Source organism: Triturus cristatus, chromosome 2_2 (assembly GCF_964204655.1).
Source record: "Triturus cristatus chromosome 2_2, aTriCri1.1, whole genome shotgun sequence".
Classification (NCBI taxonomy): domain Eukaryota; kingdom Metazoa; phylum Chordata; class Amphibia; order Caudata; family Salamandridae; genus Triturus; species Triturus cristatus.
The window spans coordinates 846,640,251-847,793,683 of NC_140582.1; the positions used below are offsets into that span (position 1 = coordinate 846,640,251).

Sequence of the window (1,153,433 nt, forward strand, 5' to 3'; positions counted from 1 at the left end):
AGCCTCGGTGGATTTACTGATTTACTGGTGGTGTGAGATTTTGGGCTTTTTGGGGGGGAGGGGAGATGTAGCTGGCAGGTCCGGGGGGGGGTGGAAGAATTTCTTCATGGGAGGGAGTTTGTAGGTGTGGGTAGGGAAGAGGTCAAGGGCAGAGGTGGAGTGGCTGGGCAGAGGGGGGGGGGGAACGGGAGAGGCAAGTGTAGGGGTTGTGGAGGCAGAGGGTTCTGAGATCTGCGGAGTGACTGTGGATGCATGTGTCGTCTGCTGGTGTGTCTGTGGGTTATGAAGAGGGAATGGCAGCGCATGACAACTTGATGAGGGAGTATGCGTGGGCACCCAGTGTGTGCTCCACTAAAGGTCTACCAGTGCAAGGCGATGGCAAGGCGGCGTGCAGTGGCGATAGTGAGTCAGACTTGGGGGAAAGAGGAAAACGGTGAGGGGTTTTAGTTGGGAATTGGGGCATATATCGCAAAAGACAAAGTGGTCGCCCTGTACTTACTCAACATGAGTTTCTCCACCACACGAGACCCAACTGTCTGGCCGTTACCAGGTGTGCCGGAGGCCATGCGGATGTGGTCTTATCTACGCGTTAGCATGTGATATGTGAAGGCTAGAGCACGCCCATGGATTCAGGGTGGTGGGGAATCAGGCTAAAATGTAAAGATTTGAACAAGGGCTGATCAAACAACTGAAGGAACGCCAGAAGGGCAGAAAAATTGCCTTTAATGGTGATCACAGCAAAACCTTGCAGGGCAAAACAAACAGAACATAAAAGTTTGCCTCACACGTGTCAACCTGCTTTTCCTCACAGTAGGCTCATGTAAACTTACTTGGAAGGTCGAGGAGCAGCACACTGTTTCTAGCAATTGGTTCTGCTCAATATTCACACTTGGAGGTGGAAGTTCAGGAGGTTCGGGTGCAGTACTCTACTCTGCTGATGTACTAGCATAGCCTCCCAAAATGCAGGGGAAATGGAAGTTAGCTGATCATTTAGTTGTTCGGAGTACCACACTTTCTGGGGCTACCAGGACCAGATATACTTGCCTGACTTTTAGAACTTAAGAGATCAAAGAAAGAACTGGAAATACATATAGGAGGCCATAGTCCCACCAAAAAACTTAACCTAGAGATTTATTTATGCCATTTGTAGAGTGCACCTGTCACCAAACTGGTATCCTAGCACTAAGGCAAGTGGGTAGGTACCGCTGGTAACATAAACATACAGAAGAACATGTAGCAGATTTATTTAGGGAAGAGCCATCTCTTTCGAGCTTTCCTAAATTGTTACAGGACTGTTGCAGACCTAAAAGTTGGCAGCAACTTGTTCCAAAGCTAGGCCGCTTCCACTGAGAAGACCCAGCCCCCTTGTCTTCCCTTCTGAAACTTATTGATGCAGACCAAGTTTGCAGTAGTGGAGTGGAGAAACTATTCCCAGGTATACCCATTCAGTCATCTTTGTAGGGGTACCAGACCAGTACCCTTTAGTGCCTTCAACACAATGCACCTAGCTTTAAACAGAATCCTCTGCTTTTGAGGCAGCCGGTGTATTGAAAGCTGATGATCTGGTTAGTCAGTTTAAGGCAAGTTTCGCTGAAGCCACTTGGACTCTATACAGTCTATTCAATAGATACTCTTGGGCTCCAAGTAGCAAGGCATTACATTAGTGCAACCTACTTAGTATGATGCTACGCACTACAAGCAATTTAGCTATGACAGACTAAAACGAGCTAACGATAGATAGCATGGTAGGACCAGTGGGGCTTTGAGGAGAATGGGCATTAGCCGCACACCAATTACAAAATCATAGCCATTAGCCCTGTATGATGTGTCTGTGAATTCGGCGCTAGCTTTTGCTAGGATGTCTCTGCATTGCTGGGAAATATTTAGCCAATGGAATCCTTGTGTTCAGGATCCAAGTAGCTAAACTAAGAGATTCTGGGTTCATATGCATCATTTACCCATCGTTTCTGTAGAGTAATCCAGGGACTGGGTTGAGTTGAATGTGTTGTTGTTTTGACATTAGGAGAAGCTCCGAGTACCAGAATTGCCTCAGCCACACTAGCTGAGGCTATCAGGATGATCCTGCACAGCTCTTCATCTTGTTTGGTGTCTGTGGGATTAAAGGTATTGATCAGAAAGCATAAGTGAACATGCCTGCCCAAGACAGCTGCAGCACATTCCCCATGATCCTTTGTGTGGTAATCTGCTTGTGTAGTGTTGACACCGTTTGCCAGAGTCACAAACCGATTCAGATATTGAATTTCCCATTTTTTTGAGTGGAGTGCCCGATAGCTCCCACTCGTGACAGTCTTCCAGTGACCGGCTTAACTCTACCGCCCACTGATTTTCTGTGCCGTGAACGTGCTCCACTTTCATGGAAAGTCTGTGTTTCAGACACCTGTTCCAAATGTTCTTTCTGTGCTTCCTTGGATAGAGGACACGGCCTTGTTCCGCACGGTTTTGGTTGTGTTGTCAATGTAATACTGCTAACAATTAAACATAACAATTCGGCATAGTATTCCGTATATGCAATGATAACTCATGTATCAATATCATGAATCGTTCCATATTACAGAAATAAATATCTGTTGTATCCTTTCTAAAATAGTAATTTTCACAGTTGAGTGTAAAGTCTTAAATTACATTTTAATATAATTTCTAATGTATATCAAATAAACATTTGAGAGATGGATTTCAAATTTTCGTAACTACTACAGACAGTATCTCTGAAATGCATTAGAAGTGATGGCAATGAGGTGACCGGTGTCGTTTTGTCACTGTATTCTGGAGGATTCCTGACCCTTTGCAGCAGCGGCAGCTCGTCTTCTACCTGCCTGTAAACTGTTGTAGTCTGATAAGGCCTATACTGCTGGGAGAACTGCAGACTATAACCCTGTGCCTGTTGATAGGAAGTGGTCATAGGTTTTTCCCTTCCTTACTGTCTGTCTTTAAAAGAAAAACCGTCCTGTATGTATTCAGGTTCCCGTTTTTCAGACTCATCCACATCTTGGCATTTAACATGCAGTTGAGATGGGCTTGTAGCATCTCCAAAGAATCTACTGTAATGATAATCATCTGTATCACCCCCCCTTTCAAGAAGTTGGATAGGTGGCAGCTGTGAAACCTTGGTAAGCGAGGTTAATTCTGGCCTCAACTGGTTCGGTGAGGACAGGCCCATTGATGTTGCAGTAGACAATGGGAAATATCTCAATTTCAGCAGTGCCATCTTCGCTGTTCTAGAAAGAGACGTAATCAGAGCTGCCATCAAGGAGTCAGTCGACGGTGCGGGTATGGTCTGTGTCAACGATGGGCCAGTCACAAAATTGGCAGTCAACGGAAACGTCAACACTACTGTTACAGTCAACAAAGCAGAAGACACCATGATGGTAGGTGTCGATGCAGCCATCCTCACTGTAGGCAGGCGTTGGCAGTTTAGATGATTTAAACAGCGACTTGCCTGTTTTCTCAGAGGCAGGTTTGCTGACATCAGCGGAGACTAATGCCTTATCAAAAGGTGCTGATGGCTCAGAACCGGAGACCTTTTTCTCCTGGGGTCTTGAAATGACCTTTTCCAGTGTTGGCTTATTTGTGTTCACCTTTTTCAGGGTCTTTTTCTAGATGGCTTTAGAGACTCCTTCACCTAAAGGCAGGGCCCTTCCTCTCCAGAGTCAGGAGTTTCAAATGCTTTTTTCTTCTGAAGCCATAGTAAACGTCTTACATCTCCTGAGTCTTGGCAGAATAGGTTCTGCAACATTTGCAGTCCTTGGGGTTGCGGTGTGGGTGCAGGCAGTACAGGCACTCCTTATGAGGATCCTCAGAAGAGCCCAATCTGCCCAAAGGTTTTACATGGTAAAAACAAACCCTTATTGATCCCTCCGACATGCTTGTAGCATGTCAGATCAGCTAGTAATGATCAGATAAATATCTAAAGTTCACCTGTAGGCCACTGTTGACAAAGTTAGGTTCTGAATAAGGAAAAACTAGGCAGAGCTCAGGGAGACTATCCACACGTGCAGTAAGAAATCTGAGGTGCTGAAGCCACTGGACAGGAAGAGAAGGGTGCAAGCTTGGCTCGGATTGACTTAACTTTGGTCATGCGCAAAACATGGATTGCTACTCAATCCTTTGGGGAAATGCCATTATAGACTATCAAAATGGAAATATTTCTACTACTAGTTTTAATTACCGTGGGACTCCCACCTCTAGGATGGGCAAAATGTATGCATTACTATGAAAGACTCAATACTGGAGAACCTCCCTGAGACGCATCCTGATCGGAAGGCTGATGCTCATGAGTTCAGGAAATCAAACTGTGACCAATCCAGAGCCACTAGGATGACTTGGGCCCGACCGATTCTGATCTTCAGAACACAGGACATGAGAGGTATCAATTATAAGGCATAAAGAATTCTCTGGTTCCACTCTAAGCAGAATAAGTCTCCAAGCAAAAGCAGCCTTGGCTATTCCAACACCCAGAAGTGCAGACATTGCGCATTCTTGCGGTGGAAAACAGATCGAGCTAAGGTTCTCCCCCATTTGCATTAGACACCATCTGCTACCTCTGGGTGCAATTGCCATTTGTGATCCACAAGGTGTTGACGGCAGGATTTGTCCGCCCCAGCATTCAAAGATCCTGCCAGGTGCTGCACCACCAGGAAGATTCTGTGGTGTTCAAACCACATCCAAAGGTACATGGCCTCTTAGCACAGAGTCCATGACCCCATTCTGCCCTGCTTGTTGCAGTACCACATGGTGGAGTTGTCCGTGAACACCTGAACTAGCTGCAGCATGAGAGGCAGAGGACTAGGCTGTCTCTTTTGGTGATGAGACCTGTGATGAAAGGCCGCAGCCAGGAAAAGAATGAAGGAGTCTGTTGGGCACGCACAAACTGGTGACTGGGCTGAAATACTCTGCCATAGCCACAAAAGGTATGAACAGCAGGATGAGGTTGGCAAGGAGAGAGAGTGGGGCCCAAACGAGTGGGCTGTAGCTCGGCTATCTTTAAAGCGCTGTCTCAGTCTTTTCTCCAAACAGGCTGGAGCTATCGAAGGACAGGTCCCTAAAGAATTGCCTGGACATCCCTTAAAAAAACCTGTACAGCGCATCCCAGTGTGACACTGCAGAGCCAATGGATCTGCCAAAACAGTGTAGTATCCAGCCCACATTGAATAGCAAATTTAGCTGCATCCTAGCCATCTGTCATTGTCTGGGGCAAGATAGATTAGGCCTCCTTTGGGACCATCAGCAAAACCTGGGCAACTGAGTTCAATAGGGAGTGAGTTTTATGACCTTCTTCCCTAAGGTGTTCCGTTTTTTTCGACTTTAGAGAGTGGTAGGGAACGCATTTGGATTCACTTGAGCCACAGACACCTGCTCCACTAGACTCAGGGGTTAGGTTCTGCATCAGAAAGTCAGGGTCCCCAGGCGCAGAACAATGGCCGTTAATTTGTCTGCTTACCAGTATCCCTGAACAGGGCTCTGTCAAGTTGCCAAAAGGATATCCAGCAAGGTATCAGAATCAGAACCCAGTAAAGCTGGTGAACTGGACTAGTACGCAGGTTTGAATGTAATAAATTTGATCAGCTATTGTCAAAGAGGGAGCCTGGAAGGTATTCATTTGTTCTAGACGGCCGAGAGCTAAAGGTACAGTAGGTCCTGACCCCCTAAAGTTTTAAAGATAACCAAGGTCTCTAAAGCACTGGTCATTATTGCTGGTTTACTGGATACTTCTTGGAAGGTACCAGGATATTAACACAAGAAACTCCCGATATAGAATGTGCAGATGGAAAATGAACCATTTAAAATTTTTGTAGCAGCTTCCAACTATAGGAGATTGTGATAAGGAAAGGATATTCCCAGATAGGTCGCCCCTCAACCTATATTCTTAAAAAGGCAGTTGTTATAATTATTGCATCACCAGGATTCTGGAAGAAAATTAAAACACGAAATAGCTTCCTTAAAGCTGTAGTGGTTCAGTGTAGAAAGTAGTAGGATATGCTGAATTTGGCTGGTTTTAAAAAGTAAACAATATAGAAGTTATTGCGTGCTATATAGGCAGGTTTCTGGGCTATATTTTAACTGAAAATGTTTTTGAAAAAACGTGTTCCCTCCTATTACAGTTGCCCTTCACTTTTAGGCTCATGACTAAGCCATCCTGCTCCATCGGTCCCTCAGTAGATGCCAATTAATGGACAGTTTTCTGAAATCACACGTGTTGTAGCTTTATAAAAACATGGCCATCTGGAAGTTTGTACAAGATGCAATATAGCCTCATGGCTATGGCTGTTGGCATTCCAACCTTGCAGACCCAACACCACCTTGCACAAGCCTGAGCACCAGCTACCCTAAGAACCTATAATGCTAAACAGATGCATTCCAGTCTCTGGTACCGGGCCATAGGATTCCATCCAGAGAATATTAAACCCCAACAAATACTTCTGTGTTTGCAGAGTCTGGCCAAAAAAGGTCTAAAGTACTTGTCAGGAATGGCAGCAATATCATGGTTGAGGAAAGTAAGACTACTCATTCGATCTTTTCTCCAAGAGGATCACAAAGCAGAGTATAAAAGGGCTATTCAGAGTCCCCCCCTGTAGTAAGCTGGCTGTGTATATACTATACCAAAGTAAGGTAAAGTGTGCTCAGAGTCCAGTGGATCCCCAAAGGTAGGCAGAGGCTAAAGTAGAGAATACCTTACTCGTTATTTGTGGTAGAGTGGGCGAGCAGTAAGGCTTTATCAGATGGTAGTGTTGAGCATTTTCTTTTTAAAACATAATTTATTGGGTTTTGGTGCAGTACACATTCTCATGTTGTCAACACTTGAGATTGCATATCTCATGCTACATGACCGACTGTTGAGTTACATTTTGTTTCCCTTGATAGCCCAGTTATTGTCTTGGCATCTCCAAGCTGTTTACGTCCATTCAAACTCCCCACCCCCCCCAAACTCCCTCCCAACTCTTCCCCCCCTCGCACTACAGGCTGTCACTAGTCTTGCCTTCCACTATGGGCCACTTTTATTTTAAAAACGGGTAGCGGGCAATGTAATCTCCATATCTGCACATCCTAGACGTACTTAATCTAGTCCGCTTTTCTAATTCTGTGGGGCATTTTCCTCGGGTCCCAGCCCTGGGCCGGGCTCAGGGTCCTGTCTCTAGGGGCTCCCCTGTCTGGACCCCACCATTGGGGAGGAGTTGCCAGATTCTTGGCCAGTGTGCTTCATCTCCTCCACCAGTATCTCCCATGCTAGGGCCCTCTCTATTCTGCCTATGCCGCGTCTCATTTCTCATCAGGACCCTGCTCTCGCAACCCGCCCATCGTTCCAGCTCCCGCCTCCACCTAGTGAAGCTAGGGCCTTCCGGTGCCTTCCACCTGCTGGTGATTTCCTGTTTGGCTAATATGAAGGCCAGGTCTTAGAATCTGGCGGTAACTTTGGTCTTTGCCGTGTGTAAGAACATATTGAGCAGACAGTGTGTCAGTGTACAGGGAACTATTTTTTCAGTGATTCGGGCTGTCACCCTTGTGACCTCCTGCAAGTAATGGGCCAATGCCCGGTAGTTCCACATCATGTGGATGAAATTCGCTCCTACTTACTCTACATCTAGGTCACTTCGCGTCCTCCCTGTGGAAGTACTGGTTTATTCATTCTGGGGTTGATGTATGCTTGATGTAACGTGTAGAAGCTTATGAGCCTGACTTGTGCGTTCCAAGATACCCATAGTGCCCTTAGCAGTGTATTTTCCCAGTCCTTGTCCTCCATGGGGCGTCCTATGTCCTCTGTCCAACGGTTCCTTAACCCCTCTAGTGGTCTAAATGAGTCTCTTCCGATCGCCCTGTACAGACAGGTGATTGCCCTAATTATCCCTCCGGCTATTACAATATATTCGTATGTGGCATGTTGTGGTGGTTCTACTGTACCCATCTGCCACTTCGGTCTCATTGCCCCTGTGACTGCTCTGTGCAGCAGAAAGTGGCCCTGCAGGACATCCCAGTCAGCTCTGAAGTCTTCGATTGGGAGTAGTTCTCCATCCCTATAGAGTTCCCCTATCTTTTTCGCCCTGCCTGTACCCAGTCTATGCCTCCCTATTATACCCCATGTGGCAGTGCCCCGAGCACAAACAGCAGGAGTTCTGTCGAATATGGGTATTTCGTCTGGGTCTTTTGGAGGCACCTGTTCTAACACCTCTGTATCACTCTATGCTTGCTGGTGCGTATGTGGTGTGGCTTTGCAGTCCTTAGTAGTGTTCGGAGCAGCTCATCTCTCCCCGGGGTAAAGGGATGCACCCCCCCCCCCCCCCATCTGGCGTGAGCCTCCCCGCTACCCATTGCGTGAATCCCTGCAGTTTCCCTGCCAAGTAGTATGCTTCGCAGTCTGGGGTCGCTATCCCTCACTCCATGAATGGCCTCTTTAGTGTGGCTAAGGCCACTCGCCGCCTCCCAGATCCCCAGATGAATGCAGAGGCATGAGTCAAGCTCCCGGAACCACACCCTGGGTATCCATAAAGGCAGCGTGATGAAGAAGTACAGTAGTCGGGGAAGGGCCACAATTTAACAAGGCGATCCTTGCTGCCGAGATGGGGAGTCTCCCCCCCGCACTCCCCCAATCTCACGTTTTTGGGACCTTAGCACCCCCCCAGGTGTCCCTCCTGCACATCTTGGGAGCGAGTGGAACATTTTTACTCCCAGGTATCAAAAGCAGCAAGTTTCCCATCTCAGGTTCCCCCAGCCCCTCGGATGGTTGTTGATCTGCCATCATGGGGAACAGTCTGGATGTCTGCCAGTTCACGTTTAGGACAGAGAGCCCCAAACTCCTCCATCATATTCCTAGCCCCTCGCAGGTCTTCCCCTGGGTTTTTCAAGAACAGGAGGAGGTCATCCACGTGTACTGCTATATGGTGCACCTGCCCTTCTAAGTGCAGTCCCCTATATCTGTTTACCATCCTTGCCACGCAGGCCAATGGCACCATCGCCAGGACAAACAACAAGGGAGGGGGGGGACGGGGGGGGGGGGACACCCCTGGCGAATGCCCCTCTCCACCCGATACTGCTCCAAGATAGTGCGGGCAATGCCCACCCTTGCCGTCGGGCCTGTGTACCGCAGTCTCACCCAGCGCAGGGAGTCCTGTCCATTCCCATCCTTTCCAGCATGGCGTAGAGAAACTCCCATTCCAGGCTGTCAAAGGCTTTTTCTAGATCAATGGTAAATATCATTCTCTCCTGTTCTGCTCTGCCCCCAGGTATAGGATTGAGAGGAGTCTCCTTATATTCTGGGTTGTTTTTCTGCCCGGTATGAACCCAGCCTGATCAGGATGGACCAGGGAGGTCATGTGCGGGAGCAATCTGGACGCCAGTATTTTACTTCGAATTTTAAAGTAGAGGTTGAGCATCGATAAGGGCCTGTAAGCCATGCAGTCAAGAGGGGACTTATCCGGTTTTAGGAGCGGGATCAACACTGCCTCCCGGGTAGACTGTGGGAGGATTCCCTCATCCCTTGCCGCCTTGTATAGTTATACTAATCTGGGGGCCAAATCCTCCAATTAGGTGGCATACAATTCTGTGATGAATCCATCTGTTCCTGGGGATTTGCCCATCGCCAGGCCCTTGACACCTACCCTGATCTCCCGTTGCGAAATGTCAGCCCCCAGCTGGTTTGCATCTTCCTCAGATATAGTGAAGAGGGGAATCGCCTCGAAGTATTGCCTTATCTTACCCTCCCCTCGGGGCCCAGAGCTCTTGTATAAGCGTTTGTAGTAATCGAGGAAGCTGTTATTTATGTCTGCCTGCTTGTATAGGAGGTGGCCCACTGGGTCAGCTAACCACGATGGTGTTCCCTCTACGAGAAGGGTTGGCCAGCCATGCCAGAAGCGTACCCGCTCTGTCCCTTTCCACATGCATCCGATCCATGTACTTTGTGATCGAAGCATCTTAAGCGCTCCTCCTGAGCCGCCACTTCCTCTTTTGCCTACAGTAGCTCCTGGCGGAGCTCTGGGTACTTCACCTCTAGCTCTCCAAGTGCCTGGTCAGCTTTTTGTATGTCCCCGAGTAATGTCCGTCTCATCTCAATTGACGATGCCCTGCATCTCCCCCTTAGCACTGCCTTAAAGTCCTCCCACTCCACCAGTCTGGAGTCCATGGAGTGGGTGTTATCGGTGAAGCAAGAGGCGATATGACCCCTGATCTCCTGTTGGAATACCTGGTCTTCGAGCACCTCTGGTCTTAGTCGCCATGTTGGGATGGGCTGGAGCAGGGCCCCCAACTGTAACCTCGAGGACGAGATTGTGATCCGATATAGTGTGATTCAAGTACTCCACCCCTCGCATCGGTGTGCATGTCGGGAGTGCAAAGGACCGTGTCAAGCCTTACATGGAGCTCATGTGAAAGGTGGGAGTATTCTTTATCCAGCGGGTGCGTGCATCTCAAGGTATCAATCAGTCCCCATCAGGCCTGCCAATCCCGAAAGCCCCTGGCCATTCTATGTACGGGGAGTCATGAAGAGGAGGGTGAGAGTGGTCCAAGACCAGATCTGCTACACAGTTGAAGTCTCCTCCTATAATGACTGAGCCCACCATATGAGGTGCCAATACCCCATTCATCTTTGAGGAAGGTCGCTTGGTCTGTATTCGGCCCATAGAGGTTTATAAGTGTAATGTCTTGTCTGTCCCGTTTCCCTGTGACTGGAAGGTACCTGCCCTCAGGGTCAGCTTTGTGTCTTGTGTGCTGAAAGGGGACCCCCGCCCTTATCCAATTTAGTACCCCCCTCACGAACGCTAAGAACGAGGTGCAATATGCCTGTCCCCTCCACCTCCGGTGTAACGCGGCCTCCTCGGAAGCCTTTGTGTGCGTTTCTTGCAGCATGGCGATGTGTACTCCCACTCTATTAAGGTAGGAGAAGATTTTATGTCACCTATGCAGAGTGCATGCCTCATGTTTCAGGATATCAGATAATACGTTACTCTATCCCCCATCTTCATTAGATATCTTGTTCCCCCCCTGGCCCCAGGGCCAGGATCCCCCAGTAGTCGGACTCGACAAGTATGCCCTATGTGGATTCTTACTAGTCTCATTTCTAATGCAGGGCCCCCAACTTAAAACTCTAGAATAAACCCAACACCCCCTCCCCAGGACAAGTGAGGTTCTCTCCCCCATCCAAACTATGCACTCCAGTGCAACTTTAAAGTGTACGAAGTTCTGGTACTGACCGGTCTCCCAAGTAGTGTTCAGCATTTATTGTACACACTCAAGCAAGAAATGTCATACACTCAATGACTAAACTCGGACCAATTTGTATAAAAACATTAGTTGGATTTTATTTTCTAGAACCAAGCCAGGCCTGGTACAGGTAAGTGTAATCCTACTTTGCAAAAATAATGCAGGTAAATACAGTTTGAATGCAATTAGATTGGTTACAGGTAAGTCATTAGTAAAACAATTGGAATCACTTTGTTACTCTTTATACTCCGTGTGATATGCCTAGATATCACACTGGGACATTTTCTAGAGAAAGGGTAAGTAAAATCGTTTTTGTTAATTTGCAGTTTTAGGGTTTCATACAAACCAACTCCACATTTTTCACAAGAAAGCAGTCAATGCAGTCCTATGGGAGAAAAGGTTATCAACTTAACGGTAAGTACTTAGATTTGAGAGTTGGATTTCTGAGGTTAGAACCAGGGTTCCCCCAGGGTCAAGGATGCACTCAAAGCAACCTCAGCAGCACTAGGGCGGTTGAGTGCTGAGGCCCAATGTTATCCGATGGGGGATAGGGGGCCTCCGGCTGGTGGCTGCTCACGAGCAAGCCACAGGATTGATGGAGCCAAGCTCCTAGGGTTAAGCCCAGGGCAAAGAGGGATCAGAGTTAGCACACAAGGTGCACCCACAGCAGCACAAGGGGCGGCCGAGTGCTGATTTGGCGTTGGGTGCCCTGTTTTCAATGGGAGTTGCCGGTTTTGGATTTTGGCTGAAGGCTTGGTCCAGTAAGTCTTCCAGGAGGAACCAACAGCTGGGCAGGTAAGTTGGAAGGCTCAGGGACGTAGATGCACCTCAGGTTCTCTTCCCCAGGGCGCAAGGTGGCTGGATGCAGGGGTGTCTTGAGGTCGGATTTCAACTTACCGGGCCACTCTCGGTTGGGGAGTCTCCGTGCAGAAGCTGCAGGCAACGTCAGGAAGTACTGGAGGACTCTGAAGCACTGGGGGACCTTGTGGGTACTGTGGAAATATGGATTTTTCTGGTCAGTTATGTCCCCTATCTTGGACCCCAACGGTTCTATGTGCATGTTACAAGTACATGTATGTTCCCTCCAGTTCCAGTTATGAAGACGCAAATACATGTGCGTCCACCGTTAACATGTCCTCTGTTGATCCGCCATGAATGGGCCGGATATTCCATTCCTAAGTACGAAAGGCCACCGCCTTTATATGGTTCACTTATGCCATTTTACAGTCCAGGCAAGTAGGCCCTGATTCTGTCATCAAGCTTTTCTTGCTTTCTGTCTCTGAAGCTCCAGTCCGAGCCTGCATCTGTGACCATGAACTTTGTCTCATCCTCTGCGCGGCTCACGATGCCCGACATCAGCTTGCTGCCTGCCAAGAACTGTATTTCACCTTCGGAAATTATCTGCTCCGTCCCTATCCAATGCATTCCTGTCTAGTAGTTTAAGTAAACATTCTTCCAGCTACCGAGCAAAAGGCCCGGCTTCTCTGTCCTCATGCAAGTAATTCATAGCCCTGTTACCATGGAATATTCCTACCCCCTCGCATTTAGTGTAGACACTTAGACGCTTGTACACGCACTCACAGTCAGTATAGAATAGATTTTGTTCGAGAGACCTTTCTTTTTGGATAACACAGTTCTTTAAACATAGGATATTAGATATGATTTGGGATTAGGTTGACATAACCCCAGACTTTTGTCTCCACATGTAGAGCTAAATGTCAAGTCCCTTTCTCCCTCTAGTTGCACGTCTATCACACGTCATGCGACTGCGCACGCATCTCTGCCAAATATTTCTGCTGACATTGCAGGATTCTCCAGGTATCCACCCACACATGACAAATTACCCATTATCATCAAGTGGACGCCCACATGGACGCCCACCTTCACGCCTACTTACACGCCCACATGCTCTTATCTCATTCTCTCTTGCTCTTTTGCTTACGTACAATTGAGAAATGTATATATACTGTACTCTGTAAATAATGTTTTGAGAATATTGAGAATACTTTTGAGCCCCTTTCCAGATCCAATTTTGGTGATGGAAATATTCTCCCTTTGACTCGAGTTATTGGAATAAATCCCTTTATGAACCTGATACCACAGACTCAGCCTCTTGCTTTATGCATGATCTTATTTATATTTTAAAAGTCTGAGAGCGTAATATTTTATTTACCACATAATGGCGCCCGAACAGTTTAATCTCTTTCCCCACACGCCGGAGATGAAGGTCCAGTTTTGCCCCCTTCCATAGCCGTGATGGACTTCAAGCGCGCACGTCGCGGGTCTTCCCGCCAACTCCCTCAGGCCAACGAAGGGGACAGACTGCGACCAGGCATCCATACGAGGCGGTGAGGAACGCAGATTGTCCTACCCAGAGCCCACCTGCGAGAGAGCTGTGTCCGAGGTATACAGAGGCCCACCAGATTCCGAAGTTCCGAAGGATCCAGGTCAGGAGTAGAGTCCAGTCCAGTCCAGTCCGGTCCAGTCCAGTTCAGTCCAGTTCAGTTCCGAGGCCTTCCGTTCCGAGCTACCCGGTGAGTACCATTGCCGGGGAGGCGTTCTGACGTGCACATAGGTTGTGCCGGTCAAGACGGGTTTGGGTACACAAATCCGGTCTGCACTGTTTCAGCAGTGTATCTGTACTGTTTAGCAGTATATCTAGTATATCAAGTATATAAATTCAGAATAATCCAGTTAATGCCGAGTATTATGTTTAGTGACTAGTTTCTTAGATCATCATCATCATTGTTGCTCATTAAATGTTAAATGTGTTAATACGTCCTACATATTGTGGTATGATTGACTGTTCATTATCGTGTTTTATTGTATTAAGTGTGTTCAAAAATAAGGTATCAGATCAGTTCTCAATATGCCGCTCTTTTCGAAGTTAAGACAGATCACAACTAGAAAAGGGGTACTCGAAGAAGCTGTTCCCATTCCACCTAGGGACACTCCAGGGTACTTTATGTATCATAAGCATGGCCTAGACGCCATATTATTTCTTGATTTATGGGTAGACTACACCAAGGAATTATCAGAAAGTCACAGGTGGCCCGCAGCTGGGACCTGGGATGCAGATTGCATCGTGAAAGTAGAGGAAGAATTATGGAAAAGGAAAGCTAGACAATAACAGAAAGACGCCATTGATTTATGGCGAAAAGAATCGTATAGACGTACGGAAAAAGCACGTAGACAGGAAGAGAAGAGTAAGGAGAATTCAAATAAAGTTCGAGAAAATATGTTAGTTGAGGAAGGTATCCGAGTAAAAGCAGAACAAGTAGATGGACAACGAAACACTCTTATGAAAGAGTAATTTTTGAAAAGTTTAGCTTGAAAAAAAAAAAAAAAAAAAAAAAAAAAAGAATTGTGGGTATTTCGAATTTGCAAATTGTACAAGAATACAGGTTTGTGTTCTTGGTGGTCCAGTGAGCCAATGTGCTGGGTCAAGTCGGTGAGATTATGACCCCCTGAGTGCAAATTGTATGTAAAAATAATTTTTCAATTGAGCAAATTATTGCAGTTTTTATGGAATTGAGTAGTCTTTTTGTCTTTGACAGCTTCAGAGTGAGGAGAAGGTGGGGGCTGTGTAGAGCAGTATGTGATACAGAAATCGGAGACAGATTCTGACCTTGTAGCCAGTGTAGGTGGGGGCCGGTGAGAGGAGCAGAACAGAGGCACTGCTTAGAAAGCTTCTCTGACATCGCATCTGTGTAATGCCTGCAGCCGGAACAACGAAAAAAAGTTGGCTGGCAGCCCAGGCTCAGGCCGCGCTGAGGGGCTATTTTTAACTTCTCTGATAAGACAGGGCAGCTGAGAAATGTAAGTCGAGAAAGATTCCCTTGTTCTATTCTGTGCAAAACGAGTGCCCCGAGGAAATGTCTATGGAGAAGATTTGTTTTATTTTTTAGAAAATGCTATATTGCTTCTGGCCAGAAAGTAAAATGTTGCTCTTGCTTGGAATTTTAAGGGCTATGTGCCTATATAAAAACGATTTTCAAATTCAGACATTTTTGAATTGTGGCCACAAGCTGCCACCAGTTGCATTGGATAAATGATCCAGTGGTTAAAAGTCTGTGAGGAGAGATGAGAGGTGCGTCTTCGGTCTGGGACATTAGGGTACATTGTGTTGACGAAGATGCATAGCTCATTTTTATAAAAGAAAACAAACAGGTTCGTGTGTTCTTCGTTTTTGATTATTATTGCTGATTCTGTGTGTCAGACTTGACACGGTGATTTCAGATGGGGGTGTATAGGGCAGGTAAATGAATTATTGATTATAAGCCTGACAAATTAAGCAGGCCAGAATGTTCGCCTCTGAGCTGTAGGTACTGTAATTGCGCATCGCTGCTCATTTATATATGTTAGTGCAATTGTCTATGCTTTCTGTGCTTGGTATACTGATGGCTTGGCATATGTATTTTATATATGTTTTGTTTTTGTGTTGTATTGACCAGTCTGTTTAGCGTTTAATACCAAGTTCTCCTGTGCAAGTACAGAGATAGTCGTGACGACGGCGATCTTTGCACAGCGCTTGGCTGGAACTTGTTCACAATTACTAAATTTCACAGACGTGATATTACCTTTATCATGCTGTCAAAATAGCAGACAACACGTTATCAGTGTATGTCTAATTGGTGTTGGAGATGAATGAAATAAAAGAAAAAGTTATGCAAGACTAAAATATTTTTCACATGACTGCCTTTCTCTTATAGACAGGCAGCCTCGGTCATATGTTTCCAGATTGGACATTAAGGAACAATTATGATCTGTACACTCGCATCTTAACTCTTGAAAGGCCTGTTTTAAATAAGGACTGCCACCACAGAGTGACAAATGAGGCTCGGTATTTAGGGTAATGAGAAAATATCTGACAGGATTTCCTTTTTAAAGTTTGCTTTAGTAAGCTCATTCTTGTAAGTGGTGGCCCCAAAAGTTGACTTGTTTTTAAATTAGGCTATTTATTGTATAGGTGGAAATTATTGCAAAATGACTGATTTCTTTAGCAGATAAATTATTAATTATCAACATTAACAACTGTTCTTAAACTTGGTTTTCCGAATATTTAGGTAATTTAGCATTCCTATTAGGGCCTACTAGCATTAATATTGACTTCAGGTTGGTGTAGGTTCATGTAATAGGGACATTTGCATATGAGATGTCATTTGGCTAGCTTATGAGCTAACACAATGAGGTTTGTACATTAATTTGAAGGATTTCTCGCCGTTTCAAATACGCTGTGTATCTCCTATAATTTTGCTTACGCCCAGTAGCTACACACAGGGATTAATAGTGTTGACAAGACACAGGGTTTGATAGTGTTTGACAGCAGTGAAATCTGTTTCAGATTTCCTCCTGTCAAAAAGGGGGGGGAAGGAGGAGAATATTGGCTTTCTGCTGGCCCCTGAGGAGGTTCGCTTCCCGCTAGCCCCTTAAGAAATTAAGCCCCTTAGAAATTAGCCCCCTTAGAAATTAAGTCGAGGAAATAGGTATGGTGCTTTCCCCTTTTTCTCATGTTTTATTGTGATCTTTCAGGGGAATTAGTTGTGGGCACCGGAACGTATTCAATTGATTTCTGGTTTTTCCCAGCCCTAGACACAAAAAGACTAAAGTCCTCAAGAACACACTGTGGCATATGAAGAATTAAAGAGAGCTTTATGTCAAGCACCAGTTTTAGCAAACCCTGATTACAACAAATCGTTTATGCTTTTTGTGACAGAGCGGGATGGAACAGCACTATCTGTCCTAACACAAGATCATGCAGGAAAACACGAGCCCTGTGCTTATTTTTCTAGTACATTAGACCCAGTAGCACAGGCTTTGCCTGCGTGCCTAAAATCAGTTGCAGCAACGGCCTTAGCCATAAGACAAAGTGACTTGATAGTGCTGGGCCACCCTCTGACAGTACAAGTACCACACGCAGTAGAGGTTCTCTTGAACCGGACACAAACACAACACCTGACTGTAGCTAGACTGACAGGCTATGAGCCAACGTTATTTCAACCACACATAGAGATCAGACGATGCAACATACTGAATCCTGCTACCCTTTTGCCCTCCAGTACAGAAAGCGTTTCACCACACGACTGTGTTGAACTAATACATACCGTGACTAAACCAAGACAAGACTTGACAGACGTTGCACTCCCAGACCCCGACCTAACACTATAAGTTGACGGCTCATGCATGAGGACAGGGGCGGGAGAATTAGTGGCAGCATATGCAGTGACTACTGATACTGTAATAATAGAGACTAAAAGAATAGACATATTGTCAGCACAAGCAGCAGAGCTCATCGCCCTGACACAAGCGTGCATAAGAGCTAAGCACCTGAGAGTAAACATTTACACCGATTCTCTGGCGAGAAAGGTTTCTTGACCTCTCATGGGGCCAAGATACAGAATGGCCCCCATATTCAAGCCCTACTGGAAGCAATACATTTACCAACAGCCATAGCTATCCTAAAATGTAAAGCACATACTAGAGCCACAGATACCATTTCCCAAGGCAATGATCTGGCAGACCGAACAGCTAAACAGACAGCTCAGACCCCACTAGACATGACAAAGTTACAGGTTCAATAAGTGTCCAAAGCCATGACAGTTAGGGATCCTTCCAAGGATGTACAAGACATACAGACACATGCTACTATGGACGAATTAAAGAAATGGTCGGAACAAGGAGGGGTACTGACTGATCAGGGTTTCTTCCTGATTCAATGGTACAAGTGATTATAAATACCGCACATAGTCCTGCACACTTAGGAGAGAAAGCAATGATAGATAGCTTACAGAATATATGGTTCAACAAGCACCTGCGTGCAGCAGCGAAACAAAAGGTCAGAACATGTATGATCTGTTGCCAATTCAATGCAGGCAAAGGCATTCCGATGGAACAAGGTGCATTCCATCCACCTGACCACCCTTTTGAAGTGCTCCAAATGGATTATATCCAAATAAACAGATGTAGAGGTTACAAATATGTCCTGGTACTAATGAAGCAGGTGTCCCTTCTGTTAGGGTATACCTGGAAATTCCATTGTGTGCGACATCCTGAAGCAGCAGTTGCCCTCTTTTTCATGCGAATGGTAGCTCATTCTAGAACAGGCTTATCTCCCTATGAAGTGGTCTTTGGTAGACCACCAAATATGTGGGGCACTCCAATGCCTAAAAGATTACTGATGTTAATAGTAACATGCTGACAGATTACCTGGCTTCCTTGATGTCTGCACTACTCTCTTGTTGTTCGCAGGTTGCTGCCGCCTTCCCTGACAACACCCAGGTCAAAGAATACTCCATCGCTCCTGGATGAAAGGCGCCAAAGTCAGTGCTCTGGACCACGGGGACGGCCGTTAAAGTCAAAGTGCACCTTCACCACTCTTTTACAAAGGAAAAAGACTTTAAACTTGGATTTTGGATTTTGAACACCATTTTCTAGAGGAGACTCCCCAGAAGTTTCCACAAAGCTAAACTTTGATCTAAGTCAGAACCCGTTTGATCAATTAAGTCCACTAGGTGGTGAAGCGGTTGAACATGTATTCTGGCTCGCATAAGATCTTGGACAATAACATAAAGCAAAAATAAGAGAGCTAGATAAGAAGCAAATAGATGTATAGTGACTGTAATTTTTCAATCTCTTATGTGCATCACGATAATATGTATCAGCTTAATACTATATGCTATTTTTCCTCCTATTGCCTCACTCTTATACTCCTCCACTAATGATACCATAAAGCACACATTTAGTGATCTGCCATCCTATGAGCTATCATATCGACTTGCCTTACGCAACAATACCTCTATTCAGATGCTGCACCATTCACATCAGACTAGCAATACTACAGACTGCTGGGTCTGTGGCCGACTCCCCCCCTATCAGAACTATAAGGGAGTTTTGCCCCTCTTTCTCTATCCGTTCACACACAATGGCTCCTGTGGAGCATGGTTTAGTTTGATTAATTCCCTAGATTCGAATTCCGCAGTTTATCAAGACAACTGGGTATGGGGAAACCTGAACTTAGTTTTGCTTAAAGTCTGCTACCCTAACAAGGAGGGACTTCCCAAAAGAACAGGAACTGATCTAGAAAATGAAGTATATGGATTAGGTAATTTTACACTTAACCTCATGATCCTGAACGTTGAATCTGAAGCTACACCAATCTTGCCCGCCATGTCCGTATTCCCAGTAAAAGGGGAATTATGTATAAGAAAGAATGGCTCCATACACATGGGCCATAGTAAATGCACCACTGTAATAAAATTTAGTGATCAAGGCAAGTCTACATTTAGAGCTTCTCGTCATTCCTACTTTATATGTGGCCAGACCGCATATATACGCCTACCTCTAGATTGGGATGGTACCTGTTACATAGCATTCCTCCTACCACCTGTTTTCCTAGCTCCTCCTGATTATCATAGAAATACTCATTTAGTACACAATAGACAGCAGAGAGATCTCCCAATTGTCGATTACACTGAAACAGCATGGGAAAAATACACAGATTTCAATAAAGGTTTCTTTCCCTATATAGGTACAGTTACCAATAGTAAGCTGATACGTAGATTAACCAGAACCCTTGAAGCAGTAGTGAACGAAACTATTTCCGCCTTAGGCAATTTAACAGAAGAGCAGTCTGCTATGCGGATTGTTGTGCTTCAAAATAGTCTTGTCCTTGACGTTATCCTGGCCGATAGGGGCGGAGCTTGAAGGGTCATCGGATCAAGCTATTGCATTTTTCATACCAGAAAATTCGCCATCTGTATATAAAGCCATAACTCGCCTTCATAAGATTGTAAGCCAGATACACCAGAATCCAGGCACCTGGACTTGGTCCGGTTGGTTTTGGAGTGTATTATCTACCTTTGGATGGAGGGTCCTATCCTTCCTAGGTATTGGCCTTCTCATACTATTCAGTTGCTGCTTATGCCTGCAATGTGGACCAGCGATTTGTGGTCTGTGTGCCACATCGTGCATTCCACTTCAAGATTTTCATTCAAGATCCCGGAAGAAGAAAGAAGAACAAATGATGCTATATGAACAGATCAATGGATTAATGAAGATTGATATCTCTTGACGGGCAAGTAGGGGACAAGGAGGGAATGTGGAAATATGGATTTTTCTGGTCAGTTATGTCCCCTATCTTGGACCCCAACGGTTCTATGTGCATGTTACAAGTACATGTATGTTCCCTCCAGTTCCAGTTATGAAGACGCAAATACATGTGCGTCCACCGTTAACATGTCCTCTGTTGATCCGCCATGAATGGGCCGGATATTCCATTCCTAAGTACGAAAGGCCACCGCCTTTATATGGTTCACTTATGCCATTTTACAGTCCAGGCAAGTAGGCCCTGATTCTGTCATCAAGCTTTTCTTGCTTTCTGTCTCTGAAGCTCCAGTCCGAGCCTGCATCTGTGACCATGAACTTTGTCTCATCCTCTGCGCGGCTCACGATGCCCGACATCAGCTTGCTGCCTGCCAAGAACTGTATTTCACCTTCGGAAATTATCTGCTCCGTCCCTATCCAATGCATTCCTGTCTAGTAGTTTAAGTAAACATTCTTCCAGCTACCGAGCAAAAGGCCCGGCTTCTCTGTCCTCATGCAAGTAATTCATAGCCCTGTTACCATGGAATATTCCTACCCCCTCGCATTTAGTGTAGACACTTAGACGCTTGTACACGCACTCACAGTCAGTATAGAATAGATTTTGTTCGAGAGACCTTTCTTTTTGGATAACACAGTTCTTTAAACATAGGATATTAGATATGATTTGGGATTAGGTTGACATAACCCCAGACTTTTGTCTCCACATGTAGAGCTAAATGTCAAGTCCCTTTCTCCCTCTAGTTGCACGTCTATCACACGTCATGCGACTGCGCACGCATCTCTGCCAAATATTTCTGCTGACATTGCAGGATTCTCCAGGTATCCACCCACACATGACAAATTACCCATTATCATCAAGTGGACGCCCACATGGACGCCCACCTTCACGCCCACATGCTCTTATCTCATTCTCTCTTGCTCTTTTGCTTACGTACAATTGAGAAATGTATATATACTGTACTCTGTGAATAATGTTTTGAGAATATTGAGAATACTTTTGAGCCCCTTTCCAGATCCAATTTTGGTGATGGAAATATTCTCCCTTTGACTCGAGTTATTGGAATAAATCCCTTTATGAACCGGATACCACAGACTCAGCCTCTTGCTTTATGCATGATCTTATTTATATTTTAAAAGTCTGAAAGCGTAATATTTTATTTACCACAGTACCGGTGGGCCACTCACTCGGGCCATAGGCGTCTGGTGCAGTGGTGGTTCCAGACATCTGGTTTCTTTGTCCTTAGCAGGCTCAGAGTATCTCTTTGGTGATTCCCTTCAACAGAGCTGCTGTTCACAGGAGATCCAGTCTTTGTTGAAGGCAGTCAGTCCTTCCAGGGGTTCTGGAGGTCGCTGGCTGCAGGACAAGGTGACTTTGGGGGCAGAATCTATGAAAACATCAGACAGGCTGGGGCCAAGTCAGTTCTTCTCTGCAGTCTCCTCTGCTGGGCATCTTCTTTAGTCCTTCGTAGGTTGCGGGAATCTACCTTCTTGGTTCATGGCTGACCCCTAAATACTGTAGTTAGGGGGCATTTTAGGGGTCGTGGTCAGTAAACAATGGTCTACTGACCTTCGGATGACTACACCATTGGAATGCTCAACCCACTTGGGGGAGTGGGCACAATCCTGATTGGAGAGTGCCTGCCATCTGCATGATGGCAGGCACTGAAGAGTGCGCTTCCCTTCACCTCCCCCACCTGAGGGGTGGGATTTGCAGAGGTGGGCACACCGGAGCTGTTCTACTTTTTCCCGCCTGTCTTCCCGACGGAAGGGAGGGGGGGGGGGGTGGGTAAGACAGGAAGGGGGCATACTCCTGATCGCAGAAGAGGCTGGGGGCCACGTTACAAAGGCAGCAAGGCCTTTGAAGCTCCCCTGCCACTGATGGCTCTTCCTGCCCTGGAAAGGCTTTGTTTCTGGGCTCAGGGAGCGAAGGCTCCCACCCCAGGGGTCCAGAAACATGTCTTGTGGTGGCAGGCTGGTGTTTACCAGTCAGGGAATCCACTAGAGGCTGTTCGTATTCCAGGGGGCATTCTACACCCTCTTCCCCGTATGGTGCCCACCAGCAACCTGAGAACGTAATACTCTTGAGCCTACTCATGTTGGCTCCACCTGACCCCATCTATAGGACACATTTAATATTGCTTTCCGGGAAAACTACTTCTAGTGGTGCTTGCATCAGCACAAAGGATAGGGAACATACAAGCATTTACAATGCAGGACCTATTCTGTTTCACTAAAGAAAGTTGTCTTGCGGACCAATCCGGAATTTATGCCCATAGTCACAACGGACTTCCATCTGAATGAGCTGATCATTCTACTATTGTTTTTCTCCACAGCAGCAGCACATTAGTCTTAGCATTTGCTTGAGTTCTACATGGACAAGACAAAAGACATTCCTTCTTCCAGGACAGGCTAACCGCTGTGCAAACAGGGAACAAACATGGGTATTAGCCTGCATCACTTGCCAATAGTACACTTCAAGAGCGAGTTATGGTGTATACCACCAAGAGCATGGCTATCATGGCAGCACTATGCTGGTGTGCCTTTACAGAGCATCTGCCATGCAGCTACACGGAGGAGCAGGCACATGTTCACAAAACACTACTACCTAGACGTGAACTCAGAAGCCCACTTGGCAGCGGGAAAGGCTATCCTCCGTAACCAGTTTCAATAAAGGTGAGCCTGCTTCCTGCTTTCTTATGTTTAAGATTGTAGAGTACTGCTTACTATGGCTATTTAAACATACCTGCAGAATGTATGAATATACTTTGAATCAAAACCACCAACAAGATCATGCTATGCTCTCTAATGGAGAAGGTTCTCATGTGGTGCTAAAACGGACATAACCATATCAATGTACAAGAAAATGTAATTCAACCATATTTACTTCACTTGGCCAAATCAGGTCTACAATTTATCAAAGTCCACTTAGCAGCTATTACTGCGTACAGAAAATCTCCACTGCAGCCATACTTTTTCAAAATTCTCACGATTAAAGATTTTTTATTCTTTTTTAGAAGAACTTAAGTTTTTCCTCTGGTCATAAAACTGTCACCGCCCCAGGGGAGTTAAACCTAGTGCTTTCAAAATTGATGAGACCCCAATTCGAACCCATTCACAAATCAACCTTCCAGCATGTCGTTAATAGCCATTACCTCCGCACATAGTGAACTACAAGCAGTCATCTTTAGAACCATTTACAGTTTTTAATCACAATAGGGTAGTATCATGTACACATCCTCCCTTTTTACCAAAAGTGGTCTCGGATTTCCAGATTAATCTATTACACTTCTTACTTTTTTTTGCTTAACCCTTCTACAACAGTGGAGAAAGCTCTAGATATTGAAAGAGTGCTCTGTTTTTATTTAGGAAAATCTAAAGATGAAAGAAAAGCTCACCAACTTTTTGTCAACTATGGCTTTTTATGGCAAGGCTTTGCTGCTTCGAAACAAACCATTGCAAGGTGGATAGTTTCATGTATTTCTTTGTTACCAGATTGCCAACAAATAGTTACCAAGTAAACCTAAGGCACACACTAGAAGTAAAGCAGCAACCAAGGCGTGGATCAGACAGATCTGTAAATATGCCACTTTGAGATTAATACACCTTCACAAGATATTGGGTGTCTGTCTCTAGACAAACTGAAGCAAGGTTGGAGCAAGAAACAAGAAAACCCGTTTAAATAATTAAAAGATTTTTGCTTTTCTGGATACGCTCCATGCGTTTAGCTCATATCCTACATTGCAAAATGGTCTTTTTCTTCCTATCATGCATGACTGACAACCGAGGAAATCCCTTTTCAACTGCTTACTACTCTATTCAATGTTTATGACCATCAATGAAGATAGTACGATGCAGAAGGAAAGGTTACATACCCGTAAGTCCTAGTTCTGCATTGTAGGTATCTTCATTGAATTCATGAACAATCCACGCATCTCCCAGTCTGTCGAGGCATAGGAGTTTTTGTAAAAACAAACTGACTCGCAAGCAAACTTCTCAAGTTCCTAAAGAAGCAGGTTTCTTTTTCTCCTCTGTCATTGTAAGCCAATCAAGCTGCATTTTCTCCTGTATTCTATATAAAAGTAGCTTTTTTTTCCAGGCCAAATTATGTACATTCAAAAGCAACTCTACTCCAATTGCTTTCTCCAGCATTCAGAAAGAAAACATCTGAGACTACCCTGAGAATCCATGGGACATTAGACTGAATGATGAACATTTTTCAATAATAATTTCTCCAAAGTTTATATGTTAAAAAAGGTGTTCCAAGGTCCGTGCAGGCAGCGGGGGCATTATTCAATGTTTATGACTATCAATGAAGACCTACAATACAGAAAATGTTTACCTGTAATCTTCCAGGGGAATCCTCAAAGTCATAAGCACTGAATAGTCCCGCCCACATGAGGGCTCTCGGAGCACTTGAAAAATATATCTACATAATAAACTTTGTATGAAGTACTGTACTATATATACATACATACATATACACACACCTGCAGTCTAAAGAGACTAAAAATCGCCAGATTATATGGAGTTTATTTTAAAAATAAGCCAATTTCTTGGGAATAGGTAATTCATTTAAAAAAATGACTAGAAAGGTCTTTAACAAGCCTTTATTAAAGGAAATGCGAGACATTGTTAGCACATAGGCTACTGTAGAAAGAATAGAACTTCACAGTAACCCCTGTATCCCATCATGCCTCACAGGTGACAGGTCAGGTCATTTATACAGTGATACAGAATCCTGGGTGAAGTATTTTTGAGAGTTGTAATAATTTGTGTCCAGGGAGGTAGGAGGGTTGCTTAAGACACAGATTTCCCTGAAGAGAACTAGGATTACAGGTAAGCAACTTTCCTTCTCTTCCAGGGTAACCTCATAAATAGTCAAACACTGTATAAACAAACAAGCCCATCCCACAAGAATCCGACATGAAATTAAATCTTCAACTACCAAAAATTATTCCTCACAGAAGCCGGTCCTACTTGAGTATATACTTTGGCATCTGAATCTAGCCAATAACGCCTCGTAATGGTTTGTACAGAGCTCCATGTAGCCGCTTTGCATATTACTGAAATGGGACCATTACTTAGGAGAGCTGCAGCCTTTTCCCTTGTAGAATGCACCTTAGATCTACTAGGCAAGGATTTTCTAGCAAACTGGTATGTGAAGTACACAGGACACAATCCACCTGTATATAGTGTTTTGATGATGCCAAACCTGTTCTCACTGGACCATAATAAAGCGGGGATCTGATTATTCGAGTTTGGTTCTGTGTAGGTAGAACTTCCAAACTCTTATCAAGAGTGTAAAGATCTTTCCGCAGGAATAGATGGGCTCGGGAAAAAGGTTGGTAATGAGAAGTTTTGATTCATATGCAAGTCTGAAACTACCTTAGGAAGGAAGCTGGGATGAGTTTATCACCCCTTTATTAGTATGAAAAACTGTATATGGTTCTACAGAACATAAGGCTTTAATTTTGCTGACTGCTGAAGGGATGGCCACACGCAATGCCGCTTTCCATGACAGATGCTGTGAAGAAGCTTTTTGAATAGGTTAAAATGGGGGGACCCATTCCTTTGGATAGAACAATGTTAAATTCCCAAGGAGGGGACAGTGACCTAATCGGAATGAACACCTTTAAGCCCCACAAGCACTTTCATTGCTTGAATTTCAAATAAAGAAGAAGTTTGTGACAGACTTTCAACAGGCTTTTATGGCCGCAAAATGCACAGTAATAGAAGAAAACTAACCCAGACTAAGCTAAAGATAGTGTATAACCACTTGTTGACGCAGGATTAGAATATGATCGTTTCAAACGTACCACAAGTAAATCCTTCCATATAGAAGCAAGTGATTTTCTTGTGGGCTGGCAAGTTCAGTGATAAAGGCTGGGATGCAGCATCTGTCCTCTGAACTTGCACAGAAGAGCCGGTCTTAAGTCACCCCCCCTTCAACTGCAGGTATGGCAATCGATTGAGTCCAGTCGCAGTCAGGTGGGGCCCCAGGTGTACACTTTCTCCCGCTCTTTCCGGCACATAGGCAGGTGTCGGAGGGGCTCACGGATAGGGGTCTGAGCCCACTGCACGTCTGGCAGCAGGGGGTTTGTCAGGCCGTCTTGCATGGGCGGCCCCTCCCCCAGGCTGGCTCCCTGGTCAGATCCTCGTAGGGACACTTGCTAGGTCTCAGTGGCCCCACTATTGCACCAGCTGCTGCTCAATCGAACAAGCAATTCTCCGGATCTCGTCACAAGTCCAGAGCCTCAAGGTGGGCCAATTCAGGGGGTTCCTAGGCTTGTTCCCTTCTTAGTCTGTCTCCCACCGGAGTCGGGCCCGGTGCAGCCATCTTAGCAATCAGTTTCCTTTATCAGCTGTTTTCCTCTGCGGTATGGCAGTTCAGTTGCCAGAAGTTGTATGGCTCATCAGGAGCCCAAGGGCAGCATCCTGATTGAGCCCTTAGGCTGTTGCCCAGGACGTCAGGATGGTAATAGTCAAGCCCGGCTGAGAGGAACTCAGAGCAGCGCTGCTCTCCCCATCCAGCCAGCCCCCCCCCCCCCCCCCCCCCCCTCCCTGTAGAGTTTGACGATTACTGCTGGATAGAGAAAATACGTAAAAAAAAGTTCCTTGACCAATTTATCAAAAAGGCATTTCTTTTCAACCCTGGTTGGAAGAATCCGGATGCATAGCCAGCATTTTTTGCTATTTGAGTCTGCTAACAAATCTATATCCCCACTGTTGGAAAATTTCTCGTAAGACTTAAATCACTTAAGATACTAATTTTCCTGAGAAAAAGGAAAAAAAAAAGTCTGCTTGAATATTTTGAAATACTGGAAAAGAGCAGTCATGCTTGGGTTTCTGGCTAGTAACCATTTCCATATGGCTTGAGCTTCAAGATAGGGCGAGTGCAAGTCCCTCACTGCTTGTTCAGGAAAGGCATTGTTGTGCTGTTGGTTTGAACAAGAAAAGTAGATATTGACGGGACAAAAAATATACTTGAGGACCACATAAACTGCTCTCAATTCCAGCATATTGATGTGATAAGTTTTTTCCGTGTCCAACCAAATTCCTTGGATGTTACTCATTTGCGTTCCACATCCCTGGAGAGCAGGATCTGTGATCAATGTTTGAGTGGGCAGATCCTGATGGAATGATACCCCTACCAAAAGGTTCTTCAGTTGAGGCCACCATGGGACAGATTGAACTGCAGCCTGTCATAACATTGGTCTGTTTACCCAGCAGTTCGAAATCAGATTCCACTGGTCTTCTAAACATTGACGGAGGTCTCGTGTGTAGTCTTGCATGAGGAACTTGTAAGATGCAAGACATTGAGCCTAGTAGGGATACAATCTGTCTCACTGATAGATGGCAAACATGCAGGAGATGCAGACACTTCAGATTAGTAATCTCTCCTCCGGATACAATTTGGCAGATTGGGTATCCAGAATTTCTCCCAGATATTGCAGATTTTGGACCAGCTAGGATGTAGACTTTGAGACTGACCTGGAGACCTAGTTTGGTTACCATTTTGATAAAAAGTTGGCAATGTTATTTCATCAAGGCTGGTGACATGCGCTCTATCAGCCAACAGTACAAGTAATGATAGACAAAGATAATTTCCTTAAGTGAGCTACAACTAGGGCCATACATTTGGCAAACATCCAGGGAACTAATTTTAGGCTGAATGGTAGGACTCTGTATTGATGTTAAGATCCTACTTTGACTAGAAGAAAATATGACGCTTTGCATACAGGATGTGAAAGCAAGCATCTTGTAGATCTATCAAACACATCCAGTCTCCTTGATGCATTGGAGGATAAATATGATGTAATGCCAGCATTCAGATTTTTTTTTTTTAATGTACTCGCAGATCTAAAATGGGTCTGCACTGTTTTTTTCTTTTGCACCACAAAATACCAGGGACAAATCTCAAGTCCTCTTGTGGTGGGGGAACATCCTCCATAGAATGCTTCTGTAACAGAATGTTGACTTTTCTGTAACAGGTCTTTCTGATGTAAAGATCTTTGAATTAGTAGAATGTCCATTCTCGATAGTCACAACCAATTTGTCTGTTAAGCGCCACTCTTCCAAATGACTGATATTTCCCCCGTCACCAGAGGCTTTCCTGTAGATGCAGGCGGCAGTTGAAATAATCTTGGTTTGAGGATGGTAGTATTACCTTGGGTGTTGATGCGACCAGTGAGGGGCTTTAACCCTCAGTGACGAACCTTCCATCATAAGGCCTGTGTCCATCTGTTTTCATTTTGGACATCTTTATCTACATGGGTACCAAAAAGTATTACTTGAGAAAGGCAAGTTTAGAATCCAGTATGGAGTCTCTGGCTTAAGGCTGGTTAGTCTAAGCCAAGACGATCTGCATGCAGATACCATGACAGTATCTATGCACAACCAGGTCTTAAGTATCCACTGCTTCTCTTATAATCAGGTTAGATATCAAGTCACCTTCATTCAAGAGCTCTTGAAAATCTTGCTGGTTCTTTGTCAATTTCAGGGAGCCTGTTCAGTGAATCCCACAAAGCACTATAGTACCTCCCCAACAAAGCAGAACGACTTGCCACCTCCATAGTTTAGGCTCATTTTCCATGCATCTGTTTGCCGATGAGGTCTACTTGCATCTGGTTGACGGAAGAGGAGCAAGCAATAATGCGGGATTTTGTTGCAGCTGCTATGACAGAAACATGGAGAATCCGATCTGCGAAATAACAGGTTTTAGTCAGGAGGTTTATACTGCTTAAGTAGAGATTGGGCAGACTTTACCAATGCAGGGGCTAGAAATAACTGCATCGCAGGCACCAAAAGACCAGGATAAGCCAAAAGACCAGGATAAGAGGAAGTAACAGTTTACCTGTAACTCCAATTCTCTTGAAGGGATATTTCCATGGTAAGTCATAAGCACAGTCCCGCCAACATGCAGGGACCGTGGAGCACCATTTAGATATATCTTAAGTGGATACTGTTTGCCTTTCTTCAGGAAGGCCTGTAAAGATTTAAGAGCTGGAGAGACTATAATCTAGCCTAAATACATAGGCTACACTGGCCACATCATCTTGAAGTGAAAAAAGGGTGCCAGTACTATTTTACAGTACTTAACAGAAGAATTCCCTTCACAAAACCTTTTCATGATAGATGAAAGGACAGATTAGAGTCATAGGCTGCCATTATAGGTCTTGAAAATAGAGGCTGTGCCTTTAAGACTCCAGAGACCACCAGTATCCAATCATGCACAGCTAGTGGCACTTCAGTTCAAGGGCGATGTGAAGTGTATGCATGCCTCATGTCTGGATCCCAGTCTATTCCACCGGGGAGGTTGGAGGGTTTCTTATGACTTCTAATAGAAATTCCCTACGAGAGAACCGGAGTTACAAGTAAGAAACTGTTCCTTCTCTCATAGGGGATTTCCATGTATAGTCATAAGCACTTGACTAGATTACCAAGCCCATACCTATAGAACGTGGTGGAGGAGCCAGGATAATTGTAAACAGATTTAAGCAAATCTGTTCCTAAGGGAAGCCTGCCCAACATGAACATCTGACCTAGCATCGGAGTCCAGGCAGTAGTGTATAGTGAATCAGGTTGCAGCTTTGCATATCGAGAATGGTAATGTTGGAGCAATGCTGCGGTAGCTGCCTTTCCTCCTCTGGTATAATGAGCCTTAGCAGCTAGAGATTTGTTGGAGTAGATGGATGTTGGAAAAAAGTATGTAAAGAGATAGTCTGGTTAACATGGAAATCCCAAACCACCTTAGGGAGGAATTTCGGATGTGTCCTCATGACTACTTTAGATGCATGAAACACTGTATGGCTCTTGACAGTAAAGTACCTGGATTTCACTAACCCTGCAGGCAGATGTTACAAGGAAAGCGGTCTACCAAGACATATGCTGAAGGGGTTTAAAAGGTTCCTGCATAAGGAGCGAGAACCACATTAAGCTTCCAGGGAGGAGAAGGGCATCTGAGAGGAAAAGCCTTCCAGGAAATCTGACTGGAATTCTGAAAAAGGAAGTTTGTGAAGTTCATTTACTGTAGGAAGTAAGATGTCAGGTGAACCTTAGTGGAAGAAAATTGTACGCCAGATTTCAGCAAATGAAGCAAATATGGAAGGACGACAACTTCCTGGCAAGATTTAAAATACTTATTCTTCGATGAACCCATTGTACAGAATCTCTTCCATTTATTGACATCAAGGGAACCTGTGGAAGGCCGCTTTACTTACCTGAGGATGTGCACGCAGTCTTGAGGCAAGTTCAAGTGTACATACTGTACTAGCTCAGGAGTCATGTTGCCAAATTCAAAGAGGAGAGGTTTGGGTGTACCATTTGGCTTCTGAACTTCGTTAGCAGATCTGTCTTGCATGGTAGCCAGACATGTGGATGATACAGTTGAAAGAGGGTTCTTGAACCACCATTGATGTGGCCACTTCAGGGCTAGGAGTATCATCTTTCCCATGACTGCGACAGCTTGATGAGGAATGCCAGGATTAGAGGAACTGGAATAAAGGCATATAGAAATCTGCCAAACAGTTAATTCACATGGCATTCCCCAGGGTTCCCGGTTGGTAGTACCTCGATGCGAAGTTTATGCATTTGCTGGCAAAGTAGACTTAGAGTGCCACATCTTCCGAAGATATAGTGGACCACGTTGTCGTTTATGACCCACAAGTGAATTGGCCTGAGCATTTTGAACACCTGGGAGGTGAGCTGCTGTGATTGTGAGACTTCTGGCCAGGACCTACTTCCGGAGACAAGGGTCTGAACATCGAAGCTCCCTGCTTGAGGTAGTACATTGTTGTATTATCGGTCTGAACAAGCAGGGAGTTGGAGCGGAGTGTTGGCTTACAGACTTTCAGAGCCAGATTAACTGCCCTTAGCTCTAGTAACTGATCTAGTATGTGGACTCGCAGTGTGACCACTTGCCTTGAATTTGAAGTTGGCCTGTGTGGGCTCCCATCCTTGGATTGAGCATCTGTGACGATGGTCTGAACAGGTATCTCCTTGTGAAACGGAATCCCTCCTAGGAGATTGGTTGGATAAAGCACCACCATTTGATGGACTGCAGGGAATGCTGAGAATTATATCTCGTGTTCCCAATCTCCTGTTCGCTGTCCCATTTGTCTTCTAGGCATTCTGGTAGAGGCCTCATTTGGTGTGAGAAATATGCAGGAGGCCATTAAGCCCAGGAGCGAGGAGATCTTCCTCACGGTCGACAGTGCCATGAGAACCGGAGCCTTCTGAAAAACAAGTGTCTCTTCCAACATTGACGGAGGCCACCAAATGTTGCAGGAACTGTATTGGGACGGCGGTTGAACCTGCTTGGTGGACATGAAAGCCCAGCCGAAGAAGATCGGAGGTCCAATTGAAGTGAAGCAGATCCTCCCAAGACGTGGATACTTTGATCAGCCAATAGCCTAGCTAGGGAGAGACATACAGTTTCCTTCAATTGACCGCAACCACTGCCATGCATTAGTAAGTCCTGGGTGCCGACTTCAGGCCAAATGGAAGTACTCTGTACTAATAGTGGTTTTGCCCCACTACAAGCTTCAAGAACTTGCAATGCTTTCTGGTGATGGGTATGTGAAAGTATGCGTCTTGGAGGTCGATGGAACATGGCCAATCCCCTTGGTGTAACAGAGGGTAAATTTGGTGCAATGCCAACATTTGGAACCTTTCTCTCCGAATCCACTTGGTCGGCCATTCGGAGGTCAAAAATGGGACGAAAGGACTCCAGGTTTTGACCCTGCTGGTAATTTTCCTCCTTGCACAAGTTGCTGGCCTGATCTTCCTCTGGCCTGATGCTTTTGATAAAGCTGGTAGGACCGTTGGTACAGTTGCGTACCTGACTAGCAACCCTGATACCACAGAGTGGTTTGAACCCTCAGTGTGGGATAGCGGCATTAAAAAGGCCTGAGAGATTTATGCGGTTTCTTGGGTATTTCTAAGCCAACAACTTTGGGTCTCCATTTCAGCCTTCATCCAGGCCTTTTCTTAGCGCGAGTGCGGAAAAGTGTTGGCCCCGAGAACAGGAGATTCAGGATATGCTTTTGTGATTCAGGTTTAAAAGTCGGGCTCAGCCACGATTGTCGCTGAAGAGCTATGCTGTGGCAATACTAGTGTGCAGCAAGGTGTCTGCTGCTGGGCTTATCACTTGATTAGAGGCCATAAGACTTTGTCAAGAACTCATTAAAGTCCTCTCGTTTGTTTCTAGGGAAGTAGTCCACAAACTGTTGGAGCAATTCCCACAGTGCCCTGTCATCTGCCTAGTAAGGCTGCAACACTAGCTGCTTTCATGGTAGTCGCTGCTGTGTTGTGAGCCTTCCTCCCTACTGAGTCTAATTCAGCTTTTTCCTGTGGCACTGTTGAAGTTGGAGCCATGGCATGTTGCTTCTTCTCCACCACCACAGTAACAATCTGGAGCTTGGTGTGACCGCAAGACCCTGCTCTGGAGGATGGTGTTCCTTATGCAGCCTGGAAGAAGCAGACTTAATTGAAGGTGTCAGGAAGAGCTCCACAGCCAGCTCTAGCAGACCCAGAACAAAAGGCAACAAAGGGCATGAAGTTTGTTTTTGCTGGAGTCTATTACAGAAGTAGGAGTTAGTGCAGACACTGGGATATTTAAGTTCGAAGTACCCCGCACCAAAACCTCCTGAAAGGTAGAGATTTCATCCACTGGTGAAATATAGGGGAGGGGAGTCAGATTGTCGGAGTGTATTTCCCTGTGCTTGAGGTGTCCCTGGTGGGTCTCAAACATGACCTTTCTTTGTGGCGCAGATGTGCGAGTCTTGAATGACTGGAGGAGCATAGTCTGAGATCCATCTCAAGTGACTTACATGGTGGTGGTGGTGAAGATGGAAGTGGCGGAGGATTAGGGGGTAAGGATGCTGAGGAGGAAGTTTGTCAGAGAGGGGACATCACAAGATGGCGAATAGGTGCTAGAATAATATGAATCCGTTGTATATATTAGTCTTTTCTTTATGCGCTTCCTGAAGCCTTGAGGAGGCTGACAGTTGCTGAAGACTATCTTTCCGTCCTCCTAGAAGTAGATCTACTAGTAGACGATGAGACCCAGTCCCTAAGACAATTGGTAGTTGACAGATTACATCTTGGCATCGACTGCCAGTGGAAGTGTCCGCGATTAACTGGTGTCTTGATGTTGAGCAACTGGCTGGGTCGACGTCAATTGGTGGGATGCGTTGACCCCAATAAAGACAGACGGTGACCTGTGAGGTGTTGCCGTTTGCAGTGGGCTTCCTGACTCCGAACAGGGTGTCCTAGTCGTAATAGACTAGAATATTCTTCCTCTCAATGTGGAAAGTTGACGTTTTTGACTTCGAGCCCTGGGTCGACGGCGAAGACGTCTGCGCTGTACCTTAGTCTTCGTCCTCAACATAGGCCAGGAACTTTGCAGTTTCAGCCCTTCTGCTGGTGAGCCCTCCTGAGGCTGAAGACAGAGCCCTAGTAGAGGACTTCCCCTCTCCTTGCCTTGAGGTCCCACCTGAAGTGTGCCTGCTGCTTTCGTCACTACTCTGCTCCTCGGTGGCGAAACTTCTGTCACAGTGCACTTGGAGAAAGTTTTACAAAATAAATGTCAAAAGACAGAAAAGGGTAGGGAAAGGCCAAAGATGTCAAGTGCAGTAGTCATTTGGGAAATTCAGAAAGTGACTTTTGAAGAGAGTAAAATTGGTTGAGCTCAATGTTCCAGGGTCTTGTTAGCAAGAGCCAGAAAAAACTACCACTAGCTGTGCATGATGGTATACTGGTAGTCTCTGGAGTCTTAAAGGCACAGCCTTTATTTTCAAGCCATAAGGGCAGCCTTTGAGGTTAATCTGGCCTCTAATCTCCATAACAAGTTGTGAATGGGATTCTTCTGTGATAAGCACTTCAAGATGATGTGGCCGGTGTAGCCTATGTATTTAAGCTGCATCATCTCTTAAGTGTCTTCACAGACCTTCCTGAAGACCAACAATATCCACTTAAGATATATCTAAAAGTGCTCCAGGGTTCCCGCACATGGGAAGAACTATTAAACTGCTTATGACTATATATGGAAATCCCCTATGAGAGGAGTAGAGGTGTAATTTTTCTGTGATCGAGTCTCAAGATGTGGTGGAAGGGATGTCAATGTTACTTTGTTGCTCATCGTAGCACGTCATTGAAGGTAAGGAGATCATTCACAGGCAAAACTTTTGCAGGTGGTGTCAGGGGATCTCCATCCTGGTCTAGGACTTCTGGTTTTCAGATTACACTCCTACTCTGTCTAGATCAGTGTGATCTAGATCTTGTTCTTGACATTACCTTAGATCAGGAGCGGTGATTCAATAGACTCCTAGATCTTCATGGAGCCTTATGTGCAACACGTGGGCTACTTAATGGGTCCGTCAGAGTAGCAGGGGGCGCAGATAGTGTGCCTGGAAAGAATGGAGGACATGGTGACCCTCTAGGAGATTGTGTACCTGAAATCTGATCAGGTGCGACTCCAAGAAGAAGGTCTAAGAATATAGAGTCTGACACATGGGACACAGGATTTTGTTGATGACATCGCAGCCAGTGTGAACAAATGTTCAAAGGCGATCCTGATCCGACCCTAGATGTAGTGAGGCCTTGATTCTGCTCTAGAAGGAGGCTTTGCTACCATGCACAATGCTGAATGCTTTCCCCCCCTCTTGACTGTCTCTTCCCCACAGGCTTAGACATTGATACCGGCTACTTCGAGGTCAATGGGTGATGTACTGTAGCTGTCGACTGATCGATTCCAAAGGAAGCACCCTCTGCGAGACAAACAGACCACCTTTGACTGACGGCAAATCAGCAGACAGAGCACACAGTAACTACTCTGTCAGACAGCATACCTCTTGACATCGACCGGGTAAGTAATTTTTGATGGAGCCTGTCACAAGATGTTCCTCTGCAGGCGTCCTTGCACTGAGAGGACTCTTTGGAAGGAGAGTGATCTTTCCCAAGGAGTCTTGATGAAATGGATAGTCTTCTCTTGAAGAGCATAAAGTCTAATTTTCTTTCAGGGTACGTTTGGAGAATGTTAGGCAATGACCACAGGTCTCAGGATGATGGAAAGTAATCAATGCAGACAGAGTAAGGGTCAGTTAAAGTCTTCCCATAGGCAGGCACTTCAAAATGTGAAGGACATTCAGGGGAGAAAATTAGTCTTTCCTGTCAGAAAAATGGTTCTCAGCACTCCAGCTGCTGAAAACCTGTTAAAATTGAATGATTTTTGGAAACATTTTACTGACTAAACTACCAAAAAGGCAGAGCTCAGGATCCTACCTGTAGAAGCTGGAAAAATTAACTGACATAACGGTCACCTGTGAGGCACGCTGGGATACAGGGGGTACTGTGAGGTTCTCAAAGGAAGTCCCAGCTTTCGCTATTCTTTCTATAGCAGACTAAGCTAATTCTCATTCACCTTCCTTTCAATAAAGGTTTGTGAAAGAATTTCTATTGCGATTTCTTTATTAATGAAATATTCCTATGTAATTGGATTATTTTCAAAATGAACTCAATTTAACCGTGCCATATAGACTCAGGCTGCAGATGGATATATGCAAGGTACACATTCCAAAATAGCTCTCCCTGCTGTTTCTGACCACATCCAGCTGTTGGGGCTGGTGCACGCTGGTAGGAGCAGGACCCACTTTTCAAATGGGCATAAATCTTTGGTGCAGTTCAAGGAATTGCCGGCACTCCAATAGTTACACCAAAACTTTTATTCCACTGGCTGATGCGTTTCAACCAACACCGTCTTTGTCAAAGCCAAAGACCGTGTTGGTTGAAACGAGTCAGCCAGTGGAATAAAACTCAATGTAGCTAGCTACTATTGGAGTTCAGCTTTTCTTCGTTGAGAACTGCACCAAAGATTTGCCCCTACACATATATACACACATGCATATATATATATATATATAAAAGATATATATAACTTGCTGCGGGATCTTGTGTGTGGGAGGGACTATTCAGTGCTTATGACTGACTATTCCCTGGAAGAGAACATTTTCCATTTAAGATTACTGGGGACTCGGACATGGAATTATTCCGCATGTGAATATGTAAGATTGGATGCTGGACAGTGAACTAGCAAATAAAATGTAAAGACAAAAAGATTGGAAAAGTTCCGACAATCTTACAAATACTTTTCCCCAGAACAATTCAGAAGTAGTTTAAATGTGCTGCCAACAAACTTGTTCTGGCTGTAAAATCTCATACATGGGTCCTTAATGAAATGAAAATGTATTTTAGGGGCTCTCCCATATGAAATACACTGCAAGTGTTCCAAAATAATAGTGACAAGCTGGATTGAACACTCATTTATTTGCAACTCTCAGATTTAACAATCGCAACAAGTAACCATGTAACAAGGCAATACAATGCAAGCATTCAGTACACTTTAATATGACCAATATTGGACCAGTTGGGGAATGAAGTACAGAAGCAGTGCAGTGGGGACTTCCTTCACCAAAAACTCGACAGCCACAATATTGTTGAAGCTTGTGCAATTTTGCATACAAGTAGGAGCTGCTGGCGTTTCATGTAGACTTGCTGAGAGCCACAGCAGAAAACCGGAGTTCCCCTTGCTCACGAGCAGTGAACTGTCTGCAGATCTTAGCAGCATCCTACAAAAAAGATATTTCATTTACTCTGCGGTCATGGAAATCAAACAATGTATAGCCAAATATTTAGACCGCACTGTTAATCATGTACATTTAAAGTCAGTCAGCTTAACAGTCACTGGGGTTAGTGCACATACATAACACTTAAATGGGAAAACATTTAGGACCTACAAGCAAGTGATCTTCCATGGCTCCAAGATAACATTGAAAAATTCAAAAAGTTAGCTCAAAAGTCACATCTGAACAACGAGGCTAAACTGCTCCGCAGTAGGGCATTTTAGTTGGTACAAAGGGACAATATTTGAAAAGGAATCGTGGACCAGGTTGTAGGACACTGCCATCAGTTTCTGATTACAACTCAACCAAGAGAAAATCTTCCTGTTCAGCTGCAAAGTAGACGTTAAAAGCAAAATAAATATGTTAATCAGTTTATCATATGAATCTTCAAACCCAAAATCAATAGTCTCCACTTGTTAGGAGGATCCAAAAACTGGACGCAAGCTCCTACAAAGATTTAACTTAATTCTCTTCACGCAATCTGAACTAAACGGACTAATTTTGAAATAAAGTATTCATTTCAATTTAGCATCAAAATCCTGGTAGACCCAAGGAAATTCAGACATGTAGGCAGCAATCTGAAATAACTGGATAAAACACTGCTCGTTCAGGAAGAAGCATTGCCCTCACGCTATCATTTTGCAGAAGTGGACAAGGTCACCAAAGAAGGAAGTGGACACCCAATTGTCAAAGTAATATCTAAATAAGACTAGCAGCATCATACTGGTTCGAAAGGTGTATAATAACCAATATTGGATTGTTCTTTGTAGGAAAGTATGTTCTGCTTTCATGGTTACCCCCACTGTTTGCTGGTGTCATTCTGTTTTCTGGCTAGTCCAACTGGGATCCTGCTAATCAGGAACCCAGTTGCAGTGCTCTCCCTAAATTGGACTACAGCAAGTACTTTAGTACAGTCCCGATTGGCTACTGGTGTACCCTTCAAAGTCCCTAGTATATGGTACTAGGGTAACCAGGGCCCAGGTACACCAGAGGTCTCCCATGGGTTGCAGCATGCATTATGCCACCCATGAAAGACCACACAAACCAACTACAGGCCTGCCATTGCAGTCTGAGAGAACTGGTGCTAGCGCAACTTCAGATAAGTTTCCTTATTTCTGAGATCACTACTTAAAACCTACAAGTCACCCCAAAGGTAGGCCTTTCAATCCTGAAGGCAGGGTGCTACATTACAAGTGTGAGGGTGCCCTGCATGAGCAGGACACCCATACAAACCCAGGAATCCATTCTTCAGGCTTTGTAAGTGCAGTCAGCCATTTTATAAATCTAGTGGACATAAAGTCAACTACGAGATGTCTAGCTACATATTGGCTGCACCTAAACCGGCCATATTTGGTATCAAACATGTTGGAATTCTATCCAAACACAGATTTCAGTGTTGGATGTAGGATCCCATGAACTGGGGGCTCTCCTAGGGAGCCTGCCTGTATTCCCGGTACCAGCCTTTCAGGGTCTAACAGCAAGCTAGTGCTGCTGGTAACCACACTCTAATCTGCCCTCCTGCTGATGAGCCAGGCTCCAGCAGGGGAAGCAGGACTCCTTCGATGGGCACATTTGGTGCCCTATATGCATACTTAAATAAAACCAATTGAGGGAGCTGTTTGCTCCTGCTCTGGCATGAAACTGGACAAAAGACATGGGAGTATCCTCCCCTCCATCCAGCTCCACCTCTGGGAGGGACTCTTGAATCGTCCCAACCCTTTCTTTTGGGTACTTAAGGGATTACATGTGGGTGGATCATCAGATTAGTCGTGGTACAAGATTCAGATCCAAAGCCACTTCTACCATCTGGGCACTTTGGTTTTTGCTTTGGGAACAGACTGCATCTGGGAAGACTCCTGCTGCTCCTGGTCTTGTCGTCCTGCCAGTCTCTAGTGCTTCATCCAGGTTCTTCTGCAGGCCAGTGCGCATCAGAGATACACAAAGAAATCTCCCTTTGAGTGAAGTAGTCACTCCCCTGCCTCTGCAGGCATCGCAACTAAGATGACCGTCTGCTGCTATGAGGTTCTCTGGACTTCAAAAGGCCCAGCAACCAAGGTGGTGGTTCTACAACTCCCAAGACAGGCCTGCACTGTCTTCTCACATAGTTTGAAGCCAGTATCTCATCAGAAACACTGGAACAGCACCCCTGTGCACCACGTTGACTTGCCGCTGCCAAGGCTTGTTGACTTATCCAGAGATCCTTGTGCTCCACAAAGCTCCAGCCTCTCTTCCTGCTAAGATCTTATTCCTCACTGCATCCTCTGCACCATGGGCCTGCATCTGGTGAGCTGCTCCAGGTACTCTAGCAGCTCCTGTGCCTTCGGCCTGTGGGTCCTTTCGATGGTCTTCTTTGGCTCCAGTTTGCTTGGCATGCTCAGACTCCTGCAATTGGCAAGTCCCTTGGACCTTGCTGGTCCCGGACACTGCACCTTCTTCGTTTCACACCTGTTCACTGTTGGTGACCCTGGTTCTTGACTCCCTAAAACTCAAATAGCTCCTGGTATTCAACAAGCATTGCCTGGTCGTCACAGTTGCAGCAACAAGGTCACCGTCAACTCCCCAGCATCTTCCTTCATTGGTTGTCACTTTGCCCTGGTGTAACCCCCCTCTCTCCCCCCCCCCCCCCGTCACTCAGAGTGGCAGACTGTCCCCTCTGCTTGCAGGTTCTTTTCTTCAAGAACCCATCCTTGGACTCCAACAGACTTACCTTCTTCACCAGCATCTTCACTGAAGTCCTCCATTGTGGTCTACGGCTGTTTCCCATGTCACTTCGCACCTACCTGCCCGGATTACCTGGTGTAGGTATTCAGGCTCCTGTGGTATCCATGGGTGGGGTAACTAATCTTCCATGGAACTTTCAGGGTCCTTCAAAACTACAACTTCCCAATTGACTTGCATTGAGTATGTGGCTGTGTTTCAAGTCTTCTGGGTCAAATCTCGACCTCCATTGCAGTTCACATTGCACTCTAGTATATGGTTTGGTCACCCACCCACCCACTTAAGAATGCACCATAAACTAAGCCAGCCTCCTACAGTATTCATATCCATAAAGCTACATACATTCCACCCCACGGCCTGTCTGGCGAGGCTGTGTCATCATGAGATGCCCGTTTAATCCTGGGGCAATCACACCAAATTCTATAGATAAGCAGAACTTAAAACTATACCGTGAACTATATTCTGAAATCCTATTCTATAAGACATAAAGGTAGTTTTAATGTAGGTTCAGGCATTCAACTTAAAACACTTAACTAAAGCTATGGAACTGCCTATTGGTAGCAAAACTAACACTGCAGACTAACTAGACCAAAAAGGACCCGCTGCCCATTATACACTGGCACATATGATTATGTAACATTATGGCTACTGAAACCAACTAGCAATATGACTAAGAAATATAGGTTTCTAATCAGTTGGGGGCCCACAATTGGCATATCTCAAGAGTTCCTTCTGTCCACGTCAGATTACACTGAAGGGGCGCACGCACTATACCACATGCCACCCAATACTTAAGTTTAGAAAGGTCCAAGAAAATCTTGAAGGTCTAAAGTTGTTTGGGAGGATTTTTGGGGAAGTGGAGGGATACGGGAGTATGTGTTCATTCTTTAACACTCGACAGATATACTCTATGGGGTTGGATCATTGAGCCGAACCCTTGAAGAAAGGAAGTACTCTGACCAGGAGAGGTAAATCAAAGCACTTTGATGCACTTAAGGAACTTGTGAAAACCTTCACTATCCACTGGAGTTGAATCTGCCCGGATTGGGGAAGGCGAAGCAGATAATGTCGCCACAATCATTCCATTCTGGCTGACAATTATCCTGCATTGTGATGTGACATTCTTCTACCTTCCTTATGCGGTCATAGTGCAGGAGTATGTTAAAAGTGGTACTACCTCGGGCTTCTGAATGGGCCATAGTATGTAGAGCCGGGGAATTTGCTTACAGAAAGCTATTATAATCATTCAACAAAAGGTGCAAGTCAGTGATCAGAGATGGAAGGACCTTAACAGTGTCCTTGTCCATAATGCTGTTCAGGGTCATATGGGTAAGGCTCCAGAAAAAAGGGGTCATAACCCTATACGGACTGCTGCTGCTTGCCATGAGAAGAAAAATCACCCAAGTATCTAGAAGTGTCCTGATCAGCATCCTCAGTGCCCTGGCATTTTTCATTGAATTGTGTAGGGCTGTAGGCTAGGCCAAATAAACCCTTCTCACCATTGAAGGATTATGATTAATGGGTGTTGGAATGTCATCAGATCCTGGATGACTATGTAGTCAGTAGTGTCTTGGTCGATAAAGTTTGAGTCGCAGATGACGTAGTCAACGGTATGGAGAGGAACGCATGTGCAGACGCCTTCAGCATCGACGGGATGATCCTCTATGACTTGTCTGTTCTCAGAACTTTTAAGGAACCTTCTGTGAAGAAAATCAGTGTCACAAAAGCAGATGTAGGTGAAGGTGTGGGAGTGAAAGTTCAGCAGGTTCTTTAATTCCAGCCCTCTACACTGGTATTTCTGCCTTGGGATTTTGCCTGTTGGAGTTCAGATGAGTCCTCATTTTTGAGCTTCCTTTAATAAAATCGCTCCCTTCATCACCATTAGTGTGTGCGTCTCAGAGTGAGCCTACTTGTGGAGGCTGAGAAGGAGCCTGGCTTTATGGTCCTTTAAGGTTTTGGCAGAAAAGGTGTGAATGTTTGCACTTCTCTGGTTTATGGTGAGGGTACAAGCAAAGACATTCCTTATCGGGGTCCTCCGGGAACAGGCTTGGCCTCTGACGAGATTTACAAGGCATGTACAGCTTTTATATATTTTTTTAAGATTCCCTCCGACATGGTTAAAACCTGTAAATAATCTGCAGATGTTTGAAGATCAAAGAATAGTTTGAAGAATTAAATGGTCAAAAGTTGCCAAGAACAGACTGAGCAGAGCTCAGGAAAGACTCCCCAACGTGTGGTAAGAAATCTGAGGTGTGGTGGCTCTGCAGGGGATGAATGCTTCTGGGTCTCGACTCTGAAGTTTGGTTGCATTAAAAAAATGTGACTTTGTCAATGTCCATTGTTCTCAATTTGAGTTAGGAATTGGCATTGCTTTAATTACTGTTACCGTGCTGACTCCCAGCATGACGACAGGGGAAGATTAAAGCATGTGAATCTATGAAAGATACAATACTGGAGAAGCAAGAGATAACTGAGAAAGTGGCTCTGTATATACTGCTCCCAAATAGGTACAGGGTGTACAGAGTCCACAGTCCCCAGAGGCTTGGCAGAGGCTAAAGTTGGATATAACCTTACTCTCTAAAGTGGTAGCTTGGTCGAGCAGTAAGGCAGTATCAGAGGACAGTGTAAAGCATTTGTTGTACACTCAATCAGCAAATGGTTTCACACACTCAATAACTGAACTCTAGGCCAATGGTTTATATATAAAAAAATATATGCTTTATTTTAGAACCAACAATTGGATTTAAAATATACTTTCTCAGAATGAGATACTTTACAAAAGTCAATTGCATATTGCAAAAGTATTTATATAAACAGTTACAAGTGGTTGCAATAGGCAACACAATTTTAATAATGCATTGAGTTCAATGGAAGTTATGTTATTCTATGTCAGGACCGGAGGCGAGGATTATGCTCTATCTTTCTTTAATTCCAATAGCAGCACTTCAAAGTTAATAAAAAAAGAGTAGTTTCTTTTATGTAACTCCAGTTCTGTAGTAGGGGTATCTGTTATAGTCATAATCTAGTGAATAGTCCCACCCATGTGCGTGGACCCCGGAGCAATAAAAAATAATCTCTAAAAGGTGACAAATCATGCAGACCTGCATACACCTTTAAGAGAGAATTTAATTTAAAGACAGCTCATGCAGCCTATACCCACAGGCTACACTGTCCAGTACTTCAACTAGAATTCCACCAACATCCACAAACACCACTGCCTGTCTAGTTTTTCTCCACATAGGAAAAAACCCTGCCTTTACCAGCAAAAGCCTCTGGAATGATAGAGAGGAAGGAGTGGACAGACAAGCCCCATGGGCTGCCATTATGTGGCTCAGAACAGGATACTGTGCCTTTAAGAAAACTTTCCAGATTTCCACAACTTTCCCCAGTATCCCAGAATTCCCAGCAGGTCCCATTTACTTTCAGTTCTTTTTGAAGGCGTAGCACGCCAGACCTGTAGCATTCTTCATATGAATAAATATCTCTCCACCGGGGAGGAGGGCGGGCGCTTATGACTATAACAGAGATACCCCTACTACAGAACTGGAGTTACAGAAAAGAAACTACTCCTTCTGTAGTAGGGGATCTCTGTGTATAGTCATAATCTAGTGAATAGAATGGCAAGCCCATCCCCACACAACAACAGCGGTGGAGAACAACAAGACAAAAACACTACTGTGCGAACAAATTTCGCAGCGAAGCCTGCCCAACCTGAGCATCTGCCCTGGCATCCGAGTCCAGACAGTAATGCGCAGCAAAGGTATGGACCGACTTCCAAGTGGCCGCCTTGCAGATTTCCGCAATAGGAACATTACGCAGCAAAGCCGGCGTGGCAGCCTTGCCCCTGGTGGAATGAGCCTTAGGTTTACCCCCTAAGGTCTTATTAGCCTTTTGATAACACAATTGTATGCAGGACACAATCCACCTAGAAATGGACTGCTTAGAGGTCGCAAGACCAGTCCTGACTGATCCATAATTAACAAACAATTGGTCAGACCTACGAATATCCTTGGTCTTATCCAGATAGAATTTCAACACCCTCCGAACATCCAGGGAATGGAGAGACCTTTCCGCTGGCGAAGAGGGATTCTGAAAGAACGTAGGTAAAGTTACGGTCTGGTTGACATGAAAATCAGAGATAACCTTAGGAAGAAATTTAGGGTGAGTACGCATAACAACCTTAGCAGCGTGAAATACAGTATAAGGTTCTTGACAACATAATGCCTGAAGTTCACTCACCCTGCGGGCCGATGTAATAGCCACTAGGAACGCCGCCTTCCAGGATAGGTGCTGCAATGAAGCCTTGTGAATGGGTTCAAAAGGCTCCTTCATCAGTCTGGACAGCACCACATTCAAGTCCCAGGAAGGCGAGGGAAGTCTGACGGGAGGAAACACTTTCTTCAAGCCTTCCAAAAAATCCTTGACCACAGGGATCTGAAGGAAGGAAGTCTGTGAAGGGCATTTCCTGTAAGCAGTAAAAGCAGCCAGATGAACCTTAATGGAATGGAAATTAAGGCCAGACTGCGCCAGATGTAAAAGGTATGGAAGGATGACATCTTCCTTACATGTTGTCGGATCAAAGTATTTGGACTTACACCAGATACAGAACCTCTTCCACTTGTAAGCATAGGATGTCCTAGTGGTAGCTCGTTAAGACTCCTTCAGTATGTCCATACAATCGTCTGGTAGATTCAGATGGCCATATTGCACTATTTCAGGAGCCATGCCGCCAAACTCAAAGACGAGAGGTTGGGGTGCACCATCCGCCACCCGAACTTCGTGAGAAGGTCCGGCCTGCACGGCAACCGCATGTGAGGAAGGAGAGACCGGTGGAGAAGGTCCGTGAACCACCACTGCCTGGGCCACTCCGGGGCGATCAGGATCATCCACGCCCTGGACTGGGACAGCTTGATGAGCACCGCCGGAATCAGGTGAATGGGTGGAAAAGCTTACAGAAAGCTGTTCGACCAATCGATCCATAGCGCATTCCCCAGCGTCCCCCGCTGGTAGTTCCTGGATGCGAAGTCTCGGCATTTGCTGTTTTCGGCGGTGGCGAACAGATCTACGTCTGGAGTCCCCCACCTTGCGAAGACTTCTAGTACTTCGTCGTTTATGACCCATTCGTGGTTTTCCTGAATCAGCCTGCTCAAGGCGTCCGCCTGAGCATTCTGCACCCCTGGCAGATGCGTGGCCGTAATGGTCAGTCCTCGGGCCAGCAGCCAGATCGCCTGCGCCTCCTGCGACAGAGTGCGCGATCTCGACCCCCCCTGCTTGTTGAGGTAATACATCGTGGTTGTATTGTCCGTCTGTATCAGCAGCGAGTTGGTCTGGAAGGACGGAAGGAAGGCCTTCAGTGCCAGGAAGACAGATCTGAGTTCCAGGAAATTGATGTGGTACGTCGATTCCAAAGGAGACCACTTTCCTTGAATCTGCAAGTCACCGGAATGCGCTCCCCAGCCCTGGAGAGAAGCATCCGTCACTACACTCGTCGTGGGAATGTCCTTGTGGAAGGGAACCCCCTTGAGGAGGTTTTCCGCCGAACACCACCACTTCAGAGACTGAAGAGCATGCAGCGACAGCCGTATCTTGTCGTCCCAAGAACCTGTCCTCTGATCCCACTGATCCTCCAAGCACTCCTGCAGTGGTCTCATGTGTAGCCGTGCGTGAGGAAGATACAGGAGGCCATCGATCCCAGTAGAGATGACACCTTCCTCACTGTCGTCGATGGAGCAGTCATGAGGTCCTGAGCCTTCCGAAGGAGTGATAACAGTCTCTCCTCCGAAGGAGACACGCTTGCTGACCGCGTATTGATGGAGGCCCCCAGGTACTGTATGCACTGGACCGGAGTCGTGACCGATTTGGACATGTTGACGTGTAACCCCAGCTTGTGCAAGAGAGCGCACGTCCATCGGAAATGATCTAGCGCTTCCGAGAAGGATGAAGCCTTGATCAGCCAATCGTCCAGATACGGGTAGACAAACACCTTGTTCCTCCGCAGGTGTGCCACCACCACCGCCATGCACTTCGAGAAGGTCCTGGGCGCAGACTTTAGCCCGAATGGCAGTACTGTGTATAGATAGTGATTGGCGCCGACTTGGAATCGCAGGAACTTCCTGTGCTTCCGTGCTATGGGCACATGGAAGTACGCATCCTGTAGATCTATGGCACAGAGCCAGTCTTCCCGTTGCAGCCGAGGGTAAATCTGGTGCAACGATAGCATGCGAAACTTCTCTGCGAATCCATTTGTTTGCCTGTCGCAAATCCAGAATGGGCCTGAACACGTTCTTGTCCTTCTTGCGAACGAGGAAGAACCGAGAGTACAGACCTCTTCCCCTTTGAGACAGAGGTACCTCTTCTACCGCCTTTTTTCTCAACAAGATGTCTGCCTCCGCCTGGAGCTCTCTCAGCTGGAATCGAGAGCTGACCGGCGGAATCGCTGGAGGCGGGCTGATAAACCGAAGACTATCCATTGCAAACAATATTCAGCACCCACTTGTCCGGAGTAATTTTTCTCCACTCTGCTGGAAAAAATTGAATGCTTCCCCCCACTGGAGTGGGTAACGGTTGAGGGGGAAGTAGCCGCTCAGGGCCGAGACCCGGCCGGGCCCTTGGTAGTGGTGGTAGCCTGCTGGCCTCCTCTACCCCTCTGGCGCTTCTGGAAGGGCCTGCGGAACTGCTGCTGTTGCTGTCCCGAACCCTGCCCACGCCCTCAGCCCGAAGACCCGAACCGGCTCTGGAACGGGCGCTTCTTCTTCTCGGCCTTCTCCAACCCGACGGCTGTCAGGGTTTCCGCCACCGCCTTCATGCGGGCCATCTCATCATCCGCATGTTTCCCGAACAGGGTTTCCCCCGAGAAGGGCAGGTTGGCCACTCTGCTGCGCCTCTGGCTTGAGGGACGTCAGTCGCAGCCACGAATGCCGCCTCTGGTGGACGCCATGACAGTAGGCGTGGGCGGCCAACAAGGATACATCCGCCGCTGCGCCGATCATCTGATTAGAAACCAGCATGCCTTCGCGCACTGTCTCCTAGAAGTCCTCCTTGTCCCGGGGCAGCAGGTCCGCATACTGCTGCAGGGACTCCCACAGGGCCCGGTCGTAACGGCCCAACAAAGCCCCTGCACTTGCCGCCTTCATGGTGGTGGCGGCGGTCCCACACACCTTCCTGCCCGCAGAATCCAGCCAGTGGCTTTCTTTGTCAGGCGGGAACGTCGATGAAGGGGCGGTCGCATGTTGTTTCCTCGCCGCCGTCACGATGACCGAATCCAGATTCGGGTCCACCCTCAAAAAGGTAGGGTCCGACTCCGGGGCCCTATACTTTTTCATGAGCCTGAGGGGGCGGCCTTCGTCACCGCGGGAGTGAGGAACAGCTCCAACGCGGGTTCCACCAGTCCTGGTACAAGGGGCAGTAGAGGGCGAGACAGATGTTTCTTATGAAGTGTCTCGAATATCACGGACGTTGTGGGTGTTGGAACTGTCACCGTGATACCCAGCTTTGCTGCCCCTCTCAACAGCACCTCTTGGAAAGAGACCAAATCGTCCACCGGAGACACCCTAGTCCCCGGCGAGTCCGACAGCGTCGGGGAAAAGTCTCTGGTCGAGGAGCGTGTGCGCGACCTGGACCTGTGCCTCCTACGGCGTCGTCCTGAGTCAGACGATGACCGTCCATGGCTCCGTGATCTTCTCCTCCTGAGAGAGCGGGAGCGCGACTTCTTCAGCTTCGGTCTGCCTGCTGGTCTAGCCGGTCCCGGCGACCGCGGGAGTCGTGGCTTCGGAGAACCCTGCGGCGGAGTCAGGTACCTCGGAAGGGAAACCGACCGCGGGGGAACCGCCGGCGGCCCCACTGGAGTCCGTGGCAACGACCGAGGTGGAGGCGACGGAGGCAGTGTCCGCGGCTGTGGAGGCGGTGGTGGTGGTGTCGGAGGTGGGAGAGGAGGCGGTGACGTAGGCATCCGAGGAGGCGTATACACCAGACTACACCGATCCCGATGACTCTTCCTAGACGGCGACCTTCGCCTCGACGGCGACCTTCGCCTCGATGGCGATCTCCTTGCCCTCTAGCGTCTCGACGTCGATCTCCCCTTGGACGGCGACCGTCTCATCGACGGCGAACGGCGATCTCCCCTCGACGGCGAGCGCCGATGCCGGGTCCGATCTCGACGCCGACTGCTGGACGGCGCCGTAGACAGCGTCGTCCATGTAATCGACGGCGGCCTATTCAGGTCCCTCGACGCCGCTTCTCCCCAGAGCCCTGGGGAGACGGTGAACAGATGGTGGTCATCCTCCTAGACGTCGCCGTCGACGCCCTCGACGAGTGGGAGCGCTTACTGGTCTTCCTGCCCCTGGGGAGCCCCCCCAGAGGCCTCAGTATGGGCCAAATCAGCCCCTCCAGACCCACCTGGTGCCTTCAGTCTTCTCTCCTCCAGAACTTAAAGCCTGATTTTCATTCTGTCCCTCAGGGTCCTGGCTGAGAACGAGTGGCAGATATCAGTCTTCAGGCACGTGGGACTGGGGAAGGCAACCTATGCACACATCGTGTGGATCAGTTTTAGCCTTCTTTCTACCACATTCCGGGCACTTGTCGAACAAGCCAGGCATGTTGACAGTACCAGCTACTAAGCACTTGAAAAAGTAACAAAAATTGACAAAATCTCCAATAAACCCTTGAAAAGGGGAGAGCTCAATGCTCCAGGGTCCTGCTAGCAGGAGCCGGAAAAAAGAACTGAAAGTAAATGGGACCTGCTGGGCATTCTGGGATACTGGGGAAAGTTCTGGAAATCTGGAAAGTTTTTTTAAAGGCACAGTATCCTGTTCTGAGCCACATAATGGCAGCCTATGGGGCTTGTCTGTCCACTCCTTCCTCTCTATCATTCCAGAGGCTTTTGCTGGTAGAGGCAGGGTTTTTTCCAATGTGGAGAAAAACTAGACCGGCAGTGCTGTTTGTGGATGTTGGTGGAATTCTAGTTGAAGTACTGGACAGTGTAGCCTGTGGGTATAGGCTGCATTATCTGTCTTTAAATTAAATTCTCTCTTAAGGGTGGATGCAGGTCTGCATGATTTGTCACCTTTTAGAGATTTTTTTATTGCTCCGGGGTCCACGCACATGGGCGGGACTATTCACTAGATTATGACTATACACAGAGATCCCCCTACTACAGAACTATGATGGATTCAACCCAGATCTGTAGATAAGGGTGTGTCTGAAAGGTTTCAGCGCTCTGTCCCTCTCCTTGTGTTTGCTAAGATTAAGGATATCCTGAATGAAGTAAGGAACACCCCGCTATGTCCTTGCCCATTGATGGTGGCTGATGTGTCGGTCTAAAAGGGTGAGAAGTCCATCATTCCCGCTACTGGATCTAGAGACCCTGGCCTCATCTCAGGAACCTGTTAAATCTGGCTCGCTGGAAGACCTGTGTCTTCCCAAGGTATTTGAAATGGCCTTTCCAATTATGGAAGGCAACTTTTTATCCATCATAAAAGTCTTTGGCATCGGGTAAAGTGCCTCAGATGTAAGGCGGCCATGGTTAGCCTGTTTAAGGTGGGGCAGATCAAAAACTTTAAATAAATATTGCCCAGTATTCCCGCTACTATTTCTGGCTTTAATTTGAGTGGTATGCAAACCCTCATGAAACTTATGGAAGATTATCAATTTAATTCTCATCAATCAGGCTTTTGGGCCCATTAAAGTAGTGAGTTGGTGATGCGCTCTACTGGATTAGCTTAGATTGACAGCTGATGAGAACACGTCCTCCGTGTTGATTCTACTGGACCTTATGGCAGCATATGATACAGTGGACGATCAAATGCTTATGCATAGGGTCTGCAATTTGTGGATGATTTCTTCTTGAAGAACGAGTGCAGATGGGTGGCTATGTTTCTAGAGAAAAGGTGTTTTCTTGCAGGGTCCCTCGGGAATCTGTACAAAAAAAACTCCTCACAATGGCTGACCTAAGGTTCAGCACATCAATCCTTGTCTGCAAACATTAAGAGTCCTATGCCTCTACTTCTGGAAACCGCCACCGTTTAGCTCGGCTGGAATCCAGAAAGCCAATTCTTAAAAGACTAAGGGTGCACCAGGAATGGAGTCAAAACCATATGAATGAGTCCATCAAATTCCTTTATTGGTCATAGTAGTAAAAAACATGGGCATCAGCCAACGCGTTTTGTTCCTATGAAGGAACTTCATCAGGGCTGAAACAATCACAAAAGACATAAATCCCAACACAACCCACATAACATACATTTATTAACCCGCTCTATGCGGTGCATGGCAGGAAGCAGTTTTTTTTAAATATAGGGCCCACTAGACGACCAGGGATTTATTTGTGGTGAGTGGTCGGATGCTGCATTTTGTTGATCATGCTTTGGCGTTGCCACGAGATCACCCAGACTGATCGTCTTTTTGCAGGGGATTCTGGGTAGGAAATGTTGGAACCCACGCAAATCCTGGACTCTCCTGGGTATCTAGTTTTCAGAAATGTGTGGGTTTGGTAGGTTTCCTTAGATGGCCGCCGAGCCCGGGGCCAAAAACTCATGCCCCCCGCCCCCCCCGTTGCAAAACCAGGTTGTTTTGAGATCGGTACATTTTGATGTTGGCTCAATAGGTTTGGGACTATATCCCAGTAAAATGACAAAACTGTAAAAAAATTGTTGTTTTCAAACAAGTCTGTCAGTCCCTAAAAGCTGGGAAAATCGAGATTTCAGCCCCACAAACCTGTTGATGCCATTTGCAGGGGGGGAAAAAATGAATATGCTACTTACCAGTATGCATCTGTTCTTGGCATGTAGGGCTGCTGACATTCATATCTGTGCATAGATCGCCGCCTAGTGTTGGGTCCGGATGTTTGCACGTTGTTGTCCTGGAAGAGTCTTCGAAGTATCCTGGGATAGGTGACTCCTCCCCTGGACTACAGTGCGCATGGGCATCCTCTCCATCCTCAGATTGTTTTTCGCCATTGTGGCAGAGATGGAGTAGATACAGAAAGTGATGACCATGCTTTACAGTAATTCTGAGAGCTGCAGCTGCTACAGGCGCCGGGGAGGAGGGAGGGCGATATGAATGTCAGCAGCCCTACATGCCAAGAACAGATGCATACTGGTAAGTAGCATATTCAGTTCGAGGCATGTGGGCTGCTGAATTCATATCTGTGCATAGAATATATAGCAGTGCCCTCTTATTAGCGGCGGCTACCAGTGCCAGCTGCAGCGGTCTGAAAAAGAGTTTTGAGAACAGCCTGTCCTACAGCTGCCTGCTGTTTTGATTGCACATCTACACAATAGTGTTTGGTAAATGTATGTGTAGTGGACCAGGTGGCTGCTCTACAGATATCATGCAAAGGAATGTTTCCTAGGAAAGCCATGGAGGCCCTTAACTTACGTGTTGAGTGGGCTCGTGGGGGAATCGTTAAAGTGCGTTTAGCCTTTTGATAGCAAATTTGAATACATTTAACGATCCATCTGGCTATACCTGCTTTGGAGATAGCGTTACCTTTGTGGTGTGGGGCAAAGGCAATGTTTTGTTTTCCTAAAGGGTTTGGTCCTGTCGATATAATACATGAGGGCCCTCTTTACATCTAGTGTATTGAGTGCCCTTTCTGCGACAGTCTGTGGGTTTTGAAAGAAAATAGGCAGTTCAATAGTTTGATTCATGTGGAACTGCGATACCACCTTGGGCATGAATTTGGGGTTGGTACGTAGTACGACCCTGTTGGCGTGAACCTGTATAAATGGCTCTTGGACGGTTAGTGCCTGGAGTTCACTAACTCTTCGTAAAGAAGTTATCGCTACTAGGAAAGCTACTTTCCAGGTAAGGAATTGAATCTCGCATGAGTGTAGAGGTTCAAAGGGTGGACCCATCAGGCGTGTGAGGACCAAGTTGAGGTTCCACATTGGAGCTGGTGGGTGGCTAGGTGGAATGACTCGTTTGAGTCCTTCCAAGAATGCTTTGAGAGGTGCTGCCTGGTTTGTAGATAGGCTGATATTGCGGTCAAATGGACACGTATAGAGGTGTACGCCAGATTGCATCGGTATAGGTGTAATAGGTAACAAATAATGTTTTGGATGGATGCGTCTAGCGGGTTAATGTCATTGTTATTGCAATAAATGACAAACCTTTTCCATTTGGCTGCATAGCAAGCTCTGGTAGTGGGTCTCCTGGCCTCCTTAATGATGTCCATACAGTCAGGTGGCAGGTTTAGGTAGCCAAACTCTAGGACTTCAGGAGCCAGATTGCCAGGTTCAGCTGTTGCGGATCTGGGTGCTGAATCTCTCCATGGTTCTGCGTCAAATGCTCGGGTTTGACCCCGCAGCCTTTGATGCGGCACCACGGAAAGTTCGAGAAAGGTAGTGTACCACGGCTGGCGTGCCCACGTTGGAGCAACCAGGACGAGTGTCAGTGAGTGTTGTCTGAGTTTGCGTGCCACCAGCAGTATCAGTGGTGCTGGGGGAAAAGCGTACGCAAATCTGCCGGACCAGTTCATCCATATCGCATTGCCCTGCGACTGCGGATGCGGGAACCTGGCGGCAAAGCTTTGGCATTTTGCGTTTTCGCTTGTGGCGAATAGGTTTATCTCTGGATGACCCCACTGCTGGAAGTACGGTTGGAGTACTGATGGGTGTAACTCCCACTGAGCAGAACCGCCACCTGGTTGTCCTTGCCGGGGAGGTGTTCTGCCATGAGGAACATGTTCCTCTGAATGGCCCACTTCCACATGCTCTGAGCCAGATGAGACAACTGTGGAGAGTGTGTTCCTCCCTGCTTTTGTATGTAGTACATGGCGGTCATGTTGTCCGTCCGGATCAACACGACTTTGTTGCACAAGTGTACTTTGAATGCTTTCATTGCGAGGAAGATTGCCATCAATTCCAGAATGTTGATGTGCATCTTCCTTTGTTGTGTTGTCCATAGTCCCTGCACTGTGTAGTTGAGTACATGAGCTCCCAATCCCTGGAGAGACGCGTCCGCTGTCAGTATTATTTGTGGAACAGGCTCTTGGAACGGTCGGCCCTTGCAAAGGTTTTGTGGATTCCACCAATGCAGAGAGTTGTATGCCCGACCGCTCACCAACACTAGGTCTTTCAGCTGTCCTTGAGCCTGATTCCACTGACGTGCTAAGCACTCCTGAAGCGGGCGCATATGTAGTCTCGCGTGCGGGACTATGAAAATGCAGGAGGCCATCATGCCTATCAACTGCATGAACACTCACGCAGGAAGGGAGTGTTGTGGTTTGAACTTAGAAATCAGCATTTGCATGCTGTTGATTCTCACTAAATTTGGCTGAGCTGTGGCCGCCAGTGTGTCTATAGTCGCACCTAGGTACTGTTGTACGTGTGCGGGCTGGAGATGGGATTTTGGGTAATTTAGTGAGAACCCCAGACTGAAGGAGGTGAATGGTGCGGGACGTGTGACTGGCACATTGCTGGGCTGACTTCGCTTGAACGAGCCAGTCGTCCAGGTAAGGGTAGACGTGTATGTGCTGCCTCCGTAGATGTGCCGCCACAGTAGCTAGGCACTTTGTGAACACCCTGGGTGCTGTTGTCACGCCGAAGGGAAGGACTTTGAATTGGTAGTGCTGCCCCTGAACAGTGAACCTGAGGTATTTCTTGTGTGAGGGGTGAATGGGTATGTGGAAATACGCATCTTTGAGGTCCAGTGTGGCCAGGAAGTCTCCCTGCTTGAGCAGCGGGAGGACTTGCTGTAAAGTGAGCATGTGAAAATGCTCGGAAAGAATGTACTGGTTCAGGGGTCTCAGGTCTAATATAGGTCTGAGTGACCCGTCCTTTTTCGGTATTAAAAAGTACAGGGAGTACACCCCCGTACCTTGCTCGTGGACGGGTACGACCTCTATTTTCCTTTTAGTAGCATACTTTGCACCTCCTGCTGTAAGAGCGTTAAGTGCTCTGAGGACATAGGACGGTTTTTTGGAGGTATTGTGGGTGGAGTTGGTTAATTCTAGGCAGTAACCGTATTTGACAATATCTTTGACCCACCTGTCCGTGGTGATGGAGTTCCACGTGGACAGGAACCTTTGTAGCCTTCCCGACAGGTGTTATGTGGTCGGGAGGAAGGGAGAGGGCGTCACGGCTTGTTCTTGGGGGAGGACCTGGTGTTGCCGTAGCCGCGTCCTCTGCCCTTTGTGCTGGAGCCACGATATCCACCCCGGGTGTTTTTATCGTAGGTGCTTTGTTGTAGGTTTGCTGTGACCCCTGTCCTCTATTTCCGGGGCGACGAAAGGAGCCGCTCCGAAAGGACTGCGTTTGTAGGGCCCCCATGGACTTTGCAGTGTCTGTGTCCTTTTTTATTTTCTCTAGGGTGGTGTCAACCTCCGGCCCGAATAAGTAATCGGGGTTGACAGGTTGGTTGAGGAGGTTATTTTGTACCTCAGGTTTGAATCCGGAGATTCGCAACCAGGCGTGTCGTCGCAACATGACGCTAGTGTTTATGGCTCTGGCAGCTGTATCCGCGGCATCCAGTGCACACTTAATGGATTCATTTGTGAGCAGTTGTCCCTCCCTGATGAGGATCTCTGCACCTTCTTTGAATTGGTCAGGGAGATGTTGGAGTAGTAGTTCTAATGTGTCGTAGTGCGCTCGATCGTAGCGAGCGAGGAGCGCCTGAGTATTGGCAATGCGCCATATGTTAGCTGCCTGGGCGGCAACCCGTTTGCCGGAGGTCTCTAGCACCTTGGACTCTTTGTCCGGGGGAGGAGCATCACCTGTTTGCGAGTGTGCCCTCTTGCGAGCATTCGCAACTACAATGGAATCCAGAGGTAACTGGCCTCTAATGTAAGTAGGGTCCCCAGGCGCCGATCTGTATTTCTTGTTGATCCTGGGGTTTATCACTCTTGCCCTGGTGGGTTCCTTGAAGATGTCCTTTGCTGGTTTGAGGACACCCTTCAATATGGGCAGAGTCTTTATATTCCTCTGAGGATGCGAAAGTATCCATGAGAAAGTCGTCCTCGACGGTGTCAGAGTGAAGTTGCACCCCACGATTGGCTGCAGCACGTTCAATTAGAGCGTTGAACGCGGCAGTGTCCTCTGTGGGAGATGTTTTTGCTCCATAGAGTTGCGGGTCCTGTGCATCCATAGGTGCACCTGAGTCTACAGGGTCATCCCAAGCTTGATCAGGGTCCTGTTGGCCTTCAGGGTCCATCTCTCCGGGGTAGGGGACTTGGTCACCCATGTAGTCCTCCAAAACATCTGTGTCGGAGTGTGTGGGAGAGAAGGACTGTGGATCCTGGTAGGGGGAATGGAGAGGTTCGTAAAGAACTGGTTCCGAAGCCACTGGCAGCTTTCTTTTAAGCGGGATCCGGAAGGAGTCCAAAGCTGGCTCAGAAGTTATTCTCCTTTTGTGGAGCATCATCCTGCCGGTGTCGGCGTCGATGTGATGGAGACGTCTCCGCAGGAGAGCGTTCGGCAGGCGTGATCGTGGTGTGGGTGACCCGTGTCCTGATTTGGAACAGTTTCGGGACCGTGGATGGTGGCAGGCCAAAAGTAATGTTGGCCGGTGCCGAAGAGGCTGTTGGAGCTTTTATCGGCTCGGAGCCCGACGTGTCCTGGAGGACTGTTTTGTTTTTGGTGCGTTGCGCAGCAACGGGTCGCACCTGGAGCGCCATAGATTCCTTTGCGCCGACCGGTTCTGTAGAGGCGGGCGTGGACTTCTTCGGCGCCGGTGAGTCATCGAGTCGAGGGGCGGTAATGGCCATCGACGTCTTCGATGAGTGTGCCTTTGGTGGTGCTGTCGAAGCGGTGTGAGACGCAGCAGGCAGTTTGACCTTTGGGGTCGGAGCCGATTGCGTCAGTGCCGGGAGCCGAGTAGGTTTGGTGGCACCGAAGGTCTTTTTCCGTATGTCGACTCAGACGTCGGCCGCTGCCAGCTCGGCACCGAAGTCTCGTTTGGTGCGCTCGGTGCCGACGGGTTTTGCTGGCGTCGAAGGTGTGGTGGGCCTCGATCCGACCAGCGTCACTTTCGGTTTCAGTTGAACCAATACAGCTTTTGGTTTCGAAGAAGGGAAACCAGCCGGTTTGGGTATTAATGGCTGCCGCTGAATGTCCGAGGCCGGGCCAGAGGGCGGGGCCGAAGAACTGCGGGATAGGTCTTGGGTAAGGCCCGAAGGCGATCCCTCGACCGGAGCCATAGACTGGCGCACTGGGATATCCTCAGTCTGTACGGGTAGGCCTTGCTCGTCACCGGAGCTACTCTCTTCGGCCCCTAAGGCCTCATTGTAGTCTCCTACCTCGGTGTCGTCTTCATCTCTGCGAAAGAGTCTTTCTTCGACGTCTTCCGATCCGGAGTCATGTTCGGAAGCGGGACTGGAGGGTAGGTTCTCCACGTCTTCGACATCTTCGTTCTCGGCGCTGAAGATGGGGGCCGGTGCCGCTTGCTGCGCCTCGAGTCTCGCTGCTAGTCGATTCCGGAGAGTCTTCTTGGATCGGAATCGGGCACAGGCCATACATGTAGATTCGTCGTGATCCGGTGAAAGGCATTTGTTGCACACCGGATGGACGTCGATGTGGGGATATTTGAGTCAAGATAAGCACATCCGAACCCAATGGCGGAAAAAAACAATCTGAGGATGGAGAGGATGCCCATGCGCACTGTAGTCCAGGGGAGGAGTCACCTATCCCAGGATACTTCGAAGACTCTTCCAGGACAACAACGTGCAAACATCCGGACCCAACACTAGGCGGCGATCTATGCACAGATATGAATTCAGCAGCCCACATGCCTCGAACACAACAATAAAAACCAGACCTTCATTTGCAGCACCCCCCCCCCCCCCCTATTTTTGCTATATAAGAAAGTGTTGGACATTCCACTTGATATTTGAAGGAGAAGTAAAAATTTGCGATTAGCATTCTGAACCTTTGTGTTCTATCCTCATTTCTGTTTTTCCCCTTTTCTCAAGCAATGGTAGTTTGTATAATTACTTAGAATATGTATTCCCATTCATGGATTCAACTGAGAATAATTTATGTAGTGGGCGCTTACAGCACTACATGTTTATTAGTGGCGATACTACTGTTTATATACCAGGTTTACATATCTTGGTTTTTCCATCTGGATATATTTGTGTGTAATTTATATACGCATGTGGGTAGTCTTATGATGTCTTGTGTGCAATTATAATTGGGTAATGTGCGTCATTCTCTGTGAGAATTTCTATTTGTTCCAATACACTTTCAATAGGAGTACGTTATGTTTTGTGGGTTTGAGTATTATGACTTCTGTCTTGTGTGATTGTTTCAACCCTGATCAAGTTCCTTCATCGGAACAAAACTTGTTGGCTGATGCCCATTTTTTACGATGACCAATAAAGGAATTTGTTGGACTTATTCATATGATTGACAGACCAAAACCAGTCCTAGGATGCTTGTTTCCAGTCCAGGGAGGCCCTGGCCTGGCAGTTCGGGCTGACTGTTCCCATTGGGCGCAGGGTCAAGACTGATTTGCATATGGCTGGGTCCAAACTGGAATGGCATAGTGAGAAAAAAAACTATGGATGTAGGCCCAGATCTCTGTACTGGGGTGAATGTATGACATTGTTCTGAATTCTGTCCATCAATTGTTTTATCATTCATATGGTTTTGACTCCATTCCTGGTGCACCTTCCATCTTCTAAGAATTCCCTCAGGAATTTGTGCTGTTCCCTCTGCTAAAGAGCTAAAGAGGAATGTTTCCAGATTTGTATTCAAAGCAGTGGGGTCTTGTGTTGCGAAATGCAAATGGCAAAGCATTCCAGGCCAGCTTACATGGCAAGGGAGCAGCCACCCAACCTTTGACGTTTGAAGCGAGGAACCCGGGCTAGGAGTTGAGACGTGGAGCAGAGTTCATAGGAGCATAAAAGGAGAACCGCATTTGTGGGTAGGGCCTAAGCCATGAAGGGTGCGATGGGCAATCACTAGGGATTTGAATTGAACCCATTCTGCCACGGGAAGCCAGTGTAATGAGCACAGATGTTGTCTCACACTGCTTCTAGTAGGGATGTTGAGAAGAAGCCTGGCTGCAGCATTTTGGACCACCTGTAACTTAAGCAGATAGCCTGGGATGCCAACATACACAGGTGACTTTCTTAAGCAGCCCGAAGAAGAAATTTAAGGGTTTTAAGTAGCCCAAAGCCATTACCGGCAAGCTTCTTGACCGGAGTAGAAAACAAAATGTTCTCAATCCAATTCCCTGGTTCTTAGCGGGTTTCCCGGTTGAGAATAGCAAAAGCATAGCCAACTCAGATGGCCAGAGCATTTCTCTAAAGTTAGGGGGGAATTTTCCGTAGGAGTATTTCAGACTTCTCTTCGTTACACTTAAGTTGAGCAGCAGCTAGCCAATACGGAGGTCGAACAATTTGTCGACGAGTCGTCAGCATAAGCAATAATTTTTGCCCCCCCTCCCCCCCCCCCCCCAAAGTCTTCGGCTAGTTGGACCAATGGGGTAACGTAGATGTTAAAAAACAAAAAAAGCGCTAAAAGACCCCATTGGGACACCTGTGGCCACTATCTAAGGGGATGAAGACCAGAGACCCCAATCTCAGCAAGACAGGTGAGCAACAGCAAGTGTGGAACTGTGTCGAACGCCGCAGACAGGTCAAGCAGAATCAATGCTGCCCTCCTGCCAGCGTCTACACTCCCGAATGGCCTCCGAGATTTCCACCAGTGCGGACTCTGTGCTATACGAAGCCCTAAACCCTTACTGAGCCAGATGCAAGAGGCCTGAGCTTTCGAAAAACTCTAGTCAACACCTTTGCCATGCTGGGCAAAAGGGAGATGGGACGGTAATTCCCTGGGCTAAAAGTATCAGGCGATGGCTTTTTTGTTTTTTCCAAGTAAGGGAAGAATCTTGGCCTGCTTCGAGAACGCCAGCCTCCAGAAGGGACATATTAATGATGCTATTAATTTCAAAGTTGATGGTCTCCGCAGCATCTGTCAGTAATCTGGCTGCGCAAGGGTCCGATGGAGAGCCTGATTCCAGGCCCTTTAGAGTCTTAAGTGAGCTAGACAGGTCGACGGGAGTAAAAGAGTGAATAGGATTAGCAGGAGGGGTCACCAGAGGCAGGGACTCAGTTGTAGCCCTGCTGCAGGAGGCAAAAGACTCCTGGATAGTGCGAATTTTGTCCATGAAAAAAACTGGAAAGACTATTGCACCAAGCATCGGAGGATTGGGGGGGGGGGGAGGGGGGGGAAGGAATAAGAGTACTCCATTGGGCAGTGGGAGTCATGAAGCTCTGGACGGAGAACATTTCCTTGGTATTGTTCTTAACAAGGTCAGTGCGAGCGTAATAGTGGAGACTTAGCCTAGCAGAGATTTTTTTTTTGTTTTAACCAAAGTGTGCTAAGCCAAAGGACAGAACTCTGCGCATCCAATCCCGCTCTAATTTCTTGAACTCCTGTTTAAGCACTTTCAGGTTAGGCATGGACTCCCTGGAAAGCGTAAGGGGGAGGCAGAGGATAATACAATAATGCCTAGACAATATATGGATGGGCCTCCAGGTATTGGCTTTACATATTACTGAAACTGCACCATTTCTCTGAGTAGGGAGCTGTAGGCCTGACGGAATAGCTCTGCGTGGTAATGATAGTAAAATATATACTATCCACCTGAAATTAATCAAGTTAGTTAAAATAAACTTGAGGGGTATAACAAGCAAATCAACTACATAATTAGCATTAATTTTAGTTCACTGTACCTTTAGCAATGCGCTGTCAGACGTGGCACCATGGTGTATAGGAAATGGCATTCGTCCATCTGGAGGGGGAAAAATAATCTGCCATTAAAGCCTACATTTGATAACCAACTATACTGAGATCAGACTAGATAAAGAAAACCGTTACAGGCAATTGTAGTTGTCTTCCAGGGGATCCTTTTAATAGTCACTGAAAAGCCGCACTTGCATGCAGGATACCGGAAAACTTTAGAAAATAACTTCGTACAAAGAAATATATATCCACAGCCTACAAAAAGGCTAAATGACAACATTTCATTAAAAATAGAAACCAATCAATGAAAACCACTATACAGAAGTGACCATAGAAAATCTTTCACAAACTTTTAAAAGGAAAAATGGAATGACAGGCAATGTTAGTGAATAGGCTGCAGTGCAAAGCAGTGGACAACACTGGCACAGTTTAAGACCCTCACAGTACAACCTGCATCTTATGCCCCACAGGTAAGTTAGCTCAGTTAATTCTCAGCTCATGGTAACAGGATCCTGGGGCACTGACCCGACTTCTATTAAAAAAAAACATTAGGAATCTTTAAAAAAAAAAAAATACTTTTTCTCCTTTGATATCTTTTAAACCATTTCCGGACTGAAATTACCGTATTTTCTTGTCAGGATGGAGTCATTCATTGTGAAGTGGCCGTCCTGTGAAAAGGACTAGTAAGACCCTCACAAAGTGTTCTGTTGGACTTCCGGAAGACCTGGCAGAAACCTACAGCCACTGCCAGAAGTTCTTTGGAATAAGAAAAGACGGGGAGAGTAGCAGGCTTTATCAATTACAGGGAGAAGTGGAAACAGCAGCTGGGACAACTAAAGGCTTAGGGAGGTGGCCATTCTTTCACCAGAGAACCCTCCTTCTGCTCCAATGACTCCTAGGAAATGCAGAGGAAGGGGCAACTCCCCCGATCAACATTGAGAAGCATGACAATTTGGTAACCAAACCACTTGCTCGTAATCAATAGGGATGCAGACCGAAACCAGACCACACTCAAAAGAAGCACAATGGTCACTGTCAAAAATACCCTTTGGTGTAGATCACAGTCCCAAGTCAAAATCCGGTGTTTGCCCTACTGGTTTAGTGAATGCAGATTGATCTGTTCGCACTAGCTTTACACTCCAGCCCATTTATGACCGCAATCAAGACACTGCGCCTTGACCTGTCTGACCCTTCTTTTGACTTTGAGGGACCGGTATTCCGACTGGCAGATACTCCATTGTAAATGTTAAATTAATCTTAACTGTCTTTGTAATCAAATTGACCAGTATCTAGATCAGTGTGTGGCTTGTAAAGCTTGCTCGTTTGTGTTTCTTGCCCGGAACTGCACCCTCAGGGCAGGAGTGGATGTGACGGACACAGGCAGGTCAAAATTGCTATTTTAACTACAGTCCTAGAATATTTGATGAAAGAGAAACTTCACCTCAAACATCCCAGGAGGCCCTTTTAGTATTACAACTCCAGTCCGGGAAAGTTATAAATTCCAAGTATTTTTAGGAATGTTTGAAAGTTAGTTTTGAATGGCAGGAAAGGGTGCAGCTCAGGCAAAAAACTAGGAATACCACAAAGATGCCACCTTCTGAACACCGGAGGTTCACTCTTGGGAATAGCACGATCTAATTACATACATTTACAAGGACTAGCAAGGCCAACAGGTCTCTCCTATAGTAGATCTATTGGTCTTGTCAATGTTTCTCAAGCCATATTTTACAGCTGTGCGCCTGCTGGGCAACAAGGCTGAAAGTAAAGTAAGGGCTATGATGTGGTCAACAGCTGAATCAGCACTTTTTCCCCTTACTTTCAGCCATGTTGCACAGAGGCTGCGCTGCTGTGCAACATGGCTAAGAAAACATGGACAAGGCTATTAGATTTTATAGGCAAGACTTACCGACTTTGCCAATGCCTGCAGCCATAAGCAAGCACCGACTCAATGCCAGGGTAGAACTGAACACCAGAAGTAACAAAGTATATTCCAGTACAAAAGAAATGATAAATTGCTTACCTGTAAGCCTAGTTCTCTTCTAGGGGTATCCTCAAAGTCATAAGCACTGAATGTTCCTGCCAATATGCAGAGACACCGGAGTACATAAAAAACATTATATAATTTTACCATTCTAAGAAATGCAGCCTTAAGTTACACAAGGCTTGTATCCAATAAACATCTGTTTTAATTCTCTTAAATACACTTCTAGGAAGAAAAACAGAGAGACTCAGCCTTTGAGCTGCACAAACTGCAAAGTAATAGGATAGGCATTGCTAGCCCAAAGGCTGCATTGAAAGCACAATAGAAAAGGACAGGCACCATGCCGCCTCAGGGGTGACTGGTCAGTTCTTCGGGGAGATCCAATCATCAGGGCGCAAAGATGACTTGATCGATCAATTGTCTGGGGAGGTGGACGGGTTGCTTATGGCTTTGATAAGGATACCCTGGAATAGAACTAGGATTACAGATAAGTAACATCCTCTTCCAGGGGATCCTTATCAATAGTCAAGCACTGAATTGAGTAGCAAGCCCATCCCCCTACCTCTGGGCAAATGACAAAGAATCAAGAGCTGCTGTTCTTAGCACTGAAATACATTTCTTGAAGAGGTCTGGACTAAGTGTCTGCTCTCGTATTCAAATAGAGATAGTGTCTTGTGGATGTATGTACTGACCTCCAAGTGGCTGCTTTGCAGATCTCAGATGGGAACATTATGAAGCAGTTTTTCCCCCTTGTAGAGTGTGCCTTGGGTGTAGCCAGAAGTAGTTGTTGGATAAGTGGTAAGTCAGTTTGATACATGAAACAATCAATCTGGAGATGGATCGTTTGGAGACAGGAAACCTTGTTCTAATGGAACCGTAATTAACAAACGGATGATCAGATTACCTAACAGCCTTAGTATCGTCTATGAATTTCGATAGACCTTTCAGGTGGTATGGTGCAATTAGGAACGAAAGTGGGTAGTGAAACTGACTTTAACATTAATCAGGTCAGACACTACCTTAAGCAGAAAAGCCGGGTGGATTTTCATCACTACTTTGTTTTCAACAGTCTTTCACAGCAACAAAGGGTATGGAGGACAGAATATATATGGCTTAGTAGAAAAGAAATGTCTAACAAAATATAAAACTTTGATAGCTAAGGCCAAATCGGTTTATATCTCAAAAAATGTCAATTGAATCACCAAAGATCTCTGCAAAGGAGCTTTTTCCGTACAGTTCTAGTCTGGACTTCCTCACCAGCAATAAAAGCTAGGGAATATAATCTATTTTTTTTGTTATTCATTAGCTTTTTTCCCAGGAAAAAGTCCAAGATATCTAATGGCTTTACACCTCAAAGTAAAAAAAAAAAAAAAAAAAGCAAATTTCGACTTCCGAGGTCTTAAGTGAGAAGGTCTTAAGTGAGCTTAGGGAATTTCAGACTAACAGTGGGACAGGTTGAACAGCTGGTCCGTACTATAAACGTCTGGCTCACCAGTTTATCCTTGTACCCCTATCCCCCACTGCTATAGTACAGCTTATTCCAGACCTGATTGCTCAACAGCTCACTAAAATCAACATGTTAAACAGGGGTATTCCCAATCCTCTGGACAAAAAAAAGTCAGTCCTTTCACTCAAAAAACCTAACCTAGATGCACAAGAAACACATAATCATCCAATCTACAGACTTATCTTTCCAGGCAAATAAGCTATGAACAGTCACCTAACATTTGAGAAAAACAACCTCTTAGATCAGACAATTTGGGTTTTGAAGTGGTCACAGTACAGAAACAGCTCTTGGCCACCAAAGGAAGATATACTGTACAAGGGCAGCAGAGCAGCCCTGGACTATTGGACCTATCTGCAGCATTTGACCAGAACTGTTTGATCAACCAGTTAATGCAAAAGGGTACAGCTTTGGCTTTATTTCACTCTAACAGATCACAACCTATAGGTCTTGGTCATTTTCAATCTGAGCCTTCTACGTTGAGCTGTGGTGTGCCTCAGGGCTAGTCCTGGAGTCCTACACTCTTCAATGTATACATTACGCCACTGTCCATTTTAATCAAATCCTTTGGGTTTTTGCTGGTGTCCTACGAGGACGATACTCAAATAGTTGTATCATTTGCCAAAACAGACTGCAAAATGAGTGATACTTCGAGACTGTATGCTGGCAACTGGATGGGTAGCCACAGCCTCAAGTTGAATTCCTCCAAAACAGAGGTGATGCTATTTGGACAGGATACCTCCTGGTCCTCATCATGCTGGCCTCAAGAAGGGGGAACTTTGCCAGCTCCTAAGACAAGTTAAAAATGTAGGCGTCATCTTACATAAACTGACATATAAAAATTAGGTGTCAGTTATTTCCTCATTTTGCTTTAAAAATTATAAAAAAAGATTTCCAATCCCATTTAAGCTTCTGAAGACAGTAATTGCATTGATCCTAGCCCACATTGAAAACTGCAATGGCCTGTATCTGAACCTACAAAAGTGCTTGATCAGCAGACTGGATATTCTTAAACTCTGCTGCCACTATGTTGCTGAATGTCCCAAAATTTCATTCTGTTACCCAAGTTCTAAATGAATATAATTAGCTTCAGTTGAAAAACGGAAATCTTTACAGCCCTATGCATAGCATGCAAGGCCCTGCACGGCACGGGTCTGATCTTTACTGCCTAAAGAATTTTAAGTGGTACTTCCCTAGCATAACGCTTCGCTCCAGTATGGCAAGAAATGTTGGTTCCCTCCCACAAGTGTGCTTCCTGGGTAGGTGGTAGGTTTATTAGAGGTGCAGCCCTACACTCTAACACTTCCATTGAGCATCAAATCAGCATAGACTTATAACATTCAGGAAATCCTTGGCTTTTTGGCAATTAATCAGGGCCCTTCAGTGTTAAAAAAAAACCTACCGCCAAGACGCCTCAGGGCATATGAGCACTTTACAAAACTGCAAATCAAATCATGGCTCTTTAGAGCACAAGGCTTAGATTTCACTCACCTAACGAGCAGAGGTGATCGCTACTAAGCGATCCTCTCACTTTCCATGTGAGATGGAGTCTCTCTGAAACAGTTCAAAGTGGGGGGGGGGGGGCAGTGAGCTTAGATAGTTTCCATTCTACATGGGAACTCAATCTGGTCCTAACTGGAGGGAAAACTAACCCTTGCAAAAACAAACCTTAACCACCGGAAGCTAGTCGAATGATGGTTGGGAGGATGACTTTACCTACGGCACAATGGCTGCAAGGTGTACTTTGATGGAACCAAACTGTAAACCTGAACTGGCCAAGTGTAGGAGACATGGCAATATTACCTCTTGCCCCTGAATCGGATGGAACACTGCACACACCACATTTAGAATCTTTTCCATTTAAAGGCACAGGAGCGTCGAGTGGGAGGTCTTTTATTCTTTTGGAAAATTGAAGGAGCTCAGGAGTCATGCTGCCAAGTTCAGTGAGGGAACGTTGGGGTGATGGATTCTTTCATTGTTTGGATAGGAAATCTGGCCTGCACATAAGTCTGTGTGCCACTCGGGTGTAGGTCTGGATAACACCACTGTTGTGGCCAGACAGAGCAATCCGAATTATCCTTGCTCTGGCACGGTATAGCTTGGTTATGACTTTCGGGATGAGGGGGAAGTGGTGGAAAAGCGTACAAAAGCTCCCATCGACCACTCAACCAAAGCGGCATTCCCTTTGTCCTTGGTCGGTAATAAATTGATGCAAAGTCTTGGCATTTTTTTGTTGGCATCATCTGTGCAGCTGGCCAATTCCCTAGAAAGGAATGCCACCAAGTCGTTGTACAGCACCCAGTTTTGATGATCTGCAAACTAACTCAGGGAGTCCGCTAGAGGATTTTGTTCTCATGGCAGGTGAAGTGTTGTAATGGTGAGATGTCTGGCCAGAAGAAAATGCCAAATCGCTTGAGCCTCCGGGGATACAGGGAGAGAATGGGTCCCTCCCCGCTTGTTCAGGTATAAAATAATGGTCCTATTGTCGGTTGGACCAATTGGGAGCTGGCCTGAATGGAGAGATAGAGAGGGCTAGATGTACTGCCGGTAACTTCCGCATAGATGGGATAAGCCTGTTCCTTGGGTGACCAGACACCAGAGTCTGAAGAGGGCCCATGTGGGCCACCATACCTCTGAAGAGACTAATCTGTGATCAGGGTCTGTGTTGGTGGGGTCTGATGGAATAGGGCTACCACCAGAATCTTTTTTGACGAGTCCACCATGGGATGGAAGACCTTGCTGACTGGGAGAGAGACTGCTGTCCCATTGAGCTGTACGTTGATCTCATTTGTCCTCCAAATCCTGCTGCAAAGGTCCCATTTTCAATCTGGCATTGGGAACTAGGAAGATGCAAGATGCCATCAACCCCAGGAGAGAGGAAACCTGCCAGGCTGAAGAGTGAGGAGACGGTTGCACTCCAGGGTGCTAGATTATAGTCTCTCCTCCGAAGGATACACTATTCTTTCCTTGGTTTCCAGTGCAGCGCCCAGATAGTTTATCCTCTTGGTCGGCCCATGAACCAACTTGGCAAAGTTGATGTGGAGACCCAGCCGCTGAGGCAAGCCTAGACAAGTTTGATGCGGATCCTTTGCGCACTGTGGAGAAGAACTCTTTAGCAGCCACTTGTCTGGATAAGGATAAACAAACCTTGGTGATGCAAAGCTGCTGCTACCACAGATATGCACTTGGTAAAGGCTTGTGGGGAAGACTTTAGCCTGCAAGGGAGCACTTTATATTGTTAATGTTTGGCTCCTACCATGAAGCTTAGAATCTTCGATGCTTTGTGGATTAGCACATGGAAACCAGATTCCTGCGGGTCTATCAAGCACATCCAGTCTCACTGGTGGAGGCGAGAATATATTTGGAGAGCCAGCATGTGAAATTTCTCTGCGGGTAGACTTTCAGGAGACGTAGGTTCAACATCTGTCCAAATTCCGCTTTGGGATCTTTTCTGCACCAGAATACAAAGTGCACTCCCTTTCCTCTTTGAGGGAGTAACATCTGCCCGGGTGAGGGACTAAACCGTAGAGTACCAATTCTGCAGCAAATTCAATACCCATGGATCTTTTGTAATGTTGTGCCACTCTTGGCAGACTATTAGCAATAATTACTCCCGATTTGACCACCCCTCCTCCCCACTGAAGTAGAGAACGGTGACAGAGGAAGCAACTGCTCATTGCTTTGCTGGAGCCTTTGTAGAGTTAGCTGTTTGGAGGTTAGCTCTTCAACCGCATGCAGTGGCACCCTCGGTAGTGTGCTCTGGGTTCATGTTGCTGCTGTCTGAAACCATTAAGGGACCTGAACCCTCTGATAGGGCTGCAATCGTATAGCCTGTACCAAAGACTGAAATCGTTTTAGGACCACTACCTTCAGTGTCTAGTTTGGCCTTCATCTTGGCCATTTTGTTGTCTGTATGGAAGCCAAAGAGTGAAGGACTGGTAAAAGTTGGTTAAAAATGAGTTGAGCTTCCGGCTCGGACGCAAGACAAACGCCTAGCACATATTCTGTGCGTGCAAACATGAGCAGCCAGGGTTGTGCCATCTGCTGCTGCACTAATCTGGTTCACTACTGGGCCTCCTTCCTGGAGAACTTCCTTAAAATCTTGCCCATCTTTGGGCAACTTGTCTTTGAACCTTTCAAGAGTCCCAAAAGGACCTATCATAGCGCCTTAAAAGGACAGATGCACTGGAAACCTTCAAGAAGGAAGCATAGGTGCTGCACACTTCTACCCCAAGAAACTTGGTATCCGCTTCATCCATCTGGCAATACAGTAGAAGGACACCACTGCAGGGATCTTTGCTGCTGCAATGATTATTATTAAATGAAATTTGTAGAGCGCACTGACACCATGGGTTTCCTGGCACTATAGGACAAAGGTGATACACAATCTGGGGTTAATGCAGGGTTAGCAGGGTGGGGGAAAGAGGTTTTGAGCAGCTTCCTAAAATGAAGGAGGGAGCTGCTCGATTTGATGATATGGGGAAGGGAGTTCCAGAACTTCGGTGCCAAAAGGGCGAACCTTCGGCCGCCAAATTCGTTGGTTCTGGTTTTGGGTATGACAAGTGATTTAAGATGAGCAGAGCGAAGATTGCGATTTGGACAGTAGGGAGTGATGAGGGAAGTCAGGAAAGCAAGGCTGGGGCAGTGGAGGGCTTTGAACGTGAGGCAGCCCAACTTGAAGGCCACCCTCTGTTCTATGGGCAGCCAATGTAGTTTATGCATCAGAGGTTTGGCAGATTGCCATTTTGGAGATTTGCAGATGATGCGAGCGGCCTGGTTTTGGACCACCTGAAGGCGGTGGAGAAGGGTTTTGGTAAGTCCGTGGTAGATGCAGTTGGAAAAGTCCAAGCGGGAGAGCACAAGAGATATGAATATTTGAATCCGAGCAAGTGGGGGGAGCAGGTGACTGACCTTCCGGATCTTTTTGAGTTGGAAGGAACAGGATGAAATCACGGAGCCGACATGAGGTCGGAGAGAGTTCGGCGTCGATAGTCACGCCGAGACTTTTTACAGAGATCGAAGGGGTCGGTTGGAGGCCCAGTTCAGTGGGCCAGAACTGGGTTCCCCAGAAAGAGGGGCTGGAGCCCGGGAGAAGCTCGGTTTTCCCGGGGTTCAGCTTCAATTGGTTGGAATACATCCAATCTTGGATGTGGAGTATAACGGAGTGAAAGTTATCTATCGCATTGGGGGAGTTGAGTGGAAAGATGATCTGCAGATCGTCGGCATAGTTATAAACTGTGATGTCCCAGTTACGGAGTGAGTGGAGTAAGGGCCGAAGGTATAGATTGAACAGTAAAGGTGACAGGGAGGAGCCCTGGGGAAATCCGCAGGTTGTGGGGGTCTTGGGTGCTGTGTAGGGGCCCAGCCGGACGGCTTGGGTTCTACCAGACAAGAAAGACCGGATCCAGCTGAGGGCAGGGTCCTGGATGCCAGCCTGTTCGACAGGGTTGAGCAAGATGTTATGGTCAACCGTGTTGAACGCGGCCGAAAGGTCCAGGAGAACGAGGGCCTGGGGGGTCCCCAAGTCGGCATTTCTCCTCAGCGTGTCGAGAACAGCTAAGATGACGGCTTCAGTAGAAAATGAAGGCCTGAAGCCGGCCTGATTAGGCTCCAGGTAGCAAGAGGTCTCAATAAAGTTGGAGGCATCTAGTGACACGTGCTTCGAGAAGTTTTGAGAAATAGGGCAGAAGCGAAATGGGGCGATAGTTGGAGAGTTCCGCTGAGTCCGCCCAGGTTTTTTTAAGTAGCGGGACTAGGATGGCCTCTTTGAAGGATCTGGGAACAGTACCTGTGCTGAGCGAGCCATTCAAGAGAGGTAGGATGCATTCAGGTAAGGAATGACATACACTTCGTAGGACTGAGGGTGGGCAGCCATTGTTCGGGGAACCTGATTTTATCCGGGACGCAAGCTGTACTAGGGAAATAGGGTTGATGGGGGGGAATTCGGTGAAGGCGGAAGGGTTGTTAAGGGGAGTTTCCGGAGTGGTGATCTGAGGGACCGTGGAGATCGGTGCCTTGATTTTATTAATTTTTTCGACGAAGAGGTTGAGAGCGTCACAAGTTTCTTGGGTGGGGGTTTGGCCTGGGAGGGTTCTGTAGTCAGATGTCAGTTCGTTCATGATTTTAAAAATTTCTTTAGATTTGCTGTCGAAAGTATTGCGATTTTGTAGTCCCTGCGGGCTGAGGTGTATTGTGATCTGGCTGGTTCGGAGTAGTTGCGTCTCCATGCCCTTTCTAGCTGACGTACCTTCAGTTTAAGTTTTTTGAGGTCGTCCGAGAACCAACGGTGGGAGTTATGGTGTCTGGTCGGGGGAAATTTGATTAAGGGGGCAAATTGGTCACTGGCTGACTGCAGCCAGAAGCATATGTCACTTTCTAATTTGTCAATGTTGGTTCGCGAAACGAGGGCGGGTGTCTGAGAGAGTCGCAAGAAATCCTTCAGAGTCATAGGCGTTCCATTTGACCACCGGCCATCAGTGGGGTGGGGGGATTGCCACTGATCGTAAGGGTGGTATCTATTAAGTGGTGGTCTGACCAGGTACAGGGTGAGACAGAGGGGGAGAAAGAGTGAGGTTTTGGGTCCATATTTGGTCTAGAATGTGGCCCTTAATATGTGTAGGCGAGGTGATTTGTTGAGACAGGTTGAGGCGTGAGAGCCTCGAAGACCTCCAAGGCGTGGGGCCCAGCGTTGAGGTCATTAAACCAATAATTAAGGTCGCCGAAAAGGGCGAATCTGGGGTGAGAAGTGAGAAGGTTGATCAACTGATCGGTCAGGGTGGCCGCGAAGGAAGGCATCGGTTGGAGGGGGGGGGGCGGTAAAGAAGGAGAGTTAAGGCCCCGCTATACGTTTTTAGGCTGAAGATAAGGTTATCTATTCCCAGGGGTGAGATGGATGGAGTAGAGATGAAGTTAAGGCGTTTGGAGATTATGGCCGCTACCCCGCCCCCAGGGCGGTTTCCTGGCCGATCGGCGCGGAGGATGTAATAGTCTGGGGGGAGGGCCGCCAGAATGTCAGGAAGCGAGTCCGCAGTCAGCCAAGTTTCAGTGAGCAGGACGCTCGGTTTGAAGATGTCGGCGTGATGTTTAACCAAGGAGCGGGTGTTAAGATAAAGAACTCTGATGGTGGTATTGCTCTTGGTAGGCTGGGTAGGGGGGGTGACCAGATTGGTGGGGCGCCGATCAGATGGGGAGATACCGGTCATGGAGATGCGTCTGATGGTAGAAGGGGAGGGAGTGAGGTTGGGGAGTTGTAGATCCCTCAGGGAGTCTGCAGAGTAAGTGATGGTATGGCCAGCCTGGCTGACCCCTGGGCCCGGTCTGGCGCGGATGATTGCTGAATCCAGTGGAGGATCCACCCTCAATAGTGGATCTTGCTCTGGTGGTTTGTATTTTTTCAAAATACACACAGGAGTGGACTTAAGGAATGCCGGCGTGAGGAAGGTGTCCATCACTGGCTGAATGAGCCAAGGCACCAAAGGTATCAATGATCTTGAAGCTGAGCTCTGGTGTAGTCTCAAAAATGACAGGATGTTGCCTGAGTAGTGGGCATTTCTATTATCAATTTGTGCGCCCCTTTAGCCAGTACCTTGTGGAAAATGAAGTGATCCACTAGCAAGACCCATGAAGGGAGGCTGTCTGTTAAGAGTAGAAGAGAAGTCTGAGGAACGTGTGAAGGACCATGTAGAAGACGTATACTTTGGCAGTGTGCGACGCCTACGCGGTCGGTGTCCTTGGTCTTCTCGGTGGGGGGCTTGCAGTACAAGCACTCTCATGACCTCGAAGTAGTTGCATAAGAAAGATCTACAGCCTGTGCCAGCCGAGCTAGGAGCGAATGGTGGAGAGTACTGGAGTAGTCCTGAGGTGGCTCTACTTGATCAAAGGGTTCTGCCAGTGTCGCACTGGTAACCACCTGGGAGACTGGTGCACAGAAGGGGGAGATCTTTGGTACACCTCTGTTCTTTATGCGTGCTAGGCACAGCCTGGATGTCCTGTTTGTAGCTGTGTGACCTATTAGGAGAAGGAGAAAATGAGCCTCTAGACAAGTGGCACCTGCACTGATCTGGATGTGGATGCTCTTAGTTAACATAAGCCACAGCGATGGAGTCTACATTGAGCTTCTGGACTGTTCTCTAGGCACTGAGCGTCTCCTTGATGTTGAATGTAAATGCTAGGACATCAAGTGCCTTTGGACTACTGGCGCCAGAGGAGAACGTTGTATTGCTGGCCAACCTGGGTGAGCGCTTAGATTTCGAGCGACTGAGCTGAAACTTGAAGCACACCTTGTGCAGATGTCAAACGTTGCTGGGAAGACTATGGGGCCAGGTTTCTCAACATCTGGCATAGAAGGGACGTTGACGAAGGAGACTGGTGCCTCGACGTCTTAAGTCGATGGAGAAAGTAATCATGACGTTGACTGTTGTCAAGTTGATGTCAATGGGTACTGGTGGCTCAACGTTGACCGCCGGCAAACACGTTGACTGAGTGCCGATTACTTTTCATCCACTCACCCCCAGTCAAGAGATCTGGTTTAATCCTCTGTTTTTGGTCACTATGCCACCCCAGTTTGAACCCAGCCATATGCAAATCAGTCTTGACCCTGCTCCTAATGGGAACAATCTAGCCCGAACTGCCAGGCCCTTCCTGGACTGGAAAGCACACTGGGACCAGTTTTGGGGTTTCACCCCTCAGCCAGGCTAGCTTGAATCCAGTGGCACAGTGAGCAAGGGACCCACTTCTGGGCATACCCTTGGCCACTTAGGGCAAACATAGCAAACACGACAGGTTGACGTCAACTGAGATCAGTCTCAAGCTTGACTCGCCATTCTGATGCCAAAGGAGAACAACTCAAATGCAGACTGTCTTCAGGTTGATGTCTGAGGGTGCTGGTCTGACGCAGATTGTAGTCGTGATGGTTTGTCTTCTGTTGGTGCGAACGCAGATGGGATAGGTTGATAGGTGAGGTTAGTCATGGAGCAGTATTCTGTATTGAAAGTTGCACTACAGTCGGTGGTGGCAACGGAGCTACCTGCAACATCTGTCTACTTTTCTTTGCTACTAGAGGCATTTGACGCTGAGCCAGACACCGGAGAACACCGGGATCTTACTTCGAAATAGATCTGGTTCTTACGCCTTGAGGGTCATCTTCCTGGGGAACCTGCAGCAGACTTCAGTCTCTCCAGGAGACCATACAGGTGGATCGTCTCCATGCTCAAGTGAAAGATTGGCAGGTCTCAAGGACACGTCTCTGGGAGACCGGTTAAAACAGAGACCCATGCTGTCTGTATTCCATTTTTGCCACAAGGATCAAACAGGGAAGGCATCTTTTGACAAGAAAAAAAGACAGAAAATGATTGCTCCTCACTCAAACAGGTGTAAGACGGCGAGTGAAAAAGTAACTAACAAGAATCTGAGAAACATTTGACAAAAGCAAATGCTGAAACCTCAGTGTCCTGACTGAAGGAGCTGGATTGAACTGCTCTAACTCACCCCTGAGGCATGATGAGGCAAGGGGTTATGGCTGCCTTAAAGGCATGGTGCCAGTTTTCATTTTCTATTCTGTTATGAGTTCTACAATGCAGCCTATGGGCTAACAAAGCCTATCCTATTACATTGCAGTTTGTGCACCTCAAAGATTGTACAAATGTCTCTTTGCAGTTTTTTTCTTCCTAGAAGGGCATTTAGGAGAATTAAAAGCAGATATAGGTTTATTGAAAACAAATGCAAGTTCTGGAAGCATCGTCTAGCCATGTGTAATTCAAGGCTGCATCTTAGTATGGAAGATTAGTATATTTTAATGTACTCTGGGGTCCCCACACAGGGGCAGGGATATGAAATTAGTTACTTACCTGTAACTGCAGTTATCTAGTATTGGTATCTTTCATAGATTCACATGCGTGAATAATTTCCCATCTTTGAAATGGGAGTCCCCGGTACATTTATAATGGTAATGTCACATTAGACTTAAAAGCCAACAGGCCTAAGTCCTTATATTAAGTAACATATCCAAGCCCTTAAAAAAAAAGGACTAAACTTAAGAGAACCAATTAGCTGACACCACACTCTAGAAGATTCCTGGAAGGAGCTCCAGTCCCTCAGATTTTCATAAGCACCGTGTGTAACCAGTGTATTAAGTAAACCCTTCAAAGGGAGGTGGGCGGGTCGCATGGGAATCTATGAAAGATAACAATACTGGATAACTGCAGTTACAGGTAACTCATTTCTTATCCAGTATTCGGGTATATTTCATAGATTCAAATGCTTGAATCAGTATATATATATATATATATATATATATATATATATATATATATATACACACACACACATACATACATATATACACACATATATATATATATATATATATATACATACACACACATATATACACACACATACATATATACACACACACACACACACACACACACACACAGAAAAAACCATAGGTTTCAGGGGAGTTATAGTTAGCTGGACTTTTCACTTGTACAAAACCATTGAAATTCCCCCGTTATAGTTAGTTCAGCTAACTATAACTCACGCACCTGCAATGCACTGCTGATGACGTCACATATTACATCACTCATGACATGGTCAGTGACATCACTGATGACATCACTGATGACATCTCAAATGACATCACTCATGACATCATCCAGTGAATGTGTGTTTTTCTGAAAATTACATAGGTTTTATCTATGTGTATCTCAGGGTCGATGGAAGAATAAATGGGTATATAAGTGTCTAAATGGATGATTTGTTTTTGAAAAATTGATTGTGTAACTGACTGATTAAGTGTATCTTAGTGAATACATGGCTTAGTGAGTAATGTTTAAATATGTAAATATCTGTATCAGTCTCTCACTTTGTGTATAAGTGGCTGCATGGGTTGGTGAGTAGCTACATGAGTGTCTATATAGGTTATTAGTTGGTTTTTTGAGTATCAGTATGAGTGTCTGATGTCTGTATTGTTCGGTGGGGGTATTGCGTAGTGCATAGGTGCATGAATGAGTGACTCACTGTAGGTGTTGAAGACAGCATGTGTGCAAGACTGTATGGGTGGATGAGTGTGTGCATGGGTGTGTTAGTGAGTGAATGACTGTCTCAATAGTGTCTCTATGAGTAACTACATATGTTTTAAACTAGTATATGTGACTATTGGTGTATAAGTGAGTATATGTGAGTGAGAGATTGAAAGAGTTCCTATATGAATAAGTATGTTTCTATAAGTGATTGTTTAAAAGACTACGTATGTGTAAGTTTCTGTAGAAGTAAGTGTGGTGGTGTGTGTATAACTGTATATGCAGGTAAACGGATGTTTGATTCTTTATTAGCATGAGTGACTATGTGTGCGAGTAACTTTATGGACGAGTGGCGTTGTGTAATGAATATGCTACTTACCAGTATGCATCTGTTCTTGGCATGTAGGGCTGCTGACATTCATATCTGTGCATAGATCGCCGCCTAGTGTTGGGTCCGGATGATTGCACATTGTTGTCCTGGAAGAGTCTTCGAAGTATCCTGAGATGGGTGACTCCTCCCCTGGACCACAATGCGCATGGGGATCCTCTCCATCCCCAGATTGTTTTTCGCCATTGTGGCAGTGATGGAGTAGATACAGGAAGTGATGACCATGCTATACAGTAATTCTGAGAGCTGCAGCTGCGACAGGCGCCGGGGAGGAGGGTGGGCGATATGAATGTCAGCAGCCCTACATGCCAAGAACAGATGCATACTGGTAAGTAGCATATTCAGTTCGAGGCATGTGGGCTGCTGAATTCATATCTGTGCATAGAATACACAGCAGTTCCTATTAGCGGTGGCTACCCGTGCCAGCTGCAGCAGTCTGAAAAAGAGTTTTGAGAACAGCCTGTCCTACAGCTGCCTGCTGTTTTGAGTGTACATCTACACAATAGTGTTTTGTAAATGTATGTATAGTGGACCATGTGGCTGCTCTACATATTTCTTGTAAAGGAATGTTTCCCAGGAAAGCCATGGAGGCCTCTAACTTCCGTGTTGAGTGGGCTCGTGGTGGAATCGTTAATGTGCGTTTAGCTTTTTGATAACAAATTTGGATACATTTAACAATCCATCTGGCTATACCTGCTTTGGAAATGGCGTTGCCTTTGTGTTGTGGAGAGAAGGCAACAAAGAGTTGTTTAGTCTTCCTAAAGTTTTTAGTTCTGTCAATATAGTACATGAGGGCCCTCTTTACATCTAGTGTGTGGAGCATCCTCTCAGCGACATTTTGTGGGTTTTGAAAGAAAACAGGCAGTTCGATGGTTTGGTTCATGTGGAACTGCGATATTACTTTAGGCATGAATTTGGGGTTGGTACGTAGTACGACCCAGTTTGCGTGAACTTGTATAATTGGCTCTTGAATGGTTAGTGTCTGGAGTTCACTAACTCTTCTTAAGGAAGTGATGGCAACCAGGAAAGCCACTTTCCAGGTAAGGAATTGAATCTCACAAGAATGGAGAGGTTCAAAGGGTGGACCCATTAGTCTGGTGAGGACCAAGTTGAGGTTACACACCGGTGCTGGGGAGTGCCTTGGGGGAATCACCCGTTTAAGTCCTTCCAAGAAGGCTTTGATGGCAGGCACTCTGAACAAAGAGGTGCTGACTGTTTTGGAGATAGGCTGCTATTGCGGTTAAATGGACACGTATTGAGGTGTATGCCAGATTGCATCGGTATAGGTGTAATAGATAGCAGATTATGTTCTGAATAGATGCGTCTAGCGGGTTAATGTCATTGTTGTTGCAATAAATGACAAACCTCTTCCATTTGGCTGCATAGCAAGCTCTGGTAGTGGGTCTCCTAGCTTCCTTAATGATTTCCATACAGTCAGGTGGCAGGTTTAGGTAGCCAAACTCTAGGACTTCAGGAGCCAGATCGCCAGGTTCAGCTGTTGCGGATCTGGGTGTTGAATTTCTCCATGGTTCTGCGTCAAAAGGGCGGGTTTGATCCGCAGCCTTTGATGCGGCACCACGGAAAGTTCCAGAAAGGTGGTGTACCATGGCTGGCGTGCCCATGTTGGAGCAACCAGGATGAGTGACAGTGAGTGCTGTCGCAGTTTGCATGCCACCAGCGGTATCAACGGCGCTGGGGGAAAAGCGTACGCAAATCTGCCGGACCAGTTCATCCATATCGCATTGCCCTGCGACTGTGGGAACCTGGCGGCAAAGCTTTGGCATTTTGCGTTTTCCTTTGTGGCGAATAGGTCTATCTCTGGATGACCCCACTGCTGGAAGTAGGTTTGGAGTACTGATGGGTGTAACTCCCACTCGTGCATCTGGTGGCTGTGTCTGCTGAGCAGATCCGCCATCTGGTTGTCCTTGCCGGGGAGGTGTTCCGCCATGAGGAATGTGTTCCTCTGAATGGCCCACTTCCACATGCTCTGAGCCAGATGAGACAGCTGTGGAGAGTGTGTTCCTCCCTGCTTCTGTATGTAGTACATGGCAGTCATGTTGTCCGTCCGGATCAACACGACCTTGTTGCACAGGTGTACTTTGAATGCTTTCATTGCCAGGAAGATTGCCATCAGTTCCAGAAGGTTGATGTGCATCTTCTTTTGTTGTGTAGTCCATAGTCCCTGCACTGTGTAATTGAGTACATGAGCTCCCAATCCCTGGAGAGACGCGTCCGCTGTCAGTATTATTTGTGGGACAGGCTCTTGGAACGGTCGGCCCTTGCAAAGGTTTTGTGGATTCCACCAATGCAGAGAGTTGTATGCCCGACCGCTCACCAACACTAGGTCTTTCAACTGTCCTTGAGCCGGATTCCACTGACGTGCTAAGCACTCCTGAAGCGGGCGCATATGTAGTCTCACGTGTGGGACTATGAAGATGCAGGAGGCCATCATGCCTATCAACTGAATGAACACTCGCGCCGGAAGGGAGTGTTGAGGTTTGAATTTTGAGATCAGCAGTTGCATGCTGTTGATTCTCACTAAAGTTGGCTGAGCTGTGGCAGCCAGAGTGTTGATTGTCGCGCCTAAGTACTGTTGTACTTGCGCAGGTTGGAGACTTGATTTTGGGTAATTTAGTGAGAATCCCAGATCGTGAAGAAGGTGAATGGTGTGGGACATGTGGGTGGCACATTGTTGTGCTGATTTGGCCTGAACTAGCCAGTCGTCCAAATAAGGGAAGACGTGAATATTTTGTCTTCGCAGATGTGCGGCCACTGTCGCCAGGCACTTGGTAAAGACCCTGGGTGCTGTTGTTACTCCGAAGGGGAGAACTTTGAACTGATAGTGATTCCCCTGAATGGTGAATCTGAGGTATTTCCTGTGTGAAGGGTGTATTGGTATGTGGAAGTATGCATCCTTCAGGTCTAGTGTAGCTAGGAAATCCCCCTGAGTGAGTAGTGGGAGAACCTGTTGGAGGGTGAGCATATGGAAATGCTCCGACAGTATATATAGGTTTAGGGGTCGCAGGTCTAGGATAGGTCGGAGCGAGCCGTCCTTTTTTGGGATCAAGAAGTACAGAGAGTACACTCCTGTGCCGTGCTGGGCGGTGGGCACTACTTCTATGGCCCCTTTTGCGAGCATTGCAAGCACTTCTTGCTGGAGTAAATCTAAGTGTTCGGCTGACATAGGACGGTGCTTTGGTGGTATATTGGGTGGAGTGGAAGTTAGTTCCAGACAGTACCCATGTTGAATGATGTCCCTGACCCACCTGTCCGTGGTGATGTTCTTCCATGCGGGCAGGAACAGCTGGAGTCAACACCTGTCGGGGGACAAGTGGTCGGGGGTAAGGAGAGGGCGTCACTGTTTGTTTTTTGGGGAGGACCTGGTGTTGCCATATCCACGTCCCCTGCCCTTGGCGCTGGATCCACGATATCCACCCCTGTTTTTGTCGTAGGTGGTTTGTGTGCCACCTTTGGCATATTGTTGTGACCCCTGGCCCCTTGACGTTCCCCCTATTTCCAGTGCGACGAAAGGAGCCACTACGAAATTGTTGGGTTTGTAGCGCCCCCATAGATTTGGCAGTATCTGTGTCTTTTTTTATTTTCTCTAGGGTAGTGTCAACGTCTGGGCCAAATAAAAATTCCGTGTTAACCGGTATGTTGAGGATATTGTTTTGGATCTCGGGTTTGAAGCCTGAGATGCGTAACCAGGCATGGCGTCGTAACATGACACTAGTGTTTATTGCCCTGGCCGCTGTGTCAGCTGCGTCTAGGGCGCATTTTATGGACGCATTAGTGAGTTGTCCTTCTCTAATGAGGAGCTCCGCTGACTCTTTATACTCCTCTGGTAGGGGTTGGAGCAGTGACTCTAGGGTGTCATAATGTGACCTGTCATAACGTGCCAGGAGTGCTTGTGTATTGGCAATGCGCAGGATATTGGCTGCTTGCGCTGCCACACGTTTGCCAGATGCTTCAAGGACCTTTGACTCTTTGTCTGGGGGAGGAGCATCACCAGTTGTCTGTGAGTGGGCTCTTTTGCGAGCGTTGGCAACCACCATAGAGTCTAATGGCAACTGGCCCCTAATTTATTTAGGGTCACCAGGTGCAGGCTTCTATATCTTTTCAATCCTGGGGTTTAACACTCGGGCTCTTGTGGTGTCCTTGAAAATGTCTTTGGCAGGCTTCAGAACCCCTTTAAGCAAGGGCAGAGTCTTGACAGTTCTTTCCGAAGATGCGAAAGTGTCAAGCAGGAAGTCCTCCTCAATGGCGTCAGAATGCAGTTCCACCCCATGATGAGCAGCAGCCCATTCGATAAGGGCATTAACTGCGGCCGTGTCCTCTGTAGGAGAAGTTTTAATATTGTAGAGTTGCGCATCCTGAGCATGTGGCGTGACACTTGGGTCTGTGGGGTCATCCCATGCCTGATCAGGATCCTGTGTGTCATCGGGATCTGCGTCCCCGGGGTAGATGGTATCGTCCCCACCATATTCCTGCATTGGGTCAGATTCAGAAGGGGTAGGAGAAAAGGACTGCGGAGCTAGTTGGAGGGGATGGAAGTGTTCTTGTAGCACTGGTTCCTGCTCCGCCGGTAGCTTGCGTTTAAGAGGAATTTTGTATGGCACCTCTTCCCTGACTGGCGTGATCTTGCGCTTGTGGAGCATGAGCCTGCCAGTGTCGGCGTCGATAAACTGTGGCCCTGAAGGGTCGTGTTCTGTTAGGCCAGAGGTGGTGGACTGTGTGTGGAGGACACGTGTCCGAATTTGAAAGAGTTTCGGTGCCGATGTCGGTGGCAGCCCAAAGGTAATGTTGGTGGGCTCAGAGTGCACTGTACCGGGTGAGGTACTTTGGGGACCCGAGGTAGAGTGGAGGGCTACCTGGTCCCGGATACGTTGGAGAGATGCAGAGACCTGCTGCACAGCAAACTGAGATGGTGGTTTGGTGGGCATCTTGGTAGTAGGTGTGGAGGCCGACCCCGACTTTGTCGGAAGGGGGTCACTGGCTTGAAGGGATGCATCGATAGTCGACGTAGTCTAGGACTTCTTTGGCATCGGTGCTTTAGGCGTCGACGTTGCAGAGGCGGCCATTTTGACTGCGGAGGCGACGGGCTTCGGTGTCGGCGTTTAAGGTGTCGGTGCCTTGTGGTGCACGAGGGCGCGCCTCTTCTGTGCGTCGACCGCGTCTGCTGCGGTGAGCTCGGCGCCGAAGTCTTTCTGTACGCGTTCGGAGCCGATGACTTTTTTTGGCGTCGGCGCAGTGGACTGTTGACGCCCTTGATCCGACCACCACCAGTTTCGCTTTCGATTTTGAAGAGACTGGAGCGATGGATGTTTTTGGGTTTAACAACCCGGTCGTCTTGGGTAATATTGGCTCTTGCATAGTGTTCAGTGCCGGGCCGGAAGGCGGGGCCGAGGAACCATGGATTAGGTCTTGGGTAAGGCCCGAAGGCGATCCCTCGACCGGAGCCTGACTACTAATTTCGGCCTCATTTTCGACGGATTGGCCTAACTCCTCGGGAGAGCTGTCTTCTTCAGCCCGATAGGCTTCGTCGATGTCCCCTACCTCGTCGACGGCTTCTTCACGTCGAAAGAGCTCTTCGTCATCGTCGTCCGATCGGGAACCATGCTCCGAAGCGGGGCTAGATAGTACTTCCACGCTCTCGGCGTCCGTCGCTGAATATGTTGGTGGGTGCGGGCGCTGCCTGCTGCGCCTCGAGCCTCGCTGCCCGTCTGTTCCGTAGAGTTTTCTTGGATCGGAACCGCGCGCAGGCCATGCATTTTGATTCGTCGTGATCCGGCGAGAGACATTTGTTACAGACCGGGTGGACGTCGATGTGAGGGTACTTGGCGTGGGACAACGGACCCCTCTTGAATGGAGTTCTCGATTCCATCATCGATGGAGCGTCGAAGTTTGGACCAATTCGAATCGAAATTTTGAAAAGGGTGTGGAGCACTAGGACTAGTAGTCGACACCGAACGGTAACTGTACCGACGAAAACTATAGGCCTTTTGGCCTAAACTAAGTATTCCGAAGTTGAGCCTAGATAGTTGCATCCGAACCCAATGGCGGAAAAAAACAATCTGGGGATGGAGAGGATGCCCATGCGCACTGTGGTCCAGGGGAGGAGTCACCCATCTCAGGATACTTCGAAGACTCTTCCAGGACAACAATGTGCAATCATCCGGACCCAACACTAGGCGGCGATCTATGCACAGATATGAATTCAGCAGCCCACATGCCTCGAACCAGGATGTATAGGTGTATGAGTACATATGATGAGTGAGTACATGTATGAGTGACTGTATAGGACTGTTGGTGAATGAGTGGATGTGGATCTTACAATTACTGAGTAGGGTGTTGTAACTGGTATTGGTATGTCCATTGTTTTGAAAATTTTAATTTCTATTTTTGAATGTATCAAAGGTTATATTAGGGGGAGAGGAGGTCTGCCACTCTATCACAAGGATGTCATGAGTGATGTCACGGACCATGTCATGAGTGATGTAATATGTGACGTCATCAGCAGTGCATTGCGGGCGCGCGAGTTATAGTTAGCTGAACTAACTATAACGGGGGAATTTCAATAGTTTAGTACGAGTGAAAAGTCCAGCTAACTATAACGCCCCTGAAACCTATGGTTTTTTCAGTTTATTTCCAAGGTTTTTTAAAGGCTAATTTCTAGCTATAACGTGCCTGAAACCTATGGTTTTTTCAGTGAATTTCAAAGGTTTTTTTAAATGCTAATTTCTAGCTATGCCTACAGAGATGTGACATGTGAAGAAAGAAGGAAAAACGCACAGAAAGAAAAAAATGCAGAAAGAAGCAACAGAAGTCCTCAAAGACGAATCAAAGTGCAGGAAGAAGAATAACGTGCAGAAAGAACAAACAGAAGAGCAGAAACAAGCCTTGTTGCAAAATCATCCTGTACCCTCAACTTTTTCAGACGGATACTGGTGGTAACTGAGTCGACTAACCAGTCCTAGAGCCAGTGCTATGTTAAAAGACACTCAGAATACAGTGAAAACACCTACATACACTAGGGCACACTGTGTTGGGGTCCCCCTGTGATTAGCATGACCTCCTCTGCAAGCCCCTAGTATACAATAGGGCAGGGGATTGAAACTACCTCTTAAAACGCACCACAGGGCGTGTTTGAACACGTCACCTCATGCCCCGTCCCCTCCCTTCCCCACTGTGTAAACACACCCTGTAGCCATTTTAATTTGGGAGATTAAGTCCCCTTGAATCCGGAGGGTCCCTAGGGTCCAACTAGACCACTAGGTACCTCCAGTAAGCGCCACAGAGCTGCGTTGCAGAGAGGTGTAAAAAGTGGCACGGCCTGCACCACCTCTCTGCAACACAGAGCAGTGGTGCTTACTGGAAGCACCTGGTGGGCTAGTTGGACCCCAGGGTCCCTCAGGATTGAAAGGGAATTATTTCCCCAACTTAAAAACGCGTCACAGGGCGTGTTTGCACACGTCACCTCAGGCTCCGTCCCCTCCCTTCACCACTGTGTAAACGCGCCCTGTGGCAGTTCTGAGTTGAGAGATTAAGTCCCCTTGAATCCTAAGAGTCCCTAGGGTCAAACTAGCCCACTAGGTACCTCCAGTAAGCGCCACAGAGCTGCGTTGCATGGAGGTGTAAAAAGGGGCGTGGCCTCAGAACACCTGTCTGCAACGCAGCTCCCTGGCGCATACTGGAGATCCCTCAGTATTGAAGGGGAATTAATTCCTCAACTTACAACTGGCCAGGGGGCGCGTTTGAAGAGTGCTGCAAGGAGGGGGCGTGGCCTCCGGCGCAATGCCGGTCTTTTATTTTTTATCTTTCTAGAAGGAGGGCTGTGTGGCCCCCTTTCTTTTTCTAATTTATTAGCCCTGGGGACCCCATCCCCCAGGGCCTGCACCCTAATTTTTTGTTGAAAAAAAATGTTGGCCCTCCCAAGGCCTTAATCGACCCCCAACCCCTGGGTCATGGCTTTTTTTTTTATTCTTTAGGAGGGGGGCTGTGTTGCCCCCCTCCTCAGGCGACTTATGACCCCAACCCCCGGGGCCGGCCTTTGATTATTATTTTAAAAAAATATATATTTATAGAAACACCTAGGACATGCTGGACAAACCGTATGTACCCATCACCATGACGATTTGCGTGATATATATTAAAAGGCGACTATGCATACAATGAATCCACGTGGAATGTATTCACACCGCTAGTGAAGCTCTGATGTGGCTGACGCCCTACAGTGCCTAATCCCGGCGCCCCCGCCGGTGGGTACTCTCCAAGTAGACACCCTTGTCGTTTATTTATACAAACATGGGTAGCTATTGACGGGCACATTTAATACACACGCACACCAAGCCATTCAAAGGGGATTCGACAAAAATTGGACCAAGCTATGCTAGAAACCCCCCTCGCGGTTAATAAAACACACATCCACCGCCGGATGTGTAATACTTTTTATTTTACTCTGGAAAGGAGACAAACCTCACGAGAGTCACAGCGTGCTCCTGGCTGAGCCCAATGCTGTGTTACACCCACCAGTGCCCGCCGAGTGCCACACACCTCTGTGTTGTATTCCACCAGCTAATGCATATGCTATGACACTCTCTAGCCCATGTGCACTGTAACACCACCCCGTGAATATGTCATGCCACACTTGCCTTCGCACGGGTTATATTGCCCCATCTAACGTGCCTTCCTTGATGCCTATGTTAAAAGCACAGCGCTATGCCATACTTATTACAATCTGGGATCCATATCTTTGTCACAGTGCATATGCAAGGTTACACTACCCAGCACATATTTTATATTACAACTTTAGAGACCAGTTAGGTTACACAACACTGCCCTGTGCATATTAAACTCCAAGGCGCATATCACATAGCAAGCGCTAGTGCCTGTGCTATCTTGCGCTCTCCAATGAATCTGCCATTGCGCACAATGTATTGCATATTATATTTCAAGGCCCGGTTCATCTTATATCACACTTTTTGGTGCATAGTTATACCATATACTATATCTAGTTTTCATTTTCAATCGTGCTCTCAGGACTATGTTCTATATAACACTGCGTCCACCTACCCTTTTCACGGGCATTACATTTTGCGATGGGGGTGGAGGGTCAGGGGGTGTTTTTGCCAAGTGAGCCCGGAGTCAGTCCCAAACGTCCTCTTCTTCCTGAATAAAAGTGAGATTATGCTGCATACTTGTTCATATTTTAAGTAGTTCGCACAGACACACATTTTAAAAACAATAAAGTTCCTAATAGCCACCTTCTATGAACAGTTCGCTTGCTGCCCCATCCACCTCCTCCCTATCCTCTGTTGTGTGAATCCATGGACTAGCCTCCTCCCTCCCGCCATGCATGGTCTGATGTGCTGCCACTGCCTTCCATTTAGCATGATGTACCAGTCCACTCCTCCTGCCCTCCATTGCCCAATTCTATGGCCCATCATTGACCTCCTGCTTAGCCTCTGTGCTTAGCTTGCTGCCCCTATTCTCCTTCCCCCTGCCCTCCGATGCCTTTGTGCATGCCCCTGCTCCATCCTTTTTGACCACCATGTTCCATGGACCTGCCACTCCTATCTACTATGAGTGTTCTGTTGAGCTGCCACTCCACTCCCACCTGCCTAGCATTGTCAGAGGACTAACCTGTCCCTGCCACCTCCACCCTGCCTGTCCACATGCCATGCCCCTATCCCCTTCCTCCTGTCCTCCATTGTCCATTTTACTGCCACACCCTTCTGCCCTCCCTGGTCTGTTGTGCTGCAACTGCTCCTCCTGCCTGCCCCGCGCGGTCTGTTGTGAGGCCCGACCCGCCCCCCTCCCCCGAACTCTCGTCTGTGCCCAGGTCCTGACCGTCCTTTCTATCCTCCATGGTCCTTTGTGCATGCCCCTGCACCCTCCTCCTTGCCCATCATAGCCATTGTGCTGCCACTTACCCTCCCACTTGCCATGCATGGTCTTCTGTGCTGCCATGGCCCCTCCCAACTTCCCAGTGTGGTCAGCTAGCTTCTCCTGACCCCCTCCCACCTTCCCTCCATGGTCTGTGTGTATGCCATCATAGTCTCACGGTTGCTCTCCATGGTGTGTCTTGCTTCTAGTGCCCATCCTGCCTGACCTCCATGGCTATCTTGCTGCTCCTGCCCCCTTGCCCCCAGCCCTCTGTTTCCATGTTCAGACCCCTATTCCCTCCCTCCTGGCTGGTCGGTTCCATTGTAATGCCCCTGATCCGTCCCTCCTGCCTATGGTCTGTTATGCTGCAGCTTTCTCTCCTGTCTGTCCATTATGGTCAGCTAGCTACCATTGCCTCTTCCCCTCTGTTGTCCATGTGCATGGTCCTGTCCCCTCCCTATTGCTTTCTATGGATTGTTGTGCTGCACTCCCGCCCCGCATGCCCTGTGTGGTGTATTGTGCTGCTGCAAACCCTGATGCCTGCCCTGTAGGGTCAGTTTGGTGCACCTCTCAATGTCCCTCCTGTCCTCTGTTATCCGAGTCCATGTCCCTACCCCAATTCCTCCTGCCTACCATGATCCAATGTACCATACTTGCGAACATTTTGAACTTGGTAAGAGGGAGATTTTGAAATAAAACTGGGGTATTGATTTTCCCCTTTGAGTTACATTGAAAAAGAGGAGATTGTAAACAGGAGACAGATCAAGTAAAGCCCATTTGAGCTTAAAAACATTAGACGTTTCCTGGCTGAAACTGGTCTGTTGGCATGTATGGTTGTATGACCGCTGCCTCTTCCTTCTGCCCACAATGGTCTATTATATTGCCTCAGCCTCTCTTGCCAGTCCTGTATTGTTGGTTTGTTGCCCCTACCCCCCTTTACACTGCCCTCCATAGTCTGTTGTGCTGCCACTGCCCTTCCTGACTGCCTAGTTGTCAAATTGTTGCCTCTGCACTCTACCTTTTTTCAATTTTCAGAGTCCGTGCCCCTGACCTCTGCCTCTCAACAGTATCCCAATGAACAACTAGATTGCTAACATTCTATATTACAAAAGGGTGGAACGCCTGACGTCATCTTGATGTAATCAAAACTAATGCCTAGAGCATTTCCTTTAGAAATTACATATATGAGAGGGTCTTATTTGCATCAAAATTATGGTTAGTGCACTAAAAAACTAAAATGAGGACATATTTTCGGAGTTTTCAAATGGCGACAAAGAACTAAATTATTTGTAATGAATATGCTACTTACCAGTATGCATCTGTTCTTGGCATGTAGGGCTGCTGACATTCATATCTGCATAGATCGCCGCCTAGTGTTGGGTCCGGATGATTGCACATTGTTGCCCTGGAAGAGTTTTCGAAGTATCACGAGATAGGTGACTCCTCCCCTGGACCACAGTGCGCATGGGCATCCTCTCCATCCTTAGATTGTTTTTCGCCATTGTGGCAGTGATGGAGTAGATACAGTAGTGATGACCATGCTATACAGTAATTCCGAGTGCTGCAGCCGCTACAGGCGCCGGGGAGGAGGGAGGGCGATATGAATGTCAGCAGCCCTACATGCCAAGAACAGATGCATACTGGTAAGTAGCATATTCAGTTCGAGGCATGTGGGCTGCTGAATTCATCTGTGCATAGAATATATAGCAGTACCTCCATTAGCGGCGGCTACCCGTGCCAGCTGCAGCAGCCTGAAAAAGAATTTAGAACAGCCTGTCCTACAGCTGCCTGCTGTTTTGAGTGTACATCTACACAGTAGTGTTTGGTAAATGTATGTATAGTGGACCATGTGGCTGCTCTACATATTTCCTGTAAAGGAATGTTTCCTAGGAAAGCCATGGACGCCCCTAACTTTCGTGTTGAGTGGGCTCGTGGGGGGGGGATCGTTAATGTGCGTTTAGCTTTTTGATAGCAAATTTGAATACATTTAACGATCCATCTGGCTATACCTGCTTTGGAAATGGCGTTGCACTTGTGTTGTGGAGAAAAGGCAACGAAAAGTTGTTTTCTTTTCCTAAAGCCCTTAGTTCGGTCTATATAGTACATGAGGGCCCTCTTTACATCTAGTGTATGGAGCATTCTCTCTGCGACATTCAGTGGATTTTGAAAGAAAACAGGCAGTTCAATAGTCTGATTCATGTGGAACTGCGATATCACCTTAGGCATGAATTTGGGGTTGGTACGTAGTACAACCCTGTTTGCGTGAACCTGTATGAATGGCTCTTGAATGGTTAGTGCCTGGAGTTCACTAACTCTTCTTAACGAAGTGATTGCCAATAGGAAAGCTACTTTCCAGGTGAGGAATTGAATCTCACATGGAGAGGTTCAAAGGGTGGACCCATTAATCTGGTGAGGACCAAATTGAGGTTCCACACCGGTGCCGGTGGGTGTCTTGGGGGGATTACTCGTTTGAGTCCCTCTAAGAAGGCTTTGATGGCAGGCACTCTGAATAAAGAGAGGTGCTGCCTGTTTGAGATAGGCTGCTATCGCGGTTAAATGGATACGTATTGAGTTGTATGCCAGATTGCATCGGTATAGGTGTAGGAGGTAACAGATGATGTTTTGAATGGATGCGTCCAGCGGGTTAATGTCATTGTTGTTGCAGTAAATGACAAACCTTTTCCATTTAGCCGCATAACAAGCTCTGGTAGTGGGTCTCCTGGCCGCCTTGATCTCCATGCAGTCAGGTGGCAGGTTTAGGTAGCCAAACTCTAGGACTTCAGGAGCCAGATTGCCAGGTTCAGCTGTTGCAGATCTGGGTGCTGAATTTCGCCATGGTTCTGCGTAAAAAGTGCAGGTTTGATCTGCAGCCTTTGATGCGGCACCACGGAAAGTTCTAGAAAGGTGGTTGTTGGAAACAGCCCACTCCCACTCCGCAGGGTGGTGGTGGACCTTCCCGACACAACGGGGTAGCTTGGCTCGAGTGGTCAGGAAACAGGCGCAGTGCTAAGCATACAATATACCCATACAATAACCATGCGTGCATCCGTTCCAAAAACGACTCTACACCGTAAAAATTATGAAAATATGTTTCTTTATCTTTCTTCTCTTAGTTGCTGATTGGGAAAATAAATAACAATCACAGTATATACATTTTAAATAGAGCAGGTCAAATAAATATTTGCTGTTTGCTGAAATAAATAGGGGTGATTATAAATAACAGGACATAAATACAAGTGCAATATATACAGACAATTAAATACTTTGAGGGAATAAATACTGTACTAATAAATACCGTCCCAATAAATACTGTACACCAACAAGTCCTGTAGACCTATAAATTCTGTGCAGCAATAAATAGATAAGAACTTAATAAATACAGTATCCCCAATAAATATTTAGAAGTATACAGTACACTTTGTGAATCAGATGGCACTTCAATTCTTAAGGGCTGATTTGGCCCAGGTACAGCTTGTAGGGTGTGGAAGGCTTGAGGGGTACTACTCCCTGGCTGAGGCAAAGGCTGAGGCCTAAACTGAGGTAGACAACAGGGGGGAAATTCCAACGCCCTGGCTTCCCTCTCCACAGAACCTCTCTAGGATAGTCCCAGTTCACCCCAGGCACAGTCAGGTGGGTTTCAGCACCTCCCTAGCCCCTTAGAGTAGTCTCTCAGGTCTCCACAGGGCCTTAGGCGCCCTCTACTCCACTTACTGCCCTTTTCTGATGTTCCGACGCCGCTGGAGTCGGGTCGACGCCGTGAGGCGGTTCCGGTTCGGTCTCGGCGGCCTCGGCACAGTGTCAGTTCTTTGACGTCGCCGGTAGGCGGTTCCGGTCCGATGTCGGGGCCTCGGTTCGACCTCTACCTTCGATCCGACGGCGTCGGGCAGTCTCCACACGATGTCGACTTCGGGCGGCTCCGGTCCGATGGCGCACTCGGCTCCGATGACGTCGGCCGGCCTGGCCTCGCTGTCGACTTCCGGCGACTCCGGGGTGCGATCCTCACCCCCGACCTCCGGTGCTCCTCCTCACAGGTTCCGGGCGACTCCGGAGTGCGATCCTCACTCCCGACCTCCGGTGCTCCTCTACCTCGGTCTCCGACGACTCCGGAGGGCGGACTCCACCCTTCCGATGACGCCGCTCGCTCGACCTCGGTTCACCTCCTTCTCGACCCTTGGTATTCCACTCGACCTCCGCCGGCGCCCTCTTATGACCTCAGGCGGCTCCGGGTACGACGTCTGCTACCTCAGTCAGCGCCGCTTCTCCACCTCGGGCTCCAGGTCTTCGGCTACTCGACGCCAGGCTCCAGGGAAACCAACTCTCAGGTCAGAATCTTGCTATTTTCTTGGTTCTAAGGCCTGTTCCTGCTGTCCAGGTCCTTAGGATGGGTTTCTTCTTTCTTCTTCCCACACAGGGCTATAGGCTGGGATCCATCAGCTGGGACAAGTATCAAGGGTGGGTTTATGGACCCCACTCCAGGCACAAGTTTCCACCCCTGCTGCTTCACTCCTTCCTCCTTCACTCTTGTGCTCCTCTCTCTTCACCAGTCAGGTGCCAACTGCCAGCTCCAACTGCCAACTGCCTCTCTTATCCTCCCAACATTCTAAACGGTTTCCAACTGTCACACAGTTCTGGAATCTCCTGGAAGGTTCTGGAAGGTGCTGGTAGGTTCCAGTGGATGCTGGTGATGTCACAGGAGGCCACCATTTTGTGCTCCAGGCCCTCAGACAGAAGTTTCAGGGGTAGCTAAAATGGCTCCCTGAATCTGTAGCAACACTAAAAAGTCTGGTGGTTCCCAATAAAAAGGAAAAAGTCAACCAGGGTTTGAGGCAAAAGTGGGACAAAATAAATAATGATGAGGAGGGACCACCCAAAGGGCTGACAGGTCTAACACGCGTCCCCCCCAGCTGAAAGTGGGGAGAGCTACCCAACCCCTTGGGAGTTCTCATCACTAAGGCGGAAATACCTTGAGAGACCGTCTGCATTGGCGTGGTCCACTCCAGGCCGATGTTCCACCTGAAAGTCCATCCCCTGTAGGGAAATAGACCACCTCAACAACTTGGGATTTTCCCCCTTCATTTGCATCAGCCAACGAAGGGGTCGGTGGTCGGTCTGAACTAGGAAGTGCGAGCCAAACAGGTATGGCCGCAACTTCTTCAGAGCCCATACCACTGCAAAGGCTTCACGCTCTATTGCACTCCACTTCTGTTCCCTGGGAAGTAGTCTCCTGGATAGGAAGACCACGGGTTGATCCAGACCCTCTTCGTTGAGTTGCGATAACACTGCCCCAATGCCATGTTCTGATGCATCAGTCTGGACAATGAACTTCTTGGAAAAGTCTGGGGCCCTTAAGACCGGGGCCTCGCACATGGCTTTCTTCAATTTCTCAAAGGCTTGCTGACAAGCCTCCGTCCAGACTACCCGTCGAGGTTGTTTCTTGGACGTGAGCTCCGTGAGAGGGGCTACGATGGTACCGTACCCCTTCACGAAGCGGCGATAGTATCCCGTGAGGCCCAAAAATGCTCGGACCTCAGTCTGTGTCTTGGGGGGTTCCCAGGCCATGATGGCCTCGATCTTCGCCTGGAGGGGTTGCACCGTTCCCCTACCCACCAAGTGTCCAAGGTACACTACCGACCCCTGCCCGATCTGGCACTTGCTGGCCTTGATCGTCAATCCAGCTTGTCTCAGGGCCTGGAGAACAGCTTGCAGGTGACGCAAGTGATCCTCCCAGCTGTTACTGAAGACGGCTATGTCATCCAGATAAGCAGCAGAGAAACTCTCCATTCCGGTGAGGATCTGGTTTACCAGGCACTGAAACGTGGCAGGTGCGTTCTTGAGCCCAAAGGGCATCACACAGAACTGGTAGTGGCCATTGGGCGTGGAGAAGGCTGACCTTTCCCTTGCTCCATTAGTCAAAGAGATCTGCCAGTACCCTGAAGTAAGGTCAAAGGTACTTAGATATTGGGCAGCTCCCAGCCGGTCAATTAGTTCATCCGCCCTAGGGATCGGATGAGCATCAGTCTTTGTCACTGAATTCAGTCCCCGGTAGTCCACACAGAACCTCAGTTCTGGTTGGGCACCCGGTGGTGCAGCTTTCGGTACTAACACCACCGGACTGGACCAGGGGCTGCTAGAAGGTTCAACCACTCCTAGCTCCAGCATCTTAGTGACTTCACTATGAATGCTGGCCTTCACCTTGTCTGACATCCGGTAGATCTTGGACTTCACAGGTGGGCTGTCTCCTGTGTCCACGTCATGGACGCACAGGTGAGTCCTACCCGGGACAAGGGAGAACAACGAAGAGTACTGCCCCAAGACCTGGCGACAGTCCTCCTGCTGTTCAGGAGTTAGAGATGGGGAGAGAATCACTCCCTCCACCGACCCATCCTTTTCCTGAGACGCAAACAGATCAGGGAGAGGCTCGCTTTCCACGTCCTCTCCTCCGTCAGTCACCATCATCAAGATGACTTCGGGCCTCTCGTGGTGGGGTTTGAGGCGGTTGGCATGCAGCACCCGCAGGGGCTGACGAGGGGTCTTCAGGTCCACCAAGTAGGTAGCCTTACCCTTCTTCTCCAACACCTCAAAGGGTCCTGACCAGCGATCCTGGAGGGCACTAAGCTCTCCTGGTTCGATCACCCACACCTTCTGGCCAGGCTCCAACTCCACCGGGTGAGCGTTGTGGTCATACCACGCCTTCATTACAGCTTGGCTGGCTTCCAAGTTGTCAGAAGCTTGCTTCCACAACTTAGCCATTTGGCTCCGGAAGGCCAGCATGTAGCTCACCACATCCTGGGGGAGCTTTCTGGGAGTTCTTTCCCATCCGTCTCTCACCAGGTTAAGAGGTCCGCGTACAGGGTGCCCATACAGAAGCTCGAAGGGGCTGAAGCCCACTCCCTTCTGTGGCACTTCCCTGTAAGAAAAAAGTAAACAGGGTAGGAGGACGTCCCATTTCCTCCGCAGGCTTTCAGGCAGACTTCTGATCATGCCCTTCAAGGTTTTGTTAAACCTCTCCACCAGACCATTGGTCTGGGGGTGGTAAGGAGTGGTGAACCGGTATGTCACTCCACACTCCTTCCACATCGCCCGCATGTACGCTGACATGAAGTTGGTCCCCCTGTCGGACACAACTTCCTTGGGAAAACCCACTCGGGTAAAGATTCCCATCAGGGCCCTTGCCACAACAGGTGCTGTTATGGTCCTCAGAGGTATTGCCTCTGGGTACCGTGTGGCATGATCCACCAGAACCAGGATAAACCTGTGACCAGCTGATGTTGGCGGATCTAACGGACCCACAATGTCGATGCCCACCCTTTCAAAGGGGGTGCTAACGACAGGAAGTGGTTCCAGGGGAGCTTTCAGCTTCACCCCTGTTTTCCCACTGGCTTGGCAAGACACACATGTCCGGCAGTAGGTATCGGACGACACTTTCATCTGAGGCCAATAAAAGTGTGGGACAAGACGGGCGAAGGTCTTGTCTTGCCCCAGGTGTCCTGCCAAGGGGATCTCGTGAGCCAACTCTAAAAGGAAGGCTCGATAACGTTGAGGGACTACCAAGGCTCGTGACGATCCATGTAGGGGTGCCTTGGGTTCACTGTAGAGGAGGCCATCCTCCCAGTAAACACTGTAGTTCCCTTCAACGTTCCCTGCTGCCTGGGCTTCGGCCTGTCGCCTCAGCCCCTCAAGGGTAGGGCACTCCCTCTGGCCCTGGCAGAATTCCTCCCTGGACGGGCCTCCCTCCACGTGCCACTCGGCCGGGATGGGTAGGTCCTCCAGGTTGGTAACGTCCCCCTCCGCAGACTCCTGGTCCACCACCTCCGGTGGCCTATCCGTCCTACGGGGTGGAGACGCCGAGGCAGGCTCCTCCTGTCCTCGGTTCTTCCCTTGACTGGCAGCTGGCTGGGCCTTTGTTCCAGGCTCCAGCCGGAATGAACTCCCTCTTCGGGTAGTCTCGGACCTTGTGCTAACACAGGCCCAGTCAGGTGTACCCAGCATCTCGGTATGAGTCCGGTATTCCACCTCCTTCCAAGCGTTGTGCTCCATGTCATTGCCCAGCAGACAATCGACTGGCACGGCAGGGCTTACGGCAACTCGAAGTGAACCTGCAACCCCCCCCCATTCAAAGGGAACCTCAGCCACGGGATAGTGGCCGGTTCTGCCGTCAGCCATCGCGGCTGGGTGGAGTACATCGGGAATGACTTGCTCTGGAGACACCAGTTGGCTACGTACCATAGTCATACTGGCTCCTGTGTCTCTCAGAGCCTCCCCTCTTTGGCCATTGATGGTGATCCACTGCCCATACTTTGCAGTATTTGCGGGCACCTGGATCTTAGGAACCATCTCCCGTTCTCCCAGGGACACTAAAGTGACACCCGCCCACTCCCTTCCCTTAGTTAAGGGCATCTCCTCCCCGAGCACTACACTAGCTACTCCGGGGGGCTTTCCTCCAGTGGGAGGGGGTGAGCGTTTGACACTTCGGATCTCCTTTATAGTGTCCAACGCCACCGCACTCGTAGCAATGGACAACCCTTGGCTGCTGACTCTGGCCAGGATTAGGGTTTCTGGGTGGGTTAGCCTTAGAGGTGAATCCTGTTCCCTTGGAAGTTATTTTGGGGGCCTTTGGAGAACTCCTTTTTCTTTTCCCCTCCCTCTTTCTTCTGGGGGGCGCCCTGTCCGGCCTTTTGAGTATCCCCTCCAGTCCCCCTTGTGGACACCCGGGTACTAGCCCAAATGTCCGCCTCCTCAGCAAGCTTCCGGGGGCTGGTCAGCTTGCTATCCACCAGGTGTTGCCGCAGTTCAGGGAAACATTTCTCGAGTAGGTGTTCCTTCAATACCAGGTCAAACAGCTCCTCGTAGTTCCTGACTTCACTGCCCTGAATCCAACCTTCCAGTGCCTTCTTTGCATAGTCCAGGAAGTCCACCCAATTCTGTGTGCCCAGTTTGTGACTACCCCTGAACTTCTGCCTGTACTTTTCCGGAGTTAGTCCAAACTTCCTGATGAGCGCCAGTTTCATGGTGGGGTAGTGGGTTTGCTCCTCCTCTTCGAGGGCCAATAAAGCATCCCTACCAGCTGGAGGCATGTATTTGTACAATCCCCCTCCCCAATACTTCACTGGAACCCCATGGGCCCTCAATGAGACCTCATAGGCTGCGAGCCATTTGGCGATGTCATCACCTGCCCCATAGCTTGCTACAATGTCCTTTGGCAGGTAAGGTTTGGATTCCCTGGTGGACTCTTGGATTTGGCTGCCACCATTAGGAACAGTTGGTGCCCCAATTCTGAGGATCTGAAGCTCTATCTCCTTCAGTCTTATCTCATGAGCCATCCTCTCTTTCTCCGTCTCATGAGCCAACCTCTGTTCCTCCTTCTCCTTCTCCAGCTTTGCTAAATCCAATGTGAGCTGTCTTTTCTCTCTCCGATCTGCTAACTCCACGCTGGATAAGCCCCCACTAGAGGCACGGCTGCCCCCCCTAGAAAGTGTCCTGGGCCCTGCTGACAGGTTCCCCACCTCAGGTTGGTACATCTCAGCCCCCTCGGGGTCAGGCTCTCCATCCCTGTCTTCCTCCTCAGCCTTGCCTTCCCTGCGTGCCTCCCCCCAAGCCCTTAAGCTGGTTTGAAGTGCACCCTTCTTTGCTCCTGGGGGACAGTACACCCCCTCTCGCTGGCAAAACTCCCTGAGTTGGGCCACAGTGTATGTTTCTAAATCTTCAAGAACAAACTCCATCTTGCCCACCCAGGTTAGAGGACAGGTTTTGTGCAGTAACAATGCAGGGGGGTACCTTTAGTAATACCTCCTCCCACCACCAGAGTAAATTTGAAAAAAACAAAAACCCACAATTAGGAAGGCCGCTGTGAGAAAACTCCCGGTGTAGGCCTATGGACTACCCACAGTTATTGTTGAGTATATGTAGGCACAGCTCTATCCCACCACTGAACACCAATTTATGTTGGAAACAGCCCACTCCCACTCCGCAGGGTGGTGGTGGACCTTCCCGACACAACGGGGTAGCTTGGCTCGAGTGGTCAGGAAACAGGCGCAGTGCTAAGCATACAATATACCCATACAATAACCATGCGTGCATCCGTTCCAAAAACGACTCTACACCGTAAAAATTATGAAAATATGTTTCTTTATCTTTCTTCTCTTAGTTGCTGATTGGGAAAATAAATAACAATCACAGTATATACATTTTAAATAGAGCAGGTCAAATAAATATTTGCTGTTTGCTGAAATAAATAGGGGTGATTATAAATAACAGGACATAAATACAAGTGCAATATATACAGACAATTAAATACTTTGAGGGAATAAATACTGTACTAATAAATACCGTCCCAATAAATACTGTACACCAACAAGTCCTGTAGACCTATAAATTCTGTGCAGCAATAAATAGATAAGAACTTAATAAATACAGTATCCCCAATAAATATTTAGAAGTATACAGTACACTTTGTGAATCAGATGGCACTTCAATTCTTAAGGGCTGATTTGGCCCAGGTACAGCTTGTAGGGTGTGGAAGGCTTGAGGGGTACTACTCCCTGGCTGAGGCAAAGGCTGAGGCCTAAACTGAGGTAGACAACAGGGGGGAAATTCCAACGCCCTGGCTTCCCTCTCCACAGAACCTCTCTAGGATAGTCCCAGTTCACCCCAGGCACAGTCAGGTGGGTTTCAGCACCTCCCTAGCCCCTTAGAGTAGTCTCTCAGGTCTCCACAGGGCCTTAGGCGCCCTCTACTCCACTTACTGCCCTTTTCTGATGTTCCGACGCCGCTGGAGTCGGGTCGACGCCGTGAGGCGGTTCCGGTTCGGTCTCGGCGGCCTCGGCACAGTGTCAGTTCTTTGACGTCGCCGGTAGGCGGTTCCGGTCCGATGTCGGGGCCTCGGTTCGACCTCTACCTTCGATCCGACGGCGTCGGGCAGTCTCCACACGATGTCGACTTCGGGCGGCTCCGGTCCGATGGCGCACTCGGCTCCGATGACGTCGGCCGGCCTGGCCTCGCTGTCGACTTCCGGCGACTCCGGGGTGCGATCCTCACCCCCGACCTCCGGTGCTCCTCCTCACAGGTTCCGGGCGACTCCGGAGTGCGATCCTCACTCCCGACCTCCGGTGCTCCTCTACCTCGGTCTCCGACGACTCCGGAGGGCGGACTCCACCCTTCCGATGACGCCGCTCGCTCGACCTCGGTTCACCTCCTTCTCGACCCTTGGTATTCCACTCGACCTCCGCCGGCGCCCTCTTATGACCTCAGGCGGCTCCGGGTACGACGTCTGCTACCTCAGTCAGCGCCGCTTCTCCACCTCGGGCTCCAGGTCTTCGGCTACTCGACGCCAGGCTCCAGGGAAACCAACTCTCAGGTCAGAATCTTGCTATTTTCTTGGTTCTAAGGCCTGTTCCTGCTGTCCAGGTCCTTAGGATGGGTTTCTTCTTTCTTCTTCCCACACAGGGCTATAGGCTGGGATCCATCAGCTGGGACAAGTATCAAGGGTGGGTTTATGGACCCCACTCCAGGCACAAGTTTCCACCCCTGCTGCTTCACTCCTTCCTCCTTCACTCTTGTGCTCCTCTCTCTTCACCAGTCAGGTGCCAACTGCCAGCTCCAACTGCCAACTGCCTCTCTTATCCTCCCAACATTCTAAACGGTTTCCAACTGTCACACAGTTCTGGAATCTCCTGGAAGGTTCTGGAAGGTGCTGGTAGGTTCCAGTGGATGCTGGTGATGTCACAGGAGGCCACCATTTTGTGCTCCAGGCCCTCAGACAGAAGTTTCAGGGGTAGCTAAAATGGCTCCCTGAATCTGTAGCAACACTAAAAAGTCTGGTGGTTCCCAATAAAAAGGAAAAAGTCAACCAGGGTTTGAGGCAAAAGTGGGACAAAATAAATAATGAGGAGGGACCACCCAAAGGGCTGACAGGTCTAACAGTGGTGTACCATGGTTGGTGCGCCCATGTGGGAGCAACTAGGATGAGTGTCAGTGAGTGTTGTCGCAGTTTGCGTGCCACCAGCGGTATTAATGGCGCTGGGGGAAAAGCGTACGCAAATCTGCCGGACCAGTTCATCCATATCGCATTGCCCTGTGACTGTGGATGTGGATGTGGGAACCTGGCGGCAAAGCTTTGGCATTTTGCGTTTGTTTGTGGCGAATAGGTCTATCTCTGGATGACCCCATTGTTGGAAGTACGGTTGGAGAACTGACGGATGTAGCTCCCACTCGTGCATCTGGTGGCTGTGTCTGCTGAGCAGATCCGCAATCTGGTTGTCCTTGCCGGGGAGGTGTTCCGCCATGAGGAACATGTTCCTTTGAATGGCACACTTCCACATGCTCTGAGCCAGATGAGACAACTGTGGAGAGAGTGTTCCTCCCCGCTTCTGTATGTAGTACATGGCAGTCATGTTGTCCGTCCAGATCAACACGACTTTGTTGCACAAGTGTACTTTGAATGCCTCATGGCTAGGAAGATTGCCATCAGTTCCAGAACGTTGATGTGCATCTTTTGTTGCGTTGTCCATAGTCCCTGCACTGTGTAAGTGAGTACATGAGCTCCCCAACCTTGGAGAGAGGCGTCCGCTGTCCGTATTATTTGTGGAACAGGCTCTTGGAACGGTCGGCCCTTGCAAAGGTTTTGTGGATTCCACCAATGCAGAGAGTTGTATGCCCGACCGCTCACCAACACTAGGTCTTTTTAATTGCCCGTGAGCCTGATTCCATTGACGTGCCAAGCACTCCTGAAGCGGGCGCATATGTAGTCTCGCGTGCGGGACTATGAAAATGCAGGAGGCCATCATGCCTATCAACTGTATAAACACTCGCGCTGGAAGGGAGTGTTGAGGTTTGAACTTTGTGATCAGCAGTTGCATGCTGTTGATCCTCACTAAATTTGGCTGAGCTGTGGCTGCCAGAGTGTTTATGGTCGCGCACAGGGACTGTCGTACGTGTGCGGGTTGGAGATGTGATTTTGGGTAATTTAGTGAGAATCCCAGACTGTGAAGGTGAATAGTGAGGGACATGTGGCTGGCACATTGCTGGGCTGACTTTGCCTGAACAAGCCAGTCGTCCAGGTAAGGGAAGACGTGAATGTGTTGCCTCCGTAGATGTGCAGCCACTGTTGCTAGGCACTTGGTAAAGACCCTGGGTGCTGTTACTCCGAAGGGGAGAACTTTGAATTGATAGTGATGTCCCTGAATAGTGAACCGGAGATATTTCCTGTGTGATGGGTGTATTGGTATGTGGAAATACGCATCTTTTAGGTCCAGTGTGGCTAGGAAGTCTCCCTGACTGAGGAGCGGGAGAACCTGCTGTAGGGTGAGCATATGGAAATGCTCTGAGAGAATGTATTGGTTGAGGGGTCCAAGGTCTAGTATAGGTCTGAGCGACCCGTCCTTTTTTGGGATTAAGAAGTACAGAGAGTACACTCCTGTCCCCTGCTGGTTGACGGGCACGACCTCTATTGCACCTTTTTGCAGCATACTTACCACTTCCTGCTGCAATAATGCCAAGTGCTCTACAGACATAGGACGGTGCTTTGGCGGTATGTTGGGTGGAGTGGACGTTAATTCGAGACAGTAACCGTGCTGGATAATGTCCCTGACCCACCTGTCTGTGGTGATGGTTTTCCACGCTGACAGGAACTGTTGGAGTCTCCCCCCCGACAGGTGTTATGTGGTCGGGGGGCAGGGAGAAGGCGTCACTGTTTGTTTTTGGGGGAGGACCTGGTGTTGCCGTAACCACGTCCTCTGCCCTTGGTGCTGGAGCCACGATATCCACCTCTGTTGGTTTTATCATAGGTACTTTGTGTGCCCCCTTTAGTTGCTGCTGTGACCCCTGACCTCTAGCTGCTCCTCTATTCCCGGGGCGACGAAAGGAGCCACTACGAAACTGCGGCGTCTGCAGAGCCCCCATTGATTTCGCAGTGTCAGTGTCTTTTTAAATACGAGGGTAGTGTCAACTTCAGGGCCAAATAAATAGTCTGGGTTGACCGGTTGATTTAAGATATTTTTCTGAATCTCCGGCTTGAAGCAACCATGCATGCCTTCAACATGACGCTTGTGTTGATTGCCCTCGCCGCTGTGTCGGCTGCATCCAGTGCGCACTTGATGGATGCATTGGTAAGGAGTTGTCCTTCTCTGATGAGGAGCTCCGCTGCCTCTTTATAGTCATGTGGCAAATGTTGGAGTAGTGATTGCAGTGTGTCGTAGTGGGACCTATCATAACGGGCCAGGAGTGCCTGTGTGTTGGCAATGCGCCAGATGTTTGCTGCTTGCGCTGCAATCCGTTTGCCTGATGTCTCCAGCACTTTGGACTCCTTGTCTGGGGGAGGAGCATCACCTGTTTGTGAGTGGGCTCTTTTGCGAGCATTAGCAACCACCATGGAGTCCAAAGGTAACTGGCCCCTAATGTACATAGGGTCTCCAGGTGCCCTGGTTGTTTCTTTAAAAATGTCTTTTGCAGGTTTGAGAACTCCTTTTAACATGGGCAGAGTCTTGACAGTTCTTTCGGAAGAGGCGAAAGTGTCCACCAAGAAGTCTTCGACAGTGTCAGAATGGAGTTCTACTCCATGATTGGCAGCAGCCCGTTCTATGAGGGCATTAAAGGCAGCAGTGTCCTCTGTGGGAGATGTCTTTATGTAATAAAGCTGCGTGTCATGGGTATCTGGTGCGGTACCCTGGTCTGTGGGGTCATCCCATGCCTGATCTGGGTCTTGCAGGTGATCATCAGGATCGATATCCCCCAGGGTAGGTGGTATCATCCCCTACATAGTCCTCTACTGCGTCTGCCTCTGAAGGCGTAGGAGAAAAGGACGGTGGATCCTGATGGAAGGGTTGAAAGTGTTCATGAAGCACTGGCTCTGACCCTGCCAGCAATTTGTGTTTGAGAGGAAATTTGTAGGAGTCCAATCCCCTCTCTGGCGTGATTTTACGCTTGCGGAGCATCAACTTACCAGTGTTGGCGTCGATAAATTATTGCTGTGAAGGCTCGAAGTCTGTTTGTCTTGTGGATGGGGACTGTGTCTGGCGGACACGTGTCCGAATGTCGAACAGTTTCGGCGCCGTGGGCGGCGGCAACCCAAACGTGATGTTGACCAGCACAGAGGGTGCTTTTGAAGCCTTGTGCGTGTCGGGATCCGACGTAGAGTGGAGGGCTGCCCTTTCTCTGATGCGTTGCAACGATGCAGAGACCTGTTGCACGGTGAACACAGATGGCTCTTTGGAACCGGTCGGCACCTTGGAGGTAGGCGTCGAAGCGGCACCCGACTTCTTTGCAGTCATGGGGTCATCGATCCGAAGGGAGGTATCGACGCTCGTTGGGAGTCGATGACTTGGCAGGCACCGCAGTCTTAGACATCAACGCAGACTGGGTGGCCACCTAGACTTTGGTGGTTGGGGCCGATGTCTTCGGTGCCAGAGGCCGAGGCGCCTTTTGGGGACAGAGGGCCTTCTTCTTTGGCTCGGCACCCGTATCCGCTGCAGTGAGCTCGGCACCGAAATCCCTTTTTGCGCGGTCGGAGCCGATGACCTTTGCTGGCGTCGAAGGAGTGGAGGGCTTCGAGCCGATCACAACCAGTTTCCCTTTCGGTTTCGATGGAACTGGTGCAATGGATGGTTTCGGTATCGCTGAAGGGAATCCAGTCGCCTTCGATAATAATGGCTCTTGCTAAATGTTAGAGGCCAGGCCTGAAGGCGGGGCCGAAGAACCGTGAGATTGATCTTGGGTAAGGCCCGAAGGCGATCCCTCAACCTGTGCCTCATGACGATGTATTTTTTCGGCCTCCGTATGGACGGGTTGGCCTAGCTCCTCGCTGGAGCTATCTTCCTCGGCCCCAAAGGCCTCATCGTAGTCTCCTACCTCTTCGACGACTTCTCTCTGAAAGATCACCTCCTCGTCGTCTTCCGATCGGGAGTCGTGTTCGGAAGCGTGGCTGGAGTCCAAGTCTTCCACGCTCTCGGCGTCCTAGTCTTCGGTGCTAAAGATGTTAGCCGGGGCAGGCGCCGATTGCTGCGCCTCCAATCGCGCTGCCAGTCGATTCCAGAGAGTTTTCTTCGAGCGGAATCGGGCACAGGCCATACATTTCGACTCATCGTGATCCGGTGAGAGACATTTGTTGCATACCGGGTGGACGTCGATGTGTGGGTATTTCGCGTAGCATAAAGGACACCTTTTGAACGGAGTCCTCGATTCCATCGTCGATTGAAGTTCGATGTTCGGACCAAGCGGATCCGAAAAGCTGGAAGAAGGTTCTAAAGAAACTAGTCGATACCTAACGGGAACAGTACCGACGATAACTAAAGGCCTTTTGGCCTTAAACTGAATTTTCCTAACTTGAGCTAAGATAAGCACATCCGAACCCAATGGCGGAAAAAAACAATCTAAGGATGGAGAGGATGCCCATGCGCACTGTGGTCCAGGGGAGGAGTCACCTATCTCGTGATACTTAGAAGACTCTTCCAGGACAACAATGTGCAATCATCCGGACCCAACACTAGGCGGCGATCTATGCACAGATATGAATTCAGCCGCCCACATGCCTCGAACTTAGTTTTTTTTTATCCAGTTGACCACTTGATTAAATGTTGCATCCAAGGGGAGAGGGTGTGGTGTTACTTCCAGAGCTGCAGACTTTGCAACTGGGGAACCAGCTTGGAGTTTCTGCTTCAGCTCGACATTCTGTGATTCTGGTCAAATCACTTAGTCTCCCCATGTCTACAACCAAAATGAATTTGATCTTGTGTGATGTAACCAATGCTCATGTAAAGCACTCCAATACCCGACAAGTCTGCACTATATAAAACTGCAAATACACAAAAAATAAGTGTTTTGCACACTTCTGTCATTGGGCTACATCTGGGTGATATTTGGGCTACATTTGGGCTCTTGTCTCTGATGGCCATTTTAGAAGATTTGTTATGAAGTTTCCTAATTTCCTCATTTACTGCAGTCTCCTCAGTAGGAAATGCTTTGTTTTTTACTTTGATTCCATCAAGAAGGTATTCAGATGTGTCACATTTGCCATAAATTCTGAATGTTAGCACTCTAGTTGCTCATTAGATCACTTTAGTAAAGCTACTGCTCACCACAGAAGTCTGCTGCTAGTATTAGAAATGCATGTTTCAGTCTGCATATCAGAATTTTTTCATGAAATAGAAGAGGATTTGAGAAGTCACTCAAAATGTGCCCTAATTTTTCTTTCAGCACTAATCATAATTTCTATGGCAAAACGAACCCTCTCATTGTGTTCCTTTTTAAATTAAATGTTTTAAGTGTTACCAGTTTATTCCAATCAAGACGGCTTCAGGTGTGCCATACTTTTGTCATAAGACAGACAGTAAGCGCTCTAGTTGTTCTTAAGAACACTCTGGGACATTCTGTCATTGGGCTATACTTGGGCTACATCTGGGTGATTTGGGCTACATTTGGGCTCTTTTGTCTCTGGTGGCCATCTTGGGAGATTTATTTGTTATGAAGTTTCCTAATTTCCTCATTTACTACAGTCTCCTCAGTAGGAAATACTTTCAGTTTTTTACTTTGATTCCATCGAGAAAACATTCAGATGTCACACATTTTCCATAAATGCTGAATGTTAGCACTCTAGTTGCTCATTAGATCACTGTAGTAAAGCTACTGCTCACCAGGCAAGTCTGCTGCTGGTATTCAAAGTGCATGTTTCAGTCTGCATGTCAGAATTTGTTTATGAAATAAAAGCGGATTTCAGAAGTCAAAATGTGCCCTAGTTTTTCCTTTCTGCAGCACTAATCATAATTTATATGGCAAAATGAACCCCCTCATTTTGTTCCTATGTAAATTGAATGTTTTAAGTGTTACCACTTTATTCCAATCAAGATGGCTTCAGGTGTGCCATACTTTTGTCATAAGTAAGACAGTAAGCGCTCTAGTTGTTCTTTAGAGCACTCTGGGAAGCTGCAGTAGAACACAAAGGAAACTGACAGTCTCTGTCCTTGTTGGATGTACATGTTTTACTGAGAATGTCAGACTTCATTCTCACATGGCTGAGAAAGATATTGTGAATTTACAGAAAATAAGCAGTTTAGCTTATAGATCACCTTCCAAACCTCTGTGGGAAAAGCATGAGAAAATAGTTCTCTCAAACATGGTTCATGATATCCCAGCAGAAGGCGTTTTCACATGGTAAAATCACCTTAGAACACACCACGATTCCTAAAAAGAGTATGGTACCATCAACAAATGATTTAGAATGTAACTAAAGTCTTAAAACCTTCTATTAACTGCAATGCTTTTTAATGAGGTGCTATCATGTATATTGGTCTCAAGATGGCTGTCAACACTTCTTGGATGAAGTACTGACAGCCAATCAGATCTCACGATGAGATGTGTCGTTAAGCTCCGCCCAGATATGTATGTGATTTTACTTTTGATTTTCTCAGGAACTACTGAACAGATTGACACCATATATGCAAAAGGCACATCCCTGAGCTGAGGACTACCTCTCTGCCAAATTTCAAGTAATTCTGTTCAGCCGTTCGGCCTGTACCTTGGACTAAAGGTCCCTATGGAAAATTGCATGGGGAAAACACGTTTTGGGACCCCCCTTTTTTCTCAGCCCCTGCTTGACGAATCCCCACGAGACTTTCAGAGTAGGAGCGGAGCGCCCCACCTATTTTGAAAATTTCGCGAGGATTCGTCAACCGGCGTGAAAGTTATTCCAAATAGAATGTTGCGGATTTCCTATGGAAACACGGTCCTAACTATAACTATCTACTGGCAACGCAAACGCTCAAACTACAAATGTAGGCGGAGGGCGAGAAAGGGGGGCCTCAAATCAAAACAGGAAGAGAAAAGAGGATATTGTGCGAAGAAGTAAGTCCTGATGATACTAATACAATAATTAATTTGACTCCTTTAACTCACGGAGGATGATAAGAGGATCCTCTTTGGGTCTTTCGTTCGCACCCCAGGTCAACTTTGATTATGCTGCCACATGACTTGATATATACAAAACAGTGCGCAAACTTAAACTCAAAAAATCTTATGCACTTAAAAACAACCAACAAGTCAGTCCAAGGAGTACACCTAAAATCTCTTTTGGATGCTATACAGGAGTTATGGGACACTGAAGGAACAGGTAATCAAAGTAACCAATTACCAAGATGGTATCAATCCATTAGTTCCCACAACTCCGTTCAGACCTAATTCTACATACAATCCTATTATGCCCCATGATGCTCTCGATATTTTCAATGAGAACGTGACAGCTGAAGTGAAAACGCTACACAAGGAGACTGAGGAAACAACGTTGGTACAACCGACAAACTCAGCAATACGAACAGCTCATGTCGAAACTTAAGCGGAATAAAAACATAATTATTCGCCAAAGTGATATGGGTGGAAACATTGTACCGTTGACAAAAGAATATGATCAAGAAGCGGATTCACAATTAAATGATAGAGACTGCTATGCTCGCACTACTGCAGCAGCTATCCAAGCATCTAATGTAATCTATCGAAAATTGGCTGGTTGGAAGAGACAAAAATTAATTTCTGAGGCAGAGTATGGTTTTTTGAAGATGGATAACCCGGTCATTCCCACCTTATATTTTATCCCGAAGGTTCATAAGGATTACAGCAGGCCTCCTGGTAGACCGATTGTATCTGCCCGTAATGGGATGTATGAGAAAACTTCACAGTACATGGACTTCTTTTTACTGGACTTTGTTAAATCTCTAGACTCATGTACAGGATACTGGGGAATTTTTACATAAAATTAGCAAAACCAAATGGGAAACTGGTTACTGGATGTTGGCACTGGATGTGACGTCATTATATACTAGTATCAGGCATGGTGACGGTATCCAGGCCACAAAGTATTATCTTTCACTCAAACCAGTACAGTTCAAAGATCATAATTAGATGCTAATTGAGATGTTGGAATATTGCCTTCTCAATAACAATTTTATGTATAACAATCTTTTAAATCGCCAGTTGAGAGGCGTAGCTATGGGAGCTAGTTTTCCCCCTAGCTAGGCCTGTCTCCATATGGGTTTTTGGGAAGAGATGGTACTTAAGAATGATCATGCCAAATATCTGAAAGAGAATGTAATTGTCTGGTTGCGCTTTGACTTATTTGCGATATGGAACGGCACATTGGAAGAGGCAACTAATTTTATTGATGTTTTAAATGTAAATAATCTTAATCTTCATTTTACAGCATCATGTAGCCAAACTAATGTCACATTTTTAGATACAGAAGTCTATATACATGCAGGTAACATTGAGACTAGACTGTACCGCAAACCAACTGCTGGTAACTACACTGCATGCAACCAGCGCTCACCCACCCCATCTCATTAAAAAGCATACCCTATGGTGAAATGCTGCGTCTAAGAAGTATGTAGCAATGATCTAGATTTAAAAATGGCACAGACCTCGAGTAAACAAAGGTTCAGAGAAAGAGGATATTCTATTAAAATTATCGATAGTGCATTACAAGAACAAATAACCTCAATCGAGAGCAACTATTACAACCTACCACCAATATATCTAGGGTAGCAGCAACACAGGATAACAGTGGAAAGTTTAAAAAATCCCCTCAGTGCCTTCAGGATTATAATGGGCTACAGTCTACAACAGGCTGATCTACGTAGAATTATCAATAGGAATTGGCCTATTGTACATAGCGACCCCATCGGTCCAATGCTCCCCCAGCGGGCCTTGATAACTTACAGTAGGGCCCTCACTATGAGAGATGCCTTGGTCAATACAAATCCAGAGATTATTGAAAAAACTTCTTGGTTGCAACTTAACAGTGGCTTCTACAAATGCAAGACATGTAAGGCATGTGCCCATGGGATCAACACTAAAACATATACTGATCCTTTTAGCAGTAGACAGCACAAAATCACTAAATTGTTGACGTGCAAAACTGAATATGCGGTCTACGTCCTCACCTGTCCTTGCAATCAGTGATGTAGGCAGTACGAAATTAGCTGCGCACATGCGTATACTGCAACATTTACCTGCAATTTCCAATCAGGATAACACCTACCCTGTTGCCAGACACTTCAGAGAAGCCCACAAAAGTGACATCAGGGGTCTTAAATATTATGTCATTGACACACCATTGTGCCCAGCAGGAGGGGTGGGGACAGAGTCTAGCTTACGTAGACTTGACACGTTATATTTTACAACTTGACACAAAGTCCCCATCAGGTCTTAACATAACAGAGGACCTACACACGTGTTTAGGCTAATTATATGTCCAAAACACTTATCAGTTACATTACGTGAACAGCTATATGAGGCCCATGATTATATTCCATACAAGATTTTATCTAAAGATTTGCAATAAGGAAATTGGATCAGATGTGTATATAGCAATCTATATTCTTTTAGACATTTGTCTTAATCTATTTATTCCTCTCTTTTATGGTTATTTTTTTGTTATTTAGTTTACTATTTATTACAGATAAATTGCACTGTATGTAGGAAGTTTGCACATTTGCACCCGCCCTTATACTCTGGATTAGATCTTGGGGTATACTGTGATGACTCAGACTTTAGCAGCCCAGTAGCATACAAATTTAACTCCACGAGGATTAGTGACTCCCTACCTAACTGACTCCATAGACTTTATTGAATTTATGACTATGAATGAAATTAAATTGTTTAGTAATATAGATGTTATGTGATGCACCAGAATACAAGACTTACTTGATGATGCACATTTGATATTTTTGTTCTTTCAACCATCAGTACAAGCACTAGTACACTTTAAATCTGCACGATAACTCTCATCAAATAGGGGGAGGACTATTTTTACCACTAGTTATTGATTTCAAGCTGTGTATATTGCCATATAGATGGCAGCATTACTAGTCAGCAGCAATCAGTTATTTTACATATTGTTATTTTACACTTACTCTATGTTGACTGAATTGGCGTTTATGCCATTGTATTTCAGTACTGTATATGATATAACAGTGTGAAATGTACTACGTGGGGCCGTTTACGTATTTACGTGGTCCAACTATGTTTGTTGTGGTAGCATTTTTTCAGTGGCAACGATGTCTCCCCCACGTGTTGCTATTGGAAATCTGCACTGGAGCTTTAAAAATCCGGCACATTGTAAAAGACGCTGTCATGTGAGCAAAGCTCTGAGGAGCCGAAACGTTCTGGCTGTCGCTCTGGGCAAATAACACGATTTCGCACTTCACTTTGGTTCGTGTACCTACTTTGTGAGCGTCCGGAGGATTACCGAGGCTGGCAAATGCAGTAATCAGGATATATATATATATATTATATATAAATGAAGTAAAATTACTGACATCACCCACTGGAGGGTAAAAATTATGGGAACATTGAACTGCAAGGACCACAATGCACTGTACCCACTATGGGCGTCCACTAGAGGGCGAAGACTTTATAAATGAGTGGATAAACTTGTTGGTTTCACTGTCCTCAAAACTATGTCAACGGCGCACCTTTGAAAAAGTTCAAGGCGAACGAAACATGTCAGGAATGCCGACTGCATTTGAAATGAAATAAAATGGATACAATTGTCATTGTGGAGTGCGGCTGATCCTCTGTAAAAGGAGGTTATATATACATATATATCTCACACGTACAGTCCGGCGCAATCCTTCCCAAGTAGATCAAAGGAATCACACAGGAGCCGTGGCCTCTATTTCAGTGCAGATTTATTGCAGACACAAACGTCCTACGCGTTTCGGAGTGGAACACTCCTTCGTCACGGGCAAACTTTGTGCATTTCATCTTTGTTAATAAAGTAAATCAACATGTCACGTGATACAATCAACATAAACAAAATACTTTTTCATATTTACGAATAGCGCGTTCGAATAGCGCGTTCGAGTAGCACACATTAACTTGTAACAGTTAAAAATCATCTTTCAAATGATTACTCCGTTTGTTAACTCCAAGATGGGATGAAAAGTGCTTAATTCTGCTCGACATAAAGACGGTAAAAAATAAAATACCGCATAAATAAATTAATGTCGGCCGTCCTGGGATTTGAACCCCTCATTTTCAAAAGTAAAGCAGTAGTGTATTAGCCCACAGTGCTACGGGAGTATTCTCTCATACCGCCCCGAAAGAGTGCTACTTGTGCTGGGCTGGCTCGGTGAATGGTTTGAATAAAATACTACAAACAGCCTAATTAATCAGACTGAAATCCTGCTACATTTATTATAAACGCCCCAGTGGGCATACATTGATATAGAACCATTAAATCATGGTTTTCAAGTTATTGCTGATAACCAGTAAAATTCTATTATGATTTGGCCCACTGGGGCGCCATTGAACTGTGCTAATTAGCGTGAACGAGTCCTCTCATGACCCTCATGTTCTTTAAACGTATTGGACAGATTCTACGATATTGATGTAGACAGCGCGTAGCCAGAGTGCCGATATTTGTATATGCATGGGCTTTCCTTCAGAAATTGAATGGTTCACATCAAACAGTGACGGTCATGTTTGATAAAGTTTTTTGCTTTTGAAGTTTAGGAATTATCAGTAGTATTCACTTATTGAATCTACTGGTTATCAGCAATAACTTGAAAACCATGATTTAATGGTTCTATATCAATGTATGCCCACTGGGGCGTTTATAATAAATGTAGCAGGATTTCAGTCTGATTAATTAGGCTGTTTGTAGTATTTTATTCAAACCATTCACCGAGCCGTCTTTATGTCGACCAGAATTAAGCACTTTTCATCCCATCTTGGAGTTAACAAACGGAGTAATCATTTGAAAGATGATTTTTAACTGTTACAAGTTAGTGTGCTACTCGAACGCGCTATTCGTAAACTATGAATTTCTTAACATGTAAAAACATTGTTCATGATATGCTAGTCATTTACCTTCCCTTTACACAAAAAACCTTAAATAACTTTAAAAACTGGAAATACTCATATGATTTATAATATGAAAAAGTATTTTGTTTATGTTGATTGTATCACGTGACATGTTGATTTACTTTATTAACAAAGATGAAATGCACAAAGTTTGCCCGTGACGAAGGAGTGTTCCACTCCGAAACGCGTAGGACGTTTGTGTCTGCAATAAATCTGCACTGAAATAGAGGCCACGGCTCCTGTGTGATTCCTTTGATCTACTTGGGAAGGATTGCGCCGGACTGTACGTGTGAGAATTTTGGGGGTGGCTACCCCAGCCGTGAGCCCGCCGAACCAGAGGCTTGGGAACAGCTACAAACTGTGTATATATATATATACACACACACACACACACACTTCGCTAAAACCCGGAAGACTGGTGCTTCAAGCGCAGTGGTTCCAGAGCCCAGGGATGCTTTAACAAGTTTTATTCAGGTAAAGTTACGCCTCACAGATGAGTTACGCTTCTCAGCTTGGTCCCGCTACACACATACCATACATAACCGAATAGTCATCAACTTTCTTGATGAATGAAATACAAAAACATGCATACAAATTGAATTATGCATATAATTACGAAATAGACAAAAAAATTCCAAAATTAGCATAACGAATAGAAAAGCACAGAAATGTGCATTAGAAAGGTTGGTGAGCAGGAAGGCTCACTTTATCGGAATAGATGTCTGAGCACCGCCTATCCAACCGCAGCACCCTTCATCAATTCGGAATCCAAGCAATAATGCTTAGTGAATGTACGCAGTTTTCCAGGTTGCTGCCCTACAAATGTATGAGGGGCACGCCAGCAAACAAGGCAATAGATGTACAAATTGCCTTAGTGGAATGGAAATGAACTTTTGACTGTAGAGGTTGACCAGCTTGCTGGTGACGGGAGAATAGTGCTGGAGCAGAGTTTTCTGTTGAAAATCTATTGAGTTAAGCTCCGGTTTGTCTACATGTCGAAAATAAAATATTAATTTGTAACTATTAATTATTTGTTGTGTGAAATTCTTATTAATCAACATTTACTAATGAGAAAACTACACGTGGAGATGCATTCATGTTGCTTAATAATAATGTGCAGGTTTAATTAAATGAATGTTGCTAAGTGCTGTTTGTTTTAAAGCACAAAACGCTTTTGAAATAACGTGTACTAATGCTTTTCTGTGTTGCAAAGGCTAGATAATTACATGTACATAAGGGTATTAGTGGGGTTAACACTGTTTAATCACTATGCTGTGGTAACGTTGTTTTTGTCTCTTAATTAAGATGGTCTGTTTTGGCCTATCGTAAAATGGCCGCCGTTTAAAGCCTGCGCTCGAGTAATCGAATTTTGATGAGAAGGCCTTGCTGAACATGGTCGAGAGTCATCTGACCACAGTCTTTGCCTGGTTTAAAAGTTTTCCGTGAGGACAGCAGCTCTGGGCGAGAGTCCAAGTGTCCTTGGAGGACAAGGGAGCCACAATGAACTTTGTGATTACAATGCTGGTTCCGAGGAAATGTGAACATGAAAGAAACATTGGTAAAACTCGAGTTTCCTTCTTCCGTCTTTTTATTTTTGTGATTTTTCTGAGCGGAGATTTTTCCAAATGTAGCGATGCTACATCCTTTCCTGCTCGCTCTGCTCAGCGGTTCAGCGGACATTTAGAACATTTTATGTTTCTTTAATTTGCAAGATTTTCTATAAGTATTGTTAGCCTAGAGAGGGTCTAAGGCCACTTCTTCCCAAACCTGCGTTGGTGAGGATCGATGCTGTGAGGACGGCGACTTGGGAGACTTTTACTGAGAGACCTGTCCTGACCCATTTATGACATTTAGCTAGAATAGGTAATTATGAGAATAATGATTTTCTTTGATTGAATTTCTTTGACTAATTTTAGATAAAGTACCATTATTTTAAATACAGTGTTGGTGGTTATTTCTTGTCAATTATTGAGTACTCTATTTTTATTGTTTAGATTGTTTAGATCATGACTCAGGACAGTATCAAACTGATCCTTTTGACCTCAGTGTAGATACAGGGTGTTTAGGAGTTCTCTCCACAGGTTCAGTGCTGATAGAGTAATCGAGTATATGTTAGTGAAATGGGCCCAAGTGTATGATGAGTGCATGTGCGTGTATCTGTGAAATTACTCCATCCGTGGAAGTAGGGAGAATTTGTATGCCCTAATCTGCACCAATTTCCTGGTAGCAGAATTTGATGGTTTTGATGATTGTCTTGATCTGATTAGATTGCTTGTATATTGGCTTATTGATTATTGTTGGTATATGTACTAATACTATATGTTGGAGTCGTCGTATTGAGTTATATGTAGTGCTTCTGGAACTTGGGAGCTAGTAGCAGTTCCGTAGTAGGGCAGAGGGAAGTATATACTGCTCTCGGGAAAGACGGGATTGTTGGTCCTGTATGTATGCAGGAAAAACGTGTGACAATTGAAGTTGCGCGTCACATTGTCTGGGTTCGGAATCAGTGACATTGTCGTATGTTACTATTAGAAATATATTTCTGGTATAAAAGGAGTGCGTATGGTAGCGAAGGTTATCTGTGAAACTCTGGTCTTAAGTCCCAGGGATCCGTAAGGTTCACCGTTAAAGCTTATCACGGGGGAAGTAATAGGTATTCTCTGAGCTTGTTTGAAGGACTGGGCAGAGGTAAGCTGCTTGGTTAACGTGTGTTATAATTCTGTAGCGGGACAGATTGTTCGCTGTTCTCGGGAAGGATTCTGTGTGTATGTACTACATTTTCTTGTATGAATGTGCGTGAATGTATGAGCATTTAGTTGATTGTAAGACTCTTTGGAGCAGTCCTAGAGGAAACAGTTAATGAATGCATGATAGAAGGGCAGAGTAGAGGGATATGTGCTACTGTGTCAACGAGAGTATTAATTCCGTACTGGAACAGGAGTGAGTGAAAGACGGGATTCTTGTGAAATAGATTTTCTTTACTATTCTGTGGTTCGCGAAGCAGACAATGGAGATGTTTATATGTTGTAACTAATAGATTTTGTAGAATTTGACACGAAGTCTACTGAGAAGTTTTGTGAAGGAGGGGTAGGCGAGTGACAGGAGACAGGAGTAGGAGCGACTGCAGCGACTGCTGACGTCAAACAGTCCGCGCTCTGATTGGATATTGGATCAGAACAGTGTTCGCGCTGGGATTGGTGCGTTGGTGTGAGCCGCGCAAGGATTGGAAGGGGTACAGGGTGACGTAGACGCTCCAGGATTGGTGCGTTGGTGTGAGTCGCGCTGTTATTGGATGAAAAATCGTATTGTACAGTTGTATTACGGAAGGGATTAGAAAGTTTTGGTAAACGTTAAAATGTATTACCAAGAAGAGAAAAAGAAAAAAATCTTTGTTTGGAAAAATAAAGCGCTGGTTTGACAAGGATAAAGATGTTAAAACAAGAGAAGGTGAATTGTTACCTCCAACGAAAACACCTGCATCCTTCATGGCTGCGAGATATGGGTATCATACCTGTATATGGTTGGAGAATTGGGTTAGGTATACTAAGGAAGATGGTGTCCTAGCATTCCCAGAACATGGTTCATTTAATCTGGCCGTGTTGAGAAATTTACAGGAAAAGATGTTGTGTCTTGACCCAAGACCAAGGCCGACACAGTTTGAGGCTTTAGTGGAATGGGAAGAGGAGGTACATTAGCGAGAAAAACAGAGGTCTGGAGGCAACTACAGATACATGTTTGGGAGGAAACATGATCGTGAAACTCATCATGATCGAATGAAGAGATGGCGAGATGCTAGCATGTCAGAGGGATTATATCCTATGAGAACAGTTGACGAGAGAGAAGGAAGGGTGCGGAAAGGGTTCCTGAGGCAGAAGTGAAAAGATATGGAGTTAATGAGTATGAGGATGAGGTCTTGAATGACATGATTTACAAGAGACCACCTCTATATAGACCAGAACCAGAAGAGAGCACACCAGTTGTTTCTCCGATAAGAGATACATTGCGTATCGTTGAGACAGAAATTGTGACACCCGAGTTAAGAAGTGGTAATCCTTTCAGGGAAAAAGAGAATCGATGTGGTGACGAGAATACGAGAGAATTAGCCAGAACTACATCAGAGCTGACTGAAAAGATTAGAGAACTGACAAAGAATCTGGAGGATGTTACGGTGCCTGTAACCATAGGTCCAGTTATGCCTATTTTTGATAAGCAGAGGACGAGTGAGAATGGTTTGGTGGTTCCATATGTTGGGAATAGGATAACAAGTTTGGCTGGTCTCTCAGGAGACTCAGGAAAAGGGACAGAAAGTAGTTATCTGAGACAATCCAGACATGACACATGTAGTTCGAGGTACAGTCTAATTCGAGATTGGATGCTAGTGAAGCTAGTTGTTCAGGGATGCCAATTTTAGAACCACAGAAGAAAGTGGTTCCAGTGAGAAAAACTACTGAAATAACAGCTGAAGATTTGAATGATTGGATGAGAGTCCTTCAAAAGAGGGATAAAGATTCACAGGCAATTGATGTGGCCAGGTTACGTGTAGAATTAGAGGAGCTTGTTGCAGGGACAATTCCTACAGAAATTCTAAAAAACCATCATGATGGCGAACTATTATTTATGTGCAAAAACATCACCTGGAGAGCAAGAAATACACATGACCGGTTAAGAGCAGTAGCGAATGAGCAGGGAGTTGACATTGATAAGGTGAAAGCCTTGCAGAACTCTTACAGGATGGATTTCACGGACAAAGATATTGAAAATCTGAATGGTACTGGTAGAACAGGACAGATTAAGGAAATGGTCGCATTGTTGCGGAGATGGGGTGATGTAGAGAAGTGGAAGGATAGGTGGTACAAGAAAAGGGAAGAATCAGGGGACAGGACTTATTCAGCATTTCCTGTGAGAGAAAAAGAGAAAACAGTGGATGCTTATCCCATGAGAGAAATACCTGGAGGAGGATATGTACATGTTCCATGGACCAGACAGGATATTTGATCATTTACGAATGATTCCTCGACTGAGAGAAAAGCCCGTCGAGTGGTATAGGCAGGTAGACAGGTTTGTGAAATTGTCAAAAGTGCTGTGGATTGACCTAAATAGTCTGTTTGATATAATTGTTCCAGCAGACTTGTGGGCTGAGTGTAAAATAGTTGTAAGTTGGCCTACTGAGGAATATCCAAGAGATCAGAGAACAGGAGCACCAGATCCAGAGGTAATGAGGAAGTATGATCAGGTGATTGTATACCTGAAAAGTAAAGTACCACCAAAAGAGACAGACTGGGTTAAAATAGATCGAACACATCAGGAAGCAAAAGAATCAGTTCCTGCATTTTACGAGAGGCTGATACTGGCTTTTAAACAATTCAGCAGGGATGAGCACCTGGGTGACAAAGATTTGAGTCATTTTGTATACAGATTTGTATATGGCCTGAGACCTGATATTAGTGAGAGAATTCGTGAGCATACAGTGGACTGGCAGAGTAAGAAAATAGATGAGATTCTGAGACATGCAAAATACTTCAGTGATGAAATTGAAGCAAAACAGAGAAAGCTGAAAGAAAAAGCAATGCGGGCACAAGTGAAAGTTGCGGAAAGACAGGAAGCACAGTTGGTGGAACAGGCGAATAATGCAGGGAATAGGCCCAGATATGCAGGGAAAGGAAAGGGGAATCTTGAGGAAGCAAAAAAGAAATTTCCTTGTCACAACTGTGGCCAACTGGGACATTGGAGATCTGAATGTACCAATCCACCATTAGCGAATAATGAGGGTAAAACATTAAATCAACAGGTGCAGAACGAGGGGAATAATCAACAGCAGCAACAGAAGGTTGTGAGACAGCAGAGCCAAGAGCCAAAACCGCCCTTGCCGCAGAATAGAGAGTCACAAAAGTACAATCAGGATTCTACAATGATGAGCAGGTAAACAAACGAAGGCGTTCTAACCAGGTACAACAGTATTTGTTAAAGAATGAAGGGAGTGTGTCTGAAGGTGATTATTGACGGTGCCGAAGAGAGGAGGAAGAGTGCATACTTGGTGCCACTCTAGAGATAGACCAGGCAGGACCATTTGTAGATGGGAAAATAAATGAAGAAAGTGTTACTTTTTTAGTAGACACAGGTGCGACAAGATCAACTGTCAGGTCAGCAGATGTTAAAAATCTTCCTCTCTCGGATGAAGCAATCCAAGTAGTTGGTGTAGCCAATACACAAATCAAGACACGTCTTACCGAACCAGTAAGGGTAAGAATAGGGAAATTTTCAGCCATGCACAGATTTATTGTCTGTGACACTAGTCCAGTGAACTTGTTAGGCAGGGATCTGCTGTGCAAAATGAACTGTACAATTTTTTGTACGCCGGATGGAATAGCTTTTGAAACACCAGATGAGGATGTTTTGTACCGAATGACTCTAGGAAATAGAGAGTGAAATGGTTGGTGCATATGCTGTGTTTAATCCGGAGGATTTGCCTCAAGAGCTGAGAGACACAGTGAAAAGGACAGTTTGGGATTTTACTGGAGAGGATGTGGGATTGATGAATAATGTAGATCCTGTGAAAATTTCACTGAAAGAGGGAATTACTTATCCTAACATTCCTCAGTACAAAATGACACCAGAAATAATTGAAGGAATAACTCCTATAATTGAGAAAATGATTCAGCAAGGAGTTTTGAGAGAACTACTGAGTAGTCCGTGTAACTCACCGATAATGGGGCTAAGGAAGCCTAATGGGAAGTTCAGGATTGTACAAGATTTGAGAAAAGTTAACAAAATTGTGGTGGCATGTTGTCCCATTGTGCCAAATCAGTCAGTGATTTTGTATCAGATTCCACATGATGCTGAGTGGTACACAGTGATTGCTTTGTGTCATGCTTTCTTTTCAATTCCAAGGCATCATGACAGCCAGCCAATTTTTGCATTTAGGTTTGGCCAGCGTATTTTAGCATGGTGTCGAATCCCACAGGGGTATACAGAGAGTCCTTCGATATTCAATCAGTTATTGAAAAAATCATTGGAGAGTTTGATCATGCCTGAAAACTCAGTACTAGTGCAGTATATGGATGACCTACTTGTGGCATCAAAGACACGTGAAGCTTGTGAAGTAGATACTATAGCTTTACTGAATCATCTGGCAGATGGAGGGTTAAAAGTATCTCCAGCCAAATTGCAATTTTGCAAGAAAGAGGTGCATCATCTTGGACATAATATTGAAAAAGGTCTGAGAAAGGTGACTGATGACAGGATCAAAATCATCAGGGGAATGAAGGCCCCAAAGACCCAGAGGGAAGTGAGAATGTTCCTGGGGATGGTGGGTTATGGTCGTCAGTGGATTAATAACTTCTCTCTGATAGCAAGACCACTGATTAAGCTGACAAAGAGTGAGGTGAAAGACCCATTGGAAGTAGATGGAGAACAAATGGCAGCATTTGAGGAGCTGAAGAGCAGAATGTGTGAAGCCCCTGCTTTGGGTATGCCAGACTATGAAAAGGAGTTTGAGTTGTACTGCAGTGAGAGAAATGGATGTGCACTTTCAGTGTTAATTCAGAAGCATGGACAGCTGAGGAGGCCTATTGCGTACTTCTCATCGACACTTGACCCTGTAGCTGTAGGTTTACCAGGTTGTTTGAAATCTGTGGCTGCAACATGCAGAAGCCTGGAACAGAGTGAGGGAATCATAATGGGATATCCTGTAAAGGTATTCGTACCTCATAATGTGGCAATTCTTTTGACAAGAAGCAGAACCCAGTACATGTCACATAGTCGGCTGACTAAATATGAGAAAGTCATTCTGGGAGCATCAAATGTGACTTGAGAGATGTGTGAATGTGAATCCAGCGACATTGTTGCCGGATATTGAAAATGTGGGCGTGAAGACAGAAGATGATCACAATTGTTTGGATGTGCTTGATTACTGTACAAAACAGACCAGACATAAGAGATCTTCCATTGCTTGAGAGTGATCATGTGCTGTTTGTGGATGGATCATGTCTGAGGAATGATGAGGGTGTGCTGAGTGCAGCATATGCAGTGTGCAAGGTTTCAGAAGTTATGGAAGCATCACCATTGAAAGGAGTGAAATCTGCACAAGTTGCTGAATTGGTGGCATTGACAAAAGCTTGCAAAATTGGAGAGAATCTGAGAGTGACTGTGATAACTGATAGTCAGTATGGATTTGGAGTTGTGCATGATTTTGGCCAGCTTTGGCTACAGAGAGGTTTCTTGACGTCAAGTGGGACTCCAATAAAGAATGCTGAAGTGATTGGAAAATTACTTGAGGCGATACAGTTGCCTAAAGAATTAGCAGTTGTGAAATGTGCTGCTCATGGACAAGGAGATGATTTTGTAACTCTTGGAAACAGATTTGCAAATGATATTGCACAGTATTGTGCGAAAAATAATCACTCGATTAATAGGGAACGAGAAGGGGAAATGTCTTTGTTCTGTGATGTTTACTAATGTCCTAGAGACGTGGGACGAGGTGAAACAGTTGCAGGATGAGATAGGAAAGGAAGAAAAGAAAGACTGGATCAAGGCAGGTTGTGCCCCAAGAGAAACAGACCATGTTTGGGTCTATAGAGATGGTAGACCAGTCATGCCTAACTCTATGTTGTCAACAATGGCAAGGATGTATCATGGCCAGGGACATTTGGGAAGGGATGCGATGATCAGGTCTTTTAAGCAGACTTGGTACAATGCAAAGTTCAGGACAATTGCAGAGAGCATCTGTCAAAGAGGTTTGATTTGCCAGCAATTTAACACTGGGAAAAAGACAGTGGTGAGTCTGGGAACGATAGGCAGAGAAGGTGGTCCTTTCACGAGAATGCAGATTGATTTCATTGAAATGCCCCAAGTGAACAGATTGAGGTATGTTCTAGTGGTAGTCTTCTTGTTCTCAAGATGGGTGGAGGCCTATCCGACTAGGAGAAATGATGGAGTAACAGTGGCAAAGTTACGGTTAAGAGAGTTGATTCCTAGGTACGGGTTTCCAGTAACGATTAAGTCCGATAGAGCTGGACACTTCTATAATGAGCTCATGAGTTTGATTTGTGAAGCATTGAGCATACAGCAGAAGCTACATTGTGCATACAGGCCAGAGGCTTCTGGCGTGGTGGAGCAGATGAACGGCACGATCAAGAACAGGATTGGTAAGATGTGTTTAGCCACTGGAATGAAATGGCCTGATGTCTTGCCTCTAGTGCTAATGACTATTAGATCTACTCCAGATAGAACTACTAGTTTAAGTCCACATGAGATTTTGATGGGACGTGCAATGCGTCATGCATTTGTACCTGTCAATAAGTTGACAATAACTGATGACATGATTTTGGATTACTGTAAAGGCCTGGCTGACGCAGTTCATTCTGTGTTTCACCAGGTTGGAGAAGACGCTACCACACTTGAGAAGAAGCAAGCTCATGATCTGAGTCCAGGGGACTGGGTGAGGATTAAAGTACACAGAAGAAGAAATTGCTTGGTTCCAAGGTGGGGAAGGCCAAGACAAGTCATTCTGACTACGACAACTGCAGTGAAGTGTGCTGGTGTGAAAAACTGGGTACATGCAAGTCATACTCTGAGAGTTCCAAACCCAAAGGATGGGACTGGTAAGGAGTATTTTGAAGAGTCAGATTCCAGTGATGATGAAGACACAGAACCAGTGAGGAAAAATCGAAGTTCAGAAAGAGAATCAGGGGAGGCTTCAAGAGAACCATTGAGAGTCTCAGAAGGGAGATCAGATTCTGTAAGAGAGCCTGAAGTTCCAAAAAGCAGTGGAGGAAAAAGAAGAGAAAAGAGCAATTCCACAGAGACTACTCCTGAATCAGAGGAGGAGATTGAAGAACCACTTGAGATTATACCTGAAGAAGCAGGGTTAGAGGAAGATAGAGGGACAGATTGCGGAAGACCCCCGAGGAGGTGTAGGGAATATTCTTGATAAGCTAGGTGAAGGGACAAGTAGACATCAAGAAGATTGCGTGTCGGAGACCCGAGGAGGGACAGAAATAGGGAAGTCTCAAACAGTGGTGGAAAAGACTGTGGAGCGAAAGAAAACTGCTGAAGAACAAGAGGCATTTGAAACAGAATCGGATGAAAGTGAGAATGAGAAATCAGAGGGTCGAGTTCTGAGAAAGAGAACTTGGATTGGAGAAAGAAATAATAAAGAAACAAGACCAAAAAAGGTTGTAAGAGGAGATCTTTGGCCTAATAACAGAATAAAGAGGCTGAGATACAGACTGATACGAGCAAATCCCTCGAAAGCTGAACAAGTGAATGAGGTGTCGAGTCAGAATCCAGCAAAAGGTGAAAAGCGAAAAGAGTCAAAAGAACCAGAGGAGATCAAAAGGATAAGAAAACCTAACCAGAAGTATAGGTCGCCGGAATGGACGTACGTGGCACTGTCTGAAGGTGAAGAGGCAGAAAGTCAAGGAAATCCAGAGGAGACCGTACGAGAAGTGGTTGAGGAAGATACAGGTGAAATCCTGAAAGTAATCTTGACTGACATTGGAGAAAAGTCGGATACTGAGGATATTGTTGGAGATCCAATACAATTTGATGTTGAAGAAGATGAAGTAAAGAGTGATGAGTATCCAAACTGAGTGAAAAGAAGAAATCACTTGCAAGAAAGTGAAAAGAAGAAAACTGAAAAATTAGTTGTTTGAAGTAATCCAGAGTTCTAGAAACTCAAGTAGTGGAGTAGTAGAGGCCAAGTCAAAAGACACGGTCAAAGTAGTAAAATGGCTAACATAGAGAATAATCAAAGTAGATGTGTCTTTTTAAAAAAGATGGTGTAAAATGTGCTGCTGCTGTACTGGATTATTAATGCTACTATGGGGTGTTTTAGCTTTATTAGTTACTTTTAGAGTTACAATAGGTACATTTGAGATGCATACAGAGAATGTGACTAATGTAGGGAAGAGTTCACAAAAAGTAGTTCCAACTAGAATTAGTAATACTTACATACATAAAGATAGGTCAATTAATGATTTTTCTAGTAATGTTTTTTCAAAGTTGTTGTACGAATACGTGAAGACAATGGAAGTTAGGGATTGCTACGTATGTATGCAGTTACCTGCATCCGTTATAGAGGGTGTTACTAATCACCATTTACCAGCTACGTATGGAATTTCTTGGTGTTTTAAGTAGTTTTTATTTGTTAGGGAAAATAGATTATGAAATGTCTAACAAAGATAACATTTTTGGGCAATTGCCTATGAACAAAAAGCTGAATCCAGCTAAAGAAGCTAATATTTTTGGTGAGATTTTTATTGAAAAAGAATTAACATTAGATTACATTTTTAAGAACAATTTAACTTGCAGTCTGAAAGAAGAAAAGGCTTTCCTAAATATGGTGGAGGAAAGGAGAATGAGCATGCATGAAAAGGCAGGGAAATATAAAGTGAGTGAGACAATTTGGGACATTGAGATGGGAAAAGAATTGAGAAATGGGGCTAGTCCAACTTTAGCTCTAGATGCACCACAGAAGGGTAAGCTGTGCATTACAAGAAGGAAATCCCAATATGATACATATTTTGTTGGGACTAGTGAGTGTCATGATACATACTTCATTGCAACAGGATGGGGTTTCAAGGGAGGAGAAGATCCAATTTTCCCTGGAGTGTATTATGTTTGTGGGAACAAGGCTTATTACAGGTTGCCTGACCATTGGTATGGCACGTGTTATGTGGGCCTGGTCTTTCCAAAGATCTTTCATATAGATAGTAAATTAATATGTTCTACATCTTCTATTCTAACACGTTTTAAGAGAGAAACTTGGTCTGAAATTGTAGGTGATATTTTTGGAGCTTTAATTCCAGCAGTGGGAATTTCTTTGAATGCTTATGGAATTCGAAAACGGTCAACAGTGGTGGATCGCTTATCGACAAATACCGCTGGAGGGTTTCTTTTGGTGAATACGGAGATGATTGCCGTACGTGCCATGTCTATGCAAAATCGACTTGCCCTTGATATTCTATTGGCCAAGGAGGGTGGGGTCTGTGGAATGCTGAAAGTTCAACATTGTTGCACTTACATTCCTGACGAAAGTAAAGACCTGAAGGTCTATATCAAAAATATTACTGATTTGCATGAAGAATTAGTACCACTAAAAGCTGAAAGTATTTGGACCCAGATAGCTAATAAAATAGTTGCCGTTAAGAGTTTTATTGCAAAAATAGGTAGTACTATTATAGGTAAGATATTGTTTCCTTTGACTAGTATAATTGTTGCTTTATTGATACTGAGATTGGTGTGTTTGTGTTGTAAAAACAGGGGAGGGAAAAAGAAATTAATCAAAAGGAATATTGAAAAGAGAAATAAGAGGTCAAAAAGAGAACCACAAGAAATAGAATTAGAATAATTGAGGGAGAGTGTTTACTTGGAAACAAAGAGGGATGATGAAAGGGAGTCTGGTGTGTAGTGTGGTGTAAGGAGAAAAAGACATTTCCAATTTCTCCTAAAATGGGACTAAATTTTACTAATTTTTTTTTTTTGGGTTGTTTATTTGGTGATTATTATCACCAAAGGGGGGATTGCTGGAGCAGAGTTTTCTGTTGAAAATCTATTGGGTTTTTAAGCTCCGGTTTGTCTATATGTCGAAAATTAAAAAATATTAATTTGTAACTATTAATTATTTGTTTTGTGTGAAATTCTTATTAATTAACATTTACTAATGAGAAAACTACACGTGGGGATGCATTCATGTTGCTTAATAATGTGCAGGTTTAATTAAATGAATGTTTCTAAGTGCTGTTTGTTTTAAAGCACAAAACGCTTTTGAAATAACGTGTACTAATGCTTTTCTGTGTTGCAAAGGCTAGATAATTACATATACATAAGGGTATTAGTGGGGTTAACACTGTTTAATCACTATGCTGTGGTAACGTTTTTGTCTCTTTTAATTAAGATGGTCTGTTTTGGCCTATTGTAAAATGGCCGCCGTTTAAAGCCTGCGCTCGAGTAATCGAATTTTGATGAGAAGGCCTTGCTGAACATGGTCGAGAGTCATCTGACCACAGTCTTCGCCTGGTTTAAAAGTTTTCCGTGAGGACAGCAGCTCTGGGCGAGAGTCCAAGTGTCCTTGGAGGACAAGGGAGCCACAATGAACTTTGTGATTACAATGCTGGTTCCGAGGAAATGTGAACGTGAAAGAAACATTTGTAAAACTCGAGTTTCCTTCTTCCGTCTTTTTATTTTTGTGATTTTTCTGAGCGGAGATTTTTCCAAATGTAGCGATGCTACATCCTTTCCTGCTCGCTCTGATCAGCGGTTCAGCGGACATTTAGAACATTTTATGTTTCTTTAATTTGCAAGATTTTCTATAAGTATTGTTAGCCTAGAGAGGGTCTAAGGCCACTTCTTCCCAAACCGGCGTTGGTGAGGATCGATGCTGTGAGGACGGCGACTTGGGAGACTTTTACTGAGAGACCTGTCCTGACCCATTCATGACATTTAGCTAGAATAGGTAATTATGAGAATAATGATTTACTTTGATTGAATTTTTGACTAATTTTAGATAAAGTACCATTATTTTAAATAGTGTTGGTGGTTATTTCTTGTCAATTATTGAGTACTCTATTTTGATTATTGTTGTTTAGATTGTTTAGATCATGACTCAGGACAGTATCAAACTGATCCCATTGGCCTCAGTGTAGATACAGGGTGTTTAGGAGTTCTCTCCACAGGTTCAGTGCTGATAGAGTAATCGAGTATATGTTAGTGAAATGGGCCCAAGTGTATGATGAGTGCATGTGCGTGTATCTGTGAAATTACTCTATCCGTGGAAGTAGGGAGAATTTGTATGTCCTAATCTGCACCAATAGCACTAGAGATCCCATCTAGTTATGATCTGCTTTAAGGGAAAACTTTTTCTGGGTAAGCTATAAGCTACAAAAAGCATATAAGACTTGTGGAAGGATTTTGTTCTGTCCAGGTAAAACTTAAGGCAACGCTTCAAGTCCAAAGAATGTAAGGCTCGTTCAGCTGCCGTTTGTGGATTTGGAAAGAAGGATTTTAGGACACATGGCTCATTAAGATGAAAGTTCAAAGGGACTCTAGGAGTAAATTTCGGGTTGATAAGAAGGATCACTATTGTTCTTAAATTGAATGAATGGTTCTTGTATTGTGAAAGCTTGGAGTTCACTAACCCTTCTTGCAAACACAAGAGCTAAAAGAACAGTTTCCAAAGAAAGGCATTAAGTCAGCCTATGTATTGGCTCAAATGCTTCATAAGTTGAGCAAGTACCATGTTGAGTTGCCACGTTGGAGGTGGAGATTTTACAGTAGTAAAAGTTCTGAAAAGACCTTTAAGAAACTGTTTTATCAGTCTGTTTGACCACAAGGAAGACCGTTTGGAAGATCTTTGAAAACGGGAAATTGCAGCTAAGTGAACTTTGACCGAAGTATAAGCCAGATCTGAATTCGCTAGGTGGAGGAGATATGGCAAGACTTCCTCTGGAGAGGATTTGAGGGGATGCGCTTTTTCATATCCACACCAGACAAGACCTTTTCCATTGAAAAGAATACGTTCTGTTGGTACTGTCCGCTCTACGAGAAAATCTCCCTGCAGTCTTGAGAAATGTTCAGATCTCGAAATTCCTGGAACTCCGAAGCCAAGCCGATAATCTGAGAGAGCCTGGATCCGGGTGCTGAACTGGTTCCTGGTTCATTGTTAGGATAGAGGGCAACTGCTTCAGAGGAATCGGCAGCTGTAAGGACAGGAGATTAAGCTCCATGAACCAGGGTGGGTGAAGCCACACTGGAGCTATTCGAATTAATTTGCAAGGTTCTGCTTTCATTTTCTTTAAAACCCTGGGAAGGAGAGGAATTGGCGGAAAAGTGCAGCCAAATACGCCGGACCAAGCTATTGAAAAAACACATTCCCCAGAGATCCCTGTTGGGGATGGGATTTGGCGTTCCCGTTAGAGGCAAACTGGTCTATAGGTGTTCGCCCCACTGCGAGAAGATTATATTGAGGGTATTCTGGTTCAACTCACTTGTGGCAGGTTGTCCTTAATCTGCTTAGTGAATCCACTATTATGTTTTCTTTTCCTGGAACGTACTCCACTCAACAAGATTCCGTGTTGAATGGCCCAGTTCCAAATTCTTTTAGATTCTTGGGAGACAGATAGAGTTCTGCCCTGTTTGTCTAGAGAGAGCGTGGTCGTAATGTCTGTTCTGACAAGCACTAGCAAATTCTGTATCCTGGATAAGAATGCCTGGAGAGCTAGAAAGACTGCTCTTAGCTACAAGACATTTATGTGTAGATTCTGCTGAGAAGGTGGCCACTTGACACCGATTTGAAGTTCTTGCAGGAAGGCTCCCCAATCTTCCAGAGAAGCACCTGTTCTCACCAGAGGAGAGGCTTTTGGAAGGAAAGGTAAGCCCCAAGACAGATGGGGAGGATGAGTCCACCAAGTTAGAGAGGCGACCATTTGTGGAGTCACCTGGATTACGTCAAAGGTTCCATTTCCCTGAACCCACTGCACACGAGGCTTTCTGGAGACAATGAAGAATCAGAAGAATAAAAGAGGACATCATGCCTAGCGGAGATTTGTACAGGAGCACCGAAAGACTTCATTGTTTGTGGCTTGCTATAGTCAGGAGTTTGTTGTCCTTCCTCTGTTGGATAGGCACTTTTCAGAACCGTATCTAGGATAGCTTCCAGAAACGTTGGATGTCGAGAAAGCTGTGGGACAGATTTCTCTGGGTTTAGTGTGAGACCCAACTTGCTGAAAAGCTGCAAACCGGCTTTGGAAGACTTCTTCGCAGCGTTGAGTAGCTTTGACGAGCCAGTTGGCGAGATATAGGAAAACTTGGTGATGCGGTCTGAGATATGCAGCTACTGGAGCTAGGCACTTTGTAAAAATGATTGGGTCCAATTTGAGCCCAAAAGAAACCTCAATTGATAATGCCTGCCGGCTACAGTGAACCTCAGAAATGTAGTGCTTCTTGTGAATAGGTATATGGAAATAGGCGGAAGGTCCAAGGATACCATGTAGTCGTTTCCATTGAGAAGCTGCAAGACTTCCTGAACGGTGACCATGCGGAATGTCTGAGCAATGTGTTTAGATTTCGTAAATCTAGAATTGCCTCAATTTGTTTTTCTTCTTGCGCACTAAAAAGAAGCGGGAAGAGAAGCCTTTTCTCTTGATGAAAAGGAACACGCTCTATTGCTCCTTTTTGGATCATTGCTGTTATTTCCAACTGTAACAGGCGCAAATGCTTGAACCAGAAGTTGGGTTTTGGTTGCTGTATAAATTCTAGGGAATAGTCGAATTGAGTTAGTTGTAGGACCCAGTGGTCCGTTGTAATATTTCCAGTTTGAGCCAGTGGGATATTTTGCCTTCTACTGGTGGGTGGGGGGGCGGGGGGTTTCTAAAAGTGGAGTCGAATGGTTCTTTGACCTGCATTGGGTCACCTGGGCAATCACAGAATGAGGTCTGGGGTGACCTATGAGACAGGCTGGAGCGTCAGGAGCTTTGCACTTCTTCTCGAGCCTTGGTAAGAGTGGAAGATCTGTGGCAGGGTTTCTCATTTTAATGCCCTGATGCCAAATATAGTCAATAATGGGTATATACCAGACTGCTTTTTTTTATTTTAAAAGGTTTCTTAAAATCGTAAAGGAAAGTCTTGGTGAGAAGCCATTGGAAGCTCGAAACTTCTGGCTGAGATTATGAAATCCCCCAATACCTTCTGGAGGAGAGTCCACTTGAGGTGGAGATGGTGACGCTGGTGGAGGGATGATGTAATCATCCCATTTGTCCGGATGCGATTATGTATCCTGGATTTCCCCATACTCTTGTTGGTCTTCATATTAGTCTGAAGATAGGAGCTGTACTAGCACTTGAGATATTGGAAGAGGAGGAGGCTGAACTTGCACCAGAGGAGGTGGAGAAAGTGCTGGTGCAGGAGACGGTGCGGACATAAGGAACCTCTTTGTAGTCCAACAGCATAAATTATACGTCTGTTATTAAAGCGGAAGGAAGACAAACCATCTCTGGCTGTTGCTGACGTTGGTCAGGATTGTACTTTTGTTCATCATAGAACTGATCAGAGTTTCCTTGGTGCTAGACATTTAACTGATGGCTTTGTGCAGCCCAAACATGCTGTCTACGTTTGAATCATCTTCATCTAAAAGAAGAGATTGTAATAAGGCTTGGACCCTATTTTGACGTTAATGAGGATTTTTCTTTCTGAAATGTTTGCTGTAAAATTAATTTGGTTTTAGATTTTGGTGTAGTCGCTGAGGTAGTAGTTGGTACAAATACAGTAGTCAAGGAACTGTCGACTGTAACTAGTAACCAGTGTAGATGACAAAACTGTCGACGGAACTTATCACAGAGGCTGTAGACGATGCAATAGGAGAAATAGTAGACGAGAGGGCAGTCGATGGTAGACTCGTAGTATACGCCAGCAACAGTCGACAAAGTACTTGTCATCTTTGTCATAGCAGTCCCGCTTGTGCTGGAATCGGAGTCAGAAGCGAGCAGGCTTCGCAGCCCCGTATGCACTGGAGATTCCGTTGGGCATGTGCACGGCCCTCCCTCATGGCGGGGATTGGTCGGCGTTGGCTGGGAAGAGCAGGGGGTCCACATGATAGGGGATTTATATAGGGATGGCGTATTGTTGCCGTTCCGGGAATTGCGAGAGGCGTATGACTTACCGAGGGGGGATTATCTGTTGCACACCGCATTGGTGGCGGCGATCCAGAAACAGCGGAAGGGGCTTTCGGAGCCCCCGATTTCTTTGGGGTGTCAGTATATTACCATGGCGGCGGGTACGTTCAAGGCTATCACCTGTCTGTACAGGCGGCTATCCACGGAGACGGTGCCACCTATGGATGCCCTGAGGGGCAAATGGGAAGGGGATCTGGGCAGGCCCATTCCGGAGACGACGTGGGTGCAGATAGTGCGGCGGGCATGGAAGGGCACGCGCAATGCCAGATTCCAACTGATCCAATTCTACACCTTACACAGGGCTTACCTAACCCCAGTCAAACTCCTTCAGTACTTTATAGGCTCCCAGTCACCGTGCCCTCGGTGTGGAGAGGACGGGGCTGATTTTGGCCATATGTTTTGGTCTTGTGTGGGACTGAGCTCTTATTGGGCGGATGTGGTAGAGTGCCTGAACCAAGTGACGGAGCGAGAGCTAGAGGTGGAGATGGGGGACTTGCCTGTTGTGGTTTCCGCACACATCCAAAACCAAGATTACAAGCAAGTTTTGCGATCTAGGATTGATAATGGCAAAAAGGGAGCTCACTATGCATTGGAAAGCTAGATCTGGGCCGAGTTTTAGGAGATGGAAGGCGAGCTTCCTGTCCTGGGCGGGGAGCGAGGGGACGCTGCGCTTGCAGATGGCCAGACGCGCGTCTAATGACAAAGCGCTGGAGGCGGCACGGGCTTGGGGGGCTCTGGTGGAAGGGCTTAAAGCCTCGGAGGAGTCACGTGTGGAGGATAGGGATCCTGGGGACGGGGATAGGCATGTGGCACCCGGGGTGGGGCCCTCTGGGACGACTGGGGAGCCCGCACTGAATGGAGTCACTTAGGTACGCTTGGGGAGGTCTCGGCGTTTGCACAATGTATGGGTAACTGTTGAATAGTCGTGGTGGCTGGAGGGGGGTCTGGATGGATGGCGGGGAGGGGGGGTTTCCAGTATCTTGAGAATAGTGGCCATGCCCTCGGGGTTACCTTGGGCTCAGACTTCTCGGACCCCGGTCCCTCCCAGCGGAAGAGAAGGGGTTGATGCGGGCACACTGACAGGGAGGGGGTGGAGGGTTGGGGGTTTAGGGGGGAAGCGAGGGAAGAACTGATTTCTCCTGATGTGTCCACTGAGGATTGGATCCTTTTGGTTCTCTGTAGTTGGCTTCATTGCGTTGTTTGAAAAACTTTAATAAAAATAAAAAAATAAAAAATCTTTGTCATAGCAGTCTTTGATGAAGACTTGATTTTATCGTCGACAAAGGTGCTCGACTAATCGACAGACGCCAACAAAACTGAGGCGATGGCTGTAGTCGAAGTCACTCAGATGCCAGTAAATGGAGGTCTAGTCTTTGTCATCGGTACCAGTTGATGAGCTGTCAGTCGACGGGGCTGAAGGCATTTTAAAACGATATTTCACTTTCACTGGAGTAGGGGGGTCTAAAGCAGATTTGACAGAAGGCAAATTCTGAAGAGAAGGAGACGCCCTGGAAGGCAGATCTCGCTTCTTAGTAGCCTCTGAAGACTTTGGGCGTCTCTGGAAGTTGCTGTGAGGAGTGACCTGCCGAGACGTCCCGCGGTCTTCATCAATCAAGGGTTTGCCGAGCGTGACTACTCACCCGTAAGGTTCTACAGGCGCTGTGAAGGAGGGGTGATTTGGAGATGCATGGTCCTGTCCATCAAGGAGGCCTATCGAAGAGCCATGTCTTGAGGTCCCTCGTGAAGTTGGAGTGATGTCTGAGGTGGAACGGGAGGGCGTTTCAGGCTCTGGCCGCGAGGAAGGAGAAGGAGAGTCCTACCGATCTGGACTTCCTGGTGCGAGGGACCACGGCGTGGGAGCTGGGCTGATTGTAGGGTCCTTTGGGATGCGTGGAATGAGAGTTGGCTATTTAGGTATGCTTGTCCGGTGTTGGAGGGCTGTGTGTGTGATAATCTTGAAGGTGATTCTTGCCTCAATGAGGAGCCAGTGTAGCGTGCGCAGGTGCTGTGTGATGTGGCAGTGTCGTGGCAGGTTGAGGATTAGTCTGGCGGCGGAGTTTTGGATGTTTTGAAGTTTGCGGGTAATGTTTGTTGATTCCGGCATAGAATGCGTTGCCGTAGTCAAATCTGCTGGTGACTAGGGAGTATTTGAAGGTCTTGTGTAGGAGGTGGATTGTCTGGAAGCAGGAGGAAGCGGCGGAGTTGATCTGGCGGTCCATTTTGAGTTTGGAGTCCAGGATGATTGAGGTTGTGCGCGTGTTCCATGGGAGTGGGTGGGCTTTTTTGAAGCGTCTGAGTAACGATCACTCTTTTCACAAGATACAGGGTCCTCCCTGGTCTTAAGCATCTGCAGCCATATAAACAGCCTCCCCTCACGGTACTTCAAAGTCTTTGAAGAGAAAGTGCGACATACATTGCAATCCTTTGGATTGTGATCAGGATAAAGGCAGTTTTTATGAGGGCCATCAATGTGAAGTCTTTTCTTTATGCAGGTACCACAGGGCTTTAGCGCTGCTCTGGCGAGAGTTTTAGTAAGCGGGATTTGGAAGTGCAAACTAGTGGCTTTTCAGGCCTCTAGCTACAGTGCATGAGCGCCAGGCGCGCGCACGCCTGCGTGATCACTTTCGAGGCCACTTTGATGTTCTCAGTGAGCCGCGTGGTCACTGAGAACATCAAAGCAGCCGCGAAAGTGCACACTATATGCTCTGCTCGCCTCTCCCTCCCTTTTCGGAACATGGTTCGCGGCCGCTTTGATGTTCAGTGAGCCGCGCACACCAAGATCATCAAAGCGGCCGCGAATGTGCACACCATATGCTCTGCTCTCATCTCCCTCCTCCCTTTTCGGAACATGGTTCGTGTGTGCTCGCTTTCGTGACTTGATGTGTACGTGGCGTCTGTCGCTGGTGAAAGTAAGCAAGAGTCAGAATCTTCAACAAGCATTGGAGTTATCCTTGTAAAATACATTTTTTTTTTATTATTTCTTTGCTTTTGGCCAATAATATATTTCAGACTGAGTGGCACCTAAGAATATCCTCCTGCTTATTTACGTCAGCAGGCACCCTGCAGCTAGTGAACTATAAACATTAAACGCCACATAAGAATAAACAAAGCTGGTGGGTGCGCCCAACGTTTCCCCGTCCCCTTGAGAGATCAGTGCGACCCCTCGTCCTAATCTCACTGTCCTACATAATGCAGTCATTGACCACTTTAAGAATGGCTCGCTCTCCTGTTAAGCAGCTCTGTCGTTCTGCTCTCGTATCTTATCACGGAGTCTCCTGGCAGCCTTGCAAGTGCCTGGAACACATGCATGCTCGTAATGTAATTCATTTGTGTTTCGCGCATTTTTTGTTTGAAGGGCATGACTAATTGATTCCACTTTTCATTGTACAGCAAACAACTCAATTATGGCGGGAAGAGAAGGTACCGTGGTCTCCGGAGGCTGTTGCCTCTTATTGTGAGGGTTTTGGCCAGTATCCAGCCCTGTATGCCCCTAGAGGGCTTAGGACGCAGTTTCTGCGGTATGGCACTGTGTTCCTTCATTCTGCCTGTTAATGGTATTTTCTGTCTGGCCTCGTGCTACTCTGTGACCACATTTTATGGCACAGTATTTTATAATAAAGAGCAGTCGATTGAACTCAGACATTGTATCCGCCTCAGGGTGAGTCCGGATATCGGTCCAGTTGTAAAGGCTAGATCGTGGCCTCTTGCATTTAGTGCAGCTCAGCTTCTTGGCTGCTTTTTAATTTTGTTTTCTGTTTGTGGGCGGCTCATCTGTATTTTACTCGCACAACTTAAAACAAGCATTGGCATAGCCAATAGGTCTCGCCTTTGGGACCTTATAAGTGTTTAGTTATGCAGCACAATATCCTTACTGCAACAACATTAACTGTTGCATGGCTAAATACTTATAAGGTCCTAAAGGCGAGACGGATTAGTTACTTACCTGTAATCCTAGTTCTCTTCCAGGGGTATCCTCATCAAAGTCATAAGCATTAGAATATTCCCGCCCATGTGCGGGATCCCGGAAACAGTATATTATATGTGCCCCACATATACATATCCATACATATATACCTATATGTATACACAAGCAAATGCAGCCCCTAACACCCTAGAGCTGAATCATGCTGTAAGGAATTTCCACTACACATTAGAAAAATAGCATTATAAACATGAGAAACAACATTATAACTTGTTTGGAAACTGTTTTAATGCTTAGAAAACAGCAGAAATTCTTAGAAAAACACTGAAAGCATAGGAAGCTCCCAGGCTGCATTGCAAATACCCAGTCTAAAAAGACTGAAAAGCTAACTCATAGCTGTATAGTAAAAACTGACACCGTGCCTTTAAGGCACACCTGACCCCCACCTTCCCATCATGCCTCAGGGGTGACAGTTAGGTCAGTTGTTCTTTGCGGAGACTGAAAAGTCATGGCACAAAGAAAATAATAATCTCTGAAAACTATCATACCTTTGCCCGGGGAGGCGGGAGGGTTGCTTATGACTTTGATGAGGATACCCCTGGAAGAGAACTAGGATTACAGGTAAGTAACTAATCCTTCTCTTCCAGGGGATCCTCATCAATAGTCATAAGCATTAGAATAGAATAGCGAGCCTCACCTCATCTCCCTGCGGGCAAAGGAAAGAAAAAACAGAGAAGGGACAGTATGCTCAGATAGCTCAGCTACCCAAACAGGTTCCTCAAGGAGGCTTGGCCTACTTAGCATCCGCCCTGGAATCGGATTCGAGGCAGTAGTGCCTGGTAAAAGTATGGACCGATTTCCAAGTGGCCGCCTTGCAGATCTCTGCCATAGGAACGTCATGCAGGAAAGCTACTGTGGCCGCTTTCCCCCTAGTAGAATGGGCCTTAGGGGCCAAAGGTAAGGGCCTTTTCGCCAGCTGGTAGGCTAGGGTAATGCAAGAAACAATCCATCTGGAAATGGATCGCTTAGCTGCTGGGAAGCCTGTTCTCATGGCGCCATAGTTGACAAACAGCTGGTCCGTCTTCCTAATGCCTCTGGTACTTGCCAGGTAGAATTTAAGTACCCTTTTGAGGTCTAAGGAGTGGAGCGACCGCTCAGCCGGGGTCGCTGGATTCGGGAAGAAGGATGGCAGAGAAATGGACTGATTAATATGAAAATCAGACACTACCTTAGGGAGAAAGGATGGATGTGCCCTTAAGACCACTTTGTGCTGGTGAAAAACTGTGTACGGCTCTTTAGTACACAGAGCCTGGATTTCGCTTACTCTGCGTGCCGATGTAATGGCTACCAGAAATGCCGCCTTCCACGACAGATGCTGTAAAGAAGCTTTGTGGATCGGCTCAAAAGGTGGGCCCATCAACTTGGATAACACTAAGTTCAACTCCCACGGAGGTGAAGGGTTTCGAACAGGGGGGTAAACTTTTTTCAACCCCTGCAAGAAGTCCTTGACCACCTGCATCTGGAAAAAAAAAAGGTTGACTGGGAGACCTCCTGTAAGCTGTAATGGCAGACAAATGGACCCTGATGGATGCATACTTCAAGCCTGATCTAGCTAAGTGAAGGAGGTACGGAAGGATGACGTCCTCCTGCCCCTTTGTAGGATCATGGTGATTCTCCCTACACCAAATGAAGAACCTCTCCCACTTAAACGCATAAGACGCTCTTGTGGAGGGTCGCTTCGCTTCCTTGAGAATATGCATGCAGTCAGGAGGTAGACCTAAATGTCCGTATTGCAGGACCTCAGGAGCCATGCCGTTAAGTTCAGTGAGGGAAGGTTGGGATGCAGAATCCTCCCGCCCATCTTGGACAGCAAGTCCGGCCTGCAAGGCAGCCGCCTGTGAGGTCGAACCGAGAGATGAAGAAGGTCCGGGTACCACCACTGGCGCGGCCAGTCCGGAGCTATGAGGATCATCTTCATGTCGGATCTGAGCAGCTTGGATACCACCTTCGGAATCAGAGGCAGGGGCGGAAAGGCGTAGGCAAATGTCCCTGACCAGTCCATCAAAAGAGCATTCCCCCTGGTCCCTGGACGGTGGAATCTGGACGCGAAGGCGTGGCATTTTGAATTTTCGTCGTCTGCAAACAGATCGATGTCTGGACGACCCCACCAACGGAACAGGTCCGCCACCACGTCGTCGTGCAGCACCCAGTCGGGCTGATCTTCGAAATGCCTGCTGAGTGCGTCTGCCTTGATATTCAATTCCCCTGGAAGGTGTACTGCCACCACCGAGAGGTTCCGGGCAAGCAGCCAGTGCCAGATCGCCTGCGCCTCCAGGGAGAGGGGCCGTGACCGAGTCCCGCCCTGTTTGTTCAGGTAAAACATGGTCGTGGTGTTGTCGGTCTGCACCAGGATTGAGTTGGTCTCGATTGCTGGGAGGAACGCTTTTAGAGCAAGGTGGACTGCCCGAAGCTCTAGCATATTTATGTGGTAGCCCTGTTCTTTTGCAGACCACTGACCTTGTATCTGGAGGCACCCCATGTGGGCTCCCCATCCTTGTAGCGACGCGTCTGTCACCACTGATTGCACCGGAAGTGGCTGGTGAAACGGGACTCCCACCAACAGATTGTTCTGACGAGTCCACCATGTTAGGGAAGATTTCGCTACCTGGGGGAGAGAGATCCGATCTCCCCAACGACCTGTGGACTGATCCCATTGATCCTCCAGAGCTTGCTGCAAAGGTCTCATCCGCAGCCTGGCGTGGGGAATCAGAAAAATGCAGGACGCCATGGAACCCAGCAGAGATGCTACCTGCCGAACTGACGGCCTCCGCATCTGCTGCATAAGCCTGCATTTTTTCTTCATTGAAGACAGTCTCTCCTCCGAAGGATACGCTCTTCCCACGCTTGTGTCCAGAACGGAGCCAAGGTAGTGGATGGACTGAGTAGGCCGCTGCACGGACTTCGCCATGTTGACGTGAAGGCCGAGAGCGTGCAACTGCCTTAGACAGATTTGGAAGTCTTTCTTCACCTGTTGCTGGGTTGGAGCCTTCAGTAACCAGTCGTCCAGGTACGGGTAGACGAAGAGACCCTGCTTGTGTAGGCAGGCCGCCACCACTGCCATACATTTGGTGAAGACTCGCGGGGCCGACTTGAGTCCGAATGGAAGCACTTTGTACTGGTAGTGCTTGTCTCCAACCACAAACCGCAGGTACCTGCGGTGATGCTTTGCTATTGGAATGTGAAAATACGCATCTTGGAGGTCCACCGAACACATCCAATCTCCGACTTGCAGATGTGGACATATTTGGTGAAGCGCCAACATACGGAACTTCTCCTTGACGATGACTTTGTTTAGGAGACGAAGGTCCAGAATCGGCCGAAACTTGTGCTCTTGATCTTTCTTGGGCACCAGGAAGTACCGGGAGTACACTCCTTTTCCGACCTGTGAAGGAGGAACCCTTTCTATGGCATGCTTTTGCAGAAGGGACCTCACTTCTTGCTTGAGTAGGTTTAGGTGGTGAGGACGGGACCTCTTTGGCGGGATGTCTCTGGGAAGCGCTCGAAAACGTAGCGCATATCCATGACGCAGTATATTCAGCACCCAGCGATCTTTTGTGATGCTGACCCACTCTGCTAGATGTTGCGACGCACTTCCTCCCACTGGAGTGGGCAACGGTCGTAGAGGAAGCCACAGCTCATGACTTTCCTCCTCTTGTGGCAGTGGAGGACTGTTGTTGGTGTCCACCTCTGCCTCTGCCAGACTTTCCGCCTCGAAACTGGGTTTTCCCTTGGGTTTTGCTCTGAGACCACTGAGGGGTTTGAACCCTCTGTTGAGGCCCCTTGCGTTGGGTGGGTCGAAAAAGGCGCTTGAACTCCTTTTTCTTCTCCAAGCCCACGGCTTTGAGAGTGTCCAGCTCAGTTTTCATGCGCCCCATCTCCTCATCCGTGTGAGTGCCGAAGAGGGAGTTGCCAGAGAACGGGAGGTTTAAAATCCGTTGCTGTGCGTCTGGCTTGAGCCCTGTCAGACGCAACCAGGACGACCTCCTGGCGCAGACGCCGTGTGTATAAGAGTGGGCTGAGATTAGCGCACCATCCGCCGCTGTGCTAATCGACTGATTAGCCACCAGTGCCCCTTCAGTAACAATCTCCTCAAAGTCCTTTTGGTCCTCCTTGGGCAGCTTGGATTTGAAACGTTCCATCGAATCCCAGAGGGCCCTATCGTACCTGCCCAGAAGCGCCGCCGCGCTGGAGATCTTGAGGGCTGCCGCCGCAGAAGAGCAGGTCCTGCGTCCCCATGAGTCCTGGGTTCTGCTCTCCTTGTCTGGAGGGACGGAGGAGGAGGCCGACGCCGTCTGACCCTTCCTGGCAGCTGCCACTATGACGGAGTCCGCAGGTGGGTCTGTCTTTACAAAGACGGGGTCAGAGGTAGCTGGCTTGTATTTTTTTTGGATACGAGCCGGAACGGCTTTGACAGTCGCCGGGGTGAGAAAAGTGTCCATGACTGGTTCCATGATTCCTGGGACCAAAGGCAGCAGCGGACGAGAGGCAGACTTTTGGTGAAGTGTTTCAAAAATCACCGAGGTTGTGACTTGGGGGACTGACATCTCAATCCCCAGCTTCAGTGCTCCCCGCTGCAACACTTCCTGGTAGGTGTTGATGTCGTCTACGGGAGAGACCCTGGACACTGGGCTGTCCGTGAGCGTGGGAGAATAGTTTCTGATGGAGGACTTGGAGGACGAGGAAGAGGACGATGGAGTCCTTTTGCGCTTCCGGTGATGATCACGCGCCCTTGACCCAGGTGAACGCTCCTCCCGTCTGGGGGAGCGCGATCTGCGTCGCCTGTAGTCCGGAGATCTCGGACGTGCTGGCCTGGGGGGACTAGCTCTGTCCACAGCCGCCACCAGGCGTTGCAGCGGAGAATCATGCACTGGGCTGATGTATTCCCGCATCCTCCTTGTAGGTCCTGAGTCTAGCCAATGATGTGCTGGTAGTAGCCATCTGGGCGACAGAGTAACGGTCTGAGTCTGAGGAGAAGACCTACGGGGTTGAGCTGCAGGTTCTCGTGGCTTTGCTGGTCGTGGAGAGGCCTCTGAGTGGGAGGAGGAGTGGCGAGAAGCCGACTCCGTAACCAGGACCACCGACTTGTCTGAGGCCTGTCTCGACGTCGAGCGCGGTCTTGACGACGATCCGTGGTGTCCTCTCCTGTCTCGCTGGGACTCTCTCGACGTCGAACGCCGTCTCGACGTGGACCGGCGGCCATGTTCCGTGGGCGAAGCCTGCCGCCTCGACGTCGAGCGGCGATGTGAAGCCGACGACGGAGGCTCTCTCTCCCTCGACGCCGGACGCCGCGGGGACGCCGGCGGAGATGCCACTCTCGACGTCGATACCGATGCCAACCTCGACGCCGAACGCCGCTTGGAGGACGACGGCGGAGGATCCTGCTGCTTCGACGTCGAACGTCGATGAAGCCTAGACGACGGTGGGGATGGTGCCCTCGACGACGGAGGGGTGACACTCCTCGACGCCGGTCGTCGCCTGGTTGACGACGGCGGAGGGTCCCTGCTCCTCGACGCCGATCGACGTCGAGATGTCGACGGCGGAGGGTCCCTGCTCCTCGACGCCGAACGCCGCTGGGTTGGCGACGGCGGAGGCTCTCTGCTCCTCGACGCCGATCGTCGCCGGGTTGACGACGGCGGAGGCTCTCTGCTCCTCGACGCCGATCGTCGCCTGGTTGACGACGGCAGAGGTTCCCTGCTTCTCGACGCCGATCGTCGCCGGGTTGACGACGGCGGAGGGGGGGTGTCTCTCGACGCCGAACGTCGCCGGGTTGACGACGGCGGAGAGGATCTGGATCTCGACGCCGCTCTGGATCTCGACGCCGATCGTCGCCGAGTTGACGATGGCGGTCTGGACTTCGACGTCGACGTCGTACCTGCTCTCGACGGCGAGCCCGCTGTCGAGAACTTCTTTTTCGAAATATGACCTACCGGAACATCTTTTCCCAGCGCCGAGCCCGACGCTGAGGCGGAAGGACGAGAGGACTTGCTTCTAGATGATTTTTTATGCCTCTTGGAGCCCTTCCTCACCGGAGATCGGCCTCTAGATGGTTGTGCCAGGCCATAAGCGCGACTTCGCTCTCTGTCCTTCAAAGTTCTTTTGGACAGGCCCTGGCAGTGAGGACATGTGCTGGAATCATGGTCCTCCGGCAGACACAGGATACAGACCCTGTGAGAGTCAGTCGCGGCCTTTTTCTTGCCACAGGCAGGGCAAGGATCGAAAAGAGAAGGCATTTTAAGTGGAAAAAATGCCCAAAAAAGCCTAAAAAAAGGCAGCCTCTTACTGACTTAGCTGTGAAACGTCGAAGTAAGGGAAAAAGAATTGAAAAAATAGACAATATTTTCTGACAAACTCAGAAAAAAAGTGGAGCTCTGTTGCCAGGATCCTTCTAGAAGGAGCCGGAAAGAACAACTGACCTAACTGTCACCCCTGAGGCATGATGGGAAGGTGGGGGTCAGGTGTGCCTTAAAGGCACGGTGTCAGTTTTTACTATACAGCTATGAGTTAGCTTTTCAGTCTTTTTAGACTGGGTATTTGCAATGCAGCCTGGGAGCTTCCTATGCTTTCAGTGTTTTTCTAAGAATTTCTGCTGTTTTCTAAGCATTAAAACAGTTTCCAAACAAGTTATAATGTTGTTTCTCATGTTTATAATGCTATTTTTCTAATGTGTAGTGGAAATTCCTTACAGCATGATTCAGCTCTAGGGTGTTAGGGGCTGCATTTGCTTGTGTATACATATAGGTATATATGTATGGATATGTATATGTGGGGCACATATAATATACTGTTTCCGGGATCCCGCACATGGGCGGGAATATTCTAATGCTTATGACTTTGATGAGGATCCCCTGGAAGAGAACTATTGGCTATGCCAATGCTGGTTTTAGATGTGTCTGACATGAAGAAATTTAAGAACCTTACTCAAAGGTAATTAAGATGAAACACCTTAAATCCAAGAAAAAAAAAAATCTATAGACCAGGGGAAATTGAAGATCGGATGAGAAACCTGAGCGGAGCTCAGTGGAGACTCCCTTGGCACAGCATGCGGTAGAAAATCTGAGGGACTGGAGCTCCTCCCAGGAAGGTTCTAGAGGGTGGAGTGGAATGCTGCAAGTAACGTCTAAATGTAAAGGCAGATACAAGACCAGAATCGATTCAGACATCTGTGGGATAATGTCCCGGCACAGCACTACAATGGTAAGAAAATAAGTTACTTGTAACTGCAGTTCTTCAGTATTAGTACCTTTCATAGATTCACATGCTTGAATCATTCCCAACGTCGAAGTGAGAGTCCCACAGTACCATAATAAAGCAGTATGCATCACTCATCACCTATAATGGCAATGAAAAAGTCACTTTAATAGCCTATGTTCCTTTTTTTTTTAAAGGACCAAACTCGAACTATAACTAATCAGGCAACAGCACACTGTAGAACACTCCCAACAGACTCCCTCAGATTTTAAAGCACAAGTGGTAATAGTCTTGAGCCATAAAGGGAGCCTCTCCAAGGAGGAGTGGGTCGTATGTAAATCTATGAAAGAAACCAATAGAGAACTGCAGTTAGAAGTAACTTATTTTCTTCCCCAGTATTGGATCCGTTTCACACACTTGAACCAGAATAGCAGTTACTGTATTTGTATACCTTCTAGTATTCGCTCAAAAAAGCAAATGGTGGGTAGAACATATACATAACATTCATATGCAATTATATATATACACATCATACATTAAAACTTGCATACATAAATAAGCAAACCTATAGAACCAAAAGAGGCTCCCCTTATTGAAATAAGTGGTGTAGTAAAAAACCCGTCCAACTGCCGCATCGCTGTGCCGATTCCAGGTAATGATGCATGAATTATATGAACACTCCCAAGTCACAGCACAACATCTTCCCCAGAGGCACTTCTGCAAACAAAGTAGTTGAGATGGAAACTGCCCTAGTTGCGTGCATCCTGGTTTTTACTATGAGGGGCTTGCCAGCCTTTGAGTGGCAGAACTAGATTGCAGCTGTAATTCATCAAGTGATGGTTGCAATCTTGACTCGAGCACCCGTATGAGAGGGAGTCCAACAGTTGGTAAATTCACATGAATTGTTTACTGCGATGCAATTAGAATTTTAAATATAGCTTATGAATAGATCTTCGCTGGTGCTATTGGATTCAAGAAGAAAGTCTGAAATATAGGTTGAGGCAAATTCTAACGGAACCATGGGAATAAGTCTTTAGATTGGTTCTGAGAAGTACTAAATTGCGGAGGCTCAAGAAGGTTTGAGTTGAGAAAGACCGAATCTCCTCTACCCTCCTGGTCTGAGTGAGCACTAGTAACAAGGGGACCTTCGATTGGAGTAGCCCTTACTGGATGAAAAAACTCTGAATAGGTATTATGATCCGTTTGACAAGTCTGCAAGAGCAGAAAGAAAATAAATGTGATGAGCATCTAAAATTTAATATTGCTGCAAGCTGTACATTAACAGACCTGTATCAACCATGACTGAGCTAATGAGGGGAGATAAGGTAGGTATCTGCCTGATTACGCTAATGGGGGATGTAGGTTTTATTTCTGGCTCCATAGGCAGGAAAGTTTCCTTCACAGTTTACATGTATTTACCATGGCTTCTTCCTTGACCTGGAGATAATACACCTGCAGTCCTGAGGAAACATTGAGATCTTTGAAATCATGGAATTTAGGAGCCATACACAGAAGAGAAGTCAGGTCAGGATGAAGTACCAGGCCTTAGTTCATAGTCCAACGTTTATGCGATGTTGGAAGGTGAATGTGGTTGAATTTCGATAGGAGACACTCTGAACCAATGCCACCTGGAGGCTATCAGGATAAGAAGACAATGCTCTGCTTTCCGATTGCTGAGAAATCCGGGAGGAATCTGTAGTCATTATAAAGTGAGGCATAGGAGGTAAGAGTTAGGTCCTAAGATAGATGGGAGGTCTGGGACCACCAGGCTAGATCTTACACCATACTTGTGTGAAGATCACCAGGAGCTTAAATGATTCTTTTGTTTAAGAATATTATTTTTGTAGCTGTTCCTGTAAGAGTCTACTTTTCAGGTGCGCAAGAGGGATACTTGATTGCAGAGAACAATTGAATAGATACACTGAAATACTGGTTTTATTTTTTTAAGTTTGAGAGCCAGTTCCTACAGTGTTAGTTTGGCTTGAGATAGAAATTTGTCTTGGACTGAATCTAGTGTTGCGGCCTAGGAAAGAAACTTCTTGAATGGAGGCATTTATCTTTGATAATTCACAAGGAGACCTAGTTTGTGAAACAACTTTAGGCAAGCCTCTGTGGCCTTGGATGCTTGAAATGCCATTGGTGTTTTTATCAACTGGTTGCTGAGGTGGGGGATTACCCAATGACCCTCCATTCTGAAAAAAGCTGCCACAGGCGAAGCAGTAGGTAAAAATGCACAAAGTTGATCTGAAGCCAAATGGGAGAACTGATGCATGGGAGGAAATGTGGAAGTATGAATCCTGTAAACTCAGAGCTGTCATGGTGTCTGACAAGGTGACCATGTAACAGTATTTGTTTAGGAAATGCTTGTTTAATTTGAGGTCTATGATGGATCACCAATCCGTTGAGTCTATGAAGTAAAAAACGAGAATACAAGCCTGTTCCTTGCCAAGAATGCAGGTCTCTCTACGGAACCTTTGGTTAGCATAGCTAGCACTACCATTTAAAGCAGATGAACATAAGTGGCACCTTTGCTTTGGTGGAGTGATGGGAGGAATCTGAGTGAACTAACGTCTGACCATATGTTTTGAGAGCCAGGACTTGTCTGAAAATGTTTTCTGCCATAGAGGACAAGATTTTGGAATTGGTTCTCCCACAGGATGGTGTATGCAGCACCAGAACGTTTTCACTGCAGGTAAGCTAGCCTAAAGGCTACTGATAGCGCTGCTAAGTCAGATACCTCCGTTATCCTCCTTGATACATGTAGGATCTGTTCTCATGGTTGCCCCGAATTTTTGCTGGCGTCATTCTGTGTTCAGACTAGACTGACTGGGATTCAGCTTATCAGGACCCCAGTCACTGTGCTGCCTCCCTAAATTGGACACTGGTAAGTACTTTGTTACTGTCCCACTTGGGTACTGGTTTACCCAGGTAAGTCCCTAGTATATGATGCTAAGGCACCCAGGGCATCGTAACACCAGGGGTCTTCCATAGGCTGCAGCATATATATTATGCCACCCATTAGAGACCAAACTGATTACAGGCCTGCCATTGCACCACACATCGGTTTCCTTATATCAGAGGTCACTGCACTTAAAACCTAAAAGTCACCCTTATGGAACGCTCTTCATTCCCGAGGGCAGGGTGCTTGGTTACAAGTGTGAGGGTGCCCCTAGACGAGCAGTGCCCCTCTACAAACCATGCAGTAGATTCTCCAGGCTTTGTAAGTGCGGTCAGCCATTTACTACATATAGTTTCTGCACCAAAACCGGTCATGTTTGGTATCAAACATAATGGAATCCTACCCAGGAACCAATTCCAGTGTTTGATGTAGGATCCCAGGCTCCACTAGGTTACACCCCCGCCCCCCCAACCCCACCCCTTGTAGTCCCTGTACCAGCCTTTTAGGGTTTAACAGCAAGCTAGTGCTGCTGCGGACCAGACAGGATTCTGCCCGCCTGTTGCTGAGCTCAGGCAGGGGTAGGTAGAATAGGTTTCCTGTCACAGGGAGGTGTGACCACCTCCCAGGCAAGATCTGGTGCAGTGTGGTGGGGGAGGGGGCTTGCCAGCACCAGACTGCTTTGAAGGGCACTTTTGGCGCCCTCCTTGCATACTCCAGATTGAGCCAGTTCAGGAAGCAGTTTGCTCCCACCATGGTGTGAAACTGGATAAAGGACTGGGGAGTATCCTCCCCTCTGTGCAGCCCCTCTAGGAGGGATCCTTGAATTGTCCCAACCTTTTCCCTAGGGTACTTAAGGACTTACCTGTACGTCGCAATTCAGATTAGTTGTGGTACAAGTCAAATCCGAAACCACTTCTACCGTCTGGGCACCTTGGAATTTGTTGGACTTCGCCTGGAAGAGTCATCAAGGAAAGGTCCTGCTGCTCCAGATCTCGCCGTCCTGACAGTCTTCGGCGTAGTCTGTGCTTCATCCAGGTTCTCCTCCAGGCCTTTCGGCATCAAAGACACCTGAAGTAATTTCCCTTGGAGTTACTTCCTTGCATCTGCAGACACCTCAACCGAGCTGACTGGTCAGCTGCTCCAGACGCCCTACGGGCTCTGAAAGGCTCAGCAACAGGTGGTGGTCCTGCAACGCCCGAGGCCTGCACGGTCTTCTCAGCAAGTTTGAAGCCAGTATCCCTTGTTGGAACAGGACCCCGTCTGCCAGTTATCTGCGTGCTACAAGAAGCTCCAGCATCTCGTCCTGCCAAGATCTTAGTCCTCGCCGCATCCTCTGCACCATGGGCCAGCATCTTTGGAGAGTTGCTTGAGGTTCCCTTGGGACTTCTGTGCCTTCGGCCTGTGGGTCCTCTTGAGGGTCTTCTTTGACTTCAGTGAGCTCCCCTGCCTGCTCAGGGCCTGCTCTGACTCCCCTGTACTTGGTGTGTCCCTTGGACCTTGCCGGTCCAACCGTTGCACCTTTTTCCCTTACCACATCTGTTGCTGCTTCCAAGGCTTTTTGGTGCTCCCGGACACAGACCTGTTTGACTTTCGATGTGGGACAGCTAATGAATGGCTCCTTGTCTTCCACAGCGTTTTTCTCCAATATTGGATCTTTTATAGATTTACATGCTTGAATCAGAATAGCAAGCAGTACCAAAGGGTCAGAGGCGGCGGGTAAGGTGAACCATCCCAACATGCGACCCAGAAACTAAGAACACAAATCATAGGAGCTCATAACAATGTAAACATACTAAAACGTAAAATAGAAAATATTACTTATCATAATAGTACACTTATTTAGGAGAAAGACACTCGGAGATCATACCTTAGGCAAATAGACGTCGCAGAGCAGCTTGACCAACTACTATATCAGCCTACAGCCAAGCATCCAGCTAGTAATGTTTTGTGACGGTATGGACGTTGGCCCATGTCACCGCCCTGCAGATAGCAGGTAAAGACACTCCTTCAAATAGGGCAGAGGACGCTGCCACCTTGCATGTTGCTTGCACTGCGCCCTTGGAAACTAGAGGACAGCCAGCCCTCTCATGGCAGAATAGTTGATGAGACCCAGTGAGCAATAGACGCCCACGTCAAACGTGACCCTTCCTAGGGGCAGAGAAGGCAATGAGTGAACAGATTTTCGGAAAGGCTGACTGCTTTGCAAGTAGAATTTAAACATAGTTTAATGTTCAGTAAATGGAGTGCTCTCAGCTGGCGAAGATAAAGCTAAAGCGGGAAAAACCACTGGCTCATTTAGATGAAATGCAGAAGGTACCTTGGGAATAAAAGATGGATTGGTACGAAGAATCAATATGTGGAAAAAAATACAGGCAGGGCTCCATTGTCACTAAGCAGCTACACTCCGAGAGGTATTTTAAGTCACACTTGTGCATTTGCTCAAACTGATTTCATAAGCTGCAACAGAACAGCATTTAATTGTCATCGCACTGGAGGCCTTACTGGAGGATAGACCATGAAAAGTCCTCATGAACTTTTATCAGTCTGTTGGACCACAAAGACAAACAACCAGAAAGTAGTCTGTATCTGGAGATTGCTGCCAAGTGCACTTGGGACGCATGCGCCAGACCAGCTTTGGCGGGATGAGAGATCAGGTAAAAAGTCCTCAGGCGGCAAGCAGGGAGATCGCAAGAGTGCGCGGTACACCATATACAGAAACTTTTCCACTTGGCAGAGTAGCATTTGATCATATGAGCTCGGGCTTTCTGTAGTATTGCCAGACATTCCTTGGATATCGCCAATTGCCCAAATTCTGTGTGATGGAGCCAAGCCAAAAAGTGTAGTGTGCTCAACAAAGGTAATAGGTTGCTAAAAGCTAGTGAATACTTATGGGCATTTGATAAAGTTTTAATACTGCTATTTCTGATGGATACATCTGCCAGTGGATTCCTCACCTTGTGAATATCCCCTGCGCCAGCATTCCACGGAACTTTTTTCCAGCTCTCTACGCCGACGTGGACGTCATAATGCTTCGGCTCTGCTCGAGACTTCGTATGACGTAACTGGAGCCATAAAAGAGCCACGTCGGCGTGATGACCTCAGTTCCCTTTTTTCCACGCCTTCGACGCGTAACGGTTTTCCAAGCACTCTCCTGATACTTTGTAGTCTTGTAGTGGGTTACTGTTTGTGAATTCACCATGTCTTCGACTAGGAATTCAGGTTTCAAACCTTGTAGGGAATGTGGGGGCCACATGTCAATGACTGACCCCCATGAAGATTGTTTGTGGTGCCTTTCTGACCATGACGTGGAGGACTGTTGCAGCTGCAGAAGAATGAACCCCAAGGCCTTGAAGGAGAGAGAGGCGAGGCGAAGAAGGAAAAGAGGGGTAGGAAGAAGGAGAGATCAAGGCCGGAGTCGTCGACTTCACACTCTAAGTCGAAGAATCACAAAAAAGAAAGCATAACTCTCGGCGCCGGTCTTCGAAGAGCAAGGCTTCGAGATCGACGTCGCCTCGACGTTGAAGTAAGGATGTTGTATCTCCTTCTCCTAGGAAGTCTCCAGAGAGGTCACCTTCACCGAAGCGGACTCCGGCACGGTCCCCAGCACAGTCTCCAGCGCCAGTGGAGTCTTCTGCTTCGGACGTCGAGCAAGAACAAGAAAAAGCTTTCTCCAGAGCCGGCTGATCCTGTGGCTCCTGGTGAGGACTTTTCGGCTCCGGTTCCAGGTACTCCTTAGCCGGATTCGGGATCAATCCCTTATCCGCAGTTCCCGACTCCGGGTGCGGATTAGACGCATTTTAATGCGATGTATAGGATTTTTCAACGGGCTGCCTTCCCATCCGGCGAACCATCTGGTCCCATGGCATACACCTTGGGAGTGCCGCAGCATTATGCTCAGGCCCCATTTATGCCCTTTTTGCCGATGGCTCCTTTGTGGCAGTTTCCGGCACCGTCTGGGGATCCATCTCGGCTTCGTTTGGATTGGCTTTCTGCGGAGCCCTCCTAGACGCCGTTGCAGACTCCCTCGGCTCCACATCCGGCGCCGCCGACCCCACGTTTGGTTCCACCGACTCTGCGTACGGCACCACTAGCGCCGGTTCCTCGGATCCGTTCAAGGAGAGGCCCAGAGAGTCTTGGAAGAGGTACGTTATAGGGAGGAAGTGGAAAAAGGGGAGGTGGATACATCTTCGGACGACTTTGAAGGCATTCAAGATGCTAGTGGTCTTGATACAACTCCGGAGTTCCCACCCTTCTCCAGAAAGCCTGGTGGTGCAAGCTTCATGTTCGAAGCATTCAGGCGCCTTCCCTCAGACTCCTGCGGATAGGGAGTCTAAAAAGACTGATCAGGCAGCTAAAGACCTTTTCTTCAGGGACCATGGCGCTTAAATCCACCAATGCCACCTGCTTACTAGGGTGCTACGTTCATGCTCTTATGGACTATAAAATAATTAGCCCCTAAGCTGCCAGAAGGAGATAATGGAGGTGGTCACTGACACTCAGGCTGCTGCAAGGCAGGTAATTCAGTCGGGACTTGACACGGCTGATTCTGTGGCAAGGATAATGGGATCGTCGATAGCCACTAGGAGGCAAGCGTGGCTTCGTTCTTCTGGCTGCTCTACTAATGTTCAAGTCACTTTGGTAAGATTTGCCTTTTGACGGAGAAAAACTTTTTGGCGAAAAGGCGGATTCCGCCTTACAAAGATTTAAAGAGAGCAGGGTAACTGCTAAATCTTTAGGATTACAGACTCCTGCTAGGGGATTTGGTCTTAGGAAACTTAGAGGCTTTGGGAGATCCTCATTTTGTTCCTTCCGGCAGCCTCAACAGCAGCAGCAGCAGAATCCCCTCTATAGATCGTATAGAGGAAGGCAAAGGGGACGGAGAGGTTCTGGCTGCAACCCATCAACATCTTCGGCCTCCTCTGCTCCCAATGAAGCTTCAGGGAAGCAGCCCTAGATCCCCCATCCTAGATCATGTGAGCCCTGTGGGGGGGGGGGGGGGGGGGGGGGAAGAAACGGGTGTCCCACTCTCTGCGAGGTTGGAAATCTGTTACAACCGACCTTTGGGTTTTAAACCTCGTGGAGACTGGGTACGCCCTTCCCTTTCGGGAGTTTCCTCCCCCTTACCCTCCTTGCCAGGGTTACTGCTCAGAAGACCATCTGCTTCTTTTGCAGAAGGAGGTGGTTCCGGAGCAGGAAAGGGGTCATGGATGCTACTCCCGGTATTTCCTGATTCCCAAAAAGTGCGGCAGATTGCGTCCAAAACTGGACCTCAAAATTTTGAACTTTTACAGGAGAAATTCAAGATGCTGACCCTTGCGCAGGTTCTTCAAGCGTTGCAGCAAGGAGACTGGATGGTGTCGCTCAACTTGCAGGACGCGTACTTCCATGTCCCAATCCTGAAGTCTCACAGGAAGTATCTCCGTTTTACGGTTGGGTCGCAGCATTACCAGTTTGCGGTCCTCCCGTTTAGTCTTACTACCGCACCTCGAGTCTTCACGAAGGTGATGGCGGTGGTGGCTGCTCATCTCAGGAGGTCGGGGATTCCGGTTTTCCCCTACCTGGACGACTGGCTTCTGAAGGCAGAGTCCCCAGAGATGGTGCAACATCATCTGCAGGTAACATCTCAGCTGCTATTCGACTTGGGTTTTTCGATCAATGTGCCCAAATCTCACCTGGTGCCCTCTGTTCACAGAGGCGGTACTGGACACTACTGTGTGTCAAGCATTTCCTCCTCAAAGAATTAGACATTCAGGAGTTGATCCCTTTATTGCACAATGGAGCGGTTGTTCCAGTTCTGAAGGTCTTTTGTCTGCTCGGTCTGTTCGCTTCATGCATTCTGTTGGTCAACCATGCACGCTGGCACATGAGGGCGCAGGCAGTGGTATCAGCACAACAGATCTCAGGGAGTCGTTCAGAGAAGCTGCAGCGGATCTATCTAGGTGGAGCGTGGCGGGCAATCTGTCTCAAGGGAAGCCCTTCCATCTGCCTCCATCGGTGACCACAGTGATAACGGATGCCACCGCCCTAGGGTGGGGTGCGCATCTGGGGGATCTGGAGATCAAAGGTCTTTTGTCTCCAGAGAAAAGGTTGCTTCACATCAACCTTCTGGAATTGCGGGCGATTAGTTTGGCACTCAAGGCCTTCCTCCCTTCCCTTCGCGGTCAGTCTGTTCAAGTCCTGAAGGACCACACTACCACGATGTGGTATATCAACAAACAGGGAGGAGTGGGGTCGCATGGTCTCTGCAGAGAGGCTCTGCGTCTATGGTCCTGGGCTCAGGCCCATCAGATTTGTCTGATGGCAAATCATCTGGCTGGGGTGCTGAACGTACATGCGGACAGTCTGTTGGCAGTTCTCCGCCGACCACGAGTGGAGGCTTCATCCGGAGGTGGTTTGTCATGTCTTTCGGACGTGGGGGACACCTCGGGTGGACCTATTCGCCACCTGCGAGAACGCGCACTGCCCGTCATTTTGCTGTTTCCGCTATCCGATGCAGGGGGTGTTGGGGGGACGTGTTTCAGTTGAGTTGGAGGTCACAACTCCTTTACGCGTTTCCTCCCATACCCTTGATTCCTCGGGTTCTGAGGAAGATTCGCCAAGACTGGTGTGGTATACAGATCTTCTCCACCTCTCCTCATGCCCTCCGCTCTGTCTCCCTCTGAGGGCAGACCTCCTCTCGCAGTCGGAGGGGCAGGTTCTACACCCCAACCTCCAGAGCTTACACCTTCATGCCTGGAGATTGAACGGGGCAACCTGAATTCCTTCTCTCTCCCGCCTGATGTGGTGGATGTTATTTTATCGGCCACGCGACACTCCACCAAGTCCATTTACTCCTACAGGTGGTCAAAATTTGTTAAATGGTGTGGAGAGAGATCCATTGACCCTTTAAAAGCCCATCTTTCTAATGTGCTTGTTTGCTCTTTCCCTGGCTCAGCAGGGCTGTGCTTTGGCCACGGTCAAGGGCTATCTATCTGCCTTATCGGCTTTTCTATGTCTTCCTGATCAACCGTCATTATTTAAATCTCCTATTGTACTAAGGTTTATCAAAGGACTTACAAACAGGTTTCCACCTACTCCTTTTGTAATGCCACAGTGGGACCTTAATCTTGCCTTAACTTTTCTGATGGGGACTCCGTTTGAGCCTCTTCATAGTGGTCCTTTGAGGCAGTTGTCCTTTAAGACTGTCTTTCTTGTAGCCATAACCTCGGCAAGGAGGGTGAGTTAGCTTCAAGCTTTTAGTTCTAAACCCCCGTTTTTAACATTACATCCTGAAAGAATGGTACTCAGGACCAGGGCTGCTTTCCTACCTAAAGTGGTTACTAGGTTTCATTTGGGGCAGTCTATTACTCTCCCTGTCCATCGTCTGGACCTAAAAAGAGGTGAGCTTTTACTTGGATAGAACGAAGGACTTTCGTTAGGACGATCAGCTATTTGTGGGCTATGTTGGACATTCTAAAGGAAAAGCTGTGCACAAGCGCACTCCATCAAGATGGATCACACTTGCCATCAAGATCTGCTATGCCCTGACTGGTAAGGTACCTCTTGAGGGTATTAGAGCTCACTCTACTAGGGCCAAGTCTTCCACCTCTGCTTTGGCCAGGGGTGTTCCTGTGGCAGACATTTGTAAGGCCGCGACTTGGGCCTCCCTCCATACCTTCGCAAACCATTATTGCTTGGACTCTGAGATGAGGAGGTAGGGCCACTTCTCGCACGTTGTCTTGCAAGACTTTTTGCTATAGGAAGGTGGACACCCTCCTCTGCGAGTGGGACTGCTGTGGGAATCTATTCACAAGGTGAGGAATTCACTGGCAGATGTATCCATCAGAAGAACAAGTTACTTCACTTTGGTAACACTTTTTCTGGTGGATACAGTATCTGCCTGTGGATTCCTCACTGGCCCACCCGCCTCCCCGTTGTCCACCTTTGTATACCTTAAAAGTTGTCTTGCTTGAGATGTTATGCTTTGTAGCTTCTTTCTTTCTGGTACATTGGTAGGAAATGCTTGTTTTCTTTGGCTTTCCTTTTGTTTATGTATATTTGATTGTATATTGTATACTTTGAATCTGTCGTTGGTCCACCTGTGCGCCTCGGAGGCACGGAAAAAATGGGTGGAACTGATGTCATCACGCCGACATGGCTCTTATGGCTCCGGTGACGTCATATGGAGTCGCGAGCGGAGCCGAAGCATTATGACGACCACGTCGGCGTAGAGAGCTGGGGAAAAAAGTTCCGTGGAATGCTGGCGCAGGGGATATTCACAAGGTGAGAAATCCACAGGTTGATACTGTATCCACCAGAAAAAGAGTTACCGAAGGTAACTAACTTGTTCTTTACTGTTACCTTGGGACTTCCACCATGAAGGGGGAAGATTCAAGCATGTGAATCTATAAAAGATTTAAAAAATACTGGAGAACTATTTTTAGAATTACACTGTGGTTCTTTTTGGATTAACATACACTATACGATTAGTTCTGGTAAAACGAACTGCTTAACAGCCTTTGGGACTAAGCCTGAAGGCTGCTCGCCACAGCTACCAATCAAGAACTTTCTATGGTTGTCTAAGACCACTAAAATCACCATAAGGGTCTGGATTAGTGCAGGGTGATTCACTTAAAGTGTGCGCCATATACTAAGCCAGCCTCTTATAGCTGTCCAGACCTGAACCTGCATGGTGGGAATGTACCTTTCTGAGGGGATTGTTTGTGGTAACGCAAGCAATGAAGTGGAGTGGTTGCTGAGTAATGTAGGGAGCAAGATGTGGTCCAGGACGTGACTTTGTCCCTGCTCTTCGGGTATCTAATTGCCAAGCTCCTATATTCCATCTCGAAATGGAAGCTTCCTTCTCCAGGACACTGGCTGTATGTAAGCCTTATCTTGAGATGGTGGGCAAGCAAGAACGTTTCCCATGATTGGATTTATATACATTATGCACCTTCTATCAGGCACTGCTAGAAGCTCAATGACTGGAGAAGTTTATTAAACTCAGATCTTGGCATCAAGACCTTTGTTGGTGCTGTCCATGGTATCAGCTTGGAAGTCTGCTTTGGTGCAGATTCTGGGTCAGAGGGCAGCTGGTCCCACCCCTGAACTGAAGCCAGCAACCCGAAAGTTAATACCTTTTGAGCTCAATCTCAGTTCTCTAAGCTCAACTCCCTAGGAGCAGCGCTTAACCAAGGGCAAAAGTCTGCTTGTGACCCCCCCCCCCCCCCCGGACTGATCCGCTGGTGTGGGTTGTGGCATAGTGGCTCCAGGTGTGGTCAAATCAAACAAAAGACTACGAGAGGAATGCTTGCAAATAATCTAACTGCTGGCAATTGCTTAGACTAACATTTCAACCCATTGTTTATGCCACCTCACATTAGACCCAGCTATATACAAGTCTGCCTTCTTCCTGTAGGAAGACTCGAGCCTAAACAGCCAAGCCAGGTCAGGTCCTCATTCCTTCCATCACCTTTCTGTTTTTCCAATAGCTGGGCTAAGTGGAAAGACCACAACCAAGTACATCAAAATCAATCTGGGTTGCTTGTGTTGCCAACTGGAAGGGTCATGGCCTGGCAGTTCAGGCTTGACTGTTCCTATTGGAACAAGACAAAGATTTGCTTAAGGCAGGTCTAGGAAGACACTGGGGGAGTCTGAAATGTGGCCCTCATGACTGGCAGTGACAGATTAGTTCAAGCATTAACTCCATACATTTTTGCACTGTGTTTGGTCAGCAGAGTGGCAGGCCTTTCCTGGAGGTCTGAGGCATCAGATGCAAGGACTCTTTTAGGGCTTTGTTGCATCTGGACAGTGGAATGTTTGACAGGCCCTTACCTTTATAATAAGCCTCCTTTGTGTCTTTGGAAGAAAAGGTAGTCGTGTCAGTGGGGTGTCAATGATGCACCCTGTAGTGCATCCAGCAAAGCTTTTGTTACTGTATGGCTTTTTTTTGTTAGCACTGCTTATCAAGCAGATTCCTTGTAGGTGTGCAAGTCAAACTTTAAGTCCTGATGTTGGTCCGACTTTGGGAATTTGACATTACACTTGGGACAGATTTGGAAACTTGTATTCTCACCCCCTCCCCAGACGGTTATTCCTATGAGAGTTCAAGGTGTGAAAACTGTGGCTGGGCTTTGCAGAAGCAAATCCTGAACTTCATACTATGCATCTACATACTCAACTGGAATCAAAAGGAACAAAATTAATTGCAGACTATCTGAGCTAGAGCTAAAGCATCTGAACAAAATGCAAAATGTGTGTGTGTGTGTGGGGGGGGGGGGGGGGGGGGAGATAAATAAATAAACAGGATAGTTTTAGTCTTAGTCCACGAACACCAGGACAAAAAGTAGACTTCAGATTAGACTTTCAAACGAAAAGCATGCAAAATGTCTGCACTAAACCGGGGATAGCAGGAGTATGCGGAGCATGCGATTTAGAGCTAAACATGTTACAAAGGTAATCGTTTAATTTTTTTATTTTCCATGTCTGGGTATCACGAAACTTCAAGCATGATAGTTTCGTTTTTTCTTCATTTAGGTCTTTTAAAATTCAATTTTTCAGCACCTCTTCATGCAAAATGTATTTTCTAATGGTGGTTGCGGTGGGCGTGTGCTGTCATTTACAATGCCTGATCTTCCAAACCAACAGTTCAGAATAGGTTTAGATTCAGACCTCTATTTTCCCCATTTTCCAACGAGGGCTACACCGGGTATCAGGAGTCAAGTGGGGGACATACCAATTGCCCGTCGAGTAAATTGAGTTCCAGAGGGATTGCAAGTTGGAGGAGCAGCAAAAGAATGGTTTCCAATCACCTAAAATATTGTAGAGTTAATCCAATTACTAAATGTAGATACTCTACTCCTGGGAAGTAGGCAGAAATCCCTCTGGATGACAGGGAGAGTTTTTTTTTTTAAAAGAGTACCGCCTGTTAATCCTGATATCAGGCTGCTCCCCCAACCATAAAGGACCAGTCTTTCTGTACCCCCCCCCTCCCCCCAGCACAGCATTCTCATGGCAAACAATAGGACATTTGGAATGTAATCCCTTTCTGCCAGCCCATATGCCAAAGTATCACCCAAAAGAAACCAATCTTACTAGCCATGGTCAATGTCTACATTAATTAGGTTGTCAGCCAGAAACTGATAAACCCTATTAACACTGGCCATTTCTGAAACAGACAAGCGAATCAGTGTGGTGTGACTCACATTACTCGGACTAGATTCTTACTGAGAATGCACAGCAAACACAACTGTGGAAATAGTCATTTTAGCCAGATTTGAAAGTGAAAGTTCCAGAATCTGCAGGGATCAAAATTCCGAACACCATTCCCACACTTCAGATAAAAACAGTACCAGTCTTGTGTGGGTGAGGATTTTACATGACAAGTGGACTAACCCATGCACCATGAAAACCTACTACTGTATTGCAGCAGTTACGTGGTGCGCTGAACCTCTTGCCTACATGAGTAGCATGCTACACCTTGAAGGTATTCAGTTGGAAGGATGGTTTTATTGGATCATATGTGGGAAGTGTTTCCAGGTCATGCATGATTACCATGGAGGTAGTAGTTTTATGGGACGTAGCAGTGTTGGATGAAGTGTAAGAGAAAGACATGGAGTTTGATGGTTTACAGTATGCAATTAGTTTAGAACCGCTCTGCAGGTCCCTTTATGGTATTTCATTTGATAATCTGCTTACTAGGTTCGTGGACTGGGTTGTCGAATCAGATGGTGTATAGCTGTGGTCCTGAGCTGGCATGGTTGGTAATGAAAAGTGGACATAAAAATGGATGGGCATTTTTCTCATCACCCCATATCGGAGTGTCTGAGATGTAAGGAAATAGTCAAACTGTATAGGTATTTGTGACCTGGAGTGACGGAACTACATTAAATTCCTCCAAAATTGACCAGTAATGTGGGACAAACTTCTGTTAATCCATTCCTGGTCATTTGGTGATGTTTGGTAGTTAATTTCTGACCCTCTGACTTCACCAAGCCTAGTATGGATATAGACGTTGACTTGTGTATTTTGTTTGGGGTGGGGGGGTGTTTACTGAGGAAGTATCTCAGCACTGCAGTAGATTTAGGCAATGAAGGTGAAGGCAATGAAGGAAGTGTAGGTGGTACATAAACTCTTTATTGCAGCATGGGTGATACTGGAAGATTGAATGGTCATGCGAAAAGAAAAAGGTTGGGTATGGTCAAAAATGCAACAGGACTTGCATAACCTTAGTTTACTTAGAATAGGAATAGCACCAAGGAACAAAAGCTGTTGGTGGATTTGAAGCAGCAAGCGTCTGGGGCTAGTATTCACTGTTGAGATAGTTTCTCTAACAATTCTTTAGGAAACTACGGCACATGACGCACATTTGTGTATGAATGTATGCCTTATGCAAAGGCATAGTACTGGTCACAGGTATCAGCCACAATTTGACTTAATCGTACAAAAAGTGACTGAATTGAGAATTTATGGAGTCATAGCTGTAGCTGGCATAGCAATCAAGTGGATTTGGTTTGTGGGATTACAGTCATCATCAGTATGGTAGTGGACTCATCATTGAAAAAACACCTTGGTCATTGAAGGTACTGTTGATGTAGTAGTTTAAGGTTTTTGCTTCAGTCAACAATGCTTGTATTATAGACTTCAATGGTAGTCCACATTGGATTTATCAGCCAGAAGGTCTAGGTCACGGAGCAAGAACTTCAATTTTGACAGGGCTTTTAAAGGGAGCTGAATTTTTATGTAATCTTCTGCACAGGTAGATTGTTGCCCTTTCTGGAGTGCTTTGAGTAAACAACTCCGCTCCCCGTCACACCCCCCAGAAACCTTCCAAGACGTTGTATTCCCTTTGGCACAGGGAATTTTCTTGTTTTCCAGAAGGTACAGTGCCAAGTGTCACAATGTGAAACCTTGAGTGCTAAGTAAAGGCAATTTATATGCAATTCATAGTCGTGTATAGTTTGTCCACAAACTGATCAGAGTTTGAACGCTCACTTTTTTTTTTAAACAGCCTGAGTTTTACAAAGGTTACATGCGGTTATTCTGCCACAATCTTATACAGCAGAATCACAATAGACCGGCTGGGAACACAATTAGGGCAGTAACTAACATACGGATTACCAGCCAGCTCATTACATTCAGCTGTCCATGTTCCCTCGCAGTTCCACATACATACTTGTACTCAGTCCAGATTGTAAACTCCCTTCCCACAACTGCCCCCACCCTCCCCCCAGGTGTGTCACTTGCACTCCGGTCGTTAGCTTACAGTATTCCTGTACTCCAGACTGGACGTCAGAATTGACTGGGGTAGCACTATAGCGGGGGGGGGGGGGGGGGGGGGGGGGGGGGGGAAGAGATTCCAACCACACATGGCAGCAAAGAGAAACTCATTCATGATAAAAGCTCACTGGTTCCGGAGGAGGTCTTCCTTGTAATCCTAGATCTGCATCATAGGTATCCTAACTCAAGACCTAAATGTAAAAGCTTCCCATGCTTCTGCAGGGGCCCAGGAACTCTTCGACTTAAGTCGAACTTTTGATAGAGCTAGGCACCTTAAACCATAAAGTTGGTAGCACCCCATTAACAATACAGCCCTGCTTTTATTGAACCATAACATTTAATAGATTAGGACCACATTGATTCACTGGTCTGAAGGTAACGTTGTACTTTAATAACCAGTGTTTTTACAAGAGTAATGTTAATACATCCTTCCTTTTTACCAAAAGTTGTTGAAGACTTTCATATCAAATTCACTCCTGGTATTTTAATAATTCTCCTTCCCTAGCAGTAAGGGCCCTCCATTCCTCAGATGCTGAAAGTTTACATTTTATTTGGGTAGCACTAAAAGGAATATGCTACTTACCAGTATGCATCTGTTCTTGGCATGTAGAGCTGCAGATCACACACGAAGGATAAGATCGCCATCTGGTGTTGGGCTCGGATGCTTGCAGGTTGTTGTCGTCTTTGGTCACGAGATAGGTGACTCCTCCTCTGGACAACAGTGCGCATGGGCATCCACTCCATCCTCAGATTGTTTTTCGCCATGATGGGAAATGGAGTGTAAAGAAATAAAGAGAAAGGATGTCCATGTGTAGTGTCTAATTAAGACAATGCTGGAACAGATACAGGTCCCGGGGAGGCGGGTAGGCGTGTGTGGCTCTGCAGCTCTACATGCCAAGAACAGATTCATAATGGTAAGTAGCATATTCCGTTCGAGGCATACGAGCTGCAGATCACACACTAAGGATAGACTATATAGCAGTGTCTCCCCTAGCGGTGGTCACCTGTATCCGTTGCAGAAGTTTGGAATAGAGTTTTTAGGACAGCTTGGCCTACTAAAGCTTGTTGTTTGGATTGCACATCGACACAGTAGTGCTTAGTGAAGGTGTGTGTAGTAGACCATGTGGCTGCTTTGCAAATATCTTCTAAGGGGATGTTCCCTAAGACTGCCATAGAAGCCCCTATTTTACGTGTGGAGTGCGCCCTAGGGGTAACTGTAAGAGAACGTTTAGCTTTTTGGTAACATATTTGGATACATTTAACTATCCACCTGGCTATACCCGATTTGGAAATAGGGTTGCCCTTATGTGGTGGAGCGAAAGCAACAAACAGTTGCTTGGTTTTTCGAAAAAGTTTGGTTCTGTCGATGTAATAAAGCAAGGCTCTTTTAACATCTAAGGTATGAAGTGCCCTCTCAGCTACTGAGGCTGGATTATGGAAGAAGACTGGCAGTTCGACTGACTGGTTTAGATGGAAAGGGGAGATGACTTTAGGGAGGAATTTTGGGTTTGTCCTAAGAACCACTTTGTTACGATGTAGTCATAGGAAGGGTTCTTCAAGAGTTAAGGCTTGTATTTCACTTACTCTTCGCAGGGATGTGATTGCGACAAGGAAAGCCACTTTCCATGTTAGGAACTGCAGTTCGCATTCGTGCATTGGTTCAAATGGGGGACCCATGAGCCTTGTTAGAACAATATTAAGGTTCCACACTGGGGAAGGTGGTAATCTTGGAGGAATAATTCTTTTAAGACCTTCCATAAACGCTTTAACGGCCGGTACCTTAAAGAGGGACAGGTGTTGTCTATTTTGCAAGTAGGCTGCTAATGCTGCTAGATGTAGACGTATAGAGGAATACGCTAAATTGCATCTCTGCAAGTGTAGTAAATAGCAAATGATGTTTTGGATGGAAGCATCCAGTGGACGTATGTCATTGTTAGTGCAGTAAATGGTAAATCTTTTCCATTTTGCTGCATAACACGCCCTAGTAGTAGGTCTTCTGGCTTCTTTTATGATATTCATACAGTCTGGAGGAAGGTTGAGGTATCCGAACTCTAAGACTTCAGGAGCCAGATTTCCAAGTTCAGTGTTTGAGGATCTGAGTGTCTGATTTCTCCATGGTTCTGGGTTAATAGAGCCAGGGAGACACGCAATTTTTGATGTGGAACTAGATAGTTCCAGAAGTGTGGTGAACCAGGGTTGACGTGCCCAAGTGGGAGCTACTAGGATGAGTGTTAGCGACTGTTTCAGTTTGCGTACCACAAATGGAATGAGTGGGAGAGGCGGAAAAGCGTACGCAAATCTGCCGGACCAGTTCATCCATATCGCATTGCCCTTTGACTGTGGGTGTGGAAACCTGGCGGCGAAGGTTGGGCATTTTGCGTTTTCTTGTGTGGCGAACAGGTCTATGTTTGGTTGTCCCCACTTTTGGAAGAATGGGAGTAGGACTTTGGGGTGAAATTCCCATTCGTGTATTTGCTGTGTGTGGCGACTTAGGTCAGCCACCTGGTTGAGCCCCTGGGAGGTGTTCTGCTAGCAGGTAGATGTTTTGGGGAATTGCCCATCTCCAGATTTGTTGTGCAAGTTGGGACAGTTGTAGAGAATGTGTCCCCCCTGCTTCTGTATGTAATACATTGTGGTCATGTTGTCCGTGCGGAGGACAGTTTTGTTTTTTAGATGCACTTGGAAGGATTTGAGTGCTAGGAACACCGCCAGAAGTTCTAGGTGATTGACGTGGAGCTGTTTTTGTTGAGTGGTCCACCTGCCCCGAGTGGTGTGTTGAAGGAGGTGGGCTCCCCACCCTGTGAGATGCGTCGGTGGTCAGCACAATTTGTGGAAGAGGATCTAAGAACGGCCGCCCTTTGGACAGGTTGATGGCGTTCCACCACTTCAGTGAACGAAGTGAGCAGCAGTCCACCAACACCAGATCGGTAAGTTGTCCGTGGGCCTGGTTCCACTGTTATGCTAGACATTCCTGTAAGGGACGCATTTGAAGGCGTGCATGGGGTACTATGGAGATGCAGGACGCCATCATGCCTAAGAGTTGCATAAACACTCTTGCTGGAAGAGTGTTGGGTTTGAAATTTTTTGATGAGATTTTGTATGTTGGCTATCCTGGCTGTGCTGGGATAAGCTATGGTCTTGGATGTATCTATGGTGGCTCCCAGGTATTGATGTACGTGGGAGGGTTTTAGTTGAGATTTGGGATAGTTGATGGTAAATCCCAAGTTGTGTAGGGTTTGAAAAGTGCGGTGAGTGTGGAGAACGCATTTGTCGAGAGTATTGGCTTTTATGAGCCAATCGTCCAGATAGGGGAAGACATGGATTTGTTGTCTCCTGAGATGCGCTGCCACAACTGCTAAGCATTTGGTGAATACCCTGGGTGCAGTTGTTACTCCGAATGGGAGAACTGTAAACCGATAGTGCTGACCGACTACCACGAATCGTAGATACTTCCTGTGCGCGGGATGCATAGGGATGTGAAAATATGCGTCCTTGAGGTCTAATGTGGCAAGGAAGTCGCCTTGTTGAAGTAATGGAAGGACCTGCTGGAGAGTGATCATGTGGAAGTGATCCGATTGTATATACTGGTTTAGTAGTCTGTCTAGTATGGGTCTTAAGGTCTTGTCCTTTTTGGGAATGAGGAAGTATAGAGAATATACTCCTGTGCCCTGATGTTGGAGTGGAACTGGTTCTATTGTGTGTTTTTGAAGCAAAGACTGAATTTCCTGTTTGAGGAGCGTGAGGTGGTGAGACGACATGAGACGGTGTTTGGGTGGTATGTTTGGGGGGGTGTTTATGAGTTCGAGGCAGTAGCCAGACTGGATAATTTGTCTTACCCACCTGTCTGTTGTGATGGAATTCCAGACAGGTAGGAACTGTTGAAGCCTTCCCCCGACCGGAGTGGAATGGTCTGGGGGAGTGGTGGCAAGTCACTGTTTAGTGGCTGTAGAGGTGCGGGTGTTGGTGTTGCCCCGCCCTCGGCCTTTGGTATGGTTTCCTCTGTAACCTCCTCTAAAATATCCTTTGTTAGGGGATGTTTGACCTGATGTTTTGAAGGTGGAAGAGGTGTCTGTTCCCACAATTTTGGAGGCCCCTCTATAAAAGGAGCGACGAAAGGAGCCTCTGGCTTGAGGAGACTGTAATGCTCCGATTTAGCAGTCTCATTATCTTTCTTCATTTTTTCTAATGCAGTGTCTACTGCGGGTCCGAATAGTTGCTCCTGATTAAAGGATTGAGCAAGAATGGTTGTTTGTACTTCCGGCTTAAAGCCGGAAATGCGGAGCCATGCGTGGCGTCTAAGCAATACGCTTGTCCGCTGCGTCTAATGCACATTTGATTGAGGCATTTGATATTAGTTTGCCCTCTTGGATGAGGTCATTGGCCTGGGATTTGTATTGATCAGGCAGGTGTTGCAAGAGGTCCTCCAGTTGATCATAATGAGCCCTATCATAGCGAGCCAATAGGGCTTGTGTATTGGCAATACGCCAGTGGTTAGCAGCTTGTGCGGCAACCCTTTTGCCGGAAGCCTCCAAGAGCTTAGACACTTTGTCTGGGTGTGGTGGGTCTCCGGTTGTTTGGGAGTTGGCCCGCTTTCTGGCATTTGACACGACTAAGTCTAAGGGGAGTTGCGCTTTGATGTATGCAGGATCCTGTGGTGCCGGTCTGTATTTTTTTTCGATCCGGGGGTTTAGAACCCTGGCCCTAACAGGGTCTTTAAAAACCTCAGTGGCGTGCTTTATCACTCCCTTAATCATGGGTAGAATGTGAACGGTTTTTTGCGACTGCTCAAAGGTGTCTAGGAGAAAGTCTTCAGGTGTGTGTGTGTGCATGGTGACGCCATGGAAAAGTGCCGCCCTGTTTATAAGCTGACCAAACCCTAAATGGTCATCAGGAGGGGAGGGTTTTGAGGGGTATGGAGTGGGATCAGGCATGTCAGGCATAGGGTAAGCCCAGTCATCTATGGGTGCCGTGTCCGGGACTGTAAAGGGATCATTAGGATCAGTAGGATCATTAAGGTACTCCGGGTCTCCCCCTAAATCATCATCCTGTGGCGGTGGTGTTAGAGAAGGCGATGGTAGAGGAGAAGGAGGTGGGGGGTGGGGGGGATGGGATAGGAGGTAATATAGGAGAGGAAGGACGTATGGGTGAAGTGGCACAGTCCTTTAGAGGAGCTGGAGGTGGTGTGTCCAGCTTCCTTTTCTTGTATGGCACCGCTGTGACATGTCCGGTTTTAGGATGGATGTAAATTCTTTTTTGCGTTGGATCTGGGAGAAAAAAGGTTCTCAGAGTCCGAAGGTGGCTTTGGCGCCGACTTTTTAGGTTCCAATCTGGATTTTGTGAGATCGGCAGGTTCTTTGTGGACTTTTCGGATGTTTTTGGTGCCGAAGAACTTTTCGGTGCCGGTGGAGACGTCTGTGCAGAGTGACGTTTAGGTGCCGATGGAGATTTTGGCCTCGGAACCTGCTTCGGTGCCGAAGGTATTGTAGGCACAATAATGAGGTTTGCTCGAGCCCGAGCCACCTGCAGGCTTAGTTTTCTTCGGAGCCGGGGCTTCTGAAGATGATTTTGGGTCGCGACTGGGCCCAGCTGGCAGATTGACCAATGTCTTTTTTGGTGGGGTTGGGGTAGGGGAGCTGGTACTCACACGCTGCCCCGGACACGATCTGGAGGTCTTCGGAATAGTCGTCAGGGACATCCTGGGCAAAGATGTCTTCTGGATCCGGAACCAGTTTGGCCATATGGCGTCGAGCTCTTTGGTCCCGGATGGTTTTCTTCTAACTGAATGCGGCGCAGGCTGGACAGCTGGATTCGTTGTGGTCTGGTGAGAGGCACAAATTACAGACCTTGTGGTGATCACTGTGGGGGAACTTTGCTCCACATTGAGGGCATTTTTTAAAGGGTGTCCTTTCCATCAGCCGCGTCCGGAGCCGGTCCGATGGGATTTTGACGTCGAGTTGTAAATTTTAGAGAGTTGTTGTGATTGCTAGAAGTTCTACTGGAGCGGAAAAAAGTTTAACCGAACCCAATGGCGGGAAAAAAAACAATCTGAGGATGGAGTGGATGCCCATGCGCACTGTTGTCCAGGGGAGGAGTCACCAATCTCATGACCAAAGACTTCTTCCGAAGACAACAACCTGCAATCATCCGAGCCCAACACCAGATGGCGATCTTATCCTTAGTGTGTGATCTGCAGCTCATATGCCTCGAACAAGCTGTTTTCCAAGTAAGGAACTGCAGCTCACATTTGTGCATTGGTTCGAAAGGCGGGCCAATCAGCCTTGTAAGAACTATGTTTAGATTCCACACAGGTGTGGGTGGTGCCCTGGGCGGAATTACTCTTAAGGCCTTCCATGAAAGCTTTAATAGCAGGCACTCTGAAAACTGATAAATGCTGCCTGTTTTGGAGGTAAGCAGCAATTGCTGCTAGGTGTAAACGGATGGATGAGTATGTCAGGTTACACCTTTGTAAGTGGAGCAGGTAGCATATGATGTGCTGCATGGATACATCTAAAGGGTGGATTGTATTGTTACGGCAGTACACAACAAATCTCTTCCACTTTGCGGCATAGCATGCTCGAGTGGTAGGACGCCTGGCTTCCCTGATAATGTTCATGCAATCAGGGGGAAGGTTAAGGTATCCAAATTCTAGGATTTCAGGAGCCAGATCACAAGATTGAGCTGAGCTGGGTACGGGTGCCTGATTTCTCCATGGTTCTGGGTTAGGAGGCATGGGGACAGGTGTAGTTTTTGGTGTGGTACCACTGAGAGCTGTAGTAGTGGTGTACCACGGCTGCCTGGCCCATGTTGGAGCTACCAGAATGAGTGAGGGAGTGCTGTTGTAGCTTCCTTACCACTAATGAATTAGCGGGAGAGGTGGAAAGGTGTATGCAATTTTGCCTGACCAGTTCATCCATATCGCATTGCCTTTGGACAATGGGTGTGGGTATCTAGCGGCGAAGCTTGGGCATTTTTTGTTTTCGTGGGTGGCGAAGGTCTATCTGAATGGGTGAAGAACTTGTGGATGCAGTTCCCATTCCTGCATTTGCTGCGTTTGTCTGCTGAGCAGATCTGCCATAGTGTTTTGTATCCCTGGGACGTGTTGTGCAAGGAGAAAGACTTTTTGCGGGATTGCCCATCTCCATATGCTCTGTGCTAACCGAGAGCTGTGGAGTGTGTCCCCCCCCGTTTTTGAATGTAGTACATTGCAGTCATATTGTCTGTGCGAATGAGGACTGCTTTGGCTGAAATTTGTTTCTTAAACGATTTCAGGGCTAGAAAGATCGCCAATAACTCCAGATGGTTTATGTGGAGTAATTTTTGTTGTGGCGTCCATATACCTTGCACTGTAAGGTGTAATAGATGTGCTCCCCAGCCGGAGAGCGTTGCGTCCGTTAGAACTACCTGAGGAACCGGGTCCAGGAACGGTCGCCCTTTGGAAAGGTTTGTGGTGTTCCACCACTGCAGAGCGATTGGTGCGACCGTCCACCAACACCAGATCCGTCAGCTGCCCCTGGGCCTGGTTCCACTGGCGTGCTAGGCACTCTTGGAGTGGACGCATGTGGAGTCTTGCATGAGGCACTATGAAGATGCAAGATGCCATCATCCCCATTAGCTTCATAAACACTCTTGCTGGGAGAGAGTGCTGAAGAATGAATCTTTGGCGCAATGCTTGTATGCTTGCGATTCTGGCTGAATTGGGATAGGCTATAGCTTTTGAGGTGTCTATAGTGGCACCGAGGTATTGCTTTGTGTGAGACGGTATCAGCTGGGACTTTTGGTGGTTCAACGTGAAACCTAGCTGGTGGAGTAGTTGGATGGTAGTGTTTGTATGTTGCACACACAGGTTGTAGGACGCTGCTTTTATTAGCCAGTCGTCCAAGTAAGGGAAGACGTGAATGTGTTGTCTTCTGAGGTGTGCCGCCACTACTGCTAGGCATTTGGTAAACACTCTTGGTGCGGTCGTGACCCCGAAGGGGAGAACCTTGAACTGATAATGTTGGCGGTCCACTACAAATCTGAGGTACTTTCTGTGAGAAGGGTGTATTGGAATATGAAAGTATGCGTCTTTCAAGTCCAGGGTAGTGAGAAAGTCGTCCTGGCAGAGGAGTGGGAGGACTTGGAGAGTTACCATGTGAAAATGGTCTGAATGTATGTATGCATTTAGAGGCTGGAGGTCTAGAATGGGCCGTAGGGTCTCGTCTCTTTGGTATCATAAAGTACAGAGAGTAGACCCCTAAATTTTGTTGATCGATGGGGACCTGCTCTATAGCTTGTTTTTGCAGGAGGGAGAGTACCTCTTGTTTCAACAGTGTGGTATGTTCTTGAGACATTGTACGGTGCCTGGGTGGAATATTTGGGGGGGTTGATGTTAGTTCGAGACAGTACCCTGACCGAATAATTTGGGTCACCCATTTGTCTGATGTTATGGTCTCCCAGGTTTGAAAAAAGTCTAGTAGTCTGCCCCCGACTGGAGTGGAATGGTCTGGGGGAGCGGGGGAAAGTCATTGTGTGGGCGGTGTGGCAGATCGGGCGGTGTTGGTTTTGCCCCTGCCTTTATTATTGTTCCCTCTATATCCACCTCTTTGATAGCCCTTTATGAAGGTAGTCTGAGGAGGGGACTTGTAGGATGTGGAGGCGTTATCGGCAGAGTAACCCCTGCCAGTGCCTCGAAAGGAGGAACGGCGAAAGGAGCGTCTAGGAGTGTGGGATTGTAATGCTCCCATAGACTTCGCCGTATCTGTATACTTCATTTTTTCCAGGACTTCGTCTACTTTTGGGCCAAATAAGTGTTGTTGGTCAAAAGGGTGGTTCAATATAGATGCTTGGACCTCCGGCTTAAAGCCTGAGATTCTGAGCCAGGCGTGGCGGCGGAGCAGAACACTGGTGTTTATAGCCCTGGAAGCTGTGTCTGCTGCGTCAAGTGCACATTTAATAGAGGTGTTGGTAATGATCTTTCCCTCTTGTATCAGTTCATGAGCCTTATTCTTATATTTTTCTGTGAGATGTCGCATGATAGCCTCAAGCTCATCATAGTGCGCTGTCGTACCGTGCCAGCAGCGCTTGCGTGTTGGCGATACGCCACATATTGGCAGCTTGCGAGGCGGTGCGTTTGCCTGGCGCATCTAAGAGCTTGGATTCCTTATCGGGAGGTGGAGCCTCACCCGATGACTGAGAATTGGACCGCTTCCTAGCTGTGGATACCACTAATGAGTCTAAGGGCGCAGGTCCTTTAATATAGGCAGGATCTGTGGGGGCAGCCTTCTTTTTCTCTATTCTGGGGTTTAAGACCCTAGCCCTGACTGGGTCTTTGAAAACCTCTGCCACATGTTTGGTCACCCCTTTAAGCATGGGTAATCTGGCAGTAGATTTATCTGCGATGTCAAAAGTGTCAAGTAGGAAGTCTTCCTCAACTGGATCACTGTGTAACTCCACCCCATGATAACGTGCCGCCTGTTGTAACAAGTGGTGGAACCCTAGGGAGTCCTCTGGTGGAGATGGCCTGGATGGATAAAGATCATCCTGAGGCACATCTGTGACGTCTGGATTATGATAATCCTCCCATGGGTCAGGTGTTCCGGGAGGAGTAGGGTCCTGTGGGGCATCTGTTGGATCATAGTATGGATCCCCTTGGTCATCAGGGTCTGGAGACGGGGTCGGAGAGCGATGAGGCAAGGGTGGAGAAGGAGGGGGCGGAGATGGGGGAGGTGGAGAGGGTACTCTGAAAGGAGATGTGGCAGAGTCCTTACATTTTGGCGGTGGAGGAGGAGCTGGCTTGTCTAAATGTCTCTTCTTTGAAGACAAAGTCAAATGTCCAGTCTTTGGATCCTTTGTTAAAGTCTTTTGTCGAGGATCTGGTGTGAATAGCTCCTCCGGCACCGATTCATCCGTCGGTGCCGATGTTTTCAGAGCAGACGGCTTCTTTGGTTTATCCGTGCCATGCTTTTTCGGGGCCTCAGATTATTTGTTCGGTGCCGAGGCAGGCTTCGGCACAGGAGTGTCGGTGCCGAGGGATTTATGTTTGGTCGGCACCGAGAGGCCAGGTTTCGACACCAATCGCTTCGGAACGGAGCTTGGTGTGGATTTCTTCTGTGCCGAAGTGTGTTTTTCGGCGCCGCTAGCAGGCTGGCTCGAGCCGCTGGGAGACTTCTGATGCATCTTCACCGGGCCCGAAGGTGGGGTGATGGAAGCGATAGGTTTGGTTTTGCCTAGGCCCGGAGGCGAAGGTGTAACCGGAGTCTTTCGGTATGGGCGCGGGAGGGGGTAGAGTACTCACGACCCTCTGCGCCTGTGTGATCTCCACGTCGGAGTAGTCTGCCTCGGAAGCGCCGACGATGTCGTCTTCCTGTTCGGTGTGCTGCTGTCCCGAAGCTCCGATGTCTTCTCCGAAGATGTCAGGTGGAGCCGAGGTCGAGGAGTGCGCCATGGTGCTTCAAGCTCCTCGATCCCGAATAGTCTTTTTCGATCGAAAAGACTTGCAGGCGGGACAGTCTCGGGCCTAGTGTTCGGGAGAGAGGCAGAGGTTGCACACCTGATGTAGATCGGTGTGGGGAAATTTAGACCCACATTTTGGGCACGTCTTAAAGGGAGTCCTTTCCATCGGCCGAGCCCGGATTCAAAATAGGCCCGAAGGCCGCCGCCTGGAATCGATGAAGTGTCGAAGAGAGATAAAGAAGATGATTTTCTGAGAATCTCAATGGACGAGGATTTTTCGTCGAAGGTCGAACTGGAAAGGTTCGAAGCCGGAGCACAAAGTATTACATCCGAACCCGATGGTGGAAAAAAACAATCTGAGGATGGAGCCGAGGCACATGCGCAGTACGGACCGAAGGAGGAGTCACCGAACTCGTGACTTCCAAACATTGTCCAAGAAGAAAAACAAATAGAAACATCTGGGCCCAACACCAGATGGCGATCTATGCAGTGTATAATCTGCCGATCATATGCCTCGAAAACTTACTAACAAACCGCAGTAGGGAATAACTCACACCTAAACCACAGTAGAGAATAAACTAAACCATAACAGTATGTAAAACCTAACACATTTAGAGGCATAACTCAGGGTGCGTAAATCATACTACATACAATACATTTCCTAGCACCCTATATAAATCACATTAGGGCCTGGCACCCTACAAACCTAATAGTCCCCCTGGCCAACTGGCCATCTCCAAGGGGCTCAAATGCCCTATGTCCATAAGTCAGGGCGGACTGCCTATGCAGCAAAAGTCAGAGGTGCGCACTTCGCGCAGGCCTAAACGTAGCAGTTGGCACCAAGTGCTGCGCAGCTGTGAAGATATGGGGCAAAGGAGTGCATCTCACTCCTAACTTAAAAGACGTGCCTCTGAAGAAAGAATAACCTAAACTGTGCCGCTGCCAACTACATGCTGGGCAACTGGGAATATTAAAATGCGGCTTGGCACCACTGGCTCCTTCGAATCAATATGCAAAATGTTGCAGCTGCCCTCTATCAGGCGGGGCAGCTGTCGCACTGGGCAAACTGGGATACGGTCCCTTGAAAACAAATGCCTCACATTGGAGCCACACGGTGCTCTAAAATAATCCTGCCCACGTTGGAGCGGCCCTCTAGCAGGCGGGGCCTCTCAAGGAAGAGGCACTGGCACCAACATGCCCCCCAAAGCGTGGCAGCTGCCGAAGCAAGCAGGGCAGCTGTAGAAACATCTGGCCACCAAGTCACTGGTACTTATTTGGGGAAGTATTGGCACCACTGGCCCCCGGGACCCCCATTGGGGCCCTTTAAACAAGTATGCCCAAGACATGGCAGCAGCCCGCAACGCGGCGCCTCTGTGAAAACTAACACCACACTGGGGCGGGCACCGACCATGTGCCTTAACACCCCCCCCAAACAATCCGAGATTCAGCCCCACTCATCTGGCTGATTGGAGACTTCAGATATCCAGCACGGAGGGGCAGGCACCAACAATGTGCCTCGCGCCCCCTCCGCACCAGCTCCTTACCGGACTCTTCTTGCAGCAGTCTGCGGGGTTGCTGCGGCCGCCTCTTCACTTCACCTGGGCCCCATCCCGAGAGACTCCGGGCGATCAAAGCAGCAAGCGGGACTTCCTTTCGTCAAGCGGAAGTCCTGCCCCGCTCCCAGGCATCGGGCTGCCTGACTTGTGGTTCTCTGTGGCGCTGCTTCTCCTAAGGTAGCAGCTTTTCTCCAGGATGCGGGGTGGGCACCTGCAAGTAAACAGAGCAGAAGCGGGGTAGGCACCCGCCATTGCTAAAACCAGACAGCGGGGTGGGCACCCACTAGGAGGCAACCAATGCGGCAATGATGGGTAGGTTCCCTCCATTTAAATAAAAGTGCTCCCTCTAATTAAATAAAAGTATGAGCGGGGTGGGCACCCGCGATTGTAGGAAAAGAACGCTGGGTGGACACCTGCAAATAAAGCCCAAAGGGGGAATCCCTAGGCTGGGGATTCCCCCAGCAAGGACTGCAGCACAGCGCTGTGCAGCCCCCAGGTTCTCCATCAGCTGGGCAGTTTCAAAGGTAGCGCTCCCAGGCGCTGGATGAAGCAACAGTCCTGGGGAAAAGAGAACAAGTCCTTGAGAGGTTTAGGGGCAAAGCTGGGCCCAGGGGCCAGCACACAGGGCCCTCCAGCAGGGAGGCAGCCCCCATGGCGGTCCCTCCTGGGCCCCAGCAGCAGCAAGCCCCTCTCTGTCAGGATCAGGAAAAGAACTTCATGGGGTCACCGCCCCTATATTTATAGGAAGAAATACCATTGTGTCACAGCATAGGGCCTGGGGATACCAGTCAGAACTGGTTTAGGGGAGCTGTGGTGCACTTTGTTTTGCTCAGCTCCTCTCCTTCATCAGGTGGGGCTAGGTGCTCAGACGTACCACAGGGGGCAGAGCCAGCATTGTGGAGGGAAGGCACAGTCCTATTCAGGTCCCAGGTGCAACTCCTCACTCCCATCTGCATGCAGATCTCCATTTACCACTGGGCTGAGACACCCTGGCTCCTGGAATTCCCAAGCCCTCAGCACCTGTCAATCACAAGCCAGACATGCACTCCACATCAGGCAGGCAGACATAGCACACAAATGCCAACTTCTAAAAGTTGCATTTCTCCACCAGTCACCATAAATCTGCGCACACCATTGCGCAGCATTTATCCTCACGAGTTCATACATACCAAACTTACCCCTGCACTCTCCTCATACCAGGAATGACCATGGACACACATATCCCCCATGCATTCCTATGGGAGGGTAGGCCAATCTCACATGCACTCCGAGCGCACGCACTTTACACTGGGCCACAGTGCTAAAGTGCACAGAGACCTAAAATCACTACCACCATGTCAGAGCTAAAAGCAAAAAAGTTCACGGGTGAACCTGCCAAAAAGGGCCAAGTCCAACACTCAATGTGACTACCAAAAAGGCTATCTCCATCAAAGGCCATGTCAAGAATTTTTGACTGCACTTCAGGGCTAAAATTGGTTCAGCAAACCATGACGCCGCAGGAAGGCAGCTCCGCTAATTGCCTAAAACTCGTAGTGGCAATGTCCATAGCAATGTCAATCAGCTCAGACGCTGCTCTCTCCTTCAGCAATGATCTTCGCAAACTCCTTGATTTTCTTCCGGGAGGAAGGATTTCATCTCCCCTACATCAGACCATAGTTGTCGATCATATCTGCTCAAGATTGCTAGAGCATTTCCCGCTCTTACAGAAATCGCTGCCATAGATTAAAAGGTCTTCCCGATTGCATCCAGACGCCTACCATCTTTATCCGGAGGGAAGGTAACAGGAGCAGACGGATTTTTGGAGCGCCTTTGAGCCGCCTGAGAAATTACTGAGTCCGCCTTGGGATGACCAGTAAGACAGGCAGGAGAATCCACAGGAGCTCTATACTTTGTCAAGTCTCAGTAGCACAGGGACTACAGAGGCTGGCGTCTTCATCACTTTCACCCCCTCCTGCCAAATGTGATCAATGATCGGTATGGACCTCACACTGCCTGGATTGCTCTTTAAAGTCATACAAAAAGCAGTCTTGATGTATGACAGTTGGCAAGTGGAACCTACTAGCAGCCTTAGCCATAATATTATGGAAACCGCCTAGGTCTTCAGGAGGTGAATCTGAAGGGCGGGAGGTGGTGGAGATGGTGTTGGTATCACAATCATCCCAGTCATCTGCAGGTGTCGTAGGATCAGGAATCTCACCCTCTTCCAGCTCTTAATCAGAGTGTCCTCCTGTGGAGGTATAGGGATGGTGGGATTTGGCATAACAGGAGGAGACAGTGGTGGTAAAACTGCTGGCTGTGGTGGAGGCACTATAACTTCCTGTTCTAGAGGAGGAAATCTTTTCCTATAATCCTGCAGCATACTTTGGAGGTCCAATAGTAATGCTGGTGGAAATTGGGCAGGTGGTTGCACAGGCTGCTCAAAGTATATTGCCGGTAATGAGGGGCTTCATACTGTTGGTAATATTGTTCCTCTTCAGCATAGTAGTCCTGACATTTAACATTTAGTTGAGGGACTATAAGCCGCTCCAAATTGGCCCTCATCTGTATCATGCACGTCCAGTAGATTACTGGGCGGTAAAGGTGAAATCTTTGGAGTTTTAAACAATGCGCGCCCACTGCAAAACCAGAGTCGAAAAACCACTATAAATCACTGCTGGTGAAAATCTGGTCATCGATGGGTTAATCGTAGACTGTGGTATTGCTGCAGTTGACGGCGTAGTCGCTGGTGTTCTAGTCGACGATTGCGTAGACTTAGTAGTGGACGCCGATAATGGTCCTGTCGTAAGCGATGGTTCTCTCGACGAATGGCTAGTCGACGCCTTTGATTTTGAAGCCGTCAACAAGAAAGGCAATGTCGAAGTAATAGATCCCTTGAGACTCCCAGTCGACGAGGCGATAGTTGCTAAAGGCTTCGAAAACAGTCGTTGTGACAGTTTAAGAGGTAACAGGCAAGATTAAGGTGGTTCTTTCCAGATTTCATAGGAATTCCTGCTGGCTGAGGGTATGAAATCCCTGAGGAGAAGTTATATATTTTCCCCTGATTAAGGGATTCTTTTGCCATGAGAGGTTTTAGGTGGTTTCCTTTTCTCCTCAGACCCACTGGCGACCTTTGCCTCTTATGAGACCTGGAGAAGTATCACTCTCCGCATATGAAGTTGCTTCATTCTTTAAGCCATAATAAGCCACCCCTCTCTATCCTTTAGAGTTTTAGATGGGAAAGTGCAGCAAATCTTACAGTGCCTTGCTGCATGCTTTGGATAAAGGCAATAAATAGTCTTTGTGGGAACATTTTTCTTCCCACAGGACTGGCAAGGCCTGAATAATCCTTTAGAATCCGACATAATCCTGATAAAGTATAAGATACCCTTATCTGAAGCTGTAGAAACTGAGCCAGGCTCAGGGAGACTCCCTTACACAACGAAGTGCGGTGACAATCTGACAGACTCAACCTCTCTTGGGAAGGTTCTACAGGGTGCTGGTAGCCGATTGGTTGTGTTTTTTAGTTTGGTCTCTTTTACAAAAGAAGACTAATAAGCTATGCAATGCATGTTTGCATTCATTAGGACTATGGTTTTTTACTATTTACTGCTATGTTATTTGTACTGTGGGACTCCCACTACGACGGGGAATGATTCAGGCATGTGAATCTATGAAAGATAGCCCAATACTGGATAACTGAAGCCTCTCCTGGTCTTTCATTTTATGTAATTTATGTTGCTCTTATTTAATTATAGGATACGTTTTGCTATTGCATGTTTAGTTAGCAAACAAACATGAGTTCTCCAGCAACTCTTACAGATTTTTGTTTAGTTATCTTTGGCATTTATTATAAGACAGTTCACCATTAATACATCGACTCCTCTATTTGCAGCATAAATCACATCAATGAGGGATTAACATTATATGTTGGACCATTGTATGGCTACAGGGAGATTACTTCTATTGGTTTGAGTTCCTCTATTGTGCTTCTATATCGCCTACTGTACTTAAATGTATTCTACGCAATTCCAGCATGTACTAGCCCTCTATACATTTGATTTTCCCTTACAAGATTGCAATCATGGAGCAGAGATTGCTGTATTGCCATCGACATGTTTAAAACTGGCCACGAACTTTAGTAACTCCACAGGTGCAGGAGAGGAATCTACATATATTTGAGAGGTCCTACTAAGGGGGTTTCTTGGCGTATGATTACAGCCTATTTAATTTTTATTCATGCTTGTTTATAACTTGCCTGTGGGGTCCCGACTTTCAAGGGGCATAATCGCCTTTCCTATCTTCTAGTTGAAGGTCCAGGTCTGTCACTATTAGCCACGATAATCTAGTCTGTCGTGTCCCTGCTATTTTCATCTGCAGTATTAGTGGCTCGGATATTCCCAGGTAAAATGTGTCCTTCCATGGTTCAGCAATCTAGTGTTCTCTGCCCTTTTGCCTTCTCTATTCAGAGCCCTACCCTCCATGCCAGCCCAGGTAACCATGTCTCGGTTCCAAAGATTGGTGGTCCTGTGGCACATTTCCATATCAGCTATTTTTTGGCCAACATATCTATTCCAACTTTGCACTTGGGTAGGTGAGGGAAGAGCCCTAGCAGACAGATTACCACTGTGGGGGTAAGTATGCGCCCCAATGTGACATTAATCTTGGACATCACACATGACCAAAATTTGCATAACTCCTTGCAACCCCAGGTCATATGTATGAAATCTGCACCGGCTGGGTTGCATCTCGGGCAGCATCTTGGTTCCCCTCCATAAACAGTGAATAGGCAGTAGGGTGTCATACAAGTTTCTAAAGTTAAATTGAATATATTTCAGCAGTGTACTGCGGGATATCTTTACGAAATTCCAACACTCTCTCACTCCGAGTAGGCGAATGCTCGGTCAAGGGTTAGTTCCCATTTGCCCCACAAAGCTAGTAGTGGGGTAAGGGATGCTCCAAGCAGTGAAACATAGAACCATTTAAATTTATGTCCAGCATAATCCAGGGTGATCAGAAAGTGTAGGCATGTGTTTGAGTTCCTCTGCCTTAACTCCCCCCCCCCCCCCAACCCACCCCGCCCCCCGCAGCTGACCAAATGCCCAAGCCAGCACTTTGTACTGCAGGAACTGCCCCGTTGGAAGACCATTTATCCATCAATACAGCAAATGGGGCAGAGTTGTCTTGGTAGCAGTTGCCCACTGTCTCAAGTCCCACCCTCGTCCAGGCTGCAATTTGGTCTGATGTGGTGATACTGTGGCTCCCAGTGGGGTAACCCTACCAGGGGTAGCATGGGTGAATACTTCGGGGTCTCAAGTAACTTTACCATGCAGCACTTCCAGCGTTGCATGGCAGTAGTCTGCAATGTTGAATTGTATGGGACCCTGGTTGGATGATCCAACAATTTTGCCAGCAAGAGATGGGGCACCTGTTGGGCTCCATCAGGAATGTGCCCGCCACGTTTACTCCATCCAGCCACTGAAGATACCATTGCAGCGGAGACGTCAGAAGGTAGAGCTCAAATTCTGGCTGCCCGAAGCCTCCATCTGTCATGGGGCGCCTCAGGAAAACTCTGCCTCTCCAAATTATATCCTGCAGTGGTGGATCTAATTGCCTAAACAACCCTGTTGGCATTAGTACTGGTAGATAAGCAAAGAAATATAGAAGGCAGGCAGTGTCACCATTTTAGTCAAGGAGATCCTAGCCATTATGGGGAACCGCAGGGTACGCCAGAAGAGTACATTGGACTTGAGTGACCAGAGTGCTCTATCAAGATTTATCTACCTGAGATCATCCGAATGGTAGACTTGGATGCCCAAATTTTTGAATGTCCAGTTAATGTCAACCGGTAAGTCTGGGGGCCAGGGTCCAGCCACTGGGAACAGATAGGTTTTATTTTTACTAACCCGTAATCAGACCGTGTCCTAAAACCATCCAAAAGCTGCAGGGTGGCGTCAGAGCTCTATGGCCTCTGATAAATTAGGGTATGTCTGCATCTAGGGAGATATATGTGTTCTCACATCTGCAGTCAGCCCCATGTCCTCCCTTCTTCTGCGAAACAATGCAGCCAATGGCTCTATGGTCAGGGCAAACAAGAGCGGCGATCGGGGGCAACCCTGACTAGTACCGCATGCTATCTGATACGGAGGATCTACTTTTACCCATCCTAACCCACGCCGTAGGGTGTGTATACAACAGTCGCACCCATTTTACCCATCCTTCCGAGGCCCAAGAGTTTCATCACCTCCAGAAGGTAATTCCATCTTATCGTGTCAAAAGTCTTCTCCAGTCAACAGACCGGACAGCTTCGTTCATGAGAATTATTTTTGCAAATTGTAGAATATTGCAGAAAGGGATAAATCAGTTGGTCAGGATGCATCAGGGTCTTCATATATGGGAGCAGTCTGAGAGCTAGTATTTTTAAATCCATATTGAGGATGGAGAGGGGTCTGCAGTCTACTACTCCGGGTCCTGGAGCTGCAGTCTTAGAAAGTGGGATCACCATGACGTTCCAAGTGGTTTCAGGTACGCGGCCAAGTCGTAAGGACTAAGCGTACTGGGTCACTAAATGAGGGGCCAACTTGGATGCATATTTTGTGTAAAACGTTACCGGGAGGCCGTCTGGGCCTGGGGTCTTCCCAGTGGCCATTGTAGCAATGGCCTCAGGCCTACAGCGTCACAGATCCACCCATTGCCTCTTCCGCCTGCCCATCTGTTTGAGTCGCAGCAGGTCCAGAAAGGCCTTGAACTCTAACTGTGGGGCAGCATATAACTTTACGTAATATCCTCGAAATAAATTGTTAATCTTTGCTGGGTCATACGGAGCTACCTGCTTCACTTTGAATCTATAATTGGCGTCCCTCAAGTCTCTGGCCTAATCAGCCATGCCAACAAGTGACTGGGTTTCCCTTACTCTCCCTGGACTCCCATCTAGGTATTCCCTATAATGGAGGTATCTGGCCTCTCCAAAGCGTCATTATATAGTTTGTGTGTCCTGTAGGTTTGTGTGGGCTTGAGTATCTGTGCCCTGTACATTATCTGGTGCTCGCAGCTGGTCTAGAGTTATCAACTCACGGCACATTACCCTCTGTACGCCAAATGTGTTGTCCCATGCAGTGACCTCCACTTCATCAAATGCCTCCCACTCCATTAAGGCAGAGGACGCAGAGTGTGCATGATCAGGAAAGAACGTTCCAATAAAGAAATGAAAATTTATAAGAGCACGAAACATTCACCCTTGGGTATCATGGCGCCAACTCAGCATAAGTCGAGATAGGAGCAGCTAGGACCCAGTTCAGAGGTTAAACAGCCACGTCTTCAGAGCCCTCCTAAAAGCAGGCAATTGATTGTTTCTGGATATGTATTGGCATTGAATTCCAAAGTTGGGCTGTACCAACTAGGAAGCTCCTTCTCTCTGCCCCTGCCTCCCCCCCCCCCCTCCTCCTCCCAGTAGTCTTTGAGCCTGGGTACTACCAGGTTATAAGAGTGTGCTGAGCGGAGGGGTGGGCACACATGGCTGCAAGTTCATTTTCAAGAACATAGGCCCCACATTTTGGGTGGCCTTGAACGCAATGCAAAGCACCTTAATCAATTCTTCTGATCACCGGCAACCAGTGCAGTTTGAGTGACGAGGAGACTGAAAGATATTTGGAAGGTTTAACAAAAGTCGCACAGCGGAATTTTGCACCATCTGCAACTCAAGGCAATGTCTACGCAGATTCATGAAAAGCCCGTTGCAGTAGTCTGCTCTAGATAATACCAGGGCTGACACCACTAACTTCTTTAATTCCGCTGGGATGAAAGGCAGAATCCTTCTTAAAAATTTTAAGGTGAAGGAGGCAGAGCTGACCTGGTTGACATGCCCTTCAAAGGAGAGCCTCGAATCGAAGGTCACCTCCAAGTTCCTAACCTTCTCTTTAGGGCAGGGGAGCGGACCAAACTCTGGCGGCCACAACGCAGGGGTCCAGAAATTGTTTTTGCCAAAAGTAAGACTTCAGTCTTACTGGTATTTAACTTCAAAAATTTGAGGTCATCCAGCCAAGCCCCAACCTGGCTGAGACATGTATGGAACTAGGAAGAAGTTTCATCAGGGGAGCCTGTCACTGAGACCACTATCTGGGTGTCGTCCACGTAAGATATTGCAGCGAAGCCCAGAGATCGAATTAGTCTAGATAGTGGGGCCACATACGTTAAAGAGGGTAGGGCTCAATGACGAGCCCTGCGGGACCCCACATGGCAGTGAGTATTGTTACCTGCAAAGGCCACAAATTGTTCCCTCCCTGACAGGAAAGATTTTAGAAGCGCTAGCGCTTTGCCACAGATCTTTATGTCCTCCAGAAACACAGGGATTCTCCAAACAGGGCACCCTCCAGCATCAGAGGATTAGGTCTCCATGTAGGGATCGGGGGTCTACACTCGAGGTTGTTAGAGCATCAGTAATGGGCTGTGGTCGGAGAAAGTCCGCCCTAGGTATTCAGTGTGCCTGATGAAGCCACTAAAGTCTGAGGAGCACAAGGACATTTCCAGTTGTGTGTGGAGTGGATGTATAGGTGAAAAGAAAGTATTCCCTGTCACTAACATGTTGCACCCTCTAAATGTCTTCTAGTCCCCAGTGATCTCTCCCTTCTTGAAACCCTGCTGTGGTGAGATTGGCCTGCGCTCCCGATAAGGGAGGTGGAAGTGGTCCAATGAGATATCCACTACACAATTAAAGTCCCCTTCCAGGACCATGTGCCCCCACCATCAGCCATATGAGCAGAGACTAGAAAGGCCACCTGTTATTGATTTTGTGAATATACACAACCCAGTGTAATATTGCGGCCAAATAGTCTCCCTGCGAGGAGGTCATACCTTCCCTCTTTGTCTATCAGGGTTCATGTTGGTTCAAAGGGGACTCGTGCTTCTATCCAGATCAACACCCCACTGCCATACGCCGAGAAGCTGGTGGTGAAGATCTGTCCCCTCCACCGCCTATGCAGTTTTTCCACCTCACCTTTGACTAAGCGTCTTGTAATACAGACATTTGTACGCCCCCTCTTCAAATAGTTGTGAATGTTAATATCAACCCCAAACCTTTGACGTTCCAAATAAGAAATTTCACTGTATGGTGGGTTGACTACATCTTTGTAGTGATCGCCTTGCCCCCCCCCCAATCCCGCCTCTCCTGAAAAAGGAAAAAACATTCCCACTGCTGCAAGTTAAACAAATCAAACCATATGCCGTCCACATACATTCCAAAGTGTTAAAGGGGTGCCGTCTGATCCACACAGGGTCAGGGCTTGGACTGAACTTAGAGGTTTAGTCATTATCTCAACTGCTGTTTTCGGGGTCACGGTTGGCATGGTAAGGTTACCTGCTAAGGAGGAATCAGAGCCTGAGCCCTCAGTCCCTAAAAACATGACCCTGCCTCCAATGGGGGTCCCTCAAACGATTTCAGCTACAGCCATTAGTGCCGCCGCTCTTGCTCTGTTTCAGAGTTTTTGATGAGCTTTGCGTGAGACTCCGCCTGGATCTTTTCCTGGGCCCTCGGGGTCCCGTTCCCGGCCCGCAGGGGCCCTCAGTTTTATATGTATCAATACAATCCCATGCTGCTTTGGGATCCTCACGAGGGAGTCATTCTGCCTAGGACTATACGGATATAGGCAGTGAAGATCCGAGAGTATTGGAGGCCCTCCTCAGTGTCTTGAACACCAAGAACAAAGCCCTCCTCCGCTGGACGTAGGTGGTTAGTCAGGGAAAAATTGAGATTTGTTGCCCACCACGAAGGGACCATCATTTCGAGCTTTGTGTAGAAGGATGTCTGCCTTTGTAATGTAAGAGCCTGGCCACTACAGGGTGCGGAGGGCTACCTGGAGCTGGTTGTCTCGCCGGCACCCAGTGGGCTCTTTGAAGGGTGTGGAATGTCAAGCACCCCGGTGCCACCACAGTGCTGAGCCAAGACTAAGTGACCCTGTACCCTTCTTCCACTCCTTCCGGTAAACCGAGGACTCTTATACTGTGTCATCTACTTCAGCCCCGCACTCCAGAATCCAGACCCTATCCGAAAGTTCAGCTCCACAATTTCAGACTCCACTTTCACCTTTGTGTTCTGCACAGAGGAGCCCCAACCCCACTGAAACAGCATTTATATCCTGGTGCAATGTTGTCTTGGTGTCCGCAATAGCGTCTAGTATCTTAGTCAGCTGTTGTACTGGGTCTGCCTTGGTTGGGGCTTCAAGGGTTCCCTGCATCCGTCTCATGGGTCTTCCTCTTGGCCTGCGGTGGCCCCTGATTGCTTTGGCATATCCTTGCCCATCTTCTAGTCTCAGATTGTATGCAGTGTCTATGTTCTCAGCCGTGGTCAGATTGCTCCACCTCAATGCATCCCTGCAAATGTGTTGTGCACACTCAAAGTTCGAGCAAGTAGTAGAGTTGTGTGTGGTTACTCATGTCGTGGCGCACGGGGGGGGGGGGGGGGGGGGGGCACAATTCAGCCAATGTGGGCCCCAGTGAGGCATCCACCAGTCCCCAGCCCTTTATGTGGCAAGGATCAACCCAAAAAAAGGGGGCCTCCATCTCTGTTCTGTGAAGACCAAGTCTAACTGGGGCCAGTCAGACGCCTGCCTTAGCAGGCAGGCCCAGCCAACCTCAAGGGAGCAAATGGTGTATGTGCAGCAGTGTTCCTCACAGGTGCCGGACTGGAGCAGGGATCCAGCCAGGAAGTAGCAAAGGAGAGTTGTCCAAGTTCCCCAACCCAGAGGGAGAGGCCCAAATTGTGGTAGGTCAGGCCCCAAGTCCTCATGCTGGAGAAATGACCACACTGACAGCATACTTGGGTACGGACACTGGCCCAGGGCATGTGCGCCCGGCCCCTTTTATTTGCAGGGTCACCGGACAAGTGACGCCTGTGGTGGGTGGGTGTAAAGTGTGGGGTACAGAAGGCAGAACACTAGAGCGTGTCCAGCCGGACACAACATCCCTCCCAAACTTAAACACACTAACGTCCAACCTGTAAGACAACAGCACCGAATGGTTTTCAGGTCGTCAGCCAGGCAGCGTTGGAGCTTTGGACCGTATGGTCAGGATGCTAGAGTCCGCCTTGGAGATTTACTTTAGGCCGGCCTGGTCTTGCGGTGTTGGAGTCTATGTACAAAGTTCAAGTATTGGTGCATCTGGAGCGGTGGTGGAGTTCACTCTGGAGCTCACAGGTGCTCAGGTTCCGGTGGACGTCAAACCTACAGCTGTTGAAGAAGAACTCGGTGTGGGAGGCCTTTACTTGGAGGTGATGTGCTAGATAGTCTTTTTAGCTCCTGACAGCTGAGCAACTTCCAGCTAGCCTCTCTCGCCTGGACTCCTCTCACTGGAGCCTCTTTGAGGGCCTTCCTGCCGGGCTGCCATGGGACTGTGCGGGCTTCGTGTAAGCCACGCAAAGGAGTCGCTGAGGAGATGCCAAAAGGACTCACAGCCAAGTCGCTCATGTAGCCAGAGAGGGTAGTGTCTCGGTCTAGGTGTTCTCGCAGTCAGGACTCCGGTCCTACACCTTCCTTCGATAGTCTTTGGGTGACCAGTCTTTATCTGTGGCCTCCATGCTTCCCCTGCCTGTCGTGGAGCTGCTGCCGACGCATTTCCTTTTCGGATTCCCCTCTCAAGGGAACTCCATTGGGGCCCTTGCCCCTTGATTGCCACATGACCGTGGGGGCTGTGCAGGGCTTTCCATAGGCCGCGCTGAGGGGTCGCAGCGGAACTCACAACAGGGCCACGGCCAAGTCTTGTGTAACCCCAAGGGTGGATATTCCAATGGTCGGGTATGCTCAACTTCGGCAGGCTTCAGGTGGACGGTGGCACACAAGGTTACCGGGTGGCTCGCCTCAAACTCAGTTTGTCTGAAGTGTGGGGATCCACTCTGGTGGTGTGCTGCTTGGTGAGGATGCATCTGGATGATGAACATGATTATTTTCTATCAGTTGGGCACATAGGCGGCGATCTTTGGCTTTAGGTGACCTCTGGGAGTGAGGAGGAATGGAGGGACTTCTCAGCCCATGTCTTCGTCTTGCTGAGGCTGTTCTTCACCCGTGGCATCTGCGGCGAGATGCGGGATGCTGTCCGACTTGGACTGCTGATGCTTGGAACTGGACAGTCGTGTGGTTTGCGCTGGCTGCGGCTTACACTTTGTTCTCCCATTGGGCTGTCTCCAGGGACGTCTGTCTGGCTTCGGGACTGGACCGTCCCACTGGGAAGCGTTGGAGACGCAGTTCGCGCTAGCTGCAGCTTACATTTGGTTCTCCCATTGGGCTGTCTCAGGGTCGACGGTCCGGCTTGATTGCCGTCTGGTGTCTCAGGGTGTGCTCACCTTGTGGCGGTACGAGTCCTCTTTCCTGTCTCCTTGCTCCTTTTCTCCTGCACGCCTGTGGTGGTTGCCTGCCCTGTGACGTTGAGTCACTATCCTTCCTTTGCGGAGTGGCATCCTGCCACTCTTTTCCTCCTTCGAACCAGGTCCTCACTTGGATGTGGTGTCTTGCCACACGTCTGTTTGCACCACATGGACCTCTCGCTGGTTGCGTCCAGTTCTTGGGACTGTCTTCAGCAGACCTGTCGCAGGTCTGTCCTGTTGGTAGGACTTGCTTCTTCCTCTTGGGGACCTTTCACAGGGTCACAAGAGGTAGAGCCAGCACTGGTCATACAAGTCTGCCGCAAAGAGCAGAAACAGCCTTCCTAACACCCGATGTAGCCCGAAACCAGGGATACAAGGTTCTAATCGAAAGAAGACAGGTGGAATAATCATCCCACCATTTCACTGGAGACCCCCCCCCCCCCCCCAAGATAAGGGTCCCCTTCACTTTACTAGGTCCTGAAGAAAGCCCACTTGACCCTTAGGGGCATTATAGAGGGCTGAAACAGGTCGACCTTTTTATGGACACTCTACAGTGCATTAGACCGTAACTAGTCTCTTGTGCACGCTAAGCATTTTATTTTTATCATCTCGAACCCAGTTTAATTAAAGGTGCGTACTGGTTTTGAGTTTTTTTTTAGAATACGTCACTTCACCATTCACCAACACCTATTTTTAAGATCACTACTGAAATAACCAGTGGGATAACCTCCGGGTGGAGGAAACTTATTACTAACCCAATGATTATGCCGTCACGTTAACAGAGCGGAGAACCTAAATATACCGCTTTAATCCACCTGTTAAACGTGAATGAGGGTTTCTTAACGGTACACGGTACTGTCACTGCAAACCCTGGTTTTTTTCAGGCTTAGTGATGCACTCTCCACCTGATTTTGACCTTTCACAGGCACCATCCCTGCAGGGATTTCGCAGAGCTCCTCCTCTTGAGGGCATCATGCTTGCGCCTCGTGGAACTTGATCCTGCCTTTTCCCGGGGATGCTTGGAGGAGTTGGCCACTGAGTGGCGTGCTCCATGCTGGCAGTGTGACTGGCGTCCGGCCACATGTTGCCCGACGTTGGAACGTATGTTGTTGTGGCGGCTTGCCACGTGGGCTGTGCAACTCTTGCCTGTTTTGGGTCTCTGGCAACTCCTTCTTGAGGCAGTGTGAGGGAGGACACTGCTGTCTTCTGCCCACAGTGGGGCTTTCCTGGCATGGAGGAGATGTAGAGGATCTTCATTCTGTCTTCAGCAGTGCACTTTTCTATGGAGAGGAGTCTCTCCTGGGCGCCTGTCCGTGTTGTTGGGTTCCTGGTTGTAGGAGTCATGCACCTCGGACTTTGCGCTCTTGGTCCTTTTTCCAGGTGTCTTCTGGCACTTGGTGTGCCAGTTGTATATCTTGCGGTGGTCCACTGAGGGTGAGTGGCGCAATTTCCTCGCTTGCAGTGGCATCACCAGCCACTGGGGTTCGTGCTGTGCTCACTTATCTCCTCTGGGACTTTCCCTTTCAAGCTGCCACTCTGCGAGCTTTCGCTGGGAAAAACAGATCTCCAACTGTAGGCTGCCGCAGCAGTGCTTTCTGGCTCTGGCAGTCTGTGTTGAAGCGTAGCTTCTGTCCTCTGGGGCGGGGGCAGCTTTACTGACGTTACACGTGGTAGAGTTCCTCCCCAGCACAGCAACCTTTAATTCATCCCACTGGGCAGTCCATAGGGGTAGGGTTGCTGCGCTCTTGTAGCAGTCTTTGGCGGTGGCTACTTCATACTTGCAGTCTTAGCATGTGCGTTTTGCTGGTAGCTTCTATGTTCGGTCCTTGGAGCACTGGGCATTGCAGGATCTTTCCTTCAGATGCTTGCCTCTGTCTAGCACCCTCACATGCAGGCTGTCCTGCAGGGTTGTCTCGCTGGTTTACTCCGGGCCACGGACAGCTGGGGTGTCAGGAAGCACACCACTGCGTCAGTGCTGCGGTTTCATTGCCGATGCAGTACCTCCGAATGTCCACTAGATGGTACTGTAACACTGCTCGGACAGCCTCACTGTCTGCAGGCCCTTGTGTCCCTCTGGGTTTGAGCTGCGTGTCCACAAGTGCTCCACGGCGGTGCTGCCAGTACAAGGACTGCCAGTGTAGGAGTTGGTTATGCATCCACTCACTTGCAAATTTATTTTTGCTCTCAGCTCGTGGAACGCTCCTGGCCAGGCAAGATGCATGGCACCGATTCTCTCCTCTCAGTTGCTGGCGTTGGGGCCTTTAAATGAAGAGCTGATTTGCGGAGGCAGGGCGGCTCAGGAGCAATCATGCCTGTCGGATGGGTAACATTCTCCTGCGGGTGCCTCCTGCTCATGGTGCGGTATTATATTGAACCGCTAGATGGCGCGGATGCTTCACAAGGCCACGGCAGCCTTCCCCACGCTGCAGGCCACGCAGTCTTGCGGGTGCTGTGAAGACAGACGTCAGGGCATTTCGTGCAGGGTGTGCTGCATGAAGGAAGGTCAGTGCTCCCCTTTTCCTTGGTGTCACTACTTGGGCATGGTCGTGGGCTCTCGGTGCCGCGCTGGTGCTGGGTCAACGCAGCACCAACGCCGAGAACAGTGTGTCCGTTCTTGTAGCAGCCGCTACATGCAGGCTAGTGGGATGTAATATGGGGACTATGCTACGGCTGCCTTTGTAGCTCTGTGGGACCTACTTGACGACCCCTGTACAACATGCTCTAGGGGGTGGCATTCGTGCTGGCCATGGAGTGGCAGAACCACGCTTCTCACCTGCAGGCAGGGCAGTCTCTTGCTGTGGTCGGCCAGCCAAGTGCACACTTGGCAACACAGTGCTGCCCTTGAACCGCACAGGTCCTTCATGAGCGTGGTCCATATCTTTCGCAGAGATAGTCGGCAGCCTGAAGGCACCTCTGCTGTGGTGCTGGCTTCGTATCTCCTCCCTTTCACGAGGCTCACTTTCCCACCACAGAGCTGGTTAGGATGGCTGCAGCCATAGGTGCAGGAGGGGATGGCTTCAGTTTGCAGTGGCCTGCATATGAAGCCACAGTCTGCTGTGTTGCTAGCGTCGCGGGTCTTACATTTGGTGCGGCAGCCAGGTCAGCATGCCTTCAGGTGCAGGGGCAAACTGGAGGTTGCATGGCCAGGTGTACCACAGCTTTGGTGCGGTTGTCGCTTCAGCTGCAGGAGTGGACTATGGTAAAGCAGCACTTCCCCTCCCAAGTAACAGGGACTCAGCTGCTCCCTTAAGCGTGGGATAAGAATAAAAGGGGTTCTCCAGTATTGGTATCTTTCATAGATTAACATGCCTGAATCATTCCCAGTTGTCGGAGTGGGAGCCCCACGGTACATAAAAATAGCAATATATGCATATAGAAGCCATATCATGGGTAACCTAGAACCAGGAAGTAAAGTAGCCAGAAATCAAAAGGAAAAATCCTCCACTTGACTCATTATACATGATCCAAACTACAGCCAATCAGGCGACGGCACCACCCAAGTGTGATCCAGAGTGAACAGAGCAGAGAAGAGCCTCTGAGGGGAGGTGGGTGGCATGTGAATCTATGAAAGATACCAATACTGGAGAACCACAGATTACAGGTACGTAACTTTTGTTCTTCTCCAGTATTGGGGTATCTTTCATAGAGTCACATGCCTGAATCAGAGTAGAGCGCTATATAGATACATTACACGCACACACCAACAATCATAGAATATCTACGTCAGAAAATAGCAAGGAGGCGGGAAGAACAGAGGCTCACCTTATTTAAAGAGATTACGGAGAACCGCCTGTCCCACAGACGTGTTGGCATCGCTGGCAGCTTCCAAACAGTAGGGCTTGATAAGAGTGGTAGAGAAAGATTAATCTAGTAGAATGTGCTCCGAATGGTCTGTAAAGGCCTGCCTGCATGCTTATGACAGACAAATTGCAGCAGAAATCCAACGAGCAATGGACTGTTGGGATATTGGGTATCCTGTATGCATCTTTCCATAAGCTATAAATAGCTGATCAGATTTTAGTATTGAAGAGGTCCTCTGTAAATAGAATTTGAGACACCTTGTCATCAAGAGTATGTAAAACCCTTTCCACAGGCGATTGAGGATTAGGAAATAAGTTTTTAAAATGATTGGTTCGTTGAGATGGAAGTCCATAGGTACTTTAGGCATAAAAGTGGGGTTAGTGCGTAGCACTACCAAATCTCTGGTGAATTGAAGGTAAGGCGGTTTATAGTGAAGGCTTGAATGTCACTAACCCGCCTAGCAGATGTGAGGGCTAATAGAGAGACTTTCCGAGAGACATTTTAAATATGCCTTATGAATAGGTTTAAAAGGATGACGCATGAGTTGGGAGAGCACAACGTTCAGATGCCAGGATGGAGGTGGACGGCGAATGGGAGGAAACATGCGAAAATCCCTTGAAGAACTGCTGAATGATCCTAGAAGAGTTCAGAGAGTTGGAACCATCCTGTCGGAATATGGAGATAGCCGCTAAAAATACCTTAAGGGTAGAATGCGAAAGGCCTGATCTTGCCAAATGCAAAAAGGCAAAATTTGTTCCGGTTTTGCATGAATTGGATGAACATTGGCGTCATGGCACCAAATGCAAAATAATTTTCATTTAAGCCTGTATGTCTTGATTGTGGAGGGTGCTCTAGCATTGGCCGAGACTTCTCTACAGTCCGAAGGAATATCTAAGTGAGCGAATTCAAAGCGCTCAGGCACCAGGTCGCTTAGTGCAGGGATGCAGGATCCGGGTGGCAGATCTGTCCGTTCTGAAATGGATAGAAGGTTCGGTATTGGTCGCAACGGAATGGGATCGCATTCGGAGAGGAGGAGTTAGGGGAACCATAACTGGGGAGGCCACCGGGGAGCTATTAGTATTAGGCTCCTTCATTTTCCGGAGAACCTTAGGAACCAACGATATCGGTGGAAAAGCGTAGGCATAAATCCTACCAGTTCAAAAACATTCCTGCACAATCCCTTGTGGGGAAGCGAACTAGCAAAGAATGGGCAATTGCGGTTCAGACTGGTAGCAAACAAATCCAGATTGGGCAGACCCCACTCCTGAAAAATACGATTCAAGGTTGGTGATGACCTCCCACTCGTGATTGGAAGTTGTTGATCAGCTGAGGGCATCTGCGAGAACGCTGGAAACTCCCGGGACATGGATTGCTGACAGACTTATCCGATGTTGGATTGTCCAATCCCAAATCTCCTAGGCTTGCTGAGACAATAGTGTAGATCTTGTCCCACCTTGTTTGTTCAAGTAGTGCATACTTGTGTTGTCCATCCGGAACACTGATGCTCCGAGAATGATTTTGCGAAAAGATTTTATAGCTAGGAAGATTGCCAGCAATTCCAAGAGGTTGATATGCCAAGTTTGTTGCTGAGCATCCCATCTTCCGCCTACCGTCAGTCCTTGCAGGTGAGCTCCCCATCCTTTTAGGGAGGCGTCCGTGGTGATGACGAAGCTTGGAGCTTCTATTAGGAATGAGCAGCCTGCTGCTACATTTTTCTTGTAAGTCCACCGTAGTGTCCCTTATTTGAGGAGTGATGTGGATGAGATTGAAGGATCCCGAAACATGTAGCCAGTGTTTGTTGAATTCCTCTTGCAGAGGTCTCATTCTGAGACGGCAGTTGGGGACCAGAGGAATGCAGGATGAAAGCATCCCCAGAAGCGACTTGAACTGCCGGACTGAATCGCACTCTTGATCACAGTATCTGGGCAAGTTTGCAACGTTTTTTACTTTGTTTGAGACAAAGGCTTGTGTTCGCAAAGTGTCTATGGTGACTCCCAAGAACGTACTGTTTTGCGATGGGACGAGGTGAGCCTTGTCCAAGTTGATGGAGGCCCAGAGATTGGAAAAGAGACATCTGTGTATGAAGTTGACGATGTTGAAAGAATTTGCCTTGATAAGGCAGTCATCCAAATAAGGAAAAAATTGAATTCCCTCCAGCCGAAAGTGTGCAGCCACCGGTGCTAAGACCTTAGTAAAGACACGGGGTGCGGAACGTAGTCCGAAAGGTAGGACTTTGAACTGAAAGTCCCTGCCAGCCACTCAACCTCAAGAACTTTGTGTCTGGGTAGAATTGGCACATGTAAATAAGCGTCTTGAGGGTAGAGGGTGATCATATGATCCCCCGCACTGAGAAGTTGAAGGATTTCTTGCAGAGTTAGCATCCGGAAGGATAATTTGAGATGTTTGTTGAGGGAGCGAAGATCTAGAATGGGACGCCATTCTCCTTATTTCTTCTTTATCAGAAAAAATCTTGAATAAAAGCCGGTTCCTCTTTGCAATAGAGGGACTACTTCGAGCGTTCCTTTTCGTAGCATCAAATTTATTTGGGCAAAAAGCTCTGAGAGGCGAGCTGGTCCTTTGGGAGGAGAATTCGGAGGAAGTTTTACAAATTCTAGAACGTGGCCTCTGGCTACAATGTCCAAGACCCATTTGTCTGTCATCTTCGACCAGTTTGAGTAGTAACGGGAGATTATTCGTCCAACTTTTAACAGGGCAAGTGGTAGAGCAGGTGGCAGTTGTCACTGCTTATTGGACGTATCACGTCTGCGTTAGGTGGACTTCCTTCTATTTTGCGAGTAGGAGGTAGATGGTTGCTGTCTGAATGATTTGACGCTGGGCAGAGTAACGGTTACTTTAATAGGACTGATTGTCTGCTGATTATATCCTCCGATTAGAAAAGGATCTGCAGCCTCTCGCACCCCGAAAGGGCGGTTTACCAAAATGAAGCGTTCCGAGAGATCTGGCTGTCTCGGTATCCTTTTTAATGGCCTGTAGGGCCTAGTCAACATGCTGCCCAAAAAGATGCCATCAAAAGGCATATCAATTATTTTAGCCTGAACCTCCTGGCGAAATTATGTTGATTTTAACCAGCCCTGCCTCTGGAGGACTGCGGCACCTGCCAGTGGTAGAAAACCTGTCTATGCAACATCCACCGATGAATCAATATAATCAGCCGAGATTGGTTCCCCTTACTGGAGGATCTTGAGCGCCTCTGACTTAGAGGGCTCAGGCAACATGTCGATGTAGGGAGAAATATCCGACCACATTTGTCTATCAAATCGTCCTAAGATAGCCAGTGAGTTAGCTGCACGAACTGTTGCTGCCGTAGTGAACACCTTTCCAGTAGCGTCCAGACGTCAACCATCCTGATCCGGAGGAGCGGACAGCAGAGAGGAGGATTCTGTGCTAGTTGTTGAGCTGCTTGGGCGAGAACGGAATCTGCCTTTGGTTGGCCCATCAAGCATGCAAGCGAATTCTCCAGCGCCTTGTATGTTTTTTTATCAAGGCGGGGCAGGACCGCAGGAACAGAAGCCGGAGCTCCATAACTTTTAATCCTTCTTGCCAAATGAAATCGGAATAGACCGTACTTATTTTCTTGGTTGGTCTTTAAAATCATAAAGGAAACAATCATCCTTTGTTTCTTTAGGCAGTAGAAAACACTGTAGCCCTCTCCAGAAGAAGGTGAAAACCTCCAATGTCAACAGGAGGAGAATCGACAGGAGCAAGAGTTGAAGGCGACGGAGTTTGAATTTGGTAATCATCCCATTCCGTGAGGAGTGATTGGTCATCCAATTCTCCTTACTCCATCGTCAGGTGCGAGCATCCTGAGATTGATGTGAAGGTACAAGAGAATGTGGCCTGGGCAACCTCAAAGCTGATGAAGATTGAGGCACAGGTGTGGCCGGTATAGAAGCCGATTCAGATGGAGGTAACGTCGATAGTAATCGTCCAACATGTACTGCAGATTGTTTAAAAGAGCCAAAGGCATTGGGGCTGTAGGAACTGGAGCTGCAGAAACAGTCTCCGGACAATATTAGTCATCTTGATCCACATCTTGGTACTTAATGAGGAGTTCAGAAAGGCTCCTGGCGGTACAAAACCTATCCCCCTCATCTGACTTCATCATACTCTTCAGAATCCAGTAGTTCAGGTAACCCAAGAGGAACCTTTGCAGGAGAGATTGTAAGTGAAGATCCACGTCTTTGTAGTAAAGAGGTCGCTGGAGGCAATTGCATAAATGGTGTAGACTGTAGAAGATACTGCAGGCGTAGACAAAGACCAAACCTGAAGAGCCGTAAATGAAGATAATGGTAACGTTGACGAGACTGACTTAGTCGACGAGGCAGTTGACGACACTCCATCTTCGAAGGAGCGTCGATGGTAGATTTAATCTTTAGTCGACGGAACTGGTCTGACCGCGACAGATACCAGCGTTGACGAAGACGCCGACAACATTATCTTCGGCGACTAGAAGGCTGCAGTCGTAGCGGCGACGGAAGGCTTCGTCAACGAAGGCGTCGTCGAGCTAGTCGACAAGGGACCCCGTTTGAGGTAATTCCTTGTCAGAAACCTGCTTTGAAGATAGACTTTGCAATCTTTCTCGGGGCGTAGAAGGCATAGTTTTACTCTTAGAAAATGAGAGCCTTTTTTGAAGTAGAAGGCAACTCAGCACTCTTGGAGGTATGCTGTCTCTTCAACACCTTAGCCCCAGGAGAAGATAAATCTGTCAGCACTCCTCTTTCTAGAGGACGCAGTCTGGACAGAGGTAACACTCCCAACTTCATATAAGGGATTGTCCGGATCTTTAATCTTCTGTAGCCACAGAAGCAGACGCCCCTCTGTCCCTCAGTCTTTTGTGAGAAAGTTCTGCAGATCTTGCAGTCTTTCACCTGGTGATCAGGACACAAGTAGTAAATGCATTTCTTGTGGGGATCTAAAAACAGCCGGTGCTTCCCACAAGTTCGAAAGATTTTTGAAGAAGACATCCTAACAGGAAAAGTTTCCAAAGAACACTGAAAAGAACTGAGCAGAGCTCAGGACCCTTCACACGATGTGCGCTAGAAAATCTGGGAGCCTGAGGAAAACATTCTGGGTGGTGCTGTCACCCGATTGGCTGTAGTTTGGACCATATATAATGACTGACCAGCAATGAAAGTGGAGGATTTTTTCTTTTTGATTTCTGGCTACTTTACTTCCTGGTTCTAGGTTACCCATTACATGGGTTCTATATGCATATGTATTGCTATTTTTATGTACCGTGGGGCTCCCACTCCGACGGGGCATGATTCAGGCATGTGAATCTATGAAAGATTCCCAAATACTGGAGAAGACCCACTCGTCACCATTGTGGTATCTCAGGTCCTAGGCCCTCAAGCTGGAGAAATGACCATGCTGACACTGCATACTTCGGTACTGACACTGGGCCAGGCACGTGCGAGGGCACACTCTCCCCAGAGCCTCTGCCGAGCTCAGAGTCTCAGCTGCCCACACACTGCTTTTCTGCCAAGCCAGACAGCTCCGTCGGCCGGCACCCAGACAGCACATCGCCTCTTGAGGTCTCGTCCGATCTGCAGAGGCCGACATGCTTTGCCCCAGTCACCAGCCTTTGCGATAATGCTTCAAGCTGTGGAGCACCAAGCACAATGCCGTCTGGGTTCTTGCCCGGTAACTCAGACCTCAGGGAGATTCCTTCTGGTAGCTGCACTTTCTGGTGTGGCCCAGCCAGGCCTGTCCCTGGGGCCTGCTTGCAGCTCCGATGATTCCGAGCTGCACCTCGTGGATCCCGGCCCTTTTTCTCCGCTCTTGGGGCTCCTTCTTTTAGTGGTCGATCCGCCCTTTTTAGCAGGCACCTTGCCAGGTAACCAGGTCCGGGACAGCTCCGGCTGCAGCAGGATAAATGGTACGCCGGTGCAGAGCTGTGGGCTCACATATCCGCTATCTTCGACTATCAAGCCACGCTGCCCAGCAACTTGCAGATAGACCAGAAACCCTTCTCTCATTCCAAGACTGGCAATACTTTCAAAATGGTGCTCTAGAACAGATGTTTCGCAACCACTGGAGTATGGCAATCGAGCCGCACCTCAATGGCTAGAGTTTTGGGTTTTCAGTGAGGAGATTCCATTAGAGTGAAGATCATTTTAACTTTTCTAATACGGTGTACTCTATAGCTATATCGTTCTTTTGAGACTACTAGCAAGAGGATGGGCAATAATTCAAACATGTCAATCGATGAAATGATCCAGTGTTGGAGAAAAATACTAAAATGTTAGGGCAATCCAAACATGGATCCCAAAAATCATTTTCTACCTACAATAGGTAAAAGCCAAAAGCATTGAGCATTCATTTTAGGCAAAGAACCAAAAAGCCAATGTTACAATAACTAAAATCTGGTGGTGACGACAGTTTAGCGTAGCACTGAAATGAGTTGTGTAGAGCTCAGTCTTTTCAGTTCATCATTTGACTGCAATACTCGCACAATAGGATCAAAAGGTGTTAACTTATAACTTACCCAATTCAAAGAGGTTGCCATCCACACATGTGAACAAAATGAAATGATAGTTCACTTTATCATCAACCTAAAAATAAAAAGGACAGCTGTAACCTTCAGCGGCTAACTGGAAACATGTTGCAGGAAAAAAGCCTTTACAAATCATGCAAAATGATAACGTATCACACCTAGAATCTTATTTCAAACACTCAACTGCAAGCTTGGAATAAACTCATTGGTAAAACTAAATGCAAAAATGTCCTACCTAAATAGGACTTCATAAAAACAATATTGTTCGGCATTGTCAAAATTGAATATGCTACTTACCAGTATGCATCTGTTCTTGGCATGTAGGGCTGCTGACATTCATATCTGTGCATAGATCGCCGCCTAGTGTTGGGTCCGGATGATTGCACCTTGTTGTCCTGGAAGAGTCTTCGAAGAATCACGAGATAGGTGGCTCCTCCCCTGGACTACAGTGCGCATGGGCATCCTCTCCATCCTTACATTGTTTTTCGCCATTGTGGCAGTGATGGAGTAGATACAGTAGTGATGACCATGCTATACAGTAATTCTGAGTGCTGCAGCCGCTACAGGCGCCGGGGAGGAGGGTGGGCGATATGAATGTCAGCAGCCCTACATGCCAAGAACAGATGCATACTTGTAAGTAGCATATTCAGTTCGAGGCATGTGGGCTGCTGAATTCATATCTGTGCATAGAATACATAGCAGTTCCTCCATTAGCGGCGGCTACCCGTGCCAGCTGCAGCAGTCTGAAAAAGAGTTTGAAAACAGCCGGTCCTACAGCTGCCTGCTGTTTTGAGTGTACATCTACACAGTAGTGTTTGGTAAATTTATGTATAGTGGACCATGTGGCTGCTCTACATATTTCCTGTAAAGGAATGTTTCCTAGGAAAGCCATGGACGCCCCTAACTTTCGTGTTGAGTGGGCTCGTGGGGGAATCGTTAATGTGCGTTTAGCTTTGATGGCAAATTTGAATACATTTAACGATCCATCTGGCTATCCCTGCTTTGGAAATGGCGTTGCCCTTGTGTTGTGGAGAAAAGGCAACGAAAAGTGGTTTTGTTTTCCTAAAGTCCTTCGTTCTGTCTATATAGTACATGAGTGCCCTCTTTACATCTAGTGTATGGAGCATTCTCTCTGCGACATTTTGTGGATTTGGAAAGAAAACAGGCAGTTCAATAGTCTGATTTATGTGGAACTGCTATATCACTTTAGGCATGAATTTGGGGTTGGTACGTAGTACAACCCTGTTTGCGTGAACCTGTATGAATGGCTCTTGAATGGTTAGTGCCTGGAGTTCACTAACTCGTCTTAAGGAAGTAATTGCCACTAAGAAAGCTACTTTCCAGGTGAGGCATTGAATCTCACATGAATGGAGAGGTTCAAAAGGTGGACCCATTAATCTGGTGAGGACCACATTGAGGTTCCACACTGGTGCCGGCGGGTGTCTTGGGGGAATAACTAGTTTGAGTCCCTCTAAGAAGGCTTTGATGGCAGGCACTCTGAATAAAGAGAGGTGCTGCCTGTTTTGAAGATAGGCTGCTATCGCGGTTAAATGTATACGTATGGAGCTGTATACCAGACTGCATCGGTACAAGTGTAAGAGGTAACAGATGATGTTTTGAATTGATGCATCCAGCGGGTTAATGTCATTGTTGTTGCAGTAAATGACAAACCTTTTCCATTTAGACGCATAGCAAGCTCTGGTTGTGGGTCTTCTGGCCTCCTTGATGATATCCATACATTCAGGTGGCAGGTTTAGGTAGCCAAACTCTAAGACTTCAGGAGCCAGATTGCCAGGTTCAGCTGTTGCTGATCTGGGTGCTGAATTTCTCCATGGTTCTGTGTTAAAAGTGTGGGTGTGATCTGTGAGAAGTTGGCCTGATGTATGATGTCACTAGTTATAGTGTACACCTTATATCAGTCCAAATACCCTTATGGTGATTGGTTGTAAAGTCAACCTTATAGACCAGCTATCCTAGTGGTAGCATGGACAAGAGCAGTCTTAGGCTAAACTCTGAATGGCATGTGAAGCCAGCTGTGATACCATATATAATCCCTTGAATACCAAATGAAAGGACACCACAACAGATATATATATAAAATAAAGTGTATTTATTCTAAGCAAACCCTCAGCACTCTTTATGAGTTTAGAGGTAGGTACAACACAGTCTTATTAATGCATACAGTAAGTCACACAGGTAAGTAATACAGTTAGGCCCTAGGGGCCACGCGAACCATATACTAAAGAAGTGGTATAAGAACCACTGTCACGGAAATAGAATAGGCCTAGGCCTAGGGAATCGCTGGGGCTACACTACACTAGCGTTAGTTAGGAAGTGGGAGGCCCACGGGATTCGTGTGCAGAGTGGAAACACTCACGCGTAATGCGTAAAAGTCAATAGCAATATTACAGTTTAGAAATAGATAGATTTAGGACACTTCCGGAGTAGCTAGGAAGTTGAGACTTGAAAACTAGACACTAGGATAGTCACTATCCTGATGAGCACCGGAGTACCCAAGTTACCTAGCCCACAGGCTGCGGGTGCATAGGGGTGAAGATGCGTCGTTTTCGTCGTCAACTCCTATGGATGCCTGAAGAAAGATGCTGACAGGCAGTCAGGAGAGAGTGTCCGGTGGATCCCAAGCCTGGGATCAAGAAGAGAAGAAACCTGCAAGCAGAGGGGACAGAGTCAGGGTCACTAGCCAGTGACCACGTGGAACCAGGAAGGAACCAGGCGATGTCGTGAAGAGTTGCAGGTGAAGGTGAAGCTTGTCGCTGCAGCCAGGAGGACCAGGAAGCGTCGAGGACGACCAGGACCAGGAGGCGAGCTGTCCCACGAAGGCTCTTGCTGTCGGCGGCGTCGAAGTTGGACTAGGACTCACCAAGCCTTGGCAAGCGGAACCCACGAAGAACAAGGGACTTGCTTCTGGTGCAGACCAGGAAGGTCTGGGGTGCTTCTTCTTTGCAGAGAAGCGGGAGCCAGTCTGGAGGAGCCAAACCAGCGCAGAAGATTTCAGGGAGCGTCGTCACAAAGACCACTAGCCAGCGGGCAAGCAACCGGACAGACGCGGCAAGCAGGAAAATGCTGAAGGGCCCCACGCAGGACTCGTGGAGTGTGGGGGGCTGGTCTTCGGTGCAGATGGTGCTTGGGGTTGGGGCTTCTCAATCCCCGGTGCACAACTTCGAGGGTACCTCAGAAGCTGCGCTGTAAGTTACTAGCCACTTTTCCCAGGTAGCCGGTCCCACGTCGCTCGTCGCCTCCACGGATCTCAGCTCTGCTGCAGATGTGGATGAGGGTCGGAGAAGTCTGGAAATCAAGGCTCTGGTCGGGCTCTGCAGTCGGTTCCTCGTCGAACGTTTCACAAAGCAAAGGGTAGTCACTTGATGGTGCCTGTTTGCACAGGGTAGCCACTCCTTGGCTACAAGGGAGATTCTTCAGTCTTCTTCTTTCGTCGAATGTCGAAGGTCCAGAGTTTCTGTTCAGTTTTGCAGGTTCAGGATAATCTAAAGTCTTGAGGCCCAACTCCCACTCTTATACTAATCTGGGGGGCTGGGATACCTGCTAGGTCACGCCTTATGGGTGGGACCTGGGAGGGGGTGGTTACACCCACTTCCCTTTGTCCAGTTTCGCGCCAGAGCTGGGGCTGGAGTGCCCCAGCGCCGGTTTGAACTGGACTATGCAAGGAACACCTTGTGTGCCCCAGGCATGTCTCATTCCTTTCAGCCCACCCTGCCCCAATACACTAAAGGCTGTCTGGGGAGGTGCTAGCACCTCCCCAAGCAGGAAACCTATTGTCCAGGCCTCCCTGGCTGGGATCACTCCCAGCTGCAGGAGGTCAGACTTGTGTCGTGGCAGCAGCATCCATTTTGTGATGCTGAGGCTTTGGTCAGAGGTTACACAGCAAAGTATGATTTTAACATGTCTCTCCCTCTAGAAGGGAGGGATAATATCCTCATCACCAGAAATGGTATGGGGGTATTATTCCAAAGTGTTAGACACCTTACACGACATGTTTTGATACAGCCCAACCATAGTTACCATAACCGTTTAAGATTATAAGGCACTTTAAGAGTATATGGTAGGCTATATCATAGAACAGCTATAAGGACATGGTTCCGAAAGCTGCAGACAGGCTCAGCTCATGCTAGAGCACCATCTCACATGTTACCAAGCACTCTGCCTCCAGGATTGTTAAGGCCTGCCATAGGAGTGACTGATAGGTACACATGTGTCTATATATAAGGTAGGTATAGGAATGCTACACCTAAGCAAGGGGTGATTACACGACCTTGCCCCAGCTGAGTGATCAGCCAGTTGTGTCTGATTGGAAGGCCAGACCAGGGGTGGCATAATACATGCTGCAGCCCCTGGGAGGCCTAGGGTACACCTATGCCCTGGGTACCTAGGGTACACTGTACAGGGTCCAATAAGGTGATCCTTACCAATTGGGAATGTACCTAGGGTACATGGAATCCATTTTAAAGAGAGAGCAGACAGCCTGAGACCCTGAATGGCAGGATCTCAGGCCAACTAAGTCGAAAAACCAGCTAGACACTAGGCAAAAAGTTGGGGGTAACCATAGTCAGATATCCACCTTCCTACATGATCCGCAGCCTTTGATGCGGCACCACGGAAAGCTCTAGAAAGGTGGTATACCATGGTTGGCGTGCCCATGTTGGAGCAACTAGGATGAGTGTCAGTGAGTGTGGTCGCAGTTTGCGTGCCACTAGCGGTATTAATGGTGCTGGGGGAAAAGCGTACACAAATCTGCCTGACCAGTTCATCCATATCGCATTGCCCTGCGACTGTGGGTGCGGGAACCTGGCGGCAACGTTTCGGCATTTTGCGTTTTCCCTTGTGGCGAATAGGTCTATCTCTGGATGACCCCAGTGTTGGAAGTACGGTTCAAGTACTGATGGATGTAGCTCCCACTCGGGCATTTGGTGGCTGTGTCTGCTGAGCAGATCCGCCATCTGGTTGTCTTTGCCTGGGAGGTGTTCCGCCATGAGGAACATGTTCCTTTGAATGGCCCACTTCCACATGCTCTGAGCCAGATGAGACAACTGTGGAGTGTGTGTTCCTCCCTGCTTCTGTATGTAGTACATGGCAGTCATGTTGTCCATCCGGATCAAACACGACTTTGTTGCACAAGTGTACTTTGAATGCCTTCATGGCTAGGAAGATTGCCATCAGTTCCAGAAGGTTGATGTGCATCTTCTTTTGCTGTGTCGTCCATAGTCCCTGCACTGTGTAATTGAGTACATGAGCTCCCCATCCCTGGAGAGAGGCGTCCGCCATCAGTATTATTTGCGGAACAGGCTCTTGGAACGGTCGGCCCTTGCAAAGGATTTGTGGATTCCACCAATGCAGAGAGTTGTATGCCCGACCGCTCACCAACACTAGGTCTTTCAATTGTCCGTGAGCCTGATTCCATTGACATGCTAAGCACTCCTGAAGCGGGCGCATATGTAGTCTCGCGTGCGGGACTATGAAAATGCAGGAGGCCATCATGCCCATCAACTGCATGAACACTCGCGCTGGAAGGGAGTGTTGAGGTTTGAACTTTGTGATCAGCAGTTGAATGCTGTTGATCCTCACTAAATTTGGCTGAGCTGTGGCGGTCAGTGTTTATGGTCGCACCCAGGTACTGGCGTACGTGTGCGGGTTGAAGATGTGATTTTGGGTAATTTAGTGAGAATCCTAGACTGTGAAGGTGAATGGTGAGGGACATGTGGCTGGCACATTGCTGGGCTGACTTTGCCTGAACAAGCCAGTCGTCCAGGTAAGGGAAGACGTGAATGTGCTGTCTCCGTACATGTGCAGCCACTGTCGCTAGGCACTTGGTAAAGACCCTGGGTGCCGTTGTTACTCCGAAGGGGAGAACTTTGAACTGATAGTGATGTCCCTGAATAGTGAACCGGAGATATTTTTTGTGCGATGGGTGTATGGGTATGTGGAAATGCGCATCTTTCAAATCCAGTGTGGCTAGGAAGTCTCCCTGACTGAGTAACGGTAGAACCTGCTGTAGGGTGAGCATATGGAAATGCTCTGACAGAATGTAGTGGTTGAGGGGTCTCAGGTCTAGTATAGGTCTGAGAGATCCTCCTTTTTTGGGATTAAGTAGAGTACACCCCTGTCCCTTGTTGGTTTACAGGCACGACTTCTATTGCACCTTTTTGCAGCATACTTGGTACTTCCTGCTGCAATAATGCCAAGTGCTCTACGGACATAGGACGGTGCTTTGGCGGTATGTTGGGTGGAGTGGACGTTAATTCTAGACAGTAACCGTACTGGATAATTTCCCTGACCCACCTGTCTGTGGTGATGGACTTCCAGACTGACAGGAACTGTTGTAGTCTTCCCCCCCCCTCGACAGGTGTTATGTGGTCAGGGGCAGGGAGAAGGCGTCACTGTTTGTTTTTGGGGGAGGACCTGGTGTTGCCGTACCCACGTCCTCTGCCTTTGGTGCTTGATCCACAATATCCACCTCTATTGTTTTTATCATAGGTACTTTGCATACCCCCTTTATTGTACTGCTGCTGGGACCCCTGACCTCCAGCTGCTCCTCTATTCCCGGGGCGACGAAAGGAGCCACTCCGAAACTGCTGCGACTGCAGGGCCCCCATTGATTTTGCAGTTTGTGTCTTTTTTAATTTTTTCGAGGGTAGTGTCAACCTCGGGGCCAAATAAAAAGTCTGGGTTGACCGGTTAATTTAAGATATTGTTCTGAATTTCAGGTTTGAAGCCTGAGATTCTTAACCATGCGTGCCTCCTCAACATTACGCTTGTGTTGATCGCCCTTGCTGCAGTGTCGGCTGCATCCAGTGGGCATTTGATGGACGCATTTGTAAAGAGTTGTCCCTCTCTGATAAGGAGCTCTGCTGGCTCTTTGTATTCATCTGGCAAGTGTTGTAGCAGTGTTTCTAGTGTGTCATAGTGTGACCTATCATAACGGGCCAGGAGTGCCTGGGTGTTGGCAATGCGCCAGATGTTTGCCGCTTGCGCTGCTATCCTTTGCCTGATGTCTCAAGCACTTTGGACTCCTTGTCGGGGGGGGGGGGTAGGAGCATCACCCGTTGTTTGTGAATGTGCTAGTTTGCGAGCATTAGCAACAACCATGGAGTAGAATGGTAACTGACCCTTAATGTACATAGGGTCTCCGGGTGCAGGCTTGTATTTTTCTTCGATTCAAACACCCGTGCCCTGGTTGTTTCTTTAAAAAGGTCTTTAACAGGTTTCAGAACTCCCTTCAACATTGGCAGAGTTTTGACGGTTTTCTCAGAGGAGGCGAACGTGTCCACTAAGAAATCTTCCTCTACAGCGTCAGAATGGAGTTCCACTCCATTATTGGCAGCAGCCCGTTCTAGGAGGGCATTAAAGGCAGCAGTGTCCTCTGTGGGGGAGGTCTTTATATTATAAAGCTGCGTGTCAGGAGTATCTGGTGCGTTACCCTGGTCGGTGGGGTCATCCCATGCCTGATCTGGGTCTTGCATGTGATCATCAGGATCGATATCCACCGGGTAGGTGGTATCATCCCCTATATAGTCCTCTCCGGCGTCTGCCTCTGAATGCGTAGGAGAAAAAGACGGTGGGTCCTGAAGGAAGGGTTGAAAGGTTTCATGAAGCACTGGTGCAAAACCTGCCAGCAGTTTTTGTTTCAAAGGAATCTTGTATGAGTCCAAACCCTTCTCTGGTGTGATTTTCCGCTTGCGGAGCATCAGCCTACCAGTGTCGGCGTCGATAAAGTGTGCCTGTGAAGGCTCGATATCGATTTGTCCAGTGGATAGTGTCTGTGTTTGGTGGACACGTGTCCGAATTTCGAACATTTTGGGTGCCTTGGGCGGCGGCAATCCAAATGTGATATGCGCCGGCGCAGAGTGTGCTTTTGCGGCCTTGTGCGTTTCGGGACCCGACGTAAGTTGGAGGGTTGCACGGTCCCTGATGCGTTGCAACGACGCTGAGACCTGTTGCAAGGTGAACGCAGATGGCGCTTTGGAACAGATAGGCACCTTGGAGGCAGGCGTCGAAGCGGTGTATCTAATTTATTCCCAGTCTTTGGGTCGTCGATCCGAAGGTGGATATCGACGCTCCTCGGAGCCGATGATTTGGCAGGCGCCGCACCCTTTGATGTCAGACGGATCGACCACCTTGACCTTGGTGGGTTGGGCCGTACCTTCGGTGCCATAGGCCGAGGCGCCTTGTGGGGACCGAGGGCCTTCTTCTTTGGCTCGGCGCCGGAACCCGTCGTGGTGAGCTCGGCACCGAAATCTCTTTTGGTGTGTTCGGTGCCGATGACCTGTGCCGGCGAAGGAGTGGAGGGCTTCGAGGCCTTCGATCCGATTGCAACCAGTTTCACTTTCGGTTTCGATGGAAACAGTGCGACGGACGGTTTCGGTTTCACTGAAGGAAATCCAGTAGTCTTCGATATTAATGGCTCCTGTGAAATGTTCGAGGCCGGGCCTTGAGGCGGGGCCGAAGAACTGTGTGACTGATCTTGGGTAAGGCCCGCAGGCGATCCCTCGACCTGAGCCTTATGACGACTTTGTCTCTCGGCCTCCGTATCGACGGGTTGGCCTAGCTCTTCGCTGGAGCCATCTTCCTCGGCCCCAAGGGCTTCATTGTAGTCTCCTACCTAGTCGACTACGTCTTCGTCCTCGAAGATCACCTCATCATAGTCTTCCGATGGGGATTCATGTTCGGAAGCGTGGCTGGAGTCTGTCTTCTACGCTCTCGGCTTCCTCATCCTCGGTGCTGAAGATGTTGACCGGGGCAGGCGCAGATTGCTGTGCCTCCAATCTCGCTGCCCGTCGATTCCGCAGAGTCTTCTTCGAGCGGAACCGGGCGCAGGCCATACATTTCGACTCATCATGATCCGGTGAGACATTTGTTGCACACCGGATGGACATAGACGTGTGGGTATTTCGCATGGCATAAAGGACATCTCTTGAAAGGAGTCCTCGATTCCATCGTCGAGCGGTGATCGATGTTCGGACCGAAGCGGATCCGAAAAGCGTGAAGAAGGTACTAAAACACAAAATAAACTGGTCGATACCGAACGCGAACAATACCGACGAGAGCTAAAGCCCTTTTGGCCTTAAACTAAAGTTTCCGAACTTGAGCCAAGATAAGCACATCCGAACCCAATGGCGGAAAAAAAATCTAAGGATGGAGAGGATGCCCATGCGCACTGTAGTCCAGGGGAGGAGCCACCTATCTCGTGATACTTCGAAGACTTTCAGGACAACAATGTGCAATCATCCGGACCCAACACTAGGCGGAGATCTATGCACAGATATGAATTCAGCAGCCCACATGCCTCGAACCGGAGTCTAAAGATGTAAAAGTGTAGTGCTCATACAGAATTTATTTGCAGTGTACATTTACACAAGTACATGATTGATCTAAAAGCTTTGTGTACAAAAAGAATCCCATTCAATCCAGTATGCATTTCATCATGCGCACATGCCCTATTGCCCTGCCAAAACTAAACATTACATTTTGCACATGAAGCAAATCTAGTTTCTTGGTTTTACAGTGATCAGTAAGTCACTTAATCAGCCTAACTACATCAAGTACACATGGTCACCTTTTATCAACTCTAGCACCTCTGATTAGAGAATTCAGGCTCTACAATAAGGTTGCCCCCTGGTCAGTGAGCTGCTCCCTGAACACGATTTAGTAGAAGGGAAACCACAGAGTTCAGATTAGCACTATAGGTTTGGGACAAGCATCTATGGTGGACTCCTAATTCCAATGAAGCCTAGCAGGGACCAGATAAGCATGCAAATAAAATGCCCTAGTTTGAATCTGCAATGCAGACCCTATTATGGTATGAGCCAATATTCATACCTACGTCTGCCACATCTTGTCCCATATTTTGGGCTCTTAATACTCATGCATTAGAGCTTAGCACAATGCTTTGTTAGTGACCAGTTCTGAATCAGGGCTCAAGACCCCACGAGTAGGTGTTTCTGGCACACCTCACAAGAAGGTTGCATGCTTAAGACGACCAGCACTTCAAAGTCACACAATTTTAGCTAACTGCAGTAAGTGTCAAATCCATATAGGAGGGCATATTTAAGCAGGCCTACTCGTGGACCAGATTCTAGACCACTGGCAAGTTCTTACATTACAGGAGTGGAAGCATTGGACTCGCAGTATTTAAAGTTGTAGCCTTTACACACCCATGACCCAAAACTGATGAAATTAATATGGCAGAAAACGTCATATGGTAAATCTTGGTGACTGGCGCAGAACGCCCATTGGGTAGAAGGCTTTAACTGTTGCCACCACCCCCTTCCCGCTAGGACAGTGCAGGTTAAGTAGACTTGATATTGTACTTCTGTTCTACATAAATGATCATTTACAACAGTATTTATTTTTTGCTTTTCATTACTGCCGGTACCCCCACATTCTCCCATCACAACTGACCTAGTGTTTTATCTGCTGAAAGTCTGGGGTGGTGACCAGAATGCCTGAAAGCTGTTGTCACTTCCCAAGCCCACAAGGGACTTTACCAAAACTGATGCAGAGACAAGCCTTTTCAACTAAGGCCACTTCAGGACGATTTAAGTTTCAACAGAAGCCAGTCATTTACCTTTCCTTTTCCTGAACTCGTATAACCACTTTACCCTGCTCCAGCCTGTGGCAGGCCATTCAACCTGAAATCCATGTCTTTCAGTTTGATCCATCAATCTGTGCCCTTCCTTTCTGAACGAGTGCACACGCCTCTGCCTGAGTGTATGACCAACTATCTGCCTCAGATGTGGATGCCTGTATCGAATTGCTGCATCCTCATTTTCCTCTCCTACAACAGACTTATCACACACACCGCTTCAAATCAAGTATGTAGGGCCAGTCTTACCACATGTAGGAAAAGGTTGGTATTGAGCGAGGTTGTAGTTTCAGGGTAAAATATTTCCATGTTTATTAGCTACAAATGTTATTTTACATACCTGTTAGAAGGTTCTTACTTTCACAATATTTATACCCGTTTCAAACTCATTTTTGGACTTGTTGCAGGAAAGTCCTTTGTAATGGTGGTATTAGACCACCTGCAAACGAGTGACAACTGGGACACTCCTGTTTTAATTGTACTACTAGATGTTTGACTGTTCATATGGCGGAGAGCTAGTTGCTGGTGAACCATTTGACGGGTGCAAAACTTAGTCTCCATAATTTGTAGCCCCGGCTCACAAACCTAAACCACTAGGATGTGCTGCAACTCTGGGAGATGCTTCCACCATAGTTAAATTTGTTCATGCTCCCTCGGACTTTCCCGATTCAATCATTTGGTTTAGTTGTATATATGCACCCAGCTATACAAATTAAGATCGATTAGGATGCCACTATTTTAGATTGTTGCCTTAAAGCAGATGTTTGTGTGAAAATGGATTCAAAACTCTAGTCAACTCGACCTAGGGGCAGCTTGAGGTTTTAATTTTGTACATGTAGAAGAAATAAGTTACGTGGGGAGCCTCTATAGGGAGGAGGATGGGTTGAATGTGAGTCTACGATACCAATACTTCATAACTGCAGTCACAGGTAACTTCTTTCTTATCCAGTATTGGGGTATCGTTCGTAGATTCACATGCTTAAATCAGAGGAGCAAGCAGTAATCTAAAACATGCACCCATAGTGGATGGTGGGTAGTGCCAACAACATTTCAAAATAGATTCACAAAATGAGTGTCTTGTGAAAGTACTGGTGTAAAACTACATGCATATACACGCATAGACATGTGGGAAACCATTTCTACCATCAACTTTAACGATTATATTGTCTTCTATAACCAATAAGGATAAGTTACTTACCTGTAATCCTAGTTCTCTTCCAGGGGTATCCTCAAAGTCATAGGCATTGAATATTCCTGCCCATTGCGGGGACCCCGGAAATAATAAAAAATATGTATGAAAAAGCTATAGGTTTCAGGGGCGTTTTAGTTAGCTGGACATTTTACTCGTACAAAACCAGACAAATTACACCCCCGTTGTAGTTAGTTCAGCTAACTATAAATCACGCGCCTGTAATGCACTGATGAAGTCACATTACATTACTCATGACAAGGTCAGTGATATCACTGATGACATCACTGATGACATCAGGTGAATGTGTTTTGGAAATTAAATATGTTTTGTATGTATATCTCAAGGTCGAGGGAAGAATAAACATGTATACAAGTGTCTAAAGGGATGTTTTATTTGTAAAATGGATTGTATAACGGACTGATTAAGTGTATCTCAGTGAATACATGGGTTAGTGAGTAATGTTTAAATATGTAAATATCTGTATCACTCACTTTGTATACAAGTGGCTGCATGGGTTGGTGTGTAGCGACACCAGTGTCTATATGGGTTATTAGTTGATTTTTTGAGTATCAGTACGAGTGTCTTAGTGTGTATGGTTCGGTGGTGGGTATTACTTAGTGCATTGATGCATGAATGAGTGACTCACTGTTCGTATGTGTTGAAGACCGCATGTGTGCAGGACTGTATGGGTGGCTGTGTATGGGTGTTAGTGAGTGAATGACTCAATAGTGTCTTTATGAGTAACTACATAGGTTTTAAACTACTATATGTGAGTATTGGTGTATATAAGTGAGTATATGCGAGTGTGAGAGATTGGAAGAGTTCCAATATAAATAAGTGTGTTTCTATAAGTGATTGTTTAAGAGTATGTGTAAGTTTCTGTAGAAGTGTGGTGGTGTGTATAATGGTACATGCAAGTAAATGGATGTTTGATAATCAGTCACACATGCAGACTAAGTAACTATGGATGAGTGGTGGTGTGTAACAGTATGTATAGGTGTATGAGTACATATGATGAGTGAGTACATGTATGAGTGACTGTATAGGACTGTTGGTGAATGAGCGGATAGATGTGTGTAGATCTTGGAATTACTGAATGGGTAGGTTGTAACGGGTATTGATATGTCCATGGTTTTGAAAATGTTTGTATTTGAGTGTTTGTATCAAAGGTTATATTAGGGTGAGAGGAGGTCTGCCACTATTACAAAGATGTCAGTGATGTCCTCAGCGATGTCATTAGAGAGGTCAGTGATGTCACTGACTGTCATGAGTGATTTAATGCAACGTCATCAGCAGTGCATTGCGGGCACGCGAGTTATAGTCAGATGAACTAACTATAACAGGGGATTTTCCATTTTGTACGAGTGAAATGTCCAACTATTTATAACGCCCCTGAAACATATGTTTTTCAGTGAATTGAAGTTTTTTTTAAATGCTCATTTCTAACTATAACGTGCCTGAAACCTATGGTTTTTTCAGTGAGTTTCAAAGGTTTTTAAATGCCAATTTCTAACTATGCCTACAGAGGTAGGACATGTTAAGATAGAAAAAATGCACAGAATTCAGCAAAAGAAATGCAGACAGAACAGAAGTCCACAAAGAGGAAGAAAAGTACAGAAGAAGCAAGACATGTGCAGAAAGAACCAACAGAGGAGCAGAAAAAGGCCTTGTTGCAAAATCATCCTGTGCCCACAACTTTCAGATGGGTACTGGTGGTAACCGACTTACCAGGCCTAGAGCCAGTGCTATGCTAAAAGACACTTAGAATACAGTGAAAACACCTACATACACTAGGGAACACTATGCGTTTGGGTACCCCTGGGATTAGCACGACCTCTGTAAGGCCCTAGTACATAATAGGGCAGGGGGGAATTTGCAGTAATTGGTAGGCTAACTTGATGCATGAAACTATCCATCTGGAGATGGACCGCTTTTAAGCTGGAAAACCTGTTCTGATCAACCCGTAGTTAACAGTTAATCCGATTTTCGTATTTAAAATTCTACCTATCCAGGTAGAATTTTAAAACTCTTTAGGTCAAGAGAGTGTAAAGCCCTCTCAGCTGGAGTGGAGGAATTAGGGAAAAAGGTGGGCAGAGAGATGGTCTGATTCACGTGGAAATCAGACACCGCCTTCAGAAGGAAAGGGGGATGAGTCCTCAATAACACCCCATTAAAATGGAAAACAGTGTAAGGTTCCTTAGAGCAGAGGGCCTGTATTTCGCTCACTGAGCAGACATGATTGCTACCAAGAAAGCCGCCTTCCAAGTGAGGTGTTGCAAGGTTGCTTTGTGGATAGGTTCAAAAGGAGGACCCATCAACTTTGATAGCACCAGGTTTAGCTCCCAGAGTGGTGAAGGAGGCCGGAGGGTAGACCTTTATCAGACCCTGTAAGAAGTCTTTTATAGCCTGTAACTGAAAGAAGGCTGATAAGGAGAGCGCCTATATACAGTGATAGCTGCTAAGTGCACCTTAATGGAAGGAAACTTCAAGCCTGCTTTAGCCAGGTAAAGCAGCTAAGGTAGAATGACCTGCTCCTATTGGGTTACAATTGTTTTGAACGCACCACATAAAAATGTTTCCACCTGCATGCATAAGAGTGTCTAGTAGATGGCCTTGCTTCTTTTAAGATGGACATGCAGTCTTGCGGCAGTCCTAAATGGCCATACTGGAGGACCTCAGGAGCCATGCTGCCAAGTTCAGTGAGGGAAGGTTGAGGCGATGAATCCTCCGGTTCGTCTTGGCCAGCAGGTCCTGTCTGAGCGGCAGCCTCCTGATAGGGCATTCCAACAGGTGCAGAAGGTTGCAGAATGGCACCACCATTGTCTCGGCCTGTCCGGGGAAATCCGTATCATTGTCGTGTGCGACTGAGACAGCTTGGTCACCACCTTCGGAATGAGAGGAAGGGGTGGAAAGGCGTACACAAGTGCCCCTGACCAGTCTATCAAAAGGGCATTTCCCCTTTGACCCTGGCCGATAGAACCTTGAGGCGAAGTCTCAGCATTTTGCATTTGTCGTCCGCGAAGAGATCAATGCTAGGGCAACCAAGCCTGGACGAGGTCTTAGACGACCTAGTCGTTGAGAAACCAGTCTTGTCTGTCGAAGTGTCGACTGAGAGCATCCTGTGATCGATAGGTTCTGTGCCAGGAACCAATGCCAGAGAGCTTGAGTGTCCAGACACAATGTGCGTGAGCGAGCTTCCCCCCTGCTTGTTCAGGTAGTACATGGTGGTCGTATTGTCCGTCTGTACCAAGATTGACCTTGCCTGAATCGAAGGGAGGAAAGTCTTGAGGGCCAGGTGAACTGCTCAACTCCCACATGTTTATGTGATACGACTGCTCTTTTGAGGACCTTGTGGCTGGAGACCCCATGTAGGCTCCCCAGCCCTGGAGGGAAGCGTACGTGATCAGTGAGAGCTGCTTGATGAAAAGCTATCCCTACTTGCATATTCTCCCATCAAAGGATGGATGTTCTTGCTGCGTTTGAGAGACTTGTTTGGTCATCCCAGCAAGCGGTTTGCTGGTCCCACTTGTCCTCCAGATCCTGCTGTAGAGGAAGGATTCGCAGCATGGCATTGGGGGACCAGGAAAACGCAGGATGCCACCGACCCTAACAGGGAGGCAGTCCAACGATCAAACAGCATGCTGTTGTCTGGTACAAGCTTGCATTTCTGTAGGATGGAAAACTGTCTCTCCTCCGAAGGAAACACTTTCCCTGCCTCAGTCTTCCAGAGTTCCTAGATAATGGATTCTGTGTGGGTTGAGTCGATTTTTTTAAGTTCACATGATGGACCAGCCGGTGACAAAGCTCTAGTCATTGCAGGAAATTACTCCTCACGCTGTGGGGGGAGGGACAGCCAGTCGTACAGGTACACGAAGATGCGTCTGCAGCTGCCACCAGTGCCATGCACTTCGTGAACACTGGGAGCTGACTTCAACCTGAAGGGTTGTACTTTGAACTGGTAGTGAGAAGATACCACCAGGAATCTCCGGTATTGTCGGATGTTGACTGACCGGAACGTGAAAGTATGCATCTTTTAGAACCAGCGAACACATCCAATCCCCCTGCCTGAGATGTGGATATATTTGATGTAGAGACAATATGCGAAACTTCTCCTTCCAGATTGATTTCTTGAGGGTTCGCAGATCCAGAATGGGTCTGTATTCTGCTTAGACCCTTCTTTACTAAGAAGTATCTCGAGAAGACCCCTCTCCGAGATATTGGCACCTTCTCGATGGCAGATTCACAGAAGGGTGGCAACTTCGCTCTGCAATATTTTCATCTGATGGCACCGGAGGGATTGACCGAGGATGGCGTCGAAAACGTCAAGTGTACCCATTCTGCAGCATAGCTAACACCCACTGGTCCTTTGTGATAGCTCGCCACTTTCAGATGATTTGCAATACTTCCTCCCCCCCCCCCCACTGGAGTGGTGAACGGCGACAGGGGAAGTGGACCCTCATGGTTTGGGCTGCGTCTTGGCAGAGGTTGTTAGACTAACGCGGGTTTCCTCTTCCTCTGGAGGAACGCCTGCCTTGATTTTGAGACCTTTGTTGTCCTGCCTGATCCGTTTTTTTCTGCCAATGAGGGGTTTGAACCCTCTGCTGGGAGAATCGCAGATTGTAAGGCCTGAATCGTTTGCGGAACTTTCTTTTCTAGACCCACGGCCTTTAGTGTGTCTAGCTCAGTCTTCATCTGGGACATAACTTCATCCGTGTGTGCCCCGAACAAAGATGAGCCGGAGAAGGGAAGATTGAGGATCCTAGACTGTGCCTCTGGTTTGAGCACTGAGTTGGAGCCAGGAGGCTCTAGCACATATCCCATGCGCATAGGCATAAGCCGAAAGACTAGCACCATCAGCTGAAGTGCTGATAACTTGGTTAGCCACCAAGCTGCCTTCATGCAAGATCTCAAAATCCTTACGATCTTATTGTGGTAACTTTTCCGTGAATCTTTGCAGGGAGTCCCACAGACCTGTCATACCGGCCCAAGAGCCGATGCACTCGATACCTTCATCATAGAGGCCGATGTGCCACATAAATTTCTTCCCCACGAATCCTGTGTCTTACTCTCCTTATCTGGTGGAACAGTAGAGGAGGAAGCAATAGCATGAGCTTTTTTGCTGCAGCGATCACAGAATCTGGTGGGGGGGGGGGGGAATTCGATTTGAGTAACAGCAGGTCCTCTTCCAGTGAATGACATTTCTTTAAAATCCTAGCCTGCGTGGTAGAGTGTCGCAGGCGTGAGGAAAATGTCCACAACTGGTTCTATTAGGCTCGGTAACAATGGTAGCAGAGGTCTAGATGTTGCCCTTTGGTGCAAAGTCTCAAAGATAACAGGACGAACTCTGTCGAGTCGGCATAGGGGTGTTTAGCTTAATCGCCCCTCTGCCAAGCACGTCCAGAAAAGTGCCAACGTCATCCACCAGAGAGACCCGACGGTGGGCTGTCAGTAAGAGTAGGTGAATAGTCTGACGTGTGTGTGTGTGTGTGTGTGTGTGTGTGTGTGTGTGTGTGTGGAAGAGGAAGGTGTTGAGATGAACCTTTTCCTCCTGCTTCTGGACCTAGATCTCCTGTGAGTGCGCAGGAGTGCGACTGCGATCCCTGGCTCATGGAGTATGCTCTCTATCCACCGCCTGTACCAGACTAGCCAACGGAGACCTGTGAAGGGGGCTCTAGTAGTGCTGTGCCCTTGTGGCTGGAGTTGTGGCTTAGTGATGCACTGGTCTGCTCCATCTTGGTGAAAGATGGATGGAAAGTGATCTTTGCCCTTCATGCCCCTTAGGAGAATGGAGGAGAGTTCTTTTGTGCAGGCCTGGTTGGGGAATCTGGATGTCCCCTGGACGTAGAGATCACGACCTCCGGAGATCTGGACATTGAACCCCTGTGAGAGCTGGGAGAACCTGTTAGACGTCTGGGACCGCGACGTGGACAGGCTTACCGGACGGGAGGCCTCTTTGCTGGATCAACGTTGAGGCACCAGTCCAATGTCATGTAGTCCCCACTGCTGAGGCGCTGAAGAATGTCAGAGTAACCATCCAGAAGGTTTAATTTTTGGAGGCATTATTTTAGCCTTCTGAGGTCCAAAACAGGTCTACCCTCTCCCGATTTCTAACGCATCAGAAAAAAGGAAGTAAAAGCCTTTCCCTCTGCACTAGTAGAACTATATTGCCCCTTTTAATATCAAACTTTGCTTCCTGTTTGAGTAAGTGAAGACGATGGGGGTGCGATCCCAGGGTGGAGTGTTTGGTGGGCGCTGGATAAATTCTAGAGTATGGCTATAAGATATCAAGTCCAGTCGGATCTACAGCAGGACTTTGCTTTCCAGTGGTCGCACTCGGATATCATGTACCTGGGCATTTGTCTGGCGGCGTCCACAGCTAGAACAGCCACTCTAAATTATGCCTCGTTAATGGAGCAGACGCCAAGGCGCTGGTGGTTTGGTCACAGCTCAAGTTGTCGTGGTATGGACGGATGGCGGCGGTCAAGAGGACAGTGCTTCCTCGCATTTTGTACATCTTCCAAATGCTCCCATTGAGTCCTCCTCCGGGGGTGCTTCGAAAACTACAGGGACTTCTAAATAGGTTTTTGTGGGATAAGAAGCCACGTCTCGCGCCAACGCTTGTATCACCAAAGGTGCAGGGAGGGTTGGGCTTTCATTTGGTGGGCGCTTACTACCAGGCAGCGTGCCTCCGCTACACTGTAGAATGGAACAGACATCTCTCGAGCAAGCACTGGAATTCTATGGATCAAACAGTGGCCGGTCGAAATATATGGCGGGAACTGTGGCTCCAGACAGAGCGTGGGAGCTGTATTCCTCGACGATTACCTCCCCGACCTTCAGAGTGTGGGATCGACTTGCGGGTCTGAGAGGTTGGACCACGTTTCCTTCCCATATGTCCCCCATCGTACATAATCCTGATTTCCAGCCGGGATGTACGTCCCCAATTTTTCAGCGTTGGAGGGAGGAGGGGTGTAAACGTGTAGGTTCTTTTTGATCTTGAGGGCATGATTCCCTTTTCCCAGCTGCGCGAATATTTTGACCTACCAGCTTCAGATGCCTTCCACTACTCACAGGTTGTACATTGGGTTACGCGTGCGGAGAATTTGGCTCTTATGTCTCGGCCCCTCAAAGCCTTTGAGAAGTGTCTGGTGTGTAAAAAAAGGACCGTAAGCTCATATCTGAACGGTATTCCATGATTACCTTGCACTCGCCGACACGTTGCACAAGAGCGCAAATCAGATGGGAAACGGAGCTGGGGAGGCCCTTAACACACATAGTACACATTTTTAATGTGGCGCATCACACTGCTTCCAACACCGCAGGTGCAGAATCTGCCTACTAAGTGGTTACTTATTGGTATCATATCCCGGTGTGCATTAAGAGTTGGGATAGATCCAGATTGGACCTCTGCTGGCAGGGGTGTGGTCTGCCTGGCACCCTGGTTCATTTGCAATGGCGCTGCCCGAAGCTGGTGCATTATTGGACAGCAATCCTCGATGTAGACGCAGCCTTTCAGATCACATTGCCACGCGCTCCTGAATACACACTATTGTGTCTTCCCCATCCTAAGTTTTTCCCACTGAAATCATTGCGGGGTAAACAGACAGCCATGGCATTGTTTGCGGCATGACAGGTACTTTTAGCGCACTGTGGGTCCCTGGTATCCCCGGATTCCCGTGACTGGATCCTCAGACTTATGCAGCAGTTGGCTATGGAACGTCTGTCGCTTAGTGCAGATGGGAAAAGCAGGGAATTTGCTAAACTGTGGGCTCCGTTCTTGCACATTCTCACTTGAGACACGAGGGCGGTAACTTGCCCGAAATATTTGCAAATATTACAGCTCATTCCCTTAGGGCCAGCTGGAATATCCAGTGCTGGAGTAGCTAGATGGTCCATTTCTTGGAGGCTGTGGTGTGTAATTGGTGGTCGTGCTCAAACTGATGTGGAGGGAGGGTGTGTTGGGGGAGTTGGGTGGTTTTTGTTAATGTGTTTCTAAAAGTGGTTTCTTCGCTAGATGCCTCCGCATTTTACCTTTGCTTGAACTAAACACTGGGTCTTCCTCCGGGATGTAGACCTTCATCCGGTGTCATTCTCCTTGATTTGCGCTCTGCCAGCACCCTGATGTAGGCAGCTAAGCTGTGAACAATTGATCTTGCAACCACGCAAAAAAAAGTTGGATTCTAAAAGATATCAAGTCCAAGATCCATCTGTCCATTGTAATTTCACGCCAGACTGACAGCACTGGAAATGTTTGCACCGGCAGGATGGGGAAAAGTAGCTGGTATGCTGATGTGCGCTTGCGATTTCCCGCATGAGCCTTGCCTGGAGAAACCAGCTTTTGCAGGCTGTCGATAGGTTTGCTTCTGGTAACAGACGATATTGCAGTTGAAAGGACAGATAGTGGTTGGTGCGCTGGAAAGTACCTCTATAGCCAGAAAATCTGTGGTCCCTGAAAGGGCACTATACAATACAATACTGCAGGGTCCCCAATGCTTTGGCTGTGTCTATTGGTTTTGATGGCTAGTAGAGCTTAGTCTAGGTTTTCCAAATAAACTGTTGCCATTGTACACCATATCCAGTATCTTCGATTGCACTTCTGGATAAAATGACGTTGCTCCAAGCCATCCCTGGTGTCCTAAAACAACAACACCAACTAGTTGTCGAAAACCTGTCGTGGCTATGTCCATGGCACAGTAATTTGGATTGCTGTGAGCAATACCACAGCCAGGACTTTCTGAAATTCCTGCTTATTTTCCTCAGGTATAACCTCCAGCATGGCCCGATATTGGACCACATCTGCCGATCATAGTGGCCAAGAATGGCTAGTGCATTAGCAGCCCTGACAGATTGCAGACATGGATGAGAATCTCTTCCCAATAGAATCCAAGCAGTGTCATTCCTTGCCCGGTGGAGAAGTGATGGGAGTTGAAGGATTTTTTGATCTGTGCCGCTTGGGAACACAGAATCCGGTTTGGGATGACCCGTAAACCACGCAGGGGAATCTTCAGGCGCCCTGTATTTTGTCTAATCTTGACAGTACAGGCACTACAGTGGCCAGGGATTTCATGACTTTAAGCCTTCCTGACAGATTTGGTCTAGAATGGTTAGATCTTACAGTCTTGATTGCTCAAAGTCATGAAAGAAGCAATTTGATTGCATGACTATTTTTTTGGGCAGATGAAATCTGGATGTAGTCCTGTCCATCTGATTATGAAAACCTCCAATGTCCTCCGGAAGAGTGTCATATGGTAGTATTGTTACTAGTCATAATAGTCCTCAACCTTTCTCTTGACATAAAGTTCAGAACTATGAGCAGTCCCAAAGAGGCCATCTGTTTCCTCTGTCTCCAGCAGGTGGGATGGGTCGATGGGACCGGCATCAATGGTTCCATCGATGACGGGACCATTGGCAAACCAGATTTGACAAATGTAAGACAGTAGAAGTAGTCAATAAGGATGCAGTTGGAGGTCGTGGCTGCAGGCGCAGACGGTGGCACCCTCATCACGGAGGTCTTAGTAGACAGTAACGAGTGTGTCGACAATATTGGGCTGTTGATGGCAGCTGAGGTTGTAGGCGCCGTCAAAAACTGTCTCGACTAGTGTAGTTCTTGAAACAGGCGTCTACGGCGATACCGACGCAGAGGGGATCTGTGGCTGGATTTATGCCTGGAAGGACCTGAAGAGGTGGCAGATTCCAGTTTAGCTTTAGAAGACACAGAATGAAATTGCAAGCCTAACGCTCCAGAGACTTTGGACTCCTTTTTAGGATAGGTTTGAGGGTGTTTCTTCACCTCCTAAGACTGACCTGGTCCTCTTATGGGATTAAGAGGAAATGTCGCTCTCCTCAGAAGACGTTCCCTGTGTCTTCAGCCACAAGTCTGCCCTCTCTAGCTCCAAGAGTCTTAGTGCAAGATCTGCCACACTTTTTCATCTATTTAGCCTCATGTTGAGGATAGAGGCAATAGAAGCAATCCGTTGGGCTTCACCCAAATGAACCCTCTTCTTCCCACAGGATTTACAAGGGCGAAAGTCCTTTCCTGCTAGACGAACAGGTTACTTACCTTTGGTAAGTATGTATCTGCAAAAACATTAGATTCCTCACCTTAGAATATCCCCAGGCGTCAGACTGGATCCGGAAGATTTTGTCAGCAATACCCCTTGCGCGTCGCTAGGCGTCGTCTGCGGCTCCGCGTCCGTCGTTGGCGTCGTGCGTCGGAATGATGTCGGAGTACTTAGACGCCGCCCTCGCGCGCTGACGTCAGTTCTTGTACATAGTTTTCCGCACCAGGAACGCAGAGCCATGCAAGAGACAGACACTGGTGCCAAAAAATATAGGGGCCTGAAAAGGATAACCTTAACCCTAGATGTCGGTTCGCAGAACGGGGAGGATGGGTGGGTCGGTGAGGAATCTAACTAACTAATGTTTCTTACAGATACATCGTTACCGAAGGCAAGTAACTTGTTCATCTGAAAGAAACACGTTAGATTCCTCACCTTAGAATAGATACCCAAGCAATACCATCCCCGGTGGTGGGTCTGCGAACCAAGATCACACCAGAAAGTCCTGGAGGACAGAACGGCCAAAGAAGCCATCCCTCCGGACTTGGCTGTCTAGGCAATAATGCCTGGCAAGCGTGTGTAGTGAAGCCCACGTAGCCGCCTGACAGATGTCCTGCAACGGGACTCCCCGTCCCAAAGCAGTAGTCGCCGCTGTAGCCCAAGTGGAATGGGCGCGCAGCCCAACAGGAGGGTCCTTTTTCGCCAAGGAGTAACAGATTTTGATGCAGAAAACGACCCACCAGGAGATGGTCCGTTTGTGCACAGCTTTTCCCTTCTTAGCACCCACGTATCCAACGAAAAGTTGGTCGTCCACCCGGAACGGTTTTGTGTGGTCCAAATAAAAAGAGCGCACGCTTTGGGTCCAGACGGTGGAGCCTCTCTTCCTCTTTGGAAGGCTGCGGAGGCGGAAAGAAGGTGGGCAAGGTGACAGACTGCCCAAGATGAAAGGGGGTCACCACTTTCGGTAGAAAAGAAGGACGAGGCCGAAGGACAACCTTGTCCGGATGAACAGAGAGAAAAGGAGGTTTTGAAGATAAAGCCTGGAGCTCACTCACCCGCCTAGCCGAGGTGATGGCTACCAGAAAAGCAGTCTTAAGCGTCAGCAGACGAAGAGGACAATTATGAAGAGGCTCAAAGGGAGCGCACATCAGAAATGTGAGAACAAGATTCAAGTCCCACTGAGGCATTACGAAAGGAACAGGAGGGAACGTATGAGTAATGCCTTTAAGAAAGCGTTGAACCACAGGGGACTTGAAAAGAGAAGGCTGATCAGGAAGCCGCAAGAAGGCAGCAAGATAACCTTTCAAGGTGCCCAGGGCAGAGCCCTGCCGGGCCAAAGAAAGAGGAGCACCTCAGAAAGAGGGGCGGAAAGGGGATCCACAGCCTTTGCTGTGCACCATGCCACAAATCTGTTCCACCGGCAGGCGTATACCGTCTTTGTGGAGTGACGCCTGGCTGCCAGAATGATATCACAGACTTCAGGAGGCAAGTCAAATGGCATCAACTGCCGCCGCTCAATCTCCACGCATGGAGGTGGAGGCTGGACAGGTTCGGGTGGAGGACCGTCCCCTGCTGCTGCGACAGAAGATCCTCCCGAAGGGGCAGACGTATCGGAGGATCGGTCAACATACTGAGTAGCTCGGGATACCAGTACCTTCGTGCCCAATCCGGGGCCACCAAGAGGACTTGGGCCCGGTCGCGCCTGATCTTCTTCAGCACTCTGGGCAGAAGTGGTATAGGCGGAAAGGCGTACAACAGACCGCAACTCCACTCGTGACGAAAAGCGTCGCCGAGCGAGTGCCGCCTTGGAAATTCCAACGCGCAGAACTGCTGACATTGTGCGTTCTCTTCAGTGGCGAATAGATCTAACCAAGGCTCTCCCCACTGCTGAAAGAGACCTTGTGCCACTTCGGAGTTCAGACGCCATTCGTGATCCATCATGCACCGGCGGCTGAGTTAGTCTGCTCTGGTGTCGAGAGCCCGCCAGATGTTGAACCACTAGGGTGACGCCCTGGTGTTCTAGCCACGTCCAGAGGCGCAGAGCCTCCTGACAAAGGGTCCACGACCCCACCCCGCCCTGTTTGTTGCAATACCACATGGCGGTGGTGTTGTCCGTGAACACCTGCACGACACTTCCCCTGACAGAGGGAAGGAAGGCTTTCAGTGCAAGTCGGATCGCTCTCAACTCCAACAGGTTGATGTGGAGACGAGACTCCGCCGGAGACCAGAGGCCTCTGATCTCCGCCTCTCCTATATGGCCACCCCATCCCAGGAGGGACGCATCCGTCACTACGACATGCTCCGGTTGGGGAAGGGAGAGGCTCTTGCCCGTGACCCAATCGCAGTCCGTGAGCCACCACTGCAACTGCTGTGCAGTGCCCTCCGAGATAAAGACCTGGTCGGACAGGTTGCCGTGATGCTGGGCCCACTGAAACTTCAGGTCCCACTGCAGAGCCCGCAAGCGCCGCCTGGCGTGATGCACTAGTAGGATGCAGGAGGCCAGCAGCCCCAGAAGCCGCAACACTAGCCTGACCGAAACCCAGGATAGAGGCCGAAAGATGGGAATCAGGGCCTGAATATCCCGGACCCGCTGTTCCGGCGGATAGACCCGGAACTGCGCCGAATCGAGAACCGCTCCGATGAAGAGGAGCTTCTGAGAGGGACTCTGGTGTGACTTCGGCACGTTGATGGAAAACCCCAGCAAATGCAGGAGATCCGCCGTAGTCTGGAGGTGGGAGACGACTGCCTGGGGCGAGCCCGCCTTCAACAACCAGTCGTCGAGATAGGGGGAACCCCGAAACCCCTGATCTGCGCAGATGAGCTGCAACCACCGCCATCACTTTGGTGAACACCCGAGGGGCACTGGTGAGGCCGAAGGGGAGCACGGTGAACTGAAAATGCTCCTCGCCCACCGTGAACCGCAGGTAACGCCGGTGGGCCGGCAGGACGGGGATGTGTAAATATGCGTCCTGCAAGTCCAACGCTACCATCCAGTCTCCAGGGTCGAGGGAATCTAGAACCTGAGCCAAACTCAACATTGTGAACCGTTCCTTCCGGAGGAAGGCATTGACGTTCGAGGTCCAAGATAGGGCGTAGGCCCCCTTTGCCCTTCTTGGGAACCAGAAAGTAGTGGGAACAACAACCACGACCTACTTCTGGGCTCGGAACACGCTCGACGGCCTCTTTGGCCGAGAGGGCCGAAACTTCCTCTCGCAGAAGATTCAAATGATCCTCCGAGATACGGTGGTGCTGCGGTGGCATGGCTGGAGGGGGTCACCTCGAAGGGGAGGGAGTAGCCCCTTCGGACGATTTGCAGCACCCACATGTCCGAAGTGATGGTACGCCAGTGGAGCAGGTGATGGCGAACTCTGCCTCCCACTGGCGAGGAATGGGCCGGAAAGCTCGGACTAGGAAGGCTTTGAGGCGGATGCTGCTGGGGTGGATGTGGGCTGACTGCGTCGTCCTCCAGAACCGCCTTGGCGGAAACCACGTCCGCGCGCAGGTTGGTTCTGCGGCAGGTGGCTAGGCGGGCAGGAGGAGGCACCCCTTCCTTGGCCACGAAAGGGGCAAAAGGCGGAAGTTAGCGACCGCGGGCCGAGAGGCCCAAGGACTTGGCCGTAGCCCGGGAGTCCTTAAAGCGATTCAGCGCACTGTCCGCTTTCTCACCAAAAAGGCGAGTGCCATCAAAGGGCATGTCCATGAGTGCTCTGGACATCCCCCGAAAAGGACGTGGACTGCAGCCAGGCGTGACGTCTAAGCGCCACCGTGGTAGAAATTGCCCTATCCGTAGTGTCAAGCGCACATCGGATTGCATGTCGTGCTGCATCCCTCCCATCGGCCAAAGCCTGGGTAAGTCGTGTCTGGGCCTCCTCCGGGCACAGGGGCAGCACGTCCTCCACCGTATCCCACAGAGAGTGGGAATAACGGCCCAAAAGACAGGCGGTGTTCAAGGACCGCAGACCCAAACTAAGGGAGGAGAACAGCTTTTTGCCAAACTGTTCCAGTCTCTTGGAATCCCGGTCTGGCGGAGCGGTCTGGAAGGAGGATTGGGAGGTAGAAGCCTGGATAACCAGGCTCTCGGGGGTGGGGTGTTGGGACAGAAAACTGGGGTCGCCCGGAGCAGGGCGGTGGCGCCTGGTGACGTTCCTGTCCACAGGAGGAACCGTGGAGGGCTTGGACCAGGTGCCCTGCAGAACGTCAATGAGGGCCTCATTGAATTGCAGCAGAGGCTCAGTGGAGCTTGCTGCAGACTGAAGCACCTCAGTGAGGACGTTATTCCTCACAGCCACCGCAGGGAGCTAGAGCCCAAGGGCTGCGGCCGCCTTGCGCAGCACCACAGAGAAAGCAGCACCCTCCTCCGAAGCCACAGTCGGAGGAGAGATGAATCCAGTGTCTGGTGAGGTATCCAGACCACTGGCCTCCCCCAGTTAATCTGCCCAGTCCTGTGACAGCTGAGCCTGAACGGCCATAGGGTCCTCGGACCCCTCCCATTCGCCCCCGTTATCCGATTCCTGGTAAACAGGAGGAAGGATCGGAGCCAGACGATAGACATAATGTGTCTAACGGCGCCGTACGCGGCGTCCATAGACGCCACAACGGCGCCGGATCCGGAGCGGGGCTGAACTGGGGCTAGACGCAGAGTGGAGCCGGCGTCGGAGGTGGAACCGGTGTCGACACCAGCGGAGGAGGCGTGACGAGGTCGACCGGCGTCGGCGGGGACGAGTCCCTCGGGAACCTGCGGCGTCTGGGCTGGAGCCGGGGCCGGAGCCGCCGGCATGCAAGGTTGCCCAGTCGGGTCCGCGGGGCCCGAAGGCGCGCCAGCAGGCGTCGACGGCGGAGCCAGGCTCCTTATGGCAGAGAGGAAGGCACTGACTTCCGCCGGCGTTGCGCCAATCCCAGGGAGCGGCGGGTATGGGGGACTCGCGCGGCGCCTGCGGCTCCGCAGGAGCCGCGGGGGTGGAATCACCCTGACCCTCGGCCGAGCCGCGCGACCGGCGAGGGGAGTCCGAAGAGCGGTGTCGCCTCTTCGACTTCTTGGGAGTGCTTCGACTTACCCGAAGACTTGGAGCCAGACGAGCGATTATGACGTCGTCTGCGGCTCCACGACCGATCCTTGGACCTCCTCCTGGACCGGGATCGAGAGGGGCGCGGAGCAGAGTGGCGAATCTAGAGGAGCTTACGGGACCGCTCCCGTCTAGCCTTCGAGGTCAGGGCCTTGCAGTCCGAACAAGACTCCGCGTCATGGTCGAGGCCCAAAAAGTAAAGGCACCGGCGGTGATGATCCGTAACCGACATCAAGCGGTTACAGTCAGCACAGGCTTTGAAACCAGGCATCCTACCGGCACCGGAGTCGAGACAAGATCAAAAAGGATCAAAAAACGTAGTCAAAAAAGACTAAAAGGGGCCGCTCTCCCGGATCTGCGCTTACTGGCGCGGAAAAAAGAAGAACTGACGTCATTCCGGCGCACGACGCAGAGCCACAGACTACGCCTAGCGACGCGCAAGGGGTATGGCTGACGAAAAATCTTCCGGATCCAGTCTGACGCCTGGGGATATTCTAAGGTGAGGAATCTAACGTGTTTCTTTCAGATATAAAATCCAGGAGAAAATTAGACTCCGAGAAATTTGTAAATAATTTATCAGAGCTCAGGGAGACTTCCCTCCACACATGAAGTGCAGTGAAAATCTAAGGGATTCAGCCTTTTGGGAAGGTTCTAGAGGGTGCTGGTTACGGATTAGTTGTACTTTAAGCTGTCTTTTAGAAGGGGAGGTAGAAAGGCTATTAAATGCATGGCTGCCACCAGGATAGCCTATAGAAGTTTTTTTAATTACTGCTTTATATTACAGTGGGACTCCAACTTAGACGGGGAAGGATTTAAGTATGTGAATCTATGAAAGACAGCCCAATACTGGATAATTAATTCAGCTATTCATGTTATCTCCTAGTCACATAAGATCCAAATTCTCAATGCATTCATTTAATCTGGTTTGAACTTTTGTAATACAATGTACTTGAGACTGGCTACAGCATTTAACCAATGCCAATGGGACAATACTTCTGCTTGACGTGCCCTCAATTAAGATTTGATACCTTATTAGCACTTTCAAACTCTTCATTGGCATCCTGTGAAGCAACAAGTGGCCTTTAAATCGCTATGTCCGTTAAACTAGTCTATTTGCATCCAAGTCCTCTTCACTATTTAAACAGTTTTCATAATACAAACCACAGAGGTACCTGTGCTCTGCTGCCGCTGAACTTCCTTGCACTATGTACTGAGGTGCTTGGGACTCAATTGTCTGTGCCGCTGTTAACAATTTTTCCCCATGCAATGTCTATGGACATTTGCCATTTTGTAGACACTGCTACAGCCCAAAATGCTGAGCGGAATTACTCCAGATTTGTCAGGAAGTGAACTCTTGGTCCAGAAAGAGCCCTTTATGTAACATGATGTAAATCTGCTGTGTAGTTCAGGAATCAAACAAAAAAGTGTAAAGTCTAGGGACATGGATCTTTCCCAGATCCACGAGTAGCCACAGATCAGAAGCCCAACTGGAAGACAAAAACATCATCCAATAACACCATACCCCCTTTCTGTTCATGGCTGAATACCAAGCACAGCATGGGGTTGGGTGCATGTGGGGGTGGTTGGCCACAAGCCAGGCCTTGCAGCCATCCCCCACCAACTAAGGCTGGGCCCAGCGGGTGTTGTATTAATGTACAGTAATTATATATAACTTAGTTAAGCCATAAAAAAAAACCAAGAAAAAAAAAAAATCACAAAAAAAGCTAACAGGGTAGTTCGCTTTAGATTTTAGTCACAAAATCAGAAGTTTAGCAGGTATAGTTATACTTAACTGAAGAAACTGATGGACAATTCCTGGAGGAGGCGAGCCCTTGCTATGACAGGCTTTTAGCACAGTGCAGAAGGGTTTGGCTAAAGAGCAAAACCTTTTGCCAGGTCTTGCGTTTAACCCACTGGGGTCAACCAACATTCATTGCGTACAGTGGAGATGCAGGGCCCATCTCCAGTCAATCCATGCTGCACACTGGCAGCAGTCTAATCCCATGCAGACTACCAAAGGCCCTGCTCCATACCCACTACCCCAGCTACCCATGGTCTTTGGCTGTGCAGAGCAGGGGTGGACCACTCAGCCTGCCATGCAACTAGGTCCTGTCCTCAGCCATCATAGCTGCGGCCCCCAGTCTTAACCACGCCCACATTAACAGCACACCCTATGGCAAGACTCTGCATCCAACACACTAGTCAACCCTGCTATGCACAGACTTGACCAAAGAATCTAGCTTTTGATCACTCCGCTTTTAATAAAAAAAAATTTAGGATCCACTGACCCTCAATTACTATGGAACTAGGACAAGCTTTGTGCCAAGATCCCACACCAAGCTTTCCCCGCACAAACATTCATGAAGCTTAGATTGGGTTTGTGGTGCCAGGTATTAGATCTTGTCCTAGAGCAGCTGTATAGTTTGAGGACCCATGGCTCCATCACCCATCCATTGTCAGTCGAGGTCCACAGTATATCTTTATTAGTAAAGTGGACCTAACCCCCATTTTATGTGTTGTGGCTCTGCAGCCCCAGAAAAGGAACTTCAGACCATGCAACCCTTGCAATTTATTTTTCGGTTTACTTTCTCATGAGATCCGGTAAAGAGTTTCCAGAACCATGGTTCTCATCCGTTATCCAATCAAAATCCTTTATTTTAGCTCCAGATCAGCAAATCGCTAATGTCAGATACACAAGTGCCAATCCATTAAAGCCCACTCAGTTTTTTTAAAATACTTACATTCCAAGCGTAATCTGATTTACACCAAACAAAAGCAAGATGAGTAAATAGTCCATGACAAGTTTTGCATACATCCTTTGGGTGGCAGGCACAAGCAAGCATCCATATAGGAAAACTCAACTTCAGTCCCCTTTGCTTCACCCTACAAGTATTTGCACAAAAACAGTCAAGCTCGACCTTATGGACTACACCAAGAGTGCCAGATTTCATGCGGGTGGATCCATGGAGTTATATATTGAAGTTTTTTTTTTTTAAAGCCTTTTATATCGAATGGTCAGTGAACCATAACTACAGTTATGTGGATTATAAATCATTTTATATAGAAAAAGCAAAAATATAAAAGGCTAATGAAAGGTTGTATTGACCAAATTTTGTATATTCTTAGTCAACATTTTTTCTTTGACTTGTTTAGCAGCAGTGATCGGAATGGTTAACAAAATGTTTAGGCAAAAAGGGCCCAGTCAGTGAGCCAAGACAATTTATTTTTACATTTAGGGACGGAGATCCTCGATTTGAAGCCAGTAGCAGCCCTCTAACCATAGAGAACTGTAGTAAAGAGATTAAGTCTACCTGAAAAAGTCCTCAACAGCCTGAGGAATCTTGGCACCTGCTATGGAACCAGATTGTCATGTGAATATGCAAAAACTTCCAAGTGACTGTTAAAATTCACTGAAGTTGTAATATTCTTTAGAAAAATTCATAGTAGGTGGAACTTTGTACTTCCTGTGATATTGGTTAGCCAACCAACAGACCAATTCATCTTGTAAAGGGCTTTGTCGATTGATTGTTTAAAAGCAGTCTAAATAAAGCCTGGTACAAGGATTGTGAAGCTCTAAAGAGTAGGGAGTTTGGGATAGAGGAGTTAAAGAATGATCCATTCACATCCACCTTTGAAACCCTGGCATAGTGAATACTATAAATATTCGAAATTGATAAACGAATGGTTTGCTTAAAGAAAGGGGTGGGGAGAACATAAGGTCCCCAGGTTAGGCCCATGTAGTGAAGCAGCTAATTTCTTACATTGTCCCATTTTTCAGCAGTAACCTTTTGCACATATTGCGTGACTGAATGTTGGATTAGTTTCTCTGAATCTAAACTGGTTTACACATCTAGCATTGCACAAGATTCACAATGCTTTGCTCAGCATGTACAAAGTCTCCTTGCACTATGAACAAATTTAGTCTCATCCATGAGGTGACATGTCTATTTACAAATCCATAACATCACTAATCTATATGCACATCACATGCCTGCTTTTCATTATAAAAAGATAAGCATCCAGATAGATAAGGAGGCACTTCAACTAACAGAGGGTGCGCCTGTATGCGGAGACTTCACCACACAGCGGTCCGATATCCGAGTGGGTGCCCAGTTTATGACCAAGACTGGCTTCTACATTCTCTCCCATCAGGTAAAGGATTTGGATGGTCCCGGGTTGGGGGAAGGAGATTCTTGGCTCCACACCTACACACTAGGTACATGTAGAGTAGTGTTTGCAGAGTAAGTGTGCCAGATTACGGCCTTGTTTTATATGCCTGCATTTATACACTGCTTTATCACCATGGTTGAACTAGATCTACTATTAAAGCTTTTGGTGCTTGTAAATCACTTATCTGCTTCGGTCTGTAATTGCATACACGCATTTTATACAGGAATACATTTGGTTCAATAAACAGATTGAAAACGTCCCACTAGTCTCTGTATACTTCTAATAAGTGAGCATGAGTGATTGAGCGAAAGGTTTTGTACTGTTTCCACGATCCAGGGGGATCAGGATTGTCATGTTCAGTGGTTGCCAGAAGCCATTCGCTCCCTGGTAAGGTTCGGGTGGCTTACAGTGGCACTGAGCTAGCAGGTCTCTAGGCCAAAATATCCTGCAGGGTGTCCGGAATCAATCTAGGCACCAAGCCCCTAGTTTAGGTTGTCCAACAAATGTGCAGATCCCATGGATTATTAGGAACTACACTACTGACTAGTGTACGCTTATAAGGAGCCATCGATAACTGAATAAAAATATGGTCTAGATCCAGTTATTGGTAAATTCTTGTAGAAAATGGTCCACTCAAAATTCCTTGCCCTTGGAAACTAAAACGGCAGAGAATAGCACAGTCTGCATTTTCCAAACTGTTTCAAGACTTGCTGCATTCAAGGTCCTTCTCCCACAATCGTAAAGACCACCTAAAGAGGTTAACAAGCATTTTACGTTAAAACAGGATCGAGGTCTAGTTTATATATTCTTGCCAAACACCTGTCACAGTCCAATACATGTAATATTGGGTACCCGATATCAAATGCTAGTTGGAGACCATGTTAAACTGTCGTGCAGGAGAATAAATGGACAGGAAAACTTATCTAAAGACTTAATGAGTAGGCAGATTGTCAGACCTTCAGTAGCTGTGTGAGGTTTACCTAATAGTATGGCTTCCACTAAGTTTTACTAGCGCTGTTGCATTAGTTTTTTTGGGTGGGGAGGGGACGTTTAATAGTCTCTGGTTTCCAAGACTGCAAAGAAAGTTGTGGTGTATTGTTAAATGGGTTCAAACAACTCCGATTCTATTCACTGGAGGCAGATTCCATCTTCCGATTTGATTTTCGTGTTGGTGATGTTTTGCAGCTTGTACGAATTCTTGAACTTTGTGCACATTCTTGCACTTTGTACGAAGTGGACTCTCTTTACCACACCATTTTCCTTTTTGTTCAAGCCACGTTTCACAATAGTTCACCAATGCTGTTTATTATGGGTGCAGGTTTGGGATTTTGCCCTTAACCGGTCAGCATCTTTCCCTACAGACATTAATTTCTTGCACTAGTATTTCCAACTAATTTCTTTAAGTCTGAGCAGAGTGGACACCTGAATTGTGCTCCTGGCACTGGTCCTTTCAGACTCTAGTGCAAGCCATGATCCGGATAATGAGTAAGCTTTTCTAGGCACCCATGTAGATTTATATTTAGGTCTATTTGGAGAAGTTTTTTTATTGTCAGATTCATTCCTGATTAACATTCATACAGTGCAGACTAATTTTTAATGCACGATTTACTTGTTTTGGGGAATGTGTTACTAACGCTGAACGTTCATATTAGGACAGACATTGGTCAGGTTTATTTACTTTCTTTGAAGAGGAGTAGAGGCATTTTGGGCATCTAGCATCATTTTAAAATGTATTGATTTTATTCCATATATAAAGCAACCAAGTAACAACTTTGTAACCTGCCAGAGTCTAATATCACTGAATGTACACCATCTTCCACTGGATGGAAAGGATAAGTTACTTGTAATCCTAGTTCTTTCAGGGGTATCCTCATCAATACTCATAAGCACATGACTATTCCCGCACCAAGCGTGGAGACCCCGGAAATATATATTCACAGAAAAAACCATAGGTTTCAGGGACGTTTTAGTTATTTGGACATTTCACTCATAGAAAACCATAGAAATACCCTTGTTATAGTTAGTTGAGCTAACTATAACTCGCGCCCCCGCAATGCACTGCTGATGACGTTGCATATTACATCATTCATGACATGGTCAGTGACATCACTGACTAATTCATCCAGTGAACGCGTTTCTATAAAATGTAAATATGATCATATTTACATTTTAAAGAAACACGTTTACTGGAAGAAGTCATCCGTGATATCAGTGAGGTCACTGACCATATCATGATGTAATATGCGACGTCATCAGCAGTGCATTGCGGGGGCGCGAGTTATAGTTAGCTCAACTAACTATAACAGGGGTATTTCTATGGTTTTCTAGGAGTGAAATGTCGAACTATCTATAACATCCCTGAAGCCTATGGTTTTCAGTAAATTTCAAAGGTTTTTTTAAATCCTAATTTCCAACTATAACGTGCCTGAAACCTATGTCTTTTTCTGTTTATCAACCCATTCTCAACTTGGTGAAAACTGCAAACCTCACCACTCTCCCATAGATACCTTACGCCAACAAACTCGCCACAAACGAGAGCCACAACTAACGCTAATGAAATGCAAAGTAGGCGTTCCAGTGCAAAAAAAACCACAAACACAAAACACCACTTCCCCATATTTTCAACAACCAGCCAAATCTGCAATGCGATCCAAAAAGGTGATAAGCAGAGTTAGCAGTAACAAATTGACATCAACCTTTAACTGGTGTAAGGAGGTCGACTATCTACTCTGTGAATTGGACCCAACTCACAGCCACATCTAAAGACCAACACGTGATCGAGCTACTGATCATGGGGGTCCGACACGCAACAAGACAACACCCAGCGCCACCACCACCAGAACCTCCCGCCCGCACCACCCCCCCCTACCACCAAGGCAACGCAAAACGGGACAACGGACAGTCCCAAAACACCATGCTCCTCAGCCACACAATAGCGGAACGTTGGGAGATGCGGCAACCAACTATATATGAAAGAGGCAAGTCACCCTTTAACAACAAACAATGCCAAGTGTAATGCTGATTTGCTGCACAGACCCCTCTATGCAAAGCACACACCTCTCCATGTGGATATATACTGTTGATACTTGTAGTGTAGTGCACAGTGGACGCAACCATGTTAACTTAGGCAGTGGGGAAAGCTCTCGGTCATGTAGCTGTGTTTTTGCCCCTTGGAAGCAGAGTGAGCTGCTCCAACGTACGCCACACTTCTTCCAGTGCGGCCTGCCCAGACCACGCATCATCTCACGGTGCACACATGCTGTGTGCTTCAGGTGCTACTAACTCACTGCAACATAAATCGCCACGTAGCTGTGCGCCCATCCTGACCGCTGCCTCCGCCCGAGTTACACAATTCACAATTCAAGATTAGTAGCGACGCAAATTTTGTAAGACAGTATAATGGGTTAAGAAGACCACATGCTCCCAATCTGTGCAGCTCAAGTCAACGTCACCTGCCTGTGGGCCTTTGCTGACTGCTGCCTCCGTCCTACACTGTGGAAGACCGGCGGCACGAGGTGCCAACTAACCCTGTTCAACACAAGCCGATCCCACATGTGTAACTGTCCCGAGTCCACAATGGTAGCGACCACAGCACCACACTCCCTTCGATCATCGTAGGGTATTTCCACATGGAAGACCTGCGACTCGTGGTGCCACTGAACCTGTACTATGCAATGTTTGTTTGGGTCACCAACGTACGCACGTGGCTGTGGACCCTAGCTCACAGCTACCTCTGCCCTACACTGTCGGCGACAAATGGTACCACTAACCGTCTTCAACACAAGCCTATCCCACATGTGTAAGTGTGTCCAGAGTCCTGAATTGCAGCGACCACAGCACCAGACTCCCTTCGATCAGTGAGGAGTATTTCCATATGGAAGGTCGGCGACACATGGTGCCCCTGAACCTCCACTACGCAGGCCGGTGGGGCCACCAACGTATGGACGTGACTGTGGGCCCTTGCTCACCGCTACCACTGGCCTACACTGTGGAAGACCGGCAACAAATTGTGCCACTGTCAACACAACCAGATCCCACAAGTGGAACTGTGTCCTAAGTCCTGAATGGTAGTGACCCAAACTCTGCGAGACAACCACAGCACCAGACTCCCTTCGATCAGTGAGGCATATTTCCATATGCAACAGCGGCGACACGTGTTGCTAATATCTGTTCAAAAAAAATCAAAGGGAGTGAAGAGGAAAAAGGTAGAACCGTCCTACTCTTGATACTGGTATCCAACATAGGGATTCTACCATGTATTATGTGAATATATATGCACCCATGTGTGTGCTGCTATTTTTATTTGAAGTGTTTAGTCATACTTGAAAAATGGTGCAAAATGATCAGAGCTCCTTCTCTCAATTTGTGGGAAGGGCAATGTTAAAAAAAATTGTAAAATACCCCTCACACTGAAACCTGATTGTGTCATGCTTTATCATTAGGGTCTTCCCGCCCCTCTACAGGACTGGGCGTGCTACAACTTGCGTAGACGCAGGAGCACTTTATTCAGTGATTGGTGAGTATGTGTAGTGCGTGGGATCGTGAAAAGAAATGTGAGATGGTTAAAAATTCTCTGGCTAGCGGAACTAAAATAGATTGTCTTCCCTGGCTGAGAATAGTAAAAGTGGGGAGGTGTAGATGGTGTACAACAAGTCACCTCCTACAAGGTCGACATGTTTCAGAAGCCATCCCCTTGGCTTTCTTCCTCAGGACCAAAAAAACGATCCCTATTACACCTCAATGGGTGATTGAATAAATGTACATATGCCTGATAGTCACAAACGCAGACCTTTGTTCCCTGTTATGGGAGTAGAAAAATATACCACTTGTATATCTTAAGAACTTTAGATTTTTCTCTTTATTGCTCCATGAGCTCACACAAGCTGTGTAGGGCGCGAATATACATACCCCTGTACCCTGATGTTGTAAGGGAACTGGTTCTATTGCGTATTTTTGAAGCAATGAGAGAACCTCCTGTGTGAGGAGTGTAAGATGATCTTGTGACATGGGACGCTGTTTGGGTGGTATATGCAGGGGGGGTAGTTGTGAGTTCCAGGCAGTAAGAAACGCATTACTTACCTGTAACAGCAGTTATCCAGTATTGGTGTCTTTCATAGATTCACATGCCTGAATCATTCCCCGTCGTCGAGACGGGAGCCTCCGGTACATAAAAAAGTAATGTCCTATAGACATACATAGAGAAAAATAGGCCTAAGGGCCTCTCCTTAGTGGCCTATCCTTGTCCTTATGTAAAAAGGACCAAACTCTCAGAGCCAGCCAATCAGCCATCACCTTCCTCTAAAACCTTCCTGACAGGAGCCTCAGTCCCTCAGATTTTCGTACGCACAAAGCTAGGTAGGCGTAATAAAGTTAGAGAGAGACGAGAGTCCTTCCAGGGGAGGCGGGAGGGTTGCATGTGAATCTATGAAAGACACCAATACTGGATAACTGCTGTTACAGGTAAGCAACGCGTTTCTTATCCAGTATTAGGGGTGTCTTTCATAGATTCACATGCCTGAATCAGAGTAGTCAGCAATACATCATGCACATTTCTGATGTAATCATGCCATATAGTCATTTTAGATAATACACATAACCATACAAGTTTGAAACATTGGCATACATCAATACATTACATCAGTAAGAGATGTGCATACCAGGATGGCGGGATGTTGGAAGGCTCACCTCACTGGAATTGATGGCGAAGCACTGCCTGGCCCACTGCCGCATCCTTCACAAGTTCAGCATCCAGGCAGTAGTGTCTGGAGAAGGTGTGCGGTGACTTCCACGTCACCGCTCTACATATGTCCAAAATCGGCACTCCAGCGAACAGTGCTGCTGATGTGGACATCGCTCTGGTGGAATGCGCTTCCACCCTGGCTCCCAAAGGCCGTCCAGCCCCGTCATGGCAGAATGCTATTGCTGAGGAGATCCATCGTGAGATGCTCTGTTTCGATAGAGGCATACCCATCCTTGGCCTACTGTAGGCCACAAATAGCTGTGATGAATTCCTGAAGCTCTTTGTTTTGTCTATGTAAAACTTTAGACACCTTTTGAGGTCCAAAGAATGGAGCGTCCTTTCTGCTGCAGTGGTAGGGTTTGCAAAGAAGGAACGTAGAACCACCGGTTCATTGAGGTGAAAGTCTGAAGGCACTTTCGGTATGAACTTGGGATTTGTCCTCAGCACCACCCTGTCCTGTTTGAACTGCATGAAGGGTTCCTGAATGGAGAGAGCCTGTAGCTCGCTGACTCTCCTGGCAGATGTTAGAGCGAGCAGCAGAGCCGTTTTCCATGAGATGTACTTGATGGAAGCTCGATGAATGGGCTCAAAAGGGTGCTTCATGAGTTGGTTAAGGACCAAATTGAGGTGCCACGTCGGTGGGACCCGGCTAGGTCTTGGGAAAGACCTATATAGTCCCTTTAGGAACTGCTTGATAAGCCTACTGGACCAGAGAGACGGTCCTTTGTAAGTCCTGGTGAAACGTGAAATGGCCGCCAGATGCACCTTTATGGATGCGTGCGCCAATCCTGACTGTGCCAAGTGTAGTAGATATGGCAATATCTGTTAGGGTGTGATATGGAGTGGTCTCAGGCCTTTCTCTAAACACCATGCGCAGAATCGTTTCCATTTTAGAGAGTAGGTTTTGTTGGTACTGTCCGCTCTCGCTTTTGGCAGCACGTCCCTGCATTCCTGCGGGATGTTTAAATGACCGAACTCTCTGTGCTCAGGAGCCAGGCCGATAACCCGAGCGATCGCAGGTTCGGGTATTGCACTTGCCCGTTGGACATTGTCAGCAGGTTCGGGTGCTGCCTCAGATGAATCGGTGTCCTGATGGAGAGGCGATGAAGATCCGAGAACCAGTGCTGCCTCGGCCAGAACGGGGCAATTAGGATCAGGGTGCAGGGTTCCGCCTTCATCTTCCTGAGGACCCTGGAAATCATCGGAACAGCGGAAAAGCGTACGCAAATACGCTGAACCAACCTATGGAAAAGGCATTTCCGAGTGACCTTGGTTGGGGACGCCAGCTTGCGTAGTTTGGGCATTTGGCGTTCTCCTTGGTGGCAAACAGGTCGATTCCTGGGACTCCCCATTCTGAGAATATGTGAGCCAGCGTATTCTCGTCAAGCTCCCATTCGTGGGAGAGGGATTTCTGTCTGCTTAGGGCGTCCGCAATGGTGTTGTCCTTGCCCGGGACATAGTCCGCCCTGAGTGATTCCCCTGGAGAACAAGCCAGTTCCAGATCTTTTGCGATTCGCGTGATAGGGAGGAACGCGTTCGCTCACTCTGTTTGTTGAGAGAGTGCATCGTCGTGGTGTTGTCCGTTCTGACGAGCACCTGGGAGTTCTGGATGCGTGGTAAAAAGGATTGCAGCGCCAGATACACAGCCCTCAATTCCAGAAGATTGATATGGAGATGCTTCTCCTGATCTGTCCATTTGCCGCTTACTTGGAGGTCCAATAGGACGGCTCCCCAGCCTTCCAGGGATGCATCGGTGGTGATCACCAGCGGTGCTGCTGGAAGCAGGAATGGCAGTCCTAGACAAATTCCTGTGATTTTTCCACCATTCCAGGCTCTTGGATATTTGCGGTGTTATCCTCACAATGTCTTCGAACGAACCTGTACTCTGACTCCATTGGTTCATGAGGGCTTCTTGCAATGGACGCATCCGGAGTCTGCAGTGAGTGATTAGGAGTATACAAGAAGACATCATTCCTAGGAGTGATTTGTAGGTGCGAACTCTTAGGGACTTCCGTGATGCCACAGCCGTGGCCAGAGATATTATCTTGTTTTTCCTTTCCTCTGAAGGAAATGCCCTTGCGCATTCAGTGTTCAAGGTCGCCCCGAGAAAGGTGATGCTTCTTGTTGGGGATATATAGGATTTCTGGTGATTGAGAGTCAATCCTAGATGTTGAAAAAGATTGGTGCAGGCGATGGAGGATTCGGTCGCGCCTGCAGCTGAAGGTGCCTTTACCAGCCAGTCGTCGAGGTAGGGGAAGACTTGGTGACCCATTTGACGCAGGAAAGCTGCCACAGGTGAAAGGCACTTGGTGAAAATCCGCGGAGCGGATTTGAGGCCAAACGGTAGGACCTTGAATTGGTAGTGCTGTCCTGCCACCTCGAATCGTAGAAACTTTGTGCCCCCTGAGTATCGGGATTTGATAGTAGGCATCCTGAAGATCCAAAGAGGTCATGAAATCTCCTTTTTCTAGAATGCCTAGTATTTCTTGGATCGTCACCATCCTGAACGACTGACTCTTCAGGAAAGAGTTGAGTGCCCTGAGGTCTAGAATGGGCCTCCACTTTTTCTCCTTCTTGCGTATAAGAAAGAAGCGGGAATAGAATCCTTTCTCCCTTTGAGACGATGGGACTCGCTCGATCGCTCCTTTCTTCAACATCGCAGATATTTCTCGGAGTAGCAGTCGCAGATGTTTGCAGAATTACTGATGAAATAGGAGTACCTGCTGACGACGATGGAGTGGTAGTCGACGAGAAAACTGACGACGCTGTTGTCGTTGACACAGTTGTCGTGGCGGTGGAGACATAACCTGGCGCCCCAACTCTTTTTTGCGCTGAGGAGGTTGTCGCAATTTTTCTGGCCGACTGGGTAGGCTTCTTAAAAGTCTGAGAATCCTTGTCAGACACTGAAGATTTGGAAGATCTTGCCTCTGAAGACTTCTTGTGTGCCTTCATAGGAGGAGTGTCCGAGGGGCCAGGAGACGTCACTCTTGGCCTCTTCAGGGAGACTTCAGAGGTCCTTGAAAAACTTCCCTCTGAGGATACCACACTCTCCCTGTCCTTAAGCCTGTCCAGCCAGATCAGCAGACGACCTTCTCTGTCCCTCAAGGTCTACTGAGGGAAAGACCTACATATTTTACAGTCCTTAGGTACGTGGTCAGAATAAAGGCAATATAGGCAGAGGTCATGCTTGTCGTCCACATGTAGCCTTTTCTTCCCACATGAAGAGCAGGCCCTGAAAAGGGCTTTCTTCTGGGATTCAGACATGCCCGGATTTAGAAGAAATAAATCACTCACTGCAGTGATAAGTGGCTTGAAGCAATCTCTGTCCAAGTCCTTGAAGAAATAAGTCACTTTGAAAAGTGAACAAGTTGGTTTTAAAGAAATCCTGAGGAGAACTCAGGCTGGAGACTCCCTAGCACAACGTGCGTACGAAAATCTGAGGGACTGAGGCTCCTGTCAGGAAGGTTCTAGAGGGAGGTGATGGCTGATGGGCTGGCTCTGAGAGTTTGGTCCTTTTTACATAAGGACAAGGATAGGCCACTAAGGAGAGGCCCTTAGGCCTATTTTTCTCTATGTATGTCTATAGGACATTACTTTTCTATGTACCGGAGGCTCCCGTCTCGACGACGGAGAATGATTCGGGCATGTGAATCTATGAAAGACACCCCTAATACTGGATAACCATACTGAATAAGTTGTCTTACCTGTCTGTTGTGATGGAGTTCCAGACAGGTAGGAACTGTGATAATCTTCCCCCGACTGGAGTGGAATGGTCTGGGGGGAGTGGAGGAGTCCCTGTTTTGTGGCAGGGGAGGTGCGAGTGTTATTACCTCGACCTTTGATGTTTCCTCTGTATCCACCTCTAAAATATTCTCTACTGGGGGATGTGTGTGGCGGTTTTAAATGTAGAGGAGGTTCCGTTCAAATATTTTTGGAGGCTCCTCTATAGAAGGAGCGTCGAAAGGACCCATGTGGTTGGGGAGATTGTAATGCTCCCATGGACTTAGCTGTCTGTCTTTTCATTTTTTCCAGTGCAGCGTCTACTGCTGGCCCAAAGAGCTGCTCCCGATTGAATGGTTGACTAAGTATGGTAGTTTGTACCTCTGGCTTAAAGCCTGTTCGAAAGTGTGTAAGAAGTCTTCCTCTGGTGCGTCCGAGTGCATTGGGACGCTGTGGTATATTGCTGCTCTATTTAATAACTGTCAAAACCCCAGGTGATAGTGAGGTGATGGTTTTGAGGGATATGGCTGAGGGTCAGGCATATCTGGTAATCATCCAACAGTATGGTGTCTGGATCCGCAAACGGATCATTAGGATCACCCCCACCCCCTAGGTCATCATAATCATCCTGTGGTGGTGTACGAGATGGAGGGTATATGTAATGGTGGTGTAGGCAGAGGGGGTGGGATAGGAGGCAGTATAGGGGAGGAAGGAGGGATAGGGGAAGTAGCAGAGTCCTTCCTATTTACAGGAAATTGGGGCAGGTGGTGTGCAGCTTTTTTTTTTTTTTCATGGCACCGCAGTGACATGTCCAGCCTTGGGGTTGATATAGATCTTTTTCTGCCTTGGGTCTGGATGAAAAAGCTCTTGTTCTTCAGGAACAGTCATTAGTACCGATTTTTTTGGTTCCGATCGAGGTTTTGGTTGATCGGTAGCGTGTTTGGCTTTAGGAGGCGTATGAGAGTCCTTAGCCGGTGGTTTCGGTACCGATGAGGGTTGCGATGCCGATGTGGTTTTCGGAGCCTAAGGTGTCTGTGGGCTTGGGAACCTTCGGTGCCGGTGTCTATTGGCCTTGGTGGTTTCGGTGCCAAGGGCTTCGTAGCAGATTTCGGTGCCGAGTAGTCTGTCTTAGGTGCCGATGGTGCTGGTTGGACAATTGCATGCGGTTTGCTCGGTCCCGAGCTACCGGAAGGCTTATGTTTCTTCGGAGCCGAGACTGGAGGCAGGGCTTCTGAAGGATGTTTTTGGTCTCGCCTGGGGCCAGCAGGCGAAGTCTTGACCAATGCCTTTGGTGGGGTTGGGGCAGGGGCAATGGTACTCACGTTGCCCAGGAGTGATGGGGTCGTCTGCTTCGGAAATTATTTGCAGATCCTCGGAATCTTCTTCCGGGACATCTGGGCCTTCATCAAAGATGTGCTCTGGTTCCGGAGCTGGTCTCTGTGACATGATGTGGCATTGAGCCCTTGGATCCCGAATGGTCTTTTTGGATCGAAATGCTGTGCAGGCTGGACAGCTGGACTTGTCGTGTTCCGGTGATAGGCACAGGTTGCAGACTTTGTGGTGGTCACTGGGCGGAAATTTAGCTCCACACTGGAAGCTTTTTTTGAAGGGAGTCCTTTCAATGAGCCGTAGGCCTCACGGTGTGGGATACGCCCAGCGGGCCGCGTCGACGCCCGGAACGAGCCGATGTAATCGATGTCTATGGTGTTTCGATGGTTTGTTGTGAAGTTTCACTTGGAATTGATATTTCCAACCGGAGCTGAAAAGTTGCATCCAAACCCAATGGCGGGAAAAGACAATCCGTGGATGGATGCCCATACACTGTCGTCCAAGGGAGGAGTCACCTATCTCGTGACCAAAGACTTCTTCCGAAGACAACAACCTGCAAGCATCCGAGCCCAACACCAGATGGCGATCTACTATCCTAAGTGTGTGATCTGCAGCTCATATGCCTCGAACACATTTTCTTACTCCAGTATTGGAACTTTTATAGATTCACATGCTTGAATCAGAGTAGCTGGAAGTCGGTATCACATTTTTTCTTGCATCTCTCCAAGTGTGTGAAATCGGATTTGTCAATCTGTAGAGAAGCAGATTGAACTTAAACCATCCTTCTTAAAACTGAAAATTATTACATATGTAAACATTTGTATACTTTGAACATACTTTATCTGAATTAAACCTTAAGGGTACAAGGTAAGACCATGAAAAGACCAAAAAAAAAACCAAAAGAAAAGTTAAAATTTGTGCAGTCTTACAGCAAGAAATACTGAATTGCACACAAGATCCAATGAGCAATCCCTTTTGGATAGAGAATAGCCCTTCCTGGGGATACTGAAGGATACAAAAATCTGGGTTGATGTGCAAAAGGTCTTGGTTCTTTGTAGATAAAATTTCAGACAGTGCTAAGTATCTAGAGAATGAAGAGCTCTTTCCACAGCAGTTGGTGGTTATGGAAGGTTAAGGATAAGAGGCTCATTCAGATCAAAGTCTAATGGAACTTTGGGGCTGAACCAGGATTGGTATGAAGGACTACTCGGTCATTCCTAAACTGTACAAACTGTTCCTGTATGGTCAGAGCCTGAATTTCCCCAACATTCCTGGCAGATGTCAACACCAGAAGGACAACATTCCGTTATAGAAACTTAAGGTCCACCTAATGTAGAGTTTCAAAAGGATTTTAAAGTGGACAATACTAAATTAAGAAGCCAGAGAGGTGGAGGCTGGACGGGTAGAAAGGTGAGGAAAAGGACCGAGTGGTTTAATGATCCTTTCTGACAATGATGGTCCTGGAGATTCCCTCCTAAATCAGGATATAGCAGCTAGATGGACTTTAATTGAGGTGTGTGCTAATCCAGATTGTGCCAACAGCAGAATGTATGAAAGGGTCTCATAGGGGGAGGACCACAGAAGATGTGCATTTGAATCTGGACACCATATACAGAATCTTCTATATTTCATCTTGTACGTTCCATTAGTGCTTTGTGCCCTGGCATTGGAAAGAACGTCTATACTCAGATTGGATTTCTAGATGCTGAAATTAACGGTGTTCATGCCACTAATCAAAGCAATTTGGGATCTGGATGTAGCACTTGTCCCTGGGACATAGTCAAAAGAGATGGAATGGGATGCAGGAGAATAAGTGCTCTGAAAAGTTCTGCAAACCAATGCAGACGTGGCCACGATGGGGCTATTAGGATCCTGCAAGGCTCAGACTTGATCTTCAAGAGCAATCGTAGCAGGAGGGGAATCGGCAGAAAAGCAAAAGATGGACCATGCCATTAAAAAAAAAAAACATGGATCCTGGTTGGTGATGCCAACTTGCGAAGTACTAACAATGAGCTACAAGAGCGCTCCCACTCGAACTATGGGTTACATTTTCCCCTTATAGCCCTTCTTATACTAGTGAGGCAAGCATACCTCGTATAAGTCCCAGGAGTCTGAATAGCACATGCGTGTATATTTTATTTACCGACCCAAAGCAATGCGACTTTATTCACAATCACAGGATCTGATCGGATACGTGATTAAAGAGGCCCTTTCCAGCGGAAGCCGGTGTTTTAATCACCCCTTCAGTGGATGATTGTCACCATAGTGACAAATAAATAATGAAGCATATTTTGAGTTCGTCGCTCTTTACCAATTTTATAGGTTATTATTCCTTCTGTTATATGTCATGACCTGTTTGAATATATTGTGAGAATAGACAAAGCCCAATTGCAAATATAATTTAAAAGGCTTGAGGAATTATCTACATTAAGATTTGACGAGATTCACGATGTAGCTCAGTGCTCGCTAATTGGCGTTCCTGTGGTCAGTATCTTTGAAAAAATGAAAGCAAGATATAGATATAATATGCTAAACCAGTATGCATCTGTTCTTGGCATGTAGAGCTGCAGATCTACACACTTGTGCATAGATCGCCATCTGGTGTTAGGCCCCGATGTTTGCAGTTCTTTTTCCTCTTGGAAAGTCTTTGGAAGTCATAAGGTCGGTGACTCCACCTTTGGATCGTATTGCGCATGGGCGTCGGCTCCATCCTCAGATTGTTTGCCAGCAGGGAGATGGAGCGTAGTAAACAGTGAAGATGCCAATGTGTGTTGTATCTAAATAAGATACAACTGGAACAGATAAAGGTAGCTGGGTGGGCGTGTGTAGATCTGCAGCTCTACATGCCAAGAACAGATGCATACTGGTAAGTAGCATATTCCGTTCGAGGCATAGGAGCTGCAGATTACACACATGTGCATAGATTATATAGCAGTATCCACCCTTGGCGGCAACCACCCGTATCTGTTGCAGTGGATTAAATAATGTTTTGAGTTCAGCCTGGCCCACACTAGCTTGTTGCTTAGTTTCAACATCTAATCAATAGTGTTTAGTGAAAGTTTGCGGTGTTGACCATGTAGCTGCTCTGCAGATATCCAATGGGATGTTCCCTAAAAATGCGATTGAAGCCCCTATTTTGCGTGTAGAGTTGGCTTTAGGGGGAACGGAAAGTGTTTGTTTTGTGGTAGCAAATCTGAATGCATTTGACAATCCACCTACCTATTCCCGACTTGGAGATGGGGTTGACCTTGTGTGGTGGAGAGAAAGACAAACAGCTGTTTAATCATGCGGAAAAATTGTGTTCTCTGTATGTAGTAGAGTAAGGCTCTTTTGACATCTAGTGTGTGAAGAGCTCTTTCTGCAACGGTTTGTGGTTGCGAGAAGAAAACTGGTAGTTCTACCGCTTGGTTTATGTGAAAGGGAGACATGACTTTAGGGAGGAATTTTGGGTTGGTACGGACAACCACCTTGTTATCATGCATTTGCAGAAAAGGTTCTTGAATGGTAAGTGCTTGTATTTTACTGACCCTTCTGAGGGAAGGGATTGCTACAAGAAAAGTGCTTTTCCACGTTCGGAATTGGAGTTCACATTTGTGCAGAGGTTTGAAGGGAGGCCCCATTAGTCTGGTGAGAACGATGTTCAGGTTCCACACAGGTGAGGGTGGCAGTCTGGGTGGAATTATCATTTTAAGGCCTTCCATGAAGGCTTTAATGGCAGGTACTCTAAAAAGTAATAGATGTTGCCTGTTTTGCAGATAAGCTGCTATGGCTGGGAGGTGCAGTCTAATACACGTATAGGCTAGATTGCATCTTTGCAGGTGTAGTAAATAGCCTATGATGTGTTGAATGGACACATCTAGGGGATTGATGGTATTGTTGTGACAGTAGACAACAAAATGTTTCCACTTGGCGGCGTAGCACGCTCTAGTGGTGGGTCGCCTAGCTTCTTTGATGACGTTCATAGAGTCAGGGGAAAGATTGAGGTAACCGAATTCTAGGATTTCAGGAGCCAGATCGCTAGGTTGAGCTGAGCTGGGTCCGGGTGTCGGATCTCTCCATGGGTCTGGGTTAGGAGTGGAGAGAGGTGTAACTTTTGGTACTACAGATAATTCCAGCAGTGTGGTGTACCATGGTTGTCTGGCCCAAGTTGGAGCTACTAGTATGAGTGAGGGAGTGTTGTAGTTTGCGCACCACTAGTGGAGTGAGTGGGAGAGGTGGAAAAGCGTACGCAAATTTGCCTGACCAGTTCATCCATATCGCATTGCCTTTGGACAATGGGTGTGGATATCTGGCGGCGAAGCTTGGGCATTTGGTGTTTGTGGGTGGCGAAGAAGTCTATTTGTGGATGCCCCCACAGTTGAAAGTACGGGTGAAGAACTTGTGGATGTAGTTCCCACTCATGGCTCTGTTGTGTGTCTGCTGAGTAGTTCGGCCATAGTGTTTGACTCCTGGGACACGTTGGGCCAGGAGAAAGATTTTCTGGGGTATGGCCCATCTCCATATAATCTGCGCTAGCTGAGAGAGCTGTGGAGTGTGCCGCCTTGTTTTTGAATGTAGTACATGGCTGTCATGTTGTCTGTGCGGACTAGGACTTCCTTGCCTAAAATCTGTGTCTGGAAGGATTTCAGGGCTAAGAATATTGCTAGTAACTCCAGATGGTTGATGTGGAGTAAATGTTGAGGTGTCCATCTGCCCTGCATTGTGTGATGTAACAGGTGAGCTCCCCAGCCGGAGAGTGATGCGTCCGTTGTCAGTATTATCTAAGGAACCGGGTCCAGGAACGGTCGCCCTTTGGAAAGATTTTTGGTGGGCCACCACTGCAGAGAGCGATGGGTACGACTGTCTACCAACACCAGATCTGTTAATTGATCTTGGGCCTGGTTCCATTGGCGCGCTAAGCACTCTTGGAGAGGACGCATCTGGAGTCTTACGTGAGGTACTAATATACAAGAGGCAATCATCCCGATTAGTTGCATAAACACTCGAGCTGGAAAGGAGTTTTGTGCTATAAATTTTGCGCGTAGAGCCTGAATGCTTGTGATCCTGGCCGGACTGGGGTAGGCTAGCGCTTGCAAGGTGTCTATGATGGCACCAAGGTATTGTTTTATGTGGGACGGTTGCAGATGGGACTGTGGTTTACTGTGAAGCCCAGTTGGTGAAGTAGTTGGATAGCGGCATGCGTGTGTTGTACACACTGGTTGTATGAGCTGGCTTTTATTAGCCAGTCGTCTAGGTATGGGAAGACATGGATGTGTTGTCTCCTGAGGTGTGCTGCCACGACTGCTAGGCACTTGGTGAATACCAGTGGTGCTGTTGTGACTCCGAATGTGAGTACCTTGAATTGGTAGTGTCGGTTGTCCACCACGAATCTGAGGAACTTCATGTGAGCGTGGTGGACAGGAATGTGGAAGTAAGCGTCCTTTAGGTCTAAAGTGGCCAGGAAGTAGTTTTGGGAGAGCAGGGGAAGTACCTGCTATAGTGTTACCATGTGAAAATGGTGCGAGTGTATGTAGGAGTTTAGGGGCCGGAGGTCTAGGATGGGCCGTAGAGTCTCGTCCCTTTTTGGTCTAAGAGAATATAGGGAGTAAACACCCAGATTTCATTGGTTGGTAGGAACGTGTTCTATCGCCCCTTTTTGTAGGACAGAGATTACCTCCTACTTTAATAATGCTAGATGTTCCTGTGACGTTGTCTGGGTGGAATGTTTAAGGGGGGGGTAGACATTAGCTCTAGGCAGTAGCCTGAGCTAATTATTTGTCACCCATTTGTCTGAGGTGATGGTAGCCCAGACATGAAGGAAACTTTGGAGTCTGACCGGAGTGGGATGGACTGGGGAAGTGGAGGGAAGTCATTGGGCAGGTGTGGGGGGCAGAGCAGGCGGACTTTTTCGCCTCTGCCTTTATTATTGTTGCCCCTGTAGCCGCCTCTTGGGTAACCCCTTGTGATGGTGGATTGGGTAGGAGCTTTGTATGACGTGGAAGCAGTATCAGAGGAGTAGCCTCTGCATGTGCTCCGAAAGGAGGAACGGCGAAAGGAACGCCTGGGAGAGTGATTGTAAGGCTCCCATAGATTTCGCTGTGTCGGTGTCTTTTTCCATTTTTTCTGGGGCCTCATCCACTTTTGGGCCGAACAGATGTTCCTGGTCAAAGGGATGGTTCAGGATGGAAGCTTGCACTTCTGGTTTAAATCCTGAGCCCTGGAGGCGGTGTCTGCTGCATCTAGGGCACAATGGATGGAGGTATTCGTGATGATTTTACCCTCCTGAATTAACTAGTTTGCCCTGTTTTTGTATTTGTCAGGGAGGTGTTGCATTATGGCTTCTAACTCGTCATAATGGGCCCCGTCATATCTAGCCAGTAACTCTGGTGTATTGGCGATACGCCATATGTATGGCAGCTTTCGATGCAGTGCGCTCGCTGGATGCTTTCAAGAGTTTTGACTTTGTCCGGTGGTGCATTGCCTGATGTCTGGGAGTTGGCCCTCTTCCGTGCTGTGGATACTACCAGGGAATCAAGGGGTGCTGGCCCTCTGATGTAGGAGGGAGCTGTAGGGGCAGCTTTGTATTTTGTCAATGCGCGGGTTAATAACCCTGGCTCTGACTGGGACTTTAAAGACCTCTGGCGCATGTTTAACACCTCCTTTGAGCATGGGCAGTATGGAGGTGGCCCTATGCGTGGCGTCGAAAGTATAGAGGAGGAAATCCTCCTCCACAGGGTCGGTATGGAGATCTACCCAGTGATAGTGTGCCGCCCTCTGGAGTAAACGGTTGAACCCCAATGAGTCTTCTGGTGGGGATGGTCTAGAAGGATAGAGATCATCTTGTGGGACGTTAGAGATGTCGGGGTTGTTATAGGTGTCCCATGGGTCTGGGGAGGCTGTGGGAGTGGGGTCTCCTGTAGGCAAATCATGGGGCACATCCCGCATGTCATCATATGTATCGTCATGATGATCATCATCCGAGGGGGTGTTGGGGAATGAGGGGGTGGAGAAGGTGGAGGGGGTGAAGGTGGAAGAGGTGGGGAAGGCATTCTGAAAGGTGATGTAGAAGAGTCCTTCCTCTTTGGAGGTGGGATAGGTTTTTCCAGGTGTCTTTGATTCTGAGCATCAAATGTCCGGTTTTGGGATCCTTGGTCAATGTCTTTTGCAAGGGATCCGGTGTAAAGAGTTCTTCTGAAGGTGGTTTATCTGTCGGCGCCGAAGGCGTCGGGCCGTTGGTTTTCTGGCTTTAGTGTCCTGTTTGGAAGTATGCGGCTGGGGAAGGGCTTTTTGTTTGGTCGGTGGCAAGATGTGTTTTGGCTTCGAGATCTCGGTGCCGGTGGCCTTGTGTACTTTTGTCGGTTCCGAAGATTGAGTCGGTACCAAGGAGGTGGAACTGGGTTTCGGCACCGCGTGTTTCGGTATGGGGCTCGGTGCCGAAGAGGCCATTTTCTTTTTCGGTGTTGGTGGGGAGGAGTGTTTATCGGCACAGACAGTGGGCTGGCTCGATCGAGAGCCGCCGGAAGGCTTAATTGGCTTCTTCACCGGTCCCGAAGGTTCGGTGTGGGAAGCAGTGTCTTTGGTCTTACCTAGGCCCAGAGGCGAAGGCATGAAGAGATTACATACTCCGTGGAGATCTGGACCCACCGAGGGCACTTCTTGAAGGGAGTCCTTTCCATGAGCCAGGACCGGAGCTTGGGTAGGCCTGAAGGCCGGTGTCGACAACTGGAATCGAAGGTGTTGATCGATGAGAGCCACGTCAAGTGTGGAGATCGCGATCTAAACAATACCGCGAATTGGAGTGAGGATTGCGCGTCGATTGAACTGGAAACTTGTTTGGAACTGGAGCACGAAGATCACATCCGAGCCCGATAGCGGAAAAAAAAAAACAATCCGAGGATGGAGCCGAAGCCCATGCGCAATACGATCCAAAGGAGGAGTCACCGACCTCGTGACTTCCAAAGACTTCAAGAGGAAAAACAACTGCAAACATCTGGGCCCAACACCAGATGGCAATCTATGCACAAGTGTGTAATCTGCAGCTCATATGCCTCGAACATATATATATTTCCAACAAACTGCCCTCAGCATCGAGAGGTCACTCGGCAACACTCTGCCATCCGGCTTTGATATGCAGGCAGCCTTTCGCAAACTATCATCGTTTCCTTATTTTCACCAACGCATTTCAAGGCTGAAAGCCTCTCCTGGGCATGCATTGCAACACTTTCGAAGCTTGCATTTTTTCATTCACCGACTTCCCATGACAATGAGGTTTGTGAACGGCTGCCTGCATATCAAAGCCAGATGGCAGAGGGTTGCTGAGTGACCTCTGGATGCTGAGGGTAGTTTGTTGGAGATTATATATATTGTTGGAGTCACTATCCATCTCTATCAGAGAAGGACAAGTTACTTACCTGTAATCCTAGTTCTCTTCCAGGGGTATCCTTAAAGTCATAAGCACTGAATATTCCCACCCATGTGCGGGGACCTCAGAAATAATAAAAATTATATATGAAAAACACATATATACAGCTCTGTATATGTATAAACATATATTATTTTTTCCAAGCCAATGCAGCTCTCATAGTAGGCTAGACAATATAGATCTAAATATCCAAATAAACACCATAGGCATACATATGCACTTAAATCTCTTACTCCCTCTTCCTGGTCATCTGTAGTTCCTGGCTGTTGAGGAACAGATAGTGGTGATTTCTGGAGAGGTTCCAACTGTAAATCTTGAACCCTTTTAGGAGTAGGCGATATATAATCGTGGCAGAGGAGCAAATGTAGACAGTCCAGGAGGCACAGGTGTTGGCAGAAATCTTTCTATAGTCAGCCAACATGAATTGCAGGTCTGTTAGAAACAATGTCATGCACACTACCTCTTGATAGTCCCAATGGAATTCCTGCTGAGGAATATAGTATTTATGCTCTCCATATTCCTCCTCAATCATCCTCTTGGCACATAAGCAGTTGGGATGGGCTAATCACGTAACCAAATGGACCTTTATCCTCATCTTCCTCAGAATTCTGCTCTTCCAACAGATGAGATGGCAGAGTCATAACCTTACTGGGTGAGGTAACTTCTGCCTTGTTCTAGGTTTTTCTTGTGTTTATTCCCTAGTCGACAACAGTCACCTTACTGCCAACGACACCATCGGAGAAGTGGATATTGGTGGCAATTCAGAAACTATAATGGATGGTATCGCTCCCATAGAAGTCATTAGTGGTCGCAGTCATCGGCACAGTCTGCATAGCTGTCGTAAACCATGTAGTAGTAGTTACCCCCAGCATAGTCAACTGTTGACAGCTTAACAGACTGAAACCTTCAATGACGACAGCCATCAGCACTGGTGTCTCCTTCCGTTTAGAAGTCTAAGACTGGCAAACCTCTGTACTCACTGACTGAGTGCTTCGTCGACGGTGTGGACTATGGACTTTGGCAACTGGTTTTCTTCAGGAGGCACAGAGAAAGGCTTCTTGAGAGAGTGCCTACCTTGTTGGGGGATGTGGTAGAAGGCTCCGAACTAGCCTTTATTTTCTGTCACTCAAATGTCCCCCTTCTCTCCTTTTCAGGTTTATGAAGCGATTGAGAGACTGTCCATGAGAAGTCCGAGCGCTTTCTTTGGGCACTTGCCAGAAGAATGTGTGCAGTGATCTCCCCTCTTATGGAACCTTCTGGATGAAAAGGACTCCTGACTCGAGATCACTTCTTTTCTGGCTATGTTTTTGGAGCCATATAAGGCGCCCTGCACGTTCCCTCAAAGTTTAATTAGAAAAGATACAACATACCTTACACCCCTTTGTATTTATTGCCTGTATCCCAACCATAAAGCAGTCACTGAGGGTCTTCTGTATGAAGTCTTCGTCAAGGTGGCACAAGTTCTAAAAAGACTTTCCTTATCCGACATGGTTATGCCAGAATCCTGTAAATCGGTACTTAAGATGGCACTGCAGTAGAAAATGTTGAAGCAAAAAACTCAAAATTCACTGAAACGGAGCAGCCTTCAGAGAAGACTCCCTAGAACATGCAGTAGAATATCAGAGGGTCTAAGGAGTGTTGTAGAGAGTGAGGTCCCGATTGGTTCAGGATTGTATTGGTCTTTTCCTAAACAATGGAGATATGTTGCAAAATAAAAATGGGCCTAGGCCCAGTTTCTTCTTGGTTTTAGCTTTGCATGGCTATTTTGATGTACCAGGGACTCACCTCGACAACGGGGAATGTCACGCATGTGAATGAATCTATGCAAGTTTCAATACTGAATTAAACAGTTAGGAGTGGTCAGAAAACTGACAAAGTTGGGAATCTGAGCTTTAGAACTGCCTCAAAGGGCACAGAAAGGATCAATACTCATGCATAGGGGTAGCACTATTTCAGGCTCTGCTTGGTCACTTTAAGGGTGGTATGAAGTCACCAAGGAGCAATATGGAGCTACATTAGTACATGCAGAGTATTGCTGAGAAAATATACATATCCATTTTGTCTCCTGGGTATACTCTAAGTGAGGACACTGCTGTTGGAAATCAGAAATATAAAAAAGCACAGCAAGTTATTTTTCTTTCTAGAACCACCATGTATGCAATGCTGTTTACATGGAGTAGAAAGTGCACAAGCCTATAATTAAGTTTGGTTCACACTTCGAATATTGGCATTAGGGAAAGGGCAGGCATGTTAAAATACTTCATGTACCCCTAGATATAGGAAAGTAATGCACTACTGTCAGATTGGAAAGTTATATAGTCTTACCTGGCAGACACCCTCTTCAGCAATTCCGTCATGAGCAGCTTGAATAGCCTAGAAGTAAATATACATTAGTGCCTGCATTGTATCATTCAAATGAAGCATTCAAAATTTCTACTCCCAGCAACTGACATACAAAGCATACAGCTACACAAAGTACCCTTTCCACAAGAGAAGTACTCCTATATCACTTCCTACGTAGCAATCCCCTCACCCCAGACTCATGCAATTCAAATATATAAATTGGCTCTACTATACCCCAGATAGTCTAGAAGATGGGCTGAGCCCAAAACCCACAATACCAACAAAGTTATCACAAGGGTACTTAACTTCATATGATCTGAGAATGTTTGGAGATATCCCAGTACTCGCAAGAAACAAAAGAATGAACTTGCCTGTAACTGTAGTTCTCCAGTAGTGGCATTTAACAGATTCACATGCTTGAATCATTACCCGCCAAAGGGAACTCCTGCAGTACCATAGAAAGCAATAGTGAAGAAACCTACAGAGGTTGATGTTAAAGACATTCACTATTCACTTATTCAACAAAAAACTGTCTAGCCAATCAGGCTTTAGAACCCTCACCAGAGGCTCCAGTCTCAGATAAGGAGAGCCTCTGTGGGGAGGAAAGGGAGTCACATGTGAAGCTATGAAAGCAGCCAATACTGGAGAACTACAGTTACAGGTAAGTACCTTATTTCCTCCTCCAGTATGAGCTTTCATGAATTCACATGCTTGAATCAGAATAGTTAGCATTTGTAAATATAAACATTAGCGTTAAAGCAGATGGTGGGAAAGAATTAATTGGAATTGGTTCACCCTACTGAAATAGATGGCATAATACTGCTTGTCCCAGGTATGCATCACTAAGACACTAACCCAGAATTACTGCCTGGATGTTGCTGCCAGGCATATCTGCTGAATCAACACCAGGAAACAGCAGTGGTTGCAGAAACGGCTCAGGTAGAATGAGTCTTAACTTTGTGTGAAGTGTTTTCCTGCTTTTCCATGGCAGAATTGAACGGTGGTTGCAATCCACCCTGCTAGTTTGTTTTGACATTGGCCATACTTTCCTTACATTTCTGTAGGCCACAAATAACTGATCCGCTATCTGAAAGTGTTATCTGCCCATTGACATTCATGTATAAAATTCTATTTACACCGATCAGTATTTGAGGACTGGGAAAAATATCTAATATGGGCTCATTAAGGTAGCATTCCAAAGTGATCTGTGTTATGAACTTGGGTTTGGATCTCAAGATGGCACTGTCAGTGTGACCTGAATGAACGGTCACTTTATGGTAAATGCTTGAATGTCACCAAGCATTCTAGCAGATGTTGTGTCAGAAGTATTAGTCTTCCATGCAAAATGTTTTAAGCAGGGTTTGTTGATTGGTTCAAAAGGATCTCATTGACTTAATACTATATTGAGATGCTAGGTCGGGGAGGTAGAACTCTAAAAAGTCCCTTGAGGAATTGTTAAAGGATTCTTGCAGACCAAAGAGAAGGTAATTTACCTGATCTTCGAAAGCAGGATCACTGCTATATGCACCTTAATGGGCGAGTTTACAAGACCAAATTTTGCCAGATGTTGAAGATACAGTAGGATCTGTTCTGGGTCAAGGAAATCAGATGCAGACCCCTTTCCTGGCACCAGATAATTAGTTTCCATTTAAGCTTCTATGTTTTATTGGTGGAGTCTGCTCTAGCCTTCACCAGAAACTCCCTGCAGCCTGTGGGGATATTCATATTCTCAAATTCATGGAGCTCAGGAGCCAGGCTGACAAATGTAGAGAAATTGGAATGTGTACCTGGCTGTTCATGAGCAGAGCTGGAATGGGCACCTGTTGCGAAAGGAGCTCTGCGAGCCAGAACTGTCTGGCCTCTTGGAGCAATAAGGATAATCCAGTTTGGTTCTCATTTCCTGAGAATTACCTGGATTCATGGAAAGTATGCAAAGATTTGGCCAACTCATCAAAAACTCATTCCCCACGACCCCTCCTGGTGATTGCAGCTTGCATATTACTGGCATTTTCTGTCAGTCGTAAACAGGCCCTGATTTGGCTTGCCTCAGAGTTTGTAGAAACGATGGTCTAGTTCCCACTCGTTACAACTGGTAGTCAACCTGCTTAATGTGTCTAATCCATTGGTTGCTCCAGGCATATGTGTGCTGTGATTTGGTTCTGGAGGGCCAAGTAATACTGCATGTTGCGAAAGGGCTGATCTAGTTCCTCCCAGTTTATCAATCAAGTGCATGCTGGTGGCATTTGTGCAGATCAATGTGCAAGAGCCTGCAACTCTAGGTAGGAATGAGAGCAAATGCTACAGCCTTGAGCTCCAGTAAATTTACATGCATCCTCTTTTCATAGATGTCCATTTTCTATTGAATGATCCTAGAGAGGAACACCCAATCCTCTAGGAATGCATAGTTATGATAGTCTGCCACCTGGGAGAGGACTGTTAGTCCCTTTACAACGTTCCCACTCTGAATCCACAAGTGCATTGATGCCATCATGGTTGGAGTGATTCAAATGATGCAGTTGAATGACCCTTGAACTTGTACCCACGGTTTGTCCAGCTATTCTTGAAATGGGCACATGTGCAGACTGCAGTTCAGGATCAGCATAATGCAAGAGGATAGCATTCAGCCAGCCTCTTCAGGGTTCTGCCACTCCAGCTATTTGCCGGAACCCGGTTAAGGATTGGCACAAGCAATACTCTGCAAAGGCTCACTCTCCCTCTTGGAGAATCTTCTTTGCGCCCACCTTAGCCTCTTCTGGCAGGTCTACTTTTAAGCCATATCAGAATAGGCTGCTTTAACCATGATTGCTGCCATACTAGAGAAGTGTTACCCAATGTTGCCTAGACAGCGTTTATCCCAGTCTGGTGGAGCTAGGACAGGGATCGAAGGGTTCTTTGAATGCCACAGGCTGCTTGAGAGGACTAAATCTGGCTTGGCCCACTGGACATGCCGGAGAATCATCTGGTACCTTGTATTTTTCATCTGGTCTAGGCATTACTCCCAACATGGATTTTTCATTGTTCTGATTCCTTCCTGTCAAATGAAGTACACAATAGAATAGCCCTTATGGATCTCTCGATGGGCTCTTTAAAATCTTACAGAAAGCACTCCATCTGCTTGGTGGGCAGAGGAAGCAGAAACCTTTGCTGCCTTCTCCATGTGAAAAACAGATGTCATCTGCGGTGTAACAAGAGGAAGTGGTGTTGGTATTTATCAATCCACTCCTTAGGAGTTGAAACAGGGTCTCTTATTTCGCCCTCCTCTTGTTACTCATCCAGGGCAGCTGGATCATCTGCTGGAGGGTACACAAATGTGCCAGGGACGGTAAGTAGTGTATGTAGCGGAGGAATCTGTGGTTGTATTTGTGGGGAAAGCTTAGGAGTCTATTAGAGGCGTGGGATTAGATGCTGCCGGTTCTAGGAACCTTTTATAGTGATTTGGGAGCACTGGAGGTTGACTACCAACTCCAGTGGTATCTGCACTGACTGCCTATATCCAACATGGCCACCAAGAGCAAAGTACTGCTCCTGAAGATGTAGCTGTATGCCCTCAAAAAGAAAAAATCAATACTGTTAATCATCCTCTGGGTACTTTACGTGCAACTCAGAGGGGCTATGAGCCACCATAAAGGGGCAATCGTCTGATTCTTCCTAAAGTAGATGAATGTGAGACTGGTGAAACTTTACATGGTGATGTGTTTGCAGGGAGAATCAAGTCCTTGGGTGACATCCAAGTGACATTACTAAACTAGGCATCGTGTTAATGGTGCCCTTTGCTGGTGGCAACACAGCCATTAATGCAGAGGTCTCCATATTCTGATTCGGTCAAGGAGTTATTCTTTGACGTTACCGCAGTCATTAATTTTTAGGGTTGATGTAGACTGCTCTCGGCAATGGTGTACAAGTCAACAGGACTGCTATGTTTGACAATAGTGTCAGGTGGGCATTTTGATAACAGTTTCGGAGTCAGGGTTGAAGATGAAGGAACCTTCTCATGCCACTATTTTGTGGCATCAACAGCTTACAAGAATTAAGGATCATAGACTCCAATGGAGACTAGGAAATCATTGGCAAAGGTAGTGGTAAATGCAAATGTAATGTCGAAGTCAATCAAAGTCAGTAATAGTTGACAATGTTCAAGTCTATGAATAATGGGATTTTTGCCTCAGAATTGTGGTTGATTGAAGAGATGGAGGATCTTTATATTAGGAAATGTATAGCTGGAGTTATGGTTTCAGAAGGAAACTTTGTTGAAGTTAGTTTTTAATTTGATGGTAAATGCTCCACATAATTATTTTGATGTCTTATGATTTTTTGAGCGCTTTTTTGGGTGGTTCTGAAAACTCCTTAAAGGGTCTCTTTTGCAGATTTGTCAGTGGTACAGCAGTCACTCCGAGAATAGTTTAGTTGGATTTTAGCTTGTGTAACCACAACAGCAATAATCCCCCTGTTATGAGTTTTCTGGGGGAAAGTGACATTTTGCAGTCCTTTACTGTATGCTCAGGGTGCAGCCAATAAACGCACTCTTTATGGTGATCTTCAGAGTGTAGCCTTTATACCACCGGTGTCACATGGCCTGAATCGTTTTGGGATGTTCCGACAGTCCAGTGATTTGGCGAGAATATATATATATGTATATCCTACCAGAAGAGAATCTTCTTGAATGTAGCTGTATTGAAGGAAAAACAGAGCTCAGACTCAAATCACACGACGTGCAGAAGAAAATCTGAGACTAGAGCTTCTGTGGTGAGTGTTTCAAAGGGTGCCATTGAATGATTGGTCAACATTGGTTCTTTTTTTTAAAAAGTGAATAAGCTAATGGAGTGAAGGTCTAGAACATTAACCTCTATGCAGGTTCCTCCACTATTGGCTTTAATGGTACTGTGGGACTCCCATTTAGACGGCAGGGAATGATTCAAGCATGTGAACCCATGAAAGCAGCAATACTGAAAAAATACTTATCCTAGGGGGGGCAGGGAAGTCGTAGGACAGGAAGTTGCAGCAAACCTAAAGATGTTTCTGGGTGTTATGGACGAATGGGGAGGTCCACAATGAATTACCTTTTGGTAAAATAGGCTACTGATGAACAAGAGGGATAGCACCAGGCACTGTAACACTGCTAGGGCTTCCTTTGTACAAGAATGACTTAGAGGCATGAATTATTGCCAAACGAAATGGAGTACAATGCTGACAAAGGAAGCTCACCAAGATGAAGTAAATGGCTAGAACACAACTAATCTGATGCAAAGAAAGCATACTCTAAAGAGGTGTGACAATGATAATTTACCAACCCCACCTACCTTTTATAACAAAAAGGGGACCACGGACATAAGACATTTTTGGGGCAATGGGATGGAATGATACATCTATGAATATTAGAAGTTCTAAAAGAATTAAGTTTTTAAAAAACAAATCTGGCTTTGATTTCAAGAGTAGGCAACTGGAATCAAACACCTGAGGTGTTTCACATTACAGAAAAAACACTTGTTGCTGTGCCAGATAGTAAGAATGTCTGGCAAGGTTGCATTTTTGCAAATACAGCCTTTTAATGTAGCTGGGGCTTTGGGGGAAAGGGGGGGCACGTATAAGAGTAGTTAGTCTGCCTCCTTAGTGTGAGGTACATTAGGTATGCTCTGGACTGCAGAGTTGGAGGGCCTTCATTTTGATAGTAGAGGAATGCGAGAAGGCAAACTCTTAAGGTACTGATATGCAAGTTATTTCATAGATCAAAATAGTTTTTGCATGGGAAGATCTGTTTAAGTTCAGTGACAAGTGCTGCCATTTGATCTGAAAAGGGCTATGCCAGCATGGAAGGAACAGTCTAATCAAAGGAAGGGGGTGGTCTAGATTAACTGTCATACAAGCCTGGAACCCACGTTAGAGGCAAGCAGTCAGTATCGGGGAGGGCATGCTGGCAGGAGTCAAAACTGGGGTCCTGCAGGAAATTTGCCCTCTGCAGGGTCAATGGACTTCACTTTTAGCTGGACCATCTATTTTTGCTAGCTATAGATTTAAGTGCAATTTACTCATTCCAAAGAGTAATAAAAGTGCCTGGGTTCTTCCTTTCAAAATTGGCATATTGGTGAAAATTGGCAATTCAACTTCTATAAGAGTCCCTTGTATGATAGCAAGTGTACCCAGGGGCCTGCAAGTTAAGTGTTACTAGTAGACTGCTTCTTGAGATTGGGCACATGTTGAATGGCTGCCTCCTTAGCTGACAAAGTCAGCAGCAGAAGACACTGCCTTGTGCCTGGAGATTCAACGGAGACTCTAAGTGGGCTGTGTCCCACTCCTCCCCACCAGTCTGAACATGATGCTTGGAAATAGTCACCTGCAGGGGGCTGGAGAAGCTCTGTAGAATTGGACAGATGCACAATTAAAACACACAACTTTACGCCCATTGTTGATACTGGGCCCACTTACTGGCTAATAGGACATAACACATTGCATGCAGGGATCCTACTCTTCTGCCTCCCCCGTGCAACCCACCTGCTTTGCCTACGGACACTGGTTGGTGCTTGTGGATGGTCCTGCTCCCGTAGAGGGACAATGGACCATGAATCCCATAGGATACAGTTAGCCTTATGGGAAAGAGTAAAAACAGCCAGAGGCACATGATCAACCACTATACGACAGCCGGGGTGAGCCCTCCCAGACGTGGGGGCCTATGCCTTGACCCCAGCCATGAGGCAGAGATGGGGGAGCCCTCTAGTGCAGTTTATGGTGGCCATATAAGGTTCATGGGCAGCACTGGAGTGTAAAATTGAAACTGCAAATCTGTCCATAGGAGGTTGACCTCTAGGGATAAAAGTCTCCGGAAACAAATTTGGGGGTGTAGGGAGGTGTCACAAATGCCCTTGTCCCGATAAGTCAGGCAGAAGAGGTACACTCCCGGCACAATATCAGGTTGGAGTAGTTTCTTACCTGTAACTCCAGTTCTGTAGTAGGGGTATCTCTGTTATAGTCCTAATCTATGAATAGAATAGTCCCGCCCATGTGCGGGGACCCCGGAGCAATCAAAATATCTCTTAAGCTGTCCTGCATTTGCAAACCTGCAAAGACCCTTAAGAGACAGACAAAATACAGCCTAACAATATGGCTGCACTGGCCAGCACTTCATCTGAAGTGAACACAAAATCCAAAATAAAGTTTAAATGTAATTTTTATTCACATCTGACATGTTCCTTTATTGTATCACACTCCCTTCACCAAAATCCCTTTAAACAATAGAGAGGAGGGGGTGGACAGACATTATGTGTCTGCTAAAAGGATACCGTGCCTTTAAGGAACTCTTCAGAGACCCCCGGTATCCCAGGATGCACAGCCAAAGCAAGTTACTTTCAGTTCTTTTTGAAGGTGTATAACAGGCCTGATACTGTCAGTTTACTCCGAGGAGGGAGGGTCGCTTATGACTATAACCGATACCCCTACTACAGAACTGGAGTTACAGGTAAGAAACTACTCCTTCTGTAGTAGGGGATCTCTGTGTATAATCAATCTATGAATAGAATGGCAAGCCCATCCCAACCAACAAACAGCGGTGGAGTAAAAACCAAACCAACAAATCACTGTGCAAACAAATTCCTCAGCTAAGCCTGTCCAACCTGCGCATCTGCCCTAGCATCAGAGTCCAGGCAGTAATGCTTAGTAAACGTTTGGACCGACTTCCAGGTGGCAGCCTTACAAATGTCAGCTATTGGAACTTTCCTAAGCAAAGCTGTAGTCGCTGCTTTGTCCCTAGTCGAATGCGCTGTAGGCTTACCCCCTAACGTCTTATTAGCTTTCTGATAACAGAGCCGAATACAGGACACAATCCATCTGGAGATGGACTGTTTTGAGGTAGCTAGACCAGTTCTTACCGAACCATAATTTACAAACAGTTGATCCGACCTGCGGATGTCTTTTGTCTTATCTAGATAGAATTTCAACACTACGCACATCTAGTGAATGCAGAGACCTCTCCGCCGGAGAGGAGGGATGCTGAAAAAATGTAGGCAAAGTTATCTTTTGATTTACATGGAAATCAGATATCACTTTAGGTAAAAACTTAGGATGAGTACGCATTACCACTTTAGAAGCATGGAACACAGTATACGGCTCTTGACAACACAGAGCCTGAATCTCACTTACTCTCCTGGCCGATGTAATGGCCACAAGGAAGGCAGCCTTCCAGGACAAATGCTGCAAAGAAGCCTTATGAATAGGCTCAAAAGGCTCCCTCATTAATCTGGACTACACCACGTTCAATTCCCATGGTGGAGAAGGTCGTCTAACAGGGGGAAACACCTTACGCAAACCTTCCAAAAAAATTTTAATCACAGGGATTTGAAAAAATGAGGTTTGGGAAGGGCCCTTTCTATACGCAGTCAAAGCTGCGAGATGAACTTTAATAGACTGAAAATTAAGCCCAGATTGAGCTAACTGCAGCAGATAAGGCAAAATAACATCTTCCTTACAGGATGTAGGGTCAATGTCCTTTGCCGTGCACCATAAGCAGAATCTCTTCCACTTATAGGCGTAAGAAGTCCTTGTAGACGGTCTCTTCGCCTCTTTCAAGATCTCCATACAGTCCTGAGGTAGGGTCAAGTGTCCATACTGTACTAGCTCAGGAGCCATGCCGCCAAACTCAAGGACAAGAGATTGGGGTGAACCATCTGTCCTCCGAACTTCGTGAGAAGGTCTGGCCGACACGGCAGGCGCCGGTGTGGTAGAACAGACCGGCGAAGAAGGTCGGTGAACCACCATTGCCGCGGCCACTCCGGAGCAATCAGGATCATCCTGGCTCTGGATTGCGACAGCTTGATCAGCACCGCCGGAATCAGGGGAATGGGTGGAAAGGCGTAGAGAAAGCTGTTCGACCAGCTGATCCATAGTGCATTCCCCAGCGTCCCTGGTTGGTAGTACCTGGACGCGAAGTCGCGGCATTTGCTGTTTTCTGCCGTAGCGAACAGATGGATATCGGGAGTGCCCCACTCTGCGAAGACGTCTTAGCACGTCGTCGTTTAGCACCCACTCGTGATTTTCTTGAACGAGCCTGCTGAGCGCATCGGCTTGGGCATTCTGCACTCCCGGCAGATGGGTTGCCGTGATCGTTAGGTTCCTGGCCACCAGCCAATTCCAGATAGTCTGTGCCTCCCGAGACAGCGTGCGTGAACGGGAGCCCCCCTGCTTGAGGTAATACATGGTAGTAGTATTGTCCGTCTGAACTAGCAGGGAGTTCGACTTGAAGGAGGGATGGAACGCCTTCAGGGCCAAGTGTACTGCTCTGAGTTCCAAAAAGTTGATGTGGTAAGTCATCTCCGTCTGTGACCATATCCCCTGAATCTGAAGAGGGCCCGAATGCGCTCCCCAGCCCTGGAGAGACGCATCGGTCACTATGGTCTGGACCGGAATATCCTTGTGAAAAGGAGTCCCCTTGCAGACATTCTCTGAGGAGCACCACCATTTCAGAGACTGTAGAGCGTGTTGGGACAGATGAATCTTGTCCTCCCAACGCCCCCGCCTCTGGTCCCATTGATTCTCCAGACATTCCTGCAGAGGCCTCATATGCAGACTTGCATTGGGGGTGAGAAAGATGCATGAAGCCATCGACCCCAGTAAAGAGGCCACCGTCCTCACTGCAGGAGAGTGGGCTGAGAGGAGGTGCAGGGCCTTCCAACGGATAGATAAGCGTCTCTCCTCCGAAGGACACACGCTTGCGTTCAAAGTATTGACTGAGGCCCCCAAGTACTGGAGACACTGCACAGGGATCGGCACAGACTTCAACATGTTGATGTGCTGCCCCAGGCGATGAAGCAAGGCAGCTGTCCTGTTGCAATGACACAGGGCTTCCTGGTACGTGGAAGCTTTTGTAGGAGAGTAGGGTCTGCTTTCTATGTTCACCCCCACTTTTTGCTTTTGCTTTACTGGTTTGACTTAGATGTGGCTGTGGGCCTGCTAATCAGACCCACAGCCCTGCTGTTGTCTCTCTAAATTGATACTATGTACTTTAGGTGCACAACCCATTTGGATAGGGTCACCTTATTGGCCCCTGTACAGTGTACCTTAGGTACCCAGGGCATAGGTGTACCCTAGGCCTACCAGGGGCTGCAGCATGTATTATGCCACCCCTGGCCTGGCCTGGCCTTCCATTATGACACAACTGGCTGATCACTCAGCTGGGGCAAGGTCGTGTAATCACCCCTTGCTTAGGTGTAGTATTCCTATACCTAACTTACATATAGACACATGTGTACCTATCAGTCACTCCTATGGCAGGCCTTAACAATCCTGGAGGCAGAGTGCTTGGTAACATGTGAGATGGTGCTCTAGCATGAGCTGAGCCTGTCTGCAGCTTTCGGAACCATGTCCTTATAGCTGTTCTATGATATAGCCTACCATATACTCTTAAAGTGCCTTATAATCTTAAACGGTTATGGTAACTATGGTTTGGCTTTATCAAAACATGTTGTGTAAGGTGTCTAACACTTTGGAATAATACCCCCATCCCATTTCTGGGGATGAGGATATTATCCCTCCCTTCTAGAGGGAGAAGACATGTTGTAACCTACTTACCCGGTTAAAGTTAACCAGAGCCCCAGCATCACAAAATGGATGCTGCTGCCACAGACACGAGTCTGACCTCCTGCTGCTGGGAGTGATCCCGGCAAGGGAGGCTTGGACAATCGGTTTCCTGCCTTGGGAGGTGAGAGCACCACCCCAGACAGGCCTTAGTGTATTGGGGCAGGGAGGGATGAAAAGAATGAGACATGCCTGGGGCACACAAGGTGTCCCGTGCATAGTCCAGTTCAAACCTGTGCTGGGGCTCTCCAGCCCCAGTGCTGGCGCGAAACTGGACAAAGGGAAGGGGGTGTAACCACCCCCCCTCCCAGGTCCCACCCATAAGGCGTGACCTAGCAGGTAACCCAGCCCCCCAGATTTGGATAAGAGTGGTAACTGGGCCCCAGGAGATTAGATTATCCTGAACCCGCAGCTTGAACAGAAACTCTGGACCTTCGACGAAAGAAGAAGACTGAAGAATCTCCCTTGTGGCCAAGGAGTGACTACCCTGTGCAAACAGGCACCATCAAGAGACTACCCTTTGCTTTGCTGAAGTTCTACGAGGGACCGACCGCAGAGCCCGACCAGAGCCTTGACTTCCAGACTTCTCCGACCCTGATCCACATCCACAGCCGAGCTGAGATCCGTGGAGGCGACAAGAGACGTGGGACCGGCTACCTGGGAAAAGTGGAGTGTACCTTCCAGCGCAGCTTCTGACGTACCCTCGAAGTTGTGCACCGGGGATTGAGAAGCCCCAACCCCAAGCACCATCTGCAGCGAAGATCAGCCTCCCACACTCCACGAGTCCTGCGTGGGGCCCTTCTGCATTTTCCTGCTTGCCGCGCCTGTCCGGTTGCTTGCCCGTTGGCTAGTGGCCTTTGTGACGACGCATCCAGAAATCTTCACTGCTGGTTTGGCTCCTCCAGACTGGCTCCCGCTTCCTTGCAAAAGAGAAGCACCCCAGACCTTCCTGGTCTGCACCAGAAGCAAGTCCTCCGTTCTTCGTGGGTTCCGCTTGCCAAGGCTTGGTGAGTCCTAGTCCAACTTCGACGCCGCAGACAGCAAGAGCCTTCGTGGGACAGCTCGCCTTCTAGTCCTGGTCGTCCGACGTTCCCTGGTCCTCGTGGCTGCAGCGACAAGCTTCACCTTCAATCTTCACGACATCGCCTGGTTCCTTCCTGGTTCCACGTGGTCACTGGCTAGTGACCTTGACTCGGTCCCTTCTGCTTGCAGGTCTCCTCTCTTCTTGATCCCAGCCTTGGGATCCACCGGACACTCTTCACTGACTGCCTGTCAGCAACTTTCCTTCAGGCATCCATAGAAGTCCACGACGAAACCCGACGCAAGTTCACACCTATGCACCCGCAGCCCGTGGGCTAGGTAACTTGGGTACTTCGGTGCTCACAAGGGTAGTGACTATCCTAGGGTCTAGTTTCCGAGTCTCGACTCTAGCTGCTTCAGAAGTGTCCTTAAACTGTTAATTGCTAACTACTATTTCTATCGACTTTTACGCATTACGCGTGAGTGTTTCCACTCTGCACCTGAATCCCGTGGGCCTCCCACTTCCTAACTGTTGCTAGTGCAGTGTAGCCCCAGCGATTCCCTAGGCCTATCCTGTGTTCGTGACAGTGGTCCTTATACCACTTTAGTATATGGTTTGCGTGGCCCCTAGGGCCCAACTGTATTTCTTACCTGTGTGACTTAATGTATGCTTTAATAAGACTGTGTTGTACTTACCTCTAATCTCAAAGAGTGCTGAGGGTTTGACTAGAATAAATGCACTTTAATATATATATATATATATATATATCATTGAACAAAATGCCCAAGCATATAGGAGCGCACTCCCAGCAAACCGCACCAGCTGGTTCCTCCCACCACAGGTATCGCCATCGGCATAATTGAATGGACAGGACCACGCAAAACTGCTCTTTCAAATTTCTTTTACTGAAGACCTGACGCATTTCAAAGCCTTTGCTTCTTCCTCAGAGGTTTAGTAGGACGCGCTCAGTGCGCGCTTTGGACGTAACATGACTGCGAAAATTGCTCTGAGGCCCACTGAGGGTGAGAGAAATAAGTTGTATATTAAAGCAGATGCACAGGACCTACTAAAGGTTGATAATTGCTCCGTGATGACCTACATGTTCCATAATGCAAAGCGCGCACTGAGCGCGTCCTACTAAAGGCGGAGTTTGCCACGGAGACTCCTGTGACTGCTTACACTGCTGTGACCTCTGAGGAAGAAGATCCCCTAGACGGCGACCTTCTCTTTGCCGACGGCGAATAGCGACCTAGACGGCGAGTGCCTACGCCGGGACTGGTCGACGCTGATGACTCGGAGAAGTTGATGGCGTCGACGTAGATGTCAACGGCGGACTGCTCAGCTCCCTCGACGGCAAGCGTAGACGCCGTTTCTCCCCCAGAGCCCTGAGGAGACTGAACAGACCGCAGCCATCCCCCTCAACGCCGTAGTCGACGCCGAAGGAGAATGGGGACATTTGCTGGGCTTCCTGCCCCTGGGGAGCCCCCCAGGGGCCTCAGCATGGGCAGAACCAGCCCGTCCTGACCCACCTTGTTGCCTCAGCCTTCTGTCCTCCAGGCCCTGGAGCCTGATCTTAATCCTGTCTCAGGGTCCTGGCTGAGAAAGATTGGCAAATGTCACACTCCTCTGGAACATGGGACTGGGGAAGGCAGACGATGCACACCCTGTGTAGGTCCGACTTGGCCTTCTTTCTCTCGCACTCTGGGCACTTGTCAAACAAGGCAGGCATGCTGACAACACAGAGCACACACAAGGAGGAAGGCAACAAGGTACTTAATAAACACTTGAAAAGTGAACAAATCCAAATAAACCCTTGAAAAGGGAGAGCTCAATGCTCCAGGGGCCTGCTAGCAGGAGACGGAAAAAAGAACTGAAAGAGGGACCTGCTGTGCATTCTGGGGTACTGGAAATGTTCTGGAAAGTTTTCTTAAAGGCACAGTATCCTATTCTGAGCCACATAATGGCAGCCTATGGGGCTTGTCTGTCCATTCCTCCCTCTCTATCATTTCAGAGGCTTTTGCTGGTAGAGGCAGGTTTTTTTCTGTGGAAAAAGCTGGGCAGGCAGTGCTGTTGGTGGATGTTGGTGGAATTTTCTAGTTGAAGTACTGGACAGTGTAGCCTGTGGATATAGGCTGCATTATCGGTCTTTGAAATTCTCTTAAGTGTAGATGCAGGTCTGCATGGCTTGACAACTTAAGAAATTATTTTTATTGCTCCGAGGTCCACGCACATGGGCGGGACTATTCACTAGATTATGACTATAACAGATCCCCTACTACAGAACACCCACCATAGTAATTTCTTTCGACTGCCACGAGTTACCTATGGAGATACTGGGATCAAATGTGATGTCTACTGAACCAGATTGAGGTTTGCAAGGATAGTTTTATTTTCACATGTGAAAGGCGAAGGTAGAGATAGGACAGGTCTAGTGTTCCAGAATCTGCTCAAGAATGCGGTGCTCTTTGTATATGGTTAGGCAGTGACTGCTGCAGATATAGGGGGTGGAGCTGGAAAAAAAACCTTACCTGTGTACGCCGCCACCTCTCCCCTCAGCAGCACTGAACGTTAGTACACAGGCTCCCAGACTCCCCCAGTCAATCTTAATGCTTCTATCACCAGGATGGCAGCAGTTCCTAGGACAGTTATCCACCCAGCTGTGCAACATAGCCAGTTGGAGAACATGCTAAGTGCACAACTGTTTGTCTGGCCAAACCATCATGTGCACAAAGAGTACAAACCACTCTTCCCCCTCTGCACTGGCCAGGCAAGCCCTGCCCTAACCTGGCTCCAAGTCAGCACTGAAAAATAAAATAAAGTGATATATATTTTTTTTGCACTGCTCAAAGTGGAGGAGCCGCCACTGTGGTTAGGAGGGACACCAATGAGAGGTTACCTGCTAGGAATCGCTCAAAGGAGAGTCACTGAGTTAGCAAGTCAAGGGTACTGTCAAGCCATTTGACACCTTGGGCAGCCAGAAAGGAGAGTTGGTATTTACTGGTCTGCAAGGTTAACACTGCCTAGATGTTTATGCAAGCAACGTTTCCTTAAAGAGATCAGAGTATTGTTAGAATCCAAAAACAATGTGTTAAGAAGGCAGTCTATGTTATGGAAAGATTAATCTGAGCAGAGGATGGAGGACATTTAATAAGTAGCTAATCACAGTGAAGCAATTTTTATGAACACCAAATCAGGAATTTGAGACAACCCTAGGAGTTTTTGGAGCACCAGGTATTAGTGTCAAATTCAATGGGAGATTGGCAAACCATATTTCTCAAATACTTGTCTAATTCGATGACTAAGCTCACGCAACCCAGAACCTCTTTGGTGCATTTCCTAACCAGTGGACGCAACTCAGATTTATCCTTTAGAGTATAACCTAAAACCAGAGTATCCTCCGTATTAACCATAATTTCAGAGATAGCAATGTGTGCGCTCTGGTATTAGGACGTCATGCGCATGAATTCAAGTTTAAAGATCTGCTGTTAATGTTTAGGGCTGATGGAAGCATTTTAGTTGAGTGACAACAAAAGTGGTTCAATGGCTAAGAGGAAAAGTTAGGGTGATAAGAGGAAACCCTGTCTTGTGCCTTGCTTGAGTGGAAACTAGTCAAAAACACCATTGGACCGAATGTTAGCGCAGGCATTTGAGTATAGGACAACTACCATCTTTATGATGGACTAAGCTAGATTAAAGCAGGACATTGTGGCCCTCAAGAAAGGATATGCAACTTTGTTGAATGCTTTTGCAGCATTGAGTGCTAGAGCAGCTACAGGTGAGTTTGAAACCTGCAAGATAGCCTAGTAACCCAATATCATTGGAGAGCCTGCCTTTGTGGAAGCAGTCTTAATACAGGCCGATCAGAAGTGGTAATATTCCTTGAATGTTAGAGTAGTTTGCAATTTAAATTGGAGAGATATTAACCTATTGTGATAGGTGTGGTCTTTGCCTTTCTTGGGTAGTAGCGATACAATTGCTTCAGCAGCAATCTGTCCGGTTTCAACAGTCACAAAATCGGTTAAATAGGAGTATTTGCAGCTCTTCCATGAATGATTAGGGTTGGGCAATGAGGCCATCCTGCCCAGAGGCCTTCCTGACTGAGGGATTTAATGATGGGTTATAATTCCAAATTGGTAATGGTCCGATTAGTAGGGACTGGAGTCTGACATCTAGCTTGGGAAGACTGAATTCGTGGATATGCTAAACTATGAGGCATTATCAGTATTTGTTAGTGTCCTGTAGAAGTCCAGGAAGACACTAGATATTTTGAGGTTCTGAGTGCAGCTGTCCTGGTTTGCTTGACAGGAGTAATTTGAGAAAGGTTGTTTGTTCTTTAACAGCTGTTACCAGCACACAATTGTATTACATTTAGTTATCCATTGGCCAGCCCTGCTGCTGAGAAGTTTGTTTAATTTCTATTTTTCTGGTTTAAGGTGTCCAATAGGAGTGTGCCCTTCTCAGAGTGATGCCTATTAAGCCATTAATAGTGGCATTGAAGGCATCCCAGCATACCTGGAAAAAGGGGGTGGGGGATGTGGGTAGCAACAATCAGAGGGGGTTTAAGGAAAAAGTTTAATAGCCTGGCAGATCTTCTCCAAATTGATTTTTGCTTTTGAAATTCAAGTTAAGTCTCCAAGACTTGTCATTTGGGGTAGTTGAATCCAGATTGGTTGAATGACAAGAGTTCAGGCTGTGCAAGGTAAGAGTCCAATCATTCTCTCCAACTTATTACATACTAATGTGATCAATTCTGGAGAACGATTGGTGGGGTGTGGAGCATAAAGTACGAGCTCTAGTATCTGGGTGTTGATTGCACCATGGGTCTACTAGAGAAAAGGTAGAAGAGATTTTTATTTAGTAAAAAGTTTTATATAGCACTAGATGACCCGAAGGTAGCATAGCGCTTTACATAGACAATAGATTTTTTTTTAACCTATGATGCTAAGACACTTGGATTCAAGAGCAAGTATACTTAGAAAAAGCATCATTAGGCAAAAAGGATTAGTTACTTACCTGTAATCTTAGTTCTCATCCAGGGGTATAATCGTCATAATCTATAAATAATCCCCGCCCATGTGCAGGATCCCAGAGTATATAGAACATATTTAAAGAAATTATATATACACATATATAAATATACACACAGATAGACATCAAAACATACATGCAGCCTAAAATGTTTCCCAAATGGCAAAAATGCCGAAATTACATAGGTTTGCATTGTAAGACAAATACCCTCCTAACCCATAAGGAAAAGAGGACATGCACTGAATAATTGTCATATACCAATGTATTGCCACAAGGAAAACTTGTAATTGCAGGCATTTGCCTGTAGGCTGCATTGCAGAGCAATAATGAAACAAAGACAAAAAACTGACACCTTGCCATTAAGGCTTCCAAGGGTTAGGGTACCGTGCCTTTAAGACCGGCAGGAGACCCTCTGCTCCCATAATGCACCACAGGTGACAGTTCGGTCAGTTCTTTTTGACGGTGTATTAAATATAGACACCTGAGTAGAGGATTCAATTAATCTAGAACGACTCCAAAAATGCTCGTATGGGGAGGAGGGAGGGTTGCTTATGAATGAGTATACCCCTGGATGAGAACTAGGATTACAGGTAACTAATCCTTCTCATCCAGGTGATACTCATCAATAGTCATAATCTATGACTAGAGTAGCAAGCCCATACCCATTAACTCGGACGATCAACAGAGTATAAACATGAAAAACCATTAGATTCAAACTGCAATCATGCAAACAAATTCCTCAAAGAGGACTGCCCTACCTGGGCATCAGCATGTGCATCAGAATCTAGACAGTGATGACATGTGAAGGTATGCACCGATCGCCATGTGGCTGCCTTACAGATTTCAGACATTTGAACATTGCGAAGGAGAGCTGTGGTAGAAGCCTTCCCTCTGGTAGAGTGCGCTTTAGGTCTGCCTTGTAAGGTCTTGTTAGCTAACAGGTAGGATAAAGCTATACAAGAGACAATCCATCGAGAGATTGATCTTAGATGCAGCTAGACCGGTGATAGTGGAAACATAGTTGATAAAGAGCCGGTCAGATTTCCCAAGTGTGAGAGTTTTGGCAAGGTAAAACTTCACTCTCCGGAGATCTAAAGAGTGTAATGATCTCTCAGGGGGGAGTTGATTGTTTAGGAAAGAAGGTGGGCAGAGTAATAACCTGATTACTGTGAAAATCAGAGACCACCTTAGGAAGGAACCTCCGATGTGTACATAGCACCACCCGATTAGCATGAAACAGTATAAGGTTTCTTACAGCACAGCGCCTGAATCTCACTCACCCTGCGGGCTGAAGTGATGGCTACTAAAAAAGCAGCCTGCCAGCTCAAATGTTGCAAAGACACCTTATGAATAGGCTCGAAAGGAGCACCCATCAGTTTAGTGAACAATGTTAAGTTCCCAAGGCGGAGAAGGAGATCTCACTGGGGGGGGGGGGATAAACCTTCGAGTCCCTCCAGAAAGTCCTTGACCACTGGCATGTGAAAGAATGAACCCTGGGTCAGAGACTTTCTGTAAGATGTAATAGCCGCCAGGTGAACCCGGATGGAGGGATATTGCAGGCCTGACTTGGCAAGTATAACAAGTAGGGAAGGATCACTTGCTCCTGACCCTTAGTTGGATCAAAAGCGTCCTTGCACCACAGGTAGAATCTCTTCCACTTGAAAGCATAATATTTCCTGGTGGAGGGTCTTTGCTTCCTTGAGAATGGTCATACAGTCCGCAGAGAGGTCTAAGTGTCCATACTGGATGACTTCAGGAGCCATGCAGTCAATCGCAGGGACGAGAGGTTAGGATAAAATACTCCCCTAGTTCTTGGTCAGCAAGTCTGGGCGGCAGGGCAGCCTCGGGTGTGGAGCTTCAGACAGCTGCAGGAGGTCCGGATACCACCACTGGCGAGGCCACTCTGGTGCCATCAGGATCATTCTGGTGTTGGTCCTGTAAAACTTCAGTATGACCGCCGGGATCAGAGGGAGTGGTGGAAAAGCGTACAGTAATGTCTGCGACCATCTGATCAAAAGTGCATTCCAACGTGATCTTTGTGGGAATCTGGACGCGAAGACGGGGCATTTTGTATTTGCCGCGTCTGCGAACAGGTCGATGGCTGGCACTCCCCATTGCCGAAAAATGTCCTGAGCGACTTCTTAATTTAGCACCCAGTCTTGCGCTTCTACGTAGTCTCTGCAGAGAAAATCTGCCTGCACGTTCAAGGTTCCTGGAAGGTGAACGTCTACGATCGTGAGACTCTTCACCAAAAGCCACTTCCATATGGTCTGAGACTCCAGAGAGGACCCAGGACCTGGTGCCTGCCTGCTTGTTCAGATAGTACATTGTTGTGTTGTCTGTCTGAATGGCACTGGACTGCAGGGACGGGTACAGAGACTTGAGAGCCCGATGGACTGCCCTTAGCTCCATGAAGTTGATGTGATAACCTGTGTCTCGGACCAGAGACCTTGTACCTGAACCTGGCCCATGTGAGCTACCAAACCCTGCAGTGAGGCATCTGTAACAGTCTGGGTCGGAGGGACCTGATGTAAAGGGACCCCATGCAGGAGATGTGAACGTTTCAGCCACCATTTGATGGAGTCCCTGGCAGCCTGAGGGAGAGACATGATCTTCCCAACGGCCTTACCGCTGTGTCCATTGATCTTCGAGGGACTGCTGTAGAGGCCGCATGTGAAGTCTGGCATTGGGCACAATGAAGATGCATGAGGCCATCGATCCCAGCAGTGATGACACCCGTCTTGCTGTGGGATATATAGTGCTGAGAAGAGCGCGGCACTTGAACATGGATGACAACCTCTCCTCCAGACACACGCTTGCCCTTGCCGTGTCTAGTGATGCGCCCAGATAATATATCTTCTGCGTGGTGTTGAGGACCGACTTCTTGTAGTCGACTTTCAACCCCAGGGAGTGAAGCAGGTCGAGACGGAGAGATTGCTCTGGAGTAGTGAAGGTGTGGAACTCTTTAGGAGCGTCATCTAGGTAGAGATAAACTAAGATTTTCTGCTTGTGGAGGAAAGCAGCTACCACCGCCATGCAGTTCGAGAACGCCGTGGGCGGATTTGAGCCCCAACGGAAGTACTTGGTACTGAGTGCTGTTGAAACACCTGGAACCTGAGGAAAGTGCGATGTTTCACTGAAACAGGAATGTGAAAGTAGGTGTCCTGCAGGTCAATGGCACACATCCAGGCTCCCTGGTGAATATGTGGGAAAATCTGGGGCAGGGCTAGCATCCAAAATTTTTTCCCTTATAAACCTGTAAAACCTATAAAAAAGATAGGTCTGTACTTTGGCTACATCTCGTTTTTGGAACAGGAAGTACTGAGAGTATACCCCTTGGTTTCGCTGGTGAAGTGGGACCTCCTCTATGGCCTTCTTGGAGAAGAGGGTATACACTTCGCTTTGCAACAGTAGATTGTGAGGAAGACACTTCAATTGTGGAGCAACTTGCGGGGGAGGGACTTTAACCTCAGCAAGTAACCATGCTGCACAATATTCAGTACCCAGCTGTCTCTTGTTATGGTTTCCCATTCTTCCAGGTGAAAAAGAAAAATCCCTCCTACCAGAGAGGCGAACGGGTGTGGAGGAAGCAATGCCTCACTGTTTTGAAGGCTGCTTGGAGGCGGACTGCTGTTTGTTCCCCCTTCCTCTGCCAGGATGCTTCTGCTGGAATTAGGACCTCTGCTGGTTTTGGGAGGACCAAGGGTTTGAACCCTCTGTTGCAAGGGTCGCTTGTCGTTCTGACGGAAGCGTTTACGAAACTCCTTCCGCTTTTACAGTCCAACAGCTTTGACCGTGTCTAGCTTGTTCTTCATCTTTATAATTTCCTCAGCATGAGAACCGATTAAGGAGGGCCGTTAAAAGGAAGGTTGAGGATCTTCTGGGTGTCCGGTTTAAGACCTGTGAGGCGCAACCACGCTGAGCGCCGTGAACAGATGCCATGAGAATAGCTGTGCGTGGTGAGATCGGAGGCTTCCGCCGCCGCGCTTATCTGGTTGGCTACTAAACCACCCTCCTGCAGGATGTCATGGAAGTCTTGTTGATCTTTGGGAAGCTTGTCGGTAAACCTAGCCAATGAGTCCCAAAGAGACCTGTCGTAGCGCCCAAGGGCTGACGCACTTGCAATCTTCATAAAGTATTGCACATTTTCCGGCCATAAGAGTCCATTTGCTTACTGCATTTCTGGAGGAACTGAAGCTGATAGACTGCGGAGTGTGCTTCCCTGGCGGCTGCCACAATGACTGAATCCGCCAGAGGATCAGACCTGAGGAACAAGGGATCCTGATCTGGAGCTTCATACTTTGCGATCCTCCACGGAACTGACCCCACTGTGGTAGGGGTGAGGAACATGGCCATAGCTGGTTCTATAAAGCCGGGTAGCAGAGGTCTGGGCGTTGTACGATGGTGCAATGTCTAAAAAAAGAAATAGATGTAGGGACCATAGGGACCACAGGAGTGTAAAAACTGATATGGTTTCTTAGCTCCTCTGCCAAGAACAGAGAAAGTCCCAATGTCATCAATGGGAGAAACCCTTGAAGGTGGAGTAGCTGAAAAGGTTGGCGAGTAGTCCTGAACAGAAGACCTCATGAAGACCAGGTGGATGATCTTCTGTGCCTCCTCTTGTGTGAAGGTTCGTGGCGCAAGCTGTGACGACCCCTTGACCGTGATCAGCAGGTTAGTCTCTTGGAAGGAGACTTTGAAGGTTTTGCAGGGGCGCCTCCATCAGGGTCTCTTGAGGTTCCAGAGGGCGAGTATGTCAGAGTAGTCCAAGCCCAGACTTCTGCATTTAACTGTTCGACGCCCTGCAGCCACAAGGAGACAGACCATAAACCCTGTTTGCCACCTCTAGGAGATCTCTGGAGAATTCTGCACACTATTCAGCCCTGGAGATGATCACTGGGCTCTTGACTAACAGGATGGATGTTGATTTGCACCAGACCTCAGTGGCCTATAGTTGTCTCGACTTAAACTGCAAAGGTGACACTATCTACGTTGAGGCGTTCGATCTGTGCGGTGATCTGCTGTGGGAACGTCGTCCTCTCGACGTTGGTCTAAGTCGACCACCCACGGCGATGGGGGACCTAGACGTCGACCTCCCATGATGCCCCGCTGACGTCAACCTCCTCAACGTCGACATTTCCACTCACGGCATTGTCTTCGCCAGTGAGTGACGCCGACCCCCTCGAGGCTGGCGGAGAATGCCAAGACGTAGACGGAAGCCTCGACGTAGACGGGGCTTTAGCAGGTCTCTGGGCCCACAGCCTTCGAGCCTAAAGTGCTGTAACTCGACAGACTGACTGGCATGCGGCGGAGTGTCTCGACGTCGAGAAGATGACTTGTCCCGACGCTGAAGAATGCCTCGGCCTTTTCGACAGCAGTCTCAACGTCGAACGCGAACATAGTCACCTGCTTCTTCAGGACTCAGGGGAGGTGGAACGACAGTTTTCGGGGTTCCTTGCTTGAAGAGGGAGTTCTGAAGTCTCCATGTCCACCTCCCTGCTGGCTATCCCTCTCCAGCTGGGCACGAAGCTGGATGCATTCTCTGTAACGCAGAGTCCTTTTAGAAAACTTCTGGCAATGATAACACTAGTGTGAAGTTGGAAGACACTATACAGTGTGGTGTCTGACAGAGCCATTTTCTTGTCACAGGAAGGACATTTTCTAAATAAAGCAGGCATTCTGACTGGAATGTTTTTTGGAAAAAAACAAACCAGTAGAATATACCTCTAGGAATCAGAAAATGTCAAATTTTCAAAGAACATGTCAAATATATCACTTTGTCAAAACAACTGAAGAGCTCAAACTACAGGATCTTCACAAAAGGAACTGGAAAAAGAGAACTGACCTAACTCACCTGTGGTGCATGATGGGAGCAGAGGGTCTCCTGCAGGTCTTAAAGGCACGGTACCCTAACCCTTGGAAGCCATAATGGCAAGGTGTCCGTTTTTTGTCTTGGTTTCATTATTGCTCTGCAATGCAGCCTACAGGCAAATGCCTGCAATTACAAGTTTTCCTTGTGGCAATAAAGCATTGGTATATGACAATTATTCAGTGTATGTCCTCTTTTCCTTATGCCATCTGGTGTTGGGCCCGGATGTTTGCAGTTTTTTTTTCCTCTTGGAAAGTCTTTGGAAGTCACGAGGTCAGTGACTCCTCCCTTGGATCGTATTGCGCATGGGCTTCGGCTCCATCCTCAGATTGTTTTTCGCCAACAGGGAAAGATGGAGCGTAGTAATAACAGTGAAGAAACCCATGTGTGTTGTATCTAAGATAGACTGGAACAGATACAGGTAGCCGGGGAGGCGGGTGGGCGTGTGTAGATCTGCAGCTCTACATGCCAAGAGCAGATGCATACTGGTAAGTAGCATATTCCGTTCGAGGCATATGAGCTGCAGATTACACACTTTTGCATAGACTATATAGCAGTTCCCAACCTTTGCAGCGACCACCGGTATCTGTTGCAGTGGTTTGAAATGGTGTTTTTAGTACAGCCTGGCCCACACTAGAGTTGCTTAGTTCGCACATCTACACAGTAATGTTTAGTGAAAGTGTGCGGTATTGACCATGTAGCTGCCTTGCAGATATAATCTAATGGGATGTTCCCTAGAAAAGCCATAGAAGCCCCCATCTTTCTTGTAGAGTGGGCTTTAGGGGGAACAGATAGCGTTAGTTTTGCCTTGTGGTAGCAAATCTGTATGCATTTTACAATCCACCTAGCTAGCCCGGATTTAGAGATGGGGTTGCCTTTATGAGGTGGAGAGAAAGACAAACAGTTGCTTTGTCTTTCTGAAAGGTTGTGTTCTCTGGTTATAGTAAAGCAAGGCCCTTTTAACATCCAGTGTGCGTAGAGCCCTTTCTGCAACAGTTTGAGGTTGCGAGAAAAAAAACGGAAATTCTACCGATTGTTTTAGATGAAAGGGTTTGACGACTTTGGGTAGGAATTTTGGGTTGGTACGGAGGACAACCTTGTTCGGGTGCATTTGGAGAAAAGGTTCTTGTATAGTAAGTGCTTGTATCTCACTGACCCTTCTAAGGGAGGTGATGGATACAAGGAAAGCGGTTTTCCATGTGAGGAATTGCAGTTCGCATTTATGCAAAGGTTCGAAAGGCGGTCCCATTAGCCTTGTGAGAACTATATTTAAGTTCAACACAGGTGAGGGTGGCACTCTGGGGGGAATAATTAGTTTTAGGCCTTCCATGAAGGCATTAATGGCAGGTACTCTGAAAAGTGATTGGTGCTGTCTGTTTTGTAGGTAAGCGGCAATTGCTGCAAGGTGTAGCCGAATGGATGTATATGCTAGGTTACACATTTGTAGATGAAGCAAGTAGCATATGATGTGCTGTATAGATTCGTCTAGAGGGTTGATTGTGTTATGGCAATAAACACATCTTTTCCACTTTGCAAGTAGCAGGCTCTAGTGGTAGGGCGTCTAGCTTCTCTGATGACGTTCATACAGTCAGGGGGAAGGTTACGGTAACCGAATTCTAGGATCTCAGGAGCCAGATCGCAAGGTTGAGCTGAGCTGGGTCCGGGTGTCTGATCTCTCCATGGTTCTGGGTTAGGAGGCATGGTGAGAGGTGTAACGTTTGGTGTGGCACTACCGATAGTTCCAGCAGCGTGGTGTAGCAGGGTTGTCTGGCCCATGTTGGAGCTACTAGAATCAGTGTGAGGGAGTGCTGTTGTAGCTTTCGCACCACTAATGGAATTAGTGGGAGAGGTGGAAAAGGCGTACGCAAATTTGTCTGACCAGTTCATCCATATCGCATTGCCTTTGGACAATGGGTGTGGGTATCTGGCGGCGAAGCTTGGCCATTTTTTGTTTTCGTGGGTGGCGAATAGGTCCATCTGTGGATGCCCCCCCATCTGAAAGACCGGGTGAAGTTCCCACTCGTGGATCTGCTGCGTCTGTCTGCTGAGCAGATCTGCCATGGTGTTTTGGACTCCTTGGACATGTTGGGCTAGGAGAAAGATTGTGTGGAATTGCCCATCTTTATATGCTCTGTGCTAGTTACGAGAGCTGTGGAGAGTGTGCGCCGCCTTGCTTTTGAATGTAGTACATTGCTGTCATGTTGTCTGTGCGAATAAGGACTGCCTTGCCTAAAATCTGTCTGAAAGGATTTTAGGGCTAGAAAGATTGCCAGTAAACTCCAGATGGTTGATGTGGAGTAACTTGTTGCAGCGTCCATGTGCCCTGCACTGAGATGTAGTAGATGAGCTCCCCAGCCGGAGAGCGATGAGTCTGTTAGGATTATTTGAGGAACCGGGTCCAGGAACAGTCGACCTCTGGAAAGATTTGTGGTGTTCCACCACTGCAGAGAGTGATGGGTGCGACCGTCTACCAACACCAGATCTGTCAGTTGCCCCTGGGCCTGGTTCCATTGGCGCGCTAAGCACTCTTGGGAGTGGACGCATCTGGAGTCTTGCATTAGGCACTATGAAAATGCAAGAGGCCATCCTCCCAGCAAGAGTGTTTATGCAACTGATAGGGATGGAGTGTTGAAGTATGAATTTTTGACGCAAAGCCTGAATGCTTGCAATCCTGGCCAGATTGGGGTAGGCTATGGCTTTTGAGGTGTCTATGGTGGCACCGAGGTATTGCTTTATGTGGGATGGTGTTAGCTGGGACTTTGTGGTTCACCGTTAAGCCTAATTGGTGAAGTAGTTGGATTGTAATGGCGGTGTGGTGTACACATTCATTGTAGGACGCAGCTTTTATCATGTGCTGTCTTCTGAGATGTGCCGCCACAACCGCTAGGTACTTTGTGAATACCCTTGGTGCTGTTGTGACCCCCAAATGGGAGCACCTTGAACTGGTAGTGTTGGCCGTCCACTACAAATGTGAGTTACTTTCTGTGGGCATGGTGTACCGGAATGTGAAAGTATGCGTCTTTCAAGTCCAGTGTGATGAGGAAGTCGTTCTGGGAGAGGAGCGGAAATACCTGCTGAAGTGTTACCATGTGAAAATGGTCAGTATGTATGTGTTTAGAGGCCGGAGATCTAGAATAGGTCGTGGAGTTGAGTCTCTTTGGTATCAAAAAATATAGGGAATAGACCCCTACATATTGCTGATCGGGGGACCTGTTCTATTGCGTGTTTTTGTAGGAGGGAGATAAGCTCCTGTTTTAGTAACGTGGAATGTTCTTGTGACATTGGGCGTTGCCTGGGTGGAATGTTGGGGGTAGATGTGAGTTCTAGGCAGTACCCTGAACGAATAATTTGGGTCACCCATTTGTCTGATGTGATGGACTCCCAGACGTGAAGGAAATTTTGTAGTCTGCCCCCGACCGGAGTGGGATGGTCTGGAGAGAGCAGGGGAAAGTCATTGGGTAGGTGGTGTGGCAGAGCAGGTGGTATTTGTTTTGCCTCTGCCTTTATTATGGCCTCTATAGCCGCCTCTTTGATAACCCCTTGTGAAGGTGGACTGAGGAGGGGATTTATAGGACGTGGATGCGCTATCTGAGGAGTAGCCTCTGCCCGTGCCCCGAAGGGAAGAGCGGCGGAAGAAGCGCCTAGGAGGGTGTGACTGTAGGGCTCCCATAGATTGCCGTATCTGTGTCTTTCTTCATCCTCAAGGGCGTCATCTACCTTTGGACCAAAAAAATGTTCTTGGTCAAATGGATGATTTAATATGGAGGCTTGTACCTCAGGTTTAAAGCCTGAAACTCTCAGCCAAGCGTGGCGACGGAGGAGGACACTAGTGTTAATGGCCCTGGAGGCTGTGTCTGCTGTGTCTAAGGCACAGCGTATAGAGGTATTAGTTATGGTCTTACCCTCTTGAATTCATTGGCCCCATTTTTTTATTTTTCTGGGAGATGGTGCATGATGGTTTCTAGTTTATCATAATGCGCTCTGTCGTATCTGCCCAATAGCGCTTGAGTGTTGGCGATACGCCATATATTGGCTGCCTGTGACGCAGTGCGTTTTCCTGACGCGTCCAGGAGCTTTGACTCTTTGTCAGGCAGTGGTGCTTCGCCTGACGCCTGGGAATTTGATCTCTTCCTTGCAGTGGATACCACTAGGGAATCCAGTGGCGCTGGCCCTTTGATGTATGCAGGATCTGTGGGGGCAGCTTTATACTTTCTCTATGTGTGGGTTTAGGACCCTAGCCCTGACTGGGTCTTTAAAAACCTCTGGCGCATGTTTTATTACCCCTTTGAGCATAGGTAGTATAGCAGTAGACCTATGTGCAGTATCAAAGGTGTCTAGGAGGAAATCTTCCTCTACTGGGTCAGTGTGTAGCTGTACCCAGTGATAATGTGCTGCCCTCTGAAGTAGGTGGTGAAAACCTAATTAGTCTTCTGGTGGAGATGGCCTGGACGGATAAAGGTCATCTTGTGGGACATCTGGATTATTATAATCATCCCATGGGTCTGGGGATCCTGTAGGGGTAGGGTCAGGGTCTTGTGGCACATCTGCTGGGTCGTAGTATGGGTCCCCCTGATCATCATGGTCCGGAGACGGGGTCAGAGAGATGAGGCAGGGGTGGAGAAGGTGGAGGGGCGGAGGTGGAGAGGGTGGAGGAGGTGGGGAAGGCACTCTGAAAGGGGAGGTAGCACAGTGGAGGTGGAGCTGGTGTGTCCAAATGTCTCTTTTTAGAAGACAGTGACAAATGTCCAGTTTTTGGATCCTTGGTAAGTTTCTTTTGCAAAGGATCCGGTGTAAATATTTCTTGCGACACTGGTTGTTCAGTCGGTGCCGAAGTTTACGGGGACTATGGCTTTTTAGGCTCGTCTGTGCCGTGCTTTTTTGGAACCTCCGATTTTTTAGTCGGTGCCGAAACAGGCTTCAGCACGGGAGTGTCGGTGCCGAGAGGCTGGGTTTCGACACCGAGGGCTTTGGTGCGGAGCTCAGTGTCGAGGTAGAGGCCGATCTCTTCTTCGGTGCCGAAGGGTGTTTTTCGGCACCGCTGCCAGGCTGGTTCGAGCCAGAGGCGCCGGAAGGCTTATTAGGCTTCTTCACCGGGCCCGAAGGTGGGGTGATCGAAGCAGCGTCTTTGGTCTTGCCTAGGCCCGGAGGCGAAGGCGTGACCGAAGCCTTTTTGGGTGTTGGCGCGGGTGTGGGAGGGGGTATTTTACTCACGACCCTCTGCGCCGGGGTGATGTCCTCCACATCCGAGTTGTCAGCTTCTGAAGCACTGACTAGGTCCTCTTCGATGTGCTGCTGTCCCAGAGCTCCGACGTAGTCCCCGAAGAGGTCAACTGGAACGGATGTCGAGGAGTGCGCCATTTTTCGTCTGGCTCTTCGATCTCGAATAGTCTTTTTGGATATAAAAGACTTGCAGGCGGGACAGTCTTGAGCCTCGTGTTCAGGGGAGAGGCAGAGGTTGCACACCTCATGATAATCGGTGTGGGGAAATTTGGACCCACAGAGGGCACTTCTTAAATGGAGTTCTTTCCATCAGCTGGGACCGGAGCCTGGATAGGCCAGACGGCCGCCATCGATGACTGGAATCGAAGGTGTGTTGAAGGTGATTGAGGAGATCAGGATCTGAACAATACCGCGGAGAGCGAGGATTCCGCTTCGATCGTCGAACTGGAATGTTCGGAACCGGAGCACGAAGTATTACATCCGAGCCCGATGGCGGAAAAAAAAACAATCGGAGGATGGAGCCGAAGCCCATGCGCAATACGAACCAAGGGAGGAGTCACCGACCTCGTAGACTTCCAAAGACTTTCCAAGAGGAAAAACAAACTGCAAACATCCGGGCCCAACACCAGATGGCGATCTATGCAAAAGTGTGTAATCTGCAGCTCATATGCCTCGAACATATATACACACATATTTTCCAAATCTCCACCGGCAGAGGAGCAAAGGAGGCGCACTCGCACAGTTGGCTTTTAACTTAATAATTTTGGCAGTCCTGACGCGTTTCGGTCTTACAAAGACCTTTCTCAAAGGTAAGCCAAGCACACACGGCACTGCTCAAGTCCACAATGATTGCCTCAACTTATTTGTATAGCCCTCTAGTGGGCGCGATCACAGTTCGAAAGGCATCCTGGAACTTGTGGTTCTTTGAACAGTTTTTAGTCCATACCCTCCAGTGGGCGGTGCCTCGTTGATGGAAAATTAGTAACATTTGTTCATTTCAGCTCATACTTTTGCTCTGTGTTCAGCCCATTTTCAAGGTTGTTTGGATCCATACCGGAGACAGTCTTCGGTAGCGCCAGTTCACCCTTACGCGGGCAACAAAAATGGTTCAAGGTCGGGCAAATTTGGCGCACTTGCTGGTGGTGCGTACCTCCACGGCGGAATCAAGCAGTTTTTATATATACACTCCGGGATTCTGCACGTGGGCGGGGATTATTAATAGATTATGAATCTCGAGGAGTATCCCCTGGATGAGAAGGGTAGTTCCAGTATGTGGAATAAAAGTTAAGAGTAAATGACAAATTATACAGTTGAAACAATCAAACCAACTATCACATGGTCAAGTCAGAGGGAGTGAGCGAGCTTTGGAACACTGAACAGTTAGCGTGTGTGCTGAAGTATTTGTTACAGAGGAGTCTCGGGTTCCTTTAAAAGCAGAAGGGGATGCATCAGACATCAACGGAGCGAGTTTCATATTGTGAGTGCATTTCCAGAAAAAGAGCAAGTCTGGGTGGATTGCAGTTTGAGAGGTCTGAGAAACGAGCTGGAGTTTAGAGTTCTGTTTCTTCCTGCCTTCATAAATTTGTGGTCAAGACAGTTGGGGTATGTGTGTGAAGGGCTTTGTGAGTGATGCAGGCAGTCTTAAATAAGTCTTCCTTGAATGGGAAGCCAGTTGAGGATCTTGAGGGCTGTTATGAGCCAGGCCTTCAGGTTTAGAACTGAACTTAAAAAGGAGGTACATTTTCAGAGTCACAGTGAAGATTGTTACCATAGCCTAGTTTAGAGAGGACTGGAGACTAAACTACCATCTTGAAATCAACTGGGGAAAAGAATGGTTTATTCTGAGGTGTTTTAGTGTGCAAAAGTGCTTCTTTGGCTGAGTTGGATACAATCCATCGACATCTTATTGTACAGGTGATACCTATGGAGTGTGACAGGGTTAGAGCAGTTGAAGGCATCCAGGTTCTTGAGCCAGTCTTGGATTGGTAGGGGTTACTTTTAAGAGAGAACAGTATTAATTCAGTTTTGTTGGGGTGTGAGTGGTTCAAATTAAACCAAGTTTTTATCTGAATTAGTGTGACGCCGAGGTGTATGAAGACAGGGTGATTGGATGAGTTGAGTGCCATCGCATATGGGTGATATTTGAGCCCCGCTTGCTTCAGGATGATTGTAAGGGGTTCCATGAAGAGATTGAAAAGGGATGGGTAGAGAAGTCTTGGGTTACACCAAGATCACCTGATGTGGGTTTGACAAGACATGAATGGATTTTAATTTGTTGTGATCAGTGTTGAAGGTAAGTGAATTGTTTTAGGGCTGCCATTAATCCCAGAGCGGATCTTAAGTGTCTTGAGTAATGCTGGGCAAAGTTTGGCTGTCAAACTGCAGCCTATTGTGGTGGTGGTCGACTGGGAAGATGTTGCATCACCCCCTCCCCCCGCCTTATCAGTCAGGAGTCTTGAGATCAGTTCGATGAGTTTCCAAAAGTCTGCCGTTAGTGTCAGGTGCATAGAAGTCGCACAAATAAAATTCTTTACTTTAACTCTTGTATCCACCTAGTTTGGTCAGTGTCTAAACAGTAATGTTTGGTTTTTTCAAGATGGTAAGAACTCCATTCGTGTGTGCAGATCAACCTATGGCTTCCTAGAACCATGGGCGTTAAAGGATATATCAGATAATAAGTTTAGACTCTAGTAGTTGTAGCATCACATCTGAGCTTGCAAGTGTATGATTTTCTCCTAACTGGATGGTTCAACCACTGTGGTTTAAGTGAATTTGCAGAGACTTTTCAACATAGGTGATACTATGAAGTGTCGGAGGGGCATAAGAAATCGGGGTCATCCCACTGTGCAAAGGGTCTGACTAAACAGGACAAATGTCTTGTATCAAAATCCTACTGATTCTACTGGTACGAATATGAAAAATACAAAACATTAGCATCCTGAACATGAAATGAAGGTAAGGTAATCAAAAGGAAGGAAAAAAGAAAAAATGTACAATAAAGCGTATTCGAGCCCACCAGCTCCCCAACTTGAAAAAGGAATTGCATAGGACCCAGAGGAGACCAACCATCTCCTGGGCGCAAAGATACATGCTTGTAAATCTGAAAATAACCGAACATAGATGAACGGATACAAAAAAAAGAGTATCAGGGCGGGGGTGTAACTAGCACAGTGAGTGGGTAACAAACATACTAGGTATGTGAAATGAGTAACTAGTTTTTTTTAAAAATGACAGTTAACAGCAACCAAGAGCAGAGCAAAATCTAGCAAAATTCGCATATCTTAAAGAGTATGGAATATGCTTATGAAGGGAGTAGAATGAAAACATTTGGCCACATAAGGAAGGAATTAGAGACCGGTAAGTTGGACCAATGCAAGGAAACCAGGCTGTAGTTGTAGTTTAATAGTCATTACACATGGAATTGCTATTTGTAATATTCGGTTTCGTAACATGCAGAATGAATACTACTGTACAGTGACTGGTATAGGCCTGAAGATATTGGATTGGGAGCATATGTTACGTTATATGAATTTATATAGCGTGACTTATATCCATGAGTGTCTTGGCACCGATGCCAAGCAGAGAGGGAACGTGGTTGGAAGAACGCTTTACCTGCTGAAAAGTTTACTAAATGACAACAATGACGATCTGATATGGAGTAGAAGGGTATTCCAAAGTCTAGTGGCTCCTCCCACGAAGCTGCTACTGCCCCATTTAGTTTTCTTGAATATAAATGGTGTAACGAGTAGATGCTCTGAGATTCCGATTGGGAATATACCAAGAGACGTTATTTCTTAGAAATTCTGAACCCATGCCATGGAGGGCCTTAAAGGAGAGGGTTTTGAATTTGATACGATTACCGACAGTGAGCCAGTAGTTCGATGGCAAGGGATAGACTGGTGGCTGAGTTTTGCATTATCTCCAGAGTACTTCTCGAAGTTCGGAAACCTCAATGTATAGAGATATGGTTTCTGCAGATGGATATTTTAGCCGTAGCTGTAATCTATTTTAGATAAGGATATTACTATATTCCTGGCGCTAATCAGTATGAAAGGGAGGATTTTTCTGATAATTCGTAAGGTGGATATGATAGAGTTCACTTGTTTACTGAGAAAGTTTGTAGTCTCACTCCCAAACTTAACCTTGGGAGTTAAAATTGGAAGTGAGCCCATCTCCAATGGCCAGCAGTTGGAAGCTTAAAAGCAAAGGTCATTTCCAAATAGAACGACCTCCGCCTTATCATAATTAAACTTAAGGCAATGCCTATCCATCCAGGTACCTATTCTTCATGCAGTTGGGAAGCTTAGCGCTAGTGTTATTGGCCTAGTTTGTTGCAGAGTCCACAATTTGTCTGTCATCTGTTTAAGATATAAGTGAGAGGTCAAAAGATTTGATCAACGGGGCAAGCTCCGCCACATATGAATTAAATAGGGAGGGACTGAGCGAAGACCCCGAGGTACCCTGCATAGCACAGAAATGGTTTGAGCTAAAATTGTATAGCAGTGTTTTCCCTATTATTTAGAAAGGATCTAAGAAGATCTAAGACTAACTTGTATTCCCATGGTTTTTAGGCTATGGCATAGCGCCAGGTGATCCACAGTTATCGAAGGCCACAGATAGGTCCAAGAGCTGCGTTTACTCCTTTGTCAAGGATAATTTGGATTTAATCTGTGGCTTTGATGAACACTGTTTCGGTGCTATGATCGGACCTAAAACTACATTGAGTTGGGTCTAACAAATTGTGTTCCTTAATAAATTGGGTAAGTTCTGAATTTAGATTTTTTTCTAGGACCTTAGCCAGTAAAGGAGTGTAGAAAGGTGGAATCGACTATGGTTGCCCCCACTTTTTTCCTGGTGTTTTGCTGGTTTATGACTTAGTTGGACTGGGATCCTGCTATTCAGGGCACCAGTCTATCTGCTTTCTCTGTAAAATGGTTTCCATGTACATTAGGTACATATCTAATTGGATTCTGGAGTGCCTTATAAGCCCCTAGTATATGGTATACCATGTACCTAGGGCATAGGTACCTCAGAGGCCTACCAGGGGCATATATTATACTGAGGTTCCGTGAAAACTGTACCCATGTTTCTGAACTAATGGTACCGTGACGATTCTGGTATTAGCGAATCGCAAATGAGGAGTCCAATATAAGCGAGCGTTTTCACAACGCTGCACTGAAGGATTCGTCATGTATTGCTGATTCTTGTGTTCGAACCTACAGGTTCCATTTCGAGCACGACGTCCATTTTGTATCATTGCCCTCACATAGTCAGTGAATGGGCGATGTCCGAACAATGACCCTGATTAGGTAACCGAGGGCACGTAGTCCCTAGTGCGCGTTCTGCCAAATTCTGCATGACTTGGCGAAAGCTGACCCTGTCGCCTGAGGCGGACCCTGCCGTACTGGTTTTCTGTCCTGCCCGAGCAAGATCACTGACCCTGATACAACAGACAACGCTTCTTTTATTTGCCTACGAATAGGTCTTATCTGACTTCTATTTTCTGCATCTGTTCCTGCATTTCCCTTTAGCCTTTTATGAGGAGGAGGTGACCAATTTTATTATGGGGCGGTCCGGCCTTTCAATAGAGGGATGTCAGAAACATGTGATTGAAGGCCGGACACCTGGAGATGGGAATGTGATAGTGAGATCTTATTGTCTGGAATACAGAAACAGGAATTATTGTAAATCTGCAGGAATGTTTGCCCGAAGCAGAATATTCAGTATTTAAGGAGCGACCTGCTTTGTACAAATCGAGCAGTCTCCTTAGAATCTCTCGTATGATACTTCTGTGACTTCTGTTCCTGACTGCAGTCATTAAAGACTATCTTTTGATGCCAGAGGAAGAGTCCTGTGTCTCTGTTAAGTACGCCAAAACAGGTGAACCCCGAAGGTTTCAGGTGTTGTCCCCTGGCACCGCTGGGTCTTAGAAATTGCCCAGTCCTTCAGTTGGCGCCCTAGCGTGGTGCGACATTGAGCTGTTCCGGTCCTAGCCTGAAGATTGTGAGGAGCTTCGTGTGAAATTTCCGCGGGAGGTGCACCCCACTTCATCGATCCATGTATGTCGCAGAAGTGGTCCGAAGGTCTTTCCCCGCGAAGGTTCCCGCTTCCAGACAGCTGGAAAGGACTGGCGCCCTGACTGTCGACCTGTTTGGAGCCTGGCGTAGTCCTTAGTACGGCGAGACAATAGACGGGTCTTCCTGGTGACGTCATTGATCTTTCAGTTAAGTACAAGTGGGTCGCTCCCAGTCCTTAGGCTTAACTAGAGTTCTTTGGTCCTTAGTTTTGGTTTGCATGCTTCCATTGCATTTGGTTTAGTTTGGTCCTTAGGATTATTTGGTAGCTGCAGTTCCCAAAAACCGAGGGTCTCGTACATTTACGAGTGTATCGGTAGAGATAGCCCCTTGAAGTTTGAAACTCGGTTAGTGAGCGAAAATGCCTAACCGTAGTCTTGGTTTCTTGTCTTGCATGTTGCAACAAGGATTCCCGATTGGAGGACTCTTGTCCGATACCTCCGGTTGGAACTCCGACTTATGAGCTCTATTCGAAGCATGGTGTGGGCCCTATCACGTATAACAAGGTGTGGGTCCGCTATATGAGGAAAGATGGTGTTCTCAGATGGCCACTACATGGTAGTTTTGAAACTGCAATTTTGGATAATTTGGAGGCGAAGTTATTTAAGAAGAAAGCCCGGCCAGCGATGTTCGACTCCTTTCGTCTATGGCGCAAAGAAGCCAAGCAGAAAGAAATCAAACAGGCTATAAAAAGGATAAACGAGACAAAGGTGTCTCGATTATGCAAGCTGCTAGGCAGTTTAAGGAAGATGAAGAGGAGAAAGCGACCGAGATTTTCACTAGACAACATAGCATGGCAATTGATAAGTACTACCCTGTTTTGCCATCATGTCCCGATAAGCCGAAAGAGGACCCCGAAAAGGATCCTCTGTCTTATTTATTAAAGTTGCCACCTCCTTATTGTGAGAAGTTGGCCTGGTATATGCTGTTCACTAGTTAAAGTGACCACCTTGTACCATGCCAAGCAACCCTTATGGTGTGGTTGTAAGTCAACAAAATAGGTAGAAGAGGCACTCACTATTTATAGAAACATCAGCGTTGTGTTTGTTCGTTTTTTTTAAAAGCGTGCTGCAGAGACGGCATGCAACAGTCAAGAATCCCAAACTTTTCACAACAATTTAGAGGTCAATGGGACCCAATGTCTGCGCACTGTTGCTCCTGGGTATAAAAATATCCCTTTAAAATACCAAACTCAAACTTAGCTTCGTTCATTCTCTCCTGAACTTCAAATTCATGGATGAGGTAAATCAAAAAACGATATTCTGTAGTTAGTTCATCACAATTTTATTAATTGGATGTCCATAACGTTCATTCTGGTTATTTCAATGGAAGAACTTTTCTGATCAGTACTTTTGTTTGGTTGCCCAATGCATTTCGAGCCAGCGCGGCTCTTCTTCAGGGGCTTGAAATTCTAAAGCATAAACAGCAGATAATCAATTAACTTATATGGTAAAGATGCAAAAAAACGCGTCATGTCCATCAAGGTCATATTCAAAGCCATACATAAATAATGCACTGGTCAATAAATCATACAATGGAACACTCAGGAAAATGTGTATCAAGTATACCTCCACCAAGAGATGAGTGATGAAAGAAAAGAATGATAAAAAGAAAAGGTGCATTTTCCCATGCGAAGAAAACGACAGATGAACAACCGCGTACCTGGTACTGATGAGAAGAGAAAATGGTGGGCTCAATCTGGAAAAGAAAATCCAAGTAAGGCGGCGTCTCTGGGGGATCAATGCGAAATGAATCAAACGTGACAATAACGGTGAACTTACCAAGAACAAACTAACTCTTCGAGATCTCTATTCACGGTTCAATCAGAGAAAATAGACGAGAGGTCTAGGCAGAAGTCTTCGTCAAACGGTAAATGGCTAAAAAAGGGAAAACGGATAAAAATGCTTCCGGGTGAACAAACGAGAGCGTGAGAGTATCGCGGCATCTGAACGAAACTATAGACTGCAGAGTGCAGGTCTGAAGGAAACTGGGTGGCCATCTGTAAATGGCTGAAACAAAGGGGACGCCAGGGAAGAATTCGTCACGAACATACTCAAATGATCCTAAAACAAAAAAAAAGTCCAGGGGTGACTAAAATGCGGGGAGACAAACGGAAATCTTGGTGGACAACAGTGGTGAACTGAACAACTCGCAAGATGTGAAAGAGGGAACGAAGCGGCCATCTTGGAGTGGCTGAAGAAAACGTAAAAGAACTGGAAACCAGTGGAAAAATAGACTAGAGTGTGTGATTAAGAGGAGATCCTGAAAAACATTGCGATGTGAACAAAGATATGAAAATGAAAACAGCGTACAGCAATCATGCGTACCTACACAGTCAGATCGAAAAATACATTATTTTATAAATAACAAGCAAAATTGATTGTCATTCATTCCCTTATTGATTAAGGTGTCAAGACGCTTGATCCAGTATGTCTCTCGTTGGAGGAGACTTCTGGTGAGATCTGTGTCTGGATGTTGTACCACTGTTTCAAGCACGGAAAATTTAAGTTGGGCGATGCTGTGTTTCTCTTCATTCCAATGGGTGGCTAAACTGCTGTTTTTATTCTGTGTCCTTATTGTGCTTTTATGTTCGGAGATGCGTACTTTTATCTTTCGCTCTGTCTTTCCAACATATAATTTACCACATGGACATTTGATATAGTAAATAAGTTTAGATGAATTGCAATCACAATTGTGATGAAGGTTGATCTTTTCTCCTGTCAGTGGGTGATGTAAAATGTTCCCAACAATTACATTATTACATTGGACGCAGTTTAGGCATTTGGTCATTCCTTTATAGTTGGTGAAATGTTGCTTGATGGGTGTGTTGATTATTTCTTTAATATTTTTCGATCGTTGGTATGAGAACATAGGTGGGTCTTTAAAGATGTTGTTAAAATCCGGTTCGTTTTGTAACCTTTCCCAGCGTTTATTGATTATCTTTTTCAATTGACTTGAAGCGGTTGAAAATTTGGAGACAAAGACTTGTCTGGAAGTCTGTTTGCGTGGCTGTACTTTTAATAAACTCTCTGGTGTATTTAATTGAACATTGTTTCGCATGTTCTACCACTTCTTAAGGATATCCCCTTTTTAGATACATCTCTTGTTGCTGTAAAGAATGTCTCTCCATATCTTCTGGTTTGGAACAGATCCTTTTGATCCTTAAGAATTGAGTGGTAGGTTTTGTTTTAGGCTATTGGGATGAAAACTTTCAAAGTGTAGCGCGCTGTTGACGTCGGTTTCTTTTTTGTACACTTCGGTTTTGATCTTTTTTCCTTCTTTTGTTAGTCACATCAAGGTAAGACATCTTAGAGTGATTGATTAGATGCGTAAATTGGATGTGTTCATCTATCTGCTTCAAGTCTCTGATCTGCTGGAGAAAAAAATCAGAGACTTGAACCAGATAGATGAACACATCCAATTTACGCATCTAATCACTCTAAGATGTCTTATCTTGATGTGACTAACAAAAGAAGGAAAAAAGATCAACACCGAAGTGTACAAAAAAGAAACCGACGTCAACAGCGCGCTACACTTTCAAAGTTTTCATCCCAATAGCCTAAAACAAAACCTACCACTCTCTCAATTCTTAAGGATCAAAAGGATCTGTTCCAAACCAGAAGATATGGAGAGACATTCTTTACAGCAACAAGAGATGTATCTAAAAAGGAGATATCCTTAAGAAGTGGTAGAACATGCAAAACAACGTTCAATTAAATACACCAGAGAGAGTTTATTAAAAGTACAGCCACGCAAACAGACTTCCAGACAAGTCTTTGTCTCCAAATTTTCAACCGCTTCAAGTCAATTGAAAAAGATAATCAATAAACGCTGGGAAAGGTTACAAAACGAACCGGATTTTAACAACATCTTTAAAGACCCACCTATGTTCTCATACCAACGATCGAAAAATATTAAAGAAATAAACACACCCATCAAGCAACATTTCACCAACTATAAAGGAATGACCAAATGCCTAAACTGCGTCCAATGTAATAATGTAATTGTTGGGAACATTTTACATCACCCACTTACAGGAGAAGAGATCAACCTTCATCACAATTGTGATTGCAATTCATCTAAACTTATTTACTATATCAAATGTCCATGTGGTAAATTATATGTTGGAAAGACAGAGCGAAAGATAAAAGTACGCATCTCCGAACATAAAAGCACAATAAGGACACAGAATAAAAACAGCAGTTTAGCCACCCATTGGAATGAAGAGAAACACAGCATCGCCCAACTTAAATTTTCCGTGCTTGAAACAGTGGTACAACATCCAGACACAGATCTCACCAGAAGTCTCCTCCAACGAGAGACATACTGGATCAAGCGTCTTGACACCTTAATCAATAAGGGAATGAATGACAAAATCGATTTTGCGTGTTATTTATAAAATAATGTATTTTTCTATCTGACTGTAAGAAGGTACGCATGATCGCTGTACGCCGTTTTCTTTTTCATATCTTTGTTCACATCGCAATGTTTTTCAGGATCTCCTCTTAATCACACACACTAGTCTATTTTTCCACTGGTTTCCAGTTCTTTTACGTTTTCTTCAGCCACTCCAAGATGGCCGCTTCGTTCCCTCTTTCACATCTTGAGTTGTTCAGTTCACCACTGTTGTCCACCCAGATTTCCGTTTGTCTCCCCGCATTTTAGTCACCCCTGGACTTTATTTTGTTTTAGGATCATTTGAGTATGTTCGTGACGAATTCTTCCCTGGCGTCCTTGTTTCAGCCATTTACAGATGGCCACCCAGTTTCCTTCAGACCTGCACTCGGCAGTCTATAGTTTCGTTCAGATGCCGCGATACTCACGCTCTCGTTTGTTCACCCGGAAGCATTTTTATCCGTTTTCCTTTTTTTAGCCATTTACCGTTTGACGAAGACTTCTGTCTAGACCTCTCGTCTATTTTCTCTGATTGAACCGTGAATAGAGATCTCGAAGAGTTAGTTTGTTCTTGGTAAGTTCACCGTTGTCACGTTTTATTCATTTCGCATTAATCCCCCAGAGACGCCGCCTTACTTGATTTTCTTTTCCAGATTGAGCCCACCATTTTCTCTTCTCGTCAGTACCAGGTACGCGGTTGTTCATCTGTCGTTTTCTTCGCATGGGAAAATGCACCTTTTCTTTTTATCATTCTTTTATCACTCATCTCTTGGTGGAGGTATACTTGATACACATTTTCCTGAGTGTTCCATTGTATGATTTATTGACCAGTGCATTATTTATGTATGGCTTTGAATATGACCTTGATAGACATGACGCTTTTTTTGCATCTTTACCATATAAGTTAATTGATTATCTGCTGTTTATGCTTTAGAATTTTAATCCCCTGAAGAAGAGCCGCGCTGGCTCGAAATGCATTGGGCAACCAAACAAAATTACTGATCAGAAAAAAGTTCTTCCATTGAAATAACCAGAATGAACGTTATGGACATCCAATGAATAAAATTGTGATAAACAAACTACAGAATATCGTTTTTTGATTTACCTCATCCATGAATTTGAAGTTCAGGAGAGAATGAACGAAGCTAAGTTTGAGTTTGGTATTTTAAAGGGATATTTTTATACACAGGAGCAACAGTGCGCAGAGATTGGGTCCCATTGACCTCTAAATTGTTGTGGTTGTAAGTCAACCTTTTCGGACTAGCTGCCCTAGTGGTAGCGTAGGCTAAGCAGTCTTTGAGGCTAAACTCGTTAAAGCGTGTTAAGCAAGCTGTTTTACCTTATGTAACCCCCCTTTATACCAATGAAAGGACACCACACAGATATATATTCAAAATATATATGTATTTATTACTCAAAGTATCCCCTAGACTCTTTATGAGCACAGGAGCACAAATCGTTAAACAAGACAGTATTATAATATACAGAAGTTGCACTTTATATGGATAGGCCCTGGTGGCCGATCAAACCATATACTAAAATAGTGGTATAAGTACCACGAACAGGAAAGGGAAAAGGCCTAGGGCCTCTAGAATCGCTGGGCCTACAAGGAGCTAACTTCAGTTAGTGACCAGGAGGTCCACGGGTCGAGTGTGCAGTGAAGAAAGTTACACGCGTGCCCCATAGGTTTTCAATGGGTGCGTAAAAGTTCAAAAGTTACTGCTAGAAGGGTCTTCTGGATGGACTACAAATTTAAGATTCAAAACACAGACACTAGAGATGTTTCTCTACACTTGGGCACCGGAGTGCCAGCTTTACCTCACCCACAGGAAGCGGGTGCATAGGTCTCGAAGTGCGTCGGGTTTCTTCTATCGATTCAATGGAGCCTGATGACAAAGATGCTGCAGGCGGTCGGTCCAGAAGAGATGCGGTGGATCCAAGAGTGGATCAGAGTTGTAGAAGACCTGAAAGCAGAGGGGACAGTGTTCAGTCACTAGCCAGTGACCGGCGTGGCACCAGGTAGGTACCAGGCGATGTCTGGTGCAAACAGGTGATGAGGTGTAGCTGGTCTCCGCAGCCACGTGGTCCCTGAAGGTAGACGTCCAGTAGTCGGTTCACGAGCTGTCCCACACAGGCTCTCGCTGTTGGCGGTGTCGGCGACTCGAAAGAAGCAAACAAGCCTTGGCAACAGCAGGAGTCATGGAAAGTAAAGAAAGCTGATTGTTCTGACCAGCAAGGTCAGAGGGGCTGCTCCTTTGGAGAGCAGCTGGGGCCAGTCTGGAGCAACCAGACCAGCGTCGTACATTTCAAGGTTCGTCGCCAAAATGGCCACTAGCCAACGGGCCAGGGACCGGGCAGGCGCGTCGAGATGCAAAATGCAGAAGGGCCCCACGCAGATCGTGGAGATGCTGGAGGGCTCACCTTTGGTACAGATGCTGCTCGGATGTTGGGCTTCTCAGGACCCAAAGCACAACTTGGAGGGAGCCTCTGTTGTCGTGCTTGCAGCTTGTCGTCGGTCTTTCAAGATGGCTGGCTCCACGCGTCTCGGTGCCTCCACGGGTTCCTTCTTTGCAGGGACTGTGGATTGGGCTGTGAGAGGTCTGGAGGTCCAGGTCTTGTCGGGCTCTGGGCTCGGGCGGGAGGCGGCGGCGGCGGCAAAGCAGACGTCGAGTAGCTGGTTGGTGCTTGCGTTAGCAAGATGGTCACTCCCTGACCACAGGGGAGATTTCCTTCTGTCCTCTGTGCAGCAGAGCGTCGAAGTTCCAGTCTTCTTGTAGTCAAGTTGATTCCAGGATGTCTGAAGTCTTAGGACACAGCTCCTACCTTTAAGCGGATTCTAGGGGCCGGACTACCTGCTAGGTCCCTCCCTAAGGGTGAAACCAGGAAGGGGGTGGTTACACACCCAATCCTTTGTCCAGCTCGCCCCAGGTCCGGGGCTGGGGTGCCCCAGGACCGGTTTGAACTGGCATATGCACCGAGGCTCCTTGTGAGCCTCAGGCATGTCTGGTTTCTTTCAAGCCCTACCTGACCAATACACAAAATCCTGTCTGGGGTGGTGCTCGCACCTCCCCTGGCAGGAAACCCTTTGTCCACGTCTTCCAAGCTGGAAGGACTCCCAGCAGCAGGAGGGCAGACTTGTGTCTGTGGTGGCAGCATCCATTTTGTGGAGCTGAGGCTATGAATATTTTACCCGGGTTTCAGGTACTATACATGTCGTGTCCCTCTAGAAGGGTGGAATGCTAACCCCGTCGCCAGAATTGGCGAGGGGTTAGTATTCCAATTTGTATGACACCTTACTCGACATGTTTAGATAAAGCCAAACCAAAGATAGCATTTAACCGCGAGGTTCATAATGCACTTAAGAGTATACGGTATGACGATATCTGGAAACGGTAGAAGGAAGTTGTTCCGACCACTGCAGACAGGCTCAGCTCATGCCAGAGCACCATCTCACATGGAACCAAGCACTCTGCCTTCAGGATTGTTAAGGCCTGCCATAGGAGTGACTTATAGGTTAACATGTGTCCCATTTAAGGTTAGGTATAGGTATACTACACCTAAGTAAGAGGTGGTTACACCAACTTACCCCAGCTGAGTGATCAGCCAGTTGTGTCAAATTTGTTAGGCCAAGCCTGGGGTGGCATAATACATGCTTCAGCCCCTGGCAGGCCTTAGATACACCAATGCCCTGGGTACCTAGTGTACACCGGTACAGGGGCTCACAGGGTGATCCAATTCCAATTGGTTATGCACCTAGGGTGCATAGTGTCAATTTAGAGAGAACAGCAGGCTGGGGGTCTGATTAGCAGGCCCACAGCCTCAATATGTCAAAAACCAGTGAAGCAAAAAGCAAACATTTGGGGTGACCATAGGATAGCAGACCCTACTCTCCTACACTTATGTACAAAGCGCTACAGCCCTTTTGGTTCCCCCTGCTGTACAACCGGCTGCTGGTCAGCCCGTGGTAGTTCCTCCCCCACCACCTGTTCCTCAGCAGGGTTATGTTCCTCCGGCACCCCCTCTTCCTGGGTTGCCTTTTTCGTCTTTAACTGCTACACCTCACCTTACTACGCCTGTCACTCCTGTTTCTGTTACCCCTTTTGCTCCTTTGCTTTCGCTGAATGCTGTCTCCCCTGCTCTTATGTCTACTTCACCTTCCGCTCGTCGGCGAGTATCCGACACCGTCCCTAGTTTTCTGACTCCTCTTTTTGGGTCGCTAATTGCGCCCGTCGTTTGATTCTAGGCAGACACGTAGCCAGCTCCCTGAGTCTGGGGAACAAGCATTATTAGATTAGATGGCTCATAGGTGGATTTTGAAACCCGATAGGTATAGTTGTCGTATAGTTTACGATACATTTTCTCAGTGGAATGAACCGACTCAGATGTGCAAGTTGTTGCGAGACGAATGGGACAACGACGAATTAGACTCAGCCCCTGCTGAAATGCTCGAACTCCAGAGTCAATTTGCGAAAGGTAGGATTGTGGGCTCTGATGCTAGACATGCGTTAGAACGGCTTCTTGCCTATAGGTCTGTATTACCGTCTAGAGTTTTGTTTGCGAATGATTCCTCGGCAACGAAGACGTTAGGACAGTATCCTATGAGAGAGGTTCCGCCAGTATGGCGTGATGCAGTACAGGCTGATGCAGGGAGAGGTATTGCAGCCGCTCCGGCACATTTTCTGAAAGTTTGGATACATGTCCCATGGAAAAGGTCTGAAGTATTAGCATTAAAACTGACTTTGCCAGACCCACGTAAGAATCCCGCTGGTTACTATAAGGAATTGTCAGTGGACGCCTGTTTTATGAACATTGCAGCTATGGAGATGTTTGGCAATGTAGTGCCACAACAGATATGGGCAAAAATCCGCCATGAGGATCATCCGAACGAGTTAGGTGGTACCTGGACTGCTATTTTCGCTGCGGATGCTCTCCAAGTAGGAGGTGCAAAGCCTAAACCCCTAGTAGCGGAGTTACCAAATAGGATAGTTAATTTAATGAAGACGCTGATGCCAGCGTTGAGAGTAAACTGGGATAAATTGTCGGCTTGTAAGCAGAAAGATGAAAGTGTGTCCGACTTTTTCACGCGATTTGAGGAGACTTTTGTGGACCACAGCGGTCAAGATATGAGTTCAGAGGGTGGCCAGAGACTTTGTTGATAAGTTAGTGTTTAACTTGCTGCCTGACTTGTGCAACAAGTTGAAAGACTCAGAGTGCTTGGGCTGTCTCTTCGACGGCTCAGATTCTAGCCACAGCCCAATATTACGAGAACAGAGATAAGGAAGAAATAGAACGTGTAGAGAGGAAAACAAAGGACCTGAAGACTAAGGTGTTGTTGCAGCAGGCGTATCCGCCTCGCTCGAATCAGAACGATTCGCAGCAACGTATGCAATTTCAGCAACAGACACAGTTTCCGAAAGTACAACTGAGACCGGAGTATTTCGCTTCCAGGCACTTGTTAGGATTGAATCAATGTGCATACTGCAAGGAAGAGGGTCATTATAAGAACGAGTGCCCTGCTTTGCGACAGCGTATGAATGGTGTGCCAGTTCAGAGAGGTCGTGGTTTTCAACAAGTCTCTAGAGGTAGAGGACGTGGTGTCAAGTCTTCTCAGAATGAGCGTTCTCTTCCGTCAAAGTTATCTTAATTGTTTTGACCAATCAAAGGTGCAATCTGATAGTAATAATCTACATGGTACTGCGGAGATCTATGTCGAGGGCGAGAGTACTGCGTATAAGGATTGCTAGGATAGCCATGGACAAAGAGGGAGTAGTGTCAGTTCCAGTTGATCAGAGTGGGCCTTACATTTCAGTAGCTTTATCAAGTGTGGTTGAGCCTTTTCTGTTGGATTCTGGTGCGGCAAAAAGTTCAATCATACATTCTAAACTCCCTGGCGCACCCTTGTCTGGCTTAACTGTCTCAGTAGGATTCTCTGGCGCCCCTGTTCGTAATCCAGTCTCTAGTCTTTTGTCCCTTTCAATTGGATCATGTAAGTTAGAAGCACCGTTGATTTTGACTACTGGTTGTGGTGAGAACTTGCTGGGTTTGGACCTGTTGAAACTATTGTATGCGACATTGCATTGTTCCCCATCGGGAGTACAACTTACATTGGGCAGGAAAGTGATCTCTCCTATGTATGTGTCGACAGATAGTCTTCCACAAGAATTGCGTTCGCTCCCCGAATCTTTGGGCTACGGGTCCTAATGATGTGGGTCTTCTGGAAATTCCTCCATATGTTGTTCAGCTCAGACCGAATGTTAGGTTACCGCGAATTCCGCAATATCGAATCTCGAGCGATGGTGAACGAGCACTCTTAGCGATCATCCACGATTTGATCCAGAAGGGTGAGATCGAAAAAACACGAGGTAGTGTGTAATAGTCCTGTTTTGCCGATTTTGAAACGTACCGATTCCTCCCAACCTCCTGTGTATCGTTTCGTAATTGATCTTAGAAAAGTGAACAAGATTGTGGTTCCGCAGTTTCCTGTGGTTCCAGATATCACCGCTTTGACATGGATTCCTGCTTCAGCTACCTGGTTCTCGGTGATTGACTTAAAGAATGCCTTCTTTAGCATCCCGATAGCAGAAGAAAGTAGGGACATTTTTGTTTTCTCCTTGGGTGGTCGTAGCTTCAGATTCAAGCGCGCACCTCAAGGTTATTGTGAAAGTCCTTCGATATATAGTCAGGCTCTGAAAAGCCAGCTTGATACCTTTGTATTGCCTGTCGGGGCTGCTTTGATCCAGTACGTAGATGATCTTTTAGTGGCTGCTGATGACAAAACAACTTGCAAAGCAGCTACGATTTCTTTGCTACAGCATTTGTCCGATTTACATCACAAGGTGTCACCTTCTAAGCTGCAATATTGTTGCCAAGAGGTAACCTACTTAGGTCATCTCTTATCAAAGGAGGGAAGAAGGTTGACCCCAGAACGAATTAGAGCAATTGCTCAAATGACTGTGCCAAACACTCAAAGAGAAGTACGTGCCTTTTTGGGTATCACATCATACTGCAGACAATGGATCCCAAATTTTTCGTTGTTAGCAAAGCCTTTGTTAGCTCTCACGTGCAAAGATGGTTTCGAATCCTCCGCCATGGTCTGATGACTGCCAGAAGAGTTTTTCTGAGCTACGCGATGCGTTGTGTTCAGCTCCTGTGTTGGGTACCCCCGACTACAGTAAACCATTTACACTATACGTTCATGAAAGAGAGGGTTGCGTGTTGAGCATGTTGACGCAACAATTTGGTGATAAACAGCGTCCGTGTGCGTATTTTTCTTCAACCTTAGATCCAGTAGCAAGAGCATTGCCGAGTTGTCTTAGAGCGACAGCGGCAGCTGCTGTGTCTATTCGACAGTCTGCTGGTCTGGTCATGAATAAAATGTTAGTGGTAATGGTTCCACATGCAGTAGATACTTTATTGAACAGAACAAAAACTCAACATCTCACGAGTGCTAAGTTGTCAGGCTATGAGCTGACACTCTTGGCAAGTCATATTCAGATTAAGAAATGTAGTGTTGAATCCAGCCACATTGTTGCCGACTACTGTAGAGTCGAGTGATTCAGAACCACATGATTGTTGTTTGCGAACTGAAGAAGAAACGAAGGGTCGGATCGATTTGAAAGATACCCCTTTGTCAGATTCGGATGGTACTTTGTATGTGGATGGTTCGTGCTTTAAGTTGCCGAATGGTGATGTGACTGCCGCGTATGCTGTGACGACATAGAGTACGATTGTTGAGACTGCGAGAGTAAGTCAGAATTCTGCACAAGCTGCAGAGTTAATTGCGTTGACGAGAGCGTGTGTTTTGGCTGAGGGAAAGAGAGTGAACGTGTTAACCGATAGTCAGTATGCGTTTGGTGTTGCACACAGTTTGACGATTATGGAGAGAGAGGATTTTCGACGTCCCACAGGACAAAAATACAGCATGGACAATTGGTGAATGAGCTTCTGGAATCACTTACTTTGCCAAAGCAAGTTGCGATTGTGAAGTGTAGTGCTCATCGGAAGGTCACGGATGATGTTGGTCGTGGTAATGCATTTGCAGAGGAGATTGCGAAAAAGACGGCAAAAAACATGACGAGTCGAATATATGTTGCAAGTTCTGCAAGATGGGTTACGGATGCTGGAATGTGTGAAGACACGATTGAGAGTGTGAAGTCAATTCAGAATGAGGCTACTGAGAGTGAGAAGAATGTGTGGAAAGACAGTACGGGTAAATTGGATTCGACTGGTTGTTGGATCGATCAGTCTGAACATCAAAGATGGATGTTACCTGATGCGTATGTGCTTGCAGTAGTTACAATGGCACATGGAATGGCACACATTAGTGCGAAAGGAATTTGCAAGTTGTTGGCCCCAGTATGGAAGAATGATGGGATTTCTAAGTGTGCGGAGAGGGTGGTTAAGAATTGCATGGTGTGCCTGATGCATAATCCTGGCAAGGGAACTCCAACTGGTCATTTTGCTCCCCCGACTTGTCCCTTTGAGATCATCCAATTAGACTTCATTCATATGGAAAGGTGTAACAACCTTAAGTATGTCCTTGTTGTAGTTTGTGCATTGTCACGATGGATTGATTCTACCCCTTGAAGGATAATACAGCCCTGTCCACAGCCAAAGTCCTTCTCAAAGAGTTTTTCCCTAGGTTTGGCAGGTCACGGATTGTATGGTCGGATAATGGAAGTGAGTTTGTGGGAAAGGTTATGAAGAGTGTGTGTGTGTGGGTTTGGGGATTAGACAGAAGTTCCATAATGCAAATCACCCACAGTCCGCAGGTCTTGTTGAGGGTTATAACGCGACTCTGAAATTGAAGTTAGCCAAGATCCAAACGACTACTGGATTGTCATGGCCAGATGCATTGCCTTTGGCTCTTCTATCCACTAGGGCGACTGTTCACTCTCGAATAGGGCTTAGCCCGTATGAAATTGTGTTTGGTCGTCCTGCGAACGTTTGGGGAGTCCCTAGACCTAAGGAATTCACCCAGCTCGAATATCCCATGTTGATCGATTACCTTTATGACTTGACTGCTAAACTAAGTGCCATTCATCAACAGGTTTTTGAGGCTCTGCCAAAACCAACAGAGGGACCAGGACACAAATTCAGCCTGGCGATTGTGGTCGTAAAGAACTTTGGGAAATCAAGAAACTTGGAGCCAAGATATATCGGACCGTTCCAGGTCCTGTTGTCAACACGAACTGCTGTTCGATTGGCTGGAAGAAAGCATTGGGTACACGCTGCCCATACGATACTTGTACCGCTTCCTTTACCGTATGACAAATGGATTAGACAGGGAATTGGCAATTCTGAGACAGTGTGTTCCTAGGCTTGTCCCGTTCAGCGATGCACAATTTAAAGGTCTTGAGTCTGCTAAACTGAAGAACACTGCTGCTTCACCTGGAACTGTGCCTTTGCCCCTGGATTCGAACATTACTCCGTCCAAACATTCACCTGAACAATTGAACACTGTTTCGCCATCTGGTCCCTTGTTCGAAGAGCAGACAACCTGGAAGACAGTTACTCTTTACGCTCCCATTCCAAGGACTAATAAGGTGAATACCCTTTCTTGTTTTCCTTTGCCCCCTCTGCCCTGACAACTCGTCTTTGGACAATTGTATTCTCCTCAGCTAGGAAGTTTGTTGTGTGCGTGTTTTTGAACCGGCCATCCGGGTTCGCCGTAGGGCCGTGACGTGTGCCTAGTTTTAATTTGCAGGTTACCAGACACTAGGTCGGTTTCCCCAGTTGGTCTTTGGGAACTCCCAAGGCTAACGGACGCATTTCCGAACAGGTACAAACCAACCGCCACGGACAGCTCGAGTAGAGGATGGAGCTTCCTGCGCTGCGAGGTGTTAATACTGCGATTGAGCGTAAAGTAAAATTGCATGAAATATTGAACAAATGTTTCCTGATCCAGTGTGCCCCAATGTTTTTGATTGTCTTGGTAACTGATGGGTGGAATTGTTTTTGGTGCCCAGTTAATTTATGTACCTGCTATGTCTACGGTGCCTCCTCACGTTTCCCTTCCTGTTACCACTGCTTCTTCGCACCCTTTACCTGAACACGAACAAGCTAGACGTTCTGAGTTCGTTAACAATTCATTTATTCAACTCCTGCACCAACACCAACTAGTGATGAATATGACTAATTGCTGGGTGTGTGGTTTGATGCCGCATACCGTCGATAAAGGTATCCCGTATCTAGTTCTGCCTTTTAGCTATAATGGGTCATCGTGAGCATTCCAGACTATGTTCCTCTTTGCGCTTGAGACCTATCCCCCGCGACCACCGCGCTCCACAAGATATAGCTCTAGCAAAAAAGCCTTGGTAAGAGGAGTTGCCGATATGAGTAGAGATATCGATGCATATTCATCCATTCCTAAGGATGAGTTGCGAGCATGTGGGTTGGAATGCGACTGGGTATAGCATTAGGCTGGGTGAGAAACAGCGCAAGAGCTAGTCTCCGATTTGGGTCGTACCACACTTAGGTCGTTTGTTTGCAAGGCAAGGCAATGGTCAGAATACGAGAGCTCAGCTAGGGAAGAGTGACTGTACTGAAACGTACGTTTTTCCATCACAGTCTTCTCCTGCGTTTTCGGCGGCCAAGGGTACATACTTTGTTATGACCGAGCATACACATGGTTGCCCCCAGATTTTTCGGGAACATGTTATGTTGCTAACTTACTGCCGCCATTTACGGCTGCCTCGGATTATCACAAGGCCAGAATTGTGAGGGGTGTTGGTCAGGAGGACACTGCTGGTCAGGAAGTGGGAGACTTCCTCAAGGGTTTCCTGCCGTTTTGGGGACCTATGGTTAATAGTAGGAACCTGAGACAACTGACTCGTGTAGTTAAATCCACTGTTAATGTAACAGCTGGTGCCCTTGGTAACTTGACAGCTGAGCTTCAAGCGGATCGCCTTATGACGTTGCAGAACCGTATGGTTCTAGATGTGGTACTTGCAGATCGAGGGAGTGTGTAAAGTGATCCGATCGAGTTGCTGTGTTTTCATTACGGATAATGCTCCGACAGTTTATGAGGCCATTTCCAAGTTGCATAGGATCTGATTCTATACATATGGATGAAGAGGAGTGGTCGCTAACTGGATGGTTTTGGAACCTATTATCTGCATGGGGATGGAAGATTCTGATGGTCATTACGGCTGCTTTAGTTCTCCTGTTTTCGTGCTGTCTGTGTCCAGTGTGGTCCTGCCTTATGTGGCCTTTGTGCCACAACGTGTATAAGAAGGCCACCTGTTACTAGAGAGGTATTGATGGAAAGGATGATGCTTCAGCAACATCTCAGTGATTTGATGAAAATAGGTATCGACTCCGATATCGATTAGTGCTTGCCTATGTAAGAGCAAAAGGAGGGTCTGAGGTTCCGTGAAAACTGAACCCATGTTTCTGAACTAATGGTACCGTGACGATTCTGGTATTAGCGAATCGCAAATGATGATTCCAATATAAGTGAGCGTTTTCATAACGCTGCACTGAAGGATTCGTCATGTATTGCTGATTGTGTTCGAACCTACGGGTTCCATTTCGTGCACGTCCATTTTGTATCATTGCCCTCACATAGTCAGTGAATGGGCGATGTCCGAACAATGACCCTGATTAGGTAACCGAGGGCACGTAGTCCCTAGTGCGCGTTCTGCCAAATTCTGCATGACTTGGCTAAAGCCGACGCTGTCGCCTGAGGCGGACCCTGCCGTACTGGTTTTCTGTCCTGCCTGAGCAAGATTACTGACCCTGATACAACAGACCACGTTTCTTTTATTTGCCTACGAATAGGTCTTATCTGACTTCTATTTTCTGCATCTGTTCCTGCATTTCCCTTTAGCCTTTTATGATGAGGAGGTGACCAATTTTATTTTGGGGCGGTCCGGCCTTTCAATAGAGGGATGTCAGAAACATGTGATGGATTGAAGGCCGGACACCTGGAGATGGGAAATGTGATATTGTGAGATCTTATTGTCTGGACTACAGAAACAGGAATTATTGTAAATCTGCAGGAATGTTTGCCCGAAGCAGAATATTCAGTATTTAAGGAGCGACCTGCTTTGTACAAATCGAGCAGTCTCCTTAGATTCTCTCGTATGATACTTGTGACTTCTGTTCCTGACAGCAGTCATTAAAGACGATCTTTTGACGCCAGAGGAAGAGTCCCCGTGTCTGTTAAGTACGCCAAAACAGGTGAACCCCGAAGGTTTCGGATGTCGTCCCCTGGCACCGCTGGGTCTTAGAAATTGCCCAGTCCTTCAATACCACCCCTGGGGAGCACTCCAAAATGGCACCACAGGTCTGCTACTGCAGCCTGGGTAAGGGTGTGCTTGCACCCCTTACTGTGGTATAGGCTACCTAGATCACTACCCTATACTGACACAAACCTACAAGCCACTCCTATGGCAGGCCTTGACAATCCTGAAGGCAGAGTGCTTGGATTTGTGTGAGAGGGTGCCCAAGCATGAGCAAAGACCCTCTGCAGCTTTGAGAAATACTTCCTTATGGCTGTTCTGTGATACAGCCATACCATATACTCTTAAGTGCATTATAACCTTGCGGTAAAGGCTAACTTTGGGATGGCTGCATCAAAACATGTTGTGTTTGGTGTCAAACGCTTTGGAATACTACCCCACCCCCCCGCCAATTGTGGCAACGGGGAAGCATTCCACCCTTCTAGAGGGAGAGACATGTTCACACTGGCTAAACCCGGTAGGACTTTCCTGAGCCCTGACATCACAAAATGTATGCCTCTGCCACAGACACAGTCTGGCCTCCTGCTGCTGATTGAAACGCCGGCAGGGGAGGCCTGGACAATAGGTTTCCTGCAGAGGGGAGGTGCCCCCACCTGCCCAAACAGGCTGTGTATTGGGGGTGGGCGGGAGCACCCTGGTGCTTTGAAGTCCTGCACTGGGGCACACTTTGGGTCCCTGTGCATACACTAGTTCAAACAGGTTGCAGGGGCTACCTGCCCCTGCTCTGGCGCGAAACTGTACAAAGGAAATAGGTGAAACGTCCCCTCTTTCCTTGCCCACCCATGGGTGGGGCCTTAGAGTTAGTCCATCCCCTAAACTTACTATAAGTATAGGAATACAGTCCCTAGGACTTTAGATTACCCTGGACGAACCTCTACAACATATCCTGGACCTTTGACGTTCTATCCTGACTAGAAGATTGAAGAAATCTTCCTTGGGGTCAAGGAGTGACTCCCCTACTTGGCAGGCACCAAAGAAGCAACTGACCGGTCTGCATCGCTGAAGCTCCCGCCGGACGCCAAAGTCTTTGCATCACCAGAGGTGGATTTCCAGACTCGAGGCTACCCTGAGACCACAGTAAAGCAGAGGCCCGTGGCTATCGTGGGCGACGTGGAACCGTGACCCCTGGACACCGTGCTTTTGCAGCAACACTATCTTCCTGGCCCTCCTTGAAGTTGTGCTTCGAGTAGCCCCAGCCTTGAGCACCTCCTGCACGGATTGTTGGCCTCCACTCCACGAGTGACCCATGGGCCAGCTTCAAGTGTGATCGCTTGAGGCTCCTTTGGGATCACTAGCCCGTTGGCTAGCAGGTCCCCACGAAGGAGACTCCTTTTCTAATTGGGCTTACCTGGTTGCTCCAGACGTGCCCCGACTTACCCTCGCTGGGTGAGTCCCTCAGACCTTGCTGGTCTGCATTGTAGTCCTCTGAATTCGTGACTTGTGTTGCCAAGGCTTGTTGGGTCCATTCTGGTCACCAACACTGCAGCACTTGACAGACTTCGTGGGACAGCTCGAATCCGGCTCATGGACTTTGTCGACACCTCCTGGCTGAAGAGTCAAGACAGCCATCAACTCACCTGAAGCACCTGACATCTGTGGGCATTGGTTCCTGCCCTCTGTCACTGGCTAGTGACCCAGACTCTGCCCCTGCTTTCAGGTTCCTTACATACTAGATCCAGGCCTGGATCTCTTCGGACACTACCCTTCACGGCAGCAGCAGTTCTTTGCAGGCTTCCATTGAAATAGACGACACGATCCGACACCAAAAGTCATGCACCCGGCTTCCCTGGGTGAGGTAACTAGAGTACTCCGATGCCCTCGTGGGTGCTAGCCCTAGACCTTAAGTTCAAAAGGGTTTGGTCCAGACTCGATTAGAAGTGTCCCTAATCTTTAAATTTCCAACTGCAACATTGCCCATAGAAGATAATGGGAACCTGCAGTTGTGTTTACACACTGCATACAGTCCCCGTGGGTCCCCGTGTCACTACCTTGGGTGGTTCCTTGGGGTACCAGCAAATCTAGAGGCAATAGGCCTAGTGCCTATTCCAGTCATGATTCTTATACCACTTTTTTGGTATATTGTTAGATACGCCCTAGGGCCCAAACATGTATTGTGCTTTTACCGATTGCTCACTTGTAAAGCAAGTACTTCGAACTCCAGTCTCATAAAGAGACTAGAAAGGTGTTTTATCTTAAATACAAATAATTTGAATATATACCTGGTGTGGTTGTCCTTTGATCATTAAAGAGATTAGACTGATAAAACAAGCTGCTTTACATTCCTTCAAGACTTAGCATGAAGGCTGCTCTCCATAGCTACAACTAGGATCGCTTTCACATAAGGTTGTCTTTAACCATTCGCTTTCACATAAGGTTGTCTTTAACCATTCACCATAAGGGATGGTTTGGACTGATACAGGGTGCCCACTAGAACTAGTGGACAGCATTTATCAGGCCACCTTCTCACAAGGAGGCTGGAAATGGGTCAATAATTAGGATTGACTGGGTCAAGGTTAGGCTTTAAGAGGGAGCATAGATGCTTTCTTCCAAGATGACAGAAAAATGCCTGAGGAACATAGAATTAAAAATGTTTGTCAGTGAAACACGTTGACGATATAGAGATAATGCCCAGAGGAATATCCGATCACTCCCCAGTGCAAATGACGTACACTTATCACCATACAGCTCGGCGACGTACCTATCCCATCTACCCTGGTTACTTGCAGGTCCCAGAGATCAAGGCGGCGGTGATTAAAGCGACAAAACACTTTTCAGGAGAATGTCCAGACAGGCTCCCCAACAATTCTGTGGGAGGCATACAAGACTGTCATTAGGGGACAGGCTTGGGACAAAGTGGGGTCGCTTTTGGCCTGGCTGGCTAATCCGGCTGTTTGGGGATCCCCAGTGGTGTCGCTGGCTACGCCGGCGGGGGGCCTGGTTCACTCGCAAAAGGAGATCAATGACCAGTTCCTGGGTTATTTCTCGTTGCTGTACCAGAGTAGGATGAGGGACCTGCCCGACGGTCTGGATGCTTATTTAGAGGCTGCGGGGTTGCCCCACTTGGATCCGGAACAGGGCTTTGCATTGGGGGCAGCTATCTCTTTGGGTGAAATCAGGAAAGATGTTAAACATATGGCCCGGAGAAAGACTCCAGGGGCTGATGGCCTCCCGGTGGAGTTCTATGCAGTGTATTTGGATGTTCTGGCACCGCAGCTACAGTCTATATATAAAGAGGCGTGGGATCTGGGCAGGCTACCGGTCACTATGAGAGGCGATCAGTGCCGTTGCTGAAGGGCGGGGTCCCCACCTCTAGGATGGCATACCGGCCGCTCTCCATGCTCTGTTGACTACAAGATCCTTAGCAAGATCTTGGCCACGCGACTTTTGGGTCACAAGCACTCCCTGGTACACCCGGATCAATGGGGGTCATTCCCACTGGGAATACTGCGACGTGCATTTGGCGGTTGGTGCGGATCCTGGGGGAGAGAGGGGAAGGTACGTCCGAGGCCGTGGTGCTGTCGGTGGACATCGAAAAGGCATTCGACAGTGTGGAGTGGCCGTATCTGTTCCGGGTGCTGAAGGAGTTTGGCCTGGGTGATAATTTTGTGCGTTGGACCAGTCTGTTATATAGCTCCGCCACAGCTAGGGTTCGTACGGGACGTACCATATCAGCGGCTTGCCAGGTGGAGAAGGGCACTCGTCAGGGTTTGATCTAACCCCCCCCCCCCCCGTGTTTGCGCTGGCAATTGAACCTCTTCCCGGCTCATGCTCGGCAAGGGCGGTACTACGAGGGCGTTCTGCTGCGAGGGGAGCTCCATCACATATCGCTGTATGCGGATGACCCCTTGTTGTATCTGGCCGATGCGGGGGGTTCCCTACGGGGAGGCAGAACCCTGCTCAGAGAGTTTGGTCGCTTGTCGGGGTTGCAGGCGAATTGGACTAAGACCTGCCCGTTTCTGTTGTCCCCTGGAGCTCAGCTGCCCTCGGAGTTTGCAGACCTGAGGTGGGAGCCTACCTGCTTGCTGTATCTGGGTGTCTGTATATTTCACACCACCCACTGACCTTTTTGAGGGGAATGTGGGTGGCGCGCTGAGGGGGCTCAAGGGTAGTATGGCGTTCTGGCGCACTCTTCATCTTTCGGTAGCTGGGCGGGTAGCGCTGCTGAAGATAGCGCTGCCATGGCTGCTCTACTTTTTCTGTACTTTGCCGATATGGATCCCGGTCACTTTTTTTTTTTTTTTAAGACGCTTCGGTCATTGATGACAGGGTTTATTTGGGGAGCTGGAAGACGGCGGGTGGCGCTGTCCACTCTGATGAGGCAGAGGGAGGAGGGGGCTGGCGGTCCCAGATTTTGAATGGTACTACTTGACAGCACAGCTGCAGTGGCTGACACAGGCCGTGGAGCTTGAGTTTCGAGGCCCAGAGGGCCCGCAGGGTAGGGTTATCCAGCGACATGTGTGGTCATTCATTGTGCTTCGGCAGAGGCTTAGGCTGGACCAGCTTACCCTCGGAGCCCACACTCCGGCTATGCTGGATTCGTAGTCCGAAGCGGGCAGGCTTCATGGTCCCGTATGCCCCGGAAATTCCAAATTCCTGTTGTACTCCTGAGGCGGAAGCCGGGAGGTATTTTTAACTATTGCAATTTGTATTAACTTGCCTGTATTTTATGTGTATTCCTCACTCGTTCCCAATCAGACTCACCTCACTAGTAATCCACTGCCACCGCCCGGATCCGCATCGCTCCCTTGAGCGATGTAGGAGGACTTGGCAGACTATAGTTGGCTGACATCTGGGGTGGGGGTCGTGGACAGCGCTCTAGTCGCTGTAAGCTCGGGGACATGAAAGCAGATGCCAGCGCGCGCGCAGCGGGCGCGCCGCCAGCGCGCCAGAGGCGCGCTTAAGGCAAGCCAGTCTGCGCCCGTCCGTGACCGGAGGCCATAACCCCTGCATCTTCTCTTCGCCACATAAGGTATTACAGCTTCGAGTCCCTCCTTATTATGAGGACCACTGGGGAAAGACTGTCTGCAGGCAAATCCAGCGCATGGAATGAGTGCAGTCTGCCCTTCGTGCAAACATAAGCTGAATACTACCCAGCAACACGATAATAAGCAGGACTACATCATGCTACTCTTAAATTGCAGGTCCCTACCCAAACAGGACAGAAATTGCTCTCATGGTGGAGGAGCCTAGGCCAGATGTAGTTTTCTTAACAGAAACCTGGCTGATGCCAGATTCCGATCCTGATATTGTATCAGCTTTGCCTCCGGGCTTTCAAATTACGCGGAAGGACCAGGCTGTTGGGAGAGGAGGTGGCCTGGCAATAATATATAAAGAACAGTTCCTTTGTTGAGGCACCTCCGAATCAATCCCAGACTGCGAAAGCCTCGCATTCAGCATTGAATTCTTCCCCAATAATTGTTTCTCAGGCACCCTTATATACACCGACCACCCGGCCCCCCCAAAGCAGTTCCACAAGACCCTCCCATCGACCCTGGCCGAGTCGGTCACAACTTTTTCCAATTATACATTGCTAGGCGATCTTAATCTCCATTTTGATAACGCCTATGACCATACCGCCATTGAGCTGGCGAACGATTTAGCGGCTTTACAATTGTAGCAGCTGGTCGATTCAGCCACCCACATCAAGGGCCATCTTTTGGACCCAGTGTTCAGCAATTGTACAGAGCTCAAGGCTGGGCAACCTATTTGTCTTCCGTGGACTGATCATTCACTTGTCCCCCTTACATGGTCTATTCGCAAGCCACCTAACCCCCATTGTAAAGAATGTTAGAAATTGGGCTAGACTCCCGGTGGAGTCCTGGTCCAAAAGCCGTATTACCTCCTGTCCCCCCCATATCATGGATCCCTGCGCAGCTAATCAGGACTATGAAGAATGGATCTTAAATTCTCTGGAGGCCACACTCCCCCCTCCGCAAAATCACAACGAAGCGTTTACAAAAAAGTGCCCCCTGGTTCTCTAAGGATCTCGGAGAGAAAAAACGGCACTGCAGGAAACTAGAAAGACGCTGGCGTCTGGATTTTTTCTTGGACGTTAAACCCAATATAGAGAGGCGATTAGAACCTACAAAGACAAGGTAAGGACTGCCCAAGCAACCTATTTCTCTACACAAATCATGCGTGCTAAATCTAAACCTAAAGAAATCTTTCAGATAGTAAAGAGCCTCACAAAACCTCCACCACCCTCTACGCATCCTTGTAAAACGCTAGTTCACTAACGACCTGGCAGATTTTTTCCATCAAAAAGTCCTCCAAATTTACTCCTTATTTCCTGCCATGGATTTTCCCCCTGCTGCTCATACATGGCCAAGTCCGGTTGAGGCTCCCCCTCAACCCACGGCAACCTTGAAACACTTTCCCTTGTTAGAACAGGACTCTGGAATCTCTAGCTCGGCAAGTAAAATCAGGGTCACCATGTGACCCAGCTCCACCAGAGGCAATGATCTCGGTAATTCAGGCTGTCCTCCCTACAATCAGGAACCTCCCCAATGCCTCTTACCTCGGTATAGTTCCACTCCCCTGGAAGCAGGCTATGGTGCGTGCACTGCTGAAGAAACCGAACCTTGACCCTGGCGACTTTAGCAACTACCGCCCCGTTTCCCTGCTCCCTTGGGTGAGCAAAATTCTAGAGAAGCACATCAATATCCATCTGATGGACTTTCTGGAGAATAACCAGCTGCTGGATGTCACCCAAACGGGCTTTCGACCTAGACATGGGATGGAGTCCGCCTTCCTAGCTGTGAGAGGAAACCAGAAGGATCTTGATCGAGGCGGATCAGTGGCAGTGGTCCTCCTCGATTTGAGTTCAGCATTCGATACGGTTAATCACGGGGTGCTGCTGTGTCGCGTTTCCGAGGTTGGAATCTCAGGCAGGGCAATACTCTGGCTCAAATCCTTTGAGTAACAGGTCCTTTCAGATCTTTGAGGGAAATACATTCTCCTCTAGGAAACCCCTGAGCTGTGGGGTTCCGCAGGTCTCCTCTTTAAGCCCCGCGTTATTTAACATCTATATGAGACCACTGGCTGAGGTTGTTTGTCCGTTTGGCATTAAGATCATTTCATATGCGGACGACACTCAGCTAGTGGTATCCCTGGCACAGGAGGACGGCCAATCTGCACAAATGGGACTAAGGAAAGGTTTGGAGGAAGTAAAAAGCTGGATGACTAGATCCTCCCTCAAGCTTAAAGGGAATAAAACTGAGCTGATGCTCATGGGCCCCGCTGTCCAACGCATTTTGACTCTCTCTGGCCCCCATGCCTAGGCACCCCTCCTGTACCCAAGGACAATATAAAAAGCTTGGGGGTATGGCTGGATAAAGCCTTAACCTTTGACACCCAGGCCATCAGGCTCTCTGCAACTTGTTTTGACCTCCTCAGGATGCTGAAAAAAAGTGCTCCCACTTTTACCTATGGATGCCAAGCAAGTTGTTGTCCAAGGCCTGATCCAGTCTCGACTGGACTTTAACGCCCTGTATCTCGGTGCCCCAGACTACACACTGCGCAAGCTGCAGATTGTTCAAAACTGCACTGCTTGCACATTGCTCCAGCTGCCATGGAGACTGTCAGCCAAACCTGGGATGAGTAGCCTGCACTGGCTTCCGGTTCGGCAAAGAATTGCCTTCAAGGCAATGTGCATATCCCATCAAGCCTTCTGGCACAAAGGACCGGCAATCAGCCGTGAACTTATCACACAGTACCACCCTAGGAAACACCTTCGCTCCGGCCAGGCCTTTTTGGCGACAGTTCCCAGAATCAGGAGAACGAGAGCTGGTGGCAGGATGTTCCTATAATGCCGCCAAATCGTGGAACCTCCTCCCCCTTCAACTCAGGTCTAACCCTAATCTGCTCTCCTTCCATAAGCAATTAAAGACCTTTCTTTTCAATGTCCATAACTAACCCCCAGCTGACCGCCTCTGACAAATGACTACACTCTCCAGGTAGCGCTTGGACGCCTCAGGGCAGCAATTCGCGCTTTACAAGTCTACATTTCATGTGCACGACCCTCCCCCATTGCGGGGATTGGTCGGTGTTGGCTGGGAAGAGTGCGGGGTCCACATGATTGGGGACTTATACAGGGATGGCGTTTTGTTGTCATTCCAGGAATTGCAGGGGGCGTATGATCTACCGAGGGGGGATTATCTTTTGCACACTGCCTTGGTGTCTGGGATTCAGAAACAGTGGAAGATGGGGCAGTCGGAACCCCCAACTTCTTTGGGGTGTCAATACGTCACTATGGTGGCGGGTACATTCAGGGCCATCACGTCTCTATAGGCGGCTGTCCATGGAGAGGTTGCCACCTATGGATGCCTTGCGGGGTAAGTGGGAGGGGGATCTTGGTAGGCCCATTCCTGAGACGTGGTCGCAGCTGTTACAGCGGGCCTGGAAGGGCACGCGCAACGCTAGATTTCAATTGGTCCAATTTTATACTCTCCACAGGGCTTACTTAACTCCGGTCAAAATTTTGCGGTACTTCAGAGGCTCACAGTCGCCGTGCCCCCAGTGCAGAGTGGAAGGTGCTGATTTTGATCATATGTTTTGGTCCTGTCTGGGACTGGGCTCTTATTGGGCGGATGTGGTGACGTGTCTGAATCAAGTGACTGAGCGCGAGCTGGAAGTGGAGATGGGGACTTGCCTTTTGTTACGGTTCCCGCACACCTCGAGTACCAAAATTATGAGCAAGTTTTACGATTTGGGTCTGATAATGGCGAAGAGGGAGCTCACTATGCATTGGAAGGCTAGGGCCGGCTTTCGGAGACGGAAGGAGAGTTTCTTGTCCTGGGCGGGGAGCGAAGGGACGCTTCGTCTACAGCTGGCCAGGCGAGCATCTAATGACAAGGCGCTGGACGCTGCACGGGCGTGGGGGGCTCTGGTAGAGGGGCTTCGTTCTTTGGAGTTGAGTGAGGGGGATAGGGATCCTGTAGACATGGACCGGAGTGTGGAGCCTGGGGCGGGGCCCTCTGGGGCTACTGGGGAAACCGCACAGGACGGTGCCACTTAAGTATACTCATGGAGGACTCAGCGTCTGCACTCTATATTGAGAACTGTCGAGTAGTCATGGTGGGATCATGGGGCGTAGATGGGGGTCAATGCGGGGCCTCCTGTTTGAGAACAATGAAAGTGTTCATTTGATTGTTTTGAGTTAGGATTTCTCGAACCACGGGGCCCTACATGCAGAAGTTGAAGAGGGGTTGACGCGGGCACACTGACAAGGGGGGTGGGGGGGGGGGGGGGAGGTGTAGAGGGTGGTGGGTGGGGGAACTAGGGAGAAAACATGGAAGAACCGGTTTCTCCTGACATGTACATCGATGGTTGGGTCTTATATAGGATGCTATTGCATGTAGTATTGGTGCACTGATTTGAAAACTCAATAAAACTTTTTAAAAAAATAGGGGACCGGCTATAGGTTCGATCACGGGGCATAAACGGGAGAAGCAGCGGGAACTACACGATATAGAGCTGGAATTGCAGGATACTTCGGTTCAACATACCAGCAGCCCAACGCCAGATACAGCTCAGAAACTGCATCTTAAACAGCAACACAACAGGGGATACATTGAAGAGGTGACCAGGTCTCGCCCGACGGCCACGCAACAAAAGATATATGAAACCAGGGATAAAGCCGGAAAACTTCTGGCATGGCTAGATAGACGGGAACGGGGTAACAAGGGGATAGCGAGGATCCGGACGAGGGAGGGAAAAATCACAACAGTCCCCCGCACAATAATACACACATTGGCAGACTAATTCCAGCAGGTGTACAAGTCCTCCTCGGCGGTGTCACTTGAAGTGGTGCTGTCATATATACAAGATATTCCCATGCCCAAGCTCACTCCGGAGGCGGTCCTCACACTGGAGGAGAGCCTCATGGTGGAGGAGCTGCAGGTGGCGATTGGATCATTACAATCCGGCAAGGCAATGGAACCAACGGTATACCAGTTGAAACTCTACAAAACTGTAGCAGGAACCATAGCAAAGCACTTGTTACATATGTACACCGACTGCTTGACGATGGGCGAGTTACCACTAGACCAACGAACGGCCACAATAGTGGCAATACCCAAACCAGGCAAACCTGCTGAGGAATGCACCTCGTATAACCCGATATTATTAATCCAGAGGCAAAAATTCTGGCAAAACTATTGGCAATTAGGCTAATGCCGCACCTATTGACCCTGATCCACCCGGATCAGTACGGATTTATGCCAGGCAGAAGCACGGCATTAAACTTGCAGCGCCTGCACGCAGTAATGGCCCGTATCCCATTTCTACAGGAACCGGCGGTTATACTCTCCCTGGACACCAGAATGGCGTTCGACATGGTCGATTGGCCATTTCTATTTGCAGTCCTTCGCCACATGGGCTTCGGCCCTAAATTTTGTGCATGGGTCCGCCTTCTGTACACTAAGCCAGTAGCGCACGTTACGGCGAATGGGCACATCTCTAGGGACTTTCCTCTTGCGAGGGGCACGCGTCAAGGCTGCCCCCTGTCCCCGCTGCTTTTTGCCCTGGTACTGGAGCCGTTGGCGGCATCGATAAGGTGGGAACCAATGATAAGAGGACTCAGGTGGGCAGCAGGATGGGAGGACCGCATCTCCCTGTATACAGACGACATTTTATTATATATGGCCTCCCCCAGGTGTTCCATACTGGTGGTCCTCAATATATGCAAACTCTTCGGACGGGCGTCGGGGTACACCATTAACTGGCCCAAATCCACCTTGTATGTGCTGCACGGGCCCCCACCACAACTACCTTTAGATTGCCCGTTACAGATTGCGGTCGACACGTTTAAATATTTAGGTATCTACGTCACGGCTGTTCCGGATGACTTCTGCAAAAGAAACCTAATGCCTCCATTAGAGTGTCTAAAAAGGGACACAACGCACTGGGGGTCGTTACCGCTGACTCTTCTAGGGAGGGCAGCACTTTTTAAAAGGATGGCGCTCCCTCGATTTCTATATGTATTGGAAAATGCTCCATTCCTGATACACCCAAGCTATTTTAGAGCAATTGCAGCCCAGGTCTCCAACTTAATGTGGAGGCACAAACCGGCACGCATAGCGCAGGCCAAACTGGTGTGAGGGTGGATTGATGGGGGGGGGGGGGAATAGTGCATCCAAATATTGAATATGCTACTTACCAGTATGCATCTGTTCTTGGCATGTAGGGCTGCTGACATTCATATCTGCGCATAGATTATATAGCAGTCCCTCCCATTAGCGGCGGCTGCCCGTGCCAGCTGCAGCAGTCTGAAAAAGAGTTTTGAGAACAGCCTGTCCTACAGCTGCCTGCTGTTTTGAGTGTACATCTACACAGTAGTGTTTGGTAAATGTATGTATAGTAGACCATGTGGCTGCTCTACATATTTCCTGTAAAGGAATGTTTCCTAGGAAAGCCATGGACGCCCCTAACTTTCGTGTTGAGTGGGCTCGTGGGAGAATCGTTAATGTGCGTTTAGCTTTTTGATAGCAAATTTGAATACATTTAACGATTCATCTGGCTAGCCCTGCTTTGGAAATGGCGTTTCCCTTGTGTTGTGGAGAAAAGGCAACGAAAAGCTGTTTTGTTTTCCTAAAATCCTTTGTTCTGTCTATATAGTACATGAGGGCCCTCTTTATATCTAGTGTATGGAGCATTCTCTCTGCGACATTTTGCGGATTTAGAAAGAAAACAGGCAGTTCAATAGTCTGATTCATGTGGAACTGCGATCTCACTTTAAGCATAAATTTGGGGTTGGTACGTAGTACAACTGTTAGCGTGAACCTGTATGAATGGCTCTTGAATGGTTCGTGCCTGGAGTTCACTAACTCTTCTTAACGAAGTGATTGCCACTAAGAAAGCTACTTTCCAGGTGAGGAATTGAATCTCACATGAATATAGAGGTTCAAAAGGTGGACCCATTAATCTGGTGAGGACCACATTGAGGTTCCACACTGGTGCCGGTGGGTGTCTTGGGGGAATAACTCGTTTGAGTCCCTCTAAGAAGGCTTTGATGGCAGGCACCCTGAATAAAGAGTTGCTGCCTGTTTTGAAGATAGGCTGCTATCACGGTTAAATGTATACGTATGGAGCTGGATGCCAGATTGCATCGGTATAAGTGTAAGAGGTAACAGATGATGTTTTGAATGGATGCATCCAGCGGGTTAATGTCATTGTTGTTGCAGTAAATGGCAAACCTTTTCCATTTAGCCGCATAGCAAGCTCTAGTTGTGGGTCTCCTGGCCTCCTTGATGATATCCATACATTCAGGTGGCAGGTTTAGGTAGCCAAACTCTAAGACTTCAGGAGCCAGATTGCCAGGTTCAGCTGTTGCGGATCTGGGTGCTGAATTTCGCCATGGTTCTGCGTTAAAAGTGTGGGTGTGATCCGCAGCCTTTGATGCGGCACCACGGAAAGTTCTAGAAAGGTGGTGTACCATGGTTGGCGTGCCCATGTTGGAGCAACTAGGATGAGTGTCAGTGAGTGTGGTCGCAGTTTGCGTGCCACTAGCGGTATTAATGGCGCTGGGGGAAAAGCGTACGCAAATCTGCCTGACCAGTTCATCCATATCGCATTGCCCTGCGACTGTGGGAACCTGGCGGCAACGTTGGCATTTTGCGTTTTCCCTTGTGGCGAATAGGTCTATCTCTGGATGACCCCACTGTTGGAAGTACGGTTTGAGTACTGATGGATGTAGCTCCCACTCGTGCATTTGGTGGCTGTGTCTGCTGAGCAGATCCGCCATCTGGTTGTCTTTGCCTGGGAGGTGTTCCGCCATGAGGAACATGTTCCTTTGAATGGCCCACTTCCACATGCTCGGAGCCAGAAGAGACAACTGTGGAGAGTGTGTTCCTCCCTGCTTCTGTATGTAGTACATGGCAGTCATGTTGTCCGTCCAGATCAACACGACTTTGTTGCATAAGTGTACTCTGAATGCCTTCATGGCGAGGAAGATTGCCATCAGTTCCAGAAGGTTGATGTGCATCTTCTTTTGCTGTGTCATCCATAGTCCCTGCACTGTGTGATTGAGTACATGAGCTCCCCATCCCTGGAGAGAGGCGTCCGCCGTCAGTATTATTTGCGGAACAGGCTCTTGGAATGGTCGGCCCTTGCATAGGTTTTGTGGATTCCACCAATGCAGAGAGGTGTATGCCCAACCGCTCACCAACACTAGGGGCCTTACATTTACCGATTCTTAAATACCGAATTTTACCAATTCGGTATTTATGAATCGGTAAATGTAATGTAGGTAAAAAAAATACCGATTCGGTAAGTGTCGGTATTTTAGAATCGGTATTAACTGATTCGGTAATGGTAACCTGTATCTCATTGATTCCTATGGGCCAGGAGGCCCATAGGAATCAATGGGAAGCCAGTTACCATTACCGAATCGGTAATGGGGGGGAGCTCAATCAAGGGTGGCAGGGTGTCACATTGACACCCTGTTGCACCCCCGATTCCTGCGTGTGTGCACATGTGGCACACATACATGCCCCGAGGGCATGTGTGTCCGCCACATTGCACACATCTAAGGGCCAAATAATGCATTAACAGAGACATTCGTCATTTACCACTGACTTTCAGTTGGTGGTAAACGAATTACCACACCCACCACACACTCCCCTACATCTTATTTCTGTATTCGGTATTTACCGAATAGGTAAAATCACCGATTCGGTAATTTTACCGATTCGGTAAATTACCGAATACAGAAATGATCCCCCTACATCTCAAAAGCCTAAATACCGGTCGGTAACGGTATATTTACCGAAAATCAGCCGTTACCGAGCGGTATTAGGCTACCTACATATGGCCCTAGGTCTGTTAATTGTCCGAGCTTGATTCCATTGACGTGCCAAGCACTCCTGTAGCGGGCACATATGTAGTCTCGCGTGCGGGACTATGAAAATGCAGGCGGCCATCATGCCTATCAACTGCATGAACACTCGCGCTGGAAGGGAGTGTTGAGGTTTGAACTTTGAGATCAGCAGTTGCATGCTGTTGATTCTCACTAAATTTGGCTGAGCTGTGGCTGTCAGTGTTTATGGTCGCACCCAGGTACTGGCGTACGTGTGCGGGTTGAAGATGTGATTTTGGGGAATTTAGTGAGAATCCTAGACTGTGAAGAAGGTGAATGGTGAGGGACATGTGGCTGTCACATTGCTGGGCTGACTGCCTGAACAAGCCAGTCGTCCAGGTAAGGGAAGACGTGAATGTGCTGTCTCCGTAGATGTGCAGCCACTGTCGCTAGGCACTTGGTAAAGACCCTGGGTGCCGTTGTTACTCCGAAGGGGAGAACCTTGAACTGATAATGGTGATCCTGAATAGTGAACCGGAGATATTTTCTGTGCGATGGGTGTATGGGTATGTGGAAATACGCATCTTTCAAATCCAGTGTGGCTAAGAAATCTGACGGAGTAACGGTAGAACCTGCTGTAGGGTGAGCATATGGAAATGCTCTGACAGAATGTAGTGGTTGAGGGGTCTCAGGTCTAGTATAGGTCTGAGAGATCTTAATCCCAAAAAAGGACGGAAGTACAGAGAGTACACCCCCTGTCCCTTGTTGGTTTACGGGCACGACTTCTATTGCACCTTTTAGCAGCATACTTTGTACTTCCTGCTGCAATAATGCCAAGTGCTCTACGGACATAGGACGGTGCTTTGGCGGTATGTTGGGTGGAGTGGACGTTAATTCTAGACAGTAACCGTACTGGATAATTTCCCATACCCACCTGTCTGTGGTGATGGACTTCCAGACTGACAGGAACCGTTGTAGTCTCTCTCCCCCCCCCCCCCCCCCCCCCCCCGACAAGTGTTAAGTGGTCGGGGGCAGGGAGAAGGCGTCACGGTTTGTTTTTGGGGGAGGACCTGGTGTTGCCGTACCCACGTCCTCTGCCTTTGGTGCTGGATCCACGATATCCACCTCTATTGTTTTTATCATAGGTACTTTGCGTACCCCCTTTATTGTACTGCTGCTGGGACCCCTGACCTCCAGCTGCTCCTCTATTCCCGGGGCGACGAAAGGAGCCACTCCGAAACTGCTGCGACTGCAGGGCCCCCATTGATTTTGCAGTTTGTGTCTTTTTTAATTTTTGAGGGTAGTGTCAACCTCTGGGCCAAATAAAAAGTCTGGGTTGACCGGTTAATTTAAGATATTGTTCTGAATTTCAGGTTTGAAGCCTGAGATTCTTAACCATGCGTGCCTCCTCAACATTACGCTTGTGTTGATCGCCCTTGCTGCAGTGTCGGCTGCATCCAGTGCGCATTTGATGGACGCATTGGTAAGGAGTTGTCCCTCTCTGATAAGGAGCTCTGCTGCCTCTTTGTATTCATCTGGCAAGTGTTGTAGCAGTGTTTCTAGTGTCAGTGTGACCTATCATAACGGGCCAGGAGTGCCTTGGTGTTGGCAATGCGCCAGATGTTTGCCGCTTGCGCTGCTATCCTTTTGCCTGATGTCTCCAGCACTTTGGACTCCTTGTCGGGGGGAGGAGCATCACCCGTCGTTTGTGAATGGGCTCGTTTGCGAGCATTAGCATCAACCATGGAGTCTAAAGGTAACTGACCCCTAATGTACATAGGGTCTCCGGGTGCGGGCTTGTATTTCTTTTCGATTCTGGGGTTTAGCACCCGTGCCCTGGTTGTTTCTTTAAAAATGTCTTTTGCAGGTTTTAGAACTCCCTTCAACATTGGCAGAGTTTTGACGGTTCTCAAAGGAGGCGAATGTGTCCACTAAGAAATCTTCCTCTACAGTGTCAGAATGGAGTTCCACTCCATGATTGGCAGCAGCTCATTCTATGAGGGCATTAAAGGCAGCAGTGTCCTCTGTGGGAGAGGTCTTTATATTATAAAGCTGCGTGTCAGGAGTATCTGGTGCGTTACCCTGGTCGGTGGGGTCATCCCATGCCTGATCTGGGTTTTGCATGTGATCATCAGGATCTATATCCACCGGGTAGGTGGCATCATCCCCTATATAGTCCTCTCCGGCGTCTGCCTCTGAATGCGTAGGAGACAAAGACGGTGGGTCCTGAAGGAAGGGTTGAAAGGTTTCATGAAGCACTGGTGCGGAACCTGCCGGCAGTTTTTGTTTCAAAGGAGTCTTGTATGAGTTCAAACCCTTCTCTGGTGTGATTTTCCGCTTGCGGAGCGTCAGCCTACCAGTGTCGGCGTCGATAAAGTGTGCCTGTGAAGTCTCGATATCGAGTTGTCCAGCGGATAGTGTCTGTTTGGTGGACACGTATCCGAATTTCGAACATTTTCGGTGCCTTTGGCGGCGGCAATCCAAATGTGATGTGTGCCGGCGCAGAGTGTGCTTTTGCGGCCTTGTGAGTTTCGGGACCAGACGCAGGTTGGAGGGTTGCCCGGTCCCTGATGCGTTGCAACGACGCTGAGACCTGTTGCAAGGTGAACGCAGATGGAGCTTTGGAACAGATAGGCACCTTGGAGGCAGGCGTCGAAGCGGTATCCGACTTATTCCCAGTCTTTGGGTCGTCGATCCGAAGGTGGGTATCGACGCTCCTCGGAGCCGATGATTTGGCAGGCGCCGCACCCTTTGATGTCGACAGACGGATCGACCACCTTGACCTTGGTGGGTTGGGCCGTAAACTTCGGTGCCATAGGCCGAGGCGCCTTGTGGGGACCGAGGGCCTTCTTTGGCTCGGCGCCGGAACCCGTCGTGGTGATCTTTTGGTGTTCGGTGCCGATGACCTGTGCCGGCGTCGAAGGAGTGGAGGGCTTAGAGGCCTTCAATCCGATCGCAACCTGTTTCACTTTCTTTGCTTTTGCTTTACTGGTTTTCGACTTAGATGTGGCTGTGGGCCTGCTAATCAGACCCACAGCCCTGCTGTTCTCTCTCTAAATTAATACTATGTACTTTAGGTGCATAACCCATTTGGATAGGATCACCTTATTGGCCCCTGTACAGTGTACCCTAGGTACCCAGGGCATAGGTGTACCCTAGGCCTACCAGGGGCTGCAGCATGTATTATGCCACCCCTGGCCTGGCCTTCCATTTTGACACAACTGGCTGATCACTCAGCTGGGGCAAGGTCGTGTAATCACCCCTTGCTTAGGTGTAGTATTCCTATACCTAACTTACATATAGACACATGTGTACCTATCAGTCACTCCTATGGCAGGCCTTGACAATCCTGGAGGCAGAGTGCTTGGTAACATGTGAGATGGTGCTCTAGCATGAGCTGAGCCTGTCTGCAGCTTTCGGAACCTTGTCCTTATAGCTGTTCTATGATATAGCCTACCATATACTCTTAAAGTGCCTTATAATCTTAAACGGTTATGGTAACTATGGTTTGGCTTTATCGAAACATGTCGTGTAAGGTGTCTAACACTTTGGAATAATACCCCCATGCCATTTCTGGACATGAGAATATTATTCCCCCCTTCTAGAGGGAAAGACATGTTAAAATCATACTTCAACTGTTAGCCTCTGACCAAAGCCTCAGCATCACAAAATGGATGCTGCTGCCACGACACAAGTCTGACCTCCTGCAGCTGGGAGTGATCCCAGCCAGGGAGGCCTGGACAATAGGTTTCCTGCTTGGGGAGGTGCTAGCACCTCCCCAGACAGCCTTTAGTGTATTGGGGCAGGGTGGGCTGAAAGGAATGAGACATGCCTGGGGCACACAAGGTGTTCCTTGCATAGTCCAGTTCAAACCGGCGCTGGGGCACTCCAGCCCCAGCTCTGGCGCGAAACTGGACAAAGGGAAGTGGGTGTAACCACCCCCTCCCAGGTCCCACCCATAAGGCGTGACCTAGCAGGTATCCCAGCCCCCCAGATTAGTATAAGAGTGGGAGTTGGGCCTCAAGACTTTAGATTATCCTGAACCTGCAAAACTGAACAGAAACTCTGGACCTTCGACATTCGACGAAAGAAGAAGACTGAAGAATCTCCCTTGTAGCCAAGGAGTGGCTACCCTGTGCAAACAGGCACCATCAAGAGACTACCCTTTGCTTTGCCCACGTTCTACGAGGAACCGACTGCAGAGCCTGACCAGAGCCTTGACTTCCAGACTTCTCCGACCCTGATCCACATCCACAGCAGAGCTGAGATCCGTGGAGGCGACGAGCGACGTGGGACCGGCTACCTGGAAAAAGTAGCTAGTAACTTAAAGCGCAGCTTCTGAGGTACCCTCGAAGTTGTGCACCGGGGATTGAGAAGCCCCAACCCCAAGCACCATCTGCACCGAAGATCAGCCCCCCACACTCCACGAGTCCTGCGTGGGGCCCTTCAGCATTTTCCTGCTTGCCGCGTCTGTCCGGTTGCTTGCCCGCTGGCTAGTGGCCTTTGTGACGACGCACCCTGAAATCTTCTGCGCTGGTTTGGCTCCTCCAGACTGGCTACCGCTTCTCTGCAAAGAAGAAGCACCCCAGACCTTCCTGGTCTGCACCAGAAGCAAGTCCTTCGTTCTTCGTGGGTTCCGCTTGCCAAGGCTTGGTGAGTCCAAGTCCAACTTCGACGCCGCCGACAGCAAGAGCCTTCGTGGGACAGCTCGCCTCCTGGTCCTGGTCGTCCGACGCTTCCTGGTCCTCCTGGCTGCAGCGACAAGCTTCACCTTCACCTGCAAGTCTTCACGACATCGCCTGGTTCCTTCCTGGTTCCACGTGGTCACTGGCTAGTGACCTTGACTCTGTCCCTTCTGCTTGCAGGTTTCTTCTCTTCGTGATCCCAGCCTTGGGATCCACCGGACACTCTTCACTGACTGCCTGTCAGCATCTTTCTTCAGGCATCCATAGGAGTCGACGACAACGACGCAGCTTCACCCCTATGCACCCGCAGCCTGTGGGCTAGGTAACTTGGGTACTCCGGTGCTCATCAGGATAGGGACTATCCTAGTGTCTAGTTTTCAAGTCTCAACTTCCTAGCTACTCCGGAAGTGTCCTAAATCTACCGTTTTCTAAACTGTACTATTGCTATTGACTTTTACGCATTACGCGTGAGTGTTTCCACTCTGCACACGAATCCCGTGGGCCTCCCACTTCCTAACTAACGCTAGTGTAGTGTAGCCCCAGCGATTCCCTAGGCCTATTCTATTTTCGTGACAGTGGTTCTTATACCACTTACTTAGTATATGGTTTGCGTGGCCCCTAGGGTCTAACTGTATTACTTACCTGTGTGACTTAATGTATGCATAAATAAGACTGTGTTGTACTTACCTCTAATCTCATAAAGAGTGCTGAGGGTATTTTGACTAGAATAAATACACTTTATTTTATATATATATCTGTTGTGGTGTCCTTTCATTTGGTATTCAAGGGATTATATATGGTATCACAGCTGGCTACACATGCCATTCAGAGTTTAGCCTAAGACTGCTCTCGTCCATGCTACCACTAGGATAGCTGGTCTATAAGGTTGACTTTACAACCAATCACCATAAGGGTATTTGGACTGATATAAGGTGTACACTAGAACTAGTGACATCATACATCAGGCCAACTTCTCACACGGTGCGACGGACGGTTTCGGTTTCACTGAAGGAAATCCAGTCGTCTTGAGGCGGGGCCGAAGAACTGTGTGACTGATCTTGGGTAAGGCCCGCAGGCGATCCCTCGACCTGAGCCTTATGACGACTTGGTCTCTCAGCCTCCGAATCGACGGGTTGGCCTAGCTCTTCGCTGGAGCTATCTTCCTCGGCCCCAAGGGCCTCATTGTAGTCTCCTACCTAGTCGCCGACGTCTTCGTCCTCGAAGATCACATCATAGTCTTCCGATCGGGATTCATGTTCGGAAGCGTGGCTGGAGTCTGTCTTCTACGCTCTCTGCTTCCTCATCCTCGGTGCTGAAGATGTTGACCGGGGCAGGCGCAGATTGCTGTGCCTCCAATCTCGCTGCCCGTCGATTCCGCAGAGTCTTCGAGCGGAACCGGGCGCAGGCCATACATTTCGACTCATCATGATCCGGTGAGAGACATTTGTTGCACACCGGATGGACATAGACGTGTGGGTATTTCGCATGGCATAAAGGACATCTCTTGAAAGGAGTCCTCGATTCCATCGTCGAGCGGTGATCGATGTTCGGACCGAAGCGGATCTGAAAAGCGTGAAGGTACTAAAACACAAAATAAACTGGTCGATACCGAACGCAAACAATACCGACGAGAGCTAAAGGCCTTTTGGCCTTAAACTAAAGTTTCCGAACTTGAGCCAAGATAAGCACATCCGAACCAAATGGCGGAAAAAAACAATCCAAGGATGGAGAGGATGCCCATGCGCACTGTAGTCCAGGGGAGGAGCCACCTATCTCGTGATACTTCGAAGACTCTTCCAGGACAACAATGTGCAATCATCCGGACCCAACACTAGGCAGCGATCTATGCACAGATATGAATTCAGCAGCCCACATGCCTCGAACACACCTAGATTACTGGGCGGCGCAATTGAAAGCGATTAATCAGTGGGTACACGTAGCACAAGCGGATCCTGCATTTAAGGCTAACAGGATTCAATTAGGAACAGGAAGTATGCTGTCACCCCCCCTCTATAATAAGAAGCAAACTCGAACATTAATAGGGCCCACGAAACAGTCACCATATGGCACGCAGCACAGGCAAAGCTGGGCTGGCAAGGGGTCATAACCCAACTCACTCCGCTATGGGACACGGGGAGACTGGGACAACTCAGGAATAGTAAGGGCTTTGATCAATGGGATGCCATTGGCATATCCACAGTGGGGGACATGTGGCATAAGGGGGGGTGGCCACCTTCGAGCACCTCCAGCAACAGTACAATTTAGCGGCCACTGAAATATATCGATATACACAGATAAAACATGCACTTGCAACAGCCCTGCCGCCTGGTGTGGTCCCGGAAGCATCCCCTCTGGAGGACAGGTTACTGACAGATCATATGCATAAGCGAGCTACGTCATTCACGTACCGCAAGATAGTAACCTACCGGACCCCACGACGCCCCTTAGGGACCAAAGGATCCATGACGTGGGTGACCTAGACACAGAATGGCAAGAGGCACTGTCCTCACCAAAGGAAGTGGGTATACCCTCGAGACTCAAATTAGTACAACTCAAAATTCTGCACCAAACATATTACACCAGATGCATTATGTTTAAGATGGGCAGAGCCTCACACCCATATTGTCTTAGGCAGTGTGGGGAGGAGGGTACCTTTTATCATACGATATGGCAATGCCCGAAGATTAGGGTCTATTGGGTGAAAGTGATTAGGACGATTTCGCAGACGGAGGGAGTGTCCCTCCTGCCGGAACCCAAGAGTTGTCTGCTAAATGTATGGGACCCAAACGAATTAACAAAGTTGGCGCAAGAGTGGGCAACGCTGGGGATTATGACGGCCAAACATAACATAGCACAGAAATGGAGGGCGGTGGAGGTGCCATTGCTTAGCGCATGGTGTAAAGATATGGACACGGCCATGGTAGCGGAAAAAACAGTATTTGTTAACCACGGCTGCCCCCAAAAATGGAACAAGATCTGGGTGGCATGGAATAAATACAGAGGCAACATCTGTAACCCACCAAGAGAACAGGCGGAAGAGAGCATGGATGGGAAGTGATAAGGAAGGAGGATGTTTAATGTGTGCTACGGGGTCTGTATTTGATATATTCTGATTGAATGCAACAAAGAGCCGAAACTGGTTTAATGCTTAATACTATGCATGTCTGGCAAATGGGAAAAACTCTGCCTTGATGAGGTTATGATTTCTAAAATAAAATGTTTAGTAAAAAAAAAAAAAAAATGTTGGTCAGGCACTTCGCTACCAGCTCATGAAATAGAGCATTGAAGGGGGACAGATCATTTGGAGATCCTGATTAAGTGGACTCAATGAAAAGTTCTAAACTGAACCTGGACATCTCAGTATAGGAAGCGTTCTACTTATTTACTAAAGTTTGCTGCTGCAAAAGGGTAATGATTCCCCATGCGCTAAAAAGATTAGATATGATCCACCTTGTTCCTGAAATATTGGGCAATATTGCAGAGGGCTTGGCTGCTGCTACTTCGTTTGGCTACTGGGACTTTTTAAAGTTATTAAACTCAGAGTACCCTGGGTGAGGTGTCAGAGGACTATTTGAGGTGTAAAGTACACCGTTCTTGACCAATAAGGATAGATTATATATATATATATATATATATATATATATATATATATATATATATATATATATATATATATATATATATATATATATATATATATATATGTTTGTGCAATTCCTTCTCCCGAGTTTCATAGTTGAGCCTCCATTGCCTTACTGGTTGCCTACATTTGTGTTTTTCTAGGCAGCGAGCCTCGGAGTACCAGGGCTCGGAGGGTTTAATTCTCCTTTGTTTGCCAGCTTGAGGGGGCTGTGTGTGTAAAGGCACGATTTAGCCAAGATGAATAATTGACAAGCAGTTTCAGGGTCAGATGGGGAGAGTAAATCAAAGAGTTGGCCGATGTTTATATTCTTCTAGATTTAATAGGAAGTCGGGCACATTAGCATGCTGGTTGTTGCAGGTTCATTGGGGCTCCCAGCTAAAATGAAAATGGCAGAATGGTCGGACCATGACAGGGGTAGAACCTATGGTCTTGTGCCCAGGTCATTGTTGCCAACAATGGCATCCGGTGTGTGGCCTGCAACATGGGTGGGGGTCTATCAGTTGAGTGATACCAAAGTTATTCATAATATTCAAAAGGTCTCTAGTCTCTTTAGTTTGGTCTAAAAGGAATTTTGAGTATCCCAAAATGGTCAGGTTAGAATTACAAATGATTCCTTCAAGGAGTGAGCCCGGTGGGCGATAGATGAGCCGCACTAAAGGATTTATTTTTGGATACTTCAAACCAAAAAGATAGGGCTTCATAATCTTCATTTGATGAACCAACAAATCATGCTTTAATCTTGTCCCTGTATGTAACTAGAGTCCCTCTTTCCAGAGCTCAGTCAAGTCTAAAAATGGTGTAGGCTGGTGGGTCTGTTGCAATTCAATCAAAGGCAGAAGAGCAGTTAGCCCAAGCTTCAGTGATAAAACTCATTAAATATAATATCAAGCTGATAAGTATGGCTGTTTCTGTAGTGTGTTTAACCAAGGACAGAGTTCACAACGATAAAAAGGGAGAGATTTGGAGTGCATTTATAGTGGGAAGTGGGGGGAACTGGATGGTAAGCAGGATGATGCTGGAGAGAAGCCACGCGAGTCACAGCCCGCAGTATAAACTATCCAGATGGAAGACTTATTAAAGTTTGGGCACCCTTTGGTACCTCCCTAAGGCCTGCTTGCTCCTTACTTGTGCATCTGGCGTTCATCTGAGATCAAGCCAAAACAGATGGGGGTTCTTGCTCTGTAATCTAGGTCGGAGAGAGAAAGCCTCTTCTTTTGGACAGTGGGTTTAGAGTAATCTTGTGAGATGGTTATCCGGTGACCTGCCCAGGTAATGTATTTGTTCTTAAGTATTTACTCCAGTACTAGTTATACATCCCGATATCGAAGGGGTTTACAGATTAGGCAGTGTTGAGGCGACACAATCTTGGTCATGTAAGGATGCAGTGCACTCAAGTTCAAAACTATCAAAGGAGATGTAATTGCGGGAGACCCAGTCTTCCAAAAAGGCAATGCATGAACCATGTTGCCTTTCAGTTTGAGAAAGTCAAAGAGTCTGTTGCCCCTACTATTTCTATCCTCAAGTTCAGCTATGGTGCATATGTTGAGGCTTTGCATAGAGATTGAAGGTTTTTTAGCTTTTGAGGGGAGATTAAAGAGACAGGGTTCCAACTTAATCCACGTGTCACATTTTTAGTCTCAGCCATCTTGACGTCCTAGCCATTCTAGTAGTTTTAGTTGCTTGAAGCTTGAGTGGGGATATGGGACACTTCATGCAAAAGGGATGGTCTTCAAGTGCCTTAACTCTGCTTGCACAGCTATGGCTAAACCAACATTACAGGTGTAATAGGTTGCAAGTGACTTTGGTATACAATGTTGAGACATAAGTGATGACTGCAGCAATGTATTAAATTAGAAGACCCCAGCCCCTTGCATGGTCCATTAAGGGGATTTCTCCTCGGTTGATGAAGTGGGCTTATATATGGTGTAGCTGAACTGAATAGGCTGCTGATGCAAGATGGTCTGAATGGGCCCAGAGGAGGAAGAGATTAACAGAAGGGTTGTGACTTGGGCAGTAAACTGGCACTAAACAAGCTCCCCAACCGACTCAGCAGACTTGGAAGGCACTTAGTTGGGGGGGGGAAAAAAACCCAATGTAGACTTATTGCCCTTTAATTGCAATAAGGCAGGAGGTTGGTATTGGGTGTTGTAGTGCTTCTGGCGGTCTTAACTTTGCATCTGCGTCCTTTAGGTTTGTGCTAGAATGGTGCTCAATTTATTTGCTGTCACTAGTGATTAGTAGCACAATTCTTTTCAAAGCACAAAAAAACAGGGTCAATGCACTTTGACAGCCTTTGTCACCATGACCAGCACCTGCCTAGTTCTGTAACATTTCCTGAAATTGTGGCTAATGGTACAGTAGTACTCTTTCATCCAGATGTTAATTATCTTTGTGTAGTAATGTATAAAGTACACTTAAACTAAGCAGTGCGTTGGCATTACATTTGCTAGTATAGGACACATTGTTGAATTCAGAGTCTGCCACTACAACTTACAGAATACCCTTGAACTGCCCATCTCACTACCCCTGACCCTTATTGCTAAACAGATTTACTTAAACCTCAATTTTCAGCATCCAGTAGACCAGTTACCAGCACAGTGGTAGACAGACTTATTACTAGAGCGTATCCAGGGTAGTTTAATGTGCCCAGAGACCCTGGAAGGAATAGTTTAACCTGTAATGTCAGTTCTCTTGTTGGGGAAGTCCCTCAAGTCATAAGCACCGATAGGTCCGACCCACACGTGGGGGGCCCCAGATCAAGTCATTGAATCCATTTTCTTAAGTGTAGATGCTTGCCTTTCTTTAGGAAGGACTGCAGTGTCACTGAATATATGAGGCAGCATATCGTAGAAGGCTACAATGGCCAAATTCCTCATTTCTTTTAGATTAAAAAGAGCCAGGAGAACTATGCATAAAAATGCAGAATGCTTTTGAAAAAAAAAAAATGTCTTTAAAACTTTTTTTTGTAGAGTATAGAAATGAAGGAGCATAGGACAGTGTAGCCTCACAGGCTGCCATTATAAAAGCTGAATAGAAGTGGTGCCTTTAAAGCCCCAGGGACCGCCAGTATCCCATCATGGTTGGCTAGAGGCAGTAACCTCAGTTCTTATTGAAGTGATGAATGAGTATCTGTCTATTCCACCAGGGGGTAGGAAGAGTTGCTTATGACTTACCATGGAAATTACCCTACAAGTGTAGGGATGTTACAGGTAAGAAACTGATCTTGGGGAGGAGGAGCCTAGCGCGCATCCAAGATGGTCGCGTGAGCACAGGGCTCCCCGGACCCTTTCTGCTCCTCGGAATAAATCCTGAGAATATCCTGATTTGGTGTATGGAATCTGAGAGATGAAGACCAACTGACTATATATCTCTTTTCAAAACTCTAATCGGACCTGGGAATCCTGAGTTATCGTCGCCGGAACTTTTGGGACCCACCCGACGGAGGTGGCCGGGGTGAAGGTGACCCGTGGGGCCGGGCTGCAATTGAACAACAGCGGCCTCAGCGCGGTGCCAGTTACCGATTCAGCACTTTCGGTTTCGGTTTTGGCCTTCAGGAGATCAGCTGGCGTGCGTGCTCGGGGTGGCGAGGTGCCTCCTGGGCCTCTGCCCGAGGTTTGCTTCCATCTGCTACTGGCGGGTCTGACGCCTCCGACCCCTACACCGACAGTTTGTGGTCCTTTCGCTGGCACCCGCGCACCCCTTGACCGGAGGTCCCATTGAGTGACTGCGCTCACATGGCGGGCAAAGGGGGTCCGGAGGGGCGCAAGACCAAGGCTTCACTGCGCGGGGGAGCGGTCCAGAGCAACAACATGGACCGCTATACCCAGGGCAGGGGGTCCCCTGGCGCTGCTGGCCTTTCCCCGGATGCTGCGGGGGGAGGCATGACCGTCGCTGCGGAACCTTCCCTACAGGACATTATGGGTGCCATCGAGGGCATCAGGGAAACTATCGCGACGCAATATGAGGCCCTGGCCCGTAAGATCGACACTGTCGCGATCGACGTCACCCTGATTCGGGCCGACCTCTCTAAAACCAACGAGAAGGTCCAGGCCCTTGATACACGGACCTCCACCCTGGGTGCGGAGGTGTCGGATCTGCGGGCCGCGCTTGGGGACATTAGAGTGGTCAACGACCATATGGCCCGGCGGCTTGAGGACTTCGAGGGACGGGCCCGACGCAACAATATCCGCATCATTGGGGTACCGGAGTCCTCCGACAGCCGCCCGGTGGACCTCGTGGTCGAGGATCTTATCCTGCAACAGTTGTCCCCGGTTGGCCTAAGCAAATTCTTCGCTGTGGAGCGGGCCCATCGAGTTCCGGGCGGCCGGCCGCGGCCGGGGGCCCTCCCGAGGCCTATCGTGGCTAAACTGTTCCACTACAGGGACCGCGATGCTATTCTGCAGGCTTCACGGACCCGTGGCCCGGTCCGCTACGAGAACTCGACCATCAACTTTTACCCGGACTTCACGCAACTGGTCCAGAAACAGCGGATGGGATTCCAGGGGGTGAAGCGCCGTCTCCGCGAGCTAGGCCTGAAGTATTCGATGCTCTACCCGGCGAAACTTCGAGTGGAGCATGGAGAGCGGACAGCCTTTTTTGACACTCCTGTGGCCGCAAGTGACTGGCTGGACTCGCTGCCGGACGGGGGTGGCCGGCCCGGGCCCTCTGGGGGCACCGCAGGTGACGGGTCCCCTTAGACTGACCTTTGGTCCTTGCTTTTGCGGTTTTGCACTGTACAGTTGGGTCTTACTTCTTTTGCATACTGTGTTTTACCAGGACCCGTGAGGGGTGCGGGCGGGTTCAGGTCCCTTTCCTCCTCCGGGGTCTTTTTGTAGAATGGGGTTAGTGGGGCGACAGGCACACTGCAAGTTGGGGGGGGTCTTTGGCCCGCAGGGGTGCAGGGTGGGGGGCGTTGGACTTGGGGTGGGGTTGGGGGGGAAGAGGGGTTGTTTAGTTGTGTGTTTTTTGTTTACAGGGCGAGGTATTGATTTTTATCCATATTTGGGCGCGGTGCTGCGGGCTGGGGGCCTCTTGACCCATTGGAGGGGATGGGGGGAGACGGGTTGAGGCTTATGTCGTGGAACGTCAATGGGTTGGGGGACCGCATTAAGCGGGGTGTTGTACTGCAATATTTGCGTCGTTTGACTCCTGATGTGGTGTTTCTCCAGGAGACGCATTTGGTCGGCAATGTCTGCCATGCGATGAACAGGGGGGGATACCGCCTCGTAGCCCATTCTGGTTTCACAACTGGCTCCAGGGGGTGGGCATTCTCCTGCGAGCCTCCCTTCCGGTGGAGATCACGAGGATAGTCTCGGATGACAGAGGGCGCTATGTGTGTCTGATTGGGAGGTGGGAGGGGCAGCCCCTTACCCTGGTTTCAGTCTACGTCCCCCCGGGCCTCCAGAACTCCACCTTTACTGATGTGGGTCGAATGCTGCTTAACCTCCCGGACGGCCTCCTGCTCATGGGCGGGGACTTTAATTCTGTGGTTTCGGGTGAACTGGATCGTCACCCACCGAGGACCCTCCCCGCTGCCCAGTCATGGCTGGGTGGGATGTTGGAGACCTTCGGCTTGGTGGATAGTTGGAGACTAATGCATCCGACCCAGTGCCAGTTCACCTTTCATTCGGGGGCGCATGGGAGTCTCTCCAGGTTAGACTACTTCCTTATGCCCGCGGCGCAGACTGGTCGGATTCGAGAGGTCAGACACCTGGCGCGTGGTATCTCCGACCATTCTCCGCTGTGGCTTGTCTTTGACACCGGGTCGCGGTCCGCAGGGCGGATAGCTCCCATTAACCCCTGGTACCTGCGGGACCCTGTGATTCGTGACAGCCTGGTTAAGGCCATGGACCAATACTTCAGTGAAAACGAGGGGTCGGTGTCGTCTGCGTTGTCCCTTTGGGAAGCCTTTAAAACTGTTATACGTGGACACGCCCTCGCCCAGATAGTGGTGGCCAAGAAGGTTAGGAGCGAGGCGGTGGTGAAGCTGGAGACTGACATCTCGGGGCTGGAGTCGGCCTTGGAGGCGAATGTTACTCCGGACGGGCTACATGCCCTTAGCCTGAAACAGTTCGAATATAGGTCCCTGGTCACTGACGCGGCCAAAACTATGTATAGGGAGCAGCAGGGCCGATTGTATGACGCGGGGGACAAGGCGGGAAAGTTGATTGCATGGCTGGACAAAAAGGAGAGAGTGAATCGTGTGGTCCCCGAGTTGCGTGCTGCGGATGGTGTGTGTGTGACTGAGCCGGATGAGATTGTGGAATGCTTCGCTGACCACCTCCGGGCGGTGTACTCCCCGGTGACTGACAGGGACGAGGATGACTCTCGCCTCCTACTGAGAGATATTGCTCTGCCCGGCCTGTCCGTGGAGGACCGGGAGCGGCTGGACGCCCCCTTATCGTCGGATGAAATAGCGACCGCGATTCGTTCCCTTCGCTCGGGCAAGGCTATGGGTCCTAATGGTCTGCCCATTGAACTATACAAATTGCGTCCTGATAAGCTTGCGCCCTTCCTCAGCCGCATGTTCCGCGACTCTCTTGCGGCGGGTTCCCTCCCGGCCGACCGGCGCTTGGCCACTATAGTCGTTCTCCCCAAGGAGGGCAAGCCGCGTGACCGCTGTACCTCTTACCGGCCTATTTCACTGCTCAATGCGGAGCCTAAAATCCTGGCGAAAGTCCTGGCCAATCGATTGTTGAGTGTCGTGCGACCTTATTCATCCGGACCAATGCGGCTTTATCCCGCACCGCAACACCGCTCTTAACTTGCGGCGTCTGCACGGGGTCCTCGCCAGGGCGGAGCTCCTCACCGAACCGGCCGTGCTGGTTTCTTTGGATGCCACGATGGCATTTGACACTATTGAGTGGCCATTCCTCTGGGCCGTCTTGGATAAATTCGGCTTTGGAGAGGGATTTATTGGCTGGGTGAGGCTCCTTTACACGGGACCCATGGCTCAAGTGGTGGTGAATGGGCGGGTCTCTCGGCCCTTTGCCCTCGGCAGGGGCACGAGGCAGGGGTGCCCGTTGTCTCCGTTGCTTTTTGCTCTCGCCCTGGAGCCACTCGCTGCCTGGCTCCGTTGGGAGCCCTCGCTTAGAGGGATCCGGTGGGGCCCGGGCTTTGAAGATCGGGTCTCGCTGTATGCGGACGACATTCTCCTGTATCTCACCTCACCGCGGCAGTCACTCAACGTCCTCTTTGACGTTCTGACCTCCTTTGGGAACAATTCGGGTCTCACGATCAATTGGTCTAAATCCTGCGTTTATCCCGTCGCTGGTGGTCCTCCTCTCCTGCCGCCTCGGCTCCCGATTCAAATATCTGAGCGGCTTTAAGTACCTGGGGATGTACGTTTCGCTGGACCCGGTGGCTCGCTACGAACAGAATCTTCTGCGTCCACTTCGGCGACTGCGTGAGGACACGGCCCGGTGGTGCAGGCTGCCCCTGTCCCCGCTGGGTCGGGCCGCGCTGTTTAAAATGATGTCCCTTCCCAGGTTCCTCTATGCACTCCAGAACTCCTTCGACGTTATCCCAGTGGCCTACTTTCGGGAGGTGGAGAGCCTGCAGAGGAGACTGGTGTGGAACGGCCGGGCGCGTATTGCTCTTGCCAAGCTCGCTCTCCCCTGGTATGACGGGGGCATCGCGCTTCCGGACATTCGCAGGTACTATTGGGCCTCGCAGCTATCTGCCATTAACCACGCCACGTATGCGCCCGGCTTGAATCCGGCGTATGAGATGGACAAGTTCCTGCTTCCCGGCGGGAACTACAACAGGGCACTTTATTCCCGCCTGGCTGACCGGACCCTTACGGGTCCTACTAAGATTGCTGTGCGGACCTGGAGGGCTGCCACTGCGGCCATGGGCTGGAGTGAGCGAATGACATGTGCTACTCCCTTGTTTGCCTCCGACCGCCTGGGCAGCTTGTGGACCACCAAGGGGTTTGACCAGTGGGACACGATTGGTATTAGCAAAGTGGGAGACCTGTGGCACAAGGGCGCGGTCAAGACTTTCGCGGTGCTCCAGGCCGAATACGAGCTGACCGACAGGGAGTTCTTCCGCTACGCCCAGGTTCGACACGCCCTGCTCTCGGTCTTCGGGGAGGGGACCAAGATCCCTGTTTCCTCGCCCCTCGAGGACCGCGTACTTGACGGACATGTCCCTGATAGTACTATTTCTTTAATTTATAAAAAATTGATTAATCACCGGGCGGATCTCCTGGTGCGCCTTCGGGAGGCTTGGACTGGGGATGGGGTCGAATTGGACGACGAAGACTGGCAGTCTGCACTGTCGTCCCCCAAGGAGGTTGCCATTCCGGCTCGTCTCCGGTTGGTACAGCTCAAGATTCTCCACCGGGTGTATGTTACGGGTCCGCGCTTGGTCGCGATGGGATTTTCCGACGACGGGCTCTGTAAACGAGGCTGCGGGCTCAACGCCACCTTTCTTCATACCCTTTGGGAGTGCCGCGAGGTGGCGGACTACTGGCGCCGGGTCCACACGGTTATGGGACAGGTCACCGGGGTTGTGCTGCTGCCGGAGGTGCGTCGCTGTGTCCTGAATGTGTGGGAGCCCAATGACTACAACGCGGCTCAGACTCGGTGGGCGGCCCTAGGGAACATGATTGCCAAGAGGGATATAGCGCAACTTTGGGGCGCTCAACGGCCGCCCACCGTGTCAGTATGGAAGGAGAATATGGACTGGTGTATGTTTCGGGAGAAGACAGTGTATGTGGCCCGTGGCAAGCCGGGGGCATGGGGTAGAATTTGGGGTCAATGGAATGCGTATCGCGGAGGCATCTGTACGCCCCCCCTGGTAGACACTGATATCGCCATGTCCCCCTGACCCTTGACGGCTCCTGGCGCTTTTTGTAACAACTACATATGGACGTTCATCTCCCTTGACCCCCTTCCCCCCCCCCTCCGTCCCCGGCCTCCCGGTACTCCTCTCTTTAGCGGATTGCTCAAATGTTCTGACTGGAGTTTCCCGGGGGGAGCCTGAACCGCACTGGTATCCCTCGTAACTCGCCTTTTGTTTTTATTGTTTTTTCTTTTGTTTCTGTTCTTGTTGGACTGACACTTGCTGTTCTTCGAGAACTATCTTGAGCCACTGCGGGGCAGTGCCCTGGGAACGGACTGCAGCCTTGATATGTGTGTATTTCCTTATGTACCTAGCGGCCGGCCCGGGTGGTTGTAGGCCCATACTTGTAACCGAATTATTGTTCAATAAAAACTTTTTCAAAAAAAAAAAAAAAAAAAAAAGAAACTGATCTTGTAGGGGAATTCCATGTATAGTTGTAAGCACTAAACAGACTAGCAAGTCCATCCCTACTTAAACCTGTAGCGAAGACAGAGTAAAGCCTAGAAGCCCTTTAAATTGATTTGAGGGAGGCCTGCCCTATTTTAGCATCTGCCCTAGCATCAGAATTAAGGCAGTAATATTTGGGGAGTGTGTTAATAGACCTCAATGTAGCTGCCTTGCAAATCTCTGCAATGGGGATATTCTGCATTAAGGGCAGCAGTGGCTGCTTTACTTAGTGGAATGTACTTTAGGCCTGGCATGGTGTATTTTATTATCTTTGATATCAGGATGCAATAAACAATCCATCTTGAAATGATTGCTTGGAAGTGACTAGACCAATGCGTACCATACCATAATGAACAAATAATTGGTCTGATCTGCAGATTGTGTGTTTTATCAAGATAAAACTTTAAACACTGTACATCCAGAGAATAAAGTGTTCACTACTGGTGTAGATTAGTTCTGAAAGATAGTGGGTAATTAAATGGTTTAACTAACATGGAAATCTGAAAAAAGCCATTGGGCAAAATTTTGGGTGAGTTTTCATAACCACTGTACAAGAATGGAAGACTGCGGTTCGTGAGAGAAAAGCGTGGATTTCCTAACCCTGCATGCTGATGTGATTAGAAGGAAAGCTATTTTCAAAGAGGTGTTGGAGAAATGCCTTGTGCAAGGGCTCGAATGGGTCCTCCGGGAGGCAGGAATGAACTACATTAAGCTCCCCTAAAGGAGAAGGATGCCTAATGGGAGGGAACACCTTCAAAGCCTCTAGCAAATCCTGGATGACTGGGATTTTGAAAAGGTTTCAGCAGTTATTCTTGTATGCATTAAGAGCTACAAAGTGAACTTATGAAAAGAATTGGAGGCCATATTTTGCAAGATGTAATAAGTATGGAAGAATAACATCTTTCTAGCAAGTTGTAGGGTCCACACTTTGAGGAACACCAAATGCAAAACATATACCACTTTAAGGCATATGTGGATCGGGTTGACATTGCTGGGCCTCTTTCATGATCGCCATGCAGTCTTGTGGCAGGTTCAAATGTTCATACTGTACTAGCTCAAGTGCCATACAGCCAAATTGAAGGAAGAGATTGGGGTGTACCATCTGGCTTCCGAATTTGTCAAGTCTGCAAGGGAGTTTGAGATGGACACTGACCAGTGACGCAGGTCCAAGAACCACTTTTGACATGGCCACTTTGGTGCTATGAGTATCGTGGCATTGGAGTGACAGCTGGATTAGAATTGGCAGGATCAGGCTAAATTGTTGGAAAGACAAAGAAGTTTGCCAGACCACTAAATCCATAGGGCATTCAGCATTCCCCAGTGTTCCTGGTTGGTCGTAACTCCAGGAACAGCCATGGCATTTAGTTTCGTGCAGGTGCCAATTAAACAGTTGGCATGACACAGAGCTCAAAGCCTTAATGAAAATCGTTGTGCAAGACCCATCAGTGGTTTTCTGGCAGAAAACTGCCGCTGTTCATCCGAATATACAATCCGCACACCTAGGAGTGTATGATTCATAGGTTTTGGGCAGTCAACCAATTCCACATTGATTCTGCTACCAGTGACAACAGCCTTGACCTTGATCCTCCTCCACCCCAGTCACCCCCCCCCCCTTTACCCCCACCTGCTCCACCACCCACCCACTGCTTGAGGGAGTACACTGTGGTGGCATGGTCTGTTTGAACAAGCAGCATCTAAGTCTTGGATGAAGGCCTGGACAGCTAGATGGACTGTTTTAAGTTCAGGGAGGTTGATGCAATACGACATCTCTTGGGGACCACATGCCTTGTATTTGTAGAGGATCCACGTGAGCTCCTCACCTTTGAAGTCCTGCATCCGTCACTGTTACTGGAGAAGGTACCAGTTGATTAAACTGCATTCCTTGAAGCAGATTGGTTGAGGAGCACCACCATTTGAGGGAAATGCATTGCATGCAGGGGCAACTGGATCCAGTCTCATAACTGCCCATTAGCTGATCCCGGACTCTAGGCATTCTTTATGAGGTCCCATGTGAAGAAAGGAATTAGGAGTGAGAAAGATGCAGGAGGCCATAGAATCGAGGAGAGAGTCCTCAACTTGGGATGAAATGGTCATAAGAGAGTGACATTTCTGAAGGATCAATAAAGTCTCTTCCCCAAAGGAAGAGCTTGCTTGGATGGCATCGATGGAGGCTTCCAGATAATGCAAGCTCTCAACAGGGATGGATTTTGACTTGCTGTGACTGACCTCAAGTCCCAAGTGTAAAAGGAGGTCACATGTCCAGCTGAAGTGGAGCTGTGCTTCCAGAAAGGACTCCTTTATGAGCCAATCGTCTAGATAGGATAGATGAAGACCTGGTGTTTCCGGAGATGGACGGCTACGACTTCAAGGACTCAAGAATGTTGTGTGTGCCAACTGGAGACCAAATTTTAGAATATGGTATTGGCAATGCTCCAGCCCCACCACAAGCATCAGGAATTTCAGGTTTTTGTACCACTGGGATGTGAAAATAAGCATCATGGCGGTCGATGGAGCAAAGCCAATTCCCTTGGTGGAGTTGGGGAAAAGATTTGATGTAAGGACAGCATCCTGAACATTTCCAGACAAATCCATTTGTTGGCGTATTGGAGGTTGAGAATAGGTCTGAATTAGTTCCTCTTTTCAGTACTAGAAAGTATTGGGAATAAATGCCTGTTACCCATTGTTGGTGAGGAACGGCTTACACCATGTTTTTGAAGATAGAGGTTGACTTCAGAGCTTAATATTTAGATGGTGATTGGATTACTTTGGTGGTACTGTAGGAGGACTTCTGAACGAGACAGCATCCACTGCTAATACTATTCAGTACCCAGGTGTGTCAATTGTGGTCATTGCCAGGAAACCTCAAATACTCTATGCTAAACTGGTTTGATACCATCAAATTGTTGACTACCTCCAGAAAATCTTAGCTTTCCTCTGGGCAGATTGACAAGCTTCTGTACAGACTCCCACAATGCCCCATCATAGAGTCCTAAAAGCAGTTGCGCTTGCTTTCCTGGAAGTGGCTTCATGTAGGGAAGTAGGAGCCGCTTTCATTGTTATCCCAACGTTTTGCTTGCTGTCAGTATGTTTGACTAGTCTGACTGGGATCCTGATAATCGGGACCCCAGTCACTGAGCTTTCGCCCTAAATTGACAATGCTTACTGTTATAGCTCCACAATTGGCTATTGGTGTACCCTTTTAAGTCCCTAGTATATCTTACTAAAGTACCTAGGGCATAGGTCCAGTAGGGGTCTCCCATGGGCTGCAGCATGTATTGTGCCACCCATGGGAGCCCACACATGGGCTACAATGGCAGGCCTGTAGTCAGTTTAAATAGATATACTGCACCGAAACCAGTCATGTTTAGTTTCAAATATGCTGAATCAAACTCCAACACAGATGCCAGTGTTGGAAGTATGATCCCATGTACAGAAGGACCAGACAAGATTCGGCCCTCCTGCTGGGCCAAGCTCCAGCAGGGGAAGGTAGAATAGGTCTGTCACAGGGAGATGGACCACCTCTCAGACCAGACTGTATTGAGGTGCTTGCCAGCGACAGACTGCTTTGAAGGGCCTTCCTTGCATACTGTAGTTGAAACCAATTCAGGGATCCCTTAGCTCCCACACCAAACTGGATAAACATGAGACTATCCGCCCCTCAATCCATACCCTCCTCTGGGAGAGATCCTAGAGTTGTTTCAACCCTTCCCTTTGGGTACTTAAGTACTGGTCTTTGGGCGAGTCCTCAGATTTGTCGCAGTACAAGACTCATGACTGAAACCACGTCACTCTTCAACTGTCTGGACACTTGGACTTTGCCTGGAACTGAGACTACATAATGGAAGACTCCTACTGCTCCTGGTTCACACTTCCAAGGATGTTCAGACCTCTGAGCATCAAGTACACCGAAGATGGTCCCCAGACAGTTCCACCCACACAGACACAGTAGATGGGCATTTATTTCTGATACGTACCCAAGACTGCATGTCACGGCCGAGACCAGTTGTAGGCGAGGGCACAGGCGGGTGGGGTGGGAGGGAGACAGGGGGATAGGCCTGGGGAGGGGAACTGGTTGGGTGGAGGAGCAGGGGGGGGTGAAAATTTAAAAGCGGAATATAGGCATCCCTTAATGTGATGAACAACTGTACGGGGGGCACGGGGTTACTTATCAAGACCTACATGTTATCGCTGCCCGGCCTCTGGGATGTGGGCTTTCAAGCTGTGTATGGGAGCCTTAGGGCCAGAAAAGAACGCGGCACTGGCATTTGCGGTGCAGGATCCTTATGTATTTGAGCTGACTATCCTATTGTTCTGCAATAAAAACGGTTAAAAAAAAAAAAGGACACCGAAGTAATATCCCTTGGAGTGAAGAATTCACTGCCCTGCATCTGCAGGCACCACAATGAAGCAGACCGTCTACTGCTCCTGACGTCCCACAGATTTCGAAAGTCCCAGCAACAGGTGGCGGTTCTGCAACCCCCTCAAGGACTAACCTGTCCTCTGCAATTTTGAGGCCACTATCCCTAGTTGGAACCATTGGGACCAAACCCTGTGCCCTGCATCTGCTTGCGGTTGCCAAGGCTGGTTAGCTCTGCACTCAAGAGATCTTCAGGCTACAATAAGCTCCAGACTCTTCCTGCCAAGTTCAGTGTCCTCACTGCATCCTCTGCACCGTGGGCCTCTTGGTGAAAGGCCGAGACTATGCCTTCAGCCTGTAGGTCCTCTTGAGTCTTCGGCTCCAGTGGGCTGCCCTGCTTGCTTGGGGCAGACTCCCTTTCCTGCTTGTGGAGAGTCCCTTTTATTGTGCTGGTCCCAATGTTGCTCCTTCATTCTCCACGACAGTCGCAGCTACTAAGGCTTGTTGGTGATCCTGCTGGACACCGACCCCTTGGTTCACGACTTCCGATGTGGGACAGCGCAACACAGCTCCTGGTCTTCCTCAGAGTCGCCAGGTCCTCACAGCTGCAGCAACAAGGTCCCTGTCAACACTTCTGAACCGTCGGGCATTGCTCTTCCATGCGTCCTGGTCACCTCCAAATGGCATAGACTGTCCCCTTTGCTTAGTTTATCTTCATTAATCTACCCTTTGATTTCACCGGACTCAAGCAGTCCTCTCTAGAGGCATCAAAGTCCTTCATTGCGGCCTACAATGGTTTCCGACATCACTTTGCACCTATTAACCCAGCTTCCCTTTTTGTAGGTATCCTGGCTCCTGGGGTATGCATTGGATGGGTGGATTCTCCAACCTGTTTTCCGTGGCGTTTCTTCAGGGTTCACTGGGAAAGGTCCTTCTTGGAAACTAGAACTGCGACTTCCCCACTGACTATCGGACATGCGGCTGTATCACGCAGAATCAAAGGGATTCCTGGGTACTTACCTTGGGTGTATTGTTTTACAAAAGCATTATCCATTTTTTTTTTATACAGACATTTCTCTTGACACCTTCATCTACTAAAGGTAATAGGTGGCCATTGTAGGCTTCTACAGGATGCATAATATTTTCTTTAACTCTACAGGCCTTCAAAGAAATCCGAACATCTACACTTAAGAAAATATATTGGTTAAAGTGTTTCAGGGTACCTGAACATGGGTGGGACTAGTCAGTGCTTATGACTATACATGGAAATCTCCTACAAAAGAACTGGTCTGACCGGTATAGTCAGCTCCACATAGAGTCCCCAGTATAGCTAACATCCGCATACCAGAATCAGGAGCCTCCAACAAGTTAAGTTCTTTGTACATTACACATTATAAATACAAATGCTTAACGGACTACCTTATTCCGCTCAAGATGCTGCGCCTTTTCCTCTGGAGCCAGATCTGTGGTTTCAGTCAAAAATTTCTCAAGAACGGACCCTTCACCTGTTAAAAGATGGATGTTACAGTATGTAGTCAATTAGGAATGCTATAGGAGGAGCAGATTGTTTAGCTTTCTAGGAAGGACAATAATGAGCGCTACAGGGACATCTCACTTGGTTAATTGCTCAAAAAGGTCAAGCAGAATAATTCCTTCAATGTGTGTAAAACTGGAACAATTACAGCATGCCTGCAAAATATACTGCTGAACATGGAGGTCTACATCCACCTTCTTACTCTTCCAGCCTGGCAAACTGATGCGCTCCCTCCCCACCCCCAACACTTCCGTCAAACAAGAGATTATCTGGGAGTGGAAATGTCAACCAAACACCTGCCCTTGGAAACATCTAGCATCGAAAGGAAAAAGGTTACTGGTCTGCAAGAATGCTACTTATCTGAAAATAGTTGGATCATGGATGTTTCAGCGAATCCCATGCATGAATTGTTCACACTAGGCTGGAAACACTCCATAAACAGCATAGGGCATACAGTTAAAGATTTAAATTGCCAAATTTATGCAGTCTGTCCACCTTTTTATGGCATAAACTCCAGCCCATCCCGTAAAGAGATGGAACTCCACTGTCTCCTTAAGGATCAGCTGCTCAGATCTACTACACATACCTGCAGTAAAAGACTCAATACTGAAGGTAGTCGCATGAGAATTTAAAAGTACCTCAGCAGGGTACCTGCAGTTACAAGTCAGCACTGGATCCTCCACTGACTTGCATGCTTTAATTAGGACTGCCAAAGCAGATAGAATATGGGATTATTGGAAAGAAGCTTGCTGTAACTGGTTGAGCAAAGCAAACGAGGAGATAATGGACAGGTCGAATACATAATCATTCTTTAGCTCACTTTGCCACCCCAGTTTGGACCCAGGCATATGCAAATCAGTATTGACCCTGTGACTCATGAGCACAGTCCAGCCCGAACTGCTAGGCCCTCGCTGGACCAGGACAAGCATCATGGGACAGGTTTGGGGGTAATACCCATCAGCCAGGCTAGCCTGAAACCAGTGGCAAACTAGCATACCCTGTCAACTTAAAGCAAAAAAAAACACAAACCCCGAAACAGGTCCTAGCATGCTCGTTTCCAGTACAGGAAGGACCTGGCTTGGCAGTTCGGGCTGGACTGTTACCATGAGGGAACAGGGTCAACACCGATTTCCATATGGCTGGGTCTAAACTAATGCATGGGGAGGAGAAAAAAAAAGATGGATTTAGGGCCAGATCTCTGTACGGAGGGGAATGTATGACATTGTTCAGCATTCTACCCATCAATTGTTTTTTGCATGCAACAGGTTCGAAAGCATCACTTGTCCCACTGCAGCCTTCCAGTCTGGACTAGTATTGAGAGAATGCAAACAGGTGCAAGTCAAAGCCTGTGCTGCAACTCTGCATTGATCTAGTGGCACCCTTGCAAATTGTAAGCTTGTTTCCATGCCACTGTAGATGTCCAGACTAGAAATGACAGTCATTCATAAAGAACTCACTGGAAATACAGTTTTGAAACAGGATTGCTGAACAAGAAAATCCACAGGTCAGTTTTAGTCGAGAGAGTATTTGGACAATCACTTAACATCTGAAATGCGCAGCACCCATTCATACTTAATTAACGGTTGACCAAAGAGTTGGTAAAAGGTATTTTTCATTTAAGAATTAAGTGAATGCCTTTCACAACCGGCCCTTGCTTTATGCCAAAGTGACATTGTCCTCTGTAAGCAAAAGAAAGTTCTATTAAAGGAGAAAGCCTAGTTTAACCCACTAAACTGGCAGATAGCCAGAACCTAAACAGTGTTCCATAAAAGCATCTGGAAATAGGCTCCAACTGACCTCATGTGGGATCCTAAAATTACTGCTCAAGCAGGTGGTTATGTGAAGGATACAGTCTGTACTAGGAACATTAAATAATTTTAGGCATATTCAAAAATTGAAAATTTTGATGGCGAATCACATGCATCTAGATATGGCTGCTAAATGAACTTAGTGTAGAGTTATGAAGGCCTGCCTGAACCAAATTAAATGGTAAAAAATGTTTTGAATGCATTCAAAGTAGATTTCAATCCTGTTCCCTTGCCCAAATTCAACAGTTCTGTCAGATTAGTTTACAGAATCAACTCTTGCTAGCTGTAGGACTTTGATATTTCAGTGGCAAAATTAAACATCCAAATTCTAAGTTTGGAGAAACAAAGTAGTGATATGGATGGATCGATTGGGATGCTGCGCTCATCTATTTTGTCAGGAGGTTTGCATTGGTCTTGAACTGAATCAGCTTGTCCAGACCAGTCCGACAAATTAGTGCCAAAAGCGTAGCACACACTGGATCGAGTAGGAAAACACCATAACCCTTCCTTGGCTTTTAATAAAGACCCTGGGAACCAATGAATGCCAGAAAAGCATAGCCAAATTTTAGACCATTGAAAGTGGTTCTCCTGATGTCCGTAGGCCCCACTAATCCCTTGTGAATAGTTGGCAGTTTGCATTCTGTGGATCAAATCTATCTAGAAGTAGCTGCCTCTAATTTCCCCACTCATGGCAGTTTAGAATTCGCTAAGAGCATCCACCTACTGCTACATGGCACATGCTAGACCAGGTGTCTTCAACCAGTTGATCGTGAGCTACCAGTAGCTTGTAAAAACCTTCATCGAAGCTCCCACCCGAGTGGAATTTTAACAAACAGCAATAAATAAGTGTTGGTTCTGCATTTTCCATTTAAAGTTGAGGGAAGGCTGTGAGCAGTGCTACACTCAGATTTGACCCATGTAAGTCAGAGGTTGAGAACTGAAGCACTGAAGTATTACACTCTTAAAAACGTCACTCAACTCAATATTGGAGCATGAGAACAAAATTACATTTTGGAATGCTTTTATGATTAAGTTAACTCTTAATTTTAATATTTTCCCTTTTCAAAGTTAACATTTACCATCTTGCTCCTAGTGGCTGATACAGTGCCTCATTTATAACTGAAAAACCCAGTCATTTTCTTTTAAATGGGAGAAATTTAAAGTGACGAAAATTGTACCATCAAGAGCAGAAAAATGTATTATGTACATTTTTGCTGAACATTTTCACTTTTTCTCCCATTTTAGAGAAATGGTTGTCTGTTATACATGCAACGGTACCACATGTGGCGAAAGGTATGTTCTGTGCCACATGACAGGCTCAGTCACCCACACACATACCCCAATCACATAAATTCATACATCCCACAGACTATGCACATGGCAGCTCCATCATATTGCCCTTAGTCACAGTATTTTATTCAAACTGGGCTACATGGACATTAGGTTTAAAGTCAATGAAGTTGGGCAAGGGGGCCTCTGTAACTGAGCAAGTTACTTGGCCTTCAGTAGCTCAAACCTATTTTCACTGATCAGAAGTAGCTCTCATTACAGAAAAGGTTGGAGACTCTTTCCTCTCCACCCCCCCCCCCCCCCCCGCTCTATTTGGACAACTTTACCAAACATTCTTGCCCTTTCTGGCATAATTTCTTTAGGGCTCGATTACATGAACAGCAAGCATTTCTACCTCGGCTCTCTTCATGGTATGGGTGGAAAAACTGCCTACGAAAGAAATAGTCATTCTGGGCCAGACCACTTTTAACAAGCATATCCTTTAAATGACATCTCTCCCAGAATCCTTCAAAAGATTCATTATGGTCTCCTCTAGATTTGAGTTTTATGTCCCTTCATGTTTAGGCTCACTATCAACCTTTACACAATCATTGCATTCTAGATTCCTTGAACCTTTCTCCCCTCCAACTAGCCAGTGGTCTGCGACCCTTCCACTTATAGCTGTAGCAGCACCACTCCAGATTCCTTCAGGATCTAAGCCTACTAGAGTGGGAGGAGTGAAAACCACCAATAATTTAACGGTTTGCTCGATCCAACAGTGGCTTTAAGAGAGCAACCACAACTGAATGCTTCAACCTTCTGGTGGAGTGACCGGAGTTGAACAATTGAATTAAAACTGGGTGGATCACCTCCAACCCTGGTTTCACGACACCCTGAGAAGAAGAGCCTAGATGTGAAGCTCATTTTACCAACTCCTATACGGCAGTTAACTCTTTTACATCAATAGGTCTGAAGCTATTCAACCTTGGGCTGTACTCAAACCGTTCAAACCACATGTTCAAGCAAGGAGCACCTCTAGGTTCAGCTGGTAGAGAGCCATAAATGTTTGCTATCTTAACCAAAAAGGAAGTGAGTCAGCTGATGCAGCCATCCTCAGTTAGTGGTGGATGCAGAAACTGCTTAGTAAAGAAAGACTTCGCCACCCCAAGTTTGTGGGAAGAATCTTGGACCTGCTGGATTTTATTAGTGTAAATTTTACAGCAAGACATTTATTCTGCTGCCTTAAGTCACTTTTGTGACCAGGATCATCACTCTGCACCAAAGGCACTCCAGCAGTTTAGTTGCTTTAATGCTAGCTGCTCTGCATTCAACTACTCAGCCGAGGGTTCTTGTAGGATCAGCTTTCATGTTTACCCCCAACTTTTATGCTGTAAGTATTTTTGACTACTCTGACTGGATCCCAGTCCCTGTGCTTCCTCCCTAAATTTACCATGGTAAATACTAATGAACCTTCATAATTGGCTACTGGTGTACCACTTTAAGTCATTAGTATATGGTACCAGGGTATAGGTACACCAGGGGTCTCCCATGAGAATGTATTGTGCCACCCACAGGGGTACACCGACTACAGGCTGTGAGTGGGTGATAGCTGCCCTCGCGACAGATACAAGTTCTTATATTTGAGGCCACTGCACTTGGTAGGCCTTTGTCCTGAAAGCAAGGTTCTTGGTTACAAGTGTGAGGGTGTCCCTGCATGAGCAGTACACCCCTACAAACCCCAGACACGATTATCTAGGCTTTGCAAGTGTGGTCAGCCATTTTAATATGGCTGAACGGCTAGAGCGGTTGACCTTGAACCTGGGGAACTGGTTAGAGTCTCGGCAATGACGCTGAACATCCTGTGATTCTGGGCAAATCACTTAATCTCCCCGTGCCTATAAAAGATGAATGCGTGTCCTCATGTAACGTAATGAATATGCTACTTACCAGTATGCATCTGTTCTTGGCATGTAGGGCTGCTGACATTCATATCTGTGCATAGATCGCCGCCTGGTGTTGGGTCTGGATGATTGCACATGGTCCTGGAAGAGTCTTTGAAGTATCATGAGATAGGTGGCTCCTCCCCTGGACCACAGTGCGCATGGGCATCCTCTCCATCCCCAGATTGTTTTTCGCCATTGTGGCAGTGATGGAGTAGATACAGGAAGTGATGATCATGCTATACAGTAATTCTGAGTGCTGCAGCCGCTACAGGCGCCGGGGAGGAGGGTGGGCGATATGAATGTCAGCAGCCCTACATGCCAAGAACAGATGCATACTGGTAAGTAGCATATTCAGTTCGAGGCATGTGGGCTGCTGAATGCATATCTGTGCATAGATTATATAGCAGTCCCTCCATTAGCAGCGGCTGCCCGTGCCAGCTGCAGCAGTCTGAAAAAGAGTTTTGAGAACAGCCTGTCCTACAGCTGCCTGCTGTTTTGAGTGTACATCTACACAGTAGTGTTTGGTAAATGTATGTATAGTGGACCATGTGGCTGCTCTACATATTTCCTGTAAAGGAATGTTTCCTAGGAAAGCAATGGACGCCCCTAACTTCCGTGTTGAGTGGGCTCGTGGGGGAATAGTTAATGTGCGTTTAGCTTTTTGATAGCAAATTTGAATACATTTAACGATCCATCTGGCTATACCTGCTTTGGAAATGGCGTTGCACTTGTGTTGTGGAGAAAAGGCAACGAAAAGTTGTTTTCTTTTCCTAAAGCCCTTAGTTCGGTCTATATAGTACATGAGGGCCCTCTTTACATCTAGTGTACGGAGCATTCTTTCTGCGACATTTTGTGGACTTTGAAAGAAAACAGGCAGTTCAATAGTCTGATTTATGTGGAACTGCGATATCACTTTAGGCATGAATGTGGGGTTGGTACGTAGTACAACTCTGTTCGCGTGAACCTGTATGAATGGCTAGTGCCTGGAGTTCACTAACTCTTCTTAACGAAGTGATTGCCACTAAGAAAGCTACTTTCCAGGTGAGGAATTGAATCTCACATGAATGGAGAGGTTCAAAAGGTGGACCCATCAATCTGGTGAGGACCACATTGAGGTTCCACACAGGTGCCGGTGGGTGTCTTGGGGGAATTACTCGTTTGAGTCCCTCTAAGAACGCTTTGATGACAGGCACTCTGAATAAAGAGGTGCTGCCTGTTTTGGAGATAGGCTGCTATCGCGGTTAAATGGATACGTATTGAGTTGTATGCCAGATTGCATCGGTATAAGTGTAAGAGATAACAGATGTTTTGAATGGATGCGTCAAGCAGGTTAATATTGTTGTTGCAGTAAATGACAAACCTCTTCCATTTGGCCGCATAGCAAGCTGGTGGTGGGTCTTCTGGCCTCCTTGATATCCATACATTCAGGTGGCAGGTTTAGGTAGCCAAACTCTAAGACTTCAGGAGCCACATTGCCAGGTTCAGCTGTTGCGGATCTGGGTGCTGAATTTCGCCATGGTTCTGCGTTAAAAGTGTGGGTTTGATCCGCAGCCTTTGATGCAGCACCACGGAAAGTTCTAGAAAGGTGGTGTACCATGGTTGGCGTGCCCATGTGGGAGCAACTAGGATGAGTGTCAGCGAGTGCTGTCGCAGTTTGCGTGCCACTAGCGGTATTAATGGCGCTGGGGAAAAGCGTACGCAAATCTGCCGGACCAGTTCATCCATATCGCATTGCCCTGTGACTGTGGATGTGGAAACCTGGCGGCAAAGCTTTGGCATTTTGCGTTTGTTTGTGGCGAATAGGTCTATCTCTGGATGACCCCACTGTTGGAAGTACGGTTGGAGTACTGACGGATGTAGCTCCCACACGTGCATCTGGTGGCTGTGTCTGCTGAGCAGATCCGCCATCTGGTTGTTCTTGCCTGGGAGGTGTTCCGCCATGAGGAATATGTTCCTTTGAATGGCCCACTTCCACATGCTCTGAGCCAGATGAGACAACTGTGGAGTGTGTTCCTCCCTGCTTCTGTATGTAGTACATGGCAGTCATGTTGTCCATCCGGATCAAACACGACTTTGTTGCATAAGTGTACTTTGAATGCCTTCATGGCTAGGAAGATTGCCATCAGTTCGAGAATGTTGATGTGCATCTTCTTTTGCTGTGTCGTCCATAGTCCCTGCACTGTGTAATTGAGTACATGAGCTCCCCATCCCTGGAGAGAGGCGTCCGCCGTCAGCATTATTTGTGGAACAGGCTCTTGGAAAGGTCGGCCCTTGCAAAGGTTTTGTGGATTCCACCAATGCAGAGAGTTGTATGCCCGACCGCTCACCAACACTAGGTCTGTCAATTGTCCGTGAGCCTGATTCCATTGACGTGCTAAGTACGCCTGAAGCGGGCGCATATGTAGTCTCGCGTGCGGGACTATGAAAATGCAGGAGGCCATCATGCCCATCAACTGCATGAACACTCGCGCAGGAAGGGAGTGTTGAGGTTTGAACTTTGTGATCAGCAGTTGCATGCTGTTGATCCTCACTAAATTTGGCTGAGCTGTGGCTGCCAGAGTGTTATGGTCACGCCCAGGTACTGTCGTACGTGTGCGGGTTGGAGATGTGATTTTGGGTAATTTAGTGAGAATCCCAGACTGTGAAGAAGGTGAAAGGTGAGGGACATGAGGCTGGCACATTGCTGGGCTGACTTTGCCTGAACAAGCCAGTCGTCCAGGTAAGGGAAGACGTGAATGTGCTGTCTTCGTAGATGTGCCGCCACTGTTGCTAGGCACTTGGTAAAGACCCTGGGTGCCGTTGTTACTCCGAAGGGGAGAACCTTGAACTGATAGTGATGTCCCTGAATAGTGAACCCGAGATATTTTCTGTGTGATGGGTGTATGGGTATGTGGAAATGCGCATCTTTCAAGTCCAGTGTGGCTAGGAAGACTCCCTGACTGAGTAGCGGTAGAACCTGCTGTAGGGTATGCATATGGAAATGCTCTGACAGAATGTAGTGGTTGAGGGGTCTCAGGTCTAGTATAGATCTGAGCGAACCGTCCTTTTTTGGGTTTAAGAAGTACAGAGTACACCCCTGTCCCCTGTTGGTCGACAGGCACGGCTTCTATTGCACCCTTATGCAGCATACTTAGTACTTCCTGCTGCAATAATGCCAAGTGCTCTACTAACATAGGACGGTGCTTTGGCGGTATGTTGAGTGGAGTAGACGTTAATTCTAGACAGTAACCGTACTGGATAATTTCCCTGACCCACCTGTCTGTGGTGATGGACTTCCAGACTGATAGGAACTGTTGGAGTCTCCCCCCCCCCGACAGGTGTTATGTGGTCGGGCAGGGAGAAGGCGTCACTGTTTGTTTTTGGGGGAGGACCTGGTGTTGCCGTACCCACGTCCTCTGCCTTTGGTGCTGGATCCACGATATCCACCTCTATTGTTTTTATCATAGGTACTTTGCGTACCCCCTTTATTGTACTGCTGCTGGGACCCCTGACCTCTAGCTGCTCCTCTATTCCCGGGGCAACGAAAGGAGCCACTCCGAAACTGCTGCGACTGCAGGGCCCCCATTGATTTTGCAGTTTGTGTCTTTTTTAATTTGAGGGTAGTGTCAACCTCGGGGCCAAATAAAAAGTCTGGGTTGACCGGTTAATTTAAGATATTGTTCTGAATTTCAGGTTTGAAGCCTGAGATTCTTAACCATGCGTGCCTCCTCAACATTACGCTTGTGTTGATCGCCCTTGCTGCAGTGTCGGCTGCATCCAGTGCGCATTTGATGGACGCATTGGTAAGGAGTTGTCCCTCTCTGATAAGGAGCTCTGCTGCCTCTTTGTATTCATCTGGCAAGTGTTGTAGCAGTGTTTCTAGTGTCAGTGTGACCTATCATAACGGGCCAGGAGTGTCTGGGTGTTGGCAATGCGCCAGATGTTTGCCGCTTGCGCTGCTATCCTTTTGCCTGATGTCTCCAGCACTTTTGACTCCTTGTCGGGGGGAGGAGCATCACCCGTCGTTTGTCAATGGGCTCGTTTGCGAGCATAAGCATCAACCATGGAGTCTAAAAGGTAACTGACCCCTAATGTACATAGGGTCTCCGGGTGCGGGCTAGTATTTATTTTCGATTCTGGGGTTTAGCACCCGTGCCCTGGTTGTTTCTTTAAAAATGTCTTTTGCAGGTTTTAGAACTCCCTTCAACATTGCCAGTTTTGACGGTTTTCTCAGAGGAGGCGAAAGTGTCCACTAAGAAGTCTTCTTCTACAGTGTCAGAATGGAGTTCCACTCCATGATTGGCAGCAGCCCGTTCTAGGAGGGCATTAAAGGCAGCAGTGTCCTCTGTGGGAGATGTCTTTATATTGTAAAGCTGCGTGTCAGGAGTATCTGGTGCGTTACCTTGGTCGGTGGGGTCATCCCATGCCTGATCCGGGTCTTGCAAGTGATCATCAAGATAGATATCCCCAGGGTAGGTGGTATCATCCCCTATATAGTTCTCTACTGCGTCTGCCTCTGAATGCGTAGGAGAAAAGGAGGGCAGATCCTGATGGAAGGGTTGAAAGTGTCCATGAAGCACTGGTTCTGAACCTGCTGGCAATTTGTGTTTCAGAGGAATCTTGTATGAGTCCAAGCCCTTCTCTGGCGTGATTTTCCTTTTGCGGAGCATCAGCCTACCAGTGTCGGCGTTGATAAAGTGTGCCTGCGAAGGCTCAATATCGGTTTGTCCAGTGGCGAGGGACTGTTTGGCGGACACGTGTCCGGATTTCGAACATATTCGGCGCCATGGGTGGCAGCAGTCCAAATGTGATGTGCGCCGGCGCCGAGTGTGATTTTGCGGCCTTGTGCGTTTCGGGACCCGACGTAGAGTGGAGGGTCGCCCGGTCTCTGATGCATTGCAACGATGCTGAGACCTGTTGCACAGTGAACGCAGATGGCGCCTTGGAACCGATCGGCACCTTGGAGGTAAAGCTTCGAAGCGGCATCAGACTTATTTCCAGTCTGTGGGTTGTCGATCCAAAGGGAGGTATCGACGCTCGGAGTCGATGATTTTGCAGGCGCTGCAGTCTGATGTTGACGCAGACGGGTCGGCCACCTTGACCTTGGTGGGTTGGGCCGTAATCTACGGTGCCATAGGCCGAGGCGCCTTGTGGGGACCGAGGGCCTTCTTTGGCTCAGCGCCGGAACCAGTCGTGGTGAGCTCAGCACCGAAATCTCTTGTGGTGCGGTCGGTGCCGATGATCTTTGCTGGCGTCGAAGGAGTGGAGGGCTTCGAGCCGATCGCAACCAGTTTCACTTTCGGTTTCGATGGAGCCGGAGCGACGAACGGTTTCGGTTTCACTGAAGGGAATACAGTCATCTTCGATAATGGCTCCTGTGAAACGTTCGAGGCCGGGCCGAAGAACCGTGTGATTGATCTTGGGTAAGGCCCGCAGGCGATCCCTCGACCGGACGACGTAGTCTCTGCCTCCGTATCGACTGGTTGGCCTAGCTCTTCGCTGGAGCCATCTTCCTCGGCCCCAAGGGCCTCATCGTAGTCTCCTACCTCTTAGACTAAGTCTTCGCCCTCAAAGATCACCTCATCGTCGTCTTCCGATCGGGAGTCGTGTTCGGAAGAGTGGCTGGAGTCTACGTCTTCTACGCTCTCGGCGTCTTCGTCGCTAAAGATGTTAGCCGGGGCAGGCGCCGATTGCTGTGCCTCCAATCTCGCTGCCCGTCGATTCCGGAGAGTCTTCGAGCGGAACCGGGCGCAGGCCATACATTTTGACTCCTCGTGATCCGGTGAGAGACATTTGTTGCATACCGGATGGACGTCGATGTGTGGGTATTTAGCGTGGCATAAGGGACATCTCTTGAAGGGAGTCCGATTCCATCGATCGAAGTTCGATGTTCGGACCAAAGCGGATCCGAAAACCGCGAAGAAGGTGCTAAAACACTAAAGAAACTGGTCGATACCGAACGGGAACAGTACCGATGAGATCTAAAGGCCTTTTGTCCTTAAACTAAAGTTTCCGAACTTGACCTAAGATAAGGTCACCCGAACCGAATGGCGGAAAAAACAATCTAAGGATGGAGAGGATGCCCATGCGCACTGTAGTCCAGGGGAGGAGCCACCTATCTCATGATACTTCGAAGACTCTTCCAGGACAACAATGTGCAATCATCCGGACCAAACACTACGCGGCGATCTATGCACAGATATGAATTCAGCAGCCCACATGCCCTGAACCTGATGCCATGTAAAGCGCTCCGATACCCAATTCTAGTCAAGTTTGCGCTATATAAAACTCTCCAAAAAAAAAAAAATACATATAGTGGCCATCAGTCATTATGAGATCTCCCAACTATATAGTGGCTGCACTGAAACCAGTCATACCTGGTATCAAACACGTTGGAATCCTACCCAAACAAAGATTTAAGTGTTAGAAGTATCCCATGTATGGGAGGGGATCTTAGCATATAACCCCCCCCCCCCAATTACTCCCAGTTACAGCCTTTAGGGATCTGGCAGCAAGCTAGTGCTGCTGCCAGCCAGCCAGGATTCTGCCCTTGTGCTGCAGAGCCAACCTCGAGCAGGGGAAGGTAGAAGAGGTTTCCAGTCACAGGGAGGTGTGACCACCTCCCAGACAGAACTTGGGGTACTGGGCTGGGGCACTTGCCAGCACCACCAGGCATACTTTGAAGGGCACATTTGGTATCCTTCTTGCGTAATGCAGTTTGAACAGCAAAACACAAGATGGACGGAATGTTGCATATTAGCGAAACATTCACCCAGTCACAGATCTGGGTTTAATCCATAATTATTTTGCTCACCACGCCAGTCCAGGGAGGACCTGGCTTGGCAGTTCGGGCTAGACTGTTCCCATGAGGCACAGGGTCAAGACTGATTTGCATATGGCTGGGTTCAAACTGGACTGGCGAGCAAAAAACTATGGATTTAGGTCCAGATCTCTGTACTGGGGTGAATGTATGACATTGTTCTGCATTCTGTCAATCAACTGTTTTTGCAATAATGCAGTTTGAACCAGCTCTGGGAGCCTTTGGCTCCTGCTCTGGCAGGAAACTAAACAAAGGGCATGAGAGTATCCTTCCTCAGTCCAGCACCTCCTCCTGGAGGGATCCCAGAGTCATTCCAATCTTTCCCTAGGTTACTTAAGGGCTTACCTGTGGGTGGCTCTTTAGATTCATCATGGGACAAAACTCAAGCCTGAAACCACATCACTCTTCACAGTCTATTCACTTGGACTTAACCTAGAACAGAGATTGCATCAAGGAAGGCACCTGTGGGCATCAAGGACACCTGAAGTGATCTCCCTTGGAGCAAAGGAGACCCGCAACAATGCAGCCGACTGTTCTGCTGCTCCAAACGTCCCACAGACTTCGAAAGGCTCAACATAAGTGGTGGTTCTGCAACCACGAGGCCTGACCTGTCCTCTGCAATTTTGAGGCCAGTGTCCCTAGTCAGAACCGTTGTGGCCAAATCTGTATGACGTAGACTTGCTGTTTCCAAGGCTTGCTGGCTCTGCACTCCAGAGATCTTCGGGCTACAAGAAGCTCCAGCCTGTATCTTATACTTTGGAGTAGAAGATGCAGGTTGCCATCAAACAAACCAGGAGTCCTGGCGCCTTCCAGGCACAGACTGGCCTTCAGGACGCCAGCAGTGCACCCATCGCACATCTGCGCTGGCATGCCACTAAAGGCGAAGGGAGCGCTAACCTTCCAAAATGGTGGTAAGAATGGCATTAAAGTGGGCTCTGAAATCTCCTGCTCCCTATGCTCAAACAGAACCTCTGCAGCGGAACGGAGGGCAGGAAACTGCATGCAACACAACCACAAGCAAGTCCAGAAGCACTCTTCCCCCAACCAAAGCAGAAGCTTGAGGCAGTGTTATTTAGAAGACAAAAAAAATGCAGTGCTACTCTACAAATGGTAACTTCCAAATATAATAAATATACTGGCCAGCAGCATGAACTGCGGTACCCGTTTGCATGTAATCGTTTGATCCCTTATTTGCAGGTGACCAACTAGGGCAGCTAATTTTGAAGTGCCTGGCTACAGTTTGCATCCAGAAGACCCTCCCTTTCGTTTGCTGCATCTTTGTGCAGGATTAAATCCGTTCTGACTAAGTAATACTGTGCGACACTAGGATCTGGTGCTGCTGCGAGTCAGGTCTAGGGCCTGCACAATCTTGTAGATGACTGCATTCATAGGATTTGCTGCTTCCACTGTACTAGGTTCATGTGTTCCCACGAAACGTAGTGTCTAAATGGATGCCCCCGCACCCCCCAGGGAGGGAAGAGCTCAGACAGTTTTGATGCAATGTGCCAACATATCACTGTAGAGCCACACCATGTGGCTGTCATACTGCACACAGTCTAGGAGAGACAGGATTTCTGCTCAAAATAATGGACCTGTACGAGTGCACTTAATCTGGACCATACCCATCATTGGGAGTTCTGTCAAGTCAAATAGTGGTCATGTAAATAGTGGTGAAGCCCTTGTTTGTAGGTCCGAACATTTATGCCTTCTACTCCTTTGGAAAGGTTTCCTCCCTGCCCCCCCCCCCCCGAAAATGGTTTAGTCTATTAAGACACCACCCCCCCTCCCCCGCCCCATCTGGACCAATGACACTACGTTTAGTTAAACTAAACATGTGCATAAAGATAGCATTCAGACATTGCAAGGAATCTAGCAAAGATATTGTAACGGCTAAAGGCAAGAAGGGTGAAAGATCATCCCCAGAGAGGGAGACCACGTATCTCCGGCCACTTTTGCACAGGATTTCTTGGTCCAATTTCTCAAAGACATCAAGAACTAGGTGTTGGAAAAGACCTGAAGGAGCATCTGAGGGAGATGCAAAAAGTGTCATCCACTCATGTACTCCCAGGTCCAACATGGCTGGGCTTTTAAGTTCCACATGTCTATGAAGGAGTTTGTCCACTGTTGTCACTTTCAAGAATATAAGAAGGGTTAAGCACAAGAGCTCTCATGCCCAAAGTGCACTAGTGTTTACTATTCTCAATGCTGTTACAGCAAAAACTCAATTTTCCTTCCCCAGAGGATCCAGCATCTTGCCCATATGAACAAATGGAGTTGACGGATTTCTAGACTGCCCTTGAACTGTGACTGACATGACAGTCCACAGAACCAGATTTAGCAGACAAACTAGAACTACCAGGAACCTTGCTTCTCTCATTGAAGAGAGAAACTTTAAGCTGGGTTGCACATTCAAGACATGCTCTTTCCTGATGTAAGAAAGCTCTGGGATAAGCCCTTATGGAATACCCATGTCCTTAAATTTTCTAAGAAAGGATTTTTCTCCACAAGGACTAAACAGGTTAAATTCTTCTGCTGTCAACCAACATGTGGAAGCTATAAATAAGTGGTGGCAAATCTCAGGAAGCTAGTTCTGGTCTGTGTGCTAGAACATAGTCGTCCCAATCAGGGTCTTAACCTTAGAATTACTATCTGGCCTGAATACTCACTGATGTCATGTTTTGACAAATCCGGAAGACTGATTTGTCAATACCTCTAAAGGAGTTCAATTGAGAAGGCCAAATGGGTGGATGTCAACAGAGTTAAATTAAACTGTACAAAGTCAAATCTGAAAGAGGGGCACAAGGCAAAGGATCTTTGTCCTTGAGGACACCAGCTAAATAAATCCTCAATTAAACAGTTTGTAAAATCCTTGGGTGCCTGAACCATTTGTCCATGAATCTGCTGCCATGTCCATCTTAAAGAGGCAACCAAATGGTTATTGGAATACATAGGCCTCCGAGTCACCAGCTACATGATAAAGGTCATGAAATCCAGCTTGAGGGGCATTTTTGGATAGCAGCTGGCCTGAACAGGTTAACTATCTACGAACAATTGTGATTGCTTATCCCACGCAATGCAAATATGCAGAGGAAAAACAGTCCTAAATTAGCACAAATAGCTCTGGGGTGATTACTAACAAGTTGAAAATGGTAGCTCATCCTATAGGCCCATCTCCCTTTTGAACGCAGAACCCAAAATCCTAGCTAAGATATTGGCAACCTGGCTAAACCAGGTCATTTGTAAATTGGTGCACACCGATCAATCCGGCTTTATGCCTCACTGAAACACCGCTCTGAGTCTAAATCGGTTGCACAGCACACTGAGGCAATAGGCCACAATCTGGGAGGACGCTATCGTGGTGTCTCTGGATGCCACTATGGCGTTTGACACCATCGAATGGCCGTACTTATTCGCTGTCCTGAAGATGGACTTCGGCCCCGGCTTCATTGGATGGGTTAAACTCCTCTACTCTGACCCACTGGCACAAGTAGCACTTAACAAGCTGTCAGAGGCTTTCACCCTTGGACGAGGGACTAGACAGGGCTGTCCGCTCTCCCCCTTGCTCTTTGCCCTAGCCCTGGAGCAGTTAGCGGCCTGAAAACACAGCCCATCCATCAGGGGACTCAAATGGACACCGCATCTCCTTGTACAGGAGGGCAACAAAAGGGTTTGACAAGTGGGATTTCATTGGGTTGTAATGGATCGGAGATCTCTGGGAGGCAGGCAAGGTGATATTGTTTCTCGCTACAAACAAACTAGCTGCCACTGAATACTTCAGGTACTTGCAAGTCAGACACTTCTAATCGAACCTTCCAGATTGGTCCTCTACCTCAGAATCCTCTACACTGGAGGACAGACTGCTTGATGGCTACCTGCCAGATACAGTAATCTCCCTTACATATAAAAAAAAACTCAACACTCCAGATCCTCTTGTATCTTTACAGGAACAATGGGAGAGGGACAGGTTGGAGCTGGATGACGAAGAATGGCAGGAGGCAGTTGCCTCCCCACGAGAAGTTGCAATCTCAAAGCTATGCCTCATTGGGGGCGTGGCCAAGCCGGGGACAAGAATGGCCGCTTTGCGTTGAAGCTCTGCCAGCCGACCAACGCTATTATCTCATAATCCCATATTCTACGACGTGGAGCTGGTGATCGGCGTCAATTTCCCGGGAGCGGTGCCGCATAACTGCAGATTTCACATGGACGTTGCAGACCCTTTGGAAGAGTGTGGCACAGACCAGAGTCTGAACTGAGACGAAGAAGAAAATTGCGGCCCGAGAGATTGCTGGGCTGAGATGCAGCTGATGACCCCAGCGCGGCAGTTCGATTGGATCGGGACGCTGCATGAGCAGAGTGTCCTGGGTGCGTCTCTGCTCCTCCCCCCCCGCCTACGACGTGCCAAGAGTTAGCTGGGCGCGGAGGTGGGGATGGGTACTGCCAGACTTTGAGGCAGATGAGTGCTTGGGGAGGCGGCAGCGGAGAAAATTACGGCGGCTCACATATCTGAGTCTGGAGGGAGCCTGAGACAAGCTGGTGCCCCCAGTGCCAGGTACGCCTCCAACGAAACCCTCCTGCAAACAGCGGCCCAGCTGTCTATGATCCACACTTCAAAGACAGCGCATTAAGTTTAAGCTGAATTCCGATTTCCAAACCCTTGCCAGTTGAACTACAAGGCCTCAAGCAGCCACCCTCGTGATGTGAGTGTATGGCAATGAGCAGACCCTGGTCCCATTGAACATTTGGTACAGGGCCCACAGTGTCATTGCGTTCTCAAATCCTGGTTCCCCTCTGAACTTACACCAATGCTGAATCTGTCGTACTATCGCTCTTCAGTCCCTTCTATGCTGTGAGAGCACGGCATATTACAGCTACATATTGAGGGCCCCACGCAGATACTGGTTAGCTTGGAGGGCTGAGGGTGCTGATCTGCCGACTGGCGTGATTAGTTGGCCTGGAGTGGTGACGGCGACTGGGTGGCACGCTCCTAGCCAGGCCTCAGGTGGTGTTTCCTGCAGTATTCCTCTGGCATCCTTGGCTACCCACCTGAACCCCATACACTTGCTGGAGACATGGGCCGTAAGAACCCGAAACAAAGAAAACTCCTGTTTGAAAAACTTGGACCAAAGCGCGTAAGAAGGTCCGACATGGCAGAATGTGGCCCAAGCCCAGATCATGGCGCAGCCTCTATGACCCCTCCAGCAGAATAGCTCCAGGAAATGAGCTGGTTTTCAGGCACTGGATGGACGATTTGACTCCCTCGCTAAAAACTCTTGAATCCATGGGTACAAAGATCCAGGCGCATGAGGCGTCTGGACGTGGCAGAGGAGTCGTTATCTGATATAGAAGACAGGACTGCGCAATCGACCAAGAGACTGGACAGAATGGAACACATCTTGAAAGAACAAGGATCTTTAAGTGCGCAGGCGGCGCAATAATGAATATGCTACTTACCAGTATGCATCTGTTCTTGGCATGTAGGGCTGCTGACATTCATATCTGTGCATAGATCGCCGCCTAGTGTTGGGTCCGGATGTTTGCACGTTGTTGTCCTGGAAGAGTCCTCGAAGTATCCTTGGATAGGTGACTCCTCCCCTGGACTACAGTGCGCATGGGCATCCTCTCCATCCTCAGATTGTTTTTCGCCATTGTGGCAGTGATGGAGTAGATACAGAAAGTGATGACCATGCTTACAGTAATTCTGAGAGCTGCAGCTGCTACAGGCGCCGGGGAGGAGGGAGGGCGATATGAATGTCAGCAGCCCTACATGCCAAGAACAGATGCATACTGGTAAGTAGCATATTCAGTTCGAGGCATGTGGGCTGCTGAATTCATATCTGTGCATAGAATATATAGCAGTGCCCTCTATTAGCGGCGGCTACCAGTGCCAGCTGCAGCGGTCTGAAAAAGGGTTTTGAGAACAGCCTGTCCTACAGCTGCCTGCTGTTTTGATTGCACATCTACACAATAGTGTTTGGTAAATGTGTGTGTAGTGGACCAGGTGGCTGCTCTACATATATCATGCAAGGGAATATTTCCTAGAAAAGCCATGGAGGCCCCCAACTTACGTGTTGAGTGGGCTCGTGGGGGAATAGTTAATGTGAGTTTTGCCTTTTGATAACAAATTTGGATACACTTAACTATCCATCTGGCTATCCCTGCTTTGGAGATGGCGTTACCTTTGTGGTGTGGGGCAAAGGCAACGAACAGTTGTTTTGTCTTCCTAAAGGGTTTGGTCCTGTCGATGTAATACATGAGGGCCCTTTTGACATCTAGTGTGTGGAGTGCCCTTTCCGCGACAGTTTGTGGGTTTTGGAAGAAAACGGGCAGTTCAATAGTTTGATTCATGTGGAACTGCGATATTACCTTGGGCATGAATTTGGCGTTGGTACGTAGTACGACCCTGTTGGCATGAACCTGTATAAATGGCTCTTGAACTGTTAGTGCCTGGAGTTCACTAACTCTTCTTAAAGAAGTGATCGCTACCAGGAAAGCTACTTTCCAGGTGAGGAATTGAATCTCGCATGAGTGGAGAGGTTCAAAGGGTGGACCCATCAGGCGTGTGAGGACCAGGTTGAGGTTCCACATTGGAGCCGGTGGGTGGCTTGGTGGAATGACTCGTTTGAGTCCTTCCAAGAATGCTTTGATGGCAGGCACTCTGAATAGAGAGAGGTGCTGCCTGGTTTGTAGATAGGCTGATATTGCGGTCAAATGGACACGTATAGAGGTGTACGCCAGATTGCATCGGTATAGGTGTAGGAGGTAACAAATGATGTTTTGGATGGATGCGTCCAGCGGGTTAACGTCATTATTACCGCAATAAGTGACGAACCTTTTCCATTTGGCTGCATAGCAAGCTCTTGTAGTGGGTCTCCTGGCCTCCTTGATGATGTCCATACAGTCAGGTGGCAGGTTGAGGTAGCCAAACTCTAGGACTTCAGGAGCCAGATTGCCAGGTTCAGCTGTTGCGGATCTGGGTGCTGAATCTCTCCATGGTTCTGCGTCAAATGCGCGGGTTTGATCCGCAGCCTTTGATGCGGCACCACGGAAAGTTCGAGGAAGGTGGTGTACCATGGCTGGCGTGCCCACGTAGGAGCAACTAGGACGAGTGTCAGGGAGTGTTGTCTGAGTTTGCGAGCCACCAGCGGTATCAACGGCGCTGGGGGAAAAGCGTACGCAAATCTGCCGGACCAGTTTATCCATATCGCATTGCCCTGCGACTGCGGATGTGGGAACCTGGCGGCAAAGCTTTGGCATTTTGCGTTTTCGCTTGTGGCGAACAGGTCTATCTCTGGATGACCCCACTGCTGGAAGTACGGCTGGAGTACTGATGGGTGTAACTCCCACTCGTGCATCTGGTGGCTGTGTCTGCTGAGCAGATCCGCCATCTGGTTGTCCTTGCCGGGGAGGTGTTCCGCCATGAGGAACATGTTCCTCTGAATGGCCCACTTCCACATGCTCTGAGCCAGATGAGACAACTGTGGAGAGTGCGTTCCTCCCTGCTTCTGTATGTAGTACATTGCGGTCATGTTGTCCGTCCGGATCAACACGACCTTGTTGCACAGATGTACTTTGAATGCCTTCATGGCCAGGAAGATTGCCATCAGTTCCAGAAGGTTGATGTGCATTTTCTTCTGTTGTGTCGTCCATAGTCCCTGCACTGTGTAGTGGAGTACATGAGCTCCCCATCCCTGGAGAGACGCGTCTGCTGTCAGTACTATTTGTGGAACAGGCTCTTGGAACGGTCGGCCCTTGCAAAGGTTTTGTGGATTCCACCAATGCAGAGAGTTGTATGCCCGACCGCTCACCAACACTAGGTCTTTCAACTGTCCTTGAGCCTGATTCCACTGACGTGCTAAGCACTCCTGAAGCGGGCGCATATGTAATCTTGCGTGCGGGACTATGAAAATGCAGGAGGCCATCATGCCTATCAACTGCATGAACACTCGCGCAGGAAGGGAGTGTTGGGGTTTTAACTTGGAAATCAGCATTTGCATGCTGTTGATCCTCACTAAATTTGGCTGACCTGTGGCCGCCAGAGTGTCTATAGTCGCACCCAGGTACTGTTGTACGTGTGCGGGCTGGAGATGGGATTTTGGGTAATTTAGTGAGAATCCCAGACTGTGAAGGAGGTGAATGGTGCGGGACATGTGGCTGGCACATTGCTGGGCTGACTTCACTTGAACGAGCCAGTCGTCTAGGTAGGGGTAGACGTGTATGTGCTGCCTCCGTAGATGTGCCGCCACAGTAGCTATGCACTTTGTGAAAACCCTGGGTGCTGTTGTCACGCCGAAGGGCAGGACTTTGAATTGATAGTGCTGTCCCTGAACAGTGAACCCGAGGTATTTTTTGTGTGAGGGGTGAATGGGTATGTGGAAATACGCATCCTTGAGGTCCAGTGTGGCCAGGAAGTCTCCCTGCTTGAGAAACGGAAGGACTTGCTGGAGAGTGAGCATGTGAAAGTGCTCGGAAAGAATGTACCGGTTCAGGGGTCTTAGGTCTAGTATAGGCCTGAGTGACCCGTCCTTTTTCGGTATTAAAAAGTAGAGGGAGTACACTCCCGTACCGTGCTCGTGGACGGGTACGACCTCTATAGCGCCTTTTAGAAGCATACTTTGCACCTCTTGCTGTAAGAGCGTTAAGTGCTCTGAGGACATAGGACGGTTTCTTGGAGGTATTGTGGGTGGAGTGGAGGTTAGCTCTAGACAGTAACCGTATTTGACAATATCTTTGACCCACCTGTCCGTGGTGATGGAGTTCCACGTGGACAGGAACCTTTGTAGCCTTCCCCCAACAGGTGTTGTGGTCGGGAGGAAGGGAGAGGGCGTCACTGCTTGTTTTTGGGGGAGGACCTGGTGTTGCCGTAGCCGCGTCCTCTGCCCTTTGTACTGGAGCCACGATATCCACCCCGGGTGTTTTTATCGTAGGTGCTTTGTGTGTTGCCCTTGTTGTATGTCTGCTGTGACCCCTGTCCTCTACCTGCTCCTCTATTTCCGGGGCGACGAAAGGAGCTGCTCCGAAAGGACTGAGTCTGGAGAGCCCCCATGGACTTTGCAGTGTCCGTGTCCTTTTTTATTTTCTCAAGGGCTGTGTCAACCTCCGGCCCGAATAAATAGTCGGGGTTGACAGGTTGGTTTAGTATATTATTTTGCACCTCAGGTTTGAACCCGGAGATTCGCAACCAGGCATGTCGTCGCAGCAGGACGCTTGTGTTTATGGCCCTGGCAGCCGTGTCTGCAGCATCTAGTGCACACTTGATGGAAGCATTTGTGAGTAGCTGTCTCTCTCTGATAAGAATTTCTGCACCTTCTTTGAACGGGTCAGGGAGATGTTGGAGTAGTTGCTCCAATGTATCATAGTGCGCTCTATCGTAGCGAGCGAGGAGCGCTTGAGTGTTGGCTATGCGCCATATGTTGGCAGCCTGGGCGGCAACTCGCTTGCCAGAGGTCTCTAAAACCTTGGACTCTTTGTCCGGGGGAGGAGCGTCACCTGTCGTTTGCGAGTGTGCCCTCTTGCGAGCATTCGCAACGACAATGGAGTCGAGAGGTAATTGGCCTCTGATGTAAGTAGGGTCCCCAGGTGCTGATCTGTACTTTTTGTCGATCCTGGGGTTTATCACCCTTGCCCTGGTGGGTTCCTTGAAGATGTGATTGCCCATGTTGAAAGGGGTCCTCAAACCAGCCAGAGTCTTTACATGCCTTTCCGAGGAAGCGAAAGTGTCCATAAGGAAGTCGTCTTCCACGGTGTCAGAGTGAAGCTGCACTCCATGATTATTCGCAGCACGTTCAATAAGAGCGTTGAACGCTGCAGTGTCCTCTGTGGGAGATGTTTTCGCTCCATAGAGTTGTGGGTCCTGTGCATCTAGAGGTGCACTGGGGTCTGCAGGGTCGCCCCAAGTTTGATCAGGGTCCTGTTGGTCATCAGGGTCCATGTCTCCGTGGTAAGGGACTTGGTCATCCATATAGTCTGCCAACGCATCCGTGTCGGAGTGTGTGGGAGAGAATGATAGTGGATCCTGGTAGGGCGAGTCGAAAGATTCGCAAAGCACAGGTTCTGAGTCCACAGGCAGCTTTCTTTTTAGTGGGATCCTGAAAGGGTCCAAGGGTGGCTCCGAAGTTATCCTCCGGTCATGGATAATCATCCTGCCGGTGTTGGCGTTGATGTAATGTGACGGAGACGTCTCAGCAGGTGTAACCGTGGTGTGGGTGACCCGTGTCCTGAGTTGGAACATTTTCGGGATCGTGGATGGCGGCAGGCCAAAAGTTATGTTGGCTGGCGCCGAAGAGGCTGCTTGAGCTTTTAGTGGGCCGGAGCCCGATGTGTCCAGGAGGACCGTTTGGGTTTTGCTGCCTTGTGCTGCAACGGTTCGCACTTGAAGCGCTTTCGAGGCCTTAGCGCCGACCAGGTTTGTAGAGGCGGCCGTGGACTCTCGGCGCCGGTGGGTCATCGGGTCGAGGGGCGGAAATGGCCGTCGACGTTTTCGATGCAGGGGGCTTTGGTGTTGCCGTGGAAGCGACGTGAGACGCAGCAGGCAGTATGACCTTTGGTTTAGGAGTCGATGGCGTCGGCGCCGCGAGCCGAGCAGGTTTGATGGCACCGAGGGCCTTTTTCCGTATGCCGACTCCGGCATCGGCCGCTTCAAGTTCGGCACCGAAGTGTCGTTTGTTGCGCTCGGTGCCGATGCGTGTCGCTGGCCTCGAAGGTGTGGAAGGCCTCGATCCGACTAGCGCCGGTTTCGGTTTCATTTGTACCAGTGCAGCTTTCGGTTTCGGTTTGGTAGAAGGGAAACCAGCCGGTTTAGGTAATGGCTGCCGCTGAACGTCCGAGGCCGGGCCCGAGGGCGGGGCCGAAGAACTGCGGGATAGGTCTCGGGTAAGGCCCGAAGGCGATCCCTCGACCGGAGCCATAGACTGTGGCACTGGGCTCTCGTCAGTCTGAACGGGTAGGCCTTGCTCGTCATTGGAGCTACTCTCTTCGGCCCCTAAGGCCTCATCGACGTCTCCTACCTCGGTGTTGTCTTCATCTCTGCGAAAGAGTGATTAGTCGACGTCGTCCGAACCGGAGTCATGTTCGGAACCGGGATTGGAGGGTAGGATTTCCAATTCCTCGACATCTTCGGCGTTGAAGATGTCTGCCGGGGCCGGTGCCGCGTGCTGCGCTTCGAGTCTCGCCGCTCGTCGATTCCGTAGAGTCTTCTTGGAACGGAACCGGGCACAGGCCATGCATGTCGATTCGTCGTGGTCCGGCGACAAGCATTTGTTGCACACCGGGTGGACGTCGATATGGGGATATTTCGCATTGCATACCGGGCACCCCTTGAATGGTGTCCTCGACTCCATCGTCGGTGTCGTCGATGGTCAGGTAAAAAGCGAAAAGTTGTTTCCAAAGTTAGTAAGCTAACAGGTAAAGTCTAAACCGATCGAGTGAACAGTACCGACGCGAACTAAAGGCCTTTTGGCCTCGACAAAGTTTTTTCCTAACTGGAGTTAAGATAGCACATCCGAACCCAATGGCGGAAAAAAACAATCTGAGGATGGAGAGGATGCCCATGCGCACTGTAGTCCAGGGGAGGAGTCACCTATCCAAGGATACTTCGAAGACTCTTCCAGGACAACAACGTGCAAACATCCGGACCCAACACTAGGCGGCGATCTATGCACAGATATGAATTCAGCAGCCCACATGCCTCGAACTGTCAGTATCCTTGGGGTTCCAGAATCCAGCGCCACGGGTCAACTGGACACCTTTGTGGAAACAGATGTTTGGGAGAGACTCCTTCACTCCTGGGTTTGTGGTGGAGTGAGCCCGTCGTACTCTGGGACCGCGACCTGACCCAGGGATGCCTCCGACCTTTTAATGCCTGCTTCATGAACTTTCGGGAGATACTGCCCTTCGACTGGCGAGAGCGCGGAAATACCACTTGGCAGGGTTCTAAAATTGCACTGTATCCCGACTTCACTATTATGGTGCAAGAAGCCAAGCGCACGTTTACCGAGGTGAAGGCCACACTTTGTAATCTAGGCCTCAAATACGGCATGCTGTATCCTGCGCAATTAAGGGTTGAGGCAGGAGGCCAAACATGCTTTTTCTAAAATCCTACTGAGGTCCAGGAATTCTGCCGCAACTATAAACGTACCACTGAACAGCTGCAGGAAGACAGATGGCATATCCCCTCCTCCCAGTGGCAAGCTTAGAACTCTTCTGACTTTGGTGTTGGCTGACGTTGCCGTGATGATCTCCTTTATGGTTCTTAGATTAAGTTGGGATTATGCTGCGACACATTTCATGATAAAATTCATAGATGGTAGTCTGACGTGGCGGCAGGGTCTTTTTTTTCCTTGGGTTTATCATTGTTGATTCACGTTGATGTTGTGCTGTTGCATTGTACAGCGATTTGGTACTTGGCTTTTGGGTTGCAGGTTGGGATGTGCCTTACCTTTATTGAAGTAGGGCTGGGGGGGGGGGGGGGGGGGGAAGAGGGGGGGGGGGAGAGGGAATGTTGTAATGTTTGCATTGATTATCGTTATTTTTGCTCTTTATTTTGGTCTAATGTTATACTACTGCACTTGAACACGTTAGATTTCTTAAAGTACAGATGGCACAGCCAGGTCTGGTTAAGGGTCCCTCTAATTTGTCTATGCTGTCCAGGAATGTCAGAGGCTTAAATAACAATCGTAAAAGACAGCAGATGGTGCATTATTTGGTTACACAGACATTTATCGGCCACGGACCCTGCGCCGTTAGCTTCAAGCTGGGGGGCGCACAGGTACTTCACTAATTTTATTAACTATGCGAGAGGAAACGCAATTCATACACAAGAGGGTTCCCTTTGCCTGTCAGCTGGCTGTCAAGGATAGGGAGGGCAGGTACACTATGGTCACGGAATCCAAGATGGGCCATAAGATCACACTAGTATGGGTTTCTGCACCTAACACGGATTCCCCAGAATTTTTCTATACATTACACACAGCTTTCCAAACTAGAACAGAGTGATCATGGGTGGGGATTTCAACCTCTTACTTAATTCAAACTTGGACAGTACCTCTGCCTCTCACGACACGAAGCCACGAGCGCGACACGCCCGCTTAGACCTAGGTGACCAATTTTCTTTGATGGACATGTGGCATAGACTCAACCCGGTTCTCAGATTACATGCACTATTCAGGTGAGCACAATACCTGGACCAGGATTGATCTCTGGTTCCTCTCCTCCGATGTGTCCTCTTGGTACCAGGTGTTGACCACACTGCCTAGAACATACTCTGACCATTCCCCGATCCTACTTGGTCTTCGGGTCCCGCAACCGGAGGGGTACGAAAGGCAGTGGCGCTTTCCGGGTCAAGCCCTCCTGGGCGACCTTTTGTCACGAGATCGGAGAAGCAATAGAGTAATATTTCACGATTAACACTGGGTCGGTGGACACCTGGGCAGTGCTATGGGAAGGATTCAAAGCTTGCATACGCGGCATATGCATTTCCAAACATGCATGTGTGCTTAGATCATTATGCGCGACACTGGCCAGAATGGAGAGCGACCAGACAGCGCTAGACAACTAATCTCAACGCACTCCCACAACTTTCACAGGAGAAAAGGCTGAGTCCTTGTAGACTACAGAAACATCAGATCGCGAGACCCTTTATTTAGGTAAATAACAAACCGCCCATCGTTATGGCGAGGGATACCGCCCCGGTCGCAAGCTATAACAAACTTAGGCCACCCTACAACAAGGCCTACATCACAGAGCTTTGTTCCACAAACAAAACTTTACTCACATCCCCTCCGATATTCAGGATGGATTTTAGTCATTACACCACATTATGCACATCTAGGCTGGGCGTGACGCCACTGCGAAGGAGGCATACCTCTGAGGCAGGACTTGTGTACTTGGGAGAAATATGCAAGACATTATGGCAGAACCCATTACAGAGACTGAGGTACATGGCGCAATTAAAGTGCTGCGCAGCTCCTCCGCACCCGGCCTAGATGGCTTTACGGGCGAGTTTTACAAGTCCTTTTCAGACCTCCTGGCGCCAAAGCTGATTGAAGTATATGCAGAATCCCTGGAAAAAACAGACCCTGCTGCCTACACTAAGTGAAGCGGTTATCATTCTACTGGCCAAGCCTGGTAGGGACCCCTCCCTCTGCTGATCCTATAGGCCACTTTCTATATTGAATGTCGATTACAAAAAACTTGCAAAAATTGTCGCCAACAGACTTTCGCAATTAATGGAATTCATCATCTCTCCAGCACAATCTGGTTTTGTTCCCCATCGTTCGATCTCCTTAGATTTACAAACCCTGTTTGCAGTGCTCCATAGAATAAGTCACAAGGTCCCGGCAGCGGTTATTTTGATAGATACCGAAAAAGAATGATACACTGGAATGGTCCTTCGTGTATTAAGCGTCGCATGGGCATGCCAGCTGGATTTATAGCCACAGCGAGCCTACTATATAGCCACCCAAAAGCCAGACTATGCGTAAACTGTACCTTCTCAGACCTCATTGGCCCGTGGCACTCGCCAGGGCTGTCCTTTATCACCCCTGCTGTTCATCCTGGCCATGGACCCTCAAATGCAGCATTTCCAATAGAAAGATTTACACAGGGGACTGCAGTTTAAAATGGGCCCACTTTTGGTTTCTTTATCTGCAGACGACACCATCCTCTATGTTTAGGAGTCACATTTAAATCTAGAACCGCTCCTCAGGGATATTCAATTCAGGCAACATTCTGGATTGGGCATTAATTGGCGCTAATCAATCATTTTTCCTTTGACCACCAGTACCACACCTTAGAATTGTGAATTCCCTTTGGAGTTGGGGGGGATCTGATTCAGTTAAATATCTGGGGGTCCATATACACCTTGACTCGGTCCAGATTAACACCATATACACCTTGACTCGGTCCAGATTAACAGATTGAATTATGGACAAGCACTAACTAAAATGGAGACTTGGGTGGAAAGATGGCTCTGGCTCCCATTATCCATGGCAGGTAGAGTTGCAATAATTAAAATGATACTGCCTACATTTTTATTTTTTAACATTCCATGCCCCTTACGCACACCTTTTTTGCATCATTACGATCCCATCTTATTAGGTTGATCTGGGGCAGAAAACAGCTGTGTGTTTGGTGGAGGATACTCACACTGCCTTACGAGAGGGGCGGCTTTGGGGTTCCGGATCTTTATTTATATTATTAAGTGGCACAGTGTAGTTTTGCTTGGTAACACCCAGACGCCAGGATTTCATTTCTGCGCCCCAAGGCAGACTTGGTCCTCCCTGAGCGACTGGAGGCTGTCTTGCCCAAGGGCGAACCTAGGGAACCAGTGAATATACAGACAGTCTCGACCACTAGCTGGGCTTGGAACAGGCTCCATCGTTACGCAGGTGCATCGGTTTAATACGCGTCAGCCCTTCCACTGCCTAATGCTCGCTGGCTCCAGATTAGAAACTTGTCCAACGCATGTTGACTAAGTAACGATGGGTGACCTATCCAGGCAGCCACATTTTTTTCGGCCACTGAGGAAGATCACTTTCAGGAGGCCTCGATCATGGATAAATTTGTGCAAAAGACTGTATTCTGCGTTACGAGCCACGCTTACTGGTTTTCCATTAGAAAATTACATTCGCCCCTCTATCCCTCATTGAGAGAAATAGTGGAGAGCACATGGTGTCGAAGCTCTATAAACTTTGCATCAAGCAACTCCCTATAATAGACTACAAACTCTGTACAGAATGGGAGACAGACTTGGGTCACCAGATCAGACGACCAATGGACAGTATGATGCAGGGCCACAAAAGACATTTCATTGAATAGTCGACAAATTGCACTACAAGTTTCTCCAAATAGGACACCGGCCAAGCTGCATAAAAATGATCCCAGCAGACCCCACACATGTCAGAAATTCAGCGCTCAGCAAGCAGACATAGCCCACCTCACCTGGACCTACCCCTGCATACGCCCCTTCTGGGACCTAGTACACACGAAATTAGGTGAGATCCTTGGACCCCATATTGATCCTGTACCGGAGGTGGCACTCCTGGGGTACACAGTGAATTTTCCCAAAGCAGTCCGGAAGCTGGCGACCTTTCGATTGTTGGCAAAGCGAGAAATTGCATTACACTGGGGCAATAAGCCTTACCCCCACACTACAGGGCTGGTTACAAAGCCTAGCATACTGTAACACAAATAGTGAGATCTATTCCAGCACATTACCTAGCACAGCACGGCCCAAAGATATATGGGGCCCATATAAAGTCTACATAGATACCCTGCACAATTCCGCCTCTTCACAGTCCGTTTCAGGGATAGTACCTACAGGGGTGGGATGACTCCATGGCTTCATGTACGAACTAGGCACATTAGACAAATCCCGGAACTGAACGCCATCACTTTTGCTTGCCCTCTGCCTCAAAATCTTCCAACTTCTTTTTTTTTTTTTTAGATATTGGGACCCCCTTGGGACTTCCAGACGTAGCATGTTCGAGGAATGAATAGGGAGATACTCTAGACATATGCGAATTGCATTTAAATTGTTTAATAAGTATTTATTTTGAGAGTTTTATATAGTGCTGGCTAGACCGGAAGTATCAGAGCGCTTTACATAAGGTTCCACAGAAATTACAGAATTACATCAGTTACACGTTACATCAGTTACTAGAAAAACATCGAGAGTAGAAGACAAAATACATGAAGCTTAGAAGGGAAAAGGGGTGGGGAAAAGGGGTAGGAGGTAGAAAGGATGGAGAGACGAAGGAGAGTCTGCTCAAAGTCCGGCTGCGTAGGTGACGGCTGAGGAGGAAGTCTACAGCCCATCTCCTATTTAGCCATCGCGTAGCTCCACCAGGCATCAGCCAAACAGCTAGGTCTCAACGGGAAAGGAGCAAAGAGGAGTGATAAATGGAGCGTAAAGGAGAAGGGGTGGAGTAAAGGGGTAAGAGGAGACCGCAGCGGAGGAGAAGACTAGACAAATATCCGAAAACCGGCTGGGTAGGCGACGGCCAAAGCGGTGTGCCAGAGCCAGTCTCCCCTATAGCTGTCGGAGCAGCTCCACCAGTAATCGGCCATGTGGTTCGGACTCCGCCGGCATAGGGTGATGAACAGGGGTAGGTCGAGGTTTTTGATCACTAGCTCTGGGGCTGGGGTTTTCAGCTACGAGGCTTGTCCATGTGAGATCAGTGGTAGCCATTTTATGATCAGGCGCAGAGTGCTGTGCAAGTCTTTTGTTAGAAGATAGGCCAGTTCCCTGGATAGAGATTATGGTCAACCAGGAGACTACAAGATGATCCAGGGCGGAGGTCACCATATTGGAGAGAGCCATAAGGTCCTGCCCCAAGCAAAAGCAGCCTGGGTGCCATGTTGGGGTCAGGCGCGGCCGGGAATCAGTAATTGTTTGGAGAAAGCCCTATGGTAACAGGGGCAAGTCCAGTCCACCTCCAGAGATAGTTATGGGCCCCTTGGTTAATTACATGGAGTCCCCACTCACCGTCGTCTCGAAGGAGGTCACCGGAGTCCTGAGGCGCCATCTTGTCTTTTTAAACGGATGGTCCTTAACACGAAAAAGATGACAGCAGCGCTGACTACCACAAGCATGGACAACGCTCGCTAGGTCATCGGTCAATGTCGATCGCTTTGTCTCCGGGTGTTTCCTTTAACTTTCAACGCCTTCGGACCTCCGCATCACAGGTCTCTTGTGTTATTCTAAGGGGTTATTGCCCATTATTATACAGCATTGCAAGGATTTTGTGCAGTTGGACCACGATACTGCAGCCATCCGCTTACGCCGAAATGGCTTTGTTCACCTCAGCGATGCGGATAACAGGTATCGTACTCACTTTATCCCCAATGGTGCGAGGAGAGTTGTGGCATAGTTGCAGTGGCGCCGGTAGTTTGCAGACACAGGAGACAAAACAAAGTTTAGCTTTCTCCTATTCTGCTGCGTACACTGCCGCCATCTTGATACAGCCTGAGGCGCCGGGGGGGGGGGGGGTTTCACCTTCTGAAATGAATTACTTCTTGTTGATACAGAGTTATTTGCATCCGTTGAGTGTATGTTGTTGGGCAGCAATTCTGATCTTTTTATGATTCTGGCATATAGGGAGTCACCAAAAGCAGCATTTTAGACCAAAATTATGCCCAACTGGCAGAGCGGTACTAGCTTGCAGCTCTTCTCCTTGCTTATCCCCCCCTCCCCCCCCATCCAAGTGTAGTATACAATTGTATTAAGATGCTGGACAGTGGTGATCGTTTATTAGATATTAAAATGTTAATTTCATGTTGCAAACATGAAATTTACAATGACCAACAATAACTATGATGTATATGTAAAATTTGATAATCAATAAAAAAGCTATGCCTCATTCAGCTATAAATTCTACACAATCTATGTCTCTGGACACAGATTGGTGCAAATGGGGGGGGGGGGGGGGACACACAACTGATGGGCTGTGCAGGAGACTTGTGGCCTAGAGGGCTCCTTTCTACACATATGGGAGTGGGTTGAACCAGAAATACTGGAGGAAGGTGCTAGAGTGCATGAGCTTGGTATTGCCATTTGCGATTAGGCCTGAAGCAAAGGTTTCTTGAACTTGTGGGAACACACAGCTGAACATTAAGGACAAACTATGGGCAACTTTGGGTCAAATGGTAGTAAAAAGGGAACATCGCACGACTATGGGGGGCAGCTGCATGCCTACGCTTGCAGCCTGGAAGGCAGATATGGACTGGTGTATGGTAAGGGGAAAAAAAACTATGTTGCACATGGGTGCCCACAGAAATGGATTGCTATATGGAGCAAATGGAATGTGTATCATGGAAATATATGTGACCACCCCTGCCTTCCCTCTGTAAGATGAAGCAACATAATCGTAATTATTACGATCATGTTTCACTGCATTTGCAGAGCTATACTATGCAACTGTCAAGTCTCCATAATTGTTCAATTGAATCAAAGTGTCTATGTAAGGTCGTGACCAGAAGGTTTAATAAAAAAGAATCCAAAAAATAAAAAAGTTGAATGGTAGCATGGATGCAGCGAAGGAGGGGGGGGGGGCAGTCACTTATCTGTAAAGTCAAGAATTGCATTGGCAGCACAGAATGAGGATAGGACAGCGATTACCCAGAACTTACTGGTGGGAATACACTGAGGCAGACTGTTTCTTGGCCAAAACAACAAGTTACTTACCTTCGGAAACTATATCTGTAAGAAACATTAGTTAAGATTCCTTACCTTAAAATATCACCAGGTGTGGGCTTAATCCGGAAAGATGGTCAGTAGTACCCCTGCGTGTCGGTAGGTGTTGTCTGCGGCTCCCCATCAGTCATGATTGTAGGAAGGTGGATATCTGACTATGGTTCCCCCCAACTTTTTGCCTAGTGTCTAGCTGGTTTTTCGACTTAGTTGGCCTGAGATCCTGCCATTCAGGGTCTCAGGCTGTCTGCTCTCTCTAAAATGGACTCCATGCACCCTAGGTACATACCCAATTGGTAAGGATCACCTTATTGGACCCTGTACAGTGTACCCTAGGTACCCAGGGCATAGGTGTACCCTAGGCCTCCCAGGGGCTGCAGCATGTATTATGCCACCCCTGGTCTGGCCTCCCAATCAGACAACTGGCTGATCACTCAGCTGGGGCAAGGTAGTGTAATCACCCCTTGCTTAGATATAGTATACCTATATCTACCCTTAAAATAGACACATGTGCACCTATCAGCCACTCCTATGGCAGGCCTTAACAATCCTGGAGGCAGAGTGCTTGGTAACATGTGAGATGGTGCTCTAGCATGAGCTGAGCCTGTCTGCAGCTTTCGGAACCATGTCCTTATAGCTGTTCTATGATATAGCCTACCATATACTCTTAAAGTGCCTTATAATCTTAAACGGTTATGGTAACTATGGCTTGGCTTTATCAAAACATGTTGTGTAAGGTGTCTAACACTTTAGAATAATACCCCCATACCATTTCTGGTGATGAGGATATTATTCCTCCCTTCTAGAGGGAGAGACATGTTAAAATCCTACTTTGCTGTTTAACTGACCAAAGCCTCAGCATCACAAAATGGATGCTGCTGCCACAGACATGAGTCTGATCTCCTGCAGCTGGGAGCCCTCCCAGCCAGGGCGGCCTGGACAATAGGTTTCCTGCTTGGGGAGGTGCTAGCACCTCCCCAGACAGACTTTAGTGTATTGGGGCAGGGAGGGCTGAAAGGAATGACATGCCTGGGGCACACAAGGTGCTCCATGCATAGTCCTGTTCAAACCGGTGCTGGGGCACTCCAGCCCCAGCTTTGGCGTGAAGCTGGACAAAGGATAGGGGGGTGTAGCCACTCCTCTTCCTGGTCCCACCCATAGGAGGGACCTTGCAGGTAGCCCAGCCCACTAGCCCAGTATATCAGTAGGTAGCTGAGCCCTGCTAGATTAGATTAACCTGAATCTGCAACTTTTACAGAAACTCTGAACCTTCAACATTCGACTTCAGGAAGAAGACTGAAGAAATCTCCCTTGTGGCCAAGGAGGGCCCACTCTGGGCAACCAGGCACCGTCGAGCAACCGCTGCTTTGCGACTGATCCTACGAGGGACGACTGCAGAGACTGACCAGCGCCGAGACTTCCAGACACCTCTGACCCAGATCCACATCTCCAGCGAAGCTGAGACCCGTGGGGGAGACGTGGGACCGGTGACTTGGGAAGAGTGGCTAGTACCCGACTAGCGCGACTTCGAGGCTCCCTCGAGGCTGTGCTTGGGGAATTAAGCCCCCATCCCGAGCACCATCTGCAAAGAAGATCAGCTCCCCACACTTCGCGTGTTCTGCGTGGGGGCCTTCTGCACCCGAGTTGCTCGACGTGTTGTCCGGTTGCTGGCCCGTTGGCTAGTAACCTCTGCGACGACGAACCTTTGATTTCATCTTGCTGGTCCGGCTCCTCCAGACTGGCACCCGCTCCTCTGTAAAAGAGAAGCACCCCAGACCTTCCTGGTCTGCACCAGAATCAAGTCCTCCATCCTGCGTGGGTTCCGCTTGCCAAGGCTTGTTGGGTCCTGACTCGACTTCAATGCCGTCGACAGCAAGAGCCTTCGTGGGACAGCTCACCTCCTGGTCCTGGTCGTCTGACGCCTCCTGGTACCAGTGACTGCTGCGACAAGCTTCACCTGCATCTCCATGACATCGCCTGGTTCCTTCCCGGCTCCTGGCTGGTGACTTAGACTGACGCTTCTGCTTGCAGGTTCCTTCCTTCTTGATCCCCTCCTTGGGATCCACCGGACACCCTTCACTGACTGCCTGTCAGCAACTTTCCTTCAGGCATCCATAGGAATCGACGACGAAACCAGACGCAAGTTCACACCTATGCACCCGCAGCCCGCGGGCTAGGTAACTTCAGCATTTCGGTGCTCACAAGGGTATTGACTATCCAAGGGTCTAGTTTGAGTCTCGACTTCCTAGCTATACCAGAAGTGTCCTAAAACTGCTAATAACTTGCATTTCTAGCGACTTTTACGCGCGAGTGTTTCCACTCTGCACCTGAATCCCATGGACCTCCCACTTCCTAACCTTTGGTAGTATAGTGTAGCCCCAGCGATTCCCTAGGCCTATCCTGTGTTCGTGACAGTGGTCCTTATACCACTTACTTAGTATATGGTTTGCGTGGCCCCTAGGACCCAACTGTATTACTTACCTGTGTGACTTAATGTATGCTTAAATAAGACTGTTGTACTTACCTCGAATCTCATAAAGAGTGCTGAGGGTTTGACTAGAATAAATACATTCTATTTTTATATACATCTGTTGTGGTGTCCTTTCATTTGGTCTTCAAGGGATTACAAATGGTATAACAGCTGGCTTCACATGCCATTCAGAGTTTAGCCCAAGACTGCTCTTGTCCATGCTACCACTAGGATAGCTGGTCTATAAGGTTGACTTTACAACCAATCACCATAAGGGTTGTTTGGACTGATACAAGGTGTACACTAGAATTAGTGACATCATACATCAGGCCAACTTCTCACAATGATCGCCGGGATGACGGAGTACTTAGACGCTGCCCTCGCGGACGTCTGTTCTGTACATAGCTTTCTGCACCAGGAATGCAGAGCCATGCAAGAAACCGACACTGGGGCCATGAAACTAAGACTCTGAAAAGGATGACCTTAACCCTAGATATCGGTTCGCGGAACAGGGAGGATGGGTGGGGCGGTAAGGAATCTAACAAATGTTTTACAAATGGCATATGCACTTACCAGTATGCATCTGTTCTTGGCATGTAGAGCTGCAGATCTACACACTTGTGCATAGATCGCCATCTGGTGTTGGGCCCGGATGTTTGTAGTCGTTTTTCCTCTTGGAAAGTCTTTGGAAGTCACGAGGTCGGTGACTCCTCCTTTGGATCGTATTGCACATGGGCTTCGGCTCCATCCTCAGATTGTTTTTCGCCAGCAGGGAAATGGAGCGTCGTAATAAACAGTGAAGATGCCCATGTGTGTTGTATCTAAAGAAGATAAACTGGAACAGATAAAGGTAGCCGGGGAGGCGGGTGGGCGTGTGTAAATCTGCAGCTCTACATGCCAAGAGCAGATGCATACTGGTAAGTAGCATATTCCGTTCGAGGGATATGAGCTGCAGATTACACACTTGTGCATAGATTATATAGCAGTACCCACCCTTAGCGGCGCCCACCCGTCTGTTGCAGTGGTTTGAAATAATGTTTTGAGTACAGCCTGGCCCACACTAGAGTTGCTTAGTTTGCACATCTACACAATAGTGGTTAGTGAAAGTGTGCGGTGTTGACCATGTAGCTGCTTTGCAGATATCTACTAATGGGATATTTCCTAAAAAAGCCATTGAAGCCCCTATTTTACGTGTAGAATGGGCTTTGGGGGGGGGGGGGGGGGGGGGGGGGAATGGATAGCGTTAGTTTTGCTTTGTGGTAGCAAATCTGAATGCATTTGACAATCCGCCTAGCTATCCCCGACTTGGTGTAGTAGAGTACGGCTTGTTTGACATCTAGTGTGTGGAGAGCTCTTTCTGCAACAGTTTAAGATTGCGAGAATACTGGTAGTTCTACAGATTGGTTTAGGTGAAAAGGAGAAATGACTTTAGGGAGGAATTTTGGGTTGGTATGGAGAAAACTTTGTTATGGTGCATTTGTAGAAAAGGTTCTTGAATGGTAAATGCTTGTAACTCACTGAACTTTGAGGGAAGTGATGGCTACGAGAAAAGCGGTTTTCCAGGTTAAAAATTAGAGTTCACATTTGTGTAATGGTTCGAAGGGAGGCCCCATTAGTCTGGTGAGAACGATATTTAGGTTCCACACAGGTGAGGGTGGCACTCTGGGGGGAATTATTCTTTTAAGGCCTTCCATGAAGGCTTCCTGGTCAAAGGGATGGTTGAGGATAGAGACGTGTACCTCCGGTTTAAAACCCAAGATCCTTAGCCAGGCATGGCGACGGAGGACACTAGTATGGATAGCCCTGGAGGCTGTGTCTGCTGCATCTAGGGCACAACGTATGGAGGTATTACTAATGGTTTTGCCCTCCTGAATTAGCTTGTTGGCCCTAGGTTTGTATTTATCGGGGAAATGTTGCATTATGGCTTCTAATTCGTCATAATGGGCCCTGTCATACCTGGCTAGTAGCGCTTGCGTATTAGCGATAAGTCATATGTTGGCAGCTTGGGATGCAGTACGCTTGCCTGATGCGTCCAAGAGCTTAGACTCTTGGTCAGGTGGTGGGGCTTTACCTGACGCTTGGGAGTTGGCCCTTTTACGTGCTGTGGAACCTACCAGAGAATCTAGTGGTGCTGGTCCAGGGGCGGATTTGTATTTCTTTTCAATGCGTGGGTTAATGACCCTGGCTCTGACTGGGTCTTTAAAGACCTCTGGCGCATGTTTTATAACTCCTTTGAGCATCGGCAATATGGTGGTAGTCCTATGTGTGGTGTCAAACGTATCGAGGAGGAAATCCTCCTCCACGGGGTCGGTATGGAGATCAACCCCGTGATAGTGTGCCGCCCTTTGTAGTAGATGGTTGAACCCCAGTGAGTCTTCTGGTGGGGAAGGTCTGGAAGGGTAGAGATCATCTTGTGGGACGTTAGGGATATAATTGTCCCATGGGTCTGGGGAGCCTGTGGGAGTGGGGTTCCCCTGTAGGTAAATCTTGGGGCACGTCTCCCATGTCATCATATGGATCCCCCTTATCCTCATCATCCGGCGAGGGTGTTTGGGAATGATGAGGTGGGGCAGAGACGGTGGAGGAGGGGGAAGGTGGAGGAGGTGGTGGGGAAGGTATTTGAAAGGAGAGGTAGCAGAGTCCTTCCTCTCTGGAGGTGGAGGCGGAGCAGGTTTATCCAGCTGTCTTTTTGATGGAGATTAACAAATGTCCGGTTTTAGGATCCTTGGTTCGTATTTTTTGTAATGGATCCGGTGTAACAAGTTCTGGTGATATTGGTTGGTCCGTCGGCGCCGAAGCAGTTGGTTTTTTAGCTTTATCCGCACGGGTTTGTTGTTTGGAACTATGCTTGGAAAAGTCGGATTGTTTGCTCAGCGCCAAGGTGGATTTCAGCTTCGAAGTGTCGGTGGCCTGGTGTTTGTCGGTGCCGAAGATTGTGTTGGCACCGAGGAGCTGGATCTCGACAGAGTGTTTCGGTGCGGGGCTCGGTGTCGAAGCGGAGGCCACTTTCTTTTCTGGTGTCGAAGAGTGTTTATCGGCACCAACGGTGGGCTGGCTCGAGCTGCCGGAAGGCTTAAATCGGCTTCTTTACCGGGCCTGAAGGTGCGGTGTGAAAAGCAAGGTCTTTGGTCTTGCTTAGGCCCGGAGGCAAAGGCGTGACCAAAGCCTTTTTTGTTGCCGGCGAGGGTGTGTGTGGTGGGGCGGGGGGGGGTAATTTGTACTCATGACCCTCTGTGCCGGAGTGATGTCCTCCACATCTGAATAGTCTGCTTCGGAGGCGCTGACGAGTCCCTTGTCGGTGTGGTGTTCTTCTGGAGCGTCGACGTCTTCCCCGAAGTCGTCGTCCGGAATGGTCGACGTGTGCCATGGTTCCTCTAGCCCTTCGGTCTCGAATGGTTTTCTTGGACCGGAAGGACTTGCACGCTGGACAATCGAGCCTCGTGTTCAGGGGAGAGGCAGAGATTGCATACTTCGTGGAGATCGGTGTGGGGGAACTTGGACCCACATCAAGGGCACTTCTTGAAGGGAGTCCTTTCCATTAGCCAGGACCGGAGCTTGGGTAGGCCCGAAGGCAGTCGTCGACTTTTTGCCGATGAGGCGCGTTGAGTGGGGAGATCGCGATCGAAAATACCTCGAGCTGGGGTGAGGATTGCGCGTCGATCTGGAAGCTGTTCGGAACCAGAGCGCGAAGATCACATCCGAGCCCGATGGCGGATCTGAGGATGGAGCCGAAGCCCATACGCAAAACGATCCAAAGGAGGAGTCACCGACCTTGTGACTTCCAAAGACTTTCCAAGAGGAAAAACTACAAACATCCAGGCCCAACACCAGATGGCGATCTATGCACAAGTGTGTAATCAGCAGCTCATATGCCTCGAACATATCGTTACCCAAGGTAACCAACTTGTTCATCTGAAAGAAACACATTAGATTCCTTACCTTAGAATAGATACCCCAGCAATACCAACCCCGGTGGTGGGTCTGCAAACCAAGATCACACCAGGAAGTCCTGGAGAACGGAACAGCCAAAGAAGCAGTCTCTCCGGACTTGGCTGTCCAGGCAGTAATGCTTGGCAAACATGTGCAGTGAGGCCCACATTGCTGCCTGACAAATGTCCTGCAGAGGGACTCCCCGTCCCAAGGCAGTAGTAGCCGCTGTGGCCCAAGTGGAATGGGCCCTCAGCCCCACAGGAGGATCCTTCTTAGCTAAGGAATAACAGGCCTTCATGCACAAAAAGACCGACCAAAGAGATGGTCCGCTTGTGCACTGCCCGCCCCTTCTTAGCGCCCACGTAGCCAACAAAGAGTTGGTTGTTCGACCAGAACAGTTTTGTGCGGTCCAGATAGGAGAGCACACGTTTTGGGTCCAGACGGTGGAGCGTCTTCCTCTTTCGAGGGATGCGGAGGCGGAATGAAGGTGGGCAAGGTAATGGACTGCCCGATGTGAAAGGCAGTAACCACCTTAGGAAGAAAAGGATGAGTCCTCAGAACATTGTCCGGATGGACAGAAAAGAAAGGAGGATTAGATGAAAGGGCCTGGAGCTCATTCACTCTTCTGGCACAGGTGATGGCAACCAGGAAAAGCAGTCTTGAGTCAGAAGACGGAGAGGACAGTTGGGAAGTGGCTCAAAATGAGCGCACATCAGATAGGTCAACACCAGATTCAAGTCCCACTGAGGCATTACAAAGGGGACAGGAGGAAACATGCGAGTAATGCCTTTCAAGAATCTATTTACAACAGGGGGACTTGAAAAGAGAAGGCTGACCAGGAAGCCTTAAGAAGGCAGAAACAGCTGAAAGATATTCCTTGATGGTGCCCAGAGCAGAGCCCTGCTGGGCCAGGGAAAGAAGAAAGAAGAGAACTTCAGAAAGAGGGGAAGCAAGGATATCCACAGCCTTTGCTGTGCACCATGCCACAAATGTGTTCCACCTGCAGGCATACCGTTTTAGTGGAGGGACGCCTGGCTGCCAGAATGACAGACTTCAGGAGGCAAGTCAAATGGCATCAACTGCTGCTGCTCAATCTCCACGCATGGAGGTGGAGGCTGGACAGGTTCGGGTGGAGGACTGTCCCCCTGCTGCGACAGAAAGTCGAATCGGGGGATCGAATGACAGACTGAGTAGCTCGGGATACCAGTATCTTCGTGCCCAATCCGGAGCCACAAGAATGACTTGTCTGGTCGGGCCTGGTCGCACCTGATCTTCAGCACTCTGGGCAGAAGTGGTATAGGCGGAAAGGCATACAACAGACCGCAACTCCACTCGTGACGAAAAGTGTCTGAGCAATTGCCGCCTTGTAAATTCCAATGCGCAGAACTGATGACATTGCGCTTGCTCTTCGGTGGCGTATAGATTTAACCAAGGCTCTCCCCATTGACAGAACCACCTGTCAAAGGGTCCACGACCCCACCCTGTTTGTTGCAATACCACATGGCGGTGGTGTGGTCTGTGAACGCCTGCACTACACTTCCCCGGACAGAGGGCAGGAATGCCATCAGTGCAAGCCGGATTGCCCGCAGCTCCAGCAGATTGATATGGAGCCAGGGCTCCGCCGGAGACCAGAGGCCTCTGATCTCCGCCTCTCCCATGTGGCCCCCCCAAATCCCAGGAGGGACGCATCAGTCACCACTGTGTGCTCCAGTTGGGGTAGGGAGAGGGATCTGCCATTAACCCACACAGTCCGTGAGCCACCACTGCAACTGTCTTGAGGTGCCCTCCTAGATCAGGACGTGGTCGGAAAGGTTGCCCCGATGTTGCGCCCACTAACTTCAAGTCCCACTGCAGAGCCTGCATCCGCCTCCTGGCGTGATGTACCAGGAGGATGCAGGAGGCCAGCAGCCATAAGGTCAACCTGACCGAAACTTGGGATAAAGGCTGAAAGATCGGAATCAGAGCCTGAATATCCCGAACCCGCTGTTCGGGAGGATAGAACCGAAACTGTGCAGATTCCAGAACTGCTCCGATGAAGAGGAGCTGCTAGGAGGGACTCAGATGTGACTTAAGCATGTTGACGGAGAACCCCAGCTAATGCAGGAGGTCGGCCGTAGTCTGGAGGTGACTGTCCGGGGCGAGCCTGCCTTCAACCAGTCGTTGAGATAGGGGAAGACTGGAACTCCTAATCTGCGCAGATTAGCTGCGGCCACCGCCATCACTTTCATGAACACCCAAGGGGCACTGGTGAGGCTGAAGGGGAGCACGGTGAACTGCAAGTGCTCGTGGCCTACTGTGACCAGTTGGTGGGCCGGCAGGATGGGGATGTGGAAATAAGCGTCCTGCAAGTCCAATGCTACCATCCAGTCTCCAGGGTCTAGGGCAGCCAGAACCTGAGCTAAAGTCAGCATCTTGAAGTTCTCCTTCCGGCGTCCAAGATAAGACATAGGAAACGCGTTACTTACCTGTAACAGCGGTTATCCAGTATTGGTGTCTTTCATAGATTCACATGCCTGAATCATTCCCCGTCGTCGAGACGGGAGCCTCCGGTACATAGAAAAGTAATGTCCTATAGACATACACAGAGAAAAATAGGCCTAAGGGCCTCTCCTTAGTGGCCTATCCTTGTCCTTATGTAAAAAGGACCAAACTCTCAGAGCCAGCCAATCAGCCATCACCTCCCTCTAGAACCTTCCTGACAGGAGCCTCAGTCCCTCAGATTTTCGTACGCACTAGGCTAGGTAGGCGTAATACAGTTAGAGACGTGAGTCCTTAAGAAACGCGTTACTTACCTGTATTAGGGGTGTCTTTCATAGATTCACATGCCTGAATCAGATTTTCTACCGCATGTTGTGCTAGGGAGTCTCCAGCCTGAGTTCTCCTCAGGATTTCTTTAAAACCAGATTGTTCACTTTTGAAAGTGACTTATTTCTTCAAGGACTTAAACAGATTGCTTCAGGCCACTTATTACTGCAGTGAGTGATTTATTTCTTCTAAAAATTCTGGCATGTCTGAATCCCAGAAGAAAGCCCTTTTCAGGGCCTGCTCTTCATGTGGGAAGAAGAGGCTACATGTGGACGACAAGCATGACCTCTGCCTATATTGCCTTTATCCTGACCACGTGCCTAAGGACTGTAAAATATGTAGGTCTTTCCCTCACAAGACCTTGAGGGACAGAGAAGGTCGTCTGCTCATCTGGCTGGACAGGCTTAAGGACAGGGAGAGTGTGGTGTCCTCAGAGGGAAGCTTTAAGGACCTCTGAAGTCTCCCTGAAGAGGCAGAGAGTGACGTCTCCTGGCCCCTCACACTCCTCCTATGAAGGCACTCAAGAAGTCTTCAGAGGCAAGATCTTCCAAATCTTCAGTGTCTGACAAGGATTCTCAGACTTTTAAGAAGCCTACCCAGTCGGCCAGCAAAATTGCGACAACCTCCTCAGCGCAAAAACAAGTTGGGGCGCCAGGTTATGTCTCCACAGCGACGACAACTGTCAACGACGACAGCGTCGTCAGTCTTCTCGTCGACTACGACCACCCCTTCATCGTCGTCAGCAGGTACGCCCATTTCATCTGTTATACTGCTAAAGCCGTCGTCGACGTCCAAGACCTCGTAGACGACGAAGATTGTCCTGTCGACGACGACATAGTCGATGAGGAGCCCCCCGTCGACGGGAGAGTCGACGACGACGACGAAAGCGTCGACGACAAATGAATAGTCGACGAGCGCATAGTCGACGAGGAAAACAGACGACGGGAACGCAGTCGACGAAGGCCATGCCGTCGACGAGGGTATCGTCGACGGAGAAATAGTCGACCATAGGTATTTGAGCCATGGAAAAAATCCAAACTCGTAGAAACGTAGTCTATGACCCTACCACCGTCGACAACAACACGGACGACGGCAGGGGATCCTGTACAGGGTTCGGGATCTGGCAAACTGACAAGGAAACAGATTGCACCTTACTTGGAGACGTTGTTTCTGGTGTAAACTCATTTGCCTATGGAGATTCTTCAGAGTGAGGAGTCTGAAGAAGAACTCCTGGATCAGGCTACTTCCCCTTCTGAGCTGCACGTCAAATGTCAGAGCACGGACGAAGAACAAGAGGAGATGAGCTGCCAGGAACACCCTGTGAGGGATTAGGTTTGCACGGAGGTCACCCCGATGGTATGCCTTCCCCTGTCAATTGTTAATGATCTCAAATACCTTATCCGGGATTACAAACAACGTTTACCGGAATCACCGGCACTTGACAGGGGGCCCGATGCCTACTACAAATCCACCAACGACAACACCAAAACAGACACGGCCAACTACTCAGGTCCGCCAGGAGACAGTGCCACCTCAGGTGATAGAGTCATCGGATGAGGAGGCTGAAGAGATGGAAGAGGGGGAAGTCCAGGAAGACCAGACGGATCAGGATGAGGAGGAGGAGTATGTGGCATCCTCCCCAGCTTCCCGGCAACCGCGCCAAGCAGATTCACCGCCAGTGGATATTGGCGGTTTCCATAAGATAGTGGAAAGAGCAGCGACGCGGATTCATATGGTGATGGAATCGACTGAGACCGAGTGTTTCTTGCATGACTTCAAGGAGCAGACAAAGAAGACGACGAAGTCGATCCCAATTATTGACTTTCTCTGGGACCAAGGAAAGAAACTGATGCTGACGCCGGCCTCCGTTCCTGCGGTTGTTCCGCGCCTGAATAAAAAGTACAAGGCTCCAACCACGGCGCCAGCTTGCCTTAATGGGCACCCGAAACCGGATTCGGTCGTAACCCAGGCGGCCCAGAAGAATTCTCGCAACCCTTCCTCTCCTCTGTCAGCCCCACCAGACAAGGAAGGCAGGAAGTTGGACACGATTGGTAAAAGGTTTTCTACCACATCGGCGATGACCATCAAGGTGGCCAACTCCATAGCCCTGTTAGGGCGTTATAACCGCCAACTTTGGGAGGATATAGCCCCATATATAGCGGCGCTGCCAAGCGCAGTTCAGGAGGAGGTCAAGGCACTACTTACTGAGGGCCAAACCTCGGCGGCAGAGATCATTGATTGTGCCATAGATGTGGCCATGACGAACTTTCGTCAACTGGCTGGGGCTGCAGTCCTGCGCCGTCAGGGATTGCTTAAGGCAACATCGTTCAGGCAGGAAGTGCAGACAAAAGTGCTGGACATGCCCTTCGACGGCCAACACCTTTTTGGGGATAAAATTGACGAGGCGCTCCAAGCAATCCAGAAAGACACTGATACGGCTAGAGCGCTTGGTACTTTGCAGGCAAGGAATCAGTCCTTTCGAGGCAACAAATCCAGAGGCCAGTCCTCCTACAGGGGATACTATCAGAATAGGTCCTCGTATTCCTACCAGAATAAATCCCAGTACAACAGAAGCAACAACAAGGTCGTCAGACTTATGGGAGATCAAACTTCAGGGGTAAAAACCAGAAAAGCACCGGCGGACGCCAGTGACCAGTTACTCCAGCGACTATCTCCCTCAAAGATTGGAGGAAAATTGACCCATTTCCTCGAAAATTGGCATCTCATCACCACAGATCGATGGGTACTTAAATTAATAAGATTCGGCCATTCCCTAGAATTCACCACCATCCCACCTGCAACCCCCCCCCCCGTAGGTGCCCACACAAACATCTGCGACTGCTACTCCGAGAAATATCTGCGATGTTGAAGGAGGGAGCGATCGAGCGAGTTCCATCGTCTCAGAGGGAGAAAGGATTCTATTCCCACTTCTTATACGCAAGAAGGAGAAGTGGAGGCCCATTCTAGACCTCAGGGCACTAAACTCTTTCCTGAAGAGTCAGTCGTTCAGGATGGTGACGATGCAAGAAATTCTAGGCATTCTAGAAAAAGGAGATTATGACATCTTTGGATCTTCAGGATGCCTACTATCACATCCCGATACTCAGGGGGCACAGAAAGTTTCTACGTTTTGAGGTGGCAGGACAGCACTACCAATTCAAGGTCCTACCGTTTGGCCTCAAATCCGCTCCGCGGATTTTCACCAAGTGCCTTTCACCTGTGGCAGCTTTCCTGCGTCAAATGGGTCACCAAGTCTTCCCCTACCTCGACGACTGGCTGGTAAAGGCACCTTCAGCTGCAGGCGCGACCGAATCCTCCATCGCCTGCACCAATCTTTTTCAACATCTAGGATTGACTCTCAATCACCAGAAATCCTATATATCCCCAACAAGAAGCATCACCTTTCTCGGGGCGACCTTGAACACGGAATGCGCAAGGGCATTTCCTTCAGAGGAAAGGAAAAACAAGATAATATCTCTGGCCACGGCTGTGGCATCAAGGAAGTCCCTAAGAGTTCGAACCTACAAATCACTCCTAGGAATGATGTCTTGTATACTCCTCATCCCTCACTGCAGACTTCGGATGCGTCCATTGCAAGAAGCCCTCACGAACCAATGGACTCAGAGTACAGGTTCGTTCGAAGACATTGTGAGGATCACACCGCAAATATCCAAGAGCCTGGAATGGTGGAGAGATCACAGGAATTTGTCTATAGGACTGCCATTCCTGCTTTCAGCAGCACCGCTGGTGATCACCACCGATGCATCTCTGGCAGGCTGGGGAGCCGTCCTACAGGACCTCCAAGTAAGCGGCAAATGGACAGATCAGGAGCAGCATCTCCATATCAATCTTCTGGAATTGAGGGCTGTGTATCTGGCGCTGCAAGCCTTTTTACCTCGCATCCAGAACTCCCAGGTGCTCGTCAGAACGGACACCACGACGATGCACTCTCTCAACAAACAGGGAGGAACGCGTTCGCTCACTATCACGCGAATCGCAAAAGATCTGGAACTGGCTTGTTCTCCATGGGATCACTCTCAGGGCGGACTATGTCCCGGGCAAGGACGACACCATTGCAGACGCCCTAAGCAGACAGAAATCCCTCTCCCACGAATGGGAGCTCGACGAGAATACACTGGCTCAGATATTCTCGGAATGGGGGGTCCCAGGAATCGACCTGTTTGCCACCAAGGAGAACGCCAAATGCCCAAACTAAGCAAGCTGGCATCCCCAACCAAGGTCACTCGGAAATGCCTTTTCCATAGGTTGGTTCAGCGTATTTGCATACGCTTTTCCGCCGTTTCCGAGGATTTCCAGGGTCCTCAGGAAGATGAAGGCGGGAGCCCTGTACCCTGATCCTAATTTCCCCGTTCTGGCCGAGGCAGCACTGGTTCTCGGATCTTAATCGCCTCTCCATCAGGACACCGATTCGTCTGAAACAGCACCCGAACCTGCTGACAATGTCCAACGGGCAGGTGCAATACCCGAACCTGCAATTGCTCAGGTTATCGGCCTGGCTCCTGAGCACAGAGAGTTCTGTCATTTAAACATCCCGCAGGATTGCAGGGACGTGCTGGCAAAAGCGAGAGCGGACAGTACCAACAAAACCTACTCTCTCAAATGGAAACGATTCTGCGTATGGTGTTTAGAGAAAGGCCTGAGACCACTCCATATCACACCTGAACAGATATTGCCATATCTACTACACTTGGCACAGTCAGGATTGGCGCATGCATCCATAAAGGTGCATCTGGCGGCCATTTCACGTTTCACCAGGACTTACAAGGGACCGTCTCTCTGGTCCAGTAGGCTTATCAAACAGTTCCTAAAGGGACTATATAGGTCCTTCCCAAGACCTAAGTGGGTCCCACCGACGTGGCACCTCAATTTGGTCCTTAACCAACTCATGAAGCACCCTTTTGAGCCCATTCATCGAGCTTCCATCAAGTACATCTCATGGAAAACGGCTCTGCTGCTCGCTCTAACATCTGCCAGGAGAGTCAGCGAGCTTCAAGCTCTCTCCATTCAGGAACCCTTCATGCAGTTCAAACAGGACAGGGTGGTGCTGAGGACATATCCCAAATTCATACCGAAAGTGCCTTCAGACTTTCACCTCAATAAACCGGTGGTTCTACGTTCCTTCTTTGCAAACCCTACCACGGCAGCAAAAAGGACGCTCCACTCTCTGGACCTCAAAAGGTGTCTAAAGTTTTACATCGACAAAACAAAGAGCTTCAGGAAGTCATCACAGCTATTTGTGGCCTACAGTAGGCCAAGGATGGGTATGCCTCTAACGAAACCGAGCATCTCACGGTGGATCTCCTCAGCGATAGCATTCTTTCATGACGGAGCCGGACGGCCTTTGAGAGACAGGGTGGAAGCGCATTCCACCAGAGCTATGTCCACATCAGCAGCACTGTTCGCTGGGGTGCCGATTTTGGACATATGTAGAGCGGCGACGTGGAAGTCACCGCACACCTTCTCCAGACACTACTGCCTGGATGCTGAACTTATGAAGGATGCGGCAGTGGGCCAGGCAGTGCTTCGCCATCTATTCCAGTGAGGTGAGCCTTCCAACATCCCGCCATCCTGGTATGCACATCTCTTGCTGATATAATGTATTGATGTATGCCAATGTTTCAAACTCGCATAGTAATATGTGTATTATCTAAAATGGCTATATGGCATGATTACATCAGAAATATGCATAATGTATTGCTGACTACTCTGATTCAGGCATGTGAATCTATGAAAGACACCCCTAATACTGGATAAGAAACGCGTTACTTACCTGTAACAGCGGTTATCCAGTATTGGTGTCTTTCATAGATTCACATGCAACCCTCCCGCCTCCCCTGGAAGGACTAACGTCTCTCTAACTTTATTACGCCTACCTAGCCTAGTGCGTACGAAAATCTGAGGGACTGAGGCTCCTGTCAGGAAGGTTCTGGAGGGAGGTGATAGCTGATTGGCTGGCCCTAAGAGTTGTCCTTTTTACAAAAGGACAAGGATAGGCTACTAAGGGGAGACCCTTAAGCCTATTTTTCTCTATGTATGTCTATAGGACATTACTTTTCTATGTACCGGAGGCTCCCGTCTCGACGACGGGGAATGATTCAGGCATGTGAATCTATGAAAGACACCCCTAATACTGGATAAGTTCCCTTTGCCCTTCTTAGGAAAGAGAAAGTAGTGGTAGTAACAACCCTGTCCTGCTTCTGGGCCAGGAATGCACTAGATGGCCCCCTTGACCAAGATGGCGGTAACTTCCTCCTGCAGAAGTTGCAAGTGACCCCCCCCCCCTTCCCCCCCGACCCGACATGCGGTGGTACTGCGGTGGCATGGCTGGAAGATGTCGCCTTGAAGGGGAGGTAGTAGCCCCTTCGGACGATTTGCAACACCCACCTGTCCGACGTGATGGTATGCCAGTGGAGCGGGTGATGGCGAACTCTGCCGCCCACTGGCGTGGAATGGGCCTCAAAGCTCGGACTAGGAAGGCTTTGAGGCAGATGCTGCGGGAGCAGATGTTGACTGACAGGCTCTCGTCCCCCTGCTCTGCCACGGCGGAATCTACATCGCAACTGCGTTGAGGCTGGTCCTGTGGCTGGACGAACGTGCAAGGGTGCCCCTTCCTTGGCCACGAAAGGGACGAAAAGCAGAAGTTTGCTGGCGCTGGGCCGAGAGGCCCAAGGACTTGGCCATAGCCCTGGAGTCCTTAAAGCGCTCCAGCGCACTATCCGCTTTGTCGCCAAAAAGGCAAAGGCCATCAAAACGCATGTCCATGAGAGTGCTCTGGACTTCTCCTGAAAAGTTCGTGGACCTCAGACAGGCGTGACGACGAATCGCCACAGTCTATGTAATCGCTCTACCCAGCGAGTCTGGTGTCAAGTCCACATCGAATGGAGTACTGTGCTGCATCACGCCCCTCGGCTAGAGCCTGGCCGAGCAGTGTCCTGGCCTCCTCTGGACACTGGGGCAGCACGTCCGCCACCGTATCCCACAAAGAGTGGGTGTAACGGTCCAAAAGGCACGCGATATAAATTGACCACAACCCCAGACTGAGTGAGGTAAACAGCTTCTTGCCAAACTGCTCCAACCTTTTGGATTCCCGAACCAGAGGTGCGGACGGGAAGGCGGTTTAGGACATGGAGGCCTGGATGACCAGACTCAGGGGTGGGGTGTACAGAAAAACGGGGGGCAGTGGGGGGGTTCACCCGGAGCTGGGCGGTGGCGCTGGGCCACATTCCGATCCACAGGAGACTGGAGGGCTTGGACCAAGTGCCCATCAGAACGTCGGTGAGGGCCTCATTGAACTGCAGTAGAGGCTCCGAAGAGCTTACCGGCGGTTGACGCACCTCCGTGAGGTTAGTCCTCACGGCCGCTGCAGGGACCGCCAGGTGTAAGGCCTGGGCCGCCCTGCGCAGCACCACAGCATAAGTTGCACCCTCCTCCGTAGCCACAGAAGGAGGAGAGATGAAACCAGTGTCAGGCAAAGTGTCTAGACCACTTGCAGCCTCTAGCTTGTCTGCCCAGTCCTGACTTCTGCCACTTAATTGTCGTCCTGTGGACCTGTGGCCTGTGGACCTCTTGTCGCTCCTGGGCTCCTCACGCTGTTGGTCTCCCCTGACACCGCCTTACTCAATCGCGGCCGCGACAGGGGGAGACTACAGCTCCCAGGCTGCCTAGCGGCTACTTCCTGTAGTCTACGCACCCGGAGGCGCTCATAAGCTGGAGGCTCCCTCCGCGTCGCGGGACGCGCGCGGCGCCGGGCGAAGTGCGGGCTGTCTGTGGCCGTCAGGGGCTGCCAGAGGCTGGGCTGGGACACCCATTTTTCACCTTGCCCCAGATATCCCTGGAACTGGAGAAGACCGGTTGGAATATATGAAGGTTCCTTGTGTGGGTCATTGAAATCAGTCCTGTGTTTGATGTGGCTCTTACAGCTTCGCCCACATACCTGGTTTGCATTATTTCGCACTGGACTCCTTCTGATATTGTATACATTATTGTGGAAAGACAATGAGTAAATTGGGCAAGGTATCAAAGTTTGCTGCTTCCCGCCCTAATACTAGACTACACGCAGCTACGCCCCAGCCTTTACCAACACTCACGGCCATTGATAAAATGTTAGACTATTGGAGTTGTGGCCACTGCAATAGAAAACACAGAAAGGAGACTATCACTCCCACACTATGTTTATAAGACTATGAGGGGGGGGGGGGGGTAGGGGTGTCCCTACTTATGCTGAGCTCCCATGTTCCCAAATCCCTTTAGAATCTGAGGAACGAGGAATTAGTCCAGGCTTCCGTGATGTCTTCTAATAATGTTCTATCCCGCCTTCTTCCTCCCCTATAGTGATTGCAAAATCTGGGAAGCCAGGCCTTAAGTCGAGGAAAAATTGTCTCCCTAAAAAAACAAGGAAACTAGGGAAAAAAATGGAGGCCAATCATAATTTAGTGACCCCACTGGACAGTACATTGCATCCTCAAGCGGGGGTGCCATGTTGGGTCACCAATATGGTGGCTGATCTACAGGCATGCCTGGAGCAGACTATTGCCTCCCATATCAAACCCCTTGTCTCTAAACTAGATAGAATTGTTTCCATTTTAAATAAGAAGGAGGGGGGTATAGCAAAGTCTATAACTCCTAAGGACAAGATATTATCACCTGTAACTGGTAGTCTGAGGGCAGCAACAGATGATACTCCAGTAGTACAGAACTCAAATCTGGGAGTACCAACAAGCATTCACGAGCGTATAAACCCCATGCCTCCACTCCCTCCTGCATTAACGGTAGTGAGTTCTACCTCCCAGCCCCCAAGGACTTCACTCGTTAATCATAGACCATATTCCAAGGAGAATACAACGCTGCCAAAAACTGCCACACTTATGGCAAAGAGACCTGAGGAATCTAGGGTAGCCCCTTCACAGTTGCCTTCTATAAAACTGCCTCCAGAAGCACAACCTTATGTGGTAGTTTTAGTAGGTGTTCCGAGGGGAAAAAAAGAATACAAGTGTGACTTGAAAAATAAATGCATTCAATGGCTAAGCAAAAACAGACCTCTCCCCCCCAATATTTCAGGGGAAATTTTAGTGGCGAGAAGAATTTATTGGATAGGAAGGGGTCCCAAAACAGTGGCAGGAGATGCCATAATAAATTTTAGGGACCCTGCCACAGTGGATTATATCTGTAGAATCCCTTCTTGGTGGAATCCCCAGATATTTCCCCTGCATTTGTCTTATTTTTACCCCACCTTAAGCTCCAATCTGAATTGTATACAGAGGCCCCAATATGATAGGAATCAGTTCCTGCCACCTAACGGGACCTGTCAGTGGAAGTCATTTATGGAATGCACTTCAAATCCTATTCTGCCCCTTCAGTCATATGCCCATAGGAACAGGTTTAGCATTCTAGAGGAGGTAGACTGATTTATAGTGAAACCCCTAGCCCAGAGCCAAATAGTGAATATACGGATGGTTCTGGACTAGTGGCGAATATTACATCCCCGTCCTCTGGCGCGGATCCCTGCCTCATTGGTGCTAGGAGGGCACAAAAGAGAACTGAGGACATTCCAGTTCAAGTACCTTTAAAAGAACAGGGGGAAGGAGCAAGGTTGACAAAATGAAACAAGGATGCTTGAAGATTCTATCATGGAACATAGCTGGATTAAGGAACAAATTATTAGTACCGGAGTGGTTTACCTTTATGGCAAACCATGACATCTGTTTGATGCAAGAAACTTGGGCCCTGGAAGGGAGTGTATGTCATGGTTTTGCGACCTTCGACATTCCTGCAGTTTCTAGAGGCAAGGGCCGCCCTTCCGGTGGCTTATCTATTTGGGTAGGAACACACTTGGGTATACAGGCCACTGAGCTTGGAACAAACTCTTTAGATAACCAATGTGTTCCATTAATCCTTTCTGATAAGTCACGAGTGGCCATTATAAATATCTATTCCAGGCCCACCTTGAATGGAAATGAATCAAACACTATTACCATGCTTTATTCCTTCATCCACTCTCTTGACCCTACTAGAACGATAATCTTGGGTGGTGATTTTAATTGCCAGTATGAACCTCTGAGCATCCCCGATCATGGCAATCATGATGAAGTGGATTCGCTGGGGTGCATTCCAGCCCCCGCGATAGCCCCAGTAAGGGCTTGGACCAAGCTGGTACTGCAAATCAAATCCCTTACACTCACAATGTCCTTATGGGCATGCAATGGAAGGTTTGATAATGCTTGCTCTGGTCTACCAACATTTAATAGGTCTAATAGCACTTCTATTTTAGACTATATCCTAATAGAAGCTAAACACTGGGATAAGCTTAAAGATTTTACGGTTGTAAACAGACATGACAGTGACCATAATGCCCTGGTTTTGACGCTCAAGCCAGGTGCTTTTGGCCTATCTAACCCAGACCCAAGTACATTGATGGCTCCTCCACCGTATATCTTATCTAATAGAAGGGTCAAATGGCCAACATGTCTGGACTCACCAATACGTCTTGCAGCAATTTATCAGATTGCCATTCCACTTATTAGTGAAATGGGGGGCCTCCCCTAGCCAGGCTACAGAGATACACAGGAAGTGGACCACGAGTCTTGGTGAAATATTTTATCCAGTCGCCAGGGCCCGGTATTCAAGGGTCAAAACACATCCATGGTATGATCACGCCTGCAAAATTGCAAAGAGACATGCTTGCAGCAATTAAATCCAAGGTTACATCTAATATTGGGGGGGCGTGGCTAGCCGTGCAGCGAAATGGCCGCTCGGTAAGCGAGCTCCGCCGGCCGGAAAGAAATCCTGTTGTAATCCTGCACTCCAGGGTGAGTGCGCTGCCCAGACCGGATGCCACGGTGCCGAGGAAGTTGGTGAATCGGCGGTAGCGAGTTGAGACCGCCGGAGGCAGATTTAGCGGAGGCGGAGATCCGTGGACCCGGCGGGCGACCAGACGCGAGGTACGTCCTGGAAGCCAACCCGGGGTGCGCTGCAACTAGAGACCGGGGCGGCCGACGCGAAGAAGGCCGACTTGGTGGCGGTTGGACCGCGGCGGAGCCCCTGACTGGCCGGAGTCTAAGACTGTGCACTGCGTGTGCTGGGAGGTCAGAGCCGGTCCGGAGCAGGTGCCGGTGGAGGCGAGCGTGAGACCTGAGAGGTGGTTGGGGATCGTGGCGCTGCCAGGAGTGGCGAGTGGAGCACGCTGGGATTCTTGTCTGCCGGGGCTAGTGCGATACACTGGGGTCTCAGTCGCGACCTGCGGGGCGCCTGATGCTGCCCGGGACCTGTAGATCCTGCAGTGCGGCCCATTGAGCTGTGCGGTGCCGCAGCGGGGCTCTGGAGCTACTACGTGAAGGCGAGCGAACACAGGCGAGCGAACACAGCCGACCTTCCGAGGGAGACAAGGAGCCGCGAGGAGCTACGCTGACGAGTCGACCGCAGAGGAGCTGGTGGGGCCGGGGCAGGGGTGAGTGGGGGAGTCGGGAGACGTCGGGTCGGCGGACGACGGGTGGCTGCTGCTGTGGGCTGCGCTGGTGGCGGGCAGCCGTTGGAGGTGCTTTTTACGTTGGGCTCTCCCCCGCCCTCCCCCCCCGGTGCCCCATGTGGATGTGGAGGGCGGCTACCTGATTTTGCCTGGCTGTGATGGACCTGCATTGGGCTGGGGCCCCGAAATAGCCTGGAACCGGAGCAGCGGGAGCTGTGTGGGCCTCAGCCAGTGAACCTGTTGCTGCAGCGTGGGGGCAGGGCTGTTGTATGGTCGCCCGTCTTTCACAGTGGCACGGCATGCAGGTGGTCGACGCGAAGGAGGCCTGTTATCTGGAGGTGGCTGATACCTGAGGAGGTTGGCTGGTGGTGCCCCCGCTGCCATGGGAAAGCACGACTCGAGGCAGCAGAAGCTTACCTTTGACCACAAGCGATCGGCCCGGAGCGTCGAGGCGGAGCCGGACCCCCAGGGGGATGAGCAGCGTGACTCTCCCCCGGTCGATCAAGGTGAAGATCTACGCACGTTAATGCTCGAGATGCACTCCAGCCTTCGCAATATCGACACTAAGTTGGACACGCTAACGAGACAGTTGGACTCCGTGAAAACGCAGGTGTCGTCGCATGAGACGCGGCTAGACACGCTCGAGGCTCGTCAATCGGAGTTTTATGACTTTCAAGTGGAAACGAAAGACCAGCTCCTTCACATGGACAAATTTCTGGGCGTCATTCGTGCAAAGAACGAGGATTTGGAGGCGCGCTCTCGGCGTAACAACCTACGCATTACTGGGGTGCCGGAGACCACCGCCATCTCCAAAATGGAAACCTATATCACCGACCTTCTCCACGAACTGTTTGACCCTGGCCTATCGGCGGTATTCGCGGTGGAGAGGGCGCACAGATCGTTGGGTCAGAGGCCCCCTGTCGGCGCACCCCCCCGGCCCATAATTGCTAGACTCCTGAACTATCAAGACAGGGACGTAACCCTTAGACTGGCCAGAGAGAAAGGAACCATCACGCACAAGGGCAATACACTATCATTCTACCCTGACTTTACCCCGGCTGTCCAGGCCGCCCGCCGGGAATTCATGCCGGTCAAGCGGCTGCTTCTGTAGGCGCAGGTTCCCTATACGCTACTCTATCCCATCAAGTTAAAGGTGAACTTTGAGGGGTCCGCCCACACCTTCACGGATGTTAAGGAAGCTCTGAAGTTCACTAAACATGTGGGTCGTAAAACAGGACAGCGCCTCGCAGGGGCTGCTGAGAAGGGGCCTGGCGGACTCAGTGACATTGAGTAATTATGGGGCCACATGCTGGTATGTTTATGTAGGGGGCTCATGCTTGTCTGGGGTAGGTTTGTGCTACTGGGGTGAATGTGTAGGGAGCCCGGGCATCTGGGATAGCTCGCTGCCTACGCTAGTAGACCTCCTGCATTCAGGTTTGGGTGGCTCGCATCCCCTGCAGATCTTCCGGCCACCCTGTTCTTTACGGGGGAGTAGCCGACTCAGCCACACCCCGCTGGGAATGTTCCAGTGTCCGTTTCAAGGTTCTGGGGGGGTGGGGAGAGTTCTTACACGACCCGGTTGGGGGGTTGGAGTGGGTGGGGGGGAGGTTGGCTGGGGTTTTTGTTTACATGTTCACTGCCAGATTTGAGTTTACGCGCTCGCTATGGTGTCAGGACTGTACAGGTTAGCTTTCGTCGGTTTATCCATTCACAATCCATTTGACCGGGAATGGGAGGGCCTAGATCTGTGAAAACTTTGAACTGCATCACCTGTAATGTCCGGGGGCTCAATGACCACAGAAAGGCCAGGTTGGTACATGCATATTTGGTGCGGCACTTGTTGGATGTATGCCTGCTGCAGGAAACCCATTTGAATATTTCCCCTGCGCCTAGGCTGCGTCACACCAGATGGAGCAATATTTACTCCGCTATTACCTCCAATTATGCCAGAGGGGTGGCAATATTGATCCGCCGTGGATTGGATTGGCGGGAGGGCTCAGTCCTGTGTGACCCGGAGGGACGATATGTTATAGTTCAGGGTGTTGTATGTGGAGTGTCGGTGGTATTTGTAGCAGTGTATGGACCTAACGTTGACTCCCCTGGGTTCTTCCACAAGCTCTGGGGGCAGGTGCGGAACACTGGATGTGATACAATTATTTGGGGAGGTGACTTTAATGCAGTGATGGACGACAGAGGATAGGCAGGGGGCTGCGCGCACACTGCATCCGATGGCGAGCTCTGCGCTGCGAGAGATTGTTGGATGGTGCATTGGTGGATGTGTTGCGTGGTCGGCATGGCGGTTCGCGAGAGGGCACCTGTATATCGGCTCATGGGGGAGCATGGTCACGCCTTGACTTCTGGTTGGTGTCACGGGACGTAGTGTTGTGGACGTCGCATGTAGAACACATGCCCCGTTCGCTCTGATCACGCGCCATGCATGTTGAAGCTGCTGCTCCCGGGCGAATCTCGCCCGGCGTTTGCGTGGCGACTCCCGCCCCACGCATTGCTAGATGAGGCCTTCAGGGAAGAAATATGTACAGATGTTACAGAATATTTTGAGCAGAATGTGGGGTCGGTAACTACGGTGGCGACCCTGTGGGAGGCCTTTAAGGTAGTCATTAGAGGCCAGTGCATTGCTCGCCAGGCAGGCGTGCTAAAGTCCATACGGGGCACCCTGGCCGCGCTGGAAGCCGACATCAAAACGCTAGAGTGCACTTTCCTTACGGGGGAGGACCCGGAGGTGGCTGGGCTGCTGAAAACTAAATTGCTGGAGTACGACGAGGAGGCGATGCGAGAAGTTAAATTCCTGGGGAAATACGCGGAAGCTCGCCAATATGGCGAAGGCGGGAGACCGGGTAAGGTATTGGCTGGCATGACCAGGCCGACGCGACCCGCATCTTATATCCATGAGCTGCGCACGGCTGAGGGCGAACTACTTCACACCAAGGGGGAGATTGTAGGTGCGTTCTCGGAGTTCTACTCCAGACTATATACTTCCACCCAACGTGTGAGTCCGGAGGGGCTCGAGTCCTTCCTGGATTCCATTGCACTGGCGTGGTTTAATAATAAACAGAGAGTATATGGACCTCCCGATCGACGCTGGGGATGTGGCACAGGTTATCAGGAGCTTACTGCCCGATAAGGCACCGGGACCGGATGGCCTTACGACAGCTTTCTATAAGGCGTATGCGGATGAACTGACCCTTTCGGTGTGTCGCGGGGGACTGGGCAGGGGTGCCCTCTCTCCCCGCTGCTATTTGCCATAGCTACGGAGCCGCTGGCAGCCAGGATCCCCCAACACCACATGGCGAGAGGCATAGGTTTTAGCTCCAGAAGCCTCTTGATCTCGCTGTATGCGGACGATGTGACCCTTTATCTCAATCCCGCAGACAACCTTGATCCCATTTTGCGGGAATTCGTCCATCAATTGGTCCAAGTCGGTGCTATTTCCCCTCACGGACAGCACCACGGAGGTGACCTCTGAGTACCCGCTGCGTTGGGAGGAGGAGGTCAAATATTTGGGGATTTGGATCAGCCGGAACACCCAGGAAATTTGGAACCTCAACTTCGGTAGGGCGGTGATGTGGCTTAGGGAAAAGGTGAAACTGTGGGCCTCTTTGCCCCTGTCGTTGACTGGGCGGATTGCGCTAGCAAAAATGATAGTGCTGCCTAAATTCCTTCATCTATTTGCTAATATACCTGTGCCACTTACGGCGCATTTCTTTGCCACTTTACGGTCCTCTGGTGGAGCTGGTATGGGCTGGCGGGCAGGCCAGGGTGGCATGGGAAACGCTGACACTGCCCCCGCGAAGGGGAGGGTTGGGGACCCCTGACATGAAACTGTATGCTCTGTGCTCAGGCACAGTTCCTGCACTTCTGGTCCCACCCCACTCCCTTTCAGCCCCATGTGGCGGTGGAGCGGGATGCGGTGGCGCCCCTTCTGCTGGGGGTCGCGATCTGCGCCAGGGCTCGCTGCCCGGGGGTGGACGTGGATACGGCGGAACTATTGCGATGGGTGTGGGAGGAGCTGCGTAGGAGAGCACAGGTTCCGCTGCTGTATGCCCCCTCGCTTCCGCTGCTGCGTAACCCGCTGCTGCCCTGTGCTGCTGATGGGATAGCAGGATGCCTTGCCGAGAGACTGCGTCTTCGTACGCTTGTTGACCTTTTCCCTGATGGCAAGTTCATGCCTCCCCCGGCACCGGGGGACGGGGAGGTGGTTCCCTTCTCCGAGCTATTCCTGTACCACAAACTCCGTGCGGCGTGTCGGGCACTGTCGAGGGAGTTCCCTGCCGAGCCGCCTGTCTTCCCGGCTTTGGAGGCGGTGGTGGGCTCCCCGTCCCCCCGTAAACTGGTCACTCGTATATATCGCCATATGCAGGATGTGACCCCGGCTGAGGCGCTGAACACGCTGCAACATTGGAACAGGGAGCTCCAGCCGGAGGTGTCAACGGAACAGTGGGAGTTCTGTTGCGGGCAGCTAACAGCTGTCGCCGAATTATAATCTGCGCCTCATACATTTAAAATATCTACATCGCTTCTACCGGACACCCATCAGCCTGAAAAGGATGGGTCTTCGTGAGACAGATGACTGTTGGAGGTGCGGCTCTGCCGCTGCTTCCTTTCTGCATATCGCGTGGTCCTGCCCCAAACTGGACAGCTATTGGTCTCAGATTTTCCTATAGGTAAACCAGATTTTGGGGCGGGAGGAGGTGCCCTCCCCCTTAATTGGGCTGCTGGGTTATGTCAGGGACACCCCGCCACAGTCACGAAAGCTGCATGCTTTGCTTTTATTGTTCGCCAAGAGGCGGGTGGCCATCCATTGGGGACGGCGGGGGGTGAAGGGTTGGTTGGCGGATGTAACATATGGTTGTACGCAGCTCGCTACATTCTGGGAGTGGATGCCGGCTGCATCCCAGCCCAGGGATATTTGGAATCCATTCGTGAGTTGGGCCCGTGAACACCAGCACAAGGACTCCGAGGCGGGTGGCCTGAGTGACTGATGCAGGGGAGATTGCGGTGTGTGGGCGCGGTGCTTCGCTCCTCCCTGGCCGCGAAGGCGATGTCTGTCGTTTGCATAGCCTGGGTGGCGATGAGTGTTTTACAGTGCAGCTCTATCTGGGTGCAGATGCGGTGAATGAGGGTCTTGTGGGCTTCTGGACTGTGTTGCGTGATGTGTGGTCCCCAGTTAAGTATTTGTTAAGCTGACTATTGAAATACTTCTTTTTCCTGTCTGACGCCGACTGGTGAGCTGTATGCACCACGCTTCTGATACTACATGGCAAGGTTGTTGTTTGTTTTAGTTGTTTTAACCAAAGTACTGCTCCATGAACATAATTTGACAGTGTAGGTCATTGATTCGTGCTGATGGCGTGACGCCACGAGCATTAGCTGCCTGCCTCCGGGTTGTTGGCTGAATAGCAGTGTACACTTTGATGACAAATAAAGGTTTTTGGAAAAAAAGAAAAAAGGTACATCTAATATTAGAGCACTTAGGTTATCCTATAAGAAGGAATTGACTAGGGCCAGGAGAGAGTGGGAGGAATCCAGATGGAATGATACGAGACAAGCACTCCTCTTCAAGGATCACAAGAGTTTTTGGGCCATTGTCTTTCATTGAGTGGCGATTGGGAGGAGGGGGTACCTAATATTGCTCCCTTAGTGTGGGAGGCACATTTTAAAGAACTTTATTCCAGCCCCGATTTGAGGGCTACTGTCTATCAGGCACAGGATAATATACCATCAAGGGACATCTTAATTTGCAGACCCCCCCCCTTTCTCCATAGTTATTTAGGATTAGGGATGAGCTTACAGGACTTTGGCGTTGGGAATGATGCCTACCATTATTCTGATCCAATTTCTCTTAAAGAAGTTGAATCTGCAATTGAGGGATTGCCCCTAAATAAAGCACCAGGCCTTGATAAGCTCCCGGGGGACCTTTTCCGCTCCCAACCCAAAATCTGGGCTCCAGACTGTCCTGTTCAATGCGGTCCTGCAAGGTTCAGCGTTGCCAGAGACATGGCTTGGAGCCGAGATAGTTCAAATATTTAAGGGCTGTCCACTAGCCCCATTCAATTACAGACCCATCAGTTTACTGGATACCACTCAAAAACTGATGGGCAGAATACTTTTGAATAGAGTATTAGATTGGATGGAGGCGAATAAAATATTGACTCCCTTGCAAGCCGGCTTTCGAACGGGAATTTCTACTCTCGACCAGATCTTCCAGCTCCAGGTCCTCTACTGGAAAACCGCAAGAGTGGAGGGTAGCAGCCTCTACCTCGTTTTCGTGGACCTGCGGGCCGCATTTGATCTGGTCCCCAGGGAGAAATTCTGGATGGTGTTGAAGGAACTTGGTCTCCCACTCTATCTACTTGACGTGCTGGTCCGCTTTCATACAGGGAACTACGCACAGGTGAGGTGTGGGAAGAATGGGGAGCTATCAGCTCGTTCTCCTGTAATCCGGGGGGTTCGGCAGGGTTGTGTACTGGCTCCCACATTGTTCAGTTTATATGTAAATGGTCTGATTAATGAATTAAATAGTCTTAGGGATAGTGACGCCCCGTTTTTGGCTTCTGGTCGGGTGCCCGCTCTGATGTTCGCGGATGACACGTTGTCGCAGACATCGGGTATCCAGCGGGTTCTGGACGGCTTTATGATCTTTTGTGCCTCGAGGGGATTGAGATCAATCTGGGGAAAACTAAGTTTATGATCTTCAATCCCCCGAGGCACACCGCCCGAACCCTGCACTAGCTGGTGTCCCCCTAGAAAGAGTTAAGACCCTTATTTATTTGGGAGTCACGCTGACTGAGCACTTTGTGTGGGATGCTCAAGTACCTAAATCCTCCCTGAGGCTATCTCAGATAACGGGAGGAATTGGAAGATTCCATAGAATCTCTATATTCAAACCGGTCACTCCTGTACTAGAGATTTACAAAATACAGGTGAGGTCAGCGGCCTTGTATGCTGCTGAACTGTGGGGCCATACAAACACATCCAACTTACAGGAGGTAGAACATGCTTTTATGCGTGGCTTGGTTAGTCTTCCCCAGAGCACACCTCTAATACCACTGCGTTTGGACATGGATCTAGAATCAGTTAGTGACCTGGCGGCTGTATGACCACTACTATTTTGGAGAAGGCTATGGTCTGTCCCCGAACTTGCAACTTTCAGAGGGGAATTTACTGCAATTTGACAGCTAAACTATAAGAAAATACCATGGCTACTCCATATAAAGACCTCCCTCTATCAAGTTGGTTTGCCCCATCTCTGGGACACCCCGGCCATTAGCTGTGTGAGGACTCAAAAGTCAGATATCGGCGGCTGTAAGACTTTATAACTCCAAAATTTTATGATGCTCGACCACTTTGGGTAGGTTGACCTCTGAGTTCTTAATGGTAAAAACTGATTCTGGCTTTGAGGTATTCTTGGACTTAGTACAGCCTCCTTTAGCTAGAAAATTATATATTCAGTTGAGGCATGGTTCCCTGCCAATCGGGGCGTTAACATCTAGATGGGATAAAATGGAGGGAGTCTGCCCAGCCTGTAAAATTTGTAATGAAGACATTCATATCATGTTCTTCTGCCCAGCTTATAGTATGACCCGGAAATGTTGGCTTGTCCCTTTGTGCAAAAATTTGGGCCTCAGTGTGCACAAGCATGCAGAGTTTAGAAGTATGACACTAATCCCCTCATTGTTTATGCAGTTTCCCACTTTTTACATGGCATGTGGCGGAGAAGGATGAATTTTACTTGATGAAATGCTTTGCCTTAGTTTTATTTTTTCTTTAACCATGAGAACTCATTGTTTAATACTTTTCTAAAACATTTTCTATTTATGGTCTTATTCTTGTACTTTTATATATTTTATTGTACTTTTATGGTCTTATGACCGAAATAAAGTTATTCATGAAACTTGCCTTCGGTAACGCTTTTTCTGGTGGATACATTATCTGCCTGCGGATTCCTCACCTTGTGAATATCCCCTGCGCCAGCAACGTTCGGAAACTTTTGTAGCAGTCCATGCCGATGGGGGGGGGGGGGGGGGGGGGGTTGATGACTAAGTCAAAGACACGGCTCCGCTCGCGACTCCGCTAACGTCACCGGCTCCATAAGAAGACCTCGTCGGCTTGATGACGTCAGTTAAGCCCCTTTTTTCAGTGCTTTCGAGGCACACGGACGCCCCGACAGCTATATATATATATATATATATATATATATATATATATATATACATACACATATACATACATATACATACACACACACAATATACAAATCAGACAGTGTGGAGAATAAGTAGAAAGGCAAAAGAAATAGCATTGCCTTTGACAGTAACAAAACACATTTTGAAATACCATTAATAGAATTGCAGGTATAGAAGGATGGACAACGGGGAGGCGGGTGGGTCAGTTAGGAATCCACAGGCAGATACTGTATCTGCCAGAAAAAGCGTTACCGAAGGTAAGTAACTTGTTCTTCTGACAGATACATCTGCCAGTGGATTCCTCACCATGTGAATAGATTCCCACAGCAGTCCCCACTCCCGGAGGAGGGTGTCCACCCTTCTAAACCAAAAAGTCCTGAAGGACGGAACGAGCAAAAGGTCCGTCCCTCCTCACCTCGGTGTCCAAGCAATAATGTTTTGCGAAGGTGTGGAGGGAGGCCCAAGTTGCCGCCCTACAAATGTCCTCCACAGGAACACCCCTAGACAAAGCAGAAGTGGAAGACTTTGCTCTAGTGGAATGAGCTCTTAAACCCTCTGGAGGTTCCTTACCAGCCAAAGAGTAGCATATCTTGATGCACAAGACAATCCACCTGGAAAGGGTGCGCTTGTGCACCGCTCGACATTTCCTGCAGCCAACAAAGCCCACAAAGAGCTTGTCATCAACTCTGAAGTCTTATCCTGTCCAGGTAGAAGCTCACCGCCCTCTTGGGGTCCAAGCAATGAAGTCTCTCCTCCTCCTTGTAAGGGTGAGGGGGGAGGATAGAAGGAAAGGTAATGGATTGCCCCAGATGGAAGGGAGTTACCACCTTAGGCAAAAATGCAGCCCTGGTCCCGAGTACCATTCTTTAAGCATGAATGGTCAAAAACGGGAGGTTTGAACTAAGAGCTTGAAGCTCACTTACCCTCCTTGCCGAGGTGATTGCAATGAGGAAAACCGTCTTAAAGGACAACAGCCTCAAGGGACACTTGTGTAAGGGCTCGAAGGGAGAACCCATAAGATAAGTCAAGACAAGGTTTAAGTCCCATTGAGGTACAATAAAGGGAGTAGGAGGAAACCTGTTAAGGCCCTTGAGAAATCTAAGCACAATAGGCGATTTGAACAATGACGGCTGGTCCGGCAAGCAAAGGAAAGCAGACAAAGCGATCAGTATCCCTTTACAGTAGCCACAGCAAAACCTTGCTGGGCAAGAGAAAGGGCAAACTGTAAAATGTTAGATAGACGAGCCTTCAAAGGATCAATTGACTTCTCTCCACACCAAAGTACAAATTTAGACCTATAGGAATATATAGATTTGGTGGAATGACGTCTGGCAGACAAAATTACATCTACCACATCAGGTGGGAGAGAAAAAGAATTCAGGTTGCCCCGTTCAATCTCCAGGCATGAAGGTGTAAGCTCTGGAGGGGGGGGGTGTAGAACCTGCCCCTCCGACTGCGAGAGGAGGTCTGCCCTCAGAGGGAGACGGAGCGGAGGGCACGAGGAAAGGGAGAAGATCTGAATACCACACCCTTCTTGGCCAATCCGGGGCGATCAATACAACTTGGGCCCGGTCTTGGCGAATCTTCCTCAGAACCCGAGGAATCAAGGGTATGGGAGGAAACGCGTAAAGGAGTTGTAAGCCCCAACTCAACTGAAACGCGTCCCCTAACACTCCCTGCATCGGATACTGAAGACTACAGAATGACGGGCAGTGAGCATTCTCGTGAGTGGCGAACAGGTCCACCCGAGGAGTCCCCCACATCCGGAAGACATGACGAACCACCTCCGGATGAAGCCTCCACTCCTGGTCGGCAGAGAACTGCCGACAAACTGACCGCACGCACGTTTAGAACCCCGGCCAGATGATTTGCCATCAGACAAATCTGATGGTCCTGAGCCCAGGACCATAGACGCAGGGCCTCTCTGCAAAGACAAAGAGACCCCACTCCTCCCAGTTTGTTAATTTACCACATCGCGGTAGTGTTGTCCGTCAGGACTTGAACAGACTGACCGCGAAGGGAGGAAGGCCTTGAGTGCCAAACGTATCGCCCGCAATTCCAGAAGGTTGATGTGAAGCAACCTTTCCTCTGGAGACCAAAGACCCTTGATCTCCAGATCCCCCAGATGTGCACCCCACCCTAAAGTGGATGCATCCGTAATCACTGGCCACCGATGGAGGTAGATGGAAGGGCTTCCCTTGAGACAGATTGCCCTCCACGCTCCACCAAGACAGATCCACCGCAGCTTCTCTGGAGATCCTCAGACTCCCCGAGATCTCCCTTGTGCTGATACCACTGCCTGCGGAGGTACCACTGGAGCGCCCTCATGTGCCAGCGTGCATGGTTGACCAACAGAATGCAGGAAGCAACCATACCGAGCAGGCGAAGGACTTTCAGAACTGGAACGACCACGCCATTGAAAAACAAAGGAATCATTTCCTGTATGTCGAGAATCCTTTGAGGAGGAGGGAATGCTCGACACAGTAGTGTCCAGTACCGTCCCTATGAACAGGTTGCGCTGAGAGGGCACCAGGTGAGATTTGGGCACGTTTATCGAAAAACCAAATTTGTACAACAGTCGAGTTGTATCCCGCAGATGATGCAGCACCTTCTCTGGCGACTCCGCCTTTAACAGCAAGTCGTCCAGATAGGGGCAAACCGAGATCCGACCTTCTGAGATGGGCTGCCACCACTGCCATCACCTTCGGGGTGCAGTAGTAAGACCAAACGGAAGGACCGCAAACAGATAATGTTGCGATCCTACCGTAAACCGAAGATCCTTCCGGTGCGACTTTAGAATGGGGATGTGAAAGTACGCATCCTGCAAGTCGACACCATCCAGTCCTCCTGATTCAGCGCTTGAAGAACCTGAGTAAGAGCAAGCATCTTGAACTTTTCTTGTTTTAGAAACAGATTCAAGATTCTGAGGTCCAATATCGGACGCAATCTGCCGTCCTTTCGGAATCAGGAAATACCGGGAGTAGCATCCCTGACCCCTCTCCTGCTCTGGAACCACCTCTATCGCACCTTTCTGAAACAACTTCAGGACTTCCTCCTGCAGGAGAAGACGGTAGTGCTCCGAGCAAGCCCCTTGACAAGGAGGGTAATTTGGAGGGAATTCCCGAAAGGGAAGGGCGTACCCATTTTCTACAAGATCCAGAAGCCAGAGATCTGTAGTTACAGATTCCTAATCTTGTAGAAAATGGGTAAGCCAGCCCCCCACAGGACCAGCATGATCCAGAATGTCGGATCTAGGGCTGCTTTGCGGTGGGAGGGGCAGAGGAGGAGGAAGAAGAGGAGGAGAGTTGACGGCCACGTGAGCGACCCCCGATTCTTCCTCTGAATCCTTTGGACAAAGAACCTTGCTGTTGCTGCTGGGTCTGTCTGGAAGAGCAAAAAGTCGCCCTTCCGAAGCCTCTATATCTCTTGAAAGATCCCCTTGGCTGGGATTGAAGACCCAACGACCTAGCCGTAGCCTTGCTCTCCTTGAAGCGTTCGAGAGCAGCATCCGCCTTCTTACCGAACAAACCAGACTCATCAAAAGGCAGGTCGAACAAAGTCGACTGAACATCCGGGGAGAATTCAGAGGACTTTAGCCATGCACCCCTCCTGGTGGCGACAGAAGACAGGCAACTGAGTCCGCTGTGTCCAGTCCACTTTGAATTACTTGGCGTGCAGCCGCCTGGGCATCAGTCAGAACTTCATTGAAGCCGGCCCTATCCTCCTCCGACAACTTTGATGCCAATTTTTTCGCTGAGTCCATAAGCACATGGATATAGCGCCCCAACAGACAAGTTGCGTTCGTCGACTTTAGGGCCATGCTGGCCGATGAAGACCTTTTTGGCCGACTGGTCTATCTTTTTGGCCTCTGTCCACTGGAACCTGAGGGAAGGCACCCTTGGATTTTCACGAACAAGCAGCCTGAGCCACCAGGCTCTCAGGCGATGGGTGCGATGTTAAAAACTCAGGATCCCCTGGAGCCGCCCTATACCCCCATTCGACTGTTCTAGAGACCGTGGGAGACCATGCCTCTAATACCGGGTCAATAATGGCCTCATTAAAGGGCAAAGGCTCCGAGACTGCAGTAGGCGAATGCAGCAACTCAGTAAGAATATTAGACCTGAATTCCGTGGTTGGTAACTGGAGGTCTAGCAGCTCCGCAGCCTTCCTGATGACCGCATGATACAGCGCTGCATCCTTGGAGGGCTCATCTGATGGTGGAGTGATTTCCCACTCAGGAGACAAATCCAGCCCACTAACCTTCTTTAGCTCCTCAAACACCCCAGACTCAACCAGCTCTCCCTCTTCAGCTTCTTCCAAAAGATACCTCCTTTCATCCACCACTCTGCGCTTCCCTTCTGGATCGAATCTGCACCATCGATGTCGGCGGCGCCGTGTTCGAATCAAACGGCGCCGGCGAACGTGGGTCCGCTGGAGCAGCCGGCGTCGAACTAGATCGAGCTGGCGCCAGTGAAGAGGGAAGCGGCATAGACGTCCTCGGCGCCGGTAGATGCGAAGACGCGTCGCCGGAAAGAACGGCATGAATGGAGCTGGAGGATAGACCTGCGGCACTCCAAGTTAAAAGCCATTGGACCAATCGGACCCGCAGGTGCACCAGTGGTATACATGGCCCTTGAAAACACCCCCTACATGGCATTTAGATACTGGACCAGGTCAGGACCCCTCGCATTTTCACCGGATTCGGGCCTGTCGGCGCCGACGGTGAAACAAACGACATCGCAGGCTCACCCGGGACTGGAAGATCCTCAACCGGGACCGGAGATGGAACCGGAGATGAAGCCGGAGATGGAACTGGCGTCTAGGATAGCACCGGAACCGGAGATTAAGCTGGAGCCAGCGAAGCCACTGGAGAAGATGGAACTGGAGGTGAAGTTGGGACTGGAGAAGGAGACATGGATTCCCTCCAGCGTCGAGCCAGCGACTTAGACTTCTGAGCCGACCTCTCATCGGAGTGATGAGAAGAATGCCTCCTCCTCTTATGCTTCTTGCTTCGCGAAGCATGCCCCGAAGTCTACTTTGACGCCGACCTCTACTTTCTTCTTCCTCTTTTTTCATCCTAGCAATGAAAAGCTTCGCCTCCCTTTGTTTTAGAGCTTTGGAGCTCATCTTGCGGCAGCAAGAGCAACCATCCACATCGTGGTCGGATCAGAGACACCAAACACATTTCATGTGGGTCTGTAATTGACATGTGTTTGCCACATTCCCGACAGGGCTTGAAACCAGACCTTTGTCGACATCTTCTCGAAGAGAAACAGGTGAAATTCAGAAGAATACACAAAGTATCAGTAAAGCTACTAGCAACGATTCCCGAAATCCATTGGCATCGACGGCACGGAAGAGGGAACTGACGTCATCACGCCGACTAGGTCTTCTTATGGAGCCGGTGACGTCAGCGGGGTCGCGAGCGGAGTCGCGAGCGGAGCTGTGTCTGTGACGTAGTCTTCGGCCCCATTGGCGTGGACTGCTACAAAAGTTCCAGAACGTTGCTGGTGCAGGGGATATTCACAAGTTGAGGAATCCACTGGCAGATGTATCCATCAGAATGGCACTGCTGTGCCAGAGAGTCCTCAGACCCCTCCCAGTCCTCCCCTTCATCAGTCTCCTGGTAAACAGGCAGAAAGGACGGAGCCGGGTCATATATGAAATGCTCACCCCTCGACACGAGATGGTGCCGAGCAGTGCCGCTCTGACACCGGACCGAAACTAGGGCCAGTGTCGTCCAAGGAAGTCGCCGGGAGCGACACCATGGGGGTCAGCGCCAGCGGAGTTGTGAGGTCAACTGGCATCGACCGGGATACAGGCTTGGCTCCCATGGGGACCTGCGGCGTCGGGACTCAAGTCCAAGACGGCGCCGAAGCCGCTGGCTCACTTAGGACCTCTAGTCAGACCTGCGGGGCCCGAAGGCGCGCCAGCAGGCCTCGCCGGCAGGTAGAGAGTCCTCATGGCCACAAGGAAGTCTCGAATCTCGCCCGGGTCGCATGAAGCCCAGGGACTGGAGGGTGTGGGGCTGGATGAGACTCCAGCGGCTCCGGTGGAGCTGTGCAGGTGGTGCCACCCAAACGCGCGACTGGGAGTCAGAAAAGCGATGTCGCTTCCGACATTACCATGCCTCGACTTAACATAATGAGAGGACTTTGATCCCGACGAGCGGTGATGATGGCTCTGCAACCGGGCCCTAGACTACCTCCTCGACTGGGACCTTGAGTGGTGTGGAGCAGAATGCCTGATCTCGAGGAGCATGCGGGACCGCTCCCGCCTAGCCTTCGAGGTCAAGGCCTGGCTGTCAGGGCACGACTTGTCATCGTGGTCGGCCCCAAGACAGGAGAGACACCGATTGTGGGGGTCGGTAACTGACTTCAATCGGTGACAGACGTCACACGGCTTGAACCTAGGCATCCCTACCGGCACCAGGAGTCGAATTTGACTCGAAAAAGATAGCCACAAGTGTCCAAAAAGTTATTCAAAAAATGACTAAGGGTATGCTATTCCCGGATCTGCGCTTAATGGCGCGGAAAAAAGAAGAACTGATGTCAGCGCGCAAGGGCAGCGTCCAAGCGCTTAAGACCATCCTGGCGATCACAACGCCGACGAGGCGGAGTCAGACGACGCCTACTGACACGCAAGGGTACTGCTGACAAAATCTTTCTGGATCCAACCGGACGCCTGGGGATATTCTAAGGTAAGGAATCTAACATGTTTCTTTCAGATGCAGTATTCAGTGACCGCACATGAAATTTAGAGGGAAGGCCTGGCTTAAATGGTACGATTGTAGCAGACGTATAGTTTACGGGCTTGAAATGAACTGCCTTCTGTGCAATAGTCCCATATCTACAATTTTATTTTACCCTGATAGGGCTCTTGCCCTACTTTACTAAAGGTTCCGCATATTTAAAGAAAAAGAAATCTAAAGCGGCAGTCCACCCAGTTCGTGTTACACCGTAGCCCCCCACCCCCCAGCTGTCAATTACTGGTACACGCCCCGGTATCTGAAGATTAGCTACATTTTTTAGTTCCTCAGTTAAAGCCCTTGCCCCACACTTCACAAAAGGCACAAAAACAAGAGGACAGATGCTTCCTTGTTGCCTGATAACATATGATAGAAGTCTGCCAGCCCTTTAGTACACCATGTAAAATCTTTTGGTTTCACCTTGATCACTTACATGGACGATAGTCTCTCACCATCGCCTGAGCAGGGAAGTCTTTGGCCTAGGAAAGTCTTTCAGCTGTGGTGCGTAAATAAGAATGGTGGGGAAAGAAAAAAGTGATGGTAGTGGGGAATCCGTTCCATCTTTGAACCCTTGCTTGTAGGTTTCTAGTCCAAGCAGTCTGAATATTTAAAAAAAATATATAATTGGGAATCTGGATTGATTACAAACTTGCTCTAGAACTCATTTCAAAAAGCTGTTCAACTTCTGGTTGGGCTCCTTGGGAGCCTCAAGACTGCACTATGGACCCTTCCTGCTCATACCCAAAAACATTGTACAGGTGATTATGGGAAGTTTAGGATTTGGGTATTTTACAGACCAATACTTCTGAAAATTATACTGAATGCAGCCGCACACCTGCTTCTATACAACCCAAAATCTCACCCTTTTCTCACCTAGCAGAAATCCATTGGCTGCCGGATGAAACAATGACCAAATGTAAGGTTTTGCTTGGAGTATTCCAACAAAGGCTGTCTTCCTCCAACAAAATTGGCCCAGCCCTGTATTCCCTCCAGGGTTCAGAGGCTCTACAATCAGTCTGGCACCTCTACCAAGGCTTCACCAAGCCAGACAGGGTGATAGGTCCTTTCAATTTCATGCTGGAAAATTCTGGAACACTCCTGCTTTGGCTTCTTTACTGTTCTAGTTAAGCGGCCTTTAGAAACAATTAAAAACCAGTTTATTATTTTGTAGGCTTCTTCATTGCTATTCGCTTACTAACACCCGTAATCCCTGGTTGATCAGTCAACCGTTGTATACATTTTAAACAAATCTTTGAAATAACTTAACCAGAACTTAGGTACATAGCACCATATGATGTGTATTTAGAAGCTCATTTATCTCCATTACAATATAACTGATGTGCTCCAACTGGATATCTGATTCCTACCGTTTAGCATCCAACCAAACTTGTACATGATTGATACTTCCCACCATGTGCGAGTTATATCATTCCCTCGGTTCCTGTTTAATCTCAATTTTTTTGTTAACTTGCACCATGGAGGAGTTTTAATTCCGTTCTTATAGCAGATCTAGGTTTGATAATTACGCCTTTCAAAGAGATTGGTCATTTAATCCTGTGCACTGAAAAACTGCAGAAGACCAATGCTTAGACCGTTTTAGAGAGCTTTGTTTTTTGTTGAGCTCCTGAAGTGGTTAGAAATACTCACTCCCAAGTATGCATAATTTTACAATGTCTAACTTGCCCCCATGGAGGAAAGATGATCTGTGAGCTTTAAGACGCCTTGCACAATTATCCCAATTTTAGTTTCTCATTCACGAAGATTGAGCAAGTGCAAATGAGGTTAGCATGTCAAGTTGTTTCTGCAAACCAACCAAATATTTCCAGTTGTGGGTGAAGCCGCTTTACTAAGATGGATGTAAAAACCACATTAAGGTGAAAAGTCAAAATAGGACTGTAATTTGTCAAAAATCAAATGGTGATAAATCTCAAATCTGCCGACATCCTACTCACCGGAGGCAAGAAACGTAGCTCTAATAGGCAGTGCATCATTGAAAGGGGAAGCTCCTGGAGTATAAGACACAGGATACCTTTACAGCTTACAGTGTAGACAAGTTTCCCTAAATTGTGGATCACGAGCCTGTTTTAGATGGGTGACAAAAGCCCTGGTATTCGAAAGATAAACAAGCACTAAATGAAGATCCGTTCAAATTTTGCATTTCTGGTCATATTTGCTGTGCCTCAAAGGCAGGTCAAATGTCAAGCTATGTCTGACAAATTGCTACTCCTTTTAACATGAGGGATTGGAGTTTACTTTTGTTTCTCAGACTGCAAAGTGAAAGTTTTTTTTAAGTGAACTGACAAAAATGCTGGGTACAGTGACAGAATGGAAAGGAGGACATTTTAACAAACTATAAAAACCTGTAAATGAACTGTACACATTTCAGAAGATAGCAGTTAAGTAATTAACCACTTTTTGCAATTCTGAAGTGTGATACAAAGTTGACTAGGATCAAAATAAGTTAAGACCCTTTACTTGATAATGTACACATTTAAAGCCCACACTGAAATCAGATTACCACACATCATTTGCATGCTACACAGTTTCAGTAAAACTGCAAATGTGAAGTCTGTAGACGACAGTGTGCTAGTAATCTATTTGGATAGTCTTCTCCAAAATGCACCACAAGCTACTTACTGCACTGGTAATTCACTCCTGCTGAATACATCTGCTTGCGTTAAGGAAGGTTCTCACAAGCCACTTGACTTCGGTGGTGCAACACAAAGTAAAGACCCCCCCCCCCCCCCTACTGGGAAATGTGTTCCAGCATCACTTGCGCAAAAGGTGCTAAAATGAGTCCGGAAGCCCGGTTTTAAACCAAATCTATGCAAATATCTTTAACTGATACTAAAGATTAACATTTCAGTTAATGCTTTTTACGACTGCAAAGCCAGAAAATATATTCACTACACGTGATTTATACACACAATGTCATTTGTACTCGACTTTCACATAAACTTGTTCGAATCCCGCCGTTGGCCCATTCTTTGATTCTAGGCAAATCACTCAATCTGTGCTAAAAAACAACAAAAAAACCGATCTTGTGTAATACACGCAAATGCCCTTGGGGCAAAGGTATGCTATACAACTTAAATCTAATCCCAAATGCACCACTAGGCATAGTTTTAAACAAAAATGGAAAAGATTCTTGCCCCCATACACTGCTGAATGGGAAGTTTGCTAAAATACCTAGTATCAAGGGGAAGCCTAACCCTGAGAGCCTTGCCTACCTGTTGGGGGAATATCCTGCTGTCCTGCCACGCATTGCTCCCGCAGTCCCTGGGCTTTTCCTGATGTGTGTCTCCCCCGCCGCCGCCACTGCACATCGCGGCCGAGAGCGGGGGGAGACTACAGCCCCCAGGCTCCCTTGCGGCCGCTGACGCCACCAACGCGCCGGGAGGCGCTTGAAAGATCGCGGCTCCCTCCGCGTCGCGGGACGCGTGCGAGCGGCGCCGGGCTAAGTTCGGGCAAAGGGCGGGCCCGTTTAAGCCCGTTCAAGACCGGGTAAGACTGGACTGGGCCACCCCCCCTTATATTTGCTCTTTGGACTAGTGTGTCACTGCAGTTCATTTGATACACTTGAAATTGACTGAGGGAGAGCTTGATTACACTAGTATTGTTATGATGACTAGAGGTAGCAAGTCTAAAACTAGACCAGGGGTAACAAATGCAATTGGCCCAATTAACCAATATATCACTAGGGCTAATGAGGCAATTAATCAAGGTATGTCTATTTTGGAACGCAGGGTGTCCCAGGACCTGGCCCTAGCTAGACGCTCCTCCATAGGCCTTCTGGCATTAGCTAAAACACCTACTAGCCACAGGGAAATTAGGCCCCTAATTGAAGTCCCAGTGGAAATACACGGTGTCCCAAACTTAGTTGATCTCTCAGTATCACTGGCACTCTCGGATACGCAACTAAGCGAGGTGCCTGAGAGGATACCGCAACCCATTGTGAGCCCACGACAGGCAGCTTTGACTATTGAGCAGTCAAGAGGGAAGAGGGAGGGTGCTGTTCCCAAACGGAAGAAGGCCAAGGCAATGAACAAATTTAAATCTAAAAAAAAAAAACCCAACCACTCATAAGTCCACTAAGAGTGCACTCCTTCAGAGCACCTCTATCAACTCTGTAGCTGACAGGATTCCCTGTTCTGCGATCCCTAGTAATCCCAGTGGGTTGGTCAGTTCTGGTGAGGGCTGTAAAGTTTGCGAGGTAAATAATCAATTACTACATAGACTGGGTGAACTTATTAGGATTCATTTGCAGCCCTTAGATCTTTCACTCTCTACCATAGAAAAGCAAATAGCCTCCTTGAATGCATCTCTTAAGATCCAGACAAAGGTTGCCCCGGCCTATCCAGGTCAATCAAAAACAACCAACACAATTCTAACGGTGGGGTTGAAAGCGCCTAGTATTACCCCTAATGGCCCTAATTCAAGTTTAAAGCCACTCCCTGCTCTATTGAAGAAGGGTAATCAGCCATGCGAATCCCCTGTTCATCCTACCAATAATACCATGGAAACTGCACTTGCTAAACAAGCAGGCCCTTTGCTCCCTAATACAGAGTGTATAGGTGCTAGTGGGCTCCCTATCCATCTACCACCTGAAGCAGGCCCATTTGTTGCAGTTATGACCGGGGTCCCTAAGTTAAATCCAAACAAAGAGGAACCGACATTGTCCCTAAAAAATAAGGTACTCCATTGGCTTACCACCAATAGACCGCTCCCAGTACACTGCGGTAGCAAGATTCTAATGGTGCGCAGGGTACCCTGGCTAGGTAATGAGATGAAATCGATTCGGGGGGGGGGGGAATTGTGTTATAGTAAATTTTGAAGACCCTCATACGGCTGACTATATTTGTCATAGTGGTATGTGGGATAAGACTGAGGGCATAGAAATAAAAAGGCTTTCTTTTACCCCCCCACAAATAGGTACATTGATAACCCGGCTAGAAATTGGTCCCATATTAGAACTCGTGACAGTAGAAGGGAGCGGGACGATTGGTATGTACAGAAAGCTAGAAATATAGCTCCCTCTGCAGGCTGGAGAGGTGCACCAGTCTAATAGATTCAGTTGTTTAGAAGCAGTGGATTGACCACCAGAGCGATTAGGATATGATCTTGAGGGCATTGAACAATCTAGCCCCAAATTCTCACAAACTCTTGGCAGACCTACAACCAAGGAAAATTCTGACAATTGCTACAAACCTCCGGTTTTCCAAACTAATCAAGAAATTTTGCAACCCATAGTTCTATGCCCCTCCCCTCCTTCTCAAACAGGGCTTATTGACGCCCAGTTCTCTTCTCCTGCTGAACCTAGTCCACCAGCTGTATTTCCGTCCTTTACTGACTACTTGGGCACTCATATTAAAACTGCTCACGACTATGGGCACCCTTAAGATCCTCAGTTGGAACTTAGCAGGCATCCAAAGGAAACCGAGCATCCCTGATTGGAATGCTCTAGTGGGGAGGCATGAGATCTGTTTATTCCAAGAGACTTGGAGTCTGGAACCCCAATATCGAGTTGGTTATACTACGTATTTTGTTCCAGCAGTACCACCTAGAAATGGGAAGGGCCGACCTTCGGGAGGCCTTCTTATTTGGGTAAGCATTGATCTAAATTGCAATACAAAACCTAAGCAAATTAATAGCCCTGACATCCTAGGAATATCCTTAAGAGGCCCTTGTAGAGGTTTAAACCTTGACTTGTATAACATATGTTAGAGGCACTAAATATGGGTCTATGGCTCCGATAGTGGCAACCCTAGAAACGGAGTTTAGAGAAAATAGAGCTGGCGCCCAAGTCCTGGTGGCGGGTGATTTTAATTGCACCTATGAGCCGTTACAGTTGGGTGATACCCTTGACCTGGGCGAGGATGATGCTAGATGGGGGATTCCTGCTCTAACGATCCCCCCCCCACCAAGATTAAAAAATGGTCTCAATGTGCGACCCAGCTCAATGCCCTTTCGCTGGAGTTTGGCCTACGAGCCACAAACGGTCGCACAATTTCAGATACCATGGGTGCCGCTACATATAATGGAATCAATCACACTTCAAGGATTGACTACATCTTGTTAGACCTTGTACTTTGGGGTCTGGTTGAAAGCGACCACAATTCACTTACCCTATCCCTTACAAATCCTTGGATCAATAATCTTACTAAAACTTTCTAAGCTAACCCAGAACATTTCAGTCTCCGCATGTGGGAGACATCTGAAATGGAATATAGTTTGTTGATGAAACCAAACTTAATGCTATCAATACTGTCCTTTAAGCCTCTCAGACGAAGTTGGACAGCTTTGATTTGGCTTCGTCAAATCCTGGAAAAGCTACATCTATTTGAGGGAACACTCACGACAATTGGGAATGTAATCTTAAAAAAGGTGTGCATGTCCAAAAATGTGGTAACTCGAAATCCAAGAGCCACAAACGAATGGTACACATCGGCTTGCAGGCATGCAAAATCCCTCTTGATTGGGGCTATAAAAAGCAAATCCCAAGTAGCCACACAACGAGCTAGGAATAACTACAAACAATTATTGGTTAGCGCAAGGAAGTACTGGGAAGAAAATTTTTGGCGCTCTAAAAGAGGCAAGCCATGGGAAAGATTCAAGGCGTTTTTGGGACACAATCAGGGCAAAAAAAAAGACCAGACTGACCTTATAACATGTAACATCCCTAGTCAAGTCTGGGTCAACCACTTTGCCAAACTGTACTCTTGCCCTTCTAATAGTACTGGCACTCCCAAGGATGACCAGGGAAGGGAGGTGGCCCCAGTAAACTGCGACCTCCTAACAAGAAGAGTTGAGTATGCTACTGACACAACTGATATTGCTTTATCACAAAGAGACTGGGAGGTAGACCTAGTACAGCCTGATTCCACCTTCTCTATAAAAGAAATAGAGTATGCCATCAGTACTATTAAGCCCCAAACGCGGCGGGGCCAGACGGTATTCCTGGGGATCTGCTACGCTCTGATGTCCCGAAATGGGCTAAATTTATCCACTGCTTCCCCATTGCAATTTGTAAGGGTGCTCGAATCCCCTCACCCTGGAAAGAGGCCAGAGGTCGTACCCATTTTTAAAAAAGGGGCTAGGGACGACCCAGCTAACTATAGACCCATAAGCCTGTTGGACATAACCCAAAAGGTGGTCGGTAAAGTACTGTTGCTTAGATATCACAATGGATTAGTGATAACATCCTTTCCGACTACCAGGCAGGCTTTAGAGCGGGTACTGGTACAATAGAGCAAGCATTTAGACTACTGTTAATATATTGGAAGGTGGTGGTCATAGGCAAAGGCGGTCGTTATCTTGCTATTGACCTAAAGACTGCCTTTGACCTTGTCCCTAGGGTGACCCTTTGGAGTGTGCTTGGTAACATGGGGTTACCCCAATATATTTTACGACTAATTGTAAGACTCCACGAAGACACTTTTGCTCAGATCAGATGGGGATCAGAAGGCGAGAAGACTAGTAGAATCCCGGTTGAGAGAGGGGTCCGTCAGGGATGTGTTCTTGCTCCTACCCTTTTCTCACTATGTTAACGGTGTGGTTGAGCATCTGCTGAAAGATCCTTCAGATGAACCATCACTGGCAGGTGAGCGTATACCCACCCTCCTTTTTGCAGATGACACTCTTTTACTGTCTAAATCCCCGATGGGCCTCCAAAAATTACTTAACTTCCAGCATTTTTGTGTACAAAGGGGCTTGTCATTAATACCGAGAAAACTAAGTTCCTGGTGATGAACCCCCCAAAAAAACCTGTTCGTTCCCCACAACTGAACGCCACACCCTTGGGGAGGGTGGATGTATTTGACTACCTGGGCATCCGATGGTCACATAATATGCAATGGGCTCTCCATCTAAGTAAAATGCTGTTAGCACACAAGAGGGTAACAGGGGCACTTTTTGAAAGAGCAGCGCGCTTGTGCATTTAGACCCCTTGCCCCTGTTATTGAAATCTACGCTGCTAGGGGAGTCAGTTCTGCTCTATATGGGGCTCATACAATATTAGTGAGTTAACAAGATCTGAGAGGAAGTTTTACAGAGCGATTATGTCACTTCCCCAGGGTACTCCAATGACCCCGTTAATGTTGGATTTGGGTCGCCAACCCATTAGTGATCTAGCAAAACTTCGCCCTCTACTCTTATGGGCCAGGTTGTGGAGGGTCCCTGAGTTGGCAAAATAGGCAAAGGGCCTGTCTGAAGTAATGTCATTTCCCGGGTGGCATAAGATAAAATGGCTGAGAGACTTGAAAGCCCTTTTATATAATCTGGGTCTAAGCGAAGCCTGGGAGAATAGGTCCTCTCCTCCGAAAGCATATTTGAAGAAACTATTCTGGAATTGGATTGCGACCCAACGGAACACTAATAATGCCTTGGGCAGCCTCACGGAGGATTTCTTGAAATTTAAGGATTTGCCATTCCGGGAACCATACTTCGATATCATTGAAAGACCCTTTGATAGGACCCTCTACTTCAAATTTAGAAATGGTTCCCTTCCACTTCGTGCGTTTACTTCTCGGTGGAAATCTAAAGAACAGACCACTGAATTTTGGCCCTTCTGCACGCTCAGAGAAGAGACTGTGGCACACTTTTTATTTGAATGTAAGGAGTATGCTCACCCAAGAAGTAGATGGCTAAAGCAACTGTGTCGCTTGCTGGGAACTAGGCACCATGCTGAAGCATTGCGTATTTTAATGTCTGACTCCCGCCCTTTTTATGCTTGTGTTCTCTCAAAATTTCTATCATGGGCGTGGGCTATTAGAAGCAAAAGGCTAAAAACAATTGTTTAATCTCCTTTTAAATATTATTGATGTATTTTTTTTTTTACTGAAAAGGTATATTTTTAGATGTATCCATAATTCTCTTTGTAAATTTTTTAAATTGTGAAGCTTTTAAGATAAATCTTATCGAAATAAAGCCTTTTTGACTTGACTGACTAGTATCAAGATTTTTCAGAAGCCTTGTGGTAATAGTGGACAGATGCAGTTCACAATCTGCCACTTTTATGGGAAAATTAGTGTCTTTGCCACAGCCCGATAGACATTGAAGGGTGTGGTCAAGGTAGTGAAGCAAGCAATGCAGTGGGGGGGGAGGGGGGGGGCGGAAGAGGGAATTGTAAAGAGCATCTACCAAATCTACAGTGAGAAGGTTAGGCGGTTTTGTAGTGAAGGCTTGAATGTCATTGATCCGCCTAGCAGATGAGGGCTAATAGACTTTCCATGAAAATTTTTAAATCTGCGTTATGAGTAGGTTTAAAAGGATTGCGCATGAGTTGTGAGCACAATGTTCAGATGCCAGGATGGAGGCGGCTGGCTAATGGGAGGAAGCATGCGAAACAATCCCTTGAACTGCTGAATGATCCTAGAAGAGTACAGCGAGTTGGAAATATCCTGTTGGAATCTGGAGATGGCTGCTAAAAATACCTTAAGGGTAGAATGCGAAAGGCTCTGATCTTGCCAAATGCTAAAAGAAAGGCAAAATTTGTTTTGCATAAATTGGATGCACGTTGGAGTCATGGCACCACATGGAAAATATTTTCCATTTAAGCCTGTATGTCTTAATTGTGGAGTGATCTAGCATTGGCCAAGACTTCCCTACAGTCCGAAGGAATATCTAAGTGAGCAAATTCAAAGTGCCCAGGCGCCAGGCTGCTAAGTGCAGGGATGCAGGAACTGGGTGACAGATCTTACCGTTCTGAATGGATAGAAGGTACAGTATTGGTCGCAACTGAATTCGGAGAGAAGTAGGAGTTCAGTGAACCAGAACTGGCGTGGCCACCTGGGAGCTACGAGTATTAGGTGACAAGGCTCCTTCATTTTTGATAGAACCCTGGGAACCAACAGTATCGGTGGAAAAGCGTAGGCATTAATCAGACCAGTTCATCAAAAAAGCATTCGCGCATGATCCCTTGTGGGGAAGCCAACTTGCGAAGAATGGGCATTTGCGGTTGACTGGTCGTGAACAAATCCAGATCGGGTCGACCCCACTCCTGAAAAATACGATGTTGGTTGATGGAGCTCCCACTTGTGATTGGAACTTAATCGATCGGCTCAGGGAATCCGAGAATGTTGGAAACTCCCTGGACATGGATTGCTGACAGACTTATCCGATGTTTCATCACCCAATCCCAAATCTCCTGGGCTTGCTGAGACAATAGTGCGGATCTTTTCCCCTCCTTGTTTGAAGTAGTGCATACTTGTTATGTTGTCTGTCCGGAACACTGATGCTCCGAGAATAATGATGCGAAAATATTTTAGAGCTAGGAAGATAGCCAACAATTCTAAGAGGTTGATAAGCAAAGTTAGTTGCTGAGCATCCCATCTTCCGCTTACCGTCAGTCCTTGCAGGTGAGCTTCCCATCCTTCTAGGGATGCGTCCGTGGTGATGACGAAGCTTGGAACTTCTATTAGGAATGAGCAGCCTACTGCTACATTTTTCTTGCAAGTCCACCATTGTAGAGCGTCCCTTATGAGGAGTAACGTGGAGGAGATCGAACGATCCCGAAACTTGTAGCCACTGTTTGTTGAGTTCCTCTTGCAGAGGTCTCATTCTGAGACGGCAGTTGAGGACCAGAGGAATGCAGGATGAAAGCATCCCCAGAAGAGACTTGAACTGCCGGACTGAAATGCACTGTTTTGATAGCAGTAGCTTGGCAAGTTTGTTAAGTTTCATTTGCCTTTCGTTTGAGACAAAGGCTTGTGTTCGCAAAGTGTCTATGGTGGCTCCCAAGAAAGTTGTGTTTTATGATGGGACGAGGGGAGACTTGTCAAACTTGGAGGCCCAGAGATTGGAAGAGAGCTAGACCTCTGTGTATGGACGTTTGCGATGTTGAAAGAATTCGCCTTGATAAGGCAGTCGTCCAAATAAGGAAAAAAATTGAATTCCCTCCAGCCAAAGGTGTGCAGCCACTGGTGCTAAGACCTTGGTAAAGACCCGGGGTGCGGAACGTAGTCTGAAAGGGAGGACTTTGAACTGAAAGTCCCCGTCAGCCACTCTGAACCTCAAGAATTGTGTCTGGGTAGAATTGGTACATGAAAACAAGCGTCTTGGAGGTAGAGGGTGATCATATCATCCCCCGCAGTGAGAAGTTGAAGGATTCTTGCAGAGTTAGCATCCGGAAGAATAATTTTTTTTAGATGAAGGAGCGAAGATCTAGAATTGGATGCCATTCTCCAGATTTCTTCATCAGAAAAAATCTGGAATAAAAGCCGGTTCCTCTTTGCAATCGAGGGACTACTTCGATCGCTCCTTTTCGCAGCATCAAATTTATTTGGGCAAACAGCTGAGAGATGAGCTGGAGGTGGTCCTTTGGGAGGAGAATGGAGGAAGTTTTACAAACTGTAGAACGTGGCCTCTGGCTACAATGTCCAAGACCAATTTGTCTGTTATCTTCGACCAGTTTGAGTAGTAACAGGAGATTCTTCCTCCAACTTTTAACAGGGCAAATGGGAGAGCAGGTGGCAATGGTCACTGCTTTTTGGACGCATCGCATCCGCAGTAGGTAGACTTGCTTCTATTTTGCGAGTAGGAGGTAGATGGTTGCTGTCTGAACGATTGTTGGCGCTGGGAAGAGTAACATTGGTTACTTTGATAGGACTGATATTGTCTTTGCTGATTATATCCTCCTCAATTAGAAAAGCATCTGCGGCCTCTCACACCCCGAAAAGGTGGTTTACCAAACTGAAGCGTTAGAGAGATCTTGTGGTCTCGGTATCCTTTTTGAAGGCTTATAGGGCCTAGTCAACATGCTGCCCAAAAAGACTCATAAGGCATAAATTTAAACCTGAACCTCCTCAAAATGTTGATTTTAACCAGCCCTGCCTCCACAGGACTGCAGCACCTGCCAGTTGTCGAAAACGTGTAGATGCAACTTCCACCAATGAATCACTGAGATGCTTTCCCCTTCCTGCAGGATCTTAAGCGCCTCTGACAGAGGGCTCAGGCAACATGTCGATGTAGGGAGAAATGTCCAACCACATTTGTCTATCATATCGTCCTAAGATACCTAGTGAGTTAGCTGCACGAACTGTTGCCATAGTGTCCAGACGTCTACCATCCGGATCCGGAGGAGCAGACAGCGGAGAGGAGGGATTCTGCACTAGTTGTTGAGCTGCTTGTGCGATAACTGAATCTGCCTTTGGTTGGCCTATCAAGCCTGCAGGTGATTTATCTAGCGACTTGTATTTTTTATCAAGGTGAGGCAGGACTGTAGGAACAGAAGCTGGAGCCTTCATCACTTTTAATCCTTCTGGCCAAATGAAATCAATAATCTGAATAGATTGTACTTGCTTTCTTGGTTGATCTTTAAAATCATAAAGGAAACAATCATCCTTGGTTTCCATAGGAAGTAGAAAACGCTGTGTAGCCCTCTCCATGAGAAGGTGAAAACCTCCAATGTCAACAGGAGGAGAATCGACAGGAGCAGGAGTTGGAAGGCGACAGTTTGAATTTGGTAATCATCCCATTCTGTGAGGAGTGATCGGTCATCCAATTCCCCATCCTCTATTGTCAGAGGTGTGAGCATCGAGAGTGATGTGAAGGTACAGGAGAATGTGGCCTGGGTGACCTCAAAGCTGACGAAGATTGAGGCACAGGTGTGGGCAGTATAGAAGCAGATTCAGATGGAGGGAAACTGCGATAGTAATCGTCCAACGTGTACTGCAGATTGTTTAAAAGAGCCAAAGGCATAGGGCCGTAGGAACTGGAGCTGAAGGAACCATCTCCAGACAAAATTCCTCATCTTGGTACGAGGAGTTCAGAAGGGCTCCTGGCGGTACGAAACCAAACTCCCTCATCTGACTCTTCATCATACTCTTCAGAATCCAGTAGTTGTTCAGGTAACCTAAGAGGACCCTTAGCAGGAGAGCTTGTAATTGGAGAGAGCGCCTCCAATGAAGATCCACGTCTGTAGTAAATAAGTCGCTGTCAACGGAGGCAATGGCATAAATGGTGTAGTAGACTGTGTAGAAGATACAGCAGGCGTAGACTAAGACCAAACCTGAAGAACAGTACATGAAGATAGAGGTAACGTCGACGAGGTAACTGTCAAAGTAGTTTGACAAGGCGGGTGTTGATGGGAGTCCTCATCGACGAGACTGACTTAGTCGACGAGGCAATTGTAGTCAACTCTTAAGCTTAGTTGACGGAGGAGCGCCGACGGTAGATTAAATCTTTCGCCGACAGAACTGGTCAGACTGCATCAGATACCAGCATCGACCGCAAAGAGGAGAAGGTTGCAGTCGACATAGTGGCGAAAGGAGTCTGCGAGGGATCCAGTTTGAGGTAAATCCTTGTCAGAAACCTGCTTTTAAGTTTGAGACTTCACAATCTCAGGGGCGTAGAAGGCATAGTTTTACTCTTAGAAGGTGGAAGAGCCTTTTTTGAAGTAGGCGGCAACTCAGTACTCTTGGAGGTATGCTGTTTCGTCGACACCTTAACCTCAGGATTAGATAAATCTGTGTCAGCACTCCTTTCTGGAGGACGCAGTCTGGACAGAGGCAACACTCCCAACTTCAGATAAGGGACTGTACCGATATTTAATCTTCTGTAGCCACAAAAGTAGATGCCCCTCTGTCCCCGAGTCTTTTGTGGGAAAGTTCTGCAGATCTTGCAGTCTCTCACCTAAAGGTGAGGATACAAACAGTAAATGCATTTCTTGTGGGGGATCTTCTGAAAACAGCCAGAGCTTCCCACAAGGTCGAAAGATTTTTGAAGACATCCTCACAGGAAAATTTTTCCAAAGAAAAAGCGAACCGAGTAGAGCTCAGGGAGACTCCCTTCACACAACGTACACTAGAAAATCTGAGATCCTGAGCCTCAGAATATTCTGGGTGGTGCGGTCGCCTGATTGGCTGTAGTTTGGAATATATAATGACTTGGACGAGTCATGAAAGTGGAGGATTTTTTCCTTTTGATTTCTGGCTACTTTACTTCCTGGTTCTAGGTTACCCAGGATATGGGTTCTATATGCATATATATTGCTATTTTTATGTATCGTGGGGCTCCCACTCCGACAGGGAAGGATTCAGGCATGTGATATGAAAGATACCCCAATACCGGAGAAATAGTGTTCTATTAGGAGAGATGAAAAAACTACTCTGAGAGATTCGTTAGGCATTTATTTACACATCTCATTTAGGATTATAGTGTTCTAGTTACACAGTATAATGAAGTACATACTGATATTGAAACACCTCGGTTCAGCCACATGAATTCACAACAGGAGTCCTGAAGGAGTCTCAGTTTTAGATACTTTGTCCAGATGACCCTGCTCTAAATGGCAATGTGGAAGGGTCTAAACGTCGACAAACAAGTGTACTGGTTTTTAGATTTGATGGTAGAGGTCACTTGTTTCACAGGTGTGGACTTCAAAACGTTCTATTGTCACCAGTCACATGTATACATGTTGTACATACCACAAACTAAGGAAATGGCCTAGTGTAGGAATACCTAGGACTGCAATGAGCACTGCTGTAAAAGTTATTTCAATCATTTAATTCAGTTTCTATGCTATTCTCTGAAATATTCAGTTTTTTCAATATGCATTACAATGGAGTTATACAATTAACAAAATCAATACATGTGTATTTATTTACTTCTACATGAATGTTGAGCAAGAGTTACAAATAAAATAACACTTTTAAAGTAACATTTTTTTGAAACACCCAATGCATTTCGGGACGTTCATGGTCCCTTCGTCAGGGGTAAGCTGTTGGGAGAAAGGAGAGAATTTCAGAATCTGCATGTTGCGAGATCATTAAGTTATAGTTGAGCTTAAGGTGAGAAGTGCTCCCCGCACCAAAAGTGACTATGCGGTATACGATACCTTAAGGAATTGATTCAAGATTTTCAATTTCACATGTTCAGTCTCTGGAGAAACAATATGAAATTAGATAAAGAGAACTGATCCCTCATGTTATCCATAATTCAGTTCAGAAGCGTTTGAAACCATGTTTCATACCTGATCTATCTATATGGTGCTGTGTGTTTCGTCTCGCCTTGAGAATGAGAATCTGTAAAACCGATAAACTTAGTGTTAACTGATTTGTTTGCAAGATAACGGTACTTGTGAGCGCATACCCTAGGATGTGGCTCACCTTGTTTTCAGGAGTTCGTGTTTGAAACAAAGCCGAATATCGTGAAGAGAACGGATACAGAGTTGATTGCGACCGGTGCTAGTCAGGGTTCTGAAAAAAATGGTGGCCTATTATCTCTGCTCTTAAATTGTACTAAGGCCAGAAGAATCCAAAAAATGCGAAGCAATGAATGAATAGGGCTTACCGAGCCGAAAGTTCAAGTGGCGGCGTGTGAATCCACGAACGCTGTCGATCGGGAGTGTACTTCCTGGTTTGTTTCAAAGAGATTTATACGTCATGACGTGTTCGGTAAACACTATGGAAGGACTGATGCTGCCGGATCTAGGACCGGACGTGAATAATCCCGATCTGTGTATAAGGGATGACACCCGAAATAATTGTCCAACAAAAACATATAAATTGTCTGGAGTGCCTGAATAGAGTGTTTAAACAACTAAATATGAAGAAATGAAAAAACGAAACAAAGATGAGTAGCATTTTTGGAGGGGGATCTCCTATGTCAGTAAGGCGTTCTAAATAAAGTTATCTGAATAAAAAAATTCTGAAAGTGACATTGCATGCTCAAAGGAAAAGTAAAGAATAGTGCTGGTATTCTGAATAATCATGTTGATTGGAGTTTGTTAGTGTCTAGGCAAATCGAAAACACTAAGTATTCATATGAACTCATGTATACAAAGCATCATTTCACAGTGCAAATGAATGTTCTATGATAACCTATCTATTAACATTCTATCTGAAGGTGAATGTCATGCAATCTATATGTACAATCTATGCTAAGTGTAGAGTGTCAGGTATGAGGTGGTGTGGGTCAAACGCGTTTGAATGGTAGTAGTTTAAAATAGAGTTGGGATCCCATTGTGGAGTATATATATCACATGATATTTGTCTAAAGAAAGCAAGCCATCTCGAATTGGTCACAGTCCATTAGGAGTAAGAGTTCTGAGTTTTTTGATCCAAAATGCTTCTCTTTGTAATAAGTAGAGTTATCACGATCTGTGAGCTTAGGTACTTCTTCAATGATTTGGAATTTAAGTTGGGCAATTTGATGTCGAGCTTCCTCCCAGTGTGTCGCTATACTTGAAGTTGTGCTTTTAGTACGCATTTTACTCTTGTGTTCTGTCAGTCGAATTTTCATTTTCCTCTCGGTTTTACCGACATAACAGTCCACATGGGCATTTAATGGTATAGATTACGTTTTCAGAGTTGCATGTTGTGCTGCTGTGTATCTTGATTTTGACCCGTAGATGGATGCAATAAGGTATCTCCTATGATTGCGTTGTTACAATGGGTACAATTCCAGCATTTGTGTGCCTTTGCTCGATTCCAGAATCGTTGGGGATTTTTTTCTTTTAGATAGCATTTCTTGTAAGTTTTGTGCTCTTGTATAAGCGAACAATGGTTTGTCTTTGAATAAGCCTTTGAAGTCTGTTTCTAATTGGAGCAAATTCCAGTGTTTTTGTATGGTCTTTTTGATCCTCCTGGATGCAGTGGAATATTTGGATACAAAAACTGTGCGTGTGCTGGGTTTTTTTTGGAGACTTCTTAAGTAGCTCATCACGTGATCGGGTTTTGACTTTAAGTTGCTCTGTGAGTAGATTCTCAGGATATCCTCTGTCTGTGTAATTTATCGGTTGTTGCCATGTGGATTCACATGCTGTATTGGTTGAGGAAATCCGTTTCGTTCTCAAAAATTGAGAGACTGGTAAGTTCAGAATCAAAGAAGGAGGATTAAAGCTGCTAAATAGCAAAGCATTGTTTTTATCAGTCGGTTTTTTATAAACACTGGTGTGTATTTCATCTTGTTCAAGGTCTATCCAGACATCTAAAAATGAGATTGACTTGCGGATGGTGGTATAGGTGAATTGTAATCTGGAGTCTATGAGGTTCAATGTCCGTATGTTGGTGATTAGTGCTGGTTCTGACTGGTTCCAAATGAGGAAGATGTCATCAATGAAACATTTGAAGAATATGAGCCCTTCTTTCCATGTGGGGTCCTTGAGAATAGTCATTTTCAAATTTTGCCATATACGTATTCGTGTATACTGGTGCTCCAGGAAAGCCCATGGATGTACCGTTCAATTGTATGTAAAACTGTTCATCCCAACTAAAATAGCTGTTTTGCAGGCAGAACGAGTAGTTGTAGGATGAAATATTTGGGTATTTGTGTATTTTCCTGTTGCAATAAAGCCCATTCGACTGCTTCAATTCCATTTGCGTGTGGTATCGATGTATAAAGTGCAACCACATCTATGGTACATAAAATCCAATTTTCTGTGTTTTGATTATTAATAATTTGTACGTTTCTAAGGAAATCCGTGGTATCTTCAATGTAAGTTTCCCAATTTTGAACAAATGACTGCAGAAAGATGTCAATGAACCGACCAGGTTTTTCAAATATAGAATCACAGCCAGAGACAATGGGTCTGAAAGGGGGATCCTTCAAAGAAAAAACCTTCAAAGAAAAAACAGGCCCCACTGTCTACACTAAACTGATTTCGTTAAGCCCAAGGTTGGGTCACATTAATGGAGAGGAGCCCCGGGCCAAGACAGACTCAAAGAATTCAAAAGAGCAAAGAGAAAAGAAACATTTTATTTGAACAACAATATTACGATGATAGTCTTTGCCAGAGGGATAAACAATATGGCAAGCAGTTTATTTTAGCTATGAACACAAAGTCCCACACAGAAACACAAACATACAAACTCTCATTCATACAACACGTTCATATTTGACAAAACTGATGCATGTAAAACATATTATACATGTTATTATTGCCAACACATTAAAAATCGCATCAGTGACGTAAAGTTTCAGAGAAAAAACAATTCAAATAGGCTCGTGCATTCCCATTTTATAGGGATAGATAAGTTCTTTCCATGAGCCCAAAAGGGCAGAAGCCAACGCACGTTTCGGTGTAAGCTACACCTTCATCAGGGAAACGACGATGTAAGGTGTGTGGGACCACACAGGGGGAGCCTATGGTGGAATCATAAACAAGGATGGCATAATAAAACACATCAGCAAATAAACATTTATACTATTTTAACAAAAAACATTCTAATCAATAGGTTAATGTAAGACAAAAATAATATTTTTTCCTTTCTTTACACAATTTAGAGTCCAGACAGCCCAAGGTCAAGGTGATATATAGGGGACAAAAAGTCGAACTAATAGGAGGCTTTAAACATGGAGGAAAACGAGGTGCACCCTGCAAAATAGAATCTGGTCACATGAAGTCAAGATTACAAACAAAGAAGTAGATACACACCCATGGTGCAGAGTAAGGTAGGGTAAAGAGCGTGCAGATGTAATCAGCCAATCACCACCGGGTAAGACAATGAAAGCTGAAGATCCGCGAGAGATTTTTTTTATTGTTATTATATATAAATAGAGCCCAAAAAAAATTTTTTTAGGTAATTTTCAGAAAGCAGCAATACCTTTCAATCCACAGTACTGTTTACAGATCAGCTCTTCAAAGGGATAAAGAAGAGGCAATGGCTATGCGACACAAGGGACACATGTTCTATAAAAAGAAGAAAAGGACATCAAAGAAGGATGTGCAGTGATGAAACCTACCCTTCAGATCGATAGAAACGATATAGGCAGACGAAATGTATACAGAAACTAGAATTCGCGAGTAAAAAGCAGTACACAGTATAAAGGAGGCTTACCAAGGGTGTAGTTAAATCAACTACAGTCCAGAATCAGTAAACGGTTATTGAACTAGGGTTGTTGGGGCCATCCGCAATAGGCATGTCAGATGTATAGGCCCCAGACTATTGAGATCATGCACAAAGGGTAATTTCTGGGAGAAAGAAACGAATAAAAAACGGAGTAAAGTCAGCTAAAAAGAAAGCAGGCAATATTATACATGAAAGTATAGTTTAAAGATACTGCGCTTGTCCCACCTATAGCAAGCCGTTCAGTATGGCGGTACGTTAAAAGACCGCAGACAGATTCTTATGAACGCGGCAGATCGGGGGAGGGTGCAGCAGGTATCAGATTAGTCTGAGGGATGAATGGTCTGGAAGAAAAAAGAAACAATCTATTTCAAAAACTGTATACAAACGGAAGCCAAATTTGTAAATATCGAGACATCCCAACTGGAGTCCAAAATACACAGAAAAACTCCCAGTGGGGTGTGTCAGGGGTAGAAGGGATCAACGGTATTATGACAAGCCCAAACATGGATAAACTTCAAAAATGAGTAAACGGGAGCAAAGGGGAGGGGATGAATGGGTCCGAGAAACTACCAGTACACTCGGGACCACAATAGAAACAAACTGAAAAGGTACTGCGAAAAATCTTACTGTTGACGAACACGGAGCTTAGACGGGATACGAGTCCGGCAAGATAATCGCAACAGCAGCATGTCCTGATGGCGCAAATGATATGGGCCAGCCAGTCCAGTATTTAAATAACACCCGACCAATTCCAGAGCCGGGAGAAATTAGTCTCGCGAGAAAGCCGGGGATCAAAAATAGAAAAGGGGCTACGGGAGCAAGACTTAGAGGGCCGACAAAAGAGGCGGCCATGTTGGAACAGGATGAAATAACAGCGGTATAGCGGACGTAACTTGATCTGGAAATCCAATCTAGTACTACAAATAAACCTAAATATACTGACAAAAGAATCATCAAGAGTGAATAAATAGAGCTATATATGCCAGCTCAATTTCGGGTAGAGTATCCCGGTAAATATATATACCGGGAGGCAGAGGAGGGGGGGGGGGGGTTGGGAAGGAAGGGGGGGGGGATCTCTTTCAGAGAAGATAATCAAAACAAAAAAATTTTTTTACCTAAATCGCAGTTAGATAAAAAATAAGGAGTCTTAAGATAAACAAAAACAAGCAGCCGGGCGGATAAGGAATCACGGAGTGCTGGCTCAGGTATTGGCGTTTTCCCAAGGACAGGTCTCGTTAAGGCCCTGGGCAACAGAATCAAGATAATAAATCCAAAAAACCTCCCTCTTCTTTCTCAGAGTGGTGGGGTCCTTGCCCGCAGGGGTACGTATTTTTTCCAAAATAACCCATTTGAGATCTAATTCTAAGTGGCCCGAGCTGGTCCAGTGGGAAACTAGAGGAGCCCCTGATTTTTTCAGGCGAATATTAGACTTGTGTTCACCAATCCTCAAGCATTCCCTGCCGGTTTCCCCAACATAGGTAAGGTCGCATGGGCAGAGAATCGCATAAACCACGTTAGCGGTTCGACAGTTTGTCATTTCCGTCAGTTTGATGGTTCGTTTGTTGATGTTGAGATTTTGTCTGACCAAGGCGTTGGGACATGCTTGACAGGATCCACAACGATGGTTACCTGTAATAGGGGGTAAGCCAGTGATGGATATTTGGCGGAGAGGACAAGAGTGTTCAGGTAATTTACCACGAACAAGGTGGTTCCTGAGATTTTTGTTCCTTCTAAATGCAAAGAGTGGTTTGGATAATCGATCGTTATCGTCCATGTTAAGGAGATACCAGAGGGAATTGATGATCTGACGGATTTTATGGTGGATGTTGGAAAGCCGGGTAACACAAACCAGTCGATCTGTGACCTTTTCTTTTTGTTGGAACATAGTGTCACGGTTGTAATACCTGGCTCTCTTAAAGGAATTCTTCACCAATCTCGGGGGATAGCCCCTATTCAAAAGTTTGATCTTCAGGATGTCAGCCTGGTAGAGGAAATCCTTGGTCTTAGTACAATTTCTTCGAAGTCGGAGAAATTGGCTGAAAGGAATACCCTCTCTTTGGCAGCGAGGATGGTAGCTGTCAAATTGGAGCAACGTATTCTAGCGGTGGGTTTGGTGTATAGGGAGACAAGTAGGTGATTATCTTTATGCTCTACCCATACATCAAGAAATTCAATCCTGTTGCTGCTAGAGTGAACAGTGAATTTCAGATTTTCATCAGCTAGGTTGATCCATTGAACAAAATCAAGGGAAGTCTGGTCACCCTTCCAGACGAAAAAAATATAGTCTATGAAGCGTGACCAGGCATGGATATTTTCGAAAAAGGGGGTGATCTCGTTGTAGATGTTGGTTCTTTCGAACATCCCCATGTATAGGCATGCCACACTAGGGGCACAGGCTGCCCCCATGCTGACTCCCTGAGTTTGTTGATAGAATTCGTTGTTAAATTCAAAATAATTTTCACCCAGTATAATTCAGACATTGAAGAATGAAGGGGGCGTTGGTAATGTCTGGTTCTGAGTTTAAAATTTCTTGAATAGCAGATAAGGCTCCTTCTTGCGGGATGTTCGTGTATAAGGATTCGACATCCATAGTAACCAGAATCTCCCTGTCGCTGTGGTAGTCCAAGTTCTCAATTTTGGCGATGAAATGGCCTGTGTCCTTAACATAGGATTCCAGGTTGGCGACCAATGGTTTTAAAAACTGGTCGACATATTTGGAAAGGGGCTCGGTAGCCGCCCCAATGGTGGAAACAATGGGTCTTAGGGGGGGGGGGGGGTCAGACGCGTTTGTGGGTCTTAGGCACCCCATAAATAGGCAACCGGGTGTAAAGGGGGTAAGGAACTCAGCTTCCTTAGTGCACAAATACCCCTCATCAACTGCCCTACGTACGGTAGTCAAAATGTGTTGTTTCAAACCTGGTTCAGGATTGGTGGTAATAGGTTTGTAATGTTGGGTGACTGACAAAAGGTTATTCATTTTATCAATGTAGGTAGGGGTGTCAAAAATGACAATTCCACGCCCTTGTCACAAGGTTTGATGGTCAGTTGTTTATCGTCTCTCAGTTTAAGGAGGGCCTCATTCTCTTCTTTGAAGAGATTGGGAGATGGTTTGGGAACATATCTTAAGGTCTGTTGAATCTTAGTCAAAACTGCCTTCTCAAAAATATGGACTTCTGGACCCAGAGAGTCCAGAGATGGGGTGAATTCAGAAGGAGGTCGCAGTCCAGATAAATTGTCATTGTTGTCAATGGGGGGCTTGTTCTGAAAATATTTTTTAAGTCTTATTTTCCGAAAAGGGGATCCATCAGATTTTTATGGATCTTCGGTAATAGGTAGATTTTTGGTCTTCGTGGAAAGTCAGTCTTGAGATATTTTTTAGTGGATGAATCAATCCAGTTGAGTTCTTCTGCTTTTTCTAGCATAGTATTGAGATTTTTAGAAATTTCCGTTGTGGGGTCTTTGTCCAGTTTTCCATAGATTGCTTCATTCGTGATATGTTCGAGGACTTTCCTTTGATAATGTTCCGAGTTCATAATTACTAATCCTCCTCCCTTGTCCGCCTTAGATATAGTTATTGATGAGTTTCTGGCTAATCTGATTAAAGCACTTTTCAGCCCTACTCAAGTTTTTTGTTTTCTTTGAATATTGAATCTTTTTCATGTCTTGTTGTACAAGTAATTCAAATGTATCCAGAGTTTTATGCGATACTGGCGCAACGAAGGTGCTCTTAGGTTTAAACATTAAAGGTGTTGGATCTGTTATTGGATCTTCGGTTGAATCTTGGGGACAGATGTTGGTGAAATAATTCCGTAGTCTTAGTGTTCTCATGAATTTGTAAAACGCTACTTCTGTCTCCAATTCTGTACTATTGTAAGTGCTGACAAGACATTCCTTTATTAAGCACGTTTTCTTCAAATGTTGTTAATTGAAGGGATGAAATATTTATTATGAGGTTTTCGTTTGACCTCAGTCCCTTTTTGCTTTTTTCTTTGTCCTTTTCCTCTCCTTGTTTGTCGGTGCCGCTGGTTGTTTTGGTCTGGCTCTTGTCTGGTGGTTTCCCTTGTTCTTTGCCTAAGTCCAAAAAAGGCACTCCAGACAATTTACATGTTTTTGTTGGACAATTATTTCGGGTGTCATCCCTTATACACAGATTAGGATTATTCACGTCCGGTCCTAGATCCGGCAGCATACGAGTCCTTCCATAATGTTTACCGAACAAGTCATGACGTATAAATCTCTTTGAAACAAACCAGGAAGTACACTCCCGATCGACAGCGTTCGTGGATTCACACGCCGCCACTTTAACTTTCGGCTCGGTAAGCCCTATTCATTCATTGCTTCACATTTTTTGGATTCTTCTGGCCTTAGTACAATTTAAGAGCAGAGATAATAGGCCACCATTTTTTTCAGAACCCTGACGAGCACCGGTCGCAATCAACTCTGTATCAGTTCTCTTCACGATATTCGGCTTCGTTTCAAACACGAACTCCTGAAAACAAGGTGAGCCACATCCTAGGGTATGCGCTCACAAGTACCGTTATCTTGCAAACAAATCAGTTAACACTAAGTTTATCGGTTTTACAGATTCTCATTCTCAACGCGAAACGAAACACACAGCACCATATAGATAGATCAGGTATGAAACATGGTTTCAAACGCTTCTGAACTGAATTATGGATAACATGAGGGATCAGTTCTCTTTATCTAATTTCATATTGTTTCTCCAGAGACTGAACATGTGAAATTGAAAATCTTGAATCAATTCCTTAAGGTATCGTATACCGCATAGTCACTTTTGGTGCGGGGAGCACTTCTCACCTTAAGCTCAACTATAACTTAATGATCTCGCAACATGCAGATTCTGAAATTCTCTCCTTTCTCCTAACAGCTTACCCCTGACGAAGGGACCATGAAGAAAACAAGTTACTTACCTGTAACTTTGGTTCCCCAGTATTGGTAACTTTCATAGATTCTCATGCTTTGTATCATTCCCCGTCGTCGGAATGGGAGCCTCGGTAACAAAAAAATATATATATATATACATATGTATAACCATAGCAACAAAAGAGAAAAATTAGGCCCAGGCCTCATCTCATTTTGTAGTATATCACCCTCTTTGTGTAAAAGAGCCCAAACTTTTGCCAGGGCCAATCAGCACAGCCTCACCCTCTGGAACCTTCCTGAGAGAGCTCAGAGCCTCAGATTTTCGTAGCCGTTGTGCCAACAGCCACTATCTTAGTAAGCCTGCAGAGCTTTCCCAGGGGAGGTGGGTGGGCGCATGAGAATCTATGAAAGTTACCAATACTGGGGAACCAAAGTTACAGGTAAGTAACTTGTTTTCTTACCCCAGTATTGGAACTTTCATAGATTCTCATGCTTTGTATCAGAATAGCAAGCAGTAGATCACGACAAGCACATTTCGGTAATTACATGGCTTTACAAAATCATCTCAGTGCACATGATAAAACAACCATTACTGAAACCAAATGTGCTTACCAGGATGGAGGGATTGTAGGGAAAGCTCACCTCTCATTGAAAAAGATTCCAGAGGACTGCTTGACCAACCGCAGCGTCAGCTCGTCCCACCGATTCCAGGCAGTAGTGCTTCGTGAAGGTGTGTACACTGCTCCACGTTGCTGCCCTGCAGATGTCCTTAATCGCCACTCCAGCAAAGAGAGCCACTGAAGACGCCATCGCTCTCGTAGAATGCGCCCGGGCCCTCTTATCCAAAGGTTTGCCCGCAGCCTGATGACAGTACTGAATTGCACTGGAGATCCAGCGGGAAATGCCACTCTTGGCGAGCGGTAACCCCTTCCGTGGTGCACTGTAGGCGATAAATAGTTGAGTAGACTTTCTGAAAGAGCGTGTACGCTCCAGATAGAATTTCAGGCATCTTTGGACATCCAAAGAATGCAATGTTCGTTCCGCTTGAGTGGAAGGACGCGGAAAAAAGGAGTTCAAAATTAAGGGTTCATTCAAATGAAACTCCGAAGGCACTTTCGGGATGAATTTTGGGTTGGTTCTCAAAATCATGACATCCCTCTTGAACTGTAGAAAAGGCTCCACTATAGAGAGAGCCTGGAGTTCACTAACTCTCCTAGCCGAAGTCAATGCTAGGAGAAGGGCCAGTTTCCAAGATAGGAACTTCAAGTCCGCTTTGTGAATCGGCTCAAAGGGCGCTTTCATCAGTTGAGCCAGTACCAGGTTAAGTTGCCAGATAGGCGGAGGTGGCCGGACCGGAGGATACATCCGAAATAACCCCTTAAGGAACTGCTTAACAATTCTTGCAGACCATAGAGATGGCCCCGATGTCTTCCGTCGAAAGCGGGATAAGGCAGCCAGATGCACCTTGATCGAAGAGTGCGCCAGACCTGATTTGGCCAGAGACAGGATGTAGGGCAGAATCAGATGTGGCCGGGATTTGTAAGGATGGAGTTTATTCCTCTGGCACCAAAGGCAAAATCTCTTCCACTTTGCCCTGTAGGTCTTATTAGTGCTGGGTGCCCGTGCCTGAGATAGAACATCCCTGCATTCCTGAGACAGATTCAGATGGCGGAATTCTCTGTGTTCAGGAGCCACGCTGACAAGTGAAGTGACTCCGGATCCGGATGGAGGACTTGGCCCTGATTTCTCGATAACAGAGATGGAATCAGTGGCAAGCGAATCTGGCGATCCTGGGAGAGAAGTAGGAGTTCCGAGAACCAGAACTGCCGCGCCCATGCTGGAGCAATGAGGATCATTTTGCATGGTTCTGCCCTGACCTTCCTGAGAACTCGAGGAATGAGGGGAATCGGAGGAAAGGCGTAGCAAAATGCGCCGAACCAAGCAATCGAAAGGGCATTCCCCAGAGACCCTCGCTGGGGAACCTTGCTTGCGTAAAACCGGCACTTGGCGTTCTCCGGGGTCGCAAAGAGGTCTATGGTCGGAGTGCCCCATTTCTTGAACACTGCTTCCAGAGTGGCCTGATCCAGCTCCCACTCGTGCGTCACCTTCGTCTGCCGACTTAGAGCATCCGCTGTGATGTTGAGACACCCCGCCAGGTGCTCGGCTCGCAGAGTGATCCCGTGAGAGATGGCAAATTCCCAGATCACCTGAGCTTCTTTGGACAGCGTCCGTGATCTCGTTCCCCCTTGCTTGTTTATATAATGCATGGCCGTAGTGTTGTCTGTCCGGACCAGCACTGCACGGTTCTGAAGTCTGGGGAGGAACGCCAGCAAGGCTAAGTGAATGGCCCTCAGCTCCAAAAGATTGATGTGGCGCAGTCTGTCTGCTGGACTCCAGTGACCGCTGACCTGAAGCTCCTGGAGGACAGCTCCCCACCCTTCTAGGGAAGCATCCGTGGTGACCACCATAGGAGAAGGAGGGATTCGGAACGTTAATCCTCCTGCGATGTTTTCCTTCCCCAGCCACCATTCGCAAGCCGTGCGCATGGCAGGTGTTATCCATACTTTGTCGTTGAACGATCCTTCTGCCTGACGCCACTGTTTGTCCAGCTCCTCCTGTAGAGGACGCATATGTAGCCTGCAATGCGGTATCAAAGGTATGCAGGATGAGATTGATCCGAGCAAGGACTTGTACTGTCGAACCGATACATGTCTCTTGTGTAGTAGTAGACGAGCGGAAGCGGCCAGTTTGCCCTGACGCTCCTCTGACGGACGAGCCGTGCATCGTCTCGTGTCCAGAATTGCCCCAAGGAACTTCCGTGACCTGGAGGGTATCAGTTCCGACTTGGACACATTGAGCTGAAGACCCAAATGGGCGAACAATCTTATGCAAGTTGACACAGCCTGAGACGTTGCCCTGAACGATGGAGCCTTGATGAGCCAGTCGTCCAAGTACGGGAACACTTCCAAGGACTGCTTCCTCAGGAAAGCAGCGACTGGTGCCAGCATCTTCGTGAAAATGCGGGGTGCCGACCGAAGGCCAAACGGGAGCACCTTGAACTGGAAATGGCTCTTGCCTACTGTGAAGCGTAGATATTGCCTGTGAGCTGGGTGGATCGGAACATGAAAGTAAGCATCCTCTAAATCCAGGGATGCCAAAAAATCTCCCGGATTGAGCAGCTTTAGAATATCCTGGAGTGTGACCATCCTGAAAGAGAGCTTGATGAGATAGGTGTTGAGCTCCCTGAGGTCTAGTATAGGACGCCATGCCTCCTCCGTCTTCCGAACCAGGAAGAACCTGGAATAAAACCCCTTGCCCCTTTGTGAAAGTGGCACGGGCTCTATCGCCCCCTTGATGAAAAGCTGGTGGGCTTCGAGATGTAATAGTCGGAGATGTTTCGCTGCACGGGCGTCTGGAGCTCTTGTTGGAGGAAGATCTTGGAACTCCAACGTATGGCCACTCTGAACTATGTTCAAGACCCACCGGTCTGATGTTAAACGCGCCCAGCTGTCCAGACAAAAAGATATCCTGCCCCCAACCGGTGTTTGTGGCAGGGGAGGAACAGTAGCCAGAGCCAGGAGGCCGCTATTGCCTCTTGGCGTTGTCTCGTCCCTGACGATTCTGACGTCCTCTCTGGGACTGCCGAGAGAAAGACGCCGACTGTCCTTGGCGCTGGCTGGAGTATTGTCCTTTATAAGACTGTCCAGATTGAGAGGAATACTGCCGTTGGTTTCCTCTGTAGTTAGAAAACCCCCGACCACGTGCCCCCTTAAATGGCACCTTGCGGTAGGTCAAGGAGCCTAAGGACTTAGCTGTATCGGTGTCCTTTTTAATGCCTTGGAGGGCGTCATCCACATGCTTTCCAAAAAGCATCTCTCCGTCAAAGGGGAGGTCCAAGATCTTATTCTGGACCTCCTGGCGAAACCAAGTCGCCTTCAACCAGCCTTGGCGGCGCAAGACGGCAGAGCCCGCCAAAGCCCTGAAAGCAGTCGAAGCAATGTCCATCGCACAGTCGATGACTTCCGAGGAGCATCGTTCTCCCTCCATCAGCACTTGTCTGGCTTCGTCTTGACTAGTTTCTGGTAGCTGGTCCAGGAATGGTTCCATATCACACCACATCTGGCGGTCGTATCTGCCCAGAATAGCCAGAGAATTTGCTGCCCGCACCAACAAGCTGGCCATGGTGGAGAATCTTTTACCCACATTGTCCAGTCTTCTGCCTTCTTTATCTGGAGGCGTGGTTAAAGGAGTGGACGGATTCTTAGATTTACTTTGAGCAGCTTGTGAAATAACAGAATCCGGCTTAGGTTGTCCTAGAAGACACGCAGGACTGCCCTCTGGTGCCTTGTATTTCTTCTCCAGCCGGGGAAGAACCGGAATGACAGTTGCTGGATTCTGCATTGTCTTCAATCCCTCATCCCAGACATGTTCTATAATGGGAATTGATCTTACAGACTTCTTATATTGGGCTTTAAAGTCATATAGGAAGCAGTCGGACTGCTCCACCGTAAAGGGCAAACCAAACCTCTTGGATGCCCGTTCCATCAAATTATGGAAACCACCAATGTCCACCGGAGGCGATATATTTGTCTCTCGGCCTACAGCATCAGGATCCTGTGTATCATCAGGGTCCCCATCTGGATGCCCTGGATCTGTAAGTGGGATCACCTCTCCCTCGTCGTCTTCGTCCGTATCTCCATCGTCCGCGTCATCAGCAGGTTCCGCACCTGAAGGTTGGGGAACCACTAAGGGCAGCACTGGTGAAATGGACCGAGGTACCTCTCTTGGTAGGGGTGGCAAGTCCATTGGTATGTCACGTGGCACTTCCAAAGGAGAAGGACGCACTGGAGTGCGATCCGGCAACGTCGGAAAACGAGATCTGTAGTCTTGCAGCATCTGTTGCAAATCCGACACCAAAGCCACTGGCAAGGCAATTAGGTCCTGCCTTACAGGGCGGGGGCGTAATCCCTGTTGGTGCCCCTCCTGCCCCTCTGGGCCATAAAACTCCTCCGTATCTGTGTCCTGCTGTTTGACATTCAGGTCTGAAAGGCTGTATGCGTCCCCAAACTGCCCATCCTCCTCATCCTCCTCCGAGTCCTCGAGAAGCATGGATGGTGGCAAAGGCGTGACCCGCCTAGGGGAAGTCATGTCCGGTGTAATCACTAATCTTTGGGTTGAAAAATCCAAATTTTTCGTCGTCGACGGTCCCGACGGCGGTCTCGTCGACGGAGTCGATGGCAACGGGATTTCCAATGTCGACGTACTCGACGACGACTGAAAGGCAACTGTCGTCGACGGAGCTGAAATCGTCGTCTACGATGAGGCCGTCGACAGTCCTGTAATCCTCGTCGACAGATCAGTCGTCGACGGAGTAGTCGTCGACAGAGCAGTCGTCGACGAAGCAGTCGTCGACGGGGCAGCCGTCGACGGGGCAGCCGTCACCGGAGCAGTCGTCGACGGAGCAGTCGTCGACGGAGCAGTCGTCGACGGAGCAGTCGTCGACGGAGTTCTTTTTCGTCGACGTAGTATGTTTCATCGTCGGCGGAGCACCCGTCGACAGTCTCGTCGACGAACTTGTAGTCATCAACATCGACGAACTCGTCGTCGTCGTCGTCGTCGACGTGGTCTTCGTCGTCGACACCGCCGTCGACGAAGTAGATATTGTCGACGGTCTCGTGGACGACCCCATGGAAATAGGCTTAATTGAGGAGATCGTCGTCGACGTACCTGCTGCCGCCTGCGTCGACGGACGCGGTTTCTTCAGTGGCACCAACTGAGGAGTTTCTGCAGCCTGTTTCTTTACAGGTTTCTCCTTCTGGGACGGAGGGGTAGATGTAGCAACCCCCTTATTGTCCTTAGGGGCTATGTCCACAGTAGCCCGTCCCTGCCTCTCCTTTACACTGTCGTGAGGAGATTTTTTGGGACCAGCCTCCTCAGACCTGTCAGAGATCCCGTGAGGGGCTTTGAGAGGAACCTTGAGAGGGGGTTCCGCAGAAGTGGAGGGCGATGACCTACCCCTCTTCTTCGATCTCCTGGAGGAGGTGCCAGAGATAGATTCTTCCTCATCCGAAGAAATGACCTCCCTGGTCTTTATCTTCTGCAGCCACGTCAGCAAGCGCCCCTCTCTGTCTCTCAAGGTCTTGGTCGAGAAGGTCCGACAGATTTTACAGTCGGTGGCCTTGTGTTCCGGGTACAGGCAGTATATGCAGTTCTCATGCCTGTCTTCCACAAACAGTCTCTTCTTCCCACAAGAGGCACAAGCCCTAAATAAAGCTTTCTTCTCCTTTTCTGACATTCTGTCTCAAAAGATGGTAATAAAGATATCCAAAAGTAACTCTGTGAAAAAAACTGAGCAGAGCTTAGTGGAGACTCCCTAGCACAACGTGCGGTAGAAAAATCTGAGGCTCTGAGCTCTCTCAGGAAGGTTCCAGAGGGTGAGGCTGTGCTGATTGGCCCTGGCAAAAGTTTGGGCTCTTTTACACAAAGAGGGTGATATACTACAAAATGAGATGAGGCCTGGGCCTAATTTTTCTCTTTTGTTTCTATGGTTATACATATGTATATATATATATATATTTTTGTTACCGAGGCTCCCATTCCGACGACGGGGAATGATACAAAGCATGAGAATCTATGAAAGTTCCAATACTGGGGTAACGTCCCGAAATGCATTGGGTGTTTCAAAAAAATGTTACTTTAAAAGTGTTATTTTATTTGTAACTCTTGCTCAACATTCATGTAGAAGTAAATAAATACACATGTATTGATTTTGTTAATTGTATAACTCCATTGTAATGCATATTGAAAAAACTGAATATTTCAGAGAATTGCATAGAAACTGAATTAAATGATTGAAATAACTTTTACAGCAGTGCTCATTGCAGTCCTAGGTATTCCTACACTAGGCCATTTCCTTAGTTTCATTCCACGTGCCACGCAAGCATATGGCAATGTAGCACGCATACCGTCAAATACTTTCATACACTGTAAAACGAGTGCGCTCACCACCCATTCCTACGTACATACCACAAATACACTTTCTATTCACTATATATCACTCACTGTGCCGTGACTTTAGGAGCACCCTTGCTGGGACAAGTGAGGGTTAATAGTTATACATCTCGAACATTCCAGTTGAGGAGAGGTACTAGGCAGGGCTGCCAGCTTTCTCCGCCTCTATTTTCGCTTTTGCTGGAGCCCCTTGCGGCCTGGGTTCGTGGGGATGTGATGGTGAGGGGGTTGCGGTGGGCGGACGGAGTAGAAGACCGCATCTCATACGCGGACGACATACTGTTATACCTACCCTCCCCGTATAAATCAATAAGAGTAGTCCTTGACATCTTCACAAATTTTGGTAGGTACTCGGGGTATGCGATCAGTTGGCACAAGTCGGTATTGTTTATGCTGAAGGGACAGGTCCCCCGACTCCCGGCTAAATGCACGTGGTGGTAGCAGAGGAGGGGTTTCAATATCTCAGGGTTCATTACATCATAGCCAATCTGCTTCTACAGATCCAATCTGACCCCCCCCCCCCCCTTGGCTCGGCTACGAGCGGACGGGAAGCACTGGAGAACTCTGCCTTTAACATTGGTGGGGCGTGCTGCACTCTTTAAAATGCTGTCCCTTTTTCGTTTTTTATACATACTCCAAAATTGTCCACATAGAGTCCCAGACACATACTTTAGGGCGCTTGAAGGTGAAATCCGAACGCTGTTTTGGGATGGGAAGGCCCCCCAGGATAGCATTGACGAAACTGACCAAAGGTTGGTATGATTGAGGCATGGCTCTCCCTGACCTGCAACTGTACTATTGGGCAGCGCAGCTGGTGACAGTTAACCATTGGATATATCGATCACCCAGCGACCCAGTGTTAGACCTGTCAGCCCTTTTGGGTGGTCCCTCATTTATTTTGTCCCACTTTTGCCTCAAACCCTGTTATAATTTTTCCTTTTTGGGAACCACCAGACTTTAGTGTTGATGCAGGGTCAGGGAGCCATTTTCCCTACCCCTGGAACTTCTGTCTGAGGGCCTGAGACACAAAATGGTGGCCACCCATTGTCACCTGTGACATCAGAACCCACTGGAGATTTCTAGAACCTTCCGTAACATTCTGGAACCCTGTGACAGTGAGAGGCGGTTTAGAATGTTGGGAGGCCATCTCAGTGTGGCAGTTGGCAACTGACGAGAGGAGAGGACCAGTTCAGAAGGAGGTCGGCGTAAGGCAGCAGGGGTGGAAACCAGTGCTTGGAGTGGGTGTGAGAAGTTGGCCTGATATGTAGTGCTCACTATTCTAGTGATCACTGTGTATCATTCCAAACGACCCTTATTGATGATTGGTTGTAAGTCAACCTTATAGACCAGCTATCCTAGTAGCGTGGACAAGAGCAGTCTTTAGGCTAAACTCTAGAGGGCGTGTTAAGCCAGCTGTTTAACCACCACATTTACCCTTTGAACACCACGTGAAAGGACACCACACAAGTTATGAAAATAAAGGATATTTATTTATAACAAGACTACCCTGGCTCTTTATGAGTCAGGGAGCTAAGCACACTACAAAACTCTTATGAAAATACTTCAAGTTGCACAATTTACACAAATCCCCAAGGGGCATGACAAACCATTTACACTAAAAGTGGAATGCGAATGGTTAGAGAGTCTAAAGTTACTGATGCCGGAAGGATCCGATCAGTGGGACTAAACGAAAAAGGAGCTGGACACTTGTAGAGCGAACCTGCGATGGAGCACCGAAATGCTCGAGTTACCTAGCCCAGAGGCTGCGGCTGCGTGAGGTTCAGCAAGATGTCGGGAGTCCTCGTTGTAGTCTCAGGAGCCTGAAAGAAGAAGTTGCTGGCAGGCGACCAGTGTCGATATTCGGAGAGATCCAAGCCTGGATAGGTGATGGAGATAACCTGAAAGCAGAGGGGACTCAGTTCGTAATCACTAGCCAGTGATGGAGTTGGCACCAGGATGGCACCGGAGGTAGTCACCGCGATCAGGTTGAGTGGGTGACGCTGGACTCTGCTTTCCCTCGGTGCAGGAGGCGTTGTTGGCGACCTGGCAGAAGGGGGCGAGCTGTCCCACGAAGGTGTCTGCTGTCGGCGATGCTGGACCCAAGATTGGGCAACAACCCTGGGCAAGGCAAGCCCACGCGGTGGAGTCAAGATGGCGTCTGGAGTGGACCAGGGGGGTCCGGGGTGCTCCTCTATTGGAGGGGACCCAAGGCCAGTCTGGGGCAACCAGACTAGCGGCAGAAGTGTCGTGGTGCGTCGTTAGTAGGGCCACTAGCCGGACATGCTTTGATAATGCGATACCAGAGTTAGCAAATAACCGCGAGGATTATAATGCACTTTAAGAGTATATGGTACGCGTTATCCTGGAACAGCTATTAGGACTTGGTTCCGCAAGCTGCAGACGGGCTCAGCTCACGCCAGAGCACCATCTCCCATGATTCCAAGCACTCTGCCTTCAGGATTGATAAGGCCTGCCAAAGGAGTGACTGATAGGAATACATGTGTCCAGTTTAGAGTTAGATATAGGAATACTATACCTAAAGCAAAGGGTGATTACACCACCTTGCCCCAGCCGTCGTGCAGCCAGTTGTGTCAGATTTGGGTGGCCAGCCAGGGGTGGCATAATATATGCTGCAGCCCCTGGGTACACCTAGGCCCTGGATACCTAAGGTATGCTAATACAGGGACTGATAAGGTGGCCCAGTTCCAATTAGTAAATGCACCTAAGGTACATGTGTCACTTTAGAGAGATAACAGCTAGGCTGTGGGTCTGATTAGCAGGCCCACAGCCAGGAAAAGTCGTAAACCAATGAAGCAAAAATCTAGGGTGATCATAGGATTGCAGACCCTACTCTCCTACAGTGGGGTCCAGAAACCCACCCTTGATGCTAGTCCCTACTGACCAAGCCCAGCCTAGAGCCCTGTGTGGGACCAAGACCAGAAAAACCATCTTAAGGACCTACATATTGTGAAGAGGCCTTGAAGAACACCAGCAAGCTCCTGACCGGTTAAGCGGTGTCCTCCTGGAGTCCTGACGTCGAGAAGCCTGGAGACCTGAGGCCTGAGGTGGAGAAGCGGCGCTGACAGGAAGCAGACGTCGTACCCGGAGCCGTCAGACGTCGAGAGAGGGCGCCGACGGAGGTCGTGGAGAGTCACCAGAGGTCGAGTAAGGAGTCACCAGAGGTCGAGTAAGGAGTCACCAGAGGTCGAGTAAGGAGTCACCAGAGGTCGAGTAAGGAGTCACCAGAGGTCGAGTAAGGAGTCACCAGAGGTCGAGTAAGGAGTCACCAGAGGTCGAGTAAGGAGTCACCAGAGGTCGAGTAAGGAGTCACCAGAGGTCGAGTAAGGAGTCACCAGAGGTCGAGTAAGGAGTCACCAGAGGTCGAGTAAGGAGTCACCAGAGGTCGAGTAAGGAGTCACCAGAGGTCGAGTAAGGAGTCACCAGAGGTCGAGTAAGGAGTCACCAGAGGTCGAGTAAGGAGTCACCAGAGGTCGAGTAAGGAGTCACCAGAGGTCGAGTAAGGAGTCACCAGAGGTCGAGTAAGGAGTCACCAGAGGTCGAGTAAGGTGTCACCAGAGGTTGAGGTGAAGCGCACCAGAGGTCGGGAGTGGAGGTCGCACTATGGAGACACCCGGAAGCGGGGAGGCCGTGACCCTGCGACGCCGGAAGGCGACACCGAACCGGAGCCGCCCAGCGACACCGAACCGAGGCCGCCCAGCGACACCGAACCGAGGCCGCCCAGCGACACCGAACCGAGGCCGCCCAGCGACACCGAACCGAGGCCGCCCAGCGACACCGAACCGAGGCCGCCCAGCGACACCGAACCGAGGCCGCCCAGCGACACCGAACCGAGGCCGCCCAGCGACACCGAACCGAGGCCGCCCAGCGACACCGAACCGAGGCCGAGCGGAGCCGATCATCGTGAAAAGGGCAGTAAGTGGTAGAGGGGGCGTCTGAGGCCCCGTGGAGCCCTAAAAGACCATTCTAGGGGCTAGAGGGGTGTTAGAACCAGCCTGGGAGTGCCAGGGGTGAACTGAGACTGGTGCAGTGACCTCTGTGAGGGGTTGTGTATTTTGGGAGAACCAGATTCTTAGGTTACCTATATTCTACCTCAGTTCAGGCCCAGCCTTGACCAATCTAGGTGGGACACCCCCCCCCCCCCCATGTCATCCAAATGACCACAAGCTGTACTTGGGCAAAGTGAAACCAAACTACCTCATGAAAGGGTTGTGAACTGTAATTGTCATTGATTGTGTTATTTAAGTTATTGAGGGTGCTTTATTTATTGTCCTGCACTGTATTTATTCCGGACTGTATTTGCCATCTGTATTTATTGCACCTATATTTATTCCGTGTTTTTTTATGACCTGATCCTATTTATTGAAACCCCACTGTGGTATTATTTATTTGACCTGCTATTTTCAAGAAAAGTCTTATGGTATTGCATGTATGTTTTGAAACCTGCAACTAAGAGAAAATAAGATAAAGACAAACTTCTTTCTTTCATAATTTTTACGGTGTAGTGTCGTTTTTGGAACGGATGAACGCATGGTTATTGTGAGGGTGTGACGTACGCTTCACACGGTGCCTGACCCCAGCCGCTCGAGCCAAGCTACCATTGTGCTGGGAACCTGGTGACTGCTAACCCGGTTGCCCGGTTTCCAACACCCAGCATATGCTCTCGGCCGCTACCAAACTGATTGTTCTGGATATCTAGGGGCCCTATACGCCAGTGATAGGAAGAGTAGGGGAAACATTTTTGGACCAACCCAGCATACACTGGAGATATGGTGCGTAGCTAATGCTAGACTGGGATGGGCGGGATTTTTCACAGGTGACACCGCTATGGTACACCCAGAAGTTGGGCATGCTATGAGCCCGGTTTCGACAAATGGGACCTCATTGGTGTCTCCGCGGTGAAAGATTTGGTGAAGGGAGCCATGCTTACGTTTGGGGACCTTCAGAGGCAATATCACCTGGCCCAAGGGGAACAATACAGATATTTACAAATCAGTCATGCGATACGGGCGGCTTTTCCGTCCCTCAAAGATATACCATACTCGTCCCCACTAGAAGACCGCTTGTTGGACGGGCCCCTCGTTTCAAAGGCGATATCCCTGACTTACAAGAAGCTAAGCAATAATCTACCAAAGACCTTTCCAAAACTCAGAGCGATGGCAGGACAACCTAGGCCCGCTAGATGAAGACTGGCAGTCGGCTCTCATTGAAATGTTGTGTACCTTGAACATGTTGTAATAAAAAACAATTTACAAATTTGAAAAAAAAAAAGTTTAGAGGAAATCCCCACATCCTGCAGACAAGATGAACTACCTTGGGTGAAGCCGCCACGTGATCAGCCAAGTAATGCAGACGGAGACGGTCTGCAAATCTGGCCAGTGTCCTGAATGTACATGCCATCACACAAATCCGATGGCCCTGAACCCAGGACCAGAGTCGCAGAGCCTCTGTAGCGACGATACGACCCTACACCTCTGTTGATGTATCACATTGCGATAGTGTTGTCTGTCAGGACCTGTACGGAACGTGCAGGGACGGAAGGAAAGCCTTTAGTGCTAAATGAATCGCCCGCAATTCCAGAAGATTGATGTGAAGCAACCTTTCCTCTGGAGACCAAAGACCTTTGACCTCCATATCTCCCAGATGAGCACCCCAGCCAAGAGTGGAGGCATCTGAGAACACTGGCCATCGATGGAGGAAGCTGAAAAAGCTTCCCTTGAGACAAGTTGCCCTGTACACTCCAACAAGATGATCTGCTGCAGTTTCTCTGGAGATCTTGACTGACTCCCTGAGATCCCCCTGTTGTGCTGATACCACTGGCTGCAGAGACACCACTGGAGCGCCCTCATGTGCCAGTGTGCATGGTTGACCAACAGAATGCAGGAAGCGAACAGACTGAGCAGGCGTAGGACCTTCAGGACTGGAACAACTGCTCCATCGTGAAACAAGGGAATAATTTCCTGAATGTCGAGAATATTCTGCAGAGGTGGAAATGCTGGACAATGTAGTATCCAGTAATGCCCATATGAACAGGTTGCATTGAGAGGGCACCAGGTGAGACTTTGGTACATTTATAAAAATAAAAAAACTTACAACAGCAGTGCGGTTATCTGCAGATAAAGCACCATCTCCAGCGACTTGGCTTTGAGCAGCCAGTCGTCCGGGTAATGGAAAACAGGGATTCCTGACTTTGAGATGAGCTGCCACCACCTTTGTGAAGACTCGAGGTGCAGAAGTAAGACCAAACAGGCGGAGCGCAAACTGGTAGTGTTGGGACCCTACTGATATACTTCCCTTGCAACTTCAGGATGGGGATGTAAAACTACGAATCCTGCAAATTGATCAACACCATCCAGTCTTCTTGCTGCAATGTAAACAGAACCCGAGCTAGGGTCAACCTCTTCAATTTCCCCTGCCAGGGGTAAAAATTCAAGACCCTGAGGTCTAGAATAGGCCTTAACCGGCCATCCTTCTTGAGAATCAGAAAATACTGGGAGTACCATCCCCCGACCCCTTTCCTGCTCCGGGACCACCTCTATCGCACCTTCCTGCAATAACACAAGAACCTCTTGCTGTAGAAGCAACTAATGGTCCTCTGAACACCCGCCCTGGCAAGGAGGGTAAGGAGAGGAACTCCCAGATTCTACAAGATTCAAAGCCTAAAGGTCTGATTTTCTAGATTTCCAATCTTTTAGAAAATGGTACACCAGACCCCCCTATAGTACCAGCATGCTCCAAGATGGGGGGGGGGGGATCTAGGGCTGCCAACCAGAGACCAGTGGCAGGGGCAGAAGGAGTGGACGTGCTGCACCCTGCAAACGACCTCTGTTCATCCCTCTAAGTTGTATACAGGATGTTGTGCTGTTGCTGTAACGGAGGTTGTTGACAGCCTTGAAAGGAAGACATCCTGCCAAAGCCACGACACCTTTTAAAAGCAAATCCTCTAGATTGGGATTGGAGTCCTAAAGATTTAGCCGTGGCTCAGTCCTTAAGCTCCTGCAGCGCATTATCAGCCTTTTCCCCAAAAAGCCTTGAACCATCAAAGGTAAGACCAAGAATATTTTGAATATCAGGAGAAAAACCTGAAGACCTAAGCCAGGCATGCCTTCTTGTAGCCCATCACTCTTGTAACTGAATCAGCCGTGTCCAATCCAGACTAAACTGACGAGCTGCTGCATGGGTACCCACCACTATCTCCTGAAAAAATATCCGATCATTCTCCTGCAGCTTAGGAATTAACTGCTTTGCTGAGTTCATCAAGGCATGGATACATCTCCCCAACAAGCAGGTTGCATTGGTGGATTTCAAAGCCATACTTTAAGAGAAAACCTTTAGTAGACTGTTCCAATTTTTTCTGGATCCCTGTCCCCAGGAGTCTGGGGAAAAGATACTGTCGATTGCTTTGAACAAGAAGCCTGCAACACCAAACTTTTAGGAGAAGGAGGACTTCAAAAATGCAGGATCATTTGGAGTAGGCATGTACCCTTTTGCTATGGTCCTTGAAACTGCAGGTGCAGAAAGAAGCTACCTCCAAAATAGGCTCAGTTAAAGCCTCATTAAATGGCGAAAGAGGCTCAACCACAGAGGAAGGAGAACGTAATACTTATTGGCCAGGAATCAGCAGTGGGAAGCTGAATATCTAAAAGTTCAGGTGCCTATCTAATAACTGCATGATAAGGCATAACATCCTGCCAGGGTAAAGCCTTTGGAGATTAAAGTTCCCATACTGGGGATGTATCGAATAGACTTGCCTCCTGAAAGCCTTCAAACCTAGTCAATCTCACCTTTTGCAGCCTCATCCTGCCGATACTCTTCCTCAAGAAGCCTCTACAGCCCTCTCCTAGATCTCCTCTGGAGCAGGACTTGGTGTTGACAGCAACGATGAAACAGGCACCAGCGTTGAAGGTACAGCTTCCGACTGAGGCAACGTCGCTGTTCTGAGCAGAAAAGAGGAGCGACCTTCAGATGGAGCCGGAGACTGAGAAAGAGGCGTTGAGAACCTCAGAGCCAGGAAGGCATACAAGGTGCCTGGGCATAAAGTTGAGGAACGCCCAAATTAAATGCAAGTGGACCCAAAGGCGCACTGGTAATGTAGGCTTCCTTGGCAAACACGCCATACATCACGTTGGAGAACTGCGATGGATCCGTACCAGGCCCAGAAAAGGAGGGGTAAGGAGCCGTATCCAGATTCCCCACAAGGCCATGAAGGCACCGGTGAAGTCTGGCCCAAGACAGGAGAAGTCACTGGTACCGGTTCAATAGAATCCCTCAGCGCCAGCTAAGCGCTCGGCCCAGGAGTACCCTTCGGCGTCTGAATGCACTGGAGAACCGGTTGGCATCTGAGAAATAGCTTGAGTCGCTGGAGGAGGCATTACAAGTCTAGAACAAGGTCTCTGAACCAGTGAGGCCGATTTCGAAGCCCTACCTTTTAACGAATGATGTCCAGAACCATGCCTCCACTTCATGTGCTTCTTAGACTTCAAAGCATGCGAAGTCAACAACTTCGACCTTTTTCAAACTCTTTTCTCCTTCCTTGCCTTAGCCATGAACTTGGCCTCATGCTCCTTAAAGGACTTCGGGTTCCTCTTGCGACAGCTGGTACAACCATAGAAGTCATGGTTCGAAGAGCGGCACCACAAACAGTCTTCATGGAGGTCCATGATCGACATGGCCCCCACATTCTCTACAAGGTCAAAACCCTGACCTTTGACGCCATCACACTGCCACTCCAAGGGAAACAGCAGACACAAGGAATAGTTTCTTTTCTGTAACTCCAGTTCTGTAGTAGGGGTAACTCTGTGATAGTCATAATCTAGTGAATAGTCCCGCCCATGTGCGAGGATCCCGGAGAAATAAAAAAATAATCACTTCAGGTGTAAAATCATGCAGACGTGCATGCACCTTTGAGAGAATTTAATTTAAAGACAGATAATGCAGCCTATACCCACAGGCTACACTGTCCAGTACTTCAACTAGAATTCCACCAACATCCACAAACAGCACTGCCTGTCCAGCTTTTCTCCACAAGGGAAACACCCTGCCTCTCCCAGCAAAAGCCTCTGGAATGATAGAGAGGAAGAAATGGACAGAAGCCCCATAGGCTGCCATTATGTGGCTCAGAACAGGATACTGTGCCTTTAAGAAAACTTTCCAGAACTTTCCCAGTATCCCAGAATGCACAGCAGGTCCATTTTACTTTCAGTTATTTTTGAAGGCATAGCACGCCAGACCTGTAGCATTCTACACATTAAGTATCTCTCCACCGGGGAGGCGGGCGGGCGCTTATGTCTAGAACAGATACCCCTACTACAGAACTGGAGTTACAGAAAAGAAACTACTCCTTCTGTAGTAGGGGATCTCTGTGTATAGTCATAATCTAGTGAATAGAATGGCAAGCCCATCCCCACACAACAACGGCGGTGAACACACAAGACAATACCACTACTGTGCGAACAGATTTTGCAGCGAAGCCTGCCCAACCTGAGCATCTGCCCTGGCATCTGTGTCCAGAAAGTAATGCGCAGCAAAGGTATGGACCGACTTCCAAGTGGCCGCCTTGCAGATTTCCGCAATCGGAACATTACGTAGCAAAGCAGTCGTGGCAGCTTTGCCCCTGGTGGAATAAGCCTTAGGTTTACCCCCCAAGGTCTTATTAGCCTTTTGATAACACAATTGTATGCAGGACATAATCCACCGAGAAATGGACTGCTTAGAGGTCGCAAGACCAGTCCTGACTGAGCCACAATTAACAAACAATTGGTCAGACCTACGAATATCCTTGGTCTTATCCAGATAGAATTTCAACACCCTCCGAACATCCAGGGAATGGAGAGACCTTTCCGCTGGCGAAGAGGGATTCTGAAAGAACGTAGGTAAAGTTATGGTCTGGTTGACATGAAAATCAGAGATAACCTTAGGAAGAAATTTAGGGTGAGTACGCATCACAACTTTAGCAGCGTGAAATACAGTATAAGGTTCTTGACAACATAATGCCTGAAGTTCACTCACCCTGTGGGCCGATGTAATGGCCACTAGGAACGCCGCCTTCCAGGATAGGTGCTGCAACGAAGCCTTGTGAATGGGTTCAACAGGCTCCTTCATCAGTCTGGACAGCACCACATTCAAGTCCCAGGAAAGCGATGGAAGTCTGACAGGAGGAAACACTTTCTTCAAACCTTCCAAGAAATCCTTGACCACAGGGATCTGAAAGAAGGAAGTCTGAAGGGCATTTCCTGTAAGCAGTCAAAGCAGCCAGATGAACCTTAATGGAATGGAAATTAAGGCCAGACTGCGCCAGATGTAAAAGGTATGGAAGGATGACATCTTCCTTACATGTTGTCGGATCAAAGTATTTGGACTTACACCAGATACAGAACCTCTTCCACTTGTAAGCATAGGATGTCCTAGTGGTAGCTCGTTAAGACTCCTTCAGTATGTCCATACAATCGTCTGGTAGATTCAGATGGCCATATTGCACTATTTCAGGAGCCATGCCGCAAACTCAAAGACGAGAGGTTGGGGTGCACCATCCGCCCCCTGAACTTCGTGAGAAGGTCCGGCCTGCACGGCAACCGTATGTGAGGAAGGAGAGACTGGTGAAGTAGGTCCGTGAACCACCACTGTCTGGGCCATTCCGGGGTAATCCGGATCATCCGCGCCCCGGACTGGGACAGCTTGATGAGCACCGCCGGAATCAGGGGAATGGGTGGAAAAGCGTACAGAAAGCTGTTAGACCAGTCGATCCATAACGCATTCCCCAGCGTCCCCTTCTGGTAGTACCTGGATGCGAAGTCTCGGCATTTGCTGTTTTCGGCGGTGGCGAACAGATCTACGTCTGGAGTCCCCCACCTTGCGAAAACTTCTCCTAGTACTTTTATGACCCATTCGTGGTTTTCCTGAATCAGCCTGCTCAGCGCGTCCGCCTGAGCATTCTGTACCCCCGGCAGATGCATGGCCGTAATAGTCAGTCCTCGGGCCAGCAGCCAGCGCCAGATCGCCGGCGCCTCCTGCGACAGAGTGCGCGATCTCGACACCCCCCCCCTGCTTGTTGAGGTAATACATCGTGGTTGTATTGTCCGTCTGTATCAGCAGCGAGTTGGTCTGGAAGGACGGAAGGAAGGCCTTCAGTGCCAGGAAGACAGCTCTGAGTTCCAGGAAATTGATGTGGTACGTCAATTCCACCGGAGACCACTTTCCTTGAATCTGCAAGTCCCCGGAATGCGCTCCCCAGCCTTGGAGAGACGCATCAGTCACAACACTGTTCGTGGGAATGGCCTTGTGGAAGGGAACCCCCCTGAGGAGGTTTTCTGCCGAACACCACCACCTCAGAGACTGAAGAGCATGTAGAGACAGCCGTATCTGATCGTCCCAAGAACCTGTGTCTTCTGATCCCACTGATCCTCCAAGCACTCCTGCAGTGGTCTCATGTGCAGCCGTGCGTGAGGCGTGAGGCGTGAGTAAGATACAGAAGGCCATCGATCCCAGCAGCGAAGACACCTTCCTCACTGTCGGCGATGGAGCAGTCCTGAGGTCCTTAGCCTTCCGAAGGAGTGATAACCGTCTCTCCTCCGAAGGAGACACGCTTGCTGACCGCGTATCGATGGAGGCTCCCAGGTACTGTATGCACTGGACCGGAGTCTGGACCGATTTGGACATGAGGACGTGTACCCCCAGCTTGTGCAAGAGAGCGCACGTCCACCGGAAGTGTTCTTGCGCTTCCGAGAAGGATGAGGCCTTGATCAGCCAATCGTCCAGATACTGTTAGACAAACATCTTGTTCCTCCGCAGGTGTGCCGCCACCACCGCCATGCACTTAGAGAAGGTCCTGGGCGCAGACTTTAGCCCGAATGGCAGTACTGTGTATTGATCGTGATTGGCGCCGACTTGGAATCGCAGGAACTTCCTGTGCTTCCGTGCGATGGGCACATGGAAGTACGCGTCTTGTAGATCTATGGCACAGAGCCAGTCTCCCCGTTGCAGCAGAGGGTAACTGATGCAACGATAGCATGCAAAACTTCTCTGCAAATCCACTTGTTTGCCTGTCGCAAATCCAGAAAGGGCCTGAACTAGTTCTTGTCCTTGCGAACGAGGAAGAACCGAGAGTACAGACCTCTTCCCCTTTGAGACAGAGGTACCTCTTCTACCGCCTTTTTTCTCAACAAGATGTCTGCCTCTGCCTGGAGCTCTCGCAGCTGAAACTGAGAGCTTACCGGCGGAATCGCTGGAGGCGGGCTGATAAACCGAAAACTATCCATTGCAAACAATATTCAGCACCCACTTGTCCAAGTAATTTTTCTCCACTCTGCCGGAAAAAAAAATTGAATGCTTCCCCCCACTGGAGTGGGTAACGGTTGAGGGGGAAGTAGTCGCTCAGGGCCGAGACCCGGCCAGGCCCTTGGTAGTGGTAGCAGCCTGCTGGCCTCCTCTACCCCTCTGGCGTTTCTGGAAGGGCTTCCGGAACTGCTGCTGTCCCGAACCCTGCCCACGCCCTCTGCCCGTAGACACAAACCTCCTCTGGAACAGGCGCTTCTTCGGCCTTCTCCAACCCGACAGCAGTCAGGGTCTCCGCCTCCACCTTCATGCGGGCCATCTCATCATCCGCATGTTTTCCAAACAGGGTTCCCCCCGAGAAGGGCAGATTGGCTACTCTGTGCTGAGCCACGGGCTTCAGCGATGTCAGGCGCAGCCAAGAGTGACGCCTCTGATGGACACCATGACAGTAGGAGTGCGCCGCCAACAAGGAGACATCCGCTGCCGCACTGATGACCTGGTTCGAAACCAGCATCCCCTCTCGCACCGTTTCCAGGAAGTCCTCCTTCCTGTCCCGGGGTAGCAAGTCCGCATACTGTTGGAGGGACTCCCACAGGGCCCAGTCGTAACGTCCCAACAGCGCCCCCGCACTCGCCGCCTTCATGGTGGTAGACGCGGTCCCACACACCTTCCTGACCGCAGAGTCCAGCCAGCGGCTTTCCTTGTCGGGCGGAACAGTCGATGAAGGTGCTGTCGCATGCGGTTTCCTTGCCGCCGTCACGATGACAGAGTCCGGCTTCGGGTCCATCCTTAAAAAAGCAGGGTCCGAGTCTGAGGCCCGATACTTTTTCAGGAGCCGTGAGGGGGTGGATTTTGTCACCACGGGAGTGAGGAACAACTCCAACGCGGGCTCCACCAGTCCCGGCACTAGAGGCAGCAGGGGGCAAGATGTTTGTGTAAAGTCTTGAATATCACGGACGTCGTGGGTGTCGGCACCGTCACCGTGATTCCCAACTTGGCTGCCCCCCTCAGCAACACCTCCTGGAAGGAGACTAGATCGTCCACCGGAGACACCCTAGTCCCTGGTGAATCCGACAGCGTCGGTGAGAAGTCCCTGGCCGAGGACCGTGTGCGTGACCTGGACCTGTGCCTCCTATGGCGCCGTCCTGATGAAGACGACCTCCTATGGCTCCGCGACCTTCTCCTCCTGTAGGAGCGGGAGCATGACCTCGGCTTCGGCCTGTCTGACGGTCTAGCCGGGCCCGGCAACCGTGGGGGTCGCGGCCTCGGCGTCCCCTGCGGCGGAGTCTGATACCTGGGCAGGGAGACCGACCGCGGTGGAACTGCAGGCGGCCTCAACAGAGTGCGAGGTGGTAGAGGACGCGGAGGTGGAGGTGGTGACGCCGGTTGTGGCGGTGGAGGAGTCGGAGGTCGTGTGGCGGAGACGGCGTAGGGTTCCGAGGGGGTGTATACACCACGGAGTACCCCGATCCCCGCGACTCCGTTCCCCTCTTGCTCCTGGCGTCAGGGCTCCCCCTGCGCTGTCTCGACGTCGATAGTCTCCTCGATGTCGGCCGCCCTCGACGTCGATCTCCGTGACGTCGATAGTCTCCTCGATGTCGGTCGATTGTCGACCGTCGCCGACAGTGAGCGGCGCTCTCCCCTAGACGGCGAGCGCCGACGCCGGACCTGATTTCGCCGCCGATGGCTCGATGTCGACGGAGTCGTCGCAGAAGATACCGATGTAGTCGACGGCGGCCTGTTCAGCTCCTTCGACGTCGATAGTAGACGCCGCTTCTCCCCAGAGCCCTGGGGAGATGGCGAACAGACTGTAGTCATCCCCCTCGACGCTGCCGTCGGGGAGTGGGGGCGCTTGCTGGTCTTCCTGCCCCTGGGGAGCCCCCCAGAGGCCTCAGCATGGGCAGAATCAGCCCCTCCAGACCCACCTCATGCCTTCAGCTCTGTCCTCCAGGACCTGGAGCCTAATCTTCTTCCTCTCTCAGGGTCCTGGCTGAAAAAGAGCGGCAGATCTCACTCCTCAGGCACGTGGGACTGGGGAAGACAGACGATGCACACCCTGTGTGTGTCTGACTTAGCCTTTTTTCTTCCACAATCAGGACACTTGTCGAACAAGCCAGTCATGCTGATAACTCCAGAAGGAAAAAGGACTTTCTAACACTTGAAAAGAAACAAATAACCCTTGAAAAGGGAGAGCTCAATGCTCCAGGGACCTGCTAGCAGGAGCCGGAAAAAAGAACTGTAAGTAAAAGGGACCTGCTGTGCATTCTGGGATACTGGGAAAGTTCTGGAAAGTTCTTAAAGGCACAGTATCCTGTTCTGAGCCACATAATGGCAGCCTATGGGGCTTGTCTGTCCATTCCTTCCTCTCTATCATTCCAGAGGCTTTTGCTGGGAGAGGCAGGGTGTTTCCCTTGTGGAGAAAAGCTGGACAGACAGTGCTGTTTGTGGAGGTTGGTGGATTTCTAGTTGAAGTACTGGACAGTGTAGCCTGTGGGTATAGGCTGCATTATCGGTCTTTAAATTAAATTCTCTTAAAGGTGCATGCAGGTCTGCATGATTTTACACCTTAAGAGATTATTTTTTTATTTCTCCGGGATCCCCGCACATGGGCGGGACTATTCACTAGATTATGACTATACACAGAACCCTACTAAAGAAAGTAAAGTTATAATGGAGTCCCAGAAAACTAACGCATAGTCTGCATGGAAAAAAGGGAACTGACGTCCGTAAGACAACGTCTATTTGTGGCTCCGATTACGTCAGATGGAGTCGCGAGCAGAGGAGTGTCAACGAACGCCCTAGTAGACGTGGTGGGGCTAGGAAAAAAGTTTCCGTGGAATCCTGGCACAAGGGTAATTCAAAAAGCGAGGAATTCACAGGCAGATTTATCCATCTGAAAGAAATATATGCTTCAGGGTCCCCCCCCCCCCCCCACATGCAGGGCTTATTCATACGTTTGACGCACAAAGATGCTCAAGATACAGAACCAGCATATTAGTCTATCTAGACAACCGTATGTTACACGGCTTGTATGCGATACACTACTGGTCTGCCTGCAAGGTTGTTGGCAGGTGCTTGTGCATAGCTAGCCGTTTAAGAGTTAATCTGTATGCATGGTCCACTGTATTGTATAAATCCTGTATGTCAAAGTCTACGTGACTGTGCATGGATGCACTACCCCAGGTCATACCCATTTTGCTTTTCCAATGTCTCCCCATGTACTGTAGCACACATTCACAATGCTTCATGTACACCAATGTAAGACCAAAACATGTCAAAGGTTAAGATGACTCACCAAAGCTTAATTTGTCTCGGTTGTTGGCAACTGCATGAATTAAACCAATGGTGCCACACGAGTTGCCAATTGTTTGTTTCATAAAATACACTTTAGGGTGGTTTTCTTTCCCACTCAGGTCTGCAGCTTGCTTTTCTCTGAAGCTTTCATGCTGTAATTAAATAAATGGCAGTTTTAATTTTGATGTAAACAAAGTTATCACTTGGTAAACTGATTTAAAGTACTTGTAAAGCAATAGTTCATAGTTTGCTTACTTTTCCTGCATGCTCTGGATCGTTCCCGTTCCTATCCCTGTACCCAGAATGAATTTAATGTAGCTGATATTTTGATGGTTATTAAAATACAACAGTCACACTAAAGGGGACGGAAGTAGTGTTTACAAAAATTATAACTGGCAATCATTCAGGGTATACCGACCGCTGGTCTAACAGTCCAAACAGTCTGGGGTTGCTCAATTCTTTCCATGAGGAGCAGGATCAGTACTGATTTGCATAAGACAGATCTTCGTCTAGAAAGACTGGGCAAAAACTATTTGTTGGACAGCTGCCTTAAGCAACTGCCAGTGGTTATGCTACTTGTTGCATTCGCATCAAGTATACACAAGCGTGCCACATTATCAGCATCCTTTTAGGTATCCGTATCTAATTGTCCCCATTTTTTTTTTTTAAATGGCTGGGTGTAGTATGCGGAATGTAATAGTATCGGTCAGAAAACGGACCTCCTCCCAGTCTCATCCAGGATTCCCAGGTCTTGCTCTAAATTAGTTTCATTGCAAACTAAGAAACCACTAGATTGATTTTAAGACAAAGCCCTACGCATTTGTCAGATTGGGTCTAAAGAGGGGAGTGGAAAGCAGTTTATACTCCAGTGGGTTTTTGTCTGCTACGTCAGTGAGACATGTAAATATTTGGGATGGGAGTTCATATTGTCTCAGATCCTCAAAAAACCAACATCTCTTATTCCCCAAAGATTACCGACCTTTGATATGCCTAGGGGGTCCCATTTAAAACCCCTTTAGGTGTGATTAGGGCTGCCAGAATCCCAGAGGCATTTTCTAGAGTGGCTTTATCCTTCCAACCAATTTCTCAGAGCGTCTTTAATGTATTTTTAATGGCGGTTGCTGTGTGGTTATTCTCGTGTCTAACCCACCCCCACCACACCTGTATCACTATATAAAATAACTTGCGCTCCGTGTGCGCATCACCAGCCTACCACCCAGTAGGGGTCGTTTTTGCCATTCAATAAAAAAACTTCTTAATCACCAGCAACCACAATGCCCAGTTGTTAGCCTGTCTGACGCAGCTATGCCCCAGTCAAAGAGGCCTTATTAAAGCAGACTATTCTCAGAGGCCCTCTGTCTCACGTGAGCGACTTTAACTCTTAACAGTATGGATTTTTTTTATTTACAGAAAATGACCTTTCCTCCAGTGTTCCACATCTGCCTTCTAGTCTCAGAGAAGCCGACCTAGGACCTAGATTTTGATGCAGGATTTGCCTCTGCTCTCCCATAATAAAAATCCGCAAATTTACAGCTCCTACTTTCCCAATCTTCAGGAGGTTTGTTAAGTAGGTATACTGTAGACTTCTGCCACTTAACACCAGAGTACAGCTGAAAAATTCATTGAACTGCCAAGACTAGGTATGGAGTTAGCTACTGCTAAAAATAAGAGAATCTGCATAAAAGGAAATATCCTCCCACTCAGAGGCCAAATGAATACCCTGCAAGAGGGCATATCCTTACCTATTCCACTAGGGGTTCAATTTGGTAACTCCTTCCACCGCCCAGTTGAAATTCCCTGGAAAGTGTGCCATTCGCCCTTATTCGGGATATTTCATACAATATAGCACCGGGTTGTGGGGTGAACTCGTATCTGGGACCGACCTACAGGCGATTAATTGGTACCAGTCAGGGACAGCACACATGTAGTAACCCCACTTCGAAGCCTATATTATGTGGCCAACGGTAGTGGAGATGGGCATAGGTAGCAGGGCTCGGCATGAACACAGATCCATGAGGAGTGGAACAAGGAAATTCAAATGCATCAGATTGGCAGTGATTATAAGTAAGAAAAGGCAGGCACAATAGTGAGTTTGCATTTAAGAGTATTATTGTTTAAAAACTTATTAAAATTGCAATGATCGCAACACAACACATTAATATTCCAGACAGGTTATACCCCATTCTATATTTTTTAATTCGGTTTATTATAGTCCTTACCGCTATACAAACATATTACACTAACAGCATAATAAACTCCATTATGCCTGTGGGGAGAAAGATACATCAGATCAAACAGGGTTCCAGAGCAGTACGAGCGCTAGCGAGAACAGGTCACACCCTAACCTGCCGTGTTTTCTCCTGTCAGTGTTGAAAACAAACGGTACGCAGTAAACATTACTACAATATGTGAAGGCATACTTTCAAATACAAAACAGTTCAAACAATGGCTTCCAGGTGGGCTAGCAACCATCACATCTATCGGGTATGGGTTCCTGGTGACAAGTTCTGAGGGATCTCACCTTTATCAGGGAGCAGGTAAGCAAACTAGGGCTCACTCACAACGAATGCACCAGGCATCCCATCACTTAAAAAAGGTCGCAGTTTATTAACACTTCAACATTAATACATTTTGCCTCTTCATGGACATACAGAACATTGTTGACGCATTAAACAACTTTGCCATAATAGCTCATTTAGTCCGTTCTTGTTAGTTATCTGCTGTCATTCAGATCACTTTCTGGGGAGGGGACCAAATACCAAAGCCATTGTTGCAACTTTGCTAGGCTTCAACTTTCTACCATCTTGGTGGGCTTCTGCCCGGACTCGCCCGGGCCGCAAGTGCCGTCCCACTTGCCTTCAAACCCATCTTGGCCCTTCCCTGCTCCTCTGGGTCCCTGCCAGCAGTGTAGCAGCCCAAGGTCCCCATGTAAGCACCATCTATCCAGCCTTTGCCACTGGATTCAAAATAGCCTGGCGGATGAGGGTTATGAACCCTCAACCAGTCCCAGGATGCTGGTTTCCGGTCCAGGGAAGACACGGCTTGGCAGTTCGGGCTGGACTGTTCCCATGAGGCACATGGTCAGACTGATTTGCATATGGCCATATCTGAACTGGGGTGGTGGAGTGAACTAAAGAATGATGGATTAAACCCAGCTCAGTTGACTGGGGGGGGGGGGGGGGAGGGGGGGGGAGAAAGGGTGAAGGGTGAGTGTTTGATTTGCTCAAACACTCCGATCATCACCTTTGCCATCGCTTAATCCAGCCTGTGGCGGACTTCTAACCTCTTGCTCCTCTGGTACCCCTGCAGCAAGGAGGCCAAGGGCCCTGCAGGAGCCTCCCATCTACTTATAGCAATTTCTCTCCCTTTCTATCCTAGGTTTTCAGCCACGCTACCTATGGTCTTACTGGTCGGAGGGAGCTCCCCCTTGCCCCACTATGCTCACCTTCCGTTACATGAACCCCATTTGTTCAGCACCCTACAATGTTGCGTTACAACAAACAAATGGACGGAATGCTGACAATGCAGACATTCTCCCCCAGTCAAGAGATCTGGGTTAAATCCATCGTTCTTTTGCCCACTACGCCACCCCAGTTTAGACATGGCCATATGCAAATCAGTCTTGACCCTGTGCCTCATGGGAACAGTCCAGCCCGAACTGCCAAGCCATGTCTTCCCTGGACCGGAATCAAGCATCCTAGGACCGGTTTCTGGCTATCAGCCGTCATCAGCCAGGATAGCTTGACTCCAGTGGCGTAGTGAGCACGTGACCCACGTCTGGGCTGGACTGTTCCCATGAGGCACAGGGTCAGATTGATTTGCATATGGCCATGTCTGAACTGGGGTGGCAGAGTGGGCTAAAAAACGGTGATGGATCAAACCCAGATCTGTTGACTGGGTGTGAGTGTTTGATTGGTTCTGATGCTCCATCCATCACCACCAACTTTTGTACTACAATGTTGAGCAGGAACATATCTATCCCTACCCCTAGGGTCAGTACGTCTATCGAGTATGAACAATTGTTACTTACCTGTAAACAGGTGGTTCTCCAGTATTGGTGTCTTTCATAGATTCACATGCTTGAATATTCCCCGTCGGAGTGGGAGTCCCACGGTAAATAATATAGCAATATATACAGCCATAATATATATATACACATATACATAAGTAATCATATAAAAACAGATATAAGTAAGTGATAACATCAAGAATGTCCCTATATGAAATCTCCATAGAGATACATGGAAAGAGAAAAAAAGACATTCGCAGTCTGTCATTATGTTAGTCCAAACTACGGCCAATCAGGCGCCAGCTCCTCTAGAACCTTCTCCTCAGAGCTCCTCACCTCAGATTTTCGTAGCACCAAAGTGACTTTTAGAGTGTATGAGGAGAAGAGAGCCTCTGAAGGGAGGAGGGAGGGTCGCATGTGAATCTATGAAAGACACCAATACTGGAGAACCACCTGTTTACAGGTAAGTAACAATTGTTCTTCTCCAGTATTGGGGTGTCTTTCATAGACTCACATGCTTGAATATAGAATAGCTAGCAGTAACAATCATTGTTTCCATGATCACACAGCTTCGAAATTGTAATGACAATCTTCTTATGCATATGACAGTACTGAATAACTGTAACAGAATAAATGCATCATTATGTCAATTACAAATGGAAACAATATGGAGGAGGGAAGGAAGAGGCTCATCTTATTTAAAAAGACTGCGAAGCACTGCCTGCCCGACATCAGCATACTCCTCCTTTAAAGATTGTCAAGCAATAGTGTATTGTAAACGTGTCTGCTCGACCACGTAGCTGCTCTGCAGATCTGATGCAAAGGCACTCCAGCAAATAAAGCAGTTGAGGAAGACATTGCTCTGGTGGAGTGAGCCCTCACTGGTGACTGCAATGGCTTGTTTGCCTTTTTATGGCAAAAGACGATGGCAGCTGAAACTCAACGTGCAATAGTTGGTTTCGTCACTGGACGACCCTTGTGAAAGCGTCCAAACGCTATGAATAGTTGATCAGTCTTTCGTAAAGCGGCCGTTCTGCTGATGTAGAATGTTAAACATCGTTACACATCCAGGGAATGTAATCTCTGCTCCGCAGGAGTCTGCGGATTAGCAAAGAAAGTTCTTAAAATCACTGGTTCATTAATATGAAAGTCTGAAGGCACCTTCGGCAAGAAAGTTGGATTTGTACGCAATACTACAGAATCTGGTTTGAACTGTAGGAAAAAAGGTGGATTTATTGTAAATGCATGAATGTCACGGACGCGACGTGAAGACGTTAGCGCCCGAAGAAGAGCCACCTTCCATGTTAGATACTTCAACTCGACCTTGTGAATCGGTTCGTACGGTGGTCTCATTAGTTGAGCCAATACGATGTTCAGATGCCACAATGGAGGAGGGCGTCTAACAGGAGGAAATTTGCAAAATAACCCATAGAAGAATTGATGGATAATCCTTGAACAAAGGGAAGTTGAACCATCCTGACGGAAACGGGAAATTGCCGCCAGAAAAAAAAACCTAAAGGTTGCATGAGAGAATCCGGAGTTAGCGAAATGCAAGAAAAAACGGTAACAATTGTTCTGGATTGGAGTGAAAACGGGTGCACCCCATTAGATGCACACCAGTGGAGAACCTTTTCCACTTTAATTTGTACGTTTTCACCGTAGAAAGAGCCCTCGCCTGAGCCAAAATGTCTCTACAGTCCTGTGGAATGTCTAAATGGGCAAATTCACAGTGCTCAGGTTCCAAGCTGATAAGCTCAGTGAGGAGGGATTCGGGTGACAAATTATTATTATTATTTTTTTTTCTTGTCCATCGTCAGAGATCTGCACGAGGATGTAGAAGGATTGGTTCGCATTGAGACAGTAGGAGTAGTTCTGAGAACCATGCCTGTCGAGGCCAACGGGGGGGCTATAGAAGTAGATGGCAAGGTTGCCTCCGCATCTTCCACAGAAACTCGAGGTATGAGTGGGATTGGGGGGGAAGAACAAACGTAGTCAAACAGATTGTACCAGTTCATCAAAAAGGCATTGCCCAGAGATCCTTTGTGGGGATGCCAGCTTGCGTAATCTCGGCATTTCCGGTTCTCTAGTGTGGCAAAGAGATACAGCTGTGGGCGACCCCATCGTTGAAATATCCTCTCTAGAGTTGGTTGATGCAACTCCCATTCGTGGGTCGAAGAGGAGGACCTGCTCAGGGAATCCGCCAGGATATTGGATACCCCCGGTCAATGAACTGTTGCAATCATGATGCGATGGTTGACGGATCAATCCCAAATCGACAGCTAGTCGAGACAGTTTGAGATTTTGTTCCGCCCTGCTTGTTTATATAGTGCATGCAGGTTGATTGTCTGTATCAGGACTGATTCTCCTTGGATTAAAGGATGAAAAGCTTTGAGAGCCAGAAATATATAGCCATGAGTTCCAACCTGTTGACGTGGCAGGTTTTTATTTATTTATTTTATTATATTTTATTTTTTTTAACATATTGACCATTTTCCTTTTATTGATAAATCCTCCAAATGAGCACCCCATCCTTCCAGAGAGGCGTCTGTTATGGTCATGTCTGGTATCATTGTCAGAAAAGAAATGCCTTCCGTTTGATTTAACGGTTGTGTCCACCACTTTAGCGCCAACCTCATCCGATCTGTGACGTTTACAACATTGTTTAAAGAACCTGTAACCTGGCGTTTTTGGACATCCAGTTCTCCTTGGATGGGGCGTGTATGTAATCTGTAATTAGGGATCAATGCAATGCCTGATGACGCCAGTTTCAGAAATGACTTCAATATTCTTACAGAAACGGATCTTTGATCTGATAAGGGTTACCAGTCGGAGAATTTTTTGAAGACGGTCTTGGGAGAGAAGTGCCCTTGCTGACACTGTCTAAAGTTGCTCCCAGAAAATCCGTGCGATGAGAAGGCTGTAGATGGGACTTTGTGGTATTTATGGAGAGACCTAAGGCGCGAAAACACCTCCTGGCAAAGATGTGTGTGTTGTAGAAGTTGAACTTTCGATCGTGATCTTAGGAGATAGTCGTCCAGATATAGAAAGATCTGAACACCCTGGAAACATAGGACGCTACCACAGGGGCTAGCACCCTTGTAAACACTCGAGAGGCCGAGCGTAGTCCAATTGGTTATACTTATAACTGGAAAATCCTCTCGACCCACTTGAACACGAAGAAATTTCCGATGTTGTCGTAGTGTGGAGATATGCAAATATGCATCTTGGAGGTACATTGTTTCCATGAAATGTCCTTGTGAAAATAATCGCAAGATCTCTACAAGCGTTCGCCTATGAAAAAAAATTGTTTCTTTAGATACCTGCTGAGAGCCCTCAGATCTAGAATGGGCTTCCATTCCCCCTTCCTCTTGGTGAAGAGGAAGAATCGGGAATAAATCCTTTCCCTCTTTTGAGATCTTGGTACTACTCCTATGGCTCCCTTGTGTTATAGAAGTTGAACTTGTTGTAACAGTTCTTTGATATGAGCCGGTGGTAGTCCGGTAGGTGGTATGGGTGGAGGGAATTCGATGAACTCCAAAGTGTGACCTCTTTCTATAATTTCCAAAACCCACCGGTTCCTTGTATGGAGTGTAGGAAGGTGGATATCTGACTATGGTTACCCCCAACTTTTTGCCTAGTGTCTAGCTGGTTTTTCGACTTAGTTGGCCTGAGATCCTGCCATTCAGGGTCTCAGGCTGTCTGCTCTCTCGGTAAAATGGACTCCATGTACCCTAGGTACATAACCAATTGGTAAGGATCACCTTATTGGACCCTGTACAGTGTACCCTAGGTACCCAGGGCATAGGTGTACCCTAGGCCTCCCAGGGGCTGCAGCATGTATTATGCCACCCCTGGTCTGGCCTTCCAATCAGACACAACTGGCTGATCACTCAGCTGGGGCAAGGTCGTGTAATCACCCCTTGCTTAGGTGTAGTATTCCTATACCTACCTTATATAGACACATGTGTACCTATCAGTCACTCCTATGGCAGGCCTTAACAATCCTGGAGGCAGAGTGCTTGGTAACATGTGAGATGGTGCTCTAGCATGAGCTGAGCCTGTCTGCAGCTTTCGGAACCATGTCCTTATAGCTGTTCTATGATATAGCCTACCATATACTCTTAAAGTGCCTTATAATCTTAAACGGTTATGGTAACTATGGTTTGGCTTTATCAAAACATGTCGTGTAAGGTGTCTAACACTTTGGAATAATACCCCCATACCATTTCTGGTGATGAGGATATTATTCCCCCCTTCTAGAGGGAGAGACATGTTAAAATCATACTTTGCTGTTTATCTCTAACCAAAGCCTCAGCATCACAAAATGGATGCTGCTGCCACAGACACAAGTCTGACCTCCTGCTGCTGGGAGTGATCCCAGCCAGGGAGGCCTGGACAATAGGTTTCCTGCTTGGGGAGGTGCTAGCACCTCCCCAGACAGCCTTTAGTGTATTGGGGCAGGGTGGGCTGAAAGGAATGAGACATGCCTGGGGCACACAAGGTGTTCCTTGCATAGTCCAGTTCAAACCGGCGCTGGGGCACTCCAGCCCCAGCTCTGGCGCGAAACTGGACAAAGGGAAGTGGGTGTAACCACCCCCTCCCAGGTCCCACCCATGAGGCGTGACCTAGCAGGTATCCCAGCCCCCCAGATTAGTATAAGAGTGGGAGTTGGGCCTCAAGACTTTAGATTATCCTGAACCTGCAAAACTGAACAGAAACTCTGGACCTTCGACATTCGACGAAAGAAGAAGACTGAAGAATCTCCCTTGTAGCCAAGGAGTGGCTACCCTGTGCAAACAGGCACCATCAAGTGACTACCCTTTGCTTTGTGAAACGTTCAACGAGGAACCGACTGCAGAGCCCGACCAGAGCCTTGATTTCCAGACTTCTCCGACCCTCATCCACATCTGCAGCAGAGCTGAGATCCGTGGAGGCGACGAGCGACGTGGGACCGGCTACCTGGGAAAAGTGGCTAGTAACTTACAGCGCAGCTTCTGAGGTACCCTCGAAGTTGTGCACCGGGGATTGAGAAGCCCCAACCCCAAGCACCATCTGCACCGAAGACCAGCCCCCCACACTCCACGAGTCCTGCGTGGGGCCCTTCAGCATTTTCCTGCTTGCCGCGTCTGTCCGGTTGCTTGCCCGCTGGCTAGTGGCCTTTGTGACGACGCTCCCTGAAATCTTCTGCGCTGGTTTGGCTCCTCCAGACTGGCTCCCGCTTCTCTGCAAAGAAGAAGCACCCCAGACCTTCCTGGTCTGCACCAGAAGCAAGTCCCTTGTTCTTCGTGGGTTCCGCTTGCCAAGGCTTGGTGAGTCCTAGTCCAACTTCGACGCCGCCGACAGCAAGAGCCTTCGTGGGACAGCTCGCCTCCTGGTCCTGGTCGTCCTCGACGCTTCCTGGTCCTCCTGGCTGCAGCGACAAGCTTCACCTTCCCCTGCAACTCTTCACGACATCGCCTGGTTCCTTCCTGGTTCCACGTGGTCACTGGCTAGTGACCTTGACTCTGTCCCCTCTGCTTGCAGGTTTCTTCTCTTCTTGATCCCAGGCTTGGGATCCACCGGACACTCTCTCCTGACTGCCTGTCAGCATCTTTCTTCAGGCATCCATAGGAGTTGACGACGAAAACGACGCATCTTCACCCCTATGCACCCGCAGCCTGTGGGCTAGGTAACTTGGGTACTCCGGTGCTCATCAGGATAGTGACTATCCTAGTGTCTAGTTTTCAAGTCTCAACTTCCTAGCTACTCCGGAAGTGTCCTAAATCTATCTATTTCTAAACTGTAACATTGCTATTGACTTTTACGCATTACGCGTGAGTGTTTCCACTCTGCACACGAATCCCGTGGGCCTCCCACTTCCTAACTAACGCTAGTGTAGTGTAGCCCCAGCGATTCCCTAGGCCTAGGCCTATTCTATTTCCGTGACAGTGGTTCTTATACCACTTCTTTAGTATATGGTTTGCGTGGCCCCTAGGGCCTAACTGTATTACTTACCTGTGTGACTTACTGTATGCATTAATAAGACTGTGTTGTACCTACCTCTAAACTCATAAAGAGTGCTGAGGGTTTGCTTAGAATAAATACACTTTATTTTATATATATATCTGTTGTGGTGTCCTTTCATTTGGTATTCAAGGGATTATATATGGTATCACAGCTGGCTTCACATGCCATTCAGAGTTTAGCCTAAGACTGCTCTTGTCCATGCTACCACTAGGATAGCTGGTCTATAAGGTTGACTTTACAACCAATCACCATAAGGGTATTTGGACTGATATAAGGTGTACACTATAACTAGTGACATCATACATCAGGCCAACTTCTCACATGGAGGACCATTGAAAATAGTACCGATAGATTCGACCTCCAATTTTCTGGGACTGATACAAGTCATGTCTCTTAGGAGTGGAACCCTTGTAAGAGGATTTTCCTCTGTAAGGCTTGGAAGACTGCTGTCGAGAAGTTTGCTGTTGGTTAGAGGAATATCGGTTTGAACCCTGGTTATAAGGTCGATATTGATTGTTTCCTCTTCGAAAATTAGAGAAGGTGCCGCGTCCGCGTGCACCCCGAAAGGGCTGTTTTCGAAATTGCAATGTGCCCAGAGAGCGAGCAGTGTCTGTATCTTTCTTTATCGATTGGAGAGCTTCATCCACCTGATCTCCGAGTAAAGCCTCTTCGTCATATGCCATGGTCTTTGACGGTTCCGGCAGTTGCTCAACTAGTGTGGACATATCCGCCCATACTTGACGGTCCTAACGACCCAGGACGGCTAAAGCATTACCCGCTCTCACCATGGTGGAAGCCATCGAAGAGAATTTTCACCCTATGGCATCCAAACGACATCCACCACGATCAGGTGGTGCAGTGATCGTAGATGCAGGGTTTCTAGCCCGGCGTTGCGCTGCCTGTGTGACTACAGAATCTGGCTTCACTTGACCAGTGAGGCACGCTGGTGCTCCTAATGGTGATTTGTACTTTTTCTCCAATCTAGGCACCCGTGCTGGAAAACTATTTTAGGCCTTCATAATCTTTGTGCCTTCCTCCCAAATAAATTCGATTATAGAATGGATTGTATGTGTTTGTTTAACAGGCTGATCTTTGAAATCGTACAGGAAATAATCCTTCGTTAATTTGAACCTTTGTGCTGTCCTATCCCTTAACTGGTGGAACTTGCATATCAACAGGTGGTGAGTCACCAGGTAGCACCGGAGACGGAGATGGTGTTTGGGCATGATAGTTATCCCACTCCGCCATACCATCATCAGCATCGCCACCATCATCGAGAATCTCACCATCCTCCCTGTCCTGAGGAATTTCTTCTTCAGTATCATGAGGAGGTACTGTCCGAGTTGAAGAATGTCTCAGCGGTACTGTAGGTATTACCACAGAAAGTATTGGAGCCGGTACCGGTTCCGATATAGTTGTTGGCACCACTGGAATAAGCGGAACCACAGACACTTGTGGTGATAAAGGAAAAAAAAAGCCGATTATAGTCGTCCAACATGAATTGCAGATTAATTATCAGTGACAATGGTAGCGTCGCAGTTTGTCTTCCCTAGGAATTTCTTCCTGATAAAATTGTTCCTCATCATCACTATTATCTTCCTGGCATCTTATTACTAAATCTAAGGGACTGTGTGCCGTCCCAACCGATTCAGCTAAACCTTCTTCTGAATCTTGATCTGAGTCAGTGGTAAAACAATGGTGAAGGAAGGCGGGTATCCTCCACCGATAAAACCTCACCTGACATATCTTGTCAAGTACTCGGTGGTAATGGTAATAAAGGAACAGCAGCAAAGGACGAAGTAGTCGCTGTATATGTGGAAGAGATTTGGATTTTTAATGACCTCTGTGCAGAAGTAGTCTTTTTAAAACCTTTTTTTTTTCACCGATGAGACTGCAGTCAACGGGCTCTGAGGCATAGAAGGTTATTGAAGACATCTTCGTCGACGGAACCATCGTCGACGGAACCATCGTCGACGGAACCATCGTCGACAGAGCCATCGTAGACAGAGCCATCGTAGACAGAGCCATCGTAGACAGAGCCATCGTAGACAGAGCCATCGTAGACAGAGCCATCGTAGACAGAGCCATCGTAGACAGAGCCATCGTAGACAGAGCCATCGTCGACAGAGCCATCGTCGACAGAGCCATCGTCGACAGAGCCATCGTCGACAGAGCCATCGTCGACAGAGCCATCGTCGACAGAGCCATCGTCGACAGAGCCATCGTCGACAGAGCCATCGTCGACAGAGCCATCGTCGACAGAGCCATCGTCGACAGCCATCGTCGACGGTCGGAAACTTTAAACTGGAAAGTTGAAAACCTCACTAGCCTGAGAACTAAGTCTCGTGGGCGACACAGCAGTATTCAATGAAGAAGTGGCAGATGTCATAGTCAGAGACATTTTCTTCTTTTTAAGGAAAGGAGCAGGTAACTCCTGTACACTACTGCGTTTTGAGGCTGTGAGGGAACGGCCAGAAGTAAAGTTTTCTACCTCAGAAAATTACTTCATCTTTATCCTTAAGTCTCTGGAGCCACAACAAGAGACGGCCTTCCCTGTCTTTCAGAGTTTTTGTAGAAAATTCTACAGAATTTACATTCACCCACTTCATGGTTAGGGTAAAGACAGCAAATACACTTACTGTGTGGATCTTCTGAGAATAACGTAGCTTTCCACAAAAGAACAAGGTCTACACAGACTTCTTACTTGAAGTCATCCTGAAGAGAAAAAACTGAGCAGAGCTCAGGGAGACTCCCTTTCACACGACATGCGGTAGAAAATCTGAGGTGAGGAGCTCTGAGGAGAAGGTTCTAGAGAGGAGCTGGCGCCTGATTGGCCGTAGTTTGGACTAACATAATGACAGAGATAGACTGCGAATGTCTTTTTTCTCTTTCCATGTATCTCTATGGAGATTTCATATAGGGACATTCTTGATGTTATCTCTTACTTATATCTGTTTTTATATGATTACACACACATATATATATATATATATATATATATATAGGCTGTATATATTGCTATATTATTCCCACTCCGACAACGGGGAATATTCAAACATGTGAATCTATGAAAGACACCCCAATACTGGAGAAATTAAACTTAATCACATGTGTGCCAGCTAACTCCGAGGTCACTAGAAACTGGTCGACTATATAAGGGATTAGTCTGATGTTAGAAAACCCCGGGCAACCGAGGTTAGCAGTCACCCGGTGTCTCCCAACACACTGTGGTAGCTTGGCTCGAGCGGTAAGGAAGGCACCGTGTTAAGCGTACGTCACACCCACACAATAACCATGCGTTCATCCGTTCCAAAAACGACTACACCGTAAAAATTTATGAAAATATCTGTATCTTGTTTTCTCTTAGTTGCAGGTTAAATAAATAATAACACTTACAGTACACAATGCTTCTTCTGTAAAAAAAAAAAAAGGTAGGTCAAATAAATAAGCTCAGATCATAAATAATCAATGAATAAATAGATGTGCATACAATACATAGGCAAATAAATACTGTGAGACAATAAATACTGTGAGACAATAAATACTGTGAGACAATAAATACTGTGAGACAATAAATACTGTGAGACAATAAATAGGATAAATACAAGGAATACAATACTCTCAATAAATACAAGCCATCAGTACACTTTCAAATCAGGTCACATTGGTGAGGTACTATGGGTTGATTTGGCCCAATCACAGCTTGTGGTTATGTGGATGGCCTGAGGGTGTCTCACCTAGCTTGGATAAGGCTGAGGCTAAAACTGAGGTAGGTCAAGTGTAATCTAGGAATCTGGCTCTCCCAACCTACACAACCCCTCACACAGGTCACTGTATCAGTCTCAGTCCACCCCTGGCACTCCCAGGCTGGTCCTAACACCTCTCTAGCCCCTAGGATGGTGTCTTAGGGCTCCACAGGGCCTTAGGCGCCCTCTATATTCCACTTACTGCCCTCTTTCTGAACTTCCGACTCCGGAGTCGTGTCGACGCCGAGAGGCGGCTCCGGTTCGATGTCGCTAGCCGACCTCGGCTCGATGTCGGTCTCCGGCGTCACAGGGTCACGATCTCCCTACTTCCGGGTGTCTCCGGAGTGCGACCTCCACTCCCGACCTCCGGTGCTCTTCTCTTCAGGGTCCGGCGACTCCGGAGTGCGATCTCCACTCCCGACCTCGGTACGATTCTCCTTGGTCCCGGCGGCTCCGGAGTGCGATCTCCACTCCCGACCTCCGGTACGCTTCACCTCGGTCTCCGGCGACTCCGGAGGGCGGACTTCACTCCTCCGTCGACGCCGCACACTCGACCTCAAGTGTCTTCCCTCCTCGACCTCTGGTACTCTCCACGACCTCCGCCGGCGCCCTCTCTCGACCTCTGGTGGCTCCGGGTACGACGTCTGCTTTGCAGTCAGCGCCGCTGCTTTACCTCCGGCCCCAGGTCTCTAGGCTTCTCGACGTCGGACTCCAGGGAAACAAATAAACAGGTCAGGGACTTGCTGTTCTTCACTTCCAAGGCCTGTTCCGGCTGTTCAGGTCCTTGTGTTGGTTCTTCTTGACTTTATCCCACACAGGGCTCCAGGCTGGGCTCAGTCAGTAGGGACTAGTATCAAGGGTGGGTTTATGGACCCCACTCCAGGCACAAGTTTCCACCCCTGCTGCCTCACTCCTTCCTCCTTCAGGTTTTTGCTGCTCTCTCTTCACCAGTCAGGTGCCAACTGCTGCCTTCCAACTGCCAACTCCAACTGTCAACTCTGAGCTGGCTTCCCAACATTCCAAACCGGCCTCACGCTGTCACAGGGTTCTAGAATGTTCTGGAAGGTGCTAGTAGGTTCCAGTGATGTCACAGGTGACAATGGGTGGCCACCATTTTGTGTCTCAGGCCCTCAGACAGAAGTTCCAGGGGTAGGGAAAATGGCTCCCTGACCCTGCATCAACACTAAAAAGACTGGTGGTTCCCAAAAAGGAAAAATTCTAACAGGGTTTGAGGCAAAAGTGGGACAAAATAAATAATGATGAGGAGGGACCACCCAAAGGGCTGACAGGTCTAACATCTGACAACCGCATAAACATGACAACTTTGTTTCCTTTTAGAGTCAGAACAGTCTCAGAATCGTGGAAACACTAGATCACAGTTTCACTCAGTCAAACGTGCATGCTTAGTTTCTACAGAGTTGCACAGAAATAGAGAGACTGTTTTAAATAAAAAGGGTTTATTGAAGTCCTCTCGTGCAAGAGAGATGAATTGCTACAATCGTAAGACAGACTGCGATGTACAATATGTACGAGGTCAGCAGTAGGATAAAATACTGCAATAGCATGGTTTGTTGCTACGACATATCAAAATAAGTACCATAGCTAAAATGTGATACTCATCTGATTCTTCTACATTGTTCTACGCCAGTGTACCTAACCTAAGAGCAGTACGAGGTTTGAAGTAGGTGCTGTTTCGAAAGTATAGCTAGCTATATTTTAGTTTAGCCAAGTGTTGCCAAAAGTTTCTCCAAGTTCTAGTCAGCTCCATACCGGAGAATGAGAGGTTGGAATCTTTTCTGGACTCGATAGTCTAACCACCCGCAAGGGAAGTCCGAGAGCACAGGAGCTGGATTCTCTGCAAGGAGGATGACAGTCAGGCCAGTGCATCAGGCTGGAACTCGATCTCCTTCCGAACTTGCAGTGGCAAACCGCGTAGTCTGGGTTGGATCAAATCCTCCGGGAACCGCAATTTGCCAAGGCAAGTGCTGGTATATTTATACCTTGAAGGTGTGTAGGAATGCCAGTATTGAAGTAAGTCGAGCAGAGGAACATGAATGAACCCCTAAGGAAGAGATGTTCATGCATACTTGAGTTCTTGGAGAAATCAATATTCAAGCTGGGGGAATCTTAAATCCTGGTTTTAAGAAATTGTGACATGAATGGATGGAGGTGGCCATGTCTGTACGGACAATGTCTAAATAAGGGATGGATTTCTAAGTCCAAATAAGGGCAATGTGAATTTTAACTTTATAAGGCAATAAATTGGGATACCTATAAACGGAATCTAAAACTACACACAATACCCACTCCAGTTTATGAACGTCGTTACTAAATCCTAAACATATCTTAAAACAGTATCACATGGGATTGCTAAAATAAGCCAACGTATCTAAAACATATGTTCCAAAATTACATTACAAAACCATTGCTATGCATAAAGTGTTGTACATATTAAAGGCATGGTTTCATTCTAAGCATAGGATTACATTGGAATGCTAAATAAACCAAAATATAGACATGAGATTAAATGGCTCGTAAATACAGAAGAAAAAGGGCCGAAACCATTTCATATCAGGTTATACGTCAAATTGTTATTGATGACAAAGTGGCATGCTGTCCCTGGAAGTGTGAAAAAAATGTGTTCTCTATGAATAGTTCTACTATAAGCAGATTACTGTGCCCCAAAAATACAAATTTAAAGAAAAAAATTATTCATAGGAAAAAAATTCCAAAGTCAGTAGCATGTCTGAAAAAGAATGAAGGCCAAATAGAGTCTCTCCGGAAGACGGTGCGGGGGATGGAGAAAACATAACATTTTCTAAACTTTTAAACAAGTAGTCTACCGTTGTGGGTGAGAGTTGGAATACTCCGTGTAGAAGATAAACAGCACAGATGCGAACTATCGCCTTCAGCATGGGAAGCATCAGCAATGTTCGGATTGGGTGTTACCTGCGCGCCTGGTGTTTCCTCTTGTACCTCAGCTGTAGCGTGTTGTGTCAGATCTCAATGAATGCCGCCATCAGGATTGGTAGCCGCTGGGGACAACACATAGCATGGGCCGTTACCGGGTCCAGCAAAGTATCCATATCCGTAGGCATGACTGATGGGAGTGTCAGACAAATGTCCAGCATGCCTTCACCGCATAGCAGCCAGCGAAGAACAGGTAAGAAGCAATCTTGCCAAATTGGTCTGAATGACAGAAACCAAGTGGTGTTTAATTCTCGTAGACTAGGTAAACCCAGAATTTTGACGATGCGCTCACGACACCTCATCTCCAATAGAGTTCTTTCCATGGTGAACTGGGTATCGCTGGTGATTTGGCTTGCCATATTGCGGTAGAAGCAAAAATAGTATCCCTGCAACGAGTGCTAAAAGGAGCGGCAGTCCGCCAAACAGAGTGCAGGAAGTTTGGAAATATTCCAAGGACTGCTTGAAAAAGGTGCTAACAGTCCTGCACACACGTTCTTAAATACATGTACAATACCGCTCGTATCAGACATGTTTAAGATACGACCTAACATTTCTGTGAAATGCACAGGGCAGTTTGTCTACAAAAGGGTATGTATCTCCGCAGAAGTCCTTGCGCCTTGGAGGTCAATGGCACGGTTTTTTGTAAAAGAATGGCTTTTCTACTTAGAGTATCAATTCGTATAGAAGAGAAGGACATAAATGAGACTCCCTGACTTGGTCTATTTGGGGGAAAGAAGACTTGCATACAGCAAGTGACCCTGGAAGTAACAGTTACTAGATAAGGGATACCTGGCAGCATGCCAGAGCAGCTGTGATCATTCAACATAATGCAACTCCCATTTGAAAGTTGACCAAAGATTGCATTAATCACTGCTGCCGGTGAACCGTGCAGGTGACATAAGTTTTGTAGTGGAAACGTCACAGGCCCCGTGTAAGTTAATACCCCGACAAAGGAGAGAACTGCTTCGTGCGTGTTCAGTTTTCACCGCTAAGAAACACTTCACGTCCCCCACTCCAACATCTGTGTGTAAGGTAAATCCCAGGATGTCTGGATGTACTCTTTACCCCAACCTTTCATATTTGCCTGCTGGTATATTTTAGGCAATACTGAAAATAGAAAGTCGTAACAGACAGTAATCTTACAATGTATGATCCACTCATTAGCTGTTTTTTCTGCCACTGTGAATGGTAATTTCTCCAGTTTTTCAATGCTCAGCACCATATAGTCTGCCCCCCTTTGTGCCAGTTTGATCGGTCTATCAGTGAGATTGAATTCTGCAAACAGTGACCTAGTATTGATTAAACGCCAAGGCACATAGCCAGAACGCAGGTTTTGGAGCGTCCAGCCTAATAGCATGATAGAACGTAGCGGTGACTGACCATGTTGCAACATGACCAAGTCATGTGCCATGATGTCTATAACAGGATACAATGCTGTCCAAAGAATATATCCTGGACAACAGTCGTTGACCCATTGTCTACTACAGAGATCTCTAAATTAATAAGATCAATTTCTCGTATTCGTTCTGCAGTCTGCTTGGGTGACCTTCCATGCTCCATTATAAGCAGCGTAGATACCGGCATATATGAAACGTTTGACGCGGTTTTCCAGCTCCTAAAAATAAATCCCCACGGTCTACGTCTTCTTGAAGTAAAGTGAAGTGTTTCACATACTCTAGTGTAGCTTATCAAGGTAAAGTTTCCGTACACTAAGTTGTTACTACCCCCGGATGCTGTCTTTGGACATAACGTGGGTCTGGCCTATGAAAGGTAAAACCTTGGGGCTTCTTTACGAGCCCCTTGCGCCACTTTTCCAATGTTGAAAATAACACAAAAGTGGTGCAAGGGGCTTGTAAATAAGCCCCCTTGTGTTTTAGTCAGGAATCTATCTTCACAGTTGTGTCTAAGGGCCAGAGCAACCATTTTTCCATTCAGGATCTGATCTGTTGTGATGCAAATTATGCAAGTCGACCCCCCCCTTTGTAGTGCTCTCACTTGTAGGTGCAGCCAGACAGTGTTCAGGTCTTATCTAGGCATGATGTTTGTTGGACAGTGTTGTTCAAAAGAACAAGTTACTTACCTTCGGTAACGCTTTTTCTGGTGGATACATTATCTGCCTGTGGATTCCTCACCTTGTGAATATCCCCTGCGCTAGCAACATTCGGAAACTTTTGTAGCAGTCCACGCCGATGAGGTCGAACACGTCACAGACCCTGCTCCACTCGCGACTCCGCTGACGTCACCGGCTCCATAAGAAGACCTAGTCGGCGTGATGTCATCAGTTCCGCCCTTTTTTCCGTGCCTTTGAGGCACACAGACTGACAGCAATATATACACAGCACATGAAATGCAAAGCAACAGTGTGGAGAATAAATATCAAGGCACAAGAAATAACAATGCCTTTGAAAGTACCCAAACACATTTGAAATACCATCATTAGAATTACAGGTATAGAAGGATGGACAACGGGGAGGCAGGTGGGTCAGTGAGGAATCCACAGGCAGCTACTGTATCCACCAGCAGAAAAAGCGTTACCGAAGGTAAGTAACTTGTTCTTCTGATAGATACATCTGCCAGTGGATTCCTCACCTTGTGAATAGATTCCACAGCAGTCTCCACTCGCGGAGGAGGGTGTCCACCCTTCTATACCAGAAAGTCCTGAAGGACGGATCGCGCAAACTGCCCATCCCTCCTCACCGCTGTGTCTAAGCAATAATGTTTTGCGAAGGTGTGGAGGGAGGCCCACATTGCCGCCCTACAAATGTCCTCCACAGGAACACCCCTAGACAAAGCAGATGTGGAAGACTTTGCTCTAGTGGAATGAGCTCTCAAACCCTCCGGAGGTTCCTTACCAGCCAGGGTGTAGCAAATCTTGATGCACAAGACAAGCCATCTGGAAAGGGTGCGCTTGTGCACCGCTCAACCTTTCCTGCAGCCAGCAAAGCCCACGAAGAGCTGGTCATCAACCCTCAAGTCCTTTGTCCTGTCCTGGTAGAAGCTCACCGCCCTCTTAGGGTCCAAGCGGTGAAGCCGCTCCTCCTCCTTGGAAGGGGGAGGAAAAAAGGGTACTGGACTGCCCCGGAAGGGAGTTACCACCTTAGGCAAAAACACAGCCCTGGTCCTGAGTACCATTCGTTCAGCATGAACAGTCAAGAATGGGGGTTTTGAACTTAGAGCTTGAAGCTCACTTACCCTCCTTGCCGAGCTGATTGCAATGAGGAATACTGTCCTAAAGGACAACAGCCTCAAAGGACACTTGTGTAAGGGCTCGAAGGGAGAACCCATAAGATGGTTTAGTCCCATTGAGGCATAATAAAAGGAGTTGGAGGAAACTGGTTTGTAAGGCCCTTTATAAAAACGAATAGGTGATTTGAATAATGACTGCTGATCCGGCAAACAAAGGAAAGCCGATAAGTATCCTTTCACAGTATCCACAGCAAAGCCTTGCTGAGCAATTGAAAGGGCAAACTGTAGAATGTTAGATAGACGAGCCTTTAAGGGATCAATGGACCTCTCCGCACCAAAACACAAATTTAGACCACCTATATGAATATATAGATTTGGTGGAGTGTCGCCTGGCCGATAAAATAACATCCACCACATCTGGTGGGAGAGAAAGAATTCAGGTTGCCCGTTCAATCTCCAGGCATGAAGGTGTAAGCTCTGAAAGGGGGTGTAGAACCAGCCCCTCCGACTGCGAGAGGAGGTCTGCCCTCACTGGGAGACGGAGCGGAGGGCACGAGGAGAGGTGGAGAAGATCTGTATACCACACCCTTCTTGGCCAATCCGGGGCGATCAATATAACTTGGGCCTGGTCTTGGCGAATCATCCTCAGAACCCGAGGAATCAAGGGTATGGGAGGAAACGCGTAAAGGAGTCGAGATCTCCAACTCAACTGAAACGCGTCCCCCAACGCTCCCTGCATCAGATACTGGAGACTGCAGAATGACGGGCAGTGAGCATTCTCGTGAGTGGCAAACGGGCCCACCCGAGGAGTTCCCCACATCTGAAAGACATGACGAACTGCCTCCACTCGTGATCGGCGGAGAACTGCCGACAGACTGTCCGCACGTACGTTCAGCACCCTGGCCAGATTATTTGCCATTAGACAAATCTAATGGTCCTGAGCCCAGGACCATAGACGCAGGGACTCTGCAGAGACAAAGAGACCCCACTTCTCCCTGCTTGTTTATATACCACATCGAACAGACTGACCGCGAAGGGAAGGGAGGAAGGCCTTTAATGCCAAACGTATCGCCCGCAATTCCAGAAGGTTGATGTGAAGCAACCTTTCCTCTGGAGACCAAAAACCATTGATCTCCAGATCCCCCAGATGAGCACCCCACCCTAAGGTGGATGCATCCGTTATCACTGTTGTCACCGATGGAGGGGCTTTCCCTGGGACAGATTGCCCTCCATGCTCCACCAAGATAGATCCGCTGCAGCTTCTCTGGAGATCCTCAGACTCCGAGATCTCCCATGTGCGGATACCACTGCTTGCGGAGACACCACTGGAGCGCCCTCATGTGCCAGCGAGCATGGTTGACCAACAGGATGCAGGAGGCAAACAGACCGACCAGGCGAAGGACCTTCAGAACTGGAATGACCGCTCCGTTGTAAAATAAAGGAATCATTTTCTGCATGTCAAGAATCCTTTAAGGAGGAGGGAATGCTCAACAAACAATAGTGTCCAGTACCGCCCCTATGAACAGGTTGCGCTGAGAGGGCACCAGGTGAGACTTGGGCACGTTTATCGAAAAACCCAATTTGTACAACAGCTGAGTTGTATCCCGCAGATGATGCAGCACCTTCTCCGGCGACTCCGCCTTGATCAGCCAGTCGTCCAAATAAGGGAAAACCGAGACCCCCGACCTTCTGAGATGGGCTGCCACCACTGCCATCACCTTCGTGAAGACTCGAGGTGCCGAAGTAAGACCAAATGGAAGGACCGCAAACTGATAATGTTGTGACCCTACCATAAACCGGAGATACTTCCTGTGCGACTTCAGGATGGGGATGTGAAAATACGGGATGTGAAAATACGCATCCTGCAAGTCGAGCGACACCATCCAGTCCTCCTGATTCAGCTCTTGAAGAACCTGCGCAAGGGTGAGCATCTTGAACTTCCTGTTTCAGGTAAAAGTTCACAATTCTGAGGTCCAGTATCGGACACAATTTGCCGTCCTTTTTGGGAATCAAGAAATACCGGGAGTAGCATTCCCTACCCCACTCCTGCTCTGGAACCACCTCTATCGCACCTTTTTGAAACAGCTTCAGGACTTCCTCCTGTAGGAGGAGACGGTGGTCCTCCGAGCAAGCACCTTGACAAGGAGGGTAATTCGGAGGGAACTCCCGAAAGGGAAGGGCGTACCCTTTTTCTACAAAATCCAGAACCCAGAGATCTGTAGTTAGACTCCCAATCTTGCAGAAAATGGGTAAGCCGGCCCCCACAGGACCAGTATGGTCCGGAATGGCGGATCTAGGGCTGCTTTGCGGTGGTGGGAGGGGCTGAGGAGGAGGAAAGCAGACGGCCACGTGAGCGACCCCCGATTCTTCCTCTGTAACCTCTAGACGGGGAACCTTGCTGCTGCGTCTGCCTATAGGTTTGAAAAGATGTCCTCCCGAAACCTCTATCTTTTAAAAGACCCCCTCGACTGAAACTGCAGGCCCAGAGATTTAGCGGTCGCCTTGGTCTTTATAGCTCCAAAGCTGCATCTGCCTTTTTGCCAAACAAGCTAGAAACATCAAATGGCAGGTCCAAAAGAGTCGATTGCACATCCTGTGAAAACTCCGAAGATCTTAACCATGGACTCCCTCTGGTGGCGACAGAAGATCCCTTGACTCTTGCCACCGAATCCACCGTGTCCAATCTACTCTGAATCAACTGGCGTGCAGCCGCCTGGGCATCCGACAAGATCTCATTGAATCCAGCCCTATCCTCCTCAGTTTCGGCGCCAGTTTCTTACCCGAATCCACAAGCGCATGCACATATCGTCCCAAGAGGCAAGTTGCATTTGTCGATTTAAGTGCCATGCTGGCCGATGAAGACCTTCTGGCCGACTGATCTAATTTCTTATCCTCTGTCACCAGGCACCTGAGGAAAAGCACCCCTGGACTTCCCCGAACAAGCTGCCTGAATCACCAGGCTCTCAAGCGTAGGGTGCGATGTCAAAAACTCAGGGTCCCCTGGAGCTGCTCTGTATCTCCTAACAGTCTTGGAACTGCAGGAGCAGAAAAAGGCTTACTCAGGACCTCGAAAACAGGGTCAACAATAGCCTCATTGAAGGGAAGCAATGGCTCGGACACTGCAGTAGGAGAATGCAATACCTCAAGTTAATATATTTGACTTAAACTCCGTAGTTGGCAACTGGAGATCAAGCAGCTCTGCAGCCTTCCTAATAACTGCATTAAACGGCCCTGCATCCTTTGAGGGCTCATCTGATGGAGGAGTGATCTCCCACTCCGGAGACAAATCCAAACCACTTGCGTCCTTTAGCTCCTCATACACCTAATCTGACTCAATCAACTCTCCCTCTTCAGGTTCAGCTTCCTCCAAAAGATACCTCCTTTCATCCACAACTCTGCCTTCCTTCTGGATCGAATCCGCACCAGCGGCGTCGGCGCAGTGTTAAAATCAGACGGCGCCGGCGTCTAACGTGGATCCACAGGAGCAGCCAGCGTCGAACGAGGTCGAGCCGGCGCCAGGGAAGAGGGAAGCAGAGACGGAGCCGGAGATGGAGACGGAGCCGGAGATGAATCCAGAACCGGAGATGAAGCCAGAGCCAGCGAAGCCACCGGAGAAGAAGGAACCAGAGGTGAGGCCGGGACTGGAGAAGGAGACACGGATTCCCTCCGACACCAAGCCAGCGACTTCGACGCTGAACTCTTATCGGAGTGACGCCGTGAAGAGTGTCTCCTCTTATCCTTCTTGCCTCTCGAAGCATGTCCCGAAGTAGATTTGGACACCAACCTCAACCTGGACTTTCTCCTTCCTCTTTTCTTTCTTCATCCTGGCGATGAAAGGCTTCGCCTCCCTTTCTTTAAGAGCCTTAGAACTCATCTTCCGGCAACAAGAACAACCATCCACATCATGGTCGGACAGGAGACACCAAACACAGTCTTCATGTGGGTCTGTAATTGACATGTGCTTGCCACATTCCCAACAGGGCTTGAAGCCAGACTTCCTTGTCGACATATTTCTCAAAAGAGAAACCGAGCAAACCAGAAAAAACACAAAGAAACAGTGAAGCTACCAACAGCAATTCCTGAAATCCGTTGGCGTCGACGGCGCGGAAAAAAGGGAAACGACGTCATCACGCTGACGAGGTCTTCTTATGGAGCCGGTGACGTCAGCGGAGTCGCGAGTGGAGCTGTGTCCGTGACGTAGTCTTCGACCTCATCGGCGTGGACTGCTACAAAAGTTTCCGAATGTTGCTGGCGCAGGGGATATTCACAAGGTGAGGAATCCACTGGCAGATGTATCCATCAGAAACATAATTTGCTCAGGGATGATGCAGGCTCTAAACAAAGCTTCTATTCCCTGTGCTTGCCAATCATTAGTACCCCAGACAGTTTGTCTCAATATGGTCTTTCCAAAAGTCGAAACCCTGTCTAGACAGTTGGGCAATAAAGGCTGCAGAATAAATCCTTTTGATATTAGTTAACATACTTCATTCCTGTCTTGACATTTTTAAAGTAAAATGATTCTTCATTTGACACATTGAACCCTGAAGAATATGGAAATTTAATTGCAAATGTTTGAGCTACCCTTTAATGGCGTCGGACAATGTTGCCATTGGTTATACATAAATACATTTCTGGCCATTGCAGATTTATGCAGGAAATGACGACCATAGTGGTTACAGCAATACAGTTGTTCGTAGTCTGATGAACCTTGTAAATATTCATTAGTAAATGCAACTGACATCTCTAGAGCAGACATTAACAGTCTCGAAGTCCCAATCATCAGAAAAGGTACTAGAGATGGAGGTAATAAAGTCACTTAATGAAATTTTAAATAAACGTTGAATCTTCAAAAGCCCTGATGGACCAAAAAGGTCATTCGGTTTTGTCCACTATATCAGGTATAGGAATCGCGGTGATGTTCACTGCTGACAAGTCTCTTGCTTCACAATGGGATGTTGTGTGGCTGGAGAAGTAAATTCACTCTTGTACTTTGTGTCCATTTGAAAGTACCTTCCATTAATCAGCGTACCCAGAGTTAATACCAGAGCTAACCAAGGTAGAAAGAAGAATATTCCCAAAACAATCCATGGTGAAACCAGTTAAGTCTTTCAGGAGTTGAAAAAAGTCTGTTGCTTGTTCTTTGAAAGTTCTTGGAGCTGGCTTAGTTTCAGGCTCGCTGGGATCCTCAGAAAACCTATCAAAGTTAATGAAATAGCCAGAAGCATTTCTGTCAATGGTTTGAATCGCATCAAGATTTGTGGAATTCACTGGAACCAGTCGATCACTTGTTACTTCGTGGTAGACACGTGTATCTGCACAAACTGTTATTTGGGTCTCAAGAGGTACAAGGTCCATAGCATTGTTGCCTAGTCCCATTTCTTACTGTCGAATCTTCAAAAGTGAAGTCATTATGAACCTCTTGGATTGTAGCTAGAGGAGTACGTCTGCTACATTGGCAGAGTCCACTTGGCCTACTATTCAGTATCGGCCACATAGTGTGGTTTGATCAGGTCGATGGACACATCTTTACTCCTTTTTACCAGCAAGGGGCGGCAAAAGTACTGTTCTTGATCTGTGGATTGCTAGGACAGGTACTGGTTGTCTATAAAAAGGCCCAAATTCGTCATTTCCCGCGATCTTCTGACTAGATGCCAAAGCTTTGGGATCGACGGACCTTGCTGGGATGGCCGGATTTCAGTGGTGATTGGCTTCAGGACCACGTTGCATTATTGTCTCAAGTCATTTAAGTCCAGTAAAACAGTCAAATGATCTTGGATATCAAATGGTTTGTTTCCCACCACTGTGCCTTTCATATCTAAGCCTGGAAACAACATTCTAGCCAAAACAGGACCTCATGAGTGACCCCCCCTAGATAACTTCTTGGCAAGTTGTTTAGTGCTCGCTGGATCCCATATAGATGTTTGACCCACCCATCACCCAAACCTAATACCCTAGATGTTATAGACTGCTTTATGTCCAGTTTCTTATCACAACAGAATTTCCCTCAGGATGGAATGGAGAAGAATACCGCAATGCTACACCCAGACTGGACATTGCTTCTTTGTAAGCCCTAGAGCTAAATGCAGGACCCTGGTCAGAACGTAGTGTGCCTATTGTGCATGTGGCGCAAATCTTTTATAATAGTACGAGAGTCAGCTGAGCGCTGAGGCCACATCCATAGGAACCTAGACTTAGTGTTTCTGGGATTGCTTTTGTCCAAAAGGACGTTTGCACGTAGATAGCCTAATGGTGTCTGAACTAGGCTGGCTATGTTGTAGTCCGGTATCTGGTGGCGTTGTGTACTACGATCTCTATTGCATGCTATACAGTTTAATGAATGCGAGTATTCATCCCTGGCCACCAGTACATCATCTCTAAAATAGTCTTTGAGATCCCCCTGATGTATCAGACCCTCTCCCAGATGTGCTTCGTAAATCAAAGCTGCTCTACCTTACCTGTTTGGAATTACTCTCCCCCACTCCAGGGATTCGAGCAAATGTAACGTCGTTTGCATCAATTATATAGGAGTATTTGAGTGGAACCTTTATAGGTAATGCCGCACCGCTGCCTTTGCTTTATGCAAAGGCAACCAGCATTATTTCGCCGTCTATTTGAGTGATTGCAGCTATGGAAGCAGTTTGCACAGCCCCTTTCGCGGCTTCAGCAAATGAATTCCCTTCAACGTGAACGCAATCACGTTAGTGACTCGTCGTGTGTATCACCTGAGTATTTTGTAGTCTGTTTCACAACTGAAGTACTTGTTCCTAAAGCAATTTGTGCTTAATTTTGCCACCTTTTGCATCTTTGAAATCATTTTGAAGCAAATTCTGTAAATATTAATTGTAAGATTGAAAACAGTAAAAAGAATCACACTATTATTTTGGGGAATTCATGATCTGTATTTTCAAGTGCCATCTTAAATGCTTGTAGTTCAGCTCGCTGAGCAGTACAATCTCCTAGATATTGGGTTTTTGTGACCATTGGTCTGAATTTGCCCTTTCGCATGAGACCTTTAACGATCGCACATGCTGCACTGTATGCTAGTTTACTCCCCGTAGCAGGTTGTGCAGATCAGTCAGTATAAATTATAAGTTTGTACTGGTCAAGAGGGAGAATTTCAGTAGGGAGAGGACATTCGTGTTCATATTGCAGGAATGCTTGTGTTTTTAGATCGGCATCAAAAACGTATTCAATATCAGTTGCAGCAAGAGAATTAATCCATTGTATCCATCTCAGATGTAAAGCTTTTGCATTTGGAATGCTAGATTGTGTCATAACCTCGAAGGCTGGGACAGGAGTCAGTCATAAGGAGTGTCCCCTGTGCTAGGTTTCTTTCTTTTGCTACAGCGGTTTGAACTGCTGTCAGAATTTCAGTAGAAGTGCATTTCATGTCTGCTTGTGTATACAAGTGGGATTTTTGTATGCAAGGTGTACTTTTTCACCTTAGTTAAAAGTGAAGTAGGTGAATCCGCACTGACCAGGAATTATTTGTATCACTAAGTTGAGTATGTTTAAGCGTGTTGGCAAGTGTTTCGTTGCCAACATGTCTGACTGGAGTGAACGCAAAATTTCAGTGCATTTGTGTCCCATGTGTGATTTTAATATCAGGTTTGATTAATTCATAGAGGTTTAACCCTTTGTGTAATTTAAAAACGCAAGTTCATCCAAAATTCTGGAAACCTAGAAGCAACTGTAAAATGGTTGGAGCAGCGCCCTTTTTTCTAGAAAGTTGGCTGCCAGGCTTCTGCCTTCACTGGATAGTTCATATCCTAGGAATAGGACATTGAGGTGGGCAATTCTTGACTTTTTAAAGGTGAATTTGTAACCCTCTGAGACGAAGCCAATGTTATGGTGCTCACCCTGTCCAAGTGCCTATCCAGGTCATTGTCTGTTAGATCTATGTCCTACATACGACAATGCCTCCTCATCATAAGTTTGTGGTAACTTGCCTTTGCCGAGAATAACCCCTGGCTGTTTTTGAACCCCTGGGGCAGTTGACAGAATGGACGCTGGGTCCCAATTATTGAGAAAGCTGTCAAATATCTGCTTTCTGGTGCAATATTTTGACAAAAGAAACCATTCGAAATGTCTATATTTTTTACGTACAATGTTATTCATTAATGCTGTACTGTGCATATTGCACAGCAAATGTTTTGCAACAAGGATTTAAGTGTCTGTAATCCAAAACTAGACGATCTGTATGGTCTGGTTTGGAGACAGGAACCAAAGGATTGTTCCTTGAGGTGCATGTTTCCATCACCCCCCGATATTAAAGTTGATCTAAAATCGGACTGGTTTTTTAGCTTCTTGCTTAACTGGGTACTGCCTTTGTGCAGTTGGTAGACTAACTGGATTTTATGGTGCGGTGCGTCCTCATCCCATCCTACATGATTTTTATACAGTGCTGGGGCTTGGGCTACTGCCCATTTCCTGGCTAATGTATATTTTAAATGAACTGGGATATGGTTGGAGAAGGCAGGCATAATTATGGCTTCACCATGTGGGCACTGAAACTCTGGTGGCCAGTCCTGTTCTGCTAGAAGTAAATCATAACCCCTTGAAAGAGGCTCCCAAAAGAGTGCTTTCACTTTTCTAGTTAAGTCTCCCTCCATCCGGAGGGTTTTCATATAACCTATGTGGAGAACTAACCCTGGTGTCTACAGTCTCAACTTACAGGTCTTCACTCAAGTCCACTGTCCCCAGAAGTCCCTTCAGGTTCTGGCGAGCTATTGTACCTTCTGCTGCACTGTCCAGCATGGTCTGGGCCCACTCTCCGTTAGTGAGTTGAGTATTCTCAGCATGTCTGAACTTTAGGCCTGCTACCTTTTTCTTGGAGAATTGAGATTTTGCTTTATTTTTCTGAACGTGTTGATAGTCTTTGTACTTCACGCATTCTTCCTTGTTTTCTGACAGTCCTCTTTCGGATGTCTGACGATATCTGAAAGGTACGAGAGGGACGTGTATCATCTTGATATGTCAGGTTCTCAAATTATTCCTGAGGTTTTACCTCCTTTCAGCAGGCTCCTTCTGTAACGGAGACCTGCCTCGGGAATGAGACCGCTTCTCTTTGGAACTCAGTTTACTATTTTCCCACTTCTTTTTAGAAGTGGTAGGAGTTTTTTTTTTTTTTTTTTTTTAATCAGGACTTTGACAGTTGTGGTTTTAACTGTATATTTCTATTAACCTTTGTATGTTATAAAGTAATTCCTCGTCCGACATGGACTCTGTTTCAGGGTCAGGTGTGTAGCCAGCTAAAAATCGGCCATGTTGCTCCTGGTCTACCTAGTGGACCCAGCCTTGTAATGTTTAAGGCACCTTTAAACCAGAGCACATCAATAAGATCAAAGGGCACTAAGATGGAGGCCTTAACAGTCACTAGCCACACTTCCTTTCAAGCAGTTAGCTGTGCTGCCAAGAAAAATGTGGGAGGGTCACCATGGGGGAACCCTACCAGAAGGAGGGCTGGGGTGTGCAATGGACACTAGTCAGACAATGCCTCCAGCAGAAGCCTCCCGTGCACAGAAGCAAGTCATCCCTCACCCTCCAAGGCACAGACTGCCAAAGCAGAGGATACAGCGCTCCCTCAAGCTCAGTCCCAAGAGGTCCCAGTTCAGCCAGGCCCACACAGTCCCCAGTGTGACCCACTGCAGCTGGGAAGCCAGAAAATGTAGCCAAGAATGTGGTACTCCCAAGTGTCTGCAAGGACAACTTGTGCCGTTCACCATCCCATGTAAGCTCCTGAAGCACCAAGTCAAGCTGTTAAAACCACACGACAGCCATGTGGGGAGGTTAGTAAAATAAAGCAACCGGGGCCTTATGACCATCTTGGCTAACTCTGATTGGGAACCCCTCACTTTTCAATTGTAGGTCTGGGAGAAAAGGGGGAACAAAAAAAACCAAAGCTATTCTCAAAACCTCCCACTTTACCTATATTTTTCTTTCAGGGCTGGATCAACCCCAATGTGCTACCAATATTCGGTCCGAGACATGACATGTATAAAACTATTGCTACTTTATCAAAACATTTTATTTTTTAAGAATTAATGTTTGTATCAAAAAAGTTAATCCATACATTATATTCATAATTTTTCCTTTTTTGTAAATATTATTCATTTCATAGATACACATTTCATTAACATTTTCATCCACATAAGCGATTCTCTATTGAACCCCTATAAAGCCACCACACATACTAGCCTCTCACATCCACTCATGCAATCCACATTATCAAACCTACAACCCACCGAAGAACACATAATTATGGTCCTTTGTATTACCATTATGTGCAAGTCTCCATGACTGTTGTCAGCTGGGTGTATACACAGACAGGTTATCTTGGCTAACAATCCTTGCCATGATAGGGAGCCTTATTGATCGCCAAAAGGCAGTCCCACAAGGAGCTTACCACCCCCCACATTGTCCTCCCACAAATCCTCCAGCTTATGATAAATTTGCATCTCCTGTTGCCCCCCCCCCCCCCGTAGTGGAAGGTGGATGGGTCCAGCAAAGCCACAGTATCAATGTAACCCACCTGCTCCAATCAGACAGCATAATAAAGACAGGTCTGCCAGGTTCTCCTTCTGCACAGATCCCTCACACTCATGAAGTAACCAGAATATGAAAAGGGCATCTGTTTCCATGTTGGACACATACAAAAAAAATAACCACCACATAACTATATCAAGTGTTAGGCTCCAGTCACTGTAGTGCCACTCCCCTGGCCCAGTGTTCTGCACAACTATTTGGATTATAAATGGAGCAAACGTTTTGTCTATTAAACAAGTGAGTTTTTTGTGCAGCAGACATGCTGAACTTGCATATTCAGAGGTGCTCTCATGTGATTTTGAAGCAAATCGCAGCTCAGTGAATTAAAATATTTGCCCAGGATCACAATAATAAAACCTTTATGGGTCAAGAGCGTTACAATTAGGTAGAGTAGATTTAAGTCACTAGACCTGCAGGTTTAGCAACATTAGGAATGAGACATGCAAAATAAGGCTTTGCACATCTCCCTCTTACAAGACACATCTTACTACTGTTGAGGTACAGAGACTTCAGGGACGCTGGAGGGGCAAGTGTACAGCAAAGGCTATTCTACCTTTGCTTGGTCACCCTTATCTGGATTAGGGTGGGTGTCCCTTTCAAGGCCACAGGTTAAGATTGTCAAGGATGGCAAATATGTCTTGTTGGGAGGGAGGCTAGACCATAATGATTGGGTGTGTTTCTGCTCCTAACCAGGACCAAGTACAGATTGAGCTTGAATGTTTTCCTGTTGTCTAGTTTGCCAAAGATCTTAATCGCTGAGTGATATTGCTGCTTAAAATCTAGGGGTACACCCAATTGAAAATGATCACCCTCCCTAGTCAGTGCCATGTACAACAGAACTACCCCTTGCGCTTAGCACAGCTTTGGAGGAGTCCGCTGCAAGCCAAAATCCAAGTCTTTTTGTGGCGGGATCAATCGCCTCGCATAGCATGTAGCAAATGAAACCAATACACTTGGAATGGGGAGGGGGGCATTGGTATGGAGGATGTGGGTCTATTACTGGGCAGCCCAGCTGCTGGTAGTCAATGAGGAGTCAGTGGCTGAGAGGTCAGAATGGGTCTACACAAGATTAAGGGCTGCTATATGCTGCTCCGATTCCCTTTTCCCTCCCTGAGCCCGCCAGAATGGTGCATGGCATATGGAACTGCAATGGATGGGGCAGCAGAATTACACCAGCAACTCCCTTAAGGGTGGGAAGGTGGTTGCAGCACACCTCCCTGGAGGGAGTGGATAGGTGGGACAAGATTAGGATTTCCAGAGTGGGAGATGTCCGACAGTGTGATCACTTTCAGGTGCTGCAGAGAGTGGTCTTCAAAAGTCCATTTTATAGATACCTGCAGTCGCGACATGCATCAGTGCAACACCATAGATCAATGGAGACCTTTAGCGATGGCAGCCCCCGTAGCTCCAGATCCTTAAGGGCCTATTTTAGAAAGAAGGATTTTACTCATTTACAAATCCCTCATAACTCACTCCCCGATAGGGTTGTGCCCCTTAGAGCCCAGTGGGAACAGTGGATTAGTCCCATAGAGGACTCCAACTGGAGAGAAGTATGCATTGCGCCCAGAACACATTCTGCTGTCCAGAAAGTACATATTGCACAACTACTTGCACATGGCCTACAAGACAATAGGGTCTCAGGAGCACTGCAGTCACCAGCATGTTGGTGCAGCTTGGGGACCTCCCCCCTCATTTTTAGCATATGTGTGGGACTGCCCAGTGATCATGAGGGACGGACAACATCACCGAGGTCCTAGCCAAGGTGGTGGGAAGCCAGTTATCACCTCCCCATTGCCTAGTCTGTGGGGAGTCCTGGAGGTGTGCAATGCCAGAGAAGATGGGGCCCTGGTGGGGACCAAAGTGACTAGCAAAGAGGGATATTGCAGGACAGGGTTTGCCTTCTCCACCCTGGATCAAACTGGACTAGTACGAAATGCAGGAGAAGGCTGTATACTAGGCCATGGGTTGCCCCCGCCCCCCCGTAAATGGAGTACCACAGAACAACATTAGCTATATGTACAAGTGGAATATGGAAATGTATTCCACATGCCCTTAAATCACTATTAGTTATATATGCTTCAAAATTAATAAAATTGTGTTTATAAAAATTAAGTCACTGCTATTAAGTTTACTTGGTCCACAAATCGTTGAACGTCGCAGCACAGTTTGATCCGGCAGAATCACCAAGATGGCAAAGGACCATTGATTGGTTCTTCCCACTACAGTATATCTTTATCTCCTCCGTCCCCTCCCCCCCCACAAGGCATATCTTTTGTCAAAAAACGATATGCCAACTCTCTTAGGAACTGGGATATCACGGTGTACAATTACGCCGATGATCTACAAATCATCTTCCCTCTCAATTCCCCCAATGCAGATAAGACCTTCCATTCTGTGATGATTCACATACTGGAATGGATGAATATCAATCAATTAAAGCTGAACCCGGGGAAGACAGAACTGCTCCTTCCTGGCTCCAGCTCTTCTTACTGGGGCCCGCAGTTCTGGCCCTCTGAACTGGGCCCCCTCCCAGTCCCGCTTAATTCAGTGAAGAGTCTCGGCGTGATAATCGATGCAGAACTCTCACTGAAAGCCCAAGTGGGGGCTGTCATCTCCTCCTCCATGTACCAGCTCAGGAAGATCCGTAAGGTCAGCCATCTACTTTCATCATCTGCTTTAACTCAGGTTGTTATCTCCCTGGTTCTATCTCGCCTGGATTTCTCTAACTCTATTTATCATGGACTCCCTCATTGTCTTCTGTATCGCCTTCAGGTCGTTCAGAACCAGGCGGCCCGTCTCATTTACAAACTCCCCAGGTGGCAGTCAGCTAAATCGCTTTTACAGCAACTTCATTGGCTGCCAATTGGACAAAGGGCAGCCTTTAAGGTGGCGTGTATCACCTATAAAGCCCTCCACTGCACTAGCCCTGCTTTTTTGCAATCTCTAGTCACGGTCCATCGACCTTCGCGTAACTTACGCTCTGCTCATCTCCATCTCTTGACTGTTCCCAGAGTAAGAACCAAGAGGTTCGGAGGCCGCTGCTTTGCCTCTCTGGCCCCGTCCCTCTGGAACTCTTTGTCTCCCTCTATCAAGTCAAGTCCCTCTTTACTCAATTTTAGGAAATTGCTAAAAACTTCTCTTTTCCCTCCCCCTTGTTAGCCTGCTCACTGTTACCTTCTGTTCCGTTGCTGTTATCACTCTTTTTGGGTTAAGCGCCAGGAAACCTTTGGTGTCAGTGCGCTATACAAATATCATCTAACATAACATAACATAACAGCTATTTAGAATACAAAATCATATGAATATTTGTGGAATGTCAATATCGTAATGATGTAAAGCAAGGAAAAGTATTGCAGTTTGCAAAAGGACACTCCAGACACCCTCCCTATTGCATTAGACCGATAAAGGTGAATTCTGTCAGGACTGGAGACGAGGATTATACATCTCTATGCCTTAACCTGCAGCCTTTTATCTTTCTTGAAACCGAACAGTCCCACGAGTCTGGCAGTGCAGCACACAAAACAGCCACAGTGTAACAATAGTTCATAAAGGTAACCAATCCGGTTCCTCTTATGCCTGTAAATAATCCTCTCATCGGATCCCCTCTTTCTTCGCAGCTTGCAGCCTTCGGTTAAGTCATTTTTTTCTCTTTATGTATTTGGTGTAAGCATGATGTGTTCAGACTAGCGCAACAAGCTGACTGGCCTTGTGTGTTTGCAGTGCTCAGCGCTGAAGTATAACCCAGTCTCCGGAGCATTCTGCTCCTTCGAGACAAATACTGATGGTGCTGCGCCGCAATGTGGTCTTTCACCCACCATGTGGCGCTTCAAGTCCAGCAGCTTTACTCTGCGACACAAGATTCATGTCAGTTTACAACACCGACAGTATTGGACTCGCGTCAGGAAAATACTGCAGAGTCTTGCCTGTAGATAGATGCTTAACTGTAGGGCCTGTACTGCTCACAATATATTTTTTTAAACTCACTTGGGTCTGTATTGTGTGATGTGAGGGAGCTGGATTAGGGGACAATATGAATGCTGCAGATTGGTCCTCAGATTCGCCTAAAGAGATTTTACTTCAAGCTGGTGCTGGATACGGCTCATTTGGCGGTGAGCAAGCTTTGAACCAGCATAAACCTAACGTACGGACATTGAAAATTGTTCCTAACTTGTGTAGGAAAGTTTCAATTCTATTAAGGACATGGAGGTGAGGATTATAGCACACGGCGAGAGGGTTTTCTCCTCCTGGAACTCACCCTAAAGAGCAAGTACTAAGTTTGATGGTACACATTTAATGTTTATTCATAAAGGATTTGTTGACAACGTTCAGGAGATTAACCATAATTAATCACAATGTGATGATCTCCTCTCCTCCCTCCCCCCCAATCAGTCTTTTGTTCCTAGGAGCGGATTGCAATAGACTAGACCAGCGAGGAAGTTGCTAAGGCTTAACCTGCGAAGAGTGGTGGGGAACCAGAGCGGAGAAAAGGATTAAAGGCACAAGAGGAGCTGAACTGTTACAGTTATGGACTACAGATTTTTTTGTGCTACACTCCCAGAGACCCATGGGACTATTAGTTATTTGCTTTAAAAAAGAAAGCAAAGTTGGTTCTCAAAAAAGGCTGCCAAGTTAAAGCTAAGTTTAGCATTGTCCTCACCCCCATGTCCTGAATAGAATTGAAACTTTCCTACACAAGAGTTAGGCACAATTTCATTCCTAAGCCAAAGGTCTTTAAACTGGGATATGGGCAGCCTTATGGGCCTTAATTGATACCAGCTATCAACTAAAACTCGGACCAAGAAAATCTTCAAATGTGCGTTTTTAGTAGGAAAAAAAGAGCAGCAATAAGACATTTTGCCGCTGAGCCTTAGTAGAAGCAGGTGTCAAAGGGAGAGGGTCTCCGAAAACTCACCCCTACATTTCAGATAAAGAATCACACCGTTTGTACTTCAGTAAGACTTTACTGACCAGAATATTCTGAAGGTAATTATACATAGGCTTTCCTTGGCCCCTTTTAGAGCTCCTCGCACTTATTTTCTTACTCCGTTTTAATAGATTTTTATCTGATCCTACATTTGTGCATTCATTTGTTCTATGAAGCCTTCTACCTCTGTGGGGTCTCCAATGTTGTGCATTTTGTTTTGCCACTATCCTTAGTGCTGCAGGGAATCTCATTTGACTGTTGCACCTAGTGCTTTCAACTGTTGTATGTATTGGCCCAGCTGCCATTGCCTGTCCTGGGTTACCTTTGATATATCGGATCCGATTCTACACGACCAGTTGCTTCGGGCAAATGAACCTGCTTTCAAGCCCTCACTTAATATTCAGTGTGTAGGTCTTAAAATGCATGAGGATCTTCCTTGGATTTTGCCTAATCTTATTTCTCCCAAATGGGTCCCGATGTACTATGTCCTCTGCAAGGTCAGATTTTGTCCATTGTATTTTTTCTCAAGCTTTGAGCTGGTCTGGCCGAGACATTTAGTAGCTGCTTTTAAAAGTGCTACTAAAGCGGCCACTAGCTTACTGTCATGCGCACAAGCGCATCCCTAGCGTGCTTTAGCTAGTCATCGTGATCACTTTCAGAGTGATCACGATGACTTTCGCCACGCGGCGTTCCTTTTACTGCTGCATGGCCAATGCTGGTTTTATTTACCTGGGTGCCTTGTCCTTTCTTCCCAGTATTGCTTTGTAGGGGCGTAACAGCCAATTAATATGTGACCGCATATTGCGCTCTTTTCGCCCAGTCGGCTCATATGGAGTTAACGATTGCATACGAGTGGTGGTTGGGTGCAAAGTTTAAAGAAGACCGCATCTGAATTAAAAGATGCTGTTTTGTGGCACCTTTATGCCCTGCGAGTAATTGCACTCAGTTTCTGGATATTTTCCACAGTGCCTCGTAAGTAGGCAAGTGCACATGGGTCTTTACTTTTTTGTTTTCAGTACACAGAAGTAGGATGCCGTTCGCGCCATCATGCTGCTGTGCGCTCGGCTGCTTTAAGTGTCCCAACTTCTTAAGCTGCATATTATGCAACAAGCGCCAAGACCTCAACCTCGGCCATGTTGAAATAATGGCTTCCACTGCCATTCTCTGGTTGCATCCTCAAAGCATGAAACGGAGTTTGTTTTAAAAAGTCAGATAATAAAGCCTAATTTAAAAAACAAAAAACAATTTTAACACTACCTTCTGCTGCAGAAGTATGCATTTTTGGGCACTATTCATTGCCCTTTGAGAGCTGTTGATAAGCCACCGAAAGGCTCCTTTAAGCATTCTTTCAAGCTTTCAGACTCCATCGTTAACAAACTAACAGTTCTGTTCCCCTAATGCACAGCAGTGGAGTTAATTACCAATGGCTCATATTTCCTACTGTCCGTGATGCATAATTTTCACTTCCAGCTGAAATACTTAAGATGTTCTTTATTGCTCAGCTGATGGCTACCTTTTCTTTAAGGTTGCTCACATCCAAGCATTAAAGTCAGCTGCGTTCATGCTCTATTGCTTTCCACCTTCTGGTTCACATTAGAAGCCCCCCCCCCCTCACCCTCTGAGCACAAAAGCAGTGTTCCCCTCCCCTCACCCTTTCTTTGTGAATCTTGTCCATGCTCTCGCTCAGCTAATGGCTGCCTTTCCTTTTATTCAGTGAAAGGTGTGCATTTATGTTGCATTGAGTAGAGTACATAACCACTCAACATAATACCACTCAGTACCACATAATTACACATCACATAACCACTGTATTCAGTACAACATAAATACACTCCACACAATACCAATCTGTGCCACATAATTACACTGTACTCCATACAACATAAATACACCTTTCACTCAAGTTCATGCTATATAAAAATAAAAAATTGCAATAGGTCTCACATTATTGAATCTTGGAGCTTCAAGTGTTGCATTATTAGCAATGCCAATAGCTCAAACTTTAACAATGCAAGACCTATTGCATTGTAAATGCTTGTTGCTTAATGCTCCCAGTTCCAATTCCACTGAAGTAACTCCATGAGCGTATTTATTTTCTGGTCCATTACCTCGCATACTTGCGGAATTTTTATTTGGTTTTTTCTGATGTCGCGAAGTTGGATCTAATTTCCCTCATCATGGTTGTCATGTTTTCCATAGCTTCTGGATTTTCTTGTGGTAGGAAAGTATCCTTCAGATTCTTGGCGCTAATAATTTCTATGACAGATTTTGTGGCGTCTGTTTTTAGCTGTTGGTAGAGCGTTTCTAAAATGCCATACCTGTTGCTGTTGACATTATTTCTTCTCTCCTCTTGGAGTCTCTACCAGTCTTCCGATTTGGGTTTTGTGTTTTTCCACCTTCTGAGACTCATGTACCTTGAGGAAAGACTTTAAGGAGGGTGTTATTTTTTATTTTGTCGGATCCAATGACTTAAGCTTGGCCTGGCTCGCTCTAGATGCTGTAGTTTCCCTGCTGTGGTTTTTCTCCTCTTCGTGCTTGTAGGAACAGGGGGGGCGGGGGGTATATCAGAAGTAGATGGTGAGGTTTTAATTTGTGCGTATAATTTTGCTATCTCTAGGGGATATTCTGGTTTCCTTTTTACCCCTGGGGAATCTCTATTTAATCAACCAGTGACTTCCCTTTGTTTTACTGTCTGTTTTGTTAGTTAGCCCCTGTAGGGCTGTTACTTTAGCTTCCTCTGCATTTCCCTTTAGCGGTTTCCACTTTTATCACCTTTGCCCCCACCTGTACCAACTTCAGTTCCAATTCCACAACCTGTGTATTGGTGTTTGCCTGTAGCTTGGTTTGATGTGGCCAACTTGAATACATTATGTATTTTAGTGTGGGAGTACCCCTGTCCTTTTCCCTAGATACATGGCATGAATCTGGACATTGGTATTCTGTCCACTGCGTGCCTTGCCCCCCCAAATGCAGCACTGTCCTTGCCCCACTCCACTTCCTCGTGAAAATTGGTGCCTCTGATTGCTTCCCTTTTGCAGGGAGGTTGGTTTAGTCGCTCTCCCCCAGTTTGTAACTCGTGCCGCGGCTCTTTGGCAGGTTTGGCGTGCTGTAGCCGCTTCAGCTCACGCAGCAGCGTGGGGCCCCCCCATCGCCTCTCACTTTCTATGCACAACTTGCTACAGCTCGCTGGTATCGGTGTCTCTGCTAGTTTTGCTATCTTTCCCCCCGATGCCGGTGTGCCTACGCTGACCTGGAACAGATGGTTTCTCCTCCTTCCGCCCCGTGCTCCGCTGCACCGCTCATTCTCCACACACCGATCCCTCCGACTCCCCCACCTCCGGTTGGTTTGCTCGCTTGAAATGTTTATCTTCAATTGATAACATGCAAATCAATGTTCTCAACGTCTTATTGCGGTACTAACATGCTAGGAGTTTTTTAAATTTCATTACAAGACCGGAGGCTGCCATTATGCATTAATCTTTTAATGCAACTTTAGGTACAGCCACTTTAAAGTTACATCATAAAGTAACAACTTCTAGAACAAACAAGTTTATCTAGGCAACAGCAGCAGATCAGCCTCTTAAATGCGGCTTCAAGACAGATAAGTGGTTTTTCTTAATGTCTCTAGCACTATGCTGGCGCTTTACTTTCTTTGTTAATCTGCTAAATCAATTGGCTTGCAAACATTTGGTTGCCCTTGCACTCACCTGCTCTGGCGCTGCTCTGCCACACCCCCGTGGTCTTTAGTTTGTTTTTGCAACTGCCAGTACTTGAATTATACATACTCACTGGTGCTTTCCTTTATTTTATAACTAACTGGTAGTGGATTTATATGGTGCTTACTAACAATGCCACCGTTGCCTTTGCCTCTTGGAGTGAATGCTCTCTACTCCCACTGTGCTCGCTAATGGTGCCACCATCACCTTAGCCTTTTAGCGTAGATTCTCACCCTCATCTCTTGGTGTCACCCACTTTCATGCTGCGCAGCCGCTCCCTGCAGCTAGCGTACCAATTTACAGTCTTGGACTTCCCTCACGTCGCAGTACCGATCGACATTTAACACTACAAGGTAGGGCGTGGAAATCGTACCTCCAATTTATGTAGTGCTCTCTGCGCATCAGTCGTACCTCCGCTCTGGAGTTAACCATCAACGCCAACAACAAAAAAAACCAAAAAAGAAACCATACGAGGGAATCATTGGAAGGCTCTTCCTCTTTAGAGGAAAGACCCTTAAACAAGGATATCACGCTAGGCACGTCCCAATTCCTTTATGCATAGTTTCCCTAGCAACCCTTCATTCAACAGCTCTCTACCCGGCGGTAGACCACTCCTTAACATTTCCTCACTAATTTTTAGCTTAATTTTCGTATTAGCACATTAATTAAAAAAGGAATATGCTACTTACCAGTATGCATCTGTTCTTGGCATGTAGAGGTGCAGAGCCACACACTAAGGATAAGATCGCCATCTGGTGTTGGGCTCGGATGATTGCAGGTTGTTGTCTTCGGAAGAAGTCTTTGGTCACGAGATCGGTGACACCTCCTCTGGACAACAGTGCGCATGGGCATCCACTCCATCCTCAGATTGAGTCTCGCCATGATGGGAAATGGTGTATAAGAAATAAAGAGAAAGGATGTCCATGTGTAGTGTCTAATTAAGACAATGCTGGAACAGATACAGGTCCCGGGGAGGCGGGTGGGCGTGTGTGGCTCTGCAGCTCTACATGCCAAGAACAGATGCATACTGGTAAGTACCATATTCCGTTCGAGGCATATGAGCTGCACATCACACACACTAAGGATAGACTATAGAGCAGTGTCTCCCCTAGCGGTGGTCACCTGTATCAGTTGCAGCAGTTTGGAATAGAGTTTTTAGGACAGCTTGGCCTACTGAAGCTTGTTTGGATTGCACATCAACACAGTAATGCTTAGTGAAGGTGTGTGTAGTAGACCATGTGGCTGCTTTGCAAAGGTCTAAGGGGATGTTCCCTAAGAATGCCATAGAGGCCCCTATTTTACGTGTGGAGTGCGCCCTAGGGGGAACTGTAAGAGAACGTTTAGCTTTTTGGCAACATATTTGGATACATTTGACTATCCATCCGGCGATACCCGATTTGGAAATGGGGTTGCCTTTGTGTGGTGGAGCAAAAGCAACAAACAGTTGCTTGGTTTTCCGAAAAGGTTTGGTTCTGTCGATGTAATAGAGCAAGGCTCTTTTAACATCTAAGGTATGAAGTGCCCTCTCGGCTACGAAGAAGACTGGCAGTTCCACAGACTGGTTTAGATGGAAAGGGGAAATTACTTTAGGGAGGAATTTTGGATTCGTCCTAAGAACCACTTTGTTCCGATGTAGTTGTAGGAAGGGTTCTTCTAGAGTTAAGGCTTGTATTTCACTTACTCTTCGCAGGGATGCGATTGCGATGAGCAAAGCCACTTTCCATGTTAGGAACTGCAGTTCGCATTTGTTCAAATGGTGGACCCATGAGCCTTGTTAGAATATTAAGGTTCCACACCGGGGAAGGTGGTAACCTTGGAGGAATGATTCTTTAAAGACCCTCCATAAATGCTTTAATAGCTGGTACCTTAAAGAGGGACAGGTGTTGTCTATTTTGCAAATAGGCTGCTAATGCCGCTAGATGTAGACATATAGAGGAATACGCTAAATTGCATCTTTGCAAGTGCAATAAATAGCAAATTATGTTCTGGATGGAAGCATCCAGTGGTTGTATGTCATTGTTAGCGCAGTAAATGGCAAATAGTTTCCATTTTGCAGCATAGCATGCCCTAGTAGTAGGTCTCCTGGCTTCTTTAATGATATTCATACAGTCTGGAGGAAGGTTGAGGTACCCGAACTCTAAGACTTCAGGAGCCAGATTGCCAAGTTCAGTGTTTGAGGATCTGGGTGTCTGATTTCTCCATGGTTCTGGGTTAAGAGATCCGGGGAGAGATGCAGTTTGATGTGGAACTAGCGATAGTTCCAAAAGTGTGGTGAACCAGGGTTGACGTGCCCAAGTGGGAGCCACTAGGATGAGTGTCAGCGACTGTTTGTTTGCGTACCACAAATGGAATGAGAGGGAGAGGCGGAAAAGCGTACGCAAATCTGCCTGACCAGTTCATCCATATTGCATTGCCCTTTGATCGCGGTGTGGGTACCTGGCGGCGAAGGGTGGGTATTTTGCGTTTTCTGGCGTGGCGAACAGGTCTGTCTGGTTGTCCCCACTTTTGGAAGAATGGGAGTAAGACTTTGGGGTGTAGTTCTTATTCGTGTATCTGCTGTGTGTGGCGACTTAAGAGGTCGGCCACCTGGTTCTGAACCCCTGGGAGGTGTTCCGCTAGCAGGTAGATGTTCCGGGGAATTGCCCATCTCCAAATTTGTTGCGCCAGTTGGGAAAGTTGTAGAGAATGTGTCCCTCCTTGTTTCTGTATGTAATACATTGTGGTCATGTTGCCCGTGCGGATATGGACAGTTTTGTTTTGGAGATGCACTTGGAAGGTTTTCAGTGCTAGGAACAAAGCTAGAAGTTCTAGGTGATTGATGTGGAACTGTTTGTTGAGTGGTCCACCGTCCGAGTGGTGTGTTGAAGGAGGAACCCTGTGAGAGATGAGTCGGTCAGCACAACTTGTGGAAGGGGCTCCAAGAACGGCCGCCCTTTGGACAGGTTGATGGTGTTCCACCACTTCAGTGAGCGAAGTGAGCGGCTGTCCACCAACACCAGATCGGTAAGTTGTCCGTGGGCCTGATTCCACTGTTGCTAGACATTCCTGTAAGGGACGCATTTGAAGGCGTGCGTAGGGTACTATGGAGATGCATGACGCCATCATGCCTAAGAGTTGCATGAACACTTGCGGGGAGAGTTGTGTTTGAAATGTTTTGATCAGACTTTGTATGTTGGCTATCCTGGCTATGCTGGGATAAGCTATGGCTTTGGCTGTGTCTATGGTGGCTCCCAGGTATTGTTGTACTTGGGAGGGTTGATGGTAAATCCCAAGTTGTGCATGGTTTGAATAGTGCGGTGGGTGTGGTGAACGCATTTGTCTAGAGTATTGGCTTTTATGAGCCAATCGTCCAGATAGGGGAAGACATGGATTTGTTGACTCCTGAGATATGCTGCCACAACTGCTAAGCATTTGGTGAATACCCTGGGTGCGGTTGTTACTCCGAATGGGAGAACTGTAAACTGATAGTGTTGACCGTCTACCACGAATCGGAGATACTTCCTGTGAGCGGGATGCATAGGGATGTGAAAATATGCGTCCTTGAGGTCTCATGTGGCAAGGAAGTCTCCTTGTTGAAGTAATGGAAGGACCTGCTGGAGAGTGATCATGTGGAAATGATCTGATTGTATGTACTGGTTCAGTAGTCTGAGGTCCAGTATGGGTCTCAAGGTTGTCCTTTTTGGGAATGAGGAAGTATAGAGAATATACTCCTGTGTCCTGATGTTGTAGTGGAACAGGTTCTATTGCGTTTTTCTGAAGCAAAGACTGAATTTCCTGTTTGAGGAACGTGAGGTGGTGAGACGTCATGGGACAGTGTCTGGGTGGTATGTTTGGGGGCGGGTTTATGAGTTCGATGCAGTAGCCATATTGGATAATTTGTCTTACCCACCTGTCTGTAGTGATGGTATTAGAGACCGGTAGGAACTGTTGAAGTCTGCCCCTGACCGGAGTGGAATGGTCGGGGGGGGGGGGGGGGGGGGGGGGGGGAGGTGCTGGCAAGTCACTGTTTAGTGGCTGTAGAGGAACGGGTGTTTTGCCCCGTCCCCGGCCTTTATTATTGTTTCCCCGATGCTTTGTTAGGGGATGTTTGACCTGATGTTTTGAAGGTGGAAGAGTTGTCTGTTCCCACATTTTTGTAAGCTCCTCTATAAAAAGGAGCGAAGACAGGAGCCTCTGGGTTGAGTAGACTGCAATGCTCCCATAGATTTTGCAGTTTTATTATCTTTCTTTTTTCTAGGGCAGTGTCCACTGCCGGGCCGAATAGTTACTCCGGATTAAAGGGTTGAGCAAGAATGGAGGTTTGTACCTCCGGCTTGAAGCCTGAGATGTGCAGCCATGCGTGGCGTATAAGCAATACGCTTGTGTTTACTGCCCTAGAGGCAGTGTCCGCTGCGTCTAATCCACATTTAATGGAGGCATTGGATATTACTTTGCCTTCTTGTATGAGGTCAGTGGCCTGTGTTTTGAAAGGTTCAGGCAGGTGTTGCAAGAGATCCTCCAGTTGATCATAATAGGCTCTATCATAACGAGCCAATAGGGCTTGTGTATTTGCGATACGCCAGTGGTTAGCCGCTTCAGCGGCAACCCTTTTGCCGGAAGCCTCCAGGAGTTTAGACTCCTTGTCTGGGGGCGGCGTGTCTCCGGTTGTTTGGGAGTCGGCCCTTTTTCTGGCATTGGAGACTAGTGAGTCTAGGGGGAGTTGCGCCTTGATGAACGCAGGATCTTGTGGCGTTATACTGTATTTCTCTATTCTGGGGTTGAGAACCCTGGCCCTGACAGGGTCTTTAAAAACTCAGTGGCATGCTTTATCACTCCCTTAATCATGGGTAGAATGTGGACTGTTTTCTGGGACTGCTCAAAAGTGTAGAGTAGAAAATCCTCCTCAGGAGTGTCGGTGTGCATGGTGACACTATGAAACAATGCTGCTCTGTTAATAAGCTGACCGAACCTAAAATGGTCATCAGGAGGGGAGGGTTTTGAGGGGTATGGAGTGGGGTCCGGCACATCAGGCATAGGGTAAGTCCAGTCATCTACTGGTGCTGTGTCCGGGAGTGTAAAGGGATCAGTAGGATCAGTTGGATAAGTAAAGAAATCTGGGTCTCCCCCTCCCCCAAAATCATCATCATCCTGTGGAGGTGGTGTATGAGAAGGAGATAGAGGTGCAGGCGGTGGGGGGGATGGAATAGGAGGTAATGTAGGAGAGGAAGGACGTATGGGTGAAGTGGTACAGTCCTTCTTTGGAGGTGCTGGAGGTGGCGAGTCCAGCTTCCTTTTCTTGTAGGGCACCGCTGTGACATGTCCAGTGTTCAGATTTATGTAAATCAGTTTTTGCTTAGGTTCAGGTCGAAAGAGATCCTCAGTGTCCGAAGGCGGCTGTGGCGCCGACTTTTTCGGGTCTTTATGGACGTGTTTTGGCACCGAAGATGTTATATGTGCCGAAGAACTTTTCGGTTACGGTGGATTTTTCGGTGCCGAAGAACCTTAAGGTGCCGATGAGCTTTTGGGTGCCGATGAGCCTTTCGGTGTCGGTGGAGACCTCGCACCGAAGAACGTTTCAGTGCCGGTGGAGATGTCGGGACTGAGTGACGTTTCGGGCCCGATGGAGATTTCGGTCCCGAAGCCTGCTTTGGTGCCGAAGGTATTATAGGCACAATGACATGAGGTTTGCCCGAGCCACCGGCAGGCTTACATTTCTTCGGAGCCGGGCCCGAGGGCGGGGCTTCAGAAGATGTTGTTGGATCGTGACTGGGCCCAGTTGGCAGAGTCTTGACCAATGTCTTTATGGGTGGTGTTGGGTTAGGGGGGCTGGTACTCACAGGCTGCCCTGGATCTGAATGGTCGGCCTCGGACATTATTTGGAGATCTTCAGTCATCGTCAGGGACGTCCTGTGCAAAGATGTCTTCTGGTTCCGGAACCGGCTTGGCCATGATATGGCGTCGAGCTCTACGGTCCCGGATAGTTTTCTTCAAACGGAATGCGGCGCAGGCTGGTCAGCTGGATTCGTTGTGGTCTGGTGAAAGGCACAAATTACAGACCTCGTGGTGATCGCTATGAGGGAACTTTGCTCCACATTGGGGGCATTTTTTAAAAGGTGTCCTTTGCATCAGCCGCGTCCGGAGTCGGTCCAATATTGTTTGACGTCGAGTTTTGAAGTGGAGAGTTGTAGTGATAACTATAAGTTTTCTGCTGGAGCGGAAAAAAGGTCATCCGAACCCAATGGCGGAAAAAACAATCTGAGGATGGAGTGGATGCCCATGCGCACTGTTGTCCAGGGGAGGAGTCACCAATCTCGTGACCAAAGACTTCTTCCGAAGACAACAACCTGCAATCATCCGAGCACAACACCAGATGGCGATCTTATCCTTGGTGTGTGATCTGCAGCTCATATGCCTCGAACAAAAGTATTTTAACTATTACCTTATTTGAGAACTAATCCAATAATTCTAATTTCCTAGTGACTCACTTACCTGTATCATGTCTGATGACTGATTAGACCCAGCTACCTGCTCCTAATACCAATGAGCAGCTTATTAAACAGATGATTTAAAGAATTACTCGTGTATGAGGGAGACTAAGATTGTTGCAGGTAAGAGACCCTCCTGCACTCCTTGGATTGCACTCTGACGAACCGGTCAAGATTAAAGGTAAAATGCAACAACCTAGAAAACGAAGACACCATGGGAGGTCCAAGCACCTCGAATATAGTGGGAGGCCTACGCGCCTCAGGACCAGGAGGACTAAACTCCTAAAATATTATGGGAGGCCTATGTGCCCCAAAAATACTTCGTGCCAATAACAGCACATCTCATTTGGATGCCCTAAGCGGCTCACTGTACCAAATTGCCAATACAGATCCCCTCTTACCTAATGATGCCTCTGAGTCACTAGACGACTACATATTGGACTTAGATCAGATCGATGAGGATATTGATCATGATTTCTTTGAGGAAGAACTCCCTCATCCTCTAAACAGATTATTCTTAATCCCCTTGGAGAAATGTTTTCCCCTGACAACATACAGCATCCCAGGAGCTCGCAATGGTGGCCACAAAATCATGTAGCCAAGTTTATTAAGAGATAGATTTAACACCCATTGGAAAGAGGCAAGGAACATTCTTAAAGCAGAATACCCACGGCCTGTCATCCAAGACAAATATTATCGTACTCCTAATCTGGATCTCAAACGTATTAAATTCTTATTCAAGATGGGAAGAGACCCTAGGAAGGGAATTGAACGCTCCCAAAAGTTGCCAGGACCGTATGCTTGACATGCTCGATCTAATTGAGAGCTACATCAAGGGCACACAACCTAACATTGATCTCCTACATGGAGCCAAAGGACTCTTCTCCTCGGTAATGCCAACGCATCTCAATACTGAGAGGAGAAAAGTAGTCCTGTCTAAAATTGACCCAAAGCTCTGCGACATAGAGAAAGAATCCTCTTCTAACCCCAATGGTCTACTCTTCAGGGAAGACCCGATTTAAAACTTGAGCAAGTATGTAGCAACCTTTACGGCTCTTGATAAGGCCCAAACCAACATGTGCAGAGTTTTCAACTTGGTTTTTGCTAGGGCCGGCAGAATGGGTCGTTCTGCCGGCCGTCTCTTCCAAAGACCCCTCAAGATCAAGAGGTTTCGGTCGAGCTTACCAACACAACTCTTCATTCTTCCCACAACAAAGTCGCTCCTTCCGTTCTAGAGGCTTCAGAGCCAGAGGCATAAACCCCAACTCAACAAGTACACTTCCTCTTCACTCTTCCTCTTTAACTATAAGAGTAGGGGGTCGCCTAAAACATTTCCTTCATGTTTGGGAGCAAATCACACATGATCCTTGCGTTTGAGAGACAGTTTAAGGCTTCAGAATATTCACGGAAAAACCCTTCCAGGCTTCAACTCCCCAAGTCTTAAACTTGACCCTAGACCAACACTATTGTTGCGAAGGAAGTCAACTCAATGTTAGCAAAAGGTGCAATTCTATAAGTTCCTTGGGATCGCAAGAATTTCATAAGCAATATTTTCCTTGTGGAAAAAGAGGACAAAGGGTGGAGACCGGTAATAAATCTAAGAGTTGAACAAGTATCTCACTTACAATCATTTCAAGATGGAAGGTATCCATCTCCTCAGGGACATGCTCGTAGAGAAGGACTGGCTAGTCAAATTAGATCTAAAAGATGCCTATTTCACAATTCCTATGGCAGAGGAATCCCAATCCTTCTTTCAATTTGCTTGGGATAACCACCTATACCAATTTCAAGCTCTTTCCCCCTTCAGTCCATCTTCGGCCCCCTGGTGCTTCACCAAAGTTGTGAAGGCTATTATCATGGTCCTTCGGGAGAGGGGTGTCCGCCTCAATCTAGACGACATTCTCATCATGTCTCAAGACAACTCAAATTAGGACTTAAAACACTACTGTGAATTTGATAGAAAGTACAGGCTTTATTATAATCCGGGAGAAATCCATCATGACTCCCTCCAGGTCTCTAGAGTTCCTTGGCTTCATGGTAGACACCGTCAAATCTATCCTTTTACTTCCCATCAAGATGATATCCAAGATTCGCAAAGATACGCCACGTCCTAAAATCAGATCTCCTAACCTTAAGGGAACTAGCAAGACTTCTGGGGCTCCTTTCATCATCTATCCAAGCTTTCTTTCCAGGCCTGCTACATTACTGAGCCCTTCAAAGACTCAAAGGTAGGGCCCCCCGTTCCAGCCTTTGGTACAGAGACAAAATTCACCTGGACCCAGAGGCCAAGGTGGAACCGACTTGGTGGTTGGAGAATCTAGACGCATGGAACGGGAAAGCCATTTTTGGGACTCCCCTGCATTATATACTAGAATCGAATGCCAGCCTTCATTGCTGGGGTGCCTGTTTTCAGAATCAGAGTACCGGTGGTTTATGGTCCTATTCGGAAAGTTAACACCATATAAACTTCCTGGAGTTAACCGCCGGGCTCTATGCCCTAATGAGCTTCAAGAAATCCCTTCAAGGGAAGTCAGTCCTCCTCAAGATGGACAACATATCAGCTGTTGCTTACATAAATCGCCGGGGGGGGGGGGAACGAGGTCACCAGACCTCTCCAAACTAGCCAAAAAACTATGGATGTTCTGCTTGGAACACCAAATATCATTACGAGCAGAATACCTTCCCAGCATAAAAAAAAAAAAAAAAAAAAAAAAAAAGTCTGTGCGGATTGGAATTCAAGGTTCCTTGTAGATCACACCGATTGGAAATTAAACTTAATCGTATTCAAGAATCTAGATTATGTTTGGGGTCCCCTAAAAGTAGACCTCTTCGCAAGCAGACTCACGACCCAACTTCCAAGATACTTCGGCTGGTTGCCAGACCCAGGGGCTCTAGCAGTGAATGCCTTTCTCCAGCATTGGAAAGACATTCGGGGATATGCTTCTCCCCCACCCCCCCTTGCAATGATCCAACGAGTCCTTCAGAAGCTGAGGACAGAACAGTCATCAATAGTCCTAGGGACCCCCTTTTGGTCGTCCCAAGCTTGGTTCCCCACATTGGAATTAGCTTACGAAACACCCTTTCTACTACCAGCTTCTCCAGGCCTCCTAAGAGACGATTTTGATCACCGAATCATTCTGAACGGGACTTTGAACCTTCTTGCCTGGTGTCAGGCGAGCCAATGAAATCTCTGGACTTTCGGCGCAAGCTTCTCTCCTCCAAGAATCTTGGGCACCTGGTGCACACTATAGGTACAATGGCATCTGGAAAAGATGGGTTGGATGGTGCCTGGAAAGGAACCTGGATTCCGTGGAGACCCCTATTGTGCATGTAACCAATTTTCTTGTGGAACAATTTGAAAGGTCTTTTCTACAGATCTATTAACTGTTAAATAGATCTGCAATATCCGCTGGACATTGCCTCCTTAAATGGTAGAACTATTGGCAAAAGCCTCATTATTTGCAGAATTATGAAAAGTATCAGACAAGACCTCCCAAACCTAAATTCGACTCCCTTTGGGATGTCAGGTTACTTCTTGATCTTTGTTATTGGCCGGATAATAACTTGTTAAACAACAAGTATCTCTCCATCAAACTAGCTTCTCTCCTTGGTCTGATACCCTGCCGTAGAGTTGGACGTTAAAGCCTTAGAAATATCCAACAGATCCTATGATGCGCTTGGTGTCAGAGTTGAAATTTTCAAAAGAAGTAAAACGATGTCGGATATGATCTTTTATCCTAGGTTGTAAAAAATTGGCGTGGATTGCATGAAAGAATGATTTAGGGATGAATGCTCTTTGCACTACTGGCATAACCCAACTTCTAATATCCTTTGTTAAACCCTTCAAACCTGTCTCTTCTTCTACCATAGCTAGATGGGTTAAACTAGCTATGCAATTAGCAGGCATCGATCGGTCTTGATTTAGCATTCCAAGAGGGGCTATGGCTTGTCAGTCCTTTTGGAAGGCAGGCACACTAGATTACATCCTCAAAAGCAACAGACTGGTCAAGTTCCTATACCTTTGCAAAACATTACTGCAATCCTGTCGAACACATGTCAGATGTAGTTCTTCTCCGCTATCAACATGCATAATGGCAGCCTCCGGTCTTTTAATGAAATTGCGATTCTCCTATCACCATGACCAGAGAATCTGGATTTCATTAAAGACACGGAGGTTGACATTATCCCAACCCTCCCGGGAGTGGATTTTAACATCTCTTCGATTGTCATGTGTAATGCTTTGATTTAATTACAATATAACTCCATTTTTAACAGTATTATGCCTTTTAAATGTGTAATGTGGAATATAATATCTTTACCACCGTTTCTTTTCCCCTTACATAGGATGTTAAGTCCATTTTCCTAATATTTTGCCCTGGTCAGATAATTAGTCTTGATTGACTCTTCACCATCCGTTGTAAGCAGCACTCGACACCTCGCCTTCCTCTGTTCCAAGGAGTGGCCTTTCCTGCATGATGCCAGCTTTTGGACTTTGTTGCCTCTAGAAGAACTATTTTCTTTTTCCTAATCTCACTGCACTTAAAAGAGGCTGATCTGTGCTGCTGTTGCCTAGATACATCATAAAGTAAACTTCTAGAACAAACAAGTGTAACTTTAAAGTGGCAGTACTTTAAGTTGCATTAAAAGATTAATGTAGGAGACCTGAAGTCTCTGGGCCGCCGGACTCTTGTTGCGGGTGGGGGGGTTCCCTGATTGTCGGAGCGCAGAACTTTCTTTAAGCTACCTTGCTAATTGGTTTGCCTGGGGAATTGCTGTGATGAATGGGTGGTTTGTTGTCTACGGTGCCCATGTGTATGCTCATCTTGACATGGGGAGGCTTATATGTCATTATTGCTTGTGTGATTCTTTTCTATAAAAATTGTTTAAAAAAAAAGAATGCATTGTGTCAGCCTCCGTGTCTTTAATGAAATCCAGATTCTCTGGTCATGGTAATAGGAGAATCGCAATTGTTTATATTTACGTTAACTTATGGAGGTCATTTAACACCAAGTTCGATGAGCCATCCTGTGCAATTTGCCACGCTCTATTAAGAGCCATGGCTTAATATTCTTTGAATTATAAAGTGCACAACGGGCCACTAACAGTTTCACTGTGTCCATAACTGATGCTCAGTTTGTGAGCCATGATCCATTCAAACAATGGTTTGTTTTTCCAAAACCTCTAGGCCTCAGAGGATATGTACTATTACGATTATGGCTGAATAGCTCATGAGTCCATGATTTGGTAGTCACAGAACGAGGGACCTGTGGCTTTAAGTCCACTAGAGCATACTTTAGAGCGGCTATTTTGCGAACGATGTCGCGCCTGCTGAGCAGCCAGGCACCCCCATGGTGCACTCTCAGTTTAACTTGACACAAAGTTCAACTGACAGCATCCAGCTACTGTGATGCCCCGTGCACGCTTCTGGCATGCGCACTGGTTCTGTATTAAGCGGCTTCCAAGCACTCATTGGAGACTGCCAGATGCTACTCAGGAGCTTCTTGAACTCGTAGGTAAGCGGATGCCTCACATCGGTACTTTTTGGATGTTTCCATCACCTGGTTACATTCCTTGATTTTCATTTTTGTCCGATAGGAATGGTTTGCATTCATACAGACGGGGTGTTGAAAGAATTGGAGGTAACTGATGCCCACACGTAGGTGACATTCCACTATCCTCTACAAGCACCTCCTGCACCTTACATGCATTTTTCATTTAGCGCTACCCTCTGTGCAGATTAGTCGCTGCAACATGCCCTCTAGCCCATAAACCATTTAATTCAAACCAGGTAAGGCTGGATTTTCCGATGGCTATTTAAATATTCTTGCCACTTTTGGCAAACACCAACACTGATTTCACCTTTCGATTTTCAATCACAGGCCGCCCTACCCCTAAATAATTTGAGGCACTTTAACATTTGGATTTAAGCCATCCCAGGTGGTCCATGCCCCTGAACACTTGAATCTCCCTGAACGTTTCAGGCAAGACAAACTCACTACATCCCATCATTTGACCTCCTTTCTAGTTCCTTGCCATGAGTAATGTAACTCCCGAATCTGTTTGGATTACCGGCACCTTTAAGGCAGCAATGACATTGTCTACATGGAGTTGGCGAGTACCATGACCTCGATACCACCCATTAACCTCATGAATTTCAGCTGAGCTGGCCTGATGATTTCATTTAAGGCTGTCCTCGTTTCCTTGTCCTGCACACCCTCCATGACGCCATCTTAAATCACACACATCCGGGCCGAAACGTAGACGTTCCTAAATCACACACATCCGGGCCGAAACGTAGACGTTCCTTTCGGTACAGTTTCATCAGGTCTTCTGGTTTCATAGTATCAAGAAAGTTTGCACTGACACTGGACTCCTCAACACTGACTCTTCGAATGGCTTTCCCCTCATACAAAGCGTAAATACAATACATGTTCTGGTCTCACTCATGGATAAATGACACTTATTCCACCTATGTCACCAAGCACTTTCCCTTCGTCACTATTTGTATTGCTGACAGCCTCATTAACAGGTGTATAAAACATACCCTTATGGAACAGCAGTAAATACTTATGACTGTTAAAAGTGGTTTGTCTTTTAGGTCACAGCTTATTCTCTAGAGTAATGTCATTACTTATCTAAATGTAATGTTTGATTAAATTTATCTTCCTTTTGAAGCAATTGTTACCTGGCAGAACCAATTGTAGCTTTTTGTATAGATAAACCAGGTTCTGAGGGACACAGGGTTGCCCCATTGTTACTACACATGCACATAAAGTTACAGCAGCTAATATGTGCTCTTGAGATCAAAGGTAGATTTGTAGTTTGAGAATTACTTTTCTACTGGTAAATTCCCAGCAGGTCCCCCAAAGTTTAACATAAGAAAAATAAAATGTATACTATGATTATGGGTATGTGGCAAGGTGAAGGAATACAGTGCGTCTTGTCTTTGGAGAACCTGCATATTCAGCAACGTCATTGGTTCCACAAACTGCATGCACACCCATGAGCTGTTAAACTACATAGGACTGTAGAAGCCAGCAGAGATGGCGCCTTGGTGGAAGACTACTGCCCAGGCAGCAACTCTGGTTGAGGACAGCTCTGAGGAACGTTTAGAGACAGTAGATACCAAGACAACATCTGAGGAGGAGGAAAATGGAGCAGAATCTTGATGTGACTTAAGTCAACGGAGCTCCACCCGACAACTCATCTTCCAGCGATTGAGGATCATGGCAGTCGTGCTGGACCTTTCCCGAGCAGTCTGCTGCAGGGCAACCACAGCAGGATATACCAACCCAGAGAACAGACCTGTGCGGCAGCAAGCACAGACTGAGTGCTCTTGGCAGCCCCCCAATAAAGCTCAGCCCCAAATTACACCATTCACTGAAGTGCTTGGTGTAAATTTTATACGGCCAATTTTTTGGCAACTGACTATGTCCATCTCTTTTTGGATGTTGACTTCCTTGAGAAAACTGCGGCAAACACATTTGTATGCAGGACAATTTGTGGGCTCAGGATGTCACTCAGGCCATAAGTGGGCAAATGGAAGCTATTTTAGAGCAGTGTGCTCAAAATGGAGTTTGTGCATAAACCATCCTTGCAGTCCATCATCTGGTCTACTCGCACAGTGTGGGTCGCTATGCAATCAAGTTGTACATTGTGTGAGCTCTAGAAGCTGTAAATCCTGTAGGTTGCCCTCCCACACTAGGAGGCTGAAAGATTGCATGGGAGCCTGTCCAGCCACTCCTTCACAAAGGTTATAACCTTCATGAGGACAATTTCTATATAGGAGTAGAACTGTTCAGTGAGCTTTACATCAGGGACATGTGGTACGTGGTACAGTTTGTGGTTTCCACAAAGGATTCAAGCAGGAGCTTGTTTGAAAGCTCCAGAAGTCTGAGCACTGCATTGCTAGAAATCCGAGAGCACTGCATTCCAATGAACTGCTTGCAGTCAAGTTCTGATAAGAGTCATGTGTACATACTCACTAAAATGTGAGAGTACTTCCCGTGTCATCGTTTGGTGTCAGATGGCCAAAATTCACATGCCCACCTGTATGCTTCTATACAAGTTAGTGGGCAGAAATGAATTGCCAGGTTCTTCAGCTATACAATAAGTCATAAAATTCGCACTTGGTACAAGAAACTGTTAAATGCAAAAACAATTGGACAGAATGCAGAACAATGTCATACATTCACCCCAGTACAGAGATCTGGGCCTAAATCCATCGTTTTTTTGCTCACCATGCCATTCCAGTTTGAACCCAGCCATATGCAAATCAGTCTTCACCCTGTGCCTCATGGAACAGTCCAGCCTGAACTGCCAAGCCAGGTCCTCCCTGGATAGCTTGATTCCAGTGGCATGGAGAGCACGGGACTCACGTCTGAGCATGAGTGGGCTAAAGAACGGGGATGGATTAAACCCAGATCAGTTGACTGGGGTGAGTGCTTGCAATGTTCAACACTCCGGCCATCATTTCCTTTGGTTTCACAAGAAACTGTTAACCCACCCAATGACGATAGCAACATACAATGCATATGTTTGTCAGAACCACATGAAGACTTGTCGTTCCTGGATGTTGTCGGTCTTTGTAAGTCTTACTGCTACAGAAGCAGCAGCATCCACTTCATATGCTTTGGAGATGTGGAAAGGCTACAGGAGAGCTTTTGCCAATGGCATTCCTGCAGCAGCTAAAAAGACTACCATGTCATCTTTGAAGTCTGCTCTAAGCAAGAAAGAGGCAGGAGTTGTGTTAACTGTCCATCTCACCCAGCACCGTTTTCCCAGATTGCTTTATATTGTACCATACAAAAGTGAGGTATTGGGAAATTAACGAGGTGGCGTGGCCATTAAGTATTTCAGTGGCAGAGCATGGATAGCTACCTTCCATGGGCCACTACTTCAATAGGCAAGCAGCTGTTCCTCTACTTTAGGAAGTCATGGACTTGCTTAGGGCCTGCTCGACACCTTTAACTGCCGTCAGAACTTTGCAAGTGCTCCGTTTGCCTATTGACAAGTGATAGTCCCCACATTTCACATTACGGTGGACAGAAGAAAAACCAGTCAAAGAAAATTCTGTGCGGCAAACTGTAAAGGCTTGACTAGATTTTGAAGTGCTTTTTAGGAAGCTTATGTATACAACACAAGATGCTTCCACTAAGCACAAACTTAAGATACTGGTGGTGCCAGATGGATGATGTGGAAGATTGCATTCTTAAGGCAAGGGTCACCAGGCACAGCCAGGTCTAGCGCAGCAGAACAAAAGTTACTTACCTGTAATCTGTGGTTCTCCAGTATTGGCATCTTTCATAGATTCACATGCCTGAATCATTCCCCGTGGTCGGAGTGGGAGCCCCACGGTACATAAAAATAGCAATATATAGAAACTATATCATGGGTAACCTAGAACCAGGAAGTAAAGTAGCCAGAAATCAAAAGGAAAAAATCCTCCACTTTCATGACTCGTCCAAATCATTATATATGGTCCAAACTACAGCCAATCAGGCGACAGCACCACCCAGAATGTTCAGAGGCTCAGGCCCTCAGATTTTCTAGCACAAGTGTGCTAGAGAGAACAGAGCAGAGAAGAGCCTCTGAGGGGAGGTGGGTGGGTTGCATGTGAATCGATGAAAGATACCAATACTGGAGAACCACAGATTACAGGTACGCAACTTTTGTTCTTCTCCAGTATCGGGGTACATTTCATAGTCACATGCCTGAATCAGAGTAGATAGCAGTAACTTCATAACACTAGTGATCTTATCACAAATATAAGCATATGCTCATCATAGGTAATATGTAATCACAAGTATAGATATTTCTATACCACATATATACATACACATGCATACACACAAAACAATCATAAAATATCTGTAGGTCAGAAAATAGAAGAGGAGGAAGGCATAACAGAGGCTGACCTTATTTAAAAAGATTACGGAGAACTGCCTATCCCACAGACGTATCGGCATCGCTGGCAGCTTCCAAACAGTAGTGCTTGGTAAAGGTGTGCCTGCTAGACAATGAAGCAGCTCAGCAGATTTGATGAATAGGCACACCAAAGAGCGTTGGAGAAAGATCTCTAGTAGAATGTGCTCGGAGTGGTCTGTAAAGGTCTGCCTGCATGCGGATGACAAATTGCAGCAGAAATCCAACGAGCAACGGACTGTTTGGATATTGGGTATCTTGAACGCATCCTTCCATAAGCTATAAATAGCTGATCAGATTTCCGTATTGAAGAGGTCTTCTGTAAATAGAATGAGAAACTCTTGACATCAAGAGTATGTAAAGCCCTATCCGCAGTAGATTCAGGATTAGGAAAGAAAGTTTTTTAAATGATCGGTTTGTTGAGATGGAAATCCGAAGGTACTTTAGGCATAAAAGTGGGGTTAGTGTGTAGATCTCTGGTCAATTGAAGGCAAGGTGGTTTTATAGTGAAGGCTGGAAGGTCACTGACCCGCCTAGCAGATGTGAGGGCTAATAGAGAGACTTTCCATGAGAAATTTTAAATCAGTCTTAATAGGTTCAAAAGGATGGCGCATGAGTTGCGAGCACAACGTTCAGATGCCAGGATGGAGGTGGCTGACTAATGGGAGGAAACATACGAAACAATCCCTTGAACTCCTGAATGATTCTAGAAGAGTACAGAGTTGGAACCATCCTGTCGGAATCTGGAGATAGCCACTAAAAATACCTTCAGGGTAGAATGCAAAAGGCCTGATCTTGCCAAATGCAAGAAGGCAAAATTTGTTCTGGTTTTGCATGAAATGGATGAACGTTGGCATCATGGCACCAAATGCAAAATATTTTCCATTTAAGCCTGCAAGTCTTGATTGTGGAGGGTGCTCTAGCATTGGCCAAGACTTCTCTACAGTCCAAAGGAATGTCTAAGTGAGCGAATTCAAAGTGCTCAGGCCCCAGGCGGCTAAGTGCAGGGATGCAGGATCCGGGTGGCAGATCTGACAGTTCTGAAAGGATTGAAGGTTTGGTGTTAGTCGCAACTGAATGGAATTGCATTCGGAGAGGAGGAGTTCGGTAAACCAGAACTGGTGAGGCCACCTGGGAGCTACGAGTATTAGGTGACAAGGCTCCTCATTTTCCGGAGAACCCTGGGAACCAATGGTATCGGTGGAAAAGCGCAGGCATAAATCAGACCAGTTAATCAAAAAAGCATTTGCGCATGATCCCTTGTGGGGAAGCCAACTTGCAAAGAATGGGCATTTGCGGTTCAGACAGGTCGCAAACAAATGCAGATTGGGTCGACCCCACTCCTGGAAAATACGATCAAGGTTGGTTGATGGAGCTCCCACTCGTGACTGGAAGTTGATCAGCTGCGGGAATCCGCAAGAATGTTGTAAACTCCCAGGACATGGATTGCTGACAGACTTATCTGATGTTTGATCACCCAATCCCAAATCTCCTGGGCTTGCTGAGACAATAGTGTGGATCTTTATCCTCCTTGTTTGTTCAAGTAGTGCATACTTGTGTTATCTGTCCAGATCAACACTGATGCTCTAAGAATGATGGTGCGAAAAGATTTTAGAGCTAGGAAGATCTCCAGCAACTCCAAGAGGTTGATATGCCAAGTTTGTTGCTGAGCATCCCATCTTCCACTTACCGTCAGTCCTTGCAGGCGAGCTCCCCATCCTTCTAGGGATGCGTCCGTGGTGATTACGAAGTTTGGAGCTTCTATTAGGAATGAGCAGCCTGCTGCTAAATTTTTCTTGTAAGTCCACCATCGTAGAGCGTCCCTTATTTGAGGAGTAACGTTCATGAGATCAAAGGCTCCCAAAACTTGAAACCACTGTCGAGTTCCTCTTGCTGAGGTCTCATTCTGAGACAGCAGTTGGGGACCAGAGGAATGCAGGATGAAAGCATCCCCAGGACGACTTGAACTGCCGGACTGAAACGCACTGTTTTGATCGCAGTAGCTGGGCAAGTTTGCAAAGTTTCATTTACCTTTAGTTTGAGACAAAGGGTTGTGTTCGCAAAGTGTCTATGGTGGCTCCCAAGAACATTCCGTTTTGTGAGGGGACGAGGTGAGACTTGTCTAAATTGATGGAGGCCCAGAGAATGGAAAAGAGCTAGACCTCTGTGTATGGACGTTTGTGATGTTGAAAGAATTTGCCTTGATAAGGCAGTCATCCAAATAAGGAAAAAAATTAATTCCCTCCAGCTGAAAGTGTGCAGCCACCGGTGCTAAGACCTTGGTAAAGAGCCAGGTTGCGGAATGTAGTCCGAAAGGGAGGACTTTGAACTGAAAGTCCCTGCCAGCCACTCTGAACCTCAAGAACTGTGTCTCGGTAGAATTGGTACATGAAAATAAGCATCTTGAAGGTCGAAGGTGGTTATATGATCCCCGCAGCAAGAAGAAGGATTTCTTGAAAAGTTAACATCTGGAAGGAAAACTGAGATATTTGTTGAGGGAGCGCAGACCTTGAATGGGATGCCATTCTCCCGATTTATTCTTTATTAGAAAAAAGCTAGAATAAAATCTGGTTCCTGTTTGCAATCGAGGGACTACTTAAAATCGCTCCTTTTCGCAGCAAATTTATTTGGGCAAAAAGCTCAGGTGAGCTTAGGTGGTCCTTTGGGAGGAGAATTCGAAGGAAGTTTTACAAATTCTAGAACGTGGCCTCTGGCTACAATGTCCAAGACACATTTGTCTGGTTATCTTAGACCAGTTTGAGTAGTAACGGGAAATTCTTCCTCAAACTTATAACGGGGCAAGCGGTAGAGCAGGTGGCAGTTGCCACTGCTTTTTGGACGCATCACGTCCGCGGTAGGTAGACTTCCTTCTATTTTGTGAATAGGAGGTAGATGGTTGCTGTGTGAACAATTGTTGGCGCTGGGAAGATGAACGCTGGTTACTTTGATAGGACTGATGATCTTTGCTGATTATATCCTCGATTAGATAAGGATCCGCGGCCTCTTGCACCCCGAAAGGGAGGTTTACGAAATTGAAGCGTTTGAGAGATCTTGCGGTCTCTGTATCCTTTAATTGCCTGTAGGGCCTCAACATTGACAAAAAAAGAGAAGCACCATCAAAAGGCATATCAATTATTTTAGCCTGAACCTCTTGGCGAAATGTTGATTTTAACCAGCCCTGCCTCTGCAGGACTGCGGCACCTGCCAGTTGTCCAAAACCTGTAGATGCAACATCCGACGAATCAATCTAAGCTGAGATTCTTTCCCCTTCCTGCAGGATCTTAAGCGCCTCTGACTTCGAGGGCTCAGGCAACAGGTCGATGTAGGGAGAAATGTCTGACCACATGTCTATCATATCGGATTAAGATAGCTAGTGAGTTAGCTGCACGAACTGTAGTCGCTGCCATAGTGGACACCTTCCCAATAGTGTCGAAACTTCTACCATCCCGATCTGGAGGAGTGGAGAGGATGGATTCCACGCTAGTCTTTGAGCTGCTTGTGTGATAACTGAATCTGCCTTTGGTTGGCCTATCAAGCATGCAGGCAAATAGTCTGGCGACTTGCATTTTTTATCAAGGTGGGGCAGAAATGCAGGAACAGAAGCCGGAGCCTTCATCACTTAATGCTTCTTGCCAAATGAAATCAATAATCGAATAGATCGTACTTGCTTTCTTGGTTGATCTTTAAAATCATAAAGGAAACACTCATCCTTGGTTTCCATAGGAAGTAGAAAAACGCTGGGTAGCCCTCTCCATGAGAAGGTGAAAACCTCCAATGTCAACAGGAGGAGAAGCGACAGGAGCAGGAGTTGAAGGTGACAGTTTGAATTTGGTAATCATCACATTCCATGAGGAGTGATCGGTCATCCAATTCTCCTTCCTCTATTGTCAGAGGTGTGAGCATAGAGTGTGATGCGAAGGTACAGGAGAATGTGGCCTGGGTGACCTCAAAGCTCAAAGATTGAGTCACAGGTGCGGGTGGTATAGAAAAAGCAGATGGAGGGGAAACTGCGATCGTAATCGTCCAACATGTACTGCAGATTGTTTAACAGAGCCAAAGGCATTTGGGCTGTAGGAACTGGATCTGGAGCTGCAGGAACAGTCTCTGGAGAATATTAGTCATCTTGATCCACATATTGGACTTGGAGTTCAGAAGGGCTCCTGGCCGTACGAAACTTATCTCCCTCATCCGACTTCAGAATCCAGTAGTTGTTTAGGTAACCTAAGAGGAACCTTAGCAGGAGAGATTGTAATTGGAGAGCGCACCTCCAATGAAGATCCACGTCTTTAGTAAGTAAGACGTCGCTGTTGACAGAGGCAATTGCATAAATGGTGTCGTAGACTGGAAGATACAGCAGGCGTAGACTAAGACCAAACCTGAAGAGCTGTACATGAAGATAGTGGCAACGTCAACAATGCAACCGTCTATGAAGTAGTAGTCAACGAAGCAGGCATCGCTTGAGTCTTCGTCGACAAGGCAATAGTCTACGACACTCCTAATCTTCAATTAAGCGTCGACGGTAGATAAAATCTTTTGTCGAGGGAACTGGTCTGACAGCAACAGATACCACAGTCGATGGCAAAGACGCCAACGACATGGTATGTGGCTTCAGCGACGAGAAGGTCAGTCAACGTAGTCGTAGCGGTGACAGAAGGCTTAGTCGACAAAGGCATTGAGCTAGTCGACGAGGGACCCCGTTTGAGGTAAATCCTAGTCAAAAACCTGCTTTGAAGTTTGAAACTTCACAATCTCTCGGGCGTAGAAGGCATAGTTTTACTTTTAGAAGGTGGAAGAGCCTTTTTTGAAGTAGAAGGCAACTCAGCACTCTTGGAGGTATGCTGTTTCTGCGACACCTTAGCCCCAGGAGAAGATAAATCTGTGTCAGCACTCCTCTTTCTGGAGGACGCAGTCTGGACAGAGGCAACAATCCCGACTTCAGGTAAGGGATTGTCCTGATGTTTAATCTTCTGTAGCCACAAAAGTAGATGCCCCTGTCCCTCAGTCTTTTGTGGGAAAGTTCTGCAGATCTTGCAGTGTCTCGCCTGGTGGTCAGGATACAAGCCGTAAATGCCTTTCTTGTGGGGGGGGGGAATCTTCTGAAAACAGGCGGATCTTCCCACAAGATCGTAAGGTTTCTTTGAAGACATACTCACAGGAAAACTTTGCAAAGAAGAACTGAGCAGAGCTCAGGGAGACAACCTTCACACGATGTGTGGTAGAAAATCAGAGAGCCTGAGCCTCCGAGGAGAACATTCTGGATGGTGCAGTCACCTGATTGGCTGTAGTTGGGACCATATATAATGACTTGGACGAGTCATGAAAGTGGAGAATTTCTCTTTTGATTTCTGGCTACTTTACTTCCTGGTTCTAGGTTACCCATGATATGGTTTCTATAAGCATATATTGCTATTTGTATGTACCGTGGGGCTCCCACTCAGACGATGGGGAATGATTCAGGCATGTAAATTTATGAAAGATACCCCAATACTGGAGAAGGAAGTGTTATTTTCAAGTGCTGAGATTTAGAGGTTTGGCAGTTGTGGGTCAAAATTCTGCTCCAGTGTTCCATCCTTCCTGGGAATTAGAAAGTAGAAGCAAATACCTTGTACCTGCTGGTAGAAACTGGTTCACACATTCCCTTTTGAAGAATTGCTTGCATCACCAGCTTTTGAGGTTCTGATGCTTTGGTGGTGTATGATGTTGGGTAGTGAGGTATAAAGCTGGGCAATGACTAAAAGTACCCACGTGTGTAGTCATTTCTTCCCACAAGAGGTAGAAAAAAACAATGCAAGAATGCATTTGTAGGGCACAGCTCCGATTTTTCTGGCTGAGCGAGCCCACAGTACAATGGACCAGATACAAGCTCAAGGATAACCCTAGAGCCATTGCTGCTAGAGTTTAAACAATAGCACCCAGGGGGTTCATTTTACAAGCTGAAAGGACATTGGAGTGTTAGTATGAAAACCATATAGCGAGTGTACACAGATTTTACAAGTAGTCTAGTGAGCCTAAAAGACTCTTTGACACATTTAAAGCAGCTATTAGGATACATCCTGCTAAACTGGAGAATATGCTTCAGGATAAAATCCACATTTTATAAAGATGCGGGGGCCAGAACAGCGTTTTTCAAAAGCTACCAAGAACACAACTAACTTCAGCCTGGATTCCTCTACTTAACTTTGCAAATATGTTAGTAAAGCCACATAACCATACTTGATAGCCCTGCAGTTTTTATACTGCACACATCACAAGCCTCTCCATGGAGGTTGCCTTCATCACCGAAACATGGCTGACTGAAGATGGCTCTACTACACTAAAGTAAAGTATAGTGTGTACAGAGTCCAGGGAGTCCCCAGAAGCAGAGGCTAAATTAGGTAAGTACAAACAGCGTTGTGGTACAGTGAGCAGTTAGGCCTATCCAGAGTGTGTTAAGCATTTATTTTATTCACTCAAGGACTAACACTCAAAATCCAGACCAATTAGATCAGTATTAGAAAAAGTATGCTTCTGGTTTTAGACCCAAGCAGGACTGACACATTTAAGTAAAATATACTTTCAAATGCAAGACTGTTCAAGGAAATGCAACTGTACTTAAATGCAATTGTTACAGGTTTGTATCACTTTTAAAATGTAGTTTGCATTTTATGTCAGGAGGTGAGGATTAGGCCTTCTATTCTTCACTTTACTACTCAGCCGCCATAATTTAACAGACTACATTTCCCATCAAACCAAGGGAAACTGTAGTCAAACAATCAATAAGCAATGAAGATTCCTATGGAGGGGGATGATGCACTGACCAACCTCCAATGGGATCAAGAGTTTTATGAAGGAGGAGCCAAGATGGCGACCGGGACGGCAGCGTAGGCTCCCGGCTCCGTGTACCTCCGCACCCTGCACGAGATCCTTAGCCTGCGCTATCTACCCGTGTTGGTGAACGCGAGCGGCAACCGGCCGTGTGACCCCGAAGTTTCTGGCAGCGGTACCGCCGGAGAAATGTCCGTCTGAAGTTTGCAGCCTGCGTAGCCCCGGACCCGGGACCTCGAGTGAACGCCGTGGCCGGGCGGCAGTGCAACAACAACGGCCTTTGGTGACTGGGTGGGGTCGGACTACCGGAGTGGTGCGAATGTCGGACTGCGCTTCGCCGTGGTCGCTCCTACCACTAAGCATAACTGGACGAGTGCGTGCCCGAGGTGGCAACTCCAAGACTCTCCGGTGATTGCTTCAGCCTTCGACGGTGAGCTGCCCGGACGCCGCCCGTAACCTGTCCCGATTCTTGCGGGCTGCTCCCGGATTTTCGCGGGCGCTGGTCCGTGGTGGGGACGACTGTGGCCCGTGACCCCACACCGGACACATTGCTTGCCTGCCCTCGGAACCCAGTTACCGGTGCCATGGAACCAGAGGCGCTGGTGTCTGAGCCCCGGTCCCGCTCTGGGATGGATCTACCCAGCGGCCATTCTGGTACACCAGAGTCCACCATCCTGTACACCGGGTTGCAGCAGGATTGGGAGGGTGCGACTCTGAGGAGCGTAGCGGAGCGAGTGCCGGGAGCTGTACTGGGGTACGGTGACCTTCTCAGGGCTCTCGGTGCCCTTCACTCCACCCTGATTCACGGAGCCTGGGTGTTGGGGAGCAAGCTTGATGGAGTGACATCAGCGTTGGAACAGTTGCCGCCTGCCTATCCCCAGGTACACTGGGACTTCTCACGCCGCGCACGGGGGGGACGTTGTCGTGGCCGCCCCTGTGAATAGTGCACGCCTGGACCCTCCGGACAGTATATTAACGTGCGATCAGCTGGCTGTGGACTTGGTCTGTTCCGGAGATTTCGGACCTGAGTGGGGGGTGGTGGCCTTGTCCCGTGCGCGGTCTCCGACGACCCAGGCAACGTCCAAGCAACGGTCGCCTGCCCTGGCTGATTCCGCCTTCCTGGGCCTGGTGTGCAGTGTAAATCCTGGCTCGGCATCGGGAAAGACGATCCTCCCTAGAGCTGACTGTCGATCTTCAGAGCCCTCTACCCTACCTGTGTGTGTCGCTTCCTGAGTTGTTGGACACTTCTCTTCGTGGTAACATTGGACATGGCACTGGGACGGGGGGTATGCATGGGTGGGTTTGCAAAGAGTGGCCAAGGATGATGCTGACCCCTCCGAGGTGGTCACCTATTAGGCGGGCGGGCTCGGGAGTTGTGTGCTTTCACGGCATAACTGATAGTGTACCAAGCGTGTAATGCTCCTTACTCCTCTTTGACAGGGTCGATTTTGTGTTCATTATTGTATGCTTTATGGGAAACCGTGTGGTGCAGGAGGGAGAAACCGGGGGCGTGTTTTGTAGGCCCTCCTCCAGTTTATTAATACTCTTTCTGCCCCCCCCGTCTGGTGGGGGCTCTTTTCCCACTTCTTTTCTCTGTTTCTTCTATATTTCGGGTCTGGTTCCGGGGCGACAGGCACACTGCTGGGGGGGGGGGGCCGTACTCATCTGCAGAGGTGCAGGGTGGGGGGGGGGATCCTTTAGTCTTTCACCTCCTTTTTCTATGGCCTCTTTTTCCTCTCTTGTTTTCTTAGTCTTTTCTGGGATCAGCATGGTAGTACTACTTTGTTGTTAATCACTGCTGTTTCCGGAGTGCCATAATTTCCGTGGAGTTTCCTGGGTCTTGGGGCAGGGGGTTGCAGGCGCAAATGGCCGTGTCATTCCTCCACATCCTGAACTTCCTGTTTCAGCGCCATAGCTTAGATAGACTGCTGTGTATTGTTTACGTTTATCGTTCTGCCTGCCATTTTTCGCTGCTGGGAAACTGTTTGGCACCTGATCCTTCCATCCTTTTCTATTATAAAATGTAAACCTTTATTATCCTGGTTTCCTACTTGGGCTGTTCAGAGACTAAGAGTATGTTAGCGTCGAGATTTCGCTCCCCGAGGTACTGACTGTGATATACCTGCTTTTTGTTATTCTGATTGTCTAGCGGCCGGCCCCGGGGGTTGTAGGCCCGTAGGTGTAATTGAGTGAAATGTCAATAAAGGTTTTCAAAAAAAAAAAAAAAAAAAAAAAAACAAAAAAAAGAGTTTTATGAAGCTGTGGACACATCTATGTAATTGGGCAGTGAGGGAAACAATGGCTCCCCTGGAAGACCAGCTTGCCACAGGGTCACCCTGTCCTTCCTCCACCCTCCGGTCAGCTAACAGAGTTCCTGGCCCCCCCCCCCTCCCATCTGAGTCTCTATCATCCTCCCCCCCCACGGACTCTCTCCTCCCCCCCCCCCTCGATTATCATCCGCAAAGCTTGTTAATACCTTAACTTCCCTTGATAGAGCTCACACTATCAGAAAGGTTTTCCAGAGGGCCGGTCGAGGCCGGGGCCACTTGTCAGGCCAAGGCACCAATAACCAGCCACATGGGCAAGGCTCTGCAAAAGGACAGTATCAAGATATCACGTTTTGGTAACTTACCAAACGAGAGGCAGAAGAGGTAAAGGCTTCAGAGCAGCTGCTTCCTCTTCCATTGGCGAGTCTCCCTTCTTCCCATCTAAAAATATGGGGCGGCTGGGGAATTTTTTTCCTGGCCTGGACTTCACCAGGGAGATGGTGGAATCAGTGGGTTTCCGCCAACCATTAAGGGTTTTTGTATAGAATACCTGGGAGTCCCTTCCCAGCACATCAGACTGCACCCTCTGCAATCCTCTCAACAAGACGCTTTGCTCATACACCGGTTTCTTCTCTCCGTCAAAGGTGCCACAGTTCCCTCAGTACTTCACCCTCGGGATTCTTTTTTTTTTTTTTTTTTTCAATAACTCTTTATGATTGCACAGTCATTTTTGTCAAGTATTTTTATTCCTACAATGCTTACTGTAGTGAATTCAAGGAGGCTCAAACTGTTCAACTTTCACACTACACAACTCATCTATACAAATATTCATTACTTGGTCCTTGTAGTAAGACCAGTCAGGTGCTGAATACCTCTGACAGAGCACTCTTGCTCTCTTTGATCTTCTCAGTTTTTTTTTTTTTTTTTTTTTTTTTTGAAACCGTTTATTGCATCTATAAAAAGGTTACAGGCATGGGCCTACAACCGCACGGCCGGCCGCTAGAGCATCACAAATATAGTACATACAGACAGTAAAAGTCTCTCAGCGGTGCACAATAGAAATACAGGAGTAATCAACGGTGCAGGCCTCACGGCGTCCTGCCACAGAGTACGGTTTCATTTTAAGGACTAACAACATCAACAAAAACTACAACCGCAAGGCAACCCGAGATTCAAGGTGACACTTGCTCCATAGTGGGGGATCCAGACTGGCAGGAAAGATCTGAAGAGGGGGATGGGAGGAGATCAAGGACTGGGGGGCCGCGTGCCCGCGGCCGAGCAAGAGGGTCCAGCTAGGGAGACGGAGCAGGCGAGGCAGCCGGCAGCTGTGGCGGCTCACAAATGCCCCCACGGTAGGCGTTCCAGGGGCCCCAGACTTTCACCCACGCCCCAGGCTTACCCCTCGCCACATACACCACCTTTTCACAGAACATACACCAATCCATGTGCTCTTTCCAGGCCGACACCGCAGGGGGCCTCTGGGATCCCCACAATTGAGCAATATCACGTTTCGCTATCATGTATCCCAGAGTCACCCACCGCCTCTGCGGAACCGAGTAGTCATTCGGTTCCCATACATTCAACAAGCACCTCCTCGCTTCAGGCAGCAGCGCTACACGCGTGACCACACGCAGGACCTCATGCACACCACGCCAGAATCGCTCCACCTTCGGGCACTCCCACAGTATATGCATAAAAGTCGCCAGCGCACCACAGCCACGCTTACACAGTCCGTCCACAGCAAGACCCATGCGTAGAAGCCTTCACCCTCGGGATTCTTGAGCAACATCTTTCTCGGTGACAAGACAGACTGAGGCAAGCGCCCGGTTATCAACCTAAGCAGTTTTTTAAAATTTTTTTTAAAACCATTGAATTTAAAAACACATCGAATATAAACGGCCACCATTGATAATTAGTACATTCGTTGTTAGCATGACATGCAGGGCAATATCACTTTGCACAATACATATAATAGTACAGTGAAGACCATTACAACAACGCACAGTCTTGAAAGCCCTCCCACAACCTAAGCAATTTAAACTAGTGGCTAGTGTACCGCCACTTTAAGATGAGGGCATCCATCTTAGGAGGGACTTGCTCCGATTGGATGGTCTTTGGTCTTTCGACTTAAGACACCCATCTAGTGATCCCAGTTAATCCTCCTACAGTAAGTTTGGCAAGATCAGGTTTTCAAGTTTACCGCCCTTCCGTTCGGTCTCTCCTCAGCCCCTTGGTGCTTTACCAAGGTCCTTCATCCGGTGGTGGAATGGCTGAGAGCTCATGGCATTCAGATGGTCTTTCAACGACATCCTCCTCATGGACACCTGTCCTCACAAGCTGTATCAACATCTTCAGATGACAGTAATCTCCAAAACCTGGGGTTTGTCATCGACTCCAAGTTAATGCTAGTTCCTACTCAGACTGACATTTCTAGGCTTCGTGATCAACTCACGTGCCTCCACACGGAGTCTTCCTCTTCTAAAGTTTACAAAGATCAGGCACAAGTTATGCTGCACCCTGGCCAGAGCTCAGATTTGAGACCTGGCTCGTGGTGGGGGGGGGGAGGGAGGCCTTGCTCTGCACCTCCATCCAAGCAATCTTCCCGGGACCTCTGCATTATAGAGCTTGCAGCGTCTCAAAGCGTATTCTCTATGGAAAGAGTTTCCCTACTCACAAAGTGGACCTCTCGAAGGAGGCCAAGGAAGAGCTTCGGTGGTGGTTTCATCACATGGAAGCTTGGAACAGACGTGCCATTTTCAGTTCTGCTCCAGACTTTATTTTGGAGTCGGATGCCAGCACTCAAGGCTGGGGTGCCAGATGCAGCAAGTTTTCTACCGGAGGGCTGTGGTCACAGGCTGAACGCGGTTTGCTTAACTTCTTGGAACTTCTAGCGGGTTCCCTCACGGTCTGCTGCTGGACCAAGGACCACATTCAGATGTCTGTCCTCCTCAAGATGGACAACCTCAGTGGTCTGGTACATCAACCAAGAAGTGGGCTAGCCGCCAGTTTCTGGCAATATTGCCTGGACAATCATTTCAGTCATGGCAGAATAACTCAGGTCAGTAGAATCTTGTGGCAGACTTCGTCATGCAACTTCAGGGATTCCAGTCTCTGGAAGTTGGATTCCAGAGTGTTCCTACAGTTGAATAACCTCTGGGGGACTCTCTCAATCTTTTCACAGTTAGACCATTAGTTGCCACCGTTATGCAAGTTGGAGGCCGGACCCTCTGGCGGTGTCTACGGATGCCTTTCTCCAGGATTGGGCTTCAAAGGTGGGCTATAGGTTCCCACCCTTCACGATGCGGACGAGGCCCAGAGCTGGTAATCCTCTGTGGCAATCTACGGTTTGGTTTCTGGTTCTTATGGAACTTTCCTGGGATTCTCCAATCCAACCCTACCATCCCCCCCCCTCCCCTTTTCCTCAGCTTTTTAATCTAGACATATGCTCATCCTCTTGTCTTGCTCCACTTGTTGCGTCTGGTAGCATGGAGGATTACCAGAGACTGGAAAATTCCAGGCCTTCGGCAGCTGCTGAAGACCTCATGTCCAAAGCTTGAGCAGACAGCACCATCAAGCACTATAGATCCACTTGGGGCAGATGGTCACGTTGGTGTCTGCGAAGGGGTTTCAATCCTGTGGACAACGATGTAGTGCATATTCTGAATTTCCTGGCACATTTAGCTTCCACCGGAATAGCTTATTGTTCCATCAATACCTTTTGCTCTGCGATTTCAGCAGGCCAGGTCCTCATTGACAAGCCCCCGTGGGTGAACATCCTTTGGTCAGCAGACCTCAGAGGGGTTCGGTTGGCTCTGCTGCCGGAAACCCAGTACTCCTCTGTGGGACGTCAATCACATCCTGAATTTGATCCTATCCTGGCAACCGAATAGGTTCCTTTCCAGGAAAAGACTTTCCGCAAAGTTGTCCATGTTGCTGTGCTTGGTCTCTTGCAGACGGGTCTCGGATGACAGCCATTGGACGTCTCCTCTAGGATATTCACCCCTTCGGGAGTGACTCATCAACCGGCAGACCGTGTCAAACCAGAATGGTTTCCTATCTGGATTGTCTGAATTTGTGTGGTTTGCGGTTTGAAAGCTTGAGGAAAGGACTGAGTTCTGCCCAGAAGAACGTCAACTCCCATCTCTCCGTAAAACTTTCAAGATGGTATCTTCCCAGACCATGGCTAGATGGGTCCGGTGGGTCATGCAGGAGGCTGGAATTCGCCTTAGGAATTTTGGGGCCCACTCGGTCAGAGGGGCCATGGCTTCAAAAGCATTTGGCTTGGGCGCCTGCTTAAGAACAAATGTTACTTACCTGTAAATTGTGGTTCTCCAGTATTGGTGTCTTTCATAGATTCACATGCTTGAATATTCCCCATCGAAGTCGGAGTCCCACGGTACATAAAAAAGCAATAAGCCTCATATAAATTAACCTATACTTTAAAATAACATACAAAGTCAAAAGTACCATAGGATAACATTGACACATAGGAATGAATTGAAAAAGAAATCACTTAACTGACATATCCATGTCGTTTTTATAGTCCAAACTCCAGCCAATCAGGCGCAAACACCCTCTAGAACCTTCTCAGAAGCTCAGGCCCTCAGATTTTCGTAGCACAAGAGTGACAAAAGTCTTGAGGAGAAGAGAGCCTCTGAGGGGAGGAAGGGTGAGTCACATGTGAATCTATGAAAGAAACCAATACTGGAGAACCACAGTTTACAGGTAAGTAACATTTGTTCTCTAGTATTTGGGCGTCTTTCATAAATTCACATGCTTGAATAGAATAGTGAGCAGTACTCTGCAGCCTGAAGAGGCAGTATCAAAGTTGCATGAAATACTGATGTTATGGCACACTGACATGTGGGTGGGGGGAGGGTTCATATGCATAGGAGTGTTGGGGACAGTGCATTGGTAGCTGGAAGTGGTCTACAGTGTACTATGTAATGGTTTCTATCTGCGGGAGACGACCACTGCTATGATGGATATTGCGGATGGCAATTGTAACAGAGTACTGCAATAAAAATTGTTTTGGCAAAAAAAAAAAAAATCAAAGTTGCATGAAATACAATGACATAGCATCACAGAATCACAAAACTGATAACCCAAGGAGGAGGGAAGTAACAGAGGCTCATCTTATTTGAAAAGATTACGAAGAACTGCTTGGCCCACTGCTGTATCGGCTTCGTTGATCGCCTCCAGGCAGTAGTGCCTCGTGAAAGTGTGCCTGCTGAACCATATAGCTGCCCGACAGATTTGATGAATCGGCACACCAGCGAATAAGGCAGTAGAGGAGGACATCGCCCTTGTAGAAAGCGCCCTCACTCTGGAAGGAAGAGGCTTGCCAGCCTTCTGATGGCAGGATGATATCGCTGAAGAAATCCAACGTGCAATTGTTGGCTTGGTAACAGAATGTCCCTTACAGGTTCGTGCATAGGCAACGAACAGTTGGTCAGATTGGCGAAAGGGTGCCGTTCTGCTAACATAAAATTTGAGGCATCTCTTTATGTCCAAAGAATGCAGACTGTTCCGCTGGAGATTGTGGATGAGGAAAAAAGGTTAAAATCACAGGCTCATTAAGATGAGTCGGACGGCACCTTCGGCATGAAAGCTGGGTTAGTTTGAAGGATAACAGTCAGATTTAAATTGGAGGAAAGGAGGCTGGATTGTGAAGGCGTGAAGATCACTCACTCGACGTGAGGCAGTCAGAGCAAGCAGGAGGGCAACCTTCCAGGTCAAGAATTTAAAATCTGCTGAGTGGATTGGCTCAAAGGGCGCCTTCATAAGTTGCGCCAATACGATGTTAAGACGCCATGTGGGTGGGGGACGCCGAATAGGTGAAAACATCCGAACAGTCCCTTAAAGAACTGTTGAATCAGTCTAGACGAATGGAGAGGAAGAGCCGTCCTGGTGAAAACGAGATATTGCTGCCAAAAAGACTTAAGTGGAATGAGACCGTCCCGACTGTGCCAACTGCAAAAAGAAAGGCAGAAGTTGTGCCGGAGAGGCATGCACTGGGTGGATGTTAGCAGACGAACACCAATGGCAGAAGCGTTTCCACTTTAGTTTGTAGGTCTTCACCGCTGAAGGCGCCTGCACCCTGGCAAGAACCTCTGCAGGCAGGCAAAATATTTAAGTGAGCAAATTCAAGGTGCTCCGGTTCCAGGCCGACAATTTGAGCGAACTGGGGTTCGGATGGCAGATCCGACCGTTCATCGTGAAAAGGTCCGGCCGGGGGCGAAGGATGGCTTGCATTGTGAGAGGAGCAGTAACTCCGAGAACCATGCCTGCTGAGGCCACCGGGGAGCAATCAGGAGAATGTGGCATGGCTGTCTCCGCATTTTCCACAATACTCTAGATACCAGCGGGATTGGCGGAAAAGCGAAAGCAAATATCTTGCACCAGTCCATCGAAAGGGCATTCCCGCACGACCCGCTGTGGGGAAGCCAACTTGCGCAAGACTGGCATTTGCTGTTCTGTGAAGTTGCAAAGAAAGCCAAACCCGGGTGACCCCGGAGGCTGAAGACGAAGTCCAGAGTCAGCTGATGCAACTCCCACTCGTGGGTCGATGACACGGACCTGCTGAGAGAATCCACCAGAATGTTGGAAATGCCTGGTAGGTGGACTGCTGTTAGTGTGATCTGGGATTGAGCCATACTCCCATCAGATCTGCCGAGCCAGCTGGGAAAGCAGTGGAGATTTGGTACCGCCCTGCTTGTTTAGATAGTGCATGCTCGTGGTGTTGTCCGTTTGAATGAGCACTGATTCCCCTTGAAGCAGAAGTCGGAACGATTTGAGTGCAAGGAATATCGCCATCAGTTCTAGCCTGTTAACCAAGAACGTTGGGACAGATTCCACTTGCCTTTGATAGACAATCCGTGAAGGTGACCGCCCCAACCTTCCAGGGAGGCATCCGTGGTAAGGACGAGCTCTGGAGCCTTTGCCAAGGAGGAAGTGCCAGCTGCAATGTTGCGAGGTTGCGTCCACCAGCGCAGAGCTTGTTCCATGCGAGCGGTGACGAAGATCCGGTCGCTGAATGACATGGACACCGGATGCCTCTGCTTGTCCAGTTCTTCCTGAATTGGACGACCCTTCAGTCTGCAATGTGAGAACGAAGAAATGCAGGAGGACGCCATCCCCAGAAAGGACTTCAAGATGCGGACTGAAACAGACTGGTTTGATCTGATGTGAGCTGCAGGATCCGCTTCTGCTTGTTGTCGAAAACAAAAGCAATGGAGTAATTGAGTAGCGCCTAGGAAAGTTCTGTGAAGAGCTGGCGTGAACTGAGATGTGTGTTGACTGAGTCCCGAGATTGGAACAGAGTCCGACAAAACTGAGTGTCTAAGGATGCCTGATGGCAAGACTGAGACTGGATTAGACAATCTTCCAAATATGGGAAGATGTCAATGCCTCGCAACCATAGATAGGCCACCACCGGGGGGAAGGCCACCACCGGGGGGAGGGCCACCACCGGGGGGGGAGGACCTTCGTAAAGACCTGGGGGCGGAGTGGAGGCCAAGGGGCAGGACTGAATTGAAAGTCTATGGCCTACACGGAAGCACAGGTATTTTCTGTGGCGTGGTAGAATCAGCACATGGAAATAGGCATCCTGAAGATTGTTGACATGAAGTAGTCGAGAGAGGAGCCGAAGAATTTCCTCAGTGTAAGCATGTGGAAAGTCTGATCCTTTAGAAACTTGTTCAGAGCCCTCAGGTCGAGGATAAGGCGCCACTCTCCAGACTTCTTTAGCACGAGGAAAAAACGGGAATAGACACTCAGCCCTCCGAGTCGTTTGAACCACTTCGATGGCCCCTTTTTTGAGCATTAGTTTTATTTCTTGGAAAAGCACCTCGAGATGAGTGGGAGGAGGACCAGTTTGGGAGGGGGGGGGGTTGGTTCCAAGGGAATTTGACAAATTAGAGCAAGGCCTTTTGAAACAATGTCCAATAACCAACGGTCTGAAGTTATTAGCAACAAATTTGAAAAGAATAGAGATTCGTCCTACAACTCTGATAGGGGGCCTTGAGAGGAGGGGGTGCAAGCAAAAGGTCATTGTTTCTTGGAAGAGGTTCCCCGATAGACTTTCCCCTGTAGGACTTATAAGACTGGTTGATAAGACTGAGAAATCTGGGAGGAAAAAGGCTGATTTCCTTGATTGTATGGGCAGTATTGTGTTGATCCGCCACGAAAGGAGGAGTTTGTGCTGCGTCCGCGAGCACCCCGGAAAGGCTGTCTTTTAAACTGCAGCATGCCAAGGGAACGAGCTGTTTGCGTCTTTTTATTGTTTGGAGTGCCTCATCCACGTGCTGGCCAAACAGCGACTCCCCTTCAAAGGAAGCGTCAAGGATTTTCACCTGGACTTCCTGGCGAAAAGTAGAGCAAAGCCAACCCTGCCACCTTAGAAGAGCTGCCCCAGCTAGCTGGCGAAAACCAGTTGAGGCAATATCCACACTACAATCGTTCTCTAAAAATGCTCTTTCTCCCTCCTGAACAATCTCTAGAGCGTCCGCTCTAGAGGGCTCTGGGAGGAGGTTGATGAAAGCAGCCATGTCGGACCACAAGTGGCGGTCGTAGTGACCCAAGATGGCTAGGGAATTCGCTGCTTTGACAGTTGTAGAGGCCATGGTTGAAAAATGTTTAAATGGCATCCAAGCGACACCCATCACGGTCAGGTGGAGAAGTAAGCGGAGAAGACATTCTTTAAGCGACGTTGTGCCGCCTGGGTTATCACAGAATCCGGCTTTGGCTGGGATACCAGGCAAGCAGAAGAGCAGTATATTTCTTCGCCAACCTCAGGAGACCTGCAGGAATTGAATTTTGTGTTTATCAAGTTCATACCCTCGTTCCAGAGGAAATCAACTATGGGCACAGCCCGAACTTGCTTCTGCGGCAGAGTTTTAAAAGCATAAAAAAGCAATCCTCCTCCCACTACCATTGGGAGATTAACGCTGTGCCGCCCTTTCCATCAATTTATGGAAACCTGTGATATCAACAGGAGGAGAATTCACTGGTGACCCCGGACACAGCGAATTGATCTGGTAATCGTCCCAATCAGCCATAGTATCATCACCCAGGAGTTAACCGTATTCTCTAACTGGAAGGACGTCAGCGTCCCCCTCTGTAGAGGTACTAGTAAAGGGACGGATGGTGTTGGTTCCGCTGCTGGTAGAGGAGGAGCTGGAGTGTTTGGAGGCGCTTCTCGTGGAGAGCCGTGGGAAAAGAGTGGGAACGGCAGTTTTAATCCTCCAGCAAAAGTTGAAGTTTAGAAATGAGGGATAATGGCAACTGTGCCATCGGAATCTGCGCAGGAGGTTCCTCCTGATAATAATGGTCCTCCTGGTCCTCATTGTCGAAATCTTGACACTTATAAAAATTTCCGATGGACTGAGCAGCCTGGAATGCAGTATATATATATCATCCGAGTCAGAATGATCCTCATTGCCAGAGGGAAACAGTTGTGGCGGTGGTTGCGTGGCTGGTGGCACCGTAATGGAATCCAAAACAGTGACTCTGCAGGAGTGACTCAACAGAAGCAGGCGTTGGCGTAGAAACCGGCACCAATGGAAGAGATGCAAAATTTGGCATGGACGAGAGACCTGCAGTCAACGAAGCCACCACAGTCGACGAAGCCTTAGTCAGTCGACGAGGAGGATCTCTTCTTGATAGTTGATGAAGATTTAGATGTCGACGCGACAGCCACAGGTGGTTTCATCGTTGAAGATATAGGAATAGTCGGCGAGACAGGAATAGTCGGCGAGACAGGAATAGTCGGCGAGACAGATTAAGGAGGCACAAACCCAACATCGACTGAGATAGCATCGACAAAGCTGCCGTCGGCGGCATAAGGAACCTGCTGGAAGCAGTCACAGTCGAAGTAGTAGAAGCAGCAGATTGTTGACGGAGTGACAGTCGACGAGCCCATCGACTGTCTGGCACGTTTATGAGAGGAAACATGCGCTGGGAGAGCCACAGACGCCAGAGTGAGATCTCAGGGGTGTAGCAGCAGTGTAGTGGCACTTTAGCAACCTCCAAAAAGGTGAAGCTTTCTCTTTTTAAGAAAGGGGGAGGGCAAGTCATGCACACTGCTACGCTTCGAGGCTCCAGTGCGTCCAAAAGCCACACTTTCAGCGTCAGAGGACTCTGACTTTCAACTTCTGTAGCCACAGAAGGAGGCGGCCCTCTCTATCCTTTAGAGTCTTTTGAGAAAAAGTCCTGGAAATTTTGCAGTTTCCTACCTCATGGTCAGGGTAGAGGCAGTATATACACTTCTCGCGAGGGCTCTCTGAATAGAGCCTCAACTTCCCACAAAAATCGCAAGGACGGAAAAGAGACTTCTTACTTGAAGACATCAGGAAAAGCTGAAGATATCCAAAACTAGATGAAAAAAAAAATGTCCAAAACCAGAGGAAAAAAAAAAATGAGCAGAGCTCAGGGAGACTTCCTTCACACGATGTGCCGTAGAAAATCTGAGGGCCTGAGCTTCTGAGGAGAAGGTTCTTGAGGGTGTTTGTGCCCGATTGGCTGGAGTTTGGACTATATAAACATGGTTTGGACTATATTAACATGGATATGTCAGTAAAGTGATTTATTTTTCAATGCATTCCTAGGTCAATGTTATCCTATGGTTCTTTTGACATTGTGTATATAATCTACTGGCGGTCGCCAGTAGATAGTTACAACCTAGTTTCCAAAGGAAATGTAAAAATTCTATTTTGAATAACTTTGGCGCCGGTTGACGAATCCTCGTGAAATTTTCAAAACTAATGGGGCGCTCCGTTCAGCTCATACTCTGAAAGTCTCGGGGTGATTCGTCAAGCGGGGGCCGAGAAAAAGAGGGGGTCCCAAAACGCGTTTTCCCCTTGCATTTTTTCATAGGACCTTTAGTCGCAGCTACAGCCCGAACGGCTGAACAGAATTACGTGGAATTTGGCAGAGAGGTAGCCATAAGGTCAAGGAAGTGCCTTTTGCAGGTCTGGTGTAAATCTGTTCAGTATTTCCTGAGAAAATAGCATTTAAAAGCATATCAATATCTATACGCGCGCACCGTGCGCGCACCCTGCCGTGCGCGAGCGCAATTCTGATTGGTTGTTAGATGTCAGTAAACATTCGAATCTGTCGAAACCAGGAAGTGTTGGCCGCCATTTTGTCTCTCGCAGTCTGAGAGAGTGAAAAAAAAGGTGGAGAATGTGAAAAGGGGGCAGAGTGGACAGTTCCTGACCCCCTAGCCTTGGTCAGGGGGTCACAGAAGGCCCCCCCCCCCCAGTGTGAAAAAAAACTTTTGACGAGTGCCCACAGCGCGCGCACGGTGCGCGAAGCCCACGGTGCGCGCACGGTGAAAAACCTGAAAAAATAAATACATAACTTAGCATTTTAAAAAAACGTACAAGTTCACTTAAAAAACCATAGGTTTCACACATGTTCTAGTTAGCTGGACATTTCACTCATACAAAACCAATGAAATTCCCCAGTTATAGTTAGTGCAGGCAACTATAACTCACGCGACCGCAATCCTCTGCTGATGACGTCAGATATTACATCACTGATGACATATGTGTCTTAATAAAAATAAATATTTGTAATATATGTATAGCTAAAGATTAATGGAAGACATGGGTAAATAAGTGTCTAAATACAGTGATGTAATATCAGACGTCATCAGCAGAGGACTTATTGCTTTATGTACCGTGGGACTCCCACTTAGACAGGGAATATTCAAACATGTGAATCTATGAAAGACTCCCCAATACTGGAGAATGACATTCTCAATGCGGCTGATTGGTCTTCGGACTCTACCTTCAAAAGGTAGAATTTCAAACCTGTGCTGGATATGGCTCACCTCGTAGGGAGTAAGGGAGCAAGCTTTAAACTAGCATAATCCTCACCTCCAGTCCCGACAGAATGAAATATTTCCAAGCTAACGGAAAGTTTCAATTTTATTAAGGACTGAGGCGAGGATTATCCCACCCTAAAGACAGTTTCAGGTTTCCTGCCCCGTATGCCAGTAAGTAATGCATTTTAAGTTTTTTCTGTTTTAGAGGGTGGACTGGAAATGTAATGTGAACATGATTTCCCATCCTAGGGTTATACTCATTTGCTATTCCCGAGATGTCCCGATTGCAATTTTGTCTTCCATGTCATGCTTGTTTTTCTGCAGACAGCTTAATTCGTGAATTGGTGGCTCTTTTTGCCTCCGTAGGGTTGGACTCCCAACAAACAGGACGCCTGAGGAGTTTGCCGCCAGACTTCGGGCTCAGAAAGAGGAAGGGCCAGTGAGCAGACTACATAGGCTGGAGGACCAAGGACATTGCTTATTGGTTGGTTGTGGACTACAATTTCCCTTGGTTTGATGGGAAATTTAGTAAGTTAAATAATGGCTGCTGAGTAATAAAGTGAACAGAAGGCATAATCCTCACCTCCGAGTCGTTAATAGAATTGAAACTTTCCGTTACATTAGCTAGGAAATATTATACAGCAAGTACTGTGAGAAAGTGGCTCTGTATATACTGTTCCCAAATAGGTACAGGGTGTACAGAGTCCACAGAGGTTTGGCAGAGGCTAAAGTTAGATATAACTCTAAAGTGGTAGCATGGTCGAGCAGTAAGGCAGTATCAGAGGACAGTGTAAACCATGTGTTGCACACCCAGCCAGCAAATGGTCTCTCAATAACTGAACTCTAGGCCAATGTTTTATATATAAAAATATGCTAGTTTTATTTTAGAACCAATAGGTATTCAAATACTTTCTCAGAATGAGATGCTTCATATAAATACTTTTGCAGAAAGTTACAAGTGGTTGCAACAGGCAACACAATTCTAAACACAATAATGCATTGAGTTCAATGGAAGTTTCAAATTATTTGCCACAGATTACTTTTGGAATTCCAGGACTGGATCCTAGATTCAGTCCTGGGTCAGTACTTTGAATCGAGTGATAAAAGTAGACTTAATTACTGTGATGATTTTTAAACTATATTTTGCTATTTTAAAAGTTGATACTTACAAAATATTTCATAGAAAACAGTCAATGATTCCCTATGGCAGAAAATTCAAGTTGCAGGTATATTATGTTTGTTACTTTTATAATCCAGTACTGGGTGCCTAGACTGGGACCTTTATCCAAAACAGGCAAGTAATTATGTTTTCAGATCTTATAAGATTTTTAAAGATTATTAAAAGATAGCCGAAATTGACACTTAGATAAATTTCACAGAAAAACAGTCAATGATTTCCTATGGGTGAAAATTGGGTTACTGGTAAGTACAGTTGTAAGTATTTTTCAGAGTCAGTGCTGGGCACCAAGATCCAGCACTGGGAGCTCACCTAAGAGCAGGTGAGTGTTACCCGGCTGATTTTTGGTGAATATTTTAAGTTTTGAAGAGTCCACACTTAAAAGAAATTTCAGGAAAAGCCAGTCCATGTTACCCTATGGAGAAAATTGAGTTATCGGTTTAAAGGCAAGTACTCGACTGGCAGGGTTAAGGTTCTGGGCATAAACTCAGGGGTCTCCCAGGGTCAGGTAGATACAGTTGGTTCACCCTCCGCGGCAAAAAGGCGGCCAGGTGCAGAGAGAGTTAGGCCCAATGTTATCCTATGAGAGGTAGGGGGGGCCTTGGTTGGTGGCTGGTGATGACTAGCAGGCCATGCGGCTGTGGGAGCTGGGCTCCTGGTCACTTACTCATGGCAAGTGAGGAAGTAGATAGGTGTTTAGGTTACACTGCCAGGGCCACTCGGGCGGCTGGGTGCAGGGTGCTTTTGAGCCTTCGGGAGCTCAATTGATTTCAATGGGAAATCTCCAGTTTAGAGAAAGACTGCAAACTCTGGGACGAAGATTCTTCAGGTGCCACCACCACTTCAAGAGGTAAGTTGGGTAGTTGGAGGGTAGGTAGGTACCCCTGGATTAGGCACAAGGGGCCGCGGGGCACTGGGTTCAGGGGTGCCTTCTGGTTTCGGGAAATCATACCCTCTGTTGATTGCAGTTGGGGCACCTGGTTGAGGCTGCAGGCTTCTTCAGGAGTGTGGAGGGAGGTCCTTGGGTGCCGGACTCTGGGTCAGTCGCCGTGGGGTCGTCCTCCTGGTCTTTGTTCACTCCGGCACTGGCCAGGCTTGGCTGGTGCAGAGTGTGCTGGGTTCGCGGTTCCGGGCTGCTGCCAGGGATTAGAAGTAGATTTTGAGTAGAGCCTCTACTCAGGGGAGTCCAAGGGGTTTAGAGTCAAAAGGTAGCCAAGTCCTCCGGGGTTTGTGAGGTTGCTGGCCACAAGCGATGCCGGGTTGGCGCAGGATCGAGGGTCGACAGGCCGGTAGGGCTGGGGCCAAAGCAGTTGTGTCTTCCTCTTCTTAGCAGCTGCAGGGCAGGTCTTGTAGCTCTTCAGATCTTGGAATCTGGGGTAGGAAGGTTCAGGGTGCCCCTAAATACTAGATTTAGGGGCGTTACGGGTAGGTGAAGGGCAGGGACCAATGGGTCCCTGTCCTGGGGTGGGTACACCCCCTATCCTGCCTCTCCTGTGGGAGGGGGGCAGTAGCCTAGTCCCGATAGGGTAGGGCTTCCCATCTTCAAGATGGCGAGAGCCCGGAGATGTGCTTCACCTCGCCTCCCCCACCTGAGGGGTGGGGTTGGCAGGCTGGCACATCCCTGTCCTTATTTGGGGTTTCCGGCCAAGCTTCCCGCCAGAGTGGGGGGTTGCAGTGGCCTGGGGAAGCTCAGAGGCAGCATGCCTTTGAAGCTTCCCCCTGCCTATCCTGGGGGGGGGGGGGGGGGGGGGGGGGGGGGAGATTTAGCACCTTGCTCAGGATGTGCATTGTTGCAGGCCCAGGAGAGCAGGGTCTCTCCTACCCAGGTGTCCAGCAACATGTCTGCTGTGTGGCAGCCTAGGCAGCCTCAGCACAGACGTGGATTGTAGGTTAGATTTTAGGGTTGAATCTTTACATGGGTGAGGTTTCTCTGGCAAGTACACAACTTGCAAGATAGAGTTTCAGGGGGTTAGGACCAAGGTTCCCCATGGACTAGATGTGCACTCTAGCTCCACAACCAGCAGCACTGGGGCAGCTGGGTGCAGAGTGCAGGGGCCCAATGTTAGGCAACAAGGCTAAGGGGGCCTCTGGTTAGGACTGCTGGCCACTGGGTTGTGGGAGCAGACAACCTGGGGTGGAGTTCAGCACTGTAGGGGCCAACGACCAGCCCAGGAGCAGCACCACCAGTAGCACTCGGGTGTCCGAGTGCCAAACTGACGTCAGGGACCTTGTGCTTTCCAATGAAGACCTTCGGTTTCAAAAAGATGCTACAGGCTCTGGCAGGGAGTCTTCCTGAATGCAACCACATGCTGGAGAGGCAATTTAGGATCTGGGGAGGATGCCTGGACACAGTTGGCTGGGCCGCCCAAGGCCGTTGCAAGTTGGGTGCAGGTGTGTCTTCTGGCGTCCAGTTTTACCAGCTCCGGTCACAGGGACCCATCAGGTTGAGGTTGCAGGCATCCTCTGGAGGCTTGAAGGAGGGTGGGGGTGAGGGGGAACACCAGATCCCAGGTCAGGAAAACTGGGGAGACCTCCTTGGGGTGTTGGACCCACTCACTCATGCCATGGGTCATCTAGTGCAAAATCCGTCTCACCAGAATCCAGATTCTGGAGGGGTCTGTTTAAGCAAATTTGGAGCTCATGGGAGACAGTCTGTAGGAAATTTGCAGGGCAGGTCCTCTGGGTGGCTGCTGTATTCACAGGGGTTCCTGCTGTAGGCAGGTCATAAACAGGACAGGCTGTTAGGGCTGGGACCAAGGCAGTTTGTGTCCTTTTCTCCTTCCTGGTCAGCACAGCTCTTCGGTCCTTTCTTACTCTAATCTGAAGAGGTAAGATTCAGGGTTGCCCCTAAATATTAGAGTTAGGGGCCTTAAAGGGGTTTGCAGGTCAGGACTAATGGATCACTTCCTTGGGGTGGGTACACCCCCTATTATGCTACCATTCTGTGGGAAGGGGCATGAGCCTCTTCCCAACTGGTGGAGTCGCATCATCTTCAAGATGGAGGGGACAGACGTGTGCTTCACTTCACCTCCCCCCACCCGAGGGATGGGGTGACAATAGTGGGCACACTTCTTCCTAGCTAAGATTTTCTGCCAGTTGTCCCGCCCAAAGTGGGGGCCAGAACCAGTGGGAGCCAGTTGCTGGAGGCAGCAACAGCATTTAAAGGCAGGTCGTTGAAGCTTCACCTTTCGTGGCTCCAGCACATCCTAGGGAGGAGGCATGACACCTCTGCCCAGTATATGCAGCTTTGTTTCTGGACCCTGAGAGCAGAGGTCCTCTCGCCAGGAGTCCAGAAACTTGTCAGGTGGTGGCAAATTGCGGGTAGCCATTCAAGAATCACCAGGGCTGGTCTATTTCTAATGGGGCATCTCTAAGCTGCCCTCGGAGTGCATTTTACATTAAATCCAACACTGGCGTCAGTATGGATTTAATGACCTTAGACGTTTGCTACCAAACTTCCCAGTTTTTAGTAAAGCCATTAAGGAGTTGGAAATGACCAACTACCAGACCATATACTCCTTATGGTTTTATTAAACTTACTTCAAAGAATGGGCGTAGACCCCGTAGGGGTACAGGGCTGATGCCACTGTACCCTCACCTTCGGGCTAGTGCACCCTGCTAGAGGGGCGACTTGCCTAGGCTTCAGGCAGTGGTTTGCAGGCATGGCACAGGGATGTGTGCCATGTTGACTTCACTTCTCTGCAACAAAACAAGCAGCTTGCAGTGACTTGATGTTAAGGTACAATGAGATCCATGGGTGGCACAATAGGTGCTGCAGCCCTTAGAGGCCTTCCCTGGTCACACTGCTCTTTGTACCCATGGCACTTTTTACAACGGGCTTACCTGTGGCCAGGGATGTACAGATTGTGGATACAAAGGTACAGTTTTGGTAAAGAACACAACAGGCCCTGGGAACCAGATTGGCAGGGATCCAGGGCATATCAAGTCGTTTTGCATCAGATATAGAGCAAAATGTGGGGGGTAACCATGTCAAAAAGGGCGCTTTCCTACACTGACCCCCCCCCCCCCCCCCCCCCACGGACCCCTAACAAAAAGGAGAGTACCCAACCTTTCCCAAGAGTCTTCATTGTCTAAGTGGATACATCTGGAAAGGCCACCTGCATTGGCATGGGCAGTCCCAGGTCTATGTTACACTGTAAAGTCCATTCCCTGTAGGGAAATGGACCACCTAAAGTTGGTTTCTCTTTTGCATTAGCCATCCAAGAGGTCTGGTCACTTTCAACTAGGAGGGGAGTACCAAATCAGTATGGTCCTAGCTTCTTCATGGACTAAACCACAACAAGGGCCTCCTCTCAATGGCACTCCAACACTGCTCTCTGGGGAGCAGCCTTCTGCTTAAGAAAGCAACAGGCTGATCTTGTCCATCATTTGATGGGATAGGGTCACTCCTATCCCAGTTCAGAAGCATTGGTCTGCAATATAAACGGCTTTGAGCGATCTGGAGCCTTGAGAATAGGTGCTGAGCACATTGCTTCCTAGGGTGTCAAAAGCCTTTTGGCAGCAAACTGTCCAGTTCACTTTCTTGTGCATCATGTTGGAGGAGAGTTCTGAGGGGGTCAAAATGGACCCATGTCCCTTCACAAACCTCCTATACTACCTAGTCAAGCCAAGGAATGCCCTGACTTTGGACTGAGTTATTGGAGCTTCCCAATCCAGAAAGGTCTGGATTGGAGGTTGTAGGGTTTGGACTTTGTCTCAAATTACAAGGTGACCCAAGTACACAACAATTCACTGCCCTATCTGGCACTTGGAAGCCTGTAAAACCTTCCCCAGGTGGGCCAGGTGATCCTTCCAGGAAGACCAAAACAGCAATATCATCATAAGCTTCACTAAAGCCGATCAACCAAGCAAGGACTAGTCACCAACCTTTGGATGGTAGCAGGGGCATTCTTTAGACCAAAGGGCATTGCAGAATACTGGAAGTGCCCATCGGGTGTAGAGAATGCTGCCTTTTCTATTGCTCCAAGGGCCATGCCAATCTGTCAGTACCTTGCAGCTAAGTCAAAGGTACTTAGACAAGTTATGGGCTGCCAAATACCCATCAATTTATCAGCCCTTGAGACGGGTGTGCGTCTGTCTTGGTTACAGCATTGAGGCCTCTGTAGTCCACAAAAAACTCCTTTTCTCTTTCCACCCAGAAGGTTCAATGACCCGCAAATCAACATCTTGCTAGCTTCAGCTGTGATGCTTGGCTTGATTTGTTCAGGCTGGCAATAGATTATGCTTAGACAGGCAAGCGGTCTCCGGTGTGCACATCATGGGTACACCAAGGTGTCTGCAGACTGGTTCTGCACCAGTATGTACAGCTTTTTCCCTGACCCCTGTTCAATCAGCTTACTGTTGGGCACAGAGGGTGTCTAACCACTCCATCCACTGACTCCATCCACTGACCCATGTTGGGGGGCTGTAAGAGTGGAGGTCCAGGAGAGATTCACTCCATCTCCTGATCCTCATCAGGAACCATCAGCATGATTACATCAGCCCTGTCACAATAAAGTAGGAGGCTGTTCAAATGTATCACCCTTTTTGGGGACCAGTTAGTACCCAGTAGGTGATTTCACTCTATATGATGGGGTAAGACCACTCCATTTGTTATGGAGGGCCCTTGGTGCCACTGGCTCCAGAACCCATTCCTGTTGCCCTGGTTGGAATTCTACCAGTAGTTTTTTGGTCATACCAGAGCTTCTGGAGCTCCTGGCTGGCATCAAAGAGTTTGGACACTTACTGCATGTACTCTGCCATCCTGGAATGAAAGCCTAGTGCATAGTCCACCACATCTTGCTTTGTTACAGAATGGGGTCACTCCCATCCTTCTCACAAGTGAGAATGGTCCCCTTACAGGGTGGCCAACAGAAGTTCAAAAGGTGAAAATCCTACTCCCTTCGGAGGCACCACTATAGGCAAAAAGCAGGCAGGGTAGCAGAACATCCCATCTCCTTTCGAGTGGTCTCATCATCATGCCTTGTTACATCTTTCAACAAGACCATTGGTTTATGGATTAGGTGTATTGAACTTTTAGATCACACACGTGTTTAAAGTATGTGGACACAAATTTGCTACTTTGGTCTGATACTACCTCAGGAAACCCTACCCTGTTTAAAAATACAAATGAAGGCCTTGGCTACCACATGGGCTGTAGTAGTCCTAAAGGGAATGGCTTCAGGATACCTGGTGGCATATCCACTACTACTAGTTTACATTTGTTTCCCAAGGATGTGGAAGGCTCAAGTGGACCCACAATATCCACTTCTACCCTCTTAAAGGGTACCCCAACCACTGGTAGTGGGATTAAAAATGGCTTTAGGGGTCCTGTCTTGCCACTGGTTTAACAAGGGACTGGAGCTTAAAAACTCACTTGGTGACATCTGGGGCCAATAAAAGTGGGTGACCAATCTTTCCAAGGTTTTGTCTGGCCCAGATGCCCAGCAAGGGGGATTTCATGTGCTAAAGTGATTAGGAACTCACTATACAATGGAGGCTCTACCACTCCTAGTGGTTCTAGTTTGGGGTCTCTGGCCTCAGTGTACAGGCCTCCTTCCTCCCAATAGATTGTGGGTGCCACGGACATCTAGCTGCATCTTGTGCAGCAGCTTGCTGCTACAGGCCTTCAAGAGGGGGGCAGACCTGCCTAGCGGAAACCCCTGGTCCCAAGAAAACTACCTTGTAAGGTTCAAGTTCCATGGGATCAGTTCCCTCTGGGACTGACATGTGCTTTCCCGGAGGTGTCCTGATCTTTTGGCTGTATGGAAGCCGTTTCACCAGTCTTCCTACCTTTCCTCGAGAGGATGAGCCATCATTTCAGGCTCCAATCCTTGTTCACCCTGGGCTAGGCACTGTGCTCTTGCTTCACACTATCTAATAAGGATTTGCAGCCTTTCTACTCCAGCTCATGCGGAGGTCTCCAGATAATTTCCAAGCAAACAGGTGCCTGGAGCCTTTGCAGGCCAACAAAGGCCCCATCCAGTCCAAGATCACCATGGCATGGTTAGTGGCGACATGGTCAGCATTGGTAACAGGTTAAGTTTCCAGTTCAGTATTGCTCTGGGGAAACCAGTGTATCTCACCATAGGGACACTGGCAACTGTTAACCTCAGGGCTTCTCTTGTATCCATTCACTTAGGGGTACTGCAGAAATATCTTTGAAGGGGTGGGAGGGTCAGCCACTTTGGTTGTTTGGCCCCCTAATTTAGAGACTAAAAACAGCATCAGTGTGAACCCCGATTTTCTCTGGGCACTATGGATCCCATCTGGAGATAAACCATACCAGTAGGTACTGTGGGTCTAGGGGCTGGTTTGTTGGGAGAGGCAGCATCTCCAGTTGTCCCTTGTCACAGTGGAAAAGCCAGCCTTAGCAGGATCAACATTTTTCCCCTTGCACCAATTAGTGGTCTGGAAAGAGTTCTTGGTCCCACCCTGTCTGACCAGGCTTAAGGGGGTCATTAGAGGACACTTTATTTTACCTTTGGGTTTCTCACCCTCTTTCCCCTGGGGAGGCTTTAACCCCTTTCTTTTGGTCACCTCCAGTGGTTGTCTTGGTTACCACTGTCATGATCCAGTGGTCTGCCTTCTTTCCCAATTTTTGGGGAGAAATTGGACCTAGGTCTACCAGATGCAGATGTAAATTTATTGATGCAATTACTTAAAATGTGTTCTTTCATAAAGAAATTATAAAGATCATAACCTTGCACTTTACTTCCAGCAAACCAGCCACCTAGTGTTTTGTGTCTACAAATTACATCCAGGACTGACAGGGATTTAGACTCGCTACAGAGTATAGAATTAAGTTCAGGGGGCTCAAATTCCAATCAGGGTGCCCTTCATTAATTCATAGGACTCTGCTTCTGCCCCACTGATCATCAACAGGGTGTCTCCGCACTTAACAGTTCCCATAGGTGTCCCCCAATGAGATTTCTAAACTTTCACAAGTACTCTCAAAGGCTGTGAACCACTTGGTGATATCACCATCCTCAAATTTAGAAACAGTCACTTAGGGGATTTTAGGATCCTTTTTCTAAGTGTTTTAAATTGGTGCCACCATTGATGGCCCATCTCTGATCTCTAGAGCTAGGAGCCTAGTTTCTAGGTCTAGCCTTTAGGTCATCCTTACTAAAAGGATATCATTCTTACTGTCTGGTATGGAGTTGGTCCTACCTCTGTAGGAGCCAGCCCCTGTACCTCTGGTGTGTGGAAGGTAGGACACAAAGCTTCCTTCCTCCCTCCCAAGTAGTTCATCATACTCACTATTTTCCCCATTTTCTTTAAGATCTTCACCTCTGTGGGGTTGTGCCTTGCATGCCCTGCCAGGAACTCCTGGAGTTGTCTCCAGGTAAGGTTGGAGCCAGTTCGGATCTGTTTAGCCCTACAGAAAAGCATTAACTCTAATCTGTAGGTTGGAGTAAGGGGCGAGATCGAACTCCTCAACCATATTCAGTGGATTGAGGCTCCAGTCTCCGGGGCGTGGGTTCGAATCCACAGCTGCCAATGTAGGAAGCTGGCTCTGTATAGACTATACCAAAGTAAGGTTTAGTGTGCACAGAGTCCCCAGAAATATAGGAGAGGCTAAATTAGGTACTAAGCTCTCCCATGTCGACCAATGCGTCACAATGGAACAGCTCTGCACGAGTCAGCATTCGGTCATTGGAGCCATACAAAGACCTAATCAGCGTGCTGATGCCAGTTCCACCTGTTTTTTTCATGCCTTTGGAGGTGAAAGGGTGAACAGACAAAATTTATACCAGTATACCAACTACCAAAATTGGTAATTTAGTTAGCTGGAAACTGGTCCCAGGATGCTCGTTTCTGGTCCAGGGAAGACATGGCTTGGCAGTTTGGGCTGGACTGTTCCCATGAGGGACAGGGTCAAGACTGATATGCATATAGCTGTGTCTGAACTGGAGTGGCGGAGTGAACTTAACTATGGTGGATTCAACCCAAATCTGTGACTGGCACTCCCGTCCATCATCGTGTTTGCTCTGAATTCTTAATCATAGACATTCCCTAGTACCAAGCATCACATGATTTACAAAAATAAATCGCAAGATGCATTGATTTTTTTTTCCCGGTATAAGCAGGCAGGAGGGATTCTGTGAGGACGCCACAAGCAGATACGAGAAAAAGCGTTACTGAAGATAACTTGTTTTTGATTGATTGTGAATTCCTCACCTTTTGAATTGAATCTCCAAGCAATCCTGCTCTCGGCGGAGGGTGCCTGCACCAAAAAACCTGTAGCACAGAATGTGCAAAATGGCAGTACCTCACACCCGAATCAAAGCAACAGTGCTTTGGAAAAGTGTGGAGGGAGGCCCAAGGTGCCACCTTGCAAATGTCTACCTCAGGGACACCTCCAGCTGAAGCAGACTTGGCTCTGGTAGAACAAGCTTGAAAACCATCAGGAGGCTCCTCCATGGCCAAGGCGTAGCAGACCTGGATACAAATAGTGAACCAGCTGGATAGCGTTCTTTTGTGGAGAGCCTTGCCCTTCCATCTTGCCCACATATCCGATGAGGAGTCGATTGTCCAAACTTAAGTCCTTGGTTCTGTCCAGGGAGAAGCTTACTGCCCTCTTGCGGTCCAGGCAATGCCTCTTTTGAAGGGTGAGGGGGATGATAGAAAGTGGCTAAGGTGATGAACTGCCCCAAGTGGAAATGAGTAACCTTAGGCAGTAAAGCTTTGGTCCCAAGGACCTTATCCGCGTGGAATTATGTAAAAGGAGGCTTGGAGCCAAGAACCTACAACTCATTAGGAACCCTAGTGAACAACTACATAATGGTTCAAATGGCAAACAAATCTAGCACAAGGAGATGGACGGAGGGCTGAAACTTCAGATACTCACCCCCCACCTCCCCCTTCCCCACCCCACCCGCTCCATTCTGAAAAAGTGGAATCATAGCCTGGATGTCTTGAATCCTCTGTAGATGTAGGAAGGCATGTCATAGTGTCCAGTATGGCCCTATGAACTGATTGTGAGGAGAGGGCACTAGGTGAGATGTGGGTACATTTATCAAAAACCTCAAGTCGAACAGTTGTTTTACTGGCAAATGAAACACCATCTCTGGAGACTTCGCTTTGAGCAGTCAGTCGTTCAGATAGGGGAAAACAGAACACCCAACCTTCTGAGATGTGATGGCGGTGCATGCCAGCACCTTTGTGAAGACCAGAGGTGCAGAAGTAAGGCCAAATGAAGACTGCCAACTGGTAGTGTTGAGACCCCACCATAAAAGATACCTGATGCAATTTCAGGCTGGGAATGTGAAGATACGCATTCTGTAAATCAAGCAACACCATTCAGCCTTTCTTCTGCAGGGCATGAACTGAGACAGGGTCAACTTTTTGAATTTCTCCTGTTTGAGGTAATTTAACCCAGAGGTCCAGGATCAGCCTCAAGCGGCAGTCCTTTTTAGGAATTAGGCAGCCCCGGAGTAGCATCCTTGACCCCTTTCCTGCTAAGGAACCACCTTGATTGCACCTTTTTACAGCAATGACAACCTTCTGCTGGAGAAGCAGAAGGTGCTCCTCCGAGAACAAACCCGGATGGGAAAGGAAGGGGTGCAGGAACTCAATGGGTAGGGCATACCCATTTTCTAATATGTTCACACAGATCTGTAGCAACAGACCTCCAATGTTGGAGAAAATGCAATACCCGTCCTCCCACGGGACAAGTAAACTCTAGATGGTGGAGCTACAGCTGTTGTCCAGACGCACCAGTTGGAAGGGCAGAAGAGAAAAACCTGTCGTGCAGCACCCCGCAGACTACCTCGGCCCTTTCCCCTTTAGAAAGGTACATGGGATTGGTTTGCTGTTCCTGCGGCTGTTGCCTGGTACAAAAGGACAAGTTCCTCCCAAAGCCATGAAACTTGTGGAACTGTCAAAGCTCCAAGGCTGGGACTGAAGTCCCAATGAACTTACTGTGGCTGAACAGTCTTTAAAGTACTGCAGCGCCAAATCCACCTTAGCCCAAACCAGTGAGATCCAACGACTGGCAGATCCAGTAAAATAGTGTGGACATCAGGAGAGAACCCTGCAACCAAGCGTGCCTCCTAGTAGCCACAAACCATCCCATTGCCCTGGCTACTGAATCAGCAGTATCCATACCAGACTATCACCTGGCAGGCAGCAGCTTGGCCATCCAACAGCACATCAGCAATGCCCTTGCACCTCCTTAGGCAATTTTGGGACCACTTTCCTGGCAGAGTCCATGAGGGCTTGGATGTAGCAACCCAAAATGCATGTGGCATCTGTGGACTTTAGGGCCATTCCGATAGCTCCATGCATTTCGACTCCCTATCTGCAGACGTAGAAGAGAAGAAACCTGCAGACTGCCTTGAGGAGCACGAAGCCTGGATGACCAAGCATTGCAGCGAAGGATGGGTGGACAGAAAAGCAGGATTCCCTGAAGCCACTTTGCAACTCCTTGCCATGGGTCCTGGACACCGCTGCAGCAGACACTGGCTTCTGCCAGACAAAGATTGGGCTCCGTCAAGCCCTCATTAAAGGCAAGTAAAGGCTCTGAGATAAAGGAACGAGATTGGAGCACCTCCATCAGGATATTAGGCTTTAATTCTGCTGTGGGAAGGGGCAATTCCAAGAGATACACAGCATTTGATTACAGAGTGATAATGGGTCACCTCCTGCTGCGACAGATCTTGGGAGATGAAAGCTCCCATTCAGGAGAGGTATCCAGACCACAAGCCTCCTGTAAACCTTCGAAGTCTGGATCCACAATCTCAGCTTCCTCAGCCTCTCCATGCTCCTCCTGGCACTCTTCCTCCAATAGTCTTTGTGCCTCTTTCAGAGGACTTCTCCTCAGAACAGGTGCTGGTGACCTCGAGATTGCCATCGAAGGAAGGTCTACAGGAACAGGAGTACACTGTCGAGGTACAGTCTGACAGTTCAGAAATAAAGTCACCAGGGATGAACCATCCAGTTGCACTTGCCCCTCCAAAGATTGTCGAGGCAGAGTTTTCTGATGCTGTTACAGAGGCCAACTCCCTGCATGAAAGGTGCCTGAGGAAAGGTGGCAAACCTCACAGGGAATATGCCAACAACCCCATGGTGCCAACAGGCACTCCAGTACAGTTTGCTGCTCTGGCGAACAAACCAAACATAGCATTTTAAAACATGCGACTTATCCCTACCCAGAGTCTGGAAAGCAGAATACATCAGATCTGGTACTTCAAGCTATGAAGCTGCCAGAGGACGCAGCAAATTTAGCTCTGGTGCTGGCCGGAGACCCTTGAGCCAGAGATGGAGTAGTCAACGTCAGCAACGGTGGAGGCGTTGCATCTCGGACACAGCAGAACAACTGCTCTCGGAGCCAGAGACCCCTCAGGTGAAAGACAGATCTCATCCCTTCTATGACGCCTAGAACATGAAGATACTGACTTTGGAGTTGCATCCTTTGATGAGCTACGCAGAGTACCATGGCGCCGCTTTTTCTTAGGCTTCTTAGACTACCTCGAAGTATTTTGAGTCTGCAATTTGGAACGGGAACACTACCTCCTGCAACACCTTTTCTGCTTTTTGGCCATAAATTATTTGTCCTCCCTCTCCTTCAGCACTTTAGGATTCCTGCACGAAGTGCACTCCCTGGCGTCGTGGTCTGACAAAAGACACCATAAACAGTCTTCATGCGTGTAGGTGATGGACATCTGGTCCCCACATTCTGTGCATGGCTTGAAGCCAAATTCTTTGAGTAGCCATCCTCAATGGTTACAAAGGCACAATTCACAACAAAAACTCCAAGAAATGAAGCCTGGGAAAAAACAGTTATACGTTGACATACATTGTGTATTTGTAAAGCGCACGTTCACCCAAACGAGGTCTCTTGGCGCTGAACAGATGTTATTTGTTACCCAGCTCAATAGTACTCCTTTTAATCTACCTCATATGGATGCCAGGCGGAGTGGACCTGCTGGGATTTGAACCTGTGACCATGAGGTTGAACACAGGCCCAGGCAGTGGATGCATTTGTCCACCGAGCCACCAGACCCAGCTACAATGGCGCAGAAAAAAAGGGAACAGACATCAGCACACCGACACCGTCTTATGGCTCCAATGAAGTCACGCGCGGAGCCGTTCCATCGTGAAGTCTTCATGAATGTGGGAGAGGAAAAAGTGTGGAATGCTGCCCAGTGGGCCAATTCAAGAGGTGAGGTGTCCACAGGCAGATGTATCCATCAGAAAAGGTATACTTTTTTATTTTAGAACCAAACAGGACTTGCCACAGGTAAGCAAAACACTTTCAAATGCAAGACTGTTCAGGGAAACAGTTGTGCTTGAAATTGCATTAGTTATAGGTTTTCATCACTTAAAATGCAGTTTGTATTCTACAGTAAGTACTTTTGAGTACTGGGGGGGTAGGCCTAGTTAACAGCTTAGGATATCTACATACAAGACAAGTATGATTTTCTACTTTGCAATAGAATGCTCTTTTCTTCATACATCAGTTAAACACTAAAACTTTTTTAGGCCCAACATCTCTTAACACGAGTTGCTATGGGGAAAAGTGTTTAAAAGGGTAAGTTTTGGGGGTTAGGACCAAGGTTGCCCAAGGTATAGATGGGCACTTGAGTTGCACCACCAGCAGCAATGGACGCCAGGTGCAGAGTACAGGGGCCCAATGTTAACCAATGGGGCTAAGAGGGCCTTCAGTAAGGGACTGCTGACGAGCAGGCTCCTGGTTGAGAGAGCAAAGCACCTGGGGTTGAGGTCAGCACTGCAGAGGCCAGCTACTAGCACAGGAGCTGCACCACCAGCAGCAGTCGGGCGGCCAGGTGCCAAAAAACAGTTCAGTTAGGTTGCTGCAGCCTCTGTTAGGGAGACTTACTGAAGGTAACCAGTGGCTGAGGCGCAAGTTGGGATCTTAGTTGGGGGTGGTGGGGGGAGGGGGAGGAGAAAAGGGCCTGGACATTGGTTAAGCTACTCAAGGCAGGGGGTCTGATGCAGGGGTGTCTTCTGGTTCTCAGCAGCTCCAGCTGCGGGGACCCTCCAGGTTGAGGCTGCAAGTGTCATCTGGAGGCTTGAGGATGGTCAGGCATCACCAGAGGCAAAACTGTAGATGGGACCGTAGGGCTGGGGCCGAGGCAGTTTAAGTCCTCTTTCTGGCTCAGCATGACTTTGATCCTTTCCTCAAATCTGAGGCGGCAAGTTTCAGGGTTTGGCAGTAATGGGGTATGCAGGTCAGGACCAATGGGTTCCTTCCTTGGGGTGGTTACAGCCCCATTATGCCACCCCCAGTGAGAAGGTGGCATGAGCCTCTAATTGGCTGGGTACCCTCCTCTTCGTGATGGAGGTAACTGAGGTGTGCTTCATCTTGCCTCCCCCACCTGAGTGAGGTTGACAAAGGTGGGCATGCCTCATTACATGGTTTTCCTGCCGATTCTCCTGCCCAGAGGGGGTCAGAACCAGTGGGAGCCAGTTGCTGGGGGCACCAAAAGGAGTGACATCTTCGAAAGGCAACAGGCCTTTGAAACTCCCCCCCCCCCCCTCAGTGGACCCAGCCTATCCTGGTTAAGACGCATGGCACCTCTGCCCAAGATGGGCTTGGTTTCTGAACCCAGATTGTGAAAGCTCTACACCCAGGGGGGTTGAGAAACCTGCATGGTGTAGCAAATGGCAGGCAGTCATTCAGGAACCATACCTGGATTGGTCATTGTTCAGGGGGAATCTCCAAGATGCCCTGGGTGCACTTTACATTAAGTCCCACACTGGCAGTGTGTGTTTAATGTGCGGAGAAGTTTTAGTAAAGCCATTATAGAACTGAGACGTTTGTAATTACCAATTCCCAGACCATATACATTGTATGGCTTTACTACACTTACAATGTCTAAGAATGGATGTAGACACTAAGGGTACAGAGCTAATGTCACTGTACCCTCACATGGGGCCAGTGCACCCTACTAGAGGGGGTGACTTACCTAGGCCCCAGGCAGTAGGGTTTGCAGGCATGACAGGGATGTGTGCAATGTTGACTTCACATTTTTCCACACCAAAACATGCAGCCTGTAGGGGCTGTGTGGGGGTGTTAGGGTATGCGCCCCCTCTCCCCTTGGTACTTTGGCCCACTACAACTCTGAACCCTGAAGGTGAACCCCTGAAACAGACTGCCTACCTTTATGCATCTGTCTTTTCTTCTCATAGGACTGAATTATGTGTAAAAGGGCAGGTTTGAATCTTGAAACATTTATAAAAAAGTGTAATTTTTCAAATTTGGTCTCAGAATTATTTTTGGAGTGTTTCTCATTTATTGCCTCGGAGTACTACCTCTCAAAAGTCCAACTGCTCGCCCACACTACTACAAAGTGTGTGTGTTATTTACTTACACTTCTAAGCCAATTGGGGACCCACTGGACTCCACACAGTAACTTTTTATTGCACTATAGAGCCAGTATCCGACACAGGGTCTCATACAAGTAGCACAGTAATAACTTCCAGCAACAGCTACAAGGTCCAAGAGTGAGCAACGTATTGAGTGCATGAATGAAGGGCAGTTTGAACTATAAGAATCTAGACTGACAAGGCGTGTGCAAAGACTGATCGCTGCAAGAAGAGACTAGGATTGACTGCATGAGCGAGTCACCAATGCATTGGCAATCAACCCTTAATTCACGAGTGGCTAAATAAAAATGAATTAATGGTTTAGTGAGTGATTACGTGCATAGACGCATGAGAAGGCAGGCAGTGCATGTATGGATGGATTGATGCCGGGGGGGGGGCGAGGGGGGGGGGGGGGGGAGACCCTGAACAAACGGTCAATCTATGCAATTAATCATCCTTTATTCCAACTTCTACTCCATTCAACCCCTGAATCGGTCAGACTCACATCAGTGAAGCAGCTCTTCAATGTAGAACAAAGCGCCCAAACCTATTGGCATGAGGACCCATGAGCAAGTTTGGGATATTACATTACAAGTATAACGCACTCCCGGCAGTGTAGCATGAGTGACTTGCTCACCAGTCCTAGAGTTGCTGTCAGATTATGGGCGGTAAAACAAATAGCAGAAAATGCCAAAAGTGCAAAGAATGTTTGACCACCTAGAGGGGCTAGCCGCACAACAACAAAAATCTAAAATTATCTCCAATGCACGCGTTTTTTAGATCTGCTTACACTACAGCCTCGAGGCTCTACAACTGTATCTGCATTCAGAAGTTTGCAAACAGACATGCCTTGATAAAGGTGCGGACATAAGTAATACAACATTAGTAGCTTTTCTTTAAATTTCAAAGTTGCCCATTTCTTCCCCGCAAATGTGGAAGTTGTAGACATGTACGAGTTTCAGGCTAAGAAAAAAGCACCAACAGCAGTTTGCCGTGGCCATGCAGAGGGAATGACACTGCTCCTTGAAAATTAAGCAGACTTGCTGCATTTGCTAACGCTTATTTGTAATTTGATAAATTCTAGTATTTTAAATAGAGCTGTTAATTGTATTCTCCCCTTAATTGTAGTACACTTTAATCAATGTATTCGTCGCTACACCAACATATTGTATAGTGAGGGTATTCCCTTAAAAGGAAAAAAGAGGAAGCATCTTTAAGATCGAAACTACACTCCAGGCCTGGGGCATAAAAGCAGTCTAAAATGTAACTATAGCGAACACAGACTGAAGGTTACAGAAGACAACCCGCACAGCAAATTTGATATTCCACCCCTGCGCATCCACTTTCAACACAACCCACTTCTGACATCTAGATTAGTACCTCACTAAGGAGCGTTCTTGGTCCAAATAGTACTGCAATTCTGCGTTTGTTAAACGCTAGGCAACTAGATATCACAAAAATCCTTAACATTTGAAAAACTGACTGGTACACTACAGTGCATATCAACGTGGTGACTATTTAGCATGTGAAGATGCTAACTTGACTGACTTCAAAAAGATCTATTCCCTCATGGAGAATCACTGCAGTGCTGTATTATTTTCATACTAACAATCCTGTAGCAAGTACGTCGAACCAGTGTCATTGTGCCCAACTGAACAGCCAGAGGAAGATCCCATAATCTGGGCTGTAGCTTTATACCAGTTTGCTAAGCCAGAAACCAAGCATGGGACAGAAGGCCACGGCCAGTCCGTACAGGACCAAAGCTTTTAAGCTTTCAACCCTATGCTGACAGTTGAGAGGATACACTTACTCACATTAAATAGTAACAAGACCCAAGTCAGTGCCTTTACAACAGTACACAGATCGCACACCCTCAAGTGCAAGCCTAAGATATATTCACTCTACAGTAGTAATATCCATATATTACTAGTTTCTTCTGCACAGTATCAGCTGGAGCTTAGATGTTTAATTTAATGGAGACTCCTTGAAGACTAGTTTTCAGGAAGCCAAGCACAAGTCAATTACTAATTTTATCAACCATCGTGGCACGGGAAAGATAGTAATTTATGAGAGAATTAGCCAGCACTTGCCCCAGTGTCATTTTCACCTACCCAAGGATGCAACAATCTTAAAAGCTGGTACTCCAGCAGAAACATCTAGTGAACATTGCACTACGAACTGGGCGCACAGCATCAATTGCCACCATGAGCTGGTCAAGTTTTCCAACACCCTCAGATTGTAAGCACTCAATGCCTTACACAAAGTATTTGATGGGTACTCTTGTACAGTGAATTCTGCAGAAGACCAGTTAACTTACTGTCACATTACTGGCACAAAGATGGTGCTCCATTTCTGTGCAATCTCTTGGTAGCATGAGATAATGTCTATCAATACATCCTGTTTAACAGAAATTGGGCACTGAGAATTAGAAAGGGGATGGATTGGTTTTAATATATTTGTAATGGTGCGCACTGTTTTTAGGACAGGCAGGTTACACTGATTGAGTTTGTGCACCCTTCTTAAACAATTACCTGGAACTTTTGCCCCAAGTAATTCAAACTTATTCTGTTTGATATGTATGGTGATGACTCGGCTTCTGCAGATCGAGGCAATGTTACTGACAAGGTCAACATTCGCCAAATGCATGTAGGACATGGATACATTGATAGGGTTGATGCGAATCAAAGTCATCCAAGAGAAGAGATTTTGATAGGCGAACATATGAAGTCTTTAGACTGTCTTTGGTTGTGAAGGAGGTGGGGAGGGTAGAAATGCCCTGCTCTCCACGTGGTTCAGAAGTTTGGTTTCAATAGAACATTTTAAGCTCTGGTGACCCCTTTCAGAATGCTTCCGTCAACCTAGATTAAATTTACTTAGATCACCCTCCCCCACACTCATTTAGGCTCCAAAAGGTGAAGCGTTGGAGACAAATGACCAGTGTGCCTGAACATAGTACTGAAGTCTCTTAACAAGGGCCTCCTGGATCAAATCTGTAGGCATCTCGGTATTGTAGTTTGAGGCCAGGGCAGCCAGAGAACACTTTTCAGCACAGTGTATTGGGCTACCTCGTTTTCTGGTTAGCTGTTGCTGCATATGCATGCAGTCAGAATTAACAAAATTAACGATCCTTCAAAACTGAGCTGCAGAATTGTGGCAGAGTTGATGGTGCATTTTTCTGCTACCAGTAAGCAAAAAAATGGGGGGGGGGGGGGGGGTTAAATATAGCAGTGAGGGCCAAAAAGCCTTTTGGTGCTTAGGGCATTCCCAGCATCTAGCACTGCTATGAGCTCAGCTCTAGCCCGTCCTCACCAACTTAGGTCTACTTGTTGGACCAAAGTTTCCCAATGAGAGATAGGAAGTAAGTCTATAGGCACATGACATTTGTTCTGCCCAAGCAGATGTCCCTTATGGTGTTTGTAGCTAGCAGAGTCCAAGATTCGAAGAGGCAGTCCCTACAGGAAGCACACTGTGGTGGGGCTACTTGTGTAAGACAGCACACTTCTCTGGTGTGTCTCCCTTTCATGCTTCCTTAACTGCCTCCCCCTGTTCCCACTACCACAGCTCAATCCCGTTTCATCCATCCCCCCACATATTCAATGCTTAAGCAGTTTAGGTAAGGCAGTGTTGTCTTGTTTTATATGTGGGAGGTTTAACCCGGATTTGGAATGTAGTTTTTCCTTCTCCCTTGAATGAGCTCAACTGACTGACAGCTGGTCAAGATTTCTGTGGAATTTACTTTTACTGTATAACACTGAATCTTGCTGAGTACTGGGGGTAGGAAATGTTTCTTCCAGCACACATTTAAATGAATGTACAATTATTTCAGATTTGGGAATACAAAGGAAGCAATTGTTATTTCCAAACTATGTTGAAAACAAATTCTTTAATATGAGCAAAAAAACACACTAGGTGATATTTTCCACACGTTTCTGCACTGTATTATTGTATTAGTAAATTGCAAGTCTGTGCAAATGTAATGGTCATTTCAATTGAAAATGTGTCTAATGGCAATGCGCTACTGTACCATGCAAACTCCATTCCACCACTGCACTGTGAAACTTCACGCTACACCAATCCACTCTACCCTGTACCACTACACCAATATACTCTGCGCCATTACACTGCAGTCAATGCCAATGCACTAACCAGTCCACTTGACGCAACTCTGTGCCACTAACTTTTAGCAATGCTTAACAGCAGCCAGGCTGGTGTACAACACTGCTAAGACATTTATTCAAGTTACATACATTGAGAGTCTATAGGAGTGAGGGGGGTTAAATAAAGTACAGCCTTTAGTGTACCATTCACCATTCTAACCATATTTAATTAAAACAGCACAATGTATTTCCAATGAAGTATTCAGCCCATGATAATGGGGGCGGTACTCAAAAGGCCATTTGCACAAAATTAACCTTTCAGAAAATTAGGTTAGAAGAAATTGGGTATGTTACGACAAAATTGATTCATATTGTTCCGATTAGTAAATTTGGTTCTCTCCTACATTGCCGAGAATATAGCTTGGCAGAATGCCCACTGATTTTAACAGAACCTGGCACAGGCAAGAACAAAGGTTGTGCTACAAGGTTCAGGGCATCAAAGCTTGGGTAGTGATTTGGACTATTTTAATCCAACAGCCAAGGCAATGATCTACTGCAAATTTACAAACAGATGGAAGGTGCATCCCACTTAGTACATAAGAAATTAAATTCATTGATGGCCACTTTACATGGATTAAACCCAGATCAGTTGACTGGGGGTGAGTGTTTGATTTGCTCAAACGCTCCGTCCAACATCCCCTTTGGTATCACTTCACATCTAGGGACAGCATTTCAAGCTTTGCAAAACATCAAATACTATTTGGAGCGCAACTCAAGGTTGCAAAATTAAAGGGTTGTGACAATTGCCATAAGGGATGGGAATTAGTTGGAAAATCTTACGGTACCAAATACTGTAGGTAGTTATCAAATGCCCCCACAATAAAAAATGTCATTAACACCTTCAAATCGGTCTTCAAAAAAATACCAGGTGCAGTATTAACGCATGTTTTATTGTGTTCACTAACAGGTTTGAGGTTAAAGTTCAATTTCTACCTAAATCTATACTGCAGCAAAACTGAATGACGTACTAGGCAAGAAAAGTACTGTGCTGCTCAAAGGCCTCAGATTACATACAGATTCTAAGCACTTTGGCAAAGTCCCTTAGACCCTGGCATTCACGATGTACGATGAGTCATGTATGACCACTTGGGAGACCCATTTAGCTAACCAAATAACTTCTGATAGGAGTGTCATTTAAAGTTCGAGCCTGGGCAGTGCCTGCGCTGCTCTATGCTGTAGACTATTGGTCTGTCTAAGAACTCTGGGTACATACGATACGTATCACGGTATCGAATAAAGTACTTGAAGAACTTCCTTAGCACTAATCACTTACTATATACTGTGGAGAATTTTTAATTTATATTTCATGGATGGACACTAGATGACCTTAAAAAAACTCGCCTGTGACTATTTTATGCCCTGATTAAGTTCCAAAGGCAATTTGAACGAAAAGCGTTTGATGGCTTTTCTTGGTCTTATGGAAGAAATGTGATAAAGGAGACACTTTGAACATATATTGGAGCTTAACTTTTCTGGTACACCTTCCCACGTGCTATAATCTTTCATCTGCTGGACAGTGGCATCGAACAGCGGCAGATGCCGGAAAAGTATTGCAGAGAACACTAGTTATTATGATTGAGGTGCAGTCTTTATAGGCAACTGCTTGTTTTTACTGTTTTCTTTAATGCCTTTATCCTACCGCAGGCATGAGACTTTCCTGCAACTTCCAGCATCCGATGCATGCTTTTACTTACCAAGCAGCCTGGGCAATGGTGCCCGAGGTCTTGCATTTACAAGAGTGAGTTATCGGCACTGTAAGTGACAATGCCCTGTATTATGTGTTCATTATGAAAAAAGATACATAAAAAGGCATAGTCATTCAAAATGACAATAGCTTAAACTCTCGTAAATTCGAGACCCATTTCATTGTAAATGCTTGTGAAGCCAGAAATGATAAGTTAAAAGATCGGATGCAGTTGTTGGGATCTTTCAATAAAATCCTTGCTCAATGGTGCTTTAACCATTTACAAATCTAACAGTTTCAGGTCAGCAATCAGACATTCTAATATTCGAAAGTCAGACATAGCTAATCTTGGGCTACAAGTTTATGGAAGCGTATTCCCAGGTGTAGATTTGGTTGGTTTTATAAAAAAAAGTCACATGAATACTAATATAACTATTCCTGACCGACAGCACAGTTTTGTCCTTTTAACCCGATTTTTTCTTACGTAAGAACGCTACATTAAAAAAAGTTTTGCTTATAAAAAAAGACCAGATAATCAGAACAAAAAAAAAAAAGTCTTTATATAGAAAAAAAATATATATATATATATATATATATATATATATATATATATATGTATATACACACACACGAATCGGAGTTCATTACACACCACACATCCCCACCACCATACTCACATGAATCGGAGTTCGTTACCTAAGATGACAGCAAGTATACTAACAATAGTAATAAATACATTACATTGTATTTTTCACTAGAGAATAAAATAAATCCATACGTTTCTCCGTTCACTGTACGAAAAGAAAGTAAACCCTGGTTAGCCGCAAAAATACGCAGGCGAGCAGCCCGACCAACTGAACGTATGCATGAGTGCAGTTTGCTCTCAAGGGGTTTACCTGAGCGGTGAGGGGGAAGAGCAGAAGCAAGGCGCACACTGGGCTCGGTACAGATTCAAGGGTCTCATCTGAGAACTCCAGTACGTCCACGAAGTGCCACCCAGGAGCCACGCCCAGCCGTCCCAGCATCTACGGACAAAGAGATGCAGTGAGAATAGAACTATCCCCCATTCAAGCTCAAAATTCCAGCTTCGTCCCAGTCACTTTCCTCCCTTAGCCACCTAGGACCCCGTCCCATTTCAACCACGCAGATTATCAAGATTCCTGCGTGCAATACAACGTCCCTTTACGGGGACTTCAAATAGAAGACTAATTTAAAACAGCAAATGTAAAAATGAAATAATGACGCCCACGTTCCTTACAGACCGACAACAGAGCGAAGGGACGCGGTTCCGTATTAACAGTTCTACAGAAGGCGGGGCTCAATATTGTTAAATGGGCTCACCTTGGTCAGCATCTAAAAAAAAATACAAGGGAGAAAGAAAGGTTACCGATTACTGACAACACATCAACGTCAACACTACTCTTCGCACACGCAAGTCTATAGGCTGCCCACCTCTGGGTTAATCTCCATAGGCTTCCACTGCATTTTGGCAATGTCGGCGATAGTAAACAGACTAATATAAAAAAGCAAACAAAACACTCCAATCCCTGCAACCGTTAACGTGGGGAGGCGAAGGGCGCGGTCGGCAGATTTATATACACCCGGACCTGTACCACTGAAAGAAAAAGGGGGGAGGAGGGAGGTACCAATTATCAGTGACTCAGCGAATACTGGTGACGCAGTTAGGAAAGCAACTGTTCGTGCCGTAGGGTAATGGGGCTTGGGAGGTGGCCGGACTGTGACCAGCATAAGGGTAGCACTGCATTTATGTCTATCCTCTATGTAAGAAATGGCATGGTCCGAGCCATGTACCCTTAACAGCGTCGTCGTGAAGGAGTCTGGTGAGCGTGTTTTTTAAACGCACGTGTCTTGTACCATTCATCTCAGCTCGTGAATCGCTATCGTTGGTTTTATAGCACTGTATTTTCCGACTATCTGTATATATTTGGTAACTAAATGAAAAGGTTCCTTTTCAATATGCGTAAACTTTAAGTTGGTAACAAGTGTTAATATATGTAGTGCTACACAACCGGTAAAAATCGGAGTACCTCTGTATAAATAGCGATGTATTTATTACTGTTTTTAAAATACACGGCAGTTATTTAACGTACACCGCACCCTTTAAGCCGTGCTGCACAGAAACACAATCTAGACGAAGGGGTGTATTTCTACAAAAAATGTAACACATTTACCTCGTAAAATGCTGAAAATGATTAACTAAGGTGACGTAATCGCTCTTCGTTATTAAATCAAGAGTTCAAAACGTTGGTAAAAATGCAGTGGGCCTTTCTTTTGGAATTTTAATTCATATTTTCAGTTTGTCAAATTCAGAAGTTGTCAAATCTACACGTAAAATGTTTAAAAAATCCCGTTGTCTAACATTTGCTAGTAGGACACATTACAATCAAAATTATATATTTTGCCTTAGATATAAGTGCTAACGTTATGAGGTCACAGTTTGTCAACATTGTAATAAAGTCTTCAGCTTTTTCATTTTTTAATTTTCCAGTAAAATGCACTAGCGTGTGAGTTTTTTGGGGAGAGCTACAACAGAACGCTGTTCTTCCTCCCCTAAACAAATATGGGCCTTTTCTATTGGAAATCCAATTATCCAGTTCCAGATGTATTATACTTTCATCCAGTTGCGAAATATATTTTAGGGGTAGTAGTTGGACTGTCCTAGATTCAATAGCCACCTATTTGAACTGGAAGATTTACAAGAATTTATATTTATGTAGTGAAACTACTTTAGCTAAAATTATTCTATGGCTCTATTCTGTTATAAGTTGTATTTACTCCAGTGGGTGAAGTAGAAGTATGCATAGGGGAATCAGAGGCGTAACACAAAAGTATACCCCCTGCCCCCCACAGAATGTGATAAGGGGGTCACTGAATCTTCCATATCACACAGATATTTACTGGCCATGGGCTCAATCAGGGCCTCCTGAAGGGCTGGTGTCCTCCCGCGCCACACAGAAGAGAATCATTTCAAGTGAATGGGTATTTTTAAAAATATGCTTGATAGTAATTTAACAAGGCACTAGACAGGGTTGTCCCCTTTTCCTGCTCAGTTTTCTACTCACACTTAAACCATATGCAAACGCAAACTTCGGGCCGACAGTAAGGGATTCATTATTGGCAAAGACTCACCCCTCCAACACAACCAGGGAAGCATCTCCATCAGACCATATGAAATGAAATGAAAAAAGGTATTTAATAAAGTGCACTGTGGCCAAGCGGCTTCCTGGCGCTAGGGACCTGAATCAGAACTCACTGGATCAGCTCGAAGGACTAGGAGGGGAACGCCTGGGAGAAAAGAAAAGTTTTGAGGGCCTTACGGAAGTGAGAATAGATGGGAATAGAACGAATAGAAAAGGGAAGACTATTCCAAAACTGAGGGGCCAGGACTGAGAACCGCGTGCCACCCGTTCTGGATTTACGAAAGCGGGGAATGTGCAAAAGAGACATAGAGGAAGAACGAAGAGTGCGACAGGGAGCATACGAGGAGATAAGAGAAGTGATGAAAAGAGGAGCAGAACGGGAGTAAGCCTGAAAGGCTAGGCAGGCCAATTTGAAAAAAGATCTAAAGCGGACAGGGAGCCAGTGAAGAGACTTGAGCGCAGGAGTGATGTGAGAGGATTTAGGGAGGGAGAGAATAAGTCGGGCAGCTTGATTTTGAATGGCCTGAAGTCTGCTGGATTCAGAGGCGGGAATACCCACATACAGACCATTTCCATAGTCGAGGCGAGAAGTGACAAGGGCCACGACTATGGTTTTAAGAGCATCAGTGGAAAAGAACTGTGAGATCTTCCGGATAAGACGGAGGGACAAGAAACAAGAGGATACAACAGAGCTGATCTGACACGGTCGAGAAGGATGGAATGGTCGACCGTGTCAAACGCAGCGGATAGATCGAGGAGAACCAAGTCTTGGGGAAGGTTAAGATCGGCTTTTCCCTTTAGTTCGTCCAGAACCGCGAGAACCACCGACTCCGTAGAGTGGCCCGGGCGGAAGCCCGCCTGATGGGATGCCAATAGGCCGTTCTCCTCAACGTAAGTGGAGAGGCAGGAGGTGACGTGGGCTTCCAGGATTTTACCAAGGTATGGAAGAAGGGAAATAGGTCGAAAGTTAGAAGGAAGAGAGGGATCCAGACCGTTTTTTTTTAAGATGGGAAAGACTATGGCAGATTTGAAAGAAGAGGGAACTAATCCAGAGACCAAAGAATTATTGAGAAGAGCAAGAGGAGGGGCGGGGCAGTTAGTGAAGAGAATTTTGAGGATACGAGCTGGCGCGCAGTCCGCAGGAGAACCAGACCTAACTTTAGCTAGGAGTTTAAAAAATAATTCAGGAGAAATGGAAGAGAAAGAGGCAAAGGAAGAACGAGGGGGGGAGGGAAGACAGGTAGAGCTAGGTTGGGCCACCGTGGGAATGTTGGCTTTGATCTTCAGAATCTTGTCTATAAAGAAATCATTGAGTGATGAGCAGAGGGACTGTGAGGGAAAAAGACTGGGGGTGGAGCGGTCAGAGGTGGCAAGATTGTGGACCAGGGAAAAAATTTCCCGAGATTTATTGGCGGCAAGAGCCACTCTCTCAGTGAAGTAAGAGGTTTTTGCCACTAAGATCGCCTTTTTGTATACATTAAGGAGTGATTTGTATTTAGCACGCAGAGAGGAGCTGTAATTCCGTCTCCAGTGGCGTTCCGCCCTCCTGAGGTCGAGTTTAAGTGCTTTTAGCTCTGGGGAAAACCATTTGTGCACGTCGTAAGGACGGACCGCTTTGATCTTACTAAGCGGAGCAACTAGGTCGCAGGAGGAAGAAAGCCAGGTGTTAACAATCTCGGCCTGGGATTCTAAAGAAAGATCATTAAGGACCGGGGCAGAAGAAGCCAAAGTGAGAGAGAGGGAATCAAGGTCAACCTGATTCCAATTGCGGGCTGAACGGTTTTTAGGAAAAGAAAGCTTGTCAACCGCACCCAAGTGAATAGAAAAGGAAATGATGGAATGGTCCGACCAGACACAAGGAAGAATAGAAGGGGATGAAATAACCGAGCGTGTAGACCAAATTTGGTCCAAGATGTGTCCTTGAACATGGGTGGGAGCTGTGACGTGAGATATGAAATTCAAACAGTGAAGAGTGGCAGAGAAATCTTTGGAGTGAGAGTCTTCCCTAATATCCCCCGGCCAAAAATTAAAATCGCCGAGCAGGAGAACAGAGGAGTTATTGACCACCAAAGTGGCCAATAAGTCCTGGAGGGAGGCGACAAAAGAAGGCATGGATTGGGGGGGACGATATACAAGAACAACAGTAAGAGGGGCAGAGAGATTAAGTAAACGGGCCACCAAGTAGTCAACATTGGGTATTGGAGGGTAGGTAAGAAGTTGTAATTTAAGAGATGACCTAATGATCATCGCCACACCACCCCCAACCTTGCCAGCCGGGCGGTCAGCTCGAAGAGCATAATAGGAATCGGGGAGGATAGCCAAAAGATCAGGTAGGGAGTCAAAGGAAAACCAGGTTTCAGTCAGAAACAGAAAATCGGGGGAATCCGTGGACAGAAGGTTGAAAAGTGCTGATTGGTGTTTGACTGCCGAACGGGTGTTAAGAAGGTAGGCGGAGGCAAGAGTGGGAACGGGAAGGGAACGAGGGGTAGGGAGGGAGTCGGAGGAGCGGGGAATGGGGCAATGAATGATGGGTACAGGGTGGGAGGGGCGAGAGGAAACGATGCCATGGGAATCCAAATGTTGGAGTAACGAAAGAGGAGGAGGGAGGGAGGATGACAGAGCAGTGAGTTGAGCTGCAGTATAGACCAATGTAGGAGTAGTATGTATAGCCCCTAGTCCCGGACGGGCGCAGACGGGCTTAACTTAGGCGCAACTTCGGCACGCCTTCGTCGCGCACGCTACGCTCGTCCGCTGCGCTGCCGAGGGTGGGTGGCCATGTTATAGGGACACATGAGGGGGGATGGTCAGTGGGCGTGGCGGGGGGTGGAGGAGCCAGAGAGCTGCAACGCGGCACCCAGACCCGCCCAAGATGGAAGACCAGCCCGTCTCGCATCGAGAGCCAGGTGAGGAGGAGGCGGTCAGCAGCGGCGGTCTGGGGCGCGTGCAAGGGACGAGGCGCGGAAGGCACAAGTGCTGACAGGAATGCAAAGTTAAAAGAGACTAGCAGTCTCGTAAAAGCAAGGCGTCGCTCCCGGAGGTGCTTCGGGAGATCAGGAAGTTGATGCAGGGCTGGGCGTGCTATCAGCCGTCAGCCTGAAGTACTTTGCCGGGGGGGAGGAGCCAGAGAGCTGCAACGCGGCACCCAGACCCGCCCAAGATGGAAGACCAGCCCGTCTCGCACCGAGAGCCAGGTGAGGAGGGGGCGGTCAGCAGCGGCGGTCTGGGGCGCGTGCAAGGGACGAGGCAGTGATCCAGGAGCGCTATGGTAGGAGCGCGGAAGGCACAAGTGCTGACAGGAATGCAAAGTTAAAAGAGACTAGCAGTCTCGTAAAAGCAAGGCGTCGCTCCCGGAGGTGCTTCGGGAGATCAGGAAGTTGATGCATACCTATTCCTCCATGAAATATGAGGGTACTGATAGGTCATACTACCATATAGTGCATGAATCTGAGCTACTCTGAAATCACCAGAGATATATATATGGTTGGACTTTCAGCAATGGTATACAAAAAAATTATCCTTGCTAAGTCGAGTTGCGGTAATTAATATAAGGAAGCTTCCACTGATCCTTTATCCAGTCCAAACAATAGCTCCACTGGTCCTGCCTTCAATTCTCGTGCAACTCTAGAAGTGAATTAATTCATACATATGGCAGTGTAAAGCCACACATATTGCTAACAAGAATTTGTACTACCCAACATCACAGGGAGGACTAACAATCCAGCAAATCACATCCTACTTTCAGGCCGCCTTACTTATATTTATGGTATTTTTTTTGGGGGGGGGAATGTGGGGGTGGGAACAGCAAAACAGTGGTGTTTTATATACCATCGTACAGCAGGGGTGCCTCTCTGGCAGGTACCATAGTTGCGGAAAACGCAAAGGAGCTGAGGCCTATATTCCTCGTCTGTTTATGGTGTCACAATGGCAGTGTGAGACAAGGTTTGCAAGAGCAACCTGAGACTGGGCTTCAAATATTTTCCTTCTCCATCCATACAACCCAGATTTATGCCAGCGAAAGAGAGAACAAGCTTTCAATCTAGAGGCAAAATTTGCCTTTTGGTGGCCTCTCTCTTCTCAAACAAATACATTAAATAATTCGAATATTTTAGAGGCCAGTTTGGTTTTTGGAGAATGAGAGATTGACTTACACATAGGTCAGCCACTGGGTTCTTTATTCCACAATGAAGGATGGGGCCTCTTGTCCCCTTACAGTGCTTGAGTAATGGCATAAAGATGGTCCCCACGATAAAGGACTGATGACCATGCTTTATTGTTTTCTCACAGACTTTACCCCAAAGATAAGGTGCCTGGTCAAAGAGGGGAGAGACGGAGCTGGAAATGGAATTCATGCACAAGGAATGGGAGAAATTTTATGATCTGGTTTTGTCTTTTGCCTTACACGTGTGGCTGCAGGAAACAACAGATTAAATAATTCTAAGAGTTTAATGGCCAGTTTGGTTTTAAGAGAATAAGAGATTCACTTACACATAGGTTAGGCAGTGGATTCTTCATCCCCCAATAAAAGATGGGGCTTTTCGTCCCCTTGCAGGGCTTGACTAATGGCTTAATGATGGTCCCCATCGCGAGTACTGACGATAGGGCACCCAAGGCTATTTTACTATGGGTGCAACTGCTGGCTATATTTGAGGAGGATGACAGCCAACCCATTTGGGATGACCCAGGTAGAGGGGATTGAAGAGAGGTGGGAGCATCTATTCCCAGGCAGCTTTCATTTACTGAGTGAGTGATGATATGTCACTGTATGGCTTAAAGCTTGATGCCTTGGTTTTATTTCTATACTGTTGTGGAATACCTCAGATCCATGTCTAATCCATATCTGCAATCTGAATCTGGTAGATCTTCACATGTTTGTAATGTCTGTCTGCTGAAAATACCCTTCTGGTTACGCCAAATGCACTGTATGTTCGTTGTTAAAGGGAAAATCAATAAAAAGACAGTTTAAAAAAATTGTTTATTTATGTTTAGATTTAACTATTAATATATTTAGGGCGTGGCCAAGCAAGATGGCGGGCAGGACACGCTTCTAGGAGGCTCATCGCGGCCCGGCGATATCCTGTGGTATATTGCCATCCTTCGCCTCTGCTCTCAGTTGTTTTTTTCCCTTACGCTCGCCCAGTGCCTTGGGTGGGCTGGCAGTGGCGCAAGCGGAGCAGTGGGGGCTCATCCTTTTTGCCCGAGAGAAAGTAGCATGTGCAGGAAGGAGTCAGAGCCTCGGCCTTGAGTACCTGGGCCAGCAGCGGTGCTTTGCTGTTTGTTCTCTTGGCACGTCTGCGGCCGCTGGTGGGGGCATCAAGGGTGTTGTGCAGGAGCCCCCTGCACATGCTTGTGACCTTGCGGGGTGAGTCTCCCTGCCCGTGGCAGCACACGTCAGAGTGGCGCCGGGCTCTGCTTGCTGGCCATAATATGTGCCGGCTGCGATCTGCACCACCCGTCGCCCACAGGAACATCCTGGTTCCCGGAGTGGCACCACGCAATGATGGACCAAGCAGGGGGTGCTAGAGAAGGCCAGATCTCCCTGCACTGCCGTTCTAGTTGGCCTGGGGCCGCGCCTGAGTGTAGTGAATGAGCCACTTTTGTGGTCTGACACCCTATGATGACCCTCAACCACCACCATTTTGTATTGATTTAAGTGTGTTATGTTACCCTATCCTTAATGTAGGATGGGTTTGCATATGCCTGCTTCTCTTCTGTCCTGTAATCTTGCTGTCTTTTAGTAGAATAGTCTTGCCAAGAATAGAAGGTATGGGATGTTGAGGTGCAGTGTTGTGGTTGGTGGTGCACACATGTGCTCAATGTTGTATACTGAGGGATAAAGTCTATAGTGTTATTTGGGTTATGTGAATTATTTGTTGAACTATTGCCGTTGACATGGCTTCATGTCATTCTGATTTCTGACTTTACCTTGCTATATTGCAGTGCTGACTATTGCCTTTGACATGGTTTCATGTCATCCTTGCTTTTCTGATTCCATCTTGCTTTGGGCCTTTGTGTGCATGGCTTAACTAACTCCATTTTCATGACTGAAGCTATTTTCTGTGCCTGCACGAAGCTGCAAAGGTGGGGAGGGCATGTTTTGCTCTTCTCCTGTTTTTCGCACTTTACTGACTAGAGAGAACTGGTTCTTATCAGAGGAATGTACATGGCCTGTCTCGGAGCCATAGCAAAGGCCTGATCAACCGATGCAGTGGCCTTGGAGCAGGCTGGTACGGGCTCTCATGAGAACGAGGGGGCGAGGCTTGCTAGAAGCTTCGTTGTGTTTGAATTTGTATTAAAAAGGGGAGCCTACACTGCCCTGGTGGAAGTTCACGCCGTGGAGCAGACGTGTTGTCACGGAAGAGTGGTGTCACCTCTGAGCTTTCACCTGGTTCAAGCAATGGACTCCCCTTGAGCAAAGTGGGGTGAAATGATGAAGCAGTAGGTGAGGTGTCTCTGCTACTAACTGTCTCTTGATTCTTTACTGATTCTTTCCTTCTTATTTTCTGATTCTTATATCCATACATATATGTTTGCCTTGATTGTGTTTCAATCATACTATTGATATGTTAGAGTCTGCTATGATAGGTGCATTCGGCTTGCCGTGTGATGCTATTTACTAATAAATACATCCCAGATATACCAATTCGTCTTTTCCTTGTAGCAGGGGGTGTGGACTTTTCTTGGCCAAGTATTCTGTTGTAGAAGGATGGGTGAATTCCCTTCTAGCAGGTAATTGTGTTATAGGAAGTTGTTCTACTCCTGGCAAGTGATGTGCAAAGTATATTTCGCTCTAGAGAAGTGCTGTGTATATATTGATTTCTTGCCTTGCCTTTGGGGGAGTGTTGAAAGTTTGCCCACCTTAGGAAGTGCTGTGTATATGTTATATTCCATAAGTTTGGAACTGATATTCTCTCCCTGGGAAAGTGACGGTACATACCTTGGTCCAGGGGAGATCTGAGACCTTTCATTACACTGAGTGACTCTACATGGACTTCAGCTGCATTGATGCGGTAGGCCTGAATTTGGTGGCTGGGCCCCTGGAGAGAATCGCAGAACCATCAGTGTTGGAGTGGTTGGAGTGCAGGGGAGCCTGCAGCGAAGCAGTGAGTCCACCAATGCGGAACCCTGCTTTGGCGGTTGAGCTGTTTCTCTTTTTTGTGCCTTCAGAGGAGAGACGAGCATACTGAGGGCTCACATTCATCTAGGCCTTGGGACGGCCTGTGGTCCCCCCATCTGAGCCTGTTGTGGAGAGGGTCTGGCTCCTGGACTTGTCAGTGGCCTTCAGACCTGGGGTTGTGGATCCTCTTCGCCTGCCCCTGGAACAGTGTACATTGAAGGTACGTTGACTGAGAATTATCCTGTGGCTGTAGGAGCTGCCCTAGGGGGGCTTGTGTTTCTTGTCCCTCCCCCGGCTGTGCCTTCTGAAGCTGCGGGGTGAGCGACATCTGCGTGGCGGACCTCTGTCCTGGCGGTGCTTCTGCATTTTCCAGAGAGGTGTCTTGCTGCCCCTTTTGATCGAGAGTCTTGGGCATCCAGGTTCCCCTCTGGGCACCTACAATGGGGAGGAATAAGCAGCCAGCCCCCTCGCAGGGGAACACCACGGAGCAGTACACCACACCGGTTCCTCCCTCATTGCGGCAGACGCGACAGGGTGGTCCCTGGGAGCATTCAACAGCTGGTTCATCTTCCAAGGAGCAGTCCAATGAAGAGCTGCTGGCAGCGATTCATGGCTTCAGGGTAGCGCTTGAGGGGAAGATTGAGATGGTGCCGATTGAGGTCAACCGCCTCCGGACTGACCTCCAAAAGTTCAGCGATAAGGTGCAGGTTGTGGAGAACTCCATTCTCAGAACTTCAGTACGAGGTAGCTGCACTGCAGATGGCCATGGTCACGTCCAGAACTGGGAACCCTTGAAGCATGATTGGAGGATGCGGAGGGCAGATGCTACTGTAATCATGTCTGCTTTCTTGGGTTCCCGGAGCGAGCTGATGGAAGTATGACGGAAGCTTTTGTCGAGTGCTGGATCTGTGAGGTGCTGATGCTGGCTGACCTGTCCCCTTTTTTCATGATTGAACGGGTACATAGGGCCCTGGTGGTCCCCCAGGGCCAAGGGGCACTGCAACCGGCTATCATTGCCCAATCCTGAAATATAAAGATAGAGACTGTATCCTACGTGCTGCCTGGGAGACGGACACTGCCCATTTTGATGATCACAAAGGATCTCCAGCTACCTGGATTACACTAATAAAGTTCAGATGTCTCGGAAGGAGTTCCTGGAGGTCAAGGCCAAACTTTGCGCCATGGGCCTCCTGCTATATGTTTTTGTACCTGGCCCGTTTGAAGATCCTGCCTGGGAGTACGTCCCACTTGTTTGATACATTTGAAGATGTGTGGAAATGGCTTGAAGTCTGATATAAGGTGCCCCCGGGAGAGAGCAGGATCCTGGTGGGTAGACTCTGGGGGCGCCCATGGAGCCCGCATCCTGAATTGGAGGTCCAGGGGGAATGCGGTGCAGGGAGAGCCATTGCCTTTCAGGACTGGGAGCCCGTCAAGAATTGAGATCCAGGGAGATGCCACCAAGGGGCTGGTGCCCCAGGAGGTTGAGGCTGTCTAGGTGGGATCTGTGCCCGCTTCAGGTCTGGACTTGGTAGGCCATGTTTGTGGGTGGTGGGGTTAGGCTGTGGGTCCTGACAGCATGGTACTTGACGTACATGCAGTATATTTTGTTGTTATACTATCTGTACGGGGTAGGGGGAATTGGGTCTGATGTCATGTTTGGTACTCCTAATCGTTTTCGAGTGCACATTGTTTGCAGTGCAATTGAACGTCTGAGATCACAATAAGTATGATTGACTGAATCAACATTGTTACGTGGAATGTCCAGGAGCTCTGGGATTACTCGAAACGCTACAGGGTCCATTCTTTCCTCAGAGCCATAAGATTCAGATTGCTTGACTGCAAGAGACGCATCTTGGGAAAGCTGAGGAAGAAAAATTGCAAAAAAAGTGGAGGGGTCAGGTGTTCTCTGCTTCTTACCTAGGCCAGGGAGGTGGTTATCTGGGTAGTCCCAGGGATCCTCTTTCAGCTCACCTACAGTGAGACAGATGTGGAGGGAAGGTATGTTTTGATTCAAGATTGTCTGGAAGGGAAAGAGATGAAATTGCTCAATTCATATGCCCCCAATATAGATGACAGGCTCATTTTTGATGGGTTGCAGGATATGTTATCAAAGGGGAACAACCTTTACAACGCAACTTTTACAACGCACTACACTTACAACGCATTTTTTACAACGCAAAATCCATTACAACGCATTCCATTACAACGCATGACACTACAACGCATTTTTAAAAACTACCTTTACAACGCATTCCATTACAACGCATACTACCTTTACAACGCATACCATTACAACGCATAATATTACACTACACTATCCAACACTTACCCTACTGTTGCACCCCCTGGAGTTAGAATAGTAATTTTTACCCCTATACTATCCAACACTTACCCTACTGTTCCACCCCCTGGAGTTAGAATAGTAATTTTTACCCCTATACTATCCAACACTTACCCTACTGTTGCACCCCCTGGAGTTAGAATAGTAATTTTTACCCCTATACTATCCAACACTTACCCTACTGTTGCACCCCCTGGAGTTAGAATAGTAATTTTTACCCCTATACTATCCAACACTTACCCTACTGTTGCACCTCCTGGAGTTAGAATAGTAATTTTTACCCATATACTATCCAACCCTTACCCTACTGTTGCACCCCCTGGATTTAGAATAGCAATTTTTACTCCTATACTATCCAACACTTACCCTACTGTTGCACCCCCTGGAGTTAGAATAGTAATTTTTACCCCTATACTATCCAACACTTACCCTACTGTTGCACCCCCTGGAGTTAGAATAGTAATTTTTACCCCTATACTATCCAACACTTTCCCTACTGTTTCACCCCCTGGAGTTAGAATAGTAATTTTTACCCCTATACTATCCAACACTTTCCCTACTGTTGCACCCCCTGGAGTTCGAATAGTAATTTTTACCCCTATACTATCCAACACTTACCCTACTGTTGCACCCCCTGGAGTTAGAATAGTAATTTTTACCCCTATACTATCCAACACTTTCCCTACTGTTGCACCCCCTGGAGTTAGAATAGTAATTTTTACCCCTATACTATCCAACACTTACCCTACTGTTAAATGTAAATGTAAATGTGCAGATATTTATATAGCGCAAATCACCAACCGGTCTCTAAGCGCTTGCTTAGGGAACCCGTCCTGGTATTTCCCTGTGAGATAACCCAGCAGGGTATCCACAAGGTGAAAGCCAGGCATCCCGCCGCGAGGGGCCATTGTGGAGATTAAGCAAGCTATTGCCCAGAGTCGCAGAGTGTGAACCCATGAATCGAGTATGCACTGGAGCGAGAATTATCAAGTCCATGGACAATTTATGGACTCAAGACCCAGCCGAGCTGGGAATTGAACCCTGGTCCCGGGCTGACCTCTGCTTCCAGGTCTGCTGCACCTCCTGGAGTTAGAAAAGTAATTTTTACCCCTATACTATCTAATACTTACCTTAAATGCAATTTAATATTATGCGTTGTAATGGTATGCGTTGTAAAGGTAGTATGCGTTGTAATGGAATGCGTTGTAAAGGTAGTTTTTAAAAATGCGTTGTAGTGTCATGCGTTGTAATGGAATGCGTTGTAATGGATTTTGCGTTGTAAAAAATGCGTTGTAAGTGCATGCGTTGTAAAAGTGTGCGTTGTAACGTCATACATCCGTTATCAAATAGTGTGGGAACCCCCATCATATGGTCAGGCGATTTGAAATTGTGTTTTGGATGGTGGAGGATATCGCTACCCCTGCGATGGTACTAAACCATTGATGACAAACGCTATAGAAAGGGCAATACAGAACTTAGGGTTGCTGGATGGGTGGCGCCTGTTGCACCCGGAGAGCCGAGAGTATACATGTCAGTCTCTGACCTATAATACCCACAGCAGGTTGGACCATTTCTTGGTGGGTGGATTGCATCACTCCCGGATCAGCGCTGTGACACACATGGTCCAGTTCCTTCCTGATTATGCCCCAACTCTGTGAACCCTGGACTGGAATGAGAGGCTGGATGGGTGCAGAGCTTGGCGCATGACCTTTGACCTGTTAGAGGATCCTATGTGCAGGGAGGACGTGCGGGCTGTCATAGATGCCTACACTACTAATTGGGGGCGATGAACACCAGGGCCATTGAGTGGGAGGCTTTAAAGGCTGTTCTAAGGGGGAAAAGAATTAGCACTGTCTGTGAGTGCATAGAAGACTTATAGCAAACTCAAAGATCGAAGAGGACCGGTTGGCAAACCTTTAGAAACAGGAGGCTTTTACGGCTGAGGGATGCGCGGCTATGCTGGCAGGACATGGGAGGGGGGTGATTCCTCTGGGATACTCTGTACAAAATGGGTCTAAAGATCTATCGGCAGTTGCTGCAAAGAGAGGGCGACAAATCAGGTAAACTCATGGATACCCTAGACAGACGGCGATACGCTCTACTGTTTTCATACGCGATACGCAGGGTCACTTACACTCTCCGCTCGATATACTAATGATACTACTGGGCTATTTTAAATTTGTTTATAATGTTGACCCACCAGATACTGAGGGCAGGATGGAAGAGTTTTTGACCCAGGTAGGACTCCCAAAGCTACAAAGGGCGGCATGTTAGAGTTGAAAGAGGAACTCTTGGTGGAGGAGGTGGGTGCGGCCATCAAGATATTAAACAAGACTAAGGTCCCCGGCGGGTGTAGGTTCCCGGCAAAATTCTATCAAGCCTATTTTCCCGACCTTAGAGAGAAATTGTTAGAGCTTTATCGCGAGGCAAGAGATAAAGGCTGACTACTGCCGACCATGAGAGAGGGGGTGGTGTGTTTAATGTTGAAGCCCGGTGGGGATCCTGTGGATCCCTCCACATACAGTCCCCTAACCATGCTCAACACCGATCTAAAAGTTTTGTGCAAGATACTGGCAAAACGACTGGGTTAGGTTATCCGGGACTTGGTCGATGAGGACCAATGCGGCTTCAGTCAGGCGCGCAGTACTACGCACAACCTTCGTAGGTTGACACATGCTCCATGAGGCCCTGGATGGGGAGGGGGAGATGGCTGTAATCTCACTGGATAGTGGAAAGGTGTTTGATATGATGGAGTGTGGGCCTTTCTCATGGCAGTGCTGAGGGGGCTGGGGTTTGGTCCCAACTTCTATGCCTGGATTTGGCTGTTGTACACGGAACCCTCAATACGTATAATGGTGGGGGAGAACTCTCAGAGCAATGGCCGGTGGGGAGAGGCACTCGACAGGGCTGTCCCCTCTCATCCCTATTGTTCACTTTGGCTATCGAGTCGCTTGCACTGTTTCTGTGTGCGGAAAAGGCTCCATGAGGGATCAGGGTAGGGAATAACAACCATGTAGTCTCGCTGTATGCGGACGATGTGCAGGTGTACGTATGTTTGCCACGAGAGTCTATACCCTTATTGATAAGACACCTGGATGATTTTGGTAATGTCTCAGGCCTAAAACTCAACGTCCACAAATCCTTAGTGTTCCCCTTGGGAGGGTTGCTCGGGAGACAACCACACCAGCTGCCAGATGTTAGACTCAAGTGGGAATTGGAAGGATTCCGGTATTTGGGGATCTGCATTACCCACATGGATGCCCAACACCAGCGTCAGAACCTGGACATGGTGTTGACCAGTCTGGAGAGCTCCATTGCCTTTTGGAACCGGCTCCCTCTATCTGTAATGGGCAGGGCAGCGATAGCAAAAATTATCTTCCTTCGGAGATGCCTGTATCTTGTGCAGAATTCTATGTTCCCACTGACGTATCGTTTCTTCTGTCCGCTGGATAGCTTGGTGGTGACACTCCTGTGGTCAGGTAAATGCAGCAGTTTGGCCCTTGTGACACTGAAGTGAGACATGGAGTAAGGGGGCTTGGCTGTCTCAGATGTACAAATGTATTATTGTGCTGCCCAACTACAGCATGCGGCCCATTGGATTACGGAGCCGGATAATTGGGGGAAGCAGCTCCTGGGGACTGTGTTTTGGGGGGGGGGGACACCCTGCCCCAGCTGCTGATGCGGGAGAGGGAGGTCAGAGCTCCCTATGCCATACCTGGTTACCCACAGTGCTGGGATATGGGAAAAAGTGGTCCAGAAAGTAATTTGCAGGGTTCTCCTAAGTAGGGAACTGAAGTTGTGGGATCTGGGGCTGTTCTGACGTATTGACTCCACTATGTCTGTGGAATAGTGGCGGTAGGGGGGATGTGGGCAACCTTCACCCTAGGGACACCTTTTATATCATTTCAAGATACGCAGGACTATTTTGGGGTGGGACCAGCTCAGTGTCTTCATTATGCCAAGCTGGAGAGGATGGCAAAAGACCTCTGGGTGGATTTCCCAGCGGCCCCTTGGCCATCGGCGTTCCTTGATGGCCTCATTGGATGGGGAGAGGGGCACCATCTCATTACCCATTTCTACAAAGTGTTATGCAACTGTGACTGTATCCTGGGCGGAGAATCTGGGAAAGACACATGGGAGCGCTTATCTCTGATACGGACTGAGAGATGGCGATGACCCTTGTTCGTACTGTATCCTGTAACGACCTGTTTAAACTCTTGAATTTTCGTTTTATACACTGTACATTCATCACCCCGTATTGCCTCAATAAAATAGATGCCACGAGGATCGCTGCCTGTGCGCATGGTCGGAGCTACCTTTCTACACTTAGCCTGGGAGTGTGGGCCCTTTCAGTCCTACGGGACTGAAAGCCACAGGGATTAGTGTTCCATTAACCCCGCTTGCCTGTCCTAGGGGTCGCAAGATCTCATATAGGCTTGCTCAGCTGGCCTTACTGTTGGCGAAAAGGCGGGTGGTGATGGATGGGGGTGAAGGCCTTTGTGACAACTCATTGGCTGAGAGACCTGATGGAGTGGGGTACTGCGGAAGAATAACACATGCGCCTGTCAGGCACTGATGAGGGGGTGTCTCTGGCTATAATGCAATGGGCCCAACTGTTGGGTATATTTCAAGATGGTCCCAAGGAGGACGAGTCAGAAATAGGGGACTGAAGGCTACCTGAAATATTTTCTTTGTTATTTCGCAACTACCAATTGAGCATTACTATGTTATTGTGTGATATATGGCTCTATGTCTTGGTTTTATTTCTTGATGTCTTGAAATATCTTTGAATATTTTTACATGTGCATTTCATATCTCACTGGATTGGATATGTTGTTACTATTTGTCAGATAATGAACTATTGCAGAATTGCCAACATGCACTTTATGATCATTGTTCATTGTTAACAAAAAATACAATAAAATACATTTAAAAAAAAACTATTAATATGTTTAACTCTTATTTCTACAGTATTTGTAGTTAATTTCGATTACAATTCATGTATTTCCTTATATAATTGAATTCCTATATTACTTTTTATTATGTGTTCAATCATAGCATATGTAAAGAGCACTACATACCCGTGAGGGTTTCAATGTGTTTGATATAGTGTAGGTTATTTCTGTACATTACGAACCTTGTTCATGGTATATTTTCAGACTTGAAATATTTATAATGTTTTTTAATAGTTAAATATGTACTTTTTAAATTATTGTTAGTATTATTAATCATTCATATTATACCTAAACATTTACAATAATTCTTTAAAAAAAACTCTTTTGTACAAATGTCATCTTCAATTTTGTATAAATTATATTTAAGCCTATTTTAATATATTGAACTTCTTGATATTAGTTTTCTTGATTTTTAGTGCAGTTAAATTTATTAAGCACAGTAGTTTGCTGTTATTATAATATTTTATTGAATTAGTTTTATGTTTTGAATATTTATGTTGCTTGCATTTTAATAATTATCGTTTAAAAAAATATAATATACTTTTTTTGATATGATATTATAGCAGTCTTGGAATATTGAGTATATATTGTTCAAAGTAAAACACGTTTTTAAATTTTTGTATACATTGAAGTAGGAATAGTGCATCTGCATCCTCAAAGTCCAAAACGTTCCCCAGTGTGGTTTACATTTGAGTGGAAATAGTAAATTGGTACCCTTCAAAGTCCAACACTTTCCCCAAGGACCTAGATTGGAGTGGAAATATTTCATTTGCACTTTTGAAGTCGAACACCTTACCGAATGTAGATTATTTTAGAGAGGAATTAGTAAATCTACATGCCTCTAATGCCAACACTTTCCTCAATGTGGCTTAGTTTAGAGTGGGAATACTAAGGGCCTGATGTAAATCTTGGCGGGACTGGTCCGGCTGTTGCTTTTTCTGCTGTCTTCCTGCCCGGTGCCTTGGCTCTCTGCCTGGCCGATTTAGATGTTGTCTGGGCACGGGAGGGGGGGTCCTCTGCGATCCTGATGCTGCCATCTGTCTCCCGCATCAATGGCATCCGAGACTGAAGCAGCTGTTGGAGGGAGTCCTGATGACATTTCTGCCGTCCAGATCATGAAGTGCCTTTCTGTCAAGGCAACTGTGGTGGGGAAACCTCCAAGCTCGGGTTGGCGGAAACAAAGAAAAAGAGGTGAAGACTCACCGATTCCGTCTTCAACGCCGTTGTCCAGGTCCTCGATGTGCTGCTGCTACTTGATCACGACGCACAGACACCCTGTTGTTGCCGTATTCCTAAGTAGGGTTTTGTGGTGGGTGTGCATGGGAAGTCAATGGTGTGTGTATGTTGTTGGTGTGCAAAGCTATGTGTAAAGACAAAGGCCAGAACACATTACCTACATGTACATATTGACATATACACAATATATCTGCGTATTGAGATGTGAATAAGTAGTACTTACTGTCTCCACACCACCATTGCCCCACTATGTAAGGACTCTGCTTACAGGACACCGCCATTACAACAGGAACATCTAAATCGGCTTGGCGCAATTCCTCCAGCCTGACAGCGATGGAGTACTGCTAGCCAGCAGAGAAGACCGCCGCGACCACGGTCTCTTTTTTATTGCCGCAGCATCTAAATACTGCGGACGGGCCACCGTCAACTCAACGGAGTACTCCGGACCGCCACAGGATGGTGGTAAGTCCGCCACAGTCTAAATTGGGCTCTAAATAAAAATGCGTCAAAGTCCCAACACTTTCCCCAATGTGGCTTAGGTTTGAGGGGGAATAGTAAATCTATACACCACATAAATCCAACATTTTCCCCAATTGTGGCTTAAATTGAAGTGAGAATAGTAAATTTACACCGCAGAAATTCTAACATTTTCACTAATGCGAGTTGTACTGGAGTGTGATTGGGTCGTATGTTTTAGAATTGTGTTTTTTTGTGGTTTGTAGTTGTGTGGGCATAACATGTACAATAATAAAAATATAGAATTTTAATCATATATGTTATTGATGTGAAATTGAATTCATTAAATCATGACTCTTTAGGTCTATAACATAATGTAAACAATTAGAGTATTATTTGGGATGGGTGACTACCCACCACAAGGAACAATCAAACCCTTCTCAGGGTGAATCCTCAAAGTCATTAAATTAACTTGAGTGTAACCCCCAGGTAGGTATGGCAAAGAGCAGGCAGGCTTAACTTAGAGCATGTGTAAAGTATTTATGAAAGCAGAAAAACACAATAAAGTAACAATCCTAACTGAATTAGAAAAATAGAATTTATTTGAAAAATGTACACCAGCTGACGAAAATCCAGTCCAATAAGGGTAAAAGGAGATATCAATATTTAAAGTTTTAAGTAGAAATAGCGCCAAAAAGCACAAAGCGTCAATAGACCTAAACCTAGATGAATTTTGAGGTGAACGATTATGAAGCTTGGGTGAAATATATCAACAAGGTTCATCCTCTTCAAATATTTTACCTTCTGACTCAGTCATTTAAGTCCCAATCCACCACAGAGGTACACTTTTAAACTCCCCCTGGAGATACAAAATCTATGGCTGGCATGAGCTAGTGGGCGGGAAAGACTCCTGGGCACACCCTAACCAATAGGGTACGTTCCTGTGCTCAAACCTACCCACATAGGGCTTTTTCAAGATGGCAAAAGTCTTCAGCTACTCTAAACCCTGGGCTCTGAGTGCTGGGGGTGTGTGGGCTTAATGTACATTGGTAATTCTAGTGTCCTTACACTAGAATCCAGTTTGGGGCAGAAACAGTAAACTCAGAGTCAAAAGTCTGGTAGGACAAAAGCATGGTCCTTCAGCAACCAGAAAGTGGTTACAAAAGAATTTTCTTGGCATCCTGTTCTCTCCCTTTCAAGGGTTCCATGTACCTCAGCATACCTGTCAACCAAGATGGGACTCTGTGATGTCAAAAGAAGATCCACAGCTCCACCCTGCATATTCTGCCGAGCCCAGGGGAGTCTTCTCTGCACATTCAGGTCACTCTGTTGTTTTTTCCTCTGAGGAATTTCACAACCTTTTAACATCTATTCAATGGCTAACCACTAGCTGGGAGCTGGTAGAGGATTATGCTAATTACCACTCTGACAGTTCAAACAGGTAAAGAGTAACTTTCTAAAAGTTACTTTTTCTTAATATGTATTAAAAATCTGTCTTCATCATTGAATTTGATCTTTAATATTTATTAAAACTAGTTGTTTCATTATTTGCCTAGCTAGTCACATTCCTGAGATACTGTATGAGGATTTATAATCTGTACTCTGTGTTTTCTACGTTTGGAAACCAGGACTGCCAAAGTAAACGTAGATTTTGTGTGCTAGTCCCTGTAAGAACATGTTAACAAAATTTCTACCTGCCCTACTTTTAAATACCGTGCACCCTGCCTTGTGGACTTTCTCCTGCTCCCACCTCTGACGGAGTGACCACTGTGGCGAACGGTTGTGTAGTGCCGATGCTGGGGCCCATCTTGTAGGTGAGGGTCACGAGGGTTTAGCCGAGCCTAGGACATCTCACCTAGACACACTTTGCGGGCTATCGACTGGGGCATCGCCCAGTAGACACCAGCGTGAAATGCCTTGGAAGTTCCTCCGCTGGGGCTGCCGCGGACGGCCCCTGGTGATTTCCTCTGAGTCTGAGCTGTAGCACCTCGTATCTGTGAAGACAGGGTGCTCTCTTCGCTTTCTCCGTCTGTTGCCTCCCCTGGGGCCCCAGCATGGGGAGTTTTGTCACCTGGAGGACCACCTGTTCCCTGGCCAAGAGGTGGGACACAACGTTGGATGGAGCAAGGCCACATTGAGGGGGGACCGATCCTAGTCACAGCCGGGGCATCTACACTGGGGAGACCGCGGAGGCTTGACGGCCTAGCCTCGCTCCCTATGAGAAGCGCTTAGCAGATCGTTATGGACCGCCTGCGCAACCACACTCCTCGCGATGTGCCTCTAGGGGGCCAGACTGGGACATAATTCACGACCCCCGGATCAACAGCTGCGACAAATTGCCCGACATTGCCACCAAACTAGACTCTGTGCTGGTGGCTGTTGAACACATCGGCAGTGCTCTGGACTTGACCCCCCACCTCCTTGGAGGGCCGAATGGACACTATCACCTCGGACTTCACGCTCCTCCGAGTTGACCAACACAAACTTTCAGACCAGGTTCGTGATATGGAAACCACGTTGGCAGACCTACAACCCCGTTCCCGGAATTGCTCCTCCACACTTCAAGATCTACTGGACCCGGTTTGCACCCTGGAGGAGAAGGTGGATGACGCAGAGGGTCGTTCACACTGGAATAATGTACGCGTGGTCAATCTCCCTGAAGGGGCGGAGCGACAGAATCCGGAGACCTTCAGGGAAACCTGGATGAAAGGAGCTCATGCCTCCTGGTTCACTCTCCCCACAATTCGTAGTGGAACAGGCCCACCGAATACCTGCTCGCAGGCCCCCTCCTGGGGCGCTCCCTCGCCCCTTCCTATTTCGAGTCATGAACTTCAGAAACAGAGACGCTATTCTACGGGAGCTGGGCAAGCATCCTGGCCCTAAGGTACAAAATGTCACAGACTCTCTCTTTCCTGATTATACAGGTCAGGTACAAAGGAGGCGAGCCACCTTCACCGCAGTGAAGAAACAGCTCCGTGATCTAGACCACCGCTACTCCTTACTCTTCCCGGCCCCCCTACGAGTTATCAGAGACTGCAATACGAAGTACTTTGACTCCCCCCGCGGAACATGGGACTGGCTCGAGGAACAGGGGTTGTCAACGGCACCCAAATCGTCTGATGGGTCCTGACCTCGTGAACGCCCTTACGGAGGTATACGTAGGGGGGGAAAAGACAGTAGCCTGGGTCCTACAGCGGCCATCCCCAGTCCAGACCAAATCAGGTTGGAGCTTCAAGGGACCCTGCGAGCGATGGCGGCCCTCCAGATCCCCGTCCCCGGTTGACTGCTGCCTCTCCATCCAAGTCCGGAGCCTCCGAATCCACACCGGAATGGTCCTTAGATGCGGACTTTCCCCCACTCCGGGGTGTCACCCCACAAACTGCAGATGGCATTATCTGACATTTAATTTGTGTTCATATTAGACTATCACACTGCTTCATGGCATGTTTTTCTATTTAGTACTTTTGTGATGCTTTTTCTCCTGCTCTCTTGGGGTAATTGAAGGGGACAGTCTTTACATTGACTCCCCTCTCTCGCTGGTTCCTTTTTACCCCCGAAGTCCTCAAACGACACTAGTTCGGTAGCCATGATTTGGCGTAATTGTTTGGGCAGTTCCTCATGTTGGGGTTCCGCTCTTTCCCTGTTGCCTGGTTTCCTACAACTCCACCTTCTTATTTTGCTCCCTCTGTATGAGTCGTCACCCCTACAGACCTGCTGCCTCTACGTCCTACCCATCCAAGGAGGTCCACTGCAAATGGGGACCCACAGCACATGGGCAGAGCCCACTAGTCTCACTTGTCCCGATGACAAACCTTAACATCACACCCTGGAATGTCAGGGGTATCCAAACACCTTCTAAGCGATTTGCCATTTACGCCTATTTGCAGCATCACAAGACGAGTGTCGCGCTCTTACTAGAGATGCACTTGACAGCCGTTGAAGGCACCCGCTTGCGCCGACGATGGCGTGGCCAGGTATACAGTATCAACTACTCATCCATGGCTAGAGGGGTGTTGATATGGGTTAAAGCGGGGGCTCCGTGGGAGGAGAAGGAAGTCCTATGTAACGCCCTGAACGTCTCAGGATCGTTTAACAGACACGATAATGAGAACGCAACCACTTGTGAAGGTTTAGTTATTTTAATGAAGGCAAAAATAATACAAGGAATAAACAAAGGTTATAGTCACTGGAATCCTCCAGGCTAAGTACGTTACCAGCCCACAGCACGGATGGTCCTAACCGTCCTCTGCATATACGCCGATCCCGGCGTATGCCAACAGAGGGCAGAAATGAAATGGCCGACAATGCCAATCGGTAGGCTGTGAGGGGCACGAAGAGTGTTGGGGAGAATCGAGGAGTCAGGGAAACACCCAGCCGGGGTCTCTTCCTGAAGGGAGCAGCCGCTCAACCTCTTCCTCAGACTGCACCGGGACGCGGAGTCACCTCCTGGTGATGCGTCACCGATACCCCAATCACAAGCAAAGAAGACTGAACCGAGAGCAGCCGCTCGATCGATCCTGTGGACTTCCGAGTCTGTAACGCGGCAAACACCTCCTGGTGTGCGTTACAGCTGGCAGTCCCTGTATCTCTGGTCGGGCTGGGAGTTACGACTCCAACCAGCAAAAGCGCCACTGCGCTTTGACTCAGCCGAGTCAAAAAGCGAAGCTCAATGGTTATCCGGTAGAGCTTCCGGGTCCTTCACAGGTGACGATGGGGCAAGACACGGCCCAGGGAGTAACGACTCGACCTACCTCCGTTCTTGCCTTACTGGAGCACCACTCCGGAACACTGCTCTTCACTAAGCAGGTACGTCGGTTGTAAACACAATAGCCGACAGCGTTGTACCTCCCGGTTCCTCCCTTTATAGGGCGTTGTTTTCCTTGAGTTATGTAACAGCTCTCCTGTTTACATAAGGGCGTGTTTTCCTTGAGTTATGTAACAGCTCTCCTGTTTACATAAGGGCGTGTTTTCCTTGAGTTATGTAACAGCTCTCCTGTTTACATAAGGGCGTGTTTTCCTTGAGTTATGTAACAGCTCTCCTGTTTTACATAAGGGCGTGTTTTCCTTGAGTTATGTAACAGCTCTCCTGTTTACATAACCTCTCAACCGCTAAGCATCCTGGGAGATGTAGTCCGTTTTCGCTGGTTACCGTTTTCCTCCCCTCGCATGACAGGAATTCTTGACAGTACATCCTCCCTCTCAGCGGCTCCCCACGGGTCCAGCGCTGGCAGGAAAACGCCGATGGAACAAGGAGACCAAGCGCGGAGCATGAACCCCTTCAGCCGGTTCCCATGACTGCTCCTCCGGGCCATAGCCTTTCCACGCAACCAGGTACCACAGCTTCCCCCTGCGCCATTGGGACGCCCGTATGCCCGACACTTCATACTCCACCTCCGACTCCACGCATACCGGCCTAGGTGTCCCAGACGGCTTGGAGGGTGCTGGTTTGAGCAATGATACATGAAAGACAGGGTGTATCCGCAATGACTGGGGCAAGCACACCTTCACGTTCACGGGACCCATACACTTGGTAATTCGATAGGGGCCCATGTACTTGGGATGGAACACACTGTTCTTTCGAAACCTCATGTTTCTTGTGGATATCCAGACGTAGTCTCCAGTGCGGTACAGTGGCCCGGGCCTTCTCTTCCTGTCTGCCGCAGCCTTGTATCTTCTCTTGGCCTCTATTAGGACAGCCCTTGAGCGCATCAACGTGTCTTTTATGTGTGCCACCCTGTCCGCTGTGGCGGGAATCCTGTCCTCTCTGAACGGATGTAGAAATGGCAAGAACCTGGGATGTTGGCCATAGTTGCTATAGAACGGAGATGACTGTGTGGAGCTGTGAGTGGCGTTGTTATAGGCGATCTCTGCAACCCATAGCAAGTCGACCCATTCTTCCCTGCCCTGGTCCACAAAACATCGCAGATACTGTTTGAGCGTTTGGTTCAGGCGCTCGGTTTGGCCGTCCGTTTGAGGGTGGTAGCTGGTGGACAGGGCGGTCTTAACATGCATCGCAGTGCACCAAGTCTTCCAGAATTGCGCAGTAAACTGCGACCCCCGGTCCGACACGATCACCCCAGGTAATCCATGCAGTCGTACCACATTCTTTAGGAGTAGTGACGCCAATTCCCCGGCCGTAGGGACTCTCTTGCAGGGGATGAAGTGCCCCATTTTCGTCAAGTAATCCACCACCACCAGTATTGCCGTCATCCCCTGGTCTACCGGTAGGCCCACCACGAAGTCCAGTGATATGCTTGTTTCCTTAGCCTAGGCGTGGGTATCAATAGGCACCTGCCCTTCAGGGGTATCCCGTCCTTCAACTGCCATTCTCTGTGACTGTGGAGCCACCTCCGCCATGGGAATGACCTGATCCCTCTCTTTATTCCCCTCAGGAAAGTATCCGGTTGGATAACCCCCAATACCATCCTCGGGGAAATGATGGAATGCTCGGTCGCAGGCAATGGTTCCTTAACTGCAGATTGACGGGACAGGGCGTCCGCCTTCCGGTTTTCCGTCCCCGGCCGATATGTGATGCGGAAGTTGAACCCCGCAAAGAAGATCATCCACCGCAGCTGTCTGGGAGAAAGGTGTCTTGTGGCCGTCATGAACTGTAGGTTCAGATGGTCCGTGTACACCGATACCACATGTCTTGCCCCCATCAACCAATGCCTCCATTCGGTGAAGGCGTCCTTGATTGCGAGAAGCTCCTTCTCCGCAATATGGTAGTTGCGTTCGGCGTCGTTGAGTTTGCGGGACATGTACGCAACGGGATGAAGCACCCCTGTGTCGTGGTTGCGTTGGGACAAGATAGCCCCCAGCGCCACATCCGATGCGTCCGCTTCCACCACGTAGGGGAGATCCGGATCGGGGTGAGCCAACACCGGTGCCTTACCAAAGGCGCTTTTCAGGGCCTCAAAGGCTTTGTTCGCTTCAGGGGACCAGACAAACTCCTTGGACTTCCTCAGTAGCTGTGTGATTGGGGCCACCAATCCTGAAAATCCATCTATAAACCGCCTGTAAAAGTTGGCGAAGCCAATGAAACTTTGGACGTCCTTCACGCTTTGGGGCACCGGCCATTCTTTCACCGCCTTGATCTTTCGTTCTGCCATCTCCTGTCCCTCTGGACTCAGCATCACTCCGAGGAATTCCACGGATGTGACGTGGAAGTCACACTTGCTGAGTTTACAAAACAGCATGTTTTCCCTCAGCTTTTGGAGCACAGCTTTGACGTGGTGTACGTGCTCCTCCACACTGGACGAATAGATGAGGATGTCGTCGATATATACGACCACGTAGATATCCAACTCCTCTCTGAATACCTCATTCAAAAAGTACTGAAAGGCTGCCGGGGCGTTGCACAGACCGAACGGCATGACGAGGTACTCAAAAAGGCCGAACCTGGTCTTAAAGGCGGTCTTCCACTCGTCTCCGTCCCTCATGCGCACCAGATGGTATGCCCCTTTCAAATCCAACTTGGTGTAGATACAAGCTTTCTTGACCTGTTCCAGGAGTACACTGATGAGAGGCAAGGGGTACCGATTCTTTACGGTTATCGCATTCAATGCCCTAAAGTCCACACAGGCTCTCAGCTCCCCATTAGCCTTCGGGATGAAGAAGAGTGGCGAGGCGGCCGGAGACTTGGACGGGCGGATGAATCCTAGCTTGAGGAGTTTATCCAGGTACCCCCGGAGATGCACGTTTTCAGGCTCCGTCAGGGCATACAGCCTGCCGCTGGGAACGCTGGCCCCTGGCACCAGGTCGATCTGGCAGTCAAACTGTCTATGTGGTGGTAGCACTTCCGCCTTCACCTCATCAAATACATCCTCAAAACTGTGATAAGCCTGGGGGAGAGCCACATCTTTTTCTGCCGCTGTAGCCACCGTCTGACTCCCGCTCTCATCTGCGTCAAGGGATTCCGTTCCTATTCCACAATGCAGGATGCAATACGGTGACGTCAGTTCGATGCGATGTGTTGGCCAATCCACAGAGGGGTTGTGTTTCTGTAGCCACGGCAATCCCAATATGACGCCATATTGGGGCGCTCGGATGATGTTAAAATCGATTTGTTCCAAATGGTTCCTCCCACATCTCATCGGAAGGACCCCCGTGTGCTGCCCGATGGGCCCCGTCACCAATCGCCTTCCGTCTACAGCATAGACGTCTTCGGGTACAGCTTTGGGAAGAAGCACTAGCCCTAGCCTGCATGCCTCGTTGTGGTCCATAAACATGCCAGTGGCCCCTGAATCCACCATGGCCACAACGGGTATCCACTGGTCATGCACTCCCACGTGCACCGTGAGAAACAGGTGTCGTTGTCCCTTAGTGACCGAGTTGGAAAGTGAAGGGATGGATGAGTGACTCCGAGATGCCCCTTCTTTGGTCTGGGAGTCCTCTAGTTTTCCGCCGGTACGTCCACCACGGCTGTTACCGACCGGTTGGCCCGATAACGTGACGTCTTCGGTTTGGCAGGGCATTCACGTACGTAGTGGCCTTTTTTGCCACAATATAGGCACAATCCTTGTTTACGGCGTGACTCTTTCTCCGTGGCTGTGAGGCTCGCTCGTATTGCGCCGATGTCGATGGGTTCTCCCTTGGATGCGGTGGAAGTTTCAGGACTTCCCACTGTCACATAGGATGGAAGGGATTTTCCTTTTCTCCCATGATCCCCCTTTCTTTCACTTAGCCTATGTTCCAGCCGTAATACCAGGTTGATAAGGCCCTCACATGTCTTGGGTTGTGGGTCAATATGAGCCACGGCGTCCTTGAGCTCATCGCACAGCCCGTGATGGAAGAGCGCCGTCTGTTTAGCAACAGGCCACTTGGTTTCCGCAACCAGCCTTCGGAACGCGTTGAGATACTGCACCAGGTCGTTGGATCCCTGTCTCAACTCAAGCATTTCACGGTCCGCCGTGTACGAGTCAGCCCTTCTGTCGAAGACCTTCAGGAATTCCTCGCGAAAAGCACCCCAATCACATAAGATGGGGTCGTCCCTGCTCACCAGAGGTACGGCCCATTGTGCCGCGTTTCCAGCCAAATAGGATATAAGGAAAGCCACACGAGCCTGACTCGTGGGGAACGCCCTTGGTTTGCACGATAGATGTAGCGCCACTTGTGTGAGGAATACCTGCACTGTGTTAGGATCCCCACTGTACCTCTCTGGTGTTGCCAAGGGGACGGCTACCGGCATTTCCACTACTACCGCAGGGGTCTGGTTCGTGAGGGAGGTGCTGGGCGTGAGCGGGTCCAATTGGATAGCATCCAGTCTGGCTTTTACATCGGCTGTTTCTTGCCTGGAGGCAGCCAATTCAATTTGCACGGTCGCTAAAGCAGCCAGCACATCATCAAGTGTTGCCATGTCTGTTATCGACCGGGAGACAGTTAGTGTTATTAAGGTCGGATATTTTGTAACGCCCTGAACGTCTCAGGATCGTTTAACAGACACGATAATGAGAACGCAACCACTTGTGAAGGTTTAGTTATTTTAATGAAGGCAAAAATAATACAAGGAATAAACAAAGGTTATAGTCACTGGAATCCTCCAGGCTAAGTACGTTACCAGCCCACAGCACGGATGGTCCTAACCGTCCTCTGCATATACGCCGATCCCGGCGTATGCCAACAGAGGGCAGAAATGAAATGGCCGACAATGCCAATCGGTAGGCTGTGAGGGGCACGAAGAGTGTTGGGGAGAATCGAGGAGTCAGGGAAACACCCAGCCGGGGTCTCTACCTGAAGGGAGCAGCCGCTCAACCTCTTCCTCAGACTGCACCGGGACGCGGAGTCACCTCCTGGTGATGCATCACCGATACCCCAATCACAAGCAAAGAAGACTGAACCGAGAGCAGCCGCTCGATCGATCCTGTGGACTTCCGAGTCTGTAACGCGGCAAACACCTCCTGGTGTGCGTTACAGCTGGCAGTCCCTGTATCTCTGGTCGGGCTGGGAGTTACGACTCCAACCAGCAAAAGCGCCACTGCGCTTTGACTCAGCCGAGTCAAAAAGCGAAGCTCAATGGTTATCCGGTAGAGCTTCCGGGTCCTTCACAGGTGACGATGGGGCAAGACACGGCCCAGGGAGTAACGACTCGACCTACCTCCGTTCTTGCCTTACTGGAGCACCACTCCGGAACACTGCTCTTCACTAAGCAGGTACGTCGGTGTAAACACAATATCCGACAGCGTTGTACCTCCCGGTTCCTCCCTTTATAGGGCGTGTTTTCCTTGAGTTATGTAACAGCTCTCCTGTTTACATAAGGGCGTGTTTTCCTTGAGTTATGTAACAGCTCTCCTGTTTACATAAGGGCGTGTTTTCCTTGAGTTATGTAACAGCTCTCCTGTTTACATAACCTCTCAACCGCTAAGCATCCTGGGAGATGTAGTCCGTTTTCGCTGGTTACCGTTTTCCTCCCCTCGCATGACAGGAATTCTTGACATCCTAACAGACCAGATAGGGCATTACGTTCTGATAAGTGGCAGACTGAACGGCCAACCGATTTTACTAGGTTCCTTATACACCCCCAATATAGCACAGGGTACCTTTCTGAATGAGCTCTCAGAAAAACTGCTCCGGTGGAGGGATGTCCCGTGGCTCCTGGGCGGTGACTGTAATGTGGTACTTGATGTCTCCCTTGATCACTCCTTCCCTCCTCTCACTAGTACTACAGCTTCCTCTAATGCTCACCTTTTAAAAACCTGGCTGGGTAACTAGGCTCTTTCAGACATTTGGCGGGCACATCATCCTCACTCTAGAGTATACTCATTTTATTCCCTGTCTATAAGTTACATGTACGCCTCAACCGTATCTTACTCAAGACGCTGGTTGCCACCAACCAGGCGTGACAATGGCGCCTCGATGCTGCCCATGCCGAACAGGAGGTACTTTTGGACCGTCTGAAGTGCTATAATTATTTAGCGCATTCCACTCGCTCACACTCCACTGCGGACGAAGCCAGGAGACTGTTGGCTTATCTGATCAGACAAGAACACCCCAAACGCCCCATACACTTCTTATTCGATGATCTTGGTCGGGAGCGCAACACCCAACGAGACATTCATGCACTGATGACTGAACACTACACTCGCTTGTACGAGACCCATCTGACGGGCAACACCCAGGACGTAGAATCCTTCCTAGACACAGTGGAGTTGCCCACCCTTACGATAGACCAATCCCTGGAGCCTCCTATAACTGAGGACGAGGTACGAGACGCATTGTGTTCCTTGTCTTCTGGTAAAACCCCGGGGCCCGACGGCCTTCCTGCGGAGTTTTTTAAAGCCTACGCGGAATATTTAGTACCGAACCTCCACTCAATGTACCTAGAGGCAATCTGGGAAGGAACTCTACCCCCAACGATACGTACCGCTAACGTGGTGTCTATGTTGAAGCCTGGTAAGGACCCCGTGTCTTCCGGATCCTATCGACCAATCGCAATATTGAACTCGGATTATAAGATCCTGGCTAAGGTATTGGCCAACCGGCTGGCTCTACTGGTCCCTGCTCTAGTACACTCAAACCAGAATGGCTTTGTTCCGCAGCGCAATACGGCCCTGAACCTGCGCAGCTATTTTCGAGTGGCGGAATATGCCCCGATCGACTGGCCACGCTCTGGTTGCATGGTATTGGACCTTGAGAAGGCCCTCGATTCGCTGGCCTGGAACTTCCTTTTTTCTGTCCTGGCTCGTTTTAAGGTTGGCCCCTCCTTCCTTGGTTTGGTGCAACTACTATATCATAAACCGTCAGTTCGGGTTCGGACAGGCACATATATTTCGGATCCGATTCGGGTGCGACGGGGAACGAGACAGGGATGCCCGTTGTCCCCGCTTCTGTTTGCGTTGGCGGTGGAGCCACTGGCGGCCCACATTCACGTACATGTTGAAATGGGGATTGAACTGGGTGATGGCGTGCAAACCATTTCGCTGTACGCGGATGATCTATTGCTATATGCTCGGGACCTTCATGACATTTCCCCCCTCCTTTGACCGAGCCCTTAGCCATTTCGAGCGTGCCTCGGGGTTACAAGTCAACCCGACAAAATCCATACTTTCTCCGTTCTTAGGAGATACACCTGACCCGAGCTCCACGCTTGGGGGAATACCTGTAACCTGGTGCATTGACCCCTTTCGCTATTTGGGGGTCCGGGTGTATCGTTCCAAAACTGACCTCTTCAACGGGAATGTCACTCGGGCTGCCTCGGCGATTCGGTCTTAGATGGGTTTCTGGAAGACTCTACCATTGGCGATATCTGGCAGAATCGCCCTGGTCAAAATGGTGGTTCTTCCTCGCCTACTCTATTATTTTACCACTTTGCCCCTAGTCATCTCCCACCCCGCCCCTTCTTCAAACAATGGGAGAGAGTGATACAAGATTTTATATGGGGGACGTCGCGTCATAGAGTGTCCATGGGAAAGCTTTATCTGCCTCATGAGCTGGGGGGCCTTGCGGTACCCAATTTTGAGCACTACTATCTGGCCTACCAACTGCAGTGGATTGCCCGGTGGATGTCCTCCCGTTACTTATCAGATACGGCCTCTCGGCAGCCCCCGCTGCTGCTAAAAACCCTCTTACAAATTTTCCACCCTTGCTCCAAGTTTAGGCCTCCTGCTACTCTTCTCCTCACTGTAGCATACAAATGCTTCCGTAGGTGTCTTTTCCTCACTAGAACCACCGTCTCTTATGCACCCGAAATCCCACTGTTGGGAACTCCAAGAGGGGACACCTACACGACGGTGGCTGGGTTACATCAATGGGCATCAGAAAGGATAGAAGATGTGGGGGACCTTTTTCAGGAGGGTACTCTTATTCCATTTCAGGAACTCATGGCGGACGAGAACCTGCACCCTGGGCAGTTTTTATTGCACAGAACACTCATAGCTTCACTAGCGTCCAAATGGGGTACAATCACCCAGGAGCCTCCCACACACCACACGTTGCAGTATGTAACGCCCTGAACGTCTCAGGATCGTTTAACAGACACGATAATGAGAACGCAACCACTTGTGAAGGTTTAGTTATTTTAATGAAGGCAAAAATAATACAAGGAATAAACAAAGGTTATAGTCACTGGAATCCTCCAGGCTAAGTACGTTACCAGCCCACAGCACGGATGGTCCTAACCGTCCTCTGCATATACGCCGATCCCGGCGTATGCCAACAGAGGGCAGAAATGAAATGGCCGACAATGCCAATCGGTAGGCTGTGAGGGGCACGAAGAGTGTTGGGGAGTATCGAGGAGTCAGGGAAACACCCAGCCGGGGTCTCTACCTGAAGGGAGCAGCCGCTCAACCTCTTCCTCAGACTGCACCGGGACGCGGAGTCACCTCCTGGTGATGCGTCACCGATACCCCAATCACAAGCAAAGAAGACTGAACCGAGAGCAGCCGCTCGATCGATCCTGTGGACTTCCGAGTCTGTAACGCGGCAAACACCTCCTGGTGTGCGTTACAGCTGGCAGTCCCTGTATCTCTGGTCGGGCTGGGAGTTACGACTCCAACCAGCAAAAGCGCCACTGCGCTTTGACTCAGCCGAGTCAAAAAGCGAAGCTCAATGGTTATCCGGTAGAGCTTCCGGGTCCTTCACAGGTGACGATGGGGCAAGACACGGCCCAGGGAGTAACGACTCGACCTACCTCCGTTCTTGCCTTACTGGAGCACCACTCCGGAACACTGCTCTTCACTAAGCAGGTACGTCGGTGTAAACACAATATCCGACAGCGTTGTACCTCCCGGTTCCTCCCTTTATAGGGCGTGTTTTCCTTGAGTTATGTAACAGCTCTCCTGTTTACATAAGGGCGTGTTTTCCTTGAGTTATGTAACAGCTCTCCTGTTTACATAAGGGCGTGTTTTCCTTGAGTTATGTAACAGCTCTCCTGTTTACATAAGGGCGTGTTTTCCTTGAGTTATGTAACAGCTCTCCTGTTTACATAACCTCTCAACCGCTAAGCATCCTGGGAGATGTAGTCCGTTTTCGCTGGTTACCGTTTTCCTCCCCTCGCATGACAGGAATTCTTGACAGTACATCCTCCCTCTCAGCGGCTCCCCACGGGTCCAGCGCTGGCAGGAAAACGCCGATGGAACAAGGAGACCAAGCGCGGAGCATGAACCCCTTCAGCCGGTTCCCATGACTGCTCCTCCGGGCCATAGCCTTTCCACGCAACCAGGTACCACAGCTTCCCCCTGCGCCATTTGGACGCCCGTATGCCCGACACTTCATACTCCACCTCCGACTCCACGCATACCGGCCTAGGTGTCCCAGACGGCTTGGAGGGTGCTGGTTTGAGCAATGATACATGAAAGACAGGGTGTATCCGCAATGACTGGGGCAAGCACACCTTCACGTTCACGGGACCCATACACTTGGTAATTCGATAGGGGCCCATGTACTTGGGATGGAACACACTGTTCTTTCGAAACCTCATGTTTCTTGTGGATATCCAGACGTAGTCTCCAGTGCGGTACAGTGGCCCGGGCCTTCTCTTCCTGTCTGCCGCAGCCTTGTATCTTCTCTTGGCCTCTATTAGGACAGCCCTTGAGCGCATCAACGTGTCTTTTATGTGTGCCACCCTGTCCGCTGTGGCGGGAATCCTGTCCTCTCTGAACGGATGTAGAAATGGCAAGAACCTGGGATGTTGGCCATAGTTGCTATAGAACGGAGATGACTGTGTGGAGCTGTGAGTGGCGTTGTTATAGGCTATCTCTGCAACCCATAGCAAGTCGACCCATTCTTCCCTGCCCTGGTCCACAAAACATCGCAGATACTGTTTGAGCGTTTGGTTCAGGCGCTCGGTTTGGCCGTCCGTTTGAGGGTGGTAGCTGGTGGACAGGGCGGTCTTAACATGCAGCGCAGTGCACCAAGTCTTCCAGAATTGCGCAGTAAACTGCGACCCCCGGTCCGACACGATCACCCCAGGTAATCCATGCAGTCGTACCACATTCTTTAGGAGTAGTGACGCCAATTCCCCGGCCGTAGGGACTCTCTTGCAGGGGATGAAGTGCCCCATTTTCGTCAAGTAATCCACCACCACCAGTATTGCCGTCATCCCCTGGTCTACCGGTAGGCCCACCACGAAGTCCAGTGATATGCTTGTTTCCTTAGCCTAGGCGTGGGTATCAATAGGCACCTGCCCTTCAGGGGTATCCCGTCCTTCAACTGCCATTCTCTGTGACTGTGGAGCCACCTCCGCCATGCGAATGACCTGATCCCTCTCTTTATTCCCCTCAGGAAAGTATCCGGTTGGATAACCCCCAATACCATACTCGGGGAAATGATGGAATGCTCGGTCGCAGGCAATGGTTCCTTAACTGCAGATTGACGGGACAGGGCGTCCGCCTTCCGGTTTTCCGTCCCCGGCCGATATGTGATGCGGAAGTTGAACCCCGCAAAGAAGATCATCCACCGCAGCTGTCTGGGAGAAAGGTGTCTTGTGGCCGTCATGAACTGTAGGTTCAGATGGTCCGTGTACACCGATACCACATGTCTTGCCCCCATCAACCAATGCCTCCATTCGGTGAAGGCGTCCTTGATTGCGAGAAGCTCCTTCTCCGCAATATGGTAGTTGCGTTCGGCGTCGTTGAGTTTGCGGGACATGTACGCAACGGGATGAAGCACCCCTGTGTCGTGGTTGCGTTGGGACAAGATAGCCCCCAGCGCCACATCCGATGCGACCGCTTCCACCACGTAGGGGAGATCCGGATTGGGGTGAGCCAACACCGGCGCCTTACCAAAGGCGCTTTTCAGGGCCTCAAAGGCTTTGTTCGCTTCAGGGGACCAGACAAACTCCTTGGACTTCCTCAGTAGCTGTGTGATTGGGGCCACCAATCCTGAAAATCCATCTATAAACCGCCTGTAAAAGTTGGCGAAGCCAATGAAACTTTGGACGTCCTTCACGCTTTGGGGCACCGGCCATTCTTTCACCGCCTTGATCTTTCGTTCTGCCATCTCCTGTCCCTCTGGACTCAGCATCACTCCGAGGAATTCCACGGATGTGACGTGGAAGTCACATTTGCTGAGTTTACAAAACAGCATGTTTTCCCTCAGCTTTTGGAGCACCGCTTTGACGTGGTGTACGTGCTCCTCCACACTGGACGAATAGATGAGGATGTCGTCGATATATACGACCACGTAGATATCCAACTCCTCTCTGAATACCTCATTCAAAAAGTACTGAAAGGCTGCCGGGGCGTTGCACAGACCGAACGGCATGACGAGGTACTCAAAAAGGCCGAACCTGGTCTTAAAGGCGGTCTTCCACTCGTCTCCGTCCCTCATGCGCACCAGATGGTATGCCCCTTTCAAATCCAACTTGGTGTAGATACGAGCTTTCTTGACCTGTTCCAGAAGTACACTGATGAGAGGCAAGGGGTACCGATTCTTTACGGTTATCGCATTCAATGCCCTAAAGTCCACACAGGCTCTCAGCTCCCCATTAGCCTTCGGGATGAAGAAGAGTGGCGAGGCGGCCGGAGACTTGGACGGGCGGATGAATCCTAGCTTGAGGAGTTTATCCAGGTACCCCCGGAGATGCACGTTTTCAGGCTCCGTCAGGGCATACAGCCTGCCGCTGGGAACGCTGGCCCCTGGCACCAGGTCGATCTGGCAGTCAAACTGTCTATGTGGTGGTAGCACTTCCGCCTTCACCTCATCAAATACATCCTCAAAACTGTGATAAGCCTGGGGGAGAGCCACATCTTTTTCTGCCGCTGTAGCCACCGTCTGACTCCCGCTCTCATCTGCGTCAAGGGATTCCGTTCTTATTCCACAATGCTGGATGCAATACGGTGACGTCAGTTCGATGCGATGTGTTGGCCAATCCACAGAGGGGTTGTGTTTCTGTAGCCACGGCAATCCCAATATGACGCCATATTGGGGCGCTCGGATGATGTTAAAATCGATTTGTTCCAAATGGTTCCTCCCACATCTCATCGGAAGGACCCCCGTGTGCTGCCCGATGGGCCCCGTCACCAATCGCCTTCCGTCTACAGCATAGACGTCTTCGGGTACAGCTTTGGGAAGAAGCACTAGCCCTAGCCTGCATGCCTCGTTGTGGTCCATAAACATGCCAGTGGCCCCTGAATCCACCATGGCCACAACGGGTATCCACTGGTCATGCACTCCCACGTGCACCGTGAGAAACAGGTGTCGTTGTCCCTTAGTGACCGAGTTGGAAAGTGAAGGGATGGATGAGTGACTCCGAGATGCACCTTCTTTGGTCTGGGAGTCCTCTAGTTTTCCGCCGGTACGTCCACCACGGCTGTTACCGACCGGTTGGCCCGATAACGTGACGTCTTCGGTTTGGCAGGGCATTCACGTACGTAGTGGCCTTTTTTGCCACAATATAGGCACAATCCTTGTTTACGGCGTGACTCTTTCTCCGTGGCTGTGAGGCTCGCTCGTATTGCGCCGATGTCCATGGGTTCTCCCTTGGATGCGGTGGAAGTTTCAGGACTTCCCACTGTCACATAGGATGGAAGGGATTTTCCTTTTCTCCCATGATCCCCCTTTCTTTCACTTAGCCTATGTTCCAGCCGTAATACCAGGTTGATAAGGCCCTCACATGTCTTGGGTTGTGGGTCAATATGAGCCACGGCGTCCTTGAGCTCATCGCACAGCCCGTGATGGAAGAGCGCCGTCTGTTTAGCAACAGGCCACTTGGTTTCCGCAACCAGCCTTCGGAACGCGTTGAGATACTGCACCAGGTCGTTGGATCCCTGTCTCAACTCAAGCATTTCACGGTCCGCCGTGTACGAGTAAGCCCTTCTGTCGAAGACTTTCAGGAATTCCTCGCGAAAAGCACCCCAATCACATAAGATGGGGTCGTCCCTGCTCACCAGAGGTACGGCCCATTGTGCCGCGTTTCCAGCCAAATAGGATATAAGGAAAGCCACACGAGCCTGACTCGTGGGGAACGCCCTTGGTTTGCACGATAAATGGAGCGCCACTTGTGTGAGGAATACCTGCACTGTGTTAGGATCCCCACTGTACCTCTCTGGTGTTGCCAAGGGGACGGCTACCGGCATTTCCACTACTACCGCAGGGGTCTGGTTCGTGAGGGAGGTGCTGGGCGTGAGCGGGTCCAATTGGATAGCATCCAGTCTGGCTTTTACATCGGCTGTTTCTTGCCTGGAGGCAGCCAATTCAATTTGCACGGTCGCTAAAGCAGCCAGCACATCATCAAGTGTTGCCATGTCTGTTATCGACCGGGAGACAGTTAGTGTTATTAAGGTCGGATATTTTGTAACGCCCTGAACGTCTCAGGATCGTTTAACAGACACGATAATGAGAACGCAACCACTTGTGAAGGTTTAGTTATTTTAATGAAGGCAAAAATAATACAAGGAATAAACAAAGGTTATAGTCACTGGAATCCTCCAGGCTAAGTACGTTACCAGCCCACAGCACGGATGGTCCTAACCGTCCTCTGCATATACGCCGATCCCGGCGTATGCCAACAGAGGGCAGAAATGAAATGGCCGACAATGCCAATCGGTAGGCTGTGAGGGGCACGAAGAGTGTTGGGGAGAATCGAGGAGTCAGGGAAACACCCAGCCGGGGTCTCTACCTGAAGGGAGCAGCCGCTCAACCTCTTCCTCAGACTGCACCGGGACGCGGAGTCACCTCCTGGTGATGCATCACCGATACCCCAATCACAAGCAAAGAAGACTGAACCGAGAGCAGCCGCTCGATCGATCCTGTGGACTTCCGAGTCTGTAACGCGGCAAACACCTCCTGGTGTGCGTTACAGCTGGCAGTCCCTGTATCTCTGGTCGGGCTGGGAGTTACGACTCCAACCAGCAAAAGCGCCACTGCGCTTTGACTCAGCCGAGTCAAAAAGCGAAGCTCAATGGTTATCCGGTAGAGCTTCCGGGTCCTTCACAGGTGACGATGGGGCAAGACACGGCCCAGGGAGTAACGACTCGACCTACCTCCGTTCTTGCCTTACTGGAGCACCACTCCGGAACACTGCTCTTCACTAAGCAGGTACGTCGGTGTAAACACAATATCCGACAGCGTTGTACCTCCCGGTTCCTCCCTTTATAGGGCGTGTTTTCCTTGAGTTATGTAACAGCTCTCCTGTTTACATAAGGGCGTGTTTTCCTTGAGTTATGTAACAGCTCTCCTGTTTACATAAGGGCGTGTTTTCCTTGAGTTATGTAACAGCTCTCCTGTTTACATAAGGGCGTGTTTTCCTTGAGTAATGTAACAGCTCTCCTGTTTACATAACCTCTCAACCGCTAAGCATCCTGGGAGATGTAGTCCGTTTTCGCTGGTTACCGTTTTCCTCCCCTCGCATGACAGGAATTCTTGACAGTACATCCTCCCTCTCAGCGGCTCCCCACGGGTCCAGCGCTGGCAGGAAAACGCCGATGGAACAAGGAGACCAAGCGCGGAGCATGAACCCCTTCAGCCGGTTCCCATGACTGCTCCTCCGGGCCATAGCCTTTCCACGCAACCAGGTACCACAGCTTCCCCCTGCGCCATTTGGACGCCCGTATGCCCGACACTTCATACTCCACCTCCGACTCCACGCATACCGGCCTAGGTGTCCCAGACGGCTTGGAGGGTGCTGGTTTGAGCAATGATACATGAAAGACAGGGTGTATCCGCAATGACTGGGGCAAGCACACCTTCACGTTCACGGGACCCATACACTTGGTAATTCGATAGGGGCCCATGTACTTGGGATGGAACACACTGTTCTTTCGAAACCTCATGTTTCTTGTGGATATCCAGACGTAGTCTCCAGTGCGGTACAGTGGCCCGGGCCTTCTCTTCCTGTCTGCCGCAGCCTTGTATCTTCTCTTGGCCTCTATTAGGACAGCCCTTGAGCGCATCAACGTGTCTTTTATGTGTGCCACCCTGTCCGCTGTGGCGGGAATCCTGTCCTCTCTGAACGGATGTAGAAATGGCAAGAACCTGGGATGTTGGCCATAGTTGCTATAGAACGGAGATGACTGTGTGGAGCTGTGAGTGGCGTTGTTATAGGCTATCTCTGCAACCCATAGCAAGTCGACCCATTCTTCCCTGCCCTGGTCCACAAAACATCGCAGATACTGTTTGAGCGTTTGGTTCAGGCGCTCGGTTTGGCCGTCCGTTTGAGGGTGGTAGCTGGTGGACAGGGCGGTCTTAACATGCAGCGCAGTGCACCAAGTCTTCCAGAATTGCGCAGTAAACTGCGACCCCCGGTCCGACACGATCACCCCAGGTAATCCATGCAGTCGTACCACATTCTTTAGGAGTAGTGACGCCAATTCCCCGGCCGTAGGGACTCTCTTGCAGGGGATGAAGTGCCCCATTTTCGTCAAGTAATCCACCACCACCAGTATTGCCGTCATCCCCTGGTCTACCGGTAGGCCCACCACGAAGTCCAGTGATATGCTTGTTTCCTTAGCCTAGGCGTGGGTATCAATAGGCACCTGCCCTTCAGGGGTATCCCGTCCTTCAACTGCCATTCTCTGTGACTGTGGAGCCACCTCCGCCATGCGAATGACCTGATCCCTCTCTTTATTCCCCTCAGGAAAGTATCCGGTTGGATAACCCCCAATACCATACTCGGGGAAATGATGGAATGCTCGGTCGCAGGCAATGGTTCCTTAACTGCAGATTGACGGGACAGGGCGTCCGCCTTCCGGTTTTCCGTCCCCGGCCGATATGTGATGCGGAAGTTGAACCCCGCAAAGAAGATCATCCACCGCAGCTGTCTGGGAGAAAGGTGTCTTGTGGCCGTCATGAACTGTAGGTTCAGATGGTCCGTGTACACCGATACCACATGTCTTGCCCCCATCAACCAATGCCTCCATTCGGTGAAGGCGTCCTTGATTGCGAGAAGCTCCTTCTCCGCAATATGGTAGTTGCGTTCGGCATCGTTGAGTTTGCGGGACATGTACGCAACGGGATGAAGCACCCCTGTGTCGTGGTTGCGTTGGGACAAGATAGCCCCCAGCGCCACATCCGATGCGTCCGCTTCCACCACGTAGGGGAGATCCGGATTGGGGTGAGCCAACACCGGCGCCTTACCAAAGGCGCTTTTCAGGGCCTCAAAGGCTTTGTTCGCTTCAGGGGACCAGACAAACTCCTTGGACTTCCTCAGTAGCTGTGTGATTGGGGCCACCAATCCTGAAAATCCATCTATAAACCGCCTGTAAAAGTTGGCGAAGCCAATGAAACTTTGGACGTCCTTCACGCTTTGGGGCACCGGCCATTCTTTCACCGCCTTGATCTTTCGTTCTGCCATCTCCTGTCCCTCTGGACTCAGCATCACTCCGAGGAATTCCACGGATGTGACGTGGAAGTCACATTTGCTGAGTTTACAAAACAGCATGTTTTCCCTCAGCTTTTGGAGCACCGCTTTGACGTGGTGTACGTGCTCCTCCACACTGGACGAATAGATGAGGATGTCGTCGATATATACGACCACGTAGATATCCAACTCCTCTCTGAATACCTCATTCAAAAAGTACTGAAAGGCTGCCGGGGCGTTGCACAGACCGAACGGCATGACGAGGTACTCAAAAAGGCCGAACCTGGTCTTAAAGGCGGTCTTCCACTCGTCTCCGTCCCTCATGCGCACCAGATGGTATGCCCCTTTCAAATCCAACTTGGTGTAGATACGAGCTTTCTTGACCTGTTCCAGAAGTACACTGATGAGAGGCAAGGGGTACCGATTCTTTACGGTTATCGCATTCAATGCCCTAAAGTCCACACAGGCTCTCAGCTCCCCATTAGCCTTCGGGATGAAGAAGAGTGGCGAGGCGGCCGGAGACTTGGACGGGCGGATGAATCCTAGCTTGAGGAGTTTATCCAGGTACCCCCGGAGATGCACGTTTTCAGGCTCCGTCAGGGCATACAGCCTGCCGCTGGGAACGCTGGCCCCTGGCACCAGGTCGATCTGGCAGTCAAACTGTCTATGTGGTGGTAGCACTTCCGCCTTCACCTCATCAAATACATCCTCAAAACTGTGATAAGCCTGGGGGAGAGCCACATCTTTTTCTGCCGCTGTAGCCACCGTCTGACTCCCGCTCTCATCTGCGTCAAGGGATTCCGTTCTTATTCCACAATGCTGGATGCAATACGGTGACGTCAGTTCGATGCGATGTGTTGGCCAATCCACAGAGGGGTTGTGTTTCTGTAGCCACGGCAATCCCAATATGACGCCATATTGGGGCGCTCGGATGATGTTAAAATCGATTTGTTCCAAATGGTTCCTCCCACATCTCATCGGAAGGACCCCCGTGTGCTGCCCGATGGGCCCCGTCACCAATCGCCTTCCGTCTACAGCATAGACGTCTTCGGGTACAGCTTTGGGAAGAAGCACTAGCCCTAGCCTGCATGCCTCGTTGTGGTCCATAAACATGCCAGTGGCCCCTGAATCCACCATGGCCACAACGGGTATCCACTGGTCATGCACTCCCACGTGCACCGTGAGAAACAGGTGTCGTTGTCCCTTAGTGACCGAGTTGGAAAGTGAAGGGATGGATGAGTGACTCCGAGATGCACCTTCTTTGGTCTGGGAGTCCTCTAGTTTTCCGCCGGTACGTCCACCACGGCTGTTACCGACCGGTTGGCCCGATAACGTGACGTCTTCGGTTTGGCAGGGCATTCACGTACGTAGTGGCCTTTTTTGCCACAATATAGGCACAATCCTTGTTTACGGCGTGACTCTTCCTCCGTGGCTGTGAGGCTCGCTCGTATTGCGCCGATGTCCATGGGTTCTCCCTTGGATGCGGTGGAAGTTTCAGGACTTCCCACTGTCACATAGGATGGAAGGGATTTTCCTTTTCTCCCATGATCCCCCTTTCTTTCACTTAGCCTATGTTCCAGCCGTAATACCAGGTTGATAAGGCCCTCACATGTCTTGGGTTGTGGGTCAATATGAGCCACGGCGTCCTTGAGCTCATCGCACAGCCCGTGATGGAAGAGCGCCGTCTGTTTAGCAACAGGCCACTTGGTTTCCGCAACCAGCCTTCGGAACGCGTTGAGATACTGCACCAGGTCGTTGGATCCCTGTCTCAACTCAAGCATTTCACGGTCCGCCGTGTACGAGTAAGCCCTTCTGTCGAAGACTTTCAGGAATTCCTCGCGAAAAGCACCCCAATCACATAAGATGGGGTCGTCCCTGCTCACCAGAGGTACGGCCCATTGTGCCGCGTTTCCAGCCAAATAGGATATAAGGAAAGCCACACGAGCCTGACTCGTGGGGAACGCCCTTGGTTTGCACGATAAATGGAGCGCCACTTGTGTGAGGAATACCTGCACTGTGTTAGGATCCCCACTGTACCTCTCTGGTGTTGCCAAGGGGACGGCTACCGGCATTTCCACTACTACCGCAGGGGTCTGGTTCGTGAGGGAGGTGCTGGGCGTGAACGGGTCCAATTGGATAGCATCCAGTCTGGCTTTTACATCGGCTGTTTCTTGCCTGGAGGCAGCCAATTCAATTTGCACGGTCGCTAAAGCAGCCAGCACATCATCAAGTGTTGCCATGTCTGTTATCGACCGGGAGACAGTTAGTGTTATTAAGGTCGGATATTTTGTAACGCCCTGAACGTCTCAGGATCGTTTAACAGACACGATAATGAGAACGCAACCACTTGTGAAGGTTTAGTTATTTTAATGAAGGCAAAAATAATACAAGGAATAAACAAAGGTTATAGTCACTGGAATCCTCCAGGCTAAGTACGTTACCAGCCCACAGCACGGATGGTCCTAACCGTCCTCTGCATATACGCCGATCCCGGCGTATGCCAACAGAGGGCAGAAATGAAATGGCCGACAATGCCAATCGGTAGGCTGTGAGGGGCACGAAGAGTGTTGGGGAGAATCGAGGAGTCAGGGAAACACCCAGCCGGGGTCTCTACCTGAAGGGAGCAGCCGCTCAACCTCTTCCTCAGACTGCACCGGGACGCGGAGTCACCTCCTGGTGATGCATCACCGATACCCCAATCACAAGCAAAGAAGACTGAACCGAGAGCAGCCGCTCGATCGATCCTGTGGACTTCCGAGTCTGTAACGCGACAAACACCTCCTGGTGTGCGTTACAGCTGGCAGTCCCTGTATCTCTGGTCGGGCTGGGAGTTACGACTCCAACCAGCAAAAGCGCCACTGCGCTTTGACTCAGCCGAGTCAAAAAGCGAAGCTCAATGGTTATCCGGTAGAGCTTCCGGGTCCTTCACAGGTGACGATGGGGCAAGACACGGCCCAGGGAGTAACGACTCGACCTACCTCCGTTCTTGCCTTACTGGAGCACCACTCCGGAACACTGCTCTTCACTAAGCAGGTACGTCGGTGTAAACACAATATCCGACAGCGTTGTACCTCCCGGTTCCTCCCTTTATAGGGCGTGTTTTCCTTGAGTTATGTAACAGCTCTCCTGTTTACATAAGGGCGTGTTTTCCTTGAGTTATGTAACAGCTCTCCTGTTTACATAAGGGCGTGTTTTCCTTGAGTTATGTAACAGCTCTCCTGTTTACATAAGGGCGTGTTTTCCTTGAGTTATGTAACAGCTCTCCTGTTTACATAACCTCTCAACCGCTAAGCATCCTGGGAGATGTAGTCCGTTTTCGCTGGTTACCGTTTTCCTCCCCTCGCATGACAGGAATTCTTGACACAGTACCTTCACGTGATGGGGGAACGGGAGACACCTCACACGCTGGTTCGCATCTTCACTTCGACAGCATACGGAGGTAGATCTCACCCGACTTCGACTTGATTGGGAAGGGACCCTGGGTAGGGCGTTTACAGATAGGGAAAGGTTGGCAGCCTGTGGCAGTCCGAGCCGCATCCCTCGTAACCAGCGATTCAAACAAATACAAATTTTCATATTGCATCAGGCCTACCTTACCCCAGCCCAAATCAACAGGTACTTCCTCCGCATAGATGCGGCTTGCCCCCGTTGGCAGCAATTAGACGCCGTCATGCTTCATATGCTTTAGGGTTGCTCGGTTTTGTCGGACTATTGGAGCGCAGTGACGGCCACCCTCACAACTTGCACCTCATGCACCATTCCCCCGACTTGGGAGGCCCATGTACTGCACCTCTTCAGCAGAAACAAGAAATACAGAGCTGTCACACGATTTATAGACCTGGATCTCATAACGGCTAAACGCTTGTTTACCAAGCGATGGAAATCTCCCCTGTCACATCACCCGCTTGCTTGGTGCCGATCCCTGCTTAACTGGGCGAGAGCGGAGGGTGCGGTGCTCCGCAGCAGAGGACCTACTGGGCATTCAAATGTTTCCTCTGGCACCTCAATGGGATGCAATGGTCTCCAAACTCTTTGGGGTGGACACTGACACCGAGAACCCGACTACAACACAAAGAGCTATCACACAGGATATATCCCCCAATGGAGTGAATGCGGTCTAACGCCAACACCCGCACTGCTTTAACTCCTCTGTCTCAGAGCCCCGCTGTCACTAAGTCTTAGCGGTTTTTGACCCCCCCAGCTACATTGGATGCAGCAGGTCTTGAGCGACTCTCCCCTAACCTTCCTTCACTTTAGTTGTCCTCATTTGGTTGTGCCCTATGTCCCCGGTTGAGTTTGAACTGCACTGTATCTGCATTATTCACATGCTACCTAATACCATGATTTGTCAGCATTGCTGTGTTCTTTTTGAGATATTGCCGCACGATTTGATACACTCACCATACCCTGTATCTCCGCTTTCCTGTTGCTAATAGTTATTGTGTACCGTGCCACGGGTAATCAATTTTCTCCTTTTTCTACTGATGTCATGAGCGCTGTTCTGACTGTATGCTTTCTTGATAACGTGCAACATGAACAAAAGGTTAATAAAAACAATTTAAACGATGTTTGTAGTGCATGAAATATATGTGGTTTTATAGTTTGTAACATTTAAATTGTGATATTCCTTATTTTTTGTGTGGTAAATATTTGGGGATTCTTTTACAAGTGTTTTATTTGGTATTTGGTTTGTTTGCCATCTTTTGCATTTTTTCAGGAAATAAATTTGATTATATATTAATAAATATTATTTGTTCATTTCCTTCATTATTTGTTTTTTCCGGAATGTATGTTTATTTTTTATTTGGCTTTTGGAGGTGCTCCTCCATGAATATGTATTTTATTTGATATTTTATTTCATTGTTTACATTTTTGCATTTTGAGGGAGAGAGGGAATTCATTTTTTAAATATTTATGAGGGTTAATATATTTTTTTTGAGTTGTAGTTAATTTTTTATACATTTTATTTAGTGGATGGGAAATGTTATGTGTTTTATCGTATTAATGATTACATTGTTAGATAATTTGGTATTGTATTTATGTATTGTTTTTGCTTTTGTGTTGTGAATTTTAAATGTTATTTGTGTTATTTAGTATTTATTTATTAGTATTTATGTAAACAATTTTTACTTTGCAGTTGGAGTGGAATTTGCTCAAGGTTAAGTATATATTTAAGACTGATTTGTGAGAATTGTTTAATAATATTTATTATTTGTTTATTATATTTATATTGTCTAGGGTTATATTTTGTATTTTTTTAGAGTAGTATACATCCTATGGATTTTAGGTATGGTGGTCTTCGATTGTTAGCAAATAGTGGGACTTTGCTTTTTGAGTAATTGTGCATTTCTTTTGTCTGTTGTGTCCCTTTAGGCTTTAGTTGGGTTGTAGCTTGTTCTATTCCTAGTTTTGATAACCTTGCTCTTTTTTTCATTAAGTCTAAAAATTGGTAGAGATTATTTGGTGACTTTATCCTAATGTTCCCTGAAAGTAATTGTGCTACCCTTCAACTGTGTTGTTGTGTTTTTTGCTTGTTGTGCCATGATGCTATCATATACAATCCAGCATGGTATATGATACATGGTGTGGCATATGTGACTGTAACTGTGCAATCTGCCAACTCTAATATCTTCAAAATAGTCCATATGAGGAGGTATTTTGTGTTCATGTAGTAGTAGATGGTACGATGATTCTTGCAATAGATTATAGTGTTTTGCTATCTCAATTAACGGACATATGCAACATCAGTTAATTTTTTATTTCATGGGCGAATTTGGCTTTTGTTGAATATTCAACATTTTTTTTTAGGTGTCTCCATATATTTTGATTAAAGTGGTAATAACACCCTCTAATAGCTGTGTGAGGATATATTTTTTTTTAATTATTGAAATCATTACTTTTTCAAGGTCAGTTAATATTTGTGGATAGTAAATATTTTGGATTTAATTTAATAGTTTGTGTCGTGGTATTCTCCATGAATTGCATAGATTTGTGTTGTGGTGGGCGTGATTTGAACATGCAGGCCATCATCCATTTATTGCTCTGAGTTACTGTTAGTTTGTTATTGTTTGTCACATATAGAATTATTCTCCTTTCATTATTGGTGTTGTCATATAGAAGGAAAGTTCCATTGGGGTGTGTTACTGATTACGAGTTAACTTGCAGTGGCGCAGGATTGGCGGTCAACCATATTGCTGATTACGACTTACAAAGTGGTATCGGCGGTGGACCGCCTGCTGCGCCAGGGAACAGTCGTTCCCTGGCAGTGGCGCAGGAGTGCCACAAAGCATTATGCTGAGCAGGGACTGGCACAGTCCCACTCAGCATATTTTGAGTTCTTACACCACCAGCCTTTTCATGGCAGAGCCCCGTCATGAGAAAGCTGATGGTGCAAGAACATAGAGAGCCCTACAGGGCCACCATGTCTCCCACACCATGGGATACATTCAGGGGGGCACAATATGTGAACCGCGAACAAGCATCCTGGGACCGGTTTTGGGTTAACAGCTCTCATCAGCCAGGCTAGCTTAAATCCGGTGGCAAAGTGAGCAAGGGACTCACTTCTGGGCATACCCTGCCAATTTCGGGCAAACAAAGCAACCACAAACAGATGATGGACGGAGTGCTGAAACGTTTTAGACACTCGCCCCCAGTCACAGATCTGGGTTGTATCCATCATCGTTCTTAGGCTCACTTCGCCACCTCAGTTCAGACCCAGCTATATGCAAATCAGTCTTGACCCTGTGCCTCATGGGAACAGCCCAGACCGAACTGCCTAGCCAGGTCTTCCCTGAACCGGAAACAAAGCATCCTGGGACTGGTTTCGGGTTAACAACCCTCATCAGCCAGGCTAGCTTGAATCCGGTGGGAAAGTGAGCTTCCCGATGTAAAACATACATACTAGAGTACGTTCTGGATCTCCCACTACACCTCAATTCCAAATAACTAAGTCCAATAATCATTTTTTTTTTTTAAATATTTTTTATTGTGCACTGCAAGGAACATACAGGTGTACACGGTAAATCATAAGCATTATGAAGGCCTTGCATATTAGAAAGACGGCCCGGATCCTGGTCGCATGGTAAGATAAGGCATACATTCATCTTACAGAAATTACAACATGACTTACAGTATAAATTAGCAATCTGTGTATCCAGACAGGTAACTATTATACTAATAAGTGGTATCTTGTGCAGTACCCATTACATTCCCCTCCCAAACTAACCCTCCCCAAACAACGTGAGCCAAGTCTTCACACACAGGGAATGTTCAAGGAAAGGAGAGTGAAATTACATACATAGCCATGCCTCGTGGCCAGCATGAACTTGAATGAGGGGAGTCAAAAAGGACAAAGGTCTCCTGCACGGAATCACGCTTGAACATCCCTTGACATCTGACTGGCGTATCTTCGCCAGGGGTCAAATTGCGAAGGGTCAGTGGCATAGGCAGACAATCAGAGGTGTTCATTGTCTGCCAATCAGACACATGTGTAATCCCTAGCATACCCAACACACGTACACGTACAGTGTGCATAGCTGCCACTGCCTGTAAATGTCCCCCCACACGTTATGAGTCAGTGCTTCCCAGACCAAACGCCCTCAAAATTCCTGCACACCAGTATGGATGACATGTGATTACCACACCTTGCAATCCTCATTGGCTCATGTGACATTTCCTGTTGACTGATGTACTTACACACGTGCATGACTGATTGTCACTGTTCAATGTGTGCGCGATGTAAAGCACTGTCACACCCCCCACTCATATCAGTAGCGCCATACAACAAATAAGAAGCACATGAGCGAGCGGACATGGAGAGATGAGGGGGAATGGACGAGGGTGCCAGAGAGGTAATCCAAGGAGGAGGGCATGAGTGAGAGCATAAGAAGTGTCACCTGCCGGATACTCCCACCTCAGTAAACCTCCGCCTCCCATCAGGAGGTCCTTTCAAGGAAAAAACACACTTCTTGAGAGTGACAACATCTATTAAGAAAATCTGGAAGGAAAGCATGCGTCTCCCTGGCCCTTGTGAAACTGAGGCGAGACAAAGTGGTACCCTGAAGCAGGCCTAGCGAGAGACATAAGTGACAACTCTGGCACGCAGTGGCCCACCCGAATGCATTGTTGAACCACACAAATAAAGATTCCTGGAGCCGGCCCTACCTGGGAGGCATCCCAAATGTTGATGACAGCCATTAATGGCACACTCATTGGCCTCGTACCACTACAGGCAAGTGAACCCGTCTCTAGGATCCGCAAACACTACCACTCCATCAACGTGCTAGTGGTATGACCGGCGTAGCAGATCATCTCACACGTGTGCAGAGTAACTGGGGTTGGCACATGACCGCTACATCTGGCGGGACAGCACCATCACTCCCGCACCCAACCCACACATGCCCAGTGATGATGACAGTGGTGAGGAAGAAGGCCTTGACCAGCGTCTACAGCTCATCGGCAACTAGTCCCATTGAGTGTAATGCAGCAATGAACGAGCATGACTGTGTCTGTGTGCCTTGCTGTCGTCTCAGACAAATTCCCATGAGATTTCGCACACATACCGGACTATGCGCCAGAGTTGAAAACACATGCATGCAGGGACTGAGCACCCAGAAGCACCACTACGCACAGGACACCACTGCCATACTGCCTCACTTGCTCCCCTACTCACTCTGAGGCATCCAAGCGCATGTACAAAAGCAGACAATTTGAAGACAAGAAACGTTTCCAAATGTGACGTTTTTACTAGAGTGTCAAAGCATGCTAAATACGTGCCACTACAGGTAGAAAATGCATGAGTACTGAACCAGTAACCACAGTGACATATCCATTTCACATGAAGCAAGATGTGGCATCAATAACCCCTCTGGACGTCGAATCATGAGCATACCCCCCCACCCTTTGCAGGAAGGAGTCACATGGGATAGCCCAGGTCTATGACCTTTGTCAGTAGAACCCATTACCCAGACTATACATGGTGAGATTACACAACATTGGCTGTGTCACACTCATCATTGGACGTTTACCAGTATCTGGACGGTACACCAGGACAAGTTAAGCATATCCCTGTGGGGACCAACAGCCTTGCAGGGGGCACGGCGTCAAACCCGGCCAAAGAGGGGGGGGGGCGTCCTGTACCTGCGTGTAACCCTGACTCGAGCCCTGGGTACTTGCCAAACAACAACGCCGTGTCTTCTTCGTGCGCTACAGCTCCATAATGGAAGCTGGGCTCATGCCAGATGACAAAGTCCACGACAGTCAGATGACAGCATCCACTTGCCCTGGGCTGTGGTACCAAGCGCAATAGACCGAAGAGCACAGCACAGTTCAAGCCAATGCAGACAGGGCCATAGTCAGAGAAATGGATGCCACATCTTGTCAGGTGGCGTGCAGAAAGGGAGACGATTGATTTTGTCACCAACAGTTCCTGTTGCCATAAAGTAGTTATGAATCCAAGAAGGCACACGCAGCTTCGAAGGCAATCATTCCTAAGAGACAATCCAGTTAATCTACAGCAAAGAGGACCGCCGTCCAATCCAGCAGTATGAAGGAACAGATGTGCTCCTCGCACCACGAAGTTGCAAGGGGCATCCCATCGCAACCTGGGAGAGGTTCGATGTAGGCATGGCACAGGAGCCATTGCTGATAAGCACAGGCGCAGCTGTCAGCCTGCCTGACACATTGAATTGAATCCCATAAACGTGTCTCACCAAAGCAGTCTTGCACGTGGACCAACAAAGGAGTCACCCACAGCTCATGATCCAGGTCAGCAAGGTATGTGTTTGAAAGGCAGACATCCATGGCCGACTGAAACTGACATTGTCTGCAGGAAAAGACGCGTTGCACGCAAGTGTAGTAGGCATAGCGGAAAGTTAGGCTATAGCTGATGCCCAGCACAGCCAGTGGGACACATCCAAAGAGAAGCTGCATGCGGGCACAGTACAGTTGCAACAGACCGGACTCGGCCTGGCCCACCGGACGGTCAGACATTGCGTGAGAGCAATCTCAGACACAGCGCTCAGCTGTACAGCCAAAGTAATGGTCAGAAAGTGCGAAATGCAGTGTGCAAATTGGGGGACCGACATCCGGTGGTACTTTCAGAAAAGCATGGAAGGGAGGGACAAGTCCAGAGCCCACAAGTCCGATAAAAAGTGGGCAACGGCCTTCAGTAACAGACGCTATCAATACTCTATGTCAGTTCCTGCGAAAATAGTGGGAGAGCCGTTTTCAGCACTGACTGAATTGCGCGAGACGGTCAAGACACCTGGTATCCGAAGGTCTTTGGGCTGGTGTGGCAGCGACTACCTGGCTACACAGAGGCTCATTGCGCCTGCACACTCATTGGTGTACGCTTTCGCTTTGCGAATGTGAGGCCACGATTGACTGTCCACAATCACTTATGGGGGAGTTAGCCAAACATTGGCACAGAAAGGACACGTCTGCAACTGTTACCATATGCCGAATGCCTCGCCTGTGCACGCAGTAGGGGCCATGTAGGTCCGCATCACCTGAACGGACCAGGGACTCTGTATCCGAGGCTTCACCTTCCGGGCGGGGGGCTGGCTGGGCTTGTCCATGGCATGCTCGCTTTCTGTTGCTATCGAGTCACCTTTTGGAGATAGGTCACTTTTGGCAGCATGTTCAGCATACTGCACAACTTAGCTGTTCATGTTTGCCACATTTGAATTGAGGTGACATGACTTTTGCCTTGGTTTTACTAGGCAATCATGTCAGAATGTCATCAGTCGCACATGCTGTTGAGGTACATACAGGGTTTTGAGTGGGCCAGGTCTCGCTGGGCACCGTCATTTTCATAAGGGGGCCTCGGTACAGGTCTCTTTTGTGCTCTGTTTTGTGCCCTGCCACAGGCGGTCCATTTTTTTTAGCTGGAATGCATTGACATCAGGCACATCGATGTGCGCATGATCACACTCCTCACTTCTCACTGGTGGAGTAGTTATGGCATGACGTGATGCCAGGTGTGCGTTGTGGGGAAGTGAAGTCCTTTGTGGATTTATTGTGTCTTGGGAAATCACTCCTACGGAGACTCATGAGCAGCAACATCCTTGTGGGGGTCATTTGGGTCCATGCTGTTTGTGAGGGGAGACAGAGAGCCATGTGGGAGTTGTGGTGTTGCGGTCAGGGCTCGACATCCCACTCCCCAGTGAGATGGCTAGCTACCTGTTGGGAGGCACAGTTGACAGTGTTAGCTGTCATATGGCTGTAGGGTGGGGAGGGTGAGCCATGCTGTTCGGGAGGGAGGCCAGGGTGCATGAGCTGCCACCTACCTGTGAGGTTGAGCTGATTGAGGAGATGCTGTCTTTGTGATCCATTCATGTTGTAAGCGTGCATTCCACATGAGTTTGATGCGGGCGGGCGATTGGGGCTCACTTGTTGTGCACAACAGTGTATTGTATTGTGATGTGATCATTTTGTTGGTACTTATCAGCCTCCAGTCCCCCCCAGTTCCTGTGTGACTTTGTGGATGCATTATGGCAGGCACTTACTCCTCCCATTCGGTGAAGGTTGGTGGTGGAATGGGAGGGACTGTGACTGGAAGAGCTGTGAAGACCAACAGGAGTACCCCGGGGGCACCGAGCCGACTCGACTGGTGCTGACTCTGGCGACGGCCAGGGGGCGGAGCTTGGGGGAACAGAAAAACCTGGAAGAAGGAGCAGCTGGGGTGGAAGCGAGGAGCTACACGGAGACCCACGACCCGAGGAGGAAGGCAAGAGGATACCGGAGGAAGAGACAGAGGAGTCCGGTCCGACGGGAGCCCAAAGCGACGACGGGAGGATCCAGAGGAGAACCGGGATGTACCCCGAGGAAGGCGCCACGGACGAGACGTCTGGGGCCCTATCATCGGGTCCCAGTTTCAGGCAAGTGATAGGGAAGACAGGGCGCACATTGGTAGAGTGGTGGCAAGCGCAGTCCGGCTTCTCCGGTCTATAGGACAGCTGGGGAATAGCGTAAGGGGAGGGAGGCTTCCTTTTCTTTTCTTCTTCAGGGGCGGGCACAAACGGGGGCCAGGGAAAACCCACGCTCACCTCCAATGGGAATCTGCCTGAAGAAAGGGCCCGGAGACGGGAGAGAGAGGTTAAAACCTGAATGGCCACACGGGTTCCACTGGGTGATTGGGGAGAGAAAGACTAACAAAAAGGAAGATAGCGCAAAAGCCTACGCGCGTAAGAAAAGTAACAGGGAGAGATAAGACCCTGACGTCTCATATTTTTCTTTACCAAGGGGACGCCCCGCAGGACAGCCCACGGGAGCGGGAAAGCAGCGGAGGCCGACATCGGTGCACAGAACCAACAGAGCCCGGGGATACGGACCACAGCGGAGAGCCGACTTCAGCACCGACAGTTCCACAGTCCCTCGTCTGTACACCCCAATAAAAGTTTATACACCAAGCTCCTTTGCCTTGTCCAGTCTGTGGGGGCGTGACAGGGACGCCACCAGTACTCTGGGCCTCCGCGTTGTTCCTCTGGGCCGGATACTTATCCCGGCCATTGGGGTCCCACCACTGCTTCCTGATATCACGCACAGTGCGTAGGGTGGTCCCTGCGGCATTGACTTTGTTGTGGATCCTTGCCCACATCTGATTCTTGCGCACAAGTGGGGTGTGTTGGACCAGGTGCCTCTAGGTGTCTCTTCCATGCTGCGCATCGCTTTCCCTACCAAGAGCAGGTTGGGGTGTGTCATTGTGGCGTGTGTGTTGTGATTGAGGGCAGCAGGGAGTACAGGAACACTTTGGCGTTGTTGTGGGGTTGGTTCTGTCCGCCATTTATTTGGCCTATGTGTGTGCGTGGCGGTCGGACGCAGTGCTCGGTCCGCCAGCTCTGTGTTCTCATCGTAATTAACCGTGCGGTCCTGCTGCTGCAGGAGCGATCTTTTCGAGCCGTTGTACAGCTTTCCCTGTCCACCGCGGTCGGATTTGCTGCTTTTCCGACCGTGGTGGACGGTGTTTTGTGACATCCGTCTGCCGCGTTCTGTTTTTTTGCGTACGTTGCATCGTAATTTGACCGACGGAAATGCAGCGGCCCATGTGGGGGGATTTTTTCCAACACCATGGCGGTTGGAGGATATTTCCGTCCTGCATCTTAATGGGCACCTATGTTCTTTTGATCTTGTGGGAGGCATACAGTAATCCTGCAAATCTTGAATGTCATGATAAAATGTCAAATGCCCCAATTTGTCATCAAATCTGTCCTAGAAAACCAGGCGGTGCAGGTACACAGGAAGTAACCAGTTAAATTAAGCAAGACTTCTTTTGTACCTCAGACGTAACACTTTTTCATAACTGCACCCTGCTAGTGCCATCATGATGGGCAATGACCACTATTATAACTGGTGACTAGGTGAGATTTAGCTATAAATAGAAAAAAAACTTTTGAATATATAAGTTGTTTGTCTCTATACAATGTATTTGAGCTCCTGTTGATTAAGACATGTGTATCTAATTTCAGGTGTGGAATATCTTATCTACAATGTTACAGGTCCCATAGACATTCAAATCTCTGTAGATCAGCGCCGGTTTCATTAACTCCTGCGATGATGTAGTTATGACATACGAAATGCATGCTTGCCCTCACTTTTGAGACATTGTACCCCTAAATCGTGTGGATATATAGTGGTGATAATCTTCTGCACACTGATTTCGTCATAGAAATCATATGATTGTGTTATATTGAGTCACAATTCTACTCAATTTCTTGGGTGTTTGTTTAAGGTTCCTACTATCATGGTGACCCTTTGTTTCATCTTCTCCAATCGTTTCATAGATCTCCACACTGGGGGGTGTTCAAGTCACACCTCTTGACTATGTGGGGTGTTGTTTACCACTACTGAGCAAACACAAGGAGATGATGGAGGGAGTGCTAACACTTTTCAAACACTCACCCCCAGTCACAGATCTGGGTTGAATCCATCATCATTCTTTAGCTCAATTTGCCACCCCAGTTCAGACACCGCTATATGCAAATGAGTCTTGACCCTGTGCCTCATGGGAACAGTCCAGCCTGAACTGCCAAGCCTTGTCTTCCCTGGACCGGAAACAAGCATCCTGGGACCGGTTTGGGCTAGCAGCCCTCTTCAGCCAGGCTAGCTTGAATCCAGTGGCAAAGTGGCCATACGAATGTATTATACTCATAATGATGGGAGTTCTATTTTGTATTATTTCCAGCCCTGAAGAAGTCGAGGGTTATCACCCTAACAATAAAATACGTGTTGGCTGGACTTTAGAATACATTGAGACATTACTTGCCTCCTTCTATTCACCTATATTTTATCGAACTTTCGGTTTACTTGGATGCGTGTGCATATGAATTGACATTATTCATTTCGGATCTTCGGGTCACAACTCTGAGGGTTTTAGGGGTTTTTCCCTCACCTGTGGCACCGAAAGAATTAATTCTGTGTATTTACATCATGTTATTTGGCGAGCGCCGTTTATTCCTGTGTGAATTAACACCCCCATATTGTTAATGACCACTATTATGTGAAACGTACGCTCTACAATCACTGTGGAACAGCTCATACACACCATTTACATATAGGATATTCAAAAAGAGCAATGCAGTTTTTTTTGGGGGGGTAAAATTCTGTTGAAGCCCAGTGTATGTATATCCAACAGCTGTAGAGGCTCCCTGACCTTATATCTTATCGGACCCTGTGGAATGCCTTTATAAAATTAACCCCCACAACAGATAGTGATTTTTTTTAACTGAAAGTGCTCAAGTTGTTTAGCTTCAGTATACCAGCGAAGAAAGGCTAAACCCCCCGGAGAGCCTGCTTACTTCATCAAAGAGAAGGTGCGCCTATAACACCTAGGCCATTTCCTGGTATGCCGCTTCTTGCAGGGGGTTCGAGGCCTAAAGAAGTGGGATAGCCTCTCCCACTGAGCGTGATAGCATGAAAACGCGCTGTTAGGTGCTCAAGTAAAACGTAATTTTTGATAACGGTAATGGGAAGTGGGGCCGGCAAACTTTTGTTTAAATCCGCGCCTGTGGAAACCTTTACATTTTTTAAAACTAGGCACCTAGGAGTATCCAGGTTGGGGTGACTTGTGTGGCTCTCATCAGGTTTTTTTTACCCGGAATCCCTTCACTAAAAAAACAAATTTTCCTCACAATTCTGTGATGGAAAGTTCTGGAATCTGTGGTAAGCCACAAACATCCTACCACCCTGTGTTCCAAAATGTCTCCTGATAACAATGGTACCCCACTTGAGTGGGTAGGCCAAGGAGCCACGACGCAAATGGTCCTAAAGCGCTACATTGAGAGATAAGAAACAGGAGTAGCACAGGGGCCACCGTCATTTTTAAAAATTAGACGACCAGCGGAGTCCATGGTGGTGTGCCACAAGGTTTTCTTACCCACAATGCTCTGCAAACCTCAAACATTGCCTGAAACAATGCTTTTGCCTTACATTTCTGTGAAACTTCCGAATTCCGCAGGAATCTATAAAACTCCTCCCACAAAGTATTACCCCATTTATGCTGATACAAACGCTGCCCCTCTTGTGTGGATAGGCCTAGTGCCTGCAACAGAAACAGATCATACCAAGGTCATTGGGAGTACCCTGAGGTCACAGATAGGTGGGAAGATGAGAGGGGGCTGACGCAGAAGCGAATCCACGTCACCCCAGCCCTATTTTCTTTTTAAATGGAAGCCTCCGGTGTTTGCACCGGAGGATCCATTGGATCCCTCCACAGTGTCAGCCAGTGGATGACACACGCACTTGGGAGGGAATGCGGGTGTCAGCTGTTGGGCGACACCCGCACTTAACAGGTTAATCATACATGCACTAAAAATTCATCGGTTGTCAAAGTCTGAGCAGAACAAAATATATTCTTATAAGAACCTGATAAAGGCTGTCTGAAGGTACCACAAATAGACAGGTCTGTTAATGTTAATGTTGATGTTAATGTTATTGGGTATTTATAAAGCGCATGTACGCCGGGTTGGCTTCATGGCGCTAGCAGACATCTTGACAAAGGCAGCGGAAAACTAATCCTGAGTAAACAGCCAGGTTTTCAGGAGTTTCCTAAATGGAAGGAGGTCAGTACACATACGAAGCACAAGAGGGAGGGAATTCCACAACTTGGGAGCAAGAGTGGCAAACCTGCGGCCTCCAAGACGAGACCTCTTGAAGTTCGGACTAGTAAGAAATGAAAGGTGGGTGGATCTTAGGTGACGAATGGGGGAGTACCTACGTATAATGTTGTTAATGAATTCCGGACTGGTACCGTGTAAAGCCTTGAAAATAAGGCAACCGGTTTTGAAGATACAGCGACGTGATACCGGGAGCCAGTGTAATTTCCTCAACAGAGGAGAGGCGGGTTGCCATTTAGGTTGGTGGTAGATCAGACGGGCAGCCTGGTTTTGGACCAACTGAAGGCGTTTGAACAAATAATGGGGCATTCCCAGGTAGACCGAGTTGGAATAATCTAAGTGGGATAGCACAGTAGAATCATGGTTTGGACCAAAGCTTCATGAGTAAGAAAGTGATGAATTTTCCTAATTTTTCGCAGTTGGTAAAAGCACTTGGACACCACTGCTCCAACCTGGGCTTTTAAGGATAGACCACTATCCAGAAGTACCCCCAGAGTCTTGGCGGAGCTAGAGGGGATAGGAGGTGGGCCGAGTGCAGGAGGCCAATAATGGGGGCCCCAGTGCTTAAGGCTGTCCCCAGTAAGGACCACTTTCGTTTTTCCCGGGTTTAGTTTCAGGTGGTTCAGATCCATCCAAGTTTGGATGAACAACATAGTCTCCTGGAACTCCGTGACGGAGTCATTAGACCCGTCAACCTTGAGAAGAAGCTGCAGATCATCAGCGTAGTTGAGAACCAATATCTTTCTCTCTTTCAATGATTTGATCAGAGGGGACATATAGATGTTAAATAAGTGTGGGGAGAGGGCCGAGCCCTGAGGCACCCCACAAGTAATATTGTGAGAGTCAGATGAGAATTGGCCAAGGCGCACTGCTTGATAGCGGTCCCTCAGAAAAGAGGAAATCCAGTGAGCCGCTGTACCAAAAGACTCCAATCCCCCTGACACGGTCGACCAAGATGTCATGGTCGACCGTGTCAAAGGCCGCAGACAGGTCCAGCAGGACCAGAGCTCGAGGACACCCTTTATCAGCGGAATCCCGTAGGCTGTCCATAGCTGACAGGATCACAGCTTCGGTAGAATGTGCGGGACGCAAACCTGCCTGATGGGAGTCCAGATGTTTGTACATCTCCAAGAAGTTGGAGAGGCATTTAGCTACATAACTCTCCAGGACTTTGGCCAAGAAAGGTAACCGAGATATAGGACGATAAATGGCAAGGATCGCCGGATCCGCTCCCAACTTTTTCAGGAGAGGGACCACTGTGGCTTTTTTTAAAAGCTAGAGGAACTATACCAGATGTAATAGATTTGTTCAGTAGAGCAAGGGCCGGGCCAGGATGGATCGCAATGCACTCTTTCAAAATATGGGGCGGGCAGTAGTCCGCGGGTGCACCTGACTTAGTATCCATTAAGAGGGACTGGAAGGTCTCTTCACTGATCGGAGGGAAGCTATTAAGGGTGCTGTTGTTACACTGCTGAACCGGGGCATTCTGCTGGGGAGGGTGAGAAGGTATCCTACTTTTTATAAGGATAATCTTATCAATGAAATAGTCATTCAGGGAATCACATAATTCCTGGGAAGGAGCGGCCTTTCTTAGTATGCGTTCGGGGTTGGAGAGTTCATCTATAACAGAAAATATAATTTTTGAGCTATGACTTGACTTTAGGATGCGGTCAGAAAAAAAGGCAGTTTTGGCTGTCAAAATGTTTTTCCTGTAGCCTTTGTACGCCATGATGTACTGGGATCTTTTTTCAGGGGAGTATTGTTGGCGCCATTGTCTCTCCAATTGCAATTGGCGTACAGTCAGTTTCTCAGCTTTGAGATCGTCCGAGAACCATCTATTGGTTTCAGTCCGACGCAGTAATGTGACTTTTTTTGAGGGGGCGTGTTTATCACTAGCCTCAGTAAGCCACCTAGATACCTTATTTTCCAAAGTGTTAACATCAGGATGATGTAGGGCTGGGATGGAGTCTGCTAATGTATTAAGAAACTATTCTTTATTAATAAGGTTCCATTTCCTGACCATGCCTCCTCCCCGTGCTTTAAGTGTCGGAGAGGCAGATCTCTTGATTTGAAATTTCAATAGATGGTGATCGGACCAAATACAAGGTAGCACAGAAGGGATGGTAATATTCAGGTTGGTAGCCCAGATTTGGTCCAAGATTCTGCCCTTGACATGGGTTGGAGATGGAACAAACTGAGATAAATTGAGATTTTTAAGTAGATCAGAGATCTCTGCAGAATGCGGTCCTTCATTGGGGTCGCCATACCAATAATTAAAGTCTCCCACCAGGAGAACCCTAGCATGTTCAGTCACTAGCGTAGCTAACTGTTCGCTGAGAGCCAGTGGAAAGGAAGGCATCGGTTTAGGTGGTCTATACAGTAGAACACAGGCCAGGGAGTCATTAGCTGACTCCAGCTTGATCACTATATTATCCGTGTCTGCGAGAGATAAGCATGTCAAAGAACAGAAAGTGAGGTCAGTGTGAATGATGGCCGCCACACCACCACCTGACTTTCCCGGACCTCTATTGGCCGATATGATGTAATAGTCAGGGGGGAGTGCTGCAAGTATGTCCGGAGCAGAATCATCGGTGAGCCATGTCTCGGTCAAAAGCAGGACATCAGGTTTGTCCATAAACAGGAGTGAAAAAATGTCCAGCTGATGTTTCACCAAGGAACGGGTGTTAAGATAATAAAATGACAGAGGGACTGCTCTATGCGTAGTCTGAGTAGGGGGGTGCAAATTACAAGCCGTGGTAGGCCAGAGCTCCGGGAAACTAATACGTGCAGTGAATAACTTGTTGGCAATTAGGATAGAAGAGACCTTACTGGCAGGATGGCAGTACATGTTATGCATAGCCTTCAGTGTCTCAGGTGGATAAGTTATGGTCCGCCCGGAGTGGCTGGTCCCTTGGTCCGGAAGGGCGCGGACGGGCGCAGACGGGCTTGCCTTTAGCGCGCCTTCGGCGTGCTGTCGGCGCGTCCGCTGCGCGTGCGCAAATGCTTCAGCAATTTATCCCCCCGGCGTGAGTGCATCTACAACGCTGTCTGGGTCCCTCACCTAATATGGCTGCCAAAGTTAGCGTAGGCGTCAACCTCCATCTCAAGAACACCGCGACGAGCGATGCAAGATCCGACAATGAGGCTGGACAGTGAACGCTGCGTGAGGTGAGCCCAAGGTGAGTGCAGGTGCAGGTTTAAAAGCGCAGTATTCTCGCAAAAGACAGTATATTAATAAGAGCGACCTCCCGGCTTCCGCCTCAGGAGTCAATCTGGGCGCGGCGCGTGCGCAAATGCATCAGCAATTTATCCCCCCGGCGTGAGTGCGTCTACAACGCTGTCCGGGTCTCTCACCTAATATGGCTGCCAAAGTTAGCGTAGACGTCTACCTCCGTCTCAAGAACACCGCGACGAGCGATGCAAGATCCTACAATGAGGCTGGACAGTGAACGCTGCGTGAGGTGAGCCCAAGGTGAGTGCAGGTTTAAAAGCACAGTATACAAAGCAGTATTCTCGCAAGAGACAGTATATTAAAAAGAGCGACCTCCCGGCTTCCGCCTCAGGAGTCAATCTGGGTGCTGTTATAGCTTCTCCATTAGCTGGCTTCGTAAATTGGAATGAGGCAAAAAGAAGACGCATGGACTTTGAATAGTAAATGCCTCTTTCAGTACCCCATTTGAAAGTTTATTTTAATGGTTGCCTTGTTTTTGTGGACATATTTTTTTTATATATGATGTTTGTTAACATTACCAAGACTCTGCACTGCTCAACTTATACATCTTCGAGAAAAAGGGGGCAACCGAGTAACCCGGGGACCTGGGAAAGACGATTATTTAAGACAGAAAAGATCCCTGAGGGGGAAAGTGTAGCTCTTGACTTCCACATCTATTGTTATCAAGAACACTTCTAATCAGTGAGATTTGTATACTTTTAGTGCATTTATTATTTTTTCTTCATCTCTTCACGCATAAATCCTGTTTGAGAAACCAGGATTCTCAATCATTTAAATAATATTACAAGGTGCTCCAAATGAGTGATGTCACAGTGAAAATGAACAAAGTGAATAAATGGTGCACACGTGTTTTATACAGATATATTCATGTGACTGATATGGAATGTCTGTTATATACAGTACTCCTGTTATGAGTGTCTGAGATCCACAATCAGATTAAAAGACAGTCCAGTGTAGAGGTTTTGTCGAAGTTTCGTCCCACAATGCTAATTTAATTATAAACAGTTCATCATCAGGACCCGGACTGTGGCAGGGGTCCTACAGTTTGGAGTGTGTCTGATACGGTTTGGCCATGGTCAGGCTTGACCCTTTGGAGATGCAAGTAACGGTAAAGTATTGTGCTATGTACCAGATGGGCTGAAGAATAATGTGCCAAGTACGTTAATTCAAGTTTGTCAATATAAGAACACGATCTTAGTGGCCCTCAATTAAACAAATGGCAACTGGAATAACCATTTTCACATGTTAAAGCTCTTCCGTTCTCCGTCGTTGGGCATCATTAAGCATTAGTCTGACCATGAGTGTGGCTAATCCTTCACAATACCATTTTCATATGTCCCAGCTCTTGCGTGCGCCGTCTTTGGGCATCGTTAAGGATTAGTCAGACCGTGACTCTGACTAATCCTTAACGATGCCCAGCGACGGCGCACACAAGAGCCTGGAAAGTGCAGACTCACTGCGCTTATCAGCAGACTCACTCCACTTATATCCGTCAGTTTGGGTAGAGGAGAAGAGTCTCTTCTAAATTCCTGAGGTAAGGCGGGTAGAAGGACAATTAATCAGATTGTGGGGGAGGAGGGGCTAGTGTGAGTAGGGGGTGTTCGCAATGCACTCTCTGACCTCGACAGATCGACAGTCTCTACAGTCACTCTCTCCATCATCTTACTCCCCAGAGGACTCTGCATCCTTCATCTCATTACATCTGGTCTGACTGTCAGGGCTTCAATCTGTGTCTCCCTCTGGGTGCTCCCACACCTCCAACACATTTTTCCACAATTGAGCAATAGGACGCCTCCTGATTCCCCTGGCACCCCGTATCAGTGTCCTCTTTTCAACTCTCAGCCACATCCTAACATCTTTCATCCAAGGCTCTACTATCGGGCCCACCCAGGATTTCCAGGCCATCGCTGCTCTCTTTATGGCCAGCACCAAGGCCAAGTCCATGAATTTTTACCCTACTTTCCGATTCTTCGGTCTATGAAACACTCTCAAGAGGCACACCTCCACTGTGAATGAGAGAGCGCAGCCCAGTGTGGTGCCAAGCATGTGGACAACCAAGTGCCAGTACTGCTGTAGGTGGGGGGAACTCCAAATGATATGACAGAATTGCGTGTCTAGAGATGCCCATCTGGGGCAGCCCCTCTGCCCGCTACTTTAAATGATCTGGAGCCTGTGGGGCATTAAGTAGGTCATATGTACATAGTTGAATTGGGTATATTTCAGCCTCATATTTCTAGAGACCTTCTTAGTGTATGCCAGAATGCCATTCTACTCATGGTTTCTAAAGTCCCATCCCAGCACTTCACTTAGTGCCTGACCACTCCCAGAGACAGCAGTTGGTGTAGAACTGCATGTGTCTGCGGTTCATTGCGCCCTCCAGCCCACAGACTGGGTGGCAAGTCATATTGGGTTACTAAGTCCTCCAGCGGGAGTAAAACTCCGACCTGGTAGCAGTCTCCAACCATCTCTAGGTTGACAGCTTTCCTGGTGCGAAAAGACTGAGAGGGTCCCCATGGGGAAGAACAACCAAAGGCAGAGTAGGGGCATAGAGCTTAGTCCCCGCCATCATAAGGACGCAACGTCTCCAGAATGTCAAGGTTACTGCCAGCAACACTCCTGGAGGGGCAGTGCCGGGCAGAGCTGTTAAGCTAATAAAGCGCTCCCACTCAGGACTATGCCTATCTGTCTCAATTCATTTGGTTGTCTTCCAGCCATTGGGTGCCCCATTGAAGTTGAGCGACCAAGAAATATAGCTCAAGGTTTTGGGTTCCTAAGCCTCCTTCGTTTACTGGGCGCCTTAACACTTCCAGTGCTACTCTGTGGTGACCCCGATCCTATATTAATTCCCTGAGTAAGGGATCCAGTTATCTTAACCAAGAGGCGGGTATCCCCACTGAGAGGTTAGTAAAGAAGTACATCTCAGGAGCATAACCATCTTGGACACTAAGATTCTCCCTATGATTGGTAGTTTCAAGCGTCTCCAAAAGGGAACACAAGTCAGGAGCTATCAGAGAGACCTCCCCTGATTGCCCTCCTGTAGATCCTCCAAGGAGTGAAACAACTGAATTCCCAAGTACTTATAAGTAGTGGGTGACCAGGACAGACCTACAGCTATGTCCGGCAGCCACCAGGTGTCTGGGACCACTGAGAACAGACAGATCTTTGATTTTTTGACTTTCAGACCAGAAAGCTACTCAAATTGCCCTAGGTACAATAAAAGGTCATCGGCACCCTGTCATTCCACTACCATCCGAGTGCACGCCCCTTCTCTCTGAAATAACTCTGCCAAGGATTCAATAACCAGTGCGAAGAAGAGGGGTGAGAGCAGGCACCCCTGTCTGGTGCCTCTGTGGAGTCCATACTGTACTGAGATAGTTGTGCCCATTCTGACCCATGCTGTTGGTGCAGTTTAGAGCAGCTCGACTCAACTAATCCATCGTTCCCCCAGTTGCATTTGCTTCATACCTGCCATCAAGAAATCCCATCTTACTGAGTCAAAGACCTTCTCAAGGTCTACAGACATCAACAAGGCCCTCTGTTGAGATTGTGCCTCTGGGTGGTAAAGGACATGATATAACAGTCGCAAATTGCGGAAGGTGCTGCGGGCCGGTATGAAGCCGTTCTGGTCTTCGTGTATTAAAGCTGGCATATGAGATAGCAGTTGAATGGCCAAGATCTTACTAAGGGGTTTAAATTCCATGTTGAGCATGGACGGGGGTCAGAATGCCATGACCGGAGCACCCTGGGCTGTGGTCTTGGGAAGTGGGATCACAATTGCATCCCTGGTAGATTCTGGCAGGACGCCTCGTTCCAGAGAGTCGGCATATAACTCTTCCAACTTTGGGGATAGGGTCCCCATGAAGGCTGAGTAAAACTCAACTGGGAGTCCATCCGGGCCCAGCATTTTTCATGTGCCCATCTCTCAGATGGGAACCTGAATCTCTTTGACCTTCACTGGACCACCAAGCTCTTCTTGAGCCCCTCTGGTGAGTTCTCGCAGAGGAAGCCTCTGTAAAAAGGCATCCTGTATTCCCAAAGATCCAGGGGTATTTGTATAATGATTCGTATTATTCTCAAAAGGAAGCGTTAATACCTCTGGGAGAGAATTGCAGTTAGCCATCTCCGAAAAGCAGCTGTCTGATAGGGGCCTCATAGGACTCTGGTTTAATAAACCTGCCCTCCACCTCTTGCGATGTATTGTTTGTAGTCATGGCATCTCAGTTGTTCTAAAATAGTATTGTATTGTTCTTTCACCTCCCTGAGTGTGTCCTTCACGGTCTCGTCTGACCACAAGGCATTGTCCAGTTTGTGGAGTTTAACATCTAGTGTCTGAAGTTCCCCATTCAGTGCCCTTCACGCTCCAATCGAGTGGCTTAAACAATGACCCCGGACCACCACTCTAAACGCTTCCCACTCAAACAGTCTGGTGGAATGCAGAGCCTTGGTTTATGTCAAAGTATCCAGTTATGGCGTCACCTAGGGAATCCCGGAAACATGTATCTTCGAGAGACATAAGATTAAGACACCACTTTGGGTTGTCTGGGCGGTCCTCAATCGGCTTAAAGCCCAACAGCAATGGACTACGATCCGAGAGTCCTAGTGACATAATGATTGTGTCTATTGGAGCATACAAATTTGTCCAGTTGGGTGCAGAGTCCATGAATGTGGGAATAGTTAGAGTAATCCCTGGTTGCCCCATGTTGAATCCTCCAGGCATCCAATAGACCCCACTCATCTAGCCAGCCTCTGAGGCCCTCAGCTGTCTTATGGGTCGGAGCGCCAGGCATCGCAGGAGTCGAGCGGTCCTGCAAGATATTGGCCATGCAATTGAACCCTCCTTCCCCAAGTAATAAGTTATATGAGACCAGTGGCACCAGCAAGGCTGAGGATGAGCAGAATAAGGCCACCTGTTTTTGATTGGGGTCATAAATGCTTCCCAATGTAATTTATCTACCCAGTAGCCTACTTTTAAGTAAAACATAGCATCCCTCCTTATCTACGGTGGAGTGAAAAAGGTCAAAAGGGTCTCCAGTCCTTATCCAGATAAGTGTCTCTGTGCAAAGGCTGAGTAGTAGGCCGCTTATAACCGACATCGCCACATACATCTTAAGTATTCGACCACCCCCCGGAAAGGTGAGTTTCTTGTAGCATAGCTAACTACACTCCCCTACATCGCAAATATATTTGTATATTATTGCACTTAGCTGCCGAACCCATTCCCCTGATATTCATGTCAGGAATGTTAGTAGTTTGCGAAGTTGAAAGCCTCTTCAGCATCCGGCCCCCTGGGATTCTTAGCTCTCTCTTCCGTGCCCAGCGCCAGTGTCCCTCCTCTCTAGGCTTGGCCCTCGGTAGTGCGGTTCCCACTTTGTATGCCTCAAACCATTCCCAGGCCCCTGCTGGATTTTCACAGAAGTATGTAGTGCCATCAAGCATAGACCTGAGCCTGGCAGGGAACATCCGAGAATATTGCAAACCCTCCTCCCTCAAGGCATTCTTTGTTGCCAGGAAGGAAGCATGCTTGGCCTGTACTGCAGCTGCAAAGTTGAGGAACATTGAAACTCTGCTATTGCCCACTGTGAAGGGGTTCAAGGTCGGTGCCACTTGCAAAATAATGTCTCTGTAATGTAGTAACCGCGCCACAACATGGCTAGGTGGCCGGCCAGGTGCCAGTGGGCGGGCCGGCACCCTGTGTGCGCGTTCCAGGGCTAAGAAAGGGGTGAGTCCATTTGCGGGCGCGTCTGCTTGGAGCCATCCCTCCAAGTACGATACCATGTCGGCCCCCTCTATGCCTACGGGCAATCCGACCACTCAGATGTTGTTCCGGCGATTGTGACCTTCCACATCTTCTGCCCTATGTTCTAAGATGCGCAACTTGTCTGTTAATTTATCCATCCGGCGAGGCGATTTTCCAGTTGCAACTCTCGCATGGTATTCTCCACCTCCTTAATGTAGCGCTCGCTAGCTTCCCGATGAGGTGCAGGCGGCCATACATACGTTCCCGCAGGTGGAGCGCCCGGAAGTGTAAGTGTGGGCGGCAGAGAACAGTGTATGGTCCCTCAGGTCGCATGACACTACAAATCCCATAAGCCCCACAGCGGAAACCCGGAAATAGGAAGCTCGCATTTCGGCCGGAAGAGACGCTACAAAGCCCCGCCTCTGGTTCAGCGCGGGGCTTTGCAATTTGCCTTGCAGCCAAGTTCCAGCCGTGATTCTTCTCTGCAGAGTTTCCCTGTTTGAAGCCGCCGAGTTGTCTCTGCCATTCTTGATTCCAGCCTCGCAGCGGGTGTGACACGCCGCTTCTACGCTGCTCTCACTTACCACGGTTCTTTTTCCATGTGCCTTTGCCATTTTTGCCTCCTTGAAACTTAATCCTTGAAGGGGGAACCAAAGGACCTAATTGCACTCGTGGTGTCCCGGAGTCAGGCAGAGCGGATGGTATTCCCCGCAGGACTGCTGTAGCTCCGTGAGACACTTTCCCTGGGCACTGTTTGTGACTTCCGAATCCTTTGAGTATCAAAACGGATTGTCAGGTATTTAGGTGGGATTTATTTTGGACTTTGTGCGCGGTTGCGCTGCTTTGTTTTGGGACATAACTGTCGTGGTTGGTATCCATGGCCCTCATCGCTGGCAGGGATATTGAATCCTGTTAGGTGTAGCATTCCTTGACCCTTCAGTTTGGACTACACTGTTCTCAGGTTCTCTCGCCATAGTTCTTAGTGAGTAACCGCAGTTATATAGAATAGTAGTATATGGTACGCACTACTGCGTTGTCTAATCATTTATTCTCTCTCCTGTGTGCATACAGTCTCATCCTGCTCTCCCGAGATCTACACATCCCCCCAGGCAATAGAGGGTGAACAGGAGAAGGAGAACAGCTGGCAGCTTCCTTTTTTGTTTTATCCACTTCCCCTTTCCCTGGGGTGCAGGGTCGCTTGGGAGTTGTACATACCCTATGCGCCGCTGTGCTTTGGGGACGAGGGAGGTTAATCTGCACACCATTGTTCCCGCTGACGATCTTCAGAGGTTAGTGGCTAATTACATGCGTATGCCATTGACATCCGACAGATTGCAAAGCCCACGTTAACGGGTCAGCCTGAGCAATGGATACTAATGTTGTTCTCGCCTCTCTGCTGGAAAGCCTTACCGCTCTCCAACAGGAATTACACACTTCCCGAGCAGAAACCCATGAGTTAAAAAATGAGGTAGGGTCATTAAGAAGAGAGGTAGCGGGTATCTCCAGAGCAGGGAAAACATATGCATTTGGTAAAAGTCCCTATATCAAGGAAAGTACTCTTACCCCTCCTTCATCTTCTATTGGGGTAAATTCCCAGGGTGCAAGCTTCCTACCCGACCCAACGACACTACCCCCTTCCCAAGGCACTTCACCCACCGTCCACATAGTGCAGAACCCTGGTATTCCTTTAGCACCCCCTGAACGTTATTATGGAGATCCGAAAAAATTTGAGATATTTCTCAATCACTGCAGACTCCATTTTCTGTGTAAACCGGTCATTTTTCAGGATGATGCATCAAAAACGTCGTTCATGATGTCCTACATGGGGGGTAATGCTGCAAGTTGGACTATCCCATTGATGGAGCGGAATGATCCTGTGCTCCATAACTTTCCAGAGTTCTGTAACGAAATGCGGAAGCTCTTTGATAGAAAGACGCATATGATGGCATTAGACAAAGAACTGATTACCCTTCGCCAAGGGTCTCAAGACCTGCTCACGTACATTACCACCTTCAATCGTCTAGTTGTTGAAACCGATTGGCCACAAGAAAAAAGGACTACCCTATTCTATCAGGGGCTACGGAGTGAGATGAAAGACGTCCTCTCCCAAGTTGTACGACTACCAAATACGTGTGAAGAATTGATAGAGTTAGCCGTCCAACTGGATCATCGGCTTCAAGAGAGGAAGGGAGATAGAGGCCGTGGGGACTCCCGTTTCCCTGCACCCAGGTCCCGTGCATTTCCGGAAGAACAGGCAAAGACGTCAAATGGAGCAGAGCCTATGCAGATCGGGGGGATCAGAGGCCCCCTTACGCCTGAAGAGAGGGAGAAGAGGCGCCAACAAAAGCTCTGTCTATATTGTGGCAAAAGCGGCCATTTTATCAAGGAATGTCGAGCCCGAGCAAGAGGACCCGACCGTGGAGCAGAGGCCAAACCACAGAAATCCGCCCTTCAGAAGACGGAAAACTAATGAACCCAAGTATGGACGGGATCTCCGCCTTGGGTTATGGATCATGCCAGATCCCATCTCTGCTAGCCAACACCATTCAACCCTCTGTGGCTCACATCAATTTGAATGTGACTGTATGGGTTTCCACCGACAAGTCTATATGTGTCTCTGCATTAATTGACTCCGGAGCCACTGGGAACTTCATAGATCAACAATACGCCCAACATATAGGAGTGCTGTGTGAACGTAAAACCATCCCTGAAGTAGTAAAAGCAGTGGACGGCAAGACATTGACTTCAGGTCCTGTACGTTTTCATACTACCCCTTTTGGAAGTACGAGTGGGTATGGATCATTATGAACTAATCCAATTCGATTTGATAGACGCCCCGGATTTTCGCCTAATTCTTGGAATGCCCTGGTTAACCCTGCATGACCCTGTCATCAGATGGATGGATCGCACTGTTTCTTTGACTTCCCCTTTCTGTCGAGAACATTGTTACAAGAGACCCAATGTGCAGGACGACACCATGAAATCCCAAGCAGGGTTGCTGTCCACCAGATGTGAAGAGAAGAAGTTCTGCTGCTCAATATCCCTACCTGTGGAGTATACAGATTACCAGGAGGTATTTGACAAACAGAAGGCTACACAGTTACCACCTCACAGACCATACGATTGCCGAATAGATCTCATTCCTGGAGCCGACATTCCGTGCAGTCGGGTATACGCTCTCACGGAAGCTGAAACACGTTATCTCAAGACGTACCTTGAAGAAAACCTTGCCTCCGGTTTCATTCGCCACTCAACTTCTCCGGCTTCATCTCCCCTTTTTTTTATTTCTAAGAAGGACTGTGATGAGCTCAGAACATGCATTGACTACAGAGCCATAAATAAAGTAACCGTTAAAAATCGGTACCCATTACCATTAATTCCAGTGTTGCTGGACCAACTAAAAGGAGCTCGTATCTTTACCAAGTTGGACCTCCGAGGCGCCTACCACCTAGTAAGGGTCAAAGCTGGGGACGAGTGGAAAACAGCGTTCAGGACAAAATATAGATTATACGAATACCAGGTGATGCCTTTTGGTTTATGTAACGCCCCTGCGGCATTCCAATTTTTTATGGATGAAGTGCTAAGGGGCTTATTGGACACCATTTGTATTGTCTATATTGACGATATTCTCATTTACTCTGCTGACCGTCAGGATCACATAATCCATGTGAAGAAGGCATTGAACCGATTACAACAACAGTCTTTGTTCGCCAAGCTGCAAAAATGCCTGTTCCACGTCGAAGAAGTTGCCTTCCTTGGCTATGTCATCAATGCTGAAGGCTTCCAAATGGACAACAACAAGGTGACAGCAATCACGGAATGGAAGGCTCCGCTGAACGTCAAAGCTGTACAAAGATTTTTAGGATTCGCCAATTATTACAGGTGGTTCATAAAAGACTTTTCAAAGGTCATACAACCTATTTCTAGTTTGCTGAAGAAAAACACCCCGTTTGTGTGGTCCAAGGAAGCCGACCATGCGTTCGAAACATTAAAAGAACGCTTCACCCAGGCCCCCATCTTACGTCACCCTGATCCTTGTGTACCCTTTGTAGTAGAAACTGATGCTTCACAGTACGCCTTGGGAGGAGTTCTATCTCAGCGACATCCGACAACCAGTCAACTACATCCGATTGCTTTCTTTTCAAAGAAACTCACCCCTTTTGAGGTAAACTACTCCATCACAGATAAAGAATTGCTGGCCATTAAACGGGCATGTGAGGAATGGCGTCATTATCTCTTGGGAGCACATCACACGGTAGAAATTTACACCGATCACCGCAATCTCCTTTTTCTCAAGACCGCAAAAGCTCTAACTCCTCGCCAGTTGCGTTGGTCGTTATTCTTTTCTGACTACGATTTAATTATTAAGTACAGACCCGGACCACAAAACGGGAAGGCAGATGCCTTATCCCGGAGAAACGAATCTGGAGATCCACCGGCGGAAGACCTTAAGGAACCGCCTGCCATTATTCCTGTCTCTGCCTTCCCAGCACAAGTTCTAGCAACCATTCTGTCACAGGAGTTCCTCGAAGAGGTAAAGGGTGCTCTAACAACCATGGATGTTCCCTCGTGGATTCAAACCAATCCAGAACAGCGGAGCACGACCGGAGATTTATTGTACCACGATCATGCTTTGTATGTACCCATCACATCTCTACAACAACAAGTGCTGGCCTGGGCCCATGATTCTTCGCTAGGGGGACATTTGGGAGAAACGAAAACCATCGCCTTAATGGAAAGACATTTTTGGTGGCCCACTTTGAGGAAAGATACCAGAGACTATGTCAAGAATTGTGCCATCTGTGTTCAAGGAAAGGCCAAACACACCAAACCTGCTGGCTTGTTACAACCCATTCCTATTCCTCCTTTTCCATGGCATACAGTATCTATGGACTTCATAGTTGAAATGCCACCGTGCAAAGGGTATAACACAGTGTTAGTGATAGTCGACCATTTAACAAAGATGGGACATTTCATTCCACTCACACATCTTCCCACTTCCCACGAACTTGCCATTCTATTTTTACAACATGTCATCAGGGCCCATGGAATCCCCAGAGCACTTATCACAGACAGAGGAACACAATTCACTTCACGGTTTTGGAAAGAGCTGTGTAGCACATTAAATATAGAAGCCCGTTTATCTTCCAGTTATCACCCTCAGACAGATGGAAAGACGGAGCGTCTTAATCAGACCTTAGAACAATACCTTAGATGCTTCACACTCCAAAACACCTCTGATTGGTTTCCACTTATCTGGATGGCTGAATTCGCATACAACAATGCAGAACACTCCACCCTGGGTTGCTCCCCTTTGTTCTGTATGTATGGTTCACACCCAAACATGCTCCCCTTTGACTGGCCTGTCATATCCAATCACCCCAGCATACAAGAACATCACGCTCACATACGAGCGGTGCTCATCGACGCCAAACGCCAATTGCTCTTGGCCCAAACCGCTCAAAAACGACATGCAGACACAAAAAGGGCACCAGAACCCTCATATGCAGTAGGGGATAAGGTTTGGGTGTCCACAAAGAACCTCCATCTTAAAGGGGTAGGTAAATTGGCTCCCAAATACATAGGACCCTACACCATTGAGAAAGTTATCAATCCTGTAGCGATGCGCTTATCCCTTCCTGCTTCATGGCACATCCATCCTGTCTTTCACGTGTCCCTACTTCTGCCTTGTCCGATTTCTACAAGATTACCCTCTAAACCCATTCCCATTGACATAGATGGGGAGAAAGAATACGAAGTACACAAACTTCTGGACTCTCGCTTGGTTAGGGGAAAAGTGCAGTACCTGGTAGATTGGAAGGGTTATGGAGTAGAGGATCGAACCTGGGAACCAGCTGATAATCTGCATTGCCCTCTCCTGTTGAACAGGTTTCATGCGGAGAATCCCGGGAAACCAGGTCAACCGCCGAGACGGCGGCTATTGAGAGGGGGTTCTGTAGCGCTCGCTAGCTTCCCGATGAGGTGCAGGCGGCCATACATACGTTCCCGCAGGTGGAGCGCCCGGAAGTGTAAGTGTGGGCGGCAGAGAACAGTGTATGGTCCCTCAGGTCGCATGACACTACAAATCCCATAAGCCCCACAGCGGAAAACCCGGAAATAGGAAGCTCGCATTTCGGCCTGAAGAGACGCTACAAAGCCCCGCCTCTGGTTCAGCGCGGGGCTTTGCAATTTGCCTTGCAGCCAAGTTCCAGCCGTGATTCTTCTTTGCAGAGTTTACCTGTTTGAAGCCGCCGAGTTGTCTCTGCCATTCTTGATTCCAGCCTCGCAGCGGGTGTGACACGCCGCTTCTACGCTGCTCTCACTTACCACGGTTCTTTTTCAATGTGCCTTTGCCGTTTTTGCCTCCTTGAAACTTAATCCTTGAAGGGGGAACCAAAGGACCTAATTGCACTCGTGGTGTCCCAGAGTCAGGCAGAGCGGATGGTATTCCCCGCAGGACTGCTGTAGCTCCGTGAGACACTTTCCCTGGGCACTGTTTGTGACTTCCGAATCCTTCGAGTATCAAAACGGATTATCAGGTATTTAGGTGGGATTTATTTTAGACTTTGTGCGCGGTTGCGCTGCTTTGTTTTGGGATATAACTGTCGTGGTTGGTATCCATGGCCCTCATCGCTGGCAGGGATATTGAATCCTGTTAGGTGTAGCGTTCCTTGACCCTTCAGTTTGGACTACACTGTTCTCAGGTTCTCTCGCCATAGTTCTTAGTGAGTAACCGCAGTTATATAGAATAGTAGTATATGGTACGCACTACTGCGTTGTCTAATCATTTATTCTCTCTCCTGTGTGCATACAGTCTCATGCTGCTCTCCCGAGATCTACACATCCCCCAGGCAATAGAGGGTGAACAGGAGAAGGAGAACAGCTGGCAGCTTCCTTTTTTGTTTTATCCACTTCCCCTTTCCCTGGGGTGCAGGGTCGCTTGGGAGTTGTACATACCCTATGCGCCGCTGTGCTTTGGGGACGAGGGAGGTTAATCTGCACACCATTGTTCCCGCTGACGATCTTCAGAGGTTAGTGGCTAATTACATGCGTATGCCATTGACATCCGACACTTAACCTGGTCCACTAGATTTCTGTGTTCAGTTTGCAAGAGGCCTAGACTCATGGCTACTGTGCTGATATCTTGCTAGAGGGTGTCTTTGGTGTCTGCCTTTGCCGCCACTATCTTGTCTAATTGCAAATGGATGGAGGCGGAAGGAATACTCGAGCCCTTCGGTTCAGTAGTCTTGGGATGAGGGATCACCCCCTGTCCTGGCTGGGCTCCAGCCGCCTTAGTTTTAGGCTTACCCATAGTGGTGTGCTAGCAGAGACCTTTGTAAGAACAACAAGTTGAGTGTGGGTAGGTCATGCACAGGTCACTTCCTGAGGTAGGGGAACAATCTCCAGCCAACATATAGCAGTGCACATTAAGTACATCCTGGGAGGTCTGATCCTTGGTCCAACCAGGACTCTCCACCCTCACCCTAGAGGTATTGTCAATAATGGAGTGAGGTCAATAGGACTCCACCCAAGCGTGCAGCTACTCAGGGCCTAGCATGGGGCCGGCTGCATCTCCAGCGGTGGCTGGCTCCTCCACGACAGGATTGAGGGAGACAGTCTCCTTTTCACAGTAGGAACTACAATAGGTCTTCAAGGGGGTGGGGTATGGCCGCCCGGGCTGCTTGGGTGTGTGCTCCTCCGGTGAGTAAACGCGGTCCGCAACTCTCCCCTCGTACCCTGACACCACAATTATGCAAATGAGGACAGTTTGGTCAGGGCCACTACGTTTGTGCAGACCTTTCACCCCTCAGTGGGAATGCAACACATGGGCACCAAAGATCCAAGTCCAACCTCAGTGCTCCCCGCCTGTGGCAGAAGGGCTCTCAAATGTAAACTAGTCAACCCCAATGTATGTGGTCCCCTGGGAGGTCCCAGGGCATACAATTGCGGTCCTCCATGCAGCAGACCTTTCCCCTTCTCAGCTCCCCCTGATGGTTTGCTGTGGGATCTTCCCAGTTACTGCAGGAGTGGAAGGGAAGTCCCCAGGTGAAGCATTGCCTTCTCTCAACCAGTGGACCAGGCCCCAGGATTGAATTATAACCCCTAATAGCTCCTCAGCTCTGCACGCTGCCGGTGTCCACCTAGCGTCGTTCTCCTCTCTGTTTGCTTGGGCCCCCAAGAATTCTTAATATATGGGAATCACCCTGCGCAGCCAGAGACTTTCAGGAGCTGTGGTCTTCTCTGGGGAGCCTCACTTTCATCAGGGCTGGGCCAATCCGGTCTAAGCTGGCCTGCCTCACAGGCCCAAGCCGTTATTTCTCAGTGGGCCCCAGCTCGTATATTTGGCATCGCAGCCTCAGGGGGGCTTGCTGAGGTCCCGTGTGCCCTCACTACTCCACCAGCAAGCCGGGAACACGGGCCACCGCGCTGCATCCCAGCTCAAGCCTCGGTTTAATGAAGACCAGCTCCACAAGGTAAGGGTTCATGTAAGATTCATTCAAAGAAATAACCCCAGTCGTAATCTGGTTAACTGAAAAACTCAACAGTAACGGTCAACAGAAGAATGTTGGAGGGTGGTGTGACACACAGTGCCAATAGATTAACAGGAAAAGCATTACATCATAAAGAGGCATCAGCCACAGCAGAGCCTCATTGTAACACCCAGATAGTTCTGTCGCAATAGGGAGGGGCCAACACACCAGGTCTCGCTCCTGTCACCTGGGGTCTAAAGGCCTCTTGTCGAGGCCTTGCCAGGGCCCACACACTCATATGAAGTCTTCACCGGGACCACTCCAGTCCGTCAGGGTCTGTCTGCCGACTCGCTGGAGCCACTTCATTTGGCCTCAGATGCCATTTTGGAGACTGAAGCCAGGCAGGAAGCAGCTGCCAGGGTGACCCCAACTATTATCAACAACAGTGTGCCTCCCAGACCATATATTAAAGTCTTATCTAAGGATAGGAATCTACCAGAGTATTCCTAGTTGGGTTTACATGTTGAACTCCTTGGCTTACGGTGACTTCTGAACAGGTAAGTTATGCCCCTTACTTTTAACTTTGAATAACTTCTACAACACAAAAATTCTCTGGTTTGGAGTTTGCCAAATGGATTTTTATCATCAATCCTTTTGAGTATGTATACAAATAATCACATATGACAGAAATATTTACAACACACACCATGACAACACAAAATAAATGATCTATGGCATCACTTGAGGCAATGTATAATGCTGCAATTTACATATATAGTACATTTACACTAACAGACACATATTTAAAACATATATTTGCAGGTATTTCACACCCCACATTTTCTTGAGGATAAGTTCTATTTGTGATTGCACATCTAGTGTTTTCCCTGGTGTCCTATTTCTTAATATCCTAGGGACCTAATTCCCTTTGGCCCTCCCTCTAATTCACGTAATGACACTATTCTAAGGCCCTCTGGAGGTCAGAGCTTATTATTATTGAACTGGTTTAACGTTCTTTGTTACGTTATTCCTTGTAGTGCCCCCTGTGCAGTAACACTAGCAGTAAATGTTGGGGGGGCGTGGCTTAGCAGCCGGCGGGCATGGACGCGTGAGCGAAGAGCTCCGCATCCCGCCCGGCTAAAATCCTGAACGGAGTGGTGCCCCCGGCGTTCCGGGGCTTCTGAAGGGCTCCCCCTGCCTGCCCTGGGCTTTTGGAGCGGACCGCTGGCCGAGTTTGCGGCGCCGGAGGCGGGAGCCGCGACGGCGACTGAGGTGGGGGCGGGTGGCTGCCGGCCATCTTGGGCGGCCTGTGCAGCGCTGGGTGACCGCGGCCCACAGTACGTTGGCGGCCGGCCGGAAGTGCAAGGGCCCCGGCGGGCGCGACAGGAAGTGCCGATCGCCGGCGGGTGGAGGACGGAGTGAAGAGGCGGACGCCCACGGCGGGAGACTCGCAGCTGCAAGTCGCGGACTGGTACTGCCGCTGGGGGTTGCCCCCGAGGTGGGACGGTGTACCGGTGAGAGGAGCCGGGCCTGCAGCGCCGGAGAGGCTGCCTGGAGCGAGAGCAGAGGCGGTGGACGGCGGGCCCTGTGGAGCTGGAAGGCGGGCGGGGCCACGGGAGTAGCGACTGGCCCTGTGAGCGGTATTGAGGCGCAGGACTCTCTGACCCGGGGCTGTGGACCTCGGACCCGGTGGAGAACGCGGCCGCTGGTGTGCGGCGGGGGCGTGGAGTATCGTGGTGCCCCGAGGAGGACGGCAGGGACGTCCCGGCGACGGACTTGACGGGCAGCGGAACTGAGAGGGTCCCCACGACGGACGCAAGGCACGCGGGGCTGGGGTGCTGCCACCTGCCTCGTGACTGAGGCCTTGTGCCGGCCGGCGGGTACCGGGTGCGGGATCATGGGCAAGCCGCGTCCCAGGTTGGGAGGTGCCCCGGCGGACCCCACGGGGGACACTGTCGCAGGCCGAGAGGTCAGACTGAATGCGGATGCGGACGCGGCAGTGGGCCTCCAGCAGCGGCAGCTGGACCAAATCCTCCTGGCTATAGCAGACACGAAGTCGGCGTTGCGGGCGGACATTGCCCAGGTATCCACTGACCTGGGGCTGCTTCGGGCGGATCACCGGAAGCTTGTGGATAGGGTCAAAACTGCGGAGGACAGGTTGGACTCGCTAGCCCCGGCCCAGAAGGTGACGGAGACCCAGGCGGCGGACCTCCTGCGGAGGGTAGTGGTCCTGGAAAAGAGGGCCGAGGACGCTGAAGGGCGTAACCGCCGCAACAACATCCGAGTGGTGGGTCTGCCAGAGAAAATTGAAGGGGGTGACATGTTGACCTTCCTGGAGACCTGGCTGCAGGAGGTGGTGGTGCCGGAGGGGCTCACGCGGTTCTACACCCTGGAGAGGGCACACAGGGTGCCTGCTCGGCCCCCGGACCCGGGCCGTCCGCCCCGGCCGGTGGTGGCCCGCCTGCTGCACTACAGGGACCGTGACATCATTTTACAGAGGGCTCGGACGCAGGGCCCCTTCCAGGTGCAGAATGTCCCGATTTCCATTTACCCGGATTACCCCATGGAGGTCCAGCGCAGACGCTCCTCCTTTCAGGCTGTGAAGAAGGCACTGCGGGACGAGGGGCTGCAGTACTCCTTGTTGTTCCCGGCACGCCTCCGAGTGATGCTGGATGGAGCGACGTCGTTCTTCACTGACCCCGAGGCGGCCTGGAGCTGGCTGGAGGTGACCAGAACCCGGGCGGCGGCGCACTCGGATGGAGGGAAGCCGATGGGGGCGCTGGCCAAGCCCCGCCGTAGCAGACACAACAAGACACGACAGGCGGGGGTCCGGTCGCCTGGTGCCTCCCAGACGGTGCTGGAGCGGCGGGCTGCTCTGCAGGCGGTCTCGGAGATCTCCGGGGCGGTGGCCTCCCAGCTCAGCGAAGCATCGGGCTCCCGGAGGGGAACGGAGGACTCCCACTCTGATGGTGCTGAAGAGGAGGCGGAGGAGTTACCTGATGTTACTCCTGGGACTGCTGATGAGTTGCTGGACGCTTGAAGGTTTGGAGAGCTACTGGACCTCAGCTGGGAGGGCGCAGAAAGTGGGGAGTAGCGAGACATTGAGGGAGAGGCCTGGCGGGGTCCTGCGGGGTTGAGGGACAGATTGCTCTGGGATGGTGCTTTGTGGCTGGCTGTGACGGGTGTGCTGAGGGGGGCCTGAACGGAGCGGAGCGCTGGGGAACGACCGGCTGTGACTGGGCACGGATGCTTTGATACGGACTGTAGTTAAGCCCGTCTGGCAGTGAGCCACCACCTCAACCTCACGGACGAAGTGAGCCTCTGGTGGCTACCAGAGGGTTTGGTTGCTGTTAGGGGTAGTATTTGGATGGGTACCTGCAGTTTAGCGCCTGTTCTGGGGAGGGGAGGGAGCTCGGGGAGTTGGGTAGTGATACGGTTTTTGGGGTTTGTCAGTGTGCCTCGGGGGTCCCGTCATGGGCGGTTGGTTCAACGTTGGAATGGGGAACCCCCCTGAACTGCGATTTATGACTTGGAATGTGAGAGGGCTCACCTCGATGGTGAAGCGGCATAAAGTCCATGCGTACCTAGTGCGGAGAGGGGTGCAGGTAGCATTCCTTCAGGAAACCCATTTGGACAAAGAAGAGGGGAAGGCGCTGCGTAGACGCTGGAGGGGCCAACTGTATTACACGACATTCTCAAAATTTGCTCGGGGTGCCCTGATCTGGGTGAGGGCGGGGGTCCCTTTTCAGCATCTTAGGTCGCTAGTGGATCCGGAGGGCAGGTTTGTGGCGGTGCAGGGGAGGCTGGATGGTAGGGATATAGCGTTGTGTAGTGTGTATGCCCCCAATGTTGACCAGGCCGCTTTCTTTTCCAGACTATCGGGTCAACTGGCAGAGTATTTGACGGGGGCGGTGATGTTGGGGGGGGATTTCAACTCAGTGTTGGATGTAGAGTTGGACAGGTCTCATCTGCCCCTCGCACAGTCGGCGGTTTACCGCGTGGCCAAAGGTAGGCGGGTCTGGCAAGATACTTGGGGCTTGGTGGACACGTGGCGTACCCATCATCCGCATGACAGGGACTACTCCTTCTATTCGGCTCCTCATGAGCTGCACGTCCGATTAGATAGCATATTGTGCTCACCGGATGTTCAACCTATGATGCGACATAGTGAATATTTAGCCAGGACTATATCGGACCATAACCCATGCGTGGGGATGCTGAGGTGGTCTAGGCAGCGGCAGGCGATCCCTACGTGGCGCCTTAACCCCTTACTGCTTGAGGACCCGGTGTTCAAGGCGGAGATTAGCGATTGTGTAACGCAGTATTTCAGGCAGAATGCAGGGACGGCAACGACCCGAGCGGCGGAATGGGACGCGTTTAAGGCGGTAGTCCGGGGGCCTTGCATATCCTCCACCACCGGGGTACGGAGGGCCTTGTTAAAAGAGGTGGACGGAGCGGAGACTCGGCTGCGGGAAGCGGAGCGGGAGTTTCAAGACGGGGACGGCGAGGTGGCTGGGATGGTGGAAGCGCGAGAGCGCGTGGCGGTCTCCATGGAGCAGCTTCGTTGTCACGATCATAGAGCCTATATGGTCCGAGCGCAGGCGGAAAGGGATAAGGTGGGTTCCCTTCTGGCATGGTTGGCGAACCCGGCGGCGCGCGGTGATCCGATACTCCTACTGGTGGAGGAGGGGGGGGTCCCGGTTTATCCCCAGGTGGGGATCAATATGCGGTTCGCCAGCTATTATGCTGAGTTATATGATAGTACAATGGCGCAGGAACCCGAGGGCCTTGCTGCTTTTCTGTTGGCAGCCCGCCTGCCTCGACTGGACTCGGACGCTGGAAAGGACCTTGGAGGCCCGATTTCGCTGAGCGAAATCCGACTGGCAATTAGACACATGGCTCGTCGTAAGACCCCGGGGGCGGATGGCTTGCATGTTGAGTTTTATGCGGCATACCCGGAGCTGTTGGTACAACAGTTGCAGACCCTGTATAGCGAAGCATGGGAGTTGGGGCAGCTGCCCGCCTCTGCTCGGGAGGCGATTGTGATACCCTTGCTGAAACCTGGTGGCGAGGCGGGTGCACGCACAGCCTACCGCCCGCTTTCTATGCTAACGGTGGACTACAAGATCCTGAGTAGAATCTTGGCGTCACGCCTTTTGACCCACATGACCGCCTTGATCCACCGGGATCAGGCAGGCTTTATTCCTCGGCGCAGCACAGCCACCTCCATTCGACGGTTGCTGCGAGTAATGGAGCTGGACCGGGACGAATACCCGGAGGCCTGCACACTGTCGGTCGACCTAGAAAAGGCCTTCGATAGTGTGGAGTGGCCGTACTTGTATCAGGTGTTACGGGCATTTGGCTTAGGGGAGGACTTTGTCCGTTGGACCACCTTGTTGTACAACGGGGCCACGGCCCGGGTGAAAACGGGAACTACTATCTCGGCTTCCTACCATGTGCGGAGGGGAACGAGGCAGGGCTGTTCCCTGTCCCCCTTGTTGTTTGCGCTGGCAGTTGAACCGCTGGCCGCTCACGCCCGACAGGGGGGTGCTTATTCCGGAGTCTCCCTGAGAGGGGATGACCACTACATCTCCCTCTATGCGGACGACCTGCTGTTGTTTTTGAGGGACGCGGGTGATGCGGTACGGGGCGCGACCGCGCTGTTGAAGGAGTTCGGCCGCATGTCCGGCCTGAAGGTCAATTGGGGTAAGACGTGTCTGTTCCCATTGTCGCGGGGCGGCGGGACACCGCGGACGGCGGGACATATTCGATGGGAGAGCAGCTGCCTGCGCTACCTGGGAGTTAACATTTATCATACCCAGGCAGATTTGTTGGAGGGGAATGTCGGCAGGGCGCTTCGGGGACTACAGAGTAGTATGGGATTTTGGAGTACACTCCCGCTCTCGTGTGCTGGGAGGGTAGCGTTGCTGAAAATGGTAGCGCTGCCGCGCCTTCTTTACTTTTTCCGTACACTCCCCATATGGATCCCGGCGTCATATTTTGCGCGCTTACGGGCTCTTTCGACGGGGTTCATTTGGGGGTCAGGACGGCGACGGGTGGCGCTGGCTACGTTGCGGAGGCCACGAGCGGAGGGGGGCCTGGCAGCCCCCGACTTTGAATGGTACTATCTGGCGGCGCAGCTCCAGTGGCTCACACAGGCGGTGGCCCGGGAGTATCGAGGCCCTGAGGGCCCACGAGACAGGTTGATCCCACGGCATGTGCTGGCCTTCATTGTTCTCCAGCAGCGACTGGATCTGACCCAGCTGACCCTGGAGGAACGCACCCTCCAGCAGTGCTGGAATAGGTGCCAGAGACGGGCAGCTATAGTCCGCCCATACGCTCCGGAAATCCCCATTGGGATGTGTACAGCGCTCCCGCATGGGGGAGATTGGTCGGGACTAGCGATTTGGGAGGAGCTGGGGGTACAGATGGTGGGGGACCTGTACCGGGACGGGGCGTTATTGTCTTTCCAGGAATTGCTGGACGCCTATGGGCTCCCGCAGGGGGATTTTCTGCTACACGCGGCTTTGGTGGCGAGCATTCAGAAGCATTGGAACATGGGGCTGTCAGAGCCCCCGACCGTGGCGAGTTGTCAGTATGTTGTAATGGCAGCAGGGACGGCCAAAGCCATTACATGCCTATTCCTGCAGATTATCAACGGAGGGTTTGCAACCTCTAGCCGCCCTGCGAGAAAAGTGGGAAAGGGACCTCGGGAAAACGATACCGGAAACCACATGGTCTACACTAGTGCGGAGGGCCTGGAAGGGGACTCGGAACGCACGATTCCAGCTCGTTCAGTTCTTCACATTACATAGGGCGTATATGACGCCGGCCAAGATCCAGCAATATTTTGGTCGAGCGCAATCTTCGTGCCCTCGATGTGGAGGAGAGGGGGTAGATTTTCGCCACATGTTTTGGACCTGTCCACAGTTAGGCGATTATTGGGCTGAGGTAGTGGATTGCCTGAATCAGGTGACAGACCGCTCTCTCACTCCGGAGATGGGGACATGCTTGTTATTATGGTTTCCCCACACCCGCCGCACGAAGGTCACTAGCAAGTTCTACGACCTGGGGCTAATATTAGCCAAGAGAGAATTGACCCTGCACTGGAAATCTAGGGTGGGGCCTAGCTATGTGAGGTGGAGGGCAGCGCTAGTGAGATGGGCGGGGGCGGAGGGTACACTCCGGGTGCAGATGGTTCTGAGGGGTGACGATGAGAAAGCGGTAGCGACAGCCAGGGCATGGGAAGCGTTAGTAGTGGAGCTCCAGGGACTGATGTCTGAGGTAGAGGAAGAAGGGAGCGCTTCAGATCGGCGAGAGGTGAGGGGAACTGGAGATTGAGTTGGGAAGGGGATGGTGGCGGCCCCCAGACACATACTAGAGGCCTGGACATGAGGGACGATTTGCTTATATGGAGAGGAGGTGAGCGACTGCAATTGAACTCCAGGGTCGGGGGGGCACATCAAGGGTGAAATGGGGGGCAGGGGCGCACTGACACAGGGGGGGGAGGGGGGGGACGAGTTGGGAGTGGGAGGGGGGCTACTTTTATGGCACATGGGAGCTAATGCTGTAATGTACAGTTATTGTTGATTTGAAAACTAATAAAAATTGTTTCAACAAAAAACACTAGCAGTAAATGTTAGCTCTTGGCCTCAGTGTTGCATATGCCGACGCGTTTTGACCTTCATGTGTGGGCCTGGGCGGTAGCATGGAAGGTCTTCTTCAGGGCAAATGTTCTTGTGGGACACGTATCCTTGTTTAACATTTGTTATGATCCTCAAGGTGTGGTCTGTTGTCTCCATGGAATGCTGTCTTCCATGCCAGGTGGTGTAAGCTGTGCGTCTTTCCTTAGCTGCTACTGTGACTTTTTTTGGAGCTGCCGCATGCTTTGTCTATTTGTGCCTGCTGTCAGGCTGTCAGCAGCCCAAGGTAAACGGGCAGGCCACTAACCTTTCGTAACAGCCAGCAGGGACGACAGCCAGTAGAGAGGCCTCCCTATCCGCCAAGATACTACCTCCCACCGAATAGTGGACACTCGTATGGAATGCAGCACCCTGGGGAACAGGGAAGAGAGTAGCCAATCGGGAACTGTTGCGTGTCGTGGGGAGATGGTCTTGGCACCTTACGGCTTTGATAAGACTGCAGAAGGACAAAGGATAATCATCAATACCATACAAGGCAAACAACTACACCAAGGCAAGAATTTGCTGGAAGGGATATTCAAGGGACTACTCACAAGGAACCGGAATATGGTTGTCAAGAGTGACTTGGAGTCCACTCCCTTCCTGGGTTGCATGCGCCAAATGCCGGGGAAAAGCAAGTGTCAGGGAACCAAAGAGGTACATGCGTGGCCGGCAGTTTATACACCTGGCTGTTAACACCACAGCCTGCGCGTTGATTGTTATTGTCAGCGCCGTGCAACTAACCACTACCTCGAGGGCAAGGAATCCTTATCACTTACAAAAGGGGGGGGGGCGCTATTGAAAGGAGAAACTAGCGCGACCTAGCGCTAAGGATCACTGTGGAGTGATAATCCCGTGAGCGTTCTGAAGTACGTTAGGATTCACGTACTCAGCGCTCCTTACCTTCGTCTCCGGTTAGGGTCCGATTCGTGGGTAGAGAACGTGTAGGTTCCGAATTCCGAGGCGGGAAGGAAAGCGTCCGCCCTCGGAATTCCATAGCAACGCCTCCCGCCGCTCCAGCGGGAAGGAAAGCATCCGCGCGCAGCGGAGGCGTCGGTCTTAAAGCGGCAATTAATCCGGTCTTGAGCGGGAAAGAAAGCGTCCGCGGAACTGGAGGTCAAATAAACTGTGGCAGGGGCAGCGACAACGAAGCTTCCGCTAGGTTCTAGGTTCGGGTAGCACTCACCGTCTGCAGAGGCGGGGCTTATATAGAGGCGGGCTGCTTCCTGTTCCCGCGCTTGTCTCGGCAGGGCCCCGTGGTGTTATGGGAGTTGTAGTGCATCAGGCTTGTGCACCGCTCTTGTCTTAGTCCATGGGCACAAAAGGTTTTATAGGGTTGGTGGCGTACCGGGGCATGCTTGTCGCAGCGGAGTATCGCTACACTGCTCTGACCGATCATGCTCCTTCAGGTGAAGCGAGAACCACCCATCGTTTTTTTCATGGCTGTACCGACCATGCACTGCTAATTAAATTCCCACATTACATCACTCATGACATGTTCTACATTGATAACATGACTGCAACATCTAAAATTAGACTACTTGTCCGGGGCACAAGTTATAGTTACTTTAGGGCACAGTTATAGTTACTTGAGATAATTATAACTTGAATTTTAGTGGTTTTGTTTGTACGGTATGCTTTAGCCTACATTTTCTCCTAACTATAACGTATTTTTAACCTTTGTTTTTTTCAGTGTGTGTATATGTTTATAAATATATCAACAAAAGCAACTCATGGACTGCCGCAAATAAACTTGTTAAGGATATATATATATTGCCCAAAATTCTGTGTTCTGCAGCTTCCCAGAATTGTTTGCTTGTTCGCGTCAAAATGCGTGCTCGCGAAATATTTCCCCCGAGCACGCAAACAGCGTTCGCGAACAGGAAAAAAGCATCGCGAACAAGCAACTCTGCGTGTTCGTGGAATTTCTGCGTGTTCGCTGAGATTTTTTATCATTTCGCGGAGCTTTGCGTAGCGCAACTACGCAAATTCCGCGCACCCCTAATATATATATATATATATATATATATATTACCTCCTGGCAGTCGCCAGTAGGTAGTTATAGTTAGGACCTATTTTCCATAGGAAATCCGCAACATTCTATTTGGAATAACGTTGGCGTCGATTGATGAATCTTCGCAAAAGTTTCCAAACTTTTGGCCAGCTCCGGTCCGCTCCTATCCTGAAAATTTCACGGTGATTCGTCAAGTGGGGGCCGAGAAAAAAAGGGGGTCCCAAAACGCGTTTTCCCCATGCATTTTCCCATAGGACCTGTTGACGCAGCTACAGCCCGAAGTGCTGAACGGAATTACACCAAATTTGGCAAAGAGGTAGTCCTCAGTTCAGACTCGTGCCTTTTGCTTAAATGGTGTCAATCCGTTCAGTAGTTCCTGAGAGAATCAAAAGTAAAATCACATATATATCTGGGCGGAGCCTAACCACACATCTCATCGTGAGATCTGATTGGCTGTCAGCACTTCATCCAAGAAGTGTTGGCAGCCATCTTGGGACCAATATACATGATAGCACCTCATTAAAAAGCATTGCAGTTAATAGAAGGTTTTAAGACTTTAGTTACATTATAAATCATTTGATGATGGTACCATTCTCATTTTAGGAATTGTGGTGTGTTCTAAGGTGATTTTACCATGTGAAAAAGCCTTCTGCTGTGATATCATGAATCATGTTTGAGAGAACTATTTTCTCATGCTTTTCCCACAGAGGTTTGGAAGGTGATCTATAAGCTAAACTGAGAGCATATTTTCTGTAAATTCACATTATCTTTCTCAGTCATGTGAGAATGAAGTCTGACATTCTCGGTAAAACATGTACATCCAACAAGGGCAGAGACTGTCAGTTGATCCCTTTGTGTTCTACTGCAGCTTCCCAGAGTGTTCTAAAGAACAACTAGAGCGCTAACAGTCCTACTTATGACAAACGTATGGCACACCTGAAGCCATCTTGGTTGGAATAAAGTGGTAACTCTTCAAACATTTAATTTAAAAAGGAACACAATGAGGGGGTTCATTTTGCCATAGAAAGTATGATTAGTGCTGCAGAAAGAAAAATTAGGGCACATTTTGAGTGACTTCTCAAATCCTCTTCTATTTCATTAAAAAATTCTGACATGCAGACTGAAACATGCACTTTCAATACCAGCAGCAGACTTCCCTGGTGAGCAGTAGCTTTACTACAGTGATCTAATAAGCAACTAGAGTGCTAACATTCTGAATTTATGGCAAATGTGTGACACATCTGAATGCCTTCTTGATGGAATCAAAGTAAAAAACTGAAAGTATTTCCTACTGAGGAGACTGTGGTAAATGAGGAAATTAGGAAACATCATAGCAAATAAGTCTCCCAAAACGGCCACCAGAGACAAAAGAGCCCAAATGTAGCCCAAATATCACCCAGATGTAGCCCAAGTATAGCCCAATGACAGAATGTCCCAGAGTGTTCTAACGAACAACTAGAGCGCTAACAGTCTTACTTATGACAAAAGTATGGCACGCCTGAAGCCATCTTGATTGGAATAAACTGGTAACACTTAAAACATTTAATTTAAAAAGGAACACAATGAGGGGGTTCATTTTGCTATAGAAATTATGATTAGTGCTGAAGAAAGAAAAATTAGGGCACATTTTGAGTGACTTCTCAAATCCTCTTCTATTTCATTAAAAAATTCTGATATGCAGACTGAAACATGCACTTTTAATACCAGCAGCAGACTTCCGTGGTGAGCAGTAGCTTTACTACAGTGATCTAATGAGCAACTAGAGTAAAAAACTGAAAGCATTTCCTACTGAGGAGACTGCAGTAAATGAGGAAATTAGGAAACTTCATAACAAATAAATCTCCCAAGATGTCCACCAGAGACAAAAGAGCCCAAATGCAGCACAAATATCACCCAGATGTAGCCCACATGTAGCCCATTGACAGAAGTGTGCAAAACACTTATTTTTTGCGTATTTGCAGTTTTATATAGTGCAGATTTGTCAGGTATTGGAGTGCTTTACATGAGCATTGGTTACATCACACAAGATCAAATTCATTTTGGTTGTAGACATGGGGAGATTAAGTGATTTGACCAGAATCACAGAATGTTGAGCTGAAGCAGAAACTCCAACCTGGTTTCCCAGTTGCAATGTCTGCAGCTCTGGAAGCAACACCACATCCTCTCCCCTAGGTGCAACATTTAATCAAGTGGTCAACTGGATGAAAACACATAAAGATTACAAATAATTTAAAAGTTCTTTGTCGCTATTTGAAAACTCAGAAAATATGTCCTCATTTTAGTTTTTTAGAGCACTAACCATAATTTTGATGCAAATAAGACCCTCTCATATATGTAATTTCTAAAGGAAATACTCTAGGTATTACAGTTTTGATTACATCAAGATGACGTCAGGCGTTCCACACTTTTGTAATAAATATAGAATGTTAGCAATCTAGTTGTTCATTGGGATACTGTTGAGAGGCAGAGGCCAGGGGCACGGACTCTGAAAATTGAAGGCAGGTAGGAGAGTGCAGAGGCAACAATTTGACCACACTGGGCAGGCAGGAAGGGCAGTGGCAGCACAGCAGACTATGGAGGGCAGTGGAAAGGGGGGAAGGGGCAACAAACCAACAATACAGGACTGGCAAGAGAGGCTGTGTCAATATAATAGACCATTGTGGGCAGAAGGAAGAGGCAGTGGTAGTACAACCATACATGCCAACAGACCCGTTTCAGCCAGGAAACATCCAATGTTTTTAAGCTCACTTGGGCTTTATTTGATCTGTCTCCTGTCTACAATCTCCTCTTTTTCAATGTAACTCAAAGGGGAAAATCAATACCCCAGTTTTTTTCAAAATCTCCCTCTTAGCAAGTTCAAAATGTTCGCAAGTATGGTACATTGGATCATGGTAGGCAGGAGGAATTGGGATAGGGACATGGACTCGGATAACAGAGGACAGGAGGGACATGGAGAGGTGCACCAAACTGACCCTACAGGGCAGGCATCAGGGTTTGCAGCAGCACAATACACCACACAGCGCATGCGGGACGGGAGTGCAGCACAACAATCCATAGAAAGCAATAGGGAGGGGACAGGACCATGCACATGGACAACAGAGGGGAAGAGGCAATGGTAGCTAGCTGACCATAATGGACAGACAGGAGAGAAAGCTGCAGCATAACAGACCATTAAGGGCAGGAGGGACGGATCAGGGGCATTACAATGGAACAGACAAGTCAGGAGGGAGGGAATAGGGGTCTGCACATGGAAACAGAGGGCTGGGGGCAAGGGGGCAGGGCAGGAGCAGCAAGATGACCATAGAGGTCAGGCAGGATGGGCAATAAAAACAAGACACACCATGGAGAGCAACAATGAGACTATGATGGCATACACACAGACCATGGAGGGAAGGTGGGAGGGGGTCAGGGGCAGCTAGATGACCACAACGGGAAGGTGGGAGGGGCCATGGCAGCACAGAAGACCATGCATGGCAAGCGGGAGGGTTAGTGGCAGCACAATGGCTATGATGGGCAAGAAGGAGGGTGCAGGGGCATGCACAAAGGACCATGGAGCATAGAAGGGAGGGTCAGGCCCTGGGCACAGACAAGAGAGTTCAGGGGAAGGGGCCTCGCAACAGACCGCGCGGGGCAGGCAGGAGGAGCAGTTGCAGCACAACAGACCAGGGAGGGCAGAAGGGTGTGGCAGTAAAATGGACCTTGGAGGACAGGAGGAAGGGGATAGGGGCATGGCATGTGGACAGGCAGGGTGGAGGTGGCAGGGACAGGTTACAGTCATCTGACAATGCTAGGCAGGTGGGAGGGGAGTGGCAGCTCAACAGAACACTCAGAGTAGATAGGAGTGGCAGGTCCATGGAACATGGTGGGCAAAAAGGATGGAGCAGGGGCATGCACAAAGACATCGGAGGGCAGGGGGAAGGAGAATAGGGGCAGCAAGCTAAGCACAGAGGCTAAGCAGGAGATCAATGATGGGCCATAGAATTGGGCAATGGAGGGCAGGAGGAGTGGACTGGTACATCATGCTAAATGGAGAGCAGTGGCAGCACATCAGACCATGCATGGCAGGAGGGAGGAGGCTAGTCCATGGATTCAGGCAACAGAGGATAGGGAGGAGGTGGATGGGGCAGCAAGCTAACTGTTCAGAGAAGTTGGGTATTAGGAACTTTATTGTTTTTAAAATGTGTGTCTGTGCGAACTTCTTAAAATATGAACAAGTATGCAGCATAATCTCACTTTTATTCAGGAAGAAGAGGACGTTTGTGACTGTGACTCTGGGCTCACTTGGCAGAAACACCCCCTGACCCTCCACCCCCCCATCGCAAAATGTAATGCCCGTGAATAGGGTAGGTGGACGCAGTGTTATATAGAACATAGTCCTGAGAGCACGATTGAAAATGAAAACTAATTATAGTATATGGTATAAACTATGCACCAAAAAGTGTGATATAAGATGAACCGGGGCGTGAAATATAATGACCGATTAATTGGAGAGCGCGAGATAGCACAGGCACTAGCGCGTGCTATGCGATATGCGCCTTGGAGTGTAATATGCACAGGGCAGTGTTGTGTAACCTAACTAGTCTCTAAAGTTGTAATATAAAATATGTGTTGGGGATTGTAACGTTGCATATGCACTGTGACAAAGATATGGATCCCAGATTGTAATATGTATGGCATAGCGCTGTGCGTTATAACATAGGCATCGAGGAAGGTACGTTAGATGGGGCAATATAACCCGTGCGAAGGCAAGTGTGGCATGACATATTCACGTGGTGGTGTTACAGTGCACATGGGCTAGAGAGTGTCATAGATACGCACTAGCTGGTGGAATACAACACAGAGGTGTGAGGCACTCAGCGGGCACTGGTGGGTGTAACACAGCATTGGGCTCAGCCAGGAGCACGCTGTGACTCTCAAGTGAGGTTCGTCTCCTTTCCAGAGAGTAAAATAAAGAGTATTACACATCCGGCGGTGGATGTGTATTTTATTAACCGTGAGGGGGGTTTCTTGCATAATTTGGTCGAATTTTTGTCGAATCCCCTTTGAATGGCTTGGTGTGCGTGGATATTAAATGTGCCGGTCAATAGCTACCCATGTTTGTATAAATAAACGACAAGGGTGTCTACTTGGAGAGTACCCACCGGCGGGGGTGCCGGGATTAGGCACGGTAGGGCGTCAGACACGCCAGAGCTTCACTAGCAGTGTAAATACATTCCATGTGGATTCTTTCTATGCATAGTCGCCTTTTAATGAATATCACGCAAATCGTCATGGTGCTCGGTACGTACAGTTTGTCCAGCATGTCCTAGGTGTTTCTGTAAATATATATTTTTTAAAAATAATAAAAAACAAAGGCCGGCCCCGGGGGATGGGATCACCGGGGCCATACGTGGCCTGAGGAGGGGGGCAACGCAGCCCCCTCCTAAAGAATTAAAAAAAAAAAAAGGCCATGACCCGGGGGATGGGGTCCCCGGGGCCGATTAAGGCCTTGGGAGGGCCAAATTAATTTTTTTCAACAAAAAAAATTAGGATGCAGGCCCTGGGGGATGGGGTCCCCAGGGCCAGTAAATTAGAAAAAGAAGGGGGGCCACACAGCCCTCCTTCTTAAAAAAATAAAATAAATAAAAGACCAGCATTGCGCCGGAGGCCACGCCCCCTCCTTGCAGCACTCTGCAAACGCGCCCCCTGGCCATTTGTAAGTTGGGGAATTAATTCCACTTCAATACTGAGGGTCCCTGAGGGCCAACTAGCCCAACAGGTATCTCCAGTATGCGCCAGGGAGCTGCGTTGCAGACAGGTGTTCTGAGGCCACGCCCCTTTTTACACCTCTATGCAACGCAGCTCTGTGGCGCTTACTGGAGGTACCTAGTGGGCTAGTTTGACCCTAGGGATCCTTAGGATTCAAGGGGACTTAATCTCTCAACTTAGAACGGCCACAAGGCGCGTTTACACAGTGGTGAAGGGTGGGGACGGGGCCTGAGGTGACGTGTGCAAACACGCCCTGTGGCGCGTTTTAAGTTGGGGAAATAATTCCCTTTCAATCCTGAGGGACCCTGGGGGCCAACTAGCCCACCAGGTGCCTCCAGTAAGCGCCACTGCTCTGTGTTGCAGAGAGGTGGTGCAGGCCGTGCCCCTTTTTACACCTCTCTGCAATGGCGCATACTGGACGTACCTAGTGGGCTATTTTGCCCCTAGGGATCCTCAGGATTCAAGGGGACTTATTCTCCCAACTTAAAACACGGCTACAGGGCGTGTTTACACAGTGGGGAAGGGAGGGGACGGGGCCTGAGGTGACGTGTGCAAACATGCCCTATGGCGCGTTTTAAGTTGGGGAAATAATTCCCCTTCAATCCTGAGGACCCCTGGGGACTAACTAGCCCACTAGGTGCTTCCAGTAAGCGCCACTGAGCTGCATTGCAGAGAGGTGGTCCAGGCCGTGCCACTTTTTACACCTCTCTGCAACGCAGCTCTATGGCGCTTACTGGAGGTACCTAGTGGGCTAGTTGGACCCTAGGGACCCTCAGGATTCAAAGAACTTAATCTCCCAACTAAAAACAGCCACAGGGCGTGTTTACACAGTGGTGAAGGGAGGGGACGGGGCCTGAGTTAATGTGTGCAAACAAGCCCTGTGGCGCGTTTTAAGAGGTAGTTTTAATCCCCTGCCCTATTATATACTAGGGGCTTACAGAGGAGGTCATGCTGATCACAGGGGGACCCCAACGCATAGTGTTCCCTAGTGTATGTAGGTGTTTTCACTGTATTCTGAGTGTCTTTTAACATAGCACTGGCTCTAGGACTGGTTGTAACGGGTGACTGCTGTTCCGCAGGAGTGCCAGAAACCTGAAGCGAGTCCTCAGCCTTCCCCAGCTGTCTTCCGACTCTATCAGACACTAGAGACTCAGAAGACTAGCCAGGGAAAACAGGGAAACAAAACAAGGGAAGGAGGGTTGTACTTCAATGGGTCATCAGCGTCTGGTTCCACAGAGAAGGAGATATACACCAGGCACACACCCTGTAAAATAAGTATTATGTAGATACTGTTACACACTTCCAACTCCCTACGTTTACTTTGTCTCTTGTCTTACCTACCCATGTGTTGCTCGTTACACTCTTGTACTGTGAAGACGTCACTGGTACACTGTAATATTCTATATAAAGGAGAGCACACTGTTAAAAGGAGATAAGACTCGGCCCCTACACTATACTTCTACTTCTGTTAATAACGTACCCCCAGTACTGGCATAGATGAAGTGACTCCCTAGATTCCGTTTGCCTGGTGACCACTGTAGATGATAGGCTACAGAAATAGAGAAGACACAACTTCAGAACAAACCGAAATACCCCCCTGTGTATTATTCATTTACATAACAAACAATATGTAAGATAATGTGGCACGATGCGCCTTTACCGTGTTTCTGTCGAGCAGTATCCACACAGTGGTTCACGCAACACCCAGGGAGAGACTGGACACAATTGGCGAGGATGAGGACAGCATGGGAAGGGATACTAGCTGAAACACCACCAGGGTACTATGAGCATAACTCAGGACGGTGGTCTCTGGAAGAAGCGATGACAACCGTTTGGAGTACTTGTCACTAGGACCCACATAAAAGAGAGAAAGGATACGAATAGGAAGAATAGGGAAGTACTGCTCGTGTCAGAAAGGAGTAGGTACTCCTGGCTAGTAGAAGGACTACGGGAACAGTTTGGAAGGACAGGACGCTGGAACGTTGTTACAGCAGAACCGTAATGACAGGGAACTATTGCTACACCCACACACACAAGATCTCTCACTTGAATTAAGGAAGGGACGCGGGGTAAATGCGTCTCCGAAAACTCTGGTAATGGAGCAGACAGGACCAAAAAGCTCGAGGAGAGCAGAACGCTTCGTACTCCCGCGCGAAGCCGGAAACAGGAGGAACCTAACCAGGAAGTCAGGCAGCTGAGCGTCAGGACGGAAAGGGATCTCTAGGCAAGAACGCTAAGCGCGTCTCTTTGCCTCGAGATTCTTTAAATACTGCTGCGTCGGGAGTCGCGGAGCGCAGAGCATGACAGTACACTACCCCCACAATGTCCCCCCAACTGCTTGGGTTTATCAGGATATCGTTGGTGAAAAAGACGTATCAAACGAGGAGCGTGCACTGCACTAGCTGGTTCCCAAGTACGTTCTTCCACCCCATACCCCTTCCAGTGCAACAGGTATTGGAGTTTCCGCCCCACTATACGGGAATCCACTATGGTATCCACTTCATACTCCTCAGTACCCTGAATGATAACCGGTGCGGGCCGTCTCGGTACTGAAGTACCCGGTTCAACTGGTTTAAGCAACGAGACGTGAAAGACAGGGTGTATCTTAAAGGAAGCTGGCAATTCCAGTTTCAGAGCTACCGGATTGATCACCTTTAAGACTCGGTAGGGACCAATGAATTTGGGATTGAACTTGCGTGAACCACTGAGCGTTAAGTGTTTGGTGGAAAGCCACACCTTATCCCCTGGAGTATAGATGGGTTCTAATCTCCTGCGTAAATCCGCCCCCTCCTTGTAACGGACTTTTGCCACGTCCAGATTCTCTGAGGTTGCTTTGTGCACATTCACAAGTCGTTGTACCAGAAGATCAGCTGCTGGAATAGGACTATTCGGGGAACAATAATTTAGGATGAAACCCCGCAGAACAAAAGAAGGGTGAGTGTTTGATGGAGGAATGTGGGCTATTGTTGTACGCTATCTCTGCCATCCACACCCACTCATCCCAATCTGATGGAGAATGCAAGACCTGGTTTCTGATATACTGCTCGAAACATTGGTTTACTCTCTCAGTCTGACCATCAGACTGAGGATGATGACTAGAAGACAATCTGACATCGATTTGCAACAATGAACATAAGCCCTTCCAGAACCTGGACACAAACTGGGCCCCCCTATCCGAGACCAAAACAGAAGGGAACCCATGAAGTAGCACCACTTGCTGCAAGAAGACGGAAGCCAATTCCATTGCTGTGGGCAACCCCTTTAAAGGGACAAAGTGTGCGGTTTTAGTAAATAGATCCACCACCACTAGGACAGTATTGTTCTTTCTATTGGTAACAGGCAACTCCACTATGAAGTCGAGTGAAACCGTATGCCAGGGTCCTGGCGGACAGGTCAATGGTAGGAGTAGACCTACAGGACTTTGGTGGGACACCTTGGTTTGGGCACAGGTAGAGCATATCCTGACATACTTTTCAATGTCCCTTGACATGTTGGGCCACCAAAACCGTTCACGTATTGTCTGGATGGTTTTCTTTATGCCTGGATGACCTGCTAAAGGAGGCGTATGATACCAGTACATAACTTGCTCTTGCAACTCTTGTGTAGGCAACACCACCCCACCTTGAATACTGACAAACCCATCACTTAATGCTGTTTCATGGGTGCCTACCACGTCCCTCATCGTATCTGATGATTGAGCTAACCGAATCCTTCTACAGAACTCGTCTTCCGTGAATACCCCACCAAGAACAGCATCTGTGGGTATAATATGTGGCACTTCCAGAGGCTCCTCTGGTTGCTTGAAACCTAAGCGCGATAAGGCATCAGCCTTGCCATTCCTCCTTCCTGGTCTATATTGGATGGTGAATTCATATTCCCCAAAGAATTGGGACCAACGAAGTTGTCTCATAGACAATGCTTTAGCTGATTTTAGGTATTGGAGGTTGCGATGGTCTGTGTACACAGTAGCTGGAAAACGAGCGCCCAAAAGATACTGTCGCCATTCCTCAAACGCCTTCTTTATTGCAAGAAGCTCCTTATCCCCCACTGCGTAATTGTATTCCGCAGGCGTGTACTTGTGAGAGAAATAGGCTACCGGGTGACAATGTCCTAAAACAGGGTCTTTTTGACTGAGAACACCTCCCACTGCCACCTGAGAGGCGTCCACTTCAACCACGAAGGGTAAAGCCGGATCAGGATGATGTAAGATGGGAGCTCTTGTGAAAGCCAGACGCAGCATTTGAAACGCGTCTTCTGCTTCCCTGGACCAGTCAAACGAAACGCCTTTTTTCAACAAAGCGGTGAGGGGGCTTGCCAATTCCGAGAAGCCTTGAATAAAACGTCTATAAAAATTGGCGAAACCCAAAAAGCTTTGCAGTTCTTTAACAGAACTGGGCGCAGGCCAGGAGAGAACTGCCTTAACCTTACCGGGATCCATAGACAGGCCCCATGGGGAAACAACAAAACCTAAAAATGGCACCTCTTGTGTGTGAAATGTGCATTTCTCCAACTTACAGTATAATTGATTATCACGAAGGCGTTCCAACACCTTTCGCACGTGGAGAACATGTTCTGACTTAGTAGTGGAAAAGATCAATAGATCATCAATATACGCAATTACATATTTGTCAAGCATATCTCGGAGTACCTCATTGATGAAAAACTGAAACGCTGCAGGAGCATTACAAAGCCCAAAAGGCATCACAAGGTATTCAAATAATCCATACTTTGTGCAAAATGCTGTTTTCCACTCATCTCCCTCCTTGACGCGTACCAGATGGTAGGCACCCCGCAGATCCAGTTTCGTAAAGTACTGGGCCCCACGTACTCTGTCAAGGAGGGAGGCAATCAAGGGTAGAGGGTACCTATTCTTAATGGTGACCATATTCAATTTTCTGTAATCTATACAGCAGCGGAGACCTCCCTCGCGTTTGGGTATGAAAAATAATGACGAAGAGGCAGGAGAGCGTGAGGGCCGGATGAATCCCTTTTTCAACATGGTATCCAGGTATTCTCTTAGATAGGTGTTTTCTTTTTCTGTAAGGGAATACACCCTACTACAGGGTATTTGGGCTCCTGTCTCCAAATCAATACGGCAGTCATATACCCGATGTGGGGGTAGGACTTCTGCCTCTTTGAGATCAAACACTGTAGCTAAATCCTGGTAATGGGAGGGCAACTCAGGAAGGGCATCGATTCCTTTCTCCTCCACGTCAACACGTGCGCTTGCAAGCACTGCCTTTTGTTCCATAGGAGAACGAAACATAAGGGTGGATTTCTCCCAGTCTATTACAGGATTGTGCAGTTTTAACCATGGTATGCCTAATAGCACTGGAATTTGTGGAGAACAAATGAGATCAAACTCAATGTCTTCATGATGGTCAGGATCTATAGTCATGTGTAGTTTGTTTGTTTGATGGGTTACTGGCCCTGTGACAAGGGGACGACCGTCTATGGTGGTGACTCGGTTTACAGCATCTTTCTTTCTACAGGGTATCAGATTTTCTCTAGCCCACTCGACGTCCATGTAGTTCCCTGATGCACCGGAATCTATCATTATGGCCACCTGTAGCCCCGTCTGTGCGAAGGAGAGCAATGCAGAGACATAGAGATGTGTGATGGCCCTAATAGGTTGAACAGAAGAGACAAAACCATCTGAACCACCCGGGATCCTCGCCTCACAGGGCCCCGGGCTCCCTAGTTTCCCGTCTTCTCCGACTGATTTGGTTTAACCGGACAGGTCCTCAAAAAATGGCCGGCTTTGCCACAATATAAACAAAGTCTATTAGTGCGTCTTCTTTGTCTCTCTTCTGGTGTCAAGGGACCCTTTAACACCCCTATTTGCATGGGTTCGCTCTTGTCTGCCACTCTAGGAGGTTCGCTCTTCTTTTCCTTAGAAGGCACATACCGGTGTTCTACTCTTCCCTTTTCCTGCCTTCGCTCTTGTAGTTTATGTTCTATTTTCACTACTAAATCGATGAGTTCCCCACATGCCTCAGGTAGGTCTACAATCTGTGACAGGGCATCCTTTAAGTCATCGCGTAGTCCCCTATAAAAAAGAGTACTTCGCTTTTCCTCTGGCCAATTAGCTTCCACCACCAATCTACGGAAGGATGTAATGTATTGGACTAAGTCATGAGAGCCCTGTTTGAGAGCAAGCAACTCGGTATCAGCCGAATGAGTGTAAGTGTGTCGATCAAACAATTTACGGAATTCCCTTTTAAAGGCGGAGTGATCATGCAGCAAGGGGTCATTTCTGTCTACCAAGGGGATGGCCCAATCTGCTGCAGGACCACTCAAATATGAAATCATGAAAGCTACCCGGGATTGATCAGAGGGAAAACACGTGCTTTTACAAGAATAATGTAATTGACACTGGCTAAGAAATGCGGCGCAACGCGCAGCATCCCCCGAAAACCTCTCTGGCGGCGCTAAAGGAATAGAAGGAGGAGTGGTGACTTGTATGATCGGTGGCGTAACATCAGCACTACCTCCTGGGGCCGCTCCAACGTGATGATGTTGAAGAGCATCTACTCTCGCCGCCAAGGCCTGCGTTTCTAACTGTAGATTCCCTATCATGCCGGCTACATCGGCTAGGGAGACAGCTCCCAGGTCCATGGCACTCGGGCAGAACAAACCACTAGGGCTTAGCGTTCTGTAACGGGTGACTGCTGTTCCGCAGGAGTGCCAGAAACCTGAAGCGAGTCCTCAGCCTTCCCCAGCTGTCTTCCGACTCTATCAGACACTAGAGACTCAGAAGACTAGCCAGGGAAAACAGGGAAACAAAACAAGGGAAGGAGGGTTGTACTTCAATGGGTCATCAGCGTCTGGTTCCACAGAGAAGGAGATATACACCAGGCACACACCCTGTAAAATAAGTATTATGTAAATACTGTTACACACTTCCAACTCCCTACGTTTACTTTGTCTCTTGTCTTACCTACCCATGTGTTGCTCGTTACACTCTTGTACTGTGAAGACGTCACTGGTACACTGTAATATTCTATATAAAGGAGAGCACACTGTTAAAAGGAGATAAGACTCGGCCCCTACACTATACTTCTACTTCTGTTAATAACGTACCCCCAGTACTGGCATAGATGAAGTGACTCCCTAGATTCCGTTTGCCTGGTGACCACTGTAGATGATAGGCTACAGAAATAGAGAAGACACAACTTCAGAACAAACCGAAATACCCCCCTGTGTATTATTCATTTACATAACAAACAATATGTAAGATAATGTGGCACGATGCGCCTTTACCGTGTTTCTGTCGAGCAGTATCCACACAGTGGTTCACGCAACACCCAGGGAGAGACTGGACACAATTGGCGAGGATGAGGACAGCATGGGAAGGGATACTAGCTGAAACACCACCAGGGTACTATGAGCATAACTCAGGACGGTGGTCTCTGGAAGAAGCGATGACAACCGTTTGGAGTACTTGTCACTAGGACCCACATAAAAGAGAGAAAGGATACGAATAGGAAGAATAGGGAAGTACTGCTCGTGTCAGAAAGGAGTAGGTACTCCTGGCTAGTAGAAGGACTACGGGAACAGTTTGGAAGGACAGGACGCTGGAACGTTGTTACAGCAGAACCGTAATGACAGGGAACTACTGTTACACCCACACACACACAAGATATCTCACTTGAATTAAGGAAGGGACGCGGGGTAAATGCGTCTCCGAAAACTCTGGTAACGGAGCAGACAGGACCAAAAAGCTCGAGGAGAGCAGAACGCTTCGTACTCCCGCGCGAAGCCGGAAACAGGAAGAACCTAACCAGGAAGTCAGGCAGCTGAGCGTCAGGACGGAAAGGGATCTCGAGGCAAGAATGCTAAGCGTGTCTCTTTGCCTCGAGATTCTTTAAATACTGCTGCGTCGGGAGTCGCGGAGCGGAGAGCATAACACTGGTTAGTCAGACTCAGTTACCACCAGTATCCGTCTGAAAAAGTTGACGGTACAGGATGATTTTGCAACAAGGCTTCTTTCTGCTCTTCTGTTTGTTCTTTCTGCACGTTATCCTTCTTCCTGCACTTTTCTTCGTCTTTGAGGACTTCTGTTGCTTCTTTCTGCATTTCTTTTTTTTCTTTCTGTGCGTTTCTTCTTCTTTCTTCACATGTCCTATCTCTGTAGGCATAGTTAGAAATTAGCATTTAAAAAAACCTTTGAAATTCACTGAAAAATCCATAGGTTTCAGGCACGTTATAGTTCGGAATTAGCATTTAAAAAACCTTAGAAATTCACTGTAAAAACCCTAGGTTTCAGGGGCGTTATAGTTAGCTGGACTTTTCAGACGTACAAAACTATTGAAATTCCCCCGTTATAGTTAGTTCAGCTAACTATAACTCGCGCACTGCTGATGACGTCACATATTACATCACTCATGACATGGTCAGTAACATCACTCATGACATCACTGTTGACATCTCAAATGACATCACTGATGACATCATCCTTGTGATAGAGTGGCAGACCTCCTCTCCCCCTAATATAACCTTTGATACACACATTCAAAAATAGAAACAAAATTTTTTCAAAACAATGGACATACCAATTTCAGTTACAACAACCTATTCAGTAATTCTAAGATCCACATACACATCTACTCATTCACCAACAGTCCTATACAGTCACTCATACATGTACTCACTCATCATATGTACTCATACACCTATACATCCTGTTACACAACGCCACTCATCCATAGAGTTACTCACACAAATAGTGACTCATGTTAATAAAGAATCAAACATCCATTTACTTGCATATACAGTTATACACACACCACCACACTTACTTCTACAGAAACTTACACATACTTAGTCTTTTAAACAATCACTTATAGAAACACATACTTATTCATACAGGAACTCTTTCAATCTCTCACACTCACATATACTCACTTATATACACCAATAGTCACATATACCAGTTTAAAACATATGTAGTTACTCATAAAGACACTATTGAGACAGTCATTCACTCACTAACACACCCATGCATACACTCATCCACCCATACAGTCCTGCACACATGCTGTCTTCAACACATACAAACAGTGAGTCACTCATTCATGCACCGATGCACTACGTAATACCCCCCACCGAACCATACAGACACTCATACTGATACTCAAAAAAATAACTAATAACCTATATAGACACTCATGTAGCTACTCACCAACCCATGCAGCCACTTATACACAAAGTGAGAGACTGATACAGATATTTACATATTTAAACATTACTCACTAAGCCATGTATTCACTAAGATACACTTAATCAGTCAGTTATACAATCAATTTTTCAACAAAAAAAATCCATTTAGACACTTATATACCCATTTATTCTTCCATCGACCTTGAGATATACATATATAAAACATATGTAATTTTCAGAAAAACACACATTCACTGGATGATGTCATCAGTGATGTCATCAGTGATGTCATTTGAGATGTCATCAGTGATGTCATGAGTGATGTCACTGACCATGTCATCAGTGATGTAATATGTGACGTCATCAGCAGTGCATTGCGGGCGTGCGAGTTATAGTTAGCTGAACTAACTATAACGGGGGAATTTCAATGGTTTTGTACGAGTGAAAAGTCCAGCTAACTATAACGCCCCTGAAACCTATGGTTTTTTCAGTGAATTTCTAAGGTTTTTTAAATGCTAATTCCTAACTATAACGTGCCTGAAACCCATGTTTTTTTCAGTGAATATATATATATATATATATATATGTATATATCTCCTTAACAAGTTCAAAGAGTTGCTTTTGTTAATATATTTATTTTAACACACCAGCACCAACACGTTCCGACTCTTTACGAGTCTTCATAACAGTTAAGTGAGTCCCTCCTTTGTTCCTCTTTTAATAGAGGAATTCCCACTTGTCAAATAATGAAGCATTGTGGGATATGTGGTTTTAGAGAAAATACATTAACTAGAAACGTGTTCCAAAGTGTACATTTTATATCCAATGCTCTCATTTAAATATATACAACTAGTTGGTGTGAAATTGGCTCGATTTCGTTCATTTTATGATTTACAGATCTACTTCATTTTAAATTTTGTATGCTTATGATCTGCCGTATTTATTTCAAATTCCTTCAGTATTTCGGTTTCCGTCAATTCCTCATCCTTCATTTCAAACATCAGATCATATGCAGTCTTTAAATTAGGAATTTGTTTAATCAATAAATTTGTCTTGAGTGATTTTATCTGTATGCATAATTTGTTGTGCCTCTTTGTTCACAAAGAATTTCACTAGCTTCAGCTTTTGTATGAATTGATAGATATCAATCCTAGTCTCCACATAATCGTAGTGTCCCTTGTTCAAAAGATTCATTTGATCTTTGTTCAATGTGAGTTTTGACAAATTAATGATCAGATTGTTGTCTGTATTGGTTCGGGATGGATTAATTATTTCATTTGCCGGTTGCGCAGGGGACATTTGTTTGTTCTTTCCTGATCCCCCCTTGTTTTTCTTCTCTTTTACGATCTACTGATCTTCCTTTTTGTAGTCCCTGACCACAGCCTCTCCCCGTGCCTCTTCCTCTTCCTGGTCTCTGGTCTATGTAGAGCAATTTCATCTGCTCTAAAAAAAGTTGTTCTACAAGATGCATGAACAGATCCTTCTCCTTCACTTAAGTCAGTGCCCGATTCAGTGATAGTGGCATCAGATTAACTTCCAACAGTTTGTCAAGATCGTAATAGTTCTTTCAATAGGTCAAATCTTTTGGCGAGTGTGAATATGGTTTTGATCTCATAATATCTTTCTTCACGTATCAATTTTCTCTGCTTCTGTTCTTCTATTTCAATTTCATATTTATCTAGCCTAGTTTACATTTCTTTTCTCAACTGTTTTCTTTCATCATCTGATTTTAATGACTGAATCTGCGTTTCAATAATTCCTATAGAGTTATGGATTTCTTCAACATCTTTTTTTGCATATTTTATGATGATTAACATCATTGTTTTTGAATATTGCATATTGTTCTTGCCCATTCTTCCAGAATCTTGGGTCTTGTGTCAGGGTGGTTGAGCACTGTGATAATTTGCAGTCCTCTTGGGACTCTTCAACTTCAATGTATTTCTCCATTGTAATTATTTCCCAACTTTTTGTAATTCTTTTTTTTAATAGTCGTTCCAAATGAATTTAAAGTTGTTTTAGATTCTTTTCACCCCGTGACTCAATTGCTGCACTTTTTGTATTTTTTCCTCTTGCCCTTCCTTGCTTTAGTAAATAAAGTCTCTGCTTTTTGCGGACTTTTAGCTGCTCTTGCCTCCATGTTTACAATTAATTTAATTTCAACTTAATGTATGTGCACAGTTGATTACAATTACATTTTTGGTATTAGCACTCTCATACGATGGTGTTACTGTGTCCTGTGTTTTTCAGAATTGTTTGTTTAACTCCTGAAGAACGAAGGAGACCGGTAGTGTTCAGTCTACTCTTTCGTTCAAGACCTCGATAGTTTGTATCTCCATTCCTACGTGCCAATTCCCTGCCACTCGCCTGCACACCTTGTGGTAACTCTGGTCCGGGAGGTGTCCTCTAGCTACGCTCATCTGGTTTCCCAATTTGGTTCGTTCTTCAGTGTAGTGGCTCTTCCGCTTCCGTTTTGTCAGCGTCCTGATTCAGGCTGCAAACCAGTACAACTGCAACGGCGTTCGTGTGTATCACTGGAAGTGTTCTCTTATTAATCTATTTCTTCTCATCACCTCTTCCACACCAATCTAGTGTCCCTTATCTTTTGGAGGTCCATACAAATTCTTAATGTCCAACAGTAAAATGATCACAGTACTCTTAAATTAGAGGTGTATGTGCACTAAGCCTAGCATATTAATGCTCCCACAATACACATAACATAATGAGTAAGGATCACTAAGTATAAGAAATATGCATTAACAGGGTTAGGATGAAAACGCTAGAGGACCTGCAAGAAGCAGATCTGTAAATCATAAAATTAATGAAATGGAGCCAATTCCACACCAACTAGTTGTATATACTTAATTGAGAGCATTGGATATAAAATGTGCACTTTACAAAACATGTTTTTGATTAATATATTTTCTCTAAAACTCCATATCTCAGAATGCTTCATTATTTGCCAACTAGGAATTCCTGTATAAAAAGAGAATCAAAGGAGGGACTGACTCACTTAACCGTGATGAAGACTCGTGGAGAGTCGAAACGCGTTGATGCTGGCGTGATAAAATAAATATATCAACAAACGCAACTCTTGGAGTGCGCCAAATGACTATGTTGGGTAGAGATTAATGCAGGCATGGTTCCGTCCCGTAAATGCCAGCACCAACCTTGAAAACACACTGTAAGTAGAGCCAATTGGTGGTAATATATATATATGTATGTGTTTGTGTGTGTGTATATATTACCTACTGGCGGTCGCCAGTAGGTAGTTATAGTTAGGACCACGTTTCCATAGGAAAACCTCAACATTCTATTTTGAATAACTTTGGCGCCGGTCGACGAATCCTCGCGAATTTCTCAAAATAGGTGGGGCGCTACGCTCCGCTCCTACCCTGAAAGTCTCGGGGGGATCCGTCAAGCGGGGGCTGAGATAAAAGGGGGGTCCCAAAACGCGTTTTTCCCATGCATTTTTCCATAGGACCTTTAGAACGAGCTACAGCCCGAACGGCTGAACAGAATTACTCAAAATTTGGCAGAGAGGTAGTCCCTAGGTCAAGGAAGTGCCTTTTGTAGGTTTGGTGTAAATCTGTTCAGTAGATTCTGAGAAAATAGCCTTTAAATCAATATATATATCTGAGCCCGCTTACGGTACGCTTACCGTACGCTTACGGTAAGCGTACGGTGGCGTGCGCGAGCGCGATTCTGATTGGCTCTTAGATCTTAGTAAACATTCGAATCGGCCGAAACCAGGAAGCGGCGGCCGCCATTTTCTGTGTTTCACTCTGAAAAAAAAAGAGTGAAAACAAGAAAAGGGGGCAATGAGGAGAGTTACAGACCCCCTTACATTTGTGAGGGGGTCAAAGAAGGACTGTAAAGTACAAAACAAACATTTATTGATTTTTAAAAAAAATCACGGGGTACGCGTACGGTAAGCGTACGGAAGAAACATGGCGTGCGCGAAGGAGATTCTGATTGGCCCATAGATCTTAGTAAACATTCGAATCGGCCGAAACCAGGAAGCGGCGGCCGCCATTTTGTGTGTTTCACTCAGAAAAAAAACAGAGAAAACAAGGAAAGGGGGCAATGAGGAGAGTTACAGACCCCCTAACATTTGTAAGGGGGTCAAAGAAGGACAGAAAAGTACAAAAAAAACATTTATTGATTTTTAAAAAAATCACGGGGTACGCGTACCGTAAGCTTACGGTAAGCGTACGGTAAAAAAAAAAAAAAAAAAAAAATGAAAAGCAGATTTAAGAGTTTGCTCATCATATGTCCTCCATGTGCGCACGGTGCGCGAAGTGCATCGTGCGTTCATGGCCCATCTAGCGTAATGTGGGCACGCGGTGCGCGAAGCGCACCGCGTGCTCACTGTGCGCGCACGGTGCGCGCATGGAACGAAATGCGTTAAGTGGGCGCGCACGCCACAAATGGCGTAAAGTAACTTAGCATTTAAAAAACCGTACAAATTCACTGAAAAAACCATAGGTTTCACACATGTTATAGTTAGCTGGACATTTTACTGATAAAAAACCAATGAAATTCCCCCGTTATAGTTACTGTAGGCAACTATAACTCACGCGACCGTAATCCTCTGCTGATGACATATGTGTCTTTATGAAAAAAAAATATTTGTAATATATGTATAGCTAAAATTTAATGGAAGAAGACATGGGCAAATAAGTGTCTAAATACAGTATTAGCATCAGCAGAGGATTACGGTCGCGTGAGTTATAGTTGCCTACAGTAACTATAACGGGGGAATTTCATTGGTTTTTTATCAGTAAAATGTCCAGCTAACTATAACATGTGTGAAACCTATGGTTTTTTCAGTGAATATATATATATATATATATATATATATATATATATATATATATATATATATATATATACACACACACACACATATCGTTTTGGATATATTACGGCCTGCTCCGGGTCGTGAGGGTTCCCCGCTGCTGACTGTGCGGGTCTAAGCACTGGTGATTTTGAGCGCTGCGGAACAGCGTGTCCGATTGTAAGGACATGAAAAGAAGCTGGGCACCAACCTCGTGAGTTTTTCAGCATCCCACTGTGGTATGTTATAACTTTTGAGGAGGAAATTGCACTCACTATGATTGTAAATAATGAACTATAAAAACCAGAATGCACTTGATGCACACGCTTACTGAAGGTGTTCTCCCACAAGTCATGTCAGAGATCAAGGGCCAAGGAACGCCCTAAACGCTTATGACATTATTGGCGCATTGATGCTGGAACAGCGATTTTTGTTTGCTCAGCAGTCCTGCAATTAAAAGGAACAATACACGCTGTGCGTGGGGCCCTCAATTGTGTGAGCACTTTTGGGGTGTACAAATTAGGTGTTCCCAACGCTCACTATATGTAGCGTGTATTGTTCCTTTTAATCGCATAGCTCCTTTGTTAGGCTAAAGTTGTTCCGTTGCCTGAGGTCCCTGTTAACCATGTTGCTGCCATCTTCCGAGTCCGTGCCAGTGTCAATGGTTGAGCTCAGGTCTGATGCTGAGGCAGAGTCTGCGTCTGCTTCCTCATGGGTCAAGGCCATTTCCGTTACTGGTGTGGGAAGTTTAGCTGTTTTATAGAGTTTCTGCCTTTTTGCAGAATCAAATTTTCTTGCGAAAGTGAAGATTTGTCCACATTTATAGTCTTATTTGTCTTGTACAAATGTAAATGCCTTGTGGGTTTTTATTGTTCCTTCATGTTATTTCAGTTTTGTCATAATTTCTTCTCGGCCTTTGCTGACTAGTTCCTTTTGATCTATACTATCAAGTTCACCATTGATTATGTCAATTTTGTTTTGCAGTTCACTGCGATCAATGTCCGTATATTTAATAAGGATGACTACTAAGCGCATTGAGGCTTCGAGGTTGCTTTCAGCCCACTCTTTGAGCATGAGTGGGTTAGGGATGTCAAAGCTTGGTGCCAGCATGATTCTAAGGCCTCGTGGAATGCGGCCCACATCCCGGTACTTTTGTAGAGACTTACATTCCCACCACTTGGTAAGTTTGTTTCGCATTAATTTCTCCAGGTTTTTGAGTTTAGTTTTAATGTCACTGCTAGGGGCCCCTGCAGGTGTGGAGGCATCCGCTGCTGCTTCCCTTTCTCACAGCGCTTGGTTTGACATGTTAACTGAAGCAGATATTCATAGTTGCTGTCAATAATGTCTATGTAAACACCACTGTTATACGGCAGCCAATCTTGTAACCTCTTTTAACCTGCCAACTCCCTTGCATGCATTTACTCACCCACAAGTCTAGAGGTGATGGACGGGTCCTCTGACTCGGCGCACAGTTCTCCCGTGGCAAGATTTGAGCAGCATTTCCTGGGCTGGGCAGGGGGCAGTGATTTTTCCGTTCTTCTCTCAGAGACAAACACTCTTCCGACCGATATATATATATATATAATCTACTGGCGGTCGCCAGTAGATAGTTATAGTTAGGACCGTGTTTCCATAGGAAATCTCAAAATTCTATTTTGAATAACTTTGGCGCCGGTTGACGAATCTTCGCGAAATTTTCAAAACTAATGGGGCGCTCCGCTCAGCTCCTACCCTGAAAGTCTCGGGGGGATTCGTCAAGCGGGGGCCGAGAAAAAAGGGGGGTCCCAAAACGCGTTTTCCCCATGCATTTTCCCATAGGACCTTTAGTCGAAGGTACAGCCCGAACGGCTGAACAGAATTACTTGAAATTTGGCAGAGAAATAGTCCTCAGGTCAGGGATGTGCCTTTTTGCATATGTGGCGTCAATCTGTTCAGTAGTTCCTGAGAAAATTGCAGTTAAAGCACATAAATATCTATAGCCGCGCACCGTGCGCGAGCGTAATTCTGATTGGTGGTTACATGTCAGTCAACATTCGAATCGGTCGAAATCAGGAAGTGTCGGCCGCCATTTTGTTTGTTTTCAGTGGGAGAGTGAAAAAGGAAGGTGGCGAACGTGAAAAGGGGGCAGGGTAGAGAGTTCCTGACCCCCTAGTCTTTGTCAGGGGGTCCCGGAAGGACACTGAAGGCAGAAAAAAACATTTTAATTATTTTTTTTTTAAATCACGGGGTGCGCGCACCGTGCGCGCACGGTGAAAAACCATTAAAAAAATAATAATAATAAATATATAAAAAAATAATAATACATACATAACTTAGCATTTAAAAAACCGTACAAATTTACTGAAAAATCCATAGGTTTCACACACGTTATAGTTAGGAATTAGCATTTAAAAAACCTTGCAAATTCACTTAAAAAACCATAGGTTTCACACATGTTATAGTTAGGTGGATATTTCACTCGTAAAAAACCAATGAAATTCCCCCGTTATAGTTAGTTCAGATAACTATAACTCGCGCGACCGCCACTCTATCACAAGGATGATGTCATCAGTGATGTCATGAGTGATGCCACTGACCATGTCATGAGTGATGTAATATGTGACGTTATGAGCAGGATTGCGGGCGCGCGAGTTATCTGAACTAACTATAACGGGGGAATTTCATTGGTTTTTTACGAGTGAAATATCCACCTAACTATAACATGTGTGAAACCTATGGTTTTTTAAGTGAATATATATATATATATATATATTCCAAAAATTCGTCAAAGTATTGGACGCACTCTCAGAGGTCAAGTTGCTTCACCAAAAGTTTTAATTCTTGTTAACCGCTACGCGTTTCGACACCAACAATGTGTCTTTATCACACGTGGATTATTCATTTCCGGCTTAGGGCTTTTGCCGGTTGACGCATCACCTGACTCAGGACTGGTCCCAGGAAAACCCATTTTCATTTGTGCATATATATATATATATATATATATATATATATATATATATATATATATATATATATATATATATATATATATATAGTGAGCGTTGGGAACACCTAAATTGTACACCCCAAAAATTATACCTCAACAACACATCCACGGGTCGATGATTTGGAGACAAAGTTAAGCCTCCATTTCATGAGGCAATGTTTCCCTAAGAGAAGACTCGACACAGCTGTGATGCTATGAGGAATGATACGTTAACCATCTACTCCATTTTGTATTACTGACTGCATTTTCTGTGCTCTCTGATGTTTTTGCTCTTCACCTGTTTTCGCTCTTTACCATGCAGAGTAAGCTGGAACATATTGTTTCAGATGCAAACTTTGTACTATTCACAGAGTTGAAATTGTTTTTGCCAGAGAAATGTGCGGAATGTACAGCTCTGCCTCGGAGCAAACACGGGGGCCTGGCCAGCTTCTCTGAGTGACCTTGACGCAGACAGGTACTGTCAGCCATGTTTTTGAAACAGAAGGAAGAGGGAGGGGTTTCTATAAATCTCTCCTTTGGTTGAGTAAAAGATATTAAAGACTGGGAATCTTGGCTTTCAGACAGGCGCTCGCTGTGGAGCAGACGCCGTTTCCACAGGGACCTATGATGGTCCTGATCGAGACTTCTTCCTGACTGTGAGGGCTCCCCAGTCATGCTGGCCAGATCGTTGAAAGACACTCTATCAGTAATGTATTTCTAATACTTGGGTTGTGTATATATGCTATAAGTTTCCTTGCTTCGTGTACGTATTTCACTTGTTTTCTTGCTGTGTGTACATGTCATCTATATTTGACTCTTTTCATTTGACAACTGGGAAAGTGCATTCATATATTTTGTCTTCTTTTTAAAAGTGCTCTATTAATCAATACATGTATTTTATTTTGAAAGCAGCTTGAAAATTTTATTCGCCTCATTTTGAGAGTGGCGAGTTCCGTTTTGGGGGTGGAGGGGCGGCATAAATATGTCCTTTTGTTTCAAGTCTGAAGCAAACAACAGCATATCAAAAATACAGTTAAGTAAGGACACACTCAGTGGTCCCTGGTGGATGAACTGCATATGAAGGCCTGTCGTAAGGATTAGAAGCTAGAGGAGGACATTGTAATTTGGAGAGAGTTATGCAGGGAATTGTTAAATCCAACGGGGTCTGGAGGTGAGCAGGACAGTGGCTCTGACAGTAGTAGTGACATGTAAAAATTGGTGCTTGAGCAACACTCTAGCTCACTATGCTGTTAAGTAGATTGACCTCACACTATTTTTAAGGTTTCGAAACATGATACACGTTTTGGAAACCAGCTGCGCAGCGCCTCGTACATCCCTTTGCATTTACTTCACGGAAATGCCTAACTACAGCAGGCCTTAATGTTAACACCATTCCCCACTTAGATTTCTGTCATGCACATTACGGCAGTGGCTCAAACTCAACAAATTTAACCAGACAATTTTTGTTGGCATGTCTTGTGTTTACCTGCCACAAAAATCTTGACATTGCTTGATAAATGACGTGATTGCCGCATTTAACTTCCCTGAACTTCACCTAGGACACTAGGAAATTCTATGTGTTAAAACGTATCGGGTCTCGATGTTATTTCTCTCTACTACCATGATGGGTGTCCCATCATTTTAGTTATACAAGAGCCATTTTACGATCTCTTGATCAACACTCACTTGCCTCTCATTTATGTTTAACTCTCACCACTTTGTACTATGAGCATGGTATTTGTAAGGGGACACGTGTGCTTGAAATATAATCCTTAGAGTCTAATATTTGTTTTTATCCCTCCAGGTTGGTCATGCATATACAGGTACTACATTGTGAGTTGGTGTAGGATGATTCATCAGGGTTAAATCACCAGCCAACCACCTTTGTGTAGATAGAACCATTTTATTGGTCCTGAAGAATCTCCACTAGATTACATGACTGCGAGGCGAGAAACATGTTGACCTTCTAACGGTGCGCCAAACCTGAGACATTACCTCAGAAAGGCGCCACCTAGTTTTTTAAATCGGTTGGAAGACCTATTGATTAAAATTGTTCTCTTTGGTACTTCCATTTCCTGTTTTTATTCCTTTTCACTCACTAACTTCCATTCACTACATCTACACTCTTAGGCCCCTCACCCCCATGGCACCATACGGCTATTGGAATAAAAGATCTCCGCCAAAGAGTCCCTCTTAGGGTGCCCGTCAGATATTGCAGAGCTGACCTGACGAGGGTATGCCCTATGATGAAGCATACTAATTAAACAAAAGCAGCTAGGTGTGCACTCAATTACACCAAACTCCAACTGTTATCTCAATTTTACTCAAAAGTAATACGCGCTTCAACTAATTTAGTGTGCACCTGAGAAGTGGCACTGCCAGCCACCTAGGTAGAACAACACGATGAAAGAATCTAGACAAATGTCTAGAAAAACAAGTGCACTACTGGTGCCCAGGTGGGGCATACTCATATTTAAACATGAAAAAGTAGCTTAAATGTAACATATGACTCACTCAAAAGATAAACAATTGTTCACAAAGACACCATAATAAAACATAGGAAACATTAACATAGATAATTTTCCACACATCGAAGACAAATTGACAGTGGAACTGAATCCATGTATCCTTTTAATTTTAATCAATGAAGAAAAAAGGCTTGACAAAGCGTTGCTTTTTCTCAGCAAAAAGGTCTGTATTCACAATTTCATGTAACAAATCCCAATGCATTTCGGGCTTACAATTCAGCCCTTCATCAGGGGAATCTATAAAAACGAACAATAAATGTATCAATTGTAGAAAAAACATCATAGATTGTCATAATTAGTACATGTACAATTCTGCTGTTCAAGGAAAGGCAGGGGAATAGCATTCTGGTCATTGCAACAGAAGCGAAATGCCACCACCACAAGAAACCGAAAAGTGAAAGCACTATGTGCCTAAAGTGTGTGCTAATTACAAAAAGCCATAGGTGCTCAACACAGAACTAATTCGTACCTTAAGAAACTACAATGAGTGGAACACGGTTTAGAATATCAAAAACAAAAGCGAAATGCCACCACCACAAGAAACCGAAAAGTGAAAGCACTGTGTGCCTAAAGTGTGTGCTAATTACAAAAAGCCATGGGTGCTCAACACAGAGACAATTCGTACCTTAAGAAACTACGATGAGTGGAACACGGTTTAGAATACCAAAAACAAAGGACTAGGTGTATCTGAACCAATCCTGAAGTTGCGCTGTAAAAAATAAATAAATCAAACCGAAGCCTCAAAGCATCGTCCCATTTGAACGAACACCGATCCAATCATTGAAAAAAACTTACCACTATTTCTCACTGTGGTGTGGGTAATCCAAATAAATCTCCATTAGTTATCCCAATCGACAACCCGCGTAAAGTTTAAAGCTGCGGTTGCAGTAGTAATCAACGTTCTGGCTCTAAAAATAACGAGACCCAAATATCAAAATGCTGGTCTCCCAAACACTTATTCGAATTTAGATTTCAGAGATAAGAAAAAAATAGCGCTTACCTAAACCAACTGTATTCCACCCGAACTGACCACCAACACTGGCTTCTCGAAAGCCGTCCGTGTCGGCGTGTTTAAAACCAAGATAGTCATAGAAACAGGACAAACATGTACACTATCCTAATGCGATGACACAAAGCCGCCATCTTGAAAAATTCAACCAAAGCTTTAAACTAATAAAAATAGGAAACCCAAAACGACGGAATCAAAATAAACAGCAAATGTGAAAGAAAAAAGAGAAAGAAAAGAAGCGACTGATGCAAGAACCTGTGATGCTTTACAACAAGTAGGGGTATAGTTCAAAAAATATATACAATCAACACTATGCATGAATAATCATTAATAGATGTGCATTTGCCTGAAGATGAACTTTAAAGAAAACAAGCCAATTCGAACTTATCATTAAGCCCCTTGGGCAAGAGGCTTTGCATAAACCAAATCCAATAGGCTTCACGCTGTAACAGAAACTTAGTGGTATCTCTGTCAGGACGTACTGTTACTTTCTCTAGAATGCCAAAGCGCAATTGAGCGATAGAGTGCTTTTTGTCTGACCAGTGAACTGCTAGCGGTGAACTTGTAGTTTTGGTCTGGATTCTGCTCTTGTGTTCGGTAATTCGAACACGAATCGACCTTTCAGTTTTACCAACATAAAACATCTCACATGGACACTTAATGAAATATATAACATGGTGACTGTTACAGTTAGCATCAAAATTAAGAATGATCTTTTTTCCTGTCCATGGGTGTGTTACATATCTGCCAGTGATGGCATTGTGGCAATGTGAGCAGTTCATGCAGGTAGTCATGCCTCTAAATGACGTGGTTGGTTTAACTGTGGTCTGATTAAGCATCTCTTTTAGATTATTAGATCGTTTGTACGCAAATAGCGGTTGCTCAGTAAAGAGATTTCGGAAATCAGCTTCATTTTGAAGTAGATCCCATCGTTGTAGGATGCTTTTCTTGATGAAATTGGAATTGCTAGAGAAAGTGGATACAAATACTTCTCGGCTAGAGGAAACCGGTTTATCTTGCTTAAGCAAAAGTGATTCACGACTCTTAGTCATTGCTCGGCTTGCAGCCTCATTCACCACTTTGGGGGGATAACCCCTAGCTAGAAATTTGTCTTTGAATTCATGCATAGTCTGCACGCTGGACTCAGGGTCAGAGGAAATACGTCTAATTCTTAACAGTTGAGAAAAAGGTAGATGTCTTTTAAGGGACCAAGGATGAAAACTCTGATAATGCAAAGCATTATTACGGTCAGTTTGCTTCTTGTACACCGCGGTCTCAATATTAGTACCCGTCCTTGTTAGAATGACATCAAGATATGAAATACTTTGAGGATCAATAGAATATGTGAACTGAATTCGAGGGTTAATTATATTCAGCTGTTGTATACATGACACTAATTCATTTTTAGACCCCTGCCATACAACTAGAATATCGTCGATGTATCGACGATACATAAGGAGATTAGATGACCACAATGGATTAGAGAGAATATGCTCTGTTTCATATTTAAGCATGAAGATGTTGGCATAGCTAGGTGCCCCAGAAAAGCCCATCGATGTGCCATTGGCTTGAAGAAAAAAATCACCCTTCCACTGAAAGTAACTGTGGAATAAACAAAAGTGTAAAAGTTCGAGTAAAAACACTTTGTTGGCTCTGACGGAATCCTGTTTCAGTAAAGACCATTCAACAGCTTCAATACCCTCAATATGAGGAATCGAGGTGTACAATGACACAACATCAATAGTACAAAAAAAGACTTCAGCTGAATGTGGTAATCTCATATCTGCAATGATATTCAGTAGATGCGTGGTATCCTGCAAGTAAGATGGACTAGACTGCACAATTGGTTGGAAAAAGGTGTCTAAGTATCGTCCTAATGGATCATGAATTGACCCGCAACCGGAGACAATGGGTCTCAACGGGGGGTCGTTGACGTTCTTGTGGATCTTCGGTAGCATGTACAGGGAAGGTCTACGCGGAAATCTCGTGAACAAAAATTCCCTAGTTTTATTGTTGATCCAGCACGTATCCACGGCATTCTGTAGAATAGAATTCAATAGGGACACAAAAGAACTAGTAGGGTCTTCAGTAAGTGGAATGTAAGTATCTTGATCCTGTAGCATTGTCTCAACTTTATTTTCATAGTGAGTACGATCCATTACAACAAGTGCCCCTCCCTTATCCGCTTTTGTGAAATGTAGAGTGGTGTTTCATCTTAAGGAATTCAATGCCATTTTCTCACCTTTTGACAAATTAGAAGACCCTGATTTTAAACATGGAATGTGTTTTAAATCCTGTTTGACCAGATTCTCAAACAAATCAATGGTTTTATGTGAGAAAGGTGGTAAAAAGGAGCTTTTAGGTTTGAATTCCAGATTACCCTCATCTACAATGGGATTGGGAGTAGTTTCAATAGTGGAAAAAAAGTATCGTAGGCGGAGCTTCCTAGTAAACTTAAAAAGATCGACCTGCGAATCAAGAGCCTTTCCTGTATAAGATGGAACGAAGGAACAACCTTTGTTTAGAACAGCAATTTGTTTGAAAGTTAAAGATTTGGAAGAAATGTTCACCACTAGTGTTTCTTCCTTCTCGTGGATCCTGTTTTTGTCGAATCTGTGCCCTCGACGGGTTTTGCTGAGGGTGTTACTGACGGTGCGGGGGGTTGGTTTGACGCTGGGCTTATCTCTAAAAAAGACACTTTTGATGTACTTGGCCCAGCATCAGCTGGTTCACTATCTTGTGGCTGTACACTGGTGGGGGCAGGTGGACGGGATAACTGAGTGTCTGTAACCGATGCGAGACTCTCCTCTGACGAAGTGCTACCCTGTTTCTGCCAGTTGCGTTTCTGGGCGTACACTTCCGCCCAGGTGTAAACCTCATCTAATTTGTAGTCGATGGTGTCCCTACGAAATTTTCTGATTTTACGCTCATGAATTTCTTTTGCGTAATTATCTAGTTTAAGGTTGATGTCATCCAGTGTTTTAGACCATACCTCCGGTGCCATTTGTGCTGTTAAAGTGGCTTGTAAATTTTTAATTTCAGATTCCAATTCAATAATAACCTGAGACAATTCTTCCACTATCAAAAGGATTAAATCCAAGGAGCACTTATTAAGAATGGCGTACCATTTCTCCATGAATTTCTTGTTCATGTTAAATAGCATAGGCTTAATAGCTAAACGTAAACCCCTTGGAATCCGACTCGCTTTATGATACTGAACGAGAGTCGTCGCGTGCAGGTGCTGATTAACTTCACGGCGCATCAGATATTTAAGTTGCCGAAGTTGCTGTAAAGTTGACCCTGAAGATGTATCAAATGCCCTTACTTCCTTGATCAGCCCATAAATGTCACTAGCTTCAGCTGATGAATATGCTTTCGTATGAGCTCGATTATCAGTTAAGTGTACAATCTCTTCAAACGACATTTTTACGTGAAAAATAATGACAATGGTGCAAAGTAAGCTGCAAAGGCAGTGTAAGGAATATACTAATTAAACAAAAGCAGCTAGGTGTGCACTCAATTACACCAAACTCCAACTGTTATCTCAATTTTACTCAAAAGTAATACGCGCTTCAACTAATTTAGTGTGCACCTGAGAAGTGGCACTGCCAGCCACCTAGGTAGAACAACACGATGAAAGAATCTAGACAAATGTCTAGAAAAACAAGTGCACTACTGGTGCCCAGGTGGGGCATACTCATATTTAAACATGAAAAAGTAGCTTAAATGTAACATATGACTCACTCAAAAGATAAACAATTGTTCACAAAGACACCATAATAAAACATAGGAAACATTAACATAGATAATTTTCCACACATCGAAGACAAATTGACAGTGGAACTGAATCCATGTATCCTTTTAATTTTAATCAATGAAGAAAAAAGGCTTGACAAAGCGTTGCTTTTTCTCAGCAAAAAGGTCTGTATTCACAATTTCATGTAACAAATCCCAATGCATTTCGGGCTTACAATTCAGCCCTTCATCAGGGGAATCTATAAAAACGAACAATAAATGTATCAATTGTAGAAAAAACATCATAGATTGTCATAATTAGTACATGTACAATTCTGCTGTTCAAGGAAAGGCAGGGGAATAGCATTCTGGTCATTGCAACAGAAGCGAAATGCCACCACCACAAGAAACCGAAAAGTGAAAGCACTATGTGCCTAAAGTGTGTGCTAATTACAAAAAGCCATAGGTGCTCAACACAGAACTAATTCGTACCTTAAGTAACTACAATGAGTGGAACACGGTTTAGAATATCAAAAACAAAAGCAAAATGCCACCACCACAAGAAACCGAAAAGTGAAAGCACTGTGTGCCTAAAGTGTGTGCTAATTACAAAAAGCCATGGGTGCTCAACACAGAGACAATTCGTACCTTAAGAAACTACGATGAGTGGAACACGGTTTAGAATACCAAAAACAAAGGACTAGGTGTATCTGAACCAATCCTGAAGTTGCGCTGTAAAAAATAAATAAATCAAACCGAAGCCTCAAAGCATCGTCCCATTTGAACGAACACCGATCCAATCATTGAAAAAAACTTACCACTATTTCTCACTGTGGTGTGGGTAATCCAAATAAATCTCCATTAGTTATCCCAATCGACAACCCGCGTAAAGTTTAAAGCTGCGGTTGCAGTAGTAATCAACGTTCTGGCTCTAAAAATAACGAGACCCAAATATCAAAATGCTGGTCTCCCAAACACTTATTCGAATTTAGATTTCAGAGATAAGAAAAAAATAGCGCTTACCTAAACCAACTGTATTCCACCCGAACTGACCACCAACACTGGCTTCTCGAAAGCCGACCGTGTCGGCGTGTTTAAAACCAAGATAGTCATAGAAACAGGACTAACATGTAGACTATCCTAATGCGATGACACAAAGCCGCCATCTTGAAAAATTCAACCAAAGCTTTAAACTAATAAAAATAGGAAACCCAAAACGACGGAATCAAAATAAACAGCAAATGTGAAAGAAAAAAGAGAAAGAAAAGAAGCGACTGATGCAAGAACCTGTGATGCTTTACAACAAGTAGGGGTATAGTTCAAAAAATATATACAATCAACACTATGCATGAATAATCATTAATAGATGTGCATTTGCCTGAAGATGAACTTTAAAGAAAACAAGCCAATTCGAACTTATCATTAAGCCCCTTGGGCAAGAGGCTTTGCATAAACCAAATCCAATAGGTTTCACGCTGTAACAGAAACTTAGTGGTATCTCTGTCAGGACGTACTGTTACTTTCTCTAGAATGCCAAAGCGCAATTGAGCGATAGAGTGCTTTTTGTCTGACCAGTGAACTGCTAGCGGTTCACGAGATTTCCGCGTAGACCTTCCCTGTACATGCTACCGAAGATCCACAAGAACGTCAACGACCCCCCGTTGAGACCCATTGTCTCCGGTTGCGGGTCAATTCATGATCCATTAGGACGATACTTAGACACCTTTTTCCAACCAATTGTGCAGTCTAGTCCATCTTACTTGTAGGATACCACGCATCTACTGAATATCATTGCAGATATGAGATTACCACATTCAGCTGAAGTCTTTTTTTGTACTATTGATGTTGTGTCATTGTACACCTCGATTCCTCATATTGAGGGTATTGAAGCTGTTGAATGGTCTTTACTGAAACAGGATTCCGTCAGAGCCAACAAAGTGTTTTTACTCGAACTTTTACACTTTTGTTTATTCCACAGTTACTTTCAGTGGAAGGGTGATTTTTTTCTTCAAGCCAATGGCACATCGATGGGCTTTTCTGGGGCACCTAGCTATGCCAACATCTTCATGCTTAAATATGAAACAGAGCATATTCTCTCTAATCCATTGTGGTCATCTAATCTCCTTATGTATCGTCGATACATCGACGATATTCTAGTTGTATGGCAGGGGTCTAAAAATGAATTAGTGTCATGTATACAACAGCTGAATATAATTAACCCTCGAATTCAGTTCACATATTCTATTGATCCTCAAAGTATTTCATATCTTGATGTCATTCTAACAAGGACGGGTACTAATATTGAGACCGCGGTGTACAAGAAGCAAACTGACCGTAATAATGCTTTGCATTATCAGAGTTTTCATCCTTGGTCCCTTAAAAGACATCTACCTTTTTCTCAACTGTTAAGAATTAGACGTATTTCCTCTGACCCTGAGTCCAGCGTGCAGACTATGCATGAATTCAAAGACAAATTTCTAGCTAGGGGTTATCCCCCCAAAGTGGTGAATGAGGCTGCAAGCCGAGCAATGACTAAGAGTCGTGAATCACTTTTGCTTAAGCAAGATAAACCGGTTTCCTCTAGCCGAGAAGTATTTGTATCCACTTTCTCTAGCAATTCCAATTTCATCAAGAAAAGCATCCTACAACGATGGGATCTACTTCAAAATGAAGCTGATTGGGGAGGAGCCAAGATGGCGACCGGGACGGCAGCGTAGGCTCCCGGCTCCGTGAACCTCCGCACCCCGCACAGATATCCTGCACGAGATCCTTAGCCTGCGCCATCTACCCGTGTTGGTGAACGCGAGCGGCAACCGGCCGTGTGACCCCGAAGTTTCTGGCAGCGGTACCGCCGGAGAAATGACCGTCTGAAGTTTGCGGCCTGTGCAGCCCCGGAGCCGGGACCTCGAGTGAACGCCGTGGCCGGGCGGCAGTGCAACAACAATGGCCTTTGGTGACTGGGTGGGGTCGGACTGCCGGAGTGGTGCGAATATCGGACCGCGCTTCGCCGTGGTCGCTCCTACCACTAAGCGTAGCTGAACGAGTGCGTGCCCGTGGTGGCAACTCCAAGACTCTCCGGTGATTGCTTCAGCCTTCGCCGGTGAGCTGCCCGGACGCCGCCCGTAACTTGTCCCGATTCTTGTGGGCTGCTCCCGGATTTTCGCGGGCGCTGGTCCGTGGTGGGGACGACTGTGGCCCGTGACCACACACCGGACACATTGTTTGCCTGCCCTCGGAACCCAGTTACCAGTGCCATGGAACCCGAGGCGCTGGTGTCTGAGCCCCGGCCCCGATCTGGGATGGACCTACCCAGCGGCCATTTTGGTATGCCAGAGTCCACCATCCTGTACACCGGGTTGCAGCAGGATTGGGAGGGTGCGACTCTGAGGAGCGTAGCGGAGCGAGCGCCGGGAGCTGTACTGGGGTACGGTGACTTTCTCGAGGCTCTCGGTGCCCTTCACTCCACCCTGATTCACGGAGCCTGGGTGTTGGGGAGCAAGCTCGATGGAGTGACATCAGCGTCGGAACAGTTGCCGCCTGCCTATCCCCAGGTACACTGGGACTTCTCACGCCGCGCACGGGGGGACAGTGTCGTGGCCGCCCCTGTGAATAGTGCACGCCTGGACTCTCCGGACAATATATTAACGTGCGATCAGCTGGCTGTGGATTTGGTCTGTCCCGGAGGTTTCGGACCTGAGTGGGGGGTGGTGGCCTTGTCCCGTGCGCGGTCTCCGACGACCCAGGCAACGTCCAAGCAACGGTCGCCCGCCCTGGCTGATTCCGCCTTCCTGGGCCTGGTGTGCAGTGTAAATCCTGGCTCGGCATCGGGAAAGACGATCCTCCCTAGAGCTGACTGTGTCGATCTTCAGAGCCCTCTACCCTACCTGTGTGTGTCGCTTTCTGAGTTTTATTGGACACTTCTCTTCCTGGTAATATTGGACATGGCACTGGGACTGGGGGTATGCATGGGTGGGTTTGCAAAGAGTGGCCAAGGATGATGCTGACCCTTCCGAGGTGGTCACCTACTAGGCGGGCGGGCTCGGGAGTTGTGTGCTCTCACGGCATAACTGTTAGTGTACCAAGTGCGTAATGCTCCTTACTCCTCTTTGACAGGGTCGATTTTGTGTTCTTTATTGTTTGCTTTATGGGAAACCGTGTGGTGCGGGAGGGAGAAGCCGGGGGCGTGTTTTGCAGGCCCTCCTCCAGTTTATTAATACTCTCTCTACCCCCCGTCTGGTGGGGGCTCTTTTCCCACTTCTTTTCTCTGTTTCTTCTATATTTCGGGTCTGGTTCCGGGGCGACAGGCACACTGCTGGGGGGGGGGGGCCGTACTCATCTGCAGAGGTGCAGGGTGGGGGGTTGGGGGGGGGATCCTTTAGTCTTTCACCTCCTTTTTCTATGGCCTCCTTTTCTTCTCTTATTCTCCTTTGTCTTTTTCTGGGATCAGCATGGTAGTACTCCTTTGTTGTTAATCACTGCTGTTTCCGGAGTGCCATAATTTCCGTGGAGTTTCCTGGGTCTTGGGGCAGGGGGTTGCGGGCGCAAATGGCCGTGTCATTCCTCCACATCCTGAACTTCCTGTTTCAGCGCCATTGCTTAGATAGACTGCTGTGTATTGTTTACGTTCCTCGTTCTGCCTGCCATTTTTCGCTGCTGGGAAACTGTTTGGCACCTGATCCTTCCATCCTTTTCTATTATAAAATGTAAACCTTGATTATCCTGGTCTCCTACTTGGGCTGTTCAGAGACTGAGAGAATGCTAGCGTCGAGATTTTGCTCCCCGAGGTACTGACTGTGATAGACCTGCTTTCTGTTATTCTGATTGTTTAGCGGCCGGCCCCGGGGGTTGTAGGCCCATACGTGTAATTGATTGAAATGTCAATAAAGGTTTTCAAAAAAAAAAAAAAAATGAAGCTGATTTCCGAAATCTCTTTACTGAGCAACCGCTATTTGCGTACAAACGATCTAATAATCTAAAAGAGATGCTTAATCAGACCACAGTTAAACCAACCACGTCATTTAGAGGCATGACTACCTGCATGAACTGCTCACATTGCCACAATGCCATCACTGGCAGATATGTAACACACCCATGGACAGGAAAAAAGATCATTCTTAATTTTGATGCTAACTGTAACAGTCACCATGTTATATATTTCATTAAGTGTCCATGTGAGATGTTTTATGTTGGTAAAACTGAAAGGTCGATTCGTGTTCGAATTACCGAACACAAGAGCAGAATCCGGACCAAAACTACAAGTTCACCGATAGCAGTTCACTGGTCAGACAAAAAGCACTCTATCGCTCAATTGCGCTTTGGCATTCTAGAGAAAGTAACAGTACGTCCTGACAGAGATACCACTAAGTTTCTGTTACAGCGTGAAGCCTATTGGATTTGGTTTATGCAAAGCCTCTTGCCCAAGGGGCTTAATGATAAGTTCGAATTGGCTTGTTTTCTTTAAAGTTCATCTTCAGGCAAATGCACATCTATTAATGATTATTCATGCATAGTGTTGATTGTATATATTTTTTGAACTATACCCCTACTTGTTGTAAAGCATCACAGGTTCTTGCATCAGTCGCTTCTTTTCTTTCTCTTTTTTCTTTCACATTTGCTGTTTATTTTGATTCCGTCGTTTTGGGTTTCCTATTTTTATTAGTTTAAAGCTTTGGTTGAATTTTTCAAGATGGCGGCTTTGTGTCATCGCATTAGGATAGTCTACATGTTAGTCCTGTTTCTATGACTATCTTGGTTTTAAACACGCCGACACGGACGGCTTTCGAGAAGCCAGTGTTGGTGGTCAGTTCGGGTGGAATACAGTTGGTTTAGGTAAGCGCTATTTTTTTCTTATCTCTGAAATCTAAATTCGAATAAGTGTTTGGGAGACCAGCATTTTGATATTTGGGTCTCGTTATTTTTAGAGCCAGAACGTTGATTACTACTGCAACCGCAGCTTTAAACTTTACGCGGGTTGTCGATTGGGATAACTAATGGAGATTTATTTGGATTACCCACACCACAGTGAGTAATAGTGGTAAGTTTTTTTCAATGATTGGATCGGTGTTCGTTCAAATGGGACGATGCTTTGAGGCTTCGGTTTGATTTATATATTTTTTACAGCGCAACTTCAGGATTGGTTCAGATACACCTAGTCCTTTGTTTTTGGTATTCTAAACCGTGTTCCACTCATCGTAGTTTCTTAAGGTACGAATTGTCTCTGTGTTGAGCACCCATGGCTTTTTGTAATTAGCACACACTTTAGGCACACAGTGCTTTCACTTTTCGGTTTCTTGTGGTGGTGGCATTTCGCTTCTGTTGCAATGACCAGAATGCTATTCCCCTGCCTTTCCTTGAACAGCAGAATTGTACATGTACTAATTATGACAATCTATGATGTTTTTTCTACAATTGATACATTTATTGTTCGTTTTTATAGATTCCCCTGATGAAGGGCTGAATTGTAAGCCCGAAATGCATTGGGATTTGTTACATGAAATTGTGAATACAGACCTTTTTGCTGAGAAAAAGCAAAGCTTTGTCAAGCCTTTTTTCTTCATTGATTAAAATTAAAAGGATACATGGATTCAGTTCCACTGTCAATTTGTCTTCGATGTGTGGAAAATTATCTATGTTAATGTTTCCTATGTTTTATTATGGTGTCTTTGTGAACAATTGTTTATCTTTTGAGTGAGTCATATGTTACATTTAAGCTACTTTTTCATGTTTAAATATGAGTATGCCCCACCTGGGCACCAGTAGTGCACTTGTTTTTCTAGACATTTGTCTAGATTCTTTCATCGTGTTGTTCTACCTAGGTGGCTGGCAGTGCCACTTCTCAGGTGCACACTAAATTAGTTGAAGCGCGTATTACTTTTGAGTAAAATTGAGATAACAGTTGGAGTTTGGTGTAATTGAGTGCACACCTAGCTGCTTTTGTTTAATTAGTATATTCCTTACACTGCCTTTGCAGCTTACTTTGCACCATTGTCATTATTTTTCACGTAAAAATGTCGTTTGAAGAGATTGTACACTTAACTGATAATCGAGCTCATACGAAAGCATATTCATCAGCTGAAGCTAGTGACATTTATGGGCTGATCAAGGAAGTAAGGGCATTTGATACATCTTCAGGGTCAACTTTACAGCAACTTCGGCAACTTGAATATCTGATGCGCCGTGAAGTTAATCAGCGCCTGCACGCGACGACTCTCGTTCAGTATCATAAAGCGAGTCGGATTCCAAGGGGTTTACGTTTAGCTATTAAGCCTATGCTATTTAACATGAACAAGAAATTCATGGAGAAATGGTACGCCATTCTCAATAAGTGCTCCTTGGATTTAATCCTTTTGATAGTGGAAGAATTGTCTCAGGTTATTATTGAATTGGAATCTGAAATTAAAAATTTACAAGCCACTTTAACAGCACAAATGGCACCGGAGGTATGGTCTAAAACACTGGATGACATCAACCTTAAACTAGATAATTACGCAAAAGAAATTCATGAGCGTAAAATCAGAAAATTTCGTAGGGACACCATCGACTACAAATTAGATGAGGTTTACACCTGGGCGGAAGTGTACGCCCAGAAACGCAACTGGCAGAAACAGGGTACCACTTCGTCAGAGGAGAGTCTCGCATCGGTTACAGACACTCAGTTATCCCGTCCACCTGCCCCCACCAGTGTACAGCCACAAGATAGTGAACCAGCTGATGCTGGGCCAAGTACATCAAAAGTGTCTTTTTTAGAGATAAGCCCAGCGTCAAACCAACCCCCCGCACCGTCAGTAACACCCTCAGCAAAACCCGTCGAGGGCACAGATTCGACAAAAACAGGATCCACGAGAAGGAAGAAACACTAGTGGTGAACATTTCTTCCAAATCTTTAACTTCCAAACAAATTGCTGTTCTAAACAAAGGTTGTTCCTTCATTCCATCTTATACAGGAAAGGCTCTTGATTCGCAGGTCGATCTTTTTAAGTTTACTAGGAAGCTCCGCCTACGATACTTTTTTTCCACTATTGAAACTACTCCCAATCCCATTGTAGATGAGGGTAATCTGGAATTCAAACCTAAAAGCTCCTTTTTACCACCTTTCTCACATAAAACCATTGATTTGTTTGAGAATCTGGTCAAACAGGATTTAAAACACATTCCATGTTTAAAATCAGGGTCTTCTAATTTGTCAAAAGGTGAGAAAATGGCATTGAATTCCTTAAGATGTAACACCACTCTACATTTCACAAAAGCGGATAAGGGAGGGGCACTTGTTGTAATGGATCGTACTCACTATGAAAATAAAGTTGAGACAATGCTACAGGATCAAGATACTTACATTCCACTTACTGAAGACCCTACTAGTTCTTTTGTGTCCCTATTGAATTCTATTCATCAGAATGCCGTGGATATGTGCTGGATCAACAATAAAACTAGGGAATTTTTGTTCACGAGATTTCCGCGTAGACCTTCCCTGTACATGCTACCGAAGATCCACAAGAACGTCAACGACCCCCCGTTGAGACCCATTGTCTCCGGTTGCGGGTCAATTCATGATCCATTAGGACGATACTTAGACACCTTTTTCCAACCAATTGTGCAGTCTAGTCCATCTTACTTGCAGGATACCACGCATCTACTGAATATCATTGCAGATATGAGATTACCACATTCAGCTGAAGTCTTTTTTTGTACTATTGATGTTGTGTCATTGTACACCTCGATTCCTCATATTGAGGGTATTGAAGCTGTTGAATGGTCTTTACTGAAACAGGATTCCGTCAGAGCCAACAAAGTGTTTTTACTCGAACTTTTACACTTTTGTATATTCCACAGTTACTTTCAGTGGAAGGGTGATTTTTTTCTTCATCCAATGGCACATCGATGGGCTTTTCTGGGGCACCTAGCTATGCCAACATCTTCATGCTTAAATATGAAACAGAGCATATTCTCTCTAATCCATTGTGGTCATCTAATCTCCTTATGTATCGTCGATACATCGACGATATTCTAGTTGTATGGCAAGGGTCTAAAAATGAATTAGTGTCATGTATACAACAGCTGAATATAATTAACCCTCGAATTCAGTTCACATATTCTATTGATCCTCAAAGTATTTCATATCTTGATGTCATTCTAACAAGGACGGGTACTAATATTGAGACCGCGGTGTACAAGAAGCAAACTGACCGTAATAATGCTTTGCATTATCAGAGTTTTCATCCTTGGTCCCTTAAAAGACATCTACCTTTTTCTCAACTGTTAAGAATTAGACGTATTTCCTCTGACCCTGAGTCCAGCGTGCAGACTATGCATGAATTCAAAGACAAATTTCTAGCTAGGGGTTATCCCCCCAAAGTGGTGAATGAGGCTGCAAGCCGAGCAATGACTAAGAGTCGTGAATCACTTTTGCTTAGGCAAGATAAACCGGTTTCCTCTAGCCGAGAAGTATTTGTATCCACTTTCTCTAGCAATTCCAATTTCATCAAGAAAAGCATCCTACAACGATGGGATCTACTTCAAAATGAAGCTGATTTCCGAAATCTCTTTACTGAGCAACCGCTATTTGCGTACAAACGATCTAATAATCTAAAAGAGATGCTTAATCAGACCACAGTTAAACCAACCACGTCATTTAGAGGCATGACTACCTGCATGAACTGCTCACATTGCCACAATGCCATCACTGGCAGATATGTAACACACCCATGGACAGGAAAAAAGATAATTCTTAATTTTGATGCTAACTGTAACAGTCACCATGTTATATATTTCATTAAGTGTCCATGTGAGATGTTTTATGTTGGTAAAACTGAAAGGTCGATTCGTGTTCGAATTACCGAACACAAGAGCAGAATCCGGACCAAAACTACAAGTTCACCGATAGCAGTTCACTGGTCAGACAAAAAGCACTCTATCGCTCAATTGCGCTTTGGCATTCTAGAGAAAGTAACAGTACGTCCTGACAGAGATACCACTAAGTTTCTGTTACAGCGTGAAGCCTATTGGATTTGGTTTATGCAAAGCCTCTTGCCCAAGGGGCTTAATGATAAGTTCGAATTGGCTTGTTTTCTTTAAAGTTCATCTTCAGGCAAATGCACATCTATTAATGATTATTCATGCATAGTGTTGATTGTATATATTTTTTGAACTATACCCCTACTTGTTGTAAAGCATCACAGGTTCTTGCATCAGTCGCTTCTTTTCTTTCTCTTTTTTCTTTCACATTTGCTGTTTATTTTGATTCCGTCGTTTTGGGTTTCCTATTTTTATTAGTTTAAAGCTTTGGTTGAATTTTTCAAGATGGCGGCTTTGTGTCATCGCATTAGGATAGTCTACATGTTAGTCCTGTTTCTATGACTATCTTGGTTTTAAACACGCCGACACGGACGGCTTTCGAGAAGCCAGTGTTGGTGGTCAGTTCGGGTGGAATACAGTTGGTTTAGGTAAGCGCTATTTTTTTCTTATCTCTGAAATCTAAATTCGAATAAGTGTTTGGGAGACCAGCATTTTGATATTTGGGTCTCGTTATTTTTAGAGCCAGAACGTTGATTACTACTGCAACCGCAGCTTTAAACTTTACGCGGGTTGTCGATTGGGATAACTAATGGAGATTTATTTGGATTACCCACACCACAGTGAGTAATAGTGGTAAGTTTTTTTCAATGATTGGATCGGTGTTCGTTCAAATGGGACGATGCTTTGAGGCTTCGGTTTGATTTATATATTTTTTACAGCGCAACTTCAGGATTGGTTCAGATACACCTAGTCCTTTGTTTTTGGTATTCTAAACCGTGTTCCACTCATCGTAGTTTCTTAAGGTACGAATTGTCTCTGTGTTGAGCACCCATGGCTTTTTGTAATTAGCACACACTTTAGGCACACAGTGCTTTCACTTTTCAGTTTCTTGTGGTAGTGGCATTTCGCTTCTGTTGCAATGACCAGAATGCTATTCCCCTGCCTTTCCTTGAACAGCAGAATTGTACATGTACTAATTATGACAATCTATGATGTTTTTTCTACAATTGATACATTTATTGTTCGTTTTTATAGATTCCCCTGATGAAGGGCTGAATTGTAAGCCCGAAATGCATTGGGATTTGTTACATGAAATTGTGAATACAGACCTTTTTGCTGAGAAAAAGCAACGCTTTGTCAAGCCTTTTTTCTTCATTGATTAAAATTAAAAGGATACATGGATTCAGTTCCACTGTCAATTTGTCTTCGATGTGTGGAAAATTATCTATGTAATGTTTCCTATGTTTTATTATGGTGTCTTTGTGAACAATTGTTTATCTTTTGAGTGAGTCATATGTTACATTTAAGCTACTTTTTCATGTTTAAATATGAGTATGCCCCACCTGGGCACCAGTAGTGCACTTGTTTTTCTAGACATTTGTCTAGATTCTTTCATCTATGATGAAGCATGACACCCAGTCGGGTGTGTGAGGGCCCTAATTCCAACAGGAGGAACCCCTTGTTCCCCCTGTAAAGCATTACCACTATAAGCACTCCTGTCCTCTTACATACAGTTAGGAACTGCATCCTCTTTAGATTGACTACAGTTAGGGTAGGTATGCTGGACCTTCTAAAAAAGCCTGAAGTACCTCTTTGTTAATTAAGTATATTTCTTTGCCATAAATGTATAAATAATTGTGAAATGTGTATAGAATGCAGATGCACAATGGAAATAAGTCAAAAGCTATTACCGTGGGTAACTGTTGTAGGACCGCTCGGTTATGGTGTGATAAACTGAATAAATAAAGTTTAAAAATAAAAAAGTAAGGACACACATAATTGAGTGCTAGAGTGGAATTAGAACATTTAGGAAGATTTATTACAAAAAATCATAAGGTAAAATACAGAAATGGTAAATGCTGATACATAAAGTTTCAGTGATATGACAATACAGAAAAATAGGCAGAGTTAAGGATTATTCTAAATCCAAAATGTGCAGCAAAATCAGTAAGACATCAGGTAGTATTCTAGTATCATTGGAAAGTCTGAAGGAAAGCCTGGCTAATCCTCAAATTTGTGGGTTTTTATACAGTTTTCTAGCGTAGAAAAGCATTTCTTTGTACTTAATCATGGTGTGAGCAAAAGAGCTAGAATTTTAGAAAATCAGAGCATGGTTCTAAAAAAGGTCATATTGCTTTAACATCTAAGCACTATCCCACTACATGAATATTGATTCTGCCCACTCTATGCTAATGTAATCCAGAGTTGGCAGGACAAACTAGTTCCTAAACCAACAGTGAGCTATTCTGAATAAATGAATAACAGTGAGCTAGCTTGTATTAAATGCAATAGCACCACATCAGTAGATACATGGAAATTCAGATGTAAATACATTTTCTGAGCTTTGTTAATAACAAACTTCCACCTATGATTATTCTCTAACCACTGAAACCTACAAATAATTTAATAGTCGTAATACATTCTGTATTGCGGTCTGCTTCTAGCATTTTGATTCCTCCAAAAGCTTCAATTGATCATACAATCAATCTCTGGCATCCTCCATTTCAGTCTGAGACCACTTCCTCTTAGACGATCACCTTTCCTGTTTGCACCTGCAATTTAGAAATATTAGTTCATAAAATTTTAACTAGAGATAACGGAACAAATGCACAAATCAACACAATAATCACATGGGTTAGTATAATCCTAAACATACCCCCCAAGCTATCAATCCACTCACCAGCATTAACTCAGGATTGACTGTTTCTCACAAGCCATACTGTTATAAAGTTTGGACTTCACAGGAAATAATAATTATATTATGGACATAAGCTTTAATAACAATACTATTATCTAGGTTGAAGGTACAGCACTCCCTTACCTTCAGAACCCTGCAAACACTGACTTCCTTTGCCAGAACGATATCTAATCTGAGGCGATTTTGCATAATTATTGCTTCTCCAGTATTGGGGTGTCTTTCATAGATTCACATGCTTGAATATTCCCCGTCGTCGGAGTGGGAGTCTCACGGTAAATAATATAGCAATATATACAGTCATAATATATATATATATATACATAAGTAATCATATAAAAACAGAGATATAAGTAAGTGATAAACATCAAGAATGTCCCTATATGAAATCTCCATAGAGATACATGGAAAGAGAAAAAAGACATTCGCAGTCTATCTCTGTCATTATGTTAGTCCAAACTACGGCCAATCAGGCACCAGCTCCTCTCTAGAACCTTCTCCTCAGAGCTCCTCACCTCAGATTTTCTACCGCACGTCGTGTGAAAGGGAGTCTCCCTGAGCTCTGCTCAGTTTTTTCTCTTCAGCATATCTTCAAGTAAGAAGTCTTTGTTTAGACCTTGTTCCTCTTGTGGAAAACTACGTTTATTCTCTGAAAATCCACACAGTAAGTGTATTTACTGTCTTTACCCTGACCATGAAGTGGGTAAATGTAAATTCTGTAGAACCTTTTCTACAAAAACTCTGAAAGACAGGGAAGGCCGTCTCTTGTTGTGGCGCCAGAGACTGAAGGATAAAGATGAAGAGGTTTCTGATGTAGAAAGCTTTACTTCTGGCCGTTCCCACACAGCCTCAAAGCGCAGTAGTGTACATGATTTACCTTCGCCTTTTCTTAAAAAGAAGAAAATGTCTCTGTCTATGACAGCTGCCACATCTTCTCCCTTGGCTATTGCGTTGTCGCCCACGAGACATAGTTCTCAGCCTGCTGAGGCTTCAGCTTCCCAGTTTTCTAGCAAAAAACTGGCTTCATCGTCGACGAGGCTTCCGACGACGACATCAGCATCAGGATCGTCGACGACGGTTCCGTCGACGTTGTCGTCGTCGACGATGATCATCAGTACTTTAAAGACTGTATCATCTATATTGCCTATTGCCGTCGACGATTGTTCCATCGACGATTGTTCCATCAACGATTCCGTCTACGAAGATGTCTTCAGTAGCTTCTATGCCTCAGATCCTGTCGACTGCGGTCTCATCGGTAAAAATAAAGATTAAAAGGACGACTTCTGCACAGAGGTCATTAAAAAACCAAATTTCTTCCACGCCTTCAGTGTCTACGGCGTCCTTTGCCGCTGTGCCTTTGTTACCTTTGCCACCAAGTACTCAACAAGATATGTCAGGTGAGGTTATATCCTTGGATGATTCCCACCTTCCTTCACCATTGTTTGCCACTGATTCGGATCATGATTCAGAAGAAGAAGGTTTACCTGAATCATTTGGGACGGCACACAGTCCATCGGATTTAATAATAAAATGCCAAGATGATACTAGTGAGGATGAGGAACGATTTTATCAGGAAGAAATTCCTACGGAAGGACAAACTGCGACGCTACCATTGTCGCTTATAACAAATCTTCAACTCATGTTGGACGATTAGAATAGGCGTTTTCCTTTATCACCACAAGAGTCTGTGGTTCCGCCTACTCCAGTGGTGCCAACAACTATATCAGAACCAGTGCCGGTTCCAATACCTTCTATTGTACTACCTTCAGTACCACTGCGACATTCTTCAACTCGGACAGTACCTACTCATGATACTGAAGAAGAAGTTCCTCAGGACAGGGAAGATGGTGAGATTATGGATGATGGTGGCGATGATGATGATGAGGATGTTGGTATGGCGGAGTGGGATGACTACCATGCCCAAACACCATCTCCCTCTCCGGTGATACCTGGTGACTCACCACCTGTTGACATTGCAAGTTTTCACCAGTTAATGGATAGGGCAGCCCAAAGGTTCAAATTAACAACGGAACACAAGGAAGAGGATTGTTTCCTGTACGATTTTAAAAGTCAGCCTTTTAAGCAAACACATACAATCCCTATTATCGAATTCATTTGGGAGGAAGGCAAAAAGATTATGAAGACACCAAATAGCCTTCCGGCACAGGTGCCTAGATTAGAGAAAAAGTACAAGTCACCATTAGGAGCACCAGCGTGCCTCACTGGTCAATCAAAGCCAGATTCTGTAATCACACAGGCAGCTCAACGTCGGGCTAGGAACCCTGCATCTACGATCACTGCACCACCTGATCGTGATGGACGTCGTTTGGATGCTATAGGGCGAAAGTTTTCTTCGATGGCTTCTACCATCGTGAGAGCGGCTAACGCCTTAGCCATCTTAGGTCGTTACGACCGTCAAGTATGGGCGGATATATCAGCGCTAGTTGAACAACTGCCTGAACCGTCAAAGTGAAGCCGTGAACCTACTCCAAGAGGGAGAGAGCACATCTGCGGAGATAATAGACTGTGCTGTTGATACCGCCTGTACGGGTTTCCGCCAACTTGCTGGAGCAGCGGTACTGCGCAGGCAAGGTTGGTTGCGCTCAACATCCTTTCGTCAGGAAGTGCAGGCACGGATATTAGACATGGCATATGACGGAGAGGCTTTATTCGGAGATGATGTGGATGAAGCTCTCCAATCGATAAAGAAGGATACAGACACTGCTCGCTCTCTGGGCACATTGCAATTTCGAAAACAGCCCTTTCGGGGTGCAAGCGGACGCGGCACCTCCTCTAATTTTCGAAGAGGAAACAATCAGTATCGACCATATAACCAGGGTTCCAACCGTTATTCCTATAACCAACAGCAATCCTCTCGACAGCAGTCTTCCAAGACTTACAGAGGAAAATCCTCTTACAGGGGTTCCACTCCTAAGAGACAATGACTTGTACCAATCCCAGAAAATTGGAGGTCGAATCTCTCTGCACTCTTCTCAATGGTCCTCCATAACAAGGGACCGTTGGGTTTTGGACATTGTACAAAGAGGTCACACTTTAGAGTTCATCGAATTCCCTCCACCCACACCACCTACCGGACCACCACCGGCTCATTTCAAGGAACTGTTACATCAAGTTCAACTTCTAATGCACAGGGGAGCCATAGAGGTAGTACCAAGATCTCAAAGAGGAAAAGGATTTTATTCCCGATTCTTCCTTATCACCAAAAAGAACGGGGAATGGAGGCCCATTCTAGATCTGAGGGCTCTCAACAAGTGTCTAAAGAAACAATCCTTTCGTATGTTAACGCATGTAGAGATCTTGCGCTTACTCTCACAGGGAGATTTCATGGCAACAATCGACCTCCAAGATGCATATTTTCATATCCCCATACTACAACAACATCGGAAATTTCTACGCTTTCGAGTGGGTCGGAAGGATTTCCAATTCAAGGTATTACCATTCGGTCTACGCTCCGCCCCTCGAGTGTTTACAAAGGTGCTAGCTCCTGTGGTAGCATTCCTACGTCTCCAGGGTGTTCAGATCTTCCCATATCTGGACGACTGTCTCCTAAAATCACAATCGGAGGTTCAACTTCTACAGCACACACGTCTTTGCCAGGAGGTGTTTTGCGCCTTGGGGCTCTCCATAAATACCACGAAGTCCCATCTACAGCCTTCTCATCGCAAGGATTTTCTGGGAGCAACTTTAGAAACAGTGTCAGCAAGGGCACTTCTCTCCCAGGACCGTCTTCAAAGGATTCTCCGACTGGTAACCCTTATCAGATCAAGAAGATCTGTTTCTGTAAGACTGTTAAAGTCATTTCTGGGGATGGCATCATCGTGCATTGCCTTGATCCCTCATTGCAGATTACGGACACGCCCCGTCCAAGAAGAACTGGACGTTCAATGGCGTCAGATTACGGGTTCTTTCAACGATGTTGTAAACGTCACAGATCGCATGAAGTCGGCGCTCAAGTGGTGGACACAACCATTAAATCTAACAAAAGGCATTTCTTTTCTGTCAATAATACCAGACATGACAATAACAACAGACGCCTCTCTGGAAGGATGAGGTGCTCATTTGTAGGACTTATCAATAAAAGGGAAATGGACAATATGTCAAAGAGCCTGGCACATCAACAGGCTAGAGCTCATGGCTATATTTCTGGCTCTCAAATCTTTTCTTCCTTTAGTCCAAGGAGAAACAGTACTAATACAGACAGACAACACAACCTGCATGCACTACATCAACAAGCAGGGCGGAACAAAATCTCCGAAACTGTCTCGACTAGCTCAGTCAATCTGGGATTGGTCTCTCGACCATCGCATCACGATTGCAGCAGTTCATCTACCGGGGGTATCCAATATCCTGGCGGATTCCCTGAGCAGGTCCTCCTCATCGACCCACGAATGGGAGTTACATCAACCAACTCTAGAGATGATATTTCGACGATGGGGTCGCCCTCAGCTGGATCTCTTTGCCACACCAGAGAACCGGAAATGCCGAGACTATGCAAGCTGGCATCCCCACCAAGGCTCACGGGGCAATGCCCTTTTGATGAACTGGTACAATCTGTTTGCCTAAGCTTTTCCTCCAATCCCTCTCCTACCTCGTGTCCTGTGGAAGATGCGGAGGCAACCTTGCCATCTACTTCTAATAGCCCCCCGTTGGCCTCGGCAGGCATGGTTCTCAGAATTACTCCTACTGTCCCAATGCGAACCAATCCTTTTACATCCTCGTGTAGATCTACTCACAATGAGCAAAGGGAACATTTGTCATCCGAATCCCTCCTCACTGAGCTTATCAGCTTGGAACCTGAGCACTGTGAATTTGCCCATCTAGACATTCCACAGGACTGTAGAGACATCTTGGCTCAGGCGAGGGCTCCTTCTACGGTAAAAACGTACAAGTTAAAGTGGAGAAGATTCTGCCACTGGTGTGCATCTAATGGGGTTCACCCGTTTCACTCTACACCAGAACAATTGTTACCGTTCTTCTTGCATTTAGCTAACTCCGGACTATCTCATGCAACCTTGAGAGTTTTTCTGGCGGCAATTTCCCGTTTCCGTCAGGATGGTTCGACTTCACTTTGTTCTTCAAGGATTATCCATCAATTCTTCAATGGGTTGTTTCGCAAATTTCCTCCTGTTAGACGCCCTCTTCCGATGTGGCGTGGCATCTTAACATCGTTTTGGCACAACTAATGAGACCACCGTTCGAACCTATTCACAAAGTTGAATTGAAGTATCTAACATGGAAGGTGGCTCTTCTTCTAGCGCTAACGTCTTCACGGCGCGTCAGTGACATTCATGCATTTACAATAAATCCTCCTTTCCTACAGTTCAAACCAGATTCTGTAGTATTGCGCACTAATCCAACATTCTTGCCTAAGGTGCCTTCAGACTTTCATATTAACGAGCCAATGATCTTAAAGACTTTCTTTGGTAATCCTCAAACTCCTGCGGAGCAAAGATTACATTCCTTGGATGTGAAACGATGTTTAAAGTTCTACAACACCAGAGCAGCTTCTTTTCGAAAGTCTGATCAACTCTTCATAGCTTATGGACGCTATCACAAGGGACGTCCAGTTACAAAACCGACTATTGCACGTTGGGTTTCAGCAGCCATCGTCGTCTGCCATCATAAGGCAAACAAGCCTTTGCAGTCACCAGTGAGAGCTCACTCCACTAGAGCAATGTCCTCCTCAACTGCCTTATTTGCTGGAGTGCCTTTGCATCAGATCTGCAGAGCAGCTACGTGGTCGGGCAGACATACATTTACTAGACACTACTGCTTGGCAACTTTAAACGAAGAGGATGCTGCAGTTGGACAGGCAGTGTTTCGCAATCTTTTTAAATAAGGTGAGCCTCTTCCTTCCCTCCTCCATATTGTTTCCATGTACCGTTGTGTGGAAATATGGATTTTTCTGGTCAGTTATGTCCCCTATCTTGGACCCCAACGGTTCTATTCGCATGTTACAAGTACATGTATGTTCCCTCCAGTTCCAGTTATGAAGACGCAAATACATGTGCGTCCACCGTTAACATGTCCTCTTTCAGATCTGCCATGAATGGGCCGGATATTCCATTCCTAAGTACGAAAGGCCACCGCCTTTATATGGTTCACTTATGCCATTTTACAGTCCAGGCAAGTAGGCCCTGATTCTGTCATCAAGCTTTTCTGCCTTCTGCCTCTGAAAGCTCCAGTCTGAACTCGCATCTGTGACCATGAACTTTGTCTCATCCTCTGCGCGGCTCACAGTGCCTGACATCAGCTTGCTGCCTGCCAAGAACTGTATTTCACCTTCGAAATTATCTGCTCCGTTCCCTGCCCAATGCATTCCTGTCTAGTAGTTTAAGTAAACATTCTGCCAGCTACCGAGCAGAGGCCCGGCTTCTCTGTCTTTATACAAGTAATTCATAGCCCTATTACCATGGAAGACTTCTGCCCTCGCATCTAGTGTAGACACTTAGACGCTTGTACACGCACTAACAGTCAGTATAGTCAGTATAGAATAAGATTCTACTCTAAAAGACCTCTCTTTTGGATAACATAGTTCTTTAAACATAGGATGTTAGATATGATTTGGGATTAGGTTGACTTGACCCTCCAGACATCTGTCGCCACATGTAGAGCTAAATGTCAAGTCCCCTTCACCCCCTAGTCGCACGTCAATCACACGTCATGCTGCTGTGCGCTCATTTCTGCCAAGTATTTCTGCTGACATTGCGAAATTCTTTCATGGGACCACCCTATTATGACATCACATCTGATGACGTACTTTAGCCACACCCAGTTACACCTACTTTTGCTACGTATGTATGTTTTATCCACACTATCAATTGTTACGCCTCTCGCATTTGCTTCACTGTAATGCCTATTGTATAAAAGTGATTAATTATCAATAATGTATGTACTTCACTTCCTGAGCCTCCGTGGTGATGGAACCTGGAGTCCACGATTTCGAAATCGTCCATTGGAATAAAGCCCGTTCCTAACCTCTAATACCACGGATTCTGCCTCTTATTTATTGAGCTATTTTTATTATGTTCTGTATCAAATTAAGTCCCGGTAATTAAATTATTTACCACATGAATGGCGCCCAAATAGGGACACTTTCTCATCTCACGCGCCGGCGGTGCGTTGCAGGCCCGGTCTCCTGCCACAGCTGGACGGACAACAACGCGTACCAGCAGGATTTCCTGTATCTCCCTCCGGTCAAGCGGGGGCGACTGAGGCTGCGATCAACACCCAGACGAGGCGGTGAGAAGTGCGAAGTATACCGACCAGAGCCTAGCTGAGAGAGCAAGATCCGAGGTATACAGAGGCCCACCAGGTTTCCGATGTCCCGACGTGTCCGAAGTTTTCGAGTCGAGTCCAGTCCAGTCCGGTCCAGTTCAGTTCAGTTCCGTTCCGAGGCCTTCCGTTCCGAGCTACCCGGTGAGTACCATTACTGGGGAGGCGTTCTGGCGTGCACATAAGTTGTGCCGATCCAGACGGGTTTGGGTACACAAATCCGGTCTGCACTGTTTTAGCAGTGTATCTGTACTGTTTAGCAGTATATCTAGTATATCAAGTATATAAATTCAGAATAATTCCGTTAATGTCGAGAATTATGTTTTGTGATTAAGATTTCTTAGATCGTCATCTTCATTGTTGCTCGTTTAAAATGTTAAATGTTAAATGTATTAATACGTCCTGCATATTGTGGTGTGAATGACTGTTCATTATCGTGGTTTATTGTATTAAGTTTTTTCAAGACCAAGTATCAGACCAGTTCTCAATATGCCGCTCTTTTCGAAACTAAGACAGATCACAACTAGAAAAGGGGTACTCGAAGAAGCTGTTCCCATCCCTCCTAGGGACACTCCAGGGTACTTCATGTATCATAAACACGGCTTAGACGCTATATTATTTCTTGACCTATGGGTAGACTACACTAAGGAATTACCAGAAAGTCAGAGGTGGCCCGCAGCTGGGACCTGGGATGCAGATTGCATCGTGAAAGTAGAGGAAGAATTATGGAAAAGGAAAGCCAGACAGTCACAGAAAGACGCCATTGAATTATGGCGTAAAGAATCGTATAGACGGACAGAAAAAGCACGTAGACAGGAAGAGAAGAGTAAAGAGAATTCAAATAAAGTCCGAGAAAATCTATTAATTGAAGAAGGTACACGAGTGAAATCAGAACAAGTAGACAGACAAAGAAACGCCCTTATGAGGGGTATGTATCCCCTTCTGGCCGAGGGATTACCTAAGGCTACTCCGGGGATACCAAAAGACTTGCCACCCCCATTATTTCCAATAAAAGTACATTCTAAGGGGCATCCTAGAACCGCAGAAGATGTTTTTCTTTCCTCATATTTAGATGACGCAGCTCCCGAGTATGCTAACCCCGCCCCACATAGACCGTCGGCCGGGGAGGTTCAACGCCAAGATCCTGTATCTGTATCTCTACAACAACAAAACCTGACACAAAATCCGGCAAGCACGTCCGTTTCCACATCTGTTCCTACAGCTACTTCTATAGCTGTGTCCACACCTATAGTTGCTGTATCGCGTTCTACGAATCCTTTCACGCCCGATACTCCAGACGGGGCTACTGGAGGTGCTACCAACATTTTTTCTACGCCACCCAGAGTAAATAAACTTACTTTTCAAGAGTCAGCACATCCACGTACCCCCAAACTCATAAATTCCCGCACGCTTAAGGAACTTCTAGTAGATTGTAGATATGACCCTGTGCCCGGCAAAGAGGACGAAATGATCATGGCATCATTACGTATCAGACGAGCCGCGGTGTATTTAGGGAAGTTACCAGGAATGACTGTGCATCTAGATAATATATATCATTATGTCCAAACAGGGCGAGATTCTGAATGTATTAACAGAGCTATGGAATACCAGAAAGTGGAGGTACAGGGGGAACTGCTACGTTTCCTCATAAATTGTGTGATCAGAAATCAAGACCGACCGGGGGTAGATCCGGAAATAATGCAAACTCTTACCAGATGGAGCCAGAATATATCAGAAGGGAGACATGATAGGCAAAAATGTATAATAGCCATGTGCAGAAAGATCCGTAAAGAAATAGAACGCCTACACGAAGAAAGATTAGCGGTAGACCAGTTTGAACAAAACGAGGAGGAGGAAGGATCAGGACCGTCCACAGGACAGTCAGAAACCATAGCCTATGTAGGTAGAGGAAGATCTTGTAATAGTACTAGATGTTTTACTGACCCGATACGTCCGATATGTCCAGATAATAACAGGAATTTCCAAACACCTATAATAAAAATGAGGTCCCCCGAGCATTCGTTCCAAGCCGCTGACAAATTACTGCGAGAACGAAGGGGTTATCATTTACTCGATTCTATGGATGAACAAGAATTAGCCAGGTCAGCCGTTCATTGGGTTGACAGTCCCGGAAAATATGGTGATGATACAGTAGCACACACATTTTTGAACCTCACCCCAGATGAACAGCGTTTAGCTGGGATTTATATGATTCAACAACTTCTTATACTATATAAAAGCCAACATTCAGATCCTGGTCCCTTACCTGATATATTGACTGAATTACTCACGAATAGATGGAGAGGTTCAGGTACTAAGTTAATTAAGGAAATACTAGAATCCAGAAAGCAGTACATTCTTTTTGTATGTCCAGAACATGTTTCACTGCCCATCAAGGAAAGACCGATGTATTACATGGACAGACAGAATCCCTTACGAGAAGTGCACCCAATAAAGGGCGAGGACAATCAGTTTAAACGTGTATATGTATATACGCCCATATCGAAAATAGAATTGTTAGAAATGAAGAAAGTGGTACCCAGTCATGACAAAGACCCAGCGGGTTTCCACCGAGAAATTAAAGACATGTTACTCATGGGAGAGTATACCTATCCCGACATTATGACAATATTAAAGGTATTAATGCCTGCTGGCATTTATGAAAAACTCAAGGAAAAAGAGTGGGAGGTAGGAGACCAAAAGATAGATTGGACAGCATTAGAAAATGAAGAAAAGGCCCGAGGTCCAGGTTCGGGGCTTGGGGACAAAACTAAAGCACTACCAGGTTTACTAGTACAGGTACTGCCACGTTTATTAACTACGAAAAAGGAAGACTGGGGTGCAATCTCAGCCTGTAAACAAAAGCAAGATGAAGACACTAGTGATTTCTATGCCCGATTCGAAAAATGTTTTGGTATAAATAGTGGTATAAAAGCAAGTAGCGAGTCATACCCACATCTGTTTGTGACAAAATTAGTTGAAAATTCCTTGCCCCAAGTGAAGAATAGAGTATTAAAATTCGAGAGTACCTGGCAAGGTAATACCCCATCACAAATGTTACAAATGTTACAGTATCATTACAATAGAATTAGAGAAGAACAAGAACATGAACAAAGACGCATGAAAGACACAAAAATGAAAATGCTAGTCTCCCAGACAGTTCCAGCTGAAGGTCATAAAAAGGGTACGACACAGTCCGGTGATTCAGCAGGACCTGTAAAAGGGACATGCAACTATTGTAAACAACCAGGTCATTACATACACGACTGCCCAGTCCTGAAGCGTAATATCGCCACAGGTATTACAAAAGAAAGACCACGGCCACCTAGACAGGATCAGAATGAACAAGGAGCACCGCAGCATGCACAGGCCATGCCAGCTCCACAACAGTCTATACAGTTTGTGCCAGCCGCACCAGCGCTGCCGGCTGCTGCCACACAAACCACGACACGACAGCTGTACCAGACCGCACAGTATGACTATCCTGATTATCAACGATACGCATGAACCAGCCTAGAGAGGGAAGTTGACTTACCCCTTATCGAGGTCCCTGTAGACCAAGAAGGACCTTATGTACATAGTGAATTATTAGGCCAAGATAGAAAATTTTTACTTGATACAGGGGCAAGTCGAACAACTATAAAACGTAGTGAAGTTCCAGGGGCACCCCTCTCAGGCTCACAGAATATTTCCCTTGGTTTTTCAGGAAAACCTATTGTTAATGAAGTATCACAGCCCCTTCCGCTTACGATAGGACCCTTGACCAGAACTACAGATTTATTGCTTACTAAATCATGTCCAGAAAACTTGTTAGGTATAAAAACACTGAAAGCTCTAGGAGCTATAATATGTTGTTCTCCGGAAGGAGTAAGATTGTTTTTACGTGATTTCAAAGGTCACTATGTGTCTCGAGATATGGATTCCCGACTGCAGACTTTACCCACACATTTATGGGCACAAGGCCCTACAGATGTTGGTTGCATGAACATTACACCATATCGAGTCACACTAAAGGCAGGAGTGGTACTACCACGAATGCGACAATATAAGTTACCCCCAGATGCTGTAATGGCTTTACTGCAAATCATTGACGAGCTTATTGGCCAAGGAGTGGTTGTGGAGACCGACTCCAATATATGTAATTCACCGATAATTCCGATTCTTAAACGAACTGATCCAAAGGCTCCCCCAGTATATCGATTGGTTATTGATCTGCGCGAATTAAATAAATGTATTGTACCACAATACCCCGTAGTTCCAGACATCTCTTCATTACTGACAGCTATTGATTCCGAAGCAACATTCTTTACTGTAATTGATCTCAAGAATGCCTTTTTCAGCGTCCCAATAGATCCAGAAAGTCAATACTTGTTCGGATTCAGTTTAAATGGACGTAGCTTTAAATTCACACGCGCACCTCAAGGATTTACAGAAAGCCCCAGCATCTATAGCCAAGCACTGAAACGAGAACTTGACAGTATACACATGCCAGTCAACACTGCTCTGCTTCAATATGTCGATGATCTGCTGATCACCGCCCGAAGCGAACCTGAATGTGAAAAAGCATCACTGACGGTTTTACGAGTTCTAGCCGCAAAGGGACACAAGGTGTCCCCTTCTAAGCTGCAATTCTGTGTCCGGCGAGTTATTTACCTTGGTCACTCGCTGTCCAAGGAGGGAAGGCAGCTTACACCAGATCGCATCCAGCTAATTGCAAATATGCCAATACCCAAGACACAAAAGGAGGTGCGGGCTTTCATAGGCCTCACTTCATATTGTAGGCAGTGGATCCCTCAGTATGCATTTCTAGCAAAACCACTCATTAAATTAACAACACAGGAGGCAGCCACATCGACTGTCCTCCCTTGGACTCAGGAACACACACTAGCTTTTGAAAGCTTAAAGAAAGCTCTATGCCAAGCACCTGTTTTAGCAACACCATGTTATAGAAAACATTTTACACTCTTTGTCACAGAACGAGAAGGTACTGCCTTGTCAGTACTCACACAGGAACAAGCAGGATCACACAAACCGTGTGCTTATTTTTCTAGTACATTAGATCCCGTAGCTCAGGCTCTGCCTGCGTGCCTGAAATCAGTGGCAGCGACAGCTTTAGCAATCAGACAAAGCGATGCCATAGTGTTAGGACATCTATTGACAGTCCAAGTACCACATGCAGTAGAGGTTCTTGTGAATCGAACGCAAACACAACATTTGACTATAGCACGACTTACAGGTTACGAATTAACATTGTTTCAGCCACATATAGAAATCAGACGTTGTAACACATTGAATCCTGCCACACTTTTACCTGTAAACGGTACAGACCCATTAGCTCATGACTGTATTGAAGTTATTACAATAACGACGAAACCCAGACAAGACTTGACAGATGTCCCATTGTCAGATCCAGACCTGACGTTGTATGTAGATGGTTCATGTATGAGAACAGGTACAGGAGAGTTAGTGGCCGCTTATGCAGTCACAACAGACACTGAAATTATTGAAACAAAGTGTATAAATACCTTGTCCGCTCAAGCAGCAGAGCTCATCGCTCTGACACAAGCCTGTATTCAAGCCACAAATAAAAGAGTCAACATATACACTGATTCACGTTATGCATTCGGAGTTGTACATGACTTCGGCGTGCTGTGGCGAGAGAGAGGTTATTTAACTTCTCACGGTGCCCACATTCAGCACGGACCCCTTATTCATGCCTTATTAGATGCAATACATTTACCCACTGCAATATCGATTACGAAATGCAAAGCTCATACGAAAGTTACTGATATCATTTCTCAAGGCAATGATCTAGCTGACAGAACAGCTAAACAGACTGCTCAAACTCAAACATCCGACATGACAAAGACAATAGTCCAGACACCAACACATTGCATGATGGTTAAGGATCCCGCTCTTGATGTAATGGACATACAGACACATGCTACTCCAGACGAAATAAGGAAATGGACTGAATTAGGAGGGATCCAAACGGATCAAGGATGGATGACGAAGGAAAAATCTGTGTGGTTCCTTCCTGATTCAATGGTCCAAGTCATTATTAACACTGTCCATAGTCCAGCACATCTAGGAGAAAAAGCTATGCTAGACAGCATTCAACACATTTGGTTCAACAAACATTTACGAGCAGCAGCCAAACAAAAAGTTCGTACCTGTATGATCTGTTGTCAGTTCAACCCAGGAAAAAGCATTCCCGTAGAGCAGGGTGGATTTCAGCCTCCTGATCACCCTTTTGAAATTCTCCAGATGGATTATATCCAGATGGAACGATGTCGAGGATTCAAATATGTTCTCGTAGTTGTCTGTGCTCTTTCCCGTTGGACAGAGGCATACCCGGTTTCAGATTACACTGCCCCGACTACTGCCAAACAGTTGGTTCGAGAATTCTTCCCACGATACGGTTTACCACGTGCTGTCTACTCAGATAACGGCCAGCCGTTCTCATCCGAACTAATGAAACACGTTTCACTTTTGTTAGGCTATCAGTGGAAATTCCACTGTGTCCGACACCCCGAGGCAGCAGGTCTCGTGGAAAGACATAATCAGACCCTGAAAATTAGATTGTCCAAAATATGCAGGGAGAAAGGTGTCGACTGGGTAGTAGCATTACCAGTTGCACTCTTTTACATGAGAATGGTAGCACACTCTCGAACAGGGCTATCCCCGTATGAGGTGATCTTTGGCAGACCACCAAATATGTGGGGGACGCCTATACCACGTAAAATAACTGATATTGACTGTAATATGCTGACAGATTATTTGGCTTCCTTGATGTCTGCACTACAATCTTGTCGTTCACAGGTAGCTGCAGCTTTTCCTGACAACACTGAGGTGAAACCCCACGACGTAATTCCGGGGGATCTCGTTTTAGTGAGGAACTTTGATCGAAAGACTCAGCTGGATCCTAGGTGGAGGTCGCCGCAATTGGTCTTGCTCACCACAAGGACAGCCGTGAAGATCGAAGGCAGAAAAGGCTGGGTACATTCAAGTCATATCAAGAAATTTTATGGACTACCATCGGATGTAAAAACCACACCTCGCGTGTCTTCACCCATTGACTCAAAACTTCCTTTGGTTGACTCAAGTAGTCACGAACAATATAAACTAAAACTCAGATCTAACCAGTCGGGCAATTTGATTGTTTAAGTCCTCTCCAAGGTGAAGCGGTTGAATTTGTCTCTGACATGTATCCCTTAGATCTGAATAGAGAAAGAACCCGAAAAATGTTGAAACGACATGCATACTGTAAATCACTGCGTAGTCATTGCACAGTGACGTTATTGATTTTGTTTTTCCTAAGTCTTTTAATAATTACTGCAAGTATATTGTTGCACATATGTTATCCTATTTTTAGACATGTTTATAATGTTACTGCTGAACATTCTTTTAGTGAATTACCTCCGCATGAATTGTCATACAGATTTGCGCTGCGCAATAACACTTTTATTAGTATGTTACATCATTCCCATCAGGTTAGCAATGCTACAAATTGTTGGATATGTGGCCGACTCCCTCCCTATCAGAACTATAAAGGAATTCTACCTCTTTTTCCATACCCGTTCACACACAACGGCTCCTGTGGAGCATGGTTTAGTTTACTTAATTCCCAAGATTCGAACTCCGCAGTTTATCAAGACAACGGGGTATGGGGAAATCTGAACTTAGTTTTACTTAAAGTCTGCCACCCCAACAAGGAGGGACTTCCCAAAAGAACAGGAACTGATCTAGAAAATGAAGTATATGGATTAGGTAATTTTACGCTTAATCTCCTGATCTTGAATGTCGAATCCGAAGCTAATCCAAGTTTGCCCGCCATGTCAGTATTTCCAGTAAAAGGTGAATTATGTGTAAGAAAGAATGGTTCCATACATATGGGCCATAGTAGATGCACCATTGTAATAGAATTCAGTGATCAAGGCAAGTCGACATTTAGAGCTTCCCGCCATTCCTATTTTATATGTGGTCAGACGGCATATGTACGTTTGCCTCTAGACTGGGATGGTACCTGCTACATTGGATTCCTTTTGCCACCTGTTTTTCTAGCTCCTCCTGATTATCACAGAAATACTCATTTAGTACACAATAGAGAAAGGAGAGATCTCCCAATAGTCGATTACACTGAAACAGCATGGGAAAAATACACAGATTTCAATAAAGGTCTCTTTCCCTATATAGGTACCGTTACTAATAGTAAGCTGATACGTAGATTAACTAGAACCCTTGAAGCAGTAGTGAACGAAACTATTTCCGCCTTAGGCAATTTAACAGAAGAGCAGTCTGCTATGCGGATTGTTGTACTTCAAAATCGTCTTGTCCTTGACGTCATCCTGGCCGATAGGGGCGGAGCTTGTAGGGTCATCGGATCAAGTTGTTGCGTATTCATACCAGAAAATTCGCCATCTGTATATAAAGCTATAACGCGCCTTCATAAGATTGTGAGCCAGATACACCAGAATCCAGGCACTTGGACTTGGTCCGGGTGGTTTTGGAGCGTGTTATCAGCCTGGGGATGGAGAGTTCTATCCTTCCTAGGTATTGGCTTTCTCATACTATTCAGTTGCTGCTTATGCCTACAATGTGGACCAGCGATTTGTGGTCTGTGTGCCACATCGTGTATTCCACATCAAGATTTTCGTTCAAGATCCCGGAAGAAGAAAGAAGAACAAATGATGTTATATGAACAGATCAATGGATTGATGAAGATTGATATCTCTTGACGGGCAAGTAGGGGACAAGGAGGGAATGTGGAAATATGGATTTTTCTGGTCAGTTATGTCCCCTATCTTGGACCCCAACGGTTCTATTCGCATGTTACAAGTACATGTATGTTCCCTCCAGTTCCAGTTATGAAGACGCAAATACATGTGCGTCCACCGTTAACATGTCCTCTTTCAGATCTGCCATGAATGGGCCGGATATTCCATTCCTAAGTACGAAAGGCCACCGCCTTTATATGGTTCACTTATGCCATTTTACAGTCCAGGCAAGTAGGCCCTGATTCTGTCATCAAGCTTTTCTGCCTTCTGCCTCTGAAAGCTCCAGTCTGAACTCGCATCTGTGACCATGAACTTTGTCTCATCCTCTGCGCGGCTCACAGTGCCTGACATCAGCTTGCTGCCTGCCAAGAACTGTATTTCACCTTCGAAATTATCTGCTCCGTTCCCTGCCCAATGCATTCCTGTCTAGTAGTTTAAGTAAACATTCTGCCAGCTACCGAGCAGAGGCCCGGCTTCTCTGTCTTTATACAAGTAATTCATAGCCCTATTACCATGGAAGACTTCTGCCCTCGCATCTAGTGTAGACACTTAGACGCTTGTACACGCACTAACAGTCAGTATAGTCAGTATAGAATAAGATTCTACTCTAAAAGACCTCTCTTTTGGATAACATAGTTCTTTAAACATAGGATGTTAGATATGATTTGGGATTAGGTTGACTTGACCCTCCAGACATCTGTCGCCACATGTAGAGCTAAATGTCAAGTCCCCTTCACCCCCTAGTCGCACGTCAATCACACGTCATGCTGCTGTGCGCTCATTTCTGCCAAGTATTTCTGCTGACATTGCGAAATTCTTTCATGGGACCACCCTATTATGACATCACATCTGATGACGTACTTTAGCCACACCCAGTTACACCTACTTTTGCTACGTATGTATGTTTTATCCACACTATCAATTGTTACGCCTCTCGCATTTGCTTCACTGTAATGCCTATTGTATAAAAGTGATTAATTATCAATAATGTATGTACTTCACTTCCTGAGCCTCCGTGGTGATGGAACCTGGAGTCCACGATTTCGAAATCGTCCATTGGAATAAAGCCCGTTCCTAACCTCTAATACCACGGATTCTGCCTCTTATTTATTGAGCTATTTTTATTATGTTCTGTATCAAATTAAGTCCCGGTAATTAAATTATTTACCACAGTTGAAATAATGGTTCATTTACACTTGTATAGATATTCAGTAATATCATATATATAAGGATATTGATTGGCATTACAATTTTTTAGTGCTGTTATGACTATGGAAACAATGATAATTGTTACTGCTGGCTATTCTATATTCAAGCATGTGAATCTATGAAAGACACCCCAATACTGGAGAAGAACAATTGTTACTTACCTGTAAACAGGTGGTTCTCCAGTATTGGTGTCTTTCATAGATTCACATGCGACCCTCCCTCCTCCCTTCAGAGGCTCTCTTCTCCTCATACACTCTAAAGTCACTTTGGTGCTACGAAAATCTGAGGTGAGGAGCTCTGAGGAGAAGGTTCTAGAGAGGAGCTGGCGCCTGATTGGCCGTAGTTTGGACTAACATAATGACAGAGATAGACTGCGAATGTCTTTTTTCTCTTTCCATGTATCTCTATGGAGATTTCATATAGGGACATTCTTGATGTTTATCACTTACTTATATCTCTGTTTTTATATGATTACTTATGTATATGTATATATATATATATTATGACTGTATATATTGCTATATTATTTACCGTGGGACTCCCACTCCGACGACGGGGAATATTCAAGCATGTGAATCTATGAAAGACGCCAATACTGGAGAACCACCTGTTTACAGGTAAGTAACAATTGTTCTTCCATAGCAGTTAACTCTGTATTAATCTGCGTTATTGCACCGGCAGTATTAGAAGCAAGCCGATTTACAAACGTATATAATCTATTTTTCACATTCATAGCCATTCTTATAGATGGAATCAAATCTCCTAATACATATAATACTATTTGCCCAAAACTACGCTTCACCCTCTTCAAACCAATAGCTTCACTAATTTAATTCACATGATAACGTTTTGGAATTACTAAAGCCAAATAGCAAGATTTACAATTTTACACACTTCATTACTCAATCTACCTACATACTCCCTTTTATTCTGTTTAGTCTCCTGGTTAGTTTGTGCAACTGTAATCAAATATTTACCAATATTTGTATTTCCAGCATCCCCAGAAACCGAAAGATTCTCCACAAAACGCTTAATCCAACAGGTGTAACAATAGAAAATCCTGTTTATTTAATATGCTAACAAAGACACCACAAGGTGCAATATTGTACGAATATTACAAAATAATCCACTAACTATTCTTTCCCTGTATGTCAGTGTATCAGGTTCAATCTTATTATGTACAGTATTCAGTTCAACCTCTGTGGAGACACAGCCTAAAAGAGAAATGAGGCCCAGCAGTAGACCAACTAAGACTATTAATATAATTATTATAAAACCATCCTAACTATTTTACAGCATCTGCTGTGTGCCATTTCTAATGAGATCAAAAAACAAAAATAAAAAGAATGTTGAATTCCAAAAATCAGTCTTCAGGAAAAACAACATTTCCAAAACAATTCTCGATCTTCTTTTGTTCTTTCTTTGTTTCAAAATAATCAAAAATCCCAATCCAGGACTCTTATGAAAAACATCGATAACGAGACACTGGAGACGACTTAAGTGTAATGTTAAGCAAAGCGAAATATACAGTCACTGAATCTGTGGAAATGTGTGGTAGTTATGCGATAATGACTGCAACGGACTTGTTTGTTTACTTACTAAAATAAATGATTAAAAAAAAAAACGATCCAATTTGAAAGTCAATATTCTTCTTTTTTTTTACTTTATAATCTCAGAAATATATTTCTTGCTCTGGTCTCTTACAAGTTACAAAATCTTAATTAAAAAAACTGTTATCGGGATTGACAAAAGTTCAAGGTGGTTCTTCTTCTAGCTCGTTATCAAAGATGAATTGGCAACTGTTTAATGGACTGAAATATCTGTATCTGGCTCTTTTTCTTCAGACAGAGACTCAACATATGCCCTTTCAGGTGAAGTGTTTTCTGCTTGATCTTTTAACAGGAAATTTACTCTTACTATTTTCTGAGTTGATTTTAACTTCTTCTTCAATTAATTCTAACCTTTTATTCTTTCAGTGGTTTCTTGTGCAAGATGTTTTTCACTGTCTTGGGTGATACGACTGTTGCATCTTCATTTGTGACTACTTCTGAATCTTCTATTCTCGCAGACAATGTGTGCTTAGTCAAGCGCATCAACTTTACTCGCTTTGAACTGTTTTCCTCCTCTGGGGGTTCTCGTGACTCAAAATTGCAGCTGGAGCATTTCTCTAGTTGCATCAGAATCTATTTCCTCTTGCTGTTGTTCGTGGGGGGGGGGAATTCGGCATGACGAGGAAGGAAAATTAATTATTTATTTAATTTTCCCTCAATATCGTCTGCCAAATACCCCCCAGCCCATTGCTCTTACCTGCACGGGCTGCTCCAGTCACCTCCCTTCTTGGATCCATGCTGCGAACTTAAGCTTGACTCTGTGAATTAGTAGTTGTTGTCACCACTTCTTTATCAGCCGTCTTCATTCTTATTCTGTGAGGGGTTTGTGTTCACTATGGAACTCCAGTACACTTCACAGCAAAGTTTGTCACAATCAAACCTTGAAATGGCCCCTTCCAACGCTCCTCAAGTAAGCTCTTGCGGATATGCTTTTCCAGTCACCTGGTTAAAGGGGATAGCATTGAATTTCTTTTGGCAGTGCTATTTATCAAGTTCACCTGATGAGATACAGATTTCACCACATCAGTCATACCTTCACAGTCTTAGTCTCTTAATATATGGTACTTCCTCATAGAGAGTCCTCAATTCACTTAATAAAGTCTGTATTGGGGTCAACATTAAACAATTCACATTTTCTGTACTTTCAGCAGAACTTTCATTTGTTCTGTTTATTTCACTTTAATTTGCTCATTTGATTTTACAGTTGTAAATTCAAGTGCAATATATCTAGCCACTTGGTCATCATATTTATTTCCCAATGTGACCATATCATCACCAACATTATGGGCAAAACATTTGACTACTGTAATTCCTCTTGGTTGTTGTATTGCTTCCAACAAATCAACAATATAGGAACCATTTCTGGTGGGAGTACCAGAGGATATCATAAAACCCATTTGTGGCCATGACTGTCCAATATCATGTACCACTACAAATCCAAATGGGTTGTTTGAATAAATCCTTACATTCAAATTATCTGGAAAGCATCAAGCTCTTGTCAGTGCAATCACCTCTGCCACGTGTGCTGAAGTTACATTACACAGGTGTGATGCGTCAACAATTTTATAAATTGAACAAACTCCATAAGTAGCTTTCAGTATTCCACAATGGTCACTCAGGCTAGAACCATCTACAATCAGAATCAGGTCAGCTTTTTCAAGAGAAATATCTTTTATGTCTGGTCTTGGTTTGGTTCATAATTCTGTGATATTCAGGGGGTCATGTTCTGGTTTGTCATTGTCTTCATTGCTGTCTGAAATAGGCAGCAGTATTACAAAATTTAGAGAAGTACACGTTTTGATTAAGATGTTTTCAGCTGCCAGTATGATTTCCTCATACTGTGTAAGGTGGCAGTTCGTCATGTGCTGAGTTCTGATACAATTCAACAAACTCCTAACTCAATGAGGAACAAACACAATGAGCGTATAGCCCTTCACTTTATTCAGCTGTGATGCTAGCAGCTGCAACCCTTTTTCAGACAACCAGGAAGAACTACTGCTACTGGATCGAACACAGCAGAAAAATAGGCCACAGTCCTCATTACTACTCCACGTTTTTGAGAAAGGACAAAGAATGAGTACCCACTATCCAAAGCAAAAAAGGAAGTACTCCTTATCATAAACAGCCATTCCAAGTGCAGGTGCACTACACAAATTTGCTCTCACTTCCCGTAAGGATTTTCATACATTTTTCATCAAATCATACCGTATCTTTGATATCACTGTGAGTTAGCCTTATGAAAAGATTCACAGTCAGGGAAAAGTTTAGAATCCACTGAAGGCACAAAGAAAGCTATTCCCAGAAACATCCTCACCTTCCTCTGGGTAGTTGGAGGATTCATTTTCAGAATTGCAGAAATGCATACTTCTGGGACTTCTCTTACCCCTTTTTCAATATGATAACCAAAATAAATCACTTCTTTTTTAACAATGCTGCATCTTTGTAGCTTTGTAGGTGAAACCTTGTGGCCATTTTCAGGTATATGATTCAGAAGTGCAGTTGTATCCAGTTTACAATCTTCGTTTGTCTTTGATGCCACAAGCAGGTCATCAATGTACTAAATCAAAACTGAGTAACAGGGCAACTGTAAACTCGCTAAAGCGTTTCTTTAGAGTCTAACTAAAAATTAAGGGACTTTCTGTATACCCCTTAGGGATTCAACCGCAAATGAGAATTTTATTTTAAAACCAAAATGCGAAAAGATATTGACTATCTTCACGCAGAGGAATGGGAAAGAACACTTGGCATAAATCAATGACTGTATACTATTCTGAATCTGCAATAATCTGGAACAATATTGCATAAGGACAACATGGGATCACTATTTGATTTATTTTTCCAGTGTCCAGCACTATTCTCCATTGACCACTCGTTTTTTTTAATGGCCATCACGAGAGAGTTGCAAGGACTACTAAGCACCTTTTGTAGAATGTTTTGTTCTTTTTTATGATGGGCTTCATTCCTTTTACTTCTTATTTTGAAAGTCTGTATTGTCTAATTCTTGAAACAATTAATTGGTTGTGACCTGGATGCTAAAAGATTTTGCTTTTGTTTTTTTATCAAACCTGTCTCTTTACCTGTGAAATTCCATACAGCCTGTCTTAAATCAAGAGGTAGGTCGTCTTTGGTAAGGACTGGGAACAACTGAACATTTGAATCTTGTGATTTAATCTTAAACATAAGGGGCCAATTATGAGTCTGACGGTCCACAGACCGCCAGACTATTGGGAGTGCGGCGATCTTCCGACCTCTCTATTGCAGCTAGTGCGGTTTGACTGGCATTGCCCCGCAGCTGGCTCCAGGGAACCGCCGTTTCCTGCTGGTATTGTGGGGTTCAGGAGGCCACAATATGCTTGGCAGGACAGGAGCGGTCCCGCCAAGTACATTGTGAGTTTCCACAGTGCTTGAGATGTCATGGAGCTTCCTACTCCAAAAACACTGTGGCGGAAAGGACACAAGGGGGACCCTGCAGGGCCCCTGTGCCTCCTCCACATGGGGATGCATGCAGGGGGGCACAATATGAGCCCCCGGTGTGCATGCACCCCAGTTCCTGCACGGGATGGGCTTTTCAGTCCATGTTGTGCAGGAACTGTTTTTGGCGTTCCCATTGTGGTGCCCATTTTCTGAGACACTGCCTTGGGAAAGCCAAAAACCAGCCCACCAGACAGGGGAAAACTCCTAATTTGGCTAGTAGTCTGACAACGGCTTTGGCGGTGGGCGAACCTGGCGCCGCACTGCCAAGTCATCATCTTGAGTTTCATTTGTGATCAGGTGTGCAATTAATAACACAGTTCATCTTGCAATGGAATTCTCTGCTACGCAGATTAAATATGAACTGATGATTGTTCTCCTTTGATCCATTTTTAACTGGGACATCTGCCATAACCTGATTAACAATCTGTTTTATTGCTAATGCTTTTCCATTTAGGAGCAGGTTTGGAGCCTCTACAGCAGCACCAGTATCAGTTAAGGGTGATACAGGATGGCCATTTACCGCACCATCTACATAAGGGCAACTCTGATCTATTCTAGGAAGGCACCAAGCATGCAATTCTCCTCCTCCCACAGGCAGTGTCATTGTGAATTAGTTTCTGATGAAAACTGAGAAAAATCATTATTCACAATCAGTGGATTCTGCTGGTACCCCTGGCTATAAGGCATCCTATTTCTCATGTTTTCCTGCAACGCTGATGCTACTGGCATATTCATATGCAATTGCTTTAGATGTTGCTTGCTTTGCACAGGAGCTGACCTGTGTCTGCACCATCTCATCTCCCATTCTCACACCTTGCATGAGACGTACTCCATTGTAGGAAAGTAGAATCTCCTTTCATGGTTGAACCCACGTTTTGCTGGTGTCAGTATGTTTTTGTGACTAGTCTGACTGGGATCTTGCTAACCAGGACCCCAGTCACTGTGCTTCCTCCCTAAATTTGACTTGGTAAGTACTTCTGTACCTCCACAATTGGCTACTGGTGTACCCCTGGGGTCTCCAATGGGCTGCACCATGTATTATGCTACCCATGAGAGACCACTCAAACTGTGACTACAGGCCGGCCACTGCAACCTGTGTAAGCTGGTGCTAGGACCACTTACGATAGATATGTTTTTTTAAATATCTGCGGTCACTACACTTAAAACCTATAAGGCATGCCTTTCAGTCCTAGAGGAAGGGTGCTGGGTTATACATATGAGTGTGTCCCTGCATGAGCAGGAAACCCCCTACAAACCCTGGAGTCGATTTTCCAGGCTTTGTAAGTGCGGTCAGCCATTATCATACATATAGCGGCCATGCGTCATTACGCGATTGCTAACTATGTAGTGACTGTGCCGAACTTGGGTATGTTTGATATCAAACATGTTGGAATCATACCTCAACACCGTTACCGGTGTTGTAGGTATGATTCCATGCGGTGGGGGTCTCCTCTGGGAAGCACCCAGTTCTCCTGGTAACCACCTTCCAGGGTCTGTCAGCAAACTAGCGCTGCCACCGACCCCAGACAGGGATTCTGCTCTCCTGCTGCCGAGCTTCAGCAGGGGAAGGTGTAGTAAGGAAACCCTTAATACGTACATACATTGTTAAGTTAGCATAACCACGTTAGATGTTAGAAAGCCATCTTGCTGCTTTTGCGCACGACACTGCATCTACATGTTATTGTTTAAACAAACTGCTGGCTCGCGCTTTGCCTCACACAAGAGCAATCTGTTGTTACCATCCCGAGCTCTGCGCAGCGACCTTGGTCTGTACATGGTGTAACAAGAACAGTATGGGTCGTTAGACAATGCATGTTTTCCACTCTAGGTTGATCGACTCACTATTTAGCCATAACACACAGGCAGCTGTGAATACCTGAAAGTTGGTACTTTTAATATTGCAGACATCATGTTTAATATTCAGACCGAAGACGAGCCTTCCTGTGAGAAGACTTCTGATGCTCCTGTGATGTGATTTCACTAAGCTGATCTTTGAGGTATGGGGTCCCCTGTTCAAGCCTAAGAGACCTTTTATTAGCATAATAATAATATTAGCTTCTTAGTTAAGGGAAGGTGGTAGTATCCACTGTCATTTATAACATGATCACTCCCTTTATATTCTATGGTATTGTAACGATGCTGATGGTTTTGATTATAATCATTTGTCTGCTTGTATTAGCCAAAGTACTGCATCTTAGGACACGTGGTCCATAAAAATAAACTCTTTTTATTTTCACCGTGTCTCTGTTTGTTCTTGTTGTGAACTGATGTGAGAATAATATACGAACAGGTATTTCCGATTCCCACCATTCCTGAGAGTACACTGAGTCGCTTGTTCTGGGTTGTCTTTTCATTGGGACCGCGAAGCTAAAACTCGGATAACGAATGGGACACTTATGCTAGCCGGATAATGGGTTCTGGGTTCTGAGGTGAGTTTCTGGTACACCACAATTCACTGAGGTCCTGGGGTTCTACGCATAGTTCTGTGTATAAGCAGAATCCCTGCAACATGGCGCACCTAACGTTTGGTCTATGAGTTGAAACGCCTTAGTAGTGCTTATATTAGTCCACAACACCCTCATTCTTGTTTCCGGATAACAAGTCTGACGGATTTAGACCTACCTATTTCTGTTGATATAGGTTTTTTCAAGCTTGATCATTAAAAAGGTTATTGAACCCTTGTGCTACTGATTTCTTAGAGTGTAACTTGTCCTTATGGCGGTTGAAATAGCGGCGCACAGTCGGGCAGCTCTGAAACGTAATTTGACGCAGTATGGGGTGCCGGACACTGGTATGAACGTAATCTTTGTGGTAGGAGCCGATGCGGCTCATCCTTATGAGTTGTTTTACTCTTGGGTGACGCTTCCGGCGGTGAGTAAGGCCGATAACTCTTTTCATACTTACACTGCCACTGCCGTGCCAGCGAACTATACACCGTATGGACACAAGAAATACCAATATCTGCTTGGCAGCATCTTATTTGGTTTAATGGCGCCCTTCCCCATGCGGTTATACCGCCGAGAATGGGCCCTTTGTCAATTGCAGGGGCCACTTGGCCGGTACTAGCCGGATATACGCCTCATCCCCGTTACCTAACGGTGCCGGTGCCTGATTTGCGTGTTCTGCACACTGCCCTTATTACAGTGCATAGGGCTTTAGTACAGTACGTGTCACGCAATGTGCAGGCGGGGACACCTGCTGTTGCGGGGCAGCCTACTGACCACCACGCGGTGGTCATTAGTCCTGTTATGGTTAATTCTGTTATGGGCAAGCGCCCCCCGAATAGGGATGATTTCCCTTTTTGGCTTGCTGAAAAATTTGACCAAATAGAAGCGGTTTACCCGAATACATCTCCTGTGGAGAAACACAGGATCCTTACCATTAGTTTACCTAAAGACTTGGTCCCCGACATTGATGATTGTATAAACTGGAGCAAGGTCTTTGCAGCGACGTACTCGCAGTGTTTTGGCACTCCGTCTATGTCGGTACTGCCCTCCGTTATTAAACGTGTTCAAGATAACCACGGTGCGGAGTCTGCGATCGAATTAGGAATACGGCTCCTCGGACAGTTTGACCTGGTGGCTACCATGGTAATGTGTAACCTTAAGGGTGATGCTATGCAATTCCAGGTTCGTAATGAACTGAAGAAGGTTGCTGATGAGGATAAGCCGCGGGAGTTCGCGAAAATAATCTCGACGGCATAAAGAGATTTGGGTCGTAGCTCTTTAGGAGTTAAACCTGTCATGAAAACTCCCGAAATTAAGCAGCAGGGTAAGGCAGAAGCCTCTGGTAAGGATGACCGTCCAAACTTTCCTAAACAGAGTTGGCGGTCAAAACAACAGGGAAAGCAGCAGCAGAAACAGGGGTCTCGGCCTGCCTCTCCCGTTCAGTCAGGTAGTGAGCGCACTTATGATCTGCGTGATCGTGCTACTATTAAATCTCCTGATAGATTTCAGGTTTCTGAACAACGTTCTCCTCGTTCTTCACAGGAAACATCGGCTTCACAGTCCGGTGGCGGAGGCGGTGGCAAAGGTCGGGGTGCTCCACAAACACGTGACCAACCCCGACAGACTGAAGGTAAAGGCAAGCAGGACGAATTTGCACGACAAAGACCCCCGTTTCAGAAGAAGAAAGTGGCTGCCCTGACGGCAAGATATGCCTCAGATAGTGCGGACACAGCTTCGGAACCGGACATGGGCGCTGACGCTCCTGGACAGCGCAGCGGAAATTACCACAGTCCGTCAAGCTCTGCGTCCATTTCTGGCGGCGACAGCAACTGATACATTGGTTACTGTTGAGACAGCTGACACCAGAGTGGCTCCCCCTGACAGACTTTACGAAATAGTCTTCTTAATTGAGGGTGACATACAACGTACAATAAAGGGGATTTTTTGGGATAATCTGACTACCACCTATGATATCCTCCTAGCGGAGGCAGATTGGCCCCCAGCTTTCATTTTAGAAGCTCCTAGAGGGGAGGAGGTAATCCTCCCGTCCTTTGCGCACACAGTGCCTAAGGACCGGGCTGAAGTGTACGCTGAGGAGTGGGCACTGGCGCTTGCGCCGGCAGTGTATCGTACTCAGGTGGGATGGGACCGGTTGTCCCCCTGCCATGAGATTCCATTGCGGTCTATGCCCCAGCCACAGCCCCAATATCCTATGCGTCGTGAAGCTAGACCGCACGTCGCTGCAATCCTTGACCAATTGGAATATCAGGGTGTTATTGAAACTTGTGTGTCCCCTATGAATAACCCTTTATTCACTGTGACGAAGCCTGGCGGGTCGTACCGTTTAGTTTTGGATTACCGACACTTAAATTCGCATTGCCGGACCTGCGCGGTACAAAATACTCACAGTTCGGCTCTTGTCGACAGTCTTGTGCGTAAGAGATTTAAAACGACACTTGACATCTCCAATGGCTTTTTTAGCCATAACCTGTCCACACTGAGTAGCCAGTGGACGGCGTTTACTTCAGGCGGCAAACAAAAACAGTTCACAAGATTAGCCATGGGATAAAAACAGCCCTGGCGTCTTTGCCGCTCGCGTGGTCTCTCTCTTAGAAAGAATAGACCCCGACGCATACTCCTATGTTGACGATATCTACCTCACGGATGATGAGCTGATGCCACATCTGTCTCGAGTCGACAATATTATTGTGAGTTTTGCGGATTATGGCTACAAATTAATTTTGCGAAGTCTCACATCGCGGAATATACAGTGTTGTTTTTGGGCTACGAGCTCAACAATGAAGGTAAGGGATTGGCTCCTCACTTTCTGGAGAAGTGCGCATGCCTGCGTGCTCCTACAACACTGAAAAAATTACAGTCTTTGCTGGGCTTTCTGAATTTCGGCCGTACGTATATTCCTGATTATGCCCAGCGTATCAAGCCGCTTTACGCCTTGGTACAACCTTCTTTTTCGAAGTCTAGCTGGCAGCTAGAACATTCTGCTATACTACAGTCTTTACAGGCTGATCTTCTTGCTTCACAATACTTATTGACGCGTGATAACCGCACTAACCTGGTAATAAGAATAGTACCAGGCGCGGTGAGTTTCACGTACTTGACGTTCAATGAGGGCGATACAGTCCCCATTGCGTATAAATCACACTTGTACACCTCTGCTGAGTTGCGTTTTTCCACTGTCGAGAAAGTTCTGACGGCAGTACAGATGGCGATCCTTAAAGAACGCGCACTGTCACATGGTAAACAAATACTGGTTGTAACACCGTATCCTGCCCTAGAGGCAGTGACAAAAGCAAGTGTACCAAATTCTAAAGCTTTGCATCCACGGTGGATACAATGGGCCACGACTCTGACATCACCAGATGTCACTTATATCTTTGACGCCTCTTTGCAGACTCAGGAGTACTTGCAGTATGAATTCGTTCATCCGGCTCCTCTGTCTTTGCGCCCGCTCGAAGAATACCATTGTGTCATATACACTGACGGCTCGGCGCAGCCGGCGATTGGATCGAAGCATGCCTATTCAGCGGCTTGCGCAATTGTCGTGGGTACATTCGTAAATGGTGAATTCCAATCTGATGCCGTGCATACGCAGACATTGGGTGATTGTACCGCGCAACTGGCGGAGCTCCGGGCTCTGGTGCTTGCACTGGAGTTTGCTGATCCCCGAGTCACTACTCTTATAGTAAGTGACTCCTTTTATTGTGTCCAGTCCTACAATGACAATTTACACTTCTGGTCTCAAAACGAATATCGCGATACCAAAGGTAGCACAATTAAGCATAAATTGCTTTGGGTTCGAGTGGCAGACTTTAAAGAACGTCTCCCTCTTGTGAATGTAATTCACACTCTTGGTTACCAACGACTTGGTGTCCATGCTGTCGGTAACAGCTTGGCTGACGAGGCAGCAAAAACCGCAGTGGCTACATACTTAGTGGCAGCAGTTACAAGATCTAAAAGTAAGATTGATGATGACATCTTGGCAGCTATTGCTGCTACAGAGAAGGGAAGTGATTACCCGAAGGGTTTTCCTTCTCGTTATTTTTATCACTTAAGTCCTGATAACGTCCCGTTAGTGAGGATTAACGACGTTGGTGACAGAATTATTCCCAACGTGGACTGCAGACCAGCTCTGATACTAGCAGCGCACGAGGGGTTGGCATCTGCCCACGCCGGCGTGTCCGCTACTATATCTCTGTTACAACAACGTTATTGGTGGTTCGGTTTATACAAACAAGCGCGCGCTTATGTTCTTGATTGTGACATTTGCCAACAGATTAAACCTTCCACTGTTGCGCGCCCACCACAAACACAGTTGTACATATCTAATAAACCATTTGGTTGTGTTTATCTAGATCACTGCGGTCCTTTTTCTTCTGATACTGCGTACAAGTATATCTTGGTTGCAGTGGATTCGTGCACACGTTTTCTTTGGGTATGGCCACAAAGGAGTGCTGATTCACGGACTGTCATCAGGGATTTGCGTGTCTTTGTGGGAACTTTTGCGTGTGGTACCTTCCATTCTGATCAGGGCCCTGCGTTCGCCTCTAAGGCTTACAAGGAGGCTATGAGAAATTTGGGGGTCCAAGTCAAATTTTCGTCCCCCTACCGACCTGAGGATAATAGTGTGGTGGAGCGAATGAACCGTGACTTAAAGCAATCTTTGACAGCACGAGTTTTAGGCACAGGCCGGAATTGGCTAGCCCACTTGTATAACGTCCAACGTGCACTTAATAATCTCCCTAGAAGGTCTCTGGGTGGGCGGACACCATACATGATGCTCTTCGGAATCAGACTGTTTTTCCCAGACCTTGATGGTCTAGACATGGCGGCGTCGACCGCACCCTTTGACGTAGATGATCACTGTGCTGTTTTGCAGACCCTACAAGAAGCCAGAGACACTCTATCGAAGGAACACTTGCCCTCCACGTCTGATGCTGAGCTTCAGATTCCGGTAGTCGGCTGGCTACCCCGAGTTGGAGACCTGGTCCGTGAGAAGGTGGAGAACAAGGAGTTCGGCCCCTCTTATCGTGCACCAGTTCCAGTGCTTGGAGTGCAGGGTACAAGAACAGTCATTTTACCTCCACTTCCTGGTCGCAAAGAAAACAGGTACATCTCTATTGACAATGTCAAACTTCAGCGAGTGGCCGATACTTCTTAGTATGACTCCAGCAGTTTCATGCCAGACGATGCAAAGAAATTCAGTGTTGGTTCCTGCTTCTACCACCTTGTCTGATGTTGCCATCGAGATGCAGTCAGTTACTGATCCCTTGTTAATACCGCCGGCTGGTGGTCTGCCCGAAGAGACTGAGTATGCTTATCCTACAAATGGTCACTCACCTGTTTTACAATCTACGGCAGTTAACCAGTCACGTTTCTCCTTTGACACTACCTCATTGCCTTCTACTTCCCCTTCGAACATTGCTATTTTTGCTAGTTGGTTCAAAAGACATTTTTTGATTCCCCCTTGGACATACATCTGGCTAGTGCTAATAAGTATTTTTTTGTTTATGTCCATTGGATTTGTAATAGTATTTTTCCGTCTGGTGAATGGCCACTATCTCAAAGAGAGATCTACAATTAGACTTATCAATGGAACTTTAGCCCCCCACTCCTCGTCCCACATCATGAAAAGGGACCAGACTTTTGTGAATATTACTGCCTGGCCCGTTTTGGATGGAATTGCGTGGGATGCTGTTAAATTCCAAATTCATGGTCCTACCGAGGTCATCAATGTACCTAATGTATTTTGTGTTTCTATGGGTGATGTGGTTAAGCAGAACATTTGTTCTGATGATTGGGATGTTCATGCCATTGAAGCACTGTTTTCTGATTTGAAATATTATGGCGCTTTTGATGCAGAAGATTTATATGAGAATGCGGCTAACTATGCAGAACAGTATTGTTTTCAACATTATGGCAATCACTTCCTGCATAAAGCTAATACATTTCGAAATTTTGTAAATTTTACCCAATGGGAACACTGCCCTACCCCATCTTTAGGCAGTTCACCTACATTGGTTGATAAATATACTTATTTTACTGATTTCAGTGTTTCCAGCCCAGCATCCTTTTATTTTAAAGTGATGCCTGAGTCTGCCTCGAAGGTTAGACTGACACACACCAAATTACTATATTCTAAGTCCTTTATGGATGAGTTGTCAATCAAAGGTTATGACCTGTGGAAGGCTACTGTTGATCTTAAATCGGTTTGGGGTTCCAAACCGTGGCAGGTTCAGGGAACTGAAGCTTTACATCGTGCCTGTCTTGTACCAAATCATATGTTGTTTTTGAATTCAACCATCTTCCAGACCACCTGTTTCGGATTGGCCACTTCTAAAAAACTGAATTTCCCCTCTGTTCCGGATCTGGGCGCTTACCCAAATTGGGATAACCAAACAGATCTGTCCCTTCCTGCTTTGCAGTCATTAGTTTCTAATACATCTTTCAATATTTCGAAATTTAGTAGTGAAGGATGGTTAATTTGGCAAAGCAGTTCCGATACCTGTCAACGTTGTTTTCTAGGTCTAAAACCGGGGTATACTCAGCAACGCGTAGACCCTCGGTTTGAGTCCTCTCATACAGTAACTACCTACTCTGTAGGAAAATTGTGTCAATCCTGGCTGTGACATTCCACCTTGGCATCTGTCAAAGTTCATTTATCAAAATTACATGACAAAATAGATTTGAATGATTTTGTTAAAGGTCCTGTGGGTGGCAGATCCAAGAGGTGGGCGTATGCTATTTACAACGAAGTATGGAAATTGTCGCAAATTGAAGCGGCTTCTAGATTGAGGGCTATTGATCAAGCAAATATGGAAAAGGTATTAGCCGTTATAGATAACAGCATTAACACTCTTTCTTCCAGAATTTATACATTAGACAATATTGTTTCTTCAATTGTTGATATTGTACATGATGATATGTCTGTATTGTATCATGGTCAAAACCAGTTGCGTTCTGTTATGCAGTTTGCATGGACATTACAAACGTTAAAGGCGGGAAAGGTCCCCTGGGACTATCTGAATACGACATCATTATTCCTTCCCTTTAACCTTACTGTAAAGCAACAGTTCATGTCCATGAAAGATGCTACATATTCATTGTTACACATTGAAAAGTTGGAGCCGTTACCTTTCTCTGTGGCGGAATTGAATTCAGCCGTGTGGTTAGTACATGGGTTGATCACGCTCCCTTTCGCGCTTTTTAAGTTTACGTCATGCATGAAACACTATGCCCTGGGTAGATATGAACAGTTGGGTACCGCGTTCCTGCATGAGGTTTGGTCTCTCCCTTTTACATATAGATGTACAAGAGATGGTACAGAGGTTTACCTGAAAGGTGAGGAGTGTACCTCGACACCTGATCATTCTGTAGTATGTAGGCACATTCAGTTACACGGTGCATGCAATGTACACGCCCTAAATTTGGCCTGCGTCCTCAAAGGTGTCCCTGTGCCAGTGATTACGTCTTTCACGCTGCTTGCAAACGGTAGTTATTTAATTTTGAATAATGAAGCTTGCTGCAGGATGTTAGTGGGAATCCCATATATAGTAACTGTATCGCAGAGAGTAGTCTGCTGCAATAATGTTCTATTTCCACCCCCGCATGGGCGGCTGGATGTTTCCATCTGGCCTTCGATTCCGACCTTGAAAGCAGAGTTCAACAAGATGAGCAGAATAAGGGCTCTATTGTCCCAAAAAGAGGTGCCATTGACTTCCTCCCGAGAAACATTTGTCCTTCACGTGGCAAATACGCGCACTGAGGTGCAGGCGCTTTTGAATACTGACCTCCCCCTGCATTTTGGAGCTTTGATCCAAACAATTTTTAATGCCTCGTCAACAACTGGCCTGGCTCATTTTTTTAAACTTGTGGGCTCAGGCCTCGTGACCTCCTTCCAAACTATTTTTGGTGTGATTCCGGCATTTTTTCATTCTATTTTTTCGAGCATCTTTGGCGGTGTCCCGCTGATTCTGGCGCTGGTGGCGGGTGTGCTACTTTTACTTTTCATACTACGGAATGGCTGCACTTTCTGTGCCTCACGGCAACCTGCCCCGTCTGCATCTTCTTCGTGACAGGATGCTTGAATATTATGGTACGCTGCCATTGGCGACTTTGAGCCTGGCGTATGGATTATCCTTCCGGTATTCCTACTTTACCTGCGTACAACCTGTCTTTCACTGCCTAGATTGTCCCTTTGAATGGCCTCTGGATTTGTGCTTGACCAACACGGTGTCTCCGGTGCCGGATTATGATCGACTGATGAGACCCTTAGTGTCTCACGAGTTTGCCTGTTCTGGTGTTCGGATTATGGCCTGTGGTGCGGCGCATGGAATCCTGGGTAATTGGGACATCGCAAGGGCTTCCTATGACTTCTTGGATATGAGTTATTTGGAAGAACACGTCGGTTGCCCTCTGATGGTGCTAGAGGCTCTGCTTATTGAAGAACATGTATGTTCCTTTTCTTTAATTAACTGGATGGCTGAAACTTTTAGTGGCAGTGCCAACGATTTCCTGTTGGAAGCTGTTGCTACGTATGCTGCATACACGTTCATGGATTGAGTGGACTGTCATCCGCTATGTTTTTTCTACCATGTCCTGAACATTACCTGTGACTTTGGATTGCTGGCTAAAGCAGCATTTTACGATTTTTTTTTTCCCTTTCCCTTTTTGAGTTTTTTTTTTTTTGCTTTTCTCTTTTGTTGCTTCGAACTTTCTCTGAACCGATGCTTGGTTTCAATTTGAATACGCCTTGTTCTGCTCTGTCGAATTTGAACTCTGCGTTCTCTCATTTCTTCCCTCCTGGTTAGTGCTTCGATCAAGGGGGCATGTAGTAAGGAAACCCTTAATACGTACATACATTGTTAAGTTAGCATAACCACGTTAGATGTTAGAAAGCCATCTTGCTGCTTTTGCGCACGACACTGCATCTACATGTTATTGTTTAAACAAACTGCTGGCTCGCGCTTTGCCTCACACGAGAGAAATCTGTTGTTACCATCTCGAGCTCTGCGCAGCGACCTTGGTCTGTACATGGTGTAACAAGAACAGTCTGGGTCGTTAGACAATGCATGTTTTTCACTCTAGGTTGATCGACTCACTATTTAGCCATAACACACAGGCAGCTGCGAATACCTGAAAGTTGGTGCTTTTAATATTGCAGACATCATGTTTAATATTCAGACCGAAGACGAGCCTTCCTGCGAGAAGACTTCTGATGCTCCTGTGATGTGATTTCACTAAGCTGATCTTTGAGGTATGGGGTCCCCTGTTCAAGCCTAAGAGACCTTTTATTAGCATAATAATAATATTAGCTTCTTAGTTAAGGGAAGGTGGTAGTATCCACTGTCATTTATAACATGATCACTCCCTTTATATTCTACGGTATTGTAACGATGCTGATGGTTTTGATTATAATCATTTGTCTGCTTGTATTAGCCAAAGTACTGCATCTTAGGACACGTGGTCTATAAAAATAAACTCTTTTTATTTTCACCGTGTCTCTGTTTATTCTTGTTGTGGACTGATGTGAGAATAATATACGAACAGGTATTTCCGATTCCCACCATTCCTGAGAGTACACTGAGTCGCTTGTTCTGGGTTGTCTTTTCATTGGGACCGCCGAGCTAAATCTCGGATAACGAATGGGACACTTATGCTAGCCGGATACTGGGTTCTGGGTTCTAAGGTGAGTTTCTGGTACACCACAATTCACTGAGGTCCTGGGGTTCTACGCATAGTTCTGTGTATAAGCAGAATCCCTGCAACAAAGGTAGAACAATAGGTTTCCTGTGACAGGAATGTGTGATCACCTCCCAGACAGGACTTGTTGGGTTGGAGTGGGGGCACTTGCCAGCGCCACTAGACTGCTTAGAAGGGCACATTTGGTGCCCTCCTAGCATACTCTAATTAGAACCAGTTCTGGGAGCTCTTGGCTCCCACTCTGCTGCGAAACTGGACAAAGGACATGGGAGTATCCTTCCCTGGGTCCAGCCCCTCATCTGAGAGGGACCCTTGAGTTGTCCTAACCCCTTTCTTAGGGTATAAAAGGGCTTTCCTGTGGGTGGGTCCTCAGATTCGTCATAGGACAAGACTCAAGCCTGAAACCACTTCTGGACACTTGGACTTCGCCTCGAACCGATACTGCATCACAGAAGACTCCTGATGCTCCTAGTCTCGTTGTCGTGCCAGTCGTTTGCCTTGTCTGTGTCTGTGCTCCATCCAAGTTCCTCCCCAGGCCCGAGGGCATCAAGGATACCCGAACTAATCTCCCTTGGAGTGAAGGAGTCACTCCCCTGCATCTGCAGGCAACGCAACAAAGCTGATAGGTCTGCTGCTCCTGATGCCCCAGGGACTTCGAAAGGCTCAGCAACAGAGGTGGTGGTTCTGCATCTCCCTCGAGACCTGACCTGTCCTCTCTGTAATTTTGAGGCCAGTATCCCTTGTCGAAACCGCTGGGACCTGTGCACTGCATCGACTTGCCGTTGCCAAGGCTTGTTGGCTTTGCACTACAGAGATATTCAGGCTACAAGAAGCTCCAGCCTCCAGCAATCTTCCTGCCAGGCTGTGATGCCAGAAACCGGTCCCCGGAAGCTTGTTTCCTTCCCAGTATAAGAATTGGCTTGGTAGTTTGGTTTGCCCTGTTCCCATCATGCACTGGGACAGGTACAGACTAATTTGCATGTAGCCAGGTTCTGAGCTGGGATGGTGCAGTGAGCTAAAAAACGGTGATGGATTAAAACCATGATCTCTTGACTTGGTAAGAGTATTCTGCATCATTCAGAAACTCTGTCCATCACCACCCCCTTTTTCCCAACTCGATTTTATCCACACTCAGTGTGGGAGGGTATGCTCAGACGTGAGTCCCTTGCTCATTGCACCATCAGGATTCAGGCAAGCCGGGCCGACGAAGGCTGTGATGCCAGAAACCGGTCCCCGGAAGCTTTTTTTCCTTCCCAGTATAAGAATTGGCTTGGTAGTTTGGTTTGCCATGTTCCCATCATGCACTGGGACAGGTACAGACTAATTTGCATGTAGCCAGGTTCTGAGCTGGGATGGTGCAGTGAGCTAAAAAACGGTGATGGATTAAAACCATGATCTCTTGACTTGGTAAGAGTATTCTGCATCATTCAGAAACTCTGTCCATCACCACCCCCTTTTTCCCAAATCGATTTTATCCACACTCAGTGTGGGAGGGTATGCTCAGACGTGAGTCCCTTGCTCATTGCACCATCAGGATTCAGGCAAGCCGGGCCGACGAAGGCTGTGATGCCAGAAACCGGTCCCCGGAAGCTTGTTTCCTTCCCAGTATAAGAATTGGCTTGGTAGTTTGGTTTGCCCTGTTCCCATCATGCACTGGGACAGGTACAGACTAATTTGCATGTAGCCAGGTTCTGAGCTGGGATGGTGCAGTGAGCTAAAAAACGGTGATGGATTAAAACCATGATCTCTTGACTTGGTAAGAGTATTCTGCATCATTCAGAAACTCTGTCCATCACCACCCCCTTTTTCCCAAATCGATTTTATCCACACTCAGTGTGGGAGGGTATGCTCAGACGTGAGTCCCTTGCTCATTGCACCATCAGGATTCAGGCAAGCCGGGCCGACGAAGGCTGTGATGCCAGAAACCGGTCCCCGGAAGCTTGTTTCCTTCCCAGTATAAGAATTGGCTTGGTAGTTTGGTTTGCCCTGTTCCCATCATGCACTGGGACAGGTACAGACTAATTTGCATGTAGCCAGGTTCTGAGCTTGGATGGTGCAGTGAGCTAAAAAACGGTGATGGATTAAAACCATGATCTCTTGACTTGGTAAGAGTATTCTGCATCATTCAGAAACTCTGTCCATCACCACCCCCTTTTTCCCAAATCGATTTTATCCACACTCAGTGTGGGAGGGTATGCTCAGACGTGAGTCCCTTGCTCATTGCACCATCAGGATTCAGGCAAGCCGGGCCGACGAAGGCTGTGATGCCAGAAACCGGTCCCCAGAAGCTTCTTTCCTTCCCAGTATAAGAATTGGCTTGGTAGTTTGGTTTGCCCTGTTCCCATCATGCACTGGGACAGGTACAGACTAATTTGCATGTAGCCAGGTTCTGAGCTGGGATGGTGCAGTGAGCTAAAAAACGGTGATGGATTAAAACCATGATCTCTTGACTTGGTAAGAGTATTCTGCATCATTCAGAAACTCTGTCCATCACCACCCCCTTTTTCCCAAAAAGATCTTTGTCTTCACCACATCCTCTGCACTATGGGGCTTTCTCTTTGGTGAACTGCTCGAGGTCCTCTTGCGAATCCTGTTCCTTCGACCTGTGGGTCCTCTCGAAGGCCATCTCCTGCTTCAGTGGATTTCCCTGCTTGCTCGGGGCCTGCTCTGACCCTCCAGCACTTGGTGAGTCCCTTGGACCTTGCTGGTCCCAACATTGCTCCTTCATCGCTTTCCACGTCTGTTGGTGATGCCAAGGCTTGTTGGTGCTCGAGCCGGACACCGACCCCCTGGTTCCTAGCATCCGACGTGGGACACCTCATGAATGGCTCCTGGTCTTCCTCAGCATTGCCTGGTCCTCACAGCTGCAGCGACAAGGTCACCGTCATCACTCCTGCATCTTCTATCATTGGTGGTCATTGCTTTTCTATGCCTCTTGGTCACCTACGAGTGGCATAGACTCTGCCCCCTCTGCTTGCAGGTTCTTCTCTTCAAAAATCTACTTATGAATGACGCTCCCTCCTTGGTATCTTCTCGTACCAGCAGTACGCGCCAAATTGCTGGACGCCACCCAAAATTACTTTATTGATAATGATGGTTCTGTACCCTCTGACATAATACTCTGGGAGGTATATAAGACAGTGATCCGTGGGTGCGGAGTGGCAGCTGTGGCAGGGCATAAGAAGGAGAAGTGTAAACAACTACAAGATATAGAGAGGGAAGTGACAACTTTAAAAGCCGATATGGTCGCCTCCGCGTCCTCAGAGGTCTCCCATACATTTGCTATAAAGCAGAAAGAATACCGAGACATAGCTGAAGATGCCACTAGGACCCATTATCGAGCCACTCAGCACCGTCTTTATGATATCGGCGATAAAGCTAGTCAGTTGCTGGCGTGGCTGGATAGGAAGGAGTTGGCCAATGGATGGGTGGCGGAGAATTTAGACTTGCAGGGTGTCCGGCACCATGATAAGCTTGGGATTGCAGAAGCGTTTGCCAGTCATTTCAAGGTTGTTTATACCCCCTCATCCACATCCACTCAAACCGCGGCAGCTGAATTGCTTTCCACGTTACCTTTACCACAACTGGAACCGCATGAGGTGTCAGACCTCGACGCAGATCTGACCTCGGAGGAGGTTTCCAAAGACATTGGGGCGCTACAATCCAGGAAGGCCATGGGTCTGTGTGGCCTCCCAATCGAACTTTACAAAATGACCGCCCTTTTTGGTGCGTATGTATGACGAAGGAGTATCCCTCGGTACTTTGCCAGCTACACAGAGATTGGCCAATATTGTGGTCATCCATAAAACGGGCAAACCACCGGACCGCTGCTCTTCGTATAGGCCGATCTCTCTTTTAGACCCCGAGGTCAAGATATTGGCCAAACTCTTGGCCCTTCGCCTCTCCCCATGTCTTCACAAATTGATCCACCCAGATCAATCTGGCTTTATGCCAGCCAGGAATACTGCACTCAATTTGGATAGTTTGTTTGGGGTGCTGGGCCGGACCTCCACTATTCAGGAGGATTCAGTGATAGTGTCCTTGGATGCTAAGATGGCCTTCAATATGATTGAATGGCCTTTTTTGTTTGCGGTGTTGGAGAGATATGGGTTTGGGGCTCGTTTTATATCCTGGGTGCGCCTACTTTATGCCTTCCCTTTGGCCTGGGTTGCAGTAAACGGAGGCCTGTCAGCCGTTTTTTAGCTGGGTAAGGGCACGCGACAAGAATGCCCCCTGTCGCCTCTTCTTTTCACCTTGGCCCTAGAACCCCTGGCCATATGGATTAGAGGTGACCCTACGATTCGTGGTTTGAATTGGTCACCAGATTGGACAGACAGAATTTCCCTCTATGCAAATGATATTTTACTTTATTTGGCCCAACCCCGATTTTCAATCCATAGCGTGCTACACATTTTTGCCCTCTTCCAAAAATATTCCAGTTACACAATCAACTGGGATAAATCTCTGGTTTATGTCTTGAGCGGTGTTAGAAATGGGATTTCTGGTTGGCTAAGGTTTGCCCCCAAGCCAGGCAGAAACCACCTCTCTAGTCAGGACAAGGGAGTTACAATCCTGAAATAACCCCTGCTCACCCCTTTGGTAGCTTCGCACGAGCAGTCAGGCTTATCTTAGAGGCAGTGTGTAAAGCATTTGCACAAAACCAACAGTAATACAATGTAAGCACTACAAACGGACACCACACCAGTTTTAGAAAAATATCCAATATTTTTACATAAACAAGACCAAATACGATAAATATCCACCATACAGTACTTCAGAAATAGTTACTTCTCAAAATGTCTTTAAGTTGCGAAATACGTTGAAAAACACAGTTCGTACGAGTCGGTAGCTCGGTCCGAGCCTACTGCAATGCTGAAAACAACAAAGTCTCACAGTTCCCGCTGACTGTACGGGCCAGCAACAGCGGGACAGATTCGTTCACATTACCTTTCTTAGTGTGACCCACACGGCGGTGCGAGTCGGTCTTGGCGTCCGTCGCGGTTGCGATGCAAAGTGGAAGCGGTGTCTCTCGATGTGGTGCGAGCAGCGGCTCAGTGACGATCGTGCAGACGGCGTCGGTGAGACCAAGGCTTATGGTGCATGGTGAGACGGTGCTCGATGTGGTGCTGGCAAGTTGCGATGCAAGCGACAGAGCCGGTTGGCGGGAATTGGCGCTGGCCGAGCCAGACAGCTGTGCGTGACGAGTCGGTCACTGGTATCGAGCCAGCAACGACTGTGTCGGTGAGCCCAGGCCAGCGAAGTGAAGCGAGGCGATGCAGGTTGCGGTGTCTCTCGATGCGGTGCAGGCAGCAGCTCGGTGATGGAGTCGGTGAGACCAAGGCTTGCGGTGCAGGGCGAGTCGGTGCTCAATGCGGTGCTGGCAGGTTGCGGTGCAGGTGACAGAGCCTGTTGTTGCGTTGGTCGCGGTCATGGTGCAAGGTGGAAGCGGTGCAAGGTGCGGTGTCCCTCGATGCTGTGCGAGCAGCGGCTCGGTGACAATCGTGTAGACGGCATCGGTGAGACCAAGGCTTATGGTGCAGGGTGAGACGGTGCTCGATGCGGTGCTGGCAAGTTGCGATGCAAGCGACAGAGCCAGTTGGCGGGAATTGGCGCTGGTTGAGCCGGACAGCTGTGCGTGACGAGTCGGTCACGGGTATCGAGCCAGCAGCGACCGTGACGGTGAGCCCAGGCCAGCGAAGTGAAGCGAGACGATGCAGGTTGCGGTGTCTCTCGATGCGGTGCAGGCAGCGGCTCGGTGACGGAGTCAGTGAGACCAAGGCTTGCGGTTCAGGGCGAGTCGGTGCGGCCTGCAGTGCCTTCAGGACACAAGGCCAGCGACGGAATTGGTGACGGAGTTGGTCGCGGTTCCCTCTTCTCTGTGGCAACTGAAACAGTGTTTCCAGGAGCGGGACCCAGAGGTTGGTGAAGTCTTTGCAGTCCCTGAGACTTCTTAACAGGAGGCCAGCTCAGTTCAGGCCCTTGGAGATACTCAGCACAAGTAGAGAAAGTTCAGTCCAGTCCTTTCACTGCTCAAGGCAGAAGCAGCAGCTGCAGGCCAACCCAAGAATGCAACATCACAGCAAAGGAGCAGTACTCCTTCCGGCAGCTCTTCCAGCTCTTCGTCTTGGTAGGTTCCTTGAGTCCAGCGAGATCTGTGAAGTCTTTTCTATCCCTGAGACTTCCAACAGGAGACAACCTCCACTTCAAGCCCTTGGAGAAAATTCTAACAGCAGGATGATGAAAGTACAGTCCAGTCCTTTCCCTATCCAAGACAGAAGCAACCACTGCAGGCCAACCCCACAACACGCAGCATAGGGACAGTACTCCTCCTCCAGCTTTCCCGGTCCTTCTTCCTGGCAGGTTCCTTAGTTCAGAAGTAATCTAAATCTCTGGAGTCTGGGCCCCAATATTTATACCAGCAAATCCTTTGTCCTCTGAGGGCAGAGGGGCCTTTGCCTAGTCCAAACCAGTTCTGGTCAGTCCTGGAGCACTTTGTTTACATGACTCCTTCTTTCCTTTCAGAGTGCAGGGCAGAGACATCAGACGCCCCACAGGAGGTGGAGCCAGCATTGTGGAGGAAAGGCACAGCCTTGAAGCACTCTGTTGACATGATTCCTTCTCTCCTTTCACAGTGCAGGGCAGAGACATCAGACGCACCACTGGGGGTGGAGACAGCACTGTGGGGGGCAGGCACAGTCCTATTCAGGTCCCAGGTGCAACTCCTCCCTCCCATCTAGATGCAGATCTCTCTATTCACCACTGGGCGGACTCACCCTGTCTCCTGGAATTCCCCAGCCCTGTCACTCAAACTCCAGACAGGGAATACACAACCTAGCAGAGGCAGGTTTGGATAGTTAGACAAGAAAATACCTACTTTCTAAAAGTGGTATTTTCAAACACAGAATGTTAAAACCAACTTTACTAAAAGATGTATTTTATCATTCTGAGTTCAGGCATACTAAATTCAAATTTCCACCATGAGTCAGTTAGGATTATAAGATGTAATAATCAAACTGCCCATTCTGGCCTATGGAGATCAGGTAGCCTTGCAATAGTGAAAAACGAAAATGGCTGTAATTCCCTATTAGGACATGCCACACACACCAGGGCATGTCCTACCTTTCACATACCATGCACCCTGCCCACAGGGGTACCTTGGGCCTACCTTAGGGGTGACTAACATGTAGAAAAGGGAAGGTTTAGGGACTTGCAAGTGTGTGCACTTGCCAAGTCGACATGGCAGCCCCAGGCTGCACATAGGCTCTGCAATGGCAGGCCTTAGACACACTTTACAGGCTGTTTGCGTGGGTGGCACAATCCAGTGCTGCAGCCCACCAACAGCATTTGATTTATAGGCCCTGGCACTCGCAGTGCACTTTACTAGGGACTGACACATAAATCAAATAGCCAATCATGGAAACACCAATCAAAGCACAGTTTACACAGAGCGCATATGCACTTTAGCACTGATCAGCAGTGGTGAAGTGCCCAGAGTCCTAAAACCAACACACACAGGTCAGGAGAAAATAGGAGGAAAAAGCTAAAAGTTTAGGGACAACCCTGCAAAAGTGGCCATTTTCAACACAACCCCCTTCCAGCCTAAAGCCAGGGAAGACCAATCCATACCTCGATGGACTTCTCTGCTTGGGGCGATAGTACATGGAACCTGGCCTGCCACAGCAGGGTTTCATTTCCGTTCTATGCCTTCCTGAACCTAGTTGGATCCCTCTATCCATACTCTCAGGGACCACTAACCTGACCCATGGGGAATCCTTCTCCTCACCTGTGAACACCATCTGTGCAGCGCCTAAACTTACTTTGCTCACAGATGTGTCCCAACAGGCCGACAGTGCCCACATGGCCAACACAGTGGTGTGGCTCAGTCCACCCCCGGGGTGGGACTCCTGTCCCCCTCCCAGGGGCAACCCTGTCCACCAGGACAGCAAGCCACAGTGGCTACCGACAGTTGTCAGTGGGGAGACCCAGGCCTCATGCCTCTCAGGGCTTTCTAACCTCTGTGGCATCAGAGAGTGGGGGAGCGGTAGCCTCAGGTGCCTGGCACACTTTGTCCACTCTCCGTCTTGTCAGGTCAAGGATGACATCATGGCACTGACCCCTCAGCCCAGGGTCTGTACCCTGGGGCTGGACAGGAGACTGGGGTGGGCTCTCCCACACCCTGTCCTCCTCCACGGGGCTCTGTACTCTCCCACCTGGAGCGGTACCCCTTCCAGAATTGTCAGGGCACCTGTGGTAGGTGTACTGCACAATTCGCCTACCAGTTCAGGGGTGCTATCCTGCAACTGGTACACCAGCCCAAGGTCTGTACCCTGAGGCTGAACAAGGGACTGGGGTGGGCTCTCCCACACCCGGCCCTCTTCCTTGAGGCTCTGTACCCTCCCACCTGGAGCGGTACCCCCTTCCAGAATTGTCAGGGCACCTGTGGCAGGTGTCCTGCACAATTCGCCCACCAGTTCATGGGTGCTATCCTGCAACTGGTACACCAGCCGAGGTTCTGTACCCTGAGGCTGAACAAGGGACTGGGGTGGGCTCTCCCAGACCCGGCCCTCCTCCTTGGGGCTCTGTACCCTCCCACCTGGAGCGGCACCCCCAGCAGACCAACTGGTAGGGGGGCTGTTAGCAATCACCCCTCCCCCAGGTCAGGGGGCACACCCTGCACCTGGCCCTCCAACCCAGGGTCTGTACCTTTAGGCTGGACCTGTGCCTGGCAACCCAGGACTTCCGGGGAGTACACCAACCCCCCCCCCCCCCTCCCCCCCAAGGGAAGCACACTCCTCATGAGTTGTTCGGGAGTCTGCCTGGCGCAGGTCTCCAGCCTCCTGTCCACCTGACAGAGCTTGAAGACCCCCCAGGCCAGAAGTGGCCTCACCAGGGTCAGTCCGGGGGTGCTCTGACCTCAGAGCTGGCAACCTCTGACCCACTGGTCCTTCCAAAATTGTCAGGGCACCTGTGGCAGGTGTCCTGCCCATCTCGCCTCCCAGTGCAGGACCTCTCTCCAACAACTGGTCTATCAACCTAGGGTCTAAACCCTGAGGTTGAACCGGGGTCAAAGGCGAGGACTCCTTCCCTCTGCACCCCCTTCCAGAGTTCTGCACCCTCCCACCTGGAGTGGTACCCCTAGAAGACAATCCAGTCAGGACACTGCTTACAATCATCCTTCCCTCCAGGTCAGGCGGGACCTGAACCTGGCTTTCCAACCCAGGGACTAAACCCTGCAGCTGAGTACCTGCCCGGCGCACCAGGACTTCCTTGGGAGCATGCATGCCCCCCCTGAGGGTAACACATGACTCATGTGTTGTATGATAGTCTGCCTGGCACAGATCTCCTGACCTCTGTCCATCTGACAGTTCACGAAGATCCCCCAGGACATAAGTGGTGTCACCATGGTCACTGCTAGGAGGCTCAGCCCTTCTGGCTGGACCCTGACCCACTGGTTCTCCCACTGGGGACTGCATACCCCTCTCACCCCTCCATCTGGACTCATGCACTCTCCCAACTGGAGCAGTGCTGCCAGGCACCAAAACTGGTGGGATGCTGGTTACAGCAGTCCCCCCCCCCAATCCTCCACACACTAGGGGATCCCCCTCAAGGGGTGGCCTTCCAGTACAGCCTAGGCTCCCTTCCTGGTGTTCCCTCATGGAACCACCCAGGCTCTGAGACGGGGGTTTCGGGCACCTTGGGCCTCAGCCCCTTCCCACTCCTTCTCCGGGTAGACAGGACGTGAGTCCCTACACCCTTCCCACGACACCGGGACCTATCTGGGCTACCATGAACCTTTCCCACCACCCTTGGTTGGGAAATACCTGAATCACTTCATACAGGGTCACCCCCAGATGCTTCTGCAGACCCCCTGGAATCCACCAAAAGGTCTACCTCCAGTGCAAGCTCCCTGGGGTCAGAGATCTCACACTCCACTGGGTGTGGACATAGCTCTGGAAAACAGGGACTTAAAATATGCTCTCCAACAATTGAATCACACAGCCCCCCACAGGTGTTAACCAAACTACCCTTCACCCAACCATCCAGTGCCTCAGAAAAGTACCCCCACATCATTCTCACAAGACTGGCGAGATAGTGACTGACTGTTGCTGTCTCTTAACCCATGCTCTTCTGGCTGGTCTCCATACTCACTTGCCAGGGTTTCTATCATGGGGGAACCCCTCTCCCTGCACCTCTCATCTAGGGTCAGTAGAGTGTCCCTCCCATTACCAGGAATATGACCCCCTGTGCCAGTTGCCCAATCCACCTCAGGGACACTGCGTACCACTGGAGTAACCTCACAATCCTGAACCCCCTGGTGTATGTCAACCTCCTCCTTGAAGCAGGGCCCCAGATCTGTGTGTGCGTGTACCTCACCCTCAGTACTGGACCTAACACTTTCGCTGCCACCGTCCGGGCTGGAAAAAGCCGTTCCGGCTGCCCAATTCAGCTCTAGCTCCCTCATTTGAAGTTTATGATCCAAGATCATCTTCCTTTCCTCCATGGCCATTCTTTTGTCTTCTATTTCCCTCTCCATCCGGAGCATTTCCAACTCAAACTTCCTTGCTTCCCGCCTGTCCTCCAGCTCCTCTGGGGACAAGCTACTGCTGCCTTGCCTGGAGGGTCCTGCCCCCTCCCAAAAGCACATCCACCCTCGAAATAGGCTCCTCCGCCTCTCCACTGAGATCACCAGATTGCCCACTGGCATGTCTGGCTGTTACCCAGGCCCTCAGTGCCTTTTGTAGCTCCTCCTTCCTGGTGAGGCCTCTGACCTGGACTTTCAGGTTCTTGCAAATCGATCTTAACTCCTTCACAGTGTAGGCTTTCAATCGATCCTTCTCAAAGGCAATATCCATTGAAGCAAGTGATGACGCAATTGATTCAGGCATGTTGAAGCAAGTTTAAACTGGCAAGGTAAAAAAATAGGCCAAAAAGAAAAACAACCTGTACGTGGTACGTAATGGTCTGCGATATGGTAGTAGTGCACACCAATCACTGTAAGTCAAGCGCAAACACAAGTCCTATCCTCACCGCTGCCAACCAATGTCAGAAATGGGATTTCTGGTTGGCTAAGGTTTGCACCCAAGCTAGGCAGAAACCACCTCTCTAGTCAGGACAAGGGAGTAACATAACCCCTGCTCCACCCCCTTGGTAGCTTGGCACGAGCAGTCAGGCTTATCTTAGAGGCAGTGTGTAAAGCATTTGCACAAAACCAACAGTAATACAATGTAAGCACTACAAACGGACTCCACACCAGTTTTATAAAAATATCCAATATTATATAAACAAGACCAAATACGATAAATATCCACCATACAGTACTTCAGAAATAGTTACTTCTCAAAATGTCTTTAATTTGCGAAATACGTTGAAAAACACAGTTCGTACGAGTCGGTAGCTAGGTCCGAGCCTACCGCAATGCTGAAAACAACAGTCTCGCAGTTCCCGCTGACCGCGTCGGTACGGGCCAGCAACAGCGGGACAGATTCGTTCACAGTACCTTTCTTAGTGTGACCCACACGGCGGTGCGAGTCGGTCTTGGCGTCCGTCGCGGTTGCGATGCAAAGTGGAAGCGGTGCACGGGGCGGTGTCCCTCGATGCGGTTCGAGCAGTGGCTCGGTGACAATCGTGCAGACGGCGTCGGTGAGACCAAGGCTTGCGGTGCAGGGCGAGTCGGTGCTTGATGCGGTGCTGGCAGGTTGTGGTGCAGGTGACAGAGCTGGTTGTGGCGTTCGCTGCGGTCATGGTGCAAGGTGGAAGCGGTGCAAGGTGCGGTGTCCCTCGATGCAGTGCGAGCAGCGGCTCGGTGACGATAGTGTAGACGGTGTTGGTGAGACCAAGGCTTACGGTGCAGGGTGAGACGGTGCTCATATGCAGTGCTGGCAAGTTGCGATGCAAGCGACAGAGCTGGTTGGCAGGAATTGGCGCTGGCCGAGCCGGACAGCTGTGCATGACGAGTCGGTCACGGGTGTCGAGCCATCAGCGACCGTGACGGTGAGCCCAGGCCAGCGAAGTGAAGCGAGGCGATGCAGGTTGCGGTGTCTCTCGATGCGGTGCAGGCAGCGGCTCTGTGACGGAGTCGGTGAGACCAAGGCTTGCGGTGCAGGGCGAGTCGGTGCGGCCTGCGGTGCCTTCAGGACACAAGGCCAGCGACGTAGTCGATGACGGAGTGGGTCGCGGTTCCCTCTTCTCTGTGGCAACTTAAACAGCGATTCCAGGAGCGGTACCCAGAGGTTGGTGAAGTCTTTGCAGTCCCTGAGACTTCTTAACAGGAGGCCAGCTCAGTTCAGGCCCTTGGAGATACTCAGCACAGGTAGAGAAAGTTCAGTCCAGTCCTTCCAGTGCCCAAGGCAGAAGCAGCAGCTGCAGGCCACCCCAACAAAGCAACAACACAGCAAAGGGGCAGTACTCCTCCTGGCAGCTCTTCCAGCTCTTCGTCTTGGCAGGCTCCTTGATTCCAGCGAGATCTATGAAGTCTTTTCTATCCCTGAGACTTCCAACAGTAGACAAGCTCCACTTCAAGCCCGTGGAGAAAATTCTAACAGCAGGATGATGAAAGTACAGTCCAGTGCTTTCCCTATCCAAGACAGAAGCAACCACTGCAGGCCAACCCCACAACACCCAGCATAGGGGCAGTACTCCTCCTCCAGCTTTCCCGGTCCTTCTTCCTGGCAGGTTCCTTAGTTCAGAAGTAATCTAAATCTCTGGGGTCTGGGCCCCAATATTTATACCAGCAAATCCTTTGTCCTCTGAGGGCAGCGGGGCCTTTGTCTAGTCCAAACCAGTTCTGGTCAGTCCTTGAGCACTTTGTTTACTACTTGTGACTCCTTATTTCCTTTCAGAGTGCAGGGCTGAGACATCAGACGCCCCACAGGAGGTGGAGCCAGCATTGTGGAGGAAAGGCACAGCCCTTGAGCACTCTGTTAACATGATTCCTTCTCTCCTTTTACAGTGCAGGGCAGAGACATCAGACTCACCACAGGGGGTGGAGCCAGCACTGTGGGGGGCAGGCACAGTCCTATTCAGGTCCCAGGTGCAACTCCTCCCTCCCATCTAGATGCAGATCTCTCTATTCACCACTGGGTGGACTCACCCTGTCTCCTGGAATTCCCCAGCTCTGTCACTCAAACTCCAGACAGGGAATACACAACCTAGCAGAGGCAGGTTTGGATAGTTAGACAAGAAAATACCTACTTTCTAAAAGTGGTATTTTAAAACACAGAATGTTAAAACCAACTTTACTAAAAGATGTATTTTATCATTCTGAGTTCAGGCATACTAAATTCGAATTTCCACCATGTTCTCTGAGTCAGTTAGGATTATAAGATGTAATAATCAAACTGCCCATTCTGGCCTATGGAGAACGGGTAGCCTTGCAATAGTGAAAAACGAAAATGGCTGTAATTCCCTATTAGGACATGCCACACACACCAGGGCATGTCCTACCTTTCACATACAATGCACCCTGCCCACAGGGGTACCTTGGGCCTAAATTAGCGGTGACTAACATGTAGAAAAGGGAAGGTTTAGGGACTTGCAAGTGTGTGCACTTGCCAAGTCGACAAGGCAGCCCCAGGCTGCACACAGGCTCTGCAATGGCAGGCCTTAGACACATTTTACAGGCTGTTTGCGTGGGTGGCACAATCCAGTGCTGCAGCCCACCAACAGCATTTGATTTATAGGCCCTGGCACTCGCAGTGCACTTTACTAGGGACTGACACATAAATCAAATAGCCAATCATGGAAACACCAATCAAAACATAGTTTACATAGAGAGCATATGCACTTTAGCACTGATCAGCAGTGGTGAAGTGCCCAGAGTCCTAAAACCAACACACACAGGTCAGGAGAAAAAAGGGGGAAAAAGTAAAAAGTTTAGGGAGTACCCTGTAAAAAGGGCCATTTCCAACAAGCGGTGAGCCACCGATCCTCCCAATGGGTTGCCCAGCCAAGATCGTCACTGAGAGGTTTCGGTATCTGGGTATATATATTACCAAAGAGGAAGTTGTTTTCCACCGTCAAAACTTAATCCCTCCGCTCAAGCGGTTCCGTGCCTATGTGCAACACTGGAAATCTTTACCTCTCACACTCCTGGGTAGAGCCGCTCTTTATAAAATGATGACACTTCCCCGCTTTCTTTATGCGTTGCAGAATACGCCTTTTTTGGTGTCTTCCCAATACTTTCTCTGTATTGACTCCGAGGTACGCTCCTTATTATGGAATAATGGTACGCCCAGAACCGCTCTCGCCAACATCACTAAAAGCTGGTATGATGGGTGCATAGCCCTACCTGCCATTAAATATTATTATTGGTCCTCGCAACTGGTGGTTCTCAACCACTGGATGCATCGGCCCATAGCGGATACAGCGTACACAATGGACAGGTATAATATATCTTCGGGCAACTTTCTCCGGGCTTTGTATGGCGGGAGGAAATATGCACCTACGTACACTCCGACCTCTACCACGGTCTCTTTATGGTACTCTGCCACTGCTGCGTTGGGATGGAAAGGTTAGATTACTAAGGCCACTATGCTGCTTGAGTCTCTTCAGCTAGGCATGCTTCCGAGGTTCCCATGGTTTGACAAATGGGACTTAATTGGCCTCTCGACGGTGGGTGACCTTTGGACTGGGGGGGGAGTTGTCCCGTTTAGTGATATACAACAGCAATATCATCTTCAGGCGGGGGAACTTTCCGGTACCTTCAGGTACGTAGTGCATTGCAAAATGTGCTTCCTAGAGGCTCTGACCTGCCGGTTTCCTCACCATTAGAAGATAGATTACTGGATGATTACCTCCCAGAACGAGCGATTTCCCTGACATACCGTAAGATTCTTATTAATATGCCTGACTCCATGGGTAAATTACGGGCAAAATGGAATGATGAGGTGGTAGAGCTTGATGACAAAGAGTGGAGGGAGGCCTTGGCATCGCCTCGCGAGGTGGCGATCCGGTCTTGTTTTAAATTGATACAACAAACTGCTAAATAGGACATACTACACTAGTTCGGCACTCGTTCGGCACTCGTTCAGATGGGTCTCTTGTCTTCTCCGGATTGCCCCCGGGGCTGCGCACAGCTACGTACTTTCCTACATCAATAGTGGGATTGCCCCGACCTTCAGAGATACTGGGGAAGAGTGGTTTCCGCCATGTTCCAAATATGCCATAAATAAATTGATGTATCCCCACGTCTCTGTCTTTTGAATGTTTGGGAAGCCACTGACCTAACCAGGTTTTATCGTCTCTGGGTTACACTGGGATGTATGATCGCTAAACTCAACATTACCAGAACCTTGAAGGGGGGGTGTTACACTCAGACACGCGGATTGGGCATTGGACATGGACTGGTGCATGCAAGCGGAGAGGGCGGTGTATGAAAGCAGAGGTTGCACGGGTAAATGGACAAAAGTGTGGGGCCCCTGGAATAAAAGTAGAGGTTACATTTGTACCTCACGTAATGAGGCGATTGATGTTGCTGACAATGTAACACCATAGACTGGCTGTCGCAGGGATTGATGATATCATTGAGTTTTCCTTTGACCCAATGTATTCTTTTGTTTCATTCATATTTCCTGCTGTCCTCAGGAACTGTATTTTGTTTTCCAACTGCACCAGTTTTGTTTTTATTTGATTTATGTTTATTTTCAATAAACAGGTTATAAAAAAGAATCTACTCTTGGATTCCACCAGACTCTTGCATAGTCTTCGCCAGCAACATCTTTACTGAAGCTCTCCATTGTAGTCTACTGTGGTTCCTGACCACCTATGCACCCAGCTTCCCTGGTGTAGGTATCCTGGTGTATCCACAGGTGGTGTGACTCTCCAACATTCTGTCTTCCACTAGGTTTCTTCAGGGTCCACTGGGAAGGGTCCTTCTTCTTCAAAACTGCGACTTTCACATTGACTTATATTGAGTGCGCAGCTGTGTTTCCACTATGCACACAGCCTCCGTCAAATTCCTGGGTACTTACCTTTGGTAGTTCCTTGTGTCCCCAGCTCTTCTGAGTCTTGTGGTCCAAGTCCTGACTTTGGTCAATGTTTGCGTTCCACTTTCTTAGTATATGGTTTGGTCACCCTGTGGAGACCATTGTGTATTGTGCTTACTTACCTCTTGCAATTGAAGTTTTCTTGTGTATTCTTTTTGTAACTACACTGTGTGGTTCTTTTTTGTTTAACCTACACTACATGATTAGATCTGGTAAAACAAGCTGCTTAACACTCCTTCTGTACTAAGCCTGAAGGCTGCTCTCCACAGCTACCACTTAGAGAGCTTTTTAAGGTTGTATAAGGCCAATAAAACAACAATAAAGGTTGTCTGCATTAGTGCAAGGCGCTTCACTTAAATAAGTGTGCACCTTATACTAAGCCATCCTCCTACATCTATTCTTTCCAGAATTGTCTAGCAGCACAAAATCCAAATCTGAACTAGTCTTCTGATTTCTGCTACTTCTTTAAATCTGCTTTTTCTGAGCAATCATCTTCTCTTTAAACATTTTCTGCTTTGCATCAAAACGGTCAGTGCAATATTTGGTCTATTTCAGGATCTCGTTCATTCCTTTATGCTGCCAACACATTACACTCGGTTGAATATGTGAACTAACCTCAGGAAGCAAACCCGAAACCAAAGCAATACAAATCTGATAACGCATTCTTTCTCAGGCTCTTCAACTCTTCTGTATTTACTATAAATCTGCATAAACATCTCATAGTAAGCATGCACTGGTTTCTTCGGCTCTTGTGTAGCTCTAGTGATCTTCTTCAAGTTCACTTCCTACTCTGGCACCTTCATTTTCAGAGGATCTATCACTGCTTTGTATTTGTTACCAACTATCTCCGCTGGAGTGTTAGACCTGACATCCTTAGCATGGAATCCCCCTAAACGTTTTGCCTCCACTCCTCTTGGTTTGCTGATTTTGTTTTTGTTGGCTCTAGGACTAGGTTCACTTTACCACTGCTAACCAGTACTAAATTGCTCCTTCAAGCATGGTTAAATCGGCCTACACCTAATTGGCACATTCAATTTGCTTGTAAGTTCCTAGTAAATGATACTATATATACACCCAGGGCCTGTAAAATAATTTTTTATAACCAATTTTTTTATAGATTTTGGTGAAAACAACAGTAATGAAACGCATTGACCAGTTCCACATTTCCACATTTCATGCATTAGACGGAGATATATAATGAAGAAGTCGCAACATCGAACCCATGATAGTCCCTCACTTGCCCCAGATCTTTTCATGTTTCCGGGGCAGCCATGTCCCTTGTAAATTGGTAATGCCTGTTGAGCTCACCAGTCCATGCCCCTTCGCCAGTCCACAAGTGACAGGGGTTCCAAAGAGTTCCATCTACATGCAATGTCACGCTTGGCCACCATGGTTGCCACGCCAATAAATAACTTTTCCATCCTCAATCCACCCACCACCTCCAACAAGACCAACAAGGCCACCTTGAGATTAAGTTCAAACCAGCATCCCAAAAGCCTGGAAAGCTTCTCTTTCACTCCCTCCCAAAAGGGGGTTAGCCCAAGACAAGCCCAAGCCATATGAAAGAAGTCATCTTCCGCCAGGGAACAGTGTGCTCAACGGCCTTGAGTAGCTCTGCCTGCTCGATGTAAGTGCTGGGGAGTCTGGTAAGCAATATGAAGATAATTGAGTTGGATCATGCAGAGGTGTGAGGAGATAACCTTTTCTTTTTGGGCCATTCCGGCTTCGCTCCAGTCGTCTTCGTCGAGTTCTCCCACCCATGTCTCCCAGGGAAGCGATCCGGGGCATTAAGAATGAGGGACCGGTAAATCCTGGAAATGGCTCCCTTGCCCAGCCTCCCAATCCATTAAGAGCTTGGCCTCCAGGGGTTAAACTGAGGGATCTGCGTATTGGGTGGTATGGTGGACCGAGAGGGCAAGGCACAGCTGCAGTTATTGGTGCAATTGCGTGCAGGAAAGATGGTAGTGTTCCTGCGTGTCTTGGAAGGGCATTGGGGTTTCACATTGACAACCAAGCGTCAAGAATTGCGTCGGAACTCTCTTCTGACCTTGCTGCCCTCCAACTCTTTCAGAAGGTGCCACATGCCACTCACACTAAAGGCCACCTTCTGAACCCAGTTTTCTCCAATTTACAAGAGCTATTCTGCTCGGACCCTATTCCCATTCCCTGGTCAGACCATCACTTGATCCCCTTACACTGGTCCCCTAAGTTGGCTACCCCCACCGTTCGACCAATAGGAAAAACAGTCTGTGGTTGGCCTAAACTTAGCCTTGAAACATGGACCTCTGTTTGTTTTGGGTCATTCCAAACCCTCTACTAACACTGACCCGGTATCAGCTAATGACCAGTTCAATAACTGGATTGAAGGGACTTTAGACCAAGTTCTCCCTAAGAAGAACATCCAGATAAAAATTGGGCCCGACAAAGCAGCCTGATACACGCCTGATCTTCTCAAGTTAAAGCAGTTGTACAAGAGAGCTGAGAGAATCTGGAGGAAAGATTTTTCCCTCCTTAGGAAAAAGCAATATAGGGACACCATTAGAACCTATAAAAGTGAAATCAAAAAGGCGCAAGCTCATTACTTTAGCGCAAAAATCACTGCCGCAGTCAAATCCTCTCTGGAGACTTTTCGCATTGTAAAAAAACTTCTGAATGCATCCACCCCCTTGGACTCCCATGAAGCTTACAAACTACCGATGTAATGAACTTGCGGATTATTTTCACAATAACATTTTAACTATTTGCTGCCTGTTCTCCAACTCCCCGTCCATCCCTCTCTCCGGGGAAATAAAGGTATGGAGCAGAGAACATTCCCTTGAAGTGTTCCTGCCATTGGACATAGAAACTTTCCAAACCATTTTTGCACGGGTTAAGAGTGGATCACCTCGAGATCCAGCCCCCCCTTAATATCCTAAAATCTGTAGTTGCTTCAGTTGGCCCCATTATTATGGAAATGATCAACGCTTCGCTTTCCTCTGGGGTGGTCCCTTCCCTATGGAATAAAGCTTTGGTAAAAGCCCTGCTGAAAAAAAACAACTTAGACCCCGACTGCCTCGGCAACTATCGCCCTATCTCGCTCCTCTCAGGGGTGAGTAAAATCGCAAAAAAGAATGTCAATCTGGTGCTCTCCAGATACCTTGAAAAAGAAGAACCTTGTCCACGCGTCCCAAACCGGGTTCCGTCCGGGACATGGGACGGAAACTGCCTTACTAGCAGTCGTCGAGGATTCCAGAAGGATCCTCGATGCAGGAGGTTCCCTGGCCGTCCTAGTCTTAGATCTTAGCGTGGCCTTCGACAGGGTTAATCACCGTATCCTAGTCCTACGACTTCAGGACTTGGGTATTACTGGATTTGCCCTTGATTGGGTACGATCCTTCCTGGAGGACAGATTTTTTCAAGTAGCTGAGGGTGAGGCCATCTCAACTCCACGGCCTCTCCATTTTGGGGTTCCTCAGGGGTTGTCCTTGAGTCCCACTCTTTTAATGTTTACATGGCTCCTCTTGCTTACATTGTTCTCCCTTTTGGGGTGCAAATTGTCACCTATGCCGACGACACCCAACTGGTCATCACGCTGAACCACACTAACAAAGCATCTACCTGCCTTGGCCCATGTCTCGAAGGAGTGATGAGATGGATGAAACATTCCCATCTGAAACTAAATGGAGACAAGACGGGGCTCATGCTCCTGGGTAATCCCTCTCTCTCTCTGAAATAGCCTCCATCTGGCCTACATGTATGGGCTCTATGCCCGCCCCTAAATCAGAGATAAAGAGCCTCAGTGTCTGGCTTGACTCCGAGCTCGGTTTTAAAATTCAAGCCAGAAAGGTTGTTGCCTCCTGCTTTGGCATTCTAAGAATGCTGCGCAAAGTGCTTCCTCTGCTACCCCCTCAGATCAGAAAGTTTGTAGTCCAAGCGCTTATTTTTTCTCGCTTGGACTACGGAAATACCTTGTACCTTGGTGCCCCTAGCACGGTGCTGGCCAACTTCAAACCCTGCAGAACTGTGCTGCCAGGATTCTTATTGGAACTCACAGCCGCCAAACAGCTAGGCAAGCCAATTTAAAGCCCTGTGTATTACTCACAGGCTGATAGGAGTGAAAGGACCCGCTATCATTTCATCCTTGGTCCAGCCCTACCTAGCTAATAGGGCCCTTCGCTCAAATGATCTTCATTTGGCTTATGTCCCCAGAATCAAGAGGGCTTGAAGTGGCGGCCGTCTTTTTTAGGTCTCGCTGGCTATCGCGTAAGCGATCGCTCAGCGAGACTCTAGTAAAGGGGCTCTCAAAAATGCTCCCAAAAGCGGATTGCATGGCGAGCACGCGCACAATCACGTGCATCGTGCCGCCATGCAATCCGATTGGCATCCTACTTCAAAGGGTCCGCTCCCCCACCTGGAATGCGCTCCCCCGCCAAGCGCGCGCGCCACGCTCAGCCGGGCTTGTCTTGTTATCTATGGACACTAGTTCCCTCCGTAGCAAGTTATCTATTCAAAAACGTCCGAGTAGGTTTGCAAGGAAAATAGTAAGGTATTGTGTAAAGGAGCAGAGCAATTGCCTGTAGCTTGTTACGTTGCGTCAGATTTCTATCTGTTTAGTGATTGCATGTCACATAATCATGTTAATTACAACACACCATCCTTGAGGTTAGTGTGCGCAAGTTCCCTTCTCCTGTTACAGCTCACGCATGCTCCTCCTGGCGTATTTCCTATGTGCAGGCCTTCAATCAGACTGATGTTAATTTAGGAGATCGAATTCAAAGCACTACGTAAGAGCCAAGAAACAAAAAACAGAAATAACAGTTGTAAGGTTGAAGGCTGGTAAGATCTCGGGCTCAGGGTTTTTAAATACGATAACTGATGCTAATGTACATGTAAAATATTATCTACACACACACACACACACACACACGTGCGCACACACACATGCATGCACGCACGCACGCACATCCACGCACACATACAGACCCCAACTTTGCGAGGAGGAACGGGGTTACATCTGCGTGTGCACTTTTATGGGCGCTCAGGGCACATCTGTTATGAAAAAAAATGCTTTAAGTTCAACAGGAAACTTCTACCAGGGCCGTAATGTCCTCGCGTTCAGGGGTCTTACATGTTATCACGTGCTGTGGCAATATATTAAGCTACTGTTGAACAATGCCTACTCCTGCGTATTAACTTTGTGAGGGGGAACGGTGTTACGACTGCAGTGCGCGGTCCTTTGCCACCATGCTTTTGTTGGAATTAGCTTTAAACTTGGATGTAATGTTATCATGTACAGGAGGCTTACATAAAGCCGTTGTCACAATGTTTACACGCACTTAACCGGCCTCGCATTCCTGACTTCCGTTTACTCTTACAATGTATATGTAACAGAGCATGCCTTGGTTGTAATTAAGTGTAGTGTCTGGGTCCTGGAGTTCGATGTTTTCATAGTGCTGCTGCACCCTCTTCTCCTCTGTATGTATGCATTTATTTTAGCGCAATCGGGGATTACTAAACAAAAGTGTTGGAATTAGGTTTGAATTTGGATGTCATGTTATTGTGTACAGAGGCTCACATAAAGCTGTTGTCACTATGTTTTCACGCACTTAACCGTCCTCGCTTTCCTGGCTTCTGTTTACTCTTACAATGTATATATAACAGAGCACTTGACAAGTTTGCGAACAGGGACAGGGTTACGATTAAAATTGTTGAAATTAGCTTTAAACTAGGATGTAATGTTATTGTTTGATTGCAGTGTGCGCTCCTTCGCCACCATGCTTTTAGGGCAACTTTTATGGGCGCACAAGGCCCATCTGTTGTTAAAAAGTACTCTCAATTCAACAGAAAGCTTCTACCAGGGCCAGTATCTAAGCACGTTCAGGGGCCTTACATGTTAGTACGTGCTGTGGCATTATATTAAGCTACACTGTTGAACACTGCCTACTCCTGTGTATCAACTTTCCGAGGAGGGACGGTGTTACAACTACAGTGTGCGCTCCTTTGATGCCATGCTTTTATGCCAAATTTGTTGTCCTTTAGTTATCATGTGCTCCTGGCTTCTGTTTACTTTTACAAAGTATACGTAACAGAGCACTGAATAACTTTGCGAGGAGGGACGGGGTACAACTGCAGTGTGCGCTCGTTCGCCACCATGCTTTTAGGGCAGCTTTGTTGTCCTTTATTTATAATGTGTACGGAGCGGCGCGCAAGGGCCATCTGTTTTTAAAAACTGCTTTCAATTAAATAACAAGCATTGGCATAGCCAATAGGTCTCATCAACTGTTGCATAGCTAAACACTTAGGGTCCCAAAGGCGAGACCTATTAGCTATGCCAATGCTTGTTCTACAAAGCCGCTAAGCTGTGGAATTTACTCCCTCTGCAGCTACGAAAGGAACCCAACCATATGACCTTCCACAAGATGCTTAAAACTTGGCTTTTTCCCAAATGATCTTGCCTCAGCCTTATTCGCTATGCCCACAGCGCTGGTATGCCCTCGGGTAACCATGCGCGTTATGAATATTGTTTTCATTTAATTTCATTTCATGTTAGGGATGCAGGAGAGTTAATGGTGCCCTTGAAGTTGCAGCTATGCGGACCAGTCGATGCTGTAGAAGACCAGGAGCCATTCACAAGCTGTCCCATGCCGAATGTCAAGAGCCTAGGGGTCCGTGTCTGGCAGGGGCATCAACAAGCCTTGGCAACGGTAACATACGTAGTCTTCGAAGAAGGTGTAGTGTCGGGACCAATAATGTCCAAGTGACTCACCATGAGCAGGTTAGTCAGAGCAGGCCCTGAGCAAGCATGAGAGCTCACTGGAGCCGAAGAAGACCCTTGAGAGGACCCACAGGCCGGAGGCACGGTAGTGGCAGGAGGGCCTCAAACAGCTCACCAAAGGATGAAGGCCCACGGTGCAAAGGATGGGGTTCAGTCGAAGATCTTGACTGCAGGAGATGCTTGAGGCTGAAGTTTCTTGGAGCCCAAAGATCTCTGGAGGAGAGAGTCAACAAGCCTTTGCAACGGCAAGTCGACGCATTGCACAGGGCTACTGCTCCAGCGGTTCCGACAATGGATACTGGCTTCAAACTTGCTCTGAAAACAGTGTAAGATCCAAGTGAGTGGCAGAACTACCACCTGCGTTGCTGAACCTTTAGGAGTCCGTAGGGGCTCAGGAACAGCAGACCGGTCAGCTTCGTTGCGGTGCCTGCCGATGTAGGGGAGTGACTCCTTCACTCCAAGGGAGATTCCTTCTGGTGTCTCGAATGTCCACAGGCCTTGGGAAGAACCTGTATGGAGCACAGGCACAGACATTGCAGAAGACTGGCAGGACAACGAGACCAGGATCAGCAGGAGTTTCCCCAGTTGCAGTTTTGGTTCCCAAAGCGAAGTCCAAAGTGCCCAGACGGTTGAAGTGGTTTCGGATCTAAATCTTGTCCCACAACGAATCTAGGGACCCACCCACAGGCAATCCCTTAAGTACCCTAAGGAAAGGGTTGGGATGATTTAGGGGTCCCTCCCAGAGGAGGGGCTGAACAGTGGAGAGGATACACCCATGTCCTTAGTCCAGTTTCCGGCCAGATCGGGAGTCAACGGCTCCCTGAAATAGTTTCAACTGAAGTATTCAAGGAGGGCACCAAATGTGCCCTTCAAAGCAGTCTAGTGGTGCTGGCAAGCGGCCCTACCCTGTCCCTATACACTAAGTCCTGTCTGGGAGGTGGTCACACCTCCCTGTGATAGGAAACCTATTGTCCTACGAGACACAATTCTGACCTGCTGCTGCGGAAGGCAGCAGCAGGTCAGAATTGTGTCTCGTAGGCAACAGCCATAGTTTTCTGTCTGGGTCTAGAAGACTGGTACTGGGAGCACTGAGGGCCTCCCAGAGGAGCTTTACAGTGCATGGAATCGTACCTCCAAAACCATTTACGGTACATGGGGTATGATTACAACATGGTTGATACCAAACACGACAGGGTTTGTTACAGCCAGTTTAGAGATAGCCATCCTGTAATGATGCATGGCCACTCTATATAACGTAATGGCTGATGCACTTACAACCTGGGAAAATGGACTCAGAAGGTTGTAGGGGTGTCCTGATCATGCAGGGGCACCCTCCAACTTATAACCGACCACCCTGCCTTCAGGATTGAAAGGCCTGCCTTAGGGGTGACTTATACGTTTTAAGCGTAGTGATCTCAGATATAAGGAAACCTATATCTGTCATAAGTGGTGCTAGCAACAGCTTACACAGGCTGCAATGGCAGGCATGTAGTCATAATTTGAGTGGTTTCCCATGGGTGGCATAATACATGCTGAAGCCCATTGGGGACCCCTGGTGAACCTATTTCCTGGGTACTTTATAACCATATACTAGGAACTTACTGTCACACTGTTAAGTCCTCAGGATCGGTTTGTTGCTCATAGGGGGTCACCTTTTGATATACCCAAGCCTTAGTAGCCGTAATGGCACAGGTCAGTGGGAGGATGAAGCGAGGGAAGGAAAGGATGGGAACAGCAGGGAGGGAGACCTGAAATGAAAAGAACAATATAAGTACACTCATACACTCTCACTAAATCTAAAACTGAAGAGACAATTATCACCTAGTACAATCTCTATACCTGAAAAGAAAAAGAAAGACACCCGTAGAACAAGACACCTCTACCAAAAGTCACAGAGGTGAAAGTATTCCTTTCTGCATTTTGGCTGTAGTGTGGGAAACATATAAGAAAAACATTCATAGCTCATAAAACATACCACCATCAAACAACTGCACAATGATCTCACTTATTCAAGTTACATTTAAGCGGATGTTCTACCAATAACATACCCTTTAATGACTCCACTATGCCTCACAGGGATAGAGCGCAGTCCTATACCACTCCTTAGTACCCCTGTTGAAAATAGAGTCATAAGAACACAAAACAAAGAAACTTTACTCTGTTGAATGTTATCGTATCAAAAATGCGTATAACAAGGTTTATCGTGTCATCCATATCATGGTTATAATTACCATGAACTCCAATTGGTTATGTCATAATACATAAACAACGTAATGTCTCATATAATCCACATCAATGAAGGTATACCAGAGGATCAAAAGAACAGACACTGCTGTAATCAGGGCTCGGTAATTATTAATAACTGTGGGAGAACCAGTGGTAGTGTGAACATATGAGAGTTACTGCCGTGAATTAAATGCCATGAGAATTGGTCAGTGGTAAACTCAAGGAGAACAAGCAGCCAACGTGCTGAGAACCAGCCAGAGTCATATTGGAGCGAAAGGCAAGATGCTGACAAAACTCCCCCTCCTCCGCACAAGCACCTAGCGCTCACCAACGGAAGACGGGACGATCAGGGGTTAATCAGAACTGAGGACACAGCGGTGCAGAGCACCCTTACCGGACCGGACCTCCCTGGGATCACCGAGCACGAACACACCCTCCTCCGCATTCGAGAATTTCCGACGCGTTGCCTGGTTGTACTTCCGCCTTTATGGAAATCTCGGCGACGTGATGTAAGCGCCAGGCATCCTGGGATATGTAGTCCTGCGTGCTACCGGCGTCTTAGCCTTTGTTATAGGCATTCAGCTACCGCAGCGCGCTCGAAGCAAAGGCGCGTGTAACACTTACAAGGTTACATCAGTAGTAATCTGGGGTTTACCTAAGTACTCACCATGTCCAATTTAGGGAAGAAGCACAGAGACGTGGGTCCTAATTAGCAGGATCCTAGTCAGGCTAGTCAGTAAAACAGAATGACACCAGCAAAAAGTGGGGGTGGCCATGAAAGCAGATCCTACTTTCCTACATTGTATTTATGTATATTGTGATTTGTTTTTTTTCATGGCTTTCGTTAATCAAATAAAGATAAATTGATTGAATGATTTACTCTTGGTCAACCATCATTGGTGTCTGCCATTGTGAAATCTCCATCGAAAGGTAGGAACTTTCAATATTCCTGGGAATGAGCAAATTCTTTTTGAAGTTCATTACAAATTATTCGGATGAAATAGATCCATTAAGGAAACTGGTTGAGAAAGAGGTTGAATTTGCATTGGATGGCAATTGTAAAAAAAGTATTTACAAGTTCGGTTGTCAATCAGAGTTTGGAAAACGTTGCTGTTGGGGTTTGAGACTATTTATTTATAGTCGTTTAGTTCAAAATCTTTAAATATATCAAAGAAAGTAGAAAGATTTCCCTTTGCGCAAATCTGGGTTTTGAACATAGTGATGTTATTGTCCTCTTTGGTATTTACTATTATTTTCCTCTAGGTCTTTCCCACTTGACTGGACTTCCTAATTTCGTCCCCTTGGAAAAAAGAGAATGGACAGGTGAACATCTCAGTAGTAATCGGTACGTTCCTAACTATTTTATCCTCTAGTGCACGTATTGTGTTTCCCAGTAAAATAGCTTACCGCCAGTTAGTAAGTACACCTAGTTTATTCACCTGGGACTTTTGATTTCGCTTTTTCTACATATGTGTCTTACAATTTTCTACATATGTGTCTTACAATCTTACTTAACTCGGAGAAAGCGGGGTAAAATTAATCCAAAAATGATGTAAACACCAAAAATCTGTTTATGGGAGACAATATACCTCTATTTCTAGTAAACCTTGGCATTTAACAACCTTTTGCTATATTGGTCTCTTCTCAATTGTTTAATCTTTTCTGCGCTTGCTTTTTAGGTTTTAATCCTTATTATCTTAACTGGATTATGGATCTCTTCCTCTGGGCTTTATTAGGATCCATTATATTGGTGGATTCTGCAGCTCTTTCAACCTCCCAGTTTTGACTTTTCACATACGATGTCTCACCTGCTGTAGCTATTCTCTTCCAGGAGCTAGCATAAGCAAGTCACTGGCCCAGTTTGGCTAGAGGTTGAGAAGCGCTCTGGCTGGTTGTATTGCCTCCTTCAATCTTCTTTGTCTGATCACTGCTAAGTTTTGCTTGTCTCCAGTATTTTTCCAGGAACCTTTGCACCTCCGCTCTTTCCTGTCCTTCTCCCCCAGTCCGCTCTGCATGGTATCTCCATCAAGCCTCTAGCCTCTGTGTCCGTCTTCTCCCCCTCTATTTCAAACTCCTTCAATCTCTTTCCCATGCTTTATTCATTCATATAGTGTCCTTTCTCATTGTTAATGATTTTTCTTTCTCTTTCAGGAGATGGAGTGGCACTGAGGAGCCACGGCAAGGAGAGGTCCTCTGGTTAGTCATCCATTCACTCCCTTAGTATGATGGTGCACACGCAGGAACTTCAAACAGCACCATCCTTTTAATCTTTTGATGAGTCCCTCAAGTCAACCTTCTCAGTGGATGCAAGCTAGATTGGATTTGGGGCTATGGTGAGCTAGATGTGTGAGAAAGAAGATCTCACTATTGTCTTTGCATTCGAAACATTGCGAGGCAGAATGTTATTATTGTGTACTAGAACAAGAAATAGCGGCTTATGTGTGAACTGTCGGTATGTTCAAGACCTTCCTGTGAGAGAGTTATCCTGGTTGCTAAGCTGGCAATGGAAACTACATGATTATTTTTTTCCCGTTGAAGTTTTACCAGGAAATGTTAAATATTTCAGCTTACTTCTTGTCACGTGGCCTATGTGAATCAGAAAATTATGGCGAGTTTGATCTGGTAGTGGTGTGGTTGACTAATGAACAAAAAGGTGGATGTGCAGTGACAAAGGGTTAATGGTTATCAGCAATGGAGGAAGACATGGAAAATGCAACAGTTGGAAATTTCCCTATAAAGGGCTGTCCCAAAGACATGGTGTTTGATGTGAAACTTCAACCCTTTTGGAACATGTCGGGATGATTGTTACAAAGAGTTTGAGAATGGTGGACATCCGTCGACCGTGATGTTAAATTCTGTGCCCTAGAATGTCAAATGTGTAAAATTCTGAGCAAAATATTAGCTGATCGCTATGCCCAAGTCCTCCCGGGGCCCGTGCATCTAGATCAGAACGGTTTCGTCCCTGGTAAAAGCACCTCCCAAAACATCCGTTGCCTTTTCCACGTCCAGGGCTGGGTGAGCAGACGCTTTCCTCGTACCGCTTGTCTCGTCCTCGACTTGGAGAAGGCGTTCAACACCTTGTCTTGGGCATACCTTTTTGCTGTGCTGCACCGAATGGGAGTGGGATCTAAGCTTTTAGCTTATACAAAACTACTATACTCAGATCCCTCCTCCTGGATACGTTTGTGCTGCTATGTGGCGGCTCCCTTTCCGGTGGGCGGAGGGACACACCAAGGATGCCCTCTCTACGCTGTACTCTTTGCTCTGGCAATGGAGCCCCTAGCTGTGTGCCTGCGGGAGAGAGGAGGGACTGGGGTGTCCCTCTAGCAGAGGAGACTCAATGTGTCCTTATTCCTGGATGACTTGCTCCTCTTTATACAAGATGTTTCAGCCAACCTGGGCCCCGTTGAGATACGCAGTAGAGTTTTGCTGCTGCTTCTGGACTGCGTGTCAACTGGGTGAAATCTGCTGTCTACCCTCCCAGCACAGACCTCCCCCCGCGGAAAGTGCGCATTAGAGACTCTCGATTCGCCTGCCATGCACAAGTGCCTCATTATCTGGGTGTCTGCATGTATCATGCACTCCTAGACCGTTATGAGGGCAATCATCGCCGGGCTCTGCACCGAATACGATCCTAGGTCACCTTTTGGAATACGCTTCCCCTTTCCCCAGTCGGGGGGATCACATTGGCGAAGATGGCCATCCTACCTCGTCTTCTATAGTCCATTTTGAATCTCCCCGTCATCCCATCCTGCTCCTTCTTTAAGGAACTAGACACCCTGCTCTGCTCCCTTATATGGGGAAATGGATGCTGTTCCGTCGCCATGGTAAAACTGCAACTACCGGTAGATCGGGGATGCCTCGGGCCCATTCATTCAAAGCATAATTTCTGGCAGCGCATCTCCAGTGGCTGTCTCGCTGTACAGCAGGGCGCTACCTTAGCGAGACCTGCTCAGAATTTGGACCTTTGCCACTGGCGGTGATTAGACGCTCACTCGTACCAGGAGCCCACCCCAACCTATCCTATACAGGTGTCTATTGCCCGGGCATGCATACTCTGGATCTTGAGGGACCCCATTATACACCCCACTGCTGCCGCCGGATGGTCCGCCCTGAGATGGGGACTATTACACAACGGGGGAATCACAAATCCGGACTGACTACCCACTTTCCAAATTGAAACCTCTTTTTCTGAGGGTCTGCTCCTCCCCTTTGCCCAGCTGGCTGAGGAGAGCGTGCTCCCTCCAGGACAATTCCTCCCCCATCAGCAGCTCATACATGCTTGCAGTCGTCTCTGGGACTTGTCTGAAGGTGAGCCCACCACTCACCCAGTGCTCCACGCCATGTTCACAATTGGTCCCGGGTGTCATCTCATCACCTGGTTGTAAAGGCCAATTCAACAATTGCTGCATGTCTCTCTTGACATGTTCCGGCACAAATGGGAGGACGAATTTGGGAGGCCGCTCCATGACAAAAAGTTGGGGCGAGCTCTCGGGTCTCCAAAGAAAGTTTCCCAACACTCACGCTTAAAGAACATACAGTACTATATACTACACCGGGCCTAAATGACACCGGCGCAGCTTCATTGATGCTTTCTGAGTCGCAATTTGCTTGCCCTCACTGTCACGTTTCTAATGCAGAGCTATTGCACATGATCTGGTTGTGTCTAACTCTACAGCAATTTTGGCACACCATACATGCAACAATTCGAGAGGTCACGGGGCTGCTAGACATCGACTCCTGGGAAGCCTGTTCACTAGCCATATTTTGGTGCAGGAAGCAGCTCAAAGTACAAACTTGCTTCGTGACCCTGGCCCTTCTGTTAGCCAAGCTAGCCATCACTATGCACTGGCATGCGCCAGCGGGGCCCCGACCCAGAGACCTGGATAGGAGCTGTGCTCAAGTTGGTCGATGTGGAGGAAGACAGGCTTCAAAATGAAGAGGTACGACGGGTGTTCCGGCTCCCCAGCTCCCCCGAGTGGGCAGTGTTTCTCATGAGCTTCAGCTAGGCAACTAACAAGGACACTACACTCCTGCTGTCACAAAGCCCGCAAGGCTTGACCAAATAAGTGCTCCCAGGCGCTGGGACCTGCTTTCTCCTTGAGGCTACCTCAGTCGCATCCAGTCAGTGCCCTTGCTGTAGGCCAAGTCATCAAGGTATCGCGGTGTGCCTCCCTGTGCTAGCGCCTGAGCCCCTCTGACATCTTAATTGCTGTCACAACACTTGCCCTTCTCCCAGGCCCCTCCCGCCCACCGTACACCCCCCTATCTATGTCCCAAGTTGTCAGTTCCGGTTTAGTTTTCGGTTATGATGCTAGGAGACAATGCCTCTTACAGTGGTAACTCCCTGATACTGGAGAACCCAGTGACCACTTCATGAAGCTTGATCAGTAACTATAATGCGGAAAGCTTTGCTACAAAGGTAACAATGTATTTTGGAAGCAATGTAAGCTACATTTTTGTATTTCCTCTGTCTCCTTGTGTGGTCATTTATTAAAAATAGAATGTCAAATGTGTAAGTCTGTAGATGAGAGACGCTTAAAGTCTGGTCGTGTCCCCTCAGCTCATATTATGACCCTTAGCCATCTTGAGAAAAATTCAATCATAGCTCCCATGAATGCCTTTCCCAGTACTATGCCTTTGGTTGCAATCGTTTATCACAACAGAAAATGGGTAAAATTTAAATTCTAATCCAACCCAAATAATGAGTGGATTACTGAGTGACGTAAAATAGATTTTTGTCAATGAATAGTTCTTTAGTTAGCTGGTTGAGTAATAATGATTTTTAATTCCAATCAGCAGAAATTGGGTCCATGAAGGGGAAGCTTTAAAGGCCTGCTGCCTTTGTGAGATGTCCCTGCCTTTTGCTGCCCCCAGCAACTGCCTCCCACCGGCTCTACCCCCACTTTTGTGCTGGAGACTCAGTGGAAAAACCATGCTAGGAGGAGAGGAGTGCCCATCTTTGCCAACCCCACCCCTCAGGTGGGGGAGATGAGGTGAAGTACCCATCTCAGTCCCCTCCATCTTGAAGATGAGGGGACCCAACCAATCAGGAAGAGGTTCATGCCCCCCTCCCACTGGAGGGTGGCATAATAGAGGGTGTACCCACCCCAAGAAAGGGACCCACTGGTCCCGACCTGCACATCCGTTTAAACGCCCTTAAATCTAGTATTTAGGGCCAACCCAAATCTTGCCTCCTAAGATTTGAGGTAAAAAGGACTGAAGAGCCAGCATGGCCCAGGAAGAAGAGGACACTTACTGCTTTTTCCCTATCCTCATGGACCTGTCCCAACTCCAACCTGCATACAGTGAAGAAACTGGCATATCCAGCAGCCACCCAAAGCCCGGAGTACCTGCCCTGCACTCACCTTACAGACTCTGCCTCCTGTGAGCACCGGATGTGCTCAACAAAGTCTCCAAGATCAGAATCTGGATTCATGTGACTCCATGATTATGCACCACTCTGCACCTGACGCCCACGGCCCGAGTGTGAGTGGCCCAACACCACGAGGAGGTCTCCCTTTCAATCCTGACCTGGGATCTGGTGAACCCCGACCGCCCTCAAGCTTCAAGACGACACCTGCAACCTCAACCTGAAGTGTCCACCCGACCGTGACCGGAGCTGGTAAGAAAACCAGACGCCAGAAGACAACCCTGCACCCGATGCCCTGAGGCATTGGGTGGCCCAACCGACATGTCCAGGCATCCCCCAAGATCCCAACTTACCTCTCCAGCTGGTGGCCACCTTCAGGAAGTCTCCCTGCCCAAGCCTGCAGCAACTTCACAGAATGAAAGGTCTCCATTGAAAAGCACAGGGTCCACAATGTCTTTTTGGCACCCTGCACCCGGCCGCCGCAGTGCTACTGGTGGTGCAGTTCCTGTGCTGGTCGTTGGCCCCTGCAGTGCTGACCTTAACTCCAGGTGCTTTGCTCCTACACCCAAGTGGCCTGCTTGTCAGCAGTCCTTAGCTGAAGGCCCCCTTATCCCTATTGGCTAACACTGGGCCCCTGCACTCTGCACCCAGGCACCTCAGTGCCGCTGGTGGTGCAACTCGAGTGGCCATCTAGATCTTTGGGGAATCTTGGTCCTAACCCCCAAAACTCCCTCTCGGAAGTCGCGTACTTACTTGCGAAACCGCTAACACTTTTTCTCCCATAGGAACCCTTGTTAGCAGATTTTGGGCCTAAAATGTTCTAAGCGCTGAACTGATGTTTATATGGAGAAAAGAGAACTAAACTGCAAAGTGTAAAAGTCTTACTTACCATGTATTGTAAGAACCTTAGGCATGGTTTCTAGGCATATCAAAGTAATCTAAAAGTAACTAAAAAGTAGGAGGGCATGGCCAGGCACCGAAGATGGCGGACGTCTCCTGCTAGCGCTTCGTGCCTCATCCCTGGATTATCCTGGGCATCCTACTGACACGGGGCTCTATCCGACCCCAGTGCTTACCTGTCATGCATACTTGGGGTCGTGCTACCAGAGGAGGGTTCTCCGAGTCCTGAGCTCTTCCCGCTGCGGCCCTGAGAGCTGCGGCCTGCTGCGTTGTGGAGACCTGGGCCTGACCATGCGGCTGCGCGGCTAACCCGCGCAAGACGATCCTGCTGCCTCCGTGTGAGGGGTGGCTCCGCAGCGCTCCCGTGCCTGCATGATGCTGCCGCACCCCGCCCTGGTGATGCCGCGGGAGGCGGCCTTTGATTCCTTCAGGTCGGTGGTGGCCGCACAGGAGCTCGCTGCGGGAGGAGCCTGGATCAGGCGGCTTGTGCTGCGGCTGTGGAGATCACTGGCCTAACATTGGAGCTGACCGGCGAGGCCTTCCGGCCGCGGTAGGCCTGCGAGGAGCGCAGCAAGGTGCCTTCTGATGGCGGTGGGGGGCCACGGGGGTCGGTCGGTCCTAGGGCCCCCTACTAGACTGTGTCACATCTGCCCTTGTGTGCCTGGTGAACGGTGTGGGCTGCGAAGGCCGTTCGGGCCTGGGGCTCCTGCGAGGGCTACTGCCTGAGAGCGAGCGGTGGACCCAGCGGCTGTCCTTGAGTCGCGGCGCCCACGTAGGGTGAGGGTCCACAGGGCTCGATCGGACCTAGGGGCCCTCGCCTGCACGGGGACTGGGGCTGTAATGCTGCGCTTACTGCGGATCTGGAGGGGTGACCACGCTCATGCCCGTTGCGCCCGGTATTGTCATCACCGCCCGGCATTGCCCTCTCCCCCCTGGAGTGATTGCGGCCTACTGTGTTGCCGGTGGTGGCCCCTTCCTTGCCCCGGCGGTGGGACATCCCATCGGCGGTGGTCTGGGGGAGGACGTGGCTCTGTGACACGCCTTTCTTTCTACCCGGGTGCGTTCTCCGCGGCCGGGTGTCTGCGTGTGACTTGCCGGAGGGTTTGTCCTGCTGGGGGAGGCCGCGGGGGCTGGTCGGGCCCGGGGCCTCTCATCATCCTGGAATTGCGGGCTTCTCACTGCTATGAGTTGGTTCGACCGTTGTGCTGTCCGCTGAGACCCCCTCTGATGTGCTAAACGCCTGGACGCCCGATGTGGTGACTACAACACGCCATGTCCTGTACTTGAGAGGTGCGCCTGAGGGTGAGCTGGAGGGTGGTGGTGTCCAGTACTAGTCACTCCTATTGGAACTCTGCATTCTTCTGCTGTCCCATCTGTGAAATGCCAGCGGAGAGACCCGTATTGTGTGACGGTCATCGGCTGTAGCGGGCAAGGGCCAGGCCGCACACACCCCGCAAGTCCTCAGGCAGCTGTGGGAGACGAGGTAGGCAGCCCGAGAACCGAAGGGACTACAACTCCCAGGAGGCAACGGGGCAGAACTTACGTAAACTCAGCTCACAGGGGGGAACGGCCTACCCTATAGAAACACCGCCTCAGTGAGGAGACGGTGCTTGACAATCCTTCATGGAAGCCGACGGCGAGGGAACACTTCCAGTCCCCCTCGCTTATTCTACACCTGAATTTCCCGTCAAGCTGGAAACTCGCGGACGCTTGTCTTCCCGCTTGGAGTTTCCGTCCCTGTAATCAACCCGCCGGGCGCCGTAGCGCGCCATTCCAGACCCCGAGGAACCCGAGACCACAAAGTGGAGCTCCGAGGGTGGACGCTTTCCTTCCCGCCTCGGAGTAAGTATTATGCTTTAAGGGCGGACGCTTTCCTACCCGCCGGGCGCCGTGGTGCGCCATTCCTGACTCCGCGGATCCCGAGACTACAAAGAGGAGCTCCGAGGGCGGACGCTTTCCTTCCCGCCTTGGAGTGAGTATGGTGCCTTGAGGGCGGACGCTTTCCTACCCGCCTCAAGGTCGAAGATACGAGACCCCGCCGTGGCAGGTAACAAGTATCTTGTCACCCTGATTTCGTACACTTATTCTCGCAGGGGATCATTTCCGAACCGCTGTCTGTGAAGTTAACAGCCAGGCGGATTACTTCCAGAAGTACTATTGTTTATGACTTGTATCCTAAGAGGGAGGGTGAAAACAGTACCAAGGAAGGGACATCTACTCCTACCTAAACCTGTGAGTATCTGAAGGGTTAAGCGTAGGGGGGTCGCAAAGTATAATACCGCTAACACTGATAGTTGAACCGACCACTGTCATTTGTCATTTGTGCAGGACGTCGTTAGGAGGCGCCTATACTGCTGCATTCCCCTGCCCGAGAGCCAGACCCTCCGAACTACCACCTTAGTGCTTTCACTTCCCTGTTCTCGTGGGTGCTCTTTCCCAGAGTTGTGTCCTCTACGCTGTGGGGAAGTGTGTCCTGGAGAATAGGGGGGCCTTTCTGCTTGATGTCGTCCCCGCTGGCTGCTGTGCAAGGTTAGTGGCTTGTTCTCTCTCTCTTGCGCCACTGACACTCCGACAGATTGTCAAGCCTAAGTTAGACGACTAGCCTGGACGATGGACACCAATGTGATTTTATCTTCCCTACTGGATAGCCTCACAGCTCTCCAGCAGGAGGTTCAGACCTCCCGATTTGAAAATCAGGACCTAAGAAGGGAAATTGGTACCCTGCGTAGAGAGGTGGCGGGATTGTCCCGAAAGGGTACAGGTGCGGGCTCATATATCAGAGAAGCCACTTTACCACCTCCTGGACACACGGCATCTCCCCCCGTTACAGCCAACCCCCCAGTGGGTGGGTTCTTTTCCGTCCCTCCTGTCCCTGCCATGGCTTCTGATCCTGCCCCTATGGTTCATGTCATTCAAAACACAGGTATCCCTCTGGCACCACCCGAGCATTTCTACGGAGACCCGAAGAAATTCGAGACATTTCTAAACCAGTGCAGACTCCATTTCTTATGCAAGCCTGTAGTCTTCCAGACCGATGCGGCGAAAACCGCATTTATGATGTCTTATATGGGGGGAACGCGGCCAGTTGGACCATACCGCTGATGGAGAGAAATGACCCCATGCTGCATGCCTTTCCTGACTTTTGTACCGCCATGAGGAAATTGTTTGACCGAAAGTCGCATATGCTAACTCTGGACCGAGAACTACTAACCATTCGTCAAGGATCTCAAGACCTGCTGACATACATAACCACCTTTAACAGGTTAGTGGTAGAAACCGACTGGCCCCAGGAGAAAAGAACATCATTGTTTTACCAAGGGTTGAGAGGGGAGTTGAAAGACATCCTCTCTCAAGTGGTGCAATTGCCGCAAACCTGTGAGGAAATGATAGATCTAACAGTGCAATTAGACCATCGCCTGCTGGACAGAAAGGGAGATAAGGGCAGAGGAGAAGCTCGGAGATGGGACCCCAAACCAAAACAAACCATAGACGAACATCCCAAGACCATGGATGGAACAGAGCCCATGCAACTCGGGGGTATCCGAGGTCCCCTCACCACTGAAGAAAAGGAAAAACGTCGTAAACTGAAGCTATGCCTATATTGCGGGAAAGGAGGGCATTTCATTAGGGAATGCAGAGCCAGAGCCCAACTCCCGGAACGTGGGGTCACAACACGGACACAAGCAGTGGTGGGAACCCAAGAAGCAGCGGAAAACTGAGTAGCCCGAACCAGAAAGAGATCGATGGGTCGGGCGGTCAACATACACAGGTCTCTAATGTCATCGCCATCACGCTACAACCGGCGGTGGCTCATTTATGTATAGGAGTGGAGTTGTGGGTGACTCAAAACAAACCCCTGGACACAGCAGCACTGTTGTATTCGGGTGCTATCGGGAATTATATGGACCTGGGGTATGCATCCACCATCGGTGTTCAGTATGAAAATAAGACAAAACCTGAGTATGTGAACGCTGTGGATGGATCAGCTTTAACCTCAGGACCCGTCACCTCACATACACTTCCGTTATTAATGAGAGTCAACACAGAGCACTATGAATATATTCAATTCGATCTCATCGATGCACCACAATTCAGACTCATCCTTGGCATGCCGTGGCTTACGCTCCACGATCCTGTTATTAGCTGGGCGACACGTACAGTGACTTTGACCTCCAATTACTGTCAACAGACGTGCTATCAACAGACAACACCTTCAATAAAGCCCATGGACACGCAAGCCAGTCTCTTGGCGGTTGCATGTGCACAAGAAACCCGCAGCAGTAACAGCATCTTACCTGAGGAGTACGAAGAGTATAGACCTCTATTTGATAAACAAAAAGCTACGCGACTTCCTCCGCATCGTGAGTACGATTGTTGTATCGAATTAACACCTGGAGCCAACATCCCCTGCAGTAGGGTTTACGCTTTAACGGAAACCGAGACCTTGTACCTAAAGAATTATATTGAAGAAAACCTGGCTTCCGGATTTATCACTCCCTCCTCATCACCGGCGTCGTCCCCTCTTTTCTTCATACCGAAGAAAGATTGTGACGAGCTCAGACCATGCATTGACTATAGAGCGATAAACAGCATCACCGTAAAGAATAGGTATCCCCTACCATTGATACCCGTTCTTCTGGACCAACTTAAAGGAGCCCGTTACTTCACGAAATTAGACCTCAGAGGAGCATATCGTCTGGTACGGGTCAAAAGCGGGGATGAGTGGAAGACCGCATTCCGGACTAAATTCGGACTTTTTGAGTACAGAGTGATGCCCTTTGGGCTATGCAACGCCCCGGCGGCATTCCAATACTTCATGGATGAGGTACTAAGGGGGTTGCTTGACACTACCTGCGTAGTGTATATAGACAACATCCTCATCTATTCTTCCTGTCCCCGAGAGCATGTCGAGCACGTTAAAGAGGTCCTAAGTAGACTCCAACAACATAATCTATATGCAAAACTGGAGAAGTGTCTCTTCAACGTCCAGGAGGTAGCATTTTTGTGATACGTAATCACCGCTCAGGGATTTCAGATGGAAACCGGAAAGATCGAGGCCATCACTCATTGGAAAACCCCGCAACATGTGAAATCCATCCAGAGTTTTTTAGGTTTCGCAAACTATTATAGGAGGTTTATCAAGGACTTTTCAAAGATAATACATCCCATCTCCTCTCTATTGAGAAAAGGAGTTCCGTTTGTATGGGGAGAAGAAGCCGAAAGTGCCTTCCAGTTGTTAAAATCCAAATTTACACGAGCTCCCATCCTTCGACACCCGGACACACACCTCCCTTTTATAGTGGAGACAGATGCCTCACAGTACGCCTTGGGAGGAGTACTGTCCCAAAGACATCCAACAACAGGACAAATACACCCCGTGGCATACTTCTCCAAGAAACTTACACCCAGTGAAATAAATTACTCAGTAACTGATAAAGAACTGCTGGCCATAAAAAGGGCATGCGAAGAATGGAGACACTATCTTATGGGAGCCCAACATACCGTTGAAATTTACACGGATCATCGCAATCTCCTATTTCTAAAGACTGCTAAGGCCCTTACACCTCGCCAATTACGATGGACCCTTTTCTTCGCAGAATACGACTTCGTAATAAAGTAGCGCCCGGGACCCCAGAATGGGAAAGCTGATGCACTCTCCCGCAGTCTGACCACAGAAGAGGAACCGCCGACAGACAGTCCGTTTATTCTTGAAGAAACGGTGTTTCCTGACAAATCCATAGCTCTCCTAACCTCACGAGACTTCGTGGCAGAAGTCAAGATAGCCACAGAAGGGATGGACGTGCAAACCTGGCTAGATGAGGGCCCTGACCATAGAACTTTGGAGAATGGGTTGTTATACCATTACCAAGCATTGTACGTGCCCCTCCCTGACCTGCAAGTACAAGTCCTGAGATGGGCCCACGATTCTTTCTTAGGAGGGCACTTGGGAGTTCACAAAACGACGGCCTGCGTCGAACGTTCGTTCTGGTGGCCATCAGTGAAAGAAGACGTCCGGAACTATGTGACAAGTTGTAGTGTATGTGCACAAGGGAAAGCTAAACACTCCAAACCCACAGGACTACTTCGGCCAATACCTATCCCTCCTAGACCTTGGCATACAGTGTCCATGGATTTTATAGTAGGGATGCCCCCCTATCAGGAATACACAACAATCCTGGTAATAGTGGATCACTTAACGAAAATGGGTCACTTTATACCAGTGATAGGGCTTCCCTCGTCCTCAGAACTAGCCCAGCTAGTCTTACAACACGTAGTGAGAGCCCACGGAATACCCAGTGTTTTTATTACGGACCGGGGAACACAGTTCACCTCCCACTTCTGGAAGGCCTTATGCAAGGCAATGGGGATCGACGCTCGCCTATCATCCAGCTACCACCCACAAACGGATGGAAAAACCGAAAGGCTGAACCAGACGTTGGAGCAGTACCTACGATGCTTTGCTATCCAGAACACCACGGATTGGGTCACGTTGTTGTGGATGGCAGAGTTCGTCTATAATAACGCGGACCATGCTACCTTGGGATGCTCCCCCTTCTTTTGTCTAAACGAACACCATCCTAACATGCTCCCTTTTGAGTGGCCAGTTGTAACTAAACTTCCAAGCATACAGGAGCATCATGCTCATCTTAGGGCGGTCCTATTGGATGCAAAACAACACTTGCTGACAGCCCAGGGAGCACAAAAAAGGTACGCTGATGAGAAAAGAACCAAAGAACCCGATTATCAGGTTGGAGACAAAGTATGGTTAGCCACAAAACATTTACACCTCAAAGGGGCAGGAAAGTTGAAACCCAGGTACATCGGTCCTTACAGCATCGAGAGGATTATCAACCCCGTCACCATGAAACTGACCTTACCCCCGGCATAGCGCATACACCCAGTATTCCACGTATCCCTGCTCCAACCATGTCCAGCGTCCATGAGATTACCAGATCGGCCCCTTCCCATAGATGTAGAAGGTCAGGAGGAATATGAGGTCCAGCAACTGTTAGATTCTAGACTGGTCAGGGGAAGGGTTCAGTACTTAGTTGAATGGAAAGGGTATGGAGTGGAAGATAGAACCTGGGAACCATTGCAAAATCTCCACTGCCCAGATCTATTAGACCTCTTTCATAAGAACAATCCGGGGAAGCCAGGCCAACCGCCGAGACGACGGTCCTTACGGGGGGGCTCTGTGACGGTCATCGGCTGTAGCGGGCAAGGGCCAGGCCGCACACACCCCCGCAAGTCCTCAGGCAGCTGTGGGAGACGAGGTAGGCAGCCCGAGAACCGAAGGGACTACAACTTCCAGGAGGCAATGGGGCAGAACTTACGTAAACTCAGCTCACAGGGGGGAACGGCCTACCCTATATAAACACCGCCTCAGTGAGGAGACGGTGCTTGACAATCCTTCATGGAAGCCGACGGCGAGGGAACACTTCCAGTCCCCCTCGCTTATTCTACACCTGAATTTCCCGTCAAGCTGGAAACTCGCGGACGCTTGTCTTCCCGCTTGGAGTTTCCGTCCCTGTAATCAACCCACCGGGCGCCGTAGCGCGCCATTCCAGACCCCGAGGAACCCGAGACCACAAAGTGGAGCTCCGAGGGCGGACGCTTTCCTTCCCGCCTCGGAGTAAGTATTATGCTTTAAGGGCGGACGCTTTCCTACCCGCCGGGCGCCGTGGTGCGCCATTCCTGACTCCGCGGATCCCGAGACTACAAAGAGGAGCTCCGAGGGCGGACGCTTTCCTTCCCGCCTTGGAGTGAGTATGGTGCCTTTAGGGCGGACGCTTTCCTACCCGCCTCAAGGTCGAAGATACGAGACCCCGCCGTGACAGGTAACAAGTATCTTGTCACCCTGATTTCGTACACTTATTCTCGCAGGGGATCATTTCCGAACCGCTGTCTGTGAAGTTAACAGCCAGGCGGATTACTTCCAGAAGTACTATTGTTTATGACTTGTATCCTAAGAGGGAGGGTGAAAACAGTACCAAGGAAGGGACATCTACTCCTACCTAAACCTGTGAGTATCTGAAGGGTTAAGCGTAGGGGGGTCGCAAAGTATAATACCGCTAACACTGATAGTTGAACCGACCACTGTCATTTGTCATTTGTGCAGGACGTCGTTAGGAGGCGCCTATACTGCTGCATTCCCCTGCCCGAGAGCCAGACCCTCCGAACTACCACCTTAGTGCTTTCACTTCCCTGTTCTCGTGGGTGCTCTTTCCCAGAGTTGTGTCCTCTACGCTGTGGGGAAGTGTGTCCTGGAGAATAGGGGGGCCTTTCTGCTTGATGTCGTCCCCGCTGGCTGCTGTGCAAGGTTAGTGGCTTGTTCTCTCTCTCTTGCGCCACTGACACTCCGACAATTGTGTGTGGAGACCGTGACGACGGGGCTGAGACTGGAGATATCTTGACCGCCACGCTTCGCTAGCCATTGGCCGGGGCATCGTTCGGTGGACGCAGACACCTGTGCTCTTCGCGGGGCTGCTTCTCTGTCAGGCATGCTGTGGGGAGAGCCTTGCCTTCTAGAGGGGCCCCTGTGGTCACTGACCACGCGGAGGGGCGCATCGTGGGCCAGCGGGAGGCTGCATTCTGGAAAGGACACACTCGATTGCAAAGGAGGCCTCTGAGTTGGAGACACTGCGGAGATTAAACGGCCCAGTCTCATTTCCTATGAAGAGCGCACAGCAGATTGTCATGGGCTACCTGCGCAACAAAGCCTCTCGTGATGTGCCTTCTGGGGGCCAGGCTGGTACATTACTCACGGCCCCTGGATCGACAACTGCAATTAACCCGCCTGATTTCGCCACCAAACTGGACTCTGTACTGGCAGCAGTGGAACGCATCGGCAACGACCTGGATCTGACCCGCACATCCTTGGAAGGCCGCATGGACACTATCACCTCAGATTTCACGCTCCTTCGGGGCGACCCCCACAAACTCTCAGACCGACTTCGTGATGCGGATCTCCGACCCCGGTCTCAGAATTGCTCCTCCGCACTCCAAGACCTGTTGGATCGAGTTTGCACCCTGGAGGATAAGGTGGACGATGCGGAGGGTCGCTCCCGCCGAAATAATGTGCGCGTAGTCAATCTTCCCGAAGGGGCGGAGGGACAAGACCCGGAAACCTTCACGGAGACCTGGATGAAAGAGCTCATACCTCCCGGATCACTCTCCCCGCAATTTGTGGTGGAGCCTGCCCACCGCATACCCGCTCGCAGGCCCCCTCCTGGGGCGCGCCCTCTCCCCTTCCTATTCCGAGTCATGAACTTCAGGGACAGGGACACTATCCTCCGGGAGCTAGGCAAACACCCTGGCCCAAAGGTGCAAAACGTCTCAGTTTCTCTCTTTCCTGATTATACGGCTCAGGTGCAAAGGAGACGAGCCACCTTCACTGCTGTCAAAAAGCAGCTGTGGGAACTGGACCTTCGCTACTCCTTGGTCTTTCCGGCCCGCCTGCGAGTTATCTAGAATGGCTCTACAAAATACTTTGACTCCCCCGCGGAGACATGGGACTGGCTTGAGGAACAGGGTCTGGCGTCGGCACCCAAATCATCTGACGCGTCCCGGCCCCCCGACCGTCCTCGTGGAGGGCGGCAGAGGGGACAAAGCCAAGACCAAGGGACATGCAGTGACCATCCCCAGTCCCGACCAAATCAGATTGGAACGTCAAGGGGCCATGCGGGCGATGACGGCCCTCCGCCCCTCCAGATCTCCATCTCCGGTCGGCTCTGCGACCTCTCCACTCAGGTCCTGTGCCCCCGGATCTTCACCAAAATGGTCCTTAGATGCGGATTTTCCCCCACTTCAGGGTGTTACCCCGCAAGCTGCGGATGGCATTATTTGATATTTAATCTGCATTAAGGGCAGACTGTCGCACGGATCCAAGACAAGCTTGTTTGTTATTTGCCTTTTGTGTGATGGCCCCCTCCCTTTCTTCACATGCCTTCTTTTGGGGGGTATTTGACAGGGACAGCTTATGCATTGCTTACTTCCTTCTACAGGTTCCCCTCTCCCCCCCGAAGTCCTGATATTAAATTGACTTGTGACTTGTGTAGGAGAGTAGGGTCTGCTTTCTATGTTCACCCCCACTTTTTGCTTTTGCTTTACTGGTTTTCGACTTAGATGTGGCTGTGGGCCTGCTAATCAGACCCACAGCCCTGCTGTTCTCTCTCTAAATTAATACTATGTACTTTAGGTGCATAACCCAATTGGATAGGATCACCTTATTGGCCCCTGTACAGTGTACCTTAGGTACCCAGGGCATAGGTGTACCCTAGGCCTACCAGGGGCTGCAGCATGTATTATGCCACCCCTGGCCTGGCCTTCCATTATGACACAACTGGCTGATCACTCAGCTGGGGCAAGGTTGTGTAATCACCCCTTGCTTAGGTGTAGTATTCCTATACCTAACTTACATATAGACACATGTGTACCTATCAGTCACTCCTATGGCAGGCCTTAACAATCCTGGAGGCAGAGTGCTTGGTAACATGTGAGTTGGTGCTCTAGCATGAGCTGAGCCTGTCTGCAGCTTTCGAAACCATGTCCTTATAGCTGTTCTATGATATAGCCTACCATATACTCTTAAAGTGCCTTATAATCTTAAACGGTTATGGTAACTATGGTTTGGCTTTATCAAAACATGTCGTGTAAGGTGTCTAACACTTTGGAATAATACCCCCATCCCATTTCTGGGGATGAGGATATTATCCCTCCCTTCTAGAGGGAGAAGACATGTTGTAACCTACTTACCCGGTTAAAGTTAACCAGAGCCCCAGCATCACAAAATGGATGCTGCTGCCACAGACACAAGTCTCACCTCCTGCTGCTGGGGGTGATCCCGGCAAGGGAGGCTTGGACAATAGGTTTCCTGCCTTGGGAGGTGCGAGCACCACCCCAGACAGGCCTTAGTGTATTGGGGCAGGAAGGAATTAATAGAATGAGACATGCCTGGGGCACACAAGGTGTCCCGTGCATAGTCCAGTTCAAACTGGTGCTGGGGCTCTCCAGCCCCAGTCATGGCGCGAAACTGGACAAAGGGAAGGGGGTGTAACCACCCCCCTCCCAGGTCCCACCCATAAGGCGTGACCTAGCAGGTAACCCAGCCCCCCAGATTTGGATAAGAGTGGTAGCTGGGCCCCAGGAGTTTAGATTATCCTGAACCTGCAACTTGAACAGAAACTCTGGACCTTCGAAATTCGACAAAAGAAGAAGACTGAAGAATCTCCCTTGTGGCCAAGGAGTGGCTACCCTGTGCAAACAGGCACCATCAAGAGACTACCCTTTGCTTTGCTAAAGTTCTACGAGGGACCGACTGCAGAGCCCGACCAGAGCCTTGACTTCCAGACTTCTCCGACCCTGATCCACATCCACAGCCAAGCTGAGATCCGTGGAGGCGGCGAGAGACGTGGGACCGGCTACCTGGGAAAAGTGGCGAGTATCTTCCAGCGCAGCTTCTGAGGCACCCTCGAAATTGTGCACCGGGGATTGATAAGCCCCAACCCCAAGCACCATCTGCACCGAAGACCAGCCCCCCACACTCCACGAGTCCTGCGTGGGGCCCTTCTGCATTTTCCTGCTTGCCGCGTCTGTCCGGTTGCTTGCCCGTTGGCTAGTGGCCTTTGTGACGACGCACCCTGAAATCTTCATCGCTGGTTTGGCTCCTCCAGACTGGCTCCCGCTTCCTTGCAAAAGAGAAGCAACCCAGACCTTCCTGGTCTGCACCAGAAGCAAGTCCTCCGGTCTTCGTGGGTTCCGCTTGCCAAGGCTTGGTGAGTCCTAGTCCAACTTCGACGCCGCCGACAGCAAGAGCCTTCGTGGGACATCTCGCCTCCTGGTCCTGGTCGTCCTCGACGTTCCCTGGTCCTCGTGGCTGCAGCGACAAGCTTCACCTTCACCTGCAATCTTCGCGACATCGCCTGGTTCCTTCCTGGTTCCACGTGGTCACTGGCTAGTGACCTTGACTCTGTCCCTTCTGCTTGCAGGTCTCCTCTCTTCTTGATCCCAGCCTTGGGATCCACCGGACACTCTTCACTGACTGCCTGTCAGCAACCTTCCTTCAGGCATCCATAGAAGTCCACGACGAAACCCGACGCAAGTTCACACCTATGCACCCGCAGCCCGTGGGCTAGGTAACTTGGGTACTTCGGTGCTCACAAGGGTATTGACTATCCTAGGGTCTAGTTTCCGAGTCTCGACTTTCTAGCTATACCAGAAGTGTCCTAAAACTGCTTATTTCTAAACTACTAGTGATACTATTGACTTTTACGCATTACGCGTGAGTGTTTCCACTCTGCACCTGAATCCCGTGGGCCTCCCACTTCCTAACTGTTGCTAGTGTAGTGTAGCCCCAGCGATTCCCTAGGCCTAGGCCTATCCTATTTCCGTGACAGTGGTCCTTATACCACTTACTTAGTATATGGTTTGCGTGGCCCCAAGGGCCTAACTGTATTACTTACCTGTGTGACTTAATGTATGCTTAAATAAGACTGTGTTGTACTTACCTCTAATCTCATAAAGAGTGCTGAGGGTTTGACTAGAATAAATACACTTTATTTTATATATATATCTGTTGTGGTGTCCTTTCATTTGGTATTTAAGGGATTATATATGGTATCACAGCTGACTTCACATGCCATTCAGAGTTTAGCCTAAGACTGCTCTCGTCCATGCTACCACTAGGATAGCTGGTCTATAAGGTTGACTTTACAACCAATCACCATAAGGGTCGTTTGGACTGATATAAGGTGTACACTAGAACTAGTGACATCATACATCAGGCCAACTTCTCACAACTTGTATGTAGGTTAAAACACCATAGTATTTCTGTGATACCCCCATATCCTGCTTTACTGTGGTACTTTGAAGGGGACGGGCCTTACACTGTCTCCTCACGTTTGTTGTTCGCACTCTTCCCCCCACCCCCAAGGTCAAACTATGACACCAGTTCCGCAGCCATGACTTGGCGCGATTGTTTGGGCAGTTCCCCATGTTGGAGTTCCGCTCTTTTCCAGTTGCAAGGTTGCTTACGTCCTCACCTTATTATTTTTCTTCCCCCCGTATGAGTTGCCAACCCTGCAGATCTGCTGCCTCCCCGTCCTCCCCGTCCAAGGGGAACCCCCACACAGCGGGCTCCGCAGCATCTGGCCTGGGCACACTGACTTTAATTGCCTTGATGACAGACCTTAACGTCCTCACTTGGAATGTCAAGGGCATCCAGACACCTTCCAAGCGATATGCCATTTATGCCTATTTGCAGCGTCATAAGACGAGTATTGCATTCTTGCAGGAGACACATCTGACGGCCTTGGAAGCCACCCGCCTGCCCCGACGTTGGCGTGGCCAAAAATACAGCACCAATTTCTCGTCCATGGCTAGAGGGGCGATGATATGGGTTAAAAGGGAAGAAAAGGAAGTTCTGACAGACCCAATGGGGTGGTACGTCCTGATAGATGGCAGACTGAACGGCCAACCGATTTTTTTGGGCTCCCTATACGCCCCCAATGTTGCCCAGCGCACCTTCCTGAGTGATCTCTCAGAGACTTTGCTCCGATGGAGGGACATCCCATGGCTCCCGGGGGGGTATTTTAATGCAGTACTCGATGTCTCCCTTGATCGCTCTCCCCACACCCCCTCACTAATACTGCAGTCTCCTCTAATGCTCACCTTTTAAATACATGGTTAGGTAACTGGGCCCTCTCGGATGTTTGGCGGGAGCGACACCCTCACTCCAGAGTATACTCCTTCTATTCCCCAGTCCATAAGTTACATGTGCGCCTTGATCATGCACTCGCATCCGCAGCCCTCCTCCCTTTGATAAAAGCAACGGATTATACTGGTCGAACACACTCCGATCATAATCCATTGTTGATGCACCTGGCCTGGGGAGCGACACCTCCTCCGGTTCCGACCTGGCGCCTACAGACTGCGGCTTTGGAGGACCCCCCTTCCGAAGGTCACTGGAGTCTGCAACAGCTACCTATTTTGCACTTAACACCGGTTCCACAGACTCGACCCTTACTGAGTGGGAGGCTTTTAAGGTGGTGATTAGGGGCTATTGTCTGGGTCAGACTTGGAGGATTCGCAGTCAGTTAGACACCTCACTGATCCGCAGTGAGAACCGGTTACTCCAACTCGAGTCGCAGTTTGTCACCAACCCAGTGCGGCAGCAGCGCCTCTATGCTGCCCATACCAAACGGGAGACACTTATAGACCGTCTACGCTGCCTTAACTATCTGGCGCACTCGATCTGCTCCCATTCGACCGTCAACAAAGCTGGGAGACTACTGGCCTACTTGATTAGACAGGAACATCCCCAGCGACCCATACATTTCCTCCTTGATGACCTCGGCAGAGAACGCAACACTCAGGGAGACATTCACGCGCTGATGACTGACCACTATACCCGCCTCTACGACACCTTCCGGACAGGTAACGCTCACGACGTGGGATCTTTCCTGGAGACAGTGGAGTTACCCACTCTGTCATTGGATCAGACCCTAGAGTTGGACACTCCTATAGCAGAAGACGAAATACGAGACGCACTACGTGCCTTGTCCTCAGGTAAGACTCCAGGACCGGACGGACTCCCGACGGAATTTTTCAAAACTTACACAGAGCATTTGGTGCCGCAATTGCACTCGGTGTTCCTGGAGGCAATCTCGGAAGGGATCCTGCCCCCATCCATGCGAACGGCAAATGTGGTGTCTTTGTTGAAACCTGGTAAGGACCCCGCGTCTCCTGGCTCCTACTGTCCCATTGCTATCTTGAATTCGGATTATAAGATCCTAGCGAAGGTCTTGACCAACTGGCTAGCCCCGCTAGTTCCAGATCTGGTACATTCTGACCATAATGGATTCCTCCCGCAGCGTAGCATGGCCCTGAACCTACGCCGCTACTTTCAGGTGGCGGAATATGCCCCAACCATCTGGCCGCGTTCCGGCTGCATGGTATTAGGCCTAGAAAAGGCCTTCGACTCACTGGCCTGGAATTTCCTCTTTGCAGCTCTGACACGTTTTGGGGTTCGTCCCTACTTCCTCTGCTTAGTACGGTTGTGATACTGTAATCCATCAGTTTGGGTTAGGACGGGCCCATATCTTTCAGACCCGATTCAAGTACGGCGGGGGACATGGCAGGGGTGCCTGTTTTCCCCATTACTATTTGCATTGGCAGTGGAGCCGCTGGCGGCTCATATCCGCACTCACGTAGATATGGGGATTGAACTCGGCGACGGCATACACACCATTTCGCTTTACGCAGATGGCCTATTAATATACGCCAGGAACCTACATGCTATTCCCCCTTCCCTTGACCGAGCCCTTAGACTTTTTGCGCGTACCTCCGGGCTGCAGGTCAACCCGACAAAGTCCATACTCTCCCCGTTCTTCGAGGACATCCCGGATCCGGGCGACACGCTCGGGGGGCACCAGTGGCCTGGTGCACCGAACCTTTTCGTTATCTAGGAGTTCAGGTCTATCGTTCTTTTCGACGGAAACGTTGTCCGCACTACTACGGCGATTCGGTCTCAGATGGGGTTCTGGAAAACCCTCCCCTTGGCAATATCTGGTAGAATCGCCCTGGTTAAGATGGTGGTCGTCCCCCACCTCCTATATTACTTTGCAACTCTGCCCCTCATCATCTCACCCCCTTTCTTTTAGCAATGGGAAAGAGTAGTGCAGGATTTTATATGGGGAGCCTCGCGCCATAGAATATCCATGGGAAAGCTTTACCTGCCCACTGAGTTGGGTGGCCTCGCGGTACCCAATTTCGAACATTACTACCTGGCCTCCCAGCTGCAGTGGATCGCCAGGTGGATGTCCTCCTGTTACTTACAAGACACGGCCTCTATGCAACCTCCGCTCCCACTGATAACCCTTCTCCAGATTTTCCACCCTTGCTTTACCCTTAGACCCCCAGATGTTTTTCTCCTCACTGTAGCGGCCAAATGCTTCCGCAGGTGTCTTTTCCTCACTAGGGTCACCACCCCATACGCACCCACCATCCCGCTATTGGGACCTCCACGGGGAGACACCTACACAACGCCGGCGGAGTTACATCATTGGACCACGGAGGGGATACAGGATGTGGGGAACCTCTTCCAGGAAGGCGCTCTCATGCCAGTCCAGGAACTCATAGCAGAGGAGAATATACTTTCTGGGCAATTTCTACTCATTGCTACATTAGCATCCAAATGGGGTGCGCGTGCCCAGGAACCTCCCATACATCACACACTGCAGTATCTACACGTGATGGTGAGAGGGAAACATCTCACGCGCTGGTTCGCATCTTCATTCCGACAACACACGGAAACAGATCTCGCCCGACTCCGACTTCATTGGGAGGGGGCGCTGGGTAGGGCGCTTACAGATAGGAACCCGCATCTCCCAGAATCACGATTTCGACAGATACAATTTTTCATACTCCATCAGGCCTACCTTACCCCAGCCTGTATCAACAGATACTTCCTCCGCGTAGATGCGGCTTGTCCCCGATGCCGGCAATTAGACGCTGACCTATATGCTTTGGGTTGTCCAGTCCTGACTGACTATTGGGGCACGGTGACAACTACTCTTGTGGGTTGCACCTCCTGTAGCGTTCCCCCGATCTGGGAAGCCCATGTGTTACACCTCTTCAGTAGAAACAAGAAATACAGAACTGCCACGCGGTTTCGAGACCTCTGCCTCATAACGGCCAAACGCTTGCTTACCAAGCGATGGAAGTCCCCCCTGCCGCCGCACCCTCTTGCCTGGCGCAGATCCCTACTCAATTGGGCGAGGGCGGAGGGTGCAGTATTACGCAGAGAGGACCTGCTTGGCATACGTATGTTCCCCCTGGCACCTCAATGGGATGAGATGGTTTCTAAACTTTCAGGGGTAGGCACAGACACAAGACCCCCACTTGCATCACAGAGGCTCATCGCTCAGGGTCCCCCCCCCCCCGCCCACTGACGTAAATGTAGAATAATACCGACACTCGGACAGTCACCGCCCCTGTGCCAAGGATTCCTGCGGCTACTGAAACTTAGCGGTGTCTGAGGCCCTCCAGCGAATTTAGATATGGCGGCAGGTCTTACGCGACTCTTCCCTGCCCTTCCTTCGCTTTAGTTGTCCTCATTTTGTTGTACCCTATGTCCCAGGTTATGTTTGAACTGCACTGTTCCTACACTACTCACATGCTATCTGATGTATAGCTTTATCAGCACTACTTTGTCCTCTTTGAGATATTGTCACAGGCTTGGTTATGATTACCGCATCCTGAATTTGCACTGTTATGTTGTTCCTAGTCAAACTGTACCTTGCTACTGGCAATTAATTCTCCTCCCCCCCCCCTTTTTTTCCCCGTCTGTTACATGAGTGCTGCTCTGACTGTATGTTACTGACCAATGTACAAAACTAACAAAAACGGTTAATAAAAATAATTTAAACAAAGAAAAGTAACTAAAACGTATTCTAAAATTAATTATTGTATAATGCAAACTGGCTTCCTGAATCAATACCAAACTGTAACTATTGCAAAATTCAATCATAACTGCATTTCATTGTGAAATCCTGCATTCCAAGTATATTTTACCTTCCTGTAGCAAATCCTGCTTGGTTCTAGTAATAAAATACAGGTATACCTTGTTTTATACTTACCCAATTGGTCTGGATTCAGTCTCTGAGCGTGTGCATCAGCCTTGATTGAGTGAATACAGTAAATGCTTGACACAACCTCTGTATAAACCTAACTGCTCACCCACACTACCACAAAGAGAGCTGTTAGTACTTACCTAATAAAGCCCCTTCTATACCGCTGGGGACTCCATGGATTCTTTGTACACTATACCTTACTTTGGTATAGTATATACAGAGCCAGCATCCTACACTCCCCCATGGGTTGATCCTCAGATTCTTCATGGAACAAGACTAATCTCTGAAACCAAGTCACTCTTTGACCATCTGGACACTTGGACTTCGCCTGGAACTGAGACTGCATCAAGGAAGACTCCTGCTTGTCCTGGTCTCGCTGTTCTAAAAGTATTCTGCCATGTCTGTGTTGATGTTTTGCTCAGGATCTCCTGGGACCTGTGTGAATCAAGGACATCCAAAGTAATCTCCCTAAGAGTGAAGGAGTCACTATCTGCAGGCACCGCAAGCTGGCCGGTCTGCTGATCCTGTTGTCCTACAGACCTCCCGAGGTTCAGCAACATAGGTGGCGGATTTGTGGCTCCCGAGAGGCCAGACCTGTCTTCCCTGTAAATTGGAGGACAGTATTCTTCATCGAAGCCGCTGAGACTAAGCCCCTGTGTACCGCATCAACTTGCCATTGCAAAGGCTTGTTGGCTGTGCACTCCAGAGATCTTTGGGCTACAAGAAGCTCCAGTCTCTAGCATTTCATTCCTTGAAGAACAGCATCATCCCTGCATCGTGGGCCTCCATCTTTGGGGAGTTGCCTGAGATCCACTTGTGACTCCTGTGCCTTTCTTCTGCTTTGGTGGCTTCCCTGCTTGCTCGGGCCTGCTTTGACTCTCTTGCATGTGGTGAGTCCCTTGGACCTTGCTGGTCCCAACGAATACATCTTTTTGTCTTCCACACCAGTTGCGACTACCAAGGTTTGTTGGTGCTCCTGTCACCTGTACACCGACATCCGAGGTGGGACAGTTAGTGTACAGATTCTGGTCTTCTACAGTGTTGCCAGGTCCCCGCAGTTGCAGCGACAAGGTCCTCGTGAACTCTTCTGAACTTCCTGACAAAGGTGGGCATTGTGCTTCCGTGCCTCCTGGATACCTGGGTCATTGGCTAGGGTAGTCAATAGGTGTATATTCTCCAGATCTTGAACGGAGAGTGGACTGGTGATTGGTGTTCTACTTTCTTTCTGGTTAGGGGGTCTGTCGTGAAAAAATTACATCAACTTGATTTTGCGTGTAAATTTATACAGGTCTATCATGGTTCTAGTGAGATCCCAAAATGCTGTATGGCAAAACGATAAGCCACTGTTAAGGATTCCTGCCTGTGCGGTGGTGTTTTGATGGTCCGAGATGTTGACCATCAGGTTGTTCGCTATTTTGGTTCTGTTTCCTGTTTCTTTCTCGCCCTGGTCGTTACCCCTGCCGTTGGTCTTGGCGTTGATGTACTTGGGATATTTTCTGATGGTGTTCTGGTATCCTGGTTGGATTGATTTCTGAACCCTAAGCGGTGCCTTCGGACCTTCTCTAAACAAATTAACCCCTACTTTTGTTTTGGTGGCTATGGTCTCCGCTCCTGGTGATTATGCTTCCGAACTGGTGATTGTGTCGTACATCTGTCTCGTCAATGATGTTGGTGTGCCTTTTGGGATATTGTCGTAACGTTTTGCGAAAGTGTATACTCTCCCAAGTTGGTAGTCAATCTGATCCCTTCGAAATTTTCTGTTTTTCCTTTGAATCAGATCTTCCTCTTCCTCTGTTCTATTCGTCAATTATTCTGTTAAGTATCTCATAATTTTTGGTTGTGATGTCGCCCCAGTTTGATTCTTCTATTTTCTTTGTGAGATCATCTACTTCTTTTCTATGTTTGATGTGTTCTTCCTCTGCTATGTCTATTAGTTGGCATATCATATTATTGGAAGCGTCCCTCAGATTCTCCTCCCGTCTTGCGATCTGATCAGGTCTAGTTGTCTCCACAGGAGGAAAAATTAGTATCCAAAGTCCCCTAGGTATTCTTTCAGCTTCCAGATATTTTTTGAGGCATGCCGCTTCCCACCATTTCGTTATTTCCTTCTTTAAGGCTTTCTACAAGGCTTGAAAAGTGGATTTGGCAGAGTGGGGATTCAAACTGATTGGTTGCGCAGATGTGCCTGACGTAGAGAAAATCTCACATATTCTTCGTTGCAGTGGTTTGGTTTGGTAACAATATTCTTGCAATAATGGGCAACGTAGCATATAGAGAGCCAGATGTTTTAATGTAGGTTACTGGGATGGGTGGAGAAATCTGGGCTTTTGTGCTACAGTTGTCAGTGCCCAATCTTGGTGGTGGCACGTGCCTCACAAATGGCTACACCCAAGAGCCATTACAGGGTAAGTCTATGTAGTGGCCGGAGGAATGTGCCTTCTTAATTTGTGTTTATTAGGCGGAATAATTTCTGGACACTGAGCACTGGACAGCAACGTTGGGCACGCATGCGCTCTATCTCAACTCTTTTTTCATCCCCTATTTCCCTTCTCTCACTCATGTGGTGACCCACACATCACACACTGCAATATATTATCAGTGGTAGTTGGGACCTCGAATAATCTTTTCCCCTACCTCCTGTTCGTAATCTTAGGTTCATGGTGCGCAACATGATTCATGCCATAGACCTGATGCCACTTTACCTATATGATAAGTATGATTGACTATTAGTTTACTCCTGACAAAGAAGTTTTGGGACTTTCCCAAATGTATCATCTAGTATATCACTCCTCTTTATCAGTATTTCTTCCATTGCCATCATCGCTTTTGTATTGCAGTTCGCTTTTGCTCCCGTTTGCTTTAATTTTTACTCAAGCTACTATTTTTGTACATACTATTTCCAGTTTAGAATGGATATGGTACTTTAAAAAGGATACTATCCAACATTACATAGCAACTTATGCTAAGTAACTCTTCTGTTGCCCCGTGAAATATCAGCCGCCATGATTAATTACGTCCTCTGACGTCAGAAGATGAGTCGGCTATTTAAACACGGCGTGTCCCGAATCTCCTCATTGTTCCTGGTGTTGTGTCGAAAGGTCAGTAAAGCCAAAACAAAGGAAGTGGACTGTTCAATATCCTGGTCACACCAGGCGTCTTTTATTTAATCAATAAGCCCCACCCCTAACGAGCAAACAATTATCACCTGATTATATATACACTGGGCAGTCCATCACTACCCCTTCTGGGTTATGGGAAATGGCAGTGACCACATCACACTCCTCCCCAAACTAAATAATAAAATACAAAAACACAAACAGATAAAACGAAAAACCCACCACAACTCAAAAAACCCTAAAAACCATAGAACACATCAAAACGAGTCCTGAGTCCACCTTAATAGGTTACATAGTTCTTTAGTCTCGAAGACCTAGCAGGACATGGCCGCAGCTGGTATCTTTCAACACCCCTTCGCTGGGAACCAGACTCGGGCACCTGAGGCTCAGCAGGCTGCGGCAGCAGATCACACTCCGGAACCACACAAGGTGGCATGGCAGATGAAAATTCACCACACTGTCCAGGCACTCCACGACCCCACCACACCCCGCCCGGAAGGTCATCGTCCAGCACCGGAACAGGAGACTGCCTCCCGCTTCCCAGGTCCATACCATCCTTGGACTCCTCATCAGAAACCAGAGACTCATTATCCGGTGGTGCCATGCGTTCAGTCACCCGAGCACCAGCAGGAGCACTGTAGGTTTTAAAGAACGAGACATTCCAAGAGATGCTCACTCCATGCCTCACCGCAGTAACTTTAGTCCCATGAACAGACTGAACGATCCATGGCTCAGGCTCAAAAGGCAAACTAAACTTCCCTCTTGGATGCCGATTCCTCACCATCACAGCATCCCCCACTTTAAAACAACTGGGTTTTGCACCACGCCTGACAGCCACCTTATCATTCTTTAGCTTTCGATTCCGCAGCTCATCTGCGACAAGTGCATGTTTGGCAGACAATGCCTCAATCAGAGGGATGAAATCACCCATAGGCCGATTCATACCCAAGGACATCGGACTGACTTTCGTAGTGGAATGAGGGGTCATCCAATATTCCCACAAGAAAGTATATATAGCACAGTCCAAGTCTTGGCGGTCGGCCACAGCAATCCTAATGGCTTTATTAAGGGTACGCATAAAACGTTCAGCCTCCCCATTGGCCTGAGGCCATAAAGGGGTGATTTTCCGATGACGAACACCCCTAGATTGTAAATAATTCGCAAAGTCCTGACTTGAAAAAGGAGGACCATTATCAGTACGAAGCTCAATGAACAAGCCATGTGTTGCCATGATCTTTTCAAACAAAGGAATAGTGTGACAAGCCGTGGTAGTGTCCAATAACTCAACCTCAGGGTATTTAGAGACGTCGTCAATAACCACCAGCATATGACGCCCATTCGGTAAACTTCCGAAATCAGCACTTGCTTGCTGCCAAGGAAATGAGGGAATGTCTTCCGTAAGAATAGGAGCTGGAGAGTCACCAGCCCCAGGAGCCTGACAGAGTGCACAACGCAACACAGGGTTCTCTACCAAGGCATCCAATACCAGAAACTACACTTTGCATCTAAATTGGGACTTAGTTTTCACAACCCCTTGGTGAGCCAAATGGGCCAGATCCACCACCCTCTGTTAGAGACCCCCAGTAATCACCAGCCGTGGACCTCTCATCAAGCACCCCTCCAGGCATCTCGTACATTAAAAAGAGATGCCAAAGTCGACCTAGCATCCTCCGTACGACACGTGGCAGAATCCACAAGTACATTTCATTTCCCAGTACCCACTGCAGAAATACAGAGCTCGAGACACCCATCCTGTTTCGTAGACTCCAGAATCTCCTCCAACGAAATAGGAAGAGGTCTGAACCGCTCCACCACCAGACGCACATATTCTTTAGTATCCTCAGCATCAGACTCCTCACCAGGAGTAGTAGGACGGAAATGTTGGGAAAGATAGTCAGCAGGATTCAGAGTCCCAGGACAAAACTCCACTGTAAAACAATAATCCTGCAACTGCATTTCTCAATCCGAGGGGGAGGCTTAGAGGACGAGCCCATAAACAAAGGAATGAGCGGCTTATGGTCCGTATGCACAACAAACGGCTGGCCATATAGATACAAATGAAAGTGATGACACCCCCAGTGTATGGCTATAGCCTCCTTTTCAATATGAGAGTACCGTTGTTCAGTCGCAGTCAATGCACGACTGGCATACGCCACCGGAGCCAATTCCCTATTACTTTCCCGCTGAGAAAGCACAGCCCCCAATCCACCGGGACTAGCATCCACTGACAACTCCAGTTAGTCCAGTGCAGGATTGAAATACACCAGAGTGGTGTCAGCAGAGAGGGCGTGCTTAGTGGCCTGAAAAGCAGATTCCTGCTCTGGACCCCAGTTCCATGCAACCTTGGACTTGGTAAGTTCCCGCAAAGGAGCCGTCAAATCAGTCAGATTACGGATAAAACGGCCACAATAGTTCACCATCCCCATGAAACTCCGTACACCAGACACATTAACGGGAGCATGAGCGGTCTGAATATCTCGCACTTTCAAAGAGTCCGGTGACACACCATCCTGCGAAAAACGGTATCCAAAAAACGAAATGTCGCATTTTTCCTTATGAAGCGTAAGTCCATGATCCAGCAGCCGCTGAAACACATTCCGAAGATGACTGAAATGCTCATCCAAAGTAGGGGCATGCACCAAGATGTCATCACTGACATTGATCACACCATCCAGTCCAGAAAGAACCCCACGGATCATGTCCTGAAAAACTTCTGCCACACTGGAGACTCCAAAACTCAAACGCTTATACCTCCGCAAACACACATGTGTAGAAAACGTGGTGATCGCACAGGAAGCAGGGTCAAGCATCAACTGATGGTAACCAGCACGAAGATCGATTTTGGAAAACGACTGTGACCCACTCACTTCCATCACGATATCATCCACAGTAGGGGTGAGGTGCCATTCACGTTTAATCGCAAGATTAGGCAACCGCATGTCCACACAAATGCGGACCTCACCAGGCTGTTTAGGTTTACGAGCTACCACAATAGAGGACACCCAGGAAGTTGGACCATCCACCCGTTCAATGATGTCCACCATCTCCAGTTTCACCATTTCTGCTTCCACCTTCGGCCGAAGATGGAATGCCACTCTCCTGTGACGTAACGCCATTGGCTGGACGGAGTCATCTATATTTAGCTTTATCATACGACCTTTCAAACAACCAATTCCGTTAAACAACGGCGAAAACTGGGCCAGCAAATCCTCCATGTTCCATTGATGCACACTCAAAGCGAAAGTGACCAACTGAAAGCTCTCCGCTGTCCGACAGCTCAACAATATCCCTTGCCTCCCTTTTGTGACATGTATCCGTGTCTTTACAACATGAGAACCATGTGCCACCTCAGCAGTAAAAACACCTGCCAAAGGAAGGGGATTAAAGGCCCCATAGGCAAAAACCTTTGTAGTGGTCGAACTCAAAACAGGAGAAATTGGCAGTGTCATCATCATCGATTTGGCCATCACATTTATTGAAGCACCCATGTCATTCAAGGCCTGCACCGGGTGAACGTCTACCATCACATGACATTTGGGAATGCCTTTGCGTACCGAACCCCCAGGCTGCAAAGCATGGATGACATGTATAGTTCCCTCCACCTCATCATCCACGTCTCCTTCTGACGGCAACTGAGCAGCAACATACACCTGGTCAGACGACACAGGGACAGAACCTTGTGCAGGGGCAGAGCGACACATCTTCGCAAAATGGTTGAACTTGCTGCATTTGGAGAACCTCTTCCCAGTAGCAGGACACGTCCCTTTATGAGGAAAAGGACCCCCACAACCATAACAGTGCCGGGGTCGTTCCATGTTCCCCCGACTCTGCAGTTTTTTCTTGTCAGGGACTCGGGCCGAAACAGCATCAACCGGCTCCACCTTTACCATGTCCTGGAGAGCTGCCTCCATATGGGCCGCTCGCACCTTCGAAAGTTCCTTAGACCTGCCCCGGGCCAACATAGCCATAGACATGCCCGGCACCTGCAGGATAGCTTCACGTAATTTACTAGAATAACAGCCTTGAATAAATTGGGCCCTGATCTCATCTGCAGCATCGGGTAACGTACAGGTGCTGGCCAATTCACGTAGGCGGGCATAGAAAGTGTCCACAGACTCATCAGGCAACTGCCAGGCCTGACGCAACAAGAACCCCTCGAAATCTGGATTGGCCAGCGGTTCAAAATGGGCGGTAAGGGCTTGCTTCAAGGTAACATAGGTATGCGGTGGTCCAGCTTCTACCACCGACCGCCCCAGACGGTGAATGGCTGCGATCCCCAGATGCTGCAACATTGGGCAACTCCGTTCCTCCTCCAGGTCAATGGCATCAAAATATGTCTCTAAGCGGTCCACCCACTCCTTTCAGCGGGCCACCTGAGCTGACGGAGGACCATCCAACAGAAAATGCTCCACCGGAGGAATGGCCGAAATGACAACCCACCGGAACACAGCTCAGGGCACCCCACACAGGCACCACCCCGAGACCAGGGAGATGGCCACCAGAATCCAAATGCCAAATTCAGCAACACTTGCCAGGGCTTAAAAGTTCCCAGCACCAGGATCAAGGCACAGAGCATGCACAAACCCCACACAGCCCGAATAGATACACCTCCCACCTCACGGGCTCAGGGGACGTCACAGGCCACAGGGCACCGGTAGCGGAGCAAAACGACCCCCACACCCAGCAGGATGCCACAAATCCACCGAGCATCAGCAATGAGAGAATAGCCGGGGAACCTCCTCGCTCTCGCTCCACAGGGCAGCAACAGCAAGCCACCCGGTCCGCAGCAGCATGCCGCACGTAGCTACCAGCAAGCCACGCCCCCAGGAACAACCGGGGCAGCCGCGCATCCACACACGAAGAACCCAGAAAGCCAGGTACAGCTCCCAAGAGAAAACGGGACACAGCAGGCACAAGGACGCCATCAGCAGCAATGAGAGGGCGCCATTAGCAACAATGAGAGGGCGAGGATCCAGGAAACAGCAGGGAGGAACAGCAGGACACACATGAACACCAGCCTTTGTCGCCAAAATGTTGTGTCGAAAGGTCAGTAAAGCCAAAACACAAGGAGTGGACAGTTCAATATCCTGGTCACACCAGGTGTCTTTTATTTAATCAATAAGCCCCACCCCCTAACGAGCAAACAATTATCGCCTGATTATATATACAGCGGGCAGTCCATCACTACCCCTTCCGGGTCACGGGAAATGGCGGTGACCACATTACACCTGGAACCGCAGAGACCGATTTGCCACTTTTACAAGGTGATATGAATATTTAGCCCCTGACTGAACCTGTCTTTTAACTCCCTAATTACTTGAGTTTCCTTCCCGGTCTTACTGGTCACACATTTTTCATCAGCGCCTCCAACTTGCAGCGTCCAGTGGTTTGTCTTGTCATTTTGCGCGCACAATATTATTCTAACGTACTATATCAATTTAACTCACTAAACACTTTAGCTTCCTTCCCAGTTTTAATGCTCGCATAATCTGTATCGGCGCCCCCAACTTGCAGCGTCCCGTGATTTGCCTTTTAACTTTCACGGCCCGTCAGTTCAAGGAATCAGCTGGCCTTGAGCCTTTTCAGAAACCTTGAAGGATTGTTCCTTCTCCTGTGCCTACACTACATTAGAGACAACCGATCCTTTTCTCTACCCACGATGCCACTTTTTACCGATGCTATCACCGTTGTACATTTAACACTGCATGCTCTCTTTGCTACTCACATACGGTCCCTCAATAGTCAGTAATTTCAAGTGTGCGTTTTATCTGCACCATTGTACAGTTATTACTGCATGTTCTTTGGGCTATTTACAAACGGTTCCTCATAAATGAGTGATTCCAAGTGTGCTTTTTAGGTCTCGCCTGAGCCAGCGCATGCGCTGCTTGGAGAGACATTTAGTATACGGGTTTCCAAAGTGCTGCCACAGCCGGCCTAGCGCTTGCATTCCCGGGAGCGTGCACACGCGCAGCCGCCATCTGCCTCCCTTCCAGCGCGATCACTGCTGCGCGCGCACCACTCGCGTGATTACCACGGAGCGCGTCCGATCACTTTCACGCCCCTCCCCTCCCCCGCCGCGCTGCTTTCACTTTCGCGCGCGGCCAAGCATCTGTTGCTGCTTCTACAATGACCTCCTTTGTTTTTCACGAGCACCTTTTCCACCACATCTCACCGCCTCTCCCTACCTCCCATGAGGGCTTCCATCTCTGCAGGTTCCTCTCACCTCACGTCTGTGGCTTTGCTCTGGTGTGTTTAACCTTGTTTTTCCTTTCACTTTTGCGCGGCCATGTCACTTTCACGGCCGCGCGGCTATTGCTTGTTAGTATGTGGAAGTCAGGATAGGGCTCCTACCCGACCGTATCATCAGGGGAGCAACTCCTAGAATCTCATCTGATTATATTAGGCCCGGCTCCCTTTACAGAGGATATGCGTTTGCGATGTTTTGCGCTGCAGGTTAAATTAGTGACTTCACGACTCTTGGCTGACCTATCCCTTGACAGCCTCTTCATTGCTTCCTCGTTGCCGCGCTATGAGGATACCTGTAGGGGGCGCAAGCCGCACCTGTAACTAAACTGCTACTGTGCTCACCCACCCGTCTCTTCTCTCAGAGGGAGGCCTAAAAATCACCCCCAGGTGCAGTAGAATTGCCGTGTATCAGCCCCATAAGCATTTAAAACTGGTTACTGTTTACTACATAAAGTACATGTAGTAGGTTACGCAGCTTATTGCTTGCTGCCCCATCGCTAATGAGTTTGCCTATTTGAGGCTGTATCAGAACCAATTTCATATGTAGAAAGCTTTTCTTATATGCAGCCCACTCAATAATCCATGCTTAATTGCGGACATCGTTGTGTCATTATCCACTCCACCCCCCATCCCCCCCACCCCCCCAGTGTTGCTGAGCTCTCCCTCCTGTTCTCTCGTGTTACAGGGAAGTGAAAACTCACACACCGCACATGACACTTCAAACGAAGGGAGCTTTGACTCCCACATTAGCAATGTTTTCCCACAAGAAAGCCCAACACTCACCCACTGTAATCCTGACCCTAACCACGCTCGGCGTTTCTCATCTTCTTTCCAAGCGACGGTTGCTAACCACTAACGTCATTTCCGCAGCCGTAAATTCCGAGAAATTCTGAGCCCATGGACAAGCTTACCTACTGTGCCACTTTTTAAAAATACACATTGGTTATAAGTCAAATGCTTTGTACATCTGTCTGCCAGGGCCCTTTCTTTCTCCCTCGTCTCTCTTCAATTTCAAGAAATCGAGGCCATGATTTTTTCAGAATACGTAATTATACTTTGTGTATATTATAAACACCCTGCTGACTGTGCACATACGTACGTGCTTGGCTTGTAGCTGAGGGATGCAGGAGAACAACACTTCCAATTTGTCAACTAGTGAAAAATAGCCACATTTCGGTAAATTACATCATGGGTCCCTAAGAGGTGCGGCACCCCAGACTGCATAAGGTGTGAGCCAGTTGCGGCTGGTGCTTAGGGGCAAATGGGGCATTGCCCCACTAGCCTCAGGACGAGGATCGGGGAGGAAGACAAGAGAGACACCACACGCAATGCAGCAGCCTCAAATGAAGTGCTCACTGCCCCGTGTTTCGATCACAAAGTAAATTCTGTCTGACTCGGTTTTGTTTTCTACTTTTCTTCAAGGGACGACGACGAGGTCACAGCAGGTCAGAGACCTCCTGCGCATGTGCTGGCCGGGGCGAGGAATATTGCTCGCCCTGGAAGCACATGCGGAAAGAGTGATATCATCATGAAGGGAGTGGCTAAAGAAAGAGGAAAATGCCTGGTTTCAAATGGGGCGCCTACGCTGCGCCCCAGGCGTCTTTCGCAGCGCGCCACTGAAATCAATGGCAAGGGGCAGGGCAGTGGGTGGCAACAACTGGAGCACTCCCCTTGCCTTTGCGCTAGTCCCAGGCTTCCTGATTGGACAATGGGAGGCGGGAGCTTGTACATTGCTCAGGACCGACACCGGCACCGGCCACAGTCACAGCAGAGCACTGCGGAACACTCTCGCCCTCCAGCCTCTCACATGCAGTCATCCTCGAGCCTTGGGGAATGGTGATCCATAATTCAGCTGGAGTAAGTGTCCGCTTTCTTTATTTTCTGGGCTACCTATATAATAATAAATTGCAGAGTTGTCAATTGGCAAAAAGCGCGCGCGTTCCAGGCTTCCCTCCCTGCCTGGATTATTGGCTTTGCCAATCGTTATTACATTTCAAAGGCAATTGCGGTTGCCTGTTTTCCTGACTTTACTTATCCGCCTGTTATATAAGGACTACGAAATAGGAAAGGTACAATTTGGTAACAAGTCTGGCCTGATGGAACTGGGATGAACGATATTCACAATTTCGCATTCTACGCAGCTTTGTGCAGCAAACGCACAACCCGCCGTGCAAATGTACAAGTACTTACACTATCTCGTAGGATGTCACACCATAGAATGGTTGTCTGTGCCACGTCCCCGTCGATCCAGCCAGGAGTCTAATTCTGTGGCATCGTGGCACGTTGTCTACTCTTCTAATTTAAGGAGAAACCTTCCACGCCTGAGCGCGCCTTCCTAGCTTTTATCGAGCAACTCGTGCACGGACAGTACAATTTTAAAAACATTAGCCCCCCGCCTGCGCATATTAATATATAAAATAGCTGGAGAAACCTTTTAATCACCCCGCATCCTGCTTGATGGGTGGTTTAATTTATAGATTTGTGCGCACGCGGCGTTGAGCTTTGGCTGCCGAAAGGAGGCATCAGGCATTGTTTCTGTTTGGCAGAAGTCAGTTGGACCCTCCCTACCCCCCCCCCCTCCCCCTCCCACCACCGGGCACTCAACTCGGACCTCCACGCCTACCACCTTCAAATGTCACCAGCCGCCCCTGGTGTGAGCAGGCAGCGTCATAACACTCAGAGTGTCATCGACTGCATACATGTATATTAGTGTAGGTTAAAATGATCCTCCATGGAGTCACACCTGCATCTGCATCCCGTGTATCTCTCAGCTTTACTCTTTGTGTGGTTAGCTGCTTATTTCTCCTCAACGTTGGTTTTCGCTGCTACTTGAAGACAGTTACGGGAAAAGCTATTTCTGTGCTTTTCTTTCTTTTGTTTTTGTCTCAAGAAACTGCTTCATTTTTTTAAAAGAATGCTAGCCATTTTCTTCCTGTGGTTTTAGAGCAGGGATGTTTATATAGGCTCTGAGTGTCCCCATGAACAGTTTGCCTTTCGACTGAATCAAAATGTTGGACACATGCCTTCGGATGTAATAACATACTCTGTGCTAACTTTGTACTGGCCAATTTAGCCCAGGATCTATACATCAGAGTTTTGTTTAGTAATTTCGAAGGCTGAGTAAAATTTGTTTTCTGTCGCTAATTTTAAGACACAAGGAAGGGCACTGAGGGGGGCAGGGGAGGACAGGGGAGGTGAGGAAGGATTATTTCTATGAAGCATCTTAAAAGAGGTCACACATCTAATTAGATCAAGCGAAAGTAACACGCATCTGAATTGCTGGGTTGAAAGTGCATTGAAAATCAAAGTGTGGGATTTGGTCATCTTTTATTTTAGATTGTGGAATTTCATATATTTCTAATGTAAGGTGCACATAATCTAAAACTGATTTCCCATGGCTACAGGTTTAGTAATTTATTCATCCTAGGATGCTATCCTACCGCCAACATAGTCTGTGCTGGTCCAGTCCCTACCAATATAAGCACAGCACCATCTCAGCATCAACACAGCACCACCTCCTCATCAGTGCACCACCAAATCAGTATTAGCGCAACGCCATGTCTGCAGCATCACCTCTGCACCAGTGCTTCAACTTTGCACTAACGCAGCACCAACTCAGCATCACTGGGCACCACTCAACACTACCTGAGCACCAGCACAGCACCACCCGAGCACCACCACATTATCACTTGGCATCATCTCCACACCAACACACCACCACTCGACACCACCTCAGCATCATTCAGCATCACTTCTGCACCAGCACACCACTACTTCAGCATCACTCCACACCACCTCAGCCTGCCCTCGGAATCTGGCATCTATTGATTCTCCCCTAATGCCCATCTGCTGCTCGTGTTATAACCATTGGGAGGGTGGAGGTTGGGAAATAGTACCTGAATTACATTTCCCCCGCACCCCCACATAACAAAAATTAGTTATAACAAGCATTAGAAAAGGCAAGAAGACGTTGCAAGTATTGAAAAGAAAAGAAAATAGATGACATTTTTAATGTAATGTTCATTCTTTTTTTAATAAGGTTATTTAGTTGTACATAATGTCTTCTGTGTTATATCTACAGTAACAAAAATACTTATAACACTTTTTTATTGCAACTTTTTAACATGCTGCACAGCAGTCACACTGCTCTACAACAAATCTCAAAAACATTGGCAGAGCCAATAGCTCTGGCTAAACACTTATGAGGACCTAACCGCGAGACCTATTGGCTATGCCAATGCTTGTTACTTTAGGAACGCAACTATCAGACACAAATCCCTGGTAAGCGCTATACCATATAAATATGATATTGCAACCCTATGTATTTTCCTTGCTATTTCTATTATCTTTGGATTCTTTTATTTTTATTCATGCCTATCTATCCTGCCTTTGTGCTCTGTCATGTAACACCTGCACTTTATCATCCTGGTTGCGGGGATGTGATACTACCTACATGAACCTTTTGCTGGTTTCCAACATTTTTATTTTGCGCAATTCTCTCCTTACCAGTTAACAATTGTGACGACAGTGAGACATTACAACATGGCCACGCTTCATTGTACCCCTATCCTTCTATGACCCTCTGAATGTGCTCCTCAATCTTGAATTATGGCATCTCTCTTTCACCTACTTTTATGCCTAATTGCATAGTTACGTACATGAACTGATCAGGTGATGACGCTCTAAATGGTATATATCATTGCGTCTCGTGATTACATATCCCTATCTCTAAATTCCTGCACATGAATTAACCATGATGATGACATGTAACTGATTCATATTATTAGGTATCGTGACTACATGATAAAATGTGGAATGATGTAACATGACTAATTACTTGTGATTTCTCTCTTCCCTTTTGTGTCTTACCTTTTTCCTCCCCCTTTCTCCTCTGCTGTGTCCTTTCTCCTACCCTTTAAACTCCTCTTTTCTAAATTTTCCCCTTACCCTTCTTCATGTCTCCCTCCATATCCTCACTGTTTCACTTTATGCAAATTGTTCTTTCACATTCTGAACTGTCCTTGCACCTAACATTTTCTCAATCTATCCTCTTATGAAATTTCTGTACCCACTCAGCCTTGAAAAAACCCTCGACCGATGGGCAATACGGGCGAAACACGTGTCGGCTGTTTTTTCCTGTGTATGAGAATATGAATAAACACAACGCACTTGAAACCTACCAATGAATTATTGGAAATTATTCCACCTAATAAACACAAATTAAGAAGGCACATTCCTCCGCCTACTACCTAGACTTACCCTGTAATGGCTCTTGGGTGTAGCCATTTGTGAGGCACGTGCCACCACCAAGATTGGGCCCTGACAACTGTAGCACAAAAGCCCAGATTTCTCCACCCATCCCATTAACCTGAATTTTTGCCTGTACCTCCCGGGCTTGTAGGGCTTGCAGTTCCATGCATGTAACTGCGGTTGTCGTAGTAAGGTAAACTTTGTGTCTGGGGTAATACTTCTCTCAGAGCAAAAGATGCTTGAGTTGGGGGTCATTGAGCCTTCAAATAGCCCTTGGGATAGTCCTGTAGTCCTTGTGCCAAAACATCAAACCCAGGGTGGTAAGGGAGAGATAAGGTTTTATGTTGACTACAGCGGTCTCAATACAGTAGTCACTAAGACTGATGCCCTTACAATTCCAAGGGCAGATGAACTGATTGATACGTTGGCCTCGGCGAAGTATCTCAGTACATTTGACCTGACTGCTGGTTATTGGCAAATCAGACTCAATGCCACTCTCTCCAAGCCAAAGACCGCATTTTTACGCCCCAGTTGGCATTATTAATTTATTGTGATGCCTCTTGGTTTGAAAAAGGCACCTGCCACATTTCAGAGGCTGGTGAATAAAGTCCTAACAGGTCTAGAAGCCTATAGTAATTATTGTGTGCTTATACACTTTTTAACTTTGCTATTTGTACTAAGAATTGCTGCTAGAAACTGAATCTCCGCATGATTTTCAACCTTTGTTCTAGCCCTCCAATTGCACTATAGCACATACCTCTCTCAGATTTCACTCTCTGGTCCGCCACAGTGTTCAGTTTGAGCGGAGAGAGTGCCTAGTTTTTCTCTGGGGATTAGGCTGCGACAGTCGCCATCTTTGTGGTGGTGGTTTGCGGTCCAGCCCAAAATATGTACTTCTCGGTGGGGGGAGCATATAGTGCTCATGAGAAATAGAGCGGGCAGCGGACGCCAGTCCTGTAAAACGCTGCTCTGAACTACAGCCTCTCGCTTTTGCTCATTCCGTGAACCTTTTCATTATTCTGTGCTTATCATACACTTTTTAACTATGGTATTTGCACTAAGAATTGCTGATAGAATCTGAATCGCCGCGTGATTTTAAACCTTTGTTTTAGCCCTTCAATTGCACTATAGCACTTACCTCGCGCAGATTTCACTCTCTGGTCCGCCACGGTGTTCCATTTGAGCGGAGACAGTGCCTCGTTTTCTCTGGGGATTAGGCTGTGATGGTCGCCATCTTTGTGGTGGTGGATGGCGGTCCAGCCCAAAATCTCCACTTCCGGGTGGGGGAGCATATAGTGCACATGGGAAATCGAGCGCTCAGCGGATGCCGGTCCTGTAAGATGTTGCTCTGAACTACAGCCTCTCGCTATTGCTCATTACGTGAACCTTTTAATTATTGTGTGCTTATCATACACTTTTTAACTTTGCTATTTGCACTAAGAATTGCTGCTAGAAACTGAATCACCGCATTATTTTAAACCTTTGTTTTAGCCCTCCAATTGAACTATAGCACTTACCTCTCTCCAATTTCACTCTCTGGTCCGCCGCGGTGTTCCATTTGAGCGGAGTGAGTGCCTAATTTTTCTCCGGGGATTAGGCTGCGACGGTCGCCATCTTTGTGGTGGTGGTTGGCGGGCCAGCCCAAACTCTGCACTTCCAGGTGGGGGGAGAATATAGTGCACATGGGAAATCCAGCACGCAGCGGACGCGTGCAGAGGGCGCGCCAAAGGCAATCCCCTCTGTGCACATCCGCGCCAAGACCGCGCCAGGCACCGGGGATGCTGTTCGGCTTGTCAGCTGTTTCAGGGAAGACTACCGTTACTCTGGTGAGGAGCTCCACAGGCTGAATAGCATTTCAACAAATTGTATAGGCCTAGACTTTTGCAAACTACCTGTAAACTCACCTGGAAAATGCCCTGTTTGTGGCTTCGTACTCCAGCCTAACCCAGCGTCGCAGCTATCTTTCCCCTCCAAGGCGCCTTTAAAATCAAATACTCTCGGCTACTCGCTGTGCTCTAATTAATGTCCGGTTTCTGCCCAAGCATAGGCTACAGATCGCAAGCTGATTGAGGCTAAACAGCTTGACGTACTCTTTATTACTGAAATTTTGGGTGACAAAACGGCAGGTCCTGACTTCTACCATGCCGTCCCGCCAGGCTTCAAGGTATTTAAATTTGACAGAACAGAGAAAAAAGGGGGGGGGGGTATTGCAGTGATCTATAAGGACATCTTAAAAGTTTCCTGTGAGCCCATACCCAGTCCTGATTGCGAAGCTTTCTCCTATGATGTAAAAATTGCCAATCGTTCCACTTTTAAAGGGATATTACTTTACCGACCACCAGGAAGCAAAACATGTTCTTAAAAACTTGAGGCATGTGCGATTGAGAAGTCAACACATATTCTAGGTGACTTTAATTTTCATTTGGAAGATAGCTCGGATTCTAATACTGACACCCTAGCCGAACTTATGACAGGTCTAAGAAAAATAGTCAGAGGCCCTACACACCGACCAGGGCACACCCTCTATGGTATTTTTACCAATAATTATTCCATTTTAGTCAAGGAGATCCTGCCTTTGATTTGGACAGATCACTTGGTTATCATTTTTGAGCTATTCAACCCTCCTACTCACGAAGGGAATTGTTGGAAACATTTGACTAGGACCAACCGTAGCTGGAAACAGGTTGACGGTAACACGCTGAGTGGCCAACTATCCAAAAATCAGATTGAGCTCTCCAAAGATGTGGAAGTTGCTTCTTTACAATTAAAAAAATGGCTCTCACAAGCGGCCGACATGTTAGCCCCTTTTAAAAAAGTCACAGATAAAAGAAAATCACATACTACCCCATGGTTTTCGGAAACTCTCAGGGCAAAAAAATGTAGGCAACAGGAAAGGCGCTGGAGAAAGGACTACAATGCCCGAGAATTCTCCACCTACAAAACCCTAATGACCGAATATAAAAACCTAATGAACTCAGAAAAATGCTCCTATTTCACCAAACAAATTGAATTGGCAAAGAACTCCACCAGAGAACTTTTTCAAGTGGTTTCAAAACTATCAGGTCCCCTACAAACAAATTCCATTGAGCCATCATAAAAATTCTGTGACTCTCTAGCACAACACTTTTTAAAGAAAGTGAAGCACATCTATGACATATTCGACACGAGCACTCGCCCAGACAATCACACCTACACCAGTGTTGACTCTTCCGATGCCTTGAGCTTCTTTAAATTGGAACCAGTCACTGATGAGAAGATCACCACTCTTATTCAACAGGCTAAATCAGGTTCCCCCCATGACCCTCTTCCCCTAACGTCTTCAAGCAAGCTCCGGAGATGCTGGCTCCCTGACTTACCGACATTTTTAATGCTATGTTATCCCATGGTGTTTTCCCCACTATATGGAAAAAGGCATCCATATTGCCACTATTGAAAAAACCCAACCTTGACCCTACACAACACAATAATTATAGGCCAATTTCTTGTCTTCCTCTACCTGCCAAACTAGTGAAGAAAGTCATGAATGAACAGCTGACAGACTATTTACTAAAACCCAACTATCTAGATGAAACACAGTTTGGTTTCAAAACCGAACATAGTACAGAATCTGCTTTAATCAAGGCCACAGACTAAATCAGAGCAATTCTGGACTCAGGGGGAGCTGCCGCTCTGATTTTGCTCGATCTATCGGCAGCGTTCGACACTGTCGACTATGATCTTCTGATTCCACCGGTGTATCCGACAAAACACTTACACTGTTTTCATCCTTTTTGTCAGGCAGGATACAATCAGTAGGCCTAGAAAGCTACGAGTCTCTGCCTTTTATCCTCCTGTGTGGAGTTCCTCAGGGCTCATCCTTGAGCCCCACACTTTTTAACATTTATGTATTAGAACTGGCTAAATTTAGAAGATCTTTCGGATTGGCGCTGACATCCTATGCAGATGATACACAAATCGTATTGTCTGTATCAAAAAACTCCGCACCACCAATGCAAAACTTCAAGGATTGCATGCTGGCGGTCAGCTCCTGGATGAACTCTGATTGTCTGAAATTAAACTCTGACAATACAGAAGAAATCACTTTTGGCAACTTTTGCCTAACTTGTCACAGAACTGGTGGCTGGACAAACTGGGATCAGCACCTATTCCAGCTACCAAGGCAAAGCACCTTGGTGTGATCATTGAGGACAAAATGAATTTTAAACCACAGGTAAATGCCGTCTTCTCATCAAGCTTTTTCTTGCTGAAAACCATTAAAAAAATTCTACCTTTTTATCCCCATGGACAGCAGGAAAACAGTGATTCTGGCAAAACCCGACCTTTGTAATGGTCTCTATATCTGAAAGAGACACGTTAGTGATAGATTCCTTACCTTAGAATATCCCCAGGCGTCAGACTAGATCCGGAAAGATTTTGTAGCAGTACCCCTGCGTGTCAGTAGGTGGCGTTGTGCGGCTCCGCGTCCGTCGCTGGCGTCGTAAGTGCCAAGATGGCGTCACGGAGACTACTTAGGCGCCACCCATGCGCGCTGACGTCAGTTTTTTCTTTTTCCACCCCAGCAAGCGCAGATCCGGTTAGAGCACATGCCTTAGTCACTTTTTGACTACACTTTTGAGACTTTTGTCTCCCCTCCCTTTTTCTCCTGGTGCACGTAGGGATGCCTGGATTTAAGTATTGTGGGGCCTGCCATCGCAATATGTCGGTGGCGGATCCCCACAATGTTTGCCTCTACTGCCGGAAGACTGACCACTACTCCCGGTCCTGCCGGGACTGTCGGGCCATGGCTCCAAAGGTCTTGAGGGAGCGGCGCCGGAAGCTGCTGGAGGTCCGGCACTCGTCCCTATGCCGTTCCAGGTCCAGAGACCAATCCCGGGAACACTCGCGGGGCCGCAGTCGCCGCTCCTCAGGCTCCAAGTCTTCGCCCTCGGATTCGGGTAAGCGACGACATAAAAAGAAGTGGAAGAAGCGAGTTCGCTCTCCGACGTCCCCCCGTCGGTCCTCGGATGTGGACGAGAGGGACAGGGATTCTGCCCCTGCGGCTCCTTTGGAGCCTGGGAGTCCCGCAGCCTACCCGCCTTACCCGGGTCCATCGGTGACTCCCGAACAGGTGCAAGAATTTCTTGCTACCTTGGACTGCCTTTTTAGGCCTCGGGCTCCCGCCGGTGCACCTTCGGGCCCGCGGTCCCGTGTCCGGATCCTGTATGGCCGCCGGCGGATCCAGCTTAGGCGCCACAGGATCCAGCACCGTTGGCTCCGGCCCCGGCGCCACAAGGTCCAGCGCTGCTGGCTCCGGCCCCAGCCCCACTCTCGGCTCCGTCTCCGGCATCGCAGTGGGTGCCGTTTGTCCCGCCGTTGCCCCGGTTCCAGGACCATTTTGTTCCTACCTGGGTTCCGCATTGGGATATGGCACTGGCTCGGCCCTGGCGGGCGCCGTTTCTGATGCCGTTTGTTCCTGCTCCGGCTCTGCCGCCGCGGTCTGTTCCCCCTGCAACAGAGGTGGAGGATGACTGAGAGGGGTCCGAGGACCCTCTTGCCCGTCAGTGTGACTCCGAGCAGGACTGGGTGGACGACTTGGAGGACGCCGGCGACCTCGATGTCTCTTCTGACCCGGGGTTTGCCTCTCCACCGCCTACCATGGAGGAGGGCGCCTCCTACACGATGGTGCTCTGTCGGGCAGCAGAGGTCCTCAACCTTGATCTTCCTACGGTGGCCCTCAAAACTAATCTCCTTACTGAGGTGCTTTAGACGGCGTCCACTTCGGAGCCCCTGCTCCCCTTTAACAACGCCCTCACTGGCGTCTTGTTGGGCAGTTGGTTGCGGCCAGCCACAGGGACCCCTGTTGGTAAGAATGTCGCCAGGAGACACCGCCTGGCGCCTGGTGACCCCGCTTTTCTGACCACTCATCCTACGCCTGAGAGCCTGGTCATCCAAGCCTCGACATCATAGAGTGCTTTTCCCACGGGCCCGCTGGATAAGGACTCTAAGAAGCTGGAGCAGTTCGGTGAGAGGTTGTTGTCTTCGGCCAGCTTGGGGCTGCGGTCAGTGAATACCGCTTGCTTATTAGGCCGCTATTCTCACGCGGTGTGGGATACAGTTGTGCAGGTGTTGCCTCAGTGTCCTGAGGAGATCCACGCTGTGCTGTCCCAAGCTGTTGTTGACGGTAAAGATGTGGCTAAGTTCGCCATTCGGTGTGGTTTGGACACCGCAGACTCACTGGGTAGGGCGATTTCTACGACTGTGGCGCTGCGTCGCCACGCCTGGTTGCGATCTACCGGGTTCTCGCCCGATGTCCAGAGCTCGCTCATGGACATGCCCTTTGATGCCACTCGCCTGTTTGGCGATAAGGCCTACTGGAGCGTATTAAGGACTCGCTAACCACGGCCAAGTCCTTGGGTCTTTCTGCAAAGAGCCCGGCCACTCCTGGTTTTCGTTCCTTTTGTGGCCACTGCAGGGGCGCCCAGGCACGTTCCTTCAGCAAGCCTGTGCAGAACCAGCCTCAGCGGGGACGCGGCTTCCTCAGGGGCGTGTCTGGTAATCAGCTTGGGGTCAGTCCACCTCCGCCCCCGCAGCTTCTACCTCCAAACCTTCCTAATCCGAGCTTTGTGGAGCACCCCACGCCGGTGGGTGGCAGGATCCGCCACCACCTCCCCCACTGGCGCGATATTACATTGGACAAGTGGGTGTTGCAGATCATCCACAGGGATTACTCCCTTCCCTTCAGCCATGCCACCTCGGTGCCACCACATGTCGGGGGATCACTTGGTACTTCTCCAGCAGGAAGTCACGGCCCTCTTGGCCAAGGGGGTCATTGAGTGCATTCCTGGGCCGGAAGTAGGGAGTGGTTGTTATTCCCACTACTTTCTAGTCCCCAAGAAGGACAAAGGGGGCCTGCACCCCATCTTGGACCTCTGGACCGTCAATCGCTTCCTCCAGGAGGAGAAGTTCAAAATGCTGACTCTGGCTCAGGTCTTGGCTGCCCTCGAATCTGGAGACTGGATGGTAGCGTTGTACTTGCAGGACGCATATTTTCACATCCCTGTCCTGCTGGCCCACCGGCGTTACCTGTGGTTCACGGTAGCCCAGGAGCATTTTCAGTTTGCTGTGCTCCCCTTTGGCCTTACCAGCGCCCCACAGGTGTTCACGAAGGTGATGGCAGTGGTCGCTCATCTGCGCAGGTCGGGGGTGTCAGTCTTCCCCTACCTCGACGACTGGTTGTTGAAAGCGGGCTAGCCCCAGGCGGTACTCAACCACCTTCAGACTACGGCCGACCTCCTGCATTTGCTGGGGTTCTCCATCAACCTGCCGAAGTTGCACCTGAGTCCCTCGCAGAAGCTCCCCTTCATCGGAGCGGTTCTGGATTCGACGCTGTTTCGGGTTTATCCTCCCGAGCAGCGAGTCCGGGATATTCAGGCTATGATTCAGATTTTTCAGCCTCTGTCCCGGGTTTCAGTCAGGATGACCCTCCGGCTTCTGGGCCTGATGGCCTCCTGCATCCTGCTGGTGACACATGCCAGATGGCATATGTGGGCTCTGCAGTGGGACCGGAAGTTCCAGTGGGCGCAGCATCAGGGCAACCTGTCCGATCATGTCCAGATCTCGGAGGGCACTGCACAGCAATTGGAGTGGTGGCTCACAAATCGCGATTGGGTCAATGGCAGATCCCTCTCCCTTCCCCAACCGGAGCACACAGTGGTGACGGATGCGTCCCTCCTGGGATGGGGAGGCCACTTGGGAGAGGCGGAGATCAGGGGCCTCTGGTCTCCGGCGGAGTCCCGGCTCCATATCAATCTGTTGGAGCTTCGGGCGATCCGACTTGCACTGAAGGCATTCCTTCCCTCTGTCGGGAAGTGTGGTTCAGGGGTTCACGGACAACACCCCTGCCATGTGGTATTGCAACAAACAGGGCGGGGTGGGGTCTTGGACCCTATGTCAGGAGGCTCTGCGCCTCTGGACATGGCTGGAACATCAAGGCATTACCTTGGTGGTTCAACACCTGGCAGGTTCTCTGAACGCCAGGGCGGACGAACTCAGCCGCCGGTGCTTGATGGATCAAGAATGGCATCTGAACTCAGACGTGGCGCAAGGTCTCTTTCTGCAGTGGGGAGAGCCTTGGTTAGATCTATTCGCCACCGAAGAGAACGTGCAATGTCATCAGTTCTGCGTGTTGGAATTTCCAAGGCGGCACTCGCTCGACGACGCTTTTTGTCACAAGTGGTGTTGCGGTCTTTCCGCCTATACCACTTCTGCCCAGAGTGCTGAAGAAGATTCAGTGCTACCGGGCCCAAGTCATCCTTGTGGCTCCGGATTGGGCACGAAGATACTGGTATCCCGAGCTACTCAGCATGGCGATCGATCTCCCGATCCGACTGCCTCTTCGGGAGGATCTTATGTCGCAGCAGCAGGGGACGTTCCTCCACCCGAACCTGTCCAGCCTCCACCTCCATGCGTGGAGAGTGAACGGCGACAGTTGACAGCTTTCGATCTTCCTCTCAAAGTCTGTGATGTCATTCTGGCAGCCAGGCGTCCCTCCACTAAGACGGTATGCGCCTGCAGGTGGAACAAGTTTGTGGCATGGTGCACAGCTAAGGCTGTGGATCCCCTTTCTGCTCCTCTTTCTGAAGTCCTTCTGTTCCTTCTTTCTTTGGCCCAGCAGGGCTCTGCTCTGGGCACTATCAAAGGTCATCTTTCGACCATCTCTGCCTTTTTACAGCTTCCAGATCAGCCTTCTCTTTTTAAGTCTCTGGTTCTAAATCGTTTCCTAAAAGGAATTAAGCACACGTTTCCTCCCGTGCCATTCATAATGCCTCAATGGGACTTAAACCTTGTCTTGACATATCTGATGTGCGCTCCCTTCGAGCCCCTTCATACCTGTCCTTTGCGTCTTCTCACTCTGAAGATGGCTTTCCTGGTCGCTATCACCTCTGCCAGAAGAGTGAGTGAGCTCCAGGCTCTTTCTTCCAAACCTCCTTTCCTTTCTGTTCATCTGGACAAGGTGGTTTTGAGGACCCGTCCTTCTTTGTTGCCAAAAGTTGTCACGCACTTCCACATCTGGCAGACCATCACTTTGCCCACCTTTTTTCTGCCTCTGCATCCTTCGAAAGAGGAAGAGAGACTCCACCGTCTGGACCCAAAACGTGCGCTGTCGTTCTACCTGCAGCGCACACAACAGTTCCGGGTGGATGACCAGCTCTTTGTTTGCTACTTGGCCGCCAAGAGAGGTCGGGCTGTGCACAAACGGACCATCTCTCGGTGGGTCGTTCTCTGCATTAAGGCCTATTGTTCATTGGCTAAGAAGGAGCCTCCTGTGGGGCTGCGTGCCCATTCTACCAGGGCAATGGCAGCCATTGCCTTGGGACGCAGCAGATATGTGGGCCTCGCTGCTTACATTTACCAAGCATTATTGCCTTGACAGTCAGGTCCGGAAAGACGGCTTCTTTGGCCATTCTGTTCTCCATGACTTTCTGATGTAATCTATTCGCAGACCCACCACCGGGTTTGGTATTGCTTGGTATCTATTCTAAGGTAAAGAATCTATCAACAACGTGTCTCTTTCAGATGCACAAGTTACTACTTGTGTAACGATATATCTGTAAAAGACATTAGTTAGTGATAGATTCCTTACCGCCCCACCCATCTTCCCCGTTCTGCGAACTGATTTCTAGGGTTAAGGACATCCCCCTTTTTAGGGCCCTAGTTTCATGGCACCAGTGGTCAGTTTCTTGCACGGCTCTGCGTTCCTGGCGCGGAAAGTCATGTACAGAACAGATGTCAGCGAGCATGGGTGGCGCCTAAGTAGTCTCCGTGATGTCATCTCGGCGCTTATGATGCCAGCGACGGACGCTACCTACTGACGCGCAGGGGTACTGCTACAAAATCTTTCCGGATCCAGTCTGACATCTGGGGATATTCTAAGGTAAGGAATCTATCACTAACTAGTGTCTCTTACAGATATATTGTTACACAAGTAGTAACTTTTGCATTGGCTTGCCTGAAAAACAACTCAATAAGTTGCAAATGATCCAAAATGCGGCTGCGAAGCTCCTGTTAGGTATCCCTAGGCACTCATCAGTCCGAAATCATCTGTATAAGCTGTACTGGCTCCCAGTCAAAAACCGCATCATCTTTAAAGCCCTTTGCATCACCTATAGTGCACTTCAGGATATAGGCCCCATGTTTCTGAGACGCCTAGTCTACTGGTATGTTCCAAAAAGGCATTTGCGCTCCGAAGGAGCTAAACGGCTAGCAATTCCGAGAGTTGCAAGGCCAGATGGGGTGGTGGTAGCTTCAGGGCAGCTACCCCCAAACTCTGGAATGCACTCCCTCTCTCCATCAGAACACTTCCAACTTTATTTGCCTTTAGGAAGGCCTTGAAGACCTGGCTATTTGAGAAATAGTGATTTACGTCTTACAGATACAGGCTCAATCCACTGTTCGTCGCCAAGACACCTATGGGTATTCGTGCACTTAATACATTTATTAACATAACATATAGTACAGGATATCTATAAGATAGAGCTGTCTTTCGCACCACCAGGGAGCATCACCTGGTCCACCTCAGAAATGTAATTGAGGTCCTGCAGAAGGCAGGCCTCACTATCAATGCCAATAAGTGCTAGATAGGGCAGAGCAATGTTGTGTATTTGGGCCACCTTGTAGGTGGAGGCCAAATTCAACCAGTAGAGAGCAAAATTCAGACCATCATCAACTGGATTGCTCCTACTACCCAGTCTCAGTTGACAGCTTTCTTGTACCTGACTGGGTACTACAGAAGATTTGTTAAGGGTTATGAATCAATAGAAACCCCCTACATGATCTCACCTCCAAGATAATGCCTAAGAAAGTTCAGTAGACAGTTATCTGTCAGAAGGCATTTGATGACCTGAAGCAAGCCTTATTCACAGCGCCAATTCTGCAAAGTCCTGACTACTTCAGACCATTCATTGGCCAGACAGATGCTTCTGAGATAGGGATAGGTGCAGTATTGCCACAACTTAATGCAGAGGGCCAGGAACAAACAAAGCTTTTATCAGCAGAAGGTTGTGCCCTCCCCTCCTTCCCCCCCAGAGAAGCGTTGATCAGCTATTGAGAGGGAGGACTTTGCTGTGGTGTGGGCCCTGATTGAGGACATACCTGTTTGGCACTCACTTCATTGTTCAGACAGTCCATAAGCCCCTCTAATGGCTTAAACTGAAGAATGGTGAAACCCCAAACGTTTGAGGTGGTCAGTTGCCCTACAGGTGATGGACTTTTCTGTGAAACATAGACCTGGGAGTAACCGGGCCAATGCAGATGGACTTTCCCATTTAGAAAATGAAGACTCAGCTGGGAAAGGTTAGTCTCATGACCTTACGTTTGGGGAAGGGGAGGTTATGTAGGAAAGTAGGATCTTTCTTTTATGGTCAACCCCACTTTTTCCTTGGTGTCACTGTTTTGACTGTAATTTGCTGGGATCCTGCTAACCAAGACCCCATCATCTGTGCTCTCTCTCCCAAAATTGCTTTGGTAAGTACTTTGGTATCTCCACAATTGGCTACTGGTGTACTCTTATAAGTCCCTAATATATGGTACTAAGGTACCCAGGGCATAGTGACACCAGGAGTCTCCCATGGGCTGCAGCATTTATTGTGCCACCCATAGGAGTCCACTTAAACTCTGACTACAGGCCTGCCATTACGGCCTGTGTGAGATGGTGCTTACACCTGTCACAACAGATTTAAATTTTCTTATATCTGAGGTCACTCTGGGGCGTGGCCTAGCGATCCATCATGGTGGACGGGTGTTAGGTGAGCTCTGCTCAGCCCGTGCCAATTATCCTCAAATTATCCTGTTTCATCGGATCTTTTTGGTCCTAAAAGTACACCGTTGTAGCGGTGGAGTGGAGCAGTTGAAATCGTGGCACACAAGCGAGCTGGGTCAACGGGGATTGCGGCAGCGACCCACAGACTTGGTGGCCTGGTGGGCAAAATTGAGGCGGAGCCTCCTGAGCGGCAGCTGGAGCCGAGACCGACAAGTGCATTTAAGGAAGGGCTGGGCGAGGATTTGTAGGCTCCTGGCGGCCGCCCTTGGGCGAAGGTGGCAGCGGAGAAAGTGTACGTGTGGCTGGGAGGATTTCGTCGGCGGCCTGGTGAGTGATCCTCGTTCTCCACTTCCCTCCACCTCCAGTGTTTAATCCCAGCAGCCGGATCGGGCCATGCGGGGGGCCATGCGGAGATCCAGTGGACACACTGAGGGTCGGAGACAGATACAGGGTAGACGGAGCTGACGGCGGTGAGCGCCTGGAGACTGCGCAGAGCCCTGGCAGGTGGTACACAGGCTGGCACGGACAACTACGCCCCTGGGCTGCTATGGCTTACAAACCTGCGGCGGGAGGCCTGGTTGTAAAGCGGTTGGGCCCTGCGAGGCTGTGTAACCTGCTCAGTGAAAGGATGCTCTATATAACATATGTACCATTGAATGAAGGTGCCGGCCTTGTGTAGTATTGCTCTGGATGACACATGAGGGGGGCTACAAGATGTATCACGAAGAGGAGCTGGATATTGGGCCACTGGCTGTTGCGAGACCCGGGGATTGAACAGAGCCTTGGTCTGCCGTGGCCAGATCTGCATGCGCCAATATACCTTCCTGGGGTGTCACGGGTCTTGGGCTTGTGGAGTAGAATGGGGACCGGCTTGGTGTTGGCTGGACCTCACACAATTGACACCTGCCTAGTGGCATAGTCTACATTTACGGCATTGGACTTAGGTGCAGGTCTAGCACCATACTACCCACGACAAGCGGGAGCAGCAAGCAGGCGGACAGTGGGGCTCCCATTAGGGGGGAGGAGACACAACTGTCTGTGGAAGCTGCCGGGTTAGAACTCGGTGCGGCTGGTGGGCAGGAGGTTTCAGCCCAAGCCCAGATCTTGTGCAGACACAAATTTTGACTGCTGAACATGCAAGAAGCGTAGCTCCACACGCCTCAGGATCTACAAGCGCAGGCTGTCCTGGGAGCCCGACTTGGGGGTTGCGGAGCTGCCATTTTGAGAAAGTAAGGCACGGAGTGCAACATAACGAAAGACAAAACAGCGGGAGGGTCCGCTAAACAAAATACATTGGATCGCTACACCGGAGCAGGGGCCTCAGCAGCCGAACAAGGGGGCGCAACTGGAGGCATACCGGACAATGCAGCACTTATGGTGGCCAGCACGCAGTCTAGGGACGCCTTGGATGCGAAGATTGGAGCAGTGGGCTCTGACGTCATGCTTATAAGGCAAGATCTTCGGAACGCAGTGGAGTGTTTTACAGAGACCGAGACCAGGATTTCAGAGGTAGAAGACTCGGTCACTACCTTACAGAAAAAAGTCGCTTCATTGGACACAGTCACCAGGGCCTGGCATCGCGGGTGGAGGATGCAGAGGGTAGGGCCAGGAGGAACAATCTACACTGTGTAGGATTCCCTAAAGGATATGAAGATGGGGACATGGAACGGTTCCTGACCCAGTGGCTCACGAGCTGGCTTCCCCCGGAATCGTTGTCCCGCTGTTTCGTTGTTGAAAAGGCGCACAGAGCCTTGATTCAGAAGCTACCTCCAAGAGCCAGACTGAGGCCTGTCCTCGCAAATCTTAAATTATCAGGACAGAGACCGAATCCTGAAGCAAGCCAGAGCTAAAGAGCCCCTGACCTACGACAATGTCCACATCCTCGTGTTTCCAGATTATACGTGGCTAGTCCAGCAGAAGCGATAGTCATTCCTGGCAGCCAAGGCTCGCCTTCTTGACCTGAAACTCCCATATGCCTTGCTATACCCCGCCAGACTGAGGGTGGTGTACCAATCATGTACGCTTTTCTTTGAGTCGCCTGAGGATGTCTTCAACTGGACAGACGAGACAGTGAAGATTCGGCCCCATGCGCCACCCAGGATGAAATCCGATTCATCATCCAGCGATGTGGTCCGTAAACCACCCAAGCCCAAAGTTAAAGGAAACAAAAGGTCAAGGTCCAGACGCCGATCTCATTTCTGTAGTGATCCTAACAGGTCCGCATCGATGCCCCAACAGGGGTTTTCGACCTCATAGCCACTTTGAGACTCCCCTGGACAGGGGGCTGTTGGTGCCAACTGTTTAGTCCGATAAGCACATGGGGGGGCTAGTATCTTTGTCAGACTTTCAATTGTCAAGGGTACGCCCGCTGAATATGGGTTAGTTATTGGGGATCCATTGGCGGGGGATTCCCGCTGGGGTCTGCAAGCCACCTCCGCCGCGACAGATACTTCAGCAGTTTTGAGGTTTAGGGGGGAGGTGGTACACATGTTTTATGTTTGCACTGTGTCACTGCTATACATGGCCACTACTTGCACACTGGATGATAATTGTCTCACATATCAAAGTCCCGGGATCCATTGATGGCAGCTCTAATCGATAGGATGCGAACCCAGGAAGGGGTTCTCCGGATAGTGAGTTGGAATTGTCGTAAATAAAATATTACGAACTCGGATTTTCTATAATACCAATATGATCATGCATAAAGCAAGAGGCTGAGTCTGTGGTATCAGGTTCAAAAAGGGCTTTATTCCAATAACTCGAGTCATAGGGAGAATAATACCATCACCACAAGGGATCAGGAAGGGTCGCAAAGTATTCTCAAAACATTATTCACAGAGTACAGTATATATACATTTCTATAATATACGTAAGTAGAAGAGCAAGAGAGAATGAGATAAGAGCATGTGGGCGTGTAAGTAGGCGTGAAGGTGGGCGTCCATGTGGGCGTCCACTTGATGATAATAGGTAATTTGTCATAGGTGGGTGGATACCTGGAGGGGGTTGCGTGATCAGCTGGAATTGTACTGGAACTTTGCCTTACTTGTGCTCAACTCGGACATGACGTGTAACTGACGTGGGGAGGGGTTGCTATGCAACCGGGAAGTCTGGAAGTGAGGCCTTCAGTGAAGCCTTCAGTGTCAGGACGACCAGCACATCTTGTTTTATCTGATATCCGATGTCTGACGCAGAGACTGATTTGTGACATAGGTTGCCCATCACCAAGAGCCGATGTGGCATCTATTTCTTCATTTACTGCAGAGGCCTTACATGGGGGCTATGGGCTTTTTACTGACGTGAGCTTTGCAATCTCACAAACAGAGACAGAAAGGCTAGGCTTTCTCCTTTGCAGATGGGTTATGTTTATCCCTCCTTCTCCAGGCAGGAATGCGGCTCTGTAGGAGTAAGCAGATAACCGTGCTCAATACTGTCTCGGCACCTTTTGACAGGGCCCCTTTGGATGAGGCCCAAGTGTGCAAGGCCAAAGATACGCAGCTGCAGCTTTCTGAACGTCTGAGGCCTGAAACCTCTTTTCGGGTCTGGCTGAGCCACAAAACACGGGTTTTCATGTGGTGCAGGAAAACATGATGCAAAACGTGTAGGCCTCAATACAGATTTGTCGTTTCTCTCATGGGAGACTGGATGATGGCAGGCCACGTTTATAGCATAAGCAACATGATAGAAAAGCCATGGAGGGGAAATGCATAGGTTACATGCATGTGCACATAAGCGTTGGGGGGGGGCACATGGGGACATATAGGCCTCATAAATTTTATTTTCCTCATTCCCTCCTTGTCCCCTAGTGGACCCCTTATGTAACATCTATTTTCATGAGACAGTCGATCTGTTCTTGCAGCATTATTTTTCCATTTTCAATGCTCTGTAAATGGGGATGGGGAACACAGGCAGTAGCACACAGGGCGCAAATGGCCGGGCCACCCTGCAGACATAGGCAACAACTGAATATCATTAATAGTATCAACCCACAGACGGTCAACACTTTCCATCCCCAAGCCGATATTAATTCCCAGAGCCAACTGGACCAGGTCCACGTGCCTGGGTCTTGATGTATGTTTTGGGCAATCTTGTGGAGCCTTGTTATTGCTTTGTATACAGACGGTGCGTTATTAGGAATGAAAACGCAACAGCTAGAACCGATGACCCTACAAGCCCCGCCCCTATCCGCCAGGATGACGTCAAGAACAAGACGATTCTGAAGAACGACCAGTCTCATAGCGGACTGTTCCTGGGTCAGATTCCCCAGGGCCGATGCAGTCACATTAGCAACTGTTTCTAGAATCCTTGTTAGCCTTCGGATAAGTTTACTATTCTGGACGGGACCTATGAAGAAAAAGAATCCTTTGTTGAAATCTGTGTATTGCTCCCAAGCTGTCTCAGTCTGGTCAATGCCAGAGGCACCGAGCCCTCGTCTGTGTCTGACAAGTGTGAGTCGAAGATCTTGATGATAGTTCGATGGGGCCAAGAAAACGGGTGGTAGAAGAAATGATATGTAACACGTCCCACCCCAGTCTAAGGGCAATTGCACATAGGCTGTCTGGCCACAAATAAAGTAGGTGTGTCGTGATGCTCTGAAATAGGACTTTCCTTTGTCTTTAAACACTATTATAGTGTTACACTCGCTGTGTCCCAAATGTACCAAGCCTTCTTTTCTGACACATAAGTTCCCTTTTACTGGCAGAACAGTGATTGAAGATGGACCTGACATGTGTAGGGGCTTTACGTTCAACACTATGAAATCGAGGGTCGCATTTCCTTGCAGATACTCTTCATTTTCTAGATCTGTACCTTTCCTTTGGGGAAGACCCTCTTCATCTGGGAAACATGCTTCATTCATGACTTTATTCAAGTTTCCCCATACCCAGTCGCCCCTACACTCCTTGTCTTGACATTCTATGGCATCACTGTTGATGGATGTCATTAAGGCAAACCATGCTCCGCAAGAACCATTATGGGAGAATGGAAAAGGGAAAAGAGGCAACACTCCCTTCACCTTCTGATACGGGGTAAGTCGGCCACAGACCCAGCATCTGAATAAAGGTATTGTTGCGTAAGGCAAGTCGATATGATAGCTCATGGGATGGCAGATCACTAAATGTGTGTACTATGGTATCATTAGTGGAGGAGTGTAAGAGTGAAGCAATAGGAGGAAAAATAGCATGTAGTATTAAGCTGATACATATTATCGTGATACACAGAAGAGATAGAAAAATCAAAGTCACTATACATCTTCCACGTAATATTTTACAGTATTTGCTTTTCATCTTGCTCTTTTTATCTGTCGTATCATTCGAGATCTTATGCAAGCCAGAATACATGTTCAACCGCTTCACCACCTAGTGGACTTAATTGATCAAACGGGTTCCGACTTATGGGATCTAAGTTTAGCTGTATACTTCTGCTGCGGAGTCTCCTCTAGTAAAGGGGGCTCGAAATCCGAAAAGTCAGTGTCCTTTTTGAACGAATCGTTATTCCCGAAGTAGCGTTTACAATGATGAAGATGAACCCATCCTTTCCGTCCCTCGACTTTAACGGCGGTCCTTGTGGTCAGCAACACCAGCTTTGGCGTTTTCCACCTCGGCTCAAGAGGACTTGCTCTATCAAAGTTTCGAATCAGCACATAGTCCCCAGGAGCGATCGAGTATTCTTTGACCTGGGTGTTGTCAGGGAAGGCGGCGGCAACCTGTGAACGACAAGAGAGTAGTGCAGACATCAAGGAAGCCAGGTAATCTGTCAGCATGTTACTATCAACATCAGTGATTTTCTTAGGCATTGGAGTGCCCCACATATTCGGTGGTCTACCAAAAACCACTTCATAGGGAGATAAGCCTGTTCTAGAATGGGCTACCATTCGCATGTAAAAGAGGGCAACCGGCAGGGCTACCATCCAATCTACACCTTTGTCTGCGCAAATCTTCGCTAGTTTTATCTTCAAGGTCTGATTATGTCTTTCCACAAGGCCTGCTGCCTCAGGATGTCGTACACAGTGGAACTTCCAGGTATACCCTAACAGAAGGGACACTTGTTTCATGAGTTCAGAGGAGAAAGGCTGACCGTTGTCAGAATATACGACACGCGGTAATCCATAACGTGGGAAAAACTCTCGCACCAATTGTCTGGCGGTAGTTACAGCAGTATAATCAGGGACTGGATAAGCTTCGGTCCACCTTGACAGTGAACATACTACTACCAGGACATATTTGTAACCTCTACATCTGTCCATTTGGATATAATCCATTTGGAGGACTTCAAAAGGGTGGTCAGGTGGATGGAATCCACCTTGTTCCATCGGTATGCCTTTACCTGGATTGAATTGGCAACAGATCATACATGTTCTGACCTTTTGTTTCGCTGCAGCACGCAGGTGCTTGTTGAACCATATATTCTGTAAGCTGTCTAACATTGCTTTCTCTCCTAAGTGTGCAGGACTATGTGCGGTATTTATGATCACTTGTACCATCGAATCAGGAAGAAACCATGTTGTTTTGCCCTTAGTCATCCAACCCTGATCAGTCAGTACCCCTCCTTGTTCCGACCATTTCTTTAATTCGTCTAGAGTGGCATGTGTCTGTATGTCTTGTACATCCTTGGAAGGATCCCTAACGGTCATGGCTTTGGACACTGATGGTACCTGTGACTTTGTCATGTCTAGTGGGGTCTGAGCTGTCTGTTTAGCAGTTCGGTCTGCCAGGTCATTGCCTTGAGAAATGGTATCTGTGGCTTTAGTATGTGCTTTGCATTTCAGGATAGCTATGGCTGTTGGTAAATGTATTGCTTCCAGAAGGGCTTGAATAAGGGGGCCATGCTGTATCTTGGCCCCGTGAGAGGTCAAGAAACCTCTTTCTCTCCATAGCACACCGAAGTCATGAACTACCCCATATGCATATTGTGAGTCGGTGTAAATGTTTACTCTCAGGTGCTTAGCTCTTATGCACGCTTGTGTCAGGGCGATGAGCTCTGCTGCTTGTGCTGACAGTATGTCTATTATTTTAGTCTCTATGATTTCAGTAGCAGTGGTCACTGCATACGCTGCCACTAATTCTCCCGCCCCCGTCCTCATGCATGAGCCGTCAACATATAGTGTGAGGTCAGGGTCTGGGAGTGCAACATCTGTCAAGTCTTGTCTTGGTTTAGTCACGGTATGTATTACTTCAACACAGTCATGTGGGGTAATGTTTTCTGTACTGGAGGGCAAAAGAGTAGCAGGATTCAGTATGTTGCATCGTCTGATCTCTATGTGTGGTTGAAATAACGTCAGCTCATAACCTGTCAGTCTTGCTACAGTCAGGTGTTGGGTTTGTGTTCGGTTCAAGAGAACCTCTACTGCGTGTGGTACTTGTACTGTCAGGGGGTGGCCCAGCACTATCGAGTCACTTTGTCTTATGGCTAAGGCCGTTGCTGCAACAGATTTTAGACACGCAGGCAAGGCCTGGGCTACTGGATCCAATGTACTAGAGAAATAAGCGCAGGGCTTGTGTTTTTCTGCATGATCTTGTGTGAGGACAGATAGTGCTGTTCCATCCCTCTCTGTCACAAAAAGCATAAAAGATTTGTTGTAATCAGGGATCTCTAAAACTGGAGCTTGACATGAAGCTCTTTTTAATTCTTCAAATGCTACAGTGTGTTCCTGTGTCCAAGGGAGGACATTAGTAGAAGCTGCCTCCTGTGTCGTCAACTGTATGAGGGGCTTGGCTATATAAGCATACTGGGGAATCCACTGCCTGCAATATGAAGTGAGGCCTATGAATGCACATACTTCCTTTTGCGTCTTGGGCTGTGAAAGGCCAGAAATCAATTGAATACGTTCTGGTGTCAGCCTCCTACCCTCCTTGGAGAGCAAGTGCCCAAGGTACGCCACTTGCTGTTCACAGAATTGTAACTTCGAAGGGGATACTTTGTGCCCCTTGTCAGCCAGAAAGTGTAAAACCGTCAGTGAAGCAACCTCACAATCATGCTCCGATCTTGCAGTGATGAGAATGTCATCGACATACTGTATCAGTGCTGTAGAGCTAGGCATGTCAATACTGTCTAGTTGTCTTTTGAGTGCCTGACTATAGATGCTAGGACTTTCCGTGAAGCCCTGTGGTGCTCTTGTGAATCTGAAGCTACGGCCTTTTAAACTGAAACCGAAAAGATATTGGCTGTCTGGATGTATTGGGACACTGAAGAAAGCATTTTACAGATCAATAACTGTAAAGAACGTAGCGTGTGCATCAATGGCAGTCAATAATGAAGAGATGTCCGGGACCACAGGGTACTGTGGCACCACACATTTGTTTAATTCTCGCAGGTCCACAACTAATCTATATACAGGTGGTGAATTGGGATCAGTTCTTTTAAGAATAGGAAGAACTGGTGAATTGCATATATTTGAATCAGTCTCAATCACCACCCCTTGTGCAATAAGGTCATCTATTATTTTCAGCAACCCTACTTCAGCCTCAGGTGGTATTTTGTATTGTCTAATCCGTGGCAGCACTACACCTTCCTTAAGGGTGACCTGGTGCGGTGTAATGTTCATGTAACCCACATCAGTCGGGCCTTGTGCCCATAGGCGCTGTGGTACATTTTGGAGTCTGCTGTCAATATCTTTCATCACAAAATGTCCCTTAAAATCCCGTAAATACAGTCGCACTCCTTCTGGCGAGCAACAGATAATCGCTCCCAGTTCCTTTAATGTTTTTATACCAAGTAAGTTTTCTGGACATGATTTAGTGAGCAGTAAGTCTGTAGTATGTATTAGTGGTCCAACTCCTAAGGAGATTGGTTCCGAAACCTCATTAATAATAGGTCTACCTGAAAATCCCAGGGATACACTCTTTGAGCCCGAGAGGGGTGCCCCTGGCACCTCGGAATGACTGATAGTTGTTCTACTTGCCCCTGTATCAATCAAAAACTTTTTATTTTGTCCTAGTAAACGTGCATGTACATAGGGACCCGTTTGGTCCACAGGAACTGCAATAAGGGGCAAGTCGAATTCCCTCTCTGGGCTGCTTCATGAATATGCTTGGTATTCTGGATAGGTAGTTTGGGCGTGCTCATACATTTGTGTTGTGGCTCGGGCTGGTGCAGGTGCATGGACAGGCGGTGGCGGCGGTGGAAACGTATTTGATTCCTGATGTGTGTCACTGCCCTTGGGAGGATACTGACGAGGCTTTGTTTTACCTATGGCTATATTGTGTTTAAGCACAGCACATTCATTTACAAAGTGGCCTGGTTTCTTGCAATAATTACAAGTCCCATTAGTTTGTTTCGTGCTATTCTTGTTCGTGTTTGTGTTTGCCGGTGTTGATTGGGCCACCAGCATCTTCATCTTTGTGTCTTTCATGCGTCTCTTTTCTTGGTCATGTTCCTCTCTAATTCTGTTCTGGTGATACTGTAACATCTGTAACATTTGGGAAGGGCTGTTTGCTTGCCAAGTGCTCTCAACCTTCAGTACCCTATACTTTACTTCAGGTAAGGAATTTTCTACTAATTTGCTCACAAAAAGATGGGGATATGAATCGCTACCGGGCTTAGGCCACTATTGATAGTGAAACATTTCTCAAACCTAGAGTAAAAATCACTAGTGTCCTCGTCTGGTTTTTGTTTACAAGCTGAAATAGCATCCCAGTCCTCTTTCTTGGTAGTCAATAATCTCGGCAAAACTTGCACAAGGAGTTCAGGTAATTCTTTAGCTCGGGGACCCAGACCAACCCCCGGGCCTCTGGCGTCTTCTTCTCCTTGCAAAACTTCCCAGCCGATCTTTTTCTCCCCCACCTCCCAGTCCTTCTCTTTAAGCTTCTCGTAAATACCAGGAGGCAATAGTACTTTTAATAGCTTTAGAATATCTGCATATGTATATTCCCCTAGGCGGAGAATGTCTTTTAGTTCCCTGTGAAAACCCCCTGGATCTTTATCATGGGACGGTAACATTTTTTTCATTTCCAGTATCTCTAATTTTGACAAAGGGGTGTAGACATATACCCGTTGCAGTTCGTTATTGGAACCTTTTACAGGATGAACCTCCCGTAGGGGGTTCAACTTGTCATACACCTGGCCTTTAACTTGGGGTGGAGCTGGAAGGAGGGACCTAGTTACGTATGCTATGTATTTGTGTCGCTGATCCAAGATGACATTAATCAATTCTGTACCCAAGTTCATCCATCTGTCTAGTATTATGTCGTCCAGCAACCTATACAATAGACCAGGACCAGAATATTGACTCTCATACAATGTTATTAAATGTTGGACCATGTAAACACCAGCTATGCGCTGTTCGTTTGGTGGAAGGCTCAAGAACGTCTGTGCTACGATATCATTATTATATAAATCATATTGGGATACCCACAGAGTGGCTGACCGTGCTAGTTCCTTTTCGGTCGGGGTGAAGGGCTGTTCGTTACCTAACCATTCATTCACCGCTTTGTCGGTGATTTGGAACAGACTCTCAAGGGAATATCTTTTCTTTATAGCCGTTCCCTGTTTACGGTGATTTAGGCCCTTGGGTCTTTCGAATCGTCGGGCATGGCCCACATATTGTATTTTATCTTGGTCCCCTACTTCATCATCAGACGATATCGCAGCTGTTTCATTCGGTCCTGCTTCGTGTGACGCTAATATTGCCTTTCTGATTTTGGCCAACATGTTGTCTGTCTGTCCTGATTTATCATGCTGACCGGCATCTATGCGGTCACTCCAACCGATATAACGACGGTCTACATCTCCGTTGCCTTCGTCTTTTTCCCTGATCAGACAGTTAACTAGGAAGCGAAGGATATGGTTCTTAACAATCACTTTTCTATTTTCTACAGCGTCTGCTATGCTCTCTGAGCCTTCCCCTGTTCTTATGAATGTGTACATTTTCTTTAGATGTTCATCCATATCCGGTAACCTTTCCAAATCTGTTACTGCTTGTCTAAGCCGTAGTGAAAATACGAGCATTCTGTCCTTTCCCGGATCGGGATCATATATACATTCGGGGATGTCTACTTTTACTGTCGGCCCCCCTCCTGATGCTATTCCGGATCCCCCCTCCCCGCCGTCCGCGAGCTCCTGGAGCTGTTCTTGCGTTGGGGGTGCAGGGAAAGATCCGTCCACGTATGCTGGTGGGGATTCCTCTAGGTAGGTGTTAATAAACCTCTCGGATGCTGTTTGTTTTATTTTCCGGGGTACTGGCGGTGGCTCTCTAATGGAACTTTCTACTGGGGTCATTTTTGCTAGTTCCTCTGAAAGGACGGGGTAAATACCAGCAACGACAGTATTCTTTTTTCGTTCTATCTGCTCTCTTTTTACCCGTTCCCCTTCCTCCTGTAATTTCTTTTCTTTGGCTTTTTCAGACTCATTTTTACTTCTCTCTATTTTGTGGAACTCTTTTTCTGTTCTTCTATGTGACTCCTTGCGCCACAACTCAATGGCGTCCTTCTGAGCAGGTCTAGATTTTCTCTTTCGTATCTCTTCCTCTACTTTCATAATGCTTTCCGCATCCCACGTTCCCGTAATAGGCCATCTATACTTTGTCTCTAAATCCTTCGTGTAATCCACCCATAGTTCTAAAAACAACACAGCATCTAAACCATGCTTACAGTACATGAAATGTCCAGGTGTGTCCCTAGGCGGAATGTTAACTGGTTCCTCTAGTACACCTTTCCTGGTACATATCTTACGCAGTTTTGAAAACAACGGCATGTTGAAATGTAGCCGAAAACAAAAATCACAATGAACCAAAAACAAAAATCACAATGAAATAAACCTACATAAAAAAAACCTGATACATTCAAACCTAACTGAACCTGACTAAGACAATAACATTCATACAGTTAAATCGGTGCACCTCAAAACTTGGACTATAATTCTTGAATGCATGCTCTTGAACATACCGGTCTCACAAGAGAGACACGTCTTTACCGTGTTCATTAAATGAACCCGTCTGTATTGCAACCCCCATGAGAAACTCACCGGGAAGCGGAACTTGAACTTGAACTTGAAGGCCTCGGATACTTGACGCTGCGCAGGGAATGGCGTATCTTAGGTGGATCTCTAGAAACCTCGGACACAGCTCTCTCGCAGGGTGGGCTCTGGGTCGGGACAATCCGCAATCCACATCGCCTCGTATGGATGCCTGGTCGCAGTCCGTCTCCTTCGTTGGCCTGAGGGAGTTGGCGGGGAAATCCCGCGGCGTGTACACTTGAAGTCCGTCACGGCTGTGGAAGGGGGCAAAACTGGACCTTCATCTCCGGCGCATGGGGAAGGAGATTTGTCCCTGTTCGGGCGCCATTCTGTCGTAAATAAAATATTACGAACTCGGATTTTCTATAATACCAATATGATCATGCATAAAGCAAGAGGCTGAGTCTGTGGTATCAGGTTCAAAAAGGGCTTTATTCCAATAACTCGAGTCATAGGGAGAATAATACCATCACCACAAGGGATCAGGAAGGGTCGCAAAGTATTCTCAAAACATTATTCACAGAGTACAGTATATATACATTTCTATAATATACGTAAGCAGAAGAGCAAGAGAGAATGAGATAAGAGCATGTGGGCGTGTAAGTAGGCGTGAAGGTGGGCGTCCATGTGGGCGTCCACTTGATGATAATAGGTAATTTGTCATAGGTGGGTGGATACCTGGAGGGGGTTGCATGATCAGCTGGAATTGTACTGGAACTTTGCCTTACTTGTGCTCAACTCGGACATGACGTGTAACTGACGTGGGGAGGGGTTGCTATGCAACCGGGAAGTCTGGAAGTGAGGCCTTCAGTGAAGCCTTCAGTGTCAGGACGACCAGCACATCTTGTTTTATCTGATATCCGATGTCTGGAGCAGAGACTGATTTGTGACATAGGTTGCCCATCACCAAGAGCCGATGTGGCATCTATTTCTTCATTTACTGAAGAGGCCTTACATGGGGGCTATGGGCTTTTTACTGACGTGAGCTTTGCAATCTCACAAACAGAGACAGAAAGGCTAGGCTTTCTCCTTTGCAGATGGGTTATGTTTATCCCTCCTTCTCCAGGCAGGAATGCGGCTCTGTAGGAGTAAGCAGATAACCGTGCTCAATACTGTCTCGGCACCTTTTGACAGGGCCCCTTTGGATGAGGCCCAAGTGTGCAAGGCCAAAGATACGCAGCTGCAGCTTTCTGAACGTCTGAGGCCTGAAACCTCTTTTCGGGTCTGGCTGAGCCACAAAACACGGGTTTTCATGTGGTGCAGGAAAACATGATGCAAAACGTGTAGGCCTCAATACAGATTTGTCGTTTCTCTCATGGGAGACTGGATGATGGCAGGCCACGTTTATAGCATAAGCAACATGATAGAAAAGCCATGGAGGGGAAATGCATAGGTTACATGCATGTGCACATAAGCGTTGGGGGGGGGCACATGGGGACATATAGGCCTCATAAATTTTATTTTCCTCAGAATGTCAGAGGAGCGCTAGACAAAGTAAAAAGAGGGGCTATACTCCAGCAGGCCAAACGCTATTGTGCGGACATCCTGATGCTTCAGGAGACGCACTTAATGGGAACAAAGCATTGTGTCTCCTTAGGTATGGTTACATTCAAGTGTTCCATTCTGGTTTCACTAGGGGGTCCTGTGGGGTTGCGATTCTCATTCATTGCAGGGTTCCTTACATACACACAGACATGGACAGACACCCAGGAGAGGTACGTATTTGTTAGGGGCACCATCTACGAGGAGCAGGTGGTATTGAGCTGTGTGTATGCCCCCGGCTGGTGTCGTGGGTGCTGGTTGAGCGACATACGACCCTGTGGGCAGATATACCGGACAGATTGTCGATGGTAGGGGGGACTGGAACGACGTGATGGACATGGCCAAAGATAGAAGGAGATCAGGGGGATGCTCCAACGTTCATCAAGCTACCAAACTGAACTCCCTGGTGACGGGATTGGGCTGGGCCGGATCCCTGGCGGAGGCTACATGGTGAAGAGCAGGGTTACACTTATCTCTCAATGACGCATGACTCATACTCCCGACTTGATTATATATTCGTATGATCAGGTGCTGCCAGTAGGGTGAGGGCTGTAGAGATCCTCCCAAGAGGTTTGTCAGATCACTCTCCAATCGTTCTTATGGTACAGTTGGGTCCCGACAAACAACCCTTTCGCTGGCGTCTCTCCCCCTGGAATATGCAGGATGAGAAATATAGGGAATATATAAGGCAGGCAATCGAGCAATACTTAAGCATCAACGTAGGGTCGGTAGCAGAGGCTGAACTCCTGTGGAAGGCCATGAAGCCAACCATGCAGAGTCGTTATCTCATTTTGGGGCCCCATTTTCTTAGGGTTGTTGACGAAGCGAGAGAACAAGGTTGCCTTCTGCAAGACTGGAGACACGCGGAAGTGCTCGTGTTTCATAAACCAGGCCGACCCCCAGACCAACAAGCCTTGTACCGCCCCATTTCATTGTTGAATATTGAGGAAAATATTTGGGCCAAAGCATTGGCCAAACGCCTTCAACCCATACTACCAACTTGATCCATCCTGACCAGGCCGGCTTTATGCCCCAGAGGGCTACGCGCCACAATATCTGCCAAGCGCACATTGCCATAGCCTCCATTCAGGGATGAGGAGCACAAGCTGCCCTTTTGCTTGCAGATATGGATAGACCATTTGACTCCCTTAGTTGGGTATACCTGTTTGCATTCCTAGATTGTCTCAATATGGGTCCGTGCTGTTTGTCATATTTAAAATTGCTGTATACGGACCTTAGAGCGTCGGTGGGCATTGCAGGATCCTCTTCCTTCACATTTTCAATTGGAAGGGGCACCCGCCTTGACACTGTATCTTTTTGCCTTGGCAGTGGAGCCCCCGGCGGCATGGGTGTGGATGGATGCACGGGTAACAGGCTTTGAGTGGTCACATGGGCTCTCGGACCACATTGCATTATATGCCGATGGATGATGTCTTTTTAACTGACATCAACAAGACGGGACCGTGGCTGCCCCGTATCATGCACATTTTTATAGAGTCTTCGGGTCTTTTCATGAATCCCCGTAAATCTACCCTGTGGGTGCTTGGGGGAACGGCAGCACTGGGGCCTTGGGCATCGGCACTGCAGGTAACTACGGAGGGGGTGAAATATCTGGGAGTTTTCCTGTCGGATTCGCCAAACGTGTCATGGGACAGGAATATCATTCCGATATGGGTTCGGGTACGTGAAGAGATAAAAGTTTGGTTGCACATGCCTCTTTCCATTTATGGCAGATTGGCCATTTTTAAAATGGTATCGTTGCCGCGTCTCCTCTACCAATTACAGATTCATTCATACCCGTTTCTCCCTAAGTAGTTTTGCCAAGTTAACGTGGCATTGGGACAATTTCTATGGGTGGGGGGGGGGCGTCTAGAGTTGCATTGTGGACCTGCTTTCAGTCGACGTACTGTGGGGGGTTGGCTACGTCAGATGCCCAATCGTACTACATGGCATCGCATCTGCTGGTACTGAATGAATGGTGGTATGGGGATAGGAAAGACCCCGCATATGCAGTGGAGCAAAGATGCATGGGGAAATCTACCCTTCATACTATTTTGTACTCGGCACCCCTGCGCAACTCTCTACCGCCGACCACCAGGGTAGTATTTCAGGTGGGGAAACAGTCCCTCCGTAAGATGGGGTGGTGGGACAAGCTGACCGGGGAAACGCCACTGTGGCACAATGGTCAACTGCCACCACTGGCTGCTCTACCCGGATTTCGCGGGTGGGACGATATAGGAATCTCTTCACTGGGAGATGTGATGCGAGGTTCTGTCCTGAAATCCTTCCAAGACCTCCAGCAAGAGTATCAGATGCCAAAAACCCAATTTTATAAATACCTCCAATTTAGGCACGCCATTTATCCTAGCATCTCAGGGTTGGAGGCTCTCCCCGAATTTAGTCCTATTGAAGCCAAGGTGTTTGTTTATGAGCGATCTACAAGACCATAACATTTGTAAAATCTAGCAGTCCCTTGTGACAAATAGCTCTACTACGTTAGACAAACTTAGAGAAGCATGGGTGAGTGATCTTGGCCCAATGGATGGAAATGATTGGATGGAGGCACTGGTTTCCCCTCGGGAGGCAGCGATAGCGACGCAGCAGCGTCTTATCCAATTTAAATACCTGCACCGGGTGTACTATACCAGGTTAAGGCTGTGGAGAGCGTGTCTAGTGTCATCCCCGATATGCTTATGATGTGGTCAAGAAGAGGAATCCCTCATACATACGATTTGGCATTGCACAGCACTCACGAGATTCTGGCGAGGGGTTCTGGCTTGTCTTGCAGAGGTGTTGGGGTGGGAGCTTTCCTCCTCACCAAGATTGGTAATTCTACACATTATGGAGGGTATCGGGGGTAATATGTGTAAAAGGCATCTGTTGTTGTTGGGGTTGAAATTGGCTAAAAATGGATATTGCAAGGTTGTGGAAGGCATCGGTTCCACCTTCTCTTTTGGCATGGAAGAATGAACTTGGAATTTGGAATTCCAATATTTCAGGCCAGGGGATGCCCACAAAAACCTCCCAAGATCTGGAAGAGATGGGCAACTATTGGGGACTTTACCTGGACCCAGTGCCCTCAGCGGATGTCTTGGTGTCAGGATAATCATCCAGGCATGTAGAGTAAGAGACCAACAATATAGTGATGAACTTCATTTGTTGGAGTGAGTGATGTGGTGGCAACCAAGACGCAGTAGTAGAATAGTGCATGGGGGTTTATTACGTTCAAGTTACCTTGTTTTATAGAACTCCAATTCTGATGATATATAAACTAAATGTCAATGACAATATTCTGCAATGTATGATATGGCAGATGTTTCCTGTGTTAAGGAGCTCTGCATTGTGTTTGATATTTGACACAATAAAATGTGTTTATATCTGAGGTCACTCCACTTAAAATCTATAAGTTACCCATATGGTAGGCCCTCAGTCCTGAGGGCAGGGAGCTTGGTTATAAGTCTTAGTATGCCCCAGCATGAGCAGGACAACCCTACAAACCTCTGAGTCGATTCTCCAGGCTTTGTAAGTGCGGTCAGCCATTTTAAGACATATAGCGGACATCAGTCACTACGAGATGTCTAACTATATAATGGCTGCGCCAAACCTGGTCATGTTTGATATCAAACATGTTGGAATCATACCCAAACACCGATTTCAGTGTTGAAGGTATGATCCCATGCACTGGGGGGCTCCTTAGAGGAGCCCCCTGTGAAGCCCGCTGTACCACCAGTTACAGCCTTTCAAGGTCTCCCAGCAAGCTGGTGCTGCTGCCGACCACAGACACTGCTCTGCCATCCTGCTGCTGAGCTGAACTCAGGCAGAGGAAGGTTTCCTGTCACAGGGAGGTGTGACCACCTCCCAGACAGGACTTGCGCTGGGATGGCGGCGCTTTTGGTGCCCTCCTTGCATACACCAGTTTGAGCCAGTTGAGGAACCCTCAGTTCCTGCTCTGGCGCAAAACTGGACAAAGGACAGGGGAGTATCCTTCCCCTGTCCTGCCCTCCACTGGGAGGGACCCCGAGGCGTTCCAACCCTTTTCCATGGGTATTTAAGGGCTCCCATGTGGGTGGATCCTCAGATTTGTCATGGAACAAGACTCATCTGTGAAACTAAGACACTCTTCAATCGTCTGGACACTTGGACTTTGTTGGACTTATACTGGAACCGAGACTGCATCAAGGAAGACTCCTCCTGCTCCTCCTGCTCCTGGTCTCGCTGTTCTTCACGTCCTCTGCATCGTCTGTACTTCGCTCCAGAAGACCTGTGGGCAGCATGGACATCCAAAGAAATCTCCCTTGGAGTGAAGTAATTAATCCCCTGTATCTTCAAGCACTGCAACAAAGCTGACTGATCTGCTGCTCCTATCGTCCTACAAACTTCCCAAGGCCCAGCATCACTTCTCTTGCTTTTTTCTACACCTCTGTTGCTTCTTTCGGCACTCTTCTTGCCTGTTTCTGCACCTCTTTTTCCTATTTCTGTACCTCTCTTGCCTCTTTCTGCACCTCAATTGCTTCTTTCTGCACCCCTCTTGCCTCTTTCTGCACCCCTCTTCCCTCTTTCTATACCTTTCTTGACCCTTTCTGCACTCCTGTTCCCTCTTTCTGCATCTCTCCTGCCTGTTTCTGCACCTCTGTTGCTTCTTTCTGCACTTCTTTTTCTTCTTCAGCCGTTCTCCAGAGGCTTGACTTGTCTTCCCTGCAATTTGGAGGACAGTATCCCACGTCGGAGCCACTGGGACCTAACAAACCCCTGTGCACCTCATTGATTTGCCATTGCCAAGGCTTGTTGTTTTTGCACTCCAGAGATCTTCGGGCTACTAGAAGCTGCAGCCTTCAGCATCTTGTCTCTCGAAGATCAGCACCTTCACTGCATCTCTTGCACCGTGGGCCTCCATCTTTAGTGAGCTGCCTGAGGTCCTTTTGCGACTCCCATGCCTTTGGCCTGTGTATCCTCTCGAGGGTCTGCTTCTGCTTTGGTGGACTCCCTGACTTGCTCAGGCCTGCTCTGACTCTCCTGCACTTGGTGAGTCCTTGGGCCTTGCTAGTCCCAAATATTGCATCTTTTTGCTCTCCACACCAGTTGAGGCTACCATGGCTTGTCGGTGCTCCCGCCAGACACCGACCACCTAGACACGGACATCTGACATGGGACAGCTCGTGCGGGGCTTCTGGTCTTCCTCAGTGTCACCGGGTCTCCATAGCTGCAGCGTCAACTCTCCTGAGCTCTCTGCCAAGGCTGGGCATTGTGCTTCCATGTCACCTGGTGACCTCCGAGTGCATAGACTCTGGTGCCTCTGCTTGCAGATTCTCCTCTTCAAGAATCTATCCTTCGATTTCACCGGACATCTTCGCAAACTTCTCCAGAGGCCGTTTTTCCAAATTCTTCTATTGTTGTCTGCAGTAGGTTCTGACATCATGTCGTCTATAGGAGGTTCAGACGTCATAAGACCCCTATTCACCCGGCTTCTCTGGTGCAGGTAACCTGGTTACTGGGACATCAGTGCGTGGAGTGGCTCTCCAACCTTCCGTTCTCCAAGCGGTTTCTTCAGGGTCCTCTGGGAAGGGTCCTTTTTCTTTAAAACTGCAACCGCAACTTCTCCATAACCTTCCATTGGGCACGTCTCTGTGTTTCCTCTGTGTACACAGCCTCCTTTGGGTTTCTAGGCACTTAGGTGATTCCTTGCTCTCCCAGCTCCTCAGAGTCTTCTGGTCCAGTCCCGTTCTTCCTAGCAGTACACATTCCACTTTCTTAGAAAATGGTTTGGTCTCCCCCATGGACACCTGTGTATATTTGTGCTACTTACCTTATTTTTTACAAGTATTCTTGTGCATTGTGTTGCTATCTCCAGGTGTGAGGTATACCAATATGTTATTGTTTATGTTGTGTAATAAATAGACTTATTTTTATAAACACTGTGTGGTTCTTCTTCATCTAATCTACACTGTTGATTAAATGTGCTTTAAACACGCTGCTTTACACTCCTTCAAGATAAGCCTGAAGGCTGCTCTCCACAGCAACCCCTTTGAGAAATTTCTATGTTTATCAAAAACCACTAAAATCACCATAGGTGTTTCCTGGATTAGTGCAAGTTCATCACTCCTTTGAGTGTACACCATATACTAAGCCAGTCTTTTAGTAAGCTGTCCATTATCCTGAGAAACGGACCGGAAGACATTGCATACTGCTAATATGTATGTGGCGGGACAAACTGGCTGGGTTTCTAAGCAAGTTTAAATATTTCTAGTTTTTGACAGTTTAAAACATGATCTTTGGTCACAGCAGCAGAAAGAAAGTTAGATATTGTGCTTGAGAAAAGCAAGGATGCAAACGCATCAATCTTGGATTACAGATAACTTTTCACAGTGGAAATGCATAGAAAACATTCTTGGATGATTTGTACTTTAAAGAAGTGCCTCTTTGTTTTACTATGGGGATGGGGGTCGCATGAGCCCCATCCCCTCCTTGGGCCAATTTTGGCTCCAAAGCCCCTATCCCCTGAGTGCCCTTAGGGCACCCAGTGTGCAATGAGCCCGCGAGAAGAGCCTCAAGGCCCCCCGGTCCCAACCGGCTTCCCGCCTCCTGTGGGAGCTGGCATTGCTTTGACAGACTGGGGGCTACTGAAAGCCAGCTCCCTCTCTGTCAGAGCAATGTTTTCATCTGTTTCCTTGCACGCATTTCATGCAGGGAAATTGGTGAAAACTCCTCTTTCTGAAAGCCAGAGCTGTTTGACAGCTCTGGCTTGCAGAAAGTGGACTTATATTTGGGATTTGCCTGGTGTGAGCCATCAGCTTCCTAAAAAAAAAAAGAAACCGGCTACTCGCCAGAGGCCCTGCCCCCTCCCTGCACCACTCTGTGAGCGCGCCTCCTGGCGTGCTCTGGGTTGGGGGATGAAGTCCCCTTCACTGGTGAGGATTCTGAGGGGCCAACAAGGCCACTAGATAGGTGTAAGTCCTACACAGTGGGATTGCTGAGAGGTGGTAGGAGGCCACTCCCCTTTTTACACCACTCTGCAAACGCTCCTCTTGGCGCACTGCTGGTGGGGTGATGAGGTCCCCTTGTGTCCTGAGGACCTCAGGACTAAAGTGGACTCCCAAGCAGCAGTGCACCAGAAGGCGTGTTTGCAGAGTGCTTTAAAAAGGGGGTGTGGCCTGTGACCACTCAGCAATCCATCTGTGTGGGGATTACTAGAGGTAACAAGAGGGCTAGTTGGACCCCAGGGACCCTGAGGAGGCAAGGGGACTTCAACCCCCCACCAAGAGCGCGCCAGGAGGTGGTTTGCAGAGTGGTGTAGAAAGGGGGCGTGGCCTGTGTCCACCCCTCAGCAGTATCACTGTGTGGGGCTTACTGGAGGAAACAGGTAGGCTAGTTGGCCCCTAAGGACCCCCAGCAGCAAAGGGGACTTCAATCCCCATCCGAGAGCACATCAGGGAGCGCGTTTGCAGAGTGGTGGGAAAAGGGGGCGTGGCCTGCTATGAAAACTTAGCAATCCTTCTGTGTGGGACCTACTAGAGGTAACAGGAGGGGTAGTTGGCCCCCAAGAGTTTCCTCTATTGGCACCCCTCTTCTCTCTTTCTGCTCATCTCTTGTCTGTCTGCACTCCACTTCCCTCTTTCTGCACCTCTTTTGCCTGTTTCTGCAACTCTCTTGCCTCTTTCTGCACTTCTCTTGTTTTTTTCTGCAACTCTCTTGTTTCTTTCTGCAACTCTCCTGATCCTTTCATCACTTCCCTTGCTTCTTTCTACAACTCTTTTGCTTCTTTCAGCACTTCTTTTGCCTCTTTTTGCACTTCTCTTGCCTGTTTCTGCACCTCTCTTGCCTCTTTCTGCACCTCACTTGCTTCTTTCTGCACCCCTCTTGCCTCTTTCTGCACCTCTGTTGCTACTTTCTGCTCTTCTCTTACCTCTTTCTGCACCCTCTTTCTGCACCTCTCTTGCCTCTTTTTGCACTTCTCTTGCCTCTTTCTGCAACTCACTTGCTTCTTTCTGCATTTCCCTTGCTTCTTTCTACAACTCTCTTGCTTCTTTCTGCACCCCTCTTGCCTCTTTCTGCACCTCCTTTGGGTCTTTCTGAACTTCTCTTGCATTTTTCTGCACCTCTCTTGCTTCTTTCTGCAGTTCTCTTGCTGCACCCCTCTTGCCTGTTTTCACACCTCACTTGCTTCTTTCTGCACTTATCTTGCTTTTTTCTGCACCTCTCTTGTTCCTTTCTGAAACTCTCTTGTCTCTTTCATCACTTCTCTTCTTTCTACACCTCTGTTGCTTCTTTCAGCACTTCTCTTGCCTCTTTCTGCACTTCTCTTGCCTCTTTCTCCACCTCAATTGCCTCTTTCTGCACCTCACTTGCTTCTTTCTGCACCCTTCTTGCCTCTTTCTGCACCTCTGTTGCTACTTTCTGCTCTTCTCTTACCTCTTTCTGCACCCTCTTTCTGTACCTCTCTTGCCTCTTTTTGCACTTCTCTTGCCTCTTTCTGCAACTCACTTGCTTCTTTCTGCATTTCCCTTGCTTCTTTCTACAACTCGCTTGCTTCTTTCTGCACCCCTCTTGCCTCTTTCTGCACCTCCTTTGGGTGTTTCTGAACTTCTCTTGCATTTTTCTGCACCTCTCTTGCTTCTTTCTGCCGTTCTCTTGCCTTCTTCTACACCTCTCTTGCTTCTTTCTGCACTTTTCTTTCTTCACCCCTCTTGCCTATTTTCACACCTCACTTGCTTCTTTCTGCACTTCTCTTGCTTTTTTCTGCACCTCTCTTGTTCCTTTCTGAAACTCTGTTGTCTCTTTCAGCACTTCTCTTCTTTCTACACCTCTGTTGCTTCTTTCAGCACTTCTCTTGCCTCTTTCTGCACTTCTCTTGCCTCTTCCTGCACCTCAATTGCTTCTTTCTGCACCCCTCTTGCCTCTTTCTGCACCCCTCTTGCCTCTTGCTCTACCTTGTCTCTTTCTGCACTCCTGTTCCCTCTTTCTGCATCTCGCCTGCCCGTTTCTGAAACTCTCTTGCCTCTTTCTGCATTTCTTTTGCCTCTTTCTGAACCTCTGTTGCTTCTTTCTGCACTTCTTTTGTTTCTTTCTACACCTCTCATTCTTCTTTCTACACCCTTCTTGCCTATTTCTGCACCCTTTATCCATCTTTCTGTACCCCTCTTGCCCCTTTCTGTAGTTCTCTTGCCTCTTTCTGCACCTCTTTAGCTTCTTTCTACGCTTCTCTTGCTTCTTTCTGCACCTCTCTTGCCTCTTTCTGTACCACTTATGCCTCTTTCTGCAACCCTCTTTCTGCACCTTTCTTGTGTCTGTCTGCACCTGTGTTCCCTCTTTCTTGTTTGCCTGTTTCTGCAACTCTCTTGCCTCTTTCTGCAGTTTGCTTGCCTCCTTCTGCACATCTGTTGCTTCTTTCTGGACTTCGCTTGCCTCTTTTTGCACCCCTATAGCCTCTTTCTGTACCCCTGTTGATTTTTTCTGCACTTCTATTGCCTCTTTCTGCACTTCTCTTGCTTCTTTCTATACTTCTCTCACCTCTTTCTATACTCAAATGGAAAGTGCAAGCTGTCAAGTTTAAAGGTATGCGTGCTATTGTGACTGAGGTATATGTTTACTTGTGTATGTATTCTCAACTGTGTTCTGCATCTGAAGATGGTAGCTTAAAAAGTGGGTAGCTTCTCCTATAGTTGGCTAAATGTTCTCAGTTCTGCTCTGTCATTCGGTTGCACAGGCAGACATGTCTTATGTATATAGGTGTTATAGAGCCCCTAAAATATTCTGTTGAATACCCATGTGCCCTGTATTATGAGCAGAAAGAAATACATACACCTTTTTGTACACACATTTACAGACTATGCTGTTTGAAACACAGGTATTCAAGTATTTGTATGTTTATTTTTATGTAACATGTCACTAGGTAAAAGCAGAAAAGGCACACATGCATACCTTCACAAACTTGATCAGACTTACAACAGTGCTATGGTTAGGATTGCTGTTGTACATTTGGTAGGCCTAACATTCTGAGCAGTCGATGAATAGTGAATCTTCAAGAGAAGTGAGGTTTAATACATCTTGGGAGAAGGATTAGTGATTATGCTACTTTGTATGAGTCTGGCAGTAAAGTACAGTCAAGGTAGGCTTCTTTCTGTACTTCTCTTGCTGCTTTTTGCATCTTTCTTCCTCTTTCTGGACTTCTGTTGCCTCTTTCTGCATTTTTTCTTGCTTCTTTCTGCACCTTTTTTCTTCTTTCTGTACTTCTCTTACTTCTTTCTGTGCCTTTCTTCCTCTTTCTGTACATGTCCTACCTATGTAGGCATAGTTAGAAATTAGCATTTAAAAAAACCTTACAAATTCACTGAAAAATAACTGAGGTTTCAAGGGCATTATAGTTAAGGATTTGCATTTAAAAAAACGTAGATATTCACTGAAAAAAACAGGTTTCAGGGACGTTATAGTTAGGCTGACATTTCACTCATACAAAACCAGAGAAAGGCAGCAGTTATAGTTAGCTGAGCTAACTATAACTTGCGCCCCCGCAATGCACTGCTGATGAAGTCACATATTACATCACTCATGACATGGTCAGTGACATCATCCATTTAATATCTGATGCACCTCCTCACACCCTGATATAACCTTTCATACACCCACTCTAAAATACAGACTACCATTCTCAAAACCACAGACACACCAATACCAGTTAGTACACACCCACTTACTGATTCATAGGTCTATACACATCCACTCACCCATACAGTCACTCATACACGCAGTCACTCATCAATACAGCCACTGATATATGCACTCATACACCCATACAGACACTCACATACCGCCACTCACCCATAGAGTTACTCACACTCCTAGTCAGTAACCCAAAGAATCAATCACACTGCTATTTACTCACCTATGCAGTTATACAAACACCACCTCACTTATTCATACAGATACTAACACATACTTACTCTCTTATACAATCACTGACACAAGCACACACTCATCCATACAGCCACTCTGACAATCACTCCCTCTCACATATAGTCACTTATATACTTCAACATTCACATAAACTGCCTTTCACATATGTAGTCACTCACACATATACTACTGAGACATCCATTCACTCACCAACACAGCCATACGCATACTCGCTCACCCATACAAACCCTCGCAGACACATTCATGAACCCATACACCCAGTGAATCACCCACTCAACCATCCATGCAGCTAGTCACACCCCTCCAACCACCCACACAGGCACTAAGGCACCCATAAAGGTACTCAGACAACCAATCATTAACCCATATAGACACTCATGTAGCTACTGTTCAACCCATGCAGCCACTTACACACAAACTGACAGACTGATACAGACATTCACACAGATTAGTCATTCACCTATGCATTCACTAAGACACATATAATCACTCACTTATACAGTCAGTTACGTACCCACTAAATCATCCATTAGACACTCGTACACCCACTCATTCTTCAATACATATCGGCATATATATAGAAATATATATATATATTCACTGAAAAAAACATAGGTTTCATTGACATTGTAGTTAGTTGGACATTTCACTCATACAAACCCAGAGAAATTCCGCCGTTATAGTTAGTTCAGCTAACTATAACTCACGCCCCGCAATGCACTGCTGATGACGTGACATATTACATCATTAATGACATGGTCAGTGGCATCACTGATGACATCTCAAATGACATCACTGATGACATCATCCAGTGAATGTGTTTTTCTTTAAACATTTATTATATACCAAGCTGTATTGAAGAATGAGTGGGTGTATAAGTGTCTGGATGGAGGATTTAGTATGTGTGTGACTGACTGTTTACTTGAGTGATTAAACGTGTTTTACTGAATGCATGGGTTAGTGACTAAACTGTGTGAATGTCTCTATCAGTCTGTGTGCTGTTGTATAAGCTGCTGCATGGGTTGGTCAGTAGCTACATGAGTGTCTATATGGGTTATTGATTGGTTGCCTGAGTATTTGTATGGGTGTCTGAGTGTGTGTGTGGCTGCGTGGGAGGTGTGTAACTCTGTGCATACATGTTTGAGTGGTTGATTCACTGGGTGTATGGGTTCAAGAAGATGTGGAAACAATTGTATGGGTGATTGAGTGTGTGTATGGGTGTGTTAGTGAGTCAATGGATGTCTTACTGGTACATGTCCAAGTAACTACATATGTAAAAGGCAATGTATGCCAGAGTTAGAGTATATAAATGACTAAGCAAAAACCAAAAGGAAATGATGGACGGAGTGTCGAACATTGCAAGCACTCACCCCCAGTCAACTGATCTGGGTTTAATCCATCACCGTTCTTTAGCCCACTCTGCCACCCCAGTTCAGTCTGCCCCTGTGCCTCATGGGAACAGTCCAGCCCGAACTGCCAAGCCATGTCTTCCCTGGACCGGAAACAAGCTTCCTAGGACCGGTTACTAGCATTTCAGCCGTCTTCAGCCAGGCTTGCTTGAATCCAGTGGCAAAGTGAGCAAGGGACTCATGTTTGAGCATACCCTGCCAACTTATGGCGAACAAAGCAAAAACCAAAGGAAATTATGGACGGAGTGTCGAACATTGCAAGCACTCACCCCCAGTCAACTGATCTGGGTTTAATCCATCACTGTTCTTTAGCCCACTCTGCCACCCCAGTTCAGACATGGCCCTATGCAAATCAGTCTGACCCTGTGCCTCATGGGAACAGTCCAGCCCGAACTGCCAAGCCATGTCTTCCATGGACCGGAAACAAGCTTCCTAGGACCGGTTACTAGCATTTCAGCCGTCTTCAGCCAGGCTTGCTTGAATCCAGTGGCAAAGTGAGCAAGGGACTCACGTCTGAGCATACCCTGCCAACTTATGGCGAACAAAGCAAAAACCAAAGGAAATGATGGCCGGAGTGTCGAACATTGCAAGCACTCACCCCAGTCAACTGATCTGGGTTTAATCCATCACCGTTCTTTAGCCCACTCTGCCACCCCAGTTCAGACATGGCCCTATGCAAATCAGTCTGACCCTGTGCCTCATGGGAACAGTCCAGCCCGAACTGCCAAGCCATGTCTTCCCTAGACCGGAAACAAGCTTCCTAGGACCGGTTTCTAGCATTTCAGCCGTCTTCAGCCAGGCTTGCTTGAATCCAGTGGCAAAGGGAGCAAGGGACTCACGTCTGAGCATACCCTGCCAACTTATGGCGAACAAAGCAAAAACCAAAGGAAATTATGGACGGAGTGTCGAACATTGCAAGCCCTCACCCCCAGTCAACTGATCTGGGTTTAATCCATCACCGTTCTTTAGCCCACTCTGCCACCCCAGTTCAGACATGGCCCTATGCAAATCAGTCTGACCCTGTGCCTCATGGGAACAGTCCATCCCGAACTGCCAAGCCATGTCTTCCCTGGACCGGAAACAAGCTTCCTAGGACCGGTTTCTAGCATTTCAGCCGTCTTCAGCCAGGCTTGCTTGAATCCAGTGGCAAAGTGAGCAAGGGACTCACGTCTGAGCATACCCTGCCAACTTATGGCGAACAAAGCAAAAACCAAAGGAAATGATGGACGGAGGGTCGAACATTGCAAGCACTCACCCCCAGTCAACTGATCTGGGTTTAATCCATCACCGTTCTTTAGCCCACTCTGCCACCCCAGATCAGACATGGCCCTATGCAAATCAGTCTGACCCTGTGCCTCATGGGAACAGTCCAGCCCGAACTGCCAAGCCATGTCTTCCCTGGACCGGAAACAAGCTTCCTAGGACCAGTAACTATCCTGTATAAATGACTATACATGATAGTCAGTGATTGTGACAGTGGCTGTATAGATGAGAGTGCACTTGTATCAATGATTGTATAAGAGAGTATGCGTTTCTTTCTGTTTGCATAAGTGATGTGTTGGGGGTGTGGCTTGGCGCCCGCGGTAGATGACGGCGTCCGGCTGAGGCGCTCGGGCAGAACCAAGAGTTTCCGCGTTCGAAGAGGATGTCGGGTGAATCTGGGACTTGAACTGGACGTCGGAAGGTGCGCTGGTTGCCGTGGGCTCGATAGCGCTCCTCCATACTGGAGAAAATCTTTAATTTCCTAAGTGAGTTTCCGGAGTGCTGCTGAGAAGCAGCGGACGCCATTTTGTGACCCTCGCAGTCGGTAATTTCCTTTGATCTCAGCACTACTGCCCATTTGATGCTCATAATTACTCTCATGTTTTTTTATTTTTATAATTATTTATTTTATTTTCCTGAGGCATAATTCAACTGCAGCCATCCTCAAGCAGTTGTTTTGAGGCATTTGAGCACTGGTGGATTCTACTCGACCTCCCTGACTAGAAGTTGTTTTTTGGCAGCCATTTTGTACATTTCCTCATATCTTTCTGGCATAATTGTATTAATGGAGTGAACTTTTTATCATTTTTCCCATCCATCTGACGCATAATTCAATTGCAGCCATCCTCAAGCAGTTGTTTTGAGGCATTTGAGCACTAGTGGATTCTACTCAACCTCCCTGACTGGAAGTTGTTTTTTGGCAACCGTTTTGTACATTTCCTTATATCTCTCTGGCATAATTGTATTAAAGGAGTGAACTTTTTATCATCTTTCCCATTCATCTGACGCACCACTCTTCATTGAATGGACTATATTAATTTTTTTCAGCGCTTTTGATCAGCTTTTTTGATGCTTTGCTGCCCTGCCTAAGCCTCATTGGATACTTTCAACCTAACCTGAGCATCATTTCTACGACTTTGACGGCTCTTCACATAACCACCCTCATTCTCTTGACTTTTGCGCCTATTTTTTGTTGGTGGCTGCGCTAGCATCTCTAGGGGAAGAACGAAAGGTGCTCTATCAGCGAAACCGCAAAGGAAGCAAGTTTTTATTAAAAATTCCAGGATATTTACCGCCTTTTCCAAGCTGGAAGACTCTCAAGTGTCGATACCCAGTTCCTCGGAGGCCGACATGGATCCCTTACCCACTCCATCTTGGAAGGCTATTTCAAATGCCTAAAGCACAATCCCCCGTCTCCTCCTAAATCAGCCTCTCCAGTTTCCATGTAGAGAGCTGTTGGAAGAGATAAGAGCCCTCCGGCCCTTTATGGCGGAAACTAACTCTAAGCTTCAAGTTCTTACGGACAATTGGTCTCAACTCGACACTAGACTCATTGCTGTTGAACAAAGTATTTCCACCTTTAGTGATACATGTGTGAATGTCTCCCGGCTTCAATCTCAAGTATCGACCCTCCAGAAACAGATCGAGGACCTTGAAAATAGAAGCAGGAGAAATAATCTACGCATTTATGGTTTGGCGGAAGGAGTTGAGGGGTCCGATCCCCTCACCTTCTTTACCTCTTTTCTTCCCAAGGTGCTTCATTTGGCGGAGGGCACATCGCTCAATATCCAAAGAGCTCACAGGTTAGGTCGCCCATCTTCCAACGTGTCACCCTCACAAAGACCAAGAGGAGTAATCATCTACTTTTTGGAATATACAGACTTGTTGTTGGTGCTTTCTGCGGCCAAATCGGCTCAACGTATTACTTGGTCCGGCTCAACTTTGTTCTTCGCTCAGGATTATGCCAAGGCGACTGCTGTTCGGCGCAAAGCTTTTCTCAACCTGAGGCCTGCTCTCAGATTCCTAGGGGCCCGCTATGGCCTCTTTCACCCTTGCCCTTGTTACGTATAACAATAGAACAACAACTTATGAAGATCCAGTTCGACTGCAGGGTTTTATTAATTCATGCAACCCGAACACTATGGACACTCAGAGGCCTTCTTCTCTCTTACCCAATGCCTGATTGTGTTCACTTTTTAAAGCTAAATAGCTACTAACCCCGTAAGGATATGGTGTTTACTGTTCTCCATGTTCTAATGTTTATTCATCACTGGTTATGCACGTGTTATTCCAAACTGTTCTGTGTTTTATTTATTTATTTATTTATTTTCTTCTCTCTTTTTCTTTTCTGTATTGTACTGTACATATAAGTTGTTTCCTTAGCTTGCTTCTATTCTGCGTTCTACTTGTTTTCTGATTTGAATATTGTTTGATTTGATGGTTGCTATTTTTTCTTTACTCTCTTGTAATTTTCTCCCTCTCATATGTCATCACTTTTCTCGTCAACTGCAGCTCTTGGAACTTCGAGATTGTATGTCGATGGTTGATTCTGCCTAATTTATCAGCTCTTTGTCGTTGTTTCTTTTATTGTCTGTCTTAGCATGTTTCCTAATTGTATTTCTTTATACCCCTTCTAACTTGATTCTAACTCAGCTGCCCCAGACATGCTGCCTATTCCATGTGGCTCCATCCCCCCTCGCTTCTCTTCCTGAGTTTTCCTTTTTGTAGGTATGTTTTTTGCTGGTATATTTTTTGTGGATCTCTGACAAAATTTCGAAGGTCAGAAAATCGACCTACAAAAATATCGCATCACAAATATCGATGTCAAGAATATCGACATCCTATCTACAACATGGTAAGTGCAAAAATATCGAAAAAAATATATAGATGTCAAAAATATCGTTTTTAAAAATATCGGTTTTTTTTGTTACAATAAATATGTTAAATAAACATAATAATACTTATAAATAAAATAAACATAATAAATATATTTAATAATGTTAAAAATTAATAATTAATCAATATAATTTAATAAAAAATGAATTAAACATATACATATAATATATAATATATATACTTACTTAATAATGTTTTTATAATTATTGTAATAAATTATAAATTATTTAAAAATATTAAAAATTGCAAACACATTACACACATAAAACAATAACATAAATAAAAACTAAATAATTATGTATAACAAATTTACAAAATTACATTTAATTTAAAGATTGTTAAAATTAATTATATACTACATTAGCTAAAATAATAAAAATAAATATTAAATAGCAGAGACAATAAAACTACTACTCCAGCTCCCAAAAAAACAACATAAAGGAAAATTTTGGATAGCGCAAGGCTAAAAATTACTATATCCACTCCAGATAGTGTAACAGTAGGGAAAGTGTTGGATAACGTAGAGGTATAAATTACTATTCCGACTCCAGGGAGTGCAACAGTAAGGAAAGTGTTGGATAGCGAAGGGGTAAAAATAACTATTTCAAATCCAGAGAGTGCAACAGTAGGAAAAGTGTTGGATAGCGTAGGGATAAAAATTACTATTCCAACTCCAGAGAATGCAACAGTAGGGAAAGTGTTGGATAGCGTAGGGTTAAAAATTACTATTCCAACTCCAGAGAGTGCAACAGTAGGAAAAGTGTTGGATAGCGTAGGGGTACAAATTACTATTCCAACTCCAGAGAGTGCAACAGTAGGGAAAGTGTTGGAGAGCGTAGGGGTAAAAATTAGTACTCCAACTCCAAAGAGTGCAATAGTAGGGAAAGTGTTGGATAGCGTAGGGGTAAAAATTAAGATTCCCACTCCAGACAGTGCAACAGTAGAGAAAGTGTTGGATAGCGTAGGGGTAAAAATTACTATTCCAACTCCAGAGAGTGCAACAGTAGGGAAAGTGTTGGATAGTGTAGGGTTAAAAATTACTATTCCAACTCCAGAGAGTGCAACAGTAGGGAAAGCGTTGGATAGCGTAGGGATAAAAATTTCTATTCCAACTCCAGAGAATGCAACAGTAGGGAAAGTGTTGGATAGCATAGGGGTAAAAATTACTATTCCAAATCCAGAGAGTGCAACAGTAGGGAAAGTGTTGGATAGCGTAGGGGTAAAAATTAGTACTCCTACTCCAGAGAGTGCAACAGTAGGGAAAGTGTTGGATAGCGTAGGGATAAAAATTAAGATTCCCACTCCAGACAGTGCAACAGTAGGGAAAGTGCTGGATAGCGTAGGGGTAAAAATTACTATTCCAAATCCAGAGAGTGCAACAGTAGGGAAATGGTTGGATAGCGTAGGGGTAACAATTACTATTCCAACTCCAGAGAGTGCAACAGTAGGGAAAGTGTTGGATAGCGTAGGGGTAAAAATTACTATTCCAACTCCAGAGAGTGCAACAGTAGGGAAAGTGTTGGATAGCGTAGGGGTAAAAATTTAAATTCCCACTCCAGACAGTGCAACAGTAGGGAAAGTGTTGGATAGCGTAGGGGTAAAAATTAATATTCCAACTCCAGAGACTGCAACAGTAGGGAAAGTGTTGGATAGCGTAGGGGTAACAATTACTATTCCAACTCCAAAGAGTGCAACAGTAGGGAAAGTGTTGGATAGCGTAGGGATAAAAATTACTATTCCAACTCCACAGAGTGCAACAGTAGGGAAAGTGTTGGATAGCGTAGGGTTAAAAATTACTATTCCAACTCCAGAGAGTGCAACAGTAGGAAAAGTGTTGGATAGCGTAGGGGTAAAAATTACTATTCCAACTCCAGAGAGTGCAACAGTAGGGAAAGTGTTGGATAGCGTAGGGGTAAGAATTAATATTCCAACTCCAGAGAGTGCAACAGTATGGAAAGTGTTGGATAGCTTAGGGGTAAAAATCACTATTCCAACTCCAGAGAGTGCAACAGTAGGGAAAGTGTTGGATAGCGTAGGGGTAAAAATTACTATTCCAACTCCAGAGAGTGCAACAGTAGGGAAAGTGTTGGATAGCGTAGGGATAAAAATTACTATTCCAACTCCAGAGAATGCAACAGTAGGGAAAGTGTTGGATAGCGTAGGGTTAAAAATTACTATTCCAACTCCAGAGAGTGACACAGTAGGAAAAGTGTTGGATAGCGTAGGGGTACAAATTACTATTCCAACTCCAGAGAGTGCAACAGTAGGGAAAGTGTTGGATAGCGTAGGGGTAAAAATTAGTACTCCAACTCCAAAGAGTGCAACAGTACGGAAAGTGTTGGATAGCGTAGGACTAACAATGACTATTCCAACTCCAGAGAGTGCAACAGTAGGGAAAGTGTTGGATAGCGTAGGGGTAACAATTACTATTCCAACTCCAGAGAGTGCAACTGTAGGGAAAGTGTTGGATAGCGTAGGGGTACAAATTAGTACTCCAACTCCAGAGAGTGCAACAGTAGGGAAAGTGTTGGATAGCGTAGGGGTAAAAATTACTATTCTAACTCCAGAGAGTGCAACAGTAGAGAAAGTGTTGGATAGCTTAGAAGTTAAAAATAACATACTTTTAAATAAAATAATTATTTAAAATAATTAATAATTTAATTATTAAATAACTCAAAATGACTTACAAATACCAATACATATTTATTAAAAACATAACTACCAATAAATAATTAATTAGCAAAAAATTCTTAATAAATACCAATACATAATAATTAAGGAATATTAATTACCAATTTAAACATTATTGAACAATTAAATTTTGTATACCAAAAATTAATTATCAAACATTAATTACCAATTAAAAAATCTTAAACAATTACATATTTTTTTAACACAAAATAATAATTATTATACATTAATTACCAATTAATAATTTATTATTAATATATTAATTAGAAATATCACTAAATAATATTTAAACATATTTAATTACCAATTGATTATTAATCAACAATAAATTATTTTTCATAACCAAAAAAGTATTATTTTAAATATTTACCAATTAATAATTAATCTACAATTAATTAATTATCAATACCCAACTACAAATTTAATAATTACCTAATTAGATTTCAATTACTTCCAACACTATTCCCCTATAAACGCACGAAACACTCAAATAATAAAATAATACAGTTAAAATAATTATCAATTAATCAATTATTCAAAACTAATTACCAATTAATAAAAACTTAATTACCAATTAATACTTAATTAACAATAATATAATTAACAATTAATCAATTATTCAAAACTAATTACCAATTAATAAAAATTAATTGCCAATTAATACTTAATTAACAATAATATAATTATCAATACCAATAAATAAATATAAATATTACTTAATTACAATTAAATTACTTCCCACCCTCTTCCCCTATAAACCCACAACCCGCTACAGAATTTAAACACAAAAATTATTTTTTAAAAATTTATAATTCCTAAATATTTATAATTAATTTCATATTAATAAATTACTTCCCACCCTAATCCCCTATAAACCCACAACCCGCTACAGAATTTAAACGCAAAAATTATTTAAAATTAATTTATAATTCCCAAAAATGTATAATTAAATTCATATAATTAAATTACTTCCCCCCCTATTCCCCTATAAACCCACAACCCGCTACGGTACTAAAACACAAAATTAACTTTAAAAAAACCATTATTAACATATATAAATTGTATACATATATTTTAAAAACAGTAGAACACTTAACAAAAAATAATTAACACATACATATTAAATACATAATAAAATACATAACAATATTATAAATATCGATATTAGTAACATGGATATTAGTAACATCGATATATTTCATATCGATATTACTAACTTCGATATTGCTATCATCGATATAACAAAAATCGATATTACTTACCTTAGGGTCGATATTCTGTCCATCGATATTCTTGACATCGATATTCTGTCCCTACGATATTCTAGACTCGATATTATGGTAGGTCGAAATTAAATTATCGATATTTAGACTGCTCACCATTTTTTGTTGTGATCTCTGTCCCATGTTTTGTAACTCACCCTTTTATCTCTTTCCTCAATTATCCAACTTCTGCACAAACTTCTTCTGCGACCTTTTCTTCTGTACGTCCTTTGTTAAGTTTTTACATCTTTTATAACTTGAAGTATTACATGCTCATTCTATTCTCCGTCCTCTCTTCCTTTCCTGTTCACAATTTACGTTGCTTTTATACGAATTTGGATTTGGACTTCTACGTCACAATTTTGGCTTCTTTTACTGTTGTTTTTTCCATTGTATTGAATCGGACCACAGTTTTCAAATGCTATATGTCTTTCGGTAACATTTGTTATGTCACTTAAGTTGGTTTCTTGGAACATTAGGGGATTAAATTCTCCCATTAAAAGGCAAAGGGTTTTAACACACCTAGCCAAGTTAAATGCGGATATTGTCTTCCTACAAGAAACGCATCTTACGGAAAATGATTCTCTGAAATTAAAAAGGGGTTGGGTGGGCGTGGTCTATTTTTCTCCTGGGAATGGTAAACGAAGTGGAGTTGCGATATTATGTCGCAAATCTCTTCCAGTCACCTTAGTGTCACAAGAAACCGATGTTGACGGAAGATGGCTTATCGTCAAATTATTGCTAAAAGAAGTTCCAGTCTCTCTCCTTAATGTTTATGCACCTACAGGTGGGGATACCTCTTTTTGGCCTGCTTTGTCCACTCGTATTTCTAATTGCATTGAGGAGAATTTTATCATGGCTGGGGATTGTAATCAAGTGTTAGATCCTTTTGTTGACAGGAATTCAAAAGTACCTTTTATTCCCAATAAGATACACAAATCTTTTACTCGCACTATTTCTCAACATAAATTACTTGATGCTTGGCGCCTTTGTAATCCAATCACCAGGGAATTCTCCTTCTATCCTCAATGCATCATACCCAATCCAAAATTGATTACGTGTTTGTCTCTCATAATATCTCACAATCTCTCGTGTTTGCAGACATTGGTCCCATTCTATTGTCAGATCATGCCCCCATCTCCATTGGTTTTGATATAATGCCCAGGAACATTGCTCCTAGAAGGTGGCGTTTCAATAACGCTCTCCTCTTAGACCCTAAATTCTCACCGTCATTTACTTCTTTCTTTACTGATTATTTTGAGAGGGACCATACAGATTCTTTGTCACTGGCAATTATTTGGGATGCATTTGAAGCATCAGCAAGAGATTTCATTATTAATTTCGTGGCAAAGAAACGAAAATTTACTCATAAGATTACAACGGATCTCCTTCGGCATATTGAGGCACTTGAACATTCATATTATACATCTCATTCGGAGGATTGCTTAAAATCCCTTGTTAGGCCAACTTGGATTTTAATAAAAAAGCAACGGAAGATGCTTCCCTATACTTGTTAAAATCCAGCGCGAAACTCTACGGGGGTAAAAATAGAGCAGGGAAAATATTAGCTAACTATTTAAAGATTCGCCAAAACAAATTAAATATCGATTCCGTCTTCGACGAACAGTTAGGTGCCGATCACGATCCGGTAAAAAATTCCCCCGTGCGACTCGTATCGGGTCTTTTTACCGTACGAATCGTACAAGTGCCGTACGAACTGGCAATCACGATTCGCATGGTAAAAAGTCCATACGAACCGCACCGGGAATCATTCCCCACACGTCCTCGGGTCGGAAAATATGTCCGACACGTCCTCGGACGATTTACCTTACAAACGTAAAAATCCAAGTCCGACCGAGGAATCACGATCCATCCCGTGCGTCCGAGCCTACAACCGTATGGAAAAAACACCGTCCGCACCGAACACCAATAGCAACCATGGAGACATGTGCCCGCATACGCGCCCAACACTCCCCCCAGCCCCCGTACGTCCGACACGTACCCCCGTATATGTATACCCCCACCCGTCTATGTACACCCCAGTACGTTCCAGTCGCACCCCCACCCCAGTACGTGTCGTACCACCGTCAATGTACACCCCCCCACCCCTGTACGTGTCGTACCACCGTCTATGTACACCCCAGTACGTTCCAGTCGCACCCCCACCCCAGTACGTGTCGTACCCCCCGTGTACCTACACCCCAGTACGTTCGAGCCACACCCCCACCCCAGTACGTGTCACAGCCCCGTCTACCTACACCCCAGTACGTTCCAGTCGTACCCCCACCCCAGTACGTGTCGTACCCCCCGTGTACCTACACCCCAGTACGTTCGAGCCATACCCCCACCCCAGTACGTGTCATAGCCCCGTCTACCTACACCCCAGTACGTTCCAGTCGTACCCCCACCCCAGTACGTGTCGTACCACCGTCAATGTACACCCCCCCACCCCTGTACGTGTCGTACCACCGTCTATGTACACCCCAGTACGTTCCAGTCGCACCCCCACCCCAGTACGTGTCGTACCCCCCGTGTACCTACACCCCAGTACGTTCGAGCCACACCCCCACCCCAGTACGTGTCACAGCCCCGTCTACCTACACCCCAGTACGTTCCAGTCGTACCCCCACCCCAGTACGTGTCGTACCCCCCGTGTACCTACACCCCAGTACGTTCGAGCCACACCCCCACCCCAGTACGTGTCATAGCCCCGTCTACCTACACCCCAGTACGTTCCAGTCGTACCCCCACCCCAGTACGTGTCGTACCACCGTCAATGTACACCCCCCCACCCCTGTACGTGTCGTACCACCGTCAATGTACACCCCCCCCTGTACTTGTCGTACCCCCGTGTACCCCCACCCCTGTACGTGTCGTACCACCGTCTATGTACACCCCCCCACCCCTGTACGTGTCGTAACACCGTCTATGTACACCCCCCCACCCCTGTACGTGTCGTACCACCGTCTATGTACACCCCAGTACGTTCCACCGTCAATGTACACCCCCCCACCCCTGTACGTGTCGTACCACCGTCAATGTACACCCCCCCACCCCTGTACGTGTCGTACCACCGTCTATGTACACCCCCCCACCCCTGTACGTGTCGTACCACCGTCTATGTACACCCCCCCACCCCTGTACGTGTCGTAACACCGTCCATGTACACCCCCCCACCCCTGTACGTGTCGTACCACCGTCTATGTACACCCCAGTACGTTCCAGTCGTACCCCCACCCCAGTACGTGTCGTACCACCGTCAATGTACACCCCCCCACCCCTGTACGTGTCGTACCACCATCTATGTACACCCCCCCACCCCTGTACGTGTCGTACCACCGTCTATGTACACCCCCCCACCCCTGTACGTGTCGTAACACCGTCCATGTACACCCCCCCACCCCTGTACGTGTCGTACCACCGTCTATGTACACCCCAGTACGTTCCAGTCGTACCCCCACCCCAGTACGTGTCGTACCACCGTCAATGTACACCCCCCCACCCCTGTACGTGTCGTACCACCGTCTATGTACACCCCAGTACGTTCCAGTCGCACCCCCACCCCAGTACGTGTCGTACCCCCCGTGTACCTACACCCCAGTACGTTCGAGCCACACCCCCACCCCAGTACGTGTCACAGCCCCGTCTACCTACACCCCAGTACGTTCCAGTCGTACCCCCACCCCAGTACGTGTCGTACCCCCCGTGTACCTACACCCCAGTACGTTCGAGCCACACCCCCACCCCAGTACGTGTCATAGCCCCGTCTACCTACACCCCAGTACGTTCCAGTCGTACCCCCACCCCAGTACGTGTCGTACCACCGTCAATGTACACCCCCCCACCCCTGTACGTGTCGTACCACCGTCAATGTACACCCCCCCTGTACGTGTCGTACCCCCGTGTACCCCCACCCCTGTACGTGTCGTACCACCGTCTATGTACACCCCCCCACCCCTGTACGTGTCGTAACACCGTCTATGTACACCCCCCCACCCCTGTACGTGTCGTACCACCGTCTATGTACACCCCAGTACGTTCCACCGTCAATGTACACCCCCCCACCCCTGTACGTGTCGTACCACCGTCAATGTACACCCCCCCACCCCTGTACGTGTCGTACCACCGTCTATGTACACCCCCCCACCCCTGTACGTGTCGTACCACCGTCTATGTACACCCCCCCACCCCTGTACGTGTCGTAACACCGTCCATGTACACCCCCCCACCCCTGTACGTGTCGTACCACCGTCTATGTACACCCCAGTACGTTCCAGTCGTACCCCCACCCCAGTACGTGTCGTACCACCGTCAATGTACACCCCCCCACCCCTGTACGTGTCGTACCACCGTCTATGTACACCCCCCCACCCCTGTACGTGTCGTACCACCGTCTATGTACACCCCCCCACCCCTGTACGTGTCGTAACACCGTCCATGTACACCCCCCCACCCCTGTACGTGTCGTACCACCGTCTATGTACACCCCAGTACGTTCCAGTCGTACCCCCACCCCAGTACGTGTCGTACCACCGTCAATGTACACCCCCCACCCCTGTACGTGTCGTACCACCGTCTATGTACACCCCCCCACCCCTGTACGTGTCGTACCACCGTCTATGTACACCCCAGTACGTTCCAGTCGCACCCCCACCCCAGTACGTGTCGTACCCCCCGTGTACCTACACCCCAGTACGTTCGAGCCACACCCCCACCCCAGTACGTGTCACAGCCCCGTCTACCTACACCCCAGTACGTTCCAGTCGTACCCCCACCCCAGTACGTGTCGTACCCCCCGTGTACCTACACCCCAGTACGTTCGAGCCACACCCCCACCCCAGTACGTGTCATAGCCCCGTCTACCTACACCCCAGTACGTTCCAGTCGTACCCCCACCCCAGTACGTGTCGTACCACCGTCAATGTACACCCCCCCACCCCTGTACGTGTCGTACCACCGTCTATGTACACCCCCCCACCCCTGTACGTGTCGTAACACCGTCCATGTACACCCCCCCACCCCTGTACGTGTCGTACCACCGTCTATGTACACCCCAGTACGTTCCAGTCGTACCCCCACCCCAGTACGTGTCGTACCACCGTCAATGTACACCCCCCCACCCCTGTACGTGTCGTACCACCGTCAATGTACACCCCCCCCTGTACGTGTCGTACCCCCGTGTACCCCCACCCCTGTACGTGTCGTACCACCGTCTATGTACACCCCCCCACCCCTGTACGTGTCGTAACACCGTCTATGTACACCCCCCCACCCCTGTACGTGTCGTACCACCGTCTATGTACACCCCAGTACGTTCCACCGTCAATGTACACCCCCCCACCCCTGTACGTGTCGTACCACCGTCAATGTACACCCCCCCACCCCTGTACGTGTCGTACCACCGTCTATGTACACCCCCCCACCCCTGTACGTGTCGTACCACCGTCTATGTACACCCCCCCACCCCTGTACGTGTCGTAACACCGTCCATGTACACCCCCCCACCCCTGTACGTGTCGTACCACCGTCTATGTACACCCCAGTACGTTCCAGTCGTACCCCCACCCCAGTACGTGTCGTACCACCGTCAATGTACACCCCCCCACCCCTGTACGTGTCGTACCACCGTCTATGTACACCCCCCCACCCCTGTACGTGTCGTACCACCGTCTATGTACACCCCCCCACCCCTGTACGTGTCGTAACACCGTCCATGTACACCCCCCCACCCCTGTACGTGTCGTACCACCGTCTATGTACACCCCAGTACGTTCCAGTCGTACCCCCACCCCAGTACGTGTCGTACCACCGTCAATGTACACCCCCCACCCCTGTACGTGTCGTACCACCGTCTATGTACACCCCCCCACCCCTGTACGTGTCGTACCACCGTCTATGTACACCCCAGTACGTTCCAGTCGCACCCCCACCCCAGTACGTGTCGTACCCCCCGTGTACCTACACCCCAGTACGTTCGAGCCACACCCCCACCCCAGTACGTGTCACAGCCCCGTCTACCTACACCCCAGTACGTTCCAGTCGTACCCCCACCCCAGTACGTGTCGTACCCCCCGTGTACCTACACCCCAGTACGTTCGAGCCACACCCCCACCCCAGTACGTGTCATAGCCCCGTCTACCTACACCCCAGTACGTTCCAGTCGTACCCCCACCCCAGTACGTGTCGTACCACCGTCAATGTACACCCCCCCACCCCTGTACGTGTCGTACCACCGTCAATGTACACCCCCCCCTGTACGTGTCGTACCCCCGTGTACCCCCACCCCTGTACGTGTCGTACCACCGTCTATGTACACCCCCCCACCCCTGTACGTGTCGTAACACCGTCTATGTACACCCCCCCACCCCTGTACGTGTCGTACCACCGTCTATGTACACCCCAGTACGTTCCACCGTCAATGTACACCCCCCCACCCCTGTACGTGTCGTACCACCGTCAATGTACACCCCCCCACCCCTGTACGTGTCGTACCACCGTCTATGTACACCCCCCCACCCCTGTACGTGTCGTACCACCGTCTATGTACACCCCCCCACCCCTGTACGTGTCGTAACACCGTCCATGTACACCCCCCCACCCCTGTACGTGTCGTACCACCGTCTATGTACACCCCAGTACGTTCCAGTCGTACCCCCACCCCAGTACGTGTCGTACCACCGTCAATGTACACCCCCCCACCCCTGTACGTGTCGTACCACCGTCTATGTACACCCCCCCCACCCCTGTACGTGTCGTACCACCGTCTATGTACACCCCCCCACCCCTGTACGTGTCGTAACACCGTCCATGTACACCCCCCCACCCCTGTACGTGTCGTACCACCGTCTATGTACACCCCAGTACGTTCCAGTCGTACCCCCACCCCAGTACGTGTCGTACCACCGTCAATGTACACCCCCCCACCCCTGTACGTGTCGTACCACCGTCTATGTACACCCCAGTACGTTCCAGTCGCACCCCCACCCCAGTACGTGTCGTACCCCCCGTGTACCTACACCCCAGTACGTTCGAGCCACACCCCCACCCCAGTACGTGTCACAGCCCCGTCTACCTACACCCCAGTACGTTCCAGTCGTACCCCCACCCCAGTACGTGTCGTACCCCCCGTGTACCTACACCCCAGTACGTTCGAGCCACACCCCCACCCCAGTACGTGTCATAGCCCCGTCTACCTACACCCCAGTACGTTCCAGTCGTACCCCCACCCCAGTACGTGTCGTACCACCGTCAATGTACACCCCCCCACCCCTGTACGTGTCGTACCACCGTCAATGTACACCCCCCCTGTACGTGTCGTACCCCCGTGTACCCCCACCCCTGTACGTGTCGTACCACCGTCTATGTACACCCCCCCACCCCTGTACGTGTCGTAACACCGTCTATGTACACCCCCCCACCCCTGTACGTGTCGTACCACCGTCTATGTACACCCCAGTACGTTCCACCGTCAATGTACACCCCCCCACCCCTGTACGTGTCGTACCACCGTCCATGTACACCCCCCCACCCCTGTACGTGTCGTACCACCGTCTATGTACACCCCCCCACCCCTGTACGTGTCGTACCACCGTCTATGTACACCCCCCCACCCCTGTACGTGTCGTAACACCGTCCATGTACACCCCCCCACCCCTGTACGTGTCGTACCACCGTCTATGTACACCCCAGTACGTTCCAGTCGTACCCCCACCCCAGTACGTGTCGTACCACCGTCAATGTACACCCCCCCACCCCTGTACGTGTCGTACCACCGTCTATGTACACCCCCCCACCCCTGTACGTGTCGTACCACCGTCTATGTACACCCCCCCACCCCTGTACGTGTCGTAACACCGTCCATGTACACCCCCCCACCCCTGTACGTGTCGTACCACCGTCTATGTACACCCCAGTACGTTCCAGTCGTACCCCCACCCCAGTACGTGTCGTACCACCGTCAATGTACACCCCCCCACCCCTGTACGTGTCGTACCACCGTCTATGTACACCCCCCCACCCCTGTACGTGTCGTACCACCGTCTATGTACACCCCCCCACCCCTGTACGTGTCGTAACACCGTCTATGTACACCCCCCCACCCCTGTACGTGTCGTACCACCGTCTATGTACACCCCCCCACCCCTGTACGTGTCGTACCACCGTCTATGTACACCCCCCCACCCCTGTACGTGTCGTACCACCGTCTATGTACACCCCAGTACGTTCCAGTCGTACCCCCACCCCAGTACGTGTCGTACCACCGTCTATGTACACCCCCCCACCCCTGTACGTGTCGTAACACCGTCTATGTACACCCCCCCACCCCTGTACGTGTCATACCACCGTCTATGTACACCCCCCCACCCCTGTACGTGTCGTACCACCGTCTATGTACACCCCCCCACCCCTGTACGTGTCGTACCACCGTCTATGTACACCCCAGTACGTTCCAGTCGTACCCCCACCCCAGTACGTGTCGTACCACCGTCAATGTACACCCCCCCACCCCTGTACGTGTCGTACCACCGTCTATGTACACCCCAGTACGTTCCAGTCGTACCCCCACCCCAGTACGTTCCTGGCGCACCCCCAACACAACCTCCTAAGTACGGAGCGCACCCCATGCCCCAACATCACAACCGCATGTACGAGTCGTACAAAGCCACACACAAGGACCAAATCGTACAACCAAATGGCCCATGTACACACCGTACACACGCACAAAACGCACGTACACAACAAGGACAAAACAAAACAACTCAACAATACACCATTCGAAAGGCACACAGCCACTAAACATGGCCAACAACCACTAAAATAACACAATCACTGACCTGCAACTGTCAAAAACAAACAGAGGCCCAATACACCACCACTCCTTATAACACACCCACCCAAAATTCAAACACTGCCACACCCACCCATGGACCAATAAAAAGGGCCCACACACACAAACCATGAGCCTTTGCAACAGACCCACTGCTGCCAGACACCACAGAACCAGACTACAAGCGACACCACATCTTACACTTGCACACCTTCACACGACCACCCTCACAAACACCCTCTCATCACATTCACACACACACACAACCATCCACACCCCCCCCAACATACACACACCCCCCACACCCACACCATCCCCACCCACACCCCTCACCATGCCCACTACCAAGAATCCAAAGTTCAGTCACCGAGAGTTGGAGGTCCTTGTTGATCAAATCCTCAGAGTCGAGCCACAGATCTTTGGAACATTGGTCAGAAGCACCAGCCAGGCAGCCAAAACAGCCATGTGGCAGACCATCGTCGATGCTGTGAATGCTGTTGCGGACACCAGGAGGACCAAGCAGGATTGCCAGAACAGGTGGTACGATCTGCGGAGGAGGGTCAGAGCCAAGAGACAGGAGGAACACGACCAGGCCAACGCCACCGGAGGAGGGCCCTCCCGCAGACCCGTACAGTACCATCCCTGGGAGGAGAGGGTGATGGCCATACTGCCGGTGGAGGCAGTTGAAGGAGTAGAAGGACTCCGAGACCCGGGTGAGTACACAAACAACGCACCTCACATGGGGGGAACTGCAACCACAACCAAAATTAATAACAGGCACGCAACCACCACAAGCCATCGCATTACTCAACCACACTCCATGAGCAGGCACATGCCACTGCTGCCACCATGCCCCATGCACCCAGCTGGACAATGTCAAGTCACAGGCCACAGAAGACAACAACACATGACACGGTAACCCGGATGGCGGGAGGCTGGGCACCAAAAATCACATAGTGCGACTCCAAAGCAGACAACAATGCCCTCTGCCCATATGGCCTAGGTCACAGCCAGACAAACACTGTGTCCCAACACAGGAATGACTTGCCAGCAAATGGCGGATGCCTTGCATCAACACATGGGGGTGAAGGCACTGTTTTGCACATGCCAGCAGCTAATGAACAGCCAACAGTGTGAAAGAGTGGCAGCACACACCACCACAGCAGCAGCGCACAGACACACAGCAGACAAAATGGGTGCCTGGAGATCAGAAACAAACTCACATCAACAGGCCAAGGGCCACTCAAAGATCTGCTAACAGTGTGTGCCCAGGAAGCTGGGCCAAGGTGACAGAGGGTGACACACGGAGGGAGGGAGAGGGGGACACAGAGGGAGGGAGAGGGGGACTGAGAGGGAGGGAGACGGACAGAGGGAGGAGGCTGACACACAGAGGGAGGGAGAGGGGGACAGAGAGGGAGGGAGAGGGGGACACAGAGGGAGGGAGAGGGGGACTGAGAGGGAGGGAGACGGACATAGGGAGGAGGCTGACACACAGAGGGAGGGAGAGGGGGACAGAGAGGGAGGGAGAGGGGGACAGAGAGGGAGGGAGACACAGGAAGATGGACAGAGGGAGGAGGCTGACACACAGAGGGAGGGAGAGGGGGACACAGAGGGAGGGAGACACAGGAAGATGGACAGAGGGAGGAGGCTGACACACAGAGGGAGGGAGAGGGGGACACAGAGGGAGGGAGAGGGGGACACAGAGGGAGGGAGAGGGGGACACAGAGGGAGGGAGAGGGGGACAGAGAGGGAGGGAGAGGGGGACAGAGAAGGAGGGAGACACAGGGAGAGCAAATCAGTCCTGTGGTGTGTGGGAATGTCTGCTCGTCAGCAGGTGGACTGCGTGCATGTAGACAAGGGTGGCCAGTGCCAGAACCCCCCCTCTTCATCATGGCAAAACGCAGGGCCATGTCACAACCTGTACACGAGCACAAGGACAGCCACCTGCATCATATGAGTGTGTGGATCCACTCCATGTGCACATGTACAGTGCTACAAGGAAGGCGCAAATGCATAGCTCGGCACACATGCACACTCCACTGCTGACTGCAGTCACACTTGACGCAGCAAGTAAGACTGTGCCACACATAGTTAAAGGGGCCAAATTGGTGCCCAAGGGACACACACATGCACAAGTGCACTGTGAGTGGAATGCAAGACAGATCCTAATTCCAAGAGGAAATGTGCCAACTTTGTAACGGATGAAACATGGATGTTGCATGGATCAAAATTAACATTTTCTCTCTCACACACAGGTCAACGTCGTGCTGCACCCCCCAACACTGGGGGGGAACACTCACAGGACCCGGATCTGCAGGAGACCGATCCCACCGGCAGCGACCACTCTCACCACTCTGCGGACGACCCCGAGCGACCTGGCCCCTCTGGTGTCCAACCACCTGCAGCACCTGCGTCAGGTACAACCGTGCCAACCACCACCCCCACTCCTGCCACTTCCCAGGAGACACCCAGGATCCCTGCCCCAACACCACAATGCAGCCAGGCTCGCCAGGAGGGACACGGTGTCCCGGGCACCCAGGAGGAGGCAGGCGACAACGCCAATGCCACCCCTCAGGGGTCCCGGAGACCCGATGTGCCCACAAGTGCAGGCCAGACGCAAGTGGGCAGGGGTGGTGGGAGTGGAGGACGGCGGAGGCGCGAGCCTGACCAGTTGGCTGGGGATCCGGTATTTTCACATGTCCGTAACATCCTGGACTCATACCGGCAGGACACCACGGGCATGGCCCAGGTTGTGTCCGTCCTCGAGGGGATCAAGGTCCAGCAGGCCCAGCAACATGCGGAGCTAATAGCCTGTCTACAGCTACACCAACGGAGGATGGAGGACAGACAGGCTGAGCAAGTGACGGCGTCCCAGGGGATTCACGCTGAACTCCGTCGGATGGCCGACACCATGGCCGACCCTCCCTGTGCCAGAAGGCGGAGAACATCACCACCCACAGGGAGGGATCATGAGGAGGAGGAGGAAACATCCGACGGAGCATCCCAGACGTCGTCACGGCCTGCTGCTGAGGTTCCCCGCAGGAAGCCGGGTCGTCCACGGAAAGGACCGTGAGGGTGGCTGCTACATCACCATCGCCCAGGACACCTGGCCTGGCACCTGGCCCACTGGAGCAACAGCATCACAGCATCAAGAGACATTCTCTGCCACATGGCCCTGCTGGTCACTGGCTGACCAATGTTGACAAAGACTGTGGCATGGACTCTGAGGATTTCCAATGGCAAGGACACCAACTCCCCTACTGAACTTTGGATTCCCTAATCCCGGAAAGCCCCCCACTTTGTCCCCCCCCCCCCCCTAATAAATCACACTATTAAGAGTAGATGCCTGCTGGTAGCATTATTACCTAGCATGTGTCTTGTACAGTCTAAACATGCCTGAGTCATCTGTTCACTTCAACCATCCACACCCTGGGGCCTGAGTCTGGCACAGGACACATGGGTCACAGTTTATTAGGCAAGACAGACATGGAGCACCATACACACCCGTGATGTGCAGAACCAGCTGAGGGGGTGGCCGAACAACCGTGCTGACAGACACATTGAGTACAGCAACAGTCATGCGCAGAGGTCAGGGAACCTGGCCCGTGTCCTGGGGGGCACCCAGGTACGTGTAGACAGGTGGCAGAACCATGTCCTGCAAGCTTGAGTCCGGTGGATGCAGAGAATGGGGGCCTGGACAACGTTGGATGCATGGGGATGGCACATGTCACACTACCCACACAGTCATGGACATCATGCCCAATACACAGTCTCAGCACACACACACAGCTTGCATCTTGCCACTCGACACATTGACACATAGCCACAATCTGGGAATACCATGCCAGACATGCAGGATGCACCGTGCCAACACACCAGCATTGACTGAGCAGAGGCACCTTGGAGGCATAGGGACACCTTTAATAGTCATGTTTTTGGGATTGCAGAGGCAACTTGAAGTACACATGAACACATCATGTGGAGTAACATGTGGCTCAAACACTGGCACCCCCCTTCTGCAGCACAAATGCGTGATAGCCATGGTACTGGCACACAAGCGTCGGCTAACAGCTAAATACCCACAGCTGCACACGGAGAGCCTGCCATACACCATAGATCCGCTGATGTGGAAGTCCCACGCCATGTCAAGCCAATGTCAACCGTATGTGTCCGAGGGCAGTGTCACACACATTGATGCCATCATCACAATCCACCATCCCATCACTGATGACTGACAACCAGGCAGCCCATCTATTCTGGTGTACCCAGCTGCATGTCGTGTCCCATGGGGATGCCACATGACTGCAGAGGAACCAAACCCCGACCTGGGCAGTGTGCACACATCGTGAACAACTGCCACACCCAATACACCCCAGATGCATCCCTTACCCCATGGAGACTTCCAAACGTGTCCGTGCCTGTAACGCTGAGTCAGCCCACGATGCCATGTCCATGAGGAATAGCAGTGCCACAACAATGCAACCAGCAGATGGCATGCGCAGGTACCTGGGGAAGAGAGACACACAAGAAGTCAGCCACAAAAAGCACAGCCACTTGCATGTGCATTGACTCGACACATGTATGGATGACAACATGCTAGGTCACAATTATGACTGGGGAAATACTACCATCACTGCCACCATCACTCCAGTGACACACCCACACACACCTCTGACTCACGTGCCATACATGCAGGTGGACACACACATCACAACACATGCCACACGGGGACCAAGGCGTGCACACTCAGACACTGGTACTCACCACTAAGCAAAGAAGTCGCGTATGAGCCGAGTCCGGATGTCCTCTTGCGGCTCCACATCCTCCACATCACTAGCCCCATTGCCAAGCCCTTCGTCCTCCACGGGTGGATGGTCCTCGTCATGTTGATTCAGGATGAGTGGCACAGCTCTTTCAACTGCCATGTTGTGCAGCATGCAGCAGACCATGAAGATCTTGCAAACCTTTGCCGGGGCATATGGGAGTGCGCCACCGGTCTTGTGGAGGCACCGGAATCGGCTCTTCAGCATGCCAAACGTCCTCTCTATCACTCGCCTTGTCCGGCCATGGGCGGTGTTGTAGCGGAGCTGGGCCGGCGTGATGGGGTTGCGGAGAGGTGTCAGCAGCCAAGGCATGTTGGGATAGCCAGCGTCCCCTAAATGGAAAGCACATGGATATCGTTAGAACTGGCGAAGCGGTAGTGCTGCTCGGCCAAACAGAATACAGGACAGACAGACTGTACCCACCAACAACACATGCTCGTTCGTTGCGCAGCTGCATCATCATATCAGGCATCCCGCTACGCCTCATGATGTAGGCATCGTGTGCTGATCCTGGGAAACGAGCACAGACATGTGAAATCACCATGTTGGACAGACACACCACAAGGGCATTGATGGAGTGGTAGTGCTTCCGATTGCGGTACGCCACCTCCCGTGCGTGTGGTGGTACCAAACCTACATGTGTCCCATCTATGGACCCAATGACATGGGGCATCCCTCCCAGGGCATTGAAACCACGCTTGACCTCAGTCATCTGTTCAGGGGTTGGGAACTTGATGAAGTCATCCAGGTGAATCAACATGGCCTCCAAGAAATCATGCAGCACACCGCTGAACATGCTCTGGGACATGCCACCAACATGAGCTATGGTATTTTGGAAGGTACCCGTGGCAAGGAAATGTAGGGCAGCCATTACCTTCAGCTGGGGTGTCAGTGCCGTAGGATACCTGTGCTGCGGTTGCAGGTGTGGTGCCAGTCTCGCCGTCAGCTCCAGAATCAACGGTTGGGTGAAGCGGTAGAGCCGGATCCTGTCATTCTCCTGCATGGTGGCCAAGTCTGGAATTCTTCGGGCAACAGGAGGCGCTCTGCAGTAATTTGGAAGTGACAAGGAAGAGTGAGTGCACTACGAGAACAACTCATGTCTACTGAGCACATGTAAATCTGGCAATACACACATGCCACATAGGGAGTCAGGCATGTGCTACATGCCCAGGACACGTATGGATGCAAGGTGACACTCCTTCCAAGACCCAGCTACACACGGTGATTGAGAACCTCCCCATGCCACGCCATGGAAATAGCTGTGTCCCAGTGCAAGTGCACTGCCCGACGCAAGACAGGAGTGACATACACCCACACATCAGCAGAAGTGTGATGCCGATTGCAGAGACTGGCAGCGGAACACTTGAGCCACAGGTCACATGACATTACACTAGTCCAGCCCACACACCTTGCCATGAAGGTGCACATGTCATGACTCACCACACATTCCTTGTGAGTTTGCTGACATGGCCTTGTCACGCTACTCCGTGTCCCTTGCATACATGTGCACCTCACATCCGAGAACACATGTGGCATGGTGTTGGGAACAGTGTGCAATGACAATCTACACACAGCCACATGTTGGTTGCTGCAACGGCTGCAGCTTTTGAGGGTGCTACAACATCAACCTGATGTAAATCCCGGACACATATATGGCATAGTCACAGCGTGCAGACCCATAGTGATGGAGAGCGTAGATGCGAGTGTACGGTCCGTACCACTACGGGTACGCATACGCGTGCAGACCCATAGTGATAGTGAGCGTAAATGTGAGTGTACGGTCCGTACCACTACGGGTACGCATACGCGTGCAGACCCATAGTGATAGAGAGCGTAGATGCGAGTGTACGGCCCTATCACTATGGGTCTGCACGCGTATGCGTACCCGTAGTGGTACGGACCGTACACTCGCATCTACGCTCACTATCACTATGGGTCTGCACGCGTATGCGTACCCGTAGTGGTACGGACCGTACACTCGCATCTACGCTCACTATCACTATGGGTCTGCACGCGTATGCGTACCCGTAGTGGTACGGATCGTACACTCGCATCTACGCTCACTATCACTATGGGTCTGCACGCGTATGCGTACCCGTAGTGGTACGGACCGTACACTCGCATCTACGCTCACTATCACTATGGGTCTGCACGCGTATGCGTACCCGTAGTGGTACGGACCGTACACTCGCATCTACGTTCACTGTCACTACGAGTACGCATACGCGTGCAGACCCATATTGATGGAGAGCGTAGATGCGAGTGTACGGTCCGTGTCACTACGGGTACGCATACGCGTGCAGACCCATAGTGATGGAGAGCGTAAATGTGAGTGTACGGTCCGTACCACTACGGGTACGCATACGCGTGCAGACCCATAGTGATAGAGAGCGTAGATGCGAGTGTACGGTCCGTACCACTACGGGTACGCATACGCGTGCAGACCCATAGTGATGGAGAGGGTAGGCATGCATGTACGGGCCGTTGCCATGCATTTGGGGTGCCCTAGGGCCCCCACACGCACCGTACCTGTGTGTGATGCTCCAAATTACATAGGGGACAAGTATTAAGGCCTACATGCATGCTGGTTGTCATGGAGACCAAGTTCAAAATTCGAAATTGTTCTGGAAGGTGCACAGCAGAAGTCAGTTGGAATTTGTCTACTTTGTTGCAATGTGTTTGTGGGGCTGACATCATGCAGGAGAATGAAACCGATAGAGAACACACAGACTGCTAGGTTTGTAGGGATTGGTGGAAACATAGGATGCAAATGTGAGTGACCAATCTCTCTGTACTCCTGTGCATGAGACTGGGCAGAAGGGCACATATAAGGCAGCCAGGTCCCATGAGGGAGCACTTGCCTGCACATCTTTGCATTCGTCGACCCAGCTGCTGCTACTGATTCCCTGGAACCATGTCAAGGGCTGTGGAGAGGACACAGCCATTCACCCTGGAGGAGAACATGGCTCTGCTGGATGTGATCCTCCCACAGTACCCCATGCTGTATGGGCGACCAGGGTATCAGGTGAGTGCATAGGCCACTGCCACAGACTGTCCCTATGTTGTGACTGTGACTTCGGCCATTGCGTCCAGGTGTAACACACATGCCATGTACTGTTGGGGGGGTCCCAGGGGGGGGGTGCCTGATGTCTCCCAGCAGTGCCCTGAGACAGGAGGGGTGGGGGCCTATCACTCACAGCAGTGCCCTGAGACAGGAGGGGTGGGTACAGAGTGCTCCCAGCAGTGCCCTGAGACAGGAGGGGTGGGTACAGTGTGCTCCCAGCAGTGCCCTGAGACAGGAGGGGTGGGTACAGTGTGCTCCCAGCAGTGCCCTGAGACAGGAGGGGTGTGTGCCTATCACTAACAGCAGTGCCCTGAGACAGGAGGGGTGGGTGTGATGCACAGTGTGAGCCTTGATCATTGATTGTGACATTGCCATCATTCCACCTGTGTACCCACTGTGGCACGTAGTGCTTTTTCCCCTCAACAGGGGATGATGTCCCTATGACAAAGGTGCAATGCGTTGGCTGCATGACATGCCTTGTTGTAACCAGCTAATTTGTACCCATATGTCTCTCTGTGACATGTGGCTGGTGTATTGATGTGGTGTCACTTGTTCTACCTCACAGGTGGGCGCCACTGCCAAGGAGCAGATCTGGCTGACCGCCGTCAGTGCCGTGAGGCGTGTGGATGGTCGGAGGCGGAGCCTGCCCCAGGTGAGGAAACGCTGGCAGGATATCCGGTGCTGGACGCGGAGGATTGCACGGCTCCTGCTGGGGGACTCACCTGAGAGCCACAAGAACCGCAACCGCCGCCGTCTGAGCCACCTCCACAGGCGTGTGCTGCCGGTGGTCTTTCCAGACCTGGAGAGGCGCTTACAGGCGATGCAGCAGCCGGAAGGGGGTAGGTACATGTGTGTTTGTTGTGTGTCACCGGCATTTGTAAGGGCACAGTAGCATGAATTCACTGGCAGGGTTTAAAGGTGCTGTGCAGATCCTGTTTGCCCCAGTATAGCGCTGTGCCCCTGCCACCCTTCCCCTCCTTGCAATGTGTTCCCTGGTCTGTGTGTAGTCACTCCTCCACAGGGTAATGTAGGCTGGCGCTTTGTCCACGGGAACAATGTCTGTAGCATCATGTGTGGGGGTGGTGTGTAACAGGTTGTGGGACATTGCCTGTGCACTGTCAAGTTCACTGCATGTGGGTTCCATATCAGTTGGCACTGATGCTGACTCCAGACATGGGAGTTGGTCTCTCATGTGTCATGCCTTACAGCGCGCATGTCCCATGTAGTGGCCTGTGACATGATGTGCATGAGTGTGCGATACACATAGTGCAGGGATGGTGACGTGTGTTGCAGTCATTACCATTCAGTAGCATGTAGTTGCGTGCCCACTACTGTCCCCTGGGGCACCTTTTCCTCAGTGGTGTATGTGTCATCATACACGTGGCCACTGTCAGTGTCTACAGCGTAAGTTGTGCTCTCTGCCATTGTCCCCTGTCACCATGTATATAGACGTGCTATTTTGTACAGGTGTCCACTGTGCAGCCTGACCTGATTGTCCTTCTTCATACTCACAGTTGCCAGTGCCTGTGTGTCTTGCTATACTCATCTGAGGATGGGCACTGGTACCACATTATTTGTACAGGCGCACCTTGGCTGTTTGGCGTTCAATCTCGCTTTTTGCCTGCCCCTGTGTGTATCACCCAGACTATGAGATGTTGGTGCCACCTGTGTCTCAACAATTTGCCTCGTGTAGGGTCTTGTTGGGGCGGGCAATGCCTATGTGTTAAATCCTGATTACCACTTGCTGGGTCTGGGCAGTGTGTGATGTGTCTGGACACACACGCAATGTGCAGTGACAGAGTCATGTTGTGCATGTTTTCAGCATTACCTATGCAGCATGTGTCTCAAGTTCATGGATATGGTCCCTGGTCATCGGTATTTTCGCAAACGCTGTGTGGTGCAGATGCAGTGCTGGATTGTCCCCAGGACCTGGGTGCTATGTCAGACTCCTTTTCCTGTGTTTAGCTATTGTCTCATGCTCTCCATGGTATTTCAGTGGCATGGTGGCTCAACCAACTGTGTGTTTCATGCCCTACATCGGTACCCTGTTCAGTAGATGTTAGGGATCTTCCTTTTCAGGCCATGCAATGTTACCTATGTGGATTGGACTCATGTGACAGATGTGTACAGATGTCTGATTATTTCTGTCTCTCCACCCTGCCCACAGCATCGTCGGGGGACACAGAGGGAGACATGGACACAGACCAGGCGGAGGGACCGAGCACCAGTGCCAGCCGTGACATCGGGTCTGGCACATCGAGTGGTACAGAGGCGGAGGAGAGTGTGGCCGAGGACCTGTCGACTGGCACATCAGACTACGAAGCTGACAGGTCCGGGGACGATGTCTCCGAGTGGGCGGAGGCTGCACCAGCAGCTGACAGCGGAACAACACCTCGCACCGCCCCCTCAGTTTCCACCAGCCGCCTCCCACTTGCTCGTGTCCCTTCCCAGCGTGCCCGGTCACAGCATGTCTCCTTCCTGCCAGGCACCGCACCCCCTGCCCCTGTCTCCACTGCTGCCGCCAATGCAGAGTCTGTGGACATCCAGCGGCAACTGCAGGTTGGTCAGGCTGCGATCCTTAATGTCCTCCATGCCCACGGCAAAACCCTCACCAACATCGAGGCTTTCTTGGAGGGCATTCATTCATCGCAGGCTGACCAACGCAACTTGCTGAGGTCCATCGACTCCACACTGACTGCAGCAGTGGGTCTCCTGCAGCGCGACCTCCCCCCACCTACCCCTGCCCCATCCACACTTCCCACTCCCATGCCTGTCACACGTACACCCAGACGTCGGCATGCACCCACATCAACAGACACGGGCACCACACCAGCAGGGAAGGTCCACCGCACTCCTCCTGACACGCACACACAGGGTGAGGTAGGCACACCCACTGGGTCGGGGGGCAAACGTGTGACACGGAGCCATAGTGGGAGTCCGCATTCCACCCAGTCCACTCCCTCCAAATCCCCTCCCCTCAGCTCTCCTGGCCACATCTCCCCCAAGGACACCTTCATGGCCGCTCTGTCCCTGAGCCCCACAGTTACACCACCACGCAAGCGGTCAAGGAGGTCCCCGGTCAGGGTGGTTGAGTCTCCCCCCCTGTCTCCACCCTCCCCCGGTGGCGCTGCGACCCATCCCTCTGATCCCCCCCCCTCCTTGGGGCCTGAGGTCCCTTCGGGTGCAGGGGACTCCCTGGAGGACCTTGCAAAGGTGTGTAGTGCCATCCTGGCCTCCGCCTTTGGCACTGACCCACCTCCTGTGGTGGAGTCCTCCATCCCTGCACCCACAACGCCTCCCCTTTGCCCTGATGTCCCTGCGGTGCCTGTTGCTTCCCCCCCCCCTGATGCCCTCACCAGTGTGGAAGACGATGCCATTTGACTGTGCAGGCAATGTAGGGGACACGCATCCCACTGTGTCCCCCATCCAGCTGAGAATCATTGACTGCCCTATGGGCTTTGTGAAGATTGAACTGCCTGCGATCCACGGACATTGTGCTCATGCTGAATAAAGCTTAATTTTGTTTTCATTATCACACTACTGCTATGCTGGTATTGGTGTTGGTGGGGCTGCTACATGGTTTTGGGTGGTGTGTAAGGGTTTGGGTGTGTGGGATGTGTAGTAGTGTACTGCTCATTGGTGGGACCCTGTGATCTGTGTGCCATCACAAGGTGTTGGCTAACTTTCTTTGTTCATGTAAGCAGTTACTGCATGGTGCACTTGTCCCAGGGTGTATTCCTTCCTCTGTGTACCCAGCTTTCTTCCCTGCAGGGTGTTCCCAATGTTTAGCGCAGAGCTGTGTCTACATGAGCTGTGTGTGTGACGGAGCCCTTCTACTTTGGCCATGCATGCAGGGCCATGTCTCCACCTGCGACAATCGTGGCATCCTTGGTGATCACTGTACTTGTGTGTGGAGTCTGTTGACATGAGTTCATGGGGACATGTTCCCTTGTAGCCAGTATGCATGTGGATAATTCTGGCCTCACACACATGTGTTACACCCCTCCTGTATCAGGGCACTGCTGGGAGTGATGGGCACCCACCCCTCCTGTCTCAGGGCACTGCTGGGAGGACTCCACACCCACCCCTCCTGTCTCAGGGCACTGCTGGGAGGACTCTGCACCCACCCCTCCTGTCTCAGGGCACTGCTGGGAGGACTCCACACCCACCCCTCCTGTCTCAGGGCACTGCTGGGAGGACTCCACACCCACCCCTCCTGTCTCAGGGCACTGCTGGGAGGACTCTGCACCCACCCCTCCTGTCTCAGGGCACTGCTGGGAGGACTCCACACCCACCCCTCCTGTCTCAGGGCACTGCTGGGAGGACTCTGCACCCACCCCTCCTGTCTCAGGGCACTGCTGGGAGGACTCCACACCCACCCCTCCTGTCTCTGGGCACTGCTGGGAGGACTCTGCACACACCCCTCCTGGGTCTGGACACTGCTGGGGGGACTCTGCACACACCCCTCCTGGGTCTGGACACTGCTGGGAGGACTCTGCACCCACCCCTCCTGTCTCAGGGCACTGCTGGGAGGACTCCACACCCACCCCTCCTGTCTCTGGGCACTGCTGGGAGGACTCTGCACACACCCCTCCTGGGTCTGGACACTGCTGGGGGACTCTGCACACACCCCTCCTGGGTCTGGACACTGCTGGGAGGACTCTGCACCCACCCCTCCTGTCTCAGGGCACTGCTGGGAGGACTCTGCACACACCCTCCTGTCTCTGGGCACTGCTGGGAGGACTCTGCACACACACCTCCAATTTCTGGATATGTACGCTTGGGACATACACGGTGTGGGTGCGCTCCATGCATTCGAGGTGAGGGTACGGGTCGTACTTACACTGTTGGGGTGGGGGGTACGCTCCATGCATACGCGGGTGAGGGTTCGTGTCGTACTTACACTGTTGGCATGGGGGGTACGCTCCATGCATACGCGGGTGGGGGTACGGGTCGTACTTACACTGGTGGGGGTGGGGGTACGGTCCGTACGTCCGCGGGTGAGGGTTCGAGTCGTACTTACACTGTTGGGGTGGGGGGTACGCTCCTTGCATACGCGGGTGGGGGTACGGCTCGTACTTACACTGGTGGGGGTGGGGGTATGGTCCGTACGTCCGCGGGTGAGGGTTCGAGTCGTACTTACACTGTTGGGGTGGGGGGCACGCTCCATGCATACGCGGGTGGGGGTACGGGTCGTACTTACACTGGTGGGGGTGGGGGTACGGTCTGTACGTCCGCGGGTGAGGGTTCGAGTCGTACTTACACTGTTGGGGTGGGGGGTACGCTCCTTGCATACGCGGGTGGGGGTACGGCTCGTACTTACACTGGTGGGGGTGGGGGTATGGTCCGTACGTCCGCGGGTGAGGGTTCGAGTCGTACTTACACTGTTGGGGTGGGGGGCACGCTCCATGCATACGCGGGTGGGGGTACGGGTCGTACTTACACTGTTGGCATGGGGGTTACGCTCCATGCATACGCGGGTGAGGGTACGGGTCGTACTTACACTGTTGGCATGGGGGGTACGCTCCATGCATACGCGGGTGGGGGTACGGGTCGTACTTACACTGGTGGGGGTGGGGGTACGGTCCGTACGTCCGCGGGTGAGGGTTCGAGTCGTACTTACACTGTTGGGGTGGGGGGTACGCTCCATGCATACGCGGGTGGGGGTACGGGTCGTACTTACACTGTTGGCATGGGGGGTACGCTCCATGCATACGCGGGTGGGGGTATGGGTCATACTTACACTGTTGGCATGGGGGGTACGCTCCATGCATACGCGGGTGGGGGTACGGGTCGTACTTACACTGGTGGGGGTGGGGGTACGGTCCGTACGTCCGCGGGTGAGGGTTCGAGTCGTACTTACACTGTTGGGGTGGGGGGTACGCTCCATGCATACGCGGGTGGGGGTACGGCTCGTACTTACACTGTTGGCATGGGGGGTACGCTCCATGCATACGCGGGTGGGGGTACGGGTCGTACTTACACTGTTGGCATGGGGGGTACGCTCCATGCATACGCGGGTGGGGGTACGGGTCGTACTTCCACTGTTGGCATGGGGGGTACGGTCCGTACGTCCGCGGGTGAGGGTTCGAGTCGTACTTACACTGTTGGGGTGGGGGTACGCTCCATGCATACGCGGGTGGGGGTAGGGTCCGTACATATCCGTCCCCACGCTATGTGATGCTTGTGCGGGCCGTACCCAGGCCTTTGCCACGTGGGTACGATCCGTCCCGCCATTGTTGGGGTGACGTGTGTGTGGGCGTGGTACGACTCGTACCCACGCTCTTGAGGCGTGGGTACGGGACGTACCTGTCTGGTTGTGTTGCCGGTTCGCGTGGTGACGGACTTCCGTTGTGGCGGTCGCTGGCTTATCAGGACACACCCCCACCCCCTCGTGGTGACCAGGGCATGGGAGTCAGGTATGTCCAGGCCATGTGTGACTTATGTGGTTGTTTTGTGGTCTGCCCTGGTCGTGCCACCCCCACCCCACCCCACTTTCCCCCCTCCCTTAGTTATTCTGACCTTCTGCGGCGTCTGCGTCGGTGCCTGTAGAGCAGGTGGACTGCTATGAGGGCAGGGATGACTCGTAGGTTCGGGTCCATGTCTGTCCGTCGCGTACTGGTACTCCAATCGCGTCGTCCTGTCGCGTACGGGTCCTCCTTGGTGGCGTCGTCCTGTGTGTCCGTCACGTACTGGTCCTCCTTGTTCGCGTCGTCGTCTGTCCGTCGCGTACTGGTGGTCCTTGTTCGCGTCGTCCTGATTTCCCGGCAGTTTTTGGCTGCCGCAAAATATTCACCGTGCGGGGTGACGTCGGTGCGAATCGTGATTCCTGGGTCGTGAATGGCTGGCTGCGAGCGTCCCGACGTCAGGTCGGCACTTTCCCGGATCGCATTGGTAGGTGTTTTTTTGTTCGGTCGGACTTTTTTACGAATCGTACGGTCATGGTGTACCCGTGCGAATCGTAATTCCTTGTTTGTAGAAATTGACGACCGGGTACGCGTCGGACGGAGAATATGCTCCGTCCGACGGTTCGTACCCGGTTTTTACCGGATCGTGATCGGCACCTTAGTCTTAAAGTTTAAAGATGCCGAAATTCTAAATTAATTTGCTCTTTTTTATCAATCCCTATATTCCTCAGAAACTGATCCTACGGATCGCTTATTAACACAATTTTTTTCTGACATCCAACGGTCTCAGCAGATACCTCTGGACTTATCTCCTTTGGAGTCTGGTCTTTCCCAGCAGGAATTACTTGCTGCTCTTCAAAATCTTAAAAAACACAAAGCCCCTGGTCCGGATGGCTTTACTGTTGAGTTTTATACTCATTTTTCTAAGCTTTTACTTCCTAAGTTACATTCACTTATTAATTTCTTTATTTCCTCCAATGGTTCCTCCGGTTCCTTCTCAGAAGTCCACATCTGCCTTATCCCTAAGGAGGGTAGGGATTAAAAATTTTGCAAAAACTACAGACCCATCTCGCTGGTCAATATTGACTATAACATTTTTTCTAAAGCATTAGCCATCCGCTTAGACTCCTTTTTTATCGAATTTGCTAGGGAAGGAACAATCTGGCTTTGTCAAGGGTCGCGTCATTACCGATAATACTTGACTCTTTTTCGATATTCTATCCAAATCGTCCCATCTTGATCATTCTTTAGCAGCAATAGCGCTGGATGCCAAAAAGGCTTTCGACAGAGTTGAATGGAAATATTTATTTTATACTCTTAAGTGGTTTGGATTTGGTGCAAATTTTATAAATTTGGTATCTCTTCTTTATTCTAATCCATGAGCGGCAATATGTACTAATGGTTTACTCTCCCCTTTTTAGGTCTCGCCTGATCCAGCGCATGCGCTGGTCTGGCCGAGACATTTTGTATACAGGCTTTTCAACGTGCTGCCGTGGCCTAAAGCTTCAGTGCACGTGAACGTGCATGCGTGCAGCGCCATGTGTCTTTCCTCCGTAGCACGCGATCGTAATCGCGATCACTTTCACTTTTGCGGCCGCGTGTCCAAAGCTTGTGTATGTTAATGCTTTTGTTATTTTAATGCTTTTGTGAATCGCGGCCGCGTCTGCCTCACTTTCGCGGCCGCGTCCGCTTCACTATTGTTTGAGTTTCGTTAGCATCCTTGCTCGCTTTGAGATGTACTATAAAGTTATTTTTTAATCTAAATTCCTTTTTAAACCGTACACATCATGACGTGCTTACGCTCAACTGCGATCACGTGGACACTGTAGGTTCAGCGTTCCTTGGGGAGAGTAATCGGTGAGTCCAGATCCGTTAGCGATATTCGGTTTCTTCTCCTTTTCACTACTTGGAAACTGAGAACATGTTTTGTTAAATTTTGGTTCTTTTTATAGAGTTAGAGTGTGTAACTACTGCCTCTCAGTAAGATGTCCCCAGACACGTAATTCACTGGGTGCTTTGATATGTTGGGACTATTTCATTTTGTTTACCTTCACTTTGTATTTAGTGCAGCTTTTGAATTTCACATTCAAAGCTTTTGTGGTAAGCTTTTGAACATTCGATTCGGAAAGATATTGATACTTTAATATGATCACCTTGTACTCACTTTGAGTCCTTTGTTTGTAGAAACGCATGGACCCGTGCATACTAGAGGTATTATTCCGCACATGGTTGTGTGCACGCACGTTGATGCACCAACGATCTTAGAGACCTTGCACGCGTTACACGTTGGGGAGTGGTGTCACTGGGATACTGTTGATTTTTCGGGTCTAGTGAGTCTTTCATACAACACCTATTACACCAGCTGTTTTCTTTTCGTTATGGCGGCACGTTCCGCTTTTGTCTTTATTTTGTATTCAGACTCTATTTACGTATTGAGTATCGTGTGCAAATTCTACCTTGTGGATTGTGTTCTTAAATGACAATACACGTCCTTAATAATGGTCTTTTTATTTTACCCTCGTAGTTCCGAACGGAGGCAGCTATCTGTTGTTCATCAATTGTATCTCATTACTGTTACCTCGTTATATGTACCCCTGAAGAAGGGTTTTTTCAACCCGAAATGCATTGGGTCGTTTTTTGTTTAAATATTGAGCATTACTTAGTTGGATAATTGATCAGAGCACAAATATTGTACTTAGTGTACTTATTGTGTTTGTTACCAATAACTTTTTGCTTTAAATACCTTGTGATATTCAAGGATGAAATAGAAAGTTGTTTTGCAACTCACCTTTGTCAAAAATATTTATTGCATACATGAAATATAAGAAAAGTAGGTAAAATAATTGAAACCTTTGGGACATTTACTGTGCAGTTTCGGATTTTTCCGTGTCCTCACACAAGCAATTCTTACACTGGGCTCAGGGCTACACCCCATCACACAGTGGCACGCTTAAGGAACTAAACTCATTTTCACTCAGATCACAGTTTCACTTTAAACCTGATAGATAAAAGTGTGTAAGTCGGAACACACTTACAGAGCTATTTTACCCAAGGATGCAGCATAGACATGACCCACAGCCCACAGAGTGTTTATAACAGTGCATTAAGGGTAATAAACATGGGATATTAGTTGCCAGGTCCTCGAGGATGAGACTTTTTTCCACTTGTTGCCAGTCATGCATGTTATAGGTTCCTCCTGAGGCAGTGGAGCGACGGTGCATTAGGTGTTGCACATCATAGGGCAAGATCTTGTCCTGATCAAGGTCTCATCCCACCTTGTCCAATGTTCTGCCAGTGAGTGACAAACCTGAGCTCCGCAGACAAAGGACAGGATCTACACAGAGGCTAAAGAGGGAAAGATCTGTGCAGGCAGTTAACTCTGCTAAGATGCTCAAACTCAGGTGTCCAGGAGAAGTACAGCCTTTGCCAAAACCTCACTCAGACAGGACAACATTTGTTAAACCTCCTGCCACGTCAACAGCATCATTGTGCTACTGAACCAGAAAAGGGCTTATGTCTGACCTGTTGCACAAACAACCAGGTCTGAAACTGCTTGAGAAAGAACCTTCTCCTTTCCATGGGAAACAAAGGATGGAAAGCTGTTAAAGTGTTAGATGTGCAGAGTATTCTCTGCCTCCACTTTTCGAAAGATGACTCTGAAATCAATATTTGGTCTCTTAAGCTGAGAAGACAAAGTGGGGAGTCATGCCTTTGAATGTGAATCTGCTGTTGCAAGAAGCTGGTGCAATGCACAGAGGTAATGAGATTGTGTCTAGTGTTTCAAGTAGGCAAAGCTGACTTCAAAAAGACAAATAATTTCTATTGCCAAGCCCTAGCAATAGCACATCAGTGCTGTGACAAACAGTCTGTAGAAAACAACACTATAGTGATTGCTAGTGAAGAGTCATTGGAACTATAAACGCAATAAGGTCTCGCATTTACGCGAGTTTGAGCTATTCGCATTGTAAATTACAATGTCTTTTATTTATGTTTTGGTTCTTAAAACAAATAAAAGGCATTGTTATTTGCAACGCTAGTAGCTTAAACTCTCGCAAATGCGAGACCTATTGCATTGCAAATGCTTGTTTTAATCTAGGAAGAGGAGTGCGTCAAGGCTGTCCTCTATCGCCTTTCCTTTTTAACTTAGTCCTTGAGCTGTTTCTTTCCAAATTACGCCAAAATTCCCATATATATGGTTTTCAAACACCAAATGCTCACATCAAACTTGCGGCTTATGCAGATGACATTTTGCTTTTCTTATCTAAACCGGAAGAGTCAATTCCTACCTTTTTAGCGGAGGTGAGAGCCTACTCTTCTATCTCTGGATATAAACTGATTAATGACAAATGTGAAATATTGCCTTTAACGAAATATACCTTCAGTTCAGACTTTCAGGCCTCCCACTTTAAATGGAGTCTGAATGCCATACTTAGGTTTACACTTTACATCTTCAATTTCAGGAACGGTAGCCTTATGTATGGATAAGTGTATTCAAAAGATCTCAGACATGAATGCCAGATGGCATCCTCTGTACTTATCTTGGTAGGGTCGTCTGGACACCATAAAGATGATGTTGGCGGGGGGCGTGGCTTGGCTACGAGGCGGAATGGCTGCCTGAAACCGCAGCTCCGCCGATCGAGTGAATTAATCCGGCAGATATCCGAACAACGTGTGCCTGGGCTCGGCTCTCTCGCCCCCACCTGAACGCCTTGTGTAGGGGCTCGGCCGGAGGGACTCCCTGCCACAGCGGTTGCGGCTGCAGCGACGATCGGCCTGCTGAGAGGCGGCCGGAGGCAGGGCCTGCGACGCTCGTGGACGCCGGGGACTGGCGTGGGGCTGGTGCCCGGGGAGAAGCGGTGCTGCCCGGCGGCGTGCGTCTGGTTGCCCCGGACCCGGGTGCGCGCTGCCTTACAGGATCTTCCCCCACGGGGTGCGCTGGGGTCCGGGGGCTGTGTGCCCTGTGCTGAAGATCGTTGCTGGCGGCATAGCGGCTCAGTGCCGGGAGGGCGCTCTGCGACCCCGCGCCTGGGGCGCTTAGAGGCCGTACGGAACTAGTGGAGCGTGGGCCTGCGCCGATGACCGGAGAGGAACGCCGAGGGATCGCGCGAGCCAGGGTTGATGTGCCGATCCTCCTGGCGAAGGAACACGTGCTGTGCCTGTGGGGCGCCTCTGCTCCCCTTTGAGTGCTGGGACCGGCGCCGGGCCTCAGGACCTGTGACGGAGGGCGGCCATTGCGCCCGGAGCGGCGGAGGTGCTGTTGCCTGCGAGAGGGCTCAACGCGACGGCGGACTGCCTGCAAATGTAGCTGGGGGAGGTGTGCCCGCTGCCCGGTCCCGGAGATTGTACGTTGCTGAGCCGTGGCCCCTCGGAGGCTGGTGAGTGTGCCTGTGGGGACGAGGGCAGGCGGCGTTTCCGCCCGGGAGGTGCCGCGTGAGTCGGCATTTTGCCAGTTCGGAGCGTTGCGGAGGCCGGGCGGTGCAGCCACGAGGCCCTGACCAGTGAATCCAAACGCGCAGTGGCTGCGCTGGGGGTGGCCTGCGGCTGGTGACCTGTGCCGCGGCTGGACCAGGTGAGTGGATTGTTCCGTGGAAGGCATACTCTGCCGTAGGGGCCGGTGCCGGCCCTGACTGCTGGCGACGACCATACGGTTTGCGTGCTGCAGTGGACGCCTGGGGTGGTGTGTCTGGGGACAGTGGTGGCGCCGGGGCTGCGACGGCTCCGTTCCATTGTTAGAGTTGTGAGGCAGCAATGGGTAAGCCTGATACCCGCCAACCGAGACTGACATTCGACAAATCTAAACAAAAAACGCCGGACCCAGACACTAGGGACTCTGAAGCTGCGAAGGATGCCCAGGGCGGCTCTCAAGACGTGGACATCAAGTCAATGTTTCAGGAACTAAAGGCGAGCCTGCAGGGAATAGATGGCAAGATGGACGCGCTAGCGGCGCGCATGGATGGTATTACGACGCGAATGGACAAGCAAGAAGGCAGAGTGGAAGGGTTGGAAACGCGTGTCGCGGAGTCGGAAGAGAACCAGTCGGCACTGGTCACACAAATGAAGGGCATGGACAAAGTATTGGCTCTCATACAGCAAAAAAATGAGGACTTGGAGGCGCGCTCGAGGCGCAACAACATCTGCGTCACGGGGGTGGCGGAATCGACGGACATCACCAACATGGAGCAGTATGTTAAACAGATGCTTAAGGACTTGTTCGGGACGGGTCTCTCGCCGATGTTCCTAGTCGAGAGGGCGCATAGGACACTGGGACCTAGGCCGAAGCCGGGAGCGCGTCCAGGCCCATTATTGCACGCATTTTGAATTATAGGGACAGGGACACTATATTGCGCATGGCACGAGACATGAAGGACGTACAATACAAGGGTAACCACATCGCACTGTACCCGGATTTCACTCTGCAGGTCCAGACAGCTCGCAGAGAATTCATGCCTGCGAAGAAAATTTTCCAACAAACGGGCACGAAGTACTCATTGATCTACCCTGCCAAGCTCCGGGTGCAGGGCCCGGGGAAACCCTCTTTTTTCGTGGATGCGAAGGCAGCCCTCCAGTATGCGAAGCAATTGGCCAGAGACCAGAAGAACCACCCGCCTGCGGAGGGACCAGTTCTCCAGGACAGGCTAAGTGATAATGAATGAATGTATCCGATGGGTATCTGGGGTTCCGTTATGACCTGCCTGAATGGGCTGGATTGGAGACTGGGGACTGCTGGGGACATCGGGGGACACCTCCAGGTGGCTGAGTTGCTATTAATATGACTTATTGATCTGGGGGGGGGAGGTCCTTGAGCTGGCACATTAAGCAGGCGCTCGATCGCCCTGTCAAAAGTACGGGGTTAGTAGGTGGCCAACCTGCGCACCTCAGGGGATGATTCCCATTCATTGGTTGCTGCCAATGGCCTTAGCTAAAGTTTGTGGGATAGGGAGGGTGACCTGGGGGGATTTTGCACAACCTGATTGGGGGGTTGGCGCGGGTGGGGATTCTGGAATTGGGTGTTTGGATGATGTTATGGTTGTTTGTTGGGTTGGTAGCGATGAACAAGAGGAAGGGAATCGCTGTGATTTACCAATTACTGTACAGTACTCACTGAAATGTTGTTTGCCAATTTGTACGAGATGCTGCGTTCACTCCTATGCCGGGTTGCTCGTCGAGCCGCTGGAGTCTGACCCTCGCGTATGTGGGTGGGGAAAGTGTGGCGTGCTGCATGGGTATGGCCTGCTGCTGGACCGTGGTTGTCTGATGTCCTTGTCGCCGTGCAGAACGTGAAGTGCCTCACTTGGAATGTGCGGGGTATGAATGATGGTCGCAAGGCCAGGCTGGTGCATGCCAACTTGCTTAGGAAAGACATAGACATCTGCCTCCTGCAGGAAACCCATTTAACTGCTAATGCGTTGCAGCTACTTCAGCGGCATAGATGGTCAGAGATAGTGCATGCGGCGTACTCAAACTACTCCAGAGGGGTGGCGATATTGATCAGAAGAGGGCTTCCATGGACCACACAAGAGACGATTAGGGATGCTGACGGCAGATATATAATCCTTGTGGGGGCGCTGCATGGTATGAGAATGGTGCTGGTGAATGTTTATGGCCCAAATGATGATAACCCAGACTTCTATGGAGATTTATGGCATAAAGTACAGACCCGGGGACCGGCGGCAGTACTGTGGGGAGGTGATTACAATGTGGTGCTATCCGACACGATGGATCGGCAGGGCGCGGCCAGGGACCACCATTCTAGAGCGGCGGAGGCGCTCGGCAGTATTATACAGGATGCGGGGCTGGTGGATTCCTGGAGGCTATTACACCCGGGGGATCGCGCGGGCACATGCATAACTGCACACAGAGCTGCCTGGTCCAGGCTAGACTACTGGCTGTTATCCAGAGACTTACACACCTCGGTACAAGAGGTGGAACACCTGCCGCGGTCACTTTCTGACCATGCTCCTGTGTTCTTGTCACTGGCTACCCCCTCCAAATATGCTACACCGTTTAGCTGGCGGTTCCCCTCCCGGGCACTGCGCGACCAGGTATTTCAGCAGGGTCTCCGCGAAAAGCTGGAGGAGTACTTTGAGTTTAATGAGGGTTCTGTGAAGTCCCCGGGCACACTGTGGGATGCCTGTAAGGTGGTCACGAGAGGGTATTGCATGTCCTTAAAGACGGGAGTTCTGAGATCCATCCGGCTTACGCTTCGCTCCCTGGAGACGGAGCTCGCGCAGCTAGAGTCCACGTTGCTTGCGGCGCCTTCTGATAGTGTGCGGGCTGCATTTCGATCGACGCTTACTAGGTACCAGGAGGAAGCTGACCGTGAGGTTGCGTATTTGTCTAAGGACTGTCAGGCCAGACGATATGGAGAAGGGGACCGCGCTGGCCGTACGCTGGCGAACTTGCTGCGGGCGCCGCGTGGGGCGGACCACATCCTGGAATTACAGAGTGTAGAGGGTGGAGTGGTGAGGGAGCCTCCGGATATACTCGCCACCATGACAGACTTCTATAGAGAATTGTACACTTCCAGGGTGGATCCAGATGACGCGGTTCTCCGAGAGTACCTAGACACTATAGCGCTGGCGTGGTTTAATGATAGCGCCAGACAGTATATGGACCTCCCGTTTGCGCAGGACGACATAGGGGCAGTAATCTATAGCCTGCCCCCTTGCAAGGCGCCAGGCCCTGATGGGCTGACGGCGGCCTTCTACAAAGAATATGCCGATATCTTGGTCCCGCGCTTGCACAAGGTCTTTGAGGAGGCGGTGGAAACGGGCATCCTCCCCCAGTCAATGCGTGAAGCATTGATTATCACGCTACTCAAACCGGGTAAAGACCCTACCAGCCCGGACTCCTATCGCCCGCTTTCATTGATAAACCTTGATGCTAAAATCTATGCGAAGTTGCTCTCTGACCGATTGAAATTTATGTTGCCACAGATAGCGCTGTCTGATCAGTCGGGTTTTGTCATGGGGAGGTCCACCTCACATAACCTGAGGGTGCTTTTTGGGTTCCTACACTACCTGGATCCCAGGGTGCAGGCGACGGCGGCGTTATTGGACGAGACCAAAGCGTTTGACTCCCTGGAGTGGAAGTTCTTGCGGACGCTATTTACCCGAATGGGATTTAGCCCGCCCTTTGCCAGGCGCATCGGCGTACTTTATAATGACCCGACGGCAAGAGTGCGGGTGAATGGTCAAACGTCTGCACCTATACGCATAACCAGAGGGACTCGTCAGGGGTGCCCGCTTTCGCCGTTACTCTTCGCTATCGCCACGGAGCCACTGGCGGCTCGTTTGCGGCAACACCACACTCAGCGCAGCATAGGCTTCACGTCGCGCGGACTATTAATATCGATGTACGCTGACGATCTTACTATATACATGATGAACCCGTCAGAGAACTTTGATCCGTTGATGAGAGAGGTAATACGCTATAGTGGCCTCACCGGCATAGATATAAACTGGTCAAAGTCGGTGATGCTACCGCTGACGGATGGCACGGCCGTGTGCCATACGGAATTCCCGATCGAATGGGCCACTGACGAGGTCAAGTACCTAGGTATTAGGATCAGTCGCTCAATTCAGGACGTCTGGCTGTCTAATTTTGGGGTGGCCATGGAGTGGCTGGAGACCAAGGTGAAGAGATGGAAGACGCTACCGCTTTCAATGTTGGGCCGCATTGCTATCGCAAAAATGGTCGTAGTGCCCAAATTCCTATATCTATTTATAAATATCCCTTTACCGCTCACTAAGGCATTCTTTCGCCGCCTTCGCTCGGCCGTGATCGAACTGGTCTGGGCGGGAGGGCAGCCTAGAGTGGCTTGGAACCTCCTTACACTTCCCTTCCGTCAGGGGGGCCGTCCAAGCCCCGGACTTCGAGCTGTATGCGTACAGCGCGCAGGCACAATATTTGCACTATTGGCATCACCGGATTCCCTACCAGCCACACGTGGCGATAGAGATGGACGTGGCGGCACCCTGCCCACTACGGACAGCGGTGTACCAGAAATACAAACGACCTGGGGAAGACATTGACACTGTGGAGATGGTGCGCTGGGCCTGGGCGGGCATTGCAAAACGCGCGGGCATTTCCGATCTCTACGCCCCGAGCATGCCTTTAGATGGCAATCCCCTGTTGGGTCCATTGACGGACGTGGCGGTGGCGCGCCGGGCCCGTGCGTGTGGGCTGACAGTGGCAGGTGACCTGTATCCGGAGGATACTTTCATTACACTGCAGGGTATGGCCGCGGCTTCTGAACCGACGGCATCGGAGCGGCTTCTGTACTATCAATTACGGTCGGCCTGTAAACAGAAGTACCCTACGTTCCCGGAGGCCCCGCCGTCGCTGGCGGCCTTGGAGGACGTGCTCTCAAACTCCTCCCAGCGGAAATTAATAACGCGCATATATAGGGCCACACAGCACGCGACACCCGTTGCGCATGTGGATTCCAGGACGCTGTGGGAGGGGGAAACGGGGCTCCGCATCACGGAAAAGCAGTGGGAATTCTGTTGCGCCCAACTTGAGCAATTGTCGCCTAACTATAGACTGCGGCTGGTACACTTCAACTACCTGCACAGGACGTACCGTACACCTATACAACTTTTCAAAATGGGACTGCAGGCTGACGCGAAGTGTTGGAGATGTGGCGAAGGGGACGCTGCGTTCTTCCATCTTGTATGGACGTGTGGACCCATAAATAGGTTCTGGAACGCTATTATAAAATCCGTAGGGGAAATTGTGGGCATGGCTCTTGTTCCGGACCCACTGGTGGCCCTCCTGGGTTTCGTCAAGCATATACCCCCTGCGTCACGTCGCCTGGTGGATCTTCTCTTATTGCTCGCCAAGCGTCAACTGGCGATACACTGGAAGAGGAAGGCCCCACCGACTGTTTATTTATTTATTTATTTGGAAAGTTTTATAGATCGCGAACAAGATCCTTGCGGATATCAGAGCGCTTTACATAACAGCTGGATGTAAGTAGAATAATACAAAATATGCAGGTAAACAATAATAACAAAAAAGCATAGTTGGTGCACATAAAGTAGGAGGATTACAGATTGGTGCTGTCTATTATAACGGGAAACAGGAGAACTCAGGTCTGAGGAGAGAGAGCTCATGTAAATTTAGCCATGAGAAACGCTTTGACTTCTTTTTTGAAAGCGGCGTAGGAGGCGTTCCGTCTGGTTGCGGGGGGGCAGAGCGTTCCAAATTCTGGGCGCCATCCCCGAGAAGGATCGATTATAAGTTTTCTTTTTGTTGAACCTTTGGGGTTTCAGTAAAAGATTTTCAGCACTCCTGGAGGACCTTAAACCCCCAGAGATTGTCAGTTTCTGCGCGAGGTAGCTGGGAGAGCTGTGGTGTAAAGCTTTATGGGTCATGCACGCTACTTTTAGGTGGATTCTAGCTTCAAAAGGAAGCCAGTTCAGGGATTTTAAGTCCGGGGTAATGTGTGCAGTTCTTTTCGAGCCAGTGATGAGTCTAGCTGCAACGTTGATCGACGCTCTTAAGGGTGCTGTTGCAGCTTTTGGGAGGCCACACAGGGAGACACTTCCGTAATCAACACAAGGGATAACTAGTGCTTGTACTGCTAACTTGAGGTCCTCTACTGGCAGGAAGGGTTTCAGTTTCCTTAGGATACTTATCTGGAAGTTAGCTCTCTTAGTGGCGTTACTGATGTGTTTTTGCATCATGAGGTTGTTCTCGAGAGTGATCCCCAAGGATTTTGCTGAGTCCACGATAGTTGGTTGTATGTTGAACGCGGTGAGCTGTTTGATCAAGTCATGCATTAAAGGGATCTTGGCCGGTGGTGCTATGAGGAGGAATTCTGTTTTTGATGCGTTCAGTTTGAGATGTTTTTCTGATAACCAAGACTGGGTGATCGTGAGTGTGGAGTTGAGCATATTAATGTCTTCGATGGAATTGATCTTGAGGTATAGTTGTGTGTCGTCCGCATACATATGAAATTGCACATTGGATGATTGCAGGATTTCAGTGAGAGGTTCCATGAACAAGTTGAATAGGGATGGTGAAAGTGCGGACCCTTGCGGCACCCCCAGAGATACAGGAGAGGAATTGGAGAGCGCGTTGTTAACCTTGAATTTTTGTGTACGGTTATGCAGGAAGGATGCAAACCATTCTAGCACTGTGCCAGACAAACCCATCCTATGCTCCAGTAGGTCTAATAGTTTCTGGTGTTTGACCGTATCAAAGGCTGATGAGAGGTCTAGTAGGATGAGTAAGCACGCACCATTCTGGTCAAGGATTTGTAGCGCATCATCAAGAATGTGTGTCATGACCGATTCAGTGCTGTGACCCGCTCTGAAGCCTGATTGGTGTTTATTTAGTAGGTTGAAGTGATCTATGTGAGTGGTCAGTTGTCGGAGAACACATTTTTCCAACAATTTGGCCAAGGTGGGGATATTGGAAATGGGGCGGTAGTTGTTAAGGTCGGTAGGGTCAGCAGTGGGCTTCTTTAGAATTGGTGAGACTTGGCCTACTTTGAGGGAGTCCGGGATACAGCCTTGTTGGAGTGAGCTGTTAATGATTTTGGTCCAGAGTGGAAGAAGCCAAGGGGAGAGGGCTTTGACTGCATTGGCCGGGAGAGGGTCAGTGAAGTGATTGGCCGGTTTCAGGTTGTTGAGAATCTTGCCTAGGGTGTCTTCAGTGTACGTCTCAAAGGAAGACCAGGCTGCCTCGTTTTTAAGGCAGGCCTTGGGGGGGAATGACATGTGATGGGTGTAGGTAAGGGGGTGGTTACCGTATGAGGGGCAGTGTGTAGTGATCTGTCATTAAGGAGATCCTTTATGATGTTGTCAGTCTTCAGATTGAAGAAGGTGGAGAATTCTTGACAATTAGGATGTGGGCGAGCTAGGTCTCGAGCCCGTTGGGGAGCTTCCTTGGATTGATTTTTGACCAGCTCGAAGAGTTTTTTGGGCCGGTTCTTAGCTTGGTCTAATTGGTGGCTGAAGAAGTCAGCTTTAGTGTGCTTAATTTTTTTGTAGTAAGCATTTCTCTTTTTCCTAAGGAGATTGAGGTGGAGAGCCGATGGGACTGCTCTCCAATTGCGTTCAGCGGACCTGAGGGCTCGTCTGTCCTCATTAAGTAGAGCGTTGAACCAGGGCTTGGAATCTTTAATGGGAGCTCTCTTAAGTTGCAGGGGGGCTGCCTCATTAATTATCGAGGTCATGGCGTTGAGATAGTGATTTGTGAGAACATGGACGTCTGAGGTGTTTACAGGGGGCTGGAGCAGGTGATAACTGGAGGCGGGTAGTGAGTTGGGGTTGATTTTTTTCAAGTCTCTTTTCCAGATCTTAGGTTTCGTGGGTTGCGATGAGTTGAGTTTAAAGGTTTCTTTGATGTGAAAGGCAATAATGTGATGGTCCGACCAGTCACATGGTTGGATCGAATCCACCTGGATGACGTCAGCTTTGGAGATAATGAGATCAAGGGTTGATCCTTTGTTGTGAGTCGGGCTACTACAAGATTGGGTGAGGGCTAGATCATCCAGGAAGTTTTTTAAGCTGTTGACCCCTGAGTCATTAATGTCATTCCAATGGAGGTTGAAGTCACCTAGGAATATTTGGGAGTTTTGACGCCCGTTGTTAGCGGAGATCAACTCCATGAGGTGTTCGATGAAGAGGAGGTTGTCACCTGGGGGATGGTAGATGATGTGGAGTGAGCATACCGGTTTGCCCTTGCAGCAGATGTTTAGGCATAAGTATTCGCAGGATGGGAAAGAGGGTGAAATGGCTCTGTTTATGGTGATGCTGCTGCGATGTATACAAGCTATGCCACCCCCTATCTTGTCCGATCTATCGAGTCTAATGATGTCGTAGTTCGGTGGTACAAGGATGTCGAGGAGCGGAGTGGATGAGTCTGTTAACCAGGTTTCAGTAAGAAATAGGATGTCAAGATCCTGTGAGATGATCCTGTTGCGGGATGGGTTAGGTCCGCGATGTACTGCAAGGAACAACTCACTGCTTACTGGGACCAGATGCCGCAGCGCTCACGACCTGTGGATATTTGGCAGCCGTTGGTGGACTGGCTGGCGAGGACGGGTGCGACTGGCGAAGATTGAGACCATGTGCGGTTGGATTGGTGGTTTGACATGGGTGCGATTTGGGTCTGCATGGTGGCGGCAACCGACGGTGGAAAGTGCTGAATTGCCCGCAGTTGCACTGGCGGCTGGGCTGCGCTGTGAATGAATGGGTTGACTGGGGATGCCGCGGATGCGGCACTGCGTGGGTAACGTGTCGGTAACGAAAGGGGTACTGGTATTTCACGTATGTTACTGTTCCTCGACTGTCGCTTTAAGTTGTTATTGTTGCGAATCGTGCATCTTCTTACTTTGGATATTTTGCTTAGAGGTACGAAGTGGATGAGCCTCGGCGGCGTGCCGCCACGTAACCATGCTGCCTGCCTCCGGGTTGTTGGCTGAATAGCAGTGTACACTTTGAAGTAACAATAAAGGTTTTGGAAGAAAAAAAAAAAAAAAAATTATGATGTTGGCACCTATAATTTTATGCACCATTTCGAACATCCCGATCCCCATTACAACTAAATTATTTTAAAAAGTCAACTCCATTTTATCCTCTTTTCTGTGGGGGTGACAAAAAACCTAGAATGTCCCTGTTAAAATTAATTCGCCCTAAATCAGAAGGTGGAGTTAACTTTCCGGATTTTGCTGCTTACCAGAAGGCTTTCCTATTACGTCAGACTTCTTTATGGTTGCTTGACCTCACGGATAATTGCCCTCTTTGGACATTAGTGGAGCGTCTTTTTCTTACTCCTTACTCATTTTGTGAGTATCTTTCTTTTTCACGCAAGCCACACTCGATTTCAACTCCCATAATAAAACACACTTTTAAATTACTCGAGATATCCTCTCACCTGACTCATGACTCTCACAAATCCTTCTTACACTCAACGATTTGGCACAATAAAAATGTATTAATCCATAACAAACCCTTTTACTGGAAGACTTGGAGACAAAGAGGATTAATATGGATCCATCAATTATTCTCCGAATCACAATTTATACTCTTTGATACGCTCCAGCAGTTATTCCATTTACCCACATCTTTTGTCAATAAATATAATCTACTCAAAGCAGCAGTGTTGGAATCTATTTCCCACCTTCCCGCCACCCCTAACACTTCTGACAAGTTGAATCCATCTGCTAGTCTTCAGAACTTGTTATTAACTACACCCAAGGCCTCTGTTATTTATAAACACCTCCAAAGTATTGGGGACAAGACACGGAAGACGAGAACGGAAGAAGCCTGGGAACACGATTTTGCTACGTGTTGGCCATTATCAATGTGGAATGATCTATGGACCAAATTACGTAAAGCCTCTAGAGCAGCGATTATTACCCAAACATTATTCTTTGTCTACAATCGATTGTTACTTACACCAGCTACTCTCTCTAAACGCTTTTCATCAATTCCAGACACATGTTGGTCATGCTCCTCCCCCAATGCTGACCTCTTTCACATGTTATTTAATTGTTCCCAGGTACACCGCTTTTGGAAACAAGTATGGTCTCAAATTAACCTAATTTACGATACCAAGTTTCCTTTCTCTTTCTCTCACATCTTCTTGGGTAGCATTTCGCCCATTGGGGTTGATACCCTTCTTACCGTCAGGATTATAGACTTATTGCTGGCGGTTGCCTTTCAACAAATTACTGTCAATTGGAAAGACTTGTCGAAGATTTCTTATAGGGCTTGGTGGTACACTGTTTGCCATAATCACAGATTAGATACTGCTTTTGTATACCCACCCTCTGTGGCAATCAAACGTGCTGATTTATGGTCACCTGTTACACTCTTTATTGATAACAGTGCTAAAAAGTGTTCATTATCACAACCCTCTCAACAGGAGGTACTTAAACCACCCTAGTCCCCCTAATAGTTCCATAAGTTTGTACTATGTACCTAGTTGACATAAGTATTTCATCTCATTTGCATTGTTTTTTGTTTCCCTCTCCCATTATTGATCTGATTCTATTGCTTAGTATGTGATGAGCTTGGAATGTTAAGATGTACAATTTTTCTTTTTTATTGCATACTGTGTTTGGTCACTTTTCAATAAAATTAATTGAACTTAAAAAATAATAAGTGATGTGTTGTGTGTATTTTCAGGTATATGTCAGTAAATGGAAGTATGATTGATTCTTTGCCTGACTGACTAGGTGTGTGAGTAACTCTCGATGAGTGCTGGTGTTTGAGTGTCTGTGTAGGTGTATGAGTGCATATGTTAGTGTTGTATTGATGAGTGTCTGCATGCATGAGTGATTGTATGGGTGAATGAGTGGATGTATATGTAGACCTAACAACCAGTGACTAGATGTGTAGTAAATGGTAGTGGTGTGTCTATGGTTTCGAAAATGGTATTCTGCATTTTGGAGATGGTGTATCAAAGGTTATATTAGGGTGTGAGAAGGTGCATCAGATTGTCACATGGATGATGTCATCAGTGATGTCATTTGAGATGTCATCAGTGATGTCACTGACCATGTCATGAATGATGTAATATGTGACGTCATCAGCAGTGCATTGCGGGGTCGTGAGTTATAGTTAGCTGAACTAACTATAACGGCGGAATTTCTCTGGTTTTGTATGAGTGAAATGTCCAACTAACTATAACGTCAATGAAACCTCTGTTTTTTTCAGTGAATTACAAAGGTTTTTTAAATGCTACTTTCTAACTATATCTTCCCTAAAACCTACTATTAATAATAATAGCGGGTACTTGTGTTAGTACTTAGGCCATTCCATAAGTACATGACTAGTAACTGGATGATTATAGTGCTGTAAAGAGAGTGTATGGTGTATTTATAAGTGCTTTGGTATTAGCAAAGTGATTAGATAAGTACATCGCGCTAGATGGGTGATTGGAGAAGTGCATGGGGACTGACAGGGTGATTGCTAGATAGCATGGGTACTACCAGGGTATTTCGATGAGTGAATGAGTAGTATGTGCCTGCTAAGAGGTCTGTATGGATAGTGCACAGACAATTGTAGCACTGCGTGTGTTAGTGCTTGGCGATTGTATGAGTACATCAACAGTGACTGGATGATTACAGCACTGCAAGGAGAGTGTATGCTGAATGTATAAGTACTTGGGTATTAGTGGAGAAATTGCATTAGTGTATAGTACTGGCTGGGTGACTGGAGATGGGCATGGGGAGTCACAGTGTCTTTGATACACTGAAAGGGTAGTACCTGGGTGGATTAATCTTACCTGTTTCCAAGTAGATATGAAAATAATAGTAATATAATTTCACTTCTTTTTTTAAATGCAAATTTAAAGTATTTTAAACTTTAGTAGTAAGGTCTGTAAAAAAGAAGAAAATAATTCTGTTATTACATATAATGTTATTGTTTTTGCAACACAACATAAGTATACAATTACATCACATATGCAATTTGCCATTTTTTGTTGTCTTCAGATTGTATTGAATTTCACCATAAACAGTGATTTCAATGTTAATCATCAGATTACAGCGTGCAAAAAAATACAATCAATAGGATTATAAAAAAAAAATATACTTCTCTTCAAAATGTCTACAACCAATGCAACTTGGTATTTACATTTTCACAAATAAACATCCTTAGTAACATATTATATAATACAAACTTCAAATATATCACCACCTTCTTTCAAACACAATTTTTGAAACGCAATATGAAAGAACAGAATTAATAATTGAAACCGTAATTACGAACATCTTCCCTATTGGCCGAATGATGTTTCTGAAAATATTTCCATTGAGTATATCCAAAACAAACTTTTGAATTCATATACACACCTTCCCAATAGGCCGAATGATGTTTCTGAAAACATTTGCAATGAGGATATCCAACATACACTTCTAAAATCATATTCACATGTTTCCGATAGGGTGAATGATGGTTCTAAAATCATTTGTAGTGGAAATATCCAAAATATATTCAGTAATTCATGTTGATATCTTCTTAGAATTTTGGCATAAAAAATATTAAGTATGAATTTGGTAATTCATTGGGCAACCGAAATTTATACTCTAAATGCGCATCATTACATAGTGTCCATCCTTTATTGCATTTTAAATAGACAGCATAGTGTCCAGTTGTTGAAGTAGGTCCATCGTGGAAAACAATAGCCACAGTTTTAAAAGTTCTTCCTGAAATTGACACTTGACCTGACAGAAAATGTTTAATTTTGGTTTCCAATTTTGTTCCATCTGCTCTACAACGTTGCAGCATTAAAAAAATATATAGTTCACATCCTTCTATAAATAATGTTGACAACATTTCCAAATTGCACTGAGTACATTCCATATGTTGATTAGCTGATTTTACTAGTTCATTGAAAGACACTGTTTTCAAATCTGGCATAGTCAAATATATGAATCATTCAGTGTCTATTTTAGTGGTAGATGAAAATGAACAGCTGTCACATCTATGAACCCATCTGTAATGTAGTCCAAACAGATTTTCAATTTGTGTACCTTCATCTTCTAATACTGCAAGTGTAAACATAAGAAATTCCTGAGCATCTTGCTGTACATTCTGTGTAAATTGTGAAGAACCAGAACATATATCCAAAATATTCCGCACATCAGAAGCAGTAAGGATTTTCGTTTTATCATTTATCAACTTCTCAAAAATATAATGTAATAAAGAAAAAATCTTTTTTCTCGATTTTCAATAATTGCATGCTGTAGATTTTCTAAAAAAAAAAGACAACGTTCACAATTACATTAACATAGCAGTTGATACCTGAACTATTTTCTAACTGATATCCTACAATATTAGAAACCGTGTTCCCTTCTATTTTCTTTCCAGGCTCGTCAGTCTTTTCAATTCTTTTTTTCTTTGCAACCTCAGTATAATCTTTATCATATTTTCGTTTTGGACGTATTAAACGTTTTTCATAAATAGGATATTCACCTAAATTAGGAACATAGAGTCTTCTTAACCTATTGTACTCTTTTACACAATGTACATCTGCACTAACATTTTGCTCATCAAAATCAATGAAATACAATCTGGATAATGTTCTTACTCAAGACAATGCAACATACGCCATACCCTCTTTAAACACAGAACTTCCAATATTTACCAAAGCATTGTCTACACTTAAACCTTGAGAATTATGAATAGTCACTGCATATGCTAAACAAACAGGAAACAGTTTTCTATGAACATACAAATCTTTTACAAGCAAGAAACGAACACAACAGTGTCCAATTTGTTTCACCTTTTCAATCTGATCAAAATTAATCTTCAAAAATTCAATCTCATCTCTATTTGCATCACTAACAAAGTCAACAACTTTCCCCATTGCTCCATTTACTAAACCTTTTTCAACATCTAAATTACGCCGTAATATTACCTGGCAGTTTACAGAGACATATAAGGTCTTTTCCGACTTCTATTTGGATAGTACGTATCCAACATATTTGTTTTCACAATATCTGTACTTTCCGGTTCATTCAGTGCCAAGTATTCAATTTCTTGTACAGATTTCAAAACTCGATTTCGTGCTGCAGCAAGACCAAGACTTATCCAGATGATCCCTCTTGACTATGAATATAAACTTGCAGATGTCAATTGATCCAAACATTCGTAGGATCCAATTTCTCGATGTAAATGCATCTTCAAGCTGAAGCTGTACAATTGTTTTGCTAAGTGTCTTCTCCTGCAAAATTTCCTTCCACATTTCTTTCAATTCTGTCTTCTCAGACTTGGTAATATATGATGTGACATAGCGAGCAACAGAAATTGAGTTATCTGCAACATATTGTATGTCCATATTTGCATTCCACATCTTCAAAATCACCGGATTGTAATCATTAATGTACTTCAAGCCTTCTGTTCTTTTTAAATTAGAAGTATTTTTGGGTGATTTTCGAGTGATGGTATGCCTCACTGATGACATAAAACAGTTCACTCTTGCTTGGGAAATTACTAGACGTGGAAAGCCAAATCGACATTTTGTGTAAAATGTATCCTTTGACTTATATTTCAGTCCGCAATACTTTCCACATCGATGATTCTGAAACAGTAAAACTTGCTGTCTTAAGATATTTTCTCCTCCTGTTTTTGGAATCGCACAGGTAACATAGTCTTCAATAAAAGACAAAACAGTCTCTTCCGAATCAGTTCCAAATTTAGGTGCATCCTTGATCCATAAAAGCATATGTTTATGAGGAGCACCTCTAGCTTGGTATTCTTTTCTCCCAAAAAAATCAATAACTTCGCCAATAGGTGGATTTTTTAAAATTATAGATAAAAGACATCATAGCTTCAAACCTATGATTAAAATATCTGCAAACATTTACAGGATCCAGGGAACACAGTTCTCCAGCTGTCTTCAATTCAATATTTTCTATATTTGAATTTGCTTCTCGTAGAAAATCCAGTAAATCATCCCATGCGTACTCAGGACAACTAAGTGTAACAAACCATGTAGGGGTTCCTATGTTTCTTAACATACATTTTAATTCCCCATGACGTCGATACCAATATTCATTAGTCCCACGTTGACATGCCATCAAATTAATTAACTATGATTCTAAATGTTTGTCTCTTCCTTCAACTTTGTCCATAAATTCCTTTGCAGAAACATGTAAAAGATGCGTTCCCGTTTTTAATATATGGTTGACTGCATATGAAAATGCGAACAGATCACTCTCAAATAAAAGATTAAACAAATATGGACTACACTGACAAAATCTTGGATCTTCTGAGTACAATCGTAAAGTATGATATTCTGCAACTGGAATCTGAACTGGTCGTTCATCATATCGTCCACCTTTTCCAGTAGGGCACAGCTGTGGAAAACAACAAGCTTCCAAACTTTTTTCCCACACACTCATGGGAGTTCCTTTTGCTTTTTTCATCTGGAACAATTATATAGTATCTCCTATCAGTTCTTTTGAATGTAGAGGGTGTATAGTATAATGTTCATAAATTTCTTCTTTTCTTGAGTTCTCCACTTTTTCTATTTGTCCACTTGAAATGTGTGTTTCATCTTCTAAAGTAATTTCTTCTTCTTCTACATCTACATTTTTATAGTAAATATTGTTTTGCACCAGATATAATGTAGCCTTTTGGACTTTCGTGACATCTACTAACTCTTGCCATATTTTCCGACTCTTTGTGTGTACACCATTAACAAGAATGACTACAGGTTTAGTATCCTCTCTTTCTACACCAACAGTTTCTACATTTTTCTTAAAATCTAAAGGTAAATACACAACTCTTCCTTTTAAGCCTCTTTGTAGATCTGTTGGAGGCAGCTTACCTGTTTTAGGCTCGATACGAATTATAGCCTGAAAAGGGTGCACATATTGTATAAGGATAGCCTCATATGTATTTAAATCTTTAAGTTCTGGAGGTTAAGGTACTAATTCTAAGTCATTATAGACAGCTCTAGCTGACATTTTGTTTTCTTCTAATTTATTATAACAATATTTACAAATGCATTGTACAGTACCTAACTCAAAACGACCTTCCACAAACAGATAAGCAGCAAATTCTCTCCATTTATCATTGTTTTCCTCTTCACTTTTTAAAAACACATCTACATTCCTAGTTTGAATTTTATAATGAGTGCATTGGCAACAAATACAAACATAGTTGTGATTTTCACCAGAAACTACTTTAAACTTTGTTATTTATTTTTCAAACTTGACATTAGTAGTATCTTTCACCTCTTCTTTAACACCTACACTTATCAAAGTCTCACTTTCTCTACACTCCTCTTGAGCAGCAAAGAAACGTAACTCTATATCATCACATACTTTTTTTACATCCAACACTGAACCATGCAAAAGAGCTGTATTAATTTCATTTAGACATAATGCAGGACTTTTCACGTAGTATAATCTTCTAACTAACTTCCGCATTTCTGAATGATGTACTGCTAACATTCTCAAATGATGAAAATGACTTTGGCACACTTTCCTAGAAAGACAAGCCAGAGAATGACCTTGCAACCTTGTATTATTTCTCACTTTGCAAGGCAGTCCTTGTAATATCTTAATCTTCTGTTTCACAGTTTTTCTTCCATATTCTCTTAAGAAATTTAGTAAAATATCAATAGATTGTTGACGTATACTACAAATACTACTACAATCCCATGTAAACACTGGAGCCTGGGTACGTCTTCCTTGAACTTCCTCAGCTATTAATTCTTCAACATGTCTAGGAACTAGCTTTTCTTTCTGAATTGGACAACCATCTCGCACCTCATAAGAACGACCACAGGTATCAACTGCATGCACTAAACTATTTTGTTGAAAATAACTTTCTTCATTAAAAAAAGGTTCCGTACTAGAAGTATGCTTCCATTCCCCGGAAAATATTTTGCAGAAATGTGTTCTATTTACAATTCTTTTTCTCTTACATTTGTCCTTCATATCTCCATTATTGTATTTAAAGTCTTCAATCTTTTTAAAATTAAGATAAACAATCTTCTTATCTGAAAGAAACACGTTAGTTAGATTCCTCACCTTAGAATATCCCCAGGCGTCAGGCTGGATCCGGAAAGATTTTTGTAGCAATACCCCTTGCGCGTCGCAAGGCGTCGTCTGCGGCTCCGTGTCCGTCGTTGTTGTCGTGCGCCGGAATGACGTCGTCGGAGTACTTAGACGCCGCCCTCGCGCGCTGACGTCAGTTCTTCTTTTTTCCCCGCCAGACAGCGCCGATCCGGGAAGAGCTTACCCCTTAGTCAATTTTTGACTAAACTTTTTTGACTCTTTTTGGTCTTCTGTCGACTCGACTCTGGTGCCAGTAGGATGCCTGGGTTTAAAGCCTGTGACTCCTGTCATCGACTGATGTCGGTGACGGACCACCATCGCCGGTGCCTTTACTGCCTGGGGGCCGACCACGACGCGGAGTCATGCCCCGATTGTCAGGCCTTGACCTCGAAGGCTAGGCGGGAGCGGTCCCATAAGCTTCTCGAGCTTCGGCACTCGGCTCCGCGCCGCTCACGGTCCCGGTCCAGGAGGAGGTCCAAGGACCGGTCACGGAGCCGCAGCCACCATCATCGTTCGTCGGGCTCGAAGTCTTCGGGTAAGTCGAAGCGATCAAAGAAGTCCAAGAGGCGACACCGCTCTTCGGACTCCCCTCGCCAGTCGCGCGACTCAGCCGAGGGTCAGGGTGGTCCCACCCCCGCGGCTCCGTCGGAGCCGCAGGAGCCGCGTCCGTCTCCATACCCGCCGGTCCCTGGGACTGACGTGACTCCGGCGGAGGTCAGTGCCTTCCTCTCGGCCATGAGGGGCCTGGCTCCGCCGTCGACGCCTGTCGGCGCGCCTTCGGGCCCCGCGGGCTCGACTGGGCGACCTCGCGTGCCGGCGGCTCTGGCACCGTCGACTACTTCGATCCCGACGCCGCAGGTCCCCGAGGGATCCAGGCCTGGATCTCTGCCGGTGCCGGTCGACCTCACGACACCTCCTCCGCCGGCGCCGCTCGACGCCGCACCCGACGCCAATGGATGAGCGTTTCATCTACCGCCCGGCTCCGATCATTCCTCCTGTTTATCAGGAATCGGATGACGGGGGCGAGTGGGAGGGGTCTGAGGACCCTATGGCCAGAAAGGGCCAACTTTCACAGGACTGGGCAGACGAACTGGGGGATGCCAGTGGTCTGGACACCTCCCCGGACGCTGGTTTCATCTCTCCTCCGACTGTGGCCTCGGAAGAAGGTGCAGCTTTCTCAGTGGTGCTGCGCAGGGCGGCCGAAGCCCTGGGGCTCGAGTTGCCTGCTGTGGCCGTGAGGACTAACATCCTCACAGAGGTGCTTCAACCGTCAGCAAGCTCCACAGAGCCTCTGCTGCAGTTCAATGAGGCCCTCATAGACGTTCTGCAGGGCACTTGGTCCAAGCCCTCCACAGTTCCACAGTTCCTGCTGTGGATCGGAACGTGTTACAACAAACAAATGATGGACGGAATGCTGACAATGCAGACATTCTCCCCCAGTCAAGAGATCTGGGTTGTATAGTATAATGTTCATAAATTTCTTCTTTTCTTGAGTTCTCCACTTTTTCTATTTGTCCACTTGAAATGTGTGTTTCATCTTCTAAAGTAATTTCTTCTTCTTCTACATCTACATTTTTATAGTAAATATTGTTTTGCACCAGATATAATGTAGCCTTTTGGACTTTCGTGACATCTACTAACTCTTGCCATATTTTCAGACTCTTTGTGTGTACACCATTAACAAGAATGACTACAGGTTTAGTATCCTCTCTTTCTACACCAACAGTTTCTACATTTTTCTTAAAATCTAAAGGTAAATACACAACTCTTCCTTTTAAGCCTCTTTGTAGATCTGTTGGAGGCAGCTTACCTGTTTTAGGCTCGATACGAATTATAGCCTGAAAAGGGTGCACATATTGTATAAGGATAGCCTCATATGTATTTAAATCTTTAAGTTCTGGAGGTTAAGGTACTAATTCTAAGTCATTATAGACAGCTCTAGCTGACATTTTGTTTTCTTCTAATTTATTATAACAATATTTACAAATGCATTGTACAGTACCTAACTCAAAACGACCTTCCACAAACAGATAAGCAGCAAATTCTCTCCATTTATCATTGTTTTCCTCTTCACTTTTTAAAAACACATCTACATTCCTAGTTTGAATTTTATAATGAGTGCATTGGCAACAAATACAAACATAGTTGTGATTTTCACCAGAAACTACTTTAAACTTTGTTATTTATTTTTCAAACTTGACATTAGTAGTATCTTTCACCTCTTCTTTAACACCTACACTTATCAAAGTCTCACTTTCTCTACACTCCTCTTGAGCAGCAAAGAAACGTAACTCTATATCATCACATACTTTTTTTACATCCAACACTGAACCATGCAAAAGAGCTGTATTAATTTCATTTAGACATAATGCAGGACTTTTCACGTAGTATAATCTTCTAACTAACTTCCGCATTTCTGAATGATGTACTGCTAACATTCTCAAATGATGAAAATGACTTTGGCACACTTTCCTAGAAAAACAAGCCAGAGAATGACCTTGCAACCTTGTATTATTTCTCACTTTGCAAGGCAGTCCTTGTAATATCTTAATCTTCTGTTTCACAGTTTTTCTTCCATATTCTCTTAAGAAATTTAGTAAAATATCAATAGATTGTTGACGTATACTACAAATACTACTACAATCCCATGTAAACACTGGAGCCTGGGTACGTCTTCCTTGAACTTCCTCAGCTATTAATTCTTCAACATGTCTAGGAACTAGCTTTTCTTTCTGAATTGGACAACCATCTCGCACCTCATAAGAACGACCACAGGTATCAACTGCATGCACTAAACTATTTTGTTGAAAATAACTTTCTTCATTAAAAAAAGGTTCCGTACTAGAAGTATGCTTCCATTCCCCGGAAAATATTTTGCAGAAATGTGTTCTATTTACAATTCTTTTTCTCTTACATTTGTCCTTCATATCTCCATTATTGTATTTAAAGTCTTCAATCTTTTTAAAATTAAGATAAACAATCTTCTTATCTGAAAGAAACACGTTAGTTAGATTCCTCACCTTAGAATATCCCCAGGCGTCAGGCTGGATCCGGAAAGATTTTTGTAGCAATACCCCTTGCGCGTCGCAAGGCGTCGTCTGCGGCTCCGTGTCCGTCGTTGTTGTCGTGCGCCGGAATGACGTCGTCGGAGTACTTAGACGCCGCCCTCGCGCGCTGACGTCAGTTCTTCTTTTTTCCCCGCCAGACAGCGCCGATCCGGGAAGAGCTTACCCCTTAGTCAATTTTTGACTAAACTTTTTTGACTCTTTTTGGTCTTCTGTCGACTCGACTCTGGTGCCAGTAGGATGCCTGGGTTTAAAGCCTGTGACTCCTGTCATCGACTGATGTCGGTGACGGACCACCATCGCCGGTGCCTTTACTGCCTGGGGGCCGACCACGACGCGGAGTCATGCCCCGATTGTCAGGCCTTGACCTCGAAGGCTAGGCGGGAGCGGTCCCATAAGCTTCTCGAGCTTCGGCACTCGGCTCCGCGCCGCTCACGGTCCCGGTCCAGGAGGAGGTCCAAGGACCGGTCACGGAGCCGCAGCCACCATCATCGTTCGTCGGGCTCGAAGTCTTCGGGTAAGTCGAAGCGATCAAAGAAGTCCAAGAGGCGACACCGCTCTTCGGACTCCCCTCGCCAGTCGCGCGACTCAGCCGAGGGTCAGGGTGGTCCCACCCCCGCGGCTCCGTCGGAGCCGCAGGAGCCGCGTCCGTCTCCATACCCGCCGGTCCCTGGGACTGACGTGACTCCGGCGGAGGTCAGTGCCTTCCTCTCGGCCATGAGGGGCCTGGCTCCGCCGTCGACGCCTGTCGGCGCGCCTTCGGGCCCCGCGGGCTCGACTGGGCGACCTCGCGTGCCGGCGGCTCTGGCACCGTCGACTACTTCGATCCCGACGCCGCAGGTCCCCGAGGGATCCAGGCCTGGATCTCTGCCGGTGCCGGTCGACCTCACGACACCTCCTCCGCCGGCGCCGCTCGACGCCGCACCCGACGCCAATGGATGAGCGTTTCATCTACCGCCCGGCTCCGATCATTCCTCCTGTTTATCAGGAATCGGATGACGGGGGCGAGTGGGAGGGGTCTGAGGACCCTATGGCCAGAAAGGGCCAACTTTCACAGGACTGGGCAGACGAACTGGGGGATGCCAGTGGTCTGGACACCTCCCCGGACGCTGGTTTCATCTCTCCTCCGACTGTGGCCTCGGAAGAAGGTGCAGCTTTCTCAGTGGTGCTGCGCAGGGCGGCCGAAGCCCTGGGGCTCGAGTTGCCTGCTGTGGCCGTGAGGACTAACATCCTCACAGAGGTGCTTCAACCGTCAGCAAGCTCCACAGAGCCTCTGCTGCAGTTCAATGAGGCCCTCATAGACGTTCTGCAGGGCACTTGGTCCAAGCCCTCCACAGTTCCACAGTTCCTGCTGTGGATCGGAACGTGTTACAACAAACAAATGATGGACGGAATGCTGACAATGCAGACATTCTCCCCCAGTCAAGAGATCTGGGTTAAATCCATCGTTCTTTTGCCCACTACACCACCCCAGTTTAGACATGGCCATATGCAAATCAGTCTTGACCCTGTGCCTCATGGGAACAGTCCAGCCCGAACTGCCAAGCCATGTCTTCCCTGGACCGGAATCAAGCATCCTAGGACCGGTTTCTGGCTATCAGCCGTCATCAGCCAGGATAGCTTGACTCCTGTGGCGCAGTGAGCACGGGTCCCACGTCTGGGAATACCCATCCCACTTAGAGCGAAAAGCGTTACAACAAACAAATGATGGACGGAATGCTGACAATGCAGACATTCTCCCCCAGTCAAGAGATCTGGGTTAAATCCATCGTTCTTTTGCCCACTACGCCACCCCAGTTTAGACATGGCCATATGCAAATCAGTCTTGACCCTGTGCCTCATGGGAACAGTCCAGCCCGAACTGCCAAGCCATGTCTTCTCTGGACCGGAATCAAGCATCCTAGGACCGGTTTCTGGCTATCAGCCGTCATCAGCCAGGATAGCTTGACTCCGGTGGCGCAGTGAGCACAGGTCCCACGTCTGGGAATACCCATCCCACTTAGGGCGAAAAGCGTTACAACAAACAAATGACGGACGGAATGCTGACAATGCAGACATTCTCCCCCAGTCAAGAGATCTGGGTTAAATCCATCGTGGCCCGGCGCCACCGCCCTGCTCCGGGCGACCCCAGTTTCCTGTCCCAACACCCCACCCCCGAGAGTCTGGTTATCCAGGCCTCCACTTCCCAATCCTCCTTCCCGTCCGAGCCTTCGGATCGGGAATCCAAGAGGCTGGAACAGTTCGGAAAGGAGCTGTTCTCTTCCATTAGTTTGGGCCTGCGGTCTTTGAACACTGCTTGCCTCTTGGACCGTTTCTCCCACTCCCACTCTCTGTGGGATACGGTGGAGGACGTGCTGCCCCTGTGTCCGGAGGAGGCCCGGACACGTCTCTCCCAGGCGCTTGCTGACAGGCGAGATGCAGCACGACATGCCATACGGTGTGGACTAGACACCACGGACTCGCTGGGTAGGGTGATTTCCACCACGGTGGCGCTCCGGCGCCACGGCTGGCTGTGGTCCACGTCTTTCTCGGGGGTGTCCAGAGTACCCTCATGGATATGCCCTTTGGTGGCACTCGCCTTTTTGGTGAGAAGGCGGATAGTGCGCTGGCTCGTTTTAAGGACTCCCGGGCTACGGTCAAGTCCTTGGGTCTCTCGGCCCTGTGACCACAAACTTTCACCTTTCGCCCCTTTCGTGGCCAAGGAAGGGGCGCCTCCCCACATCCGCCTAGCCACCGGCCGCAGAACCAACCTGCACGCGGACGTGGATTCCGCCGTGGCGGTACTGGAGGACAACGTGCCGGTCAGTCCACATCCACCCCGGCAGCATCCGCCTCAAAGCCCTACTTGTCCAAGCTTTCAGGCCCATTCCACGCCAGTGGGCGGCAGAGTTCGCCATCACCTGCTCCACTGGCGATCCATCACATCGGACAGGTGGGTGCTGCAAATCGTCCGAAGGGGCTACTCCCTCCCCTTCGAGACGACCCCTCCAGCCATGCCACCGCAGTGCCACCGTATATCGGAGGATCACTTGAATCTTCTGCGGGAGGAAGTTAGGGCCCTCTTGGCCAAAGAGGCCGTCGAGCGCGTTCCTGGTCCAGAAGTAGGCTACTTTCTGGTTCCCAAGAAGGGCAAAGGGGGCCTACGCCCTATCTTGGACCTCAGGAGCGTCAACGCCTTCCTCCGGAAGGAACGGTTCAAGATGCTAACTTTAGCTCAGGTTCTGGCTGCCCTCGACCCTGGAGACTGGATGGTAGCGTTGAACTTGCAGGACACCTATTTTCACATCCCCGTCCTGCCGGCCCACCGGCGTTACCTGCGGTTCACGGTGGGTCAGGAGCACTTTCAGTTCACCGTGCTCCCCTTCGGCCTCACCAGTGCCCCTCGGGTGTTCACGAAAGTGATGGCGGTGGTCGCAGCTCATCTGCGCAGATCGGGGGTTCCAGTCTTCCCCTATCTCGATGACTGGCTGTTGAAGGCGGGCTCGCCCCAGCAAGTCGTCTCCCACCTCCAGACTACGGCCGACCTCCTGCATTTGCTGGGGTTTTCCATCAACGTGCCGAAGTCACACCTGAGACCCTCCCAGAAGCTCCTCTTCATCTCGAGCGGTTCTCGATTCGGTGCAGTTCCGGGCTTATCCTCCGGAACAGCGGGTCCGGGATATTCAGGCTCTGATTCCCATCTTTCGGCCTCTATCCTGGGTTTCGGTCAGGTTGGTGCTGCGGCTTCTGGGGCTGATGGCCTCCTGCATCCTGTTGGTGCATTACGCCAGGTGGCGAATGCGGGCTCTGCAGTGGGACCTAAAGTTTCAGTGGGCCCAGCATCGAGGCAACCTGTCCGACCATGTCTTGATCTCGGAGGGCACTGCGAAACAGTTGCAATGGTGGCTCACGGACCGCGATTGGGGCATATGCCTCTCCCTAGCCCAACCGGAGCATGTAGTAGTGACGGACGAGTCCCTCCTGGGGGGGCCATATGGGAGAGGCGGAGATCAGAGGCCTCTGGTCTCCGGCGGAGTCTCAACTCCATATCAACTTGTTGGAGCTGAGAGCGATCCTGTGCATTACGCCCACCTTCTTTCCGCCTCCGCATCCTTCAAAAGATGAAGAGAGGCTCCACCGTCTGGACCCAAAACGCGCGCTGTCCTTTTATTTGGACCGCACAAAACAGTTCCGGGTGGACGACCAACTTTTTGTTGGATATGTAGGTGCTAAGAAGGGTAAAGCTGTGCACAAGCGGATCATCTCGCGATGGGTCGTGTTGTGTATTAAACTCTGCTATTCCTTGGCGAAAAAGGTCCCCCTGTTGGGCCGAGAGCCCATTCCACCCGGGCCACAGCGGCGACAACTGCCCTGGGAAGGGGAGTCCCCTTGCAGGACATCTGTCAGGTGGCGAAGTGGGCTTCACTGCACACGTTCGCCAAGCACTATTGCCTGGACAGCCAAGTCCGGAGAGATGGCCACTTTGGCCGTTCTGTTCTCCAGGACTTTCTGGTGTTATCTTGGTTCGCAGACCCACCTCCGGGGTTGGTCTTGCTGGGGTATCTATTCTAAGGTGAGGAATCTAACTAACGTGTTTCTTTCAGATGAACAAGTTACTTACCTTCGGTAACGATGTATCTGTAAGAAACATTAGTTAGTTAGATTCCTCACCGACCCACCCAACCTCCCCGTTCTGCAAACCGACATCTAGGGTTAAGGTTCTCCCTTTCAGGGCCCTAGATTTTTTGGCACCAGTGTCGGTCTCTTGCATGGCTCAGCGTCCCTGGCGCGGAAAGCTATGTACAAGAACTGACGTCAGTGCGTGAGGGCGGCGTCTAAGTACTCCGACGTCATTCCGGCGCACGATGCCGATGACGGACGCGGAGCCGCAGACGACGCCTACCGACGCGCAAGAGGTATTGCTATAAAAATCTTTCCGGATCCAGCCTGACGCCTGGGGATATTCTAAGGTGAGGAATCTAACTAACTAATGTTTCTTACAGATACATCGTTACCGAAGGTAAGTAACTTGTTCATCAGGCTGTCCCAGGAAGCTCCTCCACAATGTAGAGGTAAGGTCAAGGCACGGAGCACTCTCACCACTCCGAAACCTGTAGCGCACTTCCTGCGCGGGTAGCTTCTAAATCAGAGCTTTCCAAAGTATGTGTCGCGACACGTTACTGTGTCGCCTGACCTTCGTGGGTGTGTCGCGCAACAGGAGCCTTGGCCCTCGCAGTGAGGGCTTGAAGGCAGGGGCGCAACGGAATTGAGCTGAAAGAGCTGTCTGTGTGTGCGCGCGCCCAGGCTGAGACAGCTTCCCACACACACAGACAGCTTTGAGATTATCGCAGCCGCACCCGGGTACTTCACAGGTCTTTACAAGACCATTAACGAGGCTTTGTTTTTTTTTTCACCCCTCCATCTCCACATGGCGAAAGGGACAAATCCTTTGTTTGTCACCTTGCCGACTGTCCTGCTGCGTGGATATTTCCTTTTCTATGCAGTGCAGGAGAAAAGAAGTTTGTTTATTCCTGTCACCTTTCCCGACCCCTGCAGCAGTTTATCACACCAGGCTGTGACATAGTTTGACTAATAAAGTAGGTAGGAGAATTTGTCACTATTTGTTTTTCGATTTAAAATGTGCACAGGACCAGCAGGACACATACTTTGTGCGTGCTTCATTTAAACAATTTTTTTATCATTATCATGACCGATGCAGGATAAAATAAGACAACACAACATGCCCAGATAACGCTGGTGATTAATGATCCTGCTGGAGGGCAATCGTTTGTCTGTCCGTAGTTTTTAAATGCAGACCAACTGTAGTTTATGTGGAAGCTCAGTGGGTTACTGCCTTTGTCACAGAGATCCTTGTGCTACTTGCAGTTCAGAAGTTACAATCCTAACATAGGACAGTGACCAATGAACTGTCACCAAAGAGCTGCATACAAACATGAATGGTGTAGTTAGAACTTCGCTTATTTTTGTTTTGTGATATAGTTAGAACTTCCTCAGTCTTTCATTATTCTAATGTTGCTGAAATGAGTATGTTTGGGCAGATATACATTTTTATCAGTAAAGCTGACCCCCATGTAATACTCTTTAAATCCTAAAGTTGTTTCCCCACACCAAACCCTCTTAAAATATATTGCCCACCAGTATGTATGACGTGATTCATACACCTTGTAATCCTCATTGGCTTATGTGACATTCCCTGTAGACTGATTTACATACTTGTATGACTCATTGTCTCTGTATAATGTGTGCGTGGTGTAAAGTACTGACACACACTACACTGACATGAGTAGCGCTGTACAACAAATGAAATGCATATGAGAGAGGGGCTACGTAAAGATGAGGGGCACTGTTGGAGGGTGGCAGCGAGGGAATCTGAGGAGGAGGTGGTGGTGGGAGGGGCTATGGAGCAATGAGGGGCACTGTTGGAGGGCGGCAGTGAGGGAATCCGAGGAAGAGGTCATGGGGTGGAGGGGGGGAGCTAGGGAGAGACGAGGAGCACTGGTGGAGGGTGGTAGAGAGGGAGTCTGAGGAGGAGGTCATGAGGGGGAGGGGCTACAGAGAGATGAGGGGCACTGGTGGAGGGTGACAGTGAGGGAATCCGAGGAGGAGGTCACGAGGGGGAGGGGCTATGGGGAGATCAGGGGCACTTGTGGAGTGTGGCAGTGAGGGAATCCGAGGAAGAGGTCAATAGGGGGGCCATGGAGGGATGAGGGGCACTGTTGGAAGGTGGTAGTAAAGGTATTTACGGAGAAAGAGGTTATTAGTGTGGCGCCAAAAAAGACTTTCGCATCAGCGCTAAACCCGGCCCTGTCATGGCCTTTCTGTTTTTGTTTAATTAGCAGTCTGGTCATACAGGCTACTGTGGAACATACTTTAAAGTGCGTGCTAATTATATTTACTGCTTTATTCAATGTTTTAAGTTTGAAGGTGATTTTACTATTGTTTTTACCGGGAAAAATGAAAGTGGAGCCCGATGGTGCCTGATATGGGGCTAGGGCCCAAGGTCAGCTGTGAGATAAGGTGCACTGGAGAGGAGTAGTGGATAATCAAGCCTGTAAGGGAGTGCGTTGCAGAGTCCGGGGTCAGGTGGAGGTAGTAATGAAGAGGGATTCTCCCTGAAGGCTCGCTCAGAGGGAGCCCGAGTAGTGTCAGTTGCCTGATACTACCACCCCAGGAACCTCCTTTTCCCATCAAAGGAACATTTCATAGAAAAAACACTTTTTGAGAGTGATAATATTTAGAAAGAGATTTGGAAAAGAGTGCGTTTTACTGGGCCTTGTAAGACTAAGAAGAGATAAAGGAGGGCACTGAAGCAGGCCTGCCTAGACATATATGCGACAAATCGATCCCGCAGTGGCCCCCCCAAATGCACCCTTGGCCCACCCAAATAAAAATTCCTGGAGCCGGGCCTGATCAGGATAATTAAATAAGAGGTCGCAGGCCATGGGGCCATTTTTACCAGCCCTTTTCTACCTTATTCCATGTCCCTCTCTCACTTACACACACCCAACACCCCAACCCTTTTGGTTAAGACATGTCATTAAACAATCGCTAACGCATGGCTAATGCAACATGTTCACTGCTCTTTAGCAGTTACTGCTTCAAGCTGTTTCAGGCAATACTCTCACCCCTGCACACTGCTGTTTACAAAAAGCTGAACTAAACAACAGGCTTTTCCCACTGAACGATGAGTTGAACAACTGTATTACTTTTACCAGGTAATAACCCGACAAAGCAAAATGACAACTATCAATTATTTAACAAATCCTCTCAATTATCTCACAGCTTTAATGACTGCCGCTGAAAACAAAAACTAAAAATCAATATTAGTCACTGCCAGTAGCACAAGAAACCAAACATGAAAGTTATATGTTTGTTTAGCAGGTCTATCGTAAGTACATTTGAGCTCATTACAATATTTAACAAATTAGATTTTGCTTCGGGGTTGTGCAAAAAAATTATGCAACCCCGATGCAAAATCAGGGCCTTAACATGTATTTATTTTTTTAAATCCTGCCACAAAGAAACTGGCAACAAGGAGAAATGCGGCAGTAAATCTGTTCTACTCAACTGGTTGCAAAGTCTGTATTTTAAAATATCATGGGGTTAAGGCACCTGTGGCAGAGATCTTTGTGTGCTCAGTAAAGCTCAGGGAATAATAATAATGGTAAAATAACTATTTGCTGGAGAGGTTTGTGTTTTGTCTAGTCCCAGTTTTGGATCAAAGTAGCATTGAGGGTTAATAGGTCTCCTGGAAAGCACATTATGTAACGCGCAGATGACAGATTTTTATTGTATGTAAATGGGCAAGTGAGTTAGCGCTTTGAACACAGAGATCCTTTTGTTACTTGCAGTTCATACATTGTAATTCTTCTAATATAGCACAGTGAGCCAAGAAGGACATGTGGCTCCTACACCTTGTAACTCTCCCCATCTTATGTAACACTCCCTTGATTTACACACATCATTTATTGTCAATGTATAATGTGTATGTATAAAGCACTCTGACACTACAATGGGATTAGTAGCACTATAGCGCTGTAAAAGAAACAAAACAAAATAGTGGCATTTAAGTTGTTTGTGTAAATACTGGGACAGACTAACAAATCTGACATTCCTACACACATGCATATCTCTTATATAAAAGGACTGAACAAAGTCAAAAGCATGCCTGCCTCTTGTGTGATGTGATGTGATAAGCTATGTGCCTTTGTTTCTCCTCCATTTCATTTAGATGTGAGGCTCCTGATAGCTCCCAGCCTGGATACTCCAAGAAAAGGAGACCTGATGGCCCCTTAACTTCGACCTTTGTTATAGGCCCAGCTGGAATCTGATAAGCCCCTTCCCCGTCTGTACATTGCTGCTTGGAACAAAAGCAAACAATGTGCAGGCACTGTTGAATGTGTCCCGGTGTCTAAAAATTGCACCAAGACAAGTTTACCATATTTCTGTGGGGCCCAATCTCATAGCAGGGTAGACTGCGATCACCCTGTGAAAAGAGTGGATAGACTCAGTCTACCCTCAACTTGTGCCCGGTCTACTACATAGTGCCAAGAGATGCATGTGCATCTCTTGACGCTATGTAGCAGCTATTGCTCATTTTAGTAATGATGAAGTTCACCTGTGTGCCCTAATACTGAAAAGCGAGGGCAAGAGATCTTTGCAGTGTAAGTTAGTAGATAGGTACATAGTACATTTCCTTTACAACGAACCATGAAGCGGTGTTTAGGAAATTATTAATATGCTAGTTAAAACAGGTGCATTTAGAAAACTGAGGCCCAAGCTCCTAACTAGCAGGAAGGCCATTTATTTTCTTGATCTGTGCGTAAGTGGATGAGCTCAAAGGGGTAAGTAAACATCACTTATCATTTTGCTGGCTCGGTGAGTGAGGTGAATAATAAAGCCGATCTACAAAGAAAACGAATCAACAGGGTTGGGGCGGGCGGGAGGAGATGGAGTGAGTGAAAACACCAGCACTCGTGTGGAGTGCTCAAAGACAAAGAAAATAGTAGCTCCTATAACAGGAGTAGTGGAAGGACGCAAGCACTTGGTCCATGTTCAGGGGGAGGGTCAAACACAGGAAGAAGCATGACGCTTTTATGCTATGGACTAACGGGAACGACGGATATGAGAGCACGATGGAGCAAACAAGTGGTAAGGCAATGGGCGGGCTGAAGCCCACAGATTGAAAACATGCTGTTCGAGACAGCACATGCGCAGCCTAGACGGGACCTAAAAAAAAAAAGGACAGAATATGACAAACAAGGCCAACATGCTTAAAGTTGATTATTATATAATAGCTCACCAGCAACTTAATATTTGGCCCAATACAGGAAATAGGTTTTCTTTTGATAACGTGGCGAAACAAAAACTCCACAACCCAACCGACAGTTGATCTAATGTACTGCCTTGTTTTTTTTAACTGGGAATTATTCTAATTTGATTCACGTTTCTTTTTAGTATTTAAGAAGGAAGAAACGTTTGCCAAAACCAACACTCCATATGCTGTGGGGGTGCCCTTTTTGTGCTGTAAATCACTGGGGCATGTGTCGATGTGTGCATGATTATATTCTTGTTTCAGGCACAAACCTAACCTTACTCCCTGTTTTGCCAGTCACTGTCTTTGTTAAAAACAGATTCACAATTGCTTTATTAAACCTTCTTGCTTTCTCCAATTTGATTGAAAATGCACCATTTGCCCACTATTTTTTAAACCCCCCCGAACACCTCTGTGGTGATTCCGGCTCACTCGCTACGCTCGCTCGCATTACCGTGTCACTAAAGCAGGAATGTCAAAAAAGTGTGTCACCAGCATGAAAAGTTTGGAAACCTGTGTTCTAAATAAACAAAGTTTTTGTCTGAGTGCTGTTAGTAAGCACAGCACCGTGCACCAAAAAACAAAGAATCTATGTTCGCTGTGCTGGAATCCCACAGCACAACAACGCGATCAAAAGTCAATAGCGAAAGCGGTTGAAGAGATCCGTCGCTCCCGACAACCCGCAACAATATCTGGTGAACACGCTGAAAGGAGAAGCACGCCAAGTATCCGGAAAACAGCTGGCGCGGCTGTTACAAACACCGCAGGGAATCTTCGAACACCGCGCTGGAATGCCATCAATCATAAGGTCCTTGAATCAAAGCAAAGGCAGGAAACAGGATGCCAGATGTAGATTGTCAAGCCCCGACCTCAGGAAAGGGAGGGGCTTATATAGCAAACAGTAATACTAGGATCGTTCCAGGGTGTCCCTTTTGCCCGGTATCCCAATGACTTCTGGGATGAGTAGTCTTTCGGTGGATTCACGGTAAACGTGCCATCGGACACCAATCTCGCTCCAGTCACTGTATTATAGGGTAAAGGAGAAAAGGCACTAATAGTGTGTGTGATTAACCCTTTCTTCCTAAGCTTCCACTGTATAACCATGACAAAAACATCTCAAATAAGGAGTAGAGCTAAGGGCTACTGGACGATTTGTGGGCCGGGGAGTGAAAAATACTGACTCCAATTTGTCCGGGCTGTTATGTCGGGCCCGCTGCTCTGAAAGTGTCTGAATCTCATTAAGGCTCTGCTAATGGCAACATTTGCAAGTAAATGGACCCTCAATGTTGTTAAAAGGAATAGTCATATGACATGAGGCAGGGGTAAAAGAAGAGGAGGCAAGATGTCTAATCTGTTTGAGTTGAGTTGCTGAGTAGGAGCGCCTGAAAGGAGCGTCTGGAGCCCGAGAGACAGGGGTCCTGGCGACGGAGGATGGTAGGATTTTTAGTGTAACGGATTTATCTTCAGCGTACCATCAAATTATACTGCAGCCAGACTCCAGGTGTCTTACTTCTTTTGTAGCTTCATTGGGAGCGTTCCGCTTCATTTGCATGCCATTTGGGCTTGCTTCTGCCACAGCATGTTTCCAGAGGGTCCTGAAGAGGGTTCTTGAGGAGCTGGATAAAGTTCTGATCTTCCATTATGGCATATTGGTCTATGGTGGTTATAAGCATGAAATGATATCATTCTACGAAGAGTGTTAGGTCGCTTGCAGGAAGCGGGTCTAGTACTTAAAAAGTAAAAGTGTAAGTTCAGAGTGCCAACTGTAACATATTTAGGTCATACCATCTCGGGGGAAGGAATAAGTCCCAAATTGGATTTGGCGAGCAACATTGTGAGAACTCCTGAACCCGAGAATAGGGACCACATGCATCAACAATGCCATTTGCGATTCCTTATTAGCGAAAAATAAGGATTCGCTAATAAGGAATAGCAAAAGGCTACGCATGTAGAAATCGCTTAAAAATAGCTTTTTCTAAACATTCCTTAATTGCGACTCGCAAATTCTCAATTAGAGAATCGCAAATTGCTCATGCAATTTCAAGGGAGCCAGGGTGTCAAAAGGACACCATGTTGCACCCCTGAAATCTGCATATGAGTACATCTTGCACACACACATGCCCCAAGGGCATGTGTGTGTGTGTAAAATGGAACTTTGAAAAATGCACATTAGTGCATTTTTCAAAGTTTTTGCAAATTACCATGAAGTTCAACTTCATGGTAATTTGCTCCCCCTATTAGCGAAATCGCACATTTTTTTACTTTAATGCATTGCATTTAAGGAGTCTCAATTTGAGATTCCTTAAATGCAATCACAATTTAAGTAATCGCAATTTAGAGATTACTTAAATTGCGATTTTTGCATTTGGGATGATGCATCCCAAATGCAAAAATACCGGTCGCAAAGGAGCAGATTCTGAGAATCTGCCCGTTTGCGACCGGTTTTTGCTTTGATGCATGTGGGTCCAAGTGCGTTATTTTCTTGGTTTGGCAGAATTCTGCTCTAAGTTCATTCAGAATTTGCTAGCATTGCTCAGCCCCTGAGGTGCCTGCTGAAAAAAAGAAGCCAATTTTTGTGGACTGAAGATTGTAATCAGGCTTTCAAAGTCATCAAGAAATGCATTACAAAACTGTCTACTTTGGGTCATTTTTAAGCCAGTAAAAAAGACCACTTTGTCCACAGATGCAAGCAATAAGGGTTTGGGTGCCGTCCTAGCACAGATGGATTAAGGTGCATTGAAAATTGTGGCCTTCGCCTCTCTTTCCTTGAAGGGGGCCGAGAAGCGCTATTCAGTATTTGAGAGAGAGGCATTGGCCATGTATTGGGCTATCTTGCTTTTTTTTTTTAAATTGTGGAGATTGCCTTTTGTAGTGAGGTCAGTCCAAAAGTCTCTCAACAGAATTTTTAGTTGCAAAGACTCAGAGAATTTCACGCCCAGAAACATAATATGGACAGGTCTATCTAGTAATAATTTCGTTGTGGATTATATTCCTGGTTCACAAAATTACTCAGCTGAGTGTCTATTCAGATTACCAGCCAATTTGGGGATGAGCAAGTCTGAGGCTTGACAGGTAAATTGGGTGTGTGAGCCAGGGTTGAAGGACAGCGAGTGGGAACAGGCTGTAAAAGATGTTGATTTGATAAAACTTAAAGAACTTATTGTGATTGGGTGGCCTGACAAGAAAGATGTACCAGTGTCTTTAGAAGGATTCTTTATTGTCAAGGATGAACTGTGCATTATGGAGGAAAGGATATCTAGGGGGAGAGAGTTGTACCTCCAAGTGTTCTAAGGGAAATGCTCATGAATTTAGCTCATGAGGGCAATCTGGGCAGGAATAAAACTAAAGGCAGATTGCGTGAATGGTACTGGTGGCCAAAAATGGACCATGAATTGGAGGGGATGGTCAACGACTGTTGGCAGTGTGCTACCAATGATAAATCAAAAATAAAAACACACTGCTCCCTTATCGCCTGTTTCAATTCCAGATGAACCATGGACCAAGCTGGCATTGGACATTGCTGGTCCCTTTGAGTTGTTCAACCAAAATGAACTGTTTGAGATGCTTTTGGTAGAAAGTGTGTTTCTGTCGTTAATACCAGGGCAGTATTTGAATTTCTTAAGGAGGAATTTTCACGGGCGGGTATATCAAAAAGCTTGGTCACAGATAATGGGGTGCAGTTTTGTCCCAAGAAATGTCGGATTTTTTGGGTCATCTCTCAATTACGCACCTCTTCTTAGGCCAATGGCCTTGCAGAAAGCATTAACAGGGTTGTGCTCAACCTGCTTTGTTTAATAAAACCTTGTTACAAGAGGCTTTGAGGGAAATTTGGTGGGCTCATCGAGTTACGCCTAAAGAGATAACATCCATCTCACTTTTTGCATCATTGAGAGGCAGGAGACCCCATTGCAAGCTTAGCCCAGCTTGGTTAAAATTAAGCAGCAAGGTGGGGAGGAAGTGTTCTGAAGATGTGATCAAGCACCGCAGATTAGAGCATCAGATTAAATATAAAAAACACATTTTTATTTTTATTTATTTTGAAGGTTTTGTATAGTGCGAACAAGACTCTTACGCGTATCGGAGCGCTTTACAGTGCACATCTAAGTAACAAAAAACAAGCATAGAAAAATATAGGTGAGTCTACTAATACTATATAAATATATTACAGGTGTATACAGATAGTTCAGGTAAATTTAGCCATGAGAATAGCTCTCACTTCTTTTTTGAAGAATGAGGTAGAAGGATTCTGTCTCGTTTCTGGGGACAAAGCATTCCAAATTCTGGGAGCAATTCCTGAGAAGGTGCAGTTATATGTTTTCTTCTTGACAAATCGTTGTGGTTTCCTTAGAGGATTATTGGAACTTCTGTGGATCTGTCACCACACAAGAGCACCAGTTTCTGAGCTAGATAACTCGGAGTTTAGTGATGTAATGCCTTGTGGGTCATACAAGCCATTTTCAGATGAATTCTCACCTCGAAAGGTAGCCAGTTGAGGGCTCACAGGTCAGGGGAGATGTGACTGTTTCTTTTGGAACCTGTGATGAGTCTGGCAGCTGCGTTGATTGAGGCTCTAAGAGGGGCCGTTGTCGATCTGGGAAGGCCGCATGGAGTGACACTCCCATACTCCACACTAGAGCTTAAACTGCCTGTTTGAAGTCATTTGCAGGCAGGAAGGGTTTCAGTATTCTCAAGGTTTTCATCTGAAAATTTGCTCCTTTTGTAGAGGCGCTAATGTATTTCTGCATATTTAGATTTCTGTTCAGAGTCACTCCCAACGATTTCGCTGAGTCGATAATGAGAGGTTGACCTTTGAGTGCTGTTAGGTGGTTCATCCAATAGAGGATGGAGGTTGATTGGTTGGGGGGGAGCGATTAAGAGGAATTCAGTTTTGAGGGTGTTTAGTTTCAAATGGTTTTCAGCTAGCCAGCTTTGCGTTTTTTGAAGTGTTGAATTGAGGGATTTGATGTCTTCAAGTGAGTGGATCTTTATGTAGAGTTGTGTGTTGTCTGCGTACATGTGAAAATGGACATTTAAAGAGCTGAGAAGAAAGGTGAGTGGTTCCATGAAAAGTTTGAAAAGTGTAGGTGAAAGGGATGATCCCTGCGGTACTCCTAAAGTGACTAGGACGGGCTTGGATAAGGATTGATTAACCTTGAATCTTTGTGATCTATTTTGTAGGAAGGAGGTGAACCAATTTAGAACAGATCCAGATAATCCCATTCTGTATTTCAGGAGATCAGTCAAGTTGTCGTGTTTAACGGTGTCAAAGGCCGAGGATAGGTCAAGCAAGATTAGAAAACAAGCTTCCTTTTGGTCACGGATTTTTAATGCATCATCTATTATGTGGGTCATGGCTGATTCAGTACTGTGCCCTGCATGGAATCCGAATTGATATTGGTTGAGTAGGTTGAATTGATCTATGTGTTTGCCAAGCTATTTGATGTCAAGAATGGTGTACGCACTGGTGGTTGGAAAAGAGGTGATAAAGGATTTGTGAGGAAAGCTGGGTTTGTAAGAAAAGGAAGGTCTAAGTTTATGGGACCCCTCTTAATTTGTGATGAGGAAAAAATGTGGTTGTTCTGGATTCTGGTGATGTGTGGAGTTTGTTAAGATTTGTAAAAGCTGAGAATTGACCTGTTCAGTGAGAGGGGGGTGATAAGTTCTCCACTGGTTGCTCAGTGGTTGGTGCTGATACTCACAAGAAATCTTTAATTAAGCCAAAGGGGCATGATGACTATTTGTTGTACTAGAGTGTCTTTAGTATATGTTTTTATAGATAATTGACTGATCCTTGTAGATTTTTCTATTTTTCAGGGTTAGTCCATGTTCACCCTATCTGCCTATTTTGTTTAATTTTTCTTTTGCAAATTTCTACTTCTGTACATACCAAACAGTTGTGTTGTGTTTTGCAATATGAACGGGGAAGATGTGCTATGTTCTATTCAACCTTCTTCTACATTCCATGTTCAAGGCTAATCATGTCACCAGAAATAGAATCAGAAGGTTGGGGATGTCATGGGCAGAGTGTGAGGGTTGGTAGACGGTTGGGGGCTGGATGGAGGACAGTTGGTGTTTGCGCTGCTGCCCGGAGTGTTTGGTGATGTATCCTGATGAACAACGAATAAAGATCCTGCCTCCATGAGCAAGTGTCTTGGACTTATTAGTTAAACTTGTAAACTTGGAGATTTATAGAGCGCAGTTGTTGCCCGAAGGCGTCCAAGCGCTAGGATAACCGAGACCTACAGAGAGCAGGGAAGGGAAGAAAAAAGAAGAGACAATGGTTTAGCAGGCAGATGTGAACAGGTGGGTCTTCAGTTGCTTGCGAAACATAGTAAGGTTCTGGGTGGCTCTAAGATGAAGCGGTAGAGCATTCCAGGCCTTAGCTGCATTGTACATGAACGTCCTTCCGCCGGTTCTAGATCTTTTTATTCTTGGGACTACTGCTAAGAGAGTCTGGCTGGAGCGAAGACTGCGATTTGGGATGTAATGAGTGATCAGATCACGGGTAATGATGGGTCCCATGTCCCAGAAGGCTTGATGGGCTATACATAGCGCCTTGAACAGAACTCTCTGCCGGACCGGTAGCCAATGGAGGCTGGTCAGTCCGGTCCTCACTGAGTGTCTGTGCGGGATTTTAAGTAGAAGGCGAGCTGCGCTGTTCTGTACAGTTTGCAGCCTCCGAAGGGTGTATTCTGGTGCACCCAAATAAAGTGCGTTGTTAAAATCAAGACGGGAGTGAATGAGCCCTTGAATGGCAGCCTGTTTGGCTTCCAGGGGGAGGAGGGGGAAGATTTTATTTAGCACTCTCAGAATGCCAAAACATGTGGCTGACAGTTTTGTGGCTTGGACATTGAAAGACAATGAGCTGTCCAGCCATACCCCAAGACTTTTGATGGTGCTTTTTGGGGTTGGAGGCGGTCCTAGGCATGGGGGCCATAGGGGAGGGGGAAGTGCCGGCTCTGAGGGTCCTAGGAGCATCAGCTCAGTTTTTTCTCCGTTCAGTTTCAGGGATGATGACGACATCCAGCTCCTCACTTCCTCCAGGCATTCTCTGAGCCCGCCTGGCGCAGTTCGAGATGCCTCCTGCGCCAGTGAGACCACCAGCTGCGTGTCGTCCGCATATGAGATGATTTTAATTCCAAATGGGCGGACGACACTGGCCAGTGGTCTCATATAAAGGTTGAATAGAGCAGGGCTCAGAGTAGAGCCCTGAGGAACTCCACAATTTAGAGGTCTACTGGAGGAAGCTGAATCGCCATCAAAAACCCTGAAAGATCTGTTCCCCAGAAAGGATTCAAACCATGTCCAAGCTTTATCCTTGATCCCCACACAGTTAATGTATGCATACCTGCTTGTTTCTATAACATATGTTCTGTTAGTCTTCACCGCTTATGTACGTTTTTAATCCCATTCACATTCCACATTGAAGCCTTCACTGAGGGCGTATAGTCTCTTTCCTGATCAGTGTGTCCCTCTGCTTGTGTTTACACTTTCTCCTGCTGTCCTACATGACAATTCTTTTTCCTTTTTTTGTCTGCTTCGTGCCACATCCTTTCACGCCAATCACCTTTAAAAGCGGCTTTATCTGGTAGAGAACTGTCTCATCCTAAAGGTTTCCATTGAGGAGACCTGTGACTGCCTCATCTCCATAGAGGCACAATACTACATAGACAAAAAAGAATACGTTAAATATTAACCATGGTAAAGCGCACTTGCTACATTAGTGTTGACTCTTGTCTTACAGACATAAGATGTATAAGTGTAGATATCACTAATTGACCCCACTCTATATTTTCCTCTAGGTATAGCGATAATGTGGTCCCTGCCAATTTGTATACAAAGATTACTGTTACTCAAACTCAGTCCGTTGAACTATCTTATCCTTCTTAATCTCACTTCTCCATGATCTTGTTTCTGATGTTGTACATTTTGTTATCACTAACATTGTAGTACTGAATGCCAGAAGAGAGAAAATAGCGTTATGGTCAAAAGATTAGATTGAATAAGGATGATGGTGAGTCAAGAGTACTCTGATATTAAAGACAAACACACAGGTCCTCCTAAACTGTTCACCAACACTGCAATACTGAATGCCAGAAGATAGAATATAGAGGTATGATCAAAAGAAGTGGCATGTTTCATCAAGCCTCAACAGTCTGTGCAATCCAAGTGCGAACTGCTACCCAATTGTACGCTTGGAAGCTCCTGAGATGTCTTATCAGGTTTCAAAAAGGGGGGGGAATTAATCCTTATTCTATCTAATCTTAGTAATCTAACATCATTAGCTTACCTAGAAAGTAAGGGTTGTCTGTCTCATGCCAGTTGTGGGCAAAGCCTCATTCCAGTGGTGGAGTAAATGACAGGTCTTTGGTATAACAACAAACATAGTTAAAACGTATTACTCTTCCTCTTAACATTCATATACATACAAAATAATGGTCCAATAATTAAGTGTCTATCATGTATTCTTGCACGTATGTCAAAATGTGTCTTCTGATTAATTCATTGAGGCATTCATTTAAAATATCATCAGTATCTGCGAGTCTGCACAAGCGAGATGGACCACTATCCTGATAGTGCTAAACCTTATGTATCTGCATACCTGTCGTAGAACTAAAGTGTAAGCCCCCTTTGTGGCATGGAGGGGCTATGACTATTTCATGAAAAACATTCAATTCAATGATCTTGTGTCCCTATGTATATCAAATGTCACCCGGGTAACAGGCTCTGGTAAGAGGCACGTGTGTAGGTGAATGAACCAATATGTAAAGTAAATGCATTCAATCTCAGGAATTTTCTAGATGCTGCAGGAATACTGGGCTGTGCTGTGTGGTTCTAAAATGCAGCCCAAATCGCTATCCTACCAGGCACCCCTTACCCTTGGAGGCAGCAAAGGCAACGGCCGACCTAGACGTTGTGATGACAGACATGGGGATTTTTGGTCCGCTTATTGTGGATGTAGGTAAACAAAAGAGTTGTCCAGACTGTGTCCTACAAAATGTACTATTGTATTATTAATGTAATCTATTCAGATATTAGGATTCCAAGTGTGAAAGTTGTCATAATGCCATCATCACTATTACAAACACAATTGTCATCATCAAAGTAATGGTCGACTCAATTGTACAGTTAAACATTGGAAATGAGGATGAGGGTTAGTCCGAATCATATAATGGAATTCTCCCCCAGTTTGGTAACAATTTCTATGTAACATCATCATAATTAGTCTTAATTGTCATCATGCCAGTAGTAGTCAGGTGGATCATATAGTGTGAATATTGAGGAAGAGGCTGCGAGTTGGTCCGGGTCAGTTGATGGGATCCTCCCTTTCACAGTAAGTGGTAATAAAAAGTCATCTTAGAGTTACCTAGGATACGTAGACCAAGTAAACGGTCATCTCTTTATTTGGAATGTGGACATCCAAGGTATTTCAAATCAAATAAACGGAGGGATTGATTGAGAAGCAGAGGTTCATTCAGCTTCCAAGCAATACCCATCATCAATCAAAAAAGGGGGAGAATGAACCACAAAGTCTCAATGCCAGCGTCTCAGGAATATTGTCTCAGAGACCCTCAACCACACATTCACAGTCTGTGGTGTATATAATCTCCTCTTAGTGTGGTTTGGTGGATAGTCTCATCATAGGGTCTGTCATTGAGTGTTCTGTTCTACAAGTAACATCATAACCTTCTAATCTTTTTCAATGTAGAATGTTTATAAACATCACCACACCGTCACCAGTGACCTTACTGCTTCTGTTTTTTTGAACCAGGTGAGCAGGGAATTAGTTATATAGGAAAGCATATATATCACTAATCTGAAAGAGACACGTTAGTGATAGATTCCTTACCATAGAATATTCACCAAGCGTCAGTCTGGAACCGTAAAGTTTTCTGCTTAGCAGTACCCCTGCGCGCCAGTAGGTGGCGCCGTGCGGCTCCGCGCACGTCACCGGCGTCGTGCGCGCCGGGATGATGTCATGGAGGCTACTTAGGTGCCACCCATGCGCGCTGACGTCAGTTCTTTCTTTTTCTGTGCTGAAAGCGCAGATCCGGATTGAGCACGTACCTCGGTCAATTTTTGACCACTTTTTGAGACTTTTTGTCTTCTCCTCTTGTCTCTTGGTGCACGTAGGGATGCCCGGCTTTAAGTCTTGCGGGTCGTGCCACCGCAATGTGTCGGTGGCGGACCCCCATGATGTCTGCCTCTACTGCCTGGAGACCGACCACGACTCCAGGGATTGTCGGGACTGCCGTGCCATGGCCCCGAAGGCATTGCGGGAGCTGCGCCGGAAGTTGCTGGAGGTCCGCCACTCCTCTCGCCGTAGCTCCAGGTCTAGGGGCCGTTCGCGGGACCGCTGCCGTCGCTCCTCGGACTCTAAGTCTTCACCTTCAGCTTCCAGTAAGCGACACCATAAGAAGAAGTCGAAGAAGCGTGTTTGCTCTCCAACGTCCCCCCGTCACTCCCCGGAGGTGGACGTGGGGGACAGGGGCCCCGCCCCTGCAGCGCCTCTCGAGGCTAGGAGTCCCGTGGCCTACCCGCTCTACCCGGGTCCGTCGGCGACTCCCGAACAGCGGCAAGAGTTTCTTGCTGCCTTGGACCGCCTGTTTAGGCCTCGGGCTCCCGCCGGTGCGCCTGTGGGCCCCGCTGCCCCGTGTCCAGATCTTGTTGACCCAGTGGCACCGCCTCTGGCGCCAGCGGCGGAGCCACTGGATCCAGCGCCCGCAGCTCCGGCCCCGGCGCCACAAGGTGCAATGCCGCTAGCTCCGGCCCCGGCGCTGCCCTTGGCTCTGGCCCCTGCGCCGCCCCTGGCTCCGCCACAGGCGCCGCACTGGGTGCCGTTAATCCCGCCCCGGTTCTCGGACCATTTCGTTCCGACCTGGGATCCTCATTGGGATGGAACTCCGGTTCGGCCCCGGCCGGCACTGCTCGTGGCGCCGCTCCCGGCGCCGCAGACCCCCTGTCCGGCTCCGGTCCTCCCGCCGCGACCGACTCCTTCTACCCCGGAGCTGGATGAGGACTGGGACGGCTCCGAGAACCTCCTTGCGCGGCAGTGTGACTCCGAGCAGGATTGGGTGGATGACCTTCAAGATGCGGGTGAACTTGATGTGTCTTCCGACCCGGGGTTTGCCTCGCCTCCGCCTACTGTGGAGGAGGGCGCTTCCTACACTATGGTGCTGCGTCTGTTGCAGGGATTCTGCTCATGCACAGAACTATGTGCAGGAAACCAGGACCTCAGTGAATTGTGGTGTACCAAAAACTCACCTCAGTACCCAGAATCCCTATCCGACCAGCATCAGTGTCCCATTCGTTATCCGTATTATCTCAGAGGTCCCAATGTATAGACAACCCAGAACAAGTGACTTAGAGTGCTCTCAGGAATGGTGGGAATCAGAAATACCTGTTCGTAATTATTCTCATATCAGTCCACAACAAGAGTAATCAGAGACACTGTAAAGTTTAAAAGGTTTATTTTATAAACTACGTGTCCTAAGATGCAGTACTTTGGCTAACATAAGCAGAACCATCAGCATTGTTACAATACCATAGAAAATGAAAGGAGAAATCATAGTATAAATGACAGTGGAATACAGCCACCTTCCTTTCGCTAGTGAACTAGTATTATTAGACTAGTAGAAGGTCTCTAGGCTTGAATGGGGACCCCCATACCGTAAAGATCAGCTTAGTTGAATCACATCACAGGATCAGGTGTGCTCTGCTCCTGGGAAAGCTCTTCTTCAGAATGTGTGTAAAGCATGCAGTCTGCAATATTAAAAGCACTCGACTCTCAGGTATTTGCAGCTGTGTGCTTGTTACGGCTAAATAGTGGGCCGATCAACCTGAACTCAAAAACATGCATTGTCTGGCGACCCAGACTGTGTCTTTACACAATGTTCAGAACAAGGTCGCAGCGCTCGTCTAGGGATGTGAACAACAGACAGTTCTCATGTGAAGAAAATGGCGAGCAAGCAGTTTTCAAATAATAACATGTATCTGCAGTGTCGTGTTCAAAGGCAGCAAAAGTGGCAAGATGGCTTATGCCAACATAGCAATGTATGTATCTAAAACGCAGCCCTCACTACACCCCCCTTGATCGGACCACTAGCAAAATAGGGATATAATAAGGGACGCAGAGTTCAAGTTCGATAGGACAGAACTAAGGGCACGAATCGGAAATCCATATAAAAGGGCAGTGAAGGTTCGAAGGAAAAAAAAACGTTAAAAGGAAATAAATGTGAATGGAAAAATTAACGGCAAGGCTCAGAGAGCCCGAATGTCGAATAAAAAACCAAAATGTTTGTGCAAAGGAAAGTTGGACGACATCCAAGTTAATCCATCAATGTATTGGCACAGTAAGTAGCAACAGCTTCCAATAGGAAGTCATTGGAGTGTTCTGTAAAAGTGTCCGCCATCCAGTCTAGTAAGACAAATGAACATACATGTTCTTCAACAACTGGGTCCTCTAGTACAATCAGAGGACAACTGGCGTGTTCTTCAAGATAACTTTGTGTCAGGAAGTCATATGCAGCCGTACCAATGTCCCAATTCCCCAGGACTCCATGTGCCGCTCCACAGGCCATAATCCTGACGCCAGAACAGTCCAACTCATGAGCCACTAAGGGACTCATTAGTCGATCATAATCCGGGGCAGGAGACACCGAGTTTGACAAGCACAAATCCAGAGCCCATTCGAATGGACAATCTAGGCAATGAAAAACAGGTTGTACGCATGTAAAGTAGGAAAACCGGAAGGACAATCCATAGGCTATGCTCAAGTTTGCCAGTGGTAATGTTCCATAATATTCAAGCATCCGGTTACGAAGATGGAGCAGCCGGGACAGGCTGTCGTGTGACACAAACTGTGCAGCCCTTGTGTAGCAAGCAGACCAACAACAGCGCCCCAGCCAAAAGGGCGAGAATCAACGGGAGACCGCCAAAGACGCTGGAAAAAATAGAATGAAAAAATGCCGGTATCATACCAAAAATAGTTAGGAAGGAGGTCACGAGGCCGGAGCCCACAATTTTGAAAAAATGTGCCAAGCCAGTTGTTGATGAGGCATTGAAGATAGTTTGAATCAGAGCACCAAAATGAAGTGGGAGATCAGTATTCCAAAGCGCTTGCACCTCGGTGCGCGTATTTGCTACGTGAAGGACAAATGTTTCCCGGGAAGAAGTCAGTGCGACTTCTTTTTGAGACAATAGAGCCCTTATTCTGCTCATCTTGTTGAACTCCGCTTTCAAGGTTGGAATGGAAGGCCAGATGGATATATCCAGCCGCCCATGCGGGGGTGGGAAAAGGACATTCTTACAGCAGACTACTCTCTGTGATACAGTCACTATGTAGGGAATTCCCACTAGCATCCCGCAGCAAGCCTCATTATTTAAAAGCAAATAACTACCGTTAGCCAGCAGCGTGAAAGAGGGTATAATAGCTGGCACTGGAATCCCTTTCAGGACGCAAGCTAAATTAGGAGCGTGCACATTGCATGCGCCATGCAATTGAATGTGCCTACAGACTACAGAGTGATCAGGTGTGGAAGTGCATTCCTCACCTTTCAAATAGACCTCTTTACCGTCTCTCATGCACCTGTATGTAAATGGGAGTGACCAAACTTCATGCAGGAAGGCAGTACCCAGTTGTTCATATCTACCTAGGGCATAATGTTTCATGCATGAACTGAATTTAAACAAAGGAAACGGCAATGTGATTAACCTGTGGATAAGCCACACAGCGGAATTCAATTCGGCCACAGAGAAAGGCATAGATTCTAACTTTTCAATATGCAGTAATGAGTATGTCGCATCTTTCATGGACATGAATTGTTGTTTTGCAGTGATATTAAAGGGAAGGAATAAAGATGATGTATTCATGTAGTCCCAGGGGACTTTCCCAGCCTTTAACGTTTGCAATATCCATGCAAACTGCATTATAGAACGCAATTGATTTTGACCATGATACAAAATAGACATATCATTCTGCACAATATCAACAACAGAGGAAACAATATTGTCTAAAGTGTAAATTCTGGAAGAAAGGGTGTTAATACTATTATCTATAACATCTATTACTTTTTCCATATTGGCTTGATCAATAGCCCTCAATATGGAAGCAGCTTCAATTTGTGATAACTTCCAAACTTTGTTATAAATAGCATACACCCATCTTTTGGACCTGCCACCCATAGGACCCTTAACAAAATCATTCAAATCTATTTTGTCATGTAATTTTGATAAATGAAGTTTAACAGATGCCAAGTTGGAATGTTGCAGCCAAGATTGGCATAACTTCCCTACAGAGTAGGTAGTTACAGAATGAGAAGATTCAAAACGAGGGTCCACACGAACCTGCGTATACCCAGGTGTCAAACCCAGAAAACGATGTTGACAGGAATCAGAACTTGTCTGTCAAGTCAACCATCCCTCAGAATGCAACTTGGAAATATTGAAGGATGTTGTGGTAGTCGGGGTTCCTAACGGGCAGTGGACCAACTAAAGAAACTCTCTGAGTTCAACAGGTGCAGGTATCGGACTTTTATTTTTATTCTTCCTATGCCAGTTCTTGGAGATAGGCGTAATGCAACGAAACTAAATAGCCTCAGTACAATAAACAGTTTTCCTTCACTGTCTCTGGGTTCTTCCTTGCGGGTTCGGGTCTGTGATGTCCAGGGGGGGGTCTTGCTTCTTGGTGCTCGGCAGGTGAGAGTAGGGAGGAAAAACAACAAAAGGAACCAGGTTTTAGTCAGGGATACTTATGCAGGTATATGCTTGTGCTACCACCACCTTCGACGCGTGTGTGAGGATAGGGAAGTGAGGGAGTTAGGTCTGGTCTCACACGGGTTCTAGTGCCTGCCCACTCCCCTTAATACCTCCACCGACCCCACCCGAAAGGTCCCCTAAGATTCACTCGCCTTGAGCCACGGCCCGTTACACGGACCGCGGCGCTGGGACCCGGGGCGTCTTCTCCTCTCCTCTGCCCACCAGGTTTGTTCGCAGTATATACCCCTGTGAGGAAGACGACGGGGTGGACCGGAAGTGGGGCTGGTTGGAGCCGCTGCGTACTGATCCGGAAGCAGGACGCGGACTAGTCTCTGGCTCGAACCTGGGGGCGGAGCCGGACACGGAAGAAAAAGAACAGAAGCAGACGCGAGGGTGTGGAGGACGCGGAGCAGAGAACGAGACCAGCGAGGCGAAGCGGGAGAAAGGACACGAGAACGGAGAGAGCCAGGAAGAGAGAGGAAAGCGACGACGAGACGACGGAACAGAGGCGGACGGCGACAGGAGTAAAGACGAACCCAGGAGCGGGGTATACATCGCGAACCAACCCGGTGGGCAGAGGAGAGGAGAAGACGCCCCGGGTCCCAGCGCCGCGGTCCGTGTAACGGGCCGTGGCTCAAGGCGAGTGACACTCAGGGGACCTTTCGGGTGGGGTTGGTGGAGATAGTGAAGGGAGGGGGTAGTTAGGGGAAGGGAGGCACTGTGTAGGAAGGGGAGGGGAGTCACTAGATTTGTAGGAGGTCCCTCACTCCCCCTCACGCCCGATTCAAAGGTGGTGGTAGCACAAATACAACTGCTGAAAAGAGCCCTGACTAAAACCCGGTACTCTTTTGTTGTTTTCTCTCCCTACGCCCCTCCGGACCGCCAAGAAGCAAACCCCCTGGAGCACTCCTGAACCCGCCCTGAGAACGCAAGGAAGAACCCAGAGACAGTGAAGGAAACTGTTGACTGTTGTTTTTTTTGTTGTTAAGTGCTTTACGCATCTCCCTTGACTGACACCAGGAGAATAAAAGAGTCTGTCACTTTCACCTGGTACCCTGAGACTTTCTTTGGCTTGGTCCCCTGACCATTAGGAGCCCCGGCTACCACAGATTTGGTGTCAGAAGTGGGATCATATAGTATCGACATGACACAGCCCGTGCCTCTTACGGTGGAAAGCATCATTAACCAGTTGGCTGAGGGACAGAGACATCTCCAATTGGCACTGGAGGAACAGGCCCAAGCTGCACAAAAGGATAGGGAGGTGTTACATGGGGCCCTACGAGATCAAGCTGTTATGCTCACCTCCAATCAACAAGTGCAAGATACCGCCATTCTTAGACTAACTGATGCTATAGTCAGTGCGAGAGTCCGGCCTAATGTCCCTGGGTCAGTCTTACAAAAGTTCCAAGAAGGAGACGACCCCGATTATTTTTTCGTTCATTTTGAAAGAGTAGCGGCTACAGCCGCATGGCCCCAAGAAAGGTGGAGCCAGTACATTGCCCCTCTCCTAGCTGGAGAATTGCAAGCCGCTTATCAGGCCGCCAACCCAGCTGGGACAACATCCTATGAGGACGTAAAAAGAGCGATTCTAGAACGTCTAGGTTGTGATCCCGAATACTACCGGGCCAAGTTTAGGAAGGAAAGGTGGAACACAGGCGATAATCCACGAGCACTATACTACAGAGTCAGAGACATGGGTAGTCGATGGTTAACACCGCAAACATCCACAGTCGAGGAAGTGTCGGAAAAAGTATACTTAGAACAGTACCTAGAGGCCCTTCCCCCAACAACCCGTTCTTGGTTGAAACAACATCCTAACCTGACAACAGCAACAGCAGTTGATTTAGCGTGTGCCTTCCACCGGTCACCGGAGTTTAAAGCTGGAATAGCACGTACTTCTTCGGTACCACCCAGAAACCTACCTCGCCCCACGTTACTACCACGTACCCAGCCCAGACCTCTTCCTCCGCTTATGAGTACGAGTACCCAAGGTCCCCAATGTAATCACTGCTCTGAGTGGGGACACATAGCTCGCCAATGCCCCCATAAAACCTCGAACATAGAACCCATGGAGGTTGGATATTCTAGAGGAAGGATATGTATGGTAGGACAGGGATCCCCCCGATATAAAAAAGACATATTCCTGAATGGGAAGAGACAACAGGCTTTATTGGATACGGGATGTCACGTAACGGTAGTGGATAGAGCCCTGGTTCCCCAAACCCAACTCCATGGAACCGAACGAGTACAAGTAACATGCGTACACGGGGATACAAAATCTTACCCCGTCGCAGAGGTACTTCTGGATGTTTCTTGTGATCCCCAAATACGGAGAGTGGGGGTAATCCCGTCCTTACCTGAAGCCGTAATTATAGGTACAGATCACCCCAAGTTCGAACACTACTTAAATGAAACCAAACAGGAAGCACTAAGATGGCTACAGGAGGCTCCCAATTATGAATGTGACCTGGAGAAAGGGGAAGGCAAGGAAAGGAAAAGCAAAACAGAGAGAAGGAAAGCAAAGCACTACTTCCTGAAAACCCATAACTCAAACCTCGCTTTTCCTATCTCCCTTACAGACCCCGTTGAGGCAGATCCGATTAGCTTCCGCTCAGCCCAGAGGAATGACCAAACTCAGGTTCATGCCTGGGGACAGGCACAGGAGCAGGATCCGGACAAGGTAGGACCTTATTTCATTCTTAAGAAAGGGTTACTGTATCGCGTCATAAAGGAGGGGGAACAGGTGAAAACCCAGCTCTTAGTACCCCTTTTGTTTCGTGCCCACGTGTTACAGTTGGCCCACAATCACATAGGGGGTGGACACTATGGGAAGGAGAATACCTTGAAGTACCTCTTGGGTAGGTTTTACTGGCCAGGGGTATACCGGGATGTAGCAAAACACTGTACCTCCTGTGTGAGATGTCAATACTCCAACCCTGCCGGTATAAAAAAAGCACCTCTGTGTCCATTACCAATAATCGATGTCCCTTTTAAGCGGGTGGGCATGGACTTGGTAGGTCCCCTGACCCCATCTGCCAGAGGGCATAGATACATACTTGTCATAATAGACTACGCCAGCAGATATCCAGAAGCATTCCCTTTGACCACAATGACTTCCCCTGCGGTAGCTAGAGCCATGATTTCTTTCTTCACTAGGGTGGGGTTTCCTTCCGAAATCTTGACAGACCAGGGGACACCCTTTATGTCTCGGTTGATGTCCCAAGTATGTAAGATCCTGGGTATTCAGCAGATTCGAACATCGGTATATCATCCCCAAACAGATGGCCTGGTAGAGCGCTACAACAAAACCATCAAAGGCATGCTCCGCAAGGCCATCTCCGAAACCGGGAGAGACTGGGACCAACAGCTACCCCTGGTCCTTTTTGCAATACGAACACACGAGCAAAAATCAACTGGGTACTCCCCTTACGAGTTGTTGTTTGGAAGAAAGCCCCGAACCCTGTTAGACATGGCAGCCGAACAATGGGAGGCAGAGGAGGAGGAGGGACAAACACTACCCAAATACGCCGCTGACTTAAAATCCGCGGTGAACAAGATCTGGGGCATAGTACACGAAAATATGGAAAAAGCCCAAGACTCCCAGAAGACCTATTACGATAGGAACAGTCAAGCAAGAGAGTTTGCCCCCGGTGACAAAGTCCTCCTTCTTCTACCAACGACCGAGAATAAACTGTTATCCAAATGGCAAGGTCCTTATATTATCGAGAAAAAGGTCACCCCAGTCACCTACAGTGTCCTCATACCCCACAGGGCTGGAGGCAAGCAGACATACCACGTCAATCTGCTAAAACAGTGGGTAGAACCCACGACTCCCAACGAGCCAGGACAGGCGATACTGACAATAAATACAGAGAGAGCCCTAGAAATATCCACGGCTAACACCCAGGGAGCAACAGGGGAAAGAGCCCCCGTTGGGGACAACTTATCAAGCTCCCAGCAGTCGCAATTGTCATCCCTATTGGACTGCTTCCCAGGTCTGTTCTCGACAACCCCGGGACTGACGTCCCTCGCTTACCATGACATTGTTTCGGTAGATAACAGCATAGTAAAGCTAAAACCGTATCGGATCCCTGAAGCTAGAAGAGAAGCGGTAGAAAAAGAAGTCACAGACATGTTAAAGGCCAATATCATCGAACCTTCCACAAGCAACTGGTGTTCACCCATAGTCTTAGTACCAAAACCAGACGGCAGTCTGCGTTTTTGTATGGACTTCCGTCAGGTAAACAGCATTACAAAATTTGACTCCTATCCTATGCCCCGTATAGACGAGCTAATAGAGAAGTTAGGCAATGCCAGATACTTAACTACACTAGACCTTACAAAAGGTTATTGGCAGATTCCCCTAACCCCCAAGCCAAAGAGAAAACAGCATTTGCAACCCCTTCCGGGCTGTACCAATTCCGGGTGCTCCCTTTCGGCCTCCACGGGGCCCCAGCGACATTCCAACGCCTTATGGATCGTATCCTGAAACCACATGCCACCTATGCAGCAGCATATTTAGACGACATAGTCGTTTTCAGTCCCACGTGGACTGATCATCTCAAACATCTCACAGCTGTATTTACTGCCATTCAGGAAGCGGGCCTAAAAATAAACCCAAAAAAGTCCCTTCTGGTCACAGATACCATACAATACCTTGGCTATACCATACAACGAGGTCTGATCAAACCCCAGATGACTAAAGTGGAGGCCATCAAAAATCTTCCCAACCCTACAACCAAGCGGGACATTCGCTCTTTTCTGGGGTTTATAGGGTACTATAGGAGATTCGTACCCAACTTTTCTGCCTTGGCGAGCCCCCTCACCGATCTTCTAACCAAAACACATCCATCCCGGATACGCTCGTGGACCGAAGAACACGAACAGAGTTATCAAGGCCTCAAAGAAGCCATCTGTAAAGCTCCGGTGTTGCATTGCCCAGACTTCAAGAAGCCGTTTGTACTCCAGACAGATGCGTCCGGTCTTGGGTTAGGTGCGGTACTACAACAGCCGGACTCTGGGGGGGAGCTTAAACCTATTCTCTATATTAGCCGCAAATTATTTCCCAGAGAATCCCATTACTCAACTATCGAAAAAGAGTGTCTGGCTATTAAGTGGGCAGTGGAAGCGCTCCAGTACTACCTCCTAGGACGGCGTTTCACCATCCTTACCGATCATGCACCCTTAACCTGGCTTGTAAAGCATAAAGATTCCAACCAACGCATACTCAGGTGGTTTATGTCCCTCCAACCTTTCTCTTTTCAGACACTACACATACCTGGGGCCAGACAGGGCTGTGCGGACTACTTGTCCAGGAATCCCACCACTGAATGGCCCCAACGTCCATTCCTAGAGGGAGAGATATGTGAGGAAGACGACGGGGTGGACCGGAAGTGGGGCTGGTTGGAGCCGCTGCGTACTGATCCGGAAGCAGGACGCGGACTAGTCTCTGGCTCGAACCTGGGGGCGGAGCCGGACACGGAAGAAAAAGAACAGAAGCAGACGCGAGGGTGTGGAGGACGTGGAGCAGAGAACGAGACCAGCGAGGCGAAGCGGGAGAAAGGACACGAGAACGGAGAGAGCCAGGAAGAGAGAGGAAAGCGACGACGAGACGACGGAACAGAGGCGGACGGCGACAGGAGTAAAGACGAACCCAGGAGCGGGGTATACATCGCGAACCAACCCGGTGGGCAGAGGAGAGGAGAAGACGCCCCGGGTCCCAGCGCCGCGGTCCGTGTAACGGGCCGTGGCTCAAGGCGAGTGACACTCAGGGGACCTTTCGGGTGGGGTTGGTGGAGATAGTGAAGGGAGGGGGTAGTTAGGGGAAGGGAGGCACTGTGTAGGAAGGGGAGGGGAGTCACTAGATTTGTAGGAGGTCCCTCACTCCCCCTCACGCCCGATTCAAAGGTGGTGGTAGCACAAATACAACTGCTGAAAAGAGCCCTGACTAAAACCCGGTACTCTTTTGTTGTTTTCTCTCCCTACGCCCCTCCGGACCGCCAAGAAGCAAACCCCCTGGAGCACTCCTGAACCCGCCCTGAGAACGCAAGGAAGAACCCAGAGACAGTGAAGGAAACTGTTGACTGTTGTTTTTTTTGTTGTTAAGTGCTTTACGCATCTCCCTTGACTGACACCAGGAGAATAAAAGAGTCTGTCACTTTCACCTGGTACCCTGAGACTTTCTTTGGCTTGGTCCCCTGACCATTAGAAGCCCCGGCTACCACAACCCCTCTCCTGGGTTCGTCGTCTCTCGTCTCGCCTTCCGCCTCCGGTGCTTCTTCCCGTCGTCGCTTGCCTTTGTCCTTGTTCTCTCCGTCGTCCTCACGCCTTCTCTCCCTCTTCTCTCCGGTCTCGTTATCCTCTCTTCTTCTCTCCCCTCGCGTCTGTCTCCGTGCGTTTTCTTCCGTTTCTGGCCCTGCCCCCAAGGCCGAGTCGGAGACTAGACCGCGTCCTGCTTCCGGAGCGGCATTCAGCGGCTCCGACCTGCCCCACTTCCGGTCCGCTCCGTCGTCTTCCTCACATATCTCTCCCCCTAGGAATGGACGTTAGGGCCATTCAGTTGAGGGATTCCTGGATAAGTAGTCTGCACAGCCCTGTCTGGCACCTGGTATATGCAATGTCTGGAAAGAGAAAGGTTGTAGGGACATGAACCACCTGAGTATGCGTTGGTTGGAATCCTTATGCTTCACGAGCCTTGTTAAGGGCGCATGATCAGTGAGGATAGTGAAGCGCCGTCCTAGCAGGTAGTATTGGAGAGCTTCCACTGCCCATTTAATAGCCAGGCACTCTTTTTCGATTGTTGAATAATGGGATTCTCTGGGAAATAATTTTCTGCTAATGTAGAGAATAGGTTTGAGCTCCCCCTCAGAGTCAGGTTGTTGTAGTACTGTACCTAACCCAAGACCGGACGCATCTGTCTGGAGGACAAACGGCTTATTGAAGTCTGGGCAATGTAATACGGGAGCCTTACAGATGGCGTCTTTGAGTGCTTGGTAGCTTTGTTCGTGCTCTTTTGTCCACGAGCGTATCCGAGATGGATATGTTTTGGTTAGAAGATCGGTGAGGGGGCTCGCCAAGGAAGAAAAATTAGGGACAAATCTCCTATAGTACCCTATGAACCCCAGAAAAGAGCGTATATCTCGTTTGGTTGTAGGGTTGGGAAGGGATTTGATGGCCTCCACTTTAGTCAGCTGTGGTTTTATAAGACCTCTTTGTATGGTGTAGCCAAGGTATTGTATGGTATCTGTGACTAGAAGGGACTTTTTCGGGTTTATTTTTAGGCCTGCTTCTTGAATGGCAGAAAATACAGCTGCGAGGTGTCTGAGATGGTCTGTCCAAGTTGGGCTGAAAACGACTATGTCGTCCAAATATGCCGCTGCATAGGTGGCATGGGGTTTCAGTATGCGATCCATAAGGCGTTGAAATGTCGCTGGGGCCCCGTGGAGGCCGAAAGGGAGCACCCGGAATTGATAAAGCCCGGATGGGGTGGCAAAGGCTGTTTTCTCTTTGGCTTGAGGGGTTAGGGGGATCTGCCAATAACCTTTTGTAAGGTCGAGAGTTGTTAAGTATCTGGCACTGCCTAACTTCTCTATTAATTCATCTATGCGGGGCATAGGATAGGAGTCAAATTTGGTGACGCTGTTTACCTGACGGAAGTCCATACAGAAGCGCAGACTTCCGTCGGGTTTCGGTACTAACACTATGGGTGAACACCAGTTGCTTGTAGAGGGTTCTATGATATTGGCCTGTAACATATCAGTAACTTCTTTTTCTACCGCTTCTCTTCTAGCTTCAGGGATACGATACGGTTTCAACTTCACTATGCTGTTATCCAATGAAGTAATGTCATGGTGAGTGAGGGACGTCAGTCCCGGGGTGGTCGAGAACAGACCAGGGAAGCGGTCCAATAGGGAGGATAATTGCGTCTGCTGGATATCGGACAGGTTGTTCCCAACGGGGGCTTTCTCCCCTGTTGCTTCCTGTGTGTTGGCCGTTGTTATTTCTAGGGATCTCTCTGTGTTTATCGTCAGTATCCCTTGCCCTGGTTCATCGGGTGTAGTGGGTTCTGCCCATTGTTTTAGCAGATTAACGTGGTATATCTGCTTGCCTCCAGACCTGAGAGGTTGGAGGATGCTATAGGTGACTGGGGTGACTTTTTTCTCAATGATGTAGGGTCCTTGCCATTTGGACAACAATTTGTTCTCGGTCGTTGGTAGGAGAAGGAGAACTTTGTCTCCGGGGGCGAACTCTCTTACTTGGCTATTTCTATCGTAATACGCCTTCTGGGAGTCTTGGGCTTTTTCCATGTTTTCATGAGCTAAACCCCAGATCTTGGTCACAGCGGACTTTAAATCGGCGGCGTATTTGGGTAGTGTTTGTCCCTCCTCGTCCTCAGCCTCCCATTGTTCGGCTGCCATGTCTAACAGGGTTCGGGGTTTTCTTCCGAATAACAACTCATACGGGGAGAAACCAGTAGATTTCTGCTCGTGTGTTCGGATTGCAAAAAGGACCAGGGGTAACTGTTGATCCCAGTCCCTCCCAGTTTCAGAGATAGCCTTGCGGAGCATACCTTTGATGGTTTTGTTGTAGCGTTCCACAAGGCCATCTGTTTGGGGGTGGTAAACCGATGTTCGAATTTGGTGGATACCCAGGATCTTGCAAACTTGGGACATTAACCGTGACATAAACGGGGTTCCCTGGTCCGTCAGTATTTCGGAGGGAAAACCTACCCTAGTAAAGAAAGAAATCATGGCTCTAGCCACAGCAGGGGAAGTCATTGTGGTCAAAGGAAATGCCTCGGGATATCTGCTGGCGTAGTCTATTATGACTAGGATGTATCTATGTCCTCTAGCAGATGGGGTGAGGGGGCCTACCAAGTCCATGCCAACACGCTTAAAGGGGACATCAATTATCGGTAATGGACACAGAGGGGCTTTTTTTATTCCTGCGGGGTTGGAGTATTGACACCTCACACAGGAGGTACAATGTTTTGCCACATCCCTATATACCCCTGGCCAGTAAAACCTGCCCAAGAGATACTTCAATGTATTCTCCTTCCCATAGTGTCCACCCCCTATGTGATTGTGGGCCAACTGTAACACATGTGCACGAAATGAAAGGGGCACTAAGAGCTGGGTTTTTACCTGTTCCCCCTCCTTTACAGCGCGGTACAGCAACCCTTTAATAAGAACGAAATAGGGTCCTACCTTGTCTGGATCTTGCTCCTGTGCTTGTTCCCAGGCATGTACCAGGGTTTGATCATCCCTCTGGGCTGAGCGAAAGCTAATCGGATCTGCCTCAACGGGGTCTGTAAGGGAGATAGGAAAAGCGAGGTTTGAGTTGTGGGTCTCCATGAACAAGTGCTTTGCTTTCCTTCTTTCTAACTTGCTTTTCCTTTCCTTGCCTGTCCCCTTCTCCAGAACACATTCGTGATAGGGAGCCTCCTGTAGCCATTTTAGTGCTTCTTGTTTGGTCTCGTTTAAGTATTGTTCGAACTTGGGGTGATCTGTGCCTATAATTACAGCTTCAGGCAAGGACGGGATAACCCCCACTCTCCGTATTTGGGGATCGCTAGAGACATTAAGGAGTACCTCTGCGACGGGGTATGATTTTGTATCCCCGTGTACGCATGTGACTTGTACTCGTTCTGTTCCTTGGAGTTGGGTTTGGGGAACCAGTGCTCTATCCACTACAGATACGTGACACCCCGTATCCAGTAATGCCTGTTGCTTTTTCCCATTCAGGAGTATGTCCTTTTTGTATCGAGGGGACCTCTGGCCTCCCACGCATATCCTTCCTCTAGAATACCCAACCTCCATGGGTTCCACTGTCGAGGTTTTATGGGGGCATTGTCGAGCTATGTGTCCCCACTCAGAGCAATGATAGCATTGGGGTCCTTGACTACCTGTACTCATAAGTGGAGGAAGAGGCCTAGGCTGTGTACGAGGGATTAAGGCGGGTCAGGGCATGTTTCTCAGTGGTACAGAAGAAGTACGGGCTACTCCGGCTTTAAACTCCGGTGACCGGTGGAAAGCACACGCTAAATCGACCGCTAATGCGGTTGTAAGGTTGGGGTGTTGTTTCAACCAAGAACGGGTTGTTGGGGGAAAGGCCTCAAGATACTGTTCCAAGTATACTCTTTCTGTCACTTCCTCTACTGTAGATGTATGGGGTGTTAACCATCGACTTCCCATGTCTCTGACCCGGTAATATAGGGCTCGTGGATTATCTCCTGTGTTCCACCTTTCTTTCCTAAATTTGGCCCTGTAATATTCTTGATCACAGCCTAGTCGTTCTAAAATCGCTCTTTTCACGTCCTCATAGGCTGTCGTTCCAGCAGGGTTGGCGGCCTGATAGGCGGCTTGCAGTTCTCCCGCTAGGAGAGGCGCAATGTACTGACTCCACCTTTCCTGGGGCCATGCGGCTGTAGTTGCTACCCTTTCAAAGTTAACGAAAAAATAATCAGGGTCGTCTCCTTCTTGAAATTTTTGTAAGACCGACCCAGGGACATTCGGACGGATTCTCGCACTGACGATAGCGTCTGTCAGTCTAAGTATTGCGGTGTCTTGTACTTGTCGGTTGGAGGTGAGTATGGCAGCTTGATCCCGTAAGGCCCCATGCAACACTTCTCTATCCTTTTGGGCGGCTTGGGTCTGTTCCTCCAGTGCCAATTGGAGATGTCTCTGTCCCTCAGCCAACTGGTTGATGATACTTTCCACCGTAATAGGCACGGGCTGTGTCATGTCGACACCCTAAGATCCCACTTCTGACACCAAAAACTGTGGTAGTCGGGGTTCCTAACGGGCAGTGGACCAACTAAAGAAACTCTCTGAGTTCAACAGGTGCAGGTATCGGACTTTTATTTTTATTCTTCCTATGCCAGTTCTTGGAGATAGGCGTAATGCAACGAAACTAAATAGCCTCAGTACAATAAACAGTTTTCCTTCACTGTCTCTGGGTTCTTCCTTGCGGGTTCGGGTCTCTGATGTCCAGGGGGGGGGTCTTGCTTCTTGGTGCTCGGCAGGTGAGAGTAGGGAGGAAAAACAACAAAAGGAACCAGGTTTTAGTCAGGGATACTTATGCAGGTATATGCTTGTGCTACCACCACCTTCGACGCGTGTGTGAGGATAGGGAAGTGAGGGAGTTAGGTCTGGTCTCACACGGGTTCTAGTGCCTGCCCACTCCCCTTAATACCTCCACCGACCCCACCCGAAAGGTCCCCTAAGATTCACTCGCCTTGAGCCACGGCCCGTTACACGGACCGCGGCGCTGGGACCCGGGGCGTCTTCTCCTCTCCTCTACCCACCGGGTTTGTTCACAGTATATACTCCTCTCCTGGGTTCGTCGTCTCTCGTCTCACCTTCCGCCTCCGGTGCTTCTTCCCGTCGTCGCTTGCCTTTGTCCTTGTTCTCTCCGTCGTCCTCGCGCCTTCTCTCTCTCTTCTCTCCGGTCTCGTTCTCCTCTCCCCTCGCGTCTGTCTCCGTGCGTTTTCTTCCGTTTCTGGCCCCGCCCCCAAGGCCGAGTCGGAGACTAGACCGCGTCCTGCTTCCGGAGCGGCATTCAGCGGCTCCGACCGCCCCACTTCCGGTCCGCTCCGTCGTCTTCCTCACAGATGTATTAGTAATGTATGACTGCAACACATCAAGGGACAGATCTATATGATTATCCCAATTTGGATAAGCACCCAGATCCGGAGTAGAGGGAGAATTTAGTTTTTTCGAAGTAGTCAATCCAAAGCAGGTGGTCTGGAAGATTGTTGAATTTAAGAACAACATGTGGTTTGGGATGAGGCAGGCACGATGCAAAGCTTCTGTTCCTTGTACCTGTCACGGTTTGGAACCCCAAACTGATTTAAGATCAATAGTAGCCTTCCACAGATCATAACCTTTGATTGACAAATCATCCATAAAGGATTTGGAATATAATAATTTAGTGTGTGTCAGCCTAACTTTCGAGGCAGACTCAGCCGCCACTTTAAAATAAAAAGAGGCAGGATTTGAAACACTAAAATCTGAAAAATATGTGAATTTTTCCACCAATGTGGTGGAGCTACTCAGGATTGGCGTTGGACAATGTTTCCACTGGGTAAAATTTACAAAATTTCAAAACGTATTGGCTTTATGTAGGAAATGATTGCCATAATGTTGATAGCAAAACTGCTCACCATAATTAGCAGTATCTAAATACAAATCCTCAGCATCAAATGCGGCATAATATTTCAAATCAGAAAACAGTGCCTCTATGGCCTGAACGTCCCAATCATCAGAACGGATGTTTTGTTTAACCACATCACCCATAGAAACACGAAATATATTTGGTACATTGATAACCTCAGTTGGACCATGAATCTGAAATGTAACAGCATCCCACGCAATCCCATCTAACACTTGCCAGGCAGTAATATTCACAAAAGTCTGGTCCCTCTTCATGATGTGTGATGAGGAGTGGGGGGCCAAAGTTCTATCAATTAGTCTAATTGTAGATCTTTCTTTAAGGTAGTGTTCATTCACAAGACGAAAAAATACCACTACAAATCCAATGGATATGAACAGAAAAATACATATGAGCATCAGCCAAATGTAAGTCCAAGGGGGAATTAAATAATGTCGTTTGAACCAAACAGCAAATATGGAAACCTTTGACGGGGCATTGGAAGTTATTGAGTTAATGTCAAAGGAGAAACGGGATTGGGTGACTGTGGTTGATTGTAAAACAGGGAATGTTACATCTGCAGGATAAGCATACTCAGTATCTTCAGGTGGACCACCTGCCGGTGGTAGTAACAAAGGATCAGTAACCGTATGCATCTCGATGGCAATATCAGACATGGTGGTAGATGCCGGAGCCAAAACAGAATTTCTCAGCATCGCAGGGCAAGAAACCGTTGGAGTCATACTAAGAAGAATCGACCACTCGCTGTAGTTTGACATTGTCAATGGAGATGTACCTGTAATCCTTGCGACCAGGAAGTGGAGGTAAAATGACTGTTCTTGTACCCTGCACGCCAAGCACTGGAACCGGGGCTCGATAAGAGGGGCCGAACTCCTTCTTGTTCTCCACCTTCTCACGGACCAGGTCACCAACTCGAGGTAGCCAGCCGACTACCGGAATCTGAAGCACAGCATCAGATGTGGAGGGCATATGTTCCTTCGCGAGACTGTCTCTGGCTTCTTGTAGAGTCTGCAATACAGCACAGTGATCATCTACGTCAAAGGGTGTGGCAGACGCCGCCATGTCTAGACCGTCAAGGTCCGGGACAAACATTTTTATGCCAAAGAGCATCATTTTTTTTTTTTGTCAAACCATTTTTATTGCAGGACCAAGTACAACGTACAGTAACCAGGATGTATGTCAGTAATGCAGGTTTCCCGTCCTCCCCTTAACCGTTAGTCCGTGCAGCATACACAGCCGTACTGCCCACATCCCGGAGGCCGGGCGGCGTCACATAGACATATGGCACATTGATACAATACTGTCAGGAGCAAACTTCCGGTGGGGAGCCCCGCTGCCCGCTTTTGATCTATTTCTATTTCTATTTCTATTTAGGGAGTTTTGTAAAGCGCTTGGTGACGCACAGCGGCGTGTCCCCGCGCTAAGGAGCGGCTGCTAACTGGAACCTACAGAAGTGGAATACTTTACTGTTCGAATAGTGTAGTTTTGAGCTTGGCTCTAAAGATTAGTTCAGATGGTTCGAGACGCAATATTAAGGGTAATGTGTTCCATCTGACGGCTGCAAGGTACCTAAAGGATCTTCCGCCCATCCGTGCTCTGGACACCTTGGGGACAACAAGGCGTCCCGAGCCAGAAGATCTGAGGGAGCGGGACGGTTCATAAGGTGTCAGCAGTCCTTTCAAAGGGAGAGGAGACCTCCCGTTGATGATCCGATGGCACATGCAGAGTGCTTTGAAATCAACCCTACTTCTGATCGGGAGCCAGTGCAAGGACCGAAGGGCCACCGAGGATGCGGCTCTTCTGGGTAGTCTAAGTACTAGCCTAGCAGCGGCATTCTGTAGGACCTGTAAACGGCTCAGATTCTTCTTCGGAGTCCCTAGATAGAGGAGGTTGCCATAGTCCATCTTTGAGGTGACTAGTGCATGCACAAGGGTTTGACGGGCCTTTACAGGTAAAAACTTCAATGCCTTCCTGAGACTTTTGAGGGTCCCAAAGCATGATCCGACCACCCGGTTGATCTGAGGGCCGAAGGTCAGGTCGGAGTCGAACCAAATGCCCAAGTTCTTTGCTTTCAGGCATGGGATAGGTGTTGAGCCAAGGCATGGAGGCCACCATGCCGACGTCCACGCCGATCGGTCTCCCCCTACGACAAGCACCTCGGTCTTATTTCCGTTAAGCTTAAGGCAGTTTGCGGACATCCAGGCAGCTAGGTCTTGCATACAGGCTCTGAAGATGTCCGCCGAAAGATCGGGTGCGCGCGACAGGGAGATCACCAACTGCGTGTCGTCGGCATAGGAAACCATTCGGAGGCCGTAGCTCTCTACCAAGGAGGCAATCGGGGCTACGTAGAGATTAAAAAGTGTTGGGCTCAGGGACGAGCCCTGCGGCACCCCCTGGTCCAGAGCAATTCGCTCAGAGTAATAGTCACCCTGCCTCACTTGGAAGCCTCGGCCTGCGAGAAATGAATAAATCCATTTCAACGCTGCCCCTCTCACCCCACCTTTGCTCAGACACTGTAGCAAGATGGAATGTGCCACAGTGTCGAACGCCGCGCTAAGGTCTAAAAGGATGAGAGCCATGGTTTGACCCTCGTCAGCACCCTGCCTGAGAGTTTCGGAGGCCCTAAGAAGGGCAGACTCGGTGGAGTGGCGTGGCCGGAACCCGAATTGAGTCGGATGAAGAAGGTTACTGTCCTCCACATATTTCATTAGCTGCTTATTTACCACCTTCTCTGCTACCTTCGAAAAATATGGCAGGAGAGAGATGGGGCGTAAGTTATCCAGCTTATCGAGGCCAATGTTAGGCTTCTTGCGGAGGGGAAGCACCACAGCCTGTTTCCAGTCCACAGGTAGAGAACTGGATCGAAAGGAGACATCTAGCAAATGCCTGATGTAAGGTTCCAGTGTCTCTATGCTGTCACTCAGCCTTTTTGGGGAAGCAGGATCGCGTGGGGAGCCAGATCTGACGGATCTGCAGATTTTAACGAGATCCTCCGATAGAGGAGTGGTAAAATGAAGTAGCAGATCTGAGTCAGCTTCAGCTCCTGCTAAATCTGCAGGTTCTTCTGCTAAGGGTGGCGTGTCGGGAAAAGCAGAGTAAATCTTGCGCACTTTGTCTCCGAAGTAGTTAGCAATGCGATTGCATGCTGTTACTGAGTGATCTTCATCTCGAGTAACGGTTATTGGGGTGGAAAGGGATTTATATATGCTAAACAATTCCCTAGCCGAGTTTTCAGCCTCGTGAAGTTTATCTGCATAGTAGGTGGCTTTTTCTATACGGATTTTATTATGATAGGATCGTCGTTTTGTGAGGTAAGCCTCTTTCATCCGATCATCATAAGCCATTCTCCATTGTCTTTCTGCTCGTTTGCAGTCCCTTTTGGCACAGCGCAGCGCCTCGCTGAACCAGGGAGCAGTTCTTTGTCTGTGGACAGCTTTATTAGACCATCCCAATGGGGCTGTGTGGTCCAGAGCAGCCGTGATACGGTCATTCAGCAATTTATTTGCCGCTGTCACGTCATTTCCTCCTGGGGGCCCTTCCACGGTAAGAGCCTTATTAAACTCTCGCAGGGAGAATCTTGCCCACCTACGTCGAGGGTAGTTAAGAGGGGTGGGAGCGCTAGCTATATGCTTAGACAAGTAAATAGTAAACGGAACGAGAAAATGATCTGTCCAGGGCAAGGGCACTGGGGGAGCGGCTAAAACACCCTCCCAATTGGCGAATATTGGGTCGAGCAGGTGCCCACGGTTGTGTGTTGGCAGCTGACCTTTTAGCTCTAGCTGTAGGGTGTGAAGTTCTTCCCGGAACTTCGCTCTGTCCCTCTGCTCCCCCAGATACGCACAGTACTTACAATCTACTTCCAGAGAACCTTAAACTTATAAACTCCCCCTCCACCCACCCCTCCCTAGTGCCCTCCCCATTGCGCCTAGTCAGGAACAAATAGCATGTGTGGTGGGTAGCAGGAAAGATGCAGTAATCCCTAATCTTGTGTGTTTGGCAGGGGGGCCAGTGGCACGACTTCGTCCGCTGCGTCCTCAGGGTTCTCACCTTCCTCCCCACTGGCTAGGCTATCCCGCAGGGCCTGTACCATCACCTCCCATTACATTGCCGCCGCCTGAGCCCGGTCGTCCGGTTTTCGGTGAGCTAGTTGGTATCTGAGTGTGCTCTCGCTAGCCGCCCATTTGAGGAATTCATTCAGCCATCTCCGGTGTGTAGGCCCCGCCTTCGACTTCCACCCTTTCGTCACCTCTCTCTTTGCTAGGAGAAGGCCCATGTCTATGAACTTGCTGGACATTTTATTCTTGGGCGTATGCGGGAACCAGTGGAGTATACAAACGGCCGCGTCGTATTGTAGGTCTCTATCTGCCACGTCATTTAACGTGTCGCCGATCCCCTCCCAGTACTTCAGCAGGTTCGGGCAGGCCCTCAGCATGTGGACCAGGTCCGCTCCCACTCTGTTACATCTAGGACACGCAGCCTCCGCAGCTCCAAAATATTTCATAATTTTGTCTGGGGTAAGGTATGCCCTGTGGAGCACATAAAAATGTATCAATTGGAATCGCGCATTCCTCGTGCTTTTTCTGGCTCTGCGCACCAGCTGCGCCCAAGTGGTGTCAGGGATGTCCACCTGCAGGTCCAGCTCCCACTTGTATTTTAACGCGGTCAGGGGCTGGAGGGTCTCCTTCACCATCCGTGAGTAAAGGCACGTCACTGCCTTGAAGGTGCCAGCCGACATCATCGTGTATTGGCACGCCTGCGTCGTTGCGGGCTCAACTAGGCCCTCGCCCCAGTGCGCCTGTATGGCTCTCACCACCGCCGCATGCAAGAGGTAATCCCCTCTCGGGAGGTCGTAGCGATCCTGCAAAGTCTGGAACGGGGACAGCACGCCGTCGTCGTACAGGTCCCCCAACACCTGCAGACCCGCCTCCTCCCACAACTGCAGCCTCGACCAATCACCCCCATGAGGGAGTGCCGTCACCATGCCCAGTGGGATTTCGGGCGCATATGGGTGTCTGACTCCTGCTCTCCTCTGCGAACTGTTCCAGCATAGGCGGAACGTACACTCCTCTTGGGTCAGATCCCCAGGTGCCAGCCTCTGCTGGAGGGCGATGTAAGCTAATACATGGCGAGGAGTGCCAGCGTCCCTCTCACTCTCCGGGCCACGGTATACTCTCGCTATTTCCTGCGTAAAGGACTGCAGCTGTGCAGCTAAGTAATAGAGCTCGAAGTTTGGGACTGCTAGACCCCCTTCGTCTTTTGGACGGGTCAGCGTCGTGAGCGCTATTCTGCGTCTGCCCGAGCCCCACAAGAAGGATGTTATTAAAGACTTGAGGTGCTTAAAGATCGCTCCAGGCACCCACACTGGGAGTGTCCTGAAGAAATATAGTAAGCGGGGCAAGGCGATCATCTTCAGTAGGGATATGCGGCCCGCCACCGACAGTGGCAGGGTAGCCCAGAAAGACATGCACCCTTGTAGGGCACGGATGCAACGCCCTATATTGCCCTCCAGCAAGGCCGGGGCGTCATGATATATGTGCACCCCCAGGTAGTCGAGACAGTGAGGCTCCCATCTAATCGATTGGCAGGCGGGGGGCTGCGCCTCCTCTTGTCGCAGGGGGAACAGGCAAGTCTTGTTCCAGTTAACCCGGAGACCAGACACCCCGCCAAATCGTGCCAGGAGCCCCTCCGCACCCCTCACCGCGCTGTCGGAGTTCTCCAGGAAGAGGAGGAGGTCGTCCGCGTATAGCGATATAAAGTGGCGGTGCCCTCTAAAATCCAGCCCGCCGTAATGGTTGCCCAGTCTAGCCATGGCCGCCAGGGGCTCTATCGCTAGTGCAAACAGCAGGGGGGACAATGCACAACCCTGCCTGGTGCCGCGACCCACCTCAAACTGCTGGGAGACCAGCGTACCCACTTTCACGCGCGCCTTCGCCGAGGAATATAGCACTTTTGTCCAGTGTATGTATTTATCACCCAGGCCGAATCTCCGCATCACTTTGAACAGGTATTCCCATTCCAGACTATCGAACGCCTTTTCAATGTCGATCGGCAGTACTAGGGGCATCCGCGCCTCGGGCGGTGGATCATTTACCAGCCTGATCAACCGCCGAATGTTGTGGGTGGTGTTGCGGGTGGGTATGAACCCAGATTGATACTTGTGGATCAACTCTTGCATGTGGCGCAACAGTCTGGTCGCCAGTATGGTGCTGAGAATCTTGTAATCAGTAGTGAGCATTGACAGGGGGCGGTAGGACGCGGGGTCAGTGCTTTCTCTGCGTGGCTTTAGTAGGGGGATCATTATGGCCTTGCGCATGGAGCGTGGGAGCCGTCCTCTGTCCCTGGCCTCATTGTAGACAATTTGGAGCCGGGGAGCCAGTCGCTCCAGGTACTGGCCGTAACACTCTATGGGGAGGCCGTCCAGGCCCGGGGTTTTATTGCGGGCCATCCGCTTTACAGCTCCCTTGATTTCCGCTAATTCTATTTGGCCACCCAGGGCATCTGCGTGCTCCTGGTCCAACCGTGGTAGCTCGTCCAGGTACGCCTCTACTTCTTCATCCCGCGCTAGTAGTGCACTCTTGTACAAACGCACATAATAGGACCGAAAGCCTTCCAAAATGGCTGGTTGCGTGGTGTCTACCCGGCCCTCCCTGTCCCGTAAAGCTAATATGGGCTGACTGTTTCGAGTAGGGTTCGCTAACCAGGCCAGCAGCGTCCTTGCCAAAGAGCATCATGTATGGGGTCCGCCCACCCAGAGACCTTCTAGGGAGATTATTAAGTGCACGTTGGACGTCATACAAATGGGCTAACCAGTTCCGGCCAGTGCCTAAAACCCTAGCTGTCAAGGATTGCTTTAAGTCACGGTTCATTCGCTCCACCACACTATTATCCTCAGGTCGGTAGGGAGATGAAAATTTGACTTGGACCCCCAAATTTTTCATGGCTTCTTTGTACGCCATAGAGGCGAACGCAGGGCCCTGATCAGAATGAACGGTACCACACGCAAAACTTCCCACAAAGACACGCAAATCCCTGATGATAGTACGGGCATCAGCACTCCTTTGTGGCCATACCCACAGAAAACGTGTGCACGAATCCACTGCAACTAAGATATACTTATACGCAGTATCAGAGGAGAAAGGACCGCAGTGATCCAAATAAACACACCCAAGTGGTTTATTGGATATGTACAACTGAGCTTGTGGTGGACGCGCAGCAGTTGAAGGTTTAATCTGCTGGCTAATGTCACAATCAAGAACATAAGTGCGAGCCTGTTTATATAACCCGCGCCACCAGTAACGTTGTTGTAACAGATTAAGAGTAGCTGCAACACTGGCGTGGGCAGAGGCCATACCCTCGTGAGCTGCAGTTATCAAGGACGGTCTGCAGTCCGCGTTGGGAATCAATCTGTCACCAACGTCGTTAATTCTCACTAATGGGACGTTATCAGGACTTAAGTGATAATGGTAACAAGAAGGGAAACCTCTCGGGTAATTACTTCCCTTCTCCGTAGCAGCAATAGCTGCCAAGATGTCATCAACGATCTTACTTTTGGATCTTGTAACTGCTGCTACTAGATATGTCGCCACTGCTGTTTTCGCTGCTTCGTCAGCTAAGCTGTTGCCTACAGCGTGGACACCAACTCGCTGGTGCCCAAGAGTGTGAATTACATTCACGAGAGGCAGATGTTCTTTAAGTTCTGCCACTCGAACCCAAAGCATTTTATGCTTATTTGTGCTACCTTTGGAATCACGATATTCATTTTGAGACCAAAAGAATAGATTTTCGTTGAAGGATTGAACACAGTAAAACGAGTCACTGACTATAAGAGTATGACTCGAGGATCAGCAAACTCCAGTGCAAGCACTAGAGCACGGAGTTTCGCCAACTGTGCGGTACAATCGCCCAGTGACTGCGTATGCACGACATCAGATTGGAATTCACCATTTACGAAAGTACCTGCCACAATTGCGCAGGCCGCTGAATAGGCATGCTTTGATCCAGTCGCCGGTTGCGCCAAACCGCCAGTGTAAATGACACAATGGGCGCAAAGACAGAGGAGCAGGATAAACGAATTCATACTGTAAATACTCCTGAGTCTGTAATGAGGCATCAAAGATATAGGTGACATCGGGCGATGTCAAGGAAGTGGCCCATTGAATCCAACGTGGATGCAAAGCTTTAGAATTGGGTACACTTGCTTTCGTCACTGCCTCTAGGGCAGGGTACGGTGTGACCACCAACATGCGTTTACTTTGCGACAGCGCTCGTTCTTTAAGAATCGCAATCTGTACTGCCGTCAAACTTTCTCGACAGAGGAAAAGCGCAGTTCAGCCAAAGTGTACAGGTGTGATTTGTATGCAATGGGGACAGTGTCGCCCTCATTGAACGTCAAGTACATGAAACCCACTGCGCCTGGCACGATTCTTATTACCAGGTTAGTGCGGTTATCACGTGTCAGTAAGTATTTTGAAGCAAGAAGATCAGCTTGCAAAGATTGCAAAATTGCTGAATGCTCTGGCAGCCAGCTCGTTTTGGAAAAAGTAGGTTGTACCAAGGCATAAGGCGGCTTGATACGCTGGGCATAATCAGGAATGTACGTACGACCGAAATTCAGAAAGCCCAGCAAAGACTGTGATTTTTTCAATGTTGTTGGAGCACGCAAGCATGCGCACTTCTCCAGAAAGTGAGGAGCCAATCCTCGACCCTCATTGTTGAGCTCGTAGCCCAAAACAACACTGTATACTCTGCAATGTGAGACTTTGCAAAGTTGAATTTGTAACCGAAGTCTGCAAACATAACAATAATGCGATCAATGCGACACAGATGCGGCCACAACTCGTCGTCCGTGTGATAGATATCATCAACATACGATTACGCATCAGGGTCTATGCTCTCTAACAGAGAGACAACTCGAGCGGCAAAGACGCCAGGGCTGTTTTTATAGCCCATGGCTAATCTCTTAAAATGTTTTTGTTTGCCGCCTGAAGTAAACGCTGTCCACTGACTACTAATAGAGGACAGGTTATGGCTGTAAAAGCCATTAGATATGTCAAGTGTGGTTTTAAACCTTTTACGCACAAGACTATCAACGAGGGCAGAACTGTGGGTATTCTGTACCGCGCACGTCCGGCAATGAGAGTTTAAATGCCGGTAATCCAAAACTAGGCGGTACGACCCATCAGGCTCCGTTACAGTGAATAAAGGATTATTCATGGGTGACACACATGTCAATAGCTCCCTGATATTCCAATTGCTCAAGAATTTCCGCGACGTGAGATCTAGCTTCGCTGCGCATGGGATATTGGGGTTGTGGTTGAGGCATAGACCGTAAGGGAATCTCATGGCTGGGGGATAATTTATCCCAGCCTACCTGAGTACGATACAAAGCCGGTGCAAGCACCTGAGCCCACTCTTCGGCAAACCTTTCAGCATGCTCCTTCGGCACAGTGTGCGCAAAGGACGGGAGGATTACCTCCTCCCCTCTGGGAGCATCTAAAATGAAAGTTGGGGGCCAGTCTGCCTCTGCCAAGAGAATGTCATAGGAAGAGGTCAGATTATCCCAAAAAATCCCTTGTATTGTGCGTTGTATGTCACCTTCAATTAAGAGGACTATGTCATATAGTCTGTCAGGGGGAGCCACTCTAGTGTCCGCAGTTTCTACAGTAATGAACGTGTCAGTTGCTGTCGCCTCCAGAAATGGACGTAGTGCTTGCCGCACTACTGTAACCTCCTGTCATGGCCAGGCGAAGGGGACGCCCAAGAGCAGGTACACGATGACACGGTATGAATGTGTAACGAGAAACTACATCTCCCATAATACATTGAGGGAGAACACGTGCCCAGGTATTTAAGCCCCGCCTACCTGGTGATCGGGGCTTGTCACTCGAGTACACCGCGAAGCCGTGGAGGGTGTAAGCTGCGTTCGAGGGCGTCTACCCGCCCATATGTAAGGATTTCTACGCAAGCGGTTCTACGGAAGGCAGCGCCAGTACATGACACCCTTTAGCCCTTGAAGCGGGCTTCCCGAACTGCCGTGCGTTTCTTGCGCTCTGAGCGGGCTCATCAAAGTAAAAGCCGCTGTGGCTCTGACGCAAGAGCTGCCCTAGTGGATGCCGACTACGGACGCTGAGAGTAATCAGCGGTATGCGATGACGCTTCCGCCGCTTTCCCGGCGCTTGGGGCTTCACTGTGAGGATCGAATCCAAGTCCCTCACGGGAGTGCACGAAGCGCCCTTTGTTATTTGTTTTTTATGGATTTTGTGAGAACCTCCCTGCAGATACACACGCTTAGGGAAGCGCTAAGAAAGATGACCTGCACTCCGTCAGGCCATACTGGAAAGTACTGGGTATAGGAGCGCGCGGAAAAGCGCTTCAACTTTGCTAAGCACAGCACCTTCCTCTAGGAAGTAGAGGACTACTAGTAACTGCCTCCCAGAGGGTAAAGATCAGGTGGAAGGAAGGATTAAACACCCTGAAGCACCACAAGCGTGTTTCTTTCTCTGCAAATTCTTAATACTCCATAAGGAAGGAGAAGACATCATAGTCCGGGTGAATGGACCAGTGAATACTCGTCAGGACGATAAGTATCTCAGACTAGTTCTATTCAGAACTGTGTATCCTTGTTTTTCTGCTATTTTTTATTTTTTTGTGTTTTGACATTGTCCACTGTGGATAGGCACGGCACCAGTACATGTAAGCGCATTCACACATAGGGGAAGGAAGGAAGTAGGTACTTCAAGCTTGCTTGCTGATGCATGTATGTTGTGCTTCTTTCACAGGGTCCTGGGGTGGATTGTAGGAGAGGAGGTTCACCACAACTGTCTTTATTCCTTTATCAAGTCTGGCGGCGACACCGTTTTTGTTTCCTTTATCCCTTTTTTCCCTTTCCCCGGTAGAGGTGTCACCCGTGTCGTGAGATATATATTGCTACGCCCGGTGTCTCCTCTTAGGGGAAGGGATTATCTAGCTGCACATCGTTCCCGCTGTACCCGGCTTACAGGTTCGTGGCACCCTCTGCACGACAGAGTGACAAGCCCACGGTTACATACGGCCTGAACGATGGACACTAGCACCGTGCTTACCACAGTGCTAGAAACACTGACCGCCCTGAGAATGGAAGTAGATGCATTCCGGGGAGAAAACCTGGAACTGCGTAACGAGATGAGCACTATGAGGCGTGAGGTCGCTGGGCTGTCTCGCCCTAGTTCCAGTGATACGAGAGGAGCTCAATATATTAGGCATTGGACGTTACCCCCACCAGCCTCTAGTAGTACGAGTTCAGGACATGCAACACAGGCGGGGGGAGGCAGCGTAGGGCCTTCCACTATACAGGTCATTCAGCCGGCACACTTACCTTTAGCCCCCCCTGAGAGATTCTTTGGGGACCCGAAGAAGTTTGGTATTTTCCTGGGGCAGTGTAAGCTGCACTTCATGTGCAAACCAGCAGTGTTTCCTGATGACCAGACTAAGACAGCCTTCGTAATGTCCTATCTTGGGGGTAATGCGGCTAGCTGGTCTTTCCCCCTCATAGAACGGAATGACCCGGCCTTGCGCGATTTTGATTCCTTTTGTGAAGAAATGCGCAAGCTGTTCGACAGGAAGGCACACTCCCTCTCCTTAGACCAGGAACTAATTACCCTTAAACAAGGCAGTCAGGTTTACTAACTTACATCACAACATTCAATAGACTTGTCTCCGAGACAGATTGGCCCATGGAAAAACTATACAAAAATACTTCTTTGTATTACCAAGGATTGAGAAGTGAGCTAAAAGACGATCTCGCACAGGTGGTGCACCTACCAACCTCCTGTGACGAACTCATTGACCTCACAGTTCAATTAGATCACCGACTGCAGGAAAGAAGAGGTGATAAATCCCGTATGGAGACTCAATACACGACCTCGCGTTCTCGAGCCGTAAGTGATGGTCCTTCACCTGCGGTAGACGAGGCAGAACCTATGCAAATCAGTGGTATAAAAGGACCATTAAATCAAGAAGAAAGAGAACGAAGGAGAAAGTAACGCTTGTGTATGTATTGTGGGAAATCCGGGCATTTCATAAAGGAGTGCAAGGCAAAAACCAGGGCCCCGTACAGAGACATGAAAGGGACACAGAAGGTGACCGCAACAGAATATCTGCCCGGAAATTCAGAAAACTAGATAGCCCAAACAAGATCCAGACCCTTTGTTTGTGGCTGCAGGAAGAAGAGGTCTGCCCGGCCATAGTCAACACTGTCCAAAGCGCGGTTGCGCATATGAACGTGTGTGTTACTCTGGATGTACCTAAGGCTGGTCTGGTGTCAGTACACGCCTTACTAGACTCCGGGGCTACCGGCAAGTTCATTGATCAAACATATGCTCAGGAAATAGGCATACAGTGTGTCAGGAAGAAAATCCCGGAATTGGTAGAAGCCGTGGCTGGCACAGAATTAACGTCAGGGCCTGTGAGATACCACACGCAACGAATCCAAATGACAGTAGGCCAAAACCACTGCGAGTCCATTCAGTTTGATCTGATAGACGCCCCTCAGTTCACGCTGATATTGGGAATGCCTTGGCTGACACGCCATGATCTATATATACAGTGGGCAGCACGGACTGTCACGTTGAACTCTCCCTATTGCACAGAACACTGTACTCCTTACAAGATGCAAGAACAGCCAAAGAAGGAAAACCCGGCGGAGTTACTGGCAAGAGGTTGTGGCACAACGAGCGTGGGATGTACCTCTACACTACCCCTGGAATACCAGAGGTACCACGACGTGTTTAATGAGCAGGAAGCGAATAAACTGCCTCCTCATCGTGCGTATGACTGTGTTATAGACTTAGAACCCGGAGCCAGTATTCCGTGTAGCCGCATCTACGCCCTTACAGAAGCAGAAACAACCTACTTACAGCAATACCTCAGTTCTCTATTGGCCAATGGCTTTATTCAGCAGTCGTCCTCTCCTGCATCCTCGCCTCTTTTTTTTATTCTGAAGCGTGAGGGAGGCCTGAGGGCATGCATCGATTACAGGGCCCTGAATCCTATTACCAAAAAGAACAGGTACCTCCTCCCTTTAATTCCGGTGTTGTTAGATCAACTGAAGGGAGCCACGGTCTTCACGAAGCTGGATCTCTGTGGGGCATACCACCTGGTAAGAGTCGGCGGGGGGATGAGTGGAAGACGGCCTTTAGAACCAAGTTTGGCTTATATGAATATCAGGTGATGCCTTTTGGGCTCTGTAATTCCCCCGCCGCCTTCCAATACTTCATGGATGAGGTTTTAAGAGGCCTGTTGGACGTATTATGTATCGTTTACATTGACGACATTCTGGTCTACTCCTCTTCCATGGAAGAACACGTTCATCACGTTGCAGCGGTATTAGAGAGGCTCCAGCAGTATTCTCTATATGCTAAGCTCAAGAAATGCTTTTTTCACACCCGGGAAGTGGAGTTCTTGGGGTATGTCATTGGCCCTAACGGGGTGTGCATGGATACGAAGAAGACGCAGGCCATCCAGGAGTGGGAATCACCTTCTAGTGTAAAAGCCCTACAGAGTTTCTTGGGGTTTGCTAATTTTTATAGAAGATTCATAAAGAACTTCTCCAGCATCATTCAGCCATTGACATACCTACTGAGGAAAGGAGCGGTTTTCAAATGGACGGCAGAAGCCGAGGAGGCCTTTCGGTCCCTCAAGCGTTTCACCAGGGCTCCTATATTAAGACATCCGGATGCCTCCCAACCATTCACGCTTGAAACAGACGCCTTAGGGGGGATTCTTTCTCAGCGGCACCCAGACACGGGGCAGCTCCACCCGGTTGCCTTCTTCTCGAAAAAATTGACAAGCTGCGAGATGAACTACAGCATTACAGACAAGGAATTATTGGCCATCAAACGAGCCTGCGAGGAATGGAGACACCATCTACTGGGGGCCAGACATACCGTTGAGATATACACAGATCATCGGAACCTACTGTTCCTGAAGAGTGCCCGAGCCTTAACGCCCAGACAACTGCGATGGTCTCTGTTCTTTGCAGATTATGATTTTATCATCAAGTATAGACCTGGGCCGCAAAACGGAAAGGCGGATGCGCTTTCCAGACCCCTACCTGCTTGCACGCCAGATAACGAGAAGGCTGATGAACCTCCTATAATCCTACAGAAGGCATCCTTTCCTACGGAGACAGTGGCGTCGGTCTCCACCCAGCTCTTCCTCACCGAAGTGAAAAGACAAACCAACGCCATAGACAAGATTGCCTGGGTCCAGAAAGAACCCCAACAGAGAACCCTGAAAGAAGGGCTCTTGTTTCATGACAATAAACTCTATGTTCCCAAAGGACCTCTGCAGCAAAAGGCGTTACGCTGGATAAACGACACCACCTTAGGTGGTCACTTGGGAACTCAGAAAACAGCGCAAGCCCTGTCACGATATTATTGGTGGGAGTCCCTCTGAAAAGATACCGCAGCATACGTGTCGGACTGTTCCGTCTGTACCCAAGCAAAGACAACACATCAGCGTCCCAGCGGTCTCCTTAGACCCATTCCTACACCACCAGCTCCTTGGCACACAGTCTCCATGGACTCTATAGTGGAAATGCCTCCTAGTCTTGGCCATGACACCATTTTGGTGATTGTAGATCATCTGACCAAGATGGGACATTTTATTGCTCTCCACAAATTACCCACTGCTGCAGAATTAGCCACGATTGTCTTGCAACAGGTGATAAGATTACATGGAGTCCCGGCCGTTATCATTACAGACCGAGGGACCCACTTCACCTTCCGGTTTTGGAAAGAGCTGTGCAGGGTCATGAAAATAGATGCTCGATTGTCCACAAGCTACCATCCACAAACGGACGGCAAAACAGAAAGGCTCAATCAGACTTTGGAGCAATATCTCAGGTGTTTCACGTTGATGCAAGCAGACGAATGGAGTAAACTGTTATGGACAGCGGAGTTTGCCTATAACAACGCCAACCACTCTTCCTTGGGATGCTCCCGCTTTTATTGTCTCCATGGGTTTCATCCTAACATGCTGCCATTTGAACATCCCATGACCTCCAAGCTCCCTTCCATCCAAGAACACCACGCTCACCTCAGGTCAGTCTTAGACACTGCTAAAACACACCTAGAAGAAGCTAAAACAAGAGACAAAAAACAGACAGACAGGAGACGGTCACCAGAACCCGCCTATAAAGTAGGAGATAAGGTACGGCGGAGCACTAAACACTTGCAGCTCAAGGAAAGTAACAGGTTGCGCCCAAATTCATAGGACCCTATCTCATAAGCAAGGTCATTAATACCGTCGCTATGAGACGTTGCTTTCCGCCTGGCATATCCACCCGGAGATCCATGTGTCACTCCTTAAACCCTGTCGTTTGAGCACACGCCTACCCGTTAGACCACCAACTGTAAATGTGGAGGGGGAGGAGGAATATGAAGTACAGGACATCTTAGATTCCAAGGTGTGCAGAGGCCGGGTGCTCTATCTAGTCGACTGGAAGGGGTACGGTCCAGAAACCGGTCATGGGAACCTCGGGGCAACCTGCACTGTCCAGGTCTTCTGAGACGTTTCCATGCACGTCACCCTTCCAAACCAGGAGGTCCGCCGAGGCGACGGACGTTAGGAGGGGGTACTGTCATGGCCAGGCGGAGGGGGCGCCCAAGAGCAGGTACACGATGACACGGTATGAATGTGTAACGAGAAACTACATCTCCCATAATACATTGAGGGAGAACACGTGCCCAGGTATTTAAGCCCCGCCTACCTGGTGATCGGGGCTTGTCACTCGAGTACACCGCGAAGCCGTGGAGGGTGTAAGCTGCGTTCGAGGGCGTCTACCCGCCCATATGTAAGGATTTCTACGCAAGTGGTTCTACGGAAGGCAGCGCCAGAACATGACACCCTTTAGCCCTTGAAGCGGGCTTCCCGAACTGCTGAGCGTTTCTTGCGCTCTGAGCGGGCTCATCAAAGTAAAAGCCGCTGCGGCTCTGACGCAAGAGCTGCCCTAGTGGATGCTGACTACGGATGCTGAGAGGAATCAGCGGTCCGCGACGACGCTTCCACCGCCTTCCCGGCGCTTGGGGCTCCACTGTGAGGATCGTATCCAGGTCCCTCACGGGAGTGCACGAAGCGCCCTTTGGTTATTTGTTTTTTATGGATTTTGTGAGAACCTCCCTGCAGATATACGCGCTTACGGAAGTGCTAAGAAAGGTGACCTGCACTCCGTCAGGCCATACTGGAAAGTACTGGGTATAGGAGCGCGCGGAAAAGCGCTTCAACTTTGCTAAGCACAGCACCTTCCTCTAGGAAGTAGAGGACTACTAGTAACTGCCTCCCAGAGGGTAAAGATCCGGTGGAAGGAAGGATTTAACACGCTGAAGCACCACAAGCGTGTTTCTTTCTCTGCAAATTCTTAATACTCTATAAGGAAGGAGAAGACATCATAGTCCGGGTGAATGGACCAGTGAATACTCGTCAGGACGATAAGTATCACAGACTAGTTCTATTTAGAACTGTGTATCCTTGTTTTTCTGCTATTTTTTCTTTTTTTGTGTTTTGACATTGTCCACTGTGGATAGGCACGGCACCAGTACATGTAAGCGCATTCACACATAGGGGAAGGAAGGGAGGAGGTACTTCAAGCTTGCTTGCTGATGCATGTATGTTGTGCTTCTTTCACAGGGCCCTGGAGTGGATTGTAGGAGAGGAGGTTCGCCACATCTGTCTTCATTCCTTTATCAAGTCTGGCGGCGACACCGTTTTTGTTTCCTTTATCCCTTTTTTCCCTTTCCCCGGTAGAGGTGTCACCCGTGTCATGAGATATATGGCTACGCCCGGGTGTCTCCTCTTAGGGGAAGGGATTATCTAGCTGCACATCGTTCCCGCTGTACCCGGCTTACAGGTTAGTGGCACCCTCTGCATGACACCTCCGCCGCGCTGTCGAGCAGCGTTATCGCCCATGTCAGGTTCCGAAGCTGCGTCCGCACTATCTGTGGCATACCTCGCTGTTAGCGCAGCAACCTTCTTCATCTGAAACGGGGGACATGGACGTGCAAACTCGTCTTGCTTTCCTTTACCGTCAGCCTGACGGGGTTGCTCACGTCCTTTTTGGGCACCCCGACCTTTGCCACGTTCTCCTCCACCGGACTGCGAGGCCGATGTTTCCTGTGAAGAACGAGGAGAACGTTCAGTAACCTGAAATCTATCAGGTGACTTAATACTAGTGCGATCGCGCAAATCGTATGTGCACTCACTAGTCGGCTGTGTGGGAGACGCAGAACGAGAACCCTGTTTCTGTTGCTGCTTTCCCTGTTTCTTTTGTCGCCAATTTTGTTTTGGAAATTTGGACGATCGTCTTTGACAGACAAGCTCACCTTAGTTTGTTGTATCAAGTCAGTAATGATAATAGTTGGTTTAACCCCTAAACTTCTGCGGCCTATAGTTCTATAAGCCTCCGCAATAATTTTAGGCAACTCCTTGGGCTTATCGAGTTCATCGACGCGGGCTAAGCCATTAGCCACTTGAAATTGTACCGCATCTCCCTTGAGATTACCAAGGACGAGAGAGGCAACTACGTCGAACACTCCGACAAGCCGCATTCCCAACTCTACAGCCGCCTACGGACCGTGGTTATCTTGAACACGTTTAATGACGGAGGGAAGCACAGCCATAGACGGAGTGCCAAAGCACTTCGAATAGACCGCAGCAAAAACCTTACCCCAGTTGTCACAATCGGACACTTCTGGGACTAAGTCTTTCGGCAAACTAATGGTGAGGATCCTGTGTTTCTCCACAGCAGTAGAGTGTGGAAAAACTGCCTCCAGTTGGTCAAATTTCTCGGCAAGCCAATAAGGTAAATCGTCCTTATTCTGGGGGCGCTTGCCCATCACCGAATTAACTATGACGGGGCTAATAACAACCGCAGGATGACCAGCTGGTAGTCCCGCAACAGCAGGTGCCCCCACCTGCACGTTGCGTGAGACGTATTGCACCAAAGCCCTATATACTGAAATGAGGGTTGTATGGAGCGTACGCAACTCATCCACCGCAAGAGTCAAATATCGGGGCTGAGGCATAAATCCGGCCAGCACCGGCCATGTGGCCCCTGGAATTGACAAAGGGCCGAGTCTAGCCGGTGCAACCGCATGGGGAAGGGCGCCATTAAACCAAATGCTATGCTGCCAGGCTGAAAGGGGAATCTCTAGCGTCCTGTATGGCGTATAATTTGCTGGGACCCGCGTGTGAGTAAACGTTTTGTCATCCGCATTCACTGCTGGCAGCGTCACCCAAGAGTAAAACAACTCATAAGGGTGGGAGCCATCTGCACTCACCACAAAAATAACGGCCATCCCATCGTCCGGCACCCCATACTGCGTCAAATGACGTCGCAGAGGTGCACGGCTATGTGCTGCAATTTCGACCGCCATAAGGACACAGAGAAAAACAACAACGGATTTTACAGTAGCACAAGGGTTCAGAAATATAAGAACCTTTTTAATTAACAAGCTTGAAAGAACCTATTAGGCTACCAATAGGTAGGTAAAATCCGTCACTCCCGTTATCCGGAAACAAGAGTGAGGGTGTCGTGGACTAATATAAGCACTACTAAGGCGTGTCAAATCAAAAGACCAAACGTTAGGTGCAGGGTTTCTGCTCATGCACAGAACTATGCGCAGGAAACCAGGACCTCAGTGAATTGTGGTGTACCAAAATCTCACCTCAGTACCCAGAACTCCTATCCGACCAGCATCAGTGTCCCATTCGTTATCCGTATTATCTCGGAGGTCCCAATGTATAGACAACCCAGAACAAGCGACTTAGAGTACTCTCAGGAATGGTGGGAATCAGAAATACCTGTTTATAATTATTCTCATATCAGTCCACAACAAGAGTAATCAGAGACACAGTAAAGTTTAAAAGGTTTATTTTATAAACTACGTGTCCTAAGATGCAGTACTTTGGCTAACATAAGCAGACAAATTATTAAAATCAAAACCATCAGCATTGTTACACTACCATAGAAAATGAAAGGAGAAATCATAGTATAAATGACAGTGGAATACAGCCACCTTCCTTTCGCTAGTAAACTAGTATTATTAGACTAGTAGAAGGTCTCTAGGCTTGAATGGGGAACCCCATACCGTAAAGATCAGCTTAGTTGAATCACATCACAGGATCAGGTGTGCTCTGCTCCTGGGAAAGCTCTTCTTCAGAATGTGTGTAAAGCATGCAGTCTGCAATATTAAAAGCACTCGACTTTCAGGTATTTGCAGCTGTGTGCTTGTTATGGCTAAATAGTGGGCCGATCAACCTGAACTCAAAAACATGCATTGTCTGGCGACCCAGACTGTTTCTTTACACAATGTTCAGACCAAGGTCGCAGCGCTCGTCTAGGGATGTGAAAAACAGACAGTTCTCATGTGAAGAAAAAGGCGAGCAAGCAGTTTTCAAATAATAACATGTATCTGCAGTATTGTGTGCAAAGGCAGCAAAAGTGGCAAGATGGCTTTCTAACATTTAACGCGCTTATGCCAACATAGCAATGTATGTATCTAAATCGCAGCCCTCACTACACGTCGAGCCGCAGAGGCTCTCCACCTCGACCTCCCTACGGTGGCCCTTAAGACCAACCTTCTTACGGAGATGCTCCAGACGGCGTCTACGTCGTCGGAGCCGCTGCTCCCTTTCAATGAGGCCCTTACCGAAGTCCTCTTGGGTACTTGGTTGCGGCCGGCCTCGGGGGCGCCGGTGGATAAGAACGTTGCTAGGCGTCATCGCCCGGCGCCTGGTGATCCCGCCTTCTTGACCACTCACCCCACGCCTGAGAGCCTGGTCATTCAGGCCTCGACATCGCAGAGTGCCTTTCCCTCGGCTCTGCCTATTAGTGATAGATTCCTTACCGCCCCACCCATCCTCCCCGTTCTGCGAACTGATTACTAGGGTTAAGGTCATCCCCTTTTAGGGCCCTAGTTTTATGCACCAAAGGTCAGTTTCTCGCATGACTCTGCGTTTCGGCGCGGAAAGTTGTGTGCAGAACTGACGTCAGAGTGCATGGGTGGCGCCTAAGTATCCTCCGTGACGTCATCCCGGCGCGCACGACGCTGGTGATTGGCGCGGAGCCGCACGGTGCCACCTACTGGCGCGCAGGGTTACTGCTAAGCAGAAAACTTTCCGGATCCAGACTGACGCCTGGGGAATATTCTAAGGTAAGGAATCTATCACTAACTAATGTCTCTTACAGATCTATCGTCACACAAGTAGTAACTTGTGATTTACTTCTTTTGTTTCCCTCCCAGTTATAGGCCAAAGGTGGTGCCTATAACCATGTTCCTTCTCGAGCAAAGTGTGCTCTCTGACGAAGACGGGTGAGTGAGTCCACCTATCTACACAACCCCAGAAAGCCGGAAAGTGTAAGGCCTCCACATTTCTGGTCCTGATGAAGGACATACCCGCAAGGGCTGTTCCATGGCCGAAACATGTCCACCTGACCACTAGATGTCATGGATCAGTAACTCATTCACATTACACTAACTTAGTTTTTAGTCTTATCCCTAATCTATTATTTTCACCAAATAAAGATTCACATACAGGATAGGAGGTAATTTTAATCCATTTACCACTGTCAACATCTCCCGCCTGGTGGAGATTATGATGTTAGTTGGAAAATGGGATACTCAAGTGACAGACCCTATGATGACACTATCAATCAAACCACACTAAGAGGAGATTATATAGACAGCAGACTGTTAACGTGTTGTTGAGGGTCTCCGAAACAATATTCCTGACATCCAAGGTATATCATCATTTAGACCTCGCACATTTGTTTGGAGTCTTTGGGCCATATGTAGGTGGGCTAATACCGGTCGGTAACGGCCGAAAATCGGTACATTTTCCATTACCGACCGGTATTTAGCCCTTTGAGATGTAGGAGGCTGGATTGAAGGATTCGGTAATTTACTGATTCGGTATTTTAAGAAATCGGTAAAATACCGATTCGGTAAATTACCGAATCCTTAAATCCTATGTAGGGAGCACTCAAGTGAGTGCATTTTTGGTTTAAGGATTCGTTATTTACCACCAACTACAAGTTGATGGTAAATACCGAATACCTTTTCAAAAGCAATTTTGTGCTTTTTTAAAAGTGCCATGTGGCAGACATACATGCCCTTAGGGCATGTATGTGCGCCACATGTGCACACATGCACAATTCAGTGGTGCAACAGGGTGTCAATGTGACACCCTGCCACCCTTGAATATGCTCCCCCTATTACCGATTCGGTATTTACAGAATCGGTAATAGTGAATGGCTTCCCATTCATTCCTATGGGCCTCCAGGCACATAGGAATGAATGGGAAGGTATGCCTTATTACCGATTCGGTAAATACCGAATCGGTAATAACGAACATTACCGAATCGGTAAAATTTACCGATTTTTTTACCTACATTCTATTTACCGATTCTTAAATACCGAATCGGTAAAATTCGGTATTTAGGAATCGGTAAATAGAAATTACCTACATATGGCCCTATGTGTCTAACATTGCTCAGTGGTCAATAGGAAGTCAGACCAGTCTCTAGGATGGCCATTAAAGTGTGGTTTGTCAATGTTTGTGCATATAAGGTCATCTTCAGTGTAACATGCCTGTAGAGAGTAATTCATAATTTGGGTCGTAGTTCGCTTGTAACTTATGTTACTCCTGTGCTCACTGATCCTTATCCTAATCTTTTTAGTTGTCATCCCTATGTATCAGAGGGAGCAGGGACATGTAATCAAATAGATAATTGTGAAGAAAAAGAAAGTTACAACCACTTACCTAGAGAACAGACCCGCAATCCGTCAATGTTGACCATTTCGCCATATGGGGAGCTGGAAAGTAAAAAAGGACAATTTAAATGGCCTTCGGAGTAAAGGAGGTGGAGCTATAATCATAAAGGAAATAATAAATGAGGATGGACTTTCTTTGGCAAAGAAAGGTAGGAGACATGAAAATAAAAGGAGGAAAGGAAGTGAAGAGAGGGAAGGAGGAGCAAGGCAGGGAAGCCGGTTTCGCGGGAAAAAGAGGGGAGGATACAAAGAAAGTGGCCCAGAGACGGCATGCAGAGGAAGCAAAAGTCAATAAGAAATCCGAAGAGGAGGACACTGAGGTTTGGGGGGGCGAGGATTCAAAAGAGTGGTGGACACCACTGACCGACGCCTTATATCCTGCTGCAGTCCAGGAGGACTTCGGATCCCTGGTAAGTGATTGTTCGGCGTACATTTTAGCGAATGGAAATTTGGGCACACCATGTTTTTTTTCTGCTTTCTTTCCCCTCTTGGTGTCGAGAAATTACACAGGTGATGGTGCTGATCAAAGTGCAAGAATTATGGAGCCACGTTGATAATGCATAAATAATTTTAGAACCAACCAAAACTATTTGGCTCACTAATGAAGTGCATCCCGAAGGGACCCTGATACAATAAAAAGTGTCCTGCATAACTATCAACCGGGCTCGAAGTGTAAATACTTATAAAATACGTTTGTTACAGCTAACCAGAACAACACTTGTTTGGAAAGTCTAGAAATATATTTACAAAATCATTAAAAATAGGTCAGATTCCTCAAATGACCCCAGCGCTTGCCACAAACAACTTTACGCAGCTGCAGGGCAGTCAATAGTATATACAGTTAACATAAGTAAGAACTGCATTAAAAGGTTGGTGTAGTTGTGTAGTTACTCTCAAAGCCACACATATCTATGACGAGACGTGATTAATAATTCTCCGCCTCCAACTTGCACACGTCTCCACCTTGCACCCTTCTCCTCCTCTGCTTTGCACCCTTCTCCCCTTCCACTTTGCAACCTTCTCCCCTTCCGCCTTGCACCCTTCTCCCCTTCCGCCTTGCACCCTTCTCCTCTTTCGCCTTCCACCCTTCTCCACCTTGAACCCATTCCCCCTCTGCCTTGCACCCTTCTCCCCCTCTGCCTCGCACCCTTCTCCCCCTTGCACCCTTCTCCCCCTCCGACTTGCACACTTCTCTACCATGCACCCTTCTCCCCTCTGCCTTGCTCCCTTCTTGCCCTCCCCCTTACACCCTTCTCTCCCTCCGCCTTGCACCCTTCTCCCCTCTGCCTTGCACCCTTCTCCCCTCCACCTTGCATTCAAGCATTGGCATAGCCAATAGGTCTCGCTTTTGGGATCTTATAAGTATTTAGTTAAGCAGCACAATATCCTTGGTGCAACAACACAAACTGTTGCATGACTAAACACTTATAAGTTCCCAAAGGCGAGACCTATTGGCTATGCCAATGCTTGTTTAAAATTCCTGTCATAAAAGATTTCCTAGAGGGTTTGAAAAAAGTATTCCCTCCCATTAGGCCCTCACTTCCTTGGGAACTCAATATAGTCCTTTTGAGCCTATACACAAAGCATCCCTACAATATATTTTGCGTAAAGCAGTTTTCCTTCTAGCAATCACATCTGCTTGCAGGGTTAGTGAATTGCAAGCACTATATTCTCTGGAACCTTACACTAAATTTCATTCTACCAAAGTAGTTATGAGAACCCACCTGAGATTTCTCCCTAAGGTTGTTTCCGAGTTCCGTGTCAATCAGATAATCTCTTAACCAACATTCCTCCATAAGCCCCTCTACTCCAGCGGAATGATCTCTCTATTCTCTGGATGTCAGGAGTGTGCTCAATTTCTATCTCGATAAGACACAAGACATCTGCAGATCAGATCAGTTGTTAATCAAAAAGCCGACTTATCCAGATACAATTATCCCCACGAGTCAGGGCACCCCACAGAACCCCCAATGATGGTACCCCGAGAACAGATTGTAGGAGCAATTCATGATCAGGACTTCCTCAAGAAAGTTAAAAAGACTTTCATCTCCCCACAACTACTTCTATAGAATGCCCAAGATCCTACCCATTCCATTCAAGCTAATTCCTTGTTTGTCACTTCCAAAAACCTACATAACAAGGCCTTGCAAAGATGCCATAAATCAACGTTGATGGGACACTCAGGGCAAGTTAAAACTTCAAAGATGATTTCACCATGTTTTTGGTAGCCAGAATGGCATGAAGATGTTAAGCAATTTGTACGATAACGCGATATCTGTGCCAGAGCCAAAGTGGACCAATCCAGACCCAAAGGGCTTCTGCTCCCGTTACCCGCCACCATGCAGGCTTGGGAGAATCTAGGATTTAAGATTAGGACTTCTAAGTGATAAATCTTATACCACCATTATGGTGGTGGTAGAAACCCTTACTAAAACGGCTCGTTTTATATTTTGTACAAGGTTACCCTCCACTGCTACGGTAGCACATGACCTGCTACAGAATGTGGTAAAATTACATGGTTTGCCCTTTTCAATTCTATCAGATTAGGGCTTGCCATTTAGAATATGCAGGATACTTGACTTGTTTTCCGAAACGGTAACCTCCGCGTATCTTTACAAGTAAAAGATAGGTAACTGTCAGTGGTTTGCGTCCATAGTTCCATTCACAAACGACAGCCCTTTGCAACTCGCAAATATGAAGGGACACGATTTTAACTGCATCCTCTTAGATGTGATTAAGAAAGGGTAGCATAAGACCTTTGCGTGTTGGAAAGCGGTTCGCGACCCAAAAAAGTGCTTTGCTGTCCTAAACCAATGTTTTGTGAATGCTACCTTGTACATAGGATCGCTACTTATTAAGTATGTTGTCCGGAGTGCCGCGAACCCCGATGATGTAAACCACGCAACTGCTGCTTAAATCGATACAACCGGACAAAGGAGCAGCTCGATGCCTTTCGTATTTTGGACAAGCCATGAATGTGTGCGGATGTCTGGTGCTACATTTCACGTCACCTCATTTTTTTCCCCTTAACATTTCAAAGGAAAGGCGTCTCCGCCTCCGGGGCGGAGTAGGAGCGAAACTCCCCGCTGGTGGCAATGCTTATCACCAGTGGCCTGCAAGGCTCGTTGTGAACACAGGACGTCGCCGCCGCCCCAGTTCTGAGAGCAGGAGCCGCATTCCTGGAGCCCTGCCCCGGCAGCAGCATTCCTGGTTTGTGCGAGGAGGGGTAGGTGGAAAGGAGGCGGGAGGGGCGGAAGGCAGGGAGGGAGGAGCGGGCCGCAGAGCCACAGATTGTTTCCTGAGGTGAGGGCCTCACTCCGGGAACCGCTTCCGGAACGGATAGGTCCCTCCAGCACCAGCAGTGGGCAGCTGAGGCTCTTGGAGCGACTCCTGCGGGCAGAGGGGTCAGTCTGCACTGGGGAAGAGAGAAGTACGGCCCCCGGCTTGGGAGGACTGACATCTTAGGGTGAGTGTGAAGGAATATGATGATGCCATTGCTACCCCCACCAGATCGGGGGCTCGACTAACCATCTTGCATGCGATGCCCATACGCTGTACCTCCTCCGAATGATCTCATTGGAGTGGTGGGCGACCGGATTTGCTTTTTAATGGCATGTGCACCTAACTCAGTACCTTCGGATCTGGTGGCTGTCACCAGTAGTAAACGAGTGCGGCACTTGTCATTTTCTAACGGTCCCAGAAAATATTATTTTTGGGATGTTTCATCAGACGGTTCAAGCCATAAAATGTCACACCGTTGCATGTGATTGCGCTTCTGTGTTTGCAAGCTAGCACTGTTGCAGATGGGGCCGGGATCTCTGCTCTGGCCTCGGGGTGTTTGCATAGCGTCTCTATGCCAGGCGCCAGGGGACCTGCCGGCTTGTGATAGATAGTTGGGCTCACACACGAGACGTCGCCGCCCGTGTCCTCCTTCGTGAACTGCTCTTGGCAGTGCGCGGCGTCTTGGGCTCTGCCGCAGACACTCTGCTGCACGTCCCCCTAGGCCCCGACATCACTGCATGCCGGGGAGAGCCACGCATTGATTCTGTTTGCTCCGACTGTCTCATGAGCCGACATCCTACGCGCCTCTCCCCAAAGGTACCGTCGGTTCGATGCTGTGTAACTTACTTTGGTATGATGGTGTCCATGAGAGCCATTGTCAGGGAAAATACGTATCCCTTTCATATCAATGTGTATCTTATAGATGTACCTTTACCGGTAAATATAGAGATACTGCTTATACCCGTAATGCTACCTATTGCAAATATGTACCCCACGTGCTAATGCATAATTATAGGATTAAGGGTGTGTATGTATATGTATGTGTATATATGTATATGTGTGTGTGTGTGTGTGTATATATATATATATATATATATATATATATATTTTTTTTTTCTTTTATTTTTTCTCCCATCCGTCTTTTAAACTTGCTGATCTCGGTGAGTTTTAGGGCCTGATGCTCTGGGGATATCGCTCGGGAGCTCCCCTAACCTGGGAAGGCTGGCCAGGGACCAGCATCCAGACTGCCAGCGCAGCCCACCCCAGCCCCTCTGGGTGATTAGCCAGACGGCGGATCAGATCAGTGACTATCCGTCCAGCCACCAGCCGCTAATCCCCATGCTCGTCTGGCTTCCATGCCTTGATGCCGAGTGAAAGTGACTTTTATAAACATACGCGAGATCTCACACAAATGCTGCAAACACACGAAAGGAATTCATAGTGCAGTGGTCCTGCAAGATGCGCCAATAGATTTTCGCCTAATCTGAGCGCTCTTATTTTGTGTTGCTGCTGAAACTTTTAAATTGACAAACTGCATCAGTAACGGTAAACCCAAGTGGGGCAGTCAAGGCCTTGTACATCACCGGTCTTAAGGGAACTTCTAGTTTGTTTTCAGTTGCATCTAGAAACATACGCTTAGTTTATCAGTGTATATTGGTTTCGGTTGGTATTTTAATTTGACCAGTAGACGTTTCCTTGTTTGTAGACATGACCCTCTAGTTCTGTGAACCAAACACAATGTGCTACAAAGAGATTCTGTAGAAAACATTGTATAAACTGAAATTACCGCTAGGGAATAAACTCCAAGTGGTAGTCATTATTTACTGGTATATAGGATAGTCTACTAAAAAGCTATTTTTAGACTTTGTTGAATGGATGATCGGCATGAGCAAAATTGCAGAGAAGATGGTTTTCATTAGAACTGCAGGAGTGCTTGGGAAGAACTGTGTTGTACAACTTTGGGTTTGATTGACCTGTAAATGTTTCCCTGTGACATAATGCTCGTGGTTCTTTTAGATTTCTCATTCGTGGATTTAGCCTGTTCCTAATACTTACTAGATTTAGTAGATAATGGAGCCCAGAAAAGTTAAAGTGATTTGAATAGGATTACATAATTTTAGCAAAAAAGTGAGGCTCTGATTAGTACTACAATCTCTTGCTTTCTCAGTGGACAAATTAGCCACCGGTGCACATCTCCCTGTATGCACTGTACCAGGCATGCTTCTCGATGCCTCTTTTATGACGGGCTTGCACGTTTTCTTGTTTAAAGATTAGTAAGTGTTAAATATCTCTGAGCCATGGGCTTTCACTTTTAGTACTTTTTTAATTATTTTTTTACTAGATTCGTGACAGGCATAGGTGGTGTCAATTTAAGGATTCATAGCCTGCACTTCTTTCTTTTTTTTTTTTTTTTTACATAATAGGAATTGAAGTTCCCCTAACCTGTATTGGTAGATCAATCCCCTCATTAGGACTGATGTAGAAGAATGATTTTCATTCCATTTTTGGCTTGTGTATTTTGGATATTTTAGCATTATAGCACAATGGTCACTAGTGTGGCTTCCTACTGCTCAAACTGTCCGCAGGGATTACAGGATGATCTGTACTTTTGGTTGGTAGATTGTGTGATTACTAAAGAGTTGACTGTGAAGCATGATAGTGTCAGTATTTTATCAAGAGCTGATTTTGCGATGTCTGACATTTTAAGATTTTGTCATTTAGATGTTAGACTGGTTCATATTGCTCAATTATGTTCTTGGTGTGAATTTTTTTTGTAATATGATATGTTTGTATAATTTATACAAAAACCCAGCATCAAATTATGGGGTATGAAAGGTATTTACACCTGAAGTAACTTTTCAAGCTAGTTTGGGTTAATCATAAGTGTTGTATGGATATTTTTTCATTTTTTTTATTTATATATATATATATATATATAATTATCTACTGGCGGTCGCCAGTAGATAGTTATAGTTAGGACCACGTTTCCATAGGAAATCCGTAACATTCTATTTTGAATAACTTTGGCGCCGGTTGACGAATCCTCGCAAATTTTTCAAAATAGGTGGGGCGCTCCGCTCCTACCCTGAAAGTCTCGGGGGGATTCGTCAAGCGGGGGCTGAGATAAAAGGGGGGTCCCAAAACGCGTTTTTCCCATGCATTTTTCCATAGGACCTTTAGACACAGCTACAGTCCGAACGGCTGAACAGAAATACTTGAAATTTGGCAGAGAGGTAGTCCTCAGGTCAAGGAAGTGCCTTTTGTAGGTTTGGTGTAAATCTGTTCAGTAGATTCTGAGAAAATAGCCGTTAAATCAATATATATATATATATCTGAGCCAGCTTACGGTGCGCTTACGGTGCGCTTACCGTACGCGTACGGTGACGTGCGCGAGCGCGATTCTGATTGGCCCTTAGATCTTAGTAAACATTCGAATCGGTCGAAACCAGGAAGCGGCGGCCGCCATTTTCTCTCTCGCACTCTGACAGGGGGTTCAAAAACAAAGTCCAAAAACATGGAAAAGGGCTGTTTAAACAGCTCCCAAGCACCTAGCCATGTCGAGGGAGTCCCCAACGATCCCCCAAGTGAAAAAAGGAAATTTTTAATTTTTTCGAAAATTCGCCGATTACGCTTACCGTGCGCGTACGGTAAGAAATAAATAATAATAAAAAAACAATATCCACATTCTTCCCACCCCGTGTGCAAAAGGTGCCCGAGAACACCTTTTGTGCATGGCTTATTTCTCATAAACCTAACATATATTTTACCTATCACAGCGATGCTCATCATATGTCCTCCATGTGCGCACGGTGCGCGAAGCGCATCGTGCGTTCATGGCCCATGTAGCGTAACGTGGGCACGCGGTGCGCGAAGCGCACCGCGTGCTCACTGTGCGCGCACGGTGCGCGCACGGAACGAACTGCGTTAAGTGGGCGCGCACGCCACAAATGGCGTAAAGTAACTTAGCATTTAAAAAAACGTACAAATTCACTGAAAAAACCATAGGTTTCACACACGTTATAGTTAGGAATTAGCATTTAAAAAACCTTGCAAATTCACTGAAAAAACCATAGGTTTCACACATGTTATAGTTAGCTGGACATTTTACTGATAAAAAACCAATGAAATTCCCCCGTTATAGTTACTGTAGGCAACTATAACTCACGCGACCGTAATCCTCTGCTGATGACATATGTGTCTTTATGAAAAAAAAATATTTGTAATATATGTATAGCTAAAATTTAATGGAAGAAGACATGGGCAAATAAGTGTCTAAATACAGTATTAGCATCAGCAGAGGATTACGGTCGCGTGAGTTATAGTTGCCTACAGTAACTATAACGGGGGAATTTCATTGGTTTTTTATCAGTAAAATGTCCAGCTAACTATAACATGTGTGAAACCTATGGTTTTTTCAGTGAATATATATATATATATATATATATATATACACATATATATTATCTACTGGCGGTCGCCAGTAGATAGTTCTAGTTAGGACCGTGTTTCCATAGGAAGTCCGCAACATTCTATTTGGAATAACTCTGGCGCCGGTTGACGAATCCTCGCGAAATTTTCAAAATAGGTGGGGCGCTCCGCTCCTACCCTGAAAGTCTCGGGGGGGATTCGTCAAGCGGGGGCTGAGAAAAAAGGGGGGTCCCAAAACGCGTTTTCCCCATGCAATTTTCCATAGGGACCTTTAGTCCAAGGTACAGCCCGAACGGCTGAACAGAATTACTTTAAATTTGGCAGAGAGGTAGTCCTCAGGTCAGGGATGTGCCTTTTGCATATATGGAGTCAATCTGTTCAGTAGTTCCTGAGAAAATCAAAAGTAAAATCATATATATATATGTGGGCGGGGCCTAACCACACATCTCATCCTGAGATCTGATTGGCTGTCAGCACTTCATCCAAGAAGTGTTGGCAGCCATCTTGGGACCAATATACATGATAGCACCTCATTAAAAAGCATTGCAGTTAATAGAAGGTTTTAAGACTTTAGTTACATTATAAATCATTTGTTGATGGTACCATACTCATTTTAGGAATTGTGTTATGTTCTAAGGTGATTTCACCATGTGAAAAAGCCTTCTGCTGGGATATCATGATTGAGAGAAAAATATTTTCTCATGCTTTTCCCACAGAGGTTTGGAAGGTGATCTATAAGCTAAACTGAGAGCTTATTTTCTGTAAATTCACATTATCTTTCTCAGTCATGTGAGAATGAAGTCCGACATTCTCAGTAAAACATGTACATCCAACAAGGGCAGAGACTGTCAGTTGATTCCTTTGTGTTCTACTGCAGCTTCCCAGAGTGTTCCAAAGAACAACTAGAGCGCTAACAGTCCTACTTATGATAAACGTATGGCACACCTGAAGCCATCTTGCTTGGATTAAAGTGGTAACTCTTAAAATATTTAATTTAAAAAGGAACAAAATGAGGGGCTTCATTTTTCCATAAAAAGTATGATTAGTGCTGCAGAAAGAAAAATTAGGGCACATTTTGAGTGACTTCTCAAATCCTCTTCTATTTCATTAAAAAATTCTGACATGCAGACTGAAACATGCACTTTCAATACCGCAGTTTTCCCTGGTGAGCAGTAGCTTTACTACAGTGATCTAATGAGCAAAAAGAGTGCTAACATTCTGAATTTATGGCAAATGTGTGACACATCTGAATGCCTTTGGAATCAAAGTAAAAAACTGAAAGTATTTCCTACTGAGGAGACTACAGTAAATGAGGAAATTAGCAAACTTCATAACAAATAAGTCTCCCAAGATGGCCACCAGAGACAAAAGAGACCAAATGTAGCCCAAATATCACCTAGATGTAGCCCAAGTATAGCCCAATGACAGAATGTCCCAGAGTGTTCTTAAAAACAACTAGAGCGCTTACTGTCTTCATTATGACAAAAGTATGGCACACCTGAAGCCATCTTGATTGGAATAAACTGGTAACACTTAAAACATTTAATTTAAAAAGGAACACAATGAGGGGGTTCATTTTGCCATAGAAATTATGATTAATGCTGAAGAAAGAAAATGAGGGCACATTTTGAGTGACTTCTCAAATCCTCTTCTATTTCATTAAAAAATTCTGACATGCAGACTGAAACATGCACTTTTAATACCAGGAGCAGACTTCCATGGTGAACAGTAGTTTTACTACAGTGATCTAATGAGCAACTAGAGTGCTAACATTCAGAATTGATGGCAAATGTGTGACATATCTGAATACCTTCATGATGGAATCAAAGTAAAAAACTGAAAGCATTTCCTACTGAGGAGACTGCAGTACATGAGGAAATTAGGAAACTTCATAACAAATAAATCTCCCAAGATGGCCACCGGAGACAAGAGCCCAAATGTAGCCCAAAATCACCCAGATGTAGCCCAAATATAGCCCAATGACAGAAGTGTGCAAAACACTTGAGTTATAGTTGCCTGCACTAACTATAACGGGGGAATTTCATTGGTTTTTTACGAGTGAAATGTACAGCTAACTATAACGTGTGAAACCTATGGTTTTTTCAGTGAATTTTATATATATATATATATATATATATCTCCTGTGTATATATATCATGTGTATGTTTTTCTAAACATACAAAAAAGACTCAAATACACAAGCTCCAACAATTATAATAAGTTACCTCTAATAACAGTAGCAATTGAAATTACGCCAGACAGCTTCAAATTTGTACAATGCTACTTTATGTAAAGAAGATGCTTTTCCATACCAGCTAGGCATGTTAGATCTTTCTGCCAAATTTCTACTTTCGTTTTATATTTGGTTTTCCTAAGGCTTTGATATTTGTGCTGTGCAATGCACTTTGCTGAAGTCCCATGGTAAACTATTTAACGTTTCTGATGTAAAATGCATTGCCCTAGTCTATTTTTTAATCAAAGAGGATTCTGGAAATTATAGGCAAATGTATTTCCCCAAGAGATGGTTGGCTTGCTCCTTAACTTTGGTCCTTTATTTATTTCTATTCGGTGTGAGAGAGAGACTACTAAGTGAACGTCAGACATCAGTAATGTCACAGGGGAATCTTCTGAAGGGTTTATCATCTTGATAGTTTAAAGTGTTTTCAATTAATTTTAAATCATTTTTTTATAGTGGCACACCTTATATTTCACCGTGTAGCCAAGATTCTGCTGTGGCATTGGCATGCACGTGGTAACCGTACTTTACTGCTGTTCCTTCTGGCTGAAAGGAGTTCAGTGACCAGAGTGCAAGAGCTATAGGAAAGGCATTTTGTGTCCCAGTGGTTTTAATTTTGTAGACAATCCTCACGGGGGGCAGAGGTTAAATGCAATACCCCCCCCCCCTCCAGAGCAGATGAATGAGTTTCACAGGAGCACAGTTATTTACATAACTTTATATACCCCACCAGCAGAACGAAAAACAGAGGGAACAACTGCACCGTCACCCACAGTCCATTAGAAATGTTACATTTTCATGGTTGTAAGCTGTGAAACTCTATGTATTGCAGTTTTCTCTGGACGATTTCTGCCAAGTTTTACCTGGCGAGATTTCTATAGGAAAGAACCCTAGGTCTGCGTGGTCACATAAAATGTAACCCCAATTTGGGTGCAAACTCCAGTTTGCAGCCGAATTGGGAATATAAACCCAATTAGAATGAGGGTTTAAGCAACTCTGCATGTTTGTTGGTGTGCCATTGTGAAGTTTGTCTTAACAGGAACAAGTTATACTATTTCCGGGGCAAATTATGTCGCCTAAAACATTATCAATAGGATGTTATATTTGATCCCCTTTTTTTTTTTTAAAGAAAAGAATAATTTACTACTAATAATGAATGCTTAATAAACAGACATTACAATGGTTGACTTATTTAAAGGCATGATAATAAAATGTGTGGTGTATCAGCAAGGTGTACGGTTCCTAACTGGACGTGTGGGGAAGGGGAAAGGGAGGTCTTTCTTCGTGATGCCCTCACACACCCCGAAGGATGTCATGCTTCATCATTGGGCCTTGCTCCTCGTCGGGCCGGCGCTGCAATCCCCGACGGGCTCCTGTAAACTGGGCTCTTTGTCAGTGATCTTTTGAGGAAGCCGTAGGGTGCGTGCGGGTGTGACGGCTGGGTAGTGCACAGGTAGGTGAGATAGAAAAGGTCAGGAGCAGTCCTACTCTGGTCAAGTTTATTGGTTTAGGTAGCTCGAGCCTTATTAAAAGACAGTGTGTGGGCCCTTACGTGGATCTGATGTTCCTCAAGGCCTGCTAAGGTGCAAATAGGTCAAGATGTTTCGTGCCTCTTAAGCCCCTAGCGGGTCTAATGGCACTTCGCTAGGACCAAAAAAACTAAAATGAGAGTGGTGCACTACCGTCTGGTTCTGCTAAATTGGTGGCTAGTAACCAGATCTGGCAGAGAATACCCTAGTAGACTTGTACTGGGGTGATAAGTAGACCCCTAGATTCCAAGCCTAGGGCTGACGGGGGAGGCAGAGCACGTTGTTGCTCTGTTGAGTGGGATGCTGGCGACTTGCTGTTCTCCTACCCTGTGCTCTGGGCCCCGTGAAATAAAATGTGTGGGACAGCAACATTGAACACCGCACATATCCCTCTTTATACAGACTTTCATTAGGAAAGGACCACTGACTGTGTATGTGGACTGTTGTGAACTCAAAACTAATTGTGGTAAACACGTTTTGCCTTTACATGTCTGCCTATCTAGTTATCATTTAGCCCAGGCGGAAAAGGACACAGCTGAAGAAGTTTGGTAGAACCTTTGGCCAACTCTAGAAACCATAGATGTATTGCTGAAAGGATGCAGTGTAGCTATGTTCCTGGTAGGCTAAATATTTTGATCCATTTAAAAAGCCCAGGAGCTTTATTCTTATTAAACAGCATACTAACTTCAGGGTATATAATTCAGCCAGTAACATAAACATATGGAACACTATAGAGATACATGAAAACAGACCTTCAGTTCTTAACACTGCAGAGTGGATACAGTGTAAACCAGTACCTAATTTGTGCCGTGGTTATCAATATTCATTTTTGGGGACTAGGACTTATTTTTCAACACCCTACTTTGAGGCAGAGTGAGAGGGAATAGGCAAACCCTCTAACCCCCAGGGATAGTAATGTGAACACAGTTATCATAATTGTGTAGCTTGATCAGGCAGTTGGCCCAGCCCCCTGACTGCTGTATTTGAATGATCAGGACCACAGTAACCCAGAAAGTCAATTTCCGACAATTAACTAGGTTGCCATGAGGTAGTGACGAAGATGGCAGACTTTCATCTAAGAGCCTTATGCCCACGAAAGGGGTCTAGGAGGTGCATGTGAAGAAGAATTATTTTCAGGGTTGTGTATCATCGGTGCCTCTGCTGTATTGCCGTCAAAATCCCAGTTGGAGTCCAACAGGCTAGCATGAGTAGATTGAAGATGGTGACCAGGCAGATCATCCAGGAGAACGGTAGCAAGTCTGCCACTCCAGTTTTGAGACGATATTCAGCTTTGGTGAAATGCCAGAGTGTGAACTCGCATAGGTGGTGAGGTATTGAAATGTACCCCCCTCTGTGCCAAAGGTACAGTGAAGCTGCTGTTTGGACAAAAGAAGTAAAAGCAAATATGACCGTGCAGAATACCCTGCTGAGAGTAAGGACACTGATAAGTGTGCATGCGCTTAATGGAACATCCCCAAAACAATATATTTTCCTCCCAGTGCTAGGTTGTTAAAACCAGTTTCAAAAGCTGTGCATATAACCTAACAGTACGTATAGGCGTGCATTTAGGTAAGCACACGTGACCAGTTGGTAACCTTTCCAAACATGTATCCTCTTTAACATTAAAAATAAGCAAAGCGGCAAGACACTGGTAGAAAGTTGAAATCATTTTCAGAAATGACATATATGCAACCTATAGCCTGCTAACAGCACTGGTAGGCGTGCATTTAGGCAAGCTCACATGTGGCCAGTTGGTACACTTTCGAAACGTGTAACATCTTTAACATTTAAAACAGGAATAAGGGAAAAATTGCCAATGCAGCACAAAACCATATGAGAGATAATGCTAAATCTTTTTGCCTACGTTATTTATAAAACGTTTGGTGTGATGAAAATCCCTGGCATCATACGCTGTAATTACACAGGGGTTGGTGGTCAAAAGGAAACTGGTGCACTCAGGGAAACAGCGTCTGACATTTGATCACAGTCTTTGAATGAACAGCAAAGGTGATGAGATGAGAACAAGAATTACAGCCCTGTTAATAGAAAAGTTCACAGTGAGTGAAAACAGAGAGCTCGTGTCAACCGCTCACTTGAAACTGTGTTGAACTATTTGAAAAAAGTGAATCATAGGTTAAGCAGAGCATTAATCTATTAAAAGTCATGGAAGCAAACCCTGCTCTCTCTTCTTTGAATCAAACGACAATGTCTCAAAGTGTGTTTCATTTGGGGAACAAATGCAGTAAGCAAAATTGAGTTGCTAAGGATTGAATCAGCGTAGTGAGAAACACAGGGAGACCTATATATGTAGGGTTTTTTGTATTTGAAGTCACTTAAAACATGTTGGACATATTGAACAGCATATGTACAATCACATGGACAGAAAGCACTGCGTTACATTAATGGAAATGTAACCGATAGGATACTGTGCACAAGTGCTCGTGAAAATTGTGACGGCGCAAGTGGTACGTGAAGTGGTATATACAGCGGTGGTGTAGGACGCAAGGAGGAACAAAGTGGTACAACAAGTATTACATATTTAGGACATCCAGGCAGTCAATGATAAACAAATTACAAAAGACGATGAACAGGATGTCCGTAACATGGGGGCGCCAGAAGTTACGCTGTTGAAGTCGACGGCATTTCGGCCTGTTGAAATCTACCCGTACGGCTTCTCCGCCATTGTCATCTACCTCTGTACACCCGGCCTCGCCCTGTAATCTTGGCGCTCATCGCCTTTTGCTAGTCTCTGCCTTCCTTCAGTACCACCGCGAGCGACCATAGATATAAGCGTCTTCTTTCCCTTTGACTTGACTTCTCTTCTGTCCTTCCATGGTCCACACCATCTTGAGATACGTTTCCTCTCATCCTTAGCACTGCCTTTAATTGTATGTAACCAGTCCTGATGATGGCCTAGATTTCAACAGGCCGGAACGCCGTCGACTTCAACAGCGTAACTTCTGGCGCCCCCATGTTACGGACATCCTGTTCATTGTCTTTTGTAATTTGTTTATCATTGACTGCCTGGATGTCCTAAATATGTAATACTTGTTGTACCACTTTGTTTCTCATTGCGCCCTACACCACCGCTGTATATACCACTTCACGTACCACTTGAGCCGTCACAATTTTCACGAGCACTTGTGCACAGTATCCTATCGGTTACATTTCCATTAATGTAACACAGTGCTTTCTGTCCATGTGATTGTACATATTCTGTTCAATATGTCCAACATGTTTTAAGTGACTTCAAATACAGAAAACCCTACATATATACGTCTCCCTGTGTTTCTCCCTACACTGATTCAATCCTTAGCAACTCAACTTTGCTTACTGTATTTGTTCCCCAAATGAAACCCACTTTGAGACATTGTCGTTTGATATAATGTACTGCCCCAGTCTCGCTGTGGTTTACGGGCTACCTCCTGTGGTCTGATATTGTTCTCTCTTCTTTGAAAGCAGGAAGCAGTGTGTGTACGTGCATGCTCACACATGATGGCTGCTTGTGAGCGATAGTTCTTGTGTGTCTGTTTTTGTTCGTGCACCAGTGTTTTCAACATTCATTTGGGCTGGCACTGTGTGATGTTGATTTTGATGCAAGCCTTTATATAGCCATTGCTTGAGATAATTTATCATAAATCCTACAAGAAACAAAAAAACTCAAGGATACCATATTTTTTCAGAAGCGACGCAAACAATCTATAACCTGCTAACAGTACGCACAGGTGTGCATTTAGGAAAGTGCACATGTGACCAGTTGGTACACTTTCAAAACATGTAACATCTTTAACATAAGAAAAAAGAATAGGAACAAGGGACAAAATTGCCAATGCTAATGCCGTACAACACTATATGAGAGATGATGCAAAACCATTTTTAACAACGTATGTTAAATATAAACAGGTTGATGCGATGAAAACCCCTGGCATCACACACTGTAATTGCACCAGAGTGGATGGTCAAAAGAATGTCAAAAGGAAACCGGTGCACTCGTGGAAACAGCCTCTGACATTTGTTTTCGGTCTTCAAATGAACATCAAATGTGACAAGATAAGGCCAAGATTAACCCTGTTAACAGAAAAGCTTGTAGGTACTCAAAACACTAATACTTGTGTGAAGTGCTCTTTCCGAATTTAATAAAATGTTCCTGAGTAAGTAACTAAAATAAGACAAGTGGAAGGCGCTACAAGTAATGGGGCACAGCTCAGTGGGAGTGAACAACCTGCGAAAATGAGGGACAAATAGGAAAGATTGTAATCACAGATTTTTAAAAGACAATGAAAGAAACAAATACGAAAAGCAATGGGCGGGCTGTAAGCTTACAAATTATATACAGCATGTCCCAAAGAGACAGCGCAAGCGTTGTCTAGGCTCGACCTAAAAATGGAGTTATTCCAAACAAGGAAAAATAGAAAAGTAGACATAGAAATGAAAAGGAGAACATACCTAGATATACTGTGGTGAGGATGGGGGGGACCACATGGATAAGACGAAACATCGAGTCCATTAAGGGCTGTATGTTATGGAGCGGGAAACAAGCAAAGGCACATATATGTAGGAAACACCCGTGGGAAGAAAACATGAGAATGAATTGACGTTTGGGATAAGATGCATTTAAACTATCTATACTTAGGATATAATAACTGAGTAGTGTCATAAAAACATCAGAAGGATAAGTGTAACGCAATACTTTCAACGGCAAAAAATGAGACATGCAAAGCGTATAAAAGATTTATGTCAATATTTAGTAGGTGTAGAGATTTCTATAGTCTCATTCTACGTGTTGAGAAAAGCCTTCATTCGACTGAGATCTTCATAGGTTGTTGTTTTGTTTCTGTAGGTGACTTTGAATAGGCAAGGTTGAAATAACCCAAAACAAGTGCCAAGAGAGCGAAGTTTTGGTCGCATGCTTAAAAAATCTTTACATCTATCTGCAGTACTCTTGGCGTAGTCCTGGGAAAAGTAAAGATTATGACCTGACCACAAAATGCGTTTCGTTTGTTTGGCAGCAGAGGTGACCTGGATTAGTTCTCTGTACTCTGAATAATAGAGAATAACCCCTCTATGTTTCCTTGAAGTAGAAGCAGTTGCTTGACGGTGGCCTATGCACTTGTTGAATGTTAAGTGGTGGCCCATCTGGTGGGCTGAGGAGCTTAGGAAGAAAATATTTAATGAATGTGATAGTTTGTTCCCTCTTTCCCCTCCAGAAGACCGTAAATTCGCAGGATATTCCTTCAGTTTCGATTTTCAAGGTCTTCGACATGTTTCTGAAGGGTGGAGACCTGTGTTTGAAGAGAGCTCACTATGATGGAGGTTTTGTTGAGGTTTGTAATTTGTCCGCTGCGGTTATCCTTTCCTCCATTTGACACAATCGGTCGCAGAAGAATTGTACTACGGCGTTTCTTCTATATGAGGGCGCAAGGCCCTAATCGCCTCCAGAAGAAGATCCATTGAGACAATGGGAGGAGGTTTTGTAGGAGACGGCAGGTCTTTTTTATATTGTTTGATTGACGTCTTGCTTGAATTAAGTTGGGTAGGATTTGAAGTGGAGGAGGAGGAAGCAGAGGAGTTGCCACTGTGTGACGAAGAGCAGGAGTCAGTCCTCCATTGGAATATGCCATTGGATTACATAAGGGTATTTGAGATATTTAATTGATGAATTCTTAAGAGGCTGCTTAAGTCTTTTAAGTCTGCCCATGTACAGGGACCGTCAGTGAGGGTAAACCGAGAGGTAGGAAGTTATAAGTGAGAGCAGACTCGTGTGTATCCCACTGAAAAGAAAGAGGGAGACAAAATAGTGAAGGCAGCACTCCTGAGTGAAGGAAAAATCCAGTTAAAATGAGTAAATAATTTATGCAGTAGAGGAAGATTATTGAAAAGTTCAGTCTATGGGAAAAATAAGTGTAGTGAGGGCTTAATCTCCATCAAAATAAAGAAGCCACTCTTGCCTGTAATGGAGGTGGAAAACAGGACGAAGCTGTCTTAACTGCAGTGTCTAAGTGATAACATACAATGAAATGGTGCCCAAAAGGCAATTGAATGCAGTTAAAAGGTGTTTGCCTGCACCCGCGATGTTACTCCATTCAAGCCCAATTGGCGGGCGCCTCTGAGGAAAAGGAGACGCTCCGCCAAAATCACAGAAGGGGCGATAACCTGGCGCTGAAGTAAATGTTGGTGGCCACTACCTTACTCGGTGGCCGTTTTGACGTTGCTGTATGCCGGTGCCGACAAGAGAAGCCACTTTCGCATCCCTGTATCGTGAGCCATGGACGGCACGTTACGCCCCGTGCTCCATAACATTTGAAGATATTCATTATGTCTCTTTCTGCAAAAGAGGCTCCAAGGTGGGCCATGTGTGGTTTGGTTTTTAGGTCTCGCCTGATCAAGCGCATGCGCTGGTCTGGCCGAGACATTTAGTGTACGGGTTTTGAAAGTGCTGCCACACGGCCTAGCGCTTGCGTTCATGCGAGCGTGCACGCACGCAGCTTTCATCGCCCGAGGCGCCATCTGAAGCTTTCACTTTTCCCACCCGCGTTGCACGGCCAATGCTTGTTTGCCAAGCTTTGGCCGTGCGTGCACACAATTCCCGCTTCTACCCCACCACATATGGTGTCTCGCGCGTGCAGCCAATGCTTGTTTTTACATATTTGTTGGGTCTTAAAAAAATCAACAATTTACTGGCTGCGCAGCACTGATGTGACTTAACCAAAAGTCAGTGCTCAGTCACACTGCACGCAGACTGAACATGACGCTCTATTTTGGTTTAATGTCATGTTTAACAAAAATGTATGAAGAATATTAAACAGGCTGGCTAAACCTGCTCAGGTCGTTGCTACAGTGGCGATGAGATCGTTACTCCGACCTCAGAATTCTTTCCTCAACACCATCCTCCTTCCCATGGAGTCTCTGGGAGTTCCCTGCATGGTCGTCTGACCAGGCAGTTAGTAATAATGCAGTTTTCATGGTTGTTGCTGAGCTGCTGCACATCTTCCCCGAAACCGAATCTGATATACATCTCTTTTAGAAAATGCTCTTTAATTCGGTTAAGTTTTTTTCTGCTTTGATGGGTCTATCAGGAGCAGAAGGAGACATTGCTGGAGAATTACTGGTGACAGATGTGGTGCCGGGACACGTCCTGGAGAAGCCAGAGTTGCTGGAGATGGCTGATCTCCTGAGAGGGGGACTTGGAGACAAAGTTACTTCCGGAGTTATTGCTATTGGTGGAGAGTTAGTTCTGGTGCATTCTGTTTCCCAAATGCAAGGCACTTCAATTGGCAAAGCCAGCCCGAGTCGCGCGGCCAATGCTTGTTTTCCAAGCTTTGGCCGCGCGCGCACACAACCCTAGCTTCTCCCCCTCCTCCACCACATATGGCGTCTCGCGCGCGGCCAATGCTTGTTTTTCTGTTTATTACTTCTATGTAGTAATGGCGGCACCCGTGCTTTAGCTTAAACATCTTAGGCTAAAGTCTGGTGCTGAGATTGCTTCAAAAGTAAAGAAATAGACAATTCTTTACTTTTGAAGCAATCTCGGCACCCGACTTTAGTTTAAGATGTTTAAGCTAAAGCACGGGTGCCACCATTACTACAGAGCAGTAATAAACAGAAACAAGCATTGGCATAGCCAACAGGTCTCGCTTTTGGGACCTTATAAGTATTTAGTTATGCAACTGTTGCATGGCTAAACCCTTAAAAGGTCCCAAAGGCGAGACCTATTGGCTATGCCAATGCTTGTTTATTTATTTTTAAAGAGTCAGATACTGATCCTAGCATCCCTGGCAGTAGGCTAACGGAGATGACCTGTTTCTCCAAAATGCAGACCGCATTAAGTGAGGCAACATTCTCATTGTACAATGTAACCATAAAGGCAAAAAGCTCCTTGGTTGGTGCCGCTCCTTGGTGCATGTGTGTGTTTCTCTACCACATTTGACAAGGTTTCTCAAACTCGTCTGTGAAATAAGCATGATGGCTGGTGCCTGTCCCCTATTTTCCATAACCAGTATCTTGATTAAGGATACATGGGCAGTCTGATTTGACGAAACATACAGTCAACTGTTGAGCAGGAGTGCAGCACTGATTAGTTTACCACTTTCCCTTATTCAATTTCTACATTTTGATCTTACATGAGTAATTCCAAGGCCAAATCTTTTTTGCCTAAATTTCAGGAGTACATGACTGATCGCTTCTGTCTTATATTGCACTTCTAAACTTTTGAAATCAGTTAATTAATTACTGTTTGGAAAGTTGTTTGAAGATCAATTAACTTAAAACCAAAATATTGACTATCGTCCATTGTGAAAGGAAGACTGCGTACAGTACTTCATTTGAGCCGGTGGCTGCAGATGGGGTCCTCAGCCATTTATTTTGCCTCCGCAGTCTTTGATCCAGAGCAAGAGAGAGAAAGATACAAAAGGGGAAAAGCTGTATGGAGAGAAGGATGTAAAAACAGTGGCACAGGGAGAAAGCAGGGGCGAAGAAGAATCTACTGGAGTGAGTTAATGAGGAGGGGATTGTCTGGTGAGGGATTACAGAGGCAGAAAGTGAAATTAAGACTAACTTTGGTATTTGGCGCCATGCCGTTCGATAGCACCGACGGCCGGTTTCTAAGTAAAGCTTTCGACCCTTTCACTTATTATTTTACAGATTAAGCACGAACATGTCAGCCTAGAGTATTTGTGCGTAGTTCATTGAGGTGGACCTCTCTCGTGAAGGGAAATTAGACCTTTGCAGTCTGAGTTATGAAAGCTCTGATTCAGTTAAACGTAAATTACTTGTGGCAAATATTGATTCCGCTGATAAAAGCTTGCAATGCTGTTTTTTAGTTCAGAATAATTTTGTTTCATAAGCAGACAAAAGAAAAACAAACAATGATCCTAAAGTATGATTAAATAGCATAGTACAAAAAACGTTTAAGAAGATGCCCAAACTTTAACAAAAGTATACAGCTAATTAGATGGTCAATTTTTCTGTATTTCATCCTTTAGTGAACCTTTGCTTGACTTTTTATCATAACGCACTCCATCTGGCTGTAGTTTGTGTTAGCGATGGTGGCTTATGTCTCAGAACCGGTTTCCACGCAGTACTTAAGTTTAGGTTTCTTGTAATTGGGGCAGGTTTGACGTTTCTGCCTCCTCTGAGGATTTAAAGTTGTCCAGGTATTTATCGAATTTCTACCACATTCGTCATGATGATTGTTGCCTGGGTAACTGGGATAGCTCAATGTTGTCCTCACTTCTACGGTACAAGAGCTGTTCCCACCACACATGAATGTATATGTTCTTGTAAGATTTCTAATTGCAGGGATTTGATTTAATACCCAACGTGAACATTAAGCATGAACTTAAGCTTATACTTTGTAGCATTGTAAATGTTTTTGATGATATCGAAGGATCTACATTGAGACAAGATCTCTACCTGTGTGGGAAAACCCCAGCTGAGGCTTTTAGGTCTTAAGTCGATAAAAAAGGTAATTTGCGCCTCAGTATTGTGGTTGAATTTAAGCTGTAAGTGGCACTGTTTGTGCGAGTAATTATACCTAGTTTAAACCAGCCTGAAAATCGGTGTTAGGATTATGTTTGGTTCTGGCTAAGTAGATGATGACTATTAGAACCAAAGCCGGGTAAAGATCCTCTGAAACGGGGTCCAAGGTATCAGTGAAACAGCCTTTACTTTTCTGGCCGGAAGAAGCACATGTAGGTAGGATGAACAGATCTTTAAACTGACCAAATGTTCATACATGAAAACACAGGAATATTCCTGCATTGTTGACGATTGAGACATTTATGTAACAAATGTTTAATTCGAAGGATTTTTTACTTTGTGTCTACCTGTAAATGAACAACGACTTTCGCTGTTACACCTTGTGAAGTTATGACTTGTAATGAATGAATTAAAAGTTGTCCTCTATACCGACTGGCTGCACACTCCGGTTTCACCACCGGTTCCAGGGGGGTCGGTATTCTTGTTCGGTCTTCCCTCCCACTAGAGATTGACAACGTCATCCTTGACGACAGAGGGCGTTATGCCGCCCTAACTGGGAGGTGGGAGGGTAGGACCCTTTCTTTAGTCATGATATATGTCCCCCCGGGCCTCCAGACTTCCACTTTCTCTGATGTTGGTCGGGTGTTGCTGGAACTTCCGGATAGTCTTCTCCTCATGGGTGGTGACTTTAATTCTGTGCTATCCGGCGACCTGGATCGTCATCCCCCCCAGGGCCCTTCCCGTTTCCCAATCATGGCTTGGTGGGTTCTTGGACACTTTTGGGCTGGTGGATTGTTGGAGGTTGATGCACCCGACGCAGTGTCAGTACACCTTCCACTCCGGGGCGCATGGGAGTCTCTCCAGGCTTGATTACTTCCTTCTGCCCGCAGCCCAGGCCACCCACATTGGTGAGGTTCGACACTTGGCCCGGGGCATCTCAGATCACTCCCCTGTGTGGCTGCATTTCGATACGGGGATGCAGGCCGCGGGGCGGATCGCCCCCATTAACCCTTGGCATCTCCGTAGCCCTAAGACTGGTGGTAGCCTCCTGAAGTCGCTCGATCACTACTTCTTGGAGAACGAGGGGTCTGTCTTGTCCTCAGTGTCCTTGTGGGAGGCCTTTAAAACGGTCATACGGGGCCAGGCCCTCTCTTTAATAGCTGAGACCAAGAAAGCTAGAAATGGGGAGGTCGTGGGGCTTGAGGCTGAAATACGGGAGTTGGAGGCTGAGCTAGACTCGGGTGGTACTCATGAGCTTCATGCCCTTAGCTTGAAACAGTTTGAATACAAATCCCTTGTCACTGATGCCGCCAAGACATTGTACAGGGAACAGCAAGGTAGACTGTATGATGTTGGGGATAAGGCGGGTAAACTGATTGCTTGGCTTGACAAGGAGAGAGTGAATCGCGTGGTCCTTGTGCTTCAGAACCCCGATGGGGTGCGTGTGACTGACCCTGGCGAGATTGTGGAGTGTTTTGCTGACTATTTTCGTGTGATCTACTCCCCGCTGTCTGACAGAGATGTGGCTGACTCTTGTTCCCTGTTGAGGGATATTGCGCTGCCTTGCTTGTCTGAAGAGGATCGAGAATGCATGGATGCGTCGTTGTCAACCGACGAGATTGCGGCCGCGATTCGTTCCCTTCGTACTGGTAAGGCTATGGGCCCCAATGGCTTGCCCATTGAATTGTACAAATTATGCCCTGATAAAGTGGCGCCGTTTCTCCGCGATATGTTTTTGGAGTCGCGTGAGCTCGGTTCCCTCCCTGGTGACCAACGTCTGGCTACCATAGTTGTGATTCCTAAGGAGGGCAAGCCTCGTGATCGTTGTGCCTCATACAGGCCCATTTCCCTATTAAACGCTGAACCGAAGATTCTTGCCAAGGTCCTCGCTAATCGCTTACTCGCTGTTATCTGTGACTTGATTCATCCGGATCAGTCCGGTTTCATTCCCCACCGGAACACTGCTCTCAACCTGCGGCGTTTGCATGGCGTTCTCGCCAGGGCGGAGTTTCTTTCCGAGCCGGCCATCTTGGCTTCGCTGGACGCCACGATGGCCTTTGACACGATCGAATGGCCATACCTCTGGGCTACACTGGCGAAGTTCGGTTTCGGAGCGGGATTTATCAGTTGGGTGAGACTTTTATATACGGCTCCGCTAGCTCAGGTTGTTGTCAATGGGAGGGTGTCCCAGCCCTTCGCTCTCGGGAGGGGCACTAGGCAGGGGTGTCCGTTGTCCCCCCTGCTCTTTGCTCTTGCTTTAGAACCGCTTGCAGCCTGGCTCCGATGGGAGCCGTCGATAAGGGGTATTCAGTGGGCCCCTGGCTTTGAGGACCGAGTCTTGTTGTACGCCGACGATATTCTCCTGTACCTCACCTCCCCGCGTGAATCCCATAATGTCCTTTTTGATGTCCTCACTTCTTTCGGGAAAAACTCCGGGTTGACTATTAATTGGTCCAAATCATGTGTGTATGTCATTTCCGGTGGCCTTCCCCCCCTGCCGAATAGGTTTCCCATCCAAATTTCGCAAACCGGTTTCAAGTACTTGGGGGTCTATGTATCGTTGGACCCGGCGGTCCGCCATGAGCATAATCTCCTTCCTCCTCTTCGGCGTTTGAAGTTGGATGTGGCCTGCTGGCGTAGGTTGCCGTTGTCGCCACTCGGTCGAGCTGCACTTTTTAAAATGATGTCATTGCCCCAATTTCTCTATGCACTCCAGAACTCCTTTGACATTATTCCGGCGGCTTATTTCCGGGAGGTAGAGGGTTTGCAGAGGAGACTTATTTGGGATGGTCGCGCTCGTATAGCTCTCGCAAAACTGACTCTCCCCTGGTACGACGGGGGCATTGCGCTCCCGGATATCCGGAGGTATTATTGGGCCTCCCAGCTGTCCGCTATCAACCATGCTACTTGCGCACCGGGTCCGAATCCGGCTTTCGCGATGGATAAATATCAGTTGCCTGGTGGCGACTTCAACAGAGCACTCTATTCTCGGGCGGCTGGGAGGGACCTAACGGGACCCACTAAGATTGCAGTACGTGTGTGGAGGGATGCTAATGTTGCCATGGGTTGGAATGGGCGCCTGACACGAGCGACCCCCTTGTTTGCGTCGGAAGGATTGGGATGCCTCTGGACAACGAAAGGCTTTGAGAACTGGGATATGATTGGCATCAGCAGAGTGGGTGACCTCTGGGTGAAAGGTGCGGTCAAATCCTTTGCGGTGCTTCAGAGTGAGTATGAGTTGAGTGAGAGGGAGTTCTTCAGGTACGTACAGGTTCGCCACGCTCTGCTGTCGGCCTTTGGGGCAGGTACCACGATCCCCGCAGCTTCCCCACTCGAGGACCGTATACTTGATGGTCATCTGCCCGATAGTAGGATTTCCTTAATTTATAAGAAGTTAATTAATAATCGGGCAGACCTCCTTGTGCATCTTCGGGAGGCCTGGACCGGAGACGGGTTGGAGTTGGACGACGAGGACTGGCAGTCTGCACTGTCCTCCCCGAAGGAGGTCGCCATTCCGGCCCGTCTCCGTCTTGTCCAGCTAAAAATTCTTCACCGTGTGTATGTGACGGGTCCTAGGTTGGTTGTGATGGGTTTTTCTTCGGATGGGCTGTGTAAGCGTGGATGTGGATTGAGTGCCACCTTCCTTCATATCCTTTGGGAGTGTTGCGAGGTCGCGGCTTATTGGCGCCGTGTGCATGCGGTGATGGCGGATGTCACTGGGGTCGCTCTGTTGCCTGAGGCTCGTCGATGTTTGCTGAATGTATGGGAGCCTAATGACTACAACGTTTCCCAGGCCCGGTGGGTGGCACTTTGGAACATGATTGCAAAGAGGGATATCGCGCAGCTATGGGGTTCCCGACGGCCTCCCGCCGTGTCAGTGTGGAAGGAGAACATGGATTGGTGCATGTTCAGAGAGAAGACGGTATATCTGGTCCGGGGCAAGCCTGGGGTAAAATTTGGGGTCAATGGAACGCCTACCGAGGTAACATTTGCACGCCCCCTTTTGAAGCTACTTCTGACATTCCTCTGTCCCCCTGATCCTGGGGTTCCCGGAATACTGTACTTGTTATGCGGATGGTTCTGACTTCCCCGCTGCCTCCCCTCCCCCCCGGGTTGACTTTAGTGACCTCCTGAGTCTTCATCTGGTATGATGGGGTCCCCCTGTCGGCGCTCGGCACCATTCCGATTGTTTCTCGCCTTGAGTTTTGTGTTTTGTTTTTTGTTTGTTTCTTTTTTTTTTTTAGTTTTCCTCAAAATTTAAAAATGCCTGTATCCTGTCTAACTTTTGAGTTGCCGAGAATAATTCTATATTCCTGCGGTGCCTTTGGATATCAGTTGCTGCTCTGCGACGCTTTGCATTTGACTGGCACAAACTAGCGGCCGGCCCTGGTGGTTGTAGGCCCATGTCTGTAATTTTGACTCTCTGCACAATAAAGTTTTTCAAAAAAAAAACAAAAAAAAAGTTGTCCTCTGGCACCTACCTTCTGTATGGCTTTGATGTGGTGGCCTTACAACTGCGGAGTTATTTTCTCTACCAGTTCGTTATGTCATATTCATTACTACATTTCTGTCATTCCATCTTGGTTTACTAATTCTGCAAGAATTTGAGAATTGTATTTTGCGGGCAGAAGAGGAAACCCACCATCAAGACATTCATTTTTTTCTTTCTTTTGCGGAACCACAGGAATACATTTCGCCTCTACCATAGTAATACATGTTATTTTGTAGGAGAAGGTCTGTTCAATCATGTGATGTTTTATCCTCGTACATAAAGCCCAGTACGAGTATGTAAATGTTGAAAATATTTGACACTGGTCATGGAGAAATCGCCCATCAATGAAAACACAGGCAGCACGAAGGGCATGGACAATTGTTCTGGTTCATACCTTTACGAAGTTAGCAGCCTGACACTAAGTATTTGGGTGAGTTTTTGTGTTGGAGTACACTCGCCCAGTTCATCTTCCCTAGTCTCACTTTGACCAGAGATGGAGGCTGTCCTGATGCTATGAATCAAGCTCTTCAAGTAAACCTAAACACTTAAGGCGAATCGATCTTCTGACTCCTCCCCATTTTCTCTGCTGCATATAATTTATATGCATCTTTTAGGTTATGAGACGAATGCATTTACTCGATTAGGAAAACTGTAAATGCTTCCTGCTCATGTATGTCACCTTAGGAAAACCATCAGTAGGTTTTCTAAAATTAGATATAAATTATTATTTCCGCGTCCCTTGCTGGGTGTGTACAAATGTAAAGGTCATGTGTAATAATTATTGTGACTCATTAATCTCCTCCAGATTGCTATACAGTGACGATATGACATCTATTTTGCGAAACGTTTCACTAGCGATCTATGTTTCCTTGGTGAATGGTGTATGTAACAGTGGTGTAAGACTACTCTTAATCTTGCACAGATCTCGTGTTATCTTCATCATGACAGACCTCAGGAATCCTGGTGGTTACGGACTAGCTGGCTCTCCCATCCAACTTTTCTTCTGGCCCTTCTCTTGCAGCTCCTTGGTGTTACTTCTTACTTGGACTGGTCTGCTGTCAGCCATCCCTACGTACACTACATCTCTAGTAATAGGAGAAAGTGTCAGATAGGTATGAATGCATGCAACATCTTTGCTGATGGCCCTACTGAGGCTTCCAAGGAGTTCTGGGGATCCCGGATGACAACCCTGTCAAAATGGAATTCATCAATAAGAGAGAAAGAATACGGAAAAGCGAGAAAAGATTAGGCTGTCTAGCCTGTCACAATGCGGAATGGGTGGCAGGTATAGGCCCTGCAAATGTTTTACTTTCAGGGTTAAAAGCTTGAATTCTGCAGAATTCATTTGTTTCTGCAAAGTGGTATTTGGTGGGGGATCCCATTCTCTACTCTCAACATTAATGCACTGTGAAAGGTAATAAGGTCACACTGTTTAGTCCCAAGTACTATTCACTCACAGTACAGCATTTCCTCATTCACTCATGCAGTAAGTCCAAAATGGAATGATCCCTGCCTTCAATGTAGTATAACTGAATGTGTGAATGGAATGGAACTAAACATGGCACTGGGAGGTTTATATATGAATAAAAAAGTGAAAGCTTGCAGATGAAAGAATCTCTGGCTGGGTCATATCATACCGAAAGTTCCATCTTTAACCCTCTTACCTATTTGAAATATGGTCCATTTGTATGAGTGAAGCGGCAATGGAAGACACAGTGGTGTTTTCCACTTAAGCTTCGCTTGGGAGGCTGGACTTGGTAAGACAGATAACCAGGCTCATAGAAATGGGTGCATCCTTTACCACAAATTGGTAAAAGATGCGTCATGTTCACAAGCTCCAGGCCTTTCTCAGGCGTGGTGTATGCCGTGTGGCCCCGGCAAACAAGATATGCACTTAAAAGCGGGGAGGCATCCTTGATTTTGGTGTACACTCAAAGTACCCTGTCTGTACTACCTCAATTGCATTATATTGATTAGGTCAAGCCTACCAGACAGCACAAGCTGTCTAGTTGCCAAAGAACTATTGTGACCTTACAGTGGGCATAGTGCAGTCAATGCTTAATTTGTGCTGGTTTTTCCAGTTGCTCGGCACAAGCACTTATTTGTTAACATCAGCACATCATTTTCACAGTCCACCACATGGTGGCACATTCTGTCTTTTTTTTTCAGCAGAGCACAACAGTAGATTGTTAAACATTGTAACTATACATTTTAAAAAAAAGACCAGCGTGTCCAGGCCATACTTGCAGCTTTGGGTGACATGGATCTGTTCAAACTGTTGCATATATAGGAGTGTGATGGTTACTAGGTTGCGTTGGTACTTGCTTTTAACAGGGCTGATGGGCATAGTGGATGGTGCAAGCTGAAGTGACCTCCTCAGAAATATTTTGGGCCCTGGCACTTTTTTTTATTATTATTTTGTTTTTTTTTACAAATTCAAAAAGCTGACCTAAGAATACATTTCTCCTGTTTACCATGGGCTTTGTGGATTGTAAATCTCTTTGGTTACTGTATTCTTCCACAAACTCGCAATTTGTAAACTGGCCTTTACATCTTGTTCTTATCTTGTCACATTTGCAGTGCATTCAAAGACAGAGGTCAAATGTCAAACTTTCTCTTCCAAGGGAGCTTGGTATTTTCTTTTTCTAACTTCAGAGTGAGAGAATATATTTGGTGATGCTGCTGAGCATTCATGTATTAGCACGCAAAAAAATAACTGTACTGATAGTTCAGAGTATCAGATTTGGTTCAAATTAAGCACATTTTCTTTTGTTATTATAAAGTGTGGTGGAAACAAATATTTGAATACAATGAAAACACATCAATACGCTAGGTGACGACATATGCACACTTTATTGTTTGTGAGAAGTAAAACTGTTTTTCGGTGCAAATGTAATGGTCATTCCAATTGAAAATGTGTTGCCTGTAATGGCAGTTCACCACCACACAATGCACACTCCACACTACGCTACTCCACTTCATTCTGTGCCCTTCCACTCTATTCTACGCCACTCCACTCTGACATGCCACTCCACTCCATGACATGCCACTCCACTCCCATCCACTCTACCCCACGCCTCCAAACCAGTCACTCCACACCACTGACTCCACACCACTTCACCCGATGTACCCCACTCCAATCTATCCCACTCCAATCTGCCTTATTCTAGCTAACCCACCCTAGTCTACCCCACTCCAATCTACCCCAGTCTACCCCACTACACGTCAATCTACCCCAGTCCACTCCACTCCACAACGGTCCACTGTATCCCGCTCCACTACAATCTACCCCACTAAAGTCTACTCCACTCCATTGTACACCACTCCACTCAAATCCACTCTATTCCTCTCTACCCCATTCCACTCAATACCACTCCACCCCAGTCTATTGCACTCCACTCAGATCTACCCCACTCCACTCCAATTTACCCCAATCCACCCCACTCCAATGTGGGGTGGATATAACCCACTCTACCACAATCTACCCCACTCCGACCTACTCCACTCTGATCTGCCCCACTTCACCACACTCCACGCAAATCTACCCCACTCCACTTCACTCCAGTCAAACGTACCCCACTCCAATCTAACCTACTCCACCCCACTCCAATGTACCCTACCCACAACCCAATCTACCCTACTCCACTCCCCCTTCCCAATCCAACCTAGTCCAGTCGACCAAACTCCATGCAAGTCTGCGCCACTCCACTGCAATCTACCCTAATCTACCGACTCCAGTCCACTCTAACCCAGTCCAATTTACTCCACTCCATTCCAGTTTACCCCACTCCAAACTCCACTGCAATCCTTCCAAGTCCTCTCCACTTCAATCTACCCCACTCCACCACAATCTACCTGGCACCAATCTACCACAATCTCCTCCACTTCAATTTACCCCACTCTGACCTACAACAACCTACCCCACTCCATTCTACCCCACTTCAATTCACCCAGACTGCCCCACTCCACTCTACCCTACTCCACTCTACCCAAATCTTCCCCATTCCACTTCACTCTAATCTACCACGCTCCTGTCACATCTACTCTACTCCACTTCAATCTAACCCACTCCACTGCACTCAAATTTACCCCACACCACCCCAATCTACCCTACTCCAATCCAACCCACTCCATTTCAGTTTACCACACTCCTAATGTACCTCACTACACTCCACCAAGTCTACCCTGCTCCAACCTACCCCAGTCCACCCCACGATTCCCCATTCTAACCCACTCCAATCTACCCCAATTTATCCCACTCCACCTCAATCTACCCCCACTCATATCTATTCAGATCTAATCTACTGCACTGTAATCTGCCCCAGTCTACTCCACTCCACTCTACCCCGCTTCAATGTACCCCACTCCAATCTACCACACTAATCTACCCAATCTTCCCCACTCCAATCTTCCCCATTCCACCCCACTTTACCCCCACTCCACTCTACGATACGCCAATCTAAACTATCCCACCCCAATCACTAACTTTTAGCTATGCCGAACAGTAACCACATTGGTGTACATACGGTCTAAAATAAATTGCCAAAACCAATAGCTCTTTCATAGTCGAGACCTATTGTCTTTGTCAATGTTAGTTGTCTTCTGTGGACTTACCTTCCTTCTATATTTGCCCCTCCCCTGGAGCACAGCTGCTTGACTTGTGTGCTTCATTTTCAGGAACTACATTTTTCTTTTTTGTTAAGCACATCATGAGTGCTTGTGTGCCCCAGCTGTCTGCTGGCTCTAATGAAGCATATAGGTCCCGAAGGCGAGATTTGCCACTGTTTGTTTTTAAGACTCACTTGCCAGCTGAGCTCTCTGGTTGTCGTACTGTAACCAACTCTTTAAAATATGGATCAAGTGGACTTTGGTTCCACTCAGAAGAAAGGCTCTCTTTCACCATATGCTAGTGGTTAAATTATATATCTTTCTGCCACCCAGGAAGTGCATATACTTTACAGTATGAGGGACTGTTTTACATCTGAATAGGACACCTAATTGTTACACTTTGTCACATTCTAAATTTTATGTCCTAGAAGCTTTCTATACAGAAAGCAGTCCTTTTTAGGCACCATTTTTTCCGCATTAGCAAAGCCAATAATGCTGGATTTACTCTGGCAAACAGCATTTTTACATGCAATCTATGTGAACAGCATTTTTGAATGCCTGTGTTTACATGTGTTGCACAGTAAAGCCAGACCTATTGGCTTTGTCAATGCTTTTTATTGGAAGGCACCTTTCAACATTGTCAAGTTGCAGTGTAGTTGTTCACATTGGATAAATTGATTTTAGTCGCCTGGATCTGTTGTTACTATTGGGAGGGATGTCTGGCTGTATGAGAGTTGAGGTATTAATAATTGGGGCATGTGAAAACCAAAGCAAAACTATACCCGTTCTAGATTGATGAAATGTATATGCCTGGTTGCACATAGATTTTTGATGGTGCTTGTGTCGGAAGAAATAATGAATGTAATTTTGAAAATGTTCTCTATCATACTAACTGGAATAGCGCCTTTTACTGTATGCATTATCATGTTGTGTTGATACCATAAAGTTTCACAAGAATACCTACCATTTAATTTCCAACAGAGAATTCACTTCACGGTACGTAAGGCATTCTTTCGCTAATTTGATTAATATATATGAGGGCACAAAATATGCAGTGATTTGACGTGTTTACAGGGGATCGTTTTTAAAGCAACTAAAAAAGCAGCTTTTCAGACACGCCTACCTTCTTAATACGTCATTTTTACTATGACTTTTTTTGTGTGTGTGAATCAAGAACCTATACTTTGCCAGTAATTGCTGCATGCGAGGAGATGTGAAGTAGTTAAGATCAATGGAGATATTTGAAAGTGGTAGGGCGTAAATGTTCGGGATGACAGTCATGTGGCGAGCAATCGTAGTGAGCGAGCCTGACCATAATGAGGAGGGCCGGGGGGGTCTCCCCCGAGTAAGTTTTGAAAAAATAGTGCAAAAACAGTGCATGTTCAAGCAAATTTGAGAAAGCAAGAAGGTTGATAAAGCTATGGTGAAAGTGTAGTTATGACATCAATAAAGAGATTTCATATGATAATGACGTAGATAGCTGCTTATTCAGTATAACCACAGAACTTCATAACCGACTTTGAGATAATGCAGATGTGACATCAGACATGACCTCACTGATAATATTATATACAACATCAAAATCATTCATGGAGCAGCAAACGGCCGCCTATTTGTTTTTTCTGATAGTGAAAATACTACATTTTTTCTATATGTTTGCTCCATGATAGCATTTGTATGTTAACAGTGTATTGCAGGCAGCTTAACCAATAATATATGTCTTATGATATATATTACTAGTGAGTGCAGCTGCAACAACTCTTCTTCTCTATTTAGTTTTCGCAAGGGCTTCTGGTTGGTGAAGGTAGCACTCAAGCCATATATTGGAAATTAAAGCAGTAATGACATCTTTGATGTCAGGTGTTGATGTGATGTGCAATCTGTCCACTGTTGTCATAAATTATTTCAGATGTTTTGTGGTCATGAACAGAGCATGGGGTGTGACTGGTGGCTGTGCAGCTTACCAAAGATGGCAAATATCAGTGGTTTAGAAGTTTTAACAGTATATCAACGTCCGTTCAAATTAGTATTTATAAAATTATGTATATATTTTTATAATATGGGTTAGTTAGATATCTCAGTAGATAAGTGCACCTTACTAGTGACAGTATCTTTTGTCTACAGTATGGAAACCGTTTCGAGCATCTGCACTTTGAAGAAGAACTCAAGTCAGATTTTATCTTTGTTTACCCAAAGAATGTTAGGTGTACCTTGTAGGATTTGCAAGTGGGGAAAATGATGCTGCTGTTTGCGAAGTTTAAAAGAGGCCCTGCTTTCTGAATAGTTCAGGCATGGCAGAACAAACAGTCCTATTCGGTGCGTATCGAAAAAAAGTAATACTAACCAAATCATGAAGCTCTCACAACCGCATGTTCAGATACTATTCAGCAGTCAAAGAAGCTGACGAGAAGCACACTTCATTACCATGCCAAGACCCGTGCCGTGCAATACAAACGAATGTACATTGGATCCAATCAATTTGCATTCAAACAAAAGTACACTTCTAACAATGCACATTTGTTAACGATAATATAGATATGCCCAGCCAAACACAGTTGCATAAATATTATGTTGTCAAAGTGGATAACTCTGTGGTGTGAGAAACCTAATCTTACTTATTCACGGCCATTCACATTCAGTACTGTTCGAATTAAATAGAAATGTTGTACGTGAAGAAAACATTTTTAAAGGAAGTTAATGTTACATTGGCTGCACATAAAACAAGTAGCGAATGTCTAAAATAATAAGTGCTTTTTCTTTGGATTTACTTCTGTCTCTGAACATGCCCTCCGGAGGAGACGGTGAGTAGAAGGCGCTGGATTAAGGAGGTGGCGAGCGGAACGTGAGCCCTCTTCACTGCCACTTGTATTGAAGGAGAGGAGGTTTCCCTGTGTGATTTTTGTCCACGCCTGGCCATGTACAGGATTCAGTTGCGCAGTGACACACACCACTGTCCCGGCCGTGGTAATCTAGGTACTAGCTTCTCTTCAAATCTACACATTAAATCTTGCTTTTACATCGGCTTTAGGACTAGGCACTGAAAGTGGATGTAAAAGTGAGATTTACTGTGTAGATTTGAAGAGAAGCACGGGCAACTTGCCGCTGCTAGTCTCTGGTAGCGAGATGACGCACTGAGGCCTGGACAGTGGTGTGTGTCACTGCTCAATGCAGGCACGGCTGAGGTTTATAAGTGCATGTAGAATATGGCAAGCAGGAAAACTCAGCACGTTTGTCATAATTAATGGCAGCCCCCGAGCCCCAATTCAGGTCTCAGTAACATGAAACACAAACCTGGTGTGCGCTCGTATGATAGCTTGGCTGCAAGCGCCTTTCTTTTCTTTTTAAGACAACTGGTACGTTTAGTGTCCCGGAAATACAAGCTGCCAAGCTCATGCATAGGCCACTCCCCCAAGCTTGCCTTACCCAATTAGCAAGCTTAATTTACGGAGGCGAATCTCGAAAGGAGTGTCGCAATTGTTACCACCCCCTGCACTGTACACCAGCCCTGCCCATTCTTGTGAATGAAGATTTACTGACCGCGCCCTGGGCCATTTCCTAAGCGCCCCATTTTAAATCCATGCACTGCCTGCTTTATGGGGCCACTCCCACAAGGCTGACATTACCCGCCTCCTCGCTTGTGCCTCGAGTGCGAGGAATAGTCCTTGCCCAGCGCCTTGCCCAGCTAGCACATGCGCAGGAATCGTTTCACGGGGAGCATCAAGCAGTGAGCACTTATTTCAAAGCTGCTCAATGCTGTTCATCATTCTCTCCCTTTTCCCCCCTATGCTGGTAGGGCAACGCCCCCTCCGCTCCTTAATACCAGCCGCCACTGGTTAAGATACCGGCCTTAGAACTTGGAACCTGGCTTCCTAATACCTTTTAAGATAGTTACCAAAAGAATGGATCATTCTCATTAAATCGCTGTATCTCTCAATCCATGCCTCAGATTGTGGATCTGTGCATTGTACAAGCCAGCTGTGCAGTCTGCTATCTAGTGTTACATATCCCCGGTGCCGTCTCCTACTCTTTTCTGAGATTGGTCTTGACTGAGCCTCATACAGTAGTCTTTTCTGTGCACTGCACCTCATATTTGATAGTCCTTCTTTACTATTTTTTTAAAAGTCTTTTTTTTAATACTTTTACCTAACTGTTTCCTCATTCAGATTATTTGCAGATCACCAAATGTAACCTAGATTTTGTATGGTAAAAATAAAACCAGTTTATTAACTTCGGAGTTATGGACTCCAGTGGAAACTGCTTTTTAGCACTTGTTAAATGGTAAGTGAATCAGATGTGAAACATATGTGACCTGGGGTTTGAGGTTTGCTTTGTTTCCACCAAATAGTTGCTGAACAGCTGATAATAGTAAAATGAGTTCATTATGTTACAGATAAAGTGCCAGGGCACTCCATCTTTAGTCTTGGCTCAGAATAGAGTGGCATTTTATCAGAACAGCTTTTTTTGTAGGTTTTAGCATAGTTGAATTTTCTCACAAGTCGATGGAAACTGAGGCACTGTATAAAGTGGGACCTAGTGCAGGAATGTCAATCACATTTTATGCTGTGTAAAAGACTGCTTTCACTTTAGATCATAGTGTTGTGGTGCATGTTTGTGAGGGCATTGGACACTGATTCAGTTATATGTAAATTAAGGCCTTATACTTTTCTTTTTTTTAAAAAATTATATGTAAACTCACTGTAGGTATTTTATCTAGTCCTTTCCACCTGTTTGCATGCAGATTTGTGTGCAGTGCTGCCATCTGACTAGTCTGATCTTCTCAGTATGGTGTGCCGGCATCGCAGTTAGTACATTTTTGGTCCCTGTGGGGCAGGGTGCAGCTTCCCATCGCACCCCCTCAGCTGCAATTTTTAGGTCTCGCCTAGGAGAGTGTGCATGCACTGTCTCTTTTGAGGGATATTGTATATATCCCCTCAGTGCTTATAATTTGTTGCCATCATTGTGACTTTCTTATTTGCTGCACCCGAATTGTTCAGCGCTGTGATTGAGGTATTATTTTTATTTCTTGTATTCCCCTGTTGTCCTTGTCATTTCTTCTTTCCCTGTCATCATTGCCTGTGTTGCTTTTTCCCTCCCACCTCCTGGTTATCCATCTTGTTTCTTCCACCTCGATATGTTTGTTACCTCTTCCCCTCCCATTCCCCGTTGTCCGTGTTGCTTTGCTTAATCAATTTTCTGTTTTGCTTCTTCTCCCTCCCACCCTTCTTGTAAGTGCTGCTCCTTCTCCAACTCGCCCTTTGTCGGTATTACTTCTTCCCGCTTCCACCTCCCTGTTGTCTGTGTTGCTTGCTCCACTCCCACCCCCTTCTCCGTATTACTTTCCCTCACCATCCCGTTGTCTGTTTTGCTTAATACCACCCACCCCCACCTTCCTGTTGTCTGTGTTGCCCAAAATCCGCCATCAAAAAAATAATAGGACGCGGCCAGTGGCTGCGTCATAATGCTTTTTTACAATCCCGTTCCCTCCCACCCATTGTCCGTGTTGCCCACCCCTTTTTAGCTTTTAGCCATACTGACATGGCGAAAAGACATTGGCAAAGTCAATAAAGTCTACATAGGCGACACTTATTGGCTTTGCTTGTTCCTCTAGCTTTATCCCATCCCAGCAGCGCATGCCCCCTACTTTTGCCCTTCCCAGCTAATGAAGCCTCTACAGTTCTCTCCATTGCCAGCTGGCTGTTCCTCAGTTCTTTCCCCCTTTTTGCAGCTGCCTGTGGCCCCATCAGTGCGCCTCTCTGCCTCCTGTGTCCTCGTAGCTACTTGTGTACCGTTTTCTTTTCCTGTGTCCAGCTACATGTGTTTCCCACTGTCCTTGTTACTCCGCCTTGCATCTCTTCCCACAGTGCACATTAATATCCTCTTCCGGCCCCTCCCGTCCCCTCTCTACTCTTTCCCCCCCCCCCCTTTCTAGTGACTACCACTCTGAAATATTGCCACACAACCAATCCGATCCTCCTAAAGTACACATCCATACCCCTTCACGTCCCCTCTCCACCGCTCCCTCCACGGACTATCACATTAAAAAACCATCATATCTCGAACCAGCCCACGAAACGCCCCAGGACCCCACACAAGCAATAACCCCTCCTCACCTAACCACAGTCTAGGCTATCAATACAATAGCCCCTACATCTGAACACAGACTCAATGAGATACTACTATCCCTACAACAAATCAAAGAGGACATCCAAACCCTTCATGACCTGATCCTGCAACAACACAAGCCACAAGCGAAACTTACTCATCGGCCATGCACTCGCCCCCCACCTCAGTTGCCCCCCAGATGGAAAACAGTACCTTACCCCAATGCTTCATCACGTTTGATCAGGAAAAAAATCCCCCTATCACCGAAAGATCTTACTTCCCTACTTCACTCCTACGAACTCACTTCCCCACCCCCTGAACCTGCGCACACGGATAACGCGCAGAAACTGTCCTTAATCCAACCCATCTATTCCAATGCCTCTAGAGTTTCAAGACACACTCACAGAGGTATTGTTGAAAATAACCTCAAGAGAGTACCCATCTTTCACAACCACAACACTAATCCCACCAAGGCCCAGCTAAAATGTATCCTACAAAATTGTAGTTCGGCAGCACGTCATGCCGCTGATATAGCTGACCTCATATATGAACCCGACCTTATAATTTTAAAGGAAACTTGGCTAAATGAATCATCCACGCCCATCTTAGACATACTAGTTCCCCCAAACTATTACATCACAAGACTAGATAGACTTGGTAGGCCAGGGGGTGGTATTTCCTGCATCCATAGGAACAAACTCTCTGTGAACCGCTCCAACTCCCCGACGCTCACCTCTTGTGAATACCTTTGCCTAGACATCACGAGCAATAACAAGCCAATATGCTCACTACATTCATTCTACCATCCTCCTGGTAACAACCCCATCTTCATCGAACACGTAATGGATATCCTAGCCACAAATGTCGGACAACTGAATACTCAGATCTTCCTGGGGGACTTCAACCTCCACTGAAACGATCCTGATGACCCAGAGGTCAATAGCCTCAAAGCTTTCCTGTCCGACCTTAACTTGGCCCAAATCTGTGATAGCCCCACCCACGAAAAAGGCTCAACCCTTGATCTAGTAATTTCCAAAGCAGACTCTATCCAGCTGGAATCGATCCTCCCGTGCGAGTGGTCGACAATCGCATAATCACCTTCCATATCAATGAAGTAGTTAAATTACTCTCTGTCCAACCTACGAGAACGAAAATCTGGAAGAGGAACCTAGAAAACATCAATCCTGCCTCACTCGCAACCGCTAGTCACATCCTCACGCCCCCACCGGATGGATTAAAGGATTACATGATCTGACCAATCACTACTTTCACTCTATGAACAGGGTACTAGACAACTTAGCACCCCTACAACTGAAAAGAGTCACCACAAAAGACTCAAACCCTTGGTATAATGGTAGGCTAAACGAAGACCGAAGATCACTAAGAGGAATTGAAAGACAATGGAGAGCCGCTCCATCCGCTGCCCACCTCAAATTACTAAGAAGCACAAAATTCCTATTACAGAAAGTTTAGACGATCAAAAGCGGACTTCATATGTAAACAATTAGACCAAGTCAAGAATCGTCCCAAAAGACTATTCAAAATAATCAAAGCTCAATCTAAGGGTGTCTCCCACTCCCCCCAAGCTAATCCTGAAACACTCCCCAATTGCGAGGAGCTTGCCTCCTTTTTCACAACAAAGACTGAAAACTTAAAGATAGACCTACTTAACGATCAATTATCCCACACATGGACTCCTCACTGACCACACCAGGGACCCTGATTAACTGCTCTTCAAAACTCGACATCAAGAACAACGCCTCCTGGACCGCCTTCAGCTTCTACTGCAAAGAAACTATCTTAAAAACGCTCATGGCTCTGAATCCCTCCAATCACTTCACTGACCCTCTCCCAGCAACCCACTTAAAAACCTTCACTCCACTGCTAGTGCCCCTATGGACTAGGATTATAAATACCTCTCTTATGCAAGGAACCATCCTAGGCATCCTCAAAGCTGGTCAGGTAAACCTCATCTTAAAGAAACCATTGGTGGACCCGTCAGACCTGAATAACTATCGCACAATTTCCAACATCTCGACCCTGGCCAAACTACTAGAAAAATGTGTCCACACGCAGCTTAGTAACCACATAGACCACTTTAACCTGCTCGATCAATTCCAATCAGGCGTTCAATCAGGGCACAGTACAGAATCGGCCATGACCTTAAATAATAGATGACGCATTACAAATATTGGATCAAAACAAAGCTTGTTTGCTAATCCTGCTTGACTTATCCTCAGCCTTCGATACAGTCAAAGACGACAACCTACTAGACCTCTTGAAACATAGAATGGGACTATCTGGTATGGTGTTAAACTGGTTCACTTCCTTCCTCCAAAACAGAACACAAAGATTCAAGATCAACTAATCTTTATCTAACCCCTCCCCAGTCACTTTGGGAGTACCCCAGGGTTCCTCCCTCTCCCAGACACTCTTCAATCTATTTATGGAACCACTCACTGCGCTTCTCAACTCCTCAAATATCCAATATCACATGTATGCCGAAGACACACAACTCTACATTAAGGTCCACTCACTTGAAGACATCAAGTCCCTTAATTCAATGCTCCAAAAAACACAGACCTGGCTGGCAAAGAACCATTTAAAACTAAACACCCTAAAAACAGAATTTCTCTTAATCGCTCCCCCCAACTGAACAATCACCATCCGCGAGTGAATGAAAGCACCTAACAGCACTGGATGGTCAACCTCTCTTCATTGATTCCACTACATCACTAGGAATAACCCTCTACAATAAGCTAAATATGCAGAAGCACATCAGCGCTGCAACTAAAGGAGCACATTTTCAGATGAACACCCTGAGAAAACTGAAACCCTTCATACCTGCAAATGACTTTAAACAGGCCGTTCAAACTCTAGTAATTCCCAAAGTGGACTGTGGGAGTGTTGCTCTCTGCGGCCTGCCCAGATCAACGACCGCTCCTTTAAGAGCCTCTATCAATACAGCCGCTAGACTCATCACAGGCTCCAAAAGAAACTGTCACATTTCCCCTGACCTCCGTGCCCCCAACTGGCTACCTTTTGAGGCCAGAATCCAATTGGAAAATCGCCTGTATGACACATAAGGCATTGCATCACAAAACCCCGAGATACCTAGCGGAGAAACTAGTACTATCGGGTGGTAACAGATCTACTAGGAGTTCTAACAATCTTCTACTTTTAACTAGAACGTTTCTCCAAGAAGAAAACGTGCAACCGTACCTTCTCAAGAATGGCTCCCAGGATTTGAAACGCCTTGCCCCCAGAAACGAGACTTAATCCGTAGGCAGCTTTATTCAAAAAGTAGTGAAATCGATTCTCTTGGCCAAATTCACCTGAACTTTTTTATACACTCTTGTAAATATGTGCTAGTCTCTAATATTTACCACTACTGTATTCACATAATTCATTGTACTTATATGTATATGTTGATATATTTGACCTGTAAGGCGCTCTGATACCCGCATGGGTCTTGTTCGCGCTATACAAAACCGTCCAAATAAATAAATAAATAAATCTCAGTGGTGTTTGCCATGTCCATGTTTCATTCCCCTATGTGCTGAGCAAGCTTTCGCTGCTGCCACCTGTATAACGATAGGCGTCTGAGTTACATTGCACTGCTGCTGCCTGTGATGTAACAATTCAGGGTGAAGTACACCTGCACCTCTACTACTTGTGCTGTACCTAGGGCAGTTTGACATTTTTAGTACGTCCACAAAATATGAACATTTAGTAACTGGTGACGCAGTAAGTGTATCACATGAGACGTTTTCTCCTCCAGTCAGTTCCCCTGTAGGTATCTTGACTACCATTTGAACGGACGGTAAACCTAGAATTGCGTTTTCAAGCAAGTTATCCGAAAGTGAATTTCACATAATTCTCGTGCAATTTAAAAACATTTTCCGAATAGTTTGCAATTGCACACACCCCTAGCTGTAACTGATCTGTGTGGGAACCTTATAGGGCTTCTGCCTGCGCTGCAACTATGCTGTGTGAGGGAAGAGTGCACTGCGGCCGCCTGTTGTGTAAGTGTTTTATGTGAACGCACTTCTGCTGCTTGTGTACGCGTCCTCAGTGTATATTATCAATTCTGGAGAAAGCGGCCTTATCAGAGGTCTGAGTGGAAGTAGCAGTGGGTGGGGGACTCTGTGATGAGAGAGCAGGAAAACCAAGGTGTAAGGGCTTAGGGGGCAGCCCATCGACAGCCAAGTGAGTGAGATAGGCAAGAGTGGGTAAAGGGTTTCTTGTTTTGTTCTCTTTGATCGAAACATATTCAAATGTATATTCATTCTTCCTTAGCCAAACCATTTTTGAAATAATTCGGCTCAACGAAAGAACCAAACCCAAACGCAGCATAGAGGGAGGGGTCTTTTAACTGCCAAAAGAAAAGCTCCCAAACTTTTAAAATGGTTGAAGTATTTGCGAAGTGTAGTTCTAGTAATAGGAATGACTTTATTGTGCATGCGCCTTCCGGTTCAACGTTCTTGTCAGATCGTTCTATATAAACTGGGAGATTTGCGCGAGAAGGAGGGAGTGATGCTGCGCGGGCCAGTTTGGTCACAGATCCACAATATTGAATTCCTTATCAGTTTAGTGTCAATCGATTGTGATCACAGCCAGCGCGAGCCAGCGCCAGACTGCTCAGTCCTGTGAACGCGGATTGTGTTGAAAAGTAGGTGTTGTTTTTGCCGCTTTCAGCAGTTCTTACTTTCACTGCAGCTTTTCTTCAATTACATATTCGAGCTTGTTTAATAGCCCTATACAGCGTAGCCCTCGCTGTAATGAGGGCTGTAAAATGGAAGGGCGTCTCGGGCATGAAGCTCTCCTCCGACTGCTCTGGTAGTTAATAATGTCTCAGGAGGGACTGATCGCGTGAAGTGGGATCAAAGGGCACGCGCATCCTGCAGGCGGAAAAATGACAACAGTAAAACACCCACCCACACAATAGCTTTAAAATTGTTTTCTGCTTTACAATAACATTAGTGGAGAGTTGCGGGGAGGGTGGGTTCTCTATAGAAACTGCTCTCGTGTGGCCGAATCCGAAGAGCAAGGTAGTAAGTAAGTTGTATTCCTGAGGGGTTTGTGGTGCTCTATTTTGTTTCTGTGGGGACGCGCAGCGTATGGTGAGCGATTTGGCCCGACCTGACCACCGCAGAACTACCTGGACCAGAAGCAGCTGGGGGCAGTGTCACAATCAGCAGCCCCTCCCTCTGCACCGGCGGCGGACTTCAAAAGGACCTCGCGCCTCCCGCTTCGCGGGACGCGCAGCGTATGGTGAGCGATTTGGCCCGACCTGACCACCGCAGAACTACCTGGACCAGAAGCAGCTGGGGGCAGTGTCACAATCAGCAGCCCCTCCTTCTGCACCGGCGGCAGACTTCAAAAGGACCTCGCGCCTCCCGCTTCGCGGGACGCGCAGCGTATGGTGAGCGATTTGGCCCGACCTGACCACCGCAGAACTACCTGGACCAGAAGCAGCTGGGGGCAGTGTCACAATCAGCAGCCCCTCCCTCTGCACCGGCGGCAGACTTCAAAAGGACCTCGCGCCTCCCGCTTCGCGGGACGCGCAGCGGGACACGCCGGGCTAAGCCCGGGCAAAGGGCGGGCCGTCTACGGCCGTCCAAGGCCGACCGAGGCTGGGCTGGGCCACCCCCCTTTCGTTGCCTACCCAAACGCTACATCTCGCTCCAGAACCAGGTGACTGCCATTTGTTCTGTTTCTCCTTTGGGTACAAGAGGGCTGTTCTCTACAGCCGTTGACTGTCTTCTAGTTTATGTGTTCTATTCCCTTCACTGCACGTTAGCATTGGCTCCCATTTTTTATTCGTGTTTTAATTTTATAAAAAAAAATATGGCCACACAATCTACAAAAACAAGGCTTTCCCTGGTAGGGGGCTCAGTTAGGGGGACCCTAGATCATTTTATTACCAGGGCGGCTTCTGTGCTAGAAAAAGAGATCGCCATCACGGAACGCCGTCTATCATTGGACACTGTGTTTCAGAAGCGTTCCTCTTTGGGCCATATCCAACAGGTTTCCTCACCGTCAATCAAGACTTCGGATCCTGAACTATCCAACGACCCTGGTCCCCCCGCGTTACTTTGCGATCCAACAGATATAATGCCTATCTTAAACGAAACTGGCATATCTTCTTCCAACTCCCAATCTTTAACGGGCACTTCCCCCGTGGACTCATCCTCCACTTATATTGCCACGACTTCTAAAAGAAAACCCGCAAAAAATAGGTTTCCTTGTCCGAAGACCGTGGCAAAAAAAATCCTTACTGTTCCAACAAAAAAAAGGAGAAAAGATTGCCATCTGGATGTGCCCAAAACCATGCCCCAATCAATATCAACTCCCTCACGAACCAGGCCTTTAACTCCATCGACACAGCCTCCCACTTCTCCTTTTCCTAACCTACTGACCGACATAGAGCATCTGGTAAGATCTCTACTTTCACCCTTAGCAGAGAGAGTTAAGAACATTGCGATACAGTTAACATCTTTGGAAGCATCTCATGCCTCTCTTATTGCATTAAACAACGATCTGAACTCTCACTTACATAAAAATCCCATTGAGGCTATTATGCCTCTTCCCCTCACTCAAACAACTACTCAGTCTAACATATCGAATCATACACAGAACATACAAGTTTCCCAGCCCATACCAGAGAAACAATTCACCGTTAAGGGGGATTCAAGAGAAGATCAAACCTCCAACCCCGTAGCGCCCCCGGGCAATAACATCAATAGGCAGCCTCCCTCAGATTACAAACTGGATAAAAGTTCCCATATTGACTTGCCCCCCGAAGCGGCTCCTTACGTAGTGACTCTCATTGGGGTCCCTGTGCTCGTTCAGGGTAAAAACGGAGAGTTACCAGGAACTCAAAAACAAAGTAGTGCACTGGTTGATTCAAAATAGACCACTCCCCCCTGAAATTAACGGTGAAATACTACATGTCAGGAGACTGAATTGGTTGGGCCCTAGACCGAAGGACAAACAGGGCGATGTCATTATAATTAATTTTCGAGACCGTAGGGTGCTACCACACATAGCGGACTGGTATACCCCGGGCAGGGGCCCAGGAATCTCAACGGTCGATCTAAGTTACTTTTACCCCCGTTCTCTTTTGACAAATCCCACACTTTCATATCCATCATCGAGGGCTATCAACGAGACATCTCATTTCACCATTCCAACTTCAAACAGATATGCTACTTTCTCAGGCCTGGACGAACAGGATTGACTTCCTAATCGTGAACTCACGATTGAAAATCCCCCTATCACGAGCATTTCGCCGCTCATTCCAGTACTATTCAACCCCAATCCCAAGAATAACACCTTGCCCATTAACAACATGGCGTGGACGCCAACCTCTGTTATTGCTCCTCATTTTTCATCTTTGGAGTCAGTGCCTTTGCCCGCTGGTCTGATCACTAATCTTCTTTTCACCTATTCGGCTCACAAAGATATTCCTCCCCCTAAAATCTCCCCGCATCTTTCAGAAACTGTTGAGCCTGTAACAGACCCTATGACTGGTATTATTGGTACGGATGAGTCCCTCCTGGGCGATAGCCTTTTGTCTTGGAACGTGGCAGGTCTCCTCGACAAATTGTGTAATGCCGCATGGATTCAAATCGTTTCACGATACAGCATCATCTGCCTGCAGGAAACCTGGACCACTACAGAGCTTCATCTTTTAGGGTACCAGACTTTTCATACCCCAGCTTCTCCCAGCCTCCATGGCAGAAACAAGGGAGGACTTACGACTTATATTTCTGTAGAATTCTGATTAAAACCTACTTCTATCACAGGGTCCTCATATTATCAGTTAATCAGTTTGACTGGCGGCTCCTTTAAAAACGTTGTCCTGGTCAACTTTTATAATAATATCCCAAACTCACATGTTGACTCGGTGCTCAATGGATTAAAATCCGATTTAATCAAAAAAAGAGTCTCAAAATAATTCTGACACCTTAATCATCTTGGTAGGTGACTTTAATTGCCCTTTATGTCCCCAGAGCCTTAAAGGCACTTGTGGCCTGACAACTGATATGGACGATTCTCCCAATCATTTTTGCCATACTAAATTGGGAGATCTCTTAAATGGATTAATATCCCATTTTAATTTATCCTTTGTCAATGACCTATGCCTTCCACCCAAGTGCTTTAAACCCACTTACAATGGGAGAGGCTGTCATACCACGATTGATTACTCACTTATATCTTCTAGGTACTCAGGGGCGATACTTACCTGGGAGACCCTTGACACTGTTATTAGCGACCACTATCCTATCGAGGTAACTCTAAAGTTAACCTCGTATACTAATGTCATGGTCAGGCAGAATTCCCCTTATTCTCCTCCCCTGCAGTTGGGAACCACTATGGGCCTTTTTCTCAAATGGGACAAAGTGGTCCCCCCTATTTTCCTTAAAACCCTGGTTACCAATGTTTACGACCATATCCAAATCTGTTTGTCACCTACAGAAAACCCGCAGACAATTACAAACTCCTTCTCTGCAATTCTATCAGAAATTAAAACTCTCCTTGCTCGAGCCCCAAAGAAATCAGCCCCACTCATCCACGGCTGGTTCGACAGGGATTGTTCTAAAGCCCTGCGACTTCTGAAACTAGCTTTGAAGTCTAACCCTAGAAATCGCTTAGAGGTCCAGCAAGCCAGGCATAACTACCGCATCAAGCGTCAGGCAAGGAAAAACCAGCTGAAGTCGCTGGCATGGTCAGCCCTTGTGGAAGCCTCTGAGAAGAGGGATAATACTGCCTTTTGGAGGGCAGTTAATGCCCCCTTTTTTCGATCCTCTCAGCCTCCGATTTTGGACTCAGCTATTACTCCCGAAACTTGGGTCAAACATTTCAGTACCTTATACAACCTTACTGATCTGGATAACCGTCCACCTGAGTGGGAAACAGATCCCAATTCTTCTCCTGACCTAACTACTTTCACCTCTTTCCCCCTAAATATCTTTTTTGACCACACTGAAGTACTGATGGCCTTAAAAGACAGCCCCTCCGGGAAAGCCCCAGGCCCAGATTGTGTCCCAATAGACGTTTTTAAATCACAGCTTGACTTATGGGCCCCACTGCTAACCAATGTATTGAATTCTCTGAACACCACCGGCTTTATTTCCACCTGGCCAGAGGCAATTGTCATCCCGATTTTTAAAAAAGGCGCGAGAGATAATCCCGCCAACTATCGCCCAATCTCACTTTTAGACTCCCTTATGAAGGTAGCCGGGTGAATTATTTTAAATAGAATACACGATTGGTTAAGCACTCAAGATATTATTTCTGATATGCAATACGGCTTCAGACAAGGCAAGGGTACTATTGAACAGGGCCTAAACCTGACCTTAATAATAGCCAAATACACCCAGGCAAAAAAAGGAAACCTTTTCATAACCTTTGTAGACCTCCGTTCCGCATTTGATTGCGTTGATCACAGGCAGTTATGGGAATCCCTTACAGAGATTGGCTTAGACCCCCTCATCCTATCATTTATCAAAGAGCTGTATAGGGATGCATCGGCCCGCGTGAGATATGGTAATAATGGAGAATGTTCTGACAGGTTTTTTATCAGACGAGGTGTCAGACAGGGTTGTATATTAGCTCCTTTACTTTTTACTCTTTATATTAACTCTGTTAGCCACCATCTGACCAGAACTTTCCATGATAACCCCACAATCAATGGTAAACCTATTCCCATTTTGCTCTACGCAGACGATGCGGCAATTATGTCCCAGACTCGCATGGGGCTACAAAGGGCGGTCACTGAATTTACTGACTTCATGTCAAAGAGAGGCCTAAATGTTAACACCTCTAAAACTTATACTATGTCCTGTGGCCTCGGGATTGGAAAAAAACCATGCACCATTTTTTTGAATGGCAAAAAATTAATCAATATTGATAGTTTTCCTTATTTGGGCATTACTTTTAACAAGAGAGGCACATGGCGAGCCGCCGCTCAAGCCAGAGGTCTTGCATTGTCTAAAGCCATAGGTGCACTGACCAACTTTTCTAAAAAACTAGGGGGTCGCCCAATAAGCCCTTTACTTCAGATCTATCGGGCGAAGTGTATTTCAACTGGTACCTATGGATCTGGGGGATTGATCCCGTTGAACAAATCCAGCGACTTGAGAATGCTTTTCTACGTTACCTTCTGGCGGTCCCTCCAGGCACTTCTACCTATATGGTGCATACTGAACTGGGCCTCACTTACATTGCGGATACGATTAATTCTTCCCCCCTTCTCTTATGGCATAAAGTCTGGACCAACGAAGAAACTCCATTTAATAGGGAAATTATCACAGACTGTCTAAACCTGAAAGAGGTCAGGAACATTAAATGGTTGAATTACGTTAAAAGGTTGTCCACTGAAATCGGGCACCCCGAATTTTTTGCTGATCCATCAACCCTACTTAATATAGCAAAAGTCGAGCTAAAGCGACTTGTCTTAAATCACCTGTGCTCTAAACGATGGTCCCTAGAAAAACAGAAGAGTACAATTGCAGATTACCAAACTACGATTACTGTGAGTGGCATACAGCAATATTTACTCTCAGAACCATCACCGTTTACTCGCATGCTCCTGACCCGCTTTCGTACCAATACTTTTTTTAGACTTCTAACCTTTCCTAACCCAAATTGCTGGTCCAGTGACTTACAGAAATGCCCTTGTGATGGCCTTTCGATCCAATCCAACATTCATTGCATTCTATTTTGTAGATTTTATCAATTGCCAAGGACCCTCTTTTTAAAACCTTTGCTTAAATCATGGGGATTACGCTCATGTAAATTGGCTTACCAAAAATTAAAATCCCTGGAAACACCCTTAGCCCTGGCAGCCATCTCAACCTATCTGAAAATGACGATGAGGTTTAGGATATCAATGCAGACCTAAGTGGTCTAACATCTTGATGCTTTGACTGTATCTACTTTTCTGTTTTTTGTGATTTTAATTATGTTACAAATTGAATGTAATTTTAACTGTTTTTATTGGATTTTTATATGTATGTACTTTTCTGATATTGTTTTTATACATATCGAATAAAGTTCAATATCTATCTATCTAAGTTGTATTCTGCTCTTTTTGGTTATTCCAACCCAGCGCGTCCCGCCCCAGTATGCCTTTCGATCAGTGATGGAGTAGAGCGAGAACTGGCTGTGTTCCAGTTAAGCCCCCCTCTCCTGGCTTACTTACCCCAGTCAATCATCCCGACTGCATACCTGTGCAGTACTGCCCACACCGGGACACGTGCAGTGCCGCCCACGCACATTCAGTGTGTCAGATCTACAGCCTGTGTCTATTTTGTCTGTAGGTTGCCACCCGGCTGCAAGTAGCTCGCCTCACGGACAATCCGTGATCCCGGGGCTTCGAATGGGATAAAAACATTGGGGTAGGGTCTCCCTATGATATTAAGGACGTAACTTAAACTGCACACTAATATTGTGTGATTCCTATGATGTGCCACCCAACCAGCATTTTGGACCCTCTCTGAGCTTTTTGTTGCATTCAGATCTATAACACAAAAACTGACATACACCTAAAACCACCCAGGACCTTTGCATTTGTCAATAATCGTTAGCTTTTTAAGATAAATGAGTAGCAGTGATTTTGTTGCAAATAATTCATATTGAAAATGTTTCATTGCTCTGTGCGCACTGCAGAGAAGCCAAGGATTGGATGGCCATGTATTCTGAACACATACTGCCTTCAGCCTCAACCCCAGACCTCTCAATCGTGGCGCAATATAAACACCAGGAGGCGACTCCGTTCAGAGTATGTACTATAAAAGAGTAATCTGCTACACACCAAAAAAATTAAAAAAAACAACATCCTGGAAATAGGTAACACACTTATGGGATGCACGATTAAGTAAAACATGTGCAATGTGAATAGGAATGAAATAACTGACATGGATTAATTTAATAATATTTAGATTAGTTGTTAATAAATCGATTAATATTTTCACAAGTAAAGTTAAGGGCATTGATAAAGAGCCTGATAAGGACCTGTTTCAATGGCCGTTATTAATCACGACTGAGAGACCCAGCCCACTTAAAGCCCTTAGTGCTCACTTTGTTAGAATTGTCTCCTTGCTGAGTGCAGTTGTTTAGGGTGAACCATACATTTCTTCTCTTTTTTTCTGCAGACACTTGCAAGTTGCCACTAGATTTACCTGGTCACAAGAGCAGGAGGTTATACTTCCCAATCCTTGGTTAAAGATTTTAAGTCTATTTCTGGAGTCTTCAAGATGAGGGAGATGTCTCTCAGCTACTGGAGGCAATGGAATTCCAAGCCAAGTAGCTGTCTAGCATAGACTTTAACAACCTAAAAGTGTCTGCAGTGGCAGCAAGTGGGATGGTTGCTGGAATAAGGGAGGCTGGAAAACTGATTCTCCACAGAAAATGTGTTTGTTTCAGATGCCATATTCAGGAGACTAACTCTTTGGGAAAGATCTTGTGAGTGTCATTGGTAAAGGTTTTAAAAGCAGAAAACCTATTCAGTCTTTTAAGTTTGAGTCAAATGGTTTTGTAAAGAATAGAAGGCCTTATGATTGATACAGAAATGGGAGACATGAGCCTTCTTCCAACAGGAGTCGGTTTAACCCTAAGTCTGCCGGCATCGATTTCAAGAATCCCCAAGGCTCAAAACACAGTCTGCGTTCCTGACTGTGCTGTGAGTGGGGATTCAGGGGAGATCGTTGGAGGAAGATCGAGCCTCTTTTCCAAAGTATGTCAAGAATCCATCAAGAACAGCTGGTTCCTGCTTCCTGCAGATAAAGTATTCCCTGGAGTTTCAGGGTCCTCCTCCAGAGAATAACTTTACCTTAACTCCTCTTCCTAAGATCTCAGAGAATAGGTCAGCACTACAGGAAAATATCTTGATGTTAGTTCAGAAGAGGGTTGTGATTCCTGTGCTACTTTGGGAAAAGGGTCAAGTTTGATATTCCTGGTTAAAAAATATTTTAGGGAGTATCGATTAGTCATAGACTTGAAGGAACTGAATGTTTTTCCAACATGTGCCTCAAGATGAAATCCTTTCAACAGGTGATTCCGATGTTTGAGAGCAGAGTCTGTCTGGCATTCTTGGATCTCTAGGATGCATATCTACACATTCCCAGAGGGGTGGAGTGTGAAAAATGTCTGAGGTTTGCAGTGGAGGGGTCCCCCTGGCAGTTTCCGGTATTTTTGTTTTTAAAGCATCTCCCACGGTTTTACCAAGTTTTAGCAACTGCCTTTCTATACAGGAAGAACATTCAGGTCCATCCATACTTGAATGGTCTCTTGATGGTCTCCCACTCTCCATGGATGCTTCTCAAGGACATAGTTCATTAGAGTGTTTACTACCCGATTTATTGGTTTCTTCACAATCTCTAAAAGTCAAGTTTGGAGCTGTCTCAAAACCTCTTCTGTAGTGGAGCTTGATTCTGGAAGCTCACATTGATACTACAGAGACTTTCAGGTTTCTGCTTATGGATCAGGCTTTAGGAAGTCAGTTCCTACAAGGTGTAACTACCTTTTATTTTAAGAGGCTATTCAGGATCGTCAAGATCTTTTGCTCTCTTTTGGTGATTTATATCTGTTTTTTGATTCGGTGGATTGTTGTGTTCCCATGGGTTTGATGACATTTGGGTCTTCTGGTTCTCCATATTCTGCAGCTCTGGATCCCAGCTACAAACAATTAAAATGTTCTTATTTTAGATACACAGTGCCTGAGGCAACAACTTCAGTGGAGGCTGGTGCCTGACAACCAAGAGAGGGGAGTCTCTCGCCTCGAGCTCTGGTGGTACTAACAATAGATGACGGCATGAAAAGTTGGGGAGTGGTACTGGGGGTAAAGAACTGCTCAGGGACTTTGGTTAAGCCAAGAGAAGTACTACATCTCAAACTAAAAGGAACTTAGGGCTGTTTGGAAGGCCGTTGAGGTGCTTCACTATGAGATTCTGCATTCAAATGTAGTAGTAAGGATGGACAATGTAGTGTCTATGTTCTACCTGAACAGGCAGTTTGGGACAGGGTCATAGTCTCTAAAGAGACTGTTTCTAACAATGGATGAGGTAGAACATAATCTTTTATCTCTCAATGCAACACATGTTCGGGACAAAAGCAGTATTTTGGCAGACACCGTGAGCAGAGTGTTTCCCTCGTCCCATAATTTGAGGGTTTCAGAGGAAGCCTTACAGGATATTTGTTTGAGATTCGGCAGGCCAATGATAGACCTCTTTACAAATCATTACACTGCTCTTCTTCCCCTCTTTTTTTCAACGTTCAAGGATCATCTACCATGGGGGGGGGGAAGGGATGTTGAAATGTCTGTGGCCATGGGCACTCCTGCATGCCTTTCCTCTGATTCCACTAATCCTTTCGCTACTAGTAAAGATAAATTCAAAAGGATAAGGCAGATGTAATACTGGTGTGTCCATTTTGGTCTTGAAGATATGTTTCCGCTACTCAGGGAAATGTTGGTTGCTCAAATATGTTTCTCTCTCTCTCAGTCCGAGTCCAATTCTCCCTCCACTTCAGTTGCCTCTTGCATGTTTTCAGAGGTTAAGGTTAGCGGTTTGGAGGTTGAGAAAGAAGAGCATAGGGGGTTCAGACTGTCTTGTTTCTGTGGTGGAGTCTCTACTTGTAAAGCATATGTCCATAATTGGGCTTCCTTTTCAAAATGCTGTAAGGACAAGTGTTTTTCTCCAGTTATGTGTTCCCCATAATACTGCAATTTTTGCAAGATGGTTTCAGTATAGGTTGGTCAGTTGCCATCCTGATGTTTCAATGGCCCTTTGTGGTCTCCTCGTGGTTCTGTGGTTGAGATTCACGATTGGCTTTCAAGAGTAAGGTTTTTGAGCTGGTGAGGCCTAGAGTAAGACATTTGTTTCTTGTATAGGACCTGCTTTCTGTCTTAGAAACTATATGAAAACCCCTTTATGAGCCTCCAAGAAGGTTCCTTTAAAATGTTCGACTCTTATGGTCGTATTTTTGGTAGCCGTTGTCTTTGTTAGGAGACTGGGAGAATTGGCCGCTTTGAAGTGTAATCTTCCTTATCTTGTAATTTTTTAGTACTGTATTGTTTTGCGATTGTGTCTGCAAATTGTGCCTATGGTAAACTGTCTTTTACAGGTCTTGGGAGATAATTTTTCCTATACTTCCCTCTTCTTCTGTTTCTGAGGTAGTGGTTTGCTTTAATATTGTAATAGCATTCCGGATTTACCTTTCAAGGTTAGCTGACTACAGTAAGTGAGATGCCTATTTTTTGTGAACTTCTAGCAAGCCAATAAGGGTGGAGGGGGCGGCGGTAGGCAGGTATGGAGAAAGGCTTACCTTTCTACCCTAAGTTTCTGGATCATTGAGGTGATTTCTGTCTTATTGTAGTGCTTTCCTCGAGCTTCCAGGAGTGGTACACACTTGTTCAACAAGGAGCATGGAAGCCTCATCAGCAGAATGGAGTGTTGTCTCTGTTACTGCATTTGTTCTGCAGCAACCTGGGCAAGGCAGTCCACAGTTGTTGATCATTAGAGATAGAATTCATCCTAGCGTTTTGAGCTGAAATTTTGAAAACATGTTCTAGGTTCAAAGAGCGTTTGTTTCGTAAGCTGCAGTAAATTGGACAGAGTCCTCTATTTTGCTTTATTAAATATGTGTCTTGCATGAATTCTGTCAACTGTGTTACTCCTTGTTTCACTGCTCTGGTATTCCTCCAAATCGTAAGTAAGGTATCGAGGCATGGGATGAGGAGGTAACGTTTGGATTACTTGGCGATAATCTTCATAAATTCCATTCCCCATTCTTTGTCCCATTACTTACGTTCTCACCTTTTCTTTTGGGAGAAGATTGTTTCCAAAGCTTATACCAACAGGATATGTCAAAGATAGCGGGCATCTTTAATAGTTAAAGGGGGAGCTGTCTATATTAAGCAAATGGATGTGCTTGTAAGGTGTGCCAGGAGTGAAGCAGGGCTTCACTATTGCAAATAGAAAGTAATGGGACGAGGAATGTGGAACCAGAGTAATAAAGATTACCAGTAAGTAATCCAATAATTTTCCGATGTGTAGAAACACATTTTAGTAATGAATAAGTGTTCAGAAGGGTAGAATACACTAAAGTGAAATGGGTCGGCCTTCTGCATCTTTGAGAACTCCAGCACCCACTGCCACTGTTCTGATGTGAAGTTAAATGTGCTGTGTCCTGTGGCACGCGGGATGCGCGGCATTGATGCTGCTGAACGGGGTGGCACAGTACTTCAGCAGAGAAGTAGCAGTTAAATTACCCTTAGACTAACATGAAGCCTCTGTCTGCACATTACCTATTAGCGCGTGAACACAACGCGGGTCGTTAGTAAATCATAAGGGTTTTATAATCGCTCTCGGTCAATAGATGACTGCTAGTCAAGAACGGCGTGTGCGTGAAGGCATGCGCCATATTTCCCGTGTTCACAGCTATTCCGCTTTACACGTGCAGCTTGATGCGGTTTGCTTCAGTGCCCCCCCCCCCCCCCTGTGCTCTGCATGCCCTGGGGAAGTAAACTACTGAGGGCTGAAGCACTCCCTCCTCCTGGTGAAAAAAGAATGCCAACAATTCAACACTAGGATTTTGTTTCAAGCAACGCTTGCTTTGGCCATGAGAAAAAGAAGCCACGGAATACGTTTTATGGCATTATAATGTTCTTTGTTTTAACAGAAGTCGATTTAATGAACTGCATTTTCATTTGGTATTATTTATATACTTGAGTAAAGCATAAACTAAGGATGGCCAGGTCCATGCCATATTTGCAGGGATGCTACTTAGTTTGCAAACATGGAATCTAAATATATCTCGCTGACATATCAGTGATTATGCTGAAAGCCTGGCATGGATCTGGCCCTCCGGTGCCTAAGCTGAACACCTCTGGTACATAAGATGTCGGCAAGGGAAAATAAATATGATGGCCTTCTTCGTTACTTTTTGAGTGCTTGAAATGCAGACCGTACCGATGGACTGCCCACTTTTCTGTAAATTCAGTGACTTTGAAGAACAGCACAATAAAAGTTCATTGGGCCAAAGGGGAGCAGCACAGACCACATACTCGCTTTATTGTGTGAAAAAGGCCGCTTTGTTAAAGAAAAGTGCACATCACAACAATAAACCCCTAGGCCTTCACCTTACAAAACTAAACCTCACTATACAATGTCACCTACGTTCACCTATCCCCCCACCCCTAATACTTCTGCCCCCTTACATCTTTATCTTGCAACTGTGTAAATCCTGCTCGGGTGTGGAACTGTTGACGTTTAAATCCCTTAACACTTTAGCCTACATCTATTAACCTCTAACTGTATCCTAAATCTTAACTTTTAATTTGTTGCTTCTTCCAGATGTTACTTTATTGCCACCCTCCCACTGTTCTAATTCACCTACGTTCACAACAATAATCTTAATCTATATCCATGGCAATCTAACTGCCAACCACCACTCAGAAAAGCCACCCCCCCCAGACTTTTCTGACTCCCCCCATGAACCTCTGTTGCATCTTCTCACATTGAATGTTCTCCCTAGCACTTCCTTCAACTGCAACAGACAGAGCTCCATCCTGTAGCTAGACAAGTGAACCCCACCCACCCTCTAAAAATATTCTGCACAATCGTATTTCAAATCAGGATCTTCCACCTGACCACAACCTTCATGCCTACAAAAACCTGCGTGTCCCTGTTAATTATACTCCTCGCCTTATCAATGGCAGAGAGCTTTGTCGCCTCCCTACAATGTCCTTGGAATGAATTGTGTCCACAGGACGAATCTTCCGGACCACTGTAGCCTGATTTCTAGCATATCCTCCTTCATCTCCTTTAACAAAGCCAGTCCTTTGCATACTTCCATGTCATCTTCATCCAAGTGCAGCACTAAAACATCTGGACATCTATGCCTTTATAATAACTTATTTAAATATTGTGACAGCTCTCGCCATCTCGTACCACTTTTTCTGTGCCAAGTAACTTTAAATAAACGTTCATCGAGCCCTAGATTAGTGCACCTTGAACTTTCTGCAGTTCATGCCTTTCCGCCCACTTAATAAAGGAATGCCCTACGATCCGAATCGACAGTTTGACTTGCTCCGGCGCAGCAACTGCACCTGAAAAGAACAATATAAGTGAAATACAACCAAAATGTCTCATATTGTCAACTGCATGGTCCTACCCCTGCCACAGCCCCCTGTGCATCCTCCATGGCCACACCGATCCTGAAGGAATGGCTTCCATAATCCCCCCCGGGGTTTCCCCCAGGCTCGCCAACCTCTTCCCCAGAACCCACAAAAGCTGGAAAGAAGTGTCCCCCCCCCCCCCCGTCCCATTAGCTTGACTTAAACCGCCCTCTGAGCGACTCCGCTAATCGTCCTTCACTTGGTTCCCCAACACACTGGACAAAGTGTGGTAAATGGGAATGCCTGTAAAACCACTGTCTTCCCGTGACACTTCGATCCATGTTAGATAGACGAAGGTGCAGCTCTATATTGCTGTTTGTGCCCCCAACATATATCCAGTCCAACCCAGAAACCCAATTTTTTCCCAGCATTTTGGTCACCCTGAACGCCCCGTAAAACATCCATGACCTCAAAGTTGAAAACAAAACTTGTCTCCTTGTTGCTGCTGCATATCGTCATCCGCACCACTAATACGTTGCCGAAAAGATGCCTTGATAATGGCCTCCTCGCTCGTGGAACGCAACCCTTTCCCTCGCCCACCCCTGTAGCATCCTCCTTTCCAGCTCCCTGGCTGATGGTGCACAGCCCGAGAAAAATTTGCCCATTAAGGCAATTCCTCCCAGGTTCCCTGCTGTTGTGATTCTAGATAAACCCTTGTCAATCAATGCCAGAATGAACTGAACTACATTTTTCCTGCTCCAAACCTCTGACCTCCGCCTGGCCCAGCAGAATAAGAACTCCTGCCAAGCCTGTATAAAGGACTATCTGGTAAAGTCGGCCAAAGACCCTGCCATCAACTGAAGCCTCCTTTCTCACCTGTGGTGCACATGTCCACTGGCAAAAGAGTCTTGACCATGTCTGCATCCGTAGCCAGCCCATGGAACCTCTGCCATTGTGAACGAGAGAGGGCATCCGCAATGTCCTTGTCCACCCCTGGCTAATGTCTCACCTTGAACTATACATCATGTCTCAAGCAGCCCATTATGAACATGCGCAGAAGTTTGAGCACCTGCATATCCCTTGCAGACTGTTTGTTTACCACATGTACCACTGCCATATTGTCAGTACTGAACAACACTTTCTTGTGTGCCAGCTCCTGCTCCCAGAGCATCACTGCTACCACCAGGGGAATTTTTTTTTGAGGAGAGCAATGCACTTGCCCCTATACTTAGACTTCACAGGCCATTCCTCCGCACCCCACCTGCCCTGCCAATGCAAACCGAAACCTAAGTGCCCGCGGCATTGGAATATATCTGCACATCCCAGTCCCAATCCTTCAGTTCCACCATTGGAATGCCATTGAATTCCTCCAAAAAACAGTGCCACATGCGTAGTTCTCTATCGCGCCCTCAAACATACACATGTGTTGATGAGTCAGCAACAGTCCGGCTATGGACATGCTTAGTCATCTACAAAAAGTTCTCCCAGGTCTCACTACCTGACCAACAAAGCTCAAGGGTCCTAGCAGGACCTGTACTTCCCTGACAGTGACAGTCATCTTGGGCTCCGCCAACATAGTGTCTAGCAACAGTTGCGCATGTAGTTTCTTGTCTACCGGGAGGCGCGCCTCCATGGACACAGAATCCAATTCGATACCCAAAAAAGAGAGTACTGTGCTTGGCCTTGTTGTCTTTTCCAGAGCCACTGGCACCCTGACGTCACCCATGAGTTCTTGAAAACTTGCCAACTGTTGTCGACAGTTCTCAGAACCGGGTTGACTCACAAAGAAGTCATCAAGGTAAAGCATCACCGCCCTCCCTTCCCGTGTGCCACGTGAAAACCCACTGTAGGAAGGAGCTGAACTGCTCAAAAAGAGTGCAAGGTATGGAACATCCTGTGGGTAATGCTTTGTCGACATACCTATGCAACTGAAAATCTTCTGGATGTACCGGCAGTATCAGAAAAGCTAACTAAATGTCACACTTGGCAATCTGAGCACCCTTTCACACCTGTTCCACCAAGGCCATGGTCACAGCCACAGAAGAGGAGGAGACCGATGTGACCTCCTCTGATATGAAATCATGGACGGAACTCCCTTCTGGCCATGACAAGTGTTGTATGAGGTGTAACTGACCTTTTTCGTTTTTTGTCCCTACACCAGTGGGTGATACGATCAATTCAGGCATCCGCCATGAATTAAATGGCTCTGCCATTCGGCCCTCCTGAATTTTCTTTTGTTTGTAGCTTTGCCCACATCACCTGTGTACGTTACAGTGTTGTTTTCACATTCTTGGCCCACCTACGTCCTCTCGGACCATCATACTCCAGCCTACACCCCTCCCGAAAACTTTTAGTTAACAACTTAGCATCCTTCTTGTGGTAGCGGGCCAACCAAAAAGCCAAGCGTTCCACATCAATTGGCCTATGAGCCCTTGCCCATATTTCCATGTGTCCAGCGCCGTGCCCTGCTTTCTGACACCTGATAAGCCTGCTCCCCACTATAATTCCCCTGTTGTTGGGTCTGCGAGTGGCTGTATAAGTGTCTCACTTGGTGCCTGAGTGTCTGAGTGCATCTGTGAATGGATGTGAGAGTGGATTTGCCAGTGCCTCCATGAGAGTATGAGTCAGTCTGTGAGTGAGTGCATGAGTGTCTGAGTGGGTCTGTGAGTGTCAGAGTGAGTCTAATCTCCACCAAATTCCAATATGCAGCTAGGATAAGGTCATAAGACTTTATAGCAACTCACACTATTGTTTTTTTAAGCAACATTAATGCTTGTTGGGCACAGGCACCACAGGCTGGGCTCTCTGACATGCTTGAATACAACTTAACAGATCTATTACATTGGGTGGATTTTTACATTTATAGTAGAAGACTGCTATTAAGAGTTCCCCAAATAGACCTTTCTCTGGTCCTGGGTAACCTGGTTGACACTAAAGACATTGGGCTTAGGCCTGTAAAGGAGTGCTTGATGAAAGCAATGTACAGCGGAGTCAGGATTTTCAGTGCTTATCATTATATTTTTGAAGAGACTGCAGGCATCTTAAGTTCAGCCTCTCCATTGGTGTTCTGTACCGTCTGGTCAAATCATAACATTCTAAAACAGCTTACATTCTACTGACCTTTCACTGCCTATGTCCCTACCTATATAAAGAGAAGTTTCAGCTAAACATTCACATTCTTACAAAGGTTAACTATTTGACAAACCACCGTTTTCATTTTTTTTTGTCTTTTTAATTACTATTAAATAGCATTTAGGCCCAAAACTAACCGTTTCAATTGTTTTATTTAGTACCTTGTATAATGAAGGTAGTTAGTCAGGTTAGTCTCCTGGAAGCCTCCTGTAATTGAATTGCACTGATCTGGAGAGAGATAGTGTGCTCAGCTCTAGAACTGAGGCACGCAATAAATGTGCAGTTCTGTATCAGAGAATGGGAAATTAACTACTTTTGGAAAAAGGTCTTCTGAATAATAAGAGCATCACTAAATGTACTAGTGCCTTGTTAAAAACACAGTTCATCTCTGCTGGTACCACTTGAACCCTTGGAACATTTGATTTGTAGATCCTGCCTACCAGACAGGTCAAGCTGTCTAGTTGCGGAAAACGTATGATGGGTTTACCAAGAACTTACAGTGGGCTTAAAGCCCACCATTGCTTACCATTGATACTCTCTTTTTCTTGTTTCTTATTGCATGGTTTCCTTGTCCAACTTGTTTCATCTTGTATGTGTCCCTCCCATGGATCATCCTCTTGATTGGCTGGCTTTTGTCGTTTACTTGCCACACTCAGGGAACTACTTTTTCCCTTTTGGTTAGCACTCCATGAGAGAATGTGTTTTCTAGCTGTCTCCCTCGTGTGCCTCTCCGCCCCCACACTCAGTGTAGCTCTCTCTCATTTGTGTGCGTCTCTCCTGCCTCAAAGTATTGCATTCTCCCTTGTGTGCTTCTACCTTCGCCCCATGTTGTCTTCTCCCTTGTGGGCTTCTTTTCCCTTTCCCCCACCTGTCTTTAGTTTTAATTCATTCTTTTTGGAGGGCCCAGTAGCTGCTGTTTGCTGGTGAGCCGCTTTGCAGAGCAGTGAGCGCTTTTGTGTTTAAAAAAAGTGTTTTTTTCCAAATTTAGCAGTCCATGTGTCATCCGCCATTTTGGATTGGTAGATAAAAAAAGAAAAGGAAGTGTTGCCCGCGTTATGACGCTGGCAGACACGTGGTGATACATGCACATGTGTGTCATTGGGCATGTATGTGTTTTTTAAAAATGTATTAAAAGTCCTTCTCCCCCGCATCAGCTAAAAGCATTGGCAAGGCCAATAGTTAATTAGGCAAGACCTGTTGGCTTTGCAAGTGCTCTTTATTATACAGATGTAACCCTCAACAACACTCTGTTAAATGGTGTCACATATGTATAATAACATTTTGCTCTGAAAATAAGAACACAATAGACTGCTACTAGAACGTAAAGCAAATGTTTATTTCTGTTCATTTTCTGGAAAACACTTTCTGGCAGAATTTGTCTAACTTGTGTCTCCAGCTACAGAATATAATGGCCACTAGATTGTAACAGCATCTTAATATGTGAGAGGAGCGGGTGTTAATGATATATGATTCCAAGAATGGTAAGCGTTATGACTAGTTCAATTGTCTTGCAGTGCGCCCAATTCATTGTCCTTCTCGTTCCACATGTGGCAGATCGTTCAGTATTTGTGTCCAAGCCTCCACCCAGCTGCCAGGCCTCAGTCATTTGTTCGCCTCTCTTTTCTGTACTGCACTCTCTCAAGAAGCTCATTAATGGAGCTTTGCTAACCAACCCCGCATGGTGGGACCCTCTGGTGTTTTTCAGCCATTGCCAACTGACGTCTCACAAGGAGTAGTGCCAGGTTTGCAAACCTGGTTGTGACTACCCCTGCTTTGGGTGGTGGAAACAAACCCAAAAGGCAAGTCGCAGGGGATACAGGCAACAGTGGTTCTGTGGTCATTGTTAGAGCTTCCAACATCGTCTTCCAGAATAGACCGAGAATTGGGCTCTCCCATCCCATGCGGAGGAATGCGGCATAAGGCTCTCCGCATCCCAGCCCGTATTCGCAACTGAGGACATTGGATTCAGCCATTTGGGCATGATATACGCCCTGTGAAGGAAGTACTATTGGGTTCATTTAAACAAGGCATTGCGGAAAAACCCTTGGACTATGTTCTAGTATTATAGCCCAGTCCACGTCTCCAGTGGGAACACCCAGACCCGAATCACATCCCTACCGTATTGGCAGCAAATCTATTTTTGCTTGCCTGAACAGTGCCTCATATAAGGGTGATACAGCATGCTGCCACCAATCAATCTCGAATATGCACTGTAGCCCAGGTGGATCTCTGGTTCAGTCAAGCCTGTGCACCACCAATGTCAAATTTTCACCATCGGTGATCCATGTATCAAAAAGTGTTGCGATGGGATCCAGTATTGGTCCTGTTGAACTCTGTAACGGTATTGTTGAAGTACAAATATCTTCCCTCCCCCCCCCCCCCCCCCCCCCCCCCATGAGGTCTAGGATCACCCAATCACCCGCCAGGTAGTAAACTTCAAAGTCCGGGACCGCCAGTTCTCCCTCATACGCAGGGAGCCAAAGCTTTGCTAGCACTACTCTCTTCCTGTAGGTGCCCTATATTAATTGCAGGATTAGGCCATCAATGTCTCGTAACAGTTCTCTGGGGACATTTACAGGGAGTGCAGTAAAGAAATAAAGTAGTCTAGGCAGGATGATCCTGCCCATAACTGGAAGCGTTAGCCAAAACCTAATCGATGGGCGCAATGCCACCGCAGCCGCCCATATATTGCCCTCAAGAAGTCAACACATTCTAATAGTTTGGAGGAGGCAGTACATACATTCTCAGTGAATTAGTGATCTATAGCTTCTCCCAGTTGTCACTGAAAACCGGGTCCTCCAACAACAGTGGATTCAAAGTTCACATTGGGATCAAAGGTCTAGTCATGTCTCAAGCAAATTATACCAACAGGTTATGGTTGTAATATATTCTATGCAAATATTCCGCCCATAGGACCTTGTTCTGCAAGGGTGTGTGCATAGAATATTGTCTAAGCGCACATAAACCACATGCACTCCTGGGTAATAGGAGTATTCCCTCTGTATGGGGTAACAGAGCTGCCAAGTGTCCCAATGGGTCATCCAGTTGCTAAACCACTTGGCAGTCTTAGGGGTATTGGGCAGAGGGGGATGTTATCTGTCCAGAAGCGTATCAGCTATGCAGTAAAATACTTCCTGCACCACCAGAGGATAATTAGTGATTCTTGCCAGAAGTGGGGCCAGTGTGTCTGGAACAGTGCATTGATCCCCTTTAGGTGCATATATGTTAAGTAGTGCAACGTCTCTCCCATCCAGTTACCCTGCCAGTAGGACAAATCGTCCTTCGCGATATATTACCTCCATGTGAGGACGGAAGAGGACCCCCGGGCATATCCATATGAGTACCCCTCTCACGTATGCTGAAGATGTCCTGCAATACTCCCTGCCTTTCAATCGCTTATGTATTACAAGTCCCTCTACTTAAGTGAAATGTGTCTCTTGAAGGAAGGCCATTTGCTCCTTCCGCCGCTTAAGAAATGTCTGTACATTGTTTCTTTTATTCGGGGAGTTAAGACCTTGCACATTCCATGTAATGACTTTTACAGATTACATCATGCAAAATTCAGGTTACCCGGAAAAGTGTTGCATTGACCTGCATCTCCTCACGACTGATAATGTGCTTGCTCCCCACAGTGAATTTGGGCTATAAGAAGACAAAGTTAACCATAACATCCCCAACGCCCTCACCCAGGCCTGTGAAGCCAAAATGCTCTGTCCAAACAAATCATAATGGTGTTTATGGTGCAACAAGGGACGTTCATTTGAGGCACCTGAGCCGCAGGCACGTCCCTCTGATTCTGAACCTTGTTCGGAGGCCAACAGATGTAAAGGATTTTTGTGATCATGCAAGACCTCATTCACCACCTGCGCTGGCTCTGGCCACCTGCCCTTCGGAAGGCCGTTTTCAGGCCTTTCATTTCTACCGTTTCTTTGTATTCTTGCTCTCCCAGGAGTCAACAGGTGTTGTGCTCTACAGGTGTGTGTCAGCACCCTTAAAGCTAAACCAGCTCCAGGCCTCATCATGGGCCCTTCTACTACCCAAAGTTTTGCCGGGAATAGAATAGCATATTTCATGCTCCTAGTTTGTAGTTGGCGCTTCACTGCAGTGAAGGAGGAACGTTGATCCTGGACCACTGCTGTGTAATCCGGGTAGGCTTTGACATTTGAGCCCTCCTCCTTCCTTGGCCCAGTGGTGCGAAATAATTGCAGGATCAGGTCTCTTGTCTCTATAGTTCAACAGACGTGTGCTAAATGGGCCTCGGGGTGCTCCTGGATTCAGTGGTCATCCAGGGTTGTGATGCTCTTGTTCTATGGAGAAAAAAGTAGGGGGATTTGTCAGCCAGTACTGTCTCCATCAACCATGTATCTAAGAATAATTCCACACTTGAGCCCTCCCCACGTTTTGGGATTCCCAAGAAGCAAATGTTGTTGCACCTGGAGTGGTCTTTGGCATCTTCCATAGGTTCCTGTAGATGTTGCATATTCGGTTTAAACTGGCGCACTTGATCCTGCATCTAATGTACTGTAGGCCACTTCAACATCTTCAACTCTCTCTGATAGCTTCTTATGATCAGAGCAGGGACATCTCAATAGCGACAGTGTCGACCGGGCCGGACTGGGAACCAAAATCATCCCTGGCAAACTGCTGTGCTGGCCCGTGTGTGTGGGGTGAGGGGGCTTGTTTGCTAGGGCCGGTCTTGGACGATTTTGTTACAGGGGGCCGAAACTGCCACTGTAACAAGGGTACTGTTGGAAGTGGGAATATCCATTAAAAAGAAAACACGAACCAGGAATTGAGATACGACGTGATTTTAATAACACGTCTGCACAGGACAAGTTCAAGTTATCAATGACAAACCAACCCACCAGAACTCATGCCCAACCTTCCAACTATTTCGAAACTAAACATTCTTAACACGACACGAGTCAGTCACGAGCTGAAGCAAAGAACTCCGCTCATGACTGCTCATGTCAGCTTACCTTGTTCCCAACAGGTACCAAAACCAGTCCCAACCCTGGAGGCCCACCAGGGAAATGCCTGGTGCCCGCTATGGCCAGTCCGGCCCTGAGTGTCGACATTGGATTCCAGAGTGGATTTTGACTCCTGATTGGCCCGCACAGTCTGTTCAAACAGGCTAAAATGCTTTTCCAAGGTTGGCTCTAACTGGTGCAGTATGCCCCTGTTTAACACTTCTGTCGGGGAGGCATCCCTACTGCTGCAAGAGGCAGCAGGCAACATTGAAGCCGGTCTAGTTTTCACCATCATCACCCAAGTACGTGCTCACAGGTCCCACACAGACAACCGGCCCTGGTATCCCAACCCTGAACCCCTCCATAGGCAAGGCTGGATAACAGTCGGATATGAGCGTGGGGGTTCACAAATCCCCGTATAGTTATTGAAAAAGATCCACCGTGATAGGGAGCAGGTATATCCAGCACCCCATTCCAAGCAGTTTACAGGAAATCTGGCTTACAGCGCGGCCCAGGAGGGTGCTGTTGGGGTGTTATCCTCGCACTACATTGGGTTACTGCTATCAGGAAGGAAAGCCCCTGTCTCTATGCCTACACCTTTCCAGTAGGCAAAAAGTATTGTGCGTTGGTTCTCAGCTATGAGGCAGTAGGGCAGGCCGCAGTGTCAAAGAGTCAACCGGGGGGAGAGGGATAAGGGACCTGCCTCCCCTCGCGTGTAGCATATATATCCAGTTAATGCGGTTGTACGCTCTGTGGATACTCTTCGATGCCACTCGTGCTAAGACCCAGGCCTCTGCTGGGGGGGGTAGGTATGCCAGGCACAGTATCGATGGGGCACCAGAGAAGGAGGGGGGGGGCGAGACTCCATCCATACTGCACTCAGAAGGTTCGCAGGCCGATGCGAGACACTGAGCCGGCTCCCACCCCCCCTTCCCCCCCCTTCCCCACTCCTGGGCCACTGCTGATAGATCAGAAGGGGGGTGGTGCAGCAGCCCAATGGTCCAGAGCGAGCCCGCGCACAGGCCCCGACATCAGCCGCAGCGCTCCAGCAAGCGTCACCGGTTCGGGAAGCAGGCCCAGCTCTCACGCAGCAATGGCTTCTTACTCTGAAGCCGACCACCGCTGCTAGTCCGGAGTTGCAGGCCCGGCCCCTGCGTGGCTGTGGCAGCACAGGCAGACACTCAGAACCAGCTCCCCTGTCGAAATCAGGGGCTCCCAAGTTAGTCCTGGGGAGTTCACGACAGGTCGTGCACGGGGTGGGCCCCAGGGAGTGAGGTGGGCACAGGATTCTGCGAAATGACAGCAAGCCTGTCCCCGGATCGCCCGCCACACATATGTTCAAGCTGCCATCTTGACTCCGCCCCGGATAGCTTCTTAATTTTGTCAGTTGACTATTGAAATCATGCTAATGTTAGACCATCAAAAACCAACTGCACCTGGCATCTCCTCCACCCACCTCTTGTTTTCAAAGATAGTTGTTTTAGGAGCACTTGCTACACCAAGGAGGTGTGTTAGAGGTAGGAGGATTGCCCAGTATTGCATCAGATGATATACATGAAATGTAAAACATTGTGGAGAAATACTTAAATACTGCACCCTTGAAGCTTTTGAAATCCACATATTTGTTTAATATTTGATTGCATTATTTTATTGAAGTGCTACTGGGCGTGGTGCTGTTGTTGGACAAACGTATTTTACAGCTACATAGTTAGGATAAAGATCCTGGGTAAGACAGAATGGGTTCGTGCAAAGGAAACTCTTGAACGACTTCACGGTCAAGGAAAGGATCCACCTCTAGTTATGCAAAGGTCAGGGCAACTGGAGTTATGTGAGTGTGTCCATGGCTTTTTCCGAATAATTATGGATTTGCAACACTTGCCACATAATCCATCATCTTGTGCATAATCAGCAGATTGTAACCCAAAAAACGTACTCCTCAACTGAATTAAAAGTTACTCCAAACGCTGCCACACGTGTTGCCGCTCAGTTGCAGGCTTTTTGCTTGCAGTAGAAGTTCACCTTTCAGTTGCTGATTGCTGTATTCAGGTGTTAAGCTGACAGTAATGAAGAGAAACAGATGTCCAAATTTCAAAATAGTAAAGCAATACTGCTTCTGGTTCAAATTGTGGCACAATATGCTACATAATTTGCCTTTGATTGCCACATAAATAGTCAAACCAGCCCCATAATTTGTTCCTCTTTTACCGCATAATTCCAGTGACCGTGGGTGTGAACATAAATAGATGCCTTTTCCCTGCATCCGTTGCCACTGTTGGGTTCCCTGTCGTGTGCAAACTTTAAAGCTGTAATCAAGAGGGAGCCGTCCAGCTTGTTCCCACATTGCTTCTTCATGGGCATCGGGCAGACCATGCTTGGCGAGGGTGCACTCTACCTAGTCTAAGAACGGCTCGAGGTTGTTGAGCTGATTGAGGGAAATGATTACCCTATTTAATTTTATGTGCATTTTTGGTCACCTTTATGACGAGCTAGATGTGGGCACGCTTCACAACTGAAACAAACAAGGTTTTACCTTAACGCCTAAGGGGAAAAACTAGCGAACAAGTAGGCATAGTAACTGTGGACTAAGGGTAAGGTACGGGAATGTACGGCGGAGGCGATAAGATAGAGATGAGCTGAGTGAATGCTGGTGTTTAATGAGAGAAAAAGGGTAAACCGTAACAAGGAGGCGAGGTAAAATCGAGGGTGAAGTGCAATTGGTACATGTCTTCCAGGCCTGTGCTCTCTGTTTCTACTGTGATAGTGTTTATAATCTCTCAGACTTTTAGGGTATTCTGTATCAAATGGTTTTACCCATGCTGTGTCTATATAGAAATACATCAATATATAACGACTTTCTGTCTTAAAATGCCTAGGTGTGTGTTTTTTTTTCCCCCTAGTACTCCAACACCACACGTGCTTGCTGAGTGGAAAGACGCTGTAAGGTAACGTTTTAGTTAGAATGATCCAAGTTGCTTCCTCTCATGCAGCGTGATGTGCACATTAATTAAACAAAATGATCAACCATGGTTATTTAAACGACCTGAATATGTATGTCTGTGCAGTGTTCTTTGTATTTCCATAGAAACGGACTGAAACCTATCCAGTTGAATGTCTTCTATGTGTTGAGTACCCGGCATGTGCATAGTTTAACTGTCTTCCCCTCTCTGACATACTGCCTTGAATATGAAAGGAAAGCAAGTGGTTTTATTCAGATGCATTGGTTTTAACCATTTATTGCTGAATAGGCGACTTCTGCCTTGGAGCCACTTGCGTCTTCTTGTCACTTTCACAGTGATTAAAATTGGTGACTAAGTCTTGCAGAGGATAACGAGATTTATTCTGCTAGGACGATCTGAGATGTCACTTTCCATAAACCAAATGCTTCAGGAGCGGCGCTAGAGCAGATAACATTTTGCCTTTTCCCCGCCCTCACCACCCCGCCCCCTTTAAAAAATATATAAATATTTGGGCAACCATCGCGTCACAGCAAGCCATGCCGGTCTGCTGTTTAGAGGCTCCGCTTCCATCCTTTTGGGGACCCTTGGAAGAGATAATAAATCGTTTTGCACACGTTTTACGTGTTTGAATGTAGGGCAGTTACGTTTTAAAGTTGAGTGTGGTTCGCAGTTATCATATTATCGCCTCCTAAGATGGAGTGCGACCAGTTCTTGGCCTGTGCTGACTGAAATAGGATGCAGAGAATAGTCATTCAAAACAGTCATCCTGTTTTGTAAATGCAACCGTTTCCTGGATTGTGTGGGTTTAGGCACGGCTTCTATTAAACATGCTATGAAAATGACCTTTGTGCAATTCCAGCCCACAGATGACTGTGGGACAAGGGCACGCCTACATTGTGGACTAATCTCTGTGTGCCCACCCTGCCCGGGAATCAACAGATGTTACTGCAACCTCCTAAGCTGTGATCAAGTGGTTAGAACAATGTGCACATTCTTTAGTTTTTTTTGTCTACCTAGATCGTTCCCACATCTGCGTTTTTATTTGTTTTATGCACCAACGTGTGTTTGCTTGTGAAATTAAGTGATTTTATCTTAAACTATTTTCTCGGCATTTTAGTTACGCAGCCCTTCCCTCACTCGTCTTTCTCTCACGGAGCCTCGTCTGTCATTTTTTTCTCCTTACCTTGTCCTTACATATAACGCATAACTTGCTGACATAGCAGCTTTAGAAGTCAAGTCGAAAGTGTTTCTCACAGTTTAGCTTTAAAAAAGGAACGTGGGTATGCTCCCGCTAATACTCACGGACGAGTTTCACCGCAAACTTGACAAGATGATAAATAAATTCCTATGGCGGGATAAAAAAGCGAGGATAAGCCGTACAAAATTAAGGCTAGACAAAAAACTGGGAGGACTAAATGTGGCAGACTTCAAAACATTCCAAATTGCCTTTTTAGCGAAACAGGGGGCCTACTGGGTCCTGCCTAGCCAGCACTATACGCCGGTTTGGCTTACAATTGAGAGAGCCATACTAAACAACCATGAGCCAATAGCTCTCCTCACAGCCAAAAAACAGATTCAGGTCACAAACCCAATACTTAAAAACACAAGAAATGCCCTACTTAAAATAGACCAAAAAATGGAACACAGCATAAAAAACTCAATGTGGGAATCACTGTGGGAAAACACAAAGATAAAATACAGGGGGAAACCTCTATCAATAGATACATGGAAAAGACTAGGAATCTCCTACCCAGCTCAGCTGGAAGAGGGGGAAAGCCCCTCCTCCTTCAGCATGCTAAAAACAAAGCACAATCTACCAGACATAGAACTATACAACTTCCTCAAAATCAGAACAGCCCTGTCCAAAGCGAAACTCACTAAGCACAAGCCCTCAATCATCCAATACATGTCGTATCTCAACAGAATAGGCCTTCAGGTATCACACCTATACAGACTACTACGACCCAGCTCCACCAAACTTAATGACAAAACAATCACATACTGGGAGAAACAACTCGGTTCCACACTCAGCGAGAAAGAACTCCACCTCCTCTGGTCCTCCCCCACGCAAAACAAAATCTCCCCGGCTTTAGCACTGACAAAATTCTGGCTCCTACACAAAACTTACTAGCCCCCGGCTCGCCTAGCGACTCTGGGCCTGAGGGATAATGACCAGTGCTGGATCTGCGACAAGGAAAACGGGGCCTGGCACACCTTATCTTCCACTGTCCCAAAGTAAAAAAATGTTGGGAGAAGATTTTCACCTTCATAAATAAAACACTAGGATGCACACTAAAAGCAGACTTTGCTACCCTTACCACCGCATTTATGACAACAGAGTTAGACTCCCAAGAGGACAGAGACCTACTGGACCTCCTACTAACAGCGGCAGTTAAAATAGTACTCCCCAAATGGAAAGATATTCCAAGTCAACTTTCAAGGGTTGGCTCAACTGAGTGACGTACCTTAGAGACGCTGACAACACTGCCCTGCGAAACTCACCATGGAGACAACCCTGCAGGGGAATGTGGGCGTCCTTGGACGAGCTCCTAGACCCATACGATCCGCCATGAATAGCACTAACAAAATGAAACAAGCATTGGCATAGCCAATAGGTCTCGCCTTTGGGACCTTATAAGTGTTTAGCCATGCAACAGTTGCATAACTAAATACTTATAAGGTCGCGAAAGCGAGACCTATTGGCTATGCCAAGCGGCCATGCGGCTGCGTAAGTGAAAGTGATCGCAATGCGATCAAACATCAAAGCGGCCGTGGAAGTAATCGAGGTAAAAGCAGCGCGCGCGCGCACATGCACTGTAGCTCTAGGCTGGCCTGGTAGCACTTTTTGGAGCGCTCTCAATAAGTCTCGCCAGACCAGCGCATGCGCTGGGTCAGGCGAGACCTAACAATTGGCTCAAAATCACACCCCCACTGGATCAAGACATTATCGAGAAGAAAATTAACTTCTGGTATGCTACGTCTTCTTTTCTCTACCTTAATTCCTATGTCTTTCCCCCTTCACTCATTCCTTTCCTTTTACTGGAACAGTGGATAGGGTGGACAGCCAAGCATATATAATCTGTAACTGTACTACCACTAACCCAGCCAGTTTGGGCTGCCACCCTGTAACGATAAAGCGTTGACGATTATACGTTATATGTTGTAAAAAACAATAAAAATGATATTGAAATAAAAAAAAAGAAAGGAATGTGGACTGTTTCAAGCAAAGTCGTGAATGCATTGGTAGGAAAACAAACACAGCATGAAACCGACACTCTCTCTTGAAGAAAGGGAACCATTCCTATCAGAATCTGATTTGAGAACAACAGTCCGAGCCCTTGTTCTCCTGGTTAGAGACAACGCCAAAATCGGTGGTCTCTCAGACACTGTATTGACCCAGTAAAAGACATCCTTCCTGCCTCATCACATCTCATCAAAGGTTTAGAGAAGCTCAACCATGTTACCCCGGTCCTGAAGGAGTGGCTCCTCTTTCAAGCCGCCTCATCGTCAAGATCAGCTGCATCTTTTACGCCACCTGAAATGGCTGCATGCATACCCATCTCCGGAAAAGAGGGCCCCACTAGGAACCAGGGCATCACCAAGATAGAACCAAAAACAGAAAACAGGCTTTCTTCATCTATGCTGTCAATATTGAGACCAATATCCCCTACAAGAGTAGAACCGGCCTAATACCTTCTACTATTCACGGAGCCGATGAAGAGCCACCTCTTCAGAGAACACCATTTCTCTGCAAATTTGGAATCATCACCCACATTATTGTGCATCGTTGTAATGATCTTGAATAGTATTCCGTGCTCTTTTTCTTCAGTACATAGGTTGATGGCTGCAAGCTTTTTGTACACATAAAGCTTAATAAATGATATCACCTTAATACAACTCATTCTTGAGTGTGTGTGTGTGTGTGTGTGTGTGTGTGTGTGTGTGTGTGTTTTGAGTTACCTTTGGCCACTACTATACCTCCCTGCATTTTGTTCGAGGACAACCTGTGGTTATCCACAGTTGGTATATGGTCAGCCATGGATGACTATGGTTTAATAAGGATTTTGACCACACATTACTGTCAGTAAAACAGGTGACATTAGCTTTTTTAATTGTCCATGAAACAGCGCTTCTTTGTAAGCATTCCTTTACGACGAGTGGTGCCTTTTGTGGTAATGAACATTGTTAAATCCTGAAATCATTGTAGTATCAGTGTGTTAAATTCCTCATTTCTTGGTAGCCGCCTAAAGAAGTATGGTTGAGCTAGTCCTGCTCTTCACCCCAAAACATAAGCAAACAAGCATCTACTTGGATAACTTTCTAATCAAGACTACGTTCAAAACATTTGCTGTGTTTGTGGGCCAGAGTGCACCTTTTATTTTCCATATCCCTTCTTGCCTGTTGAGAATCTGCTCACCGCCTCTTTATCATCCTTGCCCTAGCCACTGGGCATCCACTAGAATCTTACAGAGTCTTACCTCATTACCAGTGTAGCTCTCACTCACTGACTGCTGTACTCCTGCTAACGTCTTGTGCATGCACACTTACAGTCTACCTCCACAGACACACGCTATCTGTTGAGTTTCCCCTAAGTCAGTGGTTCTTAACTTGTTGTCAGAGCGCCCGTTGGGGCTTGCAACGTCTACTCAGGGGGTCTGCGACCTTTTAGAAAATTAAATAATATGAATAGATTAATAACCAAAATGTAAAATAAAAAAAATTTAAAACGTTCTGTAAATGTGGAGGAATTTGAAATTGGAGGCAAAAAATTACGCTGGTATCCTAAGATTGATTCGCAGGAGCAGCCAAACACAGTAGTAAAGTCGATGGGTGGCCTCAATTGAATTTAGAAAAGCTCCAACCTTCCCATTAAAATTACCTTTTTTTTTATTGATTTGTGAACTAAATAAAATATTTTTGTATTTGTTTGATAAATGCTTATTTCCATATTTTTGTGTATTGTTTTGCATTTCAAATCATCAGGTTACTTAGGCTCGGGTCCCCAGAGTCCAATAATGGCTCAGTGAGGGTTCCTAGATTCCTATAATGATTCATTGGGGATCCCTAGATTCCAATAATGATGAAGCGGGATACACAAAAGTCAAAAGGGTAAGAACTACTGCTCTAAATGTTGAGTGTTTCATCCTTGCCTGCTACGCATCCGCTCACTTCCTTCACACCCTATTTGCAGAATACATCCACTAGCCTGCTGAGCACCTACCCACAGCTGCGGTGCGTCCATTAGGGCGTTGGGGCGTAGCCCCCCCCCCCCCCCCCCCCCGCAGCTCCCTCGGCGTCTTTGAACTGAAGTAAACTGAATCGGCTCACTTAAGTTCAAAGACACCGAGGGAGAACTGACAATCATGTCAGTCAGCATGACGTCGGACCGCCCACCCCCTTCAGAGTCAGAAGGAGGTGGGCGGTCCGGCATCATATTGACTAACATGATTGTCAGAAGGTCCAGGGGCAACAGGCAGCAGCACAAGTGCGCGTGAGTGGGGAAGGTGAGCGAATGTTCGCGCTGTGCCCAGTCATGCGCACTAGTGTCTGCTCTGGCTGGCGCATGCCCATTAAGAGAGCGAGCGTTGAGCAAAGGCTCAAACCTTGGTCTCCTAATGGGCAGGGGGGCGAGCAGTAACCGTGCCCTAAGCCAATGGATTGGCTGAGAGGGGCTGTAGGTGCCAACGGACCCGAGGTGGCGCGGACCTGCTCAGCACCTCAGGTAGGATAAGGATTTATTTATTTATTTTAACCCTCCCCCTCGAGCCGCGACTGCTGTCTGATGAACAAATTTGCTGTCACTGAAACATTTACTACAAATCTATCGTACATTAGACGCAGTCATAGGAATAACATGCCATATTAAAACCTGTAACGTGACTGTTGCATTTTGTATGAACAAAAAAGAATGCAGCGACATTAGTTTTTACACGAGTTGCAAATCAACGATTGAATATCCTGATGTTCAAGAGGGAAACAAGCTAAATGCCTTTGAATTTGAACAGTGTGCTTAATTTGCACAAACACGTTAATATACAAAATAACACTTTTGATTTGCGGTATAATTTATAGTGCAAAAAGAATCCTTTTCGACTGAAGTATTTTTTTATTGACGTCTGTTTATGGCAATACAGTACTTTTTTAATACCTAAATCACAACTATGTCAAAGAAGGAAGGGGCACATAGGTTATGCGTTTTCAAAGGTACGAGTCCTTAGTGGTGAAAGTTTTATTTTTAAGTCAAACACATACTTGGTACACCATGTACACAATTATTTTCAATGTTTCCTATTTTTCCATTATGTGGCATTCTCTTAATCGGGGAATTGAAATGATTTCCCGTGTCTTGGAACACATCTGTAATCGTATTATCTAGTTGGCCAATACATATTTTATGTTTTGAAAATTGGATTTTGTGCACTAGATTATAACGTTACAAAACACTACTTCAATCCTTCAGGACATGACAATCAGTGAGGCATTGGTGTGGGTCACAAAATAACATTTAACTTTCTCCAGCGTTGATATACATGCAATAATAAAGCTTTGACTGCTTTTTGCTCGTGGATGTTTGAGCTATCCCTCAGTTGCTAGCTCTCCTGGCTGTTTGAATAGAGTGTACCTGCTGAGTTTACCGTTATTTTACATTTGAAAGAATTGTCGGTTAGTTACATGAGAGCTGCCAATATCTGTGTGTGGTGTGAAAGCCACTACTTTGAATCCCTGCGCAGCCAACAGGGCCGTTAGCCTGCTGACATCCAGAAAATGAGTTGTATTAAAATGAGAGAACGTAGCGCCTATTTCCAGGGCTTATAAAAACAATGTATCCAAAGCGTTAAGTGACATAAAATCAAATGTTTAGCACGTTATTTGAAAGTGGATAAAAGAGCATGGAATATTTGCGTTTCTATAATTGGAGAGGCAGACATTGTGCGCAAACAGCCACTGCATGTTATGTTGAATTACACCCGGCAAAGATAACTTAGTGTGTTTACTTTTATTTCCTGAGGAAAATATCACACGTCACAGCAAGTTTGCTGTAAAAATGTGCCTGGGGACAAGGGGCCTGCGTGTTACTAGTGACGGCGAGGGGGCATCCATCCAGAGTGATCGCGAACGAGAGACGGGGTTTTACACAGTACTCATGAGATTTTCATGTGAGGTGAGGTCTTCGGTGTATCCTCGTTCTAGTAAACAAATAATAATAGCAAGTGTCTTCTCGTGATCACCCAGCCACATTTAATAGTGCTGTAGGTGCGTGGCATCGATGCACAGGGGCATCGAGGGCTCCTGGGACCCTGAGTATCGATTCATTTTACTACGCATACACCAGGCAGGGGCCCCAGTTTTCCTGACTGCACAAGGTTAATTGTTTCTAGGCCAATCCCTTTCTTTTACCTCTTGATCTGTTAGTGATAGTTTATTATTATTATTGCTCTTTACTATTTATTTATCTACCTTTGCTCGGACCTTATTTATTCTCTGTTTTATCTCGTTGTGCTTGTTAGTTCCTGTATGTAACTGCACTGGTGGAGTTACGAATTGAGTTTGGATGCAGCCTATGCAAGGGTGAGGCTAACAGTGCTCCCGGAAGCATTTGACTTATGCCCTCGCATTATAAGATCTATGCACAGGGGCTTAGAAGCCCATCGGCATCGATCAAGCACCCTCAGAGATAACTGTCCAGAATAGCTCTTAACGCAGTCATGTGTAATGCGAATAATGAGGTCTAGAACATTCACATACACACAACAGGGACACCATCCTGGGGACAAGTGTGCTAGAAAGAGGACCTGTAAAGTGGTTATGTCCCCATCTTACTTTTTAAATTGCACCGCTTTTTAACTGTTGCTGTCTGCCAGCCACAGAGTCTTTGGCTCAGTCTGTCGAAGGGGGTCCCGGAGGCTTCAAGCAGTGATTGCTTACACTTTCTGTCTCAGCCTAACTTGGAAGGAGTCATCTAAGTCTGTGCCTGCTCCCCCACTGAGCATAGGGCAGGATGCTCCCATCCACACACAGACCTGAGATATCACTGCAAAAAGACCTAGAGCATCAATGGCCATAGAACAACCACATACCTACTGTGAAAGAATAGCACACAGTGGCACAGATAGACAGAGCACGTGGTAGGCCAGCATCTGATATGCACCCGATTAGACTGCCAGTTTTGACAGTCATTGTCTTTGTTTGAACAGATTCACAATTGCTTTATTAACCTTCCTGCTTTCGCAAATTTGCTTGAAAATGCACCATTTGTCCACTCTTTTTTCAAAATTTTCTCGGGGGGGGGGGGAACCTTCCCCCCAAACACCGCATGGGGTGCTTCAGGCTCACTCACCACAGTGCAGTACGACAATTCTTTTCCGCCCTACCACTTTCAAATGTCACCAGCCGTCACTGCCTACCCACTGCCTGCTGAGCATCCATGTACTGTCCCTTTAGCATCAGCTTACTGGCCGCTGAGCACTCGCTAATATCCTTCTGAGTATTGATGCACAGGCCCAGACACTTCCTGCTGAGCTTCGCCCTATTTCTTGATTAAGCCTGCCCATTGCTGCAGATCATCCACTCACTTCTTCCATAACGCTTCTTGAAGACTTAATATTGTTCACTCACTGTCTGCTGAGTTTCCTGCTCCCTGCCTATGTGGGGTTCTGCTTACTGCCTGCTGAGCATCTACCTGCTCAATGCTTGCTGAACGTCCAATCACTGCCTTCAGAGCACCTGCTCGCTGCCCGGTGGGCCTTTGTTCTTTGCCTTTTGCCTGATGAGCACGTACCTCCTTGATGTCTGCTCACTGCCTGTTGAATGGCAACTTACTGCCTGCTGAGCACCTGTTCACTGCCTGGTGCAGCATTCAGGACCCAGTTTAATAAGCATCTGCTCACTCCCTGCTGATCGGCTGGCCCCTCCCTTCTGAACAGACACTCATCATCTTTTGGGCATTTGCTCACTGTCTACTGTGTGCATGCTCACTCACTTCCTGTTGAGTGTTCTCTCAATTCCGGCAGTACTTACCATCCACTCATTACCTCCTCTCACTGCTTCTTAAACATCCACTCTATCTTGCGCCTGATTGACAAGACCTCCGCCCATAAGACCTTTCAGAGGCACTGATTGGCCAGGAATTCTCTCCTCTCATCTACGCCAGTCCATCTATGCTGGAACATCTTACATATAAAACTACAGAATCCACACCCCAGTGGCTTCACTCTCACCGTGTACAACCTATAAAAGCTGTTCATAGTCTCCAGTTTCAAGGGTAGGCCCTCCTGGTCTTAGACTCTCAGCTGAGGGCCCATGAGCAGCCTTTGCCATTTGGCATGCATCAGGCACTATGTTTCCTGCTAGTTAGGCTAGTAGATTGACTTGATTGGCTCTGCAAGTTCAGAGTTCCCAGCTGACCGGCCTTTGCCTCTTCTCTGCTCGGGCAGGACTAGTGAACTCACTCCCAATTTGTCCCAGATAACAATGGTGAGGTAGCTCAGTTTGTTTTGCATTTGCTTAGGAGATCTGCTCATCACAGGTTTGAATCACTCTTTTATTCTTTAAGGCTTGATTAGCCGAGTATCACTGAGGTAACATCTGCTTTTAATGTAGTGCAAGTTTATATAGTTCACAGGAAAATAGGTTTATTGACCACAAAACCTGTGAAGAATTACCATCCTACCTCAATAGTTGGTGAGGGAGCTTAGCTGGTTAATGCACCTACTGGAGAGCTCTGCTTATATATAACCTGTCGATCACTGGTTACTGTCCCCGTGGGATTGACTCTGCCCTTCGCTCTTTTGAGGATGACAAAATGAGTACAACTAAGATGCGGAATGATGTGCAGCAGGATCTACATGAAAAAACAAATTATTTATTTAGCTATAGCACACAACTAGCTCCAGAGAAGCAATGGGATGCTTTACAGCGATTTTGTTGTTGTTGAAATGGGATGTCTCTAGGAGCTGTACATAAAAGTAGATATTGTCTTGGTGAAACCAGATCACCTAGACCAGGATGCAAAAACCTGTATCAGGAGCAGTTGCAGGCCAAGCTGGATGGAGATAGATACGAGTTTGACAACAGCCGCCTAAGACACTGTAAATATTAGGAGGCTCCAATCTGTTCTTCTCTGGCTGTCCAATTCGATCTGATAGTGGTGGATTTGGAAACCGAGACTTGATCCTCATAGCTCCATAATCTTGTTGAATTAGTTCGTTTTCAATTTTGTTTTGTTGTTGATTTGTGCCACACTGTCTCAGGTGAATTGGTTCACAAGATCAGCACTGTGATGAGCTGCGGGTCTGGGCAAAAGGCCTTGCATAAATGTCAGTAAGTGTCTCAATCAGTAGGTTTTCCTTTTGATCGAGTCCTTTGTAGAACTTTTAATTGAATTTGCAGAGGTGGTCTTCCTAAATCTCAGTACTTAGGCCTCTGTGGCAGTTTGCTGTTCTTTTGAAGCAAGGGCAACCTGCTGCTCTCTGTAGGACCTTGTTTTTAGGTTTGTGCTGAGATTTCTCAGATTTTTCAGGCAACTGCTGCACACCAGGGAAGGATAGGTCATTGTAGGTTGGATAATTGCATTGATTGTGCACTCCTTGTTCCGCATAGACATTGACTTAGTAAGGAATACAATGGTGCCAATGTGGCCCTTTGGTAAGCTTTCTCCATGTGGTTTCTCCATCTAAGTTCAGAGTCCAGTGGCACCTCTAGTTAAGAGTTGCTGTTTTCCCACATTACCTCTCCATTGAGGCAGATCTGTGGATCTTCTTTCTGGTAAATAATGTTGATGTGGTTTTGATTGTATTAAGGTTTATATGCCAGTCAGTGTACCATTCAGAGAGTCTGCTGAGCGATGGTTTAAGGTTCTTACCCTGTTCCTTTTAACTGAAAGACTCCAAGATGAAAAGTGCAAGACAAGTCTTCAAGTCTGTGGGAATATCTTTAGTAAAAAGCGAAATGGTCCAGGAATTTGTACCTGAGGCTGTTGTGTTGAGAACCCCTCGCGTACAGTATGTGAAAGGTGTGTTTTGTCAGGTAGCTAGTTTGGAGGTGTACCAGGTAGCTAAGAAATATGAACATAGTAAGCTTTTAGATAAGTCCTGTGTGCTGTGCTCTGTCAAATGCTTTCGCTACATCTAGAAAGACTACTGCAGTTGATTTATTGTTGTTAAAGCTATGGCTTATAATGTTCACCACTCTGAACAGTTAATCTTTTTTTAATGTTCTTTCCGTACTTAAAGTGTTCTTTTCAGAGTAGGTTTCACTACAGGCAAAGCTGCTGACCCTGGCAAGAATAACCTTTGTGGAGAACTTTGTATAAGCCACATAGCAGATTTCTGGGATGGTAGTTAGTCGGATCGCTCAGTGGTTAGGAAAAACGATGACTCTTGCTTTTTTTCAGGCCTTGGGGAAATACTTTTGCTGCATAAATGCTTAGAAGATCTTGGCAAGATGATTCATTGCTGCATTATTTGGTAGCATCTTGATGGTCTGGTTATAGTTATTTCATCGCTACCTGGTAACTTGCAGCTTTTCAGTTCCTGTACAAGACTCATAATTTCATCGTTTGAGCATTCTTCAGTGTTCACAGTTCCTTTTTTCTCCAAGTGGTAATTGATAACTTCTCATTCTGCTTCTGTTGCCAGTTTGCTAGACCGGTAAGTCATGAAAGATGTCTCAAGTGTACAGCACAGACCACTGTTTTGTCCCTGTTGCTGAATAACAGATGGGTCTCGCTTGCATTGGTGTGTTTGGTTCCTTTTTTCCAGTCAAATGACCAGTCATTCTTCAGAGAGAGTTGTCCGTCATTCTGGTTAGGTGTAGTAGCTTCCCATTTTCACCTCTCTGCTGGTTTATTTGCATCTTCAGAAGGTTTATGAGCATGTTTTAATTCTTCAGCAGGTCAGGGGTGTGATACTTCTGCCGCTGTGTTTGTGCTCTGTCTTTGTCACCTGTTGATCACTTTATGGCTTTCAGAAGGTCCTAAATGGTACCGTTTTGGAGTTCCGTTGAGGAACGCTGCTTTGAATAGCATTGTGGACTGCAACTGTGATGTGATCTAGAACTTGGTCAATGTCGTCAATGGAGTGTGATGCATGAAGAAAGTGTTTCACTTAGGTTTTACTTGTAGAGAATCTATTCTGCCTTCTTGAAGTTGTATGTAGTGTCTTGTAGGTTTTCTATTTCATTGCCAATGTTGATCAATACAGGTATGTGGCCAAATTTCAGTGCTGTTAAAAATCTCACACTCCATAGACTTGGAAAGGTTCTTCATGACTACGATATCCAAAATATCTGGTTTCTGACTAGCCGTGTCTAGATTGTGTGTTGGTTGTGTTGGGCCAGCAATTATGAAGCTATCCTTTGAGTGGTTGAAAAGAGAAGGTCCCTTGCTGTTTGAAGTCCAATAGGTCCAGCATTGGTGTTTGGCATTAAGGTTACATCCATTTAAGGTTGGGACACTGGAGTCCAATAAAGCTACTGTGTTGCTTGGGCTTTTTTGGGCTTTGCTTTTGGATGGAGTAGACGGCAGTCAAACGTAGTGGATTTACAGCTGTCTGGACCTTTATATTAGTGGCTTCAGTATTCCTCATTGGGGTAGTGAAATCTTGTGATGCTTTACTTCTTTGTTGATGATCAGGGCTATACCTCCGCCATTATCTCTAGTCGAGTGGTCTCTCTCTACGGTACACTGTGCAGATGGGTCTCTAAGATCAGTAATGCACTCAAATTCTTAGATTTCATCAGGTGTAAGAGTGCATTGGTTTTCCTTTGAATGCTGCAGCCATTCCACATCAAGAAGACAGCATTTCACTTAGTCTTGTCTGCCATGAATGTTGTTTTCTTTTCTCACCATACAAAAGTCTGCGATGCAGTTCATCACTGTTGTCACTATAACATGAATGTTCATATCTTTACCCACCTTTGTAATGAGTTCCTTCCAATTCATGACATTGCTCATTTCACAAGCAGAGACTGGAGTGGTTGGTGTTGATGGACTGCCTTGCTTGCACCTTTGCGCATTTGCGTATGTCCTCCCATGCTAGCATGCACTGCTTGGGAACTTGTTGAAATATGGCTTGGGTTGCGTGTTGCGTTGGATTTACAGTTGTGTGTCTTCTGGTGACCCAGGTTGGTTGTGAGTGGATAGCAGTGATAAATGTTGTTTTGATGTATCTGCTCCCTAAATTCATTCTTCTTTGCTTTCTGCAAGTAGGGACAGCCTCACTAACCTGCTGGGTCATTTCCTCTGCAGTTTCCACATGTCGTTACTTCCAATCAATGCACCCGAAACAGAGATAGGGAATTATGTTCCCCTCCACTGCGTACACATATTGACTACTGCTGGCTGAATGCAGAGTTGTGTCCTCCACACTGGCAACTGTATTATGACTGGGCCTTGCCTTCCCTTAGGTGCATCATTGGTGACGGTGCAATTGCAAAGTCTTGTGACCACTGAAGGGTCTGCAAATTTCCCCTCTTGGTTTACTGATAGGATTACTATGGACTGTGTTAACTTCTTGTTCTTGTGTGTCTGTGGAGCAATGCGTGCAATGTCCTTCACCAGAAATCCTAATTCAGATAAGTCGCAGGAGATTTTTCAAGGGATGCGTTTAGTACTCGGATAATGATATGTTTGTCTTTCACTGGTAACAAGAAAGCGTGGTATTAGAGTTTCTGCTGTGTAAGCTAGTTGGTCACACACCTGTAGTCCTCTGGTGTTGAGATTGATTTTGGCACTATCCTGCTGTGGTATGATCGTGAAGCTGGATATAAAATGTTCCTCCAATAGTTCCACAAGTATGCAAGTTGCCATGTTCCACAAGATGATAGGTAGGATCCATGTTCGCTCTTTAGGATGTAAAACAGTTTTAACTGTGTGATTTCATGATCCCCAGTATCCGCATCGCAATTCTTGACATCTTGTAAGATTTGAAAGTGGTTTACAGTCTCTATACCACTGGGCGTCACGCAGGCCTGCTATGGCGCTTTTTTAGATGTAGTTGAGCAAGAGTTTGTGCGTCCTCTTTTTTTATATGCCATTCAATTTTATCTTCCACATCTATTGGGCGGGCCCTGCCTTCTCCACTCATCTTTGTTGTCGCAATGTGGAACGTTTTCTCCTCCGAGATTCTTGGTAGCTTTTCGAATCATTCTGCTCTTCACCTATAAGTGGCAGTAAAAAGGAACACTAGTTTAAGAATCAGAGCGCAATGGGGGCTCTCCACGTAGGCTGTACCCACTATTGCAGGCTGGTTATGTGAAATATCCCCCAACATTCAAGATTGGGAGCTAAGAGGACATCTGCGAACACTTCATCATACAAAACAGTAATCTCAGTCCTCCATGGGTTTGACGTGGACTTCTCTTCTCATGCTTTGATTCGAGGTAAAAACAACAATAGTTTATATCAGCTCAATTAGTATATCTGGTCTTTAGCCAATAATCTCTCCTTTGTTGTGTACAGTCATGGCCTTCTCTCTCTGAGATTCCAAGTGATCTCTGTCCATGAATCAATACGAGTCACTCAGAAAAGAAGTAAGAAAATGATACCATATGAGGCAGCTCGCAAGGATAGGGCTGTTTATAACTTGTTTGTGGCATTGGGCATAGAAGCACATGGACACCTCAGAGGCCCAAATGAGGGGTGACCACATAGGAAGGGAGTCTAGAGATGAGACTGGTGAGCAGGAGACTCCGGGATGACAGACACACATTTTTTGCAAGGCACCTGTGTTTTTTTTTTATATAAACAAATTTGTATTATTCTATTGAAGTTAAAACCTGCCACATTGAAAACTGACAAGAAGCCACAAATAGCGGCCAAGTCCATCACAGTTGTATTCATAGCAGTTGTCAACATTGCATACAATGGAAACAATATAATTACCACCACAACAGTTTTACAGTGAGTCAACGCCTGTGGCCTCTAACCATTTGTTCCATATTTTGTGCATGCTTAGCAGGACATCCTTGAGCTTCCTACTCTGGCTTTTCTGGTTGTTCGCACCATTCCACTCAGAATCTCCACTGTGTCAGTGTCCGAGGCCTGGAGACCTTTCAGTGAGCTGCGAAGTCACGCTTGGCAGCCAGCAGTGCTATCCCCGGCAAGGCTCGGTCTGCCCGGGTACCCTCAACACCATCTATCACTCCCAGGATGATCAGCAACTGGGATAATGTTATCTCCGTATCGAGGACATCCGAAAGTTCTGCAGCCACCATTTCCCAGCACTGTGCTAAAATGGGATAAGACCATGGCATGTGAAAAAAATCCGCTGGGTCTAGTGAGCAGCAAAAACATGCGGGGGCTGGCGAAGAGCCCTGCTTTGAGCAACTGGTCGGGAGTGAAATACCCACAATGTAAATGGTACATCTGCACCAGTCGGTGCCATGATGATGTGGTCAGGACTCTGGGGCCATCAATGCATCCTGCCAATCCTCGTCCTTCACAGGTCCAAGCCATGCCTCCCCATGGGCGCTAAGTGCGATCAGCATGTCCGAGGCATGGCAGGTGGTCTTTAAACTCCATCTTCTCCCAGTGGATACAGTGCAGGCAGTGCCTGGCAGAATGCCTAAAGAGTCTGAGATGGACATAGGCAGAGCTTGAGACTAAGTAGGCCATACAAGGGTGGAGCAGACTGAATATGGACAGACTGAATGCCTCAATATTTAGATACATAATCTGCCGGTTTATGGCTCACAGGCTATAGCCCAAGCAAGTTACTGTATTGGGAAAAGGATAGATGCAACTTACAAGGAACGTTCTTGCTCTGAAACAGGTACGATCTGCCATGAAAATACGCTGCAAAGCCATTAGCAGAGTTGAGGATGTGGCGATGGGCTCCCTGAGAATAATCCACCGAACTAACTGCTGCTGCTGCTTGAGTTTCGGTTACATCTGGAGTCTGAGAGAATGCCATAGCCTGAAAGTTACCCTTTCTTCTCTCTCTTTGCCCATCCTCTGATTTTTGCTGAGTAGCAACGAGTCAGTGCAGCGATGTCTGCTCTGACCATGGGTTGACACCGTTTCGCTTCAGACTCAAAACTTTTATGAGCTTCCCTTAATTTTGTTTGTTATAGAAAGGTAGCAGTCTTTCTCTAGGGATAGGCTTGTTAACTGTAGTCAGATTTTCAACTATTTCGCCTCCTATCCCATTTTATTATATAAGCCCCTCAGTGCAAGGCTGCAAGCAGCGTGATACAATGATATGGGAGCTATACAGTTGCTGCACCAGTTTGTCCCCAGCGTCTAGGGGCCAAGTTTGAAATCCAGCCGGGCCAGTCTAGAATTTCGCCCTTACGATGTTGATAACAAGTGTTTTTTTTCCAGCACATGGGAAGTGGGGTTATCTGATGTACGCTAGAGGTAAGGAAGGCATGGGGCTTGAGGTAGGAGGTGGTCAACGGTTCAGTTTGACTTATGCAATGCTAGGCACTGTCAGTGATGGAAAGGGGTTGTGTACACTACTTAAGAGTGACCAGCTTTGTGCAATGTGGTCCTGCAACATTAGGCTCTTATTATTAGAAGCTGCTTTTAATAGAAAAAAGTGCCCTCTCCCACTCAGAGGGACCTCCCAATATTCACACCGCACTGGGTACAGCCTTTGCGTACAACAATGCTTCTCACAGCGGGAAACACTGCCTTTCTCCAAAGGTAAGCACTCACAACACAGGAACAAAGATGTGTGAGATACCTGCACCTGACTGTCATCAACCTTACTGTAGCAGCATTTGGAGACCAAAACGAACAGGCCCTATCTATAAGCTTCCAGTCCCACCCTCACATTTACCATCTACCAAGCCTGCTCTGATCAGGAAAAAACAACTAATAAACAATCCCTCCCTAACAAAGGCATCCTTGGATTTATAAGGGAAGCCATGTCTCCATCACTTCAGTGCCTGGTCTCCACCCTCATGCTACAGGAATGCAGACAAAACACTTCCACTGTCCTCTTCTCCCCCCCCCCCCCCCCCCCCCATTCTCTGCCATGCTAAACCAAGGCGTGTGTAATGGACCACTCTTTTTTTCTAATTCATACTTTAAGGATGAACATTCACTCCAGCCTTTTCAGAATCTCATTTTTGACGTTGCATCATTTACCCTGCATATAATGTCCTATTGATATAATCATAAGGTTACTGCTTCCTTGCAGACGAAAGCTCTTTATATTATATTTCCCTGTATATACAATCAGCCATTTCTTTATACTTCCAACCCCTAGGCAGATCAGCTGTCCTTGTTGAAGTGGTATCCTAGCAATAGCCTAGTAGTGGACAGACTGCTAGTGTCTATAGAAAGTACATCATATAGCACTATCTTACATGTAAATGTTTCTTTCTCTAGTTTGGTATCCTCCGATTGCATGCTTTCTCAAAAAGACTGCAGCATGAAACACTGGCCGTGGCCAAAAATTTCTGAATGTCAACTTTTTTCTTTCAAATGACTCTCTTCTTCCTTTCCATCCTCTGACTGTCTCCTCTGTCCTAGCACAGCCTATTCCGTTGCATGCGTGGTTGCCTTAATCTCTAATATTGTATGTCTGAAAATCACCTACACCTCATTTCAAGAGCACAACTTCTCCTTATTTGAATGTCATACAACATAACAATACTTAATCTCCTGTAGCACATTTATTAATTCCACAAACCATTTGCATTAAATCACATCCCACTACGTATCAAACCCAACTACTATGAACACCACAAAGAAACTGGATTAAATGCTGGAATTGTTTCGTTGATGGCACAAGTATAATCCCAATCGCCAACAATAAACAATAACCACTGAATTAACTACTAACCTTGAGCTCCTAGAGCAGTGTGCACCTGATGAAAAGCATTTCAGTGCCTTTTCAGGGGTAGAATGTGCTTTATAAATGCAATTACAACACCATACAACATTGAAACAAAGTCTGCTCTTGGCATGCTCGTCTGCTGTCTTTTATATTTTCATGGTAAAAAAATTACATTTTACAAGGTGTCTTATTCAGTCTTTGCAACATTTAAACGATGGATGGCCGGCATAGGTCCTAGACTGCTGAACCCGTAACCGATTTTCAGCATTACCACTTAATATGTAAATTGGTTCTGTTAAGGCTCACTGAATGTACATTTATTTTAGGTTGATATTTTGAAAATATGGCATGGATCTAGTCCTCCTGGTTCTACACTGGACACCATTAAGTGACCGATTCACCATGGGTGCCATGTGTACTAGAATAGGGTGCATGCCAGTGTATGGATTTTGCCTTGCTGACGGTTATATTATTAAAGACTATGTTTTACTTGCGTTGCAGCTTTAACTCTGTTGTATTGGATTTTTCCTGTGATTATTAGTTTTAAATCTTTTTAAACTCTAGCTGAAAGCTTTAGCTATTGATGGATATTTTGAATCCCTGTATAACATGCATTAAATAAGAACAAAACAAAATACTAATGTAAGGTCTTTTTGTGTGCGCCTCTTTTATCCGGTGTATGTGCTACTTTTTTTGCTGTGATTCAAGTCTGGCTTGTAGGTCAGACATGGCTGGAAGTAAAATGGCTGCCACTGACGGAATGAAGTAATCTCTTTGACATCCCACCTCCAGGCAGTGTGTTCAGCTTGCTTTTACTTTTGTCTACCAAGATTCTGTTTTCCCTAATTTCTGTCCTCGTTGTGTTATTCAGATATTTTTACTGATGCAACTGTTTTGCTGCCAATTTTTGGTAGTTTACTTCTATTTATTTATGGTTGCAAATACGTTTCCAGATCGGTGGGTGTTTGAGGGATGGGCAGACATGGAAAATATAAAGGCAAAAGAAGAGCAAGTATTTTGATGAACAAAGTGAAGATGAAGAGGCCAGAGGAGAGATGGCAAACTGATATTCAAGCACAGCAACTAAGCTGATGATAGCTGACTGAACCATCAATCCCTTATTCACATTATGCCATTTTACATGATGTTTCAGGTCATTTTCTTGGACCAGAAAATGTTCAGATATTGGCTACCTTCTTCTCTGTAGCCTGTGTACACCTGTATTGCCAATTGGTCCTATTTTAGTTTTGACTCTAATGATTTAAATGGTATTCCCTGTACATATGGCGAACATCTCTAATTATCACTAACGTTTTATGAGAGTCTTGACCAGTAATCGGGTGTCATCTCTCTATCACTACAGAGGACAGTCTGTTCTCTATTTGGATGATCAGTGCTCTTGGTTGATCTGTGTGAGTAAAAGGGTGTATTATATGGGGTGGTTGTGCGACCTCACCGTGTAGTACACTTACTAACCCCTTTAGGTCCAGTAGGTTTTGTCTGTAAAACCCTCAGCTTAACCCTCTGTAGCTGTGGAACTGAGCAGCAAGGCTTACACAGAGGAACACGTGTTATGCATTTAAACAGCAAGACGAAATTAACATGACACTCAAGAAATCCGACACCAATTCCTAAAAGTAGACTAATTATTATAAGAATTTAAACAATAGAACGAAAAAGATCCACCGCAGGGTTCTGGAGATATAGATTTTACAAGAAATAATAAATCTGAGCAATTTCACTCAACCGCGAACAAGCCTTGGCAACGTCCACTAATCTGACACTTGGAAATGTTTTCAAAGAAAACTTAGACAAGTGTCAATGTGGTTAGTTAGAAGTACTTGGTGCTACCAACTCTGTCCGGGAGCTACACAGGCGGGCCAGCAAGGTCCTCAAGAACAGTTACCTTCACAAAAGAAGCAGTCCTTCAGCAGCTCCTGGCAATTTATCTGCACTTGAATGGATTCCTGTGAAGTGGTCCTGATGCTAGGGCGGGGGAAGGATGCTGAAGATGCTTTAAGGATGCTGTGGATAACCCTAAATATCATATACTTAGTTTTCTTTGTTGACTGCCCTAAAATATATGTTCCTCGCACATCACAGGACTATACAAGCTTAGCATAAGTACCCATGTTGCTGGAATGAGGTTTGAATGTATTGTTGGACAACTGTCATATACCACAATGTAACAATGTATGGTCCTTGTTTGTATGTTGCTTATAACCTACCAATAAAAAGGTAAGAAACAAAAAGGATGCTGTAGATGCAACGCGCTAAACCGGGTTTTCTTCCTGCAGGGAATCGATGGTGAGGGGGTCCTGGTTGCACGGTTGCTGTCCCACAAATTCCTCTCCAGACTTACCGAAGTCCCGTTGTCACTGAACTACCAGTCACCCGTTGTCGCAGTCACGGGCTAGTCCTTCCTGGGTTGAGGACTCTCCTTTTGAGGGTCCCCGCAACTTTCCGACTGCACTCTCTGGCTCAGCAAAATCAGGTGCAACTCTGTGCGTCGGGTCTTGGTCCTCAGAGCTGCAAAGCAGTGGTGGTAGTGGATTGAAGACTTGGGCTACCAACTTGCCCCCAGCGGGTTTCTTCAGCTGTTGTGTCCCTGTACTGCAAACAGGAGGCCAGTCAGCTGGCCTTGGAGTTCTCTTGGCTTGATTGAGCTCTACAGACAGCTTCTTCTGGAGCAGGACACAGCAGGCACAGTTCCTCGCTCTGCTAGCCACCAGTTGCAGCAGGTGCTTTTCTCGTCGGTGCGGCCTCTCTTTGCTGGTCCCCCGGTGCAGCAGGGCAGTCCTTCTACAGTCCTTCTTCCAAAGCGGTCTAGATCTGAGGTCTAGGTGCCAGGGGTGCCCTTTATGCTCAGAAAGTGCCCTCACTGCAGGTTGTGGTGGTAGCCAATGGGCTACCAGGTTCTCTCCCAACTATTGATCACTTCCTGTGAAGTGTGGCATCTGGCTATCCCAGGATGGCGAGACCCATCTCTCAGGTTTCAGGCCTTCCAGGTTAACCCTTAAGTGTGGCTACATCCCTGACACCTCCCTGGCCTCAATCCCTGATTGTTCTCCATCCTGAGAGTTGTTGGCACGTCTCTCCGGGGGGGCAGAAAGCTGTCTTGTGGAGCAGGCCCCATGTGTTCTTGGGAAGGCACAGAAATTTTAAAGGTAACAAACTGGCAACTGCACACTATAATAAATTACATTAATTTTCGACTTGAGCTACAAGTCAGACTTAATGTAACAAGTTGTTTGATACCTTGGAGTTCCGACTTTGGTCGCACCATTCAGGAGTTAGCACTGCTGAGGGGTCAGTGTGAAACCCTATACTTACCAATGGGGTGACCTAGTTTCTCTACAGTAAAAACTGTAGTTGTGCATGTTTTACGGTTGGGATATGCTGAATACATGCCCTGCCTGTGGTATATGTTGCACCCTGCATTCAGGACGCCTGCCAGAGAGGTGATTTACACAGATGTACAGGGGATGTGGTGGCTTGGTCATTGCTTTCAGTGGCAAAGTCAGGCTAGCAGTGCGCGACTGCTATGCCAGTCTGCAGTGGCAAACTTGGGGACTTGCTTTATTTGGGGGACCTCCAGGGTGGTACAACGAGTGCTGCAAGCTCTGGGTTGCCCCTTTAACTTACATGCCCTTCCTACTAGAGTACCATTGGACTTACAGGTAAGTCAGTCATTTCCAATTAGGTACAGGTAATTCGACATACAAGTTAGTGTCTGGTTATCAGTTCTCCGTGCACACTGAGTCGAAAACCAGCAGCATCAGTCGAAAAAAAACTAGGGGCTGACCATACAGAAAGAGGCATTTCTTTACAGTCTGCACATCAGACATTAAAGTGCAAAGGTGTACGTATCCTTTTCTGATTTAGTGCCCCACATCAAATGCCTGTCAGTAAAATCCATCCTGATTAGTCTGCCTTTTGGCAAAGCTGTGTTGCAGTAGGACTCCCCAGTACTTCTGGAGTGATAACCAGCATATCCGGTGTGTCGCATGAGATTGGTCTTGATACTACCTTGACAGTGGTCTGAAGTTAGTAAAGCATGGCGTCTACCACCAGTATTAAAGTAGTGTATGTGTGACTGCGCTTACGAGTATGACGCTGTGTTCTCTGTCAGAGTATTCAGCCTGTATGATTGGGAGAAGGTGTCCTCTCTGCAGCCTTGAATTGTTCTCAAGTGATGTGGTGGAAACATTTTCCATGCAGTATCCAAGAGTACTAATTGGCTTCAACAGGAATCTGTCTGTATTTCTTATTGTAGTTGGGACTGATTTGATTTCCCCTTGGGCTCTAAGATTATTGAAGATGCTGGCAAGAAGCGAGTAGAGTGTACAATTGCTGTCCACCATTCTGTGTCTTGCTAATACCCTATGTGTTGGTTTGTCATCCTCATCCGTCCACTTTTCAGTCCTACGATAATGGTACTTGTAGTTCTTCAGCAGTGTATTTGTAAATGAAATATGAAATACCAGCATTTGTAAAGTGCACAGCTACCTCCGCAGAGGTGTCCCGACGCTAGGGGCCACCGGGAAGATTAAGCGAACTATTGCCCCGAGTCACATGGTGCCGGGCTAACCTGCTGCCGGGGATCGAACCGTGCACCCCCGGGGTCTGGGACCCTGGCCGGTGCGCCACACCTCTTCCACTGTATGTGGTGGTGTTCATCATCCTCCTCAGAGATAGTGTTGTTGGGAGAGGCCATGAGGACTCTTTGATAAATTCTGCCCGCTCGCTTCTCTGGGGGTAGCTTTTCGCTCTTGGGTGGAGATCCTGCTCTCTTTGGAGACTCATTGCCAGGAATCCGTTCATCCCAGTTAGCAATCAGCGACATCTTTCTTGCGTATTTTGCCTCTCAGTGGATTTTAGGAGTTTCCTCTGTCTTTTTTCAACCCTTATTTGTGTTCTCACATTCTCCCTTCTTGTCAGCCAGTAGAGTTAGAATAGCTTCTTATCCTCAACCTCTTTTTCTTAAAGTGCCATTGTAAGTTGAGCAACAAATCTCAAGGCATTTGGTTTTATCTTTTCTGGGCAGTTACCCCCCCCCCCCCCCCCCCCCCCACCCCCCAAATAAATGCTATTGTTGGCTTGTTTGGTCTGGGGGCTCTGAGTCAGGTTCGCTATCTCTGTTACATTTTCTTGACCTCAGTCAATAATGAAAGTCAAAACGGTCACCTTTGATGTAAACAGGAGAGAAAGAGAGACAAAAATACCCATCTGATTGATAAATTTCAAACTGATACCAGATAAACTGATATCGTTTCTGGAATCCCGCTTGTCCAAATTGTATGATCCTAGGCAGCCATCTTATTCTCACATGATCACATATGAGCACACTTATAAATCCTTGAGTTCAGGGTGTGCACTGTACAAGCTGTTATGTTTGTATTATTAGACTATAATGTTGATTATTAATAATCTAGGATATGTTTAGGGTTTACATGACCATTGACTTTCAATAAATGTCTGTCTAAATGTCTGGCTATGTGATGATATAATCTGATGTACTAAGTTGAAGTGCTTCTTCATGTTAAAGAAATTAACTTTTTTGAATTTTGAAGAACTTGCTCCATATTTTTACACGTTTGTTGTACGACACACATAGCAAAGGTTGCCATGGCTCGGCACTTGCATGTACTCCTAGGGCCAAGCCAGGCCCTATTAATGTGCCTGTGCGCCCTCCTCCGTTTGTGACTCTGAATTAGTACATTAGGCTGTCATTCACTTGTTAAAATGATATGTAAAAACTAAGGACTTTTTGCCCAGTGAACCACTTTAGATACAGGCCAACCTAATTCAAATCAGTACTGACCCTGTTCCTCATGGACCATCCATTCTGATCTGTGATCACCCTTTTGTCCTGTAGCCCACAGCTTTTCTAGTTGGAATGTGTGATTCACATCCCCACCCACACCCTCCTTAATCTCATTGATTTAGCTACGCCCCCGGTACTCCAGTCTGCTTCCATCTCTGCTCCTTACGTGCACCAACCTATTACAAAAAGCAACTTCTCTGAACACTTTGTACATTTCCTTGTGCTGAGTCAACTTATTAGAACAACACGAGGATATCATTTTTACAGTTCCTTCACGGTCAACGAGCCATTATTATGTTGAAAATGTTAGAAAGTTGTCTTTTTTTTCAAAAACAATAATGTGATCACGTAGGAATGAATATCTAGGTGTTTCCATGGCACTTGTAGTCCTTTTCCAGCCTTTCTCCTTGTGAAGCATTTTATCAGGTGCGATATCCAAACTGGGCCATTTGAAGCAAACCAAACCTGTAACTCCTGTACTGGGCAGATTTGTTAAATACATGTCCAACCACGCCGAGGTCACCCCATGTCAAAGTGATAACAGAATTCTTGACAAACTCTTAAAAAAATGAGGCCTCTCTTGTGCCTGGCTGGCTATGAAGCAGCTGGTAGGTATTGCGTAAAAAAAAAACAACCTGTGTGTAGGAACGCAATTCTTTCTGACTATCCTTGCAAGAAAAAGTACTGTGTGTTTTCAGGGTCTGCGCCTGTCTGCGTTATAAATCGTGTCCTGGGCTTGACTCGGCCACGAGCAGTCTGGCGTGGAAATGGTGCTAAGACGTGTGTTTGCAGCAGCATCTTTTTAAATTGGCTGCAGAGAGCTCCCGGCCCTTCCTTAAAGAATGCCGTCCCTTGAGGTTAGTGTCTGTTGCGTGCCGAGGAGACCGGGTTGCTCGGGTTACAAGTGCTGTGCCTGCCGCGTGCCCTCGAGCGCAGTGTTTCAAGTGATGAGGACGAGGAAAAGGAAGCCACGCACTAAACATGTTCATTCATTAATAGCAGATAAATGGCACGAACTTGGAATCACTTGCTCGCCCAAGTTTACATAATTTGTCTACTGCTTTTTCCTCTGTCTCGCAGATTGTACTCTAAATCGGATTTGTAAACAGATACCATTTTGTTGGTGGAATAATGGGTGCTTCATAGCTAACAAAGAGGCACGTCCTGCCTCGTGTCTCAGTGGTAGTTGGAAATATTATCGTATTGATTTAAAAATAGACTATTTACAATATAGAATCTCACATGATGAGTAAAAAAAAAAAAAGTACAAATCAGAAATAAGAAATAGCGGTTCAAATGTACATATAAATATCTGAATACACAAGACTAGCTGGCATAAAGTCAATTTTAACACGCACCCACTTTAGTTAGAACGGGACTTATAATGCAAAAATGGTATGCTAATCAGTCACGAGCGAACCGGAAGTGACGTCAAATCATAATAGCGTGAATTGCCTAGCAAAATGAATTTTGGCATTCAGATGCAGCCAAACATTAAAGTAGTTGTACAAAGAGCTTCTTCATAAGGACTGCTTGTACAATCAATGTCGTGATTACTTTGGCTGCCAGCCCCAACATCTCATTATACAACCCATGGTCCTGTGCGAATATCCTTTAAAACAAACTTTATCAGCTGTGCCATTAGTTCTGCAGTCCAGTTCTAAAAAGGTTAAGAAGGAGATACTTTAATAAGTTGCCAAGTGGGCAAAGGCATAAGATATACTTGATTGTCACCAGGTGCAATGTGCATATGTGACATTATCTAATTTTTTTGTCCGTCTTACTCAGGTCTTTCAAATTGACGGATATGTATGCATAACAAGCGGTAGGTATTGGTAGTGTATGCGAGCAGCTGGATTAAAATGTCATGATTCGTTGAAAAGTCATCGGTATCTATTATATATTTGTAATATTGTCGACTAGAGCATGCAGTGAGATAAACTGTTGGAGAAGCTTCACCAAACGCTTTTTCAAGTACGATTTATAATTACCCTTGGACGCTGATTTTGGACATGATCTAAAGTGATTTCCTTTGGATATCACTAATTCTGAAAATATCACCACCTTTTAAAAAATTTGCTACTGCGCTGGTACAAGACAAAAAAAATAACAAAATGTAAGTTGGCCTGTGCAGAGATGGACATAAGAACCCTTTCCGGTGGCAGGGAGTTGAAGAGCATCAATTGAACAGCTTACAAACCGATTTAATTCCTAGGATGTCAATTTTAGCAGTTTGGGTGCCACCTAAGTCCACAAAACTATAAAGCAAAAGTGGTGCCAGTTTGCCTTTTGAGGCAGAAATAGATTTGCTTGTGACTTTGACATTGGAGTCAATAATTCAAGTCAACGTCTTCCAGCAGGTGGCGACACTGTAATGACTAATGTCCTGTAAATAGGAAGCGAGGGGTTACATTATATACAGTTAAAAAGGATGAGGTGGGGTGGAACAAGGTCCCACCTGTTGCAAAAAGCCAGCGGTTCTAGTGGGCACCATCAATCTGTGGTGTCCGAATACCGAGGAGATGTGCCCCCTCTGAGGTTCAGGGGGTAGCTGGCCATGTCAAGGCGGGCTCGTACATTCCGGTACGGCTTGGCCCTGCGCAGAGAGAAACAACACCCAGGGGTACTGCACCGGATGGGGTTTGCATGTACATGCGCAGTACCGCCAAGTAAACAGAGTTGAAGACAAGTCAGCTGGTGGCCTGTTAAAACACAAGACTCAGTGGACTTACCAGGGGCAGATGAGCTTCCAGAATCCGAGGCAATTGCAACACGGAGAGAGGGTGTGTGATCACAGGTTAGGATACTCGCACGTCTTCTCCGTACAATGGCAGAGGACCTACCCCTCACTCTGCTGGAACCGGGAGGTAACTACCTTCAGAGTCATGGCGGGCTTAAGCTCCCGGTTGAGTGCGAGCAGCACGAGGCTCATTGAACCACCACGGAGAAAAACTAGAGTGTTAACCTCCAATTAGAATCAATGGGCGCCATGCTGGGTTCCCAACAAACTCGAGTGCTCAAAAGTCACTGAGAAAGGTGTCCTATTTTAGCCTCACCTTCCGCTACATCTACACACCCCAGGCCCCTTACACGAACTGCACCCTACTGCAAGGAATAAAAGATCTCCGTCAAAGAGCCCCTTCATGGGTGCCCGTCGGGTATTGCAGCGCCGACCCGACGAGGAGCAGACCCAATGATGAAGCATGACACCTAGCTGGCTGGGTGTGTGAGGGTCCTAATTCCCAAAAGAGGGATTCCCCCTCCCTTTCCCTCTGTGTCTAGACACACAACCTGTTATCTCCTTTCAGGAACTGCATACCCTGTTATGGGCTGCTGAGGTTAGCAGACCACTGTCTGTAATTGCTTTTAAATAAAGCAATCTTTTTTTTTTTTTTGTATAGCAGCCAATTTTCCTCATAGGAAACTGAGTGTTACAAAAATAAAAATGAAAGTTTTTTTTTCCATTTTTTAAGAGAAGGCAGTGGTCCATGGGACTACTTGTCGTGACGTCAGCGGCTCAAAGGAAGGAATGCCACTAACCTCTGAAGAACACCGTCGGCAACGATGGAGCGTGGAATACCCCCCCTCGACCCTGAGGTGCAGTCTCGGACGGAGTGAAGGAGACACCACTATGCGAGAAAGCCCCCCGGGGAAAAGCGAAGTGGAGAAAATAAGAAAGTGCTGCTGAACAGCTAAGTGCCTCTTAGTCCTGCGTCTGTTTTCAGGGTTCTGTACAGAGGCAGAAGGAACTCCCCGGGTATAAAAGGGGAATATAGCAGCAACCACAGGGAACCTCTGAGTGACTGAGGGGGTGCCTCTGCTTCGGGAAGCAGGTCCTCCACCTAGTTGAGTCCTTCAAGGACAGGCATTGTCTCAGAAACAAGTCCTCCGCACACACACACCCCAATGCTGTTGCTTCACAGCAAGGGTGTAGCAAGGGTCAGGAAATAGCGATATGCTCATAAGGCAGTTTAAAAGAGTACCTGATGGGGGCGCTCCTGCGCGTCTCTTATCACGCACGGGTTTAACCGCTCCAGTCTCGTAACAGCCAACTGAGTACTTAGTTGGGTGCTCCTGCGCCTCTCTCACCTACGGGTCTAGCAATTGCATCTCGCGTTGTCCCGTGAAGGAAATGTCACCGCTCTGTGACTTACGGCTCTTCTCCGGTCCTAGAATCCTTTCTCCTTTAGCGTTGATCCCGCGGGGATTACCATCCGCGTTCCGCTCCGGAAGGGATTGTCAAGCCCTGATCCCTGGAAGAGGGAAGGGCTTTATGGTGTCAATTCTGGTGGCGAAGCCGGGAACTACTTCCGGGGCGGCCGCCCTATGCATGCCGGGAATTGTAGTGCTGGTCGTTTGCGTACTCCCCGGCCTCCCCTTACGCGCCATGCGTTCCATACAGCGCGCTGGATCTTGGAGGTGCATGGGGGGCATTGTGTCTTGCGCGCCACGCCCTGGCCTTGGTACACGCAAATCGCGACAGAACCCCCTCGCAAGGACCGCCGTCCCGGCGGTCGTCCTGGTTTTCCGGGATGACTAGCATGAAAGCGTGCAACGAGAAGAGGGCAGTGTAGGTTATCGGCGGGTTCCCAGGTACGGTCTTCCACCCCATACCCCACCCAATCTATTAGGTACTGAATTCGCCCTCTGACTAAACGGGAGTCTAGTACTTCTCTTACTTCATATTCTTCCTGTCCATCTATTTCAATTGGAACAGGCCTAGATGGAAGTCTCATGGATGCGGGACAGCTTTTGAGTAAGGAAACGTGAAACACCGGGTGTATGTGCCATGCTTGGGGTAGTGATAGTTTTAGTGCGACAGGGTTAATGATTTCAACCACGGCGTAAGGCCCTATGTATTTGGGTAAGAGCTTGCCCACCCCTTTCAGATGCAAGTTTTTTGTGGCCAGCCAAATCCTGTCTCCCACCCGATATACAGGTTCGGGGGTTTTCTTCTGATCTGCGAAGCGTTTGTGTGCGTGTTGAGCGATCAGCAGTTGTTGCTTTGCTTCACTCAACACAACCCGAACATGGGCATGATGTTCCTGTATAGTGGGACGGTTGGAAACAACAGGCCATTCAAAGGGAAGCATATTGGGATGGAACCCATAAAGACAGAAAAAGGGAGAACATCCCAGCGTGGTATGTTCCGCGTTGTTATAAGCGAATTCCGCCATCCAGATCAGAGGGTACCACTCGGAGGTGTTTTGCAGGGTGAAACATCTAAGGTATTGCTCCAAGGATTGGTTCAGCCGCTCCGTTTTACCATCTGTTTGAGGATGGTAGCTGGTGGACAAGCGGGCATCTACTCCCATGGTCGTGCAAAGCGCTTTCCAGAAACGAGAGGTGAATTGAGCACCACGGTCTGTGATGAGGACCCTGGGTATTCCATGTGCTCGTACAATATGCTGAAGGAACGTGACTGCTAGTTCGGAGGACATCGGAAGTCTTTTCATGGGAATGAAATGCCCCATTTTTGTCAGATGATCGATGATCACTAGTATAGTGGTATAACCTTCAGGGGGGGGCGTTTCAACGATAAAATCTATAGAGACTGTGTGCCATGGGAGAGGCGGAATGAGAATGGGCCATAATAGTCCTGTGGGTTTTGAATGACTGGCCTTGCCTTGAGTACACACTGCACAAGTCCGTAGGTAGTCTCCAGTGTCTTTAAGCAGTGTGGGCCACCAAAAGGATCTCTCTATCGCAGCTATGGTTTTATATTCTCCCAGGTGACCTCCGAGAGTGGAATCGTGAGTCCAGGTCAACACTTGAGCTTGGAGGGCAGCCAGGGGAATATACAAGGCACGGTTATGGTACGCTAGGTCCTCTTTGGCGCTCTTGTGTCCGGGGTCTTCCTCTATCCACCGTTGGACATCTATGTCGGCCACAGCCTCTTTCACGTCCTCAAGAAAGTCCTGGGACATGAGTAGTGCGATGGTTTCGTCCGGGAAGGCAGTGCTGGGTAGTATAGAGGGGGGTTCCGTTGTTTCTTCCGCCGGGTGATCTGTAGGTTCATCCTTTCTGGACAGTGAGTCAGCCTTTCCGTTCTGGAGCCCAGGCTTAAATTTATTGATAAAATCGTAGTCCGAAAAGAAAAGAGACCATCGTAGTTGTCGTGGAGTAAGAGCTTTGGCGGTTTTTAGGAACTGCAGGTTCCGATGGTCCGTATAGATTTCGACGGTGTGGTGAGCTCCTAGGAGGTAATGCCTCCATTCCTCGCAGGCTCGTTTGATTGCGAAGAGCTCCTTGTCGGAAATAGAATAGTTCGCCTCGCAGGGGGTAAGTTTCTTGGAATAGAAGGCAACAGGGTGGAGCTGCCCCGTGGTAGGATGCCGTTGTGATAACACTCCTCCTAGGGCATATTGGGAGGCATCTGTTTCAAGGATGAAGGGCAGGCGAGAGTCCGGATGACGCAAGATGGGGCCGTGGGTGAACCGTTGTTTTAGTTCTTCAAATGCTTGTTCTGCCTCGTCGTTCCACAAGAAAGGGACATTCTTCCGTAAGAGACGAGTTATGGGGTGTATTACCTTGGAAAAGTCTTTGATGAACCGTCGGTAATAGTTGGCGAAACCTAAGAAGCTCTGCACGGATTTCACATTTTGTGATGCCCTCCATTGTTTTATCGCTGTGACCTTTCCCTTATCCATCTGGAAGCCTCGAGCATTAATGACGTATCCCAGGAAGGCGACTTCCTTAACATGAAAAAGGCACTTCTCCAGTTTGGCGTAGAGCGAGTGTCTTTGAAGGCGTTCCAGTACGGTTCTCATGTGGGTGATATGGTCTGGGAGGTTTGCTGAATAGATGAGAATATCGTCTATGTATACGATACATATGGAGTCCAGCAATCCCCGCAACACCTCGTCCATAAAGAACTGGAACGCTGCTGGTGCATTGCACAGTCCAAAGGACATCACTTGGTACTCGTAGAGCCCGTACTTAGTTCTAAAAGCAGTTTTCCATTCGTCCCCCGTCCTTACCCGCACCAAGTGATAGGCCCCCCGGAGGTCTAACTTGGTGAAGACCTGTGCCCCCTTCAACTGATCCAACAGCACTGGTATCAAGGGCAATGTGTATCTGTTCTTAATGGTAACTTTGTTGATGGCTCTATAGTCTATGCATGTCCTCAACTCGTCGCAATCTTTTTTGGTGATGAAAAAGAGAGGGGACGAGGCGGGGGAGGTCGAGTGTCTTATGAATCCAGACGCTAGGTTTTCTTCCAAGTAGCTTTTGAGATATCGGGTTTCGGGTTCGGTAAGGGCATAGACTCTGCTACAAGGGATGTTTGCACCAGGCAGTAAATCAATGTGGCAATCGTATGGTCGATGGGGTGGTAGCCGGGTCGCCTTTTGTTTATCAAAGACCGGCTGAAAGGACTGGTATTCCTCCGGTAGCAGGGTAGAACAGCAAAGTCCGATGGATTCATCTCCGGAAGCCAGGAACCCTGCCTGAGTATTGATGTTTGGTTCCTGGAGCGTGGATTGTTTGATACAATGTTCCATGCAGAACTCGGAAGATAAAGAAACCGTACGGTGTTCCCACCGTATAACAGGGTCATGCAACGTTAGCCAGGGCATCCCCAAGATGAGGCGAAAGTGAGGGGCGTCGATGAGGTCTAAGTGTATAGTCTCATAATGCTCCTCGTTAACATTCATCACCATCGGAACGGTCTGGTATCGGACGGGTGCCGAAGTCCGCGTCTTCCCAACTACCGCCCGCACCATGGTAGGAGTTGTCTTCTTGACATAGGGGACTCCTATGTTCCAAGCGTATTGCTGGTCTATGAAGTTGCCCGTGGCACCTGAGTCTATCAAAGCAGGCACTCTTAAGGACGTGTCGGCTGTTAACCAAAGCGTGACGCAAAGGTTCAGATGGGCCACTGACTGTTGTATGGGGTTGGCCAGAATAGAAGGGATCATGATCGCTCCTGAACCCAAGACGGAGATCCCGTCCTGGCTTGGGTTCTTTAATTTTCCGCCTCTTGCTGGGTGGCTGCTTGGGTCCTGAGAACGGTTCCCTTCTCTGGGGCCTTGGCCCTGGCCCGGCATTCTCTTATAAAGTGACCCCCTTTTCCGCAATATAGACACAGTTTCTGTTGTCGTCTTTTTTTCTCTTTCTTCTGCGGTAAGGGGACCTCAGAGTCCTCCTATTTGCATGGGTTCAGACCCATCTGCTATCTTGGGGTGTTCTTCCACGGATGGACGGGGCAGAGGAAAGGCAAAACGTGGTTCTCCTCTGCTTTCATCCCCCTTTCTTTCCTGCAACCGATGGTCTAATTAAACGGTTAGCTCAATTAGCTCTTCGCACGACTGCGGGAGTTGTACTACTTGGGAAAGAACGTCCTTCAGTTCCCCCCGTAGTCCCTGATCGAACAAGGTGGTGCGCTTCTCTTGTGGCCAGTTAGTTTCCACCAGGAGCCGGTTAAAGGTAGATATATACGTTAGGAGGTCCTGCGACTCTTGCCATAGAGTAATCAGTTCTCGATCTAGAGAAAGCATGTTGGTTTTCCTGTCGAATAACTTCCTCATTTCCCCACAGAAGTCTTGAAAATTGTGAAGCATGGGGTCGTTACGTTCCATTAATGGAATAGTCCAGTTCGAAGCATTGACTCCCATGTAGGACATCATAAAGGACGTTTTGGATGCGTCATCCTGAAATACAGCGGGTTTGCACAGGAAATGGAATCGGCTTTGATTTAAGAAAGTTTTTTTTCGGATCTTCGTAGAAGCGTTCAGGGGGTGCTAAAGGAATTCCGGGGTTCTGTATGACATGGACCGTAGGGGAGGTGCCTACAGCGGGAGAGGCGGCTACTGGTGTGGAAAAAAAAACGGTGCCCTTGGACCCTTCCCCCAGTGATGATACGGGTGGGGGCAATGTCCAGTCCTTGATATAAGAGCTCTTCCCTGTGTTTGAGGGTGCACTGGTTCTACAGAGCCCCGCTACCTCCCTACGTAGGGTTCCCATTTAGTTCCTAAGCTCCTGGGTCTCTCTGCGGGAGGTCTGTACTTCATGCTGGAGAGCAGTAATGCTCTCCAGCAGCGTGGACATGACCGCTGCGGCGTCAATCGCTCAGGCCGGCAATCTCCTTGGGCTTGACAATCTGTCGTGGCGTCAGCGGCTCAAAGGAAGGAATGCCACCAACCTCGGAAGAACAACATCGGGAAACGAGCGTTTTTTTGTTTTGCTATTAACTTTCGTGCCCTTTGATGAAACCAATGAAAATAAAAGAATACAAATTCCATTCACCTCCGCTCCTGGTGCAGATTGGGGCGTACAAATTCTCCCTACTTCCACAGATAGAGTAATTTCACAGATACATGCACTCATCATACACTTGGGCCCATTTCACGTCATGATCTAAACAATCTAATCATCAATAATCAAAATAGAGTACTCAATAATTGACAAGAAATAACCACCAACACTGTATTTAAAATTATGGTACTTTATCTAAAATTAGTCAAAGAAAATCAATCAAAGTAAATCATTACTCTCATAATTACCTATTCTAGCTAAGTGTCATGAATGGGTCAGGACAGGTCTCTCAGTAGAAGTCTCCCGAGTCACCGTCCTCACAGCATCGATCCTCACCAACGCAGGTTTGGGAAGAAGTGGCCTTAGACCCTCTCTAGGCTAACAATATTTATAATGAATTTTGCAAAATAAAGAAACATAAAATGTTCTAAACGTCCGCTGAACCGCTGAGCAGAGCGAGCAGGAAAGGATGTAGCATCGCTACATTTGGAAAATCTCCGCTCAGAAAAATCACAAAAATAAAAAGACGGAAGAAGGAAACTCGAGTTTTACAAATGTTTCTTTTGCATTCACATTTCCTCAGAACCAGCGCTACAATCACAAAGTTCATTGTGGCTCCCTTGTCCTCCAAGGACACTTGGACATTCGCCCAGAGCTGCTGTCCTCACGGAAAACTTTTAAACCAGGCGAAGACTGTAGTCAGATGACTCTCGACCATGTTCAGCAAGGCCTTCTCATCAACGTTCGACTACTCAAATGCAGGCTTTAAACGGCAGCCATTTTTAAATAGGCCAAAACGTACCATCTTAATTAAAAGAGACAAAAACAACGTTACCACAGCATAGTGATTAAACAGTGTTAACCCCACTAATACCCTTATGTGTATGTAATTATCTAGCCTTTGCAACACAGAAAAGCATTAGTACACGACATTTCAAAAGCGTTTTGTGCTTTAAAACAAACAGCACTCGGCAACATTTATTTAATTAAACCTGCACATCATTATTAAGCAACATTAATGCATCCCCACGTGTAGTTTTCTCTTGTTAGTTCGTATTGATTAATCAGAACATTTACACAAAACAAATAGTTAATAGTTACAAATTAATATTTTTAATTTTCGACAGAAAGACAAACCAGAGCTTAAAAACCCAATAAATTTTCAACAGAAAACTCTGCTCCAGCAATCCCCCCTTTGGTGATATTATCACCAAATAAACAACCCCAAAAAAAAATTTAGTAAAATTTTAGTCCCATTTTAGGAGCAACTGGAAATGTCTTTTTCTCCTTACACAACACTACACACCAGACTCCCTTTCATCATCCCTCTTTGTTTCCAAGTAAACACTCTCCCTCAATTCTTCTAATTCTATTTCTTGTGGTTCTCTTTTTGACCTCTTATTTCTCTTTTCAATATTTCTTTCTTTCTTTTTCCCTCCCCTGTTTTTACAACACAAACACACCAATCTTAGTATCAATAAAGCAACAATTATACAGGTCAAAGGAAACAATATCTTACCTATAATAGTACTACCTATTTTTGCAATAAAACTCTTAACAGCAACTATTTTATTAGCTATTTTAGTCCAAATACTCTCAGCTTCCAGTGGTACTAATTCTTCATGCAAATCAGTAATATTTTTGATAAAGACCTTCAGGTCTTTGCTTTCGTCTGGAATGTAAGTGTGTAACGCCCTGAACGTCTCAGGATCGTTTAACAGACACGATAATGAGGACGCAACCACTTGTGAAGGGTTAGTTATTTTAATGAAGGCAAAAACAATACAACGAATAAACAAAAGTTATAGTCACTGGAATCCTCCAGGCTAAGTACGTTACCAGCCCACAGCACGGATGGTCCTAACCGTCCTCTGCATATACGCCGATCCCGGCGTATGCCAACAGAGGGCAGAAATGAAATGGCCGACAATGCCAATCGGTAGGCTGTGAGGGGCACGACGAGTGTTGGGGAGAATCGAGGAGTCAGGGAAACACCCAGCCGGGGTCTCTACCTGAAGGGAGCAGCCGCTCAACCTCTTCCTCAGACTGCACCGGGACGCGGAGTCACCTCCTGGTGATGCGTCACCGATACCCCAATCAAAAGCAAGAAGACTGAACCGAGAGCAGCCGCTCGATCGATCCTGTGGACTTCCGAGTCTGTAACGCGCCAAACACCTCCTGGTGTGCGTTACAGCTGGCAGTCCCTGTATCTCTGGTCGGGCTGGGAGTTACGACTCCAACCAGCAAAAGCGCCACTGCGCTTTGACTCAGCCGAGTCAAAAAGCGAAGCTCAATGGTTGACCGGTAGAGCTTCCGGGTCCTTCACAGGTGATGATGGGGCAAGACACGGCCCAGGGAGTAACGACTCGACCTACCTCCGTTCTTGCCTTACTGGAGCACCACTCCGGAACACTGCTCTTCACGAAGCAGGTACGTCGGTGTAAACACAATATCCGACAGCCTTGTACCTCCCGGTTCCTCCCTTTATAGGGCGTGTTTTCCTTGAGTTATGTAACAGCTCTCCTGTTTACATAAGGGCGTGTTTTCCCTTGAGTTATGTAACAGCTCTCCTGTTTACATAAGGGCGTGTTTTCCCTTGAGTTATGTAACAGCTCTCCTGTTTACATAAGGGCGTGTTTTCCTTGAGTTATGTAACAGCTCTCCTGTTTACATAACCTCTCAACCGCTAAGCATCCTGGGAGATGTAGTCCGTTTACGCTGGTTACCGTTTTCCTCCCCTCGCATGACAGGAATTCTTGACAAAGTGCAACAATGTTGAACTTTCAGCATTCCACAGACTCCACCCTCTTTGGCCAATAGAATATCAAGGGCAAGTCGATTTTGCATAGACATGGCACGTACGGCAATCCATTCCGTATTTACCAAAAGAAATCCTCCAGCGGTATTTTTCGATAAGCGATCCACCACTGTTGACAGTTTCCGAATTCCATAAACATTCAAAGAAATTCCCACTGCTGGAATTAAAGCTCCAAAAATATCACCTACAATTTCAGACCAAGTTTCTCTCTTAAAACGTGTTAGTAAATTAATATGTTCTACATCTTCTATTCTATCTATATGAAAGATCTTTGGAAAGACCAGGCCCACATAACACGTGCCATACCAATGGTCAGGCAACCTGTAATAAGCCTTGTTCCCACAAACATAATACACTCCTGGGAAAATTGGATCTTCTCCTCCCTTGAAACCCCATCCTGTTGCAATGAAGTATGTATCATGACATTCACTAGTCCCAACAAAATATGTATCATATTGGGATTTCCTTCTTGTAATGCACAGCTTACCCTTCTGTGGTGCATCTAGAGCTAAAGTTGGACTAGCCCCATTTCTCAATTCTTTTCCCATTTCAATGTCCCAAATTGTCTCACTCATTTTATATTTCCCTGCTTTCTCATGCATGCTCATTCTCCTTTCCTCCACCATGTTTAGGAAAGCTTTCTCCTCTTCTTTCAGACTGCAAGTTAAATTGTTCTTAAAAATGTAATCTAATGTTAATTCTTCTTTTTCAATAAAAATCTCACCAAAAATGTTAGCTTCTTTAGCTGGATTCAGCTTTTTGTTCATAGGCAATTGCCCAAAAATGTTATCTTTGTTAGACATCTCATAATCTATTTTTTCTAACAAATAAAAAACACTACTTAACACACTACAAGAAATTCCATACGTAGCTGGTAAATGGTGATAAGTAACACCCTCTGAAACGGATGCAGGTAACTGCATACATACGTAGCAATCCCTAACTTCCATTGTCTTCACATATTCGTATAACAACTTTGAAAAAACATTACTAGAAAAATCATTAATTGACCTATCTTTATGTATGTAAGTATTACTAATTCCAGTTGGAACTACTTTTTGTGAACTCTTCCCTATATTAGTCACATTCTCTGTATGCATCTCAAATGTACCTATTGTAACTCTAAAAGTAACTAATAAAGCTAAAACACCCCATAGTAGCATTAATAATCCAGTACAGCAGCAGCACATTTTACACCATCTTCTTAAGAAGGCACATCTACTTTGGTTATTCTCTATGTTAGCCATTTTACTACTTTGACCGTGTCTTTTGACTTAGCCTCTACTACTCCACTACTTGAGTTTCTAGAACTCTAGATTACTTCAAACAACTAATTTTCAGTTTTTTCTTCTTTTCACTTTCTCCAAGTGATTTCTTCTGTTCACTCAATTTGGATACTCATCACTCTTTACTTCATCTTCTTCAACATCAAATTGTATTAGATCTCCAACAATATCCTCAGTATCCGACTTTTCTCCAATGTCAGTCAAGATTACTTTCAGGATTTCACCTGTATCTTCCTCAACCACTTCTCGTACGGTCTCCTCTGGATTTCCTTGACTTTCTGCCTCTTCACCTTCAGACAGTGCCACGTACGTCCATTCCGGCGACCTATACTTCTGGTTAGGTTTTCTTATCCTCTTGATCTCCTCTGGTTCTTTTGACTCTTTTCTCTTTTCACCTTTTGCTGGATTCTGACTCGACACCTCATTCACTTGTTCAGCTTTCGAGGTATTTGCTCGTATCAATCTGTATCTCAGCTTCTTTATTCTGTTGTTAGGCCAAAGATCTCCTCTTATAACCTTTTTCGGCCTTATTTCTTTATTATTTCTTTCTCCAATCCAAGTTCTCTTTCTCAGAACTCGACCCTCTGATTTCTCATTCTCACTTTCATCCGATTCTGTTTCAAATGCCTCTTGTTCTTCAGCAGTTTTCTTTTGCTCCACAGTCTTTTTCACCACTGTTTGAGACTTCCCTATTTCTGTCCCTCCTCGGGTCTCTGACACGCAATCTTCTTGCTGTCTACTTGTCCCTTCACCTAGCTTGTCAAGAATGTTCCCTACACCTCCTCGGGGGTCTTCCGCAATCTGTCCCTCTCTATCTTCTTCTGACCCTGCTTCTTCAGGTATAATCTCAAGTGGTCCTTCAATCTCCTCTTCTGATTCAGGAGTAGTCTCTGTGGAATTGCTCTTTTCTCTTCTTTTTCCTCCACTGCTTTTTGGAACTTCAGGCTCTCTTACAGAATCTGATCTCCCTTCTGAGACTCTCAATGGTTCTCTTGAAGCCTTTTCTGCTTCTTTTTCTGAACTTCGATTCTTTCTCACTGGTTCTGTGTCTTCATCATCACTGGAATCTGACTCTTCAAAATACTCCTTACCAGTCCCATCCTTTGGGTTTGGAACTCTCAGAGTATGACTTGCATGTACCCAGTTTTTCACACCAGCACACTTCACTGCAGTTGTCGTAGTCAGAATGACTTGTCTTGGCCTTCCCCACCTTGGAACCAAGCAATTTCTTCTTCTGTGTACTTTAATCCTCACCCAGTCCCCTGGACTCAGATCATGAGCTTGCTTCTTCTCAAGTGTGGTAGCGTCTTCTCCAACCTGGTGAAACACAGAATGAACTGCGTCAGCCAGGCCTTTACAGTGATCCAAAATCATGTCATCAGTTATTGTCATCAACTTATTGACAGGTACAAATGCATGTCGCATTGCACGTCCCATCAAAATTTCATGTGGACTTAAACCAGTAGTTCTATCTGGAGTAGATCTAATAGTCATTAGCACTAGAGGCAAGACATCAGGCCATTTCATTCTAGTGGCTAAACACATCTTACCAATCCTGTTCTTGATCGTGCCGTTCATCTGCTCCACCACGCCAGAAGCCTCTGGCCTGTATGCACAATGTAGCTTCTGCTGTATGCTCAATGCTTCACAAATCAAACTCATGAGCTCATTATAGAAGTGTCCACCTCTATCAGACTCAATCGTTACTGGAAACCCGTACCTAGGAATCAACTCTCTTAACAGTAACTTTGCCACTGTTATTCCATCATTTCTCCTAGTCGGATAGGCCTCCACCCATCTTGAGAACAAGCAGACTACCACTAGAACATACCTCAATCTGTTCACTTGGGGCATTTCAATGAAATCAATCTGCATTCTAGTGAAAGGACCACCTTCTCTGCCTATCGTTCCCAGACTCACCACTGTCTTTTTCCCGGGGTTAAATTGCTGGCAAATCAAACATCTCTGACAGATGCTCTCTGCAATTGTCCTGAACTTTGCATTGTACCAAGTCTGCTTAAAAGACCTGATCATCGCATCCCTTCCCAAATGTCCCTGGCCATGATACATCCTTGCCATTGTCGACCGCATAGAGTTAGGCATGACTGGTCTGCCATCTCTATAGACCCAAACATGGTCTGTTTCTCTTGGGGCACAACCTGCCTTGATCCAGTCTTTCTTTTCTTCTTTCCCTGTCTCATCCTGCAACTGTTTCACCTCATCCCACGTCTCTAGGACATTAGTAAACATCACAGAACAAAAAGACATTTCCCCTTCTCGTTCCCTATTAATCGAGTGATTATTTTTCGCGCAATATTGTGCGATGTCATTCGCAAATCTGTTGCCAAGAGTTACAAAATCATCTCCTTGTCCATGAGCAGCACATTTCACAACTGCTAATTCTTTAGGCAACTGTATCGCCTCAAGTAATTTCCCAATCACTTCAGCATTCTTTATTGGAGTCCCACTCGATGTCAAGAAACCTCTCTGCAGCCAAAGCTGGCCAAAATCATGCACAACTCCAAATCCATACTGACTATCAGTTATCACAGTCACTCTCAGATTCTCTCCAATTTTGCAAGCTTTTGTCAATGCCACCAATTCATAAACTTGTGCAGATTTCACTCCTTTCAATGGTGATGCTTCCATAACTTCTGAAACCTTGCACACTGCATATGCTGCACTCAGCACACCCTCATCATTCCTCAGACATGATCCATCCACAAACAGCACATGATCACTCTCAAGCAATGGAAGATCTCTTATGTCTGGTCTCGGTTTTGTACAGCAATCAAGCACATCCAAACAATTGTGATCATCTTCTGTTTTCACACCCACATTTTCAATATCCAGCAACAATGTCGCTGGATTCACATTCACACATCTTTCAAGAGTCACATTTGATGCTCCCAGAATGACTTTCTCATATTTAGTCAGCCGACTATGTGACATGTACTGGGTTCTGCTTCTTGTCAAAAGAATTGCCACATTATGAGGTACGAATACCCTTACAGGATATCCCATTATGATTCCCTCACTCTGTTCCAGGCTTCTGCATGTTGCAGCCACAGATTTCAAACAACCTGGTAAACCTACAGCTACAGGGTCAAGTGTCGATGAGAAGTACGCAATAGGCCTCCTCAGCTGTCCATGCTTCTGAATTAACACTGAAAGTGCACATCCATTTCTCTCACTGCAGTACAACTCAAACTCCTTTTCATAGTCTGGCATACCCAAAGCAGGGGCTTCACACATTCTGCTCTTCAGCTCCTCAAATGCTGCCATTTGTTCTCCATCTAGTTCCAATGGGTCTTTTACCTCACTCTTTGTCAGCTTAATCAGTGGTCTTGCTATCAGAGAGAAGTTATTAATCCACTGACGACAATAACCCACCATCCCCAGGAACATTCTCACTTCCCTCTGGGTCGTTGGGGCCTTCATTCCCCTGATGATTTTGATTCTGTCATCAGTCACCTTTCTCAGACCTTTTTCAATATTGTGTCCAAGATAATGCACCTCTTTCTTGCAAAATTGCAATTTGGCTGGAGATACTTTTAACCCTCCATCTGCCAGATGATTCAGTAAAGCTATAGTATCTACTTCACAAGCTTCACGTGTCTTTGATGCCACAAGTAGGTCATCAATATACTGCACTAGTACTGAGTTTTCAGGCATAATCAAGCTCTCCAATGATTTTTTCAATAACTGATTGAATATCGAAGGACTCTCTGTATACCCCTGTGGGATACGACACCATGCTAAAATACGCTGGCCAAACCTAAATGCAAAAATCGGCTGGCTGTCATGATGCAATGGAATTGAAAAGAAAGCATGACACAAATCAATCACTGTGTACCACTCAGCATCATGTGGAATCTGATACAAAATCACTGACGGATTTGGCACAATGGGACAACATGCCACCACAATTTTGTTAACGTTTCTCAAATCTTGTACAATCCTGAACTTCCCATTAGGCTTCTTTAGCCCCATTATCGGCGAGTTACACGGGCTACTCAGTAGTTCTCTCAAAACTCCTTGCTGAATCATTTTCTCAATTATAGGAGTTATTCCTTCAATTATTTCTGGTGTCATTTTGTACTGAGGAATGTTAGGATAAGTAATTCCCTCTTTCACTGAAATTTTCACAGGATCTACATTATTCATCAATCCCACATCCTCTCCAGTAAAATCCCAAACTGTCCTTTTCACTGTGTCTCTCAACTCTTGAGGCAAATCCTCCGGATCAAACACAGCATATGCACCAACCATTTCACTCTCTCTATTTCCTAGAGTAATTCGGTACAAAACATCCTCATCTGGTGTCTCAAAAGCTATTCCATCCGGTGTACAAAAAATTGTACAATTCATCTTACATAACAGATCCCTGCCTAACAAGTTCACTGGACTAGTGTCATAGACAATAAATCTGTGCATGTCTGAAAATTTCCCTATTTGTACCCTTACTGGTTCAGTAAGACGTGTCTTGATTTGTGTATTGGCTACACCAACTACTTGGATTGCTTCATCCGAGAGAGGAAGATTTCTAATATCTGCTGACCTGACAGTTGATCTTGTCGCACCTGTGTCTACTAAAAAAGTAACACTTTCTTCATTTATTTTCCCATCTACAAATGGTCCTGCCTGGTCTATTTCTAGAGTTGCACCAAGTATGCACTCTTCTTCCTCTCTTCGGCACCGTCAATAATCACCTTCAGACTCACTCCCTTCATTCTTTAACAAGTACTGTTGTACCTGGTTAGAACGCCTTTGTTTGTTTACCTGCTCATCATTGTAGAATCCTGAATCCTGATTGTACTTTTGTGGCCCTCTATTCTGCGGCAAGGGCGGTTTTGGCTCTTGACTCTGCTGTCTCACAACCTTCTGTTGTTGCTGCTGTTGATTATTCCCCTCGTTCTGCACCTGTTGATTTAATGTTTTACCCTCATTATTCGCTAATGGTGGATTGGTACATTCAGATCTCCAATGTCCCAGTTGGCCACAGTTGTGACAAGGAAATTTCTTTTTGGCTTCCTCAAGATTCCCCTTTCCTTTCCCTGCATACCTGGGCCTATTCCCTGCATTATTTGCCTGTTCCACCAACTGTGCTTCCTGTCTTTCCGCAACTTTCACTTGTGCCCACATTGCTTTTTCTTTCAGCTTTCTCTGTTTTGCTTCAATTTCATCACTGAAGTATTTTGCATGTCTCAGAATCTCATCTATTTTCTTTCTCTGCCAGTCCACTGTATGCTCACGAATTCTCTCACTAATCTCAGGTCTCAGGCCATATACAAAATGACTCAAATCTTTGTCACCCAGGTGCTCATCCCCGCTGAATTGTTTAAAAGCTAGTATCAGCCTCTCATAAAAAGCATGAACTGATTCTTTTGCTTCCTGATGTGTTCGATCTATTTTAACCCAGTCTGTCTCTTTTGGAGGTACTTTACTTTTCAGGTATACAATCACCTGATCATACTTCCTCATTACTTCTAGATCTGGTGCTCCTGTTCTCTGATCTCTTGGATATTCCTCAGTAGGCCAACTTACAACTATTTTACACTCAGCCCACAAGTCTGCTGGAACAATTATATCAAACAGACTATTCAGGTCAATCCACAGCACTTTTGACAATTTCACAAACCTATCTACCTGCCTATACTGTTAAATGGTAGCGGCAGTTTCAGTCGATAACCTTTCAAGTATTTGCCCGGCGGTAATCGCCTCTCATACCACTCGATAATTTACCAATAAAAGAGGCAGGCGCCGGAGACTGGAAGGCAGGAAACAAAGTTTTATTCCGTCGGAGCAGAACACATCAGATCAGACAGCAAGGTATCGTCACGAGGTGCTCTAACTGCATCTCTGAGACCTGGTCTCTTATACACTGGTTTATTGCTTTATTACACATAGTACATTCTTGAGATTCCCTTGATGTATGGGGGAATATCCCCTGAAGCCCTGGTTCAGATCCGATCCCACACATAGATACAGTAGAAGTTCCCACCCCACCCACAGTAGGAGATGGCTATTGCGCAGGAGGGTATTCCGCCGATTCCTGGGGGTGTGTGTGACCGGTCGGGTCTCAGGGAGTAGGGGCTTTGATCTACTGTAATCCCTTTGATGTGGGGTGTTTCCCTTACAGTAGGGGCAATAAACTGCATCCGCAGGGCTAGGTGATGGCCTGGGACCAGTTCAGACAATGGGGCGCAGAGGAAGGGGGTTATCAAAGGAGAGGCATGACCATGTATGGGATGTCGGTCGGATGTGGTTCCGTAGCAGGGTCGCGCAGAAGGAGAGGGTTTATGACCCGTGTATGAGTGAGCGGGGGTGGCCGGCGCGCGGGGGGATGTTCGCAGCGCCAGGGGGAAGCGCTGGTGATCGAGAATGAGCGGGGAGAGAGTGAGGTGCCTAAAATGGCGGCCGTGCATTCGCTGTGCGTGGCGCTGGGGAGAGGCAAGATGGCGCAGATAATGTTCAGTTTGCAAGCTAAATTTCCACAATACCACTCGACGGGCTTTTCTCTCAGTCGAGGGACATCATTCGTAAATGATAAAATATCCTGTCTGGTCCATGGAACATGTACATATCCTCCTCCCAGGTATTTCTCTCATAGGATAAGCATCCACTGTTTTCTCTTTTTCTCTCACAGGAAATGCTGAATAAGTCCTGTCCCCTGATTCTTCCCTTTTCTTATACCACCTATCCTTCCACTTCTCTACATCACCCCATCTTCGCAACAACGCGACCATTTCCTTAATCTGTCCTGTTCTACCAGCACCATTCAGATTTTCAATGTCTTTGTCTGTAAAATCCATCCTGTAAGACTTCTGCAAAGCCTTCACCTTATCAATGTCAACTCCCTGTTCATTCGCTACTGCTCTTAACCTGTCATGTGTATTTCTTGCTCTCCAGGTGATGTTTTTGCACATGAACAACAGTTCACCATCATGATGATTTTTTAGAATTTCTGTAGGAATTGTACCTGCAACAAGCTCCTCTAATTCTACACGTAACCTGGCCACATCAATTGCCTGTGAATCTTTATCCCTCTTTTGAAGGACTTTCATCCAATCATTCAAATCTTCAGCTGTTATTTCAGTAGTTTTTCTCACTGGAACCACTTTCTTCTGTGGTTCTAAAATCGGCATCCCTGAACAACTAGCTTCACTAGCATCCAATCTCGAATTAGACTGTACCTCTAATCCTTCACTACATGTGTCATGTCTGGATTGTCTCAGATCACTACTTTCTGTCCTTTTTCCTGAGTCTCCCGAAGGACCAGCCAAACCTGTTATCTTATTCCCAACATATGGAATCACCAAACCATTTTCACTCGTCCTCTGCTTATCAAAAATAGGCATAACTGGACCTATGGTTACAGGCACCGTAACAGCTTCCAGATTCTTTGTCAGCTCTCTAATCTTTTCAGTCAGCTCTGATGTAGTTCTGGCTAATTCTCTCGTATTCTCGTCACCACATCGATTCTCTCTCTCCCTGAAAGGATTACCACTTCTTAACTCAGGTGTCACATTTTCTGTCTCAATGATACGCAATGTATCTCTTATCGGAGAAACAACTGGTGTGCTCTCTTCTGGTTCTGGTCTATATGGAGGTGGTCTCTTGTAAATCATGTCATTCAAGACCTCATCCTCATACTCATTAACTCCATATCTTTTCACTTCTGCCTCAGGAACCCTTTCCGCACCCTTCCTTTCTTCTCTCTCGTCAACTGTTCTCATAGGATATAATCCCTCTGACATGCTAGCATCACGCCATCTCTTCATTCGATCATGAGGAGTTTCACGATCATGTCTTCTCCCAAACATGTATCTGTAGTTGCCTCCAGACCTCTGCTTTTCTCGCTCATGTACTTCCTCTTCCCATTCCACTAAAGCCTCAAACTGTGTCGGCCTTGGTCTTGGGTCAAGACACAACATTATTCCCGTAAATTTTTCAACACGGCCAGATTAAATGAACCATGTTCTGGGAATGCTAGGACACCATCTTCCCTAGTATACCTAACCCAATTCTCCAACCATATACAGGTATGATACCCATATCTCGCAGCCATGAAGGATGCAGGCGTTTTCGTTGGAGGTAACAATTCACCTTCTCTTGTTTTAACATCTTTATCCTTGTCAAACCATCGCTTTATTTTTCTGAACAAAGATTTTTTCTTTTTCTCTTCTTGGTAATACATTTTAACGTTTACCAAAACTTTCTAATCCCTTCCGTAATACAACTGTACAATACGATTTTTCATCCAATAACAGCGCGACTCACACCAACGCACCAATCCTGGAGCGTCTACGTCACAAGAGTATAGAGTGACTCTTTCCAATCCTTGCGCGGCTCACACCAACGCACCAATCCCAGCGCGAACACTGTTCTGATCCAATATCCAATCAGAGCGCGGACTGTTTGACGTCAGCAGTCGCTGCAGTCGCTCCTACTCCTGTCTCCTGTCACTCATCTACCCCTCCTTTACAAAACTTCTCAGTAGACTTCGTGTCAAATTCTACAAAATCTATTAGTTACAACATATAAACATCTCCATTGTCTGCTTCGCTAACCACAGAATAGTAAAGAAAATTCTATTTCACAAGAATCCCGTCTTTCACTCACTTCTGTTTCAGTACGGAATTAATACTCTCGTTGACACAGTAGCACATCCCTCTACTCTGCCCTTCTATCATGCATTCATTAACTGTTTCCTCTAGGACTGCTCCAAAGAGTCTCACAATCAACTATATGCTCATACATTCACGCACATTCATACAAGAAAAATGTAGTACATACACACAGAATCCTTCCCGAGAACAGCGAACAATCTGTCCCGCTACAGAATTATAACACACGTTAACCAAGCAGCTTACTTCTGCCCAGTCCTTCAAACAAGCTCAGAGAATACCTATTACTTCTCCCGCGATAAGCTTTAACGGTGAACCTTACGGATCCCTGGGACTTAAGACCAGAGTTTCACAGATAACCTTCGCTACCATACGCACTGCTTTTATACCAGAAATATATTTCTAATAGTACCATACGACAATGTCACTGATTCCGAACTCAGACAATGTGACGCGCAACTTCAATTGTCACACGTTTTTCCTGCATACATACAGGACCAACAATCCCGTCTTTCCCGAGAGCAGTATATACTTCCCTCTGCCCTACTACGGAACTGCTACTAGCTCCCAAGTTCCAGAAGCACTACATATAACTCAATACGACGACTTCAACATATAGTATTAGTACATATACCAACATAAATCAATAAATCAAAAGCCAATATACAAGCAATCTAATCAGATCAAGACAACCATCAAAACCATCCTCTGCTACCAGGAAATTGGTGCAGATTGGGGCGTACAAATTCTCCCTACTTCCACAGATAGAGTAATTTCACAGATACACGCACATGCACTCATCATACACTTGGGCCCATTTCACTAACATATACTCGATTACTCTATCAGCACTGAACCTGTGGAGAGAAAACTCCTAAACACCCTATATCTACACTGAGGCCAATAGGATCAGTTTGATACTGTCCTGAGTCATGATCTAAACAATCTAAACATCAATAATCAAAATAGAGTACTCAATAATTGACAAGAAATAACCACCAACACTGTATTTAAAATTATGGTACTTTATCTAAAATTAGTCAAAGAAAATCAATCAAAGTAAATCATTATTCTCATAATTACCTATTCTAGCTAAGTGTCATGAATGGGTCAGGACAGGTCTCTCAGTAGAAGTCTCCCGAGTCACCGTCCTCACAGCATCGATCCTCACCAACGCAGGTTTGGGAAGAAGTGGCCTTAGACCCTCTCTAGGCTAACAATATTTATAATGAATTTTGCAAAATAAAGAAACATAAAATGTTCTAAACGTCCGCTGAACCGCTGAGCAGAGCGAGCAGGAAAGGATGTAGCATCGCTACATTTGGAAAATCTCCGCTCAGAAAAATCACAAAAATAAAAAGACGGAAGAAGGAAACTCGAGTTTTACAAATGTTTCTTTTGCATTCACATTTCCTCGGAACCAGCGCTACAATCACAAAGTTCATTGTGGCTCCCTTGTCCTCCAAGGACACTTGGACATTCGCCCAGAGCTGCTGTCCTCACGGAAAACTTTTAAACCAGGCGAAGACTGTAGTCAGATGACTCTCGACCATGTTCAGCAAGGCCTGCTCATCAAAGTTCGACTACTCGAATGCAGGCTTTAAACGGCAGCCATTTTTAAATAGGCCAAAACGTACCATCTTAATTAAAAGAGACAAAAACAACGTTACCACAGCATAGTGATTAAACAGTGTTAACCCCACTAATACCCTTATGTGTATGTAATTATCTAGCCTTTGCAACACAGAAAAGCATTAGTACACGACATTTCAAAAGCGTTTTGTGCTTTAAAACAAACAGCACTCAGCAACATTTATTTAATTAAACCTGCACATTATTATTAAGCAACATTAATGCATCCCCACGTGTAGTTTTCTCTTGTTAGTTCGTATTGATTAATCAGAACATTTACACAAAACAAATAGTTAATAGTTACAAATTAATATTTTTAATTTTCGACAGAAAGACAAACCAGAGCTTAAAAACCCAATAAATTTTCAACAGAAAACTCTGCTCCAGCACTCCTTCGTGGAAAGTTTCGAGGTGAGCTGGAGGGGGGGTCATTACACATGCTACCCAGTTTTCAGCTGGATGCTCTTTTCATTTTGGGCTCCATATCAATAATATTCAATCATGGCCTTCTGTCTATGTGAATAAACCTTAAAATCCTCAATGCCTATCTGACCGCGTGTTATAGGAAATTGGCATTAGTATGGCAGTGAAAGTCATGTTGAAATCATCTGTAGGAGTACTTAATCATTTCCTATAAATCCTAAACTGTTCTCAATAATATAAATGTTATTTCTATAGACTTCCACATTAACAGTCTCTCGCGCCCGAATGGTTTAACCTGTATTTCAGCAGATACCGTTACAGATTTTCTATAATGTTTTTGTCAGGTTACTAATAAATTTTTCCTTTGAATTTACTTTTCTTGGACCGTGCACTATTTTAAATAAATTACTTATTTTTGTTGCCTCTGTCGACCCCACACTCTCTAAGTTTTGAGCTCAGCACATGCCACCCTCTGATGTGATAAAGATACTTAAATTAAGCTTTTGATTTGCCCTTGTGAAGTTGAAGTGGAAGCTTGACGGAAGCACCTGTGACAGGATTTCTCACAAATTTACAGGTTATATGCTCAAAATGTTGTTCAGTCACCGACTCAGATTATTATGCTGACAAGGTTTGTATGTGATGAGATTCGCCTGACCTAACAATTTACACAGTCAGAGTTTTAAATAGTCCTAATTATTTTGCATCTGTACGTTTTTTTTTAGGTCAGATTTTTTTTCATGTATGAATTTAAAGATCATCTTTGTAAGGCTCTTCTATAATACATTTTTTGGTTTTTCTCTGATAGTGAGAATCTGGATACGTGCAGTTCTGCAGTGTCAGTACAAAATAACGCCTTCCCCCAGGTGCTGACCTTCAGTGAGCAGATTTGAAAACATAAAATAAAATGGGCATATTGCAAGAAGTGTGTTGTACCCAGAACTGTGTACATCTCAAGCAAACAGTGTACATGAAATACATTATTTTATCCTCAGTTCTCTACCGCCCTTCAACCTGTCTTTCGGACAAGATGTATATACCTGACGTCCGGGTGTGGACCCAGACTTTGTTATGTTGCAGCGGAACATGGGTTACCTTTTAAAGCATAAATACAACAGTTGTTTTTAGGTTGTGCCTACTAGACGGTGCATATGCTGTCTGATGCAAGACATGCTTTGTGTTTACCAAGAACATACAGGGACTTGGAGACTACACATTGCTTACCCGTTGGTTGGTTTGTCTGCCACTCTCATTTGCCTGCTTCTTATCTTTGTACCAGCATGTCAGGCTTGTGTTTGACCCTCCCTTAGATTATAGTCTTTTTACCATTGCTTTTGATTTGCTGGCTTCTATAGATCTACTGCTTGATTTTCAAGCACTATTTTTTCGTTTTCAGGTCGAGCCTAGGCAGCGCATGCTCTGCTCTGTGAGGCAGGCTGTATTGGAGTATGGACTTGAAGCCCCACCCACTCTCCGCCCGTATATGTCATTGGCTTGCATCATTGTCCTTAGTAAATGCTGACTTCTGATTTGTTAATAGGCTTGTTAGTACTTCCTTAGTCCCTCCTTGTCTTATTTGTGACCTCCCATGAGAACTGGCCCTTCTACTTCGGTTGATACATGGTACGTCTTATTTAGTATGTAAGCACTATTTTCTTTAATGAGTTTCTCCTACTGCAGGCGAGAGATGCTTTCCTGCAACATTCAGTGGGTCATGCACACTTCACTTTCCAAGAAGCTCGGGACAATGGTTGCCGCTTCTTTGAAATGCATTAGGTCTCGCATTTACAAGAGTTTGAGCTATTGGCATTGTAAATGACAATGCCTTTTATTTATGTGTTAATTATCAAAACAGATAAAAGGTATTGTCATTTACAATGCCAATAGCTTAAACTCTCGCAAATGCAAGACCTATTGCATTAAAAAATGCTTGTTGTTTAAGCTATTCATGATAGTGCCTGTATTTTTAAGCTGTTTCTCTTGTGTACGACTCTACCCCTTCACTCTGTGGTGCTCTCTGTCACCTATGTGCTTCTCTCCACCCCCTTTGTGTTGGGCTCGCTCTCGTATACTTCTAACTATTGCCTTCTCTCCCATTTGCTTAACCCATCTGTCCACTCCACCTTGCTGTCCCGCCCACTGTTTCTCCTCCCCAGCCCGGCCTCCATGTTGAACACCCACATTATGTCACAGTGAGTGGGTGAAAACCTGAAGCAGATGGACATTTTATTTCTCTGACTAGCAACTTTGCTCTAGAAGGCAACACTATTGCGTCAATTCATTATAAAGATGTCCATTTCCTCAGATCTTAATGAGGTGCTGTAACAGCTACTTTGACAACTGTGGAATTGGGAGCTTTTCCACTTCCATGCATCACGCATTATGTGGTCGATTCACTGTATTTTCATGTGCTTCCCTTCTCTTGTTATAAGGTGTTGCGTCAGGCATGCAGGAACTGAAACAAATGGTGTGGTCCAATTCGGACCCCCAACACACCAAGACTTTCAAAGCCTTGCATGAGCTTCGCAGCTCTGGTAAGGCAGAGTTCAGAGTCAGACTGCCAAGAAATCTAGAGGATGGTAAGAACAATGGCCATGGCCTGTCCTTATATCAAGTTAGTCACCTAACCCCCTTAAAAATCTTGCTTACATGGGCGTTAGATAAACTGGACAGGAAACTGAGCCTGTCCGAAACAGGCTGTTGCAATTAAATCTAGCTTTCTGTGGCATATTCAAAGCACTAATGTCTGAATATCTCGGAAATTCCAAGAAATCATGATCACAAACCCTGAGATGGATGTTAGAAATTAGGTTTTTGAATAAGGGTAGTAAAAACCCTTCTCAGGCAACAACCAGTAAAAAAAAATGCAAAAACAAAGGGGTTTTGGTTAATAATTGCCCTGCTGGACTCAACCCATCGGGTTGACAAAACACAGAAAGGCAACCCTAGTGCCTCAATTTCACGATCCACTGTAACAATAAATGTTACAAATTGGTGGAGAGTTCAAAAAAGAAAAACATAATAACACTTTTTGAATAAAGAACAAGTACATTTATTCATTGAACATATCAATACAATTTTAATTTAATTAGTTCTTCATTTTCATTTTGCAAGTTTGTATCTTTCGTATGTAACATTTGTAACTCCCAAAATTCACTGTCTCCCTTTCTGGGAGGAATACACAAAGCCAACTGCCACTCTGATCAGTCATGTGACCCAGGACACAGGCTGCAGTCACCAAATGGTTAGGACAAGAAAATGCCAACTTTCAATATGTGGCATTTTCAGAATTGTGACAAAAAAATCTGACCTTACCATTACAGAGGATTTTAAATTACAATTCTATAGAGACCAAAGGTCACTTTTCTAGCTGTTCACAAATAAAAGTTTTCACTTAGAAAATGTAATAAGGTACCCCAATGTTATCCTATAGGAGAGGTAGGCCTTGAGGGAGTGAAATACAGATTTAGGAGTTTTTTACTACCAGGACATGTACAATTTAAAAGTACATATCCAACTTTTTTTAAATACACTGCACACTGCCATATGGGCTGTTTAGGGCCTACCTTAAGGGTGACTTTTATGTATTACAAAGGGAGGTTTAGACCTGGCAAAAGGTGTATTTGGTTGCGTCTAATTGGCAGTTTAACACTGCGCACACGCCATGATGGCAGGCTTGAGATATGTTTTAAAAGGTTACTTAAGTGTGTGGCACAACAAGGGCTCGAGACCCTCTGGACAGCATTTAGTTTGCAGGCCTGGGGTACATGTTGTGCCACCTTACTAGGGACTTCTAAGCAAATTAAGCGTGCCAATCAGGTGCAGGCCAATTATACTGTTTTAAGGAGTGAGCACAAGCACTTTAGCACTGGTTAGCAGTGATAATGTGTACAGAGTTCTAAAAAGCCCCCAAAAACGAATTCCAGAAAACTGGAGAGGAGTAGAAAAAATCTTTGGGGGATGATCACCCTAAGCCTGACAGGTCTAACAGTGTGGAAAAAAAAATGTTCTGCATACACTGTTGAAAAGGATGTCAAAGTTATATGTATGTATATATTTGTTTACTTTATAGCTACTTGTCGGGCTGCACAACAAGGTTTAGTTAAGGAGTTGTATTTAGCAGCTGTGATGCCGACTTCTTGGAATGGGTGGGAATGCCACACATTGCATCATCTATATTGGTTGTAGCACCTGGGATGCCAGTACGTCGTGATGGCGGCGGGTACCGTGAAGGCCATCACCTGCCTCTACGGGCGGCTGTCCACGGAGAGGCTCGCGCCCCTGGCGACCCTGCGGGAGCGGTGGGAGGGAGACCTTGGCAGGCCTATCTCGGAGACGACGTGGTCGCAGTTGCTGCAACGACCTTGGAAGGGCACGCGCAACGCTAGATTTCAATTGGTTCAATTCTATACTCTTCACAGGGCCTACTTAACCCCGGTGAAGATTCTGCAATATTTTGGGGGCTCCTCGTCAGGCTGCCCCCGGTGCCACACGGAGGGGGCTGATTTCGGCCATATGTTCTGGTCCTGTCCGGGGTTGGGCTCTTACTGGACGGATGTGGTGGCGTGCCTGAATCGAGTGACTGACCGAGTGTTGACAGTGGACATGGGAACTTGCCTTCTGCTTTGGTTCCCACATACCCCCCGTACAAAAATCATGAGCAAATTTATCGATCTGGGGCTGATAATGGCGAAGAGGGAGCTTACCATGCACTGGAAGGCAAGGACGGGGCCGAGTGTTCGGAGGTGGAGGGTGAGCTTCCTGGCCTGGGCGGGGACTGAAGGGACGCTTCGCCTACAGCTGGCTAGACGTACTTCCAATGACAAAGCGCAAGAGGCTGCGGGGGCGTGGGGGACGCTGGTGGAGGAGCTTCGCCGCTTGGGGGACCGAGAGGAGGGGGGTGAGGGCCAGGCGGGCGCGGCCCGGCCTGGGAGGAGTGTGGAGGGACCTGCTGGGACTCCCGGGGAGACTGCCCAGGAGGGGACTGCCTGAATATTCCACGGGGGCTATCGCTATTTGTGCAAATTTGTCATGTTGTGCATGGTGGTCCGGTTTCGGGGTGGTATGCATGTGAGGGGTAGAGTACAGCCTTTGGTACTTTTGGAAACGTGGGTGGGGTTCGCCCTCTGATTCCGAGTTTAGCTCCCTAGTTGCGTGGGGCACCTTACACCCCATTGGATGGAGAACCCGTGGCGGGCACACTGGCAAGGGGGGGTGGGGGTAGAGAGGGAGTAGGGTGGGGGGTTTGGAATGGTTTTGTTGCGAGCTTACTGTCTTTGATATTGTTCCCACTGGCCTGGTTATCCTTCACAGGAATACTGAATGTAATGTGGACTTCATGTTGTTATACGTTGGGAAAAACTAATAAAAATTGTTTTAAAAAAAAAAAAATCTATATTGGTTGTAGCTGCATTTTTATGCAGTTTGGAGAAATCTGAAACCCACCGGCTCCACCTTTTGCACAGAAATGGTTCCCAAAGTGTTGTTAGTTGTCAGTGTGAGGTGGAGGGATGTGGTTCTTCCTGAACACCAGGAATCGTCTCGGACTTTTTTTCACTGCCAGAATACAGAACACCTTTAGACTATACCCAGCATCAACTGGCAAACAGTGAGGGCAGGGAACATGACACTAGAGATGAACTAGTCGACAAATTAAGAGAAAGAGCCGAGCCAATGGTATGGCTTGGCTCTAAGAGCCTGTGCATGAGCCGAGCCATGAAAACATTTGGCATGTAAACCATGTAACAAACGTCTCTTAAAAATATGATAACTTCTCTTAAAAATTCAAAAAAACATAAGTTCTATAATATGCAGAAGTGTTTCCTCTTAGTACATTAAATGATATTACAGAGTTCAGAGATATTTATTAAAAGTGTTAGTTTTGAAGGAGGAGCCTAGCGCGCAACCAAGATGGCCGCGTAGGTGCGAGGCTCCCGAGGACCTCCGCAACCTCCTACGTTTATCCTGTCTTCATCCTGAATCGGTTGAGGGGACTGTGTCGGTGAGCCTGAGCAGAGGTGGTACCCGTTTTCCGTTTTCGAATCGGACCCCGGGTGCCGGAGTGAGCACCGACTGAAGTTTGCGGCCTACTTCTCTCCTGACCCCGGATTCGAGTTTGGGGGCGACCCAGTGGCGAAGTGAACAACAACGGCGGGCTGGGCCTGGCGAGTCGCGTACCCCACACTTTCACTTTCGCTTTTGAGTCCCCTTGCCATTATCGCAAGTGGGATCACGGCGCTTCTTTGTGTTGGGGTGGCCTCGCTGGGAGACCCTGCCTGCCTGCCAGCGGTGGCCCGCTCCGCCGTCCTGGGGTGGCCCCCGGGGCTCTCGGCCTTGATTGCCTGCTCTCCACTGCGTGGCTGGTGCGGGTGCGAGACACACCACGATGGCCACGAAGCAGGATGGGGATCGGTTGAAGGCCAAGTCGACCCGGCGTGGCACTGCACATCAGGCCAACATCATGGACCGCTACACCCTCCCGAAGGGGTCTCCCGGCGGATCGCACAAGTCCTCCGAGTGCCCCCCGGATGCCCCGGATCTGCCTACGGATCTGACTTTGCAAGACGTCATGGGCGCCATTGCTGAGATGAAGACCTCAGTGGGCCAGCAATTCGACACTTTGGCACACAAACTCGACGCGGTCCTCATTGATGTCAATCTTGTGAGAGCCGATCTCTCTAAGACGAATGACCGGGTCGACTCCTTGGCCCACACCGCGTCGGGCCTCACGACTGAGGTAGCGGCCCTTCAAACGGAGGTGCACCGGCTCCGTCAGGCAAGTGCGCTCATGGATCGGCGCCTGGAGGACTCCGAGAGCCGGGCCCGGAGGAATAATATCCGTATCATCGGAGTACCCGAGGGACGGGAGGAGTCGGCGGCGGATCTCTTTGTGGAGGACCTGATCACTACCCATCTCCAGCCTCGAGGACTGAGTAAATTCTTTGCTGTGGAGAGGGCCCATAGAGTTCCCGGAGGCAGACCGAAGGTCGGAGCCCCTCCGCGGCCTCTTATTGCCCGTATTTTCAACTTTCGGGACAGGGATGCGATTTTGCAAGCTTCCAGACTGCAAGGGCCGATTAAGCTGGAGAACATGGAGGTGAACTTTTATCCTGATTTCACCCAGGCGGTCCAGAAGCAGAGACTGAGTTTCCTGGGCGTCAAGCGGCGGCTTCGAGGCATGAACTTAAAATACGCCATGCTCTTCCCGGCCAGGCTGCGGGTGGAGGCGGATGGTCGCACTCACTTTTTTGACCGTCCTGAAACGGCCGGGACTGGCTGGACACTTTGTCTGGGGGTCATGGTCGGGATGGGGGGGGCGGCGACGGGAGGAGAGTGCCCACCGGACCGGGTCTGAGGTACTGATATGGGGGCTCACTCCGGATGATGCCACTTTCGGCCAAGCTTAGGGTCTTTTGTCTGTTGTGTCTTGTCTCCCCTCCATTGGAGGTGGTGCGGGGTCTCGAGGGGGTTCTCCCTCCTCCTCTAGGGGGTCTTAGTAGTTTAAATTACATAGGGGCGACAGGCACACTGCAAGTTGGGGGGGCTGTTTGGGCTCATGCAGGGGTGCAGGGAGGGGGGAGTTTTGTTGGGGCTGTTGGGTTGGGGTTGGGTATTGTTTATTTGTACCACAAGGCAAAAGTATTGTTGTGCTATTCCTAAAGTGCTCTCTGGGGGGCGATTGATCGATTTCGGCTATGATGGGGGGTAGGGGACTGAGTCTTTTGTCCTGGAATGTTAATGGACTGGGGGACAGGATAAAACGGGGGGTGGTCCTGCAGTTCCTAAAACGAATTTCACCCGATATAGTCTTTCTGCAGGAAACACACCTCATTGGAAACTCCTTTCGTGCCATGAACAGACGGGGCTATCGCCTTATGGCCCACTCGGGCTTTACGTCTGGTTCGAGGGGTGTGGGCATTATGGCTAAGACCTCGCTCCCGTTGGAAGTTGATGAGGTGCTCCATGATGACAGGGGACGATACACGGTTCTGGTGGGTAGATTGGAGGGTAGAGTGATTGTTTTCGTCTCTGTTTATGTCCCGCCAGGGTTGCAAACGACTACTTTTGCGGATCTGGGGCGCCTCCTCCTTGGCCTTCCGGAGGGGATTCTAGTGGTTGGGGGGGATTTTAACGCTGTGGTTTCCGGGACTGAGGATCGTCACCCCCCTAGGGATCTCCCCCGTGCCCAAGCGTGGTTGCCCGGCCTCTTGGACACCTTGGGGCTGGTGGATTGTTGGCGGTTGAAGCACCCTACGCAGATACAGTACACCTTCCATTCCAGGGCTCATGGCAGTCTTTCGAGGCTTGATTATGTCCTAATGCCAGCGGCACAGGCGGGGAGGGTTGGGGAGGTGCGACATTTGGCGCGGGGTGTTTCAGACCACTCCCCGCTCCTGTTGCACTTCGACATTGTCCCGAGGGGGGAGGGGAGGGTGGTCCCGATTAATCCCTGGTACCTGCGTGACCCCACAATTCACGCAGGTTTGGTTGAATCTCTTAAGCGATATTTTGAAGACAATGTGGGGTCTGTGTCGTCTGCGGTGTCTCTGTGGGAGGCGTTTAAGACGGTACTCCGGGGGGAGGCCCTATCCCTTATTTCCCATTCCCGGAGGCGCGAGCGGGAGGAGGTGACCCGTATTGAAACTGAGATAACTGAGTTGGAGGGTGATTTGGAGTGTGGGGTGACGGATGACAAATTGCATGCTCTCCGACTCAAGCAGGCGGACTACAAGGCCCTCGTCACGGAGGCAGCCAGGGGCCTCAGTAGAGAGCAACAGGGGAGACGGTATGATGTGGGTGATAAGGCTGGTAAATTGATTGCGTGGCTGGATAAAAAGGAGAAAGCGAGTCGAGTTGTCCCGTCGATTGAGAAGTTGGATGGTGTGTGTGTCACTGACCCAGGAGACATTGTTGAGTGCTTCGCAGAATATTTCCGTGGGGTGTACTCCCCGGTATCTTCCCGCTCGGAAGAGGACTCCCATGCCCTCCTTAAAGACATTGCGCTGCCTTCCCTTTCGGAGGAGGATAAAGTGTTGTTGGACGCGACCCCAACATCTGAGGAGATTGTCCTCGCCATACGCTCGGTCGCCTCCGGCAAGGCCATGGGTCCTAATGGCCTTCCCATCGAATTGTATAAACTACGACCGGATACGCTGGCGCCGCATCTCCGTGCTATGTTCCTCGCGGCCCGCTCGGCGGGTTCCCTCCCGCTGGACCAGCGTCTGGCCACTATCGTGGTTATTCATAAGTAGGGGAGGCCGCGGGATCGGGTCACATCTTACAGGCCCATTTCGCTGTTGAATGCGGAACCCAAAATTCTCGCCAAGGTGCTGGCTAATCGGCTGGTTGGCGTGGTGTGCGATCTGATTCACCAGGACCAGTCCGGCTTTATCCCTCATCGCAACACCGTGCTCAACCTGCGGCGTTTGCATGGGGTGCTCGCGCGGGTCCCGTTCATACGAGAGCCGGCCATTTTGGCGTCCCTGGACGCCACTATGGCGTTCGACACGCTTGAGTGGCCATATATTTGGGCGACGCTGGCTAAGTTTGGTTTTGGCCCGGGATTCATTGGTTGGGTGAAACTGTTATACTCCGGACCGCTGGCGCAGGTGGCGGTGAACGGTAGAGTGTCGGCTCCGTTTGAGCTGGGCAGGGGCACGCGGCAGGGCTGCCCGCTATCACCGCTCCTCTTCGCGCTTGCCTTGGAGCCCCTGGCGGAGTGGCTGCAGTGGCACCCTTCTATCCGTGGTCTCCGATGGACCCCCGAGTATGAGGATCGCGTATCCCTTTACGCTGACGATATTCTTTTATACCTTGCTTCCCCGCGTAAATCGCTGATTGTACTAGTGGATTTTTTGCATTCATTTGGCCGCAACTCCGGCTTAGTCATCAACTGGGCTAAATCCTGCGTGTATGTCCTTTCCGGGGAGGCTCCTATCCTTCCGCGGGGTTGTCCTATCCAGTTCGCTCCGCGGGGATTTAAGTACCTGGGTATCTTCATTACCCTGGACGCAGAGGCCCGATATAAACAGAACTTGCTCCCCCCCCTCCAGCGCCTGAAGGAGGACGTGGCGCGTTGGAGGCGCTTGCCGCTCTCACCGCTCGGCCGTGCGGCATTGTTTAAGATGATGTCGCTGCCACGTTTTCTATACGCTTTACAGAACACGATGGACGTTGTCCCGGCGCGCTACTTTCGCGAAGTGGAGAGTCTGCAGCGACGCCTGTTCTGGGAGGGTAGGCCGCGTATCGCCCTTGCGAAGCTGACGCTCCCGTGGTACGACGGGGGGGTCGCCCTCCCAGACATCAAACGGTATTACTGGGCCTCCCAGCTGGCTGCTATCAACCACGGCCTTTATGGGCCCGCTCTTAACCCGGCCTTTGAAATGGATAAACTATTACTGCCGGGTGGCGACTATAATCGGGCGCTTTATTCTAGATCGCTCGACGCACGTCTGACGGGCCCTACGCGGGTCGCGGTACGGGTGTGGCACGCGGCAAACTCGGCGATTGGGTGGAAGGATCGGTTGACCCGGGCGACGCCGCTGTATGCATCTGAGCGGTTGGGCGCCCTGTGGACCTCGAAGGGCTTTGAGAAGTGGGACATGATAGGCATCAGCAAGGTGGGCGATCTCTGGACGAGGGGGGGATTCAAAACGTTCGATGTGCTGCAGACTGAATTCCAGTTGCAGGACAGGGAGTACTTTCGATATATTCAGGTCCGTCACGCGCTGTGCTCCGTATTCCCGGATGTTGCCTCCATCCCGGAGTACTTCCCTCTGGAAGATAGAGTGCTAGATGGGCATGTACCGGACGGCACGATTTCATTGATTTACAAAAAGCTCATCAATGATCGCTCGGGACTGCTGACTAGCCTTCGTGAGGCGTGGGTGCCCGATGGATTGGAGCTGGATGACGAGGACTGGGTGTCCGCGGTGGCCTCCCCGAAAGAGGTGGCCATACCGGCTCGCCTTCGCTTCGTCCAGCTCAAGATACTCCATAGGGTCTATGTTACGGGGCCGGGTCTGATGCGTATGGGGTATGCCGTGGACGGGTTGTGTAAGCGTGGGTGTGGTTCTTCGGGGACCTTCCTCCATATTTTGTGGGAATGCCCGGAGGTGGCGCGATTCTGGCGTGGTGTGCATGCGGTGTTGCAGGCGGTTACGCATGTGACGCTGCTTCCCGAGGCGAGGAGATGTCTGCTAAATGAGTGGGAGCCGACTGACTACTCAGTGCCGCAGACGTGGTGGGTGACTCTGGGATATATGGTGGCCAAGCGTGATATTGCGCAATTGTGGGGCTCCCAGAGGTTGCCAACGGTCTCGGCGTGGAAGGACAACATGGATTGGTGTATGTTTCGGGAAAAGGTAGTGTATGTTGCGAGAGGTAAGCCTGGGAAATGGGTGAAAGTGTGGGGCCCCTGGAACGCCTACCGTGGCGGAATTTGTACCCTGCCGCTGACGCCTGATCTGGCACTGGCCCCGTCTCCTTAGTCCGCTTGTCGCCTTGGTTCTGGGCATTGAGTTCACTTTGTCTCCGTCCCGGCCTATCCCCCCCCCCCCCCCCCCCCCGCTATTCCTGTGGATCGGTAGGGTCCTCCCCAGGGGAGCTCATGCTGCTGCTTTGACTTTTGGCTGCCTTGTGGATTTGTTTTTCGTTTCCTATATAAAAATGAAACCGCCATGTGGGGGGTCCGGACTGTGTGGCCGCCTACGCTTCTTTCGACTCCTGTGACCTCTCTCACGCTGCAGCGTGTGTCTACTGATTGTATTCTATGCTCTTACTGTTTGCTAGCGGCCGGCCTGAAGGTTGTAGGCCCATCTTTGTATATCTTTTGGATTCTGTAATAAACGGTTTAAAAAAAAAAAAAAAAGTGTTAGTTTTTCAACATGCCTCCTTTGCCCTGACGACAATGTCATTGGTTAACTAAGATGGAAATCAGTCGCCTATATTCTTGTGATATGTAGATGGAACAACATTATAGCCTATTAAATCAGGCAAGAGGTGTTTGTACAGTGCACATTCTGAATTGATAGTGCAGAAAAAGTAGGCAAAGTTAACTAAAATATTTGCGTAGGATCACATTATTTGGTCAAGTGGGGAAGCCAGGATTAATCCCTGGTTTCTGGTTTTACACTGTGCAAATCACCCAGATATGTCTCTTTATAAGGAAGTGTCATTTAAGACAGTGGTTTCCAGTTAAAGCATGGACTGAAATTTTTTTTGTTTTTTTTAGCCTTTCCTTCCCTTTGCCAGCTCCTTATTTTCAAGCATGTAATCCCATTTTACCATGTTGTCCATTGCCTCTGCTCCTCTCACACTGCCTCTGCTCATCTCACACTGCTTTACCGTGGTCCATATTGCAACAGTGAGGTCACAGGCAGAACTTCAATTAATTTTGTCATTAGAAGTGGTAATGAAATTTGAAGCCTAATATTTTTGTAAGCCATTACACTTTTTAAAGGAAAAATATCACCATCTTTACATTTTTTTGTGTCATTGATTTCCATTCAGAAAACATTTTAGCTCTCACCAATGCAGTCTGGTTCAGAAAGAATTTTTGTGGGCTCCAGAAAACCTACAGCGGGATTACAGCCCTCACACTGCGTATCATTGGTTGGCTTTATTGCTTTTCTCATTTGCTTGCTTCTTTTTTTCCTTTTGGACAATGATGCACAGCATCAACGAAACAAATATTTTTGTTGATGCTTTACAGCATTCCCAAAAAAGCATTGGCAAAGTCAATAGGTTCCAAAGGTGAGACTTGTTGGATTTGCCAATGCTAAGGATGACCAGACGTCCTTGATTTGCCTGGCCGGGCCGGTGTTTGAAGGACTGTCCTGGCGTCCCAAAATATTTTGTTAGAATACATGTGCCGATTTTTGAAAGAGGGTTGGGTGAGTGAGCACTTTAATAACAATGTAGTGCAGTCTCGAATTCAAGGCTTTAAGTGGACCAGGTCTCCCTGGGTCACAGACTCTTCTGTAATTACAAACTGACATTTAAATGGGTCCCTATCGGGCCCTCTGTTCATATCCGTAACTCAACTGGCAAATAACACTGATCGATATCTGAACAATTATGTAAAAATCGTTAAGATAATCCACATCAGCAATTTAGATCCTGTTTAGATTCCATATGTTGTACTTAATTTGGCACCGAAATGTTGGTGGGGTGGCACACTGTAGGGATCACAAACATTTAGTTTACGTGTTTCAGCCTCCTCTGTAACTACATAGGCCACGCCCCTTTTAGCAACCCCAATTTTTTGCATCGCACTCAAATGCCCTGCTCACGTTTACACCAGCCCTCTCATCAAACCTAGGACAGAAATTCACTTTTACGGTTTCGCCTGCACAATACTTGCGTAATCTCTTGCAATTAAAAAAAAAAATCTTAAAAGGTGCTTCAAGCCTGCCCAATACTTCTTACCTTTACTTACCATTTGTTGATTCTAACATCGCTCTAATTTACATGCTTATGATTGGTCCGCATGTCGTCTACTTTCACTTTGCACATCTTCCTGCTCTGCCTGTCCTTGCGGCGGCATAGAGCTTTGGTACGGCTTCCAGTCGCTGGCTAGTGGCCAGTGTCCTTACACTGGCTACTAACTCTGAAGGTACATTAAAAGAAATGTGCTATCAAGCTCTTCATATAACTGCATCTGCAGGCAGTCATTTCTCCTCCCTGGCGCGCTTCCTACATCTTTTTGCTACATCTCTTCCCTGTTGCTGTTCCTCCCCTGCCTTCTGTCATTTGTTTCACCCTCCGAGTTCTTGCCTGTAAGTGTTTTAACTATTAAAAATTACCACATATGCATCATATGTGTTAACCCACCACTCCTAGATTGCCGCAGTTGTTTTTAACGACCCCCCCACTGCTTTTAACCCACCTCATCCTTCTCTCTGCTGTTTTACCCACACCCCTGCTTCAGCCACCTCCTGCGCCCACAGTATTGTTCCCAAAGGTTTTGTAATGCTTTACATGAGCTCCATTTGCATTACACATAGACGCTTTCATTTGTTTCTTTTCTATTGCGCATGGGGGGGGGGATTAAGATATTAGCCCAGGACCACAGGATATTGAGCCAACATTGAGACTCGAACTCGGTTTCCCAGTTCCAAGGTCGGCATGCATTATTTGTGTTAACCCACCACCCACCGACATTGTTTTTAAGAACCCCCTGCTTTTAAACCACTACCTTCTCTTCCCGATCTCTGTTGAACTATCCACCCCCTGTACAAGAAAGAAACCTCGAAATGCACTGTTCAACTCAACGACTTGACCTTCAACATCACCTATGACGTTACAGAAGCCCCCAAAAATTGCCCTTTTGCAAATATGTACGATAAGAAAGGAATGTAGCCTTTTTTTTTTACTACATGTAATGACTGCAAGGAGATGCATAAATTGCTTTTCAGTGTAAACTACAGCAACCTTTATATCATTTTCATGTAGCCCGTATATGTATTTGGCACTGCAGGTCATCAATCGCCCTACGTTTTGTGTCTATGAAGAGATCTAAGGATTAAGAGCGACACTGCGGGTCAGCCAGTTATATACATGTGTCATTTGCTGTGGCATTCAGATGTCAGTGATTCTACAGCCTTACAATGGCTTTTAGTGTGTAGGAAGGGTGTGTCTCACGTGAAGTGGAACTACACCAGCCTTTCGTGACCACACATTTCAGTGTCAATGGTGGTACTTCAGCTGAACAACTGCATTGAATGCCTCTGAGGATATGGAGGACTTGCAAGTAAATTGCAGCTTCCTTGCTCCGTCTGAAAGTCAATATTCTTTGAATACTCCCAAAAAATAATACAAGCATTGACAAAGCCAATAGATCTCACATAGATGAAACCTTTTAGCTTTGCCAATGCTTGTTTATGAGAGTTGCCTGCTGTGCAGCCTTGCATCACTCACACAGCACAACCGGATTTCATGAGCGGAGTGAATCCGCGTCTGTTGAGTCCCTCACCCAGGGATGGGATCACCAAAAGATATATTTAGGAAAAATATATGGAGTGTAGTCCTTCAGCAACCATTAGGGCCAAAATGTAATCCTTTTTTCTATGTGGCTGACCCTGTTTTCGATTTTGAAAATCTGGTCACCTTAGTAATGGTCGTTTTAATTCTAAGAGCAAAATGAAAGACAGAACAGCCAACGCTAGTGGCTTGCTGTTGAAGGACTTCTGACTTACTCCTAAATTTCAGTAGCAAGCTTGAGCACTATAAGAGTAAGTCCCAGCTAAATATGCGAATCAGATGCTCGGAGTCCCAAACTAAGTAACAGGAGTAGAGAGAGGAAGTAATCAAACTGGGCGGCAAAGAAATGAGAACATTTTTGAAGATCTGAAAATGTCAGTCTTTCATTAAACAAAAGTCCCTCTTTGGAACTCTGTGATTTCTTGGCTCATGTTTTTGCAGGTTTTTCTGTGTTCTTAGAAATTAAAATGTGCCTAATCATAGGTCACAAGCCTACCGATTAAGTGAGACCAATGGAGATGAAGGTATCAGGGAAAATATGTTTGTTACATTTTCGCTATTGGAAAACCGCTTGTAGTGGTAAAATCACATGGACCAGTCCGTATGCTAGCTCTGTATTGAAACGCTGTCCCTTAAGTGACTAACAAACAAATGATCGCAGGCATTGAACACTACGAAATGTATTTGTGTGCAGAAATGTATGCAGAGTGAGTGCTTAGATTAGTTTTTGCCTGCCCACAGTGCTATTTTCTGACAGGAATGAATCTGCTTTGCCAAAGGAAGAAGTGAAGGGGAAGAGCATCTTATTCATCAGCCGTTGCTATCGGAGAAAATGGTGGGGCAGTGCAGGGGGACAAAAACAAAAAATGAGAACTTACCTGCCGTTTGCTGCCTCAATGCTCTTCTGCTGCTAGTGCTCTGACTACCAGACTCCCCAATGCCAATCCAGACGCTGCACTCATGCTGGTAATACTATTGGTCTGAGCGGGCTGGTTTTGGGCTCCCACAGGGACTGGGAGCCTGTGCCTACTGTTCTCCATCCAAAAACCAAAGGAAACGATGGACGGAGTGTTGAACATTGCAAGCACTCACCCCCAGTCAACTGATCTGGGTTTAATCCATCACCGTTCTTTAGCCCACTACACCACCCCAGTTCAGACATGGCCATATGCAAATCAGTCTGACCCTGTGCCTCATGGGAACAGTCCAGCGCGAACTGCCAAGCCATGTCTTCCCTGGACCGGAATCAAGCTTCCTAGGACCGGTTTCTGGCATTTCAGCCGTCTTCAGCCAGGCTTGCTTGAATCCAGTGGCAAAGTGAGCAAGGGACTCACGTCTGAGCATACCCTGCCAACTTATGGCGAACAAAGCAAAAACCAAAGGAAATGATGGACGGAGTGTTGAACATTGCAAGCACTCACCCCCAGTAAACTGATCTGGGTTTAATCCATCACCGTTCTTTAGCCCACTCTGCCACCCCAGTTCAGACATGGCCATATGCAAATCAGTCTGACCCTGTGCCTCATGGGAACAGTCCAGCCCGAACTGCCAAGCCATGTCTTCCCTGGACCGGAAACAAGCTTCCTAGGACCGGTTTCTCCACCCAGCAGTGCGGCTGGGCTTGGAGAGATCTCAGTGCGCATGTCGGTTTGGCCGTCCTAAGACTGCCAGCTAAACCGACATGCATCCTTGCAGCAGCCACTACTGATCCATACTTGCTGCAGTCCTGTAGTCAGGATGGCCCTGCCCCCAAGATTCTGCTCCGTGAACAAAAATAAAATGATAAAATCATTTCATTCTGCTTTTTATTTTTCATGTTTTGCATCTGCTGGCATGGGGTGACGGTCTACCGCCTTAACCTAGGTGCAGCCGCTGAATATATCTCGCATTAAGCATGATGCCCCAGACACACGCCCTTTGACCTAGTGACTCATTCAAAGATGACATTTTATTGTTTATGCTTGCTCACACCACCCAACCTGCCTTTCCAGCATGAACCCTTGGGGCACATCTGACTCCTTAAAATACATATTAATTCTGCTAATCTAGTCCCTCACCATTTCCAAATCTTCTCTAACCATCCTAGCATACATTTGTGATTCCCTGCCAGGACCCTGGTCTCTGCAGCCTCCTGCTGCCTTTCGTTATAGTTTTCTTTCCTATTCTCTAGCCTTTGAGTGCCCGCCCAGATACCAACTTCAATTCACAACTGAAGCCCTGCCCCCACTCGCCACTTTGGAGGACAGGTCCTTGTGGCACCCAGGTTTCTCTATCCCTTCTTCACCTCATTATTATTTTTTTTTTTACATATGGTAGAAATCGTCGGGCCAGCAAATTAATAGGGCGTGCCGAGCCAAGGATCTGTTATGGCTCTTACTGCCCGTGCACAAGCCTAGTCCTGAAGATGTTTGCCGTATAAATCATGCAGCAAGTATCACAAAAAATATGATGAAGTCAAATCCCAATTCAAAAAAGTGTATTTCTTGCTCATGTGGTACCATTGACATTAATACGTTCATTATAGCACTGTACTGAGAAGCACTTATTAAAAGTGATAGTTTTTAAACTGAACTTAGAACCATTCCTACTCCCACCCCATCTCTGGCGACATTGCCATTAGTGAACTATTAGACAAGACAGTTCTCACTTGAACTCTGTATGTGGCCCGGACACTTGAAGTTGGAGCAACATTATAGTCCAGAAATTCTTAACTTTTTAACTTCTATGGACCCACCCCCCTGAATCAATACTGGAATCTGGGAACCCCCACTGAGTCATTATTGTAAGGCGGGGACCCCCAGCCAAAACAATTTATATGATTTGGTCCTCTGAACAATACAAAAACATGTATACACCAAAGAAATGCTCAAATATTGAATTATTTTGTGTAAGTCACAAATAAAGAAAAAGATTTCACATTTTCAATATTGCTGCCTGATTTCTATATACTATATTACTTTAATTGAGTCATTTTAATATTATTTTGTTTAGTAAAACAGTTGCGGACCCCTGTGTACGCCTCACGGACCCTCAAGGGACTCCGGAACAGTTTAAAAACCACTGTTCTAGTTTATTAAAGCAAACATAATATGTTTTTGTTCAGCTGGTATTCAGATATCTGGTATGTGAAGGGGCTTTCATTTGCGATAGTGAAGAAAAAGGAGGATGGGTAAGTAACATCAACGCCTAAAAACAAACAATTTGGTTAAGTGGGGAAGCTATGATTAATGCAGGTTTTCTGGTTTCACTTTGTACAAATCAGCCACAAAATGTGCATCTATTTATCTCTCCATTTTTACGCCAAGTGTTAATGGTTTGTTTTTGCGACCATGTGCATGAGGGTAGAAGAGTGAGGGTGGCATGCAAAAGCCACACGAAAGCTCGGTTCATCATGGGCTTGGGGTTCCAAAAGAACGCCGAGCTGAGCCAGAGCCATACTTCAGGCTCGAGTTTTCGGCGGCTCATCCACCTCTCGTTAAAGGTAGAAGTTTGAGCCATATTTTTGAGTACATCTGCTCACTATTTGTTCCCATTTCCTAACAATACCTACTTTATTCACCCTCCTCTGACCCGCCCCATATCCCAATAGCCTACCCCCCAAACTTCCTTCCTTTATTCTCTGCTAAGCACCACCGGCCAAGATGGTGTGAGCCTCTCTTCCTTCCTGCCGGGTTATGGCGCCACCAGCGCATGCGCAACAGCTGCTCCCTGCTCCCGCCCCGCTGACATTCTGCTTTAATGCTCGGTCTGCATGTGGAGAGTCTGAAGAACCAGACTCAACGGCAGGACATCTGGTTTTGCTCAATACACTTCCACCATACATGCCAATATTTTAGGTCAGGCAAGTGGGAGATAAAAAAAAAAATAGTCTGTAGAATGTATTTTCCCCACTAACCTCTGCCTCAGTGGGGTCTATTCGAAAGTATGGTGACAGGCAATCCGCGCTTCATTTTTAGCAGTTTATTAACATGGCGTTCTCAACTGTTTTTGTTTTAGCCTTGTAAAACTGCCAAAAATAAATAAAAGTGGAGGCCTCTCACGTGCGCTAATCTCCACTTCCAAGAATTAAGGACAAAGCGTTAACCTTTGATGTTAGAGGCAATTCTTGAAGGGGGAGATTGAAGCGTGCATGATGGGTATCACGGTTTTATTTTTACCATTGCTTTAAAAGTTCGAATCTGGTTTCTGCATGCAGGAATCAGGAGGCGGGAGACTAGCCTTGACATCGGGAGCCTCCCAGCTTAATCAGGAGGGTTGGCATGCATGCATTACATAATGCTCACACCCTTGGCCTAGACTCTCCCTGCCTCCACTTTTAGTTACTTTGAATTATCCTGCAGTGATATTACCCCTTGATAAGAGTTTTCTCTGGAACAGTATAACAGCACCATTCCAGGTTCTTAGTCTTAGAATGAGGGGAACACACTGCAGCTCAGCATACTTTCCCTCTTTCTTTTCTGTGTTACTTTTGCAAAGTTCACTAGGTATAACCTGGGGAATAATCGTGGCTGTGCGAAATTACTGCACAACTCATCTAAAGATTTGGGCCCAAACATCGAGATTGTACTCTTAATTCAGAATAAGGGCCTACGTCTCCATGCTTTTGAATCGAATGATATGAATACTTGATCGCTGAACACCACTAGTGATCATCGCCTATCCTGCTGAATACACCACATTTTATTCTATAGAGTGCACTGTTTATTTTGTAATTGTAAGTGACACATGATTAGCCAGAGTTATTAATAAAATGCGAAAGCTCGAGGGGCAGAGGTGCCATTGAGTGAAGCACATGCCAGCATTCTGAAGGAGAACATAATTAAGGGTATTGTAAAGGATTTCTTAATTAAGGAGTACTGTCACCATTATTGAGAAATTCAGTGCGATAAATTATCAAAGTACGCACATTTTTACCAGATTGAAAGACATGAACATTGGTAATGGTCCAATGAAGTATACAAAACGTGATGGATGGAAGGCTTGCATTCATCTCAGGCACTGGTAACCACTCGGGGTCGCATCCCAGTCCATTGTTCTCCTGCACATCATGCCGCCTCAGTTTGAACTTAACCATATGCTAATCAGTCTTGACACTGCTCCAATGGGAACAGTTTGGTCTGAACTGCCAGGCCAGGTCCTCCCTGACCGCAACACAAGCAGCCTATGACCCGTAGCACCCTAGCTTGGGTTCATCAGCCAGGGTTAAATAGAACATTGCATGGGTCCAAACTGAGGTGGCGTGGTGTGCACAATAACAGGAGACTGGAATCCGGCCCGTGTAATTACCAGTGGCTGAGGTTAATTCAGGCATTCCATTCCTCACTTTTTGTATACTTTAGTGTGTCACCTTTTTTTGACGGTCAGTCCAGATGTGGGTCTCGTGCACACTGTGTCAGTGGAACCAAGCTAAACCTGCCTGATGAGCCCACACTAGGGTGATACCTTCATAGGTTGCTTGTGTTCTAATTCAGAAAGGACCTAGCCTGACAGTTCGGACTGGACTGTTCCCATTGTTGCCGGGTCCAGGCTAATTTGCATATGACTGGGTTCAAACTGAGGTGTCATGGTGTGCAAAATAATGAAGGACTAGGATGCCTGAGTAATTGCCAGTGGCTGACATTAATTCAAGCATTATGTCCATCGTTATTTTGTATACTTTAGTATGCCTTATTTCGTAGGCGCGTGCAATATAGAATGACGTGTGCACTTTTTTCTTTTTCTTTACTGTTCCAACTTGGATCAGTAAATACATTTTTTTTTTTTCAATAGCAGAAAAGTAATTTTTCCTTTTTTTGAGGCAAGGTTGGGGGTAAGTAGTAGGAGGGCACAGGTGGGGAAGAAAGCAGTACGGGGCAGAAGCAACATGAGGCAGAAGCAAAACAGGGCATGGGTGGTTGGGTGAAGCAATACGGAGGGCAGGTAAACCAACACGAGTGAAAGAGGAACATTGAGCTTGAAGGGAAAGAGAAGCACACAGTATAGAGAACGTGGAGCTGTTATATACGACCCACATGGGCAAGAAACCAACACAGGTGGGGAGAAGCACAACACAGGGAGTGGGAAGAAACAAATGGGCATGAGAGAACAACACAGAGGGCGGTAGTGGGAAGAGCAGTTCACAAGGGAGATAAAAGGAACACCAATGCCTTCTCATGGAGTACTTAAACAGAAAGAAAAAAGTGCTTCAAATGTTAGCAGTGGAAAAGCACAAGTAATGCGTCCATGCTCCATTGAAGGAAATCTGAAAAGAGGAAGTAATGCCCACATAAGCTGACAAATAGAATGCAAGCAAATGAAAGTGACATTAAAGCCAAGCAACGGGCAGGCTCAAAGCCCACTGTCAGCTGACAATCGGTCTTTTTGCCATCAGACAGCTTGCACAGTTAGGTAGGCCAGCCCTAAATATAGAGCTGTACTTCCCTGCATAAAGGTATTGCATGTAAACAATTCAAGCACTTTTAAGAGAGAACTAACGTAGAATCAAGTTGTATTTGGAAAGCGATTATCTAAAGAAGTATGTCAGACAGGACCAGTTTAAGATCCGGAGTCTTATGCACAGGGCACTGCACCAGTCTGGACCGCCATATCTGTCCTCCAGGATTTGGCTCTACTCTCCCCCAAGACCTTTGCGCTCTTCCCTCCACCCTCTTGCCAAAGTTCCAAGGGTTAAACTAGCTAAAACCGGAAGCAGATCCTTCTTCCTCCTAGGCCCACCAGCTTGGGCCAACATGCCTGCTGAGTTATGCCAAATGAATATTGAACGTTCTTTCAGAAAGCAACTAAAATCTTGGCTTATCACGTTCTAATTCTGCCCTTTGGCATTCTCTTGCTTTCTAAAATAGCGCCAGGACACTCCTCGGAGTAGCCGTACGCTTTAGAAATCCCGACGTTCCTTCATGTTTGGCGAGAACAGAACATGTCATCATTGAAAGGGCATCGCTTTACGTTTTGTGCTTCTGGAGTGAGGACAGGACCAGATCATATTGTTACTTGAGGACTTGAAGACTGCGGGCTTCAGCAACTGTGAACAACAATGCTGCGTGTTGTGTTTTCGGTGTTCCCCTATCAAATCTGCAGCCCACAAATCTTAAAGTGCACGCAGGGTTAACTCTGGGATTAGTGCCACATTTTATAAACAATGGATGATTGGGGGACATTGAGCTCATACATGCCAACCCTCCCGATATATGCTGGTGACTACCGATTGCAAGGCTAGCATTCCGCCTCCATTCCTGTCTGCAAAAACCGGATTCCTCGGTAGGAGTATGCACTTGATGCACTGCCAGTAACCTGCTCATGCAGGCCAGCGCACAAGCTTTTTGTCACGTTGTCTGGCTGTTGTAGCCTTTCTCCGTGCTCCTGACCGGTAAGGAAAAAGAAAACGGGCATTTGTATTGTAATTTAGGCCCAGTACATGGCAATAGACCAGATTCAAGCCTCAATAGAAGTCAATGGGAGAAATACATTCTCCCGATATATACCACTATCCTCTTCTAAAATGTTGGCATGTCTGTGAGCTGGATCAGCGGGAATAAGGAAGGAAAAGCAGTACGATACAGATATGTTCTCATGAGGCGAGCACTCCTAGTAACATTCTTTGGAGCATTTTGCCACCATTGCCTGTGTTTTGGCGGGAACCATTCTTCGTTCGGATAGGATCCACTGGTGTTCGTTGGACTAACTTATTCTTGCTTGTCGTGTCACATGGAGACTTTCGTGAGCTGTTAAAGATCATAAGATTTTGTTAGTCCGACCTTTTCAAAACCGTTAACGTGATCGTAATGGCGATCGGGCTCTGCTGCCCGATTGCTTGCAAATCTCAGGGTCTCAATTATCTGTTGAAATTCAGAGCTACAGAACATGCGTGCTCGTGTTCAGTAATTTATCGTAAAGCAGCTCAGCATGCTGAATTAGAAGGCTGTATTCTGATTTGCTGCTAGCAGGGCAATATCTACCAGGCAGTGCTCGACTAGTGGAACCATGGCAGCTTCGATGGTAAATGAAGACTTCTAGTCATGTTCCTGGTATATACAGCAGGTAGCTACCATCATTGGGAGTTTGGAATGTCTTCCTCAGCACTGAGAACAGACAGGTCGCTGCTCTTTCACACCAGGGAATCCTATGCTTCTTGTATGAGATGGGTAATGATGGGGGTAGGTTAAATTGCGCGGGTAGGTAGTGGGGGGCTCATCAGTATAGTGGGCGTGACCGGAGGCTAAAACAGCGTCAACCAGTTATGTCAGGCCTGCACCGGTTCACGATTGCGTTGCTGATCAAGGGAATTGTTAGCTAGTTAGGCCCTACATTTGGATAGATTCCCAGGGGTTGACTGGGACCCCTTGAACCTGCCCTAGTCAATATCTACCTGGAAGTGTATATTGTCTAAATGCTGCATGTTATTCCAGCTCAGCTACCTTGTGAGGTGTTCCTGTTTGATATGTTTTTGCTTTCCATTGCCATGCTGTCAAGCACTACACACTCCAAAATCAGATTACGAGATACGTATTGATATCGTGTTATTTCAAACCCCTAAATAAAACCGATTATTGCATAGTATTTTGACTGGCCTTTCAGGAATGATATGGTCATTAAGTGCATAGCTTTTGAGATACCATATCCGCCATACGATTTATTTAGATTTGTCGAAATACTGCCCAGTAGTTTGTGTTACTTCTAAAAGGGCATGTGAATGCTCAGTTAAGCTTGGGTCCATAGGTGACGGATACTATATAAATGATTGTGGAGGGAATAACTTTAATAATTAGAAGAAAGAGGAGATAGTTAAAATATTGTTTGTTTACTAATTTCATTATCTTTAAGTCTTTTCTTTCAGTTCTAGAATTCGAAGACAAGAGGGCTGTATCAATCCACTGCACACAAGGGCACCCCGTGTTTCTCTTTAATGTTTTTGCTTTCAAGAACACTTGCCTAATGTTTACAATTTGGGTGGAGGCTATCACTATGACCCCTGCTTTACTGGGCCTGAGTTTTCTGCTAAATGGCTATTTCGTATTGTTGTTTTGTCTTCTAGACATTTGTACACACCATAGTTTAGGTATGTTCCATATGATGTATTCTAGAACTTTGAGTGTAGGTGATTCGAGGCAGGATGTTAGGAGGAGCAGATCCACAAGGAGGCTTCTCCATTTGCCTCCGTACCAGGGTATTTTATATAGATTAACTTGCATTCAACTACTTGATAGGTGGATCTTTACAAATTTGGCAAAGTGCTTGGAACACCCTGCAAAAGCAATGAACCTGCTTATTGGTACAATTTGAACGTTCTGCTTACTTGGGATGAGGCATACATTGAGTGTCTCTGGCGGAGGACACAAAAGATGTGTTTTTAAGTTTAACTTTTTTTTTCCACAATTGCTGCGTTTTGCAAGGTTGCAGCAAAATGAATTTTATGGTATATTTGGGATAGCCACAGTTTAAATTGAAACTTACCTGAGGGTTCTTGGTGCATGCCATTGAACCCCTCCCCTCGTTCAGGAGTCGTGAGCGTACGTCATTGCGCACTGTTCGTCACAGGATACAGCGGTCATGCAGAGTGCTGCTGTCTTGGGGGTAAAAAATCTTCTAGTCTTCTGATCGTGACATGAAGTCTCGTAACGTACCACCATCTTGGGGGATTTTAAATTTACTAGTAACAGTTAAAGACATTTATGGGCATTTCAAACTGTGACAAGCTTAAATGCTAATAGTTTTCGCTGCATGGTCAATTACATCTCATTACTTTACAACACTCCATGTTTCTCATTATAAATATTCAGAAGAGGTATTGTTTTTTTTAATTTTTTTTATTGAAACAATGATCTGCATATACAATTTTACAATCACGAAGTCAGTCATTTACAGTCAATCGATATATGTTTCTACTTTAACACAATTATGACTTCAGCCATGTTACATGTCCTCGTTTGACTTGCGATCCGACCCTGGAGGCGTACAGATGTTTCCCCTATAGACGTTCCATTTGCCCCACACCCTTCCCCATTTTCTTCGGGCATTTCCTGTTAATAAATGTGGCCTTCTCCGCTACCATGACTATATCCATATCTCTACACCAGTTCGTTAAAGTCGGTATATTCCCCATTTTTGCGCTATATTTCGCTTGGCTATCATCATGCCTGTCGTTGCCCATTGGCGTTTAGCCTGGTTAAGGTCTGTTGGTCCCCAGACATTGAGGAGGCAGCATTTAGGCTCAGGAGGGACATGTTTCTCTGTGACCTCCGTGATGGTAGAAGGGGTATTGTTTTGGATACCTTTACTGGCTGATAATTGTGGAATAATTCTTTTTTCTTCATCATTTCATTTTACTTTTTCACTTTTGTGAGATTTAAGTAATATTTGTCTATTGCCTTTGAGAATATTTTGAATCTTGCTCCCCCGCAACCTTTCTTACGTCTGGGGAATCTACTATGAAATGGGAAGAATGGCATGAATACTTTGTCAATTATGTATCTACGTTTAATGACAAAGATTTTGCATCAGATAAAAAAAAGAAAATCCCTCTACATTGCCTAGGTCCTGGCGGGTTAAAGATTTGCAACCTATTGAGAGAAAAAAGAAAGACCACAAGAACAAGAAAATGTTTTTACTGAATGAGTTAGAGGATTTAGATACCTATTTCAGTCCTACAATATGTGTAGCGGTTGATCAATACAAATTTTGCCACGGGAAACAAATTGGAGATTAGTGAATTGAAGACAATGTTGCAGCTTTAAAGAATTTAGCCGTTACTTGTCGATTCGTAACTTTACACGATGATCTCATTTACAATCAGATCTTGATGCATTCTGCAAATTCTAACATTCAGGGCAATTTATGAACAAAAGGTGAAGCACCTCTTCAAGATCTGATAATATAGTGAAAAAGGCTGAGCTCACAGGTCAGTGTGCGAAACCTGGTTTGTCAGAGGAAAGCATTGAAAAGAACAAAGACACGTTTGCAAACATGAAAATTGTTAAAACGCACACTAATCATCAACAAGAGAGAACAAAACATTTAATGATGATATTACTCCGGGAAAAAAAAATATTTTCTAATGCTTTTAAAGGGAAATGTTAACGTTGTGGAAGTATTGGGCATTTGGCAGATGGCAAGAGATGTCTGGCATACAAACAAAAACGCTAAAAATGTGGAGTTATAGGATTTTTTTTTTTTTAAAGAAAGGAGAAGTTGGTGAAGTTAGTGGAAAAGTAGTCCGATTCTGACTGTGGCCTCAGGTCAGAACAATGTAAATCTATGTGTTTTAAACATAGACACAGAATAAATGTTGATGGGAAAAAGATGAAATATGTTTGAAGGCAAATTCTTACTATCCCTACCATTAGACGTCATCATGGGGAGAGATTTCATTGCGATAATAGATGCATCTCTTGACAAACAGCCTGTGAGAGACCCCGGCAGTACAAATCTTAAATTGATAGACTTCATTGAGGCCATCGGCTTAGTCGACGTATGGAGAACTAAACATCCACAAGATAGACAGTACACATATCATTCAGGAGTGCACAATAGCCTATCTAGAATTGACTACATATTCTCGATAGCTGCTGGATTAGATCGGATAGCAGAGATTCGTCACCTGCCCCGGGGAATATCGGATCACTCGCCTATATACATGACCTACGTGTCCCATACCGTAATTCGGCAGAGGGTGTTCCCAATACATCCGGGATATCTTAAACGCAAAATAAGAAAGGAGAGGTAACCGCGGACCCACAACGAATAGTGGATGAGCTTGCCACATATTATATGGGGGTCTACACGCCTACAGCCACGAATACAATTGACGACAACCTTGCCTTCCTCAAATATATTCGAATGTCCACGCTACCGCACGATGCAGACAAACTTACCTTGGCAATTGGGGCACTCCAAACTAGGAAAGCACTGGGGCCCTATGGCACCCCAGTAGAGCTTTACAAACAAATGGCGACCCAACTCGCGCCACCACACCTGAATATGTATAAGGCCAGTCTGGAAGTGGGAGAATTCCAAAAGACCAGCGTCTGGGGACCATAGTCGCGATTCACAAGGCGGGAAAGCCACTGCAAGAGTGCGCGTCCTACAGACCAATTTCCCTCATTAACGCTGAAGCCAAAATATTGGCCAAGGCACTGGCCATGAGACTCAAGCCATATCTGAAGGCATTGATCCATCCAGATCAATCGGGCTTCATGCCTCAGCGCAACACGGATCTGAATCTACGACGGCTCCAAAGTGTAATAGCTTGACAGTCCACTATTGCGGAAGAAGCAGCCATACTCTCGCTAGACGCGCGCATGGCGTTTGATATGGTTGAGTGGCCCTTTCTATTCACAGTGCTCCGGCATTTGGGATTTGGGCCCAAATTCTGTGCTTGGATACACCTACTTTACAATAAGCCCATGGCACATGTAGTGGTGAACGGTCGAACTTCAAAGGACTTCCCTCTTGGTAAGGGAACAAGACAGGGTTTCCCACAGTTCTCACTCTTGTTCACGATCATACTGGAGCCTCTGGCAGCCTGGATCCGCCAGGACCCAGTCATAGGGGACTTAAATGGACTATGTCAGGTGTTTCTAAATCCTCACCTAGAATGGGAACAAATTTATTGCACTATACTTCGTTATTAATATGTGGGTAAGGCAATCCAGAATCTGTAACGATGGACACATTTATCCCGCCTTTAGATATTTCACAAACATATATATTTTTTAAATTAAATGTTTATTGGCATTTACTTTAACCTTGACAATCAAACGTTACATCTGAGGAATAATCATTAGCATACATTGACTACAGTCCCTCTTGGTAAGGGAACCAGACAGGGTTGCCCACTGTCCCCTCTCTTGTTCGCGATCGTACTGGAGCCTCTGGCGGCCTGGATCCGCCAGGACCCAGTCATCAGGGGGCTTAAATGGACTATGGGGTGGGAAGACCGCATATCATTGTATGCAGACGATGTATTACTCTACATAGCATCACCATCTCGATCAATTAATTATCTCCTAGACATCTGTGCGGCATATGGCATGGCTTCAGGCTACACTATTAACTGGTCAAAATCACTGCTATACATTCTACATGGCCCCTCAACCAAATTGCCGCGTAATTGTGCACTTAGATTGCAGAGAGGGGTTTCATGTACCTCGGCATATATATCACCCCCCAAGTCGTGCATTTCACAGAAGAAAATCTTCTGAAGACTCTGGCCCGCTTCCGCCAAGATGTGAAACACTGGCTTTCCCTGCTGCTTACGCTGTTGGGGAGAGAGGCCCTTTTCAAAATGATGGCATTGCCTTGATTTTTATACGTCCTACAAAATCCCCCCTTTCTGGTCCCCTCCTCATTCTTCACATCAATAAATGCGGAAGTAACTACACTCCTGTGGGATGGTGGGTCAGCCCGTATCGCCATGAAAAAACTGATTAAGGGATGGTATGATGGAGAAATAGCCCTCCCACAAATACAAACGTATTATTGGGCATCGCAACTTACAGTGATCAACCAGTGGCGTCATGCACCACAGGATGATCCGGCGGTCCGGATGGACCGCCATCTCCTTGACTCTGAGGGAATAATGGGGGCGCTCTATAATAGTTTCTGGAAACAGCACTACACAGGCCCCACGGCCCATACACTACAGGTGTGGCACACAGCGCAACGGACATTGGGCTGGGAGGGGACAATTACGCAGGCGACGCCACTGTGGGACACACAAAGATTAGGAAAACTACGAAACGCAAAGGGATTTCAAAAATGGGATCTAATAGGCATCTCCAGAGTGGGGGACCTATGGAAAAAAGGAGGAGTTGTGCCATTCTCTCAACTGCAGGTCACCTACAAACTGGCGCAGACCGAAACGTTCAGGTATGCGCAGATCAGACACGCACTTCTAGCAGTAATTCCGACGGACACACAATTACCAGAGGCCTCCCCACTAGAGGACAGACTCCTCACAGAGCACCTTCAGAAAAAAGCCATCTCCCTAACGTATCATAAATAATCAGCAGGATTCCACGGCAGCCCTGAAGGAGAGATGGGAGGTGGATCTGGACGAGGACGATTGGCAAGCAGCCTTGGCATCCCCGAGAGAAGTGGCTATACCCTCTGCGCTGAAATTAGTACAACTAAAAATCCTGCATCGCATATATTACACGAGAACATTGCAACATTGCTACACAAGCTAGGCAAATCAGATACTCCTTTCTGCCTCCGAAAGTGCGGGGTTGAGGGCACCTTCTGGCATACAAATTGGGATCGCCCAATAATAGCCCGCTTCTGGGTGGCAGTTCTACGCACAATGTCACAAGTTTCCAAAGTGGCAGTCCTGCCTGAACCGAAACGTTGTCGACTCAACATCTGGGAGCCCACGGATTTGAATCACGCAGACCAAGACTGGATAACACTAGGAATGGCATTAGCCAAACGAAACATAGCACGACACTGGGGTTCGGAGCAGTCCCCCTCGCATCATCAGTGGTGCCGGGATATGGACCACACGATGGTGACAGAGAAATCAATATATATCCACCTTGGCTGTCACAAAAAATGGACGCGGATATGGGGAAAATGGAATCAATACAGGGGTGACATCTGTGAACCTCCCCCAATAGAGCAGGTTTCGGATGCTAGTGAATGATAGATCAAAGTAGAATGGCAAGACCAAACTCATGCCGCAACCTATCTCGCATAATGATCACTGTGGGGTGACAATTGTATGCTGATGCGTAAGCTGTACCAATATTGCAGATATTTGGACTGTAGTCGATGTATGCTAATGATTATTCCTCAGATGTAACGTTTGATTGTCAAGGTTAAAGTAAATGCCAATAAACATTTAATTTAAAAAAAATATGTTTGTGAAATATCTAAAGGCGGGATAAATGTGTCCATCGTTACAGATTCTGGATTGCCTTACCCACATATTAATAACGAAGTATAGTGCAATAAATGTGTTCCCATTCTTGGTGAGGATTTAGAAACACCTGACATTTCTCCTAAACCATTTACAGGAGAGACAAAAGATATGGCCGGTTATAGGAGATTGTTATTTAAGTTTAAAAATGCAAAAGGCAAATTATGTGTCTGTTACAAGTCCATCAATTCTGGGTTGGAAAGATCAAAGTGAACTCCGCATTACTTTATATTCTAATATCCCAGAGCCTGTTTTCTGTTCAAACTGTTTATTTTGCAAAAAAAAGACTGAAGGAGACTGCTCGTGGACACAGCGTTTCGCCTACAACCCTATGGTAGGGGCTGGCCGTGTAGGATAGATAAGCTGTCAATAGGCAGCAGTAAGAAGCATAGCTGAACAGTATGTCATTGAAGTAACACAGCAAGTCGCCTACAACCCAATGCGGGCCGGCCCCAGACCCTGTTTTATCTCTATAGCCTGATGAAGAATTTGAGCAATCCATCATTAATTCTCATCCCTAAAAAAAAATTCGGGGAGAATTGAAACTTTGTGTAGATTTGAGGGATCTTAATAAAAACATCTTTGTTTATCTGTTCTCTCTACCAAAAATGAATGAAAGCATCTGTGACCCGCCCTCAGACACTGAAGATGATGCCTCAGACACAGACTAGGATGGGGGGGCCCGGGGGTGGGGGAGTGGGATGGTGGATGTTGAGGAAATGTACCGTTGTTGAATTGTTTTCTGCCATCTTGCCGCATTCAGGGGCTACTGCGTTGCTCTACATTGTGGAAAATTATGTGCCTGATTACTGTATTGTGCTGCTGCTAATAAATACAATAAAAACAAGTTAAAAAAAAAAAAGGTATTAAGTGGTTTAGCACTATGGGACTTAAAGCAGCATACCATCAGATCCCATTACATCCGGATAGTGGGGCTTACACAACTTTTAGTTGCACCATTTGGATGTTTAGGCTCTCCGAGAGTACTCTTTAGCCTCACCTTTGCAACTGCCATGTTCCAGAGGTTGATGCTCAGTTGTTCAAAGGTGTGAGAAATGTAATCTTTTTCCAATATGACCTCTTTGTTATGGGCATATGACATATACATATTGATGTAATGTAGAACCTAGTGGGTAGATGATTCAAGGCAGGATGTTAGGGGGAGCGGAGCTACGAGGAGACTTTACCATTCACATGTATTGACTTCAATAAATGACTCTTATTTAACAACTAGATGCGTAAATCTTCACCGACTGAAGCAGTAAAACAACTGTATGAGTTGGTTTGTCGACTTAAAACATTTAAGTGTAGTTACACACAATATAGGAACTCATAGACCCGCTACTCTGCGGTCATTAAAAACAAAATACCAGTGACTGTTGTCGCATCTAAAAGCTACTAGTAGAGTTTGCTAAGTTGTCAGTTGCTGGGGTTATTAACAGATTGGTGAATATCTTAACTACTTTATGGATCATTGTCATGCATCTAGTTATTTTCAATTAAGTACGGCACATAAGTGATTACACACCACTGGTGGAGGAAGTGTATGGTTTAATCCGAGTCTGCACAAGATGATACATTCTGAAAGCTATTTTAAGGCACACACCATGCTGCTGATGGTGTTTATGGTAGTTGCAGCGACTGATTGTTCTTAGAGTTTTGGACAGGTGTCTTTTTTTGGCTATTTTGATGTTAGTCATCGTGGGAGCCCCACTAAAGTAGAGTTTGGGGCATTCTACCTTGAATCATGATGACGCATAGGGATAACTGTTCAGGCTGGGGGTTGTGGGTGAGTGCAGAGAAGGTGGATTGTGGTGTAGAGGAAATTATTTGACTACGGTCGAGAGGATAAGGCCAGGGACAGTTCGGAATACCGAGCTTAGAAATCTGTAGAGCACTCTGTTTTGCAATAGGTCAGCCTTCTTGGTGATTGTAGATGGAGGTTTGCAGTAGATCGTGGGAGGAAAAGGATACATGTAGTAAAGGTCAGGAATTTCTTTGAGGGTTAAAAGGAGTAGTGAGGAAGAGGTCTGGGGGTCTTAAGTGCTTGAAATGAAGGTGTGGACTAATTGTTCCTGGGAGTTGATCCTGTAGGTGACAAGCCTCATTTTACTATTAAAGTAACTTTGTTTCGGGTGGCGGATGTAGAAAGCATGTTCTCTAGCAGGAATAAGAAGGGCAAGGATTGAAAGTGGGTGCTTTGGACAATTCCATGTAATCTGTCTTGGTATTGGTTAAGTATCTTTGAGTAAGACATGAGAAGTGAAGTCTAATTCTTATAATATGTTGTTGGGGGGAATTGTATAAGGAAAAAGGAGAATGATGACTGACATATGGGGATTCCCCCTAGTGTTTGTATGGCTATGTAATATGAGAAGCATCACATTACAGAGTGGGATTAGGAAGAAGAAAAAACAAGGGTTGTTGCACCAATGAATCAACTGCACCAAACAAGTACTAAGTTCAGCATTTACTTGGGCGTTTATCTAGCCAGTGAATAGCTATATTTTCAAGTCTATCTGTAAAATATATATATATATATATATGTGTGTGTGTACGTGTGTGTGTGTGTGTGTGTATATATGTGATTGTGTCAAACATTTATTGAAATATGCAAATATTTATTTTCAGAGTCATCTTTATCGGCTGACAGAGATAAATGTGTGTTTTACATAGAAATTGATTGGCCTGTGATAGTAGTAGTAATTATGAAATAGGAAAGACACAACTAGGCCTCTGTTTTCTACTTCTGTTGTGAATGTTCCATTGACATGAAGTAATGGACTTTGTTGGAAGGATGCTGTCACGAAACCCACTGAGTATAAGGAGAGACACAGAGAAGAATGGGTATTTGCCCAAAAAGGACACTGGCATTCTCAAAGCCGCTCCACACCTCTCCTGTTGGCAGAGTTGAATGGATAAATTGGTAATATTATTGGAAGTGGTTCTCTGGTTTAATTTCATCTCTGCCAAAGACAGAAGGATAGAGAGACATTTGAACTACAATAGAGATAAAAGAAACATAAACAACTCTGTGGAAGCCACAGGCTCATCACACGTTTGCAAACACCACTCCAACAAGAACTCCCATGCCCCAGAATCTCTCTATCGCACCTAGAACATATTTTCAGGGAGTACCTGAAAAAAGTTGCAAGCTGCCTGCTTGAGCTGAACAAACAACAAGAGCTTTCCATATGTCTGCAATCCATGTCACACCAAAGGCATGTAACGGGAATGAACTACACAGGAATAGTTGTTCTGGTGATAAATGGAAGAAAAGGCCAGAACGAATGAGTGATTTATGCAAAATTGTGTATAGTGATGGATTATTAACTACAAGAGTGGTTTATTGGTCTGTGGGACAAAACGCATGAGTAATGGTTGGGGTTTGATCTTTAATAGAATGAGACCCATCTTAGCTAAAGAATTGGGAAGGTGCTTCACTGGCTGGGTGGAGCTGTAATATTACCTAGCAAGAAAATGGGAGATGAGCATTTTAATGGGTCGGGTGTACAGTATTTTTGTGGAGAGAAATTTAACAGTTTGGATCCAAAAAGGATGAATCAAGGATAGCTATACAATCAAGGATAATAGATATTTCAAAGTTGTGGATATATGGTGGGTATCCAAATGGATGTGTGACATTCATATTTGGTGTCGAAAGTAGGGTGAGAAGCCTTGGTGAAGTACTAAGGCGTTTTTCTAACTTCAGGGAGTAGCCAACTTATTTGGGTTTTCTGTCTTAGAAAGTATGCTAATATGTGGTTAGATGAGTGCTTAATGGTGATGCTACAAAGAAGACAAGTGTTAAGGGCTAGGAGCAACAGAGGGCTTTGCAACTTTGAGAATTTGACCCCTAGGTATGAGAAATTACTTTTTGCAGCTGCTGTACCCACTGATTGTAGAGTAAACTGAGCAGGTAAGTGTCCAAGGAAAGATACCACTGCCAAGGATGGAAAAAAGTAGTGGTAAAAACCTTCTGAGGACAACAACAGGGAAACAAACTCCAGAACAACACCAGACGAACCTAAACTAGAAGGAAATAGAAACACAGAGCATCAAAAACACTTTTAAGCATAACAGGAGCAGTACGACGTAAAGACCAATCCCCAGACTCCACTTATATAGTCCTATCTAACATGGTAGTGAAAAACTCTACACAGGAACTACTCTCCTCCATATTGGATTGTGTGATTCCTATTCTGGAATGAGGGATACCATTTGGATAAAATTTGAAAGCGAATCCAAAATGGCACCCGTACTTGCATCGGGATATCGGACATTGGTACCACGCGTCCCAAACTCTTTCCTACTGCCGGGGAGTAGAGGCGTCCTGCCAGCACCCCACTCCTACCCTCCAGAGACCACCAAGGAAAGCAGTGACTCCGCCTGAGGTCCCGCGCAACGAATACCTGTGTGAGCCAGGCGGGTGGAGTGCCGAAGCCCAACAACAAGACGTGTTGAAGACTGAGTCTAGGGTGCTGCTGGTGGAGCCAAGATAGCAGGGGTTTGGTTAGGAAAGGGGTGATAGTTTGTTCGGAGAGTAAAATCCAGATATTTAGGGGTTGAGTTAGATTGATATTTATTTATGCTATGGAAGGAGTTTGATGATCAGAGAGACTGATGGGAATTTGAAACAATTGAGTGAAGGCGAAGTGGAGTATGCAGATGGAGTTTGCACAATATCAGGTCTGTAGACTGAGTTAGTCATTGTGACACAGTGTTGTGCTGTGGAACAGAGCATTTTCGTATCTGCTTGGAATATAACAGCTAATGGTATAACTGAGGGGCTGTCTTCACTGTGATTAATAGGTTGATGTCCTTGCATTTTTTTATTGTATGTGTATTTTGTAGGTCTGTCCTAACAAGGCCTGACAGACGGAACTGGATTGTGGAATTCCCCCTGTTACTTTAAAAAAAATAAAAAAAAAATTGCTTAGGGCCCAATTGAATCTATTCTAAACTGTGTCACTCGATCGCGGATGAGGAATTGGAGAGACTACCTTGAACTCTTATTCAGTTAGGGTGGCCATTCACCCTTTTGCACCCCTGTTAAGACAAAGGCCAACCTCTGCATTCAGTTGAAACTATATGTAATTGGTAAAAAATAACTTCTACTAGAGTGCTTTCCACGTGCACCATTCAGTGTGGCCTAGGTTCTATGAAAAGTGCACTTTTCAAATTGTAGGGCACGACTCGCCACGTTTTTGCTGCAGGAACGGGTTTTGGATGGTGCCTGAATCCTTGCCTTGCATGCAGTGTTTCTATATTGTCGGGCGACCTTATGAATGTAAGGTGCTGTGGACTGACCCTTCTCTGCATCTTTGATGACCCCGAAACGTCTGTTTAGCAGTGCGTGGATTGTTAAGGCAACCTGTTTATTATCCTCGTGTTTTTCACTTACTTTGTGGTACCTTTTCACTGTGAGAAATATCAATTTTGTATTATTTTTATGTAGAATATATTTGTAATATTGTGAATCTGTTTTGATGTATAAACAAAAATAAAATGGAGTGCTTATTATGGTGGCCTGGAGATAGCCTTGTTTGCTTGTCTCTGAACAGCTTTTCTAGGAATACCAGAGCTGCAAATGGTTAACTTCAAAAATATGCGAGCGATTTGGAAGCCTGCTGAACGGAGCCCTTTTAAGGAAATACATGCTTCAAATGTCGCCGGTAGTAAAGTGTGTTGTCGCTCGTGGTTGTATACATTTGAGCCCCGAGTCTCCCATGCCAAGCAGGGCCTCCTGCAGGGGTGCGCTGGTACATGCTCTGTGAGGAATTACCAGAAGCCATCAATATGTAGCTTGCACGCGTTTCCTGACTGGCTCTCCCTGAATGTGCCAGATTTCCTTCCATACCTCTTTTTGCACATATTTAGAACTGTTTATTTGGGTAGTTCGGGTTTTTAATTCTGAATTTTTTGACTTGTTGTCTGAAATAGCAGACGACAGGACATCTGCGTGATAGTGGCTCTCTTACTTTTGTATGTTCTTATTGAGATGTTTTAAAGAGCGCCATGTGTCTCCATTGGTGTTCTTCACGGTGCTTTACAGTCTGGTGGCCTTACACAGAATGATAGGTGGGGAGGGGGGGTGTTTAGAGTCCACAGGGATGGGTATTGACTGTGTACGGCACACTTTAATTGCCGACCCTGTTATGCAGTGAGCTTCATGGAATGCTAGTTTGTGTACTTCAGTGTGTCTAGGTACATCTTCTTTTATGTTTCACCCTCTTGAATCTTGTTAGATCCCATTTACGGACAATGAGTGGGGAGCAATAGTTGTGCATTGTGTACTGTTTTGCTGTGGACAGTAATTCTGGTGCACAGCTTATAAGGTCCTGGTTTGTCATTTTAACCCATGTTTCTTACACAAATTGTTTCCTTTGTTGGCTTTGTAGAGAAAGTATTCAGAACAGAGTTTAATTGGCACGAGTTATTGAATTTAGACCTTTTAAACTTTTTTTCAATTTGGTATGTTAATTTTGCTCCACCAATTTTGGGAACTCTGTTGCCAAGGAGGGGTATCAGGAATTGACTTAATGTATAAACACATTGAGAACGTGAAGTTGTGTACTTATAACTGTGGTGTTGGTGCTGAATGTTTGCGTGCCCCTCTTTCTATCTCGCTCCTCGGTGTGAAGTTCAGTAAGTCCCCATTCCTGGGCTTGTGTTATAGTAGCTTTTCTGTTGCCCAGATCAATTGGTTTCCCTGGTTAAGTTCACCGTGTGCTGCAAATGCGGACACCGTCAACAAAGTCGTAGACATCTGCAGAAGTCTTCCGGCTTGAGCAAGTAGAGGAATCAAGTGGGTTTCCCCAAAGCTCTCTTTCCCTCTGAACTAGCTCACGGATCGTGAAAGTAAGCAGTCCCAGAGCAACGATATGTAACCTTCCCGTAGCGCCAACTCACAGTTATGGTAAGATAGTAAGAGAAGCACTACGCAGTATGTTTCACCCTGATGACGCTCTTAAAAAACAAATTCATAAGTCTGCAAAGCATTCCAAATAATAGAACTCGTGGGCAGAGAAATGGAGGTAGTGCATCGATTTACCATGTTCAGTTCTTTCAAATCTAGGAAGGGCTAGATGTAAATAAAAGGTAAGCTAAATCCGCCAGCCCACTAGTGATTTCCTAGATAAATGGAGAGAAGCAATGGGGATCTGGGCAAACTGATGTCCCAAGGTCGTTCACCCTAACCACACTCCCAGTGACCTACCATGATGCAAATTTCCTAAGAAAATTGATCTGACACTACCTTTATTCCCAAATCCCTCCTCAGGCTTGTTGTGGCCGTGTGTGTGAGATATGTAGTCCTCGTGCTTACACTGTACGCACGCAAGCCTGTTTGCTTTACCTCTGCTTTTTGTATGAGCAGACGAACCATCAAACCCCAACTCGAATTGTTTAGTTCATTGTAATTGTATTGTAACCCTGAACCGTGAAGACGATATCTCAAATTTAATAATGGTCTGAAATTCAAAGAAATAGACTGTGTAATTACAGTAAAGCCAACAGAAAGGGTTCCCACTTTTGTTGGGGAGAAAAGTGGCCTTCCTGCGCCATTTTCTAATCAGCCGCCATGCCTAAATGCAGCCGAGGTAATAAGTGACAGTGTCCCAGTCTAGAAAGTGAGAAGTGCTCCCGTGATGGTGCATGTGCACTCCTTCATTCGCTTCTTAGCTGTGATTTGTTGGTGCGCAGTACCCTGGATTATCTGTGTTTGTAAATCGCCGATGTTTAATGCTGCGGCGAAGGCGTGCATAACCTTTCTTAAGCAGCCGGCCTGTTTTTCTTTCACATTCCGCTTTCTGTGGGCATAGTTCTGTGACATGTTGAAAGCTGCCGACCGATCAGGTGGGAGAGAGTGTGGTGAAAGGAGTCGCCGGGCTGCTTGGGCCCAGGCAGTTTCTGTTTATTCAGGTGCTCTCCCGGTGTGACTGCTCCAAGCCCTACATGTGGCAGCTTCAAACGAAATGTAAAACGCGTGTTCTGCCCGTCTACTTTCATTCCGATTCTGCCCCTCGTTTTATGTTGATTGTGTATTAGGCAGGCATGAGCGGCTAGCTCCCACTTACACAAAACTGGTTTGTATTTAAACAGGTGTTATCTTCCACATACTTGCGTTAGAATGCTTTTCTTATGTTCCCCATTTAATTTTTCGTGCTAGCTAAGCTCGCTGAGAAAACCAAAAGAACCACCCCTTGAAACTACACAGACCAGGTTATGTTCTGCTCATTTTAGTTTCTCATTTGCGGCCTTCTGAAAAGCCGTGCCCGCCAGCTGTTTCTCTGCCTATGACATTCCATATTTATTTAGCTTTCGGGTTTTTAGCAAATGACGCTCATATCTTAAAACATGCGTGCTGTCATCGCCAGTGGAAACTGCAGTTGACACTAACAAGTTATATATATTTTTTGTTGGGCCCAGTTTCAGAATATGCATTGTTTTAAGTACATGGCAAATGGTGTTAAATTAAAAATACTGACTGAAACCAATAGACAATAACCTGCTGCAGTGTGAACTGCAACCAACTGTTATCGCCAAAGCGATTCACAAGGGACCCAAAACCTGATAGATGCAGCGGTATGATACCCATTTGTAAGTTTTCAATTGTAATGTCGAAAGAGGGCGCGTGAAAGCCCTATTCACTTGTTTCTTTTGTTCAATTAATTTTACTGTGGTGCTCAAGTTTTTTTCAAGAGCAATAACATTTGGATTTGAATTTCATCCGTTTATTAATGGTGAACCAATGAAGATCACCAAGCTGAGCTGAAACCGGGGCGTGCTTAGGGATGTGACACAAAAGGCAGGCCGCAGTATTCTCGGTAGTTTGAAGTCTTTTCAGAGAGGTCTTGGAGGCACCAAGGAAGGGCACATTGTCAAAGTCCAAACGACAGAAGTCCCTGACAAGTGGTTCCATGGATAGAGATTAGGAGAGACCAGAGAAATTGCCTCGAGCATCTAAGAGATCGAAACAGCTAGCAATACCCCATGTACAGGGGCTTGCTGTCAGATAGACGTCAAGATTCTTCAGAACCTGTTTGGGCACTGACGGTGGTCCCAAAGCCCCTGACTACCATGATGAAACCCAGAGGTTGGGTTGCTTTTCAACATCAAGGCCTCACTTTTACTGCCATTGAGTTTTAGGCAATTGTTATCCATCCACTGCGTAATAGCTGCAAGACCAGGGTTGAGCTTCTGTGGAGAACTGACACATTCTGGGGTCAGAGTGATGATAACCTGGAGATCATCTGCATAGGAAAATACTGTGAGCCCGAATGCTTCAAGAATGTCCGCAAGAGGGCTGACATAGTAGATGTTAAAAACGCTGGGTTCAAAGAAGACCCCGTAATGCTATTGGCCGCACGGCAGGCGTTATACGGTTTGGAGGCAACCTGAATGGGACAACCATCCATGAAAGAAAGAAACCTTTGGAGGTAAGGGCTGTGAATCCCACGTTCCTCGAGTCTCCTTAAAAGCACTGAGTGGAAGAATGCGTCAAAAGGGACACTAAAACCAAATAGAATAAGTGCTGCAGTCCCAACACTGTACAGAGTCATTCTAAGAACTTCTGTGACCCCAAGAAGCGCAGACCCTGTACTGTGGCTGGATCTGAAACCTGACTAGTAAAGATACAGGGGAATGCAAAATTCAGTTGATTCTTAAAACTGACAAATGTAGGTCTCTCTGTGCCTCGTTTGTTTAAATTAAGTGAATATAGAAATAGGCCTGAAGTTCATACCCTGAACTTAGTATTAATCTGTATTAAAAAAAACCAAAAAACTTCACAATGCAGTTATGTATTTTCATACGAAACTTGTTTGATTAAGGGCGTGTATATTTTTCTTCTTTAGTATTGTTAGTTTAATTAGTCGAAATGTGTCCAAAACACCTGAAGGCAACACTTTCACACCCTTTTGTCTCGTTGCTCATATGGAATATAAAATTGATCTCAATCAATATATTCTCTGTATTATAAGAATGAGGATTGGTGGGTTTTACAGGTAGATGTTAGCTGATCTTTAGATGCATAATATACATTGCTAATTAATTATATCGTTTGAAAATACACTTTCAGTTTATTGCATTAAAATACGTGAATATATGACACGATAACACTATAGATCCATGTGCCAGACTATTCTGTGGCTAGCCCTGGCATTAAGCCAGCCTGGCACCAGACACTCAGATTGTTGTGTATTTGTTGGAGTGTGTATCGTCTAGGGGTGGGCAGAATTTGCGTAGTTGCGCTATGCAAAGCTCCGCGAAACGGTAAAAAATTTCAGCGAGCATGCAAAAGTTCAGCGAACACACATTTTGAAACCGCGAACAAGCGAAAAATACCATGAAGCCGCGGATCGCAGAATTTTTGGCAATTCTGTGTTCTTGCGAGACGCGAAATTACCCAAATTCCGCTAGCGGAACGGAATTTACCGCCCAGGCCTAGTATTGTCCCTCAGTGTTGTGCAGTGAAATGTGGAGTCCGGTACCTGTGAAGCTGTCATCCTGGGTTAGATGCCTGTGTGCATTCTGCTGCTCAGAAGTTGTCTCCTGTCTAAGCGGCGTATAGCTATCCACTGGACGAAGCCCAGACCGCCCACCGTCCGAAAATGGATGGCAGACACGCACGAACGGGGTTGGCAGAGGAGAGAGGATTCCGAGCACTGCGCACTGATGAGAATGCAGAAGGGGACTTGGAATTTTGGGGGGATATGCTGGACGGCTTAGCTGCAGTGGTATTGCTGTATGATGACCCACCATGGTTACTCAGGAAGGAACCAGGTATCCCGTTGTGAATGAGTAAGGGATGTCCCCCAGGGTATCCCCTAGAGGAGTGCTAGTGTGCCTGTGAATGGCAGGTTGGCGAGCGCGCTGATGTGGAAAGTGCGACTGTTGCTCCTTCCTACACCCTCCTCCCCTCTCTTCTCTCCCCACCCCCATGTCTTCTGCTTGCTCACCTTGGGGATTAGCTGCTGATGTTTTGTTTTCTTTGGTTTTATAGTTTGTATAATGTATAAACACATGTTTTATCAATGAGTGCGCTCGGCTACCATTGTACTGGTTGTCCCCTAAAGAGATGGGTGCAGTTATGAAGAGGTCTGCGATGGAGATGGGCCAAAACCTTTTTATAAAGGGTGTATACTGCCTTGTATTGTAACATGTACCATGGTTGGAATGTGTTGTAATACCATGTTTTGTAACTCAATAAAAATGGGTTTAAACAAAAAAAAAAGTAGTAGTCTGGCCGCCTTTACCCATGCATGTACACATGAGCGTAGTCTGATTCGAGCTTCTGCTATTGTTGAATTGGAATATTATTAAGGTTTGTTAGTCTTCTGGCATCCAATGGTGATCGCCGCACACAGAATGATCTGATAGAGACCTCGTTCCTCTGAACCTTCGCCTGGGGTGATTCCGCACTTCCCTGCCCTTAAGGGAGCGGGAGATATCCCTGCTCAGCTTAAAGATTTTTGTGACGTCTGTGCCTCATATTTGGGCGGCCTGACCCTACCGGCACGCCTTCGGACCCTGGAGGCTTATAGGAGGCTCCATCGGGTTATGTCCCGGCAGCTCCGGCTCGGATGACCCCTGCCATGGATCTGGAACAGTGCCGCTCATGCCATTGTGACAACACCGGCCCAACACCGAGATTCCCAATGCCGTTGGCGCCCCCCGGTGGAGTCAGCCCTATTCTAATTCCCTGTGACCTGGAGCCGGATCAGCGCCAATATTGGCACCAACAGAACCCTTAGGTCCTAGGTCGTTTCCTCAGCCTTAGTCTGAAGGGCTAGGTATAGATAAAGATTAGAAGGGGTCGCTGGACTCTTCACAAGACCAGCCTTACCAAAAAGTGGACTGATATAGGAATTGGGTGAGGCCAACAGATTGGATACCTCTCCAGATTCTGGCCTGCTATCTCTCCCTACTGTGGGTATGGAGGAGGGAGCATCATATGCTGTGGTGGTGCAAAAGGCTGCTGAGGTCCTGGACCTTCAGCTCCCTTCCGTGGCGGTTAAGACTAATATCGTGACACAGGTCCTGCAGCCCGGTGTCTCCTCCTCGGAACTCTTGCTGCTCTTCAATGAGACCTTAACTGATGTTCTACTGGGAACCTGGTCCAAGCCCAGCATAGGTGCTGCTGTGAATAAGACAATCACCCGCCGTCATCACCCTGCATCAGATGACCCAGATTTCCTTACCAACCACCCTACCCCGAGAACTTGGTATTCAAAACCTCTACCTCACACGGCGCGTTACCTTGTGCACCCCCGGACAGGAAATCCAAGAGGCTGGACATTTGGGGTAAGAAATGCGCAAGTGCTGTCACAGGTCCCGGATGCAAAAACAACAATTGATGGACAGAATGCAGAACAATGTCATACATTCACCCCAGTACAGAGATCTGGGCCTAAGTCCATCGTTTTTTTGCTCCCCATGCCATTCCAGTTTGAACCCGACCATATGCAAATCAGTCTTGACCCTGTGCCTCATGGGAACAGTCCAGCCCGAACTGCCAAGCCAGTTCCTCCCTGGACTGGAAACAAGCATCCTAGGACCGGTTTCGGGCTTTCACCCCTCTTCAGCCAGGATAGCTTGATTCCAGTGGCATGGAGAACACGGGACTCACGTCTGAGCATACCCGTCCCACTCGGGGTGACAAATGCAAAAACAACAGTTGATGGACAGAATGCAGAACAATGTCATACATTCACCCCAGTACAGAGATCTGGGCCTAAATCCATCGTTTTTTTGCTCACCATGCCATTCCAGGCAGCGTGGTTCATACTCTCACAAGCAGTATCAGACAGGAGAAATGCAGCAAAGTTTGCCATTTGTTGTCGTCTTGACATGACCGACTCGCTGGGCCGAGCGATTTCATCGACGGTGCTGTTTACCATGTCTGATTGAGGACTTCAGGCTTCTCTCATGGACATGCCCTTTGAGAATACCTGTCTCTTTGAAGACATGTCACTGGAGCGCTTTAAGGACTTGTGGACTATGGCTAAGTCCTTGAGACTCTCACTGGCTACACGTCCCCATCTGCCTTTCGCCCCCTTCATGGTTGTGGAAGGGGCTTTGAGCCACGGCAGCCATACCCCAGCCACAAGGCCGCGCAAGTTCAGCAACCTCTGTGCCTCACATGACTTGTTCCAACCCATGTGTTCCCCCCCGCCCCCCGCCCCCCCCGCCCCCCACCTGCAGCCTCAGCCTCCAAACCTTCCAAGTCCAGTCCTTCCAAATATAGGGCGGCCGGTCGATGGCAGGGTCAGCCATCATCTCCACCACTGGCAGAACATCACTTCCAAAAAGTGGGTTCTTTACATGGTCCGAATGGGCTCCTCCCTCCCCTTCAAAGCTAGTCCTTCCTCCATGCCTCCAACTTACGACCGTCTGACGGAGGATCACCAGACTTGACCAAGAGAGTCATGACTCTGTTGGCCAAGGGAGGGTTCTGCTGCCAGAAATAGGTTGTGGTTGTTATTCCAGTAATTTCTGGTTTATGGTTCTGAAAAGGGACAACGGTCTGCACCCGATCGTAGATCTGCTAGCCCTCAACCACTTCCTCAAAAAGAAAAAGTTCAAGATGCTCAGGTCTTCTCTGCCCTTCTGCCAGGAGGGTGAGCAAATTGCAGGCTTTGTCATCCAATCCTCCTTACCTGACAATATTCCTTGATAAATTGGTGCTTCACACCAAGGCCTATCCCTTGCCGAAAGTGGTAACACCATTCCATATGCGCCAATCTGTCAGCTTTCCCACTTTCTACTCTCTTCCGCATCCTTCTAAAGAAAGGAGCGACTCCACCACCTGGACTCAAAAAGAGCGTTGTGGTTCTACCATGACAGCACTAAAGAGTTCTCGGTGGATGACCAACTCTTTGCGGGGTATGTTGGAATAAATAAAGGTTGTGTGGTGCAGAAGAGGACTATCTCGCGATGGGTCATCCTCTGCATCTAAGCTTGCTACAATCTGGCCAAGAAAGTAGCCTCCTGAAGGCTTAAGGTCTCATTCCACCAGAGCTAAGGCTGATACCAGGGCGTTGCAACGTGGATTTCCAGTCCTCAATATTTGTCAGGCAGCAAAGTGGGTACTCCTGCACACGTTTACCAAGCAGCACTGCCTGGACAGTCAAGTCTGCAGGGGCGGCCTTTTTGCCTGCTCTGTCCTGCAGGACTTCCTAGTCTAAACTTGTCTGCAGTCCCTCCTCCAGGAATGATATTGCTTGGGTATCTATTCAAAGGTGAAGAATCTGCAGCTAGATGCCTCTATCACATGGGCAAGTTACTTGCCTTCGGTAACGCCTTATCTGGTAGAGACATTTACTGACCCATCCTTACCGCACTGCGGACAGGTTTCTAGGGTCATGGCTGATCCCTTTCAGGCCATAGTTGTTCAGAAACACACCAATTTCAGTGAACTCTATGGCTCCGCGCATCTGGCATAGAAAGTCATGAAAAGTAACTCGCGCCTGTGCGCAGAGGTGGTGCCTAAATAGGTGACGCGGACGTCACAATGGTGCAGGCGACGGCAATGTCACGTGGAGCCGACCGCTGCCACCTACCAGCGTGCAGGGGTATTGCTCGAAGAAAAATCTTCCAGATCAGTCTGACGCCTGGGAAATTCAAAAGTAAGGAATCTGAGGCTAGATCTCTACCAGATAAGGCGTTACCAAAGGTAAGTAACTTGTCTTTTAATGCATACCTGAGCAATCTGTTTATTGTAGAGCACTTAGGCTCAGCTGAAATGATAATTTAAAAACGGTAGCAGGGATACAAGTAGTCAGATAACTTTACTCTGGAGAATCAAGACAGATTGGGAGATCAGTTTGTGAATATACTCCCAATTTCAGAACAACCGCAAGCCCTGCTCTTGATGGAGTCAAGGCTCTGTTTAACAGCCTCCCGCACACCACTTTGGCACCCATGAAAGGCATCCTACTTACTGCAGCACATCATCTCGAGCGGTAAAGATGTAAGACCACATCACTCAACGTTGAAGCAATCCCACTGGCTCCCCTTACAGGCCCATATCATCTTCAAGATCATCTGCATCACCTTCACAGCTGTCAGAGATACCTGGCCAAGGCACTAACAAATTTAGATGGAAATTTCTACACCAATAGAGAGAACAAGCGACAGAACATTGTCATATAAAGATGAAGCGGTACCGGAGGGGAAAAAAACAGATCGTCTTTCTCCGCCTACGCACTCAGGATCTGAAATGTATCCCTTCTGTCATTAGAATTGCTTTGACTCACATGCAGTTCAGAAATAAACTGATAACAAGTAGCATTTACTATCTAGTACTTCCCTGTTGCCAGTTTTTTATAAACAGTTGTATTCTTTCTTGGGCTCCTTCTCAACTTTTGTCCCATTTTATTTATTTCAAATCATTTTTAATCCTATAGACTCAAATAAAAAGTACTTTTTTTTTTAAATAAATTTTCTAAAATTGTACAGAAAGTTCAGCATTAATATTTATATTTACTATATGAAGTGGGACTTAATGTTTAATAACATTGCCCCAACATAGACTAAAACGGACTCCGTTTTTGGTGACTTAAAGGAAAGGACCTTCATTCGGCTATTCCATCAAAAATAAACAAGCATTGGCATAGCCAATAGGTCTCGCCTTTGGGACCTTATAAGTGTTTAGCCATGCAACAGTTGCATAACTAAATACTTATAAGGTCCAAAAAGCGAGACCTATTGGCTATGCCGTGCGGCCGCGAAAGTGAAAGTACTCGCGGTAAAGCGCTGCGCCCGTGCACATGCACTGTAGCTCTAGGCTGGCCTGGTAGCACTTTTTGGAGCCCTCTCAATAAGTCTCGCCAGACAGCGCATGCGCTGGGTCAGGCGAGACCTAAAAAACGACATCTCTGCCCTCCTGACGCCTTGAAGAAACACCACTATTAAAAAAAGATACATTATGTTCAAAAATACATATTTAGTCTCAAATAGGTTGCCTGCACCTTTTATTTAGGCTCACAATCAATATTGTATTTTTTTCACAAGCTCCAGATTGTCATAATAAAAAAAGAACATTTCTACCAAATCACTTTCTGAATTTGCTGTGTGCAGAACAGTTTCTTATGGGAGTTGTTGCGTTTTACTGAAATAATGTGCTAAAAAATTTGAAAATCTAAATCTGCACAAAAGCGGTATTTTCCCAAGTGTTTGTGTTTAGCACGGATAGTAGTTGACCTATTTGACTTTAGACTCGCTTCTGCTTTGCCAATGTTGTCTGGAGCAGAGAACCCTCACTGGCAAGGGCATAGTCTGTACTACTTTTGTTTGTTTCCATTCTCAAACTTGATTTTGATTGCTTTCCTACTTTCATTGGCACTCTGCAGGGCAGCTGCATGTCAAAGTTTGGTGCTTCATTCTCTGCGTCTCATTTCTCAATGATTGCCATTCAACAATCATAAACAAAGGAACATTAACAACATAACAAGTAGGTAGTCCCGGTAACGCTCATCCTCTTTTGTCTGCTGCCCTGACACAGCTAAGTACCCTTTTTTACTCTAGTCCTTATTATCCATGATTTATTGGCAAAATACCTTAATATTTCACTGTTTTTCAGCTTATATATTTTACAATAGAGCAAGACTTCATATATTTAGGATCTGTTTGATGTTAGATCGTCTAGATTAGGATACTGTTTGATGTTATCATTTATTATCTTTGTTTGATGTTATCTGCCAATTTACGGCGGTTAACCCCCCTTTTCTGACTCCCTCTCACCTTCTGACATACACCCGCATGTGTTCCGTGTATTTTAACTTTAGCACACAGTTAACTTTGCTAATTAGCGCTGTACCCTTGGGAAATACGATTTATTCGTCTTTTACGCTTCCAAGGTCATGGATTATTAGATTTCTAAACCTCTCACCATTTTGAGGGTTGCCGAATTGTCAAACGCGCTCTCCCGTGTCTCGTTGAATCTTAGATCTCGAGACACGGGAGCGCATCCTCGCTCCGTTGCCTAGCGTCCTCCTCGCGCTCACGATCTAGCCAACGCGTCTCCTCACGCGTCTTCCCCGAGCACGGAGTACGTCTCCTCGTCCTACCCCTTCAGGTTTCGCAATTGAAAATAACGAACCCGTTTTGACAGCTTCTGGTGCCATATCTCTATTTCGGAGCCGATCTTCGACGCAAGGTTTGCTTCTGGTGCCATATCTCTATTTCGGAGCCGATCTTCGACGCGAGGTTTGCTTGTGCAATACTGCCATCTAGGGGCCTTTTTTAAAATCAAACATTTTTAATTCCAACTGAACAATCACCTTATTTATCGAATCCCTTTAACCTTGAGGTTTTTTTCCATTTAATTATTTAACTACACTAACGATGGATTCCGATGGAAATCCTTCGCATATTCCTACACAAGAAGGTCTGGATGATAACCTTAAGAGGTTTATAGATAAAGAATTTAAATTATCAATCAAGGAAGCAGTGGATGCTGCTCTCCTTAAAAGGAAAAGGCCTCCCCCTCATGACGAGATCTACTTCTCACTATCAGATGATGAATCGCCCTCCACCTCTGGGTCTCAATATAAGGGAAAAGCTTCCCAGAAAAGAAAGCATATTTCGCAGGCACCTATCAATGCCAACAGAGGCGGTAGCTCTCACGCTACAAGAGATTTTGGTGCCCATAGCGACACAATAGATAGACCTCAATTTCTTGAGGCAGAGAGAATGGGTGCCCATGGCGGCATGATAGAAAGCGGTACCCTCTACGGGACAAAAGATTATTTCAAAGATTATTATGACGAAACAACAGAATATGAGGATTTTGATGAGTTTGTATTTGACCCAAGGGATACCCCTGAAAACCTGGATGAGGACTTAGATAAAGCCTCAACTTCCTCCCTCAGCGTTAAAGACCCACGCGGAGAGGAAATGTTTAATCCTACTACCATTCGCCACCCTCGAAGCACCGAATGGTGGCCTATGGACCACGTAGGTAAATATATTTCGAAATGGGTAAGAAAACCTCTTGACATTAATACACGAAATTTGTTGAGAAATGAATGTCCCAGACCCTCAACAGAGGATAAAATTTGTACCACACCTAATCTCGACCCAGACCTAATCTCCTTCCTTTTTAAATCGGGAAGAGACCCTAGAAAGGGAATTGAGAGATGCTTGAAACAAGCTCAAGATAAGCTTCTGGACACCATGGGTCCAATATCCAAAATCTTGGATATGACCGAACAAGCAAGAGCTAATAATACTCCTATCAATTCTGATCTTTTAAGAGGGTGGGCGCAACGCGCAATATGCCTTATCGGCAATGCCAATGCCAACTTAATTACGGAAAGAAGAAAAGCGGTTCTCCTGAGAATGAACCCTAAATTGGCCGACCTCTCCTATAAAGAAGATTTGGGCGACACCAAAGGTTATTTATTTGGTGACAACTTCGTTAAATCACTGGGTAAATACGTGGCCACATTCAACGCTTTTAGCAGAGCCCAATCTAATATCCGTAGAGTCTTTGGTGGACGTCCACTTTTTGGAAGGGCTGGCAGAAGGGGACTACCTGCCAGCCGCGGATACTACAAGTCCCCTTTCTTTCCCCATGAATCAAGAGACAATCGCCCCTACAGAGGATCACGCTCCAATTTCTATCCCCAAAGAGGAAGGGGTCCAAGAGCCCGCGGAGGAAGATCGAACTTCTCAAACCAGTCCTTCCAAGGTAAGTCAAACCTACTTCATTCCTTGTCAAGTAGCAGGAAGACTGAAATATTTTGTCCAAAATTGGTCCAGAATCACCAAAGACCCATGGGTTCTAGAAACTGTGACTGGGTTCAAAATAGACTTCTTTCTAGATCCTTTCCAACAAAGGTTTCCCAAAGAGATTATACTGGACAAAGAAAACTCGAATTTAATAGAGTCAGAGATCCAACAAATGTTACAAAAAGGAGCAATTTTAAAGATCCCACTTTCAGAAATGTCAAAAAGCTTCCTAAGCACTATTTTCCTTGTGAAAAAGAAGGACAAGGGCTGGCGTCCCGTAATAAACTTAAAATCATTAAACCAGTTCCTAACTTACAGACATTTCAAAATGGAAGGTATCCACCTTCTGAGAGATATCTTACAAGAAAAGGATTGGTTAGTAAAGCTGGATCTGAAGGATGCTTATTTTACCATCCCTATGCACGAGGACTTTCGCAAATTCCTCAGATTCACCTGGAAAGGAAATCTCTTCGAATTCCAATGTCTCCCCTTCGGTCTTTCTTCAGCCCCTTGGTGTTTCACCAAGGTGCTTCGTCCTGTAGTCAGCCACCTCAGAGAGAGAGGAATTCGTCTAATAATCTATCTGGACGATATCCTCATTATGTCTCAAGACAAAATAGAGATTCTGAAACATTTGAAAATGACCATGACTCTCCTCCAAGATCTGGGATTCATTGTAAATTCGGAGAAATCTATTCTGATCCCATCTCAAGAATTAGAATTCCTAGGTTTCAATGTGAATACCATCAAGTCAAACCTGATTCTACCTCACAAGAAAGTGACCAAAATAAAAAAACAAGTCGCTCTAACCCTCTCCAAGGATCATATTTGTTTAAAAGATTTAGCCAGAATATTAGGACTCCTCATCTTCTATCCAAGCAATCTCTCCCGGTCCTCTTCACTACAGGGGTCTTCAAAGACTAAAAGCTTTGGGTCTGAGGAAAGGCCTTTGGTACGAGGACTCTCTTCCTCTTTCGGAAGATGCGAAGGAGGACCTTCATTGGTGGCTAAAAAATCTCCAATCTTGGAACGGGAAAGCTATTTTCGGCAATGTTCCAGATTTTACTGTAGAATCGGATGCGAGCAATCACGGTTGGGGTGCTCGCCTAAACAACCTAGAGACTGGAGGGAGATGGTCCATGGAAGAACAATCCCTCCACATAAACTCATTAGAATTGCTTGCGGCTCTGAATGCCCTGATGAGCTTCAAGGAGAAGCTAAAAAATTCAAATACTCTTATCCGCTTAGACAACTTCTCAGCTGTCTCCTATATAAATCGCCTTGGTGGGGCAAGATCCAAGAATCTCTCAGACATTGCCAAACAAATTTGGTATTTCTGTTGGAATCAGAAAATAACTTTGAGAGCGGAATTCATTCCCGGTTCGGAAAATCTGAGGGCAGATTGGAACTCTCGATTCCTTTACGACTCGAGCGATTGGAAATTAAACCCCGAGATTTTCTCTTTGATCCAGAAGCTTTGGGGTCCAATTCATTTAGATCTGTTTGCCAGCAGGCTAACCCACCAAGTACAGAGGTACTTCAGTTGGAGGCCAGACCCTCATGCCTCGGGTATAGATGCCTTCGTCCAAGTTTGGAGTGGGATCAGAGCTTATGCTTTTCCCCCCTTTTCAATGATACAGAGACTCCTGTGGAAGGTCAGACTCGAACCGTGCTCTATCATCCTGATAACTCCCTTTTGGAGGTCTCAGGTTTGGTTTCCAGGTGTAATGGAACTGGCAGTAGATTTTCCTCGTCTAATTCCTTCATCCCCGAACCTTCTTCTAGGCCCAGACGGAGAAGAACATCCTTTAGTTCTCGAAGGGAAGATGAACCTTCTTGTTTGGAGGATATCAGGAATTCAGAAAGATATCCTGACCTTTCGGGAGAAGCTAAAAGTTTACTGGAAGACTCTTGGGCTCCAGGTACCAGGAAAAGATACAAAGGCATCTGGGGAAAATGGTCTAGTTGGTGCCTGGAAAGGGATCTGGATCCCGTTCACTGCCCTCTCCAACATATAGCTAATTACCTTGCTTATCTCTTTGACCTAGGTCTCTCCTTTAGAACCATCAATTGCTATAGATCTGCAATTTCTTCTGGTCATTCTCTTGTTAACAATCTTGCAATTGGTAGTAACTCTCTTATTAAAAGGGTTATGAAGGGCATCCGTTTAAGAAGACCTCCCAAGGCCCGTTATCAATCCCTTTGGGACGTTAACCTTATTTTTAATCTTTTCATCTCTTTGCCTTGTAATAGTTCTCTATCCCTTAAAAGATTATCTATGAAACTAGCTACTCTCTTATGCCTGATTTCCTTCAGAAGGGTTTCCGATATTAGAGCACTGGAGGTTTCAAATAGGTTTTATTCCTGTGAGGGCGTTCATTTTGATATCTGGAAAAGAACCAAAACTATGTCAGAATCCATCTTCTACCCTACCTTTCAGGAATGTGAAAAACTATGTGTTGTTAATTGTATGAAATGTTATGATAACAAAATTTCTCCCTTCAGACCTGCTGGTTCCGACCAACTTCTTTTATCATATGTTAAACCTTTTAAACCTGTCTCGTCAGCTACCCTATCAAGGTGGATTCGCTCTATCATGCAGGAGGCTGGAGTGGATCTGTCTAGGTTTGGAGCTCACTCTTCTAGAGGCGCTATGGCTAGCAAAGTATTTTGGGGGGGAGGTTCCCTACCCGAAATACTTAAAGCAGCAGATTGGTCTAACGCAAGTACTTTCTCTAAGTTTTACTTGAGACCAATTGAGCATGTTAGCAGTGTAGCTCTACATGGCTTTGAACATGCATAATGATAGCCTCCGGTCTTGTAATGAAATGACGATTCTCCAATTATTATGCAGAGAGAATCTTGATTTCATTAAAGACATTCGGAGGCTAGCATTATCCCACCCTCCTCTCCCTGAGAGGTTTGGGTTGTTTAATACTTATGCATTTGGTATTTTATATGTTACGTACTTAAAATGTTACGCTTTTTTGGTTTAAATCTATCTAGGGATTTATTCCCTTGTTACTACTCAATTTTGTTTGTTTTCTCTCAGATACCAAGGACTAACCGTTTTTTCTGGAGTCTCAAGTTCACGTCGCTGTGTCATTGCAGTCCAAGAGGATGAGCGTTACCGGGACTACCTACTTGTTATGTTGTTAATGTTCCTTTGTTTATGATGTAATAACATTCTTTAAAGGGCTGCATGTTGGGCAGCAAATAAAAGTATTTGCATAATGCTAGCCTCCGAATGTCTTTAATGAAATCAAGATTCTCTCTGCATAATAATTGGAGAATCGTCATTCTTAATGCTGATGAAAGCAAGGATTGGTTTAGATGGCTGCATTCCTGGCAGTATGGTGTTGGGTGGTCTGCAGGGTGTTAAGCTTAGTCTCCCCAAGTGAAATACGTTTGAGAATTCCTGTAGTGCACTTTCAGCAACTCGACCGTGCACCTGTCTCCTCCCTAATTCTGGAATCACCTCTGCAGCCTGAGCCGTGCATGAGGCATTGTTCCATTTCAACCTAGGTTCTATGTTTGTGTCTCGTTTCTTAAGCATGCGAGAGAACCTTAATGTCAACACTGTATTAACCATCTCTCTAGTGCTTATGGTTCGGAAATATGACTGTCTAAACCATGGGCACCCGCAAAAATGTTTCCAAGGGCCAAAAAGTTTGATCTGTAGTGATACCAGCAGGTTGGGGGGGACTGCAAGTTGGGTATAGGGGAAGTGAAGCATGTGGCTGAATTGCACAATGTGAAAGCAGAAAACCTGGGATTAATCTTAGCTTCTCCACTTAACCAAATTTTGTGATTCTATTGTTCAGTTTGATTTTCCCTCCAATGTTTTCATTATCACTTATAAGAGGACCTTTGAATACATAACTTCAGGATGTGCGCTGCAACCCACATCGCCCAAAGGGTGCAAATAATAAGTGACTTGCCTCCAAGTTCACTATTGTGATTGTTTTAGTGGGGGTGGAAGGAAGCATGAATGTTTCTTAAATTCATATTTGAAAAATATCAATTAAGAATAAAAACGCTTTTCAATGCACTGTTATAATCAGATTTGGTAGGTGTAAGGGTTCTGCATGTTAATGAAATTGACGTTTTGAATTTTGAAGGACTTTATCATATTTTCATACGTGTGATGCAAGATGTCTATACAAATGAAAGTGTTCCTAAAGTTAAGTGGTGCAGGAAACCTTGGTTACTTCCTTTATTTAACTTCAATTAACCTAAAAATAAATACTTGCACGTTAGTTTAACAACTTATTAATGTCTGATTCGAGTAAACAGCAGCCCAGTGCTGCTGTTGACCAATAGGACGCATCTAAAAGTCAGGAGGGTCGTACTTTGAGTGTCTAAACCCATAGCTGGACCCTAACCCTAAATCCCAGTTGCCTAATTGCTACTGAGAACCAGTGGGTCCAACTGGATGCCCCAAGCTCCTGTGGGTGCCCTAGCTACCCGAAAATGTCAGCTATGATGAGTTACTCATGAGGTACAGACCACTTCACTTTCTAGCACCTGTATTCTCCACTTATGATTTTGCCTATTTAGCCCAGTTACACAATACCTGGTCTCTCTGGAATGTAGAGTCTTTTCACCCTCAACGACCACTGGATCTTGATAGCCATGTAAACTTTATGGCATTAGATAAGTGCCAAAGGCATCCTAAATCCACCATGTTTGCTGTAGGTGGAAATGGTAATTCACATTGTGTGATGGGCATCTGGGGGTTTAAAACATGCTTGTACTTGATGATATTTTGTCATACATTCAGCTGCTTGGGCTTAAACTTGATAAGTTTCCCCTCCTTGCACCAAGAGCTGCCAAGAAAGTGGGACTTGGGTCAAACGTATCATGATAACATTCATTGCTTTAAATGGAAATGTAGAAGTGCAGATAATCACTCTTTAGAGTACCTGTTTAGTCTTTAGTTGTGCAGGTACTCTCCCATTAAATGTAATCTCAGTACTCGTACAATGCCAACGCATTTAAGGCACTGGTAATGTTGATATATCTGTAGCTGTTTGCTGTATTTATTTTGACTATTAAAAAAAGCTACGAAACAGACAGGGATCAAAGTTCATCTAAAGACATCCGTGATTTCCTGAAAATTTCTCTAGAGGATATTGCTGGTTATGATATTTTGAGATTGTTCACCTTATTGCATATAAATTATAGATATGTTTGGGGTCACAGTTCTGTCCCAGAAGACACAAGAACGTTCTTGTTTGTTTTTAAGGTTACCATCCGCATACCTGCCTCACATTCGCAATACATAAGAAATAGCGGTTATTTAGGTGTCAGCCCACTAGACAACGCAGCTGTTTGGTGTGCCAAAGACATCCTGGGGACATTCCGAAAGTTTCATTGGGAATGCATTCTAGCTGCTGCTTACGAGTGGCTTTATGATTTGTAACTCACATGTTCGAGGCATATGAGCTGCAGATTATACACTGTGCATAGATCGCCATCTGGTGTTGGGCCCGGATGCTTGCAGTTTGTTTTTCTTCTTGGACAGTGTTTGGAAGTCACGAGTTCGGTGACTCCTCCTTCGGTCCGTACTGCGCATGGGCTTCGGCTCCATCCTCAGATTGTTTTTTTCCGCCATCGGGCTCGGATGTAATACTTCGTGCTCCGGCTTCGAACCTTTCCAGTTCGACCTTCGACGAAAAATCCTCGTCCATCGAGATTCTTCAGACAAAATCATCTTCTTTATCTCTCTCTTCGGCACTTCTTCGATTCCAGGCATCGGCGGCGGCCTTCGGGCCTATCTCGACTCCGGTCTCGGCCGATAGAAAGGACTCCCATTAAGAAGTGCCCTAAATGTGGGTCTAAATTTCCCCACACCGATTTACATCAGGTGTGCAACCTCTGCCTCTCTCCCGAACACGAGGCCCGAGACTGCCCCGCCTGCAAGTCTTTTCGATCCAAAAAGACTATTCGGGATCGAAGAGCTAGACGCACCATGGCGCACTCATCGACCTCGGCTCCACCTGACATCTTCGGAGAAGACATCGGAGCTTCGGGACAGCAGCACACCGAACAGGAAGACGACCTCGTCAGCGCTTCCGAGGCCGACGACTCCGACGTGGAGGAGATCACACCGGCACAGAGGGTCGTGAGTACTCTACCCCCTCCCACTCCCGCGCCCACACCGAAAGAGACTCCGGTTACACCTTCGCCTCCAGGCCTAGGCAAAACCAAACATAGCGCTTCCATCACCCCACCTTCGGGCCCGGTGAAGAAGCATCATAAGTCTCCCGGCGGCTCGGGCTCGAGCCAGCCTACTAGCGGTGCCGAAAAACACCCTTCGGCACCGAAGAAAACCACACCAAGCTCCGTTCCGAAGCCATCGGTGTCGAAACCTGGCCTCTCGGTGCCGACCAAACATAAATCCCTCGGCGCCCCGAAAAAGCATGGCACAGATACACCAAAGAAGCAGTCGGCCCCGAAAACATCGGCGCCAACAGATCAATCGGTGCCGGAGGAACTATTCACGCCAGATCCTCGACAAAAGACTTTAACAAAGGATCCAAAGACTGGACATTTGACTTTGTCTTCAAAGAAAATACACTTAGACAAGCCAGCTCCTCCTCCACCGCCAAAACGGAAGGACTCTGCCACATCCCCTTTCAGAGTACCCTCCCCACCGCCTCCACCTCCTCCACCTCCCCCATCTCCACCCACCCCCACCTTCTCCACCCTTGCCTCATCGCTCTCCAACCCCGTCTCCAGACCCTGATGACCAAGGGGACCCATACTATGATCCAACAGATGCCCCACAAGACCCCACCCCTCCGGGAACACCAGACCCATGGGAGGATTATCATAATCCAGACGTCACAGATGTGCCTCAGGATGATCTTTATCCATCCAGGCCATCTCCACCAGAGGACTCCCTGGGGTTCCACCACTTGTTACAACGGGCGGCACATTATCATGGGGTGGAGTTACACAGTGATCCGGTTGAGGAAGACTTCCTACTTGACACCTTTGACATCGCAGATAAATCTACTGCCATACTACCCATGCTTAAAGGGGTGACCAAACATGCAGCAGAGGTTTTCAAAGACCCAGTCAGGGCTAGGGTCTTAAACCCCAGAATAGAGAAAAAATATAAGGCCGCCCCCACAGATCCTGCCTATATTAAAGGACCTGCGCCCTTAGACTCATTAGTGGTATCCACAGCTAGGAAGCGGTCCAATTCTCAGTCATCGGGTGAGGCTCCACCACCCGATAAGGAGTCCAAGCTCCTAGATGCGTCAGGCAAACGCACTGCCTCGCAAGCTGCCAATATGTGGCGTATCGCCAACACGCAAGCGCTGTTGGCACGGTACGACAGAGCGCACTATGATGAGCTGGAGACTATCATGCAACATCTCCCAGAAAAATATAAAAATAGGGCTCATGAACTAATACAAGAGGGAAAGATCATTACCAACACCTCTATTAAATGTGCACTTGACGCAGCAGACACAGCTTCCATGGCTATAAACACCAGTGTTCTGCTTCGCCGCCACGCCTGGCTCAGAATCTCAGGCTTTAAGCCAGAGGTCCAAGCATCTATACTGAACCACCCTTTTGACCAACAACACTTATTTGGCCCGAAAGTAGACGAAGCCCTGGAAAAAATGAAAAAAGATACAGATATGGCGAAGTCTATGGGAGCATTACAGTCCCACACTCCTAGACGCTCTTTTCGCCGCTCCTCCTTTCGAGGCACTGGCAGGGGTTACTCTGCCGATAACGCCTCCACATCCTACAAGTCCCCTCCTCAGACTACCTTCACAAAGGGCTATCAAAGAGGTGGATATAGAGGAAACAATAATAAAGGCAGGGGCAAAACCAACACCGCCCGTTCTGCCACACCGCCCACACAATGACTTTCCCCCGCTCCCCCCAGACCATTCCACTCCAGTCGGGGGCAGACTACAAGACTTCTTTCAAACCTGGGAGACCATAACATCAGACAAATGGGTGACCCAAATTATTCGGTCAGGGTACTGTCTCGAACTAACATCCACCCCCCCAAATATTCCACCCAGGCACCGTACAATGTCGCAAGAACATACCACATTGCTGAAACAAGAGGTAATCTCCCTCCTGCAAAAACAGGCTATAGAGCAGGTCCCCATCAATCAACAAAATTTAGGGGTCTACTCTCTGTACTTTCTGATACCAAAAAGAGACAAGACTCTACGGCCCATTCTAGACCTCCGGCCTCTAAATGCATGCATACATACATTCAGACCATTTTCACATGGTAACTCTCCAACAAGTTCTCCCACTTTCTCACCACACTGGACTTGAAAGACGCATACTTTCATATTCCAATACACCCTTCTCACAGAAAGTACCTCTGATTTGTAGTGGACCGCCAACATTATCAGTTCAAGGTTCTCCCCTTCGGGGTCACAACCGCACAGAGAGTGTTTACCAAATGCCTAGCAGTAGTGGCGGCACACCTCAGAAGACCACACATTCACGTCTTCCCTTACTTGGACGACTGGCTAATAAAAGCCACGTCCTACAACCAATGTGTGCAACATACAAACACTACCATCCAACTACTCCACCAGCTAGGTTTCACGGTGAACCAACAAAGTCCCAGCTGATACCGCCTCACACAAAGCAATACCTCGGTGCCACTATAGACACCTTAAAAGCTATAGCCTATCCCAATTCAGCCAGAATCGCAAGCATACAAGCCTTGCGTCAAAGATTCATTCCTCAGCACTCTCTCCCAGCAAGAGTGTTTATGAAGCTAATAGGGATGATGGCATCTTGCATCTTCGTAGTGCCTCATGCAAGACTCCACATGCGTCCACTCCAAGAGTGCCTGGCACGCCAGTGGAACCAGGCCCAGGGGCAACTGACGGATCTGGTGTTGGTGGACGGTCGCACCCATCGCTCTCTGCAGTGGTGGAACACCACAAATCTTTCCAAAGGGCGACCGTTCCTGGACCCGGTTCCTCAGGTAATTCTAACAACGGACGCATCGCTCTCCGGTTGGGGAGCGCATCTATTACACCTCACAGTGCAAGGTATATGGACGCCACAACAAAAGTTACTCCACATAAACCATCTGGAGTTATTGGCGATCTTTCTAGCCCTGAAATCATTTCAGAAACAAATCTCAGCCAAAGCAGTCCTCATTCGCACAGACCATATGACTGCAATGTACTACATTCAAAAACAGGGGGGGGGGGGGGGGACACTCTCCACAGCTCTCGGTTAGCACAGAGCATATGGAGATGGGCAATCCCACAAAAAATCTTTCTCCTGGCACAACACGTCCCAGGGATACAAAACACCATGGCAGATCTGCTCAGCAGACAAATGCAGCAAATGCAGGAATGGGAACTGCATCCACAAGTTCTTCACCCATTCAGATAGACCTTCGCCACCCACGAAAACAAAAAATGCCCAAGCTTCGCCGCCAGATACCCACACCCATTGTCCAAAGGCAATGCGATATGGATGAACTGGTCAGGCAAATTTGCATACGCCTTTCCACCTCTCCCGCTAATTCCATTAGTGGTAAGGAATCTACAACAGCACTCCCTCACACTCATTCTGGTAGCTCCAACATGGGCCAGGCAGCCGTGGTACACCACACTACTACAGCTCTCAGTGGTACCACACCAAAAACTACACCTGTCCCCATGCCTCCTAACCCAGAACCATGGAGAAATCAGGCACCCGGACCCAGCTCAGCTCAACCTTGCGATCTGGCTCCTGAAATCTTAGAATTTGGATACCTTAACCTTCCCCCTGATTGCATAAACATTATCAGGGAAGCCAGACGTCCTACCACTCGAGCATGCTATGCCGCAAAGTGGAAAAGATTTGTTGTTTACTGCCGTAACAATACAATCAACCCTTTAGATGTATCCATACAGCACATCATATGCTACCTGCTCCATCTACAAAGGTGTAACCTGGCATACTCATCCATCCGTTTACACCTAGCAGCAATTGCTGCTTACCTGCAAAACAGATAGCATTTATCACTTTTCAGAGTGCCTGCTATTAAAGCTTTCATGGAAGGCCTTAAAAGAGTAATTCCGCCCAGAGCACCACCCTCTCCTGTGTGGAATCTAAACGTAGGTCTTACAAGGCTGATGGGACCGCCTTTTGAACCAATGCATAAGTGTGAGCTACAGTTCCTTACTTGGAAAATAGCTTTTCTCGTAGCTATCACTTCCCTTAGAAGGGTTAGTGAAATACAAGCGTTTACTACACAAGAACCCTTTCTACAGATACATCACAATAAGGTGATACTTCGCACAAATCCAAAATTTCTGCCCAAGGTCATTTCCCCCTTCCATCTCAATCAATCGGTGGAATTACCGGGTTTTTTCTCGCAACCTCAGTCTGTTGCAGAAAGGGCTCTACATACACTTGATGTTAAAAGGGCTTTACTTTACTATATACAAAGAACGCAATCTTTTAGAAAGACTAAACAGTTGTTTGTCTCGTTCTCTTCACCACATAAAGGCAACCCCTTCTCAAAATCAGGGATAGCTAGGTGGATTGTAAAGTGCATACAAATTTGCTCTCACAAAGCAAAAAGAACATTATCTGTTCCACCTAAAGCCCACTCTACAAGAAGGATAGGGGCTTCTATGGCTTTTCTAGGGAACATACCCTTAGATGACATCTGCAAAGCAGCCACATGGTCAACACCGCACACCTTCACAAAACATTACTGTGTAGACGTGCACGCCAAACAACAAGCTAGTGTGGGCCAGGCTGTACTAAAGACACTGTTTCAAACCACTGCAACGGATACCGGTGGTCGCCGCTAGGGTTGGGTACTGCTATATAATCTATGCACAGTGTATAATCTGCAGCTCATATGCCTCGAACGGAATATGCTACTTACCAGTATGCATCTGTTCTTGGCATGTAGAGCTGCAGATCTATACACGCCCACCCGCCTCTCCGGCTACCTGTATCCGTTCCAGTCTATCTTATTTAGATACAACACACATGGGTTTCTTTACTATTATCACTACGCTCCATCTTTTCCCTGCTGGCGAAAAACAATCTGAGGATGGAGCCGAAGCCCATGCGCAGTACGGATCGAAGGAGGAGTCACCGAACTCGTGACTTCCAAACACTGTCCAAGAAGAAAAACAAACTGCAAACATCCGTGCCCAACACCAGATGGCGATCTATGCACAGTGTATAGATCTGCAGCTCTACATGCCAAGAACAGATGCATACTGGTAAGTAGCATATTCCTTTCTGGCTTTCTGTTTGCTGGCTTTGTCTCTTTTAGGATGTCCAGCTTGAGTACGTCACTCCCAAGGACCAAAAGTCTTTTCACTCTACCTCTCCTTGTATTTTTCCATGAGCGCTCCTTTTTGTAAACTGGCCTGCACATTTTGATCTTATATTGTCACATTTGCTGTGCTTTCAAAGACGGAGGTCAAATGTCAGGCTCTGTCTTCTGAGGGGGCTTTATCTGATTGCAAAGTTAGAGGATTTATATGACAATCATGCTTGCTACTCTGGGTAGGAAAGTTTCTTTTTTTTTTCTTTTTCTAGCACACAACATTTAAATGAACTGTGCAAGTATTTCAAAATATATCAGAATTAGGAAAGCACAAATGAAGCACATTTTTTGTTAATTATGAAGACTTTTGGAAATGAATAATTTAATATAAGCAAAACAAATCATTACACTAGTGATGCAATTTCAACACATTAGCATTTGTGCGCAGTATAGTTTTATTAGTAAAACTGAATGTCTGTGTAAATTAATGGCCATTTCAATTGAAAATGTGTTATCTGTAGTTGCAGTGTGCTACCACGCTACTCTACTCTGCACGACTTCATTTTACACCACTCCACGCCATTGCACTCTGCGCTACTGCGCTTTGCACCACTCCACCCTATGCAACTCCACTCAAAAGCCCTGCCCCGTACATCTCTCTACTCTACCGTGCACCACTCTATTCTGTGTCCAATTCACTCTATGCTATTCTACTCTACGCCACTGCACTTTTTTCCACTGCACTCTACACCACTCCAGTCTATGCCACCCTACTCTGCATCGCTGCACTGTACACCACTGCACCACTCTAATGTACAATGCTGCATTGTGCACCGCTGAATTCTATGCTGCTGTATTCTACGCTGCTGCACTCTACACCACTATACTCAGCAACACTATACGCCAATGCACTCCACACCAGTCTACTCTACTCAATGCCACTCCCTCCACTGTACACCACTCCATGCCACTGCACTCTTCGCCACTGCACTTTGCTCTGCACCACTGTACTCAAAACCATTGCCCTCTTTGCCACTCTACACCATTCTGCCACTCAACTGTACGCCAATCTACACTACATCACTGCACTTTACGACACTCTGCTCTGCAACACTGCATCTATGCCACTGAACTCTACGTCACTCTACTCTGAACTATTGCATTCTATGCCAATGCACTCTGCGCCTCTGCACACAACGCCACTCTGCTCTGCATCACTCATCTCTACGCCACTGCACTCTGTTTCAATCCACTCTACGGCACTACATTCTGCAACACTGCACTCTATGCCACTGAACTCTACAGCACTATAATCTACTCTGCACCTCTCTGTGCCACTCTGCTCTGCACCACTCTACGCCACTGCTCTCTATGCCACTCTACTCTGCACTCTATGCCCACTCTGCTCTTCGGTATTCTACTCTACACTACTCCACTCTGCACCACTGCACTCTACTATGAAACACACTACGCCACGGCATTCTACGATGCTGCATTGCACGCCTCTAAAATGTACTTAGTGCCACCGTACTCTGCAACACTTTTCGTCAATGCCTTCTACACTAGTCCACTCCACTATACACCACTCTCTGCGACTCCACTCTGTGCCACTCCAGTACATGACACTGTATGCCACACCACTCTAACACTCTACTCCACTCTTTGCAATTCCACTGTGACCCTCCATGCCACTCTCCTCTGTGCCACTAATTTTACCCATGCTGAACTGCAGCCACGCTGGTGTACAACATGGCTAAAACACAGTGACAAAGCCAGTAGCTCTTGCATTGCTAATACCTATTGGCTTTGCTAATGCTTGTTTTAAAAGCAGTAGCTTTGACTTGGCTGTTGGTTTGTTTGAGATTATAGTCCTACTGTATCTTACAGCTAAACTACTATACTACCACCCACTGAAGTAAGTTTTTTTTTATTTCCTGAACTAATATAAAGAGGATGTGAAATTGAAGTGGATTAGTATCTGTCGCCCTGGCACACCAGTGGTAAATGACGGTTCCACAGATACCTCACAGAAATCACTGACTGCTGCAAGACCACAGGGAAACACATCCTGTTTTCCTATAAGCAAACCGGGCTGCATTAAAAAAAAAAAAAAAAAAAAAGCTTTATTGAAATGCAATCACAGACATGGTGGTATGCTGACCCCAGTAGGCCCCCATCCCTGTGATTTTTGTGATTCCCAAATGGGTCGCACAGTGAGACCTACCTCAGTTAATATTCATGGAGTAGGTCTATTTTCAAACCACTGGGAATCGCAAAATGTGTTGAACACACATTTGTATATTGCTGATATGCGATTACCAAATAGCGAATCGCAAAAAATTGCTATCTGGTAATCTCAAACACCTTTATACATCTGGACCCAGGTCTGTAGCAAAACACAAGTGTTGTTGTGGAAATCTCCGCATCACATTAAAAAAGCTATGTGTAAGGTATTCAGTTATCGAAGGGTGTATGTACCGTGTCATAGTTGTGAACACTTTAGTTACTGCTCAAGAGTGCACTGCATTTGACTGTGCGGGTCTTGTATTGGTGAGTACCATGTCTTTTCCCCCGGTAGAATTCCAGTGGTGCTGTATTCGTTAGCATCATATCTGAGGGACCACTTGGGCTATGTGCAATCCTACCTTTTTATTATGAGTTCATGGATGCATAAAACAGTCTGCTTGAATGTTTTGTGTGGCTCACTGACATGTGCATTTATTATGGTGTCTTTTCTCCTGTGGCATGATTGTTAGCAGGGAGACTGCCTTTTCTCTATATCTTAGTCTTTCTTGCCACTTGCAGGAGTTCACTATGCTTGTCACTCTCCGTATGTGATGGCCGGAGCTTTGCATAGAGCAGGTGCCTGCATATTTCATTCTGTCCACATTTCGAGTGAACGCATGCAGTGTGGCGAGATGAAAAAGAAGCTGGGATTAATTACGATTGCTGATCCTATTCCGCCAGGGGATAACTTCAGTGACCTTGTGTTTTAAGTGCCTACCCACACCTCGGAAAGAAGTCAGAAATCTCGGGGTCTGGCTAGATACTGACCTGTCTTTCGGACCACAGATCAACAGGGTGACGGGCATTTGCTTCAGCATTCTAAAAACTCTGCGGAAGGTCCTAATTCTCCTTCCTACGGCCGCCCGCAGAACACTGGTGCACGCCCTTGTCACCTCACGCCTAGACTTTGGCAACCTACTTTATTTGGGAGCTACCTGTAAAGCGATAAATCGACTTCAGGTGCTACAGAATGCTGCAGCCCGCCTTATCTTAAACCTCCCTAAAAGATCGAACTCCAAGGCCGCCCTCCAGTCACTCCATTGGCTGCCGGTGAGGAGCAGAGTTGAATTTAAGTCCCTCTGCACCTGCCACCGTATCCTCGCTAAGAAGGCGCCAGCACCACTCCAGAACCTCATTACAAGGTATGCACCAACTCGTGCATTGCGCTCCTCGCAAGGAGGTTTGCTTAAGGTCCCTAGGGTGAAAAAGGCCCGTATGGGAGGTAGATCCTTCCGTTACCTGGCGGCAAAAAGCTGGAATAATTTACCTCTCAACCTCCGACTGGACCCCTCCGAATCTAGTTTCCGGAGGAAATTAAAAACTTACCTCTTCTCAAAATAGTGGGCTCCTCCCCTACTTCTCTTTCAGAGTGCTTCAGTTCAGCGCGGGGACACGCATTCTGCGTAACCAGGCGCTCTATAAATGCCCCTTAATAATAATAAAGATTGTGCCTTCCATACTCTGAGATCACAAAATGATTTGGATTGTAGTAAATATATTTATTTTGGTGCCATGACACAATTCAAATGAGAGTTTTTGGTAAGTCAATGTTATTCATGCAAATACATATTTCAGCTTGTGAAAGGGTTGGTTGTATGTTACTTCGTCGCCTCATCACTTCCACTACGTCAATAAGCATTACATTGTCAATAAGCATTACATTGTCTTGGCCTACGGTGGAGGGAGGCGGGGACCCCACGTCATTTTTTGTTGTTTTTTTATTTTTTAAATAAATGGGTTGTTGTCCTATTCTTTATTGGAGTAAGCCATACCATTTACATGTTTTCTTAGTAGTTCCCTTTGACATTACAATGCCGACAGTGTAATGGAGGCGAAGTAATTTGGTATCGTGAAGGGTTCACACACTCCTAGCCCCCTGATACATAAGGAAACAGTTGTGATAAAAAGATCAAGCAAGAAAGGCAGGCTCCTTGAGCGAAGAATGAGTCCATGAGAAGGCGAGAGACTCACTCATAGCACAAGTTGAAGAGGATCAAAGAGAGCGAGAGGATGAAAACCAGCAAATAGAGCCAAACTTGTGACAAGATGGAGCCCAATTCACAGTGTAGTGTGAAAAAAGATGGAATTTTCACTGAAACTTTTGGACTACTGAAATTCTCAAAATAATCCAGAAGTAATTTTTCAGCATTAACAGCTGAACATTTCTACATGCGCAAATCTAAAGCCTTTATTTTTAGTTTTAGAGGTAAAATGTTTTTCCCTGTGGAGAAATCTTTACTGCTGAGCCCAGTGCTTTAAATGGGCTGGTACTGTCCGGTACGGAGTACCGGCACTTTTTTATTTTGAGAAGGAGAGTACCGGCACTTCTCAAGCGTGATGTAATACATTTAATTGGAGAGTACCGGCCCTTCACAGAAACACGCAGGTACTCTGGTATACAGTACCTGCACTTCTATTTTTCCATTTCAAACACTGTCTGTACCCCCATTAAATATGAGCATGTTCACTGTAAAAATGAATTTGACTCTGCTCTTGATAAGAATATATTATCTCCACGTTGTTGGTAAATACCCATAAACGTTTGAATTGTTGGCTGTTCAGCTATTTGACTGGTGGTCCCACCAAGGAACTGCCAATAGCCTGCTCAGTACTAGATTTGTTTAGATAGAAATACTACCATGCTGCTCGAATTTACAGTGAGACAATCCCACTATTCCTGATGTGTGAGACAGGTGAGATTTTGCCCATGTTAATTACGTTTTTGTGTTACATTAATCTTGGGCGTAGAAAAGCATGTAAGAATCTAATCAAGAATGCCAAACCTGCTCAGACAACCTGACATTACTGTGTGCCATACACCATACCACCCATCGGCAACTCCTTTTTGTAAACTCTTTTACCCCTGACTCGTACCTGGTCCCCATGCAGAGACTCCATGCCTCGCTCCTCTCTCTGCGATATTGGGATTTCTTGACCCTCTACCGTCATTCTCTACCAGTGAAATTCCTTTACTATGAGTTCCATTACCTACACTCCCTTCCTGTCCCACTCTCCCCAATACCTCTTTCCCTTGTGCCCCCTTGTACGCTACACTCAGTCTATTGGTTTAATTATAGAGATATAGACTCCATCTTTACAAGATGCAGTATGATTTTTGTTATGTGTTTGTGAGTTGTAACTAATGAATTCTCTTTGGAATCCAGTGTACTGCGAAGCAATATTGAAAATGTGTCTGTCTGCCTCATGTCCATTGGTCGAAGATGCTTTACATGCTTTGAACGACTATTTAAGCCTACCTAGTTATGATCAACATGTTGTGTGATCTACATTAGAATGGATCCAAAAACACCACCACCTTCAAAACTGTTTGTAGAATGTTCTTACCTGAAGCACAATAGAGCCTTGCACATGTCACAATACTGTTAATGAATTTGTTTCCAAAGATATGTTCCTACTTCCAAATCTGGTTCTCTCTTAGAGAGGTCATGCACCTTTGAATTTAGATCTAAAACGATATTTCATTTTTTTTATGCATATCCATTTTTGCCATATTACTCTATACTCAAAACAACAGACCTCTGAAAAGTTCTATCAAACCTACATGATCAAACATTATCTCGGCCTGCAGTCTTCTTAGGTTTGTTCCAGTATCTTTTCCATAAGGCCAGAAATATCCAAACTCTTTGTGATTAAGTATCGTGGTCTCATCCAATCCCATTCAAGGGTCGTTATTAGTTCTAGATAAAAAAGTAACTCAATTTAGGGTTTTGCTTAATGCTGACCGTGTTTAGGTGAAGTGTAATGCTCTGGACCTTCAACTTGAACTTTGGTTTCTAATCTATATATAAATATTTTCACCGTATAATACTAGGGACACATGAGGCACGAGTAACCATTCCACACACCTTGGCTATGAGACTTGAACCATCTTGAATAATGGATCGCCCATGAGAGCTAGAACCATCAAGGAAACCTCTGGTGGTCTAGTGGAGAAAAGATAGCTCTCAACCATTGGGGGTGCAGAGTCATAAGTATGCTGGTTCTTATTGCCACAAAGACCAGATTAGGGTAATCTGACAGCCTTAAAAGTGTCTGTTTGCCAGTAAAAGTGGAAAGCGTATTGTATAATTTTTATTTTATTTTTTAGAACAATGCTTTTCTTTTAAATCAATGTCACCTTTAACTCTTCCCCTTTAAATGGGAACTTTCTGTGTATTGTGAGTTTGCCACCATCAGTTCTGCTGTGACCTAAATGAAGTGACAAATACTCGAATGATGGCATGCCTGTAAGTAACAGTGTGGATATCACCAGGTCCTCACCATCAGCTGACAAATGTGCCTCCTAATCCCCAGTTGATTCCGCCCTGTAGCTTTCTGCTTGAAAGAAGCCCTCCTCTTGTGGCGGGACTGAGCAGTTGTGGTGTGTGCTTGCTCCCGGGTGCTTGCTAGGGTGTCTTTCTTTTGAAATCGGACTCTTTCGGTCCTGCTGGATTCACATTAAAGCAGTCCCGGCATTTAGGTATGGACTAAATGAAGCGCAATATAAACAGTGTAGGTACTCATTTCACCGGCTTGCTTTTTCACTCCGAGTTTTGTAGATTGTTGCTGTGAAGAGCCAGGGCTTAGTAAATAGACGATTTGTTAACGTGCACTGTTGATATACACAGGCTGGGGAGCCCTCGAGTTCAATTTAGCCCCAGCAGCTCTGCTGCCTCGTGGTTTGTTTAGACATCTTGAGCGCAGTATGTTCTAAAGCCATGCAGCCGACTGTTGAGTCTGTGTGACAAAGACTTCTTTCTGAAAGAGTTCAGCGCCAAACTGCGGAAATACAGTTGTCCTTGGCACCGAGAGTCCATCCCAAGGGATTTCCCCCGTTTTGTTTGCCCGGCCTTTTTTTGCCGGGGCCCAGGATGGGGCTGGGGGTGTGAAACCATTTATAGATCACCCTGTCAGTAACATCTGCCTCCCTGAATTTCTGCAGCAAATATCTATTCACAGTTCGCCAGCAACATTTGGCAGATGTCTTCGCGTTCTCCTCTGTGCTCTTTTGTGTTCACGGATGCCTAGTGTGTCCCTGTTTTGTTGTTTTGAATCTTCCACCTAGCTTTTTCTATTGACTCTCTCAAAGTGTTATTCGTGAGCACTCTGTTCTCTTCTCACTCTTTGTTAAATGTTTTCTTTCTATGTTGCTGTCCGTACTTGTGCTTGTTTTTGTATTTCTGCCAGAAAAATGTGCTTGGCAAATTCCTGAGAGGTTTTGTTTGGCGGTTTAAGGGAAAGTTTACTGAAGATTACATTTTGCTTTTTTATATTTTTTGCATTTTAGTCTAATCGTAGAAATTAATGTGTTGCATGAATTTCCAGAAACTTTTCAGGATAATTGCAATATGTTTAAAGACAAAGAGCATCATGATTGCTTTGCACTTTTGTTAATATTATGCTTCATAACTGCTTGGTATGAAAACAGAGGAAGGGTAGTTGAAATCCTGCAGAACTTGGCATAGTTGTGTGGGGGGGGGGGGGGGAGGAGTGAGTGTAACTGCTGGGGGAGGAGATATGTATTTTCGGTTTTATTTGACCAGACTGTTGGCAGTTGTTGCTTTCCCTCCTTGCCCTTTTATTTATTAAGATTGCTGCACGGTTGCGCCGTCCTAACCTTCATGACCGGAACACAACCTGAGAAGAACATTTCAGTCTAAAGACTGGTGTAGACCATAAATACACTGGAATATGTAGAGGAAGAAGTAATGTAATAATAGTTTGTGCATTTAGCACGATCCATTGGTGTTCACTTTAAGGCAGAGATCTTTTCCAATGGAGGATCACTCCTGTGAGGCTGATGTCTTTGGCTTTGACGGTGTGATACTTCTTGAGGTGGGGGCTTTCATGACCTTCCAAATCTCAGCTGTGTGTAAGTGGAATGGTATGGGTTGTCTCTGCATGTTGATTTGCAGCGTGCTTTGGGTCTTGTGATCCTCCACGCAAACTACGTCAGCTGTGGTAGAGTTGTGTTTTTTTATGGTCCTGGCTGATTACTAGAATGTAACAGGGTTTAGAGCCTTTCCGCAAGGCTTGAATTAATGCGTGTTTGAGTACTAGTTGTGTATCGTGCTTGACTCGGCTGTAAGTAGTATTTGATCTTCTGTTAAAGATCTCTGTCTAGGTGGTCGGGATTGTGTTGTCGACTTGGATTTGATTTGATTGTATCTGACCTGTTTTATGCTTGATTTCCTTGTTTCAAGTGAGTTCTGTTCCTTTGTAACAAGACTTTTGAATGTGAGCGTTTCCTCTCTCATTCTGCAAGGAGTTTCCTATTCCATGCGTCTATCTTATTTCTCCAGTTCTCTGGTTTATTGTACCAGTGTTGCCTGTTTCCCTACAGCCTGTTGTCTCAAATATCGTCCGTTCCAGCCTTGTGTTCCCCAGTTCCCTATCTCCATGAATCTTGGTGCTTGTCACGGTGTTTTGCTGTGATATGTTGTATTGGTTGTAGTGTGGGATGGTCCTCATTGTTTTGCAGTAATTACAGTACTGCCGTCCTTGTACCTATAGCCTTGTCTATAGGACAAAATGCATCAAAAATAACCTTGTGTCCATCTCTGCTATGCACCTTCCAAGGCTCCTCTCTTATATTGCCCGAGTCCATCAACGGTATCTGCTTTGTTCTTGGCACTTCTGGGCCCTGCCTTACCCTGTGTGATTGCTATGGTGGGTCATTCATTGCTCCCTCTTTCTAAATATCCTGAGTGCCTCCAGACCTGCTGCATACTCAACACTCCATGTTTAATGTGGTGAGTGGAGGAAGGGCATGGCGAGTGATCATTGCGGGTTACACAATCATTTGAGGCTGCAGGTAGGGGTATCGTGGATGATTGGAAGACAGAGTGGCAGGATGGAGTGGCAAGGCATGGTAAGACTTGATAGGAGATGAGAGAACATGGACTATGAAATAGTTGTTTACATATATTTCATACATACTTGTGAATTCTTTAATATGCAAGTTTTTGTATGTGTCCAGTGAAGGGAGTGTCATGGATCATGAAAGGCGGGCCTTTCTAAGTCATGAAGCCACACTATCCTGCCCAAGGCAATAATAGACATATGATACTATCCCCTGTTGCGTATATTGTTGATGCCAAGGAGAAAATGGTAAATGGCCTTGAAACATGGTTTTTTAAATAATAGTTTATTTGGGCATAATGCCAGTACGCTGCGTAGTTTGTTAGAAAACAATAATCCAAAAAGTAACATAATTGTACATTGCGCTCACCTTCCTCCAGGCTCATGGAATGTGGACTACCTGCAGGTTGGAAGATTGAAGCCCATTTTTGCTGTACTTAAAATTTGAAGCTCAGTTTCTAATGAAAGTGAATTAATGCCAAGCCCCCATTATAAATTATTAACCACCACAGGGGCAGCCCTAACCACCTGAACCAGGGGCATTCAATATTTAATCCAAACAATGGTTCAGAATGTTCATAAAATTATCATAACACAAACATATATAAAAACAATTAATGAAACAAAAATTATATGTATAACGATGCACAGACCGAAATACAAGAAAGAAAAAGGCCCATATAAGAAAAAACATACAAAATGTATTCAATAAAATATGTCAAGAGGCTCTTGACATATTTTAGTGAATACATTTTGTATGTTTTTTCTTATATGGGCCTTTTTCTTTCTCGTATTTCGGTATGTGCATCGTTATACATATAGTTTTTGTCCCATTATAAATTATGCAGCCACAGGCTGTCATCCTGCATACCATCTCCCTGTTAAGTCAAGGTTGAATGGGTTTTTTCCACAATAGCATCTGCTCTAGTCTTAATTGTTTTTTACTTTTTTCAATACTGTTTTTCAGTCATCATGTTTTTTCCAGGTACTTTACCTTCATTGTGCACCTTCTAGGTATTCATTATGTTCTACAGGCTGTGTGTAATTAAGAATGAATTGATCTGGAAACTGTCTTGAAAACGTAACTATTATATATTGTCGCGACAAACACCAAAAATACATATTGGTAAATCCTATTTCCATAGCAATAGGCAAACTGTATAGAATTATTGATACAACTGAGAGTTTAAAAGAGATCTCATTTCACAAATCAACATCAGGGAGAACCAGTCCTGCAGAGAATTTCCAAAGGTAAAATGAGATAGGGAGAGCTGAACTGCTGCGGGAAAGAATCCCAGAACTTCAACTGACCGATACCGGACAGTGGATACACAACGTAGAACTCAGTTGCCTACGTATATGTATACGGTTTATTCTGAATTACTTGGAAATCCAGTTATGTTGTTCATTAATGTCTTTTCACTGTTCGGAAATTGTATAATCTAGACATTGAATGTCATGGTTTAAAAAACATAATCTATACTTGCATTCTTAATATATTTTACAAAATTATAATACAATATTTAAGCAAAAAATGTATGCCAGAGCTGCAGTGTGTCTTCCTGCATTCCCTTATTACGTGATTGAAAGCTGCATAAAGTCATGTTTTCATTCAGTTTACACTCTTGCTGACTAGTTGAAGCGAATTGTCTTTCAATTCTGTTTTCTCATACCAAAGGTTGGTTAGGAATGTTATTGCTGTCAAGCTAATCACCGTCGTGGTATTAGTAGATATACATGGGTGAGGTTTTTCACCTTCCCCTTGGATAAAAAGCAAAATTCCAGAATGGCTAAAGAAGGAAACCTCACCCAATGTTTCTGCTAAACTAATGCGGAACAATGAAATGTGGCCTGAGTTGGCTGACTTCCACTCAGAGCTCCCAGCTCTTGGACAGAAAGTGTCCACTGCAAGCATGGCAGAGCTGGGCAAACCACTATATGCATAGCTCTGCAGTCACTCAAGGACACGGCGAGTAGGAGGATGACTGAGAACAGTGCTCAGGCTTTCTGTTTGATGGGCTGAGATTGCTAGTCACGTTTAAAAAAGAGACTATGAAGGAATATGAAAGTGGAGTTATGACTGCAAATTCCTTGGTGATCATCTTGTCTTCCGCCCGTTCCTTGTGAAACTGTCCCTTCTTCCTGCATCTTTTGCAAAGTCTGTCATATGCAGATGTTTTTCAGATGCTACAGTACCTTTTCCTTTTTTATTTCTTTATCGTTGAAACACACAAGTACATAAATCATACATTGGGCGCTATGTGGCGCACGTGTGGAATGGCCGCGACTCTGAGGCTCCCGCAGTCCGGTTCAATAATCCGCCATTTATTCAACTCCCGATTCGGTAAAATACCAGAAAACTTAGGAGTCCAGCCTGTTAACCATTCAGGAACTTAGCGGTGCAGTGATCCATGACGAAGGTATCTGCCCGGAGCTGCGGCTTCTGGAGCTGCGGAGCGGTGAAGCGACACACGTGACGCGAGGGTCGAGGCTCCCCTGAGGTGGAAAGGCCTACAGAAGTCGGCAGAGAGGAGGATTGCCCGATGACTGCCTCCCGCGACGAGATGTTAATGACTGGCTGCCGCTGCCAACGGAAGTATCTATAAAGTAAGAGTGGCAAGCGATTGTGGGGCTCAGCTTCAGGCGGCGGTCATAGGCGCGGCGGGGAAGGAGAGATGCGAAGACGCGGCGAGAGAGGGCTGCGATCTTCGTGAGACACGGCGGCCTACGTGCGAGAACAGACACAGGGCCCACATTTATACAATCTCTCCGGACAGAAATACACGGAGCTCGTTTCATTATAAAGCATACAGACCTTCAGCGCAGCCGGTGCGAGCTCCGGCCTATGAGAAGGGGGAGGAGATCGTAGACCCGAAGGGATGCACATATTAGGCACAGCACTGCAACAATCCTGAAAGGGAACAACATTTGAATATTACCACAGGCGACCCATGTGTACACCATACCTGGGGAAGTAAAATAAATCAAGACTCTTCAACTTTCTCTCGGGGAGCATTGCAGTGAAAATAAATAAATAAGGTGACGGCGTGCATTGCAATAACTGTACAGTGGAGCTGATGGCTGAGGCCTCCCCCTGGTCATGAGCAAGCGAGGAGCTGGCCTGTTAAGCACGGACTGAACGAAGGTAATTCTACTGGAGTACCTGAACTGTGACCATAGCAGTGCTAGCTTCCCCCTCATCGTCCTCCCCCCTGCAGCCACATACATTTAACCTGCACAAACTGGAATGGCGCCCTTGACGAAGTCACTAGCTCACAGCTACGGAACACAGGTGCACAAATCTGCAAGTTGCTGGGGAGAAGTGGAAGCTGAGGCACTAGACACAGCATACATATTTCATAACAAACATAGAGGGCCCACACCAATGTGAATAGACATCAATACTGACAGAGCCAAGATGGGTAAAACAGATGCCCGCCAACCACGACTGACATTCGAAGGTAAGAAATCCACGAAGCAGCAAGCAACGGAAATGGACAGTGCAACGGAAGATTCGCAGCAGGAACGTCAGCCATCATCGGGAGGAGACCTTCAATCAATCCTGCTGGAAGTACGGCAAGGATTTGCAAACATCGCGGACAGAATAGACACGATGAGCACACCCATGGATGCGATCGCCCGCAAGATAGAAGGACACAAAACACGCCTAAAAGACGCGGAACAACATATTTCAAATGTTGAAGATACCACAGCCCAGGTGCAAAAAACGACGTCACAACTGGATAAGGTGCTCAAGGTCATTGCGGCCAAGAATGAGGACATAGAAGCGCGAAGTAGACGGGATAAGATACGCGTTTTGGGTATACCGGAAAGTACAAATACAGGCTAGATGGAAGAATATATCGAGAAGCTATATCGAGAAGCTGTTGGTGACGGTGGTGGGGGCTGAACTACTGTCTCCCCAATTCATAGTGGAAAGGGCTCATCGATCCCTCGGGCCCAGACCACCCCCTGGTAGCACGCCCAGACCCATAATTGCTCGATTGTTAAATTATAGGGACAGGGATACTGCATTAAGGGTGGCCAGGGAGAAAAAACAGCTGACCTATGATGGACTATCATTTACCATGTATCCCGATTTCACATTGCATGTGCAGGAAGAACGCCGCAAGTTTATGGCAGTGAAACAAAAACTAAGACAAGCCCAGATTGATTATGCCCTATTATACCCAGCTCGCCTACGAATCACACATCAGGGAACCCAAACCTTTTTCACAAAGCCTCAACAAGTCGAGGACTTTCTGAAGCAACTTAAAAAACCTAGAAGACATGCAGGGACGCCAGATGGCTCCTCCCGATTTCATACGCCGGAAATAAATTGAATGCCGCTGATAATTGCTAACTGTCACCGATAAGACATGTTCCATGCCTGAATGCCACGGCCATGAATGTTGGATACCTCAACATAACCCTGAAATAAGATATAGTACACAGGTGGAAAAACACTTGAACGATGTCTCATATTCCGGAGGGAGTACATAGTCACTCTGCAACCGGACACCCTCGTACTCTACCCAGGGACCAGTAACTTGGTATACTACACCTGGACTGATAAGAGGTATTCGTGGGTCACCTAGATGCATTCCCCAGTCGGGAGATCCCCCCCTATGGTTATTTACAATGTTCTTGTTTCTTCAAAATTATTTACCAAGTTCTCAATGGGAAACTATGGACCTAATTGTTGCGTTGAAGAAGCAAAGGGGTGTTAGAGAGGGGGGAGGGTTCGATGCGACTCACATGTTTGGGATGTTTCAGTGGGAGGGGGAGGTGGGGGGGAGATTAACATTCACAGAGGAACAATCGCATGATCTATTGATGGCACACATCTCTTTATGTACAAGAATGCAAATGTACGCGTATACTTAATTTTATTAGTCAGATGATAATACAAGGAAACAATGGCACAGGAGGATAGAACCACACTAAGAGTGATGTCGTGGAATGTCAGGGGACTTGGAGACCCAAGGAAGCGGAGGCAAGTCCTGGCCTATCTGGATCGACAGCAAATACACGTAGCTTTGCTGCAAGAAACCCATATTAATCCCAAAGCTTTAAACACCTTTGTCAGCAAATGGGCCAGTTGTCGTCTATTTTCATCCTATTCATCTTATGCTCGTGGCACAGCAATTTTGTTTAAAAAAACATACTCCTTTTGAAATGGCGGGTTGGTGGTGGATCCACAGGGTCGCTTTGTCATTACATGGGGAAGGCTTGGCAGGGACTCAGTTACAGTTGCGAATTGTTATGGGCCTAATACAGACAGCCCTGAATCCTTCAATAATATATGGGGCAAAATACTGAATATTGGCTCCACTCATATTATTTGGGGTGGTGATTTCAATGTCGCCCTGAACCCAGGCCAGGACAGATCGAATGCGGCTACACATCATTACACCAACGCACAGGAGGCGTTGTGCGGTATCATTGCAGAGGGTGGACTGATAGATAGCTGGAGGTATGCACACCCACAGAGACAGGAAGGCACACACTTTACAGCCCATAGAGGGACATGGTCACGGATTGATTATTGCCTACTCTCAAAGGAATTAGGTCCAACCATATGCAATGTGTCACACCTGGCTAGGACGTTCTCAGATCATTGTCCGGTGAAGGTGTCACTCACGCCTCCGGGTTATGATAGACCCAGACCGAGCTGGAGACTGCAGCCCACAGCCTTACTGGATGCAGTCTTTCAGGCAGAACTGGGAGAGGAAATCAAGGACTTCTTTATTACAAACAAGGGAACCGTAGATAGTGTTGAAGTGATATGGGAGGCCTTTAAAGTGACGATAAGGGGCTTTTGTATATTAAAGAGTTTTGGGGTGTTGAAAGATTTACAGAACACATTATACAAGAGCTGGAGAGACGAATGGAAGGAGGAGACACAGGGCAAGTGCAAACAGAGTTCCGGGAGAAATTATCTGACTATGAGGACACGGCACTCTGAGAATCAAAATTCAGAGGCCGATACTGGGTAGCCCGCAAATACGGGGAAGGGGAGAGGCCGGGTAGCGCGCTTGCGGAAATGACACGAAACCCACGCTTCAATGCTTACATTTTAGAGATACAAGGACCGGGGGACTTACTGCAACGTGGCACACTAACCATTTTAGATATGTTCATTGCACACTATAGGACCCTATATACATCCCAGAGACAAGAAACTCCAGACCTAGATGACTTTATGGGTGATGTAGCTCTTGGATGGCTTAGCGATGCACAAAGGGAATTCCTAATGCACCCTTTGGAGGTAGATGAAATTAGAGATGCCATTATGCAATTAAAGAACGGTAAGGCTCCAGGCTCTGATGGCCTACCAGCAGAATTTTATGAAAGCTACATCGACATCATGGCACCAGTGTTAAAAGAGGTATATGAGGAATCCCTAGAGGTAGGCGTACTCCACCCAACCTCCACCCCCCCCCCCACCTCCCCTTGAGGGAAGCAATAGTTACATCTCTGTTGAAGCCCGGTAAGCCCCCTGAGTCCTGCGACTCATATCGGCCATTATCACTGCTAAATTGTGACACAAAAATCTTGGCAAAAACATTGGCTAATCGATTAACTCTATTAATGGACAAGCTAATACTTCCCGACCAGTCAGGGTTTGTACCAGGCAGGAACACATCTCACAACCTAAGAACCTTTTTTTCCCTCATCCAGACAGTAGCTCCTGAGTTCCCACTTGCCGCTGTTTAGGTCTCGCCTGACCCAGCGCAAGCGCTGGTCTGGCAAGACTTTTTGAGAGGGCTCCAAAAAGTGCTACCAGGCCAGCCTAGACCTACAGTGCATGTGCGCGGGCGCGGGCGCCGCGCTTGACCGCGATTGCTTTCACTTTCGCGGCCGCAGGGCCGCTTTGATGTTTAATCGTGATCACCTTCCCTTTCGCGGCCCCACGGCCGCTTGGCATAGCCAATAGGTCTCGCTTTTGGGACCTTATAAGTATTTAGTTATGCAACTATTGCATGGCTAAACACTTAAAAGGTCCCAAAGGCGAGACCTATTGGCTATGCCAATGCTTGTTTTTTAGATGCCACCAAGGCGTTTGATTCAGTGGAGTTGGATTATCTGTTTGGGGTCTTACAAAGAATGGGCGTCCCACTTTTATATCTGCCCTGGATTAAAATATTATATCATCACCCTACCGCCAAGATTCTGATTAATGGGCACTTATCTCAGCCGATAACAATCTCGAGGGGTACTCGTCAGGGGTGTCCATGATCCCCACTGCTGTTCGCCATAGCGGTAGAACCTTTAGCTTCCAGGGTACGTCAAGTCCACAAAGATAAGGCATTTCGCTGCTGCCAGCGTCAAATATTAATCTCACTATATGCAGATGATATGACGCTATATATTAGAAACCCCATGCAAAACATGAACCCTATACTGCGAGAATTTACTAAATTCGGCAGGTTGTCAGGTATTAATATTAACTGGGGGAAGTCACAAGTTTTTCCACTTACACCAGCAGTATCCAGATTTCCGCTTGATTTCCCATTGGACTGGTGCGATGCCGACCTATGATTTCTCGGAATACCGGTCACCAGAGATAAGGAAGAAACTATAAGGGCGAATTATGGCACGGCTATCACACGGCTTAAAGCCAACAATACACGGTGGATCTCCTTACCACTGTCATTAGCGGGGAGGGCCTCCCTCATAAAGATGGTTATACTCCCACAATTTCTTTATCTGTTTCTTAATATCCCGTACCATCCCGGACGGCATTTCTTTCAGACATTACATTCTGAATTGATAAGATTATTTTGGGGAGGGAAACAACCGAGACTAAAATGGTCGACTTTAACGCGACCATATGATCAAGGGGGGTTTGATGTCCCTGACTTTGATCTTTATTTTTTAAGCGCACAGGCGCACTACGCCTACTACTGGATACATCCCCCTAGTTACATGCCACAAATAGCTGTAGAAGACTGGCTGGCAGACCCAGTACCACTGAATGGCTTGATATATGGGCCTTTGCGCACACGCACGACACCACACACTACTATCACAGGTACGGTTGATGCATGGCACCAGATAGCATCTATGTTGGCCTTGCCTTTCCTGTACTCCCCTCGACTCCCACTGACTTATCACCCTAATCTATCACTGCTGCAAGAAAAAGGTTTCTTAGGGCATGCCAACGAGCCCACATTCACACGTGGGGAGATTTGTTCAACCCAGGAAAGTTCCGGACTCTAGAGCAATTTTAACAGAATATACAATATACACCATTGGATGTATTCCTTTATGTGCGTCTACGACCGGGAATACGATTCAATTATTCCAGATTTCCCGCAAGAACCCTTAAGTCTCATCCCGCTACATCACATGCTAGGATCCACTGATGGAAAGCATCTAGTATCAGCCCTATTCACCAACATACGATCACATAGGGAAGGAATTCATAGTCCGTCTCGTGTGCAGTGGGGAGAAGATCTTGGGCGAGAAATTATCGACGACCAGTGGAAATATTGCTGTCTCCAAACAGCACAGATCTCAGCAAGTTGCAGGCTACGAGTGATACATTATAAATATCTGCATTGCTTATACTATACGCCGATCAAGAAATACAAATTTAAGCTGGCAGAAACTGATAGCTGTGAGCGATGCAAACAGTCGGGTGCGGGGTTCTTATATCTAGCGTGGGTATGCCCGAAAATTCAAGAATATTGGGGACAGGTGTTGGTGGCACTTGAAAAGATGACTGACAGACTAATAGAAAGAGACCCTTTGCTTGTACTCCTAGGATACACGGCACAGATACCTACCGCCTATAGGAAATTCCTTGCTATTTCACTGTTGTTAGCCAAACGAAGAGTGGCATGTCTATGGGGAAGGGGCCGAGCACCGAAATTTAAAGAATGTTTGACAGACATAACATATTGCCAATAACAGACTACCATCTATGCTGAGACAGTACAGCATACCTCCAGGCCCAAAGATATATGGAAACCTCTTCAGAGGTACCTACTATCACAAAACTCTGCATACACGCATCCTACTCCAATCGCAATTACATAAACAACAGCGGGTATGCTTTGGTAGCAGCTCGGTCATCCATAATATCAGTCCACCAAGATTGCCCGATCTGATGGCCACATACATACCGCATGTTGTCAACAGAAGATATGTCTATCTGTCCTTGGGTTTTTATAACTGACAAATTCCTCCTGGTCCCTGTATAACGATGTATTTCTCTGTGTCCAGGATATACCCTGTCAATATTGTGTAACCAGAAAGATTGTTTCATCGCATATGTTGTATTTATGGTACCTGGCTGAAGAGATTATTGGGGTGATATTGCGATTCACTGTACATTACATTGGTATACATTGTCGTGCTTTATGTTAAAACTACAAATAAAGTTTAAAAAAAGAAAAATCAAAAAAGTAGATAAATCATGCAATGACATCTTGACCATATTAAATATACACATATTCCTCAATGGAGGGTAGTGTAGTTCCCCAAGTACATCAATGAAGAATGACACTGTTTGCATTTTACAGATTCGGGTAGATCACAGCCATGCATTAACCCCGTCCCTTGCAGCTTACGCAGGCACACAACGCCCACCATGGTGGTAGCTGTGAGTCAGCTATCCTAGTGAGCACAGAATCAGTCTGGAGGCGAGCCCCTTCTCTTCTCGCATAACCTTTTCATAAAGTAGCTCTACCACTCTTCTGTACCCCACCATGAAAAGCACAGGCCCCATTCACTTCCCCTCCACCTCCCCAGTCTCTTTACCCACAAGGTATGTTTTATATAGGCCCCAGCGGTTTTTAGGGGACTCGGAGGTGGGAGAAGTTCACTGTAAACATCAGATTTATTGTTGCAGTAGGCCATATCTCTGTGCCACTCAGTCAGGGTGGGAACCAGACCGCTGGCCCAAGGCATCCCTATCTAGCGTTTAGCCAACAGAAGACATATAGCCACCACGGGTCTAGTGGATTTATCCACCCCATGTCAAATCCCAGAAGAGCCAGCATGGGGTCATATTTCACCGGGGAACTAGTAATCTTACTCCGCTCTCGGAACACCACTTTCCAGAACTCCGCTGCCTCTGTGCAGTACCATGTCAAATATATAAAGTCTGCAACATCTGTGTGGCATCTCGGACACTCCGCCGAGCCTCTTAACTCATATTGCCGTGGCGTTTCCAACTGCTGGGCCAGACCTGTCAAGGTCATCTTGTGTTCCACGAAAAAAAGCACAGGAAGACAGTGAAGAGTTGTTTTGCTTTGAGCAAAAGAAGCAAAACATACCATTAGTCATGCCACATATTACAGACATCATGTCTGTTAACACCAGGCATGACCTGGATGTGCCAGGGCTGGCCATTTACTACTGGTTGGCCATAAATTCCTGGCATGGCCAGCTATGGCCACGAGAAGCACTTTCTTTTATCATATGCCAAACATTGCTACATCAATTCCCATCATTTGACCGGTCAAGATTTGCCCAGCGTGTTTTACTAGTATATTCGTGCCTTGCGCTTATTTGTATCACTCGTTTATTTGTGTGACCACTAGGCAACTGAGCACAAATTGATTCTGATAACTGTATGTATTTACATAAGTAAAATGCTCTGTCATATGTTTGGACTTTGTGGCTGTTTTCCGGGGGCAACTTTTGTGCTTTGAATGGATTATTTAGTAACCTATTGATTCCTTATTATTTGAAAATGGTAGTCTACGAAGGCCCAGGCCTCCTGAGAGGTTCACCTTGGATTGCGCTTGTTGCATATTTTGATCTGAATGTAGGTCTGGGAGTTACACGAGCAACGGGTAAGGTGATGACAAATTATGGAAGTATGTGGAAAAATGTGGATGTTGAAACAGTCATATCCGTTTATATGCTTGCAATGTTAAAGGACGAAAATAATTTTCTTCGTTTCAGATGGCAAAAACACTGTACTTAAATCCTTTGCTAATTTTAAGGTTTTATTTTTTTCTTTGCAGTTTATTTACCAAGCTACAGCAGAGATGAGCTGAAACCTTAGTAACGAAGAACATTTTGACACGTGAGGCAGCCTCGCGAGTGCTGGCAAGGTAAAATATAAAGCCTCTTCCCGCCCCTGATCTGTAAAGTGATTTTGTTATCGCAGTGTTCCTGTAGACGTGATTCATGATTACTCATCAGTGAGCTTTTTTAAACTGTGTTTATTGGCATTTCTTCTGCGGTTTTTACAGCCATTTGCTGCATTTCAGGTGCGGCTGCCGCTGCAGCAACTGTATACATACAATATTACTTAGTCAATGAGTTACAGCATACACAATCCTGTAAGCCCTACCGTTTAGTATAAAGAGGATGTAACTTGTAGTCAATGTCTGCTTTGCCACACTTAGCGGACCCAAGGGTCTGGCGTATAAAATGTGTCCCATGGTTTCCTCTTACAGGTAGGCAAACAGTAGTCAATGACAAATGGTTCATGCTAACGAGTTTCTTTAAAGAGCCAACTAAACAAGAAAGAGAAAAAGAAAAGTAGAGAAAGAAACCAATAGGTAGGGAAAACTCCCAAACTGCTGTCTCCTGGTTACTGTGGCTAACGTCTGCGGATAATTGCATGTGGAGGGGATACTTAGGCCGCCTCACGGGAAACAGCAGGGCTTCATCTTAAGTTATTCGAGCCATCAACAGTTCCGGGTAGGGGTCTCGGGCATGGGGATCACCAGAGTCAAGGGGTAGCCATGCATCTGGAAAGGCGGTGTTCCCCACTCTGGTGCCTGAAGACATAGCTCCTCATTGCTCAATTGGATTCCGGGAACAGCCTCACTCGATTTGTAGTGTCCTCTACCACCAGAGTCTGCGTCGTCAATGAGGCTTTCCTATACTTCCAGGATCTCTGCCCACAATCCTGCTACTGGGTTAGTGCGCGCCTCCCTGGCTTCTTCCCTTAGTAGCACTCTCGCCCCTGCTGTGCCCCACATTCTTCTCCCAGACCTCCACTGCGGAGCCCACACTGGACTATACTCAGCCTGGCCAGAGCAAGCACCAGATCCAAAAACCTACTGCCATACTTTTGGGACTTGGGCCTAGGAAAGACCCCCATGAGGCAGGTTTTGTGTGTCCAGCACCTTGCTCCAGTAATCCTGCCGGTGGGGGCAGCCGCTTGTCATGTGGGAAAAGTCAGCATCAAGGTGCGCACACTGGGAGCACCCTGTGGTTTCACCACCGTATATGACCCTGAACATTTGTGGCATCCGATATGCTATGTGGGTGTAGTTAAATTGAATATATATTTCAGGCATATGTTTCGGGACACCTTTTGGGAGTACGCTAATATCCTGCACCATTCAGTTTCCTGGATCATGTCGCTCACCACTGCTTCCCACTTGTCCTTGAGCACAGTTAGGTTATTTCCGAGACATCTCATTTAATGTCTTATAAGACCATGGGATCAGGTGCCAAGCCAATCCCATCGTCACCAGTAACTGAAACACCGCATGGGTCTGGGACTTCTTCTTGCTGTTCTCCCATAAATCTCTGTATGCCCTAATCAGGGCTTCATACGTCAGGAACTGACCAGGGGGAAGGTTGCTCTGCACCACCATCACCTCCATGGCAGCAGGACTGCCATGTGGAAGCAGTCTTCCGTCATTGCAATCCCAGCTTCAGTCCAGTCGCATAGCTGTGCTGCTGGGAAGTGGGTCAGAGGGTCACCATGTTGGGAGGTCCACAAGCTACAAGGCGGGGTCATTGAGCAGTGTCCCCGCATCAACTGTGAAGAGCAGCTGACAGCAGGTGTCCATGATGTGGGATTTTCATTGCCGGCCGTAGCAGCTTGGCTAGCAAGATCTCCTGGTTAGATTACAGGCCGACAGGGCCAAACACTTCCTGGTGGGCACCATCCAGCAATCGGTTGACCCACTGGAGCTGAGCCGCCTCAAAGTCCGGGGCTCCCAGCCTCCTCTCTGATGGCAGATGCGTAATGGTTGCTAGAGACTATCTGTGGCAGCCCCCTTTCCAAGATCAGCTCCATAAGAAGGGAGTGTCCAACTATCAAAACAAAGTCCTTGGCAAACCCACCGGTAGATTAGCGAAATTATAAAGCTACTTGGGGAGCATCACCATCTTCAAAATTGCAATGCTCGCCTTGAGCAGCAGTTTGAGCGATCTCTAGATGAGAACACACGATTTAAGAGAGCGCAATACACCCTCCCTCCAGATTTCGCTCCCGTAAACCCGCAAACGTGTGGTAGATCTGGATTCCCAGATATTTAAAGGAGTTGGGAGTCCACACCAGGCCTAGGAGGGGTGCCTGGTGATGATGGGAGACCTTGGGTTACCGGGAATAAGTAAATCTTGGCCCGGCTGACCTACATACCCGAGAGAGCGCCAAATTTTTCAAGGAGCTGTACCATGTGGCCGCCATCGGAGGCTCCATCTCCCATGTGGCACAGAAGGTGGTCAGCATAGAGGGATATTATGTGTTTGCATTCCCCCACTACGATGCCCCTGCCCTCCAGCTGGATCAGCTCTGCCAGTGGTTATATCACTATGGCGAACAAGAGGGGTAACAAAGGGCAACACTGGGGTGTTCCACGATTGATATCATATTGCTTTGAAATCATGGCGCTTGTTCTGATTACTCACTAGTGTTAGCTGATTCAGGCCAAGGTGTAGCGTGGCAGATATTACTCATTGTCACTGTAGTCTGATGGACACAGAGTGAGATTAGAGGCTAGTACTAATAGGGATCTATTGTGCTTTTTAAAAGGTTCCAAAGAAATGGGTATGCAGTTCCTGTTATGGGAGGGATAAGAAGGCAAGGGACTGGCAAGGTCCCAGACTAGAGAATAGTAGTGTTAATAGGAAAGGGGGAACCGGCAAGTCCTTCCGTTCGGAATGAGGGCCCTCACACACCCAGCCTGCTGGGTGTCATGCTTCATCATCGGGCATGCTCCTCGTCGGGTCACGCTGCAATACCCGACGGGCACCCTATGCAGGGGCTCTTTGGCGGAGATCTTTTATTCCTTGTTGTATGGTGCAGTGGGGTGTAAGGGGCCTTGAAAGTGTAGGAGTGCAAGTGTGTGAATTAAAACAGGGAAATAGAAGAGTCGGGTAAATTAGACTTTAATGATTAAAAATGGAGTTGGCGACTCTCTGCAATGATGCTGCAGGGTGTTGCGCTCAGTTTCGTGCGGGCGACATGTTTCTTGCTTATTTAGTCAGGTGGATCTAGCGGCAGTTCATCCGGACCAAGTGAAAAAAGTAACTCTACACTAAAAAGTGGTGGCACTGTTGTGTTCTAGCCTGTTAATAACAAAAAGTGGCACCAAGACGTATAGTACCTGTTGATGCAGCAGCCAATCTAAAAACTATTTTTTGATTGGCCCCATCAAATCGCGCCAAGTGGTGGACACGATAAGGTTATTGTGTCCAAATAACTGCGCCCAGGTGATGAGTGACCTACCCTGCACTGCCGGATTCGGGAGGCTTTTCAAAAGGTCCCTGGGAGTAGAAAAGTCCTTTAAACTGCTTAGCCAACCCTGCCACCCTTTTGACTAGGTAGGAGCATCATTTTGCACCCTCCCAAAATACACTGTATTAGTATGTGCTCTGGGTGATGGCAGTAGTAGGGGTCTGGGTGGGGGAAATAAGAGACTGCAGCTCCTATGTTGCACCGAAATCAGACACTGCTCGCCTATAATGCCATCAGGAGACTTACAATGGCAGGAGTAGCTGTTTCTGCCAGTAGAGCCAAGCAGCCATGTTCTCTATGCATCTTAGAGGACTTTTGTTTCTCTTCTCAAAGGCGTTCCACACATACTATTTAACTATATGTATTCTTGGATTGGAGGATGGCATGCAGCGTGCTCACAAAATACCCAAAACATTTCCCAATATTGTAGGACTGACGTTAAAGTGGAAATGGATCCTGTCCTAAGGTGTTGAGGGTTTAATGTATGGGTACTCCCAAACATTTTCCCAGTGGACAAAAAAATGTGGTCTGTGGTGTGACTGAGAGCCAAATTGATGCCAGCAGGGTAGTTTTCTGGCGAGTGTAGGGGTGTAAAGTGGGTAAATGGGTGTGAAGCATGTACATGATGTGGAGTTATTTTGAGGGTTTCAGTCCCTACTGCCCTCTAAATGAAGCCCCTAATCTCGTCCAGAAACCTACATTTGGCAGTACCATTTTATGCTACATTTGAGTTGCTATCTCTCCACCACACTACTGGTGTAAGCTTTCCCTGCTTCTTATTGGTAATTGTGTTGAGTCAAGTGTACAAAGGAAGTAACTGGATTATTGAATTGAAGTGAAATAGAATTGTAGGCCTCAGAATCTCCTTATGCCTTTAGTCTCTTATTTGTAAACACTAGGAGTACTTAGAAACAGGCTCAGTTAAAGTAGCAAGAGCAATAATTAATACTTGACAAAGACCCCCAACAAGATGTGCAACTCCCTGAGTTAGCCAGGCACAAGCACCAAACCGCCACCACTAGATGTCGTACAGTGGGAAAAATAAAGCAATGGTACCAAGAGACTTGGGGTTTAACCCTGACTGTATTACTCTTCCAAAATATGCTGACTGTAAATTCTGTATCCATAGCCTGGTCAGGTACCATAACACAGTGATGTTTCTTTAGTGAGAGTAATCCCCGAGTCTCGCCATTGGAGCCACTCACACCCCAGTTGTTGTCGAACGAGCAAGATGGAATTTATTGAACCAGGAGACATGGTTTTTATTAATTTGGCCTCATCTTGTGACAAATTGTGCTCTCTTGGGCAATCACTTTTGTAGGTGTTTCTTTGCTTTGTCTTTTTACAGAGATAGGAAGAACCTAAATCAAACTAAACAGTGATAATAAGTATGTGGGACAAAAAAAACAGGACATTAACGCAGCAATAATTTGTGTTTACCCTTGGGGAGAGAACACTCGGTTTCATAGTCCACTTACTAAAATGAAGTGTATTGAGGAATTTATGGGCCTTGAAACGAGGAGTCTCACACTGTGGTGTGGGTACTCCTGCTTCACCAAATTGTTTGAACATGGTCAAATCATTTCGATCCTATGCCTTTATCCCCTTAATTGCCATTATGTGAGAGAGGTGGGAAAAACAATGAAGGATCGAGCCAGATGGTTAGGTGTTCCTCAGCACGAGGTTTTCTTAGGTCCTCAAACCCAAAACATGCAGAGCCTTTATGTGGCTTCCGTGTGCCACCCACGCTCTAACTTTATGGATCAAGAACTTAAGAAAAAGCTGTAACATTTGATGTAAAACGAGAAAGCGATAACCATCTAGTTGATGGATTGCACAGTGTGAAACCAGAAAACCAGGGAATTGATCCTATCTTCCCCTTGAACAAATCTGTGTGATCCTGGGTAATTTAAAAAAAAAAAAAATGTTATAGCCAGTTGAAGTTTTTTACAATTTTTATTTGCAAATTACAGCTGCAAAGTAAGAGCAAGTCTGATCGTTCTCCTCGCTGCGCAATCTGGTGTTTGGGTTTGTGAGTTTGATGGCGAGCTGGGTGGCCCTCTCTACAGTGGTCTTGCGGTTTTTGGATGAAACATTGTGGGCGATCTCAGCACAGAAGGACTGTTACTCACGATTAGCATCTACAGCTCCTTCACGTTGTGTACCAGAGACTTTCGGAATCCTGAGGGCAACATGTGCTTGGTCCTTTTATCACTACCATAACCAATGTTGGGCATCGGGATCTGGCCCTTAAACCTCCTGTGCACTCTGTTATCAATACCTCGTGGTTTGCGTCAGTTATGCTTAATCTTGACATAACGATCAGACTGGTGACGAATGAACTTCTTGGTTTTTTTCTTAAGAATCTTCAGTTTGACAAGAGGTCTTAGGGCAGCCATGATTGCGGCTCAAAAACATCCGCCTACTCCGCAGAGAGGCCAAAGGAAGAGAGAGGGCAAAGGATGCCGGGATTGTAGTTAAGGACCTCATCCTGGGCAATTGTTGTCTTTCCCCTTGCCTCCTGTTTCTTCATTATCACATATGAGGGCGCCATGAAATACCTATGTTCAGAAACTTCTCTTGTGTTTTATTTAATGGACTATTATAGTTTTTCATGTAGAATAACAACCTCGGCCACATAGAAGGGCGGTGCGCATGACACCTGACTTACCCCTTCGTTTATTAATGAGCTTGTCGTTAGAGATGGTGGAGGGCATGAATGTTTCTAGGTTTATGTTTGAATACGATCAGTTCGGAAAAAGGCCACTCAATATAGGGATGTAATCTAGTGCATTAATATGAAACACTCTTTTTTTAATTTGAAGAGACTACCATATTTTCTCACATGTATCGCACAATGTCTCTAATTGTGAAGGTTTTTCTAAAGATAATTAGTAGAGGACACCTTCTGTACTATAGCCTTATAGCCCGCCGTAGCGGACTATTAAAGGCCGGATGTCGATGGTCCTCCTGGAAGCCAAGAAGGCTTTTGACAGGGTTTCGTGGGAATTCTTGTGGGCGGTTTTAGATCGAAATAAAATGGGTCCCCGCTTTGTGAAGTCCATTAAGGCTATGTATTACACACCTAAGGCCAGAGTACTGGTAATGGGTCATGAGTCTAAGCTTTTTGATATATTTCGTGGGACTAGGCAGGGGTGCCCATGCTCTCCGATTCTCTTTGCCCTATATATAAATCCCCTCATTCTAAAACTGTTAGACGCAGAGGTAATCAAACCGATTACAGTGGGCCCCTTCGACACTAAAATATTAGCATACGCCGATGACATGGCGGTAGTAACATCTCACCCCACGGAGGCAATAATTAAAATTGATCAGAGTACCCAAGTCTTTGGCCAGTTTTCGGGGTATTCCCTAAATAGGGATAAAACGATGGTTATATGTACTCAGAATACTCAATTTGAAGACCCAAGAAAGGTTGAAAGTACTGTATACCTAGGAGTTCGTATATCTCCCAAGATAGATGAAATCATTAAAATAAATTATGATCCTCTCCTCCAAAAGGTTAAGAACGATTTAAAAAGGATAGATGGCTTGCATCTCTCAATTATTGGAAGAGGTGATTTTCTTAAAATGAATATTCTACCCAGGGTCCTATATTTGTTCCGTGCGATCCCGCTATTGGTGGATGATAAAACTATCAAGGCCCTGGAATCCCAGATGAGTAGATTTGTATGGGGGTATGGGAAGATAAGGAGATCCATCCGATACCTCTCTACCAGTCATAAGAGGGGGCTTGGCAATCCCTAATTTAGGATTTTATCTATGGGCTGTCATGCTCCAGCAGATGACGTCATTATTTTTTATCAAAACATCTGAAATTGTGATAGGGGATAGCTATATACCCTCAATATATGAATTGGTCAATGGAGATAAGGCTAATGGCCTTCTTGTAAAGCAATTAGAACCCTCATACTTCAAGAAAGTTAAGTTTAAGATTATATCGAGCGCCTGGGGAATCTGGAGGAAAACTGTGAGGCATCTTAATATTCCTACATATAATAAGTATACTTCGTTATGGCATTCTACACTGCTACCAGCACAATTATACGATGATATTTCTAGAAGATGGGAATATTTAGGAGTGTTAACGGTAGGAGATTTCTTACTGCCTGGCTACAGTAATAGATTCCAACAACTGCAAAGCAAATTTTCTATTCCTAATACTAGTGTATTTAAATGTATCCAAATTAATACGATTCTTAATGTAAAAAGTGCTGATATTCCATTGGACAATATTCCCATATTTACTTGTATGGGCAAATCTACAACAAGGATCGGTACTATATATGATATTTTAATTGAAAGTCAACGGGATGATGTAGAGTCTATTGAAGCGAGCTGGTCAAGGAAACTGAATAATTCTAATGTGGATATTGATATGTGATTAACCCTTTTAATGAAGCTGTTTGTGACCTCTAATCTGAAAGCCCAGCTATATATGACTATATACGATCTCTATTTTACACCTGCCAAACTCTATTCTTGGGGGAAAAGAGCTACATCAGAATGCCCGAGATGTGGAAAAACCGCGGCACATTTACTCCATATGTTATATGAGTGTGAAACTTTTAGTTTTGAGAGGTATGATAGCAGGTTTTTGGCGTGAAGTGTTTGGGCACTTAGTAGCTGAATCTCCTACCCTTTACATCTTGGGATATGATAATACACTGAAGCATACCAAGGAGGAGGAAACATGCCTCTTTTTGGGGAAGGCTGTATATAGGATAATCTTAACAGCTCGTTGGAAGGATGTAGATCCCCCCCAACTTTCAGGCTTGGCTTGTCCGGCTGTTAGGTATGTACAATCAAGAGAAGGCGATCTTTGCCTGTAAAGGGAAGAAGGCGAGAGCTCAAGGTATTAAGATCTGGAAATCAATTGAGAATTGGAGTAATAATAATAGAGCTTTCTAATCGAATTAGGTCCAAAATTACCTCTGTCCTATATTTTTTAATCTGTCTTAGATCGATTACTTTTTGTCAAACACTTTGATATGCTGTATATAATCTGCACGACTTTTTCATATGTGACCACTGTTTAAAATTGTAATGAAATAAAGAATGAAGCCGGGAAAAAAAAGATAAAGAGATGGTGGAGGCCATGAATGTTTCTAGGTTTATGTTTGAATACGATCAGTTCGGAAAAAGGCCACTCAATATAGGGATATAATCTAGTGCATTAATATGAAACACTCTTTTTTTAATTTGAAGAGACTACCATATTTTCTCACATGTATCGCACAATGTCTCTAATTGTGAAGGTTTTTCTAAAGATAATTAGTAGAGGACACCTTCTGTACTATAGCCTTATAGCCCGCCGTAGCGGGCTATACTGGCTATTAAAGGCCCGCTGCATCGTTAAAGGCCCGAGTCGAAGGCAAGGGACTTTAACAAAGCAGCGGGCCTTTAATAGCCGGTATAGCCCGGCTACAAAGGGCTATAAGGCTATTAGAACATTCTGCCACTAGAGGGCAGAATGTTCTAACAAATAAAACTGAGCCTTCAGGGAGCGCCAGGGGATTCAAATCCCCTCAGGCTCCCTGAAGCCTTAGTTCACAGCCAGAGCTGTGAACAGAGAAGCATTGGAATGATGGAGCTCCGGGTTTATACCAGCCATTATAAGCCCAGAGCACCCCATTGTTTTCAATGTAGCTTCCAACATTCCAATGTTCTAATTCAGTTTAGTGTAAATGAATGCTTATTTGCTTGTTTGTTTAGCATGTTTGATTGTTCGTTCCCAGTCAAGTGAACCGCAGGCCAGTGTTGTTGTTCTCCAGGGGCCCAGGCACAGATCAGACAGGCCTCACTATGAGTATCCCTGCTTTGATTAGTTCTTCACATCTACCACTAAACTCACTCTTAGCCATGTGTTCTGGAAGGTTGTGACAGATGGGTATTGTATTTTAATTTTGAGTTGGTTTTCCGTTTTTAAGCTGCAGTAACCTAAGAAATGCAAAAGGGTGTTTGACCGTTTAGAGAATATAACTGTTCAAATGTTCCTCCATCATTTATATAAAACATGAAATGCTATTCCATAAACAAGTACACTGCAGGCATGATAACTAGAGCTCCCAGTTTATGGTATTTATATAAATGTATATTCTTACTTCATTGCCTGATAGGTGTTGCTGCTACACGTACCCATATTTTATACATCTATACATCCTTATGAAAACATGAGCTGTCGCACTCATTAATTTCAGTCAGTCTGCACAGCTATTGGCTAAGCAGCCATGACTGACACCACTGAGAAATCATTCAAGAAATAGCTTTTTGACGTTTTTTTACCATATGTAAAAAGAAAAACAAATACGGATATAGATGGCTTTCTGCCCGTGTTTATCTGTAAAAATCAGCAAAAAACGAAAACTGAGAGCCTTAATGATGGCAAAACTAATCTGGCCAGCAGAAAAGGGAAATACATTGGATCCTTTGAAATCCAGTCATGGTTGAAAGACTCCAGTTCCCAGGAGAAGAGGAAATGATGTAATGCGTACTTTAAAAAATTGTTTTATGCTTTTTAAACTGCACGGGGAATGTCAGCCTTGGATATAGCCTGCTGTTATTACATGATTTGTAAGGGTGAATGTCAGCCTTGGATATAGCCTGCTGTTATTACATGATTTGTAAGGGTGAATGTCAGCCTTGGATATAGCCTGCTGTTATTACATGATTTGTAAGGGTGAATGTCAGCCTTGGATATAGCCTGCTGTTATTACATGATTTGTAAGGGTGCATGGGTTTCCATTCTCCCACTGTCTCCTTACTAGGGAAGGAGAAAATGCCCCACTGGGGTTTCCTGCACCTATCTTAAGTGGATTATAAAATGAGAATATATTAATAGATCGTTGGTCTTCTCGAAAAGGTACTGAATCCTGCCTTGATTTCTGGATTATAACTACGGCGCTCTGTGGCGGCTGTATGCAGATGTGAGGGGCTTGGGTACTGTTTGAGGCGAGAGTTGTGCTGTTATCTGCTGTTGACATTCCTTGGATGTCGCCCTCATTTCTCTGCAATGCAGTTATCTGCTCGTCCAATTATCCTCCATCCATTTGGCAGCCTTGGGCAGACGATGTGCTGAAAATTAGTCTCAACAAAACGGAAAGGATGGCGCTTTGTTCAGACAGGAGGAATGAAGCAAGGGCGATAAAAAAAAACCTGGTGCGTGTCCAAAGCCTCCGAGTGCTTCGACTACTTTGTCAGTGAGTGACTCGAGAAGCCTAGCTCAGTCGGGCAATCAAACGCTGCTCTGACGCGGCCAATGAGACGGCAGCATTCATGGCACTAAAACTCGACTCAGCCACGGAAATGACGTCTCCTGAAAGCGGCTGTTCGCATTGCCCTGAGAATTATAGCGAGCACCAGTAACTAATATGTAAAAAAAAACGAAGTACCAGGGCCCTTGTCAGGAGGCCAAAGCAGCTTGCATTGCCAGTTGCCACTGCCAGCGCTGCTAATGACTGTACCAACACAACTACTAACCATCTACCTCCTAAAAGTCTGCAGCACAGACTATTCTAGGTTTAAACGCTACATTAATGGCTCAGGCAGCAGTATTTGTCATTTTTAATGTATATTAAATGATTAAATAACTGCTGTTGCGCTCATTTCAAAAGTAACAAACCGCGCCCCTCATGTGGCAGACTGCCATTCGAGTCTGTGTGGACTATTAAGTGTCGGTGCTGAGCACTGGAAACCTTGGGCACAAATTAAGCTCTGGCGAGCACCCAGTGCACCATGTATTTATTTACCTAGCATGTGTGCAGCATTTCTTCTCCACGCATGTTTCTAAGGCTGCTGAAGTTCCACAGACACATAAAATCACACTGAACTTATAGCGGGATGCATTTGAAATGGAGGTGTGCGAAATTTGTGTAGTTTGCCTTTACGCAATATTGTACGTAATTACATAAAATGCAAATCCTTCATTTAGTGCTATATTTAAGTTCAAAATACATCCTTATGTCAGTTTTCGATGTGAGGATGTGTTTTGCTGTAAAAAATGGGTGAAAGCAACAGCCAGCCCTTCGTGGGCGAGATGTTCGCGTTATTCCCAAGTGCTGGCTGTAAAATTTTACTTCAAACAGCATGTAATTATGCGACATGGCATAATTACTGACATTGTGCTTAAGAAGCCTAACACAAAAATTCGCTAATTATACCAGCATAATTTCTATTTCTCCTGGGTCTAATTTGAAACTCTCACTTTTGCATCCTGGTTCACTCTACGAATGAGCCTACTATTACTCCAGAGGATATTAATGGTCAACACATATTAACTAGATTTGTCTTTAAGTCTTCATGGTTTCCAAAGTAAATCCTTTGCTTGCCATTCACAGCTTGTATTGCCCCCGGCAAACAAAGGTTTAACGAAGCGGAGGACACTGCATAGAAAATTAGCACTTTGAATTGGACAGTAGACTAGGCATTAAAACCGTTTGAATACAATTCACAGGGCCCAATTTTAATTTCAATTCGATGTAATTTTGAGGAACGCGCACAGAGAAAACAAAACTGTTCTACGTATGTTGGCAGTGTAGCCCACCTTAGTGGCTAACTTGTCAGGACACTGCTTTTCTTCTCCGCCATGCACATTGTTACATGGCCATTGGTTTGGCAGCTTCCCAAAGGAGGCATTGCCAAAGGGTATGGCTGTGGCTAGCTGACTCATAAAAGTTGCAAGTGAAGAAAAGGTTGCATATTGTTTTGTTTTGTTGAAACTATGAGTCCGATCAAGGTCGCAGATGGGTAATGACACTTGAATGTTGATGATGCAGCCATCTAATAACTAAGTAGTTATTAGGATAAACAAGAGTCTGTTTTGTTGACAGAGCGAAACTTTAAAGCAGTACAGGAACATTCTCTTATGCATATCCTGGCTGCCATTTCTTTTACTAAATGGATTACTGCCTGACCCCGCAGCCCGTCACTTGCTCAAAGCAAGTGCAAGTGCAGACAGTCATTCATGAAGGGTTCCTCCACTATATCACATTGTCAGTCTCAAGCAGGAAGAACACAAGGCCCTCTTCAGAGTAAATAAAGACAGTGTTTTTGGGGAATAGTACAAGGAGACTGAAGACCTTTAAACAGAAATATGTCCTGAATATGGTTGGAAGCCCACACAAATTATATGCAAATAGAGAGGAAAGATCCTGTCTCAACCTGCTTCGGAGCACATCGGGTTCAAGAAGCGGTCAACAGCATAGAGCCTCATTCGTGAACCATCTGAGAGTGGTCTTCACATCTAGGAGCACTAATATGACCCCATTATCCAATCCCCTAAACAAGGGGTAAGCAATCACACTAAAGGAGAAAGCATTCACATGGCTTCCTCTGAAGGCCACCCAGCAGAAATCCAACTACCCAGCGAACAAGCTAATTATCTTGGACTAAAACATGGAAGCAACTGATTCCTAAGTGACTAAGGCAAGGATAAATTTGATGTGGTAAGCGTTAACTACAAGAAGGAAGCAAAGATGGGCAAGTGGAGCTACTATTCGATAAGTATTGGAAATTTTAGAAAGGATGTCAATGAAAAACAAGAGTTTATGGTGCAATAAATACAAGGCAGACTTGTGTTGCAGAGATAAAATACCTAAGACCTAGGGACAATGTTCTTAAAGCAGTGAACTCTCTAAAAGAGAAGCTTTTGCTCTCTGGGAAGCTAGTCCTTCTACTGATCTGTGTTCCGATTTGACTCAACAGAGGAGCTACAATTGACGTTGAACACTTGATCTTTAGGTGAAAGGTTAGTCATAGTGAGAAATGTAAGTTCAAGATTTTGTCTGATTTGTTGTCTCTTCACTTTGTATTATGCTCTAAGACAGCATTGACTGAGATCCAGCTTTTGCGTCTTCCTGAAAATGTTAAAAATATTAGCTAAATTGGATACTGAATCAAGATTACTTATTAATGACTTAAAGGAGGCTTGGTGTTTAGAACTGAGTAAACGTCAGGAGTAAGGATTTCTGAAGGGAGATGTTTTTGTTCTTCTGTGGACTAAAGATTGACTTTTATTCTAAAACTGCTTTTTATTGAAGGTTTTGGTGGCAGCAAACTTTTATGAGTTGGACTTAGTGTAATCACTTGTGTTCATTGGGCTGCTTGTCCGATGATGCATATGTTTTGAGATTGTAAGGTTTTCCACGTTTTGTGAAAGTGATTAGAAATAGCATTGGAAGGATAGAAGTCAGCCAATTAGAGAGATGGTAAAGATGCTATGCTCCAGGGGAGGGACAAACACTAAAAGGACAAGAAAAGCCACCGAGAAAGAAGCAAGCAAAGGATACGGACAATAAAACTATCCAATGGTAAGCAGTGGGTGGGTTTTGAGCTGGGAATTTTTGGTAATCAAACAATAGGTCTTTTTCACCCAGACAAGTTTGTGTTCTCTGGTACACTTGATGTAAATATGCCACTGTATCTACTGTTTTGGTACTGCAGCGAGGCATTTGATCGCATCAACAGAAAGTCTCTGGAAACCTATAGGAGATAACTATGCAACAGCTGTTATTGACATCCATCTTTGTTCTGATACAATGTCCAGAGTGAGGATAGGTTTTGCTGACGAGATGTTAGATAAAAATGTGACTCCTAGAGGAATAAAACCGTGTTTTCTTGTATCTTTTGCCTACATCCTTTTAAGTTCATGTACACCAATGATCGTATCTGTTCTTTGCTTGTGCCAACCAAAGCTTATTTGTCATATTCCTAAGTAGCATCTGCTGTAACTACCTCCAGGACAAAGCCTCCCCATAGCCGGGATTTTTGTTTATTTTGCAGTTACAATTCTCAGTCTATAGGAGAGTTCTGCAGCAAAAAAACAATATTTTCTCCTTGTTTCTCTGTCTCACTGTGTTTCTGTGCTCTCCACCAATCTCCGTGTGGTTCTCACTTGCCCTGTTCTTCTTTTACTTCTCTACCCCTCTTGTGTTTCTGTCCCCAGTGTTGCTCCCCTCCTTCCATATCCCAAATTTCTCCCTAGCCCGCCAGCATCACCCATTTAGCTCCTATACCCCTCCCTCTGGTTTCTGCGTAACACCCTTCATCAACCAGGCTGACTTCAATCCAGTGGCAAAGTGAGCAAGGGACCCACGTCTGGGCATACCCTGCTAACTTAGGGCGAACAAAGCAAACACAAGGAGATGATGGACGGAGCACTGATACTTTTTAGACACTCACCCCCAGTCACAGATCTGGGTTGAATCCATCATCGTTCTTTAGCTCACTTCGCCACCTCAGTTCAGACCCAGCTATATGAAAATCAGTCTTGACCCTGTGCCTCATAGGAATAGTTCAGCCCAAACTGCCAAGCCAGGTCTTCCCTGAACCGGAATCAAGCATCCTGGGACCGGTTTGAGTAACACCCTTTATCAGCCAGGCTAGCTTGAATCCAGGGGCAAAGTGAGCAAGGGACCCACGTCGTTTTGTAGGCACATTCATGTTGTGCACTCCTACAATCTGATGCAGCCGTCTATGTAAACAATAAGCAAGACCTATTGGCTTTGTCAGTGCTTGTTTTTAGTCTTGTAATACTGCAGACTGATCAGCAAGCAATCCAGAAGAACTATGTCCACTGCTAATGTTTCATTTTTAGCTTAGTTCAAGTCCAACTCTTTTCCTCGATGAATGAATTATGCACTGAATGTCCCTGAATAGAATATTCTTACTGGTATTCACACCCGTGCGCAATCTATTTAATGTTATATTATGATCACGTCATCTAGTGTATGTTCTGCATTGGTATGGCTTTGTAATGTTTTACCATGCTTTAGATCTCACTGCCAGATAGAGATTTAGGTCCAAATAGTCAGTTGCTAGGGCTAACGCTGCAAATTCTCTTTGAAGTGTCTGCCTTCTCTTGTGACGAGCAGTTTTTCTGTGGCCTCAGCATTGTAGCTTCAGAAGTGTATCCTACTGTGTGCTTCAGCAATCTTCAGTTCTGTTCAGTTTCTACCTGAACTCACGCGTACCGCTATCCCTGTAATTGTCCGCTATGGATTGGACTGATGGGATTTCGGGTCCGTGGATGGAACCACCCCTCGACACTGGCACGCTTCGCCGACGAGCCAACCAAGCTGGGATACAAACAGTGTACACACTGGATTGGCTGCAGGAACCCAGATTTGTTGACCGACCAGTCTCTTCTGCTTCTGGAATGCACTCCAACAGCATCTCACATCCGAAGGAGTCTCCGCAAGTTCTGATGCATGGCACCAGCTGCCATTTGTAAGTTGCTGACACCTCTGAAGAGGGGCCGCTTCGCTGTTGATCTTCTCCGGACGTGGTTCACCATTTGCTGAGCTTTTTAGCATATCTGAAGCTGCAGAGGTTTGGGTAAGGAAAAACCTTCCACGGATCTTTCCTAGGACCCATTGCCCACCAGTAACTGCACCCATGACAGAGCTCGGTGGAGCACACCTATCCCCATAGCCGTGTCTCTATACTGCCATTTAAATGCAGGGAGCGCGCCTACTGTAAGTTTAGAGCAGCCAAGCAACATAACAACTGGACCGCAAGTTAAAGCCGATAACAAGAGCTGAGCCTAGGCAGCCATTTAAAGGACCCGATTCCACTTGCTTCTGCTTGGCTGAAGGAGGCTAATTTTGAGCTCAGTTTTGCACCCCAAACCCATCTCTCTTGCTGCCGATGGCGGACAGTTCTCAGGCAGGTGAGCCCTAACTGAGTCATAGCTGTGCCTGGACAAATTTTTATTATATGGCGGAAAGGTAATGTAATTTACAAGTTTCGCATTCTGAAAATTTCAAGAAATGTAATGTGATTTTTGCCTGCCGAAGACTCGTTGGAGCAGAACCTATCAATCTCGCACAGTGAAGCCAAGAGACAAGACTTATTCCTCTAGCCAGATTGCTCCCAGTATCTTGGGGACTTTTGAATGCGAGAGTTCCCCTTGCATTCAGTGTTCATGCGAGATATATGCATGTACACTTTGCACAGCTGAACATGTGCAGTGGGACACCAAAAGGCTAGTAGTTTGATGCCCCCCACAGAAAAAGACGGAGTAGCTACACCCCTGTCAGCCTCCTGTCCGTTATTTTATTTAATCTGTCATGTGAAAATTAGGCAGTATGGCTTCCTAAAATTGTTTCCCACTGGCCATGTTCACTTTCATTGTAGTGAGGAATGATCTTTCTGGGTGAAAATACAAAGAGTTAAATAAAGTAGACCCCGAGTTTTAGTGAAGAAGGCTTGCCCGGCTTCCATCGATTTGGGCAAAACACCAGCATATGCAGATTTGGTAGAAAGTTCCTTAGCGAAATAATTCTTAGCACAGCTGTTCGCTCATGAAATCAGCCTGTTCAGTAGTAATAAATAGTGTGCACTAATATGAAAAGCAGGAAGTTCAGTGGATGTTTTGGGGGCTTCGGAAAAAGAGAATTTTAAAATTGAAACTCCGTCCAGAAGAATACTCGATAAATAGAGGTTATTCTCAACATTTTTCAATCACGTATAACTGCTGAATTGAGTATGCAGATGTACTTAATAAGTTATGAACATAAAGACCGCTTTTCCACTCTGGCTCCTCCAGATGGGTAAAACAGATGTGGTATGAAGAGAAAAGATATATCGTGGACGTACTGTGCAAGAAATTTGCTTTGAGCTTTAAACATTTGGCAAAAGCTATGTAATTGCAAGCCAGAAGAGTATTCATCCAGTCTGATGGCAGTAAAACAAGACATTCCTTTGGCAGTGGTAATATTCTTCAGCGTGCGGTTCGTTTTCTTCAGAAATTTTTCTTCAGTTGATCCTTGGTGCTGCTACAATTAAAAATTGTGACTCATTCGACTCTGCAAGTCTGCAGCAGACTGTTGCAGTCACTCACTCACATTTTGGCCTAAGTAAGTAAAATCTTTATTGTAAGATTACCTAAAATCATTACAATAAACGATGTAAATTACATCGTAAAACAGGCGTCGAATGTAAAACTAAATGGCTAAAACCTATATGATGTTCGTTCAAGTAAGAAGAAAGATATATATATATAGGTTGAAGAGCTATTTTGTGTCGCCAATACAAATTGAGGTATCATTGGGCAAAGCCAGAAACCACGGGGTGCGTGGGCATGCAGTATTGTGCCATGCGGACATGCATCAAATTATGTTGTGCCCGAACATGCATCGGCAGATTACCAGTGGAGGACTCCCGGGTTACTTTGAGGCCCTCGATATTTTGCATCCAAGCCAATCATACATGTATCTCAGAGGAGCATATGCATAAAAATCAAATAAACCTGGCGCATCCAAATGCCGTAGAATGGATGCATGGGGACCTATGCTACTGCGATCAAGGGTGCCGAATTGATGCGAGAAAGCACATAATACGAGTTAAAAACAGAACTCCTCCCAGATCAATAATGATAAGGTGTTAAAGCCTGTGGTGCAGGTAAAGCGCATGAATCTGTGTGGCGCATATTTGTGCAGAGGACCCCAACAAGAGAATGTGCCAGAAGTAAACAGGACGCTGGATGTAGAGTCGGACACACGCACAGGACACTCGAGTGATGCAACCTTCATGCGCACCAATGTGCTCCTCGGGGTCCTATGGTGCGAAGTGCATGTATGGAATCATTTAGTGCAAATTCATATGAAGTACCCCCCAGAAAGTTTTTCTGCGGGAATGAGCGATCAGCTGCTTGTGTATTGCAATCTTTTGTCTTCGTTTCTTGGGATGTTCGTAGAATCCTTCCTGCTTCTGCGTAAAACTTGCCAATTCATGCAAGGACCATCGGCCTTAGTACATGTGTGTGTGCTCACCTCTAGCCTGGGCAAAATGTATCATGATGTTTGCACCTCTGGTCATTGTCTTCAATGCTATGGCTTTTTGTTGGGTGAGCTAACAAATTCATATGAAAAAGAAAGACTTGAAGAGTTAGCTCTTTTGCGATTAGCTAAGCGCTTTAATTGTATTTCTTATTTTTGCTAGGTCTAATTTACCTTTTTAGACTATTAGTTTCCAAGTGCACCCTTTAAAATTACATAGTATACCCCTGTTTTGCGGGATGTTTGCTATGTCTCCCATTGTCTAGTGTCTGTAAAAGTGTCTATTGAAGAGAATGCCAGATCTGTGACGGATTTTTAGGAGGTCCATATAAGATGTAGTCCTCTAAGTGACATTGAAATAAACTAATACATAAGTGTGTGTAAATCCTGAAATTATGGCTTGGTATGTATCCCGCTGGGCCTACGCTGAACACCACTTACATTGCTGGATTGTGGGTTTATTAATGAGTCTTTTGCATTGTAATACGCCCTACTTTGTGTTTTTTCCCCCCTTTTATTCAGCTCGGGCATCGTATGCAAAATGTTCTAGTTTCAAGACCTCTCAGTCATCCCCCCACATACTTAAGAGGCATGTTGGCTGCTGTGCAATGCTTCTATAACTTTGTCACAGTTCTTTATATATTTGGTTGCTTTTCGTTGTGAAGAGATTGATTTAGCGTCTAAAAGCGTGACGACATTGCCATGTTAATCTCTTTTAGAGTGTTTATATTAATTATTAATCCCCATAAATGTAGATAAAAAATATATGCAATATGTATTTCAGATGGTCTGTTCTTTATTATTAATGAGGCAAAAGGCACTTTGTATTGGTTATGACTATTTTACTTATTATTTCAAATATTTGCCTGTAGGTATAAAAACACATTACATTAGCATGTACAATATTCCAAAGATTTCTGTTAAAATGATTGTCAACCAACAGATTTGTGCGTGTCCATCGTGTAGTTTTCCTGTATCTGGGAAATGAGAAGGATCAAGGCCAAAAATATCCGTCCCGCCATGTAGTTCGTTTGAGATAAAGCCGTGCCCAGTCTCCTCAAACTTTTGCGGGAAATGGAAACACGCCATAGTAGCAGCGCACATTCTATAGTTACCCGATAGTATCTACCCCTTCAGGCAATGCAGACCTGTTGTGTCTTCTATTTGCACTTTATACTGCTGATGAGGCGTCGAAGCGAAGTAACGAACGGGTAGCATGCTACTCTACGAGGGAGTGCTTGGTTGGAAGAGTGTTGAATTGCAGTCAGTCCTATGTGGGAAGCGGGTTGGTGTTATGCGGGAGTTGCCACAGTTCGACTCTTATATTATTTTAGGTCGCTGCGCCTAGGCCTGTGATGACAGGAAGTGGCGTGAGAGAGTGAATGTGTCTTTATTGCAGCTGATTGAGCCAGTCACTTTGGAGTTCACCATGAACGAAAGAGGTGCAGTCCATGGCATGTACTGGATACAGGCAGTAATGGCAGATGCTCTATATATTCCCCCATGCACTGAATACACCCAGCCATCCAGGAGCAAAGAGGAGTAACCCTCACACATGCCCAGGAGAACCTCGGGGCTCTCCAGGAGTGACAGAGCAGCAGTCCACAGCATACATTGCTTACAGGCAGTCAGTATAGAAGCCACCAGTGAGAGATAGAGGAACGGCCCACATGAGTCCTCTGGTAGCAAGGAACCATAGTAAATGCTCCACTGAGGAGTGAAGGGCAGCACCCCAAGGGCATGCAGAAGATGCAGTCAGCCAGGAGCACTGAAACGTGGCCTAAAGGCATGCAGCCATTGGAGATGCCCCACTCATATAAATAACATTCACTCCTGTGGCCTTCACAAAGAATCAGTGGAGACGAGACCCAATGAAGGCCATAGATGCCACAGTAGTAGGTCTATGGAGTCTACCCTTGTGCGGACGAGGAAGACCACAAGGATTACCGCAGGAACCTCAGTAAAGGATCTACAGGTCCCACGCAGAGGCAGGGAATGTGCAGCTGAAGGGAATCACTGACCCCTTACTAGACGGTTCACTCTGTGCCCCCCAAGGCAGTCATTGCATAACCCATTGGGAAACGTGGAAGCGATCTAGATGGCTGAATGACAAAGGAAAGGGACGCAACATAGGTTTAAGAGTGTAGGAGGGGCAAAATGGCAATGATTTCAGTCCCAAATAGGGAAGTCTCCACAGGAAGTTAGGTTATAACAATTTATACAGTGCACAGCAACTCAGAAGAGTATCCCGGTGCTATAGACATACGGCATCAACTTTTAAACCTAAACAGATTGTGTGAAATGCCAAGTTTCTGTTTCTTTTTGATAGGAAGTGGCCCCTAAACCTCTTTCTCTTGCGTGCTGAACACACTGGAAGGGTGGGCGAGGAAGGGCCACCAGGGAGGAGACTAGGTCAGCAGGGGTTCTAGCCCCATGGGGTCGCACAACCCCTTACACTCTTCTTAGCCGCCAGGTCAGGGAAGACTAGAACCACACAGAGGTTCTAGCCTCAGACTAAACCACACACAAACCACCAGGCAACGCAACAAGGGCAGTGAAGTAGAAGGCACCAGAGCAATAAAGAGAGTTTCAGATTCCTTTCTGTTGCATAGCTTCCTGCACACCGACTGCCTGCTAATCTTTCTTCTAAAAGAGACCCTCCACAGGGAGTCTGATGCTGCTCACGGTAACATGCACAGTCAAAATAGGGTGAACTGAACATTGCATCCCAAAACTGCAGCAGGGGGCCGAAAGCATCTCACCCCAGCAGCACGTCCCCAAAGCTACTGATCATTGGCTCTTACTATTGCTTATATGGACAATGCGAGGTTGTGCCTAATAAAATATACAGTTAACAGTTCTCATGAGCTTATTTGAATACATAAAAGCAAGAATATCTGGCTTTCTGTGAGTGAATGGGCCCCCGTTTCATGCAGGGTACTTTGTGTTTTATTAATTCTTTGATGAAGTTGTGGTTTGAGTGCCACATGTTTCTTCAAGATAGCTAGGCCAGTGAAGGGTCATTACAGAGATCTGCGTCAGTTGCAGGAAACAGTTATGAAACCCAGCAGGGATAACTTAGCGCTTTATCATGCCAGGGTCTAGAAAACGAGGGCCAGTAAATCGGTCCATATTAACCCGCCGTTATTTGCAGCGATACGGAGTTGCAAGACTGTATCTACAAGTCCTATATGAACCTCTATTCATGAGGTCTCGCCTGACCCATCGCATGCGCTGCTCTGGCGAGACTTTTAGTAAGGGCTTCAAAAAATGCTATCGCCGGCCTACAGCTTTTTTTTTTTTTTTTTTTAAAGAATTTTATTGAGTTTTTCCCAACCAGTGTACCAATAAACCAATATAACATACAATAGCATCTTGTAAGAGACCCAACCATCATTGTACATGTCAGGAGAAACCGGTTCTTCAACATTTTCTCCCTAACTCCCCCACCCCATAGGCATTTAGAACCCCGTGTTCCGAGAAAGCCTAACTCAAATCAATAGAAAACACACTTATCATTGTTCTCAAACCGCCGGCCTACAGCTTGCGTGCATGTGTGCGGGCACGCGCTTATGAGCAGATGCGCCATATGGCTTTCTTCATGCTCATTAAGCGCATCGCTCGCCGCGCTTGATCGCGATTACTTTCACTTTCGCCGTGCGACGGCCGCGCGCGTACCACTCCACTTATACTCTCCCTTGTTAACATTTTAATCGCTTGAGCTAGAAACAAAAAAATGTTGTTAAAATTTCCAGATTATGCAGCAAATTATAGATTATGTGGCCATAATCTATGCGGAAAACGCCGTGGCTGCACAATCACATAATTCCTGTGACTCTGAGTGGGATTGTGTATCAGCCACACAGTACTAAATTATTGAGTTTTGAAAATCAACTTGCATATCTGTTTACCCCACAATACCGATCTGCACAGGTAAATAGATGTGTAGTTAGAATAGTAATTCTAGACTTCCGTAAGTATCCTTAATTTGAGAATGCAGCGGCAGTTGTTACTTTGAAGCCGATATGTGCAGATCGATACTTTTCCCCCGATATTTTGACATACAACTTGTCTGCTGAATCACTGTAAATGTCTGCTGAGAGATAATCGTTTTACTTCACACTAGAACAATACAGAATTGGCGACACCCTAAATGCCCGGCAAAATATCCAGAAACACAATGCAATGCGTGCAGAAGTGTTAATGACAATTCACACCTGCATGGCAACAAACGAACTGCACCGGAATGAACAATACCCACACACAGCTCTGTGGTGTTGAGCACACAGAGCGATGCTGCAGATTAAGGTAACCAGCATAAACCACCAGAGAGAATCCACCCTGCAAAAATGAAGGCTGCGTTGGGAAACTTTGCACTTCTCTGCCTCCTCTCGCACGCGCTCGGTCACTGCCAGCTGGACTGCCTCACGTGCAACACGCACATCTACCAGGGTGACAACTTCAACACTCTCGTAAATCGCGGCGCTGCGGCTCCTCCGGAAGCCATTTGTAATAAAACCCTCAAGGCGTCACTAATGGCGCTGCTCGGGGCTCCAGTGGGGATGAGTAATGGTGGCGAGCCCATCGCATATCAAAGTGCTGGATTTTATTCCATGAACATTAACACCTGATGAAGTCCTTCTGAAAAACATCTCGGAGTGTACAGGCTGCAGCACAGATTAATTGGTCTGTTGGCCTAGTTAATGAATAATGGGGGACAGGATGTGGCCTAACGGCTAGAGTTACCGGCCTTGAAGCTGAAGGTGCAGGCTCGAGCCTCGGCCCCTGCTCAGCATCCTGTGATTCAAAGCCAATCACATAATCTCCCTGTGCCTACCAAAAAACAAGCATTGGCATAGCCAATAGGTCTCGCCTTTGGGACCTTATAAGTATTTAGTTATGCAGCACAATATCCTTGGTGCAACAACATCAACTGTTGCATGGTGAACCAGAACCTCTTTTGGATGGCGGGCCACAGGGAGCTGTAGGGGGAGCGCGAGACCAGGAAGAGCATTAGACGGGGAAAGCGCCAGGCAACACGGGGAGGGAGGCCGTACCTTAGAGAAGGCACATTTCCGGTAAACCATAAGGATCAGTCAACATGAAACATGGTATACGGAACGGAGCACACTGGAGGGGGAGGGGGGAGCAGGGGTGGGAAGGAGCTGATAGATTGGCGGTTGGGGGGGATTGAATGATTCGGAAAATATTTGTGACTCGATATAAGGATGTTAAGCTGTTACTTGCACATTAAAACAATAAACTTTTCAAAAAAAAAAAATCAACTGTTGCATGGCTAAACACTTATAAGGGCCCAAAGGCGAGACCTATTGGCTATGCCAATGCTTGTCTTTTTCTTTAGCCATAATAAATAATCTGATTTGTATTTCTACAATCCTAAACAACGCATATGCCTTTACAACACATGTCTTTACCGTGCAAAATGTTACCATGCATATACCTCTACCACGCATGCTTTTACAACAAAAATGTAAGTATTTTGCAGGTAAGTATAATGCCTTTATACACACATCTGTATATATCTATATACATATACTTGTACATCAGTATATATAGAAATAGATATATACACATGTGCGTGTATGTGTATATATATGTATATATAGATATATATTCACTGAAAAAACTATAGGTTACAGGGACGTTCTAGTTAGTTGGACATTTCACTTGTACAAAACCAGAGAAATTCTGCCGTTCTAGTTAGTTCAGCTAACTATAACTTACGTCCCCGCAATGCACTGCTGATTAGGTCACATATTACATCATTCATGACATGGTCAGTGACATCACTGATGACATCACTTATGACATTTCAAATGACATCACTGATGACATCATCCGGCAGAGTGGTGCTGGGAGGGGGCGGGGCCTCCAGCGCGATGCCGGATTTAAAAAAAAATATTTTTTTTTAGAAGGGGGGCTGTGTGGCCCTCCTTCTTTTTCTTTTTTTGGGGCCCTGGGGAGCCCATTCCCCAGGGCCTGGCCACAGATATATATATATATATATATATATATATATATTTTTTTTTTTTAAGGCGGGGGCTGCGTGGCACCCCTCCTGAGGCCTCTGTTAGCCCCGGGGACCCCATTACCCGGGGCCCTGCCTCGTTTTTTTTTTTTTTTTGTGTGTAAATTTTATTGGGAGGGGGGACCCCCCTCCCGGGCCACTTCTAGCCCCGTGGACCCCATCCCCTGGGGCTTGGCCACTTCGTTGGGGACTGTGGGGGAGGCCCAAGGCCCCGCTGGCTCCCAGAGTCCTGCGGGAGCCGGTATTTCTTTCCCACATGGGGAGCTGCTGACATGCAGCTCCGCGTGTGGAAAAGCGTTCTGCTTGGCTTTATTGTAGTGAGAGCAGGTTTCCCTGCTCTTGCTACAATGAAGCAAAGCGGAGTTTGCAAAGACAGGGCGAGAGCAAACAGCAGTGTCCCGGGGAGTGGGCACCCCGGGACACTACAGGAGCCGGCCCTGGGGGGTGGCGGTCCCCAGGGCTATGGAGGGCTCCAGGAGGGGGGCCACGTGGCTCCCCTCCCAAGGTGTGCACAGCCCAGGGGAGGTGGTGGTCCCCTGGGCTGCGGGGGGGCTGTGTGCTCCCGCAAATATTTTAGAAAAAAACAGGGTGGGTGGCGCTCCCCAGGGCTTGGGGGGGCCTTGGAGGCCGCCCACACATTAAATAACTAGCCCCGGGGCGTGTTGGTCCCCGGGGCTGCGGGGGCCCAATTATAAACGATAAATTGGGCAATGCCCCCAGGACCTGGCCCACCCGAGGGCCTCATTTAAATGAATCGCGGGAGCCCAAGCTTCATTTAAAAAAAAATGATTTCAGCGGGATTCGCAACCCCAGCGCGAATTCTGCTGAAACTATTTTTAAAACGATGCTTTTTTTGGCCCTGGGGTCCTTGTGGGACCCCCTGAGCAGGCCTAGGGGGGTCAGGGTGTTTCTACCCTGCCCCCTTTTTCTTTTCCTTTTTTTCACTGTTTTCTTGTGACTTGGTTCTACTGAGTCACAAGATGGCTGTCAACACTTCCTGGTTTGGAGTGTTGGCAGCCAATCGCAGTGAAGCTCGTGGTCATGGCAGCCAATCACAGTGACGTGCATGGTCGGGAGGGTGCGCGAACCCACCGCTGCCCCACATATCAAAACTTTTATTTTTTGAATTTCGGAATCAAGCACTACCTTTTTGCCAAGTTTGGTTTAATTCCGTTCAGCAGTTGGGGCTGTAGCCTGTTATACAATTTCCTATGGAAATGAACATAGAGAAAACACTTTTTGGGACCCCCTTTTTCTCAACCCCCGCTTGACGAATCACCCCCAAACTTTCAGGATAGGAGCTGACCTGGATAGACTTTTTTTTTTTGTAGAATTTCGCGAACATTCAGCAAACAATGCCAAAGTTATTAGCAAATCAAAAAATGCTTTTCATATGGAAACTAGGTTCTAACTATAACTACCTACTGGCAACCGCCAGTAGGGGAGATAGATGATATATATATATATATATATCCTAATCCATCCCTACCCACCCTAAACTCTACAAATACCCTTGCCACCAAATTAACCTTACTCACTCTAAACCCTAAAAATACCCTCAAACACCCTTTCCCTAATATATATGTCCAAGATTCCTTTGCACGGCGAGAGAGTTCACGGCACGACGACAGAAGGTAAATTATGTGTATATATACGTGTCCCTTAGGTGTTCCTCCTCCTGGACACCCAATCCAGCGGCACCTGCCCAACAAACTCCGACTCCACTGCTTCCAGGTCAGTTTTTGAAAAAATTCAAGTATATTTGGTTTCTATATGGCACAAATGCACATTCCTTATCTCAACACTCTCGGACCAACGCGTTTCGGCAAAATGCCTTCTACTAGATCTATATATACGTATCGTGACCAACGTCTCATGGAGACCGAAACGTTATATATATATATATATATCGTGACCAAAGTCTCATGGAGACCAAAATGCGTTTTTTTGCTGTGGATTGCCCGTGAAAATTGACCGTAAAGGATTAAACTTTCTGTAAAAATCTCCCAGTGAGTGCGTTTGTTCTCTGTTTGTTTGAGCGGCAGGATTGTGGTGGGATTTAAATTATGGCTTGGCTCAGCCGAGGAGCTCAGCACCGCACTAAAGACTTGCCGCTACATGCAGCGAAAAGCGAGCCTCGCAACGAAGATATATGTATATATGTGTGTGTGTGTGTGTGTATGTATATATATATATATATATTACCTACTGGCAGTCGCCAGTAGGTAGTTATAGTTAGGACCTATTTTCCATAGGAAATCCACAACATTCTATTCCCAATAAGTCTGGCGCCGCTTGACGAATCTTTGCGAAATTTTCCAAACTTTTGGCCAGCTCCGGTCCGCTCCTATCCTGAAAGCTTTGTGGTGATTCGTCAAGCGGGGTCTGAGAAAAAAGGGGGGTCCCAAAAAGCGTTTTCCCCATGCTATTTCCCATAGGACCTGTTGATGCTGCTACAGCCCGAACTGCTGAACGGAATTACACCATATTTGGCAAAGAGGTAGTCCTCGGTTCAGACTCGTGCCTTTTGTATGAATGGTGTAAATCCATTCAGTAATTCCTTGAGAAAATGAGAGTAAAAAAGATAGATATATCTATGGCCTCGAAGGATCTGCGCACCCTATGCGCACCCTAAGCGCACCCTCTGCGAACCGAGCGCGCACCCTCCCAATCACGCGCTGAATGCTAATTGGCTGTCAAATGTCTGTCTACATTCGAAACCAGGAACTGTTGGCAGCCATTTTTGAGCCTCGGTAGAAGCGAGGCTGATTAAGTAAGGGAAATAAGTGTGTGAAAGATGTAAAGGGGGCAGGGTAGAAATACTTTGACCCTCTAGTGTTGCGTAGGGGGTCCCAAAAGAAACCCCTGGGGACCCCTTTAAAAAAAAAAAACAAATCTGCGAAATGCGCGCAGGGTGCACGGATCCGGACGGAAAAAAAAAGAGGGGAAAAAAACCCCGAAGCGCGGGCTTCCGCGCTTCGTTAATAATTAGCCCCCTGGGGGGGCCAAATCCCGGTGGCAACATTTTTAAAAATGAATGGGAGAGGGGGGCTGCGTGGCCCCCCTCCTGGAGACCTGAGGGCCATGGGGACTGCCACCCCCCAGGGCCGGCTCCTACAGTGTCCTGGGGTGCCCACCCCCAGGACACTGTTGTTTGCTATGATAGGGCGGGAGTCTCCTGCACTCCCATAGCAAACTTTGTTTGGATTTTGAAAGAGAGAGCAGGGAAACCTGCTCTCTCTTTCAAAATCCAAACGATATTGCTTTTCCACACGGGGAGCTGCATGTTAGCAGCTCCCCATGTGGAAAAGCAATGCCGGCTCCCGAAGGATTGCGGGGAGCCGGCTGGGACCGTGGGGGCGTTGGGGCTCCCCCACGGTCCCCAGCATTTTTTAATAAACCCCGGGGGATGGGGTCCCCGGGGATAATAAAAATTTGTGATAGGGGCTATTTTTTTTTACGGCAAAATTAGAAGTCGCACATCCTAACGCGTTGGGTGCAAGATTTCTCTCGCGTTGGGTAAGCGGTTCCTAGTGCGTTGGGTGTGCGGATCCAAGGATGCTTACGTGCAGGGATCGAGAAAGGTGCGCGTAGGGTGCGCAAATCCCCCCAAAAAAGTTACAAAAAATAATAATAAAGTATTGAAAATATAGTTTAAAAAATATTTTAAAAGATATAAAAAAAATTTTTTTTTAAATTTACATTTTTTTAAAAATAAAACATTAAAAACGAATTATTTTTAATTTTTAAAAGAATTAATTGAAAAAATACGTTTAAAAAATGGTGAATTATTTAAAAAAAAAAAACATAATTAAAGGAAATGACACACTGAAATAGAAAAATTTAGAAATCCAATGAAAATCATTAAACATCATAGCTTTAGAGATAAGTTATAGATAGGAATTGGTATTTAAAAAAACCTTAGAAATTCACTGAAAAAAACCATAGGTTTCAGGGGTGTTATAGTTAGCTGGACATTTCCCTCGTACAAAACCCTAGAAATTCCCCCGTTATAGTTAGTTCAGCTAACTATAACTCTCGCCACCGCAATGCACTGCTGATTTTTTGTAACATATTTTTATTGACATTTTCAGATTTAATATACCATACATCATTCACATCTTTCCAGTAAGTATGGCATAAAGTACAGTATGCGGTATTACACACCAACTGTAAATCCTGACGTAGAGTCCTCAGAAAGATGTTATGATCAAGTACGAGGCAGTGTGTGTATCCCATGGATACGCATGACTACTATGTCACGTGAACAGGGGTGTAACACAGGTTTAAACTAGGGGAAGGGCATGGAAATTCACCTCCGGACCGCGTGACCGAGTGTATAACTGTCGTGTGGGTGTGGCCCCTCGTAAACTCGCGCTTGGAACTCCTCTTAGGGTCGACCGGCAGCGGCATTAGTGTGCCCTATCCGGCTATGCGGAACTACTCTATTGGGGCAGATTGTGTGAATGTGTCATCTGTAGGGTCCTCGCCAGGGGTCCATTGCTTGAATCGAAATAGTAACATGGCCCATTCCATTGATATAGGGTTCTTGCGGGCCCCTCTCACTTCCTCCTCCCGTAATGTCTCCTCCTCTGCCGCCGCCCATTTATGTGTCGCTCCCACCCAAGCTGCCAGGGGAGGGCCAGTGGGGGATCGCCAGTACATGGCTATGCTGCGTTTGGCCAATAGCATCGCTAGGGAAAGAAAACGAGTCTGCACCTTTTGTTGCTTACGTGCTCGGAAGATCCCTAAGGCGCTGGCCTCCCATGTGTTCATAGTGGTAATCCCCGTGAGGTCACTCAGAGCAGCGTGAATGCGCTGCCAGAACACTCGAATGATGGAGCAACTCCAAAACATGTGTTGGAAATCTGCGTCCTGCGCGCTGCATCTGGGACAAAGGAACTGTGTGTCAGGGTAGTAACGTTGGAGGCGCGCGGGTGTTAAGTAAGCTCTGTGCAGTATGTAGTATTGAATGTTTTTAAAGCGTGCGTTTCTAGATACCTTCTTGGGGTACTCCAGAGCCCTCTCCCACTCCCGCAATGCACTGCTGATGACGTCACATATTACATCACTCATGACATGGTCAGTGACATCACTGATGACATCACTGATGACATCTCAAATGACATCACTGATGACATCGCTGATGATGTCATTCATGTTATCATTTGATGCTTCTTGTCACACCCTAATATAACCTTTGATACACCCACTCTAAATTACATACTGCCACTCTCAAAACCATACACAACCCAACACCAATAAGTACATACCCCATCACTGACTATTAGGTCTAAACACTCATCCACTCACTCACTCATCTGTACAGTCACTCATACTTATGGTCACTCAGTACAGGACTATCATATGCACTCATACACCTATATAGACACTCCCACACCGCTACTCATCCATAGAGTTACTCACACATATACTCAGTCATGCAAGTAATTAATCACACCGGCATTTACTCACCTATAAAATTATACACGCACAAGCTCAATTACTCATACAAATACTAGCACATTTTTATGGTCTTATACAATCGAGGATACAAGCATACTCTCATCCATACAGCCACTCGCACTATCACACACTCTCAGTTAGTTATTTCTGTACTCCAACATACATATATACTGCCGTTTACATATGTAGTAAATTACACATGTACTAATGACATTTTTATTCACTCACTAACACAACCATACATACACTCACCCACCCATACAGTCCATCACAGATGCACTCTTAAAACCATGCACCCACTGAATCACCCACTCACACATCTATGCACAGTCACACACACTCCACCCACTCAAACACTTAGGCACCCATACAGATACTTAGTCAACCAATCAATAACCCATATAGACACTCATGTAGCTGTTCACAAACCCATGCAGCTGCTTACACAGCAACAGACAGACAGATACAGACATTCACAAAGTTTAGTCACTAGTCCGCAGTTACATAGATTTAATCACTCACTTATAGAGTCAGTCACGCATCTACTAATTCTTCCATTTACACACTTATACACCCACTCATTCTTCCTTAGGCCTTTCCCTATATATATAAAACATATTTAAACTTTACAGAAACACAGTCACTGGATGATGTCATCAGTGATGTCATCAGTGATGTCATTTGAGATGTCATCAGTGATGTCGCTGACCATGTCATGAGTGATGTAATATGTGACGTCTTCAGCAGTGCATTGCGGGGGCGCGAGTTATAGTTAGCTGAACTAACTATAACGGGGGAATTTCTAGGGTTTTGTACGAGGGAAATGTCCAGCTAACTATAACCCCTCTGAAACCTATGGTTTTTTCAGTGAATATATATATATACTTTAAACTTACCTGCCAAATACTTAAATTTTTGTTGTAAAGGCATGTGTGATAAAAGCGTACGCATTGTAAAGTTTTGCATGGTAAAGGCATATGCAGTGTAATGGATGCGTGGTATTGCATGGTAACGGCCACGTTGAAAAGGCTGGTTCCCGTCCAGCCCTGCTGTTAGATTTGCACCTTCGCTGTGAATTTACTGCACAGGAAGGAGCTCGCAGGCAGCAGAGGCATACAGTGCTGAGTTCCTGCTTTCAGCGCTAAATTTCATTATAGGGAAAATTGCAGTCCCAGAAGCCAGAGAGGCAAAACTGCTCTTTTTAATAGAAAGTGACACTGATGTTTTATGTTCCCTCTTATCTCCCCAAAGCTTAAAGTGTATTTTCCTGCATAGACACTGAAATAGCTTTAGAGATATATGTGCCACAAAGCAAAGTGCGCCTGCCCACCTCTGCTGGCTTTTCACAAAGAGTGCCGCTCTTGCGTTCTCCCGAGCATGGGGGTGTGGGTCGGGGGTAGGGGGACGCTACACTACTCCAGGGTCCTAACGGCTGCCACACTTCATTCTTTACAATGGAAACTTGTGCGATTGGGAGAATAGAGTATTTGTGAGGTGCCAGTATTTGTGTTTTTTTTTAAAGCAATTTATAATTTAGCTAGGATGCCTAGATGCAACTCTGAGTGCAGGAGAGTGAGGCGCTGTCTAGAGACATTCCTGCCAGGCATACATGTAAGTTACTGAAAAGCCACACTTCACACCATCAACCGCCTTCCCTATGTCACCATGAAACTTGGTAGAAATAAAGTTAACCGAATTCTGGGTTAATGAAGCCCTCAATACCCACAAAACATGAACTAGTGTGTCCATAAGCCCCAGTGTTGAAGACTTCCGTCCTGGTATCACTTACACCTCGATTAAAACATCCTGATAAAAACTACTTTCACTCCAAATTGTCAGCACCTCTTCTGGCACAGGAATTGTCTTAAGCTAGGGCAAGCTTTATCAGCTAAGAACATACATTAGTGCAAGCTGATACTCCATCCGAAACCACTCCAAACTATAGCCCTTTTCCATCTTTTCCGTTTTGAAGAGGAGAAATAACAGGTCACTGTGTAATATGGTCCAATATTGCCATTGAGGGATTTTGGTGCCATTTTATAAACCACTAGTTTGACTTGATCCTAGCCAAGAATTAAAGTATATTGCATGGCAACAAGGCCCAATATTATAATTACCACCGTGTGCATCTTTAATTTTTCTTTCACGCTGCATTATTCCATGGTTTAGGTGGAAGCTCAGTATTGAAGCCTTGCATGTGTTATCAATGAACATGTGAATGAACTATGGTAGGCTTTCTAACTTGATGTAACATCTTCATTTCAGCAGAAATCGTTCTGGGGTGCAGCTTCCCATACCAGTGAGGCTCCTCCGTTAAGGTGGAGGAACATCGCCCCACACTGCTTTGCAGCAGTGAAAGAAAGGAAAAATAAAAGGATAGTAACTTGATGTTGTTATCTTGCGGGGCTGGGCTGCTCTGCTCACAGAGCAGGGGAGGACTACTGAGCACATTGATGTGCTCAGACCAATCGCAACGCTGCAGTGCAGCGTTGGGATTGGCTCAGGGGAGCCTGGCTGATTCCTGTTTGGCCCAACGCGAGGAGATGTGGGAGAGACACAGCAGGAGGTAAGTGACTGTCTTTTTTTATACCCCTCTTACCACATGCCCGCACATCCGCCAACCCAAATCCATGCCGGCCGCCTCTGCTTATACTTCTACCACTGTTGACAATTATAATAACATTTTAAAAAGTCCTTTTTTATAATAATTGTACAACAGCAAATTTCTACGAAGTCCTGTAGTGCACAGAATGTTATCCACGCTAAGAAGAGACCCGTTGTTGCAGGAGCGGCTCCTCCATGTGGGCGAGAAAGCAGAAGGGCTTGGTTGGGGGTGGATGGGCGGTCCTGCTCTAGTGCAGTGGAGGAGTGGCTTGCCCAGTCTGAGGGAGCTGACTGTTTGGTCGGCCCCAGCCATACGCATTCTGCCTTTTCTCCATGTAGGGTTCATGCAGCCTACATGGAGAAAATGGCCTCCCCATAGACGCCTGTGTCTTCGGCGTCCCAGCCAATCACAAAGCTACAATTGTAGCATTGATTGGCCTGGGGTCGGTGGGGGGGGAGGCTGCCTGCTTCCTGTGAGGAGCAGAGACTATGCAGGACGCGGAACTGGACCGGGCCAGCGAAGGTAAGTTTACTATTTTTTACAAAATTAACCCCCACCCCGTCTGCGCAACGCCCTCCCCGCTCATGGGGTCAGCCGCAGCTTTTGTTTAGGACACTGACACATTTTATACGTAAATGCTACCTGTTGGTTTCAAAGAACCTTGCACAATCCAAGGCTCTTACTGTAAGCTTGATTAAACAGTCTGGCAATCATAGGAGTGAAGTGAGACCGCAGTGCTTGGTTTATGTGACTAAGATTAATTGTATTTGACTTCTTGGCCATGCGCTCACATCATGCTCCAATTCTTTTTTTTTTTTTTTTTTCCCCTATGCCTATTTTTCTGTAGACTTTAAGGGGATCACACTTTTTAGGTCTCGCTTGACCCAGCGCATGCGCTGGTCTGGCAAGACATTTAGTAGGTGGGTTTTGTGCTACCCACATTCTTGTGCTGGCTACAAGCTTCAGTGCACGATGGCGTGCACGCGCACAGCTGCTCCCCGCATTCCCCCCTCCCTTCTCACCCAGCCATCTGCCTTTCCTGTGCCAGCCTTCAGCACCATGACCCTCCCCCGCTACTGCGCGCGCATCCCTAGCATGCTTTACCGCGTCATCGCGATCACTTTCGCTTTCAGAGCAATCGCGATGACTTTCGCTTTTACGGCCGCGCGGCGTTTCTTTTACTGCCGCGCGGCCAATGCTTGTTATATTGTGCTGAGAATGTACTTTTAATGGCAAATGCATTTTTGTGTATGTTTTAATTGTACACTTTTAGGATTACATTTTCTTACTCGAAAATATCCTACGTGTTTGTTGTTGTAGTTCATACTTGTGTCTGGAAAATATTTTGATTGAGGCTTGTTTAGGGAAATGAAACTCATATTAAAGTTTACATTTCATAAGAGATAGGGAGTAATCCATACTTGAAGCACATATATTGAGATAGAGCCAGAGATGCATCAGCTTTAGCGATAAATCTCCCTCCTGAGTGATAATCAGAGAGCCACAGACACCAAGCAAAATGTACAAAGACTACAAGAAAAGCCCTGGACCCGCCCACATTTACTACTAAATGTACAGCTCTGTGTGCAGAGATCTCCGCATATGTGATAGTGACCTCCACACACAGAGGCGCGTGGGTTGTGAATTGCGTTTAGTATTAGGTGAGTATTACTACTGTAGAGAGGTGTGGCTCACTGGTTAGAGGAAGCAGACCCAGAAGCAGAGGACGGCCCGGGACCAGGGTTCAATCCCTGACGCGGCAGGGTCGTGGACCAGGGCCAGCGAACTCGATAATTCTCGCTTCGGTGCCTACTCTAACCAGGGATCACACTCGGTGACTCTGTGCATTAGCTTGCCTCATCTCCACAACGGCCCCCCACATTCGCCGGGGATGCCTGGTTTCACCTTGGAGATACCCAGGAGGGACCATCTCACAGGGATAGCCAGGACGGGTTCCCCAGCGGTCTACAGCGCCAGGACGCCTCAGGGCAGCAGTGCGCTTTACAAGACACATACATTTACATTTACATTTACAGTATGAGTGTTCTTCGATAACACCATAATGTCCTGTATTTTGTTTTTACAGTCTTTTATTTAGCAGGATCTTGACCTGACGGTATCAGAGCGCTTTACATGAGCACCAGTTACGTTACTTTCTTAGTTTACTCTCACTGGGATTCTTGGGGTATATTCTGTAAACCTCTGAGGGCAGAGGTGATGTCACATCACTCCTGCGTGATGTGGGCACAGGAGAACACACTGGTATTTGTGAATATTTCTGGACTGCTTAGAAATGCAAAAACACCACCACTGCCATCCTTTAATTACTGGACTGAGTACATTCACAGTGCTCCCAACATGGATAAAGGCGTAAAATGGCAGTACTTTGGCTATAAATGAAATTCACAACGTGCCACGCGATCTTTTCTTTTACTAGTACACTTATTAATCTGATTTAAATGAATTGACAGTTATTTAGCGTGCTGGGCGGGGATGAGGTAGCCTGCCTCATGTATCAAACTATGAATCAATTGCAAGTGTAATAATGCACGTGCCAGTTCCCGCACTGCTATGAGTTCATACGATTCGGCTGTGTTTATGCAGATCATAACAACATTAATTTTGGCACATTAAACAACAATCTCTGGCTTCACAGAGATTGTTGTTTAATGTGCCAACATTGTTTCAAGTTGATTGTGTTATAATCTGCATAAACACAACCTAATCGTATGAACTCATAGCAGTGCGGGAAGGGGCACGTGCATTATTACACTTGCAATTGATTCATAGCACTGTCGCTATACCAGGCAGACTCGCGCCAGGGGAAAACATGCCACTCAATTGTCTGATTTCTTGCATTGTCTGTTCAATGACACGTTTTGGCTCTCATGTCTCCTGTTGCTTCTCTTGCATTTGCACTTCACAAAGGGAAGTTGCACCCTCTAAGTAGCGAGCTGCACGTGGCACTCGGTGGCACTGACAGACTCCTATTTATTGACGCTCCCGGTTTCTTTTTTGCCGCTCATCTGGAGTATCCTGTCTATGGGGAGGGAGTTTATTTTTATTTAAAGTATCACATGTTACCCTCAAGGACATCTCTGTAAAGAGGGGAAGCAGGGCAGATGCCTTGCAGACTCACACTGGGGCAGTGTCACCGCCTGAGGTCCTTTTGAGAGCCTCACACTGCCCAGCAGGGGTCACTTCTGAGCCTGACCCCAGACACAGACACCGCTGCTGTGTGTGGCTTGTAAGAGAGCATCTCTCGCCCGTCACTCAGACTGCCTGGTGATGTCACACATGAGCAGACTCCAAGCATGGGCACATGACTGGCAGATAAGGCAGCGCCCGCCAGCAGCAGCTCTGCCCAGGGCACCGCTTCACACGCAGACCTCACATTCTGGTCACCAACACAGCTCTGCCCAGGGCACCGCTTCACACGTGCACCTCACACTCGGGTCACCAGCACAGCTCTGCCCAGGGCACCGCTCCACACGCACACCTCACACTCGGGTCACCGTGCGGCCCTGCTTTGTCCTCTCAGTCGCCCAGTGTTGGCAGCTGCTGTAGCGCCCCTCTCGACATGCTTTTTTTGTGCGGAGGGGAGATCATGAACAAAGCAGCCGCTCAGAGGTGGGCTACGGCAGTTCACCTTATCAATTAGTTGCTTCAGAGTTCTCTTACCTTTGCTCCGTGTCTGGAGAGGTTTGTTCCGCTGCAGGAAAGTAACAGGAGCTCCTGTGTTAAGAGACTCAAGCTGAACTGCCAATGAGCCCCACCCCTCTCTCTGCGAACCAGGAAACATTTCCTGCACGCTCAGCCTGAAACTGAGAGAGAGAGAAAAGGCTTTCTCGTCTTACTAGTTAGAATCAGGTTTATTTTAGATTATGAGTCCAAAATTCATATAGAACCATGGACGTCATTTAGGGTTCATCATAACTTAAGTCATAATGGCTGAATCTAGGGTTGGAAGGCCCCACTTACACACAGGCCTCACCACGCAGGTACGTTTTTGTACCTGTAGGAAAGTGACCCCTTTTGACGTGGTCACCCCCACTTTTTGCCTGGTATCTGATGCAATTTTGACTGAAGTGCACTAGGTTCCTGCTTTCCAGGTCCCCAGCACCAGTGTTCTTTCCCTAAGACAACAGTTTGATTGTTCCCCAACTGGCAAGACCTTATCACCTCTGTTAGTCCCTAGTGAATTGTACCGCTGGACCTAGGGCATAGGTACTAACGTGGGTCCCCAAGGGCTGCAGCATGGTGCCATCCTGAAGGACCCACACCAAAATCATACAGACTACCATTGCAGGTTGTATGAAATGGCGTAGACAAATGTGAGCACACAACTTTGCACACTCCCGGTGTGCCATGCGCTCAGGCATTGCATGGAATATATGCAAGTCCCCCCTACAGCAGGACTTACAGACTTAAGGTAGGATGCAATATATTACAAGTCAGGAAACACCTGAATGAACAGCTATATCCCTGCACTGTCTAGTTCAATTGCTAGATAGTGCAATTGAAGAGTGAAGCCATCTTAAGTACATGTACTGGATACTGGTCATTATGATTTTCCCCGCTACATGATGGTTTCACTGAAACCTACGGTGTTAGGTATCAAACACCTTGTCTTAATAAATCCCTACTTTTCCATTAGTGGATTTATTAAAACATTTAACCAGAGGGTACCTTAGAGGGGCCCTCTGGAAACCTACGGGCCTCTTAGTGTGCTGGCAGACTGGTATTGTCCGACCTGCCACCACAGACATATTTCTGAACCCCTGCAGGTGAGAGCCAGTGCTCTCTGAGGACAGTAACAATGCCTTCAATGGAGGCAGGCGCTCACAACTACTCCAGCAGGATGGCTAGTGAATCTGCATACCAACACCATGGACTTCAAAGCCCTTGCTGCCTTTGACATGCAACCCCGTTTTCCCCCAGACCTGGGAGATCCCACCCACTTCCCTCAGATGCTTTCGACAGCAGGATAGACAGGAAGTTAGCTATGCAAGGAGGCGTGGTGCACTAACAGTTCAGTCACACCCCTAAAGTGGTCTGCCTGATGTGCGCTGTGAAAGAAGGATTCCACCATCTTGATTTTGGTGGAATTAAGAACTCTGGGACAGAGTTATGCCCATTCCCCATAGGAAGTGGTCATATAGGGGATGTAGTAACCCCAATGGTAAGTAGCCCATTAGTTACTTTCCTTCACTCCCCTTAATGACCCTAAATTCAGTTGTTAGGTGGCTCCCTGACACCAGGCACCCAGATTCCTCTGACAAAAGAAGACAAGCATTGGCATAGCCAATAGGTCTCGCCTTTGGGACCTTATAAGTGTTTAGCCATGCAGCAGTTGATGTAGTTGCACCAAGGATATTGTGCTGCATAACTAAATACTTATAAGGTCCCAAAAGCGAGACCTATTGGCTATGCCAATGCTTGTTCTAATACTGTTACACATTGCTTGACTATATTTCAGAACTGTAATACCCTTTTAAATTGAATTACTTGCCTAAGAACTTTCATTCATGTAATCATTAATATGATTTTTGTGTCTATACCTACACTTTTCAAATAAGAGTCTAGACTTTGGCTGCATACAAAAGTTTACCTGTAGTAATAATGGCCCATGGTCACAGTGGTGTAATTCTGCAGACTATAATACCTTTGACTATTATACTGAGGTCTAAATAAAAATAGAAGAAGGCCTGAGACCTCAGACCTTCACACTGAATTGCCCATGCTGCTAGTCATGTGTGCTTTCATCTGCCAGTGGTGTTCTTACCTTTCCCATATATACAAATTTTGGTGAGAATATGAGCAGTATTGCACTGAGTAACAAATGGACATTGATGTTGTAAGGCAACTGGAGTGCTTAGCCAACGGGCAGCATAATACGAAATAGTCATGAAGAAATTGTTCACATGTATTAATCATCTAGTATATAGGGAAAGTAGTGGCAGCTCAACATATATGTCATACTGGCAAATCTTTTCTCCAACAAAATCATAACCAGGCTTTTACGTATAATTAGGTTATCTATGTCTAATCATTCAAATGTGATTTTTCAGCATAATCTATTTTTCAGAGTGTGATAAATCTAGTGCTAAAGTACTCTTATGCCGAATACTGCAAACCGGCATGACCGCATTGTGGCACCTAAAACTGTCTATTAGGAACTAAAATAGCATGTATGGCGAGGGAATGATCAGTGCGTATCTTCATACCCTTCCCCCGATCTTTATTGTTCCTTCTTTCCTTTCCCTTAGATGTTTGGCAAGAAATGTAAATTGTCTTTTCCACCAATAGTGTACTAGGGCTTTGTGTTGCTTTTCATAAGCATATTTCATTATTTTCTTGTGAGTTTTGTTTGCAGATAACCACTAACTTACCTCTGCCTGTGTCTCAAAGCCAACTTTTAAGGACTGAGAACTGTTTAAGATTACTATTTCATGGCTTCCTCCTCCAATTCTGCCTGTCTTTCTTGCATTGTGTGGCACACACTTCAAATACAATTGACCATCGTTGATCACACCTAGTGGGCCATACTGAGCATACATCTAAACAGGCTTGTGGTGATGTTCTTGACCCTGCATCATTGCATGGAGGGCAAGACCAAGTAAAGCATGTGTCTAAGGGTATTAACTGACAGTTCTATTGGGTGCTGTGTTTTAAATGGTTTGGGCCAAAAGATGGAGGTACAATAATTAAAATCCAGACATTGGTTAGTATGCACACTTGGCAATGGGTTGGGGAGAATCCCAATTCCTATTAGCCAAATAAGTTTACATGCTGCATTGCATACATAGTGTACCTTATAAAGCTTACCCAACTGGGTGTTAGAGTTGTCCCCATAAGGGCATAAATGTGTCGCAGGGTTGCAATTTGTGGAAACAATCAGTCAAACAAAGAAATGGCAGAATGGAGCATGGCCACCCTTCACCGGGCTTGAAATGTGAGGTATGCTTAAAAGTCACAGGCCTACATCTTCTGCCTAGCACATTTGTATTCGGCTACCTCTTGAAAATTCTGTTTGCTAAATCTTTAGCTGCTGTTATAAGAATTCCATCTAGTAAGATCTGTAGATGTCATTTTTAGGTCGCAACTACCAGACAGCGCAGCTGTGTGGTATGCAAAAGACATCTTGGAAAGATCCATAAAGTTGACATGGAAATGCATACTGCCCGTTGCTTGCCGTTGGATTTGTGGTTTGTAACTCACATTTTCTGGCTTTCCATTTGCTGGCTTTGTTTGCTTTAGGCTGTCACGCTTGAGTTCATACCTCCCCATCTCAAAACCTTGTTTACAGTATTCTTCCACAAACTTCTTTTTTTCTGTAATAAACACACCTGTAACTCTTGTTGTTACCTTGGCACATTCTTGTTCTTATCTTGGCACATTTGCTGGACATTCAAAGACCAAGGTCAAATGTCAAGCTGTGCCTTCGAGGGAGCCTGGTGTTTATTTTGCTTTTGGCTGACTTCAAAGTGATAGTGTTTACAGAAAAGAGGAATGTAGCATACTTACTCCATGGAGCTTGCTTGTGCCCTTTTTAAAATGTTTTTTTTTTTTTAAAACAAATTTTATTGTGTCAATTTGACTATCACCACGCAGAGCTCTGTAATCCAGAGGCGTCTGCCATATCTCTTATACATTTACATGCAGGCAAATGACAATTGTATATTCAAACACCCTCAATTACCCTTCCCTGCAACTCCCCCCTCCCCCCCAACACCCTGTGATCGCACTACCTCCGCCTAAACCCGCTCTCCCATTCCATCCATCAGATTCCCCCCTTGCATTACTCACACCCCCGCGTACCACCCTCCCCCCCCCCCACCCCCATAGCCACTGACTCCTATGAACAACTACCCCTATGGGTTGATCTCCCCCTCTACCGGGGGCTCTAACCAAATTCCTCGATAGTCTTCCCACCGTTTCCAGATCTTATAATGTTTGCGTGGGCACCCCCTGGCACCAAATACAGGCTGCTCCAGCCCCATACAAAAATCCAATCCGTTCTTCCATCCCGTCATGGAAGGGGCTCGTGACGCCTTCCACTCCCTTGCAATATCCCGCTTGGCCAGGGTAAATCCCAACAACATAAGATGACGTTTGTATATGTTACCCCCTATGTCCTCCATGATGTGAAGTATAGCCAGGCGCGGCGATCGGGGGAGCTCCCACCCCAGCACTTCCGAGAGGCATGCCAACACTCCCTTCCAAAAATTATCTAAAGATGCGCACTGCCATATAGTGTGCAGGAATGTGCCTTCCTCCCTACCACACCGCAGACACTCCGGGGAAGCAATCAGTCCTGCCCGCCACAACCGTGTCCTTGTGAAGTACACCCTGTGGAGGTACTTAAATTGGACCAAACGGAGCCTCATGGCTATTGCTGCACCTCGCGGTGCCGCCAGCACCTCCCTCCAGTCCTCCTCCTCGAGGGCGCCCACATCTGCCTCCCAAGCCCCCCGAAGTTTGCTCAGTGTGGGGGAGCTGTGTATAACCAGGGATTGATATATCCTGGAGATCTTTTTATCCTGTAGATCCCCCATGAATACTTTCGCCTCCAGTGGGCTAAAATCGGGAAGCGACTCCAGGCCCACCAAATCAGGCGAGAGGGCGTGCCGGAGCTGGAGATATCTAAAAAATTGCTCTCTGGGCATATGGAACTCCCTCTGTAAATCCTGAAAAGATTTCAGTGTCGTCCCTCTTATTACATCACCCAGTGTTGAAATACCAATATCGTCCCATCCCTTGAAGCCCTGTAGTGCCGCCAATTGGGGCAGGCGCCCATTATGCCACCGGGGGGTCTCCCGTGTCAGGGTTTGGCACCATCCCATACGTCGCAAAGCCTGCCTCCAGATCTGGAACACTACCCGTGTGACCGGTGGCAGCGCACCTCTCAACGATGCCGAGTATAAGAGCGTATGCAGCGTGTGACGCCCCATAAGCCGCCTCTCCAGCGCATACGCCGGATCCCCCTTTAAAATGTTATTTTAGACCTCCATCTCAAAAGGTATCTTGTTCTTCAGCTGCACAAAACATTTGACTTTCATTCGTGGGGCATGAAGTTCATTATCGGGTGAGTAGAAGCATGAACGTTTCTAAAATCATGTTTGAAAACTTACTTACAAAAAAAGCTTGCACTGATTTTTGTCAGATGTACTCGATTAACTTGTAAATAAATACTTGCCTGTTTTCAACAGGGGGGCGCATGAAATGTTCAGGAGGGCTCGTAAAAAGTTTTTTATATTTCACACATTTTGTGCAAATTTCCTCTTCCTCTGGAAATCCATTTAATTTGTGAAATAAATTATAAAACAGCATTTAATTCTCTGCGTAAGTCTAACATACGGTGTTCTTGGGCAATTTACCCTGTTTGTGGCCCATTCACTGTCAAGCATAGGATAAGGTCTTTTCACATTATTAATACAATTTAACACTGCTTGGTTTTCACTTTGATGTGTAAAGCATATGCTTTATTTATGACTTCTGTGGCAACTAGTTTTGGAGAGTTGGCGATAGAGGCCATTTTGGAATCCACAATTTGCCAGTTGAGCAGTTTCTCTGCACTAACGGTGGACAAAGTCAACAAGCTGTTGCTAGGCACAAAACCGGGCTCCCCGACTGATCCCTGCCCCCCGCAATAATACACTTCGCTTCTGACACAATTAGCATCACACTAACTCCACTTCTGAATAATGTCATTAGTTCAGGAACCTATCCACTCTCTTGGAAAAAAAGTGTGTATTAGATCAGTTTCAAAAAAATCCTCTCTTGACTCACTTGACATGCAAAATTATTGACCTATATCCCGTTTGCCACTGGTGGCAAAAATATTAGAAAAGTCAATTAACCAAGATCTAATTGGCTATTTGGATGCCAATGATCTTCTGGATTCAACTCAACATGGCTTTAGACCAAGGCACTC

General features: G+C 47.2%; 2 protein-coding genes, 1 long non-coding RNA gene and 1 pseudogene across 11 annotated transcripts in view; 2 read left to right on the forward strand and 2 right to left on the reverse strand.

Annotated features, from left to right (window-relative positions):
* Nucleotides 1-36,611: 36,611 nt before the first annotated feature.
* On the reverse strand, nt 36,612-540,679 carry UCHL1 (ubiquitin C-terminal hydrolase L1). The gene is made up of 7 exons (XM_085643316.1): nt 540,530-540,679; nt 440,890-441,040; nt 327,865-327,950; nt 240,245-240,292; nt 187,623-187,689; nt 59,380-59,438; nt 36,612-36,932 (listed from the first exon to the last, which is right to left on the reverse strand). The coding sequence occupies exons 1-7, from the start codon at nt 540,656-540,658 to the stop codon at nt 36,846-36,848; spliced, it is 627 nt and encodes a 208-aa protein (XP_085499442.1). The 5' UTR covers nt 540,659-540,679; the 3' UTR covers nt 36,612-36,845.
* Nucleotides 540,680-599,613: 58,934 nt separating this feature from the next.
* Nucleotides 599,614-727,940, forward strand: LOC146862867 (uncharacterized). The gene is made up of 4 exons (XR_014978517.1): nt 599,614-599,712; nt 644,108-644,303; nt 726,826-726,907; nt 727,714-727,940. It is a non-coding gene; the product is annotated as an uncharacterized LOC146862867 (long non-coding RNA).
* A 193,194-nt stretch (nt 727,941-921,134) lies between these two features.
* The window catches only part of APBB2 (amyloid beta precursor protein binding family B member 2), a 1,135,523-nt gene continuing 903,224 nt past the window's right edge, over nt 921,135-1,153,433 (forward strand). For 4 of the 9 annotated variants that reach the window (XM_085642192.1, XM_085642197.1, XM_085642199.1 and 1 more), the window contains exons 1-2: nt 921,322-921,527; nt 1,111,115-1,111,204. The gene's annotated coding sequence lies outside the window, so the exon portion shown is untranslated. Of the gene's footprint in view, nt 921,288-921,318; nt 921,528-922,027; nt 922,160-983,341; nt 983,387-1,111,114; nt 1,111,205-1,153,433 lie in introns of those variants that run through there. The other 5 variants (XM_085642194.1, XM_085642196.1, XM_085642193.1 and 2 more) reach the window with 5 other exon arrangements.
* On the reverse strand, nt 1,116,535-1,116,987 carry LOC146862869 (large ribosomal subunit protein eL32 pseudogene; annotated as a pseudogene).

Coding starts and splice junctions, on each gene's coding strand:
- UCHL1 (XM_085643316.1), bottom strand. CDS start 540,658: ATGCTGGGACGGCTGGGCGTGGCTCCTGGGTGGCACTTCGTGGACGTA. Junction 441,041..540,529: donor TCTTCCCCCTCACCGCTCAG/GTAAACCCCTTG, acceptor ATTTAATTACAG/CATGAAAGCTTCAGAGAAAA. Junction 240,293..327,864: donor AGCATCTTGAGCGGAATAAG/GTAGTCCGTTAA, acceptor ATTTACTTCTAG/GCTATTCAAGCTGCTCATGA.